Source organism: Rissa tridactyla, chromosome 1 (assembly GCF_028500815.1).
Source record: "Rissa tridactyla isolate bRisTri1 chromosome 1, bRisTri1.patW.cur.20221130, whole genome shotgun sequence".
NCBI lineage: Eukaryota > Metazoa > Chordata > Aves > Charadriiformes > Laridae > Rissa > Rissa tridactyla.
In genome coordinates, this window is record NC_071466.1 from 118534270 (window position 1) to 119687702 (window position 1153433).

Genomic DNA, 1153433 nt, shown 5'->3' on the forward strand with positions numbered 1-1153433 from the left:
CCACATTGGTGCGGCGCTCTTCACAGCACAGCCCTGATCTCTCGTTGGGGAATCACTGCTGATACTAGTGTCATCCCTGGGAGTTCCAGCCACACAGCAGGACACCGAAACCTTAAATTCTGTTCAAACGCAATAATCACCCTTGCTTTGCTCCTCTTCTGCCTCTCTAACCACTCTAAAGACAGTCCGCTGCTGACTGAAATTACATAAAAGTGTAAAGGAAGAGAGAAAGGAAGCTGCAGTTAGAGGGAAAAAAGATCCTCCTCACAAATAAACAACACGGAAGACACTCTGCAGACTTGGAGAGGGAAGCATGGACAGGGGAGAGATCCAGGCAGAGACACCGGCGGAGCAGCTGCAAGCGATGGAGAGAAATAGAGGCAAAATGGGGAGGCGGGGGGCGGGGGGAAATAAAGATAAGATGATAGAAAATACGAAGGGGAGAAAGAAAGGAAGGGACAAAATGCACATGTGGTGTCCCCAAGTTTGGGCACAGCAGCAGAGTTTGCTGCTTGTTGTCTCAGGAGCCCAGCACTCCGGGAAGGACAGTATCTGTTTAGATTTGTGTCTAAATTTAAACCCTGATTGCCTTGCCTCCCCCTCCTCTCCCCTCCCTCCCTTCCTCTCACCCACCCGCCCTTCTTCCTTGTTCGTCGTGCAGGGCCACTCACTGGGCTCTCTCAGTTTTCAAGCTGAGCAGGAGCTGGGATATTACATACCCTCCACAGCGGCACGGTTTTGCCCTGGCTCGGCTGAAGTTTTCCCACAGATAAGAGGGAAAGGGGTGGGGAAGCAAGACTGCCCCGAGGACACCTCTCTCGCACGACATGGAGGTAAAGAAAACTTTTATTTCCACTAGCTTGCGACTGGCTCCTCGATCCGCATTAGCTCCACCTTGCAAGGCAATTTCTCACTAAAGGCAGCTCAAAATATCTTTTCGCTGAGGTTCAGATAAGTGTCTCTTTCCCCCCACCCCAGCCCCTGCCATGCACCTCAGAATATTTTGCGGGTTTTAGTCCAGATTTGGAAAGTAGGGGGGCGGTATGGGGAGAAATTACATCTGTGACAGGGAAATAAGGAAGGACTGCTATTTATTTTTTCAGTCTCTGAGGTGGGATGGAGAGTTACATTTTAAAAGGTATCATTTTGAAAGGAGGTTTTAAAAATTCAGTAAAAATGAGGACATCAGGAGAAGTGAACAAACCATACAGGATTAGCGGGCTCCTTGGGGTTGATTCCTACCCAACCCATGCAGCAGCAGCTGTGATTTGGACCCCAAGCGCTGTGTCCCCCTGTTCCACGTGCATCGTGTGGTCTCACTTTCATTATTGATAGGGCATTTTGGTTCAGGAAAGAGCACCCCAGAACGGTTGCTTTGGCGAGGTAAATGGCTAGCACATCCCTGGAGGGTTTCCTGCACCTTTCTCCATGCTGGATGTCCTGTGCCGCAGGAGAGTCGGAGCTCTTGTCTCTGGGTGGGCACATGGCTGGTGGACTGGGGTGTAGAAGCAGGAGTCAGGCTTTCTTGGCGTTTAAGTCCAAGCCTTCTCCTGCATAGCACCCTCTTGGGCAAGGCAGTTCACCTCCCTTTGCGTCTTTTCCCATTCATATGAAATGGGAGCGATGCTGCCTGCTTCCCTCGTGTCAGCCCGGATTCACTAGATTTTCAAAGTTTTTTAAGTGGCAGAGGAAAAAAATATTTATTTTTAGGAGGGGCACAGGAGATAGAAAGGCGATTACAACACTGGCAAAACCTCAAATGACGAAAGAGAACTTCTGGTATTTCTTTCAACTAAACACAGATCTTACTAAACACTGTACATTACTTTCCCAGAGAAGCGTTGCCTGTGTCGGTGCAGCCCCAACAGCAGGGGACACGCAGCAAAGGCAGGGAACAGTGTGCCTGAGGCACCACTACAATTTTTCTTTGAAGATTTCCAGCGCGTAGCTCAGCTGGGCGGTTTTGATAATGCCCAGGTGCTAACATCGCAGTCCTTGTTATCTGTGCTGGCCTGCCCTACAGGCGAGGGTAAAGATCAGGCGTGCTCATCACAAGAAACGGCCTCAACAAACTATCTGAACAGATTTTGGCGTGGAGAAGGACCAAGCAGTGATCAAATCAGCTCAGCACAGACCACATGTGGCACCACAAATGTGTAGCTTTGTAAGGGTCTTTAGGTTTGACACAGGCTGGATCAGTAACTGTTAATGCTTGTTTTATTCTTTTTCGCTATATAGTATCCTGGGGTGTCTGGAGGGGAAGAGGAGTTGTTGTAACTGCTGTGCACAGTGAGCCACATATGGAGCAAAGACTAAGGGCTGAAGCAGGTATTTTGTCATGTTGAGGACACTCTCCCCCACCCCCTCTCCTCTCCACACGCAGAGGACTGCACCCCTCAAGTATTTTCTGTTGTCTGCCGCAGCGGTGTTTCAGAGTAGAAAGGGACAGACCTGCCATTTCCTGCTGGGAGACACATGTGACACATACGGCAGGTCTAACGGACAGGAAGCTTCTCTAAAGTATTTAAGACTTTCTGGCTCTTGATTCTGTTGCTTTACCTCTATTTCCCACTCTTTCCCCATGTTACTTTATTTTCTGATCATCTGTAGGTTGCTGCATCTATTCTAATTTTTAAAACGTCTCAACTCCCAAGACATTTTTTAAGTAGTGCAGTTGGTCTTCCCTCTCTGCCCCAACCCTCCAAAAAGGTGGTTAATGTCCCAAAGGTAAGAAGATACTAGACCAAAATAGAGCCAAGAGCAAAGACTTGAGTTCCCACCTGCCAGTTCTCTGCTCTGTTTCTTCCTGAGAGCTTTTCACAGGCAGCTTGAGTGGCACCTAGAGACATGCCACAGTCTTTTGCTTTAAAACACAGATTTAATGGTCCTGTGCAACAGGAACAAAAAAATCCGTCATTTCCCCATTTGCTTCATCAGTGGTGGGCAGAGCTGCTCTGTGCTTTCCTGCTGGCATAACTGGCAGGCTCTTTGCTCTAGTGGGACACATGGGGATTACCAGCATTAGGGAAAAAAGGGCAGAGGGCTGACCCAGCCAGCTGATTTCCATCACGTCTCTGGCAGGAAGACCCTATTTTTGAAACACCCACAGAAGCAAGATAATTGGGATCGCTTTCTTAGAGTGGTCAGTGCGGTTTTGCTGCTCCTTAGGGGCAAGTACCTACAGTCTTAGACATTCTGCTGTCAGGAATGTGCCACATTGAAAGCAGTAACTGTAACGATTTAAGATCCCGAAGAGGGAGAAAAAGCCAGTAAAACTCTATTCTTGCAGTTCATGTAATTTTGTGAGTCTGCTCATCTTCAGGGTTTTGGGGTTCTTTTGTGTTTTTTTTGTTGTTTTTGTTTTTGTTTTTTTTTTTTTGAAGACCAACTTCTTGATGCAAGATAGATTTGAGAATCAGTTTTCTTTCCAGTGGTACAACTGATGAAAGAAACTTGAAATCATTGAGCTTATATCACAGACTGTTAACATGAGGAGTTCATATCAAAAATGTGTAAAGCTGACACTGATGAAAGCTAAGCCACTTGCGAAAAAGCAGCCACTAAATATTATTTGCACTCACGGTACAAAAAGTATCAGAAATTATTGTTCTGGTTTGTTACTTTACACCTTCAGAGTTGGTCCAAGCTCTCTAATTCCCATAGCTGTACCAAACTTTGCTGAAGATGTAGTGGGTTAAGGCATCCACTGAAAGTGCTTGTGGCTTTCTGCAGCCCATATTGAACAGCAGTCATGGCATTCCTCTTCCCAGCCTCTCTGTAGGAGCTTGGGAGCATGGAGACATTTGAACTTTGCTTGCATAGCAAGGCGAAACAATCCAAGGCTGAGTTTCACTTTGGTGACTCCCTATAGTGCAACGGGTTCCCTAAGCTGTGACGGTGCATGAACTGGGTTTATTTTGGGAAGGCTCCCCTCTTCTTTGTGTCTACCAACAGATTTCATTTCTCTCTGTGACATCTCCCTTCCCATGTCTCTTTTCTACAGCTAGCTCCTGCTAGATCTTCATTTTGCCTGTTGCTACACTGGCATAGGAGACGGAAAGCTTTTCCAGGGCTAAGAGCAGTTCTCTGCTCACTTAGCCACTTCCCTTATGGGAAACCTACCAGACATGGCTTCAGCCCCAGGCCCTGTGCTCTCCCTACACCACCAAATGTCCGCATCTGGGACATCTGGGGAGTGATGGGGCCACTGCTCTTTTCAGTAGGGCTCCCTCCTGTGTCAAGTGAGGATACCACAAAGAGGCCTTGGGTCCTGCCCCACTCCTCTAGCGAGCAGCAGAGGAACGTGGAGAAAATTCCTCTGCGTCCTCTGTTTCTCATCTCAGTGGGAGTCTGCAGAAACCTCTAAGCGTTCAAACATGTCCTCTCCCTCAACAGGTGAGGTCAGAAGTCACCACTGGCTGTAGTCAGACAGTCATTGTGACTGAGCACATTTCCAGGTCTAGTATCCCAGTTGCTGCATCCTTCCAGGAGCCATGGGGAATGATGCCCTTGTCCAACCTACAGGACAGTTGTCTTTTAGCAGAGGCACTTACCCTGTCTCTAGAAAAACTGCACTAAGGATATATCACCTGTCGCCCAAGAGGACTGAAATGGAGGGGATGGAGGAAACGGTGCTGTGCAGACAAGGGGGCTGAAATTTGTAACCATTATGGTCCTCAGAGCAGCAAGACAGTATGCCACGCAGAGGTGAGCCGGGCTGAACGAGGTCTCTGCCCACCCTTGCAGCTGTGGAGCCGAGATTAAGAGCGGGCATTACACCATGGTTAGCTCTTCCAGGAAACAATTTCCCTTTCTCAGGAAGCTCTGCTGCTTGGTTTTCATTCCAGAAGTTAAAACATTTCTTTTCCACTCCTTCTGCCTAACAGAACATTCTAACCTCAAATACGCTTATTTTCAGTGTTTCCTCCCAAACTCATCAAAATGACACATTCATGCAGAGTGTCTGAGCAGATAAAGGGAAGAATATTTAAATATATTAGGAGAGGTACCATATGACCCCATTTTACTACTCAGGTCTGGGCAGATTTAGGAGCTGCCTGACAGTAAATAGCATGTCTGCAGCAGAGCTGGAAAGGATCAGGTTTGCCAGACTTCCACATCCCAGCAAAGGGATGAAGTCCCCCTCTTGAAGGACAGAAAAGAACAAAACTAAACCCCATGGGTGGTGCTGTGACCCTTACTTGTACCTAGCAGTGACCCCAGAGTAAATGGTTTGCAGAATTAAGGCTTTTTCCACATCACTGGAGAAGGGATGATTCTTCTGAACCCGTGTTCTCCCATTTTAACCTTTGGGCGTCTGAATATTCCAGGTCATGGTGATAGTAGTCTGGAAAAGCATTTTTTTCCCTGTATTCCACAGTCTAACTGGCAGGACATGTTACTGTTGAGCAGCATATTATGCATACCTTCTCTCATACATTCCCAGGATGTGCTTATCTGAAGAACAGGGGAAAACGTCAGCATTGCTTTATCAACAGGTGCTGCTAGGAAACTCTGCTGGTTTTTGTCATGGAAATGACCAAGCCCATACAAACTAGGGGTGGTTTTCCTGTTTCCCAGTGGTTGGTTAACAGTGGGAGAGAGGTGGCTGCTCCTTTTCCTAAAACAGCAACTCTGCAGCTTGAGTTTGGGACCTGAGATGGCAGCTGTACCCAGCAGCAAAAGAACCTGTTTGGAGGACCTGTCTATTTTACTGGTGAAGCCTTCTGGCTACCTGTAGGTGCTGTAATGCTGCAGAGACACACCTTGTCTTGGTGACTTACAGACAGTTATATGCCTCTAGCAGTTTGCAGCACGGCGTGCATAAGGATGGATTTGGTCTAGAGGCAGGAGATCTGTTGTGTAAGGAGGAGTTATTATTGCACACTCACTGCACAGTTGCTTCACACCTAGTAATTGTCAGAGGCATGGGGCAATTAGTTCTTATGGAGTCTTGCGTAGGCATGGATTTAAGTCGTACTTCAGCCAAGCCACAATGTATCCAGCTATGAGTCTTATGCCAGAAACGCTTTTACGTTAACATCAAGTCTGAGGCATATCTTTATGATATCTTATCGCCAGTATATGGGTCCCAGTAATGTACTGACAAGGATGAGGCTTATCTGCCCCATTAGTGCCAAATGAAGTTTTCACCTGTTAGAAAGAAAAAAAGACATCAGACCAAATTCTAAAAGCAAAGACCCAGACCTCACTTGCCAGATTGGCAGCAGGTATAGATGCATGCCCTTTTCCTTTTGTTCTTAAGCATCAAATTTTAAAAGAGCTCAAAATCCACACAACAGACAGCAAGGTGGAAAGCTGGTTTTTGCAAACAAATGTCCTTACACAAATAAATTTGTTTACCCTTCGTAACAAGATGCACACAGTGTTTTGGTCAGCGTGGATGAGTAGTGGCCAATCTGCAAAGCATATTGATTTACCACTGCCAACTTCAACAAAGCCACTGTTCACCTCAAGCTTCTCAAATGCGTGCTCTCAGCATGATCAGACCACAGCTCAGATTGTGCTTTCGTACAAGTTGGTAGCTATGGCATGCAGTGGTGCTCTTCTAAGCATCTTGAAGTATTTCACAAAATATTATACCTTTCCCTCATGTTCTATTGCTGAACTAAGCTACATGCTGCTTCTTAAGGTGAGAAATTTATGGCTCACATAAATATCACTCCTTTTCAAGCATACAGAATTAATGTGTGCAATTTGGAAAGCCTCGGTATCTAAAGGATGCAGACCAACGACTTGCTGTTCAGAGAAAGACACAAAAATGCAAAGGAGAGGGAGAACTGTTGCAGAGGAATGGAGTTAAATCAGTCAGTGTGGCTCTGCAGTGAGGCAGAGGACAGTAGACTAAAACTTTTAACACAGAGGAAACAGAGCATCAGAAAAGCAGTACACCTGGAATAATGAGATCCAATTGAAGGGAAGATGTGTATCTCAACGAATAGCAGGAAGGACTGCTAGCAGTGAGGTCTATCAGGGCTTGTAATAGTGTAGTGTAAAGCAAATGTAGTGGAAACCTCTTTCCCATGAGAGATTCAAAAATAGACTGGACAGAACATTAGAAAGATAATGGCAGGAACGATCTTCTATTGCATTCAAGCAATACTATTGATAGGGCCACCACAGGGGCAGGACCATACTGTTTCTGCAGTTCTTCCACGTGTGGGGCTGCCAGCAGAAGCTAGTGGCTATTCAGCATCAGGTCCTAAAAATGTTTATGATTCCCTCCTGCTACACCACATTGTTCAAGCCCTGAAAACTTCTGCCTATGGGAAACAAGTCAAAATAAATTGGCATCGTATCTACAAAAGTCTGGGAACTGTTCTTTTATTGCCTGTGTAAAACACAAAAGCAATTTTCTTTGTATTCTTTTTTCCTGTTTCAAGAATAGGGCTCTTTATCCTTTAAAACTGTGTACTGCAACAGCAATCGTGGGTTATTCAAGTCAATCATCTTGAAATACCTTTCTGCTGAGTGCCATGTTTCCCTGTTGTAAGTTCAGATGGAACAGGTCCTGTTTTCATATACACACACTTGAGCTTGTGTGCCAGGTTTCCTAGGAATTTCACCCCTTGGGCCCTTGCAGCGAGCATGTGTTTAACTTGTGAAATATGCACAGTATAATTCGGTTTCCCACTTAGTCTTTACAAAGTGCACAGAATTGTCAACACTGTCCCCTCATGAAAACCCAGTGTTTTCATTCCCAGTTTCCAGGTATTCATTCCCAGTTAGAGGCAGAAGGGCTGTCCATGCAAACAAACACAGGCATGCACACCGGTCCTCTAGACAGCAGGTGTCTGTAAAGAGGACAGAATGGAAGAAAAGGGGTGGATTGATGAACACACTGGAGCATGAGGTGACAGGAGACATAAAGGTAACAAGTCAGACAGGTCACCCATACAAAAAGAAAACAGCCTTAGTACTTTCTCTTTCATCTCTGAGCTCAATGCAAAGTTGTCTTTTCCACTTATATCAGGACTTCTGATCTCATGTAATATCAAGTCCTGCTCTGCACAGCTCAAGAAGCCTTTGCCCACAGCCACCCAACGATTTCTTCTCGGACCCTTCTCCTCCTGCTCCTTTGTACGCGCTGAGCACGGGACTTACCTTCCTTGACTCTGCCCTCCCACCCCAGCCTCCTGCCCTGGGCACTGGCATCTCACAATACTCTCAGTTCTGGCCTCAAGCACCTGATGCGGGTGACCCGCCAGCGATGTTCTCCGTGCCAGGCCCTGCAGGGCTTTGCTCAGGAGTGTGACAGTCCAGGTCCGGTCTCATGGGGTCCATCGCCCACTGCAGCTCCACACTCTGATCCAGCAAACTGAAGCCTGCATCATCTACAGCAGCTCTTCAAGCCTTTGTACAGGGCACCAGTTTAGTCTGTAGATTCTCAAAGGAGAAAGCTGGAAGCCTTTTCGTTTTGTAGCCCATGGGAAAGAAAAGCTATCAAGTAACGTCACTGTCATACTTTATTTCTTCTGCCTCTGGCTCTGCAACTCAAAAATTGCTGGCTCATTCTCTTGTAAATTGAATATAATTTTTCTTCTAAACACTTTTCATTTTAAGGTCCATGAATTCAGTGACATGCTGGGCAGAACTTCCTAGTGCTGATTTACTCACTGAGCAAGTGGTGTGCAGGCACTGAGCCCACGCTTCCTGGACACCTGGTTCCGGTGGCCCAGCTTTAACCTGGAGAAACTGTGCCTGAGGTTGAAGGAACTTAGTGCCCCTTCTTGCCACAGAAAGAACATGTAAGAGTTTCAGTCTGCCATCAGGAAAAAGAAATAGAGCACTGAAATAGGTAGGATACTTCAAAGCTCTTGCAAACATTGGGTTTCTCCTTTAGAGTTGTTGGGAGAATTTTATAAGCAGGTTAACTCAGAAACTGAGGTAATTATCTTTCCCAGACCACAGAAAAAATCCATGTCAAAGGCTAAACTATGGCTCAAGAATTACTTGTGTGCATTTTCCTTAGGATATATAGTAGAGTCATTTACCTATGGAAATCGCTAAGTTCCTAATGCATCATGAGAGCTGATCCAGAGCAGGCTGAAAATTCAGGCAAGCATTTTCAAACGTAACTGCAAGTCACAGCTCTGTCTGGATTCATTTGCCCAGTGTAGGGCCCGGTTTTCAGAGCTTTTGAAAACTGGACACTCCGGACAGAGCCAAAGGGAGGGCAGCTGCTGAGGAAGCAGCCTTGCAGACCTGGATCCTCAGTGCTGCTGGGGCCACTGAGCCCTCCACAGTCCAGCTAAAAAGACATCTCTGTGAATATAGCTTAGCATTCACACCTCAAGCTGGCTGCTAGCTGAGTGCCTACTATCACTTTCCTCTGCTCCATATCTGCGTATTTTTTCAGACTAAATTCCTGGCTCAGATAAATATGAACCTCCTTCTCTGACCTGCCTGTATCCAGTGTAGACCTAATTTAATAGCAATGTGTTACAAAGATAGCACAGTCCTAACTGATGAGCCCTGGAAGCTGCAGCAGTTGGGAGCTCTGTGGAGGCTCATTTACCCTTCTGATTTTCTGTTCCCAGCATGATAAATGAAGAGGAGCTGAACCCCCCCAGACTACAACTAGTCTGTCTCTAGTGTTGAGTTCAAATGGGGAGGTATCACAGCCTACTTGAAGCATTTAACTGAAGTATTTTGAATTGTCCCTGCTTCTCACATTCTCTGTGTCCCTTCTTTCACAGTTCAGTGACTTCAGTTTCCAATTTGACCTTCTGAATAGCTTCAGATTAGATAATTAACACAGACTGCACATACACCTGCTCAAAGTTCATCCTCATTAAACACTGTCAGTCCAAGAGCCATCCCTTCCTCCTCCCACCTGAAACACCTTGCATCTGAGCCTCCTCCTGTTGAAGTCCATCTTATTCCAGACGTCTGCTAAAAGCAGGGGTTTTTTCCTCACCCCACGTGAGGCAAACAAGGGAGAAGCTAAACTGAAAAGCAGTTAAAAGGTGATTCATTGGGCTGAGGCCTTTCCTACTAAAAGGGCTGTTCCATTTGCTCAGCCATTTCCTTCATAACAGCTGCCCAAGCATCTCTGTGTCTGGAGGTGAGGGCAGGGTGCAGCCTCGCATCATACCTACAACTACAGCGCTATGCCAGTTGCTTAAAGCAACACTATGATTCAGGTGGTTTAAAATAATGATTTTCTGCAAGGCATGTTTTAACCAAGGGAAAGCTGTTCATCTCAGAGGCCTGTATCAGATAACCACGGTTCATGCGTTTTATTCCCTGCTCTCAAATAGTATGCATGCGTGCCCAGCCTTCCTGGCCATCTCTCTCCCCCGTGCCTTAGTCAAGGAGGCTGGGCTCACATGAGATGGGATGCACTTGCCCCACAGACTGCATTACTTCCCCTCTCCCTGCGGCCAGCCTGAGAGATTTTGTTGGTGTCCCTCTGTTAGCTCACCCTTCATTCTTCTGGAGCATTGGGAGCTCCCCAGAACAAGGCCTGGAAGTACACACAGAGAGGCACTAATTAATTTGGGGAAAGTTGACAGGCTGTGTACACTTCCCAGACCATTAAGAAAAACAGACATCTGGGAGGGAAACATTGGAAAGCTGAGAAGGATCCTGGGGAAAACCCCGGCCGGGAACAGAGCCCCGTACCAGCAGCTGGTGCAAACAGGGCATTAGGTAAGCAGGCTGTGTCTCACAGTGGCCATCACTGCTCTGCTTCAGTACTACCATCTCACCCCTCCACCCATGGAAGCGTTTGCTTGTAGGGTGAGTATCCCAAGAACAAATCCCAGATACTGGTTGTACAAGCAGCTAAAGACACATGGGAAACAATACAGTCCAGCCCAGCCAGACTGCCATCTTGGTAACAGCTGCTGTCAGCTGTGGATTAAGACATCAGCATCACTCTACCAGAGGTAGAGATCAGCCCTTGGCTCCAGAGAAGCTATTCCACATCCGGAGTGTTGGTGGATTCCTAAAACAACACAACCTCCTCAACCTACCTATTCAATGGATAATTTCTGAGAAATAACCCCTTTCTTTCTCCCACATGTCTTTCACATATATTATCTTTATTCTAGATATCTGCAATAGCTCACGTCTGGTTGTATCAGCCAAGTTTTCAGACAGCATTGGTGGCCAGAGGGCTCCCATCAGAGGGAGAGAAGGAGTTAATGACAGGACTATATATGCTGCCTGACACACCAGAAAAGCCAGAGGTCTTCCTGAACTAAATTGAAAGCTGTGTATGTGTTCATCTAATTTAAGTTTGGAGAAATGAAAAGTGGTGCTGCTTGAAAGAGAGTGGGGATCTTCAATTATTTAGGAAAGTGGTGCATTGGCTCTCAGATGATGCTGAAATCCTGCTGCCAAGTTAAAACCCACTAGCATCCTTCACTGTGAACTTCTTGGACAGAGGAGCTGAGGGTTGTATTTGACAGGGCGTTTCAGACCTTGTTTTCAGCATCCCAATCCAAATTTTCATAATCTTGAGTAACAGAAATGCTCAGTGTATCTGCTGCAGGATTCTGGCTCACTGGAAGTACTCATGTTGTAGAGGCACAAAGTATTTCCCCAAAGCCACTTAGAGTTACTGTAAACTTGATGGAAAAAGACTGCAGTGTGTCACTGGTATTCACTTGGAGCAAGGGAAGAGCTTTGCAACATCAACATTGTTCTTTTAAGGCCAAAGGCTCATTATAATGAGCAAAAAAATGAAAAGTAATTTTTGGAAACTGTTACAGATAAATACAGAGAGTATTTTTAAAACAGATATATTAACTCAAAGGAAATAGCAGGACACTAAATTCCTAGGACTTCAAAAAGGGAGGGGAGACATTAATCTAGTCTTCTAGTGTAGTCAAACTGAGGGATTGCAGAGATCTTTGTTAAACTAGTCGCGCTTTTGTATCTCTGTCCTTAAGGTTACTGATGGCTCAGATCCAGCTTGCAGTGTGCAGGTAGTAGTTAGATAGGTTTGAAATACATCACCACCTGCAGCAGGCACATAGTAAACTATCAGCTTTTGAATCTCGCTGTATTTCTTTTTTTTTTCTTCTTAAATATCTCAGCCTCCTTTAAAGAGGCACATCTTGCCCTCATCATGGCAAAGTCATGAATGGAGGCAACAGCACACCTCAAACGCTCAGACGGGAGAACCCTGTGGGGTATGTCTGGGCTTAAAACCCAGCATGGATGAGTTTTTGAAGTTGGTGCAGTTTCAGGTGACAGAAAATCCCTCTTGCAAGGAGCGGCTCCAGAGAAAGGCCGCCATACTGCTCGTGTGGGCACAGCCTCTGTGCCTTTCATTATTCCTCCACTTGTGTGGCTGGGTATGACCGCATTCAGCCAGATATCAACTTTATCCACAAGCCTTTTCCTGCTGCCTGAAATTATTTCCATGTTGGCTGCTTGGCCTGTCTGCAAGCAGCTGTGTCGGACTTATAATGAGGCAATTACATACGCATGGCCCTTTTACAGGAAAGGCGGAGGCTGTTCCTCCTTGAATTGATTGGACTCCTTAATGAGGCTTATCTGTTTTCCATGCTCTCTCAGCCAGGCCAGTCTCTCCTTCTGTAGGGAACTGGCCTGGTTAGCAATGTAGATTTTTGCCTCTCCGCTTAGCCCTCCTCCCCTTTCCTCTTCACTGTCTGCAATGTTGTCACCTGTCTTAAAAACCTAGTGATCTTGATGATCGGGATCTCTTCTTACCGTACATGGCACAGCTTCTTTCCCCCATAGCCTCAGGTCTCACTGGTGCTTAACAGCCTTTTATTTCACTTTCCTCCCTCTCATCCCCGCCTCCTGTCTTCTCATTGCAATAGGAGTCACCTTGCCCTTCAGGTATCTTTTGGACCTTTCCTCTTGAATAGTCTGTCTTCTGGCACTAAATCTCATTTCAGTTGTTCTGTTGTTACTACTTTGAACATCTTTGAGCTTCTTCTTCCTCTTATATTGTTGACTTAGTGGTCTAGGGAAATGGTGGTCTGACTCTGCCTGCTGAGCCTACGCGGGTTACTGTGCATAGACAATTGTTAGGGTACAGCCCTGCAGCTGCAGGCAGGAAGGGTAAGCTGAACAAACAGGGGATGCATGTGACTGAGATGTGAAATCTGTTGTCTCACCAGCAAAGTGTCTTTAAGACACCCTTATGATCATGCTGGATATTATGAAATTTTAAAAAATCTTTAGAAACCAGACTGAAAACCCATTGAAAAGTGTTCACTGGGAGGAAATCAGTCCTTCGTGAGTGCTGGACTTCCTTAGGACTTAGTCAGGAAGAGTTTTGAGGCAACAGGTCATCTCGGTCAATATGTGCCCAAAGTCCCCTGTACCACACAAAATCCAGATGGCTACTTCTCACGGATACAGAGGTGAAATGCAGATACTTGGCCTGGGTGCATGTTCATGCAGAGCTGTGACTGGGCTAACGATCTCTTTGGTGTGAGCACAGCACCAAACGAATGCATCCAGTTTGATGCCACCATGAGAAGTCGTGCAACACTGACTGTGAGTCTCAGATCCCTTACTACAGGTTTCCTTGGGCTGCTCTGTGTCACAGTGCAGCTATCCTCAGACATGTGTGTTGTGGAGAACCAGTGTGCCATGGAGGACTAAGTGTCAAGGTGGAATTTGGGAAGCTGGATTTTGAGTAGCTGAGGGCAAGTTATTGTGTCCTAGGTCAACTACAGGACTAATGCAGAACTGGAACACTGCAATCCACATCTTCCGCCTGGAAAAACCCCTTGCAACCATTGCATGACTTTGCTGGTTCCTTCGCTTCACTAGGCATCTGCCTGCTTAACATTAAAATTCAATCAGTGCCCAGGATGCAGCTTCTGCATGAGCCTGGAATTGCCCCACCTGACCAGTCCATGGGTGGTCTGCTGCCCAGACCAAGCTGGCATTAGAAATTAGGCATTTCGCCATTGCATTCCCCATGCCCCACATTCTTATCTCTCCTCTCCACTCCTCTCCCTGGGAGAACACTCTGAGCATGGTAGACACAAGCAAACAGGATCAGGCATCTCACAAAAAGCACTTCTCACGGAAAAAGAAACTGTGACCCCCATGTGTTGCTGGAGGTTTCTGCAATCACCTCAGTCAAGGACTCCCAAAACACTATACATACACACAAGGTAATTGATTTACATTTTAAAGGGTGTGCCACTGCCTTCCCTGAGCAGCAAGTCGTGACTGAACAGCCAGATGCCTTATCCTGCGCAGGGCACAGCAGAGCCAAGAGTTGCTCACGTCTCCATAGGGGACAGGCTGAGGTTACGTACGTGCTGCCCCGGCACAGGCATGCTGCCCGGCTGAGACCAGGTGCTGCAGTTCGTTGCCTCTTTTGGTAACGATGGCACTCGATCAAACCGTTCTTGGCAGCCTTTGACAGACACGATAAGACACTTGCTCAGGAAGCGGGCGGCCTGCGCTCCGTTCTGTTCTCAGGGGGTGTGGGCTTCAAACTCTTTAGTCTATCTAGCAAGAAATGATTTTTAATCTGGTGCTTCGGACAAGGCTAGAGTGAGCACTTGCCAGCCTGCCTGTTAAAGGCATGCCAACACATAGCAAAGAATTCAAGGTTTGCTGGGCCAGAGGGGAGCTTACACACCTGCCTGGTGGTCTGAGTGCTCTCCTGACAGATAAAACCCTGGCTTCCCTCAGGACCAATTCTGTGGGGTATGCAGCAGTGGCTACACATGCGCTAAATTGCGCAAGCCCGTACATTGCCCTCTCAGCAGAGGCTCCTCCCGTGAAGGTTTGAAGTACTGCTGCTGTAATGAACCGGCCCGTGCAGTGCTGGAAACATGTAGGCACTAGGCAATTGCCAAATATTGTCATTACTAAAAGGGAGACTCAAGATCTCACTTGTACCTTTCACAGGGATATTTTCTGGTTTTGCAAATCTCACCAGGCAGTGCCCAGCAAGCACAGGCCAGGCGCTCCTGAGAGCTACATACCATGGCACGACGAAAAGAAAAACTTGCCATAAATCCAGCCTCAGAAATTTTCAACACCAGCCAAAGACTAGTGCGAGGTGGATGGCATACCCTTCCTATATAAGGGCCTTTCCAGAATGAACTGTTGATGTTAGGACGTGTTACTAACGAACTCCATGGAGGCAAACAGGAGGCTGCTTTCTCCACTTTGAGCCCAGAAGGCTGTGAGGGCAGCAGCAGCAGTCCCGCCTCATCAAGTCAAACTGAGACTTCATGCAGTTACTTTGCTGAGAAGAGATGCCTTTTGGAAGATGTGGAGACCATCCACCATGAAAAACGATGCTTCGTAACATTTGCATTGCACCCACTTTGCTAGCAGAAATACGTCAACAGCAAAGGGAGGGACTTCTCAGAGGGGAGGTTAAAATAACGGTTATGTCATCTCATTTTCATTGTAGTCACTCTCTGAAACAGAAAGCAGATAGTGTATTTACCGCTTCCAATTTCCTGATGTCTACAGATGTCTCCTATAATTTTGTCATGAAGGACACAGCTCCTCGCCTGCACGTCTGCTCTCTGCTGCCCGTCTCCTCCCGCCCGGCACCAGCTGCCTCTACTGACAGAGGCAGCCACGGCATCGCCGGGGGTGATGGAGAAGCACTTGCACTTGTGATGCTCTTAAACCACACCGCCTAACTCCAGCCACCACACAGTGCCCAGTATGCCCAGTATGATTAGAGTGGGGTTTTGTTCACAATAAGCATTTGTCTGGATGTTCTGGAGCTCTAGGCAGTTCTGAGGTCACTTGGAGGGAACTACCAGAGAAGGACCCTGAGCAAGCTTCTGATTCAAACAGGCAGCAAAGCTTTCTTGAGAAAAGCCCCACTCCACTCATCATTAACTATCTAGGCCCTTTTACATGTAGGCATGGGTAGCTCAAACTACTGAAAGAAGGAAAATCAGCAGGAGTTTCCCTTCTACTTTTAGTAAGCAAGAGAGGGAGTACATGAACCATTTCTTCACACTATAGCAAACAATTTCAAGACTGTGCCCCTTCCCTTGAAAAACTTTGTCCCTTTACTAGTTTCTGGCTACAAGGTATCTCCCACCTCCAACCAATTCCTGAATCTTGCTTTTGCGAGTCTTTAAATTTGGCAGGTCTGAGTCTCTGTAGTTTTGAAATTACTGCACTGCATTTGGGAGCTGCTTGCTGTCTTCTGGATGAAAACTGCTCATCGTTGCTGAGCTGGAATATCCTCATGTTACCCTTCGGGCAGTGCTTGACCCTGAGTGCCAAGATGGCAGCAGTTCACGAGGGAACCCTCAGAAAGAGAAAATCAAGACCAGACCACCGCAAGTCTTGAGAAAAACATTGTCCTAAAGCAAACTCAGGGAAATGTTACATATTTTTACATATTTTATGTAAAGAAGGATTTTCCTGCCCTTTCTCCTAAAAACAAACATGCAACCCTCCTTTGAAGTGCACATTCTTCATACTATTCTGCACTGTGTTATAGTCAGAGCTCCTTCCTCTTTATCACTCTCCTTACAGCCGTGCAACAGCCCTGCAGTTGAGTTCAGACACACACTCATCCGGTGTTCATTCATCTGTGGTGGGACAAGCGTTGACTTGGGTACCACTCTGAGGAGAGATGTTGTACTTAGACTTGTTTTTATGGTTAACTTACTTGCAGACTTTGAGAGACAGACCAGCCGTGATTTACACTCGGGCAAGAAGCTTGGTCTCCACTGAAAATGTTACAAAAAGAAAGAGTTTTAAGAGGAGACCTGAAATCTCTGTTCCTGCAACATACATTTCAGTAGTTCTACTCAAATCTTTGTTAGGGCTGCTGTGAGAGCTCCTGTTTTCAAGACTAGAACCGAAGAAAGCTGCTAGAAATTATTGTGCTTGAACAACACTAACTACCTTGAAGGTAGCATGTGTAATCACAAGTCCTTACCTCCTTCTGTCTGTTTCCAAAACTTGTGTCTAGCATTTTTTGACTTGTTTTTGACATTTCTCAATTAGTCAGTGCTCCCTTGTTTGAAGGAAACCAGAATATACAGCCACATAGAGACACGTGCAGAAGAGATGTGTGCCTAAGTCAGAGGAGTCTTAAGCCCATCTTCAGGGCCCAGGAGCTCAGAGTGGTCCCAAACCTAACCTGAGGTCCCGTTGTGTTCATAAAGTGTTCAGAAATCTGGAGCCCGAACTCCAGCATTCCCAATATATTCCCACAGGCTGCAGACAGCTTTCCCTGGAGCTGCAAGATTGAAGATTGAATCAACCGAACTTGGAGACCACTCTGCACTGGCTGAGGCTTGACCTTAATGTAGAAAAAGCTTGATCTTGGAAGTGCAATGGTTCTGCACAGTTGTGCACGCTCTCATGTGAGGCAGACAGAGGCTTACCACTAATTCCTTTTGTTGGACATCAAACCAGAAACCTGTTTGCACGACCTTTAAAATGCCAGCCCCTGCAAACAACAGCCAAGCATTTTGCAGTGCGTGTTGGCATCATTATTATACATCTCAACATACGCTTATACTCTTTCACAGACGGATTGTGTGTCCTGATATCAGCCCTGGAATACTCTTTGAATCTTTCAAATGGAAATCTTACTTTCTTTACTCAGCTTTCTGATGTGTTTCACTCCTCCATCCTGGCAGCGAGGGTCCCATGGCAGTTTGAGGCCAGTTATTCCTCTTTTCCCAGCCATCTGATGGCTGCGTGGAGGAAAAGGATGAGGAATCTGTGCACGCTGCCATTCTTAAAGCTTACAAAATTCTCATCTGGGATGTGAAATGGAGGTCTTCAGCTTCTGGTAAAGGCTGATCAAAGAAAACACAACAGTAAGAGAGAAGCAGAAAAATATTTTCTTTTCCAGCATTAGAATACACCTGAAAGATCTGCAAGGTATTCTGGCCTTGTCCTCTCCTGGAAAGTAACTGTGATAAAGCTCTGATATGCAAAGTTTACAGAGCTAGCTGAGCCCCACCAGAGGTAGGTGCAGAAGCGGCTTACACGGCAGCTTTTGCTTTGGTGGAGCGCAGCACAGTAATTATCACTCCTGTTCCATAACCAATCGTAGGAAGTGCAGGTAGGAGCCTTGGCCCTGCATCCCAGGCTGCTATGGGCTATGCTGACATGATGATGGACAGGACTGGCTATAAGGTATCACAGAGCCACAGCTGCAGCCACTTCTAGCTGGGGCTTCTGCCAATAATTAAAATTTACCACAACCAGACAAGAAGCAGCTTCATTGCCAGATAAGAGGCCAAGTGAATAAATAAACCACATAAATCCCTCCTGAAACAGAGAGCTGGAAGGTCTCCAGTGAGAATGATTTGTGAAGAAGGGTAAAGAGAGAGATGGGAAGCAAGATGCTTCGCTGGGATGGAGAGGGGTCAGTGTAGCAAGAAGAGGTCTGTTTATTCAGGGCTTACATCTTGGGATGTGTTGCTTCTTGAGCCAGGGGCCCAGCATGCTGCTGAGCTCCAGTCGGAACAAGCACCGTGAGATTTCCTTCTAGGGATGTAAAAAATGGGCCAAGGCGAGTGTGAGCCCACCCACTTCCTGGGCAAGCTGTGCTCAGCCTGCGTTGATGCTTTCGTGGATCACAAGGAGAATGAGCAGGCTCAGATTGTGGGTAGCAGCCTCTCCTGAATTTTGCTGCCCAGTTCCTCACGCTGTGATTCAGGTATTTTCCCACCCTCTTGCCTCTCAGTTTACTCCTTTGGGGGAGTTTGTGTTTTAAATATACCCTGCTAACTTACCTCTCCCTTCCCAGTCCGAACAATGTTCCCCTTTCAATATGATCCTGCTGCCACTGATGTACTCACATGGACACAGACAAACAAATCGGTTCAGCTTATGCTGGCAGGAGGGTGCAAACTGGGATTCATGTAAATGGCGGATGCAGAGAGATGGCTTTGAATGAAGCTACAAACTACATATTAGGGAGATTTTTCCATTGGTAACTTGGGTCCAATCCAAATTAAAAACTATTCTTGAGCGATTTTTATTTCATTTAAAGAGGAGTTCCTTATGCGCTGCCCATCTAATCTTATCTGCACTTATAAAAAGCAAGAGCCAAAATAACTGATGCCTGTAACAAGAGGTTGAAAATGAAAATTCAGTTACCTATTTTCTGCCCTTGAACAAGACAAAAAGAGGGGCAGATTTGTCGAGGTGAACCTAAACTTGTCCATTCTTTGTTTCTGCTTTGAGGGTAAGACACACACCCAGGGACCCATTTCAGGTTTCTTTAGGTTATCTTCCTTGAAAAATAAATGAACCTAGGGGTAGAAAAGGATAGTTTGGTGGATTGGCCTTGTTAGACACTTGCCTTTAGAAGAGGTACTAAAGATACTCCTGACTGAAGGAAAGATTTTATTACTTCAATTCATGCAGACACATTACCGTTATGTTTTGTATCGTTATTGATTATTATTGTCACCTTTAAAAAAAGTAGGACTGGTCTGACACACAGGTGTTTGGCTGGTAATGAGGTGAATTAAAGATGCATTCTCTAGAGCATAAATTCATGTCCTCTCCAGATAGACAGGAACTGTACCTTAGATGATGTACTGTGTGAATATTCAATGGCCTTTTGCCTCCAGCTGGCCTCAATGGTCAAATAGAAGATGGGGCAAGGAGAAGGGAGTAGCTCTTGCCTGTGGAAATGGTCACCCCAAATCAACAGGGCAGTATGGGAGGAGCTAGTACTGTCATCACTTCTCCCTTGCTCGGTCTGCAAGCGAGTAGGACATCTTCAGTACATCAAACCCCATCTCTGCAGGGGAATCTTTTCAGGAGAGAGGCTACAGCACCTCACCGCAGGGGTAGGAGACATTCACCCCCCTCCGGTCCCTGGGGAGCCCTGGAAGGAGGCACTTTCCCCACTACAGCTTAACGTGTCATTCCCAAAATGCTGCTTTCTGTGTCAGAAACAGGTACTTGAGAAGTTTGAGAACGGCTCTTTTCAGCCAAGCTGATTGAGAATGAGTTCAGTTATGCTGAAAAACAGGCAGCTCTATCAGATTAAGGCTGTACCGCTCCCGACACGAGCTGAGTTAACCCAGCACACATGGTATAAGCTTTCCCATGCAGACAAGGCCTATGACCGGCTGGCTCCTCAAATCCTGCAGCTATCTTACTGAAAAACGAGAAGGGTAGGTGTCACGTCTGGGAAAGCTTTGCACAGAGAGCATGTCATTTGCCTTCAGTGGCCTGAGCCAGGCAGGGAAGAGAAGCTCTGCAAGAGGCTCCATTACCTTCTGAAATCCAGTGCCTTGGCGAGGGCTGACGCTTTAATTTCAAAGGAAACCACAGCACTACTTCCCAGAGTTTCTTGCTGGCCTCCAGGCAGAGTGTGATGATGGTTTATTTTGACTTAAGTAGTTTCCTCCCCACAGATGCGTCCCACATCCCTTCGTTAGCTGAGCAGGTCCTACAGGTGTAGAGCTTTGCCTCTGACACACAGCGAGGCAAACCCTCTCCCCAGCCAGCCATGTGGCTGCTGCTGTTTGAAGTGGGGCTTCTGGAGATCTCTGACACAGTATTTGTGGGGGTTTTGTGGATGTTTAATAGAAACCTTCCGAATCACTCAGCTGCCAGTAACATGCTCCCCGTGGTGGCTTACAGACGCTCCCTGGGTTCACAGCCTGCACTCAGCTGCGTCTCAAGCTGGAGGGAAGAGATTGCAGGGTGAAACACTGGTGCCACAGACCAGAACAGCCTTTACCAGCAGGCATGCAAAAATATGGTTTTTCTGTCATATCAGCCCTCTGCACAGGAGGACGCATAAGGATGCAATTTCCTCATCCTCTGGCCAGAGTGGTTAAAGGGAAGCCCTCAGCCCTGTGCTGCAGGCTGCCCCTGCCACCCCTCCATCCCCTCCCGCTGCGGCAGTGCAAGCGCTTGTCAGGCTGTGCTGTGAACTCGGTTGCTGAAATGATCTGGGTTAAAAATAGCCTTGTAAAGAGTTAAGGGACATATTTTTAGCCCAGATCATTTCAGTGATCCAGTTTACAGCACAGCCCCACAAACTCACACTGGTGCAAGGGAGGGGGGAAGGGGGAAAGGAAAGGTCAAGGGAGAATGGGCAGCTGGAAACATAAGCTGTCCCTCTGCCAGAAACAGGACCTTATGAAATTGCACCCCAAAAGCACTGACTCTCTCCTGTTTTCATTTATCATACTGACAACTGCCTTCTTGTGGCGCAGTGTTGAGAGCTGGGTGCTGAGGATCACTATTTCTGGATCCTGTTTGTGTAATCAAGGCACTAGCCCTGAGCTTCGAATGCCTTATTGTGTCTGCCTCTGACATGTTATATTTGTCATTATTTTTGCCATATTTGCTTTTGCTGAGGTAGATTGTATGTGCAGCAACAACAACAACAAAAAAGCAAGAGCATCACGGGGGACATTTGCAGAGCTTGTGCGAGCGCAGGGTATGGGAACGCGGCCGGCACGATGGCCTGGTGTGAGAACTGGCTGCAGGGAATTGGCCCTGTGAAGCTCTTTAGAACCAAGGGAGGGACGTGGGGGTCAGGGACTGGCCTCAAAACCATGTCTAGATGCAGCTGCATGAGAATGGGGGTGGAAAGTGCACAGGACCAGTACCAAAACTTGGGTAACTGTCCCTGATTTCATAGCTGCTGAAAACTCCAGCCTTGCAAGGGATGTGGCTTGCATCTCAGATAAAAGGTGCTCCGTTTGACCAAAACATCCCACCTACAACAGCAGACAAGTCAGAGGATTCATAGAGAAGGGAAGGAGAGTAGGGCAGTACAAATCTCTGCTGTTATTCAGCTGGTATTTAAGTGCTGTTTAAGCCAAAACACTCCACTGTAGGGCAGCTAATAGACCTTTGCTCTTTCCAGCAGCCAAACCAGGTGCACAAATCCAAACCTGAACTTCTCCTTCAGTATCTGCATCTGACCCGCACTGGTACCCTTTCAGACTAGCATTTCCAGTAGCATATCATGGACAGTGACAAAACTGGTGGGATACCAGTCCTGTGAGATGGAGTCATGATAGCTTTCATTGCAAGGGGGAGGGAGTCATGACCAAAACTATTAGCTGAGCGTTGTTGGAGCCAGTTTTGCACCAGTCCCAGCAGGACATACAAATTCATCCCCAAAGCCACCTCTGGCTTTCCAGTTTTCCACAGGAGCGGAAACTCTCTGCAATTTTGATTTCATAAGAAACTCATTGTAGTGACACTCCCCACCTGTAGCTCAAATACTTGCTTTTTAAGAAAAGCTCTTTGTGAGTACCCAAACAGCACGCACAGAGAAACTCTTCAGTCTCTTGACTGCTTTTCTGTGAGCCTCTAACATTCACCTTCTCTCACCCGGTGCCCACAGTGGGTCCACGGGCTCTAGCAGGAGAATCGGCAAATGTCATTGGGACAGGTAATGACATTGCTGTACCGAGGGGTCCCCTCTGTGAGACATTATTACTCCCCCATCAGGCAGCCTTACTAGCCCTCCTGTGTTCTGGCACATTAAATCACCAGTGAACTATGGGGGGACTGTGACAGCCAGAGCTGACTGTGTCACAGCATCCAGGCATCTCCACTCAGTGAGCTTTCCAGCTGCCATGAAAAGATACAGCAGGGATGGCGTGGGACAATTCTGTGGGGACTGAGCGGTGTTTCCACTAGGTAGCCTGTAAGAGAAGCAGGGATCTGTGCTAAAACCAGTGGCTCCCCTTCAGGCAATCTGCAGGATCAGGGATTGGTGGGCAGCTTTGCTCTCACAACAGAAGCAAGGACTCCAAAGCATAGGGAAGGAGAGGGTTCAGTGGGAAGCTTGAATTGCCATGATTGTACCTAACCCACAAATAAAGACCAAACATTCTTCTTCAGTGCTGGCAAAGGGACCAGCTGCAGTTTTAAAAGCAAATGAAGAAAGATGGGGTTAAAAACCATTTTCACATTTACTCAATTTTATAAATTTATTTGAAAGAGGAAAGTGAAACCCCTTACAGAGAACTTGCCAGTTGCACTTCCTCTTTTGCAAACGGTGCCATGCTTACATTGATGGTATAATTCAATTCCTGCTTCGCTGCTCTGTCTGACATTTTTCAGAATACGCAATGCTTCGACACTTATTTTTATGGAACAGTAAAAGACCTCAGAGTAGCAGTCACCAAATTACTGATGCAGTAAGTCTTTTACCTTAGCTCGCTGGTTTTAGCCCATGCAGGCTGACCACACTTCTCTTCTGAAAATGAAAAGGATCAGCAGTTGGCTGCAAAGAGTGCAAAATTAACATCTGAGTAATATCATCTTTTTTGCCAAAAAAAAAGAGCAGAGCTGCTCCTCGTCATCATTCAAAAAAGTGGTGGGCTGTCACCGAGACAGGAAAAATGACCAGGAATGGAAGAGGTTGCATTAATACCATGGGGCTGGAGAGAGCCAGCATTGAGTTCTTGGGTAAGAGGAGCAGACACGTGTCTTAGTCATGGAAGAGGCTGAGGGCTGGTAAATGCTACAGGGTGAGAGCGGGAAAGTGAGTCTTCCCACCTTCCTCCCAATGGGAGGGAAACTGCCAGTCCAGCCCCTGGAATTTAGGGGAACAATGTTCTCCTTGCAGTGCAAGGAAGGGAACTTTTTGCACCCAAGTGCCCTGGTACGGTGCTTTCCCTTGACTAGAAGACATAGAGCCTGACACACCAGCTGGGGAAAAAAAAAAGAAGCTGTAGAAAAAGCTGGATACAAGACGGCAGTTTAATTGCCAGAAAGGATCTGAGAAAGGACTTTTCCTGTTGCAAAACACGTAGCGTAATCGGACAGTCTGCAGCTGGCAGTTTTGGGAGGACACAGCCCGTGGGCTACTTGTGCTAATCTTAGAATGGCATGTTCACTGCTTCCTGCGCCCCGGCTGGCGAGCTTCACGCCGGCGAGAGACACATTGCAATCAATGCCTGCTACGAGCAAAACAAGAAACGCGTGGAATCATTCCAGCCTCACAGCTTTGATCAAATCCAAAGAAAGGGAGCTGTGTTTTCAGACTGTAACTCAAAAAAAAAAAAAGAGAAAAAAAAAAAGAAAAAAACACAACCACCCCAAAATGAGAGGTCAAAAAGGCCAAGAGGAAGTGCAGTGTCTTTTCTGGGTAAAGGCGAAGGGCTATGAAAGAAGCTCTTGGAGAAAGAGGGACTATGAGGGAGGCAACCCTTCCACCACAGACACTGAGCACCTGCAGCTTCTCAGCCTCAACTGAGTCCCCAGTTCAGGTTCAGCCACGCCCAGGTATCCTGGGAGCTTCTATGCTGAGCCAAGCCTCCCAATCCATCCCACCTTCCCCAGGTTCATTCTTTGCTCCCTTCTCTTTCCAGCCTGCCCTCCCTTCACGGCAGGGCGCCAGTCTGCAGCTGTGAACCGCTCTCCCTCCCCACTTTGCCCCAGCCATCATTTTTCGTGTGCAGCAGGTCGCCCTGCTGATCTGCTTTCCTCACTATTTCTTCCGTTCCCCTTATCTGCCACTTCCCCTGCCTGTAATTACACTAATGAAGGCTGAAAAGATGGGGGGAAGGTACTAGAAGTTCACTGAGAGGATAGAGCTTGATATGGCTTTTGTGGCTGGATGCAGGAAAGCTGGTCCGAAGTTCACAGGAAGTGTAACGGGGGAGATGTAGTCAGGATCCTGGACAGAGAGAATGGCAGACATCTACTGGGGCTTGTGGGCCTAGGAGAAAAAAGACGGCATTTATCGGGAGCATTTATTTACAAGTTTCTGAGAAAGGCAAAGGCCCTTTTCCACAATGCAAACAGGCCTTATCCATGCTGCTCCCTAGCAGTTATTTCAGGCTGGTGAGTGCTCCAAGCTGCGGATGATGAGATGATCCTTAATGTAACCTCCTCAATTTGCTTTTAAGTTAGAAACTAGGAGTCTAAAGAAATTCCTTCTTTAATATGATTTCAAATTTCCACAGCTATTTCTCCAGCCCCTGTAGTGTGGTGACCCAAAGAAACTGGTCCATATGTGGGCCAGATTGGTGTTTCGACGGCCTTTCACCTCCAGTGATGTTGAAGGAGCGGTTGCGTTAACAAGACAGCAGGTCCCTCCCAGACAGAGTGGTGTAAGGGGAGAAGGAAGGGCTGTGCTGGAGCCTTTGGAGAAACAGAAATGTATTCCTCTAGCAATAGCCTTTGGGCAAACTTTCTGACTGAGAAGCAGAAGAGTATTGAGGCAAAGGGGTGAGATGTCTGGTGCTGGTCATGGGTTCATGATGGTGGTACAGGGAGTGGAGGTATGAGGTTCCTTGATGATGGTTCATAGCCTGATTTGGTTTTTTGAGGTCTCCACCTCTAATAAAACAAAGATTGTTGGTTAGTTCGCAGTTCCTCTCGTTCAGTTTTCCCTGGCATCAGATACAGAGATGAAGAACAAAGGTTTCCTTTCATCAACTTTGATTTCAAGGCTTTCTACTCATATTCCTTGATACACACATAGCAAAGAAAATAAGGTAAATGTGGGATGACACCAGGGCTATGTGCTGTGGGAAGAGCCGCACCATGCAGTCTCCAACAAGCCTCCTGCTTCTCAGCCTGTTGTTGACCCAGGGGAGGGGAAGCTTCTCTCAGCCCTGGTATTTCCTCCCTCTCCCCCACCCGCCTGAGTATTTCACTGCCAAAAAAGCAGAACAGCACAGGGACATCCCCAAGCAGATGCTGGCTTGCTGCGAGGACATGGAATGGCTTCTCACAGCAGAAACACTGGAAAAGGAAAGGCACCGGTGACCAGGGCAGTAAAAAAGGGATGGGAGGGCTGAGAAGGTGTATGGGAACGTCCTTTACTGCCCTGCTCCATCTGCTCACTGTGAGGAAAAGATGGGCAACAGACACTTGGCTTGAAATACTTAGCTTGCTTCCAGTGAAAAATACTACGTGTAGGCTCTTCAGCTAGAGCTGAAAGGCTCTGCATGAATTACCGGTTTTCTGGGATATTTGAAAATGCTGCTAGGTCCTGTCTTCCCAAGCCTCTTGCTCTCAGACTGGATGATTGATGCCAGATGTGAGAAACTCTGCTTTAAGTCCTTGCTTACTCTTGAACTTTATAACACATACGCAGCCTTCTCTCTAGCCTGCTTGCTTTTCCCAACCTTTGCTCATAACTTGTTGTTCCCAATTTGTCAGAACAGGCCATCAGAGACCAACTCAGAGGTGGACAAGTCAGCATCACCCTCAGTGGCTCAGCTAGCAGGGAAATTCAAAGAGCAAGCAGCCAATATCACTGGAAAAGAGGTAAGGAGCTCTGCAGCCACCAAGCAGGTAAGCGAGTGGGAAATGAGGCACATGCCTCTGCCTGTGGAAGTTAGAGCATCAGTGATCCGAGCATGAATCCACCTAGGTTTTGAATCTTCACAAAGGATTTGTCTCCTAGTGCAATGCAAGCTATGACAGTATCTTCCATGCATGGCCGACTCGTGGACGAGCATTTTGGTAGAGGCATACCTCAGGACAACTAGACACTGTAACTGAGACACTGTAAAGCTTGATAGGGTACACACATATACACTTAACAGTAACAGACAGCAATGCACGTACTATCTAGGCTGGCTTTTGTGTGCAGAGGGCAACAATGAATAATGAAATAGCTAATACTGAGCCATGGAAAAAGAATGCAAATAACAGATTATGCAGTGTAGAAGCCACTGGCAGGTCACTAACACCTTGTTCATAAAAGGAGGTTTCCTCCAGGTAATTCCTTCTGTACAGGTCTGAGAGAGAAAGCTGTCTCTTTACTTACCCTCATCACCTCTTCCCAATGACATTTCAGACTCTGTGCCTACCTCTATCATGCTGAAACATTATTTTATTGAAAGCCCAATATGCCGAGCATTACCTCACAAGCTGTCTTTCACCTGATGAAGCAAAACACTAGAATACATCTCAGGAAGAAAGGAAAGTCAGAGTGTTTATGGATGGATGTTGGCATGTTAGGAGAGCCCACTGTATCATTATGCACTTTTTCAGAAGCATAAATGTTTACTGGTGGCACTCTTCAGTCAGTGGGTGCCCCTTTAAAATTGAACTGCTTACTTCTGCTGCTCAGCTGATTTCAGCATGTCCCAGACTGGGCCTAAGGGGATCCTCCCTGTCACCCCTCCTGTCTTTGGCTGGATGCGATGGTGACCTCAGTCCTGCAGGGCTGGCATGCCACCATCTATCAGAGGTTAACACTCCCAGAGGTTAGCCAGGCCCCAGGATGGGAATAGCCTATCTCTTCCCAAGCACTTTTTAACTTTCTTTTTCCATCTAGTCACTAGCACACGACTCCATCTGTCCCATTACAGTAATTTCCTCTTTTTAAGGTATGGGATTTAATTGCGCTAAGTCCCTCACCCTTAAGAAGGCAGCAAGTTCCCAGACCTCTCTTGTGTTATCTGCAGACCTCTGCGGCTCCCAAGCCAAGGCAGCGCGGAGGGGCCTCACAGTGGGGGGAAACTCACTTTCTCCAGAGACACAGGAGGACAAAGTTTCCTGTCTTTTCTCTCCAAGCCATCTGCCACTTCCCCATCGGCTTTCTCAAGCTGGCTTCAGATTAACGGCTGAGTGTATGGTCTTTAACCCTTGCTTGACACATGCCAGCAAAGGGGAATCAGGGAACCTCTGATACATTCACTGTGGCACAGCGGAGCATTTCATGGTTGCAAGATGGTGGGGTTTCAATAAGACATGATATTATTCCTTCCTAGTGTGACATAAGGATAAGGGCAGGGCTGCCCTTGGCTGCTTAGAGACGCAGCATTACCATGGCTGGGTGCAGCACCACCAGAAGTTAAGTGACATCAAGTCTACAGGTCCTCCAAGACAGCCAACTCTACAGAAGGCAAAAACTCCATAATCCAACTTTTCACATGCCTGCCTATTAGAAGGTAACAAAATTAGCCAAATATTATATTGTGGATACTATCCAAGATCCACAATATTATCCAAGTATTTTGTCTGTTAACACATGAAAAGTGTGTTAACAGCTTGGCAGGAGACTACAAACCTGGCATAAAAACAAAGACCGCTTGGCTTCAAGACCAGAGCAATTGTTATGAAGGAGCAACTCCATAGGTGCTGAGCTATGCGTCTCGTCCTTCCTAGTGAGCGCTCTGGTACTTCTGAGAGCCTGAGGACATTCAGAAGGAACCAATGTCCCTGCTGTTAAATTCCCTTGTTCCTTCTCCCCTGGAGAATCTATTTCTTAATCAAATTAAAGGTTACAGATGAAGACTTGCCTCTGCGAGCTGCTCTTCTTCATTAGAAAGAAACAAAAGGGGCTGTAGGGCATGTTGAAAAAGTCAGAATTCCCCTTTTTGCCTCTAAAATATATCAGATGCGAAATAGGAAAATCGTGAACCAGGTAGGCAGCTGAGACTCATTAAAAGGAAATCCTGCTAATAAGACAGGAAAGAGAACAATAACAGTGTAAGCTGGTTTCCAGCAGGATGCTTTGAAGATGAAGCTTCTGGAAAGGCTTCTCCACTCTCCACAGCTTAGAAAAGTGTCCTTTGCACAAAGCATGAAATGTTGTGGTTCATGCTGTGGAAAGAGATATAGACTACTCTTCCAACACTGGGATTACGCTCGAGATGCTACAAGCACACCTGGCATGCATCGGCCACGTTCCCATATACTAATAGCTTGTGCTGCCTTGACTCCTTTAGACAAGCTGAGCCCTGCCCATCCAAGCAGGTCACTTACAGAGCATGCCGTTTGGTGCTTGAATTTCACTTCCTTTTTTTAAAAAACCTGATTTCCCTGCTGCTGAGTTGGTTGTTTTCTTCTCTTAGGTACCACCACATAAGCCAACTCGGAGGAAACCACCATGCTCCCTTCCATTGTATTCCCACAAATCTGAGACAAATGACAATGATGAGCAAGTGAGTATCAATTTAACAGGGGGGACAAGGTCTCTCCTCTCTGCAACCTGTTCTCTCCTGAGACATGAGCTTGGAGGTAGCAGAGAGGTCTGGCCATGCAGCAAAAGATATCAATCATGCAGCATCAGACCTTCCCCTGCTCACACGTACATACTGACTCAGAGTCAGCTCCACGCTGTTTCCCACTCCTGTAGCATGGACACACGTCCCATTTCTAGTGCTTTTATTTTTACCATTAGAGCACAGAAAAATCCACCCAGTTAGCACCTTTCAAGCATTTTAAAGCAGGAATTGCTGGCATTTACTAGAGTTGAACAGCACTTAGCACAGGAAGCATCCGTGCTGTTTGTTGCCTGCAGAGGAACTCTGGAAGTTTGAGTATAGTGGCATAATAGTTCTGCTCTTGCAGATTTTTCCTTCTTCAGAAAGAGGGAATAATTAATCCAGAGTGAAGAGGGGTTTTGTCAGCAATACCCAGAGAATATTTTCTTGAGGTGTCCTCCATATAGCACCCTTGAATGAGCAGGTTCCAGTAAGCTGGCTGCTACTTGCTGAAGTTTATGCTCAGGCCCTTTCTGGTCAGTTCTGTCCTTCTGTATTTCAGGATATGAAGTCTACCCACCAAATTTGACATTGTTACCTGCCTTTAACAAGGGGCTGGTTCTTTGTCCTTCATTTCTCACAGCTATAGGCTTTGGCTGCCTCCATGCCAAAGGAGCATAAGCTTTAAAATCTTGGATTCCTTCCTTTTCCTTTGGACCTGAAAAAAGCAACATGCCATTTCTCAAAGCAATGCTATCATTTTCTCAAACTGTTTTCAGCCTTTCATAGCTCTACCTTTCTGGTCGTTTAGGCCTTTCCTGCCCGTACTAATTGGATACCCTTTAACTCTGTTAGCCAAGTGGTGGCAGAGAGTCTTTTCCGTCACAAAAAGTTCACGTTTACCAACATTAAGGCTTGTACCCTTTCAGAGGTAGAATTTTAATCTGTCTGGTCCTGAAATAATACCAGGGGAAACTGTGTCATAGGTTAGATACCTTAGTGAACGCCATGTAGCAGCAGAGCCATTACACATCACCTAACTCAGACACTTCAGCCAGAAAGCAGACTATCACCCTTTCTCCCAGAGGATGGATACATATACATATAGCCCTAGGATGGCTAGACAACAAAAGGGCATCAGGGTCAGAAAAGAAGAAAGCAAACTTTTGTGTGAAGACACTATTTGAGGCTTCACTTGCTCCCCTACTATCACTTTCTGCTTATCTCTTCCAAGTTTTCTGCCTTCATTCCATTTCCTCTTTTTCACCTACTTTACTGTGACCTTTTCATGTTTCATTTTGTTTTGCAGAAGCGGTCTCCAAATGCTTGCCCCATTCCTAAGGTCAAGGTGAAAAGCTCCCCCATGATTGAAAAGCTGCAGGTAGGTCTTGGAGGAGCCCACGTATCTACCCCAGCAAATTAAAACTGTTTGGCATTTGTCATGGCTACTTCCCTTGCAGAACAGGGGAGGAGGATCCAAGAACCAAGGGTGACAGCTAGTTAAGCAGGACAGTGGCCTCACCAATGAGGACCCAGTCCCACAATACGTAAAGAAGGAAGGCAGAGCAGGTCTAGTAACAGTAACCAGTGTCAGAAACAGTCCAGTGATCCTCAGTCACGTCCGCAGGCAGGTCAGTGCATAGGTCAAGATCATTAGGATCTGCGGGGTATGTGGCTGGGCATAAGCACGGCAGCAGCACAGCTCAGGTAGGGAGCAGGGGCAGAAACCTGAGTTTAAATGCAGGTCATGAGAGAAATTGAGGGAAACCCTGGCTGAGACTTCTTCCAGCTCTTTCTTTGCAGCAGTCTAAATCAAACTGAGTCACCTGCACCCTATCGGGGAGCTGGCCTTGACGTCAGGCAGCTACAGTCCTGCCAGTGGGGAGTGTGCTCCGGGCTCTGGCACCCCCCTGCGCCTCGATTCCCCCAGTTATGCACAAACACACCCAGTGCTTCTTGCCCTTTTTGTATCTTGCCGCGGCCCCTGATTCATGCCGCTGAGGGCATCTCAGCACTTGATAACCCATAGACATAGTGCCCTGCTGCTGCCAGCTGCCTCTCCTGGCGGCACGTGCGACTCCAGAACTCAATGCCTCCTGGCTGCCCTGACACAATGTAAGCCTATTCATAGCACTGTCCCTCTTAATGCACACAAGGACATTTGCCTACAAGAGCTTCCTAGTGACAGGCCAGCAGGACGTATTTTGCCACAGTTAATCACAAACTTGCTTCTTCCCATGGTCTTCTTGCTCCTCACGACTGTGCGGATCATTCAGAAGACCTGCAGACAGGCTTGAAACTGCAAGGTCTGCTCGGGCACACACAGGGATGGTTTAAATCTCAACTTTCTCCCAGCTCAGACACTGTAGACTGTGCTGGTTTGGCTGGGTCACTGGAAAATCCCAAAGGCCTCGGGATGACAAAAGGACGTGTCCTGAGATCCAGCTGCTGGAGAAGGGCAAATGTCCAGTTGTAACTTCTCTGCCCGGACTTGTTTGTTGACAGTGTCACCAGGAGAGACCCATAACCAGAAGGTATGTGGGTTGTGACAGCTGAGAGATGTGGCAGCTCCCGTGGCAAGACCAAGAGTTCCTCCGTGTGGTTACCGCATGTAGTACATGCTGGTGTCACTGCACGCCCGTGACGGGGATTTCTCTTTACAGGCCAATCTGGCTTTTGCTCCAGCTGCTCTGCTGCCGGGAGCATCTCCCAAAAGCCCTGGTCTGAAAGCCCTGGTTTCTCCGTTCAGCACCCCTCCCTCAACGCCCAGCAGCCCCGGGATTCAGTCCCAGCCCAGTGAAGCAAACGAGACGCCAGTCAGCTTTGATCAACCCCCAGAAGGCACTCAGCTGCAATTCTATAACAAGGTAGGGTATGTGCTAGAATTTCTCCATCACAACAGGATAAGGCTTGGGGATGAAGAGGAAGAGGAAGCTGTAGCCCTCAGTCCTGCCATAGCAGCGTGCATTTGTAGCCAAGGGAGGAGATCTATGCGTCGGGTTTGAAACAGTCTTTCAGTGTATCTCCGTGGAGCCTCCTCTCTGCAGACTTGCAAATGGATCTTCATGGTCCAGCAGCTCCAGCAGCCTTCCTGGCCCAATGGATAAAGGGAAGGGGTAAGTGGCAGGACTCAGTCACTTCAGCTCAGCAGTAACAGGGTGGCTGGTAGCACTGTGAGGAGGTGGTGCCACGTCCCAGCAAATGTCAAGGTTGTCTGAGGAGTTTAGGGAGCCACGCAGAGCACAGTGGCTTACCAGGTGTCCCACAGAGTGCACAGCACTTAGATGGGGAGCTGTAACCTGCATTCACTATCCCCAGCTGGAGTGCAGACTCCTTCCTCAACCATCAAACTGCCAAAAGCAGAAAAAAAAAAGTAGAAAAGGCTGAGACATCCAAAGTCACCCAAAGAATACAGCATCCTCGGGTTAGGATCTAACTTGGACAAGGAGTTACATTTTAAATTGAGACAGTGAGCTCCACCTTTACAGAATGAGGCATATACTAGGAATTTGCTTGTCCTCTAAAGTAGTCTGTCATGGGTAGGAGCCCTTGTCTCCCTACCTTTCCGCAGCAGAGCAGAAAGAGTGATGCCACCAGCATAGCAATCAAGTTTCCCACGGCATTTTCGTCTGTTGTGCTTTCCTGCTTTCCAGTACTGCTCTCTTGACTACTTCACTGTCTGCTTTTCCTGTCTCCAAGGTGCGGACGCGGGGATCAATAAAGCGCAGGCCTCCCTCTAGGAGGTTCCGAAGATCTCTGTCTGAGTATGGAGATGGGGAAGATTTAGGGGTCAACATCACCTCTCCAGAAAATGGTGCCAAGGAAGACGGGGATGAGGTGTTTGGGCCCAAGGACAAGACAGGGGAGGCAGAAACAGGGAGCAAAGAGCAAAAGAAACAGACGGGGTCTGACGAGAAGCCCCCATCAAGGAAAGGATCCAGCAGATCAGAAGATGAAGAAAAAGGGGAAAAACAGGCAGAGGAAATGACTCCTTGCAAGAGTAACAGAGGGGATACCAAGGAAGAGGATGTTTGTCGTGGTGCCCCAGGGGAGGAAAACTCTCCCCAGCCTCCCTCTGGAGACAAGGAGGAGAAGGTGTGCGAGAGTCCCCAGGGAGAAGAGCAGCAAGGCACCGCCTGTGAACAGGAAAAGGGGGACAAGGAGAAGGAAGAAGTTAAAACTGAAGCTGAAACTGAAGCGAAGGAGACCAGTGAGAGCACAGATGCACAGAGAACGTCAGACACTGAAGAAACGCCACTGGCACCTGAACTGCTGCAGGACACAGTGGGCTTAGAGACTGCCAGTGAGGCTTCAACATCAGCCACGCAGGACCAGGGCACAGCATAACTGTGGCGCACAGGTAAGATGGGTCAGCGTGATGATGGCTCCTAAATTACCAGAGGGTTTTGCTTACTAATGAAAATGGCTACTATGACAGAACACACCAACATTTCTGTTGCTCCCCACACCTCAAGAGTATCAAATCTCAGATCTGCAAAGGTATTTGAAATAACCAGTCCTCCTGGGTGGTGTCACAGAGAGAGAGAGGATGGAGAAGAAGCAAAGCCAATTCTGGATTCAGTAAAACAGATAAGCTCTGCTCACCAGGCACCCTGCTCAATTGCTGTTTTGAAAGCAATTTTAAAGTACTTACAGTAAAAAGAACATTTCCCCAGCAGTACTCATGTATATACTATCTCAATATGCCTCCTTACATATACATATTTATATGTATATGCGTGCACACGTTGTATATATACATGTGTACATACATATATTATCTCTATATATGTGTTTGGCTTGGTAGCTTTGCCAGAAAAAATAGTGTTTGCACACATACTAGTTTCATGATCAGCCCTGGAAGCATGCAAATGCAGGCCTCCACCACTTGAAATAAAAGAGGACTTCCACTGGCTAAAGCAGGGCTTGTTCCACGTAGCTTCTTACATATTCTCCAACCACTGATAACGTGGCCACAGATGCCTGAGGAAATATCTCATTCCACTTCAACCAACCTCCCCTCCTCAAATGCCTCCTGGGTTTGGCAAGGAGCACCTGAAGGAAGCAAGCTGGGGCTCTGCAGCTCACCTTTGCCTCCGAGCACAGAAATTACCAAAGTACCCCCAGGTCACAGACACCCCAGCACTGTATTTACTTAGACTCATGATTATTGTTCATAATTTCCTTACTTTTCCCCTCTCAAAAGGACCCAATCAGGGCACAGGAGACCTAACATGTGAATAAGAGCCATCTAACCCAATCAAGGTGGAAGCTACTGGAAAACCTTCAGTGGCAGGAGAGGAGCAGAATACAGATACCCACCAAGGTCCAGACTCATCCCGGAGCTGAGTGGCTGCTCGCTGGCTCTCTGCTTTGGCCCATCGTATTTTGGGACAGTCGGAACAAGACACTGGCTTGCAATTGCTTCGGAGTTCAAAACTGAGGTGTTGGTTGATGTTCCTCGCTGATATTTGAGGACTGAGCGACCTGATAGGTGCTGTCCTGGAGTCAACAGCCACCACCACTTCTGGTCCCTATGTTCCTTCATCCTGCCCCAAAATGTCTTTTTCTTCTCCCCTGCATTGGTCTTAGATGAAGTTCATCAGTTACATACATACATGTATGTTGCCTTTTTGGTAGCTTCTTTTGAAATATTTTGGGCTTTCAAATTTTAGTAAATAATGTTTTAACAGTAGGAAAAAGTATGTTTTCTCCATATATGCTGTATGGCAGACAATGTGAACCCTGAACACAGGGAAAACTCTTAGGACATTGTTCATAAAGCATAAAATCCCTTTGAAGTCAGGGTCAAGCTGCCTGATCCGTGAAACAGCCATCTGTGCTAGGTGATTTTTCTGTGTGCTTCAACTTTGGGATGTTTTTAGTGCTGGTGGAAAGTAACAACCAACAGATTCGATGCCCAGAAAAGATGTGCTGCGTAGGTCAACAGGGCAAGTTTCCTTATCCAGCTTTGGGCTCCAGTCCAAACTTAGAAGGGCTGCCCGTCCATCAGTCTTTCTCACTTCCAGAACCTATCCGATCTTTTGATTCTCTTTTGCAACTTCCAGTGTGTGGCCACCGAGTGCCACCCGTGATAGAAAGCATCCTGGCTTACAGGAAACAGCTCATTAATTGTATGTAGGTCAAAGAAGAGCACTGAGGTGTCACTTGCTGAGAGCCAGCGGCGTTGCCCCTCCTTCATAGCATGGGCTTGTTGGCAAACACGACCCCCACATCCTTTTGAGCCATGTTGAGGAGCATTGTTGCCTTTGAATCCCTTTGAAACTGTTTGTTAGAGCTTGTATTCCAGGGCAGGCTGCAATCATTTGCTGTACCCTGTTTCTTCTCTCAGCAGAGTGTCCCATCTGGATGTGAGTGATTGTGCCTTACTGTATATATAGATACATGTGCGCCTGTTTAGAGAATGAGTATGTGTGTCCCAAGCAAGGGAATGGCAATCCGAGGGAGAAACAGAAGAAATAAACGGTGGAATAAAACCAACCCAAAATCCGTGTGTTTCCTTCTGGGGAGATGAAGGAGCCTGAGGAAGGATGGAGAGAACTGGCAGCAGCAGGCAGAGGGGTGGGATTTCCGCTGCCATCGGAATAGCTTAACATTCAATTTTAATTTAATTTGTGGCATTTTTTTACTTTTGGGGAACAGCAATAATCAATGTGCTTAATCCACAAAGGAAGGTGTTCTTTGGGGCAAGCAGTGACACTGGAGACTGCCACAGTCCCTGCCCCAGCCCTGCAGGTATCAGGTATCTAGGAGCAGAAGTAAGCAAAGCCGTCTAGCCTAGTGCCATTTCTCCAACAGCATCCTTGTTCACGGGAAGCATAAAAAAACCAAGGTGACACAGAGTGATCCTTCCCGTGAGATTTCCCAGCTTTTGGCAATCAACAGTTTAGAGACTTTCTGTGCCAGAAGTTGCATCACCATCTTCCTCCTTGATGGCTTTACAAGTTGCAGGAAAAAAGACACCTGTTTCTCAGCTGAAGGCATCCACACACGCATCCCTCTTGGGCCGATGCTCACTCAGGCAGCGCACAAACCTTGCCCCATCTGCAGATCAAGTGAGAGCAATTTTAGAAAAGACTCCTTGGCCAGCATTAGCATCATGACACTGCAAAAGCAGAGAAAGCCTATGAGCATGTATCCCTGCCCCAACCAGGACAGCTTGGGCAGTGTGGTCTTGTATCCACAAGGTGTACAGAGTTTACAAGTTTTGACTGAAGTGTAGACCACAGCTTGGCTTGGTGTATGGGGTGGGGCACCTATTCAAACATATACATATCTGTCAAATTGCTGAGGCTGGCATGTGTATGTCAGGTGGAAGGACACTGATGGTTGAACAGGAAAATGCCCTCAGCAAGAAAAATCTGATGTAACTTATGCAATTCCTCTGGTGTGGATGGTGCCTAAAAGACTAAAAAAAAATAATAAAAGCACAAACCTTACAGGCCAGAACACCTTTAAATTGGGGGGTAGGGGGGGAAGGATGGAAAACAGACCAAGAATAAAGTGGAGAAAGGAATGAAGCACAAGAGCAAGGAGACTGTGGCAGTTGTGTTTCGCTGGGGTCCTGTTGTTTTATGGTTATTTTTTGATTGTACTGTCTTTAAGCTGTAGCATGAGCTACAAGAAAGCGTTGGATGGGTAAGGACTGAGAGCAACAACTAATGGGAAGAATAGGGTTTTTTTTAAAGATCTGGGATGCAAGGGGCTGGTACAGAGATGTGGAAATATGAGGGGGAAGCTTGAGGGTGACAGCAGGCATTAGCAGGATATAGCACGAGGGATGCAGTGGGAGCCACGGAAGCAGGGTGGAGTGGGTTCAGAAATCAATGGGAACGCTGCTGGCTCCTCTGGCCCCAACACCCAAATTACACACGCCCAACGCTGCTGAACTTTTACGGGAAGCCCAAGGCTCTTTGTTAAGCCATTTCCCCCCCAGCCTCCAGTGGGCCCCCAACTGCTACTCCGGTGGCCGCTTGCTGGAAGGGAACCACCAGCTGCCTCAGAACAGGCCCACAGGCCCGGCCACCCCACAGGCCCTCATCTCACCCGCCTGCGGGGCTGCCATGAGTGGATTCGTACACGCGTGCGTGCGTACGTATATACGTGTGTACCCCACACCCACGACCCCACAGGTCAGGAAGGTGCGGGGTGTGGAAAGCCCTGTCTGTCTGTCTGTCGGTCGGTCAGTCCAGCCGCCCCACTGAGGTGTCCGGGACCTGCCGCCGCCCACCCCGGGGGGGAGCCGCGCCCAACGGCTGGGCAAAGCGCAGGCCGGGATAAACCATAGCCGTTCGGGAGGGAGGGAGGGAGGGGGAATGTCCCATTCCCCCCCTTCCCCTCCGCCGAGAATGAGCTCGCCCGGCTTCGAGCCCCGCTGGCCGTGCCTGCCCGCCACGCGCGCCTGCCGCGAGCGCGAAGCCACGGGGCGGACGGGTGTTCCTGCCGCCTCGGAACGGCGCGGTAGCGGTATCCGCGCGGGGGGGCGCCGCGGGGGCCGCCGCCCTCTCCCTCACCCAACCCCCCCCGGGGACTCGGAATCGTCTCTACCAAGCGGAGCCGTAGGGTCGGGGGAAGGGCGATGCCACGGGTTACCCTGGCGGGGGGGGAGGGGTAAGGGGCAAACACAGCAGCGTCCGCAGTGAGGGAGAGAAATCTCCCGGAGCGTCGGGCAGAACCATTGGGAATCAGAGGAGCGGCGGGGAGGGAGAAGGGGAGACCCACGGCAGCGCTGGGCGCGGGAGGGTGAGCGGTGTTGGAGGGGAGGAGGCGGCAAGTGAGTGAAGTGCAGAGCCGGGGAAGAGGCAAAAGAGAGCGGCTCGTTGGTCTAGGGGTATGATTCTCGCTTCGGGTGCGAGAGGTCCCGGGTTCAAATCCCGGACGAGCCCGCTGGGAAGGGGGGAGTAGTAGCGCCTCCTGTTTTTGCACCACCGCGGTTTTCCCCCGAGCGTTTTTGTTGCTTCGGGCCTGCTCGTTGGCGGGAGAGTGGGCTTAGGGGAAGGTGCTGGGAAGAGCGGCGGGCTCCGCCGTGCTTCAGCAGCACATCCGTAGCGGCGGAGGCAGAACCGGCGTGGGGTCTGGGGGAGGGGGAGGAGGCGCCCTGTGCGGGGCGAAAGAGGAGGAGCCGCACCTTCCCTGTGAGTTATTAGACTTATTCTTTGCATTAAAACGGGATCGCGTCGTCTCTCTGTAAGTCCTTGTCCGTGCCCCTTCGCTGTGTGCAGCCGCCGGCGCATGCCTGCCCGAGGAGCGCAGCGGAGGGACCCGCTCCGGCCCCCGGTGCTGGGGCAGGAGCGGGGGGAGAAAAGAAAAAAAAAAAAAACACGGGCTCGTCCGGGATTTGAACCCGGGACCTCTCGCACCCTAAGCGAGAATCATACCCCTAGACCAACGAGCCGCCATATAGACAGGTTTTTCTCCTTTCTACAGGAAGGCGCGAATGCTGCCCTGCGGCTAGTCTCGACTGGCGGCCGTTGGTGACCGTTAATAGCCGTTGGCGGCCCTCGCCCCAGCCGTCGGGCCGTCCGCCGGGGGAGGCGATGCGGGCCTGGAGCTGCGCCGCCGGCCGGAGCAGAATTAGGCTGCAGGTAGGCGGAGGGAGGGCCCGCCAGGCTCGCTTGAAGGCTCCCTTCTGCTGCCGCCATGCCTACGAGCTCGCAATGGAGACGGGTGAGAAGGTCCCAGAAAACAGCGTTACATAAACGAGGGAGAGGTGGTAAACAGGCTTCGTGACAGCCAAGTCTTTGCCGGCTTGGTGCCAGCCTGTCATCCGACTCCCCGCAGCAGCCCGGAGGCAACGGAGGCCGAAGTTTCCCCCCTGCCTCAGCCTGGGAGGCCGCGACCCCTGTGTTTTACCTTAGCCTGTGCCTGCCCGGGCAGGGGGCGCCGGCGCGGGGTAGGTGTGCCAGCCGGGCAGCCAGCACTCACAGATGCCTTAACGCCTGCCCCACAGGTGCAGCGTCCTCGCTGGGGCAGCCAGAAGCCCACCAAGGAGTGGTCAGGGCTTACAGGGATGGTTCTTCTGCGGTGGCCTTGTTGGGACAGCTCCAGCAAATCTCAGGTGCGCAGCCTGTCCTCTTTTTTTGTAGTGCTGCATATTACTAATGAGGCACATGCACTGTTACTGTGTGCTGTTGCTCTCCAGGTTTCTTCCAATCGCTGTGGCAACCCTATCTACACTTGTGTGCAAAATCTGCTTAATGTATGTCTAGCCATTAACTGCAGCAATCAAACCACAAACCCCAACCAAAGAAGGGAAGTGCATGGTTCATTTCCATAATTTAAAACTGTACCACAGCCAAGCAGCGGTGACGTTACTTTCCTACTTTACAGGTGACAATTTTATGCACACCTGTTTAAATACCAGAGTCCTCTTACAACAAGCACTGATGCTGGTCAGAGTAGAGGTCAATGCTATCTTGGTTCTTGTCTCCATACAGTAACAGTCACTAAACTAATTTTGCCTGTATTCCAAGAAACGGGGGAGAAGGTAGGAGGGAGAGACAGCAAGAATAATTGCTTTAATTTTATGGGCTTGTTTATATATCAAAATTATCAAGAATACCTGTGGCTCAAGCTGTTCCTTAGCATCAATTCAGCAGTGGAATAGCTCATCATTAACATCTTTTTCCATTGTAGGGGTTCCTCAGAACACTTATCCTTGCATAGTGGGTGATCCAAGGCATTCTTCTTAATCAAATTACAGTAAAATAATTATCAAACTCTTCAAGTACCATATACAATTACTGTGCCGCTGCCCGCTCTGAGTTTTGAAAGAACTGCTGCATTTCTATTTAACCAGAGCAAACATAAATGTATCTGCCAGTCATAATTTCTCCAACTTGCAGAGGAAAAAGTAATGTTGTAATGAATGCACAATATTTTCTTTTACAAGTAGAGCCTGTTTTTTCTTTCTCCTGTTCTCTTACTATTCCAAAATGAGTGTGTTGGGTGGGGTATTTTTTGCAGAAATGCATATCTCTGCACACTAAACAGTGTCTACTGCACAATTCCTCAAGGAGGTATGGACATGCAGGCTAAATAGCAAACAACCAAAACCATTAAAAATGTAAAATCAGTCTGAATATATTTGCTTCTTCTGAAGCTTCTTCTGAATATATATTGCTTCTTCCTTCTGTAAGATTTGATCTGCCATCATAATCCTGCTTGCTCTCTCTGGCAAGCTACTTGAGAGCTCTCCAAAATAGTAGGGTGACAAAGGTCTGAATTTCTAATATAAACAGTGACCATAAAAAAGGTATTTAACCTCCTCCCCAGTGACACACACTTTTTTAGATCTTCCTTTTGTGATAAGCGTTTTTCCTTCTCTTGTGGGAATGAATGCTGATTTCACTGCAAAGCTCAGAAACCAGTTAGGCAACTTGACAGCAGCCTGCCCAGAGGCTGCTGTGGTCTCTCCTGCCCCACTCTCTGGGCGGTCCTGCTCTGTCACTGATGCTTGTCTGACCTTACAGGGAATGGGCTCAGCAAGAAGAAAAGTGACTCCCCACCTCTCCATATACAGAGAGGAAACAAAAAAGTTTGTTGCCAGCTAAATGAGCTGAATTACTAACAAATTTGATAAATACCAGTATTATCAGTAGACAGAGAGTAGAGTCGCATAGCTAGAGGGAAAAAGGACAGCAGCAACTACACCTTTAATTATGTTAGCTTATCATAGAATCATAGAATCATAGGGTTGGAAGGGACCTCTGGAGATCATCTAGTCCAACCCCCCTGCCAGAGCAGGGTCACCTTAGAGCAGGTTGCACAGGAACACATCCAGGCAGGTTTTGAATGTCTCCAGAGAAGGAGACTTCACCACCTCTCTGGGCAGCCTGTGCCAGTGCTCTGCCACCCTCAAAGGAAAGAAGTTCCTCCTCATGTTTAGGTGGAACTTCCTATGCTCAAGTTTGTGCCCATCACCTCTTGTCCTGTTGCTGGGCACCACTGAGAAGAGCCTGTCCCCATCCTCCTGACACCCATCCTTTAAGTATTTATAAGTGTTGATAAGGTCTCCCTTCAGTTGTCTTTTTTCCAGACTGAAGAGACCCAAATCCCTCAGCCTTTCTTCATAAGAGAGGTGTTCCAGTCCCCTAATCATCTTGGTAGCATTTTGCTGCACCCTCTCCAGCAGTTCCCTGTCCCTCTTGAACCAGGGAGCCCAGAACTGGGCACAGTACTCCAGGTGTGGCCTCACCAAGGCAGAGGAGAGGGGGAGGATGACCTCCCTCGACCTGCTGGCCACATTCTTCTTGATGCAGCCCAGGATGCCATCGGCCTTCTTGGACACAAGGGCACATTGCTGGCTCATGGTCATCCTGTTGTCCACCAGGACTCCCAGGTCTCTTTCCACAGAGATGCTCTCCAGCAGGTCAGCCCCCAACCTGTACTGGTGCATGGGGTTATTCCTCCCCAGGTGCAGCACCCTACACTCGCCCTTGTTGAATTTCACAAGGTTCCTCTCTGCCCAAATGTCCAAACTGTCCAGGTCTCTCTGTATGGCTGCACAGCCTTCCAGTGTGTCAGCCACCGCCCCAGCTTTGTGTCATTGGCAAACTTGCTGAGGGTGCACTCTATCCCCTCGTCCAGGTCATTGATGAATATACTGAACAGGACTGGGCCCAGTACTGACCCCTGGGGAACACCACTCGTCACCGACCTCCAACTAGACTCTATGCCCCTAATTGCGACCCTCTGAGCTTTGTCTTTCAACCAGTTATCTATCCACCTTACTGTGCATTCATCAAGCCCACTCTTCCTAAACTTCCCTATGAGGATGCCGCGGGAGACCGTGTCGAATGCCTTGCTTAAGTCAAGGTAGACCACATCTACCGCCCTCCCCTCATCTATCCATCCAGTCATGCCATCATAGAAGGCTATCAGATTAGTCAGACATGATTTCCCCTTGGTGAATCCATGTTGAGTACTTCTGATAGCTTTCTTTTCCTCCACATGCCTTGAGATGACGCCCAGAACGAGCTGTTCCATCATCTTTCCAGGGATGGAGGTGAGGCTGACCGGCCTGTAGTTCCCCAACTCCTCCTTCTTGCCTTTTTTGAAGACTGGAGTGACATTGGCTTTCCTCCAGTCCTCAGACACCTCGCCTGTTCTCCAGGACCTTTCAAAGATGATGGAGAGCGGCCCAGCAATGACTTCCACCAGCTCCCTGAGCACTCTCAGGTGCATCCCATCAGGGCCCATGGACTTGTGAATATCTAATGGACTTAATTGATCCCTTACTCAATCCTCCTCAACCCAGGGGAAGTCTTCCTCTTTCCCTGTTACTTTCCCCAAAGCCAGGGACTCCTGAGGGCTGGGCCAAGCAGTAAAGACCGAAGCAAAGAAGGCATTCAGTATCTCCGCCTTCTCCACACCCTCCATCACCATGGCTCCTGTCTCATTCACCAGTGGGCCCACAACTTCTCTGGTCTTCCTTTTGCCTCCAATATATTTGTAGAAGCCCTTCCTGTTGAGCTTGACATCCCTGGCCAGGTTTAATTCCAAGGCGGCCTTGGCTTTCCTCGTTTCATCCCTGCATGCTTTGGCGGCATTCTTGTAATCCTCCCAAGGAGTCAGTCCTTTCTTCCACTTACTGTAAACTTCCTTCTTCCACTTGAGCTTTTTCAGAAGCTCCTTGCTCAACCATGCAGGTCTCCTGCATCCCTTGGCCGATTTCTTGCTCTTAGGGATGCACCGATCCTGAGCTGGGAGGAAGTGGTCTTTGAATACCAACCAGCTCTCTTGAGCCCCATTGCCTTCCAGGGCCGTAGCCCACGGGATCTCTCCAAGCAGTTTCTTGAAGAGGTCAAAGTTAGCCCTCCTGAAATCCAAGGTTGTAATTTTACTTCTTGTTGTTTTGTGCGTAGTACCCATGATCCGTGACTACAACGTAGGGTGCCCCCTACCTCCCCTACCTTGATGTCCTCCACCAGTCTCTCTGTGTTCATCAGTACTAGGTCCAGGAGTGCCCCTCTCCTTGTTGGCTCTTGCACCACCTGTGTCAAGAAGTTATCATCAATGCACTGGAGGAGCCTCCTGGACTGTGCATGCCTGGCTGTGTGGTCTTCCCAGCAGGTATCAGGGTGATTGAAGTCCCCCATGAGAACCAAGGCCTGCGATTTTGAGGCTACCTTCAGCTGTCTGTGGAAATCCTCATCAGCTTCCCCATCCTGATCAGGTGGCCTGTAATAAACACCCACAACAGTGTCCCTCATATTTGCCTGCTCCTTAATCCTTACCCATAAGCTCTCAACCCTCTCTTCATCCGCCCCAAGTGGGAGCTCAATGCATCCAGTTGCTCTCTCACACGCCTTGCTGGCCTGTCTTTCCTGAAAAGGACATAGCCATCCATGACAGGATTCCAGTCATGTGAGCTGTCCCACCACGTCTCAGTAACTGCAATGAGATCGTGGCCCTGCGACCGCACACAGACCTGCAGTTTATTCCCCATGCTGCGTGCATTGGTGTATAAGCATTTCGGAGAGGGCGTCCTGTGTGTAGTTTTTACCCTTGAGATGTGGTGTGCCTTCTGGCTCTCAGAAATACTGGCACACTCCCCCCACAAGTGCTGAGCAACTACACCCTGGCACTGCACCAGCAAGCCCAGTACCATCCCTGCCCCTCTTCAAATCTAGTTTAAAGCCCTGTCAGGGAGTTATGTGGTGAGATGAGTTAAGGAATTGTGTAGTACAGCTTGTAGGCTCTGCATCTAACAGCTTGCTCTGAGGAATGTTCCCAGTTCTTTTTGTCATAACCTTAATAGCAACATGTCACCATGTACCAATGCGGTATGTGTTCCTCAGGACAAATTAGGCTTGCTCCAGCACCTTGCTTCCTCTTCTGGAAATAGCAGAAGACAATAATTTGATCATTACTATCTGGAAAAAAACTGTTCTACAGTAAGTAGACCAGATGTTCCCTGTATTGAACAGCAGTAGCACTGCACAGCGAACGGGACACTCCTAGGGCTGTACCTGTGACAACGTTACCTCATTTCTGTTAGGGAAGGAGGATATCGTAGGAATCCTCTGGCAAGGGGCACGTGTGGCCGAATCAAGCTTTATTAGTGCATGAAAAGAGAATGTTTGAGCTCTATGAAGATAGTAAATTTGAGATAAGAAAAAGAGTATATTTTTAAAAAAACTTTAGGATGTCTAACTTGAAAAAATGTGTAGAAAGACAAAGCTTGGCCTGTTCAGGGGATTAAATGTGTTTTTAAAATGTGCAGTACTGAAGGGCCTGAAGGTAAATAGTGAATGCTGGGTATTGATGTGCTTCCATGTTGGTAGAACACTTCCAGTCACTGAGGAGAGCTGTGAGCACGGGTGGAGTTTCCATGGAAAGGAAGAGCTCTGAGGGAGTGCTGAGGCAACAGGGCTCGGGATGGGAGGCCTGTCACTGCGTATCAGTTTCTGCTCTGTTTGGAAAGTGGGGATATCGATGAGTTGGCTAAAGACTCACCCGCAAGGGAAGTCAGAGGGGCTGAATGAGGTGGCAACTAAACAAGGTGGTAATTCCCTGTGATACAATGAGTCACCCACGTTCATCTTTATTCCCAGTTGCTGCCCTGGATTTCTGGTAGCCTGGGTTTCTAGAGAAGGTGTACAACGGTTGGCTGAGGAACCTGCTCCAGAGCCTCCCCCTGGGGTGTGAGCAATGAGTGCATACGCCCTTACATTTTCAAATCCCACAAGAGCTGTGAACCTGATGTCTGCATCACAGCTGGGGAAAAAAATAAATCTGTATTTTTGCAGGGGCTTGCTTTGTCATGGCCCTCCTCACCGTGGCAGCAGGGCTTTCCTGTGGCATCTTTCTTCTGTGGGTGTGATTAGGTGGCCAGAGAAACTGCGGTGGCACGTGCATCTGGGAGAGGACCAGCATCCACAGAGCACCAGGCAGGAACAAAGGCCTCTGGATGCAGCAACAGCCGTGTGATAGAACTAAGCCTGGGAAACTTCTGTAAGATACATGCCTTAGCAAAAGAAGAAACATACGCAGAGAGGTTCCCAAAAGAGAAGGGGTAAGACACAGAGATGAAGGACGAAGGGTGAGAGCGTGGTCTCAGGGGGTCCGTAACAGCAGGGAGGCCAGCTAGTGAGCCAGGGGAACTCCATGCAGCTATTTTCGGGCAAAAGCCAAAGGGTGTTACACAGTCGGCATGGCAGGAGCTTCTGTGGGAGCCTGTGCTTACAGGCAACACAGGCCAGAACAGGCTCGCCGAGGTAACAGGGGAGAACACGAAGGATCTTGGTGGAGGCGGGGGGAGCCCACCCTCCTCCGTGCCTGCAGCGAGTGCGGCCAAGTTGTGCCGTGCTCCTCGCAGGCCGCAACAGCCCCTGTATAGGTCTGTACTGACAAACGCGTAGCTCCGTTTGCGTGACTGTCAGTTGCCGTCAGTGTTCCCCGGCGTACAGCGGGCAGACGGCCAGCCCGCCTGCGCAGGCACTCGGGTGATCTTTCCACACAGGTGGTGAACCCGGGCGGCACCAGAGCCGGAGGCGAGGGCACTCAGCTGCCGCGGGCTCCCTCGCCGCGTCACAGCGGAGCGCGGGCAGGCTGCGGCCGTGCGCACCGCGGCGGCACGCGCCCCTCCTGCCGCCTGCAGGGGCCGAGGCGTTTGTCAGCAGCGAGACCCGGCGCGTCCAGGCCTCTTCCCCGCCGCCACGGCTGGGGGTGCTGGGGAAGAGGAGGGTGGGGGGGTGATGGTGCCGCCGCGTTCCTGTGCCCGGGTCCTCGGACTTCATCGAGCCGGGGGCGGTTCCGGCGGCAGCGCCGCCACACCCTCAGCAGCGCACCCGCTGTGCGGTAGGGGGGAAGCTAGTTACGTGCCCGGCTCGGGGGGCGGGCCAGTGCGTTCCCTGCTCGGATAGGGCATCCAGACTTGACGGATCGCTCCTTTGACCAATCGCCGGGCAGGAGCGGGGCAGGGCCGGGGCGGGGGCGAGGGGGACGCAGGAGGTGTGTGCGAGTGACAGCGGCGGGACCCTATCCCAGCGAGGGAAAGGGGCTGCGGGGCCCCGGGGGGCGGGCCCGCGGCCGGGGGCGGACAATGGGGGCGAGAGGAGGTGGCGGCAGGAAGATGGCAGTCGCCGGAGGCACCGCGGGGCGCCCAGCGGTGGGGATCCCCTGCTCGGCGTGGCTGCTGGCTGTCGCCGCGCTGACCACCGGTGAGTGAGTGAGTGAGTGAGTGAGGGCCGGCCGCCACTTCCCCCGTGGGGCTGCGCTCGAAGCCCGGGCGGATCGTGATGCGGCGGGGGGAGTTGCCCGAGCCGACCCGAGGCGCGACGGCGGCGGGGGGCTGGGTCGGGCCCGGCCCGGCGCTGGTCCGCGGTCGGGAGAGAGGGCCTGGCCCGGCAGGTGGAGGCGCCGCCGGGCCCTCGGGGGCCCTTCCCCGGCCTCTATCTCGCCCTGCTCGGTGGGGTGAGGGCTCCCGGGGAGCCAGACGATTCGTCCCTTTAAAACGCCGTTGCCGATCGTCGTCGCCGGGTGACCGGAACGGAGGGCGATTTGGCGGGCAGGGTCCGGCTTTGCTTGTTCGTCGCCCACCCCGTTCAAAACCGGCCCCTCCGCCTCAGTCGGCGCGGCTCGGGCCGGCGGCGTGGGTGCGTTTCCCGCGTGGCCGTTTGAGCCTGCTCGCTCCCCTGCCCGGGAGCCGGCGGAGGGCCTGGCCCACGCGGGACACCGGGTTGGCGGGGGACGAGGAGCCCTGTCCCTGGGGGAAGGGGAGGGGGGGCATGCGCCTCCCTCGCCGGCGGGGCTGGGGCCTGGCGGTGCCTCGGGCGTGATGCGTGGCGGCGGCGGCCCCGTGGCAGCAGCGCTTGCCCGTTTTTTCCTCGTTGTCCTGGTTTCCTGGTGTCCAAACCACGGCACTCGGGTCGGTTGTCGAGTGAGAGGACGCGAGTCATCTCTGTGGAGGAGAGGCAGAGCGCGCGGCGTGGAGGTGGCCGGCAAATGGGGACGCTGGAGTTGCGGTAAATGACTTAGAAAACACCTTTGATTTGGTCAGTGGTGAACTATTTGGGCGGAGGGGTAATTACATCAGCCAAAACGAAGTGCTTATGGCTCGTATGGATGGAGAATAAGCACAAGGCTGTGGGGCGGTGGAAATGGCAAGGATAATGCTTAACTTCACTGTGGCTTACCGTCTTACGGGGCAAAGAGTTCTATGTTTAACATACCATTCTGAAATGGAAAGATCACACACGTTTCCCAAGGTATCTTAGTGTGTGTAGATACTAGGGGTGCACAATGGTGGTATGTCACCTGAAAATATTTTTGGTCAGCAAAACTTGCTTAGTGGGTAAAACTTTGCAAAGTAAGTTCATAGGAATCATTCAAGAAGCTTGATGCCTTCTCAGGTCATCCGTCTGGAAAACTGTGTAAAACTATTAAGTCCATCTGGAAAGAGGTTTAATAAGGAACTGTGCCAAGTGGTAAGAAACTTAAAACTTCTTATTTCCAAATAGCACTGTTGTTTGGATTTGTTTAACATTACTGCATTTTGCAGTAAACACAACCAGAGATTGCTAAGGCTAGCTGTTTATCTGCAGAGACAACCTTGATATTTAGAATTAAGTAGGTAGATATGACATATGCATAGCTTACAGTAAAACTAAGTTCTTTGAAAATAAGTATGGAGACAGGAGAAGAAAGGGTGCATATTTCCCCTGACCACAACAAAAGGCACAACTACAGTAATGCTATGGGTAGCTAGGAGTAGTAGATCGTTCTACAAAGTCTGAGGTATGTAACCATATATAGTATCTTAAAACCAAGCAAAGCTACAGGATGCTCTTTCGGAAGAGACCCTCCCTGGGGTGGAGACTACCTGGAAAGTGAGATTGCAATTTAAAGGAATAAATGGGTGTTAAAATCACTGTCTTACCTGTGTTGGACTGTGTTTCTGTTCCCATCCCTGCAACTGCTGATATTTTTCTAACCCCAAATCAGAAGTTACTCCTCTCTGTGCTTATACTGTACATCCTTAATTCCCCTGTCTGCTTTGAAAAGGCACTCTTATTTTTGTCCATGTGTGGAGTTGGCACAAGGTTGTCAAGGTGTAGGCTGGGCTGTCCACTAAGCGAACAACAGATGTTCTCTATTAACCCCTCTCCCCTCCCGAAAAGGAGCAGGGAGAGAAAATAAGGGAGAGAAAGACTTGTGAGTTGAAAAAGCCTAGAACAGCTATAATGAAATATTAACAATAAAAAGATAAGAATATTAATAAGAAAATAATGAAATATATACAAAACCAGTATTGAGCTCCCAGGATGACATGTCACAGACAGGTACTGGGTAAGTCCTAGACTGGGCTCGGTGATGGACAGGAGCTGGATTCAGGAACGCACAGATTGCAATCAAAGGCAGACAACAGAGAGAGTCCTCCTCGGATGCTGGCCATTGAAGAAGAAGAGCTGACCCCTTTGATCCCTCAGCTTTATACTGAGCATTATGCAGATGGGATGGAATACCTTGTTGTTCAATTTTGGGTCACCTGTCCTGTCTGCTTCTCCCCGCAGGTGTGACCCCTCTATGCTCGTCCACTTCCGACCCTCCTATGTGGCACACGACGAAGTTAGCTGACCTTGATTGTTATAGCAATAAGTATAAGCAAGAGCCTTTCTGCATATCATTCCTTGGTATTAGCTATAGATGTCAGACATTATCATTGCTAGAAGCAGACACTGTCTGAAGAATACGCTGTTAATTTCCGAGAGAAGTCAGTTAGAAGAGCCTTAACTGAAAAATAAAATCAGTGAAGAGCAAATTGGTTTTGTTCTATCTCAAACCAGGACAAAGGTTTACATCTTTGCATGGGAATAAGTGACCAGTGTGCAGACTCTTCAGCTCTTTTGCATGTGCAAAGTAGCTTGGTGATTGGTAGGGAAAAGGTGACCTTCTCTAGAGTTTGGGGTTGAAAGGAGTCCTGTGTAATAAATACTCTGCCTTTTGGCTTGCTTGTGTCGTTCTCATTCCTGCTGTTTTTCAAGGCCTGTCTTGCTGTTCCCCTTTCCTCATGCTGGATTTTCATCTAGTGAGAGTTTCAGAAATCTAAAACTGCCAAGCAACAAAAGGGTGAGGGCAGAAGTCGCATTTTCAGCGGGCTGTTGCTTCTCAGTTGCTTGGATGTGATGTGTGGCTGGGTAATGTGCTGCATCGCTTAGCTACCGTGGCGCGTGGCTCTTCTTCTGCCTCTTCATATGCACCATGGCAGACCTGTTGCCTGTGGCCAATTACCTGCAGCGAGACAGAAATATTACTTGGGGGGCTGTGTTGTACTGGCCTGGTTTAACATCACTGTCTGCTTTGCCAAGCCAAGCAGGTAACTGTTGCTTCACAGCTAAGTGCAGATAATGGGTTTTAAGCTTATTTTTTTGTGTGCACCTGCGTGTGCATTAGAAGTTCATCTTGCTTGTTTACACTTAGACATCAGAAAACCTGATTGCTTTATTTACTTGTAAGAATGAAGGATTATTGTCAAATGTACTGCTTGTGGTCCTGTGGACATTTGTGGCATAAGAGTTAATCTAGGTGTAATCTCTTGTATGGGTGTGTGAGCCTTGAACAACTAGTCAAGAGTATCAAGAAAATGGATTATTTTGCAATCCTGAATTTGTAAGTCATGCAGATATCACTTAAAGTGATACTGTGTCAGTGTTTAACGTGAGGGCGGTGCCTGATTGCTTCTCAAAGTCTTAAAGAATGTCTAGGAAGATTACTGGTATTTCTACTGTTTTTGATGCCAACAAAGCCTGATCTTTTTTTTTTCCTTCTCCTACTACCCCTTTTATACTCGCATACTTGCATGCATGTGCACACATGCACATACACACAGGTCAGTAACAAGCAGAGGAGTATCGGGAGGTTAAATAACTTAAGTGCCTGTTACTGCTTTGAGCTCACCTGCACGTTTCAGTTGCTGCTTGAAATGTTTCATGAAAATAACACCGTAAGTCAGGGTTGCAATGCTCGCTTCATGTTTGTGCCAGGTGTAGTCAGAATTGCTATATTCACCCTGTCAGAAGCTGTTATTTCTTTTAAGCTGAACCCACTGATGCTGCAGGTGGGAAGACTTCCATGCCCGCAGCACTAAGCAGGTTCTGCAAAGGGAAAAGGTGATGAGGTGGATAAACTCTTCTTTCTGCTGGTTGGGTTGAGGGTGGGACTGCTGCTCAGTTCACCTCACTTACAGCAGCAAGAAGTTCTTGAGTATGTTGAAAAGACTGTAGCTTAATATTTTGGTGATGAAATGTGGTTTAGTGCCACCCTGTAAAATGGCTAGGTTCTTCATGACCCCAGCCACCCAACAGCCCTCTACCACCTCTGTGTAAATAACAATGCACATGGCTCTTTTGCTTGTTATCTGAATTCCAGTTGTTTACGTTAAGCAGCAATTCCACTGTCTGTCTGTGGACTTATCCTGACTGATAACAGTAGCTGGTGAATGTCCTGTGTACCATACAGGGTACCTTCAGTCTAGATGGAAGACCAAAGAAATGAAACCTAGTTTTACAAGGCAGACATCTTGTACTGTTTGACTTGAAAGTTTTTAATTTGAACAGTTTCTGAAGAATTACTGTTTTGCTAGGGAGGTGCTATACAGGTCATCATGAAGTCAGTCATCTGTCTAAAGCTTATTAGTAGTACCCATAGTGGGAGTTCTCCAAGTGTGATATGGAGTAATGTGGTTTGGTCACGTATGGCATACGTGGCTCTTTTTACCACGTACATGTAATTAACTGATAAATTAACAGAGTAAATGGTATTGTATGCAAAAAAAAGAAAAAATATTTCTAAAACTATTGAATATTGAACTCAGGATATCCTAGGAATACATAAGAAAGCTGGAAAGTCTGGTTATGAAAACATCTACATCCCTATGGTTTGTATCTTTTTTTTGTGTGTGGTTTATCTTCATTACTTTGCTGATCTGGGTTAATGTGACCCCGCATGCAGTGATTAGCACAATGCCAACGTCTTGTGTAAGAGGAAGCTGTGGCAGGAGAGGACAAGAAGTTCTGCACTGGCTTTGCTCTGCTGGCGAAGAGTCTTGGAGAACTCCAGTGATTTACTGTTATCTCAAACCACCAGTTACTTAGAAGAGCAAGTGTTTACTCAGACAAGAGTTTAGCAGTAAGCTGTACCCATAGCACGAATGCTATGGGTATGCATCTCGGGGCCGGGTTAACATCAGTATTGTTTGCTGTCTGAGCTGGTTGAAAGATGACCCTTCAGCCAAGTGATTTCCCCTAGTTCCACTGATTATTATTTTTTCCCCCCATCTCTTTTGTCTTTAAAGGGGTGGGACCATTCTGTAACTGATCCTGAATAAGCCAGTTTTTCTTTAATTGAAGATATTTATATCTAGTACATGTATTGGTACTCATTTTGGCTGTGATAGAGTTAATTTTCTCCATGCTAGTTTGTATGGTGCTATGTTTTGGATTTGTGATGAAAACAGCCTTGATAACACACTGGTGTTTTACACTGGCTTACACATCACCAAGGCTTTCCTGCTTCTCACCCTGCCCCACCAGCGAGGAGGCTGGGGGTGCACAAGGAGTTGGGAGCAGGCACAGCTGGGACAGCTGGCCCCAACTGACCAGAGGGGTATTCCATACTGTATGATGTCGTGCTCAGCAATAAAAGCTGGGGGGGGAAGAAGAAGGAAGGGGGACTGTTTGGAGTTATGGCATTTGTCTTCCCAAGTCCCTGTTACACCTGGTGGAGCCCTGCTTTCCTGGCGGCGGCTGAGTGCCTGCCTGCTGATGGAAAGCAGTGAATGAAAGCTTTTGCTTTACCTATTAAACTGTTTTTATCTCAACCCGTGAGTTTTCTCACTTTTACCCTTCTGATTCTCTCCTGCATCCCGCTGTGGGGAGTGAGTGAGAGGCTGGGTTGCGGTTGAGCTGCCCACCAGAGTTAGCCCACAACTCTTGTATATTGTTCCCTTTTGCTACTGTGCCTTTTGGCTCCTGCATTTTTATTTAGCTATTGAGTTGGTGCTTTCCAGTTGGTGCTGCTGCTAGGTTTTGTCTTAAAGTGCATAAGGAAAACAGGAAGGCTGGTTGTTCTCATGAACTCTCTTACCTCCAACCCTGTAGAAAAAGGTGCTTTGCAGTACGTTTGCTAATACTTTACACACGTGATGTTAAGGGGTGTTGAGGGAGCTTGCCCTGAAACATTGATTACACCCTACCTTCAGTGAGCAAAATCAGACTTAGGCTCTGATCCTTAAGGGAGGGTTAAGCTCTGGGCAGTGCAGCAGTTGTGTGGGTGGTAGGTGGTGGCACTTTCCCAAGTACTTTCACTTCATCATGTGGAGGTAAATCAGGGCAGGTGAATTCCAGGTAGGCGAAATGGCCAGCGCCGGAGGTGTTTATCTTCAGTTGGCTGCTAGCCATCTGTTACGCTTTTCAGTAACTTGTTTTTGTAATGCATGCAAGTGAAAGACGGTGAACAAGGCTCCCTCTTGGTAATAAATTCGGTAGAGCCATATGTGTAGCAGGATTTTTAAAATCTGACTGGTTACTATTTTCTGATTTTCTTATAGAGGTCTTACAGAATTGCTTGACTCCTTCATTGTGGAAGGTGTTGAGATGATGGCTGTGTGGAGATGCTGCATACCCTGCTGCTACACACAGATGTGGACGAAGGTGCTGCTCTAATCAAAGGGATGGCTCTAGAAATGACCTCATATATGTAAACTGGGGAAGTGGAGTATGCTACAAGGGAGGCCATAAACACTTTGCAAAAGAGAAGCCTTCCTGGGAAGAGCCAGCTGAAGCAGCTTCTACTCAGTGCTTCCTAAACTTGCTCAGCTGTTGTACAAATATGGTGTACAGTGGACTGCGTTAGGGTGTTGGTCTGGTTTAAAAGAAAACAATGGAAAAAGGGCTGTTTTGAACACGGATTAGTTCCTGGTCAGATTCGTTATGTTATAAGTGAGTATGGGAGCTATTTAAATTGGCACCACCACTGACAAATTCTTGGGAAACAATGCTTTGAAATAGTAGCATGGGGTTTTTCTTTTGGTTTTGTGGTTGTACTGGTACAGGTTATAGCTGGTTATGAGTTTGCTGAGCAAGTAAGTTAGCAAGTTTGGTTAGCAAGTAAGTGTAAGATTGCTATGAGTGAGGTGCCAGAGCTGGCTGCAGGCATTCAGCAGTCAGTGGAGCAGTAAGGGATCTGGTCTTCAGAAAGCTTCGGATTTGCTTGAACTGCGGAAAGTAAGTCTCTAGTCACACCAGAACGGATTGGCCATGTGACTGAGTACCGTGTGAGCTGAGGAGGGTAGTCACTTGGGTGACTTAATTTCAACTGTCACTGACTCCTTGCTCTGTTACACGATGGGATATTATTTAATATGTTTTAATCAGGTCCCTCTGTAGGCAGAAAAAAACCCGTGGTGTTTGCCTTTTAGGCTGGTGGAAACACCAATGCTTGGCAAGAGATGGACATGATGCTGGGTCAGGAGTACTGACAGGTGGGAGTGACGGGTACTGAAATACTGCTAATACTTGGACAGTTTAAAGTGCGTCTTCTGCAAATGTTTCTTGGTGTATATAGATTTGTTGTCACTGAGTTGGTTGCAACTTTGTGGATTGTTTATTGTAAAAGAGGAAAAACAGGGCAGCTTCTTACGTCTGTTTGATATGTAGATATTTGCACTGTGTCTCCTCATGAAATTTGCGTGTCCACATCCTAAATTCTGCTGACTTGTTTTGGAAATTAGTGGTTTCCACACTACTAATGCTACGTTTTGTCAAAAAGATGCTGCATACCAGCAGCAGTTGGCAACATGACTGTTATTTTTAACACTTAAAATACTAATAACCAGTGCTGACCTAGAGGGAAGCTTCTGTTCCAGTGACGTGTCCATCTCTGTTGTCCACACCTTGGGGTTTTTGTTGTTGTTGTTGCTGTTATTTGGTTGTCTGTAACTTCTGATCCTTAATGCTGTCATTTCTTTAGTAGACATTGTGACAGTTTTAGTGGATTGCTATAGTAATTCTAGGAAATGTTTGTGATGGTGGAATGCTTTCTTCACTCACTCTGCCACGTGTTGAGCATGTGTACCCAGCTTCTCTCAGTTCTTTAGGTAAGTAAGCCTAATGATATCCTTTTTTTGTGGGAAAAACTTGGTGTGTTTCAAGGAGACTTTTCTAAGATGTACTCTTTATCTTGTTCTGTGTAGTCCTTCTTAATCTTAATTCCCATTTTCTGGAATCTTTCCTTGTGCCCAAGGAGTAATATGCTGTGTTTGTTGGAGACTATGTTAGTATTGCAAGATTAGAGGTAGAACAGCTGCCATCAGCTGTTCCAGTTAGCCTGTGTACTTTGAATGGGTTTACTTAACTTGCCCCTTTGGGTTTTTCACTGTTTTGGTTTTGACTTTGTCAACAAGAACTGTTTACTTGAATTTGAACACTTGTAAACTTCCTTGGTCATGGAAGGAAAACCACTTAAGGGCTGTGGAACGGAAAAATACAATGTCTGGTTTGGAAAGTACCTGAGATGCTGATTGGTGTTCTGGTTTCCAACATAGGTGGGGAAGTATTGCTTTGTGGTCGCCAAGGAAAAGTTACTAGAACAGGGCTAGATGTTGTTGGTCTCGAGACTAAATAAGCATCTGCCCGAACCTGACATATGACCGACTCTCTAATTGGAGCATGAAGCAGTGCAACTATAATGCTTACTTGTTCATGGATCTCGGCACCTTTACAAGCATTTCAATTTTTTGCTTTCCACGTTGAGAGTGTGATATACCAGTGAAATGGTTTCCTCAGGATCAAACAAGAAATCTGTGGCCTGGCTGGCAAGGGAGCACAGTTGTTCTTTGCTGTTTCTCGTGCTTGTTCCCCATTTCTGGTTAAAGGCATGGGCTTTGGAAGCAAATCTCAGCATAGGTTCTTCTGCTGCCCCTTGGTAGAACAATGAGCAGCTCTGCGTCATGTAGAGGAGACGACTTGCAAAACTGACACCTACTGGTGTGGGACCAGAAGGTGGTACCAAAGCTTAGTGACTATGAAGACTTGTGTTTAAGTCCTGTCAAGCTAGGTGCACAGAGGTATGCAGGGCTGAGGGACATGGGTGTTATTGGCTGCTTTGACAACCTTGCCACAGCTTGCTTAAGTCTTGTCAATGAGACTCTTTTCCTTTCACTTGGTGTGACCAGTTGCTATTTTTTTCCCCTCATCGTTGAGTCAGGCAGAGCTTAGCTGAATGTGCAAAGAGGCCAAGAGAAAGAGAATGTTGTGTTAGCAGATGCTCTTCTGAGCTTGTCTCTGCTTGGGGGATGAGCGTTCCCAGCAGCAAGGTGGCAGGAGGTGCTAGGCGTTCATGGGCTAGGTGTCAGCAGCTTTTCTTTCTGTTCCATAGAGCTGGTAAGGGTGCTGCAGGACCGGCTGTGTTACTGAAGACAGGAAGTTCTCTTTCCTTCAGCAGCCTGAATTACTCGAGAAGATTGGCAAGCTGGGGAGCTGTTGCAGCAGCAGCAAAAAGCTGTTCTGGTGGTTGGCATTTGAGAGTGAAACTAAACTCTTCTGTCCTCCTTTGAGGCAGCAGAATTTAGTTTTAGTTGCTTTGAAATGTAGATGTCAAGGTTGGTTGGTGTGACTTTGTCTAGTCATCGTTTTCTGTAGCTGATGTTGCTTTTTATCACATATGAATGTGTGGGGTGTAGATGTCAAGGTTTTGGGGGCGGTGGGGCTGCGGGGACAGTCTCTGTGACAAGAGGCTGGGGCTGCCTTGTGCCTGACACAGCCAATTTCAGCCAGCTCCACTGGACCCGCCACAGGGCACAACTGAGCCCCTCAGCTGAGCTGGTGGCACCTCTGAGATAATGTTTAAGAAAGGACACAGCACTGCAAAGCACCACACAGGCAGTGAGGAGGGAGGGGAGAAAAAGTGTGAGGAACAACACTGCAAGCCTCAAGGTGAGAGAAGGAGGAGGGGAGAAGGTGCTCCAGGCGCCGGGCAGAAATTCCTCTGTAGCCCCTGGAAGTTTTAGGAGAGACCACAGTGGAGCAGGTATTCCCCTGGAGCACATGGAGAGGACCATGGATGACCCCAGGATGGAGTAGGTTCTCCTGAAGGACTGTAAGCTCATGGGAAGAAACCATGCTGGAGCAGGGGAATGTGTGAGGAGCTGTTATGGACTGACCACAGCCCTCCATCTCCCTCTGGCTGCCTGGGAGTGGAGAGGAGGTAATGGCTTTGGCAATGAAGGAATGAAGTTGAGCTGGGGGCCAAAAAAGGGGGGAGGGAAAGTATTTTAGTTTTTGTCTTTGTTTCACACCATCCAACTGTATTTTAATTGGCAATAAATTAAATTACTTTTACCCAAGTCAGGTCTGTTTTGCCTAGGACAGTAATTGGTAGGTGGTCTCCCTGTCTCTATCTCTACCCGTGAGCATTTTCATCTTATTTTCTCCCCCTGTTCTGTTTGGGAAGGAATAGTGAGAGAGTGGCTGAGTGGGCATCTGGCAGCTAGCCAAGGTCAACCCACCACAATGACATGCAAGAACACATATGTAGAAATATATATATATGCGCATTTTTATGTCTATACACGTAATAAGACTTCAGACTAGATAACACCATAGCGGATTTCTGGTGTAGAGATCGTCAGACAGTCTATTTTTTTGTTATGCTGATGTACCTGTCTCCTTAATACTTGTGTGTTGTTCTTATGAAATACAGCATGGTTTGCTCCTGGCTGGAATGGCTGGCATGGATTTCACTTCCATGTTAAGGCTAAATGATGCCAATGAATTCTTTGTGTGGAAATTCGATCCAGCGTCTGGATGCTTTAACAGATTGTGTGGAGTTTCAGAGGAACGATTTGGGCATGTCTACTCCTGTCTATTAAGACATGAAAGCTGGGATTTCTCCACCAGGTGCTTTATCTACAGTGGAGAAATGATGGCCCATGGGGACATGAGTGCCTATAATTGCAGTAGGGGACTATAACTTTGTGCTGTTTTTCTGAAATGTTTTGTAGGGGTCTTGCTGCTGTTGTTTCATGCTGATTGTACAGGGAAATTGTGCTTTGTGGAAGAAAGAACTAAATGTCATGCAACTGTAGTTGAGAGGGATGTCAACAGTAGACTTTGATATTTCACAATACGCTTGACACTAAGTAAGAGTATTTCTTAATGAAAGCACTGTTTCACAAGTGTATATTGTTTTTGTGACTTATGACCCCTAGTCATTAGAAAATCCCACATCCTCCTTTCTGATGAAACTTCTGGACTGCTGGGGAAACAACAGTGAACATATCGATACACTGACTTTTCTGGCATTTCTTCAAGACCTTTAAATGTGAACTGTTCAGATTCTGTTGTGTTAATGCATTTCTTTCCATTTTCCTGATCTGTGACTCTGTCATCAACTTGTTACCTGTAACCGCACATCTGAATCTTGTCATCTTTCATCCATAAGAGACTTCATTTATAAATTGTATAAATGACTGTATTACCAAGTGTCTTTAAGATAAACGAAGCAAGTTGCTTGTATTAATTAGTAAACTGATGACTAGCCGTTTCAAGAGGAAGGGCGTGTAACGCTTTTCCCAGTGTGGGATGGGAACTGTAGCATCTGTAAGCATCCAGTATTTAGTGATCTGATAAAAGTTTCCACTTAGGCTGTGTTTGTGCTTGTGGAAATAAGATGCCTGTGATTACAGTGTTAGTTGTTTGCATTCTTAGTTTGATAGGACTCCTAGTAATCAAGCTGAGTTGGATCCAGGGGAATCGAGTTTATTTTGGTGTGTTCATAGCCCTAGTTAACAGAACCTCTTCACTGGATCCAAGATCTCAGAGATCTCAGTGCAGACTATGGTCTACAAATAAATTTTAATGAGCTATGTGTTAATTAGTTTAAACCTTCAGTGGAAGGAAGGATTTCCTTCTAATGTGCTACCAAACCAAATCTTTCCCTAGTAGAGTGGGGGCCCTATTTCTGTATACAAAAAAGCAGAATAAAAATAATTCTTGCCCAAAAGTTGCGTGGGGTTTTTTTGGGGGTTGTTGGTTTGTTGGGGTTTTTTTGACCAGTATGAAACAAGTGTAAGCAACCAGGGGATACAAGGAAAAGTAGGAAAAACCACTTCAGCTTTAGTAGGCATTGATCTCCAAGCACTGGCAGCTTAGGCACTGTTGGATTTATACAGATGCTGCTACTGGATGTTTTGGAAGCACTTCAAAGAGTTCAAAGGAGGTGAAGTAAGTTTGCAGGTTTGAGCAGATCCTCCCAAGTGTGAGGGGCAGTGTTTAGAAGGTGCTACAATGTGGATTTAGAAAATCTGATGAGATGGTTTAGGGGCAGGAGTCACTGAAACAGGGGTGACTGCTTGGATGCTTGGTGTCATTTGAATAAAAGTGGCATGCATAGGTGAATCTCTATAACCCTGTGTAACCTTGTTATGTCAGCTCATGACCTTGTAAATTGTTTCTGGGGAGTGGACCATGATTTGTATATAACTGTGTTTAATTGAGGATATAGCTTTGAATGTAAGCAGTTAGTGGTAGCGGACAAGGGGAAGAATCCAGACTCTGACCTGTAAGGTAGCCACTCACAGCTGTGTCTTCTGTACAGATTAAGTTGCCAGCAGATGTGACTTGGTGAGTCTCAGCTGACCTGGCCAAAGACGTCCAGGAGAGGACACCTGAGAGGAAGACTCCCATCGGTGTGCTGTAGACAGCAACTGGCCATCTCCTCTATGGGTTTTTTTGATCAAGGTGTACCCCATTTCAAAGATACTGGTTAAATTCACTTACCAGTGCAGTGCTGCAGTCTTTCATGTTAGTCTGGTGAAATCCGTTAGTTTCACTGCTCTTAATCTCACTGAAAGCTAAATAATTAAACACAACTTGGTTAACTAACAAGATGCAAACTCTTGTGGTTATGAATCCTTGTCTGCTGTCAATTCTGAATGACCTTATCTTCCTATACTTTGCTGTTGGTAACTGTAAAGGCTTCTTCCACAGGGGTGATTTCAGAGCAGTATATTGTTGCCTCACTTAAGAGTATCCGTGGCGGTCCAGCACCTGGGGGTTGCAAGATGGGCCAGCTGAAAACATGTAGCTTTTTCTCTAGTTTTGTGTAACCTGGCAGACTTGGTGGTGTTATTATGAAGAAAGGGAGAAGTTCTGCATCTTCAGATCTGCTTAAGCTACTGGTGAGCTACACCTTCAGAGTTAGGAAGGTCTTGTTCATTCACAGAAAGTAAGTTAAAACAGTATTAAGTCAATAAAGATTAGGTGGCGATGCTGTATGATGAATAATGCTTGCCCTGGGCATGCATGTATTGAGTACTACATCTTCTATAGTCAATTCATGGAAGAAAGCAGTGATTGTGCATATGTGATGTCTTCCATATGTAACATCACCCTTGGAGCAGTTTGGTTGCTGGGAACTGTGATACTTCCTGGTCTGCTACTGACCATCTGTCCAGAACAAAGAGGACATCGCAGTAATGAAAGCCAGGATACCAAATAGAGTTTTTAGACGAGCGTCAGCTGAACGGGTGGCTAGAAACTCTGAAAAAAGTGTGCCTTGACATCATAAGAGTTCAGAGTCAAAAATATTGTACAGGTTATGAGTTGGAGAAACATGTGGCAGGTCCATGGTGATAAATGCAGTTGTGGAGGGCTCTGGTGGAAGAAATGAGAGCACTGTCTTAGTCCCATTTAGTGTGAGCTGACAACTTAGCACTGACAAAGATGTCAGACTGAGACTGTTCTTTGAACATAAGGAGACAGATCCTGAGCAGAGACGTAGATCTGAGTAGTCAGTGCAGTGATGGGAGCTGAACTTGTTTTGCAGGTGAGATCCCTGAGACAAGATACCGAGGAAAGAGAGACCTGAGAACAGAGAGTTGAGGAAAGAGAGACCTCAGAATAGCGAGAGCATCAATGAAGAATGAAGATCCACCATGAGAACAATAAGAAAAGATTAGGAAGTAAGTAAGAGTGGTAAGATTAGTAAGTTAGTAAGAATATGAGTGTCCTGTCCTATTTCAAGGATAGGAGGATTGTCTGAGAAGGAAGATGAGGATGGAGTCTTTTCACTGAACTATGGGGGCTGAAAATTTAGATGGTGAGAGTTGATGTAGCTGGAGTAAAATTGCTCCAACAACACTCAGAGATGAAAAGAAACGGCTGAAGAGGCACAGGTGTGTCTTTTCCAATGATTTTGGTGGTAGGTGAGAAAAATGGAAGCATCTTTCTGCTGAAAAGAAGAATTAAAGCAAGTGAAGAGTAGAAGAGAGATTCAGAGGGAAATATTGGTGCTATGGGCAGTTGGGCAGCGTGATGGCATCAAGGAGGATCTATGGGAGAAGAGCAAATGTTTTATCTTTGCCCTACGTACCTTGCAGACCTTCCCTTCCTAAAGCTCTCTCCTCTCTGGCAGTGACAAATTTTTTCCCCTTGAGAGGAACTCAAGTTGAGGAAGCTTGAGGAATGGAGCAGTGGGTAAATGTGACTGAACTTTCTCTGACTGAAGTAATTAAATAGATGGAGGAGCTGGAAGAAGGATGTAATCCTGACAAATGTGGAAAGAGAAAGAAAAGCGCTAGATCTGGAGATGATCCATGTGGACTTTTACTATGGCAAAGGAGGCCAGAGAGTTCAAATAGTGGGAACCACCACTGTATCAGTAAAAGTATGGGACTAGAAGGCTAAGGGTGAACACATGTCAAATGTTATGTCCTCTCTATACTTCCAAACAATCATGTTAAGATTTGAGGAGCTTATGTCTCATGCTGTAATACAACAGAGGCAGGAAATTTTTTTTTTTTTTTAAGTGGTGCACACTGAAAGAGCAAATAAAGTGAGGGACTTTTTATGCTGGAGGGGGAGAATGAGCAAAGAAAAACATAAAGTTGAGACAACAATAGGACATATGAAAGTTAAACTTGCTGGAAATATCTGTACAGTATTACATAGTTCCTGTCTTCCTAGACTGTGGAGAGAAGTCAGATATTCTTTTTTTTCTTTTGCTTCGCTACAGTTCTGTCACAGGTTGCTAGTGAATTAGAACAGTAACTTCTTTAGATTAAGCAGATCTGTGCTACCCACTGCCTGTGTGTGGCAAGGAGTTCTCCGTACCATGTACAAGCAGACAATGTCTGTGCAGACTCTTTTCCTCCTACACAAATGCTGAGGGCATCTTGCTTGTTTTGTGCTTGAAAGGGAGACTTGTTCTGTGGCTTGGACTCAAAACAATGGATTTTTATTTTTTTTTTCTTTTCTACTCCTTTAGCTGGAAAAAATACTTAAAGCCCAGCAGCTCTGAGTTCATTTCATTGAATTGCCAGAAGCCTTTGTATGTTCCAAATAAATATTTGGTAATTGTTTTACAAAAGAATATTTTTTGGCCCATAGTCAGAGCATGTACAAGAGAAAGGAAGCTCTGATACAACTTTTTGATTAAAATCCCCCTCCCTTAGGGTGCTGTTCCTCTTCTCATTCATTTGAAATGAGTGCAATGATGACAGGGGAATCCGAGGGATCAGGGGTAACCTGACGGGACTGAGGAGGTGGTGAGTTTGAGAAGTGAACAGCGTGGATTCCGGGTGGCAAAGTGAATGAATGGCGGTTTCGTCTGGTTTTGGTTATTGTAATTAAACTGGTATGCTTAATTCTCCCATCCCTGCAGTGCTTGCATACTCATTCCGTGTCCCCTGGGCATGTGCTCTGCCTTCCCCTGGCTTGCCGCACTGGTTGGGTGAGAGACAGCGGTTCCTACAAAGCCATGCACATAGTGATTGTCGGGTGTACCCAGATGGCCAGGGTATTTTCATCTCTTTCATTGTTCGTCCAAATTGACTGAACTACAGCTCCAGAGCTTGCAGGCGGTCTGTATTGCAGGGCCAGCTGCCGCCGCCTGCTGTGTTTGTAGCCCTGTGCTGCAGCCGGTCAGCTGGAGTTGCCCAATAGGGTCGGTAGTCTTGGGGCAAGGGAGGAAGATGGGAAGGGGCACAGCTCATGTGAGTTTTGTTTTCTTGGGGAGCAAGGCTTAAAGTCACATATGTAAAAGATGGTTTCTAAAATTCTCTACGGAGCATGGGCTTTGCTTAATTTTAAGCTCCAATAAAGTAACCTGGTTTATGGCAAATCTACGCTTTAGGATGGTCGTATCACTTGAAAAAAGCTTGCTGTCTAGCTTTTGAAGGCTGCTGAGCTGGTAACTCTCACTGACTAAAAACATAAACCCCATGATTCAAGGACTAACATAGGTGGGATTTATGTATGTATGTATGTAGGTATGTATGTATTTTTTAAACTGTCTTTGACTGGTATATTTCTCTTCAGTTTGCCTACTTCAAAGTTGAGAAATAAATCAGCTAAGATACTGAAGAAGCCAGAAAGCTTGCTTTCCCCTTCTAATAAGGGAGGAAACCCCCTGAATTTAAGATATTGTAGCCCAGAAACATAGAATCATGTGATCAGAAGCAGATTATTAGTCCCATGTGTATGCTGAAAACCATGGTTTAATAAAAATCAAAACTTACATTTGAGTTGCCGTGATTTTGCACAGTAATTTTACAAGATTTTTGCTTTCACATGGACGTGACACAAATGCTGAAATACATTCTTTTGTGATGTCACAAAATCATGTGTTGTTTCTTACCATAAACTTGAATGAATGCACAGATGTATCTTTGCTTAAATCTGGATAGGGATAGTGTCTTTGCAGTTTAAAAGGTGCTAGATAAAGAATAAGTTCAACAGATTTTCCAAATCACACTGAATTTCACTTACTCTGTAGGAAAACTACCAGTACAAGCACAGTATTAACCTTGATTACTTTAAATTTCGGTGGTGGTTGTGGTCTGCTTGCTGTTTTGAACGTGCGTAAGCCTCATGGTAGAAAAAAATCACACTACTCTCCTGCTTCTGAAGTATAGCTGAGTGATTATTTATGAGGTCTTGCACATGAAGACCTTGAAGCACGCCAGAGAGCAGAAGCAGGTGGTGTAGCTGGGAGCCAGAGAGCTTTCTGGAGGTGAGCTTTTCTTCTACCAACAGCTGAGAAACACTGGAGATGCGAAACAAGATGTGAGCCACAGAGGAAACTGAGTAATAGCTGGGTCCAAGATGTTAGTTCCTCTGATGGGGCTTATTTATTACAGTGCCTGCTGGCATCAAGTAAGAAAGAGTTTTAAACTCATCTTTTGCACCGTAGAATTGACTTCCACAAACTGTTGTAGAGGAAACATCTGTGGATGGAAAACATCCTGTAAGATAATACAAGGAAAGAGAAGTGAACTGGCCTGCTCTGTACATGTTTTTTTTGCAGGTATAATGCAACGTCTGTGCACTTGATGTAGGAGTTGTTGATGTCTCATCTCTTTTCCACTTACAAGCAATGTGATATGACCAGTTACCACTTCAACTTCCTGATTCTCGAAACAGCACTGATGCCGCTTGTTCTCCTTCTTTCTTCTCTTTACCTTTTCCATACAGTCAAAGTATCAGCAGTAGAGGTCAACACACCGGAGGAGATATTTGTGGAGAATGGGACAGACGCAAAGCTTCCATGCACATTTACATCTGTGGAAGTGATCAGCAGCGCAGCATCTGTTTCTTGGAGTTTTCAACCAGAAGGAGCTGCAACTCGTATCTCAGTAAGGAACGGCTGTAGGGGAACAAACCTGGGAGGGGAGGCTGTGATAAGTGTGCAGAAGTTTTCTAGTTGGTTCTGAGGAGCAAGCAGATATGGATTGGAGCCTCCTTCCATGTCTCTTGTCTCCATCACTGTGATTTTAGGGGGACTTTTAGAGTTGTTTAGAAGTATTGCTATATGCCAGATCTCTGCAAAGGCTGGAGTGTTCCGCGGCTGTAAATACACTAGTACTTTGTTAGTTAGAGGAGAGGGGTGTTGGTGTGGTAGCAGTATGTATGAAGTAGATGAATATCTAGGAATCTTCTCCTAAGTTCTATATCCTCTTGCACTTGAAACGAGCTGCGGAGCTGTGCACTGAATGATAGTGGTCACAGAATTTGAATTACCACTATTAGTGTGTTACATGGTGTATTGTGCGTGTTGCTTATTTTCTGCTTGTGTGCTGTTTAGCCCCTATGTGAAAGGGCTTAAAGTAAGAACAGTCTCCCTGTTTTCAGAACAGAATTGAATTGCTCAAATCAGTAAGCAGTTACATCCTCATATTGAGTTATTTGACAGGTAAAAAAATCAATCTAGCAAGCAACTTAGGCTAATAATAATTGCCATCACTCATTTTCTGTACGTTGAGCCCAAGTGTGTTTGGATCCTTTGGGTACGAACTTTCAAATAAGGGGCCTTGGTAGGTTGTTAGCTGTCTTCTTCCTCTGTCGCATAGGCTGTGCACATCTGAGTCTGAGCTCCCTAACAGTTCTGCTTCTCTCTTATTCCTCGCCCTGAGCAAGAATTTGGAGTAGATAGAACAAGGGACTCTGGGGCGGCAGGGGAAGTGTGGGGGCAACAGGTTGCTCAGCCTGTTGGTGTTTGTCTCCTTCCCTGTGCTGCAGACATCATGTCACAGTGTATGAGCGTCTTGCTCAATATATAGAGCTCTGAAGAATCAGCTTCTCGACTCTCAGTGAATAAAGATTTAGTTTTGAAAAGGGAGCTCTTCTCTTTGGGAAGCCAAAGCAGCTGCTGGGCAAAATCTTAAGGAAGTAGGCCATATTTCCTGCCAATGTTAAACAGGATGGGTGAAAAGAAGCCATTCGTTTGTATGTTTTCCGCTCCCCATAGAAAAATCCACCATATATCCTGTTTTGCCATTCCCTTTCTGCATCACTGTCCAAACTCCTTATTGTAAAAACACAACTTTGGGACATAACTTTTTTTTTTTGGAAGTGAAGTCAATTCAGACATTCTACCTGGACGTAGCTATCAGCACAACTGAGGGAAAAGCAAATTATCTTTGAGCAGAAGTGACCCAGCATGATCTGATGTTAACTCCCTGTTTCTTTTGAGGGGCTGGGGAAGGTATAGAGGGAAGAATTTTTTTTATGAACCCAAGTCATGTAAATTACACAGCTTGATGTGCATTAATTTGAAAGATCAGTCTCATGATCAGCTTATGTCTGAGCTAAGTCCAGCCTTCTGAAAAGGATGGTCCTGTCCCTCTTTAGAATCAGCGTGGGCAATCTGGTGGCCATGTGGTGAGGGGGACTTGACCGAAAGCTTCCCCTGCTTGTCCGCTTCCCCCTCCACGTGCCCAGCTATAGAGACATCTCTGCGTGCATGAAGCATCTGATGACAGCAGAGTTTCACAATCGGCTTAAACCAGTCTAAACCCATCAGCTTTAGGTTTCAAAAGAAGCCTCAAGTTAAATCACTTAATCATAGGCATGGAGTGACTTGAGTCACTTTGCTTATGTTTCAGGACATATTTTACTTTGTGATTTCTCCTGCCCCAGGCGAGGACACCTAGAGAGCTGGGATCTTCTTCTTGCCTTCTAGACTTCCAGTTGCATGACTCCCCCCATGCACAGGGGTGTGGTAATGCAGTGCCTCTGTGCTAAAGGTTATGATCCAGCTGGCAATGCTGCAGACTGATGCAGATTTCCTCCGAAACGTTGACAGATGACCATGTGCTCGTAGACTTCCCACCAGATGAGATAGGTCGTTGGATTTATGCTAGCCTGTGGACACCAAATAAATGTCAGCTTGACTGCAGCACAACAGGTGGTCACGTGCACATACCTGGTCTGGATCAGGTTTGTGCTGCCAAATGATCAGATATTCAGAGTGTGGGTCTGATAGAAAAGATGTTGGAATGGCAAGCCTCAGATCAAGGGTAGGAGCAGGAAAAGAGATGGGAGATGACTTGAATGGCTTGTAGCCAGTCTGTTCTGTGGCAGAGAAACTGCTTCATAAAGAAGGCTGTAGAAAGAGGAAGCTGGAATATTGTAGCCCTGCTCTGGAGACTGAACTGAAGAGAGTTCGAGTTGATTCTTGGTTGAGCTAAGGTTGTCTGTCTCTCTTTCAGAATGTGAAATTAAGAATGAACATGCTCCTGCAATACAGCCTTCATCCCTCTCTTAGGGTTAATGGCCAGTGTTCAAACATCCTATATGGTTGGAAGCAGAGTTGTCCCATAGAGATCTATGCACTTCTACTGCTGTAAATTCCAATTTTGGTCAGGTATACCTAGGAAATATGCAGTTTATCCTCAGACTAGGGAGTGCAGGGCCAATGTGCAAATCAGTCACCTAAAAACTGGGAAATAGATATATTTAGTTGCTGTGAAGGTTTCTGGAAAACAGCTAGGTACACTCTAAATTGCTCATGGGATGTTTTTTGGGGTGGAGGGAAGGAGGGTATTGTGTGTTAGCTGTGCTATAGTTGCAAGTAACACACAGCAAAACAAGAGATAGGAAACTTGGTATCCTTTTCCTACTAGGATGCAGAAGGCTTCCTGTGCCTGAAAGATACATGGCTGTGATCCAGAACTGTTTTATCCTTTGATTATTCCCAGGTTACCAGCCTTTTTCTCTTTCACCCACCTCCTTGTCTGCGAAACCCTGTGTCCTCAAAAACAGGAAAAAAACCCCAAACAATCCAACCACAAAACAAAAAAACCCAAACAACAACAAACTGAAACTTGCAATCTGTTGTGGTGGTATGATTGAGGTATAAGCCATAACATGGTTATGTGACCAAGAGGCAACAAACCAGACTAAAGTGGTGAGGCAGGAGGAAAAAAAATCTCAAATATTAGCTTTGTATAATACAGTGGATTCTGAGAGAATGCTGTAATAGTGAGAGAAGCATGGTAGCTCTGTATTCTCTAATTGGATTGTTCTTATATCCTCTTTTCCTTGACTACAGTTTTTCTATTACTTTAATGGAAAGCCATACCCTGGAAAGGATATACCATTTAAAGACAGGATCACTTGGGCTGGAGATCTTAACAAGAAAGATGCTTCTATCAGTATATCAAACATGCAGTTCCGGGACAACGGCACTTACATTTGTGATGTCAAGAACCCACCTGACATTGTTGTCAAACCAGGAGAAATCCGAGTTAGAGTTGTGGAGAAAGGTATTCACCCAATATGATTTATTTTCTTTCCTTTTTTTTACCCTTCTGTGTCTATATCACTTTTCTTGGGGGTGAGGGAACAACTGTCTTTTTAATTGTCTTCTTCCAGGTCCTAATAATCGAACCAATATTCTGTCAGCTGTTTAAAACACTAAATGTCATACCCTTTTCCTCTATACCCACTGATTCCTATGCTTTTAACAAGTATTAGCAAAAGCTGATGGAAGCTTTGATGAAAACCCATCTTCTCATTTCAAAGTCCTATGAGTGGGTTTTTTTCTGTATTATGCTGCATGAAGGGTTAGGATGACTTTTAAAATCTGGGGACCAAGGACAGAAAGTGGCAGACCCTTCTTTTTGGAACCCATCCAGTATGTATACTGGAAAACAAAATGAATAATCTGGCCCGAGCATGTACTGACCAACAGTGAAATGCTACTCTCTTCGATGTGAAGGTGTTTGTGTTGGATGTGCATTCAGGCTCCTGTACTTGGATGTTCTTACGGTATTCATGGTGACCCTTGTAAACTGCAAGGGCTGTCTACTTGCAGTCATTTAATGCTTCTGATTAGCATTTGGCAACAATCATCACAGTTCAAGAGCACTTATATTCTGTATATCAATTTGGCTCTTTATTTCCCTTGGCCATCCAAAACATTTGATTGTTCTAGCTAAGTTGGAGGTCAGCCAAAGTGTGACTGTTCCTACAATGAAATGGTTCTTACAGTGGTCAGATTTCCAAATTTATTTTCAATAATGACAAGAATAAATGTTGAATTCATAAATGTCAGTGCTGATACAGCTATTCCATTAGATTTTAATATGTTAGGGAAGATACCTACATGTATGCTCCAATTAGAATGATACTGCTGCTATGACAGGTGTGTACCCCTGCTCATGAGGTCATTCCATGTACTTCTGTAACCAAGGTCTGTATCTAACCCTTTTCTTCACAGAGCAGTTTGAGTTGGATGGGACCTCCGGAGCTCCCACCACCACTTAGAACTTTCTGTTTCTTGGAATTTTGAAGTCTATATAAAATAGGGTCAGTTTATTTTCTTACAATGTGTTGATAGTCTCTATGAAGAAGCAGTAAAGCAACTGCTGGTTTGTCAAAGTCAGGCTGCCTGGGCAAAGCCTCTTCAGATTTTAACCCAAGTTACGCAAATGAAAACTGATTTCAGTACACTAATTCAGCTGATATTTTTCAACAGACTTGCATGCCGGCTTCCCCATAGGTGGAGCATCCAGACAAGAGAATCACACTGTTTCTGAAGGGAACCTGTATTTGGCAATACTTCGCGTCATCAGAACAATGCTGCAACAATTTTCTTCAAATTCTTAGGAAGACCTTGAAAACAGGTTTTCAAGCTATAGCTCTAATGCTGTCTTGCATTCTGACTGTACCTGGAAGTACTGCTCTTGTGACAGGTTGCAACTCATCCTGAGCTGAGTTGGAGAGATTTTTTCAATTGAAATAAGTACATGTTGACTCTTGTGCTTTTTTTTTTTTTTTACCATGTATACATTTAATTGTTCTGAATCATATGTCTGGTGTTGTAAACTGTTCAAAGCGACATACATACTTTACACATTTAAATGATCTCATAGATGCTTGGTTAGCCTTAGGTTTTGGATTAAACATTTTAATAAGTTCCAGGGTGGCTTAACTGTTTAAAATTGCCAAGCCAAACTAACTCGGCTGATCTTCACTGCAGTATCTACGTAGTGTTTGCACAAACAGCTCCATAACCTGTATTGGAAGAATCCTACTGGCAGGAATGAAAAGCAAGACTATTCTTTCACTAGTGCAACTGAATCTGGAAAAGGCTACTGTTCAGAGCATAACTGACAGACATTTATAGGGAACTCCAGGTCCTTACATGAGGCTGCCCCTACTTGTAATAGGAAGCTATTTAAGACTGTGTTCAAGGCAGCTTGTGTTATCTGGAGGTAGTCCATCTTTGATCTGAACTCTCATGGGGGAAAAAATTAGAATTGTCATACGAAAACATTAGCAGCAGTGGAAAACTCCAGTTTCTTGCATATTTGATAAAACTGATACTAACACGCTCTGAGCAAAAATGGAAGTTGCTTTTAATTACAGTGATATTTAGTGAAAAGTATTCTTTGAAAGGCTGGATTTTTGGCTTTTGTTAAGCTATTAAATGTTAGCTTTCAGGGCTGGTGTTTGGACTGTCTGTTACAATGAAGTCATTGGCTGATCTGCAAGTAGTTATGAGGAATTCATGTAACTGTGGAAAGCTGAAAAATATAAGAAAAAATGGGGGGAGACATTCTTCAGCTGAACTATGTGGTCACAAAATTGTGTGAGCTTTTCTACAGTCTGTTGGACCACGTTCTGAGAAACAATAAAGCCAGACTCTAGTTTCACATGCAAACAGTTGCAATTTTTAATACATTCTTAAAAACCTCTGTCAACAGAACATAGCTGCTGTCCTTTACTCAAATTCAACCAAGCAAAAAACCCCTCCTGATTCAAAGAAATTACAAAACTATCAGATTAGATTGAGCCAAATTTTTAGTATCACTCTTTCAGCGGACACTCTGTACTGTAGTTTTGGGTTGCCGCTTACTTTCTTGCTCTGAAAAAGTGTGTGTGGTTTTTTTTTCTTATGTGCAAGGCAACAAAGGGTCTGCTAACAGAAATGCATGTCTGTTTTGATGATTTTGCAGACAGTTATTTCTGCCCTTGGAAAGGTGAAAAAGCACAAAAACCCTGGAACTCCTGCCTCTTATATGCTTCAAAATAAATTTGTTTATCTTTGCACAAGGCTCAAACACAATCTCAGTCTTCTGTACCTGGAAAGCATTACCATTTGTAGGCCTCTCTTCCTTAATAGCAGATGGATCTCTGGGCTGACAAAAAAGTTCTGGAAAGAAGGGATGTCTTCCTCTAAATTGTGACATTCATGTCTTCATCTTTAATTTCATACTAAGACTATGAATTACCATGTTGTTATGAATTGCCATCTAACACTGGAGAGCTAGGAAAGCTGCTGATGTAACATTTGGCCAAATGATGGTATGATCAGTGAAATGGCTAGAGATCAGGCAGCCCTTCTCCTGAAAGTCACTGAACTCAAAATGAACGTTACTAAATGTAAGCCCTGTTTTCTTAGTATGATGCCCCTGCTTCAGGGTACCGTGTTGTGCCGCTCCCTTCTAAATAAGTGGTCTACAGAATGCATACTTTCTGGGATGCTTTGTATAAGCATAGCCTATGGTCCTTGCTGGAACGAGACCGGCAAAGGACAACTAAGATGATTAAGGGATTGGACCGCCTTTCGTACAAGGAGAAGCTGAGAGAGCTGGGGTTGTCTAGCCTGCAAAAGAGAAGAAAGGCTCAGGGGCATCCTCTCACCAGGTGTTTATACGCATTGATAGGATCTAAATAAGACTGAGTCAGGCTCTTCAGTGGTGCCTAGTGACAGGACAAGAGACCATGGGTGTAAATTGAAACAGGAAATTCTGTCTGAACATTAGAAAACACATTTTTTCTGTGGTTGAACACTGGAATAGGTTGCCAAAAGAGGTTATGGAGTCTCTATCCTTGGCGATAGTCAAAACCAAACTGGAGAGAGTATTGAGCAAACTGTGGTAGTTCACCCTGCTTGAGCTGGGTCTAGGTTGTCTAGACAATCTCAAGACATCCCTTCCAACCTCAATGATTCCATGATGATCAGATGCAGGAATCTGAGAAAGATTTTTCTATGTAAGATGTTTTACCTCTTGGATCTTATGCTGATTCACTTGTATTTGGTGCAAGTAGCTAGTGTACCACAGAGTCTTGTGAGAAACCTTTTGGACTGAGATGTTCCTTGCATTAAACATGATGCAGGGAGAGGGGAGGGACTTTGTTTCTTACTGGGAAGTGCTAGAATGGTAGTCTGTGTGTTCTTTACCGTGCAAGTCATTTGTTCTCATTCTCTGATTGGCTTTTATTTCTGGCTGCTCTTTTGTGGCTTACCCTCCTGACGGGAATGATTTGATCACCCTTGGAAGAAACCCTAGTACTAGCCAGCTTATCGACAAGGACGTGTTGGAGCTCGCGCACCGCGAGCTACAGAGGATTTGAAGAAGGGAGTGTTTTGAAAAGAAACTTTTAGCTGAATAAGACTGTTTACCGTCACAAGATAAGCGTCTTGAGCAACGGACCAGAATGTTCCAGCTTTGCCTATGAAACAAGGAACTTGTGGTTAGAAAGGAGCTCAGCAACAGGATGTGTAAAAGCCAGATAGCCTTACAACGTATAACCAATTAGGAGCTCAGCTTTAGCAATATGTATGAAGCTATTATCTGTGTAACCAATGAGCCTTTTACACGCTGACTTGTGTTGAATAACTTAAGGTATAAAAAACAACTATCGAACAATAAAGTTAGATCTAGCTTGCACCCGACTAGGTCTCCGTCTCTCAATCGCGGCACCCTCCCCCAAAATTATATTGGGGAAAATATGAGTAAAGCAATACTGTGTTCCTATAAGCGTGTTTCTAATATCGTACAATGATCCTGACTTAAGAAAGGAAAGAACAACTCTATAGAAATGTATAGAGATGTATTTTGAGACACCAGAATTGTGTATAAACAATCTTAAGAGTCATCATGGATAGTAACTAGGCTGTCTGCTGCATGCTACCCAGAGAGCACCCCGCCTTCAGTGCTCTTAGTTGGTTAGCAATGTGCTACGTTCAAATCTTCTTTCAAGCATCCCTGCCTTTTCCTGTTGACCTTGCTGGGAATTGCTAGATGAGTGTAACTTCTTTTTTTCCCTCTCAGATACAAAACGAGACAGGTTGTCCTCATTGTCACTTGTGTTCCATGACACATAAAAATTCTTGGTGCAATATAAGTCTCTTCTGAAGGACATTAAGAACACTCTTGGTGTGTGTTCTGTTCATGCGTTATTTTGCTGGCTGCCTGCTGTCACTAACACTTAGGCTGCATATTATAATTCCTGGGTATCCTGGGTATAGAGCAGTGCCTTCTGCTCTAAATGAATCCAAGGTCAAGAGTATTTGTGGTTTGCACTTCTGTTAATCAGGGAATGCAGAAGAGTTGAATGTTTTCTCCCTTCTCTCCCCAGACAGCCTGCCTGCGTTCCCCATTGCCATGGTGGCAGGGATAGTCATCGGTACGGTTACAGGTCTCTCACCGCTCATCTCTATTGTCGTGTGTCTTGTCATCAGAAAGAACAACTCTAAAAAACGATACTCTGGGTAAGAGATCTCCCTCCTCACCTATGGATGATGTGAGGGACAGCAGCAGATCAGAGGGAGGGCTTAGAGGGGGGTAGGCGTTGTTTCAGCCAAGTCTTGGCAGCCATAGCTAGAGATAGGGTATGGCTGTGTGGAACACTGGTCATCTGCATGTAATGATTATCCTTGTACTATGCTTGAAAAGACCTACTGACTATGACTTGCACCCAACAAATCACTAAATGTTGGAGTTGATCCCCAGCCACAAGTGTATGTGCCCTATGAATGTTTAAGTCAAGATCCCCTAGCTCTGGTCTGTTTCCCTTCCCCGTCCCTCCAGCCCTGCTTCCCCCTGCTACCCCCCACCCCAAAGGAAAAGTGCCACACATGCACTTTTAAGGAATGCTCTGTGTTGAGATTAAGACTGTATTTTTCAGTTACCAGTGTCTGGCTCCTGAGCCTGGAGTATACTTGCCAAAACCCCATGCATCACCACACTTCAAAGTAAAGGAGGAGTATCCGCTCTGCATCCATTCTCATATGCTGTCTGTTTTTCGTTAACTGTTACCAACCCTGCAAGGTTTTTAGTGTTAGGAGGGTAACTCCAAAGTGAAGCACAGATCTTTGAGTGGACATAGGAAAAAGCAAAAATTAATAAAGGCAGACTTGAGTTTGGGTTGCCTGTAGGATAAAAGAAAATAACTCCAAAAATAAACTTGTGGGGATTTCTAAATTAAACTTTGCCCTATCCTTTTCGCAGTTGGAGAGCTTAGAGAAAGTGAGTTGGCTATTGCCCAATGGTAAGGCTAAATATAGCAAAGGCGGCTGCGTGTGCTCAAAATTGTGTGGAAAGCCTGGTTTTCCCTTTCTGCATGTGCCCTTCCCTTAAGAACTGAAAAGAAACCTGCAGTGTCACGCACCAGCGGTGTGCGTGAGATGGTCCTCTTGCCTTGCTTCCCAGAGACCTGCTCTCCAGTGTCTTCCTGCTGAAGGACACATGCTGGTGCTGAGCCTGGAGCAGTAGTTCATGCACTGTAATTTCTTGTAGTAGATTTAACTACTCTGTCAGGAAAGTAATCTCTGAAGTTTAAATACTGCTTTCACTTACCATACCAGCTCTGCATGATGTATAAAGAGAAACCAAGTGTGCTGTGACCTCCTCCAAACTTACGGACTGTCTTCTACATGATGCTAACCCAGTGTGTGGTGGTGGTGGTGGTGAGATGCACTTACTCTTAGATAACCATTCTGCCTTGAACTGAGGTGGCTGGGGCACTGCGCGGCATCTGGAACCCCTGCATGGCCACAGTCTCCATTCATGCTCTGACTTTGGTGTTTTTTTGTTTGTTTTTTTTTCTTTCTGCCTTGGTGTGCTGGGATCGGATCCTGCTTACCTTCCTCTCCTTACAGAGATCCTGATATAGACGCCAGATTGGGAATGTAACAGGGCTGGGTCTTCTCTTCCAGTCCCACTAGACACCATGGTAACTAATCAAGTTGGTGGTTGCTGTTAATACCTGTGTGTATGTGTACACATTTCCTCTTCCTTTGCTGACTAACCAGCTAGCTCTCTACTAACATAACTTCACTGTAATTTGTGCTGGAATCTGTTGGCAAAGGGATGACGCATTTCACTGGGTGCTTGGGTTTCATTGTCTCATGTCTAACTGGGGTGGGGTTGCTGCTTATCCCAGTTGGTGTCCCTCCATCTCTTCTAGCAGTGAATTTGCCAGTGCACTGACTAAAGCACAGGAAATTCAGAGCCCTTTCTGTGTCAAAATAAAAGTTAATACCCTATAAGTGTTCCTCTGGCTCAGGCAGCTCAGGTGTTTGAAAACTTGCAGTGATCTACGTGCATTAGTTGCTCAAACCTGCATTATGACTTTTAGATGGTGTAGTTCTGAAGAATTTTGTGAATAAATCAAACAATTCATGACTACCTCATTTTGGTAACAGAAGGGCTGCTTTGTCTCCATTTGAGACAGTAGAAGCCCCTTGCCGTGATGGCTGGGGGCAGTATTTTTATTTTAATTTTCTTACTGCTGTATGTGTGAGGAGCTAAGTCTTCTGTGGTTAGACTTACCACAGGCTAAAAAATGATTACGCTGTGAGGAGGCAGTCTGCTTAATGTCACTGTCCTCATTTGTTTGTTTCTGTACTTGCTTTGTACACTGTCTGTCTACAAAGATGGGGGGGAAAGAAGGCCCAGTGGTTAGAGGGTTGTGGTAGAAAAGGGAACTCCTGTGTCTGCTGTCAAGGAAGTGGGTAGTTTTCCTTCTTGGTTGCTTGGGTACAAGGAGGTAGACCTAGCATTTAGAGACCCATTACTGCATTGCCCAGAAGCTACTGATGTTAAGTGTAAGGGCATTTGCTCATATACTTAGCTCTGTGGTATTCATTTCTCTGTCTGTCACTGGCTTGTTTTCTTTTCAGTCCTGCCTTAAGCAGATGGAAAAAAAAGCAAACAGAGAGTGAAAACTGGCAACCTTCTTTTAGGGGTGTTGGTTCTCACCACGACAGGTTTTTTTTGTTTGAAACACAAGATTTGCCTGATTAGATATTTGAGTAGCTATATCAGGACACATAGCTTGCGTGTCACGTGCGTGTGACTCTTAAAGTAATTGCTCCGGAGACTAGTGTGAGTGGGCAGAATTATTTTGGGATTGTAGCCTAACCAAAAGCAAGGGAACTAATGTGGAGTTTGGTAGGAAGTACCTTTCTGATATGGAGAGCTGGTGGCTCTTGCAAGTGCTGGCTCTAACTGTAGCACTGGTATAACACTTGCCTCAGTGACTGGGACTATTTAACTTACAGTTAGAAGATAATTGCTGTTTACCACTGTTAACTGAGTCTGAAGCCTCAGTGAAGAAAACACATACGGCTTTAGACAGGTGGGGTTGAATGGTAACATCTAGGGAACAGGGGGTTTGGAGGAGCTGCTGTGCTATGTTAATAGTTGTTCCTCCACGTTGCTTACCAGCGAGACTCTGGGAGGAAGGATAGAGAAATGTCTGGGGAGAGATGGAGAATTATATGTGTTTATTTTAGAATCCATTGTGTTCATTTTTACTTTGGCATAATCTGCCACATTCATCTTGCCATCACTCGTTTTTTGTTTTTGTTCTTCTTTTTTTTTCGTGCCTCTTGAACATTGTCGTGCAAACTCTGCTCTGCCACCTCGTCAGCTGCAGTACCTCTGAGAGCTTGATGTCACCGGTTAAGCAGGCTCCACAGAAGTCGCCCTCCGACACAGAGGGTCTGGTAAACAGCGTGCCAGCCAGATCACACCAGGTAAACTGCTTCCTGCTGCTTCCTGAAGCAGGATCCTCCTAGAGTGTGTGGGAAATGGTATGGAAAAGACAAAGGCAGGGTGGGACACATGAGTTAGGTGCTGTCTGGAAAGTGATGAGGGCTGGGGGTAAAAGTGTCTGCTCCGAACAAGGGATGGGCAGTAAGCTGGGACTGGTGAACTCTTCCGTTAGTTCCGTATGTTGATATTTGTTGGGGTGGAGTTTTATGCCCTTTTTGTACTAACGTATAAAAAAAAGATGGTTCTGATCTGCGTTAACATACGCAAGCGGTAGTGAAGTGCAAGGATGAGAGCCTGGCGAGGAGTGGGCAGTGGGTAGCTGTTTAATGTAGAGGCCACATTATTTACTAGATGAGTAATCACCCCATAAAGCTGCCTAATGTGTTCTGGGATTGTAATGGGGAGGAGTTTTACTTACTCTCTCATTGCTGTGAAGGTGGATGCCCTGTGGCACGTTCATCCTTCACAAGGAAATGAGCCAGCGCAGTGCAAACACTGACCAGTGACGATCAGTTTGAAGATGATTCTTGCTGCTCTCCTCTGCTGAGCCACCCAACTTTTGTGGCCTTTGTCTTGTGCTTGCTGCTGTTGGTAAAGTTCTGCTGACTTTGAAGGAAAAAAGTGGCTCTTATCCAGACTTAACATCCCATGGGAAATTAGAGGGGAGAGAGCATGAGTCAGACAGGGATTCTGTGCAGTATATGATTAGCTGTTAACAGGGTACAGGATTTCCTTGTTTGTAAGCTGTGCCTTACCTCTTGACTTGTGTATTCCCAACAATTTTCCTGTGGAGGTATGGATCCTGAGTGAGTTTAAGTCCGAAATGGACTTTTTCTTAATTAGCCACCTTTTAGCAAGTGGCTGCAAGAGTAGTGTGTGAACCAATGGGCTTCTAAATCAGAGTTAATACTTGGTTTCTTAATTTCTCCTGACAAAATAATGGAAATGTGTGTTAATGTGTTAACACTACAGGAAAAAAATACCGTGCTAACAGTGAGCTGGATAAAGTCGAAGTCTCTACTCTGTTGGGCTTCCAGTCTGGTTTTGAAATGCATCTTGTTCTTGGCAAGTGCAGTACTTACAGAGTTTTAGCACATAGGCCCACAAAGCGACCTATTGACTTCAGAGAACAGTTATTCTCTAAACATGAAGGCAATATACTCAAGTTGTAAGATTTAAAAATAGTTCAGATTTTGACTGGACGGGCCTAGTAGCAGCAGGCTGCCTATAAGGCCTAGGTAAAGGTCTTTTCTGGTTCATGGGAGGGGCTTCTAGAATGGGTGAAAGAGGCAGGTGATTCCCACCTCCCCCCCCCCAAAAAAGAAAAAAACGAAAAAAAGCTTAGGTATGGGAGGTATGTTTCAGTATCTGTTGGAGTCAACTTCCCTAGGTCAAAAGACCAAGATATTTTATCTAATTGCTGTCATGGTACGAAGCACTACATGCAAGTGCCCTGAGAGCTACATGGAGGAAGAATTTTGCTGTTGTGTGCTTACGTCTTGAAAGCAGAAACGCTTTCAGCTTCTCTGTAACGTTTTGGTGTGAAAACTTACTGTGTCTTCAGCCTTCCGTGTCCCCAGTGTTCTGGGTCTCTATGTACAGGAGAGAATATGTCAGAGTAAATCTAACTCAGAATTGGTGTGCGTTTGCCCTTCTGTAGTCACTCCAGTCTGCTTATTCCTTGACAGAGTCCTCCAGGGTCTTCCCACAGGTAAGTTCCTAAAGGAAAACCCAAAGTGTGAACATTTCTGACCTCAAAGGAAAAACATGGGAGATGATTTTTGTTTTTTTAGTTTTTTACTTGTTGAATCTCTTTGGTCAGGCAGAGAGCGCTTTGTCTGGATTTTAATTTCTTGGCAAGCATTTGTAGCACCAAGTGATTCCTCTACGTTCTGTTAAGCATTTGCCCCATCTTTCTAGAACAGCAAGTAAACATATTTACTTCTCTTTAAAAAGATCCACGATAAAATCAGGGTAGATCAGATTTTGAACAGATGGTTTAAATCAGTGAGGAAACTAAATTTCAATTGATTACACTTATATTTTTAACTTCTAGCTGTTGGTTTGTTGTTTGGTTTGTTTTTTAAAGGGTGACATCAACATGCAAATTAACATATTTGAAATCTAGCATCACATATAAGTAAAACCTGATACTTCTTGGTAATCAAGAAATTAGTTGTAGTATTCAAGCTTTTGAGCTGTTGTGTAGGTGTAATGCTGGCATTTGGATTCCTAGCAGTTCCCGGAAGCTATTGCAGCCTGCTTGCTGATTCAGGCACACTTTTGTGTCTTGGCTTGCCTGGCAATTACAGACCAGTGGTTCACAGAGTCAGCGATGCAGGCAAACAGTAAAGGCCTGTGGGCTTCCTTATAGCCTTTGACTTGGCAGGATGTGTAGGAAGTGGCTGAGTGCTTCGTGCTTCACTGGTGAAGAAGAATTGTGCGTACAAATACACAACCGCGCCTCTGCAAGTTAAAAACAGTAATAGAGGTGCTCACTCCCAAAGAGTGGCATTTAAATTAAGTTTAGTAAGTGAAATTTATTCATTTTGCTATTTATGTGCCAGTTTAAGAATCGGTGATGGAGTATGTGCCCACATCACTTCTCAGCAGAAAGTGCACTTGAGCCTGCACTTCCTTTGTGTTTTGGGTGCAAGTTTATCAAGTGCGGACCTTGCTTTCTGGAGTGCCCCAGAGTGCTGAAAGTGTACATATCTGATTCTGTAAATGTTCAGTTGGTTGTTTTCACTGTGTCTTCCTTCTCAGCAGGTATGTTCTGCCCTGTCAAATTTGTGTGTGGTGTTTCTTCTCCATGCCTAGTGACTCATATTCTACCATGACTGTTCTTTGGATGAGTGAGAAAAGCATTTGCAGTGAAGGCAAGAACTATATGTGTTTCCCAGATGGATGTCTATGTTTAGCTAGTAATCTGGGTTGCAGCAAGCAAACTGGGAGGCAGATGTGTGTTCTCCCAAGATACTGTAACTCCAAGGTGGCTGTCGTTTGGCTCTGTGCTTTGCAAGTAGCCGAGTATTCATTTCTGGGCAGGCTGAAGGGCCACTGATCTTAAAGCGTAACTTCCATAGAATTAAATTTCTGGCATACGGAGCAGTATGGTATAGAGCTCCTAAGTGGGTAGGTCTGTTGGTGTAGAAGTGGGGAGCAGTAAAGCTACATTAACTTAAGTGCAGATCTCTGTCTTTGCTCTTTCTGGTTTAAGACATGCCTGAAGAGGCTCTGTTCAAGCTCTGTTCCAGGCTTTAATTGGACCCCAGGGCCCTGGGAAGGAGCAGTTCATGGTGCCGGGAATCTTAACTTAAATTTCAGACAAATTTCCTGGAGCTGGAATCTGTGGTAGCTGCAACACCTTTCAGAATCTAAAAAAGTCTGAAAATACTGTGGACCACTCTTAGATCATGCTGGTCTAACTTTGCAATTCCTTTTTCTTTGTGGTAACTTGCAATTCATGACTCTGCTGACAAACTTTTAGCAAGGTATGGGTACACCTGCTGCCCTTTTCCCTTTGGTTCTGAATGGAAAAATTGCAAGTCTTATGGTGGGTTTTATATGTCAGTGCCAGTCAGTCTTCTGGTTGTGAAGAGTCAGGATGATCTTATTTGGGATTAGGTGAAAGTTCTGAATTGTTTAGACTTTTTTGAAGGTTTTACTTGGGGAAGAAGAGTCTTTACCAAGATTCATATCACTGGAGGTATCAAATGCTGGAATAATGTCCCTGGTGCTGATTATAATCAGCTAGAAAATCACTTGGCAGCAAATCAAATAGATGGAGCATTATAATAGATCCTCTTTTTCTCTGTGTTAACTAATCTACCACTTATTTAGATGATAGTGGGCACATCCAGACAACAATAGCTTGGTTTGTATCAGGTGATCACACCAGTCAGTCTCTCTACCCCTGCTTAACATGCTGGTTGCAGCAGAATAACTATATTTAACCTGACATAAAATTAGAATAGTGATAACTGATCCTGAGTGAACTCCTGTGATAGAAAATTGACCCATCAGAATTACTTGAACAAAACTTTAGCTGTCGTAGTGAGTACTTTATGCAGTTGTGGATTTTTTTTTTTTTTTTAACTGATAGGAAGTGCTCTCAAGCTGAATTTATAATACCCTGGAGCTATGGCTTCAGGCCAATGAGACTTCCAAAATTGCTTACAAATAAACAAAGATCACTTTGCCTTGAAGTTTGTATAGACACTACACTGTAATTTGAATTAGTAATGTAATACTGATATAATGTTGGAGACATTATGTCACTCCCTCTATATATATAACATGAGAGACAATAGAGGAAAAAGAAGAAAAGAAAAAAAAATTGCTCTAATGAGACTTTAAATCTAGAATTTTCTGAGACATCAGTATCTCTTTTTGAACATTTCCTCAGTCTGTCATTTATAATTTCAGCATTTTATATCTGCTCACAAGTTTTCATCCTTCTGTCCATCTCCTTCCTCTACTCTTTATCACTTGGGCAGTGGTTTACCTGATAGCAGGAAACTTTGGGTTTAAACTATCTCTGAAAGAGTGAGGTATTTATCAGGTGTGTGCTTTGCTATTGTGTTGTGGGGAAAACAGCTGTGCAGAAGTGCACCTATATGGTCCTTCAAGGACATAATTTTCTGGACAGAAGGTGTCTTTTCATCTCTGGCCCCTAATTGCTTTGGAAGATGGATGGAAGGATTCCTGGGTCAGTTCCATAGAGATGTTTTCTAAATTGTCAGGATACCAAAAGTACTGGGGAGAAGGTGGGAGAAATGCCTGTGAAGGCTACTTCTTCCTGGGACATAAGGGAAATGGAAAGAGAGTTAAATAGATGAAACGGTTTTGAAGCAAAAACTGCTAAAAAAGCTGCAACCAAACTAAAAAGTTTCTCCTTGTAATTTTCCCCACCCTCAAATAGGACAGTCCCTTTCCCACCTGCACGGCGTGGGGTGTGTGTGGGGGGAGGGAGTGTATGGTCTCTCTGCCGAGGTCACCTGGTAGGTGGTTGCAGCCTTCTGCTCTGTGCTTGTGTCAGCTGGGGTGTGCAGAATGGGGGCTGCAGGTCAGACCTTTCCATGAAGGTCCCACGTGTCTTGTTGGGTACCTGCTCTTAACAGGCTGCAGTCCTGTCCTCAGCCCATCACAAATAGCTGCAGTTCGCTTTCCCATGGGCTGTGTTTTGGAGGACATGGTGTTTTAGGAAGGCGCGGGCCTGTTTGCGTGCTCTGCTGAGAGATGGTGCTGTAATGTCCTCTGCTGCACCCCAGCAAATATAAGGAAGGTGTGTGGCCGTGCTTGCCCAGTGTGTCTGTGGAGGCGCTCACTACCTGGGTTGGCTTGGAAGTCAGGTAAGAATTCTGCATTACTGCACCGTTTCAGTGTTTTCTGGCTCGCTGCTGTGCAGCTCTTGATCCCGTCACTTGCTGGGGCAGTGACCGGTGTCATAAGGGGGCTGCAGGTTTGTTCTCTCCCTCGTTATCCAGGTGGTACAGCTGTGCTGGGATTTACAGGACTTGAGTGGCAGTATGGGAAGCATACTCTGCTGTCTACTGGTAAATCTGTAGTACAGTTCCTCTTGAAAAACATGAAATCTGGCATGCATCTCACTAAGCCATGTGTCTTTGCTCCACAGCATGTAAGAATTGCTGCTTTTCGGAACAAAAGATTCTAGATTTTGCTTTTTGTGAGAAGCAAGCAGCTGTAACAGTATTAAAGGGAGGAAGTGGTGCTGTTTGGCATGCTCCTGATAGGAGAAAGGTGGCAGACTAGAGCTCGTTTGTAGGTGAGGCTTCATTCCACCTGCTTCAAAGTGCTGTTAGCAGTCATAAAAGCTCTGTGGTCTTGCTTTAGCTTTGGTCTTGCTGCAGCCCCTGCGGAAGTGAGGGGCAATATGGCCCTTTCTGAAAAATACTGATTGTGCTTTCTTATTTTGTTCACAGGGCCCAGTCATTTATGCGCAGTTAGATCACTCCGGAGGACAGCACAGCGACAAGATTAACAAGTCAGAGTCTGTGGTCTATGCTGATATTCGGAAGAACTGAGATGAGATCCTAAGCTATCCGAAGGAAAACATGCATTCAGACTGGAATTGCTTGAACAAGATTTGACCCAGAGAACTCACGTGTGGCCTTTGATGCCTAGGCTAGGACCAATGCATGTGCATACAGAGGGAAAGATATATATGTATTGTGTGTAAATAGTCTATTTAATCGTACAGAAGTGAGACCAATGTTGCATGTTGAAATGCGGTAAGAATTTTGCTTATAAATTGCCAATATTCTTTTTAGTATCTTGTGTGATGAGAGAGAAAGTGGAAACTCGCATCACATTTTAAAAATATTTTTATCTTGATTATTAATGGAGAAACTGGAAGATGCCTGAAGATTCTAGATTGACCTGGAGATTCTTTTTTTGCTTATAGGGCCTAATTTCTTTTGTTGAGCCGAATATAGAGAGGATATCTTCTTTATATTCACAGAGTTCTTTATGCATACAGGGTATTCATCTTTCCTTGGTCAGATTCCCAGTGCAAGCTGCCTTCTCGTATAAACTAGACACTCTCGCTTGGTCTTGTAAGGCCGAATTGTGACTCCTGGCTGTCAGAAATGTATGTCTTAGCAGTGTAAGTGAAGGAAGTGTTTAGGCCTACCTGACCTGTGTAACACAGGTCACAGAACTCTTCTGTATTGAGCCCATCTATTCAAGCTTAGTCCTTTAAGGTACAGGGATAGCGTTGAACTAATGAACTTTGTGAAATGGTAGTTTACGTGTGAAAACTTAAGAGCTAGTGAGTTAAAGGAATCTATAGCTGTAGGTGGTTGCCTCAGACTCTGTTGAACCTTTGAATGAAATGTTTCTTCCTTGAAGCTCTGTCATTTCATATAAGCATGAAAAAGGGCTCTAAGGGATCTGGAAGCTGTAGTACTCCCTCACTTCTCTCCCATGGCTCCATTATACCACTGTCACTTCCTTAGCAATGCTTTATCTGTTCTTAAACGCCTGTAGTGGAGGCTGAATGACCTCTGAAGGAAATCTAGGGTTTCACTCTTTTGTTTTTTTAATGTGTGGTTTTTTTGTGTAACCTGTATTTGCACAGAGGATGCGGAAGGCAGTTTATTTCCTTCCTCTCTGCAAGTCTACTACTTGAATATGATTTCCCAGCTTCTTGTTTCTAGATTAAACTCCTCGTAGGTTGTTAAGGATCTCTGATCACTCTCTTCTGATGAAGAGGATCTTTCTTTAGCTGACCCATTTGCATCCTGAAATCTGGTGCTCAAAACTAGAAGTGGCATTCCAGCTGAGGTCTTCTCAAAGTAGCCTATAGTAGAAGGATTTCTGTTTTGTACATCCTAATGTGGTGTTGGCTTCTTTGTAGCAGCAAGTAATTTTCAGTCTGGTTCTGCCATAACCCCGTCTCTCTGATTCTTACCCATTTCCTAAGGGTTCAGTTTATTTCACAGAATGGTAGGGGTTGGAAGGGGCCTTTGGAGATCATCTAGTCCAACCCCCCTGCCAAAGCTGGTTCACCTAGAGCATGCTGGACAGGAACGCAGCCAGGCAGGTTTTGAGTTATCTCCAGAGAAGGAGATTTCACAGAATCAGTCACAGAATGGTTGAGGTTGAAAGGGACGTCTGGAGATCACGTAGTCCAAACCCTCCCTCCTCAAGCAGGGTCAGCTGGAGCAGGTTGCCCAGCAATGTGTCCCGTTGGGTTTTGAGTATCTCCATGGATGGAAACTCTACATCTCTGTACAAAAAGTACTTCCTTATCTTCAGGTGGAATTTCATTTTTTTTAACTTCTGTCTGTTGCCTCTTGTCCTTCCAGTGAACGCTACTGAGAAGAGTAGTGCTCTTCATTCCCTCCCATTGAGGATTTATACACATTGACAAGATCCCCCCCAAGCCTTCTCTTCTTCAGGCTTAACAGTTCCAGCTCTCAGCCTTTCCTCAGATGAAAGATACCCCGGTTCCTTTATCAACTTCGCACCCTGCACTGAACTTGGTCCAGGAAGTCCCTATCTCTCTTGTACTGGAGAGCCCAGAACTGGACTCAGTAGTCCAGGTGTGTCCTCACCAGTGCTGAATAAAGGGGAAGGATCACCTCCCGTGACCTGCTCGCAATACTTTGCCTAATGCAGCCCAGGATACCATTTACCTTCTTTGCAGCAAGGGCACACTGCTGGCTCATGTTCAGCCTGGACCCGCACAGGGCTTTTCTGTAAAGCCGCTTTCCAGCCAGGCAGCCCCCAGCATGTACTGGTGCATGGGGTTGTTCCTCCCTAGGTGCAGGACTTTGCATTTCTCCTTCTTGAACTTCATGAAATTCCTCTTAGCCCAATTCTCCAGCCTGTCCAGCTCCCTCTGAATGGCAGCGGCACCATCTGGTGTGCCAGCAGCTCCTCCTGGTTTTGTATTATCTGCAAGTTTGTCTCTACTGAAATGATGTTATGGCTTTTTCAGACCTCATCTTCAATTTGCCAGTTGAAGGCTTCCTTTGAATTCTCATCCTGTCCTCCAGTGAGCTTGCAACACTCCTAGCTTGATATTTGCAAACTTAAGCCTACATTCCACTGTAACATCAAGTAAATAAAAAGTAGTTTTGGGCCTATGGCAGACCCTTTCAGAACCACATTAGGTAATCCTTTAATTATGACAATGCAACTCTAATAACTATTTTCTGTACAGTGTTTTCTTTCCCCCAATGAAGTTGGGCATGCCGACATTATATTCTTTCATCGGGATCAAACTGCGCTGGTTTCCTGACAACACTTGCCTTTGTTAGAAGCCTCATTAAGATCGGGATGAACCCTGCTGGTGCTGCTTTCCTTATCTATCTGCTAAGCTGTTACTTCCCAACATTTGTTTTACACTTAGTAAGAAAGGAACGCTTTTGACATGGCTGATGGAGAAACTTGATTTTGATTTGCCTGTGTTCATCCCTGTGCATCACCATCCTTCTCCCCAGACGTTTTAGAGTAAGAAGGAGAAATGTGATGAATGTAGTGATCAAAAACTTGCTGCTATGAGAAGATAGGGCTGTTCTTGGCTCTGAAATCTGCTACTAGTGTTTGTTTCTTTTCCTGCTGGAATATACTGGAGAATCTGAGCACAATCCTGATCTGGTGCTGACTTTAAGAAACGCGCTGATCTAGTGCTAACTTTAAGAAACACTCTAATCTGTTTGGTGCTGACTTCAGGAAACATACTGATCTGGTGCTAACTTTTGGAGATGTGCTGATCTGGCTGGTGCTAACGTTAGGAAACACACTGATGTGGTTGGTGCTAACTAACTTTAGGAAAACCTCTCCTTCCATTGCTTTTATTTAGCTACAGGTATGTTCATATTGCCTATGCTGCTGAGGAGGCTCATTGCAAGGCTGCTTGGATCCTTTTTGTGAAGGCAGAATGAACTTGGAAGTATTTTTTAAAAATGCTGAACATCTTTTTAGAAAAACAAAAGTCCCTTCTCCTAGGAATAGCAGAAATCGGTCTGAATCCCTCTCCAGTGTGAAGGCTGTTGAATTCTCCTTTTTTTTTTTTTTCATGGAAACATGAACACTGTAGCTATTAAGTTACTTATTCAGGCTGAAGTCAAAAGAACTTGAGGCAATGTGAGACAACACGTGAACTTTCTGTCCCTCGGATTATTTTAGCTTGTTTAATCATACAATAACCTGTGCTGATGAGAAGGGACTGATGCTAAGTTGGCTTACTCAGTAAAGTCTCAGGAGCCAGAGGACTTCTACTTCCTTGATGGGTAGCAAGCAGAGATTAGAGTCAGACGAGGTCATCCTATCCTGATGTTATGGTGACCAGAAGTTTAACTCTGCTCCACTGCTATTCTTTTAATTCTCTGATGCTGTTCTTTGCAGGTGGAAAGGAACAGCTTGGACTTTGAGGAACACTAAGTGTGTTGTCCTGGTCCTGTTGTAGTACTGCTGCTAGCTCTTCTATGACCATCTGTTTTTAAAAAGAAGTGCTGTGTGGCCCGCAGGCTTGCTGCAGCACGGCTGAGGGGTAGGCAGCCTCTCTCTCCGGAGGCAAATGACTAAAACTGTTCGTGGGTCATCGTTCTCAGATAGCGGAGCTGGGGAAGGCTTGTGTGATGTAAAAGACTTGCAATAAGTTCTTTTTTATTCATCATGCGAACAAAACGGAGATCAATCTGAAATCTGTTTCTCAGCGGAGGCGGGGGGAGGGGGGGTTGGAAGTCTTTCATGGGTAAAAGTGGCCGCCTACCCATTGTAGGAGCGCGGTTTTGGTTCGCCTGGGCTCTGGCAGCCAAGCCAGCTGGCACCCCCTAGAGCCAGAGGTATGAATGGCATCATTCATCTTCTAACCAAGTGGAGCCAAGTGGAAAGGTTTTTGGCTTTTTACTAACAGTGGCTATATTCTTCCTTATTTTTGGTTACCAGAAATGAATTTTGAGAAGAGGATTACAAATAATTCTAAAGTATCAATCTAAGTAAGTAAGTTGGTTGCAGTACTCAGTACTTCAAATGTCCATTGCCCCTTTTGACTTCAGCAGTTGTTCTGTGAGGGAGATGGTCAGCATGGTTGTGAAATGGCATTAAGAGCCATCACAGGGTGGCAAATATGTCCCTGTAACTAATTGAATGATGTGTCATTTGTAACTGGAGACCCGTAGGGTTTTGTTTTCTCTCAAAGCTTTAGTGATACTTCAGTTTGTGACTAGAAGAGCTGGAATTAGGTTTTTAACTTTTTTTTTAAACCTGTGAGAACTGCTTAGGTAACCATCTGTCTTGTAACTGCAATAAATGTGTACATGCAACTTAGAAGCTGCATTGCCGTAGGGTGGATTCATTGAGGTCAAGTGTGGGCTGTTTGATTTATAAACAAAATGCCTTCACTCTGTATTGAAATCTTGTCTTGGAATTTTACATTACTAATGTGTCTACCTAGGACCTCAAATACAAAATGTTCTTACTGTGTAAAAAGTGATGGAAATGTTTTCTCTTTAAAACCCTCAAAGCTGAGAAGGTGGGTAAGACTTCTGGGCTGTGGCCACACACCTGCAGTGCTAGTATTTAGGTGACATTTTTATATGGGAGACTTCAAAATCATATTAACTGTGCTCAGCAATTATACTTTTCTTGAGGCTTCTCTTCACTGCCCTAAAGCTAATAAACCTTTTCACTTAAAGGTATTTTTTCACTCTAAATTCAACGCCTTTTGAGATCAGCGTGCCGTGCAATCTTTTCTGTCTCCCTGCGATGCCAGCTGGTTTTATGTGGTAAACATAGTTGGAAACATAGACTGGGTACTTTTCTTTTGTAAACCTCTGTCTTGGAGGTATGCAAGAGAACAAACACCTGTAAGACGGGTGTATAATCTGTGTGAGGGAGCTAGATATGCATTGCATGGCCTCATTACATGAAGAGCCGGTGTACCAACTGTTAGTGCTTTTGCTTTTACAGACTCATCTGGAAACGGTTATCTTGGATATTTTTTCTTGAATGGACTTTCATGTTTTCTATTGTAATCTTGTGAATATTTTAATACACTTTTTTTTTTTCCCATTACTGGTTTGCTGGACGAGTCTTATCTGGTTAAGGACTGGGAAGGGAGGGGGGACTGAAATACACCACCCCTCTTTCTGGCAGTCGTCTTCAGTCACTGCAGTCTTCATCCGCTCAGTGAACAACACAGCTGGAGAGTTCACCATCAGAACTGTTACCCTGTATTACCGCTTCAGCTAGGAGAAATAAGAAATGCAACTGAAAGTGTAGAGAATACACATAGGGGACAAACAGCTGCATGGCAGGACAGCCTCTGAAAAAAGGGAGCTGACAGATTATCAGGTGCATGTCTTAGAAGAATGGAAAATGCTCTCCTTGAACTATCCTGCACAAATATTCTGCACTGGATAATATAACATCATACATTTGTGCCACAACAAGGTGCTGCAGATATTGTAACTATGGTTTAAAGGTTTCCTTTCCTCTCCACCCATGTCATGCTGGAGTGATAAATCGAATGGGATTGGGGGAAAATGGGGTGGAGAGAGACTTAGAAAGAAGCCTTTCTAAAACTCCAGCATTCGAGGTCTTCATTTTCGCAAAAGCGGAATCCTGAAGAAGCTACTCTGTCTCACAGTTATCTGTTTCTCCTGAGCTCTGGTACTGACTCGTAGCTTTGGTGGAAGAGGACCGAGAACCCGCCAGGGAAGCTCATTGATGCCATGCTCCGAGCACAATTGCCTTGTATTTCTCAGTAACAGATGAGCTTTTGCAGTGTGATGTAAAGCCTTTGCGCTGAACTTATTTCACAGTGGCACATTTTTCCTCTTTACAGGAAAGTAAGTAGGGAAGAGATGTTGACTTTTAGGGAAGGCTTCAGTGTTTATTCAGAAACAAACATGCCACTGATGGGAGCAGACCACAGCCTCCAGAGCTGTGGAGAACTGACATGTACGTGTTTCCTGAGGGCACACTTTCACAGAAAATCTGTATGTACTTCAGGAGGGGGTTGAAAGTGAGTAAGAGAAGTTTTGTCTGTTTATTTTTCACACTCACAAGAACCAGGTACTTAAACACACCCATCTTCTGCTTCTAGTTGTAAAGGATAACAGAAGCTAAAACACCAGTGGCACATACTGGCATGCCGTCCTCTTGTTAAAAACAGTGGTGGCTGGGAAACAAACAAAGATATACGTAGGTGAAGCTGAAATGAATATCCTTACACTACCAGGGAAGAGCATCAGGGCATGAAATGCAAATGCTACTGTTGTTGGTTTTACTGAAAGTATGGTAAAACCCCACCCAGGGCTGACCGTGACATGAAAGAAGATTACTTCAGTCTGAGGCTGTGGCTGACTGTCACCAGTACCGTGTCACTCCCGGCACAGTTCAGCAGAGTCAGATAAGGTGGGGCCCAGCAACTCATTCAAGGCACAATCCACAATCAGTTTCTTTTAAAGAGACAATATAAGACACACAATTTTACTTCAGTTTAAAATGTTGCACTTTATTTAAATGTTTGAAGATACTTTGTTATTTGCACTTAGAAAACACCTGCTCTCTAGATATTTAAATCTCCTCTTTCATTTTCTCAGAGGAAAAAAAAGATTAAAATTAGTGAAGCTAGGTCCCATGGGGGAGGGATTGTGCGTTGTTGGATTTGACCTGTTGAGTTAAGCATCTCTTTACTGCAGCTGCTCTTGTTGTTTTGCTTTTAGCTCCTGATTATACCTATAGGGAAAAAAAAAATAAAAGCACAGACTAAGAATAGAACACCCGTTACAAAACCAGTGTCTGCCTAACAATCTGTTCAGTAGAGGAGGTTTAAAATGACAACGGACTTGAGGGTGGAAACTCGGACAGGACAGTTTAGTTCATGTAAGAAGTTCCAAATTAGTTGCTAAGTTTGCCTCATTCCTCACCAGTACTGAAGCCAAAGAACTCCAAATTTTCCCTCCAGACATAATTTAAAAAAATAAAAAATGAAGTGCTGCTCTGCTTAAGATCCCTTTGATCCAGCTGGAACTGACATGATTCAACACTGAAAGCTGACACAAGTGCAAAGCTTACAAGCAGGAGAAAGTCTAGGCTGTTTGTCCGTCAGACCTACAGCTTCTAAAGAACGCCTTAGACCCAGAAACTACAGCTTACCTAGATCATTCCTTAAAACATTCTCTAGCTATACTGAAAATATTTAAAGCTTCCGTCACAGTTAACAATGTAGCAAAAAAGCTCTGCAGTGTTTAATTAATTAATTGTTCGGTTCCTCTTGCCTGTTGCACTGACATTGAGGCTGGCAGAATTTCTAAGCTCCTGGTTAAGATTAGATGGTGTGAATAGCTACAGCATGTAGAGTAGCCCTTCTTAATACATACCTCCATATTCGGAAGAGTTGAGAGCCACCAGCACAGCCAACAAAGAAGTTCACAGCAAACAGACTCCAGTTTTTAGGAATAATAACTAGAGAGTATCTTGACCAAATAAGGCCTGTTGAATGAACGGGAAAGTTTAAAGATGTTAAGTCTTTAAAGTGAAATATTCAGACATTACCCCAAGTTTGGAGGCAGAATCATGGGGCAGTTTAAGTAAACAAGTTTTACAACTTCATGTTAGAAAACTGCTTTTCTTATAACTAGCCGTTTCTCAGTTAAAAGCACATCAAGTGCCAGTGAAACAGCTATGGGTATGTATTGCATTTTTCTGAAATAACTAGACCACAAGGTCAATCATAGTCTTAATATCAAACAAAGAACCTCTGTACTCTACAGCAGTCTAGACCTTAATTCCCTAGCACAGTTGCAGGGTAGTGGCATTTTGCTGTAGTATGTCCCACTTGCTGCAACAGTTTAAACATTACAGAATCTACCAGCGAAGAACGGTTTACGTATCATATAAAATGCACAGCGCTGTGTCAGATATCAAAATAAAGTCCGGAGAAGGAAGAAAGTGGCGGCTGTAATTTTGATTTTCAGCTTCAGCTGCCACAAGTCCCACCCCGTGACAAGATCTGGTAGAACACCAGAGTATGGAATATTGTTGCTGCCAGTGTGAAAATTCACGGCAGACAGTAGTCTGTGTACCACTGCTTCCAAGTTCTTTTAACACATGGAAATTCTTTCCAGTTACGTTCATGTAATTACCCTACCATTGTTTAATCCCTTAAAGTCTGTTCTAAAAAAGTCACTATATCCTGGACTGATTTCAGAACTACTTGACCTGAAGCAACAGAGGTCACTTGGAGGAATGTGCGGTATCATTGTAACTTAAGAGATGAAACTCGTGTCCTAACTCATAACAACTTGCTCTGGACAATTCCAAATTAAGACACGTGTAGAAAACTGTTACGTAATCACAGAGCTCTTCCAGATTTAATAGCAAGCACAGGTCTGTCCTAGAATTATCATGCGACAGCAATAGTGAGAGCTAGCATATCATAGTTAAGCCTTTTCTATAGAAGTGGGTTAGTACCGATGGAGTATTCAGAAAGAAGTGGGTACAGTTTTAGAGAGGGTGCTACATAAAAGCATGGAGTAACTTTGGCTTTACCTGTGGCCATTAGCACTGCAGACTGTGCTGTGCTGAGCTTTTCTGCTGGTCTGGTCATATCAGCCATTCCAGCACATACCAAACCCTGTAAAGAGAAATCCAGTGAGCACCAGTCCAGTACCGGGACCTCCTGTAACAGATCAAATGCTTTACAAGGGGAAGTTGCTCCATAGCTCAGAGCTTATTCTATATCCATTATGCAAGAGATGGAATGCATTGTATAAGCACAGTAATTAGACTCTTGGAGACACCATCCACTTCTAATCCCTTGTGGTAGGAGTAAGAACACAGTTATTGGAGGGTGCAACTGGCTTGCAATAAAATCCCAGGCAGTGATAATTTTGTATTAGTTTAAGAACAAAGTTAATTTAAGCACAGCTGCTTAAGAAAACAGCTGAAAACCAAATTGGTTTTCATGCAACAAGTGGAAGATTATCTAAACAAGGCCCTTCTTTCTGAAGCTTGGGATAAGATATTGCCAGTAAAGATGCAGGTGTGACACCATGTAGTCTTCACTCAGCTTCATCTGAGGAGGTAAAAGTGATTCTTTTTTAATACAATTTCAGTAAAAGAAGAACAATTCCAAGTGAAGTAAGGAACAGCTTGGCTGATCTACTTGTCAACATTACCAGCAAACATGCTGCTTGATTTGTTTTGTTGTGTTACTGCCCTCTACTGGAAAGACAATTTCATGTTCATGTTACAAGAGTTGACAAAAAAAACCCACCAAAACCCCCAAATCCCACAAATAAAAGTGTCCTAAAGCTTTTAATTCACTGACTGCCACCAAGGACTCCTTTGTCTCCCATCAAGAAACCAGTTTTCAAGGGTGGAGACTTCTGTGTGCTGCCTCACTTACAGGATTGACGTTGCTGCGGCGGTGCCACGAAGGTACAGACTTTCAGCACACTTGGGTAACTGCAGTAAATGCGCCTTTGCCATGTAGGGGGAAAGTAATTTTAAATTCCCAGTGAAGAACTTCACTGTGAGCTTAAAGAGGTCTTCCTGCATGTTCACAAAAGAAAAACCATCTGTGTATAAGCTCTTTTGTTACAGCAGCTGATGACAGCAGCCAGCTCAGAAGAGTTGCCCGTGTGCTCAGGCTCAAGAGCATGTTGCCTGGGAGAGCCTCTGAGAAAGGGGAAAGTTAACCATAGTTACTGCAGCTCCACTTCAGATTGACAAGGAAACCAAGCTACATTTTAGAGCATAACGTGTTTCCTGTGGCCCGCAAAAAGTTGGGATTCATGATGGCAAACTTACAAACCAGCTGTCAATAGGAACAGCAGGTTATATCCTTGATTGTTATCAAACAGGGAGATCAAACAGCTTTACAATTTTAGAGCTTATTTATTTTAACTGCACCAATACAACTACTAGGAGGAGTACAGTGAATTGGGAGCAGGTATATACTTCATCTGCACAAAGATAGCTAAGGGGTGTAACCAAGTGGGAAGCAGAACTGCACAGGAAGCAGACAGCTACCGATAGCCAAAATGGCAGTTGCCTTTTTTCTTTTTTAGGCACTTTTTTAGCAGTGGCTGCTTGTGTTTTCTCAAGATTACCTTGCACTCTGACATGCTTAAACCTGCCTTCGAAACTTTGAGGCTTAGGAATTAGCTTCCTTAAAATATTCTTCAAATCCATCAATCTCAGAAGAAATACCTGCTTTAAGAGTTTTGAATTATATGCTAGCTCACGCCTACCTTGAGCAACAGTAAGTGTTTCACAAGAGAAAGCTTTTGTGAAACTTTAAGTGAAGAGTACAATTTTTCCACAAAGCGTACTTCCCCTGCATGTTGTGCTATATGTTATTATGGCTCATTTTATTCTTCCCTCTATGTTAAAAATTAGAGCCTTGGTATTAAATCTTTCTGTAGGCTCAGATATGTGCTGGGAAATGACTGCTTGCTCAACGGGTTGCTGCAGATTGCCCTCTGACTGACATCAAGACACCAGCTGGCATATTATACTTACCCATTTCATAATAGGTGCCCAGAAAAACACTGTTTTGGGACCTGAGGAAGAAGGGGGGAAAAAAGAAAAGAAGTTAAATTACTCAGTGAGATGTGGCTATTGTAATACCCACAGTAAGTGTGGTGGTTTTATATTTTTTAAATATTGAATTGTGTATATTAGCACAGTTTCAACCACTGCACAAGCTAAGCTCTATCAGCTAATACTCTTAGTTCATCAGCTCAGTGCATCAGCCGTCAGTGGTGTAATCAGTCCACCCATTTCTGCAAGAGACGAGTAGGATTTTGTATTTCAGTTTTTAAGCAACCAAAGACACTAGAGCAGGCAAAATGCATTTATAATGAAGAGAGTTAGGATAAGGCCTAGGAATAGTGAAGACAGTTTCTATATAATGATTAAAAGCTACTCTACAGCTGGACCAGCATAATTAGTAGGTGAAATCTTTGTGAACTGAATCTTGTAACCTAAAACCCAAAAATATTTTATTACTGGTACTGTAACAAGTCAGTCCCTCCCTCCCTTCTCAAATCACAGCGATTTCTGATGCTACAGAAGACATGCTGCACAGCAGCATTACACAGTTAAAATGAGAGTAGAAATCGTGAACGTAAGTAGCAGTTAATGTCACAAAGAGAGTGTCCTCATTCACCTTTAATCTGCACCTCTGGACAGCCATGTATTTCTAGTAGAAACAATGCTTCCCACCCAATCAGCCCCACACCCCAATAATCTACCAACAGGCAAAGGAGGATTATGGAGGAAGAGGTGCACATCTACAGAAGGAAGGGAGAAAAGTCAATGGAAGGGGATCTGGGGGGAAAACATCTCTTACAAATACACGTATCTTACAACAGTACTAAAATGGCAACTGGTTGGTTAAAACAAAGTACTGTAATGACACATATACAACATGCAGACTGCCAACCACGCCAGAAACCACCAATGTAGGACTACTGCTTGAAGTCTTAAAAGAGAGACCATGACCCAAAATATCAATCCACTGCATTGGGAGACAATCAGGACACTGGCTCCAATATAATCAAACACATTAAGTTTTAGATCTTGCTAGGCCACTGCTCGGCATTCTGATAACACACAAGATGCTGCCAATTTTTCACTGTAATACATTACATATTATGAGTAAAGTTTCTAAACATAAATGATAACAAGCAAGTGACCAAAGTCCTAGTGTTTATGCAAGCTAATTTTTCACTAACAATTCAGCCTTAAGAAGGCCTTGCAGTATTTATTTATACTCCCTGTTTTAAGAACCCTCAGGTTTAAAACTATGACTTGCGAAAAATTAAACATCAGGTTTCTACAGCAAGCACCCGTGAAACAACTCATAATTTGGGGGATAAGACTAACTTAATAAATATCAGTTGCTCCATCACCTTAAAGCCAAATAAACCCTATAAAAGGGCAGGGCAACTGCAGCACAGAATGCAACAAAAACTGGCTTGGCAGCTTTGCATAAAGCCCTCTTAGACCCACGCTGCTTGTGAGAGTGATCGAGTTTCAAACTGCAGTTAATAATTTGGATATCACATCTGCGACCAGTTTATAGAATTTATGACTTCTATTAAATGTAAGAAGTCTTTGTCCTGGAGAGTTTAGTTTAATCAGGCAAAGTGAACCAAAGAGGCCAAAGGAGAGGGAGTACACGCTCAGCCCACACTTCCCGTGGCTGCCAAGAGCCATGTTCCCTGCTCTGTGGCAGCCAGAAGAGTTGGTGTGCTGTACCCCAGGCTCTTTGTTGTCCTTCAGCAGCCTTGCTCTATGCAACATCAGCCAAAGAAAGAGCTTTTCAGACCAGGCATCAATTATTTTACTGGAAGCTTCTTTTTTTGTGTGTCAGAAAAGAAGTAAGCGTTGTTCTTCATTTCTTACAAGTGATTTATAATTTCATGATAATGACACTTATATTCCTAAACTAGACTAGAAACTTAGATATTGCCAGAGACAAAATGTGAGCCTTACATTATTAACCAACTTATTCTGCAGTCAGAGTGACATCTATTGCATAACTTTCTCACAGACCCACCTTCAAGACATTCAAGGTTGAAACAGAAGTGGCAGAGGCTCCGTTTCGATACCTGCTTGCTCTGTGGCTCTTCTCACTTAAGCCATCAGTATAGATTATGGCATATATATATATGTATGTATACATACATACACAGAGTCCCTAAAAACCGTATTTTTTTTATTACTTTCAACATTATGACGCTGAACAGAAGTGTCCCATAGGCAGTTCCGTGAAGTGAAAAGCACTGCAAGAGAACCTCCAAAGCCTTTTTCAATTAGTACTACAGTTCTGATAAAGAACGAACATCGATGTTCGCATTGCTCGCCATGCCTTGTATTCAATAAAAGCAATTGCAAGCTGCCATGTTTCACCCAGGATGAATGCAGCACTCAAAGGCTTGGCACCTTTATAATGGAAGTGCTGGGCACATTGACTCTTTATAAACAAAAGTTACATTCACGTTAAATATATATATATGTGTGTCTAGTGAATTCAGTACAAATCAGACATTTTGATAACTGCAGTTTTCACTCTTTGTGAATTTGTGATTTTTTTTGAAATTGTGATTTCTTTAAAATAACAACTTTGATTTCAAGAGAGAAGCGTTATAGGAGGATGGAACAACTGACTAAAGTCCATTTTCACAGTGCATACTGCAGGTAGGTGAAGAGTCAAGGATGCATATCCCACTGAAACAAAACTGTGGGAACAGCAGCCTATGGAATTTCAGGATGTTATCAAGCACTCTTTTTAACTACCCGATGCGCTTTGTTGACATGACAAACATCACGTAAATAGCACTCATTTTACAAGGAGTTTCTCCCTAGTAACACAAAAACCCCCATATTTGCTCAAGTAAAGGTAAGCTGTAGGTCAGGTAAGGGTAGTTCATTTCAGGGAAACTCGAGCCCTTCCATTCCCACAGGAGCACTTCAGCTACGGCCGTGGATTCATAAAGGGCACGAGTTGCCTTCGGTAGGAGCACCGGATTCGGCAGAAAGAAAACAAATCAAACAGCAGCTGGGCTTAAACCACAGAGCGCTTTAAGATGAGAAATCCTTGCAGCGGTCCCCACTGTTTTTTCAGCCCACCCATTTGAAAAGAAGCGACCGCTGAAGCCTTCGGGCCCCTTTGGGAGCCACGGCAGCCCCTGGATGAGGCCCGCGTAGCCCGGCCGCTGCCCGCGTTCGAACCGCGGAGCAAGGCGGCGGGGACGCTCAGCTGCACTCGTGCACCGCAGGGGCCGGCAGGAACAATTACCATCGTGGCTGGATTTTTTTTTTTTTTTTTTAATTATTCTTTCCAAATAAAGGCAGCTTTCCTTTAACGAGCCCGCTCTCCGGCGGCATCCCCCGCGCCAGAATCACGGTCACGGAGGGGCGACCTTGCGGCCCCGATTCCGCCCTCCCACCCCCTCAAGGAGGACGCCCTCCCCTCAGCGCACCCCACCCCCCGCCCCCGGACCCGGCGGACCCCGTCGCCCAGCGCTCTGCCACCCCCGCCGGCTCCCCCCGCTTAGACCCAACCGTGGGGGGACAAGATGACCCGTCAGCCCTCAGCTCCCCGCGCGGCGGGCGGCGGCCGTTACAGGCCCCGTTTACCTGCCGGGTGGTTGTAAAAGGGCCGGAACCGCGGCGGCAGCATCAGCTCGATGCGGTCGAGCAGGCGGTGATAGGAGGCGCGGAGCCCCGCGACAGCGGCCGCCATGGCGGGGGGACGCGAGGGGCCCGGCGGCGGCGGGGCGGCGGGCGAGCGGATACCGGCAACTCCGTCCCTCCGCGACCCGCCGTCCTTCCAGCGAGCCCCGCCTACCCGTCACCCCGCGCCGGGGGGAAGGAGGTGCCGCTCCCCGCCCGCTGATTGGCGGCCTCGGCAACAGGCAGGGCGGGGCGGAGGGGGTTGGCGCGGCACTATTGGTTAAGGCGGCCCGTCGCCGGCCTCGTGAGGACAGCTGCGGAGGAGGCACCCCGGCAGCGCCTTCGGGAAGGGCACGGGAGCCCGGCTCAAAGATGGCCGCCGGCGCCGCTTCGCCCTCCCATGCAAGATGGCCGCCGCGGGGAAACCCTGGCCCGCGGCTATGGGCCCGAACCCAAGATGGCCACCTGGTAGCTTCAGCGCGCTATGGCTCGAGAGCCCGGTTTGGCCGGAGGAGGCGAGCGCGTTGGCGTCACCCGTCGGCTACGCGACGTCGGGGGGCGTCCCCCGAGGCGCCGTGAACCAGCTCGCGCGAGACGGCCGGCGGTCTCGCAGCGCGGCGCCCCCTCCCGCGCGGCGGGGGCGTGGCGCGTGGCGGGGGGAGGGGGCGGGGCTCCGTGCCCGGGGGGGCGGGGCGCGGAGCCGCCGCCGGCCCCGCCGCTCGCTCGCCCGCTCGCTCCCTCCCCGGTCGGCGCCTCGTCGCGAAGCGGGTGTGCGAGCGGCCGGGCGGGCGGCTGGTTTCCATGGTGATCGCGCGGGGCGGCCGTTACCAGCGGAGCGCCCGGGGCACCCCTTCCCTCTCCTCCCCCGCCTCATCCCGCGCGGGAGCATGTCCCGCGGGCACTGCCCCCACCTGCTGTGGGACGTGCGGAAGCGGAGCCTGGGGCTGGAGGAGCCCGGCCTGCTGCGGAGGCACTACCTGGGTAAGGGCGCGGCGGGCGGGCGAGGCGGGCGCCGTCGAGTCGTTCTTAACCCCCCCCACCCCCCCCAGCCCCGAGGTGTTGTGTCCCCCCGCTCTCCGCCCCGAGGTGGGGAAGGGGCCGGGCCCCCCTTCCAACCGCCGCTCCCCACCCGCGCTCCGAAGTTCCCCGTGCCCCCCCGCTTCCTCCCCAGCCCTCCGCGCCCTCAGGGGGGGTCCGGTGCCCTTCGGGCCCCGGACCCCCCCTGAGGGCGCGGAGGGCCCCCGTCTCCCTGCCTGAAGGAACTGTTGCATGAGGGGGGAAGATGCAGACGGGAAGTTGAGCGGCGGGGCGGTGGCGGATGGCGGCGGCGGCGGCTCAAAATAGACCGGGAGCCGCGGTTTATATGCCCCGGCTACGGATTTACCGTCCCTGAGCCTCTAAAAGATTGCGGGGGGGCGGGGAGGAGGGAATAAAAATCTGCACGTTAATACGGGGATAACGGCCCGATTGTTCTACGGGGTGGGGGAAAAGGGAGGCTTTTAGGTGTTTTTTTTCCTGTGTTTTGGAAGGACGGAGCCACTCGAAGGTGTTCGGTGCCGGCTCGTTCGGCGTGTCTTTGTGTTCACAAGTGCTCTGCAGCCATCGGGGGCTGGGGTTGGGGTTGGGATTGGGGGGGGGGGGGCGGGGGGGAATGGTGTGGTGTTTCTCTGAATACGCTTCGCCTTCAGCTTCTGGCTCTGCTGTCTTCTTTCATACGCGACGCCAGTTATTTCCACTTTCTGAGTGCCGTAAGTTAAAAATAGCGCTAGTTTCAGTTTACGAGGCTTCGGGGGAGGGGGGGGGCGGGGGGCGGCGAAGGTATTTCTTTAGTGTAAAAGAACTTGCTCTCCTTTGTGATGGCGCAGGCTGCGTGCGTTCTGCATCTCCACCTTCCCCCAAAAATATTTTTAAAAAATATTTATTCACGTGTTTTTGGAGGTGTGGCGGTCCGTTGCTTATATCATAACGACACCTCTGATTTGGGGTGGGTGGCTCTCCAGGGAGGGTGGCTTATTGGTCGCAAGCACATTCCTTTGTGCTTGTGTGGCAAAATAATTCCTGCTTCTGAGTGGAAACGTTCAGTACTCGAGGGGGAACTTATTCACAACGCTGTAAAAAGCGTGTCTTTTGGTACCTCCTAGGCATTTCTGACTGTGGTTAGTATTGGTTTTCATTTGGTTTCCTGCTGGAATTTAAGGTGGCATATCACATTACCAAGTAGTTTTCTGTTTGTGGTCCCCGAGCACTCAGTAATCCACGAAAGGTAATTGACAAAAGCAAGGCTCTTCCCGGTAGGTTTCACCCTAGTATGGAGAAGGTGTATGTGTGTATACCGCTTAAGTGCACGTAAGTCCTTTGGAAAAATTTTTTGACATCCTAAAATTAAAAAAGGGTGAAAAACTAATGGTCTGACTGCTTTTGACTTTTGTTATGTCTTTACAGCTGTGCTTGGCCAAGTCTTAGCTGAGGATTTTCCTAACTTTTAGTGATCAAACATGCATATCCTTCTAATTGTATGCTTAAGAATTTTTTTTAATTTTTTTTTTTTTGCCTGTTCTAATTGGAGCCAAAAAGCTCAATGTTAAAATGAGGACTGTAGTGTGTACATTTTGAAGAAACACCATAAGACTTGGATTTTGGTGCTGGTTTTATTTTGGTTTTTTTTTTTTTTTTTTGCTTTTACGTGATTGTGTGCCTGACAGTTGAAGTATTAAGATTTGATCAGTAGAAATCATCCTCCTAAATTTATTAAGATCTCTTTTCTGGACACTGTTCCAATAAAATGTGCATAACTCTAGTTAAAAACAAAATCCCTCTGGTGACTAGGTTGAGGTCTCATATTTACTGTTTTTCATTTAACTTGAACATGTTCTGTAACTTTATAGCCTTGAGAAAATAGGACTTGGGACAGGCTTCCCTCTTAATTGATGGTGAGATCTGCATTGGTGGTGGTAAGAGTTGCTCAGTCCTTACTGACTTCTGACTTTAAGGAAAGGCTGTAAGCTGCTGCAGAAATTTGAATCGCATTCTGGAGTTGGTACATGGTGTGCTTGTATTGGTGAGCCATCACGCTTGTATTCAAAAAGGCATTTTTGGCCTTAATAGACCCACTAATTTTGCTGCTAGTCAGATGTGATTGCATTTACCAGATGACAGGCCTGTTGTTGTCCCTTTTTATGTGCAGTTTAGTGTTTATATGGGTCTTTTATCTTTCAGACTTCAGCAGTTCAGCATGTAGGAGCTTCATTGTTTGGACACAGATTGAGATGGCAGTGAAGAGAGATGGGCGACATTGATTGTTGGTCATTGCTGATCTAGCCTGAATGGGAAGTAAGGTTTCAACCTATGTATACTTTTTTTATGCTGTTTCAACAGGCTGACAGACAGAACAAATGCAGGTCACGCATTTCATTTTGACTTAGTAATAGTATAGGGAGACTCGAGGCATTGCCCTTGTCCGTTTTTTGCCTTTTTTTTGTTGTTTATTTGGGGTTTTTGCTTGAGTGTGTTTTTTTCAGTAAATTTGTCAAAACAACTATGAATACTAGTACAAAATAAAATCTGTTATTTGTTGTCTTTGTTGTCTGCTGCTCTCTTTCAACCAGCAAATCAAAGGAGAAACCTCATGGCAAGTCCATAACTAACAATGCAGTGCACAATGTGTTGGAAGGAAGATGTGTATGTATGAATGATACCTGCATAGAGTGAACCATTCATTTGAATGGTGGCGTTATGCTACAGTGTAAAAGATGGGGAATATTGAAGGTGACTGTGTGTTGAAGGAAGACATTTGAGAACTAACTACTGTTTCCTATTTACACTGTGTTTTAGTTTCATGTGAACTGTCAATCAAGTGGTACTCTATTTATAGCCTCTTTCAGTTTTTGAAAACAGCTGCTCCAGGAAGGATCTGTGCATCATACTGTACCTTCCCATGCAGATAGTTCCCTCCTGGAATTTATGTTCTTGCAAAACACTGTCTGATTTTTCAAGATTGCTAAATAATTACTCTGAAACCTAGCCAGTTCTGGTCAGGGTTCCAGAGGAAAGTCTCGTGGAGGTGGGGCGATATATATGCACCTGGGATGTGTCTTCCAGATGTTATCATTTGGTAAGAATTCCCACTGTCAGGATAGAGGGAAAATGTGGGTCTTATCAGTGTATCTGTTAGCTACATTTTCTTCAGAATTTGTAGGCTAATTAGTCTCAATTTCAGACAGTGCTTGTATCTGAAGTCTCCAGAGAAAGCCAAACCTCAGGGAGACCGTCAGTAAAGCTCTTTCTTTTGATTGTGTTTGGGCATCCTCTTAGTCTAATGCTAGTGGGATGAATCCTGCTGCTGGATCATGGATGGAAACTGAGTTTCAGACTACTTTCAGTTGTTAAAAACATCACAGTGCCTTTTACACAGAAAAACATTAATAGTAAGCTGTAGTGTCCAATTTAAATTCTGCTTTGAAACTGGCAAATGTAATTATTCAGTCATGATACTTTCTCAAGAATCCCTGAATCTTTGTTGCAATTTTGTATCATTGTAGCAATATTTCAGTGACTAATGAATATATCAGTTCTGATAGCAGGTAAAGTGTTCAGTGCTATCACAATAAAGGCCTGTATGTGGATGAAGTATAGCATATAATAATTTGACTAGAGAGATGGCAGCATGGTTTTCTTGCAAGAAAGAAGTGAGTCCATAATTCCTCTAAAGTATTTAATGTGACAGATGTATTTGCTTTTCTGTGAAGGGTCATGCTGCTGAGGATGGCTCTGTTTAGCCAGGAGGAAGACTGAAGACTTTTTTGTTGTTGTTAACTGGCATAGCAGGTTATCCAGAGGAAATCTATTAGTCTAAAATAGTTTGCAGAGAGGAACTGCTTCTGTTTCTTGGATCAGAGTGATTGTCAGAAGTTGTGGTGCTTGATACAATGGAAGCAAAATAAGTCAATTTTCCCTAATCACTGACATCCTTGTTCACATACTATATTAGAACATCTTATTTCCTTGAATCTTTCCAGATTTCTTGGAGATAGTGTTGTGTGATGCTGTCTCTTGAGCTTCCCCTCCCTCGTCCTTAAAGACTGCTTCATATCTTAGGGCAATTTTTTGTGAGGGTGTGACCGTTTTAATGCTATATTTTTCTCATTCTGTTTTTTAAGATTTGGGAAAGGTTTGAAATTGATAAATAAACTGTAAGAAAACCAGTAGTTAGGTTCATTGTGGTGAAATTTTGTAAAGTTTCAATAGCTGTTGCTAAAAAGAGAACTGTAAATATATTATTATGTAGCTAGGAAATGGGAGAATTTACTAAACTGATCAGGTGTCAGTAGCGCCCCCTCTACCAAGATGAACCATAGCAAAACCAAACTAATTACAGTTTTGAAGTAGGTTAATTGCCCTGTTCATAGGTAGGGTTGAAAAACAGGATAGGCAAGGATAGGTGTTACATGTGTGGAAAAGTGATATTGGCGGTGTTACATTCATTACCTTATTAGTTTATAAAACTAGTAGTGGATCATTGAATGTAGGTAGAGTTGGATATTGCTGTTGAACATTTAGTTCTTCCTAAAATACGTTGCCCAGGGTGCGAGAGTGAAATTAATTCTGTAAAATGCTGAGAACTTTCATTCTCTCTGCTGGCTTTTACTTGTTTGTTTGTCCAAGGAAAAGCAACAGAGATGGAAATTTGAATGTTAGGGAGAACAACTAGAAAGATGTGTGTTATTTTCCCCAATTTTTGCTCCAGCTATATTTCAACACGTGGTATCTTACTCGTTGAAAATAATGCAGAGTAAGAAGGGTCAGACAGCTTTAAAATTATCAGCTTTGTAGTTGGTGCTCTTGCAGACTTGGAGATAGTTACAGAGTATTTAATCAGCCTTTCTTCTTCAATTCTTTCCATAATACTTCTGATGTTTAGTTATTTTCAGGTGCACTGTTACCTAAATTAATGCCAGAGGTTTAGGACATGAGAAAAATTAATGACAGAGGTTCTTCTCATGTCCTAAACCTCTGGCATTAATTTTTCTTTGCCAGCGTGGATTAAAAACACTCATCTGTCACAGCTAAAACCCGGAATTGGTAGAGGTGTTTTATGTTGTTTTTCCTTCTACAACTCTAGCAAATTAATTGCTGCTTGAAAAAGGACCATTATAAATTTACCTGGTTGTCTGATTACGAGGACACAAATGATTGACTGCTGTTTTAATGCAAACAGTGTAGCTTCCTGATGTGCAGCCTCTTCCACTGCACTTTGTGTGTGCCCAGAAAACCAGCTCTGTAGTGATATATTCTGGCACACACCAAATATTTTGTGAAACTGAAGATTTAAGCAAGATAGAGTTGAACTCCCCAAATTTTTTTCATTATTGATGTTTTCCAAATAATAGAAATAGGCAGAGTCAGAATTGAAGTTTACAGTGTAATGAATGAATTAGAGGAAAATACATCTTTGAAACAAAACCAAACATATTTAGTGTGCTCAATCTAATACATGTCAGGCAGGAAATTTGCTATAGTCATTGGATTTTCAGTGGTTCTATAGAAAAGCTTAAGAGTATAAGAGCATTGCAGAACAAGAATGTTACTTTTTAATTGTAAAAAACACAAGATAATACGATGATCAGGTATTGCCTTAAACTAGGTATGTTGTGGGGTTTTTTTTCCCCCTGTTAATAAAAGCAAGACTTAGCAACTATAGTCCTTAAAAAATTACAGATGGGCAATCAAAAGAGCAATGTGTCATTGGGACCTGTTGATAACAAATTGAATTTGGAGGGGTTTAATGAAGAGACTATGTCGAAAATGAATTCCCTGATACCGTCTCATTTAAATTAGTACCAGAGAATAGAAAGGCACAATGCGTGTGTATAAAGCAGCTTTTTTAAAAAATGTTAGGGGTGATCCTAGTACATAAAGATTAATGATTTTTTTTTTCTAGTTCCAAGTAAGTCAACTGAGATAATAAAGACACCCATTTTAGATGTTTTAATAGAATAATTTGTAGAAAGTATCACGCTATCAGTAAAGGAAAGTAAAAACATGGTATAGCAGAATCATCTGGACAAGGCAACAAATAAAGAAAAGCTGGCTGGTTATAATTTGGTACGTACCAGAAAACCAGAAAGAGATGTGAGCTGGGAGGCAGGATTAAGGTTGGATGAGTATTTCAGGTGTCTGAGTGTCGAATACTTAAATTGTAATTTCAGTCTAATCAGCCTTCTGTTATCTTTGGGATTATTTCACTCGTAGACTAACTGAGCTATGGAAGTGGAGGTGCAGGAGCCAGTTGGATCTGCAAGTGGTTCAGCCATGTAGCGCTACACGGTGTAAATTTGGTTGCCTGTTTTGGTACTATCTCAAGAATCTTTGCTTGTAGTTAACAATATCATTGACCTTTTCTCACTTACATCTTGCATGTGTGTTTTATGGTTTAATTGTTATGGTTTGTGTTACTGCTTCTGTCTCCTCAGTGTTGTCCCATCTTGCTCCTACTCAGTGATGAAGTGTTGACAATCACGTTAGTATATTTTCTTTAAAAAAAAAAAAAGATATGCAGGATCTGGCATTACTCGGTGCCTTCTGTCACTCTGTCCTAAAATAAGAGAATAATTTCCAATGTTAGTTTTTAGGATGTTGGGGATTGATAGAAGTACAACTTCTGGTTTTTATGTACTGACATCAATTTGTGAAAAACTGTGGACCCTTACAGGTCACATCATTATATTCTTTGGTGGGACTACTTTGATGACACTCGTTTTTGGGGTTTTGTTTTTTTCTATTTTTATAGTACTATCTAGATCAGATATTGTTATCAACAAACTTACTTAGTGAGTTTTGATGTTTTAGTTTTCTAAATCACCAACTTTGGTGCTGCTGTTGTATCTTGACATCCAGCATAAAAACACTAATGGAAGAGGGATTTCTGGCGTTGTATACAAATGCATCCAGCCTAAGTGGAACTTGGAGGAAATGATAAAAAATTGGTACAACCATTTCAGATTGTTGAGTTTCTGTCCTTCAGAAATTCAAGAAGCCTTTTAAGTTGTCTGCAGTTTTGTCAGCTTTGCTTGACGTGGGCTGAATTATGCAAACATACTTGTCCTTTTGTTTTTTAAGGGATTAGCCTTATGTGTAATATCTGTGCACTGAACATTAATCATGTATGTTAAGGGTTGCCAAGAAGTACGAGTGTATGTAAGCATATTGTAGTCACAAGGCTTTGCATGTATAATTATATTATTTGAATTATATTCAGTCTTAGGATGCAAATGTATTTGCTTTACATCCTCTGGAGTCTCAATCTTCTCATGCAAACAGCTGGAGTCTGTAAAGATTTGTGTGCACTTTAAATATCTTTTCATTTTTGATTGCAATATTTCATTGAATTTACATTGTATGCTTTTAAAGACAATCTTTTTACAAAGAATGTATTTGCTTTGTAAATAACTGCCTCTGTCTTGATACTGAGTGTTTCAGACAGCTTCATAGTTAAGTTGCACCTTGATCTTGTAGTAACGAGCTTTGGATACATGAAGGCTGTCTCTTGCTGCAAAAACAAGTTATGTACTGCGTGTACTGGATTTGTATTTCAGGATGAGGCTGTGATGTGGGAGATCACTTTAGATCTCTCTCTTGTATTTATTTTTTTAATATTTTTTTCCCTGTAGCTGCCTTCCTGTTGGATTGCTTCCATTAACTGCATTAGGGTAGACCATTAAGCATATCTGTGTTTAGTCACTTTTAAGCTGTTACTCTGCAATGCTATGGGTTCTTGTGACTTTGCTTGTGATTCCTGATCTTCTATCCTTGAATGTCCCCAAAATAGTCTAGTGGGATATAACTGATTAGGTATCAAGAACTTGTTGACACTTGAGACTAGTCTTGTCCCAGCAGTAAGGAAAAAGATTGGTTCAGATATAAAGTATGCCAGCCTTCAAACAAAGCTGGACTTTTCACCGATTAAGTGTGAGTCTCAGCATTTTCATGTCTTTGGGGCTTAGTAATTTGCTGATTCAGATATGTCCCAAATGCTTTCGTGTGTGTTGAATCATTAAATATTGAACGTGAATATCGTGAGATGGAATCTGAGTCACATCAATGAATTTTAATATCCCCTTATTTTCCTCATTTTGTTCTTAAAGGTCTTGCGGGCTTTCCTCAGGAAAATTGAACGCATTTGTAGTGCTGCTGCTCTCTACTTAGCAGATATCATGAGGAAAATGAGGATGCACCTTTCCCTCTCATGTGAACTGAATGCGTTCTGAACCATTAACGATGATGTTCAACCTTTATTGAACTACTGAAACATCATCAATATAGAAAACTATTACACAAAACCAAACCCACCTCTTTACTTAGGTTACATGGCTTTGTTGTTATGATGATGATGATGATTATTATTGTAGTGTTCCTGTTATTTACCTTTCCTAGGAAATGAGGAAAAATGTGGTTACTTTTTGATTTCTTTTTATTTTAGAAACACCATTATATCCTGAAAACTCTTTGGTAAAAAAGGAGTCTTCTTGAGATAAACAACAGGATTTTTTGGTGATCTAGGATGAATACATACATTTTAATGCAACAAGCAACGTAACTTTTAAAACTAAGCTTTTTTCATTTGTTTTTAAATCCCCAATGATAATTGAACTTATGTCACAGTGTTACTTAATAGTCATCTACTACTAAGACTCAGGTTTCTATTTTACCTCAACTTTTGATGTCATCTATCTTTAAATCCTGATCCCGGGCAATTTCCAAGTGTTTCCACGTGTAATCTCACAGGGTTATGTACCTGTGTCTGTTAGGCCGTGTCTGTCTATGTCTGTTTCACATCTTCCCTCAAACCCAGCAGTGTATAATTCCCATACTGCACAGGATTAAATGCTATGTTTAATTAGGTAAGTGTGCAGAATAGTAAATGCCTTAATTCAGTTCCACCCTGTCTGAATTCTCAGTGTCACCGAGTCATCCGTGTGGGAAAGGCAGGCTCTGCTTTCTTGCTAGAAGACATGTCTCTCTAGATGTGCTGGTAAGCTTCTATATAATCAGTTCCTAATCTGTTTAAAAATCTGTATTGAGTTAGCTTAAACAGCTTTAAATAGTAGGCTTCTATTTACCCCAGAACCTTTGTCCAAAATGGGCTAGGGGATGTTCTTGTGACTAGTCCTGCTGGCTGATTTGAAGAAGCGGTAGACTCTGGACACTTCAAGGTAATGGAAGGACTGTCAGCAGTATAGGGCGCACATATCTTCAGCCTAAGAGGATGTGCCTGCTAGGAATGTCCTTCTCTTAAGAGCAGATTCCAGTAACTTTTTCTTTCCTTCTGGTAGTGATTTTTCCATGCTCCAGTATTCATTTTGTCTGAGTGCTTGGAGATGATACAATATCATGGTTCTGCTACTAGCAATTTTAACTTTTGCGCTGGGGTAGGATCATACCTCTGTTTCAGCTTCTTAGACATCGTCTGTTCTTGCTGAAAAGCAGAGCTCCTAATTAACCTTGGGTGTTACACAGATAAGTAGTCCTTGAGAAAATAAAGCAGAGTACCTAATGTGATGTATTTCCCAAAGTGTCATAAGGATTGTTTGTGTTACTATGCTAATATCATTTTTACAAGAAAATATTCGGCATTACTGAAACTACTGTTCCACATACTATTTCAGTTGAAGACTTTACATCAGCTGGAGAAAAGCATTTCCAAAGATGTGTTCAAACCTACAGTAGTGCTGTTTACTCCAACTTGCATAGTATTTCTTTTTACCTTCAGTTAATGTAAGCCTTCTTTGATTCCTTTCAGAACAAAACAGGGCTCAAATGTATTTTTCTTGATCTGATGGTTCTTCAGATTTATGTTGGTATCTGTTTTAGAATTTCAAATTGTATACTTGGGAGACATAGTTTAGTGCTGGTGGAGAAAACAGAAAATGCTTTTGCATTTAGTTAATCGTACATCCAGTTAATCACACTTGAACTATTTCAGATAGTTTTGTGTTGAGAAGAGTAAGGTGGTACATGTTATCAAGCTCAAGGGTAGTTTACCATGAATTGGTAGAATTCAAAATCCTTAGGGCAGTGAGGAGGGTGCGCAGCAAGCTTGCTACCCTGGACTTCAGGAGAGCAGACTTTGGCCTCTTGAGGGACCTGCTTGGCAGGTAACATGGGATGAAGCACTGGATGGGGGAGGGGCCCAAGGAAGCTGGTTAGTATTCAAGGATCACCTCCTCCAAGCTCAGGAGCGGTGTAGCCCAAGAAAGAAGTCAGGCAAAAAAGCCAGGAGGCCTGCATGGATGAACAAGGAGCTCCTGGACAAGCTCAAAAGCAAAAAGGAGGCCCACAGAGGGTGGAAGCAAGGACAGGTAGACTGGAAGGAAAAAAGAAAAACTGTCTGAGTGGCCAGGAACCAGATTAGGCAAGCTAAAGCACAGATAGAATTAAATCTGGCCAGAGACATCAAGGACAACAAGAAAAATTTCTATAAGTGTGTCAGAGATAAAGGCAAGACTAGGGAAGATGTGGGCCCTCTCCATAAGGAAACAGGAGACCTGGTCACCTGGGATATGGAGAGGGCTGAAGTACTGAATGACATTTTTGTCTCTGTCTTTCCTGGCGAGGGCTCTGATCATACCGCCGAAGCGGCAGTGGTGAAAACAGGGGCTACGAGAATGAGGAACTACCCACTGTAGGAGAAGATCAGGCTCAAGACCATCTGAGGAACCTGAAGGTACATAAGTCCATGGGACCTGTTGAAATCTGTCCATGGGACCTGAGGGAGCTGGCAGATGAAGTTGCTAAGCTGCTTTCCATTTTATTTGAAAAGTCATGGCAGTCTGGTGAAGTTCCCACTGATTGGAAAAGGGGAAACAACCCCCGTTTTCAAAAAGGGAAAAGAGGAAGACCTGGGAACTACAGACCGGTCAGTCTCACCTCTGTGCCTGGCAAGATCATGGACCAGATCATTCTGGAATCTCTGGTAAGGCACGTGGAAAATAAGAAAGTGATTGGTGACAGCCAACAGGGCTTCACCAAAGGCAAGTCATGCCTGACAGATCTGGTGGCCTTCTATGATGGTGCTACTGCATTGGTAGATAAGGGGAGAGCAACAGATGTAATTTACCTGGGCTTATGCAAAGCATTTGACACTGTCCCACATGACATGCCGCTCCTTAAATTGGAAAGGCATGGATTTGATACATGGACCACTTGGTGGATGAGGAACTGACTGGATGGGCGTACTCAAAGGGTTGCGGTGAACGGCTTGATGTCCAAGTGGAAACCAGTGACGAATGGTGTCCCTCAGGGATCAGTACTGTTTAACATCTTTGCCAGTGACATGGACAGTGGAATTGAGTGCACCCTCAGCAAGTTTGCCAAAGACACCAAGCTGTGTGGCGCGGTCAACATGCTGGACGGAAGGGATGCCATCCAGAGGGACCCAGAGAGGCTTGAGAGGTGGGCTCACGCGAACCTCATGAAGTTCAACCAGGCCAAGTGCAAGGTCCTGCACCTGGGTCGGGGCAATCCCAAGCGCAAATACAGGCTGGGCAGATAATAGCTTGAGAGCAGCCCTGAGAAGGACTTGAGGGTGTTGGTTGTTGAGAAGCTCAACATGAGCTTGCAATGTGCACGTGCAGCCCAGAAAGTCAACTGCATCCTGGGCTGTATCAAAAGCAGCATGTCCAGCAGGTCAAGGGAGGTAATCCTGCCCCTCTTCTCCACTCTGGTGAGACCCCACCTGGAGGACTGCGTCCAGCTCTGGGGCCCCCAACATAAGGACATGGACCTGTTGGAACAGGTGCAGAGGAGGGTCACGAGGATGAGCCGAGGGCTGGAGCACCTCTCCTATGCAGACAGGCTGAGAAAGTTGGGGTTGTTCAGCCTGGAGAAGAGAAGGCTCCGGGGAGACCGTATAACAGCCTTTTGGTACCTAAAGGGGGCCTACAGGAGAGATGAGGAGGGACTCTTTATCAGGGAGTGTAATGATAGGACGAGGAGTAATGGTTTTAAACTGAAAGAGGGGAGATTTGCATTGGATATTAGGAAGAAATTCTTTACTGTGAGGGTGGTGAGGCACTGGCACAGGTTGCCCAGAGAAGCTGTGGATGCCCCATCCCTGGCAGTGTTCAAGGCCAGGTTGGATGGGGCTTTGAGCAACCTGGTTTGGTGGGAGGTGTCCCTGCCCATGGCAGGGGGCTTGGAACTAGATGATCTTTAAGGTCCCTTCCAACTCAAACCATTCTATGATCTTTTTACCTTTCATTGTCTTTTACATAGATGCAGCTTCTTTTTGTTTTGTCACATGAATTTTTGTCCTCTGCTCACTAGAAATTAGAAATACTCATGATATAATATAAAAATTTCAAGTGCCTTTTATCTCAGTGAGTAGTTTGTATTGGATCATTGGGCTACTTTAAAGGATTGAATGAATATCAAAATTGCTGAAAACTCTGGTATTTTTTTCTCCTGTCACAAAACCACGCTCGTTTTATCTTCTACTCAGCTGCAATCTGTGGCAAGAATACAGAAGACTTTCCTATGGGCAGCATAAGCGGGCACAGGATAGCTGTCAGTATATGGCGTACTTGTGAATGAAATCCACTTAGTACAATTCAGTATAGCACTCTCGCTCAAAAGCTAGTACTTAGAATATACAGATAAAATGCCGTCTCTGAGGCAGGTAGTTGTACTTTATGCCACACTTTTGCCACTGAGAACACCTTAAAAATTTTATATTAATACAATTTAATTTTTTGCATTCAGTATCTTTCAAGCATAAAACATGGTAAATATCAAACAGAAAATAAACATACTGGTTTAAAGCTCAAATGCTTGTAGTCTTACCAGTGATGGAGCACAATGGAAGCTTATATTCAGGAGTAGATACTTTTAGAGTCTGAAATATGTTTGAAAGTTAATTGGAGACATTGCTACTAATGCAAACAAATCTGTGCTGTTACATATGGTAAATTACTGTTGCAGATTCGTTAGAAGCAAACTTAAACAGAAGTCTTCCAAAATGCTTACGAATTAACCTAAAATACATAACATCACTGAACTATTTTTAGGTTTTTGGGATGTTTGGGGTTGGTTTTGGGTTTTTTTTTTGTTTTTGTTTTTTTTCCATTTCAGCAGATCTATTGTTGTGGGGTTTTGAGATCAGATTTTGTATGAATATGCTCACCAGGAGATATTATAGGCTTGCTGGATTGTAATTCAGGGCATAGTGCCCTATCGTACGTAGTTTCTGTCTTGCTGTTAATATGTGAAAGTTTTGTGTTTATTAATACGTAAAGCTTATTCTGAAGTGGGTCTTAGGATTTGAGTGCAAGCTTGATTAATACCAAGTTGTTGGATGCTGGGCATTTAGTAGCAAAGCTCTTAACGTATTAAAATGGCAACTAAATCTCTTCATAGAAATTAAAATATTCCGTGTTTTCTGTGTAGCATTCAGACCTTCAGGCTTGATGATATATCATTAAGAGCAGTGAAGAATTTGGGTTATCTGTTTTGAACTTAAACCATAATGAAGTAGTTGTTCATTGTAACTTGAAAGGTAGTCTTTTAAACATTGACAGAACCAAGAGTTACCATTTTTTTGGTATTTATACAGTTGTACAAAACAAAAAGGAAATATAATGCCGGGCCTTGATCAAAGGCCTGGAGGTCACACCAATGGATTTGGTTTCTGGCAGTACTGCTGATTCACTCTCTCCTTTGATAAATTGCTTCAGTTTACTGTGTCACAGGTGCAGTGTCTATAAAATGAAGCTACTGTCAGTCTGTGTAACTAACAAATGTTTTTCAAGATTTTAATTCATCTTCAAGAATTTTAACATACTGTGATGAAAGTTAATTCAGTATATAGTCCTGTTTACCATGTGGTACATGGAGAATTCTGTTTGCTGCATAGAATATTCAAAGTCATTTGCTAAGGAAAAACAACGTGTTGTGGTGTGGATGGAAAGTTATACTGGATCACTACGCAGAAGTTCACATAGTCAATCCAGCAAAATTACCCATATACAAATGAACTGGACCTGCCGTCTTTTCACGGAGTGACTTCAGAAATATGTACACTCTACCCTGGAAAGTCAGGAGTAGTTTTTAAATGTGCTTATAGTGCAAGATAACATGTGCTCTGCATTGGGAACAGATGCTGGCTCCATTTCAGTTTTAAACTAGGGCATTCCAAATGTCACAGCAAGCTAGCGCTGAGGGACTTGGCCTTGGAAAGAGCCAGCTTGAATGAGTGTTCATTTGACAAACAGGATCTATTACTGGTTTTCTGAATAAAGGTTGTCTTTTAATGTCTCATACCACAGTGGTGCGGCTTTGGATCAAAGTTTAGTTATATTTCTGTAGAGCACAAATGTGCTTTAAAGCTAGACCTTCATGAAACGATCTGTGCTTTTGCAATGGGAAATTCTGGAGTACTGTTTTAAATATATGAAGGTTTTACATGCTTGAAGCATTAAACTTTCCTGCTGTCATCAGTTCTGAAGTAGCATTGACTAAGTCGCTTACAAAAGAGAGGTATGTGTACCTCTGCCAACATAGCTGTGTAGAAAGCATCTGACCAGCAATTCCTAAACTGAGGATTGTGATCTAAATGGTATCATAACTGCTGTGAGCGCAGAATATGAGGGACATTGTGGTATTTTGGTATTGCTCCCTGAAGTGAGATTAGAGCTGTGTATACGTGCCCAAACCCCAAAGTTAGGCAATTCTCCAAAGGGGAGTGGCAAGGCATCGTTTGGCTTGACGTATGCACTGGAACATTTTGAAGTAAGTTACAAGGAAGTAGCTGCAGTTTCTCTTTTGCCCACTTTTCTGTATTTAAATTCATATTATGAAACTCAAAGTGGTGCTTCTTTCATACCTAGAATATGGCCTTGGAAATGGGCCTCTAGTCTCTAGCTTAATATAAACTAAAAAAAAAAAATATTGATCACTGTAGTGAGTGTGGCACTGTACTTTGAGGCTTCAGTTACTGTGTAGTGTCTAGTGAAGATGGGTGGGTGGAGCATTAGCTTGATAGCTTTCCAAGTTTCAGCTCTGTAAACACTTCACAGGGAGGTCATCATTGCCATTTGAAATTTAACAGGGCTGGTTTGGTTTGGTTTATTCTTGTTGATAGTTTCATCTTTAGCAATTTTAAAGGAAATCGCATGTATGTTCCACTGTCAGTGAGATGATCTTGGTGATGACAGCTTGATCACTTGATCCCTGTCTTAAACAGGCCTTATTTGAATATAAGAAATGATATATTGAAGCATCCTTACAGAATTAAATTACTCCATTTTTGGTGGCACATAATCAAGGGGAAAAAGAAACAGCTTCTGGCTCTTACAGAGCCTGTACACAGTATTGGTGGGGGGGGGAACCCCAAAATTTGATAGAGGTCTTGATGCTGATTTTATAAGAAAAAATTACTCTATGGGGTTTTGTCGGAAGCCTGGGTCTCCTCCACCATCTTACCTGAAGGGAAAATCAGGGGGGCCGCCTTTATTGGAAGGTGGAGGGACCAGGTAGCCATTAGATAAATGAGAATGAAAGATTGTGAAGATTCTTGTCGCCTGGGAGAGCAGAGTCCTTGGTGAGGAGAATTTGGCAGTTAGAAAGTCTAGCAATAAGAATTGTGAGGCACCTGAAGAATCAAAAATGGAATGTAGCCTACTAATAAACCAGATAAACAGTATTGTTTTTTTAATGTTTTAATGTGATAAAAATGGGAAAGTGACAAAAATATTCAAGTGACTTAATTATTGGAAAACTCTAGTACTCAACTTACTGCTGAGCTTTTTTTATCAAATCAATGAACTCGTGGAAGTCCTTGCTGAAGTACAAGGAACACGGATTCACTGACTAAACTCAGCCTTTAACAATAGCAAATGCAGAGACAGTATTTTCTTCTTCAGGTAGTTCTGGTTTTTGTTTTAGGAAAAAAACATTCAGGATCCAGTGGTTCTAGTTTTGAATGATAGGATAAACTAGAAACAATCCATTCAGTTGTCTTATTGTGCTTAGTACTTTATCACATAGGAAGGTCTTTGGAGGCAAAACATTTTAACTGTTTTCTCCCTTGCCTCGTTTTTACTTTGAGGAATAAGGAAGCTTTTTAAAGTATTTTAGTTTTGCTTGTATTTAACTCTTCCCTCAAATAAATATTTAGATAAATAGTGATCACATGATAAATAACTAATCACTTATACAGCAAATCACATATGCTAGCAAGTGCAATTTTAACAATGGGGGTTTTTTTATGTTTTAAATAGGGGAGTTATATGAGCCACCAGATGGCTGTATCTAAAGTTAAACGTTGACTGAAACTTGTACAGCTACTGTGTTGTTATTAAGACCAAAAAATCCTAATCTAACAACAAGAAGTCAGTTCATATCTAATTTTGTCAACTTCTTTAAGGAAATGAAAATTGCAATTGAAAATGTGATTAGAACACATATACTGTTTCTTGCTTGCTGATTTAAGTGATTTGGATTAAAACCAGACCATACGGGAAGGAGGAAAATCTGTGCTCTACTTGTTTTTAAAAATGAGTTACAGTAATCTCCTTCAGTGTTTCTGCACGGAGGATTCTCAGCAAGCGCCTGTGTGTTGGTCTGCAGATGTCACCTCGCTTCCAGATGTGTTATATGCATACAGTGCTATGCCCAAGAATCACCCCCTGCTATCAAGCTGTTCTGCAAGTGAAAATGAGATGGGACTGGCGAACACTGGATTTTTGTGTTGGCTTGCAGAGTATACCTTTCTTAGTGAAGTTATCCTATTGGGGGTCACGTATAATTGTGCTGTATTTTGCATTACAGTAGCACCCTAGAAGCAAATTGTTAGGTTTCTATTATGCAAAGTGATACATAAGCGTACAGCAGGTGGTATTTCCCACCTCAGCATTTGCATTTACTTACAAGCAAGTGTTGTAGAAATTAAATTAATCTGAAAGGAACAAGTGGAGAGAGGAGAAATTACTTTTCCAAATGTGGGCTATAGTGCCAGAGGCAACGCTGAGCTCTGAAATGGTTCTGCCTTAAGCTGAACCAAAACAAGTTCAGAAATGTGGGATTTTCAGATGTGGACAGGGTTCTTTTGCAGTTCTTCTTTCATTGACTCTGTAGTTTCCTCAAAGGAAAGCAGGAAGTTTAATTTTGAGTGAGTTTGATAGGTTTGATATTTGAAAACAGTGCAGCCTAGTGTAAGCCTACAGTCTGGTGCTCTTACCTGGAGTTTTGTTCTGAGTTGTACAAACACAGGACAAAAGAGATAATGGTCCTTGTAGGACTTAAGTAAAAAGATCAGGTTTATCATTCAGAAAAGTGCTTTCTGGGGATTATTAGGTTAATTATAACCTGTTTACATAAAACAGAGGCACTCTAAATTAAAAGAGAGTTGGATCTATTTGTTTAAACATCTAGTTCAGGAAGAGACAACATTTGTTTTCCATATACTTTATTTTTCCCTCTTCATGTGTATACTACAGTAGTGTTTTTAAGTACAGTGGTAAGTCAGCTTGTGTATAGGACATAAGGATATAAAGTTCCCGGGCCCTTGCCTAACTCAATATGCATTTATAGATTTCTTCGTTCTCCTCCATCTCTTCCTTTCACATCACCTTACTGAAAGTTCCCTTTGTGTTTTATCCCTTAAGTATATATCAAATGGAATGGTACTGGACTTCAATGTTACTTTTCAAAATGCAACATTAATAACAAAATTGAAGTTGGGTTTTCTCTAGTTTAAGAGGAGATGTAGAGTTGTAGGTAATGCTTGGAAGTTCAACTCTTGCTGAAATTACAAGACCATGTTTTGCTTTCTACTTGAGACCTAAACATATTCTTCTTTATATTCCTATACAAAAGATTGTACTTTTTGAACCATGTTGTACTTGCTGTCTTTCAGCTAAGTTAACCAAATAACCACAGGGTTATTTTCTGCTTTGTGGCTATTAGTTCTAGAGGAAGCATCAGCCTATGAACCTGTGAAATGTTCGCTTTGCCATTTCTGCATTATTAAAGGTGGTGGAAGAGCTAGCAAATGTGGTGCTTGTCTTAGCATTTGTAAAATGAGAACCATGTGAATCGTTTCAAGATTTACATTTATATCCTGGTTCTTTTATTGTTTAGGTTTTTACCTGTTAGTGCCCATTAGCAGGGTCTTAATTACTTCTTCAGTGTTATTGTTTTAGAAGAGTATGTAATTATTTTTTTTCTGCACAGGGAGAAGAGAATTTATCCAAAGATTAAAACTTGAAGCAACCTTGAATGTGCATGATGGATGTGTAAGTCACTTGTTGCTTTTTTGTATGTTAAAAGATGTTAAATTGTGATTTTGTTGCCACAGTAACAGTTTCTTAACTTAAAAATGCAAATAGCATGTATTAAAGCTGGTCTGGAAAACTCCACTTGTTGACACCTACATCTGAATTCTGTAGGTATTTGTTTCTTCTTAAACATCTGACACTTTACCTTTGAAGCAAAACAAAATCCCATTCCTATATCTTAATACTGCATCCCACTGCCCAATGAATTAATCTCGTATGCCAGGAAAATGCATGCTTATCTTTTCAGTTAGAACTCATTTTAAACCTTTAAATGACTCTCTTAGTTTTGTGCTATGTTGATATGTTTTGTTGACTTGGAGCTGTATTAGTGTTTTGAGTGATTTATTCTCCAAGTCTAAAAAGCAAATGATCAAGTGCTACATGTTTATTTAAAGAAACGATAAAAAAGAAAAATAAGTCTCCTCTGAAAGGCAATAACATAACTTGAAATATTTAAATACTTATTTTTTGAAAGTGGTCCAGTCATATTCTTTTAAATAAAAGATTTTACTTAAAATAGGTGAAGGGCAAAGAGATTACCATTTACATTTGACGAATAGAGCAGAAATTCATGATTGTCAAAGCATTGTCTTTGTACAAGATACCTGAAAAGTGAAAGGATATTAGATGTGCTATAAAAAGTGTAAATGTCAGTGTAAATTTCATATTTTAACACGTTTATTTCAAAAGCTGTTGCTAACTAACACGGTAGTAGTTTTAAAGAAAAAGTGTCAATAAAATCTAGCCTTTTGGCTTGAGATCAGAAGTATGATTTTGATTTGTGTACATTTTTGAGAGACTAGAAAGGCTGGGTAAGGCAAGGATTAGAATTGCAGTATATAAAAAGTCAGCTACCCTGTTTTGCTGTATTGGCTGCCATTGTAAGTCTAATGTTCTGGTACAGATGGTACTTAAAAAACCAAATGCATTAATTTCCTTTTTTTTTTTTCAGGAAATGTTATAAGAATAACAATGTAACGTGCCTTGCAACCCAAACCATTCTGATTTAGGTTTTGTATCCAAGATTGTAACTGTGATTTTTACTTTAGAATTTCTTTTCTAGTAGTTTTTCATCTCAAATATGCTTAAGATGAAACTTTTCAAGTTTCTTTTCCTGAAATTGGTTGGGGTTATTTAATTATTTTTTTCTTTGTTTTATTTTTAAACTAGTCATTTTTGCCTGTAAGACAGGGGTTGGGAAAATAGTATTTCTTCGCTACTTGTTAAAAACTGAGTGACTGATCTCTATTTTAGTTAACTACCTCTGTGTCATGTAACTGAAATTGCAAATTTGATATTGGCTATTTTGTGTTGCTTGGATCCAGCTGGTGGATATGTATTTGAAAATTCATTTTTAATTGATTGTGTTAGCTTTTAACATGTGGCCTAACTTAATTGTTTTACAGGGTGGAAAATGTTGTAACTGTGAATTTACAGCATTATATGCAGGTGTTTAAAATACTGTTACAATTCAAAAAATGTCTTTAGAAGTTACATTTGCTCAGAATGATCTACCTTTTAAGAATGGGATATTAGTTCTTAGCCCGTTTACTGTGTATTTTTTTGCAGGGTATAATCTTTTATGGCTTACAACCATTCAGTATGATTTCTTACTATTTGCTTCAAAAAAAATCTGTGAAATAAAAGTAAATGAAATTACAGTGCCCTTACTTGTTTAAAATGCTTATACCATCAATGGTAAATGAACATATTAGCCCCCCCCCGAATTGCTGAATCAGCATGCATTTCAAATGTGAGGAATGAATGCCATAGTTGTCTTATTAAGGACGTTTCTGTATTTGGATTTTTTGGGGTGATTGGGGTTTTTTGGAGTGTTGGAGGCCGGTGGTTGGTTTGGTGTTTTTGGTTGGATTTTTTTTGTTAAGAACATTTGCATTCTTCTGTGGAAAAAGTTGTGACTTTTATTTTCTATATAAAGCATGCTGTGTAATTGGACACAGTGGACAACATACTTAAGGCAAGAAATTTTTTTTTCTAATAAAGGAAAAAAGTGAAGTTCTGCTTCCTACCTACCATTTGATCTTTGTTACACAAAAGAGAGATCCAGTGGGAAATACAACTGTAGGTATAATCATATTTAGGCACAATGTCTTGGAAGAAGGGAATAGTTCTATGAATTACTTCAAAAATACATGCTCTTGTAGCACTAATATTACCATAGCACCTTTTTGTTTGAGATACGTTTATTTTCATCTCACGGTTTAGGTACCATTGTCTTTGAAATAGCGCAATTTTCCACTTTATTTGAAGACACAGTTTCTAGCCAGTGGTATGTGAAGTAGTTGAACTAGTTTACCGAACCACTGATGTCTGCTTTTAACCTTCTCATCCTTCCAGGGCGTGATTTGCCTCTTGTCCTGGTTCCGGCGGGGATAGGGTTAATTTTCCCTGGTATTCCATGCCATGTGAGCCATGCCCACCCTGAGCTGCTGGGGGAGGGGGCAGGAGATGGGTGAGGGGGCAGGAAGTCTCGGCTTGGAGCGGGCTGGGGCATCCCGGGTTGGGTCGGTGGGCAGCGAGGAGTGGCGGTTCCATAACCGTGTTTGTATATTCCTCTATTCGTGTTATTGTTGTTTGCTTGTTCCCTTTGCTGTTCTGTTAAACTGCCTTTGTCTCAACCCAAGAGTCTTGCCTTTTTTTCTTCCGATTCTTCCTGTATTGGGAAGGCCCGAGCGAGCGGCACGTGGTTCTTTGTTGCCGTCTGGGGCCAAATCAGGACAGTGCTTTTTGGCGCCCAGCGTGGGGCTGAAAGGGTTGAGATAACGACAGAATCCAACTAGAGCTTGGAAAAACGAATTTTTTGTATGCATTTATTTTTATTAGGTAAATAGTCATTGGTCATCATGTTGCTTGGTTTGTTCTCATGGCTGTGTTATGTAAATTCCTATATGGCTTATGTACTCCCTGCGGCGGACACTGCGGCTACTGCAACCCTGCCGCTGAACCAGGGAACCAGCCCATGCCAGTATCAGTTGCCCCCGTACAGAAGAAGTAGTACACAAAGAAATCAGTTCACTTAGTAAGAGATGATGATGAACCAGGGTCATCACGAGAGCAGGACGAAGAGGCAGAACCAGAGATAATTACTCGATCCCTATCCTTGAGTGAGCTGCGGGATATGCGAAAAGATTTTAGCCGGCTTTCAGGCAAGCACATTGTCACTTGGCTGCTCCGGTGCTGGGATAACGGAGCCAGTAGCCTGGAATTAGAATGTAGGGAGGCCAGGCAGCTGGGATCCCTGTCTAGGGAAGGCGGCATTGACAAGGCAATTGGGAAGAAGACCCAAGCCTTCAGCCTCTGGAAACGACTCCTGTCAGGCATGAGGGAGAGGTACCCCTTCAGTGAGGATGTTGTATGTCAACCAAGCAAGTAGACTACCGTGGAAAGAGGTATCCGGTACCTGAGAGAATTAGCTGTGCGGGAGATGATTTATTATGACTTGGACAATGCAGACTTACCCACAGACCCTGATGAGGTGCAGTGCACAAGGCCCATGTGGCGGAAGTTTGTACGGAGCGCACCATCGTCATATGCCAACTCACTGGCAGTAATGGAATGGAAAGGTGAAGAGGGACCAAAGGTGGATGAGGTGGCTGGCCGGCTCCAGCGATATGAAGAAAGTCTCTCTTCCCCCCTTGTCTCAGCTGTGGAGAAACTGTCGTGGAAGGTCCAGCAACTTGAAGAGAATATGTCCTACTCCCCACCTGCACGGGCCAGCGTCTCAGCTATTAGAAGCAGGCATTTCCCCACTCAAGAGAGAGAGTACAGAGGGTACACACCATGAGGCACCCTGTGGTTCTACCTGCGGGACCACGGAGAGGACATGAGGAAGTGGGATGGACAACCTACTTCGATCCTGCGGACACGGGTACAGGAGTTGCAAGGAAGGACAACCACAAAAGGGGATCCCTCCAGGAAAAGTGCTGCCCCAGTTTCCAGTGAGCAGTTCCCCAGACAGAGCAGAAGGCCTGATCTTGCTTCTGATCCTCTTGAAGGAACTTCCAAGTCATTTATGCAAGAACTGAGTAATGGATATTATGACCAGTATTAGAGGGGCCTTGCCTCCGGCCAGGTGGAGGAAAGGAACAACCGGGTTTTTTGGACGGTGTGGATTCGATGGCCTGGCACATCAGACCCACAGGAGTATAAGGCTCTAGTGGACATGGGTGCACAGTGTACTTTAATACCATCAAGCTATAGAGGGGCAGAACGCATTTGTATTTCTGGGGGTGACAGAGGGATCCCAAGAGTTGACTGTACTGGAGGCGGAAGTGAGCCTAACCGGGAATGAGTGGCAAAAGGATCCCATTGTGACTGGCCCAGAGGCTCCATGCATCCTTGGGATAGATTACCTCAGGAGAGGGTATTTTACGGACCCAAAAGGGTACCGTTGGGCCTTTGGCATAGCTGCCTTGGAGACGGAGAAGTTAAACAGTTGTCTGCCTTGCCTGGTCTCTCGGAGGATTCTTCTGTTGTGGGCTTGTTGAGGGTCGAAGAACAACAGGTGCCGATTGCTACCACAATGGGGCATCGGTGGCAATATCGCACTAACCGAGACTCTCTGATTCCCATCCATAAGCTGATTCGTCAACTAGAGGTTCAAGGAGTGATCAGCAAGACTCGCTCACCCTTTAACAGTCCCATATGGCCGGTGCAAAAATCTAATGGAGAGTGGAGGCTAACTGTAGACTGTCGTGGTCTGAATGAAGTCACGCCACCGCTGAGTGCTGCCGTGCCGGACATGCTAGAACTCCAGTACGAACTGGAGTCCAAGGCAGCCAAGTGGTATGCCACAATCGATATAGCGAATGCATTCTTCTCAATCCCTTTGGCAGCAGAGTGCAGGCCACAGTTTGCTTTCACTTGGAGGGGCATCCAATACAGCTGGAATCGACTGCCCCAGGGGTGGAAACACAGCCCCACCATTTGCCATGGACTGGTCCAGACTGCACTGGAACAGGGTGAAGCTCCAGAACATCTGCAGTACATTGATGACATCATTGTATGGGGAAACACAGCAGAAGAAGTTTTTGAGAAAGGGAGTAAAATAGTCTGAATCCTTCTGAAAGCTGGTTTTGCCATAAAACGAAGTAAGGTCAAGGGACCTGCGCAGGAGATCCAGTTTTTAGGAATAAAATGGCAAGATGGACGCCGTCAGATTCCAATGGATGTGATCAACAAAATAGCAGCTATGTCTCCACCAACTAGTAAAAAGGAGACACAAGCTTCCTTAGGTATTGTGGGTTTTTGGAGAATGCATATCCCAGATTACAGTCTAATTGTGAGCCCTCTGTATCAAGTAACCCGGAAGAAGAATGACTTTAAATGGCATCCTCAGCAACGACAAGCTTTTGAACAAATCAAACAGGAAATAGTCCATGCAGTGGCCCTGGGGCCAGTCCGGGCAGGACAAGATGTTAAAAATGTGCTCTATACCGCAGCCGGGGAGAATGGCCCTACCTGGAGCCTCTGGCAGAAAGCACCAGGGGAGACTTGAGGTCGACCCCTAGGGTTTTGGAGTTGGGGATACAGAGGATCCGAAGTCCGCTACACTCCAACAGAAAAAGAGACATTGGCAGCATATGAAGGGGTTCGAGCTGCTTCGGAAGTGGTTGGTACAGAAGCACAGCGCCTCTTAGCACCTCGACTGCCGGTGCTGGGTTGGATGTTCAAAGAAAGGGTCCCCACCACACATCATGCAACTGATGCTACATGGAGTAAGTGGATTGCACTGATCACACAGCGAACTCGAATGGGAAGCCCCAGTCTCCCAGGAATTCTGGAAGTGATCATGGACTGGCCAGAAGGCAAGGATTTCGGAATGTCACCAGAGGAGGTGACGCGTGCGGAAGAGGCACCACCATATAATAAACTGCCAGAAAATGAGAAGAAATATGCCCTGTTCACTGATGGGTCCTGCCGGATTGTGGGAAAGCATCGAAAGTGGAAGGCTGCTGTGTGGAGTCCTACACGACGGGTTGCAGAAGCCAGTGAGGGACAGGGTGAATCGAGCCAGTTTGTAGAGGTGAAAGCCATTCATCTGGCTTTGGACATTGCTGAGCGAGAAAAATGGCCAGTACTTTATCTCTACACTGACTCATGGATGGTGGCAAATGCTCTGTGGGGATGGTTACAGCAGTGGAAGCAGGGCAACTGGCAGCGCAGAGGCAAACCCATCTGGGCTGCTGACCTATGGCAAGATATTGCTGCCCAGATAGAGAATCTGGTTGTGAAAGTATGCCATGTAGATACGAAGAATCGTGCCACGGAGGAACATCAGAACAACCAGCAGGTGGATCAGGCTGCTAGGATTGAAGTGGCTCAGGTGGATCTGGACTGGCAACATAAGGGTGAACTATTCATAGCTCGGTGGGCCCATGACTCCTCAGGCCATCAAGGGAGAGATGCGACATATAGATGGGCTTGTGACCGAGGGGTGGACTTGACCATGGACACTGTTGCACAGGTTATCCATGAATGTGAGACATGCGCTGCGATCAAACAAGCCAAGCGTTTGAAGCCTCTTTGGTATGGAGGACGATGGCTGAAATACACACATGGGGAGGCCTGGCAGATTGATTATATCACACTGCCACAAACCCATCAGGGCAAGCGCTATGTGCTCACAATGGTGGAAGCAACCACTGGATGGCTGGAAACATACCCTGTGCCCCATGCCACTGCCCGGAACACTATCCTGGGCCTTGAAAAGCAAGTCCTGTGGCAACACGGTACCCCAGAGAAAACTGAGTCGGACAACGGGACTCATTTCTGAAACAGCCTCATAGACACCTGGGCCAAAGAGCATGGCATTGAGTGGGTATATCACATCCCCTATCATGCACCAGCCTCTGGGAAGATAGAACGATACAATGGATTGTTAAAAACTACACTGAGAGCAATGGGTGGTGGGACTTTAAAACACTGGGATACACATTTAGCAAAAGCTACCTGGCTAGTTAACACCAGGGGATCTACCAATCGGGCTGGCCCTGCCCAATCAAAACTTCCACGTACCGTAGAAGGGGATAAAGTCCCCGTAGTGCACATGAAGAATATGCTAGGGAAGACAGTCTGGGTTAGTCCTGCCTCAGGCAAAGGCAAACCCATCCGTGGGATTGCTTTTGCCCAAGGACCTGGGTGCACTTGGTGGGTGATGCGGCAGGATGGGGAAGTCCGATGTGTACCTCATGGGGATTTGATTTTGGGTGAGAATAGCCAATGAATCAAATTGTGTGTTGTTAATTGCTAAGTAACACTGTCACTGTATGTCCTCATGACTATAATTGCTATCAGTTGTACTACGAGTAAGGCACAGGGGTGATGGGATAAGAACTGACCTCAGCAGCTGGCGCCCAGCAACTTCCTCAAGATCTACATCTTCAGCCCACGGACTGCGTGCATGAGCCACACTGGGTGCACCAGCCACAACATCCGAAAATACAGCATGCAACAGGCCAGCACCACGCAGCATCTCACCTGCCCTGAGAGACTGTTCTAACAGATGGAGCCCAAAGCCATGGATTAAAAGAACTCAACGGACACTTTGGAGGGATGGCCCATAAACTAAGGGCATTATATCTGCATGAATATATATGTATATATATATATGACAGGGGAAAGTGGTGGCAATTCATTGGAACCTGTAAGATCTGGGCATGGCATAGATGGTATGGAATAAGGGGTGGATAATGTCCTGGTTCCAGCGGGGATAGGGTTAATTTTTCCTGGTATTCCATGCTGTGTGAGCCATGCCCACCCTGAGCTGCCTGGGGAGGGGGCAGGAAGTCACCTTGGAGTGGGCTGGGGCGTTGTCCAGGGTCCGGTCGGGGAGCGGCGGTTCCATAACCGTGTTTGTGTATTCCTCTGTCCGTGTTACTGTTGTTGTTTGCTTGTTCCCTTTGCTGTTCTGTTAAACTGCCTTTGTCTCAACCCAAGAGTCTTGCCTTTTTTTCTTCCGATTCTTCCTGTATTGGGAAGGCCCGAGTGAGCGGCACGTGGTTCTTTGTCTGAGGCTAAACCAGGACACCTCTTTCAATAAGATTCACATTGTCCAATTCAGTGAGGTCATGTGTATGCCAGAAGTTGCCATTTTCTGGCAAGAAAGAAGTTACCATTTTCACTCTAAAGGGTGCTTAAGCTGATGAGGAAATGTATAGAGTTACATGAGATGCTTTCTGTATGAAGTGGCTAAATCCAAAGGAGAAATGTTGAAAGAGAATCAATTTGGACCAGCAGTGATGAAGGGTAAGGAAAATAGAGGAGAAAGCAACTCTAAACCATATTGAAGTAAAAATATCACTTACTTTCTTCCAGTTCTGGTCCTGTGAAAGCTGAGGTAGGTAGAACTGCAGAATGCGTAGGTAGATGGAGCCTTTAACGTGAGCAAATACTACATTTTAAAATAAAGGAAAGAATTACCTGGATGAATAATTTCTCATTTCTATGTATAGACATTCATTTCAGTAACAAACAAGCATCCTTTGTGGCACCCATCTCCTTCAGGATGGCACTTGTGAGCAAGTCATTTTTAGATGTAGTCCTCAAAGCTATGCTTAAATTAGTGCGGGAAGTTTGTTTGCAAATGGTTAAAACATGCAGTTTTTACCTTTTCCTCTGTAGATGAAAAGTAGTGCCTTTTCACCCCCTTTCTTGCTTGGGAGATCTTTCTGATATTCTGGATATCTACAGTCATTTTTATTTCCTTTCTTCTATTGCTTGTGTTCTGTTAATCTATCCTCTTCACAAAAGAGTTAATTCTGCTGTTACGTTGGATAGATAGGAGGACTTTGCTTTTTCAGTATTTTAAGGATTGGCTGTACTGCCTCCTGCATTGTCTTTGAGGAAAACACAGAGATAGTAAATTTATTTTTTACTATTTAATTAATGAATCAAAAGTGCTTGCTAATTCCTTTCAAAGCTTAGTTGAGTGGCAAATAAAATTAGGTACAGTTGATAATGTGGAATACTTCATAGAATGAAGCTAATTACCCACCCTTTGACTTTTCTCATTTTGGTAGTAATTGTCTGTCATTTGTGTTTGATGCATCCTTTCTTTTGGCTCTAACTTTTTTCCAAGAATTTCAAACTGTTAGGGTAGTAACTGTTACATTATACTTTTAGTTGGGTGGTTGTGAAGGTAGGAGATATGTGGCTTTTCTACAGAGTTTTGAAAGACAAACCAATTTTCTAGCTAGTCCTCATTTTACGGTGTTAATTTTAATAGTTGTTTTGCTACCATGGAATGAGATGTAAGAACTTTTTTTAATCAGCTCATACCGAGGATCTGTTTTCAGTGATCCTTATGCATATTTATTGGGGTTATTCACTGTTGGTCGATAGGTTTTACTGAACACTGAGAAATGTTGTGTATTGACGGAAAAGTTGGTGTTCTCTGGAAAAAAAACCCAAGCTTATTTCACTGACTTTGTTATTTTCGAACTTATTTTTTGACAGTAGTGTTGAGAAGGTGGTCTGGTACAGTATAAAAAGCTTGTTTAGTTATAGACCTCTAGCACACATTGGTTATGTCATTTCACTTCAGGATTTTTTCTGAAGCACCTTTGGCCTGGGCAGGGTGTGTTGAAATTGCTCAATGCTGAGGCAATCAGTGCAATGAAATCGGAATTTAGAAGGAGAATGATTCATGTTTTGTGTAGGCTTATGATGCTGCAGTGTAGATAATCACGTCTCCCCTGTGCATCTTTGATGCTTTCTCTGCTTTCCTGCCCTTCAGATTTTGTTTTTGGACATGCATGTACACCCCCTGGCCCCACTCAATTTGTTTAATTTTTATTCTAGCTTTTCTCACTCACATCATGTTTTTTAACTTTTTGGCAGCTTCCTTGTTTTTTTTCATTGTTTTATTCTTCTTTCTATTATTGTATCCTTTTATTAGCATTTTTGGTTTCTTTAGGGTAATGATAGTATTTTTCTGCCTGAAAGGAAATGTAGATGAAAATGAACGTTCTTGGGTTTTGTGTTTGTGCTATGTTTGACAACGTTTTTAAAGTACAGTCATTGTCAGGACAGGTTACTTCAATGATACATGGGTCTGGGGGATAGTTGAATGCATGGTTCTTGGTGATTGACAACCAGGATTATAAAATCATAGGAGTAGCCATGCAAGGTCATACCAATGCTCAGTCGAGCCTCGTAACTTGGCCCTGAGAGTGTCAAGTACTGATTTTTGAGTAAAATTGAGACAGGGCAAGCAGGCAGTACTTGAAGGTTATTCTAGAAAACACATTGAACTTTAATGGAGAGATGGAAGTGAAAGTTACATCTTTGTTTCTGATAATTTCTCATTTTTCTTTGATGAATATGTATATTCTTCCGCTTCTGGTGTTTAGGACATTCCATGACAATGAATTCCAGTTTTAATAAAATGCCATTTGTGTCATATGATGGTTCCATTGAAGGCCTTCCATTTCCTGTACTGTAAAGATGCACGGAAAATTATTTCTTTCCTTTTTCATGTCATTCATGATTTCATAAGCTTCTGTCATATACCCTCCCCAGAGCAGTACAAATTAATTTCTTCTTGCAATAAAAAGTGTTAGATACCTGTGATCATCCTAGTCATTCTTTTCATAATTTCTCTTTTCAAATGGGCAGTAATAGAAATGGAGAATATGGGAGCGGGATGTGAACCAAAACTGCCTAGTGTGGAAGACACAGCTTTGCCATGCATAGATGTATACACTGACAGAATGATGTTTACTTTTCTGTGCGTTCCCTAATGATTCAAACATTATTTGACTGCTGCTGAGCATTGAAATAACTCTGCCATAGGCATGTCTGTTAAGCTCCTTGATGAGTATGTTAAGTTGTTGCCCGTGTGATCAGTCTGAAACAGCTAATTCTGATTTTGCAATTTGCCTCATTAAGGACCTCAACTGAGGTTGTAATTAAAATAGTAACTAAAATGGGTATATTTGTTTTAAACAAAAATATTTTCTTTTGGGCTTGGAATGAGACATTTGAATAATAGGAAAAAAGCATAAGAAAAGGATGTAGAATGAAGTGGGTTTTTTACTAATTATATAGTCCGCTCTGATATATCACACTAAGGCAGTTATTCTGCCAATGGAATATAGCCAACAGAAGATGTTGATGGCTGCAGTTTGACACTTTAAGCTATTTTAGAGGCTATTTGAAGTAATAATGGTCATGCTTGCAGTCTTTGGTGCGTGTGCATGAGCTGCTACTTGAAGACAGGTTACTCTAAGGATACTTTCAGAGCTTCCTGGATTTAAATGCTTTTACAGCTTTATTTCATTAACGCATTATTAAACTCAGTGTTGTGAAAAGGAGAATTGATAAGGAAATATATTGTAAAGTTCTCCCAATAAAATTTCATACCTCACTGTAGCATTCTTCTTTCCCAGCATACTAACACTTCTCAAAAGGGATCTGGGATGGATTCTACGGTCCTTTTCACATGATCCCTGAGAAGGTGTTGTCACTGAAAAGTATATAAAGCAATGGATGGTCAAAATTTGGATATGGTGAAGATACAATAATGAGAGCATTGTGATGCCCTCCAGTTCAAATTTGAAGAACTCTGTGGAGTAGATTTGGTACATTGAAGTACCTGAATGTGTAAAATTGTGGTTACTGAGGCCTTTGTGGGAAGGCTTGATTTACCTGATGGATTCTTCAGGAGCAGAGGGAGTAATTGAGATGCCATAGGTGAAGCAGGTGATTCCCTTATCAATTTGTTTTAAAACCACAATTATTTATTTTTGTGCTAGCTGCTTAGAAATTACATTATTTCACGTGAATTTGTTAAGTCCTGTTTCTGTAGTGTTGGATGAGTGTTGATGTTTTAATATTCTGAAAATTGAATTAATGTGAGTCTAAACTAATTTTTGTTAATTCATGCAGGTGAATACAATTTGCTGGAATGATACAGGAGAATATATTTTATCTGGCTCGGATGACACCAATCTGGTAATTAGTAATCCCTATAGCAGAAAGGTAGGTTTGTTTCTGGATACTCAGTAATTTTCAAATAGGATTTAGGTTGTTATTTTTCAACAGGTTAAGATATTTGTCAAGAAATTATTTTTCAGATATTAATTATTGTCTGTCAAAGGTAATATCAGGCACTTTAGAGTGTTTATAAATGGGAATAAAAATTCACAGTGCTTGAAAACCTTAGTATTCTAATCCCTTGTGACATAGGTGTTATCCCATTTTACGGTAGGTGGTCTGGCACAAAAGGGACATGGTCTCACAACAGATTAGTGTCAGAATTAACAATAGAATGCAGTAATTCTTGTGAAATCTTATAGTCAGATAAATTGTTTTCTGTTTCATTTTAGTTTTAAAATATTGTATTAGCTTTTGCTGATGTAATATACTGAGTTGTCTTTCTCTGTAATGTTGTTGAAGTGTCAATCTTGATTAAAATACTTTATTACCATTTGCCATTACATGGTCTTGTGTGTGCATGTATGTGGATGGAGAATTTGTACTGAAATAGGGGAAACAGATTTGTGAAGGGGAAAGTCCTGTAAAGGTCTCTGCTTTTCTTCATCTGCACTCATACAGGTTACAATGCAGTCGAGTGGCTTCCAGTAATGTCAGCTAGCGTTCATCGCGTAGTAGCAGTGTTCCACACTTTGCTCCTTTAAGGAGCTTCTGATAGTTTGATAGAACAGATGCTCTAAACTGTGTTCTTCAGTGCTGGGGATCCTATGCAGCAATGTTCAAGTGAAGTACTGTCCCATGCTTTCTCAGAGGTTCAGAACTAAACCCTGAAGAGGTGCTGAAAAAATTAAATGTGGTGGGGGAACCAGAATGTGTGGTTGGTACGGTGGAAAAGAGTCTGAATAGAAGGTTATGGAGGGAGCAATATTTTGCCTTCCTGAAGACCTGTGGTGGGAGAATAATAATGATCTGGAATGTTGCCTGTGCCTATAGGTAAGGCCCTTTTCTCACTTCCCCAAATGAGCCATAGCTTCCAAACTTGATCTCTTCCTTTCAACTGTTGATGTCAGTCTGACAAAGTTCAGATCAGTGTTGTAAGACCAGGATTTCTCTTGGAGTGAGAGTTCAGCTGAAGAAGAAGAGATATCTAAGACAGCGATGAAGCTGATGAAGGATATATTCCAAAGCGAGTGTTGGAGAGACTCGCAAAGTAGAAATTTTTCGTGCAAGGAAAGGGTGTTCAGTGTTATTCATTGTGCAGAGTTTATTTTAATATATCACTGTGGGATAGTTGCTATATCATTATCTTATTATATACTTACTGTATTAAAGTATTTTAATAGATGCAGCAATTTAAACTTTGTGCTTTCATGGGATGTATTTGTGGCTTTTTTTTCCTTGTTGTGTACTACTGCTGCACTTAAGCCAAATGAGAAATATAGGAGATGTTTTATTTTCTTATTTTTAAAATCAACTGAGTTATTTTTTTATGTAATAGCAGAGCAGATAGATTTTTTTTTTTTTAATTATTTTTTCCCCCAATATATGCAGATGCAATTATAAAACAGCAGGTATAGCCAGAAGACTTAATAATCAGTTTTGTTCCTGAAACATACTAGAGATGCGATTTTTAATGACTGTTACAATTGTGTTAGCTTCTTTTCTGTGGCTTGAGGAACAGAATCAATACAGGAAAGGGGAGCAAATTGGTATTGATACCAGAACTCTGTTGTAATTCTGTCATCTTGGCAGATTTCCTTATCACCATATTTTCTGTTATGAGCTAGCTAGAGTAGCAAAAATAGACTTCAGCCATCAAATGAGGAAGCATTTAATCTTGTTTAACTCTTATTTACATGAGTTTTTATGTAAGTCACTTCAGTTTGTGTTATTTACGGCCAGATATAAATGTTAACTCTTACTGTGTAATGTGTCTCAGAAAGAGATTTTTTTCTAAATGTGTTTCTCAAGTTTGAATAGGCTATACATTTATAGTGTTTGTGCATCTGAGGAGAAATGTGTTACTGTGATTTCTAATAGTAATTGCAATTCTAAATCAAAAGAATGAGCACTTTATTGTACTTAACTAGCAGGAGTAATTCAGACATCCTAACTTTTGCAATTGCTCAACTTATATGTTACACAGAAAATCAGTTGAAGAGGCAACAAATTCAAGAATTCAAATTGCATGGGATGGCTGAAAATAATTCTTCTTGTGGATCTTTTCTTCGTCATTTTATTTATTTTAGGCATCACATTACTGGGGGCAGGGTGCGGGAAGAGTTTGACTGGAGCTAAAGCTCTACCTGCTACCAGTATGGTACAAAAAGTTGGGAAGGTATAAATTTACATCAGGTTGACCCACTCAGTTTTCAAAGCCTTTAAATGGAGCCCGAGACTTCTCTCAGCTAATACCAGTGTGAAGACAGATTCGTAGGAGTAGTTACGCTCAGGATTTTTGAATCTTTAGCCTGCCTTATCTTCTGTGAGAGAAAGGGTTCAGCTCACATGAGAAAGTGCTGGGGAAGCTTTGAAAGGTGCTTAGTGGGGCTGAAGGTTTACAGCTTTTCTAGAATCAGGATTGCTACTTTTCACTTTAGGATGCGGTTCTGTTAGTTTTGCTTTCCTTTACTTCTAAAAGGGATTTGACCTCTTAAAAGGAAGTACTGTTGAAAAGGCTGGATTGTAAATGATTCTATGCTGAGTATCTTAAATGGGAACCCTATATTAACTACATCATGGAAGGCTTAGAAACCCACCGATATTTGACTTGCATTTGTTCATTTGTTTCAATAGGCTTCTTTTCAAAAAGTAAGCTAAGAATGGAAATAAAACTACTTTTAAAACTGATTTTAGTTTTTAATGTGATTAAAAATACTGGTTTGTTCATTATAGTGACTTTTTTTCTTTTTATTGTAAAGAGTTTCCATTTGGATGTGGGACGTAAACATTTCAGGTTTAAAGGAGACAACAGAGTAGCTGCCAGGAATTCTACTTCCTTGGAGGAAAGTACTTATTGTTAGGGATGGAGCTTGTATGCAAGCTTCCGGCATCGCTATGTGAATTAGTAATCCTGTCACAAAGATCTAACCTGCACTTCTAAGAGATGCAATTTGAATTCTTGAATTTGTTGCCTCTTCAACTGATTTTCTGTGTAACATATAACTTAAGCAATTGCAAAAGTTAGGAGGACGTCTAAATTACTCCGGCTAGTTAAGTACTTTGAAGAACATCTGAAATTCTTTTGTTTCCCCTGTTTTTACTCAGTTGTTAAGTATTTGTAGGCTGTTATGTGTTGGTAGTAAAATGCTCCAATGGAGTAAGGTGGTAGTATTGTTTTACTTTGTGTAAATTTTCTCATCTTTTTTGCTGCCTAGGCACAAGCAACTTTTTATGCCTTTTTTTCCCCTCTCTAAGGCAGTATAATAACCCGAGTGCAAGTCAAGAAGGGCATCGAAAATCTTCTGCATATAATAAATTCTGTAATACTTTAATAATTTTTATTGCAACACCACACAACATAGTCAGGAAATTGAGGGGCAGGCAAGATACGGGGTTAGGTCTGCCTGTGAGAAAACTCTTTACTGAAAATGTGTAGCTGTATATATTTCTGAATGCTGTTTCAGTTTTACAGTGGAGGAGAGAAGGGAAGAAAGACAAATCTGAGTTTTTCCAACTTTGAGGGCAATCATCAAATGTAGATCTCCACATCTAAACTGAGATCTGCAGACAGGGAAAACTGAATCAGAAGATTAGAATAAGGTGGCTATTGGCTGCATAAAAAGCAAGGGTGTTAGATTGAGCTTTGTGAGAAAAGGGGGGGAAAGAAGCACATTTAGTTTGGTAAGAGAAGGACCCTGTACAGCAGAGCCAAGAGAAAAAAGTCTGCCTGCTTACATTCAGTAATAGGGAGGAAGTGGTGGAGAACTGGCAAGAGTAATCTATGATGGTAAAGAAGCCTGTAGTTGTTTGGAATTTTTTTTTTTATTATTTTATTAGGGAGATCAAAAAGGATTTCTTGTCACAACAAAAATATTTCTTTCACAGTAGCAATATCGTAAAATCAGAGGGGGGATGGACAGGTGACATGTCTTTAACTGTGATGTGAACTAGGGTACCTTATGGACTTGTTCTGAGTTGCTCTTTTGATACTGAGTTTCCAATTTCTTTTGAATGTCTGGGTTTTGAAGGTTTTCAGTAAAATGCAGAAATCTGAACAAATCTAAATTAAGAGGCAGTTTTCTTGAACTAAAATGAACATATTATACCTCCTGATGAGCCTTGTGTATCTTTCAAAATATGCAGATACACTATTAATCTTTCTTGTGTGTGTGAATTGTTTAAAACGTGTGAAATAGCACTTGTAAAGTATTAGGCACCAGCTATCAGTGACAGAGCAACTTCATTTGCATAATGTTTTATTTAATTAAGTTAATTGAGTGGAAATTTGGAAGTAATTTTCATACTGTAAACAACTCGGTAAGTATATATTTCCCATTAGTACTGGTGAAAATGCAGTTTGGTTTTAATGTTGCAGATACACAAAGTGAGGTAAGAATGGAATGTTAACTAGTGCACAGGAAAGCATATGGAGTTTTTTTCAGTTTTTAAAGACTAATAAGTAGTATGTTAGGAAATATAAACAGTGATCACAAAGTGTTTAAAACCAACTGTGATGGTGAAGTAAATTATGTGCTTCTCTGCTATACTGTAGATCAGCGACGTTCATTGAGACTAAGTCAAGTCTTAGTTTATTGGCCTGTAATCGTGCTCTTAAATGTTTGTTTATTTTTGACTGGTTTCAGAGCATCCTTTCTTATTAGTTTCAGTTCTCCTCTTTGAAGCGAGTTTATTTTAAGAGTAGCATCAATTTTTAAAGTCTATAAAATTGGCTTGGATTACAATGCCATGTTCTTCTTGACCCACAATATTGCAGATCTTCTAAATGTATACTTACTGACATGCAGTCTGGACATGCTATCTATCGCATTGGACTAATGTTTTACTTTGAGAAACGTGGTGTGATATGTAACTAGCATTTTAAAAACAAAATGCGGCAATTGCATTCCAGTCCTTTGCAGGCTACTTTGTGCAAGTGCATAAGTGAATGTCTCTTGTGGAAATGCTTTGTTCGTAGAAATTTGATGTAAAGACAGCTTCTCTGTTCTGTTGTATTAAGCTGTAGGTTACTGGCAGTCTGTACATAACTGATGTTTTATAGTACCAAAGCCTGTGTTATTTTCCCATTCTTTATTTTCTTTGAAAATCTTAACCTAATACAGCCTTCCTTTTTCTTTCTTCCTTAGGTCTTAACAACCATTCGCTCAGGACACAGGGCCAATATCTTTAGTGCAAAATTCTTACCATGCACCAATGACAAACAGATTGTATCTTGTTCTGGAGACGGAGTAATTTTTTACACTAATGTTGAACAAGATGCGGAGACCAACAGACAATGCCAATATACGTGCCACTATGGAACTACCTATGAGGTACCTCACAAAAGTATATGATAATTTTAAGATATGTAAATACATATCTTCTTGTATTGTTGCTCAAGATTTTAAACAGACCGATGAAAGCTTTATTTCAGTAAGAATTAAAGAACCTTACTTCTAGCTTTTTTGATTATGTTTTTTCTTAGAGTAGGCTTTAAGAGAAATACGTTGTCTACGTTAAATGAAGGACTTTCCAAGAAACATTGTAATTGAGACCACTTTCTTTGCAAATATAATAGCTGAATACACCTTCACTGAAAGAATCCTCTGCAGAGCAAAAGTGATTTAAACTGTGCTGTGAATTTGTTTCTGAAATAGGTTGGGGGGTGGGGGCAGTGTCTATGTTTTACATTTTTATTTTTATCTCTCTCACACACACACACCCCCCAGCTTTTCAACAGTTTAATGCCTTTTTCACAATTTAAAACCTTCTAAGAAATGCTTATTTTCAGCATGTATGAATAACTTAATTTCAAAAAAAATATTTACAGTTTTAGGTAATTTCTCTGTTGTGTATTCTAGTTAACTCTTTATGTGTAAATTTAGAGCCAATGTTTTCAATCCTCCCTTGGAAGTTTTTTTTCATATAAATAGGCAAGTGAAGAAGCAAAATGTTACTTTAGTTAGGAAGATGATCAGATTTATTGATCTATTTATTTATTTTAATGACAGCAAAATCTGCTGCTTGTAAAACTTACTGTGCTTAAAATAGAAAAAATACGGCTATTTCCTTCTTATGTTATAAATGTTCCAGATTTTTTGATTATTTATTTATTTGTTTTAACGCTACTACAGTACACACCCAAGGGAAAAAATTCCAAATCCATTGCTTTTTTGTAAACTATTTAGCTCAGACTTCATAGCAAGCTTTTAAATGTCTTTCTTTGTATGTTAAGTGAACAAAATATTTTTAAAACTCTGTTAAAGAAAAAAAATGGGGGATGTGAAAGGGTTGTGTGAGAAAAGAAAATGGCTGAAGTACTGCCAGAATTCATTTTTGATCATGGAGTAAAAGTATCCTTACGGTTGTAGTTACACATGTTCCGTTACAGGTTTTGTCAAAAACACTTCCTGTCTGCAGGATAACTTTGTAGGTCAGTTGAATGAACCTTGTGGTATTCGCTCTCTTCCCGGGATTTGTGGTTTTGGTTTTGCTTTGGTTTGGTTTTACCTGGGTTTAATACAAGACTGTATTTTCAGTTTTGCAAAACGTAATTCTGGATCCCAGGCTCACATCATCTGCTTTTATTTTTGAGATCTGTTTTGACTGAGAAACTACTGTTTCCTTTGAATAGCATTGGTCCTTATGGCCCCCAATCAGAAGCTTAAACTGCCTCAGTTCTCACTGAAGTTTACTTTATATAGTAGTCTGTATGCTAGTCGGTGGATTCTGCAAGTTGATTGGATGTTCTGTGTATCTCAAATAAAATCTGCCTTTTCATAAGAACATTTGGAGAGCGAGATGCTATTTCTTAAAGCTGAAATGTCCTCGTTGAGGAGGGGGTCTGTCAAGTCGTTGCATTGTGACTTCCTGAGGAAATAAGAGTCCCCCTTTGCTGGCTGACTGCAGGCTTGAGGAGCAGCCAGTTACTGGCTCAACTGGTACCTCTGTTAACTAGGTAGCTAGTTGTGAGCATTATATAAAACATTTTTGAGCTTGAGAATAGGAGAATGGTTATGGATACTGTGCTGAGGAAACATGAAGGTAGTGGTAGAAGTATCATTAAAACAGTGGGGTTGAGTGTGTGAAGTTTGGAGTCACGGGCTAGGACGCTCTGAGTACTGCATATGAAAGAGTTGGTGTGAGCATAAAAGTGTTCCTGAGAAGTCACTGTGGTGTCTTAAGTTTTGATTTGCCTGAGCTTGGGTTGACCAACTGTTTAGTTGATTACGTAAACTGATTGACACCAGATGGTGCTGCAAACCAATGATCAAACTGGGAGAAGTCAATGAAAGCAGTTGCCAGTTGTGCTTGTGGGTCAGGAGTAGTAACGGAGGCTAGAACATAACACTTCAAACCTATAATATGAGATGCTGGTTGTCTCTTTGCAAGGTGGTGTTTGTCATCAGTAATGATGGTATGCACATTGCAAGCTCCTAAACCAGATGATAAATATAAATTTGATAGGCACAATGAATTAAACTTGTCAAAACAGACAGGCTTTGAAAAATATTTTAGAAGAAATACGGAGAGCCCAACAGTCTAGCAAATAAAGACACAAGACACAATATTGTTTTGGTTGCTTATACTGCTTTTAAACACAGTTAATGGAAGGGATCTCAAAACCCCTATATGATGCTGACAGTTTTAACAACTGCGTATCTGAAGTTATTTCTCTTAGCCTGTTTTGCACTGAGGTTTAACATATCTAAATATGAGCTCTCTTCAAAAAGTCTTTGAAAAAATACGTTTATAAAACGTTTTGGGAGATACTTTTTATAAAGACTATGCATTCTGTTACTGTGTCTTAAACCTGATATTTGAACATTAAATGCATATATTACTGTATGGCATAGCACATCTTTTTTTGAGCCTTGGCATATGACAGTATAATAGAGTAAATAGCAGGGGGTTTTAAGCAAATGGCTGAGATGCAGCTTCAGCTTCTGACATAGCGTAACTTTGTCACTGAGAGCTTTCTGGAGTGGGAAAATAATTTCAAAATATAGTGACATTGCTGCCCAGCTGTATGCAACCACATCAATGTATTAAATATAGAAGTTTGACTCATTGGATTCTCTAAATAACAAAAGCCAACATCATCTGCCCCTGAGGTACTAATTCTAAATTTGAATGTGGCTTGAATTTATGCTGTGCTTTAAACTTGGAGTTTGTGACAGTTCAAGACATTACAAAAACATCTATTGAAATACAGGAATGTGGAAATTTGTGTAGATTGTTATGAACTGTGAGATAATTGGACAATTGTTTTTAATTCTGGGGGAGAACAGAATAAGTAGAGAGGGAGAGAGAAGTTCTTGAAACATGTTTCTGGAGAATATTGGTTTATACAGGACTGTTACGAGTTTATTTTTACTCAGCCAAATGCTTTTCTTTATTGCCCTTCATGTTAATTACATTTCAGAAAGAGAATATACTTTTTTTGACAACTCTTACCTTCATATTTTCCATACAGTAAAATGATCATATAGCTGTATGTTTTTAAAGTTAAATAGAAAGGGATTTTTTTAGTTAGTAAAAAAGGGTTTCATATATGTAATCTGTAGCCATTGAACTTAAATATAGTAACAATGACTCTTAATTATTGGAGTATGCGCTTCTCAATTTTTCCATTTTAGTGCTTATAAAGTACTTAGTATGTTTTTAAGCACCATGCATAAAATTTGGCATGTGCAAGTGGAGGTACGTACTGCACTATTACATGTATATTGTGAAATAGTATCAGTGTGAACAAAAATAAAATACAACTACTAGAAATAAGAGCTTGCTGTGTTATACCACATTCAGTGACATTTTTGTAACAAAGTAAATGTTTTCAATGCAAGCTCTGCATTGAAATATAGCAAAAATACTGGAAAGACTTAGTGGATTGAAGAAAAATTGCTGGCTTTCATAACTACACTAATAAAATCAATTTGAGTGAATGTAGTGAAAAACACTCAATATGTTACACTAACATTGAAGAATAATGGTCATAGCTCAGAAGTTTATTGTTCCATTGTTATTAAAAATTTGGCTTTGTTCTGTCTGTTAAAGTTCTTGTTTGTCAGCAGTAATATATGGCACAGCATACATTGTCTCAGTTAATGTACTGAGCATTACAAGAAGAAATGCTGAATCCTGCAGAGATTACCTTTGTAATCCCACTCTAGGTAGAGAGATTTACAGATATCCATAGGTTACTTTTTTTAAGAGTTGGGGCTGCGGCGGGGGGGTGGTGGTGGTGGAGAAGAAATAATCACATAAAAAGTGTTACAGAATCACTCATTTGCTCTGTTGAATTAGTGTATTACACTATTATTGATTTTTGTAGCTTTATAAATTTCTATGAAGTTACTGATACTAGCAGTAGTGTAAGGAAAGAAAAATATGCCTAATTTCTACAACATTCTCTGTTTATATTTAAGGGATAGTGTGTAAAAATCATGACATTTCTTCCATGTTCATTGACCTGTGGAATTCAGCTTTAACATTACAGTTGCTTGCCTTTATTTTGTCTTAAGGAGGCCTTCATGAGTGAAGCCATACATGTGAGACTCCATCTGAGTCTTCCCTAGTTTGAGTAGGGCTGAGGTCAGTAAAATAGAGGAATACAGTGTTCTCTTAAAAAGTTAAAAAAAACAAACAAACAAAAAAAAACGCAGGCAGGAAGGCAGGAGGTAGGCTAGTAACAGCCTTTAATGCATAGTTGCGTCAGGGGACTATTTTGAATGTAAAAGAACGGCCCAATGGGCATAAATGCCATCTAGTATTTTCATGTCATTCAGCATTCTGAGGGGTTTGTTTGTTGTTGTCTTCAATTACTTGATAGAAAATAAACTGAGCTTCTGTTGAATTGTTGCAGCAAATTGATTACTTATTTGAAAACTGATTGCAGTAAATGTGTGTTCCTTATTAAAAGATAATAAAATAACTGTAAGATTTGACCTATAAATATTTAATCTTATGTGACGTTTCACAGTTTAATTTCAGTAGTTCAGTCTTTTCCTTGAAAATGAAGAAACATCAGCAGTTTTTCAGTTTTCTTCTTTATTTCATTAGAAAGCTTTACTGAGTCATAATTGCTTCAGCCTTTACTGCTGCTCAAAACGTTGATGCTTTTATTTTCAAATTAATGATGTTTCTGGAAGTATTAATACTTTTTTCTTTTTTTGATCAGATTATGACAGTACCAAATGATCCCTATACTTTCCTCTCTTGTGGTGAAGATGGCACTGTAAGATGGTTTGATACTCGAATCAAAACAAGTTGCACAAAGGAAGATTGTAAAGATGTAAGAGTGAAATCTTTTAATAAAGATGACCTAAATGTAGAGCTGTACATCATACAAACATAGGATATGAATTCTGGTAAGGCTTTTAGAAATAATAGATTTCAGGGTCGTTGGTGGAGATGACAACATGTTTCCCAAGAAACAAAAAAAGTTTGGGGAGTCTTTTTTCTTTCTTTCCTTGTTTTTGTTTTTTGTTTGGTTTTTTTTTAATTTTTTTTTTTAATATCTCCTTTGGCACTTTTCAGTTTAAGAACTTTGGTGTGAGGCTTTAGATGCAGATTTTGTGGATTTAGATATAGATTCTGTTGTAGAAAAGATTCTGTGTTGAAATTGAATCTCTTGGTCTGGTTTGCATTAGTTACTATAGAGTGTAGAGCTGGAGGCAAAAAATGAGCCTTGAAAAATCATCTGCAGCTTTGTGATCTTGAGCATCCCTTGTCCCTCCAAAAGAAAATATTTGGTAACTAATTATACTAGGTTGAATTAGTCACTGGTATTTCTCCCTAGAAGGTAAGGTATTGGTGGTGTCCACAGTGTTTGGATTTCAGAAACAGTTTTAATATTGAATTGGAGAAAAACTGATACCGAAGTATGTATTAGTACTCTTGATTAATTTTTTTCTGCTTTGTGCATATTTACCAGTTATAGGTGTTTCTTTCTTTCTTTTCCTCTATCCAGTTGTCTGCCCATAGTTGAAATATATTCTAATCCTTTACATTCATTTAGACTGTTTCTGTGTATTTGATGCGATTCTGACTCAACAGCTATCTATGTTTCTGTAGGAAAACCCAAGGTGCAAGCTAATTTATAAATCTGTAGTTGTTATGCCTATCTATTTTTAAGTGTTTGTTCCTGTGGTTTGTTTTGGTTTGATTGTTTTCTTTTTAAGTTGCTCTCCTGCTATATGTCTTTCTCTGATAGTTTTCCTTCTCTGCAGTGGCTTTTCTGTTTGACATATTTACAATCTATCTTCACAGGGCCAGACCTAGCTTTCTCAAAACCTCCTTGACTAATGGGCCTTTGTTCTGAAGTGAAAAATAGACTTATACTTCAAATATTTCAGAGCTATTATTTGAGTGCTGTATTTTTGTTTATTCCAGGATATTTTAATAAACTGTCGGCGTGCTGCCACTTCTGTTGCTATCTGTCCACCAATCCCATACTATCTTGCTGTGGGTTGTTCTGATAGCTCAGTAAGAATATATGATCGGCGAATGCTTGGTACAAGAGCAACAGGTAGGAACCATACTTTACAGTAAGCTTTTCTAACTATTTGCAGTTCCAATTTCAGGTTCTTTTTTTTTTTTTTTTCTTTTCAAAATAGATGGTGAATGACTGAAGTGTAATACTGAATGAAGTGTAGCTTGCTTCTCTGAGAACTATGCTTTGTAATAATAGACTTATTTCACTCTAGTATTTGCTAATACAGAAATAAGTAAGTAAAGTTAATCTCTTCATCCATTAGACTAGGTTGTATACTGAATGCAGAAAAAGACATTTTGTAACGTCTCTTCTTTTGTCTTGAAACATGTGATTCTAAGATTCTGAAAAGTTAGTGATTGCAGCCTGCTGTGGTCCACCTGAATTTTAATTGAGTTCTTATCTTCTTGTACTCTGTCATGCTGGAATATGTTACTCCTTATGGGAACAGATCTTATGAACTCTGTAATGTCATGCAATATGCTTATTTTTACAGTAGCTGTTGCTGTATCTGACATAAGTTCACTGAAAAGCTACAAATTCTTCATGTGAAAGCTAGCATGCTTCAGATGCCTGCCTAAGGATTTTGCAAAAAAAAAAATTGCAGTTGACAAGCAAAAGTGTGCTACGTAGTTCTAATGTATTTCTTTCTTACAGTGTATGATCAGTGTATATTTGGACACATATGAATTAATACACATAGCTGTGCCTACACCTTCATGAAAGTCATCAGCGTCACAAAATCTGTCACTTCTTGCAGCATTTGCCTGTTGATGATTGTGATGGAGGAGAAAGGAAACAGTAAAGATCACTCAATAAACATAAAAATACCTCTCATCAGGCTAATGTTCTTGTAAGATTTCTCCCTTTCATCACAGTGGTCAGCAAAATTCTCTGAGAACTGCCTAAAGAAGAGATTCTGGGGGTTGATTAAAAGGTACTCTGTACCTTCTTTTGTATTGTAGTAATACAGGAATAAAATTAATTCAGGTATGCAGGCCTATAGAGTAAAGGAGAAAAAAGACAAAATTTTGAAGACTGATTTTTCTAGATGTATTTTTTTAGTGTTCTCTAGTTTGTTTTGCAGGGTTTTGGGGTTATGTTTTGTTTTATTTTGTTGTTTTTAAGGGGTGAGGTATTCTATGACTAGTGAGCAAACTCAAAAAATTGATTTTCATTTAAAACTATCTGTTTCGGTCCTTATGTAGTGTGACATGATAAACTCTGAACTTGTCTGTGGTCAAGGACAGACTGTTGCACGTACTGAGCCACAGCAGATATGCCATGTGGGAAACAGTTACACAGCAAATGATGAGGTTTTGGAATAGTCTGTTTTTCTCAGTGTTATACCTTATAGGTTACTGTTATCTGCTCCCAGATTTGTAATTCTAGAATTTAAGATTGTGTTAGTGTGTGTAATGGACTGCTTCCTTGAAAACTCACCTCCAATGTATTTGTATAGTTCTGCAGTTTCAAAGTGACAGTATTATTATGTCTCAAAGAAAAAAAAGCTAGGTTTTTTTTTTTTAAACATTTTGGGTAGGAAGAGGAGGTTTTCAAAGTTTCATGTAATGAATTCCTTTCTAATTTTACGTGTAGATACAGATTTGCATTATTATTCTGTAAGTGTTCTTAGGTTACAAAATTTCCATTTGTACTACATTGACAGATAGCGTCCACACACAGTCATGTGATCGGTATGTGATATATGAATATATTTGTGTCTGTTCATCTTTTTTTTTATGTACATAAAGTTTGTAAACAAAAATATAAAATACTAGTAAGATCTGATACGTCACTATTCAGATCTAATTTAATGCAAAAGCTATAGGATACATATATTTTCTCTGATCATCTTTTGTTGAATGTTAAATAAGGAGTATATTGAAGCTTTTGAAAATTTGCAATAGTAAATGTGTCACTTCTTTCTCTCTCTTCTCTCCCTCTGCCCCCCCCCCCCCTTTTTTTTTTTTTTAAATATAGGGAATTATGCTGGTAGGGGCACTGTTGGGATGGTGGCACGTTTTGTTCCTCCTCATCTCAATAACAAATCCTGCAGAGTAACATCTCTATGTTATAGTGAAGATGGTCAAGAGATCCTTGTTAGCTACTCTTCAGATTACATATACTTGTTTGATCCCAAGGATGACACAGCACGAGAACTTAAAGTTCCTTCTGCTGAAGAGAGACGGGAAGAGGCAAGTGATTAAGATGACCTGTTTTCATGTGTGTTTGGTTTTTTTTCATAGCACACTTGTATCACTTGTATTTCCCTTTAAATTAATCTTAATGTTGCTGTTCATAGATTGAGATGTGACAAGTAGATTGTGTTATAGAATTTGCATATTTGCAATATTTAATTTTTTTTCCCCCTCAGCCCCTACCCCCCCCAACCCCTAACCCTACCCCTAACCCGAACACACTCATCTTCCCAGTGAAGACAGCAGGATGCTGACAACTGGTTGTAAGTAACAGTAAGATGTTGTTAAGACTACAAAGATGGTGTAAAGCTGTGTAGGGAGAAAATAAGAAGGGCCAAAGCCCAACTAGAACTTAACCTGGCTTTGGATGTTAAGAACAATAAAAAGAGTTTCTATAAATATATTAGTCGTTAAAGGAGGACTGAAGAGAATCTACATCCTTTGTTAGATGAGGGTGGTAACACGGTGACAAAGGATGAGGAGAAGGCTGAGATACTTAATGCCTTTTTTGCCTCAGTCTTTAGTAGTAGAATCGTTGTTGCCTGAGTACCCAGACCTCTGAGCTAGTAGATAGGTCCAGAGAGTAGAATGAAGCCCCCGTAATCCAAAGGGAGATGGTGAGGGACCTACTCCAGTGCCTAGACATAAACAAGTCTATGGGGCTGTATGGGATCCACCCAAGGGTACTGAGGGAGCTGGCGGAAGTGCTCACTGAGCCATTTTCCATCATTTACCAGCAATCCTGACAAACCGGGGAGGTCACAGTTGACCAGCATCTAGCAAATGTGACACCTACAAGAAGGCCCAGAAGGATGATCCGGGAACTACAGACCTGTCAGTCTGACCTCGGTGCCTGGGAAGGTCATGGAACAGATCCTCCCGAGTGCCACTATGCGGCACATGAAGGACAACCAGGCGATTAGGCCCAGTCAGCCTGGTCCTGCTTGACAAACCTGATCTCCTTCTGTGACAAAGTGACCCGCGTGGTGGATGAGGGGAGGGCTGTGGATGTTGTTTACCTGGACTTTAGTAAGGCCTTTGATATGGTTTCCCACAGCATCCTCCTGGAGAAACTGGCTGCCCATGGCTTGGATGGGAGTACTCTTCGCTGGGTTAAAAACTGGCTGGAGGGATGGGCCCAGAGAGTGGTGGTGAATGGAATTAAATCCAGTTGGCGGTTGGTCACGAGTGTTCCCCAGGGCTTGGTACTGGGGCCAGTTCTCTTTAATATCTTCATCAGTGATCTGGACAAGGGGATTGAGTGCGCCCTCAGTAAGTTTGCAGATGACACCAAGTTAGATGGGAGTGTTGATCTGCTTGAGGGTAGGGAGGCTTTGCAGAGGGCTCAGGACAGGCTGGATCCATGGGCTGAGGCCAGTGGTGTGAGGTTCAACAAGGCCAAGTGCCGGGTCCTGCACTTGGGTCACAACAACCTCATGCAGCATTATAAGCTTGGGGAAGAGTGGCTGGAGAGCTGCCTGGCAGGAAAAGGCCTGGGGGTGTTGGTAGACTGATGGCTGAATATGAGCCGGCAGTGTGCCCAGGTGGCCAAGGTGGCCAACAGCATGCTAGCCTGTATCAGGAACAGTGTGGTGAGTAGGACCAGGGAACTGATCATCCCCCTGTACTTGGCACTGGTGGGGCCCCACCTCGAGTACTGTGTTCAGTTTTGGGCCCCTCAATACACCACAATGAGGTGCTGGAGCGTATCCAGAGAAGGGCACCAAAGCTCGTGAGGGGTCTGGAGAACGAGTCTTATGAGGAGCAGCTGAGGGAGCTGGGGTGGTTTAGGCTGGAGAAAAGGAGGCTGAGGGGAGACCTTATCTCTCTCTGCAACTACCTGAAAGGAGGTTGTAGCGAGGTGGGGGTCGGTCTCTTCTCCCAAGTAACAGGTGATAGGACAAGAGGAAATGGCCTCAAGTTGCGCCAGGGCAGGTTTAGATTGGATATTAGGAAAAATTTTTACACTGAAAGGGTTATTAAGTATTTGAACAGGCTGCCAAGGGAAGTGTTGAGTCCCCATCCCTGGAGGTATTTAAAAGACAGGTAGACATAGTGCTTAGAGATGTGGTTTAGTGATGGCAGTTCTATGATTCTGTGATAATGATGGCGTTTCTTCCTCCTAGTTGCTGATAGTGGTGATTTATGATCAACATCATAATGTTGATATTTTCTTCTTTATTTTCCTGCTTGAAGGCCATTTTTATATGTTGTTAAACACGTTTTACATGATGAAGATTTTTTTTTTTTTAGTAGTCTGCCAATATGGCATGGTTTTGCTTTTAAATGCTTGTTCTTTGTCCTTGTTGTTACCCCTAAAGCAGTTGTTGCTTGAGTGTGGCCTTTACAGTACAGTTAACAGCCACGAGCAAGTTGCTGAGAAGGTGTCTCTGTTATCCTCCTGTGTCCATACCTGCTGTCAGCCCATGCCTGTACTACTTTTTGCTCCATCAGTATGCTGTAGTCATAGGTAGTTCTTTCTTGCACAGGTTAGCTAGTTGGCGTTCCTGTATATATCAAAACTGTTAACAAGAGGTTGTACACCATACATCTATGCAAATCTAAGCAAAACTAGAGCAAATTAGGTGATAATCACCTGGTCACTAGACAATTGCCCTTGCAGCTAGATGAGCTAAAAGAATGCTCCAAGGAAGTGAAGTCCAGACAAAGTCTGACAAGTGCGAGGCTTGTGTTGTTTGTTAGCTTCATATTAAGCCTGTGGCCCGTTATTAGCAATGGCCATGCTGTATTTACTGGGCCACAGGCTGCCATTACTAATACAAATATTGTTCATCAGAAGGGCGTGTAGTTTCCTAGGACTGAGGAAGAACGTCCAGCTGGCTGACACTGTTACCTCACTGAGGCAGCAGAAAGCAAAAAGGAACCCAGAAAAATTATGTGACAAACAAATGGTTCTGCATGTCTCCCTTTCTTCTATGGAATGTTAATCTGATGTGAAGTAATTTTGTGGAGAATTGACTGCCAGTTACTATAGAAGATTGTGACCACCTGTTAAGAACAGACACGGTGTATTCTTTTCTTTTGTTGGCACAGAGTATGTCCTGTAATGTCCTTGGATTATTTTACTTAAATGCTATTTTTATTTCAGCCTGGTTTTAAGTTGTAGAGAGTAAAAGAAAGGTAAAGCTTTCTTCCAGAATCTGCTGGCTACTTAAAGTTAACACTTTAATATGCTTTCACTGCAGGGGTTTTACATTTAATTTAAAATTGTAAGCCCAACTATTCACCTTTTTTTTTTCTTTTAAAGGCAGAAATATCCAGCCAATACACTTAATTTCAAACTCTGAACTGCCTTTCTGAATGTTCAAAGCACTAGCTGTTTCTTTTCAAGTTGCTGAAAGTAACAGTACCTATATAGTACTTGTTTTATACTTCCTGCTGCAAAAAAAAAGTGTTATAAAAATTTTAAAAAATCCCATAGGTCAAAAAATAAGCTAAAGTTTATTTTTATAAAATTGCTTTGTTTTGTTAATGTCTGATTGTTTTTTCCATTTGCTTAATTGCAAATCCACATTTCATTGAACTGAAGCTGCTATGTAGTTTTTAACATGAAGAGGTGAATGTTTTTGCAGAATTCAGGTTGAATTCTGGAAAACCTTAATTATTATTGTTCAGTATGGAAAGCCTCAATTAACCTAGTAAAGTTAGTATTGCATAAAATAAAAGATGCATTAGTTCAAAGAGTCATTGATTTAGACTGTTGAACTTCTGTGTAGCTAAAACACTTGCATTCTATTGCTAGAGTGTTGTGCTTATTCATAGTTGATCTGAACATATCGTTAACATTCTTTTTTTTGGTGACGTACAAATTTATGTAACTTAAGAAAATGGAGATTGCATTTATATTTAGACTTAGAATTCTGTACTGTCTAACATAAATAGCTTTGTAATGCCTTTCTTTTTTTCTTTTTTTTTTCTAGTTAAGGCAACCTCCTGTTAAACGTTTACGGCTAAGAGGGGATTGGTCAGATACTGGACCAAGAGCAAGGCCTGAGAGTGAACGAGAAAGAGATGGTAAAGTGTTTGCAGTTGTGGGGTCTTGTTGTCTTTGTATATGTGTTTTGTTCTGGTTGGGTTTTTTGATGGTTTTCTTTGGTTTGGGTTTTATTTTCCAAATTTTCTTAAGTATTCCTGAAATACGTAAGTGCTTCAGATTAAACTACCCATATTTTAAGAATCAGTCAGGTCTTAAGATGGTTTTCTCAGAATCTCACACAGAACTCCTATTCTACAGTAACTTTTAAAAATAATCTAAATTGAAAATATCCTTACCAGAAAAATTGTGTTGCTTCAGTTACGCTGATGTAAAACAAGGGGAGCTTATTTCATTGTCATTGGTCATGTAGTAACACAAATATGTATTTTCTTTGTGGTAGTCAAGCCTCATATGCAATCGAAGTTACAAATGAAATGTTCTCTAATGGTTACATTAGGGGACTAGAATTCAAAGCAATAGGATTTTAATATTGAATCTCACTTTTTTTTTTGTAAAACACATGTAGTGACTAAATGTTTATGCTTCTGTGTTCAGGTTTGTGATGTATTGCTCACTTACTTGAGGTTTCAGTAGACGGAGCATTTTCAAAGCTATGCTTTAGGGTCAGAAAATGTGATACAAAAGCAGGGCAGAGGATGCTTTGTCACTCATCTTGCTTTTCATGTAAATGATGTGTTTCTGACAGTTGTGGGGGTACAAGTATTTGTTCTACTTCCCTTAAATCTTTCTTCTTTTTCTGCCTACCATTTCCCTTTCCAGATTTTCTGTATTGGTTTTCTCATCTTCCTGATTCCCCAAACTACAGTAATAGTGTCTAGCTGTATCAGGCTAATGGTCCATGTAGAGTAGGATTCTGTATCCAACACAGGCAAAGGGAGATGCTGTTCAGGGAGAGAACATAAGCCTGTCCTCTTAACTTAGTCCGTTGCCTTTGTTGCTCCCCCAGTATTCAGAATTACTGGAATAGAAACTTTAGAGGGTACACTCCCATCTTTTCCTTTGGAATCTGCGTATGGTTCTATTGCCTGTGAATTTCTGTAATCCTTTTTTGAATGTTTTGGATAATATTTTGTATGGCAAAAAATTCCAGAAGTTCAGCACCCACTGTGTAAAGGAGTACTTTCCTTTCTCGTAAACTGCTCTCTCAGTTTAATCTTGCCTTCTTATTCTAATATCACAGGATTTGATTATTAACAGTTTTACATTCTGTGCTTCCACAGACCTTATTTGTATACCCCCTCATATTAGGGACGCTTTTGCTATCGTTTTTGTTGCAGGTCTTTCCCATCAAAATTAGTTGTAGCTTTGCCTTTGCACAAAGTTACTTTTTTATCTAAATTCTTTTTCAGCTAAATATCTTCATTGTCCTTCTAGCTGTCATTTCCCCATAATATCAAGTAAATCTGCTGGTGTTTGAGACACATGTTCTCACTGTACATGTTCTTCCCAAGTACACTCCAGAACCTTTCAGTGTTAGCTTTTGTATGCAGGGTACAAAATATTTTTCATTTCACAAAATACAAAAAACACTTATAGATTCAAATATTCTATTTCAGCCCTTTACAAATGGAATTTTTCCTACGTTTATTCTTGAAACAAATTTTGTTTCATATGTAATAAAACCAGAAATAAAATGAGGAAAAAATGTTTTGAGTTGTGTTGAAAGGAAGTATGTCAAAGATTTTGCTGTTTGAAAGTCTTTGCAGTCCTAACACTTGATGCAAAATGTGAAAATGAAAATCCCTAAAAGAGCTTTGCTGTTGTATTAAATTGTGCTTATGAGGAAAATCGAAGTCATGAAGAAGCCTTTTGGAAATGTTAAAACCATCATGTGCTGATTTTATGCTAGTCTTTTTGCGCTTTCATTGTTTAATGATAAAATTGGTTATTTTAAAATTAGCTGGGAAAACATAAAAATCTAGGCTTTAACTTATTTAACCAGCACTTTAAATTGCATGACATAAATTTCACAATTTCATGTGTACAAAAGCTCCAGGTGATTGTGAAACAGAAAAGGAGGAAGGACTGTTGGTTTTTATGTTGTGCTGTGTTCAGTTGGCTATTCTTGCTGGACTGTTGTGCTGAAATGAAAAAAAGGAGATGGCTCAGCGGATTACTAGTTAAGTAGTTTACAGTGCAGGGTGTTTTTTATGGAAGAAATGGGGGTGAAAAATGAATGCTTACGTAAACTTGTAGATAAAACTCTTCAGCATTGTTTGTTTTACAGGGGAGCAAAGTCCTAATGTCTCTCTAATGCAAAGGATGTCAGATATGCTTTCAAGATGGTTTGAAGAAGCTAGTGAAGTTGCACAAAGCAATCGAGGACGAGGAAGATCACGGTCCAGAGGTGATTTCCGTTTTTTTCCAAGAATAATAATTACACCAGAATGTATGTTTATACTGGATGTACAGGCCTTGAATATTAGCCTTTCTGAGGTATAAATTAATTTTTAGTGCACTCAAGAACTGAGCATGCTTGTTTGCCATATGAATGGTAATGCAAAGGGATCGTTAGAGACAGAGTAAGTTTACCTTTGGGCTCTTGTTTTTCTTGCTTTATTTTTAATCAAAGGTGGGACTAATCGAACAGATGCTCCTGCTACTAATAACGTGCCACCTAGTGCAGAATCAGAAACTGCAATGGAAGTAGATGGTTCTGAGAAACTTCCATCATCATCCTCTTCTACAATGTCAGCCCAAGCTCCTTCAACATCATCTTCAACAGAAAGTCCCCCTTCAACTTCATTATTGTCCTCTCCTGATAATGAACAAAGGCCTTCTTTAGGGGCCTCATCTCAACCTGTGCTCCATCAGTCTGGTGAGAAGAAATCCATCTTGTCGTTGTTTATGAAAAATGCTTTCAATAAGAATCAATTTTATTTTAGGATATTTTGGTTAATTGCTCTCAATCTGTTTTCTTTCTTGCACATCCTTAATGAGACTAGGTATTTTATAGTTACCAAGTGACTGCAGCTGTGGTTTAAAGAAAGAGTAAAACCATCAACTATACATTTGTCTGAAGAAGGAGTCTCAAAGAGGATAACCAGTATTGTCCTTTGAAGTAGAAATAAGAAAATATTGCTTGTTTTTTCTAAACTTGCTATTCTCTTCATGGAGTGTAAGTAACATCGTGCCTTCAACTGTGATTTGGCTGTAGCAGCAACAGTGCAGTGAATAGCAGAACCGATGCCTGTTATAATTAGAAGAAGTAAAGAATGTCTTCTTCAGTAGGAATCTACATCAACGTTTCAGTCAGCAATGTTATTTTTTTGCTTCTCAAAAGTATCTGGATGGATGGGGCTCACCTTGCGTGATATTCCATTATTGGTTAATAAATTATACAACATACTGATTTTTAAGTTAGTATATCTTGAAGAAACTCATCTGTATTTAATACAGACTTACATTCTTATGGGGGGCGGGGGGAGAAAGTGTATTGCACTGTCCATGTCAGAAACTTATTTGGGTAGTAAAAGCACCTTATGCTTTGACTTGCCCTTTTCCATCTCTATGCTGGAAAAGATGCCACAGCCTTTAGAGTTAAATATTTGCACAGGAGTTTATTTTTACTTTCTTAAAGTGAGTTTCTAGGCCTCACAGTTGTGGTGGAAAGGCTGACATGATCTGAAACACAGGTTCGGACTTGATTATTTTAAAATCCCATGGTTTTTGTATAAATTGACCTTTTGTCATGTACCAATTCTGTTGTAAAAAAATCAAGGTCGTTGTCACTGGAAAAGACGGCTGCTAGCATCTTCAGGCCCTAAATTGGTTGTTCTGGAATAAAGGAGGGATGGGGATTTCCCAGGGGAAAGTGTGCTGGTTTGTAAAGTGTACTAAAGTGTGCTGTGGCTGCTGCAGCCAAAATCTTCATGACAGGTGAGAAATGATGAGGTGTCTGGTATCTGAAAGGCAGGGAAGCTAAAGGCAAAAGTTGAAATTCATTAAATCTATCATTCTCACCCTTTCAAACCTTGCAACTAGTCTGATACTAGAGGAAATAAACAGTGAGCAGAAACATGACAATACATAGAGTCAGATACTATTTCTAGAGTAAGTGAATGCTAGAAAATTTATTTAGTAGCAGAGGCTTTTAGTCACTTATGTTTTTTTATTGGTATTGGCGTCAGCTTGCTGCAATCTCAAGTTTTTAACAATACACGCACAAAAAAAATGACTAAGGGTTCTGCTCTAATTCAGTGTGACCCAACTGCCATTTTCTTTGGTACAGAGGGATAGCCATCAAAAAAAACACACATAACATTACCAAGGGTTCATTTTTTATCTATTTGCTTATTTTTTTAAGTATATGGTATATTCTGGAACTTACAGTGGCCAGGAGGGTATGTCCCATATTAAAAATAATTGCTTCAAGTCATTGAAACTTTGTGGGTTGCATAATGATAATGCATTAGAGAGCATTTCTGGAGTTATGATGCATTTTCTATCCTGCATTTTAAAGAATGTATGCTGACTAGAAAAAGTGTTTTTCTCTGAATCTGTCTGAATTTCTAAGTAAAAGTTTATTCTGCTAGCATGAAGTTGTTATTTCTTGATCCAGCTCTTCTCTAAGGGCATTTCCTCTTTCCCAGTGTTTCTTTGGATTGAAGATTCTCCATATATTGGGTTTTGAAAGGAGAAATGGTGGTTGTTTTGTTGACAGACAGTGTATTCTTTCTCATTTACTGTATCATGTTTGATAGGTTCTTTGACTACACCTAAGCAGGATGTCAGATTGGCTGCTGATTTTTTTAAAAAAAAAAAAAGTCACCATCGCACACACCCCCCCAACTCCAAAGCCACAGAAACAAACAATCAAACAAAACTTTATTTGGTATTCTTGATTGCTGTATGCGGATTTTACTGTTAGGGCCAGGTGTCATCTTTAAATTGTCTGAGTAAACTTAATAGCAGTATATGTTTGCACACCTGGCAAGCATCTTGTCTAGTTTGCACTGTAAAACAAGTCTTTGGGTAAGACTGGCAAGTTCAGGAAGAGGGGTAGTTGGTAGGCAGAGGCAGCAGGTCATGGCAGAGCAATGGCAGTGGGTTTATGAATAAGTAGGCTTGAATCTGAATTTCCATTTTGCAATGTCTGTATACTTATGTAACCCATGATGGTACTCAGTTATGAGATTTTATTTACTCAGTCTCTAGTCTGTAAATGTGAAAAAAACTGAACTCTGCATCAAGAACAGGATTCCCTGAGTTTTTTTAGCTGCATCGAAAGATGAAAAAAACCTGCTGCTTTTTGGGGTGAAAGTGGTAATAGGAATAATAGGTTAAATACAGTGGGGTTGAGTAGGAAGGTAGATATGTGCTGTAAAAGATGGATGACTGGGGAAGCATTTTGGAAAACGGAAGAAGGAAAGCAAGAGGCTTTCAGCCATCATTTTGCATAAAGTGGTGGTAGTTTGAATATTGTAGCAAAGAGTTAACAAATGAAGAATATGTTTTCGGGTAATGACTTATTAAGAATCAGAGGATTAATTCATACTACAGAATGGAAAAGACTTATAAACAGCTTTCCGTAAATCATTTCTATAGATTTCTGTACTGAACACAGGCACTGGTGGTAATCCTGTCTTTGAAATGGCAGTACCTTTGCATACGTATTATAATCAAATATGTTGGTATGGTGATCCAGAAAATATGCCATGTGGCGAGCATTTGAGCTTCTACATCTGAATTACTTCATCTCCTAATGTTTTAAAGAGGTGCATGTTCAAAATTGAGTCAGTACAAAAATGGTTCAGTGCTGGAGCTTGTTGGGATAAGTCTCTTTATCAGACTGTGTATTCTGGAAAAATACAGTTGCAACATTTCAGTGAGTTGCAAATAATCAACGAGATCCATGCAAAATCTCAGTAGCCTGTTCTTGTCAGTATGTTTGAATAGTTTTGTTGTTTGGTGGTTGTTTTTTTTTTTTGTTTTGTTTTGGTTTTTTTTTTTTAAATAATGAGACAAAACAATTGCTGGAGGCTTTCATGCTTATCGCTAAGGAAAAAAAATAAAAATTTATTTTCTTGCCTTGCTTGGCCCATTCAGTGGAAACCATTAATTATTTTTTTACATTAGTTTTAAGATGCTATAGTTTTGAACCACAAATGAACATCAGATACAACAAACTGTAAAATATAATAATGCTTTTTTTCCCCATAAATGATACTCCAGATACACGTTGCTACTATTAGGAAGGGGATAGGGGGGTAATTGATTTTTTTTAGGGCAAAGCTGGATCTTAATATGTGTTCTGATATAAGTTAACTTTGCTTTTAAATTTCGAATGGGAAAGTTGCAATAGCTGTATTGTTTGGTTTGTTTTTTTTTCTTTCCGTTTCTATTTCCTCACTCCATTTGCTGGCAAAATAAACATTTGCTTAGAGATTCTGAAATGTGTTTAAAAGGTGTTGTCATTGAACATATTCAGGATAGTAGTTATCTCTTTACATTTGGAACTGTAGTTCTTGTTACATCTTAAATTGTAACTGTCTCTGGACTGAGTGGAACTGAATCAGCAGCAACTACTGAAAACTGCAATTTTAGATATCATTGAAATTTCCTTAAAAACATCTCCAGACTGTTTGGACTTCTAATTTCCATAAACGTTCATGAAATGTGAAAACTTCCATAGCAAATCTCTTTGATGCCATATTCCTTTTAGGAAGTGTATCTTTTTCCTTCTTGTTATATATACCTCATCAACCATAAGCTGGCAGGATGTATTTCCCAGAAGTGGTATTAGACCAAGGACATTAGAGCTCATGGCTCTTCCATGTTAACTGGTGCCTGCCACTGATTTTTGAATGATTGGATTCCGTCTTTGGGCTTGTTTCTTTTTATGAAAGAAAATTTGAAATTTGCTTGCTTCACTGAGTGAATAAGGATTACAGAATATTTGCAAAGCTTCCGCTTGGATGAAAGGTTATATGCCAATGTAATGCTCTCTAGTATTTTAACGTTTCATAGTACTAATTTTTTTTCTGCAGATTTCCTCATATCTACAAAATAACTCCAGAGTGCCCTTGATATAAACACTTTCAGGATAGGTCTAGGCTAGCAAGTTATAGCAGAACTAGCTAGAGTATTTAATGTGAATATTTGAGTCTGAATTAGCTTCTCTAGTCTGCTGTATTATAGGTGACAGTAGTTAAGCAGTAGTTCAAGTGAACATTGTCCTTCAGCTATTGCTAATAAAGACAGAATCTGTATTGTATAAAGAGAAGCACTTGCTTTACAGCACTTATGTAAGTGGAGAAAATCTGCAAAGAGCACGGAAAGAACAAAAAATTATTTGGACCACCTAGTTTTATAGCAGTTTGCAAAAAATACTCTTAATCAGATGGTGGACTGGTACGTGTCAAAATGGTATAAGTGACGAAGAAAGTCAAAACGATGAAAACAGTGAGGTCTCTAAAGATGGAACTGAAAGAATAGTCTGTTAAGCAAATGATACTAAGAATTGTTTATGATCCAATAAATTACTTTCTCTGTAGGACTACTTAACAGCGTTTTCAGACTTTGACTCCTCACCCACTGGGAATGCCTGAGATAAAAAATTAGTTCATAGTAAAGTGTATTTTTTGGTTAGATGCCATTCTGCCACCAATTTCCATAGTCCCAGTTTACTTTTTTCACAGGTTTGTTTTGATGAAAATTGTACTAATTTTTTTTTTTTACATCAGGAAGCTATCGCATGCATTTTGAAAACTTTCCTGTAGACCACAGTTGCATAACTTTACACCACAATATTCTCGGTTATGTGTGTTAGGAACATGAAAATGAATACTTCTATTTTTTGCTTTGTTTTGAATCAGTCAGGATCTATCTATTTTCATTAAATAATTCTTTGTTAAATGGTTTAAGTGTTGGAGATGGGGAAGGGGGTGTATCGTCACATGAATCCTGAACTCTTAGGTCCTGTCATTCATGCATTTAGGAAGAGAAAAACAATTTCAGTATTTTATTTTATAATTTCTGGATGTTAGTAAATTATTTTTATATTTTTTTTACTGTAATTACACTTAGTATCTGTTGCTTCTCTCTGTTGGTCACCCCACCCCTCTTCCCTGTTCTGTATATTGTATGTTCAATGCCTCTTTCTTTTACATACTTTTTTTTTTTTTTTTTCCCCCCTCCCTCACTATTTGTCAGAGTTAATGGGACCTGAGTTAGCAATAATCCGTAGGGGTCTACAGCGACTGAGGCTTAAGAAGGCAGAACAACAGAGACAGCGAGAACTAGCTGAGGGTTCAACGCCACAGTCATCCTCCTCTGCTCAGTCCTCCTCTAAGGGCTCCTCACAGGACCCTCAGACATCAGGTTGTCGTTTGTCAAGGTTTCTTAAGCAGCTAACGTAGTTATAGTTTGTGCTGCTGTTGTTTGCTGAGATGCTTCTTTTCCAGAGCAAGACAGTTAATGCATTTGCTGCTTGTCTTACCTTGCACGTGGTGGTGTTTATCATCACATGGCTAGGGAAGGAGTAATATTGACGGGTTTTATTTATCTAACATGTTTGGATTATATGGCTAAATCATTAGTCTATGGAGAAAGTTTCCTAGGTGCATGGTATCAGGTATGTGCAATGTTTGTTAGAGCAGTTGAGCAATAAATTGCTGTGTGCATTTAAGACTTGGCTTTGGTTTAGCATATGTTCTAAATCAGCGTAACGATTCAGTAAAACAGAATTTTGTCACTCTTAAATGCTATGTTTTTACAGTAAGTGTAGTGAAAGTACTTGTAACAAGCTGAAGTCCCCAGATATGCTCTCCTTTTTTGAGCAGAGTGACTTTTCATTTCACCATCCTTTGTCTCTTGTCTTACTGAGATTAAAAATAATTGCAAGAAAGCCTTGGAGATGTTTATAGTAAAGAGACATATTTGAAAAAGTTAGGGTAGAAGCATGCTTATGAATAAAGAGGTAAACCCTAGAGCCTGAACTTGAAGCAAACTTTGTCGTGGCACCATGTAAAAATGAATGAGCTGCATGCTGTGTGAAAAATCAGCATATTTTGTGTTGAGAAGTGATGTCTAGCGATGTTTCTCCTATGGATAAATTCTGTGACAGTTGAGGTGTGGCTAAATTTCTTAAGGACTGGGTCAGTCATTCACAGCTTGACTTGCTATGGTTCAATCTATTCGTTTATCTGGAGCCTTACAGAACAATTTGATATAACAGTGGCTAGTGCTCTAGTTACAATATGTAGTTATTGAATTTTTAATAACTTCCTACACTAGAAAACACGACAGTGAGTTTTCAGAATGTTTGGAAACCAGTAAATCCTGGAGGGCTGTGTGCTTATCCTAGGGATGGTGGCCATAGGTGCCTGTTACCTGTAGGAGGAGAACAAGAAAAACAATGGTAGCAGTGTGCATGTATGTGGTTGTAGTTTCCTGCCAAGAAAAAAATATCCCTAACAAAAAGCTACCTATTTTTTTTCAGCGAACTGAACATAAGGTTTTATTAACTCAAAGATATGTATTGATAGAGGCAAAGCGCGGCTAACATTTACATGAATAGATCTTGATCTACCATTTTCTTTTCAGAATTACTTAAAATTTTTTTTTTACTAAATCGTTTCCCATTGAATAGAAATTGGAAAAAAAATTTGGTTACAACCATATCTGTAGAATTTTCACCTGGAGGTTTGTCTGTAGACATTTTACTACTTCTGAAGTATGTGTTGGTCTGGGTTTCACAGGATATTGTCTCGCCCATCTCTTTCTTAGTGTTCCTTCAAGGATGCAATGTAATTCTTTACTCCCGGTTGCTTGTGCATCAACATGCTGTAGGATCCATACTGACCCAAATTCAAAGCTTTCCGCTGAGTAATTGCTTTGACTGGGAGGCAGACGTGTATTGTAGTTAGTCTGCATCCCATCGCTGCCTCTTGGAGTTTTGAGTTCCCACGTGCTTCACGTTTTAAGGGAACTAATGGGAAGGACTGGTAGTTTTGTTTAGGATCACCAGGGAACCACAGAACACCTACGTAGCCTTGGAGGAAACTAGTATTCAAATATTTACCTCATTCTTTGTGTGATGACAATGAATTTGCAAATTTAACCATTTTACTTATTTAAGTAATTGCTTCAAAAGATAGATCACTTAGCACCATGGAAACATTTATTACTGGGGAGAGGAAGAGGGAACAGTTTTGCTACCTGACCTCCAGCTCATTAGGATGTATATATTTTTGCTGGTTGGCCTGATTGGTGGAATTTGTTACCTTTAGCATTATACACAGTGGAAGATTTAAAGCAAGGAATTAAAATTTAAATATTCAGTGTGTTTTGTCTTCAAGAAATTTGAGAAAAGATTACATTACCTTTTCCTTTCTACTTTTATGTGTAAATACAAGAAAATCCTGTTGTGCTTTACCAGCTTCTTTCACTGTATTCCTCCTTCCCCTCTAATGGGAGGTAACAAATGAAACTCATTTCTTTTGATTGGGGAATCCATCAGCTTTGCATTGTCTACTTACTTCTTAAGATTTCTGCACTCTGGACATGGAAATTTGTTCTTTTGGAAATCCAGCGCTGCAGATTTTGGTCTCTTGCTTCTCTATAGAGACAATTGTTTTGCAACCCTGTGGTAAATTGGCGTTTCAGAAGTGTGGTAGGAGAAAAAGAAGTTCTTGGTTTGGGGTTGTTGTGGTTTTTTGTGGGTTTTGTTTGTTTGTTTTGGGTTGGGTTTTTTGTAGTTTGTGTTGGTTTTTTTTAATAATAAATTCCCATACAGAGACAATCTCTTTATCTTTTTTCTACAAGGTTTTCTTTGATGCTCTGTCTTGAGGCAGATGTTCAGTTTTCAGGCACATACTAGTTGCAGATTTTCAAACAAAAAATTACACCACAAAATGTGTCTGCCATTATGTGAAATGGCGTCATAGGCTCTGGCCCAGAGCCTGCCAAGTTCTCAGTCCCTATTCTGTCACAGCTTGTAGAATTTACACTTGCAATTTTCTTGAGAATTCAGTGTGAGACTCTGGCTATTTCTTCTGACCTGTATTTCATTCATAATCCTTATCTTTGCAAGTGCAGAAGCTCAATTATAGCTGTAGACACAGAGTGGGGAAAAAAATACTCCAGTCACGTAAGAAATTACCAGTAGAAAATGTCAAGAGCTGAAAGCTTTTACAGGTTTAATGGAAAAGCAAACTGTATGGTAGTTATTCTATCTCCTTGTTTAAGGACTTGTAATAGTTCCACGGGGATTTGTAAGCTATATCTGTAATAGTTAACCTTCACTATTTAGAAAAATATACTCAAAAGTTTACATTGTTGTTTAATGTGAAAGTGTGTTAACTGAGTAATGATTCACAGTGGGCTGATTTGACATTGAGGAAAAAGATACTTCATCCTCAGATGGCAAAGAGACTTTGTTTTAGTGGATACCTCTCGTAAGTATTGCATAAATTTGGCAGAGTTTTAGACGCAGTATATGCAGTATGCATCAACTGTATTTTGTCTTCAAGCCTTTGCTTAGGTATTGGATTCAGATTTTTTTGATAGCCGCTTTATTTAATTAGGGAACTGTGGTAAGTTGTTTGGGTTGGTTTTTTTTTTTTTTTATTATATACTTTCTCCAACAAAGTCTGGGTTTGACTTGCTCATATTTTTGTGGTATTTCATACCATTTAGATCCAGTGCAGTATTTAAACAACAGCATGTATGTGCTATATGCAAACTACAAAGAAAACTTTCTTAACCTATTGTTACTGCTGCTCTGCCCAGTGCTTATATGCCATGTATGCATCACCGTTACCTACATTACTCCTCTTTTTGAAAATCAAATGCAATTTGAGAAGTTACAGAAATATGAACCAGCTGATCTTCAAGTGAAAAACAAAAAATAAATCAGTATTATAGATCAGTTTGCATCAGGGGTTCCTGTAGTGATCAGTGTGCATAATCTTACCCACAAAAATACAAAGTAATGTGAACCTTTCTTTTTTAAGGAAAATTAATTTGATTTAGGCTGCATTTATTGTAGAATAAAGATACATACATGTGCATGCTGACATATCGCAGAACCCATGATGCACACTGACTTCATTCCTTTGTTTTTTTTGAACTTTGGTTGTTTCGGAAGCCTATACAGAAGGTCCAGAACAAATTGGACCTTTGTTTTTGTGTTAAAGCTTTCTGCGAAGAACAAGGGGATGACTGCAGTTTTTATTGCTAGATTCATTGTATTCTTTGTAAACATCCAGGTGTAGAAATGTGTCTATTTGAAGTCCAAAACATGTAACCAGGAGCTTATTCACTGTGCAAAGCAATGATTCCTAATTATTAAAAGAAGTATTTAATTTCTTAGATTAAAGTCCACCATGGCTAGGGCTTTAAAAACAGTTTTCATTGCTTCAGGCCTGACTGTCACACTGGAGCTGGTGTTACAGTGATGTAAGGAGGAAATTATTTTTTTTAACCAAAACAATAGAGGTGGCGTGCTAATATTTTCCTGAAGTCAGGTGCTGATTGCCCACACTATAGGAAGATCCTTCAGCGCATAACTGACTTTAAAATTATCTTCTATTTTCTGTTTGAGGTTCCCCAAATTTATGAATCTCCAGTTCCCTCTTTAAGTGGTGTTCCAGTTTAGAATGTACTGGTGACATTACAACCAGTGGTGAACTGCATTGGGATGTAGACCCAGCCTGTGAAGGCTCAGGTAAGAGTTTGGATTTTTGTTTGTTTTTTTAACTATATGGCACAGTTTTGGTAATACTTTTTTCAAAAGCTTTATCAGAAATGATGAAAGTACTTCTTCAGAATTTTTACAAAACAAAGCCATATATTAAAAAAAGAGGCATCTACCTGAACTTCTCGAGGCTGGTTTCATGGTCATGTTTATTTCCCTGCCTGTGCTGTGGGGTTCCAGACTGCAGTGCCACTTCAAGGGGTGCTGGTGATCTGTGGCTTCAGGGGACTTGGAAAAGGAAAAAAAGTGAGTTTAAAATTGCTACAAACTGAGCTCTTTTCTTAACCATGTTAACCAGAATATTTAGGATGCTTCCTATATGTTGTTTAAAAATTCTCATATTATAGGTTGTAAGAAGACATCAAAATAATAGTGAAACGTGGGAGGTTTAAGCCTACATTAGCACAGACTACTAGCTAGAAAATTTTTCATTTTCGCTTACTGTGATTGAATGATGCACATGGTAAAATGTACCTACTTTTTACTTACTGTTGTATAACGTTGAGCTCTTAATAAAATTTTGAAGTGCAGATAAGGGTAGTAAAATGTAATTTCTTATGTTTATAATTAAAATATCTTAGTTCAGTCATATTTTTTCTGTTCATCTTGGTCTGAATTTAAGAGCCGATGAGATTAGCTTTTCCAGCCAAGTGAAATGTTTGGCAGCATGATATACCTTTTAAAAAAGGATATATAAGCTTATAGGAAGAATTGGAGTGCAAGAACAGAGCATGACTGAGAATCACTGTCTTCTGTAATTAGGCTTCTCAGCTTGCTGTCCAAGACCTCCTCTGCACTTAGCACTTTTGATACAAGTTAATCCCAATCATGGGCTCCATAACTGTGAATCAGTGATCAAAGCCAGCCTGCCCTTGAGAGAGGTGTACCAATTCCTGTGCTGAGTCAGCTGGAATCCAAGTAGATCATTTTATGACATGATGCATCTTTACACTAGTCTTTTTTCCTCTGATTTACATTCCAAAAAAGTGGATTACTACCCCAGTGAAAAAAATTCTGCTTCAAATACTTCTCTTCTAAATTAGAAACTATATGTAAAGCACACTTCAGTTTTGGAAAGTGAAATACATTAATGTTACAAGTCTCATAGTTAAGAGCTACATCCCACCTGAATCTAGATGACAAATTCTGTGGTCTGGCTTAGATGTGTTTGGTGCAAGGCATCAGCATGGCTGAACAAAGGTGAAGACAAAACAGGACCAATTTTATGTTGCTCAGTTATGGAAATAAACTACATAAACTATATAAACTCAGTTACTGAAACAAGCCAGCCTCCAAAACACACTGAGCTCACCTCAGGCTCTCCTGGTCTCTGTTCTTCAGTCCTTGTCCCCTCCTCTATGCTAGGTATCAGTGTAGTGAAAGAACACACTGATTCTTGCGCCAACAGCTGGGAATGAAGTATCATTTGAGGGTATAACTTCAAATCAGCTTTGTCAATTTAGCAGGTATTATGGCTGTGCTACAAAATAGGTCATGGTGGTGATTCTGGCCCAAACCTGGAAGTGAGCTTCCTGTAGGAAAGAGCGTATTGTTTCATTGCTTTCCTTTGTATAGGTTTTAAATTTATGTTAGAATTAGCATGCTGTGATGTTGGCAGACTGTGACTCAGTTGATAATACAGGATATTAAATCCTTTTAGTTTAGGATGAATTTGTTTATAACAGAAGATTAACAAATGGAACCAAGATGTGGTAGCCTAGACAATATCTTTGAAGTACTGCGCTAATTTATGTACATCAGCCCATCGTAAGATCTGGTCTTCAGAGGTGACACAATAGACTCACAGAAGATACTGAACTTTGCATCCATCATTTGTCTGCACAGTGAACACAGTGCTGATGATAATTATTAACTGGCAGTGCCCAGTGGACAAAAAATGCACTTAACTACCGGGGGTTTTGGTACTTTTTTCCTGTGATTATGTGAGGTTTTTTATAAGACTGACTGGTGTGGTACTGTCATAAACTCATGAAGACACATTCTCGGTCATCAGATGCCACGGAGGTATAGCATCTAGGAATGCAGAACTATTGAACTATTATATGAGTGGGATGTATTTTGGTGCCTTAATGTTTTCAGCAGTCAATATGCTGTTATATCTGTAAACAGTCTCATCTTTTACATTTTATGCTCATAGGTATAAATATTGAAGACCCTGGTATGCCATTAAGTATTTTATGTTAAAGTATCAATATTCTGAAATTTACATTTAGCACATGGTTGGAAATACTAGTGTCCCTTGGTAGTTGGAGCAAAGGCTTTAAGACTCATAACTCGTTGGTGTTTTTCTTGACCTGTTAGAAATTTGAATAGTAAAATCCTTGGTAATGGACAGGCATTTTTAATATTGACATGTCAGCAAGCTTCAGGCTGTTCAATGACTACCTAAAGAAGTACATAATGATTTGAAACAAGTGGCTTTGCTTCTGTCATGCCTAGAAAATGCAATATGGCTGGCTGCTCATAAAACAAACCCAAAGCTTCCTTATGTTGCTGCTTTTTATTTTTTATTTTAAACTAACATATGATCGTGACATTGCTGTGCAGTTCTCTGCTGCTTATGTTTTAAGTTGAAATCTCGTTTTTGTTTCAGATTCTCCTTCTTCTGTGGTTAACAAACAGCTTGGATCCATGTCACTTGATGAGCAACAGGGTGCGTGTGACAGGAAATGCGCCATACCCAGCCATAGTTTATTGCAATGCTTCCTTTTAAAATTGCCTTTCATGATGATAAACAGTCTAAAAATGCTGTTCATCTACATAAAGTAGAATTCTGTAAGCAGATCTGCTGGAAAATCATTAATTATTTAATTCTCAATATGAGTAACAGAGTAAGGCTGATTGTTTTCAAAAGCCATCCTATGCTCAGTTCTTAATGCGTTCAGTGTAGGTACGGTAAATGTCTTATGTACTCTACATACATTTAGAAATTTATTTTTTTTAAATGCAAAGTAAAATTAATTCTTTAAACAGTCTTTTTCTGAAAGGTTCTTCTTGGATCAAAGTGCAAATATCAAGATTAAGGAAACTTTTAATCACATAATGCCAAATTAATTTATCTTACGCAAGAGAGATGTGCAGCTTTGTTACACCTGCACAGTGTGAGTAACCGAAGAGCACCTATTGCACTTAGGTGCATCTTACCTCTGTAACCCCTTGTCCTGCACTCCTTCTGCTAAAAAACAACTAGTGTTTCTCTGTAGATGCTCTATGGGCTGGTGCTAGAAAGAATGCTTGTGAGCTTTCTCTGTGCCCATTATTCATCAGTCTTCAAACTGTGAGCAGTGGATTGGGCCATAGGTGACCCTGTTCAGCTGAACCAATGTCATCTGTAGTGAATATTTATGCTTGAATAATTAATGAGTGATAGATGGTAATTTAAAAATAGATTTCCATACACTCTGCATTATGCTTACTTCCATATCAAAGCCTCTGTAGAGATTTAATAGCTCAAATCCCACAAAAGAGCTGGCTGTTTCATCTTGTTTCACATTCTAAACTAGAATGCCATTTTGAAAACCCATTTATGAAAAATAGTCTGTTTGGCAACTGTTGAGATTATGGTTTATTTTAGGATGCCAGAACATTGGGGGAAAAAAATCAAGCTCTGTTTTATATTGGCAAAATAAATTCATTTTGTAGAATTACGTTTTGTGATAAAATAGCCTTAAACCTCAATGTGTAAATTTGCTAATTATTCACAGTTCAGTAGTCTTCATCACTCCAATAGTCAGGTTTGGCTGGAAAACTTGCTTATAGTTAGTGGCCAAGTTATGCGCTCTCTTACAAACTCAGAATAAAGCATTATTTGATGAGAGTGGAATAAATTAGAATTAACACAGAAAGTCTATACGTTTACTAAAGTTCTTACAATGGCAAAAATTTTGGAAAACTGATGAACTGTTCTTTGAAGCTGTGGATTAAGCCCATCTGACAACAGAGACTAAACCAGAAGTTTTGGTCCCAGAAATCAGTTCCCAAATCTGCATCATATTCCTCTTCAAGCAGGATCAGTTGCCTTAAAAACTAGGTTGTATGTTACTATTGTTAATTGCATAGTTGTAATAGACTCTTGAGTTTTTTCTAATAACTTTTTCCTGTGTTAAGAAATTGCTCGAACTAATATGAAGAGTTTTCCTCTCATAAAAGCACTTAATGTGTTTTAACGTGCAAAAAAAAAAACCCAACACCCCAGAAACATTTGTTTATCCAGACTTTGTTGGTAGTGTTTTTCTGTCGTGAGTGTAAGGATCACCTGAAAAGACACAGAATGTTACTTCTAGTTTGGAAAACTAGGAATTTGGAAAAGGAGGTAACTTATTAGGAAATCTGTTGTCCAAATGATAACCAGAAAGAAGAATTTGCTGAGATCCATTTGAATTTTTGAAGTTAAACTGCATTAGTTTCGCTTCATCTTTGAATGGAAATCTCAGAGAAGTATAAGTACCTAATGAAGGAAGTCATATCAGTTCTTTTTATATAGAAATGTTTTTTCTTTCTTGTTCCTATCTTTCCTTAATTTGGTACTGAATCAGGTGTTCTTTTGTTGGACCAGTGGCTGTTAGATTTGTTACAATGTAAAGGCAATGTTATGACTGTAAGGTGCTGCCTGAATTGCTATGATTAGAGAGGGAACCTGAAGCCAGAGAACTAGCTCGGTAACTTTGAAGTGTAAATGTGTATATGTATCCCATATCCCTTAATGCTGCTTCCTACGTACCCAGAAGCCAATATTGATTACTGATATTTCTAGCCATTTGCAAGTTAGTGCGAGGGTTTAGTGATCTCTTACAGTGATGTCCATACCAGATTGTTCAGTGCCATATTATAGATACTTGAGCTGGCTTGGAACAAACTGGCGTGTCAGCTATGGCAGAGTTAGTTCCTCATAAACAGTACTATTAGTCCTGGAAACTGTATTGGCCTGTGTTGTGTCCCAGCTAATTAGCCCTGCCTCCCAGTGAGACGAACTGGTTGAGCGCTGGTATGCATATAGAGCTTTCCAGATCTATAGTGAGCTCCGCACGTGCAAGGTCAAGAATTTTAAACCTGTGCTTTGTTGTAAGACAAGTGTGGTCTGTACTGCCTTCTTCAATAAAGTGCAGTGATACATCTCATTAATATAGGAGTCATCTAGACAAAGAAATTGTATGCCTTGGGTTATAGATTAGGCTGGTCCAAAGAATTAATTGATTTTTTTGGTCTTCCCTTAGATGTCATTGTGCCTTATACTGACTGGTATCAGTGTAACATTGTTCAGTCAGTCATCATTCCTCACTAGATAAAGGAATCTCTGCCCTTCCCTCCAAGTTCAGCTGCTTCTGATGAATTTTCATGTGTTAAGCCTTCCCATGGAATTCCTGTTTTCTGAAATACACCACTTATTTTCTCCTCTTTAGATGAATTTTTCTCCCTTCAGAAGTAAATCCCTTTGGTTTTTACCCAGAATATAACCCTATCTTCAGGGTGTACAAAGGTGATCGTGATCAGTGCTGGATAGGAATTATTTTGGAAGCTTTCCATGACAAGTCATCAGTCCTTTTCTCATGGGGTTGCCAATAGCCTAGTGAATAGGGCAGCATTTGATGTGGGAAACTAGCTTGAAGTTCCTTACAATGTTATTTTGACTAGGTAATGCAGTCTGTAAACCTGTCTTCATGTGCTTACTACTTCATAGTTAAGAGCCCCAATCTTTGTGAAGTTACACTTGCACAGGTTCAGCTTCTAAACAAAGAAATGTGCATTGCTTTCAGTTGTGGGGTTGTTTTGTTTTCTTGTGATTTTGTTGGTTTTTTTGTAAATATAGTTATGAATGAAATTTTGTCTTCAGTTTTAAGGGTGATAGTTTCAAAGTACCTTCCTCCTGTAGGCAGCTAGAGAGTGGACCATTTCATGTGAGTGTCTGTTCTAGGACAGGGTTGCTTATGACATAAGACTGTAAGTTGTTGATAGTACCTTTAAAGTATAAATGTGTTTGGCTGTAAAATCTAAGTGAAGTTTCAAGGGTTTTTTGAGGAATTTGGAATAGAATTTTAGTAAGGTGTTGGCAGGCTACAACTTTCTCTTGGAGCAATTATTACCATACTAGAGCTTGCAATCAGATTAATAGTTTCAGCAGTAGCTCTTCTCTAAATCACAGAAGCTGTACTTTTCTCTTCTTCCCTTCATTTTTTATCAATTTGAAGTAGATCTGGCCCACGGGATGAAATTAGTTGTGAAAGAGAACAGTGCTTCATTCTGATCTAGTCAGTCTTTGGCAATCACATTGTTCCTCTTGAAAACAAAGAGTTCACGACTTCTGGATTTTATGTGTCTTCTCTAAAAGAATGTTTAATTACGTACTAGGCAAAGTTTATTAGCTTTCTTCACAGAGGCTCCCATTCAGCTTTCACTAGCAGTGTAAGTTTAATATAAGATAGTGAACTACACAACTATTTCTGTGCAGTTTATCAGATTCTTGTCTCATCCATCTTTTTAAAAGTTTCTTGTTCTTATTAGTGTCAATTTCATGCCCTAAAGCTAATTTAAAGAAGAAAATGACCCAACCCAAATTGTAGCTCATGTTTTTGTAGATTTAAGAAAAAGCTATTAACAATATGGTTTTAACAGCTACTTGTCTCCAGAAATACGTGAAAATAATTTCTCAGTTAGTCAGTGCCCTCTTTGGAAAGTCTACAGCAATTCTTCCAACTTATGGTGTGTGAATAAATGTAAGCATTGCTTTCACAGTAAGCATCTTGGTTAAATTTTTTGATGTTTAGATTTTAAGACAGGAAAGCACTGTTATGTTAATACAGTCTGAGCTTTATAACGCAAGCCTAATATTCAATTAAGTTCATTATATGATAGCAATGTTTGGTTACTTTGGTCAGTAATATTAACTAGTTTTGTGGTGAAGCAAATGTTGTATAACAGTATCAAATTACAGTATAGTCACTGTTTGGTGGCTGTCTTGGACTACTCAAGGCAGTAAATTGTCTGTCTTTAACTATCTGGCTTCCTGATCCAAAGATACGTCTTGTCTGTACCTATTACAAGGAAGGTAAAGGATTCTTCAACTATGTAATTTTTTGACTCTTTCAGTGTCCAGCTCCTGCTGACTTGTGCAGTATCTTGCAACAGTCAATATTTGTACTTGCTTACGAAGGGATGCTTGAAGTTTGGACAGACTTTTATACTAAGAGATGCTTGCTGATAGGTTGACAAAAACCATAGAAAGCACCTGGTTAGTTAAGAAAGAACACGTCATTTTCATTCAAAATATCTATAAAATATTTTCTTACACTTGTTTCTTTTCTTACTCAGTTTATTTCAGGAACTGGAAACCTTGCTTTTGATCAGTTCTATCCTTGCTCCACTCTAACAAGAGTGTAACTGGAACCTTTATTTTAGAGAGGCTATGAAATTTTCTTTGCATAGGGTGAGGCCCATGCCTTATGCATGATTAGGATCATGGTTGTAATGATTAATTCTCTTTCACATTTTTTACAGGGTTTTTGTGTGTTGGTTTAATTAGTTGTTTGGGGTTTTTTAATTTCTCTTCAGAATATGTAGGAATACATATTTAAAATTCTTCGGAGCAGCCAATTGTTGCTCTGATCCTGTGAGTGGGGTCTGCCTGTCAGTAGTTTAAAAATATGAGCATTGATCATTAGGTTAAATTCTCATGTGCTATTTCATAGTTCCTATAACTTAGTTATATTTTTAAAAAGAAATATCCTATGGCAGTATTGTAGCCATTACTGTTTTAATAATAGCTTTTATAGTGGGGGAATTTGTTGTTTGTGCTTGAATCAAGCATTAGATTTTAATTGATGTTTACCCAAAGATGATCTGAAGGTTTTACTTTTTTAAAGTGTCACTCTGCTGCCAATACTGCAACTATACTTATGGTCAAATTTCTGTACTCTATAAACCAAAGAAAACATGGTATGTTTTTGTCCAAACAGTCCCGATATGAAAAGCTCAGCATTCATGAAAAGCAAGACTACTTAGACTACTTGGCAGTCATTTGAGTGGTGCCTAATACTAACTAAGCTCTCGGATCTGAGTTCTGAGAGAATGGCACCGCTGTACTGAGGCTTAATCTGATGGTACTTTCCATTAACTTCTTAGTACTGCCCAAGCCCGACTTCAGTATTAGTGGCAATTGTGCCATACGTATAGCTAGATTGTGGCCATGAATTTTACTCAGGAGTGGTAGGTGGATGGATATTATTGAGTAGTTCTGCTTTGAAGGAGCCCACTCATAAAACTGTATATGCAGCACATGTTTGGCAGACTTGCTGTGGTTTTCAATTTAATTCACTTTTGTTGCTTTTGGACATTGTGAATAGTTTGATTTGCAAGTACTCCCCTTCTGCTTACCATTATTATAATAGGAAAAGTTTTTTAAACCTGAAGCTCTCAGAGCATGAATTTACAGTTTTTTTGACAACTAGCTGGCAATTTACAGCAGGTCTAAGGATATTGGTAGTTGATTGGGTTCTAAGAAAAAAAAGTAAAGGGGATGGTGATTTTTCTAGATCAGTGATTGTGTCTAGATCTCATAATCTTTTTTTCATGTCTATTTACTGAGGCAAAAAAGACTAAACACCACTTCCAAAAACATTTTATATTCTTATTCTTAATATACTTGATAGAAAAGGGATCTGCTTATGAAGGATAATATTGTGTGTACACATACCTATCTGCAGTTTCATTTACCTGCAGGTAAATAAATCTGCATCTTCTTTGTTTGCTCTTATAAATACGAATAATTTTAGGCCATTTTTAAAGCATTGCAAATTTGGTGTGTTTACTCTGAAAGTTTTTAACTTTTTGCTTGGGCTGTAAGTGATCTTAAATATACATTGTACATGTTACTACCATATTTGGCCTCTGTTGGGATAATTAAATGACTTTTCAGAATTATAACAGCTTTATGTATGTTACTGATGCCCATCCAAACTTTATCAACCCCGTATTTACAGAGAATGATAAGCCACGAACAGGAACAGGTGAACCAGTTTTAAGTTTGCACTACAGTACAGAAGGAACGACTACGAGCACGATAAAACTGGACTTCACCGATGAGTGGTAAGAAGTTAATTTTGGTTTTGACTGATTATTGATCAGCACATATCACTAACAATCGTCTAGCATAGATACAGATAAATTATTTTTTCTGTATGGTATATGTATATTTTTAGGTGTATATAGACAATTTGAAATGGCTGTAGTCCTTAATACATTCAGCAGGTAGAAGACAGTCATGCTTTAACATTAAATTGATGCAAGAGGTTCTTGTTGCGATACTTACTGTGAATCTTTTTAATGCTAACATAATTTGGAACATGCTGCCTTCTTCAAACCCTAGCATAATATAAGTGTTCACTATCTTACTAAAGCAGGGTAATATAGTGATGGAAAGGTGGCTCGTGCTTAAGTTTTTATTCTCTGCTCTACCAGACTTCTCATATGGTATTCTGCAAATTAGTCTTTCTGTGGCACAGTTCTTGAGTTGTAAAATAGTGAAATCAGTATTTTTGTGTCTGAGGAGTGTTGATGAATGCATATGATTAAAATATCAACTTTGTGGCTCACTTAGATATTACAGTGATGGAATCGTTTTCAGGTAATAAGTGCATACTGTCTAATTGGCCTGACTTACTTGGTTTTGTATCTAGAGCATCTCAGGATCTCCCAAAACAACAACAATCGTTATTTCATCTCCTCTTAACTTCTATTCCTTTGCTTATGTTTTCAAAATTATTGTAGACGACAGTAAGTAGAAATGCTTGTTGGCATGTTTTACTGTAGGGGGGAAAAAACCTCAACCACATTTAGCTACTTTTAAGTGCTGTGGCTTTAGAAATAAAACATACACCTTGCCGATAGCAGTTTGGAAACTTTAAACAGTGTAAACAGTGTGTTTTCACAAGAATGAAGACTTTGCCCATGTGAATCTGAAATACTGTGACAGTTATGTTCAGCCATTCTATCAGACTGCATTTCTATTTAGAGTCCAAATCCAGCAAGATTTGAAATAATTGGGTTTGCTGTAATGCTTTTAACTAATTCTGCATTTAGTTTTGTAGTCATTTTTGTTTCATGTTTAGGATAGGCAAATTTCACAAGAGTAACAGAGCATTAGCAAATGTTTTGTCCATTTATTCTAGTGGGGTTTTTTAATGTAATACTAAACTATTACTAGCACTCTATCACAGAAAACAAATTAACACTTTGTTTCTGTGCTTATTTTAAACAAAAATTTGAAAAATGCATTTTACACTTCAAACAGTTAATGATATAAGTGATTCTGAAGATGGAAAATTTGAATGAACAACTACCTCAAAAACAATATTAAGAAAAAGTAGAGTGGGAATGGAGATGAGGAACATTACTCGTTACAAAAATCTGTAATTGGGGAAGTAAGACTAAGTGAAAACTACTAAAACTTAACTTCATGTATGTATTCTGCCTAATAGCAAGTATTTTAACAAATCTCTTGGGCCAAGGGGTAGCACCATATGAATGACAAATGTCAAATATAACGCCAAAGGAGAACAAAGGACTAAACATTGTGATCTTTTAAGACTAAGGGTAGCAATATTCAAGGCTTTAGGACAGTTCTGATAGAAAGGTATATTAAAACAAGCAGTACATGGGAAATAAATTAAAATTATGGGAACTAGAATATGCATAATGCAATACCTTTTATTTAACAGACTAATGGCTTCTAGAAACGTATGGTGTAACAGAGAGAAACTGTCTGGATTTCCAGAAAGTATTTGATTCTTTGCTGCATGTTGAACTCCTGTTCAAAGCAGGACAGATAGATCAATAAAGAAACTGAACATGGTGGTAAGCTAACTTAATGGAGCTTTTGTAGTAGAGTAGTGTGGGTAGGGAGAAGAAGAAGCGTTTCCTAGCAGGTCAAAGTTGCAAGGCATTGTCAGTTCAGAGGCTAACTAAAAACGTTGTGCCAAAGAATGGAATAATAAAAGTAGGATGCCATTCCATATAACAAAATGATGCAGTTGAGGATGAATAACAAAAATCTAACCTGAAAGTTGGGAGTGTTGTGAAAATGAAATGGAGAAAGACATGGACCTACCAGTCGCTTCATTCTCAATATAATGCAGCTACTAGAAAGGCAAGTATGATTCTAGATGTCACCCGCTGGGAGACTTCAGCCGAGGATGAGAATTACTGATGCTGCTATTCATTTCTGCTTTGCTTTGTGACTTAGAATGCTGTGACTTAGAATGCTGTGTGCAATCTTCATCATGCTTTCGAGAAAACTAATTTGAATTGGCAGAGTTTCAAATAAGGGTTACGCGGCGAACTGGGGAAACAGAAAGTCTACTATGGAAGCAGATAGTAGGACTTAGCGTAACAAAAGCACAGGGTGTTATTTTGCTCTCTCAAAAACATCCTCTTTGTGTAACTGCTGGTGTGAAAAATAACATTTAAGTAAAAATTAAAGCAGAGTAAAACATGAACGTAAATTAGCATTGAGCTAGAAAGTAGATTCCTAAGAGTAAAAAAAAAAATAATCTTAGTGCTTAGACTGTGATTTAAGTTCATAAAAGTGGTTATATCATATGATACATGAAATAGCAAAAATCCTTGACTTTGTGTCTAGCAGTACCCTTCTTGTCTGTCCATTCAGAAACAATGCTGAAAATTCTTGATTTAGAAGAAATATTCTAAGGGCTAAAAAAATTTTCCACATAATCCAAATCCAGTACAGCAATGAAACAGGATATTGCTCATCAAGATGAGTAAAAGCTTTCATATTTAATGTAAAAATAAAAGTACTGAAGCCTATACTAGATTCTCAAGAATCTAGACTAAACATGATTTATGCTGCTTCTAGCAATGTAGCATATAAAATAATTTAGTAATAACCTACACAGATAGGAAGGTACTTGTAACAATATAGTCTAAGTTCTTGAGAATCATGCTTATAATTCTCTTAACTCATTTTTGTTTCCACTTTTGTCCAGCAATTTGCCTAAGTTTGAGGCCACAACACAGATGTGGGTCAGGAGAGAATGGGAAAGCTCAGGAACAAGGCTTTGCATTTCCTAAAATAAGGTCTTCTCTAGAGAGTCTAAAAAACATTAGTTTTGATGACATTCAGAACAGCAGTGTTACATATTTCCTGAGGAATAATTTTCCTTATTGTAAACAGAAATCGGTGTTCCACAATAATTATCTAAACATGAATGGGGAGTAAATCTCAAGTACCAGCTTATAGTAAATCTTGAGAAATAACAAAACTTTGAGGACTGAAAACCAACATCAGAAATCCATGCCTCAAAAGGTACAGGAATGATAGTTAATAGTGAAGAACCTGGAGAATTTTATCTGAATCAGTTTGGGGTTTTTTTGGATGGGATAAGATTATGTATTAGTGCTCAACTGACAGCTTGTAATACCTTTAATAAGATCTCTGATCATTTATACATGTAAAAAACTTGTAAATAGTGGAAGAGAGCAAATCCTTTTGAGTTCTCACAATATTTTGAAAAGCAATGAAGAAATCCTTTAAGGATTAAAAAAATAAAAAAGACAGGAAGGAGAGAACTGGGTTCTGTGATGCAGAGGAATAGTGTGGGATGAGTGGCAATGGATATAACAAAAGATTTGAAATTGCTGTGAAGGATGTTAGTTGTAGCTGCTCCCAGGAGCCATTGAATTGTCAGACTGCAGTGAGAAAGATGATGGTGGTCAGGCTGTGCCATTGCAATGATCTTCTCTCTTTACATTCTTTCTAAATTTTTTTTTTTTCTTTTGCATGTTACATTGTCAGGAGCAGCACAAATTCAAGCTCTAGAGGGAGCGGAAGTCATTGCAAAACTGAAGACCAAGAAGACTCTGTAAAAACAAAAGCCTCGGAAGAGTCAGGGCCTGAAGATGAAGAAACAAGTAAGATACAGCATTATTTCTGTAATGTTAAGGTAAAAATTCTGCTCTCCTATGTTCATGACTACCATTGAACACAATGGGAATCTCATACACATGCATACGAAGGCAGAGTACAGTCATAATAGAAAGTGAGTTTTCTTAGGAAAGGAAAAGATACGAACCTGAGATAGTTGCAAATAAATATAAACAAAATTAACTTATCCTGCGCTAGGTATTTTCTTACGTTTCTTTCAAGCTTTCACCATATTTTGTTACATGCGGTAGTCTTGCTCAATTCATTGCCGAAAGGGCAGTCAAGTCAAATGACTGGTTCCAGAGAAATGTTTTATAAAAAAATAAAATCCCTTTTAATAGAGGGATAACTTAATTTCTGTCTTCAGAAGTAATAGCCTTCAGTAAGTGATCATCTGTTTAAACAGTATTAATGCTGGTTTTGTAGCTAAAGTGCTCATAGCACAGGATATTAAGTATATTAAGGAACAAGAAAAATACTTTTTTCTTTTTTAATGTATTGACCTGGGCAACTAGATAGGACTATATATACTGACATTTATGTGATTAGTAAAGTAACATGTGGACTGTGAAGGGGTTTGGTTTGATCTAGGAGTGCTAGTATCACGTAGACTTTCTTACATTATAGATGTGCATCTAAATGAAATCATGTATTTTAATATTAAGTTGTTTAATTCAGGAGTTCCTGATGAATCTCACGAGGAAGATGCAAGTGCTGAAGAACTGAAAAGTACAGATGAAACCGTGGTGACAACAGAAGCAAGTATGTATCTGTACTCTTTCAAATATAGTTATATGAAGTAGAGAATGAAAAACTAAATATCCAATGTAAATTCAGTATGCATAATTTAACTTCTGTGACCATTTATAATGTCTTCTAAAATAGGCTATAATCATCAATGCTGTGACTATTTTCCCCATTATTTTCTGTTAGCTGTATCAGATAAACCTGGTCCTGAGCATTCTGGAATACAACTAGAAGAAAATGGCCCCAATGTTGATGCCGTCTCTGGAAATGCAGAGGAAGAAGCCTCCTGTGAAAAAAGTACAAATCAAGAAATTTCAAGTGAAAGTACTGAATCCACTGCCAACTCGCTTGCTGCAAACGATGAACCTCAACCACACCCAGAATCCTCAGGGCTTGCAGCTCCAGACGAGTCCTCTACCAGGACCTCAGCTCTCCAAGAAACTGATGATAGTGATGATGATCCTGTTCTGATCCCTGGGGCAAGGTATCGAGGAGGACCAGGACACAGGTTAGGGGAATACTTATCTCTACTATTGCTTGGCAAAATGCATTTTATTTTTTTTTTAAATGGAAGATCTAGAAACCCATGCTTCATATCCTTAATTAAAATAAGTTGTTCTTTGACAAGTAGCCAAGAGCTTGATGGCTGAGTCTAATTTGTCTGTATGTAAGATATGTATCGCTATATTTTCCCTCCTAGACAGGCAAGCTCCTACAGATCTAATACCTGTTTGTGCTTTTTTCTTGCCTGCTAAATACCCCATTGCTAAGTATTTGCAGTTCTTTTTTTTCTTGTTTTTTTTTTATTATTCTCCCTATAGTCTTAAGTATAGAAAGATCATTTGTGTACAGGGACCTGCATTTTCTTTCAACTGTACTTTAGGTGTTCTTACTTTGTCAAAGCAAGAGCTTTTAACTGTTGTTGTTCAGGAACGCTGTGTTTGTCCGTAGTATATACATTAAGACTGATGTGTTCAATTTTTCATTCTTACTACTTTTTTTCTGAAGGAGAAACTCTGTAATCCTTTTCCTTTTGTTGGTTATTGAATATCAGTATGTACGGCAGTAAAAAAAAAAAGGTAGATTACTAGCTGTTGTCAGTAATAAAAAATGCATTTAGTAAGCGTTGTGTATTTTTTTTTCTTGTAAAATATAAACAGCTGTACATACTTGTTTGATCATTCAGTAAACTTAGCCCCCAATTTGGTATTGCTGGTTTAATACTTTTGTTCGCTAATTTCAATTCTTGGACTTTTTAAAAGCTGTAATGATTATTTAAGCAACATCTCTATTGCTAGACTTAAGAGAATACCTTTTTTACTTGTTTTAGATGTTACGTAACCTAGTATCAGATGCCGTAGCTTTACTCCTATCCTGCTCAAAGGCGGCAGCATTTTCTTGCTATTAATTTCTTACGCTAGCAATGCAAATTCTTTACAGGAAGCATTACAATAGGTATTCATTAGGAAATCAGAAGGAACTTAATAGTTGTGTATAGAAAAGGTTTTGAGTAATTTGCAGTTAAAAAAAAAAAAAGCCATAAGCCACCACATTGTCAGTAGTGACAAAAAGAACAGTCTGGTCATGCATTACATAGCACGAGTAATTCTGCTCACTAAATGACTGTTTTTATGAAAAAGCCAATATATACAGATTCTGTCTTAATCCATTAATTTTCCATGCAATACTAAGTAGCTGTAGATAAATATCTAATGGCAGAAATAGTTTCCGCTGCAAAGCCAATGTTTATTATGATCTATTGATTGAGGAGCAAGCTGTGAAAAGCCCTGCAATTTTAATCCCATTTTTGTTTTCAAGCAGGATTCTTAGCTTCTCTTCATGCACCTTACGTTGTCTTTACGATGTAATAGTTTTTGTAGTAATGTAATAAGAATGACATAACGCATAGCTGTTACAATTTCCCACTAGTGGGGATGTCTTAAGTGAAGCCACACTTCACCTGACATGCCTGTAGCAGTTCAAATTTATCACATAGGAAGGATCATTCAACTAAATTAATGATTAAAATTCTTTAAGGAGCCCCCTGCTCCCTTACTCTTCCCCCGAACAAAATCTGGCAAAAGTTGCTGTGTAGTTGATACTGGTTTAGGATCGCCTCCAGGCTTTCATTACTCAGGTTTAATGCCTGACCACTTCATTTTGTTCTGCTTTTGTGTGTGTGCGAGCAGTAAAGTTTTCTAGTTTTAACTTCTGATCAGTCAGATACATGTTTACATTACATTCCCTTCTATTCTTCTGGTTTCAGGAGTTTCTAAATGCCCTCTGAGATACTAAAGAAAAGTAAGACATCCTATGTGTGCTCAAAGGAATTTGTATTTCCAGAGAGAAAGCAAGCCCTGGTGGTCTCAAAGGCTAGCTATAAGCACTCTTTGTATTTATATCTCATATGAAATAGGGTGAAAAGAACTGGAAGTCCTTTCTACTACTATGACAGTTTTTATAGCATATAATCCCTTTCATAAATTGATCAAAGTTACATAAAATCCCTCTGGCCCCATAATTAGTGGGAAGCCACCTCAAAACATTGCTGCTATAATTGACTAAAATTAGTAATTTTATTTTGTGCTAACATACTGTTTTAATTGAAATAATTTTTTTCATGCCCAGCACTTAACCATTTGAATGATGTTCATCCTGTCCATTTTCAGCTTTTGTCTCACTAGACTGAGTGCCAAGTTTTTCTCACTCTTAGCAGTAAAAACTTGTGGGTTTCCTGCCATAATGCTGGTTCCTGTCTGTGCTCCTCCATGTTCCACTTCTTTCCTGAATATGGTAGACCAAAATTATGCACACTGCACTGTTTGGATTTTGCTAGGATTAATAGTATGAGGATTACTCTTGGTCTAAAGAAGATTCTCTGAAACACAAGTGAGCTGTAGTTATATCCTTCTCCTGTCTTGTTTATGGCTGTCTCATAGTAGTGGCTTGTGGTCAGACACAAGATCAGTTAGTATATTGAAGTCTTTCCTACTTTGTCATTTCTAATTAATGTGTTCTTATCTTTCACCAGAAGGAAGCTCAGAAGTGTGACTGTCAATTTTATACTACTGAATTTCTACCCACCTCTTTTTCTCAAGATCCTACAGTCCCCTCTCTATTCATAAAGTTAGCCAACCTCATGTCCTCAATGCACTGCATGAGTACATTCCTACATTTTGCTCAAAGACTATCAGCAATATATTAAACAAAATTGCCTGACAGACTGGTGCTTAACTCCACCAGTGTGCTTCCTATAGGCTTACGTCTTCTCGTTTCTCACTTAGTAAATTGTGTTATCTAACAATTCCTTTACTAAATCTCATTTTCTCAAGTTTATCTAATAATTTAGTTTCGGATGTGTCAACCTGTAAGATAATTAATGGCATTAATAGAGAAGTAATAAAGCAGATTTTTCTCTTTCTAGAATATTTAGGGGGGAGCTGCTTTGTGGTTTTTTGTTTGTTTCTTTTTTCCTTTCTGGAGAAGGTTATACGGCTAGCCTGCAATGATCTACATCTTGTGAACCTGTTGTATGCAGTGGCAAAACAAATGTTTAATTCTAATTTTTCTCTAGGAAAAAAAAAGAGGCTGTAGCCTTCTGAAATAGAATGCTAAAAGCTGTTTGATTAATAAACCTTTTCTAATATATAGCGTTACTTGTTTTATCTCCAACCAGTTTTATGTTTCTTTAGGTTGTGTTTTTATATATCTAATAACTGGCTATTGTTTATATTGAGGAGAAACTCCGCAGTTGGGGAAATGAGATAAAGGAAACTGTCTCAGAGTCATTTTCCCACTGGAAAGTACAACTTTCTTCACTGAGAAAGGAAGGGTAGACTTCTGATTCTGTGCTCTGAAATCATGGTCTTAAACTTCCTCTTAAGGAAAAGAAGTGGCAGAAACACTCTTTCTGATAGCTCAGTTGACAGTACCTGCAGTTAAATAAATGGAGAACTTCCTGCTGCATCAACTCCTCTAGTCTCACTTTAGTTTTAGTAAATGGATGTAGATTTCACATTTATGAATAGAACATTGTCCATTTTGCAGAGCTTTAACGTTTGCAGAGCTTCCATTATTTGAATTTTGTTTGGGTACAAATACAACTTTTAATGTTTTCAAATGGAGGATTAGGTCTTTTTCTCTCTTACATAATCTAAGAGTAGATACAAGGGACATATTATCTTTTTGTGGATGCTTATAAGTCTCAAAACACAGTGAAGATAGATAGTTTCTCACCAACTAACCTGCAACTGAACGGTCAGGAAAGCCTGTGGAACAGATACAGAAACACAAAGTTTGCATCCGCTTTAATATTTTGAAAAGGTTTTAGAATAGTAGCAGCAAAATGTGTAGAAATGCCATGATCCTTTGGTTGATAAATTGCTAAGACAGCTGAATGTTGACTAGGAATCATCTAGGAATATTTTTGACACAGAAGGACGTTACTTTGAAAGAAATAATTGAGAATGTGACATCTGACTTTTTTCTGTAGCATTTCTGTAGTGACTGAGCATCACTTATAGGAATGGTGAAGATCAGTGACTAAAAGAAGCTACATAGTTATTTAATTTTATTATTGTCATCGGGCTAGTCAATACATGCTCTTTGTAACAACATGTATAAGTAATTGGACAGAATATTTCTAAATTTAAAAAAAATGAAACCTGTTGTGTACATCAGAACAGTTTAACTAGATACTCAACAGAAAAAATAACCTTCGGGGCATTTTAGGGAGTCCACAGGAAAAGATCCCTTCTCTTACAAATATGAGGAGACACACAGGTTTTTAAGTCTCGAAGTATGCATATAGCATATCTTCTTTAAAATTTACGAAGTCCAGCAAATTTAGTTGGAACAGAGATGGATAGATAATATGGCTTGCTTTAGCACCATACTTTGTAATCTGGGGGGGTGGGGGGTGGGATAAGGGGGGGAATCTATGCAAAATGTATGTTCTCTATGCACAGAGAGTGCAATTTTTAGTGGATTGATCTTAATTTTCATAAGTTAGTCAAAACAGCCGAGGGCTGCTTTCCTGCTTAAACGACTGAATTAGTTTTGTTTGGACTTTGTCAGAAGCTATCTATGAGCAGAGGCTAAGCCTGGAAAATGTTAAACTAGTAGGTTAAAATTTCAAACAAATATTTATGTAAAATGGAAATAATTATGCAGCTGCTTCCACTTCTGCTACGATCTGTGAAGAATTATTGCATTTTGTAAGATCAACTTTGTGTACTGATATGTAATCTAAATACTATTTTTTCTGAAATCAAAATAGTCTCATATACTAACACATTGAGGAGAAGGAGTCTTCTCAGTTGGAATACATACAGCGCATTTTGTAACAGATGCTAACCTTTTAAAAATATGATACGTAGCATTTTTGAATGACTTCAGTTGTTGTTCCCTTTACTAGATATAATATCAGAGGAACAGCGATAGGTGATAGAATAATGAGGTAATTAATTATTTTCTTCCTCCCCCCCCTCCTTTTTATTGCCATATAATGGATTTATCAGGTTCTTGTTTCTCATATCTAACTGGCATTTTAAGAATTGCTATACTTTAAATGCTATGAATTACAGAGCATATTGTTTGAGTTATATTTAGCTGCATGTATTGCATGGAAACTGAAAAGAAATGGCAGTGTATACATTTAACAACCTATTAACCTTTTTATTGTGTGCCATAGAAATTAATGGAATTTGAAAAGTGTGTAGTTTGTGAAAAACAAATACTTTTTTTTTTTTTTTTTTTATTCAGCTGCTGAGGAATGTGTCCTATTTGCATGTGCCACTGCTGACTTGCTTTGTCTGGTAGTAGAGAACACCCAGTTCTGGACAAAAATATAAGAATACATGTATCGAAGGCCATTTATATTTTTTGCCTGAACAAGGTTATGGAACTGAGCATAATTATTAAAGCTATATTTGATAATACATATTTAGCAAGATACATGCTACATCTTATACAATATTTCTTTTAATGAAGTTAAATGAAAAAGTCACTTGATCTCATATTCTTCATTGAAATACTTAAATGAATTAATTGTTGGGCAATTGTGTTTGGCCACACGCCGTAAGAGGGAGAAACTATCTGTGGTGATTTAATGCCAAAGGCTATATATAGAGGAAATGGCACAAAATAATGATGAAAATTAACACCTTGGCTTTGTGTGGTTGGAAAGGAAAAGACTCGGGATATGGTTTCATAAAAGACTTAGCCTGACTCCTATATTTTAAATGCCTACAGGAAAATAGCGCAGGCATGTATTTCTTTGTCTTATGTTCCAGTCTTATCTGCAATTGGAATACATGGAGTTAACTCATTAACTTTCTTAAAGGTTCAGGAATCTGTGTACTTTTTGAACTTTAAATTTCACAATAGGCATTCTTTCTATATTAAACATGCTTACCATGGAGTTCTTTGGCTCTTCAGAACAACCCATGGGAATATTTGTTTCTTATTAGTATAAACTTAATATAAAAATGAATGATGCATTCAGCATAGAATTTTTTATTGGTATATTTTTCTCTGATCTTCATTGTCATTCTGCACCATATCAGGTGAAAATTCAAAAATGTTTTGTAGCTGAGAATAGTTGAAACATTGATTGTGTTGGAAGGCTGGGAAATAACTTAGAAGTGCATTACAGTAAACATTTCCTTTTGTGTGATCAGCAAGTAAAATAACCTGGGCTTTAGGGTAGAGTTGATGTGCTGTTAACGTGGTGGTTTTGCCCTTGTTTTTGAACTATCTTAATGCTTAAGATTTGAGAGCAGTAGTAAATCTCTTCCATAGGTTCAAAGGCTTCTAAAGGAACATGGTTATTTGTTAATTAAAATCAGAAATATAATCAAATCTTGATATTTAGAAAAGGGATCTATTTTAACATGGTGGTTGTGGGTTAACCCTGGCAGGCAGCTCAGCCCCACACACAACTGCTCTCTCACTCTCCCCCAGTGTGATGAGGGAGAAAATCAGAAGGGTAAAATAGTGAGAGAACTCATGGGTTGAGGTAAAGACCACTACTATGGCTTATTAATTTGTCACCTTCCTGAGCTGGATTTGACTTTGGTGATGATAGCCAGCTCGTTAAGACATGCGGTTGGAATTCTTGGGCAGGAGCATGGTAGCTGGCAGGTGGATTCCTCTATGTGGTCAATGAAGAAACGACCACAGGGCATCTGAGAAACATGTTCTATATTAATGGTTATAAGCCTTAGGTTCCCTGCAGGTTTTTTTTGGACAGGTAAAATAGTTCAAATGAGAAGATGGCAACAAGAGAGGAAAAAAAATAGTATCTCAACTTGAAAGAGCAGAAGAGAGGGAACCAGGGTTTCTGGTACTTAGCAAAAAAAGACAATGTTTCTCTGTGTGCAAGTAAATTTGGAAATGTAAGAAGTGACAAAAATCTTTAATACTGGAAGAATCGCTACTGAGCTCAATACTTAACGCAGAGCTGAGGCACAAGGGATGGAAAAAGGAAGCAAGTACACATGAACTTTACAGCCAACTGTTGCAGCCTAGTTCAGGGAGACTGATCCATCTGCGATAATGGTGTTTGGAAGAAGCAGGGTTATCTAGGGCATCAGATTAATCTTATGGCAGCCAGTACATCTGGACCTCTAGTGGAACACAGTTTGTAGCAGAATTCCTGTAGGTTATTTACAGATACAGTTGATGGAGAATTGTTTTCATTTTCCCTCTTTTGAAAAACATATCATTAATTTTGACTGTCTCTCTTCGAACTAGTAGATGACTGCAGTTGTTTTAAAACATGCAGGACTAGTTAGCCAGAAATTGTGAAGATATGTAGGGAAAAAATCAGGAGGGCCAAAGCCCAGCTAGAACTAAACCTGGCTTCTGTTGTCAAGGACAACAAAAAAAGTTTCTATAAATATATTAGCAATAAGAAGAGGACTAAGGATTATCTCTGTCCTCTAGTAGATGGGGCCGGCAACATAGTGACCGAGGATGAGGAAAAGGCTGAGGTACTTAATGAAGTCTTTGCCTCAGTCTTCAGCAGTAGGACCAGTTGTTCCCTGAGTACCCAGACCCCTGAGCTAGAAGACAGGGATGGGGAGCAGAATGAAGCCCCTGTAATCCAAAGGGAAACGGTGAGGGACCTGCTTCAGCACCTGGAGGTGCACAAATCTATGGGGCTGGATGGGATCCACCCAAGGGTATTGAAAGAGCTGGCGGAAGTGCTCGCCAGGCCACTTTGCATCATTTATGAGCAGTCCTGGACAACCGGGGAGGTCCCAGCTGACTGGAGGTTAGCAAATGTGACACCCATCCACAAGAAGGGCCGGAAGGAGGATCCGGGGAACTACAGGCCAGTCAGTCTGACCTCGGTGCCTGGGAAGGTCATGGAACAGATCCTCCTCAGTGCCATTACACGGCATATGCAGGAGAACAGGGTGATCAGGCCCAGTCAGCATGGGTTTGTGAAGGGCAGGTCATGCCTATCAAACCTAATATCCTTCTATGATAAGGTGACCCACTTAGTGGATGAGGGAAAAGCTGTGGATGTTATCTACTTGGATTTTTGCAAAGCTTTTGACACTGTTTCCCACAGCATTCTCCTGGAGAAACTGGCTGCTCATGGCCTGGACAGTTGTACTCTTCGCTGGGTAAAAAACTGGCTGGATGGCCATGCCCAGAGAGTGGTGGTAAATGGAGTTAAATCCAGTTGGTGTCCGGTCACAAGTGGTGTCCCCCAGGGCTCGGTGCTGGGGCCGGTTCTCTTTAATATCTTTATCAATGATCTGGATGAAGGGATCGAATGCACCCTCAGTAAATTCGCAGATGACACTGAACTGGCCAGGCGTGTTGATCTGCTTGAGGGTAGGTTGGCTCTGCAGAGGGATCTGGACAGGCTGGACCGATGGGCTGAGGCCAATGGTATGAGGTTCAACAAGGCCAAGTGCCGGGTCCTGCACTTGGGTCACAACAACCCCATGCAGCGCTACAGGATTGGGGCAGAGTGGCTCGAAAGCAGCCCGGCAGAAAAGGACCTGGGGGTGTTGGTTGACAGCCGGCTGAATATGAGCCAGCAGTGTGCCCAGGTGGCCAAGAAGGCCAACAGCATCCTAGCCTGTATCAGGAATAGTGTGGTGAGCCGGACTAGGGAAGTGATCATCCCCCTGTACTCGGCACTGGTGAGGCCCCACCTTGAGTACTGCGTTCAGTTTTGGGCCCCTCGCTACAAGAGGGACATTGAGGTGTTGGAGCGTGTCCAGAGAAGGGCTACAAAGCTGGTGAGGGGTCTGGAGGACAAACCTTATGAAGAACGACTGAGGGAGCTGGGGTTGTTTAGCCTGGAGAAGAGGAGGCTGAGGGGAGACCTTATCACCCTCTACAACTACCTGAAAGGAGGTTGTAGAGAGATGGGGGCTGACCTCTTCTCCCTGGTGACAAGTGATAGGACGAGAGGAAACGGGTTCAAGTTGTGTCAGGGGAGGTTTAGATTGGATATTAGGAAACATTTTTTCACTGAAAGGGTTATTAAACATTGGAATAGGCTACCCAGGGAGGTGGTGGATTCACCATCCCTGGAGGTGTTTAAAAAAAGGGTAGATGGGGCACTTAAGGACATGGTTTAGAAGTGGCTTTTGTCAGGGTAGGTTAAAGGTTGGACTTGATGATCTTAAAGGTCCCTTCCAACCTCAGCAATTCTATGATTCTATGTTGAGTAATACAGATTGGGAACTGAGGTCTGTAGCTCTCCAAAAAAAAAAAATTTTTTTTTTTAACAGCAACATGTGATATACTGTGCTTTAATAAACAAACTAGTTATTTAGTTGTGCAAATTGCATAGTTTTTTGTTTAAAAAAAATTCCTTATTACACTTCAGAATTTCTAAACATACGGAAAATGCCCTATGTGATATGTGACTTTTTTTTCAGGATTAAAACTTATCTTTCCACAAGGCACGCTCCATTGAAGTAATGAAAGTACCATACATCATTTTGGGCTCGATCTTGCTAAGACTACACACACCAACTTTATTGTAAAGATATTGCACTAAAGTACCACAAAATTTGTCAAAACACACTTAAAAAGCCTTTATAACTGCAAACCAGACAGTTGTACTGAATTATTCTGAAGTCGGAGCACTACCTACAGTATAAGGGCATAACTAAAACAAAGTTCAGTTGCATTGGCTTTACAAGACCTAATGGTTTCTGTACTATAAAATTAATAACATTCATCTATATCCAACATTTCTCAGGCATCTTCATTATTTGATGCCTGAATGTGAATACGTAATATGTCTATCAATTGATGGAGTTGCCTGAGGAGTGCCGACACAATGTGCGTAAATTTAATTATCTGACATTTTGTGCTTGGAAGAGTACACAGTTTGGAAGGGAAGCAGCAGCTCACAGTCAGGCTAAGCTCAGGCTGAACTTCAGAACAGTACAGCCCACTTCTGTAACTGCTGATGCACCAAGTGATTAGGCTACTATCTAAGTTTTTGTTGGCACAGACAGAAATTGCTTCTCACAAATATAAATGAAAATTAAAAAGCCACAAAGCCAAATATGTTGGATTTTTTAAATTGTTTTTTGTGTAACAAAAAATGTATAGAAAATCTGTAGTTATGGAAAAGTAATACTTCTTAGAAATAATAATTTCTCCTGTAATGTTCTTTAGATCAGGCCCGTATTTATCTTTTCTGGAGAAGGCTTGCCTCTGCCAGATTCCTGCTTTTAGCAGTATGTTACTAGAGTGCCCAATAACAGTATCACAGTTATAGCCATGTGTGCTTGGCTGCATTCTCCATGTTGAATGTAGTCATCGACTTTACAAGATAACTAAATAGCAATCCATTCATTCCTTTTAAAATAAGAACCCAAATCAGGATTTTAAATTCAGAGCTGACTGTAGTTGAAAGACGGGGGTTTTCTTGCCAAAGGTTGCTTCTGTGCTTCTGCTTTTATTTAAAATGCATGATTCTGACTGCTGAATAGTCTTGAGGTTTTTTTTGTAATGTCTGCTTTCAAGCCTGGGGGAATTTAGAGAAGGAGATTAATTTTTCTAGAGATGTCATAATGAAAAATTATGCAAGAAACTACTTTTGGTTACCAATTAGTTACTTTAATACCATCTTCTAATCCCAAGACTTGTTACTGCTATCTCGGAAGTAACGCTTCTGAAAGACAAGTCTACTGCTTTGTCAATCCTAATGATGTTTAACTTCTCAGCTTTTACACTGCACAGCTTTTATTAATTAATTAATTAACGTGGATAAATACACCAAAAATACAAATAGCGGGCATAGTAAGTGACGGGTGTAAGGCTAGCGGGAGTGCTTCTGAAACCAAAAGGGCCTTACTGTGCTGAAGAGCTGTGTGTGCTGTTTCCAAAGCTGTGTGATCACTGATGGGTTTGATAGCAGAGTAGTTGTTATTACATGATTCTTTTACTTTGTCATGCAAACCCCACCTTTTTTAAAAACAAGTACAAAACCAAATACATACAAATAATTGTTTAAAGTTTCTGTGCTTTATATAGCTTATCATATACACGCCACCCGTCTTTTTCCTTCACATAGAAGTAAGCTGTTGAGAATAGTTCTGTGATCTTTAAAGCACAGTAAATAAAGAACTTGAGGTTCTTTTTGTTCCTCCATTGTAAGAAGATGTTGTGAAGAACCCTCTTCTTAAATCTGTTGAAAGTTAAAGTTGAGAGTCCATATAATATAAGGACTAACTAGCAAATACAGTATATTTATTCAGTGTAGTATAAGAAGGAGGAACTAGAAAATTGCCTGCATATGAGATTTTGAGGGGACAAAAAACACTCATAAAGGAAAGTAGTAGTAGTCTATTTTTTCTGGGATTGTTTGCTACACAAATTTCTAAGAAATGTATTATGATAAATAGTCCACTGTTAAGTAGATCTATTGGCTAGTGCTTACAAATCTCTTCTAGTTTCTATAAAAAATAAGTATTAGAATATCTTTTGAAAACTTAGCTGTATTAGATGATCTGTCTTAGTATGACAGTTTGTGGTTCATTTTGGTTTGGTTTTTGTTTTTTTTTTTTTTAAATAATATCTGTATGAATGACTCATTGTTTGCATTCATTTTCCTTCTTTACCTAGCTGTAGGATAACACTTAACTTTACCTTACTTTTTTTGGTCCAACTTTCTCCTATAACAAAAATGAAACAAAAATCTAAGCCAGACCACTGGCTGAGAGAATTAGTTATGAGGGAGATCTGGTGGTGTTTTTTCTGGAAAAGAGGATTTGTTGCAAGAGGATTAGTGACTAAAACATTATACCACATCACTCGTGGACAAATTCAGGTTACTAGCTTTCTGGTAGCAGTATACTGAAATTGCAAATATGTTCAGTTCTGCCTGAGTTTACTTTCCAGGATCACATAAAGGCTGTTATACTTTGATTCCTTGCATTCTGGTAAAATCTATACCTGCTCCTTCTGAAAATGACATTCCCCTAGGACTGTTTAGAACCTCAAAGCTAACGGCAACCCTGACACGGAATAAAAGAAAAAGAGTTAGGGGCAGGTGTTGAGAATTGACACTTGGTTATATCTGGAATTATGGGGATCTGCAAACTTAGAGCTAAATAGGAAAAAATGGGCACCAGGGTCTCTTCATAGATTAATGAAAAAGTAGATTCCTGGAACTAAACAGTCACAAAACAAAATATATAGTTTAGATAATTTTTTTCTGTTATTTTCAGGAATCTTCAGCTGTGTCCCTCACTGCTAACGTATTGGATAGTTGCTACAATAATTGATCTCAAATCATCTCTTGACTTAGTAGGAACTTTCTTAAAGCTGTCTAAATCATGAGTCTCATCATACAGAAATAGTGAAGAGAAATACATTTAATGAAATTATGGTGAAAAATCAAATCACACCGGAAGGCATGCTAGATCCTTAATAACTTTTTACATTTTAAAAACGTCTGTTTAGGCGTAGATTTTTCATTTCAGAATTTTGCTGCCTCATTATGGGTGGAAGATATCTCTAGCAATGAAGAATAAAATAGCATGTGAATTTTGCCAACAGCTGAAGTTTGTTCTTCAGAGAGGGCATAAAATGTTGCATCACTTGACATTCCACTGTCTTGCATGCTATTCTTGTTCTAAGCCAGGATGGAAAAAATTAAAGTCTGTAATTTTACATTTGGGGTAATGTTGATGTATGTTCCAAACTTATGGAGAATGTGTTTGAGTGCTTAATTATTATTTTATAGTCCTTTTTGATAGCCCATTTCAGTGTTTGGAGATGGACTTTCAGTAGTGTTCTCTTTGTCTACAATTTATAGACGATCTGCTGTTGCCCGCATTCAGGAGCTCTTCAGAAGGAGGAAAGAAAGAAAAGAAATGGAAGAACTGGAAACGTTGAATATTAGACGTCCTTTAATAAAGATGGTTTATAAAGGTCATCGGAACTCCCGAACAATGGTACAAACGCTTTGTCTGTTTTGGGAACTGTAGAGATTTTATGGACTGAATCAGCGTAGCTGCCACATTGATATGCTTGCCAACAAGGATATTGTAATGCATTGTAAGCACTTTTTCTTGTATAGTCAGTTGGAAGCCACATAATTTCCTCTAAATGAAAATTAAAATTAGTGAGTCATGTGTCACCATGCTAGGCATTTAAGTTTTCTTGAGTTTAAGACTCTCTCCCCTTAACTTCCTTTGAAATCTTGGGTATTTTTTCTTAACTTCTTGTTTCATTTTTGTCTGTCATCTTAAGTGGTATAAAATGTGCCTACCTTCAAAATTATTATTTAATTCTTGCTTTCCCTTCCAAGCTCTTTAAAGTTAAGAGATTAAATAATAATTTTGAACAGCTTGGAATCACAGAATCTTCAGAGTTGGAAGGGCCCTCCAACTCCCCTGCTAAAGCAGGATTGCCTAGAGCACATCCCTCAGGGCTGCATCCAGGCGAGTCTTGAAAATCTCCAGAGAAGGGGACTCCACAACCTCCCTGGGCAGCCTGTTCCAGTGCTCTGTCACCCTCACTGTAAAGAAGTTTTTCCGTGTATTTGAATGGAACTTCCTATGTTCTAGCTTGTGCCCATTGCCCCTCGTCCTGTCACTGGGAACCATTGAAAAGAGTCTGGCACCATCCTCCTTCAGCCCACCCTTTAGGTACTTGTATGCCATAATAAGGTCTCCCCTCAGCCTTCTCTTCTCCAGGCTAAAGAATCCCAGCTCTCTCAGCCTTTCCTCATAAGGGAGATGCTTCAGTCCCTCAATCATCTTAGTTGCCCTAATATAGGGCAGTTCCCAGCTCCAGCAGTTCCCTGTCTCTCTTGAACTGGGGAGCCCAAAACTGGACGCAGTATTCCAGTTGTGGCCTCACCAGTGCAGAGTAGAGGGGGAGAATGACCTCCCTTGACCTACTGGCCACAGTCTTCCCTATGCAGCCCAGGATTCCATTGGCCTTTTTGGCAACAAGGGCACATTGTTGGTTCATGGATAATTTACTGTCTACCAGGACCCCCAGGTCCTTCTCCTCAGAACTACTTCCCAGCAGGTCCACCCCTAACCTATACTGGTGCTTAGCATTCTTCCTCCCCAGGTGCAGGACCTTGCACTTGCTTTTGTTGAACCTCATTAGGTTCTTCTCTGCCCAGCTCTCCAGCCTGTCCGGGTCACGCTGGATAGCGGCACAGCCCTCTGGAGTGTCAGCCACCCCTCCCAGTTTGGTATCATCAGTGAACTTGCTGAGGATACACTCTGTCCCATCATCCAGGTCATTAATGAATATACTAAACAAAATTGGACGAAGTGTTGACCCCTGGGGGACACCACTGGTTACAGGCCTCCAACTAGGCTCTATGCCGCTGATCACAACCCTTTGAGTTCTGTCACACAGCCAGCTCTCAATCTACCTCAGTGTCACCTCATCTAGCCCATACTTCCTTAGCTTCCTAATGAGGATGTTATGGGAGCATCTACCTTGCTAAAGTCAAGGTAGATGACATCTACGGCTCTCCCCTCATCCAGCCAACCAGTTATAACATCATAGAAAGCTATCAGATTGGTCAAGCATGATTTACCCTTGGGAAATCCATGCTGACCACTTCCAGTAACTTCCTGTTTCTCAACGTGTTTGGAGACGACATCCAGAATGAGTCGCTCCATTACCTTCCCAGGGACAGAGGTGAGACTAACTGGCCTGTAGTTCCTTGGGTCCTCCTTCTTGCTTTTTTTGAAGATTGGAGTGATGTCAGCCTTCCTCCAGTCCTCAGGCACCTCTCCTGTTCCCCATGACCTTTCAAAGACGATGGAGAGTGGTCCAGCAGTAACATCTGCCAGTTCTCTCAGCACTTGCGGGTGCATCCCGTCAGGGCCCATGGACTTATGAATGTCCAGCTTGGCCAAGTGGTCTCTGACCTGGTCCTCCTCAACTGAGGGAAAGTCTCTCTCCAGACATTCCCCCTTGCCTCCAGGGTATGGGATGTGTGAGAGACAGCTTTAGCAGTGAAGACCGAAGAAAAGAAGGCATTCAGTAACTCTGCCTTCTCTGTGTCTTCCACCACTAGGGCACCCGTCTCATTCATCAGTGGACCTATATTTTCCCTAGTCTTCCTTTTTCTGTTGATATACTGAAAGAATCTCTTCTTATTGTCTTAAACTGCAGTGGCCAAGCTGAGTTCTGATTGAGCTTTGGCCCTTCTAATTTTCCCCGTACACAGCTTCATTAATATCTTGATAATCCTCGTAAGTTGCCAACCCCCTTTTCCAGAGAATGTAAGCTTTCCTTTTTTTCCTGAGGTCCAGCCAAAGCTCTCTATTTAGCCAGGCTGGTCTTCTTCCCCGTCGGCTTGTTTTTCGAGACATGGGGATGGCCTTCTCCTGTGCTTCTAAGAGCACCTGCTTGAAGTATGACCAGCCTTCCTGGGCACCTTTGCTCTTCAGAACTGCCTCCCAAGGGACACTCTCAACCATGCTCCTAAACAGGCTAAAGTCTGCCCTTTGGAAATCCAAGGTGGCAGTTCTGCTGGCTCCCCACCTTGCTTCACCAAGAATTGAAAATTCTACCATTTCATGGTCACTGTGCCCAAGACGACCTCCAACCTTTACATCCCCCACAAGACCTTCTCTGTTAACAAACAGTAGGTCCAGTAGGGCACTTCCCCTAGTTGGTTCCTTCACCAGCTGTGTTAGGAAGTTGTCTTCCACACACTCCAGGAACCTCCGGGACTGTTCCCTCTTTGCTGTGTTATATTTCCAGCAGACATCTGGGAAGTTGAAGTCCCCCACAAGAACAAGGGCAAATGATCATGAGACCTCTGCCAGCTGCTTATAGAATACTTCATCAGATTCTACATCCTGATTAGGGGGTCTATAACAAACTCCCATCACGATGTCTGCCTTGTTGGCCTTCCCCTTAATTCTTATCCATACACACTCAACACTGTTATTCACACTGTTAAGTTCTAGACATTCAAAACTGCCCCTAACATAGAGGGCCACCCCACCACCTCTCCTTCCTTGCCTATCCCTTCTGAAAAGTTGGTAGCCATCAATTACAGCACTCCACTTGTGTGTGTCTTCCCACCACGTTTCTGTGATGGCAGCTATATCATAGTTTCCTTGCTGAACAATAGCCTCCAGCTTCTCCTGTTTATTCCCCATGCTGCCTGCATTAGTGTAGATGCACTTCAGCTGGGCTAATTGTTCTGCTACTTCCTTGGGGGGACAAGCCCTACTTCGCACCTGATCATGCTCGGACATTTCTGTAGTTCCCAAATTATCACTACCCCTCATGTCTTTGCTACCACACAAATCACCATCTCCCACCATCGCTGAGACAGATTGCAAGACCTTGCTAACACTTTTACCCAGAAGCACTGGTATGCTGCTCCCAGGCACCACTTTTGTAGTCCTGGTTTCATCCCCATCCCCCTTCAAACCTAGTTTAAAGCTCTATGAATGAGCCCTGCTAATTCTTGTCCCAGGATCTTTCTTCCCCTTCGGGTTAGGCTTCCCCCACCTGTTGCCAGCATGCCTGGTTTCCTGTAGATCAGCCCATGATCAAAAAAGCTGAAGTCCTGCCGGATGCACCAGTCTCGGAGCCAGGAGTTAATTTGCTGGCTCCTCCTATTTATCCCCTCATCAACCCCTGCAAATGGTGGGATAGGGGAGAACACTATTTGTGCTTCTGATTCGTGGTTTTGAAGAGCCTTGACATCTCTGAATTTAAAAAAAAAAAAAGAAAATACTGCTAGTTATTAAATCATAAACTAACTACTAGATATTCTGTCTTTTTCATACAAAATCCTATATTTTAAGAAAAATGCAGTTACTGTGTTTGTAAAGCAGTGGTGCATGAGAAACAAATGCCGGCTTTTTTTGCTATTTTTTTCACTTTTTACAGTATGCTGAAGATGTGAAGTGCTGAGTACTAGGTGGTATTTTGTAGAAGTAGCAGGTGTATTATTTTGGAGATGATCTGAGGAGTAGTCCCTCCGAAAGCAATTTTCTAGATTTTGTGTGAACGGCTTTGGTTACACTGGGGAAACTGCTTCAGGAAATGCATATTTCAGTCTACACGAGCAACAAGGCTTAGAATAAACTTTGATTAAGACAAGGGAGTTTTGCACTGTATTTCATAAACTAATTTTAGTTGCTCGAAACCCCATTAGTTTAGAAGTCATAGCGTCCAGCACTTTGTAGTTAGGTGATATTAAAACTAAGCTTGCATAAGTGGTCTTAATTCAGTCTCCATCTGTGTATGTGTTATTACACGTTATTATTTCATGGATTTTGTTGTTTGGTTTCTTTGGGATGTGGGTTGGTGTTTTTTCTTGTGTTTCACATGAGCACCTATGATGAGAAATAGACAAAATGGAAGATGATGTAATTTTCCCCGTTGGTTTCTATGGTGGCAAACTTAATTTTATTTTATTTTTTTGATCTATAGCCTCTTTCCTGCAAGGTGAGGGCTGGTTGTATTTCCTTTTTAAATTTGTGAAGGCAACAGCTTAGAGAGGTCAGTCATTTCCTGCACACCTGAGCAGCCCAGGGATAAAGTTGTCTTGTCAATTGCATGAACATGAACTATTTTAATACATGCACATATATATGTGTGTGTGTATGTGTTAAAATATATATATATATATATGGAGAGTGAATTAAGGCTATGCAGGCAAGTTGAATAATTCTGGTACTTCCTTACTTTTGAGAACTTAATTTGGCAATCTTACAGTTTTTTTTTAATAAGCAAATTTTAGGTGTGATTCTTATATCATCAGAAAACAAAAGATAAGTAGCATTATATTGATGTTGGCTTGCACTGTTGACAGGGTTGGAATGTTTTTAGGTCCAGCACACAGATCCCTGCCATGTAACCACTCAAATGATGTCATTAGAGTACTGGGTGTTACCGCTTTTTCATGAAACAGACCTGAAAGTATGGCAGCAGGGGGTGTGATGGTAGTGGGATGGGGGGGGGCGGGGATTTCTTGTTTCTCTTTAGCTCTTAGAGGAAAAAAAAATGCTCTCGTGAGCCCAAAATCCCATTCGTCAAAATTTGTCTTTTGCCATGTGCCTTCAGTTCTGTGTGTCTCCTGTCTCTTCGTCGCTATTTTTCCCTCCAGTCCTACCCTTATCTCCTTTCATATATATGCCATTGTTCCTCTAGTCCACTCACCCCAAATCTCGAGTCCCCCTTTAAAATACTGACTTTAAAGAAACTTTTCCTCAATAGAGCATCTGTGTGTAGCTAATAAATGGGATAAGTTGTGTATGGATACAGTAGAATTAAGTGTATATATGGGTTTGAAAACAAAATTTTTAAATGTGACTTTCGGTTGTGTTGATTTATGTGGTGCTAAAATTAGGTTTTATGAATATTAGAAATGTAAAATCAGCAGTTACATAAGAGAATACAAAGGAAGCAGGAAGAAGTCATAATTGAGAATTAAAATATAAAGCTATTTATTATTGGAGATAATTTAGATGTACTTCTAACAGGATAATGAAAAATATATATTAAAAGGACCTATAAGACAAAAGCTGCCAAAAGATGAATATATTGAAAACACGTCTTTCACTACAGAATCCAAGAACGCAGTTTCTCTGGCTTATTTTTAGACATCAGGATGACTTTCTTGCCCTGACTGCAATCATTGGTACATATTCTATAGATAAAGATCTAGCAAGCCTCATGCTGGAAATAAAGTATATATTTTTAACAACAGTAAGGGTTTAGCTTCTTAATATGATTCCTTATCATGGTGATTTTTAAATCAAGGTAGCTGGGGCAAAGCTCCAACTATTGTGGAGCTTTCAGCTCATCTCTTGTGATTGGATTTTGACTGTTCTTGAAGCAATGTCCCTCCTTCGTCTGCCATTCCATCTAACCTCTCACCCTATAGATGATATAGGACAGCAATGGAGAAAGATACTGCTGCCTACCCTGTTCCTTTTTTAAATAGTTTAACAACGGTTATTTTGATGTTCTACTCTGAGTAAAATCTGAAGTGATTTCTGAAGAAGATTCTAATCATTAGTGAAGGAAGTGAACCCATTCTTGTTTGCTCAGACTAATTGTTTGGCTTCCTTTGGGTTACATCTTTTTAGGAAGGAAGGGCGAGAGGCCTTGGCATGGAAAGATTATTCTACATTTAAAAAACCTAATAGTTGCTTCTTGAAAAAAAATATTCTAGGGTGGCTTTTTTTGGCTCAGAAATTGAATAAGCCACATTCTTTCAGGCTGTAATCGTAAGGGTATCTTGAATGTAACAGGTGTAGAATAATGTCAGCATTATATTTCCAGGAAATGGATATCTGATACTACTGCCACTTTTTCCTGGCCTGCAATTTCTCCGTCATTTACACAATCATTTTCGTTGAAGGCTACTCTGTTTCATAGGACAGAGTGCTTCAGCTGCCTTTAGTTCCAAAACCCATGAGACCACAGGTCTCATGTGCATCTTTCAAGTAAAAATCACTGTCTTATTCTCAGAGGTGGAGAATTTCCTCCTTCAAATGTATAGTTCTCCGATCAGAGAAGTCTTCCTTGAATGTTTTAATTACAGCCAATTACATTCCAGGGTCAAACTACTGTGTTATCAGTAATAACATAGAGGAGTTAGCTGTAGGCCAAAACTAAAGATCATCCAATTAAAATTTGTAATGAGTAAGTGATTTATAAATGAATATAATTTGTGTGATGCCAGTCCAGTCAGTGCAAAGTAAAATTCCATAAAATGGCCCAAGATGCTAGAATGAATGCTACTGTGAACAGTAGACCCTCAAACAACTCACTGCCTTTGCTCTCTAAATTTATGCACAGCAACATGTGTATTTAAAAAAAATAATAAATAGTCCATGTTGGCAAAGTATTACACGTACTCTTTGCTGATAGCATGGGAACACTACTGATATGTGACAAATGTTAATTATATCGCTTCAAACATTTGCAAAGATGCTCAGATACCTCAACAAAGTAATGATGGGAACAACCACACAGAATAGGATGCATCATTGCTGTGTCAAGAAAACTGTGATATTGGTTCCACTTGCGGGGAGACATGCTTCTGCTTTCATCTGCTATTACTGTGACAGCTGAAGCTGAAGGGTTGCTTCTACCCGGATGCCTTCCTTGTTCAGTGGCTTATAACTTTAATTTTGGCCTTGGACTGAGAAGTCTTAGTTCTTACCTGATTGATTATAAAGGAGGGAGAAAAAATTCCTAAATTTGATTTCATGACCCTGTTTTATCAGTCAGACCCAGTTAATTCCCACCCCATAGTTTTCATAAGCTTCTGTCTCGTCTCCTCTTCCTCTGTAAATGGAAAATCCCCACCAGGGATTAGCCTGTCATGCACTTTAACTTACCGAACTCTTCCCAAAAACTGTTTCACATACCCCTGTCTCCAGTATCATTTCTGCCACTCTGGAAAGTGACAGATCTGCTGTCATTTATTTCCAAACTGCTCAGTCTGCCTCAATTCCTCCTTTTTTTCTGTTTGCTCCAGAGATCTGTAGCCTTCTGCATTTTCTTTTTTTTTTTTTATCATTCTTGTTTAAACGCTTCCTTTAAATTTTCTTAAATGTTGTTTCTGCATATGCAGAGCTCTGACTTCAGAGGCAGTATTATTTCAGAAACTGGAGTATGTGCTTTCCACCAGCTAGTCTTATAAAGTAATTTTTATTTTTGTTTTTCCTGCAGATAAAGGAAGCTAATTTTTGGGGATCTAACTTTGTCATGAGTGGTTCAGACTGTGGCCATATTTTTATATGGGATCGACATACTGCTGAACATCTCATGCTGCTGGAAGCTGATAATCATGTGGTGAACTGTCTTCAGCCTCATCCGTTTGACCCGAGTAAGATGATAATTTTTCAGTCTGCTCATTCAGGTTATCTGTAGTAAAGCATTTTAAAGCTCAGTCTTTAAATTCTTTGCTCAATAGAGCATTGTAATGATTAATAAACTATTGTTCATTTTTTCACATGTTAATTAGATAATACTGTTTTTAATTTTGTCTTTTACTAATGACCTTTGGCCCTTAAAACCCTCCTTACTCAATAACGTCTTGGAATGAAAATGTTACTGGCATTGTATTTGTAGAAAGTTAAGTTGTAATAAAAAGAATCTCCATTTCTTGCTCCCCTCAATACATTAAATGTTTTCCATGACGTTAAAGAGGGAAATATGGGGTCACTGAAATGCCAGCAAGACTTTGGGAATTGATTTTGGAATCTGGTATCTATCTACTTGGGTCTGTTCAAAAAAATTAAGTGGGTGTCTCAGTCTCACTGGCTTTGTGAGATTAGAGGAATGAATAAAATTAATCAGAAATTCTATTAATTCGTATTTAGGGGAAAATATTTATAGAAAAGATGGACCGAAGTAGTAGAAGGAATCATATGTCGTCTGATATGTAGATGGAAAATCTGAACCATTCTGCAGCTTCTGACACAGTCAAAGAAAGTATTTGTGTTATTTCTTTTTTCATAGCTTACATGGCTGTAGAGTAACAGTCAGCTGTAAATAAATAGGCAAATAAAGTTGCTACGATGATACCAGAAGAGGCTGGGGTTTTTTCAGACAGTTTGTGGAAACATGGAATACTGCCCTACATTGGATAAGCGTTGGACTTTTAAATGCTTAATTGAAATTGTGTTCCTGTACATGTTCAGAGTGTGTGGCTAGGTTGGATGCTTCTTTTGGAAGCACCTTTCAAAATGCCCTGTAGCTTTACTGATTTCTTAACTGAAAATGTAATGAAGAGGTCATCCTCCCTGTAGGTCATTTAATCTTATACAGTTTTCCAGTTACTGTGGAATTGTTATTCCTGTAGTGGTTTTGTGCAATGATCTAGAGGATGTTCTGCAACTTTTTGTTTTATGTATTTTAACAAGTGTTTATAAGAGCAGCTATTGCTTCTTTATATCGGAATATCAAGTAAATTTATGTTAAATACACTGAAATTATCAAATGTCAAAATACTTTTGAAATTATCTCGCTTCTGTCTTTGTATTTGGTTCTTCAAATCCTAAGGCTTTGTTATTAATGCATGTACTTACCAGGCTGTCAGCAGAAATATATCAGTAGTGGCTGTGTTTGTTCTTACTTTCTGCTCCTATCTTACGTGTATTCTGGTGCTCTTTTTTTATTTAAAAACGGAGGATCTTGCTGTTTGGATGTGTTTTCTTCATATATATATATATATTCAAAATATATATAATGTATAGCTCAGATCTTTTATGGAGGCTTAGTAATTACATAGCTGTGTGTTCAACATGGGAACTGACATTTGCAATTAAATGCTTCAAGTGAAGTATTTGTTCAATCCCAGTTAAATGCAGAAAATACTAGTAAAGGCATAACACATTTAATTTGGAATTACTGTTATTTACTTCTAGTTCTGGCCTCTTCGGGTATTGATTATGATATAAAAATTTGGTCACCATTGGAAGAATCCAAGATTTTTAACAGAAAACTTGCAGATGAGGTAAGAACCTTTCCTCCTTTTTCACAGTAATGTTGCATCTTCCAATTCTATAAAAGCCTTTGGTGCAAATTACTGATATTGAATTAAGAGTTATTTAATGTTTAACAAATGAGCTACAAATGAAAAACTGCCCTTTATAATAGCTAACTTTCATATCATTGGCAGCACACAGAGGTACTTTGTATTTCATTAACTCTCCTAGAAATTATATGATATGATCTGGTGTTACGTACATGAAAGAAGTTGGAAAAAGTATGAACAGATATAGAGGGAAAACTGGCAGGAATTAAGAAATGAAGGTAGTGCCTGTCTTTAAATAAATACATTAGCTAACTGAAGGAAATATGATGATATATAGAATAGGGAGTGCAAAACTGAATCCTATGAAATATTCTGTGGCATAAAAGGGGGTTAAGGTTAAGATTGCAAATTGGGAACTTCATGGAATAAAGCAAGTATTGCAAGCCCAATCAGTTGTAAAAGTCTGCATGTAAAGTTATGTTACACATTGTTTTCATACTCTCAAAGCAATAACAACGTATATAGCAACTGGCCTATGATGATCATATAGTTGAATGCTGAATAATCGTATTTTAGTTATTTATGTAACATAATTTATTGAAATGCTAGATGGTTTTCTGCAAGTAATGCATTAGGGCAAATTTAGTTGTGGGGTGGTTTGGGGTGTTTTTGTGCAGTGGCTTGGACAGCAGGGCTATAGCTTTTTAATTAATTATTATTTCTCTGTATTACTGCTATATATATTTAAAACAAATAGAAGCCTAGAACCCTCAGCCACCACCCCCAAATCCCCCTGAAAAAAACCAAAACCATCCACTTGCGAGTTTTGAACCTTTCCTATTATTTTAGCAGTAGTAACACTGAGTGAAGTGATGCTTCTTTCTGTATGTTGTATGACAGTTTTTAACCTCTGATGTGTCCCGGAGGCTTTGGGGTTTAGAAATATCACTAAACATAAATGTGTACTAAATGTAATTATTGTACTGATACTTTTGTCATTTAATTTTTAATAATAACAAATTATTTAGAGATTTAACTATTTTTTCTTTAATAAAAAATGCAGAACTTTCAGAAAATTTGTCCGCAATATGGTTTGTAATTTTACGTGGGTTTTGTTTTTTAATTTAATCCCTGTATTGAAATACCTATGTAGAGGACAGGAGAGGTTCATAGAAGTAAAATAGTTTTCACTATGTTAAGTTTGGCTAGAGTTAAGTGTCCAACATACCTAAACTGAATTTTCCATAGAAGGGCAGGTCTAGGGAGAAAGCATTGTGTTTGGGAAAGTTCAGTATAGATATAGAACCGTATTGAAAATTGAGAGAGGCCATGGCCTTAGTGAACAGGAAAAGACAGTGGGGATGAGAAAAATCTCTGAATAGAGAAAAAGCATCAGAAGCAGGCTGTCAAAAGGGTGTTACAGATGATGCACTGGAGATATGGGAGGTGAAACAGAGAAAAATGTCAGCCTGCTGTCTTCTCAGTTTGCATCTTTTAGGGAGCGATCAGCTGTACAAAGTGCCTGGTACACCGATGACAATGAGAGAAAAGAGGTGCTTTGATTTGGCTAGGAGAAGGTCACTGCAGACATTTGCAAGAACATGTTCCTCACAAGAGGAACAGGCTGGAGAAGGAGTCTCAGGGAGAAAAAGAAATGCGTTATTTTCCTGCCTCACTGCAGCTGATCTGGGAGGAAGCACTGAATAATCGTCAGAATTGTCTCCACCTAAAGAAATTTTTATGCTTAGTGATAACAAAAGAATGTAGCCTAAAAGCTGAGAGACAAACTAGGGTGTGGGATTAGAATTTAACAGGAAAGCAAGAAGGATGGCAAGGAAGTACCACAAGGAAGGAAGTAGGCAAAAGAGCTGGAAGTATTTGTTAGAGAGGGTTTTTTTTCCTTTGAAACTAAGACAGTAGGAACTGTCTCTTTCAAGTCATTTAGAGGCAAGCTGTAGATCTATTTAGAAAGAATTACGGAGATGAAGAATGTTCCTGAACTGGGACAGAGTAATTGGTTTTGTTCCTTGGATTTTCTCCAAAAGTTTCAAGCAGCATGAAGGTAGGAGTTTAGGGTAACCTCATCTCTTTTCCTTCCCACATTCTTGGCCAGTGCTGATGCTAAACTTTGTTCTCTACAACAGTTGCCATCTGTAACAGCACTTTCTCTCATCGGTCTTCCTTATTTTGTGCAAGATCTCATTTCCAAAAGTTTTTCCTCAGTTTCTCATCTTGATGTCTACCACGCATGTGGACAACAGAATGGTGATCTTACTAGAATATTCTTTAGATAGACAATTGGGTATCTGTAGGCCGAGTCCAGTGTCTGACTTTTCTTACCACATACAATTGGTGTAATTGTATTCCATAGTAATTATTAAAATATTACTCCCTGATTGTATTTTTGGACTCTGTAAATGCCTTTTGCATAGGAACTTTGTATCTACAAACCCATATTGATGCAGTACATCTTTGTGTTTATATTTGATGCTGTTTTTTCCCCTTTCCTGACTCCAGGTTATAACACGTAATGAATTAATGCTGGAAGAGACCAGAAACACTATTACTGTTCCAGCTTCTTTTATGTTACGAATGTTGGCTTCGTTGAATCATATAAGAGCAGGTGAGAGACTTCTGAAGAGCTTGTCCGCCACATTGGTCTATGAAAAAGCAGATGGATTGGGGAACCATCAAGATCTTCAGCTGTCAGTGGCTAGACTTGGGGTTGGTGAGAAGATTCAGAAGTTGTTCAAGGGTCCCTTAATAGAAGTACTTAGGAACAGCTTCTTTAGTGTGAGACTTGCAAGGTTTTTGCAGCTGTTGTTTTCTTACCTCAAAACAAAGAGCAAGAAAAGAGCAAAATGTATTTTTATATATATATTTTTGTATATTTTTATATTCAGACTATCCGTCCTGAAACAGCTTTGTAATATAGCACTAATTAGATGTTGAAAAATACCCTTGATGATTTTTAAGGTGAGTGCTGTGTGATGGGAAAACTATTGGCAGTAACTGGAATGAGTTGTAAGATAAACTGTCTGTCATTGTGGGCTTGGAATTGTCTAGGGGCGAAGGAGGGTGTGAAGATACAGGACTGTGGGAGATATTAATGAGGCCGCTGGCAGCTGTTCCTGGGGCAGCAGGTACTAGGACGTTCCTTCAGCGAAGGGGCTGAAACAGGTGATATGTTGCATGGAGAATTGTCATTGGGAACTGGTGTTTCTGGATGTTAGTGCTGAAGAAGTCAACTGCAGTGGGTTGATACTGAAGATGTAGGACAATGGAGAGACATCATACTGGGTAGGAAGCAGGGAGATGAAGTTTTGGAAGGCTGATGTGACATATGGGGCGGAAACCTAACAGAACTGTAGATGAAGGTGAAAGTGACTGTAGAGATTGAATATGGGGACTCTGTCACTGGCTGTGGGCTTATGGTGATGAGGTAGGAAGGAAGCTCTACCTGGCAGCAGCTGCTGCTTCTCTTTTACCTCTCAGTGAGAGGTGAGAACTAGAGAGCCAGGAGGATGCGGCTGTATCCAGCCCAGTGGTATGCCTCCCCACTGCTGTAATTGAATGTATTAGTTTAGGTTTTCATTAATTTGTTATGATTTCTTTGGAGTAAAATACTCAAAGAACTGCCCAACACTTGAGTTACAACAGTTTCAGCAAAAAATCTGTGTTATGGCTCAGTGGAGTATTTCTTCACCTGACAGTGCGTGTTGTTTGAGTGATAGATCTTGAGCCAGTCATGTTCCCTCACACATCGCTGTATTTGCCTTTCTCTAAACATTTACATCGAAAGGTACTTTTTCTGATGTATACAGTTTCCTGGGGTGCACAGATTTCTAACTGCAGCTATTCTAGTTTGAGCTCCTGAGAACAGTGTTTCAATCTCTTGTATTCACCATCTCTTTTCAACATTATGCTTGTGGTCATCTTTCCTGTGCTGACAGCAGCTACAAGGTTTTTGCTTTTGTACACAAATTTCACTTTTATGCCTTGAAATCCTTTAGGGCTTTTCTCCTGTTCTCCTTTCTTGTTGTAACATTTCTACACAATCTCTGCTGTCAGTCCACATGGACTTTCTTCTGCCGTATAACCCACAGCCACTGTCCATTGTGTACAGCCCAGGGAGACAGTATGTTATACGTATTTACCAAAAAAATGAAAACTTTTGAAGTTCTCTTTACTAACTCTCTGTGTCTTGCAGACCGATTGGAAGGTGACAGATCAGAAGGATCTGGTCAGGAGAATGAAAACGAAGATGAAGAGTAAGCGGCAGTTGTGTGCAAGCACCTAGACGTTAATGGAATTTGTATAAGACATTAATTATATTTTTCCTTACAGAGCTTTAGTGCAATTCTAAGGTATTGCTTTTGGATAACCTAACCTTTTGGTTTTGAATGACTGTGTGCATGACTTTGGGAGAGTGTGCAAGTTAAAATAAGCAAAAATGTTTTTAAAATGTTTTGCCATGTATGAGGGGTGCTAGAAGATGCAAAGTGCAATATTTTCCTTAACCTGCAAATGTGGGAGCTTGGATCAATGTTTTAAAGTAACTTTCATTATAGTAAAAACGTTGGTTCAAATAAATTTCTATACTTGCTGTTTGCATGTTTGTTGCTTTCTAATAAAAGATTTGGTTGTTTTAAGTATTTCTGTGGTTTTTTCTTTGGGCAAGCATTGATTTATCACCTTGTAAATATAACCCCATTACTGACCTAATTTGCATTCTTTCTTACAGTGTTTCTGAAGTGACAAATACAATTATTTCTTACAGCGAGCACTGGGATCCTCTGGGACTTTGAGACCCCCGTGCCTCTTCGTTCTTGCATTTCCATGGGCGTCACCCGCACATACAGACACAAAATTGTCTCTCCGTCGGTCTTACCATAGTGCCTCTTCTCATTCTCCGTGCTTAAATCTGTAGTGCTGGTGAAATAGTTGTGTTTCACTAATAGATCCATGAGTATGCCTTCTTTGCAACAACAGCAGATAAATCTTCATTTCCATTGGATTTAGAACAGAGAAAATGTAGTGCAAAAGAAAATGCATTTGAAAATTCCTGTGCATTACTTCCTAGGAATAATTATTTGGGAAGGAGGGCAGTTCAGTCCGTGTAACAGGTTCTACCCTTCCTCCATTCTTTTTGTATGGCAATGGGGAAGAGGAAGCGAGGGAAGGAAAGCAAGCAGGGAAAAGAGCAGCTTTGCTCAATGGCTGTTCGCGCCGAGGATGGCAGATGCTGAGAGGCTCCATTGGGATTTACAGAATGCCGGGAAGAATTCTAAATCAGGTGGACGAGGGTGCTGGAGGCTTCATTATCCTGCTATCATTAAAACACACATTCATTACACAATCTTCATAAACTTTGCTTACATCAACAAAAAGAATTCCCCACACTAAATGAAGAAGGTGGTTATCACTACATTCTGATGTCCTGGATCACAATACAGGCAGGCTGAAAGGACTTGGGGAAGGGATATAAATCACAGGCATGGAAGGAGATGGGAAAACTAAAACTATTGTAGGAGATGAGAGATTTGCGAGGGAAGAGATATGTAACTCATCTGTCAGTAACAGTGAGGATACTTGAGCAAGGGAAGAATAATGTGAGGGGAGAGGAAATGTCTCAGGAGATGGATAGGATGGGTGGTTGGTTGGGTTGGTTTGTTTTTTTTTAAAAAAAGGAGAAGACAGGAAATTACTGAGGAAGAGCTTTGAAAGTGATCCAGTGAAGTGAATTTAGGAAAGGAGAAAATAACCGTGGAGGAGAGGTGGTTTTGGAGGCAGAGGGTGCTGAGAAGAACGGATGTCTCATAACATCGGAGTGTTGTGGAAAACGGGAAACTTCACACCCAGAGGAGTTCAGTGCAACAGGGGATGGAAATCTGGGAAGCAGTTCAGAATGTATCTACTGTGAACAAGGGAGAATGAAAGAAGTCAAGGTGAGTTGTTTGATTGTTTGCTTTTTAAGGTATGGAGTGAATGGCTAATGGATATTTATCTTTTCTGGTGGCACAAGGACGAGGTGGCCTTCTTGTTGGAGAAGAGAGTAAAACGTCAGTTTTTCCTCATGACACAACCTTTTGAGTAAGCGTTTTTAGACCAGGAAGAAATGAAAGAATATTTAATTATTTTGTGGTACACCTAGGTGGGGAGCGGGGAACGCAGTGGTCTCAAACGATTCAAACCTTGCTGCTCATAGCACTGCACTGAGCAATATTTTCACTATCACATGTAGCTTAGCCTTGAATTTTTGTAACGGAGCAGAGTACTCCTCTCATTAGATTTTAAAGAACTACACAGTAAATATATGTAGTGTACTTAGTGTATATGTAAAGCTGGCTTGTCTGCTCTACTTTAGTTGTTAGCAGTAGGAGGAATAAAGCCGCGTCTCTGTTCTGTGTGGCATCTTTTGCAATGGTGGACCTCTTCCACAGCTAGGGGTCCTGAGCGGTTCTGTGAACACAGTACAATAACACAATGTTTGTTGCAGTTTTTAGGTCCTCTGTAGTTGATATTTGAGTTGATATTTGCAAAGAATGACTATGGCTTTCTACTATGGCTTTTCTATTACTTTCTACAGAAGCCTGACTCTTTTTATTTAGAAATTATTAACTTTTGCCTTTTGAAAACAAGTTCTTTCTCAAGTAAGTGTATGGAGAGGATACCCTTTGTCTTCACTGGAGAGGTTTTATAAATCATCACCGTGGATATCTTTATAAAAATAAAAAGCTGCTTCTGCCACTTTTGCTTTAGTCGTAGCAATTGCCAGCAAAGAGCATACAATGTAAAACAAAAGCAACAGTCTTGTAAAGTCTTTTTTTCAGAGTTCCTTAATAAACACATTATTCCCAAAAGGTCTCTTATTTATCCAAAGGATAAATATTAACTTTAATTCCAGATGCTTAGCTATGGGTTTACTCATTCAAAGGAGGGTTGAATCTCAAAGGGCAATGGTTTAATATTTGGAAGATTTTTCAAACATCAATGAAGCTCTTCAAGCCATTTTTCTAAAACTAAGACATCCATAGTGTTTGGGTTATTTTTTTTCATAAACGTCTAGGTAATGGGCTGAGTCTCAATTCCTAGAACCATGCAATAATAGGAGCTGTTGGCAGGAGCAAGAGGGATGCTGGTAATTCTAAAGTTTGTAGCAGCAAAAGAAAATTTGAAAATGTTATTCGAATGTGCATAGAAGTTAAAAAATAAGTAATAAACCAACCCACAACCCAAAACCTCAAAGCTTTAGAAGCAAATCTTATGACTGGGTCAGATTTCAGACTGGGGGCTTTGAGGTGGGTGATGCTGCAGGAGCTCCCTCTAGTGCCACCATTCCCGCTGCATTTGTAGAGGCGTGCGTCCTGTGCAGAAACACAACCCTGGGCATGTGTACGTCACACTGATTTGATTACTGCCATAGCGGTGCAATACTTGAGACCATCGTTCTTCCTTTCAAGTAAGCCAAGTCCTGTTAAGCACCAAATGACCGGCTGATTTAGCTGGCCGCTAGAAGACATATCCAAAACCGTTAGTTTCTAATTGCAATAATAACAGCCCAAATTTCATGGAGGGGATGGTAAGTAAGAATATGGGGAGCACCTTATTTTCCTGTTTTACGCACTGAAGATTGTACATATGCCATAAGCTGGCCCTTCTGTCCTGCAGCAGCAGCTTGCTGTTGATATTCACATCCTCGGAAGAGCACTTGCCTACAGCAAGGGTTCAGATGTCATTGAACTCGCTTCCACGAAGGACACTCCTTAAGGCTGTTGCAAAGATCAAAAGCAACTTCTTTGATATGTTGCTATGATTCCTGGTAAATAATCTGGTGTCTTGAAGCTTGGGCAGATGGTCACTGTAGGAAGCAACCTCTTGTTTAAATGTCGAAGGTGCTGAGCCTGTTCAAACTACTATCTATCTGCTCAAGCTCTAGTTCTTCATACCTTCCCCCGGTGGAGGTAGGACAAGGTTCATTAACGACATCCTGCATCACCTTTATTGCAAAACTTTCTTACCTAAGCAGGAGCTAAATGTTATGGTAGACTATTGTGTACGTCTTAAGCTCTTTCAGAACATCCCAGAGGATGTTTCTGAGGAAGAAATTCCAAAAGTAAATGTTTAATACAGGTTTCACTGTCCTTGCACCAGCAAAATAGCTGTTGTTGAAACATGTGTGCGCTTGTTTGTAAGGGATGGGAGAATATGCTCAGAGATGCTGCCTTGGAAAGCTGAGTAGTTGCATCTACAAAATCCTTTCTTCATGGAAAGATACCACTGAGCCAGGTTCAGTCTCTGAGGTTCAAGCCTATTGCAAAGGCCATTCATCAACAACCCTTGGGAGTCCTCCACACTGCGCTGTTTCATGGGCCAGACCTGACAGCACTGTTGAAAAATTAGGTGCCAATTAGCACCAGTTAGGTCAAAGCCCACATTCCTCCTGGTCCAGTCATACTCCTACAAGAGGCCAACTCTAAAAGCCTCAGCTGAAGTACAGGACGTGACCCAGAAGGCACATGTGAGGTCATCTGCCCTGCCTAAATAGAGATTGATTTAGTCTTTGAAACGTGGGGTTAAATCAATTTGAAGCTATTTTCATGAATTATAACATGTCCAAATGCCTTTATCTGGGTAAGTATCCAGTTTGTCTTCCCAGTGACATTCTCTATTGTTGAGTGTGTTATTTTTTACGGTAATAGAGATTTATTATCCTTAGTTTTAAATATTCTTTTTATTATTTGCAATTGCTTTGTACTTTTAATGAAAAGTTACCATCTACCTTCTCAGTGCCCTTTTGTCAAGAACTTTTTGTCAATGCCTCCCTCTAGATCAATTTCCCGTTGCTGGTAGAGAAAACTGAGTCCAAAAAACAACTACTACTACTAAAACTACTGAAAAACGCAGCAAGGTGTTTTGATAAGAAAAATAGGTATGTGCTACTCTTAAAGCAAGCTCCTTTTTTTCCTGATTGTGACTCACCACGTGCTTCCCTTTTTTTGCGGGAGGAGAGCTGTATGCTAATATAACCCATGGAATTTGACAGATTCGCTATCCAAGTCAGAACTGGTGGCTACTAATTTAGGAAAGTCTCACTTAAGTGAAAAACCCTCTAAATAGAGTTTGTTAATGGGCTTTGTTACTAATTGGAAAAGAAATCCTGGGGGATCTGTAGCTGTTCTCAAACAGCACTGCAGATCTTCTCCTTCCCCTCTGTGGGAGGACTCAATGCCCAGACCCTGTTTCCAATATTTTCTCCTTCCCGACCTGCCCTTAGCCCACGCAGCCTGGCTGCCCATAGCTGCTATTTTTAGTCCTGGTGAGTAGTGAAGGAGAGCCGGGAGGAAGGAAGACAAGGGTGTGGGGATGAGGAGGAAGGCTCTTTTCATTAGCTGCACGCTGCTATTGCCCAGCCACTCCGGCAAGCCAAAGGCAAGTCCCCAAAATCTTTCTAGCTCCTCAGAGCCCTCAGCTCCCCAGTTCCTGTCTCCTGGCGAACACGAGGACTCTTTCCCTACCTTAGCAACTTCTCAAACGTGGGTGGTGAAGCTCGTGTCAAAAAGTTGAAGAGTTGCCGTTGTAATTTTTTAACAGCAGCAGAGAGAGCTGCACCCCAGTCCTTCCCAGGACCCTGCCGCTCTCCCGACAAACACACGCAAGGCTCCAATTCTGTGGCTGTTGGGGGTATTGGGGAATTCATGTGCACATTTCAGGTGCGCTCATCTCCACGCGCTATCGTTTTCCTCTTTCACATGACACCCTGACGTCCCCCTCCGAGTCCAGCGTAAATGCACCTTTACCTCGGTGAGTACTGACCATCTCACCCTACTGATCTGGTGGCAGCTTTGGCGATGCCACGGCCCCATGACGAATTGTTCTGGCCCCACTCTGCACCTTCGAAACCAGCTATTGTAGACCCAGTTCTTCTACTACTTGGGTATTCTAAATACTTGGGTATTTGTTTCTAATTGAGTACAAGTCTTTTGTGTTCTATAATTAGTATATTGATTTTTAATGAGCCTTTTTGCTTTTCAGTTCTGTTTATTTACATCACTGACCAAGATGCTCCAGTACTGATGTTCCGTGTCTATCATATATAAAATTTCTTGCATATCTACTCCTCATTTTTGCATTGGAGCCCCATGCATATCTAAAGAAATTTCATTAAAGCCAAAATAAGTTAAAAATGAGCCTGTAATTGTCAAATCATCTAAAGGAATAATAGTTAACACAAGGTACTTTTTATGGTGAGTCGGACGTGACACCTTCCAAGGTGGCTACACTGGATTTCTATTCAGCAGAGTGTGATGACCATTCGGTAGTAGGTGCAAGACAAGTTGGTGCTCTCACTTCAATTCTTGCTGACTTAATTAACGCTGTCACAGTTGTCAGTAGCGAGCTCTGAGGGCATGGGATGCTGATTCAGCACTTTTGCTCATGAGGGAGGAAAAAATTGTCTGGGACTGTTATCTGTCTCATTTCATGAGCATTTCAAAGAGAAAATACTGTGCTCTAAAATAATTTGTGGCTCTTTTACCCAGGATTATAAAGAGCAAGGGAGGTTTCCGTAAATCTTTAAATGAATATGGCTTTTAAAATAAAGTTAGGCGCTGTGACAAAACCATTTGGCTTGGATGTTGGTTGTAGTACAGAAGATTTACAGGCTCAAGGATGTAAAATACAAGACTCCAAAATTCTCTCTCCTTTTTCTCAAGCGAGTTGTTTGGCCTTTTTTCTTTAAAAAAATAATTATACTGTGCACCTGCTGTCACTGCACATAAGGGTTGTGCAATGAGCTCGGTAAAGAGTGCGACCCTCCCCATGGCAGGAGCTACTGCTCAGCCCAAGTATCCCAAGCAGGGAGACTCTCAAACGCACCCAGAGCTCCTGTTGTTGCCTCCATCACCACCCCCTCACCGTGGCAGAAGCAAGTCCCAGCCCCTCACCCCTTCGCAACCACGCCACGTGTGCCCGCTCTGGCAGCCCGCTGGGGCTGTGGGTGTCACCGATGGTGGCAGTTGCGTGCTTTCCCGCACCACGCTGAAAACCCGTGTGAGTGCTCCAAAATTCAGCTTCCTTCACACCACGTGAATTTCGCATCACTGCGGTGAATGGATTTGATTGCAATCTGGAGGCTCTAAATTTGGTCTGCTACAGACTCTTATAGAGGAGAGCTGGGCAAAAGATACAGAAATGAGAAACTGAATGAGCTTCATCATTTAATTTGAGAAATTATTTCTATCGTCCCTCTTCTCACAGTATCTTTCCCCCCTGCTTGCTGGCTGTGTATCAAGCAGTTCGGTGTAGGGGCTAAGAAGGTGTGGGACAGTGAGCCCAAGATGCTGGGGGTAGCTGGACCCACCCCTGGCCCTTGGACTGTCAGTGGCCGGGCAGAGGGCAGACGTGAGGTGCGGGAGCAGAAAGGTCTCCACTTCCCCTCCGCACGCTCGTTCCCTGGAAAGCAGACAGAGAGCAGCTGAAAGGGAGAGCAAGGCGAAGACAAATGAAAAGCCGAATTAGACCCAAGGAAGGAGAAAACATTCAATGCAGCAGTCATTTTTGGTTTGCTGAAAGACAGTCTAAAAACAGAGGGATGCATCAGAAAAGACGGTTAAGCGTAGCTGAGCTGGAGGAAAACACTCCAGTGCCACCTGCCCGCAGTATGGCAGGGGGTAGCCTGCATTAAAAGCTGATTGTCAGATTAATACGGCCTCCTGTGTTGCTGTGTAATGGCTGTATGACGCTGCTGTAAGAAAGTATTTTCAAGTTGCAGAGCTATACAGGAAAATAAACTGTACTGTGCTACATATCTACAAGAGAAACGGGCTTTTCTCCTTTCCATGAGAAGGTAACTGGCACCTGAGTGAAACTGCAGGTTGAAAAACACGGGGCATCCCCTAGGATATATTACTGAAGAAGGAGTAGATGGGAGAGTGAATCTCTTCTGTCTGGCACCGGAGACATAGATTTGCGCCCACCAGGGTTTTGAAGGGGGATGCTCAGGCAACATGTGGCTCTCTGAGCCAAACATTGCCATCGTCTTCTGACAGTGCTCTGGGATCACCTAAGTAATGATATAAGTGATGATGATGTTAATATTTAGCTTTTATACAGCTTTGCTTTAAAATGCTGTTAGATCCAGTTTACAAAGAGAGACACCGGTGTCAGAATTTCCCTACAACAGACAAAAAAATTGGGTGTGAAGGAGGAAACAGATCACTTATCAAGATCTAAAAGCCTAGTAATAAAACCAGGATTCAGGTTGTTTAAGACTTCTAAGGTGAGCCCCCGTCCACCAGCCCACATTATGCCTTTTAAAAATAGGAGGAGGCTCAAAACCTTTAGTAACACTCCTCCACCCTGGCAACTTCGAAGTCTCTCTTGAGGGAAGGGAGCGAGTGTATTTCTTGGCAAACCATTAGTGGCATTGCTGCTGCACAGATACGCTGCTTGGTGGGCTGTGTGGTAATAAAACTGAGTGCTCCTCGGGCTCTATGTCGGTGCAGCAAATGTAAAAAGGCTGGTACGAAAATGTAATTTCTCGTGATTGATACGGGAATAGCAGCTCTGAATGTGGTTGGTTTTTGCAGGTACAACTTGAGCTCTTTAGTCACCTTGGATTTTACATAAAGACCATAAAATGTATCTTCCACTTACACTAATGAGTCTCTCAGTAATTTGGCTGTATCCTGACAGAAGTGGAGCTGTAGCAGGATCGGCATCTGACAGTCAGTCCCTGCGTTGCCATGGGAACTGCTTAGGATGGGGGGTGCTTAAGAAAAACGCAACTTCTGGGCTAAATTCTGGGCTGGAGGGTGGCAGATGGATGGGATTCAGCTGCCTCGGAGGGTGGTACCCACAGTCAGACACGCAGATTCAGAAATCTCCCCAGGCGGCCGAGTTGGCACGTGGGAGGTTCCACAACGGGGAAGCAGGGAGGAGGAGATCCACTCAGAAGCAAAATTTAATTTAAAGCATGAACTTGTTCCCAGATTTGCTCACTGAACCCGGTACGTTTCATCTGAAACACAGAGTGGGGTTTGATGAACTCCCATGTAACCCAAGCCTCCCCAAAAGCCTCGTGGATCGTCCCGAGCCAGGGACTCAGTGCTCCCACAGCCCTTTCTCAGGAGCAGCCAGCCGAGGCAGGGAGGGCTTCCCATGCCGCTGGGAAGTTAAGCTCTTTGGCAGCCTCAGACACAGCCAGAGCCAAGGGCTTGGGATCCCAGGCAGCTGCGAGCTGGAATTGATGTTGTCGGAGTCACCGAACCCCTCTCAGAACACAGGCAACATATTTCGTTACAGAAACGTTTCCAAAACAAAATGTCCTCAGAATTTTCTGTTCGCAAAACAGTTGGAAATGAAAGAAGGGAAGAAGAAACATCTTGTTCCAACATGGCCCAAGACCATGTTTTAACAAGAACATTTCTCTTAAGGGAGAGCGTGTGCTTTGTCAGCCAGCTGTACTGAGCACACAAAACCTGAGCACATGGGAAGCTCATGTATCCAAGGGCAGAAATCAGGAAAAAAAGCCACCCCAAAGTCAAAAAATAACCAGCACCAAAGATGTACAAAAAGTCGGCTTCGTTTTAAACAATAATTACTGCTTTGGGCTGTTTGGGTTTTTTGTGAGCCATGTTTATTGTGGTTCCTTTATGCTGTGTGCAATGTTAAGTCCATAATAATGAATGTGTTGTTATATTAAATTCATTTTCAAAGGTTGTTTTCAGAAAAACGATACGCCTCAGTATCCACAATCTACAGACAATTTCTGTGTGCTGCTTTTCCCCTGCGCTGCTCAGCTATACTGTTGCTTTCTACTTGCAGCATTTCTTAAATTTTTCTGATTTTACTGGTATCTCAGGTTAGGTGTTTGGGGTGCGTTAGGGTGCCACGTCTGATAACAGATTTATCATCATTCAAAGGTAAAGACTTCATATTTATTTAACAGACTCAGGCATACTCCCTATAAAGTAACTAGATTATAAACAATGCGTTCTTCACCCTCAAAAATGTAAATAAATTTCAGCTTGAGCAAGTAAATATTTATTGCAGACAGGTATTACAGTTCTTACTCATATTTTAATTTTCTGAGGAAGAAGAGGAAGTGAAACCCTCTCTGCTCCCATGCCTTCGTTTTTTTGAAGAAATTTGACATTCCTAATTATGACAGAGCAAAGGGAAATGAAAGTCTATTTTAAGAGATGATTATTCCTGTAAATAGTGCCTGGGCACTTCTGCCTAATCTCGTTTCATTTGGGCTGTCAGATGAGCAGGATAAATAACTCTTCCTAGAGCCTCCGTTTTGTTGTTCTTTTTTTCTGTTGCAAATAATTGTCAGTTCTAGTCTTTGCCGGCATGTCACTGAAAGACTTCCTAAATGACAAGGATACAGGAGGCTTGATTTAGCTGGAGATAATTTTAGCCTCTCTCTTCCAACAAAAATCGCACAGGCTAAATTTGGACACCATTTTCTTGCAGAACTAATAATATTTTGTTTATCTTCTGTTCTGATTTAATTTTTCGTTTGTTCAACAGCCCCAGTTATTCATTTAAAAGCATTTTTTAAGAGAGAATATTGGTGTGTATTTTTTTTTAATCAAAGCATCTAACTATCCTGCCAAGGAACATGATAAATGTTAGCAATTTCTAATGCACTTCCCTGACTTTACAAGAATGTTTAAAAAAAATAAAAATCATCTTCACTTGCTGAAAAATGCAGACTACGAAGAAGTGAATTGGCTCTTCAGGAAAAACAAAATATCTTTTTTGTTTACTCAGAAAAACAGTGTAGTGAACTTCTCTTCCCCCATTTGCCAATTGTGCGTAGAGCTCAGTGAACCCACCTGAAACCTTGCACGCATTTCATCCTTTGGGTTGAATTCTTTTGTACCTACTGCATTTCTTAACTTATAGTCCTGATCCTAAGAGTCATCCCAAGGCTCTGGAGGCCAACACAAGCCCTTGAGGCAATTGAAAATGCATTTCTTGCCTAGTGGTTTTAATGGTTTCCCAGACACAGACCGTTCCAATAAAATTTGTGTTGTTTTTTCCCTTCCTGATTTCAGGTGAGCTACATCTCCTGGATCTGGTAAATATAAGCGTAGCTCAACAAATTAGACCAAGGTATTGCTAGGACTGCAAAGCATCAGGGTAATGCATCAAATTCAGTCATACGAAAAGGATCCACTGATGTTAAAATTGCAGTGGATGCTGCAGAGATCCCAAAATTATTTTACATAAAAAATTCGTTATTGTCATCATTAAACGTCAGCTGGAAGATCTGGTTGAGTTTTTCAGGTAGAAAAAGCAAGCCCGAAGTCCCCAACTGGAAACAAGGATGGGATGTGATTTTCGGTATGCACCTTAGAAAACACCTTTCCAGTGATTCCTCTTGCTTATATTTCATATGCAGTAAATGAATGAACATCCTCCTCCTCTACATTTGCATCCTGTTTCCTTAATTTTTAGTCCTAGGGCGGGGGGGGCGGGGAAGGGGGCAAAGGAGTGGCACAAAAATGTGACTGTTGTAAATACTCTCGGAAGACTCCGCTGGGGCTTTCTGCCTCACTATAAACATCTCGAATTAGAAACCCTGTGCTGTTCAAATCTGACCCACGTCCCCCTCTGCTTCTTGTTTGAGGCAGTTACCAGTTGATGGATGCACTGCTTTTAAAGGCCGTGGCTTTGAGCTGTAAGGGACGGTGGCTGTAGGACACATTTATTCGTTCTGGGCTCCGTTTCATCTGTTTGTGTGGTACGACCTGAAAAGCCCAGGACAAATGTGCCGGTTTTATTCATTTATCAACAACCTTGCTTGAGGGATGAGTTCAGGGATTTTGTGTAGCTGAATCTGCAGATTAATTAATCTGTATTGAGCGTGTAGTAATTGAATTCTAGGCCTTTTTTATAGATTAATCTTAATCCTATAACCAAAATACATGGGGGGGGGAGCTCTTAAAAATCAGCAGCTGAAATGAGGAATTAGCATTTCCCAATGTCATGTTGCAGTGTGGCATACAATGAAAAGCAAAGAACGCACCTGGGCTTTTATTATATAACACAGAGGAAAAAAAACCACTTACTGTTTGTGTGAGATAAGGATTTTTGCTCAGTTTCACTTGAGAGATCATCAGCAGTATTTTTCTAGCCAGTGGGAAATTATGCAGCTTGACATTTTTACTAAACTGCCAGTTCTTAAAGGCACAGAATTGAAATACTACGCCTGCTCAAAACAAATCTGGATCAAAACCTGGGATCACCTATTTTTGTCATTTTTGTGAGTAAGACTGTTCACCTCTTCAGACTGTAGTAGGAGGCAAGCTGTTCTCTTTGCATAAAAAGATCACTTGCCCTTATCCTCAGGGTGTTCCAGTGAAACTAAAAGACAGTCAGGTTTTTCTTTTGAAACCGTGCATAACAGGTCAACAACCCTTCAGTTACCTTCAGTTGTTTCTCTGACTTTTGTACTGTTTGCACTGTGACTGCGCTTGAGAGACCGTTATGGTTGTGTCATCTGACCCGGGCAGCAGCATTTCATTAAATCATCGAGATCTTAATTAATGCATCTGATTTTTATACTTTTTTTCTGGGGGGAAAAAAAACCCCAACATTCCTGTAGCTCCCATTTTATATACAATGATTTGCCTGTATACGGTGAGCTATCTTCAAGTAAGATAAATTCCTAGATACCATTTACTCACAGACATCTATGTTTATGGAACCTCTTCTACCTTAGCACCCAGCAGAGTTGAATTTTAGTCTAAAGGGATTATACTTACCAGTCCATAGTTTTATTTGGAAAGATGAATAATTATGGCACTTGTCTACTAGGATTTATGTAATAACTGAATTTGGGGTTGTTTTTTCTCTTTTTCATGAGATAAGCATGGTTGGTTCTTTCTGCTATAAAATGCATGTATATGGTACTTCATGCCTGTGTGTTTTTTCTTCTGGGCTGCTGCACATTATCTAGTTAGAAATGCCACTGTTAAATGTCTATATGGCTGATCAGCACCAAGACATTCAGGGGATACCTCTCATCAGAGATACGTTGATGTCAGCTGAATTCCCAATGCATTTCGGAGGCCATGGAGGTAGCAGAGGCAGTGATACGTGGCAGGCTGGAGTCCAAATGTAGTCTCCTAATGACTTCCTTCTGCAAAAAAAAAAGCTGGGAGAAAAAACAATACAGAATTTAAGGTATTGTTTCATGTACCTTTCCTAACACTTTCTTCAGCTATTCCCAAGCAAAGTTGATATCGTATTGTTTTCCTATTTGGTGTATCACTTTAATAGATTTTAAGGCTTGAAGGTGCCAGGATGATCAGCGTGCCTGATTCTCCTGCCCCAGACCATGGAATTTTTCATTAGTTTTTAGCCACTGGATCTTGCATGGATTTTTTTTCTATCAGATATAGACCCATAAAGAATGAGACGTCATCTCTGTGTCTGAATACTCTTGCTACAATATTTTAACATGTTTTTATTCTTCCAACACCTTATGAGATACAGAAGTTGGTACTCTGAACCTGTAGTTAATATTCCAATGATGATCTCGATGAATTGGCACACCAGTGCAATTACCTCCCTATTTCCAAGGAGTAAAGGATCAACCCTAGGTTTTATAGACAATTAGCTTTTAGAATTACTTTTTCATTACTTGGATTGCATAATGCATGTTTTCTTGGGACAGCTGTAATAAGATTTCAGAAGAAAATGGAATGAGACAATGCAATTATCGCCCATGATTATTCCTTTTGTTCTTGTCTTAGTCAATTCTTGGGGGGAGGGAGGGCTTCTTGTTTAGTGTTTCATAAATTACCTCCTGTTGTAATGGTTTTAAGGCTAAATTTCATTATATAATTCAAAGTGGTGGAGGCGCCAGCAGAAAATAATTGTATTCCTAAAGTGATGTATCAAACACAGAGGACAACTAATATGAATTGTAATGTGGGAGTAAAAAGCTGGTACACAACGATAGCTAAAGAAATGCAAACGTTAAAAATAATAATTATGTACTGAATGATGCAGATGAACACCAACTTTACAGCAGAAGAAAAACAAGATGAAGTACACAAGATGAATGTTAGGTCTATAGATATGTAGGTTAGGTCTACAGATACGTATACGTAATACCCTTGTTTACTATATGTGATGCTTTCATGAAACTCTTCGCTGTCTGGAGCACTTGACTCGAGGTATCAGCAACTGTACTCTCAGACATTAACAGTTCCACAAATGCTGCCAAAAACTTGCAAAATGGAAATCACCTGTGGCCATGGCCAGATAGTGAGAAAAAGCTCCAGATCACGCCACGATTTTTCAAGCCAGCAAGCTAAGGCCAAAGTCAGCAATGTCAGAACAGGATTTTCTAAGCCTTTTCAATGTCTCTGAGCCAGCTGGTCACCTCCCCATCTCTGCTTTCAGCAAAATGGGTCCCCAGAGTCCACGCACAGCTCTTTCGGTGCCACTAACGTTTTCTCCAGGAAAAACATTCTAATTCTTAAAAGATCCCAATGGACTTTATTTATAATTTACAGAAACGCTTTAGCATAAGATTTGTATAATTGCTGGTCTCAAAGTAATGAACTCTCAATGATATCACTTGTATGGCTTGTTGTAGCTACTTTTAAGTACTGCTTACTGGAGCCTTATGTGCCTCAGTCTTTTTTCTCCAGATGACTGAAGCTAGCAAGAGCTCATAAACCACAGGAAAGTGGGCTTGGAGAACGTTTAATAAGCCAAATTACCGTCTTCAAGAATTGTTAATGGAGAAAACACAATTTCTTGTTAGAAGCTTGCAAAGATACTGAAGGGTTTTGAATGAATCAACAGCCAACTACGAGTTGGCTGAATTGGCTGTGCAACAGAAGAAAATAAACCCAAGACAAAAAACCATATCCAGTTAAAATTACTTGGGTCTACTAATTACTGAGAGTGTAAGAATTTTTTTTTTTTTTTAAACAAATGCATTAAGCCATCTTTTCCAGATTATGTTAGTTTTTCCAAACAAACACTGGGGAAAACACTGGTTTTGTTGTTTGTTTTCTTTTTTTAATTTAAAGGAAATAATTGATCTCCAGTGTCTCTGCCTAGGAGATATGAAATATGACGAAATTTCAAGAAGTTCATGACTATCTTGCCTTTTACTCACTTTTTTTGTTTAACAGCAATGACAGTTCACAGAACTATCGCTTTGATGGTTTCTGGGACACAGATTGAAAAAGATGCGAGACTGTGTTAAAAAGGGAAAAAAATGGACTGACGTTAACTTCCACTCTGCTGTCGATCGCCAGATAGATAATCTGTTTACATTCTCATTTGCAGCATGCGGTAATTGGAGGAGACAGCATTTCTCCATTTCCCCTACAAACCACTTACTCTGCAGTTCTGTTGCTGCACAGCCTTAGGAGGATGGGACATCCATAGGGAAGAGAGGTCAGCATACATCCGAGCTACGCTTCCAGGCTGTCTGCAGGCTTCAGGTAGCCGTGCCCAGGGGCTAGGACTTTAGGGCGACATACCCTGTCCTAAATCTGTACCTCTTTCAGCATCCAAATGGGTAAGGAAGCAAGTCAAACCAGCAGCACTGGTACTGCTGACTACCCTCAGCTTCGGCACCTGATACTCTCAATACTCTGACTACTCAATAAAATGTTAGCAACTTCCATACTCAATTCTCTTTTAACTCACATCAACAGACTTGCACCGCACATTTGATTTTTAACATTACACCAACCACTGGAGTGTTGCGGAGATAGTAGGTCTTTTGTTTGTAGGTACGTGGATATTCCAGGATACGGCCAAGTTTTCATGTAGGCATTTGTTGACGCCGGAGTATTTTTGTAGGACAAATGATTTGTGTTGTGATGGCTTAGCTCTGAGGTGCAGTATGGACAGAAGGACCCTAGTTACATGCAATTTGATGAAAGCTGGGGAGGGGCTGTTTGCAAGGGCATGTAGCAATAGGACGAGGGGCAATGGATTTTAAACTAGAGCAGGGCAGGTTTAGATTAGACATTAGGAAGAAGTTCTTTACAATGAGGGTGGTGAGACACTGGCACAGGTTGCCCAGAGAAGTGGTGGGGGCCCCATCCCTGGAAACATTCAAGGCCAGCCTTGATGAGGCTCTGAGCAACCTGATCTAGTTGAGGATGTCCCTGCTTATGCAGGGGGGTTGGACTAGATGGCCTTTAAAGGTCCCTTCCAACCCAACACATTCTATGATTCTATGAACTGGACACTCATAAGGGGCACTGGGTGCAGCACCCAGGGCAGCGTTGGGGTTGTCCGTACAATGCAATGTGAGGACTACTGGAAGCGAATGTGTGGTGGGTTTTTCAAAGTGACCCAGAGGCTCCAAATCTACCCAGCCCCTTCAGCCCCTTCGCTCCTGTCTAGTGGGGCTGCACCTTATTGAAGTAATCCCTGGCATTGTATGGACGGCTGCAACCTTGAGCCTCAATAAATTCTAGAGAAAGTGTGGCGATTAGAGAAAAATCCAGCCTTAAGCTATAACATCTGTTAAGCAGACAGCAAATTCTGTTTAACACTGAGCTTTAAGGTAGTGAAACTGAAAATATTCTGCCCAGATTAAATTTGGGTAAAATTAACACTTTGTGATTAACTTGGGAATAAACAAGGTTTACTTCAGTATATTTAATGTGATTCAATATAATGTACTTCAATAGCTAATGCAATTAAATATTTTTTGGAAACAATCCACAGCTTGTCTTAGTTAAACAAAAAGAAATGCGAAACAATTGTCAGCTTTACTGCAAATGAAACAAAACTGTCTTTCTGTGACCTTATTTTAATATAATGTCTTACCTACTGATGCCCTTTCTGAACTTGAAGGTTGTATTATATAAATCTTCCTGGTCTTTGCCTAAACAAGAAGAAATCAAGTTTTGGAGGGGTTAAATCTGTATCGCTTTCACCTGGGAGAAAGACATGGCTTGAAAGTGGGAGCTGGGAAAGAGGCACACAGGGCTGTGTCCCGTTTAGGAGCAGTGGTGAGTAAACAAAGTCTGGACAAGGGGGAAAGGAGCACACAAGGGTTGTGCCTCTGCGAGAGGGAAGCTGTGTGGCTAAGAATAAGGCAGAAGGAATGCAAATGTATTTTTAGTCCAGATTAGAGCCACCTTTCTAAAACTACAGTCAAATTATCTAGGCTCTTCTTACGCAAAGCAACAACTATCCTGGGGACTTACCCTCAGGATGACAACTGTGCCTGGGAAACAGTTAAAAAGCACAGTCATGTATTGTTGAATTCGAGCGTTGTATACGCAGGGCTTTTCTCCTGTTTTTACTATCTCCAGAAGATCCACAAGTCAAAACTTGCAGAGAAATAAATAGTAAAATAGCATGTTATTTCTAGCTTTCCCGAACTGAAGAGCTGTGCAGCAATATTCAGATTTCTGTGGGCTGGGAATGTCAGCTGGGAGCAGGGGAGCTGCTCAAATGTGACGCATGGGAGCTATTTAGGGCACTAAGAAGCTGATAGCTGCACAGCTAGTGGCAAGGAATTTGCGGTGTGGCTGTGGATGAAAATTACCATGTGTGCAGAGCAGGCAGAATATTGCTAAGCTGATTACAAACAGAAATTTTGAGCGAGTTGCAATCCGTTCAGAAGAAAGGACACACTGGTGCCGGAGGCGAGAGGCACTGAACCAGGCTGGGGCATCAGCAGGGACCTGCTCAGGGTTGCTGCTTCCCCACTTGGCGAGGTTGTCTCTGGTTTCCTTGAGTTAGCCTGTCTGCACAGGTTTTCTTCCTATTATTCAACAGGTGCTTCTCAGTGTTATCAAAAGATGCTTAGAACAGAAATATGCTCTCTAGAAGTTGAGAATAAATGCGATTACAGGTCTCTGTCTGGCAAGGGGATTGACAGCTGTATAGTCCTAGGGCAACTCTCATGAACAAGAGTTCCCCTAGAAAAGATAAAAAGCCCAGCCTGCTGCCGATAAAAATCACTAGTGAAGTGTGTGTGTGTGGAGTGTTGTTGGTGTGTTTCGGTTTTTGTTTGATTGTTTAATTTTTTTTTTTCCTTCTGTGGGATTAGAGGATGTATCTCCATAGGGGGTGGGGATACATAGTCTTGCTGGCCATGGCTGCCTTTCTAACTCTAAATCAAAAGATTTTTTTCAACCTTTGCTTGCAGGAGTTCAGCCTGCTTCCTCTGGGCTGAGAAAACCTGATCGATCGCTGGTCTACATTTGGACAGTGCAGACTTTGTTCTCCTTGTGCTCCATCCGAGTGTCCCTCATTTTAGTCCGAGCTACTGACTTGACGTTAGTATTGGATTCCTGCTGTCTGCAGAAACACAGCTACAGAGCATCTCTTTCTGAAAGGACAAACATATCCCTGTGGTTCAAACACTGCTCTCCTAGGGCAAGGCAGTTAATGAAACAGTTAATGATGTTTTACAGGCCTCCCAAGCCAAATGATTTCAGAGTATATTCCACTCATAGGTTGATACTGGAGGAAGCTAAGGCTAATTACTGGGTATTTTGGCAGTCTGCTCACCTTCATTTATTCTACATCCTACTAGGTAGGAGTATCCAGATGATGATAATAATAACAACAACACTTTGTAAAGCCTTCTCAAAGTGCTGGTTTGGCTGAGGAGCTGAATATTAGGAATGGCTGCTCTTCTACCCTTACCGCAGGTTTGCTGCCAGACACCCACCTCCTTTGTGGAACAGTTAATGGCTTTAAATTATGTTGGAAAATATGAGAAGCAATCTTTCTCAACTGGCTTAATTAGAAAAATAAGCAATAAGTCTACAACATTTGGTTATGAAATCTGTTGCCTGACTCAGTTGAGCTGCTTAAACTGAGGGGAGGGAGTGTAAAAGCTGAATCACCACTTGCATTTTGGCTATCACACCTGGATGTAAAAAGTAAGGATCTTTTAATCCAGTTTTGTGGGAGAAACAGATGAGAAGATGTTAAGCAAATGGCTGGAGGTAAAAAGCCACCAGGGCTCTGGAGATGGACTAGAGAGAGATGAATTTGGCAGCCAGCAGCACAGACCTGCTAGGTGAAGTTAGAGAGTGAGAGGGCTCCAGTAACAAAAGTAGGGGGAAACAGTGATGCTGGGTGAAAAAACAAACAGAAAGTTCTAAAACTTGTGATCCATCCAGTTGGAGCAGTCTGCGAAGCAGTCTGGATGAAAAGAGAGTAATCATTGACAGCCAGGGAAAGAAATCATAGAAACATAGAATGGTTTGGGTTGGAAGGGACCTTAAAGATCATCTAGTTCCAACTCCCCTGCCATGGGCAGGGACATCTTCCACTAGGCCAGGCTGCTCAAAGCCCCATCCAGCCTGGCCTGGAACATTTCTAGGGAAGGGGCATCCACAGCTTCTCTGGGCAACCTGTTCCAGTGCCTCACCACCCTCACAGTAAGGAATTTCTTCCTAATATCTAATCTATATCTCCCCTCTTTCAGTTTAAAACCATTTCCCCTCACCCTTTCGCTACACTCCCTGATAAAGAGTCCCTCCCCATCTCTCCTGTAGGCCCCCTTTAGGTACTGGAAGGCTGCTATAAGGTCTCCCCGGAGCCTTCTCTTCTCCAGGTTGAACAACCCCAACTCTCTCAGCCTGTCCTCATAGGAGAGGTGCTCCAGCACACGGATCATCTTTGTGACCCTTCTCTGGACCTGCTCCAACAGGTCCATGTCCTTCTTGTGCTGAGGGCTCCAGAGCTGCATACAGTACTCCAGGTGAGGAGTTCATGGAAGTGGCAGAACAACCAGGTAAAACAGCAACAGAAATCTTTCCCTTAACTTAGCAGTTGCTGGTGAAGTGTACTGAAGGAAAACCAGGAAGGGAGCTGTCAGAGAAGACAAGGTCCCATGAACAACTTGCCTGAGACTTATGGAGACAGCTCGAGGAGATGATCAATTTTGTTGTCATGGAGGCACCAGCTAATTTCTGAAAGTTAGAAAGGTAGAGTGGGAGGAAGGGCAACTTCAAGATTAGAGAAGTGCAGCACTTGTAAGCAAAGAAGATAAAGCAGTTTAAAATAATGGAGAGAATACTAGTACATGAAAAGCAAAGGAAATGAAGGGATGATTTAAGAAGACTGCAAAATGGATTACTTTCCCCTGAGGTGTTGAAAAGACCAAGCTCTTAGCACAACTGACATCTTTGTAGAAAATTAAATCTCCTGAAAGCTGGAAGTAACATCTAGCAAACCACAAACTGCTAGAAAATAACTGCTTTACTGGGTTGCAGGAATAACTATCAATACTCTAACGTATGGATGCCGGGATGGCCAGCTGTCAGAGGGATCTATTCCACTTTCCACCCCCACCCTCCCCAATTCCCTTAAGATACTGGAGCCTCCATCTGCTCTTCACAACAAAGAAAAGCAGAAACCTGTTATTCTCCTTGGGAGGAGTAGAAATTCTGCACTGAAAAGCAAATTTTCTCTGCCTTCTTTTTGTGGTGATGGTGGTGGGTAGGACCAGTCTGATTAATTAAGAACTACCAAGATTAGTTTCAGGAGCTAAGCATACCTGCCCAGAGAAACCACTGTCACTGTCAGAGCTGGTACCAAGGATACATCCCAAAGGGAACACCTCATTCTGTGATAGCCTCCAAATCTTTGTTACAGCTCTCCCTTTCATCTGTCTTCTCTCTGAGTAGTGCTTCTTTTCCTCTTCTGCTTGTGGCGCAGGATTCTATTTCTTTGTTTTAAGGTCTTGTGGGCATCCAAACTTGCCAGTAAGTAACATGGACATTAAAAGCACATTTACATAGGGCCTTTACTCTTTAAGAAAAGAAAGACATGTAGAAAACGGAAGCATTACCTTTAAGCTTAATTCGCCTCACTGCGGCTGAGGATAATGGTACTAAGAGGATACAAGGTCTTAATTGCAGAGGTTTAAAAATCCTTTGATAGTCCAAAAGAGAGGGGCAGTAGCAGTGATGCCAGACTTTCAGTTTCACCATTCTCCTTTTCCACACTAGCTTTTCCTTCTCAGAAGAGATCATCTTCTTCCCTAGAGTGACTGGCATTTCTGTAACTACTGAGGGGTCACTTTACTTCCAGAGCATTTTCCTACACAGTATAAGGGTGCTGCTCCACAGCCCTCATCTTCCTGGCCTGTGGGTCTTGTTCCTTCTCCCTGCCTGCCTTGGAGCTGCCTGCTCCACCACTGCAGCACAGGCTGGGACTGCAGGAATGAGGTAGGAGTGGAGAACAGCAATGCCTCCCGTAGCTTTTCAAAAGCTCAGAACTATTTGTCACTCCTGCAAATAAACATCTGACAGAAACATATGGCTAGGAATGAGCAATAGCCCCCTACGCTCACTCACACGGGAGCTGGCTTGATGTAATGTACGGAAGAAAGAGGGAGGGGGAAATGAATTTCTTTAAAACTAGGGAATTAAAATGTCCTCAAAAGTGATCTATGCAAAATAGCTGCCAGTTCCAACTGCTTGAGTAGTGTTTCTCTCTCTCTCAAATTTTGTCTCTCCTAGCTTCCCACAGTCTAACTATTGCAGGAATCAAGCAGTCATGTACCCAATTTCTCCATTGTGTTGTATCTTGCATTCGAGGTGGTTCTGCTGTGTTGGCTTGTCACTGCCAACTGCCTGCTGTCCAGATGCGGAGTTTACCTGTCATCCTCCTCCTGTGAGTTTTGCCCAAACATCCAGAATTTTCTGAGCCTTGCTGGGTCAATTCTGGTCTTCTTTTTGTATAAATAGTCGAGGTCTTCAGTGGGACTAGGAAAGAGAACTGCTGAGATTCAAGCAATAGGTGCACAGCAGCTTTATCTTGGCAAGTCTTATCACAGGATTGTCCCAGAGACTCCGTGGAGGTTCTTGGGAGGAGAAGATGTGGCTGGAGCAAGTGGCCTAAGGCAGCCCCAGGCCACAGGGAAAGACATGAGAATCTGGGCAATATCCTGCAACAAAATTCCACTCCACTTGTTTGTATCCATGGCTCCTCTCCTTCCCTCTGTTTTGCCTCAGTTGATAATAGGGTTGTTTATTTTTAGGCTAGTTTTCCTAAAAATGCATAAAATGTTCAGGACCATCTAAACTGAGATCTACAGAACAGGGAGAAAATGTCAGCTGGGAGTCATTCCTGGAGCTGGAGGCTAGAAGGAGCACTATTTGTGGCAGCTACTTTAAGCGTTCCTTCAGAGCAGTGGAAAGGTCATCTGGTTACACCATTGCCTTTTTTAAATCTCTATTTGTAAACCGGTGGAGGGAGCGAGGGAGCGTCTGAAACTAGGTGCTGTGATCTATTCTTCAGAGCAGTACCTCTCTGCTCTGTACAGAGAGCAGAGATAAAACACAATGGATGCCCACAATGTACTGTACTCTTTCTGTACAATGTTGATGGCAAATTAAGATCTGACACTACAGGCATATGGAATGCAAAGGTATTAGGGGGAAATCACAGAACGCCTTTGCAACTGGTTATTCAGGATGCAACATCTTCTCCCTCCTGCTGTGAGCGATGTTGATCAGACAGTTACTCGAAGTTGTTGTTTTTAAAATAATCCAGTATTTCAGGGGTTTTCACAACCTCATCTCCCAAGTCAACCATACCTGAAGTGATTGCCTTCAGAGGATTCTCTTTCCCTGACCAGTTGAGTCTGCCGATTCTCCAGTACTGTGCATACCTGATAGCAACTTGAGGTCTGAGCAACCACCATGTCAACACACAGAAAGAAAACAATGAATAAACAATAATGCAATCAAAAATAAAGCAAGAGCACAGCACAGACTTTTTAGGCTGTTTTATGCTGTCTTCCTGATTCAGACCTTGAATTCCTGGTCGCACTTATTTAAGACTTCAAACTCCAGGTCAATGCTGTGTTTCTGTTTTCTATAGCCTGTTCTTGGTGTGTGGTCTGTATTGACTCTTCATAAGGAAGATATCTGCCTGCCTATTGCATCTCATGTTTTCAAGTTCGGGATGACAAATTTCCTTCTGGTTCGCCAGTAGAAGCCAAGACCACACTCCCCGTACCTTTTATCTGTTGAGATAGCAGCAATTCTTCCTCAAAAATAATAGTTTTTTGATGCCTTTCTCATTTCACAACAGTTGCATTGGGCAACTCTTCGTTTTGATTTCTGGAAGGTGAGCACAGAAGGGTGGAGCTCCTGTACTATGCAGTTGTCTTCCCTGGAAATGCAGAAAAACTGGACTTTCTCAGTTCCAAACACTGTGTGAAGTAATGAGTTTCATCATTAACAAAAGAAGAGGAACTCATACCTGCAAGATGGGCTAGGCTTACAAGGAAATGTAACATGCATCTGTATGACTAATTAAAAGCTACAAGAACACAAAGTTTGCACTTAACCAAACATAAATAATTATGGCATCAAATTCAAAAATAGAATGGGTCTTTAATCAACTTGTAATCAGTGCGATTCCCACAGAGCAGGTATAAGCATCCCTAAGTTTTCACTCGCACTTCCACCTGCTTAAAGTCCACTGGACCCGAAGACTGCAGGAGAAGTTTAAGGGCTGTTTTGGGGTGTTTGCGTGACCCTGGGCTCTGAAGAATTCCAGAGTGCTGTGTCCCAGACTTCACAATGCTCATTCGGTATGCTGTACTATTAACTGGCAGGAAATCTCACGGAGTTGGTGGAGAAATTGTGTCTTGTTTTCAGGCCAGACTAAATTTAGGAAAAATGCTGAATGAAACAGACTCCTCCATTTTTCAGGATAACCATCAGGAAAAGTTTAGCTTTTGGGAGACATTGTTCCTGATCATCCTTCACAGCTGAACAGATATCCCTGGTAGAACACCACCACTTTAGCTTCTTTTTTTAAAAAAAACCTCAAAAACTCTAAAGCTGAGTAACTTAAGAAAAATTGTTATTTTGATGGGTATTTATTTAACAAGTCATTTCATGGTGGAAACCCCTTCATATCAGAGACTGCTGAGAATAGTCTCTTCCGTCAGCATAGTTCAGCCTTCAGAAAAGGCTTCTTTTTCAGGAAAATCGTATTTTCTATTTTTGAATAAATGTAAAGGTGCCTTTCTGTAAGTCTTTTTAATCTTGCTGGAGGTATAAAACAAGATATAAGCAGAAATTAAATTAATCTTACTTTAGGTGCTAGATTTAGGCACTCATGTAAGTGTGTTGACTTCAGCTATGAGCAAAGTTTAACATGTGATGAGTGTCTGTTTGATGACGGCCTTCTCTTTCCCCTTCCCCTCACTGCTGTTGGGTTCACCACTGTCCTCTCTGCTGAGGAGATGCATGTAAGCCCTGCCCGGCAGTGGCAGCAGCATGGCTTAACTCCACATTAGGTGTTATGGCAAGATAGCTGCCATCCCATCCCTGGCAACCAGGCTGCTCTTGGACATTGATTAGGAAGCAATTGCAGGAGTTGGGAACCGGCAAAATATTTTCTTTTTTCTCAAAATATTTTCAAAAATATTTTCTCAAAAACAATGCCAGAGAGGGCATGTTGCAGGAAGAGGGAAATCAGTTTCCCCTTTTCAGATTATTCTAATGAATGGCCAATAACTTCTGCACGGCCTCACTTCCATGAGAGGCTCAAGCTGGCCCAGAAGCTGCCACCACAGCAGCAGCAAGGACATGGTGACAGCCCAGCCGCAGTGGCAAGGAGCTGGATGGCAGCTCGCTTCCACTGCTCCGTCTGCGCTGAGCTCGCTGCCCGAGCTCCCAGGCTGCTCCTCCAGGCTGCTCACCAACCTCCGCGTTTCAGGGTCTGTGGCATCACAGTAGCTTTAGGTTGTCAAACCATAAGCCAGCAACAGATCTGTAGATGAACGGACCGCAGGCTTCACGTGGCCGTCGGCAATGACACAGAGGAAATAACGTGCTGCGGGCAACACTATGCTTAGCTCTGCCTGTCAGCTTCAATTTTAGCTCTTTAATTTCCTGTGGCTGCAAATGACGGTGAAGGGCTGCGCTATCATTTAAAGACTCTGTCTTATACTACATGTTTTTTAGAATGGAGACTGTAATTTTTTTATATCCATCCTCAGGATCTTGATCTGATGCTGCTCCTTGACTAAAGTCTTTAGAAACTATCCTAGATTAAAAATATTAATTTGTATTTTTTATATATATATATTCAAGGGGTTTTGAGGACCTGAAGAAAATCACTTGCTTTCTTCTAATCCTATAAATGTTGGGAGCCATTGTGTTTTATCTCCAAAATTCACTACTAAAGAAAAGAAATAAGAATTGTGTTGGCCCTGTCATATTTGATTGTACTGGGTATATGCATGTAGCTATTTAGATGAGGTGTGTTTGCATTTCTTCTCTTTCTTCTTACTGCCTGCTAATCAATCCACTGGGTTATGTAAAATGGAGAAAGTGGAATCATACATCTGTTGTGAAATGAAAGCCAGTGGCCTGGATGGCCCCTTTACAGTGTTTTAAAGTCTCCCCCCCCCCCACCAGAAAGGGTAAAATGGATTTTTGATGATCTCTTGTTTTTCTCTGGAATTTTTACATGAATAACAACTACTCTGTCTTCACACCAGAAAAAAAAAAAAAAAAAAGAAAAAAAAGTGTTTTGACACTGAGTAAGCCACCCTGGAGATGACTCATGAGCTTTTACTTCAGTATGACTATTGTAGCATCCTGACCTATACTTCCCATTTGAATTTGAATTCTCCTAGCTGGCCCACGGTAGAAATCATCCCTTTGTCTTGTGTAAGATCTTAGAAAAAGAAGGATATTCCGGTGTAATGAAAATGCATTATTTTCAGTGATGACAAAGCCAATAATAACACCCTTACCTAATCCTTTTATACACTTGGGAGGTTTTGCTGAGAGTTACAGCTTTTACTTGACTAGCTGTGTTCTGGGCAGGAGAAGATGAAAGTGAGAAATTGTCTTGTAAAAACACATGGAAACACATGTCCACAAGAGAAAATTTAAGGCAAAGAGGATTTTCAAAGTGTAAACAAAAGTGTGAATCATTGCCAATGGGCATTAAAAAGCTTCATGACTGCTTTTTACTTCAGTTTGCGTAGCTGCACTTTCAGGCTCACTCTCGGTGACCAGGTACAATCTTTCTAAACCCTACATTTTCCTCCTGTAGATAAAGCTTCATATCAGAGCATTGCTGATCTAGGGTTTAATAAGGAAAAGGATAAGGATACAGCTGCCTACCTCACTCCTTCTGTAGTAGTAACATTTGTATTAATACGTATTTTTGTATATAGGTTGGAATTGAGATCCTGCAGGATCAGAGAATTGACACAGAGGGGTAGAAACTCTACCGAAAACAAGCAATGAATGTTTACCCAATGCTTTCAACTACAAATACAATAAAAAATACAGAAGTGGGTATGTTCATTTGATGCTGCAGAACAGAAAACAGCTTTTCAAACAGCTTTTCTTACAAAATGCTGAAAACCCTGCAGGCTGCAGAAAGCAGATGGTTAATAACTGACCCTGTCTCTCTGTTGCATTGAATCATGATACGCTAGATGCTGTATCCTTTACACTATCCTTTTCTCTATTGCTGAACACCTCGATCTGCAGCCTGAAAAGCAAAGAGGTAAAAGAAGCCTTGTGAAAAGCAGAACAGTGAGAAATGATTTTTCAGTGAAAGATTCAGAATCAGTTTATTTATCCCTAGGATTCCACAAATTGTGATTTTAGAGCCCTGAGTTTCTTGCCTCTTTTTCAGTTCTCTCTTGACGCAGTGGGATGAGACTCACATGATGCAAACGGGGATGCTATCACATGTATTTTCAATGTGATTTTTTTTTTTAAAAAACAGCTAGGAATAAAATCCCTCACTATTGCCATTGGTGGGAGGCACCCACATACCAAATAATCCATCAGTGCACGTAGATGTGGTGTGTTCGCCACAAGTTCATGGGGCTGAGAGTTGTGGGATGTTAACTGAGGCTGCCGACTGTAACTCTGGAAGCCTGGGCGTGTTGGAGAGTCTGCCTGCAGTGGGACTGAGCGATACCTCCTGCTGCGGGAGGGTCGCACACTTCGGGAATGATCAAGCCTAAGTAAGTTACACAATGGTGTGCATTGACAACAGCTGCACGTTGCCCTCCATGTGCTGAACGAAGCTCCTTTTGTTACAGAAAGAAAAAAAAAATCCACTTCAGAAATATTGGAGAGGATTCTGTAGTGAGTCTTAGGCAGCGAGTTCCTGAGCCTGTGAAACCCAGTGCTTTGCTACAGGTTTTAATCAACTCAGTGTTTATTCAGAAAGAGGCATAAATCCAGTGCCCCTAAAAATTAACCTAATTTTTGACTAGGACTCAAGGTCCTAGGTTTCAGTTAGCTCATACTTCTGGAAATGTCTCAGGCAGAGTTTGCACGTACATTTCCCCATCCACACAATATTAGTCATACTCCTGCCATCTCAGGGTGCCGGAGTATCTCTGCATTTCCCAAGCATAAAATTTGTTTCTTTCTCTTCATATTCTCCAGGTCCATGCAATACGGACTGACACCCCCCCCCCCCAGCTATACCTAGCAAGTTTAGCACCTTCCTTTTTATGGCATTCTGCTGAACACTGTGGACCTAGAACAGGCTGTAATGTAATACTTGGCAGATCAACACTCCCTGTGAAACAAAACTTTCTTTTATCTTGTTATTGGAAAAGCTTTTAAATGTGAACACTCAAGACTAGCAAAGTAGAAGGCAAGCAAAACAGTATCTCATATCTGCTATTGAAAATCACTTATCCTCAAGTCATCCTGACTATTTGCACTTGGCAACTTTTGAAGTTTGGGGACAAAATTTCCACATCGGCAAATCTGTAGTCTTTATTTCCACCACAGATATCTTGACAGTCCTGCTAATATTGGTGACAGATGAAGGCCATTGCTGAGTCTCTAGGAATGCCTTATGCTGAGGTGATCAGATTAAAAGTGAAAAAAGGACGTGGGCTGTAAGGAACCTTTTCCCCTACTTACCATGTGCAACAGAGTGATGCCACCTGCATCAGGTCACAGATGTCAGTGCAGATGGTATGTCACCTTACGTCATCTGGCAGAGGCCATGCGATAGTAGGACACTCCGTCTGGATCAGGTTATACAACAGAGGATGTGTTTCAGTCTGATGGCACGAACCAGCATCTGGACTGGGGCCTGTGTCCCCCTACATGCAACGTGAATTACAAGGATTCAGAGAAACTGGGACCTCTTGCAGTTAATAGATTAAAATATTTTACTTAAGATCTCCAACACAAGCAATCCCAAGTAAATAAAGAACAAAACAATGCACAAGGAATGCCAGAAAAAGGCGGTGGCAGAGGCACGTTCAAGACAAGGAGGTATTTCTCCCCGGGCTGGGTATCGATGCTGCGAAGCTCCCTGCTGGGGGCTGTTAGGGATGCTGGTGCTTTAAACTGTGTCTCTCTAGCCAGGAACACTGTTTCTAAGCAGACTCCACCTGCGTACCACCACTAACTACAATACGCTTAATCTACATAAGGTAATTAGGCTATTACCAATACTAGGTTATTCCTGGAGAGGTGTGCTCATTTCTTACTAATGAATGTCTTCAGCTTTTTCTAGTGTTCGTATTTCCGATCAGCCTGACTAAGGCCCATCTGTTCACCTACAGCTACTTGTCGTACGTCATGTAGCTCCTACCTTTATTTCAATTTTAAATGATTTCTAATGGTCTCTTGTACCATATAATATACTGAGGGTCTCTAAAGGAATTAAGATTAAATTATAGCCACCAGAGCCTATTTTATTCTTGTGCTAAGGGCTGGAAATCAGTCTCTGCAAGGAATGTCAGGACAACCTGTGTCAAAGGTCTGGACAAAAAGGCTCTGGACAACCTGTGGCAAAAGTCTGCTGAGGAAAAGCAGGCTGCTCAATATGGACTTGTAAACTGGGCTCCTCTTGGCCAAACTGCGACATATCACAAGCCCCACATCCACTTTTTTTTCCCCCCTCTCCCCTGATGCTGTCCCCTTCTCTTTTTATCAGCTTATACTTTCTGAAAATCCCCGGCTCAGATGGCCTGCTGGCCTTCATACGGCTTTTGTCTCACACCGTTCTCCCTCAGGTCTGCTGAAGAGCCTCCCTCCCCCTGCAGCAGCAGGCTCTCCCTCTGCTCCACCTGCCACCCGCGGAGGCCATTTTCTCTCCTCCCCCCTCCCCTCCCCAGCCTTTCTCGCCCCCCACAACCTTCCCCACCGCAGTCGCGGGAGAGGAAGGCAGGCCAGGCAACCGCCGGGCCGTGGCCCCCTCCCGCCACGCCGGAGCCCCCGGGCCGCCCGCCGCCGTTGCCGGAGGGGGTGGGGTCCTGCCGGGGCTCCGGTGAGCCGCACCTGTGGGCGCCCCTCCGCCGCGGGCGCGGCTGGCGCTGCCATCTTGCGGCCGTTCGTCGGCAGTGACCGTTCCTTCGCAACCGACATCTCTGTAGCGGCGTTAACCGCCCCCCCCCCGCTGCCAAACGGTCACCTCCTGTCGGGGACGCGGTGTTCTCCGGCCGTCTGCCCTGTGGCCTCGAAACAGAAAGCACCGCCTGAGGACACTGCTTTTGCCACGATGTTTCCAGAATGAGGAAAATATTTGCGAAATAGTGAGCAAAAAAAGAGGGAGAAAGGGAGAGGTCGTCTATCTTGGGCCCCACATCAGCCTGCAGTGGTCAGGCCTGGCTGTGTGAGGAGGCAGAGCTGGAAGAGGGAACTACCTGTCGCTGCAGATTTCTCTGCATGCTTTTTTGTCTGACCCTCTCTCGCTGACATTGCCTCTGTCTCCGCTTGTGCCTATCTGGATACCTTTTCCGCATTTTGTATGTACGCACTTGTGAATGACCGTGCTACTGTATGTCCTGATGTCCATCCTTGCGTGTATCTGTCATAATATTACATGCAAATAATCATCTGTGTGCTGATAGCCTGTAGAAACTTACGTTGATCTTGTGATGTCCTTACACAGCTATGAGGAGATGCGTCTTTGTGTCTGTCCTGGCTTTGAAAAGCTGATGCCCCACTCTTTTGTTTCTGTGGGCATCTGTCTGTCTCTCCTTTTGTGACACGGCAGGCACTCGATGCTCGTAGGGAAACCATGTACACATGTTCCAATATCCCCCATAGCTTTTCCTGTGTTTAAAGGCAATTAGTGGGTTAACATTTCTGCATTGAAGGCATCACAGCAGGGGTGATTTTGCAGTGAAGGTGTTCCATTTTATTTGCGATCTCCGCTATACTTGACCTGTCTTTTACTGATGGAACATGGCATAGCCAGGATACCTGTATTGTAGCTCAGAGCCCAAATATTTGTATGGAATTATCTTTATGTTAATAGTGGAATAATGAACAGGAGAGCTAGAGCTCAGGCAACGCCTCAGAAACTGGATTAGATTTAACGCACATTCATATTGGCTTCTCCTGTCAGTCACAGAAAGGTCACAGACCTGCTGAATGCCTGCATCACCCTGTCTTTCAGTAGACACTGTGAGACACTTGGACAGGTGGGGTGGACTCTCCTCACTGAAACGTGCGATCAGCAGTATCACCATTCTTGTCATCTTGTGGGACAGCCTGGCTTGAGGGGCTGGTGACTGGGGGAGTGACGTGCTGGCACATGGGAGTTTTCAGCAGACAGAATAAACCTTTTTCTCCTCCTACTTCCGTCCTGGTTATCTCTGCCTTGATTTAAGATTTTTTTTATTTGAAATTATGGGAAGGAGCAGTTCTTATCAGGAACAGACATTTTTACGTATCGAGCAAATTTCAAACCAACGTTCAGTGCTGCTGTCCCTCACTTAGCTTCTCTCTCCTTCAAGATTTTCTTAATACCCAAGTGTCAAAAGACTGAAAGAGAAATGGAAGAAACTCAACAGTAGCATTACTTGTAAATCCTCCAGGGAAATATTCCTGTTGTACACTCAGATGCTTCCTCTTGGAACTATAGTTTCTGCAACACACGAACCTAAATTTATTTATTTTTAACAGTTGCTTCATTTCAAATGTTGCTTATTCCCTTTATGTCTCTATGTGTCTGTGTCTATGTGTTTGTCTTGGTCTTTGCCCATTCTACCTTGCAAGGTATCCAAATATGTAGAAAAAAAATAGTGTTTTTTTCATTCATTGGTAGGAAATGTGAATTGTTCAATTGCTTATTGTTTTAGAAATACATTCTTTTGTCAGCTACTAGGAAAACATAGATTGTAAAACCTTAGAAGACCCAAACGTGGGTATCACCTGCTAAGTCTTTAGTATATAAAACTTAAATATGAATTTCTTAAGAATACAATTCAGGTAGTCAGAATTGGCTTCCCAGTTTGAAATGAGCACCTGCTCTGTGATGTTAACATACGTTTCTCTGGAAGTTATCAATGGGGAAGAAAAGCCTGGAAAACGGGCACACTAATGGTGCCTGATGGCTTCTGAAGCTGTTTTATGACCAATAGAGATGAGACTTTAATCAATAAATCTGTCTCTGTTTTGCCTGTAAAATGAAAAAAAAAATTTGAGTGCCAAAGCCAAAAAGCACATTTTTTCCCACTATTCAGCAATTATTTTTTTCTCCTCATGTTCACTGGTGACAGAAAAGGAGTTTTGTAGGGATGCAATACATTTCATAAATTAGTTCCTATTGGAGATATTGTTGACTCCTGGACGACAAACTGGACACGTTCTGATATCCCCTTTGTAGAAAATGGGGGATCATCAGACATCAGCGTGGCAGCAAGAAAAGAGTAAACACAGTTGCTGAATTGTTTTGTTTTAATCTGTGGAGGGAAATGAGCCAAAAGAACTTCAGATAGCAGTTAGGATCTGACTGGTAAGTGCTGCTGAGAGACAGTGCCGCTTGCCAGATTGGCAAGGAAGAAAGGAAAAAAAAAACATCTGATGCAGTATACATTGCTTTTCGGATTGAAGCGCAGTGTTCAGGCTATACAGATGGCAAACTAGCTTACTTCTTGGGGATACACCGTGCAGTTGCAAATTCTCATTTTCTGTGAATTGCTCAGGCTTATGGGTCATCCCCTTGATCTTCCCTTCCTTTCCCTTGTGAAAGATGCTAAAAGATTTTTAAAGAAATATATCCTACAGACGTAAAGAGGCAAACTCTAGAAACTCCTCCTGGGAGGAGATAGACATAAATGCAGGAGTCAGATAACTGTATCCCATGCCTGTGAGCAACATGAGGTGGCAGAAAGGCAAAGTTTTCTGACAATAAGTTTATGAGAAGTGTAAATCTAGGAAGAATGTGGCTGCTCGTTTTTCCAAGATCACCCTCAAGACATAGATTGTTCCTTAACTAGAGGCAGTAAAACTGATTGTTTTACTTTCAGAATTTCTGGTGTAGAAGCTAAGTAAAGGGATTTAGGGGTGAAGTTAATTCAGTGGTTGTTCTGTCTGGGGTAGAACGATGAAAGGGAAAGAATCCCCAATTTAGAGGATCTGGAAATAGGGAATGCAAAGAATCAGGGAAGTCTGTAGTTTTTCTTTGTTGTTCATATCACTTTTTCAAACCAAGTATCTTATTGTACAAAAGTGTGCAGCCACCACTATTCTAGAGCAAACAGAAACCTGAGTTTTGTAAACTGAAGGAAAAGCAGAAAAGACCCCTGTGCCAAACAGGGTCATCTGTTCGAGTCTGATATTAAGAAGCTGTCTTATATCAGAAAATATTACTTCCTTAGGTGGATTATGGTCTTGTCAGGATCCCCCACTTCAGTTCTAAAATATTCCTTTGGATGAATGGCCAATGGATGAAGACAGAAGGAAACCGGACAAGTTTCAGGAGTGGGATTTAGTCTCCAATCTTATGCCATTTTAGTGCCAATTCTCAAGGCCAACAGCCGCTGCTCTGGAAAGCTGCAAACCTTCTACAGGTCCATGCCCTGTTTGTGAATGGATGTCTCAGATACCTGAGGAGACCCCATGTAGCATTACAACTATGTTCAGGCAATTGTGTAGCTGTCCTTTACTTTTTAATGAACTGCACTTTGTCTTAATGAAGCATAAAAAATGATTGTTCTCTAATGAGAAGCAAAGGCAGACCACTAAAGTTACACTTGATTTCTGTGGTTTTGATCTCTCATCAGCATGTGTTGCCAACTTGTCTGTGTATGGTTTTCAAAGTACTGATTTTAAGATGTGTTGACCCCTCAGTTGCCAGTCAAGCCAGCTAGAAGCCAAATATTTTGTATTTCTTGTAGTGGCTTCTAAGTTCATGTCATTTCCCAATTGCGCTTTAGAGTTTAGAATACAAGGTTGAGATTTAGCTTTACTACTAATAGGAATGTTTGAGGGGTTGGAATAGTGGAATAGCTTCAGACCCGTGGCTGGAAGAGCTTGTCAGAACAGAGAATTTCGTAGGAAAACATGCCAGAGACTGTGTGTTCAACATGCTAAAGCAGTTGTGAAGTGGGCCAGACTTCACAGACATCACACAAGACCAAACTCCTGTGTGCAGTCTGGATACGGGCGATATCTATGTGCAGACTGTACCTGGTGACTGTGCATCTATAGTTTCTTTTCCTTTGCAGTGGACTTTGCCTGATATCAGGAACGCTCCCTTTGATGATATGAGAATTCCACAGACAGCAAGATATTAAGAAACAGTAAATCCAGAACTATAATGTCACAGGAAGTTTGTACTCAGGCTGCAAAAATTTTATGTCCTGTAAAAGGGAAAAGGAAAACAATCAGGATTTTATTTTTACAGTAGAACTAAATACTCATTGGAAAATACTATGTGCTTACTTTAATACTATTGCTATTTTTCATATTGCCTAGAAGAAATTAATGGTACAGTTTAAGGTTGGCTTAAGCCAGTCTAGCCATGTGTCACCACAGAGAGGGGCCAGTTCCTCCCTCCCACACTGCTGCCCATTCCTTTAACAATTGGCTGAAAAATTGCTAATGGTGAAGCAAGGGCAGCAAGTAGTAGCGCACTGCAGGGAGGACAGTGTTTCAGCAGTAACTCGATACCCGATAGTTCTGTTTAAGCTGGTTGTAAAACTCCAGGCTGAGAGCCCATCTCAGTAGGCACCATGCAAAAATCTTGCACATATTTTGAGCTGAGCTGTGGGTCTTGCTGGCTTTTGAATTCTTTTCTCTTTTAGTACTTTGCAGTTCTAACATGCCCAATTTGTTACCCCAGACTATTTGGGACAGTGATGAACGTTCACTTGTCAACCCTACTAAGAGACATGATAAAGAGCAAGACCATAAGAGCTGGGTTCCACTGCAAGTGTTAAGTAAAGCGCTTCATCTGTTCTGAGATCTGCAAACTGGAATCATAATGCTCAGTCTCTGCTTTCCTCTCACTTCATCTTGTTAGGGAATGTGAATGGATACCTTATTCTGGAAACTTGGTTTGTCATTTGTGTTAATATAAGCAGGACAAAGTGTCATTAATTCTGACTAGTATTTTTTCAAGTCACCGTGATATAAATGGTAAGTGCTATGCACTGAGTCTGTTACCATAGAAAAGCAAAATGCTGCCTATTCTTGTGCTTCAGTGTTGCATTCACACTCTCACAGTCACTGCTCTGGTTAATCTGCTTTTTATGATTTGCTGGTTGTTTATCAGAAACAAGTGCCTCTTAGGAGACTCTTAGGAATGTTTTTCTCTTTGTGTTTCATTCTCTGATTAGGAGATTAAAAAACATATGCCAGGTAAACCTACGCTCCCCGTTCTACATTGCATCTCTTCTCACTGCAGCCAGGTTGTTAAGTGCTAGTGTGCTATGGTATTTCAGCTCCATATGTTTAAAATGGCGTTTAGATGTGCTCAGATTTTCTGCAAAATTCCAGCCTCTGAAACATCTCTTCATCCCTGGCATTTTTCTGTTCTTTAGCTGTTGTCAGTTTGCTCTGCTTTGTGATCTGTGGCAGAGAAGGGTCTGTGGTTCCAGACTGTAATTACCTGAGACTGTGTTTTATTTTGCTCACTAAATGAAGACATCTAATTTTTTGAGACTAGGTGGTGTATTTACCTTTGTTTCTTTTGATTGCTTTGTTGTTTGTAAACTGTTCCAATGAGCTTATGCACTGTTACCATGCACTGGGTTTTGTCCTTGAAAAATAAGCATTACAAACTTTTCATGGGCTACAGAGAAGAGATAATTTTAAAGAAATATTTTAATGATAGCAAAGAGACAATGTTCTGTGTTTAATCACAAGGATCTATCAAAGACTTACCCAATACAAGCAAAGTGTATTGTCTTTATTCTTCTGCAAAGATGGATCTTTTTAGAATTTATTACTGACAAATGCATGGGAGATTAACCTGTTTTCTTAATGGTAATTTATAATGATATTATAATCTGCTCTGTGTAATGCTCTCTTACCCAGAGGAAATGAAAACAACCCTAGTATGAGGAAACCCTGTTGCTGTGGGTGACATCTAGTTGCCCTCACTGATATTACATGCTTGTTAATGGAAGTGTTCACCATTTCATTCTGCAGGAGTGCCTCCTGAAGACTTTGCGTGTGTGGGCTAGACAATTAGTTTCTGGAAATATGCCATAGCCAAGGACAGAGGGGTAGCACTTAGATTTTCAGTGTGCTTAGGCAGGGCCCCTCAAGGTAATATTTAGTGTTACGACATCAACAGCATGAAGGTGGTGGAATATGTCAGTGTATCCAGCCCTTTTTCTTTTTTACTAAAGCTGATTTCAGCAGAGGCAGTCAAAGGAACACTGAGCACACTTTAGAAATCCTCCATGGAGCAGTCATTTCAGCACCACAGTTTAGCAGTGAAGTTCTTGCTACAGCCAGGAATAATGAAACAGCGGGGTGCTGATAGCTGAATGAAAACATCTAATTGCCTCTTTCAATGTTAAAGACTCTCCTCTTGGCTGATGTGCCTTCTGGAGGGAGGGACATCCATATGCAGCTTGGCCAGGGATATGCCAGTCATTCTGCAAAGCCAACTTGCCATATTCCTGGAGCAGGGGTTCTAAGCGCTCCCTTTTCCAGCTGGGAAACAAATACACAAAGCAATTTTTACTTATTTATTTTTAATGGACTCATTTGAATTCCTTGAGGTCAGCACACAAAGTCAATACATTTATGCATTACCATGACATGATTGAACCTCAGGTCCCCTTCAGAGCTCTTGGTGGATAACCTCAGCACCCAGAACATCCTCTCCTTCCCCATTCTGTGTCTTCTGCTTAGTGAGGATAACAGCTAGCAGTTTTAGCTAAAGATGATGTTAACTTTTAAAATACAGCTTTCCCAAAAGTCTCTGGAAACAATGTGGATGATTACTATTAGCAGGGAAGACAGTATATATGTGTTGTTACTCTTTTGCAGTTGAGGAGAATGGTTAACACTGATGAACATGCAGATAGCTGAACATGCAGAACTGTTTACATTTACCACACAGCCTACAGCCTAGTTATCTTTTTATCTGAATTGCTACTGTTGCTGCTACTGTTGGGCCTGTGCTTGGGTGGGGAAAGAGGAGGATCCAAAAGCTCTTTGAATCTCTTCTTGTATGTAATTTCATTAGGTGTGCCGATGCTTTGATATATGTAGGCTGGATGAGACTAGACAACTTAACCAAACTGGCTCAGGAACAAGTATTATCTCTACCTGGAATAAATTCTCATTAGAGTTATTGTTTATTTTCCCTTTTCCACCCAAGAGATAATGCAAATTAATAGAACCTGTTAAAGGTCTTATTAACTGCAGCTTGTGTTTACCTTCTCCAGAAACTCCACCCTGGGAATACATACAACAGACCTGCTGGAAGCACTGTCTGACTTTCCCTGGGTCAAGCTACAAATGATCTTCCATAAGTTTGCTGAACAGGAAAGAACTAAACTATGAACAATGTAGAATGAGATGGGTAATAAGGTTGAAAGCTTTTGATATAGGCCACCAAATTCAATCTAACACTGTTAAAGTTTGATGCATGCTTTGGAAGGGAAATGTTTATTTTATTTGTGAACAGGCAGATGGCTGTTGAACTCCAAATGGAAAAAACAGTGGGAATTAGCTGTCCTTTGATAACCTCTTCCTGGAAATCATTTGCATTTGAGAATTACTTCTTAGCCCAAGTGAAGCTAGTTGGGAATCTCAGGGAACTTCTGAGGAGGCAGGTGCCCGCATCACAAAATTATTATCCCAATGTGCGTGGGTGTTAACAGTCTCAGGAGACACAGTGTTTGGTTTGTTTTCATCCATCTGTTTGCCTTACTTAGGAAGAAGACTGCTGCTGGGAGACCTGAATTACTTCTACATCTGTTAAACAGGGGTTGGGTATTTCCATTTGCCTAACTTTCAATCTCATATCTCTAATTTTCTAGGTAAAGAAAAATAAACATGCACTGTCGACTTTGATAATTACTGAACTTGCTGATAGCTTGAAAAGGATAAATCTGACTGTGTCAGCTAAGAAGGTGTGTTCATGATTGCCCAGTTTTAAGCCCACAAGAAATCTTATCATCTTTCATAGGAGAAGCAGGCATGCTCAAGTTAGTGCTTAAGCAAGGTTTTGTTCATAGAATGTTTTGCAATTCAATCTGCTCTTGAACAGGGAGGGCAGGCTAAATGAACTAAAGGTAAAATTAGGGGTGGTGGAAGGATACTGGATCTTAGACATGAACATACCTTGTAAATTTAGGGTAAATTAAGTAAATAGTTTAGTAAAGGAAAAAAAAATTGTTGTTATTTCCAAATGTTATTGGGGAATATTGAAACAAGATTTCATTTTTAGTTTGGACTTGTTCCATGGTATTGTGCTGTCCAAAAGTAGTTCTGTATCTACAGACAAAATGCTTGCTACTGCAGATCACAGAATCAGAAATTATGTTAATGGTTGGGAAGACAATACGATGAATACAGTTAATGAAAGAGCTTGATCTGTACAGAAAATTATTCTGAGCAGATACACACATATATAGAAAGCAAGATTAATTTAGAGACCTTTGTCATTAAAGCAGATTTTTGTATGGTTTTGTGTGGGATTTAAGGGGGATTAAATGTTTGACATCACTTTGCCTGCACAGGCTATGTTGAAGAGGTTACTGAGGGGGTGATGGAGAATTCAAATATGCGCCTATGCTGAAAGAGTGGAAGCAATGGATCAGACTGCAGCCTGGCCAAATAAATTGCTGTATCTACTACATTTCTAAAAGCAAGGTGCTTCTGGTTTGAAAGCAGATGCCGCAGGGATGTAGAGATGAAGAAATTTGCCAAAATATGAGGGGAACTCGGCGTGGACATCAGAACTGGGATGCCCTTATCTTCTGTCTTCAGTGATGCCTTGCTTCAGATGCATCCTTTGTGTGCTATGCTGTTTCTAAACAGTAAAAACACTAAAAATAAAAACTCAGCAAGGTGGATTGGTTGATCAGGTGCATTTCTCTTCTGGAAGAGATGGTCCTGGTCATGAAACTTCTGTTCCTCACCTGCCTGTGGCCAACAGCAGTGCTACACAGTTCTCAAAGTCAGCATCACCATCTTCATCATCGGCAGCAATTCTCATTCTTAAGAAAGCATAACAGGTAAGCAATATACTATCTCTGTCTATGTTCATCTGATAAACTTTATGCTGTCAGCAAGCTTCCAATGCACCCTTTTTGTTCACTGTCCTGTTTTGCCAGTTCCTGGATTAATAGTATGTATAGTATTGATAGGGTGTTCCCAAAACATAAATGATGAACTATTATTTAATTTTTGATAACCAGACATTTCATATTGTGATTTCATGAATGCTTCATATATATGCAGATATGTACACACTGACACCCACATCCACCTCTTTTAACTTGTGTGATACCAGGCTACTTTTGTGATACCAGACTACTATTGTGAGGTACCAGCTATTCTTGCCCTCTCACTCCCTTTGCAAGAAGCAGAAGTGCCTTCCAAAATTTTATGCCAATGGTATAAAGTGAATTCCATTACCAAACCAGCAGAATAGCTACACTATCAAGATACAGAAGACATTTTTATGACACTAGGTGAGGTGAATCTTATTTGTAGTGGTGACAGTGTGTTGGCTTTCTGGAATATACCTATGCTTTTAGACACTGAAGATGGTCTCTGTTCTTAGTCTTTCCAATAAAGTAGCTGGTTTAAAATGAATAATGATACAAAGGTTTTTACATGTAAGTTTCTGTGCAAAGTGTTAGTGCTTTTTCCGATAAATGCAATTTCACATCTGCCATGTCAGGTCTCTGAATGTGTTTCTAGGTTAATCGAACAGTATGTGAACAGACCAATGACTGCCAGTGATAATCCAAGCAAAATCTTCCCGTTGTTGGGGGGCAGGAGAAATTGTAATAAGTAGCTCCATTTAAGGAAGGAGAAGAGATATGACTTCTGTCACATTTTCATGTCATGTACTTGACCCCTTATTAAAATGGGCAGGGGAGCTCATAGTTTATTCATGCAATATCACATATTGAAGAAAAGTGACATAAGTGGACTCCTCTCATGTGTTTAAGTTGTTTTTTCAAGTTATGTGCTTTGTAGCAGGTATACAGCTGTTTACCTTCCGTATCACATTTTATGTGATAATCCAGCAGTGACGTATCTCTGAATCACTACATGTCTTGATAAAATGACGGTTAAGCAATGCAAGGCAACAGAACGTATCCCAGTGACACAATGGAGGTGCCTGGAGATGCTATATTGCTCAGTACTTCTGGATTTCAATTCAAGGTCATAGCCAAAAGCTATGGTCTAAGCCAAAAGCTCATGAAAAGAATGGCTCTTCATCAGACTGTTTCAAACTCACTGACAGTTTGGGAGTGAGTGCTGGTGCATGATTATTTGTAATAACAAAACAAAATAAAGAGAACTAGCCCTAATATCAACATCAGGTGTAATCCGGTGCTTTGCTAGTCTCAGGAAGCAGTTAAGAATCAAATGGAAACAGAATAAAATATCTTCTTATCGCTGTAGTGGTAAGGAAGGTCTATTTTAAGATCAGCTGATACTCTTTTGTCAGTGGTAAAAGGGAAGCATATGCTACTGTTGTTTGCATTTATCCTGTTCTGCAATAGCTGAGAGGAGTTGCTCCATCACTGACATAAAAAATCACAGAGCAGGAGAGAAGCCGGGTGGCGGAAGACAGCATATTTTGTGGCATCCTGCTGGACATTCTTTGATGACCTTTTGCCACAGGACAGCAGTAACAATACTAGCACAGTGTCCCCTCCATCTTCACAGATCTTTACTAATCTGTACAAATGGATACATACGGCAATGCTGTGAGACAGGCAGAAGTGTGTTACCAGAAAGGAAGAATAGGAACAAGCAGGAATGCCAGGACTGTGCCTTCTCAGCTGATGCTAACTGGTGTAGCAGTTTTCTTTACACAAGGCAATGTTTTGGCCTTCCATGTCTCTATGTCTTCATTTCCTAGGTCCTAGTGATTTGGAACTGGGAAGAATGCAGAATTGAAGCCACAGAAGATCCCAAAGTTTAACAGCTGCAAATCAGCTTTTCTGTGGGAAGGATCCAAATACATTTAATTTCTCTTTGTTTGATTCTCTATTTTTGATCTAAAGGCAGCATTATCCTCCAGCACGTTGCAACAGGGTCTGACTTTACACCAGCCTCTTTTTCTTTCTGGGGAAAACCTTTCAGCCAGCACTAGGGTTATTAGGGACACAGCTGACAGATGGCCTTGGTTATATGGGTGGCCTTTTAAAAAGAATCCCATGTGAAAATGTTACTTAACCTACAAGTTCCACTGTTTTAATAGAGTAACCCAATTCTCCCTCCAAAGCCATTTGTCTGCATTCTCTTGTAAAGAAGATTTTAAAGCATTAACCAAAAGTACATGAGAAAGAGATTATTCTCATGGTCCATTTCCTACAGCAAAGAACAAACCATTTTACTGTCAAAATATTAGAGTTTTTGACAGTACATGTTACTGATGTTACTGAACACTTAGAAATGAATTTTTATGTGTGAGACAGAGAATGTAAAATTTTGATTATTACATTTATCTGGGTTTCAAGATTTGATAAAGGTGTAAAAATGTTTAAGAGATCACTCTGTTTTATAACTCCACAGACTCTCCTGGGAATAAGATTGCCGTAACTTCTACCTTTTGGATACGTTGATTTGGTAGTAGCTAAAGTATCTTGGGGACATAGCACTGGAAAGAAGCTTATGGCTATTAAATCTAAGGTATTCTTTTCATAAAAGGGTCCTTCATCGTATTCTTTTCATAGACTTACCTAGTTTCATTTTGAATATGATGAGAATTTTTTTCCCCACTACACCCATTCTGCAGCAATAAAGGCAGTGTGGTATCTTAGATACTAAATTAGTGTAACTGAAATCCAAAACCTCTCCTAACTATCCTTCCTAAGACATGAGTATCAGATTTTTCAAAATCTGTCGCAATGAGGATGGTGCTGGAAATGTGTTTATATCTTCCTGAATACCCATAGGTGCTCCAGCCTTCCTCCAGTCTCCTACCAAGAATTTTTACCATATCATTAGTTATGCAGGGCATTAAAACAGCAGAACAGCCACACAGGATCTTACCAAAGGTCTATATAATATAGTGACATGTTTCTAACAAGGGCTGTAAGCACAAGTTTGGAAGAATAAGGACAGGGCAAACAAATAAGTTATTTCCCTCTAATATTCCCACCTGTATCCAGTCACCAGATTTCCCTCAGAGACTTCCTGTATTGGATGTAACTTCTGCAGATTTGGTGATGTTCAGTGGATTTCTTTTCCATTAACTTGTCCGATTCCTCCTTGAATAAGCGTACACTTTTGATAACCTGTTAAGTTAAAAGACAACCAGATGGGATACTAACCACATCAGTCCCATGAATGCCACTGGTTATGGAACTGCACTGATGGTGTTATGTGGTTAAATGCTTTAACTAAAAACGATCCAAGTACCCTTGAGCGGACCTTTCACCTTTCATTCACTATTAAGTATTCAAGCTTAGGAGGAGCAGCTAAATTTGCCTTTAAAAGCCTGACACATATTTGTCCGTTGTTAAAGAATTTTGAATTAGTTGCTTTGGTTTGTAGGCAGTGACAACTGCTCTTTGAGAGCTCTGTCAGATACCAAGGCATCGAGCCATGAGTCCATATAACAGTATTGGGTAGTGAAGTGCCCAAAGAGTACATCTCACTTTTTTTCATCCAAAGAGCTAGTGCTTCCATTAACTTCCTATGTAAGTACCAGCAGGGGTGTCTTCCCTATGTGATCTGAAACACTTCAAGTGCTTTTTATGAACCTCTGTTGGAATTTAATTATAGATTACCATTTCATTTGCATAATGTAAAATGTTGCTTGGCATACAGCTGTGGAGAGCAGAGCTATTATAACTGGAAGCAGTAGTTTCTTGAGCATGTGCCTTGCTGAGACCAACAAATTCATATTTATCATTACCCAGATCTATGCCAATACCAAGCCATCTGTCAGAGTTCCCTTTATTACTACTACCCCAGGTAGGTAAAGAGAGATTTCCTTTCCTTAGGTACATGTATCCGCTGATACATGCATCTGCTAATGATTTCACAAAAATTTCTTCACCGAAAGAGTTATCAACATTGGAACAGGCTGCCCAGGGAAGTGGTTGAGTCACCATCCCTGGAGGTATTTAAAAGACATGTAGATGTGGTGCTTAGGGACATGGTGTAGTGGTGGTTTTGGCAGTGTTAGGTTAATGATTCGACTCAATGATCTGAAAGTTCTTTTCCAACCTAAACGATTCTATGATTCTATGTGGGCTTTTCCTCTGAAATGCCACAGCCTGACATCTGCCATACAATGAATGTGCAGAATCAATGACTGCATTTAGACTCCTAGATTATGGTGCACTGGCCAGAGCTGCGTGATAAAGACACCAGGGTGCCAGGCCACCGAAATATAATCTGTGTCTTTGCTGTGCTTCTATGAGAATGAAAAGTATGTCTTGACTGACCTCAGGAAGCTTTTCTGAGACCTAGGCTAGTTATATCTTTCTCTTCTGCTTTTTAATGGAATTGGTGCCATGGGAGGAGCACTCAAGAAAACATCTGCTGATGATTTCACAATGCTGTAGTGCTGATCAATAGTTAGATACGGGTCTAGGATTTCTTGGAGTAAACAAATACATACATGCAACTCTCTTTGAATCATCAGTTAAAAAACTGTAATGCTGCAGTGAGGACAATTTAATACTGTAACTCTTAGCCAAGAAGCAACATCTGGAGTCCAGATGCTGATGTTAACAAATATCTGCTGGAGAACACTTCTTAGCCTTGGGTGGGTGAAGCAGTCAGGAAGGAGAAAAAACGTGAAGCAGAAGTGTATTTTTTTAAATAATTTTAGAAATTTTTATGGAACTGTTCTAAGTTTGGTACCTTTACACATGCAATGTTACCAGTGTCCTTCATGGACATTAATTCCAAGTACCATGAGCATATATCTCTGCATGTAAGCCTGTTTTCCTTTACAATAAAAAAAATATATATTCTGCCAAAGGAAGGTATTGAAGAAAAGATGTAGCATGTTTGTAATGAACGTGCTATTCTGATCCCTGCAAGAATTGCCTAGCTTGAACAACCACTTTTGATAGCAGCTAGAAATAATTATAGATACTCCACCATTTGTATATAAAAAATCAGCTTGAAGAGGCTGTTCAAGTAAGCGGGCACAGAAGCTTTTCATATAGGCAGCATTTCTGTTTATTTTGTCGTTATCTAGGAAAACAGAAGGAATATCAAAATCCCATAACATCTCTTCTCAGGGGCTCATTAAGAAAAAAAATTCCTGCACTGGTGGCTTATGTTTTGCCTCTTGTGACTAGGGAAAGTCTTCCTCAGTAAAATACTTGCTTCTAGTAAGAAGCTGTAATAGATGTATCATAGTTTTAGCCTGCTTTTTCCAGTGAAATCATTGGAGCATCAAACAGGTATTTTCCTTCACATAGCCAATGACAAATAACCTAATGCTTCCAAACTGTATTAGCTGTGCCATGGGAGTCTGAACAGAATTCATCATTTTCTCTTATACGTGTTCCCAAGCAGCAGGATTTCCTCATATACCTATTGCAGAGCATTGCAGGTGTTCAGTTCTACTGCCCATTCTACTCTAATACAGGCTTGCTCTGTGGTGATTTTAATTTTCTGAAGCCTAGGTTTTCATTTTAGCATCCACATAATTTTCATACTTAGAAAACTAAAGTCTGTATTTGAAATGCCTGATGGGCGTTCTGATTGCCATGATAATTTGGTTCAGACAACACTGCCAGAGACATTCAAGAAGACTAAGGTAAATTAATTGTTCAAGCCCAACAGTTCTGAATAGCCCAGCAGCCACCACCATTCCTGTAACATAGCATTTTTAAAAGTAATTTCTTGGGCTTGATTATTAAGAAAAAAAGGGGGAAACAAGAAAAAAAAAGTAAATACAGGTGCATACCTTATCCTAAGGTATTCCATACCTCATCTTAAGCAGTGTTTGACTACAGAGGAAATCTTCGGAACAAGATTTCTATCATTCAGTCTAAAGTAATAATTAGAGTTGCTGGCAACAGAGTCCCTGAGAATCACAGAAGGCATGAAAGAAATTATGTCTAGGGAGAGTCCCTTGGCTGTGGAAAAGCAGCTATATTTAAGTCATTCCTAGAGATATATGTCTAACCTATTCTTAAATAGCCCAAGCGAAAGGAGTCTCAAAACCTGCCCAAGCAATGTGTTCCCATGTTTCACTGTTCTCACCACGAGAAAGGTTTTCCTAAATGTGTACCACGGATCTCCCTTGTTGCCACTGCTTATCCTACTGGGGAGTGGACATGGAGCAAAGGGCCCTGTAAAAGCTCACGATGTGTTCTGAAGTCTGTGATGTGTTCCCTCAGTCTTCTTCCTCTAAATTTGACTACATAGGTTCTTACAATCTTCCCATGCCTTTCCTGAAATGGTGGCCCAAAACTAGGCATAATTCTGAAGCTGAGGTATGGCTAGTTCTCGTATTACTTGTGGCCAGCCGCTTAAAGCAGGACATGCAACAGGGATTGGAAACCTAAGGAGACACCATAGCATTTTCCTTATAGGAGAACCAAATAATGTAATGGATTCTTTCTAAAGCCTGTGTACCCCAGCTGCCAGATCTCACTGTCGATCTTGCCTGTGTTTTAACCCAATACCTTTGTGATATGGGCATGTACCAGACCCCTCTGCTGTCTGTGCCATGGTTTCTTTTTATAGGAATAACAGAAAAGGAGTCCGCGTAGTGATGGGCATCTGCTGTTCATTTTAAATGCAGGCCCAGCACATGAGATTTCCGTGTGGAGAGCTCGAGTCTATTCTTAGGCATGTGGATTTCCCAGTGGAGTTTGGGATGTTCTGTGAAGGGAAGAAAGTTAGCAACAGTCATCAGAAAGAAGTACAGAATTCATAGAATCATAGAATCTTCATGGTTGGAAAGGACCTTTGAGATCATCAAGTCCAACCATACACACACACACACAAAACCCCCTACAATCTCTGTCACTAGAGCATGCCCTGAAGTGCCAAATCTAGATGTTTCTTAAATACCTCTAGGGATGGTGACTCAACCACCTCCCTGGGCAGGCTGTTCCAGTGCCCGACCACTCTTTCAGTAAAGTAATTCTTCCTAATATCTAATCTAAACCTTCCCTGCCACAACTTCAGACCATTTCCTCTGGTGCTGTCATTATTCACTTGGGAGGAGAGGCCAACACCTACCTCTCTGCAACCTCCTTTCAGGTAGTTGTAGAGGGCAATGAGGCCTCCCCTCAGCCTCCTCTTCTCCAAGCTAAACATGCCCAGCTCCCTCAGCCTCTCCTCATATGACCTGGTCTCCAGACCCCTCACCAGCTTGGTAGCTCTCCTCTGGACATGCTCCAGCACTTCAGTGTCCCTCTTGTACAGCGGGGCCCAGAACTGAACACGGTACTCGAGGTGAGGCCTCACCAGTGCTGAGTACAGAGGCACGATCGCTTCCCTGCTCCTCATGGCGTCCTGCTTAGAGCACTGGTTCATCTGTGTTGCCTTGGTGCTGTGCAGAGGCTCAGTTATGCGTGGCATGGGGAAAAATGCAGAGACAGGACTCCTTATGCAAAGAAATACTGCATGTCTGAGCAGCAAATAAGCGGATGAGCTAATGAGTAACTTGGCCAAATCTGAGTGATGTTTAAGAAGATCTCAAAAGACAAGTCCCTGGATCCAGGAACATCAGTTTCTCAGTCCTTCTGAAAAATTATTGACTCATTTGAGCTCCTAGGAAAAAAAAAAAGATTTATAATAAAAAGTATAATTGTCTCTGATATGGATAATGTATGAAATGGTTTAAAACTATGGATACATGATGTTATTTCCAAGTTTGAGTTGCAAGTGGTTATGTGAATAATAAGGTCAGGTTGGACAGGGCTCTGAGCAACCCCATGTAGTTGAAGATGTCCCTGCTTATAGCAGGGGGGTTGGACTAGACAACCTTTAAAGGTCCCTTCCAACCTGAACCATTCTATGATTCTATGATTCCATGATTCTATTTTTTTCAAATAGCTATAATCTCTTATACAATGATAGATACAATATCTGAGGGGAACAAAAGAGCTAGATGTTCCTCCTGGGACTTTTTATATATAGTTGGTGTTCCTCATGGACCTGGGCACCCTCATGCTTGATTTCCCTACCTTTTCCAATATATCCCTCTCCAACTTTATTAGCACATTTTTTTCCCTTATCATATCAGATTCAACTATCCAGTATTCTTGGGTCCCTGCTTCATTTAACTAGCACTCTGGGTGTCAGGCAGGAAAGAAATGAAATTTCTTCTTTTTTTTTTTTTTTTAAATATAGCAAACGAGAAATTAAAATGAGGAAACTTGACAACACGAAAGTCCGGCCACTTAAATCTGAGCAGCTTCTTCGCATAGAGGACCATGACTTTGCGCTGAGACCTGGATTTGGAGGTAAGCAGCACATGCCTGTGCTCTGGTTAATGGTTTATGCTCTCTCTGGAAGTTTACTTAAACTCAGTATCACTTAAAATTGAATGACAGACTTAATTGCAGCTCACGTCTTTTGTTGTACTCCAGGAAATAAAAGAAAAGAAGTAGTACAGAAATATTTGAAGGCAAGGGACTTTTTTGTCTACATGAATAGTAGAAACTGTTCAAATTGTCTCCTTTTCTGAACTAATTAGAAAAAATATTATTAGAATAAGATTCTTTGAGAACAGTAATTAAGGTATGCCTGTAAACGGCATAGTCTAGTAGCAATTAGCAAATTACTTAGTCATCAAATTTGTTTTGAGAGATTGAAATGAACCATCAATTCCTAAATCTGTTTGCTCTGTACAAAATTAAAAAACTACCCACAGGCCTTCAGTTTATTACCATGTTGTTTCTGTGTTGTTGGGCACTATGATGATTGGTTCTTCATTTAACTAAATTGCATGTGGATAAAGGGAGTATTCAATGGGATGTTCACAGTTTGGATTCAGTTTTGACTCTCCTTCATGGAAGGTAAAATGAGAAAGCTGCCTCACTAATAAGCTTTGTCTGAGCCTTTGCATCACCAGTTCCATGTTCATGATTCATGCAAATAGACCGAACTACTCTGGATTATGAAGCCAAAATAAAATATATGAGGACCAAACATAAATCTGGGAGGCTAGCTGAAGTCTGTGGAGCTATTCTTGTTGACACCAGCTGCAGGGAGACCTGGAGTAAGAAGAGCCTCTCTGGATGCACTGGGAGAATATGAAAAGGTTTCTTGTTACCCTAGAAATTCTGTCTTGTCAGAGAGCAAAAATCTTGCCTGATTTTGAACAATAGTTGAGATACATCTGTTTCTTGAAAACAAAAGTTAGGATTACCACTTGCCTAATACCTGTCTAGTCTAATATCAGTTAGCCTGGACATCATCTTGTTACCACCTGCTTTACCACACAAGGAATTTAAATTTTTGAGAGTGTCATCTCAGAAAGGAAGTAGCATTTCCATGAAAGCAAACAACAGTTTGGGATGTACTTTAGCGCTGTATCATCCCAGAAAGCAATACTTATGATGTACGTAAAAGCAGCTTTCAGAATATACCTTGTGATCTGGCAGTTTGTAATTTTCCACAGGCAGTGAGGATTTTTTTACACCCAGCAAATCTGTACCAGGCTTTTTCCCCTTGTCCTTTTATTTTCAGATGACTAGTCATAGAGCCCATTCAATTCCTATTGAAGCCAGCTGTAGTTTTTCCACTGACTTCATTGCACAGGCCTCTCAATCATCACATTGCCATGGGTATGATTTCAGCTCTACTCCTGTCTTTCAGAAATAGCTTTCAGCAGAAGAGCGCATCAGCTTTGCTTCTCTTCTACCATCCACATCCATAGTGGCATGGGAGGCACTTTTTTCAGTCAGATCCAATAGTTCACACACTCCCAAATTTTCAGAATTTACCCATGAATCTCTAACACTAAAACATAAAGCCATTAACATTTTTACAGCACACAGAGAAAAAAGTCTCAGCAAAATGAATGTCAATCCCAAATTTATACTCCATTATTCCTATCTTACCATTGATTTCAGTGATGTTACAGTAGTAAAGAATGATTTGTTTTTCACAAGAGGCGTGTTAGTAAGGCAGGAGCAGAGAGTTAGTACACAAGTGTGACCTCATCATAGGACAAAACTCACCAACTGAAACATCAATCTGAATAACAGATCCAGAATTATTGTATGACAGCAGAGACAGAGTACGGGTTTCGCTGAAGAACGCTGATGTTTAAGTGTGCAGCAGATGGAAACTTAACTAGAGAATGTGAAATTAGAGATACCATTGCTACAGTCATTGCCACGGCAGTCATAACATAGCCCCGAACTGCATAAAGACTTACAACACTGTGGCTTTATGTATTTAAAGCAGGTGAATTTTGGGGTTTGTTTTTATCAAATCTAATGAAGCATTTCAGTACTGTGATTCATGAAGGTCTTGTATCTGTCACATGCCACAGTGCATGATTTATTCAGCTCAGCACAGTGCATCAATTCATAATACTGATGGGAGAAAAAATAAACAGGTCAAAACAGCTGGGTGAAAACCAAGTATTTTAAAATTATTCTTTACCTTTAGAAGAAGGACAATTTTGCCCTCTCCTATACCCCATTGCAATTTTCTGGGTATGTCAGGGAGTTAGAATGACAGATTTTGTTAATCTGGCTCAACTATGCCCCTTACCCTGAGAAGGTCAATCATCCTTTGCCCAGTTTGGGAGAAAACACAGCTGGAAAATTCATGCTGTTATGAACAAGCTGGAGATCCGTCAGTTCAGGGAACTCTTAAATCTAAATCTGGCTTGTTTGATTTCATTTAGCCCCACACGTGCAAAGTAAATGAGGCAGACAACAGGACCCAGAGTTTTTAGTATTTATAATTAAGTAACAAAGGAAAAACAAAGAGAGCACATGCTGAATTTGGTTTGTAAACTGAGAGAACATGCACAGGAAAAAACCTGGGGGAAATGAATGTAGAATTGTTGGATACTGATGCTACCAGCTGCACTATTACTGGAAATAATTGTGACTTTGCTGACATGACTGGTTGGTTTCTCCTAAAAGTATATCATTGCTCTGTGGAGGTAAGAGATACTTTTTTTTGACCAAATGGACACAACTCTGCTGTCATTTATGTGAGTGTATTTTAGCATTCTTCTGTTGATTGCAATGCCATTCCAGATGCACAATTAGAATTTGACTCTGACTGCTGATTTTAAAATTTAGTCCTGACATTGTCCATTTATTAACAGATTGGAGGTCAAAGTCTGAGGGGCATACTGTGTCAAGATGAAGCAAAATCGGCAAGCTGCTAGCATGCTGTTTCTACATTTTTGTTAGAAATGCTACTTTGTCTGCAGTTCATTATACAGTGAAGTTGAGTGAAGCAAACCAATAATTCAGTACACCCAAACATTCTTTTAAAAATTGAGCTTATATTGTTACATTGCACTTATTCCCTAAGGCAGGCTCTTGGGTTGTTGTTTGGGGGGAGGGGGAGAAGAGGGTTGTGTTTTTTTTCCTTTCCTGGATTTTTTTGTTGTTGTTGCCTTCTATGTAATGTCATGGTCCTCTTTTGTTTGGCAGTCTCCAATAGATGGACCCCCGCTGATGCAAACAAATGCGGACCAGCATAGTGATTTGAGTAATTCCACTAGACATTGAACTAAGAGCACAGATGTTTCCTTTGCTCCAACAGCTTTACCAACTGCATCAGTGAACACTGTAGGAATTATGTTTAGTCCTTGCTGATTCCAGAAGCACTGATAAAGGCCAGAATATGGGTATATGAGGTGTTCTGCAACGGTATAATAATGCTTGCCAGTTCTGGTAAGGTTGTCTGTCTGCATAGGTCCTACCAAAGGAAAAGGTCCTACCAAAGCAAAAAACCAACCTGCCAGTAGACTCCAAGTCAGATCTTTTCATGACTTATATATCTTTGTACTACTGTGGCCTGAAGTACTGATTTTTCAGTAGCCCACTAAATTGATAATCTGTGAGAAAATAGCTTAAGTTTGGACTGCAGAAAAAGTAAGACACTAAATTATGTTGCCAGCACTTTTTGGAATGGTCAAGACCGTGTTTTAAACTCAGTAAGAAAGGGTGAGCATAGGCCTATATCAGACAACGAAAAGAGACTTCTAGTAGCTCAGATCTGAGGGCCATGATGCAGGCTGCCTAAGCAGACAAAACTCTGTATGTTGAGAGAGTTGTTAGAGTGAATCCTTAGAAATACTTTAAAGTAACTTTCTTTTCTACTATACATCTATTTATCTATATCCTATTATTTGCTGAACTATCTTATTTCAAAACAACGTCAGAAGTCATTGGTGTGAGCTCTTGGTTTCCTGAGTTCTGTGTTCACTTACTAAAAATTAACATTGCCATTAAAAAAAATATCTTAGACTAGCATATAGAGGAGGTCATTCTTTTATTCCTCTGTGCCTTGGTTTTCCTGACAGTAAAGCCCTTCCATGCACTCTCTGAACTGTTTTGCAATCTAAAGATTATGGTACCATATGATCATTGTCATTGTGTACATGCAAATTCTGACTGTGTTTATATATATTGAAGAATGACAATTTTATTTTCCTTCTACATTGTGTCTTAAGGGCCTATCATCTCCTGTGCTAACAGTGTTTTAGTTAAAGAAGTCTTAAAAACGGTTATCTCTGCTTTGTCAACCAATATAGAGGATAAAAACATTAGCAAGTACTAGAAATGATGGAAAAGAATTTAGTAGCATTTATCTGGTCAAGAGGTAATAGTCTTTCTAGGCAGTTTGCATCCCAATCTGCAATTAAGCATAATCTTAATTCCAAATTTTCAGAGGATCAGGGATCCCATTAGGTCACTCCCCCTTACTCTTCCTCCCTCCTCAAGCTAAATTAGTAACACTTAAATTCATCTGAAGGTAAAAGGGGGGGAAAGGAAAGAAACTAGGGCCCAATGAATGTTCAAGAAATGCTGCAATTCTAATAGCTCTTTGCCACCAAGTTGTCTTTTCTGCACCACAGCCCTCCTTGAAAGGTGAGAAATATCTTCTCATGGTGGTGAAGACTCACTCTGATGAAAGGGGGATGGCTTTTTCTCATGTGTTACTGGAAGGAATAGCTGAGGTCCAGAACCAAAGGAAAATATTTTGGTAATTTGCAAGACCTCTAATAGGCTCCTTCTGGATTTTTTTCTCTCACATTGCTAATTCTTTGATTCCAAGAGTTGACTACTGCTAATACCAGTTCAACTTCATTTCTCACATAAATAAGAAAGAAACAAAACAGTAACAAGAATAAAAAACCTTTGCCAGAGGAAAGTAAATACATCCACATAGCTTTACTTCCCTGGGGCTTGTTTACTTTTCTATCTGGTTTTCTTCCTCTACAGGCCCACAAGCCTTTTTTAGAAGTACTGCTATAGACCTTAATCCTTCCCTGGTCTCTGTCTCCTCCTGGGAGCTTTCTGTAGACCTAGCTTTTTTTCCAGCGTACACTGTTACAAAGCGAACTGGGATACAGTGGGCAGTTTTTCTAAATTCAACATTTATCTTATGGAATTTCAGGTGCAATACGCTGCATGTTCAAAGATCTATTACAAAAATACTATAGAATTCACTAAACCAGTCATTATTACTGTAGAAATTGATCCTAAAATGCTAAAAGGATATCTGTTTTACGTAATATCCCTTCTAAAAAGGGTATTATAGAATTTGCCTGCCATACTATCTATTAAAAAAATTCCATGCTCATCAAGGAATTCTTTTGCTATGTTTAAACCTTTAAAATAAAAGACTGGAAATGGTTTATGTGAAGGTAAACCCATCTGAAAACAATTCTGTTTTTTCTGCTGAGGAGTAATTATCTTGAAAATCTGTGGACACTTCATTGTGAAAATCACTAATCCCTCTAAAATAATGATTTGTAGCAACGCTCCAGAAGCAACTGAAGCTGCTCAATTTAATAACAAAATCCTCTCTGCCATCCCCAGTTTTGTCATACTGGGAAATAAAAACCACAGCTTTGCGATGGTTACTTTTTTTCAAAGTGAATTTGATGATGTTGCCTGGTGGTCAGACAGAGATTGAAATTCTCAATATACTAGGGAGAAAGCTATGGTGCAGACTTAGGGGTAGACAAATCACTTCACTGTTGTGGCTGGTTTAGGATCCTTTCCAATGCTTATTGAAATGTTATTTTTTAAAAAACATCCAATTGTGGTAAAACAAATCCAAGTGATGAAAAAATTACAGTTCTCAGGAACCTGTTCCCAATAGTTAATTATTACTGTTTCTAGTGGAGTTGGCTTTCAATCACAGAAAGAAATGTTCCCAGAAAATGACAAAGCTCAGAAGGCCTAGACCAGAACAAGGCCAATATGTATTTTATGGGGTGGTGGTGTTAGTGAAAATATAAAAATGCTTTAGATTAGAAAAGTGATTAGAAAACAGCACACAACAGTGACTGAAGTCGCATATATGTGCAGTGTTTAGTGTCTTTATCATTGACTTACACTTGTTGCCAAAGTAGAGTCAGAACAGGAAGAAAATATTCACAGCTGCTATGATCTGTCAGTAATAGGTCAGGGCCGGAGTCAAGGGATGTAGTTTAATAATTGTCTGTGGTGAAGGCTAGACTGGACAGCATTTTCTCATTAAGCAGCATGAGTATGGTCTTTGGCCTTTCACCAGATAGAGAATAGGAATCTCTTTTTAAGGAGTCTGTTTCACAGATCTAGCATTTCTACCTAATCAGGAACAAATTTCATTGTGACAGTTCCCTTTTTATTTAATTCATTTTAGAACCTTCCACTGTATTTCTCCTGGCCATAGCTTTTGATCTCTATTATGCTATTCACTGTCTCCACTGACTTACTTTTATAACAGTTCCCAACTTAGTGCAAGCTGGCCTTTCAAAGAATCAAGTGCCTCTGGGTGTATTTATGTATAACTGGCACTTCAGTTTGTGTGCACGTAACCAACATAATCATAAGCTGCCACTAATTTCTACTTCTGTGATCAGTTCCTTTATATCTGCCCAGACAAGGTGAATTATTGAATGAAATTGTGTCCACACTGGAATAGTGCTAGTTGGGGTAGGAAACTGTCTGTGATTTTTGCAAATCCTGAGAAAATATTAGGAGGGCCATCATCACACTTTGAGCTTCTGTTACTAAGAAAAACCTTTTCCTAAGTACACATGATATATGTATACTTAGAAAGACAGTCGTTCTATTCTGTGATATGATTTGTGGGTAGCTCCTTGCCTGTTTGAAGAATGTTGATGGTTGACATTTAACTTTATTTGATTTAGATTTGTCCTTGACTCAGAAACTGGTAATGCCGTTGTTTTATGAAGCGAGCTGCTCCCCTCTCCTCCCTTTCCAACCCCATAATTCTACATGATTAGGACTAAATCCACTGTTTTTAATATGCTAGTCATGCAAATCATCCCCCAAAGTTTTAGTAATACCAGTTAAGATCAAATGTGTGATCAGGTATGAGCACTTCCAGTATATCTATCCTAGCATGCACCTCCGCCATAATCCCCAGAGTAACACTTTGGACCCACCTACAATACAGAGAAGTTGAAGCTTTGTGGTGGGTAAGGTTAGATAATATACAGTTCATCTGCCTATTTGCAGTCACTCTAAGCAACCCTGGTAACCAACAGACATTTCCAAGCCACAAGCCACCTCACCCCAATTAGAAATCTAGAAAGTGCCTATTACATTGCATGGACGTGAAAGGGAGCCAAAGGCCATGAGGCCAGATTTCTATCCTCACTGCTGTTGGCATAGTCGTCAGCTTTAGTTCTGATCATGCTTCTGGGCTGCAGCGTCATCCTTCTACAGCTAACCTGCTCCCTGAGCCACCCTGCCTTGTGCACAGCTAGCTCAGGTGTCAGCTCTGCAATGTAGGCTTGTCCTGTTCCATCACACAAATGAGGAGCTTGATAGACAACACCTCATCTTTTTGCAGTGTTTGCATTTAAATGATGTGCGAATGCCACTTGTGAATGATGTTCCCGTTATATATAAATCCCACATTGACCTCTACTTAGGCAAAACCTGTCTTTAGTTTGAAAGACAGTTTAGATTTCAGTGGAATACTGACAGCATGACTCCACTCAGATTACAAACAGGCATTTTTGTACCAGCTCTTGGTACAAGTCAGTATTTAGCATAAAGTAAACTAGTTGTGTGGTGTGGTCAAAACAAAGACAAGAAGTGGTCAAAGCTGGTTTAGGAGAGGCATAAGAATTTTTATTGGTTTGTGTGAAGAATCCTGGCTGGATATATACATTGATACTCTTGTACGTCAGCCTCTAGGGCAGATGTCTCCTGCTGCCTGTATTCTCCAAAACAATCAGCATTTTCCCAAGTGCTGTCTAATGTTTTACTAATAAACTAATTGACTGAACTTTGTTGTCTGGAGTCCTGAATTTTCAGCTTTGGCCAACAGACTGAGCAATGCATTCCTCTCAGAGGGAGACATGATTTCTGAGCCAGAGAGCACAGGTCGCAAGGTCAAACCCTCCATTAAAAAATACAAGTCGAATCAAGAGATTACAGAGACAGATTTTAAAATACTTCAAAAATAGTTCAAGATCTCTACTGGTAAGAACTGAAGGCAGCTGTGTAATCCTCGAGGGCTGCTATTTTAAGGATAATTCCAAAAAGAGACACAGCATTGTGGCTGGTTATCAGGAGAGTGATATTTCGACTATTTTGACTTGACACTGATAAAAGGAAAAGACAAGAGAAAGAGACAGACAAGTTAAAAAAGCTGTTGCTATCTCCTGCTGTTCAGACTTCCTTGTACTCATGTTTTGTACCAGGTTATTTTAAATTTGTACTTTAAAAATATTTTAACTGACTATTTTTAACAAATGTAATTGGAACCTCATGTACAATAATTACTCTTGATTTTCATGCCAAATGCAGAATGTTCTTGGGGGGGGGGCAAAGTGTATACACATATATGCCTACATCTCTCTCATCTCCCTCCTCTGTAAGGAAGTACTTAGTTAATTGCTTTAGTGGAATGACTGGCTTTCTGAAAATTACACAGTTTCATAACCCATACAGAACTAGATCCTTCATTCTAGATATTGTACAGTGAAGAGACTGGAAATAATTTTATATTTTTGCTGTAATTTTTATTTGATTTTTAGTCATTTTATTGTAAAAATGCAAATATCATTTTATAGTTTGTTCGTTCAGATCCCATTGTTTTATAAACTCACAGCCTTTTTCAGTGGCATGGAAGAGTTGGGTAGTATACAAAATAAAGTCACCTAGTGCAGTGTGGTATGTATTGTACTTGGTAATAAATTATGTACTAATAGACAACACTCCATCACAGAACATGCTTAGTATGTGTAAAGCTTTTCCCATATGAGGTAGTGAGCAAGTAATCCTTTTTCACAAATATCTATGCCAAACTTTAAATAGTTAAGTAAGTAAAGATAATTAGGAACCTAATAGATATTTTGTTTGTAAGTGTGGGAATAAGCATTGGAACTGGTAAGTAAGCTTTGCAATCTTTGATGTATTTGATATATTTGCTCAGCTTTTCCCTATGACAGTTCTAAATAGCACTCCAGGCAGTTCATTAGCTTTGGCACCACAAGGAAGCTGTCACTGCTGTCCAAACTGCACTGCCAATACAACTAGTCTGGCTGCAAAAAGATTTTGTACCTATTTTTACAGCTGTTTATCATTGGGGTTTACTTTGTTGCCATGGACTTTCTCATTCAGTGTACTAACGTGGACAGACCATACTAATTACTAGGATGGGGTGCTATCTGCACGTTGCTAGTATACAGTCTTGCCTTTAAAAATACGGATTTACACTCCTCATCACTCTTTCATTCTGTTACATTAAAGGGTCACCAATACCTGTGGGCATTGATGTGCAGGTAGAAAGCATTGACAGCATATCTGAAGTTGACATGGTAAGTTGGATAGTAGAACTGGAATAAAGAATTTAAGCCAAAATGCAGGGTGTCAGAAACATCTAGCTGGATGATACAGAATAATACAGTTAAAGAAAGCAAACCTTTAAAGAGCACAACCTTGCCTGGAAGCATTGCGAGTCATCCTCATTGAAGCTAGCAATTGTTATATAAGAGCACATGTTGAATTTCTCCCTGGGCAAGAGGAACAGATCAGAGTGGACAGTGCTCTGATTGGCTTCCACATGAGCTCTTAGTGCTCTGCACATCAGATGATGAGGCTTCGTGTCCTTTGCTTCGTGTCCTTCGCTTCCCTTGCTTATGCAGATCTGAATATTCCTACCATTTCTGGCATGTGGAGCTGTGGTCGTAACAAACGGAAATGGGAAAATCAGTTCCAGGAATGGTCCTAGGAAGGAGACGTCCTCACTGCAATCAAGGACCTGTAGCACTGGGATGCAGGCTGTTCATTCCTCAGCCAAAATTGTCACAAATAATGCCACCCAGACATTAGTGCCAAGTTGGTCCGTCCTAGAATAGCAGGGCATGTTAACTTTGCAAAGAGATTTCATTTACAATATCTTTTCACAGTGAGTGTAGCTCTAGTCGTAGCATTGAGTTTCCAATGGGATCTGTCAATATGAACCCCTGCATTCCTTTGCAAACCTACCCAAATCATAAAATCATATTACAGGAGCATAAAATCATATTACAGGGGAAGACCTAAGTATCTTCCCAGTGTTCTTATCAGAAGTAATTGTTCTACTGAGATAAATGATGTCTGCCTAATAAAGCAAAAGTTATATAGGTGAGCACAGAGCAGTCAGGCTGTGCAGAAGCTCAGACTGGGTTTGCAGCATCATCTCCATCTCTTTCCACATGTGTATTTGCAGTCATGTTATTTCTCTAAATATGATGATAAAATATTTGCAACAATCTTTCATATTAAAAAAATTATAATTCTTGTAAAATTTGTTTATTCTTACAAAATTCATTATATTGTGTCTTTATGATGCATTTCATTCATAAATGTACTAATTTAAAACCCTTGTGTAATATTTGTACAAAATGTACAGATTAATGGATTTAATAAATTGACCTAATGCTCATGAAGAACTCAAATTAATCCCTTTAAAGGGAACCACAGTCCGTTCTGGGAAGAGCTTGTGGAGATTTCGAAAGGAAAGCCCTTTCCATTTGCCTTTGGTTGGTTTTAAAGTCTCTTTTCACTTTACTGATGGCCCAATCCAGCAGATCACTGAAATCTGTAAAAGTTATATCCAAGTATAAATGAAGTATGAACCTCAGACATCAGTGACGAGGCAAACAGCCAGTATCTCAAAGGTAGTTCCAATCTATATTTAAAATCATTGAGTGGCATTTGATTCCTCTCTTTGAGGATCCTCCAGATGATGACCAGAGAAGAAATTGATCCTTTACATGAATTGATTACTTTGAGCTGTTTTTTATTGTATGTGACTAAAACAAGCATTGTCTTCTTTTGTTTTTAATTAAACAAAGGACTTCACAATGACATTATATCTCAGACATTACTGGAAGGATGAGAGACTTTCATTTCGTAGTAATAAAAATAAAAGTATGACTTTTGATGGAAGACTGATAAAAAAGATCTGGGTACCTGATGTATTTTTTGTACACTCCAAAAGATCTTTCATCCATGATACAACTGTGGAAAACGTCATGCTCCGAGTATATCCTGATGGCAACGTACTCTTCAGTCTACGGTAAGAACAATACTCTTTTATAAGAAAATACAAGACTGCAATTGTAGACCAATAGTCTGTACCATGAGAAATTACTGTAAATACATGCAGTTAAGATTCTGATACCAGACTGCCATTCATCCCCTGGCATCAGATACTGGGAACTGGAGACCGGTGTACGAGTGTGAAAATAAATTTAGGATCGATAACATATAAATGACATATTTTTCTATCAAGTACATATTGCTTCCTATCACAGGATAATGGCAGTTGTTTCATCTGTTGTAAATAGTGCTGAAGTGTATCAAGTGTTAATTCATTGCCAATGGTTTTAGCAATATTGCAGTAGTTTTACTGTTGAGTACAGTAAACCCAAAAATTATTAGCAAAGAACAAATGTGGGGTTTTTTTCCCCTGAATCTTTTAAAACTGTCTGTCTCAGCTATTTTCACCCTGGGATACCTGTAAACATACCATTGATATTCATCAAGGCTCCAGATAGGCACAGAGAGCAGATTATCAGTGCTGATACCAGCAGTGTTAGACATGTTGTGTGACTACAATGAACTGGAAAGTGAAACAGCAGTTCCAGGACTGGAACAGCAAGGTCATTAAATGTGTCTCCCTTATATCTATATGTTACTTCTTTTCTTTATGAAGCAGATTTGGATGATGTGGCAGAAATAGTTTTAATGGAGGAATTTTCCCCCCAGGGTAAAGGCCCTGAGGCCTGTGCATTGCAGAAATCACAGTTCTCCAGTTCGTTACTAATTAGGCTGTGCACAGAGGTGATATTTCATCTATCTTGGATAGTTTGAAGATTTATGCAAACACCTGAGATTTTGCTTATGTAATAATTATTCCAACAAGTAATGAATTCATCTATCCTCTCATGAAGACATGCAGAAACCCTCACAACAACAGCTGTACACCACTTTAAAATAGTGTATGTTCAAGAATCACACTGACCAGGTAGAAACAATGAGGTGAAGTATGCATTTTATTGCTATATTCATTTCCATGCTTCAGGAGAAAGGGAGAGGGATTAGAGGAGCTACACTACTATACTAAGGCTTACGGCAGTGGCTCTCAATGTGAGGGGTTATGACATATATTCAGCTGAGGGAAGGAAGAATAGTGAAGAGACAGAAGATGGGCAAACACATTCTGTCAGCTTGCTGGAGGGGTAGAGAGTCATCAAGATTAACAGTAAGAAACTGTGCACAAATAGTAACAAACCAAAGGGAGCACGTGATGGGAAGGACAGAAATGGAGAGAAAGGAAAAAGTGACTTGGGAGGGAAGGAAAAGGAGGAAGTAGACCTGAGGGACAGACACAGTGTGAATCCATTTGCTACGTTCTGCTCATTGCTCAGGATCCCCTTCATGACGGGATCCTGTGCCCTGTGTCCTGCATTACATTTGCAAGCTGGTGCTCTACTTTTCTTCCTTGCCCTCGTCCTCTCTGCTCCCAGTTATCTTTCCCTAACCCTGCATTACCAGATGGTGCATACCGGGTGACTCCTCCTTGTTCTGACAGGTGAGCTTGCAGCCAGCCCCACCTTCCTGTGCCAGTGAATAGCAAAGCCCCAAAGTCCCTGCCAAACCTGTGGATTTCTTTCCAGACATAAGCAGGAAGGGCAGGTGTCCTGTCCTCTTCCTTTCCTCCTCTGTCAGTTCTTATCAAACTGAGAGGCAGGAAAAGGGTTGACCTAAACTCTTTAAAACCTTGGTGAACCAAGGTTTTAAAATTATTAAGGTGAAACAATGTGTTTCTAGCCTGAGTGGTGTTAATTCTTATGGTCCTAAAGAATCTGATGCTCATTGAAACACCCTTTTTGTATTGCCAGTTTTACATGCAGTGAGTAGATTATATTCCAAATACTTATGTGCAAGAAATCTGCATATTCCACAATTCTTCTTCATTGCCTAGCACCCAGGATTTTATTGAAGCAAAGTGCGACAAAAATCCAGATTTGTTGCTAAAATAGTTGTTCCTCTGATCCTTTAGTCAATAGCTAAAAGACAGAAACAACACCCATACTTGGAAGTCTTATGCATGATTTTAAAGATGTGCCACTCTTACAATCTCATTTCAAGTCAGTAAAATCTTGCACTTGTACAAATTCAGCTACAGTGTGATTACTAATCACAAATTTTCAAAGATCACTTACATACCCAGTATATCCCTTATAACTTAAATCCCTAGGATTTAAGTAGGATTCAGTTTTGGAAAAACTGAAAAATCAAACAAAAACATCAAATAACATGCAAGCTGTGACAAGAAAGGGAAATTTGCCAATATTTACCTTATTGGTTGAAATGTCAAGGGACATTTATCTTCTAAACATCTGTGAAAAAGCAGGTGGAATGCAAAACAATGTTTTTACCTAGTTTTCCTTAAGCTTTTTAAGGTACAAGGCATTTCCATGGGGTTGAAGAGGAGAGTAGGCTTCCAGAAATTGCAGCTTATCTTTTTATGCAATTAAATATTATAATCATTCTTGCTGGGACAGTCGCACTTGGAATAATATTTGCTCTAATCTGTAATACTATCTACTTCAATCTATGAGAAATCCAGTCAAGAAATGTGAACTCCCCTTGTTAATTTTCATAAGTGTAAACCTTCAAAGCAAAACGTGTGAAAGGCTAATGAAGGATCAGGCCAGTAAAACGTTTAAAAATCAAAGGTAATGTACTTAATAAGAAAGACTATGTTTAAAAAATATGTTCTCTCACTGATTTAGTTTAATCTCACTATCTTCAACCAATTTTAGAAGCACCTAAAAAAAGTAGAAAAACTCAATCATTAGGATTCTAAACAGTAGATTGGTTGGGGATCTCACTAAAATATCTGCACAGCTCTAAGAAAGTGTGAAATTTTTCATTGAATTTCTGTTTTCTCTTCCTTTCTGCAGAATAACAGTTTCTGCTATGTGTTTCATGGATTTCAGTAGGTTTCCTCTGGACACTCAGAACTGTTCTTTAGAACTGGAAAGCTGTAAGTTTAATTCATACCTGTTCCTCACATGTGTCTTCTTACAGCACTCCACCTTGTTCGTAATATCTTTTTCACTTATTTTGATGTGTGACCTGAACCCTTCAACCCGTACATATTAAACTGTGGACAGTTTGTGATCTTTCCACAATTCAGTGAGCTTTGGGAAGACAGAAAAACTATGATGCACTCTGCTTTGTTTTGACAGGGTTGATATTCCAAGGCTTAAATCTAAAAATGTTCCCTCTGTCAAAAATTGGGCTTTTTTCTGAGAAAAAAAGTGCATGTTAAAAGTAAAATAAGATGTCAATATTTGACCTCATGGAAAAATAAAAATGAGTGCTTGTGTTACTGTGAAATGTCTGCTTTCTCACCCCTGACTTGGTTATCTGTAGTAAGCTGTAGAGCTGGACAACAAAACCTTCTGGCCAACAAAATGTTCTGTTCTGCAGAGCCTTTTGATATCTCAAAATTTATTCTTATTTGGATTATAAGTAAAACTAGGATGCTGGTTTGTTGTTTAGTCTTGGAAGAGAGAACAGATCCCCATCATTCGGGCAATCTGCTCAGTGTGGCAGCTCCAGAGCTCCAACCCTATGTGCCTTGTGACCCTGAGCATGCCAATGTCCCCCATCTGTTAGGTAAGCTGCTGGCAGGGCACAGGACTGGGCTCTGCTTGGAACAAGGTGGAATATGGTCTTTGCATATTTTTCCATGTTCACCACTGGCAAGTTGCTGTGAAAAAAATATTTCTTTATGGTTTTCCCAGTTTGTTTGAGGGGTCTTTTATCCCTAAGAAAAGAAAACAGAAGCATTATTGCAGCAGAAGAGGTGATTTAGTTTTTACTTTCTCATAGATGCATACAATGAAGATGATCTGATGCTATACTGGAAACATGGAAACAAGTCCCTGAGCACAGATGAGCACATCTCCCTCTCCCAGTTTTTCATCGAAGAATTCAGTGCTTCCAGTGGACTAGCTTTTTACAGCAGTACTGGTATAGTAAGCCCCTATCGTTAGAAGAGAGAAACACAGTCATACAAAATGTCTTTCACATTCAAATTCGTTGCTAATAAATGACTGTTACTGCTGAGAGATCTCAGTTAAAATGAGGTCCATCACTCACACTGGTCTGTCGGCCTAGGTCCTCGGTTCTCTTTACATTACCAATGTAATATTTTCTTGATATTAGAAGAAGACACCATAATAATACTTGTAACTTAACATCCAACAATAAGAACCTGAAAAAAAAAGCACAACAAACAGATGCTGTTGTGAGCTCTGGCAAAATCGTCGTGCTTCTCTGAAAGCCATTGGGGTATTGGGTTTACAGGAATCTTTGGGTCCTTGTTATATAGAAAACCTTGAAAATGCAAACACTAAAGTGTCAAATACTAGAAAGCAAACAAGAGGAACCTCAGTGTGTTTTATTGTCTAAAATCTCCTCATTTTTGGAGCTGTAAAATGTCATTAAAAGCCTACTAACAATAAGATTTCCACATGAGAGCATTTATAAACTACGGAGGTCTAATTCATGGTTTGCTTAATGTTCCATGTTTATATATATAGTTGCAGAAAAAAAATCCCTTTATGTCAGTGTGCTGCATTGTTTAAATACAGATATCTGCCCCAGACAGGTTTTTATTTCTCCCTATAGATCTTGAACTATACTTTCTGGCAAACTCCATAAGGCTTTAGGAGTTTATTATGGTCTTGATTTCATGCAAGGTGGGTTTTATTTTCTTTGTATTTGCACATACAATTATAAATTTTGAATTGCTTCTCTATGTAAGTAGTCTAACCATATGTTTTTAACCAGATAAAGTAGTATGCTTGTTACCCTACTTTCCAGTCTGAGTCAGTTCACTTCAGTGTCGATATTGCCCTTTATATCAAGGCAGATAAATAAAATAGAAATTATTCCGTATAATATGATAAAATGCATAACACTTTGGGAAAAACACCTTTAAGACATACAGGAAAGCTTCTTTTTGCATTTGAAAAAGAGCGATTCAAGTTTGAGGTGACTGATATTGAATGCAGAAATTCCAGTTTAAATTATGATGCCGACTAGGGAGTGGGGAATTCACAGCTTGATCAGGTTCTTCATCTTTATCTTTTGCTTGTGTATGAGCTAAGAATAGAGCTCCAGCTTTCAAAAGCCACTGTCGTGTGAGAAGAGGGGAAGTGATACCTTACTATCATAACTGTGCCTTGCTGAGAGTTACGTCAAATTTGTCCGTGTTGCAAGAAGGAGACTGGGATGTTTTCCATCACACTGCTATCACTGTGTGTTGAAACTGGGTTCCAGGAACTCAGCTGGCTTCTTTCTGCCTTGCTGTTCTCATCAAAAACACTCATCCAAGCAAATACAGCCTTCTGCACAACAGTGCAACCTCATGTCACCCCTGTACCCAGGCCTTTGCAGCACCTTTGACTTCGCAAAGTGTAACTGCTTAACGCTTACATGCAGATAGATGTTTTGATGATGAGCTTACTCGGCAGGGCAAAGGTGAAAGGAAAGATGTTTTTTAAGTCGCAGGGACCACTGGGAAGTATCTGAACAATGTGTGTACAATATGCGTTAATTAGAATGCTGCCCTTTGTGGGTATACACTTTTCTTTGGCTTTGAGGTTTTGTTTCACTCAGGCGGTTCCACTTTCTCACGTTCTTATATTTTGCTTCTTGTTGGAAGAAAATGATTATACACAGCCCCAGCCCCCTGAAGTAATAGTGGGGAACAATCAGCACAACTCAAACGGGAGTCATCTCCCCCTGAAGAATCTCAGGCAAAAAATGGACAAAAATACTGCTCACGAAGCAGGCTTCTGCATTTTAAGTTCTGCATATCCTTTCCTGTGAATCTCAGTGACCTATACATGCGTAGCATTTAGGCTTTTGGAGTTCCCTGGCCTCCAAAGGAGCAACAATTTCAATGCATTTTTGAGGTAATAATTTTAAAATCAAAACCCTTCTCCACAACTGAAAACACATAGAGCATGTTTAATATTAGATGGGATTATTGTTGAGATACTCTTTTTTTATGAAGTCGCTCTTCATGACGGCATGACTGCTCCAACGCAGGCTCATTGATGTCTCTATTTGTACTGGACAGGCAGATGCTGCGCAGCTGGCCACTTTTGTCTTCTTTTCACCTCACTATAAACTGATTTACCTCCCATCGCGGGAAATGTTGCACACACGCTTTGCTGCACAGACAGAGCATGCCCCAAAATTCACTAGATGGCACCCTTTCCTCTAAAGTCAACGCTGGGCAGTCAAACCGGCCTGACCGTAGGAAAAGACGTGTGCTGCTTGTTGCTGGGTATTTGTAGCGTCAGAGAAGGCAGGCTACTTTTTGGGGGAGGCAGGGTGTTGGCTTCACTGTCCTAGCTGGACAGGACAGCACAGGACAATTATATATCTGTATATTCTGTCTGCATTCTCCTGGCAGTTTCACTTGAAGTCTATTTACTTTTTTTCAATTTCCTAACCTCAGTTGTAATATAGTATTTTATTTATGCAGTTGTGATGCTTCAGTCCCAAGGCAGCTGTATTTTAATGAGGTATGATTGACAGTTTGTAAAGCACAATATAAAACCAAGGTGGTGGCAATATTTCTTAGGCAGTTACTATTACTGATGTGGATACACCATTCCTACTGGAAGGAGGGGGGCAGTGAACAGAGCTCACAAATAACACAGCTCTCTTCTCCCACAACCTGTTCCTCTCTGTTTTTCCAATAGGTTGGTACAATCGGCTTTTTATAAACTTTGCACTCCGAAGACATATTTTCTTTTTTGTGCTACAATCCTATTTCCCAGCTATGCTGATGGTGATGCTGTCTTGGGTTTCATTTTGGATTGACAGAAGAGCCGTTCCTGCCAGGGTATCACTAGGTAAACCTTTAATGTATATTTTTTGGGGAAGTATAGAATGGATAGGGGAGAGGTTTTGAAGTTATGTCGGCTTGCTATTTACACAGGACATGAGCAAGTATATTTCATTCTTTTTTCTTTTCTTTTTCTTTTTTTTTTTTTTTTGCAGACTGGTTTGGTTTTTTCCTCCCCTTTTCCCAGCAAAGTAACAGGTAGTGACAAATAGTCAGATCCCTCCCCAAATCCATGGTTTGTGAGAGATACATAATAGGCATAGCAGAATCTATCTAAAAGCTTTGCAGCTCTGCCTTCTCTCTAGAAACATTTGATATCTTCAACTTGGAACCAGTTTCCTGACTTGTCCTGTGTAGCAAAGCCTTTCTTTGTTAGGCACCTTGAAAATGTGCTTTGATGGCTTAACTGTGCGAAGCACACAGTCTTCTGTGGAAGCCAAAGAGTAAGTTGGGCATCTTTCTGCTCTCACAGTTTTAGTTCTGAACACCACAGCTCAGGAGAAAAAGACTAATTACAGTGGGGTTTTGTTAATAATATTGTTTTTCTCAGTGATGATTCAGTTGATACCACTACAAGACTGCCTTTATTGGAAATTTAATGCTGATGGCCTTGGAATGAGTACTTTTTTTCAAAGATTAGCATCTCTGTGAAGATCTGATGGAAATTTTTTAAGATAGCTAATGTAACCACAATGCATCTGAGTCCTGCAACTGTTGGTTTAAGAATTAGTAAAGAAGCTCCTGTTCCTTCTTCTCACTGATGCTAGTTCCAGAAGCCAACTGTATGTTGCCATATTTCTTAGACAAATGAAAATTGGAGGGTCTTTGTTTAAGAAACAAACTTGCATGTACTGAGGGAACCCTTGATTTTTATCTGTAGCTATATCAGTCTAGAAAAAATAGAACTGTAGATACCTCAGATCCCTTTCTGTTGGCACAATCTAAAGATATTAATACATGAGACATAAGTCTATTTGTTAGTCTAGAAATAAATTATGGTACCTCCTACCTACTTTTATTAATGCATCTACCAGTTCCTTTTATTTCTAATAAATGTAACTTCATCTTTAAAAACAAAGTTTTAATTCTCAGTAGGTCATTTGTAATGCTGTCAAGATGGTTTTGCTGATCATGTTCTTTTAATTTATATATGGATTTCTGCACAAGGTTATGCATCAGGAGTTCTGTGAATAATACACATTTCATTAGCATAAGCATACATAATTTATAGGCAATGTTAACAACAAAGTTTAAAAAGCTTAGCTCCCTAGCCTAAAGTATACTTATTTTAAATAAATTGATTTCCTCTTATATGCTATATTTCAAATCCATCCTTCAACCTAAGAAACTTGCAAAGAGGGAAATCTTGTATGTTCCAGTGAACTTGAACAAGCATATAACTGGAGAAAGGCTATATTGAGACCCAGCTGAAAGGCCATGCTATCAGCCAGTGCTGTCTCACAGATGTTATTGAGATGCCTTCGCGTCCAGCATTACATTCATTTCTTTGAAGGCAGGGCTGTGGTTGGGTATTGGGCGTTGGTGTTTGCTTTTTTTTATCTGAGATTGAGCAAAACAAAATGAGATGAATAGCTGCATGTAAAAGGAGAGACTGAAAAGCTGAGGGTGAAGTTCTGGACACACTGAAGTAAACAAAAAATATTTATTAGTTTCAATTAATATAGAATTTTTATGCTAGAGTGTTTTTAGACACCCAAGGACTTATGACAGAGACATATAAGGTGATGTATGTTCTCAAGAAGTACAAACTGAGAAGGGGTTGGGAGGGAAACTGGTGATTCTTTACTGATTGTCTGGGACAAGACAGTGTGTAGTGGAGACCCTGACTCTGGGAAATGAGGGAAAAACACAAACCGCTTTCACTTCTCTATAGCAGTGCCTAAAGCTGTCACAGAAATGTGCTCCTTGTGCTGCTGAATCACCGGCGTTGTGTCCCCAGTGTTCGAACCTGGTGTGCTGCAGCCCTAACTGTATGCACTAAGCAGAGAGACGATCTACTGGTTTCAGTATTGTATGTAATAGGTCCTTCATGGTTCACTCCACTTTCCAGAGCCTGTGCAATGAAGTTAAAGGCAGTGTCAATCCCATGCCCTCACAAAGCTGTACCTTCCAAGCAACAGTGACAAGCTAAACAGAACCAGATGGCCAGTATTGTGATAACCTCCCCTTTTTCTTTGGCAGGTATAACTACAGTGCTGACAATGTCAACCATCATGACAGGAGTAAGTGCCTCAATGCCTCAAGTGTCTTACATAAAGGCTGTGGATGTGTATTTATGGATCAGCTTCCTTTTTGTCTTCCTGTCTGTCATTGAATACGCAGCAGTGAACTATCTCACCACAATTGAAGAGAGAAAGCAACTCAAAAAAAAGGGCAAGGTACAGTCCTCTGTGTTTTGTTGCCTTCAGAAAGCATCACAGAAGCCACAGAGTAATCCTGATACACCACTGCGATAACAGTACAGTAACCATCTCTCTGACTCCACTCTGAATCTCACTTTTCTTTACTTGGCTGAAGGGAGGAAATGTATCATCCTCTCTGAGATTATGAGAAGGGCTGTGCTTCCTCTCCCTCCCTTTTCTTGTGGCAGAGGTTAGGGAGCACATCTCCCGATTACTCCGCTCCCCGCCTTGCCAGAGGAAGGTAACCTTCATTCTATTCTCAAATACCTATCGATCAAGGTATTTTTCCTCTCTCTGAAATATACCCCATGAGTATACTCATACTCATGTAATATTCCCTCCTGTTTCCCGTGAAGCAGAGTCTATTTCTCCTTCTCCTGCATTGTCATTTTCAATTGGGGAGATGGGTTTATTGATGCCTTTTTGTCTCAAGACCAGATGAATGACAAGGTCAATGAAGCACTCACTTAAAGCACTCATTTTGCTTCGAGAATACCCCCTCATGTAAACTCATTTGTTGGAATATCACAAGGGAAAAAACACAAAAATGGTGCATATGTTGCTCACATGATTTGAAAATCCCATCAGAAAACTACTCATGGAAATATCTGAAGTAATTTCCCACAACTCCAGAAGCTGCCAATAATCAGTCAGACAAGTGTATTTTATCACGTGTATCCCCTTCCTCACTCATGTCCTGTGCAAGGGGGCAAGCCCCACAGATAGCAATACTGAAAGGTAGCCCTGTTCTCCGTATGCTCTCCACAGAGGGAACAACACTGAAGAGAAGGCCTTCATTATTTTCTGTTTTATTTATTTATAATTTACTAAAATGGCTCCTGCTAGAATAACTATTCTTTGTTGCCAGGCCTCAGGAATGTATAGTATTGATGCAGTGCAAGCAATGGCTTTTGACGGCTGCTTTCACGACACAGAAGTGGACATGGACCTGACTGGTTTCTCAGACCGCTGTGAAGAGAATGAGACTCGAGCAGTTGCAGCCAGCGTCTCCAATGTGGACACACCTCGCATAAAGAGGAAGAGATCTCTGAAGGGAAACGTGGGCAGGATTATTTTACAGAACAATCATGTTATTGACACATATTCCAGGATTATATTTCCCAGTGTGTATATTGTGTTCAACTTTTTTTATTGGTGTTTGTACATATGAACAAATATCATTATAAGCTAGACATTATTTTGCATATGAGGGGAGCATCGTGCTTTAAAAATAATGCAGCAGCAGTAGAGGAAAGGGTTAAAAGTTTCCGAAACTGACTTCTGCCTCATACCAAGGCTGGTTTGGTTAGCAGCAAAACTGTTAATGAAAAACTCTCATGAGTCTGGTTTCTTTTTCATTTGGACTGTGCAGTGCTTCATTGGGGCAATCTAATGCACATGCTACTACTGCAGTAGCACAGAAGCAGTGCGCTGACTAAGGGAGCCCTTTGTCACACACCTAAAGAGAAAGCAGCTCCCACCTGAAGTATTATCCAGTCTCTACCTACGCTTTAATCATTCCTCTTTAATCAGCCTCTCTGTTCTCCAACTGTTGTCCATTTTAGTAGGCAATCAGCACCAACAGTCTTCAAATAGCTTCTATCCTTCTTTCACTTGCTGCATTTCAATTTTGCTAGGCAACCTGTATTCACCTAAGGAGCCTTTGTCCTCGCCTGGTAACTAGGGGGAAAGCAGTTACGGCTTAACAGTGGAGTAGGGACCAGCAGGAAGCAATCCTGATGGGGCTTTGTACGTTGTGCATCATCAACACCTCAAGAAAAACCCTCACTCTGTCAGCTGTCCCTGACTTTCCGCAGGACCACTGGGAAGGGCCTCTATTTCGGAAAAATCTTGATCACTAGTCCCAGAAGCAGCAGAGGAACAATGTCCCTGCCAGACCCGATGCACTCAGTGTCTTAGAGCCACCTCCCAGGTGGATGACTAGCATCACCTGCACAAGCGATGCCCCTCATGTGACACCCACACACCTGTGCCTCATCTAGACCTGCTGTAACCACCTGCTTTCTGCATAACTCTTCAAGTCAGAAACATAGGCTTTGAGACAGAGATTTTAGAAACTTTGTCAAGAAAACAAACCAACCACGTCTTCAGCAGAATCTGGTTCTTCTGCTTTATGTTGCATACATGAGCTTGAGGTTTTGCCTCTCTCCCCGACTTTGGCTTTTGAGATTGAATGTTACAGGGAGGAGAAGCTACATATGCCTGCTTGCAGCACTGATCCCCAGCAGAGTTTAAGATACCACACCGAGACACACAGGAAATAAAAGGAAGCAGCTGTGCCAAAAGAGGAATACACAGGAATCCCATCTGTCCCAGATGAATCCTGCATGGAAATGTCCTTAGCCTCAGGCTAAGGAGGTTGAATTAAGGATCTTCGGGGACACACAAAAAGTGTTCAGAGCTCCAGAAAAGAATCAAGATTACTTTTGCAACTTTCCCAAATAAGGAGCATCTTTCACTTAAATTTCTTGCGTTTGTCTGTCATTTAATGAAGTGAGTTTAAATTTACAAAGTCAGTTCAAAACGATAATTTGTGGTGGCAAAAAATGCCACAAAGTAAATGCTTGGTCAAGATTAGGAAATGGGAATAAATTTGGAAGCCTGAACCATTCTCTGGTTTATTTGATTTTCCTACTCTGTTATTGTTTGCTCATAGCATGGTGATGTCTTTTGCTGTTTCAAAAAGCTGCGTTAGCCAAGCTCCCAGTCACAGAGCTGAAGAAGCTGGTGACACACTGTATGCCGGGTGATTGAAATCTGATGGAGTGAGTGGGTACTTTGGCAGCCAGCTCGCTGCCAAACAAATGATCACAGCTAAGACGGCTTTGATACTCTTCCAGGAAATCCTGTCATGGAAAGCAGAGCTGTACCAGGAATGACAATGCTGGGAACGCAAAGCCAAAGGACACACAGGCATTGGCAACAGCAACAGCACACTAGACCTCAAGCTGAGACAATGTGCAATATAGATATATATAAAAAATACCACAACATCCTCGTTATTGCACTGATATTATGAAGGCATCCTGCACAGATGTTCCAGATTGCCTGAGAAGATCCCATCTAATTGCTCCAGATGTGTGTCCTAAACTTTTCACATGAACTAACATAACACCATTGTTTTCACATACATTTTTTTTATCTGCCTTGCGGGAAGAGGTATTTTTTCTGTAGCCAACAGCGAATCCTCAGCCTCCAACAGAAAAAAATACCCATGTGCTTCTTGACCCAACCCAGTTCCCTCCTCTAAATTTCTTACAGGATCTCCAGCAGCAAATGCCCCGCAGCGCAGCCATGCCCAAGCCCCGTGTAGGCTGTCCTGGCAAGCAGGCCCACACATGGAAGTGTAAAGGAAAAGAGACTCCTGCCCGGATTTACCTTCTGGGCACATCCTATGCACGTGCCTGAACGCTGCACAGCTTGCTGCGATGGAGGAAACTGTGCAACTGTCAATGTAAGCGTTGGCAAAGTGTTCTCCCCACAGAGAGTACTACATAGCAAGTTTTATTATGATAATGAAGAAGGTTGCATGCTACGAAGATTAAACTTAACTGCATACTTTTACAGCCAAGCTTGTAATTTCTATCTTCTTTATGCAGTGGTAGGGATGGTATCAGGATCAATTATACTTCAAAAATCTCTTGCATGTATAAATAGTGAAAAATAACAAACAGTATTTAAATACATTATTTCTTTAGAGTATGATCGAGGGCTGACTAAAACTCACATGACCCTCTTCTGAAGCTTGTATTATCTTCCAGAAGGGGATGGTAATAAATACTTTAAGTCAATTTGTCTAGACAGACCAGCATGGAAGTCTTCAAAAAAAAGTATTCACAAGTATTTCCCATTCCTATTATTTGTGGCGGGTTTTGCAGCCAGTCAAATACAGGGGTTTTACTTCCCACAGCGTTTACTAAAAGTTAAAATATCACAGCCATTATGTAAATACATATTTGTTGAGTATTCATTCTAGTGGTATTCAAGCAGTTATGCTGAGAGTACTTTGTGGATTTTTTGGAACAGAAATAACAGCTTGTAATGGCTGCTGTGACCAGATGAGGTGCAGGATGTGGCCTCCCTATTTTTAGCATCTGCTGCTACACCCATCTCTATTAAGAAAACATCCTGTAAGTGTTAATGTAGGTGATGCAAAATTTTAAGTCTAGAGAACTACTTCATTCTTCAAAGCTTTATAATTCTCATGAAAGAAGTACGCAGAATTTCATGCTGGTGACCTGTTTTTCAGAGAGCTACAAAAATGTATGCCTTTGAATAGCCCAACTACTGGTGAGTGTTTACTCTAAAATATTCAAAATTTAATAAATTTTGCAAAGTGTCCTGAATGTTGAGTGACGTCATGATGAACTGAGTCAGCAAGTGGAGAATGTCATCTTTTTCTCCAAAAGTCACAGCCCAATGAAAGAAAAATGCTTTACAGAGAAACTTAAATTTTACTGATTCGTACACATTTGTACAATTAGGATAACCTTTAAGATTCACCCATGGCAAAATCTCTCTTCTGGTAACCCATCCACATGTTGATTAATATGTATTTCATGTTTAAGTGGCCACGACGTCTTGGTCAGCTGGTGACCCAAGTGGCCCAGGTGGTAAAGGAACAAGGATGAGCAGCGTTTGCCTTTTTCTGTCCTCTATCCCTTTTTCCTGTGTATTGTATTTTGCCAGTTTCTCTATTCAGCACGTAGGAGTTTGCTGGATGCATTCACGAACGCAGAACCCACTGGAATCACACAAGTGTTTGTTCCAAAAGATCCAGCTAGTGCCAGGGAAGCAGGAGCTATTACTGTGTGAGTAACAACTACACCACAAGGAGGAACAGGGCTGCAAAACCATTTTCTATAAAGGGAGGGATTTGAACTGGTATTTTAGATGTGAAAGGCTCTACTATTTCCCTCCACAACTTGTTGATAGAACCCAGTCCCCTCTCTTATCTGTCACGGAAAGGTCCTTCTAGTAGCTAACTTATGCCCAACATAACTTCCTACTTGCACTGTAAGGCTGCTGGGGTTTCCAAAATTCACCTTTTGCTGACAGTTGTGTTTTGTATGCTTCCAGCTATCAGTACACAAGAACTAAAGCAGCAAAACCTACCTAACAGTTTTTCTGATTTCTTTCAGCCAATGTAAATTAAAACATTAAGAGGCATCTTGAATAAAGGTAACTAAAACTATTTCTAGAAATTTTCATGGGCGTGGTGAAGATTCCAAAGATTTCTTTGAGGGAGCCTCAGGGGTGCTCTGGAACGAGATTTTGGTCCAGGAAAAAATAACGCAGCTAAAGTGGTGGTACTTCTGTGTGTGGGAAGTAAAGCTTTATACAAATAACCACAAGGTTTCATGTTGCATCTCCTAATTTAATCCATGTAATAACTTTAGTGGAGATACCGTGGTGTAATTTCTGACTGGTTTCCAAAAAGAAGTCTCTCTCACATACACACTAAGTAACTTGGGTAGATGATGATGAATACACATCATCATGCACATATGTTTTCAACTCGGGATTGCTTTAAAACCTTCTAGTTTGGGAGTGGGGGAAAAAAAAAGGTTGACATTAAGTTGTCTCCACCAAGCCCGGTTACATGGCCACCGTTACTGGCCGACACCAGGGAGCGTTACTCCTGCTCGACATCTTGCTGCGTGTCTCCTCCTCCATCCCCAGCAAGCCCTGACTAAACGCCGGCCCTCGCAAACCGTGTTTCTCCACAGCAGGGCCGGGGCAGGAGCGCCGGACCCACTCCCACAGCCCGGGCCTGCACGCGCGACGCGTCTTCCCTTGCCCGGGGGCTCCCTCTGCCGCACCTCGCTGCCGCCGCTGGGCTCGGGAACCATCTCCTCCCGCTGCCACCCCACCACGGCCCGGCCCGGCCCGCACCCCCCCGTTGGCGGCCGCTCCGCTCCCCGCCCGCCTCCGCCGCCATTTCCTCCCGGCCACCTCCCCCCGCCCGGCCCCGCCCCGCCCGCTACGGCCCGGGTGAGTGCGCGCGGCCGGGGTGCGTGAGGGGAGAGGAGCCGTTTGGGGGGGGAGGGGGGGGTGTCGATGGCGGCGGGAGGAACGGGCCGAACCGCCGCCCCGCCGGGCTCGGTGCCCTTCTGGGACGCGGGGAAAGGCGTTGGCGGCTGCGAGGCGCGGCGTGGCAGCGCTGGGCCCGGCGGCCTCGTGGCCGGCCCTCCGAAGGAGCGGTTTAGGCACCTCTCCCCGCCCCGGGGCTCCTGAAGTGGGGGCCCCGGCAGCCGCGGAGCCCGGCCGTGCCCATGAGGCTGGCGGGGGACAGGGAGCGCTGACTGCTACCTGCTTTGAGCGCAGGAGCACAGTTTTATGTGCTTTTCCTTTCTGGCAAAAGTTTAATAGTAGCCCGGTGTGGCAGAGTGGTGAGGGGGAGCAGGGGAGGCAGTGTGGCCTCAGAGTCGCCGTGGCCATTTCTTTTCCCCATTGCTTTGGAGGGAGGTGAGTCCCCCTGCAGTCACTGGGCCACTTTAGAGGCCTGAACTTATAAACAGGTACATCTGGTGTGCGAGCTGAAAAATACTGATGTGAAATAACTGCTTCTCTCTGAAGCAGGAACAGGGCCGTTGTGTTGCTGGGTTTTTCCTCCAGTCCTCTAGAGAAGGGCTTTGGGGTACTGGTGGATGAAAAGCTGGACATGAGCCAGTAATCGTAGAATGGTTAGAGTTGGAAGGGACCTTAAAGATCATCTAGTCCCACCCCGCCTGCCGTGGGCAGGGACACCTCCCACTAGACCAGGTTGCTCAAAGCCCCATCCAGCCTGGCCTTGAACACTCCCAGGGATGGGGCGTCCACAACTTCCTGAGCAACCTGTGCCAGTGCCTCACCACCCTCATGGTGAAAAATTTCTTTCTAATATGTAATCTAAATCTACCCTTTTTCAGTTTAAAACCTTTACCCATTGTCCTATTGCTACGCTGCCTGATAAAGAGTCCCTCCCAGCACGGGAAAGACATGGACCTGTTGGAGTGAGTCCAGAGGAGGGCCACAAAGATGAGGGCTGGAGCACCTCTCCTGTGAGGACAGGCTGAGAGAGCTGGGATTGTTCAGGCTGGAGAAGAGAAGGGCCTGGGTATACCTTATTTCAGCCCTTCAATGCTTAAAGGGGGCTTATAAGAAAGACGGAGAGAGACTTTTTAGCAGGGCTTGTAATGACAGTACAAAGGGCACTGGTTTTAAACTGAAAAGAGAGTAACTTTAGATTAGATACAAGGAAGACTTTTCTGATGAGGGTGGTGAGGCACTGGAACAGGTTGCCCAGGGAAATTGTGGATGCCCCATCCCTGGAAGTGTTCAAGGTCAGGCTGGATGGGGCTTTGAGCAACCTGGTCTAGTTGAAAACGTCCCTGCCCATGGCAGGGGGGTTGGGCTGTATGATCTTTAAAGGTCTCTTCCAACCCAAGCTATTCTGTGGTTCTACAGCTGTAGTAACTATCAAAACACCACAGAACAGCACATTGTGTAAATGAAGATGCATTCTGTGAATAGTACATAACTGAATTTAACTTCGTTAAATACAGTGTGAGTGAGCTGAGAGGTTGATATGATGGATTTAAGTCTGGGATTTAAAACTGGCAATTCAGGCTTGGTTGCATTTGTGTTGCTGGTGTTTGGTGATGTCAGTTTAGATCTTGGTGCTGGCAGCATCTTCAGATGTTGCTAGCAATTGGGGGCTACTTTTCAGTCTTTTTTTAAGCATTCCCTTGCCTCATGGAGAACTGCAGTTTTCTGCAGCCAGGAATGTCCTTCCTCTCAGGAAGGTGGTGATGTGGATTCCCTCCAGTGGGGCTAAGGTGACTGTAGGTTACTGTTGAGGTTTGGGCTGTTACACGAACTACTGATGAAACACTCTGCCTGGGAGCTGGTGGAGCAGTGGGGCTGTCCTGCGTACTGCTCCGCAGGAGAATTTAGTACTGCGTGCAAACCAGAGTTCAAGTTTCATGATAAGGGATCTGTGTGAGTAAAAGCATCTTAATAAATGAGAGCATTTACTTTTGGGAGCAAAGCTGTCTTTTTTACTTACAGATGAAAGCATTGATGTGCTCTACCTCCTCATGTGTTGGCTTCACAAACTTGCTCAGACATGCCCAGAGTCAGTTTGGGTTGGCCAGCCCAGACCTGGCAGGCAAGCTGCTGTGCTAGAGGGCTTCGTGCTGGCTCATTGTCAGGATACTTAACTCAGCTTCTCAGGCAGGTTTGTACTACTGCCTGGTGCTCTGGGCTACTCTGGGGGGTGAAATGCTGAAGGCAAGTATGTCTGCATATACTATGGTGTTAGACCTACCGTTACTTGATTTTTACCTTAACTTTCCTGAGAACTTGGCAGCTAAACCCTTTGTGAATTAACTTTTTTGTTTTTACATAATGATACGCAAGCATATTATCTACCTGGAAAAACAAAGTAAATGACTTCCAACTTTAAAATTAAATGTCTGTGCTTGGATGAAAGAATTCTTTTTATTCTACATAAACCATAAAGTTTGACAGCTTTGCAGAAGTGAAAGCAGAATCTTGTAAATTTAGGTTTTGGTGTAAGAAAGGCCTAACAATGTTCTCTCTTTTCTGTAAACTTGGTTTTGCTAAACCTGGCCATTCAAGGCATGGAGACCCTGACAGAGGGTGAGATGTGGGCCACAGTGTGGTGAGCATCGCTAGGTGCCTGGCACTGTCACATGATTTAGCATAAAGCAGGTGCCCTTACTTCACATTCCTAAATCCCGCTCCACCTGCAGGGGAGTCTGCTCTGGGTGTTTCTGTTTCTTTGGAAACTGCTGTAACCCTCCTGCCAACTGAACCGTCCTCACCCACTGAATCTGGTTACATATTCCTTCTTCTCTCTCTGCAATCTGCTCTTTCACTTGGCATCCCTCTTTCTGTGCCCCATTTCCCTTTGTTTTCTGTTCACTGTATTTTTGTGTAGCCCTTGGTGCGTGCCGTTGTACCGGTGTCAGTGTCCCCTTGCTGCAGTAGCTGCCTTCTCTGTAAGTCCTGCTAAAGCTTTAGTGTGGTAACCGTACAGCTATGTAGATACTGGGTTTATGATATGTAAGCCAGCTTGAAAGGAAAGCTTACCTTAACATACACCACACCAACCGCTGCGTTTAACTGGTTGGGTTCTGCCTGCGCTTGAAATGCCGTACATCCTCCTCCATCGTGCTCTGGCTGGAAGGTCGTTGGGAAGTCTTCATTGTGCTTTTTTTCCCCAATGTTAATGCATTTCAAGGAGGTGTAACAGGGTACAAGTTTCTGATCCTGTCCCCTTTCTCCACCCTCCCTGTTGCCATTAAATATCTTAAAGCTGAGTTAATTTTTTAATGATTTGCAGTTCTTGCTACGGAGGACCAGTCTACCACAGGTTCTTTGTGTGGGTGGATTCCTGCATTTGTAAAGATCTGTTGTGTGGGCTATTGGGTTTCATTGCATGTTTTGTAGTATAAACTCAGCCGTGGGATTTGAGCTTCTGTGAGCAAGGGCTCTCAGTAGAGCCTTTTGGAGTTTGCTGAGGTTTGAGAGGGGATTGGAGGCCTACTGTGGGCTTTCGTTTTTCTGCTGCTTGGAGCAAATAGTGAGCATCTGAAAGCAGAGCTGTTTGCAGCATGCTCAGATGTCTCCCTGGATAAGGCAAGAGGTGCTGCTCTGGGCCCGTGAGCTCTTGAGGTTGTGTTACTGGTTGACTGTTTGTGTTCTCTCTCTCCTCTTGAACAGGAACATGCCCAAGAAAGGAGGGAAGCATGCTGAAATGGGAAAAGAAATGCAGGCACAGTGTAAACGAGCAAAGGTGGAAGCAGCTTGTTCTCCATCAGTCATGAATTTTGAGAACCCCGACAGCCTCTTTGGAAGCTTGATCTCTCCCATCAAACAAGAGCTGTTTTTCAGGGAGTATTGGGAGCAAAAGCCACTGCTTGTTCGGAGAAATGATCCCCTGGTGGCTGCTTACTACCAGTCCCTGTTCCAGTTGTCAGATTTGAAGGAACTGTGCAGCCAGGGTCTATACTATGGGCGAGATGTAAACATCTGCAGATGCGTGAATGGAAAAAAGAAAGTTTTAAATAAAGAAGGCAAAGTGAATTACATGCAGCTGAAGAAGGATTTTGACCAGAAAAAGGCAACAATACAGTTTCATCAGCCTCAGAGATTTAAGGTTGGATCGTTTCATTGAATATAATTAAAGCAAGCTTTATAATGTGGTATACTTTGCTTGAGTAAAGCTAAACATAGCTTCATCTGTCCCCAGTAAATCTATGGGGAGCAGCTGCTATCAATGATCTGCTGAAATCTATACATGAACTGTATCAATTAAAACATGGTTTATACTTCTGCACTGCCCGTCACATTTCAGTGCTCTGCAGTACAAAACCTGATTCATTCTATAATATTAAGTATTCTTTTTAAAAGAATGTGCTTTCTCACATAAAAGTTTAGAAAAAAAATAAATGCACAAAATCAATGATGATGCATCTGTGTCTGCTTAAATTATCCCTTCTGCCCCATTGTTTCCTCGTGCACATAGGGGCTTTTGTACCGCTTTCCTTCAATGGAGGGCAGGGTGTGAAACCATGTAAAACATTTCCAGGACGCTCCGCCGTTCCTGCCAATGCATTGGCTTTGAATTGCACCATGGAAGGGTATCACCCCGTTTTAGCTGTGTCCTTTCTCTCTCTTGTTCCTTTTGATGCCTTTGCAGTCTTCATGTATGAGAATGAGGCAGTGGTGTCTGCACAGTTCCGTAAAGGACTCGGACACTTGTAGGTACTTGGATTTAGGTATTCTTTTTTTTGTTCTATGGTGTCAACATAACTTAATTGTGAATTGTCCGTAAGGACCCAAATGCAGAGCTGAGTCCCAAGTATAGTGTCGCTGGCTGATCTCAGTTTGAGTGTAGCTGTAGTGGCCAGTGTCAGGGGCACCTGCAGGTGAAGTTGAAATCTTGCATGGCTTATGCTGAAATCTAGAGCTTGAGCGGGACCTACATAAATTCTGGTTGAAGTTGTACTTGTGCAGGTCTGGTAGTTGGCATCTTATGATAAAAGAGTCATCCCTTTGGTGCATTGTCTGTCACATGTTAGATGTGGATGAGTAAAGTTTGTTCTTGAATATGCCCAAACAATTGGAATCACTGGAAAAAGGTCTCTAGCCTTTGTATGCTCTCTTTGATGCTAGCCCACATAATGCAAGTCCTGCATATGTTTATTGTCTTAAGATGTTTTGCTGTTCACGGGATGATGGGCAGTTTATTTTCCTCTGTCTAGCTTTGTTTCTCTGTTTTTGCAACCTAAAAATGGTGCAGGGAGGAGAACAAGCATTGACGCTATGTTGGGGCACCAGGCTACTTGGCTTACCAGTTACCTTCGTGGCAGCTCTCCTTTGCGTGTACAGTGCTTGCTTTCAGGAGGGGCACTCATACAGAGCATCTGCCTTCCAGCCTCTCTCTCCTTGTGATCGTTCTCTAGAAAAACCTCCTAAGCAGTGGGGAGGCTGTGGACTGGGCTGAGCTCTTCAGTAGTTAACAGCATCATTTCTTTTTAAAGGAGGAGCTGTGGAAGATTCAGGAGAAACTGGAGTGCTACTTCGGGTCTCTGGTCGGGTCGAATGTTTACATCACTCCTCAGGGCTCGCAGGGCCTTCCCCCTCATTACGATGATGTTGAGGTAGGACAGCACGACCTTGTCTGTGAAACTGTGTGTGGATTTTTGCTAGTGGCAGTGGATACCTGTATGTGTGCTCCCCCCCCCCCCATAAAATAGCTTATAGCAAAATGTTTTTCCACTGAAAACTTATGGTAATTGGTTGTAAGTTTGGCGTTTTTTTATAGTAATTTTTCTTCTATAATTTTACTGAAAAAGTACTAATAGTAATATGTAATGGTAATATCACATAAACTGTGCTTTCCAGACCTGGTATTTCCCAGCTGCAGAAGCTTTCTAGCATCTTTTTTTTCATTTTCACTTCATTTAGACACCCAAGAATCTAGAAGTCTTTTTTCCTTTACTAAGTACTTGCTCTTTCTTCAGCTTGACAGTGAAAGCAGGCTAGTTGTGCTGGTTCCCATTTGTTCATCCTACTGTTTTTAAGAAGTTACTGGTATGGTGAAGTCCTGTGTTCCAAATGCATTTTAAATGAGCTTCTAAAAGAAATACTCAAACAGACACTGCATCAAAAAAAAGGTTATCCCACTAAAACACAAAAAAGACCAAATTACATGTATCTTTTGCTTTTTATTATTTTCATTTCCATTAAATACATCTGGAGTTTCATTTTCCTTATGCTCGTTGTTCAGCAGCCCTGTTTTGGCTTATGTCATCAACCCCCAGCTCACAGCATTCCCTAGATGTTTCTGATGCTCTGTTTGTCAGTGAATGGTGATAAGACCTCTCTCACCTGATATTTTGAATATCTGTGTGACAGGCATTACTTTGGAGTTAGTTGTCTAGCGCTTATTTAAGTGACTGGAGAGACACAAGGATTTCCAAATGGCTACCTTAGGATAAAACCTCACACTTCACAACTCTTCTCTCTGTTGTCTCTAAGTAGACCCTAAAGAAACAGTGCAGATGTAAATTTCTGCATTGTAGACCTCTAAAAAGCGGTGAGAGAGGAATCCTGTTTCCATACTGTGGAGTAGCTGAGAGCAGGCAAGGTGAAATCTGTTTCTTCTGTTGTCACAAAAGCAACCTGTGTCGCTCCTGTTTACTTTCTATCCCTGATTTCTGGCGTGGTTCCACAGACTTCCCAAGTAAGAAGGCAACTTAAAATTTCTGATCAGTTGCATGTGTGAGGGGCGGCAAGGCTTCCTTATGCATTTAGATTTATGGTCTTTTGCAGGTGTTTATCCTTCAGCTAGAAGGCGAGAAACATTGGCGACTCTATAAACCAACGGTGCATTTAGCTCGGGAATATAATGTTGAATCAGAAGATAGGATTGGGAATCCCACGCATGAATTCATATTAAAGGTATTATAATTGAATTGCTCTATGTGGTCTGGGCTATGGTTGCCAGAAAAGTAGTCATGTTTAAAATGGTCCATTTCTTGAAGAAGTATTTTGAGTGATCGTGTTTGTGAAATTGAGGGGAGGGTTGGCACACAAAACACTGTGAGTATGAGAAATTTGGGTGACAGTTGTCTAACCTATGCTTTTTCAAAGGTATCCTTTGCATTAGTATTTAAATAATGGACCAAGAAACCAGTTATTCCTGGAAATTCTCCAGTATCCTCCAAGTTGGGCACTGCGACTCCTGGATCATGTTTGTGGAGTTGTGTGCGGAAAAACCATTGGGTTTATATATGGTTATGGAACATTTTTATGCTTTGAAGCGCCGTCTGTAGTCAATCAGGCTAATGCTTCTATGCACCAAGACTTAACTGCTTTACCAAAGGTTGTCACTGTTCTGGTGAATGAGATTTAAATATTTATCCTTGGCTGATAAACAAAAGCATGAACTAAACCCCATATTAACTTGCTGTATTAATTGGTTTTCTTTTCCCAAAACTGAAAATCAAGTGTTTGGCCGTTTTTTGTTATTTGGAATAAAAAGAGCATTTCATGAAGATTAATGAATGCCGCCCCTTTGACAGCAGGGCATCTGGTACTTCTCCCTTTCTGTTTTACATGCTTGTGCTTTCGAAGCATGTTATTTATCCAGCAGACAGTGCTGCTCTGTGTTGGAAGCCTCATTAGTTTTTCTGCCTTTTGGCCTGTCACAGGGCCTCTCTCTGCAAGGTTTCTGCTCTTCCCAGTGTTCAGATGTGCCTTTGTGTGTAGGTAGTTTAGGAATAGTAGGACACTAGTATCATACACTGGGTACAATACTGACATCGCTAGCTGTGTAGTTTGACAGATGGCAATACTCAATTGTCATGATGTATTGGGTGATGCAAAGTCTAGTAAATTCCCTTTTTAATTTCCGGAACATTTTGGGCCGGACTTCAATGCCTTTGATTTTTATGGAATAACGATGTATTCCACAAGCCATTTTACTGATATTGTGGAGGGAAAATACTGGCCTCTGAAAAGGTCTTAAGAATAAGTTTTTAATTTATTTTTCTTCTGTTTGATGTTCTTTACTTCCCATGACCCATTTCTTCTGGGTGGCTGCTGTCAGATTTTGATTGTCTGTCTGGAGCTGTCTCTGACAAGGATGCTGTCAGATGACTCTTGTTTCCTCCCTAAACATCTTTCTAGAGTATTTCTCTTCTCCTTTTTTGCATTTCTGTCTGCAGTCTGTCATCCTTGGGCAGTTTAGAACAAATGGATCAGTTAGAGACTATATTGGTGGTGTTCTCCCTTCCCACTAAAAACTGGTATCTGACTGAGAGCAAAGGCACCCTGGTTTCTGTATAAGGTCCCAAGCTGCAGTGTGTCTTGGTGACACTGCATGCACTTCATACATGATTTTCCGTTTAATTTGCGGGTACTTCTCCCTTGTCCACCCCTTCTTCCTCCAATTCTGAAGTAAGAAGGCAGCAAAGTGATCAGATCTGTATTGTTGCTTGTCAAATGCTCTGTCCTGCCCTAATCTGGGTGTTGCCACCTGGAGTCTGTGAAGATTCTCATTATTTTAATTAAAGAGCGTTGTGCTTTCTGGCTTATGTGAATGATGTTGATGAGACTGCCCAGCAGGTAAGAGTTGGACTTTGCAGCGAAGACTTCTTTGAAAAATCATGATCCTGGCTTCTCAGTGGCAGGCATGGGGTGCTACAGTGTGAAATAATTTCTATTGCAGACTAGTTTGCAATCGCTCTGGTAGGTGTTGAGGGCTCTTACCCTTCCCTTATGCAACCGCCCCTCCAGTTTGTTTTCTTCCTGGGGATGGGAAACATAGCAAATTAAGAGAGTTTCAAAATACTCTTAGCTAGTTAGTGTAGTCCATACGCTTATAAGAAAGGCAGTTTATTAACAGCAGAGGGGCTTGCTTCAGAACAAGTAAATTGCACATAGCTGATCTGTGATGCTTTGCAGGTTTTTAAAAATGGATTAAGAGACTTGATCTTACCAAGTCCTCTGAAGCCTCATAATCTAAGATGACCTTTTGATTCAGTGAAAATTCAAGTAGTATTCACTTGAAATATATGTGTTAGACAGTTTGGGAGGCTCTTAGAAGTAGGTGATGTGACCAAATTTAAGGAACAGTAAAATTAAAATGGAATTCAAATTTCATCATTGTTGCTTTCAGAATTTTCTCTTTGACTGTGTCCAACTATATAGATGTTTATAGGAGAAGCCATAAGTATACTGATTTTTCCTTCTTGGAGGCAGTTTTGTGTGCTGTGCACTTCTCTCTTATCTTGACTTTCCTAATCTAAATTTTTATCAGTGTGGAGATTTAATTTAGATAGGTGAGAAGAAAGATAAGGAGGAAGGTTATACTTGTTTTTTAAGTGTTTTAACTGAAAATTTCAGACAACAGTATTGTAACAGATTACCATCTTTACAGAATATTTGGCTTTTCTTGTGGAATGCTGGCCTTTTGACCTGATGGGACAAATCCACATTGCACTGCTCCTCTGCTAGCCCACTGTATTGTCAGCAGGTTCATCTCAGTTGCTTCTTTGTCCCCTTTATGCAGCTGAGTTGGATGTGCATGTTCTATAATGTTAAAAGTTTGCTTCCTGTTTTCAGACAGGTGTATAGTAAATCCTGACAGTTGGAAACTTTAAGGTATCAGACTTCTGGCATAGAGTGCTTTATTTTATGTTATTAAAGCGTATAATAGAGGAACTCTCTATTTTGTGATTTTAAAAAATATATGTTGTCATTTTGTCTGCTCAGAGAGTATTTTCTCTATTTTGACTATGATAAGGTTTGAACAGGTGTCCTAAATATAGCAATTCACTTTGATTTTCTTGCAGCCAGGTGACTTACTGTACTTCCCAAGAGGGACTATTCACCAAGCTGATACTCCTCTTGGGATCTCCTATTCTACACACGTGACCATCAGTACCTACCAAAACAAGTAATTATTTACTTTTTTCTTTCTTTTTTTTATTATGGCTTTTCTAAAAATGGCTTTCCTCTGCCAGATGATTTGTGTGAATAGTACAGACCTGAAACCAGTGTTTCAAAGAAGTTATGTCCTGTTTCTTAAAAAAAAATAACCACCTTGTAATGAGCTCTGCTTAGCTCTTTTCTATGTTCATTCTATTTAGCCCTTGTGTGGTTTGTTTTTCTGTGAGTAACACAGGGATAGGGCGTGTTACCTTCCCCCCAGAGATGTGGTGACATGGAATATATGTTAGTATCCCACTATTATATAGGTGCCCTGCTGTTAGTAACAGAATCTAAGCTAGTGTTCAGGTAGCAGTAATTGAAGTTTTGGGGTTTGGGGGAAGGAGGGGAGCGAGACCCTTGTTGTTTGAAGCAGCCTGTTTACCAGGTTTTCATGCAGCAAGCTTGATTGTTTTTTAATGGTTATTTTATTATTTACCAGCTATAGACTTTAATGTGGAAGATAATGTTGCAACTGCAAACTCACCTTTGTGTTTAAAAAATCTCTCACAAGTGGCTGAAGTTACTGTTCATTTCATAACCCAGACGGAGTCATGAGTTACTCCTTTCATCATGTTTTTCTCCAGCATTTGATAGTCACCCACATCTGTTCTGACAGACTTGCTGCAAATTCTTCCCTTGCAAATATTTTCTACTTATCTGTGTTTTCCATCTCCTATCCGGTGCATACACATCTGATCCTTGCGCCCACTGAAACATTGTCATCACACAGGGAAATGCTGCTGCCACTGAATCAGCCTCTCAGGTGCTGGGTTTGGAGTCATTGGCCTGAGTTAGGAATGGGGAAGGATTTCTGTTGGCCACAAAACAGGGCAGAACAAGTTTGGGCATATTCTAGATGGTTGTAAGATGAATCTCTAACCACCAGCTGTACCATTCTGGAAGCCCAGGATGTCAGCACTGCTGGTGACGCTTAATGTGACCAGTCTTCCAGGTTGAAGAGAGAGTTAAGATGAAGCAGCTCAAAGGTGTAAGTCTTCATAAAAGTTGGGTTCAGCTGATTTTAATTTACAGTCGTTCTATTCTTCTATTCAGAAGGTAAAAAAAAACCGAAACAACAAGCTGTTTTCTGTAAACATTGACTGCTGTTGTAAAGAGTGACTTCATTTGTTATGCAGGGGCAATATTAGTGTTTAGCTGCTTTGCCAAGTTTGATGGCACATGCAGCATAATCAGTAGCGAGGGGCCTCCAAAGAGACGTCCTGCTCGTCTCCCCTTTCCCTGTCTTTTTCGTCTTACTGCTTCCTTGTGTTGGCCTGGTGCTTCTCTCATCCCTGGTTTAGTGAACTGAACAGACAAAAGAGTGACACTAGAGTAAGTGGGTGTTTGGACTGTTGATGGAGGCTGGGCTGGAGTGATGTTTTACTGACCAGTGTGTGGGAATCCTCCTGAATGCACTGAACAGGGTTTGTCCAGCTTGGTCCATATGGAGTTACTGGTCAGGTAGTGCTGGGGAGACAAGAATTTGGTTCGTTTTACAGGGTTGCTGTAGACCTGACAGGCTTCTGTGGAGTCAGTGCTGTTTCTCTGTGACAGCGTAAGCCAAATGCCAGTCCAGTGAGTTACTTGAGAAGTGCTGTTGGGGAGCACGTTCCCTGGGTGCTTCTGCCAGAGTGAGGAGAAGGAAAAAGGAAAAACTTGAAGAGTGGTGTTCTTCTAAGGATAAAAAGGGGAATCATCATCCACTAAGGTTATTGGTAATGAAGTGCAAGAGCCTGCCTCTGCACCTGCTTTCAAAAAGCATAGGTAAAATAAGCAGCAGTCCTGATACAGGCTGGTAATTTGATTTGGCTTGTAGATGGAAGTATGGTCTGGAAACATTTCCTTGGAAAATTGAAGAGAACTCCTTGAAAATAGCTGTCCTTATAATGGAGGATGCTTGGACTTCTTGTGACCGCTCTGGGAAGCGACATGTGCAGAAGGAGCTGGGAGGGGAGGAGGTGGAGGTGGAACTTTCGGGGACTTTTAGGCACCAAGACAAAAGGGATTCCACTGTGTGTTGGAGGACGGTTCCTCTGGGCCAGATCCAGCAGGCAGAGAAGTGAGTGTGAGTTCATTTTAAGAAGGGCAGTTTGGAAAAACAGTGAGTAGCTGAAGGTAGTTACTGGCAGATGGAGACTGGGGGCAAGAGAAGGGAAGCAGTAAGAAGTATAAGCTGCCTTAATTCTATTTATGGGCCAGAGTCCTTCCCTCCCAGTGTGTAGCAGAGAGTGGTGCACTTGAGTGGAGACAATTAAAAAAAAAAAAGTAAATGAGACTATAACAAGTCCTACCTTTTTCATTTTATTTTTTTTTTTTTAAAGTAATGTCTAGAGATCAGCCCTGAAAATGGGGAGTGCTGAGGGAGAGCAAGAGCAGAGGGTGAAGTGTACGTTGGAGGACAGGCCCTGCTCTGCTGCCTGCCCTAGTTGGGTGGGAGTCCTCTGGCAGCCCTGGACAGCCCTTCGCTTGCCCTGGTTGTTTGCCCATTAAACCAGCCTCTGAGGATGTGGTAGGGAGAGGGGGTCACGCATGGATGGGCCAGCACTTCTGTGTGAGCAGCACGCCTGTTCCTGATGCGGTTGACTCACACTGGGCAAAGAAGGTGCCCGCAGCAGTTCTCCCTCCCCTCCTCTAGTTACAATTGGGAAACAGAAGCACTGAGATCAAAGGCCATTTTTTTTTCTTATGTAGGCTGAGAATGGTGATTTAAGACAAACAAGACACCTACAAGGTGCCTGTTAGGTATCATTAAAATCCCTGTAGAGATATATAGGGGTCTTGTTCCTGGGGTCATAATTAAGTCTGTAGCAAAGCTAAAAACTGATGACGTTGGATTTGATAACCCTGGGTACATTTCCTTCTTCAATGTAAGTGTCTCAAAAGCATGTTAAATGACACAAGCCCACACACTTCATTGTGTGCAGTGAGGCGATATGTGCGGTTGGATAATGTCCCCGGTGTGAATTTCTTCATTCACTGTGGTCAGCTTTAAGCTGAATCCATTGGTAAATGGCAAGCACCTGAATCAGCACAAACTGGACCCTTCTGAAGCCAGTTCCTTCCTCTGTAGGCGTGCTAGTGAGGGCACACATGCAGTTTGAGATGCGAGTGAGCCAGTGCATGAGACTACAGAGTGGTAATGGAAGGGCCAAAGGCACAAAGCAGATTCGGAACTGGAGCACTAAGTTTCCAGCCCTTGACATCAGTTAAGATGTCTGTTTTATTTCAGTGCAACCATTTGAGTGCTTGGTTATTTTTATTTCCTCTCCTTCAGCTCTTGGGGAGATTTCTTACTGGATGCAATTCCTGGCCTTGTGTTTGATACAGCAAAAGAAGATGTGGCGCTGCGGACAAGCATACCAAGGCAACTGCTCATGGTAAGTAGGTGGGACTAAGGGAAAGACAGTGCATCCATCTGAAATGTCAGCACTGAGGCAAGCGTGTATCTTGTTGATCTGCTCTGAAAGCTCAGTGTAATGGCACTATCTACACTCTCACTCTCTACAACTACTTGAAAGGACATTGTAGAGAGGTTGGTGCTGGTCTCACAGGTGATTAGTGATAGAACAAGAGGGAATGGGTTCAAGCTGCAGCAGGGTAGGCTTAGGCTGGACATTAGGAAAAAATTCTTCACAGAAAGAGTGGTCAGGCACTGGAATAGGCTGCCCAGGGAGGTGGTGGAGTCACCATCCCTGAATGTGTTGTAAGACTCGTTTAGATGTGGTGTTAGGGGATATGGTGTAAGGGAGAACTTTATAGAGTAGGCCTTATGGTTGGACTCGATGATCCCAAGGATCTTTTCCAACCTAAATGATTCTATGATTCTATCTATCTTGTCTGGCAGCACAACCATGTCTTTTGAAGACTTCAGGATGAGTGTTCCATCTGAATGTTTGCTCCATCTGAAGTGTTGCCAAGTTCATTGGACCACCTGTCTTTCATATCACAGTGTCCTTGTATGGCTTGTTTCCTTCTAAATGTAATGGTATTTATTTGCTTTGGAGCTGTCAGACAGGCATAGTTCCTGTCAGGCCAAGCTTTTGAATCTTTAAAAGTTAGCAAAGCTGTAAATGGTTCTGTGGCCTCTTTATGGTAGTCCAGTTGTGCTGCTGATCAGCTCATCAGCATGCAGAAGGAGCAAGTCTCTCTTTCAGTGACACTTGCAAGGCCTTGAGCAGTGCAGGTAGCCCCAGAGGGAAAGTGAGTATCATCAGCTTTGGTGTATGAACAGTGTGTAAGGAATGTGTAAAAGAAACTAAAAGTTAGTTGTTTTGTGAATAAACATTACCCTTTGCAAAGATAAGAGTAATGTCCAGATTTTCACTGCATTACCGCACCTCTTTCTCTTCAGGTTAGTCTGTTTAGCTTGAATTCATGTGAGAGCAACTCTGTGTGAATATTTAGCAGGTGGATATAGCTGACTCAACAAAAAAACTGAGTAGCCTTTTGAGAAGGCTTGCAGACCGTCTGGAAAACACCAGAGAACTGAGATCATCTGACATGAAGAAGGATTTCATTATGAACCGGTTGCCACCGTGCTTGGGATGTGACGCGGATCCTTTGATGCCAGGTAGATTTTGAAGTTACTGAAGCTGGCTGATGTGCTTCAGAGCGGGTGCTAACACTGTCTCTTATGACGTTGGTATTTTATGGTAGGCAAAGATTATAATGTAGCATCAGCTTCATGTTGTGCTAGGCTCTCCGTGTGCACATGCACATCTCAGTTGGTTAATTCCCTGTGTCTAGCGGAAGAGATGGCATGTCTCTCCTAGCGTGAAATAAAGATTATCCTATGCTGAAATTGGCAGCTTTTATAAACTACTGTGTACTGAAAATGTTTAACTGGTAGAATTTGTCCTTATGCTCTAGCTTGCTATTACAGCTAGTTGTAAACTGTAAAGGTGAGAGCATTCAAAAATCTCTCTCACTTCCTCCTGACCCCAGGTTTGAGAACACGTGGGTGTTGAAACATAGGGCAACAAAAAAAAATCTAGCTGCAAGAGAGTGGGTTGTGCACGGCGGGCTCAATTTACCCTGTTCGACTGCCTTCCTTTCTAATGGAGAACTTATTTTTTTTTCTTAGGTGGTAAATTGCCAAAAATAGATAGCAAAATCAGACTGCAGTTTAGAGATCATGCTATCATTATGGTGGAACCAGATCAAGAGAATTCTGTAAGTATAATGAAGCCACCCTCGTACGCTTGGGGTGGGGAGTGCGAGGGATGTGAGTTGTTGCTCTGTTGTACTGGTCTCAAAGGGTCAGGCAGTTACACTTAGTTGGACCCTGCAGCCCACTGGGGTTTGTCAGGAGACCATGGGGTTGTTGTTGAGGGATATGGCACAGTCTTGCCTTCTGGAGGTGAGCTAAAGATCTGAGCTTAGTCTGTGATTCTGCAGGGTAGGTGCGTGGCTTTTATCTGAGGTGAGATGGGATAGATCATTGCAGCTGCTAAATGGCCTCTATAGCGCTTGATAATGGATTTTTTTTTTTTTTTTTTTTTTTAGTGTTTGTATTTAAGAGCATGAATAAGTTAGAAAAATAAGTTCCCTCAAGAGAGGGAGCGCTCGTGGTTGCAGCTGCTGCTGACTCTGGTTGCATTTAGTCTTCACTTCTGAGCTATCTTTGTACCTAAGTAGGTGCCAGTGGCACTACTAAGTTGCTTCACAAGACAGATGCTGGCACTGTGGATTACGTTGTGTTCAGACTGCTTCTTAGCTATGAAGGTTTAATAGTATGACATTGTAGAAGTGGCTTTTGTTGCCTTAATTTAAAAAAAAAAGAAGGGGCTGGGGCAGGAACAGGACAGACTATTTTCTACACTGTTTTTTTGCATGAGTAAAATGTTAGCCTCTGAGAAAAAACATACCATGACTTTCTGATTTTTCTCCTCCCTTTTGTTTGTGCCCATATTGTTGTGAGGCCGTGTAGGTTTTGGAAACCTTTTTTTTTTTTTTTCTTCAATTTTTTTTGCCACCTTGCCTTCTGATGTCATATGGATCAACACTGAATGACAGCACACATGCAAGATGTGCAGAAATTGAGTGCAAGACCTGCCTGAATTTGAGGGTGTGGCCTATCTGTAACCACTTTATTCCTGCTGTCTTTTAGGATGAAATTCGCAGAGAGATGGTTTACGTGTATCATTCTTTAAAGAACAGGAGAGAAACTCACATGATGGGGACAGAAGATGACCCTATGAGTGAGGAAGTCACATCACAGGTTTGTTCCCACAAACGCACAGCAACAGCCGCATTGCCACCTTGGCTTCTGCTGCGTTAGGTGGGCTTGACTGGGAAGGTATCAGGGGCCTGGTTCTGCTGTACTCCTCAGCACCCAAAGCACTGCTGCCCATCCCCTAAGTGCCTGGATGAGCTGCGGCTGCAACACAGAGGCAGCTAATAGTACAACGAAGTAATGTGATCTCATGCTTAATTAAATGCTGGGGATGTTAACAGGATTTCTTGTGCATGCCCTGTATCTTAGCTAGCAAAGCTACTGGAGTGGCCAGAGGTGTCTCTTACTTCTGTGTCCTTTAGCCCATCCTTTATTAACGCCAATGGATATGCTGGCACATGTCCAGCAGCAGCTGGGATTGCTGCGCCTCATGTGCCATGTTTATACCACATTGAACCCACGTTAGATTCTGTATCCACTGGAACATACTGCCGGATAAGGGTGGTCATTTTAGGGTGGGGTGGTCAGCATTGGGTGCAAAGAGTTAACTGTAAGGAGGAAACCTTGTAAAGTGTTAATAAGGCTGCAGATGATAGTTCGTCTCCATTCTTTCTCAGGATATGTACAATGTGCTTTCACTCAAATCATAAATACTCCTAAAGCGTGGCTGTGAGCTTTGGACCTTTTTTTGTTCCCCTTTACGACACTAAGATGCTCTATCTTAGGTCCGTGACCTGAAACACTTCCAATAGGGGGCTGCACAAGTACACTGCAGAGGCAAAGCAGAACCCAGCCCGTTCTTGCCTCAAGTAATTACGGGAAGGCTTTGTGCCTGGCAGTTACTTACCTTTTACGGTAAATCTCACTGGTCTTCCAGAGTAGAGACTACGGGTAGCTGAGGTTGTGCACTGGCACCTGTACAATATGTGCACATCCCAGAATGTATCTTCCTGCCCTTAAAGACTCCAGCCATGGTAATGGAGGTCCTCTGGGGTTCTGTGAAACTATGTCCAAAGACTGCATGTGCCAGACAGAAAGAAATTTAGCTGATCTTCCAAAAATAATGGGTAGGGTTAGGCAAGAGTGTACATTTAAAATTATTTCATTCTTCAGTGTGGAAACCACACGAAGAAGCCACACACCATAAGCCTCCCTCCCCCATCAGGTGTGCTTGAACATGTACGAGAGACAACTGTCTGTTAAGAAAGTTGGCAGGATGATACTGCATCATGTGCAGGATGCTCTCAGAAATCCCAGTGCGGTGTGGGAAAGGCACACACCTGCTATAGCCTATAGCCTAACACACTCTTGTGTAACAAGGGACACTGCACTTAATGGAAGGATTTACCTTTTTTAATTATTTTTTTCCCCAGCAGACTCATGGGCTGCGGTTTCCTTTGTCATACTTGGACGCACTGAAGCAGATTTGGAGGAGCAGCGCTGTTTCTGTTAAAGAGCTTAACCTTAACTCAGATGAAGAGAAAGAAAACCTTGCCTTGTCTCTGTGGACCGAATGTCTAATTGAAGTTCTTTGATGCATTTGTGAATTACCTGCTCCTATAAGTAATATTTCTGGCCATTAAGAATCTCTTGAGAGAAGGGCTTATTAAATCACTTTTTTATTCATCCAGCCTTTGGTTTGTATTGCTGTCTAACAAAGCATTGCAATATATATACTTTGCCACATGTTATTTTTCTGTCCTTAGCTTTGGGAAAACAGGTAAGCTGCTGCTTGTCCAGTGAGCCACAGCTCCACGTCTGTGGATGGATGAAGTCACTCGTGATAACACGGGTGCTGTGGTATCCCCTTTTCCTCTGGATATATGCTTTGATGTGGAGGACATCTAAAGGTAGAGGTGGAGCAGGCTCCAGGACCTTGGGCAAAAACCAGTAACTTGTTTTCATTTGTGAAGTTCACCAGCAAGGAAACCTTTTTGTTCTGTTTGTTTGCCCTGAGAGGAAAAAACTTCTCAGTAAAAGCTGTGCATGTTGTTTCCCAAAGGGGTAAGACTTTCCCCAAGAAAACCCCTTTCCTATTAGGCACTGCCACCTCTGGAATAAACAAACACTAAGTATTAAACCTCTGCCTCCCCCAGTGCCAATTTAAATGTGAAGGTAGCCCAAACCTGCAGCTGGATTCTGGATCTTCCATGCTCACTTGAGTGGGTTCTGAGGGGAGTAGTGCTGGTACTTTAATACTTGAACACCGATGTTTAATATGCAAACTAATGTAACAGCACAGGCAGGCATTCAGTGTAGTTATCCCTTTTTTGTTGATTTGAAAGGAAATATTTTACAGGAATTCACTTGACATCTGCTAAAAACTATTGTTGTAGTTCGTTTGTTTAAAAAGAAACCACCAAGCAAGAAGCTCCTCCTAAAAAAAGTTTTATACAATTAAAATACACATGCTTAGCATTTTACATTCAAGATCTCTGAAGTACAAAAGCCTGCTTGACTTTCCTATGTTACACTGCCATACCAAATATGATTTCGTCACTCTCGGTTTAAAAGACTGGAGCTTTTTACACAGGCTTTAAAAATTCCATATGGAAAGCAAGTCACATGTAGAATGCCTGATCTGCTGACTTACATAAGAAAACCTCAACAAGTGCTTTAGTTGGAAAAATATATACAAACGTTTGAAAATCTGTTACTTAAACAGCAGATTAATGATAAATTTAGAATGTAAAATAGCAAGTGCAAGTAGATAAGCTTGTTTTTTTTAAATAGTACTATATAGAACTCCATTTCATACAAAAATAGACATCCATATTTTTTATTTCTGTGGCAAACTTACTTATGGTTATGTGTTTTCATTTGTTTGGGGATGAATCCTGGTTGTATGCGCAACTGGAATAATTACAGCTTTTGGAAACTAAAACATCTGTCTTTAGCTAAACTAAACTCTTTAAATAGTTATAGAAATACATACCCTGAATATACAAATAAGCAAAAAAAAATAATTACATTTTCAATGATGCAGATTAATTTAGTGAGGCTGAAAAAAATCAAATGAAGTTACCAGTGATCTAAAGGACTTCTCTTCCACACCAGGTGTTCACAGCCCTATAACTGTCTGCAGTTCCTTCTCTGCGTGTCGGTGTTGAGCGAGGAACGTGCTTTTCAGGCCTGCAGCAACTTGGCTGGTATTTGGCCCTGTCTGTCTGAAGCGATGGCTGGTTGGCTGGTTTGCATAGTGCTGAATTTGAGGCAGCCACCGGCACGCCACGGTCTGGACCATTAGTCTAAGTCCTCATCCTTTGGGGCAAGATGTACGCGTTGCTGATGAGCCACAGTTAAGAAGAGCGCAGTTACGCTCTTCTTTTAACATTGAGCAAGCGTTGAAATGCAGGCCGCTAGCACCTTTGAAAATACATACTGTGGTGAATTATTTTCTGAAGGAAGACATGGTTTCAAAACCAAATTACATTGTATTAAATTAACCTATATACATCAAATAAAATACAGCTAGAGTTAAAATCATTACTGCTCTAAATGCAGATAGCCCTTGTAAAAGTCTAGCCTGACCCAGGACTCTGTTTTCTTTTGATACATGTACATATGGCTCCACCTTAAAGGTGACCTTCAGTCACAACTCACAATTTCATGGGTTGGAACCCATGGCCATGGGTCAGCAAAACCAGCTTCTGAATCTGGAAATTTGGTATTGTTAAAACAAGTGACAACAAAGGCCTACCAGGAACGTTAGTGGGGCGAGAGTCAGGTGTTCTCTACTGCCCCATTTCACATGCTGAGCTGGTAATTCCAGTTCAAAGTTGATTTTATGAACAAAATAAATTGCATTTTAGCAAGAGATAGGATCTGAGCTTCAGGATGACTTGGAGCATACCCAGTTTGACTTGGGACATGAAAGTCCAACTCAACCTCTTTCAAGCTTGTTAGTGCATTCATTCTTCAGTGAGCTTCCATCAGTTTGAAAGGATGGGAATAGACAATGTTTCTAAAGAGCCTTTCCCATATTAGCTCTTGCAGGTCATATCCCACAAAATTTATGTCTGGTCTTTTGCATTTACTTTTAATACTTCAGATGAAAAGTAACAGCAACTTTCATAGGAGTGGCCTCTAAAGAATCAGCTTCCCTGCAGAAAGACATGAGATCGACTTCCCAGATTTGTGCATTCCCTTGGTATGAAGGGAAGTAGAGAGGAGTTGCTGCTTAAGGTTCCAGTGGTGCATGACTTCAGTAGTTGGCTTTTTTTCCCCTCTGCAGGCGTTAATAACCCACACAAGGTCCATCTGTGTGCTGGGTTTTCCTCACAAGATTTCAATATCCCATTTTTGTGAATGCTTGTCGTCTATCGGCTGATTCATAATGATGTGATTCTTGTCATAATAATTTCCTCCTTTAAAAACAAAACAAAATCATGAAGGAAAAATTTTAAAAAGAAATGCTCAGAAAAGTCTATACACAATCTTTAAAAAGTGTGATTAAGTAGGAAAATTAATGGAAAAATAGAAATCCCACCAGGTAGGGGGCTGGTGTCTGCCCCTCTGCCTCTGCATGTCCGTCTCCTTCAAAAGGTCATTTGCCAGATCAGGCCCTGAGGAGGTCCATTAGTCAGGAAGCAGGGTACACCACAGAGCGGAGTCCCCAGCTGTACCGCTGTGCACAGAAACAGCACCTCTAAAGAGATTTTGCTTTTGGCAGATCCTGGGCTCCCGCTGTCTGCCTGGATTTTTCAGGCGCATATTGCTATAGTAGAAATACGCAGATTCACAGACCCACGTGAGATTATTTGGTGTAGCATATCCATTTCAACCACAATCTTAGGAAGTCCTTAAAATAAAATTTCTCTCCTTTGAATACACGTAGCATAGAATGACAGTGCATTTTTTATCACTATACTACAAATAAAAATCCACTACAAGAAGGACATGTTCTAAAGATCTCTCAAGTGGTATCGCCACCCCAGCCTTCAGCACTATCTTTTGCAGTAACCTAGCACGGCTTTCTGATGCTGTAAGAGTTGCCCTCAGTATCACCAGTTGCATTTCATGGCTTTGTGGTAACTATTTATCAATTAGTAATGGTGGTTAAACTCCTTAGTTCTGGAAGCCAGGAATGCTCTACTAGTTGAGCATCACAGGGCTGAGAATCATTATGAGCAAGTGTGAGCTGCAGAGGTCGGATGTGTAAGGGCCAGCAGGACATTGAAAAGGCTGATGACTTCACCTGTGGGATGCGCAGTTACCCTGGTCTGGCTATCAATTAATTTACTTAGCCCTTTCATTTGAGAAGACAGCACCACAGAGCCCCCAGCCTCATAGCCAGCCACTGCAGTCACTGCCCCACTGCATTCCCCTAGGGATAAAACCCTAGTGCCAGCAGCAGGGCTTGAACGAATTTTGAGTGAGAACGGACATCTTCCAGTGAGGTAGTTCTACTGTGATGGGTAATTAGCAGGACTAGGACTTGAGCAATGACAATTTTCACCACTGTGAAAACACTAGGAGTGAGCACTTCTCTCTTTTTGAGCCACACTTATTCCGTGGTTGCTTTTCCTTCACCATTTTGTCTTCTGTAACTTCCATTTCTTGCCATCAGCACTACTGAACTCCCTCAAGTAGAATAGTTGATCTGATCCAAATAAAGCTTTGGGATCAAAAGAGTAAGGTTTTCACCTGCCCTGTTGTTTCTCGTCCTACTGTCAAGCAACATAAACCTACCGGAAAAGACAGGATTCAGTATTTAACCTTAAATACGGAAAGAGCTAGAATACAGCAATTAGCCTCAATCAAAAAATGCACTTAGAACATGTGAGGGTTAGTTGTTTCTGCTTTGTTTTGTGTTGTGTTTTTTTTTTTTAAATACCTTTAATATCAAGCACCAGTTGGTCACTGAGGTATGAACTGATGGTTCCATCCTCATTGAGTCTCCACTTTTGCCTGTCCTTCCCATGTTCTGCCCAGAGCGCAACTTTGGCCCCAGGCACATCTCTGCCACCAATGACATCCAGGCAGGCGTTGTTAGCCTAAGGAACAAGAGGAGAAGTGAGATCCAGGCCACAGAGCCTCCGTTCTGTGTCCGCCTTGTTTCCATCCCAAGCACCAAGCATATTACAGTCATGGCGCTAGAGCCGGTAAGGCCTGGCAAGCAGGCTGGGAACAGATTATTCAGCAATTGACCAGCTGCTTGCTCAAAGGTGGTGGTCTTTGTTACTTCAGGTGTTTCTGATGTTAAATACAAAAAGCTGTTTAATAACAACCTGTCAAGGGCAGCATTAATACAAAATCACTTACAGCCTTTCTTCATGTGTTACTTTTCAGAGAAATTCTTAGCTCTTTAGAGGTAATAAACTTAAACTTGTGACTTTAGACAAAACCAGGCTCCTGCTTCAGGGAACATCAGTCCCATTAGGCAGATGTGAAAAGCAGCCCAACCTGCCAAAGCAGACAGATCAAATCTGTCCTTACGTAGTCGGAGGAGGTAGGTTATAAGAGTTTTGGTTTAAAACGCATGGGAGAGGCCAAAAGCCATCCTGGCGTTAATGCTAGCCAACAGGAAAAGCAAGAAGTGAAGGTCAAAGGCCAGCAGGTGACACAACCCACCCACTTCCAGCATCTGGAAACTCACCTTGGATTTGAAGAGTCCACGACAGTAGTGCCAGATCTGGGTATTCTTGCCATTGTAGGGGGACGCGCACACCGATGTTGCTCTTATATCTGCCAGGCTTCCAGCCACTGTCAAATATTTACCCTGGGCTCGGTTCTTGACTCGGAGGTACACTGCTGGCTGAAATAGTGTGAAGGAAGATGGGTGTAACACAAAGATTGAGGAAGTTGACATGAGAATGCCTCCCCTCCATCTTTCATCAGTTTTCTAAAGTACATGTTCCATTTCCAGTGTCAGATGGGGCTGTTCAATAGTATTTTTCTTGGAAACAAATACGCATGTAAAGCAGCAGTAAGTGTTTTTCACATGCAGACAGACAGCTGTAAACGGCAATGGCAGATAGTTTTTTAAAAAACCCCTGTATTTATGTCTATAGAACTAATTCCTGTGATATGCAAACATCTGTAGTTCAGCACATTTCACTCGCTCCATGGCCAGTAAATGGGCTGTGCTCCACAGACTTTTTATTCTCAGGACGCAAAACTTACCGAGTCACGTATCCAGCAACTTCAGCCCCCATTAACTGGAATATACGGCAGAGAGTTACACCATTGCTTTTGAACTTATGCGGAAAACAAGGTACTGGTTTGGCATCTCTGTTTACTCAGAAAATAAGGAGATTTTGTAGGGCTACTACAGGGGTCAAGCTTTTGCTCTGTTATTCACTGATTTTGGTGCAAATAAAGAGCAGTGAGTTATAAAGGGCAGCTCTGCTGGAACGCCAACTCAAGCAGTGGTTTTCTTCTGGGAGCTTTGAATCTCCTTTTTTCATATTAAAACAAACCCTAAGGTACAGACAATAAAGCCTGTGTCCCACCAAGCATCCATAAACTAATGTGCATTAATATAGTGAACAGCTGGAAGGGTTCATACCATGGAAGTCATTAAGCAAAATTTTTGGGTCTCATTTTGCATGAGTTTCAAATGTTTCACTTTTTCTTGCACTACCTTTTACGCTGGCAGCCTTCTCTGTTTTTGTAATTTTTAATGGAGCCAGAAGGAACAAATACGAAGTGCAGGTTTGTCGAATTACTCCAGTCTCAAAAAAAAGAAACAAAAAGACCCTATACCCACAGAAACGTCAAGCACAGGTAGGCGACTGCACAAACACAAGGAAGCCCTCGGTTTGCAGGATTTAAAACAAAACAAAACCAAAACCATCACACAAACCCCAAATGCCAAAATCCCAGCAAAGTAGCTGAAGTAGGCCGTATGACACTGCTCACTGTTGAGGTGTAAAAAAGGATGCTACCAAATACAAAAGCTCTTCAGATTGCTGGCTGAAGAGAGAATTCTGGTTTTAAGATCAGCCCAGGTAATTTTCATTATTATTTGCAGAAACAGAGCCAAAAAGGGATCCTTTGGTAGTTGCCACTTCCAAAGAAGTCCATGGAGCTGTCAAGGTCTTAGACTATCAAATCATTGTGAGGAAAGCAAAAAAATAAATCCTTTACTTTTTGGGGGTGGACACATGGGGCCGAGGACAGATGACACCAATAACGCATAACTAATGCTAAAGATGGTTATTTTTGTTCCCTGCAACATTTCTGCAGTTGAATCTAGTATTTAAAAACAAATCAGCATTTGTCAGTAGGGGAAACAAGTCATTCTGTGAGAAGCAGAGCTAACAAAACCTCATTTCCAGTGGGGTTACTGCTCACATTCCCTGCCACTCTCCCCTCTCCCTTTTCCTGTCTGCCCAGACGCTGCCCTCCCGCAGCTGCAACACGTGCTTTGACTCGTTTGGAGCTTACCGTGTGCCACTGAGTACACCTGATGTGGCTTGGAAAGGCAGAGAAGCAGAATTGTACCTGCTTTTCCTCGACCGAGGGGCATTTATCTCAGTCTTGCTTCTCTATTTACTTTTCACGGAGCTCCTAAGAACTCTGTGGTTTTGAGAGGAATCTTGGAGTGAGATTGAAATTGGCATTACTCGGGGTGAGGCAGAGAGGGAAAACCTGGTGGGACTCTATAAACTTGGCTTCTTTTGGAAATCCAGGCTACAGCACAATAAAATTTGTTCTTGTTTCCATTTATGTTAATTATGAAACAAGCCAATGTAGAATTGGTTTTCTCATTATTATCGTTAGATGGCAAAAATTTAAAAATAGAACATCTACAGAACATGCTAATGAGCCATTCAGAAAAACCAAACTTGGCTCTGAGAAACTAGGAATTACTTCCCTTTAGGAGCCTAATATAGATCTCAATAACTGCCACTGGAGGAATTTTCTGCTTCACTAATCTTCCAGTAGGTCCTTCTGGCTGTCATCGTTTGGCCTGATTTAAGGAGTACAATGCACGCCATTATACTTAGTGCTACAGCTGATACTTGTGCACTAATCCCTGTCCGAAATGAAAAATGTCCTCATACACTGTTACTCTACCTGCTTCACAGGACGAAGGGAGCCGATTACTTTCCAGCCAGTGTGTTCATTCCAGTTTGAAATCTCACTGGGCTCCAGCAGAATCTGCTTTCCTAAAAAATTACATCCCTCGTATGCAATCCACCTGGATACAGAAAACAGAACATGAAAAGACTACACATTAACCACAGCAGAACAAAACTACAAGACTACAGGCTTGTGCTCAGGACTGTGCTCCTGAAAGCCCCCAAACCTCTGCACAGTAGTGCTAATATCAAGCCTCTATTGCCACGCCGCAAAATGCCAGCCATTTCAGTGGTTTAACTGTTTTCCGTCTAAACTAAGACGTGTTTTCTGTTTGTCTGTCTGAAACTTGTAAATTCCACAACCCCCACAACTCTCTTCTCCCCACCCCCTCCCATTTTCTCCCACAAATAGGAGAGCCTCTGCATGAACCCAGATGGGAATAATGCAGGTTTCAGTGGGCATGCATTAGGAAACTACAAAGCCACGCACCAGACTGCGCTACTTGCAGCTTCGCCTGGTTGTACGTGTTAATTACGAAAGGATATTGTCCAATGTTTTCTTTTGTTACAGTGAATGCTTTTTATAGTTATTCCACTTCTCTGAAAACACATACACAACATTTACTCCAAAACCTATACATTGCTGTGACAGACTTTCCTGTAGTGAATCCATGTGAGCCATGGCCATGGGTGAATCCTTTAATACCGAGTTAAAACGCTGGCACATACAGATCCCTTGTTATCTAGGCAACTGTGTTGCTGCTTACAAAGGCAGCCTCAGGATCACAGATCGGTTTTGTTTATATCAATAGGACATTGTTGTGCAGACACTGAAGCCCAAACGCTTGACTCATTAACCCATCTGAACACAAAGCAAATACTGGTTGCCCCACATTACCTGTTTTACAGGTCAGCTGCCAAGAACATGAGGGATGGCTGCACTCTAAATCAGTGAGAAAACAGCCACAAAGAGTGCTCACAGCACCTGTAATTTCCCCATCGCACCTAATTTGGAGAAACTGACAGCCAGCCTTGCTCAGGACTCCATGGAGGCTAAAGTGTGCCAACTGTGAACTACCTTGTAATGAGGCTGTATCACTGTTTCTTCAAATTACGTCCCATACCTCCTGACTAACAGGTATTCAGAGCAGCCTGGCCACTGCTGTGTGTTCCTTACGCTTCTGACACACTCCTGACTTTTCACTGAGAATTAACCGTTAATGTTTTTCTCGGAGCATCAAACGCTCTCATTTGAAATGCAGTTTCAAAGCAGACATTTATAGGAAACAGAGAGGTGAAAGACTGTTACAGTAATAACCCCGTGAAGCCAGGTTGGGCTTCTGGCACCCAGCGACACTTTCAGCTCTCAGGCAGACCAGCAGCCTCCGCTGTACCAACGTTCCCACACCTTGGAGTGCCCCAGCCCCCTTTGCCAAGCCACAGTCTGGGCTGGTGCCATTTCTGACTGAGGTGGTCAGTTGGCTCAGGAAGGATCCTTGTACCTAAGCCTGGCAGCAAGATACCATTGGTATGTTTACATAAATCTTTGTCATTTGTCTAAACCTGACAGCAGGTTTTGGGGCAAGGAGCCAAAAAACCTCTGAATTGACCTTCCTGAAACTTTTGATCACAGATGAGTCAAACAAATCCTGTAGGACAACCCACAGACTTATCATCACCTGCCACTCTCAGCGTTTAGCCTACCATCTGCAGTGTGGGATGGGGACAGACTGTGGAGGTCTGTTTCATAGGGAGCATCACAAGGAGCTCAGAGAAAGACCAGCCGTTCTGCCCCAACCCTTCCCAGAGACAGGGAACCAGCTAACCTGGCTGGGGTACTCGGAAATGAACAGGAAGACGGGGAAGGGGCTGGACTGTTGCATTCACTCTCCCGTGCTTTTCTACTGTATGCTCCCAAAACCATCACCCTTCCTTTACAGCCAACTGTAAAGGCTTTTTCATGGGCAAAGTGATCTAATTTCCAGTTTCACGCCCTGATGAGAGGGCAGAAAGCTCATAAAGAGACGTTCCCCAACAGGACACACTTTAGACTGTAACACCTCCACAGAGGTAGGAAGATTTACACACTCCCACCGTAAATAAGTCAGATGTTCCTCCCAGAAAAGGCCTTTCCTTCTCCGAACTAGCACAGATCACGGGCAATGAGCATACGCTGTTCTCAGCCTCAAATGGCAGCTGCTTGCCACTCTCACCCGGGGCTCCTCAAGACAACAGCAGCAGATGATCGCTCGCTCTGTATCTTTTCAGCAAAAAGTGGCACAGACGCTGGGGACTAGAATTTATAGTGAATAGGCAAAGCTCCGTGAGGAAGCTTACATTCGCTATGGGCCCACAGCTAAAGTCAGTCGCCACTGACTGCTCTTAAAGAAAGGGAGGTTCAATCCTTAACCAGCCTCTCAAGAAAACGCTTGTGTAACATTCCTGAAAGAAAACAGTCCACAGTACTCTGGAGCATTAGCTACGTTAGGCTTTGCCTTTGTACCAACCTCAAGGAATCAGAGGAGTGCCCAGCAGCTTTATCACAGACATGCATAGAAGGGTTTTAACTTGTAGGTGGTAACAGATTAGATGCGTTTGAAAAATTAATTGTAAACACAACAGAGATATACTTAAGCCGTGAACAGTCTACACTAACTCCTCATCCAATTAGTTCAAATCTTGTGTGGATTTGCGCCATCCCATAAGATCTCTCAAGAAAATTACAGCCTTGTCTAAGTGAAAAAGGTATGGAAAAAGTTAAAAATAAACACAGGAAATTGTGTGTTGCATTAGAAGAACAGCAGTTTCCAGTCAGTCTCACTTGCAGGATGAGACTCTGCAAGTTATTTGTTGCTGCTGTGGACGTGGAGGCTGAAAACCTGGCCCAGACAGAATACTTGGGAGCTTCTCCAAAAGGTGAAAGGGGAAGACACAGAAGAGGTTAGAAGGTCACTTCTGCAGAGGTAAAACGGTTTTCACAGAAGACCTTGGGTGTGTATTCACATTCACGGAGGAGGGTTAAACTAATAACAGAAGCAAATTACTGTTCCAGATGTCAGATCCGCCCTGAGCTTCCCTCAGAAGTTGCTGCCTCTTTGGCAGCCAATCAGCACATCAAGCTTCACTGAACCACTGCAGTGGTTTCTGTTAAATCACTGCACTTTATAGCTGGTATTTTACAGCCAGTTATTAAAGGCAGTCCGAGTTTACTCTACCTGTCTTTGTAAGTCAGCAGTCAAGACTTATTTACTTTTGGTTCCTGGCTTGAACAACAGGCTCTATTGTTCATTACTGTATAGGAATAAAAGGATGATTCTTACAGGGGAAATACAACCTCTGCGCAGAACTTTTGTTCATTTTGGGTCCTGATTCAAAAAGTAGGTCTACCATTCAACCACGTTTTTGTACTTTATATTGTCTCAAAATAAAAGTTAGAATGTAAAACTCATCCTATGAAAAAAGCAGTTATTGGGAGAAAATGTGCTCAGTATTAGCTCCTATAATGCAGAACTGAGAGGAATATTTCTTCCATACTTACAATCCACTTCTCACCCATACAGACTGAGTGTAAAAATGAAGGTCCTCATTCAAAACAGAATTGACGGGTTCAGTGAAGTGCAACTCTCTGCCCTTGCAGCATTCCAGAGCAAACAGACTGATGGAGGGCTCAGCAAAAACCTGGGTGGGGGGAGGGGAGAAAAAAAAGCAAAGTTTTACTAGCAATAGTCTAGCTTCAGTTGTTAGACATGATGCACACATTTACCCACTTCAGTTTAATTTCCACATGCTTTTACGTTAGATCATGCTCCATCAGCAAATGTAACAGCAAGGGAAAAAAAAATATGTACATCCACCAAAGCAGCACACAGAGCAGAAACATACTGGATTTATCAGTGGCTTTGTCATCAGAGTATAGTGCCCCACTGACACAGTGAGTCGTTTCGAGATGCAGAAGGGCCTGTGTTTGCATTTGAAAAATCTCTTTTTGATCTGATTTGTATCATCAGGGCCTTAATTCCTTTTCATAAATCCAGTTTATTAATGGAACAAGTTACAGCAGTAGTTTTCAGATCCACAGCTTGCATCTAAAGTAGTGAGTCAAATCACAAGTCTGTTGTCCATAGACTTTGGTTAGCAGTGGTTCGCTGGAAAAGTCCTAGGGATGTACAAGTTGGAAAAGCTTAAAAACATCAGAACTAAAAAGTTCTCAATGTTTTCAACAGACATTCCTATTTTTTTTTCTGACAATGTTGAAGAAATAGTGTAATTAGTAACACCCTCAATCTCATGTAGCATTGAAATATTTTTCACTTAATGTCCTTTTCTACAATTGCGAGATTGCCTATGAAAGCAAATAAAAAGATCAGTTTACATGAAAATGTGGTACAGCTGTGAGATCAGCAGAAAAACATAAAGGAAACAGATTTCAGTACAGAAAGTCTGTGCCTTTGTACAAGGAACACTTGTACAGCTTTTCAGTATTTTTAACCTAAAACCATGAGGGAAGTATCGTAACCAAAATCATAAGCACTTGTAATTTATATCTTGATGCAGCTGGTAAAGGAAGGGGGAATAGGTCTGAATAACTGCTTCAATTAGCAGCCTCTCCAGGGAAGTTAACTTGTTCTTAGGAGATGCTACCCTGAGATAGCTGGCCCAGGCAAAAGGTAGGATTTCTTTTGCAGCAAAGACGTGGCCTCAGGTGGAATGAATGAAACAAAATTTTTAATTAAAGTTGACACAGGCACTGAGTAATTAAGAGAACTTAACTTTCATGTTTGAAGAGGCACATGTATTGTAGTGAAGTGTCTCTGAAGAGCTCAGTGGTGATTCAGAACTTACAAATGTACCAGCACTGACTCAGCGCACTCGGTATGTAGCTGGTTGTTCAAATCCTGCCTCAGAGAAATTGCTTTCCTCTGCTGACCAGTGCAGGGACAATGTAAGTCATGCAACATGGCATGGACAGGGAATTTGCTGGGACATTTTGCCTGGGATCATCCACATGGAGAGATTTTTAAAGCCCACTCACTTCTCAAAAACCATAATGTTAAAAACCAGAAAAAAATTAAAACCCATACTGTTTTTATTTTGGATTGGCACCTCTTCCCACCCACCTTCTGCTGGATAAGATGGGTCAAATTGACAGCCTGCATTTAAAGGCTTAGTTTGAAAACTAGATCAGCAGACCTAGTGCAGGCAGCTGCTTCTCGGGTTGCTTTGCTCAGCAACGCTGTATCATCACACTCCAGTTTGCAAGAGCCTACTCCCTTGGCACTGGCTTTCACCTGAGCGGAGACCAGAAGCCATATCCAGAACAGGTCCAACAGGGAAAATTTTCACAAGTGCATCAGTAAGCATGGGAAACACCATTTGGCATCCTTGTTGCTAGACATCGTTACCAAAGCCTAGAATTTATCCTCCTGTTGCAATATTCACTATGTTAAGAGACACAGATGCTGTACTAGATGGACAAGTCACCTGATCCAGCATATCCATTTATACACCAAGAATCATAACAGCAAATTGGTGGAGTCAATTAAAATTACTCTAGCTCTCATGTGGTTGAGACTGTTTGACCTTAATGGGCCTGAGAAAGCCCCGGATGATTGCCCAGAGTCCCAGCCTGTCAGCACACAGCAGACGTTTCATCTACGACACACAAACACAATCAATCACAAGGACTGATATCACCTCTCCAGTGAGACCTCAGCAGGACCCCACTGATCTTGGCACAGATGTAAAGCACAGAAAAATAAAACATGCTGCTGCCTCAAGCACTGAAGCTCTCATATTTCCATAACCATATATAGAGCAATGAGCTGATTACTCACTTTACATATACCATTTTATACCAACAGCTGGCAGCAGTGACTTGGCCTGGCTTTTTTCTCTGATTTTGTTTTAATAGCTCCATGGAAACTACCAACAGTAAAAAACAAGGTTTTGAGGCTGTGCTGTTACACTTACTACAGAGGCATCTTGCTCCCACCCTTCCTCGCACTTTCACTCATTTTCAGGCTGAAGAGTCATCACTGATAGAGAAGTGTGAGACTGACAGGGTCAGCTTTCTTCACCAAGGCCCAATCCTGACAGGCCAGGGAGGAACGGGGCTCTCTGAGAGCCGGAGGAAGTGCAACCCGGCAGAGATTACAAGAGGGGACAACCTCAAATCGTGGGGTTGCTTTAGGTGGACCCCAGCCCTGATTTGAAAAGGTAAGCTGAAAACATCTTCATTTACCCACGATTGGCAAGTCATTGCCATATCTAGGTCAGGATTACCTTAGCTTCCTTTCAGAGTTATTTCAAGGAAAATACCTGAAATGCCATCCTTAGGGGAAAGTTTGCCAATTGCAAGAATGACAAAGCACTAAAGAATTACTCGGCCTGATCTTTGTGCGCTAAGGAACTAATTGCCTTGCTTAAACGAGCACCGATAAAAGTTTCAAGAGGTTTTGCTTGTCCTGTTTTTTAATGCCAGTGTCCAGGGAGAAACGTGAAGAGATTTAATATATTCAAGAGGCTGGTGATTAAGGAAGGCTATATTTACATAACATTTCAAGATATAAGCAGCCTTGTGAACTGTTAAATATAGTGATACTCTTTACTTAACAGGTGTGGTAGTCTATGCCTAATGCAGCACCTGATGCCATGAAAATGACACAGCCTTTTTCCCTCCCCTCGGTGTGATTTCAGAGGCTGAAAGGTAAACCATAGAAATCAACATACTAAAAACCTTTTGCACAGTTCAACTTGGCTCAGACGTTCCCCTCAAACACCTTCAACCTTTTTTTAAGGACAAGAAGCTGTGCACAACAAATCTTTCACAATTCAGAACAGAATTTTATACTTCACCAATTCAGAAAAAATGCAGTGCTAGCCTGATGTGTTTGATATTAAACAAAGACCAGTGCAAGATGTGCTTCCTTTCAAACGCCTTTTGTTTGCAGTGCAAGGCTTAGGTGCTTGACCCACTGAAAAGCAATAGCTTGCAGACACAAAGCAGCTGACCAAAAGGTGCTACAACTGAAAACCAAATATACAAGTGAACTTGCACACGTGCTTATAACAAAAACAAGTATAATTTTAGTTGTAACACACAGATAATTTTTCATTATGAATTTTGTTAAAATTGTACTAATAAAGCCCTTTTGAGAAGGGCTCACCCCAAAACACCCTTCCTCACACCTTTTTTTGCAAACTTAGATTTCGCAAACTTTGATGGGAAAGCTTAATAAAGCCAAAGAAAGAAATCCACCGGGCCAGATTAAAGTATGACTGTAACCCACTCATGGCAAGGGTTGGTACACTTCCCCACTTTGTGTCCCTGCTGACCTGTTGCTATGCAAACAGCATTTGCCAGAGCCTTAACTGGAGGAGCCTCCACAGCTGTATTACAACATCCTTGGAAAGATCTTTACTCTTCAGTCTTGGCTAACTCATCATTTACAACTTTCTGTCTTTACTATAGCTGCGCTTGCCTGGCTACTCCCTTCAGTGTGGGAAGGATGCCTAGCTGAGGGAGAGGAACACAGTGCTGGACAACATTAACACCCACGGTCCAGTCCCAGCTACACAAAATGACTCATTGCCCAGCTCTGGGAAACACCGATTCATTTTTGTGCCTGATTTCATTATTTGCCTCACAGGAATTCTGGGGAGATCGGGTAACACCTGTATTTAACATAGAAAAGATAACCAATATAGAAATACAGGAACTATCATGATTGATCAGAGGAAGAGTAAGGACTGCCTCAAAAGAAAAGAAAAAAAAAAAAAGGTGAAAAAGTGTTGCCCAACCTACAACCCAGATCTCATTTTTGTTTTCAGAAATTATGAGACTGGTTTAACTTTAGGGCTGAAGTTAACATTTTAGAAGGAAAACTAACTGCTCACTGCAACAATCCTGAATACTCTTGTCCATGTAAGTCACACCAAATACTACAGGAGTTTGACAAAACAACGTGCCTAAGAAAAAGCAGCACTGGAGCTGAACTCCCCTTTGTAAGAACATCTTGTAAGGGTTTCTATCACTGAAGATTAACCTCTTCAAGCAACAAACATTGGGCAAAAGTCCCAATAAGCAACCATGGCACTATAAATGGCCCAGCTGACTTCACCTGCTCTCTTGCCACCAGGCAAGCAGCCCATGCTTTCCTTTTCATGAATACATGGCACTGCAAAAGGCAAGTCCTTGCTGATGCAGGCATGGAAACCTGAACCTCTGTAGCAAATGCAACAGTCCTTAACCTGTGCTATACTCTTACCTGCCTGCAGACTGGCTATTACCAACAATACCAACAAACTCCCATCAACGAGCATTTCTTAAAGAGGGGTTTGGGATTTTAAGATCAAAGGAGGCAATGAGAGGCAAGTTAACATTAGTTCCAGTGTTCCTACCACTACTAAATAGCTGCATACCCTTCTAATGTTAAATGGGCTTCCAAAGAGTGTAACTGCCTGTTCACTTAAAGAAATACATTCCTGTGAGCATATTTTCCCCACCTATAACATGAAAAAGTCTCATTGGTCTTTCAGAAGCATTCCCCATCTCGGAAGGGAAGAGGCCATGTAACACATGGCTATTCAATATGCAATCTAGATTAATACATGGGTATTGCAATACTATTTTTCTTCCCAGAATACCGAAAACAAAGGACGTCATCTCATTATCAAGGTGCTTTGTTCCTTCTTTGTATCCTCTCATGAAACCATAGCTTTTTCTAAACGCTTCCGGAAGGACAAAATAGTCCAGTCTGAGCAAAAGGGAACAGCAGGGGAAAAAATACAGGTCTCCTAAAGATTTAGCTTGAGTATTATATGCCTCGGAGAATAAGCCAACATGGGAAAGAGATTCCTGGAAAAAAGGCAGCACCTTCCCCACTCTCCTTATGAACATACCTAACTTTTGATTTGCGACTTTCCAAACAGTAGAGGAAACTGGTTACAAAGATCTGCTTAATTCCTCTATGACAGCAATGTATATTAAATGGGGAAATAACCAAAGTGGAACCATGTTAATTCGAATTTCTAGAGAAATGGGGGAGTGTGTGCAGAGGGGGTGGAAATAGCATGCCATACTTACATGATGACAAGTTCACTTTTCAGCAAAGAACCCATAAAACATGCCTCCAAGAGTTAAAGGTTAGAACAAAAGCTAGCCAATGTAAAATACTGTCATCACAGTGAAGAAATCAGACCACTGCTAGTCTAAGCCTGTTTTCTTATCCAAATTAATTTTTTGTTGCTCTGAAAGTTTTGAGGTTTTTTTCTATTTAAATTGGGCCAACGCAGTCGTTTAGAATGAGATTTTTTTATTTTGTTATGTAATTAAGCTCTTAAACAAGCAAACTGTATTTCTGGCAATTTTCAAGCTAAAACCTCAAAAGTTTACTTTCCTAAAAAAAAATTCCTTATTTTTTTCTTTAAAAACATTTGCTACATTCGCTTGCATCAAAGCTGAATTTTCCAGAGAACAAACTATTCCCTCAAAGCCTTTCATTATCTTCAACTGGTTGATCTATTAAAAAACCAAAAAACCAAAAAACACCAAAATCACAAAAAACCCAAACAGTCGAGGCTTTGCAGAAGTTCTTAGCCATTTCATATAGATTAAAGCGTTACTACTGTTACCTCTCTCAGTCACAAAAATCCCACTGCCACCTTGCAGTGTTGTTCCACCAGGTCACAAAAGCACACCCATGCCGTGAAAGAGTACTACAAGTACCTAACTTCAGTCCTCAAATTCTCCTTCCAAAATGGAGAGCCAGAAATCTTGTGGCAGCTAATAACACCCAAAGAGCCCCTCAAAACTGTTACAGATTTTAAGTGCAAACTCAAAGTTACACTGAAGGTACTGCTCCATGCAATAGCAAAAACACTGCTAGATGCTTCTTTCAGTTACCAAACAGATAGGAGCAGAAAGGGCAACTTGATTCAGGGTCAGACGCAGAAATCCATGTGGATGCCCAGCCAAGCTGCACACCCTACAGGTCACCGGCCTGTGCTGACTGCTGTGTTTCACAGCTACTTTGGAGTTAGCCCCACACAAAGAAATCTATATTCTTACACACATCCTACAGATAAAGGCCCAGAGTTGGGACTTCACTCAGCTGTACAGTATCAAGGTAACATATAGTTAATAATCATTACAATCTTGCATACACAGAATCTTGAATACCCAGATCCCGTGTCCCCGTTTCCTCCAGCAGATTTGTTCTCCTACCTCAAAGGACTGGCTGAAACAATCTACTTCTAAAATACATAGCTGGACCACACCTACACAAGTCAATGAACTTGGACTGTTTTCAAAGGCTGATAATGAGCTAGTTCTTTGTACTACTAAAAGCATTTTTTTTTCCCCTCTGCCAGTGCCACACACAGGCCTCTACTTCTAGTCAACATCTGTGATGCAGAAACCTCACACAGTGAAGCAATACATGGCTCCCCCGGCGTGAGAGTCCTTCCAACAGTTACACTTGCAGAAAATACATCTCACTTACAGGAGAACTGGAGACAATGCACGTTTGGGGCTTGGTGTCGGGGTTAAACATTCTCCCTCTTACATGTGAGCTATCAAGATACCTTAGGTCTGAAATTGGGCTGGTATTTAAAGCTGAACAATGGAAGGGGTTCCCAATGTCACAATTGAATTGAGTAAAGCTCTACAACAATTCCACTTGGGAGTACGCTTGCTGGTCTCTTGAATGAGCTAACAGAAATATCTTGTAATAAAAAGGGCTCTGTTCCAACAACAGAGCATTGCGGACAATGCACAGAATTAACTACGGCTGTTTTCTGACCACTGACCAAACTTACTGCTGCGTGCTTAACATCACATCTGTACTACACAATGCCTCTGAGCACTGTCCTGTGCAGCTAGCGTACACAATGTGTTAGGGGCTGATGAGGGCATTTCTATTTGTAAAACAGGTGTGGTTCAATAGCATTTTATGCTGTTTATTGCCTCGATTTTGTGAAATACAAGGGCTCCTATTTGCAAGGGAGGAACTGAACTAAGAGGTGCAAGCCACTTACAAAGTACAGGAAGACGTGCGTAAGCTTCCCACACACAGCCTGCTAAACACACTTCTCCCAGGGCTTGGCCCTCAGTAATCAAGGGCTGCCAGTATCTTCCTACTATGCCAAACTGCATAGTTACTTCCCTATGAGAGTACAGCTGGGGAGATTTGGATGAGACCTACCATTTCATGTCAAAACTCCACTCTGATTTAGCAGAGCAAAGTCCAAAAGCCTAATGCAAAAAGAGATCTTTAAACTGAAAACCAGGCGGGAAGCTACAGCTCCACTCAAGTCACTGCATCTATGTAACATGGTGAAGAGGCCAGCTCAAACTCAAGTTGTACATCCTTCCCAGCATGCCCATGGCTTTGGGTGTTTGGGGTTTTTTGTTGTTTGTTTTTAAGTATCTGTTCAGAAATAGCAAAAATAGCAAAAAGGACTTTAATACTTGACAAGTGAATTGAGTAATCTTTAAAGTCTGGTTTCCCAAGAGTTACATTGAAGGGCACACACCACATAGACTGAGTTTGTGTTCTGTGATCAGGGAAGGAGGAAGAGTTTTGGAGAAGTTGGTCAGTGCTAGAGAGGAGTGGGCAGAGCAGCCACTTGCTTCTCTTTTACTGACAGCATTACAGCCAGCTAATCTTTTATATTCTCACCCTGGAGCATACTGAGATTCAGAACAAAGGCCCAGACAGGACAGCAAGACTCTAGAGGCATATGTCCTCTGTGCAGGATTACAAGAGGATCCAAAAAGCTGTATCTACCTTGTACGGGATATTAGAACGCATTCCTGTCCAATCTCCTGACCATCGAGGACCTCGTTATCTCACCTTACTGCTACAATAGGCCACCTGACTGCCAGTTGTGTGCTTGGGTAGTACAACCAACATGACCTGAAAGTCACACGAAGACTATACGCATGTGCAATAAGTGCTTGTCCTGCATCTCAGAAGTCACCAAGAGAGAGGATGGCCACATGAGCTTTGGACTGGACTATCTCACGTGTCATACACACAGGCCACATGCATGGTATATTATACCACTTTATTGACCCACGATTTGAGATGCCATTAGGAGGTGAAAGTCGTTTTTATATTTCTGTAAAACAGTTCATAAATTAAACAGATTATGGCAGGTATATGCTACCTTGTAAGTTCGGTTTTCATGTCTTCTGTGTGTACTTTGCTTTAAGACTGAACCTTGGCTGTAAGCCTAATAAAAGAAGTCTTACGCTTGACAAAATCAATGTCTCACTGTGTACTACGCTTGCTGAGCTGTACTGTAAAGACCAGTCAGAAAAATGCCAATCAATGCAACTTGTACAGAAGAGAGCAACTTTGAGCCCAGAACACCCAAGAGCATGTGCCTACAAGTGACCACATGCATGCATGCAGCCAGGCTTGCTCCTAACCCAAAAAATCCCATAAGCCAAGAAAACAAACTTCACTGTTTTCCCCGAGTGGGAGTTTGTTTAGTGCAAGCACTTGCTTCAGACATCTGACTAGGAAAAGAGTTCCAAAACGTTATTTTTTTTAATAAACTCCTTACATATTGAATAGGCTTGAGGGATTTGATTGTAGCAGTCGGGCAGCCACAGGAACTGAGGTCAACGTAGAGGCCTTCTTCCAGCACACAGTGATTGTCAGTGATTTCCCCTTGGTAATACAGGAGCCAACTGCAAGAATAACATAACAAAAAAGATTAGCTGCTCTAGCTGCTTATTAACAGTAAGGTTTTTCTCAAGATTTAATATTTGCTAAGGAAGTAAGGAATAAAAAAATCTGTTTGTTCTTGTTAAGCTTAAAAGTAAGGTGACTTGAAAGACTACACCACAAAGCAACCAAAGCAGCAAAAATCAAATCTTGTGGTACAGAAATCTCAGTTCCAGAGTCAAATGACACAAGTGGAATGCAGACACTTCTACTGTACCAATTTCTCAAAATCTGGAATAAATTCTAACTGGAGTTAAAAAAAGAATCACAGTAACTGTGCAAATTTCCCACAGGGAAAGCAAAATGCACAGTACCCAAACCAATGACAGGACAAGTTACTGAGATGCATTGCAAAACAAAGGGTCTAAGACATGATGGAATATGATGGGCATGTGTTATGCAATTTCATCTGTGTGAAATTTAGTAGCGTTTAAAAAAATTTTCATATTACTTAAAATGGTGGCATGTAAAACAACAGACTTACCATCCCCGAAGAACCTTAAAAGAACATGGTATGAATGATGTAAAATCAGAAACTTCTGCTGTGAAATCTATACATGCTCCTTGGAAATGTGTATTACTGAAAGCTTTGAGCTACAAGAACAAAACAAAACACAACCAATGACTAGGAGGAAAATGAACGCATTATCATTAATGTAAACAGAGATAGCTGTGCTCTTAGAGAAGTACCCATTCAATTCACAAAGATACAATAAAAAGAATGAATTCTCATTTAAGGAATCTTTTACATTTCTACAACTGCTATATTTTTAGAAAGATCAAGTGTTTTATTGTCTCTGGGTCTCGTACAGGATGCTTCCCAGTGATGCTAAGACAGTGGTATCAAGCATAAGTTTAACTGCAGCAGCAGAGGGCACAGAGAAAAAGAGATGGCTAGGACTGAGGATGTTATCTTCCACCCAAAGTACTCTTGAACTGCAGCTAACTCTTGCTACAGCTCAGCAATCCAGCGTTCAAAACAGGACGGGGAAGCGTTGGTCAAAAAATACTGTTGACAAAGTGCCTGGGAATCCTCTGTGACCACAGTGATTGCAGGTAGTTTCTCATCTAAGAACTAGCAGGAAAATATCTGAGGAAACTGTGTACAGCCAGGTGGATGGCATCATGAACTTCTGAAGCTCAGCTAAGCTTTTTTTACATGTCGTGGTGAAGAACTTTGAGCCACCACATTGAACCATACCCTACCAGTAAGATGTGATCAATTCACCCTGAAAAAACAATAAGGTTGAAAATGTTGTAGTAAAAGAAAAAAAATAAGAAAGTAAGGGAAAAAATAGTATGATATAGCCTATGATCTATAGCAAAGTCGCCCAGAATTCTGTACCCTTGGGCTGCCACTGTGTAACTGAGGTAAATTTCACTTTAAGGCCTGAAAGAAAGACTGGAAAAGAATGAAAAGTTTAACTGTATCAAGAGAACAGCTCATATTCTGTAATGGAAGAAAAACATGATGGCTGTTGCAAGAGCTACCTCCCCCTTCATGCCCCAAAATTGGCCTAGCTTCCTGCCAAAGAAAAGAAATCAAATGCTTTTGCCAGTACAGAACAAGAAGGCCAAACACAAGTATCAGCAAATGATTTTATGGAAAACTCAGACTATGTTTTTAAAAGAAATTAATATGTTTCCTGTTAGAAAGAACAAGGAAGGCTTAACCTAGCCTTGCACACTGTAACTGCAAATTGAAGAACACAAATCAGCTACAATGTAATAATAAAGTATAAGTGATTTTTCTGTAAATATAATTGCACTGCTATTTCACAAAGCATCTATTTAAGTTACAATTACATAGTGTTTTCTACCCACTTATCTCAAAGTTCTTTACAAAGGAACATATATATACACACTCTTTCCCTCATAGGCCAGCTGCTACTCAAGGCTTTCAGAAAAGATCTGTAACTCATTTTCATACAGAATTTATCTAATAATGAATTAAGGTTTTAATTTGACAAAAGCTGGGGTGAAATACTGAGTCCTCAGTGGAAACATTGCATATCTGCAATTAGTCTCACACTGCAGCTATCTCTACTTTGTCAGGGCTTGACGTTACTATATGAGGTTTCACTTCCTAATAAGTGAACAAACAGCATGTTAAAATACAAGTTATCACAGCAATCATCTCTGCTTCCTAAATCATCTGTACAAGTCAGCTGCTATTGAAAGAGACTTTGTTCTTGCTGGACAAAACCAAGTTTTATTTTTTTAATGAATAAAGTGAATGGCTTTTTAGAGTTGGTGATTTCAGGCATTCTTACATTATATGTACTTTGTTTATTAGGGAACCTGGCAGGAGGAAAAGGTCAGAGGAGTTACTGAGAGATTTAAGAAAATTTAGTTGCTTTTCAATTTCCGATGAGCAACTAAAAACAGAAATGAAAAAAAGACAATCTTGCAGACAGTGAAAATAGTTCCCTTAGCTCAGACATATGTTTATTAAAGGTGGAAGAATGTATAATAATTCAAAATAACTGGTGTATGGCTTATACAAGGGCCAAACATTAAGCTGCATAAGGATTTTCCAGCTCATACGCACCATGCTTTGAAGTTCCAAACTAAGAGACTGTTCCAACTAAGAGATTGTTCCATACATGGAAACTTTTATTTTACTCTGAATGGGAAATTCTTCATAGCTACTCAAAAGACCGTCATTTACTTATCCTAAGCGATTAAATGTTTTCCCATAAAAATTTACTCAAAATATTTCCCCCCCCAAAAGAGCTGTAGCAATATGAACGATGTTCTTCCTTCCGTAGCTTTACGGCAGAATCCTATGAAAAACAGGACTGTGATAAATCAGGACAGTATTTTTCAAAAACAGTGTTAAGGCTGCTATTGGAGAACAAAAAAAGGCAAAACGCAGTCTAGTAGATGTCCGTATTTATATACGTGTGTGCATATATACACAGACAGGTGGGTTTTTTTCCATGTGTTACTGGAAATAAAAAGATTGTAAAGCACAATTTATTGAAATTTCAAAGGTTTGAATTGATCTTAAAGGTCTGCAAAACTGGATTAAAGCACTCAAAAAATATTTTTGGGGAGATCCTGAAAATACAGAAGAGTTGAAGATGGAAAGAAAATGATCTTAGCTGTTTGGATCCCACCAGTTTCCTCAGAGTTGATTATTTTATCCGGTATCATTTACCAAGGCCTTACTGTGAACGTACTCACAAGGCTTTGGATTTGGCCGCAAACTGCCATGTGAATAGGTCTGGCAGGAAATCAGTGTTTAAGACTAAAATAATACACCAATTATGTCTTCAGACAGGAAACATTTCCTGTAGTCCTGGGTTAATCATAAAATTGTAGAACTAAAATACTTGGAGAAAAAGAAGGGTGTGGTCAACCTGCTAAGTAACACAATGTGTTTATTTCCCACGCGCTTATGGCTACTATACCCATCCAAGCAAGAAAGTGCACAATTGTGTCCAGATGACAAAATACTTAAGTTTTCTGAAACAGAACCATTGAGCTCTAAAGTCTCTTCTGTCTGAAAAAATGTCACGTTTCTTGAAATAAAGTTTTCCAAATTTGCTTAATTAAAAGCATGTCAGAGAGAGCGCAATCTAACCACTTACAGCATCACCCATGCTAGCAGCACACTCCAGGACAGAAAAAGAGAAATCAAACAACTAACGCAGGAATGGAGGAGAGCCCTGTTGGGACAGAATGTTGCAGCAGGAGACACAGACCGTGCTTGGTGAGGAGCACAAACACTTAGAGCAGGTTTTTGTTTTAGAAAGATATCACAAAGGTACAGTAATCGAACATAACCTTGTAAGATAAGAACCAAAAGTGTAAAGAGCCCAAACTAACATGTTCTTGAGACCAGAAGGGAATTATAGGGACCGCTTTCTCTTTTAAAGTTGTCACCAAGTTAGACACAACTTTCAAGGAAATTGTCAGCATGTATCGTAGAAGAGATTTAGCATAGATTTATTATAATCAGGATGTGTTCGGTTAAGCTCATGTGTTACTATGAGGAAAAGAGAAGCACAGAGCAAGTGGTGCCTACTCCTTAAGGAGTGGCTATACGTGCTTGGGAGACTATGAAAAGCAGACTGCAAAGACTAAAGCCTAGACTAAAAGCCCAACTTCCTCTGTTGATGCATGTGTAGGCTTGAAGAGTGTAGTTCAATCTTCTGCAGTCTACATTTTATTCTTCACCTCATACGTGAACAAGACAGTGACAAACCAGATAAAATGCAAAATAATGGAAAGAAAATATGCCACAAAGAGAAGGATGAATGCACATGACAGCGAGTTTCCAGAAACGGGAGAGAAGGAAGAGGAAAATAAACAGCTATAGAGACTCAAAGTCACTCAAAACCTAATGAACTGATTGCATTTTTGAGGACAGAATACTCAAGGGTATGATCTGGAATAAAGCTAGGAGAAGCATTAGCAAACTTAACCTTTATACATCTACCCGTTTCCTCCATCAATGATCTGCTGTATGGAGATGATAATACTGAGGTATCATCTGAAGTAACAAAACATGACATTCAAGATTACCTGTATTTAATTATTAAATATAGTTTAGAACTAGAGACTATTATATAATGTCAACATACCAAATGTGGAGGCTCATTCGTTCCAAGCGGTTCCTGCAATAATAAATATATATACATGCATATAAAGAAATAAAATTAATTACAATTCATTTCCTAGAGGACAAGTTCCTGAAGTTTGTTAATTATGAACTCAAGAGCAGAGAAAAATACACTTCCCAGGCTCTTGGCCTCTACGCTCACAACTACCTGCCTGACTGTTCAGTGCCTTTCCACACAGAGAACTTGCATAAGCATTAATTAGTTCATGTACTGTGGATTAGAGTCTATGTGTTATTTTTGACTCTATTTCTTGAAAAAAGAATTAAAAACAACACAAGGCTCTGATGCCTCTTTCAACACATGCTCTTCATGATAAGGTTAAATGTTCCTTTCCTATTTTCAGTGCAGTAGTATCATTTATTATATACTTATTACTGAGGACTGTCTTTGTTTTGCATTAGGGTTTTGACATTTCGGCACTAATCTGTTTGGCCAAGTTGCACTACCTTGGATTTAATAACAGATTAAAAATATTTCCTGTCTTCATTCAGTATACATATTATAAATATTTAGCATAAATGTAACAAAAGAAAATAATACCTCAATTATACAAAAACAATATAGGCCAGAAATTCTCAAGTCTTTTTATATCCATTATTAATTAGGCATTATAAATGTATAAGTTTTAATGGAAATTAATCTTTCCACGCGAGGTTATTCTTTCCATTAATGCAGTGTGCTAAAGGGAAGTTCTTCTTATGAGGTTTCCCTGACAATCTTCTGAACTGACTGAAAGATCCAGAGTATCTATTTCAGTCTCCATCCTGAACAGACTCATTATGTCATTCACAGGGGTCTTTAAATTGCTTCCAAGTAAATAGACACAGCCTGCATTATAACATTATTGTACGCTCTCAACTCCAAAGCTCACATTCCTTTTTAAGTTTTCTCCTTAACAAGTTCTGGTAACTCACCAACTTAATAGGTCGAATTGACATGATGATTTTACTAGATCCTCCCCAGTCAAAGAAACACTTATATTTTCCTTTCTCCAATACATATTGTTCTCCGCAGAAATATTTCTGCTGATATGCGACCCACCTGGAGAATGACACAAAAATTAAACTGAAAACATCACATTTTTCTGTGTAGTTTGATGAAAATATTAATGAGAACCATTTTCCTTAGAGTTTTGATAAGTCCATCTGACAGATAGTGTAACATTGAACCTAATGAGAGGCACATGCATGATTTGTCACATACTTGATTTTCTGCTTTTACTTTGCAAACACTGCTTTGATAAACATACAACTTTGGGTCTCTGCCTTTCTGCCAAATATACATTCAGCATGAGATGATGCCTTGCTTTGAAGCTCAGAGAAAAGACACACAATTGGAAAGTTTCTGAATCTCTCTCAGTGGAATCTTGACCTGATCAGCAAACCCCCATCATACAGGTCTTTCTTCCAACTTTTCCAGTTGGATTTAAGAAAAAAGGTGTAAGAAGAAAGAGAAGTAAATAAGGAAGCCTTGATAAGATAAAGAAAAACTTGCAATGATTCGCCATTCAAGCTTCTCTCACCCTGCTTTCCCTGTTGCAATTTAAGAAGAAAGAAACCCCCAACTCCATGAGACCAAGGGTGCCTCTAGCCCTGTACATGCTATTTGGCAGTGGCAGAAGTATATGGAAGCTAGTTAGAGAGACATCACTAACTTAGCCACTTCCGGTGGTGTGTTCCTTAGTCGCCCAGCATCCGGGACTGTTATATTAGGGATATTAGAAGGCGTCTCCTTTCCTAGCCCTTTTAGCACCCATTTATGAATCTGTTTGTCACTAATTTGTCTAAAGCTTTTTTAAACCTCCTAGCGCTATCTGCGACCACAGCCTCCTTCAGCCGAGAGTTCCAGAAATTCACTGCCTCCGGTGTAAGAAAGGCTTTTTGCTCCCCACCTCTAAACCTGTTTTAAAGCAATCTTCAGCTAGTTCTGTAAAGCATCCCCCAACTGTTGTCATGCAGGATTCTGAACACTGCTGCATTAAGCTTGTCAACCACATTCATGATTTTGCAGATCCCATTTGCGTCCCTCCTCGGCCACGTCTTCTGCAAATCGAGCCTCCCAGCCTTTCATCCTTGCATCTCATCCTCATGAGACATTAATATCTAGTCTCTACGGGAGCAGTTTAAATCCCCCACTATGTCCTAAGTTTGAAGCTTTTTTAGTCTCACTTAACTGTCGCTGACCCATATCACCATTAGGGTAGGTATGACAATATTAATACTGCACTTTTAAAATTGCTATTAAAGGCTGGAATTTCCACCCACATGATCCCATAGCACTCTCTTCCCATAATGTATTTTATGTTTTAGCACTTGGTATCATTCTTCATATACCGCACCCTTGCCTATAATAGCCTACTGTATCATTCCTATAGAGCTGCTAGTTCGTCTGCTTATCCTTCCTGTGAATCTCTGCAGTTTCTGCTGTATCAGAGCTGTTATTTCACGCCAAGTGTTCTAGTTCCCTCATAATACTTTTTAGCCTTCTAGCACTTTTAAGTTTTGTCCTTGCTCCACCAGTTAATATTGCACATGTCCATCAACAGACATTGCAGGCAGTCTAATTTACCTTCCTTCTTCATTGCAATTGTGCCGTTTATTTTCCTCCTGGACTTCATAATAAGCACACTGAAAGTTAGCCAAGTCCACCCTGTAGGCTGTTATCAGCTTGAACCGGGTACTCTTCCACACCTGTTGGGTTAACTTTCTACTTTTAGTTCTCTAAAACATATTTTAATTTTCAGTGCCAGCAGCCTGACTTTATTACAAATAAGGCACACCTCAGCCTTTCTGTACAGGCTTCACCTGTCTCAAAACATCTTAACATCCTTAAATCCCTCTTCTGTACCACTGCCAAAGCTCCCCTATCATGAAACTAGAGTCTGTGTGACCTCTGGAGGAATTTCACAAGCTTTTCTCTAGTAACAAGAATGCCCAGCTCCAAATCAAGGTGTAGGCATGAGATTTAGAGAAAACTAAGATTTATTTTTTTTTTTCTTTCATTTACCAAGGAAACGGAAAAAAACATTGTTCTCCCCCAATTGTTTACCACCTGTAGCATGTGAAATATATTCTGTCAAAAGATGTACCCAAACCCAACTGTGCACAAAAATACTTCCATCCATATATTTCAGTAGACTTACACTCCACTTCTCACAAGAATCGACCTTGTCTCTGGGCCAAATCCAGCCTGCTCCAAATCAGGGATTTCTTCATTGATGATGTCTAATGCTTTCCCATCTTCATCATCAGACTGAAAAAGTGCCACTGATGACTCTATGAAATCCTAAGAGGGAGCACAGGAGTTAGAAGACAGGCTGTCACAGCTCAGTGACACTAAACAACATAAAACATTTTGCAAAAGAGATGTAGCCTGAAAGACAACATTCTATAAAACAGTGAAGGGACTTGGGTCCCTTGTGTGGATCTTTACAGGATATTTTGGCATTGACTAGTGTGGCATTGACCACTGCCTAGCTGGAAGCCTGGCAAACTGACATGGCCTTCAATGGTTTCCACTGAAGAGGGGAAGAACCTGCTGCCCCTGAGCACCATCCTTTCCCTCTACTGAATGAGAGGATGACTGAGAGTGCAAAGACGCTTGTGTGGGAAAGAGAAGGGTTGGGGATTTAGCATTGATCTTCCAACAGCTTCAAAAATGACTACACAAAGCATTACCATGACTATAGTTTTTAACTTCAAGTTCTCCTTCCTCATCCCTTCCCAGTGACAAGGCAATAATGGAGGGGAAAAGACTGGGCAAGATCACCTTTCCAGCAGAAGGGGTTTGTAGATTTTGGATATATCCATTGTATGATTAATCACTATAGCTATAAAATCAATCCCACGCAACACTGTCATGTTTTCTCTTAAACAGCTGTTTGACATTGCTTTATGCTTTCAGCTAGCATAGTTGCTTGACCAGATTACTTGCACAGCTTCAGATCATTTGAATTTGGTTTCAAATCTCCAAGTTTTTAACCACTTATCACTTTTAAGCACACAGTTCAGCCACTGCTTGGGAAAACAAAAAACAACAATCTATTCACTTTATTCCTTTAACTTTTAATGAAAAGCATGAACTCCATTCAATTTCAGTGTTTCTGAAGCATTCAGCAATGTTATAGTAAGTTGAAAATAAGCAAATCTTGCAAAAAAGAGAAAAGATTATCAGGCCTTTGGCAAAATCATCATTAACAACTGCAGCTTCAGACTACTTTTGAGGGGAAAAAAAAAAATACTAGTACAGTTCTAGTGCAAATAAAAACCAGCTTAACAGTCCCAAATCGAGGACTTTCTCAGAGTTACCAAAAAGCCATTCAGATCAAATCTGCACATGGTTTCTTTGAATAAATTTAAAATACTGAAGTATATCGACAATTGTAATCACATTTAAAACCGGTTTCAAATTCAGCCATTATTTTTACCTCCCTAAATTTTCACTACAGCTTTTCTTACAATAAGCAACAGGAGAAATACTTAAAAACGGACTTCAGACCAAGGCAAATCATTTTAGACTTGAAAACATTCGCAGGAAAGCTCCAAAAGCAACACACTCTGCTCCACTGAAAAAGTCTCCGAAGCTTTGCTCCTTCCCTCATCACGAGAGCCATGGGCAAACCCCAGCTTCACAGATCCTCTCATTTGACAGTGCAGAAAAGAAGCAGACGCAACTGTCCCCCAAACCAGCACACAGTACAAACTGCTGTGTGTCCTCAGCAGCAAGCCCTGTATTTGACTCCAAATGTGTCTAGTATAGATGCCGGTAACAGAGCTGGCAGTATGCTGGAAAATAAAATTCTACAGGTCCTTTCTGTTGCTGCTTTCAGAATACTCCCTGAATCCCCACATTAGAGCTTGTGACTGTTCACAGCAGAAATATTTAAGACAGACAAAACCCAAAAGCTTTTGCATGTACATCTTCCGCGGTGGGTGGGGAGGGGTGACTTGCAACAATCCCTCTTTTGTGTGTGATGTCTAACCTTTCTGATTTGTCAGGAAATTAAATTCATGCCTCAGCTCAACTGCAGTCACTGGTATCCGTACAGAAACACAGGCTGGATTTTCCTAGCGTTAATAAGCCCTGGTGGAACCTGTCATGTTGAGCGTTGTGGCACAGGAACATCTAAATAGTTTTGCATAGTACTAAGCCACATCGACAGAGCCAGTACTGACACAGGCTAATGAGGCACACTATACCCAGCCTGGCTCTCTACAGAGCCATTTACGTGCTTCTGCACCATGCTCCCTGCTTTGGGAGCACGGCACAAAGACATTTGATCCGACTCTGCCTGGAGCTGACTCAGGTACACAGGGATCATTAGCTTCAGCTTCATGCCATGTGAGCTAGGCTAAATTGTTTTCAGGTCCAGGCTGGCCTTTAAGCCAACGTGGTCAAGGTCACCTGGTGTTATGCCCGAGCCAAAAAAAAAAAAAAAAAAAAAAAAAAGTCTAGCTGGATTGGCCCCTATTTGAGACCACACTGGTGAGTACATATAAAGAGCAAGGTCAATGCCCAGCTCCACTCCCTACCTCAGGTGACCATGAATAATATAACTTGGCTACATTTCACAAAGTCCTTAATCTTCTACAGAGACTCTTGAATTCATCTGACTAAAACAGAATTTCTAGGGAAGAGCAATAAAGACCTGATATCCAGGAACACCTCCGCAGAGTCCAAGACCATCACAAGCTTCACCACACTTCTGACAGAATTTCTGAGATTATGGAGAAGAGCTAGTACCCCCCTGTGCAGCGAGGGGCCTTAAGCACAAAGAATTAGTTTTGGATTTTTGGTCAGGTCCCCTCGAAACAAGAGTTTGGCACTAAATCCTGACTTTAAGTATCATATGCAAAGTCATGAAGGGAGCATATGGCAAGCCTAAACACTGACCTATGCATTGCACATCAGAGAGAGGCAGGCAATCTGTTGGTCAAGCAGAACAACAAAATGCCAGTGGCGTTAGTCATTTTATTGGCAACTAGCTCACTGCCTTTAGTTATGCTACAATTTGAGGAAAGGTATTACTTACACTTTTATTATCAATGCATACATATTGATACGTATTTATATGCCAATTTGAATGCTATATGTTGATATATGAGTGCAAATTATATATACTTTTAAAACGGTAATGACTTGAGCATCCTGACTGTTCTAGGTGTGAGTCAAATACATGCATACACAGCGAAGGTCATCCCTGCTAGGCACGTGCTCAATTTTAAGCTTGTAATTATGTCCTTTGCCAGAGTTACTCAAGTATCCTATGTACAGCTTGAAAAGAATGAAAAACTAAAATTAGTCAGTAACTGAATAGGATTCTGGATATTGAAAATGAGGAGTTAAAAGAAAATTCCTGCCTGTTTTTCTCAGAAACCTGAAAATAAATTATTCAGTGAAGGACATTTTTCTTCAATTCAGTTTATTCTCCTATCTTTATTTTAAGTTATATGATAGATACTGATTATAAATATAGTTTTTCTAGGTGCCTTTCATAAAACGAAAACCGCAAATTGTGAATTTAAGCATGGCCTTTTTGATTTTGCATTAATATTTTTATTTTTAAAAAAAAAATGACTGTTGAGACAATGAGTTTGCTTGAAATGCCTATGTTTACACTTCACAACATTCCTGGCTATGGAATATCACATCTCCTCAAATGAGGAGATGAGTAATCTGAGTATACAAGACTGAGTAATCTCAGAGTGAACAATCTAACTGTCAAAGGGAGCCACTCTTTGCAGCTGTATTTAGAGCTAACAAAGTTCCTATTATAATAAAAATCCTCAAACACCCTAACAAGCAAATAAAAAAATCCAAACCAAAGAAAATTATAAAGAAGTTCAAATCCCATGTTCCCCCATCACTGAAAAGTCTAACTTTGCTTCCAATACTGGACTCTGATATAGTTTTTATTATTATTTCATCTTTGCCCCCACTAAACACATTTTAGTAGCAGGGATTTTTTCACCATGATTATTTTTACTGCCAAAATTTTCTGGCACAAAAATCACAGAGACAGAGGGTAATGCTGTTCTAAGGCTTGCAACAGCTGCTGTGTTGAAAAGCTATTTTTATTTTAATAAAGAACTACACTGTACACTTATGCATGTTAAGCTTTTAAGAAAATTCTGTTCTAGAGGTTCAAACAGCTTGAAGTGCTGAAGTGAGATACTTGGAAAATCTGGCAGGTAGACAAGGAATTCTGCATGATACGTTCTTTGTATGAACTTTACAAAGGCTATTTAGAACCTGCTTCTCCTTTACAATGTATACAGTGCAGTCTAAATTTCAGCAAGTAGGAAAAGAATGAGAATGAACTTGGGCAAAACTGGAATGACTAAACCCAAGACAGCTGTACCACATACGAAGAATAACCTTGTTCTTTAGGTATTGAACTGTGCATAATTTGTGTGAAATTCATAAGAGTACTTACAGCCTGAAGGAACCGGAAAGACAGGAGGACACTGTCAGTTCCCCCCCATGAGTGCCTGTCTTCATAATCTCCCTCCTCCAGCAAGTACTGACGGCCTTTGTAGCGTTCCTTATCATAGGCAACCCATCTACAGCAGCCACACAACAAAAGAAAGAGAAATAACTAAAAGCAGAACAACTGCACATGTGATTTTTCCATAACAAATAAAAGGGGAAGAGAACATCCTAAAAACACTAAGATGAGTATCACGGACTCAGCTAACAAACAAAGCAATGCTTGTTTGAAATCACAACAGGCACCCATCAAGTGTTCTTTGTGGATCAAAATCCTACCATGTGATTCTTTCTCCAACAACAGTTGATTTGTGTAATGCTTCTCCATGTACCTCCTCTCAGTCAGCCCTATTCCCAATACCAATATTTGGTACTACAGAAGGTAGTACACATCTAGTGGCCAAAACACTGTAAACCACCAATTGTCAATGAGAAAAAACAAACAGTACATCTCTTCAGTGTATTAATAACAGATGAGATGCCACCCTCGCTGAAGCTGGTGACAAAATTAATGGGTTTCAGCAGAACAAAATTTCATCTGCTTATATTGTTTCCTGCTCTAATCTACAAACATAGATATGAATAGACATATGAGTTGAATATATACAATATCTTGTACGTGGAATATATTTTAGCATTAAGGGAAAAAAAATTTGAAAGTATTTTGAACAAATAGGTAAGACTCAATTAAAAGAAGGCATTTCCACATCAACTTTGAAAGTTCTAGTGTATTCTAATTTGAAAAAGTTCTTCCCCCTCCTTTCTTTCTTGTAAACATTTCTTTCATTAAAACTCCCTTGTAAGTATTAGAACTGCTGTACAAATTCTGTCAGCATTGAAATTTGGCAGGCAGGAAGAGCTTTACTTTTAATATCATTTGGTTTACATTAATTCAGCTGGGTAAGTTACCACAGTGTTAAAAATAAAAGCCACCACAAGAGAAGAAAGGATGATTTTTAGTAATTTGAGGCTTCCCATATAGCTTAATACATAATGTATTTATGAATAGATTATTTGAGTATTCAATTACTTTTATTTTGAATTTAGTGCTTGCAGGATTCTGACAACAGCCTGAAAGGAGGCATATTATTGAATTTTTATACCGAAGTATTAACAGTGAAATCCCCTAAGAAAAAAATTAACGTTTCTGAAAACTATTTTATTGCTAAGCATTTTGGCAGAAGCAACCATCCTGCATGCTTTCAAACAGTCCTACCCTGCTGGGCCTTGGGAGAGGCTGAAAGAACAATGCATGAGTTCGATAGCTCTCTACAATAGCTGGAGTTGAGCCTACGTTGTGAGCAGTCCACCCAAGGACTGTGCCACACAGCCCCTTTTGTGTGTGTGTGTGTATGACAGAGGGATAGGGCAACAGAAAATCAATCTGAGGCCTCAAGAAAGGAAAATAAGGGTGGATTCTTAATTCTAGACAACATGCAACAGGTGGCAAAGGAAAACCATTAAGACAATAAAACAGTTTACAGATTTCAGAGGCATTTAAAATGTCAACTTGAAGACTGACCACACCTACCCTAAAGTCATTTCAGTGAATTAAGTAGAGACAATCAGAAGTATAAAGCAATATAAATTAAAGCTCTGTATGAATGCTGTCATTAAGGAACAAAGTGGCCTAGTTTATTGGCATCCAAAAGGCAAATACTGACTTCACATCTCCCTCACACTTAGTTTTACCCTCCTATATTCCCTTAGATAAATAAGCCATATGGAGAGGTTATTTTATCCAAGACATAATTGACAAGAGAAATACATATTCCTTTATTTTCAAAATATTTTACAGTGAGATATTCTAAACACCCCTTAGTCAGCACTTCTTAGCATTTAGTTATGATTTACTATTTTAAAGTAAATAAATTCAAAAGTGAAATATACTTACACTCCACCAATTACACGTATTGATCCAATTTCCTGAAACTCCTCTTCACTACCGAACAGAGCTGGCACAGAACCGATGTTTTCTGAAAACTCTCTGGACCACCCTCCAAAGTGAGTTTTCTCATATATTATTATCTAGAAAACATGTTGAACAACGCTTTGAGTATGCCCTGAATATGAGTATGCCAGACTTGAAAGTCTGGGGGTGTATATTGCTACAGTATGTGAAAGACACCTTCCTCTCCCTCCCACGCCCAAACAAGCCACCGCTATGAAGAAAATTCAGGGTTGCATTCCCCAGCCCTTCTGATTCTTGAGTACCCTAGAAGCTGAAGACACCCTATTTGGATTTAGACAGGCTTCTCAGGCTACTTGCAGACATTTCCACAGAAGGATACTTATTCACACAATTCTATATACATAAATGTACTCTGGAGCTATGTGACTGTGATTTATCCTGTAATCCTATGCATGGGCAGTGTATATTAGCCTGCAGTGAATCTTACCTGGTCACAGCTAGACACATTGAGCTTGACCCCTCAAAAAGTAGACAAGAGGTCTTTCTCTGTACTTTGCTTAAGTTATTTCAGTTACTGCAGTTAACACACCCCCTGGATTCCTCATCTACAAAACCACACAGATCTGCTATTAATAGTATTAATATTTATTGCAATATTTATTAGAAAAATTCCTGAGTCTTGCATGCATTTGTATAATTAAGTTACCTAAAGCATTAGCATTTTTATGGAGAAATAGAAAAAGGAGAGAAAAAGGAGCAATAACTGGATTAGCTTTCTGCTCTTAAGTCACAGAAGGGTCACGGTCTCACTCATGGCTCTTGTATTGGGACCAGGTATAGGAAGGAAGGGTTCTATTTCTGCCCCCTTCCTTCCCCTCCCAATTCACCCCTCCCCCCCCCCCTTTTTTTTTTTCACTTTATACATTAAATGGAAAAATCTCTCCTGACCCCTTTCCATTACAGTGACTGATACGTCAGCCAGAAAAACTCACTTTATGTTGTAAAAGCTTTACAATTTTTCTATAGCAAACTCCCATTCTCCTAATACATAAAAATCAAACTACTACTACTTTTAATCTCATGGAACACTAGCAAGAAAGTGGACTTGACAGTATTAGTGCATTTTCCTTCAGCAGCAAACATTGAATACTTAATCAAACATCACGTGCCCAACAAAAAGAGAACAGTCTAAACAAAGGTTTTGTATTTCCAGTGTGCTCATATTTTATTGTCAGTGTCCTCAGTGCTTACCTTGACATTCATTGGCATTTGTACCTTTAGTCCACCCTAGGGGGAAGGAAAAAAAAAAAAAAAAAAAAAAAAGGCATTTATGTAAAACTTAGTGATGTTTTGACTTGTATTTTACAGTACTATCAGATCACAAAGCCTTTGTAATTATATTCACCATCTTCAGTGTTGGCCAAATCAAAAACTAGTTTAAATACTCTGATAATTCATAAAAGCCAGGGACACCATAAACCTGACCTACAAATAAAATCAGTGCATTGAGAAGCCTATAGGGGTGTAAGCAATTTTAAATTATTCCTTTGTTGTCTATTAGCACTCTAAAGCAAATATTTACTTTGTGGTTTTTTAATTCATTTACATTGACCAATTTTTAAAATATAACTTTTAAAGCTGTGTGGCATATATTTCAAGTTTCTTAAGCACAAGTGATGAAACTCTACGGAACTATAGGAGAGAAAGAAAATATAGGCTGACATATTCACGTCTACGGTCAAAGAGCAAATACAACAAATGCATTTTCTCTGGAAATGTTAGTGAATGATGTTCTGTGGGGAATAAGACACCTACCTCCCATGAGCAACTAACAAGACAGCTGCTAGATCTTATTCCTTTGTGGCTCTTAAATTTTCTTTCTGTAGACTTGCTATGTATACAGAAGAATTATGTGTTATACCCTTCCACATCTCTTTCATATTTAGATCTACGTGCTGTCTATTGTAACAAAAATTAGCTGCACCTCCCAAGATTTTTCTGCAATGTGTGGTCACAGGAATGCTACTATTTTTCAGTAATGCACTCCTGACCTGGTCTTTCATCCCCAGCAGACTCTAGCTGTACCATTAAGAAAGAAAACCAACAACTTCTGAAAAGTCTTTTTAGTTAATGAATTGGTGTTGATTGCAAGACAATTACGAGTCTTCCAGTTATATCTTATTTGGTCTCCCCTCAACAACAGCAGTTCCCCAGGAAAGCGTCCTAGGGAATTAGGCGCTCCCTCTGACTATGTGTTCTTACTTCGGCAGATGCAGGAGCCCAGCAAGCCCTAGAACAAGCGAATGCTGTACCATTACAACACTGCAAATGCACTGTGGTGTGAGAGGAGTCTTACGTGTTTAAGGATTAACTCTGAAAGGATGTTGGAACCTAAGTTATATTTAGATCAAAACCTTTGGTGGGAAAAAACAACGGTAGAAAAAGGCAGTCACACAACCTATTAGAGAATTGTGAAGTCCTCACCATTTTTAAGGGACGCAAAGACTTGACATCTGCTGAAGGAATTTCAGATGGTGAATCGCATTCTTCCAAAACCTTCATCTCTCCCTTGTAATTAAAGTCTGAATAAGCAAGCCATCTAGAACAATAAGGATAAAGGATTTATTATTATTATCAGATACGTTACAAACACAATGATCTTATTAAAATTACTTTTCTTTTTGTACTCATTAGAGCTAGACAATGTGTTTTAATACTGCCAGTACATCAAAACCATGCTCTATTTAAATACACTGGCAACATCAATACTAAGATGATCTCAGAGACTTTTTCTCAATCCAAGCTAAACATGAACGAAAGAGCAGAAAATTACCAATTTGTTTGTTTACCTTAAGAAGCCAGTTTGTTACACTGTAGTATACAAAACCAATGCCAGTAATGAGGATGAGACACTTGCATGAAGTTTTACCTAGGACTGCCACCTTAGTAATTAAGAGGCTTCTAACATCAATCCCACTCAGTTTTTTCAGTGGAAATTATTAAAATACGATTATTTACAGCAATCCGTTGGAAAGCAGGCTATCATAATTTTAATATGAAGATTAAAAATACTGAGACTGCTTCAGACTGTTTTAAATCAAAAAGTAAGCTGAATGCAAAAGCTGGACACAGGGTAAGTAGACCAAATAAGGAACGGAGGAAGAGGCATTGAGCCATACAGAAAATTAGTTTCTTAAAACTACAAACAGAGACTACAAGCAGTTAAAAGCTAGACAAAGTTCTATCAAAACTAAGACAAAACTTCATTTTAAATTCCTTCACCACCTCAATCTTCATACGCATATTGTGAGATCACAGGAAGGAAGGCTTGCCTCACATAAAAAGGCAAACTCAAGACTCTTTTCAACAGAATAGCTAATGTCATTCTGGAATTATTTATAAAAGGCACAGAATTCCCAAACTTCAGGAACTGTGAAGTGCTGGCCATTTACCCAGGAAACAGACTACTCTGCTGAATACAGGAAAATTCTAGGCTACTGAGGGGCCTGAATCATATTGCATCACCTCTCTCCAGAAAGCCAGGATATGGCTGCAGCTTGAAGAATGCTCGCATGATGTCATATTAATTTTTTGGAATTCAGCCATTGTGTTATAGATATAACAGGGTGGGTGACTAGGGAAACATTATCTGTTCTCCAATGAACTAAAAGCTAATGATAGCTGAACTGTTTGTTCTATTTATAAAGCTACTCAAAGATGGAATTATAGAAGACTTCTGCCAGCAACTACAGGAAACACGCCTTCAAAAATTTGGTTCCACTGCTAGGAGGCCACATAGCACAATGCTGAAGTGTAGAGCTGGGAATATCTACTATATGTTAACTGATTTGTAGCCACAAAAACCCAAATACTGTTCCTATTGCTGACTTGACTTTCACCCCATGATGTTACGCCTCTACCTGCTGGCAAAATGCTATTAAAAGTGTTCAGTACTCACGTTCCTGATTTGATACTTATAGAAGGGTTTTTCTCAACATCCAGTTCTTCTAAATTGGCAACTGCACTCTGTATGCAGATAGGAAGTCCCTCTGTAGCACCAGCTGCCAGGCAGAACTCTACCTCTGGAACGCCACAGTCCTGTGGAAACAAGTCAAAAGGTAAGAGTTACCCACACTTGCCGAGTCTGCCCCATTGCAGTGGGGGAAGGACCAGTAATGTCTCCTTCTTTTCCCCCCTGTCTTCTCACCTTTCTAATCTAACTCCTGGTTTCATACGATGGAAGGTTTTTAAATGAATACTGGGATTTTTAGAAAAGCTAAGGGAAGTAAAGTCCCACTGACTTTCAAATAGAACTATGCATATATGCCTATTAGGCTACCTTCAGAAAGCTGTTTAAAGGCTCTCCAAGTAAATGATCCAACATTATTTACTGATAAACTATGTACATAATACTGCCGACTTTTTTTTTTTTTTTAAAGACAGTGCTTCCACAAAACACATATAGATAGATATGACACACGTATAATTAGAACTTTATAGAAATGCCTAGTACTTCATTCCCACTTCCCCCCCTTGGTGATAATTACGTTCTGTAATGCATCTGTCTATGGTTTCAAGTCATATCGAGTTCAATTTTCTGTCATGCTAAATAAATCTACAGCATTCTGGACAAAGAAAGAAAAAGAACAGTACTGGAAAATATTTGCTTTGTTAAGTAAACACTTTAGCTGTTTTTCTGTTACTAAGGAGCAACAATCTCTGTTACCTTACTGAAGGTTTTCTATTGATAGAGACTATGCTGAAGAACAACTTATTGAACACATGATCTTCTCTAGAATTTGCAGGGATTTTAGTGAACCACATTAATTTAATAATATTTATATAAAATGCATTGCCAATATTTTTCAGCATTCAAACACGTCAAGAATCAATGAAGATCTTCTGTAAGGCCCTGCTTCAGCAGCGCATTACAGAACAGTCTTCCTGTTACAGTGAAAGGCAGCTCTCTCACGTGCTTACAGAGTTTGCTCAGCTGTAGCTGGAAACCTTCAGTGATAACTTCACACCACCCCTTCCCTTATCCTCCTGACTCATGGGCCCATTTGCATTAGGCTAGAGGGCTTGGATAGCATGAAGAGACCCAGGAAGTCCTAAATGTGGCTGGAGGAAGATGCTCCTTAAATATGCACTGGAGAAAAGGGACAAGAAGCTGTCCCTGACGGTGCCCTCACCGGAGCACCTGGTTACTGGATTTGCTGAGGACCCCGGCAGGGTCACATCATGACAGAGATCCCACATGGCCTGTGGCTTCTACCAGACTCGAAAGTCAAAACACAAGAGCTTGCAGAGGAACCCAGCATCAGGGCACAAAAGCTCTTAAAGCTATAGCACTTCATCTCATGACACCACCTGCTTGTCCTCCTTTTTCACATAGGTTTTGAGTGGAGCTTTCAAATGATGGAGTAACATCCCACACCTAGAAACACACCTCTTTTTGGTTAGCAAACTTCTTTCAGTAGTTATTTAACTGTCAGCAATAAACATGGCAATTGTAATAGATGGGCTTCAGGATATTATTTCACTTTCCTCATGAGACCTGAAGTAAAACAGTATACTGTGTGTTGGCAACTCATATTTCCTCTGTATTGTGCCTTGCAAACAATGCATGTTATTTCTTTTCAGAACAAAAACTGCAATACCAGAATTTTTATTTTCAGATGAGCAAAACCAGAAAAACTAGGAAAAAAAGACTTTTAGTACAATGCTACTTTATGGCAAAGTGCTAAGGAACATCGTTCCTCAATTCTAAGTGTATTGCTAGACAGATTTTTTTAAAAAAAGAAGTCTCCTCATAGTTTTCACATATATATGTACCTTATTAAATCATGGTTAAGAATTATTTGATGTTCAGGGTTTGTTTTTGTTTTTTTTTCTAATAATACGTGATACATGAGAAGGCTGAAATCTGTGAATCCAACAAGAAAGATTGATATGGAAAACCAGAAGTCGCACCTATAAGTATTCCACAAATAATGGTTTCAGATAAATTCTGAAACGAAGTATCTACAAGACTAGACAAGTGGCAAAATAACGTACGCTTGCCTGCGGGCTCAGACAGAATATGAGACAGAGTATTTTTAATTTTAATTCAGTAGGAGGTTATGTTTTTTTTTCCCATTTGAAGATTGGAAAAAGCCAGTCTGTATTCTCCTTTCAAGTTTGCTTTCCTGACTCTGAAGCTTACGAGGCAGGTTCCACCCTCAACAGATGAAGAATGTAGCAGTTCTCCAAAGGGCAGGTAAAGCACAAGCACTCACAATAAAATCTCTCCTACTTATCACCATCTCCCTCCAGCCAGATTTTGACAGTCATAAAAAAACCTCTTCTCATTGCAATGGCATTTTTGTCATTGTTAGAGTAAGTCCACAAAGTCCTTTCATAAAGCGTCCCATAGTAAACTGAGGTCTCCGTCAAAAGCAATTCAAATACCTATTTTTAAAGGTAATAACATGTTTGAGCAAGAATTATATTTTCTAAGCACTTTTATTTATAATCCCAAATGTACATTTTGACTTAAATAATGAGTCTGCAGACTGCAGAAAATGAAAAAATTTAGTATTATTGTATGAGGTGAACACTATGTATTTGCAGATGTACACTCAGATACTATGCCATTAATTTATATAATTTAAGCATGTAAACTTTAGCTTGGTAAATATTTGCCCTAGCATGTTCATATTTGCCTGTGCATATTTAATAGGCATCATTACTTTCAGAGGCTTCTCTAACATTCCTAATAAAGCCACCACCTTTAGAAACAAAATGAAAACCACACGAATATGATAGCATTCAGGTTTAGAACTAGGTCCTTCAGTCCGAAGCCCTTTCATTTGCAAGGCGTCAAGATTTTCAAATAAGATACCCACATGCAAATCTATTACCATGCAAAGCTATTACCACAGCATTTCAGGACAGATCCAGAACGGGAAGGTTTCCTCCATACACCCCCCCGCCCCCAGCCCTGCCACCCCATCACAATCAGTCCAAACTCATGCCATATTCATTATCCTACTGACACGTCAGGCAAAAACAGAATAAAAAGCACAGCAAACATCATAGGTAGTTATGTTCATTTCCAATGATAATACACAACCAGCAATGCTTAGGTAGGTCATAGCCTCCGGGCATCCCACTCCGTCTTCCTTTACTCTGCAGTACTCTTCTCCTGCCTCCAGAGTTATTCTGGAGGGCCTGTGCTTCCCTCATGGTCTTTTGGGAGCAGAGATGTTTTCAAAAGCACAGGGAATACTCTCGCTAGCTCGCACAGAAGACAATTCCAAAACAGCGACACACCCCTCAGCAGAAAGGTTAAGGCTTCTTCTGAAGAGGGTCAAGATGACCCTCAAGACCTTAGCATTAAATATTACTCTTCGGTGGCTTCTGACATTTTTCTAGTCTGACCAAGAGCTCCAACCAGAGCCTTCAACCCCCTCAAGGTGGTCTTAGCTGTTTACCCTTCTTCTGATCTAGGGTTATAGCCCTAACACCACCAGCAGGGCTAAGTAATTTCAGCACTCCTCGATCTTCTCCTTGGAGCTGTAAGCTGTTGACTGAAGTGATCAAAATAGCCTATTTAAATGAGGTAGCCCTTTATGTCAAAAACAGGACAAAGAATTACTTAAGTCTGACTTCTTAAGCTAAAGCCAAAATAATGATGAGAGAAGAGCCTGTTGAAAACCAGGCCTAATTAGTTCTGGTATTCACACGATTGCTAATACAGTCTAGACATGCATCTTACTTTCAATATACAATTTATCATTGGGACGTGTCAGCTTCTGCAACATTTTTTTTTTTTTTTTAAATCTACTCTCTGTTGATACTCCAGCCTTTTTTATCCATTCATAGTTTTCTCCCAGTTCTCGTGCTCTGTACCACTTTTGCTCCTACCTATCACCACCAAACCAAACTACAGAACTCAACAGGGCTGGTAGTAAAGTAAAGTAATATTAAGGAAATTAATTACTACTGCCCTGAAAATACCAACTAGCCAATGATACAATCTGAAGCTACTAGGTGTCTTCCCATGGCATCTGACAAAGTAGCCACTGCTTGAATTAATAACTTCTTTTCACCTAGCAAACCACACCAAAAAAAAGAAACACACCCTCCGTGTAATACTGTGAACATTCCCATTACAAAAAGCTTTGCTTAAGGAGAGTCCACAAGGAATCCTGTTATTCCCTGCCTAACTGTCTTGCAGACAGAGATTATAAACTGCTGTTTCAGATCTCATCACCTCGCAAAACAGTGGTTTACAAGATTACTCGAGAATGGAAACATCATCAACTCTTCTCAGCTCTTGTTTTCAGGAAAGAAACATTTAGCATGCTTTCTGGGCTCCCAGAAACAGATAGAAAAAGCCCTCCAAGTCCATAAGATTGATGTATGCCTCTGCAGTAGACCAGAGAACTGACCTGGCTAAAGAGATTGTGCTGCAGGAGCTGCATTGAACCTGTGTGTGCAGGCAGATTTTGCTAGCTTAGGCCCATGTTGACTTGCCTTAGTGGAGTTCAGACTCCTCATTACTTCAAATAGGTCTTCGTTTTACTAGTTGCATGATCTGTTCCTTTGGGATCTTTCCCCCTTCCTCCTAAGTTCCTTCAAATTAAACACACATGGATACATCTAATGTGTATCCACAGTAAGTCAAGCCACAGGTTAACCACAAAGCTAATAGAACCTTTGCTTTTTGTGGAGGCTTGAAGCCAAATCAGGACGAAGCTACTGGCAGACTGTTTCTCAGCAAACTAACATCTGCCAGTAAAAAATAAAAATAATATTAAATGTACCTCCTACCGTTTCTTTAGTAAACATCTGTTTTTTTCTTCTTGGCAAGCCATTTTCTTCTCAAATATTTAGCCAATTTTCAAATCTGCTAACTCAAGGCATCTGAGCAGTTGTTAAACAAGCACCATAAAAAGCCAATAAAGAATTAGAAGGCAAGCCAGACAGCCTGGACACACAGCCAGTATGACCAAACTAGGCAGGAGAAAAGCCACTGAGCTACTCAGCCTATGAAAAAGAGAATGACAGTAAAACATGTGATCCTGCAGATCACACACACACAAGCTGCCTGAAAAAGAAACAGCTATTTGTCAATTAAAAACAATGTCTGTATTTTTCACCAAAAAAAAAAAAAAAGAAAGAAAAGTAGCACTTTGGCAAACTACATTCTAAAAGTAGTTCCACAGCAGCTGTAGTACAACCTAAAAAAGAGGGATACTTTCACAAATCAAGGTTTAGAGGACAAAACCCAGACTAGTGAGTTCCACACCCACACTAGCTCCAACCAGCCCTATGGACTAGCAGCAAAAGTCCTCCCGACCAACCATACCCGCTAGAGGTTTAAGTTACACAAGAAACAGTGTTGATTCCCGAACTAGTATACTGTAAACAAAACTTTCCATCTGTCTTCCACACAAATGAACCACATACTGGAAGAACAATGCTTGAACCTATTTAGCTGTATTACAAAGATTTTTATCAAGCAACGATGAAGCTAACCACGCTGCCTTTCCTATTGAAGGGTTTTCTTTGATACCCAAGACACACCCAGCTTCCCTTGGCTTCAGACCAGAATTCCACATGTGACTGTGGTACTACTTTAATTATTTAGCCACCTTCCACATTACTGATCAATATTCATACTCCATATTGGTCAAATGCTTTTAATTTGTTTAGCTCAAATAAATGTTAACCTCATTATTCATGCCCTCAGCCAGCCTCTTTTGAGTTTATTTATTTATTGTTAAGTCTTAACAAGAGAATGAAGAATTTCTAATTGTTATGACATTATGGCCCTGTACTGACGACAAAAAGGTGATCAGTTTTAAAATGACCTCCATACCAGCACAGAACAAAGAAACACCACTATTTCTGAAAAACTTTCACATTGCGATACAAGTGTTAATTCTCTAGCAGTAAAGGGCTATTACCCTGTGAATAACTGGAATGTTGTGCTAAACAACAAGAGCACTAAGTCTTCTTAAATCACACGATCTGGTAAATATATTTCCCATTCACTGCATAACAATGGATGCATTATATTTAGTTTTAGACACTTGATTCCTATCTTTTCAACACAACGCCTTTTAAACTTCTGGCTGTACACAGAGCCAGATGCTGAGGTGCACCACTTGTCCACGTGGAACCCCTACAGATAGCACAAAACTGTAGAGGGAGCGACAGTAATTTTTGGAGACCACGCCATACAAATGGGATTGGAAAGCCAACTACTAATTTCTGAAACGGAATCCATACAGACACAGTAGACAGTTTAAGCTTAAGATAAACATTTGGAAAATATGAAGTGACTCCATTTAATTTCAATTAACTGGACAGGAAAACATCTAAAAGGAAGGGAGTCACTGTGTCAGGTAAAGATGGTGGCAAAGTAAGATAGTCCATCTGCTCATAACCTTCAGGAAGAAAGGGAAATTTAGTGCAAGAAAAGCCTGTCTTGAAGGAAAATTTATCTTGAAGGTGAAAAACGTGATTCATAGCAAACTTGAATAAAATTGGAAACACAGCATACACACATTGTCCACTGCTAGTAATACACCACGACTGCCAACAGAAATTAATTATGTGTGCGAGTATATTATCAACAAAGTCTATACCTTTGTTACATGTCTGATTGAACCAACTGTGAGGTTTCTTCGACGATGTTTCACACCCGGGAGATCCCAAAGATGATCCAGCACAGTCTCTCCTTCTTCTAGAACGTATTTCCGACCCTGGAACTTTGGTTTCTCATAAAAAATCCAACTGTAATAATAATATCATGAACTGAGTTGCTGCTGTTAGGTAAGACTGTCCTTACACAGCACATTTGTTAGAAAGCTCAGTAATGAGCTCTTTTTATCAAGCCAACTATCAGACCTTTCTTGTGCTGTCCCTCAGTAGTCACATTCACTTTAGATAAATACAGGGCTTGTACTTCTGTGCTTTAAAAATAAAATACACAATTCTCCTCCAGGACGTAGCCTAGCATAAATTAAAATATTAACTGTGTAAAAATACAGCTAAAACACAATGTAAATAAAAAGCCTTATTTTACCGGAACAAATATATTAATTAACACATCAAAACATGTCCTGTTCAGGCAGATACTACACAAGGCATCAAATATATACATACTAATAATGGCATTCAGTATTTCTTACGGCATGAAATAAATGTATGCAAAACCAAACAAAGCTGCTTCGAAACTACATAAATGTGACATGCATTGTTACTACAGCTGACAGTCAGAAACATTCACTGTAAGCGCTACCAACTAAATTCCAGTGCAACAACTGACATGGTCTCAGCCCCAGCTTCCCAAAGCAAACCAAGAAACACTTGCAAAATCTACCTTAAAGGCACTTGTATTTCCTTCTGCATACACATTCCTCTAAATGCTACATTGCAAACAGCAGCTGAGATTGTTCATTTTATGGTACTTTTGCAACAGCTACTGTATAATGAAACTGAACTGTAAAAAAAAAAAAAACATTTTCTTTGGCATACACATGCTTCTAGCGATGATTATGGCTGTACTGTCTCAGCACTTCAGGCAAGAAGTCTAAACTTACTTGTGGTTCTATTAGAAACTTTCTGTTTGAAGCTAGTTCCCCGGAGAAACAATATATTTTTTTTTTTTTGTACTGCAGCATTTGAAGCCTTGTTTCAAGCTTTTTTCATTGGTATCAGTCTAATTATAAAGAAAGAAAAAGACACTCTTGCAGATCAGACGTGTGTCATAAATAAAAGAAATGAAAATACAAGAGAAAAACATATACAGTCTTTTGGAAAGACTTTATTTAAATATGACCTGGATTTCTTACCATCCTCTAATTATCCTAAGTAATGCTCCAATGGGAAAGATCCAGGACGTGGTATCTAGCACATCAGAATTAACTTCTTGTTTACTTTTGCTGCCATAAATATCATAAATAATAATCTGAAACAACATACAAGGCATACGAATGAGGGCCCATTTCAACATACGGTGCAGACAGTTATTTTTTGCTTGGAATAAAACCTGTTTCACTTTGTGCCCACTTGACTGATACGCTACACATTTTCTTCTTTTATGAAACACTCTACTGAACTAAACCAGCAGCTGCTGACAGAAATATAATAAATTTACTAGTGGCAGGATTTTTAATAATATAATCTCATTATTAGCATGTGCAAGCATATGCACCACTAAAATATAGAAAACTAGGCTAACAACTTCAGATGCTTTCCTTTCAAAAATTTTGGTATAACAAATTATTCCATGTATCATATTGATCTGCGCGACACAAATTCAGCTTACCTTTCCTGGTCTTGGATTGTATTTGAGACATGCCCTGTCAACGAGGTTCTGAAATTAAAAGGACATGGAAAACAACTATTAACATCTACAACAGTAGCATAAAGCATAGACAGATTATTCTGGTTCCACTATTCCTTACATGTATGCAACTGTCACTAGCAGAAACAATCAAGATTTGTTTCACTATCATTCAGAGTTGGTGTAAATAGTTGAACAGAATCAAACAATCAGCAGACAGCAGCAGGTGGTAGAAAGGAAGAACTATTATGAAAGTTACAAATTTTGGAGATATACTACCCTTTCCCAGCAAACAATAAACTGCGTGTTTTAACAGTGGCAAAACCAAAGCAGGCCTCTACCACAGACTGAAATATTCCCAACATCATGGAAAGATGTTATTCTTCAGTTACGCATTTGGTCAGTGCGGCCTTTTCAATTTCTAGATATTAGAAGAACTGTTTCCATACCCTCATCTGCCATTGCTTTAAATAAATTAAAGAAGAAATGCTAATCTGTGGAAGCAGCTATATTACTTGCTAACTGAGCTACAATTTGTAGAAGACTCTGCAATGAAACAATCGAACAGACCAGTAAAAGCAAGTATTTATACTTTTTGGACAATGCAGCTCTACTAATCTCAGAAGTAGAAGAAATCAAAGAACAAATTTCATACAGAAGGCAGTTCATTCATCTTAAAGTTGAAATGTCCTTAACATCGACAAGTCTGTGTTTTGCTACTATACAGACTTGCTATTATGCATATTTTCCTACTGTACTTTCTGTTCACATCTTCTGTTTTACAATTAAGTCACTTTCAGCTGTGCGCTGAACCAAGAATACTACATTTTAAAAATTATTTTATAAGACGACTTTATATTTATAAACTATTATAACAAATGACAGTAATTACGCTGTTTAAGATCAAAGAATTAATGTTAAAAAGGGAGCAAGGAGAACAGGGAGACAGCAATTTTGAATCTGGGCTAATCACTGTGATTACTAATATGATGTGACACAACGTCTTACCACTGACAGTTCTCCCAGTTTTGGCATGGTGTTGTCTTGAGACCAATGAATCTTTGGCTGCAACATATCCTGGAGAATGCTTCCAAACCTGGTCCCCTTCTCAGAGGGGCAATTGCTGGCAGATTTCAAATACTGGTAGTACACACTTGTAGGAGGATGCTTGAGAGTGGCATCAGCTTTCTGTGAAACTGGCTTACAAGGTGTTTGACTGGGACAAGCCACATCTGGAAACAGTTCTGGTTGCTCCTTAGAGTCAAGTTGTTCCTTTGAAAGAAGTGGTGATTGTTCAGGAAACAAAGATCTAGTTTGGTCATTTGACTGAAGGGTTGGTTTTGAATTCCCTCTCCACTGACTGGAAAGACATTCTCCTTCTCTCTCAACATCAAGCACATTTTCTTCATATGGTGATTCTTCCTCCTCCTCGTCCTCCACTCCCTCCTCCTCGTCCTCTTTACTGAACTGAGTAGTAAACTGTAAGCGCTCAGAAACCAACTGGAGAAGGGACAGCACAGAAGCGTCGTCAGTATTATCTTTAGATATTCCACTAGGACGGCCTTCTGGTGACATGTCTGTGGAAAGTAAGTCTTCTTGGGAGCTGTCGTCTTCATATATTGGAGACAAAGAGAAAGGATATATTCTACAGCGCTTAGCCTCCACGCTCAGATATGACTCCGAGCTACAGCTATCTGTCGCTTCATTCAACTTCTTATCCTTCCCATCCTTCCCATAAAGACAGGCTGGCTCGTGTTTACTCTTTGCTCTTTCGCGCATTAGATGATCTATATTATCCAAAGGCAGAACAGAAGAAGAAAGCAAACCAGTTTGTGTATCGTCAGTTGAGACAGCTTTGTTCTCAGTTTGAAGGGCACCTTCATAAATGATAGTGAAAGAACTGTTTTCCCACTGTTCAATTAGTGGAGAAATGGCCAAAAGATCCAATGGTTCCTTCATGTCATCACTACAGTCCAGACCATTTTCTTCAAGCTGATCATCTCTCTTCATGTCATGATCCTTCACTTGCTTCAGATTCTCGTTATTTTGCGCAAAAAGTGTGTTGAAGCAGTTTTTCCCTTCACTGCCCTCTCCAATAACAGACAATTCCGGTACAGTGAACTGTGTATTTAATCCAGTATTAACCTCTGCTATCTCAACTGCCCCTTCTGCTAGTTCCTCTTTACTCTCCACCACCTTTAGATCTTCTAAGGTTGCTTTTATTTGTGCAGGTACTTCTTCTGCAGCTTCTCTTCCGCAGTGTTCATACGGACTGTCCTCTGCATTCCTTTCCAGAGAACCCTGAGGACTGCTTTTGTCTTTGGATTCACTCTGCATGCTGATACATTCTTCATCAGACATAAAAGAGGACAAATTAACATTTACAGTTGGCAGCAACGTGCACTCTGGCATATTTGTATTATTGCATGAATCTTTTAACTGCAGTGACAGAAGCATCTCTTCAGTCACACTAGCATCTCTATGTATTAAATGTGAAGATCCATCAGATTTTCTACTAGTTGCTGATACTCCAGCTTTGCCACACAACTCTGCTGCAGCCAGATGTTCACACACCTTTCTATTTTGTCTCTCTTTGGCTGGTGTCATCAGATCCGATTCTGGCCTTGCTGAACTACCAGTGGGTAGGAATCCATTTGTTTGACACGTAAATGCATTATTTGGTATCTTTTCACCGCTTTGGGGCCAATCTATGCCATTTTCCATACTATTTGGAAGTAAAGAAAGAACTGAGCAATCTGCCTTTTCACAGTTTACAGCTACACTCTGAGCTTCTGTGTTCTCTGTCGGTTTCTGTGTTTTGGCAGGTAACTTCATACCCAGGTTTAAAATTTTTGGGGTTTCAGCCTTAGGTTCAGGCTCAACCTTTTCAGAAGGCCTTTTATTCTCACTGCCTTGCCACTGATTGGATGCCAGTTTTTGTTTGGCTGAGTTAATGACTTCATCAATTATTTCTTTTGCTTTTAGTGCTAGTGCACTATGTAGGTCAATTTTATCAGGGATGTAAGATAGTATCTTTTCATCTTGATTATTTGTATCCACTGTTTCATTTCCTGTAAATGAAGATGAGCCTCCTCTGCTGCTCTCATTAAAATGTTTTAATGACCGCACAGCTGACTGGATTTCTTCTGCTTTCAGCTGTACAGTTCCAGCTTTCTGATCATTTAGAATATCCGTGTTCATTAAACCATCCTTGCTTCCACAATGCTGGCAGACACCAATGGCTTGTTTTGCTATTATTTCTTCTATAGCCAAGTGTAAAACTGAGTCCACTATTTCCTCAGCTTTCTTAAACAAAACAGCAGCATCTTGGAATCTAGCATATTCTAGTCCCTTCACATCAGTATCTTCCTGTAGTTCCTCAGAACAGAGCTCATTTGACTCTGCAGGTGCAGCAGCTGTTTGATCATCCATCAGAGACGGGGCTTCTGAGACAGGAGAAGCATGGTTACCAAGATTCACCTGTCCCACAGCATTTCTGCACACGCTCTCAGTACAGGCTGACTCAGATGCCACTTCTGAAGATTCCAAAGGACAGATGGGTGATGGCATTATCTCTGCCAAGAGACTGCCATCAGCCTGTTGTGCGGATGAGGCATCTTCTGCCCCATCATCAGCTCTGTGGCTGGAGGAGTAACCGTTCCCCTGAACAATGCTCGATGTTTCCAAGGCAGAAATGGAAAGGTTGGAGGCTTCTCCGGATCCCAGAGTAGGTGAAGAGGACCTGGGGATGCAAACACTCCCCCCATGTACTCCAGCAGCAGAGCAATCAAGTATAGCTGGAGTAAGCTCACGTTCCAGAGAATCAGCCAGGCATGAAGCTTTCAGGTCTTCTGAGCAAAGTGGTGCCTTGATCATTCTGTCCTCAGGGATTATTCTCCAAAAACCAGCAGCTGGAAATATTAAGCTGTCCTGTTCAGAATCTGTAGAGCATCTAGCAATCTGGCCATTTTCAGAGTTAGTGCCAGGAGGAGGCATTTTTCCTTGGTTGTCAGATGAAGAATCAAGTACTGTAGGTGATATCCTAGGCTTATTACTGTTTTCCTTCTTGGAAGAAAAATTAATACACTTATTTTCAGAAACAGGTGGAGATTCAGAAATTACGTCAACATCAACATTTTCACAGATGAAAGCAGAATGGTTGGCAAAAGTTCTTTCTCTGTCTCTCAAGGCAGAAAAAGAAGCCTCCAGAATGTTTTCTTGTGACTTAAAAATATGAGAGGAAAGTTCAGAGATGCAATCCTTACACTTAGAGGGAACAAAAGCAACCTCAGTCATACCAGTCTTGTTGATTTCAGAAGCAGCAGGAGTAGGATCATCTGTCCTGTCAATACTGGTTGCTGTATTATCTTCTGTGAGCATAACTAATGCCTTGGCAGGAATGTCTTGAACAGTTTCAAGGGAAACAGGACCACAGTTGTGGACAGGAACTGAGCTCTCCAAGAGGCTTATGTCTACAGGCTCAGAGGATTTGCTCTTTTCACATTCAACATCAGGACAAGAAACAGTCTCTCGCACATCTTTTAAACTGACTTCTCTTTTCCCTACAGTTTTATTTTCAGTCTTGCAACTAGGATGAAGAGAAGCTGCGCAACAGCCTCCAGTTTCAAAAGAAGACTCATCAGTAAGAGAGAGAGGTGCTGTCAGCTCATCGAAGTTAGATTTCATACTCTCACACACAGCTATGCATGATGATACATTGGCAAGGTTTTCCACTGCAACTTCAGATAAAACCTTTGTTGTTTTCAGACCCTCAGTTTCCAGACAAAGTAAACCAGTCTGCAGTGTGGCAGTATCCTTAGAATTCTCCAAAAGGATTAACTGGTGATCATTTTGTATGTGCACTGGCTTCCCTAACTCACTCAATTTTTCATTACAAGTCTCCCTGCCCATGACTGTATCTTCATCATTTTTAATAGATGACACTGAAGCAATTAGATTACCTCCAGCTATGCATTTTTCTCCTCTGGACTCCACTCTAAGTGAAGCGAGTATTTGTTCATTAAAAGGTAAAAGAGCAGTAACAAGAAAGTTCTGTGGATTTTGCTCTCTTTCTACATCTGCCACAGTTTTCTGTGTATCACTTTTTCTTGGATCACTGTCTTTATCTGCACTACCTTTGTGCTGATCAGCTTGCTGCTGAAATGTAGCGGTTCTGGAATGAAGCATCTGGTCATCCGGTGTTAGCTCCGACTGACTATCCATTTGATGATTATAGCCATGTTCTCCCTTACTCACCTGTAGTTCTTCAGTAACTATCTTATTTTTTGATTTGTGTGAATGTAAACAATCATCCTGCATTTCTTTTGTGCACTCCTTATTAGCTGCTTTACAACAATGATTTTCTTTATCAAAGTTAGAAGTGGCATTTTTGTCTGCCTGAAACTGAGCTTCTGCTTCTCCCAGCAGTCCAACTTCTTTTCCAACCAAATCACTTGCAGAACTCATGTTAAGGGAACTGGTAATCTGGGAAGTGGAATTGGTTAGGATCTCATTGTTTCTACTACTAGATGACATTAATGAATCTAGTGAACTTGTCCTTTCAATTTTTGTTGCAGCTAAAGCAGGTGTATGTTTTAAGTCTATCTCATGAGATGGTTCGGTAAATGAAGTTGTGGTCTTTGCAGTTATTTCATGTTTATTGCTACCCAAACAATGCTGAACTTTAACAGACTTTTTCATTCCCATTTTAACTGCAGAAGAATTTACTATGACGTCATCTTCATGATCTTTACTCTCATCTTCTCCATTTTCTTTTATTAAGTGTGCTGATTTTGGAGAGACAGTTGTTTGGATTTGTCCATTTTCTTTAATCATTGAACCATTTCTGTTCTCAGTACTTTCTTCTTTTTCAGCCGTTTCTGATTGATTCTTCAGTATCTGCCTAATCCTTGCAGAACCTCGATATGTTGCGTAAGTGACTGCGGGTGCTTCTGGCTTCCGTTGCATCTGCCTGTAACAAGGATCATCATTATCAGCAGAAAAAAGACCATCTAAATAGCTAGTGTGATAATAAAGGTTAACACAAACTGTAGATGATGTACAGTACTGTTCTCCTCCATGGGTCAGCACAAACTGCAGATTGCACACAACACTATTTTCCTCCTTTTTCTGCTCTTTCTAAGCATGGCTTTGCATGACAAATGATACATCAACTACCTTTTACTGAAAAAGTCAATTTAAACTATAAGCAAAAAGTAGATGTTTCTATAAGCAACTATCATCTGATTTCTACTAGAAAATGGAATTACTATTTACAAACGCCACTGCAAATCAACACCTGCAGTGACAGAAATAAGCATACTTTTGTGAAGGTGTTATACCGTACTAAAGCATGTCTATACTTTAAAACTGAAAAACAATTACTGTACTAATGTTCATTAAAATATTGAATTTAAATTTAAATTTTTACCCAAGCTCTCAAGACATTGTTAAGGAACAGGATTAGGAGAAGGAAAACATGTGGAGAAAAGAAAGCATACAACAGGAAATGCTTTCTGAACCACAGGGCAGTAAGGACAGAGAGCGAATGGAGATCAGGTAAGAATGAAGACTGCTTGAATACTGGAAGAAATACCAAAAGGAGAAGCCTAGAAATGTGACAAGGACTTGGTAGATCTGGCCATTCATCAGTCTCAAAATTATTAGCAAAAAAAGTGAATGCAAAAACTAACAAACAAAAGAATCACCATGGAAAAACTGTGATCCTCATCCTTCACCGCTCTTTCTGATATACTAAGGACAAATTCAGAGCCTGTCATTTTCAATTTTCTGAAAAGGCAGGTTTTCTTCTTCAAACTAACAGATATCACAGATACCTTCTCTCTAACGCTTCTGTCCTTTCCCCCTATTTTTCTGTTGGTTAAAGAATTCTCACAAAAATCGGGCAGTGACAATATGAATGTGACCGTCCGCTTTTCCATTCTTCACCTTAGGACAAAGCAGACGCTCAGATTGTGCTTAAACTCCATTCTGCATCAGCTCCCACCTAAACTAAGAACAAACCCTTTTAAACTCTTACCCAGCCTGACCCTATGTTTGCTAACCCGGTGGCTGGAAGTGGCCATTCACCTGTCTGGGAAATTGCCATACTCCTTTCAGAAGAGTCTCTTGCGGGGGGGTGCGGTGGGGTGGGGTGGGGGAAGAGTTAGCTAAGATTTTGCTTTCTAATATAAAAGCAATGCAATAAGTAAAAAAATCTTTAAAGCATTTTAAAAAGCTCTGCAGCTTACCATTAGTTCACATTTACTAAGAAGTTATTACAGTTCTAGAGTTGAGAACAAATAATTTAAGTGAGAAATAGAAAATAAATTTACTAAGAAAAACTGAACAGCAAAATAAATAATTTTGTTTGAGTATCATTGAGTAACTATAACTTCAAATATTGTCTGTATGGATTTTGAGTACGTATTCTTTCAATAGGTACAGAAAAGGCTAAAATAGGATCTATTTTCTGTCAAGTTTTGAGAGGACCAGATTCTTATTTCAATAATAATTTTATTTTGAAGAAGGAACTTACTACTATTTAAAATCACCAGTAATCTCCCTCCTTGTGCAGTATTTGGACATGTATATTAGACTAATGCCAAAATATCTGAATATGGGAACTCAGACATTATTAAAACTTGAAAATTAGGTTTGCATTGGGGTTGAATTCATTGTACTACCTGATGAAAGTTACAGCAGAATCCCAGTATAGGTTTTATTAGCCAGGTATACTAAGTTATAGAGGAAACAGGAAGGTCATGTATAAACACCATGTCTCCTAAGCTTTTGCAGTGTTAGATGTTTACATTTAATCTTCTATAGCACTAGTTTGTTTTCCAGTGGTAGCAGTGGTAGCTGCTAAATACACACACATGTTGTTGTCTTCAGCACTCATAGCTCTTCAAAGAAACACACATTTCTGAGTGAAAGAAAACAAAACACAGCTGGAGAAAGGGCAGTAGAGAAGAAGAAGGAAATTTTTTTTGTTTTCCTTAAAAAATAAAAATGACGTTGTTTTCCACTTCCTCACAGAAAACTTCCTTCTACATTAGAAGATATTTTCCAAAGCTCCAGAGATCCTAAAAATCTTAGGGGAAGGATTTGCTGAGTTCTATAGTACACTATATTCACCCATCATCAAACAGCCACAGCCATAATAAATGTAAGTCTTAAGAATGTAAGAGCTGATCATGCTCTCATTCAGAATTAACCTTACTGAGTAACCTCTCCTATGTCCGTTAAATCAGAATAGGATCAAAATGTTTTAAATAATCACTATTAAGCTTTTACAAAATCCATCAGCTCCCCCATACTTTGACCAACCTCAAAAATAAAAGTCAGTCTAGAGCCATCCTCAATCCGGATAAAATTTCTTTCAAGAAAATAAACAGAACACAGGTTGACACCAATCCTCTAAAAAAGGTTTATGGATTCTTGAAAATGAAAACTGTAATGATGTGTGTTTAAAGTGAGCACAGTAATGGTACTGCAAGGTACCAAACATTCATTTCCACCACAATCAAGATATTATTTTGAATAAATGGCCTGATGACAATTAACTTTTACTGAGCACCTTTCATTCTGCTGTTGATATTTTGTCTGATATGCAGTGGGAAGAATTCAGAATTTATCTATAAAAATGTGGGAAGAACTAGTGCTTGACACAAACCTGGAAAATGTCCTTCTGTTTGTCTCCCACACCCAACTTTGCCTTCAGATTTATTCCAGGAACTCAGCAATTCTTAAATCCAAAGCATCCAGAAATGGGATGAATAAGGTAGTTTTACAGAATACTGCCTACACAGGGATGACAAGGAGAACCCAGCATGATAGGATCCTATATTCATATTGATTTGAGCCACAGATACCAACAAAAAATTATACCATTTATAACAAATGGTCAGGGGCAAAACAAACATACTCAGAAATCTCACTTTGCCTGTGTGGTGCCTTTTATCATTTCTCCCAATTCTTTTTGCTTTCCGTTTGTCTTCTGAGGGAATTTTATGCTCTGACTGATCAATTTGAAGTCTGAGCAAGACTCAAAGCAATATGCTCTACGGAGCTCTGAACACAAACTCAATCCTGACTACCTGAAGCGACACTTCACCTGCAGAGCCTCATACAGTAGTTGGCCTCCCCCACTGTCTCCCAACACACAGCTCTGCTTTCCTGCAGACTTGCCTCTACCAAGAATTTCTGCAGTGCATGCTATTTTAAGAGCAAACCAATCTCTCCTCCAGACATGGCAACTTCAGGATCTCTGACCTTTGATAAAGAATTTGCTGCTCAGCATATTACAAAAAATTTGACAACAGACCTTTTAGTCCTAATGCATTTACTTTTAGAGCACACAGAAGTGTGTTCAATCTGAAAGCTCACATGCAACAGCAAGACATTTAAAAAATGAAAACCCACGTTCCTATGCGGCAGTAGCTATTCAGCTGTAAGTCTTACGAAACACATTTAGAAGCAGGCTGTGTCACAGAAAATCTTTTGAAAGTGTCACTAGAGACTTGTTTCATAGACGTTTAAAGTAACAATTCATTTCTGATCACCAAAAGAATGTCAGTTCCGAACTTACCTTAAAAACTCTTTGCAATTTTTTTTTTTAAACTCATATGAGGATACAGATGAAAGCCTGATGATATACAGAACCCAGTGTGCATTCTGTCATACATTTCAAATACTGGGAGATTCCTTGTCTCCCTTCTTCACAGGAAGCTATTCAATTCCCTATAACACCTTAATTCAGTTTCACTAAAGACTGTTTGACAGCAACAAGAGAGGATGTCAACATGAGTTACGTTAAATTTGTCAAAAGTAGGTGCTTGTAGAGATTTCTTCAATTCTGAAAGAGAAATAAAAAGTTCAAGGGGGGCTAACTCAAGGAGGAGAGATGAACATCTTCTGACATCCCATATGACAGACATCTTGGGTAACTTGCCCAAAAAGTGGCAATAGTTATAAAACAATCTTGTTGGTTTTGAAGCCCTGAAGCAGTAGTAAACCTACTACCTTGAACGTCTCATCTCCGTGCATCCGTAAAGATTACATTGTTTGTAGTGTATGTCATCAGGATGGTGACCCCTCCAATCTTCATATTTGTACCATACAATAATGTAGAAAGCAGACAACCCAAGACTATTTTAAAAAAGATGGAGGAAGATCACACAGCATGATACAGCACTACAAGAGTACAGCACCGCAGATCCCCAGGCAGCACAGATTCACATTCACAGCATGACATCCATGCTAGAAAGCCCTTACCACCAGCTTCCCTGCTTAGCTCCAGGCTCACTAGCTCAGACTCAGCAGTGCTGAAGCACAAGCATACCGCTGGCAGGCCTGTTTCTGCAGCATGCAACACTTGGCTCTCCCCAGACATGCAATGGCCATTTTCTTCCTCACACCTCATTCGTCCATATATTTTCTCCCCAGCCCACCAGTCTTCTGCTTTTTCACGCATATGTGTGCATGTTTCCCCTAATCTCCCCTCATAGACCCTTTAGAAGTAGCTCCCAGAGCAGAGAGATCTGCAGGCTACAGGCTGAAAACCGCTGATCTAAAACAGTATGTCTCTTGTGGTTCCTGTCTACCCCTCCCTGACTATTTTAAAATTATGCTATTGTTTGTTTTAATTTTTTCCACTTAGCTTTTTCCTACCACATATTTAACTACGCAATTTTTTTTTTAATTATGTTAAGGTCCTTCGTCTGGAAACAACTGCCTTAAAGTCACTTTGAAAAACTTTCCGGTGGAATCCAACTCACTCAGCCAGCTGGTTTCTACACTCATGTCAGATCTTCATAAATGGAAAAAATAAAAGCCTGACTTAAAAAAAGACATTATGGGCTAACTGAAAAGTTGCTCTATACAACTTAAATGAAAGAAAATTGTTTTTTAGCCAGAGGGGATAGCATCATGATTTAAACCTGAAGTTTGAAATACCTAGCATCCTGAGACGTCACAATGTGTATTTCAAAAGGTCAAAAGTCTGGCTGAACAAAGTGATTTGCACACAGTTGATTCTGCAGGAAATTTCAAAGCTAATGTCCATAAGGACAATTAAGAGTCCATGACAATTTTAATAAAACCAAATGTAGTCCCTGTGACCTTGGAAGGAATGCTTTTCCTTCCCCTTGCCCTTCATGGTACTACTTCTTGATTATCTTCCACATCTGGGAAAGCAATCCTACTCTTTGAGTCTGAAGGAAGAAAGTACATATCGAGGCTGACCCAAAACACTGGCAGCTGCAAGACTAAGACCAAGACCAGCATGAAGGGCTTGGGATAGCTCTCAGGCTGACCTTTCTGCCCCGTACTTGTGGGAAGTATCCGTGAACACCTACCTGCCACCCTTGCCCCCCACACAGTTCAGCCAGCTCCCCCTCCCTTCCCCTCTGTCACACACCGAGATACTCAGGTGCCCAAAAGCCTTGACCTGCCTCTTCCAGGGAGCACAGACAAGCACGGCCTGTGCTGCCTCTGCAGCAGTTTACCACATGCTGCCTCAGGCTGGCACGCAAGGAGGGGTTACAAGATGCTGCAAATACCAAGAAAAAGCAAATCACATTCAGAAGCTGGATGGCACAAAGTTACCTTGTGAGAGATGGCCTCACCTTCAGGCACAGAGCTGCAATACGGGCTGGAAAAGACCCTGGGAGATCATCCAGTTCAGCCCCTGCTCCAAGCTGGGCCAACTACGATCGGAGTGCTCGGGGCCTTGTCCTACAACTTCCGAGCACCTCTGAGGAGGGGCCTTCGGGACTGGAGCCCTGTGCACATGCCCCAGGGTCTGACTACCCTCATGGTGAAAACACATTTCCCAATATCCCATGTTCCTGGTACCTCTCATCCCAACAGCGCATGTCTCTGAGAGGAGTCTGCCTCCACCTCCTCTAAGGCCTCCATGAGTGAGCTGAGGAAAGCAGTAAGGTCTCCCCTTAGCCTTCTTAAGGCTGAAGAAGGCTGCTCCTCTTGGCCCCTCCTCATATGTAATGAAGAATTAAAGCTAGGACATTCCTCTACTCTCAAGTAAGAGCATAGCTTCAGATGCGCTAAGGAAACCAAAGGGTTTGACATCAGGATGCCAGCAACAAGATTATTCTTCCCTTTCATGTACACCGATGCCAGGGGGAGTTAGCAGATGTATCAGCAGGAGATTAGACTGGGACCTGCCTATGAGTATTATACAGATGCTGCGTGTGCTCTGAAGAGGCAACCAAAGGTGACTACGTGGTATTCTAGCCGACCACCTGCCTACTTAAAGCAGGAACCCAGTGATGCCCTCTCTCTGATGCTACTTGCCACCCCAACAACAGTAAGGATGAAGGTGTGAGTATTAAGCCTTTATTGACAAGTAAAGGCCTAGGAGGCCTGAACAATTACATTGCAGGTAGCTCCTTAACTTCAAAATCACACTGTAAAATGCTGTTTCTAACAAAACAGCTGAAAAAAACTTGTTAAAAAAGTTCAGTGGAAAAAACAACACGCTCAATTAATTTTCAGCTTAATTAATTTAACTCAATTTTGCTTCATGCATCTGTTATGAATTACTCTTAAACTACGAAGCTCTCATCCTTCAGAAACACAGAAATCTTTGCATTGGTGCCAACAAGAACCTTTTCTTTGGCCCATGTCCCAGCTCTGGGCAGGTACCCTTCTCTGGCAGGCAGGCAGGCCTGGACCTGCATTTCTCCTACGGCAGAGCCCTGAAATTCACCCACCCCCCTGTTGGAACGGGTAGCTTAATCTCAGCACAGCACCTATCTTGACAAGGTCTCAGCCGACCCACATAGGCTCGGGCTCTCATCAGAATCTGAAGTCTGTGAGTACTGGTAGCTTGTTCAAATTAAGGTATGCATAGAGATGTGTCTGGAAGAAAAGATTTAAGAATAATGAAGGCCTTTTCTTAACTTAGCTAACACTAAATCCTTCCATGGGAGATTGGATATACCCCTGCAATGACTGCTGGAGGCCTCTGTCCACAGTTCATCAAGAAAATTAGGGACAGGATGATCCCGATCCTTCCCCAGGACAGCCTTCTACATCAATTTTGGGACATATTTGGCTATCCTAGAAGGGTCAAGCTATCCACATAGTTTATACCCCTCTCAAGCCATAGCAGGTCACTCTTAGTGATTACTCCCTGTCCATCTGACCACCTGCAACTGAACAACACTGCACTTCCACGGTTGGTTTCTGAAGGCAGAAGCCAAAAAGCCACCAGAAGAAGAGTTACTACATCCCTCTCCTCCCTTCCCATTTCTCCACACCAAGATGCATACCTCTGCCCCTCGCTCCCCCTTGTGCTGCTTCAAGTGTCTGTGTAGCAAAGTGCATCAGGGGATTAAAACAAAAAGTAACTGATCTAGGTCAAAACAGCAGTGCTTGCACGCATGCAAGGCACATGCTGACAGGATCACCAGGGGTCCACAGCTGTCCTGGTGTTCCCCAGAGCCACCACCAAGGCAACCTCTTACTACAAAGGGAAACAGCTGTCTCTCCTGTCTCTGACAGGCTGTATTTTACTATACAACGACACATATTTGTCTGTACAGTCGGAATCTTTATAGTATTCCTCAGGAATTACCTAGCGAGACCATCGCTTGGCATTAAGTGATTTATTTTCCATTCATTGACTCGACTGTCTGCCAAAGGCATCTATAGCGAAAGAAGAATGCTGCTGCTACTGACTGAATCCAAACCACAATATACAATCCATCAGCCAAACGAAGTGCTATGTTTCTGCATCACCACAAGCCTGCATCCGAACAGTAACACAAAGGTGAATGACAAGCTCTGAAACAGACACACTACCCAGAATTATGTGGGCCTGAAGGAATTTATCAGATGTATTTCTAACAGAGCAAAATAAAAGGACAGGATTTTTGACAGTTCTAAGGTGGGAAATACTAATGCAATTGAATGTATAGCAACAGGTTTACTAGACTTTAAAATAAAATAAATAAAAACCCTAAACCCTCACAGAACCCGACAATGTATAACATAGAACTGTAAACAGTCTGAAATTTGTCTCTCCTCAAGGCTACCTCCCTTTCTGAATGAAATAGCTTGCAATGCTCTCGCTAAACTATTATGAGGACTTGGCTCCTGGCAGGGTGCAAAGTGTAAAAGCATACTGTTTCAAGTATTTGCTTTTGAAATCACCCCCTCTCCTACCTACAATTAGAAAATCCTTGTAATTGTGGGGTTGGGAGCTCTTTCTCACTTCCCGGTCCACAAGGTTCATAACAGCAGGGACAAGTCAGGATCTTAAATATTTTCCTGAACTGGGGTATTAGAATGTGGTTAGGATTTTATAATCAAAACATTTAGAGTGGGTGCAACTTTGATTTTCATCTCATCAATCGTGTTCAGCAATGCAATAAGGCATCTTGCTGATCTCCAGAACAAGCCATGCAGTCTCACAGGTATGACTGTTTTGCACGTCACTGTACCCAACATCCATTTATTGTTACTGGATGTTACAAAAATAAAAATACTAGAAGATAGGCAAATGGCAAGCAGTCAACAGAACAGATCTGGGTCATTACTCAATTATTTTTTTTTTCTTAGTAGCAAATACCTTACTTTGCATTTTTCTTTTCGACTTATAGATGAATAAGCATTACTTTAAAAATGTATTTTATATTTTACCAACCTCACCCCTTTATCATTAACCTTTTATACAACACTGCAAGCCCAATTGCTTGCTTCATTTCTCAATGCAAAGGAAATCTTCAACCATCCCAGAGACAAACAGAAGATAAAGGGATGCAATAACTGGAGACTTAGTCAACCCAACTCTCCTCACCCATCTTCAATGCTGCAATTATTATGTTACTGTCCACAGTAATTGTTGTCTAGAGACTTTACCAAATTTATCACGGTTTTGTCCTCTGTGCTCCTCCTTTACCACTTGCCACTGTCTGGATTAAAGGAGCAGAAGTCTTTAGGGTACAATTGCCTCTGCACTAACCAGCCAGCATGATGGAGGAATAATGTGACCAACACATTTTGCCCCTCACAAACTCCACAGACTGAGCTCATCAATTCCACTTTCCTTGGCTCAAGGCCTGGAAACTTGAGTCTTTCCCAAGTGCCAGGCCTCCCACTGAGGGCAAAATTAACATCAGTCTACAGGTCAGAGCAGTCTGATTTCCTTGTATTTTACAAAACATTGCTTTAAGGATATGAGGTTAATGAAGTTGTCTCGGTAGAGGCACCTGAGACCATTTCGTAGGTATTTTAGTTTGGAAAGGTTGGTTTGGGGTTTTTTTGTTGGGGTTTTTTTTGGTGTTTTTTTTTTTTTTTAAAAACAACTCTAATGCGTGTTAAGCAATCTAACAACTGTCCCTCTTTCACTTATCATTGCAACCTCCTCCCTAACCATAGATAAATTCAATATTTAACAGTAGTTTAGAATTAACAAATTCATTTAAATGTTCCTCATGACAAAGGAAACAGTGTGGTCTTATGGATTTGTAAAGACCTCAGCTTCGATTTGCCTCTACATTAAATGCTAAAATTGCCGTTTAACATAATCAATGGAATCGATAGTACCTTTGAATTTATATGGATGACTAGCATGTCTCATCTGTCTTTTGGGACCCAGTCTTCAAGAGATTAGCAAAAGACCACATTCACACCATCCCTTCCCTTCATGGTATCCATGGACCTTCCAGTTCCTTTGTGCTACATCTTCACCATCCCTCCATTATTATTCATGTGCTTTTACCACCCACTTCCAACTACTTCTTAGTACTTTCTGCAAAACTATCCAGCCAATCCTCAGCAATCAAGAGCACTTTCACAATTTAACTAAGCTAAACGAATACCAGTTAGTCTATTTAGTAAAGAAGCTAGCTAGTACTGAAGAGAAGAAAAAAAAAAAAAGGCTCTATATCCTTTAAACTTTTATAAACCAGAAGAGAATAAACCTGGCATAATCACTTCCAGAAGAAGAGGCATCCTTGATTCAAATTTTTAAAAAGGTAAACAGTGCAAAACTCTGCTTCCACAATGTCATTTCAATTTCTCTTTACTAATTGCTTCAGAAACACAGTTCACATTGGGTAGTCAGGCATAGAAAAATATACACAAAAGTTACAGAGACTGTCTAACTTGTTTGTATCCTGAGCCAAAAAGGGCAGAATGTACACTGTACTTCTGAGTACGAGTTTAAAAGGAAAATGACTGGTTTAATGTTTGCCTGATTTTACAGCAGCTACAACAAAAAACCTGTTAGTTTTCTTCCATTTAAAAAAGTCATTTTCCATGGAAAAACTTAATTCTGTACATAGATCTACTCACCCCTACCTCCAAACTAGCAACACACATTTTTATATGCTTGCCTAACCATGAGAAGTATCTACACCGATTTGAATATGTTATCTAATATTATAGAACAATGTCAAAATATTGTCAATTGAAAATGCCAACTGCAACTTTGATTTCAAGAAAACCAAAACAACCTAAAAATATTTGCACAGAGCAAGGAGGTCACTTCAGTAAGTTAATACCCTCACATTCCGAACTCTGTAAGCTTTTATTAATGCCTTAATAAAAATCAATGCAAGAAGCAAATGAATACTATCAGACCCTCTAAACTGTGCATACAGACTGCCCACATCTTATCAGTTCACTGCTCAAGATCTACTCAATTGCATTAGTGTAATATGAACAGAGCAGAAAAAAAAAAAACGCCAAGACATTCTGTCACTTCCACTGCTCCTGCTCACAGGCCTGTAGGTATCAATAAAATGGTGAAGTCAAACAAAGCTCATGCGTACACTTTGAAAAGCCAGCAGCAGTCAGAGGTTTCTAACTGGAAGGAAAGATGTGCACCAGCTCCTTATTGCATCAGCCAGGCAAATGGTGGAGAAAAAAAAAAAAAAAAAAAAAAAAAAGAGACTGACTTTGTAAGGGCTGACCATGGCTGCACCTCATCCACTTACTGCAGGGTCTGATTGCCATGTTTTGTTCACCACATGCTGGGCCTTCAGTTGAGTCTCCAAGATTCATATTCATCTGAACAGACAGGAGAGACTCAAGGTAGGTTAGAGGTGCAAAGCATGTAAGAGGACTGACTTTGTTGGGGAAGAGATTAAGAAAAAAAAAACCTGTATAGATGACAAACTACCACTGCAAACTGAATAATACAATCAGTAGCTGTGGATGGAGAGAAGGAGAAAAAGAGCAAACACTGAAGAAAGTACAGCAGAAAATATGCTGAGAAACAACACAGAAGAAACTATGTGTAATGAAGCAAAAAATGAAAAAGATCTATTAACATCTACTTTTTGACTAAGCTCTCTTTGAGGCAAGGAGTGACTTTTCTTGTATCTCTGGATGGCCCCTGGCACAATGGCAGGCGACTTATCTGCTGGTTTGCAGAGTATACTACAGAAACAGCAAATTGCAGCAAGAGACTGATGCAGCAAGCCAGCCTGTCCAACAGGTTTTAAGAAATACAGTTTGTTCAGGAACTAGACTGAGTAACATAATGCTCCTAGGCCTCTCCAGATAACAACAACTAAGGGGAGGAGAAATTTTCTTCTATATTGTGGTGAATGAAGTGGTGGTGCTGGGCTGCAACGTGCAGTTTGGAAAAAGGTCAGTCAGATGTGTGTTACTATGATAAGAATCTGTAATAAAAACCAGTTGACCATGTCACACACCAAACCAGAGTACTCACGGGAACAAAACCATTATTATTAACTACAAACAGTACTCTATTTTGGTGGTGGAAATACAGTCTTAAGTTCACCTGAATAGGTATCCTATCACCTAGTCACCTATTTATAATACAAAGGTGAATGACAGACACCGCAAATCATTAGTCTACTGAATAATAAATAAGGACAGAGTCCTGGAGACATCCCCAATATGGAAGTGAAATTAATTAAGTGGCTACTTTGGGAATCTCTGACCTCCTGTATGGAGGTGAAACACTTCACATACCACAGATTTATATACTGAGCATAACTCAAATTAGTTTTAAAACTCTCATGGGAAAAAAAAAAAAAAAAAAAAAAAGGTGTTTCTTCTCAGTACATTGCCCCATTCTGCACATAAGCAGGAGCACTGTGATATAATTATTGGTTACTCCAAATCATTACTTCAATTACCAAATCAGCTTCAATTTGAAATAAATATCCTGGTCAGTATTGAGAGTCTGAGTAAACATTACAGATTCATTGCCTGGGGACAAGTCCGTATTCTACACACCTATCAAAAACTGGACGGATACCACACTCATACATACACACCTAACTCCAAACCTACGCTGTACTGGCCCATACATAGTCAACTATTCAACATAACAGCTACAAATGTTTTTGGAATACTATTATTTATGTTTATGCCATGGTAAGAAAGATTTTGTAATATACGGTGTGGACCACAGCCAATGTTTTCGCTTTTCTACTCTCAAACACACATTGATGCCCTTGGCACCATTTTTTTGGAAATCTTATTTGGAAACATTACAGGACTGTTAAGGATGTTCTGTATTGAGGCTAATTGAGTATTTTATATAACTTTCTTTACATTACAGGAAAACCCCAAAGAACAAGGGAAAACATAAGCTAAAATCACCAAGTCAAATAAACCAGGAAAGATAATTTAAAAATGAGGAAACCTTACTTGCAGAAGTAAAACCACTGAACTAGTGAGATATAAAAAGGACACACATTCAAACCTTTATTTAGCCCACAATATGGATGGAAATAAGCTCTTTACACTTTTTTTTTTTTTAAAGCATATCTACAATACTAAGTGTATTTCTAAATGCTACAACTTTAATCTCTCTTAACGCTTAGACGATCTACACCGGATCTATCCATAGTCAGGAGACTTCTAGAAAACCTTCTTTAAAGTTGTACTTTGTTGCAGCTGACTTCTCATTTATTTAAGATAGTTGCTACTACAGTTTTGCACAAAGTCGAGTCAGGGACACTCCAATCATCCTTAGAAATGACAGTCATTTGTCAGCAGAACTTGTTCAAAATAGTTCTGTGCGCACACACACACACAAACATCAAGATATTTAATACTAAATTATAAAACTTACTTTTGTGCATCTGCAGATCGCTTCCGGCCTCCTTGCAGATCCTGTGAGATATCTTTCCCAATATTATTTAAGATGGCATCATCTTTATTTACAGAATCCTCTTTTATTTTAGCTGTAGAACAGATAGGCTCTTCAATTCTCGGACGCTTTGGCTGTGTCCCCTCCGGAAGGGTATTTGTGTTCTGTAAATCCTTTTCACATCTGTTGGGTTCATTTTGGAAGGTGGAGGGTTTAGATTCTACCAAAGAAGATTTTGTTGCAATATTAAATAAGCTTCCAAGAAAATGAAAAAAACCTTCTCGGGGTTGCTTGTCTTTATCTGCTGTTTTGATTCCAGGAGTCAAACTAGGAAGGCTATTAGCCTTTTTCAGCTCATCCTGGATTTCAGACTTGCTAAGTTCTTCTGTGGAATGGTTCTTCTCTTCATTTTGACAAACCTAAGACAAATACAAGAAGCACATAAAGAAGATATTTCCTGTCATTTTCATACATTCCCAAATTCATTAATTTTAACTTGCTCCTATGCATTGTATTTCTTTCAGGATATCTGTTGTTTAAAGGTTCATTTTAACATCAGTGTCCTGTGCTCTCTTCTTCTCTTTTTGTACTAAAAAAGGTCCCTAGTCTACAAAAAGCCCAAAAGACTACACGGGCTAGAAGATGCACAAAGCAGCTGCTGTGGAAGTAAAGTACAGAAGAACAGATGGCGAACAATTGCTTCAACTTGCAGGAAAAAAAAAAAAAAAGGAAGAAGCAAGGAACAATTTTTCACACTTCAGACTCTAATCTGCTCAAGAAGCACAGCTTCACAAACAAATCTATACGCACTTGTGAGATGAACAGTCTTCAGCTTGCAAATATACTCAAGAACACCATAGCAAAACACAAACATACTCTAACTTTAAACTGAAGGTAACCTGCACTTGTAAAAAAACCCAGGAGAATCAAGAACAGAATCTGGATAAAAGGAACTCAACTCACATGCCAGAGATTAATCCTATCCCCTATCTTTAGCGACACCATGTTGCACCCTCTGGCCAGCTTTCCTTCAACTCCACATGCAATTAACTGCACAGCTGTACTTCCAAATCTCTTTGTAGTCTCACACGGCTTCAGAGTCTACAATGCTTGAACTGCACAGTCTTCCATACTGCCAGAGTCCTACACACCACTACCCCTGCACACCCACGACCTTGTGAACTGCCGGCCAGCTCTGACTGTGAGCTGGAATTATTTTCTAACTGAAAATAATTAGTACTAAGGCAGGGCTTCACCTCATTTAAACCACCAGTTCATTTCTTCCTTCCACTCAGCTGAGCATCTGCCCCCAGGGGCAAGACACGCTCTGTTCCTCACCAGTTTATGCCCTTCAGTTTCCTTGGTGTTAGCTTCTCTTGGAGATCCAAGAGCCACTGCCCAAGCCCATGCTACTTCTGCCAAGACCATCTGCCCAAAAACATGATGCATCTTCACTGGTAGGCTTCCCAAACACCACGTTTTCAGCTTCACAATCTGCAAATGTTTTTTTCCTGGACTAAAATTTTCTGGGGAGCACCTCCCCTTCATCCTCACCTTTCATAGCAGGTGCTATATGTTATTGCTGCTGTATTTTTACAGTACAATCCTTGTAATTTCAATCCCTGTTTCAACACAGTTTATTAAAACAGAATAAAGTTACCCCAGGTTTTCTTAGATGAAATCTATTCTGCTCAACAGGAGCAGAAAAGGAGAACATGAACAAAAAGTCCTATGCAAATTTTAATTGTGTCAACAATACCTTTGGGTAAGAGTAATTGTTTCAAATTGGATAACATCTACCCATCCAATCTCAGCAGAAAGCTACTACTTTCATACATCACTAATCCTATTACAACGTGAGGATGTATTTGTTTCAGGTAACCTAAAATAAACAAGTAGGCTTATTTGTCAATAGCCCATCTAGGATCGATTGATAATGAAAAAGTGTGTTCTAATGAACACAGTTTAATCCTTGGGGAACAGCAATTTCTTAAAAGCTTGCAAGTTATCGTTAGTGATATTGGAGCAGTGGTCTTTAATCTTCAAGAAATATTTTTTCACCTTTTTCATACAAAGAGTAGATACAATTGCTTAATATTAAGTGATCTTATGCATGTATTGAAAATGGAATTATGTGAGGATAGAAATTGAATGGCACTGGTTTGTGCTTGAGAAATCCATACAACCTCTATTTTCTACATACAAGCAAGACAGTTAAACAACCACATTAAACTTATAAGTAAACTTTCAAAAGTGGGCTAAGTCAAACTAGCCTTTCTTCATCCCACCTGTGACAAATCCCACCTGCTTCCCCACATACTGCACTAATCAACAGCTGATGTGTCACAAAGGGATGTAGTCATCCCTGTGCTATTCAGGGATTTACTACTTTACAAGTCAACTCGACCCAAACCCACTCCTGGAAATGAAGACAAACAGTAGTGCAGCTTACAGATGTACTACAGTCCTGGCTGCTATCTTCAGTCCTAGGCAAACTATGCAAGTAACATGCAAAACTGGGATGCATCTCTTGAATAAATAACTTTATCTCATAGAAACTAAGTACTTTGCATAAGGAAACAGAAAACAGAAATAAGGAAAAAATTAGTTTCCAAAATTTGGTAATACATGAATGATGCACCATAGTCAACTTCAAAGTTCTACTGTCATTAGATTGGATATTAGGAAACATTTTTTCACTGAAAGGGTTATTAAACACTGGAATAGGCTGCCCAGGGAGGTGGTGGATTCACCATCCCTGGAGGTGTTTAAAAAAAAAGGGTAGATGGGGCACTGAGGGACATGGTTTAGAAGTGGCTTTTGTCAGGGTAGGTTAAAGGTTGGACTTGATGATCTTAAAGGTCCCTTCCAACTTCAGCAATTCTATGACTCTATGTTTCTACTGTCATAGTTTCTTCCTTCACTTTGATTAATATCTCAGTATTCTTCAATACCAGTTTTTGATTTAAGTGAGGGAAGGCATTTCTCCCTTGTTCTGTGATTAGTATCATTCACACAAATTTGTCAGATTTAAAAGAGTATCTCGGTGCAGGAAGTGCACATGAATCCTATTATTTTCTCTGCAAATATAACCGTTATAGGCTATAAAATTAATATTAATTACTACAATATCTATTAAGTTAACAGCTCAATGCATTAACTATAAAAGAAAATACTACATTCAAAACTTGTCAACAGTTTAGTATTACGGTTTTTTGTTGGTTTGTTGTTCTTGGTTGGTTGGGTTTTGGCTGCCCTTTTTTTTTTTTTTAAAGTAATTTGTATTCAGGAACTAGTGGGGTTTTTTTCCTATTAGGAACTGAGATTTCAAATATGGCTAAATCTCTACATGTGAAATTCTTCCCCTAGCAGCTCTGAGACAGAACGCTTGTAAAGACTGTGCTGCTTCTTTGTAAGCATAATTCATGCCATGCATGAAAAGCTGTTTTGTAGTCTCTGTTTCCAGAAACAGTAATCTATTTAGACTTTTCCTTCCTCTTTAATCTTACTTAACTTTTGGTAAATCAAAAGAACAGGAAGTTTTAATATGAAAGGGTCCTTCCATACCTTTAACCTTAAGGTTAATAGTGTGTTCCATAAAAAAAAAAAAAAAATGCCTGGGAGAGCATTTACACTGTGCTTACTTGAAGATATACATGGATATTAAGTCCCAGCACAGAAACTATGCAAATCCTTCTTTCCTCCCTTCAATATAATCAATCCTACTCTCCATATATTATCCCTCCTGCTCCTCTTTGCTATAAAAGACAGCATGAGCTATTGGTGTTTTATCATTTGCCCATAAAATCTCAATTCAAAGTTTAAGCCACTGTTTAGGCATTACACAAACACAACTGTTCCTGCTACAGATTTTGAAGTTTGTATTTTAAGTTAGTGGCATATTCAAATTACAGAGACAAACGCATATGATCTGTAAAGCCAGTAAGCCTTTAACACAGCAGGAGCCTTCCTTCAGGCACAAGCGCCCAATGAACACAGCAGTATGATGGCAATTCCACGAGGCAACATCATGATAATTTTCACTTATTATTTCCCATGCCTTTCTCTGAGCTCATCTCTGACAGAGGCCCCCAGCAAATGCTCAGGAAAAAAAGGCAAGGGCATAGGGTATAATCAAAGTAACCCTTTCCCTGGTATATCCCACCAGTTTTCAACAGTCAGGGCCTTTAGTTGACCTTGACAGAGCAGTTGCATCTGCGCTGCAATTAGGCTTCAGCAGTTTGATATTTGCAACACTGGAAGAATACCAGTGACTCTCATATTAGTTACACCTCATGTCATCAGTTAAAAAAGAAAAATAAAAAATCCTCTTCCAGTGTCACAGCAGTCTGAACAGCTTATCAGGCTAACACTGCAAAGAATAGTTTTTGGATGAAAACCTACCTGCCAGATGCCCTTTGAGATGCTTGCTGATGCAAGCAAAAAAGTTTTCCTGCCATAGTGTTTCTTTCTGCTCCTTTTGTATACGGACTGTCATCAATTTTCCCCTTGCTTCCCCTTTCCCACTCTCCGTGAGCTTTCCTGCTTGTGACATGCTTCATAAAGCTTTAATTAGCTTTTATTCCTTTAGCAACTCATTACTCAAAGTTTCACCAGGCAAGCCCTGGGTAACCTGGTCTGACCTTATAGCTGAGCCTGCTTTAAGCAGGAGGTTGGGCTAAATGACATCCTGGGGTCCCTTCAACCTGAATTATCCTATGGTCCTGTGACCTCACACGCAATGAGGCTGTTGCAGAGGGGAAGCTCAACAGAGCGTGAAACAAGATTATGACTTAAATCAGGTGACTGAAGAGACTGCAGCGATAGCTGAAGCTGTCTCTACTGTGCAGTCAGGTAGTGCAGTCTCACCTTGCTGGAGCAACCGCTGCAGAGAAGTCTGGCAGCCAGGACTCAAAAGACAAGCCCAAGATGTCATGTCTCAAGCGTGATTCTTATCTGAGCTAATTTATTCAATGGTAGACTAGGTATGTTTTGCAGGCTGTAATCCATTCCTGACTGTAGCACAGACATACGCCCAAAGCCTAATTGCGCCTACGCAGTCAGGCTCAGGGTTTGCTACCGGTGTGAACAGCCGCCCCAAAGTGCAGCTGCAGTGGTGCAACAGCACCCTGAAAAGGGATTGCTTTGGCAGATTTGCCTTGTACCAGCTGAGAACACCCGCCCTGGTAGCTGCTGTCTCTCAGCAGTTCAGTGGCAAAAGTTCAAATTGCCAGAGGTTCTCATTCGGCAGGGGTTACGTCCATCTGCCAAGAATACAATCTCTTTTATTGCCCTAACAAGTGAATGAAATGAAAACATTAACAGCATTAAAACACAGATCTGATCTCCATGAATAAAGAAATTAGCTTCCAGCCACAACAGCCAGACATTTCAGATTGCACCCCCTCATGAACAAATGCTCATTACGAAGCAGAAACTCCAGCCAGCCACATGGAGACCTCTCACAGACTGTCTGTCCTGCTGCACTGGCAGCTGCTGATGGAGGACATTCTGCATATTGCACAGATACGCTTGTGCACTTTAACCACCCCATCTCCCTGCAGTTGTGAGAGAAGACGGCCAGACATCAGGATTTTAGAATTATTGCTGATTCATCCCAGGGACCTTCAAGACGCCATTTGACCCCAACATCTCAATTTACTCATCAAAGAAATGGTCATAGCACTACTCCAGAATTTGTTTGCTAACATGTAGAAATAGTTTAAGAGTTGCAGATTAAAGTGTTGGGTGCTCTAATACTGGAAAATTAACCACGTTCCTAGCCTTAACTTTGACCTTTCACCATAGCTAAAATGGCTACATTTCATTTAACAATTATGAGCATCTCATTCAATTTGAACAGTAATATGCTAAACAAAATCCACAGTGAAATAGCTTGAGTTGCTGCCAGACTAGTACATCCCCACAATGAGTTACTACTGCATGTTTTTCAGCAGACCCGTTTGCAATGAGGAGGACACACTGAGGTACAATAAATCCACACATGAAATAAGCTTTAGTTTTTTCAACTACTGTGAGGAAAAGAAGTTAAGTGTTCTCAAGCAATGGGAGGCAATACATACAGAAACCTAATGAAAAAGAACCAGACATAGCAAGACATAGATTAGGAACAAGACCTAAGAAAACTGGCATAGTATTAAGAAAAAAATCAAGAAAAGGTACTATCAGACAGTAAAATACACAATAAGCTGAGAACTCCTAAAAAGTCCACTGTTGATAGCGTTCACGAGAAAAATGGATTTAAAAAACATGCAGTCAAAGTGGGGTTTCCTTATTTATGCCAGTAATTAGAACGGTGATGGAGATGATGCAAAGGAGTTCCACCATTGTCAAAAACTATTTAGTCTTAACTAAGTAACACCTTTTAAATACTTGTAAAAAGCAAAAAAACCCAAAAGATTAACAAAGACAGCCTTAGGGTTTTGTGGGGATTTAAGTTAAAGGTGAGTTCTGTATCTCTACAAATAACCGATGCTTTGAACCTTTGAATATTTTGGCTTTTTTATACTGCAAAGTTTTCCTTCCACATCTTCCTTTCTCTGCTTGTTTTGACATGAAAAAATCAGGTCATGACAACCCTGGAAGAAAAGAGTAACTAGAAAACTAATTAAATCATGGCATCTTCACAATCACGAGTAAAAGTTAAACAACAGGAAGGGACTTTTAGTTAAACTGTATCGGTTTTGCATTTTTAAAAATAAACCTATTTAAATTAAATGACTATTTAAAATTTGGAAAGACAACTGCCTCTGTTGAAAGTTCAGCACTGGGGCTTTAAAAATTTGTTTATACATTTGAATTCTTGAAACACCAAGGAGTCCTTAGTGCAGATTTAATTTGTTAGATGAGGAAAGAAAAGAGGAAACATTCTCTGAAACTCTAGTGTTCTCCTAAAATCTGAGGAAGTATCCAGACTCACCTTCCCTGACAAGAGAACAAAAACCAAGGTGGTAAGGGTGAACACTTCAAATGAAAAGGTAGAGAAAACGGAGGTTCAATTAGAAATAAAGTTTCTGCCGGGTCACCTTTACAGGGAATGGTAAACTCAGTCAAAGCCCCCAGAATGACAAAGTGAACGTTATAATTTTAAAAAATTCTGTTTACACCACTTGCAAAGTTACATCAAAATTTCTCTTGTCTGAATTTTGTGCCGAAATTATTGTAAAGCTCTGATTAAAGATTAAGAATTGTTACTCACTTCTCAGTATGTAACTATCGCCTTACTACTACAAGGTCTAGTATAGAGACAGAGAGAACAGAATTAAATTGTCTGACTTATTCTGTTTTTTCCTCTAAATCTCCCAGTATTACACTTCCATTGCCTTTTAGCGTAAATGTTTTCATAAATGTGAAATGATTTTTAATCTCTTATACTTGACAATTCCCCAAGTTTGAAAATAAAATAAAAAAAGGTGAAATTCACTTTTTCAATGCAGAAGGTGTACACAAGCAGGCAGTGCACTGGGAATGGGGTGAGATACTGCAATTTCCACCCATACTCATATTCTGTTGGCAGGCTATAGCATCTGGCACCACACTTCTGCTTCTCACTTGTTTCCTCGGTGGTTTTCTGTGCCAAAATGAGCAAGGTTTAAGACCCCCCCCCCCCCCTTTTTTTTTCCACCCATCCTGAAACAAAGTTCCCTGCTCAAGATCCCTTCTTTGAAGAAGTGAAGTAGTAGAGAGGGAAGCATATTTCACGATTATCCTTTCTAAAAATCGGTATGGCAAAGGAATTTACCAGGACTTTAGATAGGATGATCTTAAAATGTCTTCATGAACACATACAGCTGTTAACATCATTAATCTAACAAAGCGTCCTGGGAAACCAGAAGGTACTCTGTACTTGTCTATAAAATTCCATTTCAACAAAAGTCTACATCATTGCCAAAGAGAAAGAGGTCTGCTTTCAGGTTCCACAAGAGAAATCTTGATTATGCAAACTGCAAAAAACATTTTGGTTTTGTCTTGCATTTGTTGTTGTGGGCAGCAACAGCAACAGTTTTTCTAAGTACCTCTCAGGTTTTTAAGAAATTCATGGTTGGCAGTAATAGTCCACCTCTCTCAACTCCCAAAAGACCAAGAATCCCTCTCTGATTTCTAATTACTAGGTCTAAGACACAGGTATTCAACAGGCATTCACTCACAGGCTGAGCAGACATAACTTAGATAACATACGTATGAAAAAAAGACAATATAAAATAAAACCATGACAATATTATAAAAAACACATGCTATATGGAAAAGTATGTAGTTAACTGGGCTTAATTTTGATTTCTAACTTTTTGTAGAACTTGGAAAAACTAATTATAAAGTCAGAATTATGGACATTCAGGAAGAACAGCTACGTATACTCTGCAAGTTCGTGCAACTTTTTGTAAAGCTTATGTGAATTCACACATCAGATGGAAATGATGTGACAGAGAATTACAGAACAAATTAGGCTGAAGGAATGTGGCTAAGGAGGTCACATAATCTAAGCTCCTGGTCAAAGCAGCTCCAGTTAGAGCAGGGCTTCATCCAGCTGCTTTTTGAGTATTTCCCAGGATAAAGATTCTGCAACTTCCTTGGGCAACCTGTTCCAGTATCTGACCACCCTTACGTTAAAGGGGGGGAAAAAAAAAAAAAGAAGAAAAAATTCTTATAGGTGACTGGAATTTCCCATGTTCCAACTTGCACCTGTTGCCTTTTGTCCTATTTATTGCACTCCAAAAAGAATCTGGCTCCATCTTATCACATAATTGCAGTCCTTGCCATCAAATTTTAATACTATGTCTACCGCTTAAATACAGCCATCTTTATGTTACCTTGAAATGAAATTCATGTGAGAAAGCAGGGCTACAGAATAATCTCTTCTCCATGTTCACAGTATACAGGAGTACTTTTCAGAGGACAATTAGCACCAGGTTTAATTTGTAGCAAGAAAGATTTAGATACGATGTTAAGAAAATTACTTCCTAATTACAAGGTTTATAAAATCGGTAGAACAGTTGTCTGGTGAAGTTGCAGAGATCTTAGAGATCTCCATCCCTGGAGGTCTTTGAGAACAAGTTAGACAAACTTCTACCAGGTATGACACAGATACAGAGATCTCACCTTGGGGCAGAGGAGTGGACTAGATAATCTTTGCAGTACTTTCTGCCCTTGTGTTTTCTATGAAGACTGAGACACCTCTGGTTAATCCAGGCAACTAGCACCCAGGCTTGAGCCTGTGGGCCAAATTATAAAGTATTTAAAGCTACTGAAATACTGAGGTCTAAATTATACATTTGGTATATTGTATTTGTACCTACTTTTTGAAAACTTTTGCATTTGCCTGACAGAGCTCACATGCTTAAGAATTCCTTCCTAATCAGTTATGGGAAAATGGAGTTCAAGATCCTTAGGGCAGCGAGGAAGGTGCTCAGCAAGCTCACTACCCTGGACTTCAGGAGAGCAGACATTGGCCTCTTCAGGGATCTTCTTGGTAGAGTACCATGGCATAAAGCCCTGGAGGGAAGAGGGGCCCAAGAAAGCTGGCTAATATTCAAGGATCACCTCCCCCAAGCTCGGAAGGAACGCATCCCAACAAAGAGGAAGTCAGGCAATAACACCAGGAGCCCTGCATGGATGAACAAGGGGCTCCTGGACAATCTCAAATGGAAAATGAAGCCTACAGAGGGTAGGAGTAAGGACAGGTAGCCTAGGAGGAACACAGAGAAATTGTCTGAGCAGCCAGGGATCAGGTTAAGAAAGCTAAAACCCCAATAGAATTAAATCTGAACAGGGATATCAAGGGCAACAAGAATGGCTTCTACGGCTATATAAGTGATAAAAGGAAGACTAGGGAAAATGTGGGCCCTCTCTGGAAGGAAACAGTAGGCCTGTTTACCCAGGATATCGAGAAGGCTGAGGTACTCAATGACCTCTTTGCCGCAGTCTTCAATGGCATGTGCTCTAGCCACACTGCCCAAATTGCAGAAGGCAAAGGCAGGGTCTGTGAGAATGAGAAGTCACCTATAGTAGGAGAAGATCAGGTCTGAGACCATCTAAGGAACCTCAAGGTGCACAAATCCATGGGACCTGATGAGATGCATCAGCGGGTCCTGATGGAACTGGCAGATGAATTTGCTAAGCCACTATCCATCATATTTGAAAAGTTGTGATAGTCCAGTCAAGCTCCTGCTGACTGGAAAAAGGGGAAACATAACCCCCATTTTTAAAAAGGGAAAAAAGGAAGATGTGGGGAACTACAGGCCAGTCAGTCTCACTTCCATGCCTGGCAAGATCATGGAGCAGATCCTCCTGGAAACTACGTTAAGGCACATGGAAAACAAGGACGTGATCAGTGACTGCCAACATGGCTTCATTAAAAACAAATTGTGCCTGGCATATTTGGTGGCCGCCTCCAACAGGGTTACAACATTGGTGGATAAGGGAAGAGCAACTGACTATCTGGACTTGTGCAAAGCATTTGACACTGTCCCATGTAACCTCCTTGTCTCTACATTGGAGAGACATGGATTTGACAGATGAACCACTCAGTGGGTATGGAATGGGCTGGATGGTCACAGTCAAAGAGTTGCCGTCAATGGCTTGATGTCCAAGTGGCAACCAGTGACAAGTGGCATTCCTCAGGGATCATATTAGGCCCAGTGCTGTTTAACATCCTTGTTGGCAAGAGGGACAACACAGTTGATTCAGCGCACCCTCAGCAAGTTCGCTGACAACACCAAGCTGTGTGGTACAGTCGACATGCTGGAGGGAAGAGATGCCATCCAGAGGGACCTGGACAGGCTTGAGAGGTGGGCCTGTGCAAATCTGAGGACGTTCAACAAGGGCTAGTGCAAGGTCCTGCACATGGGTTGGGTCAATCCCAAGTGCAAATACAGGCTGGGTGGAGAATGGATTGAGAAACACCCTGAGGAGGAGGACTCGGGGGTTTTGGTTGATGAGAAGCTCAACATGAGCTGGCAATGTGCACTCGCAGCCCAGAAAGCCAACTGCATCCTGAGGTGCATCAAAAGAAGCATGGACAGCAGGTTGAGAGAGGTGATTTTGCCCCTCTACTCTGCTCTCACGAGAGCCCACCTGGAGTTTGTGAGAACACACCTTGAGTACTGAATCCAGCTCTGGGGCCCTCAACACAAGAAGGACATGGATCTGTTGAAGGGAGGACTGCAAAGATGATCAGAGGGCTGGAGCACCTCTCCTATGTAGACAGGCTGAAGAAGCTGGGGTTGTTCAGCCTGGAGAAGAGAAGGCTCCAGGGAGACCTCATAGCAGCCTTTCAGTACCAAAAGGGGGACTACAGGAGAGATGGGGAGGGACTCTTTATCAGGGAGCGTTGCAATAGGACAAGGGGAAATGGTTTTAAACTGAAAGAGGGGAGATTTAGATTAGATATTAGGAAGAAATTCATTACTGTGAGGGTGGTGAGACACTGGAACAGGTTGCCCAGAGAAGTTGTGGATGCCCCATCCCTGGAAGTGTTCAAGGCCAGGCTGGATGGGGCTCTGAGCAAGCTGGTCGGGCTCTGAGCAAGCTGGTCTATTGGGAGGTGTCGCTGCCCATGGCAGGGGGGTTGGAACTAGATGATCTTCAAGGTTCCTTCCAACCCAAACCTTTCTGTGATATGATTCTACCCTTCTATGATAACATGCTATTTCCTCCATGCACCGCTACAGGAAGGATATCTGGGGACGATTGGTAGGCAAGTGAATTTGCCTACACTGTAACAGCAAAGCCTTCAGTTGGATGAGAACCTTAGACAGGGCAAGCCTTTGATCTAAGCCATTCACTACTACTGAAACTACCCCAAGCATCTATCACCGCTGCTACTAATACAGTATGGTAATACAGGTAGGAGCCAGGTTAGACTTGTGGTACAAGCACGTCCAACAAGAGCATTGTGTGTTTTCTTCAAAACTATACTAACATGACTTTATCCAGCACGTGGCTCGTTACAGTAGCGGTGTTAGTTTATTTGGTGGCTGTTCCACACAAACCAGCTAATACCTATGTCCCAGTTGTAAACCTCTGTTTTAAAGGGCATTACCAAAAGCAAAAGTATGTGAAACATACTTTTGCAGGAAGCACTGTTGCAACATTCCTTTTAAAAACAAAGTCTCTGTAGCGCTAAAAGTGAGGTTAATGATATACTAACGTACTGGACACTATGTAATGCAGACACTTAGAACATTAAACATGAAGTTCAAGAACGGTTTATATCTACACAACCATCTTTTCAGCAATCACATCCCTGAAATTGAGCATTTACTCAGAATCTGAGTACCGTTTAGAGCTCTAATTCAAAGAAACAGAAGCAAAGCAAAATCTGTAAATAAACAGTGGTGGGTCGTGCTGTACGTTCTGCCAATGAATTGATAGGCATGGCAAATATTTTTCAGTAATATATTTTCTCAAAAGTGGTCAAATGATGATTGATAAAGTCACCTTGGCACAGAAAGATCAGGCTTCCTATTTTCATAAGGTGAGTATAATGATATTTTTTCCTCCCTCTATGAGATAAATCTTTCATCACAGGGGAAAAAATAGCAGGGGTAAAGTACAGAACTGGTAACGAAAGTGCTCAGAAGAGCCAAATTGCTGTGGTTGCTCAGCAAGTTTCCCAGCTCCACTCACCCAGTCAGCTATAATTTAGATGTCCAACCTTTGCTGCTAAATCAGAGACTTACAGTTCCCCCGCTATTTTGCCCCTGGGCTCCTGCTGAGACAGCCAATGAATATACAAAATCACAGCATGTAAGTCTACACGTAAGTCTATCAGAAACATGATAACCCATTAACATGGTGACAGACGGACACAAGATGGTTTCAACTTTTAGTCACCATCCACCTGAAATAACTAGGTAGAAGCATGGTTCAGAGACATGGCCACGTATGGACACCTGCCAAAACCCAATCCATGTAGGTATATAGATTTAGACATTCCTCACAAAGTATACTTTCCATAACAACAAAACTTTTTTTTTTTTCTAGCCCATAGTAACCTTGATGACTCAATGATACAACCAGACCATCTTTCAATACCATACATTATCCCTTTTAAATGAGACAGTCTCCATTCTCTCCAACCATTCAGTTGCATTCTCTTGATCTTTGCACAAGACAGCTTATTTTGGACGATGTCAGGCACTGGACAGTGTGGTGTTATCAAAATGCAAGTGTGTGCTTGAGGGAGCAGTGGTAGGAGAAAAAAAAAGAAAAATATTTTCTTCACAGAAAAAAAAAAGGGGGGGGGCAACTTTCTCCACCTCCTCTGAATCAGTTTTTACTATCTAGTTGTAATTTCAGTGCACACAAGATATAAAATTACAGTGATGAAAGTACTCATTACTATGCATATAAAACTGTTCAAGTGTATCATAAGATTTTTGATTAGCTTAAGAAAGAGGGAAGTAAGTTAGACAGGAAGCTCTCGGTATAGTTGAACAGCCAGCACATTCTAGTGATATGAAAACCATACCTTTCTTATAAAGCCTATGCAAACATCAGGTATTGTTTCAAAGATAATGTAATGCACACTGTAACACTTTACACTTCTAAACATTGGTCAAAGACAATATAATTAAATAAAAAGTTATTGCAAGACAAAGAAAATACTTGGAACAATATTTGGAACAAAACTCTACAGCATTAATATTGGCACCAACATTTAGTACAGTATTACAAAAACACAAGTCTGAGTAGCAGACTTTCCTGCCACAAATTTAGATTCAGCAGGAAGGATTCTGAATTTGCGCTTTTTTAAATTAAAAAATAAATAAGATTTAGTTTTTGGAAAGAAAGAAACACACACTCTTGGGTAATTTTAATCTGCTATGCTTCCTTTGCCCCATCTACACATCCTGCTTGTTCCTTGAGACCTAGCCCTCTTCATATTTCCTTTTATGCAATTCCTGATGTTGAAGTCCTGTGCACATATGCTAAATGACTCCCCTTCCTCAGTCAAAACCTTCTTCAAAAGGAAAATCTCTTTTAGAATTTTTCACTGATCTAACATAGAAAAATAAGGTAATTTTTTTTAAATGCAGAAAATTGGCTTTTATTATAGTAGAGTCTCCTCTACTATAGTTTATCACAATCTTTTCTAACTGCATTTCAAGGCATAAAAATCATTAGTCCACGATTTATGGTAACAGGATGCCATTCAGTGGCATTTTCCAGGAGCTCAGAATTGACAAAGTTGGCTTGAATCCACGGGGCTTCTGAACAAACGTCACTGCATTGTTTCCCACCCTGATGTACATAAACTACATTCTTTCTTGTTCTTGAGCTAATAACCCTGTTGGACTGAACCGGGTCTTTATGGAGGCAACTGCAACATCTCTTGATCTTTGGCAAAGCCCAAACAAATGGTCCCTAGGTACCAAAGATGCAACTACACAGAGACTGTAGGCCATACAGGAAGACCATTTCCTTCTCCATGTAGTGCTAGTACTCAAATAAATGCAACACAGGATAGAAATCTCAGATCTAGTGTGTTAAGAAGCCTGGTGCATCCCCAAATAAATCTGGAAGACCAGTCGAAGCCCTTTTGGGGAAGTAGCTACAGTATTATCTGCATTAAACTAAAACAACTAGGAAAAGGAACAGAAAACAAAGCAAAAGTGCTTAGTGAACAAATCACTAAAATGGCTCTGTGCAAGGCATGATGTGACAGCAGCAGAGACGGCTGTTATCACCAGGCCCTGTCCTGTACATAATTATTTATGATATTTGATTAAATCTAAACATAACTTTAGAGGCAACCACCACTTTCTGTCAAGTGACACAGGAGAAACTTTTTTTTTTTTTGCAGTAAAACACTTACAGGACAAGAAGGTATGATTAACATGGATAACATTGGTGAAGAATGGCCAACATGCATATGAATTTCAGCAGAAAGATGTTATAGTGCTTTGGTTGGCAACCAGCAGACCTTCCGGCATGCAACACTTGCTGGTTAGGTATTCATAAGTTACAAATAAATGGTGCTTTAGGGGAATACCTGAAACCATGGTTTGATAATACTACTAGATTCCTTCTTCACTGGCTAACTGCATGTAGAATTAGCACTAGACCCCCACTTCTTTAAGGAAAGACTCTTTAATGTAAGCAAAAACGTGAATTTTGTTTTAAGAATCTGAAGCAGCCAGTTTTTCTGTCTTCTGCATGCGTATTACTACCCTAGCATAACAGACCCTAACCAAGGATACGGCAACCAGGTGCTACATTGTAGTGCACCAATACATCCAACATAAGAACACTAGCAAGTAGTGCTAGAGGTGGCAGGCTTTAGCTCAATTAAATACTAGTAAATAAAAATACTAGTAAATAAAAATCATACCTTCAAAAGTGCAGGCAGAGTTGTGCTTTCCTTTTGGTTGCTCTTTAAATTTATGGCTTCACTCCCTTTGTTTTCAGAACTGAAAAACAAAGATATTTTGTAACACTGAGAACTTGCATTATTCAAGTCTACCTGAGAGCCAACACAGTATCATTCAATTCAAACATGAGCGCATCATCTTAAAAGGGCAGAAGAACATATATTCCAAAGCATAGCCCATATTCTCCACATATTGCAAATGAAAAAGCCATGCCCAAAAAAGCTGAAGATGGAAGCAAAACGCCTGTTTCACCCCATAGAGACGTTTTCCAACTCAAGTACTAAGAAATGGCACACAGCACTTCAGCTCTCCCAGATGAAAAAAATCCCAAACTTTCTGTGCTGTGTATTATTCTCTGCTGGAAAATGATACTGTAGTTATCAATTATCTACTACAGCAGCATTCATTGCCATAGCACTATCTGGCACACCTGGCAGATAGAAGGTAGCCCCAGTCCTTATACTGACGACTGTGACCAAGTGGAACATACTTGGGGCAGATGGAATCATCAAAAATCATGGCTACCACGTTTAACAGATCTTAACTGAACATACCTAATGGGAGTTTGCAGGCAAATTCAGAAGAAATTTTAGACAGGGGTAAAGAAGCATGTTGTTATTACCAAGGCAACACCCACCGTCCACTTTAAAAGTCAAAAGTCCAAAGTTGCATATGTCCTTATTGCCAATTTACCTTGGTCAAAATTTTCTTCAGAGCCCACCTTTGGAATCCACCCTGTCCCCCGATTCTTATAATAATCCTTAAACACAATCCAGTAGAGAACATTTTAATCAAAGCCTTTATGCTACATGCAGCTTAAAAGCAAAAACTTATCAAGAAAAACATTAGAGGATGTTAATGACAGACATCACTTCCTGCATTGTATATCAAAAGCTGAAGAAAAATAACTTTGTACAAATATATCATGTGAGAAATGCTCAGTATTGCAATGAAGACATAATCACTTCAAAACCCCTTCATCAATTTTAGAAATTTAGCTTTGCTATTGACAAATGCACAAGCCCTTATTTCTGAATTTGTACGAAGAGATGAACTGAAAGCTGTTTAAATAGAAATACAAAATAATTATTTGCATTTTGGTGAAATTCTGCCAAGATTTGGAGAAAGGATTTAGACGTAGCGGTACTCCTACAGCTACTGACTGTTAACCACAGGTAAGCACGTCTCAGAAAGACTTCTGAAAAGAAAGGTTTTCTTCCTATTGTGGATTAGGCATCTGAGTTTTAGCTAAAATACAAAAGCCAGTCTGACTAAATGTTAGCTTCCCTCTCAGCTGCTCAGAGACAACATTCCCTGAACAAAAATGAGAACAGAACTCTCCTGCAATTAAGTTTTTCCAAGATCTTTCAAGTCTTTTCAGATACATCAAAAGAAAAGCTCCTTCCTCTCTTTTACAGATCCTCTTCGAGTTGAAAACCACGTACTTTCAGATCACCTCAGGTAATCTTTCATAATGCATTCATAAACAGAAAGATGCTTTTTCAGTGAGAGATTCGGACAGAAATTCTTGGCTGTTCTTTGCCTTCCTGTAAGACAGAGCAGATGAATTAATATTCTATCCTATGAGTTTCTTCTGCTGTTAATGTGTTTCATGAAGGAGATGTCACAATCACTTCTGGGCAATCTGGCACACTAATAAAAGCGCTTCTCAGTATGTAACCTATTTTCTCCCTCCTTCTCAGATCTGCATAGCTTTTCCTGATGCTGATACACTTGACATGAACAGGAATTCCCTGTACTTAAAAGCAGAATAATGATGCTGATCTCCACCAGACGTTCTTCCTGGCTTCAGGATATCACTCTTTATGGAGCTGGTGTGCGGGCCACAAATGAGATCCTTGCTTTCGTTAAGTATTGCCAGCACAGATCACCAGCGTCCTATTCTTTTACCACTTTGTTTTGCTGATAATCTCCCCTTCAACGTCATTCCTACTTCTTGTTTGTATTTGAAATATATGCCTGTATTACTTCTAGCTAGCCAGGCTTAGACGGATTGCTATTAAATTCCACAATGTACATACCAAAACCCAAAGAATGCAGCTCAGTAGATAAGCATCTTAAAATCAACAAGAAAAAAACCCCACAACTTTATCAAAACTGTACTTTCCAGCATAAAATAAACCTAAACCTGGAAGCAATTCTAGTGTTTCTACATTCCTAAACCTTTTGCTTTAGGGTGTAGTTCCTCAACATGCTGACTTTGTCAGCAGAACCAGCTTTAGAAATTTCCACACCTTCCTCCTCAACCTCAGCTATCTCTTCCCACCCTTAACTCAGCTGAGCAGGGCTCTGAGTAGGGCCATGGATAAAATCAAGGAGGGAACAGAAGTTTCCATCAGGAACAATTCAGCCCATGATCCAGTTTACAGCATGGTGATTTGTACCAGCACAATCGAAGGGGCAATTAATGCCGCTCAAGAGACAGGAAGAAGTAAGCATGCGCCCCTGCAGCTCACTTCACCACTGAAGCTGCTTTTTGTGAACCTCTTCTACCCCTTACCCAGTTTTAAATGCATCTTTGACTGAAAACAAATGACTCAGGCTGAATGAATTAAGTTTACAGCACAAAAGCTCGCTTTGCTGGAAAAACGCCTCTTGGATTGTTTAGGATAGAATTGTTTTGTTTCTCCCAAAGAGTCAAGATTACCTTCTACACCAGCCTAAACACCACAGACCAGTAGCTGATGCCATGCTCGGGACTGAAGAACTGGCTGGTTACACCTCATTGGGCTCAAATGATGCAGCTTATCACTTCCCACTACCAACCCCCTACAATTTTTAGACCTTCCCCCTCTCTAATTATGCATCAATCACATAACAGTAACTAATCACAAATTTTGAAACACTACATGGTATTTTCTCCACAAACCCGCTGAAGAGGCAACTAAAATAACAAAGTTCATAGGCCTACACACAACCCTATGCTCCCTGTTAAAAAAAACAAAACAAACATGGTGAAGTTAATGTAATTATGCCACATGTATTCTTATGTTGCAGTGTAAGCCCATGTTGTCCATATAAGTCTATATTCAGAGATGCAGTAAACACAATTATTAAGCTATGGCATTCACAATTAAAATTAATTCTTGGGAAATACACAAGACATTTAGTATTTATGCTAAAAATTACCCATTCTTAAAACTTTTATACACCCATGCTATCCTATCAGTAGTGGCTAGGTGTTACACTTCCAAGTACTGTATTCTAAGGGGGTTTATAGTTTGTTTTTTTTCTACAGAACAACTTTTGCAATAAACATCTATAAATGTTGACCTGGTAGTGACATGGTATTACACCACCAAATTCTTATGCTTTCACTAAGAACTGAAAACAACAGACTGCTAGTGTATACAGGCTCACCAAGAAATAGGGATTGCCTCCCTCCCACTCCATTTGAGCTACATCCGTCATATTAAAGTTTGGCTCCGCAGAGTTTCAGCCTTGCCTTAAGCTGTTCTGGAGCGGTGCATTTTTGGAGTACTTTGCCATGGCAGGTAGTGAGCATGCTATCCCCAGTTCAGCACATCTACGGCAGTTAGGCTTGTGCTTAACCACCCACACGCTTTGCTAGATCAGCCAGCTCTCAGACAGCATTTCAGCACTTGCTAGATTAGGAAGATGAATCTCATGAGTCTTCAACTCTATGCTTCACAAACATAGGACTCCACTAACCCAAGTTTTGAATCTACTTTGTACTTGCTTTTAAGAAGCAAAAGAGCAAAGCATGGATTCCATGGACTTCTTAACTATACAGGTGGTCATTTACAAATTGTCACAACCACTTGTTTACATATTTAGACAGATATTACTTTCATTTTATAGATTTGGGGTTTTTTTAAAAAGCATGGAAATAGTAAATAATGCTCTGAGTAATAAAGATACTGTCAAAATTAATACTAGAAACCAAGCCTCTCACTACTTTTCAAATGCATCATCTACTGCCTTCCTGCTGCTATTTCTGCCAGACATTCCCTTTTCTCTTACGTATTAGTGCATCCAACATGGACGGGTTAATCTTCAGCGAAGGTAGAGGGATCTCTTCTCCTCGACTGTCTTACTGCTCTTCCCTACTGTCTTGCCAGCCTGCCCAACCTGATCAGCATCACTCCTATTCTTTAAATAATCAAGATTAAACTCAAGCTGCAAAAGATCCCATTCTGTATGTTCTGCACAAACCTTTCTTTCTGTAATTTTCCAACACTTTCTGTCCCTCTGCTGCTGAAAATCTGTTTTGACCTTTCTGTAATACTTGGACAGGTGGTGTCTGAATCAGCAGCAGATTATTATGGGGGAGACAAATGTTCATGTTCTGCATTGTTGCTCCCACAAAAAGTAGATGCATATAAGCAGAAGTACTCAAACTCAGGCTGGTTAATATACGTGAGAGTTTACAGTCAAGAAAAAAAAAATCAACTTAATTGAGCAAATTTAAGTACACTTTGCTAGATCTTTTCCAACTGCCTCTAAAACCAGAGCAAAATAAACAATCACATCTTCAAAAGGCCCTCACAGCATCTCCGTATGGTGCGAGAAGTCTGCTTCCTCCATCGTCATCCTTCATAACAATCCCTCGGAACTTGCATATTAAAAGCCCATCCCCTTCTTCCTTTATTAATCTACCCCACCCATGTTATGCACACAGCAGACTGCAAATGTGTTGTGTGTCAGATAAAAAAAAAAAAGCTACAGGCAGCGTGCAAGTGCAATAAAGCACAAACATGCAAGTTTTGATGAGACTGACCAGACACAGAGCTCACCAAACTGAGAGCAACCACTGGGACATTATAGGTTCTTTCTACAAGCAGAAGGTATGGGCTGCTGATTGCTGTTTGGGAAGGGGGAAATTAATGGTCAGTCTCTTAAGGAAATAGGGACAGCTGGCTAAAGCTCAACTTGGACAGCACTGCGACAGCACTTCCAGATGTCGACCCTTCCTCCTTCTCCCACTGCTTAGAAGCAAAGTCTCTTCCAATGCAGCAGCTCCAGCATTTACTCCTCACGCAGTCCAGATGTTACCAGATAGACGAGTGCACTATCATTTTGCCATCCCTCCTTCTCTCTCTCCAGGGACAGATGACTCCCTGAATAGTCAAACCCTCTTTGCTACCGCATTAGGCTAGCATTATTTGGTTTTAATTGGTCTTCTCTTCAGATTAACTCAGAAACCATTTAGCCATTTAATGTGATGACTTTTAATGCTAAGAGAATAAGCAATGCCTAACCTAAAAGAGGCCCCACGGTGCCAGGAGGCAAAAAGCTTCTACATCTGGCTTTAGTGACAGAACACTAATAAACTACACCTGACCTATACAAACATCTATCTGCCCAGGTTTCATGACATCACTTGTGACATCTCCTTCCCAATATTTTCTAAACAGTTTTCCTCAAGACAACGTGTTTTTTGCAATTGTTAATGCAATTCACTGCCCACTAGAGTTCTCACTTCGGCTAACGTCATTTTTAAGTTTCCTTTCTTGATCGTTTCTTTATTTTAGCATTCTGGGCTGTAACAGCAGCTCCTGACCCCTGCCTTTTATTTCTCTCTGAACAAAACTAATGCTCCTCTCTCGGAAGTAACACCTCATTTGGTTTTGGTGTCACGACTTCTTTTCAGTTTTACTTAGTGCCAACACAGTGGTGTTACTTAATGCCAACACTCAGGATATTTCAACAGAGGAACAGAGAGACCGCTAACAAGGATCTCATCACCTAGTACTTCAAAATCCATCTATGTGAGAGCCTCCCTAAAGAATGTGAATGAGTGGAAAACCACGAGTCTAATAATACAAGACCAAAATCTCCATGAAGTTTCAGCACATTACAGGGATTCTCAAACCACATCCACAGACCACTGCAGTTATGAAACTTTTATTATACATCTGCAAAGAGACATAGATTAGCTAGTTTTGGTTTATTCTCTGTTTTGTCTTCCAAGTGGTAATTAAAAAGACGACTGCTAAAAATTCAGACCTTTTGAGTAATATTTTTCTATATATACACCAATTGCCCTACTTGCCATACAGACCCTTGTGATTACTGAAGCTGGCCTCCTGCATACTTTAGATTACAAAATTTCACCAAGGGAGACCTGTGTCAAGTCTTTAACACCTGACCAAAAGATACGAGTTTTGATTAAAAACCATCAAGCAATGGTAAATCTACTGCATTCGTAAATAAGACTTTTCCATGTAAACTACTACTGAATTCACTACTTAAAATTACGCTTACTAGTCCGATTTGTCAAGCTTCATCTCTCAGCTACAGGATCAACCTACATCTATGTGGGACCGATTACAAAGGCCTCAGGTTCAAATATAGCCTTCAAGTCACAGGTATCCTATGATATGAAGCACTTAAATCTTATACACCTTGAGGCAGAGTCATTCCTCAAACTGTAACCCTGTCATTTCAAAACCTTCTCTTAGATGAACTAAATGCTATTGAGCTGCTTCATTTTATTCTGTAAGGGAGGTTTTCCAGACATCAAATTGTGCTGGAGCTCTTCTCAGAGCCCTTTTAACTTTGTCAGCATCTTTTTCATGATAAATTGTGGACACCGCAACTAGACTGAGTACTCTAGTAACCAAAGTTCATCCACAGAATACATGTACTTTGCAATTTATACATCCGAGAACCACGTTTTCTCACTGAGCCACCACTTTGTTTTGGCCGCTCACATTCAGCTGATTGTCAACCGTGGCAACTCAGTCTGCTTTTAATATTGTCATCTACGTGGTGATTCCCATACTTCTCGCTCTAGTCGTCTGCAAACTTCACATGCTACGGTTTTGTCCTCTTTCAAATTATTTGTGAAGATACTAAATAAATTGATTCAAAAATATGTCCTTTTAATTTTCTTCAAGTAAATCAAGTAGAAAATTATTTTTCACATTCAGACTTTTTATATCCCTCCGTATGTTGATTCTCAGCCCACTGCCATTACACTTGCAAATATTTTAATTGGAGCATCAACACCAAGTCAGATGCCTTAAAGAGTCTAAGGATACTATTTCAGCAGTTTGTTAACTGAAGCTGTCATCTCATAAACAAAACTGAGTTTGACATTTCCCATCCTCCAGAGATGACAGGATCAACATCATGTTTATTAACTTCCCAGGTCACCCAGAAGGCTTGGTATGTCAACTTTTCAAACCTTCTCCTATAATTCAACCAAATACAGTAGACTTAAAAGTGAAATGCCAACACCTTACTCTAGATACTAATGTCACACTTGTGAAACCATTCATGTGCTGTGCAGCTAGAACTATCAGAACCTGATCTACGAAGAGAAGTCAGTCAATTTTTTAAGAGTCAAACTTTTGGCATGTATATCGAATGACATGAGCAAGGGTACACTAAACATTTGCTAAATGAACTGAAAGGAAAATGTTACTGTAAAGCCCAGTGGCAACAAGATGCACCTTAAATTGGTGAGGAAATCAATGAAGATTCCTAAAATCTGCCTTCTGCATCAAATGACAGTTAAAATACTTTAATATTTTAACAGAAAATAAAGATGCTAGCATTTTAACAGAAAGTAGTAACAAATAAAGAGCTCTTTCCTCTGTTTCCCTCCTACCCAAAATAGAATATTGCTCCTTTTTGAAAAGCTTCAAAATGAAAAATTTTACCCAACTTCTCAGAAAGATTCCCGAGGCAAGCCCTGTTCCTGGGAAACCAAATGGTAGTAGCAGTGACAAAGTCTTCCCCTAGTCTCTGGCAAGGCTGTTGGGGCTTATCATAAAGAGAGAGGGAGTGTTTGCACAGAAATTTGGATGTGGAGTTTCTGGCTCCTACTTCTATGCTTAAGCTTAGGCCACACACATAGGGGAGGAGCAGTAAAGACATTAATATAAATGGAAATTATAAAAACGAGTTAGAGAGTTTGAAATTAGAGGGTCAAAGGAAAACAAAGCTGCTATTTCTTTTTTAACAAATAAGAAGGGAAGCAGAGAAAGGTAAGGAAGGAGAAAATGGAGCCAGGAGGAGGCAAGAACTTAGGCAAGACAAGTGTTAGAACCAGCTGATTAATTTGAGTGCTGAAATAGCACAAAATGTATTATATTCAGTAAACTATTCCACTTCAAAACTGGTTTCATTACAGACAGCATTAAGCAATTTAGGTTGTTTTAACTGAAACAATTTTTCCTCTCAGACCTGTTTATGCTGCTTATTTACATACTGTTCTTTGCTTCTGCGGCAAAGCTAGGTCAGCTTCATGTTTTGCATTAGCAGTGCTGTGTCACATACACTATGTGAGCTACATGCAGTTAGCATAAGCGAAGATTTTTTTCAATCCTCTTTCAAAATGCAGTTCAATATATTATGGAAAATAAAGATGCTACAAAATCACAGCTATGCCAGATTTTACAATGAAAATTTACATGAAAAATGCAAGAACCAAACCATGACTTTACATTGAACATGTACCTTTACGTTTAAACGCTAGAACTAAGTCAAATAAGTATGATGGCCCACGATCAACCTTGCTGAATGACAATCTTTTTTACATGTGAGGGAATTGAACAGCCTACAAAGGCTAGAAAAAAGAAATACAAATGCTTCTGAGTAGAGCCTACTTCAATATTGGGCAGTAGGATTATACCAGATTACATGAAGGTTTTTCTTCTGGCATCTGTCAAGTGTAGTAACCAACATTAATGTAGAATCTGCTCCACATTTGCCAGTCTGACTGCCTACAGTTTCCAATATTCTTATGAAATAAATGTTACTGGCCACTAGCACATAAACTTGGTATAATATCAGAAACAGACTTACAAACTTTTATGTTTATTAAGGTTAAAATTATTGAATTAATAGAGAATAGAGTAGGCAGCCCATTACACAACTGTTTTCAAATGGTACGTTCACAGGATTGGGGATCAACGATGTTACTTACAAATGGCATGAAAATATGAGATATTAAAAAAATTAATCCAGGAAAGCTTTAAAGCAGCAACTGCTGTCCTCCTGATAAACAGAGCATTACAGAATTTTTAAAAGATGTCATTAAGAAAAAGCACCCAGGAAAAAACAAGCAAAAGAGACTGGTATCATAAGCAAAATGCAGCGAGCTCTTCTACTCAGGCTGGAGCAGAAAACTCTTGGTAAAGGCACACACAAGGCTACGAGTTCAACACAAGAATATACTTTTCCAGTTCTCACATGTTTTACTCACAGAATATACATTGGGAAGTATCCTACACTTTCCGGTCATTATCAATGTTCCCTCTTTCACGTTGAAAGCATGCATTTTCCATTCAACCAAAATAAATTTGATGTCTAAATTTGGAGCATTTAACTGATGATTAAAAAAAAGTCTTTTGTCACTGGAATCCTTTCTGCATTTGCTCTTTGTGTGCTCACAAGAAACACTTCCTCCTACATTTTTCCCTACACATCACTGTCCACAGGTGAACTGCAGATCCATGCACTTCACATGTTCATACACTTAGGCTCTAAGACCTCCAAACTGCTTAAGCAGACATACTGCCTTCAGTAAAAAACTTTAGCAATTTAAGAAACACCGGAACACTCAGAAAAACAAGACTCCATTTCAAAATGAGGCACATCGTGAAATCACATTAACACAACAAAATTAGAGACTACATTTCATGTTGCAAAATTGACATGAGAAAGTCAAATGACTAAGGAAATCCACGTTTCTGATCTTAAGAGTCTTCAAAAGTGATGCTGTAAAGTCAGTTAGAATTTATAAAAATTATTTTAGAAATTAGAATACCAGATAGATAGATATATTAATAAGCCCTGGAAAGCCTAAGCAACATAGTGCTGTGCTACTGTTTGGAAATATAATAGTATATGCTAACTGAATTATACAAAATCCAAAACCAATCAGAAAATAAAAGCAGTAGTTGGGTATCCATCCTTTTAAGAAGTTTCAGTAATCAGAAATACAATCCCCACGGTAACATGTTTCTGAATTTGGGTGGGTTTTTTTTCACCTGTGAGTCTTTCGTTCACCAGAGGAGACGACCAGGAAGTTTTCATCTTTGCAAAACAGTTCCTTAAAACCAGCTGGTTTAGAAATATTTTTGTATTAACTCTAGCACTTATGCCAATAATTGGAAAGGAGACAATGCTGTTAACATTTAAAATAAGGGGAAAATAATATGTTGCTTTGTTTCTTCCAAGAAGCACTGCTATTACATTTAATACTCTGGTAACATTTCCTTTACAAAATGTCTCACACATACATGGCCAGCTGGTGGGCTTGCTCCTTTGGGTCTCAGAACGTTTACATGAGATGTCTAGGTATGCGCCTAACTCTAATCAAACAAGTAGTCCCACTACAGCGCACAGAACTATTTACCTATTTAATTATAGGCAACCACTTTGGTACCCTGCTGCATGAGGGCCTTTGCTACTATTTTGAATTATCCTGCAATAAAAGTCATAATAGAAAAATCTAGGAAGCACAAAGAAACAAAAAAAAGCCACCCCAAATTCACAAGTGTACAGAATATTTTCATAATGCATCTTGCTTAGGTAAGTCTAATTTGAATTCTTCTACATGGCTGGAGTATTCCCCTTGCTGATTCTACAAAACATCATTCCTGATACACACTCACAAATGAGTTAAATTTTAACAACAAAAAAAATTATGTTCGGCCATTTAAATTATTAGAAAGCAGAGATTGATTTTTCCAGCAAACAATGGATTTCTTCATAGATGTTAATAGCACCTGAATCAAAACCAGCCAGGAGGTAGTAACTTCAGAGGAAGTAAGTTTAAAATGTATTACTCCCCTTTCAATCAATTCCCAGCAGTCCCCAAAACCACAGTTTTTACAACTACAAAAATACATGTTCTTTGTAAACAGGAACAATGACTGGCAGTCCCAAAGGAAGAAAGAGACTCTCTAATCTCTCCTCAGGCAGAATAAACAAAGTTCTTCCATCTCTGAAAGCCTGTAGTTAGAAACTAATGGATGAACAGAACAATAATCTCAGCCTGAAAAAATAATTTAAAAAAAAAAAAAAAAAGCAAAGCCCTCTGAAACCAAATAAAAGGTTGTTCTTCCCTGTTTGATGTCTCTGGTACACTTCAGCAATGCAGAAGAAATATCTGGACAAACACAACAAAGGCCCACTAGCACTGGTAGTTATTTGACTGACCAACCAACCAACAGTACTTGGAGGGAAAAAGATAAACCTGAAATAAACCTGCTAAACAATATCCAGAATAATGAATAGTTTAAATGAGATTTTGGGGTTAGCTCTGGGTTAAAGTGATCAGTGAAAAGTGTCACACCTCTTTGGCAGCTTCTAATGTGACCTGAAAGGTCACGTTTATTTGCAACACAACAATTGCTCAGTCAGGGAGGCTGCTTATTTCTGAAACAATCTGCTGTGGATTGACTTAACACTGTAAAAGCTGTATCTTCATTCAGATGGACTAAAGAAACAGGTATTAAAAAAAGTAAATGAATAAAAATATCAGACTCCCATTAGAATAGTAAAAATTCAACGGAATTTTTTCACCCTGGGGATTTAGACTGCTCCAGGACAAACACTGCGGTAATAAATAATCAATTTTGTATTATTGAAAGTAGCAAATAGCTGAGTAGAGCATAATGACAATGGCTGCCTTCGATAGAAATTAACGATAAAGAACTAGGACGAAAAGCCCCAAAGCCCTTGTTCAAAGCAGCCCCAACTCCGAAGAACACATGCCAGAAAGTGCTCGGTGGGAGATACCTCACGTTTGTCTACATCTTACATCAAAGTCAAGGAAGCCCTTAACACATGCGCTGTGCTTTTTGCCACCACAAAACTTGCAACTAATCTGCATAGGTTACTTTTTCCCCAAGCAGGCCAGCCTCCAGCAATTCTCATGTTCCTCAGACCTACAAATTGCCGTAAGGGCAAGTTATTAACATAAGCTCTTTGTCAAATGAGGTTCTCAGAAGAGTCTAAGACACTGATTAACAAACAATGTAATTCCCCCCCTCCCCTTCCTCCTATTTTAAACCAAGGCCATAGTAGGTTTGGGTTTTGTTTTTTTAAAGCTAAGTCTGAACATGGTGCCTGCAGCAAGAGAGGACAAGAGCTCCATACCCTGCAGAGCTGAGGGGCAGCTGTGGGAAGGAAAGCTGGGGGCTTCTATCCAGCCGCTGTTGCCTAACTTGTGGGAGCAGATGGAGAATGACTTTTGGACACACGCAGGCCCATTTCTGCACGTTTTTTAAATTTAGGAAACCGTCGTGTTCTGCAGAGGCATTACGCATGATGCATGTCTCCAGAGGTCAACGCAGGTACACCAGGGGTGTATTTGCCCCTGTATAACATATTGCTCCCTCTCCTGCCCCTTTATGTAAGTGTTCTGCTTTTTTGAAAGGCAACGCTAGGTAAAATATCTCCATACAAAAGTTTCTATATATTTCGAATTTGATCTGGTTCCAATATATATCATACTGATAACGTGAACAGGAAATTAACCATCCTGGTGTATACATTTCTCATAACACTTCACAAAAGACGTATTCCCCAAAGTCACCTCACACACTCCATCCACACCTTAACAATAAACATACAAAGCAGCATTGGTTCCCCTTCCCCACACACACGCTTTGTTCGGCAATCCATTTTTCTACACAGCCAAGCTCACTAAATAAACATGACGAGCAAACCTGCGGCACTCATCCCAACCTAGCGCTGCTGAATGTATGCAATTACGCTAATCTGCGAAGAAGGCTACCAGTGGAAATCAAATACGAGAACATCAGCATTCCTGACTAACACGCCACGCCGCAACCCAGCGCAACAAAAAAAGCTCCTTAACATACCAAATTGGACTCCTCAGAGTGGGAGGGTTTTTTTGCTTACTTCCACTCCAGCGAGGAGTCACGGCCACCAGGTAACCGTGAGGAGTTAAAGAACAAAGCCAAGAAGCCCGAGCCTTTTCATATCTATGTGGACGATCCCAGCTTCCTAATAAAGGAAAGGCTCTTGGCTGCAGGAAATGAAACTGTGATTTAGATAAAGATAATAAGACTCCAGACCCAAATTAAATGGAGCAGGTCTACCACCAGTGCTACCTGCAGACAGGCTGTTTAGCACGCAAACCACTGAACTGGCATCACCCTCCTCCTTACCAACATGACCGCTATGCTTTTTTGTTTATTCCGAACCACAGCTGTAGGAAGCCAGCAAGGAGTTGTCCGATGAAACCTCTCCTATTGCCTCTCCAGGTCCTTGGCCAAATCCAAGCCTTTTCCTTCTCCCATATCTCAACCACCCCTGCCAGATGCAACAGCCACGCTACTCCTGCAACCGTAAAGATGCCCTTGATTCGGCAGCCTTGCTCCTCGTTTGTTTTTTTTTTCCCCCCTAGGAAATAAAAAGCAATGTTTCGTGCTCATGAAAGGCCAGTGGATCCTTGGCCTCAAATGCTTACAAGTAAAACAAACCCTCAAATTTAAAAATCCTCATGGTGCATATATGAGACCACTTAAGATGGCCAGTACAAGACAGCAATACACTCTGCTATTTTTCATGATTGCTGAGAATATGCAAGCAAGATCCTAAAGTTCTTCCATTGCAAGAACTACTGTGATACCCACTATCTATCTGATTAAACTGTACTTACTTGTCTGCTGGTTTAAACACAAACCTATGCAGTATCAAGAATGATTCAAAGATTAAAACCAACATGTTAAAAGCAAAAAATAAGTACTACACCTGAGGAAATAAGGCCTAGCCAGCTGGCACCTTTTCACCACTAAAATATAGTAATTAACTGGGGCCAACAATAAGACTGCATGAGAAGCAGATGAAAACTTCATCTGTGCTTCTTTCCTAGGTAAACACAGAAATCAGAAAAAAAAAAAAAGGAAAAAAGGAAGAGGAACAAATACACAAGAAGTTTCCAAAACTTTTCATCTTGTAAAGTCTCCCTGCGCTAAAAAATAATTATTAATAACCAGGTTTCCATCAACCACAAGTTTTGCATTGAGACTTACACATATCAGTAATATTTATGTTGCATTAACATCTGATTTACACTAGTCCAAACCAAAACTGTAAGTGTGAAAAGTGAAAAGAAGAAGGAAGAAAAACCACAAAACAAAACCGACCCAAACAAACAAAACAAGCCCAAACCCCTCACAGCCCACCCGCGCCCTGCCCCGCTTTCGGTTTCCGAGGAAGGCGGTTGCAGCACCTGCGGAACAAGCCGGGGGGGCGGCCCGGCCCGGCGCACCGCCGACGCCCACGCCGAACCCCCGCAGCCCGGGACGGAGCAGTCGCCCGTGCGCGGCAAGCGGCCGCTGCCCGCGGGACTCCCGTCGCTCGGCCGGGGAAGGCGGCCGGGCCGCCGGCGCTCACCCAACGGTCAGGCCAACCGCCGACAGGACCCCTCAACCGTCCCCCCGCGCGAACGACGGGCCCGCCGGGGGGACCCGCCTCACAGTTACGGCGAATTAAAAAAAAAAAAAAAAGAAACGCCACCGCCGAAGACAAGGAGCTCGGAGGATGCCGACGTTCAGCTCCCCCTCGCCGCCCCCGGTTTCAAACTCCCTGTGACAAGCCGCCGCCCCGGCCGGGGCCGCCGCTCTCACAGGAGCCGGCCCCCGCCCGCCCCCCCACCGGCTGTGGCGCCTTGCGGCACCTCAGCAGCGGGACACCCGGGCAGCCCCCCCCCGCGCAGTGAACACACCCGCTGCTTCTCCCTCCCTCGCCCGCTGGTGTTGCAACATCTACCGGGGCGGCCGGCACGGTCCCTCGTCCCCCACCCCGGGGGCTGACGGCGCAGGTGGGACGGGGCAGAGCACGGCAGCGGGCGCCCCACCGCACCGGTCCGGTCCCCGACATACCTGTTTGCGCTCGCCGGCCGCCCCGCCGCCCCCTCCCCAGGGGGGCTCCTGCCGAAGAAGCGGGAGAAGGTGCTATGCCAGGAGGGGCCGGCCCGCCGCCGGCTGCCCCCGCCGGACATCGCCGCCGCCGTCCGGGACGGGACGCTGACGGGACGGGAGGCGCCACCAGCAGCCGCCCGGCACCGAGTCCCCACAGTGGCGGGAGGCAGCGGCGGCAAACACCTCCCTCCTCCCCCTGCGGGGGCGGCCGCCGACCGCCCCCGGGGCGGAGCCGCTGTTCCACCGCCTCCCGCCCCTTCCCGCCGGCGGCGCGGGAGGCCGGCCCGCGTGCGAGGAGCGGGAAGGACGAGAGCTGCCGCCCGGGGAGGCGGGAGAGCGGCTCCGTCGCGGCGCGGCTGCAGAGAGGGAGAGGCTGGGACAGGAGAAGGCGTTTCACCGCGATCCCTGCTCCGGCAGCGTCCTTCCCTTCGGCAGGCACAGCAAGGACCGGCTCTGCCGTCCCCAGACGCCCGGCGAGGGAGTTTCTGCCCCGGAGAGAGCGCAGAGAGGCGGGGGGAGAGTGATGGCAGCAGAGGGGGAAGTACCACTGCGGGCAGCCCTGCTGCCTCCTCCCGAGGAGGGGTGTTGGGTTGGGTTTTTTGTGTTGGGTTTTGTTTTTGGGTTTTTTTTTTAAGTTAATGTGGCATAATTAGCTTGAACAAAGAGAAAAGATCAGAAGCGAAAATTATAAGGACAGATAGCCTTGAGAATTTACACTCCTCCTGACTGCCTGCAAACCCCAACACTAACCTACATTTTTTAACTTGTGCCAACTTCGAGATACCACACGTGTTTGTCAAGGCAAAGCCAGTAACCAGCTTCACACTGTCTGTCTGCCACGTAACGTATCTGCCTGTTATGCCAGCACAGTAAAACATTTGCATCACATGAAGGTACACGGCAGCAGTAGCGTGGCTGTTTCTCCAGTCACCTCCATCACTTCAGGATGAGTTCAGGCCATCCTTGCTGACAACAAGTGACTTGGAGGAAGGGGGTTCTCCTGCCTTTTCAAAAGATTTCTTCCTAGAAAGGAAGGGGGTTGGATTTGGGTTTTTTTTGAGGGGTGGGGGTCAGTCTTTGGGGTTTTTTAAATACTGAAACCTTCATTTTTCTCCCTCTGAGGACTGGTCTCCCGTGAGTTAACCTCAAACTATCTCTACCATCAGAGACAACCTTGCCATTGCAACAACCCGGTGACAAATATTATCCTGGTTTTATAGGTAGAAGTGATGCGCAAAACCATGATTCACTGAGTGTGAATTACTAGTAAAATAGACTAACCTTGATGCCAGGATTTTAACTACAGAACCACACTTTCTTCTTTCTTATCTTGATGAGCATCTCTGCTGTTGTTTGTGACTGCCTACACCTCACACCTTTTTATCAGCTCCTTTTTGCATCCTCCCATCTCACAGAATCACAGAGTGGCTGAGGTTGTACTGGACCTTGGAAGGTCACCTGGTCCAGCCCCTCTGCTCCAGCAGGGCCTTCTGGAGCAGGTTGCCCAGGGCTGTGTCTTTTGAATATCTCCAAGGATGGAGACTCCATGGTCTCTCCGGGCAACCTGTGCCACTGCTCGCTTCTTCTCTGTAAGATCCCTCTCCGTTTGTTCACTTCGATTCACCCCCTCTATATCCAATGCCTCTTTGTCTTGATACTGCCGTGCCATAGTATCACCCTGCCGTGGCTGCAACTTGGGGTGGATATGAAGCTGGTACTCAAGGCTCATCTGCAAAGCAGCGATAAAACAGCCTGGAAATAAACTACTGTCAACTTTTCTGTCTATTTTCCACTGCCTCAGCTATGAGCAAAATCTTTTCAGAAGTGCGCAGGCAGCTCCCCCTCATATTGTTCAGGTCTCATATAGCTTCCATGTGGATTTTCAAAATAGAGACACAGGTGGATACTGGACATGTACTTAAAATCTCTACCAGTCATTCTGAGTTGGGACTAGCTGGTTGTTTCACAGGTTACAAAAAGTAGCTTTCGCCTGGTGTAAGTACTAGTCACAAACCGTATTCAGGGGACAAGCGCTTACTACACAATAAGGTCCGGCCTGGTTTTTAGTGTCCGGACAAGAAACAGACAATACTCTCAGTGATACGGAGGCCACAAGCCTGGCACAAAAATATGAAGTGTTTCATTCCAGAACAGTACAGAGAAAAAAGAAACCACATTTTGAGGGTACCTACACGCAGTTGCCCATTCTCAGGGAATGGCAATCAGGGTTAAAACTATAAAAATGTAACAGCAGCCTCTAAGGAACATTACAGAGGAGACGTTCCCTCTGACATTCCAAATAAAAGTAATTAAAGCTCCAAAACCAAATTAGAAGAGTGGCAATTTATTAAAAGCAATTAAATGGCACTGCACAAACAGGCTGCGGGGAGGCTTAGGCTCTCTGTGACTGTTTATTACTTTTAATTCTTCTCTGCCACCTACATTTCACAGCTTCCCTACCTATTGCTTAAGTAAGATCTAATCCCTAAACTGTAGCAAACCTGAATATAATAATTAGCATTTATAAAGCATCCGGTATCTTCAAAGGATTTAAGAATTAATTAATCCTCATAACCACCTCAGGATGTAGTTAAGTATAATACGGTGAGTGGTTTGCACACAGAGACAGAGGCAGTCAAAACACCTAGCTGCATCCAAAATCTGTCCACGCTCTACCAGCGAGGCGCCCGGAGGGGCACCACAGTGCAGCATGAAGCATTACCAGGGCTGTGCTCATCCAAGAACAAAGAGCCAACCTAATCAGAAATGCTAATCCCAAACAGTAACATTTCGTGCTCAAATCTGTTGCTGCTTTCTTCACTGCATCTAAAAGCAGAAAATACGGGAATGTAGCAAATGGCAGTTCTGCCTTCCATGAAGGCACATAAGTAAGTTCTAATCAAAGTAGCAAAACTATATCAATATAAAAGATGAACGTGGCCCAGGTTAGATAATCCCTTTCTTTTTGCATACCCTGGAGTAACTGAGCACCACATGACTTGAGAGTAAATAATTTTGACACTGTTGAAATAATGAAGTGGGAACTGCCAGCAGAGTTGCCAAGAGGAACCCAGTTTTAGCCATCTACACCTTCCACAAAGGGAGAAAAGTTAGGCTTTTACCCAAAGATGCAGTATCTACCACGTGGCAGGTGGCCTCGCATATTAACACAGCTGTCAGCGTTAAGAGCAACACCAACACATGCAGCCAAAACAGATGGGGGAAACAGGTTCCTTTCTGTCTCAGATTAGAGTACTCACATGTGGCCCATACGAGGTAGTATTGCATCGCCCAAGGCAGTGAGAAACCATTAAAACACAGTTGCAGGGGGAAACAATGGCACAGAAGAGGAAAACGTCAAGCTGAGGCTCTCAATACGTTTTTTTCGTAGTTCATCCTGCCCAGAGTTCCACTTAAATCAGTATCTCAAATACGAGAGGGGAGGGTGCTGTGCCTGTTCCATATCCACTAGTTTTCTACTGCAATTCAGATTATAATGGTTGTGCGCAAGGGAAACCTCCCCCTTTCTCCTTACTGCTTTAGAGTGAGCAGATGGTGAAATTGTGCTTTCTGAATTTCCTCCCTTTTATGGGTCTTTAAAATCTTGAGTCAAATCTTTTGTTTTGTTTGCATACCAGAAAGGAAAGCAAGTTTCCATCATACTGGTTTATGAAGAACCCTCCTCTTACACCCAGTTTTAGAACTTTCCTGATACATTAAAGTCATAACTAGGGAAAAAACATAGTCTTAAAACCACGAAACTAAACGTTTTCCCTGCAAGCACATTTTAGCACTATTAAATGAAAAAAACAATTCTCAAACTGCTTGCAATGTTGGACCACTACAATAAGAAATGGTCTTATGTTTTGAGGCACAGCCCTGCTAAACAAAAGCATAGTTCAGTTTTGTTTTTCATACATGTCTAATAAATTTATCTATAAAAATATTTTGCCTGTCTTGGCTACTTTTTCTTGTTAATAGGCAATCCCATTTTCCAGGCTCTTACAGAACACTTGTACAGGTACATGTGGCACAAATAGCAACAGTATTTTAACAATGGATGGTCCCTTATCTATCTTTTTCCTTTGCAGTATCTAATATATCACAGCAAGGTTTCTAACAGGTTGCATGAAACCATGAATTAATAAATACACATAATGGAGTCATCACATGTAATATTTCCTACCATTTTTGACAGCGTTAGTTGTCCAGATGTTGAAACAAATACTGATGACTTTAAAATCCCTAATCCATGCTTATTCCAAAATGAAGGCGAACAACAGAATTGAAGATTTGGGTCTTGGATATGTTATTACACAGACGAAGTGCATTAGCAAGGATTTCTAGGAGACATTTTCTATCTAGCTATGACCTTCTGCTATAAAGCACTGCCCTGCGCAGCTTCCAGCAATCCTCATCCTTGAACTGTGAACAAACAGTTCCTCCATTTGATTTACTGAAAATGGTTTAAAAGAGCACCACATGGTCAGCTGCTATTGTTCAAATGCCGTCGTGTCTGGAGAAGACAGCTGGAAATGACTCATGGTGTTAACAGCAGTTACTGAGAGCTGTTACTGTGTTCTTTATGATTTTGGATAAGATTTATACGTTCTGCCACCTATGGCCAACATTCAGTGTAGTAATTAAAATCTTTAAATCAGTTTTTCTGAAGTCCTCTTCTCTTTGTTTTCCACACTATAATTTGTAACGTTTACATTTACCCAGTAGTAGAAGTGCTAAAATGGAAAACTGATTGTAAAAGAACAAAACAAAACGTGACCAACACATCTACAGAACCTCTTTAAAAACAGACTTTCACTGCACCTGGGCATGGAGCAAAAAGCACTCAGAAACCTTATACTACGGTGGTCAGTATGCACCTAACTACTGTAGATGAGGACCAAAATCCTTTTCTGTTGATTCCAACAGAACTGATAACTTTCAGCTGGTTAGCACCGCTTATCTGGCAAGGTTTCAAGATATTTTTGATAGCGCCTCATATCAATTACACTTGTGTGAATACAAAGATGAAACTCACTTGTGCTGTCACCAATGATAATCATTGCAAAACACCCTACTCTAACCAGAGCTCAAGAAAATCTGCATTTCATATACTGAGGTCTCTGTAAAACCATCCTTTTCTGGGTTATGCTTCCTCGCGAAGCCAATCTGTCTATTCACCGCCACCCTTACTGGAAAAATGATGGTTAAACAAAGTGCTTCAGTAAGCTAATTTCACCCAACTTCTAACATATATTGTACGTATGGTAAAAAGCAGCACAAATAATTTAGTGCCCAGAAGAATGCAAGAGCTTTCATAAAGAGGTGTCTTACACGTAAATAGAGGAAATCCACGAACTACATAACCAACAACTTGTACATTGTAATTCATTTAACACTTTTCCAGCTAGAATGTCTTTTGAATATCAGACTTGGAGTTAAAAAAGGAATATGCACACTTTCATATAAAAAAAAAAATCAAATTACTAATATTCTAAAGGCCTACCCTATTTCCATGCATGTACATAAAAGTACATTTTTCAGTTTGCAGATTAGTAAGCAGCTTTGAATTGTGGTACAGCCTAGGTACAGTAAACTTAAGCCTCTGGACAGCAGACTTGCCTTTTTTAGTTACCTTTCAAAGATTTCTTAAAACTAGTCGCTGGACCACAAGGCTTCCTAGACCACTGACTGCAAAACACTGTCAGAGATGCACCAATTCCACCCCAAGTGCCCCAAATCCGCCTGCAGGATTTTACAACGCAATACTTTTTAACTCAACGATCTAAGCCCTTTATAAAACATTATTCAAAGTGTTTGAAAATTTGAATAGATATATAAAAAAAGTAAACCCTTACCACATTCATAGTAAGCACATATATTAGTATATTCCAAAAAGAAGAACCATCTTTAGTGTCGGGAGAAATGCACTGCAAAATACTCTGTATGTAAAAACGACTGTAAGTACACCAGTCTCTAACAAGCATAATTCTTACAGATTTGAGCCAAACAGAATCATAAAAGCTTTTGGCTGCAAATGTTGCAGAATCCCATCTGGTTTCGTGGAACAACTTATTTTCCTCTCCACTTAAGCTTCCAGGCTTCCAGAAAGAAATTTAAAAATAGACCAAAACCAAAAAGAAACCTTTTCGTATGTATATGAATTATATCCATAAGTTATTCCAAACAAGCAGAAAATACTGCAATCTTATTACAGAACAAACAGAAAAACAGAGTCTAATTCTTGGCATACAAGTTTCACATAACAGTAAACAGTATGTATAGCATACAGAAAAAGGGTGAGAAGGAAATATTACCCAAGTTTGTAAGAATGCAAATGACTGTTAATCAGACTATGCCTAGTTAGCTGGTTAAGTAACAGCATAACTGACACCCTTCCCCCCATGCGCCCTCCCATTTTTTTTAAGCCAAACACAACAGAGCCTTTAATAGGTGAAAGAAGATTTCTCTTAATAGCCAACAACAAAACCCCAAAAATTCTGAATAATCCATATGTTTCCTCAATCAGGCATTCATTGTTATTCAAGTCAGAGAAGAAGAGTTTTTTCAGCGAAGTAAACACCATCATAAGGAAATGTGTGGCTAACGGGGATATTAGCTTGGAACTCAGTCTTTTTATCTGATATTGTTCTTTAGAAGTATTTTCTGCATGTAATATACAGCTTTAGTCCAATAAAATATGAGTAACAAGACTAAACTGAACTGCGTTCAGTTTTGGGCCCCTCGCTACAAGAGGGACATTGAGGTGTTGGAGCGTGTCCAGAGAAGGGCTACAAAGCTGGTGAGGGGTCTGGAGGATAAACCTTATGAAGAACGACTGAGGGAGCTGGGGTTGTTTAGCCTGGAGAAGAGGAGGCTGAGGGGAGACCTTATCACCCTCTACAACTACCTGAAAGGAGGTTGTAGAGAGATGGGGGCTGACCTCTTCTCCCTGGTGACAAGTGATAGGACGAGGGGAAACGGGTTCAAGTTACATCAGGGGAGGTTTAGATTAGATATTAGGAAACATTTTTTCACTGAAAGGGTTATTAAACATTGGAATAGGCTGCCCAGGGAGGTGGTGGATTCACCATCCCTGGAGGTGTTTAAAAAAAGGGTAGATGGGGCACTTAGGGACATGGTTTAGAAGTGGCTCTTGTCAGGGTAGGCTAAAGGTTGGACTTGATGATCTTAAAGGTCCCTTCCAACCTCAACAATTCTATGATTCTATGATTCTAAGATAGCATTTTATAGGATGAACTTACTGTAGCTCATAAATATTAGATGTACAGCAGTTTTTCCAAATTTTGTTCCGGGTGCGTTGAGCTGCTGCTGAAAAGAAAGGTTTACATTGTCTCTTCATTAAATCAACTCCCTGAATAAAGCTGTAAACTTTTCTTTATATTAGGAACTGACTGAAGCGCTCCTATTTAGTATGATGCCAAAATCAGATCAACGGTTGTTCACTTAACTTAGGCATTGCTACAGCCTTGAAGAAAGCACATAGATATTTTATACCCTGCATAAATCAAGGACTTATTTATTAAAATGACATGACATGATGACAGAACAGACACCTCAAAGCAAGTATGGCACTTATTACCCACATAAGTTTGGGTTTTTTTATCCTTTTTTGAACCACTGCTTGACATGTCAGGGTAGACAGAGAACTAAGTAGTACTCCAGCAGTTATGAAATGGGTGAAAAGGAAATTTGGTACTCAAAAATATTCCTACAACCTAAACTAATTGATTTTGGATATGTGCCTCTAATTTCCAGAAACTGTAATGCTACAACACGAAAGGTCCGTACATATGCTAATATTGATAAGTCAGCACTGAAGTGGCTATTCTGCAATTGTTTTCTAAGATAAAATTTATTGTTCTTATTTTATAATGGTGCCAATTAAAGAAATAGTAAGGCTCCAAACTTAATTGCAATACACAGCAATACTTTCTAACCACTAGATTGGATTAGTTTATAGATCAATTCAGCCTGCTTTGAAATTGCTGCCAAAATTTTTTTAGGGCATTAACTTGCTCTTAATTTAAACCTCAGCAAAGGACTTAAAAAACCCAGACAATTATCCATGGATTCTAGGCATCTCAAAACAGTGTAAGACACTCTCTTTGAAAACTACCTTAAGAATGTAAAAGATCCCTTAATAAAAAGGATGGAGGGGGAAATATTACAAGACAAAAGCATCACCTTTCCCAGCAGAAACACGCTACCCTTGAAAGAAACCCTTCATTCATTCTTAATCCTCTAAAGCATGAATGCAACTACTGCAACAAAAAAAATCACTTGTCACAGACAAAGATGTTAAATTGGGACCAAGTCGCTTCCACGTAATCCATTGAATTATAATAAATGATAACAAAATTCTTGGAATATTGCTGTAATTGAAAACAACATGCACTTCCTGGTTCATCGAATCCATTTGTTACTTATTACATCCATTTTTAGACACTTTTTTTTCCTGTTCAGTTTATGCTAATAAATGGTGGTAGATAAGATTAAAACATACAGAGATTTACTTGCAGAGTGAGATTTTAAGTGAAGAAAATACAGACAATGAATACATCATAGAGACAATACCAGGAACAGCAACTATGCCTGACAGCCAGTAATAACTTTTTACTCATGACTGCCTATTTTTCACAACTCCCATTATGCCATGTCCTCTAAATTGGAAGTGTTACCACCTAATCCCTGTCTAATGTTATATCCTTTATTAGTGGAATAAACTTTCCCGCTTCCGACTGGACCATACTACAAACTTGTATTTTCACTAGTTATTTCACTGGAATTATTCCTGGGGAACCTTGGCATCTGGAGACCTCATGCCAAGTTCTGCTATTCTTTCACACGGTTTCAACTCCATGGTTTTAAAACTTTGGGATTGTTTCCCTCTTAAGTTTGTACCCACATACCTACACTAGAGTGTTAGTTCAGATCATGAGTGTACTTTAAAGATCATCCTCACTAACAGTAATTTTGTTTACATTGCAAAGTAGGCTGGGAGTACACAAATTGAATTCTTTTTGGATGAAACTACACTGGAAAGCTCAGAGTGCGCTCAACGTACTCCAGCAAGGAAGAGGCACTCAGTCTGGAGGGCCAGAAAGGAGCCAGGCTGAAGGAAACTCAGAAACACACACTGGGGACATCGAGTCCTCAGCACCAACTATGTTGCTCTACAAAAGGAGTTTGATGGGGCTGCTCCCCTCACTAGGGAGCCTGCATTGCCAAGCATCCACTTCAGCTGTTTATCATGATTACTTCATTGAGTCTCAAGAGGCTTGGGTTTCTTTAATATTTGTTAGCATTAGCATGACTCTACTTCAGCCCAAACAAACTTCTTCCATGCATCCCAGTTTCCTTGATTTCTTCCATCCTTTCTTTTCTTCCCTGTACTGAGAACTGTTAGGCAACTCTTCAGCAAACTAAATTTGGTCCAATAACTATCTTGCTAGGCCTACAACCTACTTACTGATCTCCAAAGACAAAATTGTTTTCGAAATGACTGACTAACATGAAGTTTCTAAATTTACACTTCGTTTACTAAGCAAGTTAATCTGATCTTCAAAGGTGCCCCCTGAATCACAGGGAGATTGCTTACACTCTCGTTAGTTGTTGCCCAAGTAATATGATTGTGAAACATAGAATCATTTAACAGTAGACAAGAGACATTAGCAGCCTAGCTTTCATTTTAAGAATTGATTTTGAAAAAGGGTAGTGGGAATGGGTTTCTTGCTATCATTAGAAAAGTGGAAAAAGTAAACATGGCTGATTGGAACGGCAAGATCCTGATATCCACTGAAAGAGAACAGTATGTTTACAGATACGCACTGTACTTCTGAGAACAAGAACTTCATATGGCTAGAAGTATTCAGCCAATTAAATAGCAATCCAACTGACTGAACACTGGTAAATTAATTACAAAGTACTGGTTCACACCAACACAGATGCTTTCATGATGTAACTTACTGTGACAGGAGCTACAGAGCCTCAGAACTGAAGTATGGTTACAGAATATTACTAAAAACACTTGGCATTTGTTATGAGACAGCATTGTAAGTCCTGAATTCTGATTAGCTAGTACACATAATATTACTTTTGCATAGTCACAGTGCATTTTACAATTTAAGCAGTCAAGTATGGGCTGTGCAATAATAAAAAAAGATCAGGGCATATTAAGTTAACCTTTCAGAAAGGTCAGGAAAGTTTGCTTTCAAAGAGGAGTGCTGAAGCCTTTTCTCAGTAGTCCCTTTTTTTATTCCAGTCTTCTGTGACCTTCTCTCATTACCTATTTTGTTTCTCAAAAGAAACAACAGGGAAGGGAGCTTCAAAGTTTCACTAGCAGAGTACTCATCAAAAGTTAAAAGGAGCAGACCAGAAAGTTTAGGAGCGAGATTTGTAAGGATTTCTGTGAAGCAGAAATAGGGCAGGCCAGAAAGAATAAAGAAATGGATGACAAATTAATCATAAGGAGAGTAATTTCCCACACAAGTAAAACTTAAAAAAAAACCCAAAAAAAACCAAACAAAAAACCCACCCCAAAACCTTTTAAGATTAAACTGTATTTCTTGGCATAAGAAGTGTTTGCTTTTAAGGACAAGTATTTTGAATCAATGTTAATTTTATTTCTTATTACTGCCAAAACGTTATTTCCTAGTTAGAGCTTCTAAGGGACAAGGGGCTCTCTGAGACAGAGGGTTGCACAGCTGTTTTAAGGAAGCACTGAAATGCAACATTACCGTTCTACATATTACCACATCAGAATGCTTTCCTGTAGACAACTAAGCAGTGCAGCTGAGCTGTTACGTCTAGCCTTTCACAGCAGCTTATCTTTCTTATTAGTAAATAAAAAACCCCAAGCATATTATAGTTAGAGGGCTGAGATTAAAAGAAGGATCCATTACATTTACATTCTAACACTTAGAAATGCACGTGCTTAACAGAAAATTGCCCAGGAGTCTTCAGGCCACACAGACTGTCAGCATATCTGCAAATAGCTACAGGTTAAACACATAAAGTTCCCATGGTCTCGTGTCCCGAGTACCAGAGAGGCAAGGCTAGAAAGAATGAGGATTCACACATTTACCTGATAGCCCTGACTTCTAAAGAAGGGATCTAAAAGGGAGTACTTTGTACGTGAGAACGGTTGCCTCGTATTTCAGCTGAAAATGCTAGTCTTACACATTACTGGGTGTATTTTAAGGAAATTCATAAATAACGTAGGAGGGCAGTGTGCTTAGTGCACAGACGCAACAGCACTTAACATTGTGTGGGGTGGCAAGACCAAACTCTCTCAGAGTCACCCTGTTAAGCTCCCACTTAACACATTCACTATAGTAACATGGAGAAAAAAAGAGGAATATTCTGCAAGTGTCACTTAAACGTCCAAAGGAACTTGTCTGCAATGAACTCATACATGCAAACTGTCTTGGAGCGTCCAGGTAGAACTCATTACTCTAACTATTTTAACATCCTAAATGTAATGGGAGAACAGCATTGAAGACCAACAGCCACCGGGCCCTTAGAAAACAACTCCAAAGAAGCCTTTTTGCACAGATGCATGAGGCTTTTGTGCAATATATGAGCCTTGTAAGAAACTCAACGTTATTAGAGCAGCTCAAGGCTGTAGCAACTGTGTATATTATGGACCTGTGCCTATGCACCATGGGGGAGTGGAGGGGTGAACACGCAGACATCCCTCCAGAGGTTTAATGTTCATAGAACAATCACAAATGTTCTAGAAGTGAGAGACAAGTAATGGCTGAAGCAATAATGGTAAAAAAAAAAAATAAATCAAATGTTTTATTAATGGGACTGTCCCCATTCCCACTCCTTCCAACAGATCTCCATCCAGCCCAGTGTCCTGGTAGGAGAGGAACAGAAACAGCTACTTAAGAAAAACGCAAAAACAAAAAAACCCAAGAAGGGGAATAATAATCCACATAAATAACTAACTGCTGTTTCCAAAAAGGTCTTACTAAGCACATCAGAAAGCAAAAAGTAAAAGACAATAGTGTACTTTCCTCAGATTTGTGGGTGGAAGAACAAAGCGGTAGGTTCAAACAGCTTCCCGTTATAGTAAAAGCAATCCATAAGATAAATGTAGTACTTTGTCTAGTCCAACATAAACAAACAAAAATAATCAGAAACCCATCAAGCTCCAGATTATTCAAGAAAGTCATAAATGCAGATATATTTTATGTAAGAACTTAAATTTTCTTTGGTAGAAACAAAATTAATGCCAACTTACAATTAAATATTTCATTTAAATAAGCAATATACATGAAACAAAATAATTATGAAATACTTAGACTCAGCAAAAGATGTTTCCCACAAGTATTATTTTTGTTACTGTATTATCCAATGTAAAGTAATTCAGAAAATTATCTGCCCCACAACTCAAAAACATCTCAGAATTATATATTTTCCTCCTTTGTATTTGATTTTGTATAGCTATTTAGAGTCAGAGTTGACAGAAGGACAAAGCTGCCACAGAAAGAACACATGAAAGAAATACTTTCATGACAAACTGCGCTGTCAGAAATGTAGCGTCCTGTAAGAAAGATTTTTTTTTTTACATAAGACTTAGTTCCCTCTAGCAAAGCAGGGGAGTTAGTTTTAACTCTTTAGTAATAACTGAAAGTACATGAAACTGTTCTACTATTTCAGGCAGGTCCCTTGGCTCCAAATATTCCTCTAAGTGAGCCTTAGAAGGCATGCTTACAGAACATTTGTGTGTTTATACGCTAATAAGGTGGTGGGGGGGAAGCTTTTGCAAGACCTACATATTACAGCTCCCACAGGAATCAGCTAATCACTCAGTTAAATACAGTCTTACAGTGTTGCCAGTGCCACTCTGCTTGTGTCTTGGACAAGGGAGGAGGGATTAAAGGGGAATAAGATGCGTGACACAAATAAAGTTTTTAGCACTGGCTTAATTTGTTACCTATGGTACATCTTTGAAGTCAGAAAGTTTATTAAAAATTATTCCTGAAACTAAAACAGTTTTTATACACAACAGAAGTAATAAGACACATTTCATATTAATGATCTAGTAAACTAGTGAGTGATCTGTCCCTTAACTTACGTTTCCAAAATTCAACTTTCAACCATATGATCTTTAAATATCTGGAAGAGTAGTCTAGTTTATTAAAAAGTGTAACAAATAGATGCAAATCAAAAAAAGCTTGGCAAAAAAGATACCATTTTATTACAGTACACAGTGCTATTTCCATTGGAAAACGGACAAACAAATTCCAAATGAAACTAACAGAATAAGATGTAAAGACCATCAATGAACATATTTAAGTTAAAACCCCAAACCATGGCATGTTGTATATTTGACATTTTATTGATGGGAATGCAAATATAACCATGGCATATCACAAAACCAATTCATAACATTTCATTATTCCTTAAAAACATCTGCAGTCATCTGTAACAAATACACTGAATATTTGAATCCTTGTATCTTAAATCAAAGTATTCCTCTAGAAGCTTGTTGTAGATGGTTACTAAAAACCCAACATCAAACTTCACAATAAAAAAAATTGCAGAAATGCCTAAAAATGGGCACCTGAAATCAGTAGGTATCTCATGCAGCTGTATTTCAGGAAGTGCTAATTATTCTTTCTTAAGAAAATAAATATACCCATTTGGTCAAAAGGCATCCCCTCAAAAAAGAGGAGCATTTCCTGATGGCTAATTATCACCTAAACCCAAATGAATGCAGATGTTTATTGTTAACACAAATTTTTTTTTTTTTTTTTTTTTAAAATATGCTCTCCAGTCTTAAGATTCAGTTTAATTCATCAATGTGCATACCTGAGGTGCTATGTTGTCTGCATTCAGTTTTCCTGGAAGAGATACTAAAAGGAAACAAATGAACACTGTATATTTTAGCTGAACTGTTCATTTTCTTTAAATCCTTCTTCCTTTCCAAGGAACTTGCACACCTACTGACAAAGTCTGTACAAGAACGCCATACATCTTTTATTTATCTCTCATGTCTTCATTGCTTGGATCTGATCTGTTAATAAAAACAAACAGCTAGTCTTAACACAAGTAAGATGAATTCCTGCTGTATTTTGCTTTTTGAAAACATAACCCAGTATGTCCAGCTTACAGAACAACACCAATAGATATTTGGTGTAGTTACAAGAATGGGGGACAATGCAGCTAGAGTTGTTTTCAACTTGCTCTCTCATTCACTTCTGAAATTCCTCCACAGCCATGTTGTTTCCTCTGAATATTGGTAATTAAACAGGAAGGCTCTTCCACATAATTCAGTTTTTATCTTTTTTGGGCTTATAAGGTAACTTTGATGAGACTAAGTCCTGGAAGTTATGAAGTACGTATTTCAATTCCTTGCACACATTTCAGCTTCCACATAACTACACATGAACTAACTCCCTAACAGCACAGGATTTAAAGTTTGTTTTTGAATAACTCGTGTGAAAATTTCTTTGCTGTCAGTAGCCGCAATTCTCCATACTGCTGCCTGATTGCCGCCTCTAAATTCACTTCAAACATTGCCTTAGTTAGCATAAGTCTACTGCATGCCCATTGCAAAATGTGGAAATCAGCACAATTTCCCCCACTAATAGGGAACGTGACCTGGATTCAGGCTGTTGTGAGACAGGTTAGTTTTACTCTACTGAAGAAATGTTGGTTGCAATAGTAACCCATTACAAAATGGGGAAATGGGCAAACCCAGCCTTCGCTAGGGAAAAAAGGCAAAACTTCCTGCCCTTGCCTCCCCAAATCTGTGAACTACCTTTAAGCAGTCCGGTAAAGGTAACTAAGGAAAGCATGGCTGTTGACAAGGAGGACTGTGCATTCATTAACCAGGTGCCATTTCCTCCACTGAATTTTATGGCACCCACAGGCTGTGCTTTAGAGACCACTATAACTTAAGAGTTGTTCCAAATTTTTCCCTCCAAGTGCTCTAGGAACAAGCAGGAGAATCATAGTAAAAATTTTTCTTGCAATATCAAAGTCTTCATCCATTAACAGTATAAATGCTAAACTGCACATGCTTAGGCAACAATACAGTTAAAACCCAACCCCTCTTAAGCTTCTGAGGACACCAAGACAGGGAGTTAAAGGAAATTCTTTTAGATAAAGCCCATCGATGAAGAATTTCAGCTCAGAAAATTAAGAAGTTTAACAATCCATAAGAAATGAATAGCTATGAAGAGCTATGTGAGTGAGTGACAGCAGAAGCACCTGCTTACCATGCTTAAAAATCTATATATACAATCTAAATGTGTTGTCAGAAAATATTCAGACAAGGATTTGAGATCCTTTTAAGTAGCTTGAAGCTATGTGCAAAAACATCAACTCAAAATTTGGATCAAAACTTAGAAGGTTCCTCAAAGATAAGCAGAAAATCACAGGAAAATATTACAAAAATCAGAACTATGCCTGAAACTAGGAAGAGGTATGCGATTTGGAATCTGCCGCTATGATAGGATAGTGAAGGATGCATGACTTTTCTTCTGTAGGGTAGTAAATCTCTTTGTAAAGAAAAATTTTTGCCTAGTATCCCTTCCTCTGAAAACACGACCAAATTTTTTTGTATTCTATAATAACACAGTAAAATAAACCATCTCTTTCTAATTAGCAGTAAGGATTCTAAGTAGAAAAGACAATCTGGTAGCCATAGATAAGTGGAGATATGTTAAATCGGAGACAATGCTGGATATTATTTAGCTGCAATTTGAAGGAAATGAGTTTAGTCGCACCGACTTTAGGGTGTTGCTGACATCTGGCGGCTGCTAGAGCACAGACACGCTGGTACAGAGACACTGTCTTGCAGATTCAGTGTATGCTATGCTACCTAATACACTCACAATGTAAGCAAGGCAAATTAGGGAGCTAAAATTGGAATAAGTCTACCAAAAACTCTACACATTTAGCCAATACACGGGAGGACAAAAGAGACCAGATACTTACCAACATACAACAGAAGGATCTACAGCATCCATACCAAGTTTGTAATTACAAATGCGTATGTAATACATTGCCTAAGCTGGATCTGGTATTTTCTATGTAGTTATGAGTGTCTGCATATGCTGTGATCGTTATAATGCAAGCTGTTCTTATTTTGGCTCTAGATTAAAGAGCTGAACTTGAATAATAAAAACTAGTGTATTTGTCTGTGGACTTGGCTTTTTTTTCTAGCCTGCTTATTTACTTTTTCTTGATACATAACATTAAGTTACATAAAACTGGGACAGGACACTTAAGAATAAATTAAAGAAAAACCAGAACTACCACAATAATAAATTGAAGTACGGGAGCAGCTGGTATTAGTATTGGTTACAAGAAAGTGTCACACTGTTTGCAAGAGTAGGCATTAATATTTCACTGGACACGATTTTGTCAGAGAAACTGACATCTTTTGTGTACGTTAAGGAGGTAAATGAAAGGCAAATATAAGATAGAGCATCAGTACTCACTGTGTAATTTGGTCTGACAGCAGAAGTGGACAGAAAGAAAACAAAGGAAATAATAAAGAAAAAACCTTATAAAATTAAAAAATTTAACAGACTGAAAATAGAGCAAGAGAATTACATATGATATACCTTGGAGCCAATCCACACCCTCTTGTAATCCTTCTCCTTTAAGAGCATCACTGGCACTGAAAAACAAACCAAATTACGAACAATTGTAAAAATACCAGTTTTAGTGGAGTCATCACTATACTTGTAATTTACAGAATTGCAAAGTAGCATCTAGTACAGTTTACTTAAGTTTTCTTCATATGGAGAGGGCTGCTTCTCAAATCATAGAATCTCCTAGGTTGGAAGGGACCTTTCAGATCATTGAGTCCAACCATCAACCTAACTCTGACAAAAACCATCACTAAACCATATCTCTAAGCGCTATGTCTACGTGTCTTTTAAATACCTCAAAGGATGGTGATTCAACCACTTCCCTGGGCAGCCTGTTCCAATATTTGATAACCTTTTTGGTGAAGAAATTTTTCCTAACATCCATCGTAAATCTCCCTTGGCACAACTTGATGCTGTTTCTTCTTGTCCTATTACTTGTTACTTGGCACAACAGACCAACCCCCACCTCGCTACAATCTCCTTTCAGGTAGTTGTAGAGAGTGATAAGGTCTCCCCCTCAGCCTCCTTTTCTCCAGGCTAAACAATCACAGTTCCCTCAGCCGCTCCTCATAAGACTTATTCTACAGACCCCTCACCAGCTTCACTGCCCTTCTCTGGACACACTCCAGCACCTCAATGTCTTTTTTATATATCATTTATGAACGATATATTCTAGAGCACCTTCCCAATATGAAAGCACCATTTCAAGATGTGATCTATTTTAATTCCAGTTTCAAGGCAGAGGAATCGTTCCTAGAACATGAGGGGTTCTGGAGGAGCACCCACACAAGGCAGCCACATTGTTCTGCAGCACCTCCACTTAGATAACTCCCTCCTCAGACTGTGCTATAAAAGATGTTTACTACCTACAACAGCAGCAACGAAGCAGCATCTTTCCTCCTCCCACTCAGTTCCTATACACAGTGAGGATGTTGGAGTATTGGAGGAAGAAAGTATAATGCATACACACTTCATTGTAACAGTAACCCTAGGAGTGTCTGTTGATATATATTAATATTAAGCTACACTGAAAAAGTGTTAAGTCTACCCTTTGAATCACAGGGGTATAACTATTTAAAGGCCTCTCATTCTGCAGCTTATGAAAACTAGCACAGCAGTGAAAGTGAACTGTTATAACTGTGGTTAGCTATAACATTGTCTTTCAAAGAGCTTGTGAATTCGTCAGTGTAATTTCTGAGACAAAAAGCAGTGACCCCAAAACAATGCCCGGGTAATCAAGTTTAATATTAAAGGGCCTAAAATGAAAACTGTAGTTTTCAGCAGCATTTAGCTGCCCGTTTCACTTTTATTTATAGTATCTGAGGACTTTAATAAGACAAAAATCTAACTTCTATAGAACACTTCTGATAAAAGAAGAGGTTTTTTTTTCCCTTGTGAACACTGGCACAAAATTCGTCTGTTTATATGAAAGCTTACGTTCTTCAGAAAGAAAAGACACTAGGTCCTACAACTAAAAAAACCCCTCAAACATTACATGGTACAAAGAGTATGGTATGCCTCTGAATTCACAGAACAGTTTACTAAATGGCCTTTCAACAGTAGTTTACTAAAGCATGTGCAGAGAGGATAAAACGAACTCTCAAGGTTTTATTCTCGATATTCTGAAACCTGCAAGACAAACTAGCAGCAGCACTCTGATAACAACTGTACTCATTTTCCCAGCAAAAAATAATAGCAGCTATTCTGATAAGAACACTGTTTTCTGATTTCACTGGAAGTCCTCCATTTCATTATTTGGGTAACAGTTCTATTGTGAAAGTTGTCAAGACACAGTCTACATGAATGCATTGTGCCTTTAAAACAAGTTTCATAGCAAGTATTGTAATATTACTACTGTTTCCACACATGGCAGCACAGCATTTTATCTGGTTGATTCATGTTATATAACGCAGAGTGGCATGGGAGCACTAAAATATTGATGTACAAAGTAATACCAATAAAAGGGTAGAAAAAGGGAAATTTACCAGATATGCCAGGGCTTGTCTTTGATGTTTTCTAGTGACAGTAGCTGAGATACTTTCACAGATGATATTGCATCCCTGAGGTCCATTTTGTTAGCAAAGAAGAGAATAGGCAGTCGACGATGCTTAATATCTAGGCATGAGCAGAAATAGAACTATCGTGACATTACACAAGACTTATTAATCTCTACAAGTGGTAAGCTACAAACAATTCAGGAAGATATTTTGCTCACCTGTAACTGCAATTCTCTGAAGACTGCATTCTATCAAGATGCACACTGTTGGGTCACATGGCCTCTGATGCATGCTTCAAGAAAGCTTACAAACTTCCTGGCAGGCTTTGGGATCTTCCACCCCCTCTCCCCCTACTTTATACATACATTTAAAGCTGTAGGTATAAATTGCTGGTGAAGCTGATTCTCTGAAGGAGATCAGACACCTGCCTACAAATGCTGCACGTCTCTGCTTAGTGAGAACTGGATGTGTAAAATAGACAGAAAAACGATCTGTGTTCGTTCATAATCTCACAATAATAGTTGCATAAGGGTAGTCTGAATTATCCTTTAGCATCCTGGAGAAAATCCACGACTTCATAGAATTTATAAAACAGGAAAAAAAATGCACATGTCCGCACAACCCTTACCCTACCTTCACTTGAACAGGGACTTCTTTTCCAGAAGCTCTTCTCAGCTAGCAGTGAGAACTACAGACCAAACCAAGTACACTGGCAATTTCTGGCATATTTACGCATTCAAAAGCATAAGCCTCGCTGATTACTGCAGAAGACTAGAGAGTCATTGGAAGGAAAAAAAGTATACTCTCTTCAGCCTGACAGATGTAAAACTGCCAAAAAATTACCAGCACCAAGACCAAGCGTAAGATTTTTTTCACATTATTTAAACAAAGAATGAATTACAGGATTAGACAAAATCTAGATTTGAGTCTATCAATTAATTCTTGATGGGAAAAGAACTTAAACACCCCACCCCACCTCCCTGATGAAAATTGCTATACAGGCTCTTTTTATAACAGTAAAAAGAAAAGGTTATTTCACATAGGAAGCAAGCTAAGGATTTATTTAAAAACTTCAAACATATGCTAGATGCCCCTGCTGGGGGCGGGGGGGCGGGACAGGACATGGGGGACGACAAAACAAAAACCCCAACGTACTGTAAATGCTGAAGTGGTTTGAACCTTCCTAAATATGTTATTTTCAAATTGCCTACTGAACCTTTCCACAAAATCAGTGGAGATAACACTATCTACCCATACTCAGAGATCATGAGTACTGACCAAAACACCGACAATTTTCACAACTATTTACCCTATCTGGAGCCATTTTTCCTCTGTTATCATCTAACACAAATCAAAGGCCTCAAAACACAATCACAGAGCATCATTAAATCTCTGATTCCATAGTTGAACAGCTTTTGTGTCTCCTGACTGAAACTTCTACGTTAATCTATAGTATAAATAAAAGAACCCTGGTACCCGCAGGTTTCAAGTTATGGATAAAATTAAGACACAGAAATTAGCTGACATCACATATGCAAATAGCCAAGTTAATAAAGGGATTTTCAGTGTTTCTTTAAAGCAATTAAAAAGGGGCATAACCTACCCACATAGACTCATACACATACAGTTAAAGATGTTTGCTAAATAAAGTGGTGGTTGCAGAAATTTACATTATTTCCTACCTCATGACATTGTTTCTTACTATGCAGTATTTACCCCACACACTTTTTACAGTTAATAGAAAGCTAACATTTTCTAGTTGCAAGTAGTGATGAGTTAACATATTTTTAAAAAATCCCAGACACTAGATATGTGTGATGCGTAATTTTATACAAAGAACTTCAAATTTTCAGGAATTTCAGTTTATTTTAGAAGCATGTGCTGGAGGTCAAGTGACCCAAGAGTCAATATCTAAAACAAGTGATCTACAGACTACCATCTTGCAAAATGCTGAAAAATGAAGTGTGATTAAAAAAATAAAACTATAACAGTAATCATTAAACAAGCTGTTATTCGTAGAGTGCATTGTCCACTTATGTAAGTAAAAATAACATACAGCTCTGATTCACAAAGCAGTCCCAGCTGGTACAACTTCTAACCCTGTTAATGCATCAGTATACACATTCCCTTTCACCTGACAACCTCAGGCAAAGTCTGGCAAAAAGAGAGGGAACTGTTTTACTGAAGGATTGCTAAAATTTTCAAAGACGGGAATTGATTCAAGGTTGTTAGCCTGCATATATTTAAACTTTAAGTAAACATGTAAATTTAAATCACTCCAGGAGGTTCACAGAGGCAGAAGCACAGATGGGGAGAAAGTAGGGTACACAGGAAGAAAAGCAGAACAGCAATACAAATAAAAATAGTCATATAGTAAAACGATTATAGATTAATTCAGTTAACAGCTACTTTTATCAAACTTTACTACTATGAGAACTTTTTATTCTCTTTGGTTCTCTTAGATGTGACCTATCCAAATCAGAAATGTAAAACAGGAACACTGTTGCTGCATTTGCACTGAGCTGCTCCAAGGCAGAAATACAAAACTGCCCTTTCCAGGTTCTAGGGAATGTACTAAGTGTCCATAGCCAGGGTCTTTCAGAAACAGAAGACACAAACACATCAACAACTGAAAAGCGCTGACCTGCTAGATCAGCATTAATAATCTATTAATCCCTAAATGAAAAGCTCCACCTAAGATTGCACCTCCTCAGTCTTAACATTTTCACTCTTTCGCGTTGTAATAAACCAGTAGCTTACTACCACAGTCTTTACCTCTCACCCTTGGTCCTGTGTGTTTTCCACTTTATAAACAGAACTGCCTTTTATCACTGTGGTTAATACCTGCTTTAGTGCAAAGCTCCCTGGTCTCTGTGTAATCCACCTGCAGCCTTTGGTTCACCTCATCTTCCCCTTTGAGACCCTTGCAAGGCTGTCTTTTCAGTGTCGGCATTTGAAGTGGCCCATAACATGAAGTTAAGGGGCCCAGTCAGCTCCCACACACTCAGCTGCAGCATCTTTGTTCATGAACTAAGGTATTATATGCAGTCTTCATTGAAAATAAAATAACAGTAACATATTTGCCCCTCCCACGTACTACTTTTCTTGGTTAGAAATGCAAGCCAGCTTCTCCTTTTTTACTTTCAGCATGGACACCCCACAAGTTAAGGCTCTATCAGCTTAATAAATAAGAAATTAGAGGATTATTTCACTTTTAAATTTCCTGCATGTAGCTTTATAATCTGTTGAGTCAGAGCAACTATGTAAAGTGCTGAAAGTCAAAATTGCATATTGCTTACAAAAACATTACAGTAATGCTGGCTATACGGAAAGGCAAAGCAGCGAATAATTGACCGATCTCAGAACTTAATTAAAAAAAGCGTAGTTTTGTATAAAAAAAACCAAACTAAACAAACAAAACCCCTGAAACCAGGCCCCCAATCATGAATCCTCTCATATTCTCTTCCATTCCGTGTATCCTTTTATAGGCAATTGAAACTGACTGGTATAATTATCCATCCTTATTTCTGGCTAAAGCATAATTAAAAAAAAAAAAAAAGAAGATAATGAAGATGAAAAGAAATAATTTAAAGTTACATTAAAGGAATTAGCTGTCTTCATGGAAAAATCCAGACAGGGAGATACTGTTTTGTATGTGTTTGTCATGACATACAGGGTCTCCAGCTTCCAAAGGGTCAAAGTCTAAGTCTTCCTCAAAATAATGCAACTTTTGATCTATATTGACTAGTAAAAGACCAGTTCAACTCAGTGTAGCCAACTGAAGTATGATCAGTTTGTAAATGTGAATAGGTATTAAAAAAATCCCCCAAACTTGTTGAAGACTATTATTGTTCTACTATTGTTGTACTATTATCGTACTCACGAATATCTAAAATATTTGCGAAGTACTCAGAATGCAGAATGTGTCAGATAAGGGCTTTTCTTAAGACAATGTAACAAATATGGAGACAAGGAGAAAACAGCCTCCTCACCTGGATGATTCAGAAGGGTGTCAAGTTCTTCTTTGGCCACAACCATTCTTAATTTGTCACTGCTATCAATGACAAAAATAATGGCTTGGCCTTCTCTGCATAACATGAAAAGAGCAAAGAGGCAAATTACAGGTTCTCTTAAACTGTAAGAAAAGACTTCAGAAGAAACACCAAAAAAAAGCGAACGGACCTCATTTCCCCCCACCCCCCTCATTTTTGTTGTTATTTACCATTAACATTTGAATCTAGTCCTGAAATTCAACCTTTTGGTAACCTGCATAATTTTTTTGCGACATGAGACTGTTAACTGTGAGGCTTACACAACATTCAGTCTACACAGACTCTTCAGAAAAGCTTCATTTCATTACTGAGTCTGAAAAATGAACTCTGAAAATGTAACCAACTGCTACTCTGACAGCGTGATTAGACAAACGAAGAAAATCTCAAGACAGGTTTTTGTAGAAATTCTTTATTTCCTACACTAAAACATGTTTATTTAGAGAAAGGTCAATCACCTTTTCAGAAAAAACTGTGTCCACAGCTGTTTAACAACTAGGCACACGCAGATTAATTTAACTTTTAGAAAAATCTGCATAAATAGGATTTTTGTTTTGTTTTGAATAACAGGTAAAACTTTCAACTATTTCAAGTCATCAAGGCATTTTGCTGGCAATATGACTACAGTCACAACAGATATACATGCTATTCAATTCATTATTTCAGAATATTACGGATATCTTGTGACTTGACGTTCCATTTATTGAAACTTATTTGAAAGCAAAATAAAGTCTGACCAATTCAGATGAATAGTTATAAACACACACAAAAAGTATTTTTTAATTTACATTTTAATGTAATATTCACTTCTCCTTTGTTTTATATTTCTCTGAGACACCATTACAGATACTTCACCCCCCAGCATCATCTACCTTTGTATTTTGATAAGAAACAGTCCTAGACCTACTGAAAAACACAAACAACTTGACCAGCCTAAGATTGTATGAGAAGGTTCATTCTTTTCTGGAGCACAGAAGAACTTTAACAGAAAATAACTCTTTTTCCATGTTAGCTGAGAATGCCTAAGTAGTTTTTATAGCACACTATTTTTCTGGAGTAATCAGAGTCCTAGCATGTATTTACTACCAAAAAATAACTTCAGAAACAAGTAACAGTAATAGGAACATGAGTTTACATATATTTAAGACAAGTGTACTTTGAGGACATCCTAGAAGATAGTTTCAAGTCAAACAGAAGAAAAGGGCAAGCTTCAAGTACTCCAAATAACTACTTAGACACAGATACTTGATCACATTTGATTGCCATTTTGTAATTCTTGCAAAATTAAATCTTGCTTAACTTTATTAGCTGAACAGCACATTATTATTTTTACATTATTCTCAGAAGTTAATATTAAATATTTTACTACTGCACTGGATCAGGAACAGAGGTGGATACAAGTGCACAGTTCACTGTGAGCATTGCCCAACAAACTCCCTAACCGTTGAGATGAAAAAAGCAGTTTATGTGACACAAAGGATGAGTTACTGCATTAAATACAGCAGTCAGAAAAAATTATTTGCTTATGAAGCACTTGGCTAGCATTTTGAGAGTAACCTAAGGACATCAGTTACTGAAATCCAAAAGTTTTGGGAGACATACATCTAACACTCTTGAAGAATGAATATCTACCCACACAACAAGTTTTTCTGTCAAACACCAGGTGTAAGTCTTCTCTGAATCATTTCTAACCACTAGATATTATCATACTTCTGTTTAAATAGCATACACAACAGCTAACATGAACAGCAATGCTTTAAAATAAATGATAGGCTTACTTGTAGTAATGTTCCCAAAGGTTTCTGTATCTCCCCTGACCTGACATATCAAACACTGTGAAAGACAAACTGCAAAGAAAAGAAGTATATGAGGAACAGAATCAAAGAACAAAACTCCAACTGTTTTCTTTGCTATTCTAACAGAAAAAAATCCAGATCAACTTGAATCCTAATCAACATTGAAAGATTCCCAAAGGAACTCTGGTTACTCTATCTGCCATCAAACTACCCTACCCAGTTTTGTGATCTTATTATGGTGACATTTCACGTTTGTTTATTCTCTGAATAAAAGAACAAAACCAATTATAAAAAGTTACACCAAATACAAAATAAGCTCCCATTCAGCTGCTCTTTTTATCACGTTAGTATCAAATATTGTTTATAATGCTGAGTAAATGAAATTCAGATGAGCCATGACTTAAAATCCATAGCCCATCTTAAATTCTGTCCCTGTGCAGGCACCAATAGCATCCAGAGGCTTCTGTATGCAAAATAAAAACCTTTTTTTAAAAAAAAAAAAATTCTACCTTCAGGAAAAAAATAAATAAATCACATTCTGGTAATAGGTTATTTCAGGCGACCAAGTTACAAAGGGTAGTCTTTGCAACTTTGAGATTTCACACGAACGCTAAATACGGCAAGTCAACTTAAAGAACATTACAAAAAATTCTGATCCACTCCTGAAAAGTCTACAGAGGCAACACTGAATTCAGTGTTAGACTTTCCTGTTTTGGGTAGTCCCAAATAGCTCTCCGAGTGGAGGTGACACCAAAATGAGGCGGTTTAAAAAAAGGAAGCTCTCCAAACATCCTTTCCACTCTATATCCAGACATCATCGTATCATGAAGTTATTAGCAACCCCAAAACAATATTTTGATTGTAATATCGGATTAATGAGGTTTTGGGGTGGGGGTGTGTTGTGGGTTTGTTTTGGTTTTTTGTTTTTTTAAAATCATTCTACATGGTGTATTTGCAGGTCATCTCTCTTACTACAGGATCAGAATAAAGGAAACCAATATAAATTGATCTACGTTTTCACACAGCCGACCCCCAAACCTGTCTTATGTACTTTACTGTGACAGAATACAGTTGTTGAGCCTCCTATAAAAATGAAACATATCAATCCCACACATCAGCTCAAGGAATAAACAACTGTCTTACAGATCTCTTGTCCAGTGGGGCATGCTGCTTGAAGACTGACTGACTGCACCCATTAAAAATACACTGTGAATGTTGCAGAATAATAAAATAATATGTGTTACCTGCTTGAAATATCTTTGTCTCATGACATTCCTTCTCTAAATCTTAGCCTTTGTTTAACCACTGATATCTTCCTCCTTTCCTCACCTTTGCCTCTGCCATCTTTATGTTGCTAATGCTGTAGCCACCATTTTTCATTTAATGAGATTAGACTGCAATCTCTGCAGAGTCCCTCCAGTGAGAGTGCTTAATGGAATATAGGTTACCATCTAAGCAGCTGTGTCTCCTCAAGTCTGTAACAATGCCCTATTCTGAAATTCTTGACAGAAATCAGATGCTTATACACTTTTTTTTTTTTTTTTTACATATACACGTAGTTTTATAGCAGCACAAAATATACAATATATTCCAGCACTGTCAATCTTGGATCATGATTAGGACTCCTGGGTACTACAACATTTCAGCGAACCGGATGTCATGTCATAACACCACACATTATACTCAGTTACATCCCACTGAAAGAGGTAAGTCCAACTATTGTATATTAATTACTAATGCTAAATGGAGAAAATGAAAGAAACTACTACCTCGATGTCTTGAATTTCTCTATACTGAATCCTATTGTTGGAACGATATCCTGACTTTGAGCCTTTAAAGGGAAGAAAGTACAAGTTTTAAAACCGACTTAGAAAATGTAAATAAATATATTTGAAACATTAATACATTACAGAACTATTTTTCCCCAAACTGTGCAATACAAAAAACTTTCTACAAATGCAGATACTTTATATTAAAAAAGTTTCCAGAAAAGTACAGTAATTCAAAATCAAGGTTTTGTATTTTCTAGGAAATACAATGAACACTATTGGACAAGAGCATTGAAACTGAAGACATTTTAGCCTTAAGAGTGAGATGTCACCCCTTACATTAGTCTATGTGTACATGTATGTGTGGATATTACCTATGAAATAAATAGGAGATAGGTTAACATGGAAGATAACAGCTTGAAAATTATGACCGATGTCAAAGTTCACAGTATTTGTGCACTTTGGAAATCCCAACGTCAACCCAAACAAATCAGCACAATACCCCAAGCCTCTTAAGATAAAAGCGGGTGTACTTCTATCAAGATACTAGATTGGCCATATTCCCAACTTCTGTCAACAGGATGGAGGAGTCTGCTCGACATTGGGAATTACACAGCAGACATTATGCAACGGCCTAACCATATTTCTATTCAACCTACCAGACCATTGGAAGAAATCACCATTTACCGTAGAGGAATGGCCAAAACATAAAGTATTATTAATAGATCTGTCTGATAACCAGATTTACTGCTGAGGTAGCCAAGGAACCTACCAGCTAAGTTGGTACAACAGAATAGTTCCTTTAAGAAGCACCGATATTGAGCAGGGAGAAAGGTCACGTTCCTTAGACTACAGAGCTGTCTGAGAAGGTGACATGCTACCCTTTTACAGACTTTCTAGAGCCCCTTATGAAAAACACTATCTATAAGCAGTTGACTCCTTGCATACAACTGAAGCACGCTTAGCTTGTTCACCTGCAGCTTCATTATGGAAATGGCATTCCACCGTAATAAACAGTTTAGTCAACAGTTCCTATCAACAAGGGAAAACTTGTGCAGAGAAGAAGAGTTATTTCTTTAACATTTATTTAAAATGTATTTATCAGGCCCAGAAGAAACAACTGCAAACAGATAAACACTTGTATTTGCCAGACAACTAATATATTGCTTGTAGGCCAAAGTAGCAGTTCAACCCAGCAGAAGACTGGGTTGATCCAGAGCTCAAAATCATCTGTCCGTTGAACTTACTAAAAAAAAAAAAAATAAAATTCATCAAGTTTGATCTAATAGTATTTGTTGCACATTAGAGAATTTGCCATATCTTGCAAGTATAGGACTTACACAAGTTGTATGCAAAGCTACCCTCCTAAAGCATCACATTAAATGAAAACATTCAGAAGTAAATTCTCATTACACAATTTACAGTAAAGCAAGCAAATTCGATTTGTGTAATTCCCTTGGGACCTTCTCTAATACCTCTTATTGTAATAAATCTTGAAGATGTTGTTCAACTCTAGTTAGGAATCCTTTACTGCTTAAGGGACAACATAAAAACCCTGCTACAATGAAGGTCTCAAAAGTTACATAAATATATAATTTTCCAGGTACAAATTGTAGCATTTCCCCCAAATGACTGTCAGCAGATAGTAAGATGTTTATATTGCTAGGAATGCTAGGAAGACTATCAGACTACCACGTTACATTTTTTAAACAGTGTCCAGTGGTACCCTTCAGGAAAAGTTCAATGAAAGTTAAAAACCAAAAACTGTGTCCTGAGGTAAACAGCAGAAATCATGATTTCCCAGATGCGTATAACCAAGATGCACAAACCTCTGGCTTTGAACCTGCCTATCAAAATTCATCTATTTCTATTCCATAAACACACCTAGAAACAAGGTAATCCTACTTTAAGTTTTGCTTAGAATACTAGCCACTCTTAGTAGCCTGAAGAACAGTTTTCACTGGATAAGTGTATAAGCCTGTATAAATGCTACTTATTTTGAAACCCATTCTGCTTTAGAAGTGCTGACATCGCCATTAAGTGTACATGTTCTCATTATTTCCTATTTTATTATCTACTTGTTTCTCAGGAAGAGATTGAAATAAACATGATAAATGTAGACAAGTACAAGTTGTTGTACAACTGTATTAATCCCCAATGTTTGACACATCACTCGTAATTGCAATCCTGTAGCAATTATTTAAATTAGTTAAGAAAACTGTTTCAGGTTCTGATTTCAGCCATCATAAACCCTTCCTTATTGAGTGATCTTAGAAAAAACAAGCCACATCATTAACAGTATTCTTTTGGGAAATGTTTTCATAATATGCATGTAGATGCTTAGATTTAGTTTTATTTAGTTCGAAACTCTTAAAATATATTTGTTCCACTGTACTCAATCAAAAAGTTTTTCACATCTTTTTCATGGTCACATTTAGTATAACGGCATGCAAAAAGAGTTTAAACAAACATCAACTCTGCAGTCAAAACAGCAACAGTGAACTAAGTAGGCTACTTACATTTGAAGGCTTAAGTTTATTTATGATCGTTGTTTTGCCGCTGTTGTCCAAGCCAAGGCACAAAACGTGAACCTCCTTTTTCTTCAGGCCAAGCCACCCCGCTAGCTTGTCAAACAATCCCATAATTCTGGCTCAAATACACAGGGATCACCTGTTGTTCAGAAAACCAGGGAAGAAAATAGCGGTTGCAAAGCAGTTACGTGTACAGCAGCGCTAGCACAATAGGTGGGCATGTGGCTAAGCAGTCCTTAAACTTTTAAAAGGACAGTGTGAATAAGACACTACACAAATACTGTCACAGCAGGTTTGCTTGGTATACTAAGCAAATGGAGTATAAGCTGATTATAGCGAAGAAGCCTTGATACAAAAGTAGATTGGCCGTTTATAGCCCTGTCTATATATCGCAATGTCCTTGATTCACTGGGTAGCAATATTGCCATCATTCTCAGCAGTCCAAATAGAAGCACAGCTGCAATGCCTCCTTACCTTCCACCAAACTGAAAAAAAAAAAAAGGAAGACCATTACATTTCACTTAAAATATCAGTAGTCCAATCAGTCACCATAATTTAGATAACAAAGCAAAACAATATTTCCTTTCTTCAGCACCTGCTATGTAATTTACTAAACCCTGAAGTAAATAAAGTATCCTCTGTCAATTCAATTGAAACTCTAATTGTAACAGGCTTTGCTGATATTAACATGTATAAATTAGGAACTTGTTCACTACAAATAGAAACCGATTACAATAGATCCAACAGACATCAAGCCAGACACCACAACATTCACCCAGACCTCAGATGCCAAACTTCTAGTCTGCCCAGACATTGATTGAAGTTACCTGGCAGCAGCACATTCAAAGGAGCTTACATCATGCATTGCCCCGGGGCACCTAGCTGAAGGAAGAGGATAACCCTTGTCTGTCTTGAATGAATTCCACTAAGAATAATTTCAGCAATCAGACAGCTGAAATATTTGTGATGCGTTCAGTAATAAAGTAATTAATGCCAGAATAATTTTGTGGAGTGGTGAAGGACATTTTTTCTCTTAATAAAGAAAAACCACACAGCACTGGACAACTTGGACTGCGATCTTTATTACCCCAGAAAGTTGAAGTACCACCACATTAATAGTGAAACGGTCTAAATGGCTGAATATACACAAGAAGGATATAACAACAGCTCTAGCAATTGGTGTAACTCTTTTCACGTTGGCAAATCAATGTCCCGCCTATTTCAACCCGAAAGAATAGGAATATTAGCTTTGTTTCTATACATACAAAGCCCTGAGTCTGATAACAAAAAGGCTGATTGCTGCTCTCCAGTTTTAGGTTTGTGACGAACACTTGATGGGCGTCAAAATTAAGAAAACATGCAAACATGCTGTGCTTCCGTCAATCCCTGAGAAAGAGGCTGCAGGTTAACTCTTACAGAGTTTGGTCCTGGAGCTTGTTATCAAACTCCATAAACCTTTATCACAAACTGTAAGCCTGTCTGAGGCAGCAGTGATTGATTAACTTTTGTGACTTGCCACTTGTGACTAACCAGACTGCAAAACTTCTGAGGATAAACCAGCCACGTAAAGCACCATTTCGGGCAGCAGTGGCTTGCTGTCAGGGAGCAGAGCCAGGTGAGCCCCACAGCTCTGCGGATGCTCCCCCAAGAGGGACAGCCACCTCTCTCTGGTGGCTGCTTAAGCAAGACGTCGCAACCCGCTACTCCAAATCATCAGCACACTGAGCCAACAGCGACGACCCACAGAGTGCTCTACACACCGCGGGTGTGAGTTTTTGAGAAGGCGATCAGAGCAGAGCAGATGGCCTGCGGACATCCCTTCCGAACTAAACGACACCAGAAGCCCACCTAATTCACGTGGATTACCCAAATGTAAACGCTGAGATACCAAGGCTGCCCAAGCCGCCCACAGGAGGCCCTTTCAGATTAGTGTAATTTAAAACTCCAGCCGCAGATTTCCTTTGGGTTTTGCAGGACCCCCCACTCGAGGTGAGCGGGCGAGGAGCCAGGGCCCAGCACAGCCCCACCAGCGCCTGGGGTCGCAGCTGGGCAGCTCGCCGCTGCCAGGAGGACGGGGTTTCCCTTCCCGCCGCCGAGCCCCACCTCAGCAGCTCCCCCCGCAGCCGGCCCTCCTGCCCTGAGCCGCCCCGGGCGGGGCGCGACAACCGGCGGCGGGTGCGAGTCCCCCTCGCTCAGGGCGGGACGAAGAACCCCATGCCGACGGGGCCAGAATCCCCCACCGGAGTCCGGGACCGGCTAGCACCCGCTGCTCCCAACCGCAGCACCCACCTCGGCCCCCGAGATGTCGGCCGGGCCCGGCCGCTGCCGCCTGCGCCGTTGCCAGGGAAACCGCCGCCCCGCCCCCGCCCGCCCCTTCCGGTGATTGGGGCGGTGCCTCACCCGGGGCCGCCCCCCGCCTCCCCCCCGCCGTGGCGGCCCAATGGCCGCCGGTGAGTCTGAGGGGGCAGTGGGGATGGCGGTGGCCTGGCCTGGCCTGTGGCCGGGGGTGCTCCCGGGGCAGGCGGGCCTCAGCTCGGGAACCTCATTGTCTCCGGGGCAGCTTTGCGTGTTGCCCTGTCAGCTGCGCCCGGGCGCCTGGCGGGTAGCACCGTGGCAGGGCGGGCATCGGATGCTGATCACAGGAATGAACCACATCCCTGTCATCCTCGGTGTCCAAAGCCTGTGTAAGTTTTTCCCCACCGCTGCTCCTCTGCCTTTCTGGCACGGCTGCAACAGGAGCTCGGCGTTCGAGGAATCCTCTGCAGGAAGCAAAGCCTAATAAGAAGCAACACCAAAGGGGTTCACAGCAGCTCCCGTTCCGAAGCAGGCAGTTTGGGGGTGTACGATGTTCGGGGAAAGTCTTAAACCCTGCTGGCGTTTAGGTAATTACAGCAGCTGGGGTTTGGGAAGAAGACAGCTTGTTCTAGACTAGACGCAGCGTATAGAAATACACTTTGGTAATTTTTTGCCGTATAGCAATCCAGGCGGATGGGTTCTAAGTCTGCTGCACAAACTTGAAATTACTTAAATCACTTGAAATGAGCCCCAAACAGGAGTTTAACCGGAACAGGAACACGAGTTTTCTTCACTCCCTCATCCCTGTGGAGGTATCCACAGGATGTGGAAGATGGTTCGTATAGCTGTGTTCAGCTGTGTTCAGCCTGACACCCTACGCTGCAGACCCTAATGAGACCCAAGGTGCTCAAGCAGAAACTGAGGCAGGGAAGAGCTCAGCGTGCTGTCCCGTACGCATCCCTCACAGGCTGGCGGCGCAAGCCGACCTCAGTCCCTTACGCTCCCCTCGCTACAATCTGGTATTTCTGTAATCCCAGATCTTAAGCATAGTTTTGGGTTTGCCCTTCACTTTTAAACAGAACGTAAGCAATGACTGAGGGGTGGAGCGCGCGGTTCTTCCTCTGCTTTCCAAAAGGAGGTCTGTAGTGCTCCTTGGCTTGAAGAAGCAATTTTCCTTCACAGAGCTACACCCCTCGTTATGAAAAACCCTCATCTAGTTACACCTGTACTGAACACTGCTTTCAGTCCACTGTCTCACCTTCTGTGCTCTGGAGAGGAGCGAGAGCAGTAGAAATAATCGTTTGATAGCGATGTGGATAGTTCTTTTTGCTGAAAATCACAAGTCAGAAGCTCCCAGTTATAATGCGCCTCACATTAAACTTTAAAGATTAAACATTAACAACAAACATTTTGTCTGTTGTTTGGCTTTTCTAATTCTCATTGTTGCTTTTATTATTATTAAAGGTTTGAGGTAAATTGCAATCACGATTTCATGATTTCCCTATACCCAGAAAGGTTCTGACTAAAAGATGAGATTCCCTCAGAGTGGCATTATGAGCTGTTAAAGGCAAATCAAGTAGCGTAAATCTCACAGTGAAATTCTGTGTTGAAGCACTTTCTAAATGCTAATCAGGTTCAGGGGTAAATATGTGTTAGAGGAAGGTGTCATCTCTTACTTTTTATACTGAAATCGATCCTATCTAAGAACTAGCTGTAAACTCAACAAAGAACAAATAATGGCAAAGGCATTTCTGCAACAAGATCTAAAATGAAATATTCATTCTTCATTATAGACAAGCTGACAGTCCTTCGTGAGAAAGCTGTTCCCATGTAACGTATGCAGGATATAAGGGACTGTGGACATCTGACATCCATTTCCTATTAGTCTACACAAGCTTCTATTCAGTTTCGTATTGCATGCAGATGATGTTACAAAATGAAAGGCTAATTATAATTTTAAACTTTTTGAGGTAGGGTCTGATCACAGTATGTGGCGTTCACTTCTTTGTGAATCACTGTGTATTGCCCTGGCATTATTTACGTAATACGATCAGTTTTAAAACTGCATTTGCGAGAGGTTTGAAAAACACGAGAAAAGGACTTGCACGAAAGGAGTTGCAGGGTTTAGTGAACCGCCATAAGGAGGGCAAACAGGACTGCAGAATCTTAATAGCACATTTAAATCTGTTTAAAATTCAGATTCCCGTTGTCTCTCAAGAAGGAGAGAGTGCTGTTGTTTGGAACTTTTAATGGGTATAGGTTTTTTCCTGATGTTGTTAACTGTATGTGCATTTTGACAAGGCATTTATCAGAGCATAAATGCTCAGTGGTAAGCACAGAAGAGGCCACTATAATTAAGCATTATCTTGCTGAAAAAAAACACCACCACCTTGAAGCATCTCAAGTGTTAGAACATATTGCCGGTCCATCTTTATTAGTACACCACCCTGTGTTAAGCAGCTGGGGTTTTGCATGATCATGTATGACAGGCTTCACTGTGTATCATTATATTAGTAACTTAAGGCAAAACAAACACCATTAACTCAAAAATAACCACCAGTACTGTAACTTTTATTTGCTAATAAATATCTTAATAAACAGGCTTACCCCATTTGTAAGACCTGATAATGCCTCTTAGGAAATCATAGAAAAATAAAATACAATAATAATCAGTAACTTGTACTTTGTACAAAAATCTTATTATGTTGCTCAGCAGGTAGCTTTGCCAAACCCCATATTCTTTCTGCAAAGAGATGGCATATGTAATGCAATTCACCTTAAAAACACCCTAATGTTGAGAGCTGAGCATTCTATTACACTATTAACTTGTAGGCATGCCAGCACATGAAAATTTACATGGAACATCATATTATCATAGGAATAGAATAATAATAATTAAAAAAAAGATAACACCACTTTTCAGTAAATAATAACAACTTCACTTCTAATGTAAATTCCCCTTGGGACTGCAAATCAGTATATTAAGCTTTTTATTTCATGGCTATTCCTACAATACTGTTATAAACTGGCAAAAAGGCAGAAAGAAAAAATGCAGTGGGAACATGTATGGGAGATATGTTATGTGAGGAAAAGTCATTCTGAACAGTGAGGCAGTCCCAGGGGGAAACACGTACGGGAGATATATTACGTGAGGAAAAGTCATTCTGAACAGTGAGGCATTCCCAGGGGGAAAACGACGAGACCAGGTGTGAAATGTTCAGTCTCTCAGAATGAGCAGATCGTGCTTGCTGTGTGCAATGCTACGCGAGTTCAGACCAATGAAGATACAACTTCGAGGTACAGTACCAAGGCTGCTTTTCTGTGAGATGAATGGTGAAGACTGAGTCACGGGTAGTTGTCATTGTTCAAATACATCTTGGTAAGAGGAAAAGAAGCAACCACAAAACAAACGTGATCTGGGGTCTTTAAAGAAAAGGTGGGTTTCAGACTACCGGTAAGGATATGAGATCTGTGCTGAGGCCACGGATTGTTTGTAAAATAGTTTGCGAGTATTATGATTATACCATTACTTTTGAAGCCGTCTACCTTTAAAGTTTTGACATGGCTGCTTAAATATATAATCTAAAGTGTCTGTCATCAAGTAGTTATTCATATATACACATACATTGATACATTTTATGGCTATGCTAGAACAGCAAACTATGAAGAGCGGTCATATTTAGTTGTGTACAATCTAATTTCACAGAAGAGACAGAGATTAAACCCCCTTTTAATTCAGATACGTTTAAAATCAACACACAGAAATAGAGGCTATCCTGAGAAAACATACCAAACACGTTATCTTCCAAGAGTAAATCAAAGCTAATTTTTGGAAGGTAGTCAAATATTTTTCTTGTATTTTTTTCTGTAAGTGATTTGTTTTTTAAAAAATCTGATGACAAAATTAAAACAATTAATTCCAACTTGATCAATGAAGGTTGCTTTGCTAGAAAATAAACTATTACCTTTCAGTAAATAGGGTTTCAGATGATCTTTTAAAGATTTTTTTTTTCCCTTGTTAAACTGCAGATGCAATCCTGAGAAGTGCAGAGTATCTACCTGTTGTTGTTACCGAAGTCAGTAGGAGTTATACCACACTAAACATGAACAAGCCCTTTTTGTTAGTCTCTGGGTTTTCAGTCGTGGCATCACCGTGTGTGATGTAACTGATACCATCAGAGAATTTTGACAATGGCCTCAACAGAAACAGATGCAAGGCTGCAGGTAAGAGCAACATATACTGAAGTACTGACTGAATCCAGTTCCTTCACCAGAGTTAACCAAGAAACAACTTTTCCCACTTTTAATCTGAAATAGCCCTCTCTACCTTATGTAGAAAAGTTGGGAGAAGAAATTGCTGCAAAAGAAATGGTACTAAAAATGCTACACTGCCAATTCAAAGCTGTTTCTTGGGGAGAGGCAGATAGGGAATCATGGCCATAAGCTTTAAAATGTGTACATGTTTACCTGTTAGGAATTTTAGAGCAGGATGGTTTTCTTGAGAGAGGGAATTAACAAAAGAGTCCAGTAGACAGAAACACTAGGAGGGCATTAGTTATTTAATTTGCTACTGTGCCTTTCATTAACTGGTAAGTCTCAAAACTTACACTGCAATGCACTAGGAGTATGAAACAACTTGTTCAAAGAGGCAAATTATCAGCTAGAACTTCTCTTATGAAGGGGAGATCGTATTGCATAACGGTATATGTTTAGGAAAGAAGAAAGATAGACGAATCCTATTTTTTGTAGGTTCTGTTTGTTTGATGGGGATGATGGTTTTATCCTGAATTTAAATCCAGGATTTGGGGGCATTTTCTAGGGGAAAAAAACCCCAAAAACATTTCTGTTAGATACTCTATTAGATGTGTAGGTCATTTTAAATACTTATTCCAAACTCAGAGATAGTAGCTGATTCCAGATAAAACAGAAGTGCAGCAACCACCTTTTGTACCTTGCAGTTCAGCTCTGCCATGTTGAAGGTAGCCATAATCTATTTCATTGCACCCCTGAGGTAGTAGCATTGTCTTTTATGCTCAGTGCACTCTTTTCTCCCCTATTAAATGAGCCCATCCATTCCACGCAAATCTACAGAAACCTGCAAAACCTACAAATCTACAGAAAGTACATAAAGGTACTGTGATGCTAAGTTATACAGCTCAGAGCATTCAGCTGCTTAAAAAAAATAATCCTGTTTTGTTTTTCCTTTTTGCCTCTTAATCATTCTCAGGTAGAGCTCAGTCTGAATGAGAGAAAACCTAAAAGTCGGTTTGTAAGCCATTTTTAACTGGATAGCTTTACTCTCTACTGTTTATTTAGGTTCCTCTCAAAAACGCCAGTATGCAATAAGAAGTCCTTCAGTTACAGAATTGTGTCTACTGGAGGTTCTAATCTAAACGGTGACAATTGTACCTGTTTTATTGTCATAGGCCAGACCCTGAAAAACCAGCAAATAGATTTTTTTTTTTCTTATCACTGCTGTAGAGGAGCCTCAGCATTACACGGTAATGATACTATGAAAATACTCCCTAGACTGTTTCAATGGGCACTTTTTCATCATTCACAACCAGAAATGAATATTTTGGGATTCCAATGTAGATTTTCCCCAAATTTGATTTTCCAGAATCCTAGACTCAAGGTTTCTTTCTATACAACCAAGGCCCCAGGCATCACACAGAGAGCTAGATTTCTCTTTGATTTGTGTATTTTAGTCCCAGGGTTTTCGTTTATCTACTGCTCAACATACATGCTGCTGCTTAGCAGTTCTTCACTGAATTGTCAATGACGAGAAGTATTAGTATAATATTATGGTTTATTCACAAATTTGCAATCAGCTTGCTGACGTGCATGTTAGAGGTTAATATTTCCCAAGACGTGTAGTATTTCCCAAAGAAAGCAAAAAGTCAGCAATATTTCCTCACATATTGAGAACAATATGCGCAGGAGGTTTTGTGATAGTATCAATGAATATACTGGACTCCTCAAGGAAACCATATGTGGTATTGAAGTTAAAAAAAAAAAGATCAAATAATGTTATCTCATGCTGCCTTAGAAATATTTTAGAGACTTGGATTTGCAAGTCCTTTATGCCTAATTCTACTCATGTAAATAGTCCCTTTTCTAATAGGCCTTCTAATATGAATTAAGCAGCACAAACACAAAACTGTAACTGTTTCGGAAGTTTCTGAGCATGGCACAGTACATACATTATTACTGAGACGCTCAGATGCATAGACATAGGTCAGAATTTTGGACAGGAACAAAGTAGAACAGCTGTGAAAACTTCAAGTGATTTTTAGACTGATCTTTTAAATATATTTTTTCCATATCTTCAGTATCATGACTTGGCATTTTTTATTCCAGTTTAATTACACAGGTTTTCATTTCTGATATTTCATATCAGATAATACGCCAAACTTTTCTGGAGGAGAGATGTACTTGGGAAATCTCTTGCACGAAAGAAGGGTAAGAGACTCTCATGTAGAATATTTAAAGAAACATACACACAAATAGATTTCACTGAATGGCATTATATTATTTCACATATAAAATATGTACATATATTTTAGCTCTAATCCATTTTTTAACCTCATGTTTTTTCATCAACCATTTTTGTTGGTTTTCCTTTCTAAAATTCAGCACATCTTTTTATATTGGCATATCCTTACTCATATTCCATTGAAAATTCCCCTCATTTTAACCTCATAAGTGTCTATAAATGGCTATTTAAAAGAAAATAATTTATATACTGTTTAAATATCTTTGGTGACTTCAGCAGAGGGCCTCAATCTTCTTATAGCATGGACTACCTCTTACTAGAGATGCTGCCTCATGGGCACCTTGCTTCCTCTTTATGATCACTGATGATTTCTACAGTAATTAGTTGTACAGAGAATAAGTAGAAAGCGTGTTTGGTGTGGTGGTGGTATAAGGGTCAGCGTCAGGTGACCAGGCAGCTTTCTGTAAACCAGTTTGAAAACGTTTTTTCTGCCTGTAGAGGAAAAGGGAGGCTATCCATTTCCAGATAATAAGCCAAGGAAGTTTTGGAAGTACTATACACATACAGTGCATGCTGTTAAAAATTTTAAAAGCCAATGGAGTAGATCAACCCCATTAGCGTTATTGGGAGTCAGGTAATTAATTCTGTAGGTTTGACAAATCTCAGCCATTATGATACACATTGTATTTACAATTCTTTATGTACATATAGACAAATATTTTATAACGTGCTCAGCGTATCCTGGTCCATAATCTGAGGAACTATATACAACCATAGCACTCATGGATGAGCAGTATGCACCACTAAATACAGTTTGTGATGGTAGAAGGTATTTATGAGCTGTAACTGCATGGAACCGTCTTATGCAACTCTTTTGGGTTTTGTTAGAGCTCCTTAGCACAATACAGACAGTTCTTCCTTTTTCACCCTATTGTAGGCTTTAGGGATTTTTTTTTTCTTCTTCAGTGCTGATTCATTTGTCTCTCCAAGAGATTTCAAGACCATTGTCCTACTAAGTGTTAGCCCAGCCCAATACATCTTTCCCTCACTCTCAAAAAATAACAATAGTACCATTATAAAAAGAAAAAAAAGATTATTATATTTGCCATTTATTCAGAAGAGATCAATTACAATTGGTGAACAAGGGTATTCCGGAAGAAAACTGTTTCACAGAATACAGTGCTCTTCAACCATGTGCAAATGCCGTAAGTGAAGTATCTCTAGTTTTAATACTTTTCCTAGAAGATGCGATGGAAGACAGACTTTTTATTATGATACTAACTTTTGTTACTCTAAAAGCTGTGTTGGACTGGATTAGAAGTGAGACCTCCTTTCCACTCTCTGTTGGACATATTCCAAGATTGAGCCCATGATGGGTTAGCTACAGATACCCTGTGTTCATAAGAGAAATTCTCAGCTGCCAGAATGTGTCTTATAGAATCATTCCATCAGCTGAGTTAAAACAGCTTAATACATGCCTCAGTTTGGAATGGGGCCTGCTGAAATTTAGCAACTGGTCTTCAACACAAGTTCAATATGTTCTATACTGCTTTACCTCGGTGGCTGATATGGTCCCATGGGGTCATTCTAAGATCGAAATTGCTGTGGTTAATACAGTCTTACTAGGTACCTCCACAGTCCCAGCTACTCCACATAGTAAATCTCTACTGCATCTGAATAAAGGACATCTGGATGTTACTTATGACCCACGTTTGGATCCTGTATGAATTTGCATTAAAAAAGAAATTAATGAAGCCCAGTATTAGGCTCATCATATAAAAATTGGAAAATGGATAGTCAGTCTTAAATTACAGAAAAATCAAAGTACTACAGTCTATGAGTTCCATGTCAGTACAATCCAGCTAATACCTAACACAATTTTGGACACAGAATGCTTTGTCCATTTTTATTGAATTTATTGTTGAGTGCACTATTTGCAATTAAAGGATTGCCTTATGCTGAAAAGTCTTGGCTGATGTCTTAAAGCATAGCACGTGTCTAAGCTTTTATTGGAGAGACACTGAATTTACATTCATGGGAAACAAAAAGTGTAACTTGTGCTTAAGAAAAAACTCAATTACATCGCTCAGTTCTCTTCCTTTCACCTCATGGAGTCCCATTGCTTCTCAGTAATTTCAATGTGCAAACACCTCATGAGCAAAATCTACTAAACCTTCTGCTGCTACTTGTTCAATTTTAACACCAGCATTATGGACAAGATCCCCTCTTTTCCATGGGTTCAGCGTACACACTGGATACAATCAATGCATGAGATTCATCTGACCAAACACAGATGCCTGGATATGAGCTAGTCATTTTGATCTCTTTGAATGGCACAATTCATCTAACCCAGAAGTAAATAATTACATTTGTAAGATGATTCACATTCTACAAGGGCCCACTTATCTTCATTGATTAAAAGGGAACCTTGGATGACTAGCTCAAATGCAGGCCTCCAAAATTAGGTGAGGTGAAGACTTCCCCCCAGTAGGTCTCAGGGCTCTGACTGACAAGTTGGGGATAGCTTGAGTAAGGATGACTGATATGTTTTCCATGCTAGATGACCGCCCTGCTTGGCTGCATGGACATCCAACTTGCTTCTCAGTCAACTTTGGAAGCACTGTGGTTGGCACATGATGGTGAGCTGGGACAGTGCACTTGTCGGCCAAGAGACACTGACCTGGTCCTGCTCAGCAGTCAAAGCCCTCACTTAAACTGTGTTTTGGAGGCTTAAGTGATACACAAGTAGTGGTAACAGTACAGATGGATGGATTTTATGAGAAAAATCTACACATGGATATTATTTGTAAATAACATAACTATTTCCTTATGTCTGCATTTTAATGCCTTTTTTTTTAGCTTGCATATCACGCACACTTTATTTTGTGAACTTTCAATGAGTACTTTTAGTCGTGAAGCACTCTGCAATGTGGGCCACATTCTAAAGAACAGCCTACTAGATTTGCTTAAATTTTTTAAATTTAAACTCTAACTGTACACTGCAATATGCAGGATAACTAGAGCTACTTTTCATCTGAAGAAAGTACCCCCTGTAACAAAGAAAGTTACTCTAATTTTATATATATATTTGTGGCCTGCACAGAATTAAGCTCACATTTGAAAAATAACCCCTGTTGGTTTTTAATTCGTTTTTAAATGAAACAATTAGGAAAAAACCCAAATGAAACTAAAACAAGAGTAGGCTTGCAATCAGAGCAAGAGCAAATAAAATGTTTCAATATGGGCAAAATGTAAATTTGATCAAGATAACTAATATAAAAGTGTCATACTGCACCACAACAACAACAACAACTCCAAGCCATATAAACCCACAAAATCCTGGATTTACAATGTTTTTAATAAACATCCTCACCCAATGAACCCCTTGTTCTTTCCTTTCTGGTTACCCAAACTCTTGTTTATATAAAAAATATATCTGATTAATAAATGTTTTAATATTGTTATATTTTTTCTATTGAAAATATATTTTCAGTAGTGTGATAAATTTGGAAATTAATTTCCATGAAATATATCCAGGTTGTATGCACATAATACACTGCTCTGCATTCGCACTACCGGGAATGAAAAAACATGTAAAGGAGAATTAAAAGTGCACATACAGGGTTTGGATTAGTTATGAGTAATTTTCAAACCCCATTAACAACTAACAGACTCCTACCTCCTCGGTAATGTATTTAATTGTGAGAGAGGCTCCTTCCATGGATGTCACGTTGCCAGCCACAGAAGCAATGACAGGCAAAATGGATAGCAAAACGATAAAGGAAAATAAACTTTTAAATTACTCTGTCATGACAGTATTTTTTTAAAAGGCCTCAGGTAAGTACGATTTTCTTGCCATAACAATTATTCAGATGCGGAATTGGGGCAGACAATTATTCAGATGCGGAATTGGGGCAGAGTTTTTCAAATAACAGTCACAGAAAAGAAAAACTGCTTTTTTTCCTCACCAAAGGCCTGTGATCGTGCAAAATGCACGTGCTTGTACAGTCCTACTGAGTTCAGTGGGACTCCCCATGCTGGCAAAATTACCTTTGTAGCTAGAATAGGACTGGAGCTGCCCCGTCTTTAAACAAACTCATCAAATTGGCATTGTAGAACACCGGAGAATCTTTAGAAAACTTGTTCCTCAGTTAAGTCTGTTTATTTTTTTTAATGAAAGGAAGGAAAATTTACTTATTGCACTACTGTTATCCCACTGAAATTAATGCAGTTATTCCAACATAAAGTGACAACAGTGATTCAGGCCTAGCGTGTCTTACTCTGAACTGGTTGGAAGCATAATCTTTTCCGAGTTGCTTTCTGATTTTCCTTCTTTGCCACCAATATACAATGGCAGCCTTTTCCAAGAGTTAGGAAATACATTTTGATTCACAAGCTGTAAATTAAGCAGTAAATATCATTATGATTACATAAAGTAGTTAGTTAATTTTGATATACACATATATTATATTAATTACCCAAATGCATGTTTTAAGGGAAGAGTTGTAATGCTTGAGTATATTGGAACGCCATGTAACTCAAAAACGTCCTCCAAACTATGTGTAAATCAAGAAAAGCATCTGCACCCAGTTTACATGTGACATGCATGTAGATCTGTGTGTGACTTCCACAGCATGCAGACATGCGCTCCTTCCCCTCTTCCCAGTAGCGCATATCCCATGCAAAAGTTTGGAAGTGTAGCCCAGCAAAAGTTTGGAAATGTAGTCTGTGTAAGTTGTCTGAATAAAACATGAAAGCTGTAAGTCTGAAGAGAGGTACAAATATTATGTTAGGCCTTTGCAGCCGTTTTCTTGCATGTAAATATGGCTATTGAAGAGTTCTAAAGGTAACTGACTTCGATGTCATTTAGATATCAGTACTAAATGAAGATCTAGCCCGTAGTAACCAGAGCTCCATTTCTGCAGAGTCTGCTTTTTACTTCTAAAAGCAGTTAGAAGTAGACTCAAGGCAACATATTACACTGCTGTCCTACATCTCCTTTTCTGCCTATGTACAAGGTAACTGAATACCACAGCGTGTAACTTCCAGCATTCGTTGGTGGTTGTACCACTGCCCTTAACTGGAGGATGATACGTCCGGCATGCTTCCATGGGAATAAGCACGTCGCCCCACTGATGGCTGTCCCTCTCAGGTCTACTACCACTGGTGGAAATTACGCTTAGTTCAAGCAGCGGAGGCCTGCATTTTTGGAACAGAAAGCTTTCTGAAGTCTGCATGGCCACAATATAGCTGACAACCATGATTTACACATGGTTATGGAAACATTACAATCAGTTTTCCAGCGATATTTTGCCACGTAGTAGAAGCTAATGCTGAGTATTACTAAAACCCAGAAGGTTTAGGGATAGTGAAGAATCACAAGGATGAACAAATTTTCCAACCTAATCTAAAATTTAAAGCATAAAAAGTGTCGAGTGCTAAAGTAATTAAAAATCAAGGACCTTAAGATTTCAAACTCTCACTATCCTCCCAATTGTTCACACAATGAAAACTCGGTACATAAAATCATTAATCATTTCTGCAAACAATACTAAGGTTTTGAGGCACCGGCTTACCAGCATTCAAACTATCATAAAGTAATATAACGATAGGATCCATACATTTGGATTTAGTTAAGAGATAAAATAAATATTTATGTCAAACTTCTTTTTGATTGCACATTTGGTATTGGAAGTTACATGGTCACAGAACATGAAAGAAGTCAAATACTTTTTGATCTACCAGCAAACTCTAAATACATCGATAAAGAAGCCACACCAGGCCAAATAGATTACTACTTTCAAGTAAGTTCATGAAAGTTTCCCAAATACTGTTATACAAAGTTACACATCCATGCTGAGTTATTCATCAATGTGTAGCAAGAGTCTTGCAGTAGGCCAGGATTTTATCGGCAGATAACTGGCGGAGGAGCTATGCAGTGTGATTAAAAATTCCAGTTTGGAAGCATTAACATAGAAGTACTTTTATAGTCTGAAGAGGAGACTGCAGTTCTTGAAGTTGGGAAGAGCAGAAGGGAAGAATGAGAATATTTTTCCATTTTAGAAATGCTGAGGCACAAAACACAGTTGATTCTAGTACTTTCATACATGAAATCCTTTCTCCTGTATGTGCATCATGTGTAACCGCAAAGTCTGTAAACTGCTGACTATTCGTCTCTGGTGTCCAATGAGTACAACTCCAATTCTTCTAATGTCACTGTAAGATAAAAAGTTTCATCTCGGATGCAAGTATAATAAAGCCTCTTGCACACAAAAGACTATAAATATACGATGAATCGCTCTACTTCAGGACAGCTTACCTTCCTGACTGGGACATACAAGAAAGCTACAAATGTTCAAGTTTTCCGCACCTGTCAATTCCAAATTTTTAAAGACAGCCATTTAAGAAATAATAATAATAATAATAATAATAAAAAATCTTAAAGCCATGGTATTTGTTGTGATACAGTCAAGTAATTTTTCCAAATCCGGAGGAAGAGCCTAAGAAGTGGGTTCTAATAGCCCAGTTCTAGTAATGTGTTAGTAGCAAATGTTTCCCACTCAACTCATACTTGCAAAGGAATAGGGCTGATACACTCACTCTTGCAGTCCTGAGACTGAAATAACAGGCTGTGCTTCTGATGATTTGGGGAATGGTGGTGAGAGATGGTCTAAAGATCAGAATAGCAGTGAATATTCCAGCTCGACCCGGATTTCCCTCCTGGTTTCCCTTCATCTCGTCTAGACCTGCACCCCAGAGCAGGTAGCTCACCTGCAGAGCCTGAATTTCTGGCAGGAATGATGTTAACAGCCCTCAGCATCCAGCACAATCCACTAGTTCAGTTGTTCTCTAAACTTCACCAACTGCAATATGCTGAGAAAGATGACAGAGGTGGCGAGGGCAGGAAACTTCAGATAAACCCTGTCAATTGCGCGAATCCCACACTGGGACACAGCATAGACATCACCTGTTTAGATACCCTAAAAAATGATTTAACAATATAGCTAGTAAAGGAGCCCATGGGATGAGGCATGACCTTTCTGAGTTTCAGATTTGCAGTTCAAGATACCCAGCTCTGTATCCTCCAGATGAAGAGCCACTGGATAGCAGCAACTATTCTGTACTTGAGCTTAACATCCACCTAGGGGATGATACACAGCACTTAAGGTCAGCAGGGACTATGCAAAAATACTGAGCATCTTAGAAGCTAAAAAGAGTCAGCTAAAAGAATCAACCTTTACAGGAGGGATTGGCATTAGAAATGCAGGAACAATGCATAGCCTTTATCAAGGAAGGCCTGATAAAGCTCAGAAGGAAGCCAGCAGGCCTAGGGTAATGGAGGTTATTTGAAGGAAGAAGAAATCTTTCAAAAAGCTGAAGTGGTATCTAAAGAAAGAAAGTAGAAAGGATGATAACCTTAGGCAGATTATCTGTAAAAGCACAGTAAGGCAGGCTAAAAAAAAACCTCGGGGAACAACCAGAAAAAGACAACGAATAATAAAACTCATAATAAATCTTTTTGCAAGCTCAAGGGGGTACAAGAAGCCTGCCAGAGCCTCTGTAGAGTCTAATGATGATTTGGGTATAAAAGAGCACTGAAAGACTGGCCACTGGCAGAAGACTAAACCAATTATTTGAGTTGATATTCACTGTGTAAGAAATTGAAGTGACTGCCATGCCAGAACCTTTATGGAGTACTTGTCGGAGGATCTGTCTGAAGTTGAAGTGACTGCAGGAGCGGTTATAGGACAAACTGAAAAAGCAAGCCACAACCCACCTCCAGAACACGACTATATATAGCCAAGAGTTTTAAAAGAGTTCAGGGATGAAGTAGTAGAATTGCTAACAGGAATGTGAGCGAGGAAGGTTTCAGCTCTGCTCCACTTGGTTAAAAATTTGTCGGTGCCTGAGGCATGGAGAGTGGTGCCAGGCAAAATAAGAAGTTTCCAGGGTAGATCTGGGGAACTACAGATCTGTGAGCCTGAAATCATTACAGGGCATAACAGAAAATACAGTAAAGTACAGAATTATTGGATGCTTGGATAAATGATCTACTCGAATCACTATGGCTTTTACAAAGAGAAGTCCTATTTTATAAAATTATTTGTTTTCAGTGGAGGAGTCAGCATACATATGGATGAAGGCCATTTGATACACGCTACTTGGATTTCCAAAAGCTTCAGAGAAGCTTCCTCATCAAAGCTTAATATGGAAAATAAGGAGCTACGGCATAAGAAGGTGTCTACGTGACTAAATAGCTGGTTTAAAGACAGGAGGTTAGGAATAAATTGTCAGGTTTTACAACGTAGTGATCAATGGAAACCTGCAGGGACCTACGCTGGCATAATGTCGAACATTACTGTTCAGCAAATCAGTAAATGGTCTGGCAAAACAGGTGAGCACAGAGGTGAAAAAGTCAGTTGGTGAGACTGAATTGTTCAGGGCAGTAAGGAAAAAGGCCAGCTGAGAAGAGTTTTAGAAGGATCTTATAAGACTAATGCCATAAAGCAGCGGATGAAATTCAATGTAGGTGAAGTGATACACACGGGATAAAACCAGTCCTAACTTCACATGTAAAATTACCGAGTCTTAACTGACCATTGCCATTATGAATACAGATAGTCCCAGCATCAAATAAAAGATGAGGAATTAATGGGAAGGGAATAAAGAACAAAATAGATTGTATCATTATGCTACCATATTAATGTATAGTTTGCCCAATCCCTTATATACTGGGTGCAGTGCTTTCATTTAAAAAATGATAGAGGGGAGTCAGAGATGGCTGAAGAAGGGCAGCAAGGCGTGGAACAACTCCCACATGAGGACTGACACGGGCTTGATGATTTTCACAGCAAATAAAGATTTTTGCCACTGTTTTCAGTGGCAAATCTAGGTCAAAGTTTTTCTAGGTCAAAACTGCTTCCCCAAGAATCATTTAAGGATGTTCTCTGCCTGACCTTTGGCGGTGTTTGGTATGGTCACAGAATGAAACTGTCAGTTAGAATCAGAGAATGTGTTGGGTTGGAAGGGACCTTTAAAGGTCATCTAGTCCAACCCCCTGCAGTAAGCAGGGACATCTTTAACTGGATCAGATTGTTCTTGGTCTCTTAATCACACCTTTCTGCTGCATCGTTTTGGTAAGAAATTAGTCTTTTATTAGCTTAGGTGGGAAAGGAAACGAAAGCAGTGTTGCATACATCACAATAATTTCACCTCTGCAGCATCCAAAGAAATTCATATTGATTAGTCATTGTTGGGATAATAGATTACATACTTACTCAATACTCATTCTTGAAACCATATCCAAAGTAGTGAAACCTGCTGCCATGAAGTTATTTTTATACTGACCCATTTTTATGGAGTCCAGCCAGTCACTGACTGAAACAAACAAAGGATATTCTGGAACTTCACCAGGTGAATCTGGCATTCTGTAAAAACAAAATGCAAAGGTTACTAAAGCGGTACAAAATATGACACCTGATTTACTCTGGTAGACATTGTTTTTATTAAAAGACAGGAAGAATAAGAGAGGAGCCTGAGCTGTAAAGGTCAGATCTTAACCAAGGATCTCTTTAACCTGTTCTCTAAAACTTACAAGTCATGTCAGTCTGCCAAGTTGTACAATTTAGACAATACATTTTTTTAAAGTACTGCAGCTCAGTAACAAACTGAGGAATAGACCTCGCCCACTACTCTTATTTCTTGTTCCCACAGTGTGTTTCTTTACGGATCTTATGTGTTCAGGATGATAATAATTTACAGATACAGTAGTCAAAGTAGACAAATAAGAGTTTAACATGAAATACAATTTAAAAATATTAAAACACTGAGAGATACTTTTTACATTTATCTACAAAAAAAACCCCCAAGTGGCTCCTTATTGCTATACCATTATGAAATGGCAACACTTGATTACAGTGTTCAAAATCCAAAACTAACTCTAAAAGAAGCAAAAGAATAAAATTTTCTATCTTTGCTTTTACATAGAATTATATGGAGTAGCAAATAGAAATGAAGGAGCTAATTTAGTCACATTTCTGTTTCCATTCTTTCCCCTAATATTATCACAACTGAAACAGAAAGATTCCAGTTTTGGGGCATATATTTCGAGTTTTCTGTTGTGTACAACACTGGTGAGGGCTCACAACTTCCATTGACTTTGCACATTTCTGCACAGAATGCAGAAGCAGCACACTGCTGTTTATAAAAGCTTTATGATAGCTATAGGAGAAAGATATAATTTATTTAAAATGAAAATGTAGACAGGAAAAGCCACCCGACATAAACCGATGGAACATGACTTATGTAGAATGTAGGAAGCAACACACCCTAGAATCTCAACATACTGCGCTTCAACCACACATACTCAGATACATTAAACACACTGATTTTCATTCATATTATCAAAACTATAGGGAGAAAAACTGAAGGACAGGAGAACACTGTTAAGTACAAGCCTCAATTAAAGACCTACCAAGGTCCCTTCCAACCTGAATTATTCTATGATTGTATGATTCTATAGAATAACTGCTGACCTCGTAAGTTAACAGTAACACAATAATCGTTCTGATTGACTGCATCGAGCATTCACAAATGAAGGGAAAAACTTTCCCATGCAAGTGAGCTCTATTAGAACTCAACTGCAAGGAAACAGGCATAAATTTTTAGATCTTAAGTAATGTTTTAAAATAAGGATAGATAAAAATGCATTAGTCTGATGCAAGCAGCAGGTAGCAAGTCATATATATATTTATAGACACATACACATAGAGACCACTAATGGCCACTAGCATATGGGCATTAAATCCCATAAGTTCCACTAGTTTGTGGTAGATGAAAAGGCTGTAGCCCTAACTCTATGTTTTCCAAGTAACTTCCCCATTCAGCCTTTCCCGCAGCAAGAGAACAGCCTCAGTCTTTGCCTTGTTACTCAGCCTTTCTCTAAACCATATCAAAAATCCCCTAACTCACTGATGCTCTCAGCAAGACCCACCCAGGCATTGAGAATCCCTTATAAACCCAGGGGGGTCTCCATGAAAGCGCCTTTATCTTAAGGTGAATTTCAGCTAAGGAAGGGAGTGAGGCCACCTAGACCTTCACTGGTTTCAGCTGATATCCAGGGACAGCTTGGATCGATAGGCTTACAAAAATTGACGAATTCCTCCACCACAGCCTTGCCTGTCCTGTGGCTGCATTCATTTCTGTAACATTATTAATGAAAAAAACATTGGACAACACCATCAAGAATTTGTTGTGGAATGGTGATAGCATAATCTCTTACTTGGTCACTGTTGCCATTCTTCTGCAGATAAATAAAGATTTAGCAAGTGAAGACACAACTACTTTACGCAGGAAATTACTCCAAGGCAGTTCAGAAATTGCTTGAGCACTGTCAGATGGAGAGACAGGCTCTTGAATAGAGAAAAAAATTACAAAGAGAAAAAAAGCACACAGGAGAAGCACCAAAAAAAAATGAACAAAGAGATTCACAAAGATTAAGGTCAGACAGTGCACAAACAGAGCTCAGACAAATAAAAAAAAAAAAAAAAGAAAAATGCCTAATATAAGCTGCATGAATTAAGAAAAAAATCCTTATACAACAGTTTATTAACAATAAAGCAAATCTTAAAAGGGGCTTGAAGTTATTTGAACCCCCACATAGTTTTGAGAATTCAGAACGTTGCGGCTCTCTCCCACTCCTACTATATCACCCTAAAATATCTAATGATAGCTACCATGTGTTATACCAAAAAAAGTACCGAAAAGTCTTACACAAGTACATCCTCCACTAGGGTATGAAGGGTGCTCGGATTGCGGATCAGTTTGTCTAGGAAGCTGACAATATCACTGAATTTTGGACGGTGGTTCCTCTCCTTTTGCCAGCAGTGAAGCATTAGTTGGTGAAGAGAAGCTGGGCAGCCCATGGGGGCTGGAAGCCTGTAGCCTTCTTCGATAGACAGTATAACCTGAAGAAATACAATGCGTATGATTACTGAGCATTAGAGTTAAATGCTGAAAGGACAGTGTAAATTTGACAATTAGAAACCAGTGATAACAATTAATGGCACAGCCACCCTCACTTTATGCATTGCTGGGGCTTCACTCAGGGAATCGGAACTGGCAGGAGTGTGACCAGAGGAGATGCGAAGTATTTTGTAGGCATATGAAACACACTAGGCATTTTTTTAGGCTTTCCGACCATCCTCTTCAAACAGCCAAGAAAGGAGGAGGAGGGGCAAGAATGAATGAGTATCACTATCTTTTTCATCTGCCTGCAGGTCGATGCTGTACTGAATGGACTCACGGGGCCGCAAACTAACCTCGTATGGCCACTGCATACTGGGATGCTCCAATACTTGTGTCCTGACAAAGTGTTAGTGTGTGGCAATGTCACGATACGATCAAATGCTACAAATGCACACTGCAGCACCTGGAACATTTACTTGGTGATAACACGTTTCTGCAGATGGTTAGAGTATGATAAATTCCAGCAACATCCCACATGCTGAGTTACAGTGAAGCACAAAATTATTTTGCACAGCCTCTCTCAAAAACCTAGCTGTCCAACCTGCTGATGGCTAAACAGAAGTTAATAAAATGATGGTGTTACCCTATGTCCTAAAGTGTTCTAAAAACTTTCAGATTCAGCAGATTTGAATAACACGTTTGGTCAGGATTTGGGAAGAAACAGATCTGATGTTACAGATAAATCACATGCATGAAAAATGACATTTGATCAGAGCTGAAGGAAGGCTTGTTTTTAGTAACATAGGTAACAGAAAACATGGTCTGAAAAGGACATTAGTAGCCCTGTGTGATAGGAGGTAGCAAAAGTAGATAAGATCCATGAAAAGCCATGTGGTTTCCTTCTATGCAAGATTTAAAAAGCAAGAGGAAAGGTTACTATGTTCTGCAATGAGTGGTGGTAGCAGTGGGGATGATGATAGAAATTACACAGTCAGGATTTCTTGTCTATAAAAGAATGGAAAGAATAAGCTGTTGATCAAAAACAAAGCTAGGAAAAAGACCAACCCTACCACATGTACATAACCCTCCCACATAAAAATCCAAGCAGTGCTAAATGTTCTCTACACTACGAATGATTGTACACAATATTTATAATAACACAGTGCACTTATGAGAAACATACCTACTGCATTTATACCCACTCTGCTTTAAGGAGACATTTATCATTTTCACACAGATGTATGTACATGCTGCAGACATATTAATGCAGCTGGAAGGGGGTACATTAAACTGTTTACAGCAAATCAATGTTTCATAGCACTAGCTGTAGCTTCAATATATTCAGTCTTATTATCCTGGAATATATCCTCGTTCTCTTTTTCAATTCTGAATTAATGTTGTTGGCTCTGTTTAGCAATGCCTAATGCTTATGCTGCAAGCATTATGCAAATAAATAAGAGTAATGAAGCCACACTGGGACCTTAGCTCCCCTTCATGGCACGGTAGAAAATGGAACAAGACTTTTGTAGCTGTACACAGCTGGGTGTCTGAGTTTTATAAAATGAGGCGACTTGGTCCTACAGTGCATATAGCCCTCTTGAAGCCTGGCAGAAACACCGACGCATGAAAAACAAGTGTTTGCAATGTGGCAGGGAATTGGATTTGCACGGGATAAATTTCAGACCTATTGGCAACAGCGCTGGGAAGTGCAGGCTACTCCAAAGGCCGCATTACTTGCCGTATGGATCTCTGAATTTTATCCACCTGTGAGTACTGAGATCACACACGTGCAGACAGGACTGACCATGCACACACAGAGGTGACATCTAGCAGTTAATGATATGTCAATACGATAATCCTTCCACCTGCCTTTCTGGCCACTTGTTTATCTCCCTGGGATTTACTTCAATGGTCCAAAATCTGGGCTGCCGAGACAGCTGCTGGAGGAAAAAACACCATCAGATTGCCAGAGAAATATTTCCTCCAGAGCCTTGCCTCCTAACGATGAATATGCCCCCCAGATTGCTCCTGTCACAGAGTCAGGATGGGGGAAATTCAACCCCACGGGCATGAAATTATATTCACAAAACTGTCAAAACTCAGGTATCTCAAGCAGTCTGTCCAAAGTGGCTTCATAAAACATAGGTACTTGTTACAGCGTGGGGGGTATGGCTTAGTTGATAATTGTCACTGAAGAGGCAATCTTTAGCAGCCCAAAAATGTGGATATCCTACTCTTTACATTTAACTGTACCTATTGCAAATGATGAGTTTCTGAAATGTATTTTGTTTTTAAGGCCAAGAGAGAGCTTCTCTGCTTTTATGAGACATATAGCACTTGCTTGACGCAACAATAGAGAGCTGATGAAGTTTTTCTGAAATAAATTATTCAGGAAAAACCCAAAAGCAACCACAATTTTCCAGACATTATATTTTCTCTAACACATTCTATTTTACTGTATCTTTGGAAAAGAAGTTACAGTGCATTTTGTTTCCTCTCTTGTTCAAAAGGAACATTTCAGTATGAAGAGAAATGCCAGCTGGTACTGGGATAATTATAATTTCTCATTAATACCAGCACATTTTAAAAATAAAATGCAAATATTGCCTCATTAGTATCCCTTGTGAGGCAAGTATTATTTTTAGAATCTAAGAAGCAAGAGTAAAGAGGTGATGTCTAATACTGCAGTGGGAATCAAGTCTCAAAGGAAGAATTAGAGCTTTTTAGTTCCTTGTTTATTTATTTATTTTAGCTCTCGCTTTGCTACTTGCATAGCACATATCTCTGCACAGAGGAATTAGATATCCACATACCTAAAAGGGAAGAAGTATTACATTTTTCTCAGTAATATAAAATCATATATTGTATAATAAGTAAAGATTATATATGTTAACATCTTTTAAGTGCCTTTTTCCTTGCCAATTTAAGGTTGAAGAAGTACCACATTAATAGCGAAATGGTCTAAATGTCTGTATATACACAAGAGGGATATAACAACAGCTCTAGCAATCAGCGTAACTCTTTCCACATCGGTGAATCAGTGTCCCATCTATTTCAACCCGAAAGAATAGGAATATCAGCTTTGTTTCTATACATGCAAAGCCCCGAGTCTGCTAGCAAAAAGGCTGATTGCTGTTCTCCAGTTTTAGGTTCGTAACGAACGCTTGATGGGTATCAAAAGGAAGAAAACATGCAAATATGCTGTGCTGCTGTCAGCCCCTGAGGAAGAGGCTGCAGGTTTCTTTTCAGTGATGAGCATGTTTAAAACATAGTAGAAGGTCTTGTGGGTCAGCGTTAAGGTGAGTAAAATGGGCAGGGTGTATTTTTACAAGTAACGCTTTTTGGCAGGTGAGAAGATACACTCCAAAGGAAAATTAATATTTTTTACAGTTAACATAGCTAATTATTTCCATGTTTTTTAATACCTGGGCGTTTATGTTTATAAAGGGGACTGTTCTTTTTATATATTTTTGTACACAGATGATATTAAACACTGGAGCCTGTTAAATACATTTTATCATTTTTGTTTGATGTTAGAAATAGCTGTAAAGGTTGAATACAGAGTTAATATTAAATATTAATTATGATACCAAAGTTATCTGAAAAATATTTTATGGACTTCTACATAAAATTTATGCATTTTTAGTTTCACGATCATTTGAAATTGGCAAAAATGGCATCTGAAAATTAAGCTGTAATCTTTCTGATAGTTTCATTATTAACAGTAACATAGATTTTTGCTTTCGAAAGATAACTGACAGATTTTTTAATGCGACTGAGACAGAAGAAAGTCCAGAGGGACGTTGTCCCTGTGTCCTGCTGACATCTGAAAAATCTACCAGGAGAGAGAGGCAGCTGTTCATACCTCATGGTACGGAGCCGATCCCAGGTGCCTGCCAAGTGTTTTGATATCTATGGGTTGAAAGAACTATACTAGGGTAAATTATTTTTACTATTACAAGAAACTTTCATAAGTGTAAGGACTTTTATTCCGTTTGCACAGTAGTTCTCTTGCATATTGATTACAATCCATTAAATAGTTTTTTTTTTTAATACTGTAGTTCTGCAAAATGCATTAATTTATACAGTGGCCTCAAATAGGTGTCCCAGTAGACTTCACTCACAGCTGTTCTACAAACCAAATGCATGGAATATAAATCTTCCTTTCCTCACATGAACATTAGCAAGCCAGGCTCTTTACACAATCTGTTCATCAGTACACTAGTTTCCTTGGAAAGTTCAATATCTTAGCTAATGTTTATTAATTAAGCAATAAGACATGACAGACTGTGCAGGAGCCCTAATTAATGGACACCTCTGGTGCCTGCACACATCTAAGAAGAGCATTAATCAGCACCAACACAGGTCTGAAGTGACTTACCACAATAATAAAATGGTTATTTACTTAAACAAGAACATTTCTCAAAATTAATAACATTTTTAAGCCTCTACATTACACTGTCTACAGTATTAAAAAATTTATGAGAGGTATTTTCAAACTCAGTTGCCTGAAGTTCAGCTTCCAAATCCCTGCTTAGCAATATAAATAGAGGACGCTAGATTTGCAGAGGTGTTGAGTCCCTCTGGCTCGCACTGACCCGACGGGTATTTGTGCACAGTAGTAGTCTCTGAAAATCAGACTAGGTTTGTTGAGGGGGGAGGTATCAGTCTAACACTTCTCTTTGCATCAGCTTGAGCTCTGTGCTACCTGCGCTGGCTCCTCGTGATCTGAGTGCTGTGACTGAGGGGCTGGACAAGAGACCCTTGGTAGACTTAATTCAGCCCCGCTGTTCATCTGACTGAAGGTGCGTTCACGTGGCAAACGGGCACCGCGTCAGACAGCGCTGAACTCACCTCTCCCAGCATGGCCTCCCTTTGGGTAGGGGTGGGCATGTTATCCGTGTAAGAAATGAGCATTTAACTGGCAGCCACTCAAAACATCGCTTACTGAGCCATTAATTTCACAAAGTTGTTTAATTAGTAAAGCAATTAGTAAGACGGAATGTGAAAAAATGGACCCGTCTCTCGAGAGTTCATACTTGGAAAACTTTTGGTACTTTACAAAAGCCCCACCCAATTCAATAAATGTTTTATTGCTAACTAGAGAAGAATTTTATTATGATCAAAACACAATAAGTGTTGTAATGTTAATGTTGCCAGACATTTTGTTGTAGCAGAACCTCTGACTATACCTGTGTAAGACCTTATTAATAGTTGTTTGCATAATGGGTCTTTTATGAATCTTTTTAGTGCATGCCCCTCCTCTGTTACTTTCCCTGACATATGTACAGTATCACTGACCTTTGGGAAAGTCCTATTATTTCTCCAAAATAAGCTTATGTGAATTCAGAGTCATTTGTTGTACTAAAAGAAATGTACCAATATCCAGCAAAGTACGCTTTACAATATGTCTAATAACTTGAAATTTCCCAATGACATTTAGAGTTACTAAATGTATTTAGAAGGTCACAGGTGTTCACTGTTAACATTTCGGCACTGAAAGCCTGTGGGTAGGGCTCCGGAGAAAAGGAATCCTTTGTGCTGTGCGTTGCTGAACTGCAGGAAAAGCCCTCAGGAGTCAGCATCATTAGCACAAGCTGCATCCATAAGGCCCACATCATTATTCTGTATTAAGAGTTACTTCTATTTTGGATGTAGGAGTAATTAGATGTTGCTATCTTCATGCTGTAGCAGAATATTTAATATACTCTAGATAGAGGGGTTGCTTTATGAATTCTCACTGCTGGCATGGTCTTGAACAGATACATTGCAGGGGTCTGATAGAAGGGAAGAGGACAGACTGAAGCCAGACTCAAAGAAAGGGAAAGGCAGCTGGAGTGAAGGTCTGTGTTGTGCACTGCTCTCACCTGGCGACTTGGACTCTATGTGAGGGTCCTACCAGTCATTCAAACCCTCTTCCCATGAGGTGAATAGTGGGGCTGAATGGACTTGATAGAAAGTCTCTCCCTCCTCCCCCATTCCCAGTTAGCAGTAACAGCAGTGGGAGGGTCAAGGGATGGGCTCGTAACAGAGCCAGTGTGAGGAGAAGGATTATGATTATAGGAGAAGTAAAAGAGATGGTAACAGTTGGGTTCTTCATAGAGAGCTGACCCAACAGCAGATGAAATCACTCACAACTAGAATACAGATTGAAATTCCCCATGTTGTAGCACAAGATTGCATGACAGTGGGACACGATGAGACAGCCAAAAACCATCTTATTACCGCACACCTCATCCAGCTGCAGTCACTACCAGCTGCCCATCACTTAGATGAACAGCCTGGCAAGATGAGGGGCAGAGGCAGAGTTACGGAGAGGTGACACTGCGGTTGGAAGCACTGGCACTGCACAGAAGCCAGGCACCATGGTAGGGCCGACTTTGTTCAGGAATATCTCTGGCTTCATGGGCTTCTTTAATCTCTAAAAAACGGAGTGCTGCAGAGGGAAGGGAGAAATGAAATACCAATTACATGATGAGAAAAGCCAGGCAAAAGACTATCGCCCATGGTATGCTCCTGGGATGTACCAGTTGCAACTGACAGGGGCACCAGCAGAAAGGACAGTGAGCCATCGCTGCATTTATAATTAGTGCAGGCCCTCAACCAGGTAATCCTAATGGGGATGGAAGGGAAAAAGTAACTGCTCAGTGAGCCTCGCTTGTAAAGGCACATGTGGACATTGTACTTATTACTCAGAGAGAGTTGAGTGGCCAGGAGATAATGGGCACAAATGAAACTCGACCAAAACATAAGAAAACACTTTTCTATTGTGCAGGTGACTGGCACAGGTTGCCCAGAGAGGTTGTAGAGTCTCCATCCTCAGAGATATTCAAAACCGGACTAGAGACAGCCCTGAGCAAACTGCTTTAGCTGACCCTGCTTGAGCTGGTGGGGGCTGGGAGTAGACAATCTTGAAAGGTCCCTCAACGTCAGCTGTTGTGTGATTCTGTGATGTGCTAGTACCTTTTTCCCAGTTTCTTGTTCTGTTCAATCTCCCCTTGAAAGAAGGCTCACTGTGAAACTAACCATTGCATCTATTAGTTTGGGAAGGCAGAGAACTTGAGGCTATATGTGCATTTTGATAGAAAGTGCATTCCATGCAAGGCAGAGTACACAGGTTTTGCAAGAGCATACTAATTATGAACAGGCTGATGCCGTGGCCGTATTCGGCTTTGCTTCTGAGAGTAGCTCAAGAATAGCACCCTCTGCTATTGCAAGGCTGAAGTGATGTCCCAGCGCCTTAGCAGTTAGCTCCTAAACCACCACGTCTTTACGATGGGGCTTTTTAAGGTAAACAATGGCAGTTTGCCTTAAAGTGGTGTTTGCAATTATGGTAGTTCAGGAGCTGATAAGTGCCGCTCTGTTCAGGCAAGGGATTAGCTGGGGTACTCATACTGTTAGTTGGATCTGCCTGTTCATCCTCTCTTACAAACTTTGAACCCACTGGCCCACTTGAATCAAATAAAATAAATTTTGTAAGGATCAGCAGCTGGCAGAGGTATAAAGTTGGTTGTAGGACCGAAAGACTTAAATATATGAGAAATCTGTATACAGATGATTTCACACTGTGCCCCAGGGAAAAAGTAGCTTTACTTCAGTTGTCTAAACATAGGTTTCTAATTTTAGACTCCCTAAGGTATCCTGCTTGACCTTCAGTTGTTGCTCCAGAAAAACTCAGGTCTCCTGCACATCCTGCGTCAGCCACATGTGGAGATCTGAGTTACTCTAGAGAGCATCTCAAATGCCAACAGATTACTAGCTGTGGGAAACCAGAATTGAGCCTACTGGGCTTATCTGCTTATTTCACAGTAGATCCATGGTGTGTTTACAGTTCAGATAGTACCAAAGCAATGTCTCCACTGAAGAAAAAGGTCTACCTCAGCTCAGTGGTTGCTTGTTCTCTTCGAGAGGGCAACAAGCCACCACTGCCTGGTAAATCAACAGAAGTGTAGCTCGAAACTAGGCACAGCATGTATTGTCCCATACCTGGTGTTAATTAAGGAGCACAGCAGTGAGCTGGGCTGCTGGCAAGCAGATGAGTGGAGAGAGGATGGAGGCTGTAGGCATTGTCAGGGGAGAATGATGTGCAGGAGAGGTGGTCTAATTCCAAAGGCTAAACTCACAAGAGAAATGCTGAAAAGAAGTAGGATTATAGTACTGGTGAGGCTGTAGAGTACCAATCTAAAGGAAATAAGGCTTTATTAATTCTGCTAGTCTTTTTTGTTTGGGGTGGTTTTGGTTGCGGTTTGTTGGGTTTTTTTTTCTTTTCTTCCTGAAACACTCTGAAATGATGTTTCTTTAATGAAAATCTCTCTCAGATCCTTATCCCCAAATGACTGATCAGCCTTAACAAGCAACCAGACTTGAACAGCTGAATAACTTAGCAACAATATAAAACCAGCCATCTGGGAAAAGTCTTGTCAACTCTTCAGAACCAATGCAGAGGTATTCTAGGCACATATATGAGAGAGGTTAAGATATTCTGCATTTTGACATAGAGATTGATGGCTGGTGTTAAGATTGAGTATACTAGTTTGAGCTGTCATGGGGATCCATCAAACAAGAGAATTAGTGAAAATTTAAATTATGGTGGAGAAAATAGCATTCCCCCTTTCCCATACTTCATTTTCTACGACAAGCCTTCAATTTTACTGGAAGCAAACGTGTTTTCCTAATTGGGAAGGCTTTGCCCACAACTTTTGCAAAAAAAGTCAGAGGAAAACATAGCTTTGTTATGAGGGAGGACTGTTGTCCTACACTGTGGTTAAGCCTATAGTATGTAGTTTTTAAGGAAAACAATGCATTTATTCCTTAGAAAGGAGAATTGGCAAATACATTTCTCATGGCAGCTTAGCTCTTTTAGAATTTAACCATGTATGCCCGTTGAAAGGTACTGTCAGACTGTACTGGAGATAATAGGCCAACTTTATCATCAGAGTAGTTCCAGTATTCCCTCAAGTTTTGATTTATAGCTTGACTGAGAATTGCATCAACTTGCATATCTGATGCAGATTCCCAGGGAGCTGCGTGAAAGCCACATATAGTCAGCATCATCACCTGGTGAGCTGGCTATGACTTCCTGTGATATGTCTTTAATCCATAGGAAGAAGCTAGTCAATGTTTCAGTTATAGAGGGACAGGTCTTCATGTTTCATAAATTAACTATCTTATTGAAGTTGATAGAGTTATGCTGATTTAAGTAAGTTGAGGTTCCAGCCTAGAAAGTGAATGAGAAAGCAAAGCAGGGCAGGGAGTGACAATCATTTTCAAGGAACATTTCTACAACTCGCAGATTAGTCCTTACTAATAGTCCTTACTAGATTAGTACTTACATCCTGGTTGGACATCTCCCAGTATGGTCTCTCACCATAGGACATCACCTCCCACATTACAATTCCATAGCTCCACGCGTCGCTTGCCGAAGAGAACTTCCGGTAAGCTATAGCTTCAGGAGCTGTCCACCTTATGGGTATTTTTCCACCCTGGAAAATAAGTTGACAACTTATCAATATGACCAGAATACATAACAGCAAACGTTAGAAAAGAAAAGAAAAGAAAAGAAAAGAAAAGAAAAGAAAAGAAAAGAAAAGTAAAGAAAAGAAAAGAAAAGAAAAGAAAAGAAAAGAAAAGAAAAGAAAAGAAGAGAAAAGAAAAAAGAAAAGAAAAGAAAAGAGAAAAGAAAAGAGAAGAAAAGAGAAGAAAAGAGAAGAAAAGAGAAGAAAAGAGAAGAAAAGAGAAGAAAAGAGAAGAAAAGAAAAGAAAAGAAAAGAAAAGAAAAGAAAAGAAAAGAAAAGAAAAGAAAAGAAAAGAAAAGAAAAGAAAAGAAAAGAAAAGAAGAGAAAAGAAGAGAAAAGAAAAAAGAAAAGAAGAGAAAAGAAAAAAGAAAAGAAAAGAAGAGAAAAGAAAGGAAAAGAAAAGAAAAGAAAAGAAAAGAAAAGAAAAGAAAAGAAAAGAAAAGAAAAGAAAAGAAAAGAAAAGAAAAGAAAAGAAAAGAAAAGAAAAGAAAAGAAAAGAAAAGAAAAGAAAAGAAAAGAAAAGAAAAGATATCCTGGATGCTGAGATTCTACATTCTGCCTTCTGTCAATTTGCCTTGTCAATTTGTTGCAGGTGGAAAGGAAGAAATATACCCTTTTCAGAATTCGATAAATATTTGGTTTCTTTTGTAGTCTAATTCACCAAAACCAGCACTTTGGGAAAAAAAAAAACACACGTCAATTCAAAGAACAGAAAGCATTTTAGATGATTCATGTTTGTTCAGAGTCATATAATTAGGCAGAACATGGTTTTTGATTGAAAACATCCCAAGGCTGAAATTCCTAGTACATTGACATTTATTCTCTTTTTCCTTAAATGAAATAGAAACATCTATTGCAAAACAGAGTACTGAAAGCACTTAATAAAATTATGTAAGCAGAAAGGAAACAACAGCCTTTCTATTATTCTTTACTCTTGATAATATCTTTAAATTTTTGTTGCGCCCTTTAAACATCCAGGTAAATAGCAAACCAAGTGTGTTTCTAATAGGTGTTTCCTTAGAATATTGAATAGTTTTGTTCTGCAGCTTTCAACTTAAAATCCAAGTGCTACCACAAAAAAAAAAAATCTGTAAGAATTCAATCAACAGACCTGACTTTTTGCAAGACCACAGTACACAGAATTTTTTTCTGACATTAGCAATTTATACCATTGAAGCTGGCCTCTTCTCCCATAAATAGTTTATGTGTGAAAACTATTTTCCCTTTTCACAACAAAGTATTTCTTCTGCAGATACAATTCTCTTTTCATTATCATTCTCCATATAACTCTCTAAGTAAGTTGAGATAGAGAGCAGTATGTTTAAGGTGCCGCTAGATGGTAGGAGGAGGCAGTCAGTAGAGCTGAGCTCACTTAGCATTAGTTGCTTTCAACAACAGTAATAGATTCTGCTTGGTGTTATAATTATATTTCTGACAGAAACAAAAGAAGAAATGAACTAGAACATCCGTTTGACAATTGAAGAGAAGCCACAGTTAAAAACAAGTATGTAAATATAGGTTAATTTGCTTTGAATCTACTAAAAAATTGTCTGTGAGTTGTTGAGGCCTGACTTCAACTGAGAAGATGCTTGTTCTACTAAAAAGTATTCAAAAGCAAAGCTTTGTATCTGTGGTGATGTGCCAGTAAGCTAACTTCTCATCACTGTCTCACCTGCTGATGAAAAATTTACAGTTAACATTTACATTGTACGATAGTTATGATAGTAGCCAAGATGCCCTTTGTACGTTGCAGTTTTTGCAGCTGCTTTTTTAAAGCCTTTGCTTGCTCAGTTGTGGTTGAAGTCAGTGGCAAACCACCTACTGATTTTAGCAGTTGTAAGGTAAAGGTAATACTTTATTTTGTATTTTTGCCCAAGGACCTCCCCTACCCTCTTTTCATAATCCAATAACCTGGTGGTCAGATCACTCCTCTGGCACGTCAGTGATGCAGAAAACTTTATGCCCCACCTGCTGCCATCTCTGAGCCTGCCCTAGCCGGCACTGCAGGGTGTGATGCTCTTGGTCCCTTCCCGGTACAGCTCTTCCACTTGGGAAGCAGTTACAAAGTGCTTTTGGGTATAAGAATGAGGAAATAGGGTGACAAAGAGAATTTGCGACAGGGCATTCTCCAAGGGAAGATCAGCCTAATTTCTTGTCTCTTCCCCAGGGAATTGTTAAACCTTCTAAACAAATTGGATAAGAGCACTTGGCGTTTGAGCTCACAGTCTGGTTGCAATGGTGTTCTGGTGGGATGTGAGTCCAACCTTGCTGAGGCAGTGGAAGATTTAGATATTCAGTGCCCCAAATATATACTATACGCTGGGTGGTCAGACGAAAAGGATGTGACCTCTGAAAAACAGACAGTTTTAGAATCTAACTGCAGGGTATAGTTCAAAATATCTCCTCACACCACAGAGTTATAGGCCTTATCCTTTTTACTGGATCAAGTTTAGTCCTTCATTTTTAAACATTTTATTGCCAAACTCACGTAATTCCATCCTTAGATCCCTGGCTTCTGCAGATTTTTGGGGACAATCAATATTTTCCTGGCCTAAGGCACAGGGTCATGGTAGGCATTTAACCCCTTTGGACCTGGACACATGCACTTTTCAAAAGGTAAAGAGCATTCCCCTTCATCCGTATCACAAAAGACACTGCCCTGACAACCCTAAAAGCCCTTCCTCATCAGCAGCGTATCAGTCCTGGCTGACAAACGATGTAGAAGGTGAGACGCTTGTTCCAACACAAGAGTTCACTGTCTGAACCTCACCTTACCAAGCAATCCCCCCTGATGCCTTTTGCTTTATGTCCACTCAGGATGGTTTCTGGAGTGCCACGCCAGCATTCGAGGGAGGACGCAAAAGAAAAATTCCATATTTTCTTTCCTTATCGCAGATCTCAGGAGATGACAGGAAAAAAAAAGTCTACAGGTTTAGATGGTTGTGTTACTGTAAGACTTTGTTTATCAAGACAAACTGATGAATCAACAAGTTTAATATGAGAATGCATTTCTAATTTGGAGTCTTTTCGTAATAGTTTATTATTTTTTAATTTTAATGAAAAGTATTATTTTAGTTATTAAAGATCTGTTTTTAGGGAAAACCCAAATTATACATGCAAATAAAAGGCAATTCGATATTTATAAATTTTACTTTTAATGTCTATAACACAATATGGATAATGTAGTAGGAAAATAATTTTTTAAAGTGTATTCTTTTTCTAAGTCTGATTATGTATTCCCAAACTATACTCAAAAAAGAGGTCACATCTCGAGCAGCATTTGCAGCTAGATTTGTGACTATTGGTTAAATATAAATGGGTTTTAAAGAATCTGATTAGACTCTACAACTAGTTTCATGATACAGCTTTACTGACTGATACCTTTTGTACTGAAACAGTAGTGGCTCATTGAGTGTGAAAATGAGAATGGAGAACAGTCTTAACAAAATTCAAGGCAATTCACGTTCAAGGGCATAAGATGTGTTCAGTGTTGTAATGTAAAATAAAATCCTTTTCTGCTAGCTCTAATGACAAACCGAAGCAAAACCTCTAAAATTTTTACAATGGATTCATCTTATGTATGAAGACGTTATATTCATAAAAATGTAAATTTCAATACTTAATTATGTTTGCAGAATATCTTTTTATGCAAAAAAGTTGTTTTATTTATTTGAAAGCCATTCTAAAGGCAGGGACTGCAATATGACTACCTTAAGAGACGTATATGACTGAACAGTAGTAATAGCTGCTCATGCATAATAAAAGAACACGTAAGGTTTAGAGTAGCTGAAAATATATTTCCTGTTTCTGATTAGAGTAATAAATGGTGTTTCTGATATTAGACATGCCTTTTTACATTTTGGTCTAACTGGGAAAATAATAAATGCTTACTGTTTACAAAATGCCCCACCTTCAAATTAAGATAATTTACAAATCATCTACATTTTACTACTGTAGCAATGAAATCTGTCACAGCTCCCTGTATCAGAAAGCCCTTATGCAAGCCTATTTTACTTTTAGGTTATTCTCTCTCTTTTGCGGGGTGGGGGGAAGGGGCAGAAGGCGTGTTAGGAACCCAACTGTATTTCTGCCTCATCTCATACATTAATAATGATAGCAGTGACAAGCTAATTTTATTTTCACATAGTAAAAGAATACTAACACCGCTATTCAAATAATTAGGATTCAGCCTTTTTTTCTGCGTGCTGCCAGCTGAATGGCGTCTATCTCCCAATTTTTTTTTTCTTGATTGTAATTTAATAAGCAATTTTACTATGCAGTGTCAAGAGTCCCCTTGGAATTAGAATATTAGGCTCACATTGCTTAGCTTGTAGAACTGTTTAGAGATCAGCCCTTGAAATGAAATTTACCCCCTCTCCCACCCGCACCCACACCCACGCTCGCTTTCCCTACAGCGTTGGCAACAGCACAGTTCGCTACACATCTAAAGACAGAATTGGAACTACATGTTGCAGAACGCCTCATTCCTTACCTCAAGCTATGCATGAGAGAGAGAGTCTTCCCAAAATGCCGTCTCTTCTTTGAGCTTACAAGAAAAAAAAGTGCTTTCATGATCTATGATGTGAAAAGAGCCCGGCGAGGCAACGGATGCCGACATTATATATAGTCCAACAGGCCACAACCGCGTTTGTGGCATCTCTCATTTGATTTTTTAATTTATTTTATGTTAGACATCTCTTTTAAAAACAGAAGTCATTAACAGTTTCTTTAATTAAATATTTAAACATAATTTAAAACTCCAGCAGAACAATGTAACTGGCAGCTATGGTCCATGCTCATGCCAAGATGAAGGTCAGGATGTATCAGCAAGCTCAAAATGCTTGATGTGAAGAATGACAGAGAGGGCAGAGAGGCAAAGAAGGAAACCTGTTAGATGCCCAGAATTTTTGGCATGGCCTGCTATCTAATTAAAGCTTGGAGTGATACCACTGAGAGCCTCATATATAAAATTTAAGGTAAGATGTATGACCTCCCACTGGATGTGCAAAGACAGCGATACACATAAGCAGCCCGAAGCAAACACGGTGCAGCAGACTTACACAGAACTAGCAGTGACGTGAAACAACGCCTGTTCCTGTTGAAAAGCCTGTTCTGTATTTTCCTTGAATGACAGGCACTGCAGAGAGACTGTCACAGAGCTGGCTGCAGTTATACTAAATGCTGAGGTGCAAACCCATCAGTTCCAGATGCACAGACATCTAGAACTGCCTATTTCTGGGACAAAAGGTACTGAACTATGTGCACCATTAGTCTAATCTGGCACAGTAATTCCTGTGCATCTGTCAGTTACTATTCCTTTATGTACGATGTTACTGAATCGTGCAATAATTTTCCATGACACAAGTGTAGTATCTGTCTTTTTCTCCACCCCAAATGACAGAAATAGGCAAAAAAAAAAAAAAGAACTGTAGAGTGAAGAGAGACAAAAGTAACGAGAGACATTAGTTTTAAATGTTGGACGTAATTCATCATTCTGTACAAAAGCCGTATGCCACTTTACTGGAGCGATGCTTTTATTTGAGCATATGAATCAAATTTTTCATGTGCAAAGTTACAAATAGTCAGAATTTAGCATACTCAAATCATAATTTAGAACTATTCAGTATTATCAACAGTCTTCTCTAGTGTCTATTGGAGTATCAGAGAAACTACATGGCAAGATAACAAAACTGCTCTGAAAAGCCATTTCAGAATTCACCCTCATTATGCCCAATTCTAGTCAGTTCTACCACTCTTTCGTTTCCCTCAGAACCGAAATGAACAAAACACCCTGATTTTCAAAAAGACTGGATTTTCTTTTAATCTCTGTGAAAATATTCATTTTCTTTCAAATATCCTGATTAACAATGCTAAAGTTAGCATTCCAATTTTGCAGAACAAGTTATTTATGATTTTGACAATATATCATTTTAGTGAATTTTAACCCCTACAGTACACATGTATTTGTGTCTTCAAAAAAGGGGGAAAGCTGTTGATGGATGGAAAGAATCAGCGCTTAAGATACTGGCAGAACTAAAAGAGCCAAGATGAAACATTTGGCCACAGATCATCAGAAACACTTCACGTTAACTGGCATTAACATTAGTGGGATGCTTCTCCAAATTACTCCACCCAACCTGTTGTTTTGTCTTCCTAAAGGTCATCAGTAAGATGAACTGATTAGCAGCACACATTAACACAAAATCTCCAGAAAAACAGATATATCCTACCCTATCGTCTTTTAGTTCAAAAATTAAAGAATTAAAATATCACTGTGCTAAAAATTGAAGAATTATGAAATCAGGAACACTCTCTAAAACAGCTGGGATTTTCAGTAGTAGTAGTAGCAGCATTTCCTTTGAAACAAAACACTTCAACATGCAGTCCCTTGCCTGTTCTGAGGCATTGATCTTCACTTGGGTTGAAAGATAATAGAAAGTCTGATAAAAATGCATAGCTTTGACCCTCAAAATCCGTGTAAGTGAAACGGTAGTGAATATTTCTGACCACTTACATCTGTCCTGCATTCATGTTTTCTTGACAGTGCAATTTAAAGAACTTTATACAATTACAAAGATTCAGCAAACTACCAAATACCAGTGGTTGATACCTTGTCTCCTGTTTGTGTACCTAAGCGGACTACAGACCTCTTCTCTCGTTAGCCATGATGCCTTCATCTACAAGGTGCTCACTGAAAGACCCAAGGCTTTTACACATTTATTTTAAAAACATGTATTTGTTTAGTTTTGGAATGAAATAAGTAGTTTATTCCAGAGATCGAGCAAAATGGTTCCGTGCTTGAAAACAGGCAGAGGCCCCACTCTTCCAGAGCTGAAAGCTCAGTGCACTTTTTTCTTGGAATAGGAAGGGGAGAGAAAGCGAAGAGGAAGAAGGGAAAGACCGAAAACAGAAAAAAGAGATTCAACTTTCAGAAGTTAACTGCTTTACACATCACCTCTGACAGCTAGGGCTGCCAGAGAGCAGCAAGAACAGGGCTGCTCCCTAAGGCTGGGTGATGCCCTCGTGGACAGGGTTTGCCCCGCAGTGCCTGGGAGGATGAGCAGGGCAGGGTGGTGATGGCAGCGGGCGCTATCGACATCCTGTGAGCATCAGGCGAAGACAAGGTAGCAAGCCAGGGCCAAGGTGAACCCAGTGAACCCAAACAACTCCAGTCCAACAGGGCTGCGGCTGGCCAGCTGCAGTGTCACTGGAGCAGGGACTGATGGCCCCAAGCTGAGCTGAATTGGAGCCCTGGGCCTGGGGGCAGGGGTAGGGAGAAGCCCCCAGGTGAGGCCACGCAGGCCAGTAAGGAGTGGTGACGTCCTTAGAGCCCGGGTAAGAACTAGGCAATTGTACAAAGACAGATAAATACAAGTATTTTGCAAAACCTCTTTGTGACTGGTCTTTCAAAAGGCAATGGGGAGACTGGTGGGGCCAAGGAATCTCATAACATTTTAGAGAGTGAGACTTTGCATTTCCCTAGGGTTAAGAAGGCATCGGTGAGTTTTACAGTATTGGGTGCTTGGCCCTCAATAACAAAGAAATCCTTTCCTTTTCTGAAATTAAGTATCAGAACCAAATCTAGTTTAGAAACTATAGGACTACTTGACGGTAATGATAGGAAAAAATGTCATTTCTCTTGAAACTAATATTTCTGGCAAAGATCTATCTCTTTTCAAGAGCATCAATTTCAAGCTATCTGCCAGCTGTGTCAGCACAGCTCACATTACAGCCGTAACCAATTTCTTGAAAGTTACTCCTACAGAGTCCTTCAATCTGCACGTCCAGAGCCTATCCACTTTGCTTACACAAGTAGTCCTACTGAAGTCAATGGAAAAGGTGAAAGGGATTTGCTCTGAGATGGTTATTTGAAGGATGCCTTACATTGCACAACTCTGTAACAAAGAAATTGTCTACAAGGTCCATTCTTACAGCAGAACTGAGTTACTGAATACAAATCTTTCTCTAAAAACAAGTCATTTAAATTGAAAGCAAAGATATTACTAGGCACTATGCTTTCTCAAAAGCACCAACAAAGACTGGTCTCTGAAATGATGCCCCTGACTTGCCCAGGGCTTCATGAAGTGCTTATTATTGGATCAAAAGGAAACTGTTACCATGCACTGCTTGAACACTTCATGTCATTAACTGTCATTAACGATTTCGCAGCTAGTGATTTCCACATACGTATCTAGTTGACGTGCACAATAAAGAGTTCCCATGTTTCAGTAATCCAGTGGTCTCTCTCTGTGCTTCCACAGTGCCCAGATCATTCATACTTTACTGCCTTGTCCCTGAATCCCTGCCATAATTCCTCCCACAGCACACGATGAGAAGTGGTCAATAAAAACTCAGAAGCATATGGAAACTTGAAAATTGATGACAAAGTGAAATGGATTTAAACACAAAATTAACACCATATAGGCTATAGTACTGTCTCCACAATACCTTTTCATATTCCATTCTCTGGGACGCTGTACTAGAGAACGTAGGAACCTAGATACTGCATTCATATACAGCTTGCTCTGGGGTACAGCAGATTTTATTTATCTAAGGCTTCTTCAACACTTTATTCTAGAAACGAGTCGGAAACATCACAAAAATTAGGATTTTCTTTTGAGACTTACAGGGCCACACACAGATACACAGATGATGATGATCAGAATTATTATGAGGCTGAGCTACTCTGCAAGTATCATTGCTTTAGTTTTCATCCCAGGAAGTGCAGAGGAGAATTAATATCTTAGTAACTGATGAATTAAATGTTCTGCTCACATTTTTGTGAGCTCACTTCTCATTTTCTCCTGACAGAGTTTGCTGGTTCTTTGAGTTTCAGTCAATTCATGGATAAGTAGCTGGTCAAATGATAGGAAACAAACAGTCAGAAAGAAAAGGTCAATTTTTAGAGTGGCATCCCCCAGAGACCAATTCTTCTGTTCTGTTGGCAGCGTATGTAGAAAGAATGTACAATACAGGCTGGACAGCAAACAGGTAAAATTGTGGTAACAAGACAAAGGTATTCATGGTAGTAAAGATAGTAACTGACCACAAAAATTTGCCAAAGAATATTATGATACTGACTTGCCAAGTGATAAAAATGGCACAAAATCAGTGTCATAAAGTGTTGCACACAGAATAAAATTCTCCTAACTTTACATAAAAAAATAACATGACTGTACTAAGCTATTGCTGTTCAAGGCTGAGATTGTACAATCATAGAACCACAAAATGGTTTGGGTTAGAAGGGACCTTTAAAGATCATACAGTCCACCCCTCCTTGCCATAGGCAGGGACATCTTCCACTAGACCAGGTTGCTCAAAGCCCCAGCCAACCTGACCTTGAACACTTCCAATGATGAGGCATCCACAACTTCTCTGGGCAGCCTGTTCCAGTGCCTCACCATACTCATCATAAAAAATGTCTTTGTGTCCAGTCTACCCTGCCCTCTTTCAGTTTAAAACTGTGGCCCTTTGTCCTGTCAACACAGGCCTTGGTAAAAAGTGTCTCTTCATCTTTCTTATAAGCCCCCTCTAGTATTGAAAGGGTGCAATATGGTCTCCCTGGAGCCTTCTCTTCTCCAGGCTGAACAACCCCAACTCTCTCAGCCTGTCCTCATGGGAGAGATGCTCCATCCCTCTGATCGTTTTTGTGGCCCTCCTCTGGATCCACTCCAACAGGTCCTTGTCTCTCTTGTACTGAGGACTCCAGAGCTGGACACGATACTCCAGGTGGGGTCTCACCAGAGCAGAGTAGAGGGGCATCTTAGCAACAGAAAAAGGACCAGTTCCTAAGGAGATAAACTGTCAGACTGCTATCTGTAAAAGCACTGACCCGGCTATTGGGTGGGTGCACAGAGGACTTATGTTTGCTCCATGGAGGGATGACACTATCTTATACAGATTTCAGTCTTATATCTTTCATCAGCAATAAATAATTTCAGTTACTAATAAAAAAAGGGAATAAAAGTATTCCCAGACTTCCCCTTCCCTGTTGGGAAGCATGCAAGTTTCATGTCTTTAAGTGAGCCCACATAGTGTGTTAAAACATTATGTATTGCAGGGGAGATGGGAGAACAGATGCTGATGAAGGCGAAGCAACTGAGTCCAAGGCCACGCGTCAAGAAGCACGACAGTGGCCAGGGACCTGTTAAGTACTGGGCACCATCTCCTGCCTTCCCATCCAGCGACAGGGAGGGACAAAGGTGAGGAATAGCTTGCCAAGGTGGGCAGCGAGGGACAGCAGAGGACAGAAACAGCCATTTCTCCTGTGCTAGACCAAAATGCTCCCAGTGCCGCCCTGCTGGTTGTCCAAAGAAATAAAGTGTATGAGCTGCAACTGCACTGTCTGTCAGCCATCCCCTGGCTAGGAGCTTTGAACTGCTGGCAATTTCAAGAAGCATGGATGACAAAAAGGTGGAGTCAGGAAAGTCATCAAAGGCTACATATCAAATCACCTAAACATGGTGTCTACTGTCCCTTTAGGCACTGTCACTTGCTCACTAGCTGTCATTTAGGAAATCACAGGTCTCCCCGCTGTCTCATGTCTGCCAGCCCCATGCAGAGATCTCTGGTTCCCCATGATATCTCAGAGGCAGCTGATCCCTTCCTGATTTCACACAGAATCATAGAATGGTTTGGGTCGGAAGGGACCTTAAAGATCATCTAGTTCCAACCCCCCTGCCATGGCCAGGGACACCTCGCACGAGACCAGGTTGCTCAAAGCCCCATCCAGCCTGGCCTTGAACATTTCCAGGAAAGGGGCATCCACAGCTTCTCTGGGCAACCTGTTCCAGTGTCTCACCACCTTCAGAGTAAAGAATTTCTTCCTGATATCTAATCTAAACCTACCCTCTTTCAGTTTGAGGCCGTTACCTCATGTCCTATCATTACTCTCCCTGATAAAGAGTCCCTCCCCATCCTTCCTCTATGTCCCCTTGAGGTACTGGAAGGCTGCTATAAGGTCTCCCCAGAGTCTTCTCTTCTCCAGGCTGAACCACCCCAACTCTCTCAGCCTGTCCTCATAGGAGAGGTGCTCCAGCCCTTGGATCATCTTTGTGGCCCTCTGCTGGACCCGTTCCAATTTCCAACATATTTAATGAAAAACAGTATCTAAGCAAAGGAGGGAGATCACAATATTTCTCCTGACAGAAAGGTAACATTGCTCAGTACGCTGCCGTTCTTCTAGATCAGCCAGCAGCTTGAAGGCAGTGGCTCTGTGGCCAATCAGACAGCAAAACGTTGGGCATAACATGCAGCCACTTTACCCAGCTGGCAAACTAGGCAAACATTGGGGCTACTGGGGAGACAGGTATAGGGATGTGGCAGGGGCTTTTGAGTAATTTGATATTGTATGAGGCCACAGGGACACAGGAGGGATCTAAGCTTTACCAGGGAAGTGAAACTGGTGGAGCACAGCAAGAAGGTGCCATGGGGAGACTCTGAGAAGATCAGAAGTTACGGTATCGAGGCTGCAGAAGATAGCCTGAGAACTAGGATAATGGTAGCGTGAAAATGCAGTTGATGTACGTAATGGAGCCCTAGGGCACAGGGCTTCATAAATTTGCTCCTTGTAAAATAAATTATTCTCTATCCTCAGACAAAGGAATGTATCCTGTTACAGCAGAAGTTACAACACAGTGTTTTCATACCCTAACTGCACAAACATGGGTGAAGCATATTACAAAGAAACAAACAGAAGAGAGTAGTTTTCAGTCTAAGTTAGGGGCTGCTTCACAACAAAGCTTCTCTGATATTTCTATTTGGTTTAGTGACATACTGGTACCATCCATAGATCACTGCGGCGTGGCAGCATGCAAATTGTTGAATAATAGGGTAACCATCTGTTTGATGATGAATAGTTTGGCACAGAAATGTGGTTGGCCCTTCCTGCGGATAGCCACGTTCAACTAAATCTCTGTCAACTGCCTGAATAAAGGGCACTGAGCGTCAAGTTACTTTCTATTTCACTATCACCAGTTTCCCAGGGCAAAGCACTGACTAATGCTTATGGTTGTAGCTCCAGTCATACTAATGGCAATGCCAATTTAACATATAGTGTTTATACTAGTGTAATGTTGGTTTACAGACACTGAGAATCTGCTTCTGACCTTCAGTGCCTGAGGACTGGAGGAAGGCCAATATCACTCCAGTCTTCAAAAAGGGCAAGAAGGTGGACCCAGGGAACTACAGACCGGTTAGTCTCACCTCCGTCCCTGGGAAGGTAACGGAGTGACTCGTTCTGGATGTCATATCCAAGCACGTTCAGGAGCAGGAAGTTATTGGAAGTGGTCAACATGGATTTACCAAGGGTAAATCATGCTTGACCAATCTCATAGCCTTCTAGGATGTTATAACCGGTTAGCAGGATGAGGGCAGAGCAGCAGATATCATCTACCTTGACTTCAGCAAGGCTTTTGACACTGTCTCCCATAACATCCTCCTTAGGAAACTGAGGAAGTGTGGACTAGACGAGGGAACAGTGAGGTGGATTGAGAGCTGGCTGTGTGACAGGACTCAGATGGTTGTGATTAATGGAGCAGGGTCGAGTTGGAGGCCTGTAACCAGTGGTGTCCCCCAGGGGTCAATACTCGGACCAGTATTGTTTAACATATTCATCATCAACAACGTCGACGAGGGGGCAGAGTGTATTCTCAGCAAGTTCGCTGATGATACCAAACTGGGTGGGGTGGCTGACACCCCAGAGGGCTGTGCTTCCATCCAGCATGACCTGGACAGGCTGGAGAGCTGGGCAGAGAAGAACCTAATGAGGTTCAACAAAAGCAAGTGTAGGGTCCTGCACCTGGGGAGGAAGAATGTCAGGCATCAATATAGGTTAGGGGTGGACCTGCTGGGAAGTAGTTCTGAGGAGAAGGATCTGGGGGTCTTGGTAGACAGTAAATTATCCATGAGCCAACAATGTGCCCTTGTTGCCAAAAAGGCCAATGGCGTCCTGGGGTGCATCAAGAAGAGTGTGGCCAGCAGGTCAAGGGAGGTCATCCTCCCCCTCTACTCTGCACTGGTGAGGCCACAACTGGAATACTGCGTCCAGTTCTGGGCTCCCCAGTTCAAGAGGGACAGGGAACTGCTGGAGAGAGTCCAGCGAAGGGCAACAGAGATGACTGAGGGATTGGAGCATCTCCCTTATGAGGAAAGGCTGAAAGAGCTGGGATTCTTTAGCCTGGGGAAAAGAAGGCTGAGGGGAGACCTTATTATGGCATACAAGTATCTAAAGGGTGGGTTGAAGGAGGATGGTGCCAGACTCTTTTCATTGGTTCCCAGTGACAGGACGAGGGGCAACAGGCACAAGCTGGAACATAGGAAGTTCCGATCAAATATGAGAAAAAAAACTTCTTTATGGTGAGGGTGGCAGAGCACTGGAACAGGCTGCCCAGGGAGGTTGTGGAGTCCCCTTCTCTGGAGACTTTCAAGACTCGCCTGGATGCAGTCCTGAGTGATGTGCTCTAGGCAATCCTGCTCTAGCAGGGGAGTTGGACTAGATGATCTCTAGAGGTCCCTTCCAACTCTGAAATTCCATGATTCCATTTACAACAGCACCATTTCTTAATACTGCACTTTCTAGACTTCCGTACTTCTTTTCTATATCTCGATATATTTTAATTTAGGCTGTTCATAAATTGTGGCACTGGGATACCTTTTGTCCTATATATCAGTTGAATTTACTCCTTGTATTCCCCAGATGGCATAAAGTTTTGAGTAATAAAATATCAGATTATCTTTTTCTGATTATGCATCATACTAAATCATCATCTGACTGATGATAATATAATGGGAATAACATATTAACATAATTTATCATTCCTGTACCTTACTCGGGGGATATTTTACTTTATCATATAATATATTAGTTGTCACTTCCATGATATATTACAGTAAGACATCATCAGAAAGAAACGTTTTGATGAAGTAGTACTTAACAGTAGAGACTATTATCTAGGGATAAACAGCCCTCAGGGGTACTTTGTTTAACAGAGTGGTGTAATACAAAGGTAAGAAGATACATGGCATAATGAGAGATGGGATTATTCTCTGACTGATATCAGACTTGCCACTGGTGCTAGACCAGCTGTGGTTTATCTTGGAATAGTAATTTATATAAATTGCTATACATCCTCTAAGCAGTGGTGACTTCTGCATTACCTTCATGAATTCAGCAAAATGCTTTATCAAAGTAGTTGAAACTTGTTTTGACCTTTCAGAGTGTCTCTACAGATAAAAATAGCCAGTGTATTTATTGCCCTAAAAAAACTACCTAGTTCAAAATAATGAAAAATGAGGAAGTTTTGATGTGGGTTTTGTTGTTTGTTTGTTTGGGGGCTTTGTTTTTTTTTTAATTTAGAAATGTTAATTTAGCAGAGGTAGATTGTCAAATCTTTTTTTTGAAACCACAAATTCATTGAGAGACAGCCATTTAAATAATTTTTAGCATTCAGGCTTCATGCAAACTAAGCATATGCGTCTTGCTAAGTTACATGAAATCTGGCTAAACTCCTGCCTTAAGGCACAGATGCGCAACAGTCATGTGTTTACATGGCCAGCTTGCATAATATACGGGTAGAACTTCTGCAGGAAGTCCCTTTTTGTGCTATAAAAGAAGCATATGCAGTGACTTTTTCTTTTCCTCCCCCCCCCAATCATCTCAGTTATATTTATGTACTGAAAAATGAATATATGCATATATTCATATATACAGGAAATGGATTTCCAAAGCTCTTCTGGTGGACAGCGAAGCAATATGCATTCCAACATCAGCACAGCTGTGCCTGCAGCATCTGAAGATAAACCCTCAGATAATAGCATCGGGGAAGAGAGAGTAAATCAAATGCATTCAGCAGAACTTAATGACATTTTAAGAAAAAAGCGAGTTTCTCCTTTGTCTATAGATAGCTGACAATTTACTCTTTGGTTTACACATTTGCTTCCCTTGATTTCTGGATTATAACCTTGTATACTTTGGGAAATTAAGGCCAACTAGTCTTGATATCAGTGAAGTATGAAGTTATGGAATACTAATGCAAGGTTTTGATTCCTTACTTTTAAGATCTTCTGTGTAAAGTGCTAAAGTTCAAGCCTATCTTCAGAAACAGAAAGCCATATCATTTCAAGAGCCAGAATCTAAACAAAACACCAGCTATTTTCACACTCACAATGAAGTGGGGTGTATTTTATAGCACTTGCATCCCTCCATTGCTTGTTTCAGTGTAGACTGGAGAATTTCTGGGGCGGACTGGTGATCATTCTCAGTAATTCCCAACAACCCACAGGACCCCTTTAGCTCCAATGAAAGAACTGAAGAAAGAACTGGAATCTTGCAAAGGACGGGTATCATATGTAACCTGGTAAAAACAGTGGTATCAAGATGAAAAATTTGTCAGGTAAACTCAGCGTCCAGTGATTTAACACCACCAAACGCAACACTGAAAAGAAGCCATCATCCCTTATCAGCAATTTCCAGAACACTACTTGATTTATTCCAGGTACTAGAGAGCTCACTAATTACAACCTCAAGAATGTGCTCTGGGAAATTGATCTAGATGAGCCATCTATCCTCCTTAACAAATTTCCACACCTTCTGGCATACTCTCTGAAACTTTTCCCGTGGCTAGGACATCAATATCTCCACAGCAGGTATTCTTATGATTAATGAAAGGTAGATTAGGCTGCGCTTTTGGCATAACTTGGCTTAACCTGAAAAAAAAACCACCAATGCAACACCCCTCATTCCCAATCACACAATCACTGATAACAAAAAACAATTAAAAGGAAAAATCACACATACAAATGCACTGTTTTCTTCCTAGGATAAGATGTAGCATTCAGAAAGGAAGCCCTTCATTGCGCTTTCAGTTCTGCAGCCCACAGGACACGCACAGGATACGCACCCACCAATGTGGTCATTTTCTTGGCCATCACTTACGTCAACAGTGTGTACTTGAGTTGTTCACTGGGCCCTCATATTTCAGTGCCTTGATTAAATATTCTTCTCTTCACAATTATTCCTCTGTTTTTCTATGATGCGCTACAAGTGATCTTCAATTAGGGAACTTTTGCTGTTTCTAAAATACAAGTGGGTGCTAGAGATCTTTGGCTTTTAAATGTATCTACTACTGCTTCTGCCGACTTATCTTGGCTGAAAAAAGTCTGGGTTCTTAAGATTCAATCCAACATCTTTATCTCTTGTTCCATGGTTTTAGGCATTATTCTTAGCGGCAGTATCTCTCTCACTCCTTTTCTTTTCACTTTCTCTCTTTACAGAGGAGATGCAATTGCAGCTAGCTTTCTAGCCGTCCACACGTGAATAGATGTTCCCTCACTTACCCTCAAACTCTCTTTTCTGAAGCTCATGTTTTCCACTTCAGGATCCCTTTGGGATGCCACAGTGATCATGATCTCATTTGTCTAAATGGAGTTGTTGATGGCACGCTCTTGGTCTTTCTAGCCCTCCCTCCCCATTTCATCCACAGTTTGGAACTCAGATAAACAGAAAAACAAGAATAGGGAAACGAGTCTTCAACTTCTCACAGCTATATAGAGTTAATGGCGGCAAGGGATTGATCATATTTTTCATGGGTATTACTTTTTGCAATATACGCAAACGATGTGTCCACAGACTAAAGCCATGATATTTTATTGTACATTTGGTCTTTTAAAGTGCTTCAAATATCTATTGATTGTTTAAGATTTTCAGCAATGGAATACGGGTAATTGCTGCTGCATCAAAAATGTCTACCGAAAATAAGCATAAGGATAGTTAAATTATTGTTTATTTTGGCATTTGAGGGTTAAAAAGCTCAGAGTTGAAGCTGCCTTCTTTAGATTCATGGTAATCACAGCAGTGTACCATACAAAAATCTTCAGTCAGAAAAACAAGCTTGGTTTTGTATTGTTCCCCAATTGTCTTCACAGTTACATAAAAGCCTATAAAGTGTTTGTTTGAGGTACACTGACCAGTAACGATTTTTCCAAGCGCTGGAACCAAATTAGAAAAAGTTGTTTTTCACACTTCATATTTTGTAAGTATTTCCAAAAACAAGATGTAATTTTGCTGAAATTCGATAAACATTAAAATGGTGCAATAACACTGCTTAGCCATTTTGCTCTTCAGAGTGCTTTACAGCTCATAACTAATTACTCTCGTGGCAACCCTCTGAAGAAGCTACTGTCTCCATTTAACAGTATGAAAAACAGAGACAGAGGTTGAGGACTGTCAAATATGCTGAATACCTGCAACTCCCACTGGCAATAACTGGATTTCTAGATGCTTGCTGTTACAGAAAGCAGGCTGTAAATGATTTATGACGGTTAAAACTGCAAGGTAAAAGAGCAAGAACCTCTGAGATGAAGTTCCAGTTTATGCAGTTGTTGGTTTCTTGGGCTGTGCCTTCATCAACCAGTGGAGAGAGCTTTCTGATGGATTTTGTACTTATAAAAATAGAAAAACAAATTAATGCTCACCTGCTATGAATGTTTATATGGACACCTTTCTCCTTTGCAGTCTGTCCACTCAAGTAAAAAAAAAATAAAAAAATCAACACACAGATTTTAAAGAATGAAATAATTATAGACAAAGCAGAACCCGTTCTATTTTGGTACAGAAAAATCAAAATTATTCTCACAGTATGTACCTCACCAGGAAAGGATGAAATATGCAACGCAAAGAAAGGTATTATCTTTAACAATTCCACCTTGGAGCAATCTTTATAATACTTACGAATCCCAGCATTACATTCCACATACAATTGAGAAACGTTGCTGAAGTTATTAAGCAACAGTAACATATACAAATCTCTAGACTGGTAAAAAATTTATCATATTCACTACAATAAATCAAACCTTTTCCTCAGTGCAACACTGTGGTGTATCCCCTAAAGTATAATAGTGATGATCTCCTATCTCTGATCTTTGTAAACACTACAAAACCAGCAGAAAGCTATTTAACCTCTAAGAACACACAATCTGTTCCATTTTCTTTTTTCAGTTTAGCTCAAAAGATCAGAAAGCAAGCTAATAACAACTTCTCTCTTTTGTTATTCAACCTGCACGCTAACTTTCATAATGAAAATTCAGTTTCATATTTTAGGCTTGCATTTGTGTTTTTTTTTTTATTAAATTTAGTTCCTCTTATTGTTAATTTGATTAAACACACATCACCACTACTAAGCTGCAGGAACAAAATGTTGGCTTTAATGGGTTGCTCTGGGACTTGTCATTAAGCCAAATTCACAGATGTTCCAATGAACACGCGGCATTTGGTCCATTTCTAGGATAAACATCATGGTTTATTTTATCTACAGTGTCACGATCCTGCATAAGTAAGCAGTAAGATCAGTTAAGTCCTGATCTATTTATACCTACTCTACTTATAGCTTTATACTTTTGATAAGCAAAAGTGAAAACGGCAAAATTCAGGAAAGGGGAAAAATCCTTGTGGTCTTCGTGCCTCATCATGAAAAGATTTTTGTGTTTGAGGATTCCTTTGTAGTTTTGCCTATTGTGACAAGATCTACGTTTTCTCAAACAATGAGGTAGGTAGAAGTTTTTATACTTAGAAGCAGGAAAAACTGTGAAATTATATTTAGTAACTGGGTGAAAATGAAATGATCGTGATGGCTCATAAGTATGTGAATAACCCTCCCAGAATCCTCATGAGGTCTGATCAACTTCTGTTATGTTACTGAAAGACATTGGCCTATAAAAACTTAATAAGACAGAAAATTGGTATTTTGAAGTGCTCTGACATAAAGAAAAGAATACATCTGCATACATGAAGAAATTGTTCATGAGCAACAAACAGCTAACTCCACGGACACATTAGAAACACAGCAGCTGCAAATTAAGATGTGCTATGCTTATGAAACCTACAGGAACGCTTAACACTGTTCACATGGACTACAAAGCTGGTGTTGCACAGCTACCAGGAAGAGTTGGGTGCATATTAACTATGAAAAACAGCCTTTTCCCACAGAAATATCTGCCAAAGTACACATCGCTCTAATAACAGAATAAGATCTTGGGTGGAGAGAGGTAGGTTCCTCATAAATGCTTGTCCCAGCCTTGTCCTCCATGAAAGAATTCTGACTCAAATTGCAAAAGTTCACTATTTTTTTTTTTAACAAATACTTTTTGGGGGATGCCGGATCTTTTAAGGGACAAGTTTTTAAATTCTTCTTACTGTTACAAGAACTAGGGGAAAAAAAAGCACATCAGTATTTCAGTCCCATGATTATTCCAAGAGTTGATTCTTCCCAATGAAAGATAACTCAGAGTAAAATCACACATGCTGACAAGTGAGATGCTAGCAGTTTGTGGAGCCCAGCCTGTGCATCTGCTATAATTAAATTTGTACACACAAATTGGAGAATGCAGTGTTGCTACTCCTCTTAACGGGATAGACCTTCTGAGCAGAACTTTTAAAGCCTGAGTTAAAGTCTTATTTTAATGAGTCTTCAGTATGTCACATCAATTTTCACTTGTGTGTGTTTTTTTTTTTTTATTGCATAGATTATGAAAGAACATCAATTGATGTACAGGCGGCTAATAGAAATACCTTTTACTATTGGTTATAAACAAGTCTGTGTAAAAAGACCAGGACAATGCAGTACACCACAGGCAGAAACCTAAAAGTAAAAACTCAAGACAATCTCATAAACCCCCAGTATTATGTTGCATTTGCGGTATACAGGATGGTGTTATGTTGCCCCTGTAACAATTTCAAACTTTAGTTTCAAAGCCTTATGTTTCCACGTTTAAAACTTGAAAGCACTACAGTATTATTCATGCAGAAGTCAAGTGAAAAGAGGCTTTTTCTTGCTTTTATCTATACACCTCATAACACACAAGAATTTCAACTCCAGTGTGGTATACGCAGGACTAGAAACAGGTACCTCAGCACGGGGAAGATACAGCTTGTTGCATTGCAGTCCACAACTCTGAGGAGATCGTGGGAATCAGTCATATAATAGCTGGATTTCATAACACCTAGTCAAAAGGCAAGTGACTGTCGCGTGGACTTTAAAAAAAATAAGCAGCAAACATAGTACTTGGCCAACTGGTTTGCAGTGGAGAGAGGCTTCCAGAGGAGCCAGTTAAAGGAACCTTGTTTAAATATGCTGTCAGGAAGCATGTTGAGCTTGCTACCTTCGCCATGGGGTACCACACTGGTAAGGTTACCAAATAAAAAGGAAAATTCACATGCAAAAGGACCAAAACTATCCCAAGCAACAGTCCCTGCCCTCTTATAATTGGGAAACCAGCAGAAATTAAGGACTTTCCTTGGGTCATAACACACATTTGGAAAGAGGCTGTCCACGCGTCAAATATTCTCATTTGTGTACCTTACCTGTGAGGGAAAGTACATTTCATCTAAACATAACATCTGCAGCAGTGAAACAGGATTTCTGATGTGACTGGATATGTAGGACATGGAAAAAAATATAGGTCAGTTAATGGCAGATGGACGGAGTATCAGACTCTAAAAATATATGACACCAGAGAGTCAAACAGGCTTCTGCTGCCTTCTCTGAGACTTCCACTGTGACAAACCTTCCCACAACGAAAAGATCTCGTCAAGGAATCCAGTAAGCACTTTCTTATATAATTTTGCTATCTCATATATAATAAAAGGTGTACTAAAATGAGTAGGTTCCGATAACTGAACCTATAATATACTTTTAATAAGGACTTGGCTCTGCCTTCAGCTATAACTGGAGAAAAAGCATGTTTGAAGAAAGATATAGTGCTTTACTGTTGTGCTTTCCAAGCATTTTCCGTAGTCATTCAGTCAGGAAGAGTAATAATAGGTTTTTTTAGAACACAATACAGGAAAAAGGCAGCAAACCCATATGACATTTTTTGTTTTTTCCTTTTTTCTGTTTACGGTTTTTTCTTGTCTCAAAGTGAGGTGAAAGGCCCAGGAGAGGGGGCATGTTGCCTACAGTTTTACTTCTAATGGAGGCCCCTTTGCTTGGGGTGCTACTGACTCTGCTCAGGGAAAGACGTATTGGGAGAAGGTAGGATGTGGCAGGCAAGAGAGCGCCTCAGGAAGTTCACGCTGAGCTGGGAAGACGTGTATCGAGGAGCAGGCAGCCAAACCTCAGAAAGGAAAGGAAGAACTTCCTAGAGATGTGAAGGGGTTGGTACGATTCACAGGGTCATTGACTAAGCCTAACCTGCAAGCGAGTTCTATGTGTTTGCCTGAAGTTCTGGCTGACTCAGGGTCCTGTCACAAACATTTTCTCCCTGATTCCTGATAGGGATTTAAAGATAAAGCCCTAAGAGAGGGGAAATCCAAAAGAACTCCTGCTGATGTTAAGATATTTAACCACAGAAACACGGTATCCTCTGTATGTTGAATTACACCGTAGATGATTGTCACCGACACACAGCAATGTGATATTACTATTCTGTGGAAGACAGTTAATGTCAAAAATATGTACAAACCCTTCCTCATTATCCTTTCCTAATTACGAAGCAGATGTTACTTATAGTTTTATTTCTGATGGAGGCCAAATGTTCTATACACAATCGGAAAGAAGCAAACAGATATTAAAACCTCAAAAAATTACTAAAGCTATGGATCCCACTATGTTTCTTTCCAGAAGAGTGTAGCAGATCTGGCAAATAATTTATGAGCATGACAGTTTCATGAACGTTTGGCGGCTCCTATTTAGAAAAGGCTTTGAAAAGAAAGCCTGCAAACACAGTGTGCATTAATTTCATTGAATAATTTACAGTGTATTGTGGTGTGGGTTCCCCCCCCGCCTTTATTCTATGAACTGAGCAAGTTTCAGAAGTAATACTATGCAATGAAATATATTCCTTTTGTTAGTCACAGCTGTTAGGTGCATCTTTCTATTTGCTGTCTTTTTCCTATACCTCCTCTTATTGCAACTTTGCTGTACCATAAACAAAGGCAATTTGATCAAGAGACTAAAGGGATTCCAGAAAGTTTTTCAATCTTTCTGATAAAAAACCTAGTGCAGAAAATTTATTGCTTAGAACAAATAATCCATTTAGATGATATAAAGTGTACCCAGCATCAGCATGTCTACAACACAAAGCAACACGGTGCAGAGATGAGCTCTTGAGAAGCGGGTAGGCTAGCCCATGTGGCATGCCTCACCGATGGGACAGTACTACCAAAAACATAAGCAGAAATGCTGCCGACTTACTCTAGTGCAAGCTACAACAGAGAGCCAAGAGCTCTTCAGATTAGCGCATGGAATAAGGTCCCAGTTTAAGAAGGCAATACAGCACCTATCTATCTGATCCTAAAGCCAAGGGAAGCTGCGCTGCTGCCGCTTCCATTCTTAGCTAGAATAGCTTGCTAAAGGAATATTTTTCTTACATTACATAATAAACTGAAAATTCTGTAAAGCCAAATTTTAAGACTACACAGTCAAGCCTTCAAAAATTAATAAAAGATAGAATTAAATAGGTAGTTACACAATGCTAATACGAAATGCTGTAATAGGCTTCCTTGACATGCCTAGATTCTTTGAAGGATGGCCTGTTGACTTCCTCCCCATTTTACAACTGCAAACATTTAGAAATAACTAATTAACTTAGTAAAATGTAGACCAGTATACGATATATTCTTTTCGTTTAGAATAATAAGGGTGAAGCAGTTGTTAGTCAAGACAGATACACACAGGCTTTCTCAGCTTCTGGGAATATGTTTCCATTCATAATCGGCATCTGCACATTTGAAAAAGTAAGTATCCTGAGTAAACCATAGCCCCAGCACAGGAGCTGTTTACTTTTAAAACACATTTGAATTAGTTCAGTTCCTGTAATGAACTACTAAACTTGTAAGGAAAAGATTAGTCAGAGAGCTATGCCTGAGAAAATTATAACAAAAATTGGACCAGGGGAACAAAGACCAAATTAAACTTCACATTGTGCACATTTTACTTAAAGCTGTACTTGAATATATTATTTGGCAACTTGAATTAATTATTCTACTTTGTTAGAGAAAAGGCTGAAGAGAATCTCTTCAGGTTCGATACTTTTATGAAGCTAATGATGGCATTAATAACTTGCTGAAAAATTTAATTATCAATTCAGAGAAATGTGTTTTAAATAAATACATTGAACATAACATGAGAATGCAGTTACAATGATTGTGCCATGTTTATTCATTAGTGCACAACCAAACCAGGACCAGACTGCTGGATATTCCATGCTTCTCCAGGAGACAATGAGTATGAACAGAGAATGTCTGCCAAGTGTTTAATCAATAGTACTGCTCCTGTGATTTTGGGAGTATATCTGCACTGAAAGGCCTCTCTGTGTTTGAAAATAAAATAAATTAAGCATAACCGTGACATTGCTAAAGAGGCTGAAATAAGAGGAATGGCTAAGTGTGGTGGCTGACTTGCAGGATTTGGGCATAAAATTAAAGTTTTCTTAGAGTTCGCTGTATGTGTTATTATGATGAATTTAAGGGTAATCTGTGTAAAGGAAGGTAAATATTTCTTCATTGTCTCAATATTGTTATTCAGCTTCCTCATTTTGTGAGATATGGATCTAGTATGTTTTTCATAGGCTACAACTGACTTGACCAAATATACTTCTGCATTGGCAATGAGTGCTACAGTGGGAGAAAGAGCCTACACACAATCCTCACGAGCTAATTGTTCATGTTGAATAACAGCTTATCTGTGACTAGAAGTATTTCTTTCCGCAGAAATGCTGAAGATTTGGGAGCTATTCAGCCCCAGTAAGGATAAGAAAGCTTCTAAGGTGTGCAACGCATTATGAGATTTACTCTAGAACTTTTCCTGAAGTAAAGAGTAGGGTGACTGCATTTTTATTCAAAAGCGTTTGCATTAAAACCTCAGATGTGGATATTCAAGAGGGAATTTAAATGAAAAGCAGAGTGCCTGATGGAAAAAAATATGATAGTTCCAGTCAGAGGGTTGATATAAAACAAGATACAACGAAAAGAGAAAGTAGAGGGAGCAATAATAGGTAATACATGGTGAGTGAAGATAGAGGCAGTTAGAAATTAGAGTAGAAATGAAAGCACAGTTAGTGATGCGGTGTTATGGAAAAGGATGACAAGTCTCATCTCAAAACACACTTCAGCTCATTTTAGAAAAACAACATAAAATCAAGAGGGTAAGCATGGCGACATTACTAAGAAGAAAACTAGTTCTTCTATGTGGTTTCAAATCTTTATATGTCCTTTATTTCCAAATACTGCACATTTCTTAGTGAGGTCAAATTAAGCATGTTCACCTAATGCTTTCCTTGAAAAGAAATATTATTTTAACAAAGCAGTGAAATTTCTGAGTCTGTTAATGAGTCATTTGCCTCCTCTGTTACTTCATAAAACTTTCTGTACTGGCCCTAACCCTCATTTAATGGATTTCTGACATTTGAACTGATGAACCAAAAGCCTCGTATGGAATAGGCGGTGATATGAACCTGTGAAACATTTTATAGGAGAGAAAAAAAAACCCACACATGAGATTTCCTAAAAGAAAAGGTTCTTTTTTCCCACCAAAGAAATATAACTGAAAAGGGAACAAGGAATTTAGAATATAAAAAATACCCCACGTATCCTTTTCATGCAATAATACACAGAACTAATGAACATAGATTTTGGAATTGCTTTGAATATAATAAATATGTGGAGAGATTTTTATTTTTTAAATATTCTGACAACAAAGGCAGAGTTGATGTCAGGAGACAGAAGATTCTGCTACCTTTTAAGCTGAAGATACAGCCACAGCGGGGCAGTCAAGGACAAGACATGCGATTTGCTTCTAGAACACTTCCAAAGTGCAAGGAACAGATCAAATATTTTAGATACTAAGGGCAAAAATCCCACAGTGCTTAGTCAGGCACAACTCCGTTGAAGCCAATGGGAGTTTTGCCTGAATAAGTACTGAGCAAAGACTATGATGTTTGACCCAGATTTATCAGAGTCATACAAATCTAGGTCTGACACGTTTTTAAGAAAGACAACCACTGTGCCGCAATATTCCTGTGGCATTCTGTTTAAAGGAAACCACAGTATCAGTAAGCTATGAATCATCCCCCGCACCCCACCATGTATATAATGAAGGGAAGAAGTCACAGCTGGGCAAGAAGCTGTTATCTTGAAAATCTGCCAGAGCAAGACTAAAAAGAATAAGTTTACCATTGCAGAATTTTTGAAATCTGATAAATACCGGAAAGTGCGCAAGTGAGATTCCTGAGGGCTTCTGCGCGACTGAAAATAATCTGGCTTTCATTCATGTAAGCAAACAGGCAACAATAAATAATTCCTTTCTATAGCCATCCTGATTTAGGGCAAGCTGCAGTTCCTACATGGTCAGCATAAATTCCTTTAGTTGATTTGACTGGGGATTAATTTAGGTGAATAACTAGGTCAGTCTTGTTCTTAAGTTAAGATTTCTATTACAGAAATATGAAAGTAGATTAAGTTTAACATATACGTACATCTTGCTTCAGAAGCTTCCTTCTGTAATTACAGAATCCCATTTATAACAACTTTGATGTCATATACAGGAGAAGTATTAGAATTACTACCAAAGTGAGCAGAAAAATTCACAAGCATGCGAGACATGCATGCTTTTGGCTTCCTTCTTGCAGCTGAAACGAACATTAAAACCCTGACATCAGTAGCAGCTGGACCAGAGGATCTCCCTGAAGGGTGAGGGGGAGATGGTGGAACACAAGTACTGTGCATCACAACATAAAAGCCAAAATCGCACCAAGCTAAAACTATCCTTTCATATTTTGCTGGGTCTACCCTTCACAAGATTCTTTATATAAAGACTGGTAGTTAAACAACATGAAAAAAAAATTTCTTTTTTATCTGAGAGCTCTTCCATCATTAATGTATCCTAAACCTCCTGAACTGTGCGATATTACCCTGAGAAGCAAAAAGCTGTACTATTCAGACAGGTAATAGCTTGATACCATCCTTTGACTGTGAAATTGAACTTAAGATTTTTAAAGGGCAGGTCCTTGAAAATGAAAAGCCTACAGCTAGTATCAAGTGTCAGTATAGGATCTTGTAATGTTACACAGTAAATGCTAAAACCCCCAGTCAAAGTTTGGCCAGCTCCAGGTGTTGCCACCAGATATGAGAGAGTAGGATCACTTGCTTTGTCTCTGTTGACTTCTCAGGTGAGGCAGTGAGGTGCCACAGGAACAAGAACATACAACTGATTCTCTTTGATGAATCCAGCTATGGAGAAGGTGACTCATACTCCAGAAGACCACGGCTCAGAGAACTACTGCATCCGAGCTTTTCCTCACAGTGTTCTGCATCCAAACCTATCCTCCTCATCCATTTTCATAAAGTTGTACGGGCTGAACTTCAGCACCTCCACGACACTGTTGTGTTTCCCACAAAAGCCCCTCCTTCCTCTCTTTATGGATGACTATCTTAATCGAAGATTAGGTTATAACAAAATCAAAACAATACTATCTCTCTTTACTTTCAGAATAGTCAGGCTTTCTTTCCTCCTTTGTATTCCTGCAAACCCTCTGCTCCCTCCTCTCCCTCATTTCTCGATTGACTCCTTTTGGTGATATTATATATTAACACTGATCCTCATTCAAAAAAACCCACCCAAACCCAACAAAACAAAACACCCAAAAAGTCCTTCCGTAAGTACAGGAAGAAAAGGAAACTTGGTTTTCCTCAGATTTGTTTCTTGAAGACTGGATGTCAGAATTCCAGGTTAAAAAAAAAAAAACAAAAACACATCAATTTGGATCAAGTCCTTGCTGAATTAACAGAATTTCTGTTTTCTACATTACCATTTATTTTCATAAAATAAGAACATAAACAGTGTCTCTGAAATTTTAATGCCTCTTTCTAATTTGATAAATTTGAAATTGATAAGAGTCATTAGGAAAAACAGGACTAGCAAGTCACATACAAATACAACGTAGGATAATTCCTCAGGAACCAGACAAAAAAAAAAATGCACCGGAAAAGACAGGTGCATCCAAGTTTTGTGTCTTTAGCACACAGGAATTCCCAATTCTAAAAAAGTAAGACTGCATCATGGTCTAGCAGCGTTGTTGAGAATTTCTGGTCCCCTCCAGTGTCATAATTGTTTGCTCTCCAGTTGACACAGCATGCTCAGTGCAAAAACACAATACAGCAGGGGAATATTGAGACAGAAACATAAATGATCTCCTATAGCATCTGAAGACACAGTATGAGTCTCCTTCTTTCAAGGCTCCTTCCCTGTAAGCTTTGAAATACACATTTGACTGTGCCTGAAAAACACTGCTTTTAAATAACCAAGTCTAACAGGTGGGTTGTTTTTTTTTTTTATTTTAAATTGCTCTTATATGGGACTAGAGTCAGGAATTCATTTGACTATACTCACAGACATAACACAAAGGAATTACATCCTACTGTGGAATATGTCAAAATTTAATTATGAAGCTTTACAAAAACCTGGTGAAGCCAACTGCTTCAAGTTTTCAACCAGCTTCAAATTTTCAACCCTGAAGTTTTATACAGCTATATGCCGAGAAGTTACTTTTTATGTCAGTATTTAATGTGGATCATAAATTCCTGTGGAGAGTGGTGCAACAAGTGAAAACAAAAAATCATCCAGATCTTGCTTCCTTCCACCCAACAACAGCTAAATACCAGGAGTTGGAGCTGAGCTGTTTGGATCACTGGAGCTGCATGGCTTTCTTTTCCCAATGAATCGCTTACCCTTTCTGACTCCAATGCCACACAGTAAACAAATTTAGTTTCTTAACCTGTCTTCGAAAGGTACCAATAATTTGGAATGAGCAAAAAAGCAACACACATATGACTAAGCTACATGCTTTTTCAAAGCTTTCAGGAGGTTGTTCTGCTGATTCTATATATCAGAATACTGTAACCTACAGTAATTACTGTCAGGTGACATGCTACTGAAAGCAACAGCTCTGACCTTAATGGACTGACTTTAAACTCATTAAAGAGTATATCAGGCATACTGCAGGTACGTTCCAATGTATTTAACACGGTAAAGATATTTTATGATACACTGCACCTTGGTCGATTGGACAATTGAAGTGATTAATTAATTCAGTTTAATTAAATAATTAAGTAAGCTGTTGTCCATTATTAGCAATAGCCTAACAAAAGAGGTAGTTAGTATTATATTCATTCACATAATTAGCAACAAAGCAATAACTTTGATTTTATGTATGCCTACATTTTTAAGGCTAAGTGTGGATAGCATCCTTCTAAGTGAACGAAGGTATTGCTAAAAATGTATAACTACGTTCTGCATGTTTACAATAGCTTCTTCAATTATAGTTTGAAAACTGCAGTTCTGATTAAAAATTAAAGAATTATGAATGCATGCAATCAAGCCCATACGCAGCTAAAACCAGCTGTGTTTGAAATTAGATTAATTGAGAGCTTTAAAAGAAAAATCTATCAATCAGCATTATGGGAATTAACAATAAAATGCTATGACTGCTTTAGTATGTAGTGCATATATATATACACATTAGTATACTGCTTAACTTTATTGGACTTGGTTTCCAAGGAGAGTGGTGTGTACAGACAGAATTTTCCAAGGTTCTCACATCCAGCTGATAGGTCAATAACTTTGGTGCCTTAGCCAATTTGTAGTCTTTCTGAAAACATCACTTGTAGCTTTCTGAGATTCATAGTCTTCATTTAACTATTACTTAAAAAACGATCTGCAAGTGCATTGGCTTTTTTCCCCTTCTCTGTCCTTGCATAGCTATTTAAGATGTGCTCAGAAAAGCAGCATTGGCTGTTTGTACAGGTTCAATACCAGTAAATTTTGAACATGCTTGACAAATAATTCTTCATTCTAGGATATAGCAGAAGTAAAACATTTTTATAATTTTCTTCTTAAGCAATGGAAGGTATTATTTAAGCCTTGCAAGGAAACTGACGCTGTCTCTGCCTTCCCCAAAGTACTAATCAGATCATTAGGTCGCCAGAAGCAATGGCAATTATTGTTCTGAAAATAAAGAGGATATTTGTTACATTTCAACAGGCAAGTTGTCTGGAGAATTTGTTGTTTTAAAAACAAAAACAAAACAAAAAACCAAAACCCCCCACTTCGCAGCTTTATGCGGACATTTAATGACAACTTTTTTTAGAGATAAGAGATACAATCAGCAGGATATTAAATACCCCGAAAACAGCAGTATGGGCACAAACAGACATCTTTTGAAGGATGGCAGCTCCAGGAGCCCCCCAGCTTATCCTTGTTTCCTTTCTAAATGGCAATCTCTCTCTATAGTTGTACTACTTTTGCGTTCCCTACCAGCAGGGACTCAGTGATGCTGCGATGAGCTATGCAGAAGGAAGTTTAACAGCAAAACGGGTCTGCTAAAAGAGTCCCTTCCCCTTGCACAGGTAGGATGCTGTGTAACTGCTTCATGTCTTTGGCTGGCCACGTACGCTCCAACAAACAAGTACACTTAAACCCATCAAACAAATTAGCATCTCCTGGTAATGAAACTTGCATTTCCCAAAGAGGAGACAATTGTATATTATGTAATTGAACTACAAATTCGAAAGAAATTTTTTTTTTTTTTTTAAACAGGAGACAAAGTTATATCGATTGTTTTATAGAAGTCTGTCTTAAACTTAACAACAAAGAATGAAATAAAAAACAATGGTCCCACAAACCCTCACCAAGCCTTTGATGATGCATATTTTATTTAGTGTTTATTCATATCTGAACTAAAAGTAAAGCCAGATAGTATTCCCCCAACAGTGTGAGACAACTACAAAGCAAAACAGAAACTCAACACTACAGAAAAGTGTCAACAATGAAAAATACCCTTTTTTGCTTTTGAATGTAAACAAGGGATCAATTGTATTTGAAAAGGTGAATCAAATCACTGCACTCTAAAGTCAGGTAACAAAACAAATTAATTCAATTAAAATACATTTCCAGATCAGCATGCTAACATTCGAGATCTAGCTAAAGAACCTATCTATCTTTCCTGTGTTGGCTCTGAAAAGCTCTTGGCTTGGTGTTTTTCGTTTGCTCTATTATTGCTTGCTTTTGGTCATAGCCAAACTATAGCAAAGTTGCAGATGCATTTTTGTAGGCTAGTTTTCTCCTCAGTACCATTCCATGATCTTCTGTTGTATGAGCTGTTATTTAAACTGATCATTAAGATCCACTCCAGTGTCTTTTTCTTAGTTTTGTTTTGGTTTTTTTTAAACAAAGTTTTGCACCAGTCATTTTATCTACAAAAGTTACCTTAGCCGATTTTTGTTACTGTTTGCACTGCTAAAATATGACATGATAGTTTCTGCCTCCTTACATTCTCATACCCTTCTTGAGCTCTGTAATGTTTTCCCCATCACAGTGATTTTAATTACATTTGATATTCTATATTAAGTTTCAGTAGTGCCACATAAAATGTTTTAAACTTCTGCAGATTGATATGCTTGCCCTGGTCTGCCTGTTTTGACTGCTGTACAGCATTGTAGAGTCTATTTGTTGGATTGTACTCCACTACAAAACTGTTTCCATTTGGATTGCAAGTCCCACAGTCACATTTTGCTATGGCTTCCACTAAAAAAAAAAAAAAAAAAAAAAAATGCATTTTGCAGAATTAAACTACTTAAAAGGAATGACTTGCTGAATGATCTTGAGGCCAGGATGATTTATTTTACCTTTATGCAGCACGTGGCACAGAATTTCACTGTGCGAATCCTGCACAGCCCTTTCTGTACAAGGCAGAGCATGTCGGTCTGTTAGAAAAGCAGTCCTCATTCAAGAACTTTGACAAACAGACATCCTGCACATCCACAGACAGTTTGTTTTAGTGGTTAGAGTTACTCTTACTGTTTGAAGCAAGAATTACCATAGTGAATCAAACCCAAGGTACTCTAATCCCATAACCTGTGGCAATAGCCTTATCAGGTGCTTCTGCGGAAGGTGTGAAAGCTTGAAAGTAATCCACACTCTGCTACTTCTCTCTCACATTTTATTTCTTCCTGTCCTCCTTCCTGCCTTCCCTAGGCTGAAATACGAGGTTTCATCTCTCTTTGAAATTGTTATTGACTGTAGTAACTGGAGATTATTTCTTCTTAAGAATATTCACACACACCCCTTTAAAAAACCCAACCCAACAGAAACCACACATAATAAAACCACCCCAATGACAACCAACCAAACAAAAAGCCCCCAACTTGCTGAAATCTTGGCCCAAATGGTTTTCCCATAGCAATCTGCTCCAGTTAATTACACACTGTGTGATAAAACTATTTGCCATCATTTGACTTAATTGAACATACCTTTATTTTTGTACTTCACAAAACAGGAGTGTACATTTCTGACCTAGGCCATTCATTATTCAACATAGTGTATTTACAGTGATCATTTGAGCCAGATTTTTACTCTACATAAAAGACTCACTGGTGCAAGTTTCCTGCATTGCTTTTGACATCTCTGCAGTAGACAGGTACATTTACCTGTTAGTTCTCCGGAATAGCGGCTGGTTTTAAATGGTATCCACAGTCAGAGCTAAACAGATCTTTTCTGAGTGTTGAGATACCTCTCATAACCTTAATCCCTATGTCTTTCCTTGCTACAGCAGCTACCATGAGCTCAATAAAAATATGTATGCCGTCAATCAATAGAAGATACTCCAACAGTGGAGTGGGTTTTCAGCCTGGGGTATATCGACCCCTGAGAGTCTGTGGAATATTTTAAAGAGATCTGTGAAAGATAAAGTGCAATGCGCTGTGCAAAAACCCACAAATGGGAAATTTCTAACAAAGTTTGCATCTCCACTGGATAACTTTCAGAAATCCATGCCTTGAGAAAGGCTGATAACCGCTGCACTAAAACATGCTTTACTGTTCCCAGACAATATTCTGCCAAAAAATAATCAATGCAATCACTATCAGTATTAAACATCATTTATCTCCTAGATGCAAAAATCTTCAACAGCACTGACACTTTAGGTCTATAAGTAGTTCATTCTCAATTCTACCCCCTGAGTCATTTGTAAATGCACGCCTCCAGTTTTTCATAAACTGACTTACAGATGACCAGAGAACGCATCTGAGAAACAGCAAAGAACATACCTGTGGAGTTTAATACTCAAATTTGCTAATATGAAATTGGGAGAAGTCAGAGAGACAAAAAGTTGAAATCAAAGCTAATAGAGCTTGCAAATCTCTAAAGGCAGCAATTTTTAGATTGATTACAGTACAATCTCTTCATTTCTTTGGAAATTAAATTATGATGGATGATGCTTTGAAAGTGACACTAGGAATGAAGTGCAAAATACCACCCTTTTTACAGCGGAGATGTTAGGGCTTACTTGTGTTGAGCTAACCAACATAATGTTTTTGAGCATGAAAAAGTGAAATGCAAAATTTCCAACTGTGTTTCTCTGCCAAATGTGTATTTGGAGTTCCTACTTGGGGTGCTGTGGTGGGGAAGGAAAGCAGGGATGAGCGTACTATTATACTAAGTTTTACAACTTAATTCAACCATTTAATCTAGAAGTTTCTCTGAATTAAGCTCCTTTTGATTCTCTGTACATCTAAATGCAAATTTTCATGCTTTTTTTTCCATACATTCCCAGCACTCAAATTACAACTGTTACAGTGTGGAAGATTAGCATAGAAGCAGAAACTTAGACAAATTTTATATTTATGTCTCATTCTTGTCCTTGGACTCACCTCCTAAGGGTCTGCTTTTGTTGTGGTCTGTGTTATATCCTCTTAACATTTCTATTACTAACTTTCAGGCATGTTAAATAAACCAGAAAACATCTTATATGAACTTGGGATCACCAAATAAAAGCTGAACGGAGAATCTAAGAGAGTGGATGTATTAAAATAGAATCATAGAATGGTTCAGGTTAGAAGGGACCTTAAAGAGCACCCAGTCCCACCCCCTGCCCTGGGCAGGGACACCTCCCACTAGACCAGGTTGCTCAAAGCCCCATCCAACCTGGCCTTGAACACTGCCAGGGATGGGGCATCCACAACCTCCCTGGGCAACCTGTTCCAGTGCCTCACCACCCTCACAGTAAAGAATTTCTTCCTAATATCCAATCAAAATTTACCCCCCTTCAGTTTGAAACCGTTACTCTTCAGTTTGAAACTGTTACCCCTCGTCCTATCATTACACTCCCTGATAAAGAGTTCCTCCCCATCCTTCCTGTACGCCCCCTTTAGGTACTGGAAGGCTGCTATAAGGTCTCCTCGGAGCCTTCTCTTCTCCAGACTGAACCACCCCAACTCTCTCAGCCTGTCCTCGTAGGAGAGGTGCTCCACCCCTCTCTGATCATCTTTGTGACCCTCTGCTGGACTCCCTCCAACAGGTCCATGTCCTTCTTGTGCTGAGGACTCCAGAGGTGGATTCAGTACTCAAGGTGGGGTCTCACCAGAGTAGAATCACCTCGCTTGACCTGCTGGCCATACTTCTTTTGATGCAGCCCAGGATGCAGTTGGCTTTTTGTGCTGCAAGCACGCATTGCCAGCTCAAAATACTTAAATTTTGTCAAAGACACATACCTTCCTCTTCAAGGCCTACTGTAAATAAACCAAGTAAATAGCAAGCACCCTGTTGTACACTGAATGAGTAAGTTCAGGACTTTCTGTTCCTTTTAAACAACAACTACTTATTAAAAGTCATCACACCTCATATTGCTAGAGCCCAAAAGGCAACAAGTCTTTTTCTTGAAATACTCCTTCCTTTGGCTACTCCTTTACCTGTTGGCTATTTGTCCTTGAGCATAACCTGAGCACATTTTTATCTTTGTCCAAACCAACACAACAGAAGACAGAGGCGTGAAGGGAGCACATGCAGGGCCTCCAACCCCATGCATCATCTGAGAGCAGGGAATGGATCCAGCTAAGCTGGCAACTTGTGTGAAGGTGATTCCTCATACCACCACTTGACACAAATCCCATCACACACTTTAAAACTAGTTATTGCAACTCCCATACACTGGTGCAGGCTGAGCACAATTAGCATAGCTCTTATTAACTTGCTTCTTGACTTCTTGCCTATGCGCTGAGACATTAACTACTTGAAAATATTTACTTTATATATTAGTACCAGAGTCCCACTAGAGTAATTCCTACTGTTATATTGCAGTTAAAAGCAACCCATTGCATTCAGGAGGCTGATGCCCAGCTAATAACAAGGACATGCAGTGTCTGGAGACAGCAGCTAGGAGCTGGATTCCTGCACAGGAGCACAAAAATGATCATATAATAATAATTAATAAATATATATATAATGAAATATATAATAATGCCTGATGAGGCAAGATGATACTGACTGTCTTATCAAAAGACAACCTCTTCAGGATCCCATTGAGTTCTGAATCTCTAACTTGGCAAACAATATTATAATCTCACGTAGCAGCCCTGGAAGGATACAAACTTCAGTTAAAAGATTTCTGCAAATATCAGCACTTGCCTCAAAAAGGTGGGGTCAGGTCATGAATGGCACACATTTCATCTGTGACCACAAGGACTAAATATTTACTCTTACCGTTTAGTTAAGAGGTAATGGAAATAACTGTCTTTTTCCTATCTCCTCACTTCCAGCTAATCTGTCACCTTACAAAATACTGTCCAAGCAAACGTCCTGCATCTGATGCTTGCCTATAGAGTGGATGTGATGGGAAAGAGACAAGAAAGGGATTTTCAGACTGAATAGGAAGACCATGGGGTGGTGTGAGGTGAGTACCACAAAGTGAAGAATGGTCTGTCCTACTCATCTCACTAAGAGTCATTAGAGAAGGCTGATTTTCCATTTGGAGGTGTCAGACTGTAGGACTGCCTTACAAGCTGCAAGGAAGGCTTAGATGACTTGTAAATGCCCATGCCCTTCTTTTAGATACTGAGGAGGACAGATGAGGTGAGGACAGCAAGGCTACCGCAAAGAGCTTCATCGGCTATGGAAAGATGGAGAAAGGTGGGGTTGACAAACAGGCCCAGGCCACGCAGTTTCAACTAGGCTTTCAACAGAGCATTCAGGCAAGTTACCCATGGCAGGCTTCAGCCTGGCAAGATGAAGTTGCAAAGCTCAAGAAGAACAAATATTATTCTTCTCACAGGGCACTAACCTGTTGCAGACCACATTAGCCCACTCATTTTTCAGCCAGTTTCTAGCACTATCAAATGTAAAAAAAAAAAAAAAAAGCCCTTCAGATAAAGGAAAGGCTTGGTGGGATTCCAAATTACATGACTGGTTTCAGACAAAGAACCGGAGTCACGATGCATCCTGCCTATCATTATGTTTCTCTCAGTTTGGTGACAACAAAGTGTGCTCTTGTCCTGTCACATGCAAACTTAATTAGTTGACAACAACTGTGCTCACTCTTATGTCACCAATTAGTTTTCAAGAAAACAGGTTAATACAAAGCTTTACAGTACACAGCCTCTTTTTCTCTTTCTTTTTCTGAATGGTTGCCAATAATCAAATTTACTCCATTGTCTATTATTAATTTGAGTCTTAAAGTAAATGTCTAGGCGATAAGCCTGTCATAGCACTCTGGCTGTTGAGAAACTATTGGTTGACATCCCAAATTAACTAGAAAATCATTGGCATCTTGTTTTACTTTTTAGCAAATTAATTCTCCCTCCAAACCCATTATTTGTGTACAAGTAAGAGAAAACGGAAAATGTCTTGACATATGGAAATTATGTAACAAAGTAAAAAAAAAACAAAACAAAGTCTTCATCCTGATCCCCCCAAAGTTTTGCTACTTTTCAGTATTTATATAGATTACCAGCATCAATCTGCTTTGCTTCTCTAATGAATCTAATAAGCCTGAAATCTCCCTGGATGGGGTATTTTATCCAGTTGGCTTGAGAAGAGTCAGACCCATAAAGTTCATCACATGATTCAGGAAATGCAATGCAATAAATCAACTCTCTAGCTATTATCGTGGAAATAAGAAAATATTCTATATATTAAGTCTGAATTCAGAAATACATCTCATAAAAGAAAGAAATATAGAATAATATGTATCATATAATGCAGTTTGTAGCAGCTTTTTGTCTCACTAAAAAAAAATCAGATTTAACACAGAATATTAAGGTGTCACCTTTAACAGAAATACACGTTTAGTCCTTTTCACCGTAGCGGCACAGATCCTGTTCTGATTATATGTATGTACACACTTTGCTAAATGTAAACAGATTGTTTTTGGAAGCATGTGGTTCTTTTTGAAATACGCGTGAATCCTGACTATGTTTTAAACTAAATGAATCTACATCACATAACACAGTCTATCTAAAAGCAGGGATGCAAGAGCCTAGATGTCCTCTGTATTGACAGAAATGCTTGTTTATATACTAGAAATGTCTTTTTATGAGTGACTGTTGCCATGGAAACCACTACTAAAAATGAAAATTTTGTCTCCATGGAAAAACCCCCTACTTCTCAGTTATCCCATAATTTACCTTATATTTTCCTGATGAGTCTGAAATGCAAAGATTGGCAGTAAGATGTTCCTACCTCTTTAATTCCTCCTTCCTATTCTAAAATTATGTTTTACTGTAGAGTTTTGCGATTCCTGCTAGCAGAGGCCAATCTCTTATTTCCTACCAACCTTCTTATCAAAACCATATTTAGGTTCTTTGTCTCAATAGGCAGGGGGAGGAAAAAAAAAAAACAAACACTCTCAAAGCCTTCACAGAAGTCAGAAAGCTATTTTCTGAGATTTCAGTCTTTTACTGTACTGTTTAAAGCCTTCAACAACTCTCCGACCAGTAGCATCAGTCCAAAATTCTTGGGAAGCATAGTGACCTTTACCTGTGTTATTTGGAGCATTTGTCAGTTTTCCCATCACTACTTAGTTGAACATAGTCTCCGAAACTGTGTTTCGGTGTGAACACAGAATGTAGCCATTTCCTACATGGCTTCCCTTCCAGACTTTCCCCATCAGTTTTATGGCTTCTCCGAGACTCCAGTTCCTGAGTTCTGCCCTGCTTGTGGGAGAATGTGCCAAGAGAAAGAATATAACATCCATTCTAAACCGGCAAGTAAAGAGGATTTACATATATTGGATGACAACAGGAAGACAGAGCAAGAGATACCGATCATCTGACTGAAGGCTGTGCCTGCTCAGATGTGGTAACTTCACAAGGTAAGAGGGCCTTTCAGCCTGTTTTTCTGAGGATGCAGCCTTTTTTGCCACAGAACATGACAGCTTTATAAAATTTGATATGCCTTCTGCATCAATTTACAATTTTTACATCTGGGAATACATTTACACAATATTGACCACAGCATCACAGATGTGTGGATATAAAAAATCCATTTTTTGGCTTCTGACTGGCTTAGGTTGTCTTGTAGCTCTTGTTTCCAAAGAAAACATCTGATTGTATCATTCTATTTCTGACACCAGGACTAAGACAGAAAGGGGAATAAAAAATAATCAGCACTGACAGACAGTGGTGTACTAAGAGATGTGAGCCTAAAAATAATACTATTTATTTGCAGACCCGCTCTATAGATTTCTTATAGCTACAGGTACTGGGCTGTTATCAAGCAAAATCCCTGTGGAGAGGAAACACAAATTCTAAAAGCACCAGAACCTTTGTGAAAGGGTTTAACCTTCCTATGGCAAAAGCACAGTATGGAACTAAATAGATGCTATAAAAACCTCTAGTAATACACACAGCCTGCTGTTGGGAAGATGTTCTTGATGAGGAGAGAGGTCAATGACGTAATGATGGTCAGTACAAGCTGCAAGAAGACACGAAATCCAGTATGGGGTTCTATTCTTTTGCTGCAGTCTGCAAGAGTGCTTAAAGTGTGAAAGTCTTCACTGAGTCCTCCACGGCCACTGTAACAAAAATTTCTTTCTTCCCCCCCACCTTTGGCCATAATTGTGCTGCGTTCCTTTAAAAAAAGCAACAAGGCTATTGGACTGCCTACAGAGAACACCTACTGAACCTGCTCAAGGGGAGCAAGACTCAGAGGATGGAGTATATGGAAGGCAAATGCATCCCACAGAAAATGTGTCTATCACCAGATCAAACAGAATAACTGTGATAACGGAACGGGACTGGAGCAGTTGTTTGGCCCTCAGGGATGAGGGAAAGACATTTCCCAAGAACCAGAGGTGACAGAATAGAATTGGGCAGACTAACCCACAGTGACTGAAAGTCCGGATGTGAAGACCTACTTGCAAGAACAGATGGGGCTAGGGTTGAAGGAATGAGCGATTTAAAATGCTTTTCATTTCTATTATGCCTGACTCTTCTTCCTATTTACAAAGGTTCTAGGTCATATTATAATGACACACCACATTTTCCCACCTGAGTTTCAAAGCTTTTTGATCTTCTTTGGGGAGTTGCTGAATCTGCTGAAACAGATTCACCTTAAATGTCCGGCTGCCACAGGGTCCTGCCACTGGCCATCAGCTTCTGTAATGTCCCCTCCTTATGAGCGGTATCCTGATGGACATGCTATAGACACCTGCTCATCATGATTTTCTAGTAGAGCATGTGGTTGTAACCTTGGAGGACTGAAGCAATGGCTCTGAGGTATTCCACCCACAACAGCTGCCTCACAGACTCTCATGTTAGCTGGCTAGGTGAACCGATAGGATAATAGTGAGCATTCATCAAACCTGTCCAATGTTTCAAGGAAGTCCCTCAACACAGATACGTTGCCATGAAATAACCTTTTTATTTTTTCTTTTAACATACCATTTACTGATTAAAAGCAGGTCTAGCTATGATGAAAAAGCCAGGCACTAACTACTCTGAAAACCTAATTGTTCAGCATTGGCATCCAATAGAAGTTTACAGAATGAAAAATAGCTGAAAGCCTGAAATTATCATTTGGTGTTTTTTCCTGAGCCTAACTGGGAGAGACCGCTTAGCAATTTCCAGTGCCTTCCACCAGCTGAGCTGATTAGCCCATGATCAGCGCTGAGCAATGTAACTTAACTTGCCTGTCACTGGGGGCATTTGCTGCCAGCTGAGCACCCTCACATGGACAATTAGCAAGGCTCAGCCAACATGCAATAACTTGTTAAGCTGCAGTAATGTTTATTTTTCCTTTCAAGCCTCATACTAAGAAGCAGTGTGAAGCAAAAGAGGTTTTGAGAATTAAGTGAGGGAAATCTCCCCTACAAAGGAAAAAACACTATTATTCACCCCCCCACCCCTCCCCAGCTTGCATATTAATACTGATAGAAAACCTTGCGAAGTGACTTGTTTTGCTCTAGTCAGCTTGCAGTTCTGTGTAAGAAGTGGAATTTACGGTGAATTTATCAGAACATCCCTATTTTAGGCTTAAACTAAATATATATATAAAATGTATATAAAAGACCTGTAACCCCATTACAGTAGCTATATTGAAGTCAGTAGATACACCAGAGTACTTACTACAATACAGTCGAATTGGATGAGTTCCTTATTTTGACCATGCATCACTTTTTCAAGTGAAATAGAAAAAAGGTCGAAATAGGTCAAAATAGATTATTTAATGCTAATTTATTATCTGTATTAGACATCTGTCACTATGCCCTATTGTGGGAACATGCAAATTCTGTGCATTTTGTGAGAGTACTAATGAGAATGCACTCTGACTGAAATAATTTTAGTTTCAGTGATAGATATGAAAGTTACTTGAAATCAGCTTATAATTAGCTAAGATTCTTAACGTTGTGGTAATAATTGTAACAGGAATGTAATTGAACATTTTGGTGTGTTGAAAAAAATGCTGTATCTGAACTTCTAATTTCATTAGCACCAACACACTCCTTTCCGTACCGTCTTCATACTGCAGGTGCAATTTACTTTTTTCTTCTAAGTCAAATTTGAACAAGCTTCTCCATGTTCAAGAACTTTTCACTTCAGTAGGACCCACCCCCACAATACCACAAACCAAACCAAGCAACCCTCACCCAAGCCCCATTTTCCACTATATCAATTTATTTGCATCACACAAGGAATTTAAGTATTAATGAGGGTTAAACCTTGAGAGAAAGGTCCTACGTATCCTGCTAGAAGGTAAGCTAAAGTAAAATAAAATGAAAATTTGAATTTATGAAGGCAAGGCTTGACACCATGCTTCTAACAGTGGAATTGGTGAGATTCACTACCCCCCTTTTTAAAAGCATATCTTTGTAAATGAACACAAGTTAGTAGAAGGGGAAACGAGGTGGGAAGGGGGCGGGGGAGGAGAAACAAAACAGAAAACAAACAAGAATGGAAAAGGTCTCCCCCATATACCTGCCCATGTGCTGAAAAAAAAAAAAAAAAAAAAAAAGAAGTTTAATATACATCCCTTACACAGCCATAAATCAAAGCAGCTTCCCTTACACATTGGCAGGGCTATTAAACCACATGGACTGAATATGGAACAAAGCCAATTCAAACTACTATTCCACAAACAAATCTGAAACTGGAATAAGAGAGGCACAGGGCAATCAACTGTTCAAATTAGATAACACTCACGCTTGTTGTGTAAGCAGCTTCAGGATCGTCCTCTAACACTCGTGACAAACCAAAATCGGAGACTTTACACATGAGGTTACTGTTGACCAAGATATTACGGGCTGCCAGATCACGGTGTACATAGCCCATGTCCGAGAGGTACTTCATGCCAGACGCAATCCCCCGCAGCATGCCAACCAGCTGGATGACCGTGAAGTGGCCATCGTGCTTCTGCAAGTAAAGATGCAAGGTCAAAAAACACAGCTACTTTTCATTAATTTCATACGAGTGATATTAACTACAGCTCATTTTAAAAATACATTTGTAACCCATCCAGCCAATCTGCCCTCTGCAAGCTTGTTTTTTTTTCAAGTATTTAACTTGGTCAGCAGTGCAAGCTATCCCATCTCTCATTGTGCAGTTTATTCCCCTTTTCTTCCACATTTTCACACACCCCACAATTTTCCTACTGACAGCATTTAATGTCTTTTATCCTCAGTTATTAAGAGCACTTCCTCAAAACCCTATTTTTTAACACAAGAATGACAGCACATATTAAAATCCTCTCTTCATCTCTTTCTCCATGACCTCAGGAAACAAAACCCCCTCTTTTTATTGCCTCAGCCTTCATTGTCTGCATGAGGTACTGCTGTTACCTCACTTTTTGCTTTTTTGAAGAGGTTGGTTTGTTTGTTTAGAAAGAACTAAACAAACCAACCAACCTGGAAGGAGTTTGGGACTTTACATCCTGTGTGTTCTGCACCTAACACCATATAATTGCTGAACGCTAGATTAAAAACGAGATTCGGTCTGAAATTCAGAGGTCATGTAGCTTTTCCAAAGTCTTCCTGGCTGACTAAGCCCATTAAACTCAGACCCATGAATGCATTAAACTGCTTAACTCCTGTTGAAATCTGTTGGAGTTGAACACGTAAGAGTTACGTTGTTAACCATGCTTATGCATCTGGTGAGTCTTGGTGGGCCTCAGTTTCCCCATCTGCAGAGTTAATGCTTCTGTACCTCCTACGTCAGGGAGTTCCTGCGTTATGTGGCAGCGGGGACCAAGAGAATACCTGCACAGAAATCTGATTATGGGCTCTTTGCCTGGTTTAGGTCTGCCCTATCTACCGCCTACAGCAGTATTTTTGCGACCTCAGCTGGCAGACATTTAGCTTCTCATGGATTATTCAGGGAGCCAGGCTTTTATGTTAGCAGGAACAGCCAAACAAAACCAAACAGCTCTTCCCTGCAAGCAAGTTAACTTTCCATTTTCTCTTTCAACACCTTTAGCACTGGGCTACAGACTAATAGCAGTGTTCTGATCAGCATTCAGGACATTTCTGCTGCTTAGATCATACGTTTTAACAAGACGATTTTTCTAGGGGGGAAACTTTACAATAAGTTCAGTAAATTCCTTAGATTCAGCAAAGCAGCAGGCTGAACTGGACAGATATGCTTAACTTTATCCCCAATCAGCAAAGTATTTCAGCATTTCCATCACAATTAAATTATTTGGGGCCTATATTCTAGCTAAGCAGGACATAAACATTTAAAGAAATAGGGAATTAGTAATTAAGATTACCAAAACCCCCACAAACAAACCAACCACAAAACCCCAGACGTGGAGAAGTGTGTTATTACTCGCTTCTCATGTTATTAACCTATTTTTAAGGTGAAGCAATACTAGAATAAGACCTGCCTCTAATATATATCTACTTAGATCAAGAAGTTATACACTTTTAAGCGTTAAGTCATTTAGTGTGCATAACAGGCTGCTAAATTGAAAGAGTTGTTTGCATATAAAGAAGTAACAGAAACAAGTTCCTAAAGTCCCTATTATTCAATTAAAGGCTATTGGGTACAGACAGAAAGACAGGCAAACTTAACAAACAGAAAAGGTAGAGACAAGATGGATTCTGCAATCTGCAGAACTCGCAGAGTGTCTTGAAACTCTTTCAATTCCTTTCATCAAATCAATCGGAAGAAAAGCTCAAGTGCAGCAGTGTATGGAAACCTGCACTACAGGACGCATTCACCAGTTAGAGACCAGTACTGCTATATCAGGTTATAACACAACAAGACAAAAACCAGAAAGAAAATGGTAAAAGGAAGATAAACAGGGTTCCTACATAGTTAGGTTTCCAAGCAGCTATTCTAAGCCAACATATCAGAAAGCAAGAATTCAGGTACTAACACACCTTATCAACTAGAGGACCTCACAAGCTCATCATGCTTTCCAGCAGCACCTGTATTTAAGGAGCCATGCTTCCATCAGCAGCCAAATGCCACAGCCATTTTACGGACTCCTCCAAACAAAGCACATTCAATTACACTTCTTCAAAACCAGCTATTTATGACTGATTTATAGCAAGTTTTCCCCTCACTGTTCCTCTTGTATCAGTGCTCTAGAGCCCATGCAAACGTAGAGGCAGATGTCTCTAAGCAATCATGTCACACCTATAAGCAACCCCCCTCCTTTGTTGTCTCCATCAAAGCCACCTGTAAGCAGTTAGTTCTACAGATGACACTCAGCTGGGGGTAAAGACACAAGTGTGATAACCACACATTTTGCCAAAGGCCATCCCCTGTTATGGGCCTATGACGTTCCCTATCACAGGCCCCTAGCGCATGAATAAGGGGAACTTCTCAGAGTCAAAAACATGCTAGTGAAAGCTATTTTAAAGAAAATCTTTCAATCTAGCAATTAAGCAAAGAGTCAAAAGCGAACATTCTTAAATTCTTTAAGCCTCTTCCAATAAAGTAAAGACATGAACTCTATCCAACATTTTATGTAATGAAGCCACACAGGATTGGGGTTTTGCTTTTTATTTAGTAATTCTAAATGTTCAATTGACTCTTAATTTATTAAGCTGGTTGCAAACAGTTAATGCTCTTCACACTTGCCCTGTATGGATAACTTTTTTTAGCTAACTGTAGAATTAGGATTTGTAACAAAGCACCTATGACTTTTGCAAAATAACCAACCAAGACCCTGTCAGCCCCGCAGCAAAGCTCTAAACAAACCCGACCCCCTAAACCTCTAGATTTTTACCTCCTCCTTATCATCGTTAACAGCTCCATTCTCTCAACAAACCGCAGAGTCATCTGCAACACCTCCCTTAACCTTTTGTCCCCTTGGATCGCAAGCATTCATTCCTTCCTGCCTTTTTTAATTTGTGCTCTTTCAAATCTAGACCATGCTTGACTGATTTTTCATAAAACATAACCTTTTTCTGCTCTTTCTGAATCTCAGTATTTGCCTTACCAGTATAGCAGAAATGCCTGAGTTAAAAACAATCTCATGCTTTTGCCATTCTCTCCCTCCTTCTTTCAAATTTCTTTGGGCTTCTGCCTTGACACAAAAAGCTCAAGCTTCTTATCTCTACCTTTACAGAAATGACAGACTTGCTAACATACCAGTTGCCATTTTATTCTGTCCTCCTCCTCCCTCGGTATATTTCTCTGAACACTTTTCTGCATCTGTTTTCCTCTGTCCCTTCTCATGCTTCGTTTTGTATTGTTTCGTTGCCAGCCTTGCAGTTGGAACAACTACATTTTTCCTGTCAGCAAAAGAGTCTCCTCTCTCTCAAGTCTTTCTGTAATCACTTCTGCATCAGTTTCCATGCCAGCTGTATTCCCTTACAAACTGTTATCTTCCTATATATCAAAATATTTGGCTGATTTAAGCTGATCAGGACAGAGACTATGGGCCATATTTAACCCTTGGAGAATTCAACTAAGTTGATGAAATTATACCAGGTATGAATCTGTACTCCTATTTCCAGGATTTGTAAATCCCCACATACATCTGTGAGTCAAAGCAATCCTTTGGCAACTTTCCGTTATCTCCTTTCATTCGCTTGTCATATAGGGACATAAACCACTCATCTGAATGATATGGTGGTTGTTATCCAGGGCTTTATTCAGATTCCCATAGCTGAGATTTGGAATATGCTTTTGATAGGATTCCCACTGCAGTGTTAAGGGCGTTAATCAATTCTGGCAGCAATTCAGACCTCAGTGGACTTCCCACATTTATCCTATCATCCCATCAAATTTTAATCAGGCTTTAATGGCTTTGCTAAATAAATTTTTCTCATCAGCTGAGTATAGATGCAATATCTGAGTAGTTGCTATTGCATTTATGCAGCCCTGCAAATGCCCTGAAAAAATGTTGTTTTTTCATTCAGCTACAGTTTGCTTTTGAAAACCTTATGTACACAAAATATTCTTTTCCTGTTACAGACCTTTCAATAGCAGTGATGTATAATGGGATCGTGAAGAAGGTCAGTTACTGTAGGGGAGGAAGGATGATAGATCCTAAGTTTCTCCCATTGCTTTTCACCCTCTAGTTCCCAGCTCCAGCGTGCACTAGTTCAGTGCTTTTCTACAAGCCCATGGAATTTTTCTTCTTCATAAGATTTTTTCCATTTTACTACTGAGTAACCTTTTGGAGGCATGGTCATTGAATTTTACTGTATTGTTTCTGGACTTTCGTCCAGAAAACTTCTTTGTCCACTTCCTTATTTGCCCTATAAGTCAGAGCACTTTTATGCCCTTGTATTCTGAGGAGTGCACAGGATTTGCTACAGGTCTCAATATTTTACTCCAGATGATTTAGATTTTACTTTAGATGGAGAATAGCATTGAAAATGGTGTGTCTAGGTCTAACTTAGATTGTATTCACCAGTGATATTTCCTACTGGTCACTATATGAAAGATGTAGTTTTGCTATGTATTGTTACTATTCCACCATGCAAAGTAAATGGTAGAAATTTATCAGGATAAATCTTCCAAAATTGAAGTTGCAACTTGGTCTTCCCTGGACGTGTATATATATTCATACTATCATGCGGACTGCACTCAGGTTTATATTACTGATACTCAATTAGGTCAACTGTCAATTTCTTGTTTAATCAACTGTTAACGGGATTCCATTCGATCACTAATACCTAATTTCATTAAATGTAATAGATAAAAAAATGAAATTTAGTTCATTTTAAATGCTACTGAGTGATCCTACACAACAATCTAAGTGCCTCTTCAACCATTAAAAATATGGGACATCTTTTTATTATTCAAAAAAATGTTGCAAGATGAAGCCCTTCCAAAGCTTAATTTAGGATGCAATAGCCATGATCAAATCTGGACCAAATAGCAGAAGCACCCTTGCAGCCTGTGACCCTGTTTTCGTTTTTCAGCTACAGCAACAAGAAAGGGATGCCCTGGCATAACCAAGCGTCCCTGCCCACTTCAGCACAATGGAATACACCTGTTACAGAATCACAATGCTGGAAGAGAGTTTAAGGAGGGATCCAGATCATCTCCTTGCCCTGTGTCATTCCTGACGTGCTTTTCTAACCTGCCCTTAAAGACAATTAGGGCCAATACCACATCTTAACTAAGACAGCCACTTAAATGATGTCCTTCTGAGCACTTTGACTGGCACAGATTTCAATTCCTCTTTGCAACTGCGTTTTGTGTACATGAAGATTAAACATCTCTCTTGCCCTGTTCTTTGGGCTAAACACAAATTCAGTCCACAGATCTCATTTGCTGGGTAACTGTTCTTTTTGGTTTTGTTGTGAACTCCGCCCACCTACTTCATTAAGGTCCAAATGAGACAGAGTACTCTGAGGCCTCGCCAGCGTGAAGCAGAGAGGAAAAGTTACTTCACAGACCCTGCAGGGGATATTCCTGTTTCTATATTCCAGTGTGGTATTTGCCATTTTCACATCAACGTGACACCCCTGATCTACTGCAACCTCTAGAGCAATTTCTTCCAGAAGACTTCTTTCTGAACAGTTATTTGCTGTCCTCTACTTTATAGCTGATTATTCCAGTCTCAGTGGAGTATTGTGCTCTTGTCCTTACTTATTTCCAATTAGTTTTTAAAACTAATTAGTTACTAAATTATTTCTTAAATTTGATGATGTGATGATGTTAAATTTTAGCTCTGCCCTGCTGTCTGCCTGTGTTCCTACTTGGCTTTGCATTGCCTGAAAATTTCTTACGTCTGGTCACAACCTCAGAATCCAGAAGGTTAATGAAACTATGGGGAAACACAGGCTGCAGAACAACCCTGCTTCATATATCTTTCCATCCAAAGTCCATTCTCTCCATAAAGTACGTATCCAGTACTGCATCCACCTATAGAAGTTTCATCAAGACCGTATTTCTCTAGCTGCTCATAAGGATCTCATGTGATAGAGTTTTAAAGCCTTACAAAAGCCAAGATTTATGATATCAACTCCTTCTCCCATATCCACAAAGCCTGCACCCTGTTACAAAAGAAAAGCAGACTGTTTGACATAATTTGTTCTTGACAAATCCATGTTGGCTCATACTTATCTCGCTGTTATCTTTAAGGTGCTTGTAAATAATTTTTTGATAATTTGTTCCAGAAATATTACTGCAGTTGACATTAAGCTGACTGGCCTGCAATTTCTTGGCTTCTCTTTTCCCTTCTTTTTAAAGACACGGATGACATGGGCTCTGTTCTGATCTCCTGGTTTCTTATGTATTCTCCACAAATTTGCAAAGATAAAGAGCACACTGAAAGTGTCCACATTACCTATCAAATTCTTTTTGGCTTGAAATACAAGACAGTTTGTAATAAATTTCTTGTTGCTCAGTAGGAAGAATATCTCCAGTGACTAAAAATATCCAGCATTTCTAAATGAACTTCTCACAGCAGTATCAGAAATACTGTTTTCTACCTCCTTCCAGCAGGGTACAACATTGCCTGAGAACAAATGTTGGCTCTGTAGCATCAGCGACAGCTTCTCAGTGTAATCTTACATCATGTAAATACATGATCTGCTTACACTTTCACTATTAAGGTAACACATTCATTCAAACTCGGTTTCTAATTGCTCAATATGTTTCTTGATTCAGAAAAAGATATTCGTGTCAGTATTCTCCAATGCAGGTTTTCTTCTTTACAGACTCACTTCTGAAAGCAAAATGCTACCTTTATCCTTCCAGGAAAGGAACGTGCCTCCAATAAGTAAAAGGGCACATGAATGCTGCTTGTGAAAGCAAAAGAAGGAGTATTAGTTATGAGCTCTAATGTTGTTGCCTCTCTGGATGCAGATAAATAATAATGGGAACCATTAAACTTAGGAAAGGCCACCTGGCCTCTTTTCCCCAAAGCTGGCTCTGTCTAGTGAGGCCATGTTAGATGGATATACAACATATACTTTACAACATCGTTTTGTAGAACTTTCTGCAAGTCTTCATTTTTCTTTTTTCTCCCTTTCCCCCAAACTCACTAAATGCAGGTATCTGCCGCAGCATCTAAACTCTAGTTGAAAAAAGGGTGAGCCTGATAGCAAAGCTGCTCTGAGAATAACTTCATAACGATTACTGCATCAAAGAGCAATATATCATAATATTTTCTCCTTCTAGTAACATTTTTTTTTCCGCACATTTTTACACTTATCTTAGGCTCTGCTAGAGAGGCCTCAAGGGATTAAAATTGGGTGATGAATTCCAGGGTTTCATTTGCTGTACAGTCTGCTGCAGTTAGTGCTCTAATGCAGTTAAGCGTATTTTTTATAGAATCTTTGGAAAATATTTTCTTTGGAAGAACAAAATATATTTTACAGCCTTTTTACCTGCTATGCATGCCTGTAAATAAATCTAACTTTTTTTTACAAGCATTTTAATTTTCTGAAGTGAAAGGAAATATATCAGCCACAAGTTCTTAGGTAAGAAGAGGAGCATTACTATTGCAAATAGTAACAATGACGAAGGCAAGACAACTCTGTGATTACCCTAGGTAAATGAATCCTTTCTTCCCACAGCTCAGAGATTCACAAAACTGGGCAAGACTGGAGCATCTTTCAAACCTAAACATTTGTCTCTTCAGGGTACAGTTAAGGGAAAATGCTGCAAACCCTGAGGAGCTTTCTTTCCCACATTAATCCCTGGAGAGTGCACATTCCCTTCCTAATAAAGAAGGGTGAGTAAATACAGTGCTGTGGATACAGCTGATAGATTATTTTACTATCAGGCCTGCTACAGAACGTGCCGCAATACCGTGATTTCTCATCTGATTAATATTGCTGTGTCCCTGGTTCTTGCCTCGCTGTGCTGACTATTGGTTAGCACACCTTGGACCCCGAGCAGGAATAAAACACTGACTGTAGTCTGGTAGTCTGCAGCTGCGGAAAAATACTGAAAGAATCTAAAGTACTCTGGTGAAAGTTTTTGGGTTGATTTTATGTGATTCTAGGTAGCCAACCACAAGCAAACATCCCCAAAAGTCAACTTGTAACTATGTTTATTTTCTGTGGCTTACATCCATGCCCATATGGAACGATGCATGAGGAGGATGAGTGCAGACCACAGCCAGCAGATGCTCTCCAGGTAGCATTCTGTGCAACTGAACCCCAAGCAGTAGCCCCTCCAAACACATAAGCCACCTGGCCTCCTAATCACCCTGTTCCTTTCTCTGTGATGCTAAACCCAATTACTTTAGCCAACAATGACCCTTTAGATGGAGCTGTGAAAACAGTAGATGAGATTTAACTCTTAATAGCTCCATAAGACTGTGAGGAATCTACTTAGAGAGTAGGCTGAACCAGGGAGGGTGTATCAGGGTGAAAGGACCAGCCTCGCGGCAAAGGACTTTTATAGGAATTATTGCACTCATCTGTCAGGCAAGACTGAGGGAAATGTTGTGGTGTCCAGCACAAACAGCTAAGGAGTGAAGCTGGGATTCAGATCTGGGTTATATCACTGTATCACCTTCTGAACTGCTGCATGGGCTTGGGTACAATGAAGCGCTCATCTCTGTTTTCCTTTGGCAAGGCATTTATGCATTTGGTTGCATTTATGTCATGTATGGAGACTGCAAGGTCACCAAGCAGTGATTCAATACCCATGTGGTTTACTGCGTCATAGACATGTTTAAAGAACAGGCATCTCAAACCCACTGTGGCAAACTGCTTGTTAAAAAGTTTTTGTGTTTTTTTAGGCTTTTTTTTTTTCTGTTATGCATCTCTCTTGGTTATCTGTCTTGTTGTATCTTCTATAGCCTGCATCAACAAGCCTGAGCAAACATATCTGACTGAAACTATCCTGTCTAATTACTGAGCACATCTTTCTATCAATACAGATAGCTGCCCTTTCAACTCTTTGTGTGTTTATCATTTTCCTCATACGTTTGCAGAATAAGTGATTGCTAAGATCTCCATTACACAGGCAGGTGACTGGAACGTAAAGACAATGTGTCCCATCCAAAGTCTGTGTATGAAGACAGTAATAGGAAATTGTACCTGGGTCTCCTCAATTCCCAAGATGAAGTATTAGCCACTTTCTTTCCAAGCACAGATTAGTCCTGTCTGACAGCTGGTGGAGTAATACTGAAAGAAAAGCCACTAGCCCCTGAGGAAATACTAAGGTGGAAGCTCACAGCCTTTTTCAGAGAAATCTCTCCAAGTGTTACCAGAAGTGAAGCCACATGTACCTTATTTCTGATCAAATGAGCATTTCCTTGACAGCAAATTTCAGGTATACTTTTGTGGGATGATTAATTTACATGCAATCTTCTATGAGAAAAAAAAGATAACTGAGTTTCATCTTATGGAAATCAGTTTTATATAACTGCAAAAATAATGCAGGATTTCTGGGGAAAATTTAGTGTCAAGAGTCTCCAGCAATTTAGGATGTCTGGTGGTGCACAATTGCTGTAATTAATTACCATCATCTTACAATATTGGTTCTAATTAACTGATGCTTTTCCACTGAGAATATACCTGAAGCATCTTCCTATTGCAAGTCCATGCCAATGTTTTCCCCCAAAAGCTCAAAGTTAGCAACCAGCATACAGGATTTTGTAGGCTGGGGAAGACATAATCTAGCTGAGCTTGCTCTTTAATTCATACAAATGGCAGAAAGTAAGGCACTGGTTTGGGAATTTGGCCACATAACTACAACTAAAATACAGCACTAAATAATATGTAGGATGAGTGTAAGCTGCTGGCCTGGAATTCAGGGGAACTGATTTAATTTCTACTATCTGCTATGCGCTTTGTGCACAATACTGGATAGATCACTTAATATCACGGTGCTTCATTTCCTTACATGTAAAGCAAGGAAGTAAAGGCTATTAAGCCTAGGGTTTAGGGTCAAGGGGAGTTTTACTTGGAGTTTATGACTCCTCACGCCACTCGTGCATGCAAGCAACAACTGGCATGCAAGCTAACATCCCACCAAGGCCGTGAGAAGGATGATGGCAAATGTCTTCCTTGAGGAATCTTTCTTCTGGAATACCCTCACATGGTTCATCACAGACTTTCACTTTGAAATTGTAAGATTGACCCATTTTTGCAGGCTTTTGGAGAAGGACAGGTTGGAGGGATGTGTTGGTTAATTTTTGCAGGTTGCAGTGCATGGGGAAATATTTTTTATGGTGAGAAATGGCTTTTTTTTCCCTCTTCTGTAAGAACACTTTGCCCTGTAACAAATGATTCTTTTAAATAATAAGAAAGATAGACTATCTTATAAGCCCTTCCAAATCTCACCACATAAGTATTGTTATATTCACTGAACACCTTTCATTAGGATTGCTAAAGATAAACCCTCTCTGCTTCTTTGTATCTTCACAAAAGCTTTTAAAAGTGTAGACTTATATCTGCAGGAAACAACTATTACTAATGAAGCAGCTGGATTTCTTTTAAATAGGTTACTTTGCAGCCATTTTCTCTGCCAATTATTAACAGAAATGCTGATGATATATCTACAGTGCTTTGGGATGCTGAATATTATCTAAAGTCCTTTTAAAAAGCATCTTAGATGAATAAACCGTATCTGAAGTGTGAATTGAAACTAAAATAATATACATGGAAACCAGCTGCAGAAATGATTAGCTCACTTTTTCTCCCAGCAGATTTGCCTGCAAATATATCTGATGCAATGTGAGAAGTATTGCTTCACAATAACATCATAATTTTGCTGATGTCAGTTTCTATTAAAGTATCCTAATAAGTAGTAACTACTATGATAAATAAATGCATGTGAAGACTAACTGGAATATAGCTATCATACTAGAGCAATTCAGAGAAAGGTAATTCTCTCTCATGAATTATTTCATTATTTGGTTTTCTTCTCTCCTACGAAATTCTGCATGCGCACTCACACACACACGCACAGAGCAGAGTTTCAGGCCCAGGCAAGTCTTCTTGGGGCACTGTTGAAAAATTACAGACCAGGGAAGCCCCAGGTACGCAAATCGGTGGCAGTCTGCCTGCTGCAGATGGATAGAGAGATGAGCCAGAAAGGCAAGGGGGGGGGATTAGAAACTACACAGTTTCTAAGAAGAGCTCGACGATATCAAATTCTCTCCAGAAAAATAAATTGATTTTGAGAGATCAGCAAATTCTCATCAGAAACCATGGTACTAGCGTGTTTCTGACAACACAGCAGATGTCTGTCATGTGTCTTGACAGAGGAAATTAAAAAATTATTTAGACTCATACAATCTATTTAGGAGAGTTGATGAAGAGGACAGCAAAAAAAAAAAGCTAGAGAAAAAATAGAATGGAATAATCAAAAGCAAAAGAAAGGGAGAAAGAATGTCTAGAAATATATAAGACTAATATATAAGGCTCTGATGTGTTCTCAGGGTAGTATGCTCTGTTCCAGATGCTCTTCTCTGCTTGTGGCTTACTCTTTTCTTGACCTGCTGTCAAACAAGTACTCTCTGTATGCCTTCCTCTCCCTTTCACTGATTTAGTCTTCTTTCTAAAATGTTGGCTTATTTACCCTTTTCTTTTAGCAGTTCCTTCTTCCTGCCACCATAGCATCCTTGATCCTCATCATCTAGATTTTCCTGCAAATACGTTCAGAGCTCCTTGTTGAACACCTCTCCTTTGTACTTGGGATACCCTTTCAAACAAGGTCACAGAATCATAGTCCCCTGCCCCGACCTTGCATACAACCCCAGCTTTACCATTCTGCAAGACGGTAATGGCGAGGCAGTGGGTTAGTAAGGACTGATGTTTACTCTTTAAGACAAATTTTATATACTTGACAATCAAATTATTCACACAGGGTCTTATGCCAGTGAACCCCCACAGCATTTCCAGGGGTTCTGTTAACAAAGAGACCATTTTTGGATAAGTTTAGCTTAGGGGGTCATCCTTTCCTTCTACTTTTCTAAGAAAAATTAAATACAGTTGTACCAAATATTATTCATGCTTTCTGTAGCCCTTCTTTAATGTTTATTAGTGACCTTTGGGGGTTAATTAATGCCAGGACATTTCACCCATGAACTGTTTTCTAATTCAATTTGTTAAATGCAAGTAACCATAAATAATTATAAATCAATTACTGAGTCTATTCTACACTTCACCAACCAAAAAAATCATAGCAAAGTATTTCTGAAGGCAATGGAGAAAAATGAACTGCTTCCATAAGGCTAGGCATTTGTGCTTCAATTTCTGTTTTCCTTCACAAAAACACTATTTGGAATACATTTTGCTAAATATGGGAACTACTTTTGCAGAAGAAATCAATTATATTCTTAAGTTTAAACCTTCTTTTTTTCCAGCCATGCGCTAATGTATCACTGTACCTTAGAAATGTACCCTGGGAAAAATGCTTATATTCTTCACTAAAAATCCATGAATAACATTATGTAGAAATTAGTATATGATAAATGATTTAAAATCTTAACCTAGAATGGCGTCTTATTCAAATGTCATCAGAAAATGGCACCTCACCCGCAGAAAGGAGTCAAGGGATCCATTCTCCATGTATTCAACTACAATCATTACTGGTCTGCCTGCAAAACAGCAAAGAAACACATTAGGATTACAGACATATTATGGGGCTTTTATAATTCCAACTGTTATGCATAGAGTATTCACAGAAGTTAAATACGTTTCCCATTTTCAAAATCCTCATTTATATCACAAACACAATTCCCTGTGTTATTCTCTAAGAATTATTTTCTGTCTCCTTTTTTTTTTTTTTTTTTTTTTTTGTGGTGCTGAATGTGCACCGTTCGCTTTAGTGTATTCTCCCCTTAAAACGGATCAAAGAAGAGTCTGTTATTTCCAAAGTGCAACACCTGCTGTGTAACATTTTAGAATATATTTGAGTTAAGGCAAAAAAATAATAATTCATAAACCATGTCCAAGAAATTACAAACTCAGTGCCACAGTTTTCCTCTCAAAGAAAAATATCACAATGATTTAGTGGCATACAGATTGACAGATAGAAGGGGATGTCACAAAAAGCTCTCCTAGATTGGGTGTGTGTATTTTGTGTGTATAATCCAGTAAAGCTGTGAAATCATGTTTGTACATACATAACATATGCACAATGTTACTCAAATCAGAGTTTTGCTCAGCTAGCACAGCTTTCCTGTGTGGTTCCATGGTGGAATCATATCCAAATTGAAGTAAAGCACACGTTACATTAATTTCTTAAAAGAATATCCAAATCTGGGTACTTAACTAAATACTATTATTCGTATTTATTTACCACGATTGATACCCAGGAATAAACTACCGCTCTAGAACTGCTTGACAGGAGAGGCTCAATTAGCATGCTAATCAGGCCATGCAGCAAGACTGCAAGAATTTTTTTTGAATTGTTAAGATTACAAAGAGCCATTCTAATATATGCAAAACTAATGTAATGAATAAGTATGTTAGTAAGATTGGGAAGGAGGTAAAAAGTCTTAAAATGGCGAACTTTTCTTTCCCTGAGCATGCCTGTCTCTTTCGGGGTTTGTGGGAAACCAGGGTGTGCCAAGTGGTGACACCGCAAGTCCACCCATTTCACTTTCTCAACACAACACTAGCTGTTCCAGTGTTTTTCAAATCCAAAGGAAGCCCCTCTCATGACTTTTTTTTTGTCTGCCTCTCAAAATTATTTTTGTGTTCTATTTGGATGAGGAGATGAGCAACAAACACAACGGTCAGGGTGAGAAAGTGCAGAAGGGCATTATGATCGTTCCAGCACAATTGTCCATTTCTGTACATGCTAACTTTCTGTTCAGTTTGGTTAACAGTGGAAGTGTTTATTCAACTGTCCACTGTATACAATAAGCCATAGCCAGGTACTTCTGCTGACCTGTTACAGCTAACCTGGAGTTTGAAAAAGTGAATGAGACATTCCTCTGTTGCCTCCCAGCTTGTCGACTTGGACTTCTATGTACCCTGGTGATGGTCATTCATGTAGCTTCTTCCAGTCTTTCTGGAGTTCCTCACAATATTACCTCGTTTCTTGTAATAAAATTGGGTGTTCTTTCCGTATTTGCCCTCATGTTTAGGTCCTCAATGAATAAAATAGTGCCTCATAACATTTGCACAGTAGTATGTTTTTTTTCTGTGTGAAAATTCTCAGATGCCTTTATAGTCTTTTTGGATAGCCTTTCTGAAGTGTGAAGAATTACCAGCTTTTTTTTTTTTTTTTTAATTGAATGTTTGGTCTCAGCTGCAGTTGTGCACTTGCCACCAAATCAATTTATTTATATTCATCTGCATCCATCGGTTATACCCTGCCTTTGCATTATAAGCTTAAATGATACATCACTTCTAAGCTCTCAGATAGCAGAGCATTTTAAAAATTAATGTTTCTTTACTTCAGCTTGCTAATGATGACTAGTTGTATAGACTAGTCCCTTTAGTTTCAAGCACGTGAATGACCTGGATTCCCTTACCTTTACCATTTCCTTATTGTCAAGAGGCTGACATCTCCACAGGAAAGGAAAATTCTATAATCTAGAGAAGTAAACAAGTGGCAGCCTGATGCTAGGGGATCTTACTACATGCAGAACTCTCTCAAGCAAGTTGTGATTTCTAAATTGTTGCAGACAACAGCATCTTGCAATAAATAGGGATGTAAAGCTGGCTTTCAGATGGTATATTTGGGCAGGTATAAGTTACCCAGAAATTTCTCTTTTTGTGTGAATCAACAAATAAAACACCTTTATGGAAGATTTGCACTTGAAGGGAATGACAAATGGAGCTACTGAGCTTCAAAACGGTGCCCCTAGTTTCCTGTTAGTAATCCTCTGGCACCCTATGCTTTCCGGAATCTATTTTGTAAGGTTCTCTAGAGGTTCACAGGCTCTTGTTACATCCTTTATGCTCCTTAGATAGCAATTTTAAATTCTTCTGTGCTTTCTCTCAAAATATCCACCACCACCACCCCAACCCCTGACAAACTGTATTTCACTTTGCTCAGACCAACAGTATGAACTTCTAAGCTAAAATAACTATGAAAGGTACCTATAAGCATTTATCTACAGATTTAAAAAAGAGATTTCGGCATTTTTCACTGGATAATGTTTATGAGTTTTTAAACTGCCTGATGCCTTAACACATCAAGCCACCCCGATGAAAATACTGCATTGTACCATTGCACTGGTTTCAAGAATACACACACAAAACCAGGTCTTCCACGTGATAGCACCGAAATGGCATGATCTGGCAAATACACCAAACTAAATAGCATTCGCCTTCAAAGAGGTCCCTGTTTATTGGAAGATCAACATATTATTAAGTATTCAGGAATTTTGGTGAACAACAAATTTATTCATTTAGGCTGATAGCTTCCCACAGGCTCAGTCTGTATCCCTCACCATCCTACCTAAACCTCAAACGAACTTGATGAAAGATTGTGTCAAGACACCACAAAAATGAACCCAGCTCCATCGCTTGAGTATCGTAAGCAAAAATCTTAAATCTGGATCCTAACACTAACTTCTCAATCTTCTTTTAGCATGCCAGCACGTGATAAAAGCCATCTTATTTTGGCTGCAAGTTCATTAAAGATATATCTGTATTCCAAGCTGGACTGCGACAGGCAGTACAGCGAGACTTTTAGTCAGCATAGCATTTGGAGTACCTGTAGATCAAAAATGTCTCAGCTATTATTTCAGTTGATTGAAGATATAGTAAAAACTTCTGCTACACAGCAGATTCCAGTGGGTACATTTATTATCAAAGTGGTAACACACAGGTTCTATCCCTAGCAAACAATTCTTTTCCAATAATTTTATAGGTTTGCAAATTTCATACAAGGATCTCTAATCATTTTACGAATGTAAGTACATCCAGTGTCAGGAAACATAAGGTAGGACACATCTTGATTACAAAGGTGTGGTAGGAAAAACAAGTTCAGAAAATCAAGTGGCTCTCTCCATCTAGTTAGTATGGTACACCCAACCAGGCTGTGTGTCATTACCGAACACAATGTTGTACTTTTTTCCTTAACTCAGTACCCTGTAGAGGCGTTTAAGGGATTCCACCATATATTTGCATTGCATGAACACTCTCCAGTTCAGAAACACTTGAAGGAACAGGACTAGCAGTCGGCTCCGGAGAAGCTGCCTGAGACATGAGGATAAGCATCTGACTCTGGCACATCCACGGGAGAATCCAACATTGGGCATCTCAGTCCCGAGACCGAGTCACCAGTCCCCAGGGCAGGCAGTGGGAGAGACTGTGAAAAACACAGATCCTGATGTGTATAGCTGTGTCACCCCATCAGTTCCGGATCTGGGAAGCGAACTCTGAAAGCACAGCTCTACTTCTGATACCCTACATGTAACAGAGGGCAATCTGGGATATCTAACCTCCAAAGAGTCAGAGGGGGGCAACTGACCCAGGGCTTGTATAGAACAAAGTTCTTGGTAAGACAAAAGGCCGTGGATCACGTTAGTTGATGTTAGTTTCCTTTTTAGCTGCAAAAAGCAGATGTTATCCTCTATACCGTGGTACAATTTGAGTCCAGAAAAGATTAAGGTCTGTGCTGAACCCCATACAAACACAGAATACTGCTTTTGCTTTAAAGACAACTACGAAATTGACTTTGAAAAATAATACCGTGAGATTTTTAAACTAGTGTAATGTTTGCCTCTAGACAAAAAAAGAAAAAGAAAAAAGACTATTACTTAGATTATGAACATCCATGTTGCTCTCATGGTACTAAGAAAGATGAATTCTTCATCCTCAAAACAAGGATAGGAATGAAAAAAGGAGGGAGGGCAGAGAAGTCTCTGAGAGAGAAAAGCAATCTTTGATTATTTTATCATGGCATAGGCTAACGCAATTCTGGAAGGCATTGAATTGTTTTCCTATATTTATGATTGCTTACACATATGAAGCGTGGACATCTTTACTTGAAGAGACAAGTTTAAGGATAAAGAGCAGTGGGAGGAGATACAGATGGGAGTGGGGAAAGCACTCAGGGCTCAGAAGGAGGGCAGAGGCTGCCGCACAGAGAGCGCCGTGCCAGCGCTGCGTGAGCCTGCTACATCAGCACCTGTGGAAGCTCACACGTAGCTGCAGGGAAATCTGTACCTCCAAAAGAGCATGCACCAAAAGGCACTCCTGTGATCGATGCTGAGTCCCCTCTGTGGCATGGGTGCACCTCACCTGATAGCTGGACACCCAAACTCTAGTTAAAAGACTTCACAAGTTCAGGTGAGTTTTTTTAACATGGATACAGGCATAGGCACTAGACAAGTATCTGAAGAAGAACTGGGTTAATTTTACAGTCAAGATCCACATAAGAGATGGCATGGAAAAAGGACACCGGAAAAGGTGTCGGCTTCAGCTGAGGACTTGGAATAAAAGACAAAGGTCAAGAGCATCTAGGAGCTAAAAACTGCAGATGCTGCTGGAGGAGAGCACACAACTTTGTGTGTGAATTGGGGGTGGACAAAATATAAAAAGGTTTGAAGATGGATTCAATGACCAAATCAGCCAAACAGATAATTCTTGCAGCAGCTTCAGATACCCAGCAGTGCTGGAGTAGGGAGTATGACAAGAAAATTGACTTTCAAAGGAGAAGAATTATATAAATAGTGTTCTGAGGCAGCAGGTTTTAAACCTGTCCTGGTTTGAGGTAAAACAGAATTTTACACACTATGTATATCACATTTAGCATTTGCAAATGTGTAACAAATGTATCATTTCACTACATACTTAAGATAACAATACAAAATTGTATTTCTACATGACATATATTGATACCATAGCCACATGCACTGCTTTTATAATTTCTGTGAAACTATAAATATTCTGACCCTACTCTTCCCCAACACTAGATACCTGTCTGGGATATTGGCTAAAGCAGCTTCCCCTCCTTGCGCAATGCACATGGACTAACTCTGGCTCTGGCAGATCCATGTCAGACCCCCAGCATCCCAGAAAGCCAGATGAAACATACATCAGTGCTTTGCATGACCCAGGAAAAGGACATGAATTTCATTACTCAGAACCTAGATGAACCAGTAGAAGGTGGGGGGATTATTCATTGTTTTGATGCAAATACTGCCTTGTGACGAGTGCCCGACTGGTTTTGACAAGGTGTTTTTATTTCCCTGAGAAAGTTTTTTCCCACCCAGCTGTACTGTAGTGCCATTCAAATAAAACCAGCATAAATGACAAACATTCTGTATTGAGGTAATGCCACCTCAGAATATGTTACGATTTTGTATTTTCTATTGATCAATCTGCTTGAAATTTTCTTCAATAAGCAGAAATGCAAAAAAGAAGCTGTACATTGCAGAATAATGTAAAACGCCAATTATACATAAAAATTACATTGCATATATTTTTAGTTTTCCTTCTAATTTTTTTTCCACAATGCAAGATTTTGATAGTGTGTAATTTAATTGAGTGGCAGAGTGATGAATAAAGAGGAGAATTTGAAGTGTCATATCAATGACAAAATATTCAGCTTGTTGTCTCCTGTTGTCATTTTAAATAATGCAGCAAAGCCCACTTTAATGAATTTTTTATGTAAGATTAATCCTCCAGAAAGAATACAGTTAGTACATGCTCATTTCTAGAGTCTTATAATGAAATCTTTAATACCCATTGTGGGAATAGATCTGTTAACATAAACACAGGACACTTATTCTTCCACTTCAAATAGCAAAGGTTTGAATCTGGTCTCTAGTTCATACACGAAAATATTGCTCCATCACTTCTGCAGGTCAGAATTCATGTTTCTCAGAAAGTCACCTCCTTATCAGGCATTTTTTCACTCCAAAGCCTTTTGGTTCTCAACTAACTCCCCTGCTCAAAGCTAAAGAGATAAGACCAACAGAGTAAAATGTACAGGTGCTCCCTTAGGCAGCGCTGGACCTCTCAGTGCTCCCATGGTGTGCGAAGCACCCACAGTAAACTCTGTGTCCCTCACTGAAATGCCCAGGGCTGGGAGGGCATTCCTAGATCTCACACTAGCTCTGTTCCTTACATATTGCTTCAAATAGGAGAACCACTTGCTGTGGCACTGCAGCTTCCTCACTCCTGCTACTAATAATTGATGCAGTTGTACTCATCAGAGGTAATTTCAGCAAATAATGAAAAAAAAAAATTTTTTTTCTCCATAACACAAAACCAATGGTGGAAAAAAGAAAGAAAGAAAACTAATGATTATGCAAAAAAAAGAAATACGGAAAAAAGTTCTGCCAGGTTAACCCAAATCAATATATAAGAAGCCAATGGGAATTTTGCTGCAAGCCATCCCACTTGCGTTACTGACCATTAGATTAAACAAGTTGTGTCCATTATGCGTCTATTTTTTCATCAATTTTAAAGGTAAAGTATATATCCAAACAACTGGGTTTATTGGCCTGAAGTTCTAAGCTGCCAAGAAACTTTCCTACTGATTTTAATTCTTGCAGATGTTAGTTATTTCAAGAGTTATTTGGTTGTGCTTGTGTTCCAAGAAGCCTCAAAAAATAGAAGTTGCACTTCCAACGCCCTTCTTGAGACTGCAGAATTTGCAACAGGATAGCGTTGACATATGTACATCCTGCTCTTACAGGAAATCACATAACATAGCCTACTTATCTTGCTGTTAGTGCTCTGTTTTCCTGTATCTATATAATACTTTTCATTAGTTAAGTTAGCCTAGTCAAGGGAGGATACCTTTGCAAAATCAATTGATAAAAATACAAAATACACGAATGAGCATAAGAGCCCATTATTTAGCAAACTAGGGCCATATAGCTGTCACTACTAGCTAAAGAAGATACACTGCATCAACACAATCTGAAAATATTATTCTCTGATCTGTTTATCTGTAATTTTATACTGAATAATTTTACACTCACTACCTGGTAACCCACTGGCAGGAATTTATGCCTGTTGGTACAATTTGGAAGCCAGAAAAGTCTGTATGTATGCTTCTAAAATACCTTCTCAAATCCTCTGGCCTACTGCTCCTGCAACAACAAGCACTGTGAACGGTTCTCCTGTTTTTCATACAACAAAGGGAGAACGTGCTTTGGACAACAGAAGCTTTAACAGTCGCCGGCATGCTGCTTCTGCAACCCCTAATCCACATCAATCCTTCAGTGTGCCTACACAAGATAGTCTGGAAGGTTTTGTGAAAAGAAAAGTGGAACTGTAATGAGAAAGCAGTTACACCTTTTCCAATATTTGTTTTCTTATTCTTATCTTTCCATAAGAGAAACAAATGGAGCCTAGCAGAGAGTAAAAGCAGACAAGTAGTTGTTTGTCACTAGTTGGAGGTTGGGTAGGTGAGGGAGGAGTAGTGGCTAAAATTACACTGTAGAAATGCAACAACTGGCCCAAATTTTGACACTTTCTGCACTTACACTCTCCAGCCATATATCTTCAAAAAAATATTGCATTTCTTCAAGTTTCTATGTGTTGGGTTGGTTATCTGTATTATCTCTTTCTACATATTTACTAGCATTACAAATACAATATGGATGAAAAAAGTTCTATTTTATTCCTGCTGCTTACGTTTACATGAATATTATAAGCAGAAATAAAAAAGACACACTTTCATCATTAGGGTGAGATGGCTTATTAGAATTCAGATGTACACATGGAGGGGAGCAAGAGCTGGTGCGTTTGTAGACCAGCTCTGAAAGCTGCTGCATGAACTATTCTAAGTACATCTAATGCATCTCATTTGAGAGTCTTACGTTATTTTTCGAATACTCATCCATAAACAGAGAAATCCATGCTATGTATGATGAAAAGAGAAGATGATGCAAAGTTACTTTGCCAAAGTATCACCAAAATCAAGTCCTCAGCCTGCAAGAAAAAGCTGTGGAACCACTAGATCTGCAGAAACTGTGCACAAAGATGCTTTGCTTTGTCTTCATGTTCCCCTGATACCGAGAGGGCAGTGTGCCAGCCCTTGGGATAAAGTGATGTACCTTAAAACATAATCTGAATTATGGCAGTTGCCCAAGAACTACCACAGGTCATTAAAATAGCTGATGTTTGCATCAAAATCTTGGTCATGTACTCTGGAACCATTCTGTTATCTCCATGCCTCATAACGACACCATCTTACACTGACTCAAAAAAGGTCTTAAGAGATGACAAAATCACAAGTCAGATCAACGAAGAGAGCTCAAGGATTGCATTTTTGACCATACTGTCTCAAATACTAGGTGATACCATCCCATTTTAAACCAAAAAATCCTAGCAATAAAGGCAGTCTTTATCAGTGTATAAGTAGGAGGGAGAATGTAGACACGTTTCTTTGTAAGAATAGGTACTTTGTTACTGAACAAACACAAAAAATGTGGCCACTCAGTTTTAATTTAATTACGTTCAGGGAGGGCCAGAAGGGGAGTAAGTTTTTAATAGAACTGGTTCTGGAATAAGATTTATATTGCTTGAAATTTTGCATTGCATTGCATTCCAGCACTTTCGCTTTAGCACTGAAGTAAAGAACAGTTTAAAAAAATATCTGTAATAAATAACAGATTGTGGTTGGATTCAGTTTGAAAGAGATACTTTTGCCCACGTAGATTAACCAAAACAATTAATCTCACTTTTTAATAACTGAATTTTGGCATATTTCACTAATTCACATTATTTCACTAATTCACATATTCACTAATGCCGTTTCACCCTTAAGTTACTCTTAACATTTTCAATGTTCATTCCACTCTACATCCTCTTGTGGAAAGAGCAAGGGAGGTTCTTTGGTTCAAAATTAGTCCACAGAGTCTGACTGCATTAAGGATCACTTGCTGTCTTGACCACAGAGCATGTAAAGGAATTTAAACATAACTGAGTCTGTGTTATCAGGGGCTTCTGCACTTCATCAATATTCAGTATGCCATGATACATAACAGGTACTTATGGAACATAAGAAACAAAGCTTATTTAATCTCTATTGTGAATTTACCCGTTATCATACATGTGTTATATTTAGAAGCTGTAAGCTACCAAAGAAATTTGAAAATGAGCAAAATAAAAAAAAATTGCATACATAAGATTACAGTAAAACGTGGCTTTGTGCTTTCACAAGTATAATGACATGGTTAAAGTATTATTTTAATCCTATTCTGAAATATCAGAGCATTTTTTGATTATTCATTACTATGCCTGACTGTGATCTTGATAAGATTCTGACATGTCTTGCACTTCAGAATATCCTTCATGTATTTTTTCCATTTACTATTTCAGCAAACATGTTTTGCTTCTATTTGCCTTTGGTCTACCTATACTTTAAACTTCTAAGCTATACAAAACTGATGAGCCGCCACCTCCTCCTTCATTGTTTATGAGTATCTTGCTGCTTTCTACACATGAGAAAGGCACCATTTCTCATTTACAGAAGCAGTGGAGGCCACATAGCAATACCCCTGAAGTTTCTGAAATCCACAAAGAAAGCTTCGGTTGTAACATGTGTGAGTTGCTAAATCCAAAATTAAGAAAACAAAACATCATGAGTCAGGGCTCCAACAAATAAATGATGCACTGGATCTAGTATGATGACATTTTTGCAATCTCATGGGTTTTTGTCTTTTCTTTGGGGTTTTGTACCTTCAGCACATGAATGCACACATTTTCAAGCTTCTCCCTTCAACTCTGATTTTGATCATGAACAAAAGCCAAGAGTTATAACAAAGATGTGTCAAGCAGCAAATTTCAGATGCAGAGGTTTTTAGACAAGCATATACATCTTGAAGAAATAAGAAAAATATGGAAACTTATTGACACATGAAGAAGAAAGCTAAAAGCACTCATCTCTCATAACTCCCATAACTGTGGAGACCTCTCCATAGCTAGCAATATCTAGATTTTTTTCTGAGAAAGAAAAAGTCATTCCAAGGGAAGGAGTAAAATTTTCATTACTATGCATCACAAACAGGTCATGTGAGTTGGTCCAGAACTGTCTAGTCTTCACCAACTACATAAGGCACCTAAACAGAGTTGTTAAATTCCAGTGTGTAAAACCCAGAGTTAGGCAGATTACATACACAGCATTTGGACCTGGGAGTGGTACTTCAGCAAGTTGAATTTGGTAAAGGTACACTGGCTTCCTACCTAAAACAGACCAATAAACCCTAAACATTTTTCAAGTTAACTATTCCCCCCGTCTCCCACCTCACAAAAAGTCAATTCTGAATCTGCTTTCACATCCAATGATTTACTGCTAGGCTAAGCGGGGAGTTTAGATTTTTTTTTCCTTTCATCTTGAAACAAAGAATAACCGTGTGTACAAATACATTTCAAATATCCTACGCTCAAAGCTTAATCCCAGTTCTACAGTTCAAGCTAGACCCTAATGGACCATCACAAAAAGAAGTTTCTCTCACTATTCATGCTACCTACTGCTCATCCATACTTTGGTTCTGAAGTACTTCCTGCCTGCCTAATGGAAAAGTCCATATACATTTGAACTTCCATCCTCAGAAAATAGATACCATTATGTATTAGTTGTAGGGTTTATGGGATAGACATGCCAGTGAAATAGCACTGAGGCTGGAAAGAATAAACTGGAAGAGCCATTTGGCTCAGATATCCTAGAAAATGCATATGCGATAGAAGAATCGATTTGTTAGTCACTGAGCAAGAATTAGCAATTTTCATTTAAAAAGAAAAAACAGCAGTTTAGGTGCTGGAATCCAGAATAGGGAAAAATGCATTAACTGAAAAAAAACAGAAGTTACTTTTCTCATTATTGGAGTAGCATAATTATAGTTGAGTTTCACTATGAACAATTGCTCCTTGATGGTTCTTGTTGAGTAATTTTGTTCAATAAGGGTCTGTCAATACAATTTGCTTTCAATTGTCAGTTTATACAGTATCAAGAATAATGGTCTCACTCAGATCCACTTGGAAGTTGTAATAAAATATTAATTTTGGGAAAAAGAAAACTGATAATCAGCTGGTTTAGTATTCTACAGTTATGTCTGAGTTTTTTGAGAAGATCTCTGTAATAAACATGAACATTACCATGTATGTTAGACAGCCACAGACAACCAGGCAGTAAAACCTGGTTTTACTGGGGATATCCTCTAGGGATATCCTCTGTATAATGTACTTTATGTGGAGAAGGAGTCTTATCATGACCTAGTCCAAGACAAATGAGGTAGTCTGTGAATGAAATAGGGGACAATGATCCAGCTGCTGACTACATGGGGAGATCAGAGGATTCACAAGCAAATCACAGCACTGACATTCATAGAAAGGTGTGTATGGAAAGAATAATCTGGATGTTTTTTCCCCATCTCCTGTAATGTAGTTTGAATGCTGAACAGTATGAAGGGTGCTCGGGAGGATCACTTACGGGAACTTTTCCATAGTTTCTCATAGCCTGACACCCATCCCTAGTTGTTCTTGTTAACAGAAAAACTCAGGAAAGGAGTTTATCTTGAAAGAAACAGTAGGAAAGACGTTTGCTTTCTCTCCCTTCCTTTCCAACTCAGCAAACTTAACAATCTGTCTGACACTCTTCAAAGACAGCAGCATAACATAAATTTTTCTATTCTGACTTCTGCCAGGCAATATGGATATGCATTTACATAACAAACCCTTTACAGGTGACTGAAATCAAGAGCTGCCAATACACAGCAAGAGCAGTAAGCTAAGAATTTCCCCCAAATGGAGCAAACAACACTGTACTTAGTTTGGAAGAGCTGGAATTTGAAGAAATAGATGCAGCACTTGCAATTTAGTTATTTGGGTTTTCACAACATGCATATATATGTGTATGTTTGTGTGTGTGTGTATGTGTAATTATGAAGGAAGGGGTAAGCTTCCACAGCTTGTGCCAGTGTAAGCATGATGAGCAGTGTGACCTTATAGCAGCCTTCCAGTACTTAAAGAGGGCTGCAGAAAAGGTGGGGAGGGACTCTTGATCTGGGAATGTAGCGATAGGGTGAGGGGTAATGGTTTTAAAGTGAAAGAGGGGAGATTTAGATTATATATTAGGAAGAAATTCTTTGAGCGTGGTGAGACACTGGAACAGGTTGCCCAGGGAAGCTGTGGATGCCCCATCCCCGGGAGCGTTCAAGGCCAGGCTGGATGGGGCTTTGAGCAGCCTGGTCTAGTGGGAGGTGTCCCTGCCCATGGCAGGGGGGTGGGACTAGGTGGTCTTTAAGGTCCCTTCCAACCCAAACCATTCTATGATTCTATGAATTCTATTTAATATATGCAGGGATATCTCTTACGAAAAAGTACTTATTGCTTATGTGAATCCATCTGTCATTACAGACCTACGTCAACTAAGTCATGTGAATTTGTACTGCTAATAGGTGGGATAACAAGACACTAAGTAATTTGTGACATAAATGATAGTTAAATCAAAAGGAAGCTATTGTCTAAAAATGGGCTTGTTTTTGCAAAAATCTAGGATAGACATTTGGAGGCCTGCTGAAAGCTTTGCTTCTAGTAAAATGCTGTATAGCAGTGACAGACTTTTGATGCAACTATCAAATATAAGCACTATTGCATTAGCATAGTTATGTCTAAGCTTAAAAAACACCTACATTTGAGGCAATCCATTTATGCAGAAAGATGTAATGCCCCATGCCAGCAGCATAAATTAACCTTTAAGTTGGCTAAAGGAGGATACCTTTTACATAAGTGAAACTCTACACAGTGCAAAAGCAGACACCAAATTACACAAAAGTGAACATCAGCTGTCAGAGCAATGGTAAAAGAAATACACTCCCCCCAACTATTGAGTGAAAAGTAGAAAGGGAAAAAAGGAAACCAACAGCTACATTGCCCTGCCAAGCTATTTTCCAGATACTTATTTATAGCAGGCTTTTCAGCATAGTTCTGTGTTTCGCTTAAAATATCTGTGGGGAATTTTGTAGAAAAAAGACGTAAAAACATTTTGTCTTTAGTAAGGAATAAATTCTCTGACTATCTTGAAGTAAACCTGCCACTTAGCTTGAGTTAAAGGTTTTGGTAAATAAAAACCATCTCATTATCTTTGTTCCCAATGACCCTAATAGCAGAATAATACAGTCATTTTAAGCCTTCCATGTAGTTAAATTCACTGAAATCTTACACATAAGCTATATGGGAAGCAATTAGGTTAGAACTCTGCAAAGTTATTGAACATTAAGTACTTCTGTTAGGCTTATGAAAGCTACTGTCCAATATGAGCTCAACATCTCAGATAAAGGGGGTGGGGCCACTGTGCTATCAAAGGCAGGAATCGAGCATGCTTACCTCCAGTACCAGTACACAAACAGCAATGCTCTCACTTTTAATGAGAGAGGGTAAGCCTCAGAGGGTAAGCATCAAGACTGCAATGGGCCCATTTTGCCTGCCTATCGCTGTTCTAAAAGCCAGAGGCTGCCACAATAACACAGATATCCTGTGGCCAGCAGGAATAGGGAAGTGATCGTCCCCCTGTACTCGGCACTGGTGAGACCCCACCTCAAATACTGTGTCCAGTTTTGGGCCCCTCAGTACAAGGAAGACACTGAGGTGCTGGAGTGGGTCCAGAGAAGGGCAACAAAGCTGGTGAGGGGTCTGGAGGACAAACCTTATGATGAGCAACTGAGAGAGCTGAGATTGTTTAGGCTGGTGAAAAGGAGGCTGAGGGGAGACCTTATCTCTCTCTGCAACTGCCTGAAAGGAGGTTGTAGCGAGGTGGGGGTCGGTCTCTTCTCCCACGTAACAGGTGATAGGACAAGAGGAAATGGCCTCAAGTTGTGCCAGGGGAGGTTTAGGATGGATAATAAGAAAAATTTCTTCACCAAAAAGGTTATCAAAATTGGAACAGGCTGCTCAGGGAAGTGGTTGAATCACCATCCCTGGAGGTATTTAAAAGATGGGTAGACGTGGTGCTGAGGGACATGATTTAGTGGTGGTTTTGCCAGTGCTAGCTTGATGGTTGGACTCAATGATCTGAAAGGTCCCTTCCAACCTAGATGATTCTATGATACCACTGCTTAAACACCTTCTTGGAGCACTGTTGCTTTGGGTGTCTTTGTTCCCTGGTAAAGTAATACTCAGAAAAAAGGGCAGGTGTTTAGTGCAGTGTTTTTCGTTACAAAGGAGCAAAAGGTACGTCCCTTCTCTGTACTGAAGTGATTAAGGATTCAAGGGTAAACTTATATTTTCCTCTGAATCATGCACAGTAAGAGAATCAGTTCTGAGTCCCTCACATCCCAGATCAGTACTCCCTTCAACACTTTTTTTTTGGGGGGGGGAGGGCAAAAAGTGCAGTAAACATGTGGGGCTTCTGCTCACGTGTACAGCAAAGCTGGTTTTAGCAGTTCAGAAAACTATCACGAAATGGAAATGGCATACTCTAGTCATCTCTCTAACAGAGAGCGGCAATTCAGAATTAAGACTGTGCTTAATGTAAATACAAATATGATAAAGTAAAAAAGGAAGAGGTAAATAGCAGCACTACAGATAAGACTGATAGGGCATATTTGTTAACAGCAATTTCTGACTTACACTGCAGCGTTTCATGCCACCTGGGCCCCTCATGTTCTCTTTCTCAAAGGAACACATCTTGTCCATTGGATTTATCACAGTTCTTCACTGGCTTTCAACTACCTGACAGTTCTCGCTTTCCAGAAGGTGAGCAGTCTCTCCCTTTCTGTGGGGTTGCTGCTTGGCTCATTTTTTTGTTGTTGTTGACAGGATCAAACAATAACATTTATTTCTGTTACCTTGCTAGGATATATGTTGCACATCATGTAGCTGCATTTCCGTTTTTTCCCTGTTTTGAATATTGCATCAGATTGAATCAGAATTCTTAGTAAAAGACATTTAATAGCAAGAAAGTATGAACCAGTTTTATTAAACAAACCACATTTAAGAGTTATGATTTAAGTCTAAAAAATGTGATGAAAAGCTTTACAAGCACTCAGAAAACAACAGTCCTGATGACTTCTAAAATAAACTTGTAGGTAGGTATGTAGGTGAGAAGCCAGTTCACAAGTGCAGTTAAGCCATACGTGAACTAATAGAATCAGTGACATGCTATACGTAACACTATGTTCAAAACAGAGTATTTTGTGGGTCCTGGAGTATTTCCTCTTCCACAGTTGTTTGGTTACAGATACCAATCTCATTTTGATGCTAACAATCAAAATAGCCTAAGGGTATTAAACACTCTGAGATATCCCAAGGAGAAAAAAAAATGGAAAATATTTTACAAACTGTTGACACCCACAGTCATAACAAAAAACATCAAAGTTGCTGAGAAGCTTCTATTCAAAGAAAGAAAGTAAACAAAGAAATAATAGCACTTAAAAAGTGCTTAAAGATAACAGCACTTAAAAAAGTAAGAATCATCTTCTATTAATGAGGCCTACAATTATTGCAATAGATAAAATGGGGCATAGAGAAGTAGAACAGTGTGACATTAGCACATGTACAGATTAATTTTACATATCAATACATAGTTTGGAAAGGAACAGAATTGAACTTTGATTCAGTTTTAAGTATAAGTAAAATACATATATACTTAATCTATTAGCTTTGGTGGAAGATGGTGTTTAATGGCTCGGCTCCAGAAGAGAATGGATAACACATATAGCCTTTCTGGGAAAGAATGCCTCTAAACCTGTCCTTCTTTCCTGTTTTAGCCCAGTATCTGATAGCAGCCCGTTCACCTGGCATGGTGTTCTCATTCTTAGCCTACACTCAACCTTACGCCAACCCTCCAGGGTTTCTCGTGCCATCATACAGCTGGGGACCTCACTAGAGGCAATGCAGGATATCATGCTGGCAATACAAGCAGTGGGGTTTTCTCACTCATTTAATGAGAATTACAGTAGTTCAAATTGTGATAAAAGTTATTAAAAAAAGTCAAGACAGTTTTCACAAGAGACAAGTTGCAGCTATGGAAGCGTACAAAGGATTTAAATACTGTATCAGTACATAATTAAATTTTGTGTTTCCAAATTTGTTTTGCTTCCACGTTTTAGCAGGGGAATGTAAATTTTTAGGGAAGAGTCACACAGTCACATAAAATCTGTGATTTTATAGAGGCATTTTTAAAGTTATGCCTCCTGGTGCACATAGGCATGCTTCATGAAGTGCATGATTAGAGGATACCAAGCCTTCTCTTTCTATATTTAGGTTGAGCACTTAACTACAGATCAGTTTCCCTCACAATTTCTCCTATACATTGATTCAGGAAAATGCCCAGTCCCTGAAAAGTTATTTATCTTTTCCATTTCCTTTCAGTTTGGCTTTTTTTATTGGAAGAAACCTCTAATCTCCCTGTCTGACCAATACCAAATTTTGTTTCCCTAAGATGTGTGGAGAGATGGGGCAAAGGGTGAAGGGAAAAATTGATGTGGGGGAATAGGCTGGAATACCTACCAGAGGAAATGCTGGGGGGTAAAGATCCACCCCCTGACACTGGATGTGAGGCCAGGATGCTATTTAAAAATCCCGCCCTCAGGAATCTCGAAAGAGACTTCACCCCAATGGTCGGAAAGGATCCTTTCAAAGAGATAAAAATTATCATTAATCAAATGACTTGTTCTTTGGCTGATAAAAGAAGTTGACTGTTTAAAGAAAGAATACCCAAACCTCCAAAAAGTTAACAGTGGTTTCACTGGAACAGATCTCATGAAAAGCAGTTAAAAGTTTTTCTTTGTTTTTTAACCAAGTCATACAATACACAGCTTTAACCAGAAAGAGCTTGTTTTCCGCAGACTTTGCAAGTGGAGAATTCCAGCACTTCTAGGAGGAATTGAAAAATTTGAGATTTTTAAAAGGCAAAATACACCTATTGGATAATCATAATGTATTTCAGATGACTCTACTATAGAGACATTTTACATTTTGTACACAAATCAAATAGTCACTGGTAGAGATGAAGCTATACCAGCAAAGCTGTGTTTTATACTAGTAGCTTAAAGCCACCTGACAAAAGTCATGTCAGGCAAGGGGAGAAGGGGAACCAGAATTTGCAGCTTCATTACTGTCTTCTGTGTCAGGGCAGCTACATCAGTCAGAGCTTCTATCGCATCTGCAACACCTGTCAATATATTGATGCAGGCAAAAGCCATGAGTACAGACACGGCCCCTTTCCGCTTTGCTCTCACCAGAAGCTTTACAGATTTTATGCTTTCAACAGAAGAAACTATATGTTCTCGTTGCCTAAATGTACAGTTCTATTTCTGGAAACAGAGATTATCTCATCCACCACTTTTAAAACAAGTACTTGTGACACATCTATTATAGTGATGATAAATAAGGACTTTTTATCATTTAATCCACTATTTCAGCTTTCTGCGTATGTACAGAGACCTAGAGGCATCATTTCAGCCAGCTCATGTTAGTGCTTAGTGAATGCCGGCACCAAAGATGGATCTGAAATGAGAGCTCTACACATCTTGCTTAAAAGCACAATCAAGGTTCTCCCATCTTGCAATAAATTTAAATTGACAATCAGAATAATTTGTATATTTTTGCAAGTACATCAAGCAAGCATCCATCCAAAAATTTAGGCAATGGCAAGTTTGTTTTCGTCATCTTGCAGGTATTTTACAGTTGTTCTTTTAAAAGACAGAAAACATCTTAATATTTATATAGAGTGAAAAAAATAAATGAGAAAAAACAATGAGAAAAATAAAACAAACTGTTGTGTGTTTTTTTTTTTAAACAAATAAAAATGTAGTGAGGAAAATTTAGCCTCAAAACACACATATGTGTTTGTTGAACTTAAAGCAGCCTAAGAGAGCTTTGAATTTTTCTCTTGTATTAATTTAATTAGTGTTCTGGATGCAGTATTTTTATATCTGATGGTTAAAGATAAGGCATAGAAGTTTTCCCTCTGGCCACTTCAGAAAAGCTAACTTTGGCAGTCAAAGTGTTTCCAAACTTCATGGCTTTCATTTTAAAATATTTTCAGAAGTGATCATGGATAGAAAGTCGAGAATGCAATACACAGAAATTCAATTTTAAAATGGAAAATTGTTCCATAAATTCCAAGATGTTCGGTACTAAACAGCATCTTAAAACATGAAGGCTAAATAATGAACATATGATGACCTTCCAAATAAAACTTTGCTTGTCTGTTTCAAAATATGAATTATACCAACCATAAAGAACACCCACTATGAGTCACATGCCGTATGTACAGACCTTCAGAAAAGCCAAACAGCTTGAGCTTCACCATTGACATTTTCCTACATTTAAACGGTGTTAAATGACAAGCAACTCAAGCTTCCTAGCAGTGTTACATTAAGTTACTTTGTTATGGGAAGTAATGGAGACAAACCCAAATTTATTTCACTTGTTGTACATATGCAAAAATAAAAACAAGGACCAGTAAATTTTGGAGCAATACAGTCGATGAATACTAAGAAGAGAGCTCAGGTGCTAAAATTATTGAGGCTTTATAAGCAGCAAATAACTAATGGAATACATATAAATAACGTTTTTCTCTCACTGAAAAAGGTAGGATTCAGTTGCTTAAGCATAACTGCTTTGTGTCATTTGAGACACTGTAGAAAAATCTGAGACGTTCACATTTGACTGGAAACATGACAAGATCGGCAGGAGATTTGCACTCTTTGAAAGTGACAACAGGAGGCGAAGCAGTAGTTGGGTATCTAAGAGTAGGCATTTAGTACCATTTTAGGCAACTGAATCCTATCCAAACAGTCCATTGTCACCTTAAAAATGTCTCTTGTTAAGTAGAATACAGAGTTAAAAGAACAAGACCTCCTTTAGTCTCTTCTAGAAGTCTGCAAACAGCTTCTGAAAATGACAAGGTTGATAACATTCAGCCCTGATCAGTATCCAGCAACGTAAAAATACAGACAAAAGACAGGCTGAAAGTTCATTCCTGTTAAAACGTTCATGGTCCTAAATTAAAAGATAGCATATGCCTCAGAATGAACAAATGGGTGCTTTTTGGTAGTATAACTTGCACAATGTGAATAGGGTTTGAGACTCCATTACATGACTATATATGTGGACATTGACTGTCATTGCAGGTAGCTGGGAAAGAAAATTAATTCCCATAAGTCCCATCAATTGCTACCAGGACAGAGGTCTGATAAGAGCCTTAGGCATTTACATTAACTTAGCAGCTTTACTCAAATTTTCGCTTGTTTGGAAAAACATTCATGACATATTTGATAGAAAATCTGCAACAAAAAAAAATGTATTCAAGATAGAAATGGAGAAAGCTCTCTGCTCACACACAAAGGAGGCAGGTGGGAACATGCTATTAAAGAGAAAACACCAGCTTGGAAATATTTCTCAGAAATAGTATAAACTTCTGTGTGGAAATCATTGAAAAGACTAGCATTTCCTTCTATCTGATGATGTTTGGTGGTTTTTTCTAGTTGGACAATGAAGATGTAGTGTTTCTTCTTTTTCCAAATTGGAATCATGCTTAGCTGAAGAAAACGTCCACCAAAAATGTGCCTGCTGCTTTATATCCTGCTGCTTTACACTCCAAATTGCAAAAAGCAATATTAATTTTTTAGAGGTGTACGGTGGCAATAGAAATCTTAATGCTTAATTTAAACCATCTCTTTAAAGCAACCACACCAGACGTTTGCTAGATGCTAGGATATTATTTCTTTAGCTAACCAGCTTTCTTGAGAAATGCCATTCTGTCAGTGCACATTACACAGACACTAGTGCTTTAACACCCATTCTGTTTTGTGTAAAAATTAACAGGCGTTATTTTAGCAGTGGGTGGAGTTATGCTAATGATAGAGTTTTTAGTATAAGGTCTTACTGGTTGTAAACTGGGAAAAGGAGAAATGAATATTAAGCCACGATTCCTGAACGTACTGGAATACAGCTGTCACTTAGCAGCTTACAGGCATAGTTTCACTAAGAAAAAAACCCAACCTCTCTCCCTTCCATAGTTATCCACTATGGAACACCATGCCACCTTAACATGGGAAACTACATTAGTTACGGGTATTAGTTGTAAAACAATATGGCAATACTCTGAATAGCTGATAGTTCACCAAGTATCCACCACTTACTGAGTTCTGTGATACTAGTTTATAAGTCGGTGTAAATTCTTCTGTTTCACAATTATCACAGGTAGGTGTCTGTGCTCAGAGGCAGTGGGGGAGTGCTGAATCAATTAGCCTACCTTCCTCCTTCATCTTCACTTCCAGGGGGAATATCATCCCACAAATGATGGAATTTGATAGGGAAATAGCATAGCATTGTGAACCGGTATGGTTTTAGCCGTGTATTATCACACAGAGCAGAAGGGCAAGATTAGATAGCTGGGTAAAGGAAATACTTGTGCTTAGTTCAGCTCCAGAGCACGTACATTAATCCACACACATTTATTAGCACTTGCATCGTGACAGCATGCCCAGCCAGAAGCAACAGCCATTTCTCCCCACAGCAAAGACAAATCCCACGGCCTAGAGCTACCAGCAACTTAACTGTGCTGAAGAGTCCCACATCTACAAAGGAGAGAAAGCTCTGCCATGTGGCTTAACAAAAATACTAGACTGATGAATGAATGCATGGCATGAACGAAGAGATGAATGAAGAGAATGGCACCAAACACACCCGGTGCGATACCGGTGGAAGTCAATGGACTAGAATGAAACACGTAACTTCTGTTTGAATGGGGGGGTGCAGGGGCCCTTGTAACCTACAGTAAAAAGCATTTAAAAGGAACTAACTAACCTGCACTTTAAACTCTCAGGGATTGAGCAAGCTGAGAAATGTTAACCCGAACCATTATTTTGGCTGCCGACGCTTCACAGAAAGTTCCAGCAGAAGACCCTCAGACTTTTTCACAGAAACCGAACACGGTTTTATTCAGTTAGTGACGGCAGGTACCCACTCACATCTGCTGACTTAAGTGCAAACATTCCCACCAGTTTTGCTCCCACAAGCAGTCCAGTGCCAGCACAGCGCTGGCTGTCCTCAGGGACCCGCATCCCACCTTTTCCTTTTTCGCCAACTGCTGGCTTCTTTGCCCTACTACCATCAGCAGCACTTGAGACGATGCCATGGCACCCTCTGGGGCCCACAAGACTCGCAGGGATTGGGATCTGAAGCTGCTAAATTGTGCAGGTAGAGGCAGGCAGGGCCATCAGCTTGTTCTGTTTGTGCCAGGGTCCTGGGCCACGTGGGGAGCAAATTAAGCACTTTTTTTTTCACTTTAGCGATTGTATGTGTGGAACCTTAGTGCAGCTTGTGGACTTTGATTTTAAAAAGAAGAACATTTCTACAGTCTCCGCATTGTGTTTAACAACCCAGCTGAAGTAGGTTAGAAAGCCTACTGAAGAGGCAGACTGCTCTTCAGCCCTGTTATTTGCTGTTGTTATTTCTTATTTATTACACTTTGAACTGATCCAATGCTTTTTGCAGGTAGAATTGACCATTCCGGGTGCTATGTATTTTTGGACATCAAACAGCTTGAAATTCAAAAGGAGCTCTTTTGCTGCTTAATTCAATAAACCAGAATGAGATATTCTAGAGGTCACAATTACTGTCAGTTATCTCTTCTTACTAGTAACATCCTTTATCAGTACCATCAAAGGACGACTTCAGTTTGTTATTCTTTTCCCACAGATTTTGTTCAGAATTTGAAAAATAGGAAAAATGCAGTTAGTGTAATTAATGTAAAAAAACACTGATACTCATTTCTATATAGTGAGTTGTCTTGATGCTTTTCACACAGGGATTGTAAAATACAGCTAAGAGAAATTTCTTAGGACCTCTGCAGATGAACGTTTTGGAGAAGTGAGTCAAAGGGCTGTAATGAGCTTTTGCGTTCAGTTTGGCCAGAAGCGACTTAATGACTTCAGGACGTTTTCACTTATAACTGCACTCTCATGAAGGCGGCACTGTAATATTTAGTAATGAAATACTAGAGAACAGAATGTAGAAAGAGTTTTCCTGCTTCTGAATAGGGGAATTATCCAATGTTACCACTCAATGTCTGGGAGAAGGCTGGCTTCTGTTATGAGCACCTTCCATTCTAAAATAAAACCTGCTTTTTATTGTTACTAGTGTTTCCTCAGGGAAGCTAGAAGAAGGGTTACAGCATTTCTTCCAGAATTATTTGTAAAATATCCATTATGGAAGGTACTGAAAACTGGTCGACTTTTCTCTCACATGATTTTATTGATTTATCCTTCCTACACCACCAGCAATTGCACATTACTTCATAATCTCTTATGGGGGAATGTATGGAGGAACAGCTTTATAAAACTCTGAAATTATGATGTCAGATCTTGTACAGCATTCAAAAGACTTGACTTGGAATGGAAAAAAAAAAGATCAGAAGCGGAGCTAAAATTTATCCCTAACACATTTGTTGGATCATATTTTCAGTACACTTGGAAAGCATGGATCAATAAAATTAATTTTAACTGTTTTGAATGCACTAATCTGGAGATTTAGAATATGCTTTTAATAATTTATTACAGATGCAAGCAAAGGTGATAGAGTATAGAGTGGTATGCCTAAATGTTTACCCACATAACTTATATGACTTAGGAAAATCTATTTTTAAGATCACTAAACAATATTTTGAAATACGTATCATAAACTATTAGAGCACAACAACAATTAACAAAAATGAGTGTGCTTACCCCTATTGAAATCATAGAATCACAGAATGGTTGAAGTTGGAAGGGATCTCTGGAGGTCATCCAGTCCAACCAAATCATGAGAAGATTTCCATCACCTTGCAAATAACACAGTGAAATCTTTTCAAGGCTAAATTCTGCTCTCAGGTACCTAAGCTAGTAAAACTAAAACCTGTTTAAAATGCATTTTGCTTTCCAGAGGGAAATTTGCACTCTAATGATCAGCAGCAAATTTTCAAAGGGTGGTCCAATTTTGTTTCCCCAGATTCCGCTTGAGTAAATGACATCATCCCAGAGCACTCACAAATTATTCTGTCATTCCCAAGTGCACTTTCAAGAACTTGTAGGTCTTTAACTGCCTTTGAGCAACTTTTAAAGCAGCCTGAATTTTTAATCTCACTGTTGTAAAATATAGAGCTTGGAATCTTAACTCAAAGTAGAAAGTACTATTAGAATACTAGTACTTAAATATCCTAAATATGTAGCCAATGTAAAACTTAGAACATCTCCTTCATTTACTAGGTAGACTCTAAGTAATCAAGTGAGAAATAGTCAATACCTGATGCATCTCCAAGGGAAAAACTACAATGGAAATGATATCATTTACGTTAGCAAATTTAGCAAGATGCCAAGGTATATGAATAGAAGAAACAAGAAAACAAAATATAAACTCCTGTTGGAAGGATGCAGCTGAAGACTGTGGTATTTTTAACCGGTGAGACTGGAATTCCTTCTGAAGCAACTCATGTCAACATATAAATCTGCAAAAGACCTTTGCACCTGCTCTGCTCCACTTAAGGTCTGGAATTAGGCAATATAGGGAATTATTTGGTAGAATCTCTTCAGATAATGAATTTTCACAATTTTAATACAAAGCAGTGTCTAAACATTGAAGTTGAGAGGAATCTGTGTTGGGGAATAGTCACCCAAGCAAGGGTAGGTGCTCTTGCTAGTTCTTAAGATTAGAGATTGACTATAGTGAGGAATCGCTTTCGTTCTAGGATGTGGCATGGGTATATACTGTCTCCCTAACATGTGCCCATGGAAAGGAAAATTGTATGTCCTGTTCAGAAGGGAGCTGCAATGACCTTCATCCACATTCTCAGTCTGCAACGCAGCTGCCCACACACCTGGAATAATCCAGAGCTCCTTTTGTCTGCCTCTGAGTAACTATCTCGCTTCACCGAGTTTCAGCATCTCACTTCAAAAGATGACCCAGATTTAATTTTAGTTCTGTCAGGATAGTGGCTTGAAAAAGGAGAAGGATCACAGGAACTTGTCTGCAACACCATGCATCAAAGAGTGACCAGTTACTTCATTTTTTTGGGTGCTGTTACATAGTCACTGAATAAACCACTGTTACATAGCCACTGAATAAACTCTGCTGTGCATTTAAAACAAGAATTCAGCTCGTCCCAAATTATGAGTATTACACATGAAATCTAAATGGATTTTCTGAATATTTGTGAGCAAGTTGGTTACTTTCAATCAAAACACACTTTAGGAAAAGCTCTCTAAGAAATTGACCAAACTGCATCATATATTTCTCCTGAATAGCCTTAAAAATGGAATAACAGGTGCCTAAATTTTCTCTTTTTGCTACATCTTAAGAGAGATTGTGTGCGCTTGAAAATTTTATTTTAGAACAAAAAGTCATTTTTTTCCCTGTTATTCTGCATAAGAAACTTTTTCTCTCAGAAAAGGCTGAAGAGTAACATCCTATTGCACAACATCCCCAGCAGGACTACCCTTTCTCAAAAGTCAGGTGCCATTATTCTCAATGGGACTGAGATTATATCTTGCCTACAGTCAGCTGATTATTCTGAGAAGTGCAGCAGCCTTCCAAAGTATTCAATGAGCCCACACTCACAAAGGGCTCTTAAAGAGAGCCATTAGATCACTGGAAACAATAGGACGTGGTAGCCTCTTACCACAAAATGCTGTAATCAAAATGGCTGTGGTGCAGATGTGCCCTAAGAGTAACAGGAAACAACACGTAGAGGACAAATCCAAGAAATTCAGGGATATTGCACCTTTGTTGATGAACAATGGCAAAACTTACTAGAAATTCCTGAAGAGCTCTTTTTAAAAGCTTTGTATCAGATATACTTATCAGAAAAAAGTAGAAGAGAGGTGAACACTAGAAATACACTTATCTGGAAGAATGAAAAATATCTATGGAGATATGCATGCTTTGTAGAAAACAAAAGGGCAAGCAAAAGGGAGGACAGAAGGAATAATGAAAGAACTTAACAGAGTTTTGGAAGAGATTTGGATATATATCTACCCATCTTTTATTGGCCAAGCTGTGACAAACAACTGTATAGTTGACTTAATTGATCCGTACGTTGTGTCTGGCTTGTAACTTGTATTTTCTTAAAAAAAAAGAGCTTTCATAATTTCAGTAGAAATGCATGGAAATACAAAGTGAACATGCTCTATGATGTTTAGAAAAAATAAAGAGTAGAAAGCCTGGAATACTTTTCAGTATTTTGTTATCATGTTATTCACATGTTTTTGGCCGCATTTCTAAGAATTAGACCACGATAACCTAGTTCTTGGTGAAAATATTTTAAAAGGCTTGATTTTCTACATCAAGGCCCCTTATGTGCATGCCAGACTTACATTTACTGAGTCTATCTGGAAATGTGAAGACAAACACTTGGTAGGACAAAGCTGCTGTTCAGGTTTCCAACCCTGAAGAGATTAACCTTGAGATCCTTGTGAAAGACAATGCTTTCCTATGAACCTAAAGTGCTGGAGTTCTCTTATTTCTTGATTGGCGTATAGGAACAAATCCAGATTTAGGAATATTTATACAGAATGAGACTATTTTAGAAAATCCCAATTATAGCAAGTTTTGGATTTACTTATGACTTCTCTGGGAGCAAAAGCAAATGCTGAAAGACGCTTACATTTCCTAAAGAGGAACTGATGGAAGTTACAGAATATTTGGGTAGAATATTAACATCTAATTTAATTTCCCTTGCTGTTTCTAGACAAACAGGCAATTTGGGGGAAAAAAACTTGAGGGAATAGCTTGAAGAGAGTTCCACAAACACTACAGCCATTTGTTTTGCGATGTGTTAAATGTCAACGCACACTGAAGTTCTGGTTGCTGAAAAGACTGGTGTGACAACGTTAATATGATTAAGGCTTTTAACAGCAGTAACAACTGTTGTGTTGAATCATCTTTGTAGTCTTAATGGAATAGTAATTGGAAATACTGTGCTTCTGTTATGGGATAAAACAATCTGTATGTTTAAGCTGTCTATTAAATAAATACTTTTCAGTCAGTGCTTAAACTGGAAAGCGCTTTAGCACAATACTAAACAAGAACTCTGAAATCTTTATGTATTTATAGTTATGTATGATACCCAGAATGCTGTTCCAAGCACTGTATGCTGTACATTTGGATTTCATGTTCAGGCATATATTACCAAATTAGTTGAAAGCTTTAAAAATTATAATTTTAATTCACAATAGAAAAAACAAAGGCTGTAATATTGGCTAAAACCTTTGTGATTCATTTTGTACACATTATGATTTTGGGGAATGGTTAGCCCATCAATCATTAGCAATATGAATTTAATTTCAGTTGTCTTCTGATCACCTGGTTTTCGTGATTTTGGAAGGAAAGATCCTGAATAAAATCTGAGCATTCCTATGATATGGAATTCTTCATCCTTTAAGACAGGAATGTCCCATGTGAAATGCTGATGGGGTCTTATAAACAGGACAGTTAAGAACTTCCAGGGGCTTTTAAATTTTCAGATTTTCTTTTTCATGGTATTTCCACAAAAAGAGAGATAATAGGCTTTAATTTTGTACTTCACATTTAAAAATTGCAGTGAGTTTTAATTTAATGAGTGAAATAGCTTTTCACGGGTAACATCTGAAGATGAATGTATTCTTGCAGCCTGCTGTAAATTCTGCAGTTCTGCAATTAAAGCTCTGATTATCTACTCTTTTAGCCTTGCTAGCCTGTAACAGTATGAACAAGGAGTAGGAGATAAACGCTCTCCACTTTCAGACAGCAATTAGTGTCATTGAAAAAGACTCACTGTTTTCAGTTAAGAAAAACACTTGGAGCTGAAGTTCCAAAGAGTCAATTGACAAAAAGTGATTTTTTTGTTAAACAAATGGAGAATATAAATTGAGGGTGAAGATTCCTTTCACTATTCACATTCGTACCATTCACGATTCATATTTCACTAATATCAGGGAAATTAAGTGCAAAGGCTTGATTTTCTGCTTGGTTACAAATCCCAAGTGATTCCCTTAAACAAGTGATGCCAAGATTAGAAGTAGGAAGATTGCTACCATTATTCTGACCTCAGATGAACTCTTTAATTAGAAATGTATTATATACTGGTTTACATTTACAAATCTGTATGCCAGATAAAAACCCCTCTATGTCTAGGCTCAATGAAGGTGTCCCAGCCCACACCTGATAACCCATGTTAGAAGCCAGGTTGTAGGCAGCTCCTGTGGCTATCTGATGGGCTTTGGCATACACACAGGCATTCTGCTTCCTTTTTTTTTGGAAAATGCTACCGACCAAAGAGAATTAGCTGTGCTTGTTAATTATCTCTTTGTGGATATCCATGTGTTCAGAGGATTTTCTCTCAAGCTCAAAGACCACTTGGTGTTAAGGGTGAATGCCATGAAGTAAAACTTCTCCCATCTCATCTTCCTTGTGCTACTTTTGGCAATAGTGATTCTGGCAAGATGAATCTTGGGCAGTCAGTGTTTAAGCAGACCATGAAGTCACATTTCTCAATGCTTATAAAGGAATTCATTGAAAATTGGAAATAAATAGCAAATCTTACCCAAAAGAGCAAAACAGTGTTTTTATGCTGAAGAACGCAACTACAGTTGAGAGGGAAAAAGAAGAAAAAGGAGAGTGGAGACTCATTTCCAAAATAGTTAGGTTATTATCAGTCTAGGGAGAAATTAACAAGTTTCTATTGTCTCAGGAAGAATGGAAATCAATTACGTGAATTCTACAAACTAAAGTGCACTAGTTTGCTTCAAATTTCTACTATTATGAAAATTCTGTATTATGTTTCTCTAGATGAAATACTGAAGCGAAGTCATTATCAACTAAACTGATTTACTTTCAAATTTTATTCAGTAGAAATTACCTTGTTAAAGTTTAGTAGAAAAATGACAATATTTACCAATTGGTGTAGCCATGAATCTATTCTGGAATGTCAGACTGAATACATTTGCCTCTTAAAATGTGTTTAAGGATAGTGTTTTGTGCTTATATTAAGAACATACTTAAACTGAATACTCTGTAAACTCACACCATCTAATTATGGTGTTTTTAAAAAATATTATTTTTTCCACATTGCTTGTCTCTTCCAACTGTGTCGCCCTTAACAGTTTTATCATCTACTCCTGATTTATAAGCAGTGCCAAGGCTATGTTTATCTTTGAAGAACAATAAGATTTAAGAAGCAGTATTTTTTGCAAACTGTATTTCCAACCAAAACTTCAAGAGTCTGGAGTGGATCCCAGACAGTTTGTATCTAAATGATTTATTCATCTGGAACATGAACTATGTATGTATTAAGAATCAGAATGATAATTATAGTCTGTGTGTGAAATGGATACAGCAAGACTCACAGTAGAGACAGTAAAGAAAAGAATTTGGAGGTCAGGAATATACAAAGAAGCCTATAGTGATAGGCTGAGTGAATAAATTCTGAATAAACAGTTTACAGATGAAAACTCTATTAAAACGATGGCAGTATTTTGTGTGGATATTGATGATAGTACTAGAAGAATGGTGGAAGTGGCAATAATTTATCTGCCTTGGCTGGAGCTACAATGCTGAGTGAGATCAGGAAGCAAAATGCAGTGTTTACTGCAAAGCTCTGTCATTAAAGTTCTCACTTGCTCTCCAGAGCAGAACACAGAAAACACACGGCACTTTTCAACAGACTATAACTCAAACAAGGCTGAACAGATTTTCATTGTATAATATGACTGTTCCGCTTCCAAATTTCAAAGATTTCTCACTAATCACTGAAAATGATTACTTTCAGCAGCTTCTACTTCTGTACACTGGAAAATTAATCTGTATGTGAGAAGCATGTCCCAGCTGGCAACTTTCTTTACAAGTGCTTTGAGTCCTGTGTGAGGAGGATGTGTCTGGTTTGAGATGAAGTCTCCCTTACTAAGAGAAAACTGACTGCAGTTTGCTAAAACAAACTGGTATTACCTCCTCATCAAGAAGTTCCCTTTTCTCTTCTGCTCTCTTTCTGTCCCATCCAAAGCATTACAACTACCGTTGTTTATGGCAATCCTTGCATTAGAAAGGAGATGATGTTGTAAATACCCAAAGGGTTCTTTTTCTCACATCCAACTCTCCTGTTTTCATAACATAAAATATCAGATCATTTATATGAGAAAATTACCAATCCATATTTTAATTCTTCTTCTTCATATGAATCTGCTTTTACAGAAATTTAGGTATGAGCCTTTAAGCTGTAGTAAAGGCCACAATGCAACTTCTTGAGGCAGAGGTTTATATCATAAACCATGTGTGCCACCTTGACAACCACTACCACTAGGTCTGATGGTCTCTCTATTTTGGGGTGACCCCAAAGATTGATAACAAGGCTCTTTCTTACTCTAGTTCAGGTAAATCTAAGGACTGTATCTCATCCTTACGCCTTAACCTGTACTGCATTGCTGGCATTCCCCCTTCAACGAATTAGTGATGTTGGTCTCGCATGTTCTCTTTCATCACAAACTTGACAAAGTGATCTGTTAGGCCTAAGCAACATAGAATTAGAAAAACTTAATATTTCATTCCTTATTCACATACTTGTAAATGAATGTAAAATTTAAAGAGATGTGAACTAGAGAAGGGGTACAGCTTTTCTGGATCAGTTTTAATGACTCAAATATTCATCAGTCAACCAAAGTTCAAGCATAAGAGCTGATCTGTTTAACTTAACTATTCACCTAACTTTGCATATTAGGTGAAGTAGGGTATGTTTATAAAATGCATTCTCTTGTTTCTTAACTCAGACAGCTGGTAACCAGAACCTGGCAGCATAACATCTTTGAAAGTGCTAACACCAATAAAGATTGTCAGTATATCCCATACGGGAAAGCATAGATAACTGTGCTCTATTTTCGCTAGAGACACAGACATCTACATCAGTTTAAAAAGGTTATTTAAGGATCTCAAAAGAAGCGTGGCCAGCAGGTTGAGGGAGGCAATTCTGTCCCTCTATTCCATTCTGGTGAGACCCCACCTGGAGTACTGCATCCAGCTCCGAAGTTCTCAGCACAGGAAAGACACGGAACTGTTGGAGCTGGTCCAGAGGAGGGCCAAAAAAATAATCAGAATGATCTATGAGGACAGGCTGAGAGAGTTGGGGTTGTTGAGCCTGGAGAAGAGAAGGCTCTGGGGAGACCTTATTGCAGCCTCTCAGTACTTAAAGGGTGCTTATAAGAAAGATGGGGACAAAATTTTAGCAGGGCGTGTTGCGATAGGACAAGGGGTAATGGTTTTAAACTAAAGGAGGGTAGATTTAGACTAGATATAAGGAAGACATTTTTTACAATGAGGGTTGTGAAGCATGGGAACAGGTTGCCCAGAGAGGCTGTAGATGCCCCATCCCTGGAAATGTTCAAGGTCAGGCTGGATGGGACTCTGAGCAACCTGATCTAGTTGAAGATGTCCCTGCTTATTGCAGGGGGGGTTGGACTAGATGACCTTTAAAGGTCCCTTCCAACCCAACACATTCTATGATCTCAACTGACCAAAAGAAATCTAGTTGCTGTCTTGTACCTGTTTACTTTAATGAGACTTATGCATTTTCTGAGGTTTGCAGAAGTACTGAGATACATACCTCCATCCTTAGATACCTAAAATCCATTGGACTAGAGAAGATTAATATTATTTATCATATTCACTACATTTGACAAATCTTCTGTAATAAGGTTCCAGCATTATTAAATTCTTTAGTTGTAATGGTTATGGCTTCAACAGCACTCTGCCCTCTGGGTTTCCAAACACTTAATAAATGAACTTCTAACTCCCCACAATAACCCCTTCACACAAATGAGGCAGTAAGCTTATCCAAAGAATCAGAGAAATGTCAAAAATCCTCTGATGGGGAACAAGAACTCTTCAGCCACAAGAAAACTTTAGGCAACATTAAGATAATACACGGCAAACAACCTCGTATCAAATTGAAAGCACCACGGATATATTATTTGATACACTCATGCAAGTTTGAGTTTGTTTAAGCCAGTAAGAATGGCAGCTGTTTCTCTTAAAAAAAAGTAACAACGGTGACTTAACAGTCACCATGATTATGTCTCCCATCATTTATCTTGTCACCTCAGGAAGCAGCTGTGTTCCTTGGTATCAGACATGGATCTAGATCAAACACCCACCACAGGACAGAAACATTGAATTATCTCTATTATTTTGCTATCTAATTTAGATTTCTCCCCTAAAAGTGCAGTCTTAGCATAACATCTTAACTTAAAAGTTCATGAAACAACATGATGGTAAAACCTGGTGTGATAAGGCTTCTACCTTAAGCAAGACACATCTGATAGCTTATTATCAAGAACCAACTGTAATCCATCAAGATATAGATATATGTTCCCCTAAGTGTGACAGTCTTTCTGGTACAAGCTCTTATTGTATGTCACTGCAGCCTACAGTAGCTTTATTGACAGTCTTTCATTCCTTAGGTGACTGGTAGTACAAGAACTACAACTGGAAACTAAGAGATTAATGGCAACACAAAAGTAAGAAAGGTACTAAGTAAATATAGCCTGAGGCAATGAGAAGTCAGTCCTGACTACATTACACCATGATCCATATGAGCTTGTATTCTAAATTGTATTCTGTGATTTAACTCTTTTTGCTTGGTACTTTCCTCAAGTTTCCCCAGGCTAGAGTATCATAGTTACGCTGATTAGGTGTAGTTAAGGACTTTCCTATTTTCAGATGATATAATCACTCTTGTGATTTGAAGTTTGGCAGATATGTGCTATATATGCTAGACACTTCTCCACAAGAGCGCGATAAAGTTTTAATTCTTCGGCTGCTCTGTGTCAGGAAACTGCCCATCTATGTTTCTATATCATGGCCAAATTCAATAAAATTAATTTCTCTTGGCAGTGAAGAAACCAGAAATTCTTTTAAATTTGATTTGTTTTTTATGATTGTTGTCTGTACTAATTCAGTTGCCTTCTCTTCCACACTTCATAGCTAACATGCCCCAAACGAACAACTACTAAATTCCTTATGTCTATACAATGATTCATTGCTTTGCTATTGTCCAGTTCCATCAATATTCTCTCTGATCTTACTGCTTAGTCTATTTATTCTCTCTTAGCAATTCAAACACGTTGCCCATTTCATTTTCTGAGATTCTTACCATTCATACCTCACACTCAACAGCTCCATTATGGAACTTTCACAGAAAGCTATATTTGTGAGAAATTTATATCATAATTCAAACGCATTGGCTGAATTTGCAAAACTGAAGTTACTAAGACAAGGGTTTTTCCCAGGTTAAATTTAATCAGCTATTGCAATGAATATAGGTGTACGATTTTTTGAAGTGTTTTGGCTTTTCTGGTTTTCTAATCAACCAAACATGGTAACGCCTGAACTAAGTAAGGTCCACTGGCATTTAACTAAGCTGCATCTCCCAAAAATTGCGATATGCTGCTCCTGGTACTGTGTAGGTATTTCCCAGTTAAAATACCAGGCGGTACAGGTGGATGGATGTGCCTGCATATGAGAGTCATAACGATCCCTGAAGCATATAACAAAATCCTGCCTATAGTCTGTATACATAATTAACTGAAAAGATGAAACAGAACACACAAACAACTTTTGCATGCAATAATGACAATTTGATTTCCAGTTCATTCCTTTACTGTTGATCTGCATATGTTTTTATAATAACAAAAAGACAGTTATAAGAGTTGCAAGCATACAGACCTACAACAGTTTCCGTTTTACTTGATCAAGGTACGCCTCATGAAGTTTACCACAACACAATGCATTAAAAAGGAAAGAGGACTCAGTCAGACTAACTTATTTGTTAGAGCCAGAAAAATAATTAAAACATTTGCAAATACTTAGAAGATGACAGTGCAGTAAGGAACAACCTGCATACATTTCTCAAGAGAAAATACCACGCCAGCCTAATTTCTGCCTGTGACAAATAGGACTCACAGACAGAAGGGTTACAATAATGACATATACGCATATCCCAGAGGGGTCACAGTCAAGAGACAGCACTGTCGCTTCCTGTTCTGATGAAAGTACTGCACAGTCAGGGTAGCAACAGCTGGGAAACTGCCCTCAGTGGTTCACTGCCAACCTGGAAAGCTACAAATAGTATGGTCCAGGGCTTTTGCTGCTGTTCTGTTTTCTCCTTGATGACTGCGATGCTGGAACTAAAAGTGTGTTTCTAAATCTGAGAAAGACAGCGAAATGGAAGGAGCTCGTGGAGATTAGGTTCAGAAGGCAAAATGACTTGGCATGCTAAGGAAAGGTTGGAGAAAACATAGAACAAAGTTCTGGAAGACAAAGCAGGTCAACGGAGATGGCAATAAACAACCACACAAATACGAACTGCAGGAAAGACTGGACAGCCAGCTGTTTTGCAGAGGAGGATCTATGGGTAATATTAAATCATAATAAAACCCAACAATGGTTGCTATCGAAACCCACACACATTTAAAGATGAGTAACACAGTTTATATTTAAAATAATTATTTCCTGTTTGCTAGTGGAAGGTAAGGCTCAGCATCCACCATATCCACTCTTGAAAGACATACTTTAAAAAAGATATTAATTGACTGGAAAGAGTCCAAAGGAAAGCATTAAGAATGACCAACGGTCTAGCCAACATATACCATGAAGAAAGACCTGACAGGACCTGGCTGATTTACTGAAGACAGTAAAGACACTATAATGGTCTACAAACGTAAAATATTGCTGCAAAGAGGAAAGGCACAAACTGTGTTAACGGCCTTAAGGTGCAGTAAAAAAAACATTTTCAATTTAACAGTAGGAAGGTTAAATATGAGGATAGTTAAACACTCAACAGATTGCCCAGGGAGGCTGTGGAATCTTCACCAGGAGAGGTTTTTGAGAATAGGATAGGCAACCATCTATTCAGACTAGTTTAAATGTAATTAGTTCTGCCTTGAGGCAAGAAGATGGACAAGATGACCTCTCAGTGTCCTTCACAGCCCAATGCTGCATATTTTGTGAATTACAAGAGAATGATTTAACGTTGAAAAATAGTACAAAGTTTATTTAATTTGACTTTTAAAAGGCCACAACCCTGCTTCAATTTTGAGCGTACCGCAATATTTAACAATTAGGTTGAAGCTTACCAAATAATGCTTTTGATATCATCTGACTTTGCTAGGCTCTAGAATTATTATTATCAATTATTCTCAAACTCAGCATGTCTTGGTATCTTGGTATTATTCTCAGCAAAGATTTAGCAACAACAAAGTTGCAACAGGACTTTACCAATAGTCAATCACATGTATATTTACTAGTGTGTTATTGCCTCTACAAATAATAACAAATGAATGTACAGTTATCAAAATAAATCAACCAAACACAGCTCGTGAATCAGAATTATTGATTGCTTTACATACACTCTTTAACCCCCTCCCTCCTTTAACTGTCAATTGCAATAGCAATTGTCATTTATAATTGTTCTCCTTGTTGCTTATATGGTTTTCTTACACAGGCAACAGATCAGCCATGTTGTTACAGCAAACTTGTCAGCGCAGTGCAATCTTGTCTCCCCCTGTTATTCATTAAATCTTCTGGTTACAGTTGTTAATAAAAAGCCCCAGCCCTTCAAATATCACCTACACATTCTAACTATCTTACCCTTTAACGTATTGCATCATACTCTTCTCAACTTTCATGGTAGAGGAAGAAACTGCATACTTTTTTTCAGAAGATATATGGAAATGCCATCACTTGTAGTTAATAACGAAGCTAATTGATGACCATGCTTCTCCTTAAAAAGAAAAAATAAAAATATATCTGGCCTTTTCTTATCTACAGGACTTTATCTTTTTATGGTGGTTCGTAGGAATGACTTTTGTTGCCTGTTTTTCTACTAGAACCACATCTCACATCAAAGCGTCTAAATATCTTTGAAAGTCAGGTCCTACATGTCTGAATACAGACATCTGAAGGCAAAGGATCCTGAAGAAAGTGAAATCCTGTTTCTCAGATGTAACCTATAAAAGTAGAATTATAGAAGTTTAGTTATGTTAGATACTATATCATGGTCAGATCAAGCTGCTGCTAACAAGATGTAGGCTGTTTGACTGTTTGACAATATGTTTTTTCTTTATTGCTTATTGTCCTGTAAAAGATATTGCAGAAGAATTGACAGTTATAATGTATAGCTTGCTAGCTGCAAAACCGAAAAGCAGAACACAGAAATGTGACTGATTTGAACTGCAGGAAACCATAACGGCCCTTTGAGTTTTGCAAAAAAAATTCTCAGAATGTAGTGAACGAATGAAAAAATTAATTTTTCCAAAGGTTTAAAAGTTAATTTCTTTTAAGTATGTGTCACTCAGGAGAACCAAGTATTGTGCATTCTTAATTTTTGCCAGCAACCTTCAACAAATGGAATGCACGGTAGTTTGTACGTGTTATTTGAAATATCCATTTGCATGCGTGCACGTGTAAAAATAACTCAGTACTATCAACATTCATTATATTCTTCAATTACCAGTTCATGAAGGGTAACCTATTTTGCAAGAAAGCTATAGATACTTAGTTTTGTCTGTGTTACAGCAGTCATGTCCACAGCTCTTTCAACTCTTTATTTTGGATGATAAATTGATCTAGTAAATTTGGCTAACAGTGCGGGTGGTGGTCGTGGTTTTTGCGTTAATTTGCAGGCCACAGCAACACTGAATTCACAACACAATGTATGTTGTGATATTTATCTATGAAAAAGGATACAAAGGAAAATAAAGGCAGTGAGCCAAATTTAAATTTACAGCTCCACTTACTGAAAAATTTATAACACGACTGAAATTCTGCTGTTTTTTTTTATCATTACGTGCATAGCTACAATATGCTTCGTCAGACAAATTCAGCTTTATGCCTAATGCCATGTAAAGCCCACTGGCTGATATGACACCCATGTAGTCTCAACACCACTCTGTGTCACAGTGGGTTGTCTATAAGCAGAAAGGAAGATATTCAGGGATGAACAACGTCTTCATACCCTGCTGCGTATCTGAGTTTTGTACGGTGGGTGTAAGTGCCAGCCAATGTAAGGGGTGGGTTCAAGGGGTGGGTCTGAAACCATTTTGGCCTCCAGCGAGTACATCTGTGCCCGGAGGTGCTGGTGATGTCTTCAGTGCCGTACTGAGATTACTGACAGAAGGAAATGCCAAGATTTGAAATCAGTCACACTCTAGGTTATAAGCAATACTATAATGCTAACATGGGATTTATTAACATCGTATGGTTTCTGCTGGCCCTAAAGGTTTTACTTTTCAGAAATCAGTGATAAATACTGTAATATAGGTCGCCTTCTTTTAGTGTATAATCATAATCAATCATATTTTGTAAGCTATCACGGTGTAGCCTACTCCAAATAGTCACAACTTCACTCGTAAAAGGTCAACATTTAAACTTTGCACAATCGCATTTCTTGGGAGGACAATCTCACCATCCTTGATCAAGGTAAGAATGTTACAAGCACTGTCACAGAATTTCCTCAATGTTTTTGCATAACAGCTAGATACACAATGCTGTGTATAAAAAACACATATACTGCAAAACATGTCACCTTCCAAAATGAATTCTGAACCCCATTTAACAGTCTCAACCTGTTAACAGGTGTGAGAAAAGGGCAACATTAGATTCATTACACTAAAGGCTCAAAGACCTAGAACGGAATGTCTTGACTGAAAAAAATATATAAATCATTGTTATCTCCTGCATTTTTGATAAATGGGTCAGATACAAAGAGCTACATACTGCAAATTGTAGTGAAAGAGGATCACGCTGCTGCTTTGCATTCCTCACGGACAAGGCAAGGTACACTGACCTCAGGACTCTTCTTGTGCTGAACAGGTTATATGCAATAATTTAAAAAGAAACTCAATGATTAAAGCTTTGAATTTAATCTGCCAGATGACTGACTGAAGATTTCAGAACTGCGATAGCATTCACAATTCGAAAGTCACTAAAGCAAAACAGCGCAGAGACAATAAGGGAGTTGAAGGTGTCATTCCAGTCCCAGACTTGATGTTATGGGGATGTGAGCTTACACAGAACCAAAAATTTAGGTGCTGTTTTCATTCATCCTCCTTTTGTGAAGGGATTAATTTGAAAATTATTCCGGAGAATAAGAATATACAGAACGTCATTAAAGAAAATGAATGCCTCAAAAAGATTCCTCCTGTAAATGTGACAGGTGCAAATCCTCCAATAGTCAAAGTTCAGAAATGGTAGCAATTCCTTAGAAATTAATTTTAAAAATTGAAAGTTATTTGGGGTAAAGTCTGAGGGGGAGAGGAACAAACTAAGATTATGACTACATTAAAGCCCTTGCATGCTTTGATATTTTGTATTGACACAGTATTACACAGTACTGACAAGGCCATGCTTTAAACCGTCATACCATGCAAGGTACCACCAAGCTAAACTAACAATAGATTCCAGTTTGGCTAGTGTAACACCAATGATTTCTTTCATTACAGGTACAACAGTCAGAGACCATTTTTTCACGTGTCTTGTAGATATAGCTATGTTGGCAGGTGTTTGCTGTAACCCTACCTTTAGTTTACTTTACAGACTTTTCATGGAAAGTCTGCAACACAGACTTCAATGTGATGTAGAAGCAGAAGACACATCTTACTCCTATATAGCCTGGATCTCAATGTTGGTTACATATGTTCGCGATGGAGAAATAAGTTTTATTTTTCTTATATCTGTTTAGGATATAGCAGCAGCTTGGACAATGACATACAACTGGGCTGAGCATGCCCTGACACACCCAAGAAGAGCTAATATGACTTGACAGGGAAACTTGGATGTTTTTATAGTCCTTAAGCATCTCTCATCAATTTGAAAGGTAATAAGCAGCCTTTTGTGGCAAACCACACAAGGAATGGTGTTGCTAAACCAAACCAAACAGGAGTAAAATTTCCCTTGTGACTTCTGATTAGTGATATAATTGAACTATTGGATCCAGATTCTGTGCTACAACGTATTTGCCTTGGCCCAGCAAATTGCCCTTGAAATGAACTCTCTGCTAACAGAAAGCTTGTGCTACAGTAACTGTTCGGCCTACTGCTCTCTGTGATTAGGGATCGAAGTCAGGACAAATGAGAAATGAAGCAAGCAGAAAAGGGGATTAAAACTCTGTTTCAGACCTACCTCTGAGCCCGCTTAGTTTAGCACTTTTTCATCCTGTACAGTACATATTCCATAGCAATTTTGAAAACAGTATCATTTAAAAGTTAACATCTGCTTAGCTGGTAGTACCAGATAAAAGCTCTCATTTATAATGAACAGACAAATTTGTTATTGCCCCAGTCAATAGCTATTGACTTGGTAGAGCACTTCTGCTTATTACAATCAAATCCTTTTTCTTTTTTGTTCAATAGTCAATGACAATGTAATGGAAGGTACTGCTTACAAACTGATGCAATATATATCATCAGCAGCTAGAAGTTAATGACTAATGGTTACAAAGAGAAAAGCATGTGCTAAGAACAGCATTACACATCTATTAATCAAATTTACTGCATCTGATGCGCCTTTATAGGTTAGTGGAACTGTAATGTACATCAGACAAATAGTTTCTGCTGTTATTAATCTAAGTTTTAACACAAAGCACCTTTTAATCATGCTATCATTACATAAATAATTTGGCTAGTACAAGGTTCTGTCTCACTATTAGAGCACACCTTTTAGTTATAGGAAATGTCTGTCCGGTGTTGGCTTGTGCAATCCTAGATTTAGGAGTTAGTGAAATGCAAGGTAACTGTTCTGCTCCCAGCTGAAGCCATGTTATTCTCTAAATGCCTCAGATGGGGCAGTATAAATGCAAGGCAACATCCTAAAGATAAACTGCCAGAAGGGAAGCATACCAGAGTGCGTGTGTCCATGGCTCAGCCTGCCTCCTAGCTTCTTCCCTGCAGCAGAGCAGTACTGCACAACTTCGTCCTTTACAGTTCATATAACTTGCACTTTCCACGCCTCAGGGTGAAATTTCTTGATAACTTACGTATTTTCTTCATTCTATATTTATTGCTGTATTTTTTTTTGAACCTGCCTGACCCAAAAATATTTTCTTTCAAACATTCTCTACTTATTTTATATCTGAGAGAGATGCATATTTTTATAGGATAGTAACACCTATAATTTTTATATTACTTCTAAGCAAACATTCAAAAAATAATCATAAAGTTTGTTGACTCCTTCAGGAAAAGCAGAACTGCTAATGATGACTTCTTGACTTAAGGTTGTCTATGATCACTTTTCCTGTAGAACGGGAACAAATACTCTAATGTTGGAGCACTGATTTATCTGTTTATTTCTGTTTTCTTAATGCAATCTTCATTTCTCTCTAGACTGATGATGAGACATTACAGAAAGAAAATTTATAAATGTGGCAAAGATTAAACAATCATGCCATTGCCAAGTACATTATGCTGTACTCTGCGTGCACCATCTAATTGGATTTAAACAACGTTCATAAATCACAGCCATTAGCCTTTTTCAGAAATGAGACATACACTACTAGAGCGACCACATGGATCCTTGTCATACCTGTGATGCTGGTTCATAACTGCCCATGATGGTGAAGATGGTGGAATTTAATTGCTGCTTTACTGCTCATTATGACACATGGAGCTAAATTCAATAAAGTTACTACATATTTACATCTCTGGACAAAGACCTCCAATGCTGCTCAGACAGCATCGACTTGTGTTCTTGTTTGTTGTCAACAGAGCAGTTACTAATGGGAGAGCAATGGAGGAGACAAAGCCACATCTTTCCAGGAGTTTGCAATGTAATGGATTCTGTTAGTCGTAACAAAACATTCCTAAATAATAATAAATTTATCCTTGCAATACTGTGCGAAGAAAAAAAAAAAAGATCCTTTTCATTTAGATTTCAATTTAGAAGCACAGAGAGACAGATTTGAACAAGGCCATCCTGTAAACCTATTGAAATTCCATTCCAATGACATGACTTCAGGATCTATAATTTCCTCTTTGTTCTAGTATGTTGTGATTTCCAAACATAGCTTTTGATATGGTAATAAGGTGAAAACAGGAAATATTCATAATGTATTTATTGCATTTACTATGATAGTAAGAGAACATCATTTTTTTATACACACAACACTTGATCTTTAGAAAGATGTAAGTACTGCAAAACAGCAAACGGCTTAGTTGAGGCAACGACTGATTTTGAGAAGATTATACTTTATGAGTTTTTTAATTCATTACTGCAAAAAGATGGCATTAAAGAAATTACATGCATGTTAATAAGACTTCTACTTAATACTTAAATGATAACTAGATATTTCAGCATTTCAGAAAAGCCCATAACCCTGCTAAAAATGCTAGATTTCAGAGGCAAGGCTTATCTCTTGGCAGCTGCAATAGGTATAAGAAGTAAGACATTTCATAGATTATTCTGGAATTTTAGTGAATCATTTGCAAGCATACAATAAGTTTGAAAGAGTTTACATTTTATTTCTTCAAAATAGGAAACTGATCTCTTCTGGTACCAAAACCAGTAAAATGCAACCAAATAAAGAGTGAGTGCTTGTGGGAAAAGAAGACTACAGCTGCTACCTTACGCAATGATTTGACTTCACTTTCAACTCAGTTACATTTGTGGTTTTCTCTACTGTATTCCACTTGCCTATAAGCAAACTCTACAGTGCTATTTCATAAGAACCTGTAAAGACTTTATTTGAATGAGGAGGACTTTTATTAAAAAAGAAAAATAAAACATTTCTAATTGGAAAAAGATAGGTTGTGATTTTCCTATTATGGTCCCAAACTCTGTGGTTTCTGCTGCACTTTATGGTTTGGGTAATTTCTGAGAATTTTAATCCTTATTGAATGTGGAAGTAATGCTTAATTTTGATACTAAATGACACAGAATGGGAAAAACAACAAAAAGCTATAAATAGTAACTTACTTTTTGTAACAACTCCTTCAAGGCGAATTATATTTGGGTGATCAAATTGTCCCATGATACTAGCCTCTCTCAGGAAATCTCTTCTCTGCCTGTCCACATAGCCACCTTTTAGAGTTTTAATTGCAACAGGTATCTCTCTTTTTCCGGGTGTCTTCAGACGTCCACTGCATACTTCTCCAAACTCACCTTAAACAGATAAAATATTGGTTAGATCATGCACAGTGCCCGAAGAACTACAGTACAGTTTGTATTGCTGAACTTAAACAAACACCTAATCTTTCAAAATAACCTTCAATAGCTGTCTTAAAGGCTGTCTTCTTTAATAGTCCAGAATTATTTGTAGTTATAAGTCAAGTAAGAATGCAAAAATATTCAAGAAACTCAGACATCCCATAGAAGTGGACTGAGAAATAACAGATGTGATATTCAAGTTCCTGAGTTTCATCACATCCCAGAAAAGCAAAATATTCAGCATTACTTCACAACAAATAATCACCACACCATGTGTGCCGCACCATGAGATCACAGGGACTTGAACTTTCACTGCAACAGCCAAACCATCTGGCCTCCACAGCATGATTCATCTTGCTTTACTGACACTTCGAGACTGAACTTTGATATCAGTATGTTTGTGATATAACTGAGCATGCTATGAAGAAGGAATGCAATGACTTAGGTTTTAATTCTAATGATGACAAAGTATCTATCTAAAATATCTATTTATAGCAACATCTATCTATAGGGGTGTCACGCACTGAGACCTATACGAAAAGAAATGCTGTGAGAATATCAGGATACCTGACTGTCCTCCAACTGTAGAAAGAATTTAAAATGTACGTAATGCTATTATGCCCCAAAAAAGCACTTGCATATGATTTATTTAAATGGACTTCCATACCTACTTGAAGTTAATTACATATTTCACTGTTCAGACAGCCAAAGGCCAACAGTTTCAGCAAATCAAGACTGAGTTGTGTAACGAGAGGAATCTCAAAGTTTGCTTCACCTGATGTGTTCCTGTGTATGTAATGGACTTTGAAGAACGCATGTCTCCTTGCATTCCCTTTACACATATACTAATTAAGTTTGTATGGAAATCACAACTTTCCTTTGATCTTGAAGCCACTCACAAGTTATTTAAAGCCCCTAACAAATATACTCTAGATGCCTGCAGGTCAGTTTTCAATGGGTCATAATTCAGTAAATGAAAAACAATGTTCACAAAAATATTTCAAAGCACTTCTCAGTGCAGGGTACTTCCATAGCAAAACTAAATTCTCTACCCCAGTCATTTTGGAATTAGACCTGTTGAAAAAAAACCCTGAGTCACACACAGACATATATTTTGCCATAGGAAATAATTTGTTACCCTCTCCATTGAGTAGTGTCTCAATTAGTCTTCCTTCAACTTTAAGGACAGAACAAAAGAAAACAAAATAAGAGCACTCTATCTGTAACATTGTGTCGTCAGATAAGAAGCAAATTTAGAAGACTGAGGCCTTAAAGAAAGAAGCTTCACTTCAGAAAATTATAACTCCCTGATGTTACAGAATTAGAATGGATATTGTCATACAGCTTTTATTTTATTAGGTTCTGTTGCTTCCACTAAAATAAAGTTTTATTAGCTGATAAGATCCAGGAAGAGTGGAGGGATTAAAAAAAAACAACTTCATTGCTCATCTTTCACTTCAAAACAGAGACATCATCAAGTGCAAGAGTACAATTAACAGATGCTGAACATAACCTCCGAATAAATTAGCAGCTGCTTAAACAGCTAACAAAAGCCAAGTGTCCTAGGTCTTCTTTCTACCAGAAAAACCCCCATATTTTTTATTTCTACCTAATTTTTAAAAATAAATCAAAGCATGTGCTTCCCTGAAGATGTGTGCATATATGTGAAAACATGTCATCAGACTAACGCTCTGGGAATCTTTTGACAAAAGGGGAAGCTGGGTAGAGATTTTCCTGGATGATTTTGCCTCTTTAGCTCTTAGAAGGCTCAGGTCCTTAAAAGTTTGTTTACCTGACTACTGACACTGACAAAGTAGTAGCTAATTTGGACTTTTAAAGTTGTACCATAAAACAAAGTCATGAAACCTGAATGTTTTGAAGGAGACATGGTATATCAGTCTTCTATTCTGTGATACATCCAGCAGTGCTAGAAAGCAGGTCTAAAGCCGTGACCTTATCGCATCTTACAGGCTTTTCAAACTTAAATGCCTAAAATGAGAAAAAATTCCAATTTCTTTCTCTTGGCGAAACAGTGAAAAGCAAAAACACTAGAGCCTTAATATCTAGATTTTTAAAGAGATTTCATGATCAATAAATCTTCAAAACTTCAAAATCTCATTTCTGAAAATAATTTGGAAAGCACAGGTTATAGAATAAATCATTTCACTCTTATAAGATTATACAAGAGTACTACAACTTCAGAATTTCAGAAATAATGGCATTCATACCTCAGGGACTGTAAAGGACTGTTCATCAAGTGTTTTGAAATGAATTAAACTGAAAGAGGCAAGTGAAGGACTTACAATCCCAAGATTTATTACCTATACAACATCCAAAGCAGGGGAAGGAACATCGTGTCTTCTCCCTGACCTGTTTCTTTTCCCTTTTTTGGATGCATGATTTGTACAGGTAGAAAGAAATCTCACTCCCCTTGGATATTGGGACCGATAAACTGGTGAACATAAAGACTAACAGCAATTTTTTTTGTGATGTGAAGTCAAACAGATGGTAAGTGACCATCAGCTCCCAGAACTGACAGTTAGTACATTTAGAAACCTAAGGTATGTGTAATAACTTCTAGTTCTGGTTTAGACTAGATGGAGATCAATGATATAATTTAAAGCATTGAACTATTTATGCTGAGAAAGAGTTTGACAGTATTTCATGCCAGAGTACTTTTTCTACACTTTTGTTCAGATAAAGAATTTTGAATGCTTTTAAAGTCAAAGGGGAATGTATTCAACAAAGGGGATTTTTAAAATCTAAGAATCTCATTGCTCAAGTTGGAAGATAAACAAGATGAATGTTGACCCTGCAGCAGTAAAGTTCATGACTGCATGTGTAATAAGTAGAAGCTAAGAACCAGATGTCAATGAAGTCGACATCTTTCCTTGCTCCAGGGAAGAAGGCTGGTGATAACTAGAGAAAAATATAGAGTTCATTGTCTGTTCAGTTTTAATAAAGTGTAAATAATCTCTGGTTTAATGATATAAACCCAAACACATCTTTCTGTATGTTATATAAAAAGAAGGTAATTGAGCAGTCTAGAAACTTACCCTGTGCAAATCGCACATCCCTTGTATCATTCAGTCATAACATATGTGTTATTTAAAAAAGAAACAGGAATAGTCAGTCACTTGAAAGTTTGATATGCAGTCTGGTATTACTACACGGGATCGAAACAAATGTCTTGCAATGCAGACAGTTGCTGTCGATAGATCTGAAAGGTCACAGCACCAAATACAGCTCACCTCATTTTCCCCAGTTTTAGTCATTAGACCTTTGGGAGAACTGGCAGAAGATCTAGATTATAAAAAGAATATGTGTACTCTGTGTGAAAAATCAAAGAGTTGGCCTCTTCCTTGAGTTTCAACACTTTAACAAAGAAAATAAGAGGATAATTGTAACTTTTAAGACAGACTTGACAAAGTACCTCTGGGAATTCCTTCCATGAGAAGGTGCTGAAGCCATAAACCAAAGAGCAAGAAGCGATGGGGCAGAAACAAGTGTCATAGACAGGACAAAGTCAAGCAATATGGTAACATGTCAGTAGGTGCAGCAAGCTCAACATGAAGAGTGGCTGAAAGGGACCATCTGAAGAAAATCTATAGCAATGAATAGATGGCATATTGTGGGAATGGGCAAAAAGGCACCCAGTGGTCTTTGTAATGAATCAATGGGAGAGCTCATGGAATATATAATCCTAGTGATAAAAAAACCTTGGCCAAGAGTTTTGAATCCAAGAATATACCCTATCAAATTAAACAACAGTAAAACTTTGTCGTAAGTAGTGGATAAAATAAAAGGGAATGGACTAATCAATTTCACCATTTAAACTGTTACTATTGCTAGAATGTGAACTTCATTAATACCTGTTTATTTCATTGATGTTACCACGAGAAACATAAACTTACACTTACAAATAGGTTCTGTCGTGCTTTTGGTATTTTAATCTGCTTGCTATTAAGAATATTTGATCAAACTGCAACTTCCTTTTTGGTTCTAAACCCTACTAAACCCCCTACTACCTTTACCCTCTCGTTTGAACCAAGATAAGAGCAGAAGTTATTTGAAGACTAACAAAACAGACCATTAACAGCTATTAATCTGCATAATTTTTCATTCAATCAAAAGGCCTACAAAACAGTATTTTTCTTTTCAGATGAACCAGATGTAAGGTAGGAGATGACGGGAAGTGACTCAGGGGGAGTAACCTGACTACATACCCATCTTGAGTCCGGATTTATGTGCAGATATTGTTACTTTAATGCAGATCTCTTGCATGCAGATATTGTCACTTTAATCCAGTTCTCTTGTGTCTACGCATAGAGTAAGTAAAGCATGAATAATTCAGAAAGGACTTTGCAAAGCCTGTATTTTACCTGCTTTATTTTCACGAGAGCACCAGAAGGAAGGATAGTAATTCAGAGAGTTTGCAGATGTACTGGAATACCAAAAGCATGCCAGAGGGGAAGACTGGGAGAGCTGAGATCAAAGTTTCAATTAACTGCCTCCGTAGAATATAGTGGCTGATTTCAGCAAATGTCCACTAGAAGGACTTGAAAAGGATTTTGACAAGCGAGTGCATTAATTCATTTTTTCTCAAAGTAATCTCACGAGCTCAGCATCCTTTCTTAACTTGTTGCTGCTTTGTATTTGCTATTATCATCCACCTAATGATATGAACTTGCAAAAGGAATTTTTATTAAATCTACATACAACTGAATGTATGGACATATAGACTCCTTCTGATTTGATGGTATCATCCTCAGATAGTTGCAATAGATTACCCATCAGCAAATAATATAGTGTACATTTCCAATTCACATCATCTGAGATGATAATTATTAAATACTTCAAAAGATAACCTGGGTACAAGGTTGGGCAAGATGAAAAAAGAAGCTAGAAAAAATACTTGCCTTGAGCGTCAAAGCCATCTGCACTGCAATTAGTGAACTGTCAAGAGCTTTTGGATATGACTTTTTCCATTGAAAAATTTGAAATTGCTTTCAGGAAAAGATCAGTTTCAAAAATTTCTTGACTGGAAATGCTAGGAAAAAAGTTTCAAATATTTGCAATATTCCACTTTGACATTTTCAAAATGAAAACTTTTATTTCTTGAATGGAAATAATTTTTGTTTTGAAAAATTAAAGTTACAGAAATTCAAAATTAAAATCATTGATCAAAATAAAGTGTTCAAGCAAAACAAATTCAAGAAATACATCTATTAATTCACTTCTTAAAAGATTTTAATGTTACATTTTGAAAAAGATTTTAATTTTTTGTTTTGACTTAGATGAAAATTATTAACGTCTTTTAAAAGTTATTCTATGATAAGAAATCCATTTTATGTAGGTTTGCAAAGTTTAATACAGAATTAGACAAAAGGCATAAAGAACACTTTAGGACTGCTGTGAATTATAATGATATGTTACGTCCCCTAGCAGGTATCGAAGAACTCTGTGAGAATTTGTACTCTCCATGCCTCAGGCATGGTATTTAACTTGTATCTTGCCTGCATGGAAATGGGTTTAGATCGCATTGCAACCAGTTTGCAAGTCCTGCTAGGCAAATATCTTTGAATATGGCAGATTACCCAAGTAATTTTAGAAGATAAAAAATATAAAAATAAAATATGTCAAAGCAGGCGAAAATTCACTCCCGTGCATACAAGGGAGAGATAAACTGAGTAAAGAATTTTCATAAATGAATTAAGTTGAGAATAAGGACACAATTTTCAACTGAACTAAAATCAATAAACTCAGTCCTTGTCTGTCGTATTCAACTCCTTTGACATCAGCAGTTATACCAGTGCTTAACGTAGTTCAATATGCTTTATAATCTAAGACATCAATATCTGTAGTATGTCTGAAGAAAAGGAAGAAATAAAAGAAATCAGATAGAATGTTTTCTGCAGAAGTCAGCTCTCTGGGGGCTCTCTCAAGCTCATAATTCCAATGGTGCACAGTGCCAGCTACATATTATCTAGCTTAAGCAATTAGGTAAACTCTAAAGTACTCTAGCAATATGGACTGCAGTGTGAAAAACAATTTTCTCTCTTACTTCCAGGTCGATACTTTCTCTCCCCTGTTTGTTAACAGACCAGGTTTTATTTCTGTTACATTATTTGCATCATATTTTCTAGTGCATAAAACACTTTTTAGCCATTGCTATCAGTGTAGTAAGGTATCATTAAATAGGAATCTCAAGTGAAATATACCTCTCCTTTCTTGAGCGACTAAGACATATGAAACAAAGATAAAAAGAAGAATCACAGTGCATTAGGTCTTCTGATAGTAATTTTCCTGACAATACTTGCTAGCATGAGTTCTTTGGAGGGCTCACTATAAGCAAATTAAAATATTTTTTCTTCCGTTGACCCCCTTCCACAAGATGTAACTCTGATTTTTGCAGTCTGTTGTACTGTGCATTATTTTATTTTGTCCTTGATGGCATTAATGTTAAAGAAAGTAAATAAGGTTAAAAAAAAGCATTTGTATGTTGCCATTTACTTAGTAAGTAATAAAACAGTATTGCTAAAGAAAGCCCAGAATGGGTAGCTCAAAGATGGGCATTGGGGTATGGAACATACTAATTATTGCTACTGAAATAAAATTACAGTGAGGTGAATCCAAAACATCTGTGTAATTAGTATTATAAGTACCTTTAAGACAGCGATTTACAAAATCCAATCACTCTTAATATCTTAAGCACACAGAGAAATAACCCTATTGTGTAAACCGAAGACATAGCATTAATATCTTTCATAGGAGGAAACAAAATTTCAGACCTGGAATTAGAGCTCAGGATTCTGTTCCTACATTCACCAAAATTTCTGACACAGACTCTTATCTCTCCCACCTTCCCTTTCTGTTGGGGCTAAATCACCTTTTATGCTGTCTACACCTTCTCATCAGAGCTTCCTCTTCCCCCTCTCTGCCAATGATCTTTCTCCAAACAACTACAGGAGTGCCTGTCCCAAGCCAGCCTCTCCTTTTCCCCCTTGTACTCCTCCTATTTCCTATTTGAGAATATTTTTTGCTCATTCTTCTATAGTCTAGATTTTACCTCTCCTCAGAAGGAGATTATGATCTAATCTCCGCCTCAGTGACAAGACAATATGTGTCACCAACTATAACAAATGCTGAGTGACGCAGTGTTTTGAGTACATTTGGAACAAAGCAAAAACCAACCAACCAACCAACCAAAACAACCCCAAAACCTATCCTACCCCCCAAATTGATAAAGCCTTAAAAAAGGTTTGGGACAAATCTATCACTTTAGAGAATCTGCCTGTAAAGAACTCTTTATTTGAATATAACTCTATTTGGAATATTAGCCAAATACAATACCTCATGTACACCACACCTGAGAATGAACTGGTGCTACCAGAGAAATATGCCCATGGTTTGTACTATACTTGACCACTTGCATTATTATGGTGACTCAAGAAAAGCAGCCTATCCATGTCTAAACATTTTTTAAATTGGATGTACTTTTACCTGCCCCAATAACTCTCTCAATACGAATTCTTGAAGGATCTATCTCCTTTGCAAACTCATGGACAGCAAGAGATGGGTCTTCATACGTGTCTGGATCGATATATGTTTTGACTCCCGGGAAACGTACTGCAAAAAAGAGAGAATACTAGGAATCAAGCATTCTTTGACATTAACGCATTGTAACAATAATGTTTTTTGTTTTGACAATTGAAAGGATTAGAAATAATATATTAAATATATTAAATCTTCCATATTTAAAGTTCCAGAACCCAATGGAAGAGGATAATGACCCAAAATTCTAAATGCTTGCTACTGGTTTCACAGAAACGAACTGTAGAATGCATGAGTTGTCCCTATTTGCTGGCAGCACCAGGGCCTTCAAAGATTGACTGTGCACGGACTTAAGCATTTCCTCTTATCCTTCAAGTGGCTTTTTTAGGTGAGGCTTCTGAGATGTTGATGAGCTGGGTGTTACAAATCCATAGACAGAGAATAAGCCTCTGCCAACTCAACACTAGCAAAAGCATTCAAAACTACTGGTTGAAACTGCGAGCAAGGTCCTGCTGGACCCTGCTCAAATCTCCTGCGATGTTCAGGGTGACTGAAAACATGGATACTTCTTCAGCGTTGCTGCAGTGCATTGTTACGTCAAACAACCTTTCAGCTTGCAATGATAACTGATAAACAGTGTTAGTGCAAAGAATGGAGGAAATAGGGGTATTAGGTTCTCTGAATGCTATTTATACTTCTAGTTATTGTCATGTTTGCCAGCTACACAGGTCCCAGAGTTTATCCTGTCTCACAGGAGCAAATAGTCAAAGGCCTTCACAAAACTCAGTCTTTGGTATTCAACTGATAAGATAGTGTCAAACTCTTAATCAGTTTTGTCTCTGTCTCAGAGGTCTCTGTCCTGAGGTGTAGCATTTCAGGCAGGAAAATTAAGAGGACAATAAAGTTTTTGGAAACTTCTCCTTAGGAAAAAATAACAGCCCTAGCTAAGTTTTAATGAAAACGCTATTTTGTGTAAGATAAAGCACATTCTGGGTTTTTATTTATTTATTGTAAGCATTTCCTTTCCAAATGCTATTTAGTATTTTAGTCTGAAGAGGCTCCTTGGAGTCTCTGCATTTATCTCACATCCTTAAGGAATGCTTCAAGTACAGCTGGTAAATCTGGAAATTGCAGCAAGTCACGAGAGAAAATATGAGCTCTGAGCTGGTCACTTGAAAGGGTGTCTACAGAGACACCAAGTGAGGGCTCAAAGATACAGGAAAAGCAGATCCTGAAGTCTAACAACGATTACTGCCAAAGCAGTTTATATTCCCCTTTGCTGCTCCTTGGGCAATGTCGGCAATCTGTCCTTTACTTTGAAAACAGTGCTTTCTAATTCGCTCCTTTCATTTACGGGTGGATGGCTGAACATTCCTTTTGCCAAACAGGTCCAGTCTTTGAGATCCTTTTCTCTGAGGATGCGTCCTGGAGGACTGTGCTGCTTTGTTCTGTTCTGATCAGCTTGAACAACCAGAGAGCCAGGTGCAAGACAAGAACAAAAATATCCAAATCCATTTACAAGGCTTTGATAATTTCTGTCTGCTTCCTTGGAGATGGCTGTGGCAATAGTGGGTTGGTGCCAGATTGCTTTGGCAGGCTCCAGCAACCCATCATTTTCTGGCATGGGTAGTATATCTCGTGTTCTTGAGTATGGCATGTCCAAGAACTTATGTTGTTTCTCTTGGACTATCTGGATGGGAAGTTTTTTAGGCTGCTGCGATGTGGTGATTAAGTTCTGGAAAACTTTCAATTCATTAACAGAAGTTGATGTAGATAAAGAGGAGGGTACTGCAGCTGGGTCCAGAGAATCTCTTCTAAAAGAATTAACTACCTCTCAGCCTTCTTCCTCTTATCATTTAGTAGCTGAGTCTAAAGCAGCTCATTATCCCATAAGCCTAAATGCATTAGGGGAAGAACACATGTTCAGGATACATGAATGTGGCTGGGCTTCATTAAGTAGTGTGCAACAGCCATTTGGACCACTGCTGATAGAGTACACACACCATACAGAAATGGGGAGGACACTAGACATCATGGGATATCATAGTATCAGCAAGATCACGGACCCCTTCCTAACTCCCTTCCGAGAGTTTATTTCCTGAAATCTTCCTCTGACTCATGCTGAGCTCCCAAGGGAGAGAGAAAGGATGAAAAGGAGATCTTCTGCACACAACAGAAGCACATGATGCAAAACATGGACATGGCAAATCTGGGAACCGGAGCAGGCGATGCTAACCAGTGTGAGTTTTGCAGCAGAGCTTTTTTTAAAACAGCTTCAGCCAGTCTAGGGGACGTCACCCCTATACCGATCCCAGCAGAGACTGTGCAGCCCCACATATTGTTTCAAGTTGAGATGCTGGAGACCAAATCTATAGTAGTCAGCAGTCAGATAAAGATTGCTGCTGTCATGAAGGAGGTACTTCTTATGGAGGCGCTGAATGCTCAGTGTAAAGGAGGGAGTATTGTTGGCAATACAGTCCTAGCTCCTTGGGTAAATCACAGTAATTCCTCTTTCTCCTTGGTTCTATGGAGCACATACATGAGTAGAGACTTGCCCCCTCAAGTCTGATGTTGAGATAACTGCAAATGAATGAGAAGCCTCTGAGATGAAGCTTTGTGTCAACATGAAATACAGTCATCATTTACCCTGGCCTGAAAGACACTGAGTGAGGTTTTTCTCAAATTCAGTCACGGTCTCACAGGCATATATCAAACTCTCCAGCAGGAAGGTTTTTGTCTTCTTTCCCTTCTGAACATATTTGTAAACAAATGACAAACAAATCTTCCTAGGAAGTATCCTTTATGGGAAAATGTGCCCTTTTCCTTGACAGAAAGAGCCACTTGGCTGGATATAGTGGTGTCACCTGAAAAAAGATTTTACTTCTGGTGACTTAATTTCTGTCTTGATCATAGTATTTTCAGGGATGTTATAAAAAAAAAAGACAAAAAAATAATAAAATGTAATACCCTTTGAATAAATAAAAACTTTAAAAAGATACTCTAACATAAAACAGTAAGGCCAGTAATTTAAACTAAGTAGCTAAACTAAACTAAACTGAACAAACTAATATACTGCCCATGAGAGATTGCCAGGATTTTATCTCATAGTGAGCAGTAACATGAGGGAAGGCAACTGATTCCACTTTTTATTTCTTGGGTGGTTGGAAGTGTAAATCCCTAAAGACAAATAGAATTGGATACAAATAAAGCACATAGTCTCCAAGAGTGGAATTTTGAGGCAGAAATTCAATATCGTCCATACCAGTTGAGAATTCAAAGAAACATACCTGAAAAACTGATAAATATTATTAACAGAATATCAAAAAAACTTATTAACTAGAGTGAATTCAGTGAAATTGTTCAAGAGGACATACAAATAAAAATAAACACCCTTGACAGTGCAGAAAATAAGGAACTATTCAAATGGCCAGATTAAAACATCACGGGCAAAAGCTGTACATAAAACAATGAACATTCTTCATTTAAAACATTATGCAGATATTATATAACGCAGTGTTGAACTACTTACAATCTCCATTTTGCAAATGAGCCCTTCTTTTCTCTTCAGATTTCATTTTGGCCTTTATGTACCACTGGCATCTTTTAAGAAAAACAAGTGAGGTTTTAATTAAAATACTTGCCATGCATAAAATAAACGTACATTAAGTTTTAGCTGCACTTTTATGAAAGCCAAAATTTTTGCATTTGGAATTTATATTTAGTTAGGAATCTAAAGAGAGAAATGTGCATGAAGAGCTACAAACAGATTAGATACAAATAAAAATAAATCAAGGTTGAATGATTACTATGAAAATGACTACTTAAATTCAAGATTGCTGCAATACTTTATTTCCAAGTTTGACTCCTCCAAAGAATCCTGATACTTTATTAAATTATTACTTCCCTGCATTCTTGTTGGCATACATAGGTTTGTGCTAATTAAACCTTATCCTTTTAACTCATACCAGTGGGTCAAAAAAGCTCACGTTTTCTTCCTAGGATAATAATTTCTATGATTTCATCATGTTTCATGAAAAAATAAAATATTTTTTCACATCAGGACCACTTTTTTTTTTTTTTCTGAGTAGCTCTGTGCAGTCTGAGTCAGGCACTGACTTGTCATTTCTTCTAAGATAGCAGCTATCATATAGGATAAACAACACATACCCTCCTATGTGAATATGGTGATTTAGCATATGCCTGTATGATTGCTATAAAATTGTAAATCTTTGGCAAACAACACAAGACTGTGGATGTTTATGAAAAGCTAGCAACCTTACCTGAGAATGAAAGGGTATGTTGGAGAAAAGTGCCACATGGCAAGTTTTCAGGGTCCCTGTAATGAAACCTCCCCCAGCCTGAATGCTGCCTACCTGCAGGACTGTTAATGCTGATTTAGAGGGTCACATGATAGACGCAACGGTTTCAGTCAAGACAAAACAAAATATTTTCTCTTGGTCTTAAAGCTCTTTCTCACTCGCTGAACAGCCTAAGAAGCATGATTTGGACGGAAATCTTTTGGTGTGAGGGCTAGACTAAGGGCTAAGGGCTGTTGGGGCACTGACCCCAATGGAGAGCAGCAGCACGTGTGGACATGTGTTTTGGTGTACAGACACTCAGTTCCAACATCAGCTTGAAAAAAATGACTGGCCTCTGTGTGTTCATTACCAGCCTTATAAAATAAAATAGACTACAATTATAGGTAGCATATCCATTAAAATACTAACAATGGAGATATGAGAAATATGTGAACATACCACCTCATTTCAATGGTTCATTTAAACTACTGAAACAGAGTAGGAACGCTCGCAAATTCATTCATTGCTGCAGAGGTGATGACGAACACCGGAAGGGCAGAAACTTCTGAAGCTGTCATGGTTATGTATGCTTATGAAGGGAAAGAGCAACCAGCGGATTCTCAGCTTCTGTGGAAATCTTTAGATTCTACATGAGTTGCTGGGACCACTAAGCATGCCAGTGCCATTTTTAGGATCTGAACAACTGGTCTGTAGAGTGTCAACTGCCAAGAACACTGAACACAAGCTCTTACACTTCAAGTGTCTGCCCAAGGGAACAGCCAAAAAAACAAGGCTTTAACCCTGTCCAATTGTCCTACGTATGCATGTGGCCCCAAAGCTTGATTACAGAAGCCAGTGAGTCACCAGCAGAGGGATCTTCCAGCTCCCCGTTCCCTGCTAGTACCAGCTACAGAACAATCGGAGAGGAATAATTTCTGTACTGATAAGACAAATCACACCAAGCTTTAACATCGCATTTCCTGGCATTTAGGTGGGAGCCCCGTCTCACTGCGTATCCTGTGCCTCGAAGTCTCTGTGGCTTTCATTTTTCTATCTGCAATTGCCAGCCGTGCTTCCTGCTTGCTCTTGGTGGATAATCACTCAGCGAAGTGCAGAGGCAGGTGCTCATTTAACCCAGCCTCTCCACTATGAATAGACTCATCAGCAGCCCTGTGACTCGACAGCTCATCAAATTGCTAATTCTAAACAGTGAAGCAGAGCACATCTGTAGGGTACCAGTCCCATTTTTCAAGCAGAAATTTACCTCCAGTCCTAGAGCAAATTGAGTATTTATTCAAATTTTTCTTTCTCTGTCTTCTGTAGAATACACTCTTATCACTGCATTTAAGCAGCACTCAAAATGAATTCTTATCTTACATAATTGAAACAGTCCCATTGAGTAAGATGTTAGAAAGCTAGGAGAATCTCTGATATCCTTAACATTAGCAAACAGGAGGAATAAACACAGAAAGAAACCCATTTCCATATTTTTTTCATTCCTGAGTTTGAGCTGTTTTGAGTTATGTTTCAGAATTCCATGTAAGGATTCCACACAATAATTTTCTCTGAAAGTTTGCCTTTGTCCAAATAATTCTTCTCTCTTCTGAAAGACCCTACTGTTTGTCAGTGTTTGTAGTAATTATAGGAATATTTACTTAGCTTCTAAGATTATCTAAGGTCACAATATGTTCCAATGTTAACTGCTTCCATTAACTTCAACAGAATGTTAGACTTCACTGGTTTTATTATTTAGCAGAGAGAACATTAATTCACATAATGGTAGCTACTGTAGTGCCATATTTGGTTGCTGGGGTACTGCAAATAAAACCTCCAGCCTACACTGATAGAACTTCACTTTCTTTTCAAGTTAGAGGTAATGCTATACCAACAAAACAGAAACTTAATTACAAATCTGAAAGCGCAGCATCGTCTGTTGATATCAGCCCCGACTGTGATGACCATTATCACATTCAGAGGAGTCAGTGTAACATCTTTTCTCTAAGTGGAAACACGGGCTCTCAACCAGGACAGGAATAGCGCAGAATCTCGTCCCAACTCTGGATTTTTTCTGTCCCCAAGCTAGGTAAGGAGGAAACTCCATAGAGAACCCTCCTCACTTGGAGGCTCCTCCACCATCTGTTTTATGTGTCTGAAGGAGGGAGAGGGGAAAAGGGTAGAGGGGGGCCAGGGCCCACACAACCTGCCCTGCAGAGCTTACTGCAGGAGCTACGAGCCGGACTCCTCTGCTCGAAGGCCCGTTCCTCTACAGAATATCAACCTGCTTCTTGGCCTTCTTGATCCATGGCAGCACTGCAGTGCCACTGATGTCTCACAGAGGAGACAGGGACATAATGGCTTTAATCCTTTTAAATTCTGCTTTGCTTCCTGGTGGAAGCAGGTGAAGTCCTGAAATCACACAGGAAACACTTGGGGGCTCAGTGAAAATGGAAACAGACCACCATGAAAGCAGCTACGCCTGCGGGGATCTGAGCTCCTGCAAGGACTGATGTTCCGACCTCTCCGTGTGTTTTTAGCAAGTCCAATTAGAATTTGTGAGTTCCCTTAAAACCTTCAGTGTGTAATGATTATGGCATCTGGCCTCTCAAATCAAAATGCTTTCTCATCCAATTTGCATAATGTCATTATTTGATCCTGATCAACACATCAACTGAAGGAAGGTGGACAATCACAGCACTGCACTAAAAGAATTGTAAGTATAAGAATCAGGGCAGTTATAAAAAATAATCATTGTTCAGATTAGTGAATTCCACTGCCAGGCAACAGTACTGCTGTAATGTAGATTTAATTGGGATATATTCAATATAAGTTAGAAAAAAAAAAACGCCAAAAGCAATAAAACAGGACCTTCTGGAAGCTATTTTCTGTTCACCAGTTCTGTTCACAGGCAGTGGAATCATCCTAATGTTTTGGAGTAAAGTTTTCCTTAGTTTAATTTCATTGCCTAATTCCTGTGTTTTCTCTTACTAGATGCAGAAATTTGCATATAAAAGACGTAATTAACTGAGTATGATTTTTTCTACATATTTAATATAGTAAAAGTAATAAAAAATTGTCCACTCAAGTGCGTTCAGCAAGCTACATTGCCAGCCCCAAGACACCAAAAATCCTAAGATTACACCCTCCAAAGCTTTGCAATTGACAGTTACAAGATTTTGTAAAAAATGCTGCGATTTTTTGTTTTTTGGTTTTTTTTTGGTCTTCTAATGTCAGAACCTTGATGGTGCAGGTACCTTGTATTTTTAAATTCTCACTCTGCAGACAAGAGGTCCAGAAACGTTTTTTAAAAACAGCCAAGTTATTTCCTGAGTTCACATAATTGCTTAGCTCCCCAAACTGGGTTTTTTACACAAAACAACTCTCACAATAGATCCATGAATATGAGCAGTGTTGAACAAAGAGGACATTCACCACTCTGTGCCTAACCCTTATTTTATCACTGAAAATGTGGTGAACAACTTAACTATTATTCTTAAATTCTTAGTTCTGGATGACTCTGACCGTGAGTAAATAAGAACACTGTAGTGTTAATTACCTCCCGGTGATGAGGAAGAACAAAGTGAGGATGACCAGGAGAGTGAATCCACCAACAGCAGCAGTGGCAATTACAAGAATCTGTCCCTGCTCCGCAGCCATATCAGAAGCTGAAAGAGAAGCACAGAGAAAAGAGGTTAAAGCTCCATCACCCAGGGTTCTTGCCGAATGGGTGACAACATTTCACTGGTCACATGTTGCAATTACTTTGTAATAGTTTCCTTCGTGCTTAGCAAGGGCATCAGATGCGAACGCGCCTGTGAAGCGAAAAACCATAACCCATGTCTCAAGTATGATGAAGGGAAGATGTTTACAAGGGAAGATGATTTTAAAATGAGGACCTGGCATTATCAAACACTTGCAATTTACTAAAGTTTGAATATGACAGGATTTTGAACGCAGAACTAGAACGTATTTTTTCTTTAGCTTTATTTAGCTTAATCCTGCATCTAATTCAGAATTTCTCTCCATCCAACTGTCCCAGGGAACTCAGCAGCAGCGCTATGTATGTAAGAGATATTAAACTGTGTTCAGGAGGAAGCAAAGCAAAAGAGCACACTTAGTATCTAGCCTCAGACACTCTTCTGTATGTCTGGTGTATGTTTTTATTGTCACAAAATTTATACAGTTTTACCTGTAACATGCTCTGGTGATTGGCAACTCTGTAGTTGAAAAAAAAAAACTATTTTCTTATGCCTCATGTTTTTCTCTTTGCTTTTTGTAGGACATGTAGGAGTTAAAAAATAACACCTGAAATTATCCGGTCTCTAGACACTTGCTCTTTTTATGAATTTATTCTGCATAATATTAAATCTTTACATTGACAAAGTACCTACTTACAGTGCAGTTGGTTCTCACTGTCCAACTACTACATGAACAGAAAAAGAATTAGGCTAATTTTTTTCTCTATATCCTGTCTTGTGACACCAAAGTTTTACTTCTTAAACTCAATTACACTCGAATATTTTCACCACGTGATGTTTACCTAATTCTTGGTTTCTGTTTCCATGAGAAACATAACATTTTTCTGAAAGGTGAATAAATAATTCTAATCAATGACCTCTGACAACAGGAGTAAATGTGGAAACGAAAATACATTTTAGATTTATCAGGAAAGCAACTTTGATTTTTTAAACTTGCAAACTTCAGCTTTTAAACTTGCAAAATCTTCAGCTTTCTTTAGGCACCACATGATTAAAGCTTAGGGAAATCACCTAGGCTGCTGCAAAGAGAACGCTCAGCAGGCTATATTCTCTCACTTTGCAGTTGATATAGCCCAATACGAAGCACACACTGCTGCCCAAAGCCTCATAAAATGCTGTTTCCAAGAAAAACGTTTGGCTCCAAAATAATATTTGTGAGTGGTTTAGAAATTAGCAGCGTAAACTGGCTTTGTAATAGTAGTAAAGCAAATAAAACCAATAGTAGTTTATGTCAAATTTTCAGCAAAACCAACTTGTTAAATTTCTGACATTAGGTTTCTGTCCATATAATTTAAAGGAGATATGCACTGGCAGAAAATTACAAGGCATTCAGTATCTGTGGTCATAAGCTGTCCACAGACAAGTTAAATATATACGTCTTCCAATAAATGATGTAGCAAATACTCACTGAATGCTAATGTCCGAAATGGTATCTAGTGATATTATGGGAGCGGATTCTAGCTCTGCGTTGTGTTATGTTCCTCAGGGTCAGATTTAGTTGGAAAAATACAACTTAACAAACATCGTGCCACACAAGTAACAACGCAAATAGTACCAGGCTCTCCAAATGAAACGCTGAATGCTATTTTCAGACTAGCAGGGGTTGTGCTAAATGTTGCAAAGATCGTTATGGCCAGGCACAGTCTGAAGTTATAAATGAAGGAGGAGGTATTAGATGAGTCTATCTTGCCTTTCTATGCAATGGAAGTGAGAGGACAAACTGCAGCCTTCTTTCCTTATTTTTTTTTTTTTAATAGGAAAAACGGGTGTGCAAAAATAGTGAATTCAGCAGGAGAAAAGCAAACCATGGGCTCAGACAAATTAGCTGTGGTTTTGTTCAACAGACATTCATCGTCAAGGAGACAACCCAGGGCCTTCATTTGTGAGAATTAAAGGTGCAAATGTAGGCACTGATTCTGTGGTACAAAGAAGCACTCTGCAGCTATTGAGATGAAGAAATTCACGTTTCCTGGATCATTTCTGCTGAATGGAGCTGCTATTTCTTGTTGTTTTAGCTAAAACAGAATGCAATTTATCAGTTTAATAAAATATATATTTTCTATCAGAAACCAGAGTCAAATTCATGAAGGGGATAAATGAATCTTAGTTTGCCATACTAGTTTGAATGGCAAACTAGTAACAACAGAGGAGGAGAAGGCTGAGGTTCTCAACAACTTTTTTCCTCGGTCTTCCCTGCCAGCCTCTCTCCTCACGCCTCCCAAGTTGAAGGATTGCAAGACAGGGACCTGTGGAACAAAGTCCCTCCCACTGTAAGTGAAGACAAGGTTCGTGACCACCTGAGGAACCTGAACATATACAAGTCTATGGGACCTGATGAGATGAACCCCAGAGTCCTGAGGGAATTGGCTGATGTACTGGCCAAGCTGCTCTCCATGATATTTGAAAAGTCATGGCAGTCAGGTGAAGTCCCTGGTGACTGGAAAAAGGGAAAAATCGCACCCATTTTTAAAAAGGGTAGAAAGGAGGACCCTGGGAACTACTGCCCTGTCAGCCTCACCTCTGTGCCTGAGAAGATCATGGAATAGATCCTCCTAGAAGCTATGCTAAGGCACATGGAGGACAGGGAGGTGATTAGAGACAGCCAGCATGTCTTCACCAGGGACAAGTCCTGTCTGACCAACCTGTTGGCTTTCTACAATGGAGTGACTGGATCAGTGGACAAGGGAAGAGCAATGGATATCATCTATCTGGACTTCTGCAAGGCCTTTGACACGGTCCCCCACAATATCCTTCTCTCTAAGTTGGAGAGATACGGATTTGATGGGTGGACTGTTTGGTGGATAAGGAACTGGCTGGATGGTTGCATCCAGAGGGTAGTGGTCAATGGCTCAATGTCCAGATGGAGAGGGGTGACAAGTGGTGTCCCTCAGGGATCCGTACTGGGACCGGTGCTGTTCAACATCTTCATCAATGATTTAGACAGTGGGATCAAGTGCACCCTCAGCAAGTTTGCTGATGACACCAAGCTGAGTGGTGTGGCTGACAGGCCAGAGGGACAGGATGTCATCCAGGGGGACCTGGATGAGCTAGAGAGGTGGGCCTGAGCAAACCTTATGAAGTTCAACAAGGGCAAGTGCAAGGTCCTACACTTGGGTTGGGACAATCCTCATTACCAATACAGGCTGGGGGACGATGTGATAGAGAGCAGCCCTGCAGAAAAGGACCTGGGGATACTGGTAGATGAAAAGCTGGACATGAGCCGGCAATGTGTGCTTGCAGCCCAGAAGGCCAATCGCATCCTGGGCTGCATCAAAAGAACCGTGGCCAGCAGATCCAGAGAACTGATTCTCCCCCTCTACTCTGCTCTCATGAGACCCCACCTGGAGTACTGTGTCCAGCTCTGGAACCCTCAGCACAAGGACATGGATCTATTGGAGAAGGTCCAGAGGAGGGCCACGAAGATGATACAAGGGCTGGAGCACCTCTCCTATGAAGACAGGCTGAGAGGGTTGGGGTTCAGCCTGGAGAAGAGAAGGCTCCAGGGAGACCTTATAGCGGCCTTCCAGTACCTGAGGGGGCCTATAAGAAAGCTGGGGAGGGGCTGTTTGCAAGGGCATGTAGCAATAGGATGAGGGGCAGTGGTTTTAAACCAGAGCAGGGCAGGTTTACATTAGACGTTAGGAAGAAGTTCTTTACAATGAGGGTGGTGAGACACTGGCACAGGTTGCCCAGAGAGGTGGTGGAGGCCCCATCCCTGGAGACATTCAAGGCCAGGCTTGATGAGGCAAGAGGGCAATCTGATCTAGTTGAAGATGTCCCTGCTTACTGCAGGGGGGTTGGACTAGATGACCTTTAAAGGTCCCTTCCAACCCAACACATTCTATGATTCTATGATAAATTCCAGACTGACTGAGTTCTTTCCACCTCTAAGTAATATGATTGTTAGCTGAGACTGTACATACTTAAAAAGTGATCATTCTGTTTCTCTTGTTTGTATTTTACTGTGTTGGCAGAGGTGCCAGAGTCCAATATATTAGGATTTTTTTTCAAGTAGCCAAATCACTATAAGGAGCTTTCAAGCCTGAAACTTCCTGATGACCTTAATTTACTTGTCAGATAAAAATGTCAAATGACAGACAAGTATAATTGAAAAATACGGATTTGTTAAAAACTGACAGAGAGGCAGGTAAGGCAAAATGATGGAAATACTTATTTTTGCTTGAAGTGATCCTCCTAGAAATCAATAAAGGCGCAGCACAGCGAACAACACATATATAGGCACATGTGTATGCGCATACACAAACTGCTCGCACGCAGGCAAAAGGTTCCCTAAAACACTATCTAGGCAGTGAGAAGACAGTAATCAGGGACAGTCAACAATTAAATTTTTTACAGCATTTTGCCATTCTAAATTAAATTCAGCATGTCCCTCCATCTCTCTGTTCTTTTCTTGTTTCTGCAGCTTTTCCTAAGGTAAAGTTCAAGTTGTAAATAATAAGAGCTTTAACATGTAATGTTTCTGTTGTGCATGTTCCTGAATCTTTTGTCATTTCCTGCTTTTTCTTCCTTCATTTGTCCTCTCTATCAGCTGTGCATATTGGTATATAACCTCGTGTTTGTCCTCAAGACTATTCTTGATTATGCAAGACAGAAAAGCTCAGTTTAAAACCCCATTACGATAGGCTGCAAGGCCAAGTAAGTTCCTGCAACCTTTTTTCAACTCTGTGTGTATACAGAGTGCTGCATTTAAACATAGAAGTACCTAGCATTTTCTCCACAATCACATTCGTTAGACAACATAGCCAGCATTCATACAGCTAAAATCAGTATTTTGTTGTTCCTACAACTCTTCAAGCACATTGTAGCTGCAACTAATGTGATTAGTCAAAGTGGTGATTTAATTTTAAAACTGTGCTATGTATCATACATGTACCCAGAAGCATATTATCCAGATAAACTCTTCACTCCAGTTATTCTCCATGCTTAACCCAGGTTATATACCCAAAATAACATTTAAAGTGTCTGATTGCATCATTCCAGCTTCCTTGCTTAACACCGTGCCCAGAAATCCCTTCTGCATCCAGCCTGGTGCCAGTTCTGTCGCCACCATCTACTCTTTATATCCATGCCCTGTTTGGGCTCCTCTCTGGGTTCTTCACCCAAATGTGTGGAGGAGGAGCTGCACTTTCCCTCCTCTCTGGGATGAAGGGAAATATCCCAAGGCTTCTTCACTTCTTCACTGGGCAGACTGGAAGAAATCGTGTCGATGTTTTAGTCATCTAAAGGATGAAAGACAGAGAGAATCTTCCAGCTCTCTTCTCCTCTCTTTTCTTTGAGACAATTTCTCCAAAATCTTTTAAAAGGTTGTGTATTTGGTATAAAAGGGATGGAAGCCCTAATGACAGCTCACTTCTGTCTCTTAGCTACATCCTTTAGTTATTTCAATTTGACATCACTGGACCTTCCAGCAGACTGAAAGATAAAAACGTTGACAGAAAGACAGCTAGACAGATAATACAGAGTAGCTGTAAGACAGATAAGTGTGGACGGTGAGAACTGGAGCTCTAATAGACATGAACTGGCTGTCAGATTTACAAGGTATTTTAAACAAAGGTGCTTAAGAACAATAGGAAAGAAAAATATAAAGCCTAATTAGGGTAACCTTTACATTTTCAGAAGTGCAGTTCTTGTGCTCCAGTGAACTGATGGACACCAGTCTAAGAGGAAATGTGGGAAAGGAAGGAGGCAATGGAATGGTAATCTTAAAGAAGACTTTTAAAGGGGAAAAATAATGCCATCACTAGCATAAAGATGTAAAACTTTTTGGTATGTATGTAAAGAAGTAAAAAACTTCTTCCAAGTGTTGGCCCTAACATTAGCTTCCTGACCAGTGGACGAATTGGAAGCCTGTGCAAGCAGTTTGAGATCCAAGCAAGGATGTTGCTCTTGTTTAGGAAATGCAAAGGAAAAGTACAATATCTGGGGCTTCTGGGCACATACATTAGAGAAATGAGATAGGTTGATGGCACATTTGAAGAACAAATGGCTGAAAATATAAAACACAGTAAGGAAATACTTCAAGATTAAAATGAGACATTCTGAGATATTCAGTGCTGACTACTTTGAATGAACAGTAGGACTAGGCAGACATGGGAAGAGATCCAGCAAGAGACTTTCTAAATATGAGATATGTGCCATCTCATTTGTTTGTTTCAAGCAGAAATCTAATCTACTATTGTCAAAACATCAAACATTCTCACCAAAAAATCTCTATTTTGCATTGACAATTCAATTTACTTCTAAAAATCCTAGGGACAGCTTTTCTGTCGTGGCATGAATCAGGGCATGTGCTTGAAACAATACCGGACCTCCATCAGAATCAATGACTCAGGACACCTCTCTTGAGCTTTGGAGTTCTGGAAAGAATGGAGTCCAGGGCCTAAATCACATCTGGGGGCAATTCAAAATAGCATGATTTGAGGCTGAAAAGTTAAAGATAGATTTTGCGGATAGGGGAAGAGGAGAAAGAATTTGAGAATTCAGCAGATCTGGCATACAAGAAAGTCACCATCTGTGCCTATGGTAAAGAAATTAAAGTTATTGTTTCATCACGATCAGTGTTTCAGGCCAATTAATTTTTCACAGTCCTCAAATTTATGAAATACCTAATCAGGTTTTCTATTAGCATTTCTGAACTTTTTAATTTTTTATTGTTAATATGATTTATTTGAAGCACACAAAAGCCTACATTGCTTTTGGATTAAAAATCATCATGTCCTTACATTTATCACTCTGTTCAGCCCAAGCACTAATCCACACTGCACACATGCTAGTTTGCCCTTTAGGCCCCTTCTAAAACAAGCCAGCTAGTTCCCTTTTGGATTATTTTTTTTCCCTAATGATGGGAAGGCTGACACGGGAAATATCCTGAGTTTTAGAACAAGCCCTGCATAAGAAAGCTACAGCATGAAAACACTGCACTGCCTAACAGCTGTAAATTGTTCAGTATTTTACAAATTCCTCTAGGCACAAGGGCCTCTGAGGTGATATAGTAAAAAACATTCCTCAGGAAAAAAGGAATGCTTTGAATCATTAATTTAAAAAAAAATAAAGAAGCCAAAACCCAAAAATAGTCTTCTATAAACAGCTAGTTAGAAGAGAGAGAGAAAAATAGAGAGGGAGAGACAAAACAGAGATTAAAGCATGTTTGCCCTGGGACAAATACTTTTTTAGTCACAGAACACATTTTATTTTATCCTAGGAAGGACCAGAGTTTTTTGTGTTGACTCAGATAGTTGGTACTCCTGATACCAGGTACTCCTGATACAATCAGGTATCTATACAAGGGGCAATGATTTTAAACTAAATGAGGGCAGATTTAGACTAGATATAAGGAAGACGTTTTTTACAATGAGGGTGGTGAAACAATGGCCCGGGTTGCCCAGAGAGGTGGTAGATGCCCCATCCCTGAAAACATTCAAGATCAGGCTGGACGGGGCTCTGAGCAACCCGACCTAGTTGAAGATGTCCCGGCTCATTGCAGGGAGGTTGCACTAGATGACCTTTAGAGGTCCCTTCCAACACAAAAGCAGCAAGTACATGTGAAGTTATGCTTCAATTTATAGCCACAGCAGTGGTACGTGTGTGTGTGCTGGAGTGTATGAAGCCCTGACAGCTTCGCTAGAAGAGTTTTGCCTGTAAGGCGCTGAAACAGAAAGACTGAATAAAATGGCAATAAGGCACACAAATCAAAAGCAGGAGCTACTATGATTTGCAAAGGTATTACATTTTCCAGCAGCAGCCTCTTAGCTTTAACAGGGGAAGAAATGCCTAACAACATCCATTCACCCATCCCTGCTCCCTTGAAAAGAATTTGTCTGACTTTTCTAGGTAACTCCATTTCCTTTCACAAAGAAATTCACAAATTTTAGGCCTTCCATTTATTGGTCTCTGCAGCAGGGAGGAGAGTTCAACAACAACATGCTCCCCAAGCAATGGCTGCCTCAGTTTGCTGGTCACTAAGCGAGGGTCCTTCTGAAAAACTCAACTGTTTTTTCACTACTGCTACAGAGTTGGTCTTCTTTCCGCCTCATGCACCACTATTAATAATTATACCAAAATGTCTTAGTGTTCCTAGCAACGAGGTATCTAATTTTATCCTACGCGACTGAAGTAGCACAGATAGTGTTTCAACCAGTAAACCGGAGAAGGCACGATAGCACTGTCCTGCCAGGGACAGTATGTTTAAGGACATTGATGTACACATCTCACAACTGATGAACCATTACTTTTTTACAACTTGTCTATCACTTCAGAGAAAAATCCTACTTTTGGATTGCCCACTTTACCACTGTTTATTAACAAATAATGTCAATATTCAGCAGTGTAAATGGAACAACCTTGGATGTTCAGCTGCAACTGGTCCTGGAATTCTTCTCTAGATGCTAACACTATAACATGTAGAATTGGCAGACAGCTGAAAGATGTTACAAGCTAATGCCAATTGAGAAGGATTTTTATCAAACACGACTTGAAATATTTTTTGCCATTTTGATGAGATTGTTGGTTGATAAATTTTCTGTTGACAACACAGACTTTTAAAAGACTATTCTTTCGAGCCTTCTCATGAAAACATTAACTATATAAAATCAGTATAGCTCATATTAAATTAATTAAAATCTGGCTAATTAAAACACCACAAAAAGTAATTGCAAATGTGGAATTTTCACCAAGTAACTTGTTACTAAAGGGTAGGGATGGAGGAAGCTCCAATAGTCTGCCTTGGTTTGATATTATTTGGTATCTTTCAGAAGAATTGAGAAGAACATATATTAAAAAACCAGAAAATTTTCAGCTGAGCTGCATACTGCCAGACTAGTAAATGATGAAGATAAAACTCCTACACAGCTTGACTTGGTCTGGTTTGTAAGATAGATGTATGCCAGCAAGGGCGAATTACCATTTACTTGTACTGATATAATTATGCAGTCCAAGTCTCAACGCAACCCTCCCCAATCCCTCCATCTAAATGTAGGTCAGTATCTTGGAATACGATGGTACTGAAAAAAATGTTGCTATGTTCTAGTTATTCAGCTGCGTAAGACAATGCTCCTGTTCGGGCAGAAATTGCTTAGACCTGTAAGTAAAAGAAAACTGAATTATAAGGAGGAAAGCGGTGTTAGGTCTGTTTGTGGCATCATCAACAGATTTAGTTTTCCAGTTTAATTCAGTATCAGGTTCAGCTCTGATGTCATACTTCAAAAAGGATGTTAAAATTTTGGAGAGCTGCAAAATGATTCAATGTCTGGAAAAACTGGTGGTTTTAGAGAGAGAGGGAGTATTTATATCACTTATGGGAAAGAGAAGAGAATTCTTTAAAAGGGCATACACACATTTAGGTGATGAAGAGATTTCTGATAGGCTTTTCAATTTGGCAGAAAAGGGTCACAAGATACAAGCTAAACAAAAAAATTCAGGCTAGAAATAAGGTGCAAATTTTTAATTACGAGGCTTAAGCACTAGCACCATCTACCTATAAATATGGTGAGCTCTCCATTACTGGAAGACTTTAAATCAAGACTATTTGTATATGGTAGGTGTTACTTTTCAATCTATTGTCATTAGCTGTCCGGAAAAGTTACAGTTACAGTCATTAGGCCCATGTCATGAAAGGGGTACAAATGAATGATCATAATAATCTGATATTGCCTTGAAGTTTAGAATAGGCCAATTTTAAAAATACTGCTGTGAGGAAGTAAGACATTTGGAGAGTAACAAGGCATCATTTGACTTGTCACTGAGTATTGCTTCAACCTGAAATACGTAATATTTACCAGCAGGCATTTACTTTGTTTCCCCCCCCGCTTCGAAATCTAAAGCAGGACTGTATAAATATTTGAATAAGACCACAGTACTTTGAACTACCCTTTTAATTAAACTGAAGTCTTTATCTAGCTCCAGGTACCGTTTCAAACAGCGGCAGAATTTCTGTCGACCTCCATCTCAATTATTATAAACAAAAACTCTCTGTCTACATTTCCTTTCAATCACACAATGATTATATTTACAACAAATCAAATAATTTTAGTGAGGCAGAAGCCTAAGCAATAAATGTTGGTAAAAAGCAAACCTCATTCCCAGGAGATGTTTCTATCAGCAGTGCCAATGACAGAAATGTCACTGGAACCACAGTCTTCCTGATTTAGATGGGGAAGTTGCATTTTCACAAACGTGACACAGGCTCACAGACACTTAGATAACATTTACTTTTGATAAGAGTTATGTCCCTGCGTGCATAAAGCCTCATAGTTATTGCATTAGAAGATGCAGAGAGGATCTACTGGAATTCCTGAAAGCACCCAAGTGCTCAACTCCTATTCAAACCAATTGGCTTAAGTACCCAGAAAATTTTAAAAAGTCCAATTAGGCATTAAGCACTTGGAAATCTATCCCTAAAACATTTTTGAAATAGAAGTTAAGATGCAATGAAAATGGAACACAAACCCCTGGGTGCTCTTGAAAACACTTCTATAGTTTTGAGTCTGTACTTTAGCTTGAATTCTAAAACACTAATGAAAAAACATGGTATACATAATTGGTTAATTAAAGTAATTTCATTAACGAGTGTTTTAGTGTTGTATCTACTACACTAATTTTATCTCAAATGTTTTGTAAATACCTTGTTTGCAGTGTCTTTGAACATGAAGGGTAATACATGACTTAAATATAAAATTGTTCAGAGCATGAACATCATACATAGCATCAAGCCTTTTTGCATATTCTGCAGGAATATGTAGGCTTTTTGCTTCTTACCAGCAAATTTAGCCGGCTTATTGGTTAATGGAAATGCATATAAAAGTTTTCTTTTTTTTTTTATTTGTAGAGTCTGGGAGCACTAAATCTACAGAGAAAAGATTCCATCACTGTGTTCTGCGAGCTTGCATGAAGCTGCTGGACTTATGTAAAGCCTGACTAAGGCATTTCTAGATGTCAAAAGCAAGGCCTTCTTCAAGCAAAGAAAGGATCACAGAATCATAGAATATCTCAAGTTGGAAGGGACCCATAAGGAAATTATGCAGAAGAAAACATTCCTGCAGCTGCAGCATTGGGCTAAAATTTCTATTTGTTATAAATCCAGAAGTATGACGCTGAGGCTTACTTGTTTTTTATCATACAGCAGTGGTCCTTTTCTGATAAGCAAATGGTAAGGATTCAGCCATTCAAACTCCCAATGTCTCACTGTTTTAGAATTAGATGCTACTTCTATTGTATTTGATTTTTTTTCCTTCAGTGAAACTTACTTTCATCTCCAGTTTCAAATTCAAACTTCTGGCTATAGCCGCTGTATCCTGCTGCCGTCCTGACTCTGATATGAAATATATACTTGGTGGCTGGCTTGAGACCTGTGATGATAACACTTGGAGCCTTGGACCTTGTGGAGGAATAGCTGAGCTGCTCATGCTCCTGAGGGACAAAAGAGGGGAGAAATGATATCAAGTTGAGTTGTACAAACTTTGCAAAATTGATATAGCAGAACTGAAGCTCCACATTCTTCTCATGAATGTAAAATGTGTTTATAAAAGGAGGTGCAGGTATGGATTTCTGTACTTTGATTTTGTGCTACAGTCATAATGTATGATATGGCCTTGAATTTTTTGTCTTTAATCTTGCATAGAAACATATCACATCTTTGTGACTTGGGTTAGTAATTACACTGTAGTCAAAACAATATGGAATTAGTACAAGACTACATTCACAGAAAATGGCAGCTAGAATGGTAGCTAATTATTTTTGCACAATGGACAAACTAGGAGGTCGGTAAATACTAATAAGCTGTAAAGTAAAGATGTGGGAGTATTCAAATACCCGCTACTCACTTCTACCCGCAGGTAGTGCCAAAATGCCGGCGCTATCCGTGGGTAGACCTGTGGGTAAAAGAAAATAAAAATTAACTTTTTCTTTAAAGTCTGTAAACTTCTAGTATGGTTCAGCTGCTTCACTGCTGCTGAACATAATTTCCCTTTCCAGGTAGCTGTAATGTAGTCCTACGTGACATTCCCTTTCACACTCTCTAAGCAGAAACACTCTGCAAAAGTCCCCTGTTTATCTCCTAGCAGTTGATCCTGGGCATCTGCTGAGAATTCCTGACTCTCACAGAGATCACTGAGAATTATGGTGTGCAGAGATCACTGGGAATTACCACTGCAGACCAGCTGCTCTAGTACGGAGACCAACCATATCGATTGCTGTGCGAAAACTAAGTGCTGCTTTGCTAGACAGGTCGCTGCTGCTACTTTTACATGAGGGGATGACTTAAAAGAAGAGAGAGTTTATTCCCTGTCATTAGTTACTTGTCACTTGATAAATCTGTAATCATTTATATGGTGCCTTAAGGCTAGCTTTACTTTGTTGCAGGAGGATTTGTCTCCAAACTGACACATAAGCAGAAATGTCCTTGGCATATGCTTAACAACCCAACTGTGATACCCATAGGGCACCATATACATTTATTATACCATGCAGTAATATTATAGTATGTATAAGTTATTCAAAGGGTGCTTCCAGCCTGTTAAGAAGGAAACAATCTGGTTGACAGAAGAGATATAACCAGGAGAAGAATAGGTTTCAGTTAGATTCTGTTGGACTCTTAACCTCTTCTGAGCAGCATACGTATATTTTTTATATAAAACAAACAGTTTTATATAAAAAGATGCTGAGTTAACTTCAGTCATGGTGTAACAAAGCCACATTAACATAGGGCAGCAGGTACATCAGTATTGCCCCAGTAGGGACACAAGGAGATGACTAAGAAAACCCAATTAAAACCCAAATGTACAAAAATAATCTAATGATTCTGTTAAGTGAAGGAGGAGAAGGACGGCAACAATCACCAATATCTAAAATAATTGCATTTAATGGTCACTTCAAACAGTGGAAATACTTTGAGAAACTATAATAAGAGGAAGTGTTGATTTGTTCTACAATCTATTACCAAATTCTGAAACAGCAAGAAGTGTATATTTAAATTGAAATAGTAAGACACAGTGTACATGTAATGTTATGGATGGAGACTACAATTAATATACAAACTAACAACTTCTATAACTATCAAAATATTTACTTGAAATGTTATAACTTCGCTTTGAACAGGTTAGTGGATTTTAGACATACTGTTTTTAAGAAATTTCAGAAAATACTTATTTTCTTCTGACAGAAGGCCAGACTATTAAAGTGATGGATTTTTTTAATTCTTTTTTTTGTGAATAGGCTTTCTGCAACTCGAAAAATAGCATGTGTGTGAGCAAAAAAAGAATAATAGGTTAATACTCAGATTTGTAAGAAAATAGAGAACTCCTACACATACAGAGGAGTTTTCACACTACTTTATGGACATTTGATGAACATTCAGTGTGTTATGAACAGCTAATTTCTATTTTATAGCCTTGTTATACGTGCAACTTTCAGGGACTTCCATGTGTAGAGGGGTCACATAACTTAACATGTTAACGGCCAGGATATGCAAACTTGGAGAACACAAGACTTGAATTTATTTAGTAATGAAGCTGCTGACTAAAGTGTGTACCAAAGAGATCAAGTCTTTCAACACAAGCTAGCGACCAGCTCAAAATTAATCTAAGAATTAGGAAAAAAAAAAAAATCACCTGATTTTGCACTATTCTAAGACCACACTGAATCATAGGTATGGCCCAATGTTTGTGATCTTGCCCATTAAATACAGTATCAATACAAGATTCTGTTTCTGCACTTCAGTCCAGGTAAAGACATGCCATCCAGTGAAGGAAAGATTCTGGATGTGTTCATTAATGGTTATGTAAACAGCAAATGCTTGTTTTATATGGGTATTAGTATGCTTCAGTTTGAAGTTTTAATAAGTACTATGTGCTCCATCTGCCACGACCCAGACATAGGAAGGCAGAGACTTTACACTCTGGAATGTGCTGGAAATTTTTATTTAGGCTCCGCAACCTGTAAGATAAGGAGAGGACCACTACCTAAGGGATTTCACTGTACAGTGTAATAGTTGCAAGCCATTTACTTTCCCCAGACTACCTTGCTGCTTGAAATCAAGTTCTAATCATGTAACAATTTACTGTTTTTTTCTGACCTGCTGGAAAGATTGCAGAAATAAAGTTTCAGAATAATTTGATGGCATTGTAAAAAGAAATAGGTTCCTTCAGAGGAGAATGGAAATGGAAATTTTGTCAATAATTGGTGGAGACTCCCCAAGATCCAGTGATAAGATTTACTCCCTGAAGCCTGCAGAACAAGGCCAGTAGCAGTGAAGAACTGGGAATGACTTCTGAAAAAAACAATCTGAGCCATATCTGTTTTGTTATATCTGTTATTACAGGCTAAATACTGTGTGTAAAACAGCACGTGGGATATAGCAGCTTCCTAACCAGGGACGTGGACAGACGTTTATCAAGTATAATTTATTATTTGTAGTTGTTCAAAGATAATGAGTGTGACAAGGACTGTGATGGTAACATTTAATCAACAAAATGGGACCCTCCATTCGTGTGGGCAGGCTGTCGCTAGCAGCAGCTTCCTGATGGGCAGCCATCTCTGCTTGTCCCTTCTGGGCGGTGGAAGGTATTTTGGTCACGTCTAAGGGTTGTCTGGCTTGCTGCCCCCTCACTGTCTGCCTGTGGCTACCTGTGGTAAGCCCTGAGGGGTCCCATCTCCGTGCCCTCCCGTTTCCTTTCTTCTTTCTTTTCTGCAGCCATCCACCACAGAGTCCAAAAAATGATGTCTAGGAGTACATGATCATAAAAGTAATACTGCTGTCATATGGGAAAGGGGGTAGCATTTGTTACTGAAAATGAAATAGGGGAAAGGGAACCTGTCACCTTGGTGTATTTGAGAAGAAAAGGCTTCATAAGCCTGCACCTGAGGAGAAAGTTGCTCAAACTTGAGGCAAAATGATTAATAGCTGGAAACTTCACATTGTTTTATGTGAATGCTTCCCACAAAGAAATCAGCCTTTTTGGATGGGATTCACACAGCAGACAATTCTCCAAAGAGTGGATGCTTTGGCATTACTCCCTTCTCATGACAATGACAGGATCTGCAGCCTACCTGGAAAGCCAGAGCTTTCCACAGAGAGACATAATTTGAGGTTGATGCGTGTGGCTCTCAAGGTTGGCCACTCTTCTGCCATGATCTTTCCCAAGGAGGCTAAGATGGTCTCAGAATAAAACGATACAATTCTAGTCTGCAGTTAAGTATGGGATGCTTTGCCTTACTCTTGCCACAGATAATATGCACTTACTTCTGCATAGATTCTGGGTTCAAAAAGTGAATTTTAAATTGCAGGACTTGGATGTAATTCTTGGATGTTAGTGCATGCTTTTACCACACCCTGATTTTATGTTATGGCAAAATCTAGACATACATCAACCCTCCTGCCATGCGCCATATTTCCCATTGAAATGAGGCATGTATTTGTGGGCCAGAAGGTGCCACAACATGCTTTGTGACAGAACTCTGACCTGGACAGTAATGGGACCAGGATCAATGGGAAATGCCAAGGACTACATCTGTTCTGTACACTACTACAAAATCTGCAAAAGAAAAGTTTCGCGGATACGCCTGTGTTTGCCATTGCATGCAAGCAGTAAGTGAACTGCTGGCCATTATATATGGCTCAGAGTTCATATAAAATGAGAAGTACAAGAAATGCTCTGATCCTTCACATTAGTATCAGAGTGGCATTTGTGATCTTAAGATGGCACAGGACTCATGAGAAGCAGTTCTGAGACACAGGGACTGCGGGTTTAAACATAAGTTAAAGGAGTCTATCTAACATAATGTACTAGTCAGATTAGTATACCTACTAGTCAGAATCTGGTATTAGAAAATTCATAAGAAACATTTCCACTGTATGACATCGTCAGAATAGATTATAGTTCTTCGTTATGCCTCACGGAAAGTCACTACTTTTTTAATGAATGTCATATTCATTCAATATCCAGATCTTATATTATAGCGATGAATATTACCATTTTTCTCGTATGCTCAAAAGAAAGGGGATTCCCTTTGATGACATTACCACTTGCAAACAAATAGATAAACCTCCACATGCCACACCTATACGAACATGCTGCTCTAATTTTATCCCCGCCTTACTTCAGAGGGAAACAGCACAGAAAGGAAGACTTTGTGCACATATACGTATTGTATTGATGTATTGATAAAGACTAACCAAAATGTTATGATCTTTTATCAGTTTAGACTCGTACTCCAATCACAGAATTTACAGTCTGATGCTATGGGTGAGAAAAAGTATATATAACTAAAAATGTTTAGTGAAAAAAAAAAGATTAATGGAAATAAAAGCTGAAATGCAGAATTTTGCTTACAGTGCTCAAATAACCTTTAAAAGATTAACTTTACCAGTAAAACCCTCATAAAAATCCAGGTGTTTTCAGGTGTACAAGGTTTGTCACCATTAATATTGGAGTGGGAAAGAGAAATACGGCTCTAATCAAAATAATACCAGTCCTTATTTTAGCAATTGAAAAAGATAACCAAATACAATTTTCTATTATTTAGAATATATAATGGGAGCTCCAGGAATTGCCACTCTCGCAGTTTACTCTGTCTCTAGTTTGTTTTACGAATGACAATCAAGGTATTCAGTTCATTGAGTCCCATGAGTAATGGAAAAGCCTTCTTAAATTGACACTGGGGAAAGAGTTTTCAAAGGCTTTTGCCAGCTCAAAACATACTTATTGTGTACCTACAACTTCCAAATGTATGTGTCCGGAAAGAATCCAGGGAGACAGTAACTGAATTTACTATCAACTGCTTGCAAATACATTTTCCAGTTTATATCCATTGTCCTCTAACATGAAAATTCTGTACTTAAGCCGTATAATCCTGCTTAGCCTTTTTTGGAGCACATTCACTTAACAGAAAGAAACACTAATAGAGATTCAATCTATATACCACAGGGACCAGGTCTTTCTCCTGTGCACTAAAGCACAATGTCAAAGCTGAATAAGTACCACATTGAAGTAAAGAAGATTCAGAGTTCCATGATTCAGACATTATCAATGTTTAAATAAAAGCACCAATAGTAAAAAATAATCTTTTATGAGACCATTTGGTCACATTTTTCCTCTTTCCTAGATACATCGGTTTCAAGGATATACACAATGTGACCTACAGAGGAAGCATCATTATTTTAAAGGAAGGAATGGCCACAATTCTGGAAGATAGGACTTTTTATTAATTATAGCTCTGCTCCATCGTGAAATGAAATCTTCAACCCCTTCCTTACTTTTCTCACAGAATCAGCTATGATGGCACTTAATTACCTCCAGAGTCATCTGAACTTTAATGTTGCGATACACGTTAGAATAAAACAGTAGGTAATTACTAGGTATAGTCAATATGTAATTAATCAATTCAAATAGAACCTATTACAGACAAATAACAGCTAACTGTGGAATTTGTACCTACTATCTGTGTTTTCCAAGAAAAACATAGCCCCCACAGTTTTCATTTATGGAAATTGCCTTTGATTTATACCGCCTATATGCCTCTCACAACTACTTTGTCCCAAATAACTCTCAAAAAATTATTTTCTTACTTTGCAATAAAATGTTTCCATAATACGATTTCTGAATGCTTATTGCTCCATGTCATATCTTGCTGCTCATCTTACACAGATTGTTGTAGATGAGGAGTAATTACACTGAAATCAGTAAAATTAACTACACCTGGGAAACTCAAAGTCTGTCTTTGAAAGCTTCTTTATCTTTCCTGGTTTTATGCATGATTTTCTCTTAGAAAATTATTTTGACCTATAGTATATCTATTAACATGAATGCCAGCAGTAATATTTGGAAGACATTAGAGAAAAGACTCATAGTCCAAAAACGTGCTTCTACCATTAATTACTACCCGACTACAACATGATCAACAGGGTTAGGTAAATTCTTATAGCAATATAGAGTGGTAAAAAAAAAATAGAATAATAGAAATAATAGTCAAAGATATCATTCGTATTCTTAAAAAAACACTTCCTAAAAATCTTGTACCTTTAGTTTCCAGCTGACCAACAAGCTTAAAGTAAATTTAGAAAAGTGATTACAGAGATCTGAGCCCCAATCTGAACTAAGATGAAAACTCTGTCAGGAAAAAGTAGGGCCACAGAGAAAATTGCTGACGGCTCTAGTATTTGCTTCAGAGAAGAAACCTGCAGCATTTTAAGGCATCTGCCACTTCAGGTTGTAATCTTCTCCCCCTGTTTCTCGACCTCCCTTGTGATTAATCTCAGATGTAACAGTTTGGGGAGCTGAAATACTAAAGTGTGCTTTACCTGTTTGGCTTTTCAATATTTTATATTTTGATTGCCTGTCAGTCACCTCATCACTTTCGCCATACATAAAGCGAAGCTGTCAACAAGAAAAGGGGAAGAATAGATAACCAATCATAAAGAAAATATGAAAAGGTCAAAACCCAGCCAAACCTCATTTTAATTGGATTATATACCTGGAAAGGCAGAAATGAGTTGATGTGAGGTGAACCATGAAAAAGAGAAAATTAAATGAGGAGAGATGAGGATGGGGTGACTCTTAAACAGTGTTAACATTCTCGCCAGCACAACGAGGTAAGCGGTGGGCAGAGCAAAAGCTGTGTGGTTAACATGGCGAGCCAAACGGGAACACCCGGTGTGAAGGCAGCAGATAGGACACTGCTGATCATGCTGACAAGGAGACTAAATTGAAAGGAATAAAAACAGGTCTGTGCCTTAAGCTGGTGATGAAACAGGGTGCAATTCAGAACTGGGAGCTGGGGAACATGACTTGAGTTGTCAGATAAGTGCAGACATTAAATTCCATCTTTCTAGCAGTTATGAGCTACTCTGATAACATTTACTTTCTAATTAAAAATATTTACTAGTGAAAACCTCTGCACCAGTATCTCCAGGAGTCTTTCTAACTTCAGCATATAAAAATGTCAGCCTCTCCAGTTGTCCCTGAAGATTTTTCTTATTTTTCCACTCAATTTAATTTTTTTTTGTCCCTGCACTGTCTTTTCATGTTGGGAAGAAGCAAGGAACTGCTGCAAGCATGAACTAGGTTACTAATGGTAAAGGTCAACTCAACTATATTCAGAAGTATTGCTGTCATCTTTGGACAGTAAAGCAGTCTCCTCTGAGATACCTAACAATAAGGTGTACTTCATAATGAGACAATAAACCATCTAAAAATTCAGCTCAATGGGAAACAGATGCAGTCCCACAAAAACTGAAGATTGGAAGATTTCTGTAACTTGCTTTGTTGTGAAACAAGCCCAAAGAACTATGTACATACAGCCAGCGGGCTAGTTGCCAAGTCATTCATTTGGTATGTAGGATTCGTAGTTCAAATTTCTGAATCAGGTCTTGCATATGCCATTGCAGACTTCAGACTCCACATAAGCAGTACGGGTTCCTCCTCCCCGTGCTCACCTTTAGCACTCCCCCCAGAGTCCAACAATCTGCAGATTAGTGGGTTTCAGAATTAACTACATTTGCTTCAGAATTAACTACGTTTGCTTCATTACATTTTACAGCTCATGGACTTTTCTTCCATGAATTTACTTAATTATATTTTTGAACCAATTTTGCTTGTGGCTTCCAGGACAACCTTAGGCAACGAGTTTAATTACAAACTGTTTTTAAAAAATACTGGGGTTTTGTTTTAAATCTGCTTCCTGATGATTTCATTGAATATACTCTGGTTCGTGTATAAGAAGTAGTTAATAATCTTGAATATCAGTGATTTTTTCAGTCAAACTCGACATGTGTCTATATATCATAGGAACAGTACTTCTAGTTACAGATGGGAAGTAGTTCACTGGATAATGAAATTTATAATTTGAAAATGCAAGACCCTGGAGGAGAGATAACAAAAAGGTACAACTCATGATATAAAAAAACTGTAACTTAAAAAGCCACAGTCCAAACACCTGAAGGTCTCTAAGTTGCTGAGACATATGGCAGGTAATCTGCTCATGACTAGCATTATCAGCATTGGTAAAATCACAGTAATGCTGTACACACAAAACTGCATTCCCTCATGGCAGAACCCAAAATTGTGGTTCTTCTATTTCACATTGAAGTGTGAAGACATTTTGAATATAAGGAAGCATCTTACAACTGAAGTGGAATTTCAGTATAACAGCAACTGTTCAATTTTTCAGAAGACTTCTACAATGATGGTGATTTGCTATAATACAATAAAGCCAATGTTCTATTTGGACAAAAAAGCACAACATATTTTCAAAGCTGTGAAATTCACGTGAATCTACCAATCCTAAAAGTCATAGAATCATAGAATGGTGGTTCGGGTTGGAAGGGACCATAAAGATCATCTAGTTCTAACACCCCTGCCATGGGCAGGGACACCTCCCACTAGACCAGGTTGCTCAAAGCCTCATCCAGCCTGGCCTTGAACACTTTGAGGGATGGGGCATCCACAACTTCCCTGGGCAACCTGTTCCAGTGTCTCGCCATGCTCAGAGTAAAGAATTTCTTCCTAATATCCAATCAAAATTTACCTTCCTTCAGTTTAAAACCATTACCCCTCACCCTATCACTATGCTCCCTGATAAAGAGTCCCTCCCCATCTCTCCTGTAGGCCCCCTTTAGGTACTGGAAGGCCGCTATAAGGTCTCCCTGGAGCGTTCTCCAGGCTGAACAACCCCAACTCTCTCAGCCTGTCCTCATAGCATAGGTGCTCCTGCCCTCTCATCATCTTCGTGGCCCTCTGCTGGACCCGTTCCAACAGGTCCACGTCCTTGTGTTCAGGACTCCAGAGCTGGATGCAGTATTCCAGGTGGGGTCTCACGAGAGCAGAGTACAGGGTCAGAATCATCTCCCTCAACCTGCTGGCCACGCTTGTTTTGATGAAGCCCAGGATGCGGTTGGCTTTCTGGGCCGCAAGTGTGCACTGTCGGCTCATGTTGAGCTTCTTGTCCACCAGCATCCCAGTGTCCACCAGTACAAAAATGTACTACAGCACTGAGTCAGCTACACAAAACTCAGCTCTAATGGTGCTGCTGACAAAACCTGCTTAATTTACCTAATGTCAGTACCCCTAAAATGTCCATAGCTAGTTAGATCCAGGATTTTGATTAGGGCTCCTGTTACGTGCTGGCCATTTTGTCAGGTTTACAATACCTTGCTGGAAAATTTTAACTGCTGTGTGTAATGTATGCATTTTTACAAATGCCCTCGCAAATCCTACATACTGTATTAAAAGCCTCCTGAGGCAACAAGACTTTCCAACTCCTTTTTAAAGTGTATTTCAGCCTTTCAGGGTGGTAGGACAGGTAGAGTGACTGGGCTGATTTTAAGATTGGTTTGAGCCTAGGTTGAATTTTCTACGTATATATCTTTTCTTCTTAGAAGAGGAGACTAATGTACGCTTCTCTGTTTTCAATTGCCACTGAATATTTCCTACCTGGCAAATACAGAAAAGATTCTTATTGATACACAACAGCTCGGAAACAAGCCATACTTAAAGCAAAACTATTCATAGTTGTTTACTTGGTTCACGGATACACAGAAGAGAGCTATTCACTATGGTTCAGTGGTATTAATAAAGCTATCTTTTTTTATTTAAGTAAGAAAAACACCTACTTTTATAGATAGAATTGATTCAGGTTGCTATTGTGAATCTGGAATAAATGACTGAACTCATTAGGATTAACTTAAATCTACATGAATGTTATATGATAATGAATATTTCACATGCTAACTGTGTATACAGTTCTTTGAGACAACTACTTTCCTTTTCAGAGAAAATCAGGACTTACAAATACAGAATAATGTCGACAATATTAATGTAGATTTCAACACCATCCAACAAAAATCAATTTTGGAGAAAGAATTTTGCCTCTAAGATACCAACTCTGACACTAACTAAAGTTCGACTTTGATCACTGCAATACAAATAATAAATGAGAGGCAAGAGGAACATGCTGATCTATATATAGGGACAATCCATTGAGATTGTGTTGCGTTTTTCATTATGAAAACCTCTTCAGATATAAATATACCAATAGCTATTGAAAAATCACTGAAATATCACATTCTCTGTGTATTTGTGAGCATGTGCGTGCATTTTCCTGTGTCTCAGTGCAGACCAACAGCAAACATCTATCTTGTAATGTTAACTCAAAAGGGCTAAATTCATCTCTGGCATCATGACTTTATTGCAGATGCTGGCATTACATCAACAATATAGCATATTATTTATATTTATATTTTTTCCAAACACCTCAGTGAGTTAATAGAGGAGTATAAAGCAAAAATGGAAATCTTTTTCCAATTAGTTTAACATGAATTTCAAAGGACAAAATAAACAATCTAACAAGTAAATTAAAATGCTGATTTTACACTTTCAAAACTGACAAAACAAGTTTTGTTCCTATTTTTGTATCAGGGAAGTGCCCATTTTTAATTTAACTAACTTCACCAGAAATTTTTAAGTTGATAAAAACAAAAAAAATCTGAAAAGTTTTAAAAGAAATTTACAGACAGGTGATCGCCTTTTTAAAAAGGAAGAGCTGCCGCAGTCACTAAAGAATTGCCATTGTGATAATATAATATGGTAGTATTTCTGGCAATATATGCAAGAAAACCAGATAGTTTGTGCAAGGTCATTGCAAATACAAGATATGTCAACCTGGTGGAGTTCCTAGAGCAACATAAATGTTTTTATGAGCAGCAGGTGAATTCCTGCAAAAGACGCTAAAGCTATTAACAGCTCGGTAAGGAGTACATAATAATAGGTTGTTAACTCAGCCTCCCTGACAAAAACATCAAGAAAGGGCACTTTGAAACCATTAATACTAATACATTTAAAAAGAAAGAAAAGAAAAAAAGAGAATTTTTACATTATGCTTCTTTAAATCAACAAAATAATCATTCATGATTTTATTAGGGTACAAAAGTAGTAAAGCTATGTAGGAGTTACTGAATAGCATACCCTTTCTATGAATTCAAGTTGGCTAACAAAATCATGCATTTAAATGAAAAGCTCCTCTAATGCGCATTTTTCATTCCAACAAGCACTTTGCACCACCACCCCAACACCCACAGCTTTTATTTAATACATGGTAAAATCATTATACTAATATTAAACACAGAAATAGTACATTTTATTCCATGAAAATGGAATGGCTCTCCTTAAAAGAGCTGCTTCTTTCCTTTTGGATTTTTCTCCCTTCTCCCAGAATGACTGCTTTGGGTACACCACTACATAATAAAAAAGAGATTGCCTATATTATGGAGTCAGTGGCTTTGTCTCCATTTCAGCGTGAAAAAAATGTTAAAAGTGGAAAACTAATAACAATCTGTTCTTCTGCGCAGTTAGCGTGCAGTTACAGTCTCAGAAGAAGAAAGGAAAAGACAGGAACTTCCTGTTTTTCCCCCAAAAAGGAATACATGTCTTTTTACCTGTATCTCCCCAAATATTTCCTGAATGCAACAAGGATTGCAGGAAAAAACTGCAAGTGAAATGCTATCTCATATTGGAACATTCCTTCATTTAGACAAAGATATAACATCGCTTATGTCTCAAAGTACGTATCTTCTTGATTTAATCTGTGAATCCATCTTTATGGTTGTGAAAGAACAATTTATGAACAGTAGGTTGGTTGTTTATCGCGAAAACACTGTCCTAGCTTCAGTTTTGAAAATATTTTGGGCTGATAGATGAAGACTTTGGGGAACTTTTAAGCTAGTTCTTATTTTAAGAAGGTCTAAAGCAAACATTCTGACTGGTTTTAGGGAAATGGAGGCCTGGACGTTGTATTTAACTTATAAATAAGGACATTATTTTTGCTTAGATGGTCATCCTTTGGCAGCTACGCTAGTTATATTTAGAACATTGCTCATGAAACTCACCATACTTTTGGAAAAATCTGTCAAGCTTTCAAACGCAAAGTTTGACTCCTGACTGTATGTTAAGGTACCTGAGGGAACTACAACTCTAACTTTAGGTTCTACTAAAACCTACTGCACCTAAACCCACTGAAACTAGATAATAATTACAGCAAGGACAGCAACAATAATAAAATGTTTTAATTTAAGAGTAAATTCTCTATTTTGTTAATTTAGGATTAAACACATTAAACTTCTTACCACTTCCTTTTGTGCAATTGATATATTCCCTCTGAAGAGACGACATTTCTTTTACACAATATGTTCATCAATATCATCTAAAGTTTGTCCTCGGGAGTGAGATGAAACTTACTGCACTATAAAATAGCTGCATCTGGTTTTTGACCCTACCTAATCACATGCTTAAGACTAACAGGTGATTCCTGCAATTAACGTTATTATTCTTGCTGTGTCCATAAACTACTTTTAAAACTATTTTTTCCAAAGTTCAAATGCTGAATGGCTAGAAAAATGTTTAATAATTACTTTTATTAGGAATCAACCTCTGTTATCAGTGGATTTAGCTTTCTTAGCTTTCTTTGAGGTATGAAACTAGCTGTGTGGTGCTAAATTTGTTGTCTTGTAATAGTTTGCATACCTCCTACAACTATGTGTTTGAAAGAATTTGAAAAGCATTTATTCAAAACGATTAATGTACTTCTACTACATTTGTGCAGCTCTTCTAGAAGCTACTGGAATAAGCATTGTATATGCAATTTTCCTTGGGGAAAATGGTATCGGCTACCGACACGAACACAAGATCAGCAGAGACTGAACTATGTTTTCTTTTAAATCAAATCCACTAAGCTTGCTTAAAAAGCATTATATTTCTCGGTGAGATTTTTTGGTTCAGCAGGAATGACAACGGTAATAGCTCTGCAGGCTACTTTATTATTAAATACAACGGTTTAGAAGCTATCTCTAAATAATTGACGACAACGATTAGGACACTAGCCAAACTGGGCACCTAATGGAGAAGGCTGAGCTCAGAACTACTTTGATAAACCCTTTGCTGCATGTAATTGATATTTAGAGGCCAGATTTCTTTTTCTCCTAATAGTAATTATATCAGTGTCATTAATAATGGCTGCCGCAAGGTCCTTAAGTTCTTTCCTGCAGGCAAAAATTATATCTGGTCAGAGAGTCTCATAATTATTCACTCTCGTTTTCAACAGTTCTGAGACCTATTTTTTTCTCTTTTTAGAATCTAAGGCTTTTACAGTTCTTCCCTTGGGAAACTAGGTTAATAACAACAGAATAGGAAAACTGAGAAGATTGTTTAACATCACTTACTATGCTAAAATAAGCTAGGAGATTTCATTTCAATGATTATCTCCCAAAGCGCATTTGTAGGGATTATTTTTTAAAAACATTCACCAGACATGGTTCATTTCCCTGGAGCTCCAAATGTCTGAGAATGCCAGAGGCACTTCCTTGGAGCCCTGACACCTCACCGCGACATGCTGATCTGTTCCTGCAGCTATGGTCAAATACTAAGGTCTGCTTACTGCTACTATTCAAAAGCTCTTCTACATCCAAATTACTCAGTGCTCTAGTTTTTATGAGTACGTGCTGAAAACATAATGAAAATGTATTATGGTATGAGCCCAACATTTCTTGCTTCTAGTCACATCAGAAACATTTCACTTGTAGGCAGCAGATAGCTACTTACGCCTCAAATAATTTGAAAAACTGAAAAACATTACAGGAGCAAAATGTTTGTTTTAAAAGAGTATGATTAGCATGAGGCTAAAAATTGCCCAGCTGATCATCCAATGCTAACTGCATAGTGCTTGCTATTTTATGCTGAGTAGACTAACTGACTGGCCAGGCAGTATATGCTTATATGCTCATCCCTGTGCTTATAAGCCTTTTCCTATTCTCCAATGTTGTCACTGATGTTGACTTTAAAATTTAGTCAGGAAGCTTGCAAGGGTATCAAGCATGCTATGGTAGGTATGGGAACAATAAAAGAATATGTCCGGAGAAAGAACCAGTACATGCTAACAATTCAGCCACAACAGTATCACATGAACTACGCCTGCTCATGAATAATGTGACACAGTCTGCAGGCTCCCTTCAGCCTCCTGTGGATTGGGGCTGGTACATATATTATTCTTCATGATTTAAAAATCTAACATAAAAGCAAAATCTGAACCAAGAAAGTCCTGGCACTTGAGGGAAATAGGGAAGTTGTAATATAGTTGTCCCTGAAAAAATGTGATCTTTCTAACTCAGTTAAACATTATGCAAAAAGTAGAGGTGGAAAGACTGGTGCGGTTCAGCTATCTAAGTAGTAGGGAGGTTGAGGGTCAATGAACCTCAGACATGTCATACAGACCTCATAAAAAGGCATAGGGCTATACAAGAGAATTGACTAATTTTACTTCACCTTTCCAAAACTTCATTCAGAAATTCAGAGGATTGTCTGATCTACATGATGTGGCTTCTCATAAGAAATGTCCATATCTTGTCTAATGAGATCATGTAACGTTCCTGTTCATTTAGATTAGATTCCAGCTGATACCCAAGTAGGGTAATGAAATATCTCCTTAGTGGGAGAAGACACAGAGGAACATTTGTTGTCCTAAACCAGGATAAGTCACACACACTGGCAGTTCACATGGGAAAAAAGGCTGTAATGAAACAACTTGGGCACGTAGATGCAAGTGGGCTTGATGCACTCCCAGGGCTCCCAGGACTGTGCTATTGCTGTGCTAGTCTTCAGTGTGGTACTGAGCATGTCACAAGATTATCTGTTCCTCAGTAAGTGTGGAAAAACATGGCAAGGATATCAATTCATACCTCTGTACATGCATCAAGTGCCACATCTTTTTGCCATCAAACTCCAGAGTACGTAATCTATTATACATACACACTTCTATAGCTTTGTAATAACACGGTGCACATATTTCCAGACAGAAAGATAGATAGATTGGCTTTAAAATAAATACCATTGTTGGCAAACAATTCTGAAAGACAAAATTGCTTTCTTGTTTACAATTTTCCATATTAATTTTTGTAAAAATAATTCTGTCATTTGAAATACTATGCACTGATAGTCTTAAATCTTCACATTATTCCTATCAAGTCATTTACCTCACGGTCTCTTATGTATTTTACTATTCAAATTCAGGATGGCTCATTTTAATTCACATTCATGAATATTCAAAGAAATAGCGCTGTTTGTTTTAATATTAGATTTTAAGAAGGAGTGTCATTTCTTGTGTAAATTAAGTAAATGCAGCTCTAGACTGGGAGAAAAATTAACAAGGTCATATTGCTCTCTTAATTCTTTAAAACTGGTACTTTCCTCTATCTCTTTGTTTCATCGGGTCTTCATCTCTTTTTAAAATCTCATTGGAAAGCTAATTTCCCCCTTGCCTCTACTGCTTGGTTATTTTCTCTCTTTTATTTATTAATTCGACTCTAAATAATACAGCAATGGAGGAAAAGTCATATCTGACATCCTACATATCCTGTCCGCTCACTGTCATATGGAGGTGGGTTAAAATTTTTATGTGAAAACTGCCTGTGAGTTGCAAATTGAGTCTGCCAACAAAATGAAGCATTTTGTCAAAGGGATTTGGCTTTAGTGGAAATTTCATCAAAAGACAAGAAAGCAAAGAAACATCAGCCAGCCCCTTCATCCTACATCCTGCTCCAAAAGATATTCTCTATGTAGAGGTGTCATTGCAATGCCTTGGGATATTGCTTGGGTACATCCTATTAAACTCTCTTCTCCATAGACTGGCTTCCTCAGCTAATTACATATTATCTTGTGTGTAACAGAAAATATAATCCAGCTGGTGTATCTGGGCCATGTGGGAGAACTTAAACTTAATACGGTTGCTGATACGTATACAGCTTGGTATGCTTACCACAGCTCTCAGGGAACATTAATTTTTGATGATTAACTTTAAAGGTTTGGGTGGAAAAGAGGAGGAACAAGCATTTTCCAGTTCAACCGCACAACCTGAAGTGCAGCTGGTATGGTTTATATCCACTGTGTACTGTGTTTCCTTTCCCGTGAGGGAATTCCTATGGAAGGACTCAGCTTCATTACAAGGCTGTAACAAGGCCATACCTTATCCCACGCCTCCATCTGACTCGAACATGGGACCTTTTTGGCAAGCGGTAAATAGATTAGGATGCCCTGGAATCTTTCAAAAAGTAAAAGCTTCAGTCAGTGTCTGAGAAACAGTTTTACAGTATAAGAGAAAAGTTGATTACTATTAGCAAGGAAACTGAGATTATTTTGATACCCGGAGTTTGATTTTTAAAGGGAGAGACAATACTGCCTCTGAGAGAGGTTTTTCTTTTAAAAGTACTGGGCTGTTTGTTGAAGATATTAAAGGATTATAAAATAGAATGGATAGATAACAGATTGCAGAATAGGGCAGACATCCTGTATCAACAGAGATAATTTGCAAATATTTAGTATCTGTGAAGACTACAAAGAAGGTCTATGAAGAAATGCTTTTCAGAATACATCTTAGATCTCTAAGGTCGAACATTTATTTTTCGTGTGTGTTGCTGTACAGACTCACTTATCGTCTAAGGTGACAAATGTTGCTTAACTGTATAGTTTTTGAAATTATTCATAATCTAGCAGAAATACGATATTTCAACTACCAGGCCTCAACACACAGTATTATTTCAGGATCATGATATTCTCTCTCTGGTTATATCACAAAACTATTCAAGCAAGAGAAAACCTTTTCTCTTTACTGTGACAAAAATCTCATAGCATCTTGGACTGAATGCCTAGGAAATTTTGTTCTCCTCACAGGCCAAGTCAGCTCTCTAATTATGTCCTAGGTCAGTTTATATTCACTGCATTTTTGGCTGAAAGCTGCAGAACAAAGCGACCTCTTGTCAGCCAACCACATAAATATGTACCAGTGTATTCCTAAATAAGAAACAAAAAAATCTGTCCAATCCATATAGAATTGGCTCTCAAAAAAGTTTTGTTATTTTCTCAAGATTTTCATTTTTAGAGGCAGATAAACAGCCAAACAGTATTTCGTTAACTTGTTATTATGAGTATTTTTCAGCAATTCACCGAAGGAATTAAGGTCATATGAAAGGTGATTTAAAGCAGACAAATTACTGAGCTGCTTTAATATATTTTTAAATTAATGTATGTGTTTCATACTTGTAGCTTATTGATAGCCTTGTGTAACTTTCCTTCTCTATTTATTTCTTTATTATTCGGCAGAGTCTTTCTCAGAAGACATGAATATTTTTCACAGAAAGGGCTTGATCTTTCAATACTTTTCCGTGTGCAATTTGTATTGCACAAGAGTTTCTTGCATATTTAGCGCAGTCTAGCCTCCTTCCTCTGTTCTGCTTGCTCTGGATGTGCATGGAAAGATGTATCTCTATGTTCTGGGTTCAACGTCACTAATTTGTTTTACTTTTAAAATCTGGAAACTGCCCCATTTTGTGGGGTGCTCACAGTAGTTTATTATACAGCTACTTAATTTCTCTAAGTTTATGTATCTGGAATGTAACCTTGGGAGCACGACAAGATATGACTTCATTTATGAGCTGCAGAATTACTTCGGGTTATAATTAAAAGCAAGGATGCTCCCCAGTGTCATCTTGATAATTTTGCAAATGCAAACAAGGTATCTTGTAAGAAATAGCAGTTCATACTTGTGAAATTTTAAAATCCTGCAGAGTTCTTCAGAGTTTCACAAAGTTAAGAAACTCTTACGATCTCGTAAAACCGGGGTATTTAGTGTTTGTTTTTGATGGAGACATTCAATTTCTTGTATTGCATATAAGAACAAAGCCTCTTTTCTTTTTTAAACACAAATGACAGGTAAAAAGGGATAAGGATAGGACTGCAAAAGCTGTTCTAGTTTACTAATTAGTGTGTTTATTAGTACCTGAAGATACTGCTCTCTGCATTTTCATTGACTACTTAAGACGTTAATAAAATTTCTGAGGTTTTCATACTCAACTTTTTATTGACCTTTACCTGAATTTTTTACTCTCCAGTAGAGGGTTGCCTTTGTGGTAAATTCATACTAAATCCAGTAGACAATTATTTCACTTTTATCACATTTCTTGTGGGTATGCAACACCACTTCTATTTTGTCGATTCTGCTGAGAATATAAATGCTGATTAATCCCTCTTTGAGGGCTACTGGGAAGCCTGAAAGATTACAGTTTCACTTGCTCTATCTACCTCCCCCTGGCACCCTCTTCTTTTCCCAATATACATATCCCATTTGCATTTGGTCTCTATACTTAGGCAGTATTAAAGTTATAATGTATATTTCTTCAGCACTATAAAATATAATTTTCTAATTTAATGCTGCAAATGAGCAGACTGACTCCCAGTACTAGGTCATTCATCTCTCTGCTCTAGAATGTGGTCTCCAAGAGAGTTCTTCAAAAGCTGTCACATACCTATTCATCTGCTCAAATAAGTGATCTTCTTACTGCTATTGCTGGCTTGTTTGTTTTTCATTCTGCCTATTACATTGCATTGCCAGAGAGTCTGTTCTAACTTACTAACAAAAGGTGTATTCAAGAGCTATGCATTTAGTCCAGTTAGTGACTTAGGGAGAAAATAACCCCTGTGCAACAGTACTAGAAGATACCATTTATGCCAGTTCATTTATCTTCCCACACCTAAGAGGGAAGTGAAGTTTATAGTTAGAAGATACTCCTTATGCATTATAAAAGGTGAAAACAGAATATAGTTCTTTTTGGTAGAAATGGATAGAAGTGCTTTAAACTCTCTATTTAACAAAGGGCTGTGAAGCTGTGTATGTAGTCTTGCCGTGCAACGGACAAGTCTAAGCAATATGTAGACCTGTAAGGAGAGCTATTTGCCATGTCACTCAGTATTGACAGATACTGGCAGATAATCTATTGATAAAAGTTTTTTATAAATATAAGCTTTATAACTTAACATCCATATGAATGGTTTTGAATATTTGAAAGTCATAATGTGGCTTACTATGGTAATGGATCAAAACCTGCATGATTTCCATTAGTGTAGGAAAATAAGGTTTCCTTGCTTTGGCTACCAAATATTCTAAGCAATCTGTCTTCTCCCTCTAGCTGTGCTATTTAAATTTACCCTTTTTTTACCAGTTTACCCTTTTTTTCTGCATCATTAAAGGTGTATAATCTCAATAGAGAAGCGCAGCCACAGAAGAAAATTCTCGGATACTTACAGAGCCTAACATCCCTAAATCTTTCTTTTATGACTTGGCTTATATTTCTGTTCTTTGTGGTCTTCTCACATATCCATTAATTCCATTGTGACTTTCAGATGGGGACAGAGAAATAGCAAGAACTGACCTAGCAGGTGACTATTTAAGATACAGACACCAAAAAAAATACTGCCTATGTTTCTAGGAATGTAGGCACTGATTAGCACTAAATTTTACACTGCAAGTACAAGGCCCTGTAGCCAACTGGAAATGACAAAATGCATTTTGCGCTTTGGGCGAAGCAGTCTGAGCGTGTACCTTGTACATTTACTTGTAGTGCATGTTGTTGCCCACTTTCCTGGTAAATGACATAATTTTGACAGAATGCCAGAAATTTGACATGAATGCCATGCAGTTTCTCTCTTGTAGCCTTTTGTAACCCTCTAAGCAAGGCTGGTACACTCTCATTTAAGCACAGATTATTGCTAAATAATGTTGCAAAATTACAAGCACATTGACATTCACCTTAATTGTATTGCTTCAGTGTCACTCTAATGTAGAGGTTTTACAGTCCATAAATCAAAATATGTTCAAGCATATGATCCATTTATCCGTGTTCTTAAATGTCGTTACTATGGGACAGGTCTATCTACTGCCTGCCTGATGTTCTACTTGATTTTGATGTGAAACAAGACAGTCATTAACAAGCCAGAAGTAAAACAACGAAAAGCCAGTACAAAATAAAACGTCTACTTATATAGCATTGCATACGGGAACAAGTAAAAAGATAAAAGCATTTTTTTAAATATTAAAACCACAAAACATATTGCTCTTTAAGATCTGAGTTTGGGTGATGCTGTAAGTGAGACCTACTTTCTCATAGTACTTGATCTCGTAGTCCAGAATGGCTCCATGGGGAAAGTCCGGCTCTTGCCAGGAGAGGGCAATGCTGTTTTGGGAAGCCCAGTCCTTCCTTACCATACCTATCAAGGAGGGTGCTGAAAGGGAAAAGGATAACTACGGGTTAAAGACGAAGCACACGGTTTATCCTTTCAACCTACTGTCTTAGGATATCAACCCGAGGTAACTTTGAGTGACCTCCAGGCAGAAAAGCATGACAGATGGCAATTCTCAGGGAAACCATATAACCTGGAATTAATGTCTCAAGTACATACAAGTATCTCCTTTGTTAAAGTGCAGACCAGATTCGGAAAAATAGCTATATACAAAACATAGACCATAGAAAGAAGTGCCTGTGCCAGTCCCCACCGCCGGCTGCGCACAACCGGGCTGCGCTGCTGGCTCCAAGGACATCACGTCCAGAGCTGAACCGTGTTTCAGAGACAGTAAATTTTACATACAGGATGATCTGTATCAAATGTCATAATTCAGCGGTGTAAAACATACATCCAGCTTACTTTTGGGGGTAAAATAAAGTGGCACAGCTCAAAACAGATGGAACGAATCCTGTTCCTGGGTTGGCAGCAAGGGCATTTTGGCCCATCAGTGAGGCAGCTGTGTGCACAGAAGACTGAGCTCGTTACAGGCAGCCAGTGGCAGGGATTGGGTTGTGGGCAAACCGTGGGGGCAAAGGTGCCCCCAAACCTGCCTGCTGTAATTGGTACTGCAGGTCTGCAGCAGCACAGAGAGTAAGAACCACTCCCAACAGCTTTCGGAAGGGGTCCAACATGGGTGGATGCACCCAAGAGCCAAATTATCTCACTATGGGGCTAACTGATCTTAAGAAACAGATTTTCAGCCCTTTTGGACAAGCAGGTGCACTGTTATCTATGCAATAATTTCAAAGGGTGCAAAAACGGCATTCTAGAAAATGATCTTTGCTTATTTTATTAATATGGTCAAGCGTGTCAAAGGAGGTCTAACACTCTCCAGACACTAATGCTGCTTTAATAGTATTGATGCGCAGCTTTCCCAAATGTTACAACGAAACCAGTCACATCTTGAAGACAACTGAGTAAGCTGAACAAACCAGCTACCATAAAAAAAACTATTCTTCCAGTGATGCACAGTTTTCACTATTTGTCATTCCACTAACAAATACCAGTTTATTACACACTCTCCCCCATTCTCTATTATGAATCTCAATCTCTTCTAAGCTTCCAAGGAGCTGTCTCTTAAAAATAACACATTTTTATGACTTCTGTTTTTATCTTTTGAATGAAAGACTCTCCCTAGGAAAATAAAATAAGTATCCGTTTCTAGTCACAAAAAATCATGTCTTAGTTTTATTTCCTGTAAATATTTCAGGAAGTTTAAGAAATGAAAACAATAAATAAATTATAGAATGCAAACAAACAGTAAAGAAACCAAAACCGGTTGTTTTCCTTTGAAAAAAGGGAAACTCTACACACAGACATGCACATAAAATTTTTTTTCTCTGTGACAGTGCATTTATCCAAGAGAGAAAATAAACTTCCATCCACTGTCAATCCCCCTGTGGATAACTATTCTGTGGTATAATAGACCAGTCCTCTCTGAAGTGAAAAAAAACCCAACCCAATATGTAACACCGAATGACAAAAAACTACCAAAAGCATTAAGTAGACAAAATAGAGCTTACGCAGGAAACTGTCCTACACCTGTACTTATGCCATTTTAACCACAGCTCTAATGCAAGGGAATGAGAGGAAAATAGAATTCCTGCCACGCTGAATGAAGGATTAACCTATCTTTCAGGAAGTCCTTAAACAGCATGATTTAAGAAATAGAATAGAAGAAAATACAAATAAATAAATAAAAAGCATTCATAGGTTCTGGGCCAAAATGTCATCCCTGAGGATGTATATCTACTCCCTCAGTCAAAATGAAAGTTTTACTCTTGAAATTGAGGGTGAAGCTGAGCTCTCATAATATTTCTCTGGGGTAAAATCAGCTATTCCAAGCAGGGAACAATGATTGTTCTGTTTAAAGGAAAACAGGAACTAGCAAGCATGGATTTGTATTTGCTAAACACCAATCAAGAGCCTATGAGGGCAATTGCTCATATACATTTCTTTACTATTTGCTGGTTTGAGTCACTCCCTGGTATTGAGATGTGACCTGCAGGCGCTTTTGAGGAAGCAATAGCAACCTTTCAGATATGTCTGATACACCCCGTGTGCCTTGCTCATAGGTAAGGGACATCAGCTGGGCCACCTTCCCCAGCACATCATGGCTTCTTCTCACTGCATTTGGGGGTTCACTGGTCAGACAACCAAATCCTTGCAAAATGATCAAGTTTGATTAAAGAAAACACCAGGTGGAACTGTGGATATAATTATATTCTTGGCCTTTCTAGGCTTTTAAAATATAGATTACTGATATTACACTTCTTCAAATTATGACGTAACCTTTATAAGCTTTTCATATTTACCACATATGGTGCATTTTGTGTTCCAATTTCCAAATTTATACAGCAATTTGTGTTTTCAGCCAAGCTGACCACTCTAACTCTTCCATTTGAGTAAGCCCGTGTCAAAACACAGTCCTAGCACAACAGAAGATCCTCTCAAAAGTTCAGTATAAGAAATAGCCCAAGTCTTCTTCCTGGGAGACAACTCAGTAGCAAATTTATGAAAGAAAATTACTTCAACCCTCTCCTAAACCAGCTGTGCTTGCACTGCACTTGAAACTGAAAGCCCCATACAGCAAGGTTCACATCACACCTGTAGCACCGTGCCAGCACTACATCCCCTAAATCAGAATGCGAAGGTATGTAGATAAGGCTGTGAGTATGAGAAGTGTATTTGTGTTTGTATTAGGGTGCTGGGCAAAAAAAAGTGTGCTTTTTAACAAAAAAACACAAAAGAGACACCATTAACCATTTCTTATATGTTCAGAAAGATGGTCCTACATTTGTCATACAGAAGTTATCTAATTTCACATCCCAGAGGAAATAATGACTTTTAGGAAAAGTATTCCAGTCAGAAATTTATTGTCCAAAGAAACAGACAAATCAAATCAATTAATTAAAAGCTGCAGCTTTTAAAAGAAACAGTTTCTGTTTCTTTAGTTGTTGTGAAGTGCTACTAAAAGCAATACTTTCTACAGAGAAATTTCAGCTTCTTATAACAGTTGCCCACTAGAGCAGAAGTTACTTAGGCCCTAAAGATTCCATCCATTTGTTATTAAAGCTCTTTTTAACTGGAAAATTGTAAAATAGGTAAATCCTATTTGACCATTTATAAAGACTCCTCTCATGTTCCTATGATGAATCAACGGGAAGTTCTTTTAATTAGTTGTTTCAAATCCAGTAGCTGCAGGAGAGCTCTAATTTGGTTACCCAATGAAACCATTTGAAAAAAAAAAAACCTTAGAAGCTCAGCATGGCTTTTAATCACTTTAATGGCAGCATTTTCTTGCCATTGGTACTAAGCTGAAGGATGGTTTCTGGCTCTTGAGCTCAGCGCTGATCTCTGTTTTGTAGTGAGGGTTCTTTGCACCATCTGCTCTCTCTGTTTTCCTCTACACTGTTATCAATTTTTTGAATTGTGATGAGTCATCTACAATGCTGTGAGCTCCTCATTTAATTTAGTCTGATAAGTTTCTTTGTCTTTTCAAATTTGTACTGAATAATGAAAGTTCATTCCTTAACTCAGAGTGAGCTTATTTTATTCTAAATCTCCTTGGCTTCTCTTTTTCAGAAACCCTTTTCTCACGTGCTACTCAAACAGCAGAAAATGTGTATTTTAAATGATGATTGGATTCCAGTGTCATTTCTCTAAAGACTTGCTCTTCTTCTGAAGTTGACTTCCATTATCTGTAACTGTCTGATTTCGAAATAGGTGACCTGTAGGGTTTCTGAAGCTTTCTTCCTTTAGTCCATTTTCTAATTCTCCAATTTCTTGTTTCATACTGTTTAAAGTAGGCAAAGAATTTCCAACATTTCTCCCCTGGTCTCCGTGGCTGAACAACTTTGACATGGTCCTCATTCATTATGAAGAGGCTTCAGACTCATGGGCAGCGGATGACAAAAGCTCACTTGATGTCTCTCTGTACATGGAGCACTCTACCACTCTGGTATCTCATTTCAAGTCTTATTCATTTGATGAAGAGAAACCATGACAGCTCAATGGCCTTTTACTGGCTGCCAGGTATATACAATCACTTGTTAAAAAATCTACCATGCAACAAACAAGAACAGCTGCATCACCACTGTTCTCTTCCCGCCTTACCCGCTGCATTGCGTCTGTTTTGGCCAAGGCTGGCACATACAAATTTGCTGGCAGATACAAATTTGGAGGGGAGGGAGTGGAAGGGTGATCTGAACTGTACACAGGTTGTATTGAGGACTGCAACTTCTTTGGATGCCACCATCATGAGAAGGCCTCAAGGTGTGGGTCTCAAGGTGTAAAATACTGCCATTTCGGATAACGTGGTCTAATTTAGTTAGATGTTTCTATACCTCTACTGATACCAATAATAATTGGAATTGCATAATTACATGTTATTCGTTGCTCGAGACCTCTGCCTGCTTCAAGGCACAGGAAAGACCACGTTCCCCAAAATATAGGGCTTTATCACATGTGTTCTGAGTAGGGGTTTCCCAGTAGAGGAGGGAATCCAGACCCCTACCTGCCTCTTCTTTCTCTCCTACCTCAGCCACTTCCCAACTGCAGTTGGGGAAAAAAACTGACGGAGGCCCATTCAGCAACTTTGCTTTTCTTTGAAAATTCATTAATTGACCCCTTCTAGTTTCACACAATATAGTTAGAGGAGAAGGCCCGCCGAAACATCCTCCAGGGAGCCTGCATTCCTCTTGTTGGGGAACAATTTCTTTCATTAAGGGAAGGACAGTTGAGGGTGGAAGTCCTCACAACGCTGTGAGAACTAATTTAGGTTGACTTGGGTTTCATGTCTGTGTTGGGCAGAAAACAAAAGACTGTTCATTAAGAGAAAAGGACTTTTTCAAGCTTATATCATAGGATAATGGCACGAATTAAATCACACAGTAAACTATGCTCAACTCTATGAAAGCTATGGTTATCTAATCACCCCAAACCCATTCAACAAAGATTTCAGGAAATTAATGAAACAGAATATGGTATAAGTACATTTACTTGCAAATGGTTTTTCCTTTTGCTTAGCTGTAATACCAGAAAGTTCTTTTGTAAACTACTTATAATAGCAGATTGAAAGGAAAAAGTGGTCTAGATTTGTGTTTCTCTTTATAAATACGGCTATACTTTATAAAAAAAAAGACTGTCAAATATTTGTAAAACCATATATATGTGGTATTTATAATTGTTAATTATAGAGATGCACTGAAATCCAATTTTCAAGTGCTTTTCTGCATGGTAAAAACAACCTTAGCACCTTTCTCTATACCAGAAAATGCTATTATATTTATACAGTGTTTCTCCAGCCTAGGTTCTGTAACCGTATTAGAAATTCTATACTATTGGACACTGAGTATGATTTTATATTATACATAGCAATAGATGAAGTCCGAGATTCTAATTTCCCACACTTGGAAAAATTGTTATTTCAGGACACAGTATGAAAAATATTGATTTTACTTCTGATTCTAGAAAGTCTGTAAGAAAGGTAATAAGCAATAAAAAGATGTTTTCTTCTGGGATACTTTTTACTCCGGTAACAGAACTGGAAGTAATGAAACAACATCTCCTGATCAATGATAATGCCTCCAGGATTATTAGCATTTGAGCTATTTACCTAGGAAGGATTTACCAGAGGAGCTAAGAGGCCAAAATCCTTCAGCCTTCTTTACTAATGCCATGTGTGACACATACTATCAGTCAACTGACAAAGATGTAGTTATGCTGCCTATCATCTACAGCGGTCTTCATTCCTGCAATATGATTATTAGTAGAGATGCATTTCATCCTTTTTTTCTTTTGTGTTTGCTTGCTAATCTTTCTGCTGCTATCTTTGTAGGAGAAGGGGAGAGAGATTATTTTATGAGTGAGGAATGTGATATGGATTCAGGAGACCTATGTTTAATTCTTTTCTGGTTGTGCTCTAGAAATATTCTTTAATCTTTTGACTGAGCTCCCCTAATGTACGATGTGTATGTCAATACCTTCCATTATTTCCAATATGTGTGCACTTTCATGTTAGAAGTGTGCGTGTGTCTACATAAAAGGCTAAAAATTAAGCACAAATGTACATGGAAAAAATCATGGGAATATGAACATAAATTAAACTTTTATAAAAAAAACAGTTCATAACCCATCTCTCTGTATATTAAAGATGTCCACATGGCTGAAGCATCTTTGGGTTTATGCTGAATTCAATTTTTCTTACTATACAAGGGTGCTTCCAATTACTATGGTGACTTGATAAGCTACTTGATTCTTCACATAATAGAGTCCCTTATCTTCTTAATCATCTCAGTGGTAATCCACAGTTGTAATGCTTGGAGGGGATACTATTACTGGCTCTAACCTTGGAGTTCAAAGTTGAGCATGGAGTTTTCCTGACAAGGCATTAGAGCTAGCAAATTAACAAGTCTGGGGTGAAAAATAATGTTTTTACTTTATTTTCTTACACTAGTTCCCTAAAGCTTTGCATTCAAAAGACCGCATAACAGCATACTTCTTTTGAAGCACTTAATTTACTGAAAAATAGGCCTCCAGCAAGCTATAATTACCAGCTCTCCCTCCATTTTAAAGTCTTTCCCCTTGCAGTTTTTCTTCGCTTGCTCAGAAATGGTGGATGGAAGCCAAGGGAACCTAATGCCATTATAAAAAAATGGATTCTTCTACAGTGTTGTGGGCTAAAGGTCATGATAGATGCAACCTGCAGATTTCCTCCAGGCTAAATGTAGATTCAGCATAATTTTTTTTCCTACTATGTTCCATAACGCATTTCTTTCTTCCTTGCTGCTTAATTTCTCTCTCATCTACTGTTGATCCTATGTATGAAGACAGCAGTTATTCACTCATGTGATTTTGCCACACTACAGATTTTCTTTCATTTACAGAATGTGCTGTCATTCATTATTTTGCAAGCTTGAGACAGCAGCACTCCTAGATCTTCACTTCTAACAGGACCTGCTCAGTCCCTGGTTCCTCCAAATGAATTATAGTACAAGATACCTAAAAGCAATTGTATAAAATAAAGCCTTATCAGCTCTCAGTAAGCCTGTGTGGATGTTCTGTTATCTCTGAGAAGGCATATGTGCAAAACCCTCAGAGTTAAAAAGTATTGTGAGGTATCTGGCATAATTTACAACACAGTGAACAATTTAAAATATTTTAATAGCATGTTTCTTTAAATAACGGCAGCTAAAAAAATTACACAAATGTTTTACATATATGTATATTTTAAGGAGTTACTGTAAATGCTCTGTATTCCTGAAGCAAGTCAAATAAATTCAGTTCAAACAAACCTGGTCGAAGGGTGTGATTCCAGGAATCCCAGGCAAACAAAAAAAAAATATCCGTAAAACTCTAGAGGGTTGCCTGTCATATAAATGGAAATGATGTCAAATCAATGCCCCCTGATAACCAAAGGGATCTGCATCAGAATAAGCAGATTCTTGGCTCCCTTCAATTGCCTTTTACTGATGGAGCAGCAGGAGACAGTAAGTGGCTTAAAGACCTAATAGGTCACTAGGATTCCTGAGGGACCAGATCTCCCAAAATCAGAGCTTCTCTGTCCTTGTTTGACAGAAGACAACACTATGGTCATGTGGCACTGGCATATCAGCACACATCCGGTAGCAACAACATATGTGGCTGAATGGCACAGCAAGGACATGGTAACTGGGGAAAAAAAGCCCTTCATTTCGTTTGCTTCTTCCAGGCATTTTGTTTTGTAACAGACTATTTGATGTCACTATCTGATGCAAGAGGTCCCCCCCAGGCAAATCACTTCCCTTCCTATCACCACTTACAACGAATATAAACCCTGTTGTGGTACCTACAGCGGAATTAACAGAATACTATGCTCTGTATCCTTAACGATCAGATTTGCTGCTTTCACAAGCTCAAATGTTACGTGTTGTACTGTTCACTGTTCCTTCTGACTTAGACATTGTGTGCGGCAAGCCACTGGTTGTTGGCCAGTGGCACATACTATTTGAAACTGGTGTGTGCTCTCCTGGGGAGCTTCCTGACACGCAGGATTCCTCTTAAAAATAAAGGCAGAATGGCTTGTAGGGTTTCATTTTTAGGAAACCTGTGCTAAAAGAGGAGGAGTTGGGAAAAACTGGTTTATCAGGAGATTCAGATTGCTACTATAATGGTGTTAATCAGCATGAAAAAAGATGTGTTCCAGCCAATCTGTTATGTAAGTTATAAATATCATGCCAGCACTGCTGGGTGCCCTACGATGTGGGGACAACCCGTGGTGACACATTTCTCCAGAGAACTTTGTTTTCAACCTCCTAGTGTAACCTGGGAATTGCTATAAATTTATTGGAAATACAACTTGAGGTTAAGAAGGCGTCATTTATTGCAGCAAGGTGTCATTATGGAAACAGAGCTGTAAGTAAGTCTCATTCAGCAGCAACCCCTCCGGGGTCAACTGGAACCAAATTGCACTGCAGCACTTCCCGCTGCTAAATTGATCTCAGAAGTTTGAAAATGAAATAAGCAGGTTAAAAAGCACTAGGAAATCTGCAGTCTTTTCACTCCATTAATTGCCACTCATCCTGCAATGTAACAAAGACAAACCTAAAACGTGCACTCATTTCAGCAAATCTTTCCTGCTCTTGTTTATATAAAAATATGAGACTGCATCAGATTGTAGGTCATTCTCTGTCAAACAGTACTTTACAGGTCTGAAAGAGGTTTTTCTTTTAGCAAGAAGATCATGAATATTTTATTTGAACATCTTCTGTGAACCTTCTGTAAAAGCTGTGTTTCTTGGCATGTGCAGAGAATGTCAGAGCTACTGTACTTCAACATTTTGAGTGAATATGTGTAAGTGCATGGAGACACATCTGATACTGACTTAAAATGTACATCACCAAACAATTTCCCCACAAATGTTGATTTTGAGAAAGCATTTTATAAATAATAGTGATGCTAAATAAACATGCCTTCATAAATGATCCCAGTGATGTTACCAACAAAACTACATACTATATGCTATAAAATATATAATATATATGCTAAAAAGGTTCCAAAAGTGTGCTCTCATCTGTTCATTACAAAGAATCATTAGATAACAATAAATGCAATAGTTTGGTCTACCTCTGTTTTACATAGGGTCCAAGTATCTTTTAAATCTTTTATATGTAGACCTATGAGCAGAAAAGCACACCCTTTTAAACTCTGGCATACAGACAATGAAAAACACTTCTAAAATGCCAGTAAGTCACTGGTTTGTACTTGATGTACATGAATCACTGAAAAGCACTGTTGCTGTCAAATGTATGCTAGGTGTTCAATCTCTAGTCAAAGAGGGTGGAATTCATTTTACTTGACTCATTTAATTTAAAAATTGGGTTTTAGTTTTGGCAAGTTGCCTTCGATTCCCTCTGTAGTTAGAAGGAGACTGGCAACTCCAAAGGGCAATTTGTCATACCTGTCGTAGATGCCATCTTAGGGTGGCACAGATTGCACACTGGAGCTGCCTGTTGAGATCCTGGACTTTGAGATGGCTGCCAGGAGATCAAATGTATCCCCTGGTTTCAGCCACAGCGTTCAAGACATGCATCACTACTATTAATACAGAAGCTTAGTACAAAATCAGCCATGGATCTTTAAAGGTGACCTCTAGAGCAATGCAAGAGTAATTTTAGATATGCCAACATTGTAAATTATGTGGTTTTCCAGTTGGGTATATCTATATGACCCAACACAGTGTTGCATAGACATACCTGAGTTAGCCAGTTAGCTTGTATACTGAAACTAATACACCTGCATTAGCTTGGCCTCATTAACTCTTTGCAGAAGGTACTGAGACAGTATTGAGCTGTGCTGGAAACACAATGGAAAGATACAAAGAACTGGAAAAGAACAATTAATAGGAGACTGATGAGGTGAGGTTAAGAAAAGATGATGCACACTGCTTATGTGCAAATAACAGTCTACAAAGGTAAGTTGCAGTAATTTGCTCCTGCTTTCTGTGAATGGCAGAAGGAGAGAATTAATGAATAGAAGTAGCACGGTCAAGTTATCAAGAAACCATAGGCAAAATATCAGGGAACACACTCTGGAGTGAGAGAGCATTTGTGTCTTTTATTAGTTAGATCACAGGGATGTTTGCACACCTCTAAGTCTGAGGATAGGTTCTCAAGGTGAGAGATAGAAGCAATGACACTTGAAGGCTTCAGGGCAAATAAACCCTAAAAGTAAACAGCAGCCAGGTGGAATGGATGGATAGCCTGTCTCACCTCTAACTTCTGTTACATCTGTGATCTGAGGTTCAGAAGCAGCAGTGGCTCGTTCTGGACTACTGTATTCATATATTCTGAAAACATGTCACCCTAATATTAAATGCATTTGAAAAATAAATGCCTTTTTTTGTGTTTTTCTCTTTCAAGAAGATTGAGTCTCTTTTATTCACAAAGACAAAACTCCCCATAGCTAAAGAACCATTGGGACCTAAAGAGTTTTCATCTTTTTTACTTGCATAAAAATTAAAACACCAAGAAAACAGAGCAGCCTAGGAATTCGATCAGACAATGGGCAGTAAAAGGTGTTTCAAAGGAAGGTTTGTGGAATCCTGGTCAATTATGGAATAAGATTTCAAAAGGGAAGCTTCTTCAACTATTAGCTACTAGTCAGCTCATGTCGTGAAGCTTGTGGTTTTACACTTATTACACATATCCAAGCTTATGCACTGATAGACAATTTCCTGTCAGAGATCCAGGTGAGGAAGAAACCTGAGCATTCACACTTCCAGATCAGTCCACCACTTTGCTTAAGGAGCCTGTCTTTTATTTCCAAGAAATTCATTATCTGATGACTGCCCTCTTAACAAGAGCCTCTGAATTCTCAGAACTCTTCCCTTTGTGCCCCTTTGGTATTTCTATTCTTTTTCTTGGCACTGTCTTTACCAGTTTCTGTGTTCTTCAACATTCTGCATGTTGAACTCTGCCCTTGTAGGTTTTTTCCAAGTCTATTCTTCATCTCCTATCTCTATAACAAACCAGCACAAGAAAAGTATGAAAGGAAAGAAAAAGCAGGAAGGTTTGAGGAGGGAAGCTGAGCGCTGCTGTCCTTCCCTTCACAACCTCTTTTTGTCCAAGGGACAAAGTCTAGGTGACCTGCTGATGCATTCAGAGTTTGCACCGGTCATTTTCTAGAGAGGACCACAAAAAATTTGTGGCCTCCAAAAGTTAGGAAGTGAACAGACATTCAGGCAAGAAACAAAGAAAACATGCCTTATTAACTAACATGCTTCTGAACACTGCTGGGAGTTGGAAGAGTACATAAGGAGAAGTATCATTTGATACTTTCCCTATTTTCTTCCATCAATGTCCCTTATTGCTTATTTTCAGAAAGAAAATAATGGACTAGATTAACCTTTTGAAATTCAGACTTACTGTCTGATTAGAGAGCCTTCTGTTTAACTCAGTCCCAAACAGAAAGGCAAGTTTGTTACATTCAGCTTTCCTCTGAAATAAGCTTTTATCTATCCCTAAATAGTCTCCTGCACCGCAGAAATTCTACAGTGAGAAAACACCCAGCGATGCAGCTTGGGTAGTTGCTTGTAAGAACTAATGGCTCACACCCACATAGTACATTAGTGGTGTAGAGCTGAGTGCTTCAGGGTCTGACTTTGAAGTGCCTGATCCTCAAAATGAGATTTAGAGTTAAATCATGCTACATGTCCAAGGTCCTTGATGCTGTCAAAACAGAGGCGATCCAGAGCGTGCACAAAAGCAGAATTTGAGAATTTAGACAACTTTCGGTTTGACAGCTGATTTAGGTATACATGGGTGTTAAGCATCATCAGGTTTTGACATTGGTATCGCACTATTGCTGAGAAGTAATATTGTTACATTGGAATAACACAAAATAACGCTCTCATGAGCAAAATATTGTTCAGCCTCTTTTACTCTTCTCATCAAGTAAAACTTCCCATTTTAAATCCTCCTTAAGTACTTTAAATAGTTATCTTTGCCCAATATCACGCTTTGTTTTGTGATTCAATTGTGAGTCTAGAGTTTGATTGTAAAGTTTGAGAAATTAGTGTATTCACACAAGATGTTTAAAGTTCTTTGGCAAGCAAACAAAACCAAACAGTATGATCCCCTAATTCAGATCCATGTCTCAGTAATTGGCGATGATCTCTGTTTCTGTCACATTCATCCCACGATATTCTACAACAGGCAATTGTCTCAAGTCCCTCTGTACTCAAACATGGTGAAACCTGTGCAAAGCAACCACAGAAACACAGCAACTATTAAGGGAATCTTTAATATAGGAAAAAAAATAACCCCCCACATGTAGCAATTCCTTAAAGGACATCTAGAGGATACTATCTTGGCATGGCTATGAAAGGGTCCTGACAAATTCCGATGTGTGCACTCCAGATCTACTAGTTCTTTATATACACTATTCAGAAAATAAGGGTTAGTAAAATGTGATCAAATAGGAAATTTAAAAATATCAAGAAAATAAATCACACAGAGTAAATTTATAATAGTTTTCTAAAAATATTATTCTGCTTGCAGAGAATAATTCTGTGCCGATAACTTTATGGAAAAGAATAACGAAAACAAATAGGCTATTTATGTATTGCAGTTTTTCATCCTAAAATACACTCGTTATCATTTTGAGGAAACCCACATCAATGGCATTAATTTGCTGAGCCATCATGTTAACTCTGCCATGAATCAGAATTTTCTATGCTTCGTTAATGATCATGATCACAAAGTATTTGTGGTGTTGACTTAACTACTCATGCCATGGGTGGTCAGATATATTGTGACTGGGTTTGTAACCGCTCATGTTATGCAAATTGATCTTCCCCTGAAATGTCCTTCCAAAAATTTCCACTTAGTCTGAATGCAAAAAATCTTGAGGAAGAAAGGCTGTTTTGACCAAGAGAACCTGACAAAGAGGATTCAGCTGATCTGAGAAGGAACTCCTCTAACTGTAACAGCTTTGCGTTTACTATCATCCTCACTTGCTGCTCAGTTCCCATTATATTTACGGCAGGGTATTCAGATCATCTACTGTCAGTTACTTTAGGCATCTAATTCAACGGGAATAACTGAAGTTTGACCTAGACAGATTGGAGATTTGGGCACAGAGGAACCTCATGAAATTCAGCAAGGGCAAGTGTAGGGTGCTGCACCTGGGGAGGAATAACCCCATGCACCAGTACAGGTTGGGGGCTGACCTCCTGGAGAGCAGCTCATCTGAAAGAGACCTGGGAGTCCTGGTGGACAACAGGATGACCATGAGCCAGCAATGTGCCCTCGTGGCCAAGAAGGCCAAAGGCATCCTGGGGTGCATCAAGAAGAGTGTGGCCAGCAGGTCGAGGGAGGTCATCCTCCCCCTCTACTCTGCCTTGGTGAGGCCACACCTGGAGTACTGTGTCCAGTTCTGGGCTCCCCGGTTGAAGAAGGACAGGGAACTGCTGGAGAGGGTGCAGCAAAGGGCTACCAAGATGATTAGGGGACTGGAACACCTCTCTTATGAGGAAAGGCTGAGGGATTTGGATCTCTTCAGTCTGGAAAAAAGACAACTGAAGGGAGACCTTATCAACACTTATAAATACTTAAAGGGTGGGTGTCAGGAGGATGGGGCCAGGATCTTTTCAGTGGTGCCCGGGGACAGGACAAGAGGTAATGGGCACAAACTTGAGCATAGGAAGTTCCACCTAAACATGAGGAGGAACTTCTTTACGTTGAGGGTGGCAGAGCACTGGCACAGGCTGTTCAGAGAGGTGGTGGAGTCTCTGTCTCTGGAGACATTCAAAACCCGCCTGGACGTGTTCCTGTGCAACCTGCTCTAAGATGACCCTGCTCTGGCAGGGGGGTTGGACTAGATGATCTCCAGAGGTCCCTTCCAACACTATGATTCTATGATTCTATGAAGTTAGGAGCATCAGGACCCTGTATAAACAGTGCAGACACATAGTGCCTCCAGATGGAGAGGCAGAGCACCCTGCTTAGATATCTAAAGTTACTGAACACCCACACCTTCTTTGGTGCTCCACTGAGTAACTCAGGCTCAGAAACATATCCTCAGGGGCTGTATGGGATTTTGTTTTTTAGTGCTGCTTGCCCAGAGACAGATGACTTTTCCTTCCTCCAAAAAAAATTCTGCACCACTAACTTCTCAAACAGTGAAACAAGACTTTAGAGAACATAACAAAATTCTACAGGAGAAATTTAACAATTAGCAGGAGAAATTTAACAATTAAATTTCTTCTGAAGATTATAAAATGGTGCATCTTAAAAGTGTTATGACCTCAGCCTGTCTGGTCCATGTTCTGCATCTCTTCTCAGTGGCTAGACTGTAAAGACAGAGCTGGGTCGCAAGGTGCCTCCCGGTTCTGTAAGACAAATGTTACTCTTCCCCCACCAAGGACCTGCTAATTGTTGAGCGCTTTCTCAAACATACCGTGCCTCTCTGCTAATGCACCTCTTCAGCTGGAAGCATCTACTGTACGGTCCTAATTTGTCCCTCAAGCACTAAGGTCAGTGGAGCTGCACAACAGAATAGTGGAAGGAATATATAGCTATGATGTGTGCAATTGCATATTTAAAACATACTGTCTATCTCTATATTCATGCATTAATTTTATCTTTAAGCTATGTCTTCCACACAAGCATATCTACACACCAGTAACTGCACTGACATAAAAGCTAATGAATTTTGCTCATAACTATATACAAGTACAGAAAGGCCTATAAAACACTGAGTTCTCTTTCCTCAACCGGTAGAAACTTCTCACCTTTAATCCACATTCACAAAAAAACCTTACTGCTTTTTTTTTTTTTTAAGATCGTAATCACACTACCCCTACTGTATTCTATAAACTTTGACATCGTTATGTAATATCTCTAACACAATGTATTAAACATTTCAGAATGCAATCTTTTGCTTCAGAACCTCCCAGCAGGTATTCAGGTATAATCCTGTTATAACATCTATATACCAATTTCAAAGACATTGCTTGCTTCCTTTTAAAATAGGTAGAAACACAAGAATGGTGCTGCAGATTCCAAGATAACAATAATCACTATTACATGATGGTTTTGTAAGCACACAATCCTGAATACAAAAGTAATACAAAATAGCTGATAGGAGATATTTCTTAGCATTCTCAAGTAATCGGAACTAGCAAGGAAGAAAATAGTTGATACATTTCAATGTTTAAACAGCTTGATAAAATAATTAAGAAAATTTTATATGTTTAAGAATTATTTGTGGACAGTTTAGGGTTCAGAATAATCATTTGTAAATACAATTATTGTTATGATAAATACATAATTGAAATATTCAGTTATCGTAATTCTATTTCAAGTGTTATATATACACTTTTCTCAGAGTCTGAAACATTCCATATTCTACGTAATCAGTTCATAAGACTTCTCATATGTACGTTGTTACCAAGCCATCTAAACTTCTCTCATTAAGGTAATAAGTGAATGCAGTGTTTTTTCTCTACGTATAATACATATTTACATATAAAGCAGTATTATGGAAAAAAAAATCTCAATAGAAGCCAGATTGCTATGTTTTCCATTTTCTGCTTTAAAAAAAAGCCAAGTAAATGTACCTTTCTGATTTCAGAATATGAGAACATGAAATCTGAGCTATTCTTAGAATAAGAAATTAAATTAGGTTTTCCTGTATTTTTCGTATTATTTTTTATTACTGAACTCCAAAAATATAACCCTACATAAACATAGCTCTTGTTTGGAATTTGCTTTATGGAGAACTTGTTTCATAAAGTAAGAGAAAAAAATCTCAGAGGAAGCATACTTGAATTTTTTATTTACACGAGATGATAAAAGTGAAAGTCATTCCTCGAGTTTGAAGACAGATGTACTTCAATGTAAGAAGCTGACAGAAATCCAAAAATCTTTGGAGCCATAATCTCAAATGCACTGCTTGTGCATGCACATGGCAGTGTGGTAAATTGGACAGCCCTTCTGAGAAGAGCACTGCAGGCTGCTGAGAGAAGCAGCACCACTTGCGTGAGCGGGATGCCCCAAGCTGAGCACAGTGGGGCTGCCCCCAGCTCCCCAGTTCCCTGACTGACTTCCAGCCCTGATGGAGAGTGGGGTGCAGTTCTAGAGGCAAGAGTCCTGCAGCCTCCTGTGCCCCCACCTCTGCCGGATGGGCAACCTGGCAAGCTTGTAGGGCTTTAGTCACAGTTAACCCTCACTGATGCTACAATCTCCGGTCCCTGGGAGAGGCCCGAGGTTGGGTCAAGTGGAGCGTGCCTTGGCCTCAACTCTAACTCTCGCTCACCACCTTGTCTCTAAGGCTCTAATCTTTGCTCCTCGCAGTTGTGTCAGCCCTAGCAGGGAGCTGCTTGGTGTTCAGGTTAGTGGCTTTCCAGGTACGTGGGATTGACCAGGGGTGATTAAATATTTGATTTTTTAAGGGGAAGGCATGCTTCATGACCTATTGAGTTCTTTGAAGGCATCAACAAACATATGGTTAAGGGGGTGCGTTTAATATAGACTATGTGGATTTCTTAAAGGCCTTTGACAAAGTCCCTCACCAAAGTCTCTTAAAAGAAGGAAGGTCTTTACATGGATATATAAATGGATAAAGCTAGAAAACAGCAGGCAGGAATAAATGGTCTTTATGTTTACAGTGGAACAACATCACCAGGAAACTCCTGCTGTACATTTCGCTTATCCTGTGCTGTTTAAGATGCTCATGAATGATCTGGTGAGATGAGAAAGTTTGCTAAAACTTATCAGGGTAGTACAAAAGGAGGACTAACTGTGAAGAACTATGGAAGGACTGACTGGATAATAAAATGGCAGATGAAATTCAGAAGAAAGTGATGCACTAAGGAAAAGAACATCAAATTTCATAAGTAAAATGAGCTCTGAGCTGACCATTCCCACCCAGGAAAAAGATCTTGGAATTGTAATAAATAGATCTATGAAAATGCCAGGTCTGTGCTTAACTGTAATAAAAAGATTAAATGAAATGTTAGGGATTACAAAGAAAGGAAAACACAGCACAGGTCCACATTTCAAACACATTTTGAATATCATGGGTAATTTTGGTCCCCTCATCTCAAAAATTATGTATTAGTACATGTCAGGATTCAGAAAATAGCTACAACAGTTAGTACATTGAAGTTGTGGAATGACTTGCACATAAGTGACTCCAGAAAAGATTTGGGCTTTCCAGTCTGAAAAGGAGGATGCAATGGAAGGTTAAATCATGAATGATATGGAAAACACAAGGAGTGATCATTGCTTCTTGCAGCACAAAAACTAGACAGCATCAAATGAAGTTGAAAGGAAGTGATTCTTAACAAAATGTGAAATTAAGCTGCAGAATTCCTTGCCAAGGGATGTTATAGATTCTTTTTTAACCTAAGTTTAATAATAAATTATTACACTACTACTGGGCAAGGAAGTCTCCAAAGTACAACTTGGCAGAAACTAGATGAGTACTCAAGGAATGGATCTTGTAAACTTTTTCTGTTCTCTTATTCACTCTAATCTTCAGATTTTGGCTACTGCCAGAGAGAGGACATGAGGCCAGATGGACCAATGGTGTGATGTAATACAGCTGTTCTTCCGTATAACCAACAGAAATAGGAGACGAATGCATGAGGAGAGCAGGGTTGCTGCCTGGTGCCTAGCTTGTTTTTGTGCTTAGTAGCTTGATGAAGCGTTCTTATTCTGTTTTTTGAGGGATTTGATCTTTCTGTGTGCTTGTGCAGTGGTAATAAGTCTGGTGTCTTCTCACTGACTCTACTGCATGTGCACGGAGAAACTGCTTGCGTCTTGCACATTGTAGTGGATCTGCACAATCTGTGGCACCACTTGTATATCTCAGATGCACTAGATTCATTCAGCATGGAGTCCATCTGCACGTATTCAGCAACTGTTTTGTAAGGAGGGAACCAGTTTATCATAAATTGTCAAAGTGCTGACCACACATGAAGTCACGGGAGTCACATGTACAAGTAAACCTAAAATACAGCACACTTTCACTTGATTCTATGTACAATACAGAAAGCAATTTTTCAGCTAAATTGGAGGCCGACGCAGTGTATGCTCCCCCCATAGCCAGGCAGTTAGCAAACTACTGCACATGCGCTCTTTGGACAGCCAGGTAGTCGACCAGAAGGTAATCTGCTTGGCAGACAGGCCAGCCAAATAACGGGTACACATTTGGTTTGCTTCTCTGGCCTGGGGCAGACTCATCGGTGGACAAACTTCTCTGGGATGGTCAGAAACAGAAGGAGTCCTCTCTGCACCATTTGCTATCCATGTTCTGCGACGGAGGATGAGTGAAGGCTGCAGGGTATGCATTGAGGGCAAATACAGGAATGAAGAAACTTCAAGACATCAGCACTATTGTAGTAGCAAAGATGGAAAAGATCCTATGGAGGGAACCACTGCAATGAAACTTACGGAATGTCTGCAGGGACTTAGTTGTACCAAAAAAGGGGTAAGCTTAAATATTAGCCCACCTGTGTGAGTGGGTTACCCGAGAGACATCTGCATTGCCTGCGGATTTTTATAATCACACAGAGTAGGTGCTGAAATTAATACACTGCAGGATTGATGTTTCTTCATAAGTTTCAGAGTGGCTGAGATATTACTTTCTTTAAAGTATGAACTATACCCCTTAACATGTCTCTCTCGCTTAAAGAACTCAGCACTGTCTTAAGTATCATCACCACCAAAACAGCAACCATTTACTTCAACAAAGATGGGAATACGTTGAAAAACTAACATGAAAAGATTTATTACTTAATAAAGTTTGCATAGCACATTGTCCTGGTTTGAGCGAGACAGGACTATTTTCTCTTCTAATGCCTGGGAAAACCGCACTTTTAGAAGACTCCAGTGTCTGAATTTGTGAAAATATTTATTTTATAACCAGCTATGGTATGTGGGTTTCAAGGTCTCAGTGTTTTCAAGCCATGCCAGGTGCGGGGATGCGGAGGGGTGAGACCCGGGCACTTGACCCAAGCTGGGCAACAGGATTATTTCATACCACGAACGTCACATTCAATATAAATTAGAAAGTTTGCTGAGGAGTTTTTTTAGTCTTCCTTGATGGCTGTGATCCTGAGAACTTCTTGCTCCAGTGGTGGACCACTGAGCCCTTCCCTTCCTCCTGAAGCTGCAGCGCTCACAGTGTCCAACAATTGCTGTCCACTGCTGGGAGTGCACAGCTTCCTGCTGATAGAATTGTCTGAGTGTAATCCTTGTATATTTTATACTGGTATTGGGATCAATATTGGTTCTTTAGTATTATTAATATTAATTATTTAGTCTTATTCTATTAAATCTGTCTATATTTCAACCCTTGGGTTTCCTTTTTTTTTCCTGATTCCCTTTCCCTGGTGGGGAGAGGTCATCAGCTGATAGAATAATTGCCTAAACGACAATAAATTGTGGGTTTCTCAAACCGTAACACACATTTAGTCTGGATGTAAACCACAAAACCTTGAATGTTCACTGTCTATATCCTGCAGTACATAAAATAAGGAATAATTAGTCCCCTTCCACAGGTCAAAAAATAATAAGCACATTTTGGCTACTGATCAAACTGAAAATATGTAGTCATTGAAGGCAAAGCAGCTGAGGCATGTTGCAACTGAATCAGAGTCATGAGCTTGAGTCCTGCCCTGCCTGTGCACTGAAAGCCACCTAGAATCACCTTAGCTGCAGGTGGGTAAGCATCTGCAGGCTGAGAGACAAGGGTGGCACGTCAGGCTGTCAGCAGCACGACTGACTGATGTGTCATTGCCTACAGCCATTTATATGCTGTACCCACACTAGTCCAACAGATCACCTATGTAGAAACTGACTTTTTGTCTAAACTGTCCAGAAAGCAAGGCTCTACAGGGATTATTTTTAAGTCTGCCTGGCATGTGAACTTAAAAATGCATAAAAATAGGCAGCTCCTGGGTGGCTTTACGACGCATTACATTTTTTTGTTGTCATGTCAACATGTGCATTTATTGCAAACCGGTTTTAGAACGGGCAGATGAGTCAGCATGTAATAAAAACAAACCACAACAACCCTCTTGCCACCACATTTTTGTTCATGATTACGCTACTATCATGCAATGGAAAATGAAGAAAGACATAAAACTTCTTTGGAAGTTTAAACTGAGTTTTCTTATCCAGTGGTATGAAACAACAGCATGAATACAGAGATATGCCAGATGGCTTCAGTCAAGTTTTATCAATTTTCTGAAAAGTTGTTAGACAATGTAAGGTCTGAACTTGGAAGTCCACTGCATACTTGTGAAAGTCTGTATGCATTACTTCAGAGGTGTGAAGCAACCATGGTGATGTAAGAAAAAAACACAAAATGAAAAACAGACTTCTGAGAAAAAATATTAAAACTCTAAGGTTTTTAGAGAAAGCGTTTTTTTTTTTTAATTTTTTAAAAATGGGTCTATATCAGAGCCTATTAGTGATATCTGAAAACTGTACTAGACATTGCTTACTTAAAAAAACAAGTACATGTAAGAATCAGTGCTTATTTATCTCATCGTGTCCATCTACAATACAAAACTGCATGACTTAACCTCGTGAACAAATATCTGCTACTGGTAGGATCAGCCAGGTAAGCAACCTTTGTTTTGTCTCAGGAATAAGCCACAAAACTCTAGTTATTTTTCATTCCATGTGGCTTATTTGGACCCTTCTAAGGGTACTCTGTGTGAAGATGGCATGTTGTCAAAGTGGCCAGTAATAGTGCACAAAAAATACTTCTGTCCTTAGGTTTCCTACCTAGAAGCCATCCTAATCCTTTTCTATCTCATAACATCCCTGAAGACAACGGTGTTTCCCCACCCAGAGAAAATGTCAGCAAAAAGTAAAGTTTGTTTTTTTTATTGTAATTATCCATTTAAGTCTTTGGGTAAAAAGAACAATACGGTCATACAACTCAGTCCATAATCCTAAATGTTCTAATTTAGGAATGCCTATAGTGTTTTGTAAAAGTTGCTGCTCAGGTGCATCATGTCATGACTTTGTTCCTTTATGAGATTTCCTACACACACCATAGTTTCCTCCTCTAGTTCTAAAAGAAGTAACTAATCCTTGGGACATTAAGCAATTGTGATTGATGAGAAACACTGTCTAATGGAGACAGTAGAAGAGGGCAACCTGAGAAAATTACAACTCTGATGACAGCTGAACTTCAGTGTTCAAACTTTTGTTTCTTAAATGGAATGCAAAAGCTTTCCAATAAAACCAGACTTTGTACAGATAAAAATGAACAGTAATGATAATTTTAATGGAAAACCTTTAACCAGCCTGGCTATGTTTACATCTATAAGTTTTCTCCTTTCTCCCTGGGTGATATACCTACATACTTAAATGTCACAACGACAAAAGATTTGCATGCTAGTGAACACATAGGTTCATCCTGGAGCACACAGGCTTTTTTTGGAATACACATCTGAGACACAGGGAGAGCATATTTTCTGAAGAATTAAAAAACCCTCTGATCAAAATGATGTACTAAAATCCTACAGAATTTATACACCACAATGATCAGGGATGGCTGATTACAGCTAGCCTACTGAATTCAAATTAATCCCAGAACTCCACATGTTGGCTTCGCCAAGAGCATTGCAAATGAGACATTTGATGAGTGAGGGGAATTTTCAAAATCAGACTAAACTAAGAATCTTATTCCTGAGACAAAACAAATCTACCTTGCACAATTTACAACATGGTAAAAGAAAGCTTTTAAGATATGATAGAAGGAAAAACTGGGATTATACATCTGCATTCTTAGTCAACAAGACCATAAAGACTAGACTGTTACCAGGCCTGAGTCTCAGATTTACCACAGTTGGAAACACTAAAGTAAAGTGTAGACAAGATAAATACTGGGGATGACACTGGCAGCCAATAAAAGTACTTCAAAGTGCTCAATTATGATCCATTATTTGTGATTGAGCGAGAAAATTGTAGGTAGGCGGAAAAGGTCCCTTTCTCAAAGGCTTGAATCAAAGGGACGAAGAATGAAAGAACAGAAGGGAAAGGAATAGATTATTTCCCGAGTGAGGACATAAACTGTGTTTTCCTCTCACTCCTAGCAGGCTATCCCAACGTTTGGAATATGTAACAACATTAATAAAATTACCTGAAATGATCTCAGACCATTTGTATACTAAATAATGTACAAGCAGTGCTGGTTACTGTTGGGATTATTTTGGACTAACTCAGTGTCAGAAACATTGTTCTAACCAGAGTCAGCTGGATATTGGCCTCTCTGCACATTACGGTGAAACTGCCTTTCCAATAGAATGGCTTGGGTCCAGGACCCCTTCATTACGGCCAAAGCTGTTTATGTAGCAGTTGTAGAGCCTTACAAACAAAGGTATAACCTGTTACAATTGAAGATTAAATGTCAATTACCACCAATTTTGAAATATATGTATTTGGTAATATATCCTGGATTTCCAAATGTACTATGCTCTCACAGCATCCAGATGGAGATACAGCTGCACAGCTTCTTTGCAGATCAGGTCACAGCCAACTAATTAGAATTTGGAACTACTATAGCAGATGCTGCATGTTAAGAGTGACTACAAAGAGTCAGCTTTCCTTAAAGCTACCTATAGAAAGAAATGCATATGACCTTTAAATTAATCTTTCCATAGCAGTTCACCCAATTATACTGAGATTCTTAGACTTTTGTTACATAAGTGGGTAATTTATCCTAACCGCCATTCTTCCAAAAGATGGTTTGAAATTCTTCTTCAGTACATGAAATCTTCATGTTCTCCTACCATAATGAAGACAATGATATAGATACAAAAATTTTGGTTTCATGCTTTGACCAAATACCAACAAAAAATACATTCTGTAATTTAACATGTTCAAGAATATCAAACTCAATTAAAACACAGCAAAAGGCAAGATAATTTAAAGGAAATTTTAATACAGTTCTTCACTGTACATTGCAATCAGCAGAAATATTTTACTCAGTTACATTTTTATACCCACTGGTCCACAATAGGTTGTCCCAATGTGTAAAGGCAAATGAAATAAAGCGACTCCATTGTTACACAGCAGAATTTGGCCTCAATGCAACCACAATCAGCTACTTCACATTTAAATAATTTTGAAAACAGATTCTGAGCAATGAACTGCAGCCAAATGCAGGGACATAAAGGAATTTTGATATAGACTTCAGTGGAGAAAATTCCCACTGCTCCTTTATTTGTCTTCACAAAATGTTGAAACTATTCCTAAATTTAATACTTGAAAAATATTAAGAATGACTTGGGAATCGCCAACATCGATGCTTCATCTCTGTTTAGTGGTAGTTCCAAAAAAAAAAAAAAAGGCAGTCTATTGTCTAAATACTGTAGGCCTGTGTGTGAAATTGGCATGAGTTTTTCTCCCCTACAGCTAAAGGTTTCAAACTCCTAAATCTCGTAGTAATTGCTGGATCGGCACCAACGTTGATCTATTTTCCTCCTTATTTTTTTTCCCCATTTTTGAATAGGAATACAACTTTCCAAATACTGATCACTGATTTATTGTTCAGATATATTACTTATTCTACATTGCTGTCACAACTTCTTCCCTGGGTCTTGCAAGACTCCAGGTAGGTGAATCTTCCTGTTTCCAAGGCACGGCTGTAGCAAGCACAGGGAGTGTGAGACGGGACCAGGAGGAGATGGGTACTTGCTCCTCTGCTGTGAGCAAACCACTGGTGGTAAGGTGGTGACAGGTGACAGCCAGCTGGGAAGTGCCTCCAGGAGGAACAGCACCTCAGCCAGCAAAGTGTCTCTCTGCATTTCTGCCCAGCAGCCCCAGGGAAATCCCTCCAAACAGTTGTGCTGCATGACCCTCCATCCTCATAGATCCTCTTGCAGGATGGTGTTGTTCACTTTTCCTTAGAAAGGATTTAAGTTCTTTATAATATGAACCAAATCATAAATATGCATTAAAAAAAAAAGACTCTGGCACTACCAGAACCCATGTGAAAACAAAAACTGCCCAAAATATTTTTACTTTGATATCTACAGACATGTCTATTTGTTGTCAACATGGTGGCATATTTTTATTCATCTTATGCTGTAAAAGATTTTAAATTGCCTAGGATGGGGCAGTGGGGGTGGGGAGGGAAAGGGCAGTTTGTTCTTCATGCCACCATCCAGGTGGCCTCTTAGCAGCAAGTTGGCTCAAGCACGCATTCCAATCTCAAATTGTTTTGTGTGTGCTTCTGTGCATGCTAAGCAAATCCTGCCATCCTCTTCCAGCTCTATCAGCTAGCATCTTTCAATCAACGAATTGCACTTTGGCATGAACAGAAGGTTTAAGATGGACTTCTGCCACCCTCCCAGTCCCAGGCTAAATAGCTATGAACATATGCAGAGATTGTGTTGTTCATTTTTAGGGCTTTATGATGGCACATTTAATTGTACTAAAAGTGCAATTGATGGAAAGTGAGTTACAGATTGAATAGGCAGTGCAGCAGATGTACAAGGTCATTCAACAAGGACTGCTCATTACTTCAAATTACCACCCTTGAGGAGAAACTAGAGTATATGCCAGGATGGAGCTCTTTCTCTGACACCTCATCTTTCAGTTTCATCCCAAAGGCCATCTTTGTTTTCTTACAGATAACATTGCCCAATTAGAACCTGCTATCTTAAGTTACAACGACTTGATTGCCATGTCTAATGTAATTCACGTATGTGAAGTATGCTACTGCTGCTTCCATTCATTTTAAGAAAGGTGATTGCCAGAAATTGCATACAATGTGTTTGTATGCTCACAGACTTGTGTTTCTGCCCCATTTGACAGTGTGATGAAAGACAGATGCCTTTTTTCATTTTAAATCACATTAGTGTTCTATTTCCATTTATCTTTTACTTTCATAACTCCTCACTGAATTACAATCTGACAAAATTTGTCAAAAAAGAGCATAACTTGCTCACCGGTTTATAGGGTTTGTCAGCATTAGAATGTTTCCTTTTTCTTATTTGGCTGTCCTGGCATTCATGAACAAAGACAAGTATTAGATGGACACAGTTAACTAGACCATAAGTTTGTTAATTCTTCTGGGAATCAGCAATATTTTATTCAAGACAGTTAATGACCTTTTTTAACCAACTGCTGCCTCCCAAGGAGCCACCATCACAGCCTCCATACTTTTCAAGTGATTTCCCAGCGAACTAGAAGGGAAGCATTGCCCTCCCCATATAGGCAAGATGTATGTTTAGGTGAGATGGAGTCAACAAGGCATTCATTAAGGAATGCTCATTCCAAGACTTCTGCCAATTTCATTCAGCAGAAAGTCAGACTTCTTATCAAAGGAATATCTGCCCTAAACAGAAGAAAGTGCCAGCAATTAGCTCAGCCCTCTGCAGTGTTGCCTTGCACCCATGGCACACTGCCTCACTGACTTCTTACAGGGAGGAAGGGGTTACATGTCCTGTCCATTCCTTCAGAGGACGCTTTTCTGATCCCCTCATGCCCCGCTTCGAAATCCCAGGCCTCTTTCTGGGGAGGAATTTTAAAGAAAAGTCCCTATTCAACCTGCTTTTGGTAGCATTTCAGACAATTCTTTTCTGCACAGCAAGACTGTTCATTTAACAAATGTATGCTGCAATGGCATACGTCACGACATCAAGAAACCTTTTGCTGCTCATTTTTGAAGCCATAGCAGAGATGTCTTCAATCAAGAACGTAAAAAGGTCTTTCACCTTTCTCTGAAGAAGAATGAACATCACGTTGAAGAGCAAATGTGAAAGGAAAAAAAAAAGTAAAAGCCCAGGACTTAAGATAAGATTTACATTTAACTACCTGTATTGGTCAAGAAAAATCTCAGAAAGTAGGTAAGTTAGGGCTCTTCACCTTGTCTTTTTTGTGCTGGAATTTGGTGTAGAGTTGTTGATAAAGGAATAGAATAAATACCATATTTACATATAGGAAAAAGATGGCTCCTGTTCATATCACCTTCAATCTACAGTCTCAAAACTGCTAATCTAATAAATGCCATGGAATGAAAAAGATAAAGTTGAACTGGAGATCAGTAGCAATGTTGTTATTTGCGAACACTTTATCTGCAGAAAAATGTCAACCTTTTTGTCAGGAATAATTCAAGATAACTGATTCAGGTAGCTCTACTTTGAAATAGTGTCTAATAGCTTCCAAAACATGCTCATTAATTGTCCTGAAAAATATAAAAAAAAAATACAGATTTTTGTCTTCAAAATGTAAAAGAGAAAGTGTAAGAAAATTATTTACTGGGTACATTTAATAATGTAACTGGTAACACTTATCCTGCATGGCTGCAGAACACCCAGCAATTATGAAGAACAGAATAAATTTTTCTTGCCCAGTTTCTTGTGCTTATGTTTCTTCACGATCTGGCATCAAATATATTTATTTATGAGTGGTCACCTATAAATCTCATGATAAGAACTGTTTCTTACAACCTAAAGTGCTGAGATAACATTTTCATTTAACAAACTATTTTTATTGGTGTGCTGTGTACATCACTGCGCTGACCCACTTTTACTAGATTCAAGTACTATGGGGCCTTCAGGAGTATCAATCAGTCAGCCGATACATTCACTGGAGGCTTTATTGTTTTTTAAAATGGCACAATGCATGGACTGCATGGCTGTCACAACTGATAAGAGCTCGAGTCATTGCTGGACATATCCAGCCTTATTTTGTTTTTCTTCCCTCATTCTCTGTCATTGTTTATCTCTGTCTTGCAACAGTTAGTTTTTGTAGTGGACAAATACAGTTTCTAATATTAATATGTTTTTCTGCAAAATGTTAATTTCGGAGTGCCCAAGTATTTCTTTTTTTTTTTTTTTTTACCTTGTACATCCAACTCACATACCATTCCAAAGGCATCCATCCCTGTGTATCTCACGGCAGTACTATGTCTTTTGGTTGGTAAGATGCACTCTGCTTGAGAAATGGCTAGAAACAGTAGTGCTGGTGATAAAATACTGCAAGAAGAAACCATTTGAATGAGAAATATTTTGAATCTATCAGCATTGATAAGGTTCCTTTAAAAGTAAGCTTTAAAATCACTAAATAACACAAAAACTTCTGCTTTGTTTTTCAGAGGATGCTCCCCATGCACTTCACAAAAAGGCATTAAACGTTTCGCAGATTAAAAGAAAGTAATGAAATAGTTTCAGTATATAAATGATAATATAAAACCAACAATAAAAATGATAGAGATTGGTAATGTTGTTTACTTTCCTGATAAATACATACCCTGTGTAGGTGCTACCAGTAAGGTAGCAGTTCTGACATAAATCAGAGAACCACAGAACAGTTTGGGTTGGAAGGGACCTTTAAAGATCATCTAGTTCCAAACCCACTGCCATGAGCTGGGACATCTTCCACTAGATTAGCCGGAATGCTATGGATGAAGATAAAACACTTTCTGAAATGGTCCACCTGCATTGGAATCAAACTGTGCTGACTGGTCACAGTCAGAACCCAAAGTACTGGCCATTGCACTGGCCTTGTTTTCCCCATTAATATGAGCTCAGCCTCAAGTTCTGATACCTCTAATCTTATAAAAGCACTACAATCGCTAAAACAATTTTTACAAAGGGAAAACTTTCCTGCATTAGCAAGCGAGTAAATGAGATACTACTTCTACTCGTTATCGATTAGCTTTCATAATGTTCTTGAATTTCCACTTTGCTTTGCCAATTCCAACTTATGAAGACATTAATAGTTTATGAAAAAATAAATCATGTTCAAAGTCTCATTTTGAATGGACCTACTACCTAGCCTCCCATAAAGTATAGAGGAGTGGGGAAGGTTTTTCTGGGTTTTTACAAAGAAACCTTTACTACTGCGATGTTACTACTACTATTAAATTGTTCTTTAAGAAATATATTTTTGGGTTTGAAAGAGTAGGCAAGTTATTCCGCTAGGTATAACTTTGTTTCCACATTAACCCACAAAGTACTTAGAAATGAGGATACTGCCAATATTAATGGAACAGTGCCAGAAACAGCAAGGTAGCTCAAATTGTATACGGATAATTATTAAATAAACATCTATATGGCTTGACAAAAACTGATGCAACACTGAGTACAACGAAAGGGTTTTTTTTTACAAAGAGTAGAAAACCACATTGCTCTCTACACCTATGAAACCTCAAGGTAAGAAACTGAATAATCTCATCAAAGGGCTAAATGTTAGGTGTACTGGAGCCAGCAGTTCATAAAATCTTGTATTTCAAATTTAGATTAACTTCTTTTACAGAATATTAAATTCTTATTTCCTTAGGGGCATCTCTTTAATGTCATGAGAATGTTAGTAGGAGTTAATAGAAGAAATTTTGAATCACCAACACTGAAGAAAATTGGATCCTAGCAAGTGTATCGAATAAGATGATGAGGACATAGGAACTGGACAAAGCTTTATGCAGCTACTGCCATGCCCAGGTAATGCTAGATACATAATAGACAAAGAACAGAGAAGTCTTTCAAAAATTAATTAATCAACCTTCATCCCATCGAGATAATACCCTCTTTGAAATGTTTTATCATGGTTCTTTTGACGGTTTCTGATTGCATGACTCACCACCTTCATTTCAGCTCCCCCACAGCATAAGTAAACCATACGCACTTCACTGTTTCAAAAGACATTTCCCATAGCCTGTTTATCATATTACCTATATACCTTCCACCAAGACATTTAAAACACAGGTTTACTCTGCATGAGACATATCCCTCCTCCCTCACTAACCCTGAAGGGAAAATTTCAAAGTAATGTGACGATAACGTTGCCCATTAGGGAGTAACACACTGGGAAGGAAACTGAGAGATGAGCGTTTCAGGAAATGCTGGAGGTAACCAGCAGTAGCTAGCCTAAACTTGAGGCAAGATGCCGTGTTGTGGGGTAGGACAAAGACAAGGTGCATACTCCAGGGTACTGAGAGAGCAGACAGGACGAATTCTGTCAGATACAGAAAAGTCAGTAATAAGAGATGAGAAAGTGAGTGGTATGGTCTGGGAATGAAAAGCACTTTTCAGATCAGATCCGTACAGAGAAAAAACTTCCATGGGCTAGAGATCAACCACAGCCTGCTGCAATGGGAGCAGCAAAACCTTGAGGCACAAGTGACCAACCCTGGGCCCTTAAGGCTTCTTCAGGAACCAAGTAAGCAGCTCCCACATGGTTCAAGGGTAGCCACATCTCCTGCCTGGCAGTGGAGAAGGGCTGCCACAGACCCAGAGTAATAGGAGAAAGCGAGGCAGTAACAGGCAATCTCCCTGGGTTGTCCTGGGAGCCAGATATCTTCTGATTCATGAAATCCTAAACATGGAGAGAGCCTCTGTAATTTCCTGGTGGCCAGCTCCTCTCTGCTTTCTGAGCTGTGGCACACACCTTACAGCTCTTGATAGGTCACACAATTTGTTATGTGGCTCTGAGGGTTTGGTGGGACACCGATGCAGTGAACAGATATCAGAGGTTTTACTTTCAGCAGCCATTCAGCACTTTAAATATGTGTTGGAACACCCATTAGAAGGACATTCAAGGTTGCACTGTGTTTTGGAAACTCTTAAGTCTTTCAGACGGATGTTATATCTGGAGAGCAAACAGGAATAAAGTTGAACCCGGCAGTTGCACCAGCTCCGTATCATCAAGTTCAAGTTTACAGTGCTGCTTATATTTTGCTATTGAGCTCAGATGGCCAGTTTCCTTTCGGCTTCCTACTCTTTGCCCCATGCATCTGTTGACCGTAGTTCTAATTATTAGCTGCCGAATAAATGTCAAGAAACACTATCTGTTATTTCTGTAATATATGCTGCATTAGTATGTTCCAGGCTTGGTTTCTATTGCTTTCCCATCACATAGTGTGATGTTGCATAAAGACTTTTATCCCCAGAGAGCTTTTTTTCCATGAAATGTGCTGAGATGCTAGAAATATATCCAAAACACTGCTGCTATCTTTGACTTTGATACAATTAGCTACTCGGTAAAAAGGCACATTGGAATACACTATGAAAGAAATAAAAAATACACTCAGTCAATTCCGAGTTGATTCAGTACCGATGTGTTTAGCCGACTGTCTGAAAAAAGATAAGTAGCAAACCATTTCAAAGATTACTCTCCCCAAACAATAAAAAAACTACCTTAAACTTGACATTTCCAAAATGATGAATCTTGGATTAAATCATGTGAAATGTCAAAATGAAGAGAAAAAGAAAAATCAATAGCTGTGCAGATGAAGCAATGTGAGGTCAATTGTACTGTACTGTCAGTGCCAGGCCACCCATATCTTTTTAATAGCAGTATTCTTAAAGTGTACAATACCTGAAAGATACTAGAGACTAATTTTCAAAACTGAACCCCCTCTTAACTGTAAAATTATTAAACATTTTGTTTTTAGAGACTGGAGCAGAGGCATAATGAAATGGCAAATTTCCAAAAAAGTTTTTACTGCATCTTTGAGATTAGTTCACCAACATTGTCCTCGGCATTTCACATTACATGAATTTTCCTTTCCTTTTTTATCTGATCAGTGGGACAAAATGTTTACTTGAAAAGAAAAAAAAAAAAAAAAGACATTTTGGAGCAAAGAGGATGTTTTAACTGGTATTAGAGACAAGACTTACAATGTTGTAAACTACATATAAACTCCTAAAGCTAACTTCTCACTCTAAAGATAAATGGCATTAATTCACAATACCATCCCTAAACCTCTCTAGTCCTTCTAGGACTGTGCAAAATGGTATATTTTTACAGCCTGAGCTGCTTTACAACTTTAAGATGGAGATAAAAATGGAGACAAAAACATGTTGTAAAATACAGTTAGTGCCAGTAAAAGAAAGGTGTCTGTGAAGCTTTTCTTTTAAGTTTTCCTACGATAGTTATTATCAATATCTTCTATTGCTGTTTAAAGAGAAAGTGGGGGAAAGCCTCACTCCGAAGGATATGAGTACATTATATCAAAAATGGTTTTTCATTTTAAGACTTTTTTTACAGCTAGGAAAAAAAAATCAGCTTTTGAAATGAGATTTTTCACTCAACCACCCACTGTAGAGCTAACATAATTGTGGTGTCGAACCACACCAGCCTGTGCCAGTTCTCTTTGTAATTACTGAGCAGACAAGGGCATTTCAGAACATGACTGATGGCTGGTTGTTTCCCCAAGTCTGGTAGGAATCTTATTCAATAGAATGTGGTCAATAAAGGTAAAATAGGATAATATTTATTGTCTTTGATGAGCTGATGGTTAAATAGCTTCTTCAAACATCTCAGCTTTTGCCAAGGCAATACATTCAGAAACAAGCCTTTGAAGAAGAGGGGAAAAAAGCCCTAGTTTCTCTGTCATTAGTAAATATACAGAAAAGCAAATATGAACTGCTTTACTCAAAACAGCTTAAATTTAGGAATGTGACTGTGATGTATGACATCCATATGATAAAAATCCACGAAGACATTGCCATGCAGACAAAAATATGTAATTTAGCTCTGCACTCACACAAACATTGATGCTTAGAAATCACAAAGTGACCCAGGAGAGGGAATGTTGCTTTCTGAGAGGTCAGAGAAATCCCTTAAAAATTATTTGATGCTTCAATGATTTATTTTTTTTTCTCAAAGACAAGAAATCCTCTTCATCTAACCAATTCTGGCAAGAATGTTACGGAGAACACAGGATATGTTCTCCAAGGTAGTGTTAAAGGAAATCAAGGAAAGGGGTCTCAGCATTGTCCATCATATTCCTGGTCCATGTAACAGAGTTCCCTCTGAAAAAATAACCCATGTATTGCACAACAGCATCCTGCGGGTAGTAACTATTTCTTTTTTTACCAAGTAAGAACTAGTTAGTTAATTATACCTGGGGACAAACCATGAGAGACACATGTGTGAAAAACCAAAATATCAAAACAACTGCATGGTCCTATGGGTAAACTCACAAGCAATGCTAGAGAAGTGATGTTTTCAACAACCTCAGGTATAAATTACTCTCCTGTACTGTCTCTTCGTTTCTACATAAAAAAACACAGAAACATATAGAAGTAATTACTGGAGTGAGCATTTTTCAAGTACGGAGCTCACTATAACTTATAAGATTGGTCTTAGGTTTACTTTTGACCTATTGAGAAATCTTAACTTCCCCATTTAAACTCATTCACATAAAAGTCTGAAAGTAAAAACAATTTAGAATTTCTGTTGCAGAGGACTATTCATTCCTTTTTTGCTTATAGACCAGTATCTTTTAGGATCCTCCTATTCCTGTAGTATAAGCATGTACCAGATGTTTGTGAAAAAAAATCCTGTTAATCAGTCTAATTAAACCAATACATTTTATTGCATATTTTTGCATTTCATCAGTGTTCTGTAAAATCAAATTGCAAATGATAATTACATGAGCCAAAACTCAAATGAAGCAAAAAAGCTCATACGACTTTTTTGTTTGTTGTTTATTATAAAAATGTATCTTGCAGAGTCTTGATACTTCTACCTAAATTTAGAGTACTTGTATAACCATGTTTATTGTTAGCTTAGGATTGTAGAAAAAAAAAGACCACCATGTCCTGCCATATGCTTGTCAGCATCTCCTCAGAGGTTTCTGAGCTGCTGGTCAATCCCAGTCAAGCTGGACATGGAAACAGGGAATAATTTGGAATGGAAGGGACTTCAGAGGGCACCTTGTCTCACCCTTTGCTCAAAACAGGGCCCGATTAGATCAGGTTTTCAGGGTTTTGTCCAGTCAAGTTTTGAATATTTACAAAGATAGGGTAGAAGTCTTGCAGGTAGCAAGTTTCCACAAGTACAAAGTAGTTCAGTAGAGCAGAAAGCTTTTACTGACATCCTTCACTGAATAAAAGGCTGCTCTCAACCCTTAGGAAACAACAGACAATCCCCATGGAAGTGCTTGAGACTTGAAATGACAGCACATAAGGTGTCACTAGCCCTACTGCTTTCAGAACTTGGTGTTCTGCCTGCAGGACAAAATGTCACAAAAAACTGACAAAAGTTTCTAAAATCTACACCATAGGTAAATGATTAATTGATCATGAATTACATTAAACTACATATTTTACCTGGAAAATGCATGTAATGAACCTAAGTTTTCCATCACTGTATATAGGGAAACCAAGTTTCAAAGTAGCTTAGTTCAAACTATGAGGTTTAGTTCTCCCATATGATCTCGAGCTGGGCTCTCTGCCCATGATTCTTTTATTCTTTTTCTCAGTGGAAAGAAAAGTATTTAAACAATTCGGATTATCAGAGATCTTAAACTCCGTAAGAAAATCAACAGATTTACAGGTCCATTTCTCTTCAGATCTGCCATCCAACCATTTTTAGTTCGGTTTTAAAGTTTGCCAAGTGCTTGTCAGCCCATTTGAATAAGTGAATTAAGCATTGCTAAACCTATCGTGCAACAAATCGCAAATCAACTCTCTGGAAAAAAAGACTGACTAAGAATGATGCAGTTTTGTAAAAAAAACCCCAAACCTTTTAGGCAGCACTGCTAGAATTCGATTAAATCTGTGGTCACTGATAAAGGTAAGTTTTTTGCACTGCCTTTTCATCTCCAGATCTGCTGGCTATTTTAGCATCTCTGCATAGTGTTCCTCATGCCAACAACATTGCCCTTCTTGATCTGAGAGTGAGGTGACACAGACATGTAGGCACAGTGTGGAGAGCATGAGTATCTGGTTATGTGTGTTGAGTATCTGGTTATGTCTGATCCTGGACATCACAGAGTTGCCTCAGACCTCTTCTCTACGGTGTATGCAATGCACTTAGCACCAGATACAGGTCACCCAGAAGAAAGATTTCATCCTTACATGGTAGGAGATCTCTGGCTGATTAACTAGGTGTGATTAAAAACCCCTACTGATTAGAATACCTATCAGGAATACTTCGGAGAAAAGATAAATATAGTGTTTGAATTCAGGTTCAAGCATATCTTGCAAGTCTACTACTGTGTGTAGACTTACAGTTCAGTAAATACAATGCTGACATTGCTTGTGACAGGCAAGACTTTGGGTTAAGCTAACAACACAGGTTTCTGCACTTACCTTGGCTTGCCTGAAGCTCTGCTTCAGCATGGTTAGCTGTAACTAATGCAGCTAATCACAGCAACTCTCTCAGGACCAGGTGACTGGTCCTCATCTAATTTGTTTTAGCTTTTGCTTAGCGCTGTATAATTATGTGGTGTAGTGCATTGTGTCATATATATACACTCTACTACTAATAGACAGTAAGGACAAGGAGTTATTGTATGTTGAATGAACTATATATAACGACTGAATTAACTGTAGTATAAAGGAATACAGGCACAGGATGATAGCAGACACCTTCAAAGTATAGTTGCAGCATGATACCAGAAACCGCAGGGCTACATGGAACTCAGCAATCATCAATTACCATCCTCAATAGAAGGTAATTTTTGGAGCTAGGTAAAACCAGTTTTAGAGGCTTTAGGGAGAAAAAGAAAAAGCATCTAACACACCTAAAATGCTCCCTGTACTGGGGCCAATTTCAGTTAATGCCTTCATTAACAATGTAGACAATGGGATGGAATAAACTCTCAGCACATCTGTGGTCAATGCCAAATCTGCTAGGAGTGATTGATACGCTGGAGGGAAAGGGCAGCTAAAGCCTGGGATGGCTCAGGGGAGATGTTATTGTTGTCTACAAGTACCAAAGGATGGTTTAGAGAGATGAAGCTGGAATCTTCACAGAGGTGCACAGTAAAAGGATGAGAAGTGATGGTTGCAGCACATTATATTTTGGTTAGATATAAAGAAATATTTTTTCACCATTTGGGTGGTCAAATACTGGAATTGGTTGACCAGAAAGACTGTGGTATCTTTGTCTTTGGAGATACTCAAAACTCAAATGGACAAGGCCCTCAGTAACCTGATCTCATTAGACCTGTTTTGACTGGGACTTGGATCAGATGATGCATAGATGTCTCTTCCAACCTAAATTATTCTATGATTCTGTTACTTTAAGAATCATGATAAAATTGCATAAGTTGTTAATGTTGTATCTGGTACCCACATATTAAATTATGTTTAGAAGGTAAGACTGCAGAGTAAAACATTCAAAATTCAGAAGAGTTCAGAATTATGGCTGGCCATCAATCAAATTAAACGCTACACATTTAAACCACAATACAATTCTTAATTACATGCATGAATCCGTTATTACACCACTTACTGAATAGGATGAATCATATTCACTAAATGGGAAGTCATTCAACATTTCTTATCTTAAGCCAACATGGTTCCAGATCATATTTGCTGTGGCTCTAAAAAAGCCATGTTCCCATTCTAGGGTTTTGTAAATGTAGTACCAAAACACAGTGTCAAAATTCTCTTTGTGAGGTGAATTGGTATTAATTTCTATATTTTACAGAAAAAAAAATAAGGCAAGGATTTAAAGCTGATGTTTCTTGAAACATGTATATACTGCCTTTGACATAGCAAAATCTACATTGGGATAGGCTATGCTGTAAGTTTCCGTTACATAATATATCAGGAAAAAAAATCATAACTCTTGAGCTTTATGGCATGCTGGGAACTAAACCAATAGTGCATATCACACATTCTTCCTAGGTTCTGAAAATCCCAGTTCAACACCAAAGCCTTAATTCATGCTTATATCAAATGGTGGAATGACCTAGGAACTTCTAATATTGGGAATTACAGAATATGCTTCTTTCTCATAGTGGCTTGTAAGCCTTAGTAACCACTTTCTTTGTTAAGACAGAAGCGCATACAGTATTCAGGAAGCACAGACGTAAGAAGAGAAACACAAACAGAAATTCAGCCATGACACATATATTCTTCAGTGCTTTTGCTACTAAGTGTAGCAAAATGAATGGAGCTTTTGGGCTAAAAAGCATGAAATGCTGCCACACTGCATGCTGAGATGAAAGAGGAAGAGCAGGGAGAGAAACTCTAGACAAAATTAGCAGAAGACAACAAGCAGAGAGAGCACACAGCAGTAGACCTAGCTGAGAGGATGGGGAGTAGGTACACTGGCTGATTTGAAAGAAAGAGGCTCAAAGGCAGCTGAAGATGGTAGTTTTTTAAGAATTCAAAACTACGGGATGAAAATGATAAAAAACACTATTTAATAACACGTCAGAATAAGGCCCACATTAAGAAAGGACTTAAACATTTCTTTTGTTTCAAGTATTAAACAAAGATTAAGACCGCATAACTCAAGATAGCAAACCATATTCTTCAGATAGTACAAGTCCCAAAGATAAAAGAAAATGGTTTGCAAGACAAGGAGGATATGGCCCTATGCGAATCTTACCTGTGCATGGCCTTTGGTGTGCATTTAATTAAGAACACATTTTAAAGAAGAAGACTGCTTCAAGAAAATATTCTACAGAAATCAGATATCAGAAGCCATACATTATGGAAGCAAAAACTGGGAAATTGCTCTTCTTTTTTTTTCCTTTTTTTTTTTCCATTTTAATTTTTCATTTTCAATTTGCTTCAGTTAGTGACATTCACACAGCAACAGCTCAATGAAAAACTTATACAAAATGTTAGCAAATGCCACTGCACTGCCTGTAGAGAATAAAGGGCTTATTGACATGCCACCTTCCAGCATAAAATGTCATGATTGCAGTATTGACTAACAGCATATCAAAATAAATATCTGAAAGTCAAGGTAATGCTTGGAGTTGGTGAAGACAAGCTTCCTGAACCACCATCTCTGCACTTAAAAAAAACAACCCCCCTCAAAAAAGCCCCCATATCCACCTCTTGAAGCATTTTAAGATATAAACTAGAAATTCCGTTTACGTGGTTGAGGGATAACATAAAAATTCTATCTGTTTAGACTTTTGTCTTAGGCAATTTAGCTCTTGCCATTTTTCTCATTATTTTTGCTCTGTATCTTCAGCAAGTATCATTCTATGGGCATGGTAGCAAAAAGTATTTCGACTTTTACTTATTCAGAATTACTTGAGAAATTGTCTTGAGAATAGCATTAACAGTGAAGCAATATACAAAACAATAAATTGCCTCTGCTACTGATTACTAAAACAGCACTGAAATGTTGACAAAAGTAAAGGCCATTCATCCTCAGCAAAATCCAACCAATTTACCTTATTTGAATTGTACGTGACACAGGAAAAAAATCAACAAGCCACATTATAATGACTGTCATACGTCTTCTCACATGAGGGTTTGAAAGTACACCAATGCTGTTGCCTTGTCAGGCTTCCCACTGACATTAGTATTGGAGTTTGTCATGAATTAATTTGTCCAGCAGAATAAAAATCCTGAGCAGGAATAATGGCTTTGGCTAGAGTTTCCCACAGTAATATTTTGACCCATCTTTAGCAGATGATGGATGTCTGAAATTCCTTCCTGCAGTTAATCTAGTTTCTTCATCCATTTTATTATTGAGTTATAAGGAAATATGGATGGTATTGCAGTATTATTTATCAGGTTTTATTTCTTTAAGGCAATACCAAAGAACTGGTTCAATCTATGTTGCATACATATATGCAGCTATTTTCTATTCTCTACTTCTAGATTAATGCATAGTGTTTGGGGTTTTTTAAAATTATTGAAGTCCTAAAATGCATCTATATAATGGAAACTAGTCACACTCATCAGTTGTTAACTGTTTAAATACTTCATTATACTTCTTAACATATAATTTACTAGACCCTTAGAAAGAAACAGGACTTTTAAAATGTTAACTGCTACAGTAAAAGGTTTCAGTTAAGCTCTAAAGTACAGCCTTCGTTGCCAGAGAGGGGAAAGGGCGCATAATGCGGGGTCAGATTTTAAACAGGTTTCTTGAGGTTTGTGGCGTCACTGTAAGTGAAATCTCACTTGCCTCTCGCCTCTGTGCCTTAGCTTTTCCATCTATCTGTAAAACTGAGACAAGGACAGTTTGCCATACAAAAATTCAGAAGTGAATGAAAACTAATCAGTGGACAACATGGGGACATATCAACCATATGGCATTTGCTGTATGTGCATTCTCTCAGGCGCTGAGCAGAAAAAAAAAAAAAAAAAGAGTACAGACTTTTTTTCCTTAAGAGCTCATGTTGTCCTCTAAATAAATAGCTTTTCATAAGTGCTGGGCCCTCACAGGTAGCTGGATATTTACACAGGTTAAATATAGACAGATTTTCGTGCAGTCTGCAAAAACAGAAGCTCACGTCAGCCCCAGTTCTGTTTCCTGCCTATAAAAAGTATTATGTGAGGTCAAGTAACATAAAATTGCTCAGCTGCTTGTGACAGACTTAAGCTGCAGCCCAGTAGCCTTCATTTCTTTTCAAAGTAGACAATTTCTGTCTTTGCATAGACTGATCCATAACCCACAGCACCTTTTAAAATAGCATGAATAACTTCACACAAAGCAGTAACTTTAAACGGTATGAGACATGCCCTGGTATTGGTGCCATACAAATCTTTGTGAACTGGCCCGGCCTTTGCTTGTTGTGCCACCCTGTATTCCTACTGAAGTTAACAGTAGATACACTTGTCAGTTTATTTGGTGAAGCACTGTGAAAGTGTCCCGATTTCCTAAGATAACTAGCTTTCTTTTTATGGCAGATATCTTTTATGATGGGTATATGCGCACTGAGTTGGGTCAAACAGTCAAGTGTGAATTAAATTACCTCTTTTTTTTTTTTGCTGACATAAGTAGCTAACCCAGTTTTAATGTGAATAGAGGTATCAGCAGTTATTCTGTTACTATGCTGAAGAAACATGAAACGCTAATTCATCTTTTTTTTTTTTTTGATTAAGAGATGTATCACTGTTTCATTGCCTAAAAGAAGATTCTCCATCAAAGTTACTGTCTCTTGCTGTGAAAGGACAAGGCGTTTTTAGTTGGAATTTAATCTTAATTCAACTTGGATACGTCCTTGTAAAGGATTACAGGAAACAAACCTGATTAGGTATGAAGTAATAATGTGATAGAAAAGGTAGAATCTCAAACCAGACTAAATCCTGTTAAAATTTATGCTCCTTTACACCCTTGAAGCAGATGGGTATCATAAACTGATATGGCAAGGAGGCAAACTAAAAAAAAAAATAAATCTTTTCTTTTTACTATTGTAAATATGGTTTTGTACAGTTCGGTACAGTTGCTACAGTTTTGCCTGTTCAAAAAACCTGAACGGATGCATTCTGGAGGAGCTTCCAAGCACTTACAGACTGTGGACCTAACATTTTGTCCCTTGGCTCTTGGGAAAGAGCCTCTGTTAAACAATTCCCTGACTTCGCCTGGGTCTGATGACAGGACTGACTTTGAATGCTCAAAGGGAAACTGCGAACCAGCTCCTGCTACAGAGGGTGAAAATTACCAGCAATAGTGAGAAAAGCAAATTCTGGCTATATAGCAGTCTGCTGTCTTACAAAAACTAACAAATAAACCTCACACCTGCCATGTATTAGGAATTATTCCTCCAAGTTAAAGATTCTGTCAGCAGGGAACTTAGGTGCCCAGAGAAACCCTCTGCACCCATAGATGACTTGACAGCCTCCAAGGATGGAATCTCCCCTTCTCGGGGCAACCTGTGCCAGTGCTTGATCAGCTGGTTTCCTGATGTTCAGACGGCACCTCCCGCGTTTCAGTCTGCGCCCGCTGCCTCTTGTCTTGTCACTGGGCACCATAAAAAAAGAGCCTGGCTCTGACTTCTTTGCACCCTCCCCTCAGGTATTTTAAATCTGCATTTCTTTTTCATCCTACAGAACAGCCTATCTTAACTTAGCAAATGCAGATAATAATTTAAGCATCATTATACTGCATCCTGAGGAGAACAGGCTACTAAATGAGAGCCAGAATGAGTTCTGATGACTCATTTGACCCCCACTCATTTCCCAAATGTGTGTTTTTAAGGCCTCACATTTTAACTCACAGAAGAAAAAAGTCCAAACGTCAGTACTATTAAACTTGAAAGAATTTTGCTAGCAAGAAATCTGCTTAATTAATATGAATAGAAAAGAAGCAGGGACATAGATTTTGAACTAAATTATTAATAAATTAGAAGTACAGGGTAACTGGAAAGTAAACACAGGGTAAGCAAAATTCTACCTCCATTACACATTGTAGCTCAATTAACTCCATCAGTATCACCCATGTATAACAGAACAAAACTGACTGGCGTGCATTTTTGCAGCAAGATACCACTTCCTTTCTTTCCTCCCACCCAGAAACTTGTGCTAGAAGGGAAAAGACAGAATTAATTGAATAACTGAATAGGATGCCTATGATCTATTCATTGAACATCTACAAACCGTTCACAACTGTGTTTAATTTATATTTTATTCTGGGTAACTCAGCGATGCTGATTGCAAAATATATTTATTTCCTTGAATTGTTACAGAAATTAAATCTCAAGCAGTGTTGGATCACTAAACGGATATGCATATTGATATTCCATTTTGATGGGTGAGTATAATTCAGTATGTCTTCTGCAAAACTGGTGGTAAGTACAATTTAGAATATCCTTTGCACAACTGGTGGTAAAAGTGGAACATTTTTCTTCTCTTGGAACAGAGATAAGAAGCTGTCTATATAGGTCACCTCACAAGAATTAAAGAACTAGCTATTCAACTCCCTGTGTGGTCTCTGTATCTTAGAAATATTTTTTTTCTTTGAATAATTAGTCAGAAAATGCAATAAATATTTCACAATAAGTTGTGTATAAAGACAGCTTCTGTGGAATAATTTATTGTGCAATAGCTATTCAGATAATTTCCAAAGGTAGACAAGCTATTACATGTTCTTCTCTTTAGGGGGACAAGGACATAGCTCACTGCTCTCCCGAGCCTTCCTGAGTCACACACAAGAGGAAATCTGAAGAATCTCTGAACTGGGGAACCCTCATAGCAAGAGATGGAATAATTGCCATGGAGCTCCCTGGACCCTTTGTTTTCAGGGGCTTTGTAATCTGCTACTTTCACAGTGATCAAAAGCAAAGCTAAGGGAAAAGGATACTTTGAGAAGGCAAATGTTTACTCAGTTTTAAGAAAAAGGTGCCAGCTGTGTTGTGTTGGCCTTTTACTCCCTACCAGTTATGTTCTTTTTTTAATTATTATTTTTTATTTATAGTCAGGGTTGGGTCCAACCTCCAAGGCAGATGTTTATTTTGAATATTTATGTAACTTGCATCTTGTGAGGGAGGAGAGGAAGGGAGTTGCCTTGTAAGCCTTGCAGGGAGTTGCTTTTTGTCCTGTCACTTTCTTTCCTCCCTGTGAACTGCTCATTTGTTGCTTTACCCGAGAAGGATTTGTCAATCGGAAGAATTTCTTGTAATGCCAACTCTTTCAACTCTCTGAAGTACGTCATTACCTGTGGCAGTGCTTCACAGGGAAAGAGTTTGCTTCCTGCACTTTAACTGGCAGATTTTTTCACATATTCTGCACTACTCATTGCTTTGCCAGCTCAGAAGACAGCATGCGTTCCCTTAACTCTGATCATGCCCTGACACTTCACCAGATTTGGGAACAACAATGAGTTGTTGCCCAGTACTCATTATTTAGTTGGCCAGGTGATACATCAAAAGGATTTTAGCACAGGAGAGACACCAGCTGGGGCCTTGGCAAACAAAGGTAGAGCTTCCCAGCATTAGCTCCTCTGCAAAGATTATAAGCACTCAGATCTGAAATGTAGGATAATTTGAGTCTAAGTGGCAGGAGAGAACATGCTGCTTTCAATACTTATAAAGGTACGGGTTATTACTGTTATTTTCCTATTATACAGGCAGAGCCTCTTCACTTGGTAAAGTGAACTGTGGAAATTTTAACACATAGACACAGGGCTAGAGGAAGCACTGAAACAAGTAACATTTGGTTTGAATCACAGACTTCCTTGAGTTGAGTCTAAATGAATATGTGTATGAAATCGAATGGAAATATAATTTTTAATATTTAGAGAGTGAAGATTTCTGGACTACTGATTAGATCCTATTATTAGCATCTCATGGCGTGAGGCACTTTATTCATATAATGAAAAGATTACTCTAGAAAGGACTTAGAGGAGATATGCATTCATATAAAGGCAAGTAAATTAAAATTATAAATATGGATAAGTTTATACATCTTTCCTCAGCAGTTCTGTAAAATTTACATGTTTCAGACACATCTTCATCATACAGGAAAATAAAACGTGAAAAGTTTTCCCAGCAGTGGGTACAATGACACAGCTAAGCCTACTGGCTAGTGAAAAGTGCATGTGAAACTTCTTACCAATAAAATGCCTGTCTTATCTTTCTCATCACTCTCATCCTACAGGAAGTCTCTTACCATCTCCCCTTATCTTCCTCTGTTCTCCAGCATTCAATACCTCCACACCATTTTCATTTTCTTCCCCAACAGCCCTCAATCCGTCACGCTCCGTTCATGACACACACGCATTCATAATCATAACACAACAATCATTTAAGAGGTAGTGAAGAAAAACTACTTGCTAAAGACTGCTCTGAGAGGGACAATGTCATCCTACAATATATATTGGGTTTCTTCTAGGCTGCTGCCAGCAGATCTGCCAGCACACCGTCTGGGAAGCATAGCAGCGTTCTGTGTGCTCACATACTCCCCTGGGCAATGGAGCGTGTCCTGTGATGTACTGAATAGCAAGACAAGGGCTTCAGAGGTCTAATTCTACATCCTGTGGTGACTGTTAATAGTTTGTGGATTTCTAAGTCTATTAAAATCCATGTTTCCTATCTTTTTGAAGGGATGCAGCAATCATTAGCTACACAGAGAAAGTGGAAAAGGGGAACGAGATCTATCCAAGCACTCTAAGACTACAGTCTTCCTGATTTATCTCTACAATGAAATGCCAATCTGGTACTGATTCCACACTGCCCTTCAGCTGCTGAGGCAGAGGAGCACCGAAGAACCATGCGGTCCCAGAGGCAAGACAGGCCTATCATAATATCTTTTATTTATAGCCGCTAGATTATACTTTGTTATTGCTATTACACTGCTGTTGTATTTTCAGTGCTTTAACGCAAGACCCATTTTATGTGATGTCCATAAAGACATTAAACAAACCAGTGTCTCTAGAATTCAGGCTTCACTCTTGATGGTGAATGTTAGCGCTTCCTATTCTGTCAGTAAGGTTTTTATGCACAGAGAGAGTTCAGATTGTTTCACTTCGCTTCATACTCCTCTCATCTCTTTGGGCATATATAGCTGAAATGCTAACATATTTATGAGGCTGGACTAACACCTGCTATCCTCAGAGGAAATGTCCTACTGACGAAGAATGGCAGGACAGTGGGTGAGGGAAGCCTGGCCTCACTTCACTAAAGCCTTCAGAATATTTTTTTCACAGGTAGAGTTAATTTCCATGCAAATTAAGTGGAATACATAAAATTATTCATATTAAATCTGAATAAGACACCAAGGACTTATAAACAGCTCTACAGTTCTGCAAAAGCCTTTATCTTTCTTCTTGAAGTCTAACTGGCCCAGTGCACATCAGAAGCCTTCAGAAAAATTTCCTGTTGATATTGTTCTTCATCCTCCCTAAATCCATGAAATACACCTTTCTCATAAGCCAACATCAAACCGTTCAGTTTCTAGCCAATGTTCACAAGCGTAAAGGCTCAGATGTAATTTCTTCAAAAACCCCTGAATTTATCCAGACTTTATATGGCCTATGTATTGTTTAATGGATGACTACTGTAGCACATTTTATAATGAACAGTGAGACAGAACTTAGTTCTTTTCAAAACCTGAAATAAAAAGTTTCTGATCTGACAGGAACACGATTTTTCAGAACTATGCTCTCTACCGATGATCTTGATGACAGTTCAACAGAGGGAACAGTATAGCATTACTGATTTAAAATTCATTTCATTAAATTTTGAATACAGAAGGAATTATGAGATGTTTTCACAAAAATAACTCAGTAGTGATCTTTTAATCTTTTGCTCTCCTTTCAGTACTTATGACTATGTTGAACAAGTATGGGCAAGACAGGTGACACTTTAACAATGGATTAAAATTTTGTAATAAAACAACATAAAAGTTGCAAAGAACATGAAAATATATGCATTGACTCTTCAGGAATTTTTAAAATCGCTTGGTCTTACTGAATTCATTCACCTCCCTAAGTCAAGCATCAGATAGCATGCATAATGGAAGGAAAAGGCGGGCTTCATATCACTGGGGCAGTCTGGGTCAGGATGTTTGGCCCCCAGTGCAGCAAAGAGCAATCAAAGGAGCTATTCAGGCTTGGCACAGCCTCAAACACCCTGTGCCTGCTCAGTATTTCTTGCTGGCCAAGGAACAGTGTGGTCACAGGCCTTCCAGGAGGAAGCACCTTAATAAAAAGGAGATTCCCAAAAGAGTTTTTCTGTTTCCACCATGCTGCAACATAAGTGAGAAACGGAACGAGAGAAATCAGCCCTACTCCATTTATTTTTGACAGATAGATGCCACCGGTGTTGGTCATTTGAGATTTAACCCTTACAACTAAATCATCAAAGATACTGCTTTTGAGGGCGTTAAAAATAGCTTGTTACAAACATGCATTCTGCTTTGGTTATACAAGCAGAGAATGCTCTGAACTACAACACTATGATCCACTGAGTATCAATCTTGCCCCACACCATCACTCTTAAAAAAAATGTATTTACTTTGCACTTCTCAGCATTAGTTTGTTTGAAAGAAAGCCGTATGCATGGATGGCTTGGAGAAATGTGTAAGACTTTGCAGAGCCTGTATCAGGTATCTGTAACATTTTTTTAAATAATGGCATATTAGTGAGGCTGTTCCTTGAGGAGATATTGAGTCTTATTCATTACTGCAATGTATCTTCTGTAAGTACTTACATTCATGCAGTATGAGAGCTAAAAGACTCTCTCTTCAGCTCAGAATAACAATATTTTCCTTTCTCTTCGCAAAACTGTACAAGGCTACACAAGATGAAAAGCGGCAAAGGATCTGGCCCTAATTTCCATGCGCTTTATTGCTACTTTTCCTTCTGGCTGAACCCAAGTGTAGCCATAAATACAGAACCTGAATCATTATCTATCAATTGAGAATATCCTGCAGTAACATTAGAGATAGATTCAACTACCCAAAATGACTTTTGCAGCAATATGACTCCATCTTATTCCCAGAAATAACTGGTAGCAGTAAAGCAGTTTCAGGAATACACACTCCTGTATTAAAACTGTTCTTCCTTTAGCGTTAAGTAACGTGCAGTTAAAAACTTCTTAATTGTGTCTACCACTTAGAGGGCTGATACATCATGAAAACTCTTTCGCTGTCTCATCTAGGACTAATTCAATAAATTCATTCAATTCTGGAATTGTGGTATACTGCATTCATCACAGATGTGGGTTTTTTTCTCACGATCTTTTTGATGAGATGCTGAATTAGGATTCTCACCTTCAGCTTTTCTCTTCTCTCTTTGCCTTCATGCCTAGGGCAATACCCCTCTGGCTATCATCTTGTCTTATCAGGCTGGTATGAATCGGAATAAGATACCTCTGTAACAAATTCAGATACGGAAGAAATGTGTTTCTGATTGCTCAGCATTTACTACTCTCTAATTAGTAGTGAGTCAATCCTAAAGTCACCATGTGCAATTTCCTTCAACTGAGATATATATCCAAGCTTCTGATTACTGAGGGCCGCTCAGTTCACATGAATATTTTCCATTAGTACTATTCAAAATGAACGTAATTTGAGAATGTATGCTTTTCTCATTTCTGCTGTTTTCTCTCTCCTTCTTTTTCTAAAACCAATGGTGCGATAGCTCCTTCCTGGACTCTGCTGCACTTCATCTTTCTTTTGGGATCTTTTTCATGAGATGCCCATGTTAAGTGTGACAATATTACTTCTCAATATTGAGACAAAACCTGCATTTTCTGATTGTCTCATTTGTGTATGGACAACACACAGTGGTGCAGACTGAATGAGCACAAAGGATGGATCATCTCCTTTTCTATCCAAGCATGTTCTTAAAATCTCTTTTCCTCTGACAATCTGACCAGTGTACTTCTCCATCTTACTACTTTCTTAGCTTCTGATTTTGTAAGTTTACTTTGTAACTGCGTATGTGACAATGATACACTCTGAGGAGCTACGTTTTGAAAAATTGAGCTCTGAATTGCAGAAATATGCGTATGGAAAATGACGCCTTCTCTCATGAAAAGCAGTAAACAAATTAGCCTCATAATTTTGTAACACTCCCATATGTCTGTAAAAGACACCAGTTGCACTAACATTTGCAATCTTTGTGTGCATTATTAAGTTTTCTTTATTAGCTTCTATTTTAATTAAGTAAGAAAATGTTTTCATAAAAACCCTATTATTTCTCTCCCATCCTCCAAAGAGGGTGGAAGCAGAAATTGCAACCTATGGAATATTCCCCCTTTTCCTCTATGGAGAGCAGCAGGTACTACTGTTCATTTCAGTTTTCTATTAGCGTCATTTCACATGAAAAACACCCTCAAAGGCCTGAAGCTCAAAATACTACCCCAACCTGATAGCATCTTAATGTGCTTTTGTAATGGATTCATGAACAGGTGGCTAATAAATTAACCAGAGGTATGCAATCTATTATTGACTGGCGTCATTCCAACCACATAGCTCTCAAATGACAGCTTGTTTCATGTAAATTTTATTGTATTGAAGGTTCCATTTGTTACCAAGAAACTTCCTTATAAATGGAAAGAAAATGCAAATAGTATTTTCTACTTTACATAGAATAATGCTTTAAAAAAAGGCAAGCAAACAATATTTTCCTCTAGGCCTTTTAATCTGTAGGATGTTAACTAGCAAAGTAAATATATGTTGAGAACATAGTAGTTTGGTAACCAACCAGATGAAAAATTAATATAAAAAGCTAAGAGTTACCTGGTTCAGTGCTTTTTCACACTACTAAATATAACAACTCTGTCTGAAGCAGATTATGAAGCTCTGCTCTAGCAAAGCTCTCAATACCACAATATTATCTTCATTTTGCCATGTAATACTGTATAGATTGCCGAGTACATTTTAAATCCCCCTCTTACAGTGAGCCAAATGCCCTCTTTCTTACAGATCTCTGATCTCTTTTTGCCACCCATTTCCCCATCCCTAAACAAGTAAGGCAAAGGCATTTCTTGTAAGTCTGTGCTGTCCTTCATGCTAGCTGTCTCCTTATTTCCTTGTGGGTACGAAGCCATGAGCAGAATACTATTAGGGAAGTTATTCTGGAAAAAGAGATTCTTATTCATGAAGGACAGCCAAACTCTGTCCCTCCAATTCCTACATCAGCTTGCAGGATATTTTCTTGCAGAAATTCCTGCAGGACTGTAGGAAGGGCATCAAATAGGCCACATTAGCCGCGTGCGTCCATATCATGCACAAGGACTGAAGCTATAGAGTTTGAGTCTGATATGTAAAATTTAAAAGGAATATAGGACTTAGTAAAACAGGCACTCAGAAAAGCTGTGTATTTTCACGAGTAACAGGAAATTGAGTCTTACCTTGAAAATGATAGTAAAAGTGATTTAATTTTGTCTGGAGAGAAAATGAATTAGAAGTTAGTACTTCATGCATGTATCATATTTACTTATCTATTGTTGGTATGCATTTTTTTTCAATGTTACGATTGACATATACGTATGTCAATAATCTAACTAATGTCAAAGGAGACAAGGGGACTGAGACATTCTTCCAGTAATGCAGCTGAATAGATACATTCTTCTGAATTGATGGTTTCCTTTGTTAATACTTTTTACCTAACAATCTTGCCCCGATAAATCTGATGGACAGTGCACTAAAAGCAATTCAAATATTTTCATAGACAGACCAGTCTTGTCCTTTACCCATTATTTTGTTATTTACTATTCTATTATCTAATTCTGGATTTTGAAAAAAAATTTACTTCTGCTATGAATTGCAGTTATTGATTCTGTATTTCTCTGCCTTTGCTCACTGATTTTTTTATACTGATCCCCTAAGTCTTTTAAGAGCTATTTTATTTTTCACCATAAATATAGCAATTTAAGCATAATATTTAGTTGTTTATAGAAAAGGCGGTTGTTTATACAGAAAACACAACAGTCTGAATCTTTCTTCCTTGTAATCATTGAGAAGCATACATGGAGAAGAAAAGTAGATATTTCTAATATTTAAAAACTTGTTCATGAGGTTTAAATTAACATTTGAAAATTAAATACAAAATAAAAATCATGTGCTGCATTTGGTTTTTTATGCGCATTCTGCAAATGAATATCAGACATTGCTGTGACAGACCTCAGAGACCCTTATGTAGCCTATGTAAGTATTACAGCTATTTGTCTTGAGAGTTGCTATACATGAGGGTTTGTCAGTTTGATGTTCAATAGAAACTTTTCCTGTCGAATACTGTCAGGCATAGGAGAGCTAATACTGATACCCATGGGATAAGCCACATGCCAGTCATGCTAACGTAAAGATTAACATCAAGAACAGTCAACTGCTGACCAACAACTATTCTGGTCTGCTGGCAGCCGATGAAGATTTCCATATTTTTAGTTTGCTCTGGTATTTACTGCATATATACGCAGAGATGATGACAAAAGCTGGCCTGTTGTCATTTGTCCTCTTTCTGCACAACTCCCCCGGGAAGCTCACTGAGGAATTAAGGCAACACGATGACGGCAACAACAGTTTGGTCATATGCATAAAGGAAACCACCCGGGGACATTTTCAGTGAAGTGTAATGCTGAATGCAACACCACAGGGAAACCTAAACCTGTCATATACTTATTTTGGACTTCTACTAAGCAAATATCTTCCCAGCATACATAAAAAAGAAAAAAAAAATCCAAAGTCAGTAATGAAATTTGCCAATATAATCCCATTAAATAAAAAAAGGAATGCTGTAGCATATTGTTTCATAAGGTAGCATATTTATTCTTGCAAACATTTTACCATTCATGAGTCTCTGCATTCTGTGGGAACAGATCAGTTTCCTGTTTTGAGTTCTTTTTATCTGCCTCTCTACTGCCATTGCTTTTGTCTTCTGTTCAATGTGCATACAAATTGGATAATCATGATGATTCTTTATTATTTTTGCTTTATAAACAAAAATAAAAGGCCAGCAACATGGGCTGTCTTGACATTCAAACAAAATGCAAAAAATAAAAGCTAGCTAATGGCTTTGTATGTATGGAACCTGTAAGGAAATAGCAATTAAGCATAACTGAGTTTCCAGTGGCCTAGGGGAAGCCAGCTACATACATTAGAGATAGATAACTTCCATGTTTGAACAGTAATACATGGAGTAAAACACCTGTTTTCTAATTAGTATTCAGAAGTTTTGCGTCATGCCAGTATATCCTTTTCTGCACACATTTGGGATAATACGCCTGCAGAGGTGGTGATAGTTACTTAGAATACACTACGGGATAGAGCACTTAAAATAAAAGCAACAGAACTGTCAGCAGCTCATCTGTTCCTGCTTATCAGTTTAACTGCATTTGGGATCTACTACAGTGGTCCTCGTGGTCCTCATGGTCCTCGCACCAGCACACCTTCTCCCCACATGCACAGAGCCTACCTCGGAGAAGCACAAGCCCTGGGAAATTATACTTGGTCCAAGACATCTTGCACCTCTGAAAACCACAATTACTTTCTGTCTAATTTCTATCATAAAGTTTATCCTTTTTCAGATTGATATTAATCATATGATACTGCCTGAGCAGGATCAGGGCCCTGTTATGCAAAGGAATTGTGCACAGGCAGACAGGGCTCTGTTTAACTCTCATAAATAATGTAAAGAAAACTTCAGCCAACCTTTTTCACTTTCCTGACTTCCCTCATGTATTTTTTTATTCTTTTGAATTCCTTTATATTCTAATCACAGGTTATTTTTGCATTAAGTTGAGATACAGTGCATTCCCTGTCATCTTTCCTGTCATTTGTTTACTGGGTGGCAATATCAAGCCAGCTATTAGTAAGGATCAACTTACGAAAGAGATGTTAATGCTGCCAGTTTCACTGACATTGTTTAGGAATGCTTTTGGTGCGTGAGTTCAGGCTTATTCTGAAGAATTCCTGAAAATCTTACCTTACTTATGAGCACTTTTTGTTTTACATAGATGAAATAAATCTTAAATTTCACAACGGCATTTTATTTGAGCTTTTGTGGTTTTAATTTCAGCTTAGAAACTACTTCTTGTTTTGTGACTTCTAGCTCTTTCCATATTTAGAAAGCCTACTATGACAAGTCATTTTGGCAGGAAAATGCAATACTAAATATTGTCCAACAAATATGTTGATGTAATGATCTAATAATTGTACAGTTATACAAACAGCATGATTTACTAACCAATCTTGAAAGAACAGACAAAGAACTTGAATGTTCTTTATCTAAGGAAAACGTCTCTATTTCATTCTTGTTCTTATATTCAGAAGAGACAAAGGAAAGATAAAATAATTAGATGTTCAGTTGTTACCAATTTGATTATTCTGCTATTCTGTTCCATTGTTCAGCCCTTTGAGCAAAGAAATACAGACCCTGTCTACCATCTTGCCACAATGAAATACCCCAAAATTGAAGTCAGGGCAAGTGGTAGGGTGGTAACTATCTTACTGGCTCATGCAATCACGCCTGTCTGCTTTACATTTCCCATTTCCCTTCCCCTTATTTAGAATTCCTTATTTACTTGCTCTTCATTTTTCAGACCCTAAGCTGTGGTTTCATGAACTCTCTATTTACCAAGGAGTCTCCATTTGCTGATGCTGTGCCTTCTGTACAGAACTTTTATCCTTATTCTGGGTCACTGGGTGCTAACATGGTAAGAATAGATATTCACAAATGTTGTACAAAACACTTGGTAAATCTATCAGATAGCACTATTGCTACATTTATCAGGTTGACATTTAAATTATCTTAGTCATTTTCAGTACAGTGTCATCAGAAAACTTCTAACTGCAAACAGTTCAGGTGAAAATGCAGAAAATGGTACAGAATATATTTAAGAAATAGTTAAAATAATAGGATGAAGTAAAAATGTTTCCATTATTTTTATGCAAGTGGGGAATTCCTTATTCTGAAAGCCATTTACACAAAAATCAAATAGTGATAGACTACTTGCCCTGTAACTTGATAAAGCACTTGCAAAATAAAGTAATTTTGAGATTTACCACTATTTTTCTTGTCACTGCAAAGTACCCAACCACTATGGGCTATTTCTACCCCACTGTGATTAACTAGCACCTCAAGCAGCTGCGTTCCTTTTATTGTGTAATATCAGCAGTCAAACAAATAGAATAGGCATTAAAAAAAAAACCTTTTCAGCAGGTCATGAGGTCATGTAAATATGCTCCAATAGCATACAATTAAAGAGCGCAAAATAAAAATAAAAAAAGCAAGAGGAATAGGATATGATAAGTAAAGAGGTGGTGATGGAGTTAGAAAAGTAAAAGAAAAAATACTTAAATAACCAAGAAACCAATTATATAGCGTAGCCCTGCTGCCTGGGCAAAAGGCTAGACAGAATGGTCTTGCAACCTTATGGAGAATTTTGTGGTTTACTTTACCATCCCACAGGAGTCGCGATTACGCGTGCAGGCACTTCTGTAACCTTCTGGGTTTGAACTGTTCAAGACAGTGAGCAAGACCTTCTCAGCCAACTGTCTCCAGCTCTGGAAGTCACACACACCTTCAGTCTCCAAGGCCTAAGCTTTACTACGAATTTTTATGACAGGGAGCAGATTCCTTGCTAAGCCTCTGAGAATCATAAATGCTATGACTTTTTTTTTTAAAGTCTACTGTAAATAACAGAGGGAAATGTGAAGATTTTTATAGAACGAAGGAATATTTATCTTTACAGAAGGAAAGTCTAAAGTTCTGTTTCTGTGGTGGTGAGGCTTTCATAGTGTTTCCTAACAGTAGTTACTTGCCCACATTACCTCAAATAGCTTCTAAAGGGATCTAAACCCCTCTGAAATCACTGCGGACAGTCAGATGCAGGAGCAGGAGGATCCCAGCCATCCCGGGCAATGTGGGTGCTGTGGGCAGCGGTATCACACAGTCCCATGTACAGATCTGTCAAATGCCACTGGAAACTGATTGATGTTTTCTTCCTAAATATTCCTGCAGCATGTTAGAGAACTTAATCCCTGCGACAGTGGAAATCCTCCATGCAATCACCAAATTAAAGAAATGAGTCAGACTTTTTTTTTTTCTACTTTTAATAGTTTTATGTGGCCATATGAAATAATAGCAATTCAATTCAATCTGTCATAAATTGTCACTAGCTAAGGGTAAATGTTTACCAAATACAACTAAAAGAGACTGGATGTTGATATCTAAACAACAAGAAGTTCCAAAACAAGAAAACATTTTGAAAGAGAGAAAATCTACTAAATACTCTGAAATATATGATGTTTCACTTCAGATGACGATCTTGTAACTGGCAAATAGTTTTGAATTTTCCTCTGAATTATCTGGTATTGATAACTGTCAGAAAAAAATAACTACTGGATTAAGGGGATAATTGAATTGATCCGGTATAGCATATTTTCCATGATGAGTTGAAAAAAAAAAAGTAAAAAATATAATCATTAGTATAAATATATTAACACAATTCTTGTCATTGTCATTCAGAAAGGTCCTTGAAATCATGACGTTCAGAACTTTCAGAAGAGGAATGATTACTTTATAAATAAAATTATCTCTGTCCAGCATATCTACCATCATGAGACATTTACTTTTGTTAACCATAGACACACAGTGTATTTATCAGGAGAAATTTCCAGAAGGAAAGATAGGTTTCTTCATTTCTCAGCATAGGCAGGACCTAATGCCACAGGAAATTCTAAAAAAGAAATTCTGGGACCCATCTTCAGGGGAAGCAAAGGGCAAAATCCTCCCTGACTTCAGCAGTGACTGGATCCATACAGTCTCATTGTATGCTGTCAGCTATCTTTTTTTTCCCCCCTGCATTTCTAAAAACATTTACGAAGTTACTCTTTGAGAATGAATCCATAATATTAAAAAGAAAAAAAAACAACTAGTAGAAATCAGTCATCTTGTATTTTTTGCTTAGTGAATGACTGGCACTAAAAGGTTTCATAATTGCTAAAAATGAGAACCCCTTATTAGGGAATGATGTAAAATCTCTGTAAACAAAGAACAGAACCATGACAGGGTATAGCTATGGCTAATGTCGCATTAGTTTTTTAACAGCAAATATGTTTAGCAATTTATTTATCAGACAGAAATCTGAGTCCCTATTATTGGCATTTGACAGAAATCACTGGCTATAGTATACAGAGCTTCTCAGACCCGTCATTTACAAAAAACGCAATTTTAAATGGACCCTCAATCATGTCTAACACCTAATTATCTCGTCTAAGTGGTTTTGCCAGGGAAGGAAGATAAACAATCAGCACAAAGGGTAGTGAATTAGAAAGTTCAAAAACTGATTTATTTTGAAGAAAGAATAAAGCTTTGATTCCTACCTGTATGCTTAAGTTAAACTTATGGTTTAGATTTTTTAAAACACTCAATTAGTATCATTTTTTCAATATTCATTATGGCCAGTGAGATGAAAAATCAATTAGTCACACAGCTTTGCTCAGGAGACTTAAGTGGTGATGAGCTGGGAAATCATGAAAAACCATGAAAATGCTATGGTTTACACAGATAGAACTTTGAAGGCTTTCCATATTTACTTGGGCTGTGAGATATAATCTGAACTTGTATATCCTCTCAAAATGAATTTATTTTTTTATAGTTAAAGCTTGAATAGTTTTCTATTTCTATATCCTATTTCATATAATTACCCACTCAAAAAACCTTACGTGGTTTCAACTGTTTAACAGTTTGCTGCCTTTCTCAGCCCACAACTCCCTGCTTTTTCCAAAGTATGCATTTTGGCATACGGATTTGTTATAGCCCTGTTTTTAAACTTTAGAAAAGAATATGTAAGCATACAAAGTTTAAAGAAAATCAATTATACCCTTCATTTCTTTGTGGAAAAACAGAACTAGTACGGAGGATTGAGAAAGCTTGTACCTAAAATTTCCTCACCAGCACATTTGTCTGAATCAATCATATTTCAGAGCGCATTTCTGACTAGTTACGGTGCAAATGCCAATCGAAGTACATGTCTCCAGTCACTCCATTCCATCCCTCAAACTTCAATGCTTTTGCCTTTAGGCACACAGGACCTTAATTAAATACACTCTGTGAAAGTGATGAAGCCTGCAGAGGCTCAGTGCTTTATTAGCCAGACAGCTGACCACTTTACATTTACAATATAGGTGTGTTATCTTCCCATTATTTTATACGTGCTCCAATTACAAGAAACACACAATTAATCAGAAAAGTGTATAATTGGACTCCAGGCTTTAATTTATATTTTACTGAAAACAGAAAAGCCATTTCTTAGGACAAGAACTGTTTCAAATGTCTGAAATGGCTTCAAATATCTCTAGAATTATTTAAGTTTGGAAATAAATAAATAAATCCTTGACACGTCTCATGGCAGATGTGAACACAAAGTCTAAAGGACTGTGGCTAAATTACCGTGTGACCATTCCTAACACCCCAGCATCACTCACACACTCTGCTGAGGTCCCAGTGGAGAGCAGTTATATGGCAGCCTGTCACCAGGAATTTTATGCTGCACTAGAATGCGATATTTGGTGCATGCTCGGGTCACAGACAGAAGTACTTAAGACAATACTATTGCATTTGGGGTAGCCTGAACAGCTCATTTGATGGTCTAGGATGTGTTTGCTCAAAAAATGGCACCCAAATATTGTCTGCCCCACTTCCAAACACACTGTCAAAGGTCCAGGGACACCATCTACAGGAGCAGTCCCGAAGGAAGCACTTCTCACCACCCTTGCACAGCAGAAAGCACTGGTGAGAGGGTGACTGCTGAGGAGGATCTCACTAGTTTTAGGGGAGGAGAAGAGAGACCATGGGCACCATCACCAGCAGCACCAGCAGATCACAGTGCTCTTTCAGTACCTTGTTTCATTTCAGAGCTTTCAAGGTATACTTAGAAGGTATACACAACCACCTCCCAACAAATAATTACCAGTTAATGAATGAAGTTCATATTATATATGAAAGTCATAACCAGGACTTCAGAAGACAACTACTGCAAGTAAATTGACTTGTAAAAAAATATAGTAGGTTTTCAGAGGATAATACACTTTCATTTTGCAAAGCAGAAACTGGTAAACCACTGCGTAAGTTTATAGCCCGTATACAGCAATCGGCACAGTACAACCAATAGGAAATGCTGCTTCTCATATGATTCTTCCAGCAAGAAATATGTCTTTTACGTTTAGGAGATATTTGGCATGTTGTGCAAACATCATAAAGTATCTTTGAAGAATTATAAAGGCAGTCATTTGTACGGGATTATTATTCCTATCCCCAATTGCTTTTTTGTCCTTTCATTGGTGAAGCAATTAAAATTTTGAATAAAAACTGAATGAATGCTGGTGAGCATTAATGCAGAACATATGAAGATGGAAACCTGCAGCAATCTGTTCTAGCAACCACAACTGTGTTTTAGAGGCAAGCAAAGGTCTCTTTCTGAAGTGACCTAGCCTGTAATCCTTCTAAAGAATACAGGCTGATCCAAGTAATTAGCTCAGACAAAGAACTAAACAAATGCCTGTACAACACATTCCCAAACTAGGATTTAGCAACTGCAATACAAATGTGTTTTTAAAACATCGTTTTGAATGGAAACTGGATTCCTGACCTGAATTGAAGAACTCCATCAACAATAAGGTTAGCATCTCGCAACCTGTTGGGAAAAGGTATAACCCAACTAAGAATTTCTCTCTTTTCCTTTTAACACTGAAGCCTTTGACTGTTCATAAGAATCATAGGAGGGATGGTGATACTTAAAATAATAGTAGTAGTAGCAGTAGTACTTGTAGTAGCAGTAATAGTAGTAGTAATAAAAATAATAAAGTAACAACTGATGTGCTGCATTCTTATTACTGAGGGTTTTGCTACTGAGACACAAATCGGAGAGCTTGCTCGCAACTCATCTGAACCCTAGAGGTCTAGAAAGCAACATGAAAATGCCAAGACTATCAGAACTGTCACAATCTCCATTATGTAGCATATACGAAAAACAAAATGTCTTTAGCTCTATGCTGTTTGGGGTATTTCTATTTCTGTTCTGTTTAGAAATATAAAGATGTCATTCACTGTTTTCCCTGGTTGCCTCCACTTTCACAGTGTTGTTTCCAGAGCTTCAAGGCACCCAACAAGTGACTCCTGAGTATTTCAAGAGTACAGCAAATAGGCTCTGATAATTTCCAAGCCTTCAGCTTTTGGCTCTAATAATTTAATTTGCATATTCACACATAACTTGCATATGCAGAAAGCTTCAGAACTTAACAAAGGCATGGATTTGGTGGTGGGGAAAGGGACTGCCTTACCAGCTCTGCTTCATGAAGTTTTCTGTTTATCTGCAGTACAGCAAAAAGGTAAGATTTTCCTGTTTGCATTGGTACGTTCTCAAGCATTAGGTCTGCCCTGGGGACTTACTGTTTTCAGGACCTACGTAGTTGTGGGATTTCACCTTGTTTTTCAACTGCTGACAAGCGTAAGAAAGTATTTGTGTATGAGAGCAGAAACTGAGACCCTTGCTGAGAGAAAAATGTACCCTGGTCTAACATAAATCACTTTTAAATAGGGTTTTCTGAAAGGATAGCAAATATAATGCAGAAGTTTGGGTGATTTTTTTCAAATTACAAATTACTTATTTCAAATGAATTTAAAGCAATTCCTAATTAACTGAAGTTAGTCCAAACCAAGTTCATTTACACATTAAGTCATGGTTGAGTATCAGACAAAGGAAAGTTATACTGAAGATGCCAGATCTCCCAGAAATGACCATGTCCAATTTGTCAGGTGACTTCAGTGTAAAATAACAGCTTCTGCCCAGAGTATAGAAACGTGAGGCTTTGACTGATAAAAATCAGAGGGTATGCAGAAATCCTGGCTTCCAGATCAATGCACAACCCTCTCCACTACAGCGGCTGTGCGAGGAAGGGTCTCTCCCTTCCCATTTTCCCTGAGGTCTGACATGACGTGACAGATCTGTCACCTACAAGACTGTGAGGCATGACATCCGGTAGGTTTACTGTGATGCTGATTTAACAGTGATTGAAAAGCAAAACTCAATTTGTAAAAGCTTTCATGATTCCTCCGTACCCATCAAACATTAGACAAGAATCTGTGCCGAAAGCTGTTCTGTCCTAGGGAGGAGTGAGACGTGGCCTCAGCCTTGCTTCTGAGGACGCAGAGAAAAGTCACTGCCATCGGCTGGCAGTGAGCACCAGCTGCCACCCTCGGGCAAGCTGCCCAGGCACCCCAACTCAGAGCTGCAACAGAAGCTGGACCTCGGTCCATTCATTCAGTTTTAGGCCCAGGCTCCTGCTGTTACTGTCGTGCCATAGCTCTGTGGGATGGCTTAGGGAGGACGGGGCTATTGCTTATTTTCTGATACTGCTGTTCCGAGCTTGCAATGCAGTAAGGCAAAGAGCTCATTCTCCAAATGGCAGAAATGACTCTACTTCCTAAGTTGTTCTTTTAAAATAGCCAAGGTGCAGAAAGGAGGTGTGGAATGGCATCATGCCACAGCTCAGACAGCAAAGCTGTTACTGGCCAAGCGTTGCCTGTAATGGCAGGCAGAATGAGCTGAAATGGGTCAAACTTATTTTTAACTTTTTTTCTTTCTCTCTCTCTGCATAAATATGCATATATGCATGTATATATACTTATATATATGCCCATATTTGTGTTTATGCATAGAAAATGCAGGCCTGACAAGAGTGAAAAACTCAAATTAATTTACTCTGGCTTTGTCATTGTCTGTGTATTCAGCAAAGCAAAAAAATAATTCTAGGTAAGATGAAAATACTGCCTTTTAAAAAGAAACAGAATTTATCTTCCACAAAAGCAGTTTATGGGAGCACGCTATCTGCCCATCATCTGTCCTCTTTTTACTAGTTCTTCACAAACAACTTTGGAGTGAAAACAGCAAATTTCAGGCATATTTAGAGAAGTCCAAAGGATATATTATTTCTATGTCTTTCATGAGAATCAATATCTGCATAAAGACAGACCCAACAATAAATATATAACTGCGAACTAGTTGCAGCAATTATTGCCAATATTCCAGCCAAATCAGCAGGAAATACAGGAAACTGCCCCAAGCACAAATTTGAAGGAAATGAAGTTATACCAGTCCTCCTACTCCTACTACAAATCATTTTGTCTTAAAGAAAAAAAAGTAAAGGTATTTTGATGAAAATATAGGGATAGCACCCATTAAGATGAAGTGAAAGGCTGAAATTAGGTAGGTCTGACTTTGAATAAAGACTTTATAAATGTCTTAATTTATTGCTTTCCTATATCCAGTCACTGATACCACTGGATATGAGAAAAAATAGGTTTTAAAACTTATTAAAAAAGAAAACCAGAATTTATTCAGTTAACCAAGTTCAGATTAAAGGCCTGTACTTTTGAAGGGACAGTACAAGGATAATTAAAATTTCCAGAGATATTATTAAGCGGAACTAATTTTATTAAGCAGCAGCATGTTTTTTATAACTGAGATGAGAGTTCAGTTACCAGCAAAAAAAGAAAATATTGTGATTTTGACATCAGTGTTAAGTCTTTAAAAAGACAGGACACCTAGCTGATGCTTCACTTCTAAATTAATGCAGAGTAGTTAAATCTCTTTGCTAAAAAGCATGCTGGTGAATGGTTACGCACAGCAGAAGCAATGATAGCTTCAGAGTATGTAAGGATAATCTATTCCTAAACACGATTCTTTCAGAAAATAATGGTTTATATAGAGCTACTCAGGCATATCAAGAGGAGCAATACTGGCAGCAATCAAACGCCTGAAACCCATTCATTTAGGCAACAATTAAACACTTACTTTTGAACTGCAAGTTATACTGACTACAAACTGCCCTTTTCACATTCTCTAACGTTTGCAGGATTAAAATAAATTAATTGCCAACTGAGATAAGTGCATGATAGGAGGTTTTACATTGCCAAACTCCTGCATATGTTAATGTACCGCATCAGTAACTCCTCTGCAGATCAAACCAGGGACCTCCAACCCACTCTGCTGTCAAGGGAGTGACAGGCTGTACTTAGTCGGCTCACCTAAGTGAGCTTGCAGAATATTTTCCAATATCGAATGGAATATTTTCTACTCATTCAATAAGCACTAACCGGACTAGACTCTTTTTCAGATAATTGTACATCTTCAGGCAGGAATCTGCCCATAGCCAGTAGACACTACCACCAAAGGGATACACAGAGTCTCCACTGTTCCCCAAAAATATAATGAGTTATTAAGCATATTTTGACCATAATTATAGCAGAATTGTCTGAAAAATAAAAAAAATATTTCTCACATTTTATCAGAGTAAGTGTAGTTATACAACATCAATAATTTTATTTAAAAAATATATTTCAAAATGGTGATTTTAGATGCTGCAAATGGACTATTGAATTTCAGATCATGCTAACAGTCCATCCAGGCTTATTCTAAACAGAAAAGTTGTAAAAAGCATGAAATCTTTTACGATATTAGTGATAAAGCAACTGGTCTCTCTTCAGTCTCAACACTGAAAATGTCAAATAGTTGCCAGGTGAACAAGACAACAAACATGCATAATATTTGCACGATTCTCTAGTAAACTCATGCACAGCTACGTGAGCTCCAGTGAACTGCACGAAGATTGCAAACTCTGCCTCTCAAGGTCTGACAGTCCCCTGTTCTAGCCCTAACATTAGGGTTCAGATAGTACCTACAGTATGTAGACAGATACTACAAGACACCAGAGTTTAAACAGACCAGAAAGCTGCCCTTCCAAAATCCAGTCAGAAGTTACAGCTTTCTATGCAACCCATACACAAGGCTTTGGTGTTTTTTCTTTCAGTACTCAATTTCTTCTAAGCATTCAGTTCTTGTGCATCAGTTGTTCTGTCTTTACTAGCTAGTGTCTTGCAACATTTGTTCTGCTGCAAGGCAAGTTTTAGTTGTGCAAGAAGAGGTTTCCAAATTAGTAAGACCCACTCTCTGGTCATGATACCAGACTAATACAATTATTTTAACAGTTTACTAAAATTTAACTCTTGGTTTGAGGCTGTACAACAAAAAGTGTAACTTGAACAAATATTTATGGTTGAATCTCAAAGATTTGAAAATGTGTATGGTAGCAATATTGGAAAATCATTAACTATACAAGCAGAACGACATAGCACAGTAACAAATTTTGATTAAAACTGTACAGCTCTCTTCAGAATAAATAAGGCTCGCACAGTGACAGATTGAGAGTATACAGCAACTAGCTCACTTCATGATTAGCAAACTGGTACAAGACTTAAAACTCCAGTGGATGCTGAAAGTATGCTGTGCGTTCATGTCACTCACTGATGAGCTAAAGCAATTCTTAACTTTAAGGCTGCTCCCTCTAGGAATAAGTAACATGGCAATCTTCCCATGACAACTGGTGATGTATGTATGTATGAATGTATGCATTACCAGTCACTCCAAGGCAGAGCAGCACCCACAAATGACGCCGTCAACTTTGCAGTGGGAAAGAAATCGAGCATGAGACCAGAAGGGAAGTGCAAAGGTAAAAAAGGGAGTGCCGAGCAAGCTGCTTTGTAACAACAAGAAAAACAAAGAGCTCAGTTTAGTACTCTTATTTATACTTTCACCCTTGCACTGAGAACTCCATAGTAACTCATATTACATGTTCAACCTCAAATACTTATGTCTTTGATTTAGGAGCTAAAGACTCATTTGCATTGATTTCAGCTTTTGTAGCTTTTTTAAAAATAGTTTTTTCACCTGAAGCAAACGGATAAATATATCAGCAATTTATATACTACCAAGGGCATTAGGTAGAAATTGATAGAAAAAACAAATAACCAATTAGTTGTGAAAAAGTCCCACTGATACTGAAACTAGGATTAAATCTGAAACTTTAGAAAAGGGAAACTGTTGTCCAGTGAATTCCTGAATATCGTTGCGTCCACTTTTATATCTGTGCATAATGGACATAAAGTAAAATAAATGAGAGACTAGTTAAGAAGATATAAGATTTACAGCTCCACCTGGTCTTTAAGGTCACACTCTCTTAAAGAGTAATTGTTCATCCTGGCACTTGCTGCCACTGAAACAGTTGACAGCAACTCTAATATCTAGTCAGTAGTGATAGAGATATATGTAGCTAACTCCCAGCAACCTACAACCTAGGTACAAGAATGTCTCATGCATCATTCAATTTGCTCTTACATTTTTAAGCTGGCAAACGCATTCTCAAAGGAAAGTCACCTTCACGTACACACAGCTATTGCCACAGATATACCCACCCATAGCAAATGCCCACTTTTTCAATCAGACTAATTTTTATTAGCGTTTCTTTATTTTTTGATATGTCAGATGGGATTGCTGCAAAGTAATAAAAAATTGTTTTATGGTGCCTTTTCCAATCATCATCATTGTTTTTATTCCAAGCTAGCAATTAACTTCCTGCCTAATTCGTCACACTTAATTTAAAATGGAGCGTGCAGCGATATTTAGAGCTACAGTCATGGCATTTGTGTTTGGCTGAGGTAGTGGTCACTAGCAGTCTCAATTTATCACTTTTAATTTAAACTCCCATGCCAATGGTTTTCGTTCTCAAAGCTATGACTGGCACTTATGGATTTCAAAATCAAAGGGAAAATAAACTACAGTTAAGAATTCAACCACTCAGATCAATGAAAACCTGTTTTATAACTGAGTGTGCTACAGTTAAATCCCAGCTGCCTGACAGAAAGAATTTAATGTTTCCAACAGTTCTTTTCCCACTTAAATACTCAGAATAACTTTTTATTGCAGCAGTAAGCCACTACTTGGTGGACAAAAGTGGACTATCGATGTTATGTCCTCAGGAAATATGGCAAAGCAAGTAAAGGTGAGTGTATCAACCTAAAGAAGCATGTACTAATATCCAAATGGCAGTCCCTGGACTGTTTGATTGATGCTAGTGTATGTTCTCTCTTTTAAAACAATTGATACTATGTATATTTCACTGTTAGAAGTTCATAGCAAAAGCTTAAGAGAAATTTGTAAACAAGCACATATTTAATTAAATTTACTATCATGAAAATAAATGCCAGTTACATTTCTAAACTTCTTTGAAGGTGAATAATCTCTGTTATTTGGTCCAATATCTCACAATTAGCAGTTAATTTGAATTGGAATTCTTTTATATGCCTTTAAAAAGTTAAATAGATAGGTACATATTTTTATTTGCTAACATATTTACTAAAATAAATATTTTTTTTAACAAATAAGAACTACAGAGGAGCCATCCACATATGTCTATGTATAGCACTGGCATAAACTCGCTCATCCACTGATGTCAGAAAAACAGAGAGCGAAAGAGAGAGGTATTATTCCATACTCCTCTTTATCATGGAATAAGAAACAACCTACCATTCCTATTCTGTGGAAGCTAGGAAGTAATTAAAAAATGTTAAAAAAGACTTCATTTGGATATTTTGGGGGAATGTTTTTGCTTGGTTTTAGGTGTGGGGTTTTTTTTCTAACCAGCCTTTCCTCACCCACAGTTTTCTGTCTAGAAAGAAACTCTAGCAATTTTTTAAAATTTTTAATAATCTTTCGGTGAATCAATATTTTTTGTTTTGAAATCATTAGTCTCCTCCAAACACTGAAGCTTTTACCACATTTTAGCTGTGAAATAGCCAAAGTTGATTTGAGGATAATTCTCTCTTTCACTAGACTTCACTGTAGGTCCTTGAATTTACGAGATTACCAACCCCCACACTCTGCTATTTTGAGTTGCTTACCTTCCCAATTGGTCATTCTGTAAAGTAGCCAGAAGTAGAATGCTGCATTCTGTAACCAAATTTCTCATACAGGAAGTATGCTTCAAGAAGAAATGAAGAAAAGCAGTACTTATTACAGGATTGATTATAAACTTTTTTCCTGGTAAAAAGAAATTATGAATTTTCAAAATAAATCAACTAAATTACTAGGCTACTAATGAACATTTTTCTCCTTTTTTTTGCGTACAAATGATCGGTATGCTTAACTGCCAGTGAAATTTACAGAAAGCTCCGAATTCTCCCAAGTCTGAAAAATAGGATACCTGCATCCCAAGGGAGCCACACTCACCTTATGGACAATTATGCCCTTCATGGTTTTACATGCATAGGCTTGTTCCTTATGTTCTGAAATGTGAGTAGTTCTACCTACTCGTCCTCAAGGATCACTGAATTAATGTTTGCCTTGTGTGTAAAATCAACCAAATACTACAGCATATGAATGCAGCAGAAAACCTACAACAGAGTATACGGCACATGAAGGCTAAGCCTTGAGAAATTAGGCTAAACAAGGGATGACGGGACAACGCACAGACTGACAGATAGGGATGAGGGATGATGTGGAATAACACTGGCATGTTATCATGGAGACTTGACCAGAACCATGTAGGCCATTAGACTACATAGCAAAACATAAAACATGATTCTCAATTAAGGTTCCTTGAAAAACTTTCCACTGATTTAATTTGGAACCTCAATTTTTTAAATGAACATTTCAGTGGAAACTTGGGTGTATGATTTTCATATCTGATGTTTTATAGCTACATAAAAATAATTTCTCAAATAAATGAATATATTATTTTGCATAAAAATGGCCATGAAAGTCACTAAAAGTAAAGCAATCTCTTTTATTAAAATCTGGAGTATTTGTACTACTGCTAACAAATTCGTGCTACTCTTGCTTCCTGTTGCAAATATTGCAATTCTTACAAGGACTATCTCATATTGCTTTAACGCAGAGTAATGGAATCTTTTCATGCTTTAAAGTCCAAACAGTATACTTTAATCACATTTACCTTTACTACATCTTTTAATCTTTAATTATTGTAAAGGTATCCAAAAAACCTCAAGAGATAAGCAGGTGTTTCTCATCAGAAAAAGAACAAAAAAGCAAAAACCCCAAATCTATAAGCTGATTTTTTAATGCTTTAGGAAACAGAAAAAAATGGTCAAAACACTGGCCACCTTGTAATAAAGTTAAGACTATAAAGCTCACAGTTTCGAGTACTTGTATAGCACACAGCATTTAAATCATTAACTTCCACAGTTACTCCACGCTTCCATCAGTGTACGAGATAATATGTGACCCCACATCCTTCTGAAATAAATGTTACACTTCCAGCGAATTTTATTGATTAAGAAAGGACTAACGGCCTGGTTTGTAAAACAAGCCAGTTTCCATTAAGCATCTCAGTGACGGAGTAGTATTTTCAAAGGCGCTCAGTGAACTGCAGCTCTCAGCTCTTCCCTTTCACTGAGATGCTTAATGAGACCCGAGTTCCCTGGAAAACCTGTCAGTCCTGCAGAAAACAGCTTTTAAATGTTCGTCATATCCATGAACTTTTTTGAAAGTGTTGGATAGTTTCAATGAAAGTGTAATTTTAGTGTTAGATAAACATGTAGCTCATATCAATCTGGTAAATATGAAAATATTACAAAACTATTAAACTATTTCAACCAGGTAAATTGATATTTTCTTATAGCAAACAGAAAGACATTAACATTTATTTAGTATTAGACTATTTAGTATTTAGTATTAGACTAGTGAATCAGTGGCAAATCATTGTTTTCACACTATTTATACATATATTGAAAGACAGCTTTTTATAATATATAGATGCATATAGAAATAAAACTATATATAGTACATATTATGCATTTTTTAACCTTTAAATTATATTTAATTATAGAAGAAATTACAGATTGAGATTTTAATTAATTGTAACCCTCCATCAACTGAAAGACTGAATAATAGTGACTTGCTCATCAAAACTGACATATATTCCACCCACTCAAATTATTTTTGAAGATGTTAGTCTTATTCTCTCTAAAAGTGCATGAGAAAGCCATATTTCTAATGTCTGACAATAAAACCATCATCTCAAAATGGAAAAATTAAGAATATTTTATTCACACTGCTGCTTAAAAGAGCTTAGATTTATTATGTTTATAAGAATATAAAGCTATCTAGAAAGTTTAACCGGAATGCTACTGTATATATGCATGTGGAAAAGAAAGATCTGAACTGATTTTTCATGCAGTAGCCTGCCTTTTGGAGTTGCTCACCACCCAGTCTTGCAGGTAATATCTTCGGTGCTTGCCTAGAAACGTCAGGCCATCTTTACGAACCAGTCATGTCACAGATTAATGGTTATAACAGAAAAGCAAAGATTTTCAAGGGGAAGAAAATGAAGTAAATGGGATGTTAGGTTACTTGGAAAACAGATAAAGATACCCTGCAATATGCCCCTGAACCTGCGCAGAACTGCACTGATACATACCTTGGACTGTGATGTAAAAACCTTACAATATCATGGTAATGCCTTAGGAGTGCGTTCGGTGCAGGTGGCTCTAAGGGATACGAAAGCTGTGTGGGACAAGGGTGGACGTTTTGGGACACAACTTACTTCCTTTTACATCAGCTTCTACAGGTTGCAACATGAGAAACTATTCACAGTGAAATTTAGCTTTGTTGAATCTTTGTTCATCTGAGATTAATCACTTTTTCTGTATTGCAGTATGTTGCCTGTAACAAAAGTTACCATTGAAAACTGGTACCACTGAACCTGATTGTATCAAAGAAAAGGTCAGGGAGATAAATGCAGATAGAACTATGCTCTACTCCTAAAGATAGTCTCCCAGCACCAAAATAATATATACCAGGGAACTAAGTTAATACAGCTCTGCAGTCACACATGTTCTTTGAAAAGGTACAGACTTTAATCTTCCATGCTGTTAACTTGCTTCTTTGACCACGCAAAATTCGCTTCCAAATACAAGCAAGCGTTTAAAAACATAAATAGTATTTAACACCACATTAGAAAAATGCGATTTTCTCTATTTCCTCTCTCCAAAGATTTTATATTCTAGTCAGAGTTGCATTATTTATAAACTAAAATCAATACTTTCTGTAAATTGGCACAGAGGGATGATAAATATCAGTTAAAATATTTTCCTTTTATTAGACTAAATCATATCTATGAATATATCGCAATGAGACATCAAAAATTCACCTCATGTCTAATTAGTAAATGACAGAAAAATGTACAAGTTGAGGGAAGAAGGTAGACTCATATCTTCTCTACTGTTGATAGACCATAGCCCATCATCCTTGAACTGAATTTCCTGAATCCCATTACTCCATTACTCTACCCTGTAAAAAAATTTTTGTTAGTCTTCATTGATCTTCAATTACAGGACAAAAGAATTGTTTTATAATTTTAGGAGAACAATCTAATTTTGAAAAATGGAGCTTAGAGTTTAATATTATGTATATATAAACCAGTCATTGGAATCAGACAATTTGTTTTCCAGACACATTTGAGTTTATATAGTAAAATGATTATTTATTTCTTAACTGTAAAATACAGTATTGGAAACTGGCTGAACAACTTGTCGGTAACTTACTGGATCATACATCAGCTGTTTGCAATGCATAACAAGTTAGAATTTATGAGTCACTTAGATAATGCACATTAATCTCTAAACATTTCAGTACAATTATGGATCAAGAACGCGATTTAGAAGCTGCTGCATGTATTATTTAAAATGACATGGAAAAGACAAGTTTAAAAATATTACTTTATATTCAGACAGAATAAGCACAAAGAAAATTCTTGCAAATGTAGATTAATTCAATGAAGAATGAGATTTAATTAACACTGGAGCAATTTATGGCGTTTGCCATTAACTTCAGCAGAAAAGTTGTGACTAGTTGTCCAAGTACTGTGAACGAAGGCAAAAGAACTAAGCAAGAGTAGAGGAGACAACAGGAATGTTCAGGAAATGTTAGCTGAGCCAGGCCAGGCCTCCCTTGCTTTTTATCCAGTGGAACATCTGTAACTGACTTCCAGTGAAACAGTTTTGGGATATTAAATCTAATTTTGCAATTAGAGAGCTATTGTGAATACTTGCTTTAAAATTTCAGTTTTCACATACTGAGTAGTTTAGTGTACAAGATGACATTGTTATTCTGAGAAAGAAATATGGTGAAAAAATTGGTCTAATTTGCTGAATACATGTTTTTTAAAAATTATTAAATATTTGTTTTTTAAAGTTGATTTTTTATATTATAAAATCTTTTATTCACATGCCTCTTCCTTTTGCTCATGTATTCCTTGGGAATTTCCTTGGGGTTCTGTGTAACTCTTTCCTTCTCCTTTTGGGTATCATGACTCTACACGTAGACAGCAAAATCAAGCACTTTTACCTGATGCACTGTTTGCTAACTCCCATGTGACTTTAGTAAGTGAAAACAACCAAGACAAAATACTTTGAGTAGTTAGTCCTTCACAGAATTTGTTGCACTCACTCCAGAGGGTCAACGAAGTATGAAACTGATTTAAAATGTTTTTATTGAAAAAGTCCACTTTAGAACCTGTAGCCATGTCTTAAATATCTGATAATATTCCTGTTTAAGTGAAGGTTTTAAGGGAGGTCTTAAGAGAGGATAAATAAAGAAAAATATGCATACTTAGTATGCAAAAATCACTTCACAATGGAAACCAAATATTGCATGCTAGATGGAAATAACATTTAGCAGATTAAGAGTGTCTTTTTTTTCTTTCTTTTGCTCCTGGACAACCAATAGACCGGACAATCTTGACATTGGTTGTCAGCCCCTGCTTCCTCTCTGTCAGACTAGGATTCAGACTAGAATATGTATGAAGGCTCACTTATGACAGCGGCTGTTAAAGGCAACACGCATTTCTAAACTAAATATTAAGTGTGCCTATCCTGGCTAGCATAATCTTTTCAGAGGAGCAATCTTTATTTTTTGTTCATTAGAGATCCAGTATAAATTTTACCACAGTGGGAAAACATTCAAACATGCAACAGAGATATGAAGATAGTAAACAGATGTCTCTCATTGTTAGTCCAAGCAGAAAAAGGTAAGAGCATGTTATTAGAAATATTACCTTTAAGCTAACAGAACTGTAAAATAAATAGACTTCTGAAGCTTAGGAAACTATGTAATTTTGAGTGTGTTCTCAACCTTATTCCAATGTGCACAACTTAATGCCATTATTGTATATAAATGAAAACTATTTCCAAACTGTGAGCCTAAGGCAAATGCATATGGAAGAGTCACAGAAGTGGAAGGAGAAAGGTTGTTGAGTGTAATGAAGAAACTACATTTTAAGAAGCAAATGAATCGGAGCAACCCGCTACCGACATAATTGCTTTAAAGACCCCATAGCAAACATCAGCAGAATTGGTTTGTAATTTACCATGTCCTTCATTTTGAACACGCTCCCTAAAGGTTTGCGTGAAAGTCAGGACATCTACAAATACAATTTGTTTCAGATTGACTAGCCGTGATGAATGTCTTCCTTTACTACCCTTGACCAAAATCACTCCTCTTGCCAAGAATGCAACAGAAGTCTTCATTTCATTTGTCATACTCTGGGAACACCAGAGATGTGGTTGCTGTTTTTAAAAAAATAAAATTAAATAGCTTTCAGAAATGTTTAGGTAAACTTTGAAAACAGAAGGTTCCTAATGTAACTCTGAAGAATTTCCTAAATAGGTCAATTAACATTTGTGACAGAGGTTTCTAATTACGTAAATCACCAGTTTTTATCTGAAATATCTTGCACCCTACCCTGACTAGAATACTCAATAATGACTCTTCTAACTAAATATCATTCATTGTGAGAGGTTCCAGTAATTGAAATGTGCCAGATTATCCTAACACAGTTCTTAGCTGAGTGGTGTGCAGATAGCACCAATAAGCTTATTCGACATTCTTGTTTAAAATCACCAAAGTTAATGAATAAACATCTCATTCTTAGGGGACTTAATTATGTGCTGAATGCCCTTTGCAGCTACTGTCTACAATAGGAACAAACAAAATAAAGGTATATTTCTTATTCCAGTGCTGTACGCCTACCAATTTATGTGTAATGATTATTTTACATTTTTCTCCACAAATGCCCCTTTTACAAATGGAAAGAAACTATTATTGTTAAATATACAATTGTTGCAGCATGTGGACATGGTGTTTTAGTGACTGCAACTTAAATCAGAAACTTGCTGAAAAACGCATGTCACAAACAAATTGACAATGGTTATAAATAATAGCATGCTATGCAATGAAAGAAACTTATAAAAGCTTGGTAAGCCTATTATGGGAAAAATACAGCATTGATTAACCTCTTTCCCCTCCTCCTTTAAACTAGAATTTCATTTTGTTCTCCTTATATTGCGTAACTTAGAGAAACATATCTTAAAGCTATGCATAATCTGACTAGCTTAATGGATAACACTGGTGAATGAGAAATGAAAGTAAATGGAATCAGGTTGACTTTTGCAGCATTAAAGAAATGGCTGAACATCAATATCTGCCAGCAGAAAAAGACCATATTTGTTAAAGAAAATTTGTAAGTATTTAAAAAATCTTCAGGATATAAATCAAGATTGCTTTAAAAGCCATTTTCCCGCTGTGATTACCCTGTAGTAATCAGGCGTATGTGTAAAGAAACATCATTAAAAAGTAGTCTAAATTTTCAGAGGTGACCAGCAGATGAAAATCTTTGACTAATTATGAGGTTCAACAAGGCCATGTGCCAAGTCCTGCCCTTGGGTCACCACAACCTCATGCAGCATTACAAGCTTGGGGAAGAGTGGCTGGAGAGCTGCCTGGCAGAAAAGGACCTGGGGGTGTCCGTTAACTGCTGGCTGAATATGAGCCATCAGTGTGTCCAGCTGGCCAAGAAGGCCAACAGAATCCTGACTTGTATCAGGAACAGTGAGGTGAGCAGGACCAGGGAAGTGATTGTCCCCTTGCACTGGCGAGACCTCACCCCAAGTACTGCGTTCAGTTTTGGGCCCCTCAGTACAAGGAAGACATTGAGGTGCTGGAGCGGGTCCAGGGAAGGGCAACGAAGCTGGTGAGGGGTCTGGAGCACAAGTCTTACGAGGAGCGGCTGAGGGAACTGGGGTTGTTTAGCCTGGAGAAAAGGAGGCTGAGGGGAGACCTTATCTCTCTCTCCAACTACCTGAAAGGAGGTTGTAGCAAGGTGGGGGTCGGTCTCTTCTCCCAGGTACCAAGCAATAGGACAAGAGGAAACGGCTTCAAGTTGTGCCAGGGGAGGTTTAGGATGGATATTAGAAGAAATTTCTTCACTGAAAAGCTTATCAAACATTGGAACAGGCTGCCCAGGGAAGTGGTTCAATCACCATCCCTGGAGGTATTTAAAAACGTGTAGATGTGGTGCTTAGGGAGATGGTTTAGTGGTGGTTTTGGCAGTGTTAGGTTGGACTTGACGATCTAAAGGTCCCTTCCAACCTAGACAATTCTATGATTCTAACTATGCTGCACAAAGACCTTGCCTCAAAACTTTGAATTTTGGCAGACCTGAAGAGTGTTCAACAGAATGTTAGTTGAACAAGTCTGAGAATTGAGATTTAGCATTTTTGCCTTGTGGTTTTCTTTCCAACTGTAAATGCTTAATTTATATACACACTGACATAAATATGTATATATATTCATATAGTTTAACAGACTGGCCTGAATAATCATTGCATAATGCTGAAAAGCTTTTTAAAATGTATTGTTTAAATGTGTTGTTCAGAAGTGACTTAAAATAGGGAGTACACATTTCAAACTTTTTTTTTTTTGTTAGTAAACCCTCTTACTATCTTCACATTACATTCAGTATGGACATTTACAGACTGCCCCTAGCCAGTAACAAATGAGTTAATACTTCTCTTCAAATATTTCACATAAATAGCACCAGCAGCACTGTTCTGCACTGCTCCCATGACGGTACAGGCTTTGGTAGGACTATCAATACAGCTGTAGGTGTCAGGTAAACAAATCCCATAAATTTCTCCTTTAGTGTCATCTATGAAAATTTCATGATCTTTCTTTCATGTGGCTTGAGCTCTGGCAATATCTGATGGAGGTTGTTTTGTGACTGTTTCATAACAGGCTTTTATGCGACCTGCTATTCCGTTTCGACAATCAGTGATTAGAAATAGCTGTTCCTTTAGATTTATAAACCATTAACATAAACAGTTTGCAAGACGGTTCAAAGGGCTTCATCATGTCATTAGGAAAAGAGAAGCTTTCTTGCTTTTAAAGTTACAAAGGGCAACCACATCTGTAGAGATGCGAGACTCGGGGGGGGGAAAAAAAGCAAAGCTAACTTTTGATTAGGGTGAAAGTCAGATGCTACTATGGGAAGCAATTTAGGATGAGTGAACAGGGAACTCCCCTGCCACCCCAATGAGCATCCTGAAACTATCAGCCAGAAGGATTAATCCTGAAAAACTGTCCTGGTAGTGCCAGGATGATGTTTTTCTGACAGTTGGATGAGGCTCTTAACGACTTACACCATCCACATTGTGATTATAATGCTATATGACATATAATTCATGGTGATATGGTCATGTTCATTTGTTGAAGAGACACCAAAATGTTTCCATGTTTTCCTCAGTTCCCACAGCTCTAAGAGAGTGGGGTAAGAGGTTGCTGTTGCTACAGACCCTGCACACTGAGCTACAAATATGTCAGAGGAGCCACCTGTACTAGGAACAATGGATTTGCTGTAACTTATTTGGAAAAAGGAATTAGATGAAAGGCAATCCCTTTCAGACACTGGTAAGACTTTACCATCCAATTAGGAAACATCTTATCACCTTGGATATATCTGCAGATGGCTCACATAAAACAAAATGTATTAGACAAAGAATCCTGTCAGATTTGCAGTTTCCGAGTCTGCCTGAAAACCTCAGCTAGTCAGAGGCTGCCAACACTAGACAGACACAGCAAAACCAGACAAGTTTTTACTAGTGATAGGGTGTGTGCCCAGACAGAGCGAAGTGTCTCATGCCTCAAACTTTGTCCGCTGGCAGCAGGTCTTTGATGTCACAGGGACCAGAGTCACTCAGAAACCGCAGAACTGAGGAGGGAGTGAATGAGATTTCCAGAATGCAATGGCAGAAGGAGTATTTCTCCAGTGTAAACTTTCTACCAAAGCAGGAAAGACATATGGAAGGAGCCCACAAATGGAACAATACCCATGAAGTGTCCCAAGGCCGGACTATGATTTTAGGGGAGGTCACTGCTGTGGGACTTGCAGGCGAAAGGTGAACTGGAGGCTGCTAGTATGGAGTCCTACAGGAGGGACGTGATGTGGAGAAGATACAGACTGGACAATGAGGAAACTATTCAGTCAGAGGAACACTATAGCTACGGAGTGCCGCTCTTTAGTGATGCAGTTGAAATGGTGGACTGAAATGGCGCAGGCCATGATCTGCCTGAACAATCATGTACTCGGGATATGTCTCACAACTCTACTCTCACTCTGCATAGTGTAATGTTAAAATCCTCCTCTGTTCTTGAGGAACAGAACATATGAATGCCCACTGAGAGAATGTGCATGCGGACTACTATTTGGAAATAGGAACTATTGTTTTAAGTTCTGTTTTGCTTAATTATTCATTATTTACTACTTTAATTATGCATGAAAAACATCAAGTACTTCCGCATTTTCTTTAGGCTACGCAGACTCTAAGGCATGCTAAGAAAGTTATAGAGTGAGGTGTCTCTTCCTTCCATTAGTCATAAAAGAAACATAAATTAAAATTCAATATATGATTCTCTGCTTCTTAACACAATGATTTAAAGTTGATTGAGTACAATTACTTCATACTCAGCATATTTTCTGCTGTATAAAACTTTCTTGCTCCCATAAAGAAAAGGCATCCAGGCATTTTTCTAAACAACAGTATTGTTACACATTTTTTGAAAACGCATTTTACCTTTCAGTTTACAAATTACGTTAGCAGTGATTTGGGAAAGCACTTTATATTTGCTAATGTTCTTCCTTGAACAGTGCTTTTCTGAGCAGAATCTTGTTCTGTTTATCTGTCCATTTATCTGAATTTAAAGTAGGGATGATTTTGATATCTCAAAACATTTTGAAACAAAGCTGCACAAGAGTAGCATATACCTCACTTCCCTCATCTCTCCATCTGCAACATCTATGCGTCCTAACACACCCCTACCCCATCCTTGTTTGCCACACTTGCTGGACAAGACACAGCACGTGCTGTGATCATACAGGAACTAAATATATTCTTTCTTTACTGGGTGCCAACAGACAGGTTAAGTGGTCAGTCAGCTGGTGTCTCTAGTCCAGTAAGCAAGGTCCACTTGCAGACCCAACCAACAGCTTGGTGAACCTAAGTGGTCATTTTCACCCTTGAGAGAGTACATAAGATCTATGAAATCTTTTTCTCTGTTGTCAAACTCATGTTAGCTAATGGGTTCACAGTTCTTTATGGTGCCTGATGGACGATGTGACCCCAGAAACTTTTGTTTCCTTATGAAGTCTGGGGGTGAAAACCAAACCCATGGATATCGAATTTATGAATACTTGTACAAAATTAATAACTAAAAAAGTCATGAATGCTACCAAGTTCATTTTATATTACTTACACTACTGTTAGTAATTTTTTTTCCCAGTATTTGATCAGGTCTGGTAATGATTTAGTCATCAAATCTCAGGGATGGAGTTCACAAAGCCTTTTCAAAGCGTTACTTTCCTTGGTCTGCTTCTTGTCGTTGTTAGAGCTGAGCAGTGTACTTAATCTTGTTGACATTGGTGATTGCATGAGGAGGCAGTTAGGATTTCAATATTAGTTGTGGTAGAGCTCTGTGCATAAAGATGAGCCTTAATCACTTTTGAATTAGTTCACTTCTCCTGTCAGCAAATATCCTCCCTCTGATGCTCTCAGACTACTCTGCTCACTAACTGTGGTAGAATACAATTCTTCAGTTTCTATGGATGTCCATGGTACTCTTCACTGCATTACAATATTCAGGAAACTCCAACAGAAATACCTTCTCCAAAAAGAGAGAAAAAAACCTGAAGAACAAGCTAATAATTTTGCATGTTTGAAGAAGAATCTGTTAATTTCCCATAAACCTTCAAAAAGAAAGGGCCACTAGAGGGAAGTAAATCCAATATACTCAAAGAAAATAATATGCTAGCTCCTCAGCTACTGTAAATTATTGCAGCTAACAGAATGGTCTGGATTTACAACAGCTGAAGATACTGTTCTATATTCTTAACAGAAGCAGCAATTTATGTATTTACAAAGGGGTCTAGTGCTTCATGCAACTCCATACTCATCAACAAACAACATATACCATTAAGCCACTAAAACTGCATGTATGAAAAGATTACATATAAAAAGGTAGTATGAATATGGGATAAATACGTTGCATAGATATAATTTATTATAGATCTAGATCTTTCCTATTAGACACATATCAAATGTGAAAAATTATTTTAAATCAGTATGTTTGGACTTCTAGTAATGCAGTCCTTGTACACATTAAGATATTTTTCATTTGTTGTCACATCATGCATATAATCCTGAATCTTTGTTTTATATGAACATGCGCACAAACCTGCAACACCATGCAAGAAGTACTGTCCATTTTAGTAGATTAAAATTATATGGGAAGATTGTAACAGTGAGTTTACTGTTTGGTGGTATAGATAGAAAAAGAAATGCAATATAAAGTTGATTATTTAGTATTTCTGGTAAACATGGCAAAAGCAAAACTATAAATTGTTTACTAATAGCTGGCTAACAATAAAAATAAAAAAGGTAACTAATCCTTTTATCTGAGAGCTTCAATGTGACATATAAACATTAATATAATCTCTGCAATGCTTTGAAGCTTTAGTTCTACAGCTTTCTATTATGAGGTTAGATACCCTAGCTTTCTCCGTATCACTTCTTATTTACAACTAAAAGTAACTCACAAAAAATGTTTATTGTCCTGTCAATACAGGAAAACTCCATTAATTTTCTTTGATATTTCATATCACGTTATCATTCTCTTTTACTTCTAAATATATAGTTACCATGCTTATGATTTTATACAACTACACAGTTTGTAAGCCTATAAAAATGGTTTTATCTTTATAACTACATTTTATAGATGCCTCCATTTCATTTATTACAATGCTTTCTCTTGCAAAGCTGTCTTTTTATATCCAAATAAACTGACAGATAGTCTGGAAATCTGGTCTTAAATTCTCTGAAGCCCTTCCAACAGCATTTTTAGTAATGGAAGAAATATTATAGGGTATGCAAGAAGCCTGCTCTCTAGAGTTTACTGTCCATGTGTCACAAATTACCACAACACTGGTCTCTTCCCTGTTTTGAGTAAACTGCAGTGAAAGTTTATATTCTTAAGCCAGGAACAGACAACAGCAAAAGACATAATATTTTTTAAAAGCCCACCACTTAAATACACATCACAACCTGTGTTCAAACAGCTGTTAGACAGTTTAAAAACAAACCGTATCTCTGGTGACCTCCACCTGTGCATGCTTGGTGACTTGCATTTAGTACCACGTAACAAAACACCTAAAAATAAGTGTACGTAGGGATAGTTTCTGGCACCATGCTTCCTTCCTTTAATGAGAAAGGAGAAGAGAGATACAGGTTTGCAAAATGATACATAGCCTAAGAGCTTGAGGCAATTCTCAGTGCAAGGCATATATCATTAGGCATCTTATATAATTAGCTCTTCTGTTAGCATCATCCCATGAACTGTTCTTGTGCTTTTTCTAATCCATTTTCATGAATATTATTAGTATTACCATCATTGTCATTATCATCATCATCATCACAGCAAGCTGTTAATTTTTCTGTGCCCAAAGGCAAACAAGTCATTACTTACTCATCAACAAAACTACTTGTCCCAGATACACAGGTAAGCAGATTATTGCTAGACTGATCAGTGAAAGAACTCAGGGCCTTCCTACAACTGGAACATAACAGGATCCTCCTGAACATTAGCACATTTACTAAATACTTTCATATTATCAAAGGTCTTCTACACAAAACCATCATTTTGCCAGTTCAGTTCCTGTTAAACACTTCAGCTACAGTTGCAATGTCACTGCACAGTAGGTGAAAACAATTTCTGGAACAAATGTCAGCAAGGGACAATTTTGAAATAACCTTCTCATGTACAGTAACACAAGCCAGAAGATAACACTGCAATATAGGTTGCTTTGTTGGTAACCTATGATGCTGTTTCCTGGCATAGTTAGTATTTCTAAAGATGGAAGAGGAAAAAGTTACAGAAATAAATAAAAATATAGAGCTCTCTTAGTCTCCCATGTTTCTTATAAAGGTTGGCCTTGGACATGAATTTGAACTGAAATCAGGGAAGAAAAAGTTCAAAAACAATAATGCAAAGTGGATAATTAAAGGAACAAAAAAATCTATTAGGATACTTCACCTAAGGAAATGGCTCATACAGATGTTGAAGTATCTTACAGGGAAGCATGCTGCATTAGTACTATGAAACATAGATAGCAAAGGAAGTAAGTTCGCTTTCACTTTACCTTTGAATTGTGAAATTGCAGTAGATAGCCTGTGGTGTTTTACTCTTTCAAAATGAAAATAATTTTCCAAGGAAAGTCTTGGAAAAGCACCAGATATAGACTCCGGTTCTGATGAACCACTGATACAGTTAGTCTTAGGTAGATAAAGCTTGCACTTAATTTTAAGCAGGAAGATATGTTTTTGTGCCCTCTGTAATGGGGTCAAGGGCCAACTGCCAAAAGCATTTAATGCCCTCATCAGCAGAAGCTGGAAGTCCTCACCAAAAGCACTTAAAAATGTGTAACAATCTGCAAGACATCCTAACTTGCTGACCCAGACTTCCAAAAAACAAAATGATCCCCCTAACAAGTGCATAGATGACAGGGGCGCAGTAACAGACGTGCAGTGCTGGGACTTACCATCTTGGTCTGTGGTAACCGTGATAGCTGTGAATTGCTTGGGAGAGAAACTCAGCTCCGAGACCCCATTCGTGGCTTCTATTTCGAAGGTGTAGTTCACGTGCGACACGAAGTCCAGCACTGTCACAGAGGAGTTGATGAGACCTGTGTGCCTGGGGATGAAGCGGATACCTCCCCCACAAATCTCACACTGGCTGGTGTCCGACCCACATTTCTTACAGATGACACTGTATGTAAGATCTTTTCTTCCTCCGGTATCACTCGGGGGGCTCCACTCCAGCATGAGAGCTGTTTCATTAATGTTAAAAATCACATTTCTTGGAGCAGAAGGTGGCCCTGCAGAGAAGGAGGGGGAACCCTGTTAAGCAACAGTTGTAAATTTTGAAGAAAAAAAAAATAATACTAGTCTTAAGGCAATTATTTGCAAATAAATGCTATAAGAGTTACATTTCAATAACAAATTCAATGGAAAAATTATCTAAATACTTACAATCCTTGAAAATTAAGCAGGAATAATAAATAGGTGAGATCATAAAAAGCGGAATAATCTAAATGAATTAGAATTAATTCAGAAATTATTTAAGGCAACATAAAAACGACTTGGGCATGTCAAAGCTAGACTTGATAACACAAATTTGCACTAAATATCTCTTGATCTTGTGGGATACTGGGGTAGAGCTTTAACCACAAAATGTATTTCCTTATTTTATGTCTAGTAATGTGGGCTTTTCTGACACTTACAATCTTTGATGTTTTCTAAGACTTAAATTGAATAATAAATAAATAACAGCTTTGGAATAACTACGAGAGGTAAAATTGTGTCTATTAGTTCTGCAGTGCCAGATATTTTTTCTATCCTTCACTGCTTATCCCCAGGGATTTCTTTGCTGCTGTTCATTAACAGAGTTAGGTGGCGACAGGCCAAGACTATTAGGCACGAGAGACAGTGTACAAGTTTTTTCTTTCCCACCTGGCACCTCATCAGCATCAGTGTAACAGTGAAGACATCAACCTTGCAAGCTAAAGATCTAAAAGAATGGCTGCAAAGCAGGAGAAAAAAAAGTCTTGAAGACTGCGGGGAGGGATGCAAAGATAGTAGCAGCAGGCAGAATATAGGAAAGGTTTCAGATAGCAAGCAGGTGGCAAAGCTCTCTGTGTACTGTCAGATGAAACACGAGTGACCCATTTCCCATGGATCCCCCAACAGTCAAGGTATGTCCAACAAATTTTAAGCTGTTATGCTGGCTTACTGTGTAGGATCACATGTAAATCATATGAAGCTTCCTATATCAGCTTACACTGTCTGATGAAAGAAGTTTACCACCTAATGATTTTTCAGATAGGAATTAGCGAAGGGGTGAAGGGAAGGCAGAAATTATTAAAGGAAGTCTGAATAATCTTATCTCCATTTCTTATTATATTCTTCTTCTTCCACTCAAAATATTTCAACCAAACACTTACGGACACATGGTTTTCAAAAGCAATTTATATAGAGACCCAAAATATGCCCATAAAAATTATGTAAGAAACACAGATTTGGCAAAATGCAAGGCCCTATACTCCAGGTTTTGATATATGTAAAATGAATGTGGTAAACTCAGCCAGCGATTTCTAGGTTTTTTTCATCTGAATGAGTTGAATAAGCTTTATATTCCCAGCTCTCAACAAAAAGTCACAGTGCACATAGATTGCTTAGCCCATCGTTAGCAGAACTTTGAAAATTTTCAGCTTGCTTTGCAGCTTTTCATGATTTATACAACCTGCCAGCAAGACCTAAGTATAAAGTTCTGATTGAGATACTATTCAAACTTCAAGTGAGCTTTTAATTACTTCAGGGCCTCTCAAGCAGACTGAAAGACTATATGAAACATGCGCAAATGGCATCTGCTAATTGTTACACAGAGTGTATTTCACCCAACAAATTGAGTGGCATAGTAAATCTGACAGAGTCAGATAATTAAAATATCATAAACTCCTTTATAAAAACTGTAAGACAATGAGAGAAGAACTAAACAAACAAACAAAAATATTTGTCAACACTCGTAAATTTCAACAAATTCCAACAACTGGTAGGGTGAGGGCAAGACCTTGTGGCCAAAGTATGGTCAGATCTTTGCATTAGGAAGGAAAACAAAATATCAAAGCTCCTCCTAACATTTCATATATGAATCAGGATCTCAAATCTCAGCCCCCCCCCCCCAAATAATTAAACATATACTACTTTTTTCTAATAATTCGATTCCATTACTTCTTGTTTCCCTTAAGATCTGCAATTACTACACCACTGATATGCCGATTGGATTTTCAAACTTTTATCTATTTATTTGATTGAACAAAATATAGTGATTAAGAAAATCAAGCGCATGAGCGGTTCTGAAATATGCACCTACAACTGAAATAAATCCATTTTTTCAAGTTCTTAATACTTGAAGATAACCCCGAATACTAAAATGGACTATAACAGAAAACATGACTATATCTTATATTTTACTAATAAACTATATAGTAGTAAAGGTCTATACAGTTGTACCTACACATAGTAGCAAGAATGAATACTAACATTAATGCAGGAAAGAGGTAATAACAGTTGCAGAAAAAAAGTCACTATCCACCAACATTTATAATTTTTAAGTAATGTTATTTGTTTACTTATGTGGCATAAAAGTGGGTATAAAAGCTGGAATGCTGGCAAAGAGAAAAAAGTTTGTATAGAGGACGGATAAGTTTGTATGGAGTATGTGGGAGGGATAATGTGAACTAATAGATGTTAAAGTTTTCTGTGAATTTTAGTTGAACATTTGAGTTGCCTTTTTCTTTCTGGCATGTATTTGAAACTTTAAATAACTGAGATTATGTTTTCATTAAAATGTTTTTTGCCCTAAAGTAAATGATGACTTAGCTGCTGGATTGATAATTAAAATATCTGGAGGTGTTACATCGCTTTGCATTTTTTTAGTGGACAAGAAAGTTCAAAATATTTTGAATGTGTGAGTATTTATTTGTATATCTATCTGTGCAGAGTTCATAGTTAGCAGCCCAAAAGCCCCTGACAGTAAAGAACAGTTATTTTTCAGTGTATCAAGGAATCATTTAGCTGAACAGTATGTGGCTCATTTGTACTGGAGATCAATATTTCTGGAACCAGTCAGATGAAAATTATTTTTGTGATTTGCAATTTTTACAGTCACAGAGAATATTTTGAGTATTTCCTTCCCGGTCTTTGTCTGTGACCTTGTGATAAATCTAACACTGAAGCATTTGAAATACTGTAAGTATTTATAAATGCAGCTTGTTAACAAAAGCTAATTATATTGATACATCATTTTCCAATGTTGTGGAAAACAGAGACAAAGTACAGCCTTGAAGATGCTGATGTGGTCCAAAAGCCCCTTAGAGTGTCTCAGATTTACAAATCTCTAAACTTTGCATTAAAATTACTGTGAGGTTGATGGTTCTAGCTACTCTGGAAAACAGTCCTGAGACCGGCTGAAGATAAAAATAGCACATATTACTTTGGCTTCAGTTCTTATTATTTACGTGCAGAAATCAGGAATAATTAATCTGTCCTCTAAAAACATGCTGTGAGAATTAAATAACGACTGGTCTTAACAAATTCCCACTGTTAAAACCAATGAGGAGTTTTAGGAATATGGAGGATGAGCCTTAATCGCACTTACATATGTGCATAACTTTAAGCGGATGAATAATCTCCTTGAAATAATTGGCAATACTCATGCTCTTAAAACTAAGCATGTGTGTAATTGTTCAAAGGATTTGAGCCAATGTTTTAAAACTGGCTTAAATTTAACCTTACATAAACTATAGATATTATGACAATGGGTCACCATAGCTCAGATTTTTTAATGTTACTTCAATTTTGTCAGGCCAAAACAGGAATTAATATGAATCCTGGAAATAGGAGAGTCTTGTCTGGCTTTGTCAGTTTTAATTTTCTATGAGATTTTTGTTATACTATATGTAGATGCCATTAGAAGAAGAACCGATACATAAACCAGTACATAAAATATACTTTTTTAAAGTTTATTTTTTATTTGTACTAGAGAGTGAAGGTTGTTATATTCATGATTTGGGACTTAGTCCTCAATTGTAAGAGAAAACATGAATTATTGTACATTCACATTTCAATGAATAGGGAGAACATTATCAATTATGTTAGGGATGTCTGAAAGTATATGACTGTCCGCCTGCAAATACTGAAAAAAACCTCAGACACCCTTCATACTCGAGGCCCCTCATGCCAATTTGCATGACGATTAAATAGCTTTTTAATTGCTGTTAAATTATGCCAGTTAAACTGTGATTTCATGCAAATATTAAGCTGTAATGACATGCAGTGAATCATTTACTAAGATTTAGAACTTGGAACAAAGAGAGACAATTAATTCTAATCCTCAGATTCAGCTAAATTATGTGTCACTGGGCTTTTATGAATGTGGCCTGATTGCTTTGTTATCATTTATAAATTATACAAAGATTATTTGACACATTGCAAAAACTTGGCAGCAATAACCCTTCTGCAGACATCTGTGTGCAAAGCTCTCAGGGATTTCCTTATATTGATTTTTAAGGAAAACAAGAATATTGGTGAAAATTATGGATCATTTCCTCACAGCAAAATTCATGACTTTGGATTTTATGCAAAAGAGTTCAGACAGATGAGCAGTAAAAAAAATGCAGCTCTTCTGCTTCTTAGATAAAACACAGCCTGAGTGTGAGCAATGTCTTGTGCTTCATTTACAAATTATAAGAATTATTTCTATGGTCTCTATGGATTAGATGCAGAGATATCTTCTGGAGAATCAGGCCCGCTCTGACAGAAACAGAGCTGAGTTTATGCCTCATGCAGTGCTTCGCACCTCATCTTGCTTTGCGTATCCTCTCCCTCTGTGAAGGTGAAGTGCATTTTGCCCTTTATGGAAGGAGAGAGGAGCAAATCTAAAGCTGCGAAAGTCTAGTGAGGGCACGCAGTATTTTAAACACTACACAGTGACGACTGTCTGGAAAAGCCTGTTATTTTTTAAGTGAGAACTGTCCTTTACCAACTACTGGACTCTTCCAAATGTATGTTATTTGACTACTGAATTTACAGTGGAAGGGCAAAAATTAACCATCGTCTTCTGAGAATACTCAGAATCAGCATCTGGCTGTGCCTCTTGAGTTCGTAATAGCTTTTTTATATACATACACATAGCATAAATAAGTATTGTCATTTGGTGTAGAATGCTGTCTTACAGGTTTTTTTTTTTCAGAATCACTTATTCTTTTTTCTGTGGGGCAAGCAGGAAGAATGGAAGCCAATGACTGCAAACCAATAGTCCAAGTCTGTGTGCAATGATAAATTGTAAAAAAGTATATGTATAAAAACAACAATAGAGGCCTGTAGAGTAGAAGGCTTCAAGCACGTTGCTTGATTTTGCTGCAGTGTTGACTCTTAAAAATCGAGGACACAGTTTGTGGCAGAGGTTACCGAACAAAGCACAAGTTTGTTGGGTTCAAAATTGTTTAAGCATACCATGAAAAGAGACGCATTCAGACTCAGACACCCAATATAAGCCCGCCTGCCTTTGACCTTGAAAAGATGGATCAATTTATCCAATTACATTACAGTGGGAAATGTTAGAGTTTATGCACAGAGCAATCAGACAGGGGATTAGATATGATGCTATTTGTTGCTCACTGTGTATGCAGAGAGATCACTGATAGAGCACTCACATATGGCAAAGAAATACAATAAGGAGAAAGACTAGCAGCAAGAGATTGATAACAAGTGCCAATCAAATGGAAAAAGGCTAGAAGAAAGAGATTAACAATATATCCTAATGTAATTTTCTTTCCTCTTATTAAAATTAGAATTCTATTATGCTTTTCTGCAAAGTGCAGGCCCTTCTTTTACAAAATACAGTTACATGAAGCAAAAATGGGAACTGTACAACTGTACAAAAGCACACAGTACGCACTTTTACAGAATTAATGAAATTAGATTTGAAGCTCATCTTGAAAAAAGTGGATGCCTGAAGCTAAACTCTTAAATTCATAGTCTCTTAAATCAAGGTCCTTCTTTTCCATAATGCTGCGTATGCAAGTTTTCCACTACTGAGGAAAAATTGTGGAGTGAGGAATACTGTCTGACACTATACAGGAATGACAAGAGAGAGAGAATAAAATGTCTACCTATCTTAGGCATTGCTTTGCAGGACTTGGGGAAGCAAATAAAGTAGGTATGAATACAGCTGGTTTAAAATGTTTGAATATGAAGAAATTTGTAAAGGAAATCTACTATTCATTCTGTGTTAGATTAAAGAACAACTCTCATTCAAAAAGTCACAAGAAAACATTCTAATCTTTTATGTCACATCTCACATATTAGGATACAAATTTACAAATTAACATAAAAAATGCAAATCTGCCCCAAAAGTGGTTATGCAGAAAAGGCATTTTCTTACTGCACAGACTTTTCTCTGTGTTTAGTCAAACTGGCTCTCCCCGCCACGCTCCCCCTTCCCCCCCCCCCCCCCCAACTTTTCAACTCCTTTTATTGCCGTAAAGCATGACAGTTTGGAAGGAACAATCTAAACTCTACTCTGTCTCATATCTGTATCTGTGTTTATTAAATTTAAATTAGCCACATCTGCACAGACCCACCGAAGGCAGTGAGGTTGTATTTATGACAGAAACATAATTTTAATAAGTGAGAACATAATTTGAAAGCAGTGGGGCTAAAGATATCACTTAGGGAATAATTCGGCCTGCAGACTCTTCATTACTGATGACGTTCCAAGAAGATAGGAAGGCAGCCTGCCTGTCAAGAATTTCTGTGTCATTTGCAGAGCTGACAATTAGTGAAATAATCATCATTGTAGGTATAAGATGAATATATCTACTGTTACAGTCAACGGAGTACTGATACCTTGCAGTCTAGGCTGAATGAGAGGCAATGCATGCTGGCACTGAACCAAGAGCAAGGTAGAAACTACAATGCGGTTCACTGTCTCCTTTATTATTTCTTATTTCTCCCAAGTAGGGGTGAGATGGGGTACCGGTACCTCTGTTGTGGGTGATTTCTTCCCTGTCTCCACTCACTCGGTTGCTTTGGCTGACATCCTTAGCAGGAACGGAGAAGTCTGGCAGCAAGTCTTCCCTGACAGTTGTCAGCCAAAGCAGCTCTCAGCACCCTGCTTTTGTTGGGAAAGCACTGGGGTGTTGTAGGTACCTGCTCCCCGATGCCACTGGGCTCTCATGCTCCTCCCTATCTTATCAATACTAATGAGTAGAAGGGCTTAAAATTGTGCCCTGAAAGATAATTATGGAAACATAAAGCCATATATAAGTATTTTTTTCAGAGAAGAACTGTCTTTTGGAGATGAAAAATCAATGACATAAATAATATGGAACCATATCTGCATAATGCATGAGTGAAACCATCTTTCTAAGCATATAACTGTCAAGAGTGCCTGGGATATGTTAGTTCTGTGGGTACGTTTTTAATAGGCTGCGCTTGGGGCACTCATTTGAGTGGAATTATTTGTAATCACCATTTTCCTGTGGGAAGTCTGGAACAACATTGTTTATTCCCTCACATATTTTGTGCAAAAAGATAGGTCTATGTGCCCTGCTCCAGAGTGAGCTGACAGCAGATTGTGTGCATTGGATGAGGGTGCCTTTCTGACACCTGTGTCCCTTAGTCGGCTAGAGGCTGGGATTTATCCTTCCCATCTGAAAACTTTCTGCTAAGTGCCTTGGGCCTAAGGAATGCCATTTTTGGTGAACCATCACTCCCATTTAGTGGATGGACAATGTCTTGGTCTCTATGTAACGACCTCACGATTACAGAGTACCCGCGACTTTTTAAATCATCTCCAAACTACCTGATATATTCCAAATTTGCCCAGTACAGTACCATTAGGAGAGACTAGCATAAGCACAGGAAGTAGTTAAATTCTGCTACTGTCAGCTCAGTCATTTTTTCATAGTGCTGCCTTACGCAGTGTAAAGATACCAAAATTATGACTATACACTGATGGTTACTGCAGCAGTACTTCGTTTTCATGGTTTTATCTCTTAAGCTTTTTGTATACCTTGTCTGTTAAAATACTTCATGCATTTTACATTATTTTTTTTCAAATTCTCTTAACAAGAGAACTGTGGCAAAAAACGTACTTAAATCAAATCCTTCACCAAAAGAGCTAATGAAATGCTACACAGAAAACTAGGTATCTTAGAAAATTTGCAAACAGATTTTAATTGTCTTTATTAAATAACAGGACTTTATATGTAAATATAGTATTTCACCCACAGATTTTTAACTGCTGCTGTTTGTTCCCACTTTTGAGATTAAGCAGATATAGTTGCTTAATGATCAATAAATGAATCACAGTAAGTAATGAACCATGTATGAAAAATCTATGAGAAATATTTTATCAAGTGAAAAGAAAATTTATGCTTTGTTTCTAGACATGAGCACATTGATCAATGTAATAAAAATCTCTTGGCAGTCAGACTTTCTTCCCCTAGATTGTTGGGCATCAGTTTTGTCTTAATGACAAATTTACATTAGCCAAAAATTGCAAAATGTTGTATTTTTAAAATTACCGAAAAATCTAAAGAATTTTCATTATCACAGTTGCATAGGAGGGAATAGCTCTCTGTCAAAAGAAGATGATATGCAAGAGAGTTTAATTATATCTCCTTCTGATTGGATCCATCATTTTTCCTTTTTTTAAATTTTTTTCTTGTCTTTTTTAGAGAGTTAATTTCTATTGGATTGTCTTGAGATGATATTTGTCTTATAATTTTCATTTAAATCTGGAGAGACAGCAGAGTATGTCATAGCAGTTTTTTTCTTTAGTGACTCCTCATTTTTTTGAAAGTTTTTGTACAGGCATATTTTCATGTATTTAAAATACATACTGGTAGTTAAAACTCAACATTGTTATCTATATGACAATGATTACACACTTTATATTATCTCTCAGACTTACAAGTTAAAAAGTCACCAAATTAAGAAACATGCCAGTATTTTTAGAGATATTTAGACTAAAAAGAAATACGATGTTTAAATTTTGATTTTAAAAATCTCTTTTGGTTATCTTGAATGGGATTTTTCGCAAAATGTACAAACTTATGTCATCTTTTTTAAAAGACAAAAATAAATAAATGAGGCACAGAAGAAGAGAATTGCAGACATTGGTACTGATCAGACTTACGGGTACATGCCATAGTCGGTGGGTCCTTCTCAGCTCTGAAGTAACCTTTCTCACACTGACAGACAGAAGTTGCTTCTACATAAGTCAAACTGTGTGGAGGGCACTTGGAGCACTTTACATTTCCAGCAAATGCTTTATAGAATCCAGGCCTGCAAGCTGCAAAACGACAAAATAAGTTTCAATAATAGAAGCAAGATTTGGTCATAAGTAAAATCTGTTCCATGCAGGTATAATGCAGCTTCTTTCCTTTCCAGCCTAGATATATATGCTATTTTGATCCTACAATTCTTCACAGCTTTTATTTTGGTATATGGACTTAAAATATATCTATATCTATATCTATATATCTGTTCTTGGTATACAATGGGAAATCATTAAAAGAGACAGCTTCCAAATTTACAGACAGTCCTCACTGCTGCTTGAAATTGTTATCTAGACAACTTCACTAATATCACTAAACAAAAACACATTACCTGTGTTTTATGTAGGTTCCATCTGTTAATATGAAAGAGTGAGATAATTTCTTATCACCAAAGCTATTTAAAAGGTTTCCTGCTTTAAGTAATGGAGACTTGCAATACTTAGCATGTTTACACTCACAACACCTTGGTGAGACAAGGATGACATTCCTATATATTTCTAGATGGGTCTGATTTGCCTACAGTCCCCTGAGAAGCCTCTGACAGAATGCCCAGGCTCTGACAGCTGGGTCCTCTGCACCCTGTTGGCCCGAGAGGCTGGGAGGTGCTGCTATAACCACCTTCAGAGATGTAGGAAGGAGATGCCGATACCCTCTAGCACAAACTATCACAAGCCTGAGGCTAATCTTAATTGTGTCAGGAAACAAGCTGGATAGCAGCTGCGCTGGGGATGGGGCATATTGTTATGATGAGGGCTCACCATGCCCCAAGTTACTTGGGGCAGGGGTCCCTGCTGTTCTTAACCGCAGCACAATCTTACATGCCTTTTCGCTGGCCTTTAAAGCAGAAACAATTTGTTAAAATAAATCTTACACTAAATCTGCCAGGCTTGCATTCTGAAATACTATTTTAAAACTATCCTCAGACTTCATGACATATCTTTAAACAGAGATTTATTTCTTTCTCCTGCCAGCTGCCGCTTTTACACATGCCAGCATGTATTGCACTTACTGTCTTCTGGCTTCCCAATCCGAAAACAGAACTGAAACAAATGAAAGAGCAACTCGAACATGTATACACTGTACAGACTCATATTCCTTCTGACCCCTCCAGTAGTATGATGGAAACCATTGCTATAAATACCATTTTGAAAATCCACGTGGCTTTCTCTCATTTTGACGTATTCAAGACTATTTTCTTTAAATCGCTAGAGAAATTAGGCAGTACTTCCTTCTCTCATAATAAGACAAAATAACAATATTAAAATTAGGTGTTCTTTAAAAAGTACACAAAAGTATGCATTTTATGGATTTGCTATCAGTTCACATTGAGTTATTAAAAAGTATTAACTCATAGATAACATATACACAGATCAGTTTTGCTTCTGATTCCAAAGGATTTGCTTGATGTAAAAGCAGTTTCATTAGTAGCTGAGGCAAAAGGAATGAGAAGATGGGACTGAAAAAGATAATAGTTGATTGCCTATCAGAATCCAAGAGTCAATTTTTCAAATGTAATTTTAAGAGCTTAATTTTGACCCAACAATTTCAGCAGTTCTCCTTCCAGTGTGCTGTTCTGACTGCTGAATAGACATTAGGGAGGAATCCTGCCCTGCTGTCACTGACAGCAGAAAAAAAAGAGTATTTCTGGTGTTAGAGATAAGAGGGGTGGAAACAGCAGTGATTTTCCCCGTGAAAGAAGGCTACTGGTCTGATACAATTGTGATTATAGCAAGTGGTAATTTTTGACTGATTGGAGAGACAGCAGGTTTGGTGCATGTAAGAAGGCAGCATTGTAGATACATGCCGTAGGCACTGACTCCTCTTAGCTTTGCTGGAAGGAAGGGGAAGAGGAGCTAAGGCAAAATCAGGGAAGGGGGAAGCTTGCCTGCTCCTTTCTTCTCTTCTTTTCGCATGCCTAAATCCTGCCCTGGCCTATCTAAGGATGAAGATTAAATTCTTGCTTTTAATAGCTACCTTTCATACACATGGTGTGATATAAAGAAGTTTGTGATTAAAGAGTTGGCAATTCCAGGTTACAGTTTCAGTCAAAGCAAAATGAGTGCTCTTTAAAATCCTTATTGCTTCTGAAAATCTTGTCTGTCAGTTCTGAAATCATTCCTTCTTCCCTTCTGTCCCTCAAATGACAAATCACTTTGGATCAAAAGAAACATAGCATTCTCTTTCAAGAGAAATATTTTGTTTAAATTTCCAGCAGCTCACTATTCCAAAATAAAACTGAAGACGAAGATTCATTTCCAATTTAAAAAAGTAAATGTTTTATTCTGAAATGTATTCTGTAATGGATTTAAAGCAATTATGGTTTTGATATGGTATCTCTCTTAAAAGAAAGCACATATATGCTCATGGAAAAGTGGGGGGGTGGGGGGGGGGTGTGAATAAGTGGATCATTTTAATTCTTTTGAAGCAAACCCAAATACATTTCTCCATTAAGGCAAGTGTGTACCATGAATTCTGGGCCAGAGGAAGATATCAGGGAAGCTTTTCTATGGATAAGTTTACAAAGCTATTGATAACCCACTCCTCATCCAAATGTAGAATCACACAACCACAATTATTGGATACTTTCAAATAAAAACCAGCCCTTCATAAACAATATAAAATAACACAAGCTGAAAACCCCCAAATGATCACAAGCTTAGGATAACTCACTTCTCTGGATTACTCAGTGCTGATTGCCAACGTTCAAGGTTAAAGAAAATAAACTGTTACTCTATCAAAATCAACGACTATGCAGCATGAGTCTGAAATACAGGACTTCAGCTGCTATACACATCTAAGCTTAGATTCTGCTAAAAAATATTGTGTTTCAGTGTCACAATTAACAGCAACAATTGCTAAATTTACCATTTTCCACAGAAAATTTGCAAGAACTAGAGTTACTACCGAGGTTTTTAAAAGCTTGTTTAGGAAATGCCTCCACTGCTATGATTTCAGAGACATGTGTCCTCTCTGAAGAAAAGAAGACTCTCTCTCTTCCTTCGGCCTTAGGTACCTTCGTGTAGCTTAAAGCTGTATAAGACCACTGTAAGCCAAGTGTAGCTCACAGCAATTCCAATTAAAATTTACAGGAAATTTGCACAGAGGAGCCAATGGTATATGCATTCCATTGTAATTTCTGATTTATGCATAACGTTTTGTAAACCTGGGTTTGTGCTATGTTCTGCTATGAGATCGCAGATTGCATTACTGCACGTATGTGACTGCAGGTTGTGGTATCGAAACATACACAAGCACTAGATGTTGCATTCAACTTTAAAGTCCTGAAGTCACATGCTATCTAAAAAAAGGATTAGGATATGACTCTGTAAAGAGATTAATCAATAGGCTAACTTACATGCTTAATGTTAGCCAAGTTCCTCAGATTTTGCCTAGTTTCCTATTATTTCTATTGTTTGTTCTCCTGTGGTGGTTCAGACACACAAAATTACTTAGTGCACAAACTGCCCGTTGGGAAAATCAGAAACTCAGAAACTTTTAATTATAGATGAGTTGTGGTTTTGTATTTGGATAAGGAATAAAGCCATCTTTCCTGTGCAAAACCATACCCTTCGTAAATATATTACAAATTAAAAGTTTGTTGAGGTCTTTATGTATGCAGAAAGTTTCATTCTCTATGGGTTGATAAGCCAGTATTTTTCAAAGTGTTTCTCATAACATTTTCTTCACTCGGTTAATAGTTATTACATTGATGATTTTCACAAATTATTTGTGCATATTTTAATGTAAACTAAAATTTAAACTATGAAAAACTCTGAAACTCTGAAAAAGCTTCTAATGGGGACTATTCAAAAAATCCTAAAGTTTGTTTCTTTGTTATCTTTGTTACCACAGCATATTTTTTTCTAACTTCAAAATCACTGGGAGGCATCTTATTTTCCCTAACGTTATCTAACAGAAGTGACTTTGTGAGTTACTAATTATACGAACTGTATGAGGTTTGACTTTTGTAAAGCCTGGGGGGAGATAATATATTGTCTTAATGGTTAAGTAATTAGCAGGGTATCTGAATGAACAACTCAAAGACATTAAAGTTTTCTCCAATGAAATACCAGAGATCAAGCAGAGAAACACTGATAATTTAATTGGCTTCATAAATGATAACACCTCTATAGATGTGCTTTGCTACACCTTTATCAGGATTTGACTATGAGTTTTTTAAACTATAGAAACTTTGTAATTAATATAATTTTCATTATTTAATGTTTAATATATGTCTTTTAGTTTTGTTTGTATTACACATAGATTCATATGAAGAGAAATTAACGCTACGCAAAGCTCTGGTGAACTCTTAGAGTGATTCATGGCTCGCTAGCCTCACAGCCTAGGCAAAGAGTGGGAGAAAGCATTTATCAAGCAGCTGCCAAACAATTTAGCACTGTTGATGTTACTTGCAGCGGTATTGAAGCAGACTGGAAAAACTGTAGAGGTGCTCTGTATACTTACTGCCTAAAATGAGATATGATTTTAGCTGATGAACACAGGATGGTATGTCTGCGGTGCAAGACGCTGTGGGAAGCTGCCCTTCCCCATGCATGGCTGCACGGCCAGTCTATGGCCGTTACCACCCCAAAGGGCGACAAGCACATTCCCCTGCCAGGGCTTTGGCTGTGGGGGCTGAGGGCCAGCTCAGAGGCAGGGCAGCCAAGGGTGTCCCTGTCCTGCTGAGGCCATGGGGAAAGGCTCCCTGACAGAGTGGTCGTGAGGCCAAGCCCTGCCATTGGGAGCTGCTTTTTGGCTGAGGGTTTGGCGCCTCCTTGGGCTACTGCTCTGCTGTGGCACGGCCCTGCCCTGCCTGGCCATGGGCCCTGCTGAGCTTGGCCCACCTGCAGACTGACATTCTGGCCCAGCCCACCACCTAAGGCCCAAGATGGTGAGACAGGCCCTGCCTGGCTGACCCTGAGGAGTCCCCGCCACTACTGGCCCTCAGGGAGCTGCCGGCCATGTAGTGCCCCAGCAACCTAAAGCAATACCTGGATATATATTATAGCAAGTGCAGATACTTCACTGAGATCAATCTGGGAAACCAGACATTTTTCCAAATCCAGGGTAAGGCTGACCTGCGCATAGGCCAGCGGGCCACAGGGCTTGGTCTCGCAGTATTATTCAGGCGGCGAGAAAGAACGGCTTCATCTTATGCTGGACGAGACAGTATTTTTAAGGTTCTTTTGAATTGCTCAGTCCAGTAAATAAGGTCATGGGTCGATTACTACAGAATGCAGTTGTGGGCTTTCTTGCAGAAGAGTCTTTACTGTTTGAGACCATTACGGCCATTAAGTTCTTCCCCAGCCTGGGGTGGGGGGATGATGTACAGACACGAAATATGAAAATGCAAACGTGGTGCTCATCTTCATGGTCATAAACCTTGTTGTTTGAAAAGAAAAAGGGGGCATTTTCACTGCTCTGTGGGAGCATGTCATTGTGAAGGAAAGAAGTTGATTCCAATTTTCAGTTGTCTGTTTTACAACATCTGAATCAACCGTTATTCAAGTCAGCTGAAGTAAGGGGAATCCAAAGCAAACTTAGGAACAACTTTTAGGTATGTCTGAAACTTGTTGGTCTGTGTGTGGGAAGACATTTCTAATGAAAATTTTTATAGCTTGCTGAGAACTCATCAATCAAATTAAAATAAAGACGACTGTCGTCATTTACAATGAATGGCAACCATCAGTAGCTGCGGAAGAGGTGTTTTAATCTTTCTGAAACACATAATTTGCTATGCTTGTCCACCTCATACCACTTACTGAAACCCAGTAATGCACTATTGGACAGACATCTTCCATACTTGTTATATTCTGTCAATATATATAATTATTCCAATTTTAAAGTCCTCTTACCTCTCTGATATATGATCACTTTATAAACAGGGCAATCCAATAAGGCCTGTTCTATTCTACCACTGTGCAGAAACAAGGAACTACAATATTACTTTAACCAATTTATATTTTAGTAAAAGTATATAGAAAAGAACAAGAGAAAAAGAATGTAAGAAAAGGTGCTCGTTGTATATTACAAAAGGTAGAATACGATCACAAAATCAAGATTAGGATATTACAGAATTAGGACAATGAAGCTATAATGACAACCTTTGAATGTGAGTACTATCTAATAAAGTAATCTCATGTCTTTTCTTTCTTCCAATGATCCTTATTTTATTCAGGTCATGAATGGGCTGCAAGAAAAGCATGGCGATTCACTTTGGGTCATGTTGAAACCGATAGTGAGACTATTCAGAAGGAGTCGCTAGAAACTTGAGGCATCATAAATAACCCATCGGAGGAAGACCAGCCATGACAGACCATAAGTTATAGAACATGGTGATTAGTTGAAACCACACAAATAAAAGACATCGCGAATCAAGAAAGCAAGGCTCTAGTTTGGTTCAGTTCCTACAGATGGTAAGGAGGGGACAACAGACACTCCTAGGAAACTTAGTGACAGAATGACCCAACTTTTGGGGGACAACAGACTGAGTTTCCTTTTTTGTTTACAGTAAATTCGATGGATTATATTTCCGTGTGCTTCAGCATACAGTTAAATGCATCTGTGTTTGTATGCTCCAGTCAATCTCTTCTGTTGCCAATATCTTCTGCTCTCTAATATTTCTATTATTTGAGGTGGAGAACAGACAAGAGCATTACTCACGTGCTTGACTTTGGAGAGGAGCAATGGAGAAGAAAGAAAAAGAGGCAGGTATAAGGCTGCCTTCTCAAATATAACTATATAATGAAAATAGGGAAATGAAATTAATTCTTCTTTCTCCTTGTGATAATTCTTTTTTTTTCCTAGTGACTTATTTTCTGTCATTCCCATATTTCAATATTCTATTGAGGTTGTTTATTAAAACAATTAGAAAAAATTACAAAAGAGATAATTGGTATATGTCAAACAGTATTCTCAGTTCACATCAATGCAGTTTTTCTCTGTATAAAACATTAGTTGCAATACAATAACTTGAGCAATGATTCAGGTCACATACCATGTTTTTTAATAATCTGTGGTTTATCCAAAAAATTCACACAGACAAGAACAGTCAATGATATTAATTTTATCACTGCCTGTCATACCAGATACAATTCAATAACTCATCAAAGAGCTGGGATCTGTACTACACAGCACAGGTGAATACTATTCTGCACTTCTTAAGGAGCTGTCAGCTACTTCTCAAAGACTTTTAAGTTGGCAACTAAAGACTTACGATAACAACACAGAGAAACACTGTATTTGCCACTGAGGTGACTCAAATAGCTTTTGCAGTGCGAAACAAACTCTTATTAAACTTTGCTTTTCGCATACAGAACAATAATTACTCAGTGACTATATAAGATGCTTTTGGTAGTGCTGCTGGAGATTATCATTGCCTAGTAATAAGGATCTGTGAGGAAGATTGTCTGTATTCTGTCTTCCCCTTAACTTACAGGCAAGACAGAGACAAGTGACAGTGTAGGAATGCTACATGTAACTGGTGCTCTTTTCTTTGTTAATTATAAGCAGAATGATACTTTCACAGGTTGCCTACCCATTGTATTTGTCACCTTGTTTATAGATTTTTGCTGTAGGTGTGTATCTATACTGTTAACCTCTTCTTTGTTTTTCACTTAATTCTTAGAACTAGCTGAACTATTTTTTACAAAACTAATATAATAAATGAAATTTAGTACTACAACAGGCAGATGGCAGTTAGGAATGCTTCAGAATGAATGAATACAAAATTGGCAAAATTATAAGCAGCTGAAACGAGGCTCATTTGACTGGAAATATCAAGCATTGAAACTACAGTTCAAGACCATATCCATAAAAAAAAGCTATTCATAATACATGCTAGACTACTTTACAGGGGGTCTGCAACCTTTTAAAATTACCCCTTAAACACATTTTGTAAACTGTACTAATGAGTCAGTACAGTTAATTTTTTAGAGAAAGTTGTTATATTTCAACTTACTGCAACTTATTTTATGTGTGTTTAGCTCAGATACACCTCCTAAAGGGGAACCCAGAGACCACTGTATAGTTTCATTTTGTTAGGTCCTTTTATGTATGCCTGTATGAGCTCCGACAGTGAAAAACAAACTCGCACTAAAATCAAAACAAAAGCAGCTTTCATGCTACTTAGACATGTCTGGAAGAAATTAGTGATTATCCTGTGACTAGTGAAGATGTGTCAGTGATTTGAGAGAAACACACTTGTTTCTGGCATCTGAGTCAATAAAAAGGCTGCGTAGTTTGTAAAAACTAGAAGCTATTAGGATGGGAAGACTCCAGTTTTTAACTGCACAGAGACTGTACTACCACATTACTGCAGCACTGCATTACTAGCATTATTACAAGGAACAAGCATTTAAAAAACCACATGTGAACTTTGCAAACTTTGGCTTAAAATTTTCAAGCAGGACCACCAAAGCTGTTTCACTATTTATAGTGGCAATGATTTCTGATTCACAGAATCATACAATAGTTTGGGTTGGAAGGGACCTTCAAAGGTCAACTAGTCCAACCCCCCTGCAATGGGCAGGGACACCTTCAACTAGATCAGGTTGCTCAGAGCCCCATCTAACCTGACCTTGAATGTTTTCAGGGATGGGGCATCTACCACCTCTCTCTGGGCAACCTGTTCCAGTGTTTCACTGCCCTTACTGTAAAAAAATTCATCCTTCTATCTACTCTAAATCTACCCTCTTTTAGTTTAAAATCATGACCCCTTGTCCTACCGCAACAGGCCCTGATAAAATGTTTGTCCCTATCTTTCCTGTTAGCCCCCTTCAAGTACTGAAAGGCCACAATAAGGTCTCCCCAGTCTAAGCTGAACAACCCCAACTCTCTCAGCCTGTCTTCACAGGAGAGGTGCTCCAGCACTCTGATCATTTTTGTGGCCCTCCTCTGGACCTGTTCCAACAGGTCCAAGTCTTTCCTGTGCTGAGGACTCCAGAGCTGGACACAGTACTCCAGGTGGGCTCTCAGCAGAGAACTGAGGGACAGAATCACCTCCCATGACCTGTTGGCAACGCTTCTTTTGATGTAGCCCAGGATACAGTTGGCTTTCTGGGCTGCAAGCACGTGTTTTTGGCTCATATCCATCTTTTCACCCACCAGTACCACCAAGTCCTTCTTGGCAGGGCTGCTCTCAGTTTCTTCATCCCCCAGCCTGAACTGATACCGGAGGTTGCCCCAACCCAGGTGCAGGACCTTGCACTTGGCTTTGTTGAACCCCTTGAGGTTCATACATGCCCACTTCTTGAGTTTGTCCAGGTCCCTCTGGATGGCATCCTGTCCCTCAGCTGTGTCAACTGCACCACTTAGCTTGGTGTCACCCACAAACTTGCTGAGGGTGCACTTGATCCCACTGTTTATGTCATTGGTGAAGATATTTAACGGTGCTGGTCCAATATGGACTCCTGAGGGATACCATTTGTCACCGATCACCATCTGGATTGACCACTACCCTCTGGATGTGATCATCCAACTAATGCCTCATCCTCCAAACAGTCCACCCATCAAATCCGTACCTCTCCAATTCAGAGAGTAGGATGTGGTGGGGGATCGTGTCAAAGGCCTTCCAGAAGTACAGATAGACAACATCTGTAGCTTTTCTTTTGACCACTGATGTAGTCACTGCATCATAGAAGGCCACTAGTTTGGTCAGGCAGGACTTGCCCTTGGTGAAGCTGTGCTGGCTGTCTTGAATCACCTCCCTGTCCTCCATGTGCCTTAGCATAGCTTCTAGGAGGATCTGTTCTGTGATCTTCCCAGGCACAGAGGTGAGTTACGTGATTCCTCCACGCAATGAAAAACTATGTGCCTAAACGTATTGTAAATGTACTGCATGTGGCCAGAAAGACCTCTTGTTAATTGGTAAAGGTGGTAAAGGCAGAATCTAGTTCCTTGTTTCCACAGCTGTTGCAGATGTCTATTAGCAGTTTCTGGCAGGGACACTGACGCTGGAAGGTCCTTACCTAGCACCTCACCTGTCTTGAAGTTGTCTCAATGATGTGCAAAACACCAATAATACATAGGCAGGCCACAGAATAAAAATACACTACAGTTATATTTGTGGAATTGGGAAGAACAAAAAGTCAAGATGTCTCACAGAAACGGCAAGAGACAAAAAATGGCTGGAAGACTGGAGTAATTTATTAGTGATGGGAGAAGAGAGACAAAAACCCCAGGATACACCTCCCTGAAGAGGCAAGCAAGTATTTTTCACTGCTTTGTGCTGCTGACTCTGTTGTAGGGATCCCTAAAATCTAATAAATTGTTTGAGCAGTGCATCAAATGCACTGCTTCATACCAAAATTAATCTTTATTTCTGTTGATATTTTATGGACAGACCCTGTAGAAAATCCAAAATTAGACAGACTTAATAAATTTTTAAAGGAGATGGTATAAATGCTATTTTCTACACTGCATAATTTTTAAAGGAACATCACTGTGTTTTAGGAAGATAGTGAACAAAAGAAGTCAGTCAGGCTAATTAAGGTACACAATAGAAATGGTAATCAAGGAACGTGACAGCAGTGAAAAAGAAGGGAAGTAATTTCCTGCAATATACTAATGCATACTCCTGGGATCAGGAAGGTCTGCAGGAAAAGAATGGAAGGAAAAGATCATTGCATCTCCAAGCAGCCACCTCCAGCATCTCCAGTAATCACCTTTAACTAGAAAAGCAGGAGAAATGTAACCCTGAGATTATTTCAGGGCAATGCAGTGCTGCACTAAATAGCAGAAGTTATTAATTGAGTCCCAAAATCTGTCCGCAGCAGCTGTAAAAATATATTTTAAAGTATAATCTTGATAATGCATTTTATTACTTTTAAATCATTGTTCCATTATTGCAAAGGTTTATTTTTAAGAAAATGCTTTCTTCATTCCTTCAGTCCTGTCCAGTAAAAAGCTGGTATTTAAGTGATCTGGAACAATGGCAATGTCAAGGAGCATTCTGCACCTATGCAAATTCTGAAAACTGAAATACTAGATACTCAGCTGTCAACACCCCAGCATCTTCGCTGCAGGGTATCTCTAGGGTAGAAGGAATATGTCTCTACTCAGCTGCCCTGGCTTATTTGGGAACTCGGAACAGAAAGGAACAAAAAGGAGGATAATACTTCTGTAGCTAGCACTAGTCAGGTAACCACACTGGCACGTCTCTCCATGTCAGTGGACAGAATGCTTCAATCTTCAGGTAAACTTTAATAACACATGGCAGAAGCCACTCTGCCATCCGTACCCGCACAAGTCACCCCACCACCTGTACAGGCACAAGCCACTCTGCTGCCTGCACCTGCATAAATCTCTCTCTCTCTTATTTTCTCTCTCTCTTTCTGAGGAGAGAAGTTAAAAGGCAGCATCTGTTGTTTGGTTTAGTGGCCAGTCCAGCCCAAACCACGACACATGTTTAGTTCACTGTAGATGCACAAGCCAAGGCCAAAGAGAAGAATTTGTGCACTGTAAAGTGAGTGGAGAACGTCTACTCTTACGTGATGCTTGTTGCAGTGGCACATGTCTCGTTGCATTTTTGAATAGGAGGTTTCTGTAGGTTTCTTTACCATTTCCAAAAATAAAAGAAGGAAACCATTGCTTCTGTAGTCCTCAGACTAAAGCAATATGGAAATAAAGAAAATCTGTTAGACTAAGGACACCATATCATAACGCACGTAGGGAGCTGTTTATTTAACATTGCTGGGAGCTGTTCAGCATATCAAATTGCTTTTCATAAAGAAAAGCTGAAATAATGGTTAGGCTACAGTTGTAGCTGGAAGGGCTTTTGGGGGGGCAGGGAGAAGGCAGGAGTGTGATAAGTTTCTCAACACTCCAGTGAACACTACAAAAGAGAAGTCTGAAAAAGAGCAGTAAGAAATATTATTTATTATAACTGTGGAAGGAACCTGTGTTTGCTGGATTTTATCCATATCATTTCAAGAGGAATTAGTGTCCAACTTGGAAGGCCACAAAGGCTTCTGTTTTCACAGAATCATTTACACTCATGTACAGTTGAGGACTCCTACCTTATCAGACAACACTGCAAACAGGCTTTAGACTGTATCAAAATATTTCTTCCTGCAAGAGGAAAAAATGGTCTGCAAATATGAGATCCATTTTGTGGCTAATTCCTTTTGCACATTATCTACTTCTCTATCATAAAAGTGAAAGCAGCATTTCTAAATGAGCACCTATAAGGAGGTGCTCATTTGTGTCTCTTTCACAACCACAATGAATGCAAACCCACAGCAGACGACTGCTCTGCAATGCTGGTACTAGCGTAGGGGCTGAATAAACGGGTAAGCCCATTTAAGCTGTAGCCTCCTCTTTTTCTTCTTGTTTTCCTTCCATTATCACAATAATTATCAAAAGATGGATCTCCCAATTCACAGTTGTGTGGCTAGCTTTGTTGTGTAGTTCAAGTAAATATCTGTTCTGTTGTTTGTAAGGTTTTCCCCAGCATCATAAATACGTTCAGGTAGTGGTCAATGCGTTGTTGGCTTCCAAAAAGATTTTTGTCTATTGGAATGTTAAAAAAGAGCTCTCCAAGAGTGGCGATAACAGTTATAAAATCACCATCTCTTGATCTGAGCTTAATAACTAAATGCTAGAAAAATATGTCCTACTATTAGAAAGATTCAAAGTGCTTCCTACCTGATGCATATAACAAAATTTAAAATGTTTTCTTACTAGATAGATGTAAAAAAATTTTTGACATATAGAGAGCAGTTTGTCAATCTTATGATATCCTTTATCAAATGCTACCATATACATGTGATTTTTCCTCTCTGTCCCTTCTACTGATACTAAGAACTGATATTTCTGTCTTATCCTTCTCGCTTTTTTTCTCCTGTTGTCCTCCCCCTAATATGAGAAACCTTTCTGTTTTCAACTGTATGTATGTTAGATATTTCACCGTGGATTTCTCTATTCCGTGTGCAAGGACAGACCCTCTGAATCTGCAGATGCACTTTTCTCTGTCCATAACAAATGAATCTGCTAGCCTGGGTTAATTAATTCCTACGATAGCAATTATTTCATTTGTTTTGCAGATGCTTTTTTTGGAAGCAGTTTTTCTGAAGCTGTAAGGTTTCAACTTTCGACAAGTACTCAAACTTCCAGCCTGCTAGTTGTTGCAATGACATTTGTTGGCTGGAATTATGTCAGACTGACTTTCTGTGTAAGAATAGTAAGTTACCAGCACACTTCTCAAATAGTTAATGACACTTGGCTTCATGCCTCAGAACACACTCAAGGTGTACACCGAAAGGCTACTAAAGCTCTCCCTGACATGACTTATTACTTTATTACAAAACTGTAGAACAGCTTTCTAGAGAAGGCATACCTTGAAGGAATGTAATATTCTTACAGGCAGTTATTAACAATAAAAATCTGAAGAATAGTGCAGTCACTATTTACAAGGATACCATTTCTTGTTATGGCCTTATTATAAGACTGTAGTTTTTAATGATTTAAGATCTCAGTGCTCAGGTTTTGGGTTCACAACTTTCACAAGACCAATTGCTTCTATAATACATCACCTGAAGCTATGTATATTTTTTTCCTGTGTAACTGTCTTATACTATTATAATTAGCAAGAAATCATAGCAAGGAGAATATAATCTAACCCAGTTGAAGAAATACCTTATAACATCCAATTTTTAAAAGGAGAGGCTTAAAAATATGCTTAAATTTTTAATTATGGTTACCAAGATTGCACATTCAAGTATGGATTTGTATGTGCAATTTATTTAAGCCCCTGTGTTATTTGCATGTACAAGTCAGGAGCTCGTACACACATGTAAAATTGCTGTAAACATGGGGAATATATCAATTCCCAGAAACAGATAGGTAATTGTATAGGTGTGCAATTTCTGGTGCAAAAAATGCTGGAACGTTATTATAAAATCAGGTATTAGGTCTTTAAAACAAAATCCATTTTGACATGTCTGTAGAAAAACTCACAAGCTTGATTTTCAAACACACCAAACATGATTAGTGACTCCCAAACTGTTTCATCTGATTTATCATATTCAGTAACACTGAAAATTAAGCTCTCATGCTTCTGTGGGAACCAAATGCTATTTTCTTTCATATTAACTCTGAGTGCTTCTAAGCTCACAGGAAAATAATCTTTGGTCATTAAAATTATTTCAAACACATCTTTGTGTCTTCTACATTACTGTACTAAAAATTATGTAATTTTATTTTATTCTATCGTTAGTGTAAGACACGTTGTAACACAATGTGGTACTTCTGAATAAAGTCACATTTCATGTCAGCAACATACAAAATATTAAAATACTGATCTGGCTGTTAATTTAGCACATATAATAAAGCTCACCAACTTCAGTCCATACATTAAACTATGGAATTTCTCCATCCATTTATATGTCCAGTTTATGTCCATACCTAGTACGAACAGATAATATTTTAGACTAAAAGAACTGTAGGTTGTGTTTTGTTTGTGGGTTGTGTGGTTGGTTTTTTTGGGTTTGTTTTGGGTTTTTTTTTGTTAATTTATTTCACAAGTAGTGTCTGCCTATAAAACACAGGCGCCTTTAATGATAGATTCTGCCCTCAGAAACTTCACTTGCCATACTGCCATTGATTTTAACACAAAAGGTCTTTATTTTTGTGTTATCAAATATTACTGTCAATCTTTTAGAATATAGTTCCTTAATTACAGCTACTGATCAGGGTAAGAGCAACTACATTGCTCACCTCAGTAACAATTAGTTTTACTGTGTCTTAGTTCCAGCTAATTTTGCCATGGAAGCAACACACAAAATTATGTAATTAGTCCATTCAGGCTTTCCTTCTCCTTTCTCTTTCCCCAGCATACATGTGGAACCACTTGCCGCACTTAGCCCCAAATTATAATAATTACTGAATAGTATTTACATATGTACAGATGCATTTATGACTATCCCCACTGAATATACTGCATGGTGCTTTCTCTAGAGCAGGAATACTGACTATAGAATAGTGAAACGCAATGTTTAAGTGAAGCCTTGAATTTATGTAAGAACTGCAACCTTGTCCTTCCAGTGAATGACAGGTAAGCAAACAATACTAAACTGCTTTGTTAGAAACAGTAAATTAAAAAACAAAAACTTGCATTAAACTTTTATGTTTGCATAAAGCACTGATCAAAATTTACAAATTAGTAGTAGTATTATATGCAGTGGCAGAGAGTAGGGTAGATAGTGTAGACCTATTAATAGTAACAGTAACAATAACAAAGAAATAACAAAACACAAACTTTTGTTCAATAAGTCCTTGTCAGCTCAGTCACATATTTGAGTGACCTGTACAGGAGGTGCACGCATTTCTGTTTTGTTAATTCCTGGTGTTATCTCTCTCTTTATATATATACATATATATATCTCTCTCTCAAATGAAATGAAGAGAAGTCAGCAGACAAATTGCCCATTAGTCTTAACATCAACATCCTTGTAATTTTTTATTTCATAATCAAATATTGCCAACTTCTCCAAACCCATCACCGCTGCTGCATTTGGATTTATATGAATTTCAACATATAGCCAATGCCTTGGTAACCCAGGGGAAAGCTCCGAATACTGTCTCAAATATTCCTCTATTCACCTTGTAAGACAGGAATAACTGAATCCTTTGGTGATGCAAATCCAAACCCATTTTAATAAAACAGAAATCATGAAGATGCCCTTTAGCAGAATAGGGTTTCTAATTTGTGTTTCGCCAAAGTAGTTATGTGAGATATATCTTCAATCCTTGTTTCTAGAATAGTTCACATGATTGATGACAAGTATCAGAGTTAAGTATTTCTAATGAACGCACTAAGGTATTTCACACGAATCTCACAGAGATAAACCATGAATTTAATACGAATTCTCAAATAACCAAGTTGATGTGAAAAATGCTCTCCCCAATAAGACTTCTGGTACAGATAGAGAAATTGAGCATAAGTACAAAGGTAAGTATTACTATAAAAACATATCCATTCTTCTTAAAATATGAATGTTTCCCAGGTTTGCTGAAGAAGTACCAGAGTAGCTTATTTCTAGTTTTCAACTATATCAGATGCACACTACAGTGGTTAAGTGCTTTCTAATGGAAAAAAAATAATCATTATCCCTAGCCTCAAAAAATCCCAACCAAAACCTTGAGCTTAGGGAAGTCAACGTGACTTTGTTCAAGGTCTTCTAGCAACCTTGTAGCAGAGACAAGCAGAGACACCCAGGCAATTATCCTGCGTACAGGTGCAAGGCCCTCACAAGTCACAGGCCAAGTAGGGCTGTAGCTAGTTAAATGGAGAGCCAAACACCACAGAACACAACCAGCACCAACAGGTCAGCCTACGACTGAATTTACTTTTTTCTTCCCCTCCCCCCCCCCCTCCCCAGTTTGACACTTCCCCACAGCTGCAAACAATCAGACAGATATTTGGCATTAAATTGACCTTCTAACTACAGATTGTTTAGCTTAAAGGTTCTTTTTTAAGTTACTGGCATCAGTCAAGTAGGATTGTGTAGCTTTGGTATCCTGCCATTTTTAAATACGTAAATTCATGTGACAGTCAGTTTTAATTCTGAAAACAAAATTTCGTAACATGCATATGTGTTATTGGTAACATTTGAGGGCAATCATACATTTTAAAAAAAACTGGCAACAAATTTTATACATAGAATTTTAAGTATTTAAGACATGATCAGACATATCTGGAATAATCCCTAAACCAAAAGAAAAATAAGTGCAAAATTAGGATTACATAGTCTACAACACTGACAACTACTGATGCTGCCTCCTCACTTCTCATCAGACTATGAATTTAATTCTAGTGAAGTTTGACTCCATCTCATCTTTTAAATACTCATTAAGAAGCCTACAGGACAGTTAGTTTTGGAGTTTATAAATATCTGCTACTCAAATTGGGGTGTAGACACACAACAGGAAGCAAGAAAGCTACCACTCACTCACTGAACTGTCGACCCTGGTTGTGTCCTAGCCTTATAGCAGTTAACATTACATTTCTTTCACAATTGGGGATGGCAGATTGCTTGTATGCAGTCAATTTTCACCTTTTTTCGCCCCACTTTCATACACGTTTATCATACTGTGAACAAAATGACTGGGAGACAAAGGTCAGGGTCTGCAATTCTGATAGTAAATGAGATACTAGTGCTATCATTGTTCGGTATTTTGAACTATAAAATTCAGTGATCTGTGTTTATCAAAAGAATAATGGACTGTACCATTTGGCATATTTCTTTGATATTATACTTTTTCATTTAATAGACTCAATTTTGCATAGAAAACTGGAGAGGGAAAACCAGCTGGCTCTGTTAACAAACTCAGCCACAATACTGTAACTTATACTTGCCATCTACGTTAATTAATACATAAAATCACAAATATGCTTGCCATATAATGTTTAGTTTTAGAAAAATATATAACTATTTATCACTTTTGGCACAGCATTTGGAGAGCATTTTAGTTGTAACCTAGTTACTTTAATTGCACTGTATGGTCATTGGTAACTACTGCTATGATCATCTACTCTGTATTCCTGCATAACAGATAAATTTTAGCTTTGCTCAGAAATTTCCAGATATATTTCAAATATCATGTTTTTTACAGTGACACCATGGATCACTTGTTTTATTCGTTTCCTTATTGTTTTCATTGCAAGAATTTGAAATTTTTCTTCTCTACCACGCTGATCTCACTCACCTCTCAAGCTGCTTTTCCCAGCCTTTCCTTCCACAATTATTGCAAAATCTGCTCTTCTCCTCTGCTCGGTCTGTTTTTATGAGTATCAGGGCATAACATTATATATAAATATATATATATTCTTTACGGAAATTCTTTAATGAATGCACAAAAAAAATTACATTCATTGTATTTGGGAATTAAAAAAAAATGTTTTCGTGTTGCTTTGTTTCAAAATATAAACTTGTGCCTTTTCTGCCTTTCTCATCAATTTCTTCTAGCTGTATTCTATGTTATCTATGTAGAGTGTATTATTACCAGTGCTGTTTAAGGCTAGGCCCATAGACTCTGAGTTCCCAATTTGAAAAGGTCTCTGTCCTGGGCAGCAGCTGTTCATTGTATTTTTATACAAAAAATATATGTATATGATTATTGAGTGAAAGCATATGTGCATCTTGATCAAGTGCTATAGGAGTCAAAAAACAATAAGTGCTTTGTTCCTTTGGAAGTATAAAAAAGACCAGACTTTGATCCCACTGCGTCTCAGGCTGAATCTGCACCTTGCAGTATCTGAAGCTCTGGGTGAGACTGGAGTCTTCATCATGCTACAAATAGGGATTGTTTCTGCTCCTCACAATTTGTGCAAGTTTTCTGAAATAACGTTAATTTAAAAACTCTGAGAAACCAAAAACTAAAATGGATCTCTTTCCATTTCATGATGCGTAATGCCATTTACGCAATACAAGAACTCTTTGCTATGAAATGTAAACATTGACTAAAATGAGAAGATTCTCTTATATTACCTAAGGATAGGAAATAACAATCCACCTCTTCATATTAGATTTGTAATTCTTAAAATGAGAAATGTTTTAGGGGTCAAAGGAAGCAGAAGCTTAGGTCAAAATGAAAATGAATATGAGCAGTCTCATCTCAGTTATAAATTTGCATGTACACATTTCGAATCTATCACGGCTGACAGAGAGGGACTTGACCGGGAGTCCGATTAAGAAAGGCACAAGACTGGAGTTAAAGGCAATTTCCTTTGCAGGTTGTATAGGTCTGGGAAAACATACACAGCATCTCTGATATGCCTGATATCAGCTCATGCTACAAATCTATCATCTACAGTACTTATGATAAAGAGGAGTTAATTACAAGCTCTCTCCACCCTCCTCTCCCTTTCTTCCACCATATATTATAAATACTGCACTTGCAGAATGGATCCTAATCAATCTCATTTATATAGCAGAGCTAAGCTTTCAAGGCATACAAACATCACACAGAGGCCTGTCAGCTAGACTCTCAGTCACTTTTGGTAATATTTGGAAGAAAAAAATGAACTCAGGCCCTGTTTGAATACAGACAGAAAGAGGATTTAACACAGCAATCAAGAAGTAGAAGAACAGAAAAAAGCCAACAGAAAAGGGGATGTCTCTGAGTTGCTCAGTTTTAATATTGCTGAAATATAAAACTGGAAGAAACCTCTTTCAGTGGTATATAAAGTGTTAGGCTTCATAATGCTTCTAGTAGCTCCTTCACGGTCCCAATTAAATCTTTAAAATTTCATCTGTAATATTAAAGCTGCTTCTTTATAGACTGCTTTCTAGTGCAAAACTGAAGTGCATGCAATCTTAACAATGTTTGTAGAAGAATGAGATTTGAATCAACTATGAGACTCGTAATCTTAATTGTCAAGAGGTGTGGGAAGATGAAAAATCTCCTTTCCCTGTAACCTAATCAAACCCAGCAATATCAGCTTCCAGATTGCAATGTCAGCCTTTCCACTGAAGGGCTGAGCAGGAGGCTAAGAAAAAATTAATCATAAACATTAATGTAAATACCAAAAGTTCATACTGGTCACGCTAGGTAAGCCACCTCAGCAACATTTGTGCTCCCTCTTGTACTCTCCCACTTATGTTGCTGGCACTGCTTTCCGCATCCCATCCCAATAGGCTGCAGCAGGAGCTGTATTTTGAAAGGTTTCCCAACGGATTGGTTGAAAACTCAAATTGCATGTTTTCATAAGGAGCCCACAATGACTCAGAAATCAGAACCGCTTCCAATTCATTTGAGGAGGAACTTTACACTCCAATTCTCAATTCGGAAAGAAAAGATTTCTTTAGAAAAGAGTCCCTATTAGCTATCAGTGTTGTAGCAAGGCAGAGGAAAGGACTGCTGTGGTTTGTGAAACACTAGAGTTTCAGCCTGTGCCAATACTGCATTATGGCTGCAACCACCTTCCTATCCTTGATGCTGATGCTCATCAGGTGCATGGACACGTGAGGACATTAGGGAAAGACAGACACATTGTCCCTGAGTCTTAACAAATAGCAGTCATAACTCACCTCTAGCAAGCAAGAGGACACTTCGTCTGAAATCCTAAGAGCTTGCTTTGGTATTGGTATAGTACTGTAGCCATGAAGATGAGACCACTGTTCAGGACAATGTGACTTAGCCAGCTAATACGTCCAAGAGCGGTGAAAGACGCAAGTAGTGTCTTTCCCACCCTCTTCAGCAACTGTCAAGGACCCTGTGAAGCAGGCTGGGGAGACACCGTGCCATTGCTGACACAAATTTCAGGAACCATCAAGATTCTTGGATTATCATTCTCATAGCCAGTAGCAAAGTGCTGGAATTCAAAAAGTAACTTGACTTTTCAGAAACAGCTAAAAAGGAGGAACTCTCTTCACAACAAAAATAACAGCAATCCCTTTATGGCTCCTTGAGTCTGCAAGTTTACCCAGACTTCTAAAGCCACCCCTAAACCCTAAAAAGATGAAGAGATACTTTTTTGTGTTATCCTCTGCATAGATAAGGGAAGACTCTGAAACCCTCAAGACGATCCCCAAGGCAGAGATGTCTGTTTGCCTACAAAAATATTTCAGTGACCACTAACAGTATCATCTGTCTCTCGTCTTCTGTATGAAATGTACAGAAAGCAAAGGTGAGGTGTTTGATACACGGTGGAGTGAGAAAGCAGCTGGAATTACTGCAATTTATGCACAGCCAGCCAGACAAGCTGTTGCAATGGATGGTTATGCATTTGAGCACAGCCTGCAGTTGGCACATTGTTTAAATAAAAAATATGATTCCCACACATTCAAAGCAATGATGGAGAGCTAACGATCAGTTCCATAGGAGTGGGCTGTTGCTTCCTAATTATTATTTGGACTCACTTTTTGATAGCTTAGTGATGGGTTTTGTTTTATTAAGTAATATATTTTATGAAATACATCCTTTATTACTAAATACCAAACAACTCACTGCTGAAGTGAGTGATTTTAGATAAACTGCAGAATTGCCATTCTGCTGGGCAGGCCTTTCATGCACTAACGAGACCCATGGAATGAAACTGATATTGCTAGCAGATAATAGCATCTTCCTAGTGGTGGAGCAAATCTGGCAAGTGTACCATCAGGTTCAATGTTAGTAGGGCAGTGGCCAGGATTTAATATGCTATAACAAACTGAACATTATTTCACATGCAATGTGCCATGGATTCTGTCTTAGTTTCACTCATCTCAGTCCTCCAAAAGAATTCAAGGGACCCAGAGTTACTTTTTTCTCTACTTCTTTGCCACATTAAGTTCAAGCAAAGCACACAGAAATAGAACTGACCCGAACAAATGACTGATGGTTTCTCTTGGGCTTCAAAAGCAAAAAAGGAAAAAATGCAGCCTTTTACTGTCTGTGGACTCTACCCAGAATAAAGTGGACAAATGGAAAGAAACAGAATGTGTTAGTACCTCTAACCGGAGACAAACACCTAGCAACTGCTAGACAGCATTTCCATTATAGGAGACACTTCCTGGGAACACTTATACGTACATTAATATGCTCAGCTATCAAATTGCAGAGGAGGCCTGTTCAGATGGTGATGCAGTATATATCAAATAATAAATAAGAAATATATAATAAATTATATACCCTAACCCTTAGCTAACTCTAACCTTTAGCTAATCCTAACTCTGAGTTTTGCAACCATTTTGAAACCTACTAACATAGACTACAAACTGTTTTCACTAATCTAGTAAATTACTGTGACTTTATTGTGAACTTGCAGAAGATGCATCCTGTGGTTAAGGCATTCATGGTCAAGGAGGAGGGTCCATTCGATGGAGTCTTCTGTACCAAAGGACAGTGGAAACAGTAGAAAGAGAGAGAACAATGATTTGGGGCTGTCAGTACAGGCAGAGACCTAGACACTTGATGTAAGTACCAGCACAGAATATAAACTGTGTCCTGCTAAGAAAGCAACCAACCTAAATTTACTATGGTAAATTAGCAGCTAGCCTATTTAATTTTTCTTCACTGTATGCCAGATACCAGATGTTTTATTTTATTTTTATTTATTACTATATAACCTAGTGTTTTCATTTTTATTTATTTTTTAAGCACTACGGTCCAATTTTGTCCATCTCAATATGATAATTAAATAGCCAGCAATATAAAAAAATCCCTATGGCTCAATTCCATGCACAAGCACTGGTAGCTCGCTAAGTGCCCTCGTGTTGTGAGAAAGTTTCTTCTGAGACCTGCTCACAAATGAAGCAGAACTATCCAGTCCCTCTTGGACAAGCTGATCACCTGAAAAGCAATAAGCCAGTGACTTTGTTCTGTTGGCCTCCAGGATATGAGCAAATAGTTAATGTAACTTCCAGCAAAAGTAGCACAGAAAGCATACCTATGAGGTAAGTATCTGTAATGCAGATACAGGCAGCACTAAAGCACAGAAGTTCTTGTTACTGTCCCAAAATACTCTGCTGTGACAGGGAGAGCACAGACATCCCTGTTCTATCAGTCAACGTCTCACAGCAACTAATTTTCCACCAGCGATCAGGAAGCTTAGAGCACTCTTTCATCAACATCCAGGGAACTGAACTAGTTCCTGGTGCGGAACACTTTGCCCTTCTGGTAATGTAGTTTGTGTTTTAGATTTTGTTTGTGACAAGCTTTGCATTTTGCTTGGGTTTAACATGGCATTACAGCTGATAGGTGTTTCACTTTGTTACTGCCAGGTCCGGAGATACCACAACCTGGAAAAGGAAAACAAGTGCCTGAAACAACTGATTGACAAGCCTAAAACACCTGGGAGAAGACCACTGTACAAGAAATAATAGCTTAGAGAAAAACAAATTAGGAGCCGATTTATATTCCAGGAGACATTTTATTGCCTGCCACTCTCCATCCCACTGAAACATTGTGATGGATTGGGGTGAGTGAAGAGAATTGCTAGGTGCTAGTAATGACAATTTGAACAATGAGGCGGAGGAAACACCCCATGCTCTGCTTCTCCCCAGAACACAGCCTATTGTGGAGGGAATCAAGGAAGGGAATATGACCCACTAGTCACTGGAGGCATCTTGGGATGTGTTGTTCATATGCACATTCACACTGTGGGCATCCCTAACCCCAAACTCCGGTCAATTTTAAGGTCTATATTCTAAGGTCGAACTACTCAGAGGAAATTGAAGACTGAAAGTGGATTAAATAGAGCTCTACATGCTTTCTACAGAGCTGCAAGCCAGCCAGCAGTTACTTGTCAAAGCATGGAAAGAGATCTAGTCCACTTCATCTACAAAAATCTTGGTGAAAGGGGTGGGAACGTGTTCTCAAAATGTTAATAGACTAAAATATATTTGAGTTCTTTCTTTGAAAAAACTAACATCAGAGCATGACTATGTGCAAGCCGGGACACTTCTGAAATGATGGTGTTGCAATTACTGTCATCATCATGAACCTGCACATACAGGCATTCAGCTTTCTGAAAATGAGTGTTAATCCTGCATTCCCAATAGCTTTAGGAAATAATAAGGGTAAGATCTCTTTCATTTGATACCAAAAAAAAGAAATTTCTTGATAACAACTAGAGCCAGAAAAGCAGAGTTTCTTCTGACAAAGGAAAGTGGTAGCTGAAAAGAGACGGGAAGACAGGGCTAGGTAGGTAGCGTAGGTGTAAGTTGAGTCATGACTTTTCTTTATTATCAGTGGCCAGGATCCAGCCTGGCCTCAGGTAGTATGTTACCATGACAACTTGTCCAAAAAAATGAAGGAGTAGAGGGAAACAGAAAACAGAAAAGGATCTTTGTTTTTCAGCACATTTTCACGGAGAGAGAAGGTCAGAAGTGGGTCTAAATTCCTAAAGCAATGGAGCTCTTAGTGATGTTTCTGACACCTCTGAGATCAATCACAGGACTGTCATGGAAAGGGAGTCTTTCTTTTCCCTAAGAAGCCTGGGAAATTTCCCAGGTTTCAGGATGCTTTCATACTCTTTAAAAATGTACATACACTCCATAAACCTGACTTGATCAACAGTAAGTCTGTGACATCTGCTGGCTTGTCACTAGGTGGAACAGAGGTTTTCTATGCCCATGCTGCTAAATATGAGCGATGAGGTGTTTCTTCAAGCAAAGGTTGTCTGAAGTAAGTTTCAAAATGTCAGCCTCAAAATCAAAATGAAGTCCTCTTAATGCCTCTTGAGTCTTCAAACGAAGAGGATTTGAGAAGACAGATGTGCCTGTCAGGTCAAACTGTGGTAACTGCTGATATACCACAGCTTGAAAAATAAAGGGCATATTATCTTACCCTCCCATCTCATGGGGCCCAACTCTGGCACAGTCCAAGCACTGAGCTTGTTTAACTTGCTATTGCCAAAATTGGAGGGTAGCGAAGAACAGGAAAAGAAATTCAGGTCTGGACACAGAGAAATCCAACAGCCTTTGGGATTTCAGCCCTTCAGGAACTAGCTTTGTGACAAGAGGCTGCTATGTTTCCAGGGATACCCCAATAATTGCGTTTTATTCTCTACAGTTATCTGAGTTGGGTCAAGCTACCAGTTTGACTTATAGCGCTCACCAAAATAGAGAAGCCTTTTTAAGGGGATTATGATATTTGATAAGAAATCAAGGAAATGCTCAAAATACCTGGACAGTGGAGAAACAGATGCTGGACTATTTTGGCTATGGAGAGAAGAGACAAGCAGAGAACAGATATTTCCCAAGAATAAGACAGCCTATTGAAAAGGAGCCCAAAAAACCTCCTTTGTTACCACAGGATTGTAAATATTTGGGGAAAACAATACAAGCACCGAGGTGAAAAATTCTGAGATCTCTTCCCTCTGAGGTCAGCTATAACTCTAGAAAGAGCCCTGTGGTTAAATGGACAGGAAGGTAAATAACAGAAGGACTGTTCCTTGAGTTCCACCTTGCAGGGACCAGATAGCCAGCACTGACATAACTACTTCCTTCCTAATCTTTTTGTGATCTTTTTCTTTGTTGAAGGATTAATAAGCAATAAGAAATAAATTCTCAGAAGAATCAGAGGAGAGTAGGTGAGGGATGAGACCCTGGATGGAGATGAGAGATGAGCCATGTGGATGGAGAATTACTTTATTCTCTGTCCTGGGGTTCTTGATGACCTGAACAGATAGCACACCACTCCCTCTGAAAGAGAAACGTCTGGGTCATACCATGGCAGAAGCGATGCCTTCATCATGGAGATTTCTATGATCTCAGAGACAGATTGAGCCTCAGGACATAGCAAAAGTAGTGATACGAGATCAAACGAAAAGTTGATTTTAGAAAGCACCCATAAATAAGAAAGGAAAACTCCTGACAGGGAAATCTCAAATATAGGGAGGCTCAACAGTAAACAGGCAGAAATACTTTGAGTCTCGTGAGGATGCAGATTGTGCATATATGACACACTAATAGCAAGATCATTACATGTTTTTTCTCTCATCTCTGACATTTCAGATCCAACAGATTTGGTTTTGGGAGCAAATGAGGAGAGGCTGGAACAGAAACTGGCCACCATGTGAAGGGCTTGATTTTGTTGGGGAAGACGTCCTAGAGAAAAAGGTGAGATTTCTTCTGTGTCACTTTCCCCTTTTGGGAGGAAAAAAAGCATGCAACATATCCAACGAGTGTGCCAAAAGTTGAAACAGTTGAAGCAAAATTAGGAAAATAAGGAAGAAAGGTTAACACACTTTAATTTTATTGAATAAATGTCAGATGTGCTCAGTGAATAAACAGGGCTCCAACTCAAATCAGGCCAGTAAGAAGAGATGAACGGATGGGAGATACCCTTGTCCCTCTCATACTAATTAGGCCCAGTGTGCTGGAAGACTACAGAGGGTGCTCCTTCAGGACCAACACTGGACTGCAAGAAGGCTTCCTCTACGTGTTTGCAATGAAAGAAAAAAGGACTTTATTTGCCCTAAATATGAGGAGCTTGGCTAAGCAGCAAACTCCAGAATAGGATAATAGTGTACAAATATGCAGTGCATATAAACACACAGAAGAGGTAATCAGTGAGGACAAGGTGGGTGATAGGTTAGTGCAGTAACAGTACTGAGTTGAAAAAAGAAAAAGGAAAACAAAGGGAAAAGTGTAGTCCAAATGATAAGAAAAAAATTTTAGACAGCAGTATCTATTCAGCTGTGAAATATTCTCCCAGAGGATAAAGAAGTTCTATAACCTATGACATTTTAAATCCACTGTAAACAATTTGCTAACATAAACTGCCCCCTCTTAAAAAAAAAAAAAAACCAACTAAAAAAAGTAGGAAACTTTTGGCTCTGGACAAAGTGACCCAGTCCACTTCTCAAAAAACTTCTCACTGTTCAAAATTCAATGAACATTTATATTATCCATTTCTTCAAAGACTGGCCTCATCAAATAGTGGAATTTCTAATGTTTCATGCCCATGTAAATCACGGTTCTACATATGGTACTTCACATGTTCACCATTCAACATTAATAGCAGAATTTTCATTATGTAATACTAATAAGGAGATTTAATTTATATAAAAGAAAAAGATCTGAAAATGTATTATCCAAGTTGAAGGTGTGCTGTGAGGTGACAAAGCAATTATCAAGATCATTATTATAGTACATTAGTGTCTAATGGTGTGTGATAAGGATTGGAAAATGCCTTCTATGTACTTAGCTATCTTTCATTTGGCATTCAGCGACAAAATGAAAATGTCCTGTATTGTACGTATACACTGAACAACTGAGAAAATAGAAAGCAGTATCAAATGCTTAGAGATGTAGAGCAGAAAACCAGCAACACGTAAACAGGAAAAAAATGTAAACACTTTTTCATTTTTATAACCAGCAGTGCCAGCTTTGGAAAAGAAGACCCATAAAAGGTGCTGAGATGGTGTCTTGAGTAAAGCAATTTCTGTTTCCTAGGGTCTCTTAAAAAAAAGTGGTAGTGTGTAGTGTGTGATCACCATTTATATATACAATTTTTAAAGAAAATGCTTTTCTTTCACCAAAGTTTACTTTTTTTAGCAAAAGATGCCTGGCCAAATCCATTTAAACAGCAACATGGAATTTGGCAGCAATCCATTTCTGCTGAGATTAAACCAGCTGCTACCGAATCCATTGATCCTTTTAGCTATTGATTTGTTAATTTAATAAAACCCGAAGTTTTAGAATGTGAACAAATTCACAATGCTGAGGAGACAGGATTTTGATAAGCTCTGCTGCCAGACTAAGCTGGTAACACTGTCAAACGAGAAAATCACACATGACTTAAAATATTAAAGATTTGGAATGTGGCAGGTTGCTTAAAATATGATTCCAAATAGAAACGTGAGCTGCTAGAAAAAAGCTCTCACAATTAAAAAGGATGATCTTAAAACAACAGATCTGCTTTCTTTGTCTTCTATCTACTAATATTAGAGCAATTTTGCCATATTTCATGGTCCTATTTGCTTTGAAGAACCAAATTATCTTTAGAAAATAATAGGTTCCATTCTTATTACAAAGAAAATTATCATAGGTTCTAACTAAGGATCAAGTTCTCCCTGAGACAGCTCCATGCCACAACAGTCCTCACTGTGCAGCTCCTAGCTTTTGTTCTCAATCAAAAGAGTGTATTTCCACACAGGTAGAGACTTCGCAGTCTAAACATGCCATGCTCTTAGTAGATACCCAATCTGTATCACTGGCAGTCACGTTCTGCTGTCTTCTTCCCAACTTGAGGCATTATACCCATTAGCATGCATTCATTTTCTCATTAATTCAATTCACAGAAGTGAACGCTTGTGACTCAGAGGGCCGTAGTACAGCTCTGTAGTAAGACTGCCAACCTGCTAGAGTGACCTCTCCTGCCAGTGGTGTTTAGAGCACAACAGCAATTTACTACCAAAACAGGTTTTCTGCGGAAAATGCTAGTTGCAGAAAATTGGTGCTTTGAAAAAAAAGAAACTGTAACAAATCTGTAAAAACCTGCCTGTTTTCCTACCAGCTGTCTTGGAGAACTGCTGGGGATCCCAGGTTATGAATAACTTGAGCTCCAACAGGCTGACTGAGGACGGAGGTACCTTATAACAACTTCTAGTAGCTCAGGGGTGAATTTGCTGTGTGGACGGCATCAGAGGAAGGAATTAAAAGATTTTCAGTGTTTCTGTCTCCATCAAATGGATTGAGGTTCTGTATTCCCAGCATAAAACTGAAATACGCAAAGTATACGAGAAAACGTAAATATTACTGTTGAGGAAAGTATTCTCCCATTTGAAAAATTTTCCTTAACAAGAATTAGCTTCAAGATTAGTGATCGTCAGTTTAGCCTGCCATACCACTCCTAGATGAGCACTGCATCACCACTTACGAACAAGAGTACAGTGGCGTTAGTAAAACTTGACAAAACAGAATGAGAAATAGAAGAAAATCTGGCAACACATGACTGACTCCAGCTTTATCATGGGCTTCCTGAGGAAAAGGAGAACAGAAGCCTTGACATTGCCAGGCTTTGGATGCTCAAACTATTCTCCAAAAACCTGTAGCTGCAATAGCTGAAAAGCGCATTCCAAACACCCACCATTCTAGCCATATAAGCAGAGGACTTTATACATAAAAATGTAAATATAAGCACCAAGTTTCTATGTTTTTAAAATTACTGATAAGAGTCCCAGTGTGCTAGATTGGAAATACAAGTTTCTGTTCGAATCGGTTTCATGAATTCATTGCAGTCTTTACTGAAGTTTTTTCCGCTGGAACAAAGAGGACACATGGAGATGCACAAAGAGTTGGGATATTGGCAAGGATATACATTTTCTCCTCAAAAAATTAAACTAGAAAGTGTGAAAACTGAAGTCTAGGGGAAATAAACCCTAGACAACTTCCATGCACAAAAAGTTGTTTGCTTTACTCATTGTCTAAACTTTACTTTTGGACTTGGCCCATTCTTATTATATATAATGTTTATACTCTCCATACAATATATAATATCTATGCAGTATTGATATATAAGATGCATAATATATATATAGATCAGATTAATATCCTCTCATTCTACAACATGCTAATAGTGCCAGAATTCAAAGAGCAGCCTCTTGGGTGTCCAAGTGAACAGTTTGAAATAAAACATTTGCATGGCATGCCAGCAGCTGAGAACACTATTTCATTAAAAGACAGAGCAACAAAGAATTAATGCATCACTATTGAGATAAGCACCTTGATAAGTTTGAAGGAAAGTTTAGACTTCGAACTTTTCACATTTTCCATTCCATACAGGTTTACTCTATTACTGAAAACATGAACACGGGTAAAGAGCACACTAGATAAGTCAAATTCAAGGAAAACTTAATATGTTTGTAGAGGTACATGACGTGAAATAATGGAAAACAACAAAGCCCAGGAAATCTAGATAAGTATTAATGTGAGTCTTGAGGAAATCCATATACTTACAAATTTTCACTGTCCATGAAGTTCCAGTCTGAACAGAGGCAACCCAAGGTCAAAGCTATGCATGGTATGCAGCCTGTGCAATAAAAATGTAAATATCCTTCATTCTATCAAACTATAAATGTGTTTAGTTACACTATGCAACTGGTCATCAGCACAGCAAGGAAGAGAGAGCGATGAGTCTATTCTTCAGGGAAAGTCAGTTCAAATATTGATAAACAGAACTATAGAAAGTCCAGCTCTTATTGTTACTTTATTTCTTCTATATGTGCACACACCACATACACATACAAATAAATCTGTATGGACCAAGTAAAACAAGGAAAAATAAAACTAAAAGTAGATAGCTTATTCATAGGCATCAGTAGTGATTAGAGGCTTGACAAAATACCTGAAATTATTTTGAACTAGTTAAAAAAATATTTAAAAGCTATCTGCTATTTTTTATTCTCAATTTATTTGTTGTTTCGTATTGGAACAGCTGCAGGTTGGATATGTGACATAATCAAACCGGCTTTCAACCGGGCTTAAAGTCAATTTCCCTTCCTAGTCCTGATTCAATTTAAAATATATTGTCCTTCTGTGTGGAAATCTACCTTAACGTGAATATGGTTAAAACTGAAAGTCATGCCAAATTTTAAATATTTCCACGACATAAGGGTTTACATTTCAAGCTCTGCAGTGCAGCGGCTGTTCTTTCTGGGTATTTTGAAGGGATCTTGAATGACAGAAACTTGGTGTGAGACTGGGCCTTTTGCGCATCTGCCATGGCAACTCAGAATTATATTAGCACTCAAACAATGAACAACCATGAGACATTCAGTAATCACTGATGTGATTTTGTGAGACAGAAGTTGTGTTTTATTTATTTACCTTCAAACTTGACGCACCCCAGAGCCATCAACAAGAAAGTAAACACCGTGACTGTGAAATTAAACAATAGATGCTATATACTTAATATAAACTTCTATGCCACTTTGAACATTAAGCCTCACTTAGGATAGGTTATTGACATGAGAATATACCAATACTTCCCATATTCTTTCACGAAAGCCACTGATCACTCTGGTACCTTCCATGTTTGAAAGAGAGACATTACCTTACTTTCTAAAGATGGCGACTCAATGTTGTATCTTTTAACATTTCATCCCAATGTGAAAACTGAGTCCCGGTATCATCCTAGGTGATTGGCATAGGATGATTCCTGTACTTGTTTTATTTTTCAGCATCAGGAAAAAAAAAGTCTAGAAACTAATCCTGAAGCATAATGAAGAATTAAAAATTCAGATGTCAGTTTGCAGTAGAACTGGCCAACAATTTTTCTTCCATTAGAAATGAGTAACTTCAATATATAAATTTCCAAATCAGTTTGGCTAGTTCTCTTGTATTAGTTGATGCAATTAGAATAATAGGTTTTAAATGGGTTTATATTTCAAGTATGATTGTGCTGAATTGAATTATTCCCCACTTATCATGAAAATATTGGATGAACACACCTCATTTTCAACCCACACTTTTAAATTGATTTCCATCCAGCATGACTAAATTTTTAAAACAAAGTAGGCAGATACTTCACGCTCTCAAGTGCTGTCACAAGTAGCAAATCTGATCAAGAATGCAAAAATAACTGAACTAAGTCCAACCCCTCTATACAAATTTGCACATGGCCACACACCTACGGGAGTTTACTCATCATCATCTGTTCTCTAGCCCAGAATTTGACTCACACAAAAAAATACAACGTATTTTTAAGGCTTTCCATTTAGAGATATTTAATTGTTGAAGAAATGCTGTTGATGAAGTTCAAGGTGATATGGAAAGGAAGACTAAAAGAGGGTATAAAGCAAAACAACATGGACTGGATAATGTGATTTTCTCCTCAAACAGTATGCAAAGATCATTTCCAACCTGGACAACCTAGGAAAATCACCATAATCTCTTCTATGCAGGGATATGTAATGGAGTACTCCAAAGAAAAAAGTTACCTTGTACAATCTGTCTTCCTGTGATACACAGAAACTCTCCGTATAGCTCTCCAGCTTCTTGCAGAAACCCTGACAGTTTCGTGGAATTCTGCCACAGCTAGTGGAGTGAAAATGTCACTTCCCAGAGAAGCTAGCACAACGTTGAGGCCACAAAAACATTTTGCATAATAAAAATTATGACTGCTTTGCAATGTAAAATTATATAATTAATGCATACAGAATAGTAGAGTTTTAGAATAAAAATAAGGCAACATTTGAAAAACCTTATTTCATTAATGACACCTGTTATGAAAGGATAGCAAAGAGAGTTTTCAGGCTGACAGTTTTAATTCCTAACATATTTTTGTGTCTAGCAGCGGGAGAAATATTTATTGTGATTAGGAGATACAGAAGAAAAGAAGAAACTTCTTATTGGACACCATTATACATCAAATATTAAATGAGTTTCTACCATGAAAAAAAAATCATAATAAGGAAACACATAGATGCAAAAGAAAGGCTAATGCACAAGGCTGATAAAAGACAAAAACTGGAGCTCTGGGAGACAAATCAGGTAGAGCTTTAATTTTCCCTGACTCATATGGTACTCATTCATTTTCTGAAGGACTGAAGAATGACACCATACAGTATCACATATAGAAAAAAAGAGATGCCACTCCTACAGAACGGCACTAAGGATGGTGGCACTGAGGAAGGTGACACTTCTTATGTGGCATGTGGAGGCAAAGCAGTCCCCTTGGTGGGTTTAAGCACAGTTGGATGACGGGCTCAGGAATGAAATAAGGGTCTGATAGACCCTTAGCAATCACAAGCAGCAAGCAGTAGCAAGAAAAAAAAAAAAAAGTAACTTTTGAGAAAGATGACCAAGGCCTTTGGATCTATACACAGTGGGTTTCCTTAGGGCTTTCTCCACATACCCTGGCTTGCAGGAGCTACAGCATCAGTAACTGAGAAAGGCCACAACAGAGAAACAAAACCCCACTGTCCCGTACAGGACAATTGCTTGCATGGCCTTAATTGAAGTCAAGAAGTACAGTCACATTAATGGATATTTGTGAAGATATAAATCTACTTAGTACTGCTCCTGTGTAGACTTGTTTTCCAATGTGGAGATGTGCATAGGGCTGGCAAATCCAACACAGGACTTGTGAGATACCCACGCCCTTTTGGAGAAATAGCTGGAGGCCAGAGAGAATATATTAGGATGTTTACAAGAGCACTAGACTCTGTGTTTAAGCAACCGAATCTCACCACTAGTATCTGACAGGATCAAATGCCATTAAGAGAAACAGATCTTGAAGGAACATCAACATAACTGTGTCTGAATCTGTTTTTAAATGCTCTGCATATGGGATTATCATAATTATTCTTACTAAAAAATCTGAAACACACAATGCATATGTTTCCTATAATAAAATATATCTGTATTAGGTACTGAGAAAGGCCTGTGGGGTATATCTTTTTTTACCATGACCTGAAAACTTCCTAATGACAATTAAAAACCCCAAATAATAAGTCAATATGACTTCTTACTACATGCCAGAAACCAAAGCAGGGATCATTCCTAATTCTGTTTCTGAATAGCAGGAAGCAGTGTTGTTAATTATATCCACCTTGTTTTTCACAGTCAGCTGCTGGAGGTTATACTTTCCCAATATAAACATCGACTGTAATAAAAGTATGAACATAAGGCCAGAGGAAAGAGTGGCTGCTCTGCCACTCTTTGAAAAGGAGCATATGCGCTCCAGCTCTCAAAACTGATTAGTTATACGGACAGAGGAGAGGAAGAACTTAAGCTAAGACACCACAACCCCAGGGTTGAATACTGTTAAAACTTCATTAGTTCTGTGTTCTCCAGAAACTCATTATCTGAAATAACATTTGATATTTCAAAAGAGTCAAAGGGAACATAAAAGCCTCTCCTACTCTCTGTCCTTTTACATTTTCATGAAGAGTCTAAGTGTATTCGGCTTCAATAATACATTTTAATTTGTTTGTTTGTTCAAGAAAGATTGTTTAAGTCAGTATTACCTGGCAAGAATTGAAAAAAAACCTCATCAGTAAATATTCTTAAATCACAGAATCACAAAATAATTCAAGTTGAAAGGAATCTGTGGAGACATCTATCCCACCCCCAACTGAGCAAGTCTCAGGTAGATCAGTTGCCCAGGGACTCATCCAGTCAAGTTTTAAATACCTGCAGGCATGGATATTCCTCAGCCCTTCTAGGCACCTGCTGCAGTGCTTGACCACCCTCGAAACAACTGGGAAACAATTTCCCCTATTTCAGAACAAATTTCCTATCTTGCAACTTGAGCCCATTGCATCTTTTCTTTTGCCCATGTGGTCTTTAGAGTCTGGCTTTGTCTCCTCTATAATGACCACCATTAGTTGGCTGATGAAGTGCCCATCAGCCTTCCCTTTTCCAGGCTGAACAAGTCCAGCTCTCACAGCCTCTCCTTGTACACCCTGCGCTTCTGTCCCCTGACCAGCATGGTGGCCCACCGCTGGGCCTGGTCCAGTACCTCAGCCTCTCTCTGGTACTGGGGAGCCCAAAATTGGGCACAGTACTCCAGGTGGAGTTTCACAAGTGTGAAACAGAGGGGAAGACTCACTGCCTTCTGCCTGCTGGATGAAGTCTCACTACCATCACCCAGGACGTGGTTGTCTTTCTGTGCTGCAAGGGCACACTGCTAGCTGTCATCTAGCTAGCATGTCATCTACCTGTCATCTACCACTCCTTTTCTGCAAAGCTGATTTCTTGCCAGTTGACGCCCAACCTCTGTTGGTGCTTCGGATTATCCCAGTTCAGATGCAGGATTTTGCACTTGTCTGTGCTAAACTTCGCGATATTTCTGCCAGTCCATTCCTCCAGCCCACTGAGGTCCCCCTGAATGACGGCCCTTCCCTACAATGTGCTTTCAAATTCAGTGTTAAATCCCAAGCTTGCTGAACACGCACTTCATCCATTGCACAGGTGGTTAATAAAAATGCTAAATGGTCTTGGCCACATCATCAGTAACTGAAGTGAGCCATTGATAACCAGCTATCAGCTAGACCTCGAACTGCCGATTTCTACCTTTTATGCCCAGCAGTCAAGACAGTTTTCCACATACATGGTGGTCCACCCATCTAGTCTGTATGGATACTGCCATATGGCAGACCACATCCAAGGCCTTGCTAAAGTTAAAGAGCATCCACTGCTCCCTCTTGTCTTCTCAGCATCACATACCATTGTAGACAACCATCAATCAAGTTGGTCAGATACAATTTGTCCTTGATAAACCCACAATGGTTGTACTAATTAACTTCTCGTACTTACATGCCTGGATATGGTTTTCAGAAGGATTTGCTCCACAATCTTCATGGTGATTGAAGTGACACTGTTTGTCCTGGATCCTCTTGAGCTTGCCTCTCTTAAAGAACCATAGAATTGTTTAGGTTGGAAAAGACCTTTAAGATCATGAAGTCTAACCATTAACCTAGCACTGCCAAGTTACCACTAAACCACGTCCCTAAGTGCCACATCTACACATCTTTTAAATACCTCCAGGGATGGTGATTCAACCACTTCCCTGGGCAGCCTATTCCAATGTTTGACAACCCTTTCAGTCAAGAAATTTTTCCTACTATCCAATATAAACCTCTCCTGGTGCGACTTGAGGCCATTTCCTCTTGTCCTATCACTTGCTACTTGGGAGAAGAGACCAACACCCACCTCATTACAACGTCCTTTCAGGTAGTTCTAGAGAGCGATAAGGTCTCCCCTCAGCCTCCTTTTCTCTAAGCTGAACAACTCCAGTTCCCTCAGCTGCTCCTCATGCTCTAGACCCTTCACTAGCTTTGTTGACCTTCTTCAGACCTGCTCCAGGTCTGAATGTCCCTCCTGTAGTGAAGGGCCCAAAACTGAACACGGTATTTGAGGTGGGGCCTCACCAGTGCCAAGTACAGGGGGATGATCACTTCCCTAGCCCTGCCGACTGCACTGTTCCTGATACGGGCCAGGATGCTGTTGGCCGCCTTGGCCAGCTGGACACACTGCCAGCTCACATTCAGCTGGCAGTTCACCAACACCCCCAGGTCCTTTTCTGCCAGGCAGCTCTCCAGCCGCTCTTCCCCAAGCCTGTAGCGCTGCATGGGGTTGTTGTGACCCAAGTGCAGGACCTGGCACTTGGCCTTGTTGAACGTCATACCATTGGCTTTGGCCCATTGATCCAGCCTCTCCAGATCCCTCTGTAAAGCCTTCCTACCCTCAAGCAGATCAACATTACCGCCCAACCTGGTATCGTCTACAAAATTCCTAAGGGCACACTCAATCCCCTTGTCCGGATCATTGATAAAGATATTATAGAGAACAGGCCCCAATACTGAGCCCTGAGGAACATTGCTTGTGACCGGCCACCAGCTGGATTTAACTCCATTCACTACCACTCTTTGGGCGGGCCACCCAGCCAGTTTTTTTACATGGCAAAGAGTATGCCCACCCAAGCCATAAGCAGGCAGTTTCTCCAGAAGAATGCTATGTCAAAGGCTTTACTAAAGTCCAGGTAAACAACATCCACAGCCTTTCCCTCATCCACTCAGCGGGTCACCTTGTCATAGAAGGAGATCACGTTAGTCAAGCAGGACCTGCCTTTCATAAACTCATGCTGACTGGGTGTGGTTGCCCTATAGGTGCCGTGTGATGGCACTCAGGATGACCTCCTCCATAACCTTCCCTGGCACCAAGGTCACACTGACAGGTCTGTAGTTCCCCAGATCCTCCTTCCATCCCTTCTTGTAGATGGGCATCACATTTGCTAACCTCCAGTCAACCGGGACCTCCCCAGTTAGCCAGGACCAATGATAAATGATGGAAAGTGGTGTGGTGAACACTTCTGCCAGCTCCCTCAGTACCCTTAGATGGATCCCATCTGGCCCCATAGACTTATGTGTTTCTAAGTGGTGTAGCACGTTACTAACCATTTCCCCTTGGGTTATTCAGGCTTCATTCTGCTCCCTGTCCCTGTTGTCCAGCTCAAGGGGCTGGGTACCCAGAGAACAACTGGTCTTACTATTAAAGACTGAGGCAAAGATGGCATGAAGCACCTCAGCCTTTTCCTCATCTTTGGTCACTATGTTTCCCCCTGCATCCAATAAAGGATGGAAATTCTCCTTAGCCCTCTTCTTCCCCTCTGGCTCATCTTTTGGCACATGGGGATGGCCAGGTCCTGCGCCTTTTAAGATTTCCTTCTTGAAGAATGTCCAGCCTTCCTGGACTCCTTTGCCCTTCCGGAATGACTCACAAAGGACTCTGTCAACCAGGCCCCTAAACAGGCCAAAGTCAGCCCTCCAGAAGTCCAAGGTGGTAGTCCTGCTGAGCCTTCTCCTTACTTCTCTGAGAATGAAAAACTCTACCATTTCATGATTGCAATCGAACTACTGAAGATGAGTGTGAGATTTCCTTTCTTCCAGTCATCAGAAAACTCTACTGATCACCATGACCCTTCAAAGGTGACAGATAGCAGCCTGCTGGAATTGCCCAGTTTCCTCACCCTTGAATGCAAACCCTCTGGTCCCATGGGCTAGTCTATATCTAGTCAGTTTAAGGGCTCCCTAGCTCCATTTTCCAATACTATGGATGATGCTTCATTTCCACTGATGCTCAGGGACCTGGAGCCTTAATAGCAGATCTTGCCAGTTAATACCTGTACAATAAAAGTCTGTCATAATTTGTTTTTATCTTTATGTAATAAAGATACCTTAAACTTCCTACCATATTTGACTTCCAAATGTCCCTCTGACTTTACTAACCCTCCCCAGTGTGTAAGTGGTTTATAACTGCTGCATGTTTTTCACTCATTTCCCATTCACTCTGAATGGGAAAAATAAATCAGTCCTTTCTATCATGTAAAGTTACTCATGTTCTGAGTTCAAATGAGTCTTCTAATGGAGTGTTTGTGCCCACAACAAGTAGCATAGGCTACACTTAAGAAAAGTATCTTATACTTTCTAATGACATATTATCATATGCATAGATTTATTATCTAACCAAGCACTGCAAAACACAGGCTAACGTTAGAAATCAGCTTGTTTGTTTTCTTGAAAACTTGTGTTTTTCAAGACAGTTTTGACTATAAATGTTTTGGTCACATCCTATCATCTGCAGTGGCAACAGAAGCAGCTCACAGCCTGTCTCCTCATCTATTTGTACGCTCAGAAGAAACTTCTTGATACATGGCTTTCATAAGCACTTTGAAGTATGTCACATGAAAAGCTTAAGAATCTCAGACCTAGGTTTCTTAATAATTTGTTTCACTCTACACAAAAAAGAGGCCAGAGAAATCCCCTTATTCAATCTGTTAATTTTCCACTCTGTGTGTTCGGTTAGGGAATGTATGATTTTCTATGCTTGAGTTTCTTTGTCTAATCATACTGAATATCATCAGCCTCAGTCTGTTTATGCTCTACATTTAAGTGACTACTTCTCTGTTCATTGAATGTGAGCAATCTTCTGTAGGATGCAAAGCAGAAAATTTTTTATTACCCAATTTTCTTAATGCCCATGCAGTTTCATGCTGATTCAAGAGATTGCAACAGCTTCATTCTTCACTTTAATTATTTGTGGCCATATTCTGTGAGAGCAACAGTGGTCACTTCAGTTCTACTCCTTTAAGTGATATGTACAGTCTTCCATTATCAACTTCCTGAAGTAAGTGAAGCGTTCAATACATTTCGTATTCATGTAGGTGTACTCATGGTTTCAACATATTTTTTACTTTAGTATTTTAGGCTTCATTTCAGTGGCTTCACTTTTTCTAGCAAATTTTGCACTTATTCCTAGAAATTTCCAGTCAAATTATTACCATTGGCAAAGCAGAGGTAACTAGTTGGCACCCAGAGACAGATGCATTCTCATGAGTACCAGTTCTGTATTCCATCACGAAATTATGTACAGATTAAACACTGATACCCCACCTACTCTTATTTATACTGCAAAACAAATTCAGGGAGACACTTAAAATTTTTATTATCAGTACCTTTTACCAGTACCTTGTTATTTGTTACAAAAAGAAACATGAAGTAATACTGTTGGCAATGAAAACCCTAGAAAAAATATAAATACTTAACCCACATTTTCATAACAAATTGCAATCTTGTGTCTAAATGCCATGTTAATCCTACGTATTGAAGTGTTTTATTTCTGGTTTATGTTCTGCTATGATCTGTGAGAAGATGTTCTCAATAAAGTATCAAAGTCTCTAACTCTCAGTTTGCAACACAGGAAAAACTTTGATTCAGAAAATCAACTAACTATAAAAGACAAGTATGAAGTAAGTTAAAGGAAGATATACTAAAGCATTCCATAAAATTGTAAGTCATATGACTATAATACATCTCTTCTGTTAGTGTCCTGTCGTGAAATTTCATGGATTTGATTTGTATCCCTAAAAGAAAAAAAGAAACACCTTGTATTTTTAGCATTCTATTAAATTAACGTTTTGCAGCTATCATAGGATAGCTGGACAATTGCTTTTGCTCTGATTGAGAAAGAAAAGCAATGTCGAACTATTCTCTGCAACAGGAAACGTGCGTTATTAGGTTATTGGGCACCGTGCATCCTTAGCTCTCTGTTCTGATGATAAAAGGAAGCTCAGACTGGGAGCCTGGAATGCAAGGAAACGGTTGCTATCCTGATGAGGGCAGAGGCCACCCTTTTGGTGCCACACATTTCCAAAATTGCTAAGTGCCTTGAGGGGGTCTCCATAAAAGAGGCAGCCTGAGTTATTTTGCCGTGGAAAAGAATGAGAAACTTCCTTAATGGGAATCTATTTTAATCAACCAGCAAAAGACCTGAAGCTAAGATCATTCATTTCTTTTGCAGGAACCACTAAAGCCTTTCCACGGGTAACAAGTAAAAGAATAGTATTTCATACCCAAGGATAATGGAGAAGTGCTTCCTTCCCCATTCACTCATAGTGAGTCAGAATTTCATTTTAAACCAGTTTCAAAGCCCGACAGCAGTGGAAAACACACTCACAAACATCATTTAATCATGCAACTAAGTGTGTTCTCAGGAGCCACAAAAACATTGCTTTTATTTTTGCTTCCTGCTAAAGGGCGGGGACTTTATCCTTGCTGCTCTGAAAGCAGAGAGCTTAGACAAAAAATCTTTTCTCCTATTGATGATGAGGCTCCAAAACATTGTCAAATTCAAAATCTCAGAAGCTGTCTATAGTTTTCTGCCAGGTTTCTAGTTTATTTATGCCACCTGCTGCTGCCCTGTCATAGCACAGGCACAGCAGGAAACACGAATGAAAAGAAGAGCCACAAACACGCGCGGCTGGATTGTGTTTTCCCAGTGGACCAGCGGGAGGTAAAAATGATAGGGATTACGTTGCCACTTGCCCTGAAGCAAAATGTTAATAATGGAGGAAACAGCCTTATGCTTTCCTCTCCCAAGGGGGAAAAAAAAAGGATCTTTGATCTTGGGAAATTGAGTTTTTATGCCCCTAAAGGTTGCTCACTAGTTTATAAACGTATATTACTGCATGGGGTCGTTAAAATAGCAACATGATAATATAATGGCTAGATTTTGTCCCAAGAAATTAGGTGCTGATGCCTTCCAAGGTGGCATCAAATAGGTTTTTCAGATAATCCAAAAGAGGGGGGTTTATTTCAGCACAGCTTTATTACTACAGCAAGTTCTTTTTTTGGCTTTGTGTTTGAAGATTTTCACATTAGGTAAATGTACATATACTACATATGTAGTATGTAGAAATACTACAGCCTGTTGTCTGCAATATTAATCCATATACATCTTTCAATGGAAAGTAGGAATAAAACTCATTTGTAGTTCACTAAAATCTACAAGTTTAAGTCTAGATACTGAGAAAGCAAATAGATTTTAGGGGTCTCGGCTACTTTCTCTGCAGGCACACCTAATCACTATGGCCTTCTTTCCAGTTGTCATTCAACTTTCCATAAATGGCACTGAGCTTACAATTATGTATTTCAAAAGAGGCATGATTAAGTACTGTGTTCTTTTTTGTTGATAAAAACAGGAAATGTGCAGCAGCAAAGGCAGGCTCCTGACCTCATCCCAGATCAAACCAAAATCATCTCCCACATTTCACGACAGTAAATCTTTGCCAAATATCAAACTTGAAATCCTAAATCATAAGAACATGAATTGCATATGACAAGAAAGGATTTTCTCTCCATGAGAGATTTAGAATCAGTGGCAGTACAAAACCAACAAAGCATAATCATTGCCATCTCTAGTAAATCTGTTGATAAAAGTATTTCAGTATCTTTGCTACCACTTTCTGATACCCAAAAGGCAATCCTGAAATTACAGCTATATGAGGAACCCTTAGCAATTTTGCCTTAGGATCAATGCTGTTGATAGGATTTTTCATTTCCTCTGCATGGCTCTGGGTCGTAGCAACTTCTCTGCTCATACTTACCTTATACTTCTAGTCTAAGAGTATGTGTACATAATTCCCTATCAGTATTAAATGGATTTATGAATATTTATTGCTGAGAGAACAGTTCCTTCGCTATATTAATCACAGTGAGAAAAAGTACTGACTCATGTCCAGCATAATACGTTAAAGCTGATAAAGTACAAAAGTTTATTACAGACTACCTTTCTTTTCCCCTTCTACTTTTTATTTTGTTAGGGGCTTATCGCAGAAGCAGTTTTATTTAGCTTTATTATCTTGTACTTGGGGAGAAGAATGTAGAAGCATTGCCTGCTGATCAGGAGTACATAAACATAAAATAGATTTTTAAAATGTCATATTTGTATCAATCTAACAAATTGATGTTTTACAGAATAAAGTTATGTCACAGGATAGCTGGGCAACGTTGCTTTTATTCTGCTTCGGAAAGAAAAGCAATATCAAACTCTTCTTGCAACTGAAATTCTACATGTTATCAACCTTGTTGGGTATGGTGCTTCCTCAGTTCTGTTAGGATCTTACAGAAGAACCTTAAAGATACATTAGCTATCAGATTTTCCAAGAAGCAATTTATACGTAGTGGACAAGCTATACTGTGCACATTGAAGACTGAGGCAATCCTTCAGAAAAGATACAAGTCTAAACTTCCTACCATATATGAACCATAGGCAGACTGCAGAGGAGGGGCAACCAGCCGTAGGGGTTCGTATGGGAACAGAGCCTGATGAACTGGAATGTCTCAATGGAAAGAACAGTGCAGACTCACAGCAGAAACAAGTCGCAAGTTATTAGAGTACAAACATTTTGGCAGCCATCTACAAATGGAAGTGAAGAACTGATGGAGATGTCTGTACATGAGGTGCAGTACTGCAGAGAACACCAGAGGTAAGATTTACTAAGTCACCTTGGCTACTACAAGCAGTCATGCAAAACAGAAGTCTACACAGGTTTATTTACCCTACCAAGAAATCACATACTATCCCTTGTAATTAGTACGAGTTGTCCTACCAACCCCCTGCTTAAGTTCTAAGAACTTCATCAGCATTGTGCACGACATTGACTAGAGGGTGAAGAAGCAAATAGGTTTACCAAAAAAAGGAAAACAAAATTACACTTAGCTACATATAACCTTGCATAACATAAACATTCTTAAATTGTATCTTAATGAAACAATTAGAGCACTAAAGTATTCTCAACTCAATCCTAAAACTGCTTTAAGAAGCAAATACAACTGAAAAACTAGTTAGCAGTATCTGCCTTGGGAAAGAAAAGATAGCAAATTCTAGCTCTGAAAATCTCCTGCTTTCCAAATACCTCCCCAGCCCAAACGTTTTAATAAAAAATGTCACAGTATTAGGAAGACAGGACACAAACAAAAGACCCCCTAAGAGAACCCCACCTCCAAAACTAAAGCAAACCCCCCTATCTAAATTACTGAGCAAGGATAGAACTTACTAGGGAAAAAGAAAGAAAACAAAACACAGAATACCTTTCTTTTCTTTGTTTTTTTGATTTTTTTTGTTTGTTCCCCCCCCTCCCCTCCCCCCCAAAGAAACAGAGAACAACTTTCAATAAATTGAATCTAGGCATACCAAGACTAAGTCTTGACACCTGAGGATACCCACAAAAGGTGAAATTCTGTTCTCAGCAAGTGAGGGAACGCAGTTAGGCTGGAGAGCCGGCCTCGCCAAAACAGGCAGTGGCCCCCACATACAGAAATCCTATCAGGAGACAACTTTGAGGGTCACTAGGGGGAGACTACACAAATACCGGAAATCTAGTGCGAAATAACCAAATAGCAAACCAGCCAAATTCATGATGATATTTCCATTTATAGAGTTTTTATTTAGCTTTGTTATGTTTTATTTAGGGAGAAAAATGTAGAAGCACTACTTGCAATTTGGAGTATCTATTTCAGCCTATGAGAGGACTTCAAATTGAAAATGCTTATGTGAAAGAATACATTTACCCCCAATGTTTACAAAATGTTTGTTTTTTGATATTAGTAATTTTTCCCATATTTTCTAATAACACTAATGGCTTTAGTCTTTATGAAAGAATTAGAAAACAAAGAAAGCTACAGAAAAATGTCTGCTCTGCTCAGGAGCTTAAGTTTGTTCCAACAAAGCTAAGCTAGTCAAATAATACGGAAAATAGAAAAGCTAAGAGAAATTTTTGAAGATCAGTGACATCCAACACTTCTGTGCCTAAGGACGTAATTGATGCTTAGAGCTCAATAATTTTTATCTGTTTTTTTTTTTTTTTTTTTTTTTAAAAGGAGATTAGCAATTGGATGAATAATGAAATCATTTACTGGATACTATCATGATGATTGCCCCTCTTTAAAGCCTTCACAGCTAACAGAATTTACCAGATACACAACAAACAGCACAACTTTTCTTCCAGGTTAAATCTTAGAAAGGATCTTAAAATTTGAGTGAAAAGCTTTGCAAGCCTGATAACACATTTCAAATATTACTTCTGTATAGAAAGCCTGAAGATCACTTGTTTTCCCTCTCTGCATACTACTTCAGCAGGAAAGTCCCAGGTGTAGCTCACAGGACAAGCCTGCTTTTGCTGCTTCGTCAGAAAAGCCATTTCTATTTGTAGTCTGTGTAGTTTAAAAACAGCAGCAATGTACTATACAAAATACCTGGATGGCTTCGACCTGTCTGAAAGCGTGTTCCTCTCAGACCTGTTCTGGTGTATGCAAAGTGTGTGCTTTCCATTTGGGTCACCCAAATACTGTCAAAGTGCAGACTAGTGGATTTCAGACTTGGTTAACTGGCTACATGTGAAGTCAGGCGATGCAACCTGGCCGGAGGGAAGACGCATTTAGCGATAGGCACCTTGACAGTACTGGAAAAAGCCCAACATTTTTGCCTGCCAACGAAGAGCCTGATTTTAACAGGGGTGCGTCAGCCATGGATGGGCACAGGCTGCCATCGCCGGTGACTGTCAGTATTCGGCACGAAGCACCTTAGAACAGCATTCCGGCAACTGCTGACAGCCGGAAGCATGCCTTTTTAGCTCCACCAAACTGCAAGGACAGGGTGTTACAATCCCACAGGGAAAAGCCAAAGACAGCAACACTGAACAAGGAAACGCACGCTTTTATGTTGTGTTATCCTTCGTGTTAAACTTACAATTACAGCCAAACTCCAGGGGAGGGAATACAGATGATATGCATGATGTCTTTCCCATTCAGACCAACAGAACTGTGCCTTTTCATGTGATCATCATCGTTAATAAAGAGTTGTGTATCGGCATCTGCGTCACAAGTAATAAAAGCTTTCCCCAGATTCACGTTACTATCTTCAGAAAACATACCAACGATGCTATCTTTGGTAGCATTCTGTTTGTTCCCTTCTTGCTTTCATAGGCTTCTCATGTTCAGCAGTTGTTTCAACCTGATTTTTTTATAGTTAATACAGAACTAGGTAATCCATTCCTTCAAGAAATGTTGGCTTTTCCAGACATTCAGGTAATTCAAGTAAAGTTACTTTAGCGAACTAAACAACACTCACAAGATGCATCCATTTTTCTTACCACTGCCCTCAAAATACAAAACAGATGTTTTATAGGAAGTGGTGAATGCTATAGGTAGCATTTTTCCAAACAAAAGCAAATGTTTATATATTCACATCTGACTTGAACTAGTCACATTTGGACACCTTTTCTAGGCAGGTAGAGGAGAGCTTTCTAGGAGGGAAAGCTCTTTCAAGTTGTGATTGATCTTATCTTAATATATATATCCTCCTAAAGTAAATATCTAAAATAACAACATTTTGATCTTGCTACAAAATCACCTATTTTTCCCACTGACTAGAAATAAAGCCTCAGCTTTAGTTCAGATGTAGACATCTAAAGTCGGGTATGATGAATCTCACCCTGTTGGATTATAAAGACCAACTCATCAATCAATGCACCCCACTGATAAATGACTACTACAGAATCGGAGATATGTAGCAGTCATCATCCAAATAATTAGTGACTATAAGCTCATGTCTATCATTTAAGGGACAGAATCATTTACTGAGGTGTCTCTGCATGTGCCTCTGATCCTTACACTGAGAAAACAACGTATCTGATTTCCCAGATGGTAGCATTGTATTTTCTAACTCCGTTATAATACAGGTAGAGCCCCACGGTGCCCTCTGTATCCTGCAGGCTCTGCCCTGGGTTGCCACCCCGTGCCCCTCCAGCTACTGGCAGTGGCCCAGAATCGAGAGACCACTAAGCGAGCACTCATCCAAATGTAGCCGCCCTTGTGCATCTCAGTACTTACACCAGTGTAGATGTTAAGACACTTTGCAGCTGCCAAAATAATTAATTTTTTTTAAATTCACTTATTCTTTTGTCTTTTCCTGCATTACAGGTACTAGCAGAAACTCTTTCAGCAGCCAAACTTGTTTCTTTGCTCATCCTTGCAAACCTACTTAAGTAAATATATGTTCTTTGATGCTCAGTGCTATCCATTACACAGCTGGAAAACTGTATAGCTGAGAGTATACTCTACTAAATTAATCAGTAAGTTTATAATTTTTCTCATTTCCATGGGGGAAAGGTGGCAGAACTAGTTGCTTCATTTATCCTTGTATACAAGTCAGAAGAGGAACTGATGATAAAGTGTATTTTAGAACATTAGAAATTGTAGTTTGAAAAGCATTTTTCAGATCTATAGTTCATAATGAAGTGTGCAGAATGATGATAAGGATGAGCTACCCTCAATAACTACTAATTTCATTCCTACTTATCTGTCTCTTTTCTGTGTCATGGCTTCAATTTCAGGTTATGATTACCTAGATAAAAATCCTTCCCTTAAGATACTTCAGCGTTTTGTGTGTGTGCGTGCAAAGCAATTATGGAAAAGATCATTTGTTTTCTTTTGAGTACCATCTCCATGCCCAAGGTATTGAACTAATAAATGAGGCCAAAAGTTCAGAAAATGAAAAACTGCAAGAACCCCTGTTGCTGACTTACTTGGTTATGAAAAAAAAAATATTGGGAAAGTGGAGAAGAGAAAGAAAGAGTTAAGATGGTGTTGTAAGATGTCTTGAACAAAATAGCTTGATTCTTCCCAGAGGACACGAAATGGACAGAGAAAGGATTGCTCAGTTTCAGGAGAAACCAAATAATTAATTTCAAAAACAATGGAAAGCAGAAAAGGAAAAAAATTGGCTTGAGAAAGCAAGCTAATTTTTTGCTGAGTGATCATAATGGCACAAGCAAAGTGCTAGAAAATTCTGGATTTTCTGGAAGAAAAAAATGTTGCACATGGAATTAGCACAATCATATGCAAGACTGATGGCATTTGCAGACATTCCAAATGCTTGCAGATTGGATATGGAAGGTAGACTGCTGCTGACAAGGGAAGTCCTGCGTTTCCTTTCTTTCCTCTCTCAACTTAGAATCATAGAATAGCCTGGGTTGGAAGAAACCTTTCAGATCATCTAGTCCAACCATCAACCTAACACTGACAAAACCTATCACTAAACCATATCTCTAAGCACTATGTCTGTGTGTCTTTTAAATACCTCCAGGGATGGTGATTGAACCACTTCCCTGGGCAGCCTGTTCCAATGCTTAATCACCCTTTCAGTGTAAAAATTTTTCCTAATATCCAGTCTAAACCTCCACTGACACAACTTGAGGCTGTTTCCTCTTGTCCTGTCACCTGCCACTTGGGAGAAGAGACGAACCCCCACCTCGCTACAGCCTCCTTTCAGGTAGTTGGAGAGAGCGATAAGGTCTCACCTCAGCCTCCTTTTCTCCAGGCTAAACAACCCCAGCTCCCTCAGCCGCTCCTCATAAGTCTTGGTCTCCAGACCCCTCACCAGCTTTGGTGCCCTTCTCTGGACACGCTCCAGCACCTCAATGCCCCTCCTGTAGTGAAGGGCCCAAAACTGAACACAGCGCTCAAGGCATGGCCTCACCAGTGCCAAGTACAGGGGGATGATCAGTTCCCTGGTCCTACTCACCACACTGTTCCTGATACAGGCCAGGATGCTGTTGGCCACCTTGGCAACCTGGGCACACTGCTGGCTCATATTCAGCCGTCAGTCGGCCAACACCCCCAGGTCCCTTTCTGCCAGGCAGCTCTCCAGCCTGTAACGCTGCTCCTCCCTTGCAGAAGATTAACTGATCTTACGTGTATGCACTAAGTTGGATAACTCTGAAGAGGTCAGAGAAAACTGGGGTTTTTTTCCACGTTCATTTTGTGTCAGCAAATGACAAGAGTTGATCTTGCTCACTGTGTGGTTGGCAAATTACTAATACTAGGAAGCTGGGACAGGAGCGTGTGGCTGATAAGATAGGCCATGGCTTTCGACAGACACACAGCTGGACTGGAATAAGGGCACTGTGAAGTGCAGCTTGCATTTTTTTGAACTACACAGTTCCTGTGCATGAGTCATCACAGGTATCGTCCCCAGAGATCATATCAACATGATTAAGGCCACGGGTACAACAATGAAGCTAGATTCTCCTTGTACTGGCTGCACCTGGCTACATTTGTGACAAATACTTGAAATAAGAGCAAGGGGTAGGAAAATCCTACCATGGATATTTGTGGAGGTGGGAGGACTCAGATCCAAGGAGCAGCTGGTGTAGAGGAAACGGATAGGACTCAAAGGGCAAAGACAAAAAGTCAGGGAAGTGGAAGAGTATGTGACTGAATGATAGTTTTGGGAAAAAGTGGCTATGGCTGGGAGGATATGCAGAGGAATGCAGAAACAAAGCACGTAGGGTTTATATGTAGGGAAAGGGACTACGAAGGGGGGACAGAAGGGGAGAATTGCTACAGTGTGTGAAGATCAACCTGGAGTCAAACAGTGCAACCTGAGACGGGAGACAGACATTGGAACCCGATGAATGGAGACTAGGTTTGAGGACAAAGGGAGATGAGGACTGCAGCAAGGTCTCAGTTGAAAGAGCAGGATGGCAGCAGATCAGAGAATGCTGAAGAGATCAAGTCAGCAGAGAAGGAGGAGAGGGAATGAGGAATGTACGCCTACTTGTCCACAAACATTAGAATACGACCCAGAAATCCAAACACTATCTTAGTGTCAGCAAACTGGTGGAAACCACTGTGTTGCTCGTTTTCATTTCAGCAGAATATCCACCAGAGAAGGGCAACCCCTACTGCTCTCCATTAGACAGAGGAGGGAGAGAGAGAGATAGGAGAAGAAGGGAGAAGAGCTGAGACAGGAGGTAACACCAGGTCTTGGTGACACCAGCAACTCAAACAGCCAGATGGACATTTTGCTCTCCTGAATTTTGCTTTCACCTAGAATTAGCTTCCTTCAGGGTATATATGTAAAGGTATATACTTAAAATAGCAACAACAGTATAATCTGGTGAAGCTCACTGGGAATTAATAGGCAAAAGAAAGAAAGAAAATTATTTATTCTGCGTATATTCGTAATTACATCGAGTACAACTGACAATTAATGGTGAGACTATCAGTCACAGACTACCAAGAATTCATTTTGAAGTGTGCCTTCTATATACCTGCAAGGCTAGAGAATGAGCTTCACAGTGATTTTTTGACTGATATAAATTAAACTTCAATTAACTAAACATGTTTATTTTAAAATATAAACTCCCCCCACATATTGATATAAATTTAAATTGAATAATAAATATACTTAATGTATTATCTATTAATAGGGGCCTGCATTATGATAAAAAAGCATATAATTCAAGACTACAAGATCAGTAAGCAGAAAAAATAATCAAAATTTCTTGTATAAAATATATCCAAATGTTCTCTCATTCTCAGATGGAATCAAATTCCACAGCCAGCCAGAAAAAAGACTGTTAACAAGACATGCTCATCAATAAGAAAGCCAACATAAATGGAAGAGTTCTCATTTATTTTACATACTCTCTGAAATACCATCAAGCAAACTGTGACTGCCAAAGTAATAAACCTAAGTATCCAGAACACTTTGTACACATAACACTTCCAGTTACACAAACCTAACAGCACACTAAATGAGTTTATTGGTCTCCTCTGTACATAGTAAGGGGGGAAATATGCTGTACCCCATAAACACGCTCTCCACAAAATTGTAAATGAGAGTTGCGATTATCAAGTAATGTAATGTGCAAAACAAGACTCATTCATATATGCGTATACACACATTCATTAAACACACACACAAACACATTCAGGAAGTCATGGGAAAAAGTCACCAGGCCTTTGCTGGCTGTTTGAACCATTTAAATCCAGCAAGATCTCCAGGCACCCAAGGAGTCCAGTAAACCACATCTGCTGTATTGGGAAGCTCCGCATGTCCACTAGAGCCACCTCTGGCGTAGCCAAACCAGCAGCAAGAGTACCCACAGTCAGATGTGTACAGCGGATGGACGACCTCTCTCCAGCTATAAAACTTCTGCAAAATTACTCCACTGGGGCCATAAGCAGCAGGTTTATAACTCGGCGCATCTCAGACTGATCTAAAGCCTATTGAAGTCAAAGTGAGTTCTTCAATTGATTTTATATTAGCTTTGCCTCAGTCCCCTAAGATAACTCGTGGGCTAGGTTTGCCAGACAAAAGAGGCTGGGAACATGAAAAGATGTTAGATGTAGACTTTAAACAGAAGATCTTGGTTTTAGTATAGGTTTTGGATGCAACAGAATGTTTAAGACAGAGATCTTAATTTTTTTGAAAACAATTTTCTCACTTTTACTCATTTAAAAGCTTAGTTGTGATGGTACTGTAGCTATAATAAGCCCTGTAAGCTGTTTAGCTGTTTAGTTGTTTGTAGGAGTTAATGTAGTAAACGCTGTAGAAAACCAAGTAGGAAAAGATATTTACAAAAAAAAGATATTTTTTTTTTTTTAGAAACACTTATTCCAAAATCCACAAAGCTGAGAGGGTTCTAAAACTAAGAGACTTATTTTAAAGTTCATGCTAGTATAGGCTCTATGTTGATTCTTTTGTACAGCTGGGAATTTTACCGTCACGATCTGTGGTTTATTAAAATCCACAGAAGGCTGGTTATATTGCAAATGCGTTACGAAGAGATTTTCTGAATGCTTGTTATCCTCTGAATTCAAGTCTTGATTAAAAATGATCAGGTTCGTGCTATGTTTCTTCATACTCATTTATTAAATAGAATAGTCAAATCTTAATTTGTGTGTATGTATTCTTGAAGAATGTTATGAGGAAAAAATACTTTCCTGTAACATGCCTCTTGCTGCAAAATACTGGAAAACCTGCTCTGGCCATTATGTCCACCTCTGAGCACAGGGGCCACCGGCTTCAGTCTCCTTTCTGCGGGTGGCTTTAGCCAAATGACCTTGTCGTCTCAACTACAACATCTCCAAAGTGTTTCATAAACATCTTGTAATTATCTCAATAATGGGAGCTGCAAGCTGTAACTGATACATATTTTTTGTAAATAATCCACCCAGGAGTGCGCCAGGAGTGTGCCTGCACAGTCCTGATCTTTTCAGCTGCTCAGAGGTAAACACACAGATGGGAAGAACGAACAGGCTGCTGTAATAATTAGCCTTGAAAATTCTGAGCATGGAAAATACACCAGCAGCACGTACTGAAAATACAAACCTAAGGATTTCGGCAAAAGTTCAGCTTCTCCTGGTGCTTCTGAAAATTGTGTTAAATACCAGTTTGCACCTCTAAAAATCTGGCTACTCCATAACTGCTTCCTGAAGGCTTTCAGAAAGATATATATGCACATCAAACTGACTTTTAAAAATTAGATGTGCTTTTGATAATTTTTACATCCCAGAAATTCCATAATGCGCTCCCTATGCCAAATGCCTAGTTAATACAAATTTGCTATTCTTCTTTCCGCATTTTATACGCAGTAACTTTTCATGATGATATGTGCTGTGCAATTGCAAAAATAGCAATAAAATTTTCATAAATTATTTTAATTTGATGATTTAAATTCCAAATGCGAACAGATCTTTAATTCAAAGTAACTGATTACCTTCTAAAATGTAACTACCTGATAAGCTGTATGTGACTTACCACAGTTAACCATTGCCATGGAAGGTTTTACATCCATAATGCACTAAAGGAAAGAATGTGTCTATGTATATATATAAAGGATTTACGTCTACTCTTTATCAAAACATACAACGGGGTGTGTCAAAAGTATAAAGATCGAAAGTTTGTGTCTTGGAAGAATTACAGGTGTATGTCAAATTAGATACTGTATTTGGATCCAAACTGGAATCAAAAGAATTCCTCATTAATATTGCAGTATAAGTTTATCAAAGTCAGTCTTTCTTCCCTGAGAGAGACTGTACACATTTGTTTAGAGACTGCAGTCCTTTCCAGGGGATGCATGACCCTGTAACTTGGCTGTTGCTCAAATAACAAACCCTGTTTGCTGCAGCCCAGCATTTACTGAGGATGACAAGTCACTGAGCAGCTTGGAAACTCTACTTGTTATCCTCCTCCTGGCAAGAACTGTTCGTTATAAAACTTCAACAGAAACTTGTCATATCAACTTTGATTCCCCAAATACACTTGATTCTTGAAATCTACAGGTCAGACAATCTTTAATCTATTTAATACATACCACAGTGATTCGCATTGCTCTAGTTCCTTAATCAAAATGTTGTGCAGCGTCAAGTCAAATACAGAACACCATAGTAAAGACATGATAAAAATGAATGAGGTAATGAACACTAAGGGGCAAGATACTTTGGAAATTTAATTTCTTCCAATTTTGTAGCCCAATCACAGTCAATGGATATTGGTCTTGAAGTGAAAATAAAAATTGAGATGTACTGTTTCCGAACAGCATGTGATACGCAGATGATGCTTGCTGCTGTAAGATCTGACATAAAAGATTTTAGTCATAGTTCAAAGAAAAAATATTTTTATATCAAGAATTCTCAAAATAATTGATAACAAAATGTTGGGATATAAAATTCCATGCTCTAAAATTCACAGCAAGCTAATTATTAGATATCCAGATAACAGCTATTGTGTGCCTGATGATATCACATCTGTGGAGGCCTTAAACTTCCCTCTGAAGTGTTTGATATTTGCTTTATTAAAGAAAGGAAGTTGGAGTAGCTGGATATTGTCTGAGTCCGCATGGAAATTTCTGTTTTCCTATTGAATGAAATGTTGTGACCCAGCTGCTAAGAAAAGACTGGCACTGTAATATAAAAATCATACAAGTAACATATTATAGCTAAAGACAGTTTTTCACTAAAATACACAGGTGTTTTAAAAATCAATGAAGGTGTAATGAAGATTTCAGTTTCTCACCAGAAAAGCTAAGAAATGTCAGTGGTACATTTGCATGATAGCTTAAACAGTCATCTACTGGAAAAAATGGAAGCAATTTAAGGCTGAGATTTCCTCCTGCAAACAAATTCATCGTTTTTGCCTTAAGAGACCCTCCCAACTATTTGTTATTTTCCAGTTCATGATACGTTTTCATTAGTCACTTGTAGCCTGAAGAAACACTAATTGTAGCATTTACCATAGAAATAACTCTTCCCCCCTCTATCTTAAACTTCACAGTATTGATTTTCACAATGCAAATGACTCAAGATGGTTTTTATTCTTTCAGATTTAAAAAAAAAAAAAGTTTCCTCAGCCTAGTTCCTCACAGAATGGCTTGAGGTGAAAAATAACTCCTCTTACTTATTCTTTTCCTTTATAAAAAAAATCCTTCACGTTTGACTGATCCATACATTTTATCGACTCTCCTCCAACCTAAAATAACAGAAAGTATGTTGTTCATTAACAGATTACTAAGAATAAATATGTCCCCTATACAAAACCAGATGATGCTATATAATGTCCAGAAATTTGGGTGAAAGGCAGGCAGAAAGACAGACTGGAGTCCTGTCAGCATTTTGGTTTTGGCATGCTGTCGTGAGCTGCCTGGAGCAGTGAACGTGAACGGCACCGGGGCTTGAGGAGACTGAATGAGGGTAATTTACTGAAGTCTATTAAAGAGGCTGCAGTGCCGAAAGCATAATGTGCTCCTCACATTTCACAGCTTCAGCATTTAGTTCGATGAGGCCCTCAATAATTAAAGTTATTCTTTGCTCCATCTGACTATTTTTTAAAGATGGGCAGTTTTCTAAAAATGTTTTTACCTACCTGGGTAGGCAGGCACTGAACTTACTGCAAGCGGACATACAACTCTTTAGATTTTCAGAAAACTACTAAAATGTGATTTTTAGGATTTTTTAGGATGTTTAGAAAATGTTGTGGTTCAGGTATAAGGGAAGCCTCCCTAAAGCTGTCAGTTGAATATCAGGAGGGGAATTACCCGTTATAGGCCTTGGGAAAGGCAAGAAATTTGCACCCCTTATGAAAACCTGTGGGGTCTAAATGGATCCTTCACACGTGATGAAATGCGACACTGACCTCTGTGCCTGCGGGCATTCATCTCTTTGCAAAACACAATGATCATTCATGGGTTATCAACCGGAATTATTTCTTGATACCACAGGAAAGGGAGTCTGTTAAGTCAAGTTAAGCAAAGACCATAATTAACCAAAATATGCTTTTGCTTCTCAACATGAACTTGACTTCAGTCCTCATGGTAATATATACTGTTAACTTTATATGCCATATGCTGTGGAAAAGAGCTTCAAAGAGTATGCTGGGAATCAGTACTGCACCTGATTTTTCTTTAACAACAATTTCATTTAGTAACATCCTTCAAAATGCCGATGGATATTTTTATGGCATTGTGTCTGACTGTTGATGCATTTTAGCTGAATTCCAGTTTGCTAGCCCATCAGAAGAGCAAACAAATGGTAAGCAGGCATCACACATTTACTTCAGTAGGAGCAAGGAGGAACGCTGAACACTCAGAAGTCAGATAATTTATTACCTGCACGTAAAAAGTGAAGTTTAATCCTTGCTATGCAACTAGAAAAGGGGTGATGAATATAATGGATATAATCTGCTTAACATGAACAGCAACAGAGCACTAAAAAAACACTCAGAAATCTTCAGCACAAAACAAATATGCTGCTACTAACATGGAATGTTTCAGTCACATAAATTACAAAAAGCAGTAAAATGTTTTACAATCTGACTACAAGATCACCTGCCTTTAATCAAAAAGTTATTCTTACGCTGTAGGTTATAAATGAGGTTTGGGATTTTCACTTATTTTTTGACTGAGAGGCTTTTTATTTTAAGATATGATGAAATTCAAATGACACTGCACATTTTAAGCTGATGCAAATTGATCCAACTGAAAGAAAATCTGTGGGGAAAATAATGCATGTAAAAGAGTACAGAATTGTTAACGTTTTTCTAACAATATTATAACATAGATGTTACAAACTAAACTTTAATTTCTCGATTATGAAAAGTAAAACAAAACAATGTTGAACACTGATGGTACTTGTTGAACATTGATGGCACTGAACACTTCTGTTCAGCACTGGGCCTTGACTCTGACTCCCAGTTTCCACCATCTGAAAGGACAGACTGGCAGAGAAAGCCTGAAGAAAGTCAAAAGTCATAAGAGAGTTGATAAAGCCTGCAAGAAAGGAGAGCTTGGTATAGCACTAACCTCAGCAACTACAGTTTTTCCATCACATGTGCTATAGAAACTGTACTTCAACCAGAGGTCTCATACTTCAGAATTTGAACTTTAAGCATTTTAATGTTTAATATTCACCAGTAACTTGTAAAATCTCAAAGAGCTATAATAGTACAGTGCGAGTATTTATACTGAAGATTTATGAAAAAAGAAACCAGAAGACTCGGTGCAAAATAAAGCGTGGATTTTTATTGAGGACAATTAACCAGTGTGCGTCTACATACACCATGTACCTAGGCAATATTTGAAGGAGGAAATTTTGATTCCCAAATCTATTCACATCTCTGAATGCCAATCCCAGAATACCGGCCAAAGCCACAAAGAGCCCAGGCAAATTTATTTAGACTTTGCTGAAAAGTCTGAATTTATCAGCTCTGTACAACCTGATTAGAAACAACTCACATACAGTATTTCTAATTTCTAATTTGACAAGACATACTTTCATAGAATTGTTTTTCTACGCAATAGGTGAATGAATTTCTATCTTTTCCTTCAAAGTTACCAGCACATTAAAAAGAAGTTCACTATATCCTCTTAAAAAAACTCTGCATATCATTCCATGACCAGTTGACTACAGTTTAGAACTTGCTTACTCTTTTATTTTTTAAAGTTAATGTTATATTTTGCAGTGGCATCATAGCATATCTCAGCTAATTAAGGGAATAGTTGATTTCATACTTAAAAACATAATTAAGAAAATATCCTGTCCTTTAGAAAACTTCTATAGTCCCCCTGAGTAATGAGTACATCTGCAAGAGTTTAAAAGCTGTTACCTAAAACTAATATAAGATTTACTACAGTGTTAGAATGTGGTGTATCTGTTCAGTATTCAGATGTAATAGCCTAGGAGGTACCTGTTTACTAATAAATATCATTGCACATTATTTCCCGTTGCCTTTAATTATAGCAACATTATCTTAAGAGTTTCTTTCAACTGCTGGAGAAGAGTCATTGCTTAGAAGAGCGCAAGAAGTAGATGGGAACCTTCTTGTTTGTTCTTAGTTTATTATGGCTGAGGGTTGTGCAACCAGAGCAGAATTTGATTAGAGATGAAACTCAGTTTTCCCTTTCACAAGCAGTTGATTTGTTCTCATTTCCAATGACCTTTAGGGTTCTGTCTCTATTTCAGTAGAATGAAGTTTCTGAGGAATGGTCTACTTCTTCAGATAAACCAGTGTGAATTCAAAATACAGCTGCCTTGAGGACCACTATCATTCCAAACCATTCCAAACCACTATGATTCCAAACCATTCTTCTACGCCTCTTTTTGTTCAGCCAGCAACGTGTGGGAGGCTGGTAAATAGAGGGGAATCCAAAGAAGATACATCAGCTCTTCAAGTAAGTGAGAAAAAAAAAAAAGGCAAGAAAAGGAAAATAGCAATGATACAGCAAGTGCATTAATCCACTGACATTATCAAAGCTTCACTCATCTAAGACATATTCCACATTATCTGGAGTGACTTAGCCTTTGTCTCCTAGGTGGCAGGATTCAAAAATAAACCAGAAGTTTTCAAGAGATACGCTCACACAGGGTGAAACAGCTGTGTTTTTATACTACTTAGCAGAAGTCTATACGATCCTTAAATGACTAAACTCAAATAGTCTTACAGAGATAGTGGAAGTTGGATGCATAGCTGAGTATGGCAGAGGTCAGGGATTTGGACCTCAGGGCAGAGAAAGGCAGAAATGACAGAAGGTGCAGATGAGAACCCCAAAGTGGCGGGTGCCATTCAGGAACCGCTGCATTTGTTGGGCTACAATAACTGGGAAAGGACCACTATAAAAGAAAAGCTCCCATTCTTGTGGTAGGCATCTACAGATACTCAGATTTCAGGGTTTTTCAGATACTCAGATTTTCAGGGTTTCAGATGTGCTAAATGATAAAAGGGAAAAAAAGAAAACGCAGAATGAATGCCATTTTGTAAACTTTGTCTCATGTCACATAATACTTTGAGAAAAAAAAAGTGCGTATTTTACTGAGGTAGCAATCAATCTCTGAGTGAATCAAAGCATTCAGCAGTTAACAGACACAGATGGTTTCCTATTCACACATTTTTATTCATGAATTCAATTTTGGATTCAAAGCCTAGTATAATTATTGGGAAGAAATGTTCAAACTTTATTCAAAAAAACTGTCAGTTGTAACGTTGCGATATATTACGAATTTCTTACTGGAAGGACCGAATATGTACATAACAAAGTTAAATTATCAGGGACAAATATGGAGAAGTAAAGAATTGGAATAGCCTCAGATACTTAGGAGGGAGGCTGATTTGTGCTAAGTGAAGACCTGGATCTAAACGATTATCAGAATCAACTTCATGGTCTGGTTGCAAGTGCACTGCCTTTATCTCTATCTGTCATCCTGAAGGATAATCTCTTGAATGTTGTACTGCATATGTTTAAAAAAATCTTTATATTCATATTTAGATTTTATGCTTCACATAAGGAGCAGAATCAAACTTACATCAAAAGGATGAAAAATAAGAGGGACAACTTAGGGTCAACGTCGTTCATTATTCAGACAAAACTTCAGAGAAGGTCAGAATGTATTCTAAATTATAGACTCAATCCCAAATTAGTTCATTTTTATTATTATTTTTAAATGTTATTAGTAATCAATACAAAAGCAATTCAGGGATTAACTGATACTAAGAAGGCGATGATTATTCAATAAATGTCACTGTCTAGAATCAGGACTAAATCATTATCTGGAATTGGCACTTATGAGTCAACACCACTTTATGAAAGACATGCTGAGGGCCTTGAACATAATTTTTCAGCTGAGTATTAACAACAAATGCAACAAAACTTAGAAATTGAAGGCAATGAAATAAAGTACACCAAGTAGATTAAGGCTGCACTACCCCAGTGGATCCAGCTTCATAACCCAATGTAGCTATCGTGTTCTAATCTAAGAAGTATAAACAGACCTCATGGAGGCTATTTATTTTATTCTTAAGGTCAGATGAATTTTGTTTCTGTATCTGGATGAGCAAAGTAGTATAAAATGTCCATTCAAATATGGACATTTCAGATAAATTCATTTTCACTTCTAGTTTTCCACTTTATTCAATACAGTTTAGATAGCTCGATGTCCCAAAATGACAGAGATACTTCAGTCAGTTGGCTTCAGGTATTTTATATTCTTATTACAGTTGATAACACTGAAAATGTTGTTTATTTTATCATTGAAGTATACACTGAACGGCTTGCTTGCCTTTTTTTTTTAAAAAACAAGACTGCTAAGAGTTCTGACTAAATATCTAAATTGAGCTTTGCTTTCTGTTTTTTAATGTATTTAAAAAATGGCAAGTTACACTTGCATAGCAGTGTGGAAACCAGGCTATCACTATTATTGTAATTCAAGTTATCTAGTTCATGACAACTTGGGGGGGGGGTATTTTCTGCATCTTGAAAAGTAGTATCTTGAAGCTCTGCGGTATTGCTTTGTGGTCTGTAAAAAAGAATCTGTTGCTATTTTGACAATTTAATGAAGCAAGGATGAAAAACACCAATGAATCCTTGGAATATTTATTTTAAATAAAAATGAAGGATTTTGTTGTTGTTTATTATTATTTTAAAAAGCCACATTGTAGTGTCTCATAATGATGAAGATCTAGAATTCCCATATTTACAGAGCTTTTTGGCCAATATAGGGCATATTAAACAACCTCAACACTTCTGGTTTAGGCTTCTGTTTTAGGTAATAGAAAGATACTACCCTGTTACAACCAATAAATACCTTCATATTCCAGCAAATTATAAAGCATAATGGAGAAAGTTTGAATTTTACCCTTTTATGGCCAGAAAGTTAGTTGCTTATTACTTTTATAACAGCTATTGCAAAATATGTAATAAAATAAGAGTAGATACAGAGGGAATTTAATTTGAGAGAGGTAGAAGCATAGGATAACAGATCGTTTAGTGCTATATGGTGACAGAAAAAACTGATAACTGAATAAGACATCAAATCAAGTTGAAAAACATTGTGAAGTCTGTGGTTGTATGAAGCAGGAAAGAGCTAACTACATCTTAAAAAGAAGAGAAAAAAGGTACCTATCTAGAGAAAGGAAGAGATGAACCTATTATGAAGGAAATTATAGTAAAGATGCCAAGAAGATAAAGATAATGAAGACTAAATGGCAAGACCTATATAGCCAAATTTGCCTACTGTGTGGGTGAAGACTCTCAATTAATGAAACCTGGAACAGACTACGGAAAAGAGGAAGGAAGCACCGTGCAGGGAAGAGAAGACTCATCTTTGTGAGGAACTGCACAGCATAAAAGGAAGTAAACAGACTAAAGATTTAAATAAGAACCTAAAAAGGAAACAGAACTGAAGCAAGGACTGATTTTGTGGTTAGAACTTAACAAGCATCAACAAGGGAATCCAAATTACCTGCCCTCCTCTCCTCCACATAAGCTGCTACAAAGACAACTTTGCAAAATGAGAAAACATTTAACAGAAAGTTTTACTTTATCTTCACATTCATCCCACAGTAGCACCACCTCCTGTTCTTACACACTGTGCTATTACAAAATAGCATACTGCAAGCTGGGGAAAGGTCGCACACTGTTCCCACCACATCTCCATTACCGCAGACCCCTCGCTGTGTCATGCGTGGGTCTCAGACCCTTCCTGCCTCTGTACACTGCAACGTGCCTCTGCTGAGACAGGGAGACTTCCCTTCTCATCTCCACAGAGCTGAAAAAACCCCAAAAGCACGACTGACACCCAAAGCAGAAAAACCACGGTAATCTTGTGTCAAAATAAGGACAATGTTAGGTAAGGCTACAATATTTCTGTCACTACTTTTTTTTTTTTTTTTTTAAATTTTTAAAGGGTGCCCGGGTGAGGTATTGATGGTATTCTTGTCTAAGTTCTTGCCTCAAAACCAAGTCAGACACGCCAGGGTTGGGCTGTCCCCCCTAACTACCCAGTCCCTCCCCAAGCCCCTCACCTCACAGCTGAAACCCTACAGCAACCTCTGCCACTGAGTTCCCTGGTATCTCTTCGCTACCCCCAAGCCTGCGTTTCACAAAGGTTTTCCACCCCAAGGGTCTTAACCCTCCCGTATCCTAGAACTGCCTTCTCCTTGCAGACCTGGCTGCTTAGAGGCTTCCCGCTCTCAAATCAAAACTTCTGTTTAAGACTCACATATTTTCTTCTCTCAAATCACTTCCTCTTAACTGCGGCTGCTCTAATAATACCCTTTCTCTTAATTTCTTAAATTTATCCTGCCGTATCCCAGCCCGATCCATTCTTACTGGCCATGAGTACTGATCGCTTCCCTCCCCTTGGCTGCTGTGTCTGGACAAATCTATAATGCAGTTGGTCCTCTCCACCAAAGAAATACCCATGTATTTGTTTCTGACATGGATTTGAAAGGTTTTAAAATAACCATCCTCGGTACGACACAGGAAGGGAAGGCAGCAGGAAAAGACTATCTGGAAAACCCTCATGGCATCCCCACCGGCATAAAACACAAACTGCTATTGTGAATTCATACTCCCCCTGTATATGAGCTCATACATTTCTTATTTCTTTCTTTATATAACTAGAAAAAGACACTCTATCTTTTCTAGATATAAAAAAAGTAGTTAAGCAGAGTTTTCAAACTGCTGATCTACTGCGGTAGTTAGCCCGAAACAGAAGGGATGCTGGAAGTCTTCTGCACAGCAGAGACAAGTACCTTGGCCAATCCCCAGCACCACTGGCAACTCCTGCTGCAGAGCTTACTAGAAGTGTAAAGGTATTTTTGACAGTTCACTAACCGTAAGTATAGAAAAGCAGCAATTAAATGAATTAATCGAAAAAAGCTTATTATCTGGAAATGGTTCATATTCTTTCCTTGGTAATTATTTCACTGTCCTTCAGCATTCACCTTTTAAATGTTGAGCGTGGAATGAGGATACACTTTTGTCTTCATCAGACAGCAAAGGGCAACCTGCAAATACCATAGGCTGCTACTGCAGACAGAAAAGTCCATTTTTATCTGATGTTGTTGTTTAGCATCCTCTTGCGACTACAGAAGAAAAAAAATCTGACATTATGCTCCCTTGCATGCTTCAGTTAAGATATATTGCTAGCATTACAAGAAATTTTCTGGAAGCATTTTCAGCATTTGATATGATAATCTTGTATGATCCATTATCGAGGAGTGATTCTAATGCCTATTAATTGCATCTACATTGTATTAAAAAAAAAACCCACAAAACAGTCCAAAAAGGGAGGCAGTGGGAAAAAGAGAACGTAACAGTGCAGAAGTTATTGACAAAAAAGATGGGTTTTGTTGCTTTTAATGCAGACATATTCAGTCTCATATCGCACTCCCTGAGCAGATATTTGTGATTATATCACTAATGTGTTGAGTTTTACACTATTGAGAAGTATTCTTGTATATCAGAACAGTCCACTAACGTTGCTATTGCAGCACACTCGCTCGCTGGCCTGACTGAATCAGAACAATCAGCAAGACAGGAGGTGCCCTGCTTTCCAAAGATCCTTGTTCCAATTCTCCATTATCCAAATATACACGCGCAATCGTATTGTAGGATCAAAAACTACCCATGAGGCATTTGTCCTGACACCTGAACCATGATTGAGTATTCTAGAATAACACTAAATATATACTCATACATCTAGGCACAGTGTACTACAAACCTTTTCATAAAGTAAGTCATCTCACTATACAAGATAAGAACCTGAATATCCTAGCCTGCTCCTTTCACGAATAATATCCTAAATGAAAATGGAAATTGCCTCATAGCAAAAAATAGCAATTTTTAATAGGACATGGATTTTCTTATCCTCTAGAAAAATGTTTTTATAATTATATATTCCCTTTATGTTTAGTCTCTGCAAGAATTTGTTTGTTGCAATCCATCTGTAAATTTAAAATGTGTTACAGCAGTTTGGTGTGGTATACATATACTGTAAGAAAGTATATGTATTGAGCATAAAATAGAAGTTAACAACCTGCACTCAGTTAAGGTGGGTGCCTGACACGCAGCAGGAAAACAGAAATTAATTCATATTTGCTATAAATATATGTACCCATAATTTATATTTATAAAATATTTTATTTATGTTTACGTAAGTTAAATAGAGAAATTCAGTTTTAAAATGAGATTTGGCACATCCTTCAAAAACAGCTCTTTGAAGTCAGACTTCTGCATTGTTAGTTTGATTTTCAAGAGCGCTTAACATCCAACAGTCCCCAGTAACAGTGATGAGAGGAGGCTGGACATTATTATAGAAAAAAAGATTCTGTGAACTGACGCTGTGGGAGAAGCGAAGGGATCTCTCTCTCTCTCTCTCTCCGGGGGAACGGCAGACTTCAATGGTCATTTGTATCACACTTCGCAATCTGTCCAGTGTCACTGAGGTGCAGTGCCCTGAATCCACACTATATCAGCTAACATTTAAAACTTCAATTGACTTCAATTCGATGATATACTAGTTCTCCTTTGGCCAGTTTCATTAAGATCCTTCTGAGGAGTCAAGGATTTGACACTGGATAATGGCGACAACCAATACATCTTATGTTAAGAATCTGTGCTGCCCGTCAGACTATTACTTTTTTGAACGATGGAGAAAATATACCTTCTCTAAGCGCTGCATTGACTAATTCAGTTAAGCGGCACATGCATTGTCCATCACCCCCTTCCATTTGCTGCGGGCACGCAGACCTCCCTGATGGAAGCCTGCACTGGACTCCAGGAGCAGGACTTTGGCTGGTGACAGGAGGCACAGCCAGTCTCTCTTAGTTTCCTACCCAGGTGCAAAGCTTCTTCATCTCCGTCTCAGAAAAACAGGCTGCTAGCCATTTGTAGTGCTTGGGGATCACTTCTGTCGGAGTTACACCTGTCGACACTGATAAAATGTTTTGCTGTTGTGGACATCCCCTTCAGATACAATTTAGCTTCTAGGATTGTCAAAACTGAGAGCCTGGCTTTCAAGGGTGCATGACAACCAGCAGCTTTTCAAAGGCAACTGCTGGGAGTTAGGTAAAATAAAAAATTAGGGCACAGGCGCAGATCTCCGCTAACAACCTTACACGCTCGTTGCTGGAAAGCTGTTGGGGCACTGAGTGTGACAGGCTTTGACCACCCTGTCCCTATACGCTTAAGGATATTCATTAATTCATCAACTCACTGATTGCAGAATTATTTTTTTGTACTTGGAAGAAAGCATAGGATCCTGAACCTAAATGAAAGCTTCAAACACAGACAGTTCCTCTGCTCAAGGCATACGACAGCAAACCACCACTGTTTTGAAAATCTGTTCCTGAAAACAGGGATATTCAAAACCCATTTGAGAATAACACATACTCATCAAACAACACAGAAGCCAAATTATGTGCATTATAGCTACTGCTAAAACAAACAGGAAAAGGTAAGTCCTGAAAAATTAGTTGACCAATACCATGACAGATTGTTCTGCTTGTTCTGTTTGTGACCATAAAAATATTTTAATAATCCAAGATCATCCAATTCCTTCAGGAGTTACATTTCAAATTATGACTCTCACATTTATTTTATAACAGTAATGCACCAACGATTTATAATTTTGATGGTAAAATCCTCTCAGGGCTGAAATTCAGCATATGAGAAAAAAGATATAACTTATTTTTTCCTTTATTGTTTTGAAGATTATTGCCTTTAGCTATGCATGCATATTAAAATTTTCATATACATGTTTAAACAAAACACTGACATAATATTTAAAAGTTAGATTTTACAGACAATTAGCTCATAGTGTTATTTATTTCTCCCTCGACGTTCAGTTACGATTCCTCTCTACAGCTCCTTTCTCCCATTTTCCACTTTTCCATCCAGTCACACAACTGTGGAAACAACTCGTCTTCCACACTGTTTTACCTATACTGCTGCTGTAAATAATTCAGCTCTCTCAGCTGAGAGGTGGGGTTTCACAGGGATGCAAGTACTCTAGGAGTTGGCAGGGAGAGGGGTAAGTACTTTCTTTCCTCCCGCATACCTGGCAGGGGTCCTCTGCTGTCCTCCTCCCAGGACTCTCTCCCACATCCTCTCCTGCTCCTCAGCTTGAGCTTCTGGGGGCTTTGGAGAACCAACAAATGAAGAGGGATGGATGAGGGATGGGACCTTCTGCACCAGTGGGAAGGACTGGTGATGGTGGTGAGGAAGGATCAGACGAGGACAAGGTGGAGAAGCAGCTGAGAACAGGGCTTTCTGCTTTGAACAGTGATGCGTGGAGATAGTGTGATCTGGACTTTTCTCTGCAGACAGTAGGGAAGCTCTTTTTGGGATAGGGAAGAGCCAAGACCTGTCTCCTCAGCCAGAGGCAGACCAAGTGACCTGCAGCTCCTGCGGGCTGCCCTCACAGACATCTGCCTGCTCTTGAGCCAGCTTGGTTTTACCTGGAGTTGCCAAGGAGCAGCAGACGCAGGCTTTCCTCAGGGGGGAGGGAACCTCTTACGTACTGCATTGAATCAAGAGATGAAACAGTGAAAGACCAGGAAAATATTTGTACATATGATCCTGCTGAAAAGTAAGGAAAAGGACATGGCTGATAGCGAGCTTTTTGGCTATGCCCTTCCTGAGTGCCCTACCTGCGATTCACAAAACCCTGGGAAAGCAGCTCTCCACCACTCCCCATTCCTGGTGACTTACCAGGGATTGAAGCTTACTTAAAAATTTCTACCTCCCAGGTAACTTGAGGTTTTCTAAGTATAAATAACAATTTTCCTTTTAACTGCAATTAAAAAAAGTGGTTTAGTTGATGAGAAAAAAAAATTAAAAAAAATATCAATCTCTGCCAGTTGTAAGAAAAGTGCTTCATAAACTGAGATAAAACTGAATTATTTGTCTGTTTTATTTTTGTATATTTGCTTTCTCCATAAATCAAATTTTGATTTCTAACAGGTGAAATTTTTCTAGTAGGAGTGAAAAATCACTCCAACCCCAAGCTAAGGCATGCTACGCTGACTGCTCCCAGCCACCGGATGGGTGTCACTTGGCTGCTGCTTAGACCCCTGTGTTTAACAAAGGATAAACGTGTGACTGCTGCCAGAGCCCAGCTGAACCAAGTGAGTAGAAGAGGATCTCAATGATCTGAAACTGCAGTGCCAGGACAAGACACCTGTCACAGAAAGAGCAGAAGAATTTTTTTCAGCTGGCAAGGTTGTAAAACAACAGACCTTTTCCTCATGAGCTGGAAAGCTACTTGCAATTGTCACCAGGGGTATCTGTGACAAGATCCGAATGCATGAGACATGTCAGCTCAGCCTGCGGCTCTGGAAGGCGCTGGCATTTACAGATCTCCACGTGTGGGGGTTCTTCAGTAAATTCTTCCAAATATTATTGGTAACACTGCCAGTCGTTTTTCGTAATATTTAAGAAATAGGACAGAACTTAGTGATATCCATTGCCAGACAAGAATGGAATTTCAGGAGTGTTGTATCACATTTCACTGAATATGCATATATTCCAATTAAATTTGCTGTGTTTACCTCTATTTCGTCTACATGAGCTCATGCGCCAAAGGGTTATTATAGTAAGATACCTCTTACAATGAGCAGTATGAACAAACGAAATGTACAGGGAAATAGTGAGAGGAAGGGAATGTTAGCTGAACTTCTGTCCTTGCATGAAAACATCCTCTGTTAATATCTCCTGAGCTAATAAAATATCTCCTACTCATTTTGGTTTAAGGCACTGTAGCTTTGAACAGAAGAGCCTGCAGATTTGTAAGAGGTTACTCTTACTTTAATTCTTTTAACACACATACCAACTTTCTGCCAATATGATGCTTCACTTACATATTTTGACAAAATGACTAATTTATTAAATAAAGCCCTATGATGCAAATGTTACAGTATTATATGGAAATAATTTTTATATTTTCAGTGATATCAGGGAAAACAATTTTATTTTTCTTCCTGGGAAAAATATTTTAAGTGCCTAACTTAAACTACATTGACCCAGATGCGCCAAAACTGCCCTCCTATCTTTCCACCTTGCAATTTATGACAGTAGATGATAACATTCCTGGTGCGTTGCTTCCTTGCTGTCACCATCTACTTGGCATAAAAATTGATACTTTGATAGCACATACTGTTTATTAGGCTAAAAGCTGGAGTCATATTAAATCCCCTTGATTTTTGGTAGCTACCCTTAAAATTTATCGTTCAGTTGCACACATATGGCAGACCACACAGAAACTGAATACCGTTTTAGCTTCAGAAATTGGAGGGATGGCAGTCTTAGTCAGAAACTCAATCCTATTAAATCAATGGGAACTGAGAGTATTTCAGTCCTGATTTTCCAAGCTACTGTGAATCAAAAGCTGGGAACCCTGAAAACTGAGAGTCCTTACAGTCTCTAAATCAATTGCGTTCCCCCAATGCCCCCTCAGTAAGCTCATACATGAGACCCTTCCCCCATGCGGAGCACGGCATCACACAATAATGTTGCACAGCCACGTCACAACTGGCATCTCTACAGTGACCTGCAGCGAGGTTATCCACACTGACTGGGATATTGGTAGTTTTCTGTTGCAGCATGAGTGGCGACTGGAGCTGTGTCAGCACCGGCTGGGTCAATGCCCAGGCCATTCCTCAGTTCATGGAATTGGTCAGCAACAGCCTCCTCCTGCTTTAATTACTGACTCGAGCTGGCACAAGGCGCCCTTCTATTTCCATTTTGCTGGGCATGCTAATATGGATCGTTGTTGACTCTGCATCTCTTCCAGCTTTGAGAAGAGTTTTAACGTCTGCAAGATAGATTTGCAACAACCGACACCATATTTATTACACACGTACAATATTGCACCGAACAGTAAAGCAGCCCGCCAACCGTAACACAGGAGTACCTACATGAGAGGTGGCTAGCAGGAGTACCTTCTCTTGAGGGAGACGGTCTTCAGGAACAGAAATTATATCCTGTCAGTGTGGTTTTCTTACCCTGAAGATCATTTAATACTAGAGACACTATGCCGGCCATTGATGGCAATCACAGGTTCTCCCGGATAGTAGATTTGCAGCAAGAACCTGGTACTTCGGATGTTTGTAAAAACAGGTCAAACTTCTGTGAACAGTCACAGAAACATCCTTATTCCAGTATGAATCCCATCTTGTTTTGTTTGTAACAGTTGGCATGTGTTGGTGTTGTCAAATTTTCAGCTGCAATTCACAAAGTTAGCCATGGAAAATGGACTTTTTAGATCACCAGTTGCATGATCGAGAAGATTCTGCAGCACAGCAGAATCAGAGAGCAGCTCGAGACATTTTCCTAGTAAAATATATTGTATGTAGTAAACTTGTTACTCTTTTTAATTGTAAAAGTAGATGCAAAATAGTCCCTAAATCAGTGACTCAAAAAAAAAAACGGGAGCTATCCTTCAAAAACGAGTCCAGTTATTAATCATATTATGTCAGTATTTGCCATTTCAAGAACTTCAAAGCTAAACGTTTTGTTAATGCACAAACTATTTAGATGGGGGATGCCGACCCATTTGCTGAATATTATTGAACTAGTTTTTAAAAGATAAAGCTTTTCTGAAATTTAGCAGTAGAGATGCAGAGCAAAAAAAAAACAAACAACAAAACCCAGTCTGTTTGGTAGCTGATATATACCATTATCCATCTGCCTGTTTGTGCCTTCTTAGTGAAATAATGCTGGCAGTGAGGGCTCTGCCAACCACATTTGCAATTTTCTTTCCACTTTAAATAGCTGGCAATTTTAAACACTACTTACATTACTCATATGATTTTCTCCAACTGAAAATCCTTCTGTTACTATTTTCCACTGACAGAGAAAATATTGTTTGATATGCAATCTGTTCCTTGCCTTCCCGATTTCAAATTTAAGCTCGTCTCAGCAATCAGCTCACTTTTATGTTTTTTTTGAAGAAATAAACCCTCACCTCAGCATTTGTAGAAGAGAAGCAGCATGAGAAACGTTATAAAGTTACTGCCATCCCAACACATGCATTGCTACTGAACATCACACAAACTCTAAGACAATCTGCAGAGGGATTTAATTAGATCGTATATTATTCTATACAGTTCTTTTAAAAACTGAGGGATCTTAAAACACCTGGTAGTGATACAGCTGTTGCAGTAAGCACAGTTAACATATAGGCTTGCAGAGCCATGAAGTGGTCTGCACGCGTTAATACGCAACAGGCGACTTCACTCCCTGTGAAGTCCCATCCCAAAGGCAGTCACCAGGGGACAGAGAGGAAGCTGGGACTCGAGAATTGCAGCTCCTTGAATAAAGAAACCTTCAGATCTTCTAATCTCTGCTTTCCTAAGAGGTGTTTTCCTGAAACATTTAGTTCCCATTTAAAAGGCAACAGAACCAGGAAGAAAGTACAACAGTGTTTTGATTTATGTGCACAAATACTGTACAGGATACTCTCCTCTCCATCAGTGTTCTTAACGAGCAGGCTGTCAGATACATGAAATGGATGAAACCTTTTTCTCCAGGAAGTCCAGGATGCAGAAATCTTTCCCCCCCTTCCCAATAACTCCTTGTTCCCAGGGATAAAACAGGTCACATTAAACAAAATGGACGTAGCCTACATCAAACACTCCCAAGATAGGTAGCACCTGAATGGAAAGGATCTGGAAGTCAGAAACTTTATGCAACTGGTGCAATGCAACAGAATATTGTTTTGGAAGCTATTTGTATCTAAGCAGATCACCTAAACACTAAAAATAATAGCTAAGAAAAACCATAGACCATTAACATCCTCATAAACAACGTAAAACAGATATTGAACTAAACTTTGACTTTATCACTGTTACCATTTCCTTACTTACAGAAGAAGCAATAGCTCAATTTTTATTCTAATTGCCTCATTATTATATTTTTTTTCTTTCTTTCCCATAGTTTTGTGGACTACCAAGTAATGTCTTATGCTCTGTAGGTTGAGAAATTGTTGGAAGATTTGTCTGCCTCAGAGCAGCAAAGAGGCAGGAAAGATCCATTTTGCATCTACATGTGAAGGGATGGCTGCTGATTTCTGCCCCTGAGGGTCTTCACACTTTAAGTTAAAAATGGTTCTTGTGTGAATAAAACAAAGTAGTTTGAAATTTTTAATGACTCCTACACTAATAATTTTTGCACCCACACAGCTAGAACAGGAAAGCAGGTATACTCAAGGGGGAAAGTTTTAATACTCTATGAATTTCATCTAATTAATAACTAATAAAAGGTTTTCTGATGTAGTTGCCACTGAGATAAATCTTTTGCAAATTTCACTAACAGAAAAGGGTATTTCCTGAAAATGCCTTTTTTGTTAAATGAAAAAACACCTACTCTTAAAAGAAAACACTGAGCTACAAAAATCAAATTTTGTACTTGTACAAGTTCCATCTGTTTTTTGTATTTATAATTAAGATAACATTAGTTACCCAGATGAAATATAACATTACTTTTTCACTAAAGAAAATGCAATCTTCAGGGAAAAAATCCTAACCCACAGAATGTTAAAACCCTTTTCTTACTGTTGACAGAAGATAAGAAATAGTTCAGGTGCTTGATGTAAGGCTACAGAGGCTTAAAGTTCACGAATTACAGCAGCTGCAACCGTGCTTAGAAGCTATTAAGCGACACAAAATGAGCAGGTGGCGCAGTCCAATACAGCTTTGAGTTCTATGTGTCAAACGTTTTCACTGGGAATGTTGGTTTTTTTTTTTTAATTTAATCAGAAAATAGTGCAAATACAGGCAAAGCTGTTACCTCCAATGTCCCACACACCCTCCAGCAGGAGGCTGAGGGACCTGCGGCTCCTTCGGCCTCCATCCCCACCAGCATGCCCACCCCGGGCAGGGCAGTCGGAGGGCAGGGCTGGGAGCAGGTGGCACAAAACCAGGCTGGAAATTAACTGACAGATTCATTAGGCTGGCAACGCACTAACTGTGAGTCACCAAAGTGACTTTGTTCATGTTACTAATTGTGGTGGTTTAATTTCTATATTTATTAAATTAAGGTGCAGCTCAGCTTGCAGCCAGAGGAGAAATCCACGTTATTACCAAGGTGATGGGAAGTGCTGAAAGCGGGTGCTCTCCCTCATTCTACCCACCCGGCACTGCTTACCCCAACAGGAGATTAAGAAAAAAATAAATCTATTAGCCATGATAGGCTGAGGAAGAGTAAATTTAGAGTTTAGAGGAAATTCACCATCCCATGCATAAAAATACAGTACATTGAAAAAAAAATTATAGAACAACCCTGACCATTGGACTTCGTTTAATCTACAGAAATAACATCCAGCCTCCTTGCTAAATTCAAGAGAATCAGAACACCTTTTAGACAGACACTGAATTTCAGACATCATTTTAATATTTCAGCTTCTAAACTGCCTGGGAACATTAAATGTATTGGTAATGTGCAATTTCATTAGTAAGTGTAAACGACAATTCAGTCTGTACACCTTCAACATAAATAGCTTAATTCTAATAAGAAAATACATTTGTTCCAGTTTCTCACAGTCACATTTGAATTACATCTGAGCTAAAGGCACAGCCTTGATTTTGGATTCCTTAATGACGTCTCATTAACAACGAAGCTGAACAAAAACTTGTCATAAATAAATGCAAAGGACATGGATGTGTGAAGAGATGTTATTTCATTAGTTGCACAACCTGTGCTACGCACAGAATTACAGAGGAAAGCAGTTTATAAAAGAATAAACATATTGTATGTTTACAGTAATTTTAAAATATTGTAACCTATTCTAGTTGTCCATTACATTGACTGCAACATAAGAGCAATTTTTTACAGAAACAAATTTAATGCAACTTTCCTTATTGCCAGTGCAAAATGCTTTAAAAGCATTATTACTTTAGAAAAGTGCCTTCAGCTGGGAGTCCTAAAGTCAGTGTTAGTAGAACACTGCTTATTCTAAGAAACTCTCAAAAATTTATCTGTTATTTTGGCAAAGTGATATGGGAAGGCTGTAGAGTGGTGTTCTGGAAATATCCCAACCAAGATTAACAATGAGGAAGCTTCTTCTGAATTAATGAATATCCATATTGACTTTCAGCTTCAATTCACTGGAATAATTACTCCATATTAACATATCAACAAGTAAGCAATCAGCAATCTCAGTTCCAGGTCACTGACTACCTCCTGAAAAGCGTTGCGCCCTCTCCCTTCCTACCATACATGATTCTTCATGCAAAACTCTTGATCTTATCAGGTGGTTAACTATAAAATATTTCAGTAACCAAGAAACAAAAGTTTAATTTATCAAGTTTTAAGTGTATGGACCACAGAGATAAAAAGACATGCTAAGAAGAAATTTTAAAACAGCATCCCATTAAGATCTACTATGATCTTACTGGCCTCATAAGATGAGATGGTGGTGGGATGGCTCCTATGACTGGTGTGTTGGAGTGGAAGGACACAGGTTCTTTAGGAAGGACAGGCAGGGTAGGTGAGGAGGGGGTGTCACCTTCTATCTCAATGACGAGCTGGAGTGCAGAGCTCCACCTGGGGATGGATGAGGAGCTGACAGAGAGCTTAGGGATCAGGATTAAAGGGAGGGCAGGGACAAGTGACATTACGGTGGAGGTCTGCTACGGGCCACCTGACCAGGAAGACGAAGCGGATGAGGCCCTCTGTAGACAGATAGGAGCAGACTCCTGTTCACTTCAACCACCCCAATATCTGTTGGAGGGACAACCGAGGGGGACATAAGCAATCCAAGAGGTTCCTGGAATGCATTCATGATAAATTCCTTCTCCAAGTGATAGAGGAGTCAACGAGGAGAGGTGCTATGCTAGACCATGTTCTCACCAACAACGAGGGGCTGGTGGGGAATGTGAAGCTCAAGGGCAGCCTTGGCTGCAGTGACCATGAAATGGTGGAGTTCAAAATCCTTAGGGCAGCGAGGGGGGTGCACAGCCAGCTCACTACCCTGGACTTCAGGAGAGCAGACTCTGTCCTCTTTAGGGATCTGCTTGGTAGAGTACCTTGGGATAAAGCCCTGGAGGGAAAGAGGGGCCCGAGCAAGCCGGCTAATATTGAAGGATCACCTCCTCCAAGCTCAGGAGTGATTCATCCCAACAAAGAGGAAGTCGGGCAAAAATGCCAGGAGGCCTGTATGGATGAACAAGGAGCTCTTGGACAAACTCAAACACAAACAAGAAGCCTACAGAGGGTGGAAGGACGGACAGGTAGCCTGGGAGGAATACAGAGAAATTGTCCGAGCAGACAGGGATCAAGATAGGAAAGCTAAAGCCCAGACAGAGTTAAATCTGGCTGGAGACACCAAGGGCAAAAAGAAGAGCTTCTGTAAGTATGTCATTGATCAAAAGAGGACTAGAGAAAATGTGGGCCCTCTCCAGAAGGAAAAAGGAGTCCTGGTCACCTGGGATATGGAGAAGGCTGAGGTACTCAATGCTTTCTTTGCCTTGGTCTTCACCGGCAAGTGCTCTAGCCACACCACCCAAGTCGCAGAAAGCAAAAACAGGGGTTAAGAGAATGAAGAACCACCCACTGTAGGAGAAGACCAGGTTCAAGACCATCTAAAGAATTTGGAGGTTCACACATCCATGGGACCTGATGAGATGCATCTGTGAGTCCTGAGGGAACTGGTGAATGAAGTTGCTAAGCTGCTATCTGTCCATCATATTTGAGAAGTCGTGGCAGTCCGGGGAAGTTCCCACTGACTGGAAAAGGGGAAACATAACCCCCATTTTTAAAACGGGAAAAAAGGAAGATCCAGGGAACTACAAACCGCTTACTCTCACCTCTGTGCCCAGCAAGATCTTGGAGCTGATCCTTCTGGAAACTATGCTAAAGCACATGGAAAATAGGAGGCGAACAGTGACAGCCAACATGGCTTCACTAAGGGCAAGTTGAGCCTGACAAATTTGGTGGCCTTTTCTTTACAAACTGTCAGAGAATCTCTCGCTTTAGTTGAACGGGCTTCAGGTGTGGGCTTTTCCTTATCTTAATTTAAGGACTGATCATACAGGACTTCTGCAGGACCTGGACCAAGACAACAGCCTAGTGTCTCTGAGTCTGATGGGCTGCTGAATCTCTGAAAACCCACGTACCGATGCAAATAAAAAATGAGTTACATTCTAACAAGTAGCACAGCTCATTATAGTTTAATCTTATTATACAGTTTTCTGGTCTAGTTTGCATGCAGTCATCTGTTCTTTGAACAATACCTTTAAAATAAACAAACATGAATACTTCTTTTTTCCCAAGAAGGCTATGTTGTTTAGATGTGTTTCGTGTAGATGATAATGACAGAACCAAAAAAACGCCATTTAAAAAACAAGGAAGGTATATGGCCAGCACTGTTATTAGCTGCTAATTTGCCTTCTATTAATCTCTTTCTCTCAGTTTGAGATGTTTATTCTCTACCAGATCATCAGAGAAAAGATAAAGGGTATGTTATGTGCTTTTACTGAAACTAGTTTCAATTACCTCCATTGGACGTATTTATAGTCTGGAGTGTATTTTCTGAAGTGTAAAAAGCACGGTGTACACTATCATATTGAAAATAAATATATATGCAAGTAAAATAAAAGTAGCAATTCTCAGAGGTCTACCATTGTTATGTATGCCATTTTCCCAGCTAAAAATGTTTCCATTAATTATCTTTTATCTAAAGGGGGGTTTTATTTAAAAAAAAAAAAACTATTTTGAAATTAATTTTCACACCATACCCACCCTATTAGAAAAGTATACCTTAAAAAAGACCAAACCCTAATACACTTGAAAGTTTAAAGTCAAACCCTAGTACACTTAAAAGCTTAAAATTTAAATGAGAGGAGGAAATAGCCAGGTGGATACAACAACAGATGGGCTTGAAACTTCTAGTTTTGGAATACTGGTATTAGAATTTCTAAAAATAATGCTCATTGCAAGATAAGTTTTATGGGAAAAATGTTAGTATGGAAATAAAAGCTTGGTCTTTTGCATTGCAGAGAATCATTCTCCTTTGAGAGCATGTCCACGGTGGGATAATTAGTCTGACATTTAAACGTTTCTATCCTTTTAAATTGTTTATGCCCTTTACGCAAAACAGCTGATTATGAACTTCAATATTTTTCAGCAGTCTAGGGAGAGTCCTAAGTTGCCAATACGTAGATAATTCACCAAAACAGATCCAACTATTCTTAACTTTAATAAAACCTAATCAAATTTAAGCCCTAGTAGATCTTTTTCTTTTGACAAAGCAAGTCTTTATCGCTTCAAGTCTATCTTCAACTAAATCTTCTTGTAATGGCTGGTAGGGAACACAATGTCACCGAACACTGAATGAAGGGTAGTTTAATAAAGCAACTCTAATTTAAATAAGTCTCTTCAATTTAAGTTGTGTGATATGCAGGGTTTTGGCACACATTATAGAATGCCAAGAATACAGTAAAAAATGTCAAAAGGAAAATATTGGGGGGGGGAATTATTTTTGATACTTTACTGGAAGGGTTGTATTGTCTCTTCTTTCCTATAAAGACACACAAAACACCGACCACTTGTTTCAGTTCCCTTCAAGGCAAACAGCCACCTACCCTCATTCAGAAGGCTCTGTCTTGTCCTTACTGTAGCAAGCAGCATTCCCCCCATGCCCCGCTCCACCGAGGGCAGAGCGGCGGGAGAAGCCGCACCATCACCCCGCTGTCCTACTCCACCTCCTCCTCCTGTGGGAAGACTGTGGACAATAGGCCATGGCCCTCCTCCTTGGAGAGACTGGGGAAAGAGAAAGAGGGGAAATGCTGCAGCCCGGGAAGAAAAGAGCATTTACTTGTAAGGGCTAACAACTAACAGCAAAAACCCTCCACATGCCTCATCCCTTTTTGATTCCCACCACTCTCCATCACTTGTTAGCCACACGGGCACCCCATAAACCTGGCAAAACAGAAAGGGGGTTGCTTAGCAAATGCAGTTTCTCCTTCAGCCCTGCCCAGCTGGCCACAAGTACTTGCAGGTATTTCTAAAAGCAGCCTGCACCCACCTTCGAGGACCTGTCGAGCATCTGGCAGGGAGGCAGGTGCTTTAGCCTGACCTGCAGCAGCTGGGCAGCTGACTCATTTGGAGTCAGCACAGCTGTCATTGCATTGGAGCCAAATTCCCAGTTCTTGACAGGCAACATTCAATGTTGTTTTTCTATGCTGGTAACTCAGAAGTCAGCCATGTGTTGTTTAAACTATTGTAAATCCAGATTTTGCAAACATAGAAAGCAATAAGGGTTTCCACTGGTGATATGCGAGTTGATGTGATTAATAGAGCTTCTTCATCTCTGACTATCATTATTTCCATACAGCCTGAGGCTAGATTACTGTTGTCCTATGAGGTCCTGCATACTTTTACAGTTAAAAACTTCTCTTAAAATGAACGTAATGTGAACTTAAAAAAAAAATAGGAAAAAAAAGCACTATCTCCTAATATTATTTTCTTTTCATTCAGAATCAGTTGTGCAATAGGGAGGAGACACACATACTTTACTAACCTTTATTCAGTAATACAGAACAGTTGTCACCATTCAGACAACATGTCCCTGACCTCTGCCCAGATAAGCCTAAAACTACCATTAATGCCACCAAATAACACAGACAATGTTAGGCCTTGGTATAGAAAAGTAACTTCAGTGCCAATTTTTGCAAAGCCTTCCTGCGATCTCCTTTCCTTCTGCCCCCTCCTCCTGTGCAACTATTCCACAATGTGTCCTTCGGCAGAAAAGTGGGAGCAGACTGCACCATGGAAAACACTGACCCTAAAACAGCTGTAAGGGTCACAGTTAAAAGCACTCCTATTGAGAAGCTGGCATAAGAAAGGTCTAATGCAGCACTTCCAGAGCTTGGTGAGTGGGTCTTTGAAAGGTTACTGAAAAGCTAGGAAGAGTGCAGAAAAAAAGCCAGAAAACCTATCTGAAGTCTGGAGAAAACGTCCTATGGTCAGAGTCTTAATGAGCTCAATCTATTTATTTATTTATCAAAACCAAGATTTAGTGGGGGCTTAATTACAGTATATGGGACTTTCAAAGGGAAGAAACAACAGATATTAAAGAGCTTTTTGATGTATTGGAGGAAGTAAGGACAGGACATAAAAACCCAACAACAAAAAAAAAAAAACCAAAACCCCTTCCATCATCCAGAAAGAGAAGTTGGATAGATTCAGCCCAGATTAAGGCAGTACATTTTAACAGCGGATTAACCACTAAGACAAACCAGGGAGGGCTTCTTAACCCCCAGTATCTCCAAGTACAGACACTATGCGATTCAAGGAGACTTGTGCTAGCAAAACGCAATGTGTACTTTAATTAAACATCCATGACTTGGCTCTATATAGGCCTAACTGTGTGCCAGAGTGCACCAGAGTGCACTGATCAGTGTTCAGAAAGTGTTCAGAAAGACAATTCCTCAGCCTACCCGTATTAATTCACTAAGATGCTTAAATAATTATTGTTAGGGCAATTTCAGAAAAATAATATAAAAATTCTCAGGGTTTTTTTTAATTAATAGTAAGAAGCACAGGCAATAAGCCTCTCCCTTATTAACACTCATTTATCACTAGTTAGGCATTTTCTAAAAATAGATACAAAGTTACTGAATCAAATTCAATACATAAAATAACTGAGAAATACAATTTTGAAAAGTCCTTTGGCTCTTCAAGGAATGGTCAGCATCATAGCACCCCCACGGCTACCTTGGTGAAAACACTGAAGCCACAGACACAGCCCTTTGGCACGGAGTGTTTCCTGAGCCTGTGCTACTTACTTTGGCACTACACAGATTTAAACACCACCTCAAGAAGACCTCCTCAAACTGGTATGATACAGTTGAATTGTGGGTCGTCCTTAACACAGATACAATGAACATCTGGGAGTTGCTAGGGTTAATGAGTATGTGACACAGCAAGGTGGATTCACTCACACATCCCTTAATTAACACATTTATAAATATTCATAGGTCAACTAGATCTTAATTATTCCCAGAGACTTAGAAAAGCCTAATCTTCTATTAAAACCTTGGCCTTTTATCTTTTTATCTACTAGGGGGTTTTTCACCAAATGGTAAATCTGTCGCTTGAAAAAAACTGTAAATCAGGGAGTGCTCATTAGAATTTGGAAAAGTAATTTCAGTGAGAAGTTAATTAAATTAAAACAAAGTGAAATATGAACAGCATGGTGCAAGAAGCTTAACGAGGAACACTAAAAACATGTACTACATTGTCTTATTTCAGGTGTAATCCCATTTCGTGTTGGTATTCTTCACGCTACAGTAAAGCTTGAGGCAAAAACTAAAAAGAGGACTTACTATTTTATTTTACAGATACATGAATATCTCTCATGAGTCTGCGTATATATCAGTACACAACGAGTCTGTCCCTATACTGCATACAGATGAATCAATTATCGGCCACCTCCTTTTCCTCTTCCGCAGTGGTTCAGACATGCCATTCCTTTACTCTACAAATAATTCCAAGCCACGATGGGACCTGCCTGACCCGTTACAGTCTGCCAGAAAAGTACAGACCTGACTTGGTTGTTGGAGGTGCTGGTACAGCATCCTGTCCTGTATCAAGGCATTTTTCCACACCTATATTTTGCAACTGGCGGAGAGGATGCAGATGCCCAGCAGAGTCCTGCACTAACACAGCTGAAGCATTTACGGCAAGTTGGCCCAAGCATCCGCACTGCTCTGTGTATTTCAACCTTGCCTACTAAATACTGCCTTCTCCCAGCTGGTCTGCTGCTCTCTCACTCTTGATCCATACTTCTGCAGGAAAATGTGCACGGAGATTAGCTCTGATTAAAAAAAAGAAAAATCTTTCCCATTTCAGCCCAAGAAGTGTTCAGAATCACCTCTTCAGAACAGTGAAAATCTCTCAAATAGACTCATATTCATCTCCAAGAACAACTCAATGACCAGAAAATAAAACCTTGCAGTGCTTAGAAACCTGTTATCAACCCTCCTCAGGTTCTGATTTTTTCTTCTTTTTCCTGTTACAGATTTTCCGCTGGCAGAAACAGCTTTGCAGTATCACAGCTGAAATATCACCTACAAAGAATCCTATACTCCCGAGTTTCATGAGATGAAACATCCATAACTGCTGAAATACAAGTCCCAACAGCAACTCTTTTTGTGAGAACCTGCAACTCCCAGATTTAGGTGCAGATGTTGCCCTATTTAAAAGCCCAGTGATGGAGGCAGGAAGGGTGGGGAACATCAGCCAGACAAGAGAATACATCGTGCAGGGGGACAGTTATAGGCTAGTGTAGCTGATTTTTGCATATGAATGTGCAGGCACTTTTGGTTGAAGGTTAGAAAATAGGCAAGAAATAGGTAGAAGAATGGCAAAAATCCATAGCTATTTCAAAAGGAAAAAACCAACTCTGATGTTTCTTGCGAATCAGGCAAAAAAAAGTGTTAACTGAACTGCAAGTAATGTCAGCTGGAAGAGACACTGCTGAAAAGGAAAGGTACTACAAAAATCTTTCAAAGACTTCAGGGGATGCACTTGCAGTCAGCTGGAAGCTAGCAGGAGTGTGACACTCAAGAGTCTCCTTTGGTGACAGAAAACTCGAACACAATCCAAAACTGAACTGTTTCTGTAACACAAGATTGGTGAAAACAGTTTTAATGCTGCCAATGAAAGCATTTGGCAAAATATAATTTGCTATCTTGTGTTTACACAACTTACTGAGGAGAGAATTCATTGTAATGCTATAATCAGAAACTGATAGCTTGTGTATCTTCCATTTTTTAATTATGAGGACAGCGAGAAGAATCACAGAATGGTATGGGTTGGAAGGGACCTCTGGAGATCCTCTAGTCCAACCCCCTGCCAGAGCAGGGTCACCTACAGCAGGCTGCACAGGAACACATCCAGGCGGGTTTTGAATGTCTCCAGAGACAGAGACTCCACCACCTCTCTGAGCAGCCTGTGCCAGTGCTCTGCCACCCTCAACGTAAAGAAGTTCCTCCTCATGTTTAGATGGAACTTCCTATGCTCAAGTTTGTGCCCATTACCTCTTGTCCTGTCCCCGGGCACCACTGAAAAGAGCCTGGTCCCATCCTCCTGACACCCACCCTTTAAGTATAGATGACTGGAAGCCCTTTGCTGGACCCTCTCCAGCAGTTCCCTGTCCTTCTTCAACCGGGGAGCCCAGAACTGGACACAGTACTCCAGGTGTGGCCTCATCAAGGCAGAGTAGAGGGGGAGGATGACCTCCCTCGACCTGCTGGCCACACTCTTCTTGATGCACCCCAGGATGCCATTGGCCTTCTTGGCCACGAGGGCACATTGCTGGCTCATGGTCATCCTGTTGTCCACCAGGACTCCCAGGTCTCTTTCAGATGAGCTGCTCTCCAGCAGGTCAGCCCCCAACCTGTACTGGTGCATGGGGTTATTCCTCCCCAGGTGCAGCACCCTACTCTTGCCCTTGTTGAATTTCATAAGGTTTCTCTCCACCCAACTCTCCAGCCTGTCCAGGTCTCTCTGTATGGCGGCACAGCCTTCCGGTGTGTCAGCCACCCCCCCAGCTTTGTGTCAGCAGCATCTTGCTGCCCTTGTCCATGTCATTGATGAATACATTGAACAGGACTGGACCCAGTACTGATCCCTGGGGAACACCACTTGTCACTTACCTCCAACTAGACTCTGTGCACCTAATCATGACCCTCTGAGCACCTAATCATGACCCTCTGAGCTCTGTCTTTCAACCAGTTTTCAATCCACCCCACCGTCCATTCATCTAACCCACACTTCCTAAGCTTCCCTATGAGGATGCTGTGGGAGACTGTGTCGATACTTAAGACATCAAGTATCAACTTCTATAATACTGGTATTGGCACCTAAAGAAATAGACATTAAAAACCTCATCAACATATCTGCACCTAGTGTACCACTTTTTGTGTGTTTTCCATCTCCAAATTCCATTTCTTGAAAAGACAATATTTCCTATGATCCTTTTTCTTTTATTCAAACCCATTTTTCTATTATATCCTGCTCCCATTCTCGCTTACTATGTTTTTTTTTCCTTTTCCTCAGTTCTTTCCCTTTTAATGATCTCAAGACTACACAAGAAATGCATTGTCAGCCTCTACGCATTTTATCATGAAAAATGCATCCTACTAAAATAAAATCAGCTTCCTGAAAATACCCTGGTTTGAAGACTTCAGGAATTACACTCCTAGTACAATGACAGATAAATACGAAGCAACAGAGCAATTATAGCTACAGGTATCAATACGTAGCAATTATTCCTTTACAAAGAAGCATAATCTCACCGTGCCTACACTGAAGAACATAAGTTATTATTGAGTGTTATATGCAATTTTATGTATATAAACATAAATTAGATTTTGGTACTGCACACAAATTCAGTTTGAACAGTTTTGAATTTCACTGAAATACTGTAAACACAATTATAAACCCAGAAATGACATCCAGCCTCACACTGCTAAGCATATCATCTCCAAGCCAACAAATGCGAAATGACACTTTCCATATGGGTCGTGGCTAGTTCCCCTGTTGCAAAGTGGCCATGCTCCCATTATGTAGCATTTGGTGCTTCAGTTTTAAAGCACAATTGTTCTTTTTTGATGTTTCTTCACTTCATAATAACTTGGTTAATGTGAAGGCTGCACAAATGAAATAAATCTCATCCATTTTAGTTACTGATGAAGTCCTAACAGCAAATCATCACCAGAATTGCAATGAAGTTTTGTTTCATAGGGAATTAGTTGGTTTACTTAATGAAAGAGTTGAAAAGAAAATTAATATATTTATATAGTGGGTCTTCAGGGGACCAAAACTTAGGACGAACTGAGGAGCTGAGTTTTTGACCGTATGGAAGTAATTACTATTATTTTGGGTAACAAAATGCTGAAATGCATTACACTTTTCATGTGCTTTGGATAAGATTAATTTCCTTTCAAGAGAGGCAACATGAAAGACGAATTAGTGATTATGAGATAAAAGACATGGTATTGTCACACAATATAAAAAAAGACCCTATAGAACATCATGATTGATAAGTACTGTACAGATGACAGCAAAGGCTAAAGGAAAAAGGGATAAAATTACATGATCAAGAACTAGAAAAGTTAAGCAAATATGGTAAAAGTTTAAATATAACAGCAGGTTTCATATGGTGAACAATGATAAGATACAGAGAAGTACAATGGGAAGTCAGAAATTTTACTGCAGTTTTGCTGAAGGTTGATGAAATTCCTTCACCAAATAATATATCAAAATTACCAAAAAAAATATTAAATAGATAACAAATTAACTATTGCAAATATAAGTTGACCAAGTTTAATATAAGCCTTTTCAGAAATACTTATAAATATTTCTGTTGAATTGTGTATCTGAATAATCAAATGCTGATGGGGTAAAAAATATGTCACTTGCAGCCAGGCTGAATTTGCTGTGATTCATCTTTTCTTCTGCAACAGCACTGTTTCTCAGAATAGCGACCTGGAAGTGCTGGGATTCTGGGAATGGTTTTGAGGAACTCCCCGCAAAACCAGGCGTTTCAGGGCAGAATTTCTTGGCTTTTGCTTTATGACCCTCAGTGGAAAGTCTTGTTTCTTATATAAACTCTTAATTTCAAATGTTTAGTTGAAACACACATACTGACTTTGTACTAAACCAAGGCTGTTTCTAGACTCTATTGTTTTGTTTCAGTCTTTTCTCCCACTAAATGAAAGTTCAGAACTAAAGATGAAGTTGCAAGCAACACACACACCTTCATCCATTTTTAAGGGAGTAAAAGTGTTTCTTGAGTGAATTACCAAAAAAAAAGCCCCAGTATAAGAGGAAAAAGGAATGATTTTTAACCAACAAGCGAGTTCACGACAGAACAGTTCTTCACATCAGAATTCAGTGTACTTGTCAGCATTTCCCCAAGCATGACTAAAGGGTGAAAGAGAAAAGTTTGCTCGGGGAAGTGGGATGAACAAGAGATCTACATGAAACACCACCTAGTCATGCTTCTTCAAACAGAGCTTGCCCTGTGACTATACGCAGAAAACTAGCATCTTCTCCCTTGATTCAAAACCAATTAGAATGGCTATGGTTAATAAATGTTTTGCTTTTAGCTTTTAATATAATGGACATCTCTATTGTGTATCTGAAAAATCAATAAGTACAGATCAACAGAAATGCAAATATCAGCAATTTTTTGCCAGTACTGTCTATGTAGGGTTTTTTAAACATTGTTTCATAACATCAAGTAACTCTGGAAAGCATTCTGACAAATGTACACTCATGCACGGAACAGGCAGGTGGAATTCCGTGGGTTGCCACCCCCTCCTGTCTCGTGCTCTCTCCTAATGGTCAATGTACCTTACAATGCTGGAAAAAAACCCCATGTGAACCCATCTTTCCTACTTCAGAACTAGCCGTTGAAGAGGAAAGAAAAACAATCAAACTTTAAATTCCCAACCATAATTTAGTTATTCTGAATGTAATATCCATATCCTGCCAATCAGATATCCCTGGTATTGTTGGTGAAAAGTACTCTAGCAAGGAGATCTGAGGGACACACATTTCTGCAAGCAAGAAGTTACGGTATTTACTACAACCTCCAAAAAATATATATATATTTTCAAATACATAGAAAACATTTGGTAGACATTATCAGTCCCGGCGCTCTTGACTGAACAGAAACCAACTAGCCATGTGATACTTTCTTATATTTCAGATACATCAGAAGCACGGTGAAGCACAAGCACCCCTTCTGCCCAGACCAAAAAGGCAACTGTGTGTGCTGTCTTACTCTAGCATAGCATATTTCTTCTATCATTCAGCTATGCACGCTTCTTTTTTTTTCACTGAATTTATTTAAAGGGTTTTTTTTTTTAATTTTAATAATATATTTTTAAACAAGGCTATCCAAATCAATATCCACTTGATTTTTTTAGTTTTCAGTCTTTCCATACTAGGTTTTGATCCCCTCTAAAGAATACAGTACCTGCCACTTAACTGTTAGGAAGATTAAAGTTCCATCCAAAAGGCTGTGAATGATGACCCAGGGCTAAATTTGAGGCACATCAAGAACATTCTATTAGTTTTAACGATATAGGAGGAAATCATTCAGGTACATCTCAAGTAGGGCAAGCAAAAACCCAGTTACTACTTCTGAATATCTAGTCGTTAGTGCTTTTTAAAAAGAAATTGAATTTCATTATACATTATTTGCAATGTGGAGTATGAGTATCATCGATATACATACCCCTCGTATAGGTTTTATGATAAAACATGAAATATCTGCTCTAATGCCAGAAATACTGTAGAGTATATCTTAACTTCATGCTCTGTGATATAACAAAAATCTTTGTTAATGTTACAAATCAATCAGCACGGTTCATATTTAATCACTGCTGTAATTGCAATCACATGTGTAATTGCTGATTCTTTTTTGAAGTGCCAGGGGGATACCTTTTTGGATAAAATTTAAGATGAGAAATGAGAATATCTGGTGTCTGGCTCCCAGTGTCTGGATTTCCATTTACACAAGCCACAAGAGGAAAAGCCACAGGCAGAGTTCTGAAAAGCTGACTCTCATTTTCACACTGCGATGGACACCTATTACAAACTGTAGCCCCCAAAAGATGCAGTCACTAGAACAGTTTGTCTCAAAAACTGTGGTACGTTCCCTATTCGTCTTTTCCCTGTATGATGGAAACATAACAGTTCCGTGAATAAGGACCTTAACATGTCTCTATTAGGACAGCAGATATAAGTGGCAATTATGATAATTAAATGTAATTACATTAAAAATAATTAGCACTTTAGCTATCAATTGCTGTGCACTGCACAGCAATTAAAAACAGACCAAATTTCGGTATAATTTTTATTACTCTGTTCTTCATTCAAAACAGTTAATGGTAGAGAGTATTTTCTTTTCATGTGTGCTGTGCTCTCATTTTAATGGGCACTATCATCATCTGAGTAGAATAAGTACTACCAGAGGTGACATAATTGTCAAAACATTACGATTTGGACTTTTTCCCAAAAGATTCAATAACTTATTTTAATGTATACTTATGAGACCGTGAACAAAAGATGCCTGCCATCTAACTTTATGGTTTAACAGATCTTTCCTCATTAAAGATATTTAAACACAATTAAAATGGATGATATGATCAAATTGAGTAAACAAACTTTTGAAGAGACTTTATTACTGATTGACTACAGCATTAAAAAATACTTCAGCACACCAGCGTCTTGCGAGAGTTCACTTTTCCGGTTTGTACATATATAATAGAAAACACACTTTGGCATTTATAGAATCTAGCTGTTTGGTATGAATTCAAACCAAAACAACATTATCTTTCTCGATCTATGAAATTGTACTCTTGCTGATAAAGAGCAAGAGGTCTTCATAACAGATAATCTTCTGAGCAAATGAGTGTGGACGGGATTGATGAGAGACCTCTTACGCACTGGGTAGCAGAAGTGCACTTTGAAGCTGCCTCAGTTACGGATGGTTTTCCCAGACATGACCATGAAAAGACACCTCTCCTTCTCCCATTGTTTAAGCAGATCCCTCTTTTCTTACATAAAATCGTAGGCTATTGAAAATGATTCCACTCTGAAAAGACACTAAACTTGGTTTTCCTTACCTATGAACTGACACTAATCAACTGACCAGACCAAAATGCAGGCAATAAGCAAACCAAATTTGTTACTTGCCAGTTACCCATTCTCAAAATTCAACTAATAATAGACTCAAAATTCAAATTGAGTCCTTTCGCAAATAATGTCATATGATGACAGGAATCCTGCTAGATCCACACAGTGACATTGGACTGATTTGACTTGGTGAATACAGGAATAATAAATAATACAAGGAAAATAATATATTCATAGCATCACAGAACGGTTTGGGTTGAAAGACACCCTGAAGATCATCTAGTTCCAACCCCCCTGCCATGGGCAGGGACACGTCCCACTAGACCAGGCTGCTCAAAGCCCCATCCAGCCTGGCCTTGAACACTTCCAGGGATGGGGCAGCCACAGCTTCCCTGGGCAACCTGTTCCAGTGCCTCACCACCCTCAGAGTAAAAAAATTTCTTCCTAATATCTAATCTAAATCTCTCCTCTTTCAGTTTAAAACTGTTACCCCTCATCCTATGACTACACTACCATGTACCATTCGTGTAAATATTGATGTACCATTTCTGATTTAGATGCTAACAACTAGATTGGAAAGGATAAATTTAAAGTAATCTGGAAAAAAGTTTCAACTGTCATCCTTAAAATGACTATGGCAATAGAAACAGAAAAATAAGAAAGGGAGTTATTCTACTATCACCCAGTGTACATCATCTGTATAAACAAGTAATAGACACAGGAAAGATTGCATAAAATTGCAGAATTTGCCTAGCAATGTAAACCCATACGAACATGTGAAGTTGAATAAAATTACACCCAAAACAAACAGGGAATAGACAGCTCTGAACCGAGCTGATCAGTATTTACTATTACCAAGGTACTTTTAGACATCCCATTGCCCGGACACCACCTCTAAGCCATTTTTAAGATAGCCCTTCTCCCGTCCTGTGCCTGCATTTAGATTACAAGTATTGTAGGGCATGAAGTACTTGTACGTGTTTACGCAGCACCCAGTACAATATGGTCCGCATCTTGGTTTGACAATAGGCGCCACAATTATAATCATGATTAATACCTACCCCTGGAAGACGTTTCCGGCCAGTTCATGAGGTATTTACTATCAGCGTCATGAATTCTACAAGTCATTCAAAACGTACTCGTTAATCATTAATAGAGTAAATATTTGCTGGTCTAGTGAGGCAACTAGGAATCCAATGTTTATCTGTGTTAAGAAAATCCATTATTTAAATACTGTCTAAACACCTGCCTATTCACAGGCTTGTATCATAAAAATAACTGTTCCCGCACTTGGCACTTGCATTACTCTCCACTTCAGAAAGACCTTCTGAGGCCAAACCATTAGCTGCTCACACCCTGTATCTTCTTTAAAGACTACAGCAGCATTAAGCACATGGCTGTTTCAAGGTGATTTACAGCACTTACTCCATTTCTAATGGAGTGCTTATATACCTGTGCTTTTAGGGATTGCAGCACTTAAAGACATTTTAAGGAATATTAAACTTTTATCTGTCATTTCTTCTGCGTATCACATTCAACTTCTGCCCTCTAAAGCTACAGTCTTTACAGGCCTCTGAGGGAATTCTGGTTGATTTTCATAATTAGGGCGCACGCACGGGATAATGTCATTGCCCTCCCTCTCAGAAAAACCTGAGAGGTAATGGGCCAAGGGAATAAAACTTATGGGGAACTGGGACCCTGGAGGATGACAGGGTGGGAAGAGAGAGAGAAGAGGAAGGGAGAGAGAACATCACTGGAGTTCGTTCAAGTCTCAGGTTTGCAAAATGCAATCTTGCACTTGGTAACCTGAAATGAGCTGGGAGAATACTGCTTGGGCTAACTGGCCAAGTACAATTATTTGATTTTGAGCTGATTTCAACAGATTCTGATTTTTCAGTATAACGACAAAAACCTTTCAGGTCAAATAACTACTAGTGCTACTTTTGAAATTTTTTGTTTAAAACTTTTTCATTAGACCAGACTTCCAAATGACTAACTGAACAGAAAGAAAATCTAGAACAAACCCTTTTTTATGAAGTATAGTCCCCTAATTTAAGTCAATCTGTATAACATCTTCCTTCAGGAGAATGCACAACTCACTCTAGGCTGCAACAGGTGAATGAAATTTGAATTTATACAGACACGCGCACACACACGGCATCTAAACACAGAAATACTTAAAATAAACGATAAATTTCAGCGGGTATCATTAGCTTGCCAAGACATATTTTTACATGGGGCACTTCTAACGTTATTTACAAATCATGTACTTCTAGGCTGTGCCATTAAACAAAACCTTTACATCTCTCTTCAAAATAAATCAAGCAATTGATAAATCTAACTTTAATATCTTAGGTATATAGGCATCCTTCAAATCCAATTTCATTTGAAAAAAAAGAGGGAACATATCTCTGGAATGCTCTTGTTGGGTAATGCTTTTTGTTGACAATGTTCATACAATGTTCATTGTACATTTTTAATCTAGTTTCTTCATTTGCCTGTGTAATATCTGGAATAAAACATCAGGTGATTTAACTAAATTACAACGAATTCAGAATATATAAATCTACATTTCTAAAAGTATGCAAAAAAACCCTGAAAGGTGGTAAGAAGAATGAAAAGAGATTTAAAAAAAGCATAAGGTGAAACTAAAGGAATGGGTTTTCTTTGATACAAAAAAAGAGGAACAGAGGAGGGAAAATGCCCCCATCGTTCTCTGTCATGATAAAGAGGATGCTATCCGACAGATGATGATGTGCAAAAAGAAAATCAACTTAAGCTGTAAAAAACAGATTCAAGGTAAATAACACGGAAAGCTCTCCCATTCTTACAATGATGAGAGGCAGCAATAGGAAGCTTGTAGTCTTCTTCAGTTAAAGTTTTAAGACTCAACCTTAGACAAAACCTCTTTGGTTTAAGTACAATACATCCTGCATCAATGCCAGCTGCTGAATTAAATGATCGCTGGGGGTCCTTCCTAGCCTCACGTTTCCATGAGCACTATGATCTCTGCATGTCACGCATTAGAATATGCTATTAATCCCGCTTCATGTTCCAGTTACAAAACTCCCTGTGGGACAGGAAAAAAGTAAATCCTGGATTTAAGTCACATAATCTTGTAGAGAGTTGAAAGGTGGAAAAAAAATATCCACAGAAGTGTTAGCTCTGTGACCTATGCTTGCACCAAAGTAACACAAACTTAAGTGATATCATCAGCGGTACTATCTGGCACTGTATTTGCAGAATAATATACATATAATTTTGTGGGGCTGTCCTTCAAATGTGGAGAAATATAAAGAAGTTACACTCGGAGCCCTCCAGCCCAAGATGGCTCCAGGACACACATAGTCAATCAAGAATTTATCAGATTGTGCTGCTGAGCAAGGCTGGGATTTTCACACATAGTTGCATATATTTACCAAGCCCGCTTTATGTACAACCAGTAATAGCTTCTGGTTCAGAAATCGATACTTCTGTCGTACATTTGTTACAAGGAGTGATTATAATTGTCCATTTTTCAATCAGGAAGAAATAATCGATGCAAAAGGCCCATTTACTGCAGATAAAGGAGATTGAAAAGTTTATGGTAATAGCTGGGGCGAGAAAGAGCTTTTATGAAACAGCTCCACAAAGAGAAGGGAAGGCATGCAAAGTTTAATCTTGTATAGCTGGAGCCTGTGCCTATAGCTGGAGTGTTTATACTGCTCAATACAACTGAACAGAAGCTTATTTGCTTCTGAAATTATCTAATTTTTGAAAGGTACAGAAATAAATAACAGGATTTACAAAACTCTCAACCTACTGTAGGCAGTCGATGACATTATTCGCTCAGCTTAACACGTGCTCACTAAAATAAAAATTAAATCATACCACTTACATTGAAAGGAAAGAAAACCGCAAGTTTCATAGCCCTAGGACTCTGTTTCTCTTTTTATTAAAACCTACATAGTAGTAAGCCTCTCTAGCGCTGTATTTATTAATAATCTATGAAATAAACTAGGAAGAATTTTAATCAAGGCGTGCTTTTGAAATATTGTCTTATTAATAGAAGATACTATTCAGATAGCTATTTCATGACGAAGAACTACATATTATTGCCGTTCTTGCAACCTGAAAGTGCAAATGAGCATACTTAGATAGCACATTCGAATTAAGGTGACTATGAGAAAAACCCGTAAGGCTTTCTGATATTAATACCCACCCAGCAGGCAGGTCAGTTCTAACACCAGTTTAAGAATCCTTCGCAAGCAAAAAATCTGTGATGAGGATAAACTACACTTATTAAATTCCCAAATGACACAAAAAGGGGAACGGCTTCCTGAATATGTGAGGACAAGATGAAATTTCAAAGGAGTTTTAAAAAATCCAAAAATACGAGTTAAAAAAAAAGTCTTTCAAAATGAGAGAGATCAAGGTCCAACATTCACGCAGAAATAGTAATTGCCCAAATACAGAACTGGTAAACCGCAGGCAGGCTGACAAGCAGGAAGTCTGCAGAAAACAATCAGGGGTAATTGGTAATCTGAGGTTCTTAGTGGCCTACCACAAAATATCACACTGATGCAAGAGGCAAAAAAAGCTGGGCTTCCATTCAGCTTTAGAAAGGAATCAGATTTTGTCCACTTCATTTTGGCCACTCTGAAGTGCCACATTTCAGGAATGATATGAAGCGGGTCACAAAAACCAAGAGAGCAATGAGCTTTCAGCATCTAGAAAACACAATTTTAAAGAAAGCTTAAATATCCTGACTGACTTAACTGCATGAAATGAAGACTGAGGTCAGGATAACAAGTTTTCAGCTGTGTCAGAAGGTCACTTTAAGGACTATAGGATGACCTGTACTTTGTATCTATGACGACTAGAGCAAGGAAAACGTTCAGGTTGGAAGAACATTTACTACTAAGGAGAGTGAAGCATGAGGACTTAATTTTCTGTATCCATTCCTAAATCATCTATATCAATAGCTACTAGGAATGCTACAGATATTATTAATCCAGTTGTGTGAGGGACATGGTCTCAATGACTTCCAGAGTTCATGTGCAGTCCTATATATCTATGGTGGTTTCCTACATCCTGCCTAGTACACACAGCTGTGTCTTTAAAAACATATGTACACAGAAGTAGTTTTGTTCTTTAAATAGGCTTCACTTTGGGTCTCTCAGAGAAAGGAATCACCTTAACAAAGCTGTGAGAAGACAAAAAAAACCATACAGTAAGACTTTTAGAAAACAACAAAAGAGAATTTGGAAAAGCTCAATTTCTATTTTTCCCCGCATAGTTTTTACAAAAGGTAAAGCTGTAAGCTAAGACTTTCATGTTTTACATCATAATTCTGAAATCCTTTACCACTTAAAATGACCAAAACAAAGAGCAGCTTTGCCTATCTCGGAATATACAGCTTGAGAAGTCTCTTCTGAAAAAGTGGTCAGGAAGCTTACAAAACAAGAAAAATGAGATACTTCACTAACGTGAATCACATCAAACTGAACAGACATAACCCTAAAAAAGATTTCTGGAATGTATCACATGGGTTGGTTTTGGCTTGGTTTGTTGTTTTTTTAAAATAAACTAATGAACAGATCACCATGCTTTTAATTCAAGAAACTTTCAAATTGAGTTATAGGAACTGTAGTGAAGAAAAATTAACCGATTGAGAATCGGTCAACTGAGGAAAAAAACAAAAAGAGCAACAAATTAAGTATTTATATAACAGGCATTTTGTAGAGATGAATAGGTCAATTATTTGCACTAGGTTTTTTAGGAGAGAAGCAGAAGTGGGCTGAGGCTGCACCACTGGAAACGTAGGTCAGTTATTGGGAAAGCATTATTATAGAAAAACATTAAGCATGGGGAAAAGTTGTTAAGGAAAACTAAAATTCACTGAAGGATTTTATGTTGTCTTTAAAGCTTGAATCAATTAAACTTGAATGAATAGATTTGATAAAATAGGAATTAATCTTCACTTTTCTCTCATTGTAAAGATTTATTATTCTGTAATTGAACTGAAAAAAAATGTTTTAAATTTTTTTTTTAATGTTAATTTCACGTGCTTTTGTTCTTTATTGCCAAAGATACTTTAGACCAGCAAATTAGGATTCACGTGATACCATTCAGGTATCTGTACGTACTAGCCAAACATTTTTTGAACTAATTGAACGTAAAAAGGAAAAAAGGAAGATATTAAGTATTTGGGACTAACATTTCTTAATCTTGTTCTAGTTAAAAGTTTAAGAATCTACTATACTTGAGCAAATATGTGGCCATTTATTGCTTCTAGGGTAATATACAACTGTCTTATCTATTAACATCTGTTACTTAGGCACAATACCGCATTTGTGTTATGGTGTTAAATTACTCATTACAAAGGAGCAAAATCTAAAACAAAACTCTTAAGCAAGCTAGACAAGATATAAATGGGATAACAGTTAATCTTCATTTGTCAAGAAAAAAAAAGAAAATAACTTTTCTTTCTTAACTTGGCTATGAATGTGGTTTCAAACCTTAAATTTGTTTTGCTAACGGTTCCCTGAGTCATTGAAATTAGCTGTGTATTATGAAGTACAAACTGTGGAACTTCTTAGCATGTGAAATTTCCATTTGCTGTAAAACAGTGCCTACTGTAAGACAAGTAGGAAGTGACCTCAATTGTAAAGTTTCATCTGTATTTTATCTGGCAAATGAATCAACATACTTGTTTCCTTTTAAATAGATAAGAGTTATTTCTATAGATAGATTAGCAGACAACGTTTAAGCTAACCAAAACACAGACAAGCGTATCACCACCTGTTTTATGTAAAAAGAAATTAGCTTGAGTACAGCAGCATCCTCTGACTCAGATATCTAACACTTTGCCCTCTTCAAACTGTGCCTTTGTGAGTGGAAGAGAAGATAAGCAGAACTGGCATCTTTCTGCATATAAACATTGTGCGTATATAGCAACATGCACATACGGCCACACAGCAGATATCCAAATGATCTTTAGGGGTCTATTCACACTTCAAAGTTTCACACAAACATATGTGAACTAATAGAAAAGGAAGTACGTGCCAGACAAAATAAGCATAACACACACACCACACATGCACCACTGAGTTCGTATTACCCTTCTGAGTTAGTGTAATTACTCTTGTGTATTTGTATTATAAAACAGTATATAAATAAAATGCCAATGTTGATGTGTTAGACATTACACATTTTGCTATTATATTTATAACATATTATATTACTCCTGCTATTTTCTTTTTGGAAGCACCTACAATTCCTTTCTCCGATTTGTCTTCTTATAAAGCAAAACCCGAAACTCTGGATTCTTGCAAGTTAAGCTGCTGACAAACTAATGTCACGCTCCTCTAATGCAAGCCATATATCAAGAACCACATAGTATTTTTCAGCACTCACTCACAAAGCAGCTTGCCTTAAAGCAAGGTCGTATTCAGTCATTATATTAGAGAATCCTTGTGCATGAACGTGATAGCTATGTGGTGTGTCACTTCACGTTTATAGCAGCATTACTCCAAGTTTGATGTAAATTTTTATGACCCAGAAGGTTATATCACTTAGGCACTCTGTCAAATATCTTCAGCCATATCAGTCAAGCTACCTTTTGACAGAAGAAAGCAAAGCATGCACGCCGTAGAAAGACCGAAGGGTCTTTGCTGTTGTTTTGGTGTGGTCTGCCCCCAAAGGATGGAGCACTCCAGCTGGTTTAGTTAAGGAGTTGCTGGAGCAGTGCATACGGAGCACTCCCTGACTTTCTTTTGGAAGTCACTTCTCAAGGTTAAGCCACATCTGAAAGGCAGTTCATCGTAGTATCTACAGTCTAAAATGATGTTAAATGACAAGCGGCATCCTTTCTGCCACATCATTTCACAAGTCAGCTGTTGGAGAAACATGAATCATTTCTGTTGCACTGGGACAACGCCAGAAGCGCTGCCTTTACAGTTCTCTCTGCCAAAGGAAGGGGGAAAATAAATACATACATACCTATGTACTCAGGCAGTTTTTCCCTGTATACTAGTGCCAAAATTGGTAAATAGGCAGATGTCAAGATAAATTCAATACAGAATTGGAAACAAAGTTTATCCTACGGCTCATAACAAGCAACTGATCAAAAAGAATATTAGACTGTTATGAAAGTGCTTTCACGTATTTTTTACCTCATTTTATGTTTCTATTTTTTTATCATTGGATATTAATTCCTCATCACACCTAAATTCATAGGTTTCTAAGTCACTGACAACCAGAGCATATTAAGGTCTAACTCAGGGAATCACGCTCCCATTTATCCCAGTCCTGCGCACACTAACATCAACAGCAGCATGCGGAGAAGTGAGCGATTAGTCTACAACACAGCAGTGAAAAATAAAGACTTCATCGTTTTGGTAGAAACTATCTGCTGTACCATGGAACGCTCCAGACACCCGTAAGATGAAGAAGGTTTGGAAGCACTTCAAGCATACAAGTACAGAACAGGCACAAAGCCTTTCTCTCTGAGTGAACTTTTGATGTATTTTCAGGACCATGTAACCAACTACCCTGAAAAGGCTGATAGTGGATGCTAAATAAAATTAATAGTATGTGGTAGAGCTTTTGACACGGCATGAAAAACCTCAAATGGTACTGATGATGTACTAAACATCAGAGAACAGAGATAAAAGACTGTACTTCTGGGTAAAGGACTTTATTTTACAGATACTGAATGCATGACCACTTGTCCTTAAATCTAACTGATTTTAAATAAAATTAATAGCTAGAAAAGACAGAAGGCAAAGTAAAAAGCTATAAATGCAGTACTGATGAAACAATAAATTCCATAAAATAAGAGATTCTTCTTGTGTAGCAGGTTTTATTTGTTCTGTGCAAGTGATCAGCCATTTTAAACAGTTTTGAGACCAAATAAAGCAAAACTGAGCAAAAGACGACACAAGTTATTTCACACAGGTAACCTACTGGAAAGACAATCTGCATGCACACAAACACACCTTTGCAACAATATAAAAATGGGTGCTTCATTACAGGAGAAGCAGTGACCAAGAACGCTAAAGATGCTGTAAGCGCCATCTTACTAGATAATAAAAAGGTATTGGATTCCCATGTATCAATTAAAATTCTGGAAATACTCACAAATCCACAGATATTTAAATAGTTATTTTTTAACAACAAAAAAATCCCACAAAAAACTTACACCTCTCTCATCCTCGACTGAGTGACCACAAATTTCAGGTGGTTCAAGTTAATTTCTCTTGTTAAGAGAAACATTATTATCACAAAATCACATTTACTAAACTGTGTTTATTTGTGCGACATAGGTGTTTTTTGCTATATTATGAACGTGTCTTATATGAACTTTGATATGAAAATGCAGTTATATATTTTGCCATTTCGCAAAATCAGCTCATCTGTCCCGTTCACTGTTCTCCCCTCTTCTGCAAATACGCCTGTCCTCCTTGAGCTATTTTCTTTCCACTTCATGAACAAGAAAAGTAGCAGCAGACTCAAAATATCTGTTGCCTGGTACTGCTCAGCAGATTCATTTCCGTGCATATTCATACTTAATCAGGATTTTGCCATTTGCAGTATCAGTATTAACCACTGCCCTTTTCCTTTCTGAGCACAATTATGAATGATTAACTAACAAGACTTACAGTTCATTACAGACTTGTAATACAAGCTATTTTTTCAGTGATCTGTTTTGTACATTCAGCATTATGCAAGGCTGGTGTGGTACTTCACAGCAGAATGTTATTAGTACTCTAACTTTGCTGTTCTTTCAGTGTCTTCGATTATTGGAACGTATGGCATTGATGAATAAATATCACGAAGTAAGAGCTAGGATGTAAAATGGAATCCAAAGAGCACAGTATCAGGGAAGACACAAAACAGCCTATAGCTAAACCAAGCTCAGGATTTCGTCTTAGAAATCTGAATTTTAACCATATGGCCTGATATATCTGAAAGGAGTAACATCACTTAGACAGTGCACAGTTTGTAAAATCACTGATAGTTTCTGATGCCATACCAGCACTTAAGGAAAAAAAATAAAACCAAAACCCTGACAAATCCACATGAGCTCAGCCTCACCTTCCCAGTTCTCCAGCAAGGACAACGTATGTGTGAAAAATATCACGGCTCGGAGTATTGTATGTTTTATATTTTTGTAAAATTTTTGTTTTGACAAAGTACCTTGCAATATTTGAAACTATTTTCTGTTCTTAAAGCATTATACATGTAATAGCTTGTTAATCTGCAAAGTGAGGAAATAGCAAAGTATTACCTCTACAATACATGACACTGAAAGCCCCTTCCTTTTAAAATCAGTTTTCCTCAGCTTAAACTGAACTGCTGTGAAGTGTGGTGCATCTTCAGCGGCTTCAGAGCAGGACTGGTGATATAAATATGGGATCATTCAAGCATTTGAAGAGACGTCAGAAATGTGCTTGTCTCCAATTATTCCTTGAAGATTCACCAATAAGCAAAGAATAAGAAAAAATGTTAATCTCCAGAGATGCATACAAGCTTAATGCATATGCCAGAATCCATCATGTCTTTCTTGCCATTGCCATGGAGACTAGGACATGGAGAGGTCCTTACAGAAGGTAACTGAAACAATTAAATAGGAGAGTTTCACTATGAAGATATGCGGAAGATAGGTGCCCCAAGAAGAGGAAACATGGGCAAAATATCCCACTCAAGATAGCTCAGGTCCCTAGTAGACACGTCCAGTGAATACCTCTGGAAGAAGACTGCGTCTTTTACCCCCCTAATCAATGCGGCCAGGAACACCTAAAATGTTAATGACTTAATGGCATAAGATAAAGATATTTCCCTGGAAATAGTGGCAAGGACTGGGGGGATGACGCGCTATATGTTGCATAGATGGAGAAATGGGAGAGAAGAAAAATAGTGCTCTTTTGTAAGGGCTTCCAGGCACTCAAACTTTCCTTCAAAAACCTGTCTAGAATTCAGGACAAAGACTATGCTTATCAAATACCATTTCACATTTCTTTTACAAGCTCAGTTAGTAGCTATACTCTTCAGAAATGTCAAAGCTACAATTCCCTTGCTGTTACATTTAAGGAGAAAGGGTAGGGATTATGCAGGCACAGCATGATTCACTCAGACACTGTCATATTCTACTTACAGCTACCACTGTGTAAATAATCACTAACACTTGGGAAGAAAAACACACACGCACCCCCAACCAAAACCATTTCTTTATTTATTGAAAAAGGTTTGAAATTTGGTGACTAAAGTTATTATTAATATCAAGATAAGATTGTGCAAAAATAGTTCAGATCCTTACAGAACTGCCTTGTAAAACACTTCTGAAAATGAAGAAATTAAAATAAAATATTAATTCATATAAAATTAATACTTCCTTTCTGGCTGATAGGATTGCCTCTTAAGGCAATTAACTCCGGAACAAGATTTAGCTACTATTTCCTTACAATCTAACAGCCTATTCTGCAAGAACCTGCTAAACATCTGCTGACATCTTCTGAACATCTTCTAAACAGCTGCTAAACTTTATGACTCCTCCACTCCTATGATCATTTCAGAGCTCAGTCACAGCTCTGCCAATCTGTTTCAACAGATTGCTCTACTATAAAATGAAACTGCATAAACCAATGAAAGACCTTCAGCCACCAGTTCTAGGGACGGGAATTAGGGTGGTTTGGGTGTGCAACATCATTTTTCATAAAATAATACTCAGGAACAAGGCGGCATGTGCAAAACAGTTTCTGGCAATATACTGTCGGACTGTGCTAACTTTAGGGTAATTTAATAGTTTTGGCATTGAATATACACATAGTTGCAGCTTTTAAGTTCTCTCCTAGTTTTTAGTACTTAGGAATATAAAAGACGTGAGAAAAGAGTGTCAGAGAAAACACAAAATGTACATGGCCGTCAGCAAACTTCAGGTATAAAAAGATACCCAGATGCAATCCAAAATAGGGTATTTTCATCATACTTTTTCCTCATACTCAGCATTAATCACATCTATTTCTTTGTAACATTTCTTTAGGATTGCTCTGCATATATTTTTATTTTTTTAACTTACAAGCAAACCCAGTGATGAAAAAAGTGTTGGAACGGTATTATTTTTTACAATTACTTTTAAAAAAATCTTTCTTAAAAGAACTACATCAAATGCTGTAATCCACTATCACTATAAAAACACTCAGTTAAAGTCCAATACCACTGACAAAAAAGAAAACTGCCATACTGTGAGCAGAGATACGTACAGTCACCATATGTTTCTCATAGAATCACAGAACCATTTAGGTTGGAAGAGACCTTTAAGATCATCAAGTCCAACTGATAAACTAGCACTGCCAAGTCTACCACTAAACCATGTCCTTAAGTGCCACATCTACACATCTTTTAAATACCCCCAGGGATGGTGATTCAACCACTCCCCTAGGCAGCCTGTTCCAATTCTTAATAACACTTTTGGTGAAGAAGTTTTTCCTAATATTCAATCTAATCCTCCCCCGGCACAACTTGAGGCCATTTCCTCTCGTCCTATTGCCTATTACTTGCAAAAAGATACAGACTGACCCCCACCTCGCTACAACCTCCTTTCAGGCAGTTGCAGAGAGAGATAAGGTCTCCCCTCAGCCTCCTTTTCTCCAGGCTAAACAACCCCAGCTCCCTCAGCTGCTGCTCATAAAGACTTGTTCTCCAGACCCCTCACCAGCTTCGTTGCCCTTCTCTGGACCCGCTCCAGCACCTCAGTGTCCCTCCTGTAGTGAAGGGCCCAAAACTGAACACAGTATTTGAGGTGGGGCCTCACCAGTGCCAAGTACAGGGGGATGATCACTTCCCTGGTCCTGCTCACCACACTGTTCCTGATACAGGCCAGGATGCTGTTGGCCGCCTTGGCCAGCTGGACACACTGCTGGCTCATATTCAGCCAGCAGTTAACGAACACCCCCAGGTCCTTTTCTGCCAGGCAGCTCTCCAGCCACTCTGCCCCCAGCTTGTAACGCTGCATGAGGTTGTGGTGACCCAAGCGCAGGACCTGGCACTTGGCCTTGTTGAACGTCATACCATTGGCCTCAGCCCATGGATCCAGCCTGTCCAGATCTCTCTGTAGAGATATCCTACCTTCAAGCAGATCAACACTCCTACACAACTTGGAGTCATCTGCAAACTTACTGAGGGTGCACTCAGTCCCCTTCTCCAGATAATTGATAAAGATATTAAAGAGAATGCGCCCCAATACTGAGCCCTGAGGAACACCACTTGCAACCAGAACACCAACTGGATTTAACTCCATTCACTACCACTCTTTGGGCAGGCCACCCAGCCAGTTTTTTTACATGGCAAAGAGTATGCCCACCCAAGCCATAAGCAGGCAGTTTCTCCAGAAGAATGCTGTGGGAAACGGTGTCAAAGGTGTTACTAAAGTCCAGGTAAACAACATCCACAGCCTTTCCCTCACCCACTCAGCGGGTCACCTTGTCATAGAAGGAGATCACATTAGTCAAGCAGGACCTGCCTTTCATAAACTCATGCTGACTGGGCCTGGTTGTCCTGTATGTGCCGTGTGATGGCACTCAGGATGATCTCCATAACCTTCCCTGGCACCAAGGTCAGACTGACAGGTCTGTAGTTCCCCAGATCCTCCTTCCATCCCTTCTTGTAGATGGGCATCACATTTGCTAACCTCCAGTCAACCGGGACCTCCCCAGTTAGCCAGGACTGATGATAAATGATGGAAAGTGGCGTGGTAAGCAGTTCCACCAGCTCCCTCAGTACCCTTGGGTGGATCCCATCCGTCCCCATAGACTTACGTGTTTCTAAGTGGTGTAGCACATTACTAACCATTTCCCCTTGGATTATTCAGGTTTCATTCTGCTCCCTGTCACCAGCTCAGGGCGCTGGGTACCCGGAGAACAACTGGTCTTACTATTAAAGACTGAGGCAAAGATGGCATGAAGCACCTCAGCCTTTTCCTCATCTTTGGTCACTATGTTTCCCCCTGCATCCAATAAAGGATGGAAATTCTCCTTAGCCCTCCTTTTGTTGCCAATGTATTTATAGAAACATTTTTTACTGTCTTTTAAGGCAGTTGCCAGATTAAGTTCTGTTTGGGCTTTGACGCTTCTAATTTTCACCCTGAATAACTTCACAACATCCCTCTAGTCCTCCTGAGTTGCCTGCTCCTTCTTCCAAAGGTCAAACACTCTCTTTTTTTTCTTGAGTTCCAGCCAAAGCTCTCTGTTCAGCCAGGCCAGTCTTCTTCCCCTCCGGCTTGTCTTTTGGCACATGGGGATGGCCAGGTCCTGTGCCTTTTAAGATTTCCTTCTTAAAGAATGTCCAGCCTTCCTGGACTCCTTTGCCCTTCTGGAACGCCTCCCCAGGAACTAGGTCAACTGGCCCCTAAACAGGCCAAAGTCAGCCCTCCAGAAGTCCAAGGTGGCAGTCCTGCTGACCCCTCTTCCTTACTTCTCCGAGAATCAAAACTCTATCATTTCATAATCACTGTGCCCAAGACAGTCTCCAGCCATCTCATGAAATCCTCAGTTCAAGCTTTTTGGTAAATCTGACATAACTTAATTGGCAAACACTGACTATGCAAGATAATAAACTGTGGCAGAGTTTAGGTTTAGTGTAGAGTACTTGTTCAGCAAGGAAAATGTATTTCTGATGAGATTAATTCACAGATTCTAGCAGATCCACTTTTTCTATTCTAGCTTTCAGCTAAGCAGAAACCTTACAAGTAAATAGTATAATGGAGATAAGGCAATATAAAACTGTAAAATTTCAGCATTTCATCCCTTGGTGGCTGCACAAGGAATTCTCCAAGTGATGACTGAAGTTTCAATAGCTTAAGTATGTTCCTCTGAAGCTGGTCTAATTTTAGGCTCCTTTATGGTCTCATTTAGGGCTCCAAGTGACAACAGCATTTATTTATTCTTTTGTTCTCTCTGATTGCACAAACCCACAGTGTCATAATAAGAAAAAGCTACAGAACACTTTAATAATGTGGAAGCACTTAACTTGAAGCCGTGAGATGAAATGCTAGAGGTAATTTAAATTGAACCCACTGAACCAAAATCCCAGGCAGATCATACTGTAGGCTCAGATTAAGGCCTTGGGCTTCATAAGAAGCCTGAATAAATCTGGAATCTGGATCTGACTCCTCCTACACTGTAGGAAATCTACCTCTAATTGGCTGCTTGGACGTTATCTTTTTGCTCAACTCTGTCACAGCACTTATTCTTTCTTACACAGATATAGTTTATTACTTTAATTTTTTAACTGCTTCAAATATTTTCAGTAGCTTCAGAAGATTCTCGTCACATACCACTGCCTGCCCAACCAAAACCAAGTTGCTCTGAACCAGTTTTACCACCATTTCAAAACAATTTTCCACTATAGTTATCTTTCCATTCATTTGGGACCTGATTCTACTCTCACGGCAATGTCTGCAGCAGCATTGCCATTAGCGTGAACATACAGGTATCTTTCTTCTGTGTGTGCTTTTTCCTCATTTCCTTACCAATATCAGGATGTCTGTTTTTACTTTTAGTTTTCCTCTTAGCATTTAACGAAATTCTTTAATTTTTTGCACTTGCTTTTTTTTTTTTTCTCCAAAGACCATATAAAGGCTAGCCAGTGTTCTTTTTCCTAGAAATCTAGGAAATATTGATTCTACAGAAATGTGATGCTCCTCTTTTCCTGCTCTATTTCCCTCAACTGCTCTTTGTAGCACTTTTCCACTGATACTGTTTTTAAAGGCAGTGTCATAAAAAAGTTAGCATGAAAAAGGAAGACAGGCATTTGACTTCTTACACCTCTGTTTTTTCACAACAACCATTATTTCCTCTATGATCATGTTTTTCAACAAAACTAAGAAATGGTAGCAGGGGTTTTCTTATTTAGGATTTGACTAGATGCATGTAAAACTTAAAAAAAGTGACCAGACACATCACGTACTACTACTCTTTAATAATGCAAACCTTGCCTCAGAATTAAATATTACAAGAAGCGTCGATGAAGCCATCACGTTTGGGTTTTTTTTTTCTAAAAACAAACCATTTGAACACACAAGATTACACCAATATTTTCAGCTTAATCTGGGTCTTAGGCACCATTGTGTTGAGGTACGTTACTGGAGAAGGGGTGACTTATCAGAGTGACATCTTCAAATTATTTCTTTATTAAAAAGGCATTTTGATTAGATTTAATTATACAGCAATTATGAAAGCTACTGAAAATACTGAAACATACTTACTAGCCACAGTGCAGAACTAGTGGCAATCTTATTTCTCTTTTAATTAGTCAAAAAAGAAACTTAGGGAACTGATGCTGAACTCTGTAAAAGCTCTCCTGTTTAATTGAGCCAGAAGTTACCTTTAAAATGCAGATTTTTGTTGTTGTTGTTCTTGTTCTTGTTGACTGGAAGGTTCGTTCACAATTGTCTGCACAAATTCTTGTCACAGGTTCAATTCCTGAGACATTATAGACATTTACTGCTCTATAATAAAATTTTCTTATATGGTCTTTTGTCATTCACAGCACTGGTAAAAACAACTATCCCTACAAACCCATTCACACTAAAAATGTAATGAAAATAAAACTTTTTAATACACTTTCTATCTTGTTCTGTGTATTTTATATCATAGAAAATTAATTACCTCCCCATTGGAGAACACATTCTATTCACAAAAAAATAAATGTGTTTCTCGCCTAAAAAAAATATATGAAGACAATAACCTTGCATTTTGTCATCCCCTGCACTTCAGACAGCATGGTGATATTTAGAGTACCAATTTTATAAAATTTATACTCTCTGATTACAGTCTGTATGTGACAAACTCAAGATCAGTAATATTTACTAACATAAGTCCTGTAATTTGTTTGACATGGATAATTTCCCATTTGACCCTGGAAGGATCTTGAAATGGCTCTTAGGCTGGAGAGCCATAGGCTCTCTGCAAGGACCAGTGAAATGGTGAAAGAAATTATCCAATTCCTTCACAGTTGTCTCTACTAGTCATTTTTTACCATTTTGTCCAGTACAGTGTAAAATGCACTAAGTAAACATCCTTTGGGAACCTCTTATGTGGCCAGTTTTATTACCTTATCAGGACACTTTGTGTAACACTTCTGCAACATAATTTAAAAAAGAAAATAAATAAAAAATCACCTAGTTACTTCATGCAGGCAATCCAACCACACTTTGTGTGTATTTAACTTTGCATTTTACAGCCTTCCTCTGTTTGTAAATTATGCCTCTTACTACTTTTCTGTGGCTGACAAACCAGTCTCCAGATGACCTGCTCTTGCTTACCCAACAGATTACCTTTGAAATCCTTTTAACAGAGAAGTCTGATCTCTTTTAGCTGTTTTAGAAAGAAGCAGACCCATGCTACCTCTTTCAAGTGCTCTGGAGCCTGCTGCAGTTTTATAACCTAGGCTAGTAAGATCCAAAAAAAACCCCACAGATCAGGTGAATCAGAATTTGTTGCTTTGGTTAACCCCAAAATAGGTTAATTTAAAAATGTTAAAATAGTTTTCATAAACAAATGCTCTGAGAAAAACTACTATGAAATTTCAAAATAAAGTATTTCCCTCCTTTTCAATCCAAATTAATCAAATACATTCTTCCAAAAATAAACTGGTTTAAAGTGTTGAGTTGATATTAAAATTTTCATTTTGAAATTGGTTCCACACTAGCAGGATGCCAATATTGCAATTTATAGTAAAGACAATCCAAACAACAGAAAATTAAATGGATATCACATTTTAGGTCTAAACTACTTCAATAAGAACAATCTCTCATCACCTTAGAACAGTATTATTTAATTCTTAAAAGCACAGAAGGCAAAGGAAATAGGTGCAGTTTTATTTAACTTAATTCAAAGGGTATTATTCTCTGAACTTTTTATTGAGTTACCCAAAATGTTGAATTGTCAAGATTAAGTGGTCTTTAAAAAAAACAACAACCAGCGTCCAAAGAATTTTTTTACCTCGGGGGGAGCTCTCTTACAGAAAATGAAAAAACAGAAATCCTAGTGTATCTTCCCATGCCTACTGAGGCTGGCTCATAAAATAGGTGGAGGCTTATCAAAGAAATTTCAAATCAATCCCTTCATGCAGTTTAATTTTAGCATTTCTCCCCTTCTCTTATTCCTATAAGAACTGTTTATTGTACCTAAAACTATGATAATTGGAATAATTTTCTGCTGTATGTATTCAAACATTAGGAAGGCTCTTACTTGAACATTACCTTATTATATTATGTATTGTGCTTCTAATTCTTGAATAAGAGCATCAAATGTAGGGTTAAGTGAAGCATAACTGGGAGTTACCTATGAGACTACGAAAAGATTACCTTCACATACCTAAAGGAGAAAACAGCTTCAAAATCATTAATTTCTTGTGAAAACCTTGGGGGGACAGGGGTGGAGGTTACTATCTGTGATTCTGACACAGAACTAACAGAGAATAAACAGATGATAAAGGGCAGGAGATCAGAATCACTAGCTACCACTGTTTCCATACGGACGTTTCAGTTGTTGAGAGCAGAAACCCCAAGGTAATATCTGCCTCAGTGCAGTACTTGAGCCAACAATACAATCATCTTATCTTCACTTCCTGCCATCATAATTCAAGTATATTCGAGCAGAAGTGAGGAGTCCCCCAGTGATTTAACAGTGGAATCAAATTCCTGGAAGATTACAAATCTTTCTAAAACCTAATGACCCAGTCAAAAAGTCTTTCTATAAACAAGATACTTGAGCTTGTGGATATTAATTGGTGTAGACTATCAAATTCAAATGCATTAGCTGTTTCTAAAAGCATCATCGGTGCATCTACTGCAAATTCAGTAATTGTTGATGTCTCTATAAGGTCTTCTGCATCAGCTGTAGCAGGGAATTTCTAGCAAAAATAGAATGAAAAAGCTTCTCAGCCTAACTATATTTCATTGAATTAGTTGTAAAAGTTTGTATTTATTATTTGGAAGTTGGATAGAATAACAAGGAAAAGAGGTTTTTAGTCACATTAAGTCAGTGGGTTCAACTGTATAAATAATAGTATCCATTCTTCTTTCACTGTTATTTTCACTGTTACAGAAGTAAACTACTGCAATAAGTTGCGTGATATTAATTTTACAAAATAAGAGCAGCCAAGCCTGCTGTCTCAATCAGCTTCATATCACGGGAGAGTTTCAGTAGCTTCTTCAAGCAGTTGTACAGACCAAATGGAGGTTTTATGAACTACAAATCCTCCTTACTGATTTTTGTCTTTATAATTTTAAAAAGTGCTTACAGAGTACTAAAAGTACAAAGAAAACAAACCAAAAAATCATCTTTGACTTTTAGATAAGACTGCATAACCTAATCAGAGAGATAACACCTCTCTGACCCTAAATTCATTGACCTCACAGCAGATTCCATCTCAAAGAAAGTTTTTTCTTTCTTCTCAGTTCTTCTCCTACACCTGCGTGCTTTGTTGAGGCAGCCTCTTTATTCAGAGTGTATCACCTCCATTATTATTATTACTAGCTATAGTGCACTGTTGCAAAGCTACCCTTCCTACAATGGCACAAGCAAGCACAGGTGCAGTGCAGCAGACTCTAAAGACCTTCATAGGCGAAAGCAGTTTTTTGGGGTTTTTTTGGTCTTGTAAGATACACAAAACACAACAAGACTGAAATGGCAATATGGCCAAATACTGTGCTATGGGAATTGGCTTTGCAGCATCTTGGTGTCTCTAAGCAGAGAAGAAAGCCTTTGTTGTCTAAAGAGTTGTGCAGTAAATGAGTCAGACTTTGGAAGACAGTTGGAAGAGGGGTTTACTTATCTCAAAGGACAGAAGTGACTGCATTGCAGACGTTCATGCCAAGAGAATATCCAAGACTTCACTACAGTATGAGGATGAGAAAAGATCCAATATAAAGATGTTGACCAGAATGAAGAGAAGAATAATGATAAAAATATGCAAGGATGAAAAAAAGAAAATAGCGGCTAGGCACCAGCGCAGGAGAACTGGTAATGCTGAGTTTGATTTATTGAGAAATGTCAGAACGTAGACATTTTAATTTTGGTGCAGAAAGATAGAGGGGAGATTTAGCAAACACCCACATCTGCCTTCCTGTCCTTCCCTGTTGTAAGGCAGCACTGAGTTTGTACAGGTGTACCTTATAATAAACCATTTAAGTTTGGCAAAATTATGAAAAGACCTTCTTTACGATGGGAATTGGCAGCCAGCATTATTTGTATTTTACTTGTTTGCATTTTTAATTGTCATACAGCTACAGGAAGGGAATTTAACAGAAATAGCTCCTCTGAAATAATTAGATATAAAAGCATCTAACTGATTAAAAAAATACACACAACTCTCAATGTCAGAAGAGACTATACTTTTCCCAAAGTTAGGAAGTAATAAGATTTTAAAATTTGTTCCCCAGAAGGATTATAATACCACTAGCCTTAGGCAATATAAAAATTAAACAAAAGAGATTATAAAAGCTGTGCTCTCTCCTGCTGCAATCTAACTCTGAAATAGAACTTTGGAACTGAAGTGGCAAATAAGCAATGCAATCTTAAGGGCAATTTTTCAATATCTAAGGCAGCACGTTTGTACCAAAATGTTTAGTAAAGCATTGTTCTAACAGGATTTTGATAGAAGATGTACTCTTATTTTTGTACCCTATCTCAAAGAATATGCTTGAGAATTAACTAAAGTTTTCATTCAGAAGACTGAAGTTTCAGACAGATATTTCAGATTTTTTGAAAGGAAAACCTCTACTTAATTTTGAGGCAGAGGGTTTCTTTGCTCTTAAGTATTATCTCCATTATTTCTCATAATCTTGAAATCTAGAAGCTGTGAAAGTATAGAAAATTCAGAATCTACTTTATTTCAGATATCCTTTCTTAGTTTCTTCACTAGAAAGACAGCCTAACAAAGTTACTGACATCTCTTCTATATTTTGTGAAACTAATGTTAATATGTGTTTTAATGAAAATGCTATAATTTTTGCTGCCATATGTCCACTCATGGTGGGTTCTTTTCTGCTTTAAATGAGATGTGTTATTTTTCCCAACTTCACCTTTTACTTCATTCCTACAGGGAATAAAATGCGGAACTGGACAATTCAAAAACAGCGTCTAAACTGAGAGCAGCCCACTTCTCTAGTCTCCTTGGCCATGCACACAGGATTTATTTTTGGAGAGAGTTTGCTGAGGTCCAGAGCTAAGTCACGGAATAAGCTGATAGTTAAGTACTATGGACAGTCAGGAGTTCAGTGTGTAAGTTAACTCCCTGTTCCTATTTTTTGCCCACACAGAGCTACTGGGAATTAAAGTCATTTTGATGTTGAACAAATTCTTCACAAATTGTGTGGGAGATCAAGATTGTACGTACAACCTGATAAGCCTTCAGCTATATAAAACAGTGACAAAAGCATATGTACTACTGCAAAATATTCTTTTTTTCAGGAGTCCTAAGACTTTGTTGAAAATACCTATATAGTGTGCAGAAGAGGAACATGGCAACCAGATTGTGTTTTGGGTGTTGCACAGCAAAGGGGAGATAGAGTTTGAAAGCTGCATTACATTCAGCTGACAAGGTGGCTGGGCATGCAGCAGGCTCGTCGAACTTTACAGACGGCTTTCGAGCAAAGGACAGAGAAGGCTGCCTACGCTCGGCTGCTCCTCTCGTCAGCCAAACCGAATAGCCCCCTCCACCCTGGGGAGAGAAGAGGCTGGAGGGTCCTCCTGCGTCAGGCAAGGAAGCTCTGCTGGAGCCTTTCCAGCCCCCAGCCTTCCTCTCAAACCATTTGCTTATGCATCTCTACCCTGTGGACACGCTGGTGTATGCAGTTCCTCCTTACCGCCTCTGAAGGGGGATTTGCTGGGGTGGTAAGCAGTACGGGCTCCAGCTAGACCCTGCAGGAGGGTCACACTCCAGGAAACTCATCCCAGTTCTGCCCCTCCTGGCCCCATTCCTTAATTAAGGATGAATGGATCTAACAAAGAGATGAATAATGAAGACAGAGTGCCTGAAAGAAGCCCACACAGGCTAAAGAAAAATTGCTGGCATTTGGATTTCTAAAAAATAGGAAATATTAATATGAAATATTTCCTGGGGCATCCTCTCACAGTTTTGAGCTTTACCTATGAGGACATTGTCATACAGCTCTTTTTCATAATATAGCGGGAAATCAAGTAATAGAAAGATCGGCTGATATACATTATGCAGTTTGAGCAGGAAGCACTGTGAAACAGCAAAACGAAATCAGAATTTTTTCTTTTTTTTTTTTCTTTAAGATAAAAATTCCTTTCCTTAGATATGAAAACCTCTTCTATTTAGCAAGCAAAATCAGCATCTTAACTACATAATATTTTTACATAGGTTAATTGCAACCAGTTAACGAAATATGGATTTGAAACATCTAGCAGGGGGTTGGACTAGACGATCTCCAGAGGTCCCTTCCAACCCCTGTCATTCTGTGATTCTGTGTTCAGGACATACCAGAAAGTGAAGAAAAATGAGAAATATCTGTTTTGACATTTTGTTATCGTCCTGGAAGACCCATGCCAATCTGTCCTATGAAGTACAATAATATTATCCTAATGCTGCAGAAAGGTAACAAGACTTACCTTGTGAGGAGTACGTATTACAATGAAATCAAGTCTTTTAACGGACAAAGCTTACAAAAGTGAAGTAAAAAATAAGGAACATTGTCAAAAACACGTTTCCCTTGTTTTAAAGACAGTAATGTTAACAGTCAGAAGAAAACCAAATCAGTAAAAATAAGAATAAAAGAAATTCTGTATGTATCATAAAATTTGAGATGAATAAAATCTCTGGAATACATCTGATAAAACCCCACTGATGTAAAATTTTTCATTCCAGTATAATAAAAATACTTCAAGCCTAGGACAGAGATAATGACTGTTGCATAAAGTAGAAATCTTTTAAATTGCTCTCTGATGGAATTAAGTATTTCTTCCCAAGGAGACAGGAGCAATGCCTGTGTGTGTATACACATGAAAGCACATGTTCATGTATATAAATATGTATAAATACAGACACATAGACATACATAGAGACATATATATTTAAATACATACTGGTACTCTTAATTATGAAAATGTTTTTCACCCATACCTAGAATGTCCATACTACAAATGAATAAAGAAATTCTCATAAGTAAATAAGGAGTAATGAAAACTTTAGCATATCATTATATCTTACACTATGCCTATTCTCAGCACAATGATGATCACACTGTTGCCTTAGCAAGTCCTTAAAGTTCAGGAATGAAGATGAGTCTGTAGTCCTAAAAACGCAATGCCCTGGTTGTTATGGATTCTTTCCTGTAGGATTCATGTGAAAGAGGAAATGGTAAGTACAAAATGAAAATTTTCTGGAGTTATTAGAATATCAATACAAGACACTGTAAATATGAACTTGTTTTAATGTTCTTTCCATTTCAGGCATTTCTGTAACTCGATATAGTCTCTAAGCAGTTTTTATGGTTTTAATAATTGAATTTTTGTATTTTTCCATTAAATTACTAATCTATACTTTTAATGTTCATTTAATGTAATTTTTTAGTGTACATTTTCTAATCACTTTCTAAGAACTAATTAATTTACATAGGAATACTACAAAAACCTGCAAAAATATCAGTAAAAAAGCACAGGAAAAAATTTAGATGCATCAGCAGTACCCACAAACAGTAACCACAGTGCAGTAACACTGTAGGCTGGGTTCACAGCTTCTCACTGTCATCAAAAGGATGCCAAGCAACTTAAGTACATTGATAAATACAGCATTTCATTTATAATCATCTAATAGGTCTGTATCACTTAGCTATTTTGGAGGAGAGGTGGAAACTAGACCAAAAGCGCTTCATTCTTGAACTTCAATATCCCTTTTTGCTGATAAAAGGGCAAGTCAAAGCAAGTCAACTTCAGTCAGAGCTGCCAAGTACATACAGAGCTAAATCTTGCATTTTATGTTTCTTCGTATTATACTGGCAGTTTAGGAATCAAACCCATGGCAGCTGATAAAATTTTAACATGTGAAATTGTTTAACGAGTGAAAAACTCAGTACAGTGTATTTGAGTAACTCGACAGTTAAAGAATTAGGGGGCTAATGGGTAATTAGGAGGACAGCACAGCAAAATGATATAAATACATCTTCTTATCTCTATATAAAGTATAGGTAAAACAGAATCAAAAGAGCCTGGCACATCTTAAATTTGACTGTATCTGTCTGGTTAGCAGAAGTTTTATTTGTCCTTTCCCCTATTTTTACTCTAATCGTCTCTCATTTAGTATAACAGAGCACAGAGTGCAATGCTGGGAAGTGTAACAGTAGTGAAAAACAAAACAGTTGCAAGATGTTCAACAGCAGTTAATTCAATTACACTTTCATGTTCTTCATGGTAAACAATTACATCATTCTTCTAGTGTTAGGTGAAAAAGTATGATATTGTCTGACAAATACAATTAGGATTAAATTATTCTCACTCCAGTGACAGCTCAACAAAGAAAACTGCGTATATTTGGATCACTACAAACAGGCTAAAATCAATTAGAATTGATCAGCAATAATATAATTTTCAAAATTGTCAAAGAAAAAACTGCAGTATGTACAAGGTTCCAACACCAAGAATATTTTGTCCAGCTGTACTGATCCTAGGAATTCAAATCACTGTCTGTCTCATCAGTTTACTCTTTGATTTCACCACATTGCTTTTTATATGTCAAATTATGTACTGGTCTGGATGTTCCACACAATGCCTCAATTAAAGCATATCTGGTTGACTATTTTTCAAAAGTGTTACTTAAATTAAGGTTCAAATTAGTTATGGATTTTGTGCTCAGCTTGAAGTATTAGTACCATTCCAGTTGGTACTTTGCAGTAAGCTCCATTCATCAGACATTTGCTTGTTTTGGAAGAAAACCCCAAAGGAACCCCTAACCTCTTATTCTATACTGGGGTCAGGTCTGAGTCAGATATCACATGTGAAACGTGGAAATACTGTGCCTCCAAACATGCACTCCTTTCCCAAGAGTCTTGTGAGAACATGAGTCACAGACTTCACCATCAGTAGGGTGGTATCACCCCAGAGTCCCCTCGCTCTTCACTGTTCCTGATGATCCCCTAATCCCTTTCAGGTGATTTCTCCTGTAAAATACTTCAAAAGGGCAACACTTGAATATTCTTAGACTTGGGCTCGGCCACATCTAGCATATAACCTCCCGTCTTCACTTCAGACTAGGCGCATAAAGATAACCTTTGGTAAAGGTAATCTCGGTGTTTCTGCGTCATTTTAAGTACAAGATAAGTGGGATGGAGTTCTCCAGAACATGTCACTTAAAGCTGCCAAGTGTTAAAGGGACTTAATGATGTGCAACATTTTAGAGCAAACATCTTCAGTCAAGATCTGACTGCACAGTTTTTCAGGGGACACTGACAGTCCTTTAAATAACTTAGTTCACAACACTAACTTAAGAACTCTACTGCTTTGATTTTCTGTTTTGTTTTGGATCTCAAGTGCTTGTCTACAAGAGGACAATATGAAAAAACTTAACAAGGTAAGGCGAATAAGTTAATAGGTTTATACAAACTCCAAATATTTTTCTGTATCGTGCAGGTTCACGGTTAGGAAAACTTAGCAATCAAACCATTTGAGGTAGTTCAATGATAAATCCGAGATGAATCCTACTCTTATTTTACATGCATAGAAGTGAGGATTCTTCATCTCCAGAGCTCACTAGCTGCTAACCACATACTTTGATTAATAATATTAGAACCAAAATAGTTGCCAGGTGCCAAAATGCACAGCTGGAGGCCTTGTGATTTCACTCACGAGGTCAGGCAAGAGGGAGCAGCCTCACTTTCTTCATTGGTCAGAAGGTAAAAAGACAAATCTCCGAGTTATGGAAGAGTTGGAGAACAGACAGGTTATTTGAAAGAAACAGGGTCTCTTCTTTGAGATAGGTGAGCATCCTCTGATGGAGCGTGAACAAAGCCGAATTTGGATCCACTTATGACCCGCAGCTAGCATGACCCGACTACGCAGCACAGAGCTGCTGAAGTTACTTTACCATCTCTCTGATCAGGACGCTGCCACCAGTTTGTGATTATTCACTGAGCAAATCAAAAGCTCTGTGATCGCTCTGCAAACCCCCAGCAGAAACATTCCCATCACCTGTGCTGCCAAGGAGCAGGAGCCCAGCACCAGCTGAGACAGCCCTACATGGGGCTTGGCCGGCTGCTGTTGGGACACTGAGCCATGGCCAGCCCCAACTGGCCAGCAAGATGGGGGAGGCACCGTGATTAGCTTTGGAGCCCTGATGAGGCTAAACAGAGGAGATAACTGAAATGTAACTATAAGAAAAAAGAAAAAAAAGAGAGGTAAGAACAGAGAACAAAAATGCCCTGGGTATTGCCTTGGGAGCTTGCTTATTTATAGCCATGTTGTGGACTGCATGGATGGACCTGAGAGGAAGGCAAGTGGATGAAGATGTGTTTGATACTGCACAAACCAAAACAAAATTCTGGCAGACTCAGTCAGCCTTTGTCAGGGTGTACTAAAGAAACACAGAGTGGAGCAGCAGCTGTGACATCCCTTGGGGATATTGGAAAAAATACTTCTCTTGCATGATGCACTAGATTAACTTTGATAGCAGGTGGAAAAAATGGAGGAGGTGCCAGGACCTTGGTGCCAGAATTTATGCTCCAAGTCCTTTACGTTAGTATTACTAATAGCACTAGTTTAGGTAAGCTCAGGAGGACCAAAGGTTGAAATTTACTAAGTATTGTCATAAAACCAAGGGAAGATCTTCTCTCCCCTTCACACTTGTGCTGGCACCAAGTAATTTCTATGAAGACTCTCAGGAATGTCTCTATGTAATGATTTAAAAATAGAAGGTGCTGACACCCTGGCTGATAGATAACAGTACAAAATACTAACACAGAATGCTCTTCTCTCTATAGTTTAGAACTACATAGGGTATCAGTCATCGCCATCTTCACACACTGATCTTTTAAGATCTGCAGTGTTTTCTTTGCATTTTTGCAAAGACTTGTGATTTCTTTTTCTAAAATAAGTGCTGGTGACTAGAATAGTCTACATTTGATACCACCACTTACAGCTAGACTCAGGGGAAGAAATGCTGTACAAACTCTCTTATGTGGTTCACCAATGTTCCCTCAAGGGATTAAGTTTCTGTCATTACAGACTGACTTGAGAAAAATGAAGGAAAGCATATAGAAGTCCTCTGTTAAAAAGGACTCCATGTGTGCCTTTTTAGGTCCCAGTATCATCATTAGTGACATGAGAGCAAAAGCTTCATTTCATTTCAGCAGGATGTAGACTACACATCCAAGAAACATCACAGCAGGGTTTATCCAGCCTCAGAATATGCCAAACAAATTTCACTGTGGCACAGTTCACTGCTGTACAGAGGCAAGATGAAAAATTAATGCCGTAGGTTAGAAAAGGAAACTCTACCACAGAATAGAGCATTCCAGGAACAACTCTCATACTGAGATTTAAATTCAACCAATAACAAGATGTTTTTGGAAGATGCAGATAGACGCAGACTACAAATCAAATTCACATCCCTGAATGTGTGGAGCTTATTCCTAGAAAAAAAAAAAAGTATCATCTCAAATAAAAGGTCAAGTGTTATACAATAAAATTGAAATGGAAAATAGTATTTTCTCGCTGTTAGATCTTTATTTTTAAATAGCATTCGTGAGCATCGTGCTGTCAATCCAAATCAGATTCGTGCAGAACAAGAGCTCTACCTCGCACTGCAGAACAGTTAAAAAATCATTTTTTGGAAGGAAATTAATCCTCCCAGGTAAACATACATAGAATTTTAATCAAAACAATAAAAAGATATACATTAAATTAAATGCATTCTTTTCAAATACAATAATTTCTAGCAGAGTAATTGAAAATATTTCCCTTTCAGCTTTCATTCAAAGCTGTATGAAAGCAATTGGAAGTTTTACATGGACAAACAGTGACAAGTTAAATTGAAATAAGTTAAAATAACTGGCACTACAAAAATGTTTCAAATACCTCTAAAATTTACTAGACATTTGTCAAAATGAACAGCCTGAGCTTAGGACAAAATGACAATGTTGGAGTTATTTGGAAAGCATTGGGGACTACAAGCATATGTTCTGAGCGCATTAAACAATAAGAATGCTTTGGCAGAAGTTTCACAAATATTTGGAAATATAATTATGAAAAAAAAAAAAGCCCCAAAACGCAAGCCTCATACTCAAAATCATGTCAGTTCTTACTTGATCAATCTAAATGACACAGTATCCCATGTGAAACAGAACCCAATCTCTTTATCTAATTGCTACGATAATTATTCTCTGATATTGGAAGAACAAGAACAGTCCATCTGTGAAGGAATTCATTGCTGCATCACGTAAAAGTAATTTTGGAAAACGAAGAACAGGCTCAGTATATGGGAGAGTGTACCTGTGTGTATACCTATCTCTGTATGGGGAATGTTTTTAATATATTTTCAGAAGATCAAAATACTCATAAATATGCCTCTAAATAAGAGAAAATATTAAACAATGATGTATTTTCAAGGGTCTCTATAGTATGTAGTAAAATAAATAGTGAGATAAAGGAGAATTAGCCAGCAAAGAAAAGCATAAAAATTCATCTTTCTTTAGAGCCATATTTAGACAAATTTAAATATACTACTTTAATTATGCACCATTTTTCTAAGGCTGTTAAGTCCATCTTCTTTATGGGAACTCCTGCTCTTACATAAAGTATTCAATATATTCAAAGTTTTCTGTTCGCTACTTAATAATTAATTAATCCTCCTCTAAAGAGTAAACAATCACCATTTTTACGATGATCTGAGGAAGTATTTATTGATAAACAGGCCTAAGGCTATTAAGTATTTCTTTTCAAATGGACTTTGATCAACTTAGTTCAAGCGCAGCTTTATAAATATTTTTCCTACCCACTTTTGTGGTAGATCAAGTGACCAGGCTATTATCTGATTCCTGCCTTCTCTGCCACCGAGACAGATGTTGGCCACTTTCCCATTACATCCTCAAGACATCTGCACGTTCAAGTTCATTTATTAAGATTGAATTACTGTAACTCTTCCTCTCTTGCCTTGATATTTTACTCTGCTCGTGCCCATTCAGAATACTATTGCAAAGATCCCCTCCGCATGTTTTTGTATGCCATCTTTTTCCTCCTCCTTCCCTCCTTTGCTCCCCTCCTTTATAACATCAGATATAAGCACCTTGTCTTCATGAAAGCTGCTTGGGGTCTACCCAAGCTCACTTACCTCAGCCTACTATCGACGCTGCTATCTCTAGTTGCTTTCAGATACCAGCCCTCATTACCACCCTGTCACCTTTCCAGTTGGGCACTACCGAGAAACTCCCTCAGTTTCCATCAAACCTGCACAAAAAATTTTTTAAAAGCTAGTTCTCAACTACAACTGTAGACATTGCACTGCCCACCAATGCCTCGTTGACTCCTTGCGTTCACTTGTGTGTCTGTAACCAAACGGACTGTCTTTTCAACAAAGATCTTCAGGCAACTTTTACAAAGCACCTAGAAAAACAGGTTTCTGTTCTTTCATTAACTTGGTTAATATAAGTAACACAATGACAAAATATGTTAAGGGATATTATCATCCGTTTTCTTAGTATTGCTATATCTCTAAAGAATATCACTATTTTTTTCCTGACAAACACAAACTGCCTGGCTTCTCACTTTTGTTGTGATTACTGCATCATGCTAACACAAGCCATAAGTCCTCCAACAGTGACCAGTTTGTATTATTTGTCTCTCTTCTCAAACAAACCTCCTGTTAAATTTGAAGTTCTCAGTCCTCTTTCCCTTCAGCTGCTGGCTAAATCAATACTGTAATAGAGGTACTCACAGTAGAAAGGCTTCTCACTTTTGACACTGCAATTGGCCAAAGAAATGCAGGCAGCTTAGGTTCCTTCGTCTCAAGCCCAATTCCACAACACTGTTGACCTTGTAAAGCCCTAGATTCCTGGAGCTATTGTATGATCTTCCTGCATTAACCTCCAGGCTAACAATTTACTTGAAGATAAATTCAGGCACAATGGATAAAATCAGTTTGAACTGTTTCATAGTCTGAATAATTCAGGTAGATCCTTTGTACTTATTATTACAATACTGTTTCAATGTCTTTGGAGGGGGTAAGGCTGCTAAAGACTTTTTAATGTAAAACATATGCAACTCCTTGAATTAAGATTCCAGTCTTGCCAGAGACTCTGTGGGGTACCCTGCTCACATCCAGAGGTGTGTACAGAAATGTTTTTACAAAATCTTACCTTGCAACTTAAAACTAGCAATACTGCATTTTAATCTAATCCACATGAAATTGAAAAGGAAAAAAAAATATTTTGATATTTCCATTACGAACAAGGCATTTGGTAAAATTCACTTGAATTTTAGCAGATATATAAAAGATGACCTATTCTTCTGGCTCAGAGCAGCTTTTTAAATCTGCCTAGCATATTGGATACTATTTATATGCCATTATATTTTATTGGAATCTGTTAGGTTTTTCACCATCCTAAAGTTATTTTATAGCAGAGACTAAAAGGAATTATTAGTGACCTAGCATTTAAGACCAGTTCAGCAGTAGTAGGAATAAATTAAGAATACTGATACCCAGACAATGACTCCCTGTTTGCATGTTTCTTGGCTTTGCTGCCACCTGCAGCAAAAGACAAGATAAAAACCCAGTTTAGATATTTCTGTCCTACTTTGCATCATTGCTTTCCAGTCCCTCTTCATTACCTGAATGTACCGATTTTCAAAGTTTATGAAAAAATGATAGCAAAGGGTGGTTCCTAAACTAATCCAGACCTTTCCAAATGTTAAAATGTTTTGTGAAGAAAATGTATCAGAAGACTGATATGCACATTTAGATCAAAATATGACTTGAAAACATGTGGAATTGAACCATGTATACCTACATATTTACTTAAAATTTTCAAAACATCATTCCCTTTAGAATTTCTAAATTCTATGAATAAATAAAAAAAATTCATTTCCATACTATAGTGCTTCAGTTTAATTTTAAGGTAGTCTGTTTGGGTTTTTTGTTTCGTTTTGGGAGTTTTTTGTGGGTTTTGTGTCTGGTGTTTTTTGTCTTGTAAGGTTTTGGGTTTTTTTGTTTTGTCAGGTTTTTTGATAACAAATATAAACTTGCCATCATTATCTTTGAATATATACAGTTGAAAATTCAAAATAAATGCTTAGTTGAATTACTTATTCAAATGTTGCTAAATAGAATAGAAAAGAATAGTTCAGTTGGATGTGACCTACAACAATCATCTAGTTCAACGGCCAAATACAAATTTTTGAAAAAAAACCCCACAATTGTACATATATGGGTTCTTAAGAGTAAAGTCACCTTCTTGTTTCTCAAAAATCATCATCTGTGGCTTCCACTGTGAAAAACAACCAGCTCAAGTAATTAAAAGCAACATATAAGCAAGTTATCACTGAAAGGGACAACTGCCTTGAAGAACTAGCCAAGATTTCTGCCTCTGCCTTTTGTCAAAAGTCTACTAGACCTATTTGTCATGATAAAAAATACAGGGTCTTCTTGTACTTTTTGTTTATTTGGTTGTTACTTAACTTGAATAATCGTTCAGTTTTCCAAGTGGCCTTCTTTTATCTCCTGCTTCTTTGACACTTTCCTGCCAGATGAAGAGCGGGTCATAAATCACCCAATATGCAGCCAACCTTTAGTGTAGGTCACTGGAATTCACTATATCTGAATATTAATACAACATTATAATGTATAAGCTGTAGTTAGGAGGCAGTTCATCTACCTACTTTCTTTCCATGCTTGAGATCATGCTGATAACATAAATCCTATGCTTCATATCCTCTATCAAGTTCTAGTAAGAACTGGAGGCCACTTTACATCACTGTTCTAATTAATAAAGCAATCTCCATGAAACAATCTTCATTATTGGGTCAGCTGCGTCCCCTTCAAGCAATGCAGGGGACAAAGGTCAAGTTCTGGTTTCCAAGACAAAGAAATCAAGTTATAGAACGAGTATCTTTCCTTAAGAAATATAGGAATCTACTCTCTTAATGACCACCCCCTCACAAACTGCTCTATTTCAAACTCCTACCATGAATAGGTCCATATTAAGAAAGCTCTACAAACCCAAGCCTGACCAAGAGGAGAAATGCCAGAAATTGCACACTGATTATTTCAGTACTGCTGTTGATAAGGTATGAGAAGAGACATGCAAAATGATGAAAGAAAGCAGCAAAATGTCTTAAGATGCACAGGTGCACCTTGTGTGTGTTTGGCCCTTTAAGTGTTTAGCCCTTATTTTTGTCATATTTGTCCTAGCACTCAAAAAAAAAAAGTCTAAAGAAGAGTTTGTGGATTGCATCCCTTCCCATATAACAAAAGAGAATTTAATTCAGCAGCTATACCTGTCCAATGACTAAGGCCATGTAGCTGTACAGTGGTTCTTTGTCAGCTTAATTTATCCTATGAAATCTTATCAAGGGGAAGAGGAAAACACCGGCTTCATTCACAGATCTTTCACAGGCATGGGTTTTCTTTGGTTTAGTGTTTTTTTGTAGACTGGACACAAGAGTTGATTGATGACATTTAGTTAAATATTTTTCTTCCACACTAACCTTTGTCAAAGAAATGGCTTCTAAGGACAACAGAGTGAGGCCTTTGACTGCATCCGGCATTCTGAACTGCTGAGCAGATGTCTTAGAAGTTTATAGCTTTAAAATACTGCTCAAAGACCCCAGTTGAGGTTGTGACCCCACTGGGCTCAGTACTGTACAAGTATAAATGAAAATATATGAGAGTCCTGCTCCAAAGAGTTTATGAGCTCATCCTCTCTACCAAAGATAATTTAATTCTTTGGCAGTAAATCCAGATTTGGTTTCAAACTAAAATAAAAAGAAACCTCAGCTGATCTCCTGTTTGGTCTCACACAATGAGCTGACAACATAAAAACAGCGGAGCTTCAGAAATAAAATGGAAGATGAGAGCAGAAACTCAGCACTGAATCTGAATTTTCATCCTGAAAATTGTGTGACGCAAGCTGAATGGGGACAAATGTTGCTTCCATGGGAACATGTGTTAAGATGGGAGACAGCAGAGTACCAGTATTATTTTCACTGCTGGACCTATGGAGACCACCACAGAAGTAGTCAATAAATAGAGGAACTGTTATTCCCTTGGGATCCTTGTGTAGCTGCTGCGCACCCCCGTAAGACCCTGGGTGACACCAGACTTGCTCGCACTGGGCCCAGATAGGTGAGCTGGATGCTCACCTAAATGCTCCCTGAATGAATGAGTTCAGCTTTCAAAATAAACATGAATACACACACACACACACACACACACACCCCCAAGATCTAATGGCAATTCCATTTCTGCTGGCAATCTCTAATACATTCTTACTACCATTTTCTGGACAATTTTATTCCTTGAAATTGCAAAGAAAGTTTTCCACCAAAAACTAACACAAAAGAAGCGAGAAATGAACACACAACCTGTTCTCATTTCAGTAGATACCAAGGAATTATGCCTGCTTTAGAAAACAGTATTAAGGAATATTAAATTTGCAGGAAGGTAAAGACGCTTAAAATTGAAGTTTTATTAATGGAGAAAGACTGAGGACTCTCTGCAATGATTTTTTTTTTGTTCCTTTTTAAATATTACAAAATACGGAGTTAAGAAATGAAAGAGGGAGGTGTTCTGTTTTTTCCCCAGAAGTGCCATTTCTTCAAAGAGAACTGATTTTATTTTTAGGACAGCTGCAACCAAAAGACCTTAATAGAAAGAAATACAGCTATAGAAAACTGTATCTAGGCATCCTGCATAATTCAAAGCAAAATGGTATAGAATTAAAGGAAAAAAAAAAATAAACCTCTTGCTTGCTGCACTGTTCTTATTGTGTGTCTCAACGGGAAGAGGATGACAGATGGAAGTATAAAGTATGTTTACTCCTATCAGGCCTTTGATATGCAAATGCTTGTTCTGAAAGAATGAGAAATACACTGACCAGCAGACATCCCCTCCGAAGAGGAGCATCACAACCTGAGGGAGAACAGAGATAAACACTCTTTGGCAGATGCATTATGAATACTGACTATGGCAAGTTCTGCCACAACACTTTCCCGAGGGAAGTATTATGTTTTGAAATGTAACATCTTGACAATATTTAAATGCAAAGAGTGAAAGAAGAGTGAAATATCTCAGGGACGTCGCTAATAAATAAAATACATTCACTCACTCTATTTATTTACTTTAATTTCAATGCACTGGCAATGCTGTTATATAATTCCTAAGACAACAGAGACAAGAGCTAACTTCAGTCTCATAAGGTTTGCCTTGAGAATCTCTTTTTTCAGGCAATGACGAGAAATCAATTGATTCAAAGGAGATGTCAGTGCATTATGTTGGACTCCTGCTCTGAATCACTGGCTGGTGGAGCCAACCTGTCTCCATCAGCTGTACAGAGAATCAGAGGAGACTGGCCTCTAATACCTTCCAATAGGGAGCATTTCTGACAATGACGCTATAAACATTAACAGTAGCTGAAAACTTATCCAAACTGTTTCAGAGTTTGTGACCTTAAAAAAAAAGCTAACAATAAAATCTCAGAAAGAGCTGCTAATATGAAAGTGCTTGCTGTAACTCTGCAGTGAAGCCAGAACAGTTTTCAAATGCACTCAACCTCTTTTCCATGCATTAAAGCCAGCATTGCATCTCTTTCTACCCCGTTACTGTACAGTTTGCTCAGAAAATGAATGCTCCATGAAGCTCAGAGTACCACAGAAAGGTAACATTTCAGAACCAATAAAAAATTTTTTCAAGAAATGTAGCAAGGATTAAACTATACTATTTTTTAGCCGATGGTTTTAGCAGGTAATTAAGATCATCACTTGACTGAGATAGTAAAGCCCAGTACCGCTAGCTTCCCTTCTATTTAATACACTCACATAATAAACTGCACAGTGTACTGATTTTTTTTTTTACTTTTTTTAAGGATTCATTACCTTCTCCAACCATCACTAGGCACAGAAGTTTAACACAGATGAAAAATCGTTAAAGATTTTTCTCAAGTTATTCCTTTTTCAAGATACCTGCTACATCTAATTGTTCACAGTAGAATTGAGGTCATGCGTTTCTCTCAGTTACAAGTCTTTTTTGAGAAAAGGAGCTACCTATTATTATTTTAATAGCTTTATCATGAAGTTTTCTCAGTAATGACAGCTATTGTAACCTTCTGTTCCTTCCTCAGAATGTCTATGTTTTATATCCCTGCTGTAGTCCTGTTGAAAAACAAAATGAAAAAACCCAAACCAAAACACAAACCAACCAAAAAACCAAGCAAGCACAATCGTACACCCTTCAGAAATGGAAAACAAAATAGCTGCAGAAAGACATAAGAGAATATATTGGAAAAGTGAAAGTATTGATGTTCTGAAAGTTAAAGCCAAAAATAAACACTACATGAATAATATTACTACTACACTTTTCTGAAGTAACAGAAAAGTTTTGTTGTCCTCTTGTCCTTGAGGTTCAGGTTAAATTGCTCTGCTGATGCTATTAACATCAACATTAGGTAAAGAGGGATAAGGTACAGGTATAGAGAGCCAATCAAATACCAATTACTTACACTGCTTCTCTAGTAACTACACTGTGGGTTTTTTGGATACAGGCAACTAAAAATTACCAAAGACAGAGATTTAGTCAAAAATCAATAGGTTAGTTTTATAGCTACCGCGCCTTCGTTTCTTTCAGGTTTACCTAATTTATTCCTAAAGAGTAGGAAAGTCCATAAAATCAGAAACAAATATAACAGTTTTACAGGTTTCTCTTGAAAGAAAACACTTTTTTTATTAATTACTCTACATCTGAGTCCTCCTCCTGCGTTGGCGCTGCTCAAGAAGGACCCTTTCCTGGATCTGCTTTAGCAGGATCCTCTCCTGGATCTTCATCAGAGGAACTCTCTCCCATGCTACCTGGCTTCTGCTGGCCTTTGTTGTAAGGGGCAGAGGAATGAATTGATCTTGTTTTCTGCTTCCTGGTCACCAGGGCAACTGATACCAGTTCTGTTGGAGTTTGAGTACCAGCAGCACTCATTGTTGAAGCAGCTGGAGAAGTGACAGCAGTGGCTGGTGCTGATGGGGGATAGCTTGGGGAGGGGTTTGTGTCTGTGCCGGCTGTGAATTGGCCTGTGGGATATGAGTAGCAGCAACACACGTCACACAATACCCACTCCTACACCAATTTTTAACACGAAACCACCCCTGCAACACATTCAGGAGAACGAGCAACAAAATTGCGATCTTTTGAAAGTAACATTCATCTTCTAAGCAGCCCAAAATGTTTCCATCCCCTGTCTCTTTGACATAAGCATTAAAGAGCAAGATAAACCTTTTCCAGGTGAAACCAAAAGTGTAATTAGTAATAAAATCCATCATATGATGCCCAAAATATGCAGGCATAGCCATTATCCAAGTAAACATATTATACATCTGAATGCCAAACCATACAAAAATAGCATGTTTAAACCACCACATACAAATGCAAAGAGCAAGTGAACCATGCAACATATTCAGCAAGTTCAGCAGCATTGTATGTATTAACTTCAAACAATGCTCTCTAAAGGCACAATACAACATTTTGCTTAGGAACAATATTCCCTGAGCAATCTGGAAACTCATGCCCCACATTGGGCACCAACAAATCTGTTGTGGTTTGGGCCGGGTTGGCCAATGACAAGACGACAGATGCTCTCCCCCACCTCTTGCTCCAAGGAGAGGAAGAAGAGAGAGAAAGAGTTACGAGTTTAGAAAAAACTCAACTACTTTAATGAAAAATTAATAATACTAAAGAGATATAATGAAATAGATAAAATATAAATAAGTATATACAAAACCATATCAAGTTCCTAGGAAGATGTCACTGGCAGGCACTGGGAAAGTTCCAGACTGGACTCAGTGACAAATGGGAACTGGAACACACTGACTGGGATCAAAAGGCAGATGAGCTGACAGGTTCCTCCTTGGGTGTCAGTCATTGAAGAAAGAGGAGTCACTTCATGCAAAAGAGTCAGTACCATAATTAACAATCTCTGCTACAGGGATTTCGGGATAAGAGATGCTTGCCGGTCATGTCTGACAGAATATACCAGCAGAGACTTCAGGTGCTGAAGCACTTGCAGACCTTGCTTGGATGCTGCAGTACTAGTAAAAAGAAGTGATGGGTACAAAGACTGGCAAATGAATAAAAGGTATATTGACACCATAAGATAACATAGTTCTCCATCCCACTTCTAGGCCCGTGGCCATAACACGTGCTAGTTCCCTCTGGGTCTTTTCTAAGAGGAAACCTTGGTCTGCTCCCAGGGAGGACAAGTTTCTTGCTGATGCTGCTCCCAGGTGGCAGGGGTGGCTGCACCCATGCCAGACCCCTTCTGTGGGAACTGTGATTCAGCTCCTTATGTCTCCATTACGGCAAGGAGTAGGAGGAATAATTCAAACACACCCCAGCTAGCGCAGACACCCAGGCAAGACCGCAGCAAGACACTGTCTGCCAGGGATCATCTTCCAGCAAACAACGCCCTGCCTGCCTTGACCCACATCAGTACACAAACAGGGATGGGAGACCTGTCTGCTACATCATGGACGTGAGTTTCTCAAAAGCACTACCAGGAGACATACAAAACCCAGGCACTGATAAAACAGTGGTATGGTATGAAAGAATATTTCTTCTTTAGATCTTTTTCCCTTACAATATCATCACACAGAAGTTCATTCTAATTCAACACTCGTGAGGTAAGAGTAATCACAATGCTGCCTCTTAAAATGATGTGGTTAGTTTTGGATCATTAGACTAGGCAATATATTTTATGAAGGTGTATCGTTTTATCCGCAGACAGCCTGCAAGCAACATTTTTACATTTACTGTAAAAAAAAAACCAGAAAAGATTATTTCTCTCTGTAGGCTATGGTGATTAGCATGACCTATATTTTTAAAACAACAAAATATGCCCACAGAGAGCAATCCCACAATTATTTGCACATTTTTTTATTTATATTGTGATTAATTCTTTTGCTACAGCTACCTGGGACATGAGCGGGTTGTTTTAAAATATATTCTTATTTAGTCAGGCCACTTCTTCCTTTAGAGGAAGAATTCAATTTATGCAAGGTTTCTCTATTCACAGTAGTTTGTTATGGCATTTTTAGATATAAACACATCAGAAGTTAGTTCTAAGTTTAAAAATGTCATGATAATACATTTGCATGCAAATGTCAGCAGCCTGAATTTTTAGAATACATTTTTCCTACAACCTCGCATCATATATTGCTCATTTATACTTAAAAAAAAAACCATCCAATGAACTGTATGAAGAACTGCTGCATACGTATTAAATCACACTAATGGATAATTATGAAGGTGGTTGTGCCTGCTGATCCCTGTAAGTGTTGTCCTCCCTCTAATCTGAGCCTATACAAGATATAAAGTTGATGACTAGTTTTTTTTCTGATTATATTTGCACACATGCATTAACAATTACTTAGTCAACCACCGACTTGATTCTGATTTGCATGACCTTAACAGAAATTAGCCACTATTTTCTTTTTGAAGCTACAAAACTTTCACCCACCATCCCTAAATTGCATCATCGCTGCACTCCCAAAATAATAAAAAAATCCCATCAGATTCATAACCCAGAGCTGCTAACTATTAAATGGCCTGATACTGAAAAATCTGAGTTTAGTGTGTAGTATTTTCATGTGTACACATTAGTCTTGTAGGATTCAAAAACAAGTCCTAAACCCTAACATAAGTGGTAAAGGACAAGTAAGGTGTTTTAAAGGTTTGAAGAGTAAAGGACCTGGCTAAATAATGTTGGCTTATCCTTAGGTTCATCTTAATTAGTGTATTAGAAAACCAGCTCCAGCAACGGGAGGCAACAAAACGAAGTCTGCTAGCCTGATTAGCAAGAAATCACCCACAATACTCTCATTCTCCACAAATGGAAAAAAGCCTCTAAAATACTTATTTATTAAAGATGGCACACCTGGCAGTATCTGGGTTTGTTCTTGAGTATTTGTATGTTGGTATGTTCTTGCTACCATAGTAAACATGACTAATCCTACAGTTTGAAAAATGCATAGTCCCTATAAATTTCAGCTATGAAGTCACAGTTTGAAACATGTACTGAACAGGCTCCGTAATACAACGGCTGCTCAAGAGATGTTTCAGAAACACTCTTCTCAATTGGTCTTGTTTTCAGTTTATCACTGAAATTTCTAAAACACCCCTTAAAAATCCACAGATCAGAATAAGTATACTTGAATAATTTATTTGCAAGTCTATGTCATGTCTGTCTTGAAATACTCCGTTTGCTTCCTATGGCCCTATACCACCTCACTCCTGCTATCAGATTAAAGCCTGGGCTTCAGAGCCACTAATACATCAATAACCAATTTCTGCATTCTATTTATTTACTGTAGAAAGCTTTAAAAGTTCACAGTTTACCAATCACCACCACACAAAGTAGGGAAGAGAGAGAGCATTTTCCCTGTCCAAGACCACCTTTAAAAAAAAGTATATGTTGGATCATCTTCAACTGATCAAACAACATGAATTATACCCTATCCCATTACTCCATTCCACCATTTACCACTGTTATTTACCTTATCCTGTTACGTCATGCTATAGTAACGTAGCTGTAGGAGAGAGATTTGCATTCTTTAACTGTTTTAGTGTTCTGCTGTGTCAACCATAACACTTGCAGCTATCCAGAATAAATAAGGATGGCAAACTTCTCTTTTTTTCCCCCCCTTCAAAAATTCTGAAACCAGATTTCTTTCTTAAGTTATGGGTGGGACATTTCTTCCTAGGTAGGGCAGCTATGTCTCATTCAGGCTTGGGTGAAAACCCTTTACCAAATAGGAAGGTTTTGCAGTATTCTCTGAAGCTCAGGCTCACCCAAAACAATAATTTGGCTGTAACAACTGTCAATAAATTCTTCCCTCCTTTTGTGGTTTTTATTCTAAAATTGATAATACCACCTGACAGACATGACTGCAGAATTTGGTGGTGGTTAACAGATTGGGACACAACAGCTAATAAATCACTGATACGTTAGTTGCACTGAACAAGTGGATGAGAATGGCAGGAATTTGGAACTGTTGCTCTACTTGCACTCGAGCAGTCTTGCCGGCGTCTAACACATGTACAACACACTGATCTGCATTTTGCACTAGCAAAATTCAGCTTCATTACATATATATGTATATTAAGTCATGACTTTTTTTTTTCCCCAGCTAATCTGAACCATTTATCAAACCAGAAAATCTAATGAAGTTTAGCAAAAAGGGCCTAGTCAGTCTCTCACAGATGACCAAGATCCATCAAGAGACCTCAACTAGTTCAGAGCACTAAAAAAAATCTCTGTAATGGGACAAGGTAGCCATTTCTTTAGGGACATTAAGGATGTCTTTATCTTCTGATAGCCCTGTTTATCTGTTTTTCTGTTAAACACAGTAGTTTATTTGGGGAATTCAGTAAATATTTGTAATTTCAGCAAACGTTAATAACTTTCACACATGAAGTTTGATTTCAAAATCAAATGATCAAGTTACAAAAACTGTATAGCCCACACAACCCAAGTCGGTATATGAGAAGTAAAATACTTAAGAAAAAAAAAATCAAACACAAAACATGAACCCCTCAAAACCCAGATATTAGTCACTTGTGATTAGAATATGATTTTCTGACAAAAGTAAAACATTTTGCATGGTTATGGTAAAATAATTTAAAAAAAAGAAGATCCAACAATATCAAGATATCCAAAAGCCACTCAAAATAGGGTTTTGAGTTATCAATACTGAAGTCACCACCTATACTTTTTTCATTTTTTAATATTGTACCATCGATGTACTTCATGTTTCTTATAGAAAGCACTTTAAGATGTATAATATAGAAGGAACAATCTAAGCTTCCCCCCCAGAACTTTCCTTTAAAGAGAATCCAGACTTTTACTGAGAATTGAAAACATCATTTTGCAAACTCAAATTCCATCACAACACAGAATTTCTCTTACTAACATGGTTTGCCATGACCTGTTAATTACTCTAATTGTGTGTATAATTTTAAACAACTGAGAAAAGTGTGCAAAATGATAACAATGCATAGTTTACAAAGAGAAGTACATGCAGAGGTAATCAAATGTATTATTCATTTACTGAGAGTCAAAGAATCACTATTCTGATCTTGAGAAGAAAACCACACATAACCTCCTACTCTGGGATTTGCCTTTACTGGCATCCTAAACGCTACAAACCAACCGTGTCTCCAGGCATTCCCCTAGGTCTCTCCTCAGGGTCTTCACTGCCTTCTGACTCTGAGTGACTTTGCAGCTGCTTTTATGTTTTCTGTTAAATGTGGTGGAAAATTTATTCTGAGTGACAAATAAAAAATACTTTTACATCTTTAACTATTATTCCAGTCTCTGATATCCCAGTGATTCAACACTGATATTCTCGCTATCCCCATGAAGGCATCTGGAACATACACACGCATAAGGCTTCTCCACAATGTAATGCTTTAATATTAAAGTACGTTACATTAAAAACATTGTTGTTTCTCAAGTATTGCTTTATTATAATTGCAGACAAAGTTGCAACAAGCAAATTTGACCACTAAGATCGTATTCATCAAGTGAAATAAATCCTTCAGAACACTGGAATACTCATTAAATTTGGGTTTGGGTTCCCCCCCCAGTTTCTTGCCTAAACTGACAATACACATTGATACTGGTGTGTAAGATACTGTACATATTCAAATGACTTTTGAATGCGAATTTTCAGTTTTTCTATCTGGACTACTCAGCTTTTCCTTGAAGATTGGTTTACAGTAAAATTGAAATCTAAATTCTGACTCTGCATAGAAGATATATTGCTCTTAAATTTACCGTTCCATGGGGACTTTATTAGGGCTGCTACTGAACTGTTCATCATTTTAATTAGAATTAACACTTTCATCTTGTTTATGAATACATGTAAGATAAGCTTTGAAATATTTAACATCTGGGAATACCGTCAAGCTGTCACAGCAAAATTAAGACATTTCACATACATAACTATTATTATATAATAGCCAGATACCAAATAACTAAACATTCATTGTTAGCATTTGGAGTATAATCTCTCTACGCATACATTTCCATGTCCTTTGGGAATTTATTCATGCTTTGATCATTATCCCTTTGAAGCAACGCTTCTTTAAAGAGAGATGTTTCAAGTGCAGTCCTTGACTCTGTTAGATGTCTCACCGGTAGGTATGAGACCTATTTTACATAATTTATTCTGCCATTAGCAGACATATCCCTAGAAGAGCACAAGCTTACTGCAGTGGGTTGGTTTCCAAGGATCACCTTTCTTTGCTGAGATATTTACTTTGCAGGATAGAGTGATTCACAGAAATTACTGGTCAAAAGACCACCATCAGCAGGTCAGCCATCTATAGTGAAGTCAAGATTCTTCCCTGCAGAGTATTTCCCTGGGGTTTGATGGGACCCCTAAAAGTAACATTAAGGGGGTGGGGGGAAGACGGGGGAACCAAAACAAAACAAAAAACCCCCACCGAACAAAACCCACAAAACCCTTCAAGAAACGGACTTTCAGCACATCAACTAAATCACTATGGGACTGCATTTTGGAGATGTGTCAGACAGTAAATAAGCCTTTGTTAATTTAGACTTTTAGATCTACTTCAGTCACAAAAACCTATGTATTGCCACTTGGATTATGCAACTCTTAAACATGACAGACACATGCCAGGTGAGGTCTGGGTGACAGCTAACAGTCCGGAGATCACATCTGAAGCAGAATCTCCACAAGCTGCTGGTGAGGAAAGGCAGTGACCAGCAGCTGATGCCTCAGAGAAGGAGCCAAGGAAGGGGTGAGACAGGGAAGACCACGAGCAGCAGAGAAGGGCTCCTGCAAGAGGGGCCATGGGGGCTGCTGCAGTGGAGGCCCAGGCTGGCTCCGCAGGTAACACGGAGCACAAGAAAGAACTGCCACTTTGCACTGCGGCTGGGAGGATGTCAGGATACGTTCATTCAAATCACGGTTAAGCAGCTGCTATGAACCATCAGCTGTAACATCACTATTTAAAATCCGTATTATAACAAAATATCAACTGCATAAACCGGTAGGGAAAAGATAACATCCAGCAACCAATACGAATTAACTTCTCTATAGGCTACGTTTTTCTTACAGACCCTTGCTGTAGGCACTAAACACCTAATAAACACCTAAGTTCCTCCAAAACTCTACAGAACTATCCTGTACACTTGGACATGAATGTTCAGCACAGGAACATACTGTCTGGATGTTCAAAACGTGAGAATTTGGGGATTATCTTTGGTAATAATATTTTTTTTAAAAAAATTCTACCAATATAATAGCCTAGTCTTCTCATTCTGAGAAGTCAAACAATGTTTAGAAAAAATTTTCATCTTAGAAATATGTAAGAGGATAAAGAAACACCCATACTCCTCAAACAATGAGAAATTAATTATTCCCCTTTAACAAACTCAACTTCTTGGCATGCTATTAATAGCACAAAACATTAAAGAATTTATTTTTTTTTTTTTTTTTTTACATAAAACGAAGCAGAAAATAAGGCATGAGTGGGAGAAAGAGACTGTAACAAAGTCACATAAAGAGGGAAACACAAACAACAATGGGAAAAACTGCAGAGAAACGCACTCAATCAAATGCAATCATTTTGCCTGAAAGCGCCTTAGAGAGGTGCATCCACAGCTTACAGTGGGTTGATAAAGAAGAAATGGAAGATGAATACATTCCATCTTTCTGAAAATTTTAGACTAAACAAGCAGAGAATCCTGTTCAATAGGCATACTGAAAACATGGTTTGCACATACAAAGGATATTCAGTGTATTCAGTTTGACTCATCAAATCCTAGAGTCAAGTTTAATCACTGATCAGCATGTGGACTATTTGTTTTGTCCCATTTATCTTTCTGCCAGTGACTTACCGAAAAGGAGAATGAAAGTAAGACCTTTGGGATATACAAGTAAACTTGTCACCATAATCTTCCAAAGATTTCCCAGCAAATGAGCTCTTTAAATACAATTCACTTTTTATACATCAAAATAAAATTATAAACCATAGATTTTAGGAATTTTCTGTCTTTAGGCCATGTTCGGGGGCTTTTTTTTTTTTTTTTTTTTTTAAAAAACCAAAACACTTGCAACTTTACATAGAACAGCACAAAAAGCTTTGTGTCTTTTGAATATCTAAATGAGATTATTTGAAGAAATCTAAACTATGTGAGACCAGAGCTTGGACACAAAGAATTGAGAGAGACAAACTAAAATATTTACATAAAGCACCAGAGAGATTGATGTTGAGAGCAGTAAGACCAAGAGAGAACATCAAAACTTGTTCAGAGCACACAGACATGGGAAGTAAGATGCCTAGCAACCAGAAATATTCTACAAAGTAGATCACTAATAAGAATAATGAGGATAATGTCAAAAAGCAGTAAAACAAGTACCAGCAACAGCACCTTTGTAAGATTATAAGAGATATGCCAGAGCAGGAGCAGATGTTTAAAGAAAAAAAAAAAAAGAGTAAAACAGCATCTCTAAACTGTTCAGCTGCATTTCCTTTTATAGATTACCACCAGGTACCACGTGAAACAGTTCTGCAAGTGAGCACTTGATGCTGCTGCCTAGCACGGCTCTCCAGCACCCCATAAAAGACACAAAACCACTAAGGACACCAATGCACTACGGCACTAGAGACCCAAAAGGATCAGTTTCCTGTTCCAAATTTTTCATCCAAAAGTAGTATTGCAGCTGGCCTTTTGAAGTTTCAGTTACTGATCCTCTCCTTCTTGGCAAGAGACCTGCAAACACTCTTCAAACAGCCGCTGCAGCTCAAAAGGCATCCATCTTCATCACTTCTCTTGAAAGCTGCAGGCTCGGTGCTGTTCGTCGCAGCGGAGAACTGACCGTCACTTGCAACTCCATCAAGCTGAAGGCGTTGAGCTCTCCCCGCACAATGAACGCCAGGGAGCAACACGTAGACCTCACACCCTGACCCTGCAGCAGCTCCGGGCCACGTTGCACTCCAGCAGTGATGGGAGACGATATGCTGCCAGGGATGTGCGTTTACTTATAGAGAGGAGCTGTGATCACAGTCAGACCTCTGCCCCCTCAAGAAGTACCACGGCACAAACCCTGATCTAAACTACTGAGGACAGAGAAATCCCTGCAACTGGCACCTCAACTTTCAAGGGTGTTTTCCTTGCTCTCCTTCTTCTCTTACACAAAGGTGACAGTCATAAATCTTGCAGTTAGTAGTATTGCTTTTGCCAGCCAGGTTTTTTTTGTTGTGTTTTCCCCCACCCCCCCTCACATTTGGCAAGAGCTTTAAGCTTGTGAGTAGCCTCCAAACTGCTCTGCTCAAATAATGCCTCTAACATGACAAAAAATTTTGGGGAGGCAGAGGGGGTGATTTCTGAGAAACTTTTAAATACTATTGCCCTTGAAATATAAGTTAGTCCATGACATAGAATGACTTTATGTCAATCTTGCTATGTAAAAGAACTGCTTTTGATATTATTTTCAACCTTAAGTTTTAGGAAGAAAATGATAAATCAGTTGGCTAAAGCAAATCTTGTCTCACTTGCATTCTTACTGAGAGTTACAAAAAGCAAATACAGTTCAAGCTTTCAACACTCACACATTTTCTTTTGTATTCAAGACAAAACTTTCTGTCAGAAGTGTCTCTGCAGTTACTTCACTCCTGCTTGCAATTCCCAGGCTACACCATGCAAGAGGAAACCCTTTATTGATTGCTTTTGAAATTACATTTCTCAGCATAAATGCTTTAATAATTGACTGAATAAAATGATGGGTAACCTCTAAGGGAACAGTTCCATTACAGAATGTGTTTTATGGTTTATTTGTGAATGTGTTCCTCATTAATAACCTGCCTCAGAGGAAGTACAGGTGATTACCTTCAGATTTTGGAGCTCAACTTTATGAGTTCTCACAGGGGCATAATCTATATCATAATAATAATATTCTAAAATGTTTCGATTTGTTCAAACTATAAATCTAAGCGCTTGTGCTCAGCAGCAGCATGAGAAAAACAAGTTTTCTCTTTTTGTTAAAAAAAGCAAATTAATTCCAAAATTAAAAATATTCTCTACGAACATTATATAAGTATACATATCTACATGAAGTGTTAAGTTTTAAGTGAAATTTCTTATCATTATTAAGAAAATCCACAATCTACTGTTGTGTAAAAATTTGGAAGCTTTCACTGAGCACTCTGACTACATTTTTTTCTCAGCTTATATTTATTTTTATTATTCAGGGCTCCATCACAAAAAGTCAATGATGAGTAAAAGTTCTAGAAACTGAACTTCAATGAAAACAAATATAACAAACTCTTAATAAGCCATACATATGCGTATGGAAGTCCCTAAGACATGATTTTTATATAATTGTGCTGTACGCGCAGTCAAAGTGTTCCTTTGTCCAATTAGTGGCAAAGTTTGTAAATCACAGCTCCCTCACAAGTATTTATCTTTTGCAGCTTTCAGTGAATTCAATGCCTAACACAAGGCATTTTGTACTGAACAAACATTAGGTCTTTATAAATGAACCATTACAGTTTTACTCTCCTCCACGCGCTTATCACAAAGGGCCTCATCAGAACTCAAAGATACACATTTTTCAGCATATTGAGGAAACCTACATACTGAGGAGAATATACTGAACCATAAGAAAACCCCATCGCACTTCTCTTCCAGCTGGAGGAAAGCCTCCTACCGCTGCAACAAGATACAAGCAACCAATGCTGAACTTTTACATCCATTAAATACAGCAGGCCACGGTTTTTACTCAAGCAAAACTCGCCTACACTCAATATATTTGATTGTTGAAACAGTTAAGGTTGATGATGTGTAAAGTGCAATGAACATTTTCCAAGTCAAATTAATCTGAAATGATTGAGCTCAAGCGTTAGCTACTGACTCCCAGAACAGGAAAAAAAAAAAGCGTGGCAAGCAAGAAAAAGCTGTATTACCTAAGAACTCAGAAGGACTATTGCTGTTAGTCTCTCTAGGATGCAACATATGTTTTGGAACCAAATCCCATCATGGTGAAGAACACAGGACAGTAACACAGTGTTGGTGCCTTCCATTTTCACCTCTTACCATGCTATAGCATCCAACCTGTCAGTCTGTTATTCCCATTTTTACCAATATGAAAGAACTTGCACGTTAGCACACATCTGTTTATTTCTGAATAATAACTATTTCTGAATTTGTTAATTCCAGATTTTCAATGGACAGACAATGGGACAGACAAGCCATATATAAGACTTGACCAAGAATTCAATTGTGACTAGACTGTTATCATTGGAAGACCGCATCTTATCATATTGTCGAGGAACTTCACAAAATTAATCCAAATGGACTAACAAACTAAAAAAAGGAGTTATTTTTACAAAATGGTAACAAAATCACACTAAGTTTTACTCTAACTGAAACCACTTTGAGGCTCTGATAACCATTAACTATCCACGGGTTCAGAATTTCATTCCGGAGTTAATACTATGCAGCTGATTTAAGAATTCTTAAGGTTTATGGCTGATGACACAAAATGCGCGATCACTCACCTAAAAAGGGAAGGCTCTAAACCTCAAGAAGATTCCTTAGATAACATCTGGACTCAAGGGAAGCGTCTCCGACCACAGACTCGCCAGTCTGAGGGAGACTGACTCAAAATGGCGCTCTCACAGGGCCCCGTTCACACCCCATTCCAATCTGATCTTTGGTCATATACAGTCATGTAGCCCCCACCCTCCCCACTGGCTGAAGACCCCAAATTCCTCACCTTTCAACTGAAATGCTTATGTGCTGACCACCACTGTGTGGGCGTAACAAGAACTGTAACAGGAAGTTTTCAGTCTTTGTTAGGTTTTCGTGGGCTTTTGTCAGACCTATACCAGGGTGGGTACATCTGCCACACATATATAGGGAAATCCATCTGCACACAGATTTACAAAAGATTTGTCAGTGAGACTTACACACTCTGTCCTTGTTTCCCACTCTGTCACCCCGGTGACTCACATGTGCAGAACAGCACAAGAACCCCTCGAAAGCTCCCGGCCTCTATCCATCAGCCCCTTTGCACTGACAGCATACAGTCTGGGACCAAAACTGTTGGTATCCATGTCACAATCCCAGGACACAGCCACACTAATGTCCCTACAGTAGGGAGATGTGCCACACGTGAGCCTAATGCATGGGGGAAATGCGGTGGGTTGATCCTGGCTGGACACCAGGTGCCCGCTAAAGCTGCTCTATCACTCTCCCTCCTCAGCTGGACATAGGAGGAAAAATATAATGAAGAGCTCATGGGTCAAGGTAAAGATAGGGAGAGATCAATCACCAATTATTGTCACAGGCAAAACAGACTCAACTTAGGGAAAATTAATTTAATTTCTTGCCAATCAAATCAGAGTAGGGTAATGAGAAACAAAACAAAATCTTAAACCACCTTCCCGCATCCCACTCTTCTTCCTGGGTTCAGCTTCACACTGATTGTCTCTACTTCATCCCCCAAAGCAGCACCAGGGAATGGGGGTTGTGGTCAGTTCATCACATGTTGTCTCTGCCACTCCTTCTTCCTCACACTCTTCCCCTCCTCCAGTGTAGCATTCCTGCCACAGGAGACAGTCTCCAATGTGAGTCCTTCCCACAGGCTACAGTTCTTCATGAACTGCTCCAGTGTGGGTCCCTTCCACAGAGTGCAGTCCTTCAGGAACAGACTGCCAGTGGGCAGTCCCCCACAGGCTCACAAGTTCTACCAGCAAACCTCCAGCACAGGCTCCTCTCTCTCCATAGGTTCACAGGTCCCGCCAGGAGGCTGCTCTAGCACAAGCTCTCCACAGGGTCCCAGCCTACTTTGGGCACATCCACCTGCTCCAGTGTGGAGTCTTCCACAGGCTGCAGGTGGATATCTGCTCCACCATTAGCCTCCATGGGCTGCAGGGGAATCCGTGCCCCACCACCTGGAGCACCTCCACGCCTTCCTTTATTGAATAACCTTAGTGTCTGCAGAGTTGTTTCTCTCACATATTCTCACTCCTCTCTCTGGCTGCTGGTTCGCAGCAGGGTTTTCCCCCCCCCTTCTTCAATATATTATCACAGATGCACTACCTCTATCGCTGATTGGCTTGGCCTTGGCCAGCAGCTCTTTCGGGCATAGGGGAAGCTTCTAGCAGCTTCTCACAGAAGCCACCCCTGTAGCCTGCCCAATACCACAACCTTGCCACACGTACCCAATACAGGGGAGGCGGAAATAAAAAAAAATAAATTTTTATATATATATATTTATATATTTTTATATATATTTATTTTTATATATATATGTAGCTAAAAAATCTGCACAGCAAGTCAGAAAATAATAATAAATCAAACAACAATTTTAAAATGTGTTCATTCTATACATAGTTGGATAGATTCACAAATACATTTGTATTTGTATGTGCATTTTATAAACCTTCAACAAATTTGTTTCCAGTGGTATTAAACGTCTTGCACGTGATCATCAGTGGAGTATGCTTCTTTCAGCAGAGAAAGAACAAATAACTGTAATTTACTATGGGCTGCTGCTAATGTCACATCATGTAGCTGTATTACTGAGTCATACACGCCACCAACAAAATCAATCACTGCAGTCCCTTTGACAATTTTTGTCTACTGTTTATCAAGGATAGCTGGTAGGATCAATATCCAATAGCATACACTAACACAAAACCTGAGGCAAGACATATAGTAACCAGCGTGCATTTGCTTCTGAAACCTCATGTCTATGTGTACAAGCAGAAAATAGGGACAGTTTTTCAGTTTGAAACTTGCTGTTTAACCTAAGCTGGCTTCCTCGTTCCATTGTCAAAGTGGGTTTCACACACTGTACTTCAATGTGCATTTCGGAATCAAAGAGAAAAACCAGTAATTTCCCAGGATTAATTCAGTTTGCAAATAAGTTTCCTAGGTATGCATACTTTATTCAGCTGTAGTTAGAAAAAAATCAAAGCTTTCATTTGAATTTTTATAATCAAGTATACTGGAAACCAGGTTATGGTGGGTATTGTAAGGTTCCGTATTTGCTCAAAATAAGTCAGTATGATGTGACAAGAATGTGCAAACAACCTGTGTTCATTTAGTATCAGTATAGCTCCCTTGCTACATAAAAATCAAATTAATAGGGGCTTTTTGCTTGTTTTTTAAATCTTCACTTTTGAAGCAGCACCCCTTTCCAGCTGTTTTGTCAAATTTGTTGTATTACAGTTTGTCTGACTGAACAAATCTGCAGATGTCTGTAGATTAAGTAAAAAGGGTTGGACCTGAGCTACAACATGAATTTATACAGCATTGAGACTTTTCCGGCTGCTAACCCAGGCAGCCATTGAAAACAGGTGCCCTTAGTGTTAATTCCCAACATTTTGCTGCAGTAAAATAAAAACATTAATTTCAGTAACAAACTTAAGAGATCTCCTTGGTTTTAAGACACTGAAAAGAAGATATCATAATGCTATGATTAAAAAGAACCAAAACCACACAAAAACCATGCATATCTTTGAAAGCTTTGCAGAAGCTATCTTAGTACCCAGTGTATAAGAAAAGGCCCAAACATATCATTTAAAAGAAATATAAAAGTCAAACTAACCCAAAAGCATAGAGAAAAAGGCAAAGTGATTGAATACAGCCAAGTCAGATCTCTTCAGACCAGTCCAACTCACTAAAAATTTATCTTCCTGATACTAAATGCTACCACAATCATTTCACATGGTCCACCGCACATCCTTTTCCTCCTACTTCAGCTAGGCAACAACGTTATTTTTAATCCACACTAATTGCAAGCCTTAAGGACAAAAGGGTTCTTTATGTGTATGTAGAAAAAGCACAGTGCAAATGAAAGAGATACAGAATGAAATAGCTTGCCATATGACCTGGCATTTAGGAATTAAGAACAGTACGTATGAACATAAAAGTGCTACCAGTAGTGTTCTAATGTGCCTCTCCCAACAGATAATCACTTAAGTTTTAGTCTACTGTAAATGTATACTCTTTTTTCTGAATTCTACAGTTCCTGAGTTCAGATCAAGTCAAATTTTTGCAGTATGTTAGTAGTTATCTGTGATTAATTATATTCAGAAGCTTTGAACAAGTCATTATCAATTGCTCTTCTATATTGCTACCTACAGACTTGTGATTATCCACAATTTATAATTTTTTCATGCATGTTCTTGGATTGCACCAAAAACCTCTTATTTAGTTGTTCAACCTAAAAACTGAATGTAGAAATGTCAAAGCTCAATGCCATTTTATCCTTATTCAGAATTCAAGTTAAAATATGCAGTGAGTGTTCACAGATGCTGTGTAGCCTTACAGAGGCTAAAGAGTAGGTTTTCCAATGGAAAACATGTATCACTAGTAGTCACGAAGGCCTTAAGTAATTCCATTGAAAACACTGAAATCTAAAGCTCTTCAGACTCACATAAATTATGTAAAATAAACCATCATTTCTTAAGCGCAGTAAAATGGTGTGAATGCCTTCCAGAGCACTTGCGTATTTAGGAATTTGCTATAAATTCCAATAAATGATATGGCTGTTTGCTTTAAAAAAAAAATACAAACAACACAACTATTTAATAATTCTTGGACTTGCACAGTAAGTCACAGATACTATTTAAAAAACTGTGATATACAGCTCCCCTCTCTAACACCCAAGAAGGGGGAAGAATTCAGTGAATTTTGTAGCCTTCCCATCCTCCCTGCTCTCTGGGATGTCATCAAGATGCCTGCTAAACCAAACACACCGTGTAACGGTGCAGAGGAAACAAAGGATAATGAAGAATAACCATGGAGTTGATGCTGACAAGCGTATCGCCATGCCTGACCACTCTTTCTAACCTTCTTCATGTCACCTCTGGTGTTACCTCTACACATAGTCCCACCTACCTCCCCCTCCTGCTCCTTCACAAATTGACACTGGCTTTCTGCATGACATTGCTGCATGTGCACACTGCCATGACTATCTTTGAGGTAGGCTCACTATGAGGTCTCAGTTGAAAGGAGGAAATTGCAATCAAAAGGAGGACATTGAAAGGCTTCAATTAGAATTATTTTTTTATTTAAAGTTGTATGCTTGTATTATCATTCTTCCTACTTGTCTGCCCCCGTATTTTGAAAGGAAAGAGGTCCTTAAGGGTGTTGAAGCAAGTCCACATAGCTGCAGGAAACCCCAGGACCTTCTGCACCTATCCCATTTCACAACAGAGAATGAACAGTCAGTGGATGTTCTCAGTCCTTCAACTCATTCAGCCTCTGACAAATTCCCATCTCTGGCTATCGAACAGAGTCGGCAGGGAACTGCACCCTTTATCGTAGGGGATCTACTCCAGTAGAAGAGATCTACTCCCAGCTCTGCTGCAGGAGGGACTCTCCGTGATGGAAAGATTTTCTCTTAAAAAGATAACTTGCAGTCTTCCAAATTAAAATTTTATCTTATTGTGCTTCCCCCCCCCCCCTTTTTTTTGGTGGTCCAACTCTTTCTATGCTTTTCCTTTACAGACCTTCCTTCAGGCTAGCAAAGAAGGGTATATCTCCTGAGTAAATAAATACCCAGGAGAAAAAACAAAAGGAACCTTACACAATACCGTATCTCTGTAACTATAAGGAAACTTAGGGTTCCAGTGTACATATTTTTTTTTCCTTTCTCTGTTTTCATGCCAGCAGACAGGTAAAGCATGGCTGTTATCATTAACTTCTTAGTTTCTCAGTAACAAACATAAGCTATAGGTACATATATGAGGACAAGGTGAGTTCATATTTGCAAAATGAAAATATTTTCAAATTGAATTAGATGAAATGGCTGGAAGATTGGATGCCAAGGTAGAAATCCTAACACCAAAACATTATGACAAATCTGAGTAATGAATAACAGAAAGAAGTGTTTGTTCAATTAAACAAACGCTCAATGTGTTGAGGCATTAGTTTCCCTAGGAACTGTTGTTCAGTCAACTAAAGTTCAAAGAATTTGAACTTTACATTCCCACTTCTAATTATATCTGTTTTAATTAAAATAAACTAGGTAAGTCTGTCAATGACTGTTGTTTTACATTTAAAAAAATTCTTCAACAATACTGCAAACATCCTTTAGGGGGTGGGGGGTTCCTGAGAATATTCCTCAAAAATCAATCAACATTTTACAGTTAGAATAATTTCTACATTCTGCTTGATTGGTTAAGACTCTAAAATAAATTCTAAAATTACTATAACAATTAGTGTTTGCTATATATAATTGAATTTTTCTCTACAATTAATTGCTAACCTTGAGTAATTCAGATAATTTTTAGTAAATCACTAAAGAATCAGACTTCAGTTAACAGTCACCCAATTTTTACTGTATCATACCTAAAACAAACTGAATTGTCGTAATTAAGTTTATATAGCGTTCCTTGTCATGATTGTTACTTTCTGTGTAAAAAAACCCACCCAAAGCCCCAGTATATACACTAGTTAAATTTAGCACAACTCTTGTCTTGGACTGATGTTTAGAGAATATATGACATTGAACTTGCTATTTTTAATAGATGTTTATTAGAACCCTGTGCAGCATCTCCTCCTCCTCCTACGCTACTATTTGTGAATGGGGCTGGTACCAATGATTTAGCAAAGCATTTATGATTAGCATTACCAAATTATTGATACTAACTTGTTTAAGTGTTAGAAAGAGAAGGAGGAATATGTGAATGCTATTGCTGATTCAGGATTTTGAGGAAAAAAATAAATCTTGAAAGTAGATTCAAATCAAAGAGCAACAGATTGTTTACACAATCAGAGAAGATTGCATTTTTTCAGGTTAGGTTATGCCATTAAGAAACATATGTGACACAAATAACTGTGAACTGCTTGCAATCAATGTGACTTTTTCTCCACTGACTTCAGAAAAGGAAGACAGTCCCCAAATTAATGAAAAATTCTCTATCAATGCATCTCTGAACTGTTCCATACACACTGGGGTATACATGTAATAAGTATAGATATTTTAATCCAGTGAATTCTTCGGATAACTGTCACTCTGAAATTATGCTTTTAAAAGCAAATACAATGGATAGGGAATTCTGATAGATTCACAGACAAAGAGAGATAAGTATAAAGCCAACAAATATTGAAATAACCGAAGCGCTGCCAGTTAGGTTGTTCTCAACTGCCGGAATCTACTTTACTTGCTTCCCTATGATTTTAACAGCAGTGGCAGAACTGATGAAGGACTTTTTTATTCCCATTCGTGCTGCTTTGTGAAACTATAAGCAATGACAAAGCCAGAATATAATTCCTTATACTACTTACTTTTTCCCCGCATACAGAGCATATATCTCCACAAATATCAAAACACAAATTTATTTTTTTAGTTCTGTGACAGATAAGCCATATTTGCCACAAGAAGCTTATTATTCCCCACTGAGCCATGTGCTGGTGTATACTTCAATGTTTGACACGATTTGCAAGTAGGAAAAAAAATATTCAAGTACTGGCAAGTGTTGCCCACCACTCAATTACTTGCCCGAACAGATTTCAAAATACAAAATTATTATTTTGAAAGTTACTTTCATGCAGAAGAACGGAACAGTTATCAGTTTTGAGCACGTCACAGAGTATGTCTATGACTCTGACAGAATGGCATCAAATCCTTCCAAGACTCAGATTTGTAACTCCAGCAGTGGAAAAGTTTTGGGTTGGGATTTGGGGGAGGGACCTAAAAGACGTAAAGATTGTATTAAATACACCACAGGTCATCTTAGCAGATTTAGATGTAGTGGCTTCTCCCTCTCCCCTCACCCGTCACCCCCCACAACACACCGCTTCTACAAAGAGAAGATAAATGTAAATTTTACAAATTTTCCCTTAGAAAGTTAGTAATGTTCACCTATTGTACGATTTAATGGGTCTGAAAGAGTTAGTTCAAGATGTACAAGTGACAAATCTTTTAAACTCTAAATTTCGGATTTGTGTCTCAGACAAAAGGCAAAATCTCAAAATAGGACATTATGGCTGTCTGAAAGATTGCTATCAACAAAGGTAGTGGTCTCAGTTCAGTTCACAATGCTCAAAGCAGTCACATTGTAAAAACACATTCCCAGCTGCCCAAACATGCACCTCCACCAGCAGTTTTGGCATGGGGCTGCCTGACAGTAACCCTTCCAACTCATGGTTGGAGAGCAGGCACTAGTGCAATTAAGTTGTTGCTCTTTAGTTCTGAAAGCATCTTACACATTTGGGCTTGCCTTAGGCATGGCATTCACGAAGGAACGCAAGACAAATACAGTTTGAAAAATTGTCAGAAAAAGTAGTACTAACATTAAAACACACTGAAGATGACTAAATGGGCAATATCAGACACCTATGAAAAGGATTTCAAAATATATATGGAAGCTCTATTAGATTATAGCTTTCCAAATTAGTAATTTGTTACCCTTGGGGGAAATAGATAAGAATATGCAGAGACTCATGGCTTTGGGTATTCCATTTCATTCAGGAGGCACCTGTTCAGCAGGAGACTGGACTGCCAATTGAATGAGTGAGTGAAGGCAATGCATAACAGAAAAGTTTCCTGACATTTTTTGTGGGCTTTTGTTGCTCATTATATTAATATATATTATTATATTTATATTATATTATTATATATTTATATTATATTATATTATATATTTATATATATTATATTATATATTTATATATATTAATATATATAAATTACGTAGAGTTCTACAGTATGACTCACTCATGTAATGGACAGAAATTCATTGAGCATTAACGTCTTGAAGAAAATCCTTATCCCATTAAGTGAAACCTTTTGACCTCGTGTAGAAAATTACACTTGCTTCCAGTAACAGCAGTGTCAAAATTTTATCTTTGCAAGGAGTATATTTTGATAATTAATGCCAGTGAGATCAGACAAAGTGAATTTCATTTTCTAATTACAATGCATAGTGTGCTTTAAAAGCTCTATATTATCCAAGGTTGCTGCGCAGCTTGCCTAATACCATCAAATCTGAGGAGCTCTTGAGCAAAATACTCGTGTAATAGCAATGTCACTTCTCTAATTTATGGATATGGACTCTTTCTCTTCCTTTTTGCTCCAAAGCGAATGTTGAACCAAAGCAGACTGGTATTTCAGTGGCTACTGAGGCTTCTTTACAATCATTACTACAGAAGGAGTACCTTATTCTCAAGTCATTGTGAAACTATTACGTGCAGTAGAAGAGAACATAAAATGTACACATATCCTTTAGTAACTCTTTCTGAAGCTAACAAAACAACTAACTTTAAGAAACTGTGCAACGTGAAAAGATGCACACTTTTTATGATTAAGTGCCACCTATCCAGCAGCCCTGGCCAGTGGAAAACAAAAGTCTCAACGTGCACATTCTCCATGGATAGTACTCTCAAATTGAATCCACAGAAGCTCAGAGTCCTGGGCTTTACTCAAGTACACCACAGCATTTACATTTTAGCAATATATTCATGTTCTAAACAGCACAAAAGTTTAAGTAATCTGAATTTTTCCATTTGTGCCTGAAATCCAGTTATCACAAAGTTGGACAAATGCAACCACTCTTTCAAGAGTGACAGGGGGTTAATGAACCACAACAACACTTGGATTGTGCAGAAGACATGCATTTTGCTCCTGCAAGTGTTCACTGTCCTGCCTATGGAAGTGAGGGGCTGATAAGGGAAGAAAATACATTTCCCTTTGTAGTCATCTCCAAGTTGAAACCTTGATTTGAAACATCCTTAATTTGATGTCATTATGACAAGGTTCACTGCTATGTTGTTCTATACATACCAGCAGAGAGTGTGATCTCTGCAGAATTCTTGAAGAGAAATCACCGAGCACAGCTATCCTCAGAGAGACAATTCTTAAGATACAAGAACGTGGCAAACAACATTCAGCAACTAACTGATTTACTGACACCTGCTTCACAAACAATCTGTCTTACTACATTTGTGCATTAGTCTCTGTGAAAAAACAGTCCTAGATATATATTGTTACTTATATATTGTGATGAAACCATTTTATCATGGTTTTGAGCACTTTTGATTTTAACCTTTTGCATTAACTCCAAATAGGGCCTCAAATGTCTCTGAACTTGATACCTATGGATTTTCTGCTACGTTAACATGCATGTTATTCATGGAGGCAATTAAAAACCTTTGTTTTACAGAAGCATGAGTATCAGGTGAATTTACCTCCTCTGTCTTTATGTGCTTACAGAAGAGATGAAGTCTGAGTTAATTGACTAGATTCCTTTTTAAGCATATGGAGGAAGAAAGATTTTTTTTTTTTTTTTTTTCCTCAGTCACTGCTCATCTTATCCTGTGATAGATATCTAAAACACAGTAGAAGAATCCTGCTCCAAAACATGCACTTTTCTACCCTAACGACAGAAGGGGTCAAGGTGACTAGCTCACCTGTACACATGTAACACTGTGGGCACCTACAGTTACACAAAATAAAGGTCATCTTTAGTAGCTAAATGTTTTCTTAGGAATTCACAATATCATAACTTCAAATAACCTTGCTTATTTCCTGGAGAAGAGGCACTCTTTGAAAATGTGATACAATATTTCCAATATATGACGAGCTACTTCCTGTGCATATTACATCATAAGACCTTTTTTTCTTTTAATTAAGAAAAAAAAAATTAAAATCAAACAGTGTTTTCTTACCATGGCAGGAGCCATCCACTTCTTCATATCCTACACTGCAGATGCATCGTCCTAGAGGCACAAGCCAATCCCCATCTGCTCCACAATACAATTTTGGAGTATCACGTTCCTCAGCACTCTTCACACAGGAGCCCCGTACTTCCACCAAAGAGGAAGAATCAACCCTTGGAATAGTATCAGGAAACATAGCCAAATTACGGACCGTGAAAGGGCACTTTTTGTAATAAACACGGACTGAGACCAAAGCAATGCATGCTCCAATGTCCTGAAAAGCAAGATAAAATCCTTTCTTGTTTATTGGCCCAACCTCACGAACTTCTGTGTTGAGTTTAAGAATGCGGTCACCCAAGTCCATCTGGGTAAAGCTCTCATCAGCGGCAATAGTATCAATTTTAGTGTACTGGTTTGGCTTGAATTTTACTCCATGAGACTCATCTGACTCCATATAGTAGAGATTGAAAGTTTCCTTGCAGGTTCCCAGTACCCACGGAATACTGTTGCAGTCCCTCAGGGTAAACTTCATTTCCACATAAATCTTCTGTGCAGCATCACGGGAGATCCAGTTTGTTCGAAGCCAGTTGTTTTGGTTTGGTTCCATCACATTACATACCTGGTAAGTATGAATGGGACGATTGTATTCATCCATTTCTGTTATGGCATCCCACTGAAAAGGAAATAAAATTGTTTGAAAACTAAGAATAATATGTATTATGCATATACACAATGCCCATGTATACACATACACATGCCCCATGTATATGCATCTATGGATTAGCTAAGAATATTTACTTGAATTTGAGTGGAAAGACAGTAGTTAGAAGCAGATACCAACTACAGAATGGTACAACAAGTTTTATTTCAGAAACTCTACAACAAATTTTTATTTATAGAAACATTTAAAAAAAAAACAATGTGGCTCACTCAGTAGGAGACAGAAATACTTGCCATGTTTATATTAGCAAATTTACTAAGTCTGAGAACATTCCTGGGCATGTCATTCAATCACCTATGCCCTCCAAAAAAAATGCTAGAACAGTCCTGTTTGGCACTGGCCAGGCACCTGCAGCAGTTGGTAACTGGGATGCAGCTGCTCTGGTTTGGTGGGTCTGAGGTCTTTGATGTAGGTTCTCCTGGTTTACACAATGGTCCTAGAAACATTTAACTGTGTATATATAGAGAGAGATGTTACACCTCTTGCTCCATAGGGTCTATATTACACTTATTTACAGAAAAAAAAATATTAAAAAAAAAAAATCTCTCACAGGCAACATGACGTTGTTGTTGCCTTCATAAATTCTCTTTCTTTCAGCTCAGAGGTAGAGGTGGAATTTCTTTTCCTCTTCCCTTTCTACCCCCCCACCCCGAGGTTTTACATTACATCAACTTCGCTAAAGTGTTCCCAGATTCTCATGAAAGCTCCTGCATAGAGGCTCTCAAAATCATAAAGCTTCGAAAAATTATTCATGTGCTACAAATGAAAGCCTTAGGCTACAAAAGCCTAATTTATTACATAATCTGCTACTCTAAAGGATTACCAACATCCCCAAAGCAGCTTCAATACAATTGAGTCCGCTTTCCACTAGTTATCGTTCTGTATTCGAACATGTTGTGTCCCACCAGAAGTTTTAGCATGGCTTTTAGATGTACTGATGTCTTATGTCATTCTAGAAGTAAACTGACATATCAAATAAACCAAAAACCTGTTCAGAAATATCACCCAAAACACTTGACTACATTTTTATGTAGTTTTAATGCTATGAAACATCAAAATATACAGTATTCATGTTCATGGTTTAACATACTTGGAATAGATTTATTATGAGTCCGTATTTAGTCAAAATTATTTGCTTGTAAAAAAGATACATAAGCTAAAAATTGAGAAAGTAGAAGTTGAAAAGTTTATGGAGTATTTTCCACTCATCAATTTCCTCAGTATTTTGCAGTTACTTTGGTTAAATTCACTGTATGGCATTTTAAAAATTTATATTACTCACAGGTATACACACATAACAATGCAAAGCATACCTTAAAATCATGCACAATATGCAATTCTGATTACAAAAACAAGATATGAACCTTACACATCATTGTTCAAACAAATTCAAATTCTGTTAGCCCCATGATACGTCAACCCCACATATCTTTCTGCTCTGATACGCACAGTATCAGTATTTTTAAAATTAAAGTTGCACTCCTGAAGATGCATTTTGAGTATTTGAGCAGCTGAATATTCATAGTGCCTACTGACTTCAGCATTATAAAGAAGGTATGGTTGGCCTGTGGCCTACTGGATTGAGAAAATATAGGAAGTACAAGTTCGGTTTACCGTTTGTAAACAATGAAGAGTTATACATATCACCATTTAGAAATGTGTAGAGAAAGACTTTATCTGTTCATCTTTTTCCGTGACAGAGGAAGATATCACTTCAGAGTTAGGTCCTCATTTTCAGAAAAACTCCCAGATATCAGATGACTTCTAAGGCCCAGGTGAACGTGTAGAAAAACTAGCTGGCTTTACTTGAAGTTTTAAGAACAAATAATGCCACAACATGGAAGTTGTAAGATGCACACCTCCAGAACCTTTCACAAAACGTGGTGGGGAAGGGGTTGGGAGGGGAAGGAAAGAGTGCACCGTCTTTGGGAGTGAACTGATCCATTGTCGTGGAAGCAGCAGGGAAAAAAAAAAAAAAAAAAACCACAACAAAACCACAAACCTGTGGTTCCATTACCCTGCAAACTTTGATTTTTTTTTACAGTGGCTGGAATTCATGTAGAAAAAGGCATTCCAAGTGCTGCTCGATGCAATCAGAGGACTGGGATTCGTGGTCACTGCAGCACGTACCTGCGAGCTATGCAGAAAAACAGAATCATAGAATCATCTAGGTTGGAAGGGACCTTTAAGATCATCAAGTCCAAATAGGGTAAGTGAAGCCTTTTACAGGCCATCACTTTTGGGGATTCTTCCTATCACAGCAAAAATTATAACCTTGCCTGAAGGTCCTGTCCTAAGAATCACAAAACATACTTCTTACAATAGCCGGACAACGGCAAATAACTGGCAAACAATCTGCTGACACTTCAGAGATTGTTATAAGGCCAAGGGCTTTTGGCCTCTGAGAATTGCACACATTCAGAAAGGTCAAAGCTGCCACCTCAGCATTTATGGTAAGACCAGAACAAATTCAGATTTGGTCAAAATTGTATGTTGAAGAGCTAATTAGCGCAGGGCTTCCTGTGCCATTGTCCCCAGATTGATATGAAATATGAAGTCTACCCTGTAGCAAGCAATATAATAACACAATTAAATCTTGCCTTTGGGAGAGGAAAAGGGGACTTTCATGCTCTGGTCAGCCAGGTCTCTTTTGCCAAGCACGAGCCCACACAGCTTGAATTGATTCAAATTCCACAGCCATAAAGAATTAAAAAAAAAAACTTAAAATTATTTTTTCATTTAAAATAAAATTAATTAAAATCCACAGCTCCAAGCCTTAAAATGTCACCATAAGAGATTCTTTGAAAACAAAACATATAAGTCTCTCAGCCACTGATCCCCATTTTGCCTACCATATCTGTTACATGAGCCAAGGACATACCACTTTTCACATATAAAACATGTACTGTAAGTTTAAGCATTATTACACAAATTTGTGTTATACACAAATATAACCACAATGTAGATTTAGTAAAAGAAAAACGAACAGCAGCGCAAAAGGTTTTCTGCATTTATTTCTGTATCAAACCACACTAAAGGGAGAATGTGCTACATGCTCCAGAGAGGTCTCAAAAAAAAAAAAAAAACCCACAACAAAAACACAAAAACCCACAACCCAAAACAAAACACCACCCCAAGAACTACCAACAAAAAAATAAAAACACTCTCCATACACCAAAAAACCCAACCACAACCAAAAAACCAAGCCCTCAAAAAGCCCACACAAAACAAAAAAAATCCAGAATAAGAGAGTAGTAGGTGGGACAACAATGTAATTTTTAAAATACAGAGCAGTCTTCAGAACCGGAGGAAACTAGTTTAAAGCAAAAAAAATTCAACATATTACTGCCTCTTAAAAATATTAATAGAGAAGAAATCCAACATATCCTCCCCTTACCACAAGATTGTCTTCAGAAATATTTATATATTCACTTTGAATCAATATCTCGATTTGAACTTAGAAATTAAGGCCCTGAAGTTAGCTGCTAACCCTGTAGTTAATAATATAAATCTATTACTTCTGTAGGAAAGGAAAGGCTCAGCACTTCAATAACTGGCTTAAAAGAATGAAACAAGATGGATTGATCAAACATGGACAGTGCTTTAGTTCATTCAAAGCAGACCTTGCGTGCTTCACGCCTGTGACTTTCCATTGTGCTCCCAGACTGCCTGCTGGCAACTCCCAATTTTAAGAATTCACGCATCGGGCAAGAAAAACATTTAAAGAGCATTTGCAGACATTTTAACAGTAGTAGTCTATTCATTATACATATAAAATATATTCAAAACCAAAAAGTTAACGTCTAATGTTTCAACCTCGCCATCACACCCAGACATACTGTATGAGGTGTGCTTACAAATATACCTGTGGGTTTGTTGGCATGGGCTCTTAATTACTAATGCCAGATAATTGAGTGCAAATGAGGTGAATTCTACCACCTCAAACGTCAATGTAATTTACTGAAAAGTCTGACAGAACTGTGATAGTCTCTGACAAGGACACATTCTTCCTGTGTGAAATACAATCTACTTTTAATTTTATGTAAGTGTTGCATTTTTTCTTCTGATAAAAGCAGACAGGAAATAGTAAGCAATAGTTAAATTCAGTGCAGACAACAAAAAGCTAAACAATTTATCAAACACACGCTGGCTTTCTTCTAGGTGTATTTCATGTTATAACTCCTAATTAATTAAATGAAAAGTATTTATAAACATTTTGGGTGTGCAAAACTATTCTTCACTTAAATCTTAAAAACAAATGAACGTAAGCATATCATTGGTGATGTCTGCATGAGAATGCGGTACCTCCCCCCAGAATACCTAACCTGAAACACAGAGGCTGACAGTTTGGACTTCCTTCAAACCAAGGCTCTTGGTGTCCCAATGCACTGCATTCTTTTCAAAATTTTTATTACGTTCCTTTCAAAAAAAGAAAACCTCTGGTAATGTTGATGGAAGTGGCAGCAGTGCAGAGTAGTTCCAGGACTTATGAAGAAGAAATGTCAAAAAGAGGGTTTGGAGGAAAGACTTCAAAAGTCTATTTTAACTGTAGTCAACAGCAGCACGGTTGCTGCTGTTACATTTTACTTTCACATTGAGTGAAAGTAAAAGTAATTTGCATTGAGGTTACATTTTACTTTCACAGGTGGCATAAAGGAGGAGTAAGTGTCACTAAAACAGAAGAACATGGAATTTGAAGATTAGTAGAGAGAAGATTTTAAGATTACTTGTCACATTTAAGTACAAAATATGAGATTGGGCTATAAACCACACTGAGACTTTAGTCTGATAAAAATCTCAGCTGTTTTCATATCTCTACAAGCTACTTTACAACCTTTCTGTTTCATTTTAGAACTTCACTAATATTTAACAGCTGTACAGAGAACACTATAAAGAAACAATTACTTAATGTAAGTCTTCTACTAAATAGATATAATGCTAAAATCTGTTTTCAGTGTTCCCCACTTTTTGTTTTTCTTATTTTAAACCAAACACTGCAGACTTACAAAATCAGCAAGAGCCATTTATTACAATTCAGTAGGTTGTATTACCAAAGGCTGTATGAACATTACAAAAAGAGAAATTGCATTTCACATATTTTAAGTTATTTTTAAACACATTACTGTCTGATAAGAAAATGCCTTAGTAATACCATGCTACAGAAAAGTAAACACAGCCACCAGTTTCAGCCTGATAGAAGCAGTCATAACTTCTCTGAAGACACCAGTTATTCAGCCAAATTCTGAATCTTGACTTATTTTCAAACCATGGTGAGCCTCTTAAGAAAACCTTTATTCAGGTCATATTGCGCTGCCTAAACAAGACAGATGTTAAATTGATGATTGGTATGATTTGCCCAGTACTAGCCTTATACAACGTTGGATTTAGAGGAGGAACACAGAACAGAAAGGACTGAGAAGCTATTAGCTTGCTCTGTTGTCACCTCCCAGCCCTCTGTGGCAGCACCATAAAGTCACAAGTCCCCACATCAGCCCTATGTCTCCTCTTTGACTTCCAGTCCCAGGAAAGCAGTCATAGCACTGCACCAGAGTCGGGAATAGCGCATCTTTTCCCACATGAAGACCTGCACTGCAGGCTCTTCCCCACCATGTCACTTGAGCCTCTCACTTCCCACGCTGGCAATCTCCACTTGCATAGAAGCAAGGCCAAGCAGACTCTCACTATTTAGCACTCAAGAATTCTTGCGCTCAAAGAATTCATTACAGTATTTTATTTGTATGTCAAACTTTACTGTAAGAAACTTTTCTAATTAATAGGGGTAGTTATATCAAGCAATTGAAACTGTCTATTTCATTATGAGTTGATATCTTGATAACTTCACACGTAGTGAAAGACACTTTTCCCACAAGTCGTCACACTGCTTGATGGATTAATAGTAGGTTCTTAATCTCAGATAACATTTATTCAAGCACTGATCCGAGCTGCAGTTTGGTAATCCAGGACAGCAGTTTTAGCATCTTGCACAGCTCAAGATTCTTCTTATTAATAGTTTACTTAATTTAAAGGAAAAGGTAGGGACACTGGTTACTTAGGCCCACAGCCTTACTCAGTGGTTTAAGGAATGGAAGAGACCATCTGTCCTTACAAATTTTGCTGCATTTGTATCCTAAGCTAGAAAGTTCCCTCCCCTTTCTCCTTACCCTTTTACTCAAAGGATAATTATCTAAAAATGAAAGGTTCTACACTTACACATACCTAACCAGTGTATCTTAGCTCACTCCTGAATAAGGAAAGGTTGTGGCAGACTCAGCATGCAACACATTTGCATATCAGGTACACAATGGGGGCCCTGTGTAAGATACTCCACACAAGTCTTTTGTTGTTAAGCAAAATACATAGGTATAAGTACCAGCTTTCCATGCAGAGAACTGAAGGGAAAAGTCGTGCCTGAAAAGAACACGGGATTCTGTCATTCTGCATTTAACTGCCCCCTAAGAAAACACATCTGTAAAGGTAAGTCCTCAATGTTAGTAAGCGTTATTACCTATCTGGCAACAGAAAAAAAGATTTCCTTTCTAAATCACGGAACAAAATATGTAATGTAAGGTTCACGCGACAGAGATCTGGTTTACTCTATTTGTTTCAGAGAACTAGGTAATTTCAGAAATGTATCTGTCAGCAACTACTTGCACAAAAACGTAGGCTGGCATTTGAAAATTGAGTGAACCTGAGCTGTAGCAATGCAGTTTTTTGATTTATATCCCTTACTGCACACGGATGTCCACTTGGAACAGCTCAGATCCCTAACAGTAAAAGGGAGGGACTATGTTTCTAATATAGAACTGCTGCTATCCTAAAAGACAGCCTAGAGAAAGTTACAAGCGTATGCGTGAAACTCAGGTACCCAAGAACGGTTAAGTAAGCATGCCCCTATTTATGGCATCCAATGAGGATAAAAAGAAAGCAGATACCATTTTTTTTTTTTTCTAACATTTTAATTGGTTCTTCTGTTTTGTCATTTTTATAAATGGTTTATTACTCATTTTGGTGATCAGTATTTGCAGTTCTCAGCTGGGAGTCATCTAATGAAATCTACAAGTGAATTCTCACTTTCAACTGTTCACTACTGACAATCTTTTAGATCCCATTTCCATGGAAACAAGCTGAATGGTAAAAATAAAGAGTTTTAAAAGTTTTTTAAATTCCCTTATACTATCTCCACTGAGATGATCTCCATAGAAATAAGATCAGAAAGGTCTACGCTAGGAAACAATAGAGAAGGACCTGCACTTGGCAGGCACAGCTGCTGGCTGCCATCTGCAAATGCAGATTTAAACATCTAGCCGCTGTAGTGACTGACGTTCAAGCAAAACCAGCTACACTGCATAACTGAACTGCAGAAAACCATTTCTCTCTCAGATTAACATGCTTGGAAAAGAAACATTTTAAAACACAGTTGGCATTTAAAACATGACGCTGAGACCAGCAAGATTAAAGAATAATAGAGAACTACAGAATTTCCGTAAATTAAAGGTATTGAGTTAATATTTTTACCCATTTCCCCTAGCTCATTTTTCTTTGCCTCCACCTTTATTTTTCCAAGATCTACAACTCTGTATGTCAAAATAAATGCTCAGACCTCCAAAGTCCAATTAGACAACTGATAATACTGAACTTACGAAATGTGCCTATTTTAAAGAAAATTTTACAAAAAAAGAAAAAAGCCGTCAAAACTCCACAGCTATTCATGTACCTCCTAGCAAGTACAAGCTGGCATAGCTAGCAAACTAAAACATCAATTAAACTACTTACGGTCATACATTTAAATCAAGCTGATTTAACGTTGCTTAGGGAATGCGTATAAATTTATAGCATGCATTAGATTAGCTCATCTCTGTAGAACTATAACCACAGTTGCAGCACAGGTTTAGAGGAAAACGTGATATATGTTTTCTACGTACGCAGCAGCATATAGGCACAGACTATGATAGCTGATGGCAAGCCCCTCATAGAATATGTAGAAGTAAATGTAACTAAAAGGGAAGAACAGAATCAGAATTTAAAAAAATAAAGAAAGAATAACTAGGAAATTATAAACAAGAGAATACAGGAAAGAAAGTGCTAGATTATTCTGTGTTCTCCAAACGCAAGCCTTAATAGGTCTTGGACTGTGGAACAGCTGCTCTGTGGCTGAAGTGGCCAAGATGATTTGGAAAGCTGTTAATGCACTCAAAACTGAAAATCCAAAAGAGCGAGTTGCTTTTTTGTTATTTACATGAAGTGCTGAATACTGAACAACTGCGAGGATGAGCTGCTCCAGATGATCCAACTTTACTCTGCTCTGGAAACTGTTCTGGTTCGTATGAATGTTTTCTTCAGGCAAGCAAGATGGGGATCTGGTGAGATTTGGGGAATAAACCCCAAAATCCGAGCAAGGCTAACTTCAGATACATGAAACAATTGATTCTTACTTGGGGATTACCCAGTGCAGGAGTTTTCGATCAGAAGGCAAAATAGGACAGCCCTGCTCCAGCTTCGTAGAGCGCATTGTGGCCGTTCCAGAAGAAAAGGGAATCACAGGTCCTGAACAGGGACCTTTATGCATATACTAGAAAAGATCAAGATGCCAAGAAACATGTTTACACTTCAAGACATATAATGTGATGCAGGGCTCAAACTACTAAGGCAGTCAATCTAGAAAGCAGTATCATAAGGCACCAACGAAAGAGAGTTACTCATGGAATGTTTCTGCCTTCTGGATATGGTAGAGAAAGTACATTCAGAAAAGCAATACATAGAAAAATGGAAAGAAAAACGAAAAATGAATTCACACATCTATGCGTACACATGAAGGCTGTATGTAATAACCCGATATATAATAGAAGCCAACCACTAACATATAAAATGACCATTCTCCTCAGTACTCTGGAACAAGACCATTGTTTCCCTGAATGTGTTATGGACTATAAAAGACTCAATGACTTGCATCAAGGATCTGCAAGGATAGCGTGCCAGACTGTAATTTTCTTTTTAAATGAGACACGCTAGTAAAACCTCAGCAGGTGGTGAGAGATGCCACAATTCAGTGGTGAAAAGTCCTGCTGATCACCCTTCCAGAGGCATCTTATCCCTATGTAATGCAACACTTACGACATATTCAGAATTTAATGGAAAGTGAGAGCAGAAAGCCTACACCTTTTCAAGGTACTATAGCTCTTAGCACTCAACCCTGCTGCGTGCCCTTCAAAAATCTGCCTGTGCCATCTCTGGGACCTGTGCCATAGCTTGCAGACCTCTGTTTTACAGGAAAAAAAAAATGAAATAAAAAATAGTGGTTTACAGGTATCTCCTACTAAGACAGAGCTGGATCTAGCTAGTCATAAGAAATGTGTGCTACAATTAGCAGGGAGGCTGCCAGCAGCTGTGGAATCCCTCTGCTAAGACAAAACACTGAATAACGCTGACACTGGCAGGCTAATGAGAACTAGAGGCTAGCAATCCTCGCTTGGCTGAATGAGACTTGTGGGATTAACTAAGAATACATGCAGAATGTAATAGATCTAAACAGCGATACTCACGTGATGAAATACATGGGCCTGTTGTGGAATAACTGATGCATGTATGTAAGAAACAAGTTTTGTCACCCTTCAGTAAATAAGAGCCATCATGACTTAAAATACATAAGTGTAAATTCTTATACTTCCTTATAATTAGAATAAGACAAACAAGGACTGAGAAAAAATTACAACTAAAAAATAAATAAATCAGATTGCAGGTATAGTTAAGTCAGGCTCCAATAGATATCAGCTGTTTAATAGTAAAAGATTGATTTGCTGCTGTGTTGCTTTGTTTCCTGAACATGGGGAGCTGGAGCAACGCTGGCTCTGCCCCTCTCAGCACCTAGGACAATCAGCATAACTGGAGCAGGAATGTTATAACACACCAGTAATGCTGCACCAGCTATGTCGCCTGGGGGAACTCACTGGATCTCCAGAATAGCAGAGATAGTGTTACAGTAAACATTTGTGTGTCCAGACATATTTAGAAACACAGGGAAGAAAAAAAAAAAAATAAAAATAGACTGGAGGGACCTTCACAGGAAAAACATGAGCAACCTCTAAATTTCTGGTTCAGAAATTTCTACAAATTCAGAGGTCACCCATTAATCTTACTCAGCTGTTTGTGACCAGCTCCGTGCAGCCATGTCAGCACTGCGCTGGCTCTGACCCAACAAGCCTCGTGGTACCAGAGCCGGTCCGTAGACTCCCCTCCTGCCATACCCCCCCCTCCCCATGCACCTCAACCCGGCTAATTGGTTTGGCCTGCTGAGAAGTCAGAATAACATCAGGGCAGGGAGAGACGCTTGGTAGCAGATATTCTCAGCCCTCAGTTTGAGAGCTGACCTTGTCTGCTTCATGATTTAATGTGCACAGTACTATGAGTCAAATAACTGACTAGCTAGCAAATTTACTAGCTAACCCCTTCAAAAGTTGTGCGTTGCATCGAGTCACAGATCTGACTTGAATGCACAAAGTTCCAAATATTAGTTCCCTTTTACTTGCTTTCCAGGCTTTGAATCTTTAATTCTGATATTTGAAACTCCCCTTCATCGGCAGGAAGATCCTCTTTTGCCTTTACCACTCCAAGCAGAGCTTTAGGCAAATACCACAGAATCACGGCAGAACAGCAGTCCTAGCTATGCGCACCCAGAAAGCGCACTGTGACTCAGAGTTTTCCATTTTCATTTCCTGACTAATTGCTCAGAGAAAAAGCATTTCAGTACCAGTGATGGCAGAAACCGTATAAATACCTCTCCAAGCTCCAGGTTTTCCCACTGAGAAGTGGTGGATCTCAGAGTCTATTTTTATGCAGGCGTTGGCATATTTAAATTACCACCATTAGCAAGCAGTCAATGAGGTTAATATGGACGAAGTAAAACCTGTAAGAATATCTACCCATTCTTTCCTCCTGTCTCTCCCCGATTCTTTCCTAAAGTCTCTAGTGTTTAAAAAGGGGGAGGGGGGGGAGAAGATCCTGTCATTTCTACTTCTTATTAAATTAGTAATAGTCAATTAGTGGTTGTAATTGAAACTGTACCAAATGGAAACAATTAAAAATAATAATTATACAAAGCAGCTATATAAGGCTTTTCATCTTTGGAGTGCTTTACAAACACTAACATATTAATTCAAACTAAGACATAAAACTAAAGAAGCAAAGCTAAAGATAATGAGAGGAAGGTCAAGTGACAGATCACTGAATTTTACCAACGTGTGCTGCAAGTTATAGTAATGAGGAGCTTGCTGTATCAGTGTGGATGCCTTTATCTGACACCACATACACCCAGATGAACTGAAGCAATGCCACTTCAAAACTTTTCTGCAGCACAACAATATTCCTGTAAACGTGTTACTAATGGGCTCCTTCAAAACTGCCCTTCCTTCCTCTCCAACTGTTGTGCTACCAGGCGAATTGGAGCCCACTCCTGTGGCACGCACCTGGCTGAAATACCTGCTACCAAACTGCTGATGGACAATTGAAGACCCGCAGCTCTCACTCATCACCTCATAACAAGCGTTATCGCTATGTACCAATAACATGATTCACTACTTCCTTTTATTTCCAAGCTACTTGCCCCTTCTGAGCCATCAGAGTATCAAAAGGGAAAACCAAGATTAGAGCTATGGGAGTTACTTATAAAAGGTAAAACCTTATATTTATTGGCTTGCAAGGGATCATGTTGATATACTCAAGTGAAAGCCAAAAGCAATGGCATCATATCCTGCCATTTAACTGACCCCAAAAGTTCTGGAAACAAAATATGAGAGGTGAACAGAAAAACTAATTATTGGAAGTGGAGCAAGCTGAATAATCTAAGTAGTAGCTCAGTTCATTTGCATAGAAGTTCCTAAGTTTATTTGCATATTCTAGCTACATGCATTACAACTTACTAATTTTCTAGGTTGAATCAGAGCAGTGCATAAAAATTCTACAGAATAACTTCCATTATGTGATGGAAACATCTTTAACAGAGTGTTCAAGATATGTAGAGAAACAAATACATAAAAATCTGAAGTCTGCAGTACTTTTAAAAGAAAAAAATAAAATGCTATCCATATCAGCCTTATGCATATAGTCTGTGAACTCCAAAGCAGGAACAGTGGAAAACAAAAGGGGAAGAGAAAAGAAGAGAACCCAATCACCAATGTTTTCCAGCAAATCAATTTGTTCATACTTCCCATGTAATTGCTTATTTACTGAGAGCCTGTAAAGCAGTACTGTCTCCTGGGGAGCCCAGGCTCAATCATACTCGTTAAAACGTATTGGAAGAAAACAACCTGCTACCCTTACCTGGTGCTCCTTCCTTTTATCCCATTTTTCAGCACACAAGTGGAAGAAGCGTCAAGCTCCTAATTGCCCTATAGTATACATAAACTGGAATGGAAAACACTCCATTCACTAGAGTTGAGTACAGTATCATCAGAGCAACCTCTCAGCCATCCCCTGTTTTCTACATTGTGGTGCATTCTTCAGATATGTCTGAATAAGAAAAAATATAAACTATGATAATGAATAATTCATACCCTCTTTCAACCTCCCCTCCTCCCATTACGCTTATTTTCAATTAGATAAAAAAAACAAAGATACTTTCTAAATCAATTTCTGGCAAAGCTAATGAGAGTAAAGGAGAAAAATTCATTTTATTATACTTTGGTCGACAGAATAACATTTCATATAATTTTATTCATAAACCTTGTGCAAAATGGATCCTCTCTATTCTTTGCATTGCATGCACAACTTTGAATTACATGGGTACGTATTGAGCACTGTTTTGTTCATGTCTGCATATTTGGCAGAATAGGCCAGGCTATCTTTTAAGTATATTTTTCGATAGGTCTGTTCAGATTTCTGAAGGAATAAAACCTACAGAGGGTGTTGTGGAGAGCTTTATCTATTTACTCACTCTATTTTTAGTTCACCATTTTCTTAGAACACATAATTCATCCTAAAATACAGAGAAGAAACTTTGGCTTTCCAGAGGGACCTTGTCTCTAACATGAGGCATCACTCACCACGTGGGCGCTCTGTGTTAGGAGCGTGTCCTGATCAAGTCAGCTGCAGTTTCTAGCAAACCATTTCTCAGTGATGGATAAAGGATGTTTATGTCTCCACCTTTTATCACTTTGGAGGGATGGGTTGAACATAAAACTAAAAATAAAAGGCAGAAGTGTCCCACCATATCAAGTTATTTACCTCCGCTGAACATGACGCCTAATGAAGGCATCTTTGCTGTACTCTTTGTGGCAGAGATTTTGAAGCTTCTTCGGAGACTTATGGTCCCACAGAAATGATCCCTTTCTAGCTGAAATAACAGTAAGTGTCCCAACCTTCAACTAGTAAGCATTTATTTCAGTTACATTATATACAAAAATAAAACTAGAACTTGAGTTTAAATATTTCTAGCTGTCTGGTGTTAGCGTTGACAAATAAAGTCAGCAACATGTGAACATCTCGCATTTCCCCCCACCAGGTATTTCCGGACCTTTTTGTGAACACATACCACATGGCTGAGTCGTGTGTCTGGAACAAAAGTCAAAGGAATTCATAAGGCTGAAAATTGCAAATCAAACAGGTGATTGTAAGAAAAAACACGTAGCAATAGCAAACTCTTAAAAGTCTCCTACAAACTACTATTATACTTAGGGCAATTCAGTGAAATTCTGTGTGTTTGAGCTCAAGAGCACCATATTTGACACAGGATAACAACTGGAGATGCAATTTTCATTTAAAAGCACACAATTTAGCACAGAGATATTTAAACTTGATGTATTTTCATTTGCTTTTAACTCTAGGAGATGCTTAAACATAGATTGATTGGTTTTACCTTATTTTTTTCTCCCTTTCAGAATTTGTAACAGTTATCCTTATATTTTACAGATTCTACAAGGGTAGCAACTCACTTCATTATTTTTAAGCACAATATGATATTTTCACCTAACCGAAGCCTACAGCCATATTTGCACCCCATTGTAGATAACTTGGTTTGCAACATATTGAGCAGACACAAGCTAATGACAAATCACTGCATCTATAGGTGGTTGTGGAATGTCAACTGTACGTCAAATTAGACATCAGGTTCATTTATCATTTACCAAAATAAAAATTACACTTTGCATGTTTTTCTTCAAGAACTTTCTCTTTCAGTTGTCACAACTAACATCCCCCTAAGAGAACGATACGCTGCTACATTATAGTTGAACATAATTGTTGAGATTTTAGCCCAATGTCCCTACTTAACGTATCATCTGTGAACAGCATATCCTTTTAATATAAAAATAAAACCCATTCATGTATGTAATTTCTGAGCAGTAAAAACAAAGCATATTTTTTGGCATATGTCTTCAGAGGGTTTTTTTGATGAAGGACACTAACAAGATTTAGATTTTTATTTAGAATTTCTAAATCAGTGAAGGTCTTGCCATATTTCAAGTAGTACTATGACTATCTGGTCTAATTAAGAAACACTGAAAAAAGTTTTCATAAAGTTATATTAATAGCATTGAAAGAATGCACACCAAAACAGACACTTTTTATAGAATATTACTAAAAATCTTTAACTTCTTTTCTGTAGACTGAGCTAAATTTTTGCTATGAAACAACTATTTTGTAGGTTTCTCTGTTATTTAAATTATGCTTTTCACAGACCTTCCAGTTTTCTGGAATGCAAATGTTGGAGTATTCATGGACACAGGACGAAGAAAGCAATTCAATTCAGCTTTGAGAGTTATGGAGAGAAATTCCATTCTGTAGAATTAAGAGGTTCCACAAGAACTGAAACTCGTGGGAAAGGGAGGAAAAGACAATTTCATGTTCAGTTTTTATCTTCTTATTCCTCTGCAAGAAAGGAAGAAGCCGCAGGACCCAAATCTCCTCACATAAAGGAGCAAGGGACTGAGACTACCTGAGAATTAAGACACAACCCAGAGGAGGTAGAAATAACCGTATAACTGCAGACACCAGAGATCCATCTGACATTCCTTCATCACAGTTTTCTCCCTTTTGTCAATCACACCTACGTAGATAGGTGTAGACAGCCAGTAATCATCTATGATTAATTGAAATAGACCGTTTCTATTAACTCCACGTAAAAGTGGTTGTATTATTTTTGTTGCATTGTATTTGTCATATATAGCCATCTAAATTGCACATTTTTCCTCCATAGCCCATATCCAATACAAAGCTCTTTGAATCTCATGAGAACACCTGTTTCAAGATTTCTGCCCTTATTTATCAGATTTAAGAGGGTTGCATATGAAGTGTAGGTACAAAAACCATTGAGATATATCATCTGCTAATCACACTCTCATAATCACTTTTGTTGATATTACATACTTGTGAAAATAAGTACTTCCTTAGAACACAGTGTGCTGAATTCAAGTCCTTTCCCACCCTCCACTACCCCCAAAACACAGTCCAAGTCTTCCCTAATTCTTCCTATTCTGTTCTTCTGCTGGAACATGAGATGGAGGATAGTCAAAAGGAAAAATGTTTTTATAAATTGATTTATATAGAATATTCACCTGCAATCCCTTGTCATATTTACAGGCTCCTTTCCTGAAGCAGGTATGTTAAAACAAACAAGCATATTTTTGCGTGTGCATCTGTTTTCTAATGAGACTTGACACAATAATTAGTGTGCAGCAAGCTGGGGTAGTTTAATATACTTTCCTCCTCGTTTCTATCCAACTTTATAAAGGTTTCATTAATCTTTGCCACCAACTACAGGAAAGCAATAAAATATGTATAACAAAGTAAATAACAGCACTTAATAACAATCTACACTTTCATTTCAGTTCCACTATTAAATATTGGTTTCTGAAAACAAACAGGCTACTTTTTAGAAAAGCTAATTAGCTGGTTAGTCAGACAGTTCGGGAACTCTAAAGTTCATCTTCTATAGCTGCTGCAGATGAGAAGTATCAGATAAAACTTTTGTGAAAAAATATGAATTTGATGTGGGAGGAAGAAGTAACACAGTTGTCAGTATTCACTTTTTTTTTTATGCTCTGATGAGCCGCTGTATCGCTCATTGTTCTGGCCACGGCTTGAAAACTTGATCTTAGCATTATAAATACAAGTAGATGATTAACCAAAACAGAAGACAGGCAAAGAAAGAACTGGAAGGTTGGATGTAACACTTGTGGTAGGGAAATAGAAAAAAAAATTACACTAAAGACTCAAGCTGGCAAAACCACAATAAACACACATGAATAAATTAAAAACTCCCCAAGAGCAGAGTCTAATATTTTTGTTCTTGTCATAGTTAAAAGTAATATTTTTCCCATGGAAAGGAATTTCTATATCCAACTTTATATAGAAAACATTTATTTAAAATCTGATAGAAGTACCCACTATAACTTTAAGACTTCCTAATTCTTTACCCTGTACGTGAATTCTTACATAAGCTTTGTATATACAAAAGAGGCACTTTGACCCAGGGTTAGGGCAGAAAAGAAAAAAAAAATGCAAAAAAATTTCAGATGAAAGTCACTTTAAGCAACCTCTACCTGATAGGGAAAAGCTACTATAAAGACTCAGTTATAACTCATACCCAAACATTTTTCCACCAAGAAGAAAACCATGCTACTCTACAGGTAGGGACAGGGTATTAGATACATTTGGTCTAGGAAGTGCTATAAGATTTCTGTACCAACTCAAGAGCTCTTCAGGAGTTAGTAGGTCCTCTCTAAATCCTAACTCCTTCATGGGGTGTGTCAGTAACACTGACTCTTTGACACCTGACAGCAACCTCTCTTTTGACTCCACTTTCCCCAAATACATTACAGATTACTTGTCAGCAGTACCTATGAACACAGCTCTATCATATTTGTCAGCCCCAGAAAGACAGAGGACCCTAAATGCACATCTGTCTTTGCTCCCACTTGCCCCTTCCTTGCTTCCTAGCATCTACAGTGTCATACACAAGAGAGTTTTACTTAGACTTATGGCCAGGCTTTTTGTTTCAAGCTAAAAAAGCAAATAATGAGTAGAAGGTACAGAACAATCCTGGTTCAAATACAAGATAACAGACATCTTGCTAAGAGGTCCCAAGATTGATCAGAAGCATCGGGGCCAGGGACTCAGGGTTTATAGCTACTGCATACTTCCCAAGTGTTATCTCTGATTCTGAGACACTACCATCTCCCCCTCCCACTACTTGTAAGTCTTCAAAGTTCAGTTTCAAAGGTTGTCCTTGAAGACAGCGTCAGAGTGCTATTTAGTGACGTATTGCTAGTGCGGTGGAGTTGCTTGTGCCCAACATTTTCGAATGCTGCTTCTACCCCTGCCATACACACAAGCAGTGTGTAGCGCTGCCTGTTCCTCCTGCTGCACTGCAGTTCATTGCAGTTCAGTTCTTCTGGGCTGAAACAACTGCTGTGTCAGGGAGAGCTCCACATGCCAAACGACTTTTAAAATATTGGCCACTCCTTCCCGAGTGCATTCTTGTTGCAGAAAAGTTATTTTTTGTCATCTCAGCAATATGATTTACGCTAAACTGTAATAGCACGACAGAGAGAGAACGGAGAGTGGTGTAGCAGAAGCAGCTTGGGGCATAAATTTTGCACACTATCTTTGCTGTCAACATACCAAGAAATCCCAGAGTGAGCTACTAAGAGCTCACTCCCCCTTCCTTTTTCACATACTGTTATCACAGAGTATGAACTAGGCACCCAACATCTCTTTTTAGCACTGGACGTCTGGAGTGCTAACTACACACAGTTTTCTTTATAGAGATTAATTCAACGTTATACAAGATGGCTATTTATACATACAGTATAAATAGATATATACAGTATAAATATACATACAGATCTTATGATCATGGACAAATCATAATCAAAATGACACAGTTCTCTGAAAAATCAGAGAGTAGGACTTGGTAATTTTTCTGCCCAGCATTCTGGCTCCCCAACTCTACCAGAAAATCCACTTACTTCCTTGGCAGTTTTCCACAGAAACCATCGATAACACACGCAATGGGCACAGTAACAAGCTCTTTGCCTGGTGATGCATCTTCAGGCAAATCCCCTGCTCCCTGCCCGTGGTCAGCCTCCACCTTGAGGATCCCAGGGAACAAGGATGACCCCACCAGCCTAGTGCCCCTTGCTGTCTATCTTAAAAGGAGGTTTATTATGCAACATGCGCTTTCTTAAAACCAGTATTACCTCAGCACCTTGGTACTGAGCACTTATAACTAAACAGTTGTCCTTTTCATGGGATTTTGGCAGGTGGGAAAACAACAGGCAGGATGACAAGACAACAGTCAATGTAGTGAATATAACAGTAAAATAAAAAACAATAGTCTCTTGTACAGAAAACAACAGCTCTTGAGTGAGCTCTGGCGATTCAGAGGCTCTGTTGGGAAGCTTAAATAAATGCAGGGCTAGAAAAGTGAGGAAAAAAAGACTTAATTAGGAACTGCACATTTAGCATCTTTGAAATTAAGGACTTAAGTTTTTACTTTGTCTTAGCTGTTGCATTTTGCCCATGCTTTTGTCTCCTACTGTGCTCACGGAATATCATTTAGATTTTAGCAGGTCACATATAAAGTAATCTCAAACACTCTGGTGTGCAGAAATTCTTTTTGTGGGCTTGTTCTGTTGACAAGGACAGCCCTGCTGAAATTAGCAGGTACTTAGAACCAAATGATGTTATCTACGTAAACTTACACTATTTTAAATAGTGCTGTCAAATAAAAATTTGTTGGGGGTGGAAGAGAGATGAGTACACTGTATACGTTCTCACTTTTTCCAGCAATTTGTTAACTTACATTTTCCCCACAGAATATTTGGCCTTTAAAATTGCTGTTCTGATGGAATGCTCTACCAGAATACCAACAATTATGCTATAAAGTGTCATAAATTGATACTACTGCATGCAATATTTGATAAAATCTAAGCCCCATAAGCCTCCTCTTTTAGTTTTTAAAGTCAGTTTTTGCTTACTTTCAACATTATATTTTGAAATGGGTATTATGCTTAAAAGAAACAAAATGCTCCAGTAATCTTTGATAAATATTAATAACACAGGCTTCACCCTCAATAAAATCTAAAGAAAATTGCAGGAGCACTAAAAAAAATTCCAGGCAGTCCTACTATGTTTAACTTTTTTCATCAGCGAGCTTACGCCATTTAAATTTTTTCTACTCTAAAGATAAAGTGTATTACACAACTGTATTTTAATCTCAGTTTGAGGTTTTTAATCTAAGTATTTTAATCTCAGTTTGAGATATTTTAATCTAAGTATTTTAATCTCAGTTTGAGATATTTTAATCTAAGTATTTTAATCTTAATAGCACTTTATAAGGGAACCTTTAATGGAAGGAAGACTGATGTCCACAAGGACCAAGATGAAAAACTATAAGCAAACGAATACTAGCTATTCTGAAAATATGGGTTATAACACAAGGTCTTGTTATGAGTATATTCCTCATCCCAGGAGGAACACAATAGTTTATATCACAAACCCTACAAATTCTGTCACAGATAAAAAATTTTTGCAAGCAGGAATAGTTTGGGAAATACTGCACTAGATTTTAAAGCACCTTATGTTACCTAAATTACTTTGGAGGAGAAAATAACCAGTGAACATAGGAAACAGAGTATTATAGATATGCTAGAGTATAATTACTCAAAACTTGAAAAATTAGTTTTCTGAGTACACACTCCAAAGTATCACACAGATATTTCTTAAGAAAACAGAGAAACTGATGTTCTGCCAGATGACTTCAGCATGGTAACAGCTACTTACGAATACTCATTCCCAACTACATATATTTAAACCACTTATTTTCCAGTTTGCATAGTTTATATAACAACTGGACTTTCCCAGAGCTCCTCTTCTCAATTTGGACCTACACCCTCTTGACTCCTTGAAGAGCTGAGAGCAGACTACACATTGCCTCTAATTCTGGATCTCCAAAGGTACTTCCAGGGAAGACATCACCTGCTGAGAAACCCATATGAAACCCTCCTTTATCAATTATGTAATTTCTAATACACATGTCAGTATCGGGATTACAGTTGCTTACTCGTACGCATTCCCAGAAATCAACTACTCCAAGCCCCCCGGTTCACTGTTACTTACTTCTTCAGAGGCACAGAAAAACTTCTGTGAAGCACATGTAGGTGCCGAAGACATCAAAATCCACACAAAATAATAAAATATTGCTATGCTCACTCTTGAACTAGTTTCCTGAACTTTCTTAGGACACATGATCTATCTAGAATGCCAATATTCCCTTCCCGCAGGTTACCTATCATTTACAGAGTAATAGTCTATTCCTTTCATCCACTGAGCTTGTTTTACTAACTTTAAAAAAGCACAAACAAAAAAACCATAAACACATATATTCCAGAAAACCAAGTCATGGTTTACCAATGATTTTACAGATGTGCTTACCAACTTCAGAGAAGTTTAATGGAAAGAAATGCTGAATTACTATAACGGGGACTTTGAATATTGGATACTTAATGATTTCTTTAATAGCTGGTATCCTTAAGATTTCTATTACAAAAGCTTTGTAAGGAAGGGGGTGGGACACGACACCTGAAAAAACTCCCCAAAACATGAGCCAATATTGTTAGTATTACAGGAGGACAGACTTGATCAACACAGTTTTAAACACTGCAGAGCACGAAGAAACCAGCAAAATAACTCGGAGGGGTGCAGAGAGAAGGCAAGAATGCCTAGTAGTCACAGTGCAAAGCCCCAGCTGGTTCAGCAGCCTATCCCTAGCAATGGCAAACTGTAGATTCACAGAGAAATTTAAGAACAGGGTAAACGGGCAGGAATGCTGTTCCAGAATACTTTCCAAGTCTCCAGCTGTCTCACAGACAACCTGGCTGCGAGCTGCTATCTTCGTAAATTTTTCCCCAGGCTTCCCTGTCAAACGAAAATTACAGTTCAAAACTATAGTAAAATTTGGGAGGGAAGAAACCCAACAAAACAAGGGACAACAGATTACAAGAAACTTGATTTGGCTGGACAGGAGAAAATAGTTAAATGCATAGGTGAATCTCACGGTTTCCAAGTCTGCCCATATCTACCTGGCTAAGCAAAGATGAATAGTACTGTAGGACTGTCTCAAGAACATCTTTTCCATAGGTTTCTTTCAATTCACATTAAAGTCAGTGTATCCACGTGCTATAGTTTCAGTGAAAGCATCTTTATAAAATAGCAAATGCAACCAAAAATGGATGTTCTAATTCAAAAAGAGTTGTTTCCCAGGCATGCTTGGACATAAAAGAAGTCTGATCTATTCTGTCTTTATTCTTCCGAGCAAAAGAAACCATACTTTTTGTCTTATTCTCATATAAGAGTTTCTAGGTAGAAGTGGCTTAAAAAGCACAGAAGGCATGTAGAACTAATAAGTATTTTTCAGTCTAGAGTAACTATTGCTTTTGCCTTCCCTTTCTGTAAGGTGTTTTGTACCATGCAGCTTTAGCCTTAACATTCTGTGTATGCGTTGCAAAGAACTTTTAAAAGTAAGAACACAGTTTTAAATTTCTTGACTTCTGTGTACACACAACGTCAAGAGAATAGTTACAACAGTTACATAGAGATCGACAGTATTTTCTGTGGCGTTTCACTTTTGATGAGGGTAAAAAATAGTCAGTATGCATTTGTACATACAAGCATAGTTTTTGTGAACAAACATTTGAACGAGAATTTTCAGCTCGCATGGATTATAACACAGCGCTTGTTTAAGCAATAAGTACTCGCTCATTTCCTGGCTTTACTTCTGAAAAGCTCAGGAATTTATCTCCTTGACAGCCTCCCTGCGGTAACTGATATTACCTCCCCCCAAAGAAATGCCTCACTTGGGCTGCACAGGCTGTGTGTGTGTGTGGTGTGTGCGTGTGTGGTGTGTGCAGGCGCGCATGCACAGGTAGCGCCCGCAGATGCTAAACATCAGCATTCCCATGTGTTGAGCCAAGAGGCTACCTGGTGTTTTTAATTAAAATGCAGTCAGCTGAAAATCATTAATATTGCCAGAGAAAGAAAAACAACCTTTACTCTACTGGGCACGGGTAATAAAGTTTTGGGTTTTTAACTCACTGAGCTCCATCTGTGAAGGTTAAGATGAAGGTTAGCACAGAGAGGACTGCAGCTCTATTTTGTAGACCCTGTGGTCGCATGTCATTCAACCCTTATCTCCACAAGCTGAATCACAGATTTTATTACAAGACTACACCTATATTTTTTTCTTTACTTTTTTTTTTTTTAAACACATTACTTACTCTCTGTAATAGACAAAATGTAAATTTAAGGCAAGCCATCTAAATACAGCACGCTTAACTTCAGCACACCAGGCAGGACTAATCTTGCAGACCTCTCATAATTTAAATTCTGACAATGTAAGAAAACTGCAATTGATATTCTGCATAATGGAACTGAACTGAGGCATTAGCGTTCTGATGAAGACTGGGAAAAGAATAAAGATACTTCTATTTAAAGTTATGGTTTTCAGTTTTAAACCTTTTCGTTTTGTGAAAATTCTTGTTTATTGTTAAACATACTAAGAAAAAAAATAATCTCATTATTAAGAATCAGTATTTACCACTCTTATTTGTCAATGATTTGCTTGGGGTGGGGGAGTGTGTCAGTGCATACCTGCAACTTCCCTTACCGCAGCAAGGCGTATGTCTCAAAATGAACACAAAGAAACTTTCTTTAATGTTCAATACCCACAGAATTTACCTGGATTTTCACGTACTTTTTTTTTTTCCCCATTCAAAATTATGTTATACTCCTCATTCCAATAATATAAAGATTATAATTATCAGTTGCAAGAAATGTTTGAAATCCAAGAAGCATACAAATGCTAGTTCTCATACCATTCTTAGAGTGTAAGCCTTTTCATTACTTTAAAATAAAAAGATCTATTTGCTCAAGTTTTTCAAAACTGGGAGAGAAAGATGGAGTGCACCCATGATGTCTTCTGATGTGAGAGTTTCAAATGACAGAAATTCAAAAACATTGTACGAGAAAACAGATTCCGTGTCATATCTTCTCATTCTCTACTTAGGTGATGCAGCAACAGGAAAACAATGATCTATTGAAAGCTGGAAGAATCACTTGGGATTGAAGAGCTCAACTTCTGTTTAGGAAATACAGATAGCACTGCTTGTGCTGCCAAATTTCTCTGGAACAACTAGGCAATATACTTAACCCCTTCGTGCTCTAGTTTTCCCTTTACTAAACCCAGAATGCTTCAGGTCATCAGTTTGCAAGTATAGAGATGTATGATTTGGGACATAAATCTACAGAGTCAGATAGAAAATGACAAGTAGTATAGTAATAGGAAAGTGAGAAAAAAAAACAAGCAATGATACATTCGGTTGAGCTTCTCAAAGAAATCTAAGAATCTTTAAGAATCTCAGACTACCAAATATCTAATAGAGTTCAATTTTTCTTAAGCATGGGTATTACAAAAACAAGCAACAAATCTGAAAGTGTGAAGATAAGAATTATTCCGAATTCAGCACTTGCATTTAATCACCACAGATATACATGTGCTTCTGCACCTACAGATCTTCAGTCTGTCTTCACAGATTTCCTGTTACAGCACGCATGTCTCTCCCCTCCCCCTCCCAAAACCAGACCCTACAATCTCAAAACCAACGCTATCTCAGTTTGCCTTTCATTTCTGACAGTCTGTTCTCCCTTTATTTTTTGAAGAAAGGAAAGATTAATTAGTCTTTTCCTTACATTAATTTATTTCCAATTCAAACTGTTGATCCTACTTTATTAGCCTTAGTGAAGAATATTCTGCATTTCTCACAACTGCAAGGATAAGGCTGCTTTGTAGAGCTGGCTAATATCCTATGATCTAACAATTCAATTAATTTGGAATGCATCTTACTGATTAATAAAACCTTTTACAGAATTGGGTGTTTCATCTGTATTCATAACCTGACACTAATGGCTTCTGTAATTCAGCAAGTTATGCAACACAGATGATAAAATATTTATGTTAAGACATTGTAAATTTAATTTTATTATTAACATTTGATAATATTATCAAAGTTTTGTCTCATATTCTAGTCTAGTTTTATAATTAAGTTCTACACATCTACTGGCTAAATGAACTGGGCAAGAGAAACAGATGAAGTTTAGTAGCTTCTGACCCCTGCGGAGAAATTGAAGTATTTTATTATAAAATGAGAACAGACTTGACAGGACACTGATGGAACTGCCGTGGCAGCAGTTAACGTGAAAATGTACAGCATGAGATTTAAATAAACCATTACTTTTGAGGGCACACCATTTTTCGAAATATGCATTTGTATGCATTTTTGTAGTTTTATGCACAACATTTGATTTGCATATTAGCATGGGCTAATATTCATACTCATAGAGAAGTGCCTGGAAGAGCCTGAGTGACTTTCTCAAAGGGGACATGAAGCTCAACCTCAAAAATCAAGAGGAATTGGCTCAAGCAAAGGGGTTTGAATTTCCACTGCAAACTAAACTTTTGCTTCATTGATAATGAGACAAAAAAAAAAATAAATCTACTTTTCAGTATTCTGCAGGTCTTGCTCTGAATTAAAACAGAAAACCCCATATTCATATGAGCTTTGGGATTGCTGTAACATGCTGAGCAGATAAAAAACAGATAGACCAATTGATTTTTCTACCCCTGAAGCGGAAAAACAGAAAACAAACCAGAAATTTCTTCATGGAGTGATAGTTAACTAGTGTTCATCAAGTGACACGTCCCACAATTCTATCTTTAATCACATAGAGCACATGTATCACTGCCTTCAATAAAAACCTATTCTTCTGTTAGTTCTGTTATTGTCTTAACAAAAAAATGTGGTCACTTCATGCCTAATTTCCAGATTCAGTACTCACACAGAGTCATCACTAAGATTATGACTCTCAAAACTGTCCTTTTTCTTTGTTTGTTTTTTTTAAAACATTATTACTTTTCATCTTTTCTAGAGATACAGTTCACAACCAGGCCTTATGCTTCAACAGTGTGTTTGTTCAAACATAAACATTTTTCTTTACTTGCTGATCAGAGCCTCTCTCTTCCCTCCCATAGCACTGCTGCAAGTAAAATAGCCTCTGACATTATGAGTAAGTATATTTGTTCCAGTAAAAGTGCATATTGTTCATTTTTAGCAGAAATATACTTTAAGATGTCAGCTACTTATTTATTTCTACTTCATTCAAATGGTACTTTCCAGTGGCAAAACACAAATGGCACTTCCAAGGTACATTTAACATAGGTTTTATATCACAATGCAGGGCATAAACCACAGCCCTGCAGAATGACAAAGTGTCTGCAGCACTCTTATTTAGAAGAGATGTTCCTGAACAGAATCTAGAAGACAAGATGAGCCACAACTAGGACTCCTCAATGGCTGTTTGAATCTCCCTGCACCATTTCACATGTCTGTACTTCCCAGTGATCATCTTCAGATGCTGCTGCTGACAGAGAGTTACTGATTCTGGAACAACTTCCTCTGATTATGGAAATTGTATGAGTAATGAAAACCAAAATACATCTTTAGCAATGACAGTCAAATTGTGAAACAGTAAAAGAAATGTGCATTTCTTATTTCCCAGTATAGGCAAATCCACGGTAGAAAGGAGGCCCTCAGGAAATAAACCTAGAATAGTTTCCTTTTAGTTAGTTAAATCTTACTTCAAGACTTTTCATTACCGTTACCAGTCAATAGTTATTTATCTGTGCAGAAAGAATAACATCAAACAAAAACACTGCAAGTGTTAAGAACATTTCAGGAAACCCATAATAGAAGTTAGTGCTAGAAATAATCCAGGATAGGAATAAACGTGCGAGATATGCATTTAATCCAAAGATCTGCTATGTCACATGCCTGCTGAAAGTGTCTGGATATCCCTCACAAAAAAGTAGTGCTTTTTAGAAGCGCATGCTCTTTGGAAAGGAGTCTTGCGTATCCCTCAGTAGGGAATATGGTTACTGCTCAGAACTAAATGATGGTTTCTTCTGGTAACATCTTAAAAGCGAACATGTATGGCCCTCTCCAGAAGGAAAAAGGAGACCTAGTCACCCAGGATATGGAGAACGCTGAAGGGCTCCATGACCTTTTTGCCTCAGTCTTCGCCAGCAAGTGCTCTAGCCACACCACCAGTCACAGAAGGCAAAGGCAGGGGACTGGGAGAATGAAGAACCACCCACTGTAGGTTCAAGACCATCTAAGGAACCTGAAGGTGCACAAGTCCATGGAACCTAACGAGATGCACCTGCATGCCCTGAGGGAACTGGCAGATGAATTTGCTAAGCCACTATCCACCATACTTGAGAAAAGTTACGGCAGTCTGGTGAAGTTCCCGCAGACTGGAATAGGGGAAACATAACCCCCATTTTCAAAAACAATAAAAAAGGAAGTACCCAGAAACTACAGGCTGGTCAGTCTCACCCCTTTGCCCAGCAAGATCATGGATCAGGTTCTCCTGGAAATCACGCTAAGGCACACGGAAAATAAGGACGTGAACAGTGACAGCCAACATGGCTTCACTAATTGTGTCTGACAAATTTGGTGGCCTCCTATCACATGGTTACAGCATTGGCAGATCAGGGAAGAGCAACTGACATCATCTACCTGGACTTGTGCAAAAGCATTTGACACTGTCCTGCACAACATCCTTGTCTCTACATTGGAGAGTGATGAGTGGTGTTTCTCAGGGGTCAGTACTGAGGTTGGCACAGTTTAACATTTTTGTTGGCAACATGGACAGTGGGACTGAGTGCACCCTCAGCAAGTTTGCTGATGACACCAAGCTGTGTGGAGTGGTCTACATGCTGGAGGGAAGGGATACCATGCAGTGGGACCTGGACAGGCTTGAGAGGTGAGCCCATGCAAACCTCATGAAGTTCAACAAGGCCAAGTGCAAGGTCCTACATTTGGGTCAGGGCAATCCCAAGCACAAATACAGGCTGTGCAGAGAATGCACTGAGAGCAACCCTGAGGAGAGAGACTTGGGAATGTTGGTTGATGCTCAGCCTGCTTTGGCAGGGGGGTTGGACTAGATGATCTCCAGACGTCCCTTCCAACCCCCACCATTCTGCACTTCTGTGAATGCATGCTCGCAACCCAGAAAGCCAACTGTATCCTGGGCTGCATCAAAAGAAGCATAGCCAGCAGGCTGAGGGTGGTGATTCTGCCCCTCTACTCTGCTCTGGTGAGACCCCACCTGGGGTACTGTGTCCAGCTCTGGGGCCCCCAACGTAAGAAGGACATGGGCCTGTTGGAGCTAGTCCAGAGGAGGGCCACAAAGATGATCAGAGGGCTGGAGCACCTCTCCTATGAAGACAGGCTGAGAAAGTTGAGGTTGAGAGTTGGGCTGAAGAGAAGGCTCTGGGGAGATCTTATAGCAGCCTTCCAGTACCTAAAGGGGGCCTACAGGAGAGATGGGGAGGGACTCCTTATCTGGGAATGTAGTAATAGGATGAGGGGTAGCAGTTTTAAACTGAAAGAGGGTAGATTTAGATTAGATATTAGGAAAAAATTATTGACTGTGAGGGTGGTGAGGCACTGGAACAGGTTGCCCAGAGAAGTTGTGGATGCTCCATCCCTGGCAGTGTTCAAGACCAGGCTGGATGGGGCTTGTGGCAGTGGGGGTTGGAACTAGATGATCTTTAACGTTCCTTCCAACTCTAACCATTCTATGACATTTGTGATAAAACAGGACACTAAATTTCATTGTTTAAAAGCATACCTGCTCAAAACAAGTTTAAAAAAAAAATTAAAATCCCATCCGTTTTTTTGACACTGAAGAACTGAAGGGGCAAATACTTGACTAAAGACACTCCCCTGGAGAAACACGCATGATATGCGTTACATATGACAGGATTTTATAGAAATTTGAATTTGTCTTCAATAATTTTATTTTCTGTATTAATTACAGAAGGTATTTCAGGATGCACTTCATAAATGTAATGAAATAGGAAAAGGAGCAATTAGTACTCCCTTATGATTTTTTCTTTCTACTAAAATAACAGAAACCACAAGCAGAAGGGAACAGCATCTGACAAAGCACTGTAGTCACAGCTATAGAAACACCTTTCCCTCATTCTAAGATTCTAGTTGTATTACCTTGTTACTCAAAATCCAAAATTAGTATTCCAAAACAAAAAGTTTGCACAGTGTGTTGCTCCTTTCTTAAATTTTCAGTTTAAAGCACTAGGATCCATCTCTGCACACGTATATGGGTCTTCAGTCCAGCATGAAATTTATACAACACTATCCAGTTTTACAGATTATTCAAACTATGTGCCCACTTTGCTTAAACAGCCTTACTAAATATGAGTTCAGTGAGTCTCAAGCAGGTTACGTATCACACCGAATGGTGCTTTTTTATGTAATACAATTATCCCTCCATTCTACAACCCACCAATAGTATATTGGGTAACGGTTTTCCCCAATGTTCTTACGAAGTTCACCATGATGCAGAAAAGCAGCGGTAGTCTTCATGACCACAGAGGGAAGGAAGACAAATAAAACAAAACCAAAAACCCCAAAAAACCAGAAGTGACATCTGGAGGTCATCTACTCCCACCTCTTCTACCCAATAGAGCAAGCAGCAGATTTAGATGACCCCTGGGGATGGGCTCCCAATCACCTGCCTCGGCACTTGCTCTAGAGTCTGATAAGGAAAAAAATCATTGTCCAATTAAAATTTCACTGTCACAGGCTGTGACCATTGCCCCTTTCCTGATCTACAAACTCCCATTACCTGGGAAAAGGCTGCAATTGGGTCTCCTGAGCTTTCTCTTCTCCAGGCTGAACAAGCCCCACTCCTCAGCTGCTCCTTGTTTCTCATACGCTTCAGCCCCTTTTCTTGGTGCCTTTCAGCTGGACTTCTAGTTTGCCTATAACTTGTTTTATCTAGTTTGACTATAACTTGTTTTATCAACTTTTTAGTACAGCAAATATTTCCTTTATCAATCAATCAGTAAAAATCAGTTTGTTTAAAAACAGCTTGAAAGGTAGATCATCATTTCAATATCCAAGAAAGCTACTAAACTGGTAAATGAAGTGTCCAGGAAAACAGCCAGACACTGGCACATGACTGAGCTATTGCTTTTCTATTAGTAGTTTCTATTAGGCAATATTATATCGTACTATTACATAGTACTAACAAATTGTTGGAACAACCCCTCACATGTTTTGCACACATCCAAACACTCCCCCAGAAAACTACCAGGCACAATTACCAGAGTTAAAAAACAAATGCTTCTACAGGCCATTTTTAAAATGCAGTTTGCACGCAATGACTCTCTTCCAGAGGCTAACAGACTCCAAAATAGCTGCAAGTTATTCTGATGAACATCCCAAGCATGTTTAATTTACTGATACTGATGTCTCCTATGCTTCCATTATCTTATCTTAGGGACTTCACCGAACACCGTGCTTATCTCTCTTTGGTTAATATTAAGAAAAGATACACATTCATAGCTGATGTTTTGTGATAACCAAGAATAAAAATACTCCTATTCTGTCATCAGTTGTGTAACATCCATACCAACTCCTATCTATATGCAGTTAAATTACACCAAAGAAGAGTGGAGAATCATACTAAAAGCCACTAGTGTCACTTTTGCCCTTTACCATATACACCAGGGAACGTACTTCCACTGCACAGACAACTGTTGATCCTCAATGCATCATGCAGTAATAACAAAGTCCTATCTTTTACTGCAGTCTCCCTTTCTGTAACTGTTTTGCAAACCATACAAGGGAAATAAGACTATACTAAGAGCTGTGCTAAAGACATAGCACGCATAGTAAATACACAAGGAAAATGCAGTTATACAACCAAAGATACCAGTTAAAGGCTGTACTCCCAAGTCATGCATGTTGGAAGACCGCTTCTCTTTTGGAAGTTTCATCATGACAAACTTAAAAATGCAAATAACACGAAACAAAGGAAGAACAAATAAAAGTTTATCCAAGAGAACTTTTAGATGACACTTTCCTCCTTAATGCCTACCTATGACTTCTATTAGCAATAAAGCAATTTTCCAGTTCCTTGGGAAAAACAAACTCTCTAGCAGAGACTTTATCCAGGGGTATAATTTTTCACAGAAATGTTAAATATAAAATAACTTGTAACATTATTTTACCAAAGAACTACAGTTAAAATGCTTACTTTAAGGCATCTAACATTGAAAAGCTCTCCTTACAGTGGACAAGTTTAAGAGGAAGAAAATAATCACAAGTAAAATATTCAAATAGGACTTTTTGTTCCTTTATTGCTGAATATTAAGCTGCACTTTTATTTTAAAACTTGACTTTTCCTGAAACATGTATACTAGTACCTATTAGTAATTAAAGTGTAGTTATAGTGTTGAAGCAACAAGGTCATATAGCGTTTTGTTTCTTTATATTAAATTCGAACTCTGTCTACAGGATTGTTTCCATTTTACTAAGATACTCATGCATTTAAAACCAAAACATCTAAGTAGTAATTAACAGTAAGTGCTGTCTTATAAAGCTATTTCCATTTTAATTATTTTACAATAAAATGTTTAAAAATCAAAGTTTAAAGTCAAATAAGACACATAAGGAAGGCTATTGCTGGTGTTTAAAAAGAAAGTTCTTCAAAGTTAATCTCATTCTCACATTAACATTCTCCTTTTATGATACAGTCCACTCTTTTCCTACTACTAGATTTTTTGGAAAACTCTTTTGAACATTAATTGTCATAATTGCTAAAATACTTTGCCTCAATAAAGAAAAAGCCAAGAAATATAGAAGTATGTGTTAGCTCATTTAGGAGAAACAAAATTACAACACAACATGACAAGCCAGAAAGCCAATTTCATATTTTAAAGTCAACTGAAAAGCTATCTAACACCCACATAATACCCAAAGCGACAAAATAAAGAGATACATTTAATAGATATACAAAAGAGTTCAAAAACATTTCCTACAAGAAAGATGAATATTTGTGATAACATAACAGTAGCGGTTGGCCTCAGAGTTTCCTTTCCACTCCAGGAAATCCTTTATAGTGCAATTTAGGGAGGTTGAAAGCAATAAATGAATGCCACTGTCTTGAAGAGATATCCATTCTTTCCACTTGTTTTATACTCAATCTTTTTCTATTTTAACATTTCTCTTTTAAGAAGCTGTTGATCTCTCTACAAACAGCACCATTGCTAACGTCTGAAACAAGATTCTGATGTTGTCTTTATACATACAAGATTGCCATTCTGCGGTGTACTGAGGGTACAGCCATTGCCAGAATACACAGCTATCAGTTGTGACATCTGAGCCAACATTTGTGCTTTCAGCTGTAGTGGAAGGCAAGTAATGGACAGAAAGTACCAAATGAACCTTTTGTAACAGCATCTCAAACCTTAACACAGCATTTCATAAGTGTCCCTAAAACATGAAGGATGCTTTGATATTGGCTTGCCGGGAACAAGGGATCGATGTTTTGAGCCCCTCTTCTCCAGTTTACTACTTCTTTTCCACAGCAGTGTCCCAAAGGAGCTTAACAGCTCTTCAGGTATCTTTAGAAATCACTATGCATATTTAACTACTAGTTTTAGGCATTAAACAGATATACCAAATCAAATGGTTAATGACCAACATGACAAAAAACCTACACAAAAAGGTCTGAATCCCTTAAGAAAACTTGTATCTTAAGCAGCACAGTTGCATTGATATTCTAAATATTGATCATTTGCAGACAAAACAACAGAAAAGCAAATTAAAGTTTATCAGGTGGTGAGAAACTGACATTCTGAATCAATGAATCACTCTGTTACACTTAATCCCAATTGATTTGGGTAGTTCAGTACATCTTCCGAGCTTGTCTTTATGTCATATTTTAAAGTGTAAGGCAAATGGAAATTTATTAAGCTATGAATCCTTTATTACTTAAATTTAATAAGCTCTAAATGGCTCATCCATAAATGGCAGCTCAAGCTCTCCACATTTAAAATTTTTTAATACAATAAAAAGCTTTAGTAGAACTGACAGGGTGGTCTAGCGGCAGCATGGTGTCCTGCAGCCCAAGGGTGCACAGACACAATCCAACAGAGTCTGGATGTTATCACTGAGCTCTTGAAGTCAAAGGTGAAGCTACCAGACACAGAGAGAACAAAGTCCTCCCAGCAGAAATAAACTCTCTAAAATATGGGGGAAAGGTGAAACTATAGATTATTTCCTGTTGAGGAAGCAACCGATCACTGATTACTACTTTGTTACCTAGATGGACCCAAATGATACAAACTACAGACTTCAACATTAGAAAAAGACCTAACCAGAGCATTGAATAAACTGTGTTGCAATCTAACATACCTCCCACCTCCTACAAATAACTACTTGTACAACTTGGTGCTTATCAAGCAAGACTAACTTCAGTTAACAGCTCAGAGCATCATAAAAGGTGTAATAAGGGTGCCTTCTTTCATCCAAATCTATTCTCACAGGTAAGTGCTGTCCTAATGAAGGACAGCAGATGCTGCTGCTGCCGGTTTTGTCTCCTCCTCCAGTAATCTTAGCAACAGGGGCTGGACTTTCAGGAAAGCCACAAGCATCAGAGCATGCAAGCCTCACTGAAATGTAACAAGGGTTGCTGCCTAATGCCTACCAGCTGCTACAGAAATCCTCATTACAACCATTAACTAAGGAAGAGGTGAAATCCTTATGATTAATCAGATTAGCTGCACCTGGTGAGGTTTTGCAGATATAAGTGATGTGAGAAATAGACAATGCGGAAACTCCTTAAGAAGTGGTAAGAGACCACCAAAATGCACATCAGGAACATTTACATCCCACGCTGAACTGCTGCAGCTGACAAAGAAGCACCATTTTTATTTAGCTCCCGGACAGAGATGATTTAGTTCTTGCAATTAACTCTAATACAAACATAGAAATGCAACAAACCAATTTTAAAACTAGTTGACTTTTGTGATCCAGTTCTAAATTAGTTTTCATATTCAGAACTCCTAATAAACAATATTGAAATCCAACATGGAATAAGTTATAATACTTGGAAACACCGCTAGTGTAATTCTGCAGTAAAATACTACAAAACTGTGTAGAGATGTATCCTATACAGCATACGTGGGCAAGGGTGGGGTGGGGAGAGGGGGGAATGGCACCACACAAAAAAACCTGCAAACACCACATTGTTCACTTCTTGGAAACATATCCAAGCTGACTCCATTGAAGCAGCAGCATGAACATGCACAGTAGAAGCAGGGTCCAACATGGACATTCTTAAGGTCATCTTCTTTTTCCCCCCCTCCTTTTGGGCAGCATGAAAAGCGGGTCTGGAAAACCACAGGAAAGCTATATAAAATATCATTTATATTTGGTGGTCTTAGCAACTTTGCACTGGGCAGTAAGAATGCTGTATGGCATCGCAGCAGGATGGTCACCAATTGGCCCTTCTGTGCCGCGTCATCTGCTTTTTCACATTACTGAAACAGCTTACTATGCAGTGCTTCACCTCTGATGAGGTAACTGACACACAGCACAGGAGTTTAACTCCTAGCATGTGCTGAACGCCAAATAAATTAGTGGCCACTTTCTACTGCATGGGGATATATTCACAGTACAATACTGAGCGTATGTTTGTCAGCAAAAAAAGTTTAAACTACTGACTGGAAAGACTCAGCTTTCAACTGAACGCTGAGCCATTTTTCACTGTCAGAAACTTCTAGGAACTTATTTATTTTGTTGATAGTCTGATATTAACTCCATCTGTTGATGTTTATTTGAAATGCATGTTATCCCGATACTGTAATAGGATGCGGTTCTCTGATATTCTAGATGAAATAACACATTCTCATCGCAATGTGTTCACAATGCAAATTTTGTCATAACTTCAATAGCTTAAGAAATTGCCCAAAATGTGCTATTCAGATTGGACTTGTTGAGTCTGCATAGACACGCGCTTAAAATGGACCAAATGCAAAATCGTAGACCAGCAAGTCTGTGAAGCTTTTAGGTAATCTCTTCAAGAATTCCTTCAGGGGATACATAAGCTATTGTCTATTTTACCAACAAACCCAGTCTTCTCTGATTATTATGGCAATGCACCCCAGAGCCAAATAATTATTCTGTCATTTAGTAACCACATGAGGAAGAAAACTGAAGTAAAATAAGACTTTTTCTGCTTGTTAGCAAAATAAAATAATAATAATAAAAATGTACACACACGCACTTTTGTTAAGCGACACAAGAATATTCCACTCACTCTAAAGTGAATGATGGATTAAAACAGACCACCCTATTTTTCCTTTCATTTTCTGGAATCTAGATCCCTTTTAAATTATATATACTGTAAAAAAGAAAAAAGTATTGCTTAGAACATATGAAAGCAAAACATATCTGCATTTTCAAAATTAAGCCTTTATGACATGCTTTTTCTGTCCGCAAGCATTTGCTGAATTGGACAAGATAGTTTGAGTCATTCCCTTTAAAACTTTATACTTAGCAAAACCTTTAAATGAGAAAAATCTATAGCATTAAGCTGCATTTTCTGTATTTAGAGAGACTGTTCCTATTCAAGGTATCTTCTTTTTAAAGCTGAATCCCTCTTGCCATATTTATTTCTAACCAAGAAGCTATATTCTGTTAGATTTACAGCAAACACAAATGAACTATTCTGCCTTCTGCTTTGTACACTGACATTTGTCTTGACCTGTGCTTTTAATCCAGAATTTTCTTCTTGGCTTAAAGCAGATGGAAACTAAAATACTCACACTTGGCTTGTTCCATAGATCTTATTTGACATTTGATAAAAATAAAGAGTAGTTTTGTGGAAGGGATATTTGTTAATAATAATACCGAAAATCCAAGCATGTTAAAAGAGTAAATACTTCACAGCACTCAGTATAGAGTTCCATTGAACATTACATGTCTTCAAAACGTTAAGAATTTTGAAGGTTCCCCCCCAACTTCTTTATGCTTTTCTTTTAAGAAAGTTTGCCAAATCCTATTTAGTCTGCATGCATAAAAAAAGATAAATGACTACTCACATTACAAATAAAAGAAATACATTGATATGAAACAAAAAAAGTACTTAAGTAGTATTTATTCACAGAAATGCAAAACATTACTGTAACATATGGTAAGAGAACTTCAGTCTGAGATTTGTTATATATTTAAATCTAAAAAAAACAACAAAACCCAGCTCTTGAGATACATATTGTGCTATGTACAGAAGGTATCAAATTATATTTCAGGTGAACAATAAGTTTCACAATTTCAGTATGCTTTATTTTTAAATCTTATTCATTCTTATGAAAGAAGTAAGAGATGGACAAACTGAAATGTATTTCACCATGACTGGATATAGCATGGCCCTTTATCAAAATATAGCTTTCTCTTCTAAAATATCAGAGGAACAGCTAACCCAGAAAACGTGCACGAGATTAATGAAAGTGAACATCGAAATAAATACTGGTATAGGATGTACTGCTAGCACTGTATATAATTTAATATTGTTAAAACAGAAATACTATTCTATTCCACTTGAAGCTCTCTGAACATGAATGAAATGCTTAATGCTGTGGGAATATTTCTATTTTATGATTCAATTAAGAACACAACTAATCAAAATTACATTCAGGAGAGACTCCTCTTCCTGTGGTTTAGACACAGCCTCGTTGCTTAGGAGCACCCATATGAACAAATATATTGGGGTTCATCTATCTTTCCATCTTCTATATAATGACTCCTACTAACATTAAAGTAAATCCAAGCCTTCCCTCTTATTTTTTTTGCATAGCCACCATCATGAGCCTTTTTATCACCTAGGAACATGAATCTGGACATTCTTTTAGCTTTGACTGCTAAATCCTCATATCCAGATGCACAACTGTATGTGTCCAGTTATAAAAACATCTCATCTTGCTGACTTATTTCAAACTTTGAGCTTTTTTTGCGTGTGCTCTTCTTACCATCTTTTTGTCTTCTCCTTAGTTTGTAAACATTAGGGTAGTGATAATAATCTTTCTTGCCTTTGTACCGCACAAAGCACACTGAGACCCGATCTGTATCTAGCACCTTTTTTCCAATATAGGAACATCGGCACAAGAAGTACCATGGATCATTTCACAGTCACACTTTTACAGGAACAATCCTAATATAGCCTGACCAGTTCATAAAGCAAGAAAGGAAAAAAACAGACAGCCCCATACACCCTATATATACACCACTATACACTAAATAAAGCAAGCCTGAGGGAAAAAACGGACAGCCCCATACACCCTATATATACTGCTATATACTAAACTATAAACTGAAGCTATACCTGTCTTCCAAGCCATCCACAAGGACATAAAAAACCAAATAAGACTTCAAAGAAACCAAGACCCCTACTTGAACCGTAAGAAAAGCCCAGATACAGGCAGAGGTAACTCTAATGTCATCTTACTCTTCTACAATTCCGTAAGGAGAGGGGTTTAGTTTGTGTGGGGTTTTTTCTGTTTGTTTGGTTTTTAATGTCTTCAAGTTTTTACACAGAAACAAATCATATAATGATTAAGATGTTACCAGAAGGAACTACTACTGATAGTGTATATGTTAAAATAAGGATAGAAACAGGAAAATAAAAATTCTTAACCAAAAAAGTTACTTCCAGAAAATATTATTCAATTCAAACCTGCTTATTTAGCTTCATTCTGAAAAAATTAAGCCAGAAGAACATGAAGAATAATTTTAATTTGGAAATGCTGCTTCCAGTATGGAAAATGGTGTTAATATGCAGAATCACTTAAATATTTAAAACACTTAAAATGCAAAGAGCTTCTGCTCCTAGTTTTTAACCGCATATTTCTGGAAACTTTTCATTATGTGAAAATATTCATTGCTTTGCCTCTTCATCCTTTATAGGATTTTAATATGTTTCGTAGCTCAACCATTCGAACTTCCCACAGGTCATAAATTCCACTTTTTAAACATCTCTACTGACAGACTTCAAGACTAGAATGAGATTTAGATTACTTGCGTCACTTTCTGTCAATTATCCACCTATTACTTATTCACTTGAGCTATCCAAGTGTTATAGCAATACATTAATAATTTCTACATGAGTTCCTATGCATTATTTTTCAGTTGCCACCATGACAAATAACTATATCATCACCTCTGTCAGAACTTTTTAATCAGTAGATCTCAAAGGTCTTTGCAAAGAGGGAAAATACTCAGCAATTACATTGCTTTAGCAGTTCATTATTTTTTCACAATCAGCTTCTGTGAATAAATTGTTTCAACAACAGGACTGATTTTCCTGATTTCCCAATCTGGGCTTTTTACGGATGGCGGGAAGACAGCTTGTTACGGGATTTAAAAAAAAAAAACCACACCACAAAAAAAACGCCAAACAAACAAACAAAACCCCAAAGCAAACATTTACTATTTTGGCACCTTAAAATTTTGCAAATACTCTGAAGTTCAGAAAACAAAAGAACCTAAATGAAATGTTCTGATGAAGCTAGTTTCATTAATGCTTTGCTTTATAAACAAATAATTAAAATACGAGATTTTATTTTTCATTCTGGTATGAAAGATTTATTTTAGTATTCCTCCTGGTATGTGAATGCAGGATGCCATCTACTACCACTAAGCACCTCAGCCTTGCGTTGTAGATGAAAGAATAGAGACACAGAGCCCCCTAGAGTCAAAGCAGAGATCGGTGAAGGCAGAGAGCTGGTCTTCTTCCATCTTTGCCGGGCTACATTGCCTCCTATGGGGTCTGTCTACGTAAATGAACACTTGCAGGTTGCAGAACACAGTCACGCATCCATGAAAACAGCGCAGTTACTGTAGGTGCGTTAAGAGGGGCCTACAGCTGCTGTCCTGCCTACACATCAGAGCGTAGCTTCCCAAGAAAAACTTCTCAGTGCAATGAACCTCTCCTGCTCCAGTCACTTCAGATGAGCCTTCACAGCAATCCAACACCTGTGAGTGCTCTGACAACACGTCTCCATCTCAAGTGTTCCACACACAAAAATTTAGTATTTCTACTCCTTCCCTCCAAAAAAGGCAAATGTCTTACCTCCGTTAACCCTTTAAAGAGGACATTTTAAGAATGGATTGTTATGATGTACTCATTCATAATGCAGAAGTCGGCATCTGGAGGAAATTTTTTCAGGGGTGAGAGAGGCAGGTGTACAGAGGTGCTTTTACAGAAGTTTTGGGGTTTTTTTTAAATATTAAGGTCTACCAGCATGATGTGGTTTGGGCCTCAAACCAGGACACAGTGTTGCTGGGCAGAAAGGAGTCGACAAGTTGCACCCATACACTGCAAAACTGTTGGCACAGTACGGCTTAAACAGCAACAACAAAACTTACTTCGCTTACAAAATCAAAAGGTAGGATAAGGTGGAGTACAGAGCCGCAGGATCTGAACATAGCTATCTCTGCCAAAGAAACCAGAGCCAATATAAATAGCACACAGAGAGCTAGAATGATTTTGCTGGGTTTTACTACAGCTAAAAGCCTTTTGACAATAGTTAAGGGAAAGAGCGTAGCTAGGAAAAGCAAGTTAACACAGGCAAAAGTGTCAGAGGACACCAATTAAAGAGGGCTATTAACATCATTTCAGGAACTTCAGAAGCAGAGGTGCTGCCTGCTTGTATTCACACAAGGTAGATCAACTACTCCTACCTGAACTTCACACAGCCTACTAAGCCAAAGCAGTCGCTTCTGGAATTCAGCCTTTCACATCAAAGAAGGTCAGCTCCCAGCTATTAAGTGACTGAGAAAAAAATTCCTCTGTGAATGCAGGACATCAGTATTATACCAGAACTAGATTATAAACTCTTTGAAGCAAGGTCTGAACCTTACTAGGAGTTCATTCAGAATAGATCCAGACTCTGTCATCTGCCATACCGCAGCGTATAGGCACCACTACAATCTTAATAAAAACAACAGTAGGACAGGAAGGATTTATAATAGGTACTAATACATCTTCAGAGGACATAAAAACAGTAACACATAAATTCTGAAGGAAGCTGACCTTCAGCTAGACTTTAACAGCAAAACGTCCAAGCGACTCACAAATGGGCCACATAGCTAAAGTGAGATTAAAATACATATAAGCATCTTGAAAAGAAAAGAAGAAAAGAACAACAATGCTACTTACTCAGGAAAGTCAAAGCACAAAGCCATACCTATGAGAAAAATACCTACAAACAAAACACTCTCTTTACAACGCTCATTGAACTTACCTAGATTGAAAAAATTCTTCTCCAAGAAGACAAGTTCATCCTTGCTTTTTAGAAAAATATGTTCTAAATCCACCCCTCACTATATATTTATAAAAAAAAAACCTTCTCCCTGAATTCACCAGACATCTTCAGTCACTTTTGTTCCTTCATTTCTCTCCTTCCAGCATGGCCAGCTGCAAGCAATGCTCCTGCTTGGGCAACCCCCAGCTGTAGCTGGGGCAGCAAATCAGACCAGCTAACTGGGGAGTTACACTGCAGCTGTACCCCTGCCACTGAAAACTTGCCTTTCTCACCCCTCTGTACCCCTCATTTTTTAGGAGACTTTAGGAATTGCAGATCCTCAAGACTTCTATCCTTTTGATATGGGAAATTAGTTCCTTATATTTCTATGTGCTTTTTGTTTGTCTCCTCGCAGTAGTGCAACTGGCATGGTGCTAAAGCTAAAATAAGCAGAAAGTAATGAAAAGAGAAACCCCTTCTTCTCAATTCAGTATTAAGAAGTCATGGATTACCAGCTGGATGATGCTGTACTGAAGAAAGTACATGCTCACAGCCTCCAAAGGTTGAAAGGTGAAAATATTGGCCAATTCCTTGCACTTCTTGAAGTAAAGCTATTTGCCAGTTTTCTGCTGGGATTGCCCTTGCCTTCTGAAGGACAAAAAGGGCCAAGAAATACATGGTAGCCATCTCAGACAAACTCAGACAAAATAGGGGTCAGGGGGCTCACAATGAAAGGAATAACAAATCATCAAGATACTAAGAGAATATTAAACGGCAATCTCTGAGAATATAAAAGAGGAAAACTAAAATATTTAGAATGGAAGAGTAAATAGAATTTGCATTACCTCTCTGATTCACTCTCCAAGAGGAGAAATGAATAAGTACTTTTAGAAATCTGCTGTGTGCAATGAATATTGGAAGTCAAAATTTGAAAGTTACATTCTTACAATCCCATCAGCTTGAGGGAGTAAATGACATTTCTGAGGCATTTTCCAACAGAATTGGTGACAAAGTTCCCTTTGAAAGAGCCTTGAGTTATCTGACCAGTTTTCTCCAAAAGGAAAGCTGCACGTAAAATGTTTTTCTTCAGGGAAATACGACAAGAATCTGATTAGGCAGTCACCAACACTTATGACAGATTATGACACATACGAGTTTGTTGAAATCCTGACAAAATCACTACAGTTTTTTTTCATCAACCAAGCTTTGAAGATTAGTTTGTAGCAAGTCAATGCTGGATAATAGGTCTCATATGAGCTACAGGACTGGCCAAATAATGCAATCTGTCAATGGAAAACAACTATTATTCCACTAGTTCATAAACTTTAGCTCTGGAAAAGCTTCTCTCAAGTAGTAACCTTTTAATACACTTACAGAGTGGGCAGATACTTCCCCTGAAGTATGATCAACATTTAAAAAATCACTACAACAAACTACAACAAATGCCATCAGAAAATACAAAATATAGACTCATGGTAACAAGCCACTCTCCAAACAATGAGACTCAAACACAAGCTTCATGTGAAGGAAGTTCTTGAAGTTGGTAGGCAACTCCTGCTTCCTTACTGAGAAAGCAAGAAGAAACACAGACGGAGAGAGAGCAGTAGAACAAAAAATACACATTTCATTAGCAAAGATGAGAAAGGCAAAGCTTTTGATGCAACAAAGATCAATTGTGGAGCTACCAAGGCATCAATGGGCCTGACAACTCAAGGCATTGCTAGTAGAGCTTGTTCTACAAACACTAATAACAAATAACGTGGCAGCAATTTGCCTTTAAAGCAGTGATTCCCAGAATGGAAGTCTGTGGGGCCACCCATGAACCACAAGGCCACAGCATTTGGTAAATGAAAACACTTAGCTGCCCTCTCCCACAAGGACTGTGCACTCCCCAGTGTCTGCAATACAAGGATGAGGCCTCTCTCCCTTCGTTCCTTTACCAAGCTGCATGCTGACTCAGAAGGCAAATCAGTCTGGTAAACACCAAATTATACATTGACGTGGAAAACTGAAGCGTATTGTCCTGTAAAATCTCAAAGATGATCCAGTTTGCAATGGAGCCGAGGCACAACTGGATGGTACCAGGTAATTGGTGAATCTGTCGTGGAGGGAAATAAAGGCCCTGCTGTTTTGTGGTTAATTTGAGATATTTCCTCTGGAAATCGAAGAACGTTATTTGGGGTTTTTTCTACCTTTAAAGCCTGCAGGATTTATGATATTTTACCTGAAGAATACCATTTAGCTACTACAATAGGACAAGATTCACCCTTATTAAGCAGTTTAGATAATGATTTGAAATAAAAATTAGCTGGAGTAATAGTGAAACAATGAAGCCAAGTGTGTCAGGAAAGTTGATCAGCAAGATGTATTATTCAAATTTTTACTAACAAGATTAATAGATGGAATAAATAAGCAGAGAAATGAACTAGCAAGTTGCACATAAACACCATATAATTTTTTATATATACTATATTGTCTTATATAATTTCCCTGATTTTTTTTTTTTTCAATAGAGGGAAGAGAAGAGAGAAAACAAAACCCAGGATACTAGTAACTCAACTGCCATCTTAAGAGTTATTGTATAATTAAAATTCACTTCCTAGCATGAAATTTTGGAATTAGTGACAGGATGAGCACCAGGGAAATGTATATCATTCACAGTATGAATAAGAAAAGTCCATTCATTATTTCATACATCGAGTACGCTAACTGATGTAAATTATACATTAGTAAGTTTGATTGCATATCTGTTAATCCTTGAAGAAAAGCACTAAGAAATTAGGTTTGTATCAAATGTATAAAGTTTCACTGAGCTTGCATAGTAAGCAGACTCTAGATACAGGGTCAGCATAGGCTACCAAGTGTTTCAAATGTGTACAGTTTTCCTATTTCTGTTCTGAAAAAGAGAAATCCAGAGAGATTCCCAAAAGAGAGTATTTTGGGAAGACTTGGAATGAACAATGTTGAAAGTTCACAGGCTTCTCTTTCTACACTAGCTCCTTTATATATACTTCAATATACTTTGCATATCTGCCTTTATCAGAAATACTGACCAATACGTTTAACAAATGACATCTCTCTGAGTCCTGAGAAAATACTAGAATCAAAATCAAAGAAGTTCTAAACATTATAATAATTCAGCGACTAACTATAAGATTTGCACTTCTGAACAGTAAAGGAAGATTGTGTGTTACCGATTCTTATTTTAAGATAACATACGATTTCTCTGCATGAAAGTAATTCACTTCACAACATACATGTACCTGCCTTTACTGACAAAAATCACGTTTATAAGTACAGTCAATGCCAGTGATTTCAATACTTGTTCCTACACTGATGAATTACAAAATTAATGCAGGTACACATTATTCATTCAGAACTATTTCACATCTTTGTTATGTTTATTAACAAATAACACCAGCCAAGTGATACATGTTTTTCATCTCTGAATTGGGAACAGAATACGTAAGAAAATATTTAATGTGGGCATCTCAGTTCAGGCAGTGCTGTTCAACAGTGTCTGTTGCCTACAGTCATTCAAAGCCTTGTTTTCACTCTTCAAATTCTTTTTTCCTAGAGTAAATATGTTGGGAATACAAGACAAATCAATTTTACTGCAACTCAAATCAAAGACGGGCAACCATAAGCCAAGTGCAAAAGATGCCGCAGTAAGAAAACTGGCATCTGTTTTTATCTTGAGGTAACTGTGCATGTTATAAAGCTGTGCATGAACTAGTGGTAAAACACCCCTCTTCAGACAGTGAAAACAAGAACTTTGTTACAGAGGCTCTTACTGCAGCAGCTCTTCATTAAATCCATACACCTGATGAGTATAACAGCCTCCCTGCCCCACTGGAAAATGGCTTTACCAAGTGCCCCCAACCATTTCTGTTGGTTTGGGTTTTTTCTTCTTCATGATTTACTTTCAAATCAGATAGAAATTTTAACTAACGACATCAGTGGGAGACACTCACCTCGTCCACTGACAATTTGAGCCTTAGCTTCAGCACTAGTGATTAAATTAGCAAGTCAAACAAGGTAAATGTGGGAGGAGTAAACAGAGACATCTTTGCTGCACCTTCCATTACAAACTGATTATGCTGATGGCCACATTTTGTTTTTAAATCACTAATGTATCTGCCCAAACAATCCATTTGACATTGTTTTCACAAATAAGTAATTTAACCTACTGAAATTTTTCACAGAGCCTAATCGGCTAACATAATAAAAGGGGACAATTGAGGAGGAACACACAAACTGACATCAGTAACTTCCAGACACTGGCAATTTGCCTGTTCTTTACAAACCAAATGTGTCCTTTGTTTATTAAGATGGACAAAACATTCCCTACTTGTTCAGCCAAATACGTTGGCAAAACATAGGCATTTATTTTAACAACCTTAAATTCAAGGGCAATCCAAAAAGAAAGGAGCAGGAGAACAAACTACTTCACAGGACATTAAAAAATCCATCATACTGACAGAGCTCTCTTCGCCAAAGAAGAAAGAAAAAATTTCCAACACAAAGTACTGAAGACAAGCCGCTCCCAGATATCTGCGTCACTTAGAACTGGACAATAAAACACATTCTGCGTTTACTTAATTACTCATTTCATTCATTCATTTGTTCATTTAGACAGTTCTTTAGCTGGATTTAAATAATTATCTGGTTTGCTTTGAGAAAAGGTAAAGACCAGGCTCTGTTCTCTTATCTTGATTACAACTATTGTTATCATTTATGTTAAGCCACTTTATGTCTTCACTTTCACTTTTCATTGAGAAACTTCCTTATTATCTTCATCACTCACAAGGAAAGCATAATCAAACAAGTCACAGTTAACAAAGAATATGTTTTAAAGCAACTGTAGCTTCTTAGTGTCGAATGCAGACTTTTTTTTTTTCCCCAGAAAATCCAACCTTTTCCAGTAGAGAAACAGTTATTTCCTTGGACCTTACATCTAGCCATTTCTTTTTCTGATCTTTTTGCAGAGACATCGCAGTCCATTCTAATTGCTTTCTATTTCAGCAAATTTGGCAGAGCTGTTTGCTTCAAACCTGATAAAAGCTCCTTTCAGAACAACATGCCCAGGCTGCTCTCACATCTGAATTTAGGCAACCCGTGTGCTTGCACACATTCTTTACTCTTTAAATCCTACTACTACTCGTATCCTAAGATAGTTCATTTGTTGAAAATGTCATGAAAGGTAAGGCACATAATAGGTGCACAGAGTTACCCAAATTTAAACACAGTATTATTTTTTTTATAAGGGAGGAAGGTAGTTATTAAATTGGTTTTGCCTCTCAGATTTTCCAACTGAGGACTCCCCCAGGCAGACTCCAAATGCATAGTTTCTGCTTGGCCAGCTGCTCTTTTGACCACATACTCGTTCCTGATAGTGTCCATATCACAACTGTGATATGGAAACTGTGGCCGTGCCAGTCTACTGCAATTCAGTCTATTGACAGGGTTATTATTCCATTAATTTCCCTCCAGCTTTGTGTTAATGTAAGTCTGGATCTTGTGCTTTGCTAGTGGTACAGTATCTCCTGCTAAAACACAGCTTTCAGACAAGTTCTACTTTTGACTTAAGGGTGCCTATTAATAGCAAATCTACTCTGACTTTAATAAACTATCCCCACATTATCTTCTCTGTAACAAATTTGCGTCTTCAGTCCATATTTCACAGCCCTACACTAACCAAATCAAACATAAACTGAAGCGTTAATAACTGTGCTGACTCAAGGTTTTAGTGAATTAAATGTGAAGAATCTTATATACATTTATCTACACTTACCTTTAATGTTTAGTTTCAGTGGAAGGGATCATGAACTCAAGTGGCAGAATTCCTTGCTACAGGAAGCAGCAAAAGATGACCAACACATTGGTGCTCAGGGGCATGTCATATTTTCAATAGAGCAACTTTTAACTGCAGAGCTATAGAGCTCAACCGATTGGGTATTTGTGCTGAATGATTTCCTATTAAATAAATGACTTTTTCATTCAATAATGGCAGTACAACATTGCCCATCGGCAGTGATAACTACTCAAGCCAAGTTCAACATTACTGAAGCAAAGCTACTGATTTAAGTAGAAAGATTGTACCATGAAAATTATTTTTATTTAAGACAGTTACATTTTAAATATTTACAAGTATAAAAGGTTAAGCCACACTGTACATTTTAGCCTGGCTACGGAACCAAAAGGAAAGGTTTGTACGGATGGTATGAAAAAAATTAAAAGCTAAATTTTTTTTGTGGAAAAAGGAAAAATATAATGGAAACCGTAGCAGCTCCACTTTGAAATCTTGATCATGCAGACAGATATAGTCATCAACAGTTTTTATCCTCTACCACTGAAGGGGTCACCATCAAAATATCTAATGGCTGTATACAGAACACTGTTTACATCATCTGTAGAAAAATTTTATTAAAAGTTCTGTGTGATGGATTACTTAGGCTAAAAGCAGCAGGCAACCAAGTTGGAACAGAAATATTGAATACAACTAGTTAAAGAACAGAAAAAACAGAGTATAAGCAAAAGATATATACCCAGCAAAGGAAAAACACTTAGAGGAGTCCTACTGTATGTGCTAGCATTAGGGCAAGAATAACATTTTTGAAGATAAAAGAGAGTGAATCAGATACATCCAAGGATTAAAAAGAGCAGAAATGTGGACAGATAAAAGAAAAAAATCTTCATAAATGTAGCAGAAAAGACAGCTGGAAGAGAATGGGCTGGAAGCATGTAGAACTACAGAACATGTAGACTGCATCACTTTGACTTACATTTTAAATAGAAAAATCAGACAAAACAATATAAAAAGAGATTAAAGAGAAATACAGTCAGGACTTCAAAAAGACACTTTCTGAATTAAAAACACATACAGTAGCTTCCATGTAAGAGACTGAATTTGAAAAAGAAGAGAAAAAAACACCTGCATCCATTTTGCATCAAGCGGTGTGACAGTTTACAGAAGAACTATTAGCCACTATAAATCAACACTGTAATGCACTTTAATGCAATTTTTCCCTTTACTTCATGTGAATGTTGTTGGGATAGGAACAGAGGTTGGGGAGTGGGAAATATGTATTTTATCACTGTGTTTCTCTTTGTCTAAGGGAACACTGGAACTTCACTTCTGTAACTAGGACTCTGCTCACATTCACCACGAAAGGATATGAAGAAAAGTTTTGCTTTGTTACCTGAAACAGCATGCTTCCCCAAAGCAACACATTACCTCAAACAGCAGTCTTTTAAAACTGCTTTATTGTAACCCTTGGAAAAGAGAGAGATTTCAGGGATTCTTAACTCCAGCTACATTGTTGCTTTAAGTAGTTGATTGTCACTATATCTGATCTCAGTGAAAAGCCGTATACTTATCCTAATAAGATGTTTTCATCAAGTATATTTGAAAATACCTAGATTGATACAAAATAAAAAGGTCAGTTGCAAGGGCACTTCATCCTAAAAGATGGAAGAGTACAGAGTGGGGAAGGAGGTGGGAAGGGATCACCCATCTCTGTGTGAAGAATTCCTTGATAAACCGTCAGGTCACCACCATGTCATTTACTACCACCATACACACTGTGCTATCAGTATTTATTAAATATGAGGAGAAAATACCTGAAAAAGACCTGAAACCCCACTCAAGTTTTCCAATAGGATTTATCAGATTACCTTCCAATACAATCCTTGTGCAGATTTTGGAATGCTTGGTGGAGGCCCCGTGTTTTATTTAGAATGCTGTGCAGTGTATTGTTTACGCTGCTTATCTTATAGGAGGTTTTTTTATTATGATTCTAAGGATAACATGTCAGAAAACCTTTTTGTAAGGCTAAGTTAGATGTAGTGCTCCCAGGATTCATTTGACAGAAAATATGTCTTTGTAAATATCGAATACAACTTCTAAACTAATCTATTCCCTAGATCTAATTAATTGATCTAATCTGATCAATCTAATTGATTTTTTCTAATACTTATAACAAGTATTTTATGAAAGAATCTATCACGATCCCGCTCTGGGGCATCACAGAGTGAAAACATTCTCTTAAACATTCCCTTCCATCAAGCCATATTTCGAATTTCACTGGACTTGTCACAGATGTTAAGGTTACAGAAAAAAGGAATCTCCAAGATATCAAAGGAGAAATTCTCAGTCATTTACATATGGCAAACTACAGAAGCAATGGCTGTTTTAAAAAGATGTCGTGATTGCTATTTCTAATTACAGCTTTTGTAAACAGATTACCATTTGTCTAACCTTCTTTAGAGTATATATTTGAAGATAAATTGCCAATACACAACAAATCTATTTAACTTGTGAAAGAAGATGGAGTCTTTTAAAGGCAATGGAAATGCTAGCTATTGAAAACATTACAGTAAAAGAAACTCATAGTAGCTTCTCTGTCCTGGTATGTTCTGTGAAATTATTGGTAGAGGAAATACAACAGTCTGAGGATAAACTATTTCAAGATGTTGAAGAGTCTAAAATAATTTGTCTGGGATACAAAGGAACAACAATATGGAAGTGTACCAAACAACAGATTAAATTATCATATCCTGAGAGAGGTAAATAGACTTTCTGGATTGGATACCACTTACTGCAGATAACGTAAAAAATTCATCTAGCTAGGAAGAGGGAGATGCAGGTACATTATGTATTAAATTGCTGAAATATGCATTTATTGGTTTATTTATGTTCATGCCTTCTTTACAAATCACACAGAAGAGATATGAAAATAAATTCCATATGATTTCACCTAAACATCTGGAGGTCTCAACATTGACCTCAACACCCACTTGTGCTATATTATGACTCGCACCTTTATTTTCTGGTACTTTCATAAATTTTTTATTCCTTACTGTCCAAGGCCGCCTTCACGACTTGGTACCTTTGTTCCATTAAACTGCGCGCAACTGACTTTATTGATAGCTCTGCCACCTTGCATCAGCATTTCACAGGCATTGAAATGACTTTGATTCAGCTTCTGCAATAGCATTTTAATGGTAGTGTCTCATCTGGCTTTTACTGAAAAGAAAAGAACAGGAGACTTTAAAGAAAGAAGGAAAAAGATTTCAAGCCAACTAACATATGAAAGGAGATAGCTGATCTCCTAAAGAAATGAGGTTTCTGTGACTGCTGCCTGCCTGTCCATAATTCCTTCCATTAATAAGTGTTGAACTTCTTAGCTTAGCTTACAGAAATTTGCCATGCTACACCAACTCCAAATATCTTGTGAGAATCAGAGCATGAAAATAGTGACCCAAATGAAGGAAAGCTCAAGGGTGCACCTTTGCTGTTTGGTCTCGTCTGTGAGCTGGCTGGCTGGAACCAGCTACAGCACACCTTGTTTCTTGCCTTTGCTGTGGTGGTAACTCCAGCACAAAACTCCCGCAGAGCATGTGGGATGAAATGGAGTTGTAGGACACACATCTGCAGACAACTTGGTTTTGCTGTTAATGTGTCCCATCGATCAACTTAAATTAAACAAGGTACTCTTTTTCTATTGCTGCTTTTCCGTCTTCCTTTTGGTATGCAATGTATTTGATGGTACACTTAAAAAAACCTCACAGGCCTAACTGACTACATTTACAACACTACATAGAAAGTACTACATTAAAATGTATGCTTAAAGTGTCCACTAATGAACCACGTACCTCAAGAAGCTGAAGACACTTTGAAAGGCACCCAAAGCTCGAGTTACTAATTCTGTAAACTGTGCTTTATATCTTCTTATACACTTTTTTCCCTCTATTTGCTGGAAAGCAAGGTTTTTATATCCCTTTTACACATTCCTGTATTTGAAAGAATGCACACTCTGGCAAGCTTATGCGTGGGACTGTTCTTTTAAATGTTTACCCCAAAGTCTTTGCATCTAAGAGAAAAAAAATCAGAGCGCTTATTGCTGTACACAGAATTAACACATTTTTCCTCGTATAGGAAATAAATGCATATTAATCATTACCCGCTTTGATAGTTCTCTAGAATCTAGTTCCGTAAAAAAAAATACCTGTGTTAGGTAGTTTTGTTGAGATTTATAAATGGGCCAGCTGAGACTGAATAATGAAATTGCACAGACTACCGTCAAGGAACTGGGTACCAAAACAAAACCTCACACTTTCTTTTTCATGCTCCACATTAAAAAAACATAAACATAAAAGAAAGGGAAGTCAGTAAATTGCTAAGAAAAAATCCGTTCAACTTTCTAACTCATTAGCTTTTCTGAAGAAGTATTTCCCTCTGTTAGTTAAGACCTCTTATCTGAGATGATCTATGTATACAGATCTGTAGATATTACCCTTTTTCCAAAAACTTCCAACGATACCCTCCCAGTCAATACCAGACAGGCACTGGCTACCAACATTGCAAACTTTTTTTGTTTGCTTCTTTTCCAGCCTTTAGTTTCTGAGTGAGTTAGAAATGTTTGTATTGCTGTAAAAATGTGTTTCAGTATGCATGTATGGAGCTGAGCTGCTACAATGGATCGTACCTAGTTGGTCTTTTCCCACCATCTTGTGCTTTACGATCACTAGTGTACTCATCTTCAGAATATCTTTTTGAGGCAGGAAAGGATCACCTTGTATAATAAAGGTACTGAAACAGGAAAATTAAGTAACTTGTGTGAACAGCAATCTCTCCTAACCTACTTCCCTGGGAACAGCTGATGAGATAGACGGTGGTTAACTCAGAGTCAACACGCAATCTGTCATTTCCACTCATGACAATGGTAAACAGCACCAGGCTGTCTTTCTTGTGACATTTACTCAATCTGAAGAAAGACAATATCAACAGCGGTTACACGCCACCTGTCTTAGAAACATAATGCCTCTGTAGTGACAAAGTGTCCATCTTCTATGGGAAATGGCACGTTTCCATGGCACACATCACTAACGTATGTCAGTTAAGATACCATTTATCATAAGCTTTTTGACACTCTATCAACATATTTAACCATTTTCAATGCATTAACATTTTGAAAACCAGGCTTGGTATTCTAAATACTGGGACAAGATCACAAATGGAAAAAATAGGATTTGAGCCAAAGTTGTATGAATTCACTATTAACTTCCTGTTGTCTTTGCTGTGCTAGTGACTAGAAAGAAAAATCTTCAAAATATTTTATACCTTTTAGGAGTCAAAACAGAATAGATGTTCCAAAGTTATCAGACAAAGAATTAAATAGTATGTGTAGCTACTTGGGTATTGGATTAAACACAAACTCTATGGGGTCTTCCTACCACATTCTATTCTTCTATCACATTCTATTCTTCAGGGATGTGCAGTATTGCAATATACAAAAATCACTTTTCTGTCCTTGCAACATTTCCTTCAGTGTTATCTACTATTACAAACTAAAAGTCTTAAGCCAGTAAAATCACAGGCTTAATATACAGTAACAGAAGCAAATTATCTGTATATATTTTCCTAATATTTGCTGCTCTTTGCCCTGTGATTGATTACAAATAGAATGTCTGTTTATTTACAGAGAATACATAGTTCTCTGCATATATTGGCCTTAAACCTATTCAATTTTTCTCGCTGACTTAAATAGGAACAGGATTAGATCTCTGATGGAAGCTTTACTGCATAGGAAGCATTGATTTGAGAGATTAGCAGTACACTGTTGTGGCAAAAGACATTCTTCATCACAGCTAAGTAAAACAGGTTACAAGACAGTCTGTTGAAATGCCTTATGTGTTTTCATCAGCCTGTGTCATTTTTTTCCAACGTATACTTGATTACATAGCCTCACTTCATCAGTGAACTGGAATGACATTAAGCAATTTGTTTGGGCCATGGAGTATTCCAAGGACAAATAAGGAAGATATTTTTCCTTACTTGGATAAGAAAGCAATATTGTTAAAGCCACATACTCCTGATTTAGTGTATGCTATGACACATATGTAACACTGGCATGAAGAAAACTCAAAAACAGCTTCGGGCTTCCACTGTTAAGCACTTACCTAAAGTGTTGCTCCAGCTAGATTTAGGCATTAGATAAAAGGTTGCTGTCAGGCATTTCACATTTCCTTCTGGGGAGTGACTTTCAAAGAAATGCTGTGGCTACATAAGGATTTACTTTTCTCAAATTAATGGGCAGGTACAATTTCCGTTAAACTGACTATATATTGTAGCAAAGATAATTTTTTCATAAATTGCCATGAATTTTAGGAATACAGAGACTAAACAGGAATTCTATCCCTTGCATGTAAATCTTTTCATTTGTGCTATTCTGAACAAACATTTCCTTCATAATAACTACCAACCTGGGTACTGAGGTCATTCTAGAGGGCACTCTCAGTGGGCACAGATTTGCGGGAGACAGCATGACCTTTTTCTTTATCTCTTCCTACTGACTTTCCTCAGAAATCAGAATCAGACTGTTGCCATCTTTGCTAAGATGGTCAGAGACATTTACATTTATAAATTGAGCCACAGAAGTCTGCATTTATAAGTAAACAGTTCCTAAACTACTATGTAAAAAACAGCTCAAGAGGAAAAATATTACTGGAGATGCCAAAGGTTCTTGAATTTTCATAAAATTACTGTGTTACAAATTTACAGAATGTTTAAGATATTTTAATTTTACTTTATTACATAGATTGAAGCACTATACTCAGCCTCATATCAGAGATACATAACATTCATTTGTGATCACTGAGATGTCTAAAGAGCATCCTCTGCATTGAGATATGCACAGTATTAATAAAACATAACAGAAATACTGGTATAAGAAGCATACAAATTTGAACGAAAGTTTGCTCATTATTAAAGGCTGCCACATACTTGTCAAAAATAGCTTCAACTCCTTCCTCAATTCTTTTAAATCTGTGTCTGCTTAGGGACCACATAAATAATTTTACTGTGTCTGCATACACATCTGCTAAATTATATCTAATCAGCTTTTTAATTTTCTTCCAAGCTATGTTAATAAAACAGGAAATTAAAAGGACAGTTGTTCAAAAACTTGTTATATGTGATCCTCATGTTCCCACAATCAGCACATTTCATGGCCTCAGTTTTCACTGAATTGAATGGAAATGTGAAGGACATGTTGACCTCACACTGCCCTAAGTTATACAGAATCTGCGATTCTGATACTTGGTTACATCTCACAGGGGTGCGGATCTGTGGAATAACTTGAGTTGTTTAATTATTTCTATAAATCTTCCATACATTTAAATGAACTTAAGCTAAAGATGTCATTATCTACAACATAGCCTTAGTTGCTCCTGTGCAGCTCTAGACTTTTATTATAAATGTGCATCTTATGCAAATTAGATCACATCATTGCACATGTTGAAACTTGCATTTTTATTTACTCCTACCAAAGTATGCAAAGTCGAAAGATTCTATTAAATTCTGAATAAAAATACTGTTGGAAACAATATTCCTAATGTACTCTTAATTATTCAGTGCTTAACTAATTTCTCTAGATACATAGTATTTTAGTAGCTGTTGTATTTTAAGGATTTGCAATAACTGTGCTTTTGAGATTTTAAAAGTTTTAAAATTTGCATACAATTTATATTATTGTTTAGCTGCTTGCGCTTTTACATGTTGAGGTAAGCTATTTTATTCCATGGATATCAAAAGCTTTGTTGATTGGAGGTTATAGCTTTTATTAGACTAACTGATGTCATGGAAAAAGCCGATAAGTTTTCTTCTCTGTCTAAAGCAGACCAGAAGAAAGGCTTTTGTGCATTAAAGATTGTGTGCTGAAGCAGTCTAATGAGTTAAATGACCTCCACCTGCATGCTTTGTCTATTTTATGTCCACATAACAACATCACCTTAATAACAGTACTACTTATACTTTATATGGAGTGATAATGCATCTCTTACCAGTTGCTTCACCTACGTCACTCTCCCAATAGCCATCCTATACCCTCAGCATCAAAATCTGACAGCAAAATTCCATAGTTAGAGATGACATCTGAAAGGAGAAACTACCCCACTAAGGCCTGTGGCCTGTTGCCTTGCAGTTGGGAGGTTTTCAGTGAACTCCGTATTTTGAGCGAGCAAGGCTTTTTTATGCTCGACTTGTTAACATTGGTGCAAATTATGCCTTCTCGGATCAAATTCTCAAGATTTTTCTCTGCTCAACTGAATATATTACACTGTCAAAGACATGATACATCCAATCACAGTGAAAAAAAATGTTCATTATTTTACCTGCAATTGAGTATGGGGCATTCAGATTTAAATACAACTCTTACTGTACATTAATGCTCATGCTTTTCTCAATATGGAAAACACTCATTCTGAAAGTGAACAAATCCAGTGTTATCCCTCACTTCAATGGGATGGGAAATAGCAACATCAAATGCAGCAGAGAAGCTCTGGTAGGCACTTCAAGTTGTGATAGATCTGTAGTAATCTCCAACCTCTTATGAAGCTTTGTCCTTTACCGCACTTTATTTCCCACAACTCACTATAAAGCCTAACTTGAAAAGATTTGGCCCATCACCTATAAGGAAAGAAAAGTTTTAAACACACTGTTCTTTGCAGAAAGGTAAACTTTTAATAAAGCCTTTTTTCCATTTGCACTTATATCTCATTTCTCATTCTTTTACAATATCTGGAAATAAAATGAAAAGATTAAAATATTACAAGACATACATTTCTAATCCACCTATTCCACCCAAAAGCACTAAATCATCTATAAAAACTTGTTACGTAGCCATGCTGGAGTGTCATTTCTCACAAATGTTAGCATTTTTATTAGAATTTTGGGAAGCAAGTTGAAATCTGTATTTCTCTATATGGGACAAACTACTTTCACATTTCCTTTCTGTCAGAAATATTCACATGAAGCATTTGTTTTGAAAAGACCCACTGGAAAACAATCACATTTTACTCACATTCTTGTATTAAACGTGGACTTGCAAGTACATCTCAAATCAAATGAGGAGGGGAAATTTTTATCTAAATTAATTCAAATTAATTCAGCTTATTTCACTGCCAGTGTCTGTTTCTTGTGAGTATAGATGTGACTCCTGTTTACTGTGGCTGAAGAAAACCTGAAAGCGGCTGTTGTAATTTAAAGCTCTCGTGATATGCATGCTTCACTTTTGACACCGTATTTCTAAAGGTCTTCCTGAATGAATCATAGAATCATAGAATGCTACAGTTCTGAGCTACATGTGATGTGCTCTTTGCAACCTCTGCTGGAATGCCTGCGGTCACTCTTGGCTCCTATTTGCAGATCTTCCTTCAGTTTCCCTTGGCATCACTGAGCCTCTGATGAAAGAAAATGGTTGCTGATAGCGGTCTGAAACAGTATGTCCAGCTTTATACTTGAAAGTGTGCTTCAATTGAAGTGGGGGGGGGAAAAAATCACTTTTGTGATCCTGTGAAATAGAGAACTATTCATGTGCCATTGATCAAAAGGATTAAGTTACACTGAGAAAAGGCTCTATTATGATAGATCAGATGTTTTGATTAAATTTTCTGAACTTTTGCAGTAAAACCAGTTTTCCCATAGAACTATCTAGTGCTGCTCTTTAAAAGAAATGCTCCCCACGTAAGTTCTCACTACAATAAATATTGTTCTAAAAATGTCAAATTAGAATCCTGAGTATACTATCAGTAATTGCAAAAACTGACTTCTTATAAAGAGGCAGATCATTATACAAAGTGTAATGATGTGAGAATGGAAGAGAAAGAAAAAGCTTTATTAAGCTTTAAGAGCTTCTTAATTCCAAATATGGGTCCACTACTGGCTGACCCCGAGGTAGCTTGAGTGAGATAAGCCACTTTTTTACTGCATTTCCCAACTATGATTTGATCCTTTTCATGGGAAGAATTTGGCATTATTTATCAGCATTACCTTGATCTCAGTAAGCCTAAAAGGTTAAAACCCATTTACTTTACAGAAATATCAGGTATGCTGAACCCTTCTGGAGTGACAGAGTGGAAATCCATGGAACACAGGAGGAGAACACATCTCCCAGAACACCAAGCCCTGCTGGTACAGGTACACTGAGATCCCCCTGTTACTGTAAAGCTGCTCCAGAGCAATGACTGTGAGAAACTTAGTAAGTTAATAAAGTTAATAATAATACTGCAGTAAATTTTCCTAACCGATGCTCTAATATGCAGTCAAAGTCCACAGGATATGTATCACAGCCTCAAACTTGAGATTATGTTGAAGAGAAATGACATCTAGATCTTGCTGGGGTATAGAGTCTAGAGAGAAATTCACTCCAACTGAAATACGTTCTTCTCAGGAATTGCCTCCTATTATGCTATTTAGAATCAAAATTGCAAAAGCATCTTAACTTGATCGAGACAGCATCTTACACTAAGGATTTAATTCTCAGAGACAGTACAGTGGATTTGTCAGTCTGCAGGGACAATCTTCAGTGTCATTTTTTTTTTTTAATGCTTAAACTTTGTCTCTTTCTCAAATTCCTCTTTAAGAAAGATAATGAACACAAGCTTTACAACAAGTCATCTTGATAAGAAAAAAGCCCAAGAAGGTCAATGATGTTAGCTAGAAAATGTTTTACAAAGATGTGAAAAATAAGCAATTTGCCACAAGGATATGTGACAATGTACTTTACTATTATATATCATATTTGTTAAAATGAGGTATTTGTTCCCAAATGCTGTTGGGTCACTGGGTCAAAATATCTTTCAGTCATTATATGTATTCATTCAGGTATCTCTGAAACTTTAAACACTACACATCATGGCATCAGAGAAATTTAATGAAGTTTACACTGATAATACCAAGGCTGAAAAAAAATGCTTGGCTTCCATCCAGCTTCTTCATTCTGGAGGCAAAAGAATAGAGAAGAACTGCCAACAACTTTCCTTAAACAGATCAAAATGAGTTAATGAAGGCAGAAATATTTTTATTTTTAATGTATTAATTATAGAATCATCCATGTGAAAGACTGTGGGAAGTCATCTAGTTCAACCTTTAAATCAAACTAGGATCAAGACTGAATTCAGACCACATTGCTCTGGGTTTTGTCCAGTCAGGTCTTGAAAAACCTCCAAAGACGAAGAATCCACAGCCTCTCTGGCCACCCAGTCCCATTGCTTAATTGTCCTCAGGGAGAAAAAGTTCTTCCTTATACCTGGTCAGAATTTCACCATTTCATTTTATGCTCACTGTCTCTCATCATCCTCCTGTGCATGCCAGCAAGAAGTCTGGCTCTGTCATTTTCCCCTTGTAGGTACTGGCAGGCTGATATTAGGTCCTCCCAGAGACTTCTCTTCTGTGGGCTAAACAAACCCACTTCCCTCAGTGTCTTTTGAAAGGGCATAACTATGCTGGTGACCTGCCAGATGCTCAAGTTAATCAACATCTTTCTTGTACTGGGGGCCCAAAACTGGATAAAGTATTCCAGTCAGGGTCTAACAAGTGCTAAGTAAAGAGGAATAATCATCACTGCTGGCTATGCTCCTGTTAATACATCTGTCATGGTTTAACTTCAGCCAGCGACTAGGACCACACAGCTGCTTGCTTACTCCCCAACAGTTGGGATGGGGGAGAGAATCGGAAGAGTAGAAGTGAGAAAAAACTCATGGGTTGAGATAAAGACAGTTTAATGGGTAAAGCAAAAGCTGTGCATGCAAGCAAAGCAAAACGAGGAATTCATTCACTGCTTCCCATCGGCAGGCAGGCGTTCAGCCATCTCCAGGAAACCATGGCTCCATCCCAGGTAATGGTTACTTGGGAAAACAAAATGCTATAACTCTGAATGTCCCCCCTTCCTCCTTCTTCCCCCAGCTTTACATACTGAGCATGACATCATATGGTATGGAATATTCCTTTGGTCAGCTGGGGTCAGCTGTCCCAGTTGTGTCTCCTCACAACTTTTTGTTCACTCTCAGCCTACTCGCTGGCAGGGCAGTCAACGTGAGGAGAAGAAAAGGCCTTGACTGCTTATCAACAACCAAAACCATCAGTGTTTTATCAACACTAATTTCATACCAAATCCAAAACATAGCTAGTAAGAAACCTAGTAAGAAAGTCAACTCTATCCCAGCAGAAACCATGACAACCGCACATGCTGTTAGCACTCAGCACTGTGAGGGCATGCTGCTGGCTCCCGTTTAGCCTGCTGTCCCCCAGGACTGGCAAGTCCTTTTCAGCAAAGCTACTAGCAAATCAGTCAGTACTTGGCTTGTACTGTTGCAAGTGGTTACTCCATCCTAGCCGCAGAACCTTGCTTTTGTCCTTGTTAAAATTCACAAAGTTCCTATCAGCCCATTTCCCTAACATGCCTAGATCCCTCTGAATGGCAATCTTACCCTCAAAAATACTAACTGCACCCTATAATTTGGTGTCATTCACAACCTTTATAAGGGTACATTCCATCTCCTCCAAGATGCTGATGAAGATATTTAATAGGACAGGTCCCCGGACAGACCCTCAAGAAACTCCACTTGTAAGCACCTTCAAGGTAGACTTTGAACTCTTATCAGGTACCCTTTGAAGCCAATGATTCAGGTAGTTTTTCACCCATATGGTAGTCAGTCCTCTAGACTATAATTCCCCAAGTTGGATACAAAGACACTGCAGGGATACCAAACTAACATAGAGAAACTAAAAAATTAAACTCTTCTTTTCTGAGAGCTATCAGAAATGAAAAGTCATTAATATTTAATTTTTTTTCTCTCTTGGACAGATTTTATAGATTGTGAGGTAACTCACATCACAGTTTAAATCTCACTTCAATCTCCATGTAGTAAGTCACAAAGTTCTACCCAAACTTAAACTCCAGGTACTATAATTCAAATCATGTACTAACTTGGTGTTTGCTATGAAAAATCAGTTTTCTGATTCTGATACACTGCTTCATTTAACATTATGGCTCAATGAACTTTATTTGGGAACCAGTCAGCAAATACAAAATATACTTCAGGTAGTAGAAAGGAAATAATGACTGGAATGAACCCATGTTGTAGTTTTGGTTTGCATAATCTAGAGCTTCTGCATTTTGTACAACAGCCTTAGATCCTACCTCCTGTAATAAACTAAAAGGTCTTCATTTCTATCTTACTCACTAAATCTTCAACAGTGAAATTTTTCATGCCACTGAGAGTACATACTACTAGCTGAACTAAAATGTACCGGTCTTTTAATTTATTTCAGAAATCCACATGTCAGTGTGTGTCACTAGATAACAGAGAACTGAAAAAATCAGAAAAAAGGGAGTGAACAAGACACTTGTCAACCTCTGACATCAGCCACGGAAAATCTTCAGATTAACTGAAATTGAGCATTCTAGTTCTCAGATCTTAGTTGTATGTTAATGGTGGCAACAGATAGGTCATATTTCACATCTAACTTATTCCTTTCCTGGAAAAAAAACAGCATCTCCAAGGGTCCCAACAAGGTTTTCTTTTGGTAAAATGAAATTTCAGTATCCAGGTCCCAAAACCAGTAATTTTAGTTAGATTATTTATATTCCTTGACCATAAAACTTCAAATGGTTAATATTTATCTGTATGAACAGTTCTTAATGTCAGCAATTTCCTGGTAGACAGCATAGTAGTTCATATAGACAGTTAATTATTTCTTTGATGAAGTAACTTCTTTTTCAAAAGACAGAAAAGAACATTGTTTCTTTGGATGAGGATATAATCAAGAAACAGAAGATACTGTCTTTCTTCTAAAGCACCCAGCTAATCAGCATTCATCCAACAAAAACTTTCTACTTTTTCTCAAGACCATGTTTCTAGTCCACCTGGGAATATCTTAGTATGTTTGCTGCCATCTATCTTAAGCCCTGTTTTGTACGTTTGTGATACAAATTGGTTTGATAAGTGCTACTATCATAGAATCATAGAATCATTTAGGTTGGAAAAGACCTTTAAGATCATCAAGTCCAACTGTTAACCTAGCACTGCCAAAACCACCACTAAACCATGTCCCTAAGTGCCACACCTACAGGTCTTTTACATAACTCCATAGATGGTGACTCTACCACTTCCCTGGGCAGCCTGTTCCAATGCTTGACAACATTTTCAGTCAAGAAATTTTTCCTAATATCCAATCTAAACCTTCCTTGGCACAACTTGAGGCCATTTCCTTTTGTCCTATCACATAATACTTGGGCGAAGAGACCAACCCTCACCTCTCTACAGCCTCCTTTCAGGTAGTTGTAGAGAGAGATAAGGTCTCCCCTCAGCCTCCTTTTCTCCAGGCTAAACAACACCAGCTCCCTCCTCATAAAGACTTGCTCTACAGACCCCTCACCAGCTTTGTTGCCCTTCTCTGGACCCACTCCAGCACCTCAATGTCCCTCCTGTAGTGAGGGGCCCAAAACTGGACACAGTATTTGAGCTGGGGCCTCACCAGTGCCAAGTACAGGGGGACGATCACTTCCCTAGTCCTGCTGACCACACTATTTCTGATACAAGCCAGGATGGTCTGCTGCCACCTGGACACGCTCTGAATAGTCTGTGGAACAGCAAACTGCAGCTGTGTGGACAGGTGCTGCAGAAGCAGCAAGAAGTAAAGATTTAACTAAGATCTGGGGACATTTTTGAGAAAAGTGTAAATTGTCTAAAGTGTAAATTTAAAGAAAAAGACCAAGGGGATAACATTTGAACCCTCGCATGCCCAAGAAATGAAGTAGGAAAGTCTATTTAGAAATATTGAATACTTCAGTGTATTTTCCAGTGGCTGTTATAAACCCTGCCATAAATTTCATACAGGTAAATCCATCATAATGACATTTTTTGTTTCTTATTTACATATATTTGTGCACATGTACATGTCCTTATATCGTTGTAGAATTTTAAAATCAAAAGATTACTTTAAAATAAAATTATAATCAGTCTTTAACATTGAGAACAAGTGACAAAGAAGATTCAAACAGCCTGAAAACACTTCTCTTGCAACCTCTGAGTAAGTTCAGCTGCAGCTGAAAATAGTAAGTGGGATCTGCTTTTTCTGTGATAAAAATAATACAGTGCATTGTGTTCAGTGATTTGTGTGAGAAATAATAATAAATCTTATTATTATTATGTGTTCTCTCCCTCTTAAACTGCCATTCTACTTAGCTTTTAAAAGTGTAAAAATTTTATACTATGTTTCCTTTTACCGTATCACAGATAACGAGCATGAAAACTTGTCTGTTCAGGTTATTGGTGCAGGTCAAATTAATTTGTTAGAACACTTTTTTATCCAAGGACTTGTACAAAATTTTAACTCATTAAATGTTTGCAGATAAGATATAGAAAAATTGCTTCGCTTTTCTCAGCTTACTCCTCTAGGCAAAAATATTTTTCATTCACCTTTACATGACTCAAATCTGACTAAATATTCTAGACTGGTCTCCAATATTTGGTTGATTGATCTTCAAGCACAGGAAGGTCCTGTTGCAATGCACGAGAAGCCAAGCAGGCACAGCAGAAAGTCAACATGGAATTGGGGAACTCCTGACTAAGGTCATACACAAAAAGGAAGTGTATGGAAAATGAAACAGGGTCAAGCCATCTTGCAAAGAATGCAGAAGGGGTATGTAGGAATACATACGCTGGGTGCGTAGGAACAGAATTAGGAAATCTAAAGCCCAGATAAACCTGGAGTGGGATGTAAAAGGTGACAATAAAGCCTCCTCTAGGTACACTGGCAACAAAATGTGGAAATGTGGGATTACAGCTCAATGAGGCAGAGGATTTGAGAACAAATAACATGAAAAAAGCTCAGGTACTCAATAAATTTTTTGCCTCAGTCTTTACTGGCAAAGTCTGATCTCAGACTCGAAAAATTCCATCAATCTTCAAAAAGGGCATAAAGGAAAGATTTTGGGTACTACAGACTGGTCAGCCTAACTTCTGTCCCTGGAAGGATTATGGAACAAATCTTTCTCAAAGGTGTTACACGAAGGAGAATAATGTGACTGAGAACACCTAGCACAGATTTACCAAGGGCAAAATTCATCTGATCAATCTGATTGACTTCTATGATGAGATGAATGGCTGTGTGGCCAAGGGAAGAGCAGTGGTTATTGTTTACCTTGACTTTATCTAGGTTTTTGGTATGGCCTGCCCTTGTATCTGTGGGTAGATTGGAATAAACCCATAGCTAGTTTGCATATGACACTCGGGCAGAGGAAGAGGAATATACTGAGAGCAGGGCTGTCATTCACAGAAATTTTGAGAAATGGACCAACAGAAACTTCTGAAAGTTCAAGAAAGGCAACTGACAAATCTTGCATCTGGAAGGGAATAAGCCTATGTAGTGGTAAAGGTTGAGGATTCATTGGCCAGAAATCCACCTTGCAGAAAAGGACTGGGAGTCTTGGTGGACAAGTTGAATGTGACTTCTCAGTACAAGAACAACTGGGGTGAGTCTAATAGAGGTTCAACAAGATGATGATGGGGTGGAACACATGAGGTGTAAGGAGAAGCTGTGTTCAGCCTGAGAAAGAACACTAAGGGTGTGTCTCCTATGCTGTCTACAGCTAATTAATGCCTGGTAACAGAGAAGTCACAGCCAGACTCTGCTGTGCACACAGTGAAAGGACACAAGGAAACCACCTCACATTGCAGCAATGAGAACTCTGGTCAGATATAAAGAAAAAAATGTTCACAACAAAGATGGTCAAGTGCTGAACTAGGCTGCCCAGAGACTGAGGAATGTCCAAGTATTTCTTGGAAATACTCAAAATTTGCCTAGAAAAACCCCTAAGCCACCTGGTCTAACTTTGAAATTAGCTTTGTTTGAGCAACGGGTTGGACCCCCAAAGGTCCCTTCCAACCTAAATTATTCTATAGTTTTACGATTTTGTGAGTTTTGTTGCTTGACTTACTGGCATTGCCTTTGCCAATCTTAGCATTGTCAAAACAGAATATGCCATTTCCTCTTATCAGTGACAGGATCTGTCACTTGGAAGTCATGTGACCACATTCAAATGTTGATCTCTTCCCTAAAGATCACAGACATGATCCTTTGTCTTCTGACCTTTGGAACTTGTCTCTTAGGAAGGAATATTCTCACTTCTACAAGCCCATTTCATTCTATATAAAACATGAGTGCTATAGCCTTTTTGTAATTGCGTGTTGCTATGGCCATGCTGCCCCTCCCTAAACATCTTTACTGCTTTTTCTTTGTTTAAACCCTATCAGAACTCTGCATCTCCTTCTTCTCTATTACTGTGTCTGCTGTTGTGTGCCTATAGAAATAATTAGGCTGTCTGCCCTTTAAACCATTTCTTATGACTCATTTTTGCCATTGACTTATAAGAGATTAGGTGACTAATCATAGCTAGAGGAACAATAGGAAAAATGAGTTAACTGGAGCCCTGCTTTCCTGGGGATGGCCCTAAACACCTGCCTGCCAATGGGATGTAGTGAATTAATTCCTTGTTTTGCTTTGCTTCCATGTGTGGCTTTTCCTTTATCTATTAAACGGCCTTTAGCTCAACCCATGAGTTTTCTCACTTTTGATCTTCCAATTCTCTCCCCCATCCTGCTGTGGGAGGAGTGAGCAAGCAGCTGCGTGGTGCTTAGTTGCTGGCTGGGGTTAAACCATGACAACTCCATAGATTTTTGACAGAAAATACAAACAGAAATATTTTCTTTTTTGAACTTCCTATCTGATTCCAAATTAAGATTTTTTTCTAAATAAACTGGTATCATGAAAGCAAGAGCATTAAATTAATTTTAATCTGTAGTTAAAACAAAAAGAATGTAGGCCACCACATGTAGGCCACCACAGAGGAGAAACAAAATCTTTCCTAACTGCATCCATTGTTTACTGTATAACAGAGGACTGTTCACGTTGCTGGGGTGTACTGATCCTGTCTTAATTAAAAGGAAAACTACAGAATTTAGTTTCTGATCAAGTCCTCTTCCCTCTCTCTTATTTCCTACATATTTTTCTTTCTTGAACTGGCAACATGAACAAAATGTCCACTGGGAGCCAGTCTATAACTACCAAAAACAAGCTAAGAAAGAATTTTAACTACTATACATAGTGATAAAATTTCAAAATTGTATTGAAGAAAGTATGAGTATTGGGACTTTGAATTGAAGCTTCTAACAGGAATAAAGCAAGAGAGAAGTAGAGAAAGATGGTTTATATTTACCTTTGAGTAAATAAAACAAGCCCCTAACTGTATTTTTAAAACATATTTCAAAAATTCATGGATGTGATGGATCCACTTACAGTAACAAACAAGGTACCAATAAGCAAAAGGTATTTCCCTTTTTAATCTAAATTTGCAATTATTTTCTTAACACTTCAGAAACATTGTGCAGGAGCTACTTACTTACTGAATGACCTGTTGGTAATGTATAAATTATATGCTGGAAAGTATTCAGTCAGTACAATGACAAACAACAGAACAATGTTGACTTGCCTGGGGCAAAATAGTTCAGTATAAACTGCAAAGAACACAAACAGTACCTCCTTGTAAGACACTACTTCAATCTCTACTTTTGGTTTTCAATCAGAAGAGCTTTACACATGTAAAGGAAAAGGGGACTCTCTAAGCTACAATGGAAAAAGACAAAAGAATAAATTCAAAGGTTTCTAGCGATGTGTTACAAAAGCCGATCTAAATGAACCACATGCAAAATGTTTACAACAAAGACTTTATTTCTGTGGGTGTTTTTTAGGGAAACACAAGCTATTCCAGCAGTGTTCTCCTGAAGCCAGAAGCTATGGTGATTTAGATCGCATATTACTAAATCCTAGCTGAAAGGCCTTCCTCATATGCCTGCCCAAAAGATATATAGGTACAATCATAACATTTACTTAACTGAAGACCCGTTGACCAGCAAATTGATAGCACATTTTGTTCGAGTTCTACAAAATGCATGCTTGGAAAACTTCCCTATCACTACTATCAACTCAAATGCTTAAACAGTTCTCTGAAACAGCGAAGTAGTTTAAAATACATGTAAACTCCAGTAAGAAACATACTAAATTAAGATTTGTATATGAGTAACATAGATGTTTTGAATGAATACTGCATTGTATGTTAGGTCAGGGTGATGTGATGTATCGGTTAAATTGTGCTAGACTCAAAGCAATCCTGACATTCAGGCAGTCTAAGTTATGCCTAGTTTTGCCAAAATTTCTGTGATGTATTATCACATCTGTGGCATTTTATCTCATTTCTTGATTTATTTTAAAAAATAATCTCAAGATAACTTTTGAGACCACTTCAGTTTGTTAAGATCCTGCCTTCCAAGGTACCTGCAACCCTTCCAGCTTAGCTCTTGCAAAAGCAGTAGTCTTTTTTTATCATATCACTCAACGTGGGAACACTGGCTGTTTTTTCTTGGTAGGAGACAGGATACATAAATTTGAATTTATAACTTTTTTTCTAATAATTTCTAATAGTCCCTTAAATTTATGAATGGACCAAACTTCCAAACTTGCACCTAACTGCATTGTGCCAAAAAAATTTTGGGTTACCTGTCAAAAGATCCATTTTACTGATCTGAAAGATTTCTACTGTGTATTATATCACCTAGACTATCTGAAGCAATACTACACTAAACCTTACCGTCATTCTTTACTGATTTTTTTGATGCAAATTGTCTCCCAAATAGCAACTGGTCTGTCAAATTTATATAGAAAATACACTCAGCTACTAAGCTTTACTGAAATTCATATTGTAATGAAACATCATTGTGTACTTTTCAGACCAGTATATTCCATTGCACGCTAATATACTTTGACATTTTGAAATAGTGATAAAACTCATGTCTAATCTATATTGCATCAATTTTACCAATTGTCCTATGTCACTTTCATGCACTTCCAGATTACTTACAGTGATTATCTTTACTCGCTTTCCTGGAAATTTAGTTATATTATAGATGCAATTCTTCTGAAGCACTTCAGATACCTGGTAAACATTTGGCATGATGTGTTTTATCTGATTTTACCCATGAATAAAAACTAGAATTCTACTGCATGTCTATATTTGATAATGAAATCATACATAACACAAGAAAGTAACAGCAATATGTAACAAGATGAGATGACCTCATAATTCACAAACTTTAAAGAAATTATCATGGTATTATCTGTTGAGAAAGTCTCTTACATTATGCCTCTCATTTTTTTTCTTTTTTTTTTTCTCTTCAAATGATGGCATCTTCAAAATCCCTATATTGTCTCTTTCTTTCAGTGCAGACTTCACCATTCAAACTACAGTAGTGCTTGCCTAGTTGTCAACATCTCTAGTTTGTTAATCTCAGTCCTTGAATATCTGTCCAAACCCAGTTATTCTTAACGACTCCTGAATTCAACACATGCAATATTACCTGGTTAACATGACCTAAAAAGTGATGCACTCTCTTACTAATTCCTGTTTCTTAAAGCAGTTACTGTAATCCATAGCTTTCATGCAAAAGGCCTTCCTAACTAACAATCTGAGCACGTCTTTTATTCAAAAATTTCCTAGGGGGCATTTTAGTATTCATTTGCTGACATATTCTTAACACAAATGCATAGTTGTAATAAAGAAGCATTTAAGATTGCAACAGTAGATGCTATAACATAGAGTCACTATGCTAAACAGACAAGCGCCTCTGTTTCCAAACTCTTGCAAGTTGGAAACGTGTGTATTTGTTTTCAATATGTACTTACACAGAGGAAGGCCAGGGGGGCTGTTTCAGGGGGGCTGGTCAGTTTTGTATTGTTTTGAAAGCACAATTTTTTTATTTATTTATTTTTTTAATATCTACAATGCTTTGAAGATATTAACTGATATGTATTTTTGCAAGTTGAAGACTTCAAGGTTATGCCTATGAGTAAAGAAAAAGAACTCCAGTGCTCAGAGTTGCATGATACTATAATGCTGCGCTAAGACGACATAGTGATGACAGGATAGGCTCAGCTGGCATGCAAATCCAAAACCACAATCAACTGATACAGCGATATAAACATACATAGTCAGTAAAATACCTCCCAGTTAGCCTAAATTTAGATGATGTGGACATGGGAGACTAGAGCAAATCCTGACTCAGTGTTTGATAACTGGGATCATGACATCTCGAAGGCTAGCTGTAGTGTGGGATATTATACAGATGGTGATGAAAGTCCGAAGATGGAGACCACGTATATGAATTACAAGGTATTAATATTTTCTAAATAAGCAAAATTTCACTCGACTCAGAAAATTCAATCATAACACTGTTGTCATAAATAAAGTACTTTATTATTAAATTATCCTATATACGATTTGTCATTTTTGGTTTAAGTACATAAAACTAATGTCATCATAATTTCTTAGCTGTCCCATTTTCCAACTGACCAACTGTCAGTTACTATTTCTAGACACAATTACAAATTCAGCACAGAATGTGGCAAAATGAATGCAGAACAGATTGAACACTGAGGGGAATCTAACCAATGCAGCTAGCAGAAATGAAAATGTTGCAAGCCTGCTGACAGATTGGAAAGGAGTAGAAGGAAGCCAAATGAACTGACAAATGCAGCCAGAAAACTTGCGAGACAGCAGGGTGCAAAAAAGCTAGACTTACAACAATTGGGATATAATAGTAATTTCTAAAATTCATCACATATCAAGACATGCATGATCATAGAGAACAATCTACCATTATTTATATATTGAAATACCATTACCACTATTAACGAGTCAGCAACTAATTAATTAAACAAATGCTCTCTGCACTTAACACAGTATTTTAATTAATTTAAACCGAAAGTGACAAAACTGAAAATAGTCATGGTTACCTACAACATTGCGAATTTTCTGCTGGAAAATGTATTTTATTATCTGTCTACAAAGAAAACCAGAGTAAAAATGTGGCACGTGTTGATCGCTCCTTTATTCTTGACTAACTCCACGATTCATAAAGCAAAATTCCTTTAGTACTTTTGTGTAGTGTTATTTTTTCGCTTAGGTAGCTGAGGTCTAAACTTTCCAACAACTCTTTAACAAGGTATGATGCCAGATATACAAAATATATTGTCACATAGCCTGAAGACTATTTTCATTGTGTTTGTTTGGGGTAGAAAAGAATGCATGATATTTCTACAGGGGACAAGAAGATGCCCTTCAGAATTCTCAAATTAGAATCAGATCCCAAGAATAGAAAATCTTATTATTTATGTAATTTGTCTATTGTGTCTTTACAATTAGATTGAGCTTCCTTTTTTATAGAATATGTCAAACTATCAATTCACTTAAAACGAAAATCCTTAATATTTAATTTTATTTAAAAATGTTACGGACATGGAAATTAATTTTCAGCTAAAACTTGTTATTGAATTGCCTTGTCCTTAAAATGTTGGTCCTTCCAATTGCACTCTGAGCAACACTCGCGTAAGTAGATTTCTGACAAAATGTCCTTTGGCTGTGTAGCCCCCATCCAAGGCAAAAGGTAACTCAGATCCACGGATGCATACTGTAAACCTTAAATGCACGAAAAAAGCCATATCTGAAGTTAAAGATTCTGATTTTTTCACAGGCATAAAAACCCTGTTCTGTCATGCTTCCATCTGTGATGGAAAATGCAGTAAGTCCCTTGCGCAAATCTACAGATTAAGTTAAATGCCCAGTGTGGTCCCAGGTGAGCATATATTTAGTCCATAAACACAGGCCCAAATATTTGTGCTCTACTTCCAGAGGCAGTTAACTGTAATACTTCCTTTGCTTTTGTTCGTAGTCATTGTCCTTTCTCCATTCTCATTTTAGGTAGATGAATTTACTTTTGGTAAGAAGCATTTAATGTATGCCACTTCTATACACCAATTGTTCAGTGATTTTTGCTATTGCCGTTTCTGTAGGGTTTCACACCTTTCTGAGCCATATGCTGTCCATATCACCCCTGTCTGTGATGTTAGGAGGTACAGAAGACATACTCGTTAACCTATATTGCATACATTTTTAGATCAAGGAGTTCCAGCAGGTATGCCAGATGCCATCTGCATCTCTACCAAGGTGTAGATACGAAAAGTACTGCACTTTCAGCTGTTAGCCAAGACAGTCTCCCTGTTCCTCCTGCATTCACCTGCAAGCGGTAAAATTTAGTCCCCTGTTTAATAAGTGAAAAAGAGCAGGGAAATCCATGAATGGTAAGAACTTTACATTTGCCTTTAATTTAAGGCCTCAAAATGTATTTTACTCTTTAAAAGGATTTTTAAAAATCCTGGGATTAAGGAAGTTGCTGTCTCAAATATCATGTAAGTCAGCATTAGCTGTGGCATTATTTTAGACAAACTAAGATTTTGAATAAAAGTATTATTCTTCTAATGTCATATTCCCAAGGGTAATGAAAGTAATTACAAATCGTATCACACAAGGCTATGAACTTTACAGGGCTGTGTTTCCTTTGCCATACGAACCACGCAGTATCTAAAAATTCCACTTCCAAGGTATCCAGGTGTGATGCCGCTGATGCAGAACAACTTTTATGACACTGGTCAACACTATTTTTATGTCCTATGCCAAGGAACTATAAGAATTACATATCATTTAAATAAACCAGCTTTGAAATATCAGTGCAAATGTAAGCACATGAAAAATAAGTGACATTCAACTCTTGTAATGAAGTGAAATTTGAAGAAGTCAAAACATTTAAAAAAAATGAAAAAAGGTTCTATTCAAAGTAACTGAAAAACTGTATAAAATCACCCACAGAATTGCACAGAAACAATTTTTCACTGATCTTCAGAAACATTTTAGGTATCTTTGATATCCTTGAACTTATTATTAAATCATGACTTAGCAGCTAATCCATTTCATTTTCAATACAATCACAGAAAATAGTTGCTTCTGCAAAGCGTACTGCTTCTTAACAAGTAGTTTAACACTTACTGCACTTTTCTTTGATAATATTTCAGTTCTTCTACACAGCACCTACAATAGTTCTATTAAAATTACAACTTTAAAAAGGAATTAGATATGTCATTCTTAATGCAACCATTTCATTTAGCTAAAATTTAAAAGCTTTCCAAAAGCATCCCCTAACTGACTTTTAATGCTCGTAAAGAAAATCTTAATAATATACTTTTTCATAACATTACAAGAAGACAAATCAAAAAATCATGTTTACCCAGGATATATAATTAGATATTTGGAATGTCTATGCATCCTGTGAACCGGCAGGATGTGGGTTAAAGTCACACACAATCATAAAGTTTTATTGAAGTGCTCACAGAATACTAAAATGCTAGGCAATTTTCCACTACAGTTCATATAAATATTAAATAATTCTTGCACCGCTGTCAAAAACTGTCAAGTCTCAGTTTAAATTTCTGTTGTGAAACTTTGCAAGAGTTGGTGGTAAGTGAACTATGGCGACCACAGTAGGGTTGGTTTTTCTGCTTACTGGCAACATATCACTAATATTTAATTGCTTTATTTTGCAGAGAAGAAAAAGAAGGATATTGAAAACAAAAAAACTTCTTTTCAATGGAACATTTAAAGAGAACATTTTTCTGGGGCTGAAAGCCAAAAAAGCTTTCTAGGCCTCTTTCCTCTCTATAATGTAATGCAGTTGACTATAACCATGTATTATAGTTACTGCTATTATCCTATTTTTGACATTTTCTTTAAAACCCTACAATTCATTACTCCTGGTAAATGTTCCTATGCCTAAATTTGTCTTCACTGAAGTTCTGTCTTTTTTCTGACTAACCCTAACTCTGCGGGCACAAAACATATGTGACGAAAATTTAAAAAAGCCCTGCTATATACAACAGTACTACACAAAAAGGCATAAATATGATAGCAGTGAAAAACCTGTCTCAATACTCCATAAAGATTCAAGCTTTACTTTTACACAAAATTTATCCCATTGCTTGTGAATCACTTGTTATCCCTAGTACCATATTTTATTGTATATTCATAACTTTAAAATACATGCAGGAGTTACATTACTCCAAGGGAGTCAAGAAATATATAATTTAATAATCATAGATTATAAATGATCTCTAGCTCAGGCAACCAGGTTGTAGATTCATGATGATTCCTGTGAGGAAGGAATATTCAGATTAAAGCCACTGCAGTAACTCTTACCCTGTTATCCTGGCTCTTCCGTAGCAGTTGAAGAAGGAAATCCTTCACCCTTAGAAACAGTCTTCAGTATATAAATCAAAAGAACAAAACATTTTCCCTTAGGAAATTTCCTGCACTGACCCAAACTGAGGAAAAAAAAAACTAAGTTGTTTTCATCTTCATCAGACACTGATCCTATACGGTGGGTAAATCACCTGGGCTTGAGTTAAAGCCAAATTTCTCATAGCACTGCTACCTCAAATAAAGAATTTGATTTTTTACTGAGGTGGTCTGCTGCATGTTTTTCTTAACATACTACTATCTATTCCATAAAAGGCTCAATAGATACAGTATTTGGCAGATTAGTGTTTCTGGAAGAACTTCTCCATCGCATTTTCCTTCTTCCTCTTTAGAAATGTGCAAAATTTCATACAAAATCAGCTTTATTTTCTAATTGTTTTGTTGTATTTTATTTTTAGAGCAATGTCACAGCAAAAGAGCCTTGGAAATTTAAAGCTGAGTTAGGGCACTAAAGGGACAAATTCAAACACTTGAGTTCTGTTGAGCTGCACAAAGAGCAAAAAAAAATTCCAGAATGTGTTGTAATCTCAAAATAGGTAATTGTACAAGTCTGTGTACCAGATCTAAGTACCCGCAATCCTAGAGGAGTGTATGTCTATTCGCACATCTCTCATGTTCATATACAATCGTGATTGTATATGTAAGACTGAAGTGATCGCACAAATAATAGAAATACCCAGCTTTTGAGCTGACAGCTAGTAACAGCAGCAGGTAGCTGCCAAAGTAGTTCTGCTGTATTCCATTGTGGAGGACCAAAACTGAAAAACAACATATGTTTTTGCAAGTATTCTCTTAAGAATGCTGTCCCTAAGGCTATGTGTATACTAGCACAGTAGACGGGGCTAGGGCAGGAGGCTCCAACACCGATACACTATTATCCGTATTTCTTATTTGTTAGCAGAGCCTCCAGTGTGGCTTTGGTCTTTGCCAACTACCAACTCCCGCACATATTTTCTGGACATGGTGCATCTGGATAGTATATGTCAGACAGGGACTGCTTCCAGCAAGTGGTATGGATGAGGCTTGTAGTGAGCTAATGGTTATTAAACTAAAAGCCAATGTCTGTTTTTTTCTGATTGCTTACATACATTTGTATTCTGACACAATACGGATATACAAGGCCAATTCTTCACAGAATTTAAACACTTTTTTAACTTTAAGCACATCAATTCAAAAGAAATACCTATACCTTTAAAGGTAGGGGCATGTTAAAGCACTTTGGCAAGAAAAACCCTAAGTTTTTAAGCACTGCCACTACACAAATAAATAACAACAAAGAAGATACAAAAACATACTGTCAAAGAAAGAAGCTCCTTACTTTCCATATTTATGGACTAAAAACTGCTCGTGCCCTAGATAGAGACTCAGATAAGGGCAAGTATTTAATAAAAATGGCTTTGTGGAGGCAGCTGCCTTCAAAGCCAGGGCACAGATCCTGGTTTATTTAACAACATAGACATAAATTCATTAGCTGGGCATGAAGTACCTGTTTTGAATTTACGCATAGACATCTCATTTGCTTCTAAGTGGTTTGAAAATATTAATTTGTGCTAGCTGCACAATGCAATTTGGTACAAAGGCCTCGGAGCTTTTTCTACTGAACTGGTATATTCACAGGAGCAACACTGTGCAGAAACACAAGGAAAGTTCCTGAGAGCACTCAGTTCTAGGGCTTTGCTTGCTAGGTAACAAATCCTGCTCTTCTGGAGTGCCTGTGTGCTTGGATTTGGTGCCATACGGAATTGGTTATACTACTTGTGGCTCAGCTGATACCTTCATTGGACTTGCTCAAGAATCTCTGCAGCTTTGCGCCAACAGGCAGTGTAAATAGTCCTCCGAGTCCTTCATCTACAGCTGAAGCTCATGGTCACGTTCATTGTCAAAAATCAAACACTGCATTAGATTGATCAGCAGTGTGATGGTTATGGCAACTCCTACATTTGATTTTATCCAAAGAAATACTAGGAATACTAACGTTTGAGTTTCAATGAGGAAGAGAACAAAAACACATGGAATTTAGTTACTTCTCATTAATTTCAGCTAATGGATAAAAAGTTCAGAATGGGCCATGGGCCTTCTAACTGCAAGGCAGAAAGCTTTAAGTAAAGTGACTTTGGGCAGTAGGAACAGTGGAAAAGAAACTGAACCAAGAACAGAAAAGGCAAGAAAAGTCTTGATGCAACCACACTGGCAGCAAAAGCAATTGCCCTTAGTTATTGTGTCATGGAATGAAAAGCTAAGGCTAATCCCCTTAGCTTTCCCACGTGAAAGTGGAATCCAAAACTAATCCTTTTATAGTAGCTATACCACATGAAATGGGGTGTTTAAACAAATCCCCTTAATCACCATGGCTAGAATCAGGGAGCTAAAGTCAATCCCTTTAGCTATCCTACATGAAACGGGGAACCAAAGCAATCTCCTTAGTTATGCTAGTGTTAATAATGAACTCTTATCAACCTTTTAAACTATTTTGATATAAAATTATTAGTAGTGTTCTTCTGACATATTATAACCCCATATGAATATGCAGTAATATCTATGGTACAGTAAGTTGAACATTATTAGCCAAATTTTATGGTGTAAATTACATGCCTAATGCTCACCACTTCATGACTTACCAATCATCAGCATAATGCAAGAATATCTATGTATCAGTTAGCTGAGACGCAAAACAAAATGTTTGAGCTCTTCCTTGAGAAAAATTAGGAAATTGGGTGTATTCTTCATAGTGTGGAAAGCTGACAGAAAGTACTAACAGACATGCAGAGAAATCACTGAACAACGCCATATTAAGCATATCATCACATAATTTAGCAGTTGTGTCTGCTAACTTAAACTTTGTTACTTTTTTTTTTTTAACACTAGTCAATTTCAAAGAAACAGTAATAGACTTCTTAAAATAATTGTTGCTGGTTGAATTAATACATATTTGTTCCATTTAGTGATAGGCTTGTTTAGGAGTCTTTATTGATTTGGTTTTTTAAATAGATCTGGTTGATAAGATCCTTCCCCAACATTAAGAGAGCAGAGGCATGTTCACCTCCACCTTCATCTTGTCTCAGTGTATCCACTGGAAAACTTTTGGTTGTTTCTTAAAAAAACCCCACAGGATCATCAAGCCTCCATAAACGTAAAATGAAATCTGTACCATTTTGCCAAGTGAGACCATCCATTTTTGTTCATTTCAAGGTTATACGCTTGTCTTAACAAAACAAAAGTCAGAACATCTGCATTCTTCAAATGTTGCTCTACATCTCAACAGCACTTGCGATCTTTCAATTTATTTCTGCAAGTCACATATTATGTTTTAAACTCTTAGGAAGGAATTCTTTTGATTAAATACAATAGGGGAGGATTATCCTCTTAAATCTGAAATATAGTTATAATTATTATTCATAAACGCCTGAATTTACTACTGGATTTCTTTCTACTTTGCTCATCACAAAATTGTGATTATTAAAAATAATTCAGTTTCCTTATTAGCAGTCAATAAACTTATCTACAAAATATCTACTTTCCACTTTTTTAAGTACTTTATTAGGATTATGCGAAGAGTATCCAATTCTGCTATGACTGCTTACATAAATACATAATCCATGTGGTAAAGGCCTCTGTACTTGCTTGGATCCCTTTGCAGGGTATGCACATGAAATCATGTGTGCAAATTACTGTGTAAAGTGTCTCTTCTTAAATCTTGAATTTTCAATTCTTTATTGAACTAGCAATTGCTGCACACTTTAAATGTTAACTGTTCCTCAGAGAAGAGTTTTCAAGCTCAAGTGCTATACTAGAGGTTTAGAGACAGACATCCACCGGCAGAGAGATCAGAGAAGAGTTTCTTCAACACCATGCTGGAGGCCATGGAGTCATTTTATCAGTAGTCTCAGGCTTAGTTTTACTACTCCAATGTTTGTAAGAGTTCCAGGATCTCATCTCAGGGCTGAGTTCATGGAAGACTTGTCTTAAAGACAGCAAGTGGGATCACTTCAAATCAGCACAGAGGAGGTCAACAGGCAAGGAGTGTGCATAATCAAAACTACTCCACTAACTACGGCTTCTTGCCCATCATTTAGCTAGCAATAGTCATGGCCTATATGTCTGCTTGGGTTTTTAGCATCAATTCATGGACAAGGAAGGACACGTCACTGAGGATGCCGGTAAACAGCTGGTAAAGCTGCCTTTTGACAGAAGATAAAAGGAAAAGAAACGGAGCAAGGAAAAACAGGGAGAAAACTCTGTCTCTACCTACAAGCAAGAAAACCAAATGCATTAAGCCCTTCTGCAACTAACATTAAGATAGCAGATAATGTCAAAATGGTAGTGATAGAGTCCTTCTTGTCCCACGCTTTCTCAAAAAAATGGAAAAGTCCGTCTCAGCACCACAAGGGAAAAAAATCTGGAAAGTAGAGCAGTATTTCATTGTGCCCCAAAGTGGTCCTAACTGCTGTACTAAGAGAATTCCAGTGGAGCAGAAAAAGTATTTGTATACAGTCTTTCCATCCTTACAACTGTTGAAACTGTTGGTACCCACATTACATTGCAAAATTTAAAGCACTATCAGGACACAAATGATTTACTGCAATTTGCAAAGGGAACTATGTGTGTGCTTAGGTATTTAAAAGAGGCTTAGAGAATGCTTCAACCTTGCTGATTTCTTGATAAGCTGGTTACTTTTCTCTAACTTCAAAAATTCATTCCAAGTATTTAAAGATCTGCAAAAGGTTCAAAGTAGGCTTCAAGATTCGAAGTAAAGGCTTCTAATAAAAGTTCAGGCTATTACTAATCATTAAGAATATATTAACTCTTCCCCTTTCCCAGCAAGCAGGCACCGTTCTGTGACCATCTGCACAGGTCAAGGGTACTCATCCTACCTGACCCTCAATGCAGAATGGTGGGCACTCGCCTGAAAGCAAAGGATCCAGTGCAGACAGACCTGACACTGCAGAAGGTGCCTCGACCTTTCTCCTGGGGCAAGGATAGCTGGCACACCTGCCTGCAAAAGGTGTGTCCAGGTGGAGGCCAATAATGCAGAAGAATGGAAGCTTTGCAATGGCTTCCATGGAGAATGCATTGAGAGCAGCCCTGAGGAGAAAGTCTTGGGGATGTTGGTTGATGAGAAGCTCCACATGAGCCGGCAATGTGCGCACACAGCCCAGAAGGCCAACTGCATCCTGGGCTGCATCAAAAGAAGCATGGCCAGCAGATTGAGGGAGGTGATTCTCCCTCTCTGCTCCACTCTGGTGAGACCCCACCTGGAGTACTGTGTCCAGCTCTGGAGCCCCCAACATAAGAAGGACATGGACTTGTTGGAGCGAGTCCAGAGGAGGGCCACGAAGATGATCCGAGGGCTGGAGCACCACTCCTATGAAGACAGGCTGAGAGAGTTGGGGTTGTTCGACCTGGAGAAGAGAAGGCTCTGGGAAGACCTTATAGCAGCCTTCCAGTACCTAAAGGGGGCCTACAGGAGAGATGGGGAGGGACTCTATCAGGGAGTGTTGCGATAGGACAAGGGGTAACAGTTTTAAACTGAAAGAGGGGAGATTTAGAAAGAAATTCTTTACTGTGAGGGTGGTGAGACACTGGAACAGGTTGCCCAGAGAAGTTGTGGATGCCCCATCCCTGGAGTTGGTCAAGGCCAGGTTGGATGGGGCTTTGAGTAACCTAGTCTAGTGGGAGGTGGTGTTCCTGCCCATTGCGGGGGGGGGGGTTGGAACTAGATGATCTTTAAGGTCCCTTCCAACCCAAACTATTTTATGATTCTATGATTCACTATACAAAGAAGATCCACTTTTAGAAAATGAATTATTCCTGTCACTTAAAATGGTAAAAAGAAGGCAGCAGTTTGCGTAGAGTTTCCCTCAATTACGGAACACAGCATAGGAGTAAAAAGCAGTGACTGGTCCTGAGACAATGAAGCATCTTTTGCTGCTGCCACTTCTGCCTTTTTCTCTTGGAAAAAAATACTTTTGTGTCTTTTAAAAAATCCAAAGAGATAGATAGCTTTTCAGAATACCAGGATATTTATCAACTACTTAAGCATTTAGGAGACCATTTCCTAAGCACACAGGAATTCCAAGGGTTCCAAGGGGTATAATGAGTTCATTATAACAGTTCTTAGTCTCTAAAAATACAATGGTTCAGATAAAGAGTTGTTCAGTATGCACCTAGTATTTCCGTAAAAATTGCTTTTCTTCCACCATCCTTTTGTCCTTTCTTTTCCATGATTTTCTAATGAGGGCAACATTCAATTTGACATTCTTTAGAGCTCCATATATGTGCACAGTGAATGCTGAATTATACCGGAACAGTATTATATTTAATTGGGAATAGATATGAGTGAATTTTTTTTAATTTCAGAGTATTTACTTGTTGACAGAAACCATAAAGATTCTGTAATTCAACACTGCTGAAAATATATCCCACGCAATTTAAATGAATCATTCTTCCTCCCTCAACCCAGTATGCTTCCTTCTCAAAATATGATTCTCTCTCTACAGAAAAAGACAAGAATGTGTTTATTTTCACTAAATTATACTTTTTTCTTACTGCCCTTTTTGGCAACCCAAGATATTGTAAACTTCTGAATGCAAGATATAATGTGAAACCTACAAAGACTTAAAAGCTATTTTTCATGCACTCACTACACAGACGTGCAACCCATGTATGGTACTCTGATGTATTTTAACTTCCAACCAATGTATTTTTGTAAAAACAATACAGGATTTAGCATACATTTTGTGGGGCTGCACAACTGAAAAAGTTAAATGTTTACTGTGCTCCACTACTTACGGTGTTTCTCATACCTACAATGAGTAACATAACAGAAATACTGGCAGTTTCTGGGCACTAAGTGCACGAACAGGTTCTAACCAGAACATAAACAAAGTTTTTAAGGAAAAAAAGGTTTGTATTTTAAATAGCACTTCTCTGCATCAAGGATTCCAAGACTGTCTGCTTTATATCCTTTTTCTTTACTATGACCCTGATGGTACTCAAAAGTGATTTTAAAAACAAAACCAAAAAACCCCAGAGTCTTTAATGGTCATGAAAGTATAGAGTCAAACAAGAAAGCAAAGAGTATTCGGTGTGAGGAGGGAGTTGGGGAAGTTTGATCTTGGTCAATAAAGAGTCCAACTCATTAAGGATCATATCGTTCCATTATTAAGATGAAACACTTCAATTTCAGCTATTTGGCTTCAACGTGGATTCTGCCCCCTCGGTATGTTTTATGTCAAATACTTGAATAGTCATGGAGGATGAAATGGAGATGACAAGTTCCTAGCTTGACGTCCTAATAAGAGGTCATCCTACCAGAAAACCAGTAAGAAAAATACTTCTGCTTTGCAAATGGCCCATAGTTCCAGCTATATACAGGAAATTTTGCCTTTACCAGGAATATATTTGTATACAACACCATCTAAATTAAACAGGAATGGAAAAATAATGGAAGAAGTATATGCAACATTACTATCGTAAAGTTCAGACTTTCAACATAATACATTAAAAATACAATAAATTGCTTTTAGTTGAGCAGTTTAGAGACCACATCTATTGCTTTACTGTTACAGATCACTATTTAAGTATATAGCTGTTTCTGTAGTGAACCACTCAACTATGTTTATAATCCTCCTTCATTATATCTGCTTTCTTGCAAGTGTGGGTTTTTTTTTTTAATTTACAGCAAATTATATCTCATTCTTTAGGCTATGAATGCTTTAGATCTCTGACTGCACACTGGCAAGCACAAGTGGGTCCTAATGTGTTTGCGATATCCAAATAAGAACGCAACAGTGAATTTTGCCAATAACTATCCTCTGTGGAATCTGTAATTAGATGTTTCACGCAAAACCAAATGAAAAATAATCAGGACACTGCCCAAATGTACGTACAAAAATAATGAGGATGACAAATAATATCCCTTCTTCACAGTGCCTGGCATGTTTTGTGAATTTAACTATTTGAGATGGAACATGCTCTGGTAACCCTGCATTCATCCAGTAGATACTCAAATTCCCAGCACAGTTACAGCTAATTCTGTGGCCAGGGTCTTCAGGTTACATATGAAGGCAAATTAATATTTTTGACATTTTAACGGGAACTACAGACAAAAACAAAAATTCAGGCATGCACCAAATTACTTAGACATTCACAGTCCCAGGGACATACATACAGTTTTCAAGAAAACCTTTTATGCTCTAAGAAATGCTCCTAAAAGAAACATGGAAACTTGACTCTCAGAGGCAAGTCATCTCATATTAGCAACAGTAAGTCCTTTAGAAAAGCTTTCCTAGATATTTAACTAGATCTTGGATATACCTAATTGTTTAATCCCTGCAGATGGAAATTAATCTCAAAAAAATACCCTTCAACTTACCTTTTCCCTCATACAACATGTCTTGACTGTCAAAAAGAATTCTAAATATGTCATTGCAGAGCATGGTGTCTGATTATGTCCAAATTACAGTTCAAATACGTGACTTCAAATATTTTACTTAATGTTATCTCTGTAAACTCCCCACATTGTGTGAAAATCTGATTAGTTTCCTTCTTTTTCCTTTACCTCTGTTAAATGTTCTGACAGCTAAATCCCTACCTTCTATTAAACATGTTATTAAAACCACAGCCTCTGTGACACCTCTGAAATCCTTGCTGGTGAGCTTTCATAGATGTAACTACATATCTTTATTGCAGTTGAACTGCTGTAATAGAGGGAAGAATTAAGACGTTTGGATGCATTTTTTCTCAAAAATGTCCTCAGTTCTCAGTTAAAACTTTGCTTCTTGCTACTTCTGCAACATCTTATCCACACAGCTGCAGTTTACTCTTCACATACTATTCAGAGTGTGCCCAACATCCTGGCCTGTATCAGGAACAGTAAGGTGAGCAGGACTAGGGAAGTGATCGTCCCCCTCTACTCGCCACTGGTGAGGCCCCACCTCAAATACTGTGTCCAATTTTGGGCTCCTCACTACAGGAGGGACATTGAGGTCCTGGAGCAGGTCCAAAGAAGGGCAACAAAGCTGGTGAAGGGTCTAGAGCATGAGGAGCAGCTGAGGGAACTGGAGTTGTTGAGCTTAGAGAAAAGGAGGCTGAGGGGAGACCTTATTGCTCTCTAGAACTACCTGAAAGGAGGTTGTAGCGAGGTGGGGGTCAGTCTCTTCTCCCAGGTAACAAGCGATAGGATGAGAGGAAACAGCCTCAAATTGCACCAGGAGAGGTTTAGATTGGATATTAGGAAAAATTTCTTGACTGAAAGTGTTGTCAAGCATTGGAACAGGCTGCCCAGGGTAGTGGTAGAGTCACCATCCCTGGAGTTATGCAAAAGACCTGTAGGTGTGGCACTTAAGGACATGGTTTAGTGGTGTTTTTGGCAGTGCCAGGTTAACAGTTGGACTTTAATTTTAATTATAATTACTGGGTCTGTCTGGGATAGAGTTAATGTTCTTCCTACTATTCCATATGGTGCTGTGTTTTTGAATTAGCTAAGGAGGAGCTAAAAAGTGAATTGTTGACTGATGCATATACTGTAAAACAATTATTTCAACAGAGAGGGTAAAATAATCAGCCTGGTAGGGAAAAAAAATCAGTACTTTGACAAGTTCAGTCTCAACAAGTTCACAACAGAAAAGAAACTCCTAAAACTGTATATTAGTGACAGTTATTAAAAATCTTAAAAGAAAGAAGATATTTAAAACAGAATTACTTCTGTGCATAAATCAATAGGAAAATTACCAATTGACAAGGAAGCTATTCAAATAACTGCGAGAACTGGGATTAAAATATTTTTATCACTCACACAGATGTCAAATAATTTAGAGGACTTCTAGTAGGCTCTTTACTGCTGAGGCTATACATTTTGTCTACTATGACAAGTCAAGGTAGCTTGTACCAGCCCCTTCCACATGTAAATAATTTCTCACGGCCTTGTGTTATGAGTCACCTGCCCTTCTTTTATGGTAATTTTAAAATGTTTTTGGAGTTCATGAAGTGGCTACATACAAGTTAAAATTTAGATTAACATTAGAAGCAGAATATTTTTTCATGATTATTTAATATAGAATGCTATATTCCAAATTACCAGTTGCAGAGCAGATTCAGCTCATGCAAAATAAGGTATTCATAGAGCTAAGTAGCAGTACTTACGGTAGAAGTTTCTCAGGAATAGACAGGCCCTTATGACAACAGTCTCCAAACCATAGCTCATTGGTAAACTTTGCTCACAAAATTGCCTTACATTGCTTAATGCAATGGGAAATAAATAATATTTTTTTTTTAAAGTTGCACTGAAGTCAGAAGGAAAAAACCCAACAACCAGAGTTGCTTACGGTACATTATTTTATTAGTATTACTGCTAATGAGTAAGCGAAGGTTGTGGACCACTAAATTTCAGTCAGGCTTTCAGGTTTTTTTCCTTTCCTCCCTAACTTTCAAAACCTTATTAACCACTTAAACTGTGCTTAATCCCCTAGAAAAATACTGCCCTTTTAACAGTTGCAGCACCGCAGGGTGCAGTGAGAAAACCTAAGAAAAATAATCCTGTCCCCATGGTCAGCAAACTGACTTCATCTGGAACCCTAGGTAATGGTTCACATGAACTCGACCGGCCTGCCCCCTAGCTCACATTCACATTCTCTTTTGATAACTATCAAGGGATTCCTTCCCACTTTTTGTACCAATCCAAAAAAAACTTGTTCTGCATTTTCAAGGTTATGGAGTGACGGTTTGTTGAGTAAAGATGTACTTTTATTCCATAGCATATGCTTTTTCATAAATCAATCGGTCATCTTGAACTGTAGCCCAAAGAACAGAGGAAGTATCAAATGTGTCCATTATCTAAGTAGGAATTTTAGACAGCCTGTCACTGAGAAGCTAAATTGGAACTCAATCAAAAAAAGCTGATTCTATTGACCTCAAAGATATTAATGTTTTACGCTGCATTTTTGTAGCTCTAAGCATTCCATATATTGCTTGTTCAAAATACAAGGAAAAAATCTGACAAACAAATAAAGAAAACACATTTGTAAGAAAAGCTATTGTATTCTCATACTTCAGGAAGGTTGCACAAATAACTGGGAAGAAAATGAAAAAATAAAATCACATATTATATTACCAAGGAATAGGTAACACAGTTGTGCATGACTCATCTCTGCAGCAAAATGATGGGATTGCACACAAATGCCACATACAAAACTACTGTGTTGTATCTTTACTTGTTTACATAGGCACCTCTAGAGGTGACCAGAACTGCTGAAAGCTTGCAAACATTATCTTATGAATCTACTATAAATAAAAAGTCTAGGAGGTGAAGGTTAAGGTTCTGCAAATTCCAAAAGATACCTCCTAAATTTTTCTCCTAGCCTGTTAGTTTAAAATCTCTGAGGCATACTCAATATTACCCAAATCCCAAGCATTAATATTTCAGCTGCTGTTTAATTTAATGGAAACATTCTTTGTGATTGAGTATGCCAGTAAATTAATGACTTCTGTTAACGCCACAGTCTAAAGAAAACCTATCATCCCACCCTCCTAACCTCAAAAATGTTAGTTAGAGCCATAACTATATGTCAATGACATTTTTCTTACATACATAAACACCACACACACGCTTATTTTTTTTTTGGGGGGGGGGAAGTTTGATTAAAGTAACATGTAGGATTTATGCAGTATCTGAACAAAAGTCTCTATGAAAAGCACAAACAAACCAAAACTTGTCACTCTCCTCCAGGAAAAGGGAAAATGCTGATATGCCCATCATGGGACAATTAAGGTTGTTATCTCTGCAGTGATAATCTCAAACACACCAATTCTCATGCCATATTCTGAATTATGTTAGGACAGGTAAGTAACTTGTATTAGATAGCACTGTGGACACAAAACAACATCTCTGATGTTTGTGCAAGATTAAAAAAGACAACAGTTTTACTGTTCTTTACTAATTCAGTAGGTATAATAGAAGTTATTAGCTGACCCCAAAAGCATTATTTTGCCTTACGTTTTAATAAGAACCAAGTAGTAATTAACATGAACATTGGCCTTTTGTTTCAGAGATTGTATACAAAAGTGACATGAAGAAGCATACAAATGTCACATTCTGTTAATTACATGAACACTTGTAAGCTCAATTTTCTTCTTACCTTTGTGTAAGGTACGGGATCCCAGAATAACTTAAATAGAAAGAGTTTAGAAATACATTCCAGTTTACATTTTAACTTTAATATCTTTAATATTTTACAAACCAAAGTAATGTAACTTTTCATGTTTTAATAGCTTTATGCAATTTTTCAGTATCTTCAAATATCTACACCAAAATGTACAAATCTACATTTGGTATATTTTGATGGAGTTTGTCAGAATGACGCTAACTCTGACAAATCAGCAAACATTGATTTTAATCAGCAGTTCTGCATAGATCTCAGTGAGTGAGAGAAGTAACTCCCATTTCATGTAAGTCATTTGTCTCCACTCTTTATTTTGGGTCTTTTGTTTGTTCCTTCTTTCTGCACGTTTCAGGGGTGCAGCAGCATTGCTATTCGGTCCTGCTGCTCATAGCAGACTTTCCTGGAACGTTGACCTAAGGCATTTTTCTTCACTCCACTGTAAGACATGGAGGACCTTTTTTGCCTGCATATCCAGCCATCTCCTGACATATGTGATCAATATCTTACAGTCTCTATCTCTACTGGAGAGAGTCCAGCGGAGGGCTACAAAGATGATCAAGGGTCTGGAGCACCTCTCTTATGAAGAAAGGCTGAGAGACCTGGGTCTGCTTAGCCTGGAGAAGAGAAGACTGAGAGGGGGTCTCATCGATGCTGACCAATACCTAAAGGGTGGGCGGGTGTCAAGAGGATGGGGCCAGACTCTTTTCAGTGGTGCCCAGTGACAGGACAAGGGGCAACAGGCACAGACTGAAACACGGGAAATCCCATCTCAACACGAGGAAAAACTTCTTTACTTTGAGACCACTGGCACAGGCTGCCCAGAGAGGTTGTGGAGTCTCCTTCTCTGGAGACATTCAAAACCCACCTGGACGTGTTCCTGTGCAACCTGCTCTAGGTGACCCTGCTCTGGAAGGGGGGGTGGACCAGATGATCTCCAGAGGTCCCTTCCAACACCTTCCACTCTGTGATTCTGTGATTCTTTCACACTTCTCCAAATAACGTATTCTCACATGTACAACTTCCCAAAAAGTTTGTTCAAAAACTTCTTTGTTGTGGTGCACACGAATCTTTAACCCATTTACAGCTTAGATTAATTCATCAACAGATTACACATATTCGCTTCCAGAGTTAACAGCACATGCACACTTCTCTTAACTACCTCTCCATAGTTAATTTATCCAGTTCCTCTCATTCTAGCCTCTTCTGCCTATTTTATGTCCCAGGAAGCCTTATTCTGTATGTTTTCCTTATGCTACAAACTGCTTTTCTCTTCTCTAATAATTGAATCCCAAGTACTGATTCAAATGTAAACTCAGTGTATTCTAGTAAGTGTGGCTAATTCTTAAAACACAGCAAAGGTCCCAAAACACCTGAAAACCTCAATATGCTGCAAAACTAATGTTAAGGGTATGTATGACCAACCAAAACAGATTATGTTATAACTATGTTTTAAATCAACTTTGAGTGCAGGTTTGTTTCTACTTGTATATTGTGATTATTGTTACTGGAGTAACTAAAGCTTTTAAGAATTTACAGAATAACAAATTGTATCTTCTGTGCATTCTAAATGCCAGCTTCCCTGTTCAAGACAACGGAGCTCATCACAAAGCTAAAGCAAAAATTCCTTGCTCTATTTTCTCATCATAGGGTATGACAGTATTTGCTTTGTCTGGGATTTTTGAAGGAAATAAAACTTTCAGAATTGTAACTCAGATTGCATGACACTGCATACAAAATGTAAAACACAGAAGTATCTGTAACAGACTGAAATTATGTCTAGGGATACAAAGAACTGGAAAACCCTGAAAAAGAGTAATCTATAAAGTTGAAAATAGGCTGAGATTAACAAATGTCACATTGCTTGAAATCCCCGAGGGCAGAGACACAGAAGGCATTTTATAAAAATGGATTATTAAGGTGCTGAGGATAGACAATTTCTGCTTCCTTCTGGAACAGATCACAAGAAATAAAATAGCTAAAAATGAAACAAGATTTTTCACTCAGAAAAGCAGTATTTTCTGAGCATATTTCAGAGAAGCAAGTAATGATATGCCTCATACACAAGAATTAAGAGATAGCGACAGCTAATATACAAATAAGTGATATATGATATGTACAGTGACATCAGAACTAGAAGGTGATACAATAGGTGTTCAATGCTCCAGTATACTGTATCTTAATTAAAAAGTGAAACTAAAAATGCCTCTGATATTCTGTTACATGCATTAGCTAGGTGGAAAGAGAAGATGGGTTTTGGAAGTGTAGCCACTGGCAAAGCACCGATGGTTGAACTTCAAAGAGTAAAAATGCTCCTCTTCCCCACACTCACCTTGCCACAGCATCTGCAAGTGTACCAGACAACCTCTAACACTCTGGGACCATGTACACAATGTCAAGTGCCTCCTGGTGATCTGTACTAACAGTACAGTGAACCCCTGTAAGATGTTAAACTGGCACAGCGAATTTCAATCTAGAATGGTCAGTGCAGGAAAAAACCCAAAACTATTTAAATATTGTCTCTAAATGTTTAAACTGTTTTAATGACATTACCATGTTTGTCATGTGTTTCTGGTTTAGCTAACCTGATACCATTTCACCAGATGCTAAAGTCCATGATAAACCTCACTTAAATCATTAAAGTTTTGTTTTAAGTTATAAAATCAAAAATGCAATCCTTTTATTTCACAAAAAATATAGTCATAACACATTCCTTCAGCACAGAAATTTTTAATATGGAACTTTATGATGTGTAACAGTTGGAATCAGATTTGAAGTAAGATAGATTCTTAACACTCAGGAAAGCAAGAGAAGGGCATAATAATGTGTACTCATGTCATTCTCGCATCTGTTATTCCTACTTACAACACAGGCTGCTCCAGTCCTGAGAAAAACGAAATCTTTCTGACAAGTCTACATTGCAAGAATATCCACCCAGGTATAATAGTCATTCACTTCCAGAGTGGCAGAATGCCAAAATCAAGACAGTAAAACCAAAACAGTGAGTGACTTACCCCATTTAAAGGAAATGTTTTCCATCCTAGTTCTCCAAGGGCAGCTGTAGTATCAAGTAACACAACTGAAAATGGAAAAAGAAATGGTATGTTTGCAGTATTGGTTGGATGAAACATATACAGCACAGTAAAGTACTAAACTGGTATGACTTGAACTACCCATATTAGCCAGGTATATCTGCTTAAAGCTACTGAAGCAATTAAAATGTTGGGAGTATGAATAAAAACAGAATCTAAACCTTTAGGCTTTCATGGTTTATATTTCATTATCAAATGTCTCAGAAGCCACAATTCACAAAAAACCCTACGTCTTTTGCAGAAATCATTGCCATGTCACAATACACTACCAATGCTTAACCATTAAAAGGTGCCTGACTAAGCATGCACATTTCTGCAATACCTTGCTTGGAAATCTAGAAAGTCTACACGTGGTCTTAAGCATTGAAGCAAACAAAATTAAAAAAAACAGGGTTTCAAAAGCAAGATTTTTTAAAAAAACAAATCGTAAACTTCCCAGAAATTAAGTTCTACGATGCACAAACTACATAATTCGGACAGAACACAGAAAGACTAACAACTTCAGAGCTGACATTTTAGCTGGAATATAAGAGTGCTGAGTGCCGCTACATACATTTTGCATTATTTCTGCCATATTCATTTTGTTTTTTTCATATATGATAGGATGTGCATTATTGTATATTACAAAATGTTTCTGCATTATTTTAATGTTAAATTACATTGGCTTACTTCTTCTTTTCCTTTCACTAATAATGCAAAAATTATACAGAACACAGCTCATAGTGATAAGGAAGCTGACTGTAAACTAAATATTTAGTACATGAGACATCGTACCTACATGAACTACTGCCCTCTAATGGAATTGTTTAATCCGACCCTCTAATTTAAGAAATGTAAATTAGGATTTAAACATAAAATTAAGCATTATATAGGTAATTTATTTTAATCATGAGTCAGTGTGTTTTGAATGCTCGGTTCCTCCTTACAGCTTGAAAATTACAGTTCTTCCTTGGGTGATTAAATGATGGAGAAAAATGAAGTTAGCAGTTTGGAACATGACACCACTATCCATACATTTAGGGTTTTTATGCTATTGCACGCTATCTTCCACCTCTTATCTATCCGATCAATGTACAGCTATCTATAATGTGTTTCTATAAAGCACTACATCATCATAAGCCGGGTCATATTTTTTTGCCTTATGGAAAAGGAACATTGGCATGGAAACTGTGTGAACTCGCCAGCTTATTAGAGGAAACTTGACCTAGCATCTTACTTTGTGTTTTGTTTTAGTGACAATTAGAGCTCTTCTATATTTGAATGTATGTTGACTTTTAACCTGAAACTGAAATAGTCTTATCAGCAAATTTACAGTCAGGTAACAAGCTCAACAATAACCAAATAAAAGTTTAATGATTTATTTGAAGAAAGTAATGACATTTTTAAAAGGATATTCAATAAAGGGAAGTATTCTGCTCTCCACTGCTTCACCACTTCACCAGCTTATGAAACTTTGTGAATAACTTGAAGATAAACATTTTTTTTTTACAAGCTCTATTTTACTTCCAAAAAATGGAATCTCTAACCCCACTGATACTACTGCTGTCTTGCTTACAAAGCTGTGATTTAGCTGTATTTTCTACTTCGTAGAATACTTTTCTAGCGAGCATCTTCTACTTGCATCAGGCCACCATGCTCTTGTTGAAGAGTCAGAAAAGTGTCTTCCCATTTGGCATGTGATGCAGCAGCTTCCTATGTGAAGTTTTAATGTACCGGGGACCTGTCACCTCCAAAAAAATTAAGCCACTGGGTTTAGACATTTTCTTTTCATAGACAAGACCAAATGCTCAGCTGGCTTCTAAGAATATTCCCGTTCACTTAGGAGTTTGTTTCGTTCTCTCCATCTCTCCCTCCTTCCTCTCTCCACCCAGCAAATATGGACTATTTAGCAATAGACTTGGTTTTCAGATGAATTTATATCTTGCTACTTATCAAGTGATATTCTAATTATATTTTAATTCTTTAATACAGAATTAAAAATCAAATTAAAACCACTATATGTTACTGCTAAACCTAAAGATTTGCAGGGAGATATTAACTGTTTCTACAAACAGCACTGGGGCTGAAAGTGCCATTTCAGTTTTACAATTTTTGTGGTAGCAGGACCACAATTTAATAAACATCATCCAGGTATTCAAAACTAATACTTCCAAGGAACAAGCCCCAAAATATAGGAAGGAAAATTAATTCGTTTCTTCACCGGAGCCTAAATTAATTAATTCCTTGCCTGAATTAATCAAGTGCTACTTGAAAGCTCAAAGCTATACATTAAAAAAATTAAAAACTAGAGTAAATTCATCACTGAAAGTATGCTAAGTTTAAATTTAGTTGAACCATGATCTAGTACTATTTCTTGTACACATTTACCAAGTGATACCCATCAAATAACTGAGTTTTGTTAAAATACATTTTTTGATACATTTTACATATCAAGCATCTCGTATGCTCACCTATATCCACCGAATCTGTTAGAATCTCAAACTGGAGAATTCAAACAACCAAACAAGTACTAACCAGAATTTGAATGTTGCCACCTTCTGAGTCAGAAATTAAAATCATAAAAATTGAGATTGCCTTTCCAACAGTACTTGTATTACAAGACGTAAAATAATTATCAATCAGAAAATAAGCAAATACTGGCAGATCAAGTAAATGTTACATTTATGGCAAAGAAATACAAACCCCAGTAAAGTGGTGAAATCAACAGGACTGGCTACACAAATGAGGACATGGATAAAGCAAAAAATCCTCACACGCTTCAGTGATTTGGAGATATCTACATGATAGACTTCAGTGTGGGACAGAGATACCCAAGCTATCTTCAAACGAGGTAATTAAGAAGCAGTCTATCCCCAGCAGCACAGACCTGATGGCAGACAAATTGCACTGCCAAGAAGCTTCCAACTCGTAGCTCCTTGGCAGAAAACTCACTCTGCTAAAAAAATCCAGACTAAGAGGAATGTCCGCATGTATACATCGGAATTACATAGAGGAATGAATGCTTCTCTTCTGACTGCAGAACAGTGAAAGTTTCTAAAGAACTGTAAATTCATATGCAAAGGGAATAAAAAGAGTTAGTGGACACTAGATGTATGATGCTTAAAATGAGAGAAAATTCTCTGAAAAGTTAACGGAACCAGGAAGCTATATTTAGTGATCCCTGTCCCTATGTTTACTTATTTATACTCCTTTATATGCCATAAAAAGTCCCATTCCTCTTACATAAGACTTCATGCTAAGTGGCCATTATGGACAAGTCATTAACTGCCAGGATAAGCAAAAGTGTGTGTCTGGAACTACTGCAGTTAATATTTATGAAAAAAAAGCTATAAATAAATTGGTTGCAACTAAGCAATGTTATTGACTTTTCTGACATCCAACCTCCCCTTGTTGCAGCCAGTTTTTGAAGGCGACGTAGAGTGTAAAACTTGCAGAGTAAACAAGAATGAAAGAGTGTAGGTCTGCCATTACAAAGTCATGCTACAATTCAAAATTAACTCAAAAATTCTTTTAAAAAAATCTCTTTGGTCAAAAAGAGCTTAGATTTAGCACTTGCATGTCCTTCCTTAAATAACTGAGATAGGGATATTGTCACTTGCTCAACAATAATATACAGACTTAAACATACATCTTGAACTATTGTTTTAGTTAACTTTAAATTCTAAGTATTTAAATTTAAAAGTATTTAGCTTTGGTTTCCAGTACATACTTTAATAGATATTACATTATTATAACTCATTATGCCTTATTGAGCTCCAGTTTCCTTTTTTTTTCGACATATCTTACACTGCTATTATTAGACTTTACAATTGAAATTAATCTTTTCAGAGGTTTTGCCTGGTCCTGAGGGAGCGGTTTTATTTAAAATTATGATGAGCAGAGCTCTGAGGACTGACAGCATGGAATTTTAATTCTAATTCCAAAATACTGTTCTGAAGATGAACTCTACAATCTTGCCTGTACAACCAAGGAAAAAGCCTTCCAAACATTCGTTTCACCAGTTTCTTTTCTCCTCTTCTCTCTTTACACATCTCCAGACAGTCTGACCTAACGGTTTTAAATGAATAAAGGATTTCGGCCAATTTACTTCATGGAATCATAGTCCGACATCAGAATAGGCCATCAAATCACCCAGCTGAACTTCCCGCTCATTGTGGACTAATACTTTTCACTGTTACTTCTCTAGTGGCTAAGCCAAAGATTTGCAAGGAAAATAGAATGACAAACAGACATTAATTTCTTAAGACAACACTAGTGACCCAGGGAGCTGCAGAAAAATACCAATGTGGAAAAAAACCAAGAAAAAATACTGAGACTAAGAAGTCGTCAACTTGGCAAGATGCAGATCAGCTCACTGCGACACATTCCCCCCGCAGTGACAACTGCTGGGCCGGTAGAGACTCGCCAGGTGCCTGCACTGCGAACAGGGAGCGTTTGCTGCTCAGCCTGGCAGCATGTTCACCCTAGTTGTCTGCTCTGTGGCTTCCCCCACAACCACACGCCACGCACTCAGAGCTACGGATGTCCTGTGGTGTCTCTCTGCTGCACTGGGTAAAAGATGCCCAAGTAAAAGATAGAAAGTTTCAGTAGATTGCAGAAGGGTAGGCAGTCATTACAGATGATACCCAGAAACAGGCAAAACTGGCACAATTTTTTTTTTTCTCTGGGAACTTACTTATTGACTGCAATCAGTTTATATTTATAAGACAAACACACTGAGCTTCTAAAGTCCCTCACTTCCAGCCCCCAAGAGAGTTGTTGCCCTTTTCTGAAATGTCTGCACTTTTTTTCAGGTTTTATGGTCTTTTCCATTTTTAAAAATAGTATCACCTGCAGTATTCTGAAATCATTCCTTCTAACAATGTACATTAAGACAAAGAACCCTGCCTATTTTTATATCCTGTTTATATATCCAAGGTCACATTAGCCTATTTTTTACTGCAGCATTGCACTGATAGGCAGTTATCTATCAAGATCACTGTCCCTTACATCATTATTTTTCAGTTTGGGTTGCATTTTTGTTCTTGAATGTACAAAGATCAATTTGTTTACATAAAAAAAGTTTTACTTTTAAGGGCTGACTTTTACTAAGTGATAAAGGCTATTCCCTGTCTGCTCAACTCATTACTTACTACTCTTTCATCAGCTATTGATTTTATATTTATTTCCACAGTACTAATGAAAAATGTTGACCAGTTAGAATTTTGAATGTTGTATAAGGAATATCTCAGATTCTGTGATTTAACAGTACTGAAAAAGTACTTATGTGCAGTTTTTAAAAATCTGTTTACTAAAAAATTCGGTAAGTTTTTACTGTCAGAACACTTTGTGATATTTTGTCATACTTTACAAAATCTAAACATATTACCTCTATGGCTTATCTGCTTGAGGAAGACAGAAAGAAGAGGGAGATATGCAATATGCAAGTTACCTTTGGCAACTAACATGTAATCGACTGGGGAAAATTATTTAAATGCTTGGGGTTTTTGACCAGGCCTGTTTTCCATAAAACAAATGAACTGACATTCATTATATACATATCAATTGAATCCTTTTCCAGCATTTCCATTATTTTTCATGCAACAGCTATCTGGTTTAGGCAAGATTAACGAGCTGCACTAATAAAGGATGAGGAGCACCTGTCTAGATAGCAATTCTGATGGGAAAGTATATAGGAGTCATAGCAAATCATATAGTAAACAAAGTATCGACAACACTGTTTGACTGAGATAAACAGGATTATAGCCAGCAAAATATAGAGAGTAATCCTTCCCTTCTCTTCAGCATTTGTAAGCCTTCAGCAGCAGTGCTGTGTCTAGTTTTCAGTGCCCTTCTTCAAAAAATACCTGGACCAGTTGCAAAGACGCCACAGGAGAGCAATGGGAATGATGAGATCTCTAGAAAGGCTTTGCTCTGGAGGGTCCAAACGCACTGCAGTCATTTACCTTGCAGGTTAAACTAGAAGGATTACCCACTAACAATCTTCTAGTATGTAAAAGGCTGTTTAAGGCAGAAGAGAATAATCTGTTCTCTATGTTAACGGCCAAAAAGGAAGAAGGGATTTAAATTACAGTAAAAAGAGTTTTGTATTAGACTTCAGGAAAATTCTTACTACCCCTACAGTTGTAAAGAAGAGGGATAGTTGTGACTAATCGGGAAACTGGGGAATCTCCACTATAGGAGGCTTTTAAGACACCTTCAACACTGTCAGACCTGGTCTCTACATAATCTCATGTTGCCTTGGGGCAGAGGGGGGGAGCTAAATGACTTCTCGAATCCTCTCCAATGCTGTGATTTTTATAAAAATCTAGTTACCTGGTTAATGGTGCTTCCCTTTTCTTTTCAAACCAGTACTCTAACACCTACGCTCTTCCAATATTCTTGAATTCCCTGAGTCCCCAAACTCATTAAATTTACCATCAGTAGCCCAGAGATCTCCTCAGCCAATTCTTTCAGGACTCTTGGAAGAGAACTACTTACACCAGATGGGGAGTACTTCATATTCTTCACGTTATGTGCATAAATTACTGATCTCTAATTTTCTCAATTCTGAACACCTTATTTTCTGCATCTTTCTAAAAATAGTTCAATACCATTCACACAAACATTTTTATTCATAATACAATAGAGAAATTCCCATTATCCTGAGTGTTGTGAGACTTGGGCTTTTACCAAACACACTTAGCTTCTATTTTCAATTTTCTACACTTCATATATTCTAACCTATATTAATTTCCACATGTATCATCTCTTTTCCATTAATTATTACAAGTGTTTATATTTCTAGTTTCTGCTTTCATGTTTCCTCTAATGTAAGGTGACCTGATAACCAAAACTGGCCTTTTTTTATTGATCAATGATTTCCCAGTCAAGAATTTTAAAATGAAATTTCCAATTTCACCTTTTTCATTTTCACATTTGCACACTCACACAAACACGTGATTAGAATTCTCCTCTAATGAACAAGAACTGGTCAGAATATTTTTTCATCTCATTCATAATAAATTCACCTTCTCAGTCCTAAGAACTTGGCAATATTATTAGACTGGGTGCAATGTTTTTTATGTTGGAAAACTGCCTGTCTTTAACTTGGTGGTGTTTTACTTCCAGTTACATGAGGTCTCCAGTGAGCATCTTCAAAAACTAATTCCCCCACGGCACCATTTTTCTTTCCATATATTTCATACAGATGCTTAAAGAATAACTTACCCTATTCTCTAATTTGATTCAGTTACCGGTTTCAGTCTCACTGTTCCCTACTACTGCCTAGACAGATGCAATTTCAAATACTGCGGCTCTGAGCTAACAAGTTAAAAACAAACACTGGTTCTTTTGCATAAAACACCACACTATCCACCTTTTTTTATTTAACCTTTTTTTCCTAGAGAACCTTATTACCTATTTTTTAGCAAGATTATTCTAAAAATGAAATTAAAATTTATGCTTTTTGCTATATCATTTTATGATTTCCTACACTTTCATAGCGCTCCTGCAATTTCAGAGCGAATATAATTATCCTTTCCTTACCTTACACGCTAACACGCACGTTCTCCTGAGAGTGGAAGGCTCCTGTAATTCTACTGCTCCATCTCTCACCAGAATGTAAACCAACATTTTCACACCAAAAGCTTCAGTTTCACATTATCCTTTTCTACATTGCCTTTCTTCCATTCTCACTTGAGAAATCAACGTGAATCCCTTTATTCTCCTGTTGTATTATTATTAGCATTACCAACCATTGCAGACCCCTCAGTTACATCAGAGTAACCTCACTGGATTAAGTATTAAATAGAAAAAAAGCAAGATGAAGCTCTGATTTATTCTCCTCTTGTGCTTTTTTGGTGGAAGACTTTATTGAATTTGGATTACGGAATGCATATTTTTATTCAACTGTACCATGTAAATAAGCAAGATAAGCAAACCAAATGCTGTACTTCGTTCTTGCTACCTCAAATCATAAGACACCACACAGAGAGATCTAATTTATGTAATTTTTTAAAATGAAAGAGTAATTCTTGTACCTACTGAGAGAACTAATGGAGGCAGAGGCAATTGATTCTAGCTGTATCCTCAGTACCATTATTCCATATACTGTCAAACCCCTAAAGCTAGTGAAATGGAAGTGGCAACTAATGGAACCTCGGAATGATACGGTATTTCATTTGAACAATTAAGTGGATAAGACATACTGAAGACCAGAGCTGATTATCATACTCATTACATATCACTTTTGCAAGCTTACATGTTTCTGTTTGCAGCTCATTTGCAAAATATTTATTTTTTCAACTCCATATACTTTTCAGTATTCGGATTTTATGTAGGTAGAAGGAAGAAATAAGCCACTTGCTTCACAAAGCATTCAGATTTTTATATTCGTTATTAATGCTATGTAATTGATCCCTGATTGTATCATCACATTACTTTAGAACAACACGTCATGAACATCATATATAATTATATCTGTGGAAAAGGGAGTTACACAAACATCCACTCAACTTACATTTGAATGAACAAGAACGCAATTTTACAATTATTTCCAAAACACAAGGCATGTAGCCATGGTAGGATGAAAAAACCCCTCAGATTCTAAACAAATAATCTAATGTGTGTTTCAGCATCTCCAAAGTCCCCATAAAAAAAAAGTTAAATATAAATTAAATCCAACAATATTTGAAATTCTACACGTAGGCCTAATTCATTTTATGACTTCTACATCACCAAGGGATTAAGGTATTTGTCTTTTACCAGCATCTACTAAGACTTTGTAAATGGTCCACTTCATGCCTAAATTTTCTTTATCTAGAAATGACTGTTGAAATTATCACTGTAAATTTTGCAGATGTTCACAAAAGTCTGCCCTTCCGGAGAAAGCCTCTGGCGCTCATATTCAGAGAACAGTAGATGCCAGTCCTAATGCGTTATTTCAATAATAAAAAAAACGTAATTAGAACATGTAGTCAGCTAGTTGCCTATTGCATTTACTGTGGTTTATTTCTAGTATTGTTAACACCTGCCTTTCTGAAAGCAGGACAGTGGATTTAAAAAAAGTGACAAGTCTGTGGCTACAGGCTGTCAAGCTTTAAGTTAAGTTTAGGGTTTAAAGCATCCAAACACAACCATTTCTTAATTTAAAAAGAGCATTTTTACTTTCTTCCTAATGCCACTTTATTGTAAAATAAGCAATTGCAATACCTCAAACACCTACCAAAATGCTCTGATAAGCAATTATTATCATTTACAATTTATAACCCGTACACAGCCCATTGAACATACCTGTATCTTGTCACACCTCTACTTTATATGACAAGATTGATACTTACAATTTCTTTAATTTTAAGATCACGAAGTATTTGAACAAATTTAAATATCTATTTTATAAAGTTGGAGCTTAAAACATAGTAAGACAAAAAAACCTGAAATGCACAGACTTATTTTCAGGAAACAAGAATCCTCTCACTCAACAGAAGTAATAGTAAAATTTTATGTTCTGGTTTTCCCCATTATTTTTGTAGCCTGCTTTTAATAATAGCATTAATAATAGCATTAAAATTACTTAGAATAGTGCTACAATATTTCTTAACAAAAAACTAACAAAAAAAGAACAAACAAAAAATAGGAACTGATTAATTCTGAAAATTGGTCAATTATGCCTAGATGCTCTTGTTTAAATGAAGGGTTTTTTCTTTTTAGACATCGTGTAACAAGCAGAGTCCACTCCTGAAGTAGTCTCAGTACAATTAAAAGAGAGCCTATTTGGCCAACTGTTAGCCTTTACAATTATTTAAGTCAAGGTATGAAATCTTGGTAGCAGCTTTCTGTACAAAGCATCTTGTGAAACTTATTTCTCTGTTGTACAAAAAAGAATAATCAGATGAATGAAGGAAAAAGAAATGACCTTTACTGCTGTTTTACAACAGAACTGAGAAAAGACTCCCTGCATGACAACCTACAACAGGAGCTCCTTGTTCTGGAGTGTAACTTGAGATTCATAATACCTCCATTCCGGTGCAACCGTCCATGCTATAATGGTTTTTCTGCACGTGCATGTATGACCGCTCTGATGGTGAACGTCTCTCTGAAGCAACTTATGAAAGACAGAAGTCTTTAAACGGTTATTCTGCTAGGATAACACGTTGACTTTTTTTCAACATCGAAGTGCTGCCTTACCAAGCAACTTTAATCCCTGTTCATAATACAGACAAATATTCCAATGAAAGAGGAAAAATTAAACAATTTATCAGTCACAAACACGTAATACCAGTCAGTAAAAGATATGGACTTTCCCAGTAAGGCAAGTTCCATGTTTCATTTCACAAATACCAAACGGAGCCTTGGGAATCAACCTGCTACATTCAGTGGCACCAAATGAACCAAGCATGGAGAAAACCTATCTGTCAGTGCAGAAATACATGTCATTTTCTGCACCGAAATCTTTCTGGGATAATAGTTACAATCCCAAATTGTACACAGTTAGATCTTAACTATGTATTCTGCTGCTTAGCGGGTTGTTTTGCCCTAAGACAACTTTAAACATTATGTATTTTGAGTTCTAACATAAGTGCTTGCTTCTCCAATGCTTATTCACAAGCACAAGAAAAAACAAAATTACTGAGGTAAAAAGAAAGCATATTCACATTTAAAAGAAATGGGTTTACCTCAGAAACAGATAAACCCCAAGATTTCCTCAGGTAACTGTGGAATGGATAATGAACAGGTAATATCCTACGTCTCCTAGCCTATAACACAGATTTTTCCCCAAGAGCAGTGTCAAAGTGATTTCAAAGTGATTTATTTGAACACTGCACTTCTAAACTGGGGAGTAAGGCAGAAGGAGGTTCTCAAATCCACACATCAGCCAGAAGGGATGAGTTCCTACATTTGTGATGCATCAGAAGGGGCTGAGCACTGCGATGTCAGCCCTACAGGACAGGTGGTGAACACAGAACTGAGGAATAAGTTCCAGTAGGTAGAAGCAGACTGCTGTACTTTAATGGACTCCTCACAAAGAATGAGATGGGAAAAAAGGGGGTTTAGGTACCAGGGAAACAGTGTGTTCTTAACCATTGCCTCAGCTTTCATTTCCAAGATACTCCTTTTCAGCAGGGATTCCTGTTAAAATGAAGTGAGATAAATTAATGCTGTTCACAGGTCCAGAAGATAACACCAGAGCTGGTTTATGTCACATCGGTGTATTATTTTCCTAAGCTTTTGATTTCACGTGTGAGATAATTGGAGGTCAAGAGCTAACCCTGTTAAAAATAGGAGTTGCAAAATTATGATAGAAGCCCGGGTGCCCTATGAAATAATTTTCATTCTGACTTGAAAAAGCTAATTGATATTCAATTCACCATCATGTTCATGTCAACAGTAGATTATTGGGCAGATTTTTCTAAATGAACATGAATACCTGACAGTTTTGTCAGCTCTGTTTATTAACCTGAGTATATCTTCATTAGGGAAATTAGAAACAAGTAAAATCCAGACAAATGAATTTATCTTTCCTTGCACTGGTAAAGTACAAATGACTTGTGTGTTGAAGCCAATTCTATTAGTCTGGGACTTGGTTTGTGGAGTCATGATGCTAGATTTAATATTGTCCACTTTGCTGTTAACCTTTCCTGTTCTGCATTCTTACAAGGATTTGCTTTTACGTCTTTTACTATACTATTTTTTGAGTGGTGATAAAATTAACACGATGTTTACGTAACAACAATCCATGAGTGAAAAAAACATACAAAACCTTCTAGAAAAGTATAATAACACCTTCACACAACTGTCAGTCAGACTAATTACAAAGTTAATAATTCAATAACTATTGTTCCTATTCTCTGCATTTCTTAGGATGCCCTTTTCAAGGGCGGTAGAAACTTCCCACAGGAGTTCATGGGGATAATCAAACCCACCCCGGGCACCCACTCTTTCTTGCACTGCACTGAACTAAAGACCTAGCCTCTCTAGTAGTGAAGTATGAAATGGTATTGCAAGGGTTTGTTGCCTTTGCCCCATGCATAACTGGGAAGGTTGGTAAGAGGTGCATTCAACCAGAATCAACACAGACCTTTTACACAACAGTCTCTTTAAGGAAAGAAGTTTTGAAGAGGACAGCCGATAAAGTGACAAATGGGGACTGGGAAGACAGATGGCCACTGCTTACTCAAGTAGTTACTTAATAACCATAATGAAAAATTAGCTGTTTGGTGACTCTGAGGAACAGAATAGACAGATGTTAGGCTGAAGCAACTAAAAAGAGTTCATGCTTGACTGGCAGCACGGCCCCGTGAAGAGCTGTTCGAGAATCTCTAGCTCAAGAACTGAGGCAAAAGACCAGTTCAGGCTTTTTGGCAGGGCCCTTGAGGGTGCATGTTCTTGCCGGTGCAGTCAGAGCTGCAGAGCATGCTGCTTCAGACAGGCTGAGAGCATGAATCAGGAGCCTGAAACTCTGACATACTGGCAAATCAGACGTGAGAACAATAGTCGGGGCAGCTCCAGGCATGAAACACATGAAACATGAAACTTCAGCAGTGGCATAGACGCGTCTGCTGAAGCCAAAGACTCTTTACTACTCTATCTTCTGCTACTGCTGTAGTTCAGTGTAACTTAACTCTAGGCAGCTAAGAGTTTACCTACGCTCAGTCCATATTTTTACATCATAAAATGAAACAGGGTCATTCCTATTTTGTAGGTAGAAAAGCTACAATACAGAAAGCAAAGAGTTCATATAGCCTATAAATGGCAGATCTTGACTACCCTGCCTTCCCAAGCTAACGATAATGCTAACAATGTCTGCATGAAGTGGTACACAGGGTGGAAAAGCATAGCTGTTCAATCCTCATCTGTTGCATTGTTGCAGGCTGAACAACCGCCCAGAATTTATCCACAAGTCACATAAATAAGCCTCGGTAAGTGACAGGACATTATTATTATTGTTATCCATTACAGAACTACGCCAAAGCCATATAAGCAGGATGAAGTTAGTATTTCATACTGAAATAAAAGGACATGCTTCCTAATCTCCCTAATGACCTAAGAAAACAAGTGACATACAAAGGATAGGGGAGGGCTATCAAGCCTACATTTGTAATTTTTCTGCTTGTTAAAGGTGATTTGGTTAGTAATGATTTTAGCTGTCAGCAGTTAAGGCAAGTCATCAGTAGAGCCACAAGCTGTGGGCATATCAGAGCTGAAGCAGTCATGACTCTCAAAGGTGTCAACGCTCTCAAGCAAAATGATCAGTTTTTCTCCTTTGCTTCCTGAAGTTGCATCTCATATGCTTGGTAAGTTATCTACTTTAGAAGTGAAATATTTAATATAGTTGGCCTTACTACTGTAGTCTGAAAGTGACCATCATATACAGAAAAAAGAGTTTAGCAGAACTCATATAAAAAAACCTTCTAGAAAGGAACACAAAGGTGACTCAGAAAACAAGGTTAACATTTGGCTATATTAAATGTTTTCTTTTTTTAATGAAGAGCCTTAAAAATATACCAAAGTAAATGCAACTTATTAGAAAGAAGAGTTGTTCCACTCATGACAAATATTCCCAGAGATATCATAGGTTTATGTTCATGATGATAAAATGCTTCTTATCTCCTTTGATTAAATATCAACACAGCCAGTCAGTTTAATGTTTTTCAGCTTTGCAATTCTCTCTTTCACTAAGTCAGTCTGTCACTTTTTCCACTAGCTCTTCATTTATAATTTATGGTGTCAAGCACCAAGCTTTCACAGCACGAACATTTTACAGGTGCTAGGTCAGGCTGTCAAGCTAAAGTACATGCTAATAATTGGGAGCTTTGAAAATCTTGGTCTCTTTACCTACAGTGGAACATCAGCGTGAAAGCTCAATTGTTTTTACAAAATAATCAGGTTTGCAATACTTTAAATGTTATCAACAAATAAATATACAACATCCTGTCATTTACTTGACAGGAAATAAGTTTTGACTATCTAACCAAAGATCAAATTGCTTTAAAAGATTGGACAGCATGGAGTACTCACCTCTACTATATACAGACTTTGAGCTTTGAATGATATACTTTTAATGCACATACATGGAGATTAAAATTTCAAAGATAACTGAAGAGCATAAAATAGATTTGAGAATGCCATCATTCATGTAGTAAACTGTTATGCCTGGTCTGTTGACTAACTGGTCTCATATTCAATAGTATATAGTCATCCTCTTTTTTTCTTTTGTGACTACGTGACAACCTAATTGGAGAAAATAAACTTTTTTTTCTGATTTCACATCAAGAAGAGAAAGTAAAAGCACTGCTTTTCAATATTATTTTAGTATTTTTTTTCAAATTTTCTAGAGTGCAAGAGGTGATTTGGATATGATGCAGGGAACCTTTTTCAATATCTGTTCCTAGTTTGCAGCTCTTTAAACACCAGCAGAAGAAAAAAAATATGCTGGAACCTAAAAGCATAGTAATAATACTTTTTAAAAAATAATTAAACAAAAAAACTTCCTGCTAAAATAGCGTAAAGCAAAACCAATCACTTCTAATATGACTGGAAATAGTCTTTTTGGTAACAAAGGATTGTCATACATAACACACATGAAGGTGGAAAGCATTTGTGAGACTTCCACCAATACGAAATGAACGTGTCTTGGGCACACTGTTTTGGCAGGTACAGCACTGCATCACTGCTGCTGGAAATGCAGTAACACTCGGTGACTTACTTAGTTCAAAGCACCGCTTCAAAGGGCTACTTGAGACTTAAGTGCCTGTTATACAACCCAGTGATGCAAGGGGAATGTCACTGAGGATCACTGGAGCGCTGCCAAGGGAGTTTGAAGGCACTGCCAAATACAGACTATATAATACTACATCCACACTGTTACTGCAAAACATGGGAATCTTTATATTTGAATGATTACTGCAAAGGTATTGTTTGAATTAAAATTTGCTTTATATCATTTTTCTACAAAACTTTTTTTTCCTCTTTTGCCATACTGTCTGAAATATTTGAGCCCAGAAAATGTGAGAAGGGGACAAACAGCACCACGACTGTGGAGGTGAATTACTTTATTAAAGGAAAAATAAGGAATAATTTAAAAATTATTCTTTGCTTCTATCTGAAGACTACAATATAGTGAAAATGCTCAATTTGTCTGGGAAGGATATCCAGTATGTCACAGATTCATAGAACTATAGAATGGTTCGGGTTGGAAGGGACTGCTACAGATCATCTAGTCCAACCTGCTGCCATGGGCAGGGACACCTCCCACTAGACCAGGTTGCTCAAAGCCCCATCCAACCTGACCTTGAACGCTGCCAGGGATGGGGAATCCACAGCTTCTCTGGGCAACCTGTTCCAGTGCCTCACCACCCTCACAGTAAAGAATTTCTTCCTTATATACAGTCTAAATCTACCCTCTTTCAATTTAAACCATTGCCCTTTCTCCTGTCTCTATAGGCCCTGGTAAAAAGTCTTTGTCTGCCTTTCTTACAAGCTCCCTTTATATATTGAAAGGCCTCAATATGGTCTCCCCAGAGCCTTCTCTTCTCCAGGCTGAACAACCCCAACTCTCTCAGCCTGTCTTCATAGGAGTGGTGCTCCAGCCCTCTGATCATCTTTGTGGCCCTCCTCTGGACTCATTCCAGCAGGTCCATGTCCTTCTTCTTCTGGCAGTCCCAGAGCTGGACACAGTACTCCAGGTGGGGTCTCACCAGAGGGAGTAGAAGGGCAGAATCACCTCCCTTGACCTGTTGGCCATGCTTCTTTTGATGCAGCCGAAGATACGCTTGGCTTTCTGGGCTGCAAGCCCACATTGCTGGCTCAAGTACAATTTTTCATTCCACAGCACCCCCAAGTCCTTCTCAGCAGGGCTGCTCTCAATCCCACCTGTATTGATATTGGGAATTGCCCCAAGCCAGGTGCAGGACCTTGCACTTGGCATTGTGAAATTTCATGAGGTTCACACCTATCTACATATCTAAGTATCCAGTATATATGTATCTATGATCTAGCGTGAAATCACTTTTACCAACACAACAAAGACCAACCCTGAAAAATTACTACTGGCCCCGTACTTCTTCCCAAGAAAGTCTGTTATACATAAGTACTTTGAAAAACATATGAAGAATGCACTTTATGTTCCTCCTTTAGGAAATCTGTAGCTCGTACAGGCTCTTTTAAAACCCCAACGTATGCAGTTCCATAGAACCTTTCATTTTCACTTTTCATTGAAGATTTTACCAGATGTAATTAAAGCACAGAGATAACTGGGTTGCAGAGCGACCTACAAGAAATATCAACACAAGTTTTTAAGTTCTGCCAATGAAACCTTCCAAAACTGCATGTTTTGCTATTCTAGTTTCCTTTAAAAGAAATACACTATAGCATGGTTAGAGAGCAGAGAGTGTATTGAGTGGGTTGAGTAGAGCAGTAAGACAAGGAATTTTGAACAACCATAATGTGAATTGACAAAGCTAAAAGGAAATGCAGTCTTATGGAGGTAATGGTAGAGCTTCAGAGGGGCCAAAGATGGATTGAAGATTTGGAGGGAGGGAGAAACGGCTAGCCTGAAGACAAATGTTTATATGGGAAAACTTGGTGGAATGAAAGAAAGAAAATGTGTTACACTGAACAGCAAAAAAATTCACCACGTAAGACAGAACTGGGGTTGTAGGAAAATATGGAGACTGTTACAGAGTCAGGAAAGATATTGAAAAGTAATAATGGATAGATGGGCTGTATGGGAAGATGATGAATGTTAAAAAGTTAAAAAAAAATGAGTGTTAAAAAGAAACATGTTTACTATTCTTCGCACATCAGGAATGATGTGCAAGTTGGAAAGGGGAGGCAGCTAACAGGTTTTGCACATATTTGCTTTCATTAAGACAACTTGTCATCAGAATTGTATCTAGAATCCAAAGTATATCATCAGTAACTGATTTGTCTAAAATTCTAAATCACAGTCTTTCAAAATGTGGCAATTTATATGACATATTAAAACTAAGACAACTGAAGCTGTCTTCTCTTCTCATTTCAGACTGCATGATAGAAGCCTGCCTGCAAGAAACGAGGTTTCATTTTCAGTAATGATAGAGTTATTCTGAAGTAAACAGTATCCTCAACAGAGTTAGCATACATTAAATTAAGACTGTTGAATCCAAGAACAGTTTCGGGCCAAACTTCTTTTTTTTTACTTACATGTATTTTTTCTCTATCTATAAAAAGGATTAGTGAGATTATAATGAGAATTAAATAAGGAGTGAGATAATCGTTGTTAAAAGGAAATATTTTAGGATGAAATTAAGCATACAATTACATCCCCAGTTTAAAAAGCAACAATAAAAGGCGACAATAAATATGTATTCAATTTTAGATATTACACGTATTTCATAAACCCACATTGATCTAAGGCCTCTCTTCTTACAAGACCTAGTTACTGCCATAGCTGAGCAATTTGAAATACTGTGCTTGCTACTCTTGCTTTCCCACCTGCTCAAAATCATTCTCACACTACGAATATAATACTATCTCATTGTGGGTTTCTCTACCCTCTACATGAATGCAATCAATTATTGTTTAACGTTGTTTCCCAACAACAATAATGAATGCCTCGATCAGAAGCTCAGTGTGCTTTTTTGACTGTCCACAGTCCCTTCATTTCCAGTGCTTGCTCTCAATCAGAACGAGTGATTTAAATCTCATACTTAATTTAAAACAGATGAAGGGGGAATTTAAGATGTTTCATTCGTGTAAATGCCAAATTTATAACAATGAATACTATCTTTTATATTGCTATACAGCTTAATTTATTTCATCTAAGAGCAATAAAACAGAGTAAGTACTGAGCGATCCTAATAGCCAAGCAGAACAAAATTATGGAAGAAAAAGCTGACATCTGAATTATAATGCATTAAGGTAAAATTACAGCTGAATTTGAGGATTATTTCATTCAATTTGACTTAGAGAATGCAGTACTTTTTCAGCCTTATTTTAGCATTATACAAACTGAAATGTGTTTTGAATCTACAAAAATTATGAAATACGAGTTGTGTTTTATAGTTAAGATATCATTAAATTACTATTTGTGTGGCAACACCATATTGGTAGTGAATGTTCTAGCTTACCGTGTACATTTTGTTGTACAAATGTCAGAAATAAATCTGGATTAGGAAACTGAAACAAGTTGTAAAAGTTTTTAGCTGCTTTAAATAGAGAGCAAAAGAGGTGAGGAAGTACATAAAAGGTATGCTTTTGAGACAGACAAATTTGTAGTGCACTTCCTCAAAGGTCAGTCATGGCACTGATAGTATTTAAGTAATGTCAATGGCCCAAGTGGGTTTGTTCTATGAGATTTTTTCATGGGAAAGTTGGGAAGCATTGTCAACACAACTGAAGGCTGGAACACTGTGTAGGTGGCTATGGGAAGAGAAGGAATGATTCTTCATATATGCCATAATAAAGGGAGGACATCAAATACAAATCATAAGACAATCCAAAGGGAGCTAAGGAGAATTTCTTTTACGAAGTGAGAGCCGAACAGATGTGCACATATCAGGTGATGATAAGCCAACCACAGATCAATCAAATGATGCAGGAACGGAGGAGACAAATGTCATCACAGAAATTATCAAGTATTTCTAATAAAAATACTTCTGTTGCACTAAGTACTAGCAAAACCTCACCAGCAAAACTGCATATGGTTCTGGCCACCTTTGTTCAGTAAAGAATGGATTAAAACAGCATGAAGAACAGGCAAAGGCAACTGTAACTGTCATACTGATCAGCTGTCTCTTGAACGAGAGATGAAAACAGCATGCCAAAACCCAGAAGAAGACATACAACTCCTCCTACAATAGTGTAGCTGGATAAAAATTGAGAATGGAAAGATCTTCTTAAGCTTTGGGATGACACCAACACAAGAATAAATGAATACGCACTGACCGCTAATAAATGCAACTTATAAATGCATTTTAATTTCATAGCACTGAAGTTAAAAATCACCTTCCAGTGGGGGGTAATAAGGGAGCATCACTTAACTAAATTTAAGATGAAAACTAATCACTTTTTTATACGGCATCGAAAGAGGCATTTGCTTGTGGTAACAGAGGTCTTTCCCAATCCAGTGTTCCAGTTAGTCAACAGAGCCACTCGATGCAGTGTAAACAGTCATAGCATATACCACTAATGCAAATACTACTTTTCCTGTCAAGAACAATTAAAAAAAAACTTTCAATGCCAGTAATGTTACAGTAAAATATTTTCCTCACCTCAAAGGAAATTAAGCCACTTGCTGAATAATAAACTGACCCTTCCATTGCTAATTTCTTCCTGTCTTCAAGGCCCATGGTAACCTCTCCCCTCCAACCCATTTCCTTTTGGAACGCAGTAACAAGTAGTTAAATAATTCTTGAACCCTCTTCACAGAACTACAATAGAGATCTTTCTGAACTACTGCATTTATCTTTAACATAAGTCTCCAAAGGACATAACCCACATTATCGACTAATAGCCTGTAAAACTGAATTTTATGAACTGTAGCAGTTTTGAGCAATAAAAATGGAATCAGTGGACTCAAGTTGATAGTATTTCTTCCCTACCCTACAAAGGAATGAATTTATTTTTTATATTTTTTAAAATAATGTACTTTTAAAAAGTGTTAGAACCTGCTTGGAGTCTACAAATATGTATGCTTACACATAGCGATGACATAGTATTGAACAAATGATTTTTCTCCCCTCCTCCCTAAACCCCAAATTTTGTAAATGAGAATATTCATCTAAGAGAGAGCCAGAACTTGATTTTTAATCTTCTCTTCCTTCTTATTTTCTTCTCCTCTGTCTTATAAAAAACATATTGTTCCATCTTATTGTCTGAAAAAAGGATAGCCCACTGCTACTTTAGGAGCTTTAGTCACAAATTGTATCACTTTACTGCACTGAAAATCACACATATGTTCCTTACAGCTGCAGAAATGTTTACCTCTGCTCAAAGAATACTACCTCCATGAAGCTGACCAACAAGAATCTTATTTTATTCATAAAGCATTTCATATCAAGAATATTTAATTTCTTTTCACAGCTTTCTCTTACTTTAAAACAGATCAAAAACCTTTTAACATATGTTCCATGCGGCAAACACCCCAAACCCCAAACATTCAAAGTAATTTTTTGGTGTATGCTGAGTAACTGTGAAGTCAACCTGAGCTAGTACCTGGCAGCTCAAATAATCAGGTCATTTGGACAATGTATTCACTGAATTGGGTGTAATCACATCTCATTTGGACATAAGAACACTGGACATCAGAGAAGAAAGAATCCCTTAGGTAAGAGTCACGCATCCAGAAACACATTTAAGAGTTTAAATACATTAGTGCAAACAAACAAAAGTTCTTCAATCACTCTTTGCACAGCTTGAATATCAACTCACTTTTTCCTTTCCTAAACACACTATAAAAAAAGAAGACCCTTAACTAGGCAGATGCTTAACTGAAGTGTATTATGAAGAACCCATCAATAGCAAGACTTTATTTTTGCTGGTGGTTTTTTTGGTGTTTTGGGGTTTTTTTTTTGGTTTTTTTTGTTTTTTTTTAAGATAGGAGTCCTTATGAACCTAGTAAGTAAAGTATATTACATGCTACGGTGAAGGAAAAAAATCTCCAACCTCAAATTGCTTTGACAGTCTCATCTAACCTGGAGAGGTAGAAAATTCTCATCTCCTCAGATGGTGGCAATTGGTTTTACTCTGAGAATATGAGCAAGACAAAAAAAACCTGTTGCCTGCGAAGAGGTTTCTTCTTATAGAATCTTAGAATGGTCTAGGTTGGAAGGGACCTTTCAGATCATCCAGTCCAACCATCAACCTAACACTGCCAAGTCCACCACTAAACCATGCCCCTAAGCACCACATCTACCCATCTTTTAAATACCTCCAGGGATGGTGATTGAACCACTTCCCTGGGCAGCCTGTTCCAATGCTTGTCAACATTTTCAGTCAAGAAATTTCTCCTAATATTCAATCTAAACCTTCCTTGGCACAACTTGAGGCCATTTCCTCTTGTCCTATCACCTATTACTTGTGAGAAGACCATCCCCACCTTGCTACAACCTTTCAGGTAGTTGTAGAGAGAGATAAGGTCTCCCCTCAGCCTCCTTTGCTCCAGGCTAAACAACACCAGCTCCCTCCTCGGTCTCCAGACCCCTCACCAGCTTTGTTGCCCTTCTCTGGACCCGCTCCAGCACCTCAATGTCCCTCCTGTAGTGAGGGGCCCAAAACTGAACACAGCACTTGAGGCGTGGCCTCCCCAGTGGCAAGTACAGGGGGATTATCACTTCCCTGGTCCTACTCACCACACTGTTCCTGATACAGGTCAGGATGCTGTTGGCCTTCTTGGCCACCTGGCTCGCATTCAGCTGGCAGTCAGCCAATGCCCCCAGGTCGTTTTCTGCCAGGCAGCTCTCCAGCCACTCCTCCCCAGGCCTGTAAGGCTGCATGGGTTTGTTGTGACCCAAGTGCCTGACCTGGCACATGGCCTTGTTGAATCTCATACCATTGGCCTCGGCCCATCGATCACATCAGAATGCTTCACTCAACTCCAGCATTCATTTCAATTAATTTTTAGTGTTTCAAAGGCAAAATAAAATTCCTACAATATAAAGGGAAAAAAACCTAAAAAGCTTCTGCTTAACATCAATAGCCCAAACAGACAATTGTGCTTCACTGTCCTTCTCTTCCATTCGCAGTCTTTGATATTGCTTTGGTACACTTTGATATTGGTAACATTCACACTCCATACCATCAGCATGGTCTGGTAAATGTCTGGTATTTAGACCTGAGTTCTGTGATGCAGCAACTCCAGTTCTACCGCGTCCCTTTATGTCTTTTTATATAAATGAAACATTGCACCTTTGATTTACAGTGTATCCTTAATTTTATTTGCATAACTGAGTGCTGTTCCAGATGACTCACTTCAGCCATCCTTGTTTGCAAACGGACATACAGTATGTTATTTTTCTGCTGTGAAGAAATTTTGCTACTTGGGGATTTTTTTCATTCATTCCTACTTCTAGAACTTCAGGTTAATTAATGGTACCTTCCAACTTCATTAAATAATCTGATTCCACCAACCCTGACATATGTAGTTATTAAATTCACTGGGAGATGATAAGGAGGCTGTACAGAACACTAATGTAAATTTTCTGCTAACAGAGCACGTTGTCAACTCCTGTTCCAAGGTATGTGTACAGGTAAAGAAGACACTTCTCAACATGGTTCTCAAAATGACCTTTTTCCCCCAAAGGCCACACTTCACTGTTATTCAAATAACATGGAAATAATACTGACAGATGAGGAGAGAACACAAAGAAAATGACCAGGATCTATATTAATGCAACCAAGTTCTAAGTCATGATTTAGTAATTTTCTCAAAACCCAACAGCTGTAGTGGGCTATTACCTAAGAACCTCGGTTTTTTTATCTCTGGCTGAACGCAGAAGTTTGAAACCGTCTACCACATTTTGCAAAACAAAAGAAATAAAAAGAACTCTACTTCAGGGTCTACCTCACAATATTTGGAAGTCTGGGTTTATTACAGCCTACTGGTATGTGCATTTGATTTCTATCACCAACCTTATCTTGGCATCATTATAGTATACCAGACATTATAAAATTCCCATTCTCTCTGGTGGGCCTTGAGATACCTTCTTCAGTCACAGTTGATCTAGAAGCCATTGTGTTTCTCTGGGGCATTGCCTTACAGTAATAAAATGAACATATAGCATGTATATTCATTATGTGATTATCATCTCTCTAGCTTTGGTCTTGGTTTTCTGCTCCGATACCCAAATGGTCCAGCTGTCCTTTCCTACACCTCCCTTTAAGAAAGTCACAGTGCCTTTCATTGACACACAAGCTTGTTTCTCTTGAATCTGCACGCTTTAATAGTGCCTAGTACAATTATGTCCTGATTCCTCTTGCAATGATCCTACAGAATGTGTCACAGTGCAGAAATATCTGTGAGAACACTGATAATTCACAGCTTCATTTTTACCAATGCAGATTTTGATGCTGAAATTATTCATCAATTCAAAATGGCACACATTCATCTATGCCAGTCCACAAGCAAGGATGAAGAGAACAAAATGGATGAAAATATACAAACATACTTTTTACAATATCATTACAGAGTTACAATTCAAAGAAAAACGTTTAACCTGCTCTCAATTTCTAATCAGCTTACTTTCTTCCTCCACAGATGTTCTTTCCCTGTTCAAGTCCTTTAATTAAATGCAATGGAAAGCTTAGAATTCACTCCAGATATTGTTGGGGCTAGGAAGAGACAAGTCTGAATGAGAGAGAAACATTCACAGCTAAAATATGGATTGCTTAGTGATGTGTTCTGCTGATTCACAGAATAGTTGAGGTTGGAAGGGACCTCTGGAGGTCATCTTGTCCAATCCTCCCTGCTCAACTAAGGACCACCTAGAGCAGGTTGCCCAGGACTGTGCCTAGACAGCTTCTGAATATCTCCAATGTGGGAGACTCAAAATCCCCCTGGGCAGCCTGTGCTAATGCTCAGGCACCCTCAATGTGGTGTTCTAAAAACCATCACAGTGTGGCTGAGAAACATCACGCTGTAGTGTTTCTCAAAACACATAGCGGTGTTCCCTGATGTTCAGACGGCACTTCCTGTGCTTCTGTTTGTGCTCATCACCTCTGCTCCTGTCACTTGGCACCCTGAAAAGAGCGTGGCTCTGTATTCTTTGCACCCTCCCTTGGGGTATTTATATACACTGATAAGATCCCCTCAAGCCTTCTCTTCTCTAGGCTAAACAGTCCCAGCTCTCTCAGCCTTTCCTCACAGGAGAGATGCTCCAGTCCCTTTATCACCTCCATGGCGCTTCTCTGGACTGTCTCCACTATGTCCCTCTCTTCTGTGCTAAGGAGCTCAAAACTGGACACAATACTCCAGGTGTGGCCTCACCAGTGCTGAGCAGAGGGGAGGGATCACCTCCCTCAACCTGCTGGCAACACTTTGCTTAATGCAGACCAGGATACCATTTGCCTTGGTGTCCTCACCAAGGTCCTTTTCTGCCAAGTGCTTTCCAGCTGGGTCGTCCCTAGCATATACTGGTGCATAGGGTTGTTCCTCCCCACGTGGAGGACTTGGCACTTCCCTTTGTTGAACTTCACGAGGTTCCTGTCAGTTCATTCCTCCAGCTTGTCAAGGCTCCTCTGGATGGTAGCACGACCCTCTGGCATATCAGCCACTCAGTTTTATGTCATCAGCAGTCTTGCTGAGGGTGCACTCAAACTGCAAAAGTGGGTTTTAAATAAAAATACAAAAAAATGCAGATACCAAAGAATCTTCAGTTCTTGAGCAGTAATAACAACACAGTTAACTTTCCAAACTATTATTTGTAAAAGAAAAAGGTATTTATTGTAATTGGAAGGCAGAGAGGCAGGGTTAACAAACCTCTTGGGACTTTTCAGTCACTTTGACTTATGAACTGGAAAAGGCTTAAATTTTTGCAAAGGCCAATTGGGTGAAAAGATCCATTTGGTAATCCTGTTGAGGGCGGCAGAAGTACTGTTCTGCACTAAAAACTGACTAGGAGGCAAAATGAAATAGGAATAAACAGCTAGATATTGTTGACAAAAACTACATAGCAAGACAAAACAATGCTCTACATTGGGATTACTGTTTGATATATTTATTAAATGGAAAGGAAGTAACTAAAGATCATGATCCTCACTCACTTCACCCTTAAAAAGAATGCAAGTCAGGTACAACTATGCTTAAATTGCAGCAGAGTAAAACAAGTGTATGGAGGAAGGCAGGACAGAAAATCAGTTCATAAATTATTTTGCACTCATCTAAACATTCAAACAATTCAGAATTTCATATAAGAAAAAAAAATTAAACAAATTAGGTTCTGCATAAGACAAACTAGATTATAAAACATTCAGCCCTCCAGGCTAAAGCCTGAACAATCAGATGAGCTAGATGGTAATTTGTTCATTAACCTTTACAATGTATGTACCATGATCCACCTGAACCAAGAATGGAGGTACAGATGCAAATCAGGAAGAAGACTGCCTGTTGTCAGTAAATTTTAACATTATCTATGTGCAGTTCTAAATATCAACATGTAATCAAGCCTAATCTATTATTGATGTTCTTTTTTGTTTTCAAAATATCCATCTGTGGCACCAATTTCCATCAGCTTTTATTTCTTGAGGCACATCTCAAGTATAAAATATATCAGACTATATCTGTTAAAAATAATTCCTTAATTTGCTCTAATATGATGGAAACCCACTAATACTAAGGCTTCAGGACATTACTTAAGATCAAAACTACTTGTTACAAAATTATTAAGGAAAATTATTATTAGTAAAGTGAATAGGCTAAGCATTACTGGAACTTTTAATATACTGTGATTTGAACCATCTTGATAGACATTCACTGATGTCCTTTGCTATAAATTCACACTTAGCCAAGCAGAACACGTTCGCTACAGCAATTTGAAATTTTGGCATTGCCAAAGCTTATCTATACTTAGCGCATTCCATCCTTAACAGACTCTGTGTGTCATTTGACTGTGCTGATATTGCTACCACAGAGCAACTAAGCATACTCCATACTAAGATTGAGAGGCTGAACAAGATAGTCCTTTCATTGTATCTTCTGGCTTCCAAGTCAACAAGTACAGAAAGCTTTCATCTGTATTCTCTCATGTCATTCTGAGCTCAGAGAGACAGAAGGACAAGGGAGACAAACATCGCAAATAACAAGCAGCAAAATGAGGCATGCAGCCAGGAGAAAAAAAAATAAAAAAGGAAGTTGTGGGCACTGATGGACAGAAGCCATCTAGCAGAAGAATAAGGTTAAGAACGGTAAAAAGAGGAAAGAAAGCAAAGGACAATTGAAGTGATAAAAAGAGCCAAAGAATGGGAGATCATGACCATTAGAGCTCTTATGCAACCTAGAGAGGACAACCCTGGTCTGTTACCTGAAAATTAACTTATTTTACTTGCAAGTTTCAAAAGTCCTTTGCTGCTTAACATAATCTACTGGCAAGGTGCATGCCTTCATTACCGTCTAATGCTTATGCCATGGAAGATGGCCTCCTTCTTGCCTTAAGTAATTCAGATCATTTAGTAGAGGATTACACTGTCAATCTAAATAAACCATCATCCTATGTGAATGATATGTGAAGAGGGAGAGAAAAAAATGAACTTTGAAAAATATAAAATTTGCAGTAAGAAAGGAAATTGTGTATTAGCTACATTTCTACACTAATCCCATTAAGTCCCACACTTAAAAGTTAGGAAAAGACAGACGGAAGTAGTCACTATGGCTCACCGTCTACATCAAAGACAGCTGGGGGAGTCAAACAGCTCCACGGGCCACCTGCCCAAGGCTTCTGCTGTGGGACTGAAGCTTTGACTTCAGGAAGGCTGTTAAGAGACCAGGTACACAAAATGGCAAGAAAGTTTCAGATCTTTAATTTGTGCAGTACCAATACACTTCACCTGCAGTCAACATTTTGACAAACTGAGTTTTGATGTATCATGGATGTTTAAAATAGGAATAAAATATTCCTAGCAGAGAACAACTTGGCTATGTACAGGCAGAAAAAAATAACAATGAGTTGAGCTGAAGACTACATTGAAAACCAAGGTGTTGTATCTACCTCTGCCACCTACCTCGGAGAACGTGAAAAATTAATTCCTTGGAATATGCAGTGGGTGTCACAAACTGGTCACCTAAGCTAAAAGCTTTGGCCTTTAACTCTTCTCCTTAGTTCACTGGCCACAGAAGGCCTGCTCAAAAAAATACTGTGAAAAATACTAGTTTTGAAGAGATTCAACTCTGAAGAAATAACTCTGCCTGCAGCCTTATGTTTGCACAGAGCCATGTATTAAACAATGGCAACAACAAACGTTGTTGTTTTCTCTGCGCTAGACGAGATGCCCTTTAGATAGTCTATAAAAAAATGGAGTATATGATAACATCATTATATTCATCTGCATCTAGGGGAACCATTAACGTGACATGGAATACCATCTGATTTCCTGGTAACTTTTACAATCCCAGACTTCTCCAGAAGCCGTTTTTATACAATATCTCTCTCTAGTAGACCTTTTTTCTTTGTGCAGTGTACACAATCATTCCTCTTCCTTTGAATACAGCGCTTCTTTATCATTTCCAAAATACACCATTTTTAAAAGGCAAATTCTTACCCTTAGCATGAGATGTTTCTCTAGATTTCTTACAGAAGTAAATTAAGCTAATTCTTTCTGAAATTCTTGGTCTGGAAATCTGTAATTTAATGATTTTTTTTATCATATACCAAAACCACAGGGTAAACATTCCTACTGTTTTCTGAGCAGCAACAGAGTTTGTGTTTCCATCGCATCTGATGGCAGTCTGAGTGCGGGTTTGGCTGAGAAGCTCATGTGTGCCACACTTTTCATCATGTTTCTTCATTCCTACATACTATCAGTATTCATATTTACCTAAATTAAATGTTCCTCTAAGAAATAAAGTCCACTAAACTGAATGATTAAATCTAACATAACCCTCTGAGTGGGTGTTCCTGCTGTATCATTCTGGCATCTAAGCATTTAACTTCAGCAATACAAACAAAAGCAATCTAACAGAAACAAAGGTTTTTACATTTCCCTTCCTTTCCCCTTCAAAAATCTTCAGCAGCCAGACACAACCGAGTTATGAAGGACTATGCAATTTTATATGGTCCCACTTTGTTTAGCAGAAAGTGCTCGATTCAAACCACATTTTGAAATATGAATCCCTCATCCAAACGCTTTTCATGCAATCAATTTCCAGCCACAAAGATGGGGAGCACTACAGAAAAAAAAAAGCTAGGTCTCCTTTCATACTTTAATATGTCCAAAATATATTTGAACAATTTAATTCTAAATTTTAGCAGAATCTTTCCTATAGAATTTGATTTTAAAACAGCAGCTGGAACCCACTGGGAAAACTGGCCTGGGAAATTTCAAAGAGATAATCACTTTTACCAAGATTAAAATGCTAGTGCATTATTTTTTGGAATGCTTTCTAATTCATTCTTTTAGTCCTTTATTTTAAGCTAAGAAGCAACCAGCAGCCAGAGAATACAAATTACAGCAGCAAGTGCACTCTAACCAAGGGTCCCCAGCCAAGACAAATCACTCATTACATGCATCAATGATACTGTTTGCTATATGTGACTTTTCCCCTTTTGTTCTAGGTGCAGAAGCCATTAAATGGATTGAGACAGTAGAGCTCCCAGTAAATATACCTTTTACTATGTCCTCATTCTGTGTGTGTACCTTCACAGTGGTTTGTTACAGATGGTGCCAACTGCCCACCTTTCTTTTTGCAGAGAAGTGACACAGCACTGATTTTATTCTAAGCTAAAACTGGTATAATTTCAAAAACCTGTTGGCATGAAGGAATGCCGTATTACAAATGCAGTTAACATATCTGTACCTTAAAATGTTCACTCTGAATTGTTACGCTTATGTTAGTGCTTCCCACATAAGAATTGCCTGTGCTACCTAACAGAGCTGCAGAGATCTACAATGAGCTGCTGTGCATCTAGCCCTCATTAATCTGGTATTACTCTTTTTGGAGAACCTGTCAGCAGACAGTAGATACCTTCAAAGACTGTCTGGAATTCAGTCAACTTAGAACAAATAAAACCACCTCTCTTAAGAGGAAAAAATGCTATTGGTTCTTAAACATCTACTTAAACAGAAACCAAGAATTTATATTAAAATCAAGAGTATTACACCTTTAAATTCTTGTTTCTTCCTAGAAACTTTAAGTAGAATCTTAAAAGCATAAATTCATACAACATGCAGGACAGTGGAAGAGGGAAAAATGGAAAGTGGGTGAAAGGAAAAAAGAAAGACCTTTTCCATGTTTCTTACGCTGGAACTGTTTTGTACCAGCTGGCACAAGGAGGAGAGATGCATAGATACAGGCCAGCCCTGGTCATACATCCGCCCCTACAGCAGCATCTGGGAGAGTGTGTGGGGGCTTCTCTGTTGCACCAGCTCCCCTCAACCCCCATGTTTCCCAGAAGAGTATTTGAAGCAACATGAACACTAGAGTTACAGAAATGATAAGGGTCAGGAAGCTGGTGACCAAGTGAATGAAGCTTGGCTTTCTCTGGTGGGGAATACAAACAAAATCAGGATTTAATCTTTCCTCAACATTTCAGTTTGCTTCCTTCTTCGCTTAGAGACAAATCACAGTAACACAGGACTTTGAAACAAGGTGTGAGGTTTGGCAGAGAACTACATGTGGGGGGAGTTAGGAATAAAAGCTTGAAAACATTGGGATCATTTAAAACAAATTTTGTAATTTCCTATTCCTTACAGATTTTCAGAGAACAGGGAAAAGATTCAAATTTAAAGTTCTTTGATTCACCTTGTTTCAGGTCTGTGTTTGACATTCACACAGTTTATTTTACCTTGTGTTATATCATTAAGATTTTTTTAACAATGAAATGTTTATAGGGTTTTGAATCAAGATTTCAGAATTATTGTTAACCATGAGCTTCACCTTTTTATATTTAGAGACAAAATACATTTTAAATCCTCAGATTATTCTTATTTTCAATCTATATATAATTTCCTCATACAATAATTTTTTTTAATTAAAAAAAATTGACCCTACTGGACCGTAAAAAATGTCAGTCAAAAATACTACAGCATTTTTTAAGATAGTGTTAGATTAAAGATCAAAATATCCCTACTTTCTTTAAATACACATAATAATTATTGAGGTTTTATGTGTTTAGAATGTGAATAGATTCAAAAAGCAAAGTAATAGTATCTGTTGGCTTAAAGGTTGAGGCATACTCCAACATACTGAAAAACCATTGTTTAAAGAGCAGAAAACTATTTGTACTGTATATAAAGCTAGGGAAAAAAACACCCATGTGTTGTTTGGGTGGTATTTTCTTACTATCTAATAAAAGTATCTAAAGCATCATAAAAATACCTTCATTGATTAAAATTAATAAATCTGTATTAAATTATCAAGGTATTCAGGGTTTTGGCGCTCTTGGGCTTTTGTGTTTTTTGTTGTATTTTGGGTTTTTTTTTACAGGATGATAGAACTTAGTCCAAATGCAGAGATCCAAGTACATAAGTGATAAAAATGCTAACATACAGAAGTATTATGTTGTGGGGGTGAGACAATTAAAGCAGCAAAATTTTGCTACTGACTAAGAAAAACTTCAGGGGTGTTTGTTTTGTGTTTTGTTGGGATGGTTTGGTGTTTTTTTGGCGGGGGGGGGAGGTGTTTGTTTGTGTATTTTTTTTTTTTAATACAATGGATTAGCAAGCTTCAGATATCCATATAAAACATGCAGTTGATTTAAAGCCAAGATTGGTCTCTAAAATTAGTACTTACGTTACAAATGGGTGCTAGATTAATTGAAGTGACTTCTCTTTAATGCCTACCTATTTTGAACAGGCTTGTTCTTAGACATGGGAAAGATGAACAGCCTACCTACACAAAAAAAAAAGGAGAAAGGTGTTGCAGGACTGATAATGAAAGCATCCTTGTAACTTGTACAAGGATCGCTACAATAAGTAGTAGACTGGGAGACTAAGGGGATTACAAGAGAAATGAACCAGATGAAGATAATTTTACTGTTAAATTTTAGAGGCAAAATTTTGTACAGTCTGGAAATATTCTGGCATTATTACAACAGAACACAGAGTGATGATTACTTTGAGAAATAAGTACAAAACCATAAAGAAATGTTTACAAACGCATTTTTAAAACCCTACAAATAAATAAGACAGACAAACAGATCAATCGATCGATCGATCTTTAGGTTTTAACAGGTCATACAAACTTATTCCAAGTAAGAAAAAACAAACATTACTAGAAAAAAAATCTGAATTTTACACAAGTTGCCAACACAGAAGTTCACAAAACCAAAAATGATAAGGAAGTGTCACTCAACAATTAGTAAGTAATCTAAGAGAAAGGTCTGGGGAATCATTTTCTCATAAAGTTGAGTAAGTTGATTTGTACAGACCAGAAAGAAATCCTGCAAACAATTTCATGTGTTTATCACGTAGCAAAAATCTTCTTTTCGGTAGCAATTCTCAGTTCCAACATCTTATCATAAAGATTGGCATACCAGGTCCAGAGGGACCTAGAAAAGCTAGAGAGGTGGGCCCAAGCAAACCTTATGAAGTTCAACAAGGCCAAGTGCAAGGTCGGGACAACCCTCGTTACCAATACAGGCTGGGGGACAATGTGATAGAGAGCAGCCCTGCAGAAAAGGACTTCGGGGTACTCGTGGATGAAAAGCTAGACATGAACCAACAATGTGTGCTTGCAGCCCAGAAGGCCAACCGCATCCTGGGCTGCATCAAAAGAACCATGGCCAGCAGGTCGAGACAGGTGATTCTGCCCCTCTACTCTGCTCTCATGAGACCCCACCTGGAGTACTGTGTCCAGCTCTGGAACCCTCAGCACAAGAAGGACATGGACATGTTGAAGCAGGTCCAGCAGAGGGCCATGAAGATGAACCGAGGGCTGGAGCACGTCTCCTATGAAGACAGGCTGAGAGAGTTGGGGTTGTTCAGCCTGGAGAAGAGAAGGCTCCGGGAACACCTTATAGCGGCCTTCCAGTACCTGAAGGGGCCTATAAGAAAGCTGGGGAGGGGCTGTTTGCAAGGGCATGTAGCGATAGGACAAGGGGCAATGGTTTTAAGCTAGAGCAGGGCAGGTTTAGACTAGACATTAGGAAGAAGTTCTTTACAATGAGGGTGGTGAGACACTGGAACAGGTTGCCCAGAGAGGTGGTGGAGGCCCCATCCCTGGAGACATTCAAGGCCAGGCTTGATGAGGCTCTGAGCAACCTGATCTAGTTGAGGATGTCCCTGCTTACTGCAGGGGGGTTGGACTATATGACCTTTAAAGGTCCCTTCCAACCCAACACATTCTATGATTCTACAATTTACAAGTTCAAAACCAGCTTCTGAAGTTGTATTATTCACAACAGATATTTTTTTATTGACCTCTCCTGCATGGTAACATGGGTCATGGAGGTCAGAGTAGATTTTGGACAAATAATTTCTTTCCCTAGTTGTCTACTTCCACACTATTTACCAGTCTCTCTCTCTGCCACAGAGCTCAGCATGTTAACAGGCACAACAAACAAAAGGCCAGTCCCTTCTTTGTGTCAATGTCAAGTTAGAGAAATCCAGTGATCCTAATGAAACATTCCATCTTACGCACACAGCTGGAATAAGAATAGATCCTAACATAGCTATGCGATAAAGGAACATAAGAACAATAAAATGATTCTTATATTGCACGTGTATCAGTTTCTAAATATCGCTAATCTGTTAATTGAGATTTTAAACATGTTAGACTTTTAATTTAAAAAACATAATTAGCCAACAAACTGGATATTAACTTACTCTATCTTACTGAAAAACAATTTACTGAACTTCTAGACTTTTCTAAAATTCTCAAGTGAGAACTCTAACATCAGATACCCTAATCAAACCATCAAGTACAGTTTAGATCTAACTAATTAGATCTAAAAATACGTATCTGGAAACACGAAGGAGATTTCCATAAGAAAAAAAGAATACTAATTTACTGCATGCTTTTTCCTTCTCTCGTTTGTAAACTATTTGACTTGCCAAAAGAAGCGTTGTCTGGCCAAAAATTAACTGTTAAATTCATAGGAGGATAAGAATGGTCACTCTGGATCAAACACAAGGTATATCCAATCCAATACTAAAGGCCAGCTTGAGAGCAGACAGCAGCAGACACTTTGAAGAGGACTTCAGAAGAGTAGGCGCATGTACGGCTCTCATCGTCCCCTCTGTGTTGGTGTCAGTCTGGTTTCTAAGAACTACGCTGGCTTGTTTCCTGACACAGGCAAAATGCTGGCTGAAACTGAAAACACCAATCTCTGAATAAATCATGAGAGATGGAAAAAACATTGCTCACTAACTGTGAACTATTCTCTTCAGTTTATTTTTCCATACTCCCTTATAACCCTTAGCTTAAATTTTGACTAGCCTCCTTTCTCAACAAGGACAAATTGTATAGTTTAGGAAACACTTCAGTTCCTCTGTGGAGTCTTCAGACCCTCAAATTACATAAGAACTTGGTTTTAACCTATATCTGCTTAAGCTATACATTTTTAAATTTTTAATATTTCCATACCAATCCTTCTTACTTGTCCAAAACAAATTAACAAAATATCCAAACAGCACTCAGTACTGCCAAATACAACACCAGGAATTTATCATGAAGCATCTGTTTGTCTCATACTTATGGCATGTAAATCAAGGCTTTTGGATAAAAAGCCATTTCATGCATATCTACAACTGTAGAAGTTCTAAAGTCTTCATTATCACTCAAGTCTATATGGATGTAGAACACACGGGTAAAAATGTTTTTTAAAATTTCTTAATAGCTTGAGAGTAAAATATTATTTCCCTCAAGGGAATTACACACTTCTACTGCAATGGTTTTGTTTATTTAATTTTCTCATTTTTCTGTAATGATGTAAATGCTCACAAAAAACTCTAGCTGGGCAACTGAACAGTGCAACCCACCAGGACGAGTACAATACAGGCATCAGCACAAGCACAGTACCTGAAGTGCTCAAAGAGAGATGCTCTAGCAGAGAAACATCAGACTCATTCAGAGAGTTCAGTCTCTACAGACACTTAGTCCTCAGTCTCCGTGTTGCTACAGGAAAATTCTAAGTGCTGTATTCAGGAAGAGTGCCTATCTGTGATGGATTACACTTATGTAAAAATAAATATGTGAATAACAATAAGCCAACTTCTCTGAACTGATGAATAACTCAAGGTCATTAGTAATCTGTCTGAGATTTTAATACCAGAATCAAAAAGCTTTATTACCTACTTTGAGCTACCCAATTTACATCAAGTGTAATCACTGTGAAAATAAAGGTTATACGAATTTCGGAACTGACATTTGACACTATTTCTTACCTCAATTTTTTTTTGTAAGAGAAAGAAAATGAATATAGGTGCCTTTTAGAAGGAAGCATAAAAAGACCAGCCTTGCATAACCTGACATGATGTATCGACACCTGGTAACTGAAAAAGCAACAACTTCCTTTTACAGTTCACCGATAGACATAAACATTATAAACTCCACAAATTCTATAGTTTACTTCATAAATTAATTGTCTGGTGACAGACAATGTCAGATACAGTTTGAAAGCAACTATAGTACAATAATTCCTGCTGGCTTACATATATGTGGAAACATATACGCATGCATGCTTAGCACAGGACACCAAACTGTTACCTGATGCAACCTTTATCTTAAAAGCTCATACATGTTTTGCACAAGAAAGTTCACAGCTCAGATGCTATTATCTGTATTTTCAGGTTTGAGAGTAATTGTCCAATTCATTGCGTTCTGGCAACCAAACAGCAAATCTACAACAGAGGCTGAAATTTTGCATAATAATGCAACTTGTTCATAACTGGATGTCATGGACAACTAATGAAAATTTAGATGAACATGCAAGCACTCACTCTACACCATCAATTGATGCTGATGTTTCAAAGCAGTTCTGTTTCAGACTGCAGTGGTATGTTGTTCCTATGCAGCTCCACGGTCTTGCCTACCTACAGGGTCTTTCTTAGTAGTAAAAACTAGCCCTTGGCATGGTCATAATTTGTTTTTGAACTTACCACTCCATTAAGATGACTGAGTAAGTTCACTTCCCTGTCAACAGTATTGTTTCTGTTTGCCTTGCTACAGATACTGTAAGAAACCACGCATTGATTTACTGGATGATGAATGACAACCTAAGAGTCAACCTAAGAGAACTACACAAAAAAAAATATCTTTTTGTTTGAGGAAAACAAGCAAAAAGATTAATTCCAACATAGTAATAACAAAATTTATAAGACTGGAGTATACTAATTCTCTTAAAATCCCTCTTTAATAACAGGAAATAAACCATTAAGAATGAAGTGGAAGGGCTGTCTGTTTACCAAGTCAGATTAATAAACTTATTCCCCTTCCACCTTTTTTCCCCAAACAATCAAGAAACCCAAACAAAACATTCCTTTGCAATTTAGTATTAATGCTGGTGTGTTTGTAAATACAAAATAGAAGACCACATATATTAGATAGTAAAGGCAAGCTAAATTATAACTATTAATGAAAACCTAATAGCAATTATTGCAAACATGTTTCCAAGACGTACATTCTTAAAATATCACCTTGTGAAAGTTTAAGAGATTACTTTTTTTTCCATCAGTTAACTGCACAAGATTTCAAAGAATTCTTTACAGCTGGGATTCCAAATGTTAGTAACCAGCATTTTAAACTTACACATTTAAGAGTTTACAGAATGGGCAAATTCTTTACTGTAACAATTTTCTTTTATACAATTCCTGGATTTATAGAAAGTCATCGTTAAAAGTAAACTCTTTTGCTAGCATTTTATTAATTGGATGGGGTGTGCGTTTTGAAGCACCTGTATTAATTCAGTAAATTTTCAGTCACATGTGTTTTGTTGAGTTACACTTATTGTTTGACTTCTATGGTACAATGACAGTAACAAAGATAAGAGGTTGCTCATTTTATTGGAAGTTTTGAAACAGGTGCAGAAAGAGAAGTTATTCACAAGTTAGTCTGTGCAGCCAATGCCTCAATACCTGAACTTGTTGGGAAAAGTTACATCAACATCAAAAAGCCTCTTCATCCTTGACAGACCTTTCTTTGGTCTAAACTGTTAACTGTAACTATTTTTCCCATTTTTCATCTGCTTTTTAAAACACTATTTAAACATTACTAATGTAATCCCAGGAATCTCAAATACTAGTTTAGAAACCTAATCTAACAGGCATTACTTAATAAAAATTCTTTACCTTTGATGCATATACTGTGTCTTGGTTATTCTACAACACAGCGAACAGAGTTTTTTAAACCTCCTTTATGTCTCTTGTTAGGCCTTGCGGTAATGTAGCAGACATTAGCATGCACTAATGAGAGTGACATAAAAGGAAAACTGTGTTGTGCTACTATGAAAATCTGATGTCTTCTAACACATGAGTAAGTGCGAATTCTAATACAGCACTGATAGGACTGTATGTTATACAATCACAAACTGAAATTAATCATCACATTTAGTGTAGAAGAGGTAAAGGAATAATTCTAACATGGAACGTCCCTGCCATAACTGACCCTGATTGCTCAATGTATTTGTGGCCGTACTATCATATCTCCCTTTTTCTATATATTTTATCTCTCTTCTTACTGTTACCCATATGGATACAACAGTGAAAACGGACTGTAAAACAGAAGTGTGAAAAAATACGACCTATATATCTGATAGTACTCCACGACTAAAACCAGTTTGTTTTCTCTGATCATTAGTTTCCACCATAGCTATTTTCAACGCTCCTTTCAATAACAGTGGGTAAAATAATTCCTGTCAGAAGCAACATTTAGAGCTACCTTTCAGTTCCCATATATTCATTCATGTCATACTAAAACCCCAATAGATGAAATCTAAATTGTACAAAAATAATACTAAAAGTAGGGAAGACTCTCCTGATTTAGGAATATATACATCCTACATCCTCCACAACTTAAGTGGAAGGACATACATTAAACAGGAAATGCTGAATGCTGAAGTTAAGGAAAGGCTCTGCTCTATCCAGATGTTCCATAACATATAACATGATGTTTCACAATCAGTTATGGGTTTTTTTTCAGTTCTTCCTAACCAAATTTGATATCCTCTGGGTGTGCTATGCATTTTTATTTTTATTTTCCTAAAAAGGATGATTCCCTTCTTAATCCAGAGGCATTTTTCTTGAATACAGACATTACAACCTAAAGAATTAAACTACTGTCTTCGGTAAGACCTGATGAGCATGCACCTGCGGCAAAGACTTTAAATGGGATTTTTTTCGGACAATCAGACAGTAGCCCGTAAAAATTAGGTGTTAAGGACGGTCAGGCACCTCTGCACAGTTCGCTGACGAGCAGCAATTTCTCTTAACAGGCGGTGAGCTCTCTCAAACCCATTCTGAAGGCGCTTTGCGTTCGGCAGGAGTCAAGTAAACCTTAAAACCGCTTTTCAAGTTAAAAAGATGCTACCGCTCCATCTCACCGGGAGGCAACTTTCGGTTACCTGCTGTTCAAGCAGCTCAGCCACAAACCCCGCCGCCCCGGGGTGGCTGTTTGAGAGCCCCGCCGTTATCTCCCTGCCCCCGGCGCCGCTCGGCGAGGGACGGCACCTCGCCCCTCTCGGGGACGCGGCCCGGGCAGGGGGGTTGGCAGCAGAGACACCCTCTCCCCCCCGCCCCCGGCTTCCCTCTCGCCAAACACCCAACTTTGGCGGGGCCCCGGGCACAGGCGGCAGGAGGGGGTGGTCGCCGGGCGGTGACCGGCCGCCGCGCCCGTCCCCGCACTCCCTCTGCCCCCTCAGCGCGCCGAGCTACCGAGAGGGGCCGGCGGGACCGCCGCAAGCGGCCGTCGGGCGCCACAACGCCCCGACGCCCCGCTGCCCCGGGCCGGGCACAGGTGCGGACGCCCCCCCCCCCCGCCGGCCCCTCGCATCCCGGGGCCGCCAGAAAGTTGTCGGTAGCCTGCCCTCCCCGGCCCGCACCCCCGAGCGCCGCGGCCGCCCTTACCGTGGTTGCTGCCGACGTGACCGGCGGCGGCGGGGCGCGCTGTCAGCAGGGGGAGGAAGAGGCCGACTCTCCAGAGCAATCCCCTCACCTCACAACACCCCATGGCTGGTGCCCGCCGAGCGCCCCGCGTCCTCGGCCCGCCGAGGCTCCCCGTCCTCCTTCAGGCCGGCGGGGAACGCCGCCGCGGCTCCCCCGCCCGCCGCCCCGGCGGGGTCCGGTGCGGCCCGGCGGGTTGCGCTGCCTGCACTGCCGCCGGGGGCTCCCCGGGCCGGGCCGGGCGCATCCACCAGCGGGGTCCTGGGGCACGGCGGCGGTCCGGAGGGCGAGGGCGGGAGCCCCCGCTGCCGCCCTGCCGTGAGGGGCGGCGGCGCTGGGAGCCCGGAGAGCTCCGGCAACTTCGAAGCGGCGGCGGCGGCGGCGGGAGGGGTCGCGCCCCGCTCCCTCCGCCGGCTTCGGCCGGCGGCACCTTCAGCCCCTCAGAAGCGCCCCCGGCAGCTTCATCAGCCTCCTCCGCGGGAGCAGCCTCCTCCCCCGTCCGCGCCGCACGGCCACCCGCATCCCCGGCCGGAGGCAGCGCCGAGGGGGCTTCAGTTTGCCACGGCGGAGCGCCTCGCCCCCACCGCCGAGCTCCCGAGGCGGGCAGGGGCAGAAGGGCCGGGCGCCTCCTTCACGCTCCCGAAGGCATCAAGGAAACTTGCGGGGCAGCATCCCCGCCGCTCGCCCCTCTCAGTCTCTGTCTCTCCCCCCTCTCTGCCGCGGAGCAATCAGAAACCAGGCGGCTCTGGTGTGATGTTCGCTGCTCCCTCCCGGTTTGCGTGCCGCCCAGCCGCCTGCAGTTCGTTTTTGGTTTTTTTTTTTGGTGGTGGTGGTGGTGCCGCCGCCGCCTCTCCCCTGCCGCCTGCGGAGCGATCGCCCCCACCGGCGCGGCCGCGGGGCCGCCCCGCCTGCGCCCAGCCCGGCGGGTGGAGGGTGCGCCGGGAGGCCAGCGCGGCCCCGCGCCGGGGGGCGCTCCGGGCACAAGGCGCCGCCGCCAGCCAACGGGCGGCGGGGCGGGCGGGAGTGGGAGAGCCGTTGGAGCGGCGGAGGCGGTGGCGGCGGCGGCCCCTCCTCAGCCGCCCCTCCTGAGGGGAGCGCGGTGCGGTACCGGGCGTGAGGCGGGCGAGGGAGAAGCGCCCCCCTCGCCTCACCGCTGCCGGCAGCCCGCAGGTCAAATGCGGCCGGTTCGGCGCTAGAGGGGGTTAGTTGACAAGGGAAGGGGGGGAAAAAACAACCGGGCCCCGGCCGGTGCGCTCGGCTCGGGAAGGGCCACGGCGGCGGGGCTTCGCCGTTTAAAGGTGGGCGGGATGCGGGGCGGGGGCTGTGCCCTGCCCTGGCGGCGCCGGCCCGGGCCTCCACCGGCTGGTAGCGGCGTGGGGGTCTCGCAGGAGAAGGCGGGGGCGTCACTAACCGGCGGGAGAGGCGGCGGCTGCCGGCTGGGAGCCGCTTCCTAAAGTTACGCCGAGGGGGTGTTTGGGGCTTTTTCTTTTTTTTTTTTCTTTTTTTCTTTTTTTTTTTTTTTTTTAATTTCTCAGTCAGGAAATAGGCCGTTGTGCAGGGCTGGCGATGGGGAAGGCGGGTCGGGCAGGGAGGTGGAGGTGTGTGTGTCCCGGTGGGACCTGCCGGCCCTGTGAGCGCCCCCCGCCCCGGCCAGGCCTCGGCGGTTGGCGGCTGGGACGGGACGGGACGGGACGGGAGGGGCTGGCGGTGGAGGTGCCGCCCTTGGAGCACATCTCAGGCGCCCGGGTCCCTCTCGGTTGTTTAATTCGTCCAGCATTTCCGTTTCTGGATTTGCGCGAAGGCAGAAAAAAACAAAAACCCACCCCACAGGAAGATCCTCGTATCCGTATTTCTGAATGTGAGTTCCTAAAATCAGGTGTCTAAATCCACACCTCAGAGATAAACAGCTGTCTGATTCCCAAGGTTTCTGAGTGTTCCACAAATCCCATTGAATGCAATGGGTAATGCAACTACAAGATTTTGCAGCAGAAAATATCAAAGTTCCTGCTGAGGTGCCTAAACAGGTGCTCAGAGAAGCTGTATATGGAAATAATTACTTCATAATGCAAGAATAAAGAATATTTTTTAAAAATATTATTTTACGGATTATTTTCAAAGGAAGCATTCAACAAAGCCAACACAGAAATATATATTTGGGATTTTTTAGAGGCATTTTTTCAGATTACAGCGGGCCTACAATAATGCAATATTTCCCATATTTAGCTGTATTAACAATGTCCTATAATGAAATGAACCTTTATTCAAAAAGAAGGTTAACAGGAAAAGCTTCAGGAAATATTTATAAATAGCGAACAAGTCATTAGTATTTTGCCTTAGGTTCATGGGGGAGGTAAAAGTAGAAAAGTTCAATTTTGGAATTTGGGGGTTGCACTAGATGACCTTTAAAGGTCCCTTCCAACCCAAACTATTCCATGATTCTATGTGTCCCAATACTGTTCTGTTTTAGAATTAACACGGTCAAGAAGGGAAGTAGCACTGATATTACAAGGCTAGCTTTTTGGTGTAATGGGTGAGCATTCAGATTTTTCTTCTGCTCTAATTCTTGGCTCAGTAGTAAGATGCTTCCCAACCAGACTGACAGAAAAAAATTAGTGCAGGACATATAAAGGGCCCCCAAATTAAGATGAGTCATTTGCCCTGCGGATTATCAATACCACTGCTTGGCTGCAGCCTCTGAAAAAGACTTTTTGTGTGTTAATTTGCACAGCAAAAGTAAAGTGACATTCCTTCCCTCAGGTCTGCTGTTGCATGGTACAGATTTGGGGTTTTTATAATAAGCTTTCCTCAGACAGCCCTAGTAACGTGTGTGTATATATATATGTGTATATATATATGTTTATATGTGTGCTTGCACTCTCCATATACTTATGTGCACTTGTGCATCTCCATGTACACCTGCATACACGTCATATGGGCATGCTGCACATTATGCATGGTTCCTTGCCATTAATGAAGCCAAAGTAGACTTCTCCAAGGAGCTTAGAAGGTCTGGCTTACCACTTCTTTCGCTTTTATGTGTCATGTCAGACTATAGCTGAATACAAAAAGGAGGCAGTGAAAGATGTGATAGGAGCATAGACAAAATCTTTTTTGTGTTTCGTCTCACATGCAAAGCACAGCTTTGTCTCCTGGTAACCTTGAACTCCACAAGCCACAGGCAACTCTTAGGTAACATAGTAGCTAAAAGGGGTGGCATCTTCTCTTAATTGTCCCTTCACCAACTTTTAACTGTCTACAGAATTTCCGGGGGAACAACTTTGAAAAAACTCCACTCATTCATCTACACACAGATTAAATTTTTATAACCTTGTGTATTACCATGAATTCCAAATTAAATCTTAACCACTGTGCTTTAATCTTTCAGATGTATGCAAACATGGTAAAGGTAACGGATGAAAGCAAAAATATTAAATATAAAAAAGGTAGAGTCCTATTTATATAGCCTTTTTTTCCCTGAAATTTAAAGCCACTTAGTATTGTAAACAGTGCAGCAATAAATGCTGTAAGGGATAATTGCACCAGGAAAAACAAAGAGGAACCACAGTTTGAGAACCTTCATAGTCAGATTTCTAGAGTAGGTTTCTGTAGATGCAAGGAAATCCATATATTACTGTTCCTGAAACAAACCAGGATTTGATCTTTCCTGGGAACAGAAAAGTTCCTACTCTGCTTTCATTGTCACTTTCTTAAATAAAGGGAACCTCTTTCTGTTATAAACAAACAAAAAAAAACAAGAAAGAAAATATAGCATAGGCATAGAATTACATGTAATAAGCTATCCTTTTTTCTTTGGGCAGTTACATATACATAATTTATCTTTAATGTACCATGATTGTATTAATTATAATAAAGCTGTGACTTCCTGTGAAAAAGAACAGGCATTCCTTTTTTTTTTAATTAAAATTCCCCATAATATAGTGTGTTTTGTGTTAGTCCTTTGAGCCATCATTCACAACTGTATGTGATTTAATGTGATCAAAGTAAAAATTTTAATTAAGACACTGACAAAGAACAGCTTTACAATAAACTTAAACCACATTTTCCATACAGTACTCAGTAGGAATCACTGATTTTAAAATTAGTGTAATATTTGGACCAAGACATTAGGATTTTTTACCACTCACGCATACTGACCTAAACTGTAACATGTACACTAAGAAAAAATATAAAGTAATATTGATCCCTAAAGTGTGAACCAATAGCTTTTTTAGTGAAAAAATACACTGCCAATTCAGCAGTCTAACCAAAAATGAACCTTTTAATAGTATCTCTCTTATTCAGGGTTCTAAATTACACTTTCCCATAAAATTGAAAGTTAATTCCGTTTTGTTATACATGGTATTCTTGTTTCTGCAAAATTATACACATAATTTTTTAGGTTTTTTGACACTAGATCACTACTGGTACTTTTCTTTCTTCCTACCATAGTGGCCAAATATGCCCAAATATTGTATGTGCAGCAATTCACATTAAGTTTTTAAAGTATTTGCATATTTTGGCAGTTTTCTGTGTTCAAAAGATGCACACACCCTGAGAATCAAGGGGAAAAAATAGAAGGTTCATAAAGTTTCAGCCTTATTACCTTTTCTATTATTGAAAAAGGCAATGAAAGAAAACGGGTGATAGTCAAAAAGAAAAGTGTAAATTCAAAGAAATCTGTTAGAAAGATAAGCATACTGAAACTAGGCTGAATAAGTATTTGAATTCTGATATTAAAAATATTATTTGGATTACAGAGCTAATGGCAACACCTTAGTCATGAATTTACTATGCTGCAGAATATTTTGTTATAGGCAATGATTCCTACACATACAGGATCCAGGAAAGTCATTTGCCAAGTCTTGCCTGCTAATTATGTAAGTTATGTTACTAGATTACATTTTTCTTTTCAATAGACTTGTATATAGCATGGACATATTCTGAGCGCACTAATTCTAATGCTCTGCACCATGTAAGAAGGTGCAATTTAATTAAGTGACAATGAACCAATTATAGTGAACAATGTTTTAGGGAAATTACTGACAAAATGTGCAGTATAGTAGTTTCATCCCCATCTAGTTACATGCACGAGCTTTGAATTGCCTCAAATTATTTTTACACTAAAACTACTGAATCACAATGATAAGATTATACAAGGTACAAGCTTGCAAAATGTTACACATTTTTCAAAGTTTATACATTACAGTTACAGAAGAGCCTATATGACAACCCTTTCTTCATCACCAGTATTGCCTTTTGCGTTTCCATATTAATGTATAAAATAAACAAAATATCAGAATTTTAAAGAGGTGATACAGGCAAATCGGTTACCATGTTTTTCACTTGCAGTTCCTTCAAATAAATCTAATTATTTGGATTAACAGGCAAAGCAAAAGATACAGTCTAAGAGCTTTATGTTTTGCAGGAAGGTCTAATAGTAATAGAATTGTCCTGGAAATCTTTCAAGAATAACAAATTGCTTGGCAGTGAATGTTTTCAATATTTAAATTTAGTGAGTGGAATCTTGCCGCAGAGGGGCAAAGGGATTCCAGATAAAGGCAGCAGAATGAATTAAATCACAGATCCTGGAGGAGAGGAATGGAACTTCTAGACCACAACAATAAACACTGTGGCCTCGTTGACAATGGAGGAGCCAAAATTTTCCTCGTAGTGTTGGCAAAGGTATGTCAGAGATGTGGGTATGATTGTGGTTTAGTAGAGCATCTGAATTAAAATGCAAGAGAGCAGAATTACATATTAATCAAGTTTGGGAGTCCAAGACAGGTAAGCTTTTATATAAGGGCTTTATCCATCTCAGTCAATTAAATAATTCTAGCTGAATTAATTGCAAATTTGAGTTTGGTCTCTAAATGATAAAATAATTTTATTCACAAACAAAATGCTTTGGAAAAAAAGAGAAAAAAACCCAACTGTAGTTACTAGCGAGTGAACCAGATTCTGTTGGCGCTCCCCAAACAGTCCTCTTGACATAACGGAGAGCGATGAAGTGAGGGCAGACTTCAAGGCTGTGTCTAAACTGTTTATCTCCTGGAAGTTCGAAGACTTAGATTGCACTCTTAACAGCACATAAAGCTTCTTAGCTTCCTTTCTAAGAATATTTAGGACCAACTAATGAGCGTAGTGAGATACTTCTTCAGTAATTAAAAGTAATAGTAAATACAGCCGTAAATGAATGTATAATGGTAATGCTATAAACATTCTGGGTCACATTAACAAGATTATGTGCCCAGTTTTAATGACCTATATTTCAAAATGCCATTGAAATTTTACTGCTAAAACTTAAAAAAACATATTTACAGCTTTAAAATATACTTAAATTTAAATTTGGACCCTTTTATAGAGAGGCAAGAACTTAAATTTCACGCCGTACTCTTAAAAGTTGTGAAATCAGAAGTAAGGAAAAGTAAGGTCAAAAATATTAATTCATGTTGTAGGTTGTGATAAAGCTGGTGGTTTGCTTTTGAATGGTGTTAGCTATGGACAAATTGGAGCTGCCTGTATCTAAAGACTCGAGTTTTATAATACTTTAGAAAAATGGAAAAATTTTCACATGCTTTAATATATGTTGCTTCTGAAATCAATCCCTGTGGCTACATACTATTTTACTTGAACTAATACTGTATCTACTTAAAGATTTGAATCTTCCTGATTGTTTTTTCCTTTTGGAACTGCTGCCATGTAGATGAAAATGAGAAAACACCGAGTTTGGCTCAGTACAAATAACAATACAAGCAAACAACCAGACTTATTATAAAGACATATATTTTTGCCCTTATCCAACTACAGCTTAATGCAGAAATTGCCTCAGGCACTGGAGCAGACGTGTTTATCATTACCACAGATTAATGTTCTGTTTGAACAGTAACTTCTATTCATGCTTACATTATCTTAGTATGCGGTGTGGTGTGATGTATACATTTCTGCACATCAAGATCGGCTAATCTCCTCTACGGGAAGCAATTGTTCCCATGAAAAACTAGCAATAGGATGTAGTAACTACATCATAAGTGAGACATGGGTAGCAGTTCTGTCAATGTAGCTGATATAATCTGAACTACTCCCAGAAATGGTGAGTCAAGTTTTTTTCAGTTATATGCAATGGTCCTTCGCACCACCACCAAACTAATCTGATGCAATCTCTTGGTCTTAAATTCTACACAAAATATTGTAACTAATTTTGAAAAAGAAACTGTTACAAGTCTGAAAACATCTGTCCTTGGCACATACTCAAACTGACACGTGGGAAGTAGGCATTCACAATGACTTCAGTAAATTTGAACCTCTCAGGCAACCGTTACTTTGCCCTTAAAACATGAGAGACATCTTGGAATGCAGTCACAACCTATTAATTGAACTTCGCAAAATAACAATACGTCACCAAGTTTATTTACTTGAAATAGCCACAAAATGTCCAACAATTTTAAACACAATTAACACTTATTAGTTTCAGAAGCCCTAAAACTGAAGTTTTGCTTGGGCACCATGTTGTTTCCAGAAGCAATGACAATTCATTTATTAAGCACTTGAGGAATGCATTTGGATGTCCAAGAGAATGTTGCACATAACTGTAATGAGACATGGGATTATGCCTTCAGACCTACCACTAAATATTTATATATGTGTATGTATGTGTAGGTGTATGTGTGTATAAAAGTAAGTGTGCACATACATATTTCAGCATATATACTAATTTTTCCAAATATGCGACCTAACACTGCGGTTCAAATCGTTGTGATCATAAGAAATTATCTGTTTTGTAAGGACATCAAGTAGCCTGCATATTTTATCTATGCATTTGGCAAATTAACATTCAGGTATTTTTTAACTTTTAACGATTTTTAAATTTTAAAGGTGATAAAATTGATAACAAATTGCAGACTGGTATTAACTACTGTAGGAATATCCTCAAAGTCTAGCTACTTCCGTAATTTTCATATGTGAATTTCCCAGCTTTTTATATTCTCATCATTTTTATAGATGACGTATTTACATTATTAGGTGCTGGGTTGTGGCATTGTGATCAGCAGACCCTTTTCAGTATCTGTGGATACAGCTGTATTGCTAGAGACATCTCCCCTTCAAACTTAGTCTGATTGAAGGTCCCCTGTATCTGTCTAGAAATAAAACGCATAAAGTGGGACTGGGCTAGACTGGACTACAAGGAAAGTTCTTAGGCTTAATGCTTTGAGTGGACAGCCACGGAATTTTTTCTTGTGAATAAGTACTGCAGATTTATTTATTTTTTTTTAGTATAAAATGTGGTTTTGTGCCTTCATTCAATGCACAGGATTAGTAGTGTTCAGGACTGTAAAATCAAGTGAGGCAGCAAGGTATTACAAACATCACTTGTTGTATGAGTTAGAATGTAGCCCTTCAGGAAGACAAACTCAATTCTGTTCTGACGTTTGCTGTAGCTTTTTGCTGTGACGCCAAAGCCACTGACATCAATGTTAATCACAGTTAGATGAACTGCTGATCACGTAGATGGGAGTTGTCAGGAACGGATAAAACAGGTAGTGACCAAAGGTCACAAAGTTTAAGAATAGCCTCATCACTTTGTCCTCACTGGGAATGCCCCTCTCCCCGTCTGTCTTCCTATAACCTTCCGTTCTAACTGCAACCCACTTTTCTTCTATAAGTATAAAGGCTTTGAATATATTTCTTGGTTGTTTGATCAGACACAACATTAAGGAAATGTGGGACACGTTACTGAGGGGAAGTAAGAAATAAAAGACCTCCCTAAGTTTTGCAAGCCCAAAAGCCTTATGATTTTAACTAAAGCTTTGGTAAATGAGAAAGAAATTGCTACACATTTTCTGATTTGACCCACTAGTCTATGACACAATGTGGTATCTCAGATTGCAGTTTTGTTCCATCTTATTTCCACTGAATTAAAAGAGCATATATAAAAGGAGTCTTATTTCCACTGAATTAAAAGAGCATATATAAAAGGAGTCTTTGTAACAGGAGATTTGCTTAAACCTTGAATAAAAATGGAGATGCTGCTTTCCTTGGTAATATAGTATTGTTTAGGTCTCTTCAGGCAGGTGTGATAGGTTGGGCTAAATAGGTTGGGCAGAAATAACAAAATAAGCTATTATACTGCCATTAAATCTGGCAAGAACGGAATAAGATCTATCACATAATATGTCACTACAAAGGGAAAAACCCCCAGAATTACTAAAACGGGCATTTTTTAAAAGTCATGGGTCTAAGAAGAAATCAGCCAAGAAACTGTTTATCTTGTCAAATGGGAAAGCATTTAAATTTCTTTTAGCAAAAAGTAAAAATAATAGTAAAAAATGAAAATCCAAGGTGTGTGTATGACTTAACTTTGTGCCAGTAACCCCTTGGAGGGCTTACTTTGAACTTTGAAACTTCTCTGCTTACAGCGATTGTCTCTACACAGCGATCTGTTGCTTTATCCTTGCTATGATTCATTATTTCTTAAGAACTTCTGCTTGACTTTGCTCACTAAGATCCTTTGCTACCACAACTTCAGCTGGCTGCCTCTTACTAATCCTCGCAGTGTTTTCTAATAACGTGGAACAGGATTTTAACACCTACTTTCTAGATGCATGGTTGCTTCTGTTCATCAGGGTTTAATTCACAGTATAACTTACTGTGGTGCTGTGTAGGTTATATAAAGAACACCTATGTGCATCAGCTGTTTAAAAAGATCCCATGCAGGTTGAGGGACTGAGGGTGAACAAACATTTTTCTTTAAAGTCTTTGAGGAACAAGCATTGTCAACGTTCTGTTCCATACATTTTCTCTCCAATCCACAACACACAAGAAGACTCCTATTGGGACCACACTATCCACTGAAATTAGAAAGATTTCAGTAAGGTTGCCTTTGATCTTTAAAAGATGATTTAAAATAAAATAATTACCTCACATAAAACAGAAAAGTTTTCACTTTTGTTCCTGAAATCTATAATTTGAATCACCTTAAATACTTTGTCAGCTTTGTTAATAATTATTAGATAACAGAAGAACACACGTAAATTATAAGGCCCTCCAAAAAAACTTTGAAAGAGTCTACCTGTATACCACCATCAGTTTTGTGAAGAATAAGATATTTCTGTAAATACGTATAACTAAATATATTTGTTGTAGTCATCAACTGCTGCTGTAATAGGGGAAAACTACAATAATAAATAAGGTGGTGTACCTGGGAACCAGGCGACTGAATTAGTAGCTTAAATCTTACAATAATATATAGCATTATATAGTATGAATCATGTCATCTTCTGATCTGTGAGTTTTATTTAATTCCAGAATCTGAAAGAGATATATAATCACTGGACATAAGATGTAATAAATGTCCATTAAATAAGTATACTACGAGACATTTCAATTTAGAAATGCAGCCACTTCTAAAAAAAAAGTTTTTCGTAGAGAGCAAATCTATTTGAACCGCTGATCATGGGATAATGAGTCCATGGCAACAACTCAGGCTAGCATTTGAAATATTTTGTTACAGATGCTTTTAATAATCTAAGCCTAAGTTTCCAAAACCTCTTTTCAAGGTGGATTGCTGGTAATTCTGAAATGTTTACTTGATGCTATGTTGAAAGTAAACAGTAGGCAGAAGTTAATGCTTTTTGCCCTGAAAAGTATTAGGGTAAATGGTGTTCTCATGGAGATGAGGGAGATGAAATAAAACAGTGCCACTGACACAGCTTTTTAAATTCTGCCACTTTTAACTACATTGAACAAGGAAGGGTATTTTCAAAATGCAGAATACAAAACCACTTTAAATTATTTTCTAGTCAGAAGCCATAAAAGGATGAGAACATGGAGTCCTTAACTTCTTAGTATTTCAGAACAACCAACCTAACAAACTACACTCCAAATACTGTTTTCTAAGACTGAAAGGCCAGTGATATCAACAATGCTGATTTTTCAGGAAAAGAAATTAATCTTAAGGATGCGTAGTATGAATAACGAGCACAAGTTGAACTGTTACAGGGACTATCAAATGAGTTTAAAGCTGAATGTTGTCTGACTTGTTAAATTGACAGATTTTAAGTAGTATATGGTGTTAAAGAAGCTGCTGCCCAAGCATTCACACACCATTCAAGGAGTTGCACACACATTACCCAAGTCTTTCACTGCTGGGACCAGGGTCCCTTGGCAAGCAGGTGACCCCAGTGAGCCAAGGGGTGCCCCTTTCAACTCCTCACACACACACACACATACACACACACATGCACTTACTCTCAGGCACCCTCCCTTTTTCTTCAGGCTCGACCCTAGGTTTCCCGCAGCAGAGTCTCAGGTGCCGGATTTTATTAAAATAAGCAATTTAATTAAAAGGTACAGCAGCAAGGTCATCCCAGGCTGGGTGCCTCCAAAAAGGGAGGGACCGCGAGCAAAGAAATCCCTGGGCAATTACACCCTTGTGACCTATACCCCCGTCCCTCGTGCGCTGTTCATGTGTCTTTCAGTCCAGTGGTGATTTTTGGTCTGGGGTCTTCTAACACCTTATTGGATTCTTTTTCTGTGTCCAGGCAGGCAGGCTGTTTACTGCTCTTATCTTCTTGATTTGCAGTCTCTGCTGATGGTTGTAGCCTCCTTATCTTCTGGTTTATGCTTCTTGTGCACCTACGCTTGCTGTCAGAACATGGCAACTGAAAAGTCCTAGATTTAGGGAAAACACTACCAAAACATCAGTATGTTATCAACATTTTTCTCACACTAGAAGACTAAACGCAGCACTGTACCAGCTGCTATGCTAGGAAAATTACTAAGAAAATTAACTCTATTGCGGCCCAAAGGCTTCAGCAAATCTAGCTACTCATGCTAAGTAAAGCTAAGCAAACAGCATAAATCACACCATATTATAACCCCAAGTAATTTATTCTCATTTAAACTTACTTATTTAAGCAAAACAACAAATATCTCTCAACAATGGATAAAGAATGAGAAACAGAACTAAGCTTTTATGGTTATCTATTACATACAAGATGCCACTAGAGGGACTTGTACAGCCAAGAGTAACTTACATGAGCTTCAGACAGAATTGTGGATAAATTATTAACAAAAATGGAAATACGAATAAGAAGTAGTTACAGTTATGTTTTTTTAATTACACCTAAAAAGAATTTTGCCTTTCCATCTGTGTCTTTTCTTGACAATATCGTAATTTTTTTGTAATATTGACATGCTAAAAGACAACATCAGGAGCATACCTTTAAGATTATCTATATCACATAGCTAAAAATAGACTTTGTTTTGACTGCAGAATACGGTTTAAGTACCTTTAGAGTTATTCTCACTCCTCTTGATTAAAATTCAATTTGTGCAATTCAAACAGTTCATTTGTTTCTGTGCAAGCAAGGCAATGTAAAACAGTATGCATAGTTCACAGAAAAACCTCATCTGTATAGACAATGAATATTCGATGAGGCGAAAGGATTGAAGAATTTTCAAATGAATTTTGAGAAGAGGTCTTTATAGTGATCTAGCTGCACCACATGAGTAAGATGCTAAAATGGGACAAGGTATTTTCTGCCCTGTATTTATAAAATGAACACTTGAACTGCAGTAAAAAGATATTTCTGTCCTTTCAAGTTTTTCTACATATCTGTTTCAGGTAGTAAAATACGCAACATTAGTCCAAGAAGAGAAACATTGTATTGCTGTAAGAAATAAATTGATGGTAAAGTATGTAGTCAAACTATCACAAAAAGAAGATATTTGTGTAATTGTCTGCTGTAAAATTCGAAGTGTGGTTAAAACACATTGATAGTTGACTTCATATTTATTCCAGACAACACCCCAATTTATATTAGCAGATGGAAAGTGAAGTGGTTAACAATTTAAATCATTGGAGACACATTTCATGTATCTGTTTACTTTCATCATTGAAGCGCTATAGCCAAATGAAGTTTGACCTTATAGATCTTATAAGAGTACACTTTAAAAACTTCAAAATCGGTGTTTTGAAATGCCAGACAAGAATGAGTTGAGGTATTCAAGACAATGATAGTTTTGTGCTACTGAAATGGCTGGATCTAATTCAAAGCAGAAAGTATGATCATCTCTTTTTATTACCTTTCTGGCTGATGCAAGCTATTTTTATTTTATCTAGAGAAATATTTTTGGCAGAAAAAGAAACACTTTTAAAACTTTCCAACACAAATTTGAAAGTAGTGCTATATTGCACAAAAATGTGTGTTATCTAATGCCTTTAAAGAATATGTTCTTATTTTCAGACTGAATCAAATGGTAAAAACTTGAGAATTTTTTTGTATTAGTGGGAGAGTAAAATGTTACAGTAAAGAAAATATTAGAGTCGGTCTACAAAACATTATTAGTTTAAGAAGAATGCAGAAAACTTTAATACGTGGTTCTTAAAATGGAACGAACTCAGAAAAAATATTGCTAGTTTTATTAAAGTTTGCGTTTGTATAATTATCTCCTCTTCATTTTTTTTTACAACAGTTTTATTGAAATTATTTTTTTGCTCATGAAATACCTAATGACAGATGTATTATTTTTTGTGTGTGTGTGCTTTTTCTGTTAATTCTTATTATATAGGATATATATATATATAAAATAAGGAGAATTGCAAGTCTGACAGCAGAGAATTAAACTGAGTAGATTATTGACCTTACCATACTCCATGGAAAGAAAAACAATAAAAAGTCCTGTTAAACTTAATCTACAACATTTTTATTAAATCAACAGCATAAGTAAAGCTTTCCCAGGAGTTTCCAGTCACATATGCTAATATGCGAGAAGCACACAACACGGCAAGTTCTGTACTATGGTGATTATGCGAATCCAAAAATGATAGAAACAAACTTTAAAGAAGACAGATGTTTAAAAACAGCTGCCATTCGCTAGCAGGGCAGTACTTTTAGGGAAGCAATTGTGTCTAATTTATCTTACCAATGAAAGTACAGGAAAATCTTGAGCGTCTGCAAATGGGAATCTCTAAATTAAAACTGGTTAAACTGGATATAGGAATGCAGTCATGGCACACGATCGAAAAAAACCAAAAATCTTAATACATGTGTCATTGGATATGACTGTATCATTGTACCCTAATCTGAATAGAGTAATATATATTTAATGGCTACTGAGTGTTCAAATGGTTTCTTCTAGCCTTTGGTCCATTAAAAGTCATCACTCACCTTTAGCTCACATTTCATGTGCTTCCTGAGCATGTAACATTCACTTAGCCTAGAAAGGTAAGTTGACTTTTGCTGCCTCTAAAGCTACTCACATATACTAAATTACTACACTGTTTCCAATGGTTATCATGCATTTTTCTCTGTATTATCTTGTTCTAGCTACTAATACCTGGATTTACTAAAAGAGGATTAGACAACAGGACTACACTCTGACAAATTCAGATTATTTTTTCAATATAACAGGGCAGATTGGATACATGTATCTCCTGAAAGCTTACACAAACCAACCATGTCTTGTAATATTTCCACTTCTATTACCGTTTCAGTTTTTTTGATATAATTATAAGAATGAAAAAAGAGTGTGAAACCAATCATTTGAGAGTGACCAGGTAAGGAAGAACTAAATAAGAAGGCCTGTCATAAGAATATTACCAATACAAATTCAGATCTTAACTAAATCCAGACTGTATTAAAATAATGTATAAAACCCCCTATTTATTAAAAATGGCTTCTATTGAAGAGAAATAGTATTTTTCATGTTTACTCAACATCTTGAAGTGAGAATTTATTTGAATAATTCCAGTCTTCTAGAACTTTGAGTTCACATTCATATATGCTCCAGCTTATGCTTTTCATGCCTGATTATCTAACCACATAGGATAAAAAAATGTTCCAGGAAGGTATTGTTTTCCAAAATTGAGCAGGATGCTTTGATTACCAATCTCAGTTTCTGTACCACTTTGTCAGGTCACTTTTAAGGTTGCACCAGCAAAGGCTGCTCAGCCTGATGTTTTGGGTTGTGTGCCACAAACTACATTACCTGTTCAGCCGGGTTTACCCAGCCAAAAGTACCACCATTCCCTGACTCACGGATGTCATATCCCAACGTCCTTCAATGTCCATATTTCTTTGACATCCATACAGATACTATTTTATCAGCGTAGGCTATCAATCAGAACGATACTGGTGAGTTAGGAAATGAACAAGGAGGGAAGCAGAAAGCAGCGCCAGTGTTGCAGCTCTAAAAGAACACCTTGTTCTCTTTAGGACTGGCTAACACCCTTTACCATTTGCCCCTTTGATCACCTACCATCATTTTTAACAGCTGACCAGTATTTGAGTTGCTAGAGTCAGGCCAGAAATGGCAGGTTTTGATGGTTCTAGGCAAGCAATATAAGCACATGCTATGGGATATATGATGCCTCTCTGCAACCATATGGTTGCAGGAAGGCATCATGGGCTTGTGCCACAAATTTCTAAGCTCATGCTTGAGTGGATATACATTGCCTCAGAGAGTGAGGTGTGATTTCGGTAATGGCATCAGTGAGGCACACCTACCTATCCAGGGTCCCATAGAAGGACACAACGATTCATTAGAACTATCAAGGTAATCATTCATGGAGCTTCTGGTCCTCAGCAATCACAAGAGGTAATGTGAACATCAAACATCATCCCCATTTTAAGAACTTAAACATGTCCCAGCCTCTCCCCACAGCATGAAGGTGTCTAACTCTCTTACCAGTATTTGTGATTATTGCCTGCTGCCATACTACGTGATCTGAAGATCATGTTGCCCCAAGGAAATTGCGTTATATTGTCAATGTCCTACAGGAAATAGTTAGGTGAGCCTTTGTATGATAAAAGGCCAGCTGACACTATATACAAGCTTGATGGTGCTAAGAATAATTCTATCAGTTACCCCATGGTCCACAGCAAACTATTAAATCTGTGAGAGGATTGGAAATGCTCCTGGGTGTACGAAGGAGGGAAGGATGCTCCACTGGGCTCTTTTCCACCCAGACACACTGTACCCATTCAGCCATGACAATATTTATGGCAGTTGTTTCTATTTCTGTGATGGGCTGCCTGAAACATACAATCTACACACTACCAAGGAAGTCACTCTCTAAACAGAACACAAAACTGCAAACAACTATCCTTCTATTTCAGCAAGGCTTTGGTAGATAAGTAGATACCCAAGTGGGTTAAGGGCTGAGGGTGGAGGAGTGAGGTCTGGCACCTGTAAGGCCCCAAGAGCATCTCTTCTCCTGGGCTTTTGCTGCTGGGGGTCAGGGATAATTTAGAGAGAGGGCATTTGACAGCTGCCTTCCTGCTAGTAGCCGTGGGGAAAGTCCCCCAGACAGCACTGCAGGGAGGCCTCAGCCAGGGCAGCCCCTTGCCCATGAGAGCTGCTTTTAAGCTGAGCCTTTGACTCTTGTCCCCCACCCAAACTACAGCTCCTGGTGCATTGCAGCCTGTGCAAAGCCGGGGGACTCTGACTGGCGGGTTGCCTTCCCACCTTCTCTTGCTCCATCACCATGCATCTGCCCCTGCCACTGGACTGTGTCTGACCTGTTCACTGACACTGGGCCTGATCCTGCCCCTGACTTGCTGGCTGATGTTCCCAGCCTGACCTCAGACCTGCCTCATCACAATGGACATGTCTGACTCTCACTTGAACACGACTGCCATCCTACCTCTCGTGTCTCCGTTGCGTTGGGGTGTTGGGAGCAGCAGGGCAAGACCTCACCTGACAGTAAGTCGGGCAAGTTGGGGGACAGCTGAGGGTAGCCCCAACCCTGGGCCTTGGGCACATCCCTGGGGATGGCGGGTTGGGTTGGAGTCAGCGCTGGGCTCAGCAGGCGTGAGGCCAGGCAGGGCAGGACTGCAGTGCAGTGGGGCTGAAGCTCAGGCAGGGACCAAGCATGAGAGCCTTGGCCAAAAGCAGTTCCCACAAGCAGGGGTCAGTCCTGACTGCAGTCTTCTTGCGGCACAGTACTGTTGGGGAGCTTCCCCCCATGACCAGCAGCTGGACAAGGACCACAATCAGCTGCAATGTTTCTGAGCTCAGCATCCCCCCCACCTACCCCCAGGAGGAGGGGTGCTCTTGGGGCCCTTCTAGCAGCCTACTCTGAACCTTGGACTTATGCTTGTTTCTAAGGCATTTTTCCTAAGGCTGGGATAAGTATGTCATAGGTCAAATCTTATCCAAAAATCCCTTAGAATACCTGTAATGCTTATCTGGTTTTTTTGAGGCATCAGTGACACCTTTGTGAAAGGAGATATTGTCAACGTTATTCTCTGCAGAGCTAAGCACTCCAGGCAGGAGCAGTCACTGTGCACGTGTAGCCTGTGTAGGGAAAAAACGTTCAGATATCACATAATGCTAAGTGGCTGGAATGATTAGCACCTGTGCACTGTAAATTCAAAATCCATACTGAAAAATCTTGTAGCTGAGTTCCACAAGCATCAGAAGTATGCAATACTGTACTATTTAAACATACACTTAATAAACCCATGCTCATCTTCCAGGAAACAGCAATTCAAACAGCAAACAGATCTCTTCTCTGCTGACAAGACCACTTGTATAGTTTCTTCAAGCTGATCTCATCTGCCACAGTGTGTGTGCCACACGGTGTACACCTTTTCCCTCTTTCCTATTCTACCTAGATGGAAAACACCCTATAAAAAGCATATGACCACACAGGACATCCTCAACTACATCTTTTTCGAGCCAGTTAAAAGAGCTCTTTATCTATTCAGTATAGCTGCACTTGACACAATAAGTAATTCCTGGATGGACTGAAAAAAACTAAGAAAGTTTTGCAGTTATCCAAAGTAAATTTTACCCCATTGGGCATCCAGAAAAAACAAAAGATAGTACTGGACATCTTTAGCTTTTAGGGAGTTACTGAAACTTCTGTTTTGGAGATATTAACTCAAACTTAATTTTCTTATGTTACAAATATTTGAAATTAGGAATAGAGAGCTTGTATAATTAGAGGTTGTGATGGAAAGCTAGAATTAATATAATTGTAATTTTTAAGTGGATTAAATGGAACAGCCATTTTTTGGCGTCATCTGACACTACCTAAAAACTGACTGTTACTAAAGTAGTATAAAGTGGGAAAAGTGAGGAAGTGTGAGAGAAGCAGTTCAATTTATCTCCCATTTATTATTTTAAAAATGTCTTTAGAGGGTAAAATTCAGAGATCACAACATACAGAAACAAAACAGAAATAAAGACTCAGCTAAATACTAGCCTTTGAATCTAGCCTCTAACTTTTAGATAATGAAATTAATAAAGCAATACCAGCACTAACTTCTACAAGCATTAACATTTAACAGGATTTGGAATATCAGAAAATCTTTTTGACATTGGGAATTTAAGAGCAGATGTTAAGAAAAACCACTTCCTCCACCTGTGAATGTAAATGCTCTCACATTGTCTGTCTCCCTGGTCCTCTCCCCATTTCCTTCTCCTTTCACGGCGAAATCTGTTGGAGTTGAAATTCCAGTACCAGTACCAGACATTTAGTCTTCTAATGAAAAAAAAGTTCTAACAAACGTAGTAGGTCTAAAGCAAAGAAATTATTTTTGCATTGTCTTCATCATGTTATTCAGCATTATACTATTGATATTTCTGAAACCAGAACTTGTGTTCCAAATGACTGTTGCCTCCATAAGGATCTGACCTGAGACTTTAACCCTAATTTTGCCAAGGACAGTGTATAGATGGGCGAGGCTTCTGAAAGTGATGTTGAAAGATTCCTGCTGAGGACATCTAAAAATTTCTTGATCTAATAATATAAGGGGACTCTTACATAATCTTCTGTCAGAAACAAAATTCTCTTCCTAAGTCTTTTATGGTGTAGCTATTTCATGGTTAGTAAACGTTTTATTTACTTTGCCAATTTTTCATATGAAAAATGTCCTTCTCTTTCCTAATATATTCTTCATTAGCTTGAGTTTTGCTTGAGATCTTTGAGCACTTTTCTGACCCTAACTTGTTAACATGAAAGCTTTGTTACCATATGAAAGCAACTAAGCATCCTTTGGGGGAATAATATTTTTCAATTAAAATGGATATTTCTAAGCATTCTTGGAGGTTTATCCTTCTTATAAAAAACTTTAAATCTGGAATAGATATTTGTTTGAAAAGATCTCTCCTTTTACCGTACAGAGCATATGAAAACGTTATATGGAATTGTATTTGCACTATCTTCAGTTTCTTTTAAGGTGATGCCAAGGCTTATTCCAATATTCTGTTGTCCAGTGCTTTCCAGTGCCTTCTAATCTTTTGGTCCAAGTCACAATTTTATAGACACTGGGAAATTTGTCGATCTATATTACAAATGTCATTTTTGGTTTCTTAGCAATGAACACGGTGTTCAAGCCATTCCACTTATTCAGTTCTGCATTTTTTGACAGAAAACTCCTTCCATTATACTTTTTCCTGTTTGGAAACTCATACGCTCACGAATGCCCTCTGACTTGAGGAATCTATAGCAACACTTATCAAGACATTCTCCATCAAGTCAGAGACTGACAGAGACACAGTACAATCATTAATCCTCCACAGAATACACAGCGACATAAACCCCTGCTTTACAAGCCACAGGGGACCACTTGCCTGGCATGCAGCTGAACTGTTGCTTTTTGAGGAAACATACGGTATTCACAACTCCTGGGCATAACAAGGTTTCAGCTTTGACCTCCAGAGAGTCTCTTGTGCATATCCTCATTTGCTTTATTCTGTAAGATCAGAGAGATGATTTGTTGTTAATATCAAGTCCCGTAGTCAGTTTTTGTTCTGCATATAGAGCATAAATACATCTAGAAAATTGAGCACTGAGTTATTAGTTTAGCATTTTTGCATAAAACTTTTAGGGACAGGATTCTGTAGTGGAATTTAGTCTTGATTTAGGCACATATGTTTTCTACAATGCTTATGGGAACGAAGAGACTCTTTAGAAAGGAATTCACAACAAGTAACACACCAGAAGATGTCTGAACTAGCAATAGGAAATGATCAGAAATTCTGGACTTCTAAAATGCAAATTTTTCAGTTCAGAGCTTAAGTTTCTTGATGCCATAGGTTTGTGGGGCAGGGTGGAGGGCAGGGCATATTGATTTGTGTTTTGCATTGCAGATAGGAGAACTGCATCCTACATCCATAATATGGATTGCTCATCCCTTGAATAATTCACATTGCTGCTTTTTTTTTATAATGAGCACACTTTTAGTAAGATACAGATTTTTCTTGGTTTTGTATTTGTTGGTTGGGTTAGGGTTTGTTTGTTTGTTTGTTTTAAACATAATATTTCTATTTTTGTAGATGACCTAAATATGAACATCAAGGACTTTCAGTTCCTGGATATTTATGTTATGGACTGAGTCCTATGGATGGGGTCTAAGAGGGGGTGGCATATTTGGGAGAATATTTTGTCTCCTCTTTTACCATCATCCACATTAGGTTTTATTCCTTAAAATCTTCCAGAAGGCATGGAGGTTGCACAGAAAATTGTAAGAAAAATAAGTGTTTATCGCAGCTGATACACAGCACACTGGAGAACATCTTTTGAGCTGCAGACATCATCTGCAAGAACTACATAAAATGATGAGATTTTCTAAAATTTCTGAAGTTTGCAAATGTAAGCCACAATATCTCATGTGTGGCAATGATAAAAGGCTATATAACTGAAGGGAACAGAATTGTTAGCAATATGAAACTGCTTGAACTCCTGCTTGTAGTTAAGGAGCCTTTAAAGAGTCTTTAGGGAAAAAAAAAATCTACATTTTCATATCCTAAAAATGGACCACGTTGAGCTTCATTTCCTTGCTCACACGTTGCTTAACTCCCGCAATGAGAATATACAACTTCAATTATGTCTTCTCACAATGGAACACAATGTAATTTTTCACAGACACATATGCTGTATATGATATTGGGCAAAATTATTCCTTCTTAAAATTTCATTCAATTCATTTTATCGTAATACATGTCTTCTGCCATGTATACAGGCAAAAAAAAAGATTTTCTAACACATTTGTTTTAAATACATTTTTTTTAAATTTACATAGTGTATATTCTTTTGTTGGACAATGACAATTATGCATTACCTTCTTAGTAGTACTATCTTATATTATTTAATAGAATATCTTCAGAGTTTCAAAAAACTACTGACGTTCAAAGGTAATGAAATTCACAGCCATATATTCTCAGTGTTATTTCTCACATAGACTTTTTATTACTTAAATAGGAATTAATTATAACTTAGAAAGTTGCAATTTCATTCTTTAATAGGTAATATACTTCCTAAATTTCTAAAAAGCAGTACTCTCTCAAGATATACAGCAGTCATTTGATTTATTAGATAGCATTATCTTTTAAAAAACAAAATCAATTGCTGAAAGGGTAACATATATGAGCATAGTTTGATAAGGGACTTTGATTTCTTAAGTACACCATGAAAAAGTATTCAAGGTATACTGCAGTATTTTATTTTTTTCCATTAAAGTTTGCCTATTACATCATTTTCAGACTGTAAATTATTTATGTCTGTTGAACATTCTGCCTTGAATTATTTATTTACTATGAAAATGTAAATTGCAATATTCTGTCAAATTTCATGCAATCCAGTGAAAATAATCTAATCTATAGAGGGTTGATACTATTGGTTACATGAGCTTCCCCAGTGACTGGTAGACAACACTAAAGAAACTTCATTATAATGTAAGAAAGGAAAAGAAAAGAGTGACCAAAAAGTCAAGAAGTAAACAGGTCTAAGTTTGTTTTTTTAATTGAGACAATGAAATCATTGGCATTCCAAGAACATGAAACTTTCCACATTTGCCATTTAATTTGTTATAATGTGTCAGAGATTTTGATTATACATTAAAAAAATTGTCTTTTAATTGACTGTTTTATTTACATAGCAGTAACTGACTGTAGTGGTTAGCTCTCTTATTAGTGTACAATTTGCATGAGCTAATAAAAAAAACTATATTCCAAAATGACACTCTTTGATTCTTTTTAAAGTAAAGGAAAAGATATGTTGAAAAAATGACTGTAATCTTTCTCTCCTGTTTCAGTCTTTGTGAAACCATGACAAGTATAAAGCTTGGATGGTTGTCAATTAAACATGGAAAATATTGCTTTATTAAGGTTAGTTCCAATAAACTTTATGGAATAAAAGTTTTTGAGTAAGGCAAATAAGATTTGGCCAAGGAAACAATGCTTATGTATCCTTTGGAAAACAAATAACAGACAGTCTGCCATAACAGAAAGGATAAAACAAACTTGGATTCCTGCTGACCCATATGGGCTGTTCAGTACCAGACAGGGATAATGTTCTGGCATAACAGCCCATTCCATAGTGAAAAAAAGGGAATACCTTGTTCTCACAAGAGATAAATACCCTATTTAACATACAATTTAACAACTATGAAGTCAATATAGTAATGGACTATTTATTTGAATAAGTAGACAATTTACAGGCAAGATTATTAATTCCGTGCTTTTTAGAATGTAATTAGCTGTGCTGCTCACAATCTTATGCTTGTTTCAATACCTAATTCTTCTGTTTGAGTTATGTCTGACATGCCCTAATTCTCCATTTAAGTTGGACCAATGCAGAGTAACACTCTTGAAAGTCAGTGGGTTGCAGTAGGGTAATGAGCAGAAATGAGCATCGATGTTCACAATTCCTGCCCTGATATACACAGACTGGATACCAAGACGATGAATTATTTCTATAAAGGCAGGACTAGTGTTCTTTAAATGGCTTTCCATCAATGATGAGTTATTTTGTTTATTAAGTAATTTAGTTTCAAATGGAAAATGATAGTTTTACATCAGACAGTGTCAGATTTTCTTTACTAATTGCAAAGTGTATTATACTGTCTATGAAATTATGTCTGCATTGTGCCTTTCCAGAATAAAAAATTTGAAAAGTAAAACTGCTGCACATTACAGCAAGATATCCAGATATAGCTATTCCTATTATTCAAATGGCTGCTAGTGCAACCAGCTTCATCTTGTTCTAAAAACTCATTTCCATTTGCTTTCAAGTATGGTATCAACACCTTTTTTTTTCCTTCCAATGAAAAATGAATCCAAATATTAAGTGACTTAGTGGTTGTCTTTCTTCTTGCAGATCTGAAACTAAGGAAAACTTCAGTTATTCAAATCAGCTAAACTATTCAAGCTACAAGCAAACCTGAACCAGATACCCATTAGTGAAAATAGGATTTATGCCTGCTTCCCAGTTTTCTAGCCACTAGAGGGCAAGGTTTTTCTCTGTCTTTTTGCATGTGAGAAAGTATTTGGCTCCTAACACAGAGCTGTTATTTCCTTTAAAGCATATATGGCCTTGAACATGCCATTCTACCAGGTACATCTGAACTTTAATCCTTTCACCACTGTTGAATAACATTCAAGGAAAAAATAAAGTCACAAGACACCTATATAATACAAGGATTTTCTTAAGTTGGTGCTCATAGTAAACAGGAGAGAAGACAAACTCTTATTTGACACCAGCCTATGTTAACTCAATTCCTCACTTACTTTAAGTGTGCAGCCTGCACCTTTGTGTTAATTATGTTATTAAACTTTTAAATGCACCAAGGTGAATTGGAATACGGATGTCAAGTACTTACTTCAAACCTCTGAAATTGGAAAGGCAATTTTTATTCTCAGATCAAAAAAGGTCAACTACCATTTTTATCAAAGGGAGTATCTAACCTTCTCTTTGTTTTTCTTTGCTTGTGGATTATCCTTTATTTTTCTCTGGAGCACACATTTCCCCTTCTTCCAAAGATGCATAACACTTCACTTGTTCCACCAGAAATTTAATCCCGTTTTTCTTTGGTATACTAACACTGTGATTTTTAATACATTCTGGATTTTTTTTGTGCTATTTTGGGGAAAAAATTGTCTCTACTTATAGCCTCCGGAGGTTTTATTTGATCTTCCTATTTGTTACTTCCAGACAGGCTGGAAATTACAAGGCCCAATTCTGAATGACTATTTTTTTAATCAATAATATTCTGACCTCTTGTCTATATAACCTATTTGGAACCCAGTTGTCATTGCTCTTTTCTTGATTATCTTTCATCAGCTCCCACTGCTAGCATAAACTTTAGCATTGACAACTAAAGCACTGTTGAGCTCAGTAAATCTCTTGAGTTATTACCACCTCTCTCAGAGCTGCTCCACCTTCTTTGATAATACTTTGTGTCTCCCATTATTTCTTTATGTTATTTAGTCCTTTATTTCATACAATTCTCTTCTTTTTTTTTTTTTTCTGCTAGTGGATTTTTTTCAGTGGTGTTTTTGAGAAGGAAATATTTCCTTCATGTCTTTTCCTAAGATTCGTTGATTTGTACACTAGATTTACTTGTCTAAAAAACTATCTTCATGGTTATGAATGCTACACTGAATAAAGCAGCATGGCATTTGACTGATAAATTTGTAAGGCTAAATCTAAGTTTTGTAACGCTTAAAATATTTTCTCAAGTTCAGTTTCAAAGAGATACTTAGAGCGTTGTCTGTGCATCCTTGTGATTTCTGATATCAACATGCAATTACTCATAAAGTCAGTTCCTTTTGTATTTGACAAACATCTCCAATCCCTCCCAAAACAGAGATGACTTGTGTTCTCTCTGGTAACACCCATGTGTTGTTATGGTATTTTCTGGAATGCTTAGCCTGTGCAAACTGTGTTTGTTCATCCTTCTGTAAGAACTGGTGCTGGGGCTGGGCAAACTTCTCTCACAGACTTCAGTCCCATGGCTGTGGTGGCTCTTGCATGTCCATTACTGCCTTAGCTCAATCCCTGTCCTGGGAGCTCAGAGGACCACTTTTTCTCTGGTCCCTACTATTTGATCTGGTGAATGTGGACAAATTATTTGAAGGCAACATTTTTATTTGCACAGATCCTCAAAACCATGGTGCACTCCTCAAGAAAATCCACCAAACAGATATATGGAACAAAAACACAGCATGAATTTCAGTAAGAAATAATCCAGAAGCAGATTGGGTTGCACGGTAGGAAAAGCTGTGTCTGTAAAGACTGGAAGATAACGGCCAAAAGGATGTCTTAGCTGCCAGATATTATCTTTTTATCTTAATATATTATCTTACCTGACATATCTTCTTTAACAGATAAGATAGGAAAAAGACTTGAAACCCTTCTATATGACTGATATTCTACCCTGGAGAGGTGTTCAAGCCATAGTGCAGTAATATAGTTGCAGTCAGATATTCTGACTATCAGTAGCCCTGTCAAGTCAGCAGAGTTCTGCAGTGCCAGTAATGAAACCATTGTAAGTGGAAAGATATAAATTTTACAGCTACCCTTTAGTTTACCTACAACTATTCTGAACTCTTGGTACTGTCAAAAGTGCAGTTCTCCAATTGAAGAGAACGTTTAAATATCATTTGCAAATAAATATTATTTTAAATATGATTTTTCAAATAAAAATGTAACACTTCCTGAGTAAATCTTATTGCTATATATAAAAGCATGAACAGTGGGGGGGCAAGTTATAGAAGAGGCATAGAGTTTCTCTTAATTTATATTCCATTAACATTATGAGTTGTGTATAGATTTGTGAGAGAAATAGTAAACTATCTCCATTGAATGCATTACTAACACCAATCTAAGAAGGAAGCATTCTGTAACATTCAATATAATATGTAGTATAATATGGTCTTTAAAATACCATATATAAATATATAAACATATAAACATATATAAACACATAAACTACCAATAAAATAAACATAAGGATTGATTATTAATTGGTTAAAAGACAAGCAAGAAAGGTGAATCCACTTGTTCACCTCCTTAAATTTGAGTCATATTTAGGAAATCTAAGAAGAGCGTCCCCTGACTTTCTCTAGTTGATCAAACGTACCCATGGTTATTCAAGTCATAGGAAAACTGTTATTGTTGATAAAGTTTTACTTGCATAAGGAAACAAACTATCTTTGTAAAATGATTTTCAACAAGGATCTAAACATGTTTCTACCTCATATACAAAATATTCAAGTTGCATTAAATATTCAGAGTGATAGAGAACAACCAAATTCAATGCTGAACATTAATGCCAAGGCTGGCTCCCTGAGGCGGCTGAAGTCACTCGTTCCTTGCAGTGAAGGTAGGAGACAGACTTCATCTAAACACAATCCAGTGGCAGCACCTGCCCTGCACTGGTTGACGAGCAGAGCAGTCATTACCTTTCAGCTATATATAGCTATATGCATCTTAGGAAATCAATCAAGGATTTGAACTAGCAGATTGAGCAACAACAATCAGTTGCTAGGTATCAATTTTGCTAGCTGTCCGTGTCAGAAAACCCTCCTTCTTCTGGCATAGTTTGCTAACAAAAAAGTATAAGCATTATCTCCATGGGAGACCCGAGTGTACAGTATCACTTGGCTGCTGCTCTTTGCTGACTTTGCCCTATCAGTTCACCATGTATCTCAAGAATGATCACAACAGTATCAAATGATGCAAAGTTATTTGGGATGTAGTTTGTAGATGGATGAATGAGGTGAGAAGTTTTCATCGTAGTCACTCAAGTTCTATGCACTACAAAACCCGTACAAAATCCTTGGCAAGTAAGAACTTATATGCAAGACATGAGCTTTCTACAAATATAAGAATCTCGTTGTTGTACTTGTTAGAAAGCAGTTTGAAATAGAGGAGGAAAAATCTGTACAGGTCTGCTCTGACATTTTAAAATAGAAATTCTGTTCACCACTCTCAACTGCTTTCAGAGCACCATTTGGTCTTTTCCTTCCTATGTTAGTGAAAGGCGTGAACTGTTTAGAGGGAAAACTACTTTTTTTTCCCATCCATTAGTCTGGTCATCTCATTACAACAGGAACTAAATTATCATTTTTACTCATATAAAAAGTGTGGTTTAGCTATCAGCCCTTCTAAATCTGCAGCACCTTTGGTGAATTTGCAGATAGTTTTGTATATTAAATAACGTGCAAAGAGTAATATTTACTCTCTAGTGTATAAAGCAGTCTCAAACTTCACCATCCTCCAGTATGCAGTTAATATATTCTACATGAACAATCAGATTAATTGTGTGTCTAGTAAAAGTTACAAGTATAATTGCATTGGTCTGCTCATAGCTCATTTACAGTTTGAGTCACTTAAGGACAAAATTATGACAGTGTTCTCTTTTTAAATAAAAAGAAAGTAACAAGATAGTTTGTTTAAACTAATCGATATCCCCTAATTCTTGCATTTGTGTTTATCAGAACTTAGTGTTGTTGGTTTTTTCTTCCAAAAAGACTTTAAGTCATTTTGAAGTTGTTTCTGCTTCTCCCAGTGCCAAACAAAATCTGAAAACTAAAGCCTCGAAATGCAACATCATGAAGAAAGAAGCCATCATTTTGAACTTTTAATTTCTTTCCAATGAATCGGTCTTTGATTTTTTAAGATATAGGCTAATATCCTCTATTCCATTTCTCCCTGGTTGTGAAATTGTTGTCAGGGTTTTGCATGTGAGTTTGTGCACATATTCATACACAAGCATGTACTGATATGAACTGTTAAACACAGTTCACATAATGATTTAACTTTCTCTAAGAAGGAGAAATTTCTAACAACTTCTCTTCAGTTGCGGTTAGAAATGATACAGGGTACATCAAAATACAACAGCTATTCAAATAGTCAGCAAGATTATGGGTCCTGCAAGACCATGCAAGAATTGAGCAAGATTAAGCTACTTGCTAACTAAAGAGCAGTTAATGGAAAAAATCTTCCTGTCCTTACGCACCAGAAGGAGAACTAATTTAAATCACTAGCTATAAGTTATGTGTATGCAATTGCCATATCTCACCAGAAATTCTAAAATTCTGCTCTTTAGTTGGGCCAACTGCGTGAGACCAAATTATTATGGGTGATTGGAAAAATATAATTCAATTTATGTTCTAAACAGGTTAAAAATAGAAGCAAGAAGGAACTCCAGATACATTCAGCAAAGTTATAACCCTTTTTAAAGCAAGCACAGGCTTACGATACTTCAAATCCAAAATTTAAAAATTTAAAAAATATATTGTTCTAAACAGTGTCCAACAAAATTATACAATAAATTATACAAAGAGAATGAGAATGACATTCCAGCAGGGGAATCTTCGCTGTTTTTATACAATATCATGGACATACATTGCATACCTTGTATTATCCCTTTTCAATCTCATTTACAATTTCTAGGCCTTCAAAGACAGTTCAGTAAATGCTGATGTGCCTCTCCAAGATTCCAAGACGCATGGTAGCTGTATCACGCAGTACAGTTGCATGATTACTCTTAAGTCTCAGTGGTAGCTGCTCTCCTAATGAGCCAGGATAAAATCATTAAGAAATAATTGTGTGCAGGTTTTACAGATAAGTCTCCACTCTGGGGCAAGGCAATCCTGACAGACTTTAATATTTCTAAGGCAATATACTCCTCCCTTCCTGTTTAATGAGCCACAGATTTTTAATCTGGGAGTTTTGGTGATAGGCAGAAGAAATGCACAAGAGGTCGGTCTGGAGACATCTGTATGCATCTCTATGTTATACGTGGTCGTATTCCATATAGACAATGAAAAGTTGGGAAGCAAAACCAGCTCTCAATTTCCCCAGAAGTTCTGTGTTACCGTCTGTGTTACCACTTCCTCTGGTAATTTTCAATCACAGAACACAAGTCCGAAAGTAGGTTTGCTTTCAAATGATGGGCTATCTTTACTACTACCCTTTAATGTAAGAGAACACATACAAAACCATAACTTGAGTTACACAGCAGAACTGGAAGAAAATCTAATTCTAGTTTGTAAAATCATTGAGAAAATAATTGCAGTAGAGGATTTTCCATCCCTTAAAGATGGAATGCAGCTATGTCATGGATATATAAAAACCAGTTTATGTCACAAAAAGAAACAGGAAGTGGAAGATAACAATTCGTTACAGGAATTCAAATATTCTTAATATACTACATTTATAATTGTCCTGGTTTGAGACAGAAAAGAACCAATTTTCTTTTCAGTAATTTTACTTTTCAGTTAAGTCTCTTCTAACTGACTGCACTCTCTGAAATTAATGGCATATTTTTCAGTGTCTGCTTCTAGCAATGATAATGTCTGATGTTTATAGTTAATACCAAGGAATGGTACGCAGAGAGGCTCTTGCTTATACTTATTCCTGTAACAATCAAGGTCAGCTAACTTTTTTATGTGCCACATTGGAGGGTCAGAAGTGGAGAAGCATAGAGGGGTCGCACCTGTGGGAACAAGGGGCCAGGACAGATGACCCAAAACTGGCCAGCGAGGTATTCCATCCCATCTGGCTCATACTCAGTTTAAAGCTGAGGGATCAAAGGGGCCAGCCTCTTCCTTCAATGGCCGGTGTCTGAGGAGGACTCTGTCTGTTCATCTGCCTTTGATTTCAACCTATGTGTTCTGGAATCCAGCTCCTGTCCTTCACTGAGTCCGGTCTAGGACTTTCTCAGTGCCTGCTGTTGATGTGATTGCCATCTTGGGAGCTTGATACTGGTTTTGTATATATTTGTGTATATTGTATATCTTTCGTTATTTTCTTGTTACTATTATTATATTTTCTTTTTGTTGTTAATAGTTTTAGTTTCACATTTCATTAAAATAGTTTTAATTTCTTTTTAACCCATAAGTCTCTCTTGCTTACTCTCTCTCCCTTCTTTTTTGGGAAGAGAGAGAGGTTAAAAGAGCATCTGTCATTTGTTTAGTGGCCAGACCAGACTAAACCATTACAATAATTAAGCACAGTCTATCCAAAAACCATTTTGTAATAGCATTCTGTGAAAGTAGGAAAAATAACAGATGTAAAACAGGTAAGATGTCTTGAAAAGCATATTAAGGAAAAACACAAAATCTACAAAAAGATAATGACACCATTTAGAAGTACCTGGTCTGCTTTTCAACTCACAGGCATGCATCACTTCATAAGAGCAGCCTGCCACACAACATACTCCACTTTCACCATGCTACTACCAAAATGTCAAGCTTTTAGCATTCATTGCACTGCATCTGCTCCAGTCCACTATACCTCAACTTTACCTGCCTAAGATCATAACCCTGTCATGAACAGACACCTAGTGAAATAATTTGGTGAGCTGGAATAGAGCAAATTTTAAAAATCTTTGAAGTATCTCTTAGCTGTAAAAACATTAATTCCCCAATTTCCCATAATAGGTTTTATCATCTCTTGATGAGAATAATAACAAGATCAAATAGCAAAAGACATTGCAGAGATCTGAGTAAAGATATTTTCATACAAGTTGAGTCAACTTGCTGCGATTTATTCTCCAGATATTGGCCCATGCCCCCAAAAATGCAGGCACAAAAGAAACTTATTCTGACTAACTCCCCTATGGGGTGTATATTCTGTGCAATGCTTGTATTTAAGTGCAAAAGACCAGAATTTTATTTCAGCATTTGATCAAATGAACTCCTGTTTCTGACACACCAAAGGAAGAGTTTTCGCTTAACAGGGAAAATTGGAGTGTTGTACTTCCTCCGATGGTCTTTATCTACCACTTTTTCTTCTATAGTTTAGATTCAGAGGGAGAAAGAGACAACCGGTCACATGCCAAACCCTAGTAACAATTAAGTTTTTTGGTTTTAGAATGTCTCCATTTGGAGTCTTCAAAGGCAAACCATGGGAAGCTATGTAATTTCAGTGAAACCTCTTAAAACAGGAGTATGAAAAAGTACTTGGGTATAGAAATGTGCATGTGATTAGTTGACTCTATTTCTTATTGTATATATGTCCACGTACACATTTTAGTACTTTCTTAACTTTCCAGGTGAAAGAGCTCAAGTTACCCTGAACCCTTTTCATAATAAGAGATTTTCAGTTACAGTTTTTATGAGAAAGGGTAAATCCCTTCTGTCACATCTCAAGGCCCATTTAACTTCCCCAATCACTATAAAACAAGTGCTGCTTGTTTTCTCTCACAAACTGTCTCTCACCTTCTCTCACCCCACCTGTGTTGAAAGTTTTTCTTGACATTTATGATAATAATGGCATCTGTGCTGTCCAATGCACTTCTCCTTCTGTGTTTCCACCCCTCCCCACCACTAGCTTATGTTATACTACAAAGAACTGCACCACAAAAAGGAAACACTTTGGCCAGGCCCTGATGCTGCTTATTCACAAGGCTTGCTCTATGAAATCCTTGTCTTAGTACTGGAACACCAAATCAAAAGGAAGAGATTTTCTCATTCTTTTCCCTTGCCTTTAGAAAATAAGATAATTTGATACGTCAACATGAGACCATGTTGTAATAAATAAAGTTGTTACTTGTGGCAAGAGGCTTACGGGAAAAATGATCAAAGTCTGAAAGAACTGGCTATTTTTAGCAAGCCATCTAAGCCTAAACCTAGAGAAGACTATTATATTCAAGGGGGTACGCACCTATTGCAGTATCTCAGGGTATGGATTTGATTGCTATTCTATCAAATACGACAACATATTGAACTTACCCCTTACGGTTGAACACATTTCTTATGTTACCTGATCTACACATTGCTCTTATGCTACAGTGCAGGTCTTCTAGAAAGGCATTTTTTTAAAGCAACATTTTTCTAAATGATGCTATTAAAATGTATAAAGCAATTTCTTCAGCCTTGTTAGCTAGACAAGCTGTTCTTAATCTTAAAACCAGGAAAGAGTAAATGACTAAAAAACTGGGATGGAAGCAGATTTGACTTTGCACCTAGTTTCAATATAAGATTTTTTATGTGACCTTCAACAATTCTCTCAACTATGATACACCTTTGCACTGTAAGAAATGAGGCCTTGTCTTACAACGAGCTCTGCACATTTCAGGCTTTGTTCAAGACTGTCACCTGCCCCATCTAATACTCGGTAGGTACAGGGTAGTTTAGGGAGTAACTAATTTATGAGTTCAGAATACGACACACACACACAAAATTTCAATCCCATATTGTGATCCTTTAGATCAGACTGAAAGGGAAAGAACAGCAAAAGCTTAAGCATTTATGCTTTATCTGGACCATCTACTATTATCCATCTTACAAATGTCAGCTGAAGGGATATACTTTAATTATTCTTCTATATTCTGTTTTTATTCCTTGAGCTACATAATTTTTAAGCCCACTCATATATCACTGATGTTATAGGAAAATATGATGAGAATTCATAAAGACCATGCACTGTTGTAAACTCATCTGTTTTCTGATTTCATCCCTGGAGGGTTTAGCCTTTATATAGATAATTGGTGACATTTGCAACAGCCTCCAACCTCCGCTAATGTTGGACATTATAAATTGCACACTGAAAATTATTGATTACTGAGTTTCTTTATGCAACTGAGAATGTTCAGTGTCTTAGAGGAACTAACCCTAGCTCCTCAGCCTTCTGTTTTGATGTTATATCTAGACTATCCACCCCATAAATGACATCACCCATCCTGTCCATAGTCCTTCGAAATGTGGAAAGTTTCTACAGAACTTCTAACTTCACTTTAATAAATCTGTTCACCTTCAGGGTAGGATAGGAGGATATGAAACTTAGATGAACTAACTTTCCACCGGGACTGTGGCTTAGTGCATGCTGCTCGATCTGTTCCTCTTCAGAGTGCCTGCCTATAGAGATGTTGTAATAGAACCACTCTGTCTCTGTAGCCTGTAGGACTGACTACATCTTATTTCTTTTTCTATGTTACAACAGTCATCAGGCTGAAGCAACATCCCTGGTTACAAGGATACGCACTCATGTTCCGAGGGCACCGAAACTTTCATTCTGATCTACATTTTAGGCTTTCAGCTTAAAAAATCAAAGGTGGAAATGAGCGTAAGAAAGTTAAAACAAATAAAGTTTCTGTAATTCAAGGAAAATTTCTGCCAAATATAGGCAAGAAATTTAAAAACAAGTGGATAGCAAACAGAATGGAGCATTAAGTTTTGCAACACCTTTCTCTGTTTGTATAACAAAGAAGAGAAAGCTTTCCTAAAAAGCAGTTAATTTCATTTCTATAGTGTGTCTTTCAAGATGAGCTTATGGTTATGGCAGACTTATACTGCCATATATAGTTCCTTGTTCTTCCTACCTCTGTCATAAGAAAAGTAAAGGTTTTTTTCTTAAAGAAACATCAAAGTATTCTCACAAAAGAGACCTAATGGTGTCTCATGCCCCGAACAAAATATAACAAATCTCTATCTGCCCCTGTGTCAGGAAGCGAGAAAGTCTTGCCATTATAGTGAGTGATGGAACAAAATTCATTATGGGTTCAGACTCAAGCCACACTCTTGTTCTGAAGTAGACATATTTTACTTTACAATAGCTATGTTGTATATTTAGTCAACTGTAGGACTTGTTCATCTTCTTAGATTTCATGTAAATGAAGCTCAATGAATAATTAATGTTCAGCTTCAGTAAGATGGAGACGGACACACATGTGGCCAGATTAAAAGTTTCAGGAGAAATGTGTCTAGTTGTTGAAATGTGGCCTAAGAAATTGTTTAATTTTCATTCAGACAGTACAGGAAGCAAAACATACATACCTGCAACTTTTACCACCAAATTGATAGAATAAGTTTTATTTATACAGAACTACTGAAAACATTTATCACCTTTTGAGTTTATGGCAGTAGTTTATTGCCTTCTTTATCTTTTCTTCGACAGCTTCGAGTTGTGCCACTCCACAGAATAATATATCCCACTGAAAAGACTGACTAGAAAAGCCATAAGATTTTATTCCATTTGAAAACACAAAGCCTTTAGAGAACCTCAGTTCCCTCTGGATGGACATTTTCAGCTTCTATGCTGCCAAATAGATTTTAAAGAAGCAGCTTCCTCCTGTCTGCTTCCTACAGATGTATTGTCGCGGAACTCTACTTATATTTGGACTTTTGGTGTTAAAATAATTTTTTTCCAGAAAGGCATTAACAGGCATTAGACAGAAAGAAAAGAGGAGGAAAATAGAATTAGCATTAATTAAGTGGAATAAAGAAACACAAAGCAAGTAACATTTGTTATACAAAATGGCTTCTAAAGAGCTATGACTCTTCATTTGTGCCATACAGAACGGGCAATTAATGGCAAAAGTGGTGGAAAAAAATTCTACAGTGGTCTGTCTTAGTATAAAACGTGTTGCATAATGAAGGTTGTTTTTCGTTTTGCCTTTGTGAGCAAAGATTTTTTTTGGTTACAAAAATAACAATGCCCATTTCTTTGGCAATCCAGCAGAATCTTGAGTAACAGAGATATAATTATTGTTTAAGAGTTTTAACTGGTGCTAAGTAATTATTTTTTATTCCTTTATTATTCCTCTATTCCTTTATTATTTAAACCCCATTTAATTTATAACTCTTTGTTCCACAGCCTGTCTTCCAGATTTTTTTAAAAGAAACAAAGTATGTTCAACGTGGCTGTATTGAAGTTGTTTTGCTATATATTAATTTTTGTCCCCATCATAAAGCATAAACAGTCAACTGATGTGAAATTTGGAAGTCATGAAGACTGTTTGCTGGAATTACTTCAAGGACTTCAGGAGCCGCAGACTGGATATTAAGTCAGCAGCTCAATAAGGTAACAATTGTTCTCCCTAAAAGCTTCTGAAGGACTGAAATTGAACATCATCATCCAACCAGGAGCAGAATTTGGGCCCAGACAAAATGTAGTGAACTACACCACCACTGATACAGCACACGTTTCTGAAAATGCTGAGCATCCTCAAAGGCCTTTGTCATAATGTTGAGCATGGCTGCATCTTGCACAGTTGCACAGTAAAACATGCTAAAAATAGTGACTCCAGAGGAGAAGCTGGGAAAATAGTAAAAGTTTGACCAAGTCAACAACAATTCCAAATTTATCCCTGATCTAAGACGCCAAGCTTTTAGGCCTGACATAGGGGGTTGGGTATTCACTTCCCTGAATGGCAAATCCAAAACCCAGACACTCCGCAAGAACATGACATGGTCTCTACAAGAGGTCTATCCAAAAGACAGAAGTAAGAGGATCAGATTATTTCCACAGTGGCTATTGTTAATGATCGTAATATAAAGTTTAATGTTTTTACTAGAATAAGTATTGACCTCAATTGATTCACTGGTGTTGCATCTGGGAAAATGAATTATTTTTTTAATTAAGATCACAAACCACGTTAATTTCAGCATTTGGTTGCACCAATACTCTGTTTTAATAACTTCATTTGAATAAATATTGTTCTGCTTAAATTGAGTGGAAGCTGGAATGTAAAACCTTTGCTATTTAGTTACTTTCACAAACTGACATTTTTTGCAGATAAGTGCTGCCAGTTTATTTATTTTTTTTTTGCCACGCAAAGTATTCTAGCTTTTCGTGACAGCCAAGATAGCCTATTCTGGTCAAACTGCAAAAACGTGAAAGGAAAAGGCAACGTCTGATAACACCTACCTACACTGAATAAGTCATACAAAATGCTCTCAAATAGATACACTGTCTGAGAGCTCTGAAACCAAAGAAGACCTGACACATGCCTGCAGGTATTAAACCCACACATAATTTCCAAGCTTTTGACTCCCTTTCAATTCTGCTGCAACAATGCTGAAAGTGCTCATGATTAACATTGATATTAAGGGTTTGTTTTCACCAACTAACTGCTGTTGGAACTGATATGCAATGTTTGCCAAGCTACAGTCTAGCATTTCAAACAATATTAGTGTACCCCATCACTAGATTTAAAGCTCCTTATAGCAAGACAAGGGTTAAACTAGTCAACAAGTTAGGACTACCGGAAAAGGACTGAGAAACAGAAGATAAAAGGCTAGTAGGACTATCTAGGAGAGAAGTCACCTGGACAGTGCAGACTGAGAAACTACTCAGCAGAGTGGAGGAAATAAAAAGGCACTTATTTTCAAAGGTGATGCTGACAACTCTGTATGTCTCGGGGGAAATAGAGGGCCTAGAAAAAGGTCCTGTGAGATTAATATGGTTAATATCTACTGTCAGGAGCAAATAATGACAGTGATGGACACATGCATTCCAAGAAGATGCTCTAGGAGAGATTTTTTTCTGTATAACTTATGTCAGTTATGCCAGACCTTCATATTTTAAGACCTCCATAACTATCACAGTAATACCAAAAAAAAGGCCAAATTCTTCTATTTCGTAGATGCTTTTACTGCAGCAAAACTTTGGTATAAGTTTGGTTTTGTCTTTCTATAGTCAGAATTACATTTTTTTAAGTATATAGATTTTTTGTTTGATTCCATTACAAATGGAAATGAATGTCTTTCTCAAGGAAGCACAAAAGATATGGTTTCCAACAACTTTCTTAGTGAACCAAAACCGGATCTTATGACTGGGTTGATACTATAGCATGAAGATGAAGATATAATGGCTGTAATTTGCCCAGGTGCTAATGTACTGTTTCTGAAAGTTGCTAGACGCAGAGTATCGGGCAATAAATCACTGGCAGCCTATATATGTTGCAATATTGAATGCATTGTTACATTTGCAGAAACTTTTTTAGATACTCCACAATGATCTCAACTAGTGCATTATATTGAACTCTCTGGGTTTGTTATTTGTGACACTGATATATTTGCATTCAGTACATGCTGATGATTAACCAATACCGAGGCCTGAGTGTTAAATTACCAGATTATAAGCAAACAGCACTTTGAAGACTTTTATCTGGAATTCCATGATTCTGAAGTTTAAAAGAACTAAACAGACATCTTAGTATGGCTGTCTGTAACAGCAGAGTATGAATGCCCCAGAAACTTATGTGGAGCTTGTCCTGCACTTCTCTTTAGTAGTACCACCTTTACAGGCTTAACTATGGCCTTTATTATCCTATTATCCTTTGCATCCACCTTCTTGAAGACTATTTGATAGACTATTTTCTGTAACTCTGGTTCTTAAAGGAAAATCCAAGCATTGAAATGAACTCTGAGGCAGTCCTCTTGCAAGAGGTTTACGCTGACTACTTGTTTCCCGGAAAGAGCACAGGAAAAAAGTAATTTGAGGTGTACAGTATTCTTTTACTACCTTGAAAGATTGCTCATTTTGGTGATCAGACCCTAGTGACAGCTTAACGTAATGAAGGGTGTTGCAACACACAAAGCAGGAATTTGCACACTGTGCCAGGTGTATGCCTTCATAGCACAATGCTGAACAGGAAGCAAATAGTTCATCAAAACTCTTGTAATGCTTATTGGACAGTGTCATAGGTGTTTACTAATGACAGAGTGATTTGTACTCCAAAGAAAGGGAAATATTGGTAAATATTAACTAATATCAATTTCGTCATAGTTCTGGATGCTGCTCTTTCATGTGGATTGTGTGGAAAAGGAACCACTATAAGGAGTTTAAGAAAAAGATTTTAAAAGATTAAATTTGTTATATGTCAGGTACTGGTAGGCGTGAACCAGTTACAGAAGAAAGGATAAAGGGCCTGCATGTCTTCTCCCAACTTGTGCCACAGGAGTCTGGGCAGCCACATATCTCCCTTTTTACAAGGCAGTAAAACACGGAAAGCTTTATCCTCCCTGTTTATGCAATGTGCAACATATTTCTGCCTTACGGGCCTATTTCACCAGAGAAAATTCTATTTAACATTATACCCAGAAGCCAGGGAAGTGCTTAAATGTCAAAACCCCTTCTACGACTGGTGTTTCAGAAGTTTATCTCATATTATAACGTTGTTCCATAGCTATATGGCTCCCATGAGAAAAAAAGCCATTTACTCTTTACACTGAAGCACAATTGCTTGAATATAATCACAGTGACTAATCAGTGCTGAAGAAAACACTAAGCTGCAGTTTCATCCTCTTTCCTATGGCAGTAACATGATTTAAAGTGCTATTTTTTTCAATCTTGACACAGCCTATGTGTGCAAATTACTCAGGGAGGCAATCAGAGTTATGTTTCTTCATCCAGGAGCTACACATGACGTTAGATTGCCCCGTGCGCTGGGGGCTTGTTCGGTGCCTGTGTGCTGACTCGTGGCGCGCATGGGGAGCCAGAGCCCAGGCAGAAGGGACACAGGAGTCTGACAGGTCTCCATCTCTCCATCAGTCACTGCAAATGCCTGCATTGCCCCTGTATGTGCCCATTGCAGAGGGAACTTGAAAGCAAAGTGAACCCACCTCTCCTGCACTTATGGATATAAGCACCAATTATTCTGAAATCACCAAGGCATTGGGTCTGTTCAGCATTAGCTCTGAGCAAAGGAAGACACCGGGTTTTGAGACGTGAACATTTGGTGTTTGGGAGTGTGTGTTTTGAGGAGCCCTGTGCACCAGAAACAACTCTGTAATTATGACTAAAATTTCAAGCACAGGGCAAGGGGGGAGGGTTGTTTTAGAATAACACCCAGAAACTAAATGGCTGCAGTCCCACAGCCCTGGCTTGAATCTCTTCCTGCTCTGCCTCCACGCATTTTAAGCTTACCTTGATACGTGAGGAGCTGGCGACTGTCACGACTGGCAATGGCCTCCGCGGAGGAGGAAATCCTGCCTTGGAGTCCCTGCAGGGAGCTGGTGGTGAGCGGCTGCCACCTATCTGGTGCCAGCAGGGAGGCAGGGCATGGTCAGCAAGCCAAGATGGCGGTCACTCCCTGCCTTGGGAAACCACAGGGCCCAGGGGCTCCCAAGGGGGTGTCTGGGCAGGGCTTGGCAGCCAGGGCCCCTGCCAGGGAGCAGGGCAGCCAGTGGCACCAGGGCAGCCTCAGCCCTGGACATCGGGCACCTCCCTGGGGATAGGCTGAGGCCAGGCCGGGATGTAGGCCTGCAGGTGGGCCTTGCTCGGGTGGGCCTTGCTCAGTGGGGCCCATGGCCGGGCAGGGCTGTGGGGAGCTGGACACACGTCCCTGGCTGCCATGTCCCTGGGCAGGGGCTGGGAGCCCCAGGGGGCTGACATGGTGTCCTGGGCCCTGGCCAGGGCAGAGGAGCCCTGGGAAAGGCTGTCCCCAGGGTCCTGCAGCCCACCCCACTGCTCCTCAGCAAGGCCCATGGTGCAGTCCTCGGGGTACCTCTGGCTGCCACAGGGAAGGAGCAAGAAAGAGGAAGAAGGGTAAAGAAATATTTACACATGTAGTGGTATTTGGTTGTTAATAGCGGCATAGTAATTTAAAAATTATTTGTTAAATTATTACTAGCTGTTTTTATCACAATAAATTATAAGTTATAGGTGAATACTGAAGAAATAATTACCCTTATTTCTCTCATGACTTTTAGGTGAAGGCCACAGACAAGTCCAAGGTATTTCCTTCAGGAAACATCCTCCTTCCTGCTTCTCACTGGCGTCTCCTTTGGTAGGTCTTGGAAATAAGCAGCCTTGTTTGACTATAGATAACACATTATGCTGTCTTTTTTTTAAAAAAAATGACTACCTAGCAGTTCTTCTACTTGTAATGATTTGTTCAGTTATATAGGCTCCACAGCTTTCAAAATCTGAGGTTTTGCCTGTCATTTCTGTGTTCATATGTTTATTCCTGCCTCCAAGCCCCAGTCTCATGCAAAGCAGTAGAAAGAAACTGGTTTTTTTTCTACAATGTCACCAGTGTCCCAGAATGTGCTTATTTAAGAGGATCCATATTGAAAGTTATTTATCCCCATTGTGGTTATGCCTGAATATACTGTGTGTCTGCCTCACTAGACATTGGGATATTCAGTGATAACGCAATTTACTGAACTTAGTCCACAAAGTCTACACAACATAATACTTTAAGATCAGCTTCCCTCTATCAACCCTCACAGAAATTTCTCTGCAATTCTTCCATTTTCTGTGGCTACCAGGAGTGGTAGCCTTATTTGCTGGATCTTGGGCTTACAACTATGAATTATTCTCTGTCAGCCATCTGACTTATGCACAGATCTAGGCCAGAACCCTATTAAAAATGTGTTTAGCAACAAATAATAAAATCAGTTCAAGCAAGAGACATATCTGAGATTACATTTTAAGTTATTACCCCTAATAATTCTGTCTGATTCTATTACTGTTTTGTTTGATGCTTTCATTGTTCACAGCAGTTCTCAGGTTTGTCTGTAACATGCATAAACACAATCATGGAATGCCTAGCTTTTTAGATGCCTGCTGGTAGATATGGGCAAAAAAGCTATTTTTGGTGAATTAAAGTAACATATTAATTCTTGAGTTCACCAAGCAGACCTGAAATCAATCCTCAGCTGTAACAACCTCAAACTTCTAGTAGTTCAGAGCAAAGAAACACAAAAAAAAAAAAAAAAAAGTTAGCATAGTGTTCTTTAGGTAATATTGGAGAGTATATGTTAATGTATCACTCTACATGCTGTAGACACCTGTATAGAATCCCCTTGCAATATAGTTGTTAAAGTATACACAAATTCTGATCAGCTTTTCTTTGATGAAAACATTGTTTACCAACAGATCTGTAGAATTTCACCCAGTTACCTATGAGCAAGACCCATGGGTTTTCCATGCAGCAAGACTTCTGGTTCAGGAAGAGAATAACCTCAGAAATGGCACCCAGCCTTGAATTCAGAGGGTCAGTAACCGATAATCATCAATGATGGCCCTAGCTAAGCTATCCCACTGGCCTTTATTTTAAAAGCTTCATTTTATTTCAAGACTCTTTCCTTCCTCTTCTTTTTATTTAGTGTCCTTGTCAGCCTCTGGATTTGCTGACATCTACTAGATTAAATCCCTACAAGCATTCATTATTGTACTGTGGGAAAATAAACAACTTCTTGGACTACTTCATATTCGTAGAAAACAAATGGTGCAGTATCAGTAATATACCTCTGTGAACTGGAATACACATCTTAAGCCCCTGACACTTACTCTATTTTCTTTAAAAGCTTCTTTATTCAAAACATATTTTTCCCTTGTCTTTAAGAAAACAACTGTTTGGCTACTTAGTATCTCACAATAAGCGTAATTTCCTTTTGCTAAGGAAAGGATTACTCCATTGCAAAGACAAATGATAGAGATCTAAAGCAAATCCAGGGCAAAATGCCAAACACAATCGAAATTAAAGAAGCTGTGAATCAGCAATACACTGACATTCATAAATAATTAGAGGAATTTGTTTTGTTTAGAACAAGCAAACAATTCTGCAGTGATGTACGATGTATTTAATTCTTTTCAGAAGCTGCTACTTCACAGGTACCAAATTACAAAAATTACTCTAAATATCACCATCTTTGGTCTTGTGCTCTATCTTTAAAAAAGGGTCACAGATTTGCATCTAACACATCCCATTAGCTTGGCAGCATGACTTCTGATTATTGTGGCAAATTCTACAGTAATTTTTCAAAAGATGAGCCAAGCTGATTCTTTCTTGTAACCTTAATGTATCAATCAAAGTAACACTGTTATGCTGTATTAGTAATCGTAATTGTGCATTGTTTCACCAATGAGAAAAAATGTTTCTATCAGAAGATTATCTGACTATATGTAATTTTGTTGTTTCTATATTGTATTAGATATGTAATTTTTAGTTATCTGACTATATGTATGAAGGTAGGGTTCATACCTGCACTATTTTTGTATTTTAAAGGTTTTTATTGAACTCTGCATTAATGCTTTACCATCTTAATTTTAATAAACTCTTTAAAATCTCCATGTTCTATTCTGTAGATGAGTCTTTCATAGCAGTTGATTAAAACTGTTAAATGAAGCATTTAACGTGAATTTAAAGTCACATGCCATCTCATTTTCATCACTTCTCAAGGTATGTAAAATTTTCATTTAACTGTGGATATTAACACAGCAGTATCTAAACACATAACTATCTTTTATCTTAGCTAACACCTGAATCAGATTCCTTTTAATTTGTATAAAATATCATTTTTTCCCTTTAATATTTGGTTAATTTGTTTTCTCACTACCGTACATACAGCATTTCTCACTAGTCAATGGCAGCTGTAAGACTATGTTATGGGAACAATTTTGAGGCTGAGCTATTAGACTGCAAGGCAGGAAAAGATTCAAAGGTCACAGGAAATTTAGAAGATCTTTTAGATTAAGCTGTATTTCCAAGACTGTCACTGTGCTAATGAAGACTATGTGGTGAAAATTGCAGATGTTTGCAATACAATTTAATTAACATTTTGTTTTGAATTATATCACATTTTGCCAAACTCACCAAAAATATAAACAGCACTGTAAAGGAAACATATCAAAGAGCGGGTCCAAGCAGTGAACTGGTGTCATTTCCATTCATTTGTCATTCAGTGATTCACAGGGTTAGTAATTACAATATTTTTCCTTATTTGACCATCTAAATTGCCTCAAATGCTATGGGAGTTGTACATAATTCTTCTCTGTTTTGAATTTTAGTATTTGTACTTTTAGGAATGAAAGGTAAGAGAAAACAGCCTGAATGGTCATCATATATTAAAGAAAGTGGAATGCAGCCTGAAAGTCAACTTTTTAAAAGTAATTCCATTGAGCTACAGAAAATAGTTAATGCAGAAATTGTCATTTGATATATTTTAGGGGCTCTGAGATAAACTTGCAGGTAAATCAGAATGGAAGCTGTCTACACGCAGGTTTGCTACTTGAAAGCATTAATGAAATCTTCCATATAAGATCTTTAGGATGTACAATAAGATCTTTAGGACACTTACAAGTGTCAAAATGCAGCATAGTACTTTCAAGAGCTTGAGTCATAGTAGCACAAAGTAGCACAAAGCAATGTGAACAACATCTTGTTGTGTTCTTAAAAGTAATTCTATAGATGGCTTTTATCCTTAAAAAGATAAGCTAAACCAAAAAAGTATGGCTGATTCTTTTTCCAGGTGTGTGACCATTAAGAGGAGAGTTTGAATGTGGTGATATGTTTTGCCTATGCAGTATTTTCAAACATGAAGTCTTCTAGATGTAACTGAGGGTGTATTATAGTGATAGGGATACAGTAGACTTAGTTAGAATCAGAGTGCAGGCTGAGTTTGAAGGCCTGACAATTAAAAAATAATTAAACTGAGAATGTTTGCCTTAAAAATATATAAAGGCTAATTCTGTACAGTATTTTGACAAATTATGAGTATCACCAGGGTATTCGCTGGTATTCAAAGACTAATCTTGGAACTCATCATAAAGTTTAGACCATGTTTGTGGCGTGTGAAGATGTGATATGTATTTGGAGGGGTTTTGTTTGGTACTGCTACTCAGTCTGTGTGGACAGTAAAGAAATGATATACCTTTAAGCAGCCGAGCTCAAGCTCTAGCCTTAGCATGAAATCAAGTACCACAGGTTTGCATCCAAGCTTTGCATCTTCTATTTCATCAAACAAGCACAGATGGCAGGGAATTTTCTAGATTAACAATCACCTTCCTCTGTCCCTTCTATCTCCAGAATAAATTGTTGTTAAGTCTTTCTATTGGTCTTTTCAAAAGCTTTTAAAAGTAGAAGAGACCACATACGTACCAATTATTTTAAAATAACACTCTTGAGGAAAAAAAATATTATTCTGAAACACTATTCAAAACAGCTCTTCCCTTGATGTGAAATGAGGAAGTGCTTCTGGGGAAGTGCTGCCACTATGCTTCAGGTATAGAACGAGGAAGATGATGATTGCAAGCACTTAAAATAACTGTTTTGAAGAAACAGAAGGTCACTGCATAAGTTATATGATTGATTTTTCATGTGGAAAAGCATGGTCTACATACTCTCTAACTCAGGATTTGAGACCTGGATATTTTCACAGCTGCATAGTGTGATAGTCCAGAGGGTCTTAAACTTAATTCCGGTGATTAGAAATTCAAGTGAACTGAGAGACTTTGTTCATGGGCACAAGCCATTCTGAAGTATCTTTTGGGGGTTTAGAGTAAGTAAAGTTGTTTGTACAGACACAGCTGTAATGTCACTTATTAACATCAATTAGTGTGACAGAATTTGACCTAAAAGTCCTGAAGCAACTAATTCTAGGGTAATAGTTTATTTAGTTCACAGTATAGTTTAATAAAGATCTTGTGTTCATAGAAAATGGCATACTTAAACACAAATTTTGATATCATAGATGCAACACTTTCTGCAAATTATTTGGAGGGTAGGGAACATTAGTGCTTTCTACACTAATGCCTCAAACCCCTCATATTTGCAGAGCTCAGAGGTTTGGCAGCAGGCCTGCAGTATGCTAAAGCTTGCTGATCTTTTGTTTGTATCTTTTTTTATATCATCACTATTCCAAACTGTTCTCTGCAATTTACCTGTCAGAGTGCAATTTTGCCAATAGAAGTCCTGTACTCTGTGTTAGGCAGGAGTCAAAGGGCACCCCCAGCCTGCGCAAATAGAAATTGTGTTAGAACTGCTTACATATATGCACCAAAAGTAGAAATGCTTTCTATGTTCTGCTCACATGAGAATTAACTATCTGGGTTTTTTCCTGGTCAACAGTTTCTAGTCAGGACATAGGACTAGGTTTCATAATCTGCTATCTATATTAATTAGGAAGCTGCTTTTCTTTAGGACTAGGAATAGATTTTCCCTTTGTTGCTAGAGTTTTTGGTTCAGACAAGACAGAGCTCCAACAGAGGCAGTTCTGGGAGTTCTCTACAATAGGTTCTCTATAAAAACCCATTCAGGTAAATAAGCAAGTTAATTTCTCATTATTGTAGCACATCAGATGACATTGTTTATTCCAGATTCATACACAAAAGGAGCCAGCTGGGTTAAAAATGGTCTTAGAGGAAGGCTTCTGTGCAAATTGTCTGAATTCGTACCATTAAAATTTGGAAAGTATCCCGTCTAGAATTAGACAAGAAAATAGCAGGAGGGTCCAAGGTATTTAGGATGGAGGTGGCTGCAGCAAACTTTCCCCCCAAAAAAGAAGGGGAAAAAAAAGAGAGAGGGAGAGAGAAGATAGTGGAGAAATGGTCTGTATTTTCCAGATTTCTGCTATTTAATATCAGATAAACTGATAAAGGTGCAGTCTTTTAAATCCCTTGTTTCTTGTTCCAGAAATGAAGGAATATTGAAAAAAGCTTTAGTGGAGGTGTTTTTGACTTATAGGGGAGAACTGGGACCAGTAAATATTACTTTAATCATCACAGCATAAATAAAAAAAAATAAGAATGGCTGAATTTGCAAAGAAAACTTTGTGAACATGGTCCTGTAAAACAAGATTCAATCCTCTTCCCTTCTCAGTTCCTTCCAGTATTTTTAATACACGTGATATTAACACATGGAGAGTCTGGTACTTGAGGCGGTTTTTTTATTATTTATTTATTTTAAAAGATGACTGAGTTTACCAGGTTGTAAAGTTAGCTATGAATTCCTGGAAAAAATTAAATAGTCAGGTGGTTAAACAGCATTTGCTAAACAACTGGTCAGGCTTATTTTTGCTTCTAACTCAAAATCTTTCAACTTTTATATCATTTGCTTAGTTTCCCATCACCCAAAAAGCTTACACTGGTCCCACAAGCTTCTATAGGTCTGAAAATGTAGAAGTAGGAGGTATGCCTCTCTATTTCTGTCTGTTGCACATTCTGTCCAGTGAATAGCAAGTCATATCAGAGCATCACATAAATCTTCAGTCTGAAACGATAAAGGTGAGAGTAAAACAAGAAAAGTACTTACAGTAAGTACTAGCAGAACATTATTCCACTGTTTAGAGCAGGGAAAAAAAAACTTGGTGCAATTCATTTGCCTGAATTGCACATGCCACAGGGCTGGGCGATGTAAAGAGTTGCTATTATGCTGCTATTATTTCTCATCCCTGGTTCTGTCTCAGACTATAACTTTGCTGCAACTTTCCTTTTTTTTTCTTTGTGTTGAACTGCTAGGACTCCCAAGAAGTGCTGGCAGCCTATGCGTTGGAATACAGTTTTCTGTTTCCCTCTCTGATCTCTGCTGTCTGTGCCTCAGTATCCTGGTTCTTCACCTCCCAGTGGTTGTTGCAGGTGTTTCCACTGTTAGCTCCTTTGAGCTAGGCTCCTTTCTGGAGTTATCTAGGAAAGCAGAAGAAAAAGACATAACTTGCCTGGGCTGGAGTGCATCACAATGTCTTTGAGCATCTGAAAGAGTCTATTTCTGCTTTTTCCTATATCCCCACTTAATGAATGAGCACCTGGCAGATCTCAGAGAATATAAATCACAGGCACTAAATGCTGTGTCAAATGAGCTGTGAAACATAGCAACTTTAAAGAGGAAATAGGCAAAGAATCAGACCTAACACCTGACAGATCCACGCCAGTAAAAAAATCCATCTGACAGTTGAGTTTATTTTGCCATGTTAGCTCAAATGGCAAAATTAATTGAGACTAGGTTATGAATCTCTGTGCAAAAATTGAACAGTGGTATTTGAATTCCCAGACATGACACTGCCCTCTCCTGCTGATACAGAACTATAAAAAGTAAGTCAAGTCAAGCACTGTGTAAGGCACAACCACAGCCATGTATGTGCCGGTAGGCAAACAGACACACACACAGAAACAAATCGAAGTTTTAATAGCTGAAGATGTGGAAACAGGAAGCATAGGGACAGGGAAAGGGAACCTCAGTTGGCACCACTGAACTACAACAAACTGACTTCTCATCCTATGAGTGAAAAGTGAAATACATTTTTTCTACAAAACATGTATATAAATCTCATTAATAATTTTTCCTACAGTCTGGCCCTGACATGTCAATAGTTTCTATTCCAGACACACAGTGAAGCATTGAAGAGCTCTAGTGTCCCATCGCAGTTCAGTGGGGATCACTCCTGAAGACAGTAGCTCCCCCATTATATAGTCCCTTCAGTTCATACACTATGAAATAGAATTGTCAAAATTCATTAAAAAAAGAATAAACCTATCGCTTTGCAGTGGGGAAACATTGTGAAAAACTTCAGAAATTTCTTTCTATTAGTTTTGGTTCTGTACTCTGCTTGATTCTGGGACTGCACTTGCCTATACAGGCTGACCCCGGGAAATCACATCTAGTTGAGGTTTACCTTAAGCTGATACATAGTTTGACTTAGGCCTGTTGACCAAATGTGGTTGGGCCACAGACGTAACAGGATTATTCCAGCTATTTCTTGCTTCCTGTGCTGCATGGGAAACAAAAATAAACTAGAGAATTTCTGAAGCCATTCTGACCTACTGGGAGCATCTTCTCTGTTATGTTGCTCCCCATGCACATCTGCGCTTCTGGATTCAGCATGATAGGCTGAGAAATGAGGCTTCTTATGTGCGAGGAAAGTCCATTTAACAAGACTGAAGAATAACTTTGGTTATTCTTTGTCTATGCTAACAACAGGCTTAGAGAATAAGTGAGGCAAATCTCCAAGGAAGTAAGCAGCAAATGAGTTTAAATTAGGTGATACAGGTTAGGGTAAGGACTGACATACAAAGGTGATCCTGGTTTATGGGGTTATTTCAGCTTTTTTGAAACATCAGGATGTTTTTATTAATAAAATCTGGAATCAAGAACTACTATTACATCTACTGGTTTTTGTTATTCATCTTAATCACCATAACTGGATTGCCTTTGGAAGATTCATAACTTGTGTGGAAAAGTTTCCAGCTCTAGTTTATAGGAACACTGTATTATTTCTTCCGTAATTGAAACAACTCCTCTAATTTCTGAAGATTTTTTCTGTTTTTACTTGCATCTCCTACTGCTCCAGCTGCCCATGGGTCTGATAACTATGGCATTCCCTGAAAACTGTGGGGATTACATGTAAACAGTTGCATGTATTCTAGTATGAATGCATAAACAAATGCTACTGTAATACAAGTTAAAAGATTTTTGTGACCTTAAAGAGGAAAATAAAACTAGCGGGTTTTATCTGCACAAAGACTTATTATTAGTATATGGTAAAAAAAAAAAAATTATTCACAAGCTTTTAAAGATTAGACACAAAAGTATTTAATCAAGCGTAATTGCTCTCATTGAGTCTGAATTGGTGCTGAGAAATGAATAGTCTTATCTGAACCACAAATCTGCTTCTAACCAAAATCAATGAGAAGTACAAAAGTCACCTGAATAACGAGCTGACCCTGCTAAATAGGACTCAGGTGACCAGCAGCGGATTTCAATTATTGGATCAACTCTAGAACTGAATGCATACTTTACAATTAGTTATTGATTGAGTCAACTTCCATACATCATTCTTTTGTCTCTAAACATAATGCTTATGTCATTCTTTTTTAATTCCCCAGTTGTTATACAGCTAAACTTATTCCCAAGCCTAAATGTTTTTTTTTTCCTACATGATGTACCGAGTGACTTGTCTTATAATCACTCAGTAACGAGAAACTAGACAAAAAAGTGTAACTAATCAGGGCTGTTGGAACAGAGTTTATAAAGGTAGGTTAACAGGACACACTGAAGAAATTAAGTTCTCTTCAATTAAAACCAGTTTTCACTTTTTCAAAAGTATCCTTTCAATGGTCAGGAGGACTCAATCTTGTGAATACCATTCTGTGGTGAAGTCTAGGAGCGGTACTTTCAAATGTAAATGAAAAAGAAGAATGGATACATTGTGAATAAGATTATTGTGGTGAAATGCATTTTTGAGGTATTTCTGAAAGCTACAGACAATCCTATTTCATACAATAATAAAACAAGTTACTGCATGGTGCAGAACAGTTTTACTTGAATTGTTGCAAATGCATTGTACTTGTCCTGAGAGGTGTTTTGTAGAAGAAACGCAAACCCAGAGTTGTCATTGTTCCCAGCTGAACGTCTTGAAAGCAATTTTTCACCTACAGTTCTTGAAAGCTTTGACAAGTCTTGTCTCTGGAATAACTGAATAACAGTAAGCAGCAAGCTAAAAATACTACAGTGAAATGGATGAATATTGAAAACAACTAGCAGAGGGGTTTACTGTTCCCTTTTTTCATTTGTTATACTAACAATTGGAACTGCAATACGTGCTTAGAAAGTAATAAGTGTATTCTTGATTATACTGATTAGAGGACCTGATATAACAGTCTTTTTAGCAACAAGAAATCAAGCTAGGGTAAGCACACACAGTATCTTAAATGTTCAGTGTATGTGGGTAAAAGAAGAGGGGAAGGTTGGACAAAAATTCTTTGATATTATCTGCCTGTTGGTGTGCAGCAAGGGCTAACAGCTCCTTGTGGGCCAGGATGCTAGGAGCAGCAGTGGGGGCCCCCATGGTGAGAACTAGGGCAGAGCCTGGCAGCCAGGGCCTGTCCCACTGCCCACAGCTAGGGAGCAGGTTGGTAGGAGTTGTTAGTTTGTTTGTGAATTTTGAATTTTTATTTTTGATTTTTTTTTTCCCCCTAAGGTCAGGATATATTCCCAGTTTTAACAAGCTTTCTGAACCCATTACTTTCTGAGCTCTTGTTGCATGGTACATCACCGACCATCAAAAATTCAGTCGTGTGCTCTTTCTTCTAGGTTAAGTGTGATGACTTGAAGGCAGTTTGAATATAGCCAGCAACTGAATAGGGGTTTGGACTTGGTTTTCATTTCTCTCCTTTGTGAAGAGACGTCTCTATTCAGCTCTAGCAAGAAACCTGGAGAATTTCTTAAGAAATGTAGGAATAGCTTATAAAACATGCTAAAGGTGATGGAAGAAATGCAGTCTTATTTAAATTTTATATGTCTATGCTTGTCTCTAAGCACCTTTTGGGTTTTCCAATCATTTTACTCTTTATTGCTCTAATTGCACCACCTTGTCTTAGTGAGATTAAACATATTCCCAAGTGTATAATCTCATTTTGCTCAAAAAGAAATCTGTATTCCACCTTTTCATTAATTATGGTGGAACAGCTGGTGACTAGTTAAATTTTAGGTATTACTAGCTGATTGCATGAACTCTACCTTTGTCATTTGTTCATCTAATGTGAAAGGTCTAAGTGATTTACAAGCTAAATGAACCCAGTAGTTTATCATAACAAAGTCTAACGGCATAGTGTGATTTTAAATGATGATGCTGGTTTTGCTACCAATTAGTGTTAAATTTCTCTACCGCTCTTACTTTATATTTTCATTTTTAGGGGTGGTAAACAGAAAATAAAAATTGCATATCTAGGCAGACTGACATGGGAAATAAACAAGCAATAATTTTTTGATGCTTGACACATGTTACCATAATACAAAATAATTGTAAGCAGTCAGAAGTTTTAATAGATACCCAACTGAAGTGTTTATCAAGATCCTTGAGAGAGTGTTATGCCAACAAGATTACTTGTTTATTAATTTGATGAAACAATATGCTAGATTTGGCAATGCAACACAGAACACTTATGTCTAACTTCTGTAGGAGCAAACTTTGTGCTTATTTTGAAAACAGTTTTAGAGCTGAGGATAAGCTTTCTCAATAAATGTAACATTACCTTAATCAGATTTTTAAATAAATGGCATAAAATGGCTTCTCAAAAAGTGTTCCTATTTGAGAAGTGAATGAGAAAATGATTGTACCAATGATCAAGGCTCTTCAAAAGAGAGAGAGAACAATATCTTCTGATTTTTTTTTGCTTTCCTATAACTGAGTGATTTTTTTTCTTTCAAGTGCAATGCTTTCATCTGTATTTTTCCACATCTTTTGTAACATTAGTGAGACTTTTGAACACCTTTCAAAAAGAACTGTGGGCACACAGAATTGACCTAGTTTCTGCCAAAAACTTGAATCCAAACACTCACTGCTTGCATGCATAGCTTGGCTATTTGAACTCTATTCCTTAACTGAGTTTAGGAATTACAAGGACAGGCAACATCCTTTAATAATCTAGAAAGGAAATGAAAACCAAAACCTACCTTTGGGAACCAAAAATTTTTTTTAATTAGAAAAGAAAAAGACCACCAGGGGTAATAGTTTTCTAAATATTTTTATTGGATTATTGTTTCGTACATGCTTTTGGAGCTTGAGATGTTCTTCTCTGAAGTATTTAGTTACACTGACAATATTCAGGGCTAATGTCCAACTGGATATATGTTACAATCTGTAATTCAGGATATAAATATTTGGAAATGCTATTTATCTAAAATCAGATTTTCATAGATTTTGAGCCTCCAATGGAAATTTCACTCCCCAAAATTGGTACCAATGAATCTAAGCTAATTCAGGTTTACCAAAAGTCAAAAATACTTGCTGACAATAACAAAACCTTTTTCCCCAAAATCCTCTCTCCTTTTCCCTATCCACCTGTCTAAGAGATGTTTTTTTAATTCCTTTTCTTTGGGGCAAAACATTTTACAGCCATTATCTATATTGTACTCACGCATGCCTTTCACAGCACTCTCGCTCTGCATTGTGATGTCTATTTTCAGTCTAGTTGTTCAGCTTCTTTGTAGTGACCTTTATTTCTTTCCCTTTCCAACCTACTACACAAACATATATCTCATGTTTGTACCTTCCATTTTCCTCTCACCCTGTCTCTCACCACTTTCTCTACCTTTCATGCATTTCTCATCGTCAGACTTTCCCTTCCCTTGCTGCATGTGGAATACACATTATATCTCTAAAATGGTGATTATTGTTCACACTCTCTTCACATCTGGCACCAACAACTGCCTCTCTACTGACTATTTAAATTAAAGCACTTAATACCCAGGAGCTCTTTATACTGTCTCCCACTAACTTATTAGTGACGCTTTTTTTATCATCGCTACCTCACATGTTCATCCTCTGTAACTTCGTTCCCCACAGATGAACTTTTGACTACATGCCCACACTGTCATTGAATCTCGAGCTCTGTTTTAATATGATTATTTGATTTTATGTGATCAAAAAGAGATATTTGACTTCACTAAGCATGGCTCCTGCTCCCTGTCTTATTAATCAGCTGGTCTTACTGAGTATTGTCCATCAGCCTCTTCAAGTCTTCTACCACATGGCCTTTCTAGTATTGTGGTGCATGAGCATTAGATGTTCATTCATCTCTTTTAGCCCTTGCTTTGGTTCAGCTGCTTTCTGACTCCTTAGAAGCTTCTTGTTTCTGGTACTTCTGCCCTCTTGCTGAATTTTAAGATTGCTAAAGCAACTTCCAGCTTCATCTAAATATCTGCTTCTTTTCTTCTACTGTCACATTGTAAAGTATCTGTAATAGGATCTTCCTACCAAAAAGCTTATTCAAACCAGTTTCAGCTGCTTCATTCTTGTCTGTCATTCCTTCTTCATTCTCAGATTCCTCTTTGTTTCCTGCACAGGATTTCATATTTGGGAGGAAATTTGACAAAAATACCATATGACCTTTGTCTTTCCCAGCTTCCTTTCCTTTCCAGTAATTCCTTCCCCTTTTGCCATCTCCCTCATGTCCATTCAATCCTTCCCTTAGAGTACAGTTACCAAGTGAAGAATACAAGTGTCTTTCTTTTATATGTATTTCCCTAATATGGAATTTTATCCATGAACACAGATTCAACTATTGTTGCTGTGTTGGTGACTTGCACTCTATTCTAGATATCTCTCTTTCTGGCCAATTTTATTTTTTTATTGGCCCTGTCTGAAATGAACACATGTAAATATAAAATCTGATTGCATTTAGGATTTCATGGCTCTAATTGCATCAGATAAGGCTTAATACTTGAAAATTCAATATTTTGGAGTAGTACTCTGAACAGATTTTGCATACTGAGAAACTGGACTTCCCTGGAACGCTGAAGTCTGTTATTGCTATGGTGAGTATATGCTTTCTCTCTAATGCCTTCCTTTTAAAGCTACTAAGATATGCTTTTTGTTTGACTAGCCAACCCAGCCTTAAACAATGTTTGTGCTCTCAAGCTTGAGGTTAGAAAGATTTTGATTCATTCCTATAATATTTGTTGGCTGTTATGAAGTTGAAATTTGCATTTGACGCTGTCCCACATGACATCCTTGTCTCTAAATTGGAGAGACATAGGTTTGACAGATGGACCACTCAGTGGATAAGGAATTGGCTGGATGGTCACACTCAAAGAGTTGTGGTCAATGGCTCGATGTCCGAGCGGTTACCAGTACTGAGTGGCATTCCTCAGGGGTGAGTATTGGGTCTGGTGCTGTTTAGCTGTTGTTGGTGATATGGACAGTAGGATTGACTGCACCTTCAGCAATTTTGCCAAGGATACCAAGCTGTGTGGTGCGTTTGACACGCTGGAGGGAAGGGATGCCATCCAAAGGGACCTGGACAGGCTTGAGAGGTGGGCCCATGTGAACCTCATGAAGTTCAACAAGGCCAAGTGCAAAGTCCCGCACATACGTTGGGGCAATCCCAAGACAAATACAGGCTGGGCAGAGAAGGTATTGAGGGCAGTCCTGAGGAGAAGGACTTGGGGGTGTTGGTTGATGAGAAGCTCAATATGAGCTGTCAATGTGCGCTCGCAGAGCAGAAAGCCACCTGCATCCTGGGCTGCATCAAAAGAAGCATGGCCAGCAGGTGGAGGAAGGTGATTCTGCTCCTCTACTCCACTCTGGTGAGACCCCACCTGGAGTACTGTGTCCAGCTCTGGGGCCCCCAACATAAGTAGGACATGGACTTGTTGGAGTGAGTGCAGATGAGCCATGAAGATGATCCGAGGGCTGGAGCACCTATGCTATGAAGACGGCTGAGAGAGTTGGGGTTGTTCAGCCTGGAGAAGAGAAAGCTCCAGGGAGACCTTATAGTGGCCTTCCAGTACCTAAAGAGGGCCTAAAGGAGAGATGGGGAGGGATAGGACATAGCTATAGGACAAGGGGTAATGGTTTTAAACTGAGAGAGGGGAAATTCAGATTAGATATTAGGAAGAAATTCTTTACTGTGAGGGTGGTGAGGCACTGGAACAGGTTGCCCAGAGAAGTTGTGGATGCCCCATCCCTGGAAGTGCTCAAGGCCAGGCTGGATGGGTCTTTGAGCAACCTGGTCTAGTGAGAGGTGTCCCTGTCCGTGGCAGGGGGCTTTGGAACTAGATGATCTTTAACGTCCCTTCCAACTCTAACCATTCTGTGATTCTATGATTCTAGAATTTGTGTTCTAAATCATTTCTTTTTATATACTCATTCTCCAGAAAAAGTAAATATTGTGCACTGGCTCTGTAAGAAAACATTTTTGTCAGAAAACAGCCTCTGTTAAGACTGAAAGTCAAATTTGTCTTACATGCCACTTATAACAAAAACAAAACATAAATATAATAAAAATGACTAAATATTAGAATTAAATAATTCAAAAGTTTTAACTATACATAGAGTACGTCTAGTTAACTGGTTTAAGTATTTGTAATGCTGATCTACTGAGTCTTCTGAACCTGTGATCTCTTGTGATAGGAAAGTAAATATAAAGCCAGAGAACAAAAAAAAGAAAGTCTGGAATCCTGAAGACATACTTGTAAAAGGATGTTTTTCTGTTTATGTTATGACTTAATTGCATTTTTATGTATCTGACTGATATGTGGATGAACAGAGAGGTAATTCCACTTTAAGACTAAAGCTAAGTATACTTGTGTGAGTAACAAAGTTGTGACCCATAGCTAATCCTAGTTACAAATATCATAAACTGCTCAGCTGCTGCAACTGCAGTTTGACAATTTCTGCTGCGTTTTGCATATGATATGAAAAATATGAATTATAAGGGCACTTTTTTCTCTCTCCCCACAATTCCTTTAAACCCTTTCTCAAGACACCCTAATGTTTAATATAAGTTATATAGTTACTGGCTAGGTTTTATTTAATCCTGCCGTAGTAACTGCTTATCAATACTCAAGTCAGTTCTTTCAGAACAGATCCTAAATGATAATGGTTGAGTTCAATCAATCTATTTATTTATTTATTAAAAGGGAAAACCCAGTGTCCTGGTTTGAGGTAAAACAGAACGAACTTACTGTTCAGTAATTTTATTTCTTCGCCAGGCCTCTTCTAACTCTCTGAAATTAACAGCATGTTGTGTCTGAAGTGGTTCATTCAGAGTGATAAGACAGCTTGTGCCAAGGAACGGTATGCAGCGAGGCTCTTGCTTATACTTATTGCTATACCAACCAAGGTCAGCTAATTTCATTATTTGCCCCGTAAGAAGGTCAGAAGCGGAAAAGCATAGAGGGGTCCCACTTGCCGGGAGGAGTGGACAAGACAGGTGACCAAAAATTTACCAACAGGTGTATTCCATCCCATCTGCCCCATGCTCAGTATAAAAGCTGAGGGATCAAAGGGTCAACTCTCTTCCTTCAATGGCTGATGTCTGAGGAGGGCTCTGTTTGTTCATCTGCCTTTGATCCTGATCAATGTGTTCCTGACTCCAACTCCGGAACCTGGTTCCCATCCATCACTGAGTCCAGCCTGGGACTTCCCCAGTGCCTGCTGGTCACATCATCCTGGGAGTTTAATACAGTTTTGTATATACTGTATCTTTTTCATTATTTTCCTTTTTATTTTATTATTAACATTTCATTAAAGTAGTTTAGTTTCTTCTAAACTCCTAAATCTCTCTTTATCTCTTCTCCTCCTCTCTGTGCATGAGAGGCTGGGGTGGAGCATCTGTCAATGGCCATTGGCTGATTTGGCCAAAACCATGACACCTGGTAATCTTAGAGATACCTGAATATCTTTTATAATGTTGTTCGGAAGGAAAGAAAGAAAGAAGATGGATGAGGCTTGGGGCACGATGTTTCCTCGTAGTAAGAAAGTCTTTTAAGGTCATGATATGCCTCAAGCATTTTTTGCTGGTTCTACTACTTCCCTGATTCTCCATCTGAATAAAAAGTTATTGTGTATTTCATGTGTTCCTTATTTCATAATTTCAATAGCAAGAGTGTACATTTTTACTGGAATATGCCTCCGGATCTCTGGAGTGTATGTGTCAGTCATTGTAAAGGGGAACAATTATGTTCTAATTAACCTTTAGAGTTCAAGAGAGCTTAATGATGGCTGATGATGAACAGAGGGAGATGAGGTGATAGCAAGGTGCAAGTAAATGAAGTCTGTACAAAGGAAGTGAATAGGGATGTTTTAACCTGCTTTTGGCAAACCAGGCAAAATTAAGTGTTGGGCTTTTTTTGCTTTTTTTTTTTATCTGCTAGAAAAAGCGATGTTTTGTTTTGAGATAGATTGTTTTCCTTGATACTATTCAATTTAGAAGCTGATCATGCTACAAGAAAAGAATATTCTACCTTTATATTTGGTGACACCATTATTGCTCTTTTCTGTAGATTATTTATATTAATACAATGATATGTTAAAGCATCTGATGCGGTGCTACATATAGTGAAAGAGTCTTTCTCTTACCCAGTGAACCAAATTTTGGGGGCATATTTATGACCACTGTTTGTGTCCTGTGGCAATGTAATCTGCATAGACAGACCGGGTTCCCTTTGGGACAAAGCTTGTAGATCTCGGAACTTTTTGTGTATTATCTACAACCGTCTCTAGCTGATGTGAATCCCTTGCTAAGCTGCTGTTGTTGATACGAAGGAAGAATTAGGGTGGTCAGCATACTGGTACTTGCTAGAGTGTAGCCAAGAACCCAGCCTCCTGATCATAGGGCTTTATGCAAGTTTGGAGAAGTAAGCTTTTTGGAATGGAGGACCTCTCCAGTCTTTAAGACAAAGCTGAAGTGTTGGAGTTAAAGTAACAGGGCAAAGCAGAGTAAACTTCTTAAAAAGAGTCAACATATTTTATATGTTTTCGCCAGCCAGCTTTAGTTAGGGGACGATATTGTAAAAATGGAGTGAGACATTGTAGGGAAAAAGGGAGAATGTTACGAGACTGAGGAAGGAGATAAGAAGAGGACCAAGTGAGGAGTGAAATCACTGTGACTGACAAACAGGAAGAGAGGAGGTTGGAATGAAAGGGCAGTCAGCATAAGGCTGAGTAAATATAATCAAGATATTCTCTAAACATACAGAGATCTATACTTCAGCTATTTTTACAACAGTGTCTCTGGGCTGGAATTTCTGGCTGGTTCTTCCCAGCATTTTTCCCCTGAAGCCACATATTAAAGAAGAGGAGAAGTGTCACTTCCAGTATCAACCAGCAGTGAAAGATTAAAACAACCTTTTCCCCTCACTTCTCCCACCTCTGCCAGTGAAAAATCAGAATGAGATCTTTATTTGTTATTTTTCAATGCAATATTGTAAAAAAATTGCCTTATCAATTTCTTTGTTGTGGCATAGCAGCATGAATGCGGAACACTGAGAATTAGCTAGACCTTTCTGATACAGCAATTACCATTTGTCATAGAGCTTCTGCACTAGGATATAGAAAATGAAGCAGATCTATTACGTATTTTCCAAAACCTACTTTACTGTAATGAAACATTGTCGTAGTGGCAACAAATCAAAAATGGTAATTTGTGCTCACTATGCAGCCAATTAAAATTCTGTGTAAAAGCTTCGGCAAGATAATATTTTCTGTCTAATATCATAGATTTTGCCTTAACTTCTCTTGTTCTGGGCACTTTAAGTGCTAATGCACTTATCTTCCTAACATTTATTTGCCTGGTTGCCAATAGATTATTTTGGAGAATGGAGATATCTTACATTCTCTTACGAAGTTTCTGCAGTATGTTGAAACTACTGATTTATATACTCTCTAACAGATAGGTAAAATACTCTCTAGCCGGATCAATGTTTCACAGAAATGATTACATAATGCTTTAAAAATTATTAATTCTTCATCACAAACTTTACACGGATTTTAACCTGATTGGCAGTCCGGCTTATAAAAAAAAGCATGACTAGAATTAGCATGGTTTTGCACACTGCCAATGATAAATAAATATACAAAAAGGAAGCTGTAATGCTATCTTTCTACAACAAGTTTTGGATCAACCTGCCCTTCCTTTTCATTACCACTACTCCAAACCTCATCAATAGGGAAGGATCTTTGTTGTTCTTTAGTACTTCACAGTGACTACACTTCTCAAGCCTACTTCGTTTGCACCCTTTGATATAACAAACTATACCTCTTTCTTTTAAATAACTCTTCTTGAGAAAATAATTGCATTTTCTTATAAATGGAGAATACTGTCCCACTTTTCATGATGGCAAAAACAATCTTTAAATGAGACAAGTATTTAGATACATGTTTCTTTTGAGACAAAGCGCTGATGAAAAAACTGTCGTTGGCACTCTAAGAGATACTCGCTAGAGAACAGATGCTGTTGCACTGGGCTCTGTCAAGCGGTAACTTCATTCTTCAGCAACTTCTAAATACAAAGTATGGTGTGACCATGTTTGCAGCAAAGAGTCATTTTTGCAAATCTTTGTTTAGGCAAAGTTTTGTTCATGTGGTGCTACTGGGGAATAAAATTAAATGGGATAGCTAGTGCCTGTAATAATGAAATCAGACACATTTTGTGCAGAAGCACAGAATATGAATAAATGTCAAGTTTAGGGAGGACCACTGCATGGAGCAATCTCCCTACTCGTATGTGACATGCCAAAGTGACTAGAAATACTGGCCAAAGACGACTCCTCTCTCTAATTGGCATTTCATATAACTGGCTCTTGAAGCTTAGAGAAAAAGAGACTGACAGAGTTATGGGAGCATTATTTTGGAGTGCTTGGTTTAAAGAGGGGAAGTTAATCTATGCTTCTGGGTTTACTAGGCCTCTGGGAAGCCACAAGTTTGCAAGTAGCCCTGAAATAATAGACAAATTTTGAAACAACTAAAAAAACATCCCACTGAATTGCAAAGCTTAGTCAACAATTACTGTATTTGGACACAGGCACAGAAAAATTCTGTGCACTGGGTCCACATTGGCTTTTCACAATGGTTTCTCTGTTCTGTTCAGCTACAAATTCTTAAGTCCAGCCAGAACTGCACAGAACTGGAGCGGAGAGGTTCAGAAAAGCCTTTCAGAAATGCTCAGAAAAAAAATGAGTCTTTGCCTTTCCTAGGTATTTCTGGCAGAGGCTTCAATATATCCCTAAATTTTTTGTTCAATAGGTTTCTGAGTTTGGAACCCTTGGTCTTGACAAACGAGCCAGTCAGGAGCATCAAACGATGCTTCACTCCATGCCTGCTCTGCGTGTATCTTGTATGATAGGGTGCTAGTCATGATGCCTGTAAGGATGCGTCTCTCTGCTGCTCTATTCAGTCCATCTCAAAAGTCATTGACCTACAAGCAAGTCTTTTTTGCCATATAACTGTAGCCGGAAATTGTGGCTTAATGCTTGAACTAACCATTAAAAAAAAAAAAGTCGGAATCAAAACCTTCGTTTTGTCTTAGAAGACCTAAACTTTCTGAGATGCTTTAAATGTTGAAGTATAAAAAGCAGCTACCTCAGAAACTGAAAACTGCATGTGGCTAATGCTTAGTATTTCAAGAGACAGTAGTACTGGCAAAGAAGTCTGAGATTATAGTGTTTAAAATAAATAGCCCTAAACATGGCTTGCTAGATTTGGAAAAGGAGGCATGTTTTAGCATGCCCTGACAACACGCTTCAAGGAAATAATCTAGTGAAAGTGTAGGTGCCAATGGTTATGCATCTCAATTATTGCAGTAGTTGATCGAAGACAAAATTTTAACCATAGTTTATGAGGGATGTTTGTGTGGCAGTTTCATGAATCCTCTCTTTTCTTTAAACTTTCTCTTTGTGTCCTTGTTCCCTCTTTTTAGTAGCATCTTGACATTTTTTAAAACACGATTGCTTCCACCGGACAAAAGATACCATGTCTTTCTTCACCTCCGCTTACCCTGACACTTTCTTCTGTCTCCTAATTCTCTGAATGTCACTTCTGTCCTTGCCTCTGTTTGGTCTCTCCACCTTCGTCATTCCTGACCTCCCTTACTTAATTTCCTTCTCTCCTGAGAGTGCTTGTGATCCCCTTGAGATTCTTCTCCTGGTCACCGGAGGTACTGAGGAGGACTGTCAAAGCAGAATAAAGCTGTTTCATACAAGGACTTTTCCTAGGCTTACTTTGAAATGAACTATAAAGATAGGGTAAATGTCCACAGGTCATCAGATACTAATTACTTCCCCAAGTCCTGTAAGCTGGCAGAAGAGTGACACTGCCACTTGTCAGCTTTTGCACTTCCTTGTGAGTCATTTTATATTTCTCGTTTTGCTTTTAATTTTCTGTGTGATTACATGATTATGTAATCCTGTGGTGTCATTCATCTCAAGAAAGCCATTTTTACCCTTTCCATATATAATTAGAAAAATGGAAATACAATCCTAAGGTTTCTAATACCATAAACCAAATAAAGACCAAATAGTTATTTTTAAGTGCCATGGCTTTTCATCCAGTTGTGATATAGGTTAGAGTAAACTTCTTTTAAAAATAAAAAATGGTAGGTAGTACTGAGGGAAAAGAGATGTCCACCTTACTTTTATGAAAAGGTGCTATTAAAACCCTTAAATAATAGCTTTGCTAACCCTTTGCTAACCCTGATTACTGCTCCACCCTATTGGGCTGGAAGCAACATGTCAAACTATAACATCTGTGACTTTAGACCTTGAATTCCTTAAAACAGGAAGCAGACAGGTGTGTAGGGATACCTGTGTCACACGCGCAAGACTGTTACACTCTTTTGTTCTTACAAAGCTATATTTTACCTAGCCTTTTCAGCTTTTAAATATTGGTTTAACAACAAAATAAAATGAGCATCAAGACAGACTGTTTCTTTTTCCTAACTCAAATTAAGGTTACTCTGCAGTAGCATCATGCAAGATGCTGTGGGTTAGAACCTGTCAGAACTGTTACCAATCTTCTGGTAACAGTTAAAGAGATGGAATACAGAAGCAGAGTATGCATGTCATGCTGCACTTGCTTATTCATTTTCCACTTTATCACATAGTCTGTGTTTAGGGCAGTAGTTTGGGATGTATTGAGAATGCAGGCACAATACTGGACACAGAATCTATTTACTTCTATATGTTCTCTGGGCATGATGAAATAAAGAAAAGTAGTGTTACAGAAGCTTCAATGTGCTTAAGCCTCTGGCTTACACAATCTGACTTAGAAACTGTGGATAGGATAGGGGTCATTTCACTGATCAAGAAGAAACACCACCAAGTCTCTCTTAGTGCTCTTCAAAATAAGGAGGAGGAAAGAAAATCCCAGATACAGTAAAGAAATGAAAAAAAAATGAGCATAAAATTTGTCTGTGAACAACTGCACATGGAGCTATAATAGACAGAGGACCCAAGTGGTCAATAACAAGACACCATTAAATTCTATTAATAACGAGCCCATAAATATACCAGCTAACTAAGCTTCCATCAGTAGCAGATTCAAATAAGTAATTAAATTGCAGTTTTCCTTGTGATAATTTTAAAAGTCAAATGATTGCTCAAAACTGTGAATGATACCTGGGGAAAAAAATTGAAATGTTGGGTGGGATAACTTTCTCAGTTAATAACATTTAGCCATGTATGAAGTTAAACAGATGAATAGTTTTCAAAATATCAGAGAGAAAAACTGGATGGTAGAAAGCTAGCAAATGTTTATAGAAACTACATTTCTAGTACATCACTGTCAGGTGTAATAAAAGCAGCTACATGAATGTTTCAGTGCCTGACAGACTTAGACTACTAAATCTGGGTGGGGGTAGGAGGTGTCCACCTTTAAAGCTGGGTAAGTTTTGACTTCTATTGTTATGTTATTCTATTAAAATACTGTAATGGAAGTATTATATGAGGGTATACAAAGGACACTGAAAGAATTTATTTTTCCAACAGTTCAGAAATGCTTTATGATTGCAGTGTTGCAATGGGAAATGCAGCTCATACAATTTAATACATTTGCTGGGTACAGTATGTGAATCTTCAGGCAGGGCCTGAAGTGATCGTTAAACTGTGGTCTTTCTCAAGCCCTTTCCAGGTTCCTGCCCATGGTGTGTTGTCCAGCTCTGTCCTGCCTCCAGGTGAGACAAAGTTCAGGTATTCATACCCTCCCCACACGCCTGATTTCCTTGGGAAGGCAGCTACTTCAGCCAGAAGGTATCCATGGTAGAACCTGGCCATGTTCACATGTTTGACATCTAGAGGATCGGAACAAGGGGCAATGTCACATGCTATTCCTGCCTGTCTCTCTCAGTGTGACCTTTATGGGTAATAAAGATAAATTCCATCTTGGGTCAAAGTTTGAAAACTCTGGCTGTTTAAAACACTTTTCTTTCTTTTTCTCTGAGTTACACCAACCTGTGTTTCCATGGAAATAGAGATGAAAATCTATTGGCAGCTTATAGGCAGGCAGCAGATGACAGCTCTCAGTACCAGATTTCAGCAGCTGACTTTCAAATAACAGTTCCAAGAACCCACTGCAATAACAAGCACAAAGATTTAGTACAATATTGGCTCCTCCTGTATATATTACTTAAAAAGAGAGGCAACGTGACTTGAGGATAGAATTATTATTTAGAGAAATGTTTATACCTCTCTATTGACAACTGCTTGCTTGTGCTTTTTCGGCTTCAGTTCTGCAATGTACACAGGGTGCACAGGTGTAATTGTATACTTTCTATGCAATATCTAAGTGATAGGTTATATTCATTTTTGTTATATTCAAATTAAATTTGTTATATTCAAAGAAGATAGTTGGTATTGCTAAAGAGAGATAGTTTAGGTAAAGAAACTTGCAGGAGGGCTAAAACACTCTGGAATATGGAAGAGAAGAAACTCACAAAACTTTGGGGAGAAATTTAGGATGTTTTTTCATGGGACCCATCAAATGTAGTCTCTAAGGAAGATTCCAAGAAAGAAATCTATAAAGAGAGAAGAGGTGATTTGGGGATTCTCTGGAGAGCTTCTCAGGAAGGAACACAACAGTAAAGCACTGTTAAAGAACAGGTTTTCACTCTGCTTGTGAGTCTTCCAGAACTGATCAGAAGCAGTCACAGATAGTCATCTTGTGGGTGCCAAACCTGTGCACCCCTTACGACTGCATTTACTGCCAGCAATAATGCTGGCCTTTTTCACAGTGCCACTGACTAGTGCGGGACTTGCAAGCTACTACTAATTTGTAAATCAGATCACGAGGAAAAAGTCTTTCGTTGTTGTTTTCTTATTCTTTCCAGAAAACAGGTGGTGAAGCTGTTCTCCTTGTTAAAAAAGAGTTCTAATTCATTGTCCTGCTAGCACTGGCCAATATTTATTTTAACCAGAGCTGGAACACTCTTAGCCTACAACTGCTTGTATATTTTGTGAATTTTACTTTGTATATGGATTGTATGGTTTGTATATGATTTTGATCATGAAATTCACCTTTTGCAGAGTGAAAACACATTAGTTGACACTAATTAAATCCATCTCAATTATGTCAGTATTGCACAAGCCTCGTGGAAGCCCCCTATTCATAGAGAAATTTCCAAGATGTTTTCTTTCTTATCACTGTCATGAATGTTCCCAAAAAGGTCAAGATCAGTCCAGTAAAATACTTCTCATGAAAGGCCTCAAAAGCTCTGAACTGTTAATCCCAAACTCTCCTCCTCACCTCCAGCACTAGAAAAATGATACGTGATGTAATCTCTGATGAATACAGACTAAAAGTCAGTGACTTTCAGTTGACTATTCAAGAACATTGACCTCTCCCTGTTGTTTCAATAACTATGAATAATGATAAATGTTTTGGAGAAAACAGCAAAATGAAAGATTTCCTCGAAAGGAGCAAAAAGAAAAAAGGGTGACCATCACTGGCTATGTGGTGCATTAAGATGCTGCACTTTCTCTGGGTGACACTATTTTCTATGGAATACTGCTGCCAGAACGTGGACCCACACAGCTGATTGCTCTTGACAAGAAAGAACAGTTTTTTCCTTGCGTCTGCTAGTGCTTTGCTCATGCATGGTTCCAGCCTCTAGCCTTTCTTGGCTGCATCTGGCTTTCTCAATTTACTTTCTGTCTTGAATAAAGAGTGTTAAAGACAGTAAGTTGATCCCCCATGTGCATATTTGCGTCACTACACCCAGTGTTTCTCAGGAAATAAATTCATGTAAGAAAAGTCTCCTTTCACCTCCTGCCCTCAAAGTAAGAGGTAATTAATTTGAATTGATGCATGGAAGTTTTTAACAACTTCCACGCATCCCAACTATCTTGCTTCAGTATGAGAATTTCATATCTGGTAACATAATGTCATTCTGCTTCTGTCAGATAAAAGCCTTAGCAATTATACTCCTGGCCTGTATGGCCCGAGTCATCTATTTAGAAATAAAACCAAGGGTTGGGAGGCTTCTGTGAGATGCTAGCTATAACTTTATCTGTTTCTATATACTGCTTAGCATAACATCTTTAGTTAGTCCCCAAACACCCAAGATTAAATGAGGAAGTAATTTTTCATAAGTGCTTCAGTGGGGGAAAAATAAAGATGTGGGGGAAAAGTGTATGTTCCAAAGGCCAGAATAAAAGCAGTTACAGAACTGTTTACAAATGAGATCCTTTCCTTCCCTTCTAGTTCACCCATTGTGCCAATCTTGGCTAGAACACTCTATCTCCTAGGCCAAATATTGATAATTCTGGGCTTAAAATAGGGAACTGGAACTATTTTTAAGAAAAAGAGCTTCAGACAAGTAGAGTTTAAGTGTTATGCCTTTAGCCTTGCACATAACTATATGCTTTCTTCATGACCCTTTTTTGTTCCAGGCATTGGCAGATTTAGCTTTCTGAGGAATACCATTCATTTTTTGCTCAGGACAGCCCCGTTTCCTAAATGATGATTCCTTGGAATTAGCTCCTAAGGAAAGAATGTCTTGTCCCAATAAACAGAAATCTTTTTGTCATAGCTGTCAATGCCTGTCATGGGAACCATTCCCCACAAAACTCTTGAAGATATAAAGCTCTGGGATATGGCGCTGACTGAACCTCCAAACAGGAGGCAGCCAACTTTATTATCTATTAAATTTATTCTGAACTTTCAACTTCATCCATCTGTAGTGTCAGGGACATCATGTTGAGAAGTATTTTCTCAAATAAAGTTGTTTGCCTGTTTCTTTAAAGGCTGACAATATATTTTATTGCCTGCACTTTTAGGATCCAGGGCGCTAACACGTATGGTGTGCTGAGTTCACTAATTGCCTGTTACTTTCAGATGAGGCACAAAAATCTGTTCCTTGAAGACCATAATCACTACAATTTTTTGTTAAAAAACTCTCAATTCACCAGGAGTGATGCCAATTGAAAATCTGAAACAATTCTAATAGAGTATGAAAGGTAGCATTTAACAAACCTAATACAGTACTGATAGGATGAAACACACAGGAAGCACTGGTGAGCCTGTAAGGATGCTGTTGGGAGACATTATATCTAAAGCTGAAATGTGTAGTAATGGATATCGATTCTGATGCTTTTGTTTAAGGGAAATTGATAGATGTTATGATTCAGTCCTAGTAATGTGTGGGGAAGTATAAATATTGAAGCAAATAACTACAATATGCTAAACTTATAATTTGGTAGTGTCCAGCATGCCTAATTAGAACATCAGTAGGTTTGCATGAGAAGTAAATGACGGGAAGGAAAAAACCTTTTTTGAATAATGAAGCTTGTTGAAGCCAGGCAAATATTCTCTCATCAGCCATCAGTTGTTTGTGTTTCAATTATTGTCGTATGGATACCTGTTGTGGCTGCATCTAATAAATACTAAAGCATATGTCCAACTGATGCCCTCCTAAGCTACATTTCCTCTTTTCATCCAGATTCAATCTTTTTCACTGAATCATGATTATTTGTTTACAGATGTTGTAGTTTTATTCTCTCTTTTTGTCTAATGAGGTAGAAAAATAAGCTGCATATATGAAAGGCCCGATCTCAAAGTATTTGTAAAAAGGAGTATCTAAAACTCCCATTCCTCTGAGCATGGAAGGAGTTTCTCAGAATGGCCTACATGCTACAATTTAAATTCCCCATTTGCTGTGGTTGGTAAGGCAAAGAGTAAGAGGGAGAGAGAAAACGCAGGCTCACAGGTAGACATATAAGGAAAAGCTTTCACTTTTGTATGCTGAAATAGTTTACCTCCAAATAATCTGCCAAAGCAGAAAAAGCTCTCAATACAACTTTCCTTTGGTTATATTAAAGGCATGTTTACAATACAAAATTTTTCTTTGTAAGAAATATGCTCAAAATCTTAACAGACAAAATAATGGCACGTGTACCAAGGAAATTGGCACTGTATGAATAAAATTGGCACTGTATTAATAAAATTTCTAATTTTATATTAATATGCATACGCAAACTCTGTTTGATTGTTGTCACATTTAGTGCGTTTTAGGATCTTCCAGGCTTTTTTGTTTGGTTGGTTTGGCTTTGGTTTGTTCTTTGTGAGTTAGTAACGAGAGTCAATCTATTAAGGTTTAGGAAAATAATAGAACATATTGAGTGAATGCTGATAGGCTGTAATGTAAACAAGAATATTTAAATGGTCACAGCAAAAGTAGAAACTGGAAGAGAAAATAGTGTGAGAAAACCAATGAATGACATGAGTCTGAGTCTGTTGGCATATATTTCCATAGGCCACTCACCCAGTTGAAGTGTGAGAATTTGTATTAGTGAAGAACAGCCTCAGAAGTTCAGTTATTTTATTACTTGTGTAATAATCTGAAGTGTACTTCTCTACTGAGATTCACTTAAAATTCTCAGCATTTAATGATCCTTTGAATTAAATCACAATATATGAAAATGTGTACTTGTGTTTGCATGCATAAGTATCTCTCTATGTTCTCTATGTATATTTGTCTTTATTATCTTTTTTTTTCTTAGGGTGCTCTAACATCTAAAGAAAGAGAAAACTGAAAGCCATTAGAATGAAAATACTATATGAAATAGCAAGTTTTAATGTTGTGCATCAGGACTTTTAAGAAACTAAATACATATTATATATATTTAAAGCAAAAATGTGTCTCTTTTATATCTCTGGAACTGTTAAATAGCTGAAAAAACCTGAAGCATATAAAACCTCAGATGTCAAAGCCCAATTCTGTGGTATGCCTCATCAAACTTACTTAAATTTTTTTGGTGTTGCACAGAATTTACAGAATTGGAACAAAAAATGCTTTTGAGATGACAGCTATTAATACATATCGTAGTGAGCTAGTACAGGGATATGAATGCGTTCATTTCAGGGTGTATTAAGGTATCCTGTTTGTTACTCCAATCCCATATTTCACATACCATCAAGAATTATGAAAACACTGGCTCCTGCAAAAATCCACTGAATCTTTTTTTTTCTCTTTTCTAATAGTCTTCAGAGTGGTGGTATACCAGGGCAGCTATGAGTACATGAGGAGTATTATTCCTTACTATGGGAAAAATATTCTTATAATAAAAAAATGCCAATTTGTCATAAAGTAGCCACTTTAATAGTAGGCTTTCATGAATTAGTGAAAACAGAAAATATTAAACACACCTGCAATTTAACTAAGTATACTATAACTCCTAAAGTCTCATAGAAGACTTACAATGGTTAAAAATACAATTCCATTCCCAACTCCCCACATTTAGAGGAGTGTTGCATAATAACAATACAAAATCCAGTGAGAGCATTCTCACTAGTATTCTCATGAGGTATTATCATTCTGAAGCAAAGTAGAGGTGTTTCAGGATATTGGTATGAGCAATGTATTTCATTTCCATAGACCTTTAAAATCTAGGGTTAAGCTTTGCATTGTATGCTTTCCCAGGAGACATCATTTGGATTGGTTTCTTTCTTTTGCATTAATATTGCAGAAGCTTCTCATTAGCTACCTATTATATCCCACTTAACATTTTTTTTCTTGAAATAGGCAATTCCTTCACTAATACTAGTTCTCTAGATAGTTTTTCCCTTTCTTTTGCCATTCTTCACTCTCCTTCATATTTTAAATCTGTTTTTCCCATCCTTTTTCAATACTTGCTGGATTTAATTATTGTATTTGGCCACTTATCTTTGCCTTTTTCTGACTTTTCTGTTGTTCCTGTTGGTTGCAGCTTGCTCGACATTTTGACATAAAAATCACAACTTAAATTAAAATAGCTAGACTACAATGTGCAGTCAAACAATCCAAATAAATTCTCCGGTTGTCGCCTTTTAGCAGAGAAGAAATTTTTTATGACAGCACTCTTCCTAGCTACAACAATGTAAATCTGTGTGCAAACTTTTTATATTGAACACCTGCATTATACAATCTTGTATATTTTTGATGTTCACATGTGTATCCTTTTGTGATGGAATCTATCCTTATTGCTCCACTGTTCTCTAAAAACCACGCGTTTTCCTCATCAGTATTGGAATGTGTCTTATTTATTCTGAAAGCTGTAGGTTATGAGAGAAATCTCACCTTTATAAGAGTCTATTTCTTTGCTACATTTATTTTTATGTTGTTAGTTTATGCAGTGATGGCACAACTTATTTTTCTTCCTCTTCTTTGCTTGTTCTGTGATAGTTTTATATTGATAAGGTGCACCTTTCTACAGACAAGTTGATTGTTTTCACATTTTTGTGTGTGTGATAAAAATATCAAGGATCTTAAAATTATTTTTCATTTTACTGTTGCTGAAGTAGGCAGCAGCAAATGCCATATTCTACAGTGTTTATTACTGCAACAGAATGGCAAGAAAAAGCCAAATAAGTAAATAAAATTCACATACTATCATGATCCCAAAAGGAAAAGATATTTATTGTGCAGCAGGATGTAAGAATCTCTTTTCTACTTGAACAGGTAGTTGGATCATTCTCTAGAAACAAAACATGCTATAATGTTTAGTTACTTACAGCAAATCTCTCACCGATACCTATTCACCTCAATATTCACTGTCCATCTGAGGATGACAGAGCTAACTTACCTCTCAGTGTTACTAGTAGGAAGAGGGAGAAGCGATGGTGAGCATCCTACCTGTATCGCTCAGACTATAAACTGGTTTTCACTGTCTTTCTCCAGCAGGAAATATTATGTTGGCATCAGTGTTGGTTAATATTTTTGCATGTAGTCTTAAAACCCGTGAAAATGTAGACATCAAAACTTCAAATACTAAATACTTGATAGTTTAAATGTTTATTATTTTATCTGCCATGTTTTTTCAGCAGGCAGATAAAGTATTTGTACTTATTGAATGGAATGGGAATTTGCATGCATTGGTTAATTTTATGGTCTGCACTACTAGGGTTTTGCTCTGTGCTCTGCAGGCTGCTGTACCTGCAGCATGACGCGTTTAGTCACACATTGTTGCAGTGGGGCTGACTCACTTTCACATTCTGAACAATTTGCATGGGACTAAATAGATTTTGGTGCTGGGGTTTTGTAACCAAACTACCTAGTGTTAAGGGATGTATCTGAGCATAACGGTATCTCACTGTGAAAAGATAATGCAAATAGCTTGTGGCAAAACAGTAAGACCAAAAATGTTTATATATTTTACAGTATTTATAAATAACTTTGTAAAGATAAACCTGAAGTGTATCCAGGGATGTTGAATGGAAAGTGACAACCAGGCATAATAATTGTTCTATGAGAAAGAGCTTTGGGGAAGAACTGAGGGTGTAGTTTGGTTCTTGGTGAAAAAACAAGCATGCACTTGTGGTCACTTACTACATCAGCCTGTGGCAGACTTAGAAGAAGCAGGACTACCTCATGTCAGCTGTGGTAACATCTCTGAATGCTGTATACAGAGAGATCCTCCTATGCCATTTGTGGTGACAAAATCCATGGCTCTCTCCATCCTCTTTCATTCCCAATATAGCTGCACAAGAAAATGCAAGACTTTGCCACCAATACAGTTCTTAGTGCTCACAAAATATTCTTTCTTTCTTCCCTAAAGAAAAAACAGTAAGCTACCTGTTAGGTTTTAAATATTGGAGGCTGCTGTGTTATGCTTACAATCTGGCATGGAAACTATGAAGTTGGTCATTAGTAGGATCAGGATAAGCCTCTCAGCTAAGGATTCTGAATTGAAAAAAATAAGTGTAGTTCTCCTGCACTGACCTGGTATGATGGAACTTCTCTGTCTGCCTCATTATCAAGTAGCATGTTAGGTAAGAAACACTTTTCTGGAAGCTAATAAAGAGACTTAAGTGACATTGAATCCTCTTAACTAGTGCCAGTAGCAAGAGAAGCAGAAGACTGGAGGTCCTGAAAATTATAACACTGTATAAAAAAATGAAATTATTGGCTCACAGAGAAGCCAGTACTACAGGTTTGGCTTGACCCCCATACCTACAAGTCAAATCTTGCTTAGAAATAAGTGACTATTAATTCTGAAGAGTGTCTTAATACATCAGGCCACTGCCTATAATCCTAAAAGTCAATTATGCATCCACCATATCATGTGTTTCTATTTTGTAGAAACATACATATCAGTCTCCTCAAATTTAATTTTGTTGAAGAGCTGTAGCACAAACACATATATAAGAATCTTTCTTTTGTAGCTGTAGAGTGATGCGATATTCTTGGTCCTTCTGCACTTCTGAGGTCCTATGTAGATAAAATAATTAGCTGCAGAGCTACTCTGCCAAATATTGTGTCTAGTTTAAACCTGAAGCAGTTCAGGCTTTGCTCTTTTCTTTTCAGATTTGGTTGATGATAAACTGTCTCTTTCAGATTCTTATACAGCTGTTCTTACTAGTATGTACCCAATTACTGTATTTGAGCACCTCAGTTCTCATCCTCAGAGCAGCTGTATAAGCTAGAGCATGTTATTAGCCTCAGGGTGCAATATAGAGGCCAAAAGGGTTAAGTGGCTTTGCCATGGTCACAGTAAACATCTGGTCTCTGAGGTCCTAGACTAATGCTTCCACTAAAAGAACTGTCCTTTCACATTATATAGCACTCATGCACACTTAATAGTTTCCTTCGTGACTGTGAGGCTAGAGTACTGAGTACTCCCATTTTTTTGCATTAAGTTTCCAAAAGAGTTGATTCTTCTCGATTGCAAAAGAGAAATTGAACAGGGTAATGTAGGTAATCCTGTGAAAGACAGTATCTGTTACATTTTTTCTTGGTTTGCCATTGACATTTATTAAGGAAGAAGGAATCTTTGTTGAAGGAAGAAGGAATGCCTTCAAGAGAGGAGAAAATTCTTTGTGAACAAATGAACTAGCTGCTGGGGAGAAGAGCTGCTGGATTCAATATGAGGCAGAGAAGGGAGCAAATGGGATCTGGGAGCTGGAAAATTGGTGGCTTGCAAAGCAACTGGTGACAAAAGTGGGGAGCATGCAGTCAGATCACAGAGGAAACAAAAACTTCCTTTTTGAAGCACTGGAGTAGTCTGTGAAGCTGTAACTGATTCACAGAGTGACTGAAAAAAAGTCTGGAACTGGCGTGTAAGGACACTTGCTTGTAAGGACACAGGACAGACCCTTTATTTTTCTCCTTTGACATAGGTTTTCTTTTTTCTTAGAAAAAAAAAAGGAAAAAGCTTATAGACTAGTAAACCCTAGCTTTTGAGTTTACAAGACTTTTCAGTCTTTACAAGACACAAAATACGTGAAAAAACCCAAGGCAGATCCATCTCTAATCTCTTGATGACTCAGGGTCACATCATAAGAATTTACTTGTGGTTTTATTATTACAGTATTTGAAACAAGTTCAAAGTGTTAAATGGTTAAAATGTTTTTGGTCAAGATTTCCATCCCCCAATTTGGACAACCCCTGCATATGACAGGATGGCTATAAAATGCTGTTGTGGCTGTGCAAAAAGGAAAGAGAGAAATTGCCCTGGAGAGTTCATCAAGAAGCCACAATAACATTGAGGACTGGAAGGGAGATGAGGGGTGGTTTGCAAAAAAAGCTGGTAAATTAGCTATGGGAAATCCCGTATAACTCCATTCCACACAGAGGCTAAGAAATGTCTACGCACTACAAAGTTAACCAGGCAAAATATTTTGAATGCATTTAAGCCTGTCCAGCCCCTTTGGATCACGCCATTGGTGTGAGTTTTCTGCTCACAGAATTGCTGTAGAGCCTTGCTCTCTTATGTTGTACCTTATCAAGACAAAGGCTGATGCATGTCCTGATCAGAGAGAAATCCTTACTCTAAGCTCCATTTAAACGCATCCTCAAATCCCAGTTTAAAAGCTCTTCTTCCTAGGGATAAGCATAAGAACATCTTTATCTCTCTTTGATGGAGGGCCATTTCTTAGACATTCAAATTAAAAAAAAATAAATTTCTGCTTTTTTCTGAAACACCGTGTGAAATGATTGTTTCCTGTTGGTATTCCGATCATTGATTTCAGAGTGGTTTCTGAGGCCTGAAGATGTAATACTGTATACCTTTTAATGTATCTAGTATATAATCCTCAGATTGCTCTTACGCTCTCTCCTTTCTAACTGCGCTTTCTTCTGAAGTGCTTCCAAGTGAAGCAGATGTAAGTTTATATTGAATATATTCTTTGGTTCCTTAATTTTTACTCATTCTGGCCTTTTATTCAGTAGGTCTTATCTTAAATGAAAATCGAAAATCTCACTAATAAAAAGAACTTTTTTTGCCTCTGTGATCATGGGCTTTACTGACTGTTGGCTCCTGAGGCTGTTAGGCACCACAAGCACACTCTCTAAGGAAATTTTTGGAATAATTATTTAACACGGACCATTAACTAGCTGTAAAAGTGTAAGAACACCAGCAGATTTAGGACTTCAGGTTTATTAGGAAGCCCTCGCATGTAGAGCTACACATAGAGAAATAAAATGATAGATAAATAAGACAAACTGGGGCAAGAAAGATATTGAAAGCCCAAGAAATTTCCATGTAGAAGCTATTGACCATGAAGTTCCAGCGAGTGTTCATTGCATAAACCGGGAGTTACAGCTTTCAAAGGTGCTGAGCACCGGTGAACGCCTGTGTAAATGATGGGAGTTGCACAGCCCAGACTCAGACTAAATGCTAGCTAAATCTCTGTGCTATCCTTTTCTAAGTCTTCAGAAGCAGAAAGCTAATAGGAAGTGCCATCGAGTAGCTTAGCATCTGGTTACCTGCAGGGGGCTGATAGAAAATCTAACAGAGGACCTTAAATGGGAGGCATGACTTCTGAATTTGGATCACTACCGATCACTATCTCAGTAAAAAAAATCAAGGAGGCCTTTAAATTTAAAAACCTAAATAGGGGTTTATAAACTTCAATCCCAAGTTTGAAAAACTGTATTCCTCTAGGGAATAAAATCAAACATGTATTTTATTTGCTCATGTAATTTCTCTCATGTTTTTTCTTATAGAAGAATGTAGACTTAAGGACTGCGTATCTGCACTCTAGAGAGAATGCCATCTATTGCTTTTCTAATATTTTTCTTTGTAATGTTTTTAGTAGCATTTTGAAGCTTAGAATTAGAAACTTAGCCAGTTAGTGGCTAGCGCTGTACTGTAAGTTAAATTTATTGCAGCATTCTCTACGGGCGTCTGCTTGCACACTGCAGTCTAGTTTGGTACAAAGTTGTCTTTCTTAGAATGAAGTTTGAAATACTATTTGATAATACTATTTGAAATACTATGTGATTTGAAATAAATTTGATAGTGATGTCACAGGTAAGTGTAGCAAAGCTGTGCTACCATTGCCTATGTGCATGCATCAAAGGGAGGCTTGGGATTATGGTGAATTGTTTAACAATTGAAGGAGCATCTTACTCTCCAGGAAGAACATATTTCTTGATTTGTAATTAAGCAATAAGAAAAACAGTGCTAATCCATACTGCACTGAACAAGGATCATACACATGCATTTAAATCACATAATCTAACTTTTAAAGGTATAATTCAGTATCATATTCTTTTTGTAGTTGCAATTAGAGGGTGGAACAGAAGCGGAAGGCCTGGTTTAAAATGAAATGTCCAATAAATAATCTTTGGTTTTAAGGTATTGCTTACCTGTAAAAGAGAGTTTATCCTCTGATTCAGATATTTATTCTATTTAAACATACTAAAGGTACACAGGACTATAAAGGATTTATTTTGGGAGCATGTGATTGTTCTAAAGTGATTTAATGAAATTTCCACTTGAAATTATTCTCATAAGAATGAATTTGAATTTTGTTGGTTAGTTCTAACATAGTTAATGTTCACAAATAATGGTAAAGAATTTTCATAGTTCTTACAGTTAGATCATACATGTGTTCAAGGGAAATCATGCCCATATTCTTGATAAAGTGTTTTTTCCCCAGCATACACCATAAAACTGCTTTTCCTATAATTGCATTGGTGCAACTGAAGCCCTAAATATGCCTGAGATTTCTTAGCATTCATGGCAAGTAGGTAAAAGAGAAAAGAAGTGATACTTTTCAAGGGAATTGTTTCCGGAACTGTGAAGTAACTAGAGCTATTATTTTGGTTGTGAAGTGAGGAGAACTTATTGCTAGATATTATTCAAACTTAAAAGGAATTAGGTTGTGTTCAATGTATAAATATTTTCCATCAACTTATTTGGTGATAGAATATAAGCGCAATTTGCCTTTTTCTTAGATTATTATCAAAGGTTAAATACTAGGCCCACACATTCACTATTGCCCTATTGCTGTTTTTTTAATTGGTTCTTCATTGTTTTTCTTTCAAAAAATGTTATACTTGATCATTTGCACAAGTATTGTGTATGGATTGAACTGCAGGGAGGAATCATATATTCACCATATGTTGTGGAAATGTGCCCTTTTCTTTAAGATAAAAAGATGTTATACTTTATAATTCTTGAACACTGTCCATAGACTAAAGTCTGTAATAACTACAAATGCCAGAAAGAGAAGGCTGCAGTCTTTGCATGCAATATAAATGTAAATTTTCATCCCAAAGTTTACGCATATATATTCACATACATTTAAACAAACCTGCCCCTTTGAGGCTTTTGTCAACCTCAAGTAACTGTCGTGACAAATAACAGAAGGTCACTAATCTTAACTTCAAACACTGGAGGATAACAAGTACAGTATTAGCTATGGAAAGTATTGAGCAAGAAGCAACTCTTACTGCTAATTGAGAAGTCTGGCTGTTGATGCAAGGCTATTGTGGTTAATACAGCCCCAGGCATAGTTTTATAATTGCAAGGAGTGAAAGCATCTTGCCACTGACAAAAACTGCCTTTAAAGATCCTCACTGGTATTTATAGATATTCTCTTGGATGTTGCCTCAGTTGAGCAGTAGTAAACTTATATTTAAATTGTCCTGATTTAAGGAGCAAGGAAGAAACTTGCCTAACTGAAAATTATTCTAATTTTACCGATGAAATCATGCCTGCCAGGACTCAGATATGTTCACTAAGCAGTCTCTCTTTGCTTGTTAACATGTCTTTTGTTCAAACAATGTCTTCTCCCTGTTCATCAGTATTCCCCACGGCTTCTCACTGCTTAAGTGTCGTGTATGCACACAGTCCAAACGGGGGCTGGATTCTGCTGCTTTTATTCATTCTGAGCAATCCCTTGAAATAAAATTGAACTGAGGTAATCAGCTCTTACAAGGTCTCATCCTAAATCTAAGACATTTGGGTTGACTGGGATAGTAGCTGAACTTCGAGGCATTTATATGAATCCTTTGAAGTTTGCCCGGCATTATTAGCAGCATGTAAAATCCTTCAAAGCCAGATGCAGCCATTTTCCTGACATAGAGTTGGAACTTCTAGAGGGATGCTAAATTGGCATCAGTGAAAGTACTCTTACCAACACAGAAACCTATGTGAATAACACTGTCAGAGTCCAGCCCCCTTTGAGTTTATAAATATAATGTCAAATACATAAAGCCAGATGCAGGTCAAAATCTAGCTAGGCGAGAATGCAGGGATCAGATAAAGACAAGCTGGCACAGGAAAAGAGGGAAAGCTATGCCAAATTAAGTAATTAAGAAACAATAGTGTCCTTCCCAATCAATGATATTTAGCAGCAAAAGAATGAATGAGAAATTTCTGCAGCATTAATCATTCTTTTTCCCCTCTAGGGAGCTTCTCATTCAAGGACTGACCCCTTGTCTGGCATTGTGTGAGGCGTGATTTTGTTAATTAAATACCAGCCTCTTGAATGTGCTGGGCTCTTCAAATTAGCCTATTAGCAGTTTAACACAATTAGATGACTTAAAAACAGCACCCCTGCTTAAATTAAGATGGCATTTGTTCCTTCTTTATAGCTTTTTTTTTTTTTCTTCCCTGGAAACACCCATTTCCCGGCTGTTTTAAAATAATGTGTTGGCTTAACATTGCAAAGGCTGCCCTGGCTTCTCTGGCTGAATTCTGCTGTTCTCACTCAGGGTGAATAATCCTTCCCTGCCTGAACCAAGCCCTTTAACTAAAGAGAGCTGCTCATCTTGAGCCAAGTACTGCTTTATGGAGTTGAAGTGCCAGAATGGGATCCTTGCTGAAATTATGTTTTACGAATGTTCACAACATGGAGTTTTGGTGGGTGAGATTGATAAACTGTTTCAGAGAGATTTTTGATTAACAAGGCTTCCTGCAGAAATCATTACCCACAGGGCCCCTAGCAGCCAGCACTCATTATTAGTGGAAGTAGTCTCCAAGAGAGAATATAGATGTTTGGAAGATTAAGGTTGAAAAAGGCAAGTTTTGTGTTCACATTTTGTCTTAAAAAACCCCAATCAAAATAAAAGCCTAAATAACCCTTCAGATGTGATAGGTTAATGTTGCTCTGTCATCCTGCTATCTGAATTATTTGATTGTGTAGGCAGGATTTTGGGGGGCCGTGGGTGTTGCGTGTGATGTAACCCAAGGAAATATTCTTTGAAGAGGCTTTGAATATGCAGTAGCTAGCATTTAAAAACTGACAGATTTTGCACAGCAATTCTTGGCAGCTTGAGTGTGACAAATAAGCTGGCTAAGATTCGAAATGAGCTTTTTTTTTTTTAAACTAAATTTTTGTCAATACGGATACTGCCATTTTAGCCAATGAAAATACTCTTCTTTAAAAATGGGCAAGATTGTAAAACTAAAGTCTTCTAAAATCCTGCAGTTGCTTGTATGGAAATTGATGAGAATGGCTTGCAGCTATTCTATTAACAGCCTAGAAGACAAGTAAACCATGAGTAAGGAGGGATGGTTATGAGGGAAGGAACATACTCATGCCTTTCAACAAACACTGTACATAGGGATAACTTCATAAAATTTTTACTGATGTTCCTCTTCACCATAGCATAGGCTTCCGCCAAAAAACGTTTAGTTTACCATACTATATCTCAGAGCTGTACCCTTTGTGTCAGTGTGAGTTCTGCCAACCATTACAGGCAAGATCAGGCTGTATTGGGATAAGTGCAGTTAAAAAACCAAGTCCAGTTAAGCTGTTTTGCAGAGACCAAGTAGAAAACCCCATTTGAATTTCTGGTGTGCAAGGTAAGACTGAGCTGCAGCACTCTTCGCTGTTCATTGTGCCTTTCTCCCTCTAAACATGAAATGCTAAAATTGTCAATTACTCTAACATCTGATGATGGCATCTTCAAAGAACACATAGTTATAAGGACAAGTTATAAGGCCAAAGAAATGTACAGAAGTGCAGTCACAGAACTTTTTTCCTTAGATACTCACTCAAATTTTTTTTAATGTGTGGTGAATGCTGAGACGCACGTGGAACTACCAGAAAGACCTGAAGGCTTATGCACTATAATTTGTACATCTTTATTGTCTTCTGTCGTACTGCATCTGAGCCATAAGCATCTACAGAAAGTCTTGCAGTGACCATTTTTGGGAACTGGTGCTGCAGAAAACTGGGCTTTTTTTGTGGATTGCTGAAGTCATATGGAAATCTTACTACATTTTATCTTCAGAACTTCTGGAGTTATAACTGAACTAAGTTTAAATTCTGTAGTCAAGAGGTCTGTTATCTACTATGAAGTTATACCACAGGTAAATATATTGTATAATTTTAATTTTGTTTAATATTGTATATTCTACTTGTGAGTTAACTCATTATAAAAATGCCTTCCCTGAATTTCGAAATATTGAAAATAAATGTTCTCCCTCCCTTCCTCTCCCTCCCCCCCATATATAGGTATACATTTATATAGCTATATTTATGTGAAAAAATACTTATTTTTTTTAGTTTTATGATAGGAAATAATTATACTTTAGGGTTTATTTTGTTAATTTTTAGTTGCTCTATAAACAAATATCAGGGAACTGGTCAGCAGTAAGGACTGTATAATCTAACAGATAAACTGAAAGAAATAACTGATTCTATCTGGGCTAATGTTCTCTCGGTTAGAAAAAGCTGACTTAATCATAAATTACACTATATTTAGTATTCTTACTTAGGACAGTTGAGAAGTGGCCTACTCTTAGATAATTTTTATTTTCTTTAGAAGACTTTTTTAATTTACACGACTCAGCTACAAATCCTCATTCTTCAGCTCATGTGTCTCACTTTTATTCCTACAGGCCACAGTCTTCCATCAATTATCCTGATGGAATTATCCTAATACTTATATGAATTGAAAATGCATTGTAATACCTCAAAACTCAAGGGCAGAGGTAGTTCAAATTCTAGCCCACTCCTCCTTCTCCCCACAGAATGTGGTCATGATATGCTCAAACTGTAATCCTATATATATTCTAGATGTATTTCAGAAATTAAGATTACAAATTTTGCCTGAAAACTGATTCTCAGAAATTTTTTAATTAAAAGAGGGAAGATTTTTGTTGAAACCTCAATTCTAATTCCATAGGCTTTCATAAAATGGTATCTTTGTATTAAGTCTTTTATTCCTTTGATTAACTGAGAGTTACTTCATAATTAGTCAAGTTTTATTATTATAGTGTATACTCCAAAGCCCTTTAAATCTAAGGCAAGTAAGCTAGGTTCTGTTATGCTGTCTTTGAACCATAGAAAAGATTTTGATGCTGTCCTGTGAGTAAAGGCTGAAGGTTTTTTCTTATCCTCAGGTTTATGCATAGATTTATTTATTTTCAGAGAGGGCTTCCAGAACATTGTCTGAAATTTGGCTTCACTTTGTAGTCCACTTTTTTACTTCCTTTCAAGTCATCTGCAATTTGATTTTCCTATAGGACCCTCTACATACAATGTAATCTACTAGAGCTACAGCTGATCTCTTCTCAGAATATCTGATTCAGTCATGCTGGCAGTGCTTTTATTGTTAAATATTTTTGTCATCACCTGTAGAAATATCCTAATGGAAAATGCCATACCAAATATTGACAATGACAGGCGAGCAATACGTACAGACAAATGTATAATAACAATAGCTTCCCATACTGCAAACATTAAAAGCAAACACCTAGTTAGAAAACAAATATTAAAAATGTGGTAGGGCAGTAAAAATTGAATATGAGGATCACAAAGTCTGAGAAGGTGTGGCATGGGGGCTGAAAGGCTAGATTATTATTTAACATGCTAACAATTACTTTTGTTCTGTAGTAAACTAGTGAACATTTTCCATGCTTAAGGGAAGGTTAGGCATGAGCTGACAAAATGCTCAGTATTTGCATATGCTTTAACTGACTACAGATATGGTACATGGTGGAATGTCATGCCCAGTAACTAAATTGGTCATGGTGACAAAGCATAAGCACTCAATAGCAGCTGTCTGAGACAACAGCTCATTATATTGTTCTAAAAAACTAAACTTTGGTCACTAAGCATGAGGTAAATGGGTAAGAACCAAAATACAGTAAAGCTGCTAAAGGCATATGGTTGTACATTAAACAATTTCCTTAGATCAGAATTGAATGGTAAGTATCCATCCCCTATTGATATATTATAGAATCATAAAATCATAGAATGGTTTGGGTTGGAAGGGACCTTAAAGATCATTTAGTTCCAACCCCCTGCCATGGGCAGGGACACATCCCACTAGACCAGGCTGCTCAAAGCCTCATCCAGCCTGGGCTTGAACACTTTCAGGGATGGGGCATCCACAACTTCCCTGGGCAACCTGTTCCAGTGTCTCACCACCCTCACAGTAAAGAATTTCTTCCTAATATTTAACCTAAATCTGCCCTCTTTCAGTTTGAGGCCGTTACCCCTCGTCCTATCATTACACTCCCTGATAAAGAGTCCCTCCCCATCTCTCCTGTAGGCCCCTTTAGGTACTGGAAGACTGCAGTAAGGTCCTCCCGGAGCTTTCTCTTCTCCAGGCTGAACAGCCCCAACTCTCTCAGCCTGTCTTCATAGGAGAGGTGCTCCAGCCCTCTGATCATCTTCATGGCCCTCTGCTGGACCTGTTCCAACAGGTCCATGTCCTTCCTGTGCTGAGGGCTCCAGGGCTGGACACAGTACTCCAGTACCAGAGTAGACTGGTAGAATCACCTCCTTCGACCTGCTGGCCATGCTTCTTTTAATGCAGCCCAGGATGCAGTTGGCTTTCTGGGCTGCAAGCACACATTGCCGGCTCATGTTGAGCTTCTTGTCCACCAGCACACACAAGCGTTTCTCCTCTTATTGTGCTTTTATTATTTTTTATGCTATTTATTTATAATGCTATTATTATGCGATTATAAAAATTGTTAGCTTTAGATACCATAAGCAGGAAAGACCTGTTCCCAAAATGAAAGCTCTAATCTATATATTCTGTCCTACAGAAACAAGAAACAGGACCTCTCCCCTTTAGAAAGGCATTCTTAGTTGTCAAAAGCATCTTAAATACTAATTACGCAACTTGCTATATTTTGGCAAAATTGACAATCTCTATTGTGACACAATCGGCATGACAGGTTGAAGTAATCCTAGATTCTGGCAATGCTCTAAGATATTGACATAAATCAGGTTCAAAATTGAATAAGCGTAATCAGTTACCTCGCATGATAATGTCAGATCATCACCACAGACTCCATCAGCAGTACAAAGAAGAATCAAAGTCATTGCTTTAGCCCCTGTTATCAAGGTGATACCTTGCAGGGGGACATAGCTTGATTTACCACTTACAGCCTTTCTCGCCAAATCTTTTACGATGAATGTACAGTGCTTGTACTATACTGTCCAACAAGTACTGAATGCTTACATTTTTCTACAACCAACAATTGTGAAAAGAGTATTGATGATGGAAGTGAAAAATAATTCCTGAGTGAAAAACTATTTGTAAATAGCAAAAAGTAAAATTTTAAATATAATTTTCCCAAAATTGAAATGAGGCAGAGGATGTATGTCCCAAAGTTTTGTATGAAGGACAGGAAAATAATAACTCTTCATTCTTGCTTCTAATCTTAAAATAATAAAAATTGGTAGTGCTTTGCTATTCTGTCTGATTTATACCAGTTTGTGGCTCTGTTTCAAGGAAATTGTAAGTGTATATAGAGAAGTTAAGTCCATATTAAAATAACTTTATGCTTTGCTGTACACAATGACCTTACAGCTACTTCAGCAGAATTAAATCAACAATGTTAAAAGCATTTTGCAAATATTAAATTTGGTTTCAAATTCAAGTCAATTAAACATGGTTAAAAGACTGTTGTGTTCTTTTTTTCATGAACCTGTGCTGTGTACTTGTTTCAGAAATGAGAAACAAAAAAATTAGTTTGGAATAAATATTTCAGATATCGTTCTTGAAAACTACATGTTATTTACTAGTTACAAAAGTCTTGAAGTCAGTGAACAAAGACACTTAAAAAAATTGGACAAACATTCAGACGTGTTTCAAAAAGTCCCACAACCCTATTTAATTTGCCAATCTATAAAATAACCAGTATAAAACAAGTTAAGGTGAATAAATAATGACAATAATTTCACCATTTTGGAGGTCAGCTCTGAAGAAATTAATGAGACAAACAATTAGAATACACAATAATATTGAGAATGTTATGATTTTTTGCAAATGTTTAATGAACAGAAATAAATAAAAATTAATATAATACACACAATGAGTATTATAAATACAAAATGTGAATTCTGTATTTGTCTCAAGGGTTTTCCAATACCTTGATGTGAATTCTAAACATGCGATAAGACTAATAAATATCAAAGGCTGTACGTATATAGAAATCTTTTCTGAAATGATCTTGCTATGTTTTGAAGCAAATATATTTTGTTCTGTGAATTATCTCTGATGTCCTCTGACCAGGACAGCATCACTGAGAGATATAATAATTTATGTCAGACCACTAAATACAAAAGATGAAGGTGTAGAAGGAAATCTGTATCTATTTTTTTTCCTTCCCCTTTTCTAAACACTTCATACATTTATGCTTGTTCAGGACTGGCCACAACTTGGAAGCACTTTTAATATTAAAATGAGCAGCTGTGATAACTTGCTAAGAAGTACTAGGAGCTGCCCTGTTCAGACCAGGACAGTTTTGTTTTGTTTTAAATTGAATAATCTGGTAGAGTTTGTATTACAATATAAAGAAATAAACCCCCAAACATTTAGAAAACCAATGCCTTGGTGACTCTGTGGTGTGCCTAGTCTACCTTGTTGCCAGAGAAGACATGATCCATATAGGATAACAGAGACAAGGGCAAGGGAAAATCACATTGAGATATGATGGACAGAAGTGTTTTGTTCATAAATAATGAGTAATTTTAACATAGTTATATTGCCACTGCCATACTTGTTCGGCTCATGCTTGGTACATGCTGCTTTCTTTTTAAATGGGTTACAACTAGCAGTAAATCTTCAAATAACATACTCTAATGGTGAATAATGGCTTCTTAGTGATTCAGCTGTTGAAAACACATAAGCTAGTTTAAAAATCTATATCTAATGTGTATTATGCACGTTTTTGGTCCCTTCTTAGTATGGCCCAAAGTTCTAATACCGGAAGTATTTTTAAGGGCAACTATTGTGGATATTTTTAGAAATGCTCTGCTACCCATACGGCCTTCCATTTGGTCTTGTTTTGTTTCTTTGTGTTTGTGGGAGGAAAACGTCTGCTGGTGTAGTATATTCCTGAGGACTGTACTACCTGTTGGAATGGTTTCTTTTCATCATATATTAGACTTTTGTTAAGAGTTTAGAATTTTGGTAATATATAAAAAAAACCAACAACAAAACATGCTGTAGTAACTAAGATAAGCATTTCCCAGGAATGAGACTTACGGATTCAACAAATTAGTTATCCACAATAAATAGTATTAGTAGAAATATACTCATTTCATGACTGTTACCTGTTACATTTGTGTATCAGTATCAGTAACAGAAAGCCTACAACAGCTGAATGGTACTTTTCCTTTGCAATTCCTTGGGAAAGCATTAGGTTAGTCATCCTCATGACAGCATGCGTGAAGTAACCGTGAATTATTGTGCTATCTTGTTTTGCTTGTAGTAAAACTAAGATAGAAAGTCAAAAAGACATGCTTTTTAACTGCCAGCAAAACTGTGAGGATTGAAAGTAGATATCCTGTCTTCCTGGCGGCATAGCTGATTGACTGCGTATACACCATCACTGAAGAACAACAGAAGACAGGTCAGTGACATGGAAGAAAGTAAATTCCAACGAATTTCCATTTGAATCATGTGTGTCCAGACAGGTGTTCTGTTAGTTTTTCTCATTGTTGAGTAATGTTTTAAATGTTCAGACACCTAGCACACATGGGACTTGCCTTGTCTTTTGGATGACAAATGAGACTATCCTGAGTGTTGAGGATAATACCTGGTAAAACTACAACTCCCTATTTTCCCTCTGAGTCTCTAGGCAAGGAACGGTGTAGCACATTTCTGTAACCTGCAACACCAAACTGCTTGTGAAAGGTCATCCTTCCTGTTTCAGTCACAATTAAAGTGGACTGAGGGAAGACAACACAAGATTTCAGAGGTACAATGGCTCTGGTAGCTTCCTTGCCTTTCTGCTTCCCAATTTTGTTTATTATAGCCCTATCTCTCCTAGTTCACCATCTCCTAGAATTGCGTTGTTCACCTTGCTACAGATAGGATTTTCAGCGAAGTGCTATCATCTACTGACTTTGTATATAGAAGCAAAGCCTTATGCTTGTTACATTAAAAAAAAGAAAGGTAAAAACTAAAGAAAATACTCAAAATAATGAAATTCAGAAGCTCAAAAGGTAGCTATCTCAAAAAATAAAAAAAAAAGGAAATGTTCTTTACATTTTTAATGTCCGATTATTTTGAATGCAATTTCCTAATTCTAAAAAGCCCGGTTCCTCATTCTGAAGTGTTCAGGACTGAGAGTCCACCATACCAATATTATCATTAAACCGCCTTTCTGGGTCATCTCATCCGTGGCAGTTGCTTGTATGTTTCTACAATAAGATTAAAGATCTTATGTTTTTTCTGTTCTCTTTCATTTGCTTTCTTATTTTACCTACGCTTCTCATCCAGGCACACAGGAATGCTCATCCATTTGTTTTGGAATAATCAGGAAACTCAGAAAGTTTGCATTTAAGTGGCTTTCTTCACCCTGCCCCCCTCTCCCCCCGGCAATGCCTCTTTAAATGTAGAAAATAACTTTCCTACACTGATCTTTAATTTTTTTTTTATAGCATGGATTTCAAAAGCTGAGAAAATAAGATCAAAACAAATGAAAATCCTCATATATATTAGAACAATCAAAACACACTGTTATTCAGTCATTCTATTAATCAAATCTTGCCTTACTAATATAGGTAAATACCTACAGTACATCTGACATTATGTTTCCTTTCCTTTCTTCCTGAAAAATTCCTTTATTTTTATGCTCCCCCCGTTCCCCTGCCCACCCTCACTTTTTTGGGAACTTTTCTACCATGGTTTGGTTCCATTACCTGCTTTATGATTGTCTAATTCTCTTCACCTCTTTTTTGTCCCTTTAGCAGATGTTTCTTTCCTATGCTCAAATTCTAGTCGCTTCTCCTTTCCATTTTTCATTTGTTTTCTCTCTCTCCTGCTGGTAGACAGATGGGGGACGGGCTGCTTGGCACTGAAAATGTTATGGAGAGGTTTAGTTCCCATCCCACTATGAGAACAGGCTGTTCCTGTGATATTTCTTTGCAAATAGAAGGAGAATGCTCTGGAGTACCAAATGGCACCTTCCTAGGACTGCTCTATTTTCATGACATTCTGAAGAGTCCTCGAAGATGTTTGTGGAAAAATTTGATACAGGGCTGACAGCCTGGATTTGAGTCCTTTTGTCTTCCACACATTTACTGGTGTCACGTACCAAGTACTTCATCTATTCAACATTTTTCATTTTGGGTTATGCATTGAAAGACAAATGTGAAAGAATAGCTGGCTTGTACTCTTCTAGAGTTCTCAAAACACAAAATGTTCTTTCTAGTGAGAAAGAATACTTACTGTATATGTTGAACTGGAACACTAAGCATACATCAGAGGCTCATCTCATATGTTGCTTATATCTGAGCAGCCTGGTGCTACAGCCATAGTATTAACGTGCATCATTGCACTCAGAAACATACTATGGAAAACTTCTGCCACTATTTAGATGGTAGATAAAACAAGTTGTGGGTTTGAATTTTTATGGGGTTTTTTGGGTTTTGTTTGTTCGGGGTTTTTTTAAGTTTGTATGAGCTTGATTTGAGAAGTAAAAAAACACTCTGTTCCAAAATATTTGTTCACAGTTACAATTGATTTCTCCATCTGAAAAGATACTGGTAGAATAGCCTTCACCTAGGAGGACTGCGCTACCTGCAGCTACTTGTTTCTGAGCGCTTACCCTATTCTAACCTTCTGTGTTTCGGAAATACGGTTTTAGCTCCCTCATTAAAATCTAAGTTGAGAAATTTTGCCAAAAATATCCTTCCCTGAAGGAAAAAAGCGGAAGAAGGAATCTACAAACAGTATTACATTGACTCTGTTTTTTTATGAGCAGTTTAAACCTTCTTGCTGAGATTGAAACACTGCCTTCCTATGAGTTCCAAAAAGTCGAAGTTCAATAAGTTAAAAGCCTTTATAGTTCTAATGGGCTAGAGTACTCTTAAGCAAAGGATCACTTTATTATTTGTATTTCCTTTAATCATTTAGTGGTACTTTTCTGTTCAGAATGGGGTTTGAAATGCTGAGGTCTGAATTTACTTTGTCAAAATAATTGGTTGAATTAGGAAGTAAGGAAGGCAAATTTGTCATCTTGTGTCTTATGACTCATTTAACTTGTCCTATTTGCAATTGTCATATGTGTAATTGTAATCATTTTGAAAGCAGCATTGTAAGATGGCACTTTGAGGCAGATCTGTAGTTAGGAGCTAAGAAGGTCAAAACAGACTCCTTGCTTCTGTCTTCTGCAGCAAATGAGTTTGGACAGGCCTTATAGATGTAAGATACAGAGAGCTGGCATCCAGAGTCTGAAACATCTTTTGTTCTCTTTGCAAACACTGCCAATCATCTTAAATTTCTCTGTAATTTTGGACGCAAAAAGTTGACTGGAAAACAGGGTCCTAAATCACTTAGGAAATCTGTTTGTTCTCCTGAGGAAATTTAAGTTTGAAGTTTGTGTCTCTATTTGATAAAGAATAAATATATTTTGTCACAGTCTTTCAGGGGCTTAGTGTTTATACTTGGGCTTTTTTTTTTTGGAGGGGGTGGGTGAAGAGGTGGAAAGGTTGTTTTTGCAAAGAAAAGTTCCTTTGAAATTCTAAGCCTTCAGAATCTAAACATGTGTAGGGCTAATTACTACGTGCTATGCAAAAAACTCATGCCTGTATTTTTCTTCTCTAGTCAATATGAATCTATTCTATTTTTTGGTAAGGTGGATGCCAGGACTACGAAATCTTGTACATGATGTTGTAACTTATATAGAGCGTCTTACCTAATTGCATTTTAGTATAGAGAGTACTAGAGGGTGGGACATCATGTTTATTTTGGTAGAGTATCCTACAGAGGATGCTGTATGATGTTTCTCTATTTGTGATATGTCCTTTTAAACAGTTCAACCAATCAGTGAAAAGCATGAAAGACGCAATCTGCTATGGGAACAGTCCAAGATGAGGAAAGAAACAATATTTGTGTTGAATGGATGAGACAAAGATAGAGCAAAAGTAATGTTTTATTAAATTTTTAGTTAGTTATGCAAATATAACACATACCCTAAAAATTGTACGTGCTGTTTCAATAGTTGACTTTCTGCATTGATTTAAAGTACGGTGATACAAAGAGATAAAAAGTGTTTGCAGTATCGAGGACCTCTTTTTTCCTCTTTGTGTTTGAAAAGAGTTTGAGACTGGTCTCAAACTGGTTTGAACCAGTATTCAATTACCAAAACAATTTTTTAAGGTTGTTAACCATGTCAGAGTTCTAAATGACTACTGTATTGAGTAATTTTAAATATCAAGATGACTGCTAATGTTTTCATGTCTAGGGTATTGATACCCTAGATTTCAACTTTACAGGGAATAGAAATGAATATAGCTGAAAAAAGGTTTGCATAAAATTTCTAGTCTTGATTGTTCTAGTCTAAGTCTCCCCCAAAACAACAACAACCACTCTCCCTCCTATTGGCTGATATATCTAAACTAACAGTTCCTCGTTTGAAAATAGAAAGGGCTTATACTATCTCATTTTTCATTATATGTTTCTTAATACTAGTATGTGTCTTAAGGAATTTGCATTGTTTAGTATTTATGGCCTTTGCATTTTTCAGGGCTTGTGAATAAATCAAATAGGGGAGATAGATTATTCATTTTGCTGGTCTATAAGAGAGGCTGAAATTTTTCCTGGCTATTAATTTTACTATAATTTCAATGCATTTTCTGTTAAAAGTAATATGTTACAGTCAGCTAAAGCCAAAATAAAAACATATATTTAAGTACCCTTTGGCATAATTTTGAGAACTAAAGATGTCATTTGCAAATCGAAGTCCTTTACTGTGAACCTTATGAACTGTGGCATTATGTTGAGTCTAGTGGCCTTTGTACAAGTGTTTAAACAGATTGTTACTTTAAAAAATTGTAATAGAAAGCAATAGTTAAGTGCTGGTTATTCATTCTTTTGTATATATTGCCTCTGAATGAGATAAGGCATCAAAATTCTGCAGTTTAATTTATTGCTTTGACTACCTGATAATGCAGATTGCAGTCTTTAGTTGGAAGGCTTTAGTCTTGAAACACAGGGGTCATACGTGCTGACTGATATAACTTTCTATGGGACATCGGTGCTGCCTGTGAGAACATACCATAATTCACTTTGCAGAAATGTATGCTGAAGAATACATAATATGAGGTGCTCCGCAGTCAGTACAAATAGCTGTTCCCAAAGTCAATGTGAAGTTAATGTTAAAACAGAAGCTGCTTAGGTGTATGATTTGTATTCTTTGCTGTGCAATGATAGCCAAGGACATTGCTGTTATTTAAGCTCAAACAACGAGGTCAAGTCATATCTTCCTTTCCTACTTCTGCTCTAAACTCCCTGTAGAGACCCTTGTGTTCACTTGGTTTGCATTTAGAAGGCTATTACTTTCAATTCTGCTAGCTAAACATCAAACTTGCACGTAAGCGTGTCATAAAAAAACACATCTAGTGGCTCCCACCCCCCGCCCTGCCGAACACTGAATAGGCACTGTGCCACACAAGTAGACCCAATGACTTTATATTCCCAAGCTAACTCCTGATTTATTTTTTTTTCTTCTGCCTACCGTCTCTGAACTTTCCTAATTTAGATCCATCACCATTAAAACAAGAGCTGTAGCTCCCCCTTTAACTTGTTCAGGAACAAGAGTTGTTTCTTCACAGAGATCCTTGCAGATGGAATCTAATCCGATCTACAGGATCAATCCAGAACTAATAAAACCTGTCCATATAGTTTATAGGTCAGACTTTATCAAATCTGAGGCTTGCCTGCCCTGACAAGAATATACTGTGCAGACATATTAAAACACAGTTACTGCTTCCCTAAGTAATGTCTTCTTCCATGGAAAAAAGTAAGAAACAATGTATCACCTCCTGAGGGGCATTATTTCCGACTAGCAAACTATAACACAAGCACATATAAAACATTATCACTCAAAATCCCTGAAACACCTAAAAATTTCAACAGTGTTTCACTGGACAGAAGGTCAAAAAAACCTCAGGGCCCAATTCTAACCAATCCTTCAGCCTTTACACTCCTAGAATCCTAGGGATTTAGGGAATAAAAGAAATTAGACCCTGAAGGGTAAGGAGATGATAGACTTAACCAGCTAGCTTGGAGATGGTGAACAATATTATACAGAATTTAAAATCAAGAAATCTTTCAGACCTAAGCAACTTCCTCTTGATGTGGTTGAATTTAATACAGTGTGCATCTATGTTACACAGGAATAATTTCTGTGCTTTTAAATATTTCTAGACTACATTTAGAAAAACAACATAGTTCCCAATTGCTTATCCTTTATTATTGTTTTATTGTTGTAATGCACTAGACAGACAATAAACGAGTAAGTTTCTGACATCATAGGGCCTTAGGATAGATAGTTTTTCACCTCAGTCTGCAAGGTCTGGGGTATGATCATCACTAGAACGCTGTTCTGTTTTATATTTTGTGGGGATTAAAGGGAAATTATCTCTGTTTTTATTTTATTATAGCTGCTTGAAAAGCAAGTACTGCTTGTGCTGGGTCATCTCTGGTACTTCAAAATGATCCAGTTCCATATCCTTCTGAAGTCTATGAAATGCATGTTCAAGCAATTATGCATGTACTTTCCAAAAAAGAAAACTTATTCCGGAGCAGTGTACCAGTAAGCATAATGAAATTACTATAGAACAATTAGAATCTTAGCAATGCTTTTTGATGCTCAGGGCAATCCTTTTACCTCTTCAACAGCCTCTCACCACCCTTTGTCAGCTTGGCTGTAAGCTTCCAGGCTACCAACATCCTGAGATGGAGATATTTAGGGAACAGTCACCAGACTGTTGGGCAGCTGTGTTGATGGGCAGCAACCCACCTCTGTCAGGGGGACTGCCTGCCTGATTACTACTTTTGCCACTTCTGCACTGCCAGAAGTCTGACAGGCACAAAGCTATCCTCCTACCTTTCTCCATCACCTGTGCTATCAATGTCTTAGGCACTTTCCCTAATTGCACTGATTTTAACTTAGAAGCGGCTTGGCTGTTGCTCAGCCATGTCATTTAACTGAGGAGAAGTGGCCGGAGCGCTCTCCTCTTCATAAGGTGTCCTTCATGCAAACATGCACACTGTCTTCTGAGGATCTCTCTCTCTCTCTCATCATTTCAGGCTATGGTGTGGAGGAAAATTAATTAAATAAATAATTCCATGCAAGACAATAGGCTCATGCTGTCTGGAGTACAGCCATGTAAGAACAAAGCCTCGACTCTAGTACAGGAGACTAAGTTTCCCTTCACAGCTGGAAAAGCACACGTTTGCCATTTCCAGCATGTGGACAGTTTACATCTTTTACCATAACTCCATTCCAATTTGTTCCATAAGCAAGAATGCATTCATAGAATCATTTAGGTTGGAAAAGACCTCTAAGGTCATCGAGTTCAACTGTTAACCTAACACTACCAAGTCTACCACTAAACCATGTCCCTAAGCACCACATTCACTGCCACCAGGCAAACCAGATCTGACCAAGTGCCAAATAACTAGCAGGGAACCCCTGGCACCATCCAATGTGGTCTGCTAAGACAAGAGATTAAACTCCTGCCACCCTTTCTCCTCCAGGACCTGACATAAAGAGATAGAGCTGTACTCTGCTACATAGGCATTCCACTGGTTTGCCGTTCAGCTTTCATGTCACCATAGTATTTAACAGACAGACTCAAGCCTGCCTTGCCTGTGCTCTAGCAGACACTGCCTGCCTCTGCCCATGCCCTGTGCTGCCCAGGAGCACATGACCTCATTACTGTGGTGCCATAACCTATCTAATGTATTCTGCTACTGAACAGGGCTTATTAACTTGGCCTCAGTCAAAACTAGCAGAAGCCACGCAGTTTCCAGCTGGCTTGGAGTACGGAGTAAGTACACAATCGTCTGTGAAACAGCTTAAGTCCATAGCCCAACTTAATGATGCTTTTAGAAGTCATTTTAAGTTGCATATAATATAAGTTGGGGATGTCTTGTGGAGACAAAAACTATCTTTCATCTCCCCCTCTCATTAAGCACTCAGCGGTTTTGAATATAGATTTATAAAAGGCTATTTAAGAAGTTTGTATTCATCGACTATTTTACGACAAAAAAACAGGTTATGCTCCTGAGTGGCACTGTTAGAAATAGGAGATAACTGTGATTCTAATACATACTAATTATTAAATGGTCCCTTTTTACATACCATTAAGTCTTCAGTATGATTTTGCAGTAACGCCTTTAAAAGCAAAAGTGTTATCCTTTTCACTTCAAATTGTTATACATTATTAGAAATACTTCCTATTATTTTCTGAAGACATACCAACAAAACAGTTATAGAATCCAAGCCAAAGTGCAAGTTTTCTGGAGTCACCGCTCAAAAACCTCCCGGAGTGCATTATCCTAAACAATTCATCATACATTTCTAAATTATTAATTAACTGAAGTATCAGTCCAGTATTAATTACTGAAGTATCAAAAGAAACGTATCTCATGCCTATTCTGGTAGTAGTCATCTCTTACATTAAGAGTAGAATAAAAGCTTACTTTTTTCCAAATAACCATACTGCCATTTAACAAATCATTAAATGTAATAGATAAGCTTCCTCTATTTTCTGCAGTGGTCCTGAAAAGTGGAAACTATGTCCTATTCTTATATACTATTCTTATACAGGGATGTTCAAACATAAATTGATGCATACGTTTAAGTGGCAGTTAATAGTGAAAAAGCTTATAAAAAACATACATAAAAAGGCTTCTGGAAGTTGTGTACTCGTTCTTGAGATAATAGTACTTGAGATGATGCAATTCAAGTTGAATAATATTTTAAAAAGAATTATGTAACAGCTTTTCAATTAGTTTTTTCATTAACCCGGACTCATTTTTCAAAAATCATTTCAGCACTCAGGTGTCTAAATCACAAAATCTTTTGAGATCCAAGGCACTTGGAAAGCTGGGTGAATTTGTCTCCATATTTTAAGCATTTCTTACATTTCCTTAGTTTTCAAATACAAAATTAAAAGTTACTTATAACCCATGACCTAGTTGATTTCTAGAAGACGCATCTAAGTTTTTTACAGATTATAGGAATATTTCTGAAAAAAACCTAAGAGTAGGCTTGGGTACTGAAAGATGTTCAGGGAACAAAAGTGTATGATTTCCTCATTAATTAAATGTAAAGCTACAATAAGTTCTTGTTAGGTTGCCCATGCAGAAGAAAGAATTGCATCAGAAGTAAAATGGCAAGTATTGATTTAGATACATTAAAAATGCTATTTACTCCATTTCAAGCCGGGGACAAGAATTTTTCAGTTAAATTTAAAGTGAAATATCAATGGAATTATAGCCTGTGGAATAGCTCTGCATATCTTTCTAGAATAGGAAATTTTGATATACAGCAGTCTTGAAATAGCTAAAACCCAGAAATTCCCCATAAATATTACTATTGATTAATAACTGAAGGAAACATAGAAATAGGAACTACTCTTATAATACTCTTATCTGGTGCTTATGACAGAGTGTTGATCCCAAACGCACTTCTCCTATCTATGCTTAACTATCACAAATAGGCATATTGATGTGTTAGTAGAATAACAAGTAAGAGTAATAATAAACAAATGGAGAACTGATCACTAAATTGGGACATAAAGTCCCATATTAATTAAATGGGGTTTGGGGTTTTTTTCTCTCCTTTTCCTTATTTTAAGTTTCTCAACTAACAGTCTTTTGCCATGTGTTATACATAGGAGAGGGATATTGAAGAAGTTTTCACCTTGTTATTTCCTTAGGAAACATAGCTTGCCTTATAACACCTAGTATGACTGAGAAAGGCCTCAACTAGAAACAGTCTCTATTACAGCGTGAAACACCCCCAAACTCCATAACAATAAAGAATCTCACCAAAGTGGATACTAAAAAAAAGCTTTCCCAGAAAAAGCAACATAACTAGACATCACAAGGCAGTAGCAATAACTAGAGAGAAACTTGCTTGCAACAGGAATTCACTCCCTTTATCCAGAGAAAGGTTTTTGCAATTGCAGATCTCTCTCCTTCCTCCCTCCCTCCTCTCCATATGGGGCAATCAGGATAACTGCTCAAACAAGATAATTAACTGAGACTGCTGACACATGGAATCATACTGACAAAAACCCCACCACCTCAGGTGACTGCTATCTCAAGTTTTTGACTTCTTAGGTGGATTTGATCTCTGTGATGAAACAAAACTGGCCTCCAACTAAGCTGCAGAAAGAACTCTAAGTTTGGTTGTGAAGGTGTACGTAAACGATTGTTTTAAACGAAGAATTTTCAGAAAATATAAGTACCCAGAAAAAGGAAGCTAGGAGTGACATTGAGGGCATAAAAAGGAAGATGAATTTTTGTGTGACACAGTAAGTATTCAATAACTATGGATATTTCAGTGGTTTTATTAAATGGAAGTTCAGAATTTATTTTCGAGAATTGAAAGTAATAGTCTTTTAAATGCTTACCAAGTGAATATAGGGCTCTCTACGTTGAGAGCATAAGCAGTGAAGGAAGATGTGATTTGATCTTATTGTTTAAGGGTAATAATAGTAACGATGGAAAGAGTTTCCAAGATATTTGTTTTGTATGTGTTACCTCTGCCTTCTGGAAAGCTAAGCATGCTAAAACTTGGGAGAATAGATGTGTGTACTACAAATAATTTAAGTGATACTTCAAAAAAAGTATTAACTCCTGCTGATTATGTAGGACTGGGCTAGATAGGGACAGAATGCTGATAACTAGTTTGGCAACAAAAGTAGAACTATATTCTCTTAATGTTCAGATCTCTTGCCAATGTAACACAGAGAAGATAGTTCTGGTAAGATCTTGATAAGGAGTAGAAGCAGGCTTAAATGTGTGAGCAAATTACTTCAGGGTTTTTTTGCTTCCAAAAAATTTTACATAAGGTGCTAAAAAAATAACTTCCAATGCTGGCTGTCTAAGGTTAAGTTCCTTAAACTTTTTATGGTATGCTAGTACTTTGTTCTTAGCAAATAACTATGCAACTATTGATCTCAGTAAGCTATCAAGTTGCTTGTGTTGCTTAAGTAACCTTTTCAACCTAGTCAAGTACTAATTCTGGCAAACTTGTATCTTTCTTCATGTAGAATATTTTTTAAAGAAAGGAGGGAAATTTCACTTGTTTGAAGGTCCTTTGTACGGATACTATCTTAGTGCTTCTGTTTATTTAACTTTTCAGATTACAGTTCTGTTGTCTTGATTCTTGAAACAGAGGGTGACAAATAAGGGAATAGAAAAAATGAAAAGCAGAAATAGGAAACCGCAGCTTCTGTTCTTTATACTTTCCTTTTGGCTTTGAAAGGATAACAGAAGCAGTAAATGGCTCACTTCAAAATTCCTTTTCTCTTTCAGCTCTGGGGTATTTGGAGAGCTTTTACTTTCTTCTAACCAATCTGTTGGATCTAAGAGTTTCACTAGGATCAGGCTGTGCAAATAATCACTCTTAGACTGGCAGATTGCACCCAGCAAAGCATTAGGGTGCATCTGAAGAGAGACACAGAAAAATATAGAGGGAGAGGGAAACTGAGTGAACATAGACACCCCTAAGAAAGATAATGTGAAATTGATCCATATTTTGAGGTTGGCTCACTAGCTTAAAAACAGAAATAATGATGCTATTTCTCTTTGCCTTTCAAGACCCTGGATTTGGAAGTGAAGTAATGAAATGTGGTGAGTAGGTTGAGGTGGTGATACCACCTGCAGCACTGTGATATGTAAATGACTGCCGTGGTTACATCATCTTGCTTCCTTCCAGTCACTTGTGACAAAACGAGATTTCTTCCAATGCTAACTTTATTTTGCTGGAGAAAGGAGTTAACTTTTTCTGCTGAAAACATACCCTTTATATACACTGTAAGGGTTGGAGGACAGTTTGTTTCACTTGTCGGTCTGTATCAATTAACTTGATGTGATCTAGTTCTGTGTGCAGTATCTTTCTAAAATTTGCTGGACTTATTAATGTTATTTATTGCTGCTCTGTATTGATTTTTCTAATGGGATAACAAAAATATGAAAATTCAAGCTGCATGTTTCTTAATTTATCCCAACCCATTTTTGTCTCTTTCTACAGTTTAAGCATATAAAACGTTCTCTATTCTTATGCCAGTGAGTTCCTGTGTGGTCACAGGAAGGAATGTTTATTCATCAGTGTGCTTAATTTTTATTATGATCAAGGTGGTCTAGTGGGATGCGTCCCTGCCCATGGCAGGGGGTTGGAACTAGATGATCTTTAAGGTCCCTTCCAACCCGATCCTTTCTGTTATTCTATATTAATATGTCAGAGACATAAGCATGAACTGCTATGGTGTCTTACATGAAACGTAAACCAGGGCCTAATCAAATAATGATCTGAAGATGCCTAGGAGTTCTCCTATTCTTTTGAAATGATCTCTTCCACATATTTTTTTTCGTTATTGTCAGAAGCCATGGCCTCTCTCATGTAGTAGATAGCTCTGAAATTAGTTGTATTGTTTTTTAAAAAAAAAAAAAAAAACAACCCACAAAACCCAACAGTTTTCCATTTGTTAATATAATCAACATACCTGCTATTCCCTGCAGTCAGAGTTCCTCTCTGGAAGACTGGCAGAGAATAGATAAGGAATGCTGGGAAGTTGAAGGGAGGCCCCTGTGTATTGTGTCCTGGATTCATACTTGCCTCTCTTATTAGTGTATATTAGCAGATGTGAGCTTGTATGAGAACTTGGATATAGAAGAGTGGTATGACATAGCTGTATTTGATTCTTTCTGCGATCATAGAAAAAGGGAGAATGATAATGTGTGCTAGTGACATGATGGATTGGGAGGAAATGATTGTAGTACTTCTTGTTTCTGATACAGTTCTCAAGTCAGCGGTTGTTTTTATTTTTTCTTTTTCCCCTCTTTCTTTTTTTTCCGTGGTGCTCAGACTATGTGTGAGACAGATGCTCAGCCTCTAGCCACCATCCTCCTGTGGCTTTCATGTCTCCAGTTTGATTGAATACGAGCACAGCAATGCTTTTTCTCCTTGAGACAGTCTGACAAACATTCTTTGTGTGAATGGTGCACTTGGTTGCTCTAGTAAACAGAGTTGTCTTTTTATCCAGATGTCAGGAGAAGTGATGACTTCCTCACAGTGCACCTGCATTGTACCATATCTCATTCCTCCAGGGAATTAGAGGCTACAGATGGCATCTGATATTTCTTTTAGCTGATTTAGAAATGTTTTCAATCAAGCTAAGGCCAAACGCTTCCTTGTTGTGGAAAAGCTGTAGATAGCCGCCCTTATTCAGAGAACTTTATAGCATTCACTTTGTGGAGTTCTCAGGAAATGATCCCACCTGAGGGGAGGCATTTTCAGATTTCACACAGCTCTGTAGTAGGACAGAGAGGAATGCAAGAGCTCAAGCTTTTAAATGAGGCAGAACTGAAGAATTTATAGGCAATCAAGCAAAAGCTCTTGGATTGTCTGAGTAATCATCCCTTGTGTTTGCTGACCCTGTCTCTCATTGTCATCTCGCAGATTCATTTCCGGGGTTTCCATGCCAGGGCATCATATTGTAACTCTCACTGGTGACAGAAAACATGTAGGCGTTATTAGCATACACATGTAGTCCGAAAATATTACCTTCTTCCCTGGAAAGGGAGAGCTGTGCTGCCTATTAAGTTTGACTTCAGCAAGCAGGTTTAATACGAGATCCCCATGCCACGGTGATTCTGCATGGCTGCAGGAAGGTGTGCTTCCCCATCAATGTGTTCAGTTTTTATATCAGTACCTTAGAAAAACACACTTCTCTGCTGGTGAGCTTGATTATTTTTTTAAAATTTATTATACTTTCCCTCTAGCTGACTCTGTAGACATCTGTGCCTCTCCATTTCTGATAAGGAAGTGAAAAGGGGCATGTCTTAATCTCCAGCCAGCACAAGATCCAGTAGCAGAAGACTGGCTATGCTATATTAAGGCCAGGCTTCTGATATCAGAAGTATTAAAACTTCCTTGATGCAGCCTTCCTGGGCCAAGCTTTGCTTGGTGGGGGAGAGATGATAGTTCATCTGCCTCCCGATTCCAAGGATGAGGTTAAAGCTCTGCTGGGAATTGTTTTTCATTATTTGTCTTGGTGGTGGCTATGGGGGGTTTTGTGGTGTGTGGTTGGTTTGTTGTTGTTTTTTGGGTGGTGGTATGTGTTTGGTTTTGTATTACTTTTTTCTCAAAACCAGAGGGAAAGCTTCTTTTATTCTCAGTGCTGTTTTCAAGAAATGGGAATCAATTCAGTGTGTTATTGTTAAGGCATAAGCATATTGCTAAGAAATACATTGTTGAGAACAAAAGTCTAGCAAGCCACCCAAGTGAGATGACAACTTAAGTATAACAAAATAAGGAGTGTTGAAAGGACTTTGACAGTTTTCATTAACAACGTTGTCTGAGGGAAATGCCTACTTTGCCAGTTTTGGCAGCAAGTCAAGACAGCAGTATAAGGAGTGTAATTACCTTGGGCACTGAGCCAAGTAATTTTGTAATAGCATTTTCATGCAAAACACATTAAAGATTTGACATAAATTAGAGAATATCAGCATACCTCCTATTTTAAATGTCGTGTTCTTGACTTAAAACTATTAAAACCAACCAGGAAGATCACATGTGGAAACTTCTTAAACTAAGCAGTCTTACCATTCTAAGTCTGTTAGACTTTTTTTAAGTTGTAGCTCTAATTTAAAAGTTTGGGGTTTTCTGTAAAATGATCCTAAGCACTTTCTGCCTCATTCTGACTTTGTGCAATAATGTGGCAAAAAGCTAAGATTACCAGAGAGTTTACTGAATGGAAGGGGATGGATTGAGGAGAAAAAGCATCGAATCTACTGGTGATTTCAGGATGGACTTCGGAGGTTTCCATCATTTTCCTCAGTTATTATCCTGAACTCATAAGCAGATAATGCAGTTTAATTACTTGACTGAAGAGAGCTACTAATATTTTCATGCTAAAAATTGTTATAAATTGAATAGTTTCATGCTATAATTCTCCCTCCTCTCAAGTATAATTCTTGTGCAGCAGAACTTCAAAACTGTGGAAGTGTATGATGAGTAATTGTGTTCATTCTGGAATACCACCGTAGTGATTCAGTGATGATTGTTCCCCTGAAATGGAAGTGTGGAAAAACACATTTCAACTTAACACGACTTTCATTTTCAGATAGCTATTTTGGAAAGGCATGCATGAATGGTATGCAACTGATTTGGTTGCTAAACTCTGTTAGGATGTTTCTGATTTTTAGTGGAAATTGGGTGCTTTTTTTTTTCCCCTGACATTCTGATTGCAGTCCCTGGTTATGTAATGTGCATATGCCTTCCTACAAACAAATTTTTCTGTTGAAAATGAAAGCCTTAATATAGGCAGACCTGTCTTGGCTGATATCTGTCAGGCTTGATAAACTTGTACATGTTTTGGAACACTCTTTATGTGGCCATTTAGTTCACGCTATGAATGTTTGACTTCTTTATTTTTTCTTTCTGCCTTTTGGTTGTTTGAATCTCAGGCTTTAAATCCATTGGGTAGACACTTGAAAATTCTGTCTTCTACTGGAAATATGTGAATGTGAAGTACTAAGCAGTAAACTTGGTGTACTCCTCCTCTTTCCCCACTCTCGCCCTGTTGTTAATACCATACATATGTATGACAGAACTTTTTGTCCACTGTCTTGCAGCAGGAAGCAGGAACAGAATGTGCATAATTCTGCCACCAACCCACCCCTGAGATCTCAATAGGACTGTCAGCTCTTGCCTTTCAAGATGAAGGGTCAGACCATGAAATCTGTATCTTTGCAGGGAAATGCAATACAGTTAGTCTAAAGAGAAAGAAAAGGATTAGCCATTTAAATCTCTTCTTGGTTTTTTTTGTGTGGGTTTTTTTTTTTGACCACAACTGGCTTTTACATACAGAATCCAGCTTGAGCCAGTCTTAGTATTGCAGTGTGCTTCCTGATAACTTTAAATTTTAAACCTGCTTTCCCTTTTTCTCAGTATTAGCAGACAGGATGTCTTCTGTGAAATGTAACTGCGGCCTGGGGTAACCTTTCTACTTCAGGTAAAAACAAGTACAAACAAATAAAGTAGAAACAGGTACAAACAACGTTCTAAAGTTCTTGCACCCATATGTAACTGCTGTCTATTTTTTGTGCAATGATGTACCAAGAAACTGACTGAAGATGTCCAAATGACTGCGCTGCGTTTTCAGCCTGGTTTTGGTAATGCATACAAAGCTGGAAACATTTTTCATATCCTTTCTGATGTTTGAGATGTCTGTGAATGAAAACCATTTTAATAGCTTGTTTATGACGGACCTTCAGGTACTTTGGCCAGCAGATACTCATTGGGATAAATAAAGGGGTCTCTCAGGCTGGCATTTTCTTCATAACCCCTTGGAACCTGAGGACCCTGACCAGGTATAGATAATGCTGCAGCACACACTGTGTTTTGTAAGACATTTGGCCAAAGGTTCTGTTACGGTACTGCTGTGCTGGTATGTTGGTGCAGGCCTGATGGAATGAGGGGAGAGACTGCCCATGCCACCTTGTCCCGCCATACCATGTAATGTAAAAGTGCATAGACTGTATGGGACCCCATTAATGCAAAGACCATAGTGACATTCTTAGACATCTTCCTGCGTTTCTCATCTTCTTTATAGCCCTCATCTGACTTAAAAACTGTCTTTGCTATGTCACTGTCTATAGCAGAGAACGTATACTTTTTTTCTCACGCTGTTTGTATGGCAGTGTCAAGTGAATCTCCTTTTCAGATGAAGACATACAAATGATGTTAAATGGCAGTTGAGCCCCTCAGAAGAGCATTTGGTTACCAATGCTAGCATAAGTTTGTCATTGCAGCCTTCTTTATTTACAGATGTCACTGTAAACTTGCTTATTGAGTTTGAGCACCTATTGTGCTCAAACAAAAGACAGGCAAACAGATGCAACAGAAACTTTGTATTAGTGTGTTTATGATTTAATGCTTTTTAAGCAGCTATTTTTTTAGTTAATAACTTGTTTCCTACTCTTTGTGCCTCTTTTATTGTTTTCCTGCTGTGGTATCTTTTTATACTGGCAGTCTTAATTTTTTCTTTTTTAATTTATAAGGCTGTAGAGATTTTCTTTTTTTCTTTCTGTGGAAATGTGTGTCCTAATATAACTCATTAAGAGCTTTCTTTAGTGCTTTTGTTTGATTCCCTGCTGTGAGGAAGTGTTTTAATAAATTATTTTTCTGAAGACGGCAGCGCTTTTTTTGTGTTGAAAATGCAAGCCTGATAAAGGTGCTTAATATTTAATGTGTCTGACAACTCCAGGCAATGACAGGAGGGCTATGCTCTTGTGGTAGAGAACTAATGATGGCTTGTGAAACCTCTTCAAGGCTCATGATCAGGGCGTGGTTGACAATAAAACAATAAAAAGAGGCCTGAATCAGTAGTGTGTTAAACTTCTCTTGTAGAATAATGTGAAATAACCCCAAGTGAGGAGACTGCAAGTTTGTTTGGGACAGTGCTTAGTTTAGAGTGATCCTGCAAGGAAGATGACCTCTCTGGCATATCCAGTTAGATCTGGGATCAGGCTTCAGGCTCTACTATGGACTTAAGTCCCAGATACTTTTTTGGGTTTAGCTGAATGATTGTCTCAGACTCACCAGCGTTCTAAGGAGAGCTTTATAACGAGTTTCTGGGAATTACTATGAGTTTCTCAAGATTAACAGGTCTTCTCTTACATATTTAATGTTATCCTATCTGCAGCTATCTACTGTTGGTCACATTAGGCAGTTCTGGTCTGGTAGAAGAGATGTCTCTCACTTCTTCCAGCTGATTGTAGAAGCTGCTGCCAAGTCAAAATCAAGCCACAGGGCTGCTTTTATATCTGAAACAGTCACTTGTCCTTTTTGATAGATATTTCAGATGACTTGGGGTCTTAAAATATATGTTTAAAACCAAGCAAAAACCCCTGTTGACAATCTGTCCTTGTTCACTTTCTGTAGTTATCCATTCTGATAAGTGTTTGGTTTTTTTTCTCCACAGGCTAGCTTCTGCTTCTGGTTACAAGTCTTCCGGAGCTTGTTTCTAGAACAATAAATTCTAGGTTAACTGTATCAGTGGTGTATCATGAAACGCCGGCCACTTACATTCAATGTGTTCATGCCTGGAAGGCACCTAATATTGATTATGAGAAAGGAGTTATTCAGTCATATATGGAACAAACACTTCTATTGGACAGATCCATACCACCTGCTTTTCTATGTGCTTTTTTTTTCACCTACAGCAAACAAAATGACCAAGCCTTTAGCACAGCAGAGGAATAAACCAGTCTTACAAACTCTAATGTCTAAAGCAGAGTGTCCTCTTCAATTTTAGTACAGAGGCTGGCTCTGTAGTTATTAGTCCATCTCGCTTTAGAAATCTAACTGTTGCTGTCATACTTGGTCTAATTCTAGAAAGCTGCTATTACATTTGTATCTTGCTACTGTATACCAGAAAATCAGCTTAGCCTATGATAAGTTATATTTGCTTTCCACAACTTGCTTTAAGCAGAGCAAGGCTACTTCCTCTTTAAAACCTGTTCTTTCAATTGTTCTATGGCTTCAACTCTTAGACATATCTGTTGTCTGGTAGAAACAGGTCCTTCTGGAACTCTTTAAAAACAAACCACCACCCTCGTCCCCCCCCACTCCATGCCATGTACAGGGACCAAACCCCAAAGCTAGAATTCCAGCTGTATTGCATAATGCCAGGAGTTGGTCTTTTTACGTCTTGTTCAAACTATTTTTTATTTCAAGGGAGCGGCTTGACTGAATACCCACTATTGTTGGACCCATGTATCATTCTACCTGACCAAACCTTTACTCTTTTCCCAAAACCCTGGTGATACCAGGTGTGGTGTTGTTTGTTTCTTTTTTTCTTTCTTTTTCTTTACTGGCTTCCTTTCCTCTACATTACTAATATTACAGTCTTGCTGCATAACATAAACAGGTTTGTGCTGGAACTCGGCCCTTGAAAGAACTCTTTTGGTTTGTGTGTGTGAGAGTTTCAGCTTCCCCTCCCCTTATTTTTTGGATGCCATAATCCAAATACTGTATTCAAAAGTCATGGAAACTTGACAAAAATTGTCATGATTAATTTTTCTATAAATGCATGACAGCTTGGGAGCTATTTTAGCATTCTTTCCTCACAATGCACCTTTCTTGCTATAAATATGAAATGACTAGACATAACGGCACTTTCCCCAATATTCAAAACAATAAGTATTGAGGCAACAGAGGTGTTGAGTTATGCCTGCCTTGCTTACTCTTAGTTGCTCGTAGGTATTTTGCAGACAGTTTCCTTTGTTTGTGATATACTCTGCTTGCAAGGGTAGCTGCACCAAATTAACCTCTCTTTAGGCAGCTCATGTGTAGTCTAAAGCTGTGTTTGAACTGTGTTTTGAATTTGATTCCTTTGCATACCCAAGCATAGTTTAGAACAGGCAGATGCTACTCTGGGTATCAGTGCAACTGCTTTTATATGTAGTTGTGGTATCTTTGTGCATTTTGCATACTAAGACCTCAACTATGTGGGAATAGCACCCGCCTTCATATTTTAAGTTACATAAAACTGGATGTGATGCTAACAGTAGTGTATAGTTAACTTTCCCTTTTTTTAAGTTATGTCCTAGACCTGAATTCCATACCATGATTCATTGCGAGCATATGTAGTTATTGTGTTAATATCTCTGGTCTTAAAATATTATGAAAGGAAATAGCCTATGAAAAGTACAAAATCTGATTTTTCTCCAAAATGTCAGTGTGCCAGGTAATTCTTCATGATCAAATGCAGTAAGAACAGAGAGCCTGAAATCTTTTAATCTGAGTGGAATTCATTTGTTATGTAAATTAAGCAGGAAAATTGTGCAGATGTGAGAATAGGATGTTTCACATTCTAAATCAAACTCTTAATGTCTCTGCACCAGTTCATCTTTTATTGAAAATTTCATTAATTTTCTGTTAACCTTAATAAAGAGGTATGTAGGAGAACTTCATAATGTAATTGACCAAAGGTTTTGCACTTAAAAACTACATATGTAATGTCATACATACATATACCCATATGTGTATATAGATAATCACGCATTTTTGCCTGTTCCTTTGAGTGGTTAACTTTTTTACATATTCAAAGCTGTGCAAGACTGTAGCTTTTCAACTTACTCATATTTTCAACCTCTCCTCTTGCAATTTGCTTTTCAAAATCCTTTATGCACTTCCCTGAAAGAAGGAGATAGAAGAAGAATGTAGGCAGATGCCATGGCTATGAAGGCAGATGCACTAGGTAAGAATAGTTAGATGATTAATGTCTGTTTTTCCCTGAATGCAGGCCTTAATGAGCATGTGAAGTAGAGGATATCACCGTTTGCTTTTCTTGGTGCTGCTTTGAAGTCTGGAGGAACTTGGGAATTCAGGAAGTCTTGCAGAAAATAACTTTCATAATTCTAGACTGAAAAAGCTAAAGCAGTCTAAATTTTGAACGTTCAAAAGTGCAGTGATTTCCTGTCTTCCATAACTTCCTTGCTTACCATCTGACATGCTTTTTCCTGTTGGAATAGGTTTGCTTACAGTGGGAATAGTTTCTCTGTGTTACAATTGCAGCCCCACAGGCTTCAATGTCAGTACAACTTAGATTTTTTTTTTTTTTTTTTTCTTTGGTCAAGGACTTAAGGTAGCAGCCTCATGAAGAAAGCTAGAATAATTTGGATGTCATGCACTGTAGGCATAGGTGAAAGAATTACTCCTTGAAGTGACTTGTTCAATAGCAACACAGTGTTTAAGAAACAATTCCAGGCTTTATCTGATCCAGCAGGAGACAACACTTTTAACCATCTTTCATATAAGGAGCATGCTTTGACTATTGCATCCTGGTATCAATTGTTAGATTTTCAGCAATGTGAGTTCATTCTGTGCTTTGCATGAAGTATATTGCAACTGTACATCTCTTACTAACTGAAAGGAGATTTTGATCCAAAAATCAATTGCTCTCTTCTTGAACAACAGATGACAAGTATGATTAAATCATCCTTCTGACTGAATGTAAAGTGGAAATGTGGTAGACCAACAGTTCTCTTGAGGGCTCTTGATGTGTTTCTCTTCATGTGTCACTGCAAATCGAGTCTGAATTTGAGGGAAGTGTTAACTTTCAATTGAGACTACATTTGTAAGCTATGCATAGTCCGTTTTGGTCATTCTAATGTTTAAAAAAAAAGGTATTTTTATATAGTAAGCTCCTGTTTATTTAAAACGAACTATTCTTTCATAGATCCCAAACTATGAAAGCTTTGTAAGCTTTGCTTTAAGATGATACACTTGGCTGTCAAAGCATAGCAATTTTCAGAAAGTTGTGTAAATGTGTCTTCCCATGATCTTTCTATTCCTCTTGCTGAGTCTAAGCTGCATGTGCAATACTCTGTTTTGCATTCCTAATGTGTAGAATTTTACAGACTATATAGAATAAACTATTTCAAATATAGGATTTATAATAATAACTTCACCTGAGCTCCTACTCTAACTCTATACTGCTGAAAAGTCTGAAGTGATCAGTTAGTAAAAGTTACTTTCTCACTAAACCGGTGAAAATATACAACTAGAACCCAAGAAACGGCTGCATAAGATATGTGGTTTTCTTTGGACTCTTCATATGCTCTTTTCTAGGGCTTACGAACAGTTATTTCAACTGTTTTAGTTGTTCAGTTAGTCCACAAATAGATTAGTTAGCCATAGCAGATTCAACAGTTTGCCAAGCTTTCTATCTTTTCCCTCCTTTACTTATATGTTTTTTCTCTTCTCTTTTTTTTTTTTTAAGTTATGGGAAGTATTTATCTCTGTTTGAATACAGATGATAAATCTCTAGATGTGCTTTTGGGAGATGAAGCTTCAGGGGTTTGAAAGACAGACATTTACATTTAAAGTGCAAATTATTTGGGCTAGTGGGTTATTATGTCTTCAGGGCCATTTCTGCCAGTGTTTCTCTAAATGTGACACATGGGACTGACTTCTTCAGCCTTAATAAAGATGAAAGTTACTAGAGCATGAAACTTTACAAACAAGTTCTATTGATATATGTTGAAGATTTTACTCATTTCCATTTTAAGTGGAAACCAGTTTATAGCCTTGTAAAATGAAGCACCCTAATCATTGTTTTTAGCACTAAAAATAACTGATACATCTGTAAAGTTACATGGCACTTCAGGATAACTCCTACATTATATTTGTGAAACAGCTCTGGAGCTTAAGTACAAAACACTGGCATAGTTTTGGAATAGAAAACAATATAGTAAAAGAGAGCAAGAAATGGTGAGGAAAAATAAAGATTTTTTTTTTTTTTGAGGTGAGAGAACAGCTAGGGAGAAGGAGTAATCATCAAGAACAGAATATGTAAAATAAAAATGAAATAATTATCAGATCCTCCAGATTACAGCTATGGGTTTCTACCCATAGTTTATGAAGGTGGAATTTTATTTGAAACAACACTGTATGTGAAGGCAAGGAGACTGAACCTGACATTAAAACATCATGGAAGGGAGGGAAAGGAAGCCAAAAGGCTTGATGAAGGCAGATATGCTTGCAACAGTGAGAAGGAAAACTAAGTGGTATTGAAACTGTACTAACAAATCAGCTTGAACAGTTTGAGCAGGCAGTCTACAGGCTTTGACTTGTGTATTTGTTACTTTGTGCTTTTTTTCTTCAATGTCAGTGGTATCTCCCTCTTCCCTGTTAAAGGTAGATGTGAAGTTAGAATCGGATTCTTGATGCCTGCTTTGACAGTTAACACTTGGCACTATTAGCTTAGAACAAAATGTCCTTTAGTGGAGCAAGGGAAAAGTTAACAGAGACTGGAGGGGTGCATTTATGTTCAAAGAACTTCTGATGCACCCCTAAAATGTGGTCCCAGTAATGTATATCCAAAAGAGTAAATATAGTCCTTGGAGACTAGGAAACACATTTGATCCTACGCCTTCAAATACTGAGTGTATCTTCTTCTACACCTCTCTGCACGAGAGTTCTGGGATAGAGAAAAGAGCAGACGTGTTTCTACTTTCTTCAGTCTGAATCTTGCCCAGAAGTATCAAAGGAAAAGTACAGACCTAGGGTTTTCCAGTGCGGACCAGTAATCAATCACTAATCATGATGTGTGTAAAAGTTTATAAGTATTTGACATGCATATATATTAGTGTTACCAGCTACTTTACATTGGACCCTCCTAAGCCCTAGAGTATCCTGGCCTTCTAAAGGTCCTCTTGGATACAGAAGTGGCCTCAACTCATATATATGGCCATTTGTAACTGTCACTTTGTAAGACAGAAATGAAATGCTAAAGCCTTGAGGCACTAAGCCTTGGGTGTTTCATGCAGGTTGGGTCACTGAAGGAAAAAAGGTGAGCAAAACCTCTTTCCCTTTGTAAGACTACAAGGAGCAGATTCCTCTGCTACTGTAAAGCTCCAAAGAAAGACTAGTAAGAATATCTCTGATGTTGATATGTGACTTGAAAGAATATATGAGATTTCACTGATGCTCTCAGCTGGGTGTGACTGGGCCTCAAGGGGTCTATATCAGTACAACAATCACTCAAATGCCTAAGAGGAATATTCTAGATATGGGTTGTTTTTTGTTTGGGGTTTGGTGGGGTTTTTAGTTTTGTTAGGTTTGTTTTTTTTCTGGTGGAATTTATCTACTCCAGATTACTGCTTATGCCACTTTGCTCGGTGATTTCTGAATGGCAGTGGGAAGTACAGAGCTGCTACAGATGGTTATGCGTGTGCCTTCCTGTGTTTAGTCCTGTCCAACCTTTCTCCTGAGCTTTTGTTGGGTGGGGGGGAAAAATCATACTGATGAGATTTCTGTATTGCTCCCATCAATAATTCATAATGTTCATTCTCTTGCTCTGAAGAAAGACAAGGAAAGAAGGAAGATTGCAGTAGAGGGAGGCGGAGAAGCAGGTTATTTCAGGAAAAAGGACTAAGAGGTAATATAATCTAAAAATGGATTGTAACTGCTCTCAAACTTGTCTTTATTACCCTGAAGCCTCTAAATTTTCTTTTTTATAAAAGCCTGCTTCTGTAAGAGGTATTTTCTATTCCCTTTCTGGTCAAGAGGTCTCAGATTTCGGTGCCTCAGAACTACTATCTTGACAATCAATAAGCTTGGACTAATCCATCTGAGATTTCCCATTTGAAATTATTTACTTACTGGAAGTGTCATGTAGGTGACAAAATTAAGCTGAAACTGGAAGAGTTAAAGATGCATTTATTTCCATTAGCTCTTTCTGAGAATTTTGAAACATGAGCCTGTTACGAAAGAGTTGTGTGGTGTGCTGCTCCAAGTAACTGCTTGGAGTGGGAAGGTGCACTTGAAGCTGACAAGTAGGAGGGAAACTTCTCCCTCACTTATAAGGGAGAACTGTTTGACTACTGATGTACCAACAGATCCTTGTTCTGCGGAGGCTTTGATCAGCTGATGCTTGCATCACCCTCTCAAACCCATTTTCCCATGACAGGCATGAGAGACATCTGTGTGGTTCCATTTTCATAGCAGTGACATTCATCCCAAGTGTGCTCACAATCCCGGCTCTCTTCATCGCTGTCTTCCCCTCAGCTGCCCCTGCTGTAGGCAGCTCTTCCCACAAACACTTCGTGTAAGTTTGAACAGACTGTCCACCTGAGACTTAGAAGTGAAACTGGGACACAAAACAGTAGTGATGTGGCATTGGTTTAGATTTTCCAAGCATTTTGGCTACATCCAGGGATGAATGCCAGGTAAGAGAAGATTAATCAAATATCTGTTTCTTGAGAAAGTGTTATTAGTTGGATTTTATTCTATAATATCTCAGAGTGAAGCGCTGAGCAGAGGGAAACCCTTAGCAAATACTGTCTATGTGCTAAATATTTCCATAATGTGGTTTCTCGGGCTTAGCTCTTACATTCCAATGCTGGGATTTTGTGACATTCTTCCTATGTGTCACAAATGCCATAGAAGCTCTTGGTTAAGGGCCTGATTTCCACTAAAAATGACTGGAATCAGGTATGAACTGGTACCAAGCATCAGTACCATTTTTCTTTGGACCCTCTGAAAATCACAATGTGAATAAACTGAATGTTCTTGCACAGCTCTTTGACAGGAACCATAAGATGACAAAACCTTATGTTAAGTTTCTCTGGTTTCTGAGGCTTATGAATAATCTTTAGAAAGTTTAAGTACTTCAAATAAGCAAACAGCATTTCCCTCCCACCCAGCCTTTTGTGTTCTTGCTTCAAGTTTTTCCATTCCTGTTTATTGAATACTCGCTGCCTCTGTCTTCCTTTCGCCACAACTTGTTTCATGAGAGAGGTACTATGACAAGCAAGAGACTTGGGTGAGGTAACTCTTCACACTCTCACTGGTTTATTCTGACTGCCCTGTGTGGTGGTAAAATTATTATCTGAGAGGTCTGGCTAAGAAGTTTATCCTAACTAAAGGAATATTCATTTTGACTAAAAGCTAACGGTCTGTGTTAACTACCCACTTTGGTGCTAAGACCATACTGGGTGTGCCATTCCTATAGGTTCAACTGAGTGCTGTCTCTCCGTGTTGTCACACAAATTACTGTTTGACTCTGTAGAAGTGTGGCAGTTAGCAAGCTCCTTTAAGGAGTCCATCCCTCCTAGGGATGGATACCTGACTTTGTTAACATTGAAATAATTGGTTTTCTTCACCTTTTTTCTTTTCCCCTCTTCCGTCCCTCCCCGATCTGAAACAGTAGATTGGCTGGGTATCTACAGTCACTTGGCAGAGAACAGGGGAGCAGAGCAGAAAATGCTGTCCAAACGTCCTGTCACTATGATCATAGCTAACAAAGCTTCTGTCTGACCTGTCCTGAATTGTACTTGCATTGTTACACACTTGGAGTCTTCAGATTTCCGGCATTTGAAGGCTCAATTTCTCCATTGATGAGGAGGCACTAATAGTCTGCCATTCTAGAGAATACTTTGAGAAGCTTGGATGAAAAATGTTATCAAAGTGGTAGTAAGACACTCTTTACCCACTCTACAGAAAAATAGAGGCAAGAACTTGGTTTTCTCCTGGAACCGTGTATTTGCATTTGTATGCATGTGTGATGGATAAAGAATGGAAAATAGCTGGGAAGTTTTTTGTATACATAGCTTTCTGAAGCTGTTATTTTAGACTTTTACTGTGACTGATTTGTAAATCAAGGCTTATAAATCAAATCTCTGTGTGTATAAGACAAATCTTAAATCATAAGAATTTTATTGACTACTGAAACAGTGGGGAAATACCCTTGTGTTGCCTGTGAGCCTAAGTGGGTCCATAAACAGGTTTCATCTGTCTATAGCTTGATGTAAATGATAATGCTGCTCTGAGCTGGGATCGATTCAGGATAAAGCAAGGCTTGCTCTAGGCACATCAGTACAGATTAAAATATGACTTGTTTCAGCCAGTTTAAATGCCAGGCAAGATATATCTGACTTCTAGAATGCAAATAGCTTCACTTCTGCACATGTCCACTCTGCACTCCCTTCTATGCAATTTTATGTCCCTGGCACCTCCCTAGACTCACGTATTTGCTAGCAATGAGGCTCATTAACATTGCTACATGGATCACCCATAATCCACCCATCCTTGTTAGTTAATTGCAGGAACATCTGGCTGTTTGGAGGATAGTTTTAACACTGTTTTTGCTGGTTCAGCTTGGATATAACTTTCTGCTATCTCAATTAAAAACAAATGTGAATAGTTTTGCACATAAGTCAATGTCAAATTTATTTTTTTATCTGTTCTAGCACTGCTAGTCCTAAATGTTGAGCTTAAAAGTAATAAGACTGTAAAATTTGAATCTGTACCTATAACTGTGTATGGATTTTTTTTATATATAATTGTCTTTTATTATTTCAGTCCTTCAAGTTTTTGAAGGAAAGCATAAAGGAAAAGATATTCTGACTCTTCTTTTTCTTACATCCTACTTTTAAATTTCTTGGCTCTGAGTGATGCTTTAACAGAGAACGCTAACATACAATGCTTAGTGAAGTTGCAAGATATGGTACCTTTGGCGAAGAACTGGTACAATGCATATTTGGAGGCTGAGACCTAACAACTATTTGGCTTTTTAAAAATATTATGTAAATTCTTCCTTCTGTATACTTATTCTCCCAAAGTGAAGACTGGTTCCCTCCCTCTCTCCATGACCTTATGTTTGCTGTACTGCCTGAACCGAGGTCACTGTAGGTGCTTAAGGCAAAATTCTGAAAGTATAAAAATAGAAAAGGAATAGGGGAGGAAAACAAAGGGCTAATGTTTGTTATATGCTATGGTTATTATTTAGCTCTTGCTGAAAAGGATGTAGGATGTGATTGTGGGGTTGAGTTCTGATAAGCGACCTTGCTCTGGGAAGTTCTGTGGGCTATGGGGTGACTTGTAGAGATCAGTGGTAATGCATCAAAGACACAAAGGAGAACTGAAGAGTTACTTTGGAGATATGCTATCATGTGATACTGTGCAGGCTTGTATACCTTGGCAGTAGGACTACGGAGCACAAGAGAACTCAACCCCTACTCAACTCATGTCCTTCTCCATGAAGGATGGATTTCTTAATGGAAGAAGCACTGGACTGGGTATCTGCCATTTATCTGTTTGCTAGTTTCAGTCAAATTATTTTGTCTCTTGTTATCTGCATCTTCCCATCTGTAGAATGGAGATACTATGTGCTTTCTTTGTGGTGTGATCTGATCACCACAATTGAAATACAAGTCTTTACTGACATATATCTCTACTGCTTAAAGGTGATGTATAGGAGTTTTCGGATCTTCTCCTAATTAGTTGTACTCCTGCACCCCAAACCTACATAGGTACATATTTCTTTGCCTTTGCAGAATTCCATTAACTTCAGGTCAGATTGCAGTCTGCTTTCCTACATAACAATGGAGGACCAGGGATTTGTCCTGTCCGTAGTACCTTGGATTTGAGGGAAATGCTTTAAAAAACAAACCATAAATCAGAAAAAATGTTTAAAAATAATTGTTAAAATTAGATCTTATTGAATGTAAGTCAATCAATAGTGTAGAAAGAAAAATTCAGAATAGAAAAAGATTTTTTAAATATTTTTTCTTTGGGCTTCCCTAAAACTTTTGTTGCAGGAGTTGTATACAACAAAACAATGGAATGTTTCTCCTAAATACTTTTAATGTATTATGAACCACTTTTTCTGCGTTACTATTATCAGGAAGTAAATGACCTCAGTATTAGGGGGTGAGTTTCAAAATTGTGCATGTGGAATTACACATTAAAAATGAAAAGAGAGTGAGTGAGCCATGTGCATACTTCCTCTTGAATCTTTAAAAAATATATTCCTGCAGGGAAAGAACTTTTGAAGATACAACAAAAACTAAGGGCATTTCTCTCTCTCATTCTGTCTTTTAGTGCTACTTGCTGAAAGATGTTTGGGGGGAAAGCCAACAAGAAGAGTTCAAATAAATATACCAATATTCGGTGAAAGTCACCATTTCATCATTTCATTAATCATATGCTGGAGAGCACAAAAGCAGTTATAAGACTATTCCTGGTTCTTAAGAAACTGCTGAGTATGCTGAAAAGAGGCCTAATTTGTAGACTGAAAGCAGAATTTTTCAGTTCTGGGAATATTGTATAATTACTTACAATTTTGACAGGGTTAGCCTGGGGCAGAATGAAAATAAGTATGGAATTAATTTCTTGTATAATTTCTCTGAAATAATCAAGTATTTTCTATATATGAAGCTAATGGGGGATGGGAGGGATAAAAAACACCAACTTGTCCTTAAGCGGAATTTCTTTGGTACTGCCTACGTCTTTCCCTACTGTAATGCGGACAAGTCATTGCTAGAAAGACTTCCTTGTAAGTAATCTTTTCTCAGAGATTTGACTGAAGAAGGGAGTTAACAAAACAAAAAAAAAGTAAATCAAGAATTGTTTAAAATTTGAGATATGACAGTTGGGTTGTCAGAACACTAGTAAGCTGTTGTGATTTTTCTTGGACATGTTGTTGGTCTTCTACCTTCCTTCCTGGGATGTCAAGACCAAAAATGTGTTTTACCATTTGTGGTTAAAAGTTGTTATAACCTGTGAAAAAAGAACTCTTATTCTGAAGGAGATAGTAACATTGCTACACTTGGTTTTTTATCAGGTATTGCAGACCTGTCACACACCTAATGTCAATCAAGACCAGAGATGTAGCTGATAAAAGTGTGCATCTTGATATAGTAGAGCTGATACTGCAAAGCTGAATTTTTATAAATGAATTCTGTTTAATAAAAAAAATATTGAAAAAAGAATTGTTATATGGAATAAGCAAACTACACACTACCTGAAAGCTGCATCACTGACAAATGTCAAAATTAGTTGTGAATTATGTGGTGTTAACAGCCAGGGGCTTGAGTCCCCTCCAGAAAAATTTCTGAGCCAATAGCACTATCGTCAACAAAACCTGACAGGTCAGATTACTATTACAGCATGATCTAATTCTTGGGCTAATTGGCCATAATTCAGCACATGTTTTCATACAGCCTCATGTAGGCTTATACATTTGAGAACATAGGATGTGGGCTATCCACATGAGACGACTGAGTCAGAAAGACTTAAGGGTCATCACTGATGAATTTCCAAAAAATAAGTGAGAAAAAATTATGACCACTATTAAAAAAAATCTGAGTTGAGACTACTCTATCTAGTTCCTGAAGGGGTGGAGGAAAAAAAAGGCTGGGGAGGGGAATACTGGACAGTATAAAAAGCGAAGCCACTAAAATGATCTAACAAAATATTTAAAGAGCTAGAGCATGATCTTTCCATTATGAATCTCCAGAAACTCATAATGTTCGATTTATTGTAGAACATTCTATCTTGAAAAGAAATCCAGTGTTTTGTTAGATTTAGGGATTTCAGACAGAATTACAAGAAAGCTCAGTGCCTAATGGTTGAGTTTACATTATCAAACCTTGAAACTAAAATGAAGTATACTACATATGGTGTTAATTAAGCATCAAAAACTCTTATTGGCATAGACTATAAAAATATCTCCACTGGAGTGTTTAAAGTATCAATAACAGAAAAATCATCCATAAGCATAACCTGTTCTTTTATATTTTAAAATAGCTCATGGGGGGAAAAGCCAAATCATCAGATTATATGATCATAGTGTTTCTTTGACTAGCAAATTATGGTCCTGTGAGACGGATTACTATGGCCATCAGACCTTTCAGAACATCCAGGGTAAAAAATACTGACTCATTTCTTTTTATATTTACATTTACATTTTTTTATAATGTCCTCAGGGCTTTTTTTGTAAGATATTTTAGAAAAAAAATTTTTTGTGGGTCGTGCCATATTAGACAGCTTGCAGACGTCAATCTGATGTTTCAAGATCCTATAGCTCTTCATTCTAGTCAATAAATCTGTTGAAAGCCTAACTAAGCTCATAGCACAGACTCCACCTTACCCTAAATGTGAAGCACACACTTGCAACTGAACTCAATCATGTATTCTAAATTTGCTACATGCAATGTCATATTTAAAAACAGGAAGAAAGGATAAAGTAAGTTACCTTAAATATCTTCCTGAAAATAAATATCTCTGCTGTTTAGGTTTTTTAATTTTTTTTTAAACCTATCCATGTGTCATAGGAAAGTCTAATGAACACAAATCTCTGCTGCAAATATGTAAATTTGTATGATTATATACATTATGATATACATATACTTCTTAGTATCCACCATTCTCTTTTTCTTTCCTCTATACCTTTAGGTGAAGTCTTGACTCTGCAGGAGTTGTGAATTAATAAACCTTATTAGCAAAATAACTTTTCTAATAGTTAAGATGTTTTTCTAGTTTTCAAACTCTGAAAAACAGTGGTAATAAAAGTTGCTGCTATGTGTAATTAACCTTTTTTTTCCTTGGATCTTTATTACCTTTGAACAGGTTAAACCAGGAAGGCCTTAAAATGAACCTTCTTTCAAAGTAGGCGAGTATCATAAAGTGTTTCTAGGGTATAAGACAATATTGTTCTCTAGATCATGTTTACTGAGGCACCATTATGCCACACACTGGAAAAAGATAGAATGTATGTTTGCTTCTCAAACAGACTGTATTACACAGTGACCAAACAAACAAAAAAAATCCCTTATATAATAGGTAGAGGCAGCAATATGCAAAGGAAAATGATCAGAGGGAGAAATATGCAGGGTCTGTTTTTCATTTGGTGGTGGTGACTTATTTAGAACAAGTTTAATAAAAATGGATTAACTTAATTTACAATGAAGAACGCTTCCTGGAGAATGGGAAACTATATACAGGAAGCTAATGAGGAGTAACTGCCTAAGATTTAAACTCACTCTCTACCTTCATCCACATTAACTTTATTTTCCTGGCAAGCACTAGGTGACAAATCTTGGCAAAGCTGTTTCCCCAACTGAAAAATGTTTTTAAAATGAAACACTTTCCAAATAGTGGTACATTAAGTGTCCAGCCATAAGATTCTTATCAGGTGCTGTATTTGCAAGCTTACTTCTACCTCTATGGTATTGAAGATCACAGTACAATTAGAATACACAGACATGAGGGGGGAAAAAAAATAATTTCATTACTGCTTTGACGGCAGAATGTAGTATCTGAATCTTTTTCTTTTTTGCCTCTTTTTCCACATTTGATATAAAGTATTTTCATTATTAAGATGAATCTGTGTGTATAATCAAACCTCACTTGATATATACCATTTTGTTGTAGCATATATTTTGGTAGGTGTACTCTTTGTTATGCGTTAAAGGTGGCTTTTTAGTTCTACTAGCAATATAGCTCCTCAATTTTTTTATCTTCAGTTCAGGTGATGAAGTTTACAACTATGAAGTTAATTTAGTTGTGCACACATGTACCACAGAGTGTTCCTGAAGTGCAGTTCAGGATGTAAGATTGCAGTTATATTAGTTCTGTAGCTACCAAACTCTAAATGGTTTCTGCATGTCAGAAAAAAAATTATTAATCTATGGTGATGTGTTTAATAAGCTGCTTGTTGAGTTTATATTTGTACTGCGTATTCACCTTGTATTTGCTTGTCATGAACAATCAACAAAATTTTCTCCAACGTTGCAAGGTGATGTCAGTTAAAGATGTTAAAGAAAGCGACATATGGTGGTAATCATTAAATGACTCTCACCGATACCTTTATTTTTTTTCTCACTGCTCTGAACTGATACCTTTATCTTTGTTTTTTATCTTGAAGAGACAAAAATTCCACAAAACTCTGAGTAAAAGCATAAAATTAGGAAATAAATCAATGTGCAACTTTACAATCATCTGTGCTCCTGCTTTGAAAATGCTACCGAGATAAAATTTTCCCCCAGGTCATGTATTGGCATATGGAATTATACTGGCCTTGGTAGCAAGGAGAATGTAGTTTGTGGTACCTTTCCATCTTCCTATGTGATGTTATTGGTAGTAATTGGTGGTGCTTTCCATCATCATTTACTCCTTCTTATTATAGTATGCTATTTCTTTGCCAGTTTCTTTGAGATTTCTAGGTGGTACTGTGATAAAGACCCTGTTAAAATCCAGATGAATCATACTTACACTATCTTCCTTTATCTGACCAATCTACCACTGTGCTGTGAAAACCTTTCAGGTTAGATTGTGCCAATATCTGTTCCTCAGACTCTTTTTTTTTTTTTTTTTTTTTTCCTGTCACTCAGTAAGTTCTATTAAGGATGTCTAGAAATATATTCACAGGTATCTATTATTTTGCTTACACTAGTATTGTACCTGTATTCCAAAGCAAGGTCAGAGGTTGAAATGCATTTCTGAAGCATGCTAGACATGAGTGCTAAGACAGAGACTTTTGAAGGTGCCCAAGGGATCCAGATGCCAATGTCCCATTAAACTGAGAAGGAATAAAGTGTCTTGATTCCTTAGCGTCATTAGGTTGTACAGAACTTAATATTCAGCCTAATAGCAAAACCATCTAACCTCTCATTAAATTACATTTGTGTCAGCATTTGTGTCTGACTTAGTTTTCTGCACTTAAAATGCCTTATGCTGAAAAATACAAAGTTCGTCTTAAAGGTCTTGTTTGTATTTTGCCTTCAGATAAACTGGAATTCTAGTTTACAAATGTTAGCACATTGAAAGTAATTTCCCTGTTTGTTTTTTCCTCTCCTTTGTTTCTGAGATTCCTGTCCCCTCTTCCAAAAGTGCCAGGCATCACCTTACAGTAGCAGCAGCTGCTGTGGTGGGGGCAGTGTCTAGGGGGAGAAGGTTGAACGCACAGAGATGTGTGTTCAGTAACTTCTGTAAATGTCAGATTTTAATTTGTTTCTGCACGTCAGTCAGAATCTTCAAACCTAAAAGACAGCTGTTGCTCCAAGGGGACTGGGGAGACGCTATGCCTTGGGATACAATGGAGAACTGGAGCAAAATCTAGTTTTTAGTATCGAGGTTTGTTCAAACTCTGCCTCAGGAAGGGGCTGTTCAAGACGGCAAACCTACTTACTGACTTCTTTAACTTAGCTTTTCTTGCATGAATTGGGTGTGGGGCTGTAATCACCCATTACTGCATTTTGAATTGATCTGAGAATACTTTTTTAATGAGAAAAGATTAGTCAAATCATTTAAAATGTAGTGGGGTGCTTTTGAGATGCACAGACGAATGTCAGCAGTAACCCTGCATGCTGTAAGATTTTTTTTTTATTTTTTTTCTTTCTGTAAAAGTCGTGCTCAGGAACAAATGTTAGGGATTGAAAACCATTGCTTTCCTCCATGTCAAGAGGAGAATATGGAAACAAGTAGCTATTTTATTTTTATAAACCATCTTAAGGTAGAGTTTTATTTCCAACACATCTAACAAATTGGTATTGATGTGGCAAACCCCAACACTTACAAGTGTTTATGCTGAGGGGGTAAGAATTTTAAATAAGGGACAAAATGAATGTTTTCCCTGAGTGGGGTTATTGGCTGTGTCACAAACTGGATATTTCTCATCCTGGTCTTCAATCCCATCTTCAGAGGAAAAAAAAAAATCATAACATCTTGAATGCTCCTATAGAAAACATCACCCTGATTAACAGTTGTTCTTTTAAGATAATATGAACCACCCTGGCGAGCTGATGATGATAGTCTTCTCAAAGTGTTTTCTTTGTGTGTGTGTTGACATATCGTTTTTGCTACAGCTATGGATGAATGAGCTACTACATTATACTGTAGTGTCTAGAAGGACAGAAATCACAAATGACACAATCACCACAGCCTTTCCACTGGAGGAGAAATATTTTCTTCTGTATGAAAGTAATACAAAGCATCCTAAGCAAAATTACAGGCTTTTAAACATTGGTAAGTCTAGAAACCTTGAATATGTACTAAATATGCAATAATTTATTACGTGGAGTAAGGAAAAAAGTAGTTGTCCAGTCTTACTGTGTTTCAGTACTTCATGGATGTTTCTGTGTAGTATTGTGCAAACAAATAGTCTTCCTATTTTAAAGCTCCATAGGTTTTTCCTGTCTGTGAACAGGCCTTTGATTGTACATTATAAATTGTTTTTACAAGTAGCAATTAATTTTAACAAGTGTTTATAAATGTTTATATTTACAGAAAACTTTCAATACATCAAACTATCATTCCTGTAAAATGTTCTGTAAACTAAGTGAGGCTTAACAGATCACAAACAAATCTTCTGCGTCCTGATCTGCCATCAAAACATGATAAATACTCTCAGTCATTAAGAGTGTCTTCCCATACTTCCAAGCATTTTTAGGTGAGTTGAGACCTTTCACATGGGTCTCAGGCAGCTCTCGGGAATTCCCAACAAGTCCAAAGCAGCATTGGTAAAATACAGTGAGGTTTTCATGAGTCATAAGAGATTTCTGTGCTTCTTTGCTGTTTACTGTTTATAAAGAGAAGAAGAGTGGAATAGTAGAAGATATTTATTCTGCCTCTTTTTGTACAGTAATTTTTAACATGTACTATTTAAAAAAGAATATGCATCTTTACTGCTAACAAATCTTTTATTCATTTCTTTTTCTAAAATAGTATGTCCAAAATAGCTCAGTTTTGTCTGTTCTAATGCCATTGGCAAGTACTCTGCATTACAAAAATGTATTAGGTGATGAAAGCATAAGACAAATATGGATGACTGGTCTTTTTTGCAGCTTTTAAAGTACCAGCAAACATGTCTGCCATGTTTTGGGTTTTTTTTTTTTTTCAGGGAAGTATGTGTCGAAGTGCTTTTATTTTTTTTTTCTTTTAAGTCTAGTTAAGCCTTTCTATAGGGATAGGAGGAATCAAAAAGTTCAAATTCCATGTAGCTTTCAATTTGAAAACATGGAGTTTTCTAAGGGTTTGCTATAGTCCTTCCCCAGTAACTGGGTAAATATTCCTCAGATGAAGTATCATTCCATATCTAACTATAAGCAGATTTATTGTTTTATAGCCTATGAAAATATTGGAAATACTTCTTACTTCAGAATAACTTAATTGTTTCTTCCCACTTCAGAAACCTAATTACATGAAACTAAATACTGAACAAATCTTTTAAAGGCACAAGGCCTCTATTTAGTCATGCAACACTTTGGCAACTCTAATCCAGACTTGCATACTTCCTACCTCATACTATACAGCAGAAGAATCCTCAGTATACCTACGTCGGTGAAGTATCTCAAGACATCTTATCACTTTATCACTGGCTAATTAAAAAGTATTTATCGGCATGCCTTTTTGCATCTAACTTCAGTGATGCTGCTCTTGATGTTCTTCAGTTATCTTTGGTTTTCTCAAAACCCTGTGGCCGCCTTAACGTAAAACACTGCTTACTTGTGGATGTGGTTAGTAAACATTTGCTTATGAAGCCTTCTTGCAATCAGAAAATATTGGCTCCACCAGCTGTCTCCGTTTTAACCAGACATCATGACTTACCATGCCTGCAGAACTGGAGAAAATAAAGCATTTTATGTCCCATGCAGCTACTGGTCACACTTGGCAGCTCACCTGCTGTCCTTCCTATTCCCCAAGCTTCTCAGTGGAGTTATTTAATCCAGTGGTGGCTTCTACGGTCTATTTGGCACTGTAGCGATGTGTCCCCAGTCAGCTCCTACAACATATTTCATACAGCCTGTCTTCCAATGGGGAGGGTTGTATGGAGAGCAGCGGTGGTGGCATGCAGGAGCGCTGGACACGGTGATGGGGAACCTGCTTGTGTAGCTGCTGAGGGTTGTGTTGTTGCAAGAAAGGCTACTCCATCTCAGGTCAGCAGTGCTGCAGGGAAAACATCAGGCAGCAGGTAGGGGTGGGTATCCCGGCTGCTCTCCATGCACTGGTGATGGGACTGCCTGAGGCAGAGCCCAGTGGAAGTGGAGGAAACATCTACCCTGACTGACCCTGAGCCTACTTTTAGAAACAGCTGAGCTCTTCCAGGCCAACGCAGGGGGGCACCTAGATTCCTGCCCCGCCCCACCTCTCTCTTCATAGTCATCAGAGTCTTTTTGCCTTATTCTAGTTCTTTCAAGGTGGTGACTTTGCTCTGTTAATTGGGTCATTTTCTTTCAATCAAGAGGATGTACTCAGACATGTTGACCACTTTCTCAAGGATAATCCTGTCCTAGACTCGTGACGTGTTGCAGTTTTTTCTTTCGACGGTCTGCTATAATGGGACCTCAAACGGTGCATAGCTCTCCCTGTCCAGTTGTGAAGAGACAGTCTGTGAATTGTAAAGTTTTTTAATATTTTTTGAATGACCAGGAATAAATAAGGCTTTTTTTTGGTAATAGCAATTGCTGTATATTGATATCTTTCCTTCCACATTCATTTTTTCTTTCTGTTCTTGTAGATAGTAACTTCATTTTCTTTTAAGACAGAATAAACTATGCATCCAGTTCTGTGATTTACTTTCTGATGTACCTCAAATATATCACACTGTATGGTTAAAATACCATTTTCCTCTTTTGAATTGTTGAATTGAAATTGAATCTTCTAATTGCATCTATATAAAAATACTTCTGTGCTGTTTCAGTTATCTACTGTTTTCTTTGTGAGCAACACCAGACACTTCAGAAAAGAGTGCTGTGGGCAGTATGGAGCAATCTGTTCACAGAGAAAGTTTACCTATCTTCAGGAATTAACACTGATGTTTTTAGCCCTTACTCCAACGCAATCATGAAGATTTTCATTATTTCTGTAAGTACTCGAGGATCTATGGCTTTCTGCCTGAAACTGATCTCTAAAGACTAGATGTGATAATAAGTTTTGCTAATTATTCATTTGGTTTAAAAAAAAAAGTGCAGTTGGCTTTTGTTTTTGTTTGGACTGGGTAGGAGGAGAGGTTTAAATTTCCTGTGGCTTCCTTCTATCGTTTCCCTGTTCTTGTAATGTGAGAGTAAATGGTAGTATAGGAAAAAAATAAAATAGGTAAAACTAAAAGGGAGGCTGGACACTTTTCTACATGTCAAAGACTCTCCTTTATCTAATTCCTACCTAAGGTTGGTTTTCCTGTTAAGCAGAACACAAAAAAAAAGGCAGGCATATGTCTGTTTCAAGCAATGTGTCAGCAGCAACCACAGGTGTTGGTTTCTCAGTATCTTGCATCATCAAGCTATTCCAAACCAATTCAAAGAGGTTTTCTGTTCTTGTTTGTACTTACTGCAAAATTAGACCTGCTTATTTAACAGATTTATGATTTAATGCTTCAAGGATTTAAGGCCCTCTGGGAACTGCAAGAGCCAAGCTCCTATTCTCTCCTATTTTGATAAAATAAAAAAAACATTCCTTTCTTACAGCTTCTGATTTCATGGACTAGTAGGTTTTGCTACTAAATGGTGGAACTGTGTAAGTGTCTGCTTTTCAATTCCTCTTCTATAGGAAGGATAATGCTGACAGTAACTACCATATCCAGACTTCTTTTATTCTTTTCAAAAGCCCGTGTTCACTGGCAGATTTTCTACAGCAATTTATTTCCGGCGTTTTTTGCATTTATTTTTACACTGCAACTACACACTATTTTCTGAGAAACTTGCTTCAAACAAAAAGTTGTGCTTTCAGAAAGCTAACTAGAACATTCAGACAGGATGGCACAACAATGTGTGATTGGCAGCTAGACCACTAATGACAGCATGGTGATTCAAAGCCGTAATGGTTTTAAATGGTCTGAAAACAGAAAGCTTGGATTTGGAGGGCTTGATATGAGATTGAAGAAAGAAGAATATAGAAAAACCTATGGTAATCTGTTTTAATTAAAAGCTCAAACTGTGGTGGTGGTTGTGATCAGGTCATGGATGTTTTGCTGCAGCTAAATAACTTGCTAAAAGGATTGTACCTTCCTTTTTTTTTTTTAAAAAAAAAAAAAGGCAACAAGGGTATAAAAAAAGACAACCCAAAACAAGTATATTAAGCATTCAAACAAAAGACTTTGGTAAACTCCCCCCCCAGAAACAGGCTCCTTTGTTATTGTAGATATGCATAGTCTCACAGACTTAAGCATTTTCAATTTTCTTTTAAAATGACAATCAAGAACGCTTAAAAGCAGTTTGAATCTGGATGTTGTGAAAGAAGCATTAGGCTATCACTTCTCACCTGAATGGTCTTAAGTCACACCAAAATTTAAGGATTGGATGTAGATTTGCCTTGCTTGACTTAAAAGCCTGTCTCTGTCTGTGGTGAGTGGGAATCTGTTAGTATGTAGCTGGTAATGTAATGGATGAGGGAGCAAACAATAAAGGGCACTGGTGTTGTAGCGCATGGTCCCTACCTGAATAGTTTTTCATTTTCTTTGAAAGTCTCTAAGACACAGATAGCTTTTAGGCTATGGCTAGGTGGGAAAAGAAATCCACTCACTGATTTAATGTTGGGGGGTTCACTTTTTTTTTAATAATTCTTGAGGAGATAGTATTAAGTCAGAGAGTGGGAGGAGGAGAGCTGGACCCTGGGGTTTTATTATATCTGTGTGCGCTTGTAAGCGGAAATAGTCTTATGGTGTAATATCTTGGCTTTTGGGATTTTTCTGCTTTATTTAGCATTCTGGCGGATCATTGTATTTTCATGAACTTGATAGGGATAGCTCGTATTCCCCTGCTTTAATTTTTATCTTTTTGTATTTTCAACTTTTATCTTTAGGCACAATAAGAGAAGAGAAGAAATGCAGCTGAGGCATACCACTGACAGCAAGACCCCATTTACACTTACCGATGACCAACACAGATATAGCATTATTGAATCTTCTTTTACAAATGAAACTGTCAACAAATAGAACATGCTACACTTCTTTTTATAGTGTCCCCCAAGATTCAGGTGTGATAGAAAAAGAAACAGGAAGATATAGATAACAGATAACGCAGTGTGTTGTAAAGGGTAAGCATTTGTCACTAAGGCTACACTCAGATATGTGTGTGCAAGTCCCATAGGATTCGAACAAATGTATCTGAAGCCACAATCTAGCCTGCAGGAAAAAAACCAAAACTTATTTTATTTTGATTTGGAAGGTAGTCAGATTTTTGGAGATTCTAGCCCACAGAAAGCCCTAAGGCTGTACATAGCATTTTTATGCTATATATCATAAAATAACAATAAACACAATAAAGACAAATTTGTGTTGTCACATTACCACTTCCTCCCTAGCAGATGGAGAGGGTAAAAAGTGAAATTGAAAATGTATTTATGATGACCAGAATCCCTAAGATTACCCTGCTAGCTATCTAGGAGTATCAAACAAAAACAGTGATGTCACAGGTCCTTCAGGCTCATCTTAGTAAAAAATACAGTAAAGTTTGCTGCATAACTACTTTAGAAGCTTTATCGCTCTGAGGTGGGCAGAAAACATCTACTCTAGGAATGTCTTATCTTGGTATGAGCGCTTTGATAGCAGCGTAAGCGTATCTAAGCAAGAGGCTGTATCAATATGGTGGATATATTTAGGTATAGATAGTGTTCACCCATTAGGGATATGCATGGATTTCAGTCCTTCTGAATGTAGCATTCAGACTTTGGTGTGGATGTGTGCATGAGTTACAAGACCTTTAATTTAACTGCAGAATTATGTGAGACTTGAAGTTGTAGTATGAAGCATTTACTGGCATGTGTTTGACATAATTGTATTACTTATTACTTAGAAATTAATTACAACCAAGAAACTGCCCTCAATCTTTCTGCTTTGCCACACCACAGTCTGTGTGTGGAGAAAGACAGAACTAAAGATTAGAGGAACTCTATTTTATAGCCACCTCAGAACGAGTTTTGTTTTATTCTACCTTTAAAGTGTGTGATTTTCAATTTCCATAAGTCTTGCTGCTTGGGTCACAGTAATGACCTATTCTGTGGCTCTGGACAAGCTGAATTGTGTCTTTCTTCTGTAAAAAATGCAAATGATGATATTTAACTTAAGTGCTTTGAAGTCTTCAGATGGGAAGAGCGATAGTGAGATGAATATACTTACTATTTCTGAGCCCTTAGACTGCTTTCGATGGTTTCAAATAGTTTAAATATAAAATCTAAAGCTCTGTCTGATTTTAAGCCCAGTGTCTAAGTGGCTTCTAGGGGTAAAACATGCATTATGCAATTCAGGAAGGCTGGGCATCATACCTTTCCAATGGTCTATGGGTCTTGTTTCTTGCTCTGCTGGGCTAGGAGAAAAAAGATTTTTAACACTTCTATGGAAGGGAAAAAAACATGTTACCTGACTCAAAACTGAGTTATGTCTCTTCTAGGCTTAAAACAGGTGTAACTTTGAGAATGGCTTCTACCATTTGAAGAAGGAGATGATGCTATTGATGGTTGATTATTTTAAAACCAAACCAACCAGACAAAAAACCCTAAGTAAAATGGCAAAGATCAAAATCTCTAAGTTTCTTAGAATGCTAGAAATCCTGATCAACATGTGAACACAGGCAGAAGACTAAGGTGGATAAAAGATCTCAAGTTGAATCAGTTCCTTGCAGTTAGAAGTCTTGAAGTCTTCATAGTCTTGAAATTAGGGATGTGTGCATCAGCCTGCCTTTTCTGTGTGTGGTCTGTAAGACCTCCTGACAGCACATATTCAAACACATGCTAAACATATCTAAAGATGTCTTATTCTGACTATCCAATCCGATCTAGATCCTTGTTGAGTAGACTGACACGTGCTCTGTTTTAGAAAGGCTTTATCTTCAGAAGCTTCAAGTTAAATCAGAGTACTGCTTCCCAGGGTGCCCTCTAATGCTCGGTGGATCAAGGGCATGTTAGGCCAGGAGGAATCCATACGCTTTTATGGTGGATTTGTCTTCTATGAACTTGTCCACTGATCTTTTGAACTCGCATAAATTTCTAGTATTCACTACAGGTTCTGGCAAGGAGTTAGCTTAAAAAAAAATCAAGCTGGTTAGACCTCAGAGAATAAGTTCAGAATTTTTAAACTTTTATGCAATTTTAATTATGCATTTTACTTTGAACCTGTCAAAGTTCTTCAGCAAATTGAACTCTTGTCAGTGGAATGAGGTGGTCCTTTCTTTAAGGAGGTGGTGTTAGTGCAGTGTCAGGAAATTGTTACATGGCAGGGGGGGAATCCCTTCTAGAGATACTAAGGACAGAAAGGGGAATAAGTGCTACTGGCTTGCATGAGCCTTTTGGAATAAGTGTAGTAGGGAATTTTGGTGTTGCTATGATGGTAGCAGAGTTTCAGTGCCGTTGCTGCATCAGAATCTCACATCTGGCCTTTGGAGGAGACAAGCTGTGCTGAAAAATGAGGGATGGAAAAGGAGAGAGGGAATAGTGCTGCATTTTTTCCCTTCAGGATAAATGGCCAATGACTATTCCTAGTTTCTTAATCTGGGATTTATACCATTCTTAAATTTGCTTAGTACTGCACTGATGAAAAGATGGGCTGTATATTACTGGCACATCATAAAGAAATACTGTGAATGCCATTCACAGCTGATGTGATATTCTTTAACTAGGGTAAATCATCTTAACTGTGATGTCAGTATTTTTATCCTTTAGGATATGTACTGTACTTGCATAAAATCTTTGGCTTGTTAAAATTTATAATCTTTTGAAGCTAAAAATACCATGTAAACAATATACACTTTCTTCACTGCTTTGTAGGCATGGGTAACTGATTTGGCTTGAGTAAAGACTATATTTACTGAGATCCACCAACATTTTTTGTTTTTTTTTTTTCTTTTCAACAAATATTTTAGCTGCTTTTTAACATACTCTTTTTTTTTTTTTTTTCTTTTTCACTTGGTCACTCCCCTCTGTGTCATGTGTCATCTGTCATCCTATGGAGAAAGGAGAAGATGGGGTGAAAGACTGAATGTTATCTATTTATTGAGTTCTGCATTGAAAGATAATACTCCTGAGCTAACTTGTTTTTCTGTTTCCAAAAGTTGCAGAACTGATGTACTAAATTTGACATTGATTTAGAGCTTACTTTGATTTAAGGAAAATATTTTATAAGACTAGCCAAAGCAATAAATTGGAATACTTCAGCACCATTTAAAGGAATACTGGACAAATACACTGTCTAGGTTATTTGATTTAATAAAACACCACATAGAATCAGAGCAACAAGAAATGAGCCTCAGTTGTATGTGTTTGTAAATATATCCATATATACTTATATTGAAAGCATGTACAGCAAAACAAACCTGTGATTCAACTTGATCTGTAGTGTCTTATTAAAGTACTTGAATTTTTTTGTTAAAATAGGAAGCAAACCATTTAATTGGAAAGATGTGAGGATGTGTATGCCTTTATTATAGGTTGTGCATCAAAGCAAACTTTTTTTACCAAAGCAGACTGAAAAGGTGTTTTTTTTTAAAAAAGAAAAAAATCTGAGTAATACAGTTCTGTCTTTAAATATGAAATTTAAAGATATGCAAGCTTCCAATGGATTTATTTGGTTTAAAAGGTGATACAGGCAGAAAAAGCTGTGGTAATTTCATACAGTAGCACCCAACAACCATTTGTTACTGCATCCACTCCTACATATTCCTAAAATATGATAAAAGATTTGAGGGGGGAAGGGGGGAAATACTTACCACCCTCTATAATAAAGATTTTTTTTATTTTTAAAAGTTGTTTGGTGGTGGGTTTTCTTTTTTTTTTTTTTTTTCCAAGTGACTGAGGATCTCTTTAATAGGCATTCAGCAGCTATTTAAATTGCATTGGTCGAGTCAACAGTGAGGTACATGAGAATTGTTCCTCTCATGTTTTGCAAAGATCTGTGTATGTGGGTGAACTGCATGAACTACCACAGCTTGCTCCCATTGTGTAGCTAATTCTTAGTACATGTTGCTTATTTAGATTAAGGCAAATATTGAACCGCTATAAGAATATCCCCATGGGACTTTACACTGGTGTAGTTAAATGCACTTAGGAAATAGCTTTAAGTTTAAAAATAGCCTTAAGTTAGTCAGTTAAAGTTGTGTTGGTAGTCTTAAAATAGTATATTTGGAAGAAGCAGAGGTTGGTTAAAAAACGCTTTTTTTGTGATTGTTTGCCACACAACGTCTGACATCTGGTAATTTCTAAAGAGGATGACAAAATACAAATGAGTGAGTGCTTGCTGCCAGCACTGGTAAGGAGGTACCATTAGGTCCCAGGGACCTGACGTGTGGCTAAGCAGATGTGCCCTTAGCATCAAAAATTTGTCTCTGAACAACGTTGGTAACCCTGAAGCAGGACATCTGTCCACCAGCATGACTCCCTGCATTGGGCTACAGCAGCTCTCAAGCAGCACATGTGTGTGGCCCTCACCCATGTCACATCCTCAGCCGCTGGGTTTGCTGGATCAGTAAGGACAGATCATTGAAGGGGGGGTAGGGCCTTTTGTTGCATGGTAAAATGAGCAGCTGGCAAGCCCCTCTACTGAGGGAAAGGGGGGATCATGGGCTGTGGAGTTACTACTTGCTACAGACGTCACAAAAAAGAACTGAAAGGTCTCCACTAAACAAAGAATAAATCTGTCTTCCTCACTGGGAGAACAGAGCTATTTTTAAATCTGGCATATATGTATGAAATCAAACATAATTTCTTTCCTTGTAAGAGATAGCAAGAACAGATTGAAAACATTTCAGGACATCTGTCTTCTTAAAGTGCCCCCACAAGGAAGGTCATCTTTCTAAAATCCTCAGATCCACACCTACCTCAGTTTCTCTTTTCCCATATGGTGGTGTACCAAATGCAGTACTACAGCTGCTTTGTAAGTTTCCCAGCCATTTCAGCCTTTCATAGCTTTCGACCCTAGTGAAGTCCCTGCATCTCAGAGTCCCAGCAGTAAGTTCCTATCTCTGAATAAATAAATGGTGCTTTCAGTCTGTCATTCTGCCTGCTAACTAGCTTTTGTTCCAGCCTTTTTTGGACTTCCATGTTTTTCTTGCCTCTGTCTGTCCTTTCCCTGGGTGACATTTCAGTCTTTATTTTTGATCCAGTTCAGCTACTCCCATGTTTCTTGCCTGGATTCTAGCATTAGAATTTTTAGTTTTCATGTTTTCTTATGAAAAAAGCTCATTAGGAGCTTTGCTTCTGCACAGGCCTCTCTCTGATTAACAGAACCTGCCTTTCAATTATTGCATCATAGATTCCCGTGGCTGATTTTGTAACACCAAGGTCCCATGCTTCACCAGATCCTTACTTCTGTGTTTCCAAAATTCTGGATTGTTTTAAAATTAAGGTTTTTTTCAATGGGCTACATCTGTATCACAGTACCAGGACCTCGTCTTCATTCACCTTTTCCTGGGGAGGTTGCTCACATCCCGCAGTAATTTCTCCAGTCACTGCTCCTGATTATAAACTGGTGTTTCATCCAGTTTGGGTAGTCGTCAATTTGGCTGGGTGATAACCACCTATACAGTTTGAATGGTGAAATCCAACTGTAATACAGAAGTCTTCCTAAATCTACTAGTTCAATTTATTGCCAGAACAATATGCAAATAACATGAGCAAATAAATAATCATGGTAGTGCCATGATTCACATAGATGGAAAGAGGGCAAAATTAGACAAATAAGTCCATGCAAAGCAACTTAATTCAGCTGGATTTAATCTATTACAGTGTAAAAGAAACAAAATACCATGAAATGACTAAAGTATTTTAAGTAGCCTCTGCAAGACATGATTTAAAACTTGTTTTTCAACACAAGTAAAGATGTCTTCTGTGGGATAGACCGTCAATACAATTCTTAACACTCTGTATCCAGCAAAAAAGAAAAGTCACTAAATCTAGCGTGAAACTATATGATGGTAGTAATGATGGTTTTGCCTCTGTGCAGTTCCTTTTATATTGAAGGCAAACTTTAAAGGTATTCAAATCATGTGCAGGGATTATTTCATGCACTGCTGAAAAGCTGTGAAACAAAGGGGCTGCTCAGCTGCACAGCAGCCCAGTCTGATCCGCACAGGAAGTTTGGGTTGACAAACTGTAATTACCTGAAGTTGAATCCAGCCAAGATACTGATATTAACAATCTTGCGCTTATAGAGAGAGCCGGGGGATCTTTAGCAATAATCGTAAGTGGCTGGGATCTTGGTTTTGCATCTCGTGTCTCATTCAGAGGGAGGCATCGTTATATCCCCACTGACACAAGAGCAATTGAATGCGCACTGCCTAGAGTCCTGCGTTTAGCTCCCGATTGTAGGACACAGGAGCATTTTTCTGTGCTGCCTGGAAATTAGACTGTGCAGGCAGAGCCTGAATCTTGACTTGCATAGCTGTGCTGATAAAAAGAAAAGTTTTTTCACTGGACAGCATTGCCAGTGAAAGTGGACTCTTGTCACTATAGCTTGCTTTCATCTGAAAGAGGGGGTGAGGTGAGGCTCATACGGCGATGCAGAATTCAGCCTTGCTGGCAGGGCTGTGTCTGCACTAAACATGTAAGGAGGTGTACCAGTACAGAGCTCACCTACTGCTCTCTCTGCAGGGCATTGTAATTCCCTCAGACCTGCTTGTGTGAATGCAGCTTAATTGGTTTTGGTCAATGTGAGCCTCATTTAGCAAAAACAAACTTTTTGAGCTGTTTAAGTACTCTGGTGCACACTGGCTGGTACGACATTGGGGTGATCTCACAGGCAGCTTGGCCTGCAGGTCAGGAGGGAGGGAGCAAGACAGCGATGAGCAGCCAGGAGCACTTGCCGCATCTGTGTGGGAACCTCTGTCCCTGGGGTCCGTTGAGCACTGCCAGGTCCCATCCCCATCACTCCTTTAAAGGCGATGCATTTCTGGTGTGAATGCAACTTCTTCACCTTTCAGGATACTACTTACATATTGTTTCAAAATGTATTTTGGCTGACTTGCCTATTAATAGTCAGTTTGGTTCAGTAGGAGGTGCTGGGTAGACTTTTTGAGCTGAATCTAATGCTCAACCATCCTAATTCAGCAGCTAATCAGCTGAGTCAGTGATGATACAAAATAAATACACTGTGAAAACAAAATGGTTTTGGCATATTGGGCGTTAACTGCCTTTAGGGTTTTGCATGCTTTGCTAAATTGAAATTTCATACACAGAGAATATCTTCTTCTTAATCCCATGCTTTTGTGACAACTTCCTTCCTAGAGTAGAAAATAAAATGTAAACTTAATTGCTTAAACTCTGAAAAATGCTTTTCTTTGAACTCAATGAAGCACAAAGATGAATAGTTTATTACTAAAGGGAATTTAGCTCTATTTACGTCTGCTTGTACTGTGAAATTGGATGTTTGTGATCTCTAAAGACTTGCTTTCTTTTCAGGGATATTATGCTGTAGGTCAGACTACAGTGGAAAGCCAGGCTATAAGAAAATTATAGTCTCTAAGACAACCTGTTTCTGCGTTTATGGAAAATAAATATGGAGCTTTACTAACTTTAAGATTCAAGGCAGTGAACTTCTTAAAAATCACTGAAATGTAAACTAACCAACACTGATGGTCTTAAAAGCAATTATTCTGTAATACTAGATAAATGCTGTTCTATTGGTGCCTGCTACCTCATTTATGTCTCCAACGCTGCTAGACCAACTTTGAAAAATGGTCCAGAACATAGATATAATGAAGTCAATTCAGTGTGATGGACAAATGCATCCCATGCAAATTACTTCATGTAAGATTTAGCCAAAGATTTAGCACACGTGCATGAATTTCCCAGTTATTTTGACAGTTTCCATCTGCATATACGGTCAACTAAAATAGTAATTCTTCCTCATGCAGCAGGATAAACCAAGATTTTTTAGGTATACCAGTGTTTTCTAGGCCATCTTACCATATAGAAGCAAGCTCTGAAAAATTCTCTTTCAGAATATCTAAGGAGGCTAGGAAAGAAATGCGTGTAATCAGGAGGGACGCGAGATGTATTTGAACTAGAAGAACTAGAAGAACTGCTGCCGTTCTTCTAGACACTGGTAAGACGTCACGTAGAGCATTGTGTCCAGCTTGGGTCAGCTTTGCTCAAGACCAGCTTTCAAACTGGCCTGCATTCAGGGAAGAGGCAGTGGACCGATCAGTGAAGCAGTGAGCTTCTCTTACCCAAAGAGATGTAAAAAGCCTGATCTGTTCTGCCCTGACAAGAATGAAGGGGTAATCTATGCAACATCTTTCCAATAGAACTGGGTGGGTGTGTGGATATTGGAGGAGGTAAGAAAGCTGACGCTGCTTGAGATAGTGTTTGATAACTTGATAAGTGGGATTATATGAAAAGGGTAAAACCACTAAAATAGCAGAGCAAGGAACCTGCTGATGCAGGAGGCACATTCCAGGTCTCTGTTCTTGTGAACAGATTGTCTTCAACAAATAACTCAACTTTCTAGGAAAAATATTGAAGGGCTATATAAAAAAAAGTTTAAGGTAATATATTTCTAATTGGGTTTGGGTTTTTTTGCTTGCCTTGCAAAAAGCCCGTCTCAATAACATGTATGTAAAAGAAGTGGAAATTTGGCATATACTTGTTGTTCCCAGAGCAAAGGCTAGAATGAAAGTTAAAAAGGGAGAAAAAAAAATATTTAAGAAGGTATGGTTCAATTCAGCCTTAGCAATAAAGCAATTAGTTGCCAGTACCAGAATCTTCGCTTTGCTTAGTTTTAATTTATACCATCAGAAGTTTTTCCTGTTTTGAAACACAGCTCTGAAGTTACAGCAGGTGCGATGAGGATTCCTGGTTAGAATTCAAAACATAGGTAGAACTGACTGTGGTCTGCATGGCAATGAAAATGAGCATTGCTTTCACCAATTACTTATGCAAAATAGGTCAAACTAAATGCACAGTTTCTAGTGTACCTACCACGCTAGTTACTATTCTCAATAATGTGTGACACCAAATTAAGTGAAAACATCCATGCTCTAGATCCACAGATACACTCTGTGTGTCACACACACTGTTTAAAGGGCCTTTAATGTCTTGTTTTTTCTGTAAAAAACAGCGTGTAACCCAGCTGTGATGCTGCATAGTCATGTTTCTGTGGAAGACTGATACAGTAGGTTTCATGCAAGATCGGCAGCTACTTAGATCATGCTAATAACACCATTTTAGTACAAACCTATTAAAAAAAAAATTAATACATTAACCCAACTGCCTAATGTTAGTCACCGGTTGTCACTACATTGCCAATTTATTACATTTAAATTAAACAATAACCTTTTTAGTACATGACCTAGAGGACCACATGTTGCTTGGTGTATTTATGCTTGTTGGGTGTATTTTCATGCAGTGTCTTGGTCTCGGCCAGCAACTATCTTGGTTCAGTTCTGGAAAGATGGATCATACCACCAGCACTATTGTCACCGGTTTGGACTGGCTTGGTCTTTTAACCCTGTGCTATTGTAAGCACGTACGTGGTGTTTTGGCTCAGAGATTGTGCAAAGCATGCTCACATCTGTGCGGTATAGAGTATTATAAGAATACTCATTATCAGGACATCTGTAGTACTTGGCACTTATGATCCTCTTGCTGCTAGGCATGGAGTTGTAATTTTAAGGCAATAAAAAACAGGGCTTTAGTGAAGTCACATACAACGTTTACAGGGAAGGGTGGAGGAATTTGAGTTACTTTGGTATCTGAGGCACTGTTTGGTGAAGGGGTAAAATGGCATAGACTGCCATATACTTCCTTCGCTTAGACCTCTGATAAGGATGTTTTTGCCAAGCTGTCTCACTTGCAGTACAAGTTGTGCCCTAGAAAAGTTGTTCCCTTGTCTAATGGAAATCAGAGCATTTAGAAAGGAATATCAGCCTGTTTGCCAAATGAAAATGCCTAAGAAATTCTAAGTTTGCAACTGGTATTTCAACAGTCACACTTCTGTAAGTTCACAACTTAAGTTTTACTCTTATTTTTCTGCTGTGAAATTGCCAAAAACAGTACAAGAAAAATCTAATCACAGAATTTACATGAACCTTTTGTTTTCATTCACACAGCTCCAGTTCTTGTGAAGGATATTGCATGACAGGATAGCAGTCCAGTATGAGATAAAACAGGAACTGAGAACAAAATAATAAATCAAGAGTGTGAATGACCTCTCATTCATGCACATGTGAAACTGAAAGAATGTATTGAATGCAGCTGCATGTATGTTTCTCCTGGATCTAGGAATATTCAATATATTCTGTTAATTTTAGGTGAAAATTTGTGTACCAAAAGTTTCTTATGCCATCAGTTGGATGAGAGAGTAAGCCAATTAGCAGATGGGATTAGAATTTCAGGTGATCTGGACATATAGGAGATATGGACTTAAAAACCTGGGTTTTGATTAGCGACAAGTGCTAATGCACAAATACAGGTCGAGAAACAGACAGTACCAGTTCTTCATGCTATATCATGAAATGAATGCAAATCACCACTGCACTAATGTGGCAAGGAAAACAAATGCCAGAGTAGGATGTAGAAAGCAGGAGCACTGTGTGCTCCTCCCAACATAGAACATGGAAGCTAGTGCGGGAAACGCATTTCCAAATAGATGAAGGTTAGTCAATAGAAAGCAATGACAAAGTTTACAAACCCAGAAAACCTAGAAAACAATGCTGCAAGGAAAACTTGAGTCAGCTTCAGAACTGAAAAGAGAAATTCAGTCTTTTGAAATAAGTTTTTCCATGAAGGGCAAGAAAACAACCTGTTCTCCCTACACGTGGTGAAAAGGACAAGAGCAGGTGGTCATAACTTGCACCAAGAAAGATGAAGGTGAGATATTAAGAAAAGCTTTCTAAATTTTATGATGCTAGAATCTCCCTTGGCTCTCCTGTTTCCAAGCTGTTCTCATGTCACAAATGATTTGCAATGATGTGCTAGATTTGTTTTACCGAAGGCTTTCTGTTGTATTCTGAATAGCTTATAAAACAGTAGAAATGGAGGACAGATTTTGCATTTTTTGGTAAATCTAATAGTCTATGTAAACAAAATATTTTCAAATCATTGAGTGAATTAAAAAAAAAAAAAAAGAAACTCCCAAGCAGAAAATTAGTGCAAATTAATTGGGTAAATTATCTGCTGTGAATCATTCATTTAGCTTAATTTCTAAGTTTTGCTTATTATTGATCCTTAATTAGAATAAATGTGCTATATGCTAAGTTAATTGTTTTTATTATCACTCTGAATATAGGTATTCTCTCATTGCTTTAAAAGTGTGCATCTTTAGATGTACTTTTTAACAGTCAGTTTGCATATTGATAGCTGTTAATGTTGTGTTAAGCCCCATGCAGCATCATTCTGTGAATACTGGAAAAGTAAGGGTAAGTAAACATGATTAACTGCAGGCTGTGATGCTAAACATATTCAATTATTCAAGCGAATGTTTCTCTCTCTTTCGGCTAATGAGAAATTTATGGATTAGCCTTTTCTTCCTTCCCTGGTGGTTATTCCCTCCTATTGTTAAGAAACTAGGGGATAATATAATGAGATGCTCACTTGATTACTATCAATAAGACTTCAAATGGTATTTTTAGGAAGAAGCAGCCAAATTCATCCCAAGTGCAACATCAACAAAATCAATAACATAACAGTAATGAATATTGCTGAAGAAAACTGTTGCAGATCACTGTATCATCTGTATGATGGTTTTGATTTAAAGCATTTTTTTTTTTTTAATTTACCAAATACCTTTTTAAATGACATTAAATCTTGCAATATTTATCCAAAAGCTCAGCCTGGGAAAAGGACGGGTCCATGGAAAATGCGTGTCAGCATATTTGTACAACATACAACCTTGCTGACATCAGTAAGTGCTGCCTTGGCAGGGTCAGGGCCTGGTCCAGGGGTGTATATTGTTAAGGGCTGAAGAGCAAGCCATGGCCACGCTCTTCATGTCCAGGTAGTTTCCACATGCAAGCTTCTCCAGTAGGAGAGTTTCACATGGTTCCCTGGGAGACATGGGCAAGCTGGGAAAAGGGCTGTAGTAGCTCTTGCTGACTACAGCCTCCATCAGTGAACTGAAAGGGAAAGGGCCCCCTGTGGCTCTAGGAGCAACTACTGTCCCTGGTTTGTGTTCATAGGACTAAAACCTGGCCACCAAACCAGGCTGGCCTCTTACATATGCCCTCTGGCCCATACTTCACCCACAGACCGACTGTTCCTGGGCCTTGCCTGGGCACTGTGCCAGGAGCACGCTGGCAACTATCACAGTGCACAATCACAGGGCAGTGCTTGAGCCTGCACCAAGCCTTCAGGGAGAGATGTACCCACAGTTCTCCAGTAGACTGCAAATACTGAACCCTTCTGCCTCCTGGTGTTGCTCCTGCCACTTCCTTTGTTTGAGCTTTCAGATGGACCTTAGGCTGAGGTCTCCTGCTGTCCTCAGCAGACTTAATACACCCGTTTAGGATGCACTCCGCAGACCTAATGTAGCCGTAGGACAGAAACTCATGTCAGAAGTTCCCACTGAGACATCCAATAACCAGCCGAACTTCTCAAAGCAAAGCAGCTCTTTGGAAACAAAGCATCTCAATAGACAGCCTTATTTCATAAGAAAGGTTTATTTTAAAGCCTTTTCCTCATTTTCTTTCTTGGAATTTCATTTTAACACGTGGCTTATCTTAAAAAACCCTAGAACTGTTCTCTCTCTCTATTGATATGAAACAAATCTGTCATGAACTTATTGCTCATTTTTTAATTAAAATTTTCTATTATGTAAAGCATGAGTCTTAGGCTGACTGGCAATCATTCAAGCTCTTGGAACAGAAGATCTTAGCACAGCCTCATAGAAAATTCAGTGAGAGCCTCCTGCAGGAGTTCCCTTTCCCACAATGAGATTTCAGTAAATTATATCATCCCTTTCAAGAGTAATTGCAATAAATTTAATATGACCAGCAAACATGAAATATGTCAGTGTATCACAGTTCATTACAATAGGATCTCCATTGCAGACTAATAATAAATAGTAATGCTCAGATAACAGCCAAGAAAATGTAACGTCTGGGCATTGAAAGAACATAAATAAGGATCTGAACTCATCGGATCCTGTTCTGAATAGAATAAATGGATGCCCCGTGGACTTCTATCAAAGTGATGGATGAGGGGTTTTCTTTTTTGACTACTGAAAATGCAAAGAAATAAAAAATGTATCCAACCCCAGACTTTCAATCCTCTCCCTGCATTTGTAGCAGCTCTCCCCTCCAATGAATGATGGAGGACTGCAAACACAGAACGCGAAGGACAGCCGCTCTGGCAGGAATATTTGAAATCATAATCCAACTTGTAGCACTACCTTGGGCACTTAAAGGGATATGGTCAAATAATTCTGCCATGGGTTTGTTTTGCTTTACTTCTCAGTGTTTTTAAAAATTCATGTTTTCTGAAGAACGTGAGCATATTTTCTTTTGTTCTCAGTTTGTCCTCTTGCTTGGGAAGTGTTGATTTCTTCCCTTCATTTCTTTTTAGAGCACAATCCAATTTAGTATGTTTTTTTCTGCAATACTGATCCTGTCAATCAATAGTAAGCAGTTATATTCATTTTTAATACTATTTTGTGCTCTTTCAAGCAACTCTGTCTAAGCACACTGAAGCATATTTCAGCTGCAGCACAACTTGCTTTATTTTACACTTTCACTGATACTAGCGGATGGACAAAAAATGCTACTTACTTGCAAATTATAACTGAATAATTTAAAGCATGGCCAGATTATTATTGTGAGCTCATGAAGGAGAAAATTAAAGGTTTAAGGGACAAACTCCATTCTGATCTAAAACTACCATAACACGTGGAGATAATAAACATACATCAGTAGTGAAATTGGTCCAAATATCATCCCTGAATTGACAGTGTGCATGGATAATCTTGCGATAACATTTTATTGTTATTCAGGTTGAAGCAGAAGTAATCAAATCTCATTTGTCAAAGCTGGTTTGTTATTTTAACCCTCTGAGGGGAATTTTTCTTTCCAAAGTTACAAAGGAAAAAATAATCTACAATAAATCAGGTGTATTGAAGGACTTTTATCTTGTGAGGTATATGATATAGGACAGAGACAGCACAGCAGACTTGACTGGTGACTGTTATGACCTATCATGGAAAACCCCCTTTTTCCTTATTCTGTATTTCCAGCAGTTTATTGTTGCTTACAACTTCAGAAGCCTTTAATCATTTGCGGTGGTATTTTCTTTGCAGAAATATTCCTCTGCAGCACTTGAGTATGTAATAAATATTATTTACAATGGGTGTACTGGTTTAACATTAAAATTTCAAATATTTCAGTTATGTATATTATACATAACAGATAAAGCACATGCATCTATTTCAAATTTCTGTTAAAATGGCTCAACTTTAGTGGCTCAACAGAAGTTTGAAAGATGCAATGGCTTTATGCTAGAATAAATTTTCTTTTTTAGACAGCTGAATCCATGAGGGTTGCTTTGCTTTTGCAGTAGTTGTAAAAATTAATTATCTTGTCTCCTTTTCTCTTGTCTGAAATAATAACAGCTTTGTTACTTTTAGAAAATCAGAAGTGATTGCGACATGGGGCTGAATGAAAAACCCTCTTGTCTGGGATCCCAGTGCTACAGCTGATTGTTGGACAGCAGGCCTGATGATTTTAGAGCTGACATACATAATGTTTCAGCGACTTCCTGCTCTAGGGTTGCCCAGGTGTTATAATTATCTTGTCCTGTGGGTACAAAGATTTTGAAATCCCAAAATGGGCTACTAAGATTGCCTGCTCTGATCCCCTGGATGGCACAAGCCGTAAAATAGAAGTTTCTCATTTCAATAACAAGAACGTAATTTTGGTTGGAACTTAAGCATGTTTTCCTGAATTTTATTTTTATTTGCTCTTCAGAAAGATGGTAATCCATGGAAAATTCACCTCTTCTTTTTTAAGGCTGTTTCCCTCCTGCCATTGTCATTCCAACGCTTATAGACTTAGCATTGGGTAAAATTGTTCATAATTCTTTGTCTAGACCAAGCTCTGACCTTGTCATTGAATCTTGTTGTGTCACTCATAACTAGTTTCTGCTACTAGAAAACTTCTTCCTGAGTGAACAGTTGCAGGCTGTGAGGAAGTTTCCTGCTTACTCATCTCTTAGATAAAATACAATGTGTGAGGCTGGGCTTCCAGGCTTGTAATTGCTCATACAAGTCCTATGGTATTAAGACCATCCTCCCCAATTTCTGAATACTCAATGCCAGAATTTACACAAACTCAATCCATACTTTATGGTTATGACTTGATAATTTGTTCTTTAAAACTGGCAATAAGACAAAGAATTGTGAATAATGCGACCATTGTTTTGGCTTTGGAAGCCCTTCTGCTCGTGTCTGGACTTTAGCCAGGATATCGTATAAGGCTTCCAGGAAGAATAGAAGTCAGCTGTAGAAGATAGGGAGGGATACCCCTCTTCAGCCTGACTCACAGCTCATCTCTGCCCTCTTCCTAGAAATTATTGCCTCATTGAGTACGCTACCATCACTAACCAGTCAGTCCTTAATTAGTCAGACTAGCAAAGACCTTATTACTGAAATAATTTAATTTGAATTTGGTCCCCACCAGCAGGATAGAGAGAGTATGATGGAGAAGATCAGCTGGTGGATCAGCAGCTCTTCAGTGGGGGGATGAAGAATGGCTGCAGGGAAAAGCGATTAGAACTGGAATCTTAAAGATTCCCAGTTTCAGAGCATGTTGGACATAAAACAACAACTGTATATTGAACAGAACACAGCCTATGTTCTAGAAGTATTTTTCTAGCAATTTAAAATGAGACAGGAACATCTTGAATTCTTCAAAGATGGGAACATCAAGCCTGCAAGGAAATTCAGGCTAGCCCTTGAGACCACTAGGCTGGTGTCAGGCTGAAGAGGCTGGGGGTCTTGCTGTGCTTGTGCTATGCAGACCTAGGTCAGCTCTGCTAGGGTTTACCTCATTTGCCGCAGTGCCACACAAATGTCGCTGAATTGCTTTAGATTCTGGCTGGGAGAAACTGTTACCATAGTGTCCAGAAACAGGCCACTTGCAATTATTCATTTTAGCTCTTGCTGTTTAGGAGGCTGTGCATCTGATTTTCCTTTTTTTTTTTTTTACCCTTTTCATCCCTTTTCCATCTTCTCTTCCTCAAGTACATTAATATCCAACCCAAATGACTTCACTTGATGCTGATATTTTTTAGAAATGGAGTATTTCAGATTACAACATTCTTACAACCTAGGAGCACTTCTCATATGTGCTTTCTCCATTTTATTCTCTGAAGGAAGGGCAGTCACATCTACTACTTCAGATTTTTATAAAATTTAATTTTTAAACAATGTCATAGTTCTCAGCAGAGAGATCAAACCAGAGCTGCATCAAATTGCATTCTGACCTCAAGGTATTATCCTGAGACTGCAATTCAAGGTGCTTCCCCTCATTAGTTTAATGAATGCTGCAGCAGTTTGTCTCGGTTGACTTTTTTCATAAATAATTGGAAGCCCTTTGTTGCCATGGCTTAATATCATTTCATGCCCTATCCCTTAATGATTCACAGACAATTTGTTAATCCAGAACTCTATTTTCTCTGAAACACTCCTGTCCATAGTGATTATTCCCATAACTGAACCAAACTGATTGAGAACTCTGGCTACTGCCCGTGAACCATTACTCCATCTCCATCTGAACAGATGCTAAGAAAATTTGCTGCTTTACTCTCCTGACTCCTTTTGACTAGAAATTTTGATCAGGTGCTTATTATGTGAACAGAGAATTTGGTAGTAACTAATTTAAATTAATATACAGGTACTTCTGTATTTCTTTCTGACCTAGTAAAGATGCTGGCAGCTGACTCAAGACGAGCAGCTGCCAATGCGATTGTTCATGCTGACTCTTGTTGATACCACTGTGAGATTTAAGTTGTTGGGTGAGCTGCAGAACAGGAAAAACAGACCCTACTCACAGAAAAATCTGCCTTTCCTCTCCAAAGAGGTCTCCGAGGATTCTGGTTTTTTCAATGACATCTCTAACATGAAGTTCCAGAAATTTCCAAACTTTGTGTCCCAAGAGCTGTCATAGGGTACTGGGGATTCAGATGTTAAATAACAAGTTGAGATTTAGTTGGTTCAAGTGTTACTCGGGTACATATTTGCAAACATACATTAGCATTGTAGTTCAGATCAGAAGTGGGCTACGGAAGGAAGTCTTCCAATTATCCACACTCACTAGGCTTTGCACCGTGGAGTGCACAAATTAGATTTTATTTGGACCAAAATAAACTCCATTAGGCATCATGGGCTTACCTCTACCGGTGACAAACTGTTAATGGACTGGTAGGCATTCAGTCCACGAGATCAGGTTAGGCCCCATCCAAAGTAACCATCCTCATCTCAAAATGCTCATTGTGTGGACAGAAGCTCCTCAGCACTTCTGTGGGGCACCATGCTTAGCTCTGCACATCGGTTGCTGTTGTGCTGCCCTCCTGCCTATTGTAGGCATTTAGATACAACCAGGGATTCTGAAAATCAGAGAAGGGTGAACCCTTTTTTATTTATTTCTTTTTAAATATTCTCTGGAATGCCAAGATGATGTAGCTATTAGTACCAATGCCGGAATAGTCTGAAGATTTTTAAACCTCTTGTAAGCATGCATGTTCATACCTTGTGGTAGTGACAGTGGATGAGGTCAGTGAAGATCCAGATGGACTTCAGTGCTTTTGTTTGTGTGCTTAAAAACATCGGTAATGTATTTTACAGTATATTGTGTTCGAAACAGTCTACAAGAAAGGAGCTGTGGTTGGGAGACTAAGCAACACTGAAGAATGTGTGTTTACAGGTAAACAACAAGTAAACAATATATCCCCAAATGAGCAAATTACAAATAATACTCAGTTTTACCTCTGCACAAGTATGCAGACTTCAGTGACTAAGGGTGTAGCTGAAGACTGATTTAGTGCCAACTACATAGCACAAATGGAAGGAAAAGAGAGGCACACACTTCTACCCCTTGTTTGCAGGAATAAATTCCTGAACTGAAATGCTTTTTTGTCCCTATGCTCACAGTATTTCAGTTTCCCTTGATGATGGGGTGGAGAGGAAAATCCTAAACTGAAGGCACTAGCCTATTTATGGAACACACTGATCATGTGCAAGGCGTGTTGATGCCCTGTTCTTGTGCACTGCCAGAAAAACAGATTGGTTTGGTTCTGTGGAACCCATGGGCTGTATGCTGGCATCAGCTTTAGTGTGAACTGAGTGGTTTAATTTTTAGGAGAACATTTTTCCATGTGTTTTTAAGTTTAAAGTGGTGCCTTTTGATAATATAAATCACGTTGTTTATTTTTTGTGACCTGCTGTGATTTAAATTCAAAGTACTCTGGCTAATGTTCTGGATGTATATTTTTAATTTAAAAAACAAATCAAAAAACTTTTTGTTCACCTGTTCAGGTTACATCCTTATCAAACTTTTCCCAATATACGTGATATTTTATTTAATTCTGTTGGTTTACATAGGCTTTTTCTGTCTCCACTGTATTGGCAGCAGTGGTGAATCTGGCATGGCCTTTTTTATTGCTGAGCTGAAGAGGTATTTCTCTGTTAAATGATGTTTCACATACAGTTTTATTTGTTGTGATGGATTTTTTTGTTTGTTTGTTTAATTCTTATTGATGGCAGCTTGGAGAATTATACCTTCTGTGAAATGGCCAACACCTAAAAAATTAAGCAAGTACAAATCCAAGCACTAATACAAACATAGTAATTTAAAAGATGTGTACACCCATGCACTCTACATTCAAGCAAAATGAAAATCGACATTTTTTCCAGAAAAGCCCACGTATTTTACAGATCAAAGCATTGTTATTCCTATGCAAAATATTTATAAACAAGCCAGTGAGTTTTAAATCCAGTTCAATATGGATTACAGAAAAACTAAAGAGGTTTGAATAAATCAATGAGATTCTCATTAATACTACCCTCAGTGTGAAAATGTTTATTATTAATACAAAACAGTATTTTTTATCTACAAATGAATCTGTCATATCATTTTGTCTTTTATACCACTTTCTAGCCAGCAATTATTGATCTATCAACATGAAAATTCTATAGATTTTCCATATAATACCAGCCATTTTCTAATGTAGGAGTAGTTGGTTATTTTAAATCAAGCTAGTGTTGTAAAACACGATATAAATTCATCCAAATTGTGAAAATATGGATAGATTTCACTCGCCTATGGGTTTGATAAGTATGTGGTTACATGCCTTTTTGTGCTTGGACGCGAGGCATTGTGTGTGATGTGAGATTTTATTGGAATTGTACAAGTGAGTGTTACTTTAACTTTGGGCTTCAAAGCCCAGACAGGTAGCTTCACAAGAATTACCAGTTTCAGGGGAAAAGAAAAAGTGCTGTTCAACTACGATCTGTCTGAGTTACAAGGAAAACCATTCCAAATTTGCAGCTCTGCTGTCCTGCTGGGCCCAGGCTAAATGCAAGCTGCAACCTCAGTCAAGTCAAGGGGAGCTCTGCTTTTTGTAAGTGCTTAGAACAGACCAAAGCTGCTGGATACGGTGATTTAAGCAAACAACTGGGGGACCTCACAGGTACGTGAGATTAATGGGGGATTAATTTATATTCCTGTCTCTTAAATTAGAACGCCTGAATATGGCTACTTACGTTTGGTTCAGGAAAGAGCATGAGCTACTCTCAGTAACACATTAAATTATTTTCATCCTGTTCTTCGCAGAGTAGATGATTTTAAAACCAGATGTTAAACTGTGGGGTCAGATTATGTACCTCTGTGAGGGAGTGAAAGCCGTGCCCACAAGGGGAAGCTTGTCATAATTAGCCTACATAGACTCACACTGGAACTGGGGTACGGCTCAAATTTGATACAAAGAAAAGCATTGCTAAGCCAGCTGCAGTTCACTGAGGACTGCAAAACCCACCATTGGCTGCAGATAAATACTTCAAGAGATTGACTGTTAGTGCGGTCTTTGCTGCTGCAACACACTTCTGCCATTTCTTATTTCACTTGCTAAATGAAGAGGAGCCTTGTGTTCTGGCTAAAATTAGGATACAGAAAAAGAAAATCACTAGTCTAATGCTGTAAAGATCTTCATCTTGCGTGCCTACATGAAAGGACTTTAATGTTCGTAGGGCTGAGCGGTTTGGCATCTAGTTCACATCTAAACCCTACTTGCTATATCAGGGAGACATTTCTTGTCCTTGATCTCTTTTAAGGGCATAAAATGCAGTGATGCCTGCCTCTTTCTTTTGCAGCACTTCCACTTTAGTATTTGTTCTTGGTGACTACCAAGGAAGTAGGAGAGGTGTTTGGCCTTGTGAATCCTGCATGTTGGCCCATGCTCTTGTATGGTGATCACTTGTTGTGTCATTCATCAAAACACACAGCAAACACCTTTGACATCTAAAATAACAGAAATAGGTCAAATGCATGTCACTCTGGAAGAAACTCTATATCAATTATAAAACTCACATGTGAATATATTCAACTACCGATGTGTAAAAACAGCTGAGCTGAACGTCATGCTCTGCATCCAAGTCAAGACTATGAATTCTCCGGCAAGGTCTATAACCTAAGAGGCAAGTGGTGTTAAGGCTTAGGGACTTGTTCATTTCTTCAGAAAAGTTTTCTAGAGGGCCCAAAAAGTAAAGTTATGTGCAGTCATCTTCCTTGCATGTGTAGGTACAGTACAGTGGGAAATAGGCCTGGAAAAACAGGGAGTGCTTGAATATCCCTGGGAGAGAAATTTTCCAGTGGGGCTGATGGGTTTGTGACAGTCCTACGTCCTGTACCCAGGCACCTGCAGCAATGCTGTGTGAATTCCCAGCCAACTGTCTCAGAAATATCTACTGACCTGTGCAAACGTCTCTACCCACAACACAGTTGCTGCCAGCCCTGCACCCCTCCCAAGCCCTGCCCATTGACATACATGTTTGATTCCGTATGAGATTGCTTTCCGTGAAGGCCGAAGAAAAAAAAATTACTCCTCAGGGGAACAACAATCAGGAGGGGAAGAAGAGGTACATCTCAGTCATGGAATCTCTGGGCATGTTGCTGGTTATCTACAATCTCTGGTTAAGGCTGTTCCAAGAGTCAAATGTAGCCTCAGGAATGTATGGATCCTACTGCAAATGACTGTGGGAATCACAGAATCACAGAAACTTCAGAGTTGGAAGGGACCTCTAGAGATCATCTAGTCCAACTCCCCTGCTGAAGCAGGATTGCCTAGAGCACATCACTCAGGACTGCATCCAGGCGAGTCTTGAAAATCTCCAGAGGAGGGGACTCCACAACCTCCCTGGGCAGCCTGTTCCAGTGCTCTGTCACCCTCACTGTAAAGAAGTTTTTCCGTGTATTTGAACGGAACTTCCTATGTTCCAGCTTGCGCCCATTGCCCCTCGTCCTGTCGCTGGGAACCAATGAAAAGAGTCTGGCTCCATCCTCCTTAAACCCACCCTTTAGATACTTGTAAACATTAATCAGGTCCCCCCTCAACCTTCTCTTCTCCAGGCTAAAGAATCCCAGCTCTTTCAGCCTTTCCTCATAAGGGAGGTGCTTCAGTCCCTCAGTCATCTTAGTTGCCCTACGCTGGACTCTCTCCAGCAGTTCCCTGTCTCTCTTGAACTGGGGAGCCCAGAACTGGACACAGTACTCCAGTTGTGGCTTCACCAGTGCAGAGTAGAGGGGGAGAATGACCTCCCTCGACCTACTGGCCACAGTCTTCCCTATGCAGCCCAGGATGCCATTGGCCTTTTTGGCAACAAGGGCACATTGTTGGCTCATGGATAATTTACTGTCTACCAGGACCCCCAGATCCTTCTCCTCAGAACTACTTCCCAGCAGGTCCACCCCAAACCTATACTGGTCCTTAGCATTCTTCCTCCCCAGGTGCAGGACCTTGCACTTGCTTTTGTTGAACCTCATTAGGTTCTTCTCTGCCCAGCTCTCCAGCCTGTCCAGGTCACGCTGGATGGCAACAATGGTGGGAAACTTTTCACACCTATTAATTAGATCTGTTTTTGCAGCATGCTTTTAAAAAAAAAAAATGTTATAGCTATGCTCTTCCTGTCACACATACACAGCTTATTGGCAACCAGGCAGGATGGGATGCGTGTCACGTTAATGATGCTTTAACCACAGGAGTAACCACTGTGCATGTTACATCCATCGTCGTAGGCATTGGGGTTTCCTTTGGCAGCCTTGAGAGGGATACTGAGGCAGTGGGAGGGCAGAGCTGAGAGCTCTTGGCTTTCGCTATCTTTAAACAAGCTGAATATGTTTGTTTTCTTGGTCGCACGTGTCTGCTATATGCTAATGTATGCTGTGCCAGAGGTTCCAGAAGTATTTATGGAAAACAAGAACTTGAAAGTCCCCGCTTATATGTATACTTTTAGACAGTCAACCAGATTTCACATTGAAAAAATAAAATCCCTCATAATGATGTAGTGGAGGAAAACGTATGTGCTGTGTGTTGGAGTGGGAGACGGAGCCAGAGTAACGATGGAGTCTCAATATGAGTATGATCGTTCTCCCTTTATTCCAGTTTTCACAGAGTAGATATAGACAGGCAATAAGAGCACGCGCTAGCGGCAGCTATATGATTGGCTTACAGTCTCTGTTCATGCACTGTCCATGCAGTTCATTCACAGATCAGATTGGTTACAAGAATTCACATAGTAAATTGCTTAGTCATTAGCACCACATGTTTTCTACCTTCTCAGTTCCCGTTTTTCCCATGTACTAATTCCATCTTCTACCACCTGTTTTGCCCTTAATCTAATCTCTCATAGTAGGGAGGCTGGCTCACGTGACCATCTTCTCTCAGACACATTCCTATAGCTGTGTATGAAACTGAATATATATTGTCTAAATAACTCATATGAGGATCAGAAAATTTGACAAACTTATAAGTGACTTAACTGAACTGAGCTATTTTTTCCATACAGGTCTTTCTATTATTAAAGTGGACGCCATTATAAATGGGTATAGCTCTTATTTAAAACACACTTTCTAAAGTAGAAATCATTACATAGAAAAGAAATCCCTTAAATAATATGTCCATTTGTCATTACTCTAACAGTGGTAATCACCCAATGAAATGAATGTACAGATCAACAGTTCTATCAAGAGTTGCATTTGATGCCCGAGCTACTCTAATTGCTACCTGTGTAATTGTGTAACTCATGTAAATTACTAAAGACAGGTTGATTTAAACACAGTGTTGAAATGTAAAAGGAGTGACAGTACTAATAAAGCAAAATAAACAGAATAGATCTATTTGACAAAGCCAGTAATTATAAACTTGAATACCAATTAGTTCTGAGCAGGTAGGTTTATTCCAGCTCTTCCGTTGGACTTGAGAATAATTATATTCATTTTCCAAAGTATCCAAAACATCCAGAAAAATAAAGCAAGAATTCATTATGTAAAACCAACACGTGCCTAGCACCTGCCTTTTCAGTGTTTCTATTTACTGTCATGATGAAAATATACATGCTGGTAAATCCATCTGCTCAAAATAGACAAATTGTTACCCCTTTGTTGTTGAATTTAAGTAATGAAATCTATCGGTGAGAGAGTTCTGCAGGTGGGGGAAATCGATCCAAGTAGGACAGTGTGAAACAATGAATGGAAAAACTGCTAAGGCGGCTTTTGAAGATATATCGACAATGCGGCTGCGTTTCTCACAGCAGTTTATCTCACATTTGAAACTCTTGCCTTTAATAGTATAGTCACTATAGTAGTGGCTTCTGATTTTCTCTTGTGAGTGACACATCATATCTATCTGTCTGTCTATCTAGCTAATCTGTCTATCATTATATATTTTTAATAGGGACAAAACACTCTGTTTCCCCTCTTATTTCCTTTGGGATTACCATGGGGACTAAGTTAAGTTAATTAAAATCGGGACTTCGTGATATTTTATTAGCTCTGAAATGCAAATAACTGTCTGTACTTTCTATAACCATGCATTAGCTGAGCAAATACATGTTTGCATAATTTAGAAAGTTAGAGTATAGGTTGATTGCAAAACATGATGTTGCAGCATCAAGACTTGTTAGAATAAACTCTCAAGGAGAAATGGGGAAAGTCTTATCACTTGGGACATCTTCAATTGAACTAGAAAAAGCATTAACTTTATAGTGCTTTGTGCCCGGAGAGAGATGAGTTAGCTTACTCAAAATACCAGTAGGCCTTCTTTAACAATGCATCCTTGCAAATTTTGGCAGGAATGAATACGTACTTTACATATAATTGAAAGCATCACTTTGGCTAAACCTTTGAAAGTGCTGTTATTTTTCATTCTAGCAACTGAAAAATATGAAGTTAAGTCAATAAAAATATGTGAGTATATTGTTATCCTTATTATAGAAATTCCTTTCCTTCCTGCTTTTAAATACATATGTGAGGAAACATTTAAGACAAGAATTAAGGCAATTTCAGTATTTTTTTTTTTCTGTAAATTAATTAATGCGAGACAATTCTTTGGTCTGAAATCTCTACTACATATCAGTTGTTCAGGAGAAATGGACACTAAAAGAGGTACAGTCGTGCCCTCTGTCACTGCAGAATTTGGTGTCTTTTCTGCTTTGAATATATATGTTAGGATTAGGTAAAATACAGATTTTGCATTCTTTTTGTTGGGTATACCAGCATGTCCATTACTGGCAGTGGCTCATTTCTTTCACTGTCAGAGTAGTTAATACTGAGAAGAAATGGAAAAAGTGGATGATGGAAACAACCAACCTTTCAAGAATTTCTTCTCCCGAACAGGTTCAAAGTTTGGGTTAAGCTTTTTGAAGCATGGCACACTATCGCTTTCAAATACTTTATTTTAGGTAAGCTTATCAGGCAGTCTTACCAAAGTGAAAAGACTATGTTTTACCGAAAAAAGCCTGCACCTTCACAGGATGAGCTTCTGACATTGATATTTCTTCAAGCAGTACAAAGTAATACTGCATCACATAAATATTCTTTTTTTTTTATTTTAACATTTTCTGTTTTCTTTTTGAAAATAACATAGCATAGAGATTAGCCGCATTAGCATAGAGATTAGCCAGCAGTGTGCCCAGGTGGCCAAGAAAGCCAATGGTATCCTGGCTTGTATTAGAAATAGTGTGACCAGCAGAAGGAGGGAGGTGATTGTCCCCCTGTACTCAGCACTGGTGAGGCCACACCTTGAGTATTGTGTCCAGTTCTGGGCACCTCAATACGAGAGGAGAGATGTCGAGGTGCGGGAGCGAGTGCAGAGGAGGGCAACAAAGCTGGTGAAGGGCCTGGAGAATAAATCTTATGAGGAGCGATTGAAGGAGCTGGGACTGCTTAGTTTGAGGAAGAGGAGGCTGAGGGGAGACCTCATCACTCTCTACAACTACTTGAAAGGACACTGTAGAAAGGCTGGCGCTGGTCTCTTCTCACAGGTAATTAGTGATAGAACAAGAGGGAATGGCTTCAAGCTGCAGCAGGGTAGGCTTAGGCTGGACAGTAGGAAAAAATTCTTCACAGAAAGAGTGGTCAGGCACTGGAATAGGCTGCCCAGGGAGGTGGTGGAGTCACCATCTCTGAATGTGTTTAAGACTCGTTTAGATGTGGTGTTAGGGGATATGGTGTAGGGGAGAACTTTGTAGAGTGGGGTTGATGGTTGGACTCCCAAGGGTCTTTTCCAACCTAAATGATTCTATGATTCTATGATTAAAAATGCAGACATGGATTCTTTCAGGATGCCATATTTCAAGTTAGTGAAAGGTTTGTCGAAGAATTGGCAAAAGAGCAACAGAGAGAGAAGATGTGTTCATAGTGTGAGAGAGATGATGGGTTTTAGTAGGCCATGAGGAACATTAAAAGTAAAATCATTTCATGCAATGGGCATTTTGAATGCAGCTTTGTAACTGTGCTAGAAAGGAAAATATTATCTTTGTCAAAATGTCAAGAATTGTTCTGAGGGTTTTGGTTGTAGTAATGGAATGGGAAGGGCAGATCTGGGAATTTTCAAGGAAATTATTATGATGAACCTGGAAGAAATCTCTCTGTTGATTTGATGTTTAACATCCTAGTAGAAGTTATAAGTCATGTTGGTTTCAATTTTGCAAAGTTTTTGTAGTTTATGTTCTTTGTAGGTGTTGCTGATGTTTTCCTTTGCAAACTGGGCAAAATTCAGGAGGAATTTATTGTAAATGAATCAAATACGGTTTTTTCCTCTTAACAAGAAATGTCTTTTCTGAATATCTAAAAGCTGGCAAAGCCACACTGAGCTCTGGAAACTAGCTGCAATGCTCAAACTCTTTGTACTCTCTGACACCTGATTCCCTAAACTAGAAACATTCATTATGCCACTTGAAATCTGAGGCATTTTTTTGCAATGGTCAATCAAAAATAATGTAGTGTGACTAGCATAGTGACAAAGGTACTTAGCTAAGTCCAATGAGTAAATAAGGATCATATGTTCATAAAATAATTTTATTTCTTGAAGTAATGTTTCAAAACAGTTATGGAGAACTCTGGGTTATCAGGTGTACAAATACACATACAGATTAAGCACCATTTTTTTTTTACATGCGGGAAGAAATTAAATCTCTGGATGTGTGGTACTAGTAAGAAGAATGTCTTTCTTATATCTTAAGGAAAAGTTATTAAGGGGATGGATGTTATTTGGACACAAATGCCAAGACTAAGTTGGAAGCCTTTTAATTTTTTGGAAGGCTAGTTTAGAAAATGATGTGTGTAATGGGCTAATTAGATGAAACTTGCGTAGTGATGAATGTTTGCTCTCTCTAAACTGTGAGGTAAACCACAATGACAAGAAAACCACTCAGAACTTTGTTTGACAAAGCTCAAGATCTGCTGCTTGGAGGAAGAGAAGGACATCTTAGAGCAGCAGCATTCAACCTTTTTTCAGATTATAGGTTCCAAATTTTTTGCAGTGCCTGTAAGGAACCCTATATAAGGAACATAAATTTAACAGCAGGCCTTGTTTTCCTAGTTACTTTAGGAAGACCGCATAGTACTTCATGTCTACCCAAAATCTAAAATCCTAACTAAGAGACTGCAAATGACTGTTACAGCAGATAAAAATCTGCTTCACTTATGAGCTAGATAAAGTTCACATTGCTTGCCTAACTGCTGCTCATAGAAGAGGCCTGGAGGGAGGCAGATAATGGAAAAGTCTCTGAGACTTTTCAGCTATGTATGGGCAATTATTTACTCCAGTTGTCAGGGAGAGCATAGTCACTATATTTTTTTTTTTTGTTTAAGTGATTCTACTTAATTCCAGTATCAGTTGCTAAATGCTCTCTTCTTCTTACCCATAAGAAAGGTTTCCTGTTTAGTACAAGGAAAGATGTACTGCCTTTGGACAATGCTTACCTGTAGCAAAAGGGACGTTTTGAGGAAGGTAAAAATAAAAAAATGTGATAAAGGTTTTTTGGACAGTTGGAAGCACAGCATATCACCATGTATATAACCATAGCTGCTTATTTTTGTCTTATTGATAGCTTCCTCAAATATTTGCTATTGGCAAGGTTTTAAAATAAATAACTGCTGATCCTCATTCTTTTTCACCTTTCAAATACATAAAGAGATTGTGTAATATATATTGAATATTAGATATCTATTTTTTGTGTGTATATGAGGGGTTTTGATACACCATATTAGTTTTTTAGAAAAGAGTGTACATTTATAAGCTACAGGAAACTGGACTTGCTATATCTGTATCTTATGGGATAGAATTGCCCACTCTATGCTTCAAATTTATGCTGTTTTTTTATTTTCTCCCATAAAATTTTTTTTACCCTCTCTAACTTTCCTTAGCTAAATTCAGGCCTATAAAGACAAAGGTAGGAAATAAAATAATTTTTTTTGTTAATACACAAACACTGTTTTAATTATAGAACTCAAAAATGTTGGATTTCAATGGGTCTCACCTCCACCGTTTATGCATATTAACTGCTGTAAATTGTCCTCCTTTAGATTTTATGTGAAACTTCAAAGAACAGAATTAAAACATGAACTTCTAAGAGATTTTATCCTTGAAATACTAATTATTAATGATATATTAAAAAATCTTATGCTTTCTATTAAAAATTACTTTAATGATCAAGACAGAAGAAAAAAGAAATGTCTCTCTGTTGGAAGATATTATACAGGTGATTGTTTTGAATAAAGCTAGAGAATTACTAATTATATAAGAGATTTTTATATATTATATAAATTATATAAGATTTTAAAAATATATCTTGTAATACATTAATTTCCTCAATGAGTGGAAAAATGTTTATATGGCAGATATTGTCCTTACATACCTTAGTGTTTTACTGTTGAAATGGTGAAAATTAAATTTATCACAGTGAAACTCACTGGGTTTTGTGTTAAACTGCAGCTATAGGCTTAATCTGCTGGGGCTAGGAAGAAAAGGATTTTAATTAATATCTGTATGCCCCTGGCTTTCACTTTCAATTATTACTTTGAATTCTACCTAGGTTTTTTTTTCTGAGAACCAGTCTTTTAAAAAATCACAGCTGATATGTTCATTCCTGCAAGATGGTTAGTGCCTTCATTTCTCATCAAAGTCATTGTAAAATGAATGAATGCAACAGATTAAGAAATTGAGTCTTAAATTATTCATTCATTATTCGCAGTACTGGGAATCTCTGATGTAACTAGGAGGATTCATAGGGGAAAAAAAGACCATATACTCTGGGAATTACTACAATTTTGGACATGAACTTGAAGTGGCAAGGTCAGATCCCCAACAAACTAAGCAGGCTCAAGAACTGTAAGAAAACAGTGTGGCAGAATATATGTCTGAAATACAACTTTAGACAAATAAAATTTAATGTATATTTAGCTTTAAATTGCAAAGTTTGGGGAATTCCTTCCAGTAGTTAAAACTGAACAAATTAATTGCAAGATACTTGAAGATGGAATTATTACAGCTACAAGATTAGTCTCTGATGCTCAGTAGCTTGTGGCAGCTGCAAAATACAGTCAACAAAATATTTATTTACGGACAGCTCAGAGAATTGAATTTTTCAGTAGGAATAACCATATAAATGCAGATGGGAGTACAGAAGGTTAAATCAAAAAACATTCCATGGATGGAGAGATTGGGGACAAAAATAAACTGAATGTATCAGTAGCTTTGAAAGGGATGTTTTAATTATGGAGAACCATGACTGGAGAAGGTATATAACATTACATTAATCTAATAAAACTTGGTGTCTACTTAAGGAAATTCTTTCTTCTTCTCTCTTGCAAGATGGAGAAGTCTTTGAATCCCAGATTGTAGGAGAAAGTTTTTATCACCGTCTCATCCAAACGTCTCCAGTCCTTAGAGGCATTTCAGGTTATTTATAATAAGAATTTGCCTGGGTGGATTTTTGTGTCCAGGTGCAATTCCATAGGGCTCCACAACCCTGCAGGGACTGATCCAGACGTCAGGGTCAGCAGTTTAAAAGCCAGGACATTTTTCAGTAGTCTGAGCATATACTTCTTCTGCATAGGAGCATAAACCTCTTCTGCAAGGATTCTTTCTGATGGTGGGATAAAGTCATACAGAGAACTGCTTTTCTGCATTATCTACAGGTGTTTCTCATGGCATAGGCATTTGAGATAGAAAAGAATCTGGTTTTCACAAGCTATTTATGGTAACTGTTAGTAGCTTTGAGATTGCTTCAGTCAGTTCTGTAAATGTCCTAGGATGAATATTTTCAGGATCAATTAAGTGGAAAACACCAAACCTATCAAGTATTGTCTTTCCTAAGCATTTCTTTATACTGTAACTGGTGCTAATTGCCTAAAGTGTATCCTCACAGTTATCTGTTTGAAGTGAGGAGTAACTCATGAGAGCCTGTCACAGTTATTCTACATTTTGGCACGACTGTGGCCCACGCTAAGGGGGGATCTTTTCTTTCCTAGATTTTCAGTACTTGCCAATTCACCAAGTCACGTTTACAAGAAAGACAGAAACACAGCACAGCGCGGATAGCAGCAGCGTCTCCCCGCATCTATGTTGTTTCAACCCTCCTCAAAGCAGTTCCTTAAACAGTGAATGACGGCTACCCTTCTTAAGACTGTTCTCCTTTTGAGAGCTGTAAAATGCATGGACTGTCTTGATGAAGTTATGACGTGGTTATAGCAAAGTTAAAAACAGTGATGGGGTCATGAGCTCATTTCTACATGTCACCAAACTCCAGTCAAAGGAAACAAAGCACTTATGTTCCTGGTACTTGTATCCTGTTAGTTCTCTTGTGAATCTTTAACAAAGAACAACCAATTAAAAAAACCCTAACAAACTGCTTTAAAAAATCAGTAACTCACTATGCTTGCAAAAATAAAAATAATCCCTTTAAGACTAAGTTTTCAAAAATAATTTAGAGAATTTCATGCTACTTCTATCATCCCAGACCTATAATGTTCATTATAAAATAAATATTTCTTCATAGAAAAATCCTTTAGGGTACCGAATGCAAGTAAAGTACCGGCAACTTTAAGATAATGACTTAAAACTTGAAATAATTATTTAAAAAATAGGAACAGGTTGTACAGGCAATTCTTCCATTAAAGAAAGTGGAAGACAAAAAAAGGAAAAAAAATAGCTATTTTTCACACAGGAGAAGATTGAGTTAAGGCATAAAGGTTAAACTGATTGGCCTATCTTTCCCAGAAATATACTGAAATTCACGGTTCAACAAAATATTTGCTAGCATCCAGAATACAAGAAGAAGATAAGAACCTGTATTCATTTATCAAGAAAAAAGTCACTTGAAACGTACTTAATTTCCTTCTAAGACAGAATCATAACTCATTGGAAAGGGGAGAAGAAATAGATGTCAGAAACCTGCTAAGGTTGTCTCAGATGACATTCTTATATACAAAATAGGGAAATATAATCTAACAGGAAACAGTGTAAGCTCTCTGTGAAAGTATTTGGAACTCCAGAATGAGATAATCATTGAGGTTTGCTGTCAAAATGGAGGGATGCACAGAGTGAGGTTCAACAGCTCTCAATATTCCCATTAGTGACTTGGGTAGTATGATATGGAATATACTTATTAAATATGTAGGTGACTTTTAACTAGAGATGCTTCAAAGACAGTGGAGAAAACTATTCAGCTTCAGAGTAACTTTGCTGAAATAGAGAAAGGGACCAAGCAGTGCATAGTGCAGCAAAGGCAGCACAAAGAAGAAAACTTTGCAACAATGACCTGTAACAATCCAGGCTGGAGAATAACTGGGAGTCAATTTTGCAGAAAAAAGCACAATTACCAGGTGAACATGAGTTAACGATACCTGCTCTTGCAAGAAGGACAAACATTATAATGAGGTACATAAATGGGACTGCCTACGCAAGGCATGCAAAGTAATAATTTTGCTCCACTTAGCACTAAATACTTCGCCTCAGTTGGAGATCGGTGTTCACCTTCCTGGAAAGATGTGGAGTTGGGGCTGTTCAATCTGAAAACATTACTGGTTTTCCTCTCCTTTCTTAACCTGTTGTTCTCCAATTTTTTTTTTTTTTTTTATGTCCAGTCTGCAACTTAACAATGGGCACACTTGTTTCTTTGACTATTCCAGGTCCCAGGCCTATCCGCCCACCAAGCCCCACGAGCAACAGCCCATAGCAATTCATATAATGCAGTCTCATTGATTCCAAAATCTCGCGATTCCTGCAAGATCCTTGCTTGCTCAACGCTTCTTCCGATCAGCTTCACAAAAGCAGGCGATAGTTTTGCACTTGCAGCTAAGGGGTCTGTCCTCCACACCGAGCAGTCAGGTTTCTTCTCTGGTTTTTAATGTATGTTAGAATATAGGTCTTTATAATTTAGGAGCCTTTCAGTGGCGATATTTACAGAGAAAAAGCCTAGGAACACAACACAAGCAGACTTCTCTCCCTTTAAATAGCTCCACAGATGGAAACCTACGCGATGAATGTCTAACTGGGCAGAAAAATGTTCCTTTCCTATCTGGCAAATTAATGTCACTTGTTAATCCTGGTTACAACTTGTTTAATTGAGTCTTATTTCACTGATTAACGCTAAATGTGAATTAACTGTTTCTGACAGCCTAGCAGTACACTACATAATGTGCAACTGCCTCACTGCATTTGTTTCACCTCTTGTGGCCCCTTCGCAGACAGGTAAGAGCCTCTGGCTCCCCAGCTGTGAGAGCACGTGCTCTTGAGCCACTCATCAGATCCGGCAGCCAACACGCTTTGGCCGATACGTAGGTCGTTGGAGAGGCAGCTGGTGGGTCACACCAGCACCTCCAGACGTGTGGAAATACCTAAGCAGACGGGGATCTCTCCTATCAGTAAGAACCATTTAAATTCTCTTTCAGCTGCCCTTGTTCCTTGTCAGGTTAACACTCATCTTTACTACCATTTTTATTTTATTTTGTTATCATTTGTATATTTTCTGGACAAGATAGTTTCCACACTATTGGCAAGGAATTCTGGGTGAGTGTCTGTTTGTGTGTTTCTCCTGACAGTAGGAATACCTTCCTTAGTTTGTCATGCAGGATTTAATAATTTTCCCTTTAAACTCTGCGTTTCCTGAAATGGGCTGAAATCTAAAAATATTTCTGGCAGAAGCAGTTACACCAGACATCTTAATTATTATGTTTCCAAGGGAATGACAGCCCATGTAAGGGAAGTTGACATGTCTCCCTGCAGCTATGTGCTTTTTATATTGGAACTTGAGGCTATTATAAATTACCTAGGAGCGAGACAGGCATGAACACGTTACATCAGTTTTACGCCAGTTGCCAGATTACGCAGTAAGCGGGCGAACCCTTTCAATTCTCATTTCATTTCTATGCAATTGAACTCATTGATGATAGTAGATATCTCAAATAGGTATCGAGAGGTGATAAAAACACTGTTCGCTAGTCTGCAGCTTGGTCACCTGCAGTGACCGCGGGGAAGGCAGGGCTCAGAGGCAGGGCAGAGGAGCAGTGGTGATCGAGCGGTTGTTCAAAAAAAAAAAAAAAGCACCTGCTTTTCTTGATAACCACGGTTTGATTTTGAGGTACTGCTTGTTACACCGGCTGCCAGATTTTCTCGTCTGTCAAGGCATGGGAGCTCTGCACCTGCTGCCTCCTGGTGAAATGGGAGAGGAGGAGGCATTCCCCAGACCCCACGCTGTGCAGCTAATAGGATAAAAGAGTAAAGGTGAAAGTAGATCTAAAAATAGAGCTTGCTGATCAAGTATTGCGTTGCCATGTTGCACTACACTGCCATCTAATTATTCATCCAGTTTGTTCAGAACATACTGCGTCCACAGGAAATATGAGACAGGGAAAGCGAAACGGGAAATATTTTATAGTTGAATATTACATTTTAGGGTTATTCTGCTAATCTTAAACTCCTCCTAAAAGAGAATAGCCCAGCTAAAAGAGGCAAATAGGTCAGTGCTAAAATGCACTTCTAATACCGTTAACAAAAATACAGGGATCGCTATATAACTTCGAGAAATGTATTACTAGAGAAAGAAGGAATTATTTGAAAAAATTGTTATATTTTATGTAAAGACTTCTATGCAATTTTGAGCAACAAGCAGTTGTCAACAGCAACTGAAACATCACAATCATAAAACAAATAGCTGACAGTCAGTAATTTGCAACTAAGATATAAAGATATTGATGTCTGATTCTCTCCAACCGTTACAAACTAACTTAACCGCTTGTCAGTCGACTCACTGATGTTTTCAACGCCACTGCCTTCCCTGATGTTCATGAAGCTTGTTTGCCTGGATATTCAACACGGTATTAAGTTTGCGTACTGACTTTTTGAATGCATGAGCTCTTAGTTTTCCTTTAGTCCAACTATTTTAGTGCCCTCTGAATAAATCACAAAGTCATCACTGATGCCCTGATGGGCATACATCTAATTTTAGGACAGTATCCCTGTAGGGATCTGCAGACCAATATTAGGACACCTTCAAAGGCAAGTATAAGAGGTGAGTAGCATTCAAACTCTGCAGGACAACCAGGAGAGCCGGGCTGAATATAATTTCCTATGGTAGGCATGTGCTCCCCCCTTTTTTGTGTGCTAAGAAGGCTTATGTGTGTGATCAGGTTGCGGCTTTGTTTCTTCCCCCCAACTCTTCCCAAGCAAGTGGATGCTGATAACAGCACAGAGATGCTTGTCGTCATCCCTGAAATCTTGCCTCTGCCAGAAAACCTCATTAAGTTTTCTTGTAGATGCAACTTCCATGTCCAGTGTCCTGAATGTGAGAAAAATGAAATACCAGAACACTAATAGCTGTTAAGGATAATTCAGGAACAGGCTCAATATGAAGTTGAAAGGGGTTAGTCCACAAACTAAATATCTTTTATTAACTAAAGGTGGGCAATTAGGCTTAATGAATAACACTGCTTCCATTAACTTCTAAAACCACTGAACTTTCCTCTGAGTTTTTATAAAAGGTCAAGCCTAGCATTTCCAGTACAAGAATGCTTTAAAACTATTTTAATATTTTTTTGCATAGGTATGTTTTATTAAAGAGAAAACCTTATGTTGCTTCTGTTTCCAAGGCGTTGGTAAGTTCCATCATTGCATTGTCCATCATATTTCACAGACTCCAAAGTATTCTGATGGCCTCTCTGCAGATTCTTCTCTAACGTCACAGAGTTGAAAGCTAGGATGCCCTAAAGAAAACCAGGCAGGAAATATGTTTCTAAAAAATATTAACACCTAGCTGTAGTCATTCATTTTCTATACAGACAGATCCCATGAATTACAACTCTGACTGCAGTTTATAGATAGCATGCACTTTGGGGAAGACTGCAGCAGAACAACCGTGGTGGTTTCTGAAAGCCCCAGATTTCCTGGATCTCAGTCTGTTGCTTTTGAATGAGACCCATGTTAGGAGGAGATTGATAACTGGTGTGTCTATGAATAAGAATGAAATAAGCATTGATTTCATAGAATAACCCTGTAGTTTTGTCAGGGCAGCTGGAATTACTCGTGAGAATGAATAGGTTTGTTCTTGAGTAGTGTTATTTCATTCCTCACTGGTGAAACTTAATCCAAATAAATCTGGACTGAAGCCGGCAGGCAGAATAAGCTCTGGGAATTCACAGTGGCTGTGTCCCTCCCCCTGTGCAGAGGGAGCAGGCTGGCTGCTGGCACCTCTGGTTTGCAACCAAAGAGCTTCCTTCCTCAACAAAGCTTCTGTTTGCAAGAGCTCTTCTGGGGAGAAAATAATTACCTGTCATCCCCTACTCACTCTACTGCAGCCTTGAGTGATGAAGTCGTTGCGATCATATAAACATATCGTGATCTGTAGAGGGGGGAGGAAGGTTACATCTGCACTGTCAGCAACTGCTTTGTCCAGCCCTATAGAAGGTGTCACGATTTAGCCCTGGGCAAGCATCAAAGAACCACACTGTCGTCGCTCAGCCCCTCCCCAGCAGTGGGATGGGGGGAGAATCGGAAGAAGGCCGCAAAACTCATGGGTTGAGATAAAGCCAGTTTAACAGAACAGCAAAGAAAAGAGGAAAACAACAACAATAATACTGATAAAGGAATATACAAAGCACAATTAATGTACCACCGCTCACCGATCGGAACCTGAAGCCCAGCCCACTCCACGCGTCAATTCTTGCCCTCAAAATGCAAAGTTTGAGCATCCCTGGATGACATGATAGCATGTGCTGAACGAGTGTGTGCACTCAAGTTCTCTTCAGCTTTTTGCTGAGATGTATTTGCTGAAACATGCAAATAGCCAGGTACGGCTCACAAGGTACCGGCCATCTCATGCCCACACCTCTCATCCGAGAGTCATTGACAGACTGCTAGAGCTCCTTGAGCAAAGCCACACAGGTTAACTTAAACACACAGTTGTGGGATATTTAAACAAGCATATTTCTCTTTGCCCTTAAAGAAGGTGCTTACAAAGCTGGGGAACTGGTGAGCAAGATTTTGGAAAGATTCGGATACTCAGATCAGTTTGACTGCAGATTGCCCATAGAGAGTATGCAGACAGGAAACCTGCTTCTGGCATTGAGTACATATCCTGGCATGTTGAGTAAATATTTAATACTTGTTATATATTTATTATTCGGTACGTTTTTATAGTATCTGACCTTGCAGACTTGTCTGTGACTGTATCATGCACAGAGAGAGGAGGCTGGGGGCAAGAGAAGGTAACTAAAAAGTCTAAGCCCAACGGCATGAAAGAATAATTCATTGCACTTCTGTCTGGATAAAGACATAATGAGACTTTCTAAGAACTCACATATGCATGAAACAAAATATCTTTGGGGTGCCAACATTCATCTTTATTTTTCATTTTCACTAACCATGAGAAAATCCTATGTGTATAATTAGAAGTACACGTATACCACAACATACTGTAGCCTCCTGTTGAGTATAATCCTCTATATTTAGTTAAATTTTAGAGGATTTGCTCATGAAGAGACACTTACTGCCTCACTGCAGCAGATGAGAGCTCAGCAACTGAGAATCAACCTGGATGAAACGAAGAATGGTTTAAGCACAGGGTAAGAGAAAAAGAAAGTCTTATGGTTTTGCTCCTGATTGACAGATTTTTTTTCTGCCTTCTCAATTTAAGTTTCCTGACCTGATGATCTCATTAGCTCCCTGGACTATTCCTGTATATCCAGAACAATGGATGAATTAAGGGGTTTTTTACCCCTATTTTGACAGGATCTTTTGATCTGGGAGACATTCCCTGTACTTATATTTACAAGCGCCGCTGGAACACCAGCAAAAACCTGTCAAAATAGAAGAAACATGTCAAAGTTACCCATGCATTTGTCATTCAGAAGATGAATTGCTGAGTAGGCCTACAGGTTAAGGAATTTGTAAGCCATAGTTTGCACAAAACACAGCAGGTGACGCTATAAGTAGTATTGATTTCATAAGGAATAGTGTGGCTGCACTCCACCCAGAAATCAATGGGCCGGTAGTGCCAATTGTGGAGTCAGAGGTACTAGTTTTCTAACGTGCAGTATTAAGGACTTCAAGATCTGACTGCTATGAGGAAAAAGCATGTCTCTCGGGTGCCTGCCTTGTGCTGGAGAGTTCACACTGAGACTCTCTTAATTGGACAGGTCTGGGCATCTGTCTCCCCTTCGAAGAGAAGAGGATACTTTAAAGGTCCTCCCTAATACTGCTTCTTGGATGTGATTTGATAAATTCATCTTTATAACCCTCATATGTCAACTCTCTGCATCCCCATATGGATCGGAGTGTTAGGTAAGGGGTAAGAACAGGTTTTGTGGATATACTTGAGTAAACAGAAGCAGTGGCAGTTTAAGAAGTATGTAGGTTTACAAACAGCGACGCTGTCATGTTGATGGGCTTATTGCACCAGAGGAGACTGGACTCTGCTGCACCTTCAAATCCTGGTTCTACCACAGGCTTCTTGGTCAAATCCTTTAATTTCTCTCCACATTGGTACACAGGTATAAACTAGAGATTTTTTGCCAAACTAGAGTCTGTTTTGCCCATTTCAGTTGTAGGGCCTTTAAAAAAGAAAATCTATTACTCCACGTGTAAAGTTGTCATCTGACTCCTTTGGCTGAGGTTGCAGCATAAAAAAAATCACACTGCCTGAGGGAGAACGGTGTTTTTCCTTCATACCTGTCTCCTTCATTGATAAAGTCAGTGCCTCAGGACTCGTGTTGGCTGCTAACCGTGGAAGAGCTGGACTGAGGTCTTTTGCTTTTGGATGTTCACAGATATATTTAGATTTCTTCTGCAGTGAGGTTAAACTTGATGTGGAGCCTGTTTTTTTTTATTTGTTTGGATATTCCATAACTATTTTCTTAAATAGCACAGACAGAAAAAAAAGAAAAAAACCAAACCCAAACAAACCACAGAATTCAAAGTAAAAGATTATAGGAAGGTAATTGCAGCCTCTGTCTCACCCTTTTCTTTGTAAATATTTGTGCTGAAACCCCGAAGCTGTACTTATCCTTAAATTTAGATAATGATTTTCCAGTTGCAAAATAACGTATTGAAAAGCTTAAAGCACGTATAGATCTAATTACATGGCTGTATGAAGTATTATGAATCAATGCCTAGAATATTTCTCTCTCTCCTTCCAATTTAGAGCAATGACCATTCTTTAAAAATTCTAAATTTTTAATCAAGGCTTTCAGGCAATTAATACAATCAGTAGTGCATTTTACCTACATGATCATTCTTCTTACAAGGCCTTAACATTCATCACCATGCCTGAAAAGAAAAATATAAATCAGCCGTAATACTGAGAGTAAAGCCATCTGTCTGTGAGAAGTTCCAGAAGGGCTATGTAAGAAAGGCATAACTTTAATCCGTTATATCCCGTTTTACCAATTTATGTTTTGTACATACTACTTAAGAAAAAAAATCCTGACAAGAGGTCATGAGCGTCTATTAATTGCTTTACTTTTATGTTTAATTTCAACCTATATCTTCTCACTGTGCTTGGATGTTTTACAAGAGGTGAGAAAGAAACTTCTGTTGTATCCACCTTATCCAAGAAGCTAGTTCAACAATAGATCATTTTTTATTTGAATGCTGTGAAACTGCCATCAACCCTTCTCTTTGATTAACTAAAGAAAATAATAAAAGTTTGTCCAACCTTTTCAATTATCAGCTCTGTGAAATTCATTTAATTTGCAAAAAGAACACTTTAAACTAAATTATTAAATTATTCTCAACATCTCCAAATCAAGATTTTATCAGACACCTTAGATAACTAAGGTAAAAACAATACTGAACAAAACTCTTCTATGTTTAGCATTGGTTTTAGCTAAAAGGAAGACAAAAATTACATTTTCATTTTCAGTTGCAAAGAGTTCTGCAAGTGACAGAGTCGTACTGAGGAATTCTGAGGAATAATTGCAGTTTTTATGAGGTATATAGATATATATTTAAACATTCCCTGATATTTGTATGATAATTTTTTGGTGTGAAGTACCTCAGTAATTGTGAGCAAAGCAATGGAAATTCTAAATTGTATTTTGTTTTTTCCCATATTTTAAAATGTGAAACCATTTGTTCTAAGCATTTTGACAAAAAAAAAATTGATCAAGATTAACTTACAGGATTCATGAATTATTAGATATGGCTTGATGCCCAAGTGGAGACCAGTCCCAAGTGCCATTCCTCAGGAGTCAGTATTGGGACCGGTGCTGTTTTAACATCTTTGTCGGCAACATGGACAGTGGGATTGAGTGCACTCTCAGCAAGTTTGCCGATGATACCAAGCTGTGTGGAGCGGTTGACGTGCTGGAGGGAAGGATTCCACACAGAGGGACCTGGACAGGCTTGAAAGATGGGCCCATGTGAACCTCATGAAGTTCAACCAGGCCAAGTGCAAGGTCCCGCACATATATTGGGGCAATCCCAAACTCAAATACAGGCTGAGCAGGCAATGGATTGAGAGCAGCCCTGAGAAGGACTTGGGCATGTTGGTTGATGAGAAGTTCAATATAAGCAAGCAATGTGTGCTCACAGCCCAGAAAGCCAACTGCATCCCAGGCTGCATCAAAAGAAACGTGGCCAGCAGGTGAAGGAAGGTGATTCTGCCCCTCTACTCAACTCTCGTGAGACCCCATCTGTCCAGCTCTGGGGCTCTCAGCATAAGAAGGACATGGAGCTCTTGGAGCAAGCCCAGAGGAGGCCCACAAAGACGATCAGAGGGCTGGCGTACCTCTCCTATGCAGACAGGCTGAGACAGTTGAGGTTGTTCAGCCTGGAGAAGAGAAGGCTCCGGGGAGACCTTACAGCAGCCTTCCTGTACTTAAATGGGGCCTACAGGAGAGATGGGGAGGGACTATTTATCTGGGAGTGTAGTGACAGGATGAGGGGTAATGGTTTTAAACTGAAATAGACAGTTTTAGATTAGATATTAGGAAGAAATTCTTTACTGTGAGGCTGGTGAGGCACTGGAACAGGTTGCCCAGAGAAGTTGTGGATGCCCCATCCCTGGAAGTGTTCAAGACCAGGCTGGATGGGGCTTTGAGCAGCCTGGTCTAGTGGGAGGTGTCCCTGCCTATGGCAGGGGGGTTGGAACTAGATGATCTTTAAGGTCCCTTTCAGTCCAAACCATTTTATGATTCTATGTGTACATATTCAAATTTAGCACTCAGTTACACAATGTGTGTATCTAAATAACCCTAATGTGCTGGTTGTGAGAGGTGATTTTGAGCTCCAAGTGTAGATCTAAATTCATTGATTTATAGGACAATCTAATCTAGTGTCTTTTTTCTATTTTCTGTAGGAATACCAAATCAATTGAGTTTTTCATATGATTTTTTAAGGGAAATTTGAGTTAATTTAACTTTGAACGTCTGTCTCTATCCTTTGCAGCTTAGCAACAAATGAGGAAGGGCAATTTAGTAGTAAAGTGTCAAGGTCTTTGTTTTGTTTTGTTTTGTTTGGGCACCAGTTTCTCTGTATGGTAAGAGGGAGGTCCCTTTGGTCTCTGTAGAACTCAAATTGCTATTTGTGAAAATAGAGATAAATGCATTTTCATGTCCCACAGCAGATAGGAGGAGAGGGATTCACTCAGGACTGTAAGTCACTCTGATCCTACAGCAGCGAGGCCCTCTAGGTATCTTTGATTTTTAATAAGTTCTATTTCATGCTATTGTAATGTTGTAAACTAGCAATTTCCATAGAAATCAAGTTATGCAATAATCTCTTTATCTGTTAAGGTATCTTTGTGCCTCTTTCTAGCTCACCAGGTATAGATTCTCTAAAGTGGCACGAACTTTTATTCCCAGTCTCTACTTCTACTGCTTCATTGCATTTACACTTTAACCAAAGTGTGATGTGAGGGAATACCAGAGCCTGTAAGGACATTAGATGAAAAGGAGAACAAGGCAAACTCCAAGCCAGGCAAAACCGTGTAGGAATACCAGTGCTGCCTGGAGTCTGTCACACCCTAAAAACTTACCGGGAAAGACTTTGTTATCTAAAACTGGCTCAGAAAGCAAGCTCCCCTTAAACACTCCTGGGCATAAATATACGTGCGAGCTAAACTGTAGGTGCTTCAGTTGGGTGTCTAAAGTCTGGTGAGATGAACCTGGGCTAAAGACTTTGCAGTTTGTTCCCATAAATCAATCCTCTGCTAGGGCCAAGAGGCAACACAACAGGCCTATTGCGCTGCTGTTGGCTGTGTGTGACAGCTGTGCATCCTGTGTGTGACTGGCGATTTTCATGAAAATCTCCTGCAGTATGATAGCTTTGAGTTCTGAACCTGACAAAATGCAATTTTGTAGTATTATCAAACATACAATTTAAAATTAAGTTTTGGCATATTAAATTGACTTTTTTGACTTTTGACAGAGGCAATGTACATCAGCCAGTCACTGAAACAGGCACTGCCATATAGCATTTTTATTTGTTGACATATACACTTACAGTCTGCTGTAATAGATAAACACGTTTTATTGGTGAATTTTGCCTTTGGATTTCAGAGAAAAACTATAAGTAAAACAGGAAAAAATTATACTGGATACAGAAAAAAATCATACACGCATCCAAGCAAAACCCAAATTCTTTACAGAGTCAGCGTCTAGGACATTATATAGAGAAGCAGGTTGTGTGGTGCATTTAGTATGTATGTAAGCTACAATCTTATTGTCAAAATTGGAAATAATGCCTTCAATAATGTTTTGGTTGTAGTAGTCTAATTGTAGATGAGAATATTGCAACACATTTAATGTTTTTACTGGTGTTGGAATAGTTGTGAACTAGAATGATTTGTCTTCAGTCACTTTCTCTGGTGATCTGAATTGGGAGTTGAGCACAGCAACAAGATTACTGGGAATAAAACTCAGTTTCTTCCCATGCAATATCAGTTCTTGCCCCACACTGTAACACTAGGAATGTGTGTGTGGTGTCCTTGGTTTCTTCTCAGGTGGGAAAAACTTGCTGCAGAGACACCACTGCACTCCTCAGAAGTGGAGCCCGTGGGCACTGCTGTGTGTGCATTCATCTCTTTCTTCTGATTTCTTGCCATTATGCGATCCCAAAATGTCAGTGGGTAAAAATAGACAGCAAAATAAATTTCCTGAGTATAAATAAATAGTGTGCATACACAGTAGTCATACACACAATAATATCAGTGTAACTGATGATACATTACATTGAAGATATGAATTAATCTTCATAAGTTCATAAATTTCTAGGCCTGAATTCTTAAAAAGGTGTTTACAGGTTTTTGGCGCCTCCATTTAAGATGCTTCTAGAATAGTCAGAACACAGGCAACCACATTCATCGATCACTTCAAAAACTGAGGTCATGTTCCTTGTAAAAAAAAAAAAAAAGGAGCTTGCCTTTGAAATCAGAAATTAAATTGGAGTAATTTATACTACCTTGTCTCTTTAATCCAGGCAGGAGCAGGTACCTATTGCCAATTATAAATAGGACAGATATATATGAGGATTTTTTCCCCGCAAGAATCTTGTGAAATCTCTCAAGGATGTCACATTGGCGATAAGTGTCTGTTTGCAAATAACTAGCAAAGTTGGCATAAATAAAATACTTTCCAAATTCTCTCAGTCCCAGAAATTTGCTCATGATGTGGCAACACAGTTGACAGCTGTGTCTCTTCATTTGTAAGATTGATGAAAGACAATCCAGAGCCTACAGTTTCCCCCCCCAGCTCCGTTCTCTCTCCTCTCTGTTCTCTCTCTTTTTCCTCTTTTCTTTTTTCTCTCCTTCAGCAGATGCACAATTTCCTCTCATTGGAGACCTCTGCAGAGTAGTTGAAAAATGGAGCTTTTGCCACCTCTCTTGACTTTTCTCAATTATTTTCATTTGATGACTATTCTTTCTTAAATCTTCCTCTACTCTTACTAGACACTACGTCTCCACATAAGCATGGACGTGGAAACTTGCTGTTTGGTGCTAAGTGCTTTGTTTGCCTGTTCACAGATAAGAACAGTATCTGCTTCTTAATTTTCTAAGCATTCAGCATAGATATCATAGAAAAGTCTAGATTGGAAGGGACCTCTGAAAATCATCCAGTTCAGCCAGCTGTCGAAAGCAGTACCTCAGATTAGGTTATCTAGGGTTCTGCTGGCCAAGGCCTGAATATTTGCATTGATGGAAATTCTAGCACTTCCCTGGGCAACCTTTTCCAATGTTTAATTGTTTTATGTGTTAAAAAATTATTTGCTTGTATCCCAGCAAAATTTCCCCTGACGCACCTTATACCCCTTGCCAGTTTCCCTGTCACTGTGCATCCTTGTAAAGAGAGCACTTTCATCCTCTATACACACCTTTTAGGTGGTGAAAGACTGTAATAACATCCACCCCAAGCCTTCTGTTCTTCAGGCTGAACAAAACCAATTCCTTCATCTTGCCTTCACACGCCGCTTCGCCAACCCTCTATTCATCTTGGTGACCCTCCTCTGGACCATCTCCAATTTTTCCAATGTCTCTATTGAACTTGGGGGGAACAAAACTGGACACAGTATGGCTTAAATGCTGCAAAAAACTGAGTGATCTCTTGATCTAACGTCTGGGTTCAGCAAAGGTGTAGATTAGATTAATTAACTTGTTGTGTTTTATTTCCAAAGGAAAAGTTATAATACATAGTTTTAATAGCAAATTTACATAGCACAGATGGTTACAGCCATGGCCGTGTGTGTCTTCTAGACTACTCAATCAGGCAGAAATTTGTGTTCCTTTATATGACTCTTGTTCATCATGGACATAAAATTAGTATCTTAACAAGTTTAATTCCTTTCAAAAATACATTTTTAAAGAGAACTCTACAAAATAGTTGTTTTGTAGCCACAGTTTAACAGATCTACACACAGAGGGGTATAAATCTGGGATTTTGGCTCCATATATTTCAGAGACAGAAGCCTTTCAGAAAACCCTGATTTTGATTTATGTCCCTGATGACATTTGTAGAATGAACAAACTTGATATTTGGTAAGCATCCCCTTCTAATATCTCAACAACTCTAAGTTGAGAACTTCAACAGGCAGATTTGGGCTTGTTACTTCTCTAACATAAGGCTAAAATGTGATAAAAAATTACGGAAAACAAAACTATGTCTAATTTCTTTTCAGTCATTTCCATCAAGTAAATATTATATTCTTAATTTTTTTCTGTCAAATAAATATGCTTTTTTTGGTGATACTCATCATATGCAGTTAAGAGAATGTGCCTAAGAAGAAAAATACTGCAACGACTAGCTTATTAGATGATTGATCCTATCTTTTATCATATTTTGAGAGAGAGATTATACCTGTAGTGGAGTTGATCGCAATTTCTGATTATGATTAATAGAGCTGCTTTTTTTTTATTAGACCTACTATGTAGATTCTGTTCCACATTTTCAAAAGCTTTAACAAGCAAAAGGTCTTCCAGAACAAATATAATTGAAAAGTAAAACAGCTTTTTCAGCTGAGCTTCTACGTAGGAAGAAGCAACATGAAAGACAGATAATTATCCCTAGATAAAACATCAATTACTTTTTCTTTTTTTTTATACATCAAATCTTCTTACCTTACTGTATGCTGATAAAAGGGAACAAATATTTTCCAGAAAATCTAAATCCTAGTGTTACCCAGCAGCTTAATGTCTAGACTACCTGCTAGACAAGGGAAGGGGGAAGAGATGAAGGCAGCTAAACGTCTACCAGATACTCATCATAACTGGGACGAGTAAGGAGAGGCAGACTCTCCCTGTGGCCCCTGCCTGCCCGGCTGCACGGAGCTCACCTGCCTCCTCTTCCTTTCTCCTTCTCCCAGGCTGCTCTTTGCAGCACTGACGATAGCTTATCTGGCTCTTTCGATTAAGGGCAAGAATATTTTCTGTAGAAGCCTTAAATGAATTTATTTATCTTACACAGAGAGGTGGTTGGGAATCAGAGGCTGGGAGGGGTGAGGGACTGGATGGCAGGAACTGTCTAGCTCACTCCCAGCTCCAACGCATGCTGAGTAATACACTGCCATTCCTAAGAGATTTTTCCCTAGTCTGTTTTAAAAAATAGCTCCTGCAGTGAAAAGCCCATAACATCTCCTGCAGTCTATCCTGTTGCTGTGCCACTCTTCCCATTACCTGGCTTAAATCTAGGTCAAATGTAAACTGACTGTTTGCCATCTATTGTTATGGAGAACAGACTATCTCCTACCTCTACCCAGCAACCTTTCATGCCCTTTAAGAGATTACCCTGCCTACTTCTGTCTCCTCTTTTGGCTGAACAAACCCAGTTGGTTTGATCTTGCCTCACAGGTCATGTTTTCTAGAGCTTGCATCATTCCTTTTGTTTTTCTGGGAACAGGAAGTGGTCAATGTCTTTGCTGAAGTGTCCCAAATTACACAGAAGCATTACTCTAGCCAAGGTCTTGCTAAGGCTGAGCAGACCAGGGGATTGGTCTGTGTCTTATTTAGCCTGGTTATGTTTCCCAGGATGTTTTTTTTCTTTTGTCAGCAGCATGAAATTATTAACTATGGTATAGCTCATGAACCATTTCTGTAGAACTTCTACTTAGTGAATTACATTTGTGTTAGTGGTTATTTCCTCTTGAATAAAATGTGTTGATCCTCTGGAATATCATGATATGATTATTCTCACCGTACCTCTAATATGTTGAGACAGGGCTAGAATTCAATTTTGTCTTCTGAAGTACTTGAAGTTCCCTGCGACCTGTGTTTTATGCACGTTTAATATTCTAGTACCGTTCTGCCTGTGAAAAACCATCAGCTCTCTAATGCCAAAACACTGGATTTGGAACGACTCATCTTCGACAAATGTTCCCCAAATTCAGAGCCAAGATCTGAGCTTTTGCTCAGGTATCTATCCTCACTGGAGACCCCTGGCAGTACCATGATGAAGGGCCTGGCACCTCTTTGGGGGAGGTGGATGCTCCATCCCTGATAACCACGATAGAGTTTCACTGAAACATTCCAAGACTGGGAACTTACAGCTCACTGAAAATTCTGAAGAAAAAAATTTAGTCCCCCAAGATTACCCACAAGCCAGAAACTTTCCAAAAAACCTTATCTACCTTTGATAAAAAGGGGCATCTCAGATGAAATGAGAAAAGATACCTTCAGATCATGTATAAATTCTACTCTGATAGCAAGTGCTCTTTCCTCCCCTTTCTGCCCACAACACTCTCTGTTAAGTGACTTACAATGCCAGACCAGCGCCTATACCGATTCCTGGTGGACAGATGCCCACGCTTATAAAATACAGAAGTTCAGCTCTGCTGAAAAACACAGGTTGAATATACGCTGCATGCAGAATTGAAGCTGCCTTCTTAACCTTAGAGGGTATATATCACCAAAGTGGTGTCAAGCTATGTGCAGAGCATCATAAAGAAGCCAAAGCTCTAACGGAAAGCAAAGAACCTGATCGCGGAGCAAAGTGCACCAAAGCTCTGTTGACATAACTGGATTTTAGTTCATGCAGTTCTCACCACAAGTACTTTATTTGACATTGAAGGAAATAAAATACATATTTGAAAAATGCGTAATAATGGCTGTCTTTGTTAACATGCATTGACTGTAAGAATCTGACGTGACCTTGGTTTCTTGTTTCTCACTTGTACAGTGTCTCATGACTAATTCTTCCTTTAAAAGCAGGACTTTTCCTCTCTTGATTAAAGAAAAAAATAATTCTAAACTTAAGCCTCTCTTTTCCTGACATTACAGTTGCTATATGTTGATATATGCTCCCAACCTTTTGTAGCCTACCTCTAAAATATTGTTAAACAAGTGCTACCTTTCAATCTTGCCGCCTTCATTCTCATTATTGAAGGTTCAAATGTATTTATTTCCTTACACGGGCCAATCTCCTCCAAGCACATCCACCTACTGCCCATTCAGTCTACAATTTTCTCCTTTTAATATATACTGTAAATCTATTTTTGAACCTCGTCTGACAAATAGAACAATCAACATAAATTCTTTCTAATTCAGATGCAACATGGCCGTTATCTCACCATTTAATTGCATTTTGCTTTTCATCCTGGTTCTTATGTCTTCACTGGTTGTTTAATTAGCTTTTGGAAAGTATTTAAAAGTAATGTGTTACCATAAGTTTAAAATTCCGCCTTCAGCAACTTCTGTTCCTCTTAACTTATGGGACTCTTGCCCCGCTTCTGACAGTGTGGAGATCTGTGGCATTTCTGTGTCACCTCAAGAGATGATGCTCATTGTAGATCCTTCTGGGCAGACACTTGTTAAGACACACATGGCAATCTTAGCAAAGATATCTGAGGCAGTCCATGCTATTTTCTTTAAACCTTGCATGCGTTGTATCTCACTGCTGGGCAGACACAGAACTTCGCTTCTTTCATTAAGATGTTTGAAAAGAAGAGGCTGCCGTCCCGAGAGGCAAGTTGGTTGTTCCCCCTGAGAATCACAGTCTGGAAAAATCTACGTTGTTTTGTGCTGCCCAACTTCTCCAGGCTTTAGACTCCAAGATGTTTGAAGAAATATGTAACGCCAAATCCTGAACTGTCTGCTATGAGCATTCAAGGAACGTGTAGAGAACTTATGAATTAATTGGTATCACAGACCTGTGATGTAGCAAACCTGAGGGAAAAGTGATGGCAAATGGCCTTGTCAGAGAGCAGCGAGGGCTGGCGGCTCTGCAGGGGAAGGCAAGTGGCAGCCGGCGGTGATGGCTCACAGCACCCGAACTAGGATGACAGAGCAGGCTGGGTGACAGTAACGTGGATCAGCCACAGGCCAGCAATCAGGGAAGAGGCCGCATAGCCCGTTGGTGCCTCTGGGACCCTTGCTCGTATTTCTTGAAGTACGTGCATGTGATTTTCTGGGCTGGCCCTGCAGAACTTTTCTAGACTTTAAGAAAGAGCTTAAACAAGCTTTTCATACCAAACCTAGTTTAGTTGCTTATGAGAACTGCATTTGTCAGCAAACAGACAATGTTTTCCTGCGCAGCATATTTGTAAACAATAGATGTCTGGGCTGGGAAAGTCTTCTTATTTATTTGTCTGCCTTTTAGATGAAGAAGGAAATTTTCATGTGTTACCATAAAAAGCTTAAGACCTCTAGAAAAAGCAAACAAACAAACAAACAAACCCACAAAGAAACCCCTTGCCCCAGTATTTCTGTCCTTGAATAAACAAACACTGAATAAACAAACAAAGTTCCAGAACTTTTTAGCCACAATTGGACGGTGTGCAGCTGAAAACCCATTAGTAAAGCTATCTCCCGAGGAATGTTTCCAATTGCTAAACATCTTGGGCATTATCTGAATCTCTTATCCATAAAGTATTTAGACTTTATAATTAGATTTTAGAAAGACATGGATTGATTAGCTCTTATCCTCATTTAGGAAATGATACCCCCTTCTGGATTTTAGTGTCTGTTTCCACTAATGTCTACAGTTTAGAATCCTATAATGTATTTAACTCCGATCTATCTACAGAACATCTGCAATACAGGAAAATACCATTAAATTTTAAATGAGCAGGATTCCAATAGGTTTTCTCAGCTTTATGGATGTTTCAGATGCTAATGCTAAAAGGTTATAATATTTCATGCCTCTATTTCACACAGAATAGATTGCACTTCTATAATCCTTTGCTTCTCTGTCTGCCAGTTGCCAATGATCCAGCCGTGCCTCATTCCAAACTTGGGCTGCATGGCTGCCTGGTTTCACTGAGTTTTATGTTCTTAACAACAGAGTTTGGAAAAAATACAAAGAAATAAAAATAGGGGGAGAAAGGGTGGGAAAAGGGGTGAGAGGGTATAGGCCAGAACAGCGGGGCAGACAATCTTGTGCTTCAGACAATGCAGTAGAAATTCTGGTAACAGATACGGGCAGAGCAGCAGCAGGAATAGGAGATGTAGACAAATCCTGTATTTCACTCATTACAAGTGGGCAACTTTCTCTCCAATGGCATAAAAAGAGTGGAAGCAGATAAAAGATTAATAAAGTCACTGACTACTGAGAGCCAAATACTTACAAGAACCTTCTTTCTTACAGAAGAAAATTATTACTCACTAGTGTTTTTATAGCAGTAAAGAATGATTCCAGCGGTGGCTGGGGTTTCTGGTTGTGGTAGTCACTTGTAAATGACAACTGGAAATGGCAACACCAGTCAGAGTGATGAACATAGACTTAAAAGTCATAAAGGAAAAAGGTATGTAATAAGAAAAGAATAAATATTACTAATGACCTGTTAACAGTAGTAGCAGAAGTAGTTCACTGCTGAACTAGCCCATATTTTATCAATTCATCTGAAACTGTTTTTCCTACCGAGCAGCAACCTAGTCCTGGCACCCACTAACCTGACCTTGAAAGCTTTGTCACGGGAATGTGCATGGCTATGTTTGAAACACCAGCAAAATTATGTTCATAGTAGCTGATGGTCTTGGACGTTTATTGTCTGGGCAAGCTAATTAATTTATCACTTTAATAAGGAGCTTGTAGAATGTAAAATCTTGCTTGTTAGCATGTTAACAAGGCTGTAAACTGAGTACTCTCTTTAGATTGTAATATAACCAGCTTTATGAGAGCAGGGGGATTAAAAGAGCATCCTCCACAGCACATATCTGATTTAAATTAATAAAAATACTAATGAAAAATTATCTTGGGGATGAGATAATAGACCTGCTATGAGACCTGCAGTACCCAGTCCCCATGGAATACAGATGCTGGAAATCACAGCCTAAATCCATCACTGTTTACTGAGGTCTTTGGTGTCAGAGTCTGCATGCTTAAACCCAGGAATGACCAATTCAAGGCCTTCAGCATTTCCCAAAAGACAAATTAACTTTCATGGTCTTCAATGATACCCTAAAAACACAGTATCTTTCCTGCATTGCATCTACATTGCAATACCTTTTGTCCAAGCGGGAATTTAAGTTGTGTTAGCCAGGCAAAGTATCTTCTGCTCTTCCTTTTACTGATCATTAGTAAGCCACAAATATTGCTGTCATTCTTCATCTCAGTCTAGAAGTTATTTGGCTCTGTAGCCTGGTAGCCTGAGGCCTTGGCCACGTGTAGCACCAGAAAGATAAAGGTCAGGACAATGGGAGTGTTTTACAATCTCCTTGTAAGAAGGTGAACGGAGAAGCCCATGGAGGAGGCCTGGATCTGTTAAATTATCTTTCTACGTGGCAACTCTTATGGCATGTCTGTTAAAAATGGCTATGCTCTAAACTTGAAGGAATGGTGCTTTATTTTTAATATAATGCTGTAAAAAGGATGGGTTAGGTTCAGTTATATCTAATGTGCCTGGCTGACAAGAGATACTCACTAATTCCTTGACTCATAAAGTTGTTGTGAAGAACTTCTGGACAGTGCAGAACCTGAAAAAGAAGAAAAGGTTTACTGTAGAGCTGAAGAAGCATGGCTAATCCTTGCTTGGCACCGTATGTTTCCCAAGAAGGAATTAGTGCAGTAAGATACCCCTGGGAGGGATGACCCAATGGACCAGAGCAGTATCAGGGGAAAAGCAGGGAAGAACTGCCAGTAAGACAGTAGCTGGCAAGGCCCAGCGGAGTAGAGCAAACTGGCAGCCAAGACCTGAGAGAGGGTCATGTTTCTGTTATATATTTAAGACTGAGTTTACACAGGATTTGAGCTGTGGTCCACCACTGTCACTGTCACCTGTCACCAGGTTTCGTAAAAGTGGGAGAGGGTTCATAGTGAATGCTGAAGATTTTGCACATGAGCACATGGAGCACCCATAGCCACCGACTGTTTCTGTCCCCGGGGGATTTCTTCTACGCAGCATAACAGAGAGGAGTTTGTATCAGTAGTCCCTGTGTATTTTGGAGATTATTCAAGGTTAGGGAAAGCGACAACATTAGTGCTAATGAATATTCTACTTTAGCACAAAGTTTTGTGCTTTTTTTGGTAAGCAGTTTCGTATTTCATATTTGTGATTATTTACTAACTGAAGACACCCTCCATGTAATTGCCTGGCCATGCTGTCTGGCATCTAATAGCATATTTGTTAAAGTAGGTCCTCTTATTTCCATCTCTCAGTTTTCTTCATTATTCTTTACCAGCTTCTAGAAATTAGCCTTGCTAAGCCATTGGCACATATTATTTTTAGTTCAGTGAGTAATTTTTGCTCAAGACAGCAAACTTCAGTTTGGATTTGACTGCTAATTTTCTGCATTTTAGGCAGGTAGTCTTTCTAATTTTTAGAAAGATCCTGGGGATTAGTGACAGTAAAATAACATTGTATGTTTTCAAATGGTTATGATTTCTCTTTCTGGAGAAGATGTTTAAGGTTGTTTCTTTTTCACTGTCTAATTTGGACAACACAACTATATCATGATTCTTACAATAAAATGGACTTGCCTACTAGATTTACTCATACCACTCATAGGATTTGGTTGTAATTTAGCCCAACTGAGGTATGACCTCATTAAACTTTATGTAATATGCACATGAACAGCAATATCCCCATCCCCTCCCCCCAAAGCAATAAATAAAGCTTCATTGTTAACAGGCTAGGGAGAAAAAACGTAGGCTAAGATATTACATCTGGTTAGGGTTTTTTTTCTGGATAGGGAAATCAAGGCAGAAAATTATTACAATTTACAATTATTACAATTATTACAACATGCAGAAATGTACATAGTCTGTTGAAAACCAGATCTTTGAAGTTCCAACCCAGGATTACAAAATTGTCCTTTTTATTCCTTGTTGAAAATGGTGAGCTTTGTTGGGGATAAGAAGAAAATCCGGATTCCTTTTCTTCATCTTCTAGCCATAGAGTTGATGAGATACCTGCCTTGAAGACCGATCTGCTTGAAGACAAAAACTGAGAGGCATAATAAATGGTAATTTGGGATGAAAGTGAGTGACAAACCAATTGCTGTCAATTCATGGCTCATCATCACAACAGCAATGAAACAAGATACGTACTTGTGCAGCGGCTCTGGATAGGAAAAAACCCTGCCCAATCCATAAGCATATTTAAAAGCCTAAGGAATTCATGTCAGCCTTGGAGCTTGTAGTAGTTTTCACCTTTTAACAGTAATGGCCTGCGTACACCTTACACATAGGTCAAGGAGCCACCAGGCCCCACTTCAGAAGCTGAAAGAGCTGAAACAAAACACTCCTGATGAGTATGGGGACATCACAGAATCACAGAATGGTAGAAGTTGGAAGGCACCTCTAGAGATCACCTAGTCCAACCCCCCTACCAAAGCAAGGTCACCTAGAGCAGGAACCCATCCAGGCAGGCGTTGAATATTTCCAGAGAAGGAGAGTCCACTACCTCTCTGGCCAGCCTGTTCCAGTGCTCTGTCACCTTCAAAGCAAAGAAGTTTTTCCTCATATTGAGATGGAGCTTCCTGTGCTCCAGTTTGTGCCCGTTGCCCCTTGTCCTGTCGCTGGGCACCACTGAAAAGAGTCTGGCCCCATCCTCTTGACACCTGCCCTTTAGATATTGATAAGCATTGATGAGACCCCCTCTCAGTCTTCTCTCCTCCAGGCTAAAGAGACCCAGGTCTCTCAGCCTTTCTTCATAAGCAAGGTGTTCCAGATCCGTGATCATCTTTGTAGCCCTCTGCTGGACTCTCTCTGGTAGTTCCTTGTCTTTCTTGAACTGGGGAGCCCAGAACTAGACACAGTACTCCAGATGTGACGTCACCAGGGAAGAGTAGAGGGGGTGGATGACCTCCCTCGACCTGCTGGCCACACTCTTTTTCATGCACCCCAGGATACCATTGGTCTTCTTGGCCACAAGGGCACATTGCTGGCTCATGGTCAACCACGACATGGTCAACACGAGCTGAAACTTCCCTGGATCCGGCAAACACGACAGATGTTGAGGAAGGAGTCATGAAACTAGAAGTATGAAGATTCAAAAAAGGGACCTGGAAAAGTGTAGAAAAGAGGGTGGTCATGGTAGGGTTTTAACAGTGGGAAGTACAAATTGTGTAATGCTGAGAGCGGGTAATTAGTAATGCTAATTGTGTAATGCTGAGTAGCTGAGCACCTGAAAGGTGCTGAATAGAGCCAGGAAAAGTACTTTGGTGTAAAACGCAGCCTGGAGGCAATTTTGGTAGTCTCCATTTTTATCCTTGAAGATATAGATGCTATAACTGGAAATAAATTCAGAATCCTTTAGGGAAATACTGATATCTTATGGAAACTGCTGGGAAAGGCTGGAACAGTATTCAGCATCTGTTCTGAGGAAAATAAACCTGTTTTGAGGATACAGTCATTGTTCCTCTTCTAAAAGTTTGAATTTATTTTGGTCTTCCATGTTTTGTAAGCTGTTCATGTCCCTCAGGGGCCTCCAGAATTGGAAGAATTGGGATTCAGACAACAACCATCTTCATTAAAACTAAGGTTTATTGGCAGTGAATTGCTCTCATCCTGCATTTTAAATAGTCCTCCATTAAACCCTTTCCCTTTTCATCTACTTTCCCATTATTTTGCCATGTATTTCACATGCTGTCACAAGATTTTGCTTGATCTAAAAGATGTACACGCTATAACAGAACTCAGATACTATAGGATCTGTGACAAAAAATAGTAAGAGACACAGTTTTGCTCTTGAAGTGAAAAAGGAAACTGACAGTTGACACTATCAGTTGCATATCCAGGTAAAACTAAACCCAGAGATTTCTGTTAGCCTGGAGCACCAGCAGCCAAGGGGTACAAGGTTCTGCGTAAGTGCTCCAATAAGCAAAACTAGACTAGACAGATTTTTGTTTCCTTTGTCCTTGTCATTTGAGTTGCATGTTTTTACGACATGATTTATTACATTCTTTAATTTGTCCAAACTTCTGAGTAGCATAAGAGATTCTGAAGATTTCGAATGTTTTTCAGTTAGCATGTTTTCTTTATTGTCTTTAAATGGAAGAAAATAAATGATATCTTATCTTTCTCTTAGTTTGTTTCACAGAAAGGAACCATTGTGCACAACAAGTAACTGTGAACCTGACCGGGGAAACCCTATCAGGTGGGGCTGGTCCTTATGTGGAAGCCAGTACAAGGGTGCAGGCAATATTGCTGCTTACTGTACTGTAGAAAATTAGTCGATGATGTTACTTTAGATTTAATTTGCCAGCTTTATCAACTCTCCTGCCAATTTTTAACTAGAATTGTCACATATTTCAGAGAGAAGACAGCAACGCTGAGATCTGCCTTCAGGCAGCTGTTCTAGGCAAGATTTCAGGTTGTTCCGAAGCAGACTTCTCACAGAGCCCTTCCTTCTCACAATGCCACTGCGACCTCAGGGGAAACAGGAGACAAAAGGAGGGGAAATGTTTAAGTTAGAAATCTGGAGAAAAGCCTTCCACATGCTGTGCATGTTTTCTTGTTTTTAAGAGAGGTTTATTAAAGGTCTTATGTTAATGAAAACGATTGTACAATCAGCCATTGAAGGTATTTCTGAAAGAAATGATAATATGCCCTTTACTGTGTCTCAGAAGGGATTCTTATTTTAAACTTCGTGTGTTAATAGAGCAACCTTGCTTTGAAGTCAGTGACCACTAAAAATATCAAACATATTTATAGATGGGTACAAACATGCATTTGTGAACTGTGTGTCAACTTGCTCTCTTTCAGGCTATCCTAGGGTTTAGGGAGATCACCTGCAATGTCACCTATCAACTAAAACCACAGTGGGAGGTAGCCAGCTTCTGGAGAAAGCACCAAGAGAATAGTGTTTCACTTCACAGCAGTAGCTGATGCAGTTCATTAAGTTTCTTTTTCTGTCCTTTTTTTTTTTTTTTTTTTTATTTCATTGTATTCTCTTCACCCTGCAGTATTCATTACAAATCACACAACTTGTTTTATCATTAGGTGGGAGTGAGAGAATAGAAACAAACTTTCCTCTAAAAATAATTTAACTCCCAAGGGCACAAAAATGTAAGTCTTATTTTTACACAGAAATTCACAAGGAAGATATAATGGAATAAATTATAAGAAAAGAAGTCTTCACCTATTTATACCATTATTTATTTCCCACACTTCTGTAACTTTTCTCATCTTCAACAAAGCCAGCAACATTTTTTGTTTTTAATATAATTTTATTTGTCATTTTCAGAGACGTTATTCTAAGGTTCGGTCCTTAATGGCAAACTTTTGATAGAGATTTCTTCCTGGTCACCTCTCCTCCTATCTGAGAACAGAACTGCCTGACCCACAACCTCCTGAAATCAACAGGAGTTCTTTCCTCTGGCTCCAGTGGTCTTTGGGAGAAGATTGTTTGGATTTTACTAGATTCTCACTGCTCAGAAGATAGTGAGCTGAAATCAGCTCTTGCTGAGTCAAAAGGAAGCTCTGTCACTGTCATTTTTCAAGACAATGATTACACCTTTCTCAGCTTTTACCAGTCCTTAGTGAAATATTCATGTATTGTGGACTTAAGCATCGCTGCTTGCAACAACATTTGTAATACTTGACAAAAATGAATGAGGGTTTAGTTGAACACATCTGTATCTCAGAGAAAAATGAAAACAGGTCTTTGCTTGTAACCCCAAAGCCATGATGTTTCTTTCTCTGTCTCTCTCTCGCACGCCTTTTTTTTTTAATCTTTGGGTAAATTATGAGTTATATTCAGTGGGTGCTTATCTATATCTTATTTTCTGCTTTCCAAGCCATTCAAGGTCTTGTGTAGAAATCAGTGCAGCTCCAATACTTTGTGAGCGTGTAGAGCAACATAGCCACATGACCAGCACTCTTATCAGGCAATGAAGGGCACACCTATGCAATAAATCCACATCTGCTGTGTATGACAGGCCTTTCAAAATTACGACAAACATCTTTTAAAATGGCCTGAATAATTTAATGTTTTCCCCACATTCTCTTTTTCCCTACACTCCAATATATTTGGTCACTCCCTCATTCCCCATATGTATCACAACTGAAAACATGCCATTGGAGTCAGAGCCTGCTTTATCATTCCTCCTTTTCAGAACAAAACGCTGGCAAATTTAAAAACATCACCTAAACCCACACTTGGAGTTTTGAAAAAGAAATAACTTCTTGCAGAGGTGTAGTATCTGTCTCTGTTCCCCCAGAAGCAGCAAAAGTGGGCTGAAAGTGAACAACAGGATTCTGAAAAATGAAACGATTTGGAAGAAACAAGTGGTGACCTGTGATAATCAAAGTAGTTTCGTCTCCCTGCCGTGACATGTTTACACTTTCAGATGGAGCACAAGTTGGCAGGATTTTGTCTCATCACACTTATGTGGGAATTTTCTGCATACTTCAGTTGTCATCATGAATTTTCCCTGACAATAATCGAAAGCCAACTTCTGTTCCAATTTCTGCTTGAAGGTAAAGCAGGGTAACTCTAGAGTAACTCCACTGAAATAATTTGCAATGTTGTAACAGTGTATTTCTTATATTTCCCATTTTCTGATACTAGAGGAATGTCTCTCTTTTTACTGTAATTGCAGCCACATCACGTGCAGTAGCTTGGACAGGTATTGCCTCCCCTCACCCCTTTTTAAAGTTGACTATGAGCAAAATCTGTTTGTTTTGTAGAATATTCACTGCCACAGCATTTGGAAAATAAATGTTCAAACCAGCACAATTTTACCAAGTCATCATGTGGTTAATGGATTCAAAGTTCAGAGGCTGCACAAGTTTTCAGCTCAGAAAGGCTGAACACTCGTAACAGCTTCACTGCAGGATGAGGTATTTTCTATCCCCTTCCACCAGTTCTGGTCTGCGTACACAAGGAGGACCCTGGGTGCAGTTGGAACTTCAGCAGTGCGATGGGAGTCTGCATGTCTTTCAAAGAATCCAGAAGAGATGAAAAAGGCAGCCAGGGAATGCCAGAAGCTCAGAAAATGCACGTAGAACAAAAGTCTTTGTCAAATACGAACTGTTGCCTGCCCACCAAAACACGTTCAGACGTTGTATGGTTTGTGGCTTAAAGCAAATGAAATTTGACTGAATTTGAGGTTCAAAAAGGCTTATAAATTGATTTTATGAAACTTCAATGAAGGTATTTCATTGGTTTTGGCCTGCCTCTGAGCTCAAAATACTATCCTGACAACAAAACTGTGAATCTAAGTTTGCATCTGGAGACTACACCCCAAACTATTTGGCTCTCAAGATCAAGAGTTCATATTGAAGGCTCTGGTTTTCAGTGTTCTCTTATTTTGTTCTAAACCATTTGGCTCACCTCTTCCATAAAAAAAGAGATCTTATAAACACATTTTTTTGATACCTTATTTTCTCTACCTTGCAATGCAGAACTGCTGTAACTGAGGCAAGTGTTCTCTGTAGGACACAGATCACCATTGTAGTAAGATCCTGTCTTTACAAATGCTCTTTACCAACATGTCAGCTCCAGAGACTTTTTTTATTTGAAACATCTGCTAGAAAGCTATCTTTATGTGAATGCATAAAAAAGAGAGATAAGTATATATGTGTACGCCCTCATATGGACTGCATACTTCCGGCAGGGGGAACTACTCACTGCTAAAGCAAACCTCCTCTGGGTTTCTATCCTGTGAGCCTAATTCCCATTAGCACTCCACACTTTCAGGTGCATCCTTCTGCCAGTGCGAATCCACACAAATACGTCTTGGTAAAGATCCCTGCCTGGCTGCTTTTTTCAGTAAGTTACATTTGAATTTTCATTCCCTTCAGAAGAGCTACACAACAGGCAAAGGAATAACCTAAGAGGAGCCCAAAAATAAACTTGGAAGCAGAAATATAGATACAAATAATAGCTAAAGACTGGTGGGATTACTGGAGGGGGAGAGGGTGGGGAGGGAAGGGGATTGTTTTGATAAACCTGTCTTTGTGTTACATAGTAAAAGACAGTCCCTGTCCCCAAGGACTGCCAGCATTAATGCCCCACAAGGACGAACGACTTGCTCAAGGTCATGCTGCAGTGGCAGAGCTTGGAGCTCCTGCCTCCTCATCCAACATCTGAGTCCCCCAAACCGTTGGCTGAGGCTCAGATTTGTTGTCAGTTCTTTTTGAGGAGAAAATACTATTTTAGCAAAATATTTCAAAATAGATTTCTCAGTATTTGAAGGCAGTGTTTCGTTTTAGGCTATATTATGTATGCATTATTTCTTAACTTATGCTGATCCTTTCTGGCCTGTAGAAATAATATCATCAGTACATCTATGGCGCTTGCATACATTACTCTAGAAGACAGGAACATAAGCAGCATCTGCCTTTTTTGCTTGACTGATTGCATTCAGTTTCATTTCACTCTGTGCTGCTTCTGCTTCTATTTCTTATAGAATGCACCTTACCAGGAGGGTCAGATTGGCACCAGGTTTTAAACATCACTTATACGGCCAGTAACTTGCAAGCACTTTCCCCTTTAGTTCAATTGTAACTCACGCATGGACTAAACCATCCACCTGCTTTTGAAAAAAACCTCCAGTTGTTCTATTAGAAAAATAAAAGAAAATGGACAACTGCAGATAAACAGTTATGTTTCTCGCACATGCGTTGGCAATGGCTGTTGCAGTATCAAAATAAAATTGCCCTGTTAATGATCTCCTGTTAAGTGCCAATCACAGATGATGTGCAGCAGACAACAGCTCTGGTGGCTTGCAGCAATTCCCACACAGAATCTATTCTGCTTTACCGTTAATAGGTATCTCTGAGAGGCAGAACTTCACCTAATTATGAGACAACAGAAACCCTTCGATTTTTACAAAATGAAAAATACACTCTTAACGTGCATGGTTCTTGTGATCAGACATTCAACAACTCATGCATCGTGTTCCTCAGAAGTAACTACCATTTACCATTGTGGACAGTATCAGTTAGATCTATTTGTGTCCTGCAGCTTTTCCTCGTATTTACACTGCACTCCCCCAGCCAAACACAGGTTTCTTTGTAACACAATGGTAACAATAAACACGATGATAAAAAATTAATATATTTTATGGCAGTTTAGGTGAGATAATGAAACAGTACATTTTATTACCACGGAGGAGTGCATTTTCAGTGTGTTGAATAAACCTTGTTAACAGCAGAAGGAATTGCAATGGGGATCACATTTGTGACAGCTTCAGATTATGCTTCTAAACTTGCAACAGGTCCTGCTGGTGTCAGTGGCGTGCTTAGTGCTTCAGCTGCATGATTTGTCTACAAGCTGCTGCTTGTTGATCAAGAGCTTTACTAGGAACAAAACTCTCAAGGGAAGCGTGCGTGCCAGCAGAGGCATGGCATTTTGTTCCTCCAAATATGCAATGTTCTTGCTTCACGTATGCATAGGCAATACGCATTTTCTGAGTCAGCACTAACACTCTGAGGAAGACAACTGAATGGGGTTTTCTGCTTAAAAAGGCTCATTTTATACACACGGACTCTGAAATGACAGCTAGGTAAAATAAGTTACGCAGTGCAAATAAACCAGCTGAAGAACACTTCAGGTGACTCCAGCAGCCAGCAGGAGTGCCATGCCCTGCTGATGACACGTGGTACTGGACTTCAGCTTCCTCCAGTGTTAGGCATCGCTGTGTCGTGGTTCATAAACCTTGCAGACTGTGCTATGGCCACCACAAAATCCTGCTTGGGCTGCAATTTGAAAGCTGTCCACTTTGGTACAATCTGTCAGAAGATTAAAAACACCAGTACAGTGTAGCAAGATGTACAGGACAGTAACTGCTTGGATGATGTGAGCCTAAGAGCAGGGAGACTACGGCACTGCTTGGAGCCTTCCTTTGCAGAGGATTATCATCAGGGAGTGGGCAGCCAAGGACTAAGGACTAAGGTCTTTCCTGACTGTGCTCTGTGGTAAACTTCCTTCTGTGCTACTTTGGTGCTGGGGCAGTTTTTGCATCCTTCAAAAAACTGATCAAGCCTTTCTGTGTTGGCATCAGGGCAGATTTAGCAAGGCTGGTGTTGGAAGAGCTGTCACTAGCAGCTGCGTAGCAGCTACCTGGTGCCCAAAGGACCTTTCTGACACGCAGTAGATGAACATGACTGAATCCACCCTGATGTCCTCTTCTGATTTTAGCTTCTCTGTCTCATATTTGTTACTTCTTTCCTGCAGAAATGCATGTCTGCTTTACTTTTCTTCTTAAAGCTCAATTGTGTGTTTAATTCTCTGCTTCCTTTACTAATTTGTTATACACCAAATGAAGGAAAAACGCAGCTCTAATAGTTACTCAGGCTAACTTCTCCTTCCAATCTTTCCTAAGCTCCTCAAATATATTAAAAGGAAATGTTCATTTGTGAAACCAATGAACTGAGAAAGGGAAGGCAAAAAGGAACATGGGCAGTACACCTGAATCTTGACTGCATTTGAGCCCAAAACATCCAGCAAACAACTGAATATTTGGCTTTTAATACAACATTTCCTGCTGACATCACCCGGGTTCATGTTGTTTACAGCAGACAGCACCCAAGTTTTGTTTATTACTTAATCGTTGGAGTTTCCATTTAATTTTATACAGCATGTTGTTCTCTATCCCAGCTCAAAGTAACAGGTAGCTACAAGTGCCCCCTTTATGGCAGCAATGAGGTTGTGTGCAGTGGTAGCTCTGCCTTGGCTGGGAGGGGGGAAGACCAGTGGTTCAGGTGCCCCAGAGACAAGAACAGCAAATGTCCTGCACTTTAATCTGTTAGAGCAGAACTGATTGTCATGCACGTTTGCTCTTATCCTAAAAAGAGGTTCCCAAGCCACAAAGTTGGGATTTGTACCTGATCTTCCTAACACAGTTTTACTATCAGATATAGGCCTATTAATTTTTCCTGTGGAAGACCTTTTTAGAAAAGTCTGTTTTTTACACTGTATTCTCACTGAAGTAGTAGAAAACATAGTTTTTATTTTATATATAGTCTGCATAGATGCATGTTTATACACACACGCTTCATGAGAATGAGATACTTTTGCAGGTTTTTGTTTTGAAAGAAATAATGGAGAAAAGACTAGCAGAGGATATTTGATCTGTAAACCTGCTCCAGTGGATGCATGAAGCCTTCTCAATGATAGTATAATGAGTACCACCCCATGATTCAAGACAATTATCGGAAAAGAATATTTGATTGCAATTTTGCAAGCACTTTAGTTTAAGCAACATTAAAGTGCAAGAGGAAGCAATGAAAGCTGGGGTCCTCCTCCTGGGTATTTTGAGGACTAACTGTTCAGCCAGGGGTAAGTGAATTGGTCTCCCTTTCCTCATTATTTTGTTTTTCACCTCATGCAGTTTTCGAGAGCCTTAATTTATCATTTGGAAAGTGCTTTAAGATCCTTTCGCAGAGCTGCCTATAAAAATGCAAAGTATTAGGAAACAAAATCCCATGAACAATTAAAAATTAATCACTTTCAAGCCAGAGCTTTCAGAGAAATGTCCAGTGGAAATAAAAAGATAACGTGGACTTGCAGGAAGAACACTCTATTCACAGAAAAACTGAAGAAAAACAACCACTTGCAACTGGGGGATGTTGTTTTCTCACCTGTCCTGCCACCTTCTGTTCCTCCTCCGCAGTCTCCCAGAAATTCACACTGCCATGAGAAGCAGAAGGATGGAGGACAAAGGACATCACCTGAAAAACAACAACGTGGAGATGCCTGCGCACTGCCTGCCTGCTGGCAGCCTTGGGACAGGCTCCCCGCCGTGAGCACTGGTTTAAATAACTGGTGTAGCCCTTCCATGGGGGATGAGCTGGCTTGAAACGGGGGCTGGCACTCCCCAGTGGAGAGCACTTAGTGGGGATCACTTAGGACGATGTATATGAAGCTGAAAAGCAGAAAGAGCAATAAGGGGCTGTCAGAGGCTGGTGTGCCTAGGGGAAGATGCGGATGGAAAGCGCTTCATCTGGAGAGGCAGGAATGGGGAGAAGTAGGTATTTGGGGGGGACAAAGGATAATCTGGAGGCTGGTCATGGGAGGTGTAGGAGTATGCTCATGTCGCTTGGGACAGGAGAAACAGCTGCAATGTGAGGATGTCACACTTGTGTTTGTCTTAGGCCTCAGTCCTGAGGTAACTCTCATCTCTGCACTCTACTTCATCAGCACAAACCCAAGATAGATTTGCCATAGGAAATGGCAAACACGAAGGGCAAAACAAGTGTGAGCCAGTCCCTGAGGGGTCCGCTATCCTCACAGAGGCTTGTTGATCTGTCCCTGAACATCTCCAACTGAATCTCCACAGCCTTCTTGGAGAGTATCTTCCAGGGCTTTGCTGCCCTTAACCTTATGAAGCTTTTCCTCATCTGAATCTGCTGTGGTTTAAGCACACTACTTGTCCTACACAGCATGTTGCAGCCATGTGCCTAGACAGTAAATTGACAGAAATACAGCATTGGCCGTTAAAAGGCAGTGGTAGATTGTGTGTATGAAACAAGAAAGATTGCAGATGGCCCACTGAACCACCATGCTATATGCACAGGACAAAAAGTGTTTGAGAAGAATTTATTTATAAAAAAGATATTTTTGTAATTGGATTTACAGACATAGCGATCAAATAATTTGAAGTAAAATAATCTGAAATCAAAGACTCATCATGGCGTTTGAACTAACATTCAATGTTACATATCAATTAAGTATATAGATCAGTAATAAAATTCCCAAGGAAAACTGTCTTGAAGCACAGAACCTAACTATTGTTGCTCCAAACAAGAAGTGTTTGTGCATGTGATCTGGTTATCTGGCTGAACAGTGGGACACTCTTCCCAAACTCTCCAGAAGTTTTATGTTTAAAATCTTTCCTTTGGCTGTTATCATGAGATGTCCTTGTTGGCCTTTTTCTATGGAAGTGAAAAACTAGTCATTTTATCTGTTCAGACTTTTTTCCCAGCTTCAATTATTTTTAATGGAAGTTTCAAGTTCTCCTTTTACAGAATGTGCTGAGAGCTACTCTTAAACTAGAAAAAAAAAATATATATTCCAGCAAGCAAGCTATAAATGCTACATTTCTTAAATGGTAAAAAAGACCAACTTTCTGAATCTTGATATCAGTTTTGCAAACCACTTCACAGCATGACTTTTTTTTTTTTTTTTTTAACGAAAGTCAAGCAGTCCACAGGCTGCCAGCCCAACAGTGTAAACAAATCTGTTTTTCTGGGTTCTCTTTGTCAAATCAGCCTCCAGCTGAAATACAGACAGATTTATCTAGGATGAAATACATCAGGCATATAAAGCAATAATTACAGCTGCCTGGTCATACATTGAGAATAAAGAGCCAGCATTAGATCAGGGTCAGCAATAGGGGCTGCCTAACCCTTCAAAAATACAGTTTTTGAACAGAAGCTGGAAGCATAGTTTCTTGATAGACACACAGACAAAACGGCAGCGAGCCCAAGTTAGGGAATACCAATACGTTAAGGGGATGTTAGGAAGAACACAGTAATCAACAAGTTGTAGAATTAACTTGCTACATACCTGGAGAGTTAGTTTTCTGGCTTCAGCCACATGATGTCTGTGAACTACACATCACCTGAGAGCCACCCTGCCCAGCTCTCTTTCTTGGGGTTCAAATGTGGATCTGCAGAGATAGGGAGAACCTTGTGACTGAATCAGACTCCCAAAAGACAGTGAAATGTTTTGATAAACTTTCATATCGTGCAGAAAGACAGACCCCCTTGCAATAGCTGTTCCCAAAGGACCTTCACAGAGGAAAATCTAGCATGGGTTTGTATTGAATAAAACCTCTTCATAAAATCCTGAGCACCAGGTAGTCCTGTGATAGTCTGAAGGCGGCACTACGAACCTCAGAGAATTTGCTCTTTCTGAGTGGTTTTGAATGCGCCCTTAGGGCCGAGGACCTTTGCCGTCCAGTGCCTCCTGCAGCCCGGCTGCGTTGCATGAGCATTGTGGCAATTTTTCAGTTGAGTGAAGAAGTTGCTTAAAGCCATCCTTGCCTTGACCAAAGGTCAGGTTTTTGGAATAGCAACGGGAAGCCGCTTAATAGGAACTGATTACTTCTCAAGAGCCACCAGAGCAGCTATGGCCTATCACAAAGGGCACCACATCAGTGACTGCCAGGCTCCACCTTGTCATTTAAATTCTTCTGGAGATTCCCCAGTCAGAGAAACTCCCTGCAGAGTGCCTGTCAGTCTAGTGTTGCTGCCAGATCAGCAATCCAGGAAAAGTATAGAGGACCCTAAGTAACCCAGCTGGCATGGCCTGGTGCATAATTCCCAATTCTGTAACTGGGTAGCTTGGAAGGAAATCCAAGTGAGTCCCCTGATGAAGTCAAAGCCTGCAGAAGAAACCAGATTACTTAGTGCTCTCATGACGTAAGGCCATTCCCACCAATAGAAAAGCAAAGTAAGGAGTAAGAATGAGATTGTATACAGTGGCCTTTCCTCAAGAGTTCAACCTGACCATTCATTTAGGGACAGCCAATGCCAACAGTGTGTGCTTCTTTTTCAGAAAAAAGCGTTATGAAAACAAATCAAAACCGGTGAACCAAAGTTTAAATGTACCCTGAAAATTTGTGGAGAAATAGGGCAAAAGCAAAGAGAAAAGAGGAAAAACATCCACAATTTAACTCCAGATACTTTTGGGTCACTTTGTTTCTTATAGCTTTTGACTCCAGTGCTGATGAGTTTTCAGTCTGAATATTTATTTAGGTATTATTCAGAACATCTCTTATTCAGACTGCCGTTGTTTGTTCTTTGGGCAAAAAAACCTCAGAGAACAAACAAACAAAACCTCAAGCCTATATTATTTTGTTTTAAAGTCCTAAGTTTCCATTTAGTAAACAGGATTTGTTTTAAATTAATCTGAAATTAACACACCAGTCTTAAAGTTGTCAATGGCTTCAGCTTTTGATTGTCAACAGCTTCATTCTTCTACAGCATTAATGGGCAATAGCATAACTAATTGATGTCAGTACAGAGCCATACTTAATTGTTGCTATAGACTCAGAGAGGAAAAGGTATGGATTCACCAGAAATAGGGGGTTTCAGACTTAATAATGAAATTAAAATTATTATTAAATAGCATCAAATTTAGAACAAGCCATCCTTTTCTCATTCAATGACTGCTACACTAAGCTATGGTTTGAGATGACAATTTTTAACATCCTCAAAACATTGTTTTACAATTTGTAGTCTGCAGCTTGAGTTTCCTGTCGAGCAAAAATGAATTCCACTGTTTGTTTATTTTGAAGACTGGCTGCAAAGTTGAATTTCTGTGCTTTCCCACAGAAGCCATGGCGACGCAGCAGCTCAGAAGGCTCCTTCCCAGCACAACCCACTGCTTCGTTTCGATGTTAATACTTCACACCAAATGTGAGTGCAACGCAGCAGCAAAGGGCCAGTATGGACCAATCTTTCTATCGTGGCTGCATGCCCACGCGAACTAATTCCAAATGCTTTTTGGCTTCTGATTACAATTTGGCATCTTTTTCCTCATTCATTTTTCCTCACTTTTTTTTTTTTTATTAGATAATTTTGGTGTGGAGAGCTGAGGCGGGACTGGTTTTGAGCGGGTTAATTGATTTTTGTGGGACTATAATTCACTTACAGACAGGAGAAAATGTTTCATACATAGGGAAGGATCTGAATTAGAATTCCTACTTAGACCGTATGAAGTCAAAAACTTACTCGAAGAAACAAATTGAGTTGTCTCATCATCTAATGCATTCTCAGTTAAAGGGGAAAAAACAGCTAAAGTCCTTTAGCAAAAGATTTTTGCTGTTCTCTGCAAAAGAAACTGTCACAGTTGGACATGCAATAACATTCCTCTCAGCTGTAAGATTAATATCCCTGCACCCCTCTTATACATTATTCTCATCTACTGTGCCAAACTGAAATTTGTATCCATGTGTTCTGTGAGGAAAAGAAACATTTTGAACACAGCAATTTAATTTTCAAATTAACCACTTTCCTGCGCAGTTTTAGTTCATACTTATGTTCATAGTTCCTGGGCTTCTGGCTTGAGGACATTTGTTTTGTACTTAATATATTGCTATTTTTATTTTTATTTTTATTTTTTGAGGGCCTGATTTTTATGGCATTCTGCAGCATTACCAAAAATTGCCCACTCCCTCTGGCAATAGCAAAGCTATGTTTGAAATCTTCTAATGGTCTTCAAATTCAAAGCCTATGAAGAAGAGCCCTAATTCCAATGGAGCTGAAAGTGCAGGAGAACCGGAGTTACACACAGGGTCCTATACTGAAAAGTTCAAATAACTTCTGAATATTATAACTTTTCAAAAGCTAAATAAAAATCTGATGGGAAAGTAGCTTACGCAGAAATGGAGGGCATGCCTCAGTCCCAAATGACAAAACTGAGAATATTTCTTCTAGCTTTTAGTTTAGGGTGTAGATTAATCTCTGATCCATATCAAAGTAAAAGGGATCAAAATGTGAGCGGAGCTCTATAGGACTGTAAGCTATTGTAGGTTTGAAGTTTGTAAACCAGTAATTGTTACTCATTGTTTACAAGAGGTTCTGGAGAGAAGGAATTTAAAAATTGGTTTATTAAATACACAGGTTTGTTTCTTACTACCGTACCATTAAGCTGCTAGACACAGTTGTCACTAGAGGACTGGCCAGGATACCTCATATTCTCTGAAATCTGATTCACTTTACAAAAATATAAAACATCAAGGAAGATAAAAATACAGTACAAAGTATTTTAGCAGAATGTGCACTGTAGGGAAGAAGACAGAAATGAGTACTTGGCTTGTTTTGACAGTCCCTATTGAAGTTTGCATTTACATGTAATGATATGCAGTATCTGCATTTCCAATAGCATTTTTCTTTGAGTGATGGGTTTTGTTGTGTTTAATTGGAAAGACATTTTCTCCCTATTTTCCCAACACTCCACCAAAAAGTTACTTGTGCTATTAATTTTTGTCTGAAACAGTATATTTTGTCTTTCAAAACACTAAAGAATGATGTGCTCTTTTGACTTACATTTCTATATCTGGTTAGATGAGTTTGCATTTAGGCATCTCAGATTAATGCATCTTCCTTTTCAGAAATGAAGAACATCCCAAAAATCATTTGATGGGAATGGGAAACATGAAAAAAAAATCAATATTGATCAGCAGGTTTGAAAATTCTGTTCTTGGTCAATAATTCAAATCATAAAAGGCTGTGAAGCTGTAATTTTGTTAAGATTTATTAGAGGTTTTCCCCTTTTGTTAAAGACGTGGCCTTTGGTTTTCACCTTATTGCCAATTAATTTGTGTATAGCAGGTGGGTTGGGTTTTTTTCCCAAACTAGTACATTTCCATGGATGTACTGCCTACAGGCAGAAACTTACACCAGCTGTGTTTGTATGTAAGATCTGCTTTTTATTTCTTCATTTAAGTCAGCTAACAAACTTCATCTTTATTATTAGTGACGGGAAAAGGATTCCAGATAGACTTGTTGTTACTTTTGTTTTTTATTAGCAGAATTGAGAAGTAGGGAGCGTGCAAGTTCTTGGTGGTGTGTATTTTTATCTAATTAAAGAAGCACAAAAGCAGTTTGTACAAAATAATTTCCTGAGCATATTAATAAATCTGTAGAAGAATTTGAAGATAGATTGGTTTTTTTTTTGGACCTGAGCTTGTTGAGGTTTTTTTTTTTAAAACTGGCTCAATACTTGGTAAGCATTTACTTACAATTATTTTTTCCTCCAGCTGATGGCATAAATAATTGATCTGATAAAAGGTTCTAACACATCAAATCAGTAAACAACCTTCAAGATGAATTGATACACCTCCAATCCCCTACACATGCAGCAAGTGTAATTTATGCCAATTAGACCCATGAAATGTGTTTATATGTTTGGCCTGTGACAGCCAAACTATGTGGGTTCAGTTGTCCCTAAGCCAGTCAGAAAGAAAAGTCACATTTACCAACCATATTTGGTTGGTAAGAGCCAATTGAATGCAGAGGTTAGAAGACGGTTTCATCGGTCTCAGCCTTTTGCTCAATAGCCAAGGGGTGGGGATGTTCCCTGGGGTGCAGGGAGTCCTCAATTCCGTGTCTCCACCCTCAGAGGGGCTTCAAATCTGCATCTCCCCTCTCCTGTGAAACGTCCCCATCATGAGGTTATTCTAAGAAGGAGCTCTCAGGTCTTCCTGTCAATCCTGTCAGACATCATCCACTGAAGCACGGCCTGAACCCAGGTGAGCGTCCTAACGCTCCTACCCACTACAGAGGGGGAAATTTTTATCCAAGTATTATTCACTCAGTGTTAAGTCCTTGTTCCAGTTAGTCATTCTCACATAGCAAAACAGTGTCAATAGAAGAGATGCAGAGGTGTCCCTCCAAATTCTTCCTTTACTTCATGGTTTTTGTTCAATTTGTTTTCATTTCGTTTGGATAAAGAAAATTTGGTTTTGCTTGGCATGAAACAATATTGCTTTATTTTTGGTCTGACAACCACTGTTTTCTCGTTATTTGAAAATAAATGAGGTTAAGAAGGGTTTTCTAAACATTGCAGTGAATACATAACATAATATTCTGCAGAAAAGCCACTACAACTGAAACTTTATGAGGAAGAAATGTTCAGTTGTCACTTTAATTTCCTCTTATTATATCAAAATTATTAGTTTCACATTGCCTTCATTTAATACCTAATTGAGAATGTCAGATTTTTTTTTGTTCTTGGCAAAAATTCACACTGGCAGAAAAATCCATGTATGAAATACATTACACCAGAAAGCTTAATTGTGATGTGAAAGTAGCAATGGCAGATTCTTTGGTAACATCTGAAATAGGTCTTCTTTTGATATATCTTTTGGACCATGGGATTAACTGTTCCAGTTGACTTCAACATGAGCAGTTTAGGACTTGTCGAATTTGATCGTGACAAGGGACCAAATTCTTCCAGATCCGTTCTGTTAAAGCATCGTTCATGGCCATAAGCAAGGTCAGGTGTTTGAATTAGACACCCGCTCAGGTACTTGGCAGAATTGGGTGCAGGGCTTTGTCACAGTCCAGAGCTACGAGCTACCAGAGGGCATTCCCTATTTCCCTCTACCTGTCTTCCACCATTTTTGTGTATCTTCTGCAGATAATGGCTCCAAGGAAATGTTAGGTGACTTATCACCTGTCGATTAAAAGGCTTAGGAGGCCTGCACAGTGTTGCATGCGACTCCTGCTAAGTCCCTAAAGCTCCTGAACTTTACAAGGACTTCTAGTCCCAGTGAGGGGCTAGAAATGGCACTGGGGCTGTTTTCCCTGGGGAACGGTCAGCTTCAGGACAGAACAAAAAATTACTGTGACAGACACATGGTTTTTAAGCAAATTAGCTTAACATTGGAAGACATAGTTTTTCAAGCTTGGAAGTAAAAAAAAATAATGTTTTGTCCTTTTCTTTTTCCCCCAACTCATGATGACAGCTAACACAGCTGTGTCAACAGGTGTGTCACAGACGCAGATAAGAAAAACTGATCTGATTCTACATTTTGTCCAAGCGTCTGAGGAGAGGCTCTGACAGGGTGAAGGTAAGCATGGCATCATGGGGTGGGTCAGTGCTGCACCGCTGGGGTCATCAGCCCCTGCGGCATCCCCTCGCCCTATGCCCCTCCCTGCCCTGGGCAGTGCCGGAACACCACCCTCTTGCAGGGTTGCCTTCCAAATTTTTTTTACCACACATAAGCATTACAGTAATGTAGGAAGACTGAAATGATATTAACTTTTCAGCTAGCTTCTTTTTTCCCTTTCTTTCTTTCTTTCTTTCTTTCTTTCTTTCTTTCTTTCTTTCTTTCTTTCTTTCTTTCTTTCTTTCTTTCTTTTTCTTTCTTTCTTTCTTTCTTTCTCTTTCTTTCTTTCTTTCTTTCTCTTTCTTTCTTTCTTTCTTTCTTTCTTTCTTTCTTTCTTTCTTTCTTTCTTTCTTTTTCTTTCTCTTTTTTTTTTCTTGAAATGCTTACAGGAAACTACATTAGAATTCCAAAGTAATGGAACATTAAAAAGCCATCTGGAGATCTAAACCAATTTTAATACAAACAGTTACAGTAGCACTGATGCATGACCACAAAGACAGATACGATCCATTGTAAGTGTGGCAGATAACTTGCCGTTGTGCTCAGGAACATAAAATTCTGATCTTTCAAAAAAACCAACTGAGAATTGCTAAATAATTGCAGAATGAAAATGATAGAAACTAATCTTTGGCTGCATAAATATAGTAAGACTTTATTTAGCAAATACTTGTCAACATGAGGAAAAACTTCTTTACTTTGAGGGTGGCAGAGCACTGGCACAGGCTGCCCAGAGAGGTGGTGGAGTCTCCGTCTCTGGAGACATTCAAAACCCGCCTGGATGCATTCCTGTGCAGCCTGCTCTAGGTGACCCTCCTTTGGCAGGGGGTTGGACTAGGTGATCTCCAGAGGTCCCCTCCAATTTCTACCATTCTGTGATTCTGGGAGGGTTATACGCAGAAACGCATACACGTGTGCTAAATAAATGGGATTGGCTTGATGGAACTGGTGTGTACAAGTATATAAAACCAAAAATACATTTTATGTTACATGTATGTATTTTTCTAAACCATAGATAGTTCCTAGTTGCTATTTTAATTTTAGCAATTAGTTCCAAGGTTTATTTTTGGCTTTTGATACCTTAAAAATGCTACCTTAAATATATAAAATGTGATATAAAAATAGAAAATATTACCTCTGGAGGTAATGCACTGGAGTCATAGAGAATTTTTTTTAAACTTCAGTTTCTTCACAAAAGAGCTTTAGTCTGTTTAAAGAGTTAGGAGTCTTCAGTCCTTTTCATGCCCAATTATTTTCCAGACTATGCACTGCTGGTGCATAGGGAATTGTTTGCCAGGTACATGGGCGGTGCATGCTGTGCACCCTGCAGCTCTCATCCTGCAGTGCCTGAGAAGGGTGGACTTTTTGGAAGAGATGCCTCGTTTGGCCCTGTTCCAGCATGCAGCCAGGCTGTGAACCTGGAAGACGAGATTGCACACAACTGCTGCAAATGGATTGTACCACGAATGCAGGCAACCCACGAAGTGCACATGGCCGCTGTATCGGCTATGGTGCTGCTCTGCTGGCTTCATCCTGCAAGAGTAATGCGATACATGTTACAACAAGCAGACTTACAATCAATAAGAAATAGTCTCCAGTGAAGCTCTTGAGACCCCATCCCCTTGGGGTAATAAGAGAGTAGTTCAGCATTCTTCAATATCAAGCTCTATGTCAGGAAGATTCCTGCCAAAATCAATGGAGCTGAATCAGTAACTGTATCAGTACGGTCATCTCCCACATGACACCCATACAACACATCCTTTCACTACACTGTCAACAGCTGACACAAACTGTTGTGAGAGAATCTCAGTTTCTCCAAATCACTGTATGTGAGCACTCCTCAGCATCTCAATAAAAAGTCTGCTTAAGAGTACAGAAGTTACTGCTTTTTCATATCATACATTCATACTTTTACTCATGATTTCACTTTTTATGGAAAAGTCATTTAGACTGAACATTACATCTAAATGTAAATCTAAATACATATTTTTTAGGTTTAAAATAAACGCAGATATTTATTTAGGTTCAACAGCTTTTTAGCGATACACTGTGCTATTGGCATTGAAATGAACTGAGTAATTCACCAATAATTCAGAGATCACTGGAAGTGGCAGCATTTTCTTGCTTAGCTGCATAGCAGATTTTTACTTTTGCCCAGCCTATTTGATTGAGAAGGGCATTGTGCTACTCATCTTGGGCTGCTATTCCAACCCTCTGGCACATTCAGAAGATATGAAAGTCATAAAACTATTCATTGTAGTTATGTGACTGTAGCACAGCTTTTCTTTCTGGTCAGGCTGCCCATTATTGGACAAAAAGAGCAGAACCCTTGTTGGATGAAAAGGCAATGAAAATAAGATGGGTTTATCCAACTATCTACCACAGAGTGAGGTAGGAAAGTACTGCCATGTTTAGTACTACTTTAATTATCGATGAACAGTTCAAATGTCTTTCATCTCTTCTGCAAATAATATAAATCTTTTTCATATTAACAGTGATACAATTTATAAGGGAGGTAATCTTTTCTACTCAAGGTGTTTGCTAAAAAGGCATTTACGTTCTCTTAATATTTCATACTTTTTTTGAACTGATACGAAAGGAGGATCTTTTCCAAAAAGATGACACAACATTGTCGGTCAAAACACTATTTGACCAATCCTGCATGTTTCTTAAACACATAAACTTTCTCAAAGAGAAATTGTCTTATAAAAATATACTCAAATTTGGTCCACGGAGGAGTTTTTTTTATTTGCTTTATCCCAGGACAAACCCAAGTAGTATTGTATAGTGTGGGAGCTTCCCAGTAGGGGAAAAAAAAACCACAACAGGATCTTCAGTACCCTTTTTGGGGTTTTTTTGGAAAATGAGGGAAAAGGTGAACAGCTCAAGTGTCCTGAAACAAGCACTTGGAAATTCTTGTAATCTTCTTTTCCCAGTTTGATTATATTTGTCAGTGAAAATGTGAATCTGAGTCTGCCTAATGCATTTGGAAGCAGGGAATAGTTACCTTCCCAAGCGATCGGGTAGAAGGGAAGTGAGTGCAGTGGCTTTGCCACTGGAGCAAGAAGACTTTGGGGGAGTGATGTTTTTATGACTACCAGAATGCGTCCAGGAGCATTGTTTCCTGCTTCTCACTAGCAGACCTTCTGCAATGTTCAGAAGTATTGTATAGACGTGTATGTGAATTCAGTGCCTGTTAGATTTCCAGCTCTGCAGACTGCAGTCCAGAAAAGAGTGCTGCCCAGACAGACTCTGCTGTGACATCCCACCAAGTTATTTCATTCATGATCAGGAAGAGGTGTGCCACGGCTGGCAAGTGAGGTCACCACTGTGACGTTTCTTCTTTGACAGAGTTACCCATGAATGTGACAGCTGCAGTGGTGGTTACTTTGAAATAAAATATACAGTTCCTGGTAAACCGGAATAAGACCGTCCTTTTTCCTTCATATACATCCCTGAGCATACGTTACATATTAGAAACATTCAGTCATCAGTAACATATTCAGGCCTTTAACCGAGGAGTGGTATTTGCTGCATACTGTACTGCTGGCAAACATCCCAGCCTACATAAAATATTCCTGTGGGAAATCTCGCAATAAAACCTTTCCTACCTCTTTGTTCTCAGCAGAAACTCAGAACAGAAACTCATCAACATGGAGGCAACAAAGCTGCACCTTTGCTGTGTTCGAGTTGGATTCATTAAGTGCTCAGAAATGAGCTCAAGAGAAAGCAAAGGTGAGTCCCATTCTAAACTCTTATCAAATGGCTTCATAGAGTTGGTAAGAACTACAAAATTTGGCTGTTGCTGTTTTTCAGATTAAAGCACTAAATGATGCAAAAATCAAGGCACGAAACTCATTAAGGCTGCAGTTCCGTCCTTAGTACACTCTGCACTACTGTGCAGAGAGTACTGTTTGTGAAATCACTTGCTGTTTGGAGACCTTTCAGATCCTCACACATTATGTTGAGCTACAGAATAAATTTTTAGCATGGCCTCTGAATTTTTCATGCTGCAGTTTGCATAAACTTGCTAACTAAATACAAAGTGATTGCTTTTATTGTTGCAGGGGTTTTTTTTCCAAATAAAAATAAGCGTGTACAGGGAGGAGAAAAGAAATACAGGAAGGAGTGCAAAACTATTGGTAGATTTGAGAGTACTCTTCTAGTCAATCAATGTAAATCATTGAGGCTGAGTGGAATGATCCATTTCTGAGGGAGGCAGGCTTGATTTCAAGCTCATGTGGCCCCAGACCAGAACAGAGCATCATCATGAGAAAAGGCTACTAGTTCTGCTGCCACGGATTACTGCAGAGCTGTTGCCAGAAAGCCTGGATATGGAAAGATCCAAGTTTATTATATTTTGCTCTGAAGGGAAGGACAGTCTGCAGAATGCAGCCTAGAGGGGATCTGGCTAGGAAAACGCCTGGCTAAAGATGTGCCCTCAGAAGCTCACAGATCGTGGGAGTGTGGGAGAATGATAACAGAGGACATGACTGAGGTTTAAAATGTATTAAACTTTAAAAAAATAAGACCTAGTCCCTGAAGAAAAGAATCTGAAATAAAATGGCTGGAAGGCATTGTTTGAGGCCTCCATTAGCAATTTGGTCTAGAGGCACACAAGAAGTGTTTGTCAAACGATTTGCCAAAGTTTTTAACATTTTGAAGCTTCAAAAAAAGCAAACTAAAACTCATAATAAAAATACCTCTGTAACGCCAAATTCAATAAAGCATATACTGGCAAGAACCAATAGTTAAGCACTTTGTGCTGTGAAATTGGCCGAAAGATTTTGCAGGCAGTCACTATCACACCATCGAGGTGATCCTTTAAACACCTCAAACTTTCCAGCAGTTTTAACCGTGCTGGGGAAACAGACCTGCTGAGGAGAAGGAAAGAGCATGGAAGAAAAATTTAGAGGGAAAATGTAAGATACCTGCTAAGCTTTTACAGGTAATTTTTCAAGGTCAGAAAAACAAGTCTTCAAGGCTAAGGCTGAGAAAAGAAAGGGTAAAATTAGGGGCAGCAAGATTAAAATATTACCCAAGGTTACTCAAGATTAGCTGTATGATGAATGTTCCACAGAACGCTGCATAAATCAAGATAACTAAGATAAATGGAAGTCTAATTTAAGGAGTGTGCTGTCTCTGGATCAGAACTGGAAGGAATCAGACGCATGACTGCCAGTTTAGGAGGTACAAGAGCAATAGCAAAATCGGGGCAGATCTGTACAAGACACTGTGGTTTGGGCCACTGGAAGCAATGGCTGTTTCCTAGTGCCTTTAACAAAGACGATGAAAAATCAGCTAGGAACTGAAATTGGGCAGTAGTAGCAGTTTTCAGTGTGTATCCCATCCCCTCCCACAGAAGGAAACTTTTATCTTTTTTAGACTGGAACTTCTCTCTGCTTTGACAACGGCCTGGATCTTTGCTATACCCTTCCTTTCCTATGCCTAACTGTACATCAGTTGCTGTACTTCCTTCTCATTGCACATTCAAACCTTTTTTCATCTTTCTTTCCTTTCCTCTCTTAATTACCTTTTTGAAGAGCTAAACGATATGATCAGAGAGGCCAGGACTTCTTTGCCTATATTTTATGCAAGAATTGGGGAGTTTTATTTTAAAAAAGCAAATAAAACCCCACTATACATATGTATTTTTAAAGCTGAAGTGTTTTTAATGCTTGCATTCATGTTTAAAAATGCATCAGCCAGAGAATTATTTTTGTTGTGTATGCAGAAAGCAACCCTGACCACCAGTGAGCAGACACAGAACTTTGTGACACCAGAGAGGGGAGAAATGGCCTGTCTTCTCTGGGTAAATTCTCGGTCTAAACATTCAGCAAAAGAAATCTATAATGCACTGACTTTGTCCAACAGACCCAAAATGCTGTGGAGCTGCTGAGAGAGGTGGCCAAATAAAAGTGGGAGTGCTGACAGCATTTAAAAAATGATGGGGGTAAAAGATCTTTAGGCTGGGGTCATCAGCTGCACCAGCAGGCATTTGAGTTGTGGTCTAGGTACAGCAGGGATAATAAACTCTACATCCCTCAGGAATGATAAACTGCCTAAAATCTGGGGTTGCCTAAAATCTGGGGTTCCTGAGCACAGACTGCAAATTGTGATTAGGTGATAGCTGCTGGAAGAAGGTGGCAGCTAACTAACTTCAAGCATCTCTCAAATGGAGGAAAGCTGATTTGGGATTAGAGCCCAATGCACTCTGGCCGAGGGAGAGAAAGTTCCCATTGCCTATCTAGTTTCCCAAATGAGTATTTTACTCTTTTTTTTCCACAACTTCTCCACTTCCTTCCCCCTTCCTTGTCCTGCTGAGTTCTGTTTGTTTAAAATCACCGCTGGTGAGTAGGGAAGTATCACTCCCTGAGCCCTCTGTAGTCTAGTTTAGTTTCTTGGATTTCCTGTTCAGTGATTCAATCAGCATCACGTATTTTTTTCATGCTTTTTAAGCTGGAATCAGTGGAGACTGAACCCATCCCTTCTCACTACCCAGAAATGCCCAGCAATAAGCTGACACGTTAATTTAAGGAGGTTAATTATACTGTTTTATAGACCTAGGTATGGATGAACAGTGAAATCCAAGCAACCATTCCCACTCACCTATTGTTCACAAGTGTGTATACTAGACCTTTCCCTCCATTTATTAATTTTTAAACAAGTAATGGAAAGCTGAGCACTGCCTTACTCAATATGAATACGAAGGGGCAAAAACCATCCAGTAACAATTGTCATTATACTGATATTGCCTTCAATAACAAGCAGAAGCTATTAGCATTCACCATATAACTTATAATTAACTACGCAGAATAATTTCCCTGAGGCTGCTCTTTTTGTTCACAAGAGCCTTAAGGAATGGAGACTTCCCAAATAGCAGTAATTCCGGCCGTACCTGTCTCCACCAAGACACTGTCACTTTCTGTCCCTCACCTCATCCACAGTCATGTGTCTCTTTCTCCAACTGATGTTAATTAAAAAATCAGGAAACATTCTGACAATCATCAGAGCAGTGTGATTAGACAGATGAATAATTTTGTTTCATAAAAACTTTAATCAGAAATTAAGGTTGTTTGCAGGGGCTCTCAGAGTTTCTTCAGCTTAAGAACTACCTTCCCTTTGCATTCCTTCCACTTACTGTTCCTTCTGCAGCCAGTCACTCGTGTTGTGGGACTGCAGGGTGAGCCAAACAGCAAACATGATTGGTCGAACAGCAGTTTTAAATCTGGATTCTTGCAGGGGTCCAGCTTGCAGGGTGCAATATTCCAAGGCATTTTCATCTGCCTGGTAAATACTGAAGAAAGGATTCAAGAATAATGATAAAACTACCATAAAACTGTATCATATTAATGTTAGTCTCATCATTTAGCCTTTGCAAAGAAGCCGTATTAGAAATAGATACAGGTACAAGGATGAAAAACGAAAATTATCACAGGCACAGAAGGACTTTTGCTATTTAGTTTACAAGGGAGTTATTTCAGACTATAAACTAATTACAGTCTGCTCTTTCCCAATCCTCAACACTATGTTACCGGGCAATTTGTCCTTTATGAAAAGTTAATACCTGTCTCTCCAGCATCTGAAACAACCTACATTGAGTAAGTCATTTGATTGCTTTGACTTCGTACAGCAGTTGCTGTGTGCCTGCATGTTAGTAATTCGGGGATTTTGAGTTTGAACTAGACGAGACAAGGGGGCATACCTATAATACAATACACATATATGTACCTGCCTCTCCCCCCAATATTCAGTGGTTAATGCATTGTAATGGAACTGTTTATATTTGTTAGCTATAGAATATTGCACATTACATTAAAAAAATCTGACACCATTCATAAATCATACCTCTATGCTGTACTCCATTTAGCCAAAAATATGCACATATGTACAGACACATTTTATTACACAAAGGCACTACTGAATATAAATAGAATATTTGTCAAACTTCAGATTAATGTAAAAAAAACATTGTACAAATACCTGATTCTGCCAACCCACTGGCACGTCCTCCACATTTTAAAGTGTTCTGCCTAAAGCAGCATAGCTAAAGACTACCTAAGTGGGAAGAAATAGGTGAAAATACACCATATATTACACAAGTCAAAGTAAGAGTGACCGCAGATGTTACTAAAATGAGAAAACCTTGCTTACACTCCAGAGATCCTTCCACTTTAATGATATTTAAAAATTAATAATCGAGCACTGACAAACTAAGGGTAGAATTGCCTTCTCAGAAAGGAGACAATGTCTCACTACATCGTGGTCTCTGCTAGAATCAGGAAAATTACAGCAACTTTCCTGAATGAATTCATGGTTTAAAACAGAGGACTAAGCAAGATTCACATAGCATATTTAAAAATGTACATCTCTGTTTAATGTATTTTGTATAAGGAATCAACAACTGTTGCCTACACATCAGAATAATGTTCCCAATACTTTCCAAAACCTCTGCAAGCAGCGTCTACCCAAAGAGAAAGCAACCGTGGAGTACGCAAAAGATAAGGAGTACTGTCAGGTTCTCTTACCTGGGCACTTACAAATGTCTGAATTCCAATGACTTTTAGGTTTAAATCCTTACTTTTGTAAAACGGCATGGATTTAACTGCAGACCGTACTTTGACACTAACCCCTTCTTAGGAAAGGACCTTGCTCAGTTATTAGGTTGGTTATTTTAATTGCAAAACAGCACCAGCTCCCAGGAGAGTAGCAGACAAACACTGTGTCTCCTCTCTCCTTCAGAAGAGTAGAGAACTTTAAGTTTTGCAGCTCGACTGCAGCAGCTCCTCTTAGAACCAGTTTTCTTTTTAGATAAGGTGAGAGAGGAGTGACTGTATCAATTTCACTAAATTGCTTCTGACAGTCTTAATGAAGACCATCAGATCTGTGAAAGGACACAGAACTTCTCTATGGTATAGTAGCAGAAGATGGTAGAAATAGAAGAGAAACGCTTTTTTCACACTTTTTCAAACAATAAAAAGGATTTTAACTCATAAGGTAGACGTTTAAAGATAACGTGAAGAGGATATTTAGCTGTTCCCTGCTCCACTAGAAGCACGTCTACTTTCTCTACATTCTACTGTCATCATCTACATTTGTGAAAGGTGAAACAGAAGCAAGAGGAAAGAAATTGAATATAATTGTTATTCATTGATTACGTTTTGTTGGCATTATTCTAGAAAATGAGTTTGCAGGGAATGGAGCGGGGAGGGACAGTATAGCTCCTGCAAGTGCACACTTTCGGTATACAGGACAGCAGCAAACATAGCAGGTCGATTTATTCATTCTGAAGTGTTTATAATGCTGCTTAGCACTCACATCAAACAGGCCCTGGCAGTGGCTTCAGTTGAAAAAGTAGAGAGGGAGAGGGGAGGATCCCACCAAGCAATATAACCTTGTAATTTCTGCTGAGCAGCTTCTTTCATTGTGGGCCAATACACAGTCAGATCGAGTCTTGCCTTCCATCCGTAGTCCACACTGGTATTTACAGAAGCCAGATCAGATGTAATAATAGAAGCTTCTGCAAAAAATTCCACAGGCCAAAACCAGCTAATTTGACTGAGATTTATGTGATAAAATGTTGTTAATTATCACCCAGAAAACTGCTGCGCTCCAGGGCTGCTTGTCAGGTGCCACCAGATCTAGATCAAGTTCATAAATACTTATAACAGATTTTATGCCATTGTGTCAGTAAGAAGTTAAGGGAAAACAACTGTGTAAAATGAGATCTATTTAAAAAAACACTAGTGAAAATAAGGGCAAGGAAAAAGTTATGAAATCATACAACTCTACGAAGAATGTTAAATTGCCTGTTTCATTGTTTTATACATTGGTTGGCATCAGTGCAGGAATATCTACAAAGAACTAAAAGGAATATATTTTGCCACCTTTTTCTGAGATGTACGGGCCCCCACCATGACTGCTTTGCTTTATAGGTCACAGTGTACTAAGACCACATCTCACATCTCAGTCCTGTGAAACACAGTTCTGTCAAAGCATCGTATGATTAGTTGAGTAAGGAATTGAGAGTAATTCATACATATTGCAGCTGGAGTCAATTCTTCATTAGAACAAAGCTCATAATTTTAGCAAGTACACCTACTGTCAGAATTCAGCCTCAAAATATAATGAATATCATGTCAGAATGCTAATCAGAAAAATAAATCTAAAGGGAAAATTCTCTCCAAGTCTAAGCCCGTGATGATTTCGAAGAGAGTAGCTGGTGAAAGGAACTGAAACAATAAATGTTATACTAATAGGGTTTTGCTCTTTTTCATTTGAGCTCTGAAAGCATTTAAAAAAAAAATAACAACCACAACTTTGCAGCCTGAACTCACAGCTAGGAAAGTTCTTGGTAGCTGACAACGAAAACAATGCAATCTTCTTTATCACCATCTTACAAAATAGATAAGTTTATTTATTATACAGAGGAATTCAAAACCAAAGTTCAGAGTTTTAAATCGCTTTAAAATGTTAGATAAAGGGAGTCTGGAGTAGAATTTACAAATGCAGAAGCCAGTGGCCTTGACAGCAATTTATTCATGTCCCACTTTTGGTAGGTTCTGCGCTCTTTTTCGATAAAGTGCAACCAGACATCTGCAGGACTTTTAACTTTGCGTTGCTATTGCTGTGAGAGCTTAGCTGGTCGTCAGAGCAGGAACTCTCAGCTAGTAAGTCTGGATTCAGCTCCTGACTTGGGAACAGTTTTAGTATGCAGCCTTGGAGGAGATGCTGTAACTACAAATGAGGTGGCAATCTGGAGATAGTATTTTATTTTCTATCTTGCCGAAGTAATCCAAGAATTAATTAAAGTCTGCAAAACACTAGGAAATCCTGAGGCTGAATATCCTATGGAAGTACTAATGATTTATCTCATCTCTTATTGACCATATGCACAGTTAGATATTTTTCCAGAAAAGACTAATCTTGTCATAATAACAAATTTGAGCTTCATGTCATGGCTTTCAGTATAGAACAAAACTAGCTGTAATTGATATCAGTTTCCTGCAATCATTTTCTTGATTCTTCTCCTTGTGTTAAATAATGTATGTAAATTTATCCCTTATATTTATGAAAAATTATGTGCTTAGTACTCTTCCAATTTCTATTGTTGGATTTTATTTTTTAATTTAGAATTAACTGGTTAGTGAATTTAGACATGCATTTCGTCTCTCATAGTAAAGCATTTCCAATATGCCAGAAGGTACGGTCACAAAAACTGTCTGGAGGCTAATCTATTCAAGTGTCAGTAGAGTGAAACAAAAAAAAAACCCAAACAACACTTCTTACGTGACAGTGACAGCAAACCATAATAAACAAGGAATGATACAGTGATGGCAGTAGCATCTGTCATTTTTATGACCTATAGACATACAAGTTGAAAATTTTGCATCTGGCAAATGACTCTGATTTGGTGTACCTACTGTTACAGTACTGAGATCTCTAGACCCATGGATGGCTACCCAGATGAACCGGGAAAACTGAAAAAAAATGTGGCTATAAACTATGGCTACTATTTATGACACTGAATTTGCCACTGGACTATACTAAATGCCGTTTGAACATATCTGATCTTATTGCCAGTACAGCATGATTTCTGGTCTCCTAGAGAATGTCTTCTAAAAGAATTGAAAACCAAACCATTTGTTTTACATCTTAAGTAACAACGCCACTCCCTCCTTCAAAAAGACAGCTCATCTTTTCAGAAAACTCACCTCTAAACCCAATTCCCTGTCGATGGCCAATGTCTTTCTATATGTGGTCTTTTTGAAGTATACTGAGGTCAAAGGAAAGAAGCTATCTCTGCATGTAACCCAGAAAACTGGATCACAGTCTTTCCTTACAGGAGTGACATATAGAGAATACCCTTTCAATCAGCATGTCGTAATCTTGCAAAGTCTCTTTAGTATGCTAATCCAATCTATGGAAGACAGTAGGGCTTTTAGTTACATATTGCTTTCATTCCATAATTTCAATGCATCTCTGGAACTCCAGGAATGTTGACTATGTCTTAACAGAGAAAACGAAGAAAGAAAAAAATGGGTGCAACTGTTTTGTTTATCAAAACTAGGATCTGTGGGCTTAAACCCATTTTATCTTGGAAGTGATCTGTGTGAATACTGAAGTCTGAGGTGCACGTTTCCATGACTGTTAGACAAAAAAGTCAAAACTGTGGTCCAAAAGACCACAAATGGATCAATTCACATGATGAACGCATTAATATGCTGAAGGCAAGTCACAAATGACCATGTCCCTTCTAAATGTAATTCTCTTAATGAGTGAACAGAAACCACCTGCAATTTCATGTACAATTTCTGTTCTCTGACCGTCTGCTACACTGCTATCCTCCTCCTCAGCTTTATACAGTTACAATGTCTTGAATTTTAGCTGGAGATATGAGTTATTTTACTTTCATTCATGATTCCAATGTAGCAAGGACAACTTCGGAGAAAGGATCAATCACTGATTCACAACGGCAAGAAGTTCCTTGTGCGTGTGATAATGGAACAACATTCAATCTTGACTGAAGGATGGTAAAGCGCCCAGCACTTCAAATGAGTAATTTTTTTACTGAATAGTTATTAGACAGTTTTTGTTCATATCTGAGGAGCCAAAGCTTCTGCTTTTTTATCTTTGCTAGTGAGAGGCTTAGGCCAGTCTTTCCACTTTATGTTTAAGAGGATAACAAATTTTTATGGTCTTCTCTAAAAGAAAGTAATAACTGGAGGCATGTGTGGATAAAAGGATATTGAAGCAGAGCTGACAATTTCTTTCACTCAAAACTCCTTTGACTGAGAACTTCTCTATTCTACTGACAAACAACAGTTTTTCTCAAAAAGTACTTGTATATCATTGGTCTTCTCTGAAAAAAATGAAAGCGCAGAAATGTTCTGTCAACACAAGACGTTTATTTCAGAAAGGCTCCAGAGCTGTAATATGGGGACTTCTGCTTTTCTTCAATCTAGGATCTCCAGGTAGAAGCCACTTGCTGTTATGCACTGCTGCTTCCTATCACTAGGGAGAAGTCTGATGTGCGATTCCCATTTTCCCCTGTGTACCGGGATTAGTGTCATCCAAAGCCCTGCTCACATTGAACACCACAGCAGCATTTCTAAATCAAAACAGAGTCATTTCTGATTTCTCACTGAATTTTGCAACAGAGTGAGCCTGTGGGTTTACTGTTTCTTCTGTGGATGATAGAAAAACACATTGTTCTCTTGAAATTTTTTCACATGAAAAGCAATTTAACAGTTCTTATTCCATGGATTGCTTCTGCTTTATTTTTATAAATACAAAGGTAGAAAAGAACAAGCTTAGTGGTGTTTTTGATGGGTTTTGAACTTGCTGTCTGAAGCGATATAGCCTTCATTCTTTTATTTTTTTTGCCTTGCCATATTTCAAAATAATGACAACACATTGTAAAGCTGGGTACCATTGGGTATTTGAGGTGGCCCACTTCAGTGAATCAGTATTTACTTTCAAAAGACAACACGTGTCAGAAAACATAGAGATTTGTACCAGCCCTCAAAGTTTTTCCTGAGTTCAGGGGATAATAACAGATTTTATTTTTTTTTAATCTGCTTACTGTAGCAGTTGAGTGTAAAATTAGGTAACTTTATACAGTCTGATTAGCAACTGAGGAACGAAAAAGGTGATGTTTGCACAGCCATGTGGGAACTGCAAGGCTCAGTGGCTATCTGTTAACCTTCTCCAAAGGAAGGCATTCAGACTCATACGTAACCAGTATTTGAAATACAGTAAGCCATTGTCACACATACAGCAAATTTGGTTGGGAATTATGTCTTAGTGAACTATTGCCAGTCCACTCTAGGGTTATGGTTACAACTGTTTCATCATTATACCTGCTGGGATTTTACTAGCAACAGCATGCATCAGTCTGTGAAAGGCTCTGCTGTGTTACAGCAATGCCAGCTTGTTTCCTTGGACTGAGATCCAAAACCACTAAAATATTACAGCAAGGTGCACCATTATTGCCGCAGCTCAAGATTGCAGCGTGCATGTTAACGATGCAAGAGATGACTTTTTTTTTTAATAACGGAGACATGTCAAAGAACAAGCCCACTGCCCAGCTCAATTTTCTCAGCATAAATGACTCGTTTTTTTGGCAGTGTGCCGCACCACCATGAGCGCCACAGGGGGCCGTACACCAGGCCCGCTGCTGAGACCCCTGCCCTCCTGCAGCAGAAACACGCGTCCTCCCTTGGCAGGGCCCCGGGCGGCTGGTGTCGGGGGCTCGGGGAACACTCCTAACCATGGCACCCTGGCTGCAATGAGCAACTGCCCAAGGGGCGGCCCAGTCTGTCTGGCCTGGCAGGAGGCAGGGCAGTGAGTACGGCACCGAGGGGCAGCGGTGGAGGAGGGCGGCGCCGGGGAACATGTTCTGGAGGGGGGTGACAGGCCACATACCCCCATGCGCGACTTCCCTGCAACGGATGTAGCAAAAGCCGATACTTTTTTGCCCCACTCAGGAAGACGTGGGGACACTCTCACAAAGCCTTAAAAACACCAGCAGTGCTGGGCTCACCTCTCCCTTCCTCACAGCCCTGAGGGGCGTTCGCTCTCAGCCAAAACCGCCTCCCCCGGTCTCCATCTCTGTGCTCCTTGGTAAGGTTTACACTGGGTAGTGCCTGCTTTTCTTGTCCCCGTTGCACGGCAGGGGCCGCCTTGGAGCAGCTGACAAACCGAGGGGAAAGGGTGGCCTCAACGCCCGGCTGCCGTCCCTGAGTGCATGTGGGAGAAGCTTCTAGAAGGAGGGCCAGGTGGAGGAGGCGGGAGCTTCTCTCAGGGAGCTTTCCCGCATGGGGTTTCTTGGCTGTGGCAGGTGCCCTTTGTGGGCTCCGTGCCTGCGGGCAGCCCCTCAAGTCTCCATGTGGCTGAATTCTGATTTTTGAGTGTTTATGTGGGACGTCCATCCGAAGGCAGTCAGCTGTGTGGGTTCGGCGGGCGTGAGGTAAGGCTCCAGCCCAGGCATCTGCTGGGGGGTGGCTGCAGCTTCTAATTGCTTCTTAGTGCTTTAGGATGTGTGGCAGTAACCTTTTTTGTTCTGGTGATAGTTTACACACATTATGCATTGAAATGAATTTTCAGTAATTACTTTCTAACTAAGAAATGAGCACAGCAAGGAGGTGAGTTTTGCAGAGGGGCTGTGCTAGGCCCTTGGGTGGATTGAGACCCTGAAGAGGGGCTAAGAAGTGTGTTCTCTGAGATTTCACCTGAGTGCTCGATCTGGTCTTTTTCCACTTTTCCAAACAATACTTTAATGCCAGTGTAATTGACAAAACTACAAAGGACAAGGAAATAGATTTACAGTCCAGAGCAGATGAAGTGACGTTACTGACAGACCGTGTCCTGCCAGAACTCTGGGGAGTTTGTACTGAGCTGTCTTTAATGTGAGGCCCTTATGGCCGTAGCAAAACCTCGTATACATTTTATTTTTCTCCGACCATATTTAGTGAAAACATGCAAAACACTAGAGTAAATCACTGTAAAAATACTAGATGGAGTCACCACAACTTAAGACACTTCACTGCTACCTTATTAAAAATGACATACTGTAAGCCTTGTAGTTTCTAGTGCTGGTCTTTTTTGGACACTGTATTATCAAAACTGCTTTCCTCATGGTTTGTGATATCTTGAAAGTCACTCTATAATATGGGAAGTTAAGAAATTAGCTGTGTTTATGCTGCAGAACTTGGAACTGAATTTTAGTTAGTCATATTCTGATTTATGCATTCACAGAGTTGAAGAGTTGCATATATGGGTGTGTATATATGGGAAGGGGCAGATCTGGTGCCTCTGGCTTGATTATCTATAAAGTTTAAGTGGGAAGCAATGGTAGCAGCAGGCATGGGTGTCACAGGGGAGTGACCGTTGTATAACATGTTGTTCACAACTGAAATTACTATCCAGAATTGATGAAGGCACTAGGGGGTGAAAGCAGGTTTCCAGCCAACACTCCTGTGTCTCAAGCACACTGACACATTTCAGTGTCACATTTCTGTCTTCCAGGAAGCACTCATTACTGTGGAAGTGAACAGGCCAAAGGTAAATAGTGTGGTCACTTTCCAACTGTATTCTGTTCATATTCAAGGGAAAGCTAGCAATTAATATTTAAAATATATATCACATTATTGCAAAACAATGGCTTCTTAAGGAGTGAGATTCTGAATGAAGCTTTTGTACAGATAAATGGAAAAATACTGTTACTGAAAGCCTCCAAAGCTATAATATCGCTGGCCTCGTGGGCTCAAATAAATTAGAGAGCTGATCTAACAGAGTCCTAGCAGGTGAAACTGTGCGTGCAGAAAAGCCTGTTCCTCCTATGACCCCCCTTTTTCTAGATTTAACACTTCAAGTATTAGAAGATCTCAGTGCCATAGGAAACACTGCCATTCAACACTAAAAATGGCCTAGTTTTGCTAGCATAGCTTTTCCTGAGGTCCACATAAAAATGGCTAAAATCTGCATTTGCTTATGTGACTTAATCGTGTTCCCACCAATCAGAGGGCATGAAAAAGAGAAATGCAGGTGGCTAATAATTAGTGGTAGTAATAAGGCCCATATGCATATAAATGTTATTTAGATACATGGTGTCCTAAGCATTGGTTGTATGAGGATTTTGCTCATTGTGGACCAGCTATTGTTATTCCTGCACTGGAAGCTTGCAGTTAAAAATTTACTTCAGATTTCGGAACGGATGTAGGTGCTCAAGCATACGAGAGAGGCTAAAAGGCAATAAAAGGGGTGGCCTTGTTTTCAGGAACTGAACTGAGCTTCCTTTGTGTAAACAGGCACATAAAATTAGAACCAGAGTGCTTATTCCATCTTCCTTTCTCTGATTGACTTACCTTTGTCTGGTGTCTGGCAGCTTGCCAAAAGACCTCTGCATTTTGCCTCACTGTTCTTGGCTTGGGCAGTGCAAAACTGATACCTACAATCAAATTATCATCAAAAGTGATAGTGTTCTTGCTAATGCCTAGAATGTTTTTTTGAAATTCTGGTTGCTCAGATTTGGTTTTAAAAGGCTGCCACATTACAGACAGGTCAAAAAATACCAAAAACTGGCTCTTAGGCCCTGTTTTCACTCAGCTAAATTCAAGGTGGCAGCGATTCTAGTTAGTCATTTTGTGCATATGCTGTACGGCTCTTGTGGTAGAACAGCATCTCAAAGGTATGCGTTAGAGAATAGCAAAAATAAATACCAACAGGGAATTAAAAAATAAATAATGTTCCTGCTAATTTAAGATGACAGTGTTTTACAAAAGAATCTGGCATCAAAAGGAGGGAACAAGCACTGCTGGGAGCTCACTGTTTTTAGAACTCACAGATTACAGCCCAGAACAGCACACGAGAAACTTGTGAGTAATACCCGTTGTATGCTTACTGACATCTGGATGGCTGCCAACATCTTCATTTCAATAATTGCGCTTTCAGTGATTGCTGTACTATACAAGAAACAGATCCTGGGGACACTGAGAGGGAAGCTTTTTTTTTCTTTTTTTTTTTTTTTTTTTTTTTAGGTAGGTATAAATGACTAAATGTTGTACTAAGAAAGATAATACAATTTAGGACTTAATCCCAGGAATGCTAGTGGGATCTGGATTAGTATTATACAACAAAATGAATGCAAGCAACCAACCTTAACTGTTGACTCAAATATTTAAATTTGCTTGCTTAAACATTTATTCATTTTAGGATTTCATGAACGGCCAGGAAATGGGAATTTTACTAGAAAGATCTGCTTTCGACATATGGTAGTGTGTTGGTTTTGGTGTAGTTAAGTTTTTATAGTAAACTTCATGTCAGTAAACTATTGGTGTGCAAAGCAGCTCTACTTGTGTTTATCATACCTCTTTTTTTTTCCCCTCACTGAATGTGTCACAGAGCCAGTTACTCATGGAAATCAATTTTTAAATACCTGTGCACCTCTGTTCTCAGAAGTAGGTTATGTTTGTTCATCCAGTTAGGAAATGAAAAATACCAGATTATCTTTTTTTTTTTTTTGAACACAGCTCAGCAATCCTCTGAATATTGGCAGCTGAGCCCTATGTAGGGAAATGCTGCAAAGAGATTTGGGTACATTTGAATAATGCAATTCCATTCACAGTATTCTAGGAACATGATGAAAAGAGAGAGGCTAAGTTTGTCAGATGTGTTATTGGTGGCAAATTATTCATTCAGCTTTAACAAGCATACAGCACCTGCTGTACTTTGCATGCTGCTAACCCTGTTCTTCAGTGACGTCCTCTAAAAGTGACATGTACTGGGGAGTCTCCATCCTTACTCAGCATGCATGCTAGATCATCAGAAGTGTTTTCCCATAGCTGCAGGCCATATCATCCTTCCCTATCTTATCCTCAGTTCAATTAAGACATTATATGCTTTTCCTCCTCACTGCTTTCCTTTTATCTCCCCTTCTTTTATTTCTAAGGTACTGTTTTTCTTCTCTGTACTAGAGTTGCTTCTGAATACTGATAAGGTTAAATTTGCTGTAAATTACTGAAGAAATAGGCTAGCTCTTTGGTGTCTGGTATCTTGCAAACATCAAACCTTTCATGTTCAGAAGGTTCCAAGAACGATGTGCATTTTCAACCTTTATTTTTCACAAGGTTTAAACCCAAATGCTTTTTTTTTTTAACTGCTTTCATACTTTGCCATTTGCAGTTTCCCGGTAAAGACTCAATGCAAACTAAAGTAAAATTTTATTAGCTCTTTTAAGGCCTGTGTTAATTATGAAGGGTTAGAAAACCAGAAAAGTTAGGCTGGCCCAACAGAGAGGTTCCTGCTCTTTGGTACTAGTAGAGTTCAGGTTGGTTGATTTGATGTTTTTTTTTGTTTTGTTTTGTTCCCCTGGTTTTTGATCTTCAGTTTTGACTTTCAAATCTTTTGGCCCTTGTGCTGGCATTTCTACTCAGCTTCTTAGCTTTCAGGTTTTTTGTGGTGGTTTTTTTTAGTATTTTTAATTGAAATAGAGTGAAAGTGGAAGACGAACTTCTGAGTTTACAGTGATTGAGGCATTTCAACATAAAAACCCGAAAATTATGATTCACTTCTGCTGTCAAAAAAACCCATGTTGTTAAGAAATTAATTCAAGAGATCAAGCTAAGTCTTGAAGCCTGACAGGCCAGATTAAGTGACTGAATCGGTCTGCATGCTGTTACCCACAGTTGTTCAGAACACACTCTTCCTTTTTTTTGAAAGTCCCCTTTTTTTCTGACTCAATAGTTGCCAGCCTTAGCTAGACAGTAATTTAATTTATAGGTTTGTGCTAGTTGGATAATACACAGAAGGAATCTTAGAGAAACTCCCAGATGCTAATATGATCAGAGTAAAAGTATTTTTCCCTTTTTATGTTTAATCATTAATTTATTGTTCTCTTTCTAAATACGTTTGACAAAGGGTACGTGCAGTTTTTTCTAGAGGCTATTTTAATGTGTGCATAATCTGCAGAATAACCTTACTGATGGAGAGTGAACTACATTGCTTCTTATTAGAGAGGAACTACACAGAGTATTTATAAGGACACTATGGAAAAAAAACCCTTGCTTTAATATAGTACAGGCAAAATGACCTTTTCTGTCTTGGAGTTTTGAGCTTGGGCTCACGCCAGGGGAAACACTTGTTTATGTATTTGTATTATAGGGCTAGTGATACTGTTTTAAAAGACTTAGCTTAAAATATTTAAAAGGATTTTTAAAAATTAGTTTTTACAATCTCTGTTAATGACACCATGCTAGAGTTTTGTCCTGGTTCCGGTGGGGATAGGGTTAACTTTTCCTGGTATTCCATGCCATGTGAGCCACGCCCACCCTGAGCTGCCGGGGGAGGGGGCAGGAAGTTGCTGCTTAAAAGCGGGCTGGGGCGGCCCCGGTCCGGCCGGCGAGCGGCGAGCGGCGGGGGGAGCGGCGGTTCCGTAATCGCGTTTGTATATTCCCCTATCCGTGTTGTTGTTGTTGTTGTTGTTGTTGTTTGCCTGTTCCCTTTGCTGTTCTGTTAAACTGCCTTTGTCTCAACCCAAGAGTCTTGCCTTTTCTTACGATTCTTCCTGTGTTTGGAAGGCACGAGCGAGCGACACGTGGTTCTTTGTTGCCATCTGAGGCTAAACCACGGCAGTCCTTTTGGCGCCCAACGTGGGGCTCGAAGGGTTGAGATAACGACAGAATCCAACTAGAACGTGGAAAAAACGGTTTTGGGTTTTTTTTTGTATGCATTTATTTTATTAGGTAAGTAGTCACTGGTCATCATGTTGCTTGGTTTGTTCTCATGGCTGTGTTACATAAATTCCTATATGGCTTATGTACTCCCTGCAATACTGTTTACCATGTCTGGAACAGGGATGAGGATTATCATTCTGCTGTCCTGTGCGATATCTGTTTATGATATGATAACATCACTGTTCAGACGGCTATTTTGGGGTGTTTATGCGGTTTTGCTGTCCTGTCCGTACATTGGACACCGTCTCTCAGAATTTGTTAATAATTTCCCCAGCCCTTTTGCCTCCCTTTTCTCCTTCGGGTCAGGTATGACAGCTTTTGAGAATTTTGAATATCCTTGGGATACTCAAACTAGCGTGTTCGTAGTGCTATGTCTCCTGAATACGTTCCAGGTCTTGTTTTGGGTTAAGCGACTATTTAAGACTACCACCCGGAGATCTGCTCCGAGGCTGGATAGTCAGGGGTGGCATGGCATGTGGGAGAGCATGGGCAGGTACCTAGAGAACTACTCACCTCCAATGGTCTGGGACTTCACCCCTGAACAATTACAGGACCCTGATAAAGTGGTAGAATATTTGAAGGGAAAATGCTGTGGCTATTCTAGAGAGGCACAACTCACCGCGCTGTGCTGGGCCCTGGCCAGTATCTACCAGGCACTGCTCAGAATTATGCAGCACCCTCAAGGGGAAGAGATGGAAACCAGACCTGCGGCGGCCCCTGCGGCTGCTGCAGCCCCTGCGGCAGCCCCTGCGGCGGCCCCTGTGGCTGCTGCAGCCCCTGCGGCTGCTGCAGCCCCTGCGGCGGCCCCTGCGGCGGCCCCTGCGGCTGCTGCAGCCCCTGCGGCGGCCCCTGCGGCTACTGCAATCCTTGCGACAGACACTGCGGCTACTGCAACCCCCGTGGTAGCCACTGCCACTGAACCAGGGAACCAACCCATGCCAGTATCAGTTGCCCCCATACAGAAGAAGAAGTACACAAAGAAATCAGTTCGCTTAGTAAGAGATGATGATGAACCAGGGCCATCACGAGAGCAGGAGGAAGAGGCAGAACCAGAGATAATTACTCGATCCCTATCCTTGAGTGAGCTGCGGGATATGCGAAAAGATTTTAGCCGACTTTCAGGCGAGCACATTGTCACCTGGCTGCTCCGGTGCTGGGATAATGGGGCCAGTAGCCTGGAATTAGAGGGTAGGGAGGCCAGGCAGCTGGGATCCCTGTCTAGGGAAGGCGGCATTGACAAGGCGATCGGGAAAAAGACCCAAGCCCTCAGCCTCTGGAAACGACTCCTGTTAGGCGTGAGGGAGAGGTACCCCTTCAGCGAGGATGTTGTATGTCAGCCAAGCAAGTGGACTACCATGGAAAGAGGTATCCAGTACCTGAGAGAATTAGCCGTGCGGGAGATGATTTATTATGACTTGGACAATGCAGACTTACCCACAGACCCTGATGAGGTGCGATGCACAAGGCCCATGTGGCGGAAGTTTGTACGGAGCGCACCATCATCATATGCCAACTCCCTGGCAGTAATGGAATGGAAAGGTGAAGAGGGACCAACGGTGGATGAGGTAGCTGGCCGGCTCCGGCGATATGAAGAAAGTCTCTCTTCCCCCCTTGTCTCAGCTGTGGAGAAACTGTCGCGGAAGGTCCAGCAACTTGAAGAGAATATGTCCTACTCCCCACCTGCACGGGCCAGCATCTCAGCTATTAGAAGCAGGCATTTCCCCACTCAAGAGAGAGAGTACAGAGGGTACACACCACGAGGCACCCTGTGGTTCTACCTGCGGGACCACGGAGAGGATATGAGGAAGTGGGACGGACAACCTACTTCGATCCTGCGGACACGGGTACAGGAGTTGCAAGGAAGGACAACCACAAAAGGGGATCCCTCCAGGAAAAGTGCCGCCCCAGTTTCCAGTGGGCCGTTCCCCAGACAAAGCAGAAGGCTTGATCTTGCTTCTGATCCTCTTGAAGGAACTTCCAAGTCATTTATGCAAGAAGTGAGTAATGGATACTATGACCAGTATTAGGGGGGCCCTGCCTCCGGCCAGGTGGAGGAAAGGGATAACCGGGTTTATTGGACGGTGTGGATTCGATGGCCTGGCACATCAGACCCACAGGAGTATAAGGCTCTAGTGGACACGGGTGCGCAGTGTACTTTAATACCATCAAGCTATAGAGGGGCAGAACCCATTTGTATTTCTGGGGTGACAGGGGGATCCCAAGAGTTGACTGTACTGGAGGCAGAAGTGAGCCTAACTGGGAATGAGTGGCAAAAGCATCCCATTGTGACTGGCCCAGAGGCTCCATGCATCCTTGGTATAGATTACCTCAGGAGAGGGTATTTTAAGGACCCAAAAGGGTACCGCTGGGCCTTTGGCATAGCTGCTTTGGAGACAGAGGAAGTTAAACAGTTGTCTGCCTTGCCTGGTCTCTCAGAGGATTCTTCTGTTGTGGGGTTGTTGAGGGTCAAAGAACAACAGGTGCCGATTGCTACCACAACGGTGCATCGGCGGCAG

At 39.3% G+C, this 1153433-nt stretch overlaps 9 protein-coding genes, 1 long non-coding RNA gene and 2 other non-coding genes across 21 annotated transcripts; 7 read left to right on the top strand and 5 right to left on the bottom strand.

Annotated features, from left to right (window-relative positions):
• The first annotated feature begins 643 nt into the window (after positions 1-643).
• Positions 644-35387, top strand: RCSD1 (RCSD domain containing 1). Its single transcript, XM_054222886.1, has 7 exons — positions 644-833; positions 26092-26199; positions 28740-28829; positions 30181-30252; positions 31535-31738; positions 32571-33231; positions 34078-35387. Exons 1-6 carry the CDS (start codon positions 828-830, stop codon positions 33216-33218), a joined length of 1128 nt encoding a protein of 375 aa, XP_054078861.1. The 5' UTR covers positions 644-827; the 3' UTR covers positions 33219-33231; positions 34078-35387.
• Positions 35388-37577: 2190 nt separating this feature from the next.
• On the top strand, positions 37578-87018 carry MPZL1 (myelin protein zero like 1). The gene is made up of 8 exons (XM_054203640.1): positions 37578-37634; positions 38319-38558; positions 38842-38949; positions 63368-63528; positions 66726-66939; positions 72047-72179; positions 75344-75449; positions 81414-87018. Exons 2-8 carry the CDS (start codon positions 38429-38431, stop codon positions 81513-81515), a joined length of 954 nt encoding a protein of 317 aa, XP_054059615.1. The 5' UTR covers positions 37578-37634; positions 38319-38428; the 3' UTR covers positions 81516-87018.
• Positions 37706-37777, top strand: TRNAP-CGG (transfer RNA proline (anticodon CGG)). The gene has a single exon. It is a non-coding gene; the product is annotated as a tRNA-Pro (tRNA).
• TRNAP-AGG (transfer RNA proline (anticodon AGG)) lies at positions 38215-38286 on the bottom strand. The gene has a single exon. It is a non-coding gene; the product is annotated as a tRNA-Pro (tRNA).
• A 1417-nt stretch (positions 87019-88435) lies between the features above and the next one.
• MPC2 (mitochondrial pyruvate carrier 2) lies at positions 88436-96339 on the bottom strand. The gene is made up of 5 exons (XM_054203656.1): positions 96106-96339; positions 92479-92519; positions 90502-90586; positions 89331-89442; positions 88436-88686 (listed from the first exon to the last, which is right to left on the bottom strand). Exons 1-5 carry the CDS (start codon positions 96209-96211, stop codon positions 88641-88643), a joined length of 390 nt encoding a protein of 129 aa, XP_054059631.1. The 5' UTR covers positions 96212-96339; the 3' UTR covers positions 88436-88640.
• Positions 96340-96814: 475 nt separating this feature from the next.
• On the top strand, positions 96815-199346 carry DCAF6 (DDB1 and CUL4 associated factor 6). 6 transcript variants are annotated; one of them, XM_054199986.1, is made up of 22 exons: positions 96815-97122; positions 115366-115427; positions 127380-127472; positions 132734-132919; positions 137767-137880; positions 138981-139116; positions 141064-141278; positions 145223-145316; positions 147527-147646; positions 147872-148117; positions 153454-153621; positions 160614-160673; positions 166993-167098; positions 170823-170938; positions 171630-171713; positions 171885-172206; positions 177115-177156; positions 185008-185146; positions 192882-193038; positions 194582-194670; positions 197209-197314; positions 198902-199346. In XM_054199986.1, exons 1-22 carry the CDS (start codon positions 97029-97031, stop codon positions 198964-198966), a joined length of 2814 nt encoding a protein of 937 aa, XP_054055961.1. In that variant the 5' UTR covers positions 96815-97028; the 3' UTR covers positions 198967-199346. The 6 variants fall into 6 exon arrangements, with proteins under 6 accessions (XP_054055961.1, XP_054056050.1, XP_054056129.1 ...); XM_054200075.1 differs by lacking the exon at positions 177115-177156; XM_054200154.1 differs by lacking the exon at positions 160614-160673.
• Positions 102143-114094, top strand: LOC128909268 (uncharacterized). Its single transcript, XR_008466324.1, has 2 exons — positions 102143-107860; positions 107957-114094. It is a non-coding gene; the product is annotated as an uncharacterized LOC128909268 (long non-coding RNA).
• Positions 199347-199475: 129 nt separating the features above from the next.
• On the top strand, positions 199476-269535 carry GABRR3 (gamma-aminobutyric acid type A receptor subunit rho3). Of its 2 annotated transcripts, XM_054200531.1 has the most exons (11): positions 199476-200639; positions 235937-236029; positions 236639-237136; positions 245427-245539; positions 255002-255069; positions 256591-256814; positions 259711-259793; positions 260648-260788; positions 263539-263691; positions 265887-266083; positions 266976-269535. In XM_054200531.1, the coding sequence occupies exons 3-11, from the start codon at positions 237009-237011 to the stop codon at positions 267276-267278; spliced, it is 1410 nt and encodes a 469-aa protein (XP_054056506.1). In that variant the 5' UTR covers positions 199476-200639; positions 235937-236029; positions 236639-237008; the 3' UTR covers positions 267279-269535. The 2 variants fall into 2 exon arrangements, with proteins under 2 accessions (XP_054056506.1, XP_054056588.1); XM_054200613.1 differs by lacking the exons at positions 199476-200639; positions 235937-236029 and having other exon boundaries at positions 236470-237136.
• A 2553-nt stretch (positions 269536-272088) lies between these two features.
• RIOX2 (ribosomal oxygenase 2) lies at positions 272089-289943 on the top strand. Of its 2 annotated transcripts, none has more exons than XM_054189220.1 (10): positions 272089-272122; positions 275861-276296; positions 277684-277803; positions 278978-279106; positions 282004-282107; positions 285417-285519; positions 286547-286712; positions 287226-287314; positions 288252-288362; positions 289691-289943. In XM_054189220.1, exons 2-10 carry the CDS (start codon positions 275865-275867, stop codon positions 289850-289852), a joined length of 1416 nt encoding a protein of 471 aa, XP_054045195.1. In that variant the 5' UTR covers positions 272089-272122; positions 275861-275864; the 3' UTR covers positions 289853-289943. The 2 variants fall into 2 exon arrangements, with proteins under 2 accessions (XP_054045195.1, XP_054045196.1); XM_054189221.1 differs by having other exon boundaries at positions 272113-272141.
• Positions 289944-290689: 746 nt separating this feature from the next.
• Positions 290690-386051, bottom strand: CRYBG3 (crystallin beta-gamma domain containing 3). Its single transcript, XM_054189219.1, has 22 exons — positions 385810-386051; positions 370912-370990; positions 355542-355978; positions 337466-342428; positions 336440-336487; positions 335964-336079; positions 334755-334902; positions 328073-328212; positions 326599-326713; positions 325366-325401; positions 324097-324230; positions 322150-322276; positions 317857-317999; positions 315629-315755; positions 314676-314708; positions 310568-310677; positions 309920-310046; positions 300885-301024; positions 297342-297465; positions 294916-295074; positions 294154-294313; positions 290690-292684 (listed from the first exon to the last, which is right to left on the bottom strand). The coding sequence occupies exons 1-22, from the start codon at positions 385926-385928 to the stop codon at positions 292596-292598; spliced, it is 7674 nt and encodes a 2557-aa protein (XP_054045194.1). The 5' UTR covers positions 385929-386051; the 3' UTR covers positions 290690-292595.
• Positions 386052-398958: 12907 nt separating this feature from the next.
• Positions 398959-415116, bottom strand: ARL6 (ADP ribosylation factor like GTPase 6). The gene is made up of 8 exons (XM_054188768.1): positions 415105-415116; positions 414619-414769; positions 412100-412161; positions 410313-410381; positions 408478-408572; positions 404474-404603; positions 402459-402514; positions 398959-399898 (listed from the first exon to the last, which is right to left on the bottom strand). The coding sequence occupies exons 2-8, from the start codon at positions 414739-414741 to the stop codon at positions 399873-399875; spliced, it is 561 nt and encodes a 186-aa protein (XP_054044743.1). The 5' UTR covers positions 414742-414769; positions 415105-415116; the 3' UTR covers positions 398959-399872.
• Positions 415117-429373: 14257 nt separating this feature from the next.
• On the bottom strand, positions 429374-939518 carry EPHA6 (EPH receptor A6). 3 transcript variants are annotated; one of them, XM_054204514.1, is made up of 20 exons: positions 901670-901725; positions 815529-816192; positions 673489-673644; positions 664265-664600; positions 587186-587310; positions 567046-567093; positions 566470-566632; positions 560852-560941; positions 559068-559074; positions 555007-555117; positions 550685-550755; positions 547105-547230; positions 539371-539556; positions 514909-515031; positions 498070-498131; positions 485360-485569; positions 444721-444870; positions 435194-435387; positions 432700-432849; positions 429374-429637 (listed from the first exon to the last, which is right to left on the bottom strand). In XM_054204514.1, exons 2-20 carry the CDS (start codon positions 816172-816174, stop codon positions 429523-429525), a joined length of 3069 nt encoding a protein of 1022 aa, XP_054060489.1. In that variant the 5' UTR covers positions 816175-816192; positions 901670-901725; the 3' UTR covers positions 429374-429522. The 3 variants fall into 3 exon arrangements, with proteins under 3 accessions (XP_054060489.1, XP_054060479.1, XP_054060501.1); XM_054204504.1 differs by lacking the exons at positions 559068-559074; positions 560852-560941 and adding an exon at positions 939416-939518 and having other exon boundaries at positions 555007-555115; positions 901670-901734; XM_054204526.1 differs by lacking the exons at positions 559068-559074; positions 560852-560941; positions 567046-567093 and having other exon boundaries at positions 555007-555115.
• Positions 939519-1153433: the final 213915 nt, after the last annotated feature.

Coding starts and splice junctions, on each gene's coding strand:
- RCSD1 (XM_054222886.1), top strand. Junction 26,200..28,739: donor CCAATATCACTGGAAAAGAG/GTAAGGAGCTCT, acceptor TTCTTCTCTTAG/GTACCACCACATAAGCCAAC. Junction 28,830..30,180: donor CAAATGACAATGATGAGCAA/GTGAGTATCAAT, acceptor TTTGTTTTGCAG/AAGCGGTCTCCAAATGCTTG.
- MPZL1 (XM_054203640.1), top strand. CDS start 38,429: ATGCGGGCCTGGAGCTGCGCCGCCGGCCGGAGCAGAATTAGGCTGCAG. Junction 38,559..38,841: donor CGAGCTCGCAATGGAGACGG/GTGAGAAGGTCC, acceptor CCTGCCCCACAG/GTGCAGCGTCCTCGCTGGGG. Junction 66,940..72,046: donor AGTTAGAGTTGTGGAGAAAG/GTATTCACCCAA, acceptor TTCTCTCCCCAG/ACAGCCTGCCTGCGTTCCCC.
- MPC2 (XM_054203656.1), bottom strand. CDS start 96,211: ATGGCGGCCGCTGTCGCGGGGCTCCGCGCCTCCTATCACCGCCTGCTC. Junction 89,443..90,501: donor TGCAGTGCTAATGGCCACAG/GTAAAGCCAAAG, acceptor TTCATTCAACAG/GCCTTATTTGGTCAAGATAC. Junction 88,687..89,330: donor CAACTCTTCCGAATATGGAG/GTATGTATTAAG, acceptor TTTTCCCTATAG/GTATAATCAGGAGCTAAAAG.
- DCAF6 (XM_054199986.1), top strand. CDS start 97,029: ATGTCCCGCGGGCACTGCCCCCACCTGCTGTGGGACGTGCGGAAGCGG. Junction 145,317..147,526: donor GAGTGAACGAGAAAGAGATG/GTAAAGTGTTTG, acceptor TTTGTTTTACAG/GGGAGCAAAGTCCTAATGTC. Junction 193,039..194,581: donor GCCTCATCCGTTTGACCCGA/GTAAGATGATAA, acceptor ATTTACTTCTAG/TTCTGGCCTCTTCGGGTATT.
- GABRR3 (XM_054200531.1), top strand. CDS start 237,009: ATGGTCCTGGTCATGAAACTTCTGTTCCTCACCTGCCTGTGGCCAACA. Junction 255,070..256,590: donor GCATATCTGAAGTTGACATG/GTAAGTTGGATA, acceptor AATTAAACAAAG/GACTTCACAATGACATTATA. Junction 263,692..265,886: donor TCCTGCCAGGGTATCACTAG/GTAAACCTTTAA, acceptor TTTCTTTGGCAG/GTATAACTACAGTGCTGACA.
- RIOX2 (XM_054189220.1), top strand. CDS start 275,865: ATGCCCAAGAAAGGAGGGAAGCATGCTGAAATGGGAAAAGAAATGCAG. Junction 279,107..282,003: donor CGCATGAATTCATATTAAAG/GTATTATAATTG, acceptor ATTTTCTTGCAG/CCAGGTGACTTACTGTACTT. Junction 288,363..289,690: donor GTGAGGAAGTCACATCACAG/GTTTGTTCCCAC, acceptor TTTTTTCCCCAG/CAGACTCATGGGCTGCGGTT.
- CRYBG3 (XM_054189219.1), bottom strand. CDS start 385,928: ATGTCCGGCGGGGGCAGCCGGCGGCGGGCCGGCCCCTCCTGGCATAGC. Junction 326,714..328,072: donor ATAAGTATCAAATCAGGAAC/GTGAGTACTGAA, acceptor TTATTGTTCTAG/ATGGCTTGCTTATTCAGACT. Junction 295,075..297,341: donor CCCTTCGTCCTGTGAAGCAG/GTAGAGTAACAG, acceptor ACACTATTTCAG/CCAGCAGTGTACCTCCGAGT.
- ARL6 (XM_054188768.1), bottom strand. CDS start 414,741: ATGGGATTGTTTGACAAGCTAGCGGGGTGGCTTGGCCTGAAGAAAAAG. Junction 412,162..414,618: donor ATAAACTTAAGCCTTCAAAT/GTAAGTAGCCTA, acceptor TTCCCTTTAAAG/GCTCAAAGTCAGGATATCGT. Junction 399,899..402,458: donor GGGTGTGGATTGGCTCCAAG/GTATATCATATG, acceptor TTTTATTAACAG/ATCAGATCCAAGCAATGAAG.
- EPHA6 (XM_054204504.1), bottom strand. CDS start 939,518: ATGGGGTGTTGTGAGGTGAGGGGATTGCTCTGGAGAGTCGGCCTCTTC. Junction 901,735..939,415: donor TCACGTCGGCAGCAACCACG/GTAAGGGCGGCC, acceptor TTCCATTTTCAG/TTGTGTTACTTGATACTACA. Junction 566,633..567,045: donor GGCACTACCTGCGGGTAGAA/GTGAGTAGCGGG, acceptor TTTGTCCCTCAG/GAGCATGAGCAGCTCAGCTA.